The 985915-nt window shown below is 42.1% G+C and overlaps 4 protein-coding genes across 8 annotated transcripts; 3 read left to right on the top strand and 1 right to left on the bottom strand.

Moving 5' to 3' along the window:
• Positions 1 to 98449: 98449 nt before the first annotated feature.
• On the top strand, positions 98450 to 139716 carry RS1 (retinoschisin 1; the record flags this gene model as incomplete). 2 transcript variants are annotated; one of them, XM_082244336.1, is made up of 7 exons in its annotated part: positions 98450 to 98501; positions 103208 to 103276; positions 104025 to 104041; positions 131616 to 131703; positions 132920 to 133061; positions 138570 to 138765; positions 139564 to 139716. In XM_082244336.1, the coding sequence occupies 7 exons, from the start codon at positions 98450 to 98452 to the stop codon at positions 139714 to 139716; spliced, it is 717 nt and encodes a 238-aa protein (XP_082100462.1). The 2 variants fall into 2 exon arrangements, with proteins under 2 accessions (XP_082100462.1, XP_082100463.1); XM_082244337.1 differs by lacking the exons at positions 98450 to 98501; positions 104025 to 104041 and having other exon boundaries at positions 103241 to 103252.
• Positions 139717 to 181662: 41946 nt separating this feature from the next.
• On the bottom strand, positions 181663 to 724875 carry CDKL5 (cyclin dependent kinase like 5). 4 transcript variants are annotated; one of them, XM_082245786.1, is made up of 20 exons: positions 724778 to 724875; positions 600229 to 600280; positions 495149 to 495320; positions 491920 to 491954; positions 405798 to 405843; positions 371970 to 372106; positions 347663 to 347783; positions 310026 to 310085; positions 303675 to 303765; positions 274659 to 274848; positions 259553 to 259633; positions 254246 to 254403; positions 250928 to 251939; positions 229910 to 230014; positions 218838 to 218943; positions 206610 to 206733; positions 198361 to 198457; positions 192951 to 193073; positions 183280 to 183399; positions 181663 to 182170 (listed from the first exon to the last, which is right to left on the bottom strand). In XM_082245786.1, exons 3-20 carry the CDS (start codon positions 495210 to 495212, stop codon positions 181787 to 181789), a joined length of 3054 nt encoding a protein of 1017 aa, XP_082101912.1. In that variant the 5' UTR covers positions 495213 to 495320; positions 600229 to 600280; positions 724778 to 724875; the 3' UTR covers positions 181663 to 181786. The 4 variants fall into 4 exon arrangements, with proteins under 4 accessions (XP_082101912.1, XP_082101913.1, XP_082101915.1 ...); XM_082245787.1 differs by having other exon boundaries at positions 229910 to 230011; XM_082245789.1 differs by lacking the exon at positions 192951 to 193073.
• A 151440-nt stretch (positions 724876 to 876315) lies between these two features.
• PPEF1 (protein phosphatase with EF-hand domain 1) lies at positions 876316 to 951110 on the top strand (the record flags this gene model as incomplete). Its single annotated transcript, XM_082247225.1, has 16 exons — positions 876316 to 876370; positions 889261 to 889388; positions 897397 to 897463; positions 901284 to 901444; positions 903206 to 903320; positions 905227 to 905273; positions 909707 to 909873; positions 910375 to 910411; positions 912199 to 912348; positions 922976 to 923293; positions 930751 to 930936; positions 934348 to 934490; positions 940951 to 941057; positions 941170 to 941333; positions 949182 to 949266; positions 950622 to 951110. The coding sequence occupies 16 exons, from the start codon at positions 876316 to 876318 to the stop codon at positions 950819 to 950821; spliced, it is 2130 nt and encodes a 709-aa protein (XP_082103351.1). The 3' UTR covers positions 950822 to 951110.
• An 11639-nt stretch (positions 951111 to 962749) lies between these two features.
• Positions 962750 to 979868, top strand: LOC309548009 (uncharacterized protein; the record flags this gene model as incomplete). The annotated part of the gene is made up of 4 exons (XM_082247991.1): positions 962750 to 962819; positions 972385 to 972558; positions 976756 to 976920; positions 978430 to 979868. 4 exons carry the CDS (start codon positions 962750 to 962752, stop codon positions 979866 to 979868), a joined length of 1848 nt encoding a protein of 615 aa, XP_082104117.1.
• Positions 979869 to 985915: the final 6047 nt, after the last annotated feature.

Below are 985915 nucleotides of genomic sequence, written 5' to 3'. Positions count from 1 at the left end.
CAGCAACGTTCTGGCAGGGTCCCCTGATGTCTTTTTGTAAGGATTCAACTCTGGAGACCAGCCATTCAAAGTCAGCCTTAGTGGGTAAATATTTCATCAGGGTCCTGAATTCCTAAAGTAACTTCATCCGTAGGCCAGAGTCTTCTGACAGTGAAGACTTGGCACAGGCAGAATCATAGCCAGTATAGACCTGGTGGCCAGAGTTTGGGATTTGGGAGTTGCTGATTGAGCGTGAGGAAGAGGCTACATGTAGTGAAGACTGACACCATCTTGGGACTTCCTTTGTCAGGGGGAAGTGGTCAGGGCCACTAAGGCAGTAGAGCCAGCCCTGCTGTACTGGGCCCAGGCCACATCAGTTCAAAAGAGGGTCCCAGGCATATTCTGAGCAGGAGCGATGGCTGTACTGCCTTATTGCCAACTCTTGTGGCTCCCACTACAGCTCTGCTAGCTTCTCCTCCTTTTTCTTCATCTGGCTGTGCTGCAGGGGAATAGGGATTTGTGTCACCACTTCCCCTGTTGTCTGGGCCTCCCTGTGTGCCCCTCTCCCCTGCAGCATTGCCAGCATTCCTCCTCTCCCCTCCCCCCTGCAGCTGCTGAGGGCACGCAGGGGGATGTTTCAGGATGGAGAGTGGGGAGTGTGTGATAAATATGTCCTATTTACCAGCCCCTTCCTTTCCTGAAAGAACACAGTGAGCAATTGGCACTGATCAATCACTGTGTCCATTCATCACTGAAGTATGGTAAACTGTGTTTACTATGCATTCGTTTGTGAATGAACTGAGAGCCTCAGAGCACTTCCCATTCATTCATTGTCCATTGCAGCTGAGGCTGTCTGTGTACACCCTTAATATTTTACCAAAGGCCCCCCAACAAGGCTGTAAAAAAAAGTAAAAAAAAAAGGAGGGCGTGGGCCTGTCAGGTAGGCTGTACAGGACCCCGTGATTTCTAACAGCAGCGCAAGTAGTGGTGGTCACTGCCATAAGGTACTACAGTAATGCAAAGCCATGTCCGAATAGTCTTTCTGCATTCCCCTGCCTTTCCATCACTTTGCCCTGCCCTCGTTGATATGAGGATAAGGGGAGAAAGGTAAATGTTGTGGAACCCTGGAGCTCTAAAGCCAGGACACGTCCCTATACTTTTTTACTCTTTTTCATTCTATCGTTTTCCCATTAGAGTAGAAAATAATCAAAGCCTTCCTGGACCAAGGAAGGTGGAGTACAAATGCTTCAAATTACTAAATCCACTTATGTCAATATTTCATAAGCAAGCAAGTTAGAACTTCTGTCAGTTTTATTTAAAGCAACCTCATCACAAGGACATAAAGTGGCCTCTTGTCACAAAGACGTAAGGGGAAGGGAAATGTCCTCAATGGGGACACATGCAATTATAAACAGATGGGGGTTCTAAAGCTTCTGCACTCCATCCAGCAATAAAGTTTTGTCTGGAGCTGGGCCTTGTCCAGTTTAGGACCTAGGGGCACCCCATACAGTCTAGAATCCTTTCTCTCTGTCTGATGCCTGCCTAGGTTGCTGTCAGCAGTCTTTTTATAAATAGTTAGGCCTCATGGACATAGATGCTTATCAGCTCCTGTGTGCTAAAGCTTTCTAGCACTTGGGGAGCCGCACATGTCATGAATAGCTGCCAATACGAGTGAATAGCTGTACAAAACTGTGCTCGTGTTAACGCTGGTAGCTTCTGCATTGGTGATCATCCATGCATGTGCATAGGGCACTTCTGCACACTTTCACTTTAATGAGAAGTGCAGTATGTCAATATGCGATTATATGCACATGGACATCCCACTGGGTGCCGGAAAGTGTCAGGAAAATTACACCTCAGCACACAGGAGATGGTAAATGCGTATGCGCAAGAGGCCTTTTGTAATAGGTGTTACAGTGTCTTGTTAAAATGTAAGCAAAAAAAGATGTATTGCAATTAGATGCACCTATCAGAAAGATAGTTATAATGTACCAATTGTTATGAATTGTTGAAGCAAAACCAGAAAGTAAAAAAAAGTTTAACTTTTGTTCATAATAATAGTCTTTCCTATTTAAACCCTGTTTAAACAATTATTATCCCTAACTATCTCTAGGTAATTCCATCTTCGCTCTAATATATTTAGCTAGTTTTTACAAAGTATATACAGTATACACAGAATAGGTTTTAAAACACACACAATTTTAAAATTGCCCTTTATTTACTTTGTAAATATTTTACCACAAATCTTTCTTTTTTTTTTAACCAAAAGCACCACATTTTATATCTCAAGTAACATTATTTTTTGTTTTTAACCACTTGACCTCTGCAAGGTTGTGCGGCCATGCAACATTGTACACAAATTCAATTTTTATCATTTGCTTCACACGAATAGAGAAATAGAGTTTACTTTTAGTGGTATATGATCAACAAAGTTTTTTCTTTTTTTTTTTTTGTCTCAATATATTTTTTATTGAATTATTTGTGTCTTACAATCACATGAAGAGCAATACAAATATGATCATGGTATCCCTAAATACCTGCTCTAAGTAGCGATGGTTTGGTGGTATCTAACAGTTTGTATAGATAACGAAGGTTAAAAGACATGGTAGCCTGAAGTCATACTTAACAATAGGTGTCTATAGAGCAAAGTATCCAAATAACAGAACCACAAGGTATGGGTGCCAGTGAAGCACATAATATAAAGGCCTAAAGTTGTAAAAGCTGTACAGCTGAAAAGAGGTTCATACTTAATAGTGAAACAAGAAAGAGGGAACGAAAGGGGATTATATAGAATTAAGATTCATAATAAAAAAAAATAAACATTTTAAATTAAAATTAAAATTGACAGGATCATAGACTAATGATACATCCAGAGTGTACAGGTTATCATACAGTCAGCTATTCTGACTGCTTTTGGATAGAAACGTGGGCATTAATCGTGATACATCTTGATGCATCGCGGAATCTAATCAAATCGTTGATAGGATAATCATAAATAAATCGAATTGTGAGACCAGTGAAGATGCGCACCTCTAATGTACAGGCCTCTTCAGACCACCGTCCAAAGTATTGTGGATTACAGGTCCCCTCAGACCACCGTCCAGAGCACAGTGTGCATTACAGGCCTCCTCAGACCACCCAGAGAACTGTGTGCACACACATTTTTGTCCACTGACGAAAACTATGACGAAAATCAATTCCCATTTTCATCAACGGATGAAATGGAATGGAAATATGAAGGAGGGATGTTTACCCACATGAACTTCCGATTTCCTTGGAGCTCCACCTGTTAAGCTTGTGAGTGTTTCCTCTCCCAGCAAGCAAGGTAGCGACTGTAGCATGCTTAGTGGTGTGGCGTGCTATGCAGCATCACCAGCCTTCTTAGACCACAGTCCAGAGCATTGTGCATTACAAGTTTCCTCAGACCATCCAGAGCACTGTGCAGTATTTACAGGCCTCCTCAGACCACCGTCCAGAGCACTCCTCACTGTGCATTACAGGCCTCCTCAGACATGCAGAGCACTCCTCACTGTGCATTACAGGCCTCCTCAGACAACTAGAGCACTCCTCACTGTGCAGCACAGGCCTGCTCAGACTGTCCTGAGCTCTGTGTGCATTACAGGCCTCCTCAGACCATCCAGAGCACTGTGCAGCATTTACAGGCCTCCTCAGACCACCGTCCAGAGCACTCCTCACTGTGCATTACAGGCCTCCTCAGACATCCAGAGCACTCCTCACTGTGCAGCACAGGCCTGCTCAGACTGTCCTGAGCTCTGTGTGCATTACAGGCCTCCTCAAACCATCCAGAGCACTGTGCAGCATTTACAGGCCTCCCCAGACCACTGTCAAAAGCACTGTGCATTAAAGGTCTCTAGGGAGCAAGCTGCCCCATCTCATGTTGTTTGCGATTCATGAGTCTTGCGATCATGTTGAATGTACTTGACCACTGACCAGAGTTTGGGACAGTCATTTAAAAAAAATAAGGCCACGCTGCTACAATATCTTCTGTGTTTCAATAGAAGACTTGTGGAAGGGTTATTTCTGATCTTGCTTTATTAAGTATTCTCCTAACAGTGGCCTCCTTCTGCACCATGTGGACCACAAGTTTTAAGGTATGCAGTATGCACCAAACATGGTGTCCAGTCCATGCTGATCTGTTGGTACCTGACAAGAGGAACACAGCCAAATAAGCATAAAGTATAAAAACGGTTACCATTTCCATTCTATTTTAAGCCTCAACATCTTATGGGGACACTTTTACATGTGATTACAAATAAAGTTGAAAAAAAAAACAAAGATACACCAGTAGAGTAGAGCAGACAGCCCCAATATCAATCATCTCATATCCATGTGATAATTGTCATGTAAAAGAATATCAACAAATAAAAATTTGCTACAGTATGTGTCAAACCCATCACTGTCTAAAACAATGTGATTCCCTATGCAAGGGCAAATATACCCTCCAAATTGAAACCTTAGGGTCCTCTCACACGAGCGCTCCGATCAGATCCGCCTGTCAGTTTTTTAGGTGGATCTGATCAGATGCTCCATGCATCCCTATGGGGAAGCGGATGTCAGCGGAGACATTTCCGCTGACACCCGCTGCCATCCGCATCCGGACCCTATTTTCCATCCGTCCAGGGGATTGGATCGGATGGGATCGGATGAGAGCAGACAGGCGGTCTGCTCTCATCCGATTCCCCCATAGAGATGCATGGGGGAGAGGGAGCTGTCACCTTCCTGCTCAGCAGGGATATGTGTTTACGATCCCCTGCTGAGCAGCACGGATCCGCCTACGGAGGTGGACCGTGTTAAAGAGCCCTTACTCTTTTAAATTAAACTAAATGTCACAGGTGATAATAGTCAGTTCATGGATAGAGTTCATAAATAAAGTGCAAATCTGTGCCATCTTCAAAGTGCAATAATCAAGTTAATCTTTTAAAGTGCAATCCATGCTCCAAAAAAAGTGCAGATAAGGGCAATCAGGTGGCATGTTCCCCTCCTCATGTGCCCTCACTCACCAACACTTAATGTACTGTATATTGCGGCTGTCAATGTACTGTAAAGGCAATCCTCAGAGTTCTCAGAACCCTGTAATGGATCTCCAGCAGATCTCCGTGTATCCAGCAGAAAAAAATTCTCAGTTGTAATGGCATGTAAGGAGATTTAGGAGATGTCCGTAGCTTAATTCAGTTTTATTAAAATATTCTTTAAAAATCAAATGTAACAAGTAAACTCTTGTATAATGCATGAAATGCCAGGTTGGAACACAACTCCGCGGCATTCGCTCCAAGGACCGGACTTGATGTCACTGGACATTCCAGTGATGGGAACTTCCGGTGACGTAACATCTGGTCCTTAGAGCGCATGCCGCAAAGTTGTGTTCGAAGCCGCCATTACATGCTTTATACATGAGTTTACTTGTGAGTGTTACGTTTGTATTTTAAACAATATTTTAATAAAACTGAATTATGCTATGGTTATCTCCTGGTTCTCCTTACATGCCATTTATTCTCCAGATTTTCCAAACTCATTAAATACTCCTGAAGTAAAAAAGGAGCAAATTTAAATTAAATGAAAAGTAAAGCCAAAGCTTGTGTGCAGATCATTTTGCACTCCTGTGACCCGTTTTCAGCAGACAGTGGGCTGAAGTCCTCTGTCGGCTGACGTTACAGAGCCGGTCCAGGCTTGGGAAAGATTGTGACCATATGGTCGGGATCTGCCCAAATGCCTTGACCGACACCTGGCTCTCAGCCTGAGCCTGCCACTTCCACCCCCACCCCTTCCACAGCCCAACACTCCAGTGACCACGGGGGGGTCAGATCGGTGAGCCAGTGACTGACAGTAGGCAGCTCTTTGCTCAGGGACTACTTAGAACCAAGCAATTAGCAGTGTTTAATCGCTCGGTTCTTAGAGCCGGCGGAGGACAGATGCAGCTTTAGAATGATACTGCATCCACCTAGGTAAGTATGATACAAAAAAAAAAAAACCTTCCCATACTTATCTTTAACCACTTCCCGCCCGCCCTATAGGCGATTGACGGCAGGAAAGTGGTTGCATCATTCTGACGCGCAGAGCGGCGAGCGGTGACGCGGCGTGTCACTCTGACACACCGCATCTCCGATCTCGGTAAAGAGCCTACAGACTTAGGCTCTTTACCATGTGACCAGCTGTGTCCAATCACAGCTGGTCACATAGTACACAGGAAGAGCCATTGATCGGCTATCCTTAGTTCGTGCCTAACAGGCACAAGTAGAGGAGAGCCAAACTGTGGCTCTCCTGACAGGGGGGGTCTGCACTGGTTATCAGATCATTGATTACCAGTGCAGACCCTCGGGGGGGGGGGGGTGTCACTAGAACCACCAGGGATGCCCACCCATGACCCCAGGGATGCCCACCCATGACCCCAGGGATGCCCACCATGGCCACCAGGGATGGCAATCAGGGCTCAGGGAGCCCGCCAGTGCCCTCCCCATCAGTGCTGCCCGCCAATGCCCTCCCCATCTGTGCTGCCTGCCAGTGCCCATCATTGCCATCTATCAGTGCCGCCCACCAGTGCCCATTATTGCCCACCAGTTCCGCCTATCAGTGCCCATCAGTGCCGCCCATCAGTGCCGATCAGTGCCGCATATCAGTGTCCATCCGTGCCACCTATCAGTGCCCATCAGTGCCGCCTATCAGTGCCATCAGTGCCACCTATCAGTGCCCATCAATGCCGCCTATCAGTGCCCAGCAGTGCCGCCTAGCAGTGCCGCCTATCAGTGCCCACCAATGCTGCATATCAGTGCTACCTATCAACGCCACATATCAGTGCCCATCAGTGCTGCATATTAGTGCCACCCCATCAGTGCCACCCCATCAGTGCAGCCCCATTAGTGCTCATCAGTGCAGGAAAAAACGTATCTATTTACAAAATTGTATAACATAAACAAAAAAACTTTTTTTTTTCAAACTTTTCGGTCTTTTTTTATTTGTTTAGCAAAGAAGAAAAAACTTTGCGGTGATCAAATACCACCAAAAGAAAGCTCTATTTGTGGGGAAAAAATTGCATAAATTTGGTTAAGGTACAGTGTTGCATGACTGCGCTAAAAGCTGAAAATTGGCCTGGGCAGGAAGGGGGTGAAAGTGCCCTGGATTAAAGTGGTTAAAAAAAGGCATTGCAATTTAACTAAACCCATTTCATTTTAGTCAACTCAAATGTAGGATATTTTACTTGAAATTTACTTAAAATGTACTGCAGATTTTAGTCGACTAAATACAACTAAAACTAAATCAATTGCAGATGACTAAAATGCGACTAAAACTAAAATGGCATTATAGTCAAAACACTACGACTAAAACTAAATGTAAATTTGATGCCAAAATTAACACTGCTGGCTGGAAAGGGGTTAACATCTAGAAGCAATCAAGAGGTTAACTGTATGCCTAACAATGTGTAATATGTGTAGTGTGTGCTGTTTTTACTTTACTATCTGCCTGTTTTTTTCTTCCTTCTTTGCAGGGAGAAGAAACAGCCAGATCACTGTTCCTTGTACAAAAAGTTCTGTGTTTTTGTAAACACAGAACTCTGCGTGTGATTGGACACAGTGGATCAGCTGACTTCAGCCAAAATCATTGACTGAAATCAGCTGCTAAACTCGTGCTGTGTCCAGTCATAGCACAAGTTGACAGGGGGTGCTTGCGTGTGCGCTGAGGAACCTGCAAGAATCAGCCAATGTACAGGTACGTGATTGGGCCTGCACCTGGTGTGCACTCACAGGTTGGACAAATTATCACTAACTAAACTGAAAAAATGCAATCGTTTCTTTTTTTTTTCTTTTTTAAATCTTTTGCTTTGAACATTTTTTTAAAATGAAAAAATTCTAAGATAGCAAAAAAAAAAGCTAGTTCAACAAGTATAAAAATAAATATAAGAACTTTTAACTAGGAACACGAGGGAGTTTGTTTCGGAACAAAGCCATGTAACCACTATATCAGCACTGTCATGGTAATCAAATGACTACTGTTTGATGATAAAAAAAAGCCATGTTAGTTATATGGCCTTCATAGGCGTGCGCAGCCCATTAAATTAGGGTGTGCAGCCCAAAGCTCAAACACACGTGTTTGTGTGTGTCTACGTATATATGACCCCTGCACATTTATCTCCTTGCCGACACATTGAAAGGCAAGTGCCTAAAGACTTCTCTTATGGCAGAGCCAGTAAGAGAGAGATTTTTCCCATCTTCCTACCAGCACAAAAAGTGATAATGGTAATGTACATGGGGTGATTAGGGTGTGCCCAGGCACACCTGGCACACCCTGTGCGCACGCCTATGATGGCCTTGTTCATAAACAAAGACATGCCACACAGTAAGGCCCCTTTCACACTGTAGAGTCCGTCGGCTGACCCTGTTTTTCTCAGCGGGGGATCGATCCGCCGATCCCCCACTGAGCAGGTGGATGGCAGCTCTGTCTCCGCACTGTGTGCAGAGACACAGCTGTCAGGTCTACGCTGTTCTCTATGGGGGAATTGGATGAGAACAGACCGTCTGTCTGTTCTCTTCCAATCCCATCCGATCCGCTGGATGGATGGAAAATAGGGTTTCCATCCGTCCAGATTTGACGAACCGGATCGGATGTCAGCGGACATGTCTCCGCTGACATCCGATGCCCCATAGAGATGCATGGGGAATCCATTCAGATCTGCCTGAAAAACTGACAGGTGGATCTGAACAGTTCGCCTGTGTAAAAGGGGCCTTTGTTTAAAAGCAAAAGCATGGTCCACAGCACTGGGGTGTCATAGCTAGAAAAACTACAAGTTCTTGGCTTAAAATTATTATTTTTAACATTAATTTACCCTAGCAGTGCTGCATGATGAAATTAGAGGTTGGAAATATTTTGAAATCCACAGTATAAGCACAGAACAAGGGGAAAAAAAAATGAAACACATAAAATCCGTTTTAACACCAAGAACCTAGCACTATGAAGTGAAGACATAGTGGGGATAAGAGCCCTAGAGTCTGCTGCAATCTCCATATTTCTATTCTCAAGGGCTCCCTGTACGCCCCTTTCATACTTGTACGACCTGAAAGTCGCATGACTTTGCCGTGTGACTTTGATGCGACCTTGACGCAAATTTGACATGACTTGAAGCAATGCCTGTGTAATCTTGAGGTCTATGGATGTCAGGTCACATCTAAGTCAGACCAAAGTAGTGCAGGAACTACTTTAAGGCGCTGCGACTTGAAGTCACACAGATATGAATGGTACTCGTTGGAACTCATGGCAGTGGCGTAGCGTGGGTTGTCAGCACCCGGGGCAAGGCAAGTAATTTGCACCCCCTAAACCGTGGGATTTTAGCACTTGAGTCTCTTCCACTAGATTAGTTAAAGAAACCCTTACCCCCTAAGCACATGTATTGTTTGTTATGAAAATACTGATGTAATTAAAGTAAAATGCATCTAAATACAAGTTTGAATGACCAGTGTGCCCCCTTTCAATGCAGAGAGACCAGCGTGCCCCCTTTCAATGCAGAGAGACCAGAGTGCCCCCTTTCAATGCAGAATGACTAGCGTGCCCCTTTCAATGCAGAATGACCAGCGTGCCCCTTTCAATGCAGAATGACCAGCATGCCCCCTTTTAATGCAGAATGACCAGCGTGCCCCCATTCAATGCAGAATGATCAGCGTGCCCCCATTCAATGCAGAATGACCAGCATGCCCCCTTTCAATGGAGACAGACCAGCATGCCCCCTTTCAATGCAGACAGACCAGCGTGCCCCCCTTTCAATGCAGACAGACCAGCGTGCCCCCTTTCAATGCAGAGAGACTTACCTGCAGCGGCGGCTTCTCCTCAGTCCCCCACGTCTCCTCGAGTCCTCCCGCCTCCTCCTCGGCCAATAGCATTCGTTCGCCTTTCGGCCAATCAGGAAGCGAGTCTCGGACCCGCTTCCTGATTGGCCAGGAGGAGGATCCGTGTGACAATAGCGAATTTTCATTCGCTATTGTCACACAATGGGTGGGCTCGGGGTGCACTGCTCTGCGCCCCGGGTCCACCCTTTTTTGAAGCCTATTCGAGCCTCTGGCTCTAATCAGGTGATTTTTTTTAAAAAAACCCACTCTGTGACAGCGCTAGGCTGCTGACTCACTCCTGCTAAACTGACTGAGCAGTGAGGAGAGGCAGCATAGGCGGGGCTTGGCTTGCAACGCCACCCCACCCTACACCAATGGACAGGTGAGGCACAGTACAGCTCCGCCCCGACCAGCTATTTTCAGCCATAGGGCGGCCGCGCTGGACATCTCCCAGCCTAAAGATGGAGGCAGCCACGGACATTGTGTGAACTGTGTATGTCAGAGTCAGACAGACAGAGTGACACTGCGGATGCGCCCCCCCAGATGTTGCGCCCGGTGCGGCTGGCCCCCCTTGCACCCCCCACGCTACGCCACTGACTCATGGGGTATGAGTTGTCAAGCAAATGTCCATTCTCAAGTCGCAAGACAAGTCGCACAAGCGTGAAAGAGGCCTTAGAGGTCAGTTGATTCAGGTGGATACCACATTTATACTTGCACTTGGTACCTTACCACCTGAACTAAAAATGTACAGCAAAAAATAGCCATTCCACGCATTATATATATGATATATATATAATATATACATGATATTTTTAAGGTAAAATTGTTACACCTCTTTCTCAGTTTAAACAATAGCTATATTGTATACTTTTAAAAACGCATTAGGTTTTTTTTTTTTCATACCAAAGAATTTTCCCTTTGCTCATATAACCTATTATCTGTTTTCTGTATTTCCCTTTACTTTAAGTGCTATTTTGTGATTCAGACAGCACGGCCAGGTCCTCAGCCTGTACTACAGAGTGCAACTCTCTTAACCGGTTGCCGACTGCCGCGGTCAGCCCCGGCCAGCCCCGGCCAGGCAAAGTGAGGTATCTGTACATCACTAGCCTGGGAGCCAATAGCGGGCGAGCGCGCACTGCCGGAGGCGTACTTCCGCCTCGGCTCGTTCACGGACACCTCCGTGCGTGTGACCGATGGACCCGATGTCCGCCAGTCACTTGCGATCGTCCGCTGTGAAGGGAGAAAGGCAGGCGGCTAATGTAAACAAAGCCGCCTGTCATTCTCCCCTGTGTAAAAGCACTGATCTAATGGTCCTGCTATGTAGGACCATTGATCTCTGCTGTTACACACACAGCCACATCCCTGCACAGTTAGAAGCACGCCCCTAAGGACACACTTAACCCCTCCCTCTCCAATAAAGTTAACCCCTTCCCTGCCAGTGTCATTTTTACAGTAACAGTGTATATGTATAGCACTGATTGCTGTAGTAATGTCACTGATACCCCCAAAAGTGTAAAAAATGTCAGTCAAGGGTCGGATCTGTCCGCCGCAATGTCGCAGTCCCGCAAAAAAAAATCGCAGATCGCCGCCATTACTCGTTAAAAAAAAAAAAAACACAAAAATGACAAAAATCTTTCCCTTTTTAGTAAACGCAATAACTTTTGCGCAAACCAATCAAAATACGCTTATTGTGATTTTTTTTTACCAAACATAGGTAGCAGAAAACAAATTGGCCAAAAATTTAAAAAAATTTAGATCTTTACATTTTTTTGGGGGGGGGGATTTCATATAAAAAAATGTGAAAAATATTGTTATTTTTGCAAAATTGTCATTCTTTTTTTGATTATAGCACATGATCAAAAAATCGCACAGGTGATCAAATACCACCAAAAGAAAGCTCTATTTGTGGGGAAAAAAGGACGTCAAATTCGTTTAGGTACAGCGTTGCACGACCGCGCAATTGTCAGTTAAAGTCACGCAGTGCCGAATCGCAAAATACCCCCTGGTCAGGAAGGGGGTAAAATCTTCCGGGGCTTAAGTGGTTAAAATAACATCCCAGCCTGCTTACACCGAATGAGAAATAGCACGGTAATGAGGTCATCAATATTTTGGCAAATGTGAACGATAGCGTATTGGTATGACTATGAGTAAGCTTGCAAATATATATTTATGGTGTCTGTACTGTAGAGATATACAGTAAACTGTATATAATGGCAAGGAAGGAATGGTCTAGGATAGGGCACATGGATGCATGCACATAGGTGCATGTATAGATTGGACATACATTTGAATATGCAGGATGTGTGGAGTGCTGGTATCCTTGCTGAACAAGAGGAAGGATTGAGTATTTTAAAGGGACTTAAAGCGTAACTCCACTTTTGTTGAGGAAAAAACAATCCCCTCTCGGTGATCTCTGTAGATTGCAGGGATTTTAACAAACTTTGTTGCAGATTCCTACCTTTTTGTTATTCTGAACAAATCATTGTTTTTCCCTCTGTGCCTCTGTGCTGAGTGGATCTAATGGGAGTGGTTTCATAATTATCTGTCAGCTCTGGCAGCTGCAGGGCTCTCATGAGGAAAGCTCCAGGGCCTCCAAAAATGACATTTTTGTTGCAGGGGATGCCAGAAATCTGACTTGTATCTTAGGCAGACTTCTGGGAAAATTGGTGAGCCAATCACACAAGCAGGAAATTATGTTTCTGGGGTGTGGTCAGTGCACATTCTGAGTACAGAACAGCTCCAGGTAGCCATTTTGCATTGCGTTTTCAGAAAATTACAACAGCTGTAGATTGAAAAGGAAAGGTAATTTTCTAATACCATTCAATTACAATATGATTTGTGTCGCAATTGTATACGCTATTGTAGCACCCTACAAATAGGTGCTAGGTAAAACTATGGTGGACCGTGTCTGCCTAACAGCAGGGCTGTGATTTATCTAGTCAGCGTGTCATGGCTTCTAGATGTACCTGCTGAGGGGAGAAGTATCCCCACTGGCTCCTGTGAGAGGCTTCTCATGGGGCAGTGTGGGAAGCCCAATCAGGGGACACATCCCAGCTTGTAACTACCCCAGAGGGCAGATTGGGCTGCGGGGGGTTCTGGGAGTGGGTATAAGTTTGGGGGGAAGTGTGTGGCACGGTGTCTTTGGCGGGAGCAGAGTCCCAGGAAGGAGAGTGCGACTGTCTCTCCTCCTGTCTGAGGAAGGTGGATGTCTCGGGGTGTTGCCTGGGAATCCAGAGAGTGCTGCGTTGAGCTGAGGGGATCCGGTGTGCTGGGAGCCTGCAGAGAGAGAGAGGGGTCCAGTCCCAGGAAAGCCTACACAGGTCGTGAGTACTGCGGATTGCCCCTGGGGGTCTGCCCCGTAGTCAGAGGGGACCGCTCCGGAAGAGTTTCGGGGATCCAAGGTCAGCTAGCTGTAAAGGGGGTACCTAGGTTGAGGACCCTGAAGTATAAAGGGGGTACATAGTCAGTGGACCCTGAAGAGTTCAAGGAGCAAAGGGGGCACCTGCAGTCTGGGCCCTGAATTGTATTGCGCGTGTCAGTTACAGTGCTAGCTATCTGGAGTTCTACAAAATACTACCTCAAGCTATGCCAGGCGGGGGAAAAGTATTCAAAGACTTACACAGTGACACAGTGTCAGGAGTTCTACAGTTCTCAGTCTTGGATCTATTGGACCATAGGTTGGGGATTCAACACTTCCTCTGTTTTCCAGAGTGTTCTCAGAGTCAGTGAGTGTTGGCTGGCGCTGGCTAGCGTCAAGGAAGCGCCAACGGGCATTTTTCCAGGATCAAAGTCCCAATAGTAATTAAGGGGGCTTGACTCCCGAAACGCATTAGCAGTCCTGACTTCAAGGACATATTCCTGCTCATGTATGGTGGATTCTTGTAACACGCTTTTATTATCTTCATGTCTGTGAGTATGCATTTGGCATTTTATTAAGATTACTAACAGTGACCACGGGTAATGCACTAGGTGTTTGCGCCTCCTTTCTCTCTTTTTCTTATGTAATTTTGCTAAAGGGCTGTTTGTTCTGAATATGTGAACTGAATCATTTTTAAAATACTCCTCCATTACCTAATATTATTGACAACAGTAACCTGATGGGCTTCTAGTGCTGTCCCTCTTACATTCCAATTATTGAGTCTGGTAAGGGGACAAATTCATGTGCTGAAACTGGCTGCCTTTATCTTGTCCATGACACCAATAATCTTCCCTGGAAGTGGTTTTGCGGTGAAGAAGGCTGAAAAGTGCCCTTGTGCTACTGGAAAAGCTTAGAGGTCATCCAAGGAGTTGAAGGTAAATGATCAAAAAGGAGTCTGCAAAACTAGCATGTTCTTTTTCAAGCTGACTGCTAGTGGGAAGTACCTACTTATTGCCTCCTAAGCAATCTTAGTGTTGAAATGAGAAAGATTTATTTCCCCAATATTCCTGTTGAGGTGCATCAGTCAGTCTCATTGATTAAACTCTTAGTGCATAGAATACCTGTAATTTGCACATCAGAAATTGCAATAGGATTCACAGAAATACAGTTATCTTTCCTGTGTTGCCAGAGTTCATGTCATATTGAAAACATACACTATATTACCAAAAGTATTGGGACGCCTGTCTTGACACACACATGTACTTTAATTGCATCCCAGTCTAAAGCCTTCGTACACACGCAACGATTATCGGCCGACCGATCGTCCGTCTTTTGTCCAGAGTTGTGTTTTGTTGGTTGGAATGTGCCTAAACTGCACACAAATTTTCTCGCCCGACAAAATTCTACTTCATAAGTGATGTCATGTGTGGGTTTGCTTTCTTTGTGTTCTTTCTTCTCTGAGCATGCCCAGTCTTGCTTTATTAGATTTTTCCCTGTCGAAATCTGTACTGACTGCACGAAAATCAGCCGTGTTTTGACGGCGGACAAAAATTTTATAGCCTGCACACCAGATTTTTTTCGCCCGAAAAGTCGGAGTCGGTTGTCGGAAGCATCATACTAACAAGCCGAAAATCGGCAGATCGGTCGTCGGACGAAAATTCCCTGCCGATTTTCAACGCGTGTGTACGAGGCTTAAGTCAGTAGGGTTCAATATTGAGTTGACCCACCGTTTGCAGCTATAACAGCTTCAACTCCTCTAGGAAGGCTGTCCATAAGGTTTAGGAGTGTGTCTATTGGAATGTTTAACCATTCCTCTAAAAGCGCATTTGTGAGGTCAGGCACTGATGTTGGACAAGAAGGCCTGGCTTGCAGTCTGCGCTCTACTTCGACCTAAAGGTGTTCTATCGAGTTGAGGTCAGGACTCTGTGAAGGCCAGTCAAGTTCCTCCATTCAAACTCACTCATCCATGTTTTTTATGGACCTTGCTTTGTGCACTGGTCCAAATCATTTGGTGGAGTCTGGATTATGGTGTGGGGTGGAGTCTGGATTATGGTGTGGGGTGGAGTCTGGATTATGGTGTGGGGTTTGATTGTACTACAACATGAAGCCCCTTTCTTATTATATCTATGTATGAGGGAGAGAAATAAGAGGACCCTTAGAATCTACCATCCACCAGCCGCCCTGCTACTATTGCTGGAGCCATATAGGAGAGTTTATTTCTGAACCATGCTGGATATATGCAGCTTGGAGGAGCCATATAGAAGGGTGTAAAGATATGTAGGTAGTTTCCAGGTAGGGTGTTACCATAATCCCATGAAAATTGTGAAAAAAGACTAACCCCCTTTTTTTGGGTGGGTGGGACTTTAAGGGCAACTAGTAATTATCTCTCATAGGAAAGATTAATTTAGAATAAAACAATTTATTGAAAAAAGTGATTATAAGAAGAATCATCAAGGTAATTTATATTACATATGTAACAGTATAAATAAACATGTGATACAATACAGTGTTACAGGTACACAACAGAGTCCAACGCGTTTCGAAGAATTGTATAATACCAGAATCTTCCTCAGGGAATCTGTGTATATTCCTGAAAAGCATATGCCAGAAATAAATCAAAAAAAGAAAATGTAAAAAGAAAAGAACAAAGCAAAATAATGGCTAAATATTATATATCAAATCATTAACATGGATACTTTTTGTAGTTGCGACAACATATTACTCCATCTTATTGTGAGAGAAATTCCTGGCTAATTAGCCATCAATAAATCAGAAACCTTATCTTATACCCTATAGAAAATTAAGCAAGAAAAAAGAAGGAAAAAGAAAGAAGCAAGCATATCACATGGTAAGAGTTCACATACCTGCAGACCTTTGGAGCCAGAAATATCTGTCCAGAAAGGGGGGGATATATAGTAATCCCACAGTGTAGGAGCAAGAGTCAGATATTAACTCATAATGTTCATTACCTAAAGATAATAATTCATTATCAGTGAAAAAGGGGGGTTCCATAAATTTAAACCACTATATATGTAGAAGACTATGGATCAATTCACCTGTTATGATGATCAAAATGTTTAATATGTGAAAAGGGGAAGAGAAAAAATTCTCTCCAAGTATAAGAAGAAGGAAAGAGTTCCTAACAACTTGTGATGGTTATCCTCCAATGGGGGTGCCTTCAGGACTTGACAGATGGTAAATTCTGATGAAAAAAGAAGAAAAAGAAAAAAGAAAAACAGGGAACCAACAGAATAAATATATCCATTAACCACGGTAGACTATATAATATATCCTTGGTATTTCGGATGCCTTACCTCCGTATTAATGTGAAACATCCATGGTGTCTTTATTGACTTCTATGGATATAATATTCACACGGGTATATATAGAATCTCTATTCCAAAATTTATTCCCAGATTTTCAGGTCGATGTTGGATATTAATCTAGGACAGATACATGGATAATATATAACTTTATATGGAGGAGAAATAAATCCCCCCCCCCAAAAGAGAGAGAAATATATAATGGATTAGTGAGATTTGGACTGTCTTACCTCAATATTGAGGTGGGTTGTCCATAGTATCCCCACCACTTGAAGGGCTGCAGTATTTATCGGTATCAATACCAACTAAATGCCTGCAACAATATATAAAAAAGAAGAATATATTCATCTAGTTCCCCATGTTATGAAAATATGCCATGCATGAATCTTGCCCGTTAAGATAACGTATAAATACCGTTTAATGTAGGTGGAACGTAAAACATCTAGTTGCTATCCATAAGCGTTGGCCGTCAAACAGGTCCCAAGGCTTAATAGCGCAGCCTTATAGATTCCATCCAGTATCCTGAAGGTAACAGAACAAAAATCCCCTTATGTGGCTTTGACTCCACATAAGGGGATTTTTGTTCTGTTACCTTCAGGATACTGGATGGAATCTATAAGGCTGCGCTATTAAGCCTTGGGACCTGTTTGACGGCCAACGCTTATGGATAGCAACTAGATGTTTTACGTTCCACCTACATTAAACGGTATTTATACGTTATCTTAACGGGCAAGATTCATGCATGGCATATTTTCATAACATGGGGAACTAGATGAATATATTCTTCTTTTTTATATATTGTTGCAGGCATTTAGTTGGTATTGATACCGATAAATACTGCAGCCCTTCAAGTGGTGGGGATACTATGGACAACCCACCTCAATATTGAGGTAAGACAGTCCAAATCTCACTAATCCATTATATATTTCTCTCTCTTTTGGGGGGGGATTTATTTCTCCTCCATATAAAGTTATATATTATCCATGTATCTGTCCTAGATTAATATCCAACATCGACCTGAAAATCTGGGAATAAATTTTGGAATAGAGATTCTATATATACCCGTGTGAATATTATATCCATAGAAGTCAATAAAGACACCATGGATGTTTCACATTAATACGGAGGTAAGGCATCCGAAATACCAAGGATATATTATATAGTCTACCGTGGTTAATGGATATATTTATTCTGTTGGTTCCCTGTTTTTCTTTTTTCTTTTTCTTCTTTTTTCATCAGAATTTACCATCTGTCAAGTCCTGAAGGCACCCCCATTGGAGGATAACCATCACAAGTTGTTAGGAACTCTTTCCTTCTTCTTATACTTGGAGAGAATTTTTTCTCTTCCCCTTTTCACATATTAAACATTTTGATCATCATAACAGGTGAATTGATCCATAGTCTTCTACATATATGGTGGTTTAAATTTATGGAACCCCCCTTTTTCACTGATAATGAATTATTATCTTTAGGTAATGAACATTATGAGTTAATATCTGACTCTTGCTCCTACACTGTGGGATTACTATATATCCCCCCCTTTCTGGACAGATATTTCTGGCTCCAAAGGTCTGCAGGTATGTGAACTCTTACCATGTGATATGCTTGCTTCTTTCTTTTTCCTTCTTTTTTCTTGCTTAATTTTCTATAGGGTATAAGATAAGGTTTCTGATTTATTGATGGCTAATTAGCCAGGAATTTCTCTCACAATAAGATGGAGTAATATGTTGTCGCAACTACAAAAAGTATCCATGTTAATGATTTGATATATAATATTTAGCCATTATTTTGCTTTGTTCTTTTCTTTTTACATTTTCTTTTTTTGATTTATTTCTGGCATATGCTTTTCAGGAATATACACAGATTCCCTGAGGAAGATTCTGGTATTATACAATTCTTCGAAACGCGTTGGACTCTGTTGTGTACCTGTAACACTGTATTGTATCACATGTTTATTTATACTGTTACATATGTAATATAAATTACCTTGATGATTCTTCTTATAATCACTTTTTTCAATAAATTGTTTTATTCTAAATTAATCTTTCCTATGAGAGATAATTACTAGTTGCCCTTAAAGTCCCACCCACCCAAAAAAGGGGGTTAGTCTTTTTTCGCCATATAGAAGGGTTTATTTCTGAACCACGCTTGATATATTCGATTTGAAGGTGAGCGGCCATTGTACTCAGTGTCGGATACTCTATGTGGGAATAGTTCACATCAGTGACACAGTTGGGAGTGAGAGTGCACATCACGTGTTCAGACCACTATTGTTCGTTTTTTTTTGCACTTTGCACATGGACTTTTGCTATATATGAACTTACCTATGTGTTCAGACCACCATTATTCGTTATTTTTTACACTTTGCACATGGACTTTGGTTATATATGAACTTACTTATTTATATATTTATTCACGGATCCTTTCAAACCAGCACTTTATATGGACTGTCATGCAGTTTTGGAATATTGATATACATATTAATTGTCTTTTGCACAGCACCTTTTCTGTATTAACCACTTAAGCCCCGGAAGATTTTACCCCCTTCCTGACCAGGCCCTATTTTGCGATTCGGCACTGCGTGACTTTAACCACTTTAATACCGGGCACTTCCCTCCCTTCCTGCCCAGGCCAATTTTCCCCTTTTAGCGCTGTTGCATTTTGAATGACAATTGCGCGGTCATGCAACACTGTACCTACACCAAATTTATGTCATTTTCCCCCCGTAAATAGAGCTTTCTTTTGGTGGTATTTGATCACCTGTGGGTTTTTTCCTTTTTGCTAAACAAATAAAAAAATACCGAAAAGTTTGAAAAAAAAAAGTTTTTTTGTTTATGTTATACAATTTTGTAAATAAATAAGTTTTTCCTGCACTGATGAGCACTGATGAGACTGCACTGACAGTCACTGATGAGGAGGCACTGATGGGGTGGCACTGATGGGGTGGTACTGATGGGGTGGCACTGATAGGCGGCACTGATAGGTGGCACTGATATGCGGCACTGATAGGCACTGATATGTGGCACTGATAGGTAGCATAGATATGCAGCATTGGTGGGCACTGATAGGCGGCACTGCTGGGCAGTGATAGGCGGCATTGATGGACACTGATAGGCGGCACTGACGGGCACTGATAGGTGGCACTGACGGGTACTAATGGCCACTGATAGGCGGCACTGGTGGGCACTGATGGGCGGCACTGATCGGCACTGACGGGCGGCACTGATGGGCACTAATGGGCACTGATAGGCGGCACTGGTGGGCAATAATGGGCACTGGTGGGCGACACTAAAGGATGGCAATGATGGGCACTTGTGGGCAGCACTGATAGGGAGGACACTGGCGGGCAGCACTGATGGGGAGGGCAATGGGGGGCTCCCTGAGCCCTGATTGCCATCCCTGGTGGCCATAGTGGGCATCCCTGGGGTCATAGTGGGCATCCCTGGGGTCATAGTGGGCATCTTTGGTGGTTCTAGTGGCATCCCCCCCCGAGGGTCTGCACTGGTAATCAATGATCTGATTACCAGTGCCGAACCCCCCCCCCTGTCAGGGGAGCCGCCGATCGGCGCTCCTTTACTCGTGCCTGTCAGGCACGAACCAAGGAAAGCCGATCAATGGCTGTTCCTGTTTACAATGTGACCAGCCGTGATTGGACACGGCTGATCATATGGTAAAGAGCTACGTCAGTAGTCTCTTTACCGAGATCGGAGATGCAGGGTGTCAGACTGACACCTCACATCACCGATCGCCGCTCTGCGCGCCCCCGGGGGGCGCCCAGAGCTGTGTTATCCTGCCGCCGTCATATGACGACCAGGCAGGATAACACAACCACATTCCCGCCGTCATTTGCCTATAGGACGGGCGGGAAGTGGTTAACAGACAATTGCGCGGTCGTGCGACGCTGTACCTAAACAAATTTGACGTCCTTTTTTTTCCCACAAACAGAGCTTTCTTTTGGTGGTATTTGATCACCTGTGCGATTTTTTGATCATGCGCTATAAACAAAAAAAGAGCGTAAATTTTGAAAAAATAACAATATTTTTCACATTTTTTTATATGAAATTCCCAAAAAAATGTAAAAATCTAAATTTTTTAACATTTTTGGCCGATTTGTTTTCTGCTACCTATGTTTGGTAAAAAAAATCGCAATAAGCGTATTTTGATTGGTTTGCGCAAAAGTTATTGCGTTTACTAACTACGGGAAAGATTTTTATTGTTTTTTTTTAACGAGTAATGGCGGCGATCTGCGATTTTTTTTGCGGGACTGCGACATTGTGGAGGACAGATCGGACCCTTGACTGACATTTTTGACACTTTTGGGGGTACCAGTGACATTACTACAGTAATCAGTGCCATACATATGCACTGTTACTGTAAAAATGACACTGGCAGGGAAGGGGTTAACTTTATTGGCGAGGGAGGGGTTAAGTGTGTCCCTAGGGGTGTGTTTCTAACTGTGCAGGGTTGTGGCTGTGTGTGTAACAGCAGAGATCAACGGTCCTACATAGCAGGACCATTTGATCTCTGCTGTTACACAAGGGAGAATGACAGGCGGCTGTGTTTACATTAGCCGCCTGCCTCTCTCCCTCTGTAACTGACGATCACGAGTGACCGGCAGACATGGGGTCCGCCGGTCACTCGCGCGGAGGTGTCCGTGAACGAGCGGGGGGGGGGCGGAAGCGCGCCTCCAGCGGCGAGCACTCGCCCCCTGTTGGCTCACAGGCTAGTGACGTACCGGTACGTCACTTTGCCTGCACGGGGCTGACCGCCGCAGTATATGTAATTGCGGCGGTCAGCAAGTGGTTAATTTCTATTGGATTTTTTCATCTATATATATATTTTTTCCTTTGCACTATTTTGCACAATTTATTGATTTTATGACATTTCACCATTTAAATGTGTATTGAGTACATTTTGAACCCACTTTGAATTTAGCACCAATCTATTTATTTTATTTGCTTATGTATGGTATGTGGTGACACTACATAATTGGCAGCTTTATTCCTCAGTATCACTATTTTGTGGTACACTTTTTACCTTTTTGATTACTTTCAATTACTTCATTGGAAGCGCATTGGCCCTTTTATTCAATATTGTTTTTCAGGGGTTGGGCTTGGCCCCTTAGTTCCAGGGAAGAGAATTCCTTAGGCGTCAGCATACCAAGAGATTATGGACAATTTTATGCTCTTAACATTGTGGGAACAGTTTGGGGATGGCCCCTTCCTGTTTCAACATGACTGTGCATCAGTGCACAAAGCAAGGTCCATAAAGACATGGATGAAGTTTAGGGTGGAGGAACTTGATGGCCTGAACAGAGTCCTGACCTCAACCCCATAGAACACCTTTGGGTTGAATTGGAGCACAGACTGCGAGCCAGGCCTTCTAGTCCAACATCAGTGCCTAACTTCACAAATGCACTTCTGGAAGAATTGATCCTGTGTGTATGAGGTAGCCAAATAAATGATAATACCAAGAATGTATCAAGTTGTTGACTTAATTTTTGCTTTGAACGTTTGAACAAGGGAGTGGGCATCCCCCAGCCTGAGCACTGAATCTCAGTAAGTATTTTCCAATTGTGCGGTTGAGCTTGGGTATTTTCTGCTTGCATTTGCTTCTGGAAGAGTGGTCAAATATTCTCATAGACACACTCCTAAATCTTGTGGACAGCCGTCCCAGAAGAGTTGAAACTGTTATAGTTGCAAAGGGTGGTCAATTCAATATTGAACCCTGAGGACTAAGACGTGGATGCCATTAAAGTTCATGTGCATGTAAAGGAAGGTGACCCAATACTTTTGGTGATATAGTGTATATGTGTCTGCCAAAACATGGCTAGCATCCTCTCTTACCTAGGATACAGTTTACCTTCCTCCCGCAGCAGTCAATAAGCAGGAGTAAAGCACATGGGCTCTTTGCCATTTACAAATCTAAAACAAAGTTACAGGATTATGTGGGGAGGTACAGCATAAGGGGAAACTAATTTACTGTAAGTATATTATTTAGAACTGGTGCATGAATATGCCATTTTCCAAATGCAGAGTTTTAGCATAGGTCACATGTATGGAGAAACCATTATGGGACTTTGCAAGTAGTAAAATTATAAACCAATCAATGTAATAAAATGCAAATATTTTAATTAAAAACTCATTAAAATCCTATAGAGCCAGGACTGTACTATTTTATTTGCACAGATCCAAGCCACAAAATGACCATACACGTCTCTACACATACGGAGAACTACTTTCAGAATTCACAAGAGTCTTACGAATTGCAAGCTCCAATCAGAGAAGTTTCGCCCCCCCCCCCCCCCCCCTCATACTGCGTGAGAGGCCTGGAGCTGGGTCACTGGCTGGTTTCGGTGACTACCTCACCACATCGCCCGGTGATCTCATCCAGGTTTGCTCTCTATTGCTGTTTCGTGTGGAGGAAGTGTTTGTTTCACTCCACATGTGTGTTACAAGTTGGTTTTGGGACTATGCCCGCACCAGTTGGGGTAGGTGCTGGGCCAGGTGGGAGGGAGGGGGGACGGTTTTCATAACCACGCAGTGTATTACGTACTACTTTCACGGTTTGATGGAAAACAGGTTCAGTGGGTTTCTATTTGTCTTTTCACCTAAAGGTTGTTCTAAGCTCCAGCGAGTTGGGACATCCCCCTGCATGACCTTGAGATACTATACAAACGTAATCCTACATTTATCAAAAATCATTACACTATGACATCCATAACGTTTCTAACTTGGAATGTCAGAGGATTGGGGGATAGGGTTAAACGAACAGCAGTCCTAACATACCTTAAAAAGCAAAAAGTTGATGTAGTGGCCTTAGTTGAGGCGCATCTGGAAGGCCAGCAACAATTAGCTCTTAGGCTGGCCATACACTATACAATTTTCTTATTCAATTTCCTTTAGATTTACCTTAAACTATGTAGTGCAAGGGCCTGCCTGGCTGCATACAAATTGAAAGTGTTTAGGTTTGACCCTATATTACATGGTTTTGGTAAATCTAAAGGAAAGTTGAACAAGAAAATTGTATAGTGTATGGCCAGCCTTAGACGCCCCTGGATCGGGTGGGCATATCACTCGGTTTACTCTTCTCACGCAAGGGGAGTGTCACTACTTATAAGTAAACACTTGCATTTTGAATTATGTGATTTTCGTTCTGATCCACAAGGACGTTATGTTTTTATACATGCTAAGATCTATGGTGAACAATTCTTGATTATAGCATTCTATGTGCCACCCCCCTTTAGCATGACGGTTCTGACGGAAGGCCTGGATTATATAGCACAACGACCGACGATTCCTACCATCTGGATGGGAGACTAACACCACTCTCAACCCAGCTCTGGATAGACCACAGCAGCCGGTCCGACAAACTAGATCATGTCCTCCCACTAGGTTTGCCAGACTGATCTCATCCTTCAACTTAGTTGATTCCTGGAGAACTACGTATGTAGATGCCAGAGCATACTCATGCTTTTCCTCTACCCATAACACGATGTCCCGCATTGACTTTATTCTCCTGTCACAGACACTAGTCCCCCGCCTGTCGGCTGCAGCCTTCTGCCCGAGACTATTGTCTGATCATAGCCCATACTGGATAACAATAACTGTCCTGACTGATCCACCACAAAGGGCCTGGAGACTAAACCCATTCTGGTTAACGATATTACCAGACGACGGGCAACTAGATGAGGAATGGAGCAGATACTTCCAGGAAAACACTCAGTCTGCCTCGTTTGCGAATGTATGGGATTCGTTCAAACTCCATGCGAGAACCACACGGATATCATGTATAAATAGATTAAAAAAAACCACGGCTGCACAGTTCGATAAAGTGTTGGAAGACCTCTCCCGTTCAGAACGGGAATACAAAATTGACCCATCTCCTATTAAGGCCTCCCAACTTAAACTACGAACTAGAATAGCTAACCAGCTACAATTTGAGATGTCCAAGAGAAAGCTTTTCTTTACCAAACGAAAGATTTTTGAGCACGGAGAAAGGGCAGGCAAATTATTGGCCTATATGGCCCATAACAATGGCAGACCGCCAGTAGTAATTTCCCTGCGTAATCCACAAGGCGAACTTGTCACCAAACCTGAAGAAGTAACAAATGTGTTTCATGAGTTCTTTAGGTCCCTATACACTACCACCACAACAGAGAACATATTATCCATCACTCGCTTTTTATCAGACCTAGACATCCCTCAACTAACTCCCACTCAAGTAGAAAATCTTGAAAAACCGCTCACAACAGAAGAAATAACAATGGCAATGGCTAGTTTTACTAGATCTAAAGCCCCTGGGTCAGATGGATTACCCATAGAGTTCTACTCGCGATTTAGTGAAACCGTAGTACCCCAACTACTTATCTTATACAACCACTTATTTGAGACCCTCACACTGCCCCCATCCATGAGAGAGGCCCTCATAGTGCTTGTTCCCAAGCCGGATAAGGACTTGGGTTTGCCTGAATCATACACACCCATCTCCTTACTTCAGGTGGATATTAAAATACTTGCGAAAGTGTTGGCTCTACGCCTGAATCAGTTCATCTTATCTTTAGTGCACGAAGATCAAGCAGGCTTCATGCCAGGCAGGAACACGTCCTTTAATCTTAGAACACTCTTTATAAATATACAGGCCCAGCATGAGAATACTGGAGAGAGGGTGATAGTGTCACTAGACACCGCTAAGGCGTTTGATTCGGTGGAGTGGAACTATTTGTGGGAATGTTTGACGCGGTATGGTTTTGGCCCTAAGTTCCTCAGGTGGATCCAGCTGCTTTACCGAACGCCGGTCGCTAAGGTTGTTGCTAATGGATGGCAGTCGGATGTGTTTGAACTCTCCAGAGGTACTAGACAGGGCTGTCCCCTCTCCCCACCACTTTATGCTCTGGCGGCGGAACCCCTAGCTATATCCATTAGAGGCAATCCGACGATACAAGGTCTACGAGTTGGCGCCCTAGAGGAAAAAAAAGTACTTACGTGGACTACACCCTACTATACTTAGCAGATTCAGGCCCCTCTCTATCGGAGGCACTACGGACGATTGAACATTTCAGTTCATTTTCTGTGCTCAAAATCAACTGGGAAAAGTCACAAATCCTCCCGTTAGATTACGCTCCCCAAACAGAGCTACAAACCCAATTACCCCTGCAACGAGTTAGCACCATAAAATATTTAGGAGTGAAGGTGACTAGGTCCCCAGCTGATTACATTACTTGAACCTCTATTGTCCATGACTAAATCCAAAACACAAATTTGGGCCTGTCTTCCCCTGGGAGTATTGGGTTGCATTAATCTTATTAAAATGATTCTCCTTCCTAAAATTTTGTATATCCTGTGGCACACTCCCATATATATATACCCTTGAAATACTTTATAGACACGATCCTGAAGCCCTTTGTCTGGGGTAAGACAAGACACATTAAAATCCTATAAATGGATAAAAAAAGGCTGTTTCATTTTTCCAGTTCTAAAATGTTAAAATGCCTCCCCCAGAGACCCATCATTGATACATATGTAGCAGGTTTTCCAGGCATTGGGTCTGATGTGGGTCTGCCATTGATACCGGTTACCTCCCCAGCCCATGTGAGCTGCGACCCTGGGTGTGAAAACTGAGACATTGACAACTCCGGCATCTTGGTTTTGTAGTTTTATTGTAGATTAAGGGGGTGGGAGAAGGGAATGAGTGGGATACTCCTTTAGGCTTAACTAGATACAATTTGGGACTTTATCCAGAAAATGTCTGTTAACGCTGCCTTGACGCCAGCCGAAGCTAGCCAACCCTCACTGACGCTTAGAACACACTGTAACCTGACAAAAGTGCTGAATCCTCAACTCTAGGTCCAGAAGAGTCAGGACTGTGGAGCATAGATCTACTGACACTGCTGCACTGCAAAGTCACCGGACACCCTCTCCAGCCTGGCACTGGCTTGAGGTAGCTTGCGGTGAGTTACTGTATAGCTGCAACTCTCAACTGGTACTCTGCACAATTCAGGGCCCAAACCACAGGCGCCCCCTTTACACTTTTAGCTTTTCAGGGTCCACTGACTAAGTACCCCCTCTGTCACTTCAGGGTCCTCAATCTAGGTACCCCCTTTACAGCTAGCTGACACTGGATCCCAGAACCTCCTCCAGAGTGGTCTCCTCTAACTCTTCAGGCAGACCCCAGGGGCAATACTCAGTACTCACGACCTGTGTAGGCTTTCCTGGGACTGGACCCCTCTTACTCTCCGCTGGTTCTCGGCACATCGGATCCCCTCAGCTCAACTCAGCACTCTCTGGATTCCCGAGACATCCTCTTCCTCAGAAAGGAGGAGAGACAGCCGTTCTCTCCCTCCTGGGACTCTGCTCCTACCAAAGACGCTGGGTCACGCGCTTCCCCCAAACGTATATACCCACTCCCAGAATCCTTTGCAGCATAATCTGCCTTCTGATTGGTGTCTTACCCACTTATATTGAAATTCCTAACACAGAGTTTCACCCAAAAATGGAACTTCCACTTTAAGTGGTCCTGACCCCTGACATGCCACATCTGGCATGTCATTTTTTTTGGGGGGGGGGGGGGGGGGGCGGGTACCTAGATTTGACAGGTACCTGCTCCCACTTCTGCTCGGTGAGTGTGTGTTTATTAAAAGTCAGCAGATAAACTTTTTGTAGCTGCTAACTTTTAATAAACACAAAAAAAAACGGGTGGAACTCCGCTTTGATTCATCTCAATATATTGTAATATGGATAGAGATTGTAGGGAAAAATACAGATATCTTTGAAATGCAGTTTTAAGGAGTCATCATGGGGCAAACTTTGAGACCTTTCCTCTCTGCTTAAGTGGGCTAACACCAGGGCTACGCATGGAGCCTCAGCTGACATTTAGAATCCATTGGTGAATTAAACGGATTGAGTGGAATATTATGTATATTTATATACAGTATTAGTAAATGCGATAGTACACTTTTTTTTTTTTTTGGTTAAATAATAATAATATAAACTGCACTCCTAAATAAAATGTATACAAGAAAATATTATGATCACAGTGAAGTAAAAAAGACCATAAAAATACCACGAAGGGTGATGTGAATAGTGTCACTAAATATAAAAAAAACATGTGGAAAAATATTATATTATGACAGTCCATAAAATAAAGTCCAAATGAGATCCAATTAAAGTAAAATAATCATCCACCAAGAGTGAAGACAAATTGATGTCCCTTCCACCAACATATAGATGCACAGCGCATTCACAAGACTCTATTGACCCCTATTACAGTGAGTCAACAGCAATGGGGTAAATCCTAAAAATTCATAGGCTGATTACCACACCCAAATCCAGATTGCTAGCATCCACCTAGATATCCTCATAAGGAAATCCTCTAGAGATGTATAACATGGTGCTCCAGTGCCCTAGTATAACTCAGCATGGGTTTACAGACAGGAGGGGGAGGGGGGGAGGAAGAGGAGAGCTCTCATGGTGTAGTATTATAAACTTTAATTTAAAACCAACAGTAATTAAATTACATTTCAGTAAACAAAGTTCAGTATTTAAACATTAGGAACACCAACGTCCACCAACTATCAGAAGTGACATATCCCCTACTCATTTCGTCAGCACACATCTGACATAATCAGGGGTCTTTTTTTTTTTGTATGGATTTTTTTCTGTAAAGCTGGAAGACTATTCAGTTTCCCTTTAAAATGTTCTTCAGCACAATCTAAACAGTGACCACTCTACGAAAGGACCTGTAGACTACCTTGCTCACCAACTTTATTCATTGCAATTACAGTTTCCTCTGGCTAAACCACACTAGATACTTCTCCCCAGGAGTCTGCCTTGGCCAAGTGGGCTCATTGATATGTCCATCGGACACTATTGGAGAAAAGGCTAGGCCTCTTTACCATTTGACATTTGACACTTTCTCCTCCAACTTCCATCCTGGATCCTACTTTTGCTATTGCACCATCAGAGAATTTCTAAAAAAAAATAAAAGCTAAAGTGTGCTCCCAAACATCCCATGGTTTCTCAACTTAATGTTCAGTTGCCAAAAAGCTGGCCGTGAAGCACTGCTTGATCAACTAGTAATATGTATCCCCATTCCCTACTTCACTACCAATGTGTACCTCATCTCCTGAGCCTTGCGGGATAGAAACAGATTATGAGCTTTTGTCCTGTCTCTAAAAGATGTGGGTGTTGATCTTTTCCCCTGCAGTCCGCAAAGTGGACACCATGGTTAGCAACAGCATTACCAACATTGTTGCTACTATGACATTGGTTAAATTAACCCATGGCTTCTGCTTTTTCTACATTCTAATCTCCATAGACCCTTGGCGATACCCTGCATAACTTAGAGCTGCCTTCTTTGAACCTGAGATCAAATGTGATTTTCCTATTTGGGTCAAGTGCTACTAACTCATCATCTATCACCTGGAACTTCAGTCAGAAAATTATGTATTGCTAGATCACTTCAGGGTGGCCCTTTTTGCAGGTATAGCTATGTAAAACATTAAAAATAAGTGCCCTCACTGTTTAAAATCCAGTAATACACTGTCTCATCCTGCTCTACACATGCTCAGTTGCACTCTTTTTTTAGCACTGAAAATTCCGAAAATGTAGAGGCTGATCTGCTGACAGCCTAAACATTAAAGCGGAACTAAAACCAATAACTGCTTTAAAAAAACAGTTACATTCCCAGCATTCCAGGAATGCTAACTGTTACATTTGCTTGTGTTCTCAACCAAACTTTCAAACCATCAAATGACTCGTGTCATAACTGATCACATGTGCAGCACCATGGCAGCTGCAGATGAAACAGATGACAGCTTTCTTGGGTGAAAATGATAGGAGGGTTTAGTTCTGCTTTAAATGCTGCTCAGGGCTTTGAGCTTTAACAAAATGGCAGCCTCCAGCAAGAAGAAACAGGAACAATGCTGGAGCTTATATTCAGCACACGCTAATTTTGGTTGCATAATTATTAATGTGTAATGTATGTCCCTTGCTAAAGAACATTATTTTTTATTAATAGTCATGAGTATAGTTCTGCTTTTAGAATTATCCTGGTCTGCAAAAAAATACTGTCCCTGGCCAGGAGACTCACACTTCTGGCGATGTTTTAATTGAAAACACCAGCTTGTAGCCTCACAGAGGTGGCATGGTCAACTCCTCTACTACCTTCCCAGCAGGTGGAATTCTACTCACAATATGATCTTGCACCTTGAGTAGTGCAAAGTGGTCAGTGAGAAAAAAATAGAGAACAGCAAAAAATCAGGCAACGTGTGTTTTAGGATCATCATCTAGTCTTCTCAAAGACTGCTCATCGAAGACTCCTATGGCATCCCGGGCCCTTACAAGCCACCAAATATGTCAGCAGGGACAAGTGGGCAAATACAATGTCGTTCATCCAAAATATATGTTAGAGACAGTACAAACGAATGGAAACTGCCCCAACCTATAACTGGCCTTAACAGCAAGGAGCACATGGAAGGGCGATGCATGTCAAACAAAAACAAAGAAAAATTTTGTGAAGTGAAGAAGGGAAAACTAAAGTTTTCTACATCATTATGTTTCATGATGCCTTATATCCTTATTGCATGTAAATACAGCTTTCCATTCTCGAGAGTAATAATGGGTAAGAAACTTTGCCCTTGTGGGTGAAGAATGTCATACCTTTCAGATCAGATATGTTGGCGTGCATGATAGGTTACATTCTTGAAGAATGACAGTCACATTGTCACCATTAAACAGAGCAGTGGCACCTGGATTGCAATGTGGTCATTTTTGGAGGCTTCAGAATGGGGACCTACATAGTCAAGTCACAGGGTGTACGGTACTACAGGGCATCCCATCTGGTGCGGATCCTTGACTGGCACTGCCACACAGAGGCCAAGCAGTGGGTGAGTCTCGAACGTGAGGAGATGGTCCAGGTGCTGCCAGTAGGCCCTTGGTCCCCCCTGCCATGATTGACCCGTTTGCCGGTCACCCGGTCATTGGTACCACTCTTAGGGAGGCCAGAATGGTGAGGCCACACCCAATGGTGGCCCCCTCACCCTACCCCTTATTGCCTATCTTGGGCAACCCAGAGTTCCCCCCGGGCTGCATGAGTGCCCATGTTCCAAGCTTCGCTCGGTCTGGCAAGGGGGCGACGTCCCATCTCCCGTTGAGATCTCTCGCTGGTCTCCTGATACCCTTGACCCCCTCAGTGTGAACCATATTCGCCACTTCCTCCTTTCTCTCCATGGGGAGGGGTTCGCCGCCCAGCTGCTGACGACGTTCGCAACCCTGTGTAAGAGGGGTGACCCTTTTAGGCACTCCCTGTCTTTTATGTACCCTCTCCTTTCTGACGCGATGGAGGGCTTTAATTTGCCCTTCTTCCGTCAATGGGAGCTTGACTTGGGCATCTCGTTCTCACGTAAACAGGTTGATAAGATCTTGAGACTGACACACAAGGCCTCCTCCAATGGCGAACAAATACCAGGAAGTGGGATATAAGATCCTGACCAGATGGTACAGAGTTCTATCCATGCTTCATAAGATGGATGCCGGGACCCCGGATTGCTGCTGGAGATGCGGCGCCGAGGGGGGAACAATGATACACATCTTTTGGGCCTGTCCCCTACTTAGGGGATTCTGGCGCAAAGTCGCGACGGTCATCAGGCAGCTGACCTCGGTCAAGGTGGGAGATGCGCTTTGTTTACTGCACCTAACGAGGCACCCCGTGCTCCTCACTGCTGCAAAAGCTTGTATTCCAGCTATGTGGCGGTAGACTCAACCTCCCACGCGCTCCCTCTGGTTCTCTAAAATTAACGAGATCCACCGTATGGAGGAACTGACGGCCACCATTAAAAATACTGAAGAAATCACCTGGGACCTATGGAGACCATGGGTATATTTCACTGGCACTGATGCCTACCTGCAAGAACCCGGCTAATCATATTGTGCCCCTCTGCAATTCTCTGGGGTCCTGCCCTGGCTGCCTCGTCCTGGCCTCCCCCCCCCCCTTTTTCTCCCTCCCCTATTTCCCCTGTTCTGCTTTACTTCTGCCTTACCACTTTCTCATCCTACCTTGCCCTCCCTTCTGGAAGGTATCTTTCTATCCACCCACTGTTCATCTGTTGCTCACTATTTGGTGTGTTAAAGTGCATCTCTCCGGGACGCAGTATCAGGCATGATCGGGCTCCTACCTAATTATGTTTGATGATGCCTGACAACGCACGCCCGAGTGCACCCGTTTCTGTTTAGTCAATGTTCTTTAGTACTGCATCTCACTTTCAAAAATGCCTGTATTACATGTACCTACCTGCCTTCACGATCTGCTCCATCCATGTACACTGCATTTTACCATTGCTGGCTGTGAACTTGACGATTATGGATTCTGTAATGCTTGGTACTCTTTTGTTAATAAAGAAATTTAAAAAAAAGTCACAGGATGCACCCCACTCACTTAAAGTATAACTAAAGGAAACACTTTTATTCTAGTTTTGGATAAAGTGCAGAGTAATTAGAATGCTTGTTATTTTTTACTGCTGTCTTTGCCCCCATTAGGAATATTCAACCTCTCTATTTGTCCTGTTAACCATTATTATTGAAATTTAAAGCAAAGGAAAATCACCAATATTGGGTTGTCCACAGAAAAGTAGTAGAGGGGAAATCTTCCAATTTGCAGGGATTTCCTCTTACTTCCTGTTTGGCTATTAGACAGGCAGTGAAGGAAAATCTCCACATTGGAAAACAGATGGCAAAAATAAAAAATCTGACAGGGTTTTTTTAAAAAAAGAAAATGTTTTGCCTTTAGTTCTACTTTAAGATTTTTCTGATCCCAGCCAAATGCCTGTTGTCTCTAGTTATTAGGAGACGCCTCATTACCCCCTAATGCACACTCATGCCATCACCACCACTTTCAGAATTTCACCAGCAGTGATTGATAAAGTCTACACAGTGTCATGGCTAATAGAAAAGGCGCTGGACCACAGTCAAACACAGCAGAAGATGAGATTGGTCATGGTTCCTTATAGTATATCCAATAAACCCATAATCTATTGGGTCTGCAGGTTGGACAAGTGGCCTAAGTTGAGTTCATATTGTAAAGAATAATATTGTCACCCACAAGTTCACAACGCTGCAGATTGTAAGCCTTGTTGACTTTCACAAAACAAGTTTCTATTTTCCTTTCCTGTCTTATTCTAGAATTTTAGCATTTTCCATGGTATTGCTTTTTTTCTAATTCTGACCATTGCAGGTGTTTGTAATCACATGGAAATAAATAAAATATTCAATTTGACTAGGATACGACTTGCTATTTATTGTTTGTCTAAGAATTCTGGATCTGACAAGTATGTCTCTTTCCCATCACATTAAGTTAGGGGTGTAAAGAATTAACACACTAGTAGCAAAAAAATGAAGCTTACTATAATAAACCTGAACATTGAATTAACAAGTACCAATGCAGCAGTGCCATCTAGTGGATATTGTAATCATATGCAACTTGTCTCCAAACAACTTTTGTGCACACCAAGAACATTTTAATGTTCTGTGTTTAACCCTACTAACAACAAAACTGTATCTATCTTAGTGTCATATCTGTCTTTATATATCAGGCTATGTATAAAAGGTATATGAAAATAAGGTATAGTTTTAAAAGATTTTGTCAAACTTTAGGAATTTTTGGGGCACATTATCTTTACGAGTAGCTCCAAAAATGCAATCTGATTTTTTTTTTTTTTTTATCAAAATAATTTAAAACATCTTATTCTGTGCACAAACAACATTTTACATTTTCCATATTGTCATGAAAAAAATGGCCAAATTAGGTTCAATGATGGAAAAGGTTTGTACATAACTAAAATGGAACATTTAGTTGAGGAACAAGTGGAATCTCCTTTATGGGTGATAACCATGAAGTGAATCTGTTTATATTAAACAGGACCTTAACTTTGGCTGCCATATTGGAACAGTTAATGTGACAAAGCAAGTCAGTAATATAGTAAAACAGAGCTCATTTAGCTTTCCATCACGGTATACTGAGCCCAGTGTTATTCATTATAAATTCTGGAGCATATTGATGGCTAGAGCACGCAAGAATTAGACCTAAAACTCTATGAAGAATAACAGAACGTATTGCCAAGTTAGAGTCAACATAAAACATAATGTCACAAGCGGCTTCACAAAGTCCCTTGCAATGATTTTAAACTCCAGTAAATACGGTGACCCTAATAGCATAAACGATGCCTCTCCTCATTAGCTCAACTTCTGCAAATGACCAGATAAGAAACAACAGGGATTAGGCTATGTCACTTGAGTGCTCTCCTGACAAGGGACTATGTTTAGGCCTGAGAGTATGAATTTAAAGTCAAAACACAAATCTGCCTTCAGGATGACGTTATTTGACTATATTGCTTAATGTGAATCTTCTGCCGGCTAGGTTGGGGCTCTTGGTGACATTGATGTGCATGGATAGATTATGACTATGATTTGAGAGGTTACAGTATTACACCTCAGGAGTTGGATTTAGTAACAGGGAGGGAACCTTCAGATACAATTGAATAATAAGATGAAGGGTAGGTACAGTTATAGAAAAAAAAGTGTGCACAGTTTTTCAGTGAGATGAAAAGAACAGGTAAATTGGCCACATTGGCCCATACTAACAACAAAACTGTATCTATCTTAGTGTCATATCTGTCTTTATATATCAGGCTATGTATAAAAGGTATATGAAAATAAGGTATAGTTTTAAAAGATTTTGTCAAACTTTAGGAATTTTTGGGGCACATTATCTTTACGAGTAGCTCCAAAAATGCAATCTGATTTTTTTTTTTTTTTTTATCAAAATAATTTAAAACATCTTATTCTGTGCACAAACAACATTTTACATTTTCCATATTGTCATGAAAAAAATGGCCAAATTAGGTTCAATGAAGGAAAAGGTTTGTACATAACTAAAATGGAACATTTAGTTGAGGAACAAGTGGAATCTCCTTTATGGGTGATAACCATGAAGTGAATCTGTTTATATTAAACAGGACCTTAACTTTGGCTGCCATATTGGAACAGTTAATGTGACAAAGCAAGTCAGTAATATAGTAAAACAGAGCTCATTTAGCTTTCCATCACGGTATACTGAGCCCAGTGTTATTCATTATAAATTCTGGAGCATATTGATGGCTAGAGCACGCAAGAATTAGACCTAAAACTCTATGAAGAATAACAGAACGTATTGCCAAGTTAGAGTCAACATAAAACATAATGTCACAAGCGGCTTCACAAAGTCCCTTGCAATGATTTTAAACTCCAGTAAATACGGTGACCCTAATAGCATAAACGATGCCTCTCCTCATTAGCTCAACTTCTGCAAATGACCAGATAAGAAACAACAGGGATTAGGCTATGTCACTTGAGTGCTCTCCTGACAAGGGACTATGTTTAGGCCTGAGAGTATGAATTTAAAGTCAAAACACAAATCTGCCTTCAGGATGACGTTATTTGACTATATTGCTTAATGTGAATCTTCTGCCGGCTAGGTTGGGGCTCTTGGTGACATTGATGTGCATGGATAGATTATGACTATGATTTGAGAGGTTACAGTATTACACCTCAGGAGTTGGATTTAGTAACAGGGAGGGAACCTTCAGATACAATTGAATAATAAGATGAAGGGTAGGTACAGTTATAGAAAAAAAAGTGTGCACAGTTTTTCAGTGAGATGAAAAGAACAGGTAAATTGGCCACATTGGCCCTAGCTAAGCAACAATAGCAAACGTTAGAACAATGGTATGTGGGAAACTTACACCAGCAGGCAGCAGCTTCACGCAACCTGAGACTAATAATACTGTAAAAGGTTCAGCTTAACTGTAAGCTATTTTATGCTTTCCTTGGATCCCTAGATTCCTTAGTAATACTTGATCTCCCAGTTGCAAGCCTTGTACCCTCACTCCAGAATCAAAGCTTTTTTTTTTCATTTACATAGGGCATCTGAGGCTTGCAATGCCTTCTCATAAGCAGCTTCCAAATTCTTCTTCAGTGGCTTTTTGAACCCCTGATAGGTGGTAGGGGAAGTGTAGTCAGCCAAAGTAACGAAAACCAGATCTACTGGTAGCGTCGATTCCCTGCCAAACACAGCAAGTAAGGGAAGTAACCTGTGGCGTCATTCTCAGTACTGTTGTAAGCATGTACCATGGTGGCAATGTGCTGTCTCCATTGTTGTTTCTCCTCAGCAGATAAGGTACCAAGCAAATTCAAAACAGTTCAGGCTGAGGGTCTCCCTGAGGACGATAGGAAGTGGTACTAGACTTCTTTATTCCAAACAGATTTAAAAATTCCTTGATGAGCTTGCCCTTAAAGTCTTTATCCTGATCTGAGTGTATGCATTGGGGCAAGCCATAGTGCATGAAGAACTTCTCAAAAAGGACTTTGGCTATAGTAGAGGCTTGCTTGTTTTTGTTGGGAACACCTGGGACATATCTGGTGAAGTGGTTAGTGTGACAGGAGTCACTTTGGGCATGGGGGTTATGGACCCCAAATTCCTTTTGAGAGGTTGGGGGGCACCATGCCCAGGCTTATGGGGCTCTCTTATGTTTAAGTCACCCTGTGTCTATTATGGATGCAGGGTGACCAAGAGGGTGGTGAACACTGAGAATATGGTTTGGACTACTTCAAATGGGACAGTGATATTCAGGAATGATGTCTCCCTTGAAATATGAAGATTTTATTCCCTGTACAGTATGAGGTCCATTAACAGGAAGTACAACTCCTAATTTGGTCATTCCAGGAAGTTCTATGTGGAGACAGACTGTCTAACAATGTTGCTTTTGTCTGAGGTGGCTTTCCATTCACCTATTGTCAAGTGTGCTAATGAACTCACTTGCTGTCTGTCTGCTAGGGGATTTAATTGCACAGAGTAATGTTTATTGGGGATCGTATAGAAACCATTGTGTGATGTGGTGAGTGGATCTGTGTAATTGCTCAAGTTGTATTCTTAAAGTGTATATGAAAAGCTGTGTTTCTTACAATAAACCAGAAGAAGAGAGTTACTCTTGATTGAACCTCACTACAAAGCCTTGTCTCCTACTTGGGGGAGGAATTATTTATATGGGCTTCATGTATGGCGCATTGGAGTGGTCGATAGCTGTCCTGGTGTTCGGGAGCGGATTATCCTAGACGACTGTAACCCCTTTCATACTTGTGGTGTCGTTACAGTTAGTTATTACCAGGTCATTCCCCTGACCACTAGAATCAGGCACGGGAAATCAATTCAGACCAGCTCCATTGGCCCTTGATTCTGGACATGCCCCGTGGGTGTGGCTTTTCGTGACAGGGTCTTCCTCAGAATGCAGTGTAAAGAAGTACGACAATATACCTCTACATCAGCCTGCAAACAGGGCCAGTGGAAATGGTGTCTGATCAATTTAAAAAAATGAGAAATTTCGCTCCAGCACTAAATGGCCATGCTCATCATGTAATGACTTCAGCTATGCCTTCCGGGTATTTTTCTAGTAGGAACAGTTGTCATTTATGCATGGTACGAGGGGCCCCTTTGGTAGCCCACCCATCCCACAGCTGTAACCACTTCCAATCCTTATGCACTATCCGGGCATCCTTCAGGTCATCCGCTAAAAATGTGTCTGCCTCCTTGTTCCTGAGTGCCTCCCTGGTCAGATTACAGAGGGAATCCTTCTTTTGCTCCTCTTGCAGGTCTCTTGTCATCAGCCTAGGCAAATCCTCACTATTCAGTTGGGATGTATTGCAATAAAACAATATTCCAAACTGTGCTGGCCTTATACAAATTAATACATCTCAGAAGAAACACAGTAAAGTGCCTTAAACATATAATAAACTCATCTAATATTAACAAATCCATATAAAGCAAGTCCATATATCATGTGCAAAAATTGTGCAATATCATCTTTGGCACAATGTTCTATTCTCTAACTCAGTGCTTGTACCACTTCAGGGGAAATATGTGTCCACTCTGGCTCAGGGGCTCCAGTACCATAAGCGTCTGCGTCCTGGTTTCCAACTCCTGGACGATATTTCAGGCTGAACCGGAATCCAGAGAGAGCAGCCAGCCATCTGTATCCAAAGGATTGTTGTTGATCTTGACCATGAACTCCACCCCACACAGGTAATCATTCAACTTATCCACCAGGGCCCACTTGAGAGCCAGGAATTCCAACTTAGGACTGGGGTAGTTCTTCTCAGCTGGAGCCATACTTCTGCTCACAAACGCCACAGGTCATAGCTCTCCTTTGTGCTACTGGTATAGCACACCACCCATCCCTTCTCAACTGGAGTCTACATGTGGCTCATACGGTTTAGATGGGTCAGCATGGGCCAGACCCAGAGCGTTAGTCAGGCATTCTTTCAGTTGAATATGTTCTCCGGGCTTCAGTGGACCCTTACTTGGCTTACTTGTTTAATGTGTGCTGACACCTTCCTTGTTATTCTTCAACAGCTCAGTAAAGGAAATGGCTATCTTGGCAAACCCCCTGACAAATCTTCCATAGTAGGAGCAGAACCAAAGAAACAACCTTAGCTTGGTGACATTGTTGGGTGATAGCCTTTATTTTGCTGGGGTTGGTTGCAATCCCTTGAGCAGGAACAACATACCCCAAGTACATGATGGATGGCTGATAGAATTGACACTTCTCCAGAGACAACTTCAGCCCTTCCTCATGAAGCCTGTGCAGCACCATTTCAAGCCACTCTTCATGTTCTTCAAGAGTCCTTCTGACCATTATGATATTAACCAGGTACATCAAGACTTTAAAGGAGATTCATGTTGCCCACTGTGCACTCCATCTGCACTGGAATGTGGCTGGGGCTCCCGGCAGTCTAAAAGGCATTCTGTTAAAATCGAAGAACTCAACAGTCAGATAAAAGCCGTCTTCTCCCTGTCTTTGGGATGCACAGAAATTTGATAGTACCTGCTCCTGAGATTCAACACACTGAACCATTTGACCGCCTGATAAACACTGAAGGGCATCTGCAATCCTAGGCATGGTGTACTGGTCGGGGATGGTCCTTCGATTGAGGGTTTTGTAGTCAATGCACATGCATAGGGAGATGTTCTTCTTTCTCACCACAACTACTGGAGAAGCATAAGAGCTTTGTGACTTCTTATTGATTCCTGTTCTCTTCATTTTAGCCAGCTGCTCTCCATGGTCTTCCAAATATCCCAGTGGGATTCTTCGGGCTCTCTCTCTGAATGACTTGTCTTAGCTGAGCTGAATCCTATGATGGTCACTCTTGGCACTGCCCATATTGTAACTGTTTTTTGAGAAAATCTTCTGCCGGTTAAGGAGTTGCTCTCAGACCTTTTTTCTCCACTCGCTAGGTAAAAAGGTCTTGTCACTTGTCCGAGCAGCATCTGGGGCTTCAGTATGACAGGGAGCTCCATATTGTTTTAAATATAGGTAATTTGCTATGGTGGTGCTGTAAGGCCTTGGTGGGAATTATTTCAGGAATCACTTAAATCCCAGTGTCTTCCCCCCCCCCCCCCAGGGTCTGCTTCAAGAATGACAAAAAGCCCAGGTTGTGTTCACATTTCTTCTTTGGTTCTGGTTTTTCTCGACATTTCTTAGTAAACCTGGGACAAGAGTATGCATCAACCCCCCTGTGCTTGGGTGCCAGTAGGCAGACTATGCAAATTGACCTGCTCCCCAGGATGGTTGCTGGTGACTGTCTGTATTGTCATTAGCCTCCATGTTTTGGTTTCTTGGGATATGAAGTTCTTGATAGTTTCCAGGCCCTCAGACAGCTACTTCACTGGGGCCCTTGAACTTTCCCTCCAGCTTACCGAAGAATAGTATCTGTAATACTTTCACAACTTCGGCCATGAGGTTGGCCATGGTCTCCCCATTGGTGCACCTTTCTCCAAAATGTCCTGCTTCTCCACAATGATGGCACTTTCTAGCTGGGCAATGGGCAGATTCTCCTCTGTCTGTCGCTAATGTTGTCAATGTCTGCTTCACCTCATTGACTTTTGCATATTAGCATGAGCTTCCATCACTTGCCCTTACTGTCTTTTTGACTTCACAGAAGGCCTGCTGGGCTATAGCCTGGGTCAACGTGTCCCCAAAGATGGATGCCCCTTCCCTAGGATCAGCCTCTGTGTTGACACTAGCTTAAGAGCAATAGGTAGCAGCACAAGATTTATGTTATTTGGGGGTCTCTGACCTCCGAGCCTTAGCATCAATGAGAGCTTCCTCCTCCCAGATAATCTTCATTAATTTAATCAATGGTTCATTCGGCTCTGTAGCTTTAAGCTGGAGCAGGGTGGGGTCTAAAGGCTGGGCCTCTTTCTGAACTTGTGATAACAAGGCCTTACTTGCAGCTTCTGCGTCCATACCACCTTTCACTATAACGTGAAGAATTTTGTCTAGTCACCTAACATAGTGATGCGCCAGTCTTTAAATAGTGTATACCAATAACACATATATAGTGCAGAATTCAAATTAATCCACAAACATATGAATAAGTGCCCATAAACGGTGCAATCATCCAAAGTGTCCTCCCAAGTGTCCAAAAAATAGTTCCGTGTGAGCTTATTACACCTCTGTGAGCTATGCAATCCCACCACCAGGTGAATTGGTCTCTCACCTCCACTGAAGATCCTATCACGGGTCAATAAAAAGGAAGAGAGACGGCATCCAGCATGCAGGCTCTGATCCCGAGGCTGTGCTAGAGGTCAGGGCGGGCAGTACAACAATGATCCAATATGCTTTTTGGGGATCAGAGCCTGCGTGCTGGATGCCGTCTCTCTTCCTGCTCATACAAGCTGACTGCTATGCGCTGTGGAGTGCCATTATTGTGAGTACGGTCATCTATTGATAATAAAGCTGCTTATCATTCATAACAGAGAGCACTAGATCTCTTTATTTATTCCCTCATATGTTGCAATCGCTCTGGAGGTGAGAGGCTATCCATAGCCTCCGTGGTCCGTGGATCCCTGTGTGTTGCAAAAAGGCTGTTATTGACCCGTGATAGGGTCTTCAGTGGAACTGAGAGACCAATTCACCTGGTGGTGGGATTGTATAGCTCACAGAGGTGTAATAAACTCACACGGAACTATTTTTTGGACACTTGGGAGGACACTTTGGATGATTGCACCGTTTATGGACACTTATTCATAAGTTTGTGGATTAATTTGAATTCTGCACTATATATGTGTTATGGGTATACACTATTTAAAGACTGGCGCATCACTATTATTTTGTAATTTAGTTTGTATTGTGAGGTGTTGGCACAATTAAGTGTGTGCTGCCGGTCTGCATATTTATTTATTTATTTGTTGCACATTTATTTGTTGCACTATTGATTTATTACACTACCGATTGTATGCACTATTGATTTCTAGTAGTCACGTTTTTGGTTGCGCTTTTTGTTTTATAGTCACCTAACATAGTCGAAATAACCTCTCATTCTCTGTTCTGTACAGTTTTCGACTCTACCATATGTTTTTAGAAGGGCCTCCAGGCATTCAGATGCAGTGCATCCCAGCTTATCGTGCTTCAGATTCCTCATTACTTGTGAAGCTGGGACCTGTAAGCTCTCGATCTCTCTCTGCCTCTTGACAGTGTCAGACACTTTTGCACTGCTCAATGGCTTGGATTGCTTCATCGATCCAGGAGTGAAAGTGATACTCCCAATTGGGTGTAAGAAATCTGTCTGAAAAGAACCTTAGCTTGTGGTAGTCATAGCTGGTTGGTGTGGCAGGATTCTTCAGAAGACCTGCTACCAGCTTTCTGAGCTCAGCCAGCAAAGGTTGTGATAGGGGCAGAGGGACTATGTTTAGGTCTGGCATGGCTCGCCCAGAGCTTTCTGTATTCTGTTTTGGCCTGCCCAGTTGGATCAACTGGGCTTCGAATGAATGAGCCGGTTGGAGATTGCCACCTTGCAGCACAGCAGGAATCCCTTTCTTCCATTCTGTCAAGACATAGGTGTGAAGAGTATCTAGATTTGTCCTCATATCAAGGATGAACACCCGGTGGGTGGGAACCAATGCTACTAGTGTTTGATGCACCTGTTCTTTGGACCATGTGCCCCCAGGTTTATCAACCACCACACACAATTCCAGTTGGCCATTTTGTTTTTGGCACCTCCCAGCAGCTGCCATGGATTCCATGTTATCTTCTTTTGGCTCAGTAACTAAATCGCTATCACTTAGAGCAGAGGAATCCCAGACAAGCCTCCACATGTAGCACTACACCCACAGGAGTCGCTGGTTATTTTTGATCCTCTGCTCCCGTTCAGCCTTGTGTGAAGTCTTAACATCACTGGTACCACCAGTGTATATTTCTGTAAACTTCTGTAAGTCTCTTGCAATTATTTTAAACTGCAGCATATACTGTGACCCAAATAGCATAAATGGTAGCTCTCCTCATGGGATAACCTTTGGCAAGTGCCCAAATAAGTAACAAAAGGGATCAGGCTATGTCACTGGAGAGCTCCCCTGACAAGGGACTTAGTTTAGGCCTGACAGTATAAATTCAACCACTTTCCAACCGCTTGCCGCCTTTTTACTGCGGCAGGGCGGCTTGGCTGCATCCAATCACGTAGCACTACGTGACTGAGTGCATGTGGTTTCGGCGGCGCGCGCGCCACTGGAGCCGCGCTCTCGCTACGTCTAGACACAGCGAGAGGCAGGCCGCGGGAGGAGCGGCGGCGATTGCCGTTGCCCTCCCGCGATCGTCTGAGAAACCGAGAGAAAACCCACCTGCTTATGTAAACAAAGCAGGCTGATCTTCTGTCAGACAGGCAGGGAGAGATCAGCAGTTTCAGCTAAGCTGAAACTATGATCTCGCTGTGCCTGCCACAGAACCATCCCCCCACACAGTCAGCAAGCACATTAGGCATACATTTAACCCCTTTGATCACCCCCAGTATTAACCCCTTCCCTGCCAGTGTCATTTATGCAGTAACAGAGCATATTATTTAGCACTGGTTACTGTATTAGTGTCACTGGTCCCCAAAAAGTGTAAAAAATGTCAGTTAGGGATCCGATCTGTCCGCCGCAATGTCGCAGTCCCGCTAAAAATCGCTGATCACCGCCATTACTAATAAAAAAAAAATAAAATGTCCAAAAATCTATCCCGTAGTTTGTAAATGCTATAACCTTTGCGCAAACCAATTAAAATATGCTTTTTGGGATTTTTATTTTACCAAAATATGTAGTAGAATACAAATTGGCCTAAACTGATAAAAAAAAATAATTTTTAATTTTTTTCTTATTGGGATTGTTTTATAGCATAAAGTAAAAAATATGGCGTTTTTTTTTTTAAAATTGTCACTCTTTTTTTGTTTATAGCGCAAAATCTAAAAACCACAGAGGTGTTCAAATACCACCAAAAGAAAGCTCTATTTGTGGGGAAAAAAGGTACATTAATTGTATTTGGGTACAGCGTCGCACGACCGCGCAATTTTCCGTTAAAGTAACGCAGTGCCGAATCGCAAAAAATGGTCTGGTCATTAAGGGGGTAAAACCTTCCGGGCTGAAGTGGTTAAAGTCTAACACAAATCTGCCCTCATGATAACTTTATCTGAATATATTTCTTAACCTCCCTGGCGGTATGATTATGTCAGGAATTACATACCAAAAGCGGTACAATTTTTTTCATGGAAATTTGGCGTTATGTATTATAGGCCTACAATTCATAGTAATTACTGACTTAAACCTGACCAAAACAAGAGTCTAGTAGACATCCCAGATGTGATAAATTTGAAACACAAACGCATGAATTATAATCGAATCAATAATATAATTTTATTATATAATATATAAAATTATATTATTGATTAGATTATAATTCATGCGCTATATATTATATATATATATATATATATATATATATATGTGTGTGTGTGTGTATATATATATACATATATACACATATATACATATATATATATATATATATATATATATATATATATATGCATGCATATATATATATATATATATATATATATATATAATATAAAATGTGTTATGTGTTTGTGTTTTGTGCAACGTTTTTTGAATTTCCCTCCCTAGTTCTGCTCCCATGCAGCATTGCTGCTGCAGGGAACGGAACTAGGAAGTCATCACACTGACGGAGGAGCGGCGGGACTCTCGGCTGGCGGTCACAGCAATGAGAGATCATCGCTGGATCGCCAGGAGAAGGCAAGAGACACCGCTGCGCTCTCTGCACATTCACCCCGAGCGTGACTCGGGGATACCGATCCTGGACTAAAAAATCCACCCCGAGTCACGCTCGGGATTACCGCCCGGGGGGTTAATGTGAATGTTCTGCCAGCTAGATTTGGGCCCTTGAAGGTGTTGGCGTGCAGTGGGGGGATTATATCTATAAATTGAGTGGTTACAGTGCTGCACTTCAGGAGTTGGATTGAGTAACAGTGAGGGAACTTTTTGATAAAATTGATCAATTAGATGAAGGGTAGGCAAAGTTGTAGCAATTAGAATATTGGTGTGTGGGAAACCTATACCCACAACTTCTTGCAAGTGGAGACTATTAACCTTCCTAGCGGTATTCCCGAGTGTGGCTCGGGGCTAAATTTCAGAGGCGAAAGCGGTAACCCCGAGCCACACTTGGGGTACCGCCAGAAGCATCGCTGGATCCTGTAAAAGAGGTTTCTTACCTTGTCACCGGGATCCAGCGATGTGTCTCGGCGGTGTCTCGCGGCGGATCTTCCTCCCGATCGTCTCCGTGCCCCGGCTTCCGTCTCCTGCGACGTGACGTTCGCAGGGGGGTGGAACCGGCGGCAAATTCAAATGTAAAAACACACCAAACACACTGATACCATTCAAAATAAAAAAAAAATCATATTAGTTTGCCCCCCAGTGCCCTTTCCTGCAGTTTTACTGTACTTTTGATGTAAATATATATATATATATATATATATATATATATATATATATATATATATATATATATATGTAATTCTTGTAGATGAGCAGCCCAAACCAACTGTATACATTATATATATATACATATATATAATATATGTATACATAATATATGTATACATGTATATATATATATATATATATATATATATATATATAATAAATGTATAAAGTTGGTTTGGGCTGCTCATTCACAAGAATTACCTGCAAAATAATGGTACCGCTTTCAAAAGAATCATACCGCCAGGGAGGTTAAGATTGAAAAAGGTTCAGCGCACCTGTGGGTCTGCGACCCACTCGCCACTCTTTCTCTTTGGATACAGTATTTAATTACCCAGTATTGGCAATGATTCTGATCCCCATTCAGAATGCATCTTTCAGAGTGCTGCAGTCTAAAGTCATTCTCAACAAAAGCACACCTGCTGCTGCCACTTTGTGGATGAAAAGAAGTCCCCAATAGCCAGTAACATTGCATCCGGTTACACTTCTAAAGTCATATATAGAGCAACAAAGGGGATTGGTTACATATCAGGAGGTGTAGATAAATATAGACTTACTTGTTTTCTAAGGTCAAGGCACAAATGACAGTTGGTAAAGACTCTGCTCTCCTATGGTGTTTATAGGGAGCAGAAAATCTATTCAATTTCACACATCACAGTGCCTTATTTGGCAGTCACATGACCAGAAATAAAAAAAGCCTTAAAACCCTAATGGAGAAATGTGTGCTATTTATTTTAGCTTTCCTGTATCACCCTCATCCTTGCACGACTTTTATTTCTAGTTTAATTATTGTTTAAAATGCAAAATGTGATCAAATTCCATATTATCTGCATTTTTAAATTCCAAAAAATTGCTATTTTTTTTTTTTTTTTCACATTATGTACAGTACTTACAATGATACATTTACAAATGGTAATGCAGGTGTCTAATGTCATGTTTTTATGTTCCCTGTATAACATGTACATTGCATGTACACATTAGTGATAGTAAACTTTAGTGAGCTGTCTATATTTAGTCCAAGTTTTAAGAATTTCAGTATAGTAAAATGGGGCTATTGTCCATATCAAGATTTTGCTATTTCAACTACAATATGATTAATGCCCACCAGATGTCAGTAGAATAGTTTCAATGTTTGGAGTGCAATGTATTTGACTCCTTTGAGATAGATTTCCTATGTGGCTTCAAATGCGGCCCTCTAGTGGCCTTTACAGCATTGATGGATGCAAATACAGTTTTATTGATGCTTTGAAAATCAGTATATTTTCAGAAAAGGTAATCCATTATACTGGAATTTTATTGGCTCCAGAAACACATACAATATTATAGTGATACTATATTCTTTTGTTATAGTGATTATTATTTTGCTCTACTTTATTCAATGAAAAAGCAAGCTTGTCTGTAGGACAGGGACGCGGTTTCGTCGTGACTTGTTTTAACAAGTGATCAGTGTGTTCCATGAACGGCGACACCTGCGGTGTAGAAAGATGACTTTGCTAGCCGAGAGCTGCCTCCGATACGCTCCTGTCACTCTAGTGCAGCGCAGAGTCATCCTTCCGCACTGCGCTCGCTTCCGGATCTGGCTTGCGGTGTGCTCGGGGCGACTCTTTCCCTTATTTGTCGTTAGACTGCCCAAGGGACCTTTAGGTGTAATAGATCACTGACACAGCCCTCGAGACGATGAACGGGACTTCACCCCTTGCTGCGTACCTTTTGCTTTGGCGAAATGTGGATAACATTTTTTTTCTATTTTTAAAAATTATTTTATTTTCTATTTTTAGTCACCTTTACCCAGACATTTGAAAAACATTCAAAATAACTATTTTTAAAATACATGTATCTTATGTAAACATGAAGGAAAATGTTGGTTAACAGGCTGGACAGCTTGGCACGCAGAAACACAGACATTTTAATGGCCCCAGAAACACATTCAAAAGAATAGTGATATTATATTATTTTGTTATAGTGATTATTATTTTGTTATACTTTATTCAATGAAAAGGTGAGGGTTACTTTAGACAATTTTTAGGGAGTTTCCAAAAAAAAAAAAAAAATTCATACTTTCCTCGCTGTAGTGGTGTCTACCGCTTTATGATTAGCGGTAAAATACCTCATAGCAAATTTAAAACTTTTTTGTAAAGTAAGGCATGCATTATTCCATTGAAATTGATGGTATTTATTCCATGAAACCAAACTGTATTTTATCTCATAACATCATATCCACTGGGATGGATACAGCATAGAGGGATTAGAACACCTTTCGGTTTTCATTACTGTCTGTGCCCCTTTTAGAGAGAGATGGAAAATCTCCCCAATGGGACACAGATGGCAAAAAGAAAACTAACCCTCCCTTACTCCAGCCAAATTGCAAAAAAATGCCTTTAGTTACACTTTAAAGTCATTTTTTCTGTGATATTTGGCAAAATCATTGCCATATCTTTGGACATGTCTGTTTTGTCTTGCTAGAGAATAGCCATTGGGGACATTTACTAAAACTAGACCCCAGAGAATCTGGTGCAACTGTTCATGGTAACCAGCAACTAAATTAAGCTTGTTCAATGAAGCTTTGACAATAAAACCTGGTTCGTCCGGATGTGGAGCTCCGCTCCGGCTTGGCTGAGTGACGCACAGTGCACGCGCGCACCATTGCGCGCGCGCACCATTGCGCGTGCGCCCTTTGACAGTGGATCCGGCGCATCACTTCCGGTCCTTCGGGATTAGAGGCTGCCCGGATTGTGGCGCAATTTGAGACGCTGCTCCAGCATGAGGACAGACACAGGCGGCCATTCTTCAGCGTTGTTCAGGCACCAGTCTCTCCAGTTTAGTTGTGAACATTAGGAGGAGATTATAAGATATGCTGTATGGGCCATTACTCCGCTGAGAGATATCTTTTGGCGCAGACTACCATCACAATATGCCAATTGTCTGAACCACATCCCTGGTTGATGGCCATATATACCTGTTTTCTGACCATCTTTTAGGCCTATCAGGCTGTATTTATGGTATAGGATATGACCGTTAACAAACTCCATCATGTTACTGGTCAACCCAATGAAATTATTATAAACATCAGAGGATATATGCACATATAGGAGCCATAAATCTCCTATAAATAGCTTACAGTATATATATTTCTTTACACAACAAACTTCTGAAGAAGCGGCTCAAATACCGCGAAACATGTAAAGTCTTGTGGATGGACATTGATCCCCTTTGTTACCAGCCTACCGGATTCTTTGGTTCTTTGGAATATCTACCTCTCCATGATCCATTCTTTGTAGTATTTCTTTACTTTTTGTATCATGTATCCTCTGAATAGATTTTGGAACTCATTTGTGAGTGTTTTTAAATGTCTGTTGTAATTAAATAATACATTTCTAATCCTTTCATATGATTGTTTTTGTAAATTGATTCGTACGGCACCATTAAAGTCCCACCAAGCCCCCCCCCACCTTTGGGTCTCCGTGTCGCGGCTGTGACGGCCTGTGACCGTGCGGTGGATTGGCTTTTCTCACCGCTTGGACGCAGGGGGTCTTTCCCGCATCCGCTCCGCGGAAACCCTCTGGAATATATATTTTTTCTACAATAAAACCTAGTAGCTGATTGGTTCCTCTGCACAACTGTACCAGATTCTCTGTGCTTCACTTTTAGTAAATCTCCCCCATTGCCATTCTCTGACGTTCTTCAAGGTCTCACTCTGATATCCAGACTTGTCTATTCCTCACTCTGATATCCTATACTTGTCTATTCCTAATCCTTTATCAGTTGTTCTAGTGACGTACCCTTGATCAGACAGATGCAGTTACATGTGGAGTAAACAGCATTACAAACTCATTTTTTTCATGGAAAGGTTCCTCAATGCTTCCCATAAGCTTCTTTACCAGGCGTGGTGCATACTTCTCTGCAATGGCTGACACTGGGGAGAAGGCTCTCCTCACAGGACTGGAGTGGCTTTTCTGTAAGTTAACTATTCTTACACAGGATAGTTAGCATGGGTGTTAGAAAAATGGCTTGCGCCCATAACCGTTCAGTTTGATGGTTATTGTGAGAGATACTGATACCAGTTTTTAGGTTTATCCTAAGACTACAACAACCAAAACATTTTTATTGTTGATAGGAAGGATACATCATTCAGATATGTCCAGGATATTCTTGATCCTAAACATCGCCTCATCAATTAAATGTTTAGGGGTGAGTGTCAAACTGTGATGTGACATCTAAGTTGCTTTTGCAAATGCCTTAAGAACTGAAATAAGTTGAACTTCATATTTCAGGTCTAACAATGCTGCTAATATGATTGGAGAACATTGGTGCTTTCTGTGGTATTTTTTTAATTACAGTTTTTTGTTATTTAACATGCAGTAATGCTTCTGTCTTGCGAAAAAATTTCAGTGCTGATATCTCTGAAGATATGTGAAAAAGTAAAGTATTCCCAGTACAAATGACATATGTTCTAACAATGGATTAGACTATTGCGATACACTGGTACATTGTATTATGTTTGGAATTATTGGGAAGTTTATGCAGTAAATGATGAATATATGCTTCTATATACACAAAAGTCCCTTAAAATGTGGAGAACTGAACCAAAAAATAAAGATTACTCAAACATTCCTTCAATATTCCATGCCTGGACCACTACTTAGTTAACATATGCATTTCATTATTTATTTCCATTAGTGAATTGACCTTAACGCTGCTTCATGCAGTATTTATTAAGTGTTTTGGCTTATTAAGGTAAATACTGCATAAAGGGACAATCAATATGTTCATTATTGCATGTGCTATTTGCGAGAATTGTATCACATGACTCAAATATCGCATGTGATGTGCTTTAGTGAATGGAGCCCACAATCTCTTTACTATATACAGAGCACTGAAATAGGAGGTCTGCAGTATTTGAATAACTTAAAGTTTAAGTACACATTTTAGCGCAGTCACAATTATAATGTATTGCCCCTTGCCCCAGCCCACTTATACAGATCTTTTACTTGCTGCAGTGGAGGATGAAGTCTCCATTTGATGGAATGGAGAGAAAGCTCTATATGCACATGCCAAACTCAACAGATTTTGACAAGCAGCTTGGCATTATAGGCAATATTTTGCTGGATTGGGGACAGGGGAGTATGGGGCCTGGGGGTGTGGGGTTGTATGTGAAAAATGTTATACTTTAAGCTCAACAACAAAAATATAATGGTTCATTTAAAAAAACAATAGAATTTATGATTGCTAAGCATTACCCTATCACCTTAGCAGGCAATTTACATTATAACTCTAAGATGAAGTATATCCGGTAACAGCATTTACCTAATTATCAAAGCCAGTTAGGCACAATGGAGTTGATTTACTAAAGACAAATAGACCATTCACTTTGCAAGGGAAGTAGCACTTTGCTAGGAAATTTTACCCAGAGCTTAGTGAATGTAATGACATTTCAATTTGAACACCAATCCACTCAATGTAAGGGGGAAAAAACAGCATTTCTGCTTGCACATGATTTGATGGTGGAAGTCAGCTGAGCTTCATCTTATTCACTAAGTATAAGTACTAAGTATAAGAAAATGGTTCTGGACAGCTGCACTTCCAAAAATCCTTTTACTGAAGCTGCATATGACAAGTGGTTGACAGATGGAGCAGGGGACAAAGAGGTAGATGTGTTTTGCGCTTGGTCAATACCTATTGGAACTAGTCACCACAATCACCTATATACAGTTCTAATGTGTCATCATTAGGTTAAAGAGGAACTAACCAATTAAAAACCATATTCATCTGATATCACAAAGAAAACCCAACTGCATTACACAGTACATATACTCAAATCTTGTGTGAAGAGATCGGTCCAGATCCACTGCCAGAAAGAATCTGATACACCAATTCAACTCGGAGCAAACTCGACACATCATTCAATATCATTATACAGTAGCAACAACATATACAAAATAATAGAGAAAAAAAATAACATGTATATATATCTCAATAATTAAGGGAACACCTTGAAAACACTTCACATTTCAATAGGGTAAAGTATCATGCTGGATATCTATACTGATATGGACTGGGTAATGTATTAGGCATGAAAGGATGCCACATCGTTTAACCACTTTACCACTAGAGCATTTTGCTGTCTTACGTCTGGGCCACTTTTTGCGATTCGGCGCTGTGCGACTTTAACTGACAATTGCGCGGTCATGCAACGCTGTACCCAAACTAAATTAACGTCCTTTTTTCCCACAAACAGAGCTTTCTTTTGGTGGTATTTGATCACCTGTGCGATTTTTACTTTTTGCGCTATAAACAAAAAAAGAGCGTTTATTTTGAAAAAATAACAATATTTTTAACATTTTTTTATATGAAATTCCCCCCAAAAAAGATGTAAAAGCCAATTTTTTTTTACATTTTTGGCCAATTTGTTTTCTGCTACCCATGTTTGGTAAAATAAATCGCAATAAGCGTATTTTGATTGGTTTGCGCAAAAGTTATTGCGTTTACTAACTATGGGAAAGATTTCTGTCATTTTTGGTGTTGTTTTTTAACGCGTAATGGCGGCGATCTGCGATTTTTTTTGCGGGACTGCGACATTGCGGCGGACAGATCGGACCCTTGACTGACATTTTTTACACTTTTGGGGGTACCAGTGACATTACTGCAGTAATCAGTGCTATAAATATGCACTGTTACTGTAAAAATGACACTGGCAGGGAAGGGGTTAATTTTATTGGAGAGGGAGGGGTTAATGTATGCCTGGTGCTTACTAACGTGTGGGGGGGGGGGAGGTGACTGAGTGAGCCAGGGACAGATCGCATGTTCAGCTATGCTGAACACTCCGATCTGTCACTCCCTGTCACTTAGGAGATCCACCCGCTCTGTTTACACAAGCGGGCGGATCTCCAAACTGGATTCCCTGACGATCGGGGCAGAGCAGCGGCGATCGCCGCTGCTCCTCCCCTGGCCCGACTCCCGCTGTGAATGAAAACAGCAGGAACGCGCCTCCGGCGGTGCGCGAGCGCCGCCTACAGGGGTAGGAGTCTGGCGACGTAGGTCTACGTCGTCAGACGATAACGAGCCACTTTGCCGCAGTAGTACTACGGTACTCAGCGGTAAAGTGGTTAATGGAAATGAAAATGATCAACCTGAGGGCTGAATTCAAAAAACACCCCGAAAATCAAAGTGAAAAAATGATGCAGCAGTCTAGTCCATTTTGCTAAAATATCATTGCAGCAACTCAAAATGGTACTCAATAGTTTGTATGGCCCCCATGTGTTTGCATGCCTGACCTTTTGAGAAAATGGATGGTGTCCTGGGGTATTTCTGGACCAGGGCATCATTGAGCTCCTGAACAAACTGAGCTGCAACCTGGTGGCATCAGATGGGCCAAAACATATTGTCCCAAAGGTGTTCTATTGGATTTAGGCCAGGCGAGCGTGGGGGCTATTCAATAGTTTCAATTCCTTCATCCTTCAGGAACTGGCTGCCTATTCTCGTCACATGAGGCTCATTATTGTAGTGCACCAGGAGGAACCCAGGACCCACTGCACCAGCGTAGGGTCTGACAATAGGTCCAAAGATTTCAACCCAATACCTAATGGCAGTCAGGGTGCCATTGTCTACACTGTAGAGGTCTGTGCCTCCCTCCATGGATATGTCCCCCCAGACCATCACTGACCCACCACCAAACCGGTCATGCTGAGCGATGTTACAGACAGCATAACAATATCCACAGCTTCTCCAGACCCTTTCATGTCTGTCACATGTGCTCAGGGTGAACCTGCTCTCATCTGTGAAAAGCACAGGGCACCAGTGGCGGACCTGCCATTCTGGTATTCAATGGCAAATGCCAATCGAGCTCCGTGCTGGGCAGTAAGCACAGGGCCCACTAGAGGACGTTGGGCCCTTAGGCCACCCTTATGAAGTCTCTTTCTGATTGTTTGGTCAGAGACATTCCCACCAGTGGCCTGCTGGAGATAATTTTGTAGGGCTCTGCCAGTGTTCATCCTGTTCCTCCTTGCACAAAGGAGCAGATACCGGTCTTGCTGATGGGTTAAGGACCTTCTTTGGCTCTGTCCAGCTCTCCTAGAGTAACTTCTTGTCTTCTATAATCTCCTCCATGCTCTTGAGACTGTGGTGGGAGACACAGCAAACCTTCTGGTAATGGCACGTATTGATGTGCCATCCTGGAGGAGTTGGACTGCCTGTGAGTCTAGGTATCGCCTCATGCTACCAGTAGTGACACTTACTCTAGCCAAATGCAAAACTAGTGAGTTCGAGCCTCACCTGGAGCATAAAAAAAAATGCAAAACTAGTGGAAAACAGTCAGAAAAGATGAGTAGGGAAAAAATTTCAGTGACCTTCCACCAGTAAAACTATTCTGTTTTGGAGGTCATCTCATTGTTGCCCATCTAGTGCCCCTGTTGTTAATTTCATTAACACCAAAGCAGCTGAAACTGATTAACAACCCCCTCTGCTACTTAACCACTTCTGGACTGGAAGGTTTTACCCCGTTAATGACCAACTGCGTTATTTTACAGTGCATTGCGAAAGTATTCGTCCCCCTTGAACTTTTCGACCTTTTGCCACATTTCAGGCTTCAAACATAAAGATATAAAACTGTAATTTTTTTGTGAAGAATAAACAAGTGGGACACAATCATGAAGTGGAACAAAATTTATTGGATATTTCAAACTTTTTTAACAAATAAAAAACTGAAAAATTGGGCGTGCAAAATTATTCAGCCCCTTTAAGTTAATACTTTGTAGCGCCACCTTTTGCTGCAATTACAGCTGTAAGTCGCTTAGGGTATGTCTCTATCAGTTTTGCACATCGAGAGACTGAAATTTTTGCCCATTCCTCCTTGCAAAACAGCTCGAGCTCAGTGAGGTTGGATAGAGAGCGTTTGTGAACAGCAGTTTTCAGTTCTTTCCACATATTCTCGATTGGATTCAGGTCTGGACTTTGACTTGGCCATTCTAACACCTGGATATGTTTATTTGTGAACCATTCCATTGTAGATTTTGCTTTATATTTTGGATCATTGTCTTGTTGGAAGACAAATCTCCGTCCCAGTCTCAGGTCTTTTGCAGACTCCATCAGGTTTTCTTCCAGAATGGTCCTGTATTTGGCTCCATCCATCTTCCCATCAATTTTAACCATCTTCCCTGTCCCTGCTGAAGAAAAGCAGGCCCAAACCATGATGCTGCCACCACCATGTTTGACAGTGGGGATGGTGTGTTCAGGGTGATGAGCTGTGTTGCTTTTACGCCAAACATAACATTTTGCATTGTTTCCAAAAGTTAGATTTTGGTTTCATCTGACCAGAGCACCTTCTTCCACATGTTTGGTGTGTCTCCCAGGTGGCTTGTGGCAAACTTTAAACAACACTTTTTATGGATATATTTAAGAAATGGCTTTCTTCTTGCCACTCTTCCATAAAGGCCAGATTTGTGCAGTATACGACTCAGCTTTAGAGCTCTGCAGTTCATCCAGAGTGATCATGGGCCTCTTGGCTGCATCTCTGATCAGTCACCTCCTTGTATGAGCTGAAAGTTTAGAGGGACGGCCAGGTCTTCGTAGATTTGCAGTGGTCTGATACTCCTTCCATTTCAATATTATCGCTTGCACAATGCTCCTTGGGATGTTTAAAGCTTGGGAAATCGTTTTGTTTCCAAATCCGGCTTTAAACTTCTCCACAACAGTATCTCAGACCTGCCTGGTGTGTTCCTTGTTCTTCATGATGCTCTCTGCGCTTTAAACGGACCTCTGAGACTATCACAGTGCAGGTGCATTTATACGGAGTCTTGATTACACACAGGTGGATTCTATTTATCATCATTAGTCATTTAGGTCAACATTGGATCATTCAGAGATCCTCACTGAACTTCTGGAGAGAGTTTCCTGCACTGAAAGTAAAGGGGCTGAATAATTTTGCACGCCCAATTTTTCAGTTTTTCATTTGTTAACAAAGTTTGAAATATCCAATAAATTTCCTTCCACTTTATGATTGTGTCCCACTTTTTGTTGATTCTTCACAAAAAAATAACAGTTTTATATCTTTATGTTTGAAGCCTGAAATGTGGCAAAAGGTCGCAAATTCAAGGGGGCCGAATACTTTCGCAAGGCACTGTAACTGACAATTGCGTGGTTGTGCAACGCTGTACCCAAATAAAATTGATGTGCTTTTTTTCCTACAAATAGAGCTTTCTTTTGGTGGTCTTTGATCACCTCTGCAGTTTTTATTTTTTGCACTATAAACAAAAAAAGAGCGACAATTCTGAAAAAAAGAACAATATTTTTTACTTTCTGCTATAAAACACAGGCAATAAAAAAAATTTAAAAATCACATTTTGTCATAGTTTTAGGCTAATATGTATTCTACTACAAATTTTTGGCAAAAAAAAAAATCCCAATAAGTGTATATTGATTAGTTTGCGCAAACGTTATTGCGTCTAAAAACTAGGGGATAGATTTATGGCATTTTTATTTATTTTTTTATTTTTTTACTAGTAATGGCGGCGATCAGTGATAGCCAATCAGCACGCTCACCCACTGGCTTTTGCACGAAACGACGTAAAGGTACGTCGTTTCACGCAATAGAGCCGACCTGCCGCAGTATATGTACTGCTGGCTATTGGCAAGTGGGTAACTGACCAGATCAATATCTCAGGAGTTTAATTGAATTGATGCTATACTCCGATTAAAAAGTGTTCCTTTAATTTTTTTGAGCAGTGTATATACATACACACAATCAAGTTGATGTTAAGAACAAATGATTTTAAAAGCAAAGTGTTAGAACATCATGAGGACCAATACTAAAATCTATCTATCTATCTATCTATCTATCTATCTATCTATCTATCTATCTATCTATCTATCTATCTATCTATCTATCTATCTATCTATCTATCTATCTATCTATCTATCTATCTATCTATCTATCTATCTATCTATCTATCTATCTATCTATCTATCTATCTATCTATCTATCTATCTATCTATCTATCTATCTATCTATCTATCTATCTATCTATCTATCTATCTATCTATCTATCTATCTATCTATCTATCTATCTATCATATGTATTTAGCCTTGGAAGAATATGGCAATATAAAGCTGCAGGAGATTAATTTAGACACAGGAAAGGAAACATGAATTAATAGGTTGCAGGAGATGCACTAAAGGGGGGTTGCAAAAAATCTATTAAAAAAAAAAGACTCTCCTTCCTGTTCCAGATTGGCTGTGTGTGAGCGGTATCTCCGCCAACATCTCCAGATTGGCGGTGGCTCCTCCTGCTAGGCAGAACTTTCCAGCGCGCGCTTTCCCACGCACTACAGTAAGCCTTCCGATGCTGCTCCATCTCAGCTCAGCCTGCATGGAAGTTACTGTAAAGCAGACCGTGCATCTCAGCTTGCACGCTCCCTGCGATATAATTTTGGGGTCTCTAGCAGCTTTGGTTCGCCCGTGACAGCAATTTTCCCGCGGCGGTGTGTGCGTCCCTCCTCAGCCCCTCCTCCTCTCAATCAGCTGTTCGCCAAGTCTTAGAATTTCCTCGGACCTTGTGCGCATGCACACCAGGGCTCGCACCAGCCGGAAGTGACGAGGTCCGATTTTTTCACGGGTCCGACAAAATTTTACAACACACACCCTGCATCATCTACCCTCAGCTGATTAACTCCTTCCTGTGCTATGACCTAAAGTCTGACCAGGAAGTAAGGCAGAAGTAATAGAGCAGTGTGTTTAATCACTTAAGGACCAAGCCTATTTCTTTGTTGTTTACAAATTAAAATCAGTATTTTTTTTCTAGAAAATTACTTAGGACTCTCAAACATTATATATATATATTTTTAGCAAATAATAAAATGGCCTGTCATTGCAATATTTCATGTCACACGGTATTTGCGCAGCGGTCTTTCAAACTCAATTTTTTTGGAAAAGATACACTTCGCTGAATTAAAAAAAAAAAACTAAACAGTAAAGTTAGCCAAATTTTTTTGTTTGTAGTGAAAGATAATGTCACGCCGAGTAAATAGATACCTAACATGTTACGCACACTTGTGGAATGGCGACAAACTACGGTACCTAAAAATCTCGATAGGCGATGCTTAAAGAATTTTAACAGCTACCAGTTTAGAGTTACAGAGGAGGTCTTTTGCTAGAATTATTGCTCTCATTCTGACAATCGCGGGCGCTTTAGATTTTTAGGTTTTTTTTCTATTTATTTTTTTTCACTGTTTCTTTAAAAATATTATCTGATCACTTTTATTGCTGTCACAAGGAATGTAAACAACCCTTGTGACAATAATAGGCAGTGACAGGTACCCTTTATGGAGGAATCTGGGGTCTAAAATACCCCAAATCCCTTCTTTGCACTTAAAAGTATACAAAACGCCAAAATTGGCATTTTTGAATACTGAATTTTTTTTCTAAATCGGTGCCATTGGCAACCGAGTAAACCGGACGTGATGTTGTGCCGTCGCTACCGGGTTACTTCATCAGACACCCGATCAAAGCCGAATCCAGCTTCGTTTGGGACTCTGACCAGCCAGTGTATATGCCGTCTGGTCCTTGGGTCTCCCAGTGGGACAGGAGACCTGGGCAGAGCAGCAGGAGGCGGCAGGAGGGGGATGTCCCCTCTTGTTCCCTGTGAAAACAGCCAAGCAGCTTCTGAGCCGCATCGGTTGTTATCATTAGAAAGCTGGCCGCTCTAGCTGCAGGCATCACCCTGGTACAACTACTTCTTCAAGCCGATGTACAGGTACGTCGGTTTGTGGGAAGTGGCTAACCACTTGCCGACCGCTCCATGCAGATTTATTGCGGCAGGGCGGCTCGGCTGTGCATAATCACGTAGATCTACATGATTATGTGCACGCGGTCTTGGTGGCGTGCCTGCGCCGCTGGAGCTGGGCTTCCACTGTGATTAGACGCAGCGAAAGCCAGACCGCAGGAGGAGCGAGCATGATCGCTGCCGGCCTCCCGCGGCATTCAGTGAAACTGACAGGAGGGCCACCTGCCTATGTAAACAAGGCAGGCGGCTCTCCTGTCAGACAGGCACAATGAGACCGTGTGTCTCAGCTAAGCTGAAACACCGATCTCTGTGTGCCTGTTACAGAGCATTCGCTCACACAGTTAGTAAGCACAATTGAGGAGCACACTTAGCCCCATGATCACCCCCAGTATTAACCCCTTATATAGCACTGATCACTGTATTGGTGTCACTGGTCCCCAAAAAGTGTCACTTAAGGCCCGTACACACGTACCGATCGTCGTCATACAAACGTCGGCGGACGAAAGATCTGCCGATTGTATGCGTGTTAGTATGGTGCCTCCAACAGCTGTCTGCGCACAATCCGCGGACAAAAGTCTTTCTTGCAAACATGAAAATTTTTGTCTGCGGACACCAGAACGGACGATTGTTCGCCTGTCAGTACAGAATTCTGCCGACACACAGCTACAAATCCCAACACGCATGATCAAACCAAATGAGTTCCCGGAAGAATTTTCTCTAGTAAACTCATCATTTTATTCAGAAAGAACTTTCGGCTCGCGGCAGTCCAAGAAATAGGTGAAATGCGGAGCACATGCTCATCTTGATAAATGTGAGAAGAAGGAAGATGCTGCTCATAATGCCATACTTTTCTAATAAAAAGGCATGTGTTCTGTTATGATGAAGATAATGTTTGTCTATTCTATCTGTTCTATCAAATTTTATAATTAAATAATTTGAACTCTTCACCATTATTATTTTGTAAACAGCAAAGATCTAACTATTGATATGACCCTTTATTCTTGTATGAATTAATGTCTAAAACATATTTTTCAGGTTATGCACAATATTAAACATGTTAACAAATTCAGATAGGCCATTTTTTATTTTCATTTTCTTTATTTTTTGTATCTCAGCAAAAAAACCCAAAGAAAACATTAATACTTTCCGTATAACTAAACATAAAAAAGGTCCATTTGGACAAAATTAAAATAGAAACTGGCAAACAGGGGTAAAATAAATAATAGGGGGTTACAAAAATTAAAGTTGCTGGTAACTGAAATCAGGTTGCCATGAGGGCAGGTTTGGATCCTGCTGGCCATATTGCCACTGGCCATGTGGCATTTGGCGAGGTGGTGGGTGTTGTGGAGGTGGAGGTGGAGGGCACGGGTGCTCCTGGCATGCATGGCTGTGCTCAGTAAGTATGCCGTTTTCTGCGTTTTGCAGCACATCCAGAATAATTTTTCTGGCATACTGACACTGCCTGAGGTCCACCTTATCCAAAATTTTGGCCGTCATGTTGCCGAAGGACTCATTGGCCTCCGGTTTCCGACGTAGGGCTATGGTGGCCTCCTGGATAAATTCGTCTGTGATATCATCCACGTGCTTCCTCTTTTGCCTCCGTTTGGCAGGAGGAGGTGGTGGTGGAAATAGTTCCACAGGCTCCTCAGGCTCCGCAGGCTCCCCAGGCTCCTGGCTGCAACCTGGCTCCTCCTCAGTGACACTTCCCTGTTGATGAAATGAACAATTGATTAGAATGTTATAGTGTATATAAAAAGTCATGTTTGTTATATTATTGTGAACAAATAGCAGACTTTACATACAGTGGCGTATCTAGGGTCTCCAGTGCCCTTGTTGAGGAGCTGTATTTGGCAACAACCCCCCCCCCCCCCCCCCAAGATCAATGTAAAACTGTAACCCACCCCCCAAAAAAAAAAATTAAAGGGCATTAAAAGTTTCTAATTTGCCCCTTGTTTGCCCAGTGTAGAGCTCTCTAGTGGGCAATCATTGTCTCAGGTGTGAAAAAGAAAGAGAGGGTTGAGAGCTAGAGAGAGGGAGAGAAAGAGGGGGTGTGAGAGAGAGAGGAGGGGGTTGCAGAGAGAGAGGGGCCTGAACTTGCAGAGGGCTTGATGTAGGGCATTGAGGGTGAAGCAGTGCAGGGAAACAGGAATAAGGAAGCCACCTGCCTTGCTGACCCAGAGTGAGAGACCAGAGACATGGAAGCAAGGATGGATGGATCATTTGCAGGAGCTGTTAGTTTTGTATTAAAAAAGGTTGAGCCAGAGGAATGCTGAGGCTACAGCAGTGTTTGTTAGGACCAGAGGTGTGCTGGGGATGCAGCAGTGTTTGTAAGACCGGAGGTGTGCTGGGGATGCAGTGAGAGGCAGTCTCAGTCTCCTGGTCTTTTGGCTCAGCTGCTCTCAATGTTTTACACCTGCATGAAGCAGCTCTCAATGTTTTACACCTGCATGAATCCGCCTGCAAACTGGGGGTTCTGGGGTGTGCAGGCTGAGTGGATTGTTAAAATAAACACTAAAACAATGCCAATGTTTTTGTGACCCACCCCCCTTGGCCTGCGCCCCTGGCGGTTGCCTGTCATGCAAACCCCTTGCTATGCCCGTTTACATAAAGGGTCAATTATGGTTTAGCTTATAATTTTGTTACATGATTAAATTTTAGCAGACAATATATTGTGAAATGCCATACCTGAGTAAAACTCTCCTCCAGGAAATCCTCATCCTGGCTTGGATCTACAGACACTGAGCCCTCTGCCGAAGTCGCAGGCAGCGTAGAAATTGACGGCCTGGATTCCAAGGTGTCTGCCAGGAATCGCAGGTTATCATAGTACTACAGCCGTGGTACATGTACATTCTGTGCACCTGCTCCAGACTGGGTGGACTCTTCTATTTTTTTTACCTCCCGCCTGTAGGCAGTGCGAATGCTGTTTATTTTTTTGCGTATATAATTAAAATTTGCCCCAGGACAGACAGGCTTGTAGAAGGCCACCAAATGTTCCATGGCCTGTTTTTTTAGTTTCTTATTTTTATATTCTGCCGACTTCACTTGCCACAAACACGGCAGTTGCCTGTACTCATCAATGAAACTTATTAGAAAGTTGTGGCTGGTGTAATTGTCCACCATATTGCAGGACAGTATATGCCTGCAAGACACAACACAACACAAAACATATTAAAATAGCATGTATTTTGGCACATAATAAAGATATTCCTAATAAAAGCTGTATAGGGCCCAAAACACACACTTTCTATTAAAAGAGTCGTACCTTTGTTTGTGGGGAAAAGTCGTGATTCGCCGCTCGATCGTGCTCCAACCCTCGATATGTCCGCTAGCGAATCGTCGGCCGAACGATCTTGCGTCCTTAAATACAGCGCAGGCGTCAACTCCTCCTCCAGTGGCGGGCTTGTGCAGGGGTGTGTACGTGCCAAAGATCAGGCCTACATGCGACACTCACACCTGAAGCAGAGGAACAATCGTTTTTTAATTACGAACCATGTCTCAACAATCTGGGAGCTCAATTAGTGTGGGCCGAAGTGATTGGGCCACCAGAAAATCAAGGGCTACACCCATGACAAAGGCAGAAATGGTGGAGATGGTCTCCATTTTAGAAAAAATGGACTATGATGGCAAGTTGGCAAATTACGATCGGCCCAATGCCAGGAAAGATGGCATCATGGATAAGGTGGTGGCCTGTTTGGTAAAAAAATTCGGTGTGGAGCGATCGAAAGATCAGATTCGTAAACGGTGGTCCGACCTGAAACACCGTGAGCAGGATCAGCTTTCCCAAATCCATCGGATTTTGAAAAAAAGTAAGTTTTATTTATTTATTTTTTTTTTAATCATGCAATATGTTTTTTATAATTTGGTGTATGTTGTATTAACATGTCTAGATTATAATGTCTATGTAAAAAGTTAGATTACTCATTTTAGTTGTCATGTCGTGATTAGATCGATCTATTGTTGATGTTTTAGTATATGACATTAAAAGTCAGGAAGCCATAGTTAAAAATATATGTATTGTGTTGCAACGAACGTTCTTTCCTGCACGAATCTTCTCAGCAAACATTCCTATTAATCACAGATTATTATTCAAACCTTTAAATAGGAGAAAAACGTAAACTCCGTGCCAAACAATGGGAAAGGAGGAGGAGAAGTTTGGCAGCTCCATCGGCAGTTGTGGAAGAAGAGGAGGACATGGGCCCAGATGGTGGCACAGATTCGACTAAAGGTAATTGGTTCCTATGCACTGTCAAACATTAATGTACCATATTTTTCGTAGATAACCATGTACATGTCTTCATATTTGTTACTGAAAGAGCTATCAAGCAGGGCACCATGTCCTAACAAATGTACCTCTTGTGACTTTTATGATATGGCCAATGTTTTGTATTATGTAGATGAAGACATTATGCCTGAGGTTATTCTGGTGGAGCCAACAAGTGACCAGACACCAGAACAACAAGAAGGTTGGTAGTCACAGATTTTTGTGTAGTGGGATCATAGAAATATGTGTATTTGCAATGATTGTTTAACCTTATATTCTTGTATTCCCTTACAAATTTACATTGCAGATGTTGCATCATGCCAGGATGTGGCATCCCCAGCCAGCTCAGAACCCAGATCTCCTGGCAACTTGCCAAGCAGCGTGGAAGCCACTTCCCAAAATCTTGAGGATCCCGGACCAAGTGTCCAAGAGCCAATTGTGTGCCCACGTAGGTTTTTTCAGAATGATTTTTATCAGTGTTATTTTTAGCCTCCAATTTACAACACTAGTTCCCTATGGGAGCCTCTTTATTTGAATGGAAGTCGCACCGTAAGTCGGATCAGGATGCTCTGACTTGCGGGGCCACTTGCGTTGTGAAGATTTTTGAGGGGGAACTACACCAAAAAATTGAAGAACCCACCGTGGGTGTCCCCCCCAAGTTCACAACCCGGCCTTTTGTGTGTGGTATTGAGTTTGAGGGTATGCCCACAACAAAAAAACAGCGTGGGTTACCCCCAAAACCCCTACCAGACCCTTATACAAGCATGCAGCTTGTCAGGCCAGGAAAGAGAACGAGCAAGCGGAACAAACACCCCCTGGACCACAGCAGGACACATGCCCTCAACATGGGGGGGTTTTGTTGCTTTGGGCCAGGGGGCCTCTGCACCGCACACCCAAAAGCACCTTACTCCCATGTAGAGGAGGACAAGAGCCAGGGGGTTCCTAGGACTTTGGAAGCAACCTTCAACAAAGGGTGGCCCCCAGATCCCGGACACCAATCACTGTGTGAATGGGTATGGGGTACATAGTACCCCTACACATTAACCACATAAATGGAAGTGTATGTGAATAACGACAGGAGACGTTTATGAAATGTTCTTAAATATCTTCATCCGGTCTTCTCCACTCTGCTCTTTGGATCTTCTCCTCTCCACTCTTCTGCTGTCCAATCTTCTGCTCTTATGTTGTCTGCTCTTTTGCCCTAGGCTCTTCTTCTTCCTCCTGTCCTCCTCCAATGCTGTTGCCGTGCATTTTGGCCGTCTCTGTTCTCTGTAGCTTAATATATATACATTACAGGGGGCGTGTCCGGATGTAGTGCGAGCAGGACGTGTGCTGCGAGAGCTCCGGTGAATCCTGTGCCATCCTTACCTCTTATCCTGGTTCCAGCGGTGGATCTTACCTCTCAGGGGTACCCTCCTTCCCCGGACTCTGTGGGGAACATTTTGGGATGCCGTCCAGGTCCAAATCATCCGCAGCGACGCCGAAGAGGAAGCCGGATCCCCCGCAGGCCGCATGTCCCGACGCCATCTTGGATAGGCTCCGCACGCTGCTGGAAACCTTAGAGATGTCTGCTGATCGGGCGGCTCCTCCATCCTCGGCTCCGGCAGCCCCGGGCAGCGACACGGCAACGATCCTTACAGCCATTGAACACAGTAAGACTTCCCTCTTGGCGCGCATCGATCATTTGGCCGAGGAATGCAATTTCATCCGGGCCGACCTAGACAAGATAAGGGGCAGGCTGTCTGAGACGGAGACTAGGATCTCTGCCACTGAGGACACATCCACCCAGCACTCTCAGTCCCTGCATTCCCTCCAGCAGACTGTTGCTATGCTTCTGGCGAAAGCGGATGATGCCGAGAACCGCCAGCGGCGGAACAACGTCAGGGTGCTGGGCCTGCCTGAGGGGGCTGAGGGGGATCGCCCTGCTGATTTCGCTGAGTCCTTCTTCAAATCCCTACTCTCTCTTGCGGATGTCTCCCCTACTTATGTGGTGGAAAGGGCTCATCGGGTCCCAACGGGTCGGGGGATACCCGGCGCCCCTCCCAGACCATTCCTCGTACGGTTCCTCAACTATAGGGATCGGGACCGCATCCTGAGTGAAGCTAGGAAACATGCGACTCTTCCTTTTGAAAATGCTGAAATCCACCTGTACCCGGATTTCTCCGCCGAACTGCAGAAGAAGAGGAGGACCTGCACGGATGTCCGCCGCAGACTCAGGGAGCGGGAAATCAAGTACTCCATGCTCTACCCTAGTCGCCTCAGAGTACAATATCAGGGTGCAGTGAAGTTCTTTGATACCCCTGAGGATGCTGATGCTTGGATCCAGACCCTGCACTGAGACCCCTCTGTCCGAAAGTTCCTACATTGATGGTTGGATTTCACTCCCCCGTACCTGTGCCCGGTGCCCGGCCTCCTCCTTCTTCCTAATCCTTTTCCTTCCCCCCTCCCTCCCGGTTTCGTGGAGTCTAGACATGGCCCGTACTGTTACTTGGGGTTACCCTGCCCCCTGAACTACCTGTGTTCCCTGTGCTGATGAGGGTGGAGGTCTATGTCCTGTTTTTCATGCCCCCATGTCACCGGACACTGGCCCAGATCCCTGCTTTGTTCTCATCTCCCCCCCCTCTTCTTCCTGAACTGCTCCGCACCTGGCTTCCCTTCCCCTCCTTTCCCCCCCCCTTTTTTTTTTTTTTTTTTTTGTCTGTTTTGGATGCTTCTGCTGGAGTGCCTGCTGATTCATCGGAGCTCTTGAGGATCACTCCCCCCCCTCTGGATTGGTTTTTTTTTTGTTTTATTTTCCCCCCTTTTTTTATGTGTTTTTGGGGTTGTTTCAACCCACGTCCGCTGCCCACGTACGGACGCACCTCGGGGCCTCCCTGAGAACTCTGTAGTTCAGTTGACTACTGTTGCAAGTTTGGGGTGTAAACTGTCTAGCAAGTTGTTGGGGTTATGCTGGTCAGTCGGGAGTTTGCAATTGGGCTTGTTTCTGTGCCCGGTTGTTTGTTTTCTCTTTTTATTTTTTTTCCTTTTTTTGTTTTTCAGACTGCTCGGTACTACCACATTTCTAGGATCTCAATGGTTGCTCTCTCTCTCTGGGTCCCCCCGGAGCCGTTATTGTGCTCACTCGCTTGGGTAATGTTTTTATGCTGTATGTGCTCTCCTGCTACGCCAGTTGTACTTCTGTATTGTCATGGGTTCCATGGTTAAAGTTATCTCTTGGAATGTGCGAGGATTGAATGACAGAGTCAAACGGTCCCTGATGTTCAAATATTTGACGGCCCATAAACCCTCGATCCTGTTCCTGCAGGAGACGCACCTTACGGGTGCCAAGGTTCTTTCGCTAAAACGTGCTTGGGTTAAACAGGGGTTCCACGCCACGTACTCCTCATACTCTAGGGGGGTTACCATTCTGCTCCGTAGGGCTCTCCCTTGTGCTGTGGAGCAGGTCATTACTGATCCTGGGGGCCGTTACATAATCCTGATAGTACAAATGTATGCTACACGCTGGGCCCTTGTCAATATTTATGCTCCTCCACCGTTTGACTCTGGTATTCTTTACACTGTGTTTGCTAAGCTAGCCCCTCTCCAGGTTCCTCATCTCCTGGTGGGCGGGGATTTCAACGCCATCTTGGACGGGGATCTGGATGCGTCCAACTCTTCGAGGGGGGCGCATCCGGACCTGGTCGCCTGGGCGGACACCTTTGGTCTCCAGGAGCTGTGGCGTTGGCGCAATCCCCGGGAGAGGGCTTTCTCTCATGTGTCCCCCGCACACAGGTCTGGGGCTCGTATCGATTTTATGTTTGGCTCCTTCGGGGTTCTCCCCTGGGTTAGGGCGGCCTCCTACCTCCCGGCCGGCCTCTCGGACCACTCTCCCTTGGAGGTTTGTGTGGCCCTGGGGGGCGGTCGCGAGCCGGGATGCTGGCGGCTGGCGTCTCACTGGGTGCATGAGCCTAAGATACAGGAGCGGATCTCTACTAAATTGTCTGAATATTGGACCATTAATGATCAGTCTGCTTCGGCTGACGTGGTGTGGGAGGCTTGCAAAGCTGTTGCCCGTGGAGAATATGTCTCCTCGATCAAGACGGTGCGGGTGGAGGCAGCTTCCCACACGGCCCAGCTGGGGCAGGAAGAAATGGTGGCTGCGGCTCGGTTCGCCTCCCAGCCTGGCGACGCATCCTATGCTACGCTGGCATCTGTCAGGAGGGAGTTACGGTTACACTACACCTCTCTGGTACAATTGGACCATGCGCAGTTCCGGGCACGGCTGTTTGAAGCGGGGGACAAGAATGGCAAGCTACTGGCGAATTTGGTGGCCGACGCGCGTTCCCAGACGGTGATCCCCGAGGTCATGACGCGGGAGGGGCACCTGGTCACTGACCAGGGGGACATTTTGTCCGAGTTCCACTCCTTCTATAGTGCTCTCTATGATGAGCCGGCCTCGGCCCTCGGGGATCCCGGTCTGGAAATGCTGGGGGACTTGGACCTCCCGGTGTTGTCTGAGGCGGCTCGGGCAGAGTTAGATCAGCCGCTCCAATTACAAGAAATCGTGGCTGCCATTCACTCTCTCCCCGGCGGCAAGTCACCGGGCCCGGATGGCCTGCCAGGAGACTGGTACAGGGTACACTCGGAGATCTTGGCCCCCAGGTTACATCAACTGTACCTCCAGTGTCTCGAAGCTGGTCGCCTCCCTGACAGTATGTACCAGGCGCATGTTGTGCTTCTGCCTAAGCCGGGCAAGGATTTGCAGTGTTGCTCGTCCTACCGGCCTATTTCCTTGCTGAACTACGACTTGAAAGTGCTCACCAAGGCACTTGCTACTAGGTTGATGAGAGTCCTGCCGACGCTGATACATACCGATCAGACGGGCTTTATGCCGGGTAAATCCATGGATATTAATCTCAGGAGAGTTCTTACCCATCTTCAGCTGCCGCCTCCGGCTGGCGCTACGAGGATATTGGTGTCGTTCGACATTGAAAAGGCCTTCGACACGGTTCGCTGGCGCTATCTTATGCAGGTCTTGGAGTCCTTTGGTTTTGGCCCAGTTTTTTGTCATTGGATAGGCCTGTTGTACAGTGCCCCCACGGCTTGTATTAAGCTCGGTGGGAAGCTCTCGCCCCCATTTTGTATCAAGCGGGGAACGAGACAGGGTTGCCCGCTGTCCCCGGCCCTCTTTGCCCTGGCCATGGAGCCGCTGGCTGCGGCCCTGCGGCGGGCATCGGGGGTGAGGGGGATCAGCGTGGGCCCTATAGTGGAAAAATTGGCTCTTTATGCGGATGACCTCATTCTCTTCCTTGCGGATCCTGGCCCTTCCCTTGCGGAGGCTCTACGTATTATGGCCTCCTTCGCTGATGTTTCTGGCCTGCGCACTAACTGGGACAAGTCTCTGGTACTGCCGATCGATGAAGGGGCAGTGGCCCTTTGGGACCCGGCGTCCCCGCTTCGTTTGACCCGTGTGGTTAAATACTTGGGTATACATATTTCTCCGGACACCAGGGACTTTCTCAAACTTAATGTGCAGCCCAAGATACTTTGGTGTAAGCAACGGTTGCGGGCGTGGTCTCAGTTGCCCCTGTCCCTGATTGGCAGGATCAACTTGTTGAAAATGAAGATTCTTCCGGTCCTCCTTTATACTCTTCGGCATTCCCCTGTCTGGATTCCGAAATCCTATTTTGCCCAATTGGACTCTGTAATCTCCACCTTTTTGTGGTCTTCCCGACCTCCTCGATTTAGTATGCGGATCCTCCGTCGGCCCAGGACTCAGGGGGGGCTTGCCTGCCCCGACTTTTACTCCTACTTTTTGGCTGCCATGCTCACCCATGCTCATAACTGGCTATTGTCGGACGACACCAACTCCTCGGTCATCCTCGAGGCGGCTCATGTGGGTTCCTACGAGTCCCTTCGTAATGCCCTGTACCGGGGCCTGAGGGCTCCCTATCCCCCTCTGACTCCAGCTATGCGAGTGGTGGTGTGGGTGTGGACCCAGCTGGTGGTTGCCCCGGAAAGGAAGTTGGCCCGCTGGTCTCCGGACACTCCGCTCTGGTTCAACCCCCACCTGGGAGAATTCCTCTCCATCCCGGACCCGGCCCTGTGGGCTGCTAGGGGCATCAAGACCCTGGCGGACATCAGCGTCGGCGGGACCCTGGCCACATTTGATGGCCTAAAGGCTAAGTTTCAATTGCCTAACTCCTTTTTTTTCAGGTTCCTCCAACTCCGTCATGCCTACCGCGCGCAGTTCCCCACGCCTGTGGCTGGTCTAGAGCGCAGCGACTTTGAGTCTCAGTTATGGGACCCTGGTATGCGTCAGCCGCTCTCCACCATCTACAAGGCCTTGTTACCTTCGGTCCACGCTGGGCTGACGGGACTGCGGGCGGCGTGGAGTGCGGGGGAGGAGGGTCTGGATGATGAGGATTGGGAGGACATCTGGGATGGCTCGTTCCGGCCGCTCATAGCGACCAGGGACGTGCTGATCCAATTTAAAATTCTACATAGGATTTATTACACTCCTCACAAGCTACACCGTATCTATCCTAGCGTTTCGGCCTCCTGCTGGAGATGCACACACGCTCCTGCAGATTTTTCGCACATTTTCTGGGACTGCCCGCAGATTGCCTCTTACTGGCTGGAGGTGACCCGCTTTGTGTCCAGTCTGACTTCCCTCTCGGTTCCGATGACGGTGGGGGTCTGTCTTCTTGGCCTGGTTGACCAGTTGGCGACAGCCAGGGCGACGAGGACCCTTATTGGAATATTACTGTTTTATGCCAGAAAGGCTATAGTCCTAAGGTGGAAGTCTCCCCATTCTCCGACCCTAGGCTTTTGGAAAGGGTTGGTTAATGCGGTGGTTCCGCTATACAAGGCGACCTACATCTCCAGGAATTGCCCTAAAAAATATGAAAAGGTCTGGCGAGCCTGGGTGGATTCTAAATCCACTGTCGACGAGCGAGACTCTGAGTCTGACACGGCTTAATCTCTGGCGGGACCTTGGGGAGAGAGAGCAGAGACTAGGTGTTCCTGTATAAGTATCGGTTTATCTTGCTACTGTTGATTCCTGACTGAAAGTGCTGAGCAGTATGGTTGCGGGTTGTTTTGGGTGGTCTTCTTGGGTTCTATTGTTGTCTGTTGGCCGGGGTATGCCCCCTTCTGGCCTTGTCTTTTTATGTGTTTCAACTCAATAAACAGAATTTTCAAAAAAAAAAAATATATATACATTACGACCATGCCCTCACAATGACGTCATCATGCGTTCACACCCCTAATGAATATATAGTAAGCTCAGGAGACCGGCAGAATCATCAGCAACAGGATCAGAGGAGGACAGGAGGAAGAAGAAGAGCCTAGGGCAAAAGAGCATAAGAACAGGGTAGGTATTAACTTGAGAGTAATTAAAAATAACCTGGACACCAAATGTTTCTCTATTATGACCTCATGTAGGTGATTCACATTGACTCAGTTGTATATTTTTTTACAGATCATGATTTACCTACTTGCACTTTAGCAAAACTAACCCGTGAGGCACTCCAATGTTGCTCAGACCTCGAGCAAATCAAGGAAACAGCAACGGCATTGCAATCAAAAATGCGAGATTTTGTCGACATGATTGCCAAATTTTAAAAAGTTTTAAAGACATTTTTTATGTTTTTATTGGTTCCTTTTCTTACAAAAGTTTTGTAATATTTTATGATATCTTGATGGCACTCAGTTGTTAAGAGTGTACCCACGTTTGGGAAAAAAACTTGAAAACACCCTAACCCTAACCCTAACCCTAACCCTGTGAATGTTTTGAAAAAAAAATTTTGTACATTCAACAATGTGTGTTCCATTCTTTATTTGACTTTCGTTGGGGGGTCGAGATCTAAAGCTGTGTAAAGAAGCATTACATGTATGATGGCTGTCCTATTCCCACATTTACATGTTAATGAAAGCATTTTGGACACTGCCATATGCGAGTTGCTGGAGGTGTCAATGAAATGTTAAAGATCCCAACCGTTTATACGCATATCACAGTGCGATCTGACATTTCATACAGGATTGGATCATACAAGTGTGAACGACTGTGCAATCCTATCCTGATGCAGCTGAATAAATGCATCATGTGCGACTTTTGTGCGAGTGTAGTGCGAATTGAGACATACACTTTGTATGGCTACATTCACACTGAACACGCACACAAGTCGCACATGACCCTTTATTTCTGATGTATCAGGATTGGATGGCACAGTTCTTCAGACTTGTGTAATACAATCCTGTGGAAAAAGTAAGTGGTGGGTCACCCTTATGCGATGCAGGAAGGATGCAAAGTCGCAGACTTCCCACATTACATAAGTGTGACTCAACACTCAAGGTACTAGCAGTCCTAGGATTCAATATGGCATTGATATTGGCAGTGTAGGGAGATCAGTGTAATCTATAGTGTATTGCTTGTTCGTTGCTCTAGTTCACTTTCCATTACTTATATATATAACACTTTGAGATGAACAATGATCAAGTTTCACATAACACTGACATATCCTAACATTGGTGGGCAGTGAGAAGGATGTCATAAATGAACACAACATAACAGGTGTAGGTACGTTGTTAATACCCTAATGTATTATATTAAATATATACTATGGGCAACTTCTGGACAAGAACCACCAATGTAAGGTGACATTAGATGAACCATGGGTGTGACCTAGTTCTCAATGTGACAGGGTTTGTGTAAATTTTGTGGGGTGCAGAAGGCCCTTGTATTTACACCACTGGCTCAAAAATAACACATGGCCATCATCACTTTGGATCAGCTGGTGAGAGACTACAGTAAAGAAACACACTGATGAATGTATTAACCCTTCCAAAGTCACACATATATAACACATGATTAACCCAAATAATTGTGTTTGGCATATGTGCCCAAATGATTAGAATCCACAATACTGAATCATTGCAATTTTTTTTAATGTGTTGAAAAATAATATATCTCTGACATTTATCTTGTGTGTCCAATCTTTAACAAGATTAATGGGTGTGTGACAGTGATTGCTGCCAGGACACAGCTCCTCTCCCCACAAAATAGTCCAGATATTCCTGGCGGATCTGACGGGCCCTGTGTGATGCCAATGCTGACCGTCCAACTTCCATTGACGTCATGGACTCCACTTGGTTAGAAGGTTGGGCCTCTCCACTTGTACCTGGCATAGCAGGGTCAGTATCCAGTTGCTGCAATACATAATTTTGTGCATTCCTGCGTAGGAAGTTGTGCAAAATGCAGCAACACAAGACCACATTATCCACTTTGTACAGTGCCAGGTTTATGGACGTCAGGAATATCCAGAACCGGTTGGCCATTATCCCGAAGGCATTCTCCACAACTCTGCGAGCTCTGGACAACCGGTAGTTGTAAATCCTTTGGTCTGGGGTGAGGTTCCTCTGAGGGTAGGGCTTCATGAGATGCTCCCCAAGCGCAAAAGCCTCATCTGCGATAAACACAAAGCTCATACCCTCAACAGTTTGCTCCCTGGATGGCAGGTTCAGAGTGCCGTTCTTTAGACGACGAGCGAACTCCGTCTGATCAATAACTCCCCCATCCGAATTGCGGCCATTTTTGCCAATATCCAAAAAAATAAACTCATAGTTTGCATTAACTATGGCTAGCATGACTATACTAAAAAAACCTTTATAATTATAAAAAAAATGTGCCGGAATTCGGAGGGGGGACAATGCGGACGTGCTTCCCATCAATAGCACCCCCACAATTGGGAAAATTCCACTTCTCCAGAAATTGATCAGAAATCTCCAGCCATTGCTCTGCGTTTGAAGGAAACTGTGGGGAAAAAATAAAAAAAAAAAAATTAGTGCTTGAGCACATCACATTATTAATTACACACACAGTTGTCTGTTAAATGCTTATGCAACTTGCTAAAAAAATAAACAACAGGAAGGCAAAGGTTTGGATATGGGGATGTAACATCTACATACATTTATTTTCAACCTCCTATTGTTCTTATATTGTAAAGGGCCATACACACTAGAAGATTCTCTGAAGACTTTTTCGTGCAGATTTACCTTTTCTATGTAGTGCAAGGGCCTACCAGATTGCATAGGATTTGAAAGTGTTTGTTGGACCTCATATTATTTGGTTTTGGTAAATCGGAAGGATAAATTGTTCTGACAATCTTCTAGTGTGTATGGCCCATTATACTCACCAGCTAGAGCTGAGATTTACAAACTACGGCCCTCCAGCTGTTGCAGAACTACACATCCCATGAGGCCTTGTAATTCTCTGACATTCACAGACATGACTAGGCATGATGGAAATTGAAGTTCGTGAACAACTGGAGGGCCATAGTTTGAAGACCTCTGAACTTGAGCTTTGGTATATGCTGACTTTGAGATTTAGCATGTGGGTGGGGGATGGGTAAGTAAAACTGGGCATTTATACATCAATAAGGGCTTGTGGTCAGTGAAGGTTTTAACATCATTACATAAACATACAGAATCATAGGTGGGAATGGATGGACTGATGTATTTTAGATAAATCATTAACTAGGTACTAAAACATTGGCCAAGGAATAATTGTTTGAGGGAAAGCAATAAAATTTGAAAAATTCGACATACTGTTAACAGGCAATGCGTTTAGGGACACATAGGAGAGAATGGTGGGGTGGTTAGTGGGTAATTTTACAAATGGTTAAAGATAATCTACATCTTTACTACTATGTGCATGCGGACAGAGGGTAGTTTACAAATAATGGCCTGTGTCAATTGCTGTACATCCAAAAACATCATAATTCGGGTGAAACTAGTAATACATGTAATGCAATGTAAAAAATCAAACATACCTTGATATAGTCCTTCTGCAAGACCTTGATGATGGCAGAGCAGGTCTCAGGGATGATGACTCCAAGTGCTTGGGGGGAGATGCCTGTGGTGAACTTCAGATCCTGCAGGCTTCTCCCTGTTGCAAGATATCTCAAAGTTGCAATTAGCCTTTGCTCAGGAGTAATTGCAACCCGCATACAAGTATCCTGCTTCAGAATATAGGGGGACACCAGGGCAAGAAGACGGTAAAAGATGGGATCCGTCATCCTCAAATAATTCCTGAAGTCATCAGGATTATTTTCCTGGAGCTCCCTCAGCAAGGACATTTGAGAAAATTGATCACGGTTAAGCAACCAATTTTTCGTCCAGGAGGTCCGCTTCTTCTTCCTATTGCTCGTACGTCGTCTCAGAGCCAAAACTCCAACACTAACGACAGCAACGGACGAATTCACGGTCGCCATAATAAATTCTCGAACGATGTTTCGGAAAATAGCGAAATGTCGTCAACCAAACAAATGCTACCGAAATCAGCGCGAGATGCCCAGAAGGGTCACGGCCAAACACTCACTTCCTCTTTTGTAGCGGCGAACGTGCGTGGAACGTAGTGACGTCATTTTCTGTCGGAAGACAAATGTCCTGGGCAAGTTTTGAGCACTTTTCAACAGACAAACAACAAACACACCAGCCGCGAACATTTGTAGGACGTTCTGTCGGCCGACGATCGGTACGTGTGTACGGGGCTTTAGTGTCAGATTTGTCTGCTGCAATGTCGCAGTCCCGCTAAAAATTGCTGAGCGCCGCCATTACTAATAAAAACAACAAAAACAAACAGAATGTCCAAAAATCTATCCCATAGTTTGTAAACGCTAGTACTTTTGCGCAAACCAATTAATATTCAGTTTTCGGGATTTTTTTTACCAACAATATGTAGCAGAATACAAATTGGCCTAAACTGATAAAAAAAAATTTATTGGGAATGTTTTATAGCAAAAAGTAAAAAAATATATATATATATATTTTTTTTAATTAAATTGTCGCACTTTTTTTAATTATAGCGCAAAATCTAAAACCCGCGCAGTTGCTAGTTAAAGCAACGCAGTGCCGAATGGCAAAAAATGGCCTGGTCATTAAGGGGGTAAAACCTTCTGGGGCTGAATTGGTTAAACAACTAGGAAGAGAGTGAGGTAAGCCTGTATTGAATTAATGGAAATCTGTTTTATTTTTGCAAAATAAGTACATTAATGCTATATTGGTACATAGGGGAGCTGGAATTTAGAAAAAGAAAAAGGTGAACTTGGCCTTAAAGGATGGGGAGCAAGGTTCCCATTATTAGTGCAAATAAGGACTGATAAGGGGTCCAAAGGATCTATTTACCAGGCCACAGAACGGGTCAGTTTTCCTGCCAAAAATGTACTGGAAAATGGCCCAATTCACTGCAGACCCCAATTTATTGTCCTTATTTAAAAGTTTGAGCGGACTGTGACTAGAGAAAACAACAAATGATGGCAGTTACCTATGGCTAGACCATTTTGAGCTTAATTTGCCCATCAGCTACAATGCAGTTGTATGCAAAACAAATCTCAGAAAAGGAAGCAGCCTCTTTTAGGGTCAATCCTAAAAGGCAAAATAGCATTCCTTTGACTACTGAAATGACCTGTTTTAATAATGATGTAAAGGAAAGCTGCATGAAAAGAACAATTTACAAATACACAAACCCAGGGAACATCAACAACAGCATAATGTACAAGGTAGTACTACTTGCACTGTACCACAAAAGGCATTTAGAGCTGTATAGAGCGTATGAATAACATATCTAAAATTAATTTCCAGGCATTTCTTAGTGCTGCAAAATAGAGAAATGTGAAGTAATTAAGAAAGAAACTGTGTGGGTGGTATTTATTTCCAAAGCAAGGTCTTGCTATAAATTGATCATTATACTATTTTTACAAAGCAAAGCAGCAAGTGTGGAGTCAAAGCTTTACAAAACTCAAAATAATTTAAGGCAATCACTGCAGCTTAAATAGTTGTTACAATTATTTTAAAATAATTCTGTAGCAGCAAATATATGTAGTTATAGTGGAGAAGCCAAAACCACGCAGTACTATATTTGAACAAATACCTAGGCAAATATTGGGAAAAAATGTTGTAAAATCAAAACAGGGGTGTCCTTCTCTCCATAAGATGGTAAAAAGAAAAGCCTAAAGGGAACCCAGTTGAATCAGACAGAAGGAGGAAAGAAGAAGAAGAAGAAGACAAAAAAAGAGGTAAGTGTATACTAAGGAGGGTAAATAAAGGAGAGAGAAAAAAAGAAAGGGGGAGGATGCTTGTGGGAAGCTGAATGCATGGTCTCAGGAGATGGTAAATACCATAGGGGCCATAACAAAAGGACAAAACGTTCATCCTTGGGAGCCCCAGTCCTCCCCAAAGAAGTTCAAATAATATGTCAGAGTCCCAGGGCCATCTTACCGAATGGGCATGCTGGGCAGTTGCCCGGGGGGCCCCACATGCCCAGTGACCCAGCCCCAGCCAACTATTAGTCCCGATTCCCGTGTGCATCCCGCTGCCAAACTTAGAAGGGAGCAAGCGCTTGTTGGCCCTGCGCTGCTGTCGGGCCACTTGGGCCATGGTGGGGGAGCCCATAACTGGAGGAATGCCTGTCCGCCTGCACAGGAACAGGCACACACAGGACAACGGAACTTGGAAGCTGTCATTAGCCTTGCACTGCTGTACCAATAAATATATACTTATCGATAATTTGCATTTTTATTCTCGTGGGTGATTGCGTAGGCAGGGCCCCAGTGCACTGTATTGCCCGGGAGCCCTTTAATGCTCTTAAGATGGAACTGCAGAGTCCAGGGTCCCACGGCCAATGGGATCTTTGGTTGGAAAGCAAAGTATTGTCTTTGTAATAAAGATTTATCAAATTCAGACTTAAGTCGGGGGCAGGATTCACCTGCATTTCAGCAAGCTCAGGTAAGGGTATATTTGGATAGTCTTCCCAGAATGTTTTGAATGAGTTCCTCCATTTTGCCTACTTTGTTAAGTTTAGTGAACCATTCGTTCAGTGTAGGTGCTGTTTGGTCAACCAATGACCAGGTATGCACATCTTAGCTGCATTGACCATATGCATGGCTAAGGATTTAAAATAGTATTGCATTAGAAGGGATGTGTGGTATAAGAGATATTGGGTTGGAGTGTAGCCTAGTTTATAACCAAAAATGTTACAAGTAATGCAGTGTACCTCTAGTCAGAAATTGGCCTGCCACAAGTTGAACATGTGGCCAACAATCTGGACATGAAAAGTGGAAATTCCAGATTCAGTCTTATGGGTGTTAAGGGGCTGGTTACCGGGAAGAGAGATAGCGATTTCTAAATCACGTGGAATCATGTGGATGTAGAAGGTGATCATAGAGAGTCTTGACAATTGACTTTGAAATAATCCATGAAATCTTCTCTACTGGATAGATTGTAAAGGATTGAAAGTAAAGGAAAATCTCACATTTTGGGTTGTCCCAAGAAAAGTATTAGAGGAAATCTTCCAATGGAGACACCAGTTATGGTGACCTGGGGTCCCCATAATATACCGTTAATTTGAAGGGATTTCCTCTCACTTCCTGTTTGGCTAAGAAACAGGAAGTAAAGGGAAATCTCCCCAAAGGGGCAGAGATTGCAAAAATAAACTTTACAGGGGTTATAACCTTCCCTTACTTTAGTCTATCCGAAATGAAAAATAAAGTTTTGCCTATAGTTGTACTTTAAGATGGCAATCCTTCTGAAAACTTACCAAAGCCTTAATTATATGATATTCACTTCCTCTATTGTGGCAAACAATTCTTTCAACAGGACGAGGGTACATTTGGACATTTTGCCATGTATAAATCCACTATTAATGATTTTAGTGGGTTTTTTTTTAGCGCAAATATTGGTTTGATAAACATATGCGCAATGCAACATTGCAGTGCCTTAATAATCAGTAGCACCTTCTTTCTAGTCTATTGGCCATGTGCTTTCAGAAAATATATGGTTTGGGGATCCTTTATAATCTCAGAAATCTGTAAGTAAAAAAGAAAAACCTCTAGATTTTTAGAGAAATTTTTGCTTACGTCCGATTTTCACTATTTCTCAAAAGGGCGCAATTTAAAAATGTACAAATATTTGTTATTTATTAACTCAATACAGGTTAAGCTTTTATATTTAGACGGTATTTTAGCAAGGATGCAAATTTGTAAAATTTGATGTGTTCATTTATTCTACAGGCCCTTTGCTTTCCGAAAATGTATAGTTTGGGGGTCTTTTAAAAACTCTGAAAGCTGAAAGTGAAAAATTAAAACCTTTTTAGAGAAATTTTGGTTATTTTTAGTTTTATGTACATTCAGTTTTCACCATTTTGCAAAAAGGTGCAATTTAAAATATACAAATATTAGTTATTTATTACTCCATACAGGTTAAGCTTTTATATTAAGTAGGAATTTAGCAGGAATTTTGTAAAATTTGCTGTGTTTGTATCTGCTAAAAATTATTTTAGTGTATTATTAGCAAAAATATTGATTTGGTAAACATTTGTGCAAATATCATGGGGGCTAAAAAATCAGTAGAACCTTCCTTTTATTCTACTGGTCCTATGATTTCAGAAAATATATGGTTTGGGGGGTCTTTAACAAGAAATGGCCGCACATCGCTGCAGTTCCAAATGCCTTTATTGTGGTTTCCAAAGTGGTACGACAAAACACCAACCAGTCCAGGTAGACACGTTTCACACAGTGCAACTGTGCTTAAAAATTATTACGCATTAACATTAACATTATATTACAAATATTACATTAAATTTGCTGTGTTTATATCTGCTAAAAATGAATTTAGAGAATTTTTAGCGAATATATAGTTTTGATAAACATTTGTGCAAAAATCGCAGGAAATTAAAATCAGTAGCACCGTCTTTTTATTCTACAGGTCATGTGCTTTCAGAAAATATAAGGTTTGGGGGGTCCTAAACAAACTCTGAAAGCTGTAGGGGGAACAATGAAAACCTCTAGATTTTTTGAGAAATTTGGATATATCCATTTTTGCGTATGTTCGATTTTTACCATTTTGCAAAAAAGCGCAATCTAAAATTTAGTGATTTTTTATTAATTCAATACAGGTTAGATTTTACTATTAGTAGGAATTTTGTAAAATTTTGCTATGTTTTTATCTGCCAATAATGATTTCAGTGTAAAATATTGATTTGATAAACATTTGCGCAAATATCATTGTTCCTTAAAAATTAGTAGCATTCTATTTGTTTTCTACTGGTCATGTGCTTTTAGAAAATATATGGTTTGGGGGGGGGGGGGGGTCTTTAACAAACTCTAAAAGTTGTAAGGGAAAAATAAAATAGCAATGGAAAAATTGCAAAAATGGCCTGGCCAGGTAAGTTTAAATATGGAGCACAGGGCCTGGCAGCTAAAGGGTTAAAATAATTTTTCATTTTTATTGCCTCACCTCAAGCATCATTAAAATCACTGCTCCTTTAAAAACCATCTTTTTTTTTTTTTTTGCATCTGCATGTCCCCCAGGGCAGTAGCTAGGCCCCCATACCCTTTTTATGTCTATCAACTTGCATAAAAGCCTCCAAAATGGGGAATGATTTTTCAAGTTCAGGTCCCATAGACTTCAATGGGGTACGCAGTTCAGGTCCCATAGACTTCAATGTTTGAGAGCTCTGGCACGAACCGAATGGGGGGGGTGTCTGGCCCATCTCTAGTTATTATCTGTACAGTTAAATTTTTATTATATATACCACTAATTCTAACATATTTTTTGGATGTGGGAGTCATCTTCAGCACCTCCCTATACGTGAAAACATACACACAGTCTTTCATTATCTATTTTAATAAAATCCTAATAAAGGTTATATTTTACTTCAGTTGCTATCAGTGCGTGGGTTAATGCACTCTCGTCCTGTTGAAAGAATTGACAGTCCTTCTAAGCCATGAGAAGGGTCTATTCATGTTTAATGTATTGGTGGAACTCTCCTTTAAGGGGGGGAATAGTTTTGTGCAAATAACTGCAAATGATCTGCAGGGGAGTGGTTTACCATTTAAGTAATCACACCTTTTTCCACATGAAGGGGAAATAAGTTATAATAATTTCTTATGGGTGTGAATCTTGCGCTATCATAGGTAAGTATATAAAAAAATTATTTAAAAGTTCCTCCCTGATGCAGCAAGTACAAAGACTGTTACCTTATACAGTTTGCTAAAGATATAAATGTGGGGGGGAGGTACTGTGCTTCAGAGGTAAATTGGTATGAGTTGATGCATATACAGAGCTGTTATATTTCGTAAATAATACTCACAGGGAATGATTAATATTCATATATACCAGAGAAAGATTATGCTAATGTTTTTCATTCAATCAAATAGAAAATATCATATGAATAGTGGACTAATCAAATGAATTTCCTCAAATTAAAACAATATACCGTGTTTCCCCGAAAATAAGACAGGGTCTTGTAATAATTTTGGCTGCAAAAAACACACTAGGGCTTATTTTCAGGGGATGTCTTATTTACGGTATGTACAATGACGATCCCAAAGTTTTGTAACCCTAAAATAAATAAATAAATATCCTGATCCTTTAAAGCATGATAGACAGCACAGTGCTTGTGCTGTGTCATTTAGCCCTCTCTATGTTCTAAAAACCTGGAATAAAACAATAGAATGTTAAAAAAAAGTTCTCTCCCCCTCTCTCCCTGTCAGCTCAGGAGTCAGAATTATGACAATCTGTAATCCCAAAAATAAACCTTGGATAAAGTCATTTTAAAATGATGTAATCGATTTTATAAAAAGATTATTTAATGCGCAGTGTGTCTCCTTTTTGTAACTTTATTGTGGAAAATACCTTCATTACAGCGCCGCTGGGCACTCAAGTGACCCTCCGGAGCTCTACTTTCCCTCTCCGAATACTGCAGAGGGAGGGGCTGATATCAAGGATTTTACTAGGGCTTATTTTCAGGGTAGGGCTTATATTGCAGCCATCCCTGAAAATCATACTAGGTCTTATTTTCGGGGTAGGGCTTATTTTCAGGGAAACAGAGTGGATATCTGTGCAAAGTGCATTACTTATGTGCCAATAAACGGTTAATAAAGGGCTTCATATATAGCCCCCAGAAATGGGTATGTGTAGATGTATAATATACATATGCAGTGCCAATAAATGTGTTAGTGTGATAAAATAAAAAATAGTGGTGCAATAAATATCAATATGTATAACCTGCAAATGAATAAATTTGTGCAGGAAATCAATACGTTTTCTCCTGTGCACACTCATAAATTGTATAATATTCACTATAAGAAAGTGCTGTAGTGTCCAATAAATAAGTGGTTATTCCCAATAATTCTTCTTTGATTCCGATCTTCCTTAGACTACTTCCTTCACCTCAGTACCGTGACCCAGGTGCTCTTCAGTGCTGGCACTTCTAGGTGCTCTAATTGCTCACCTCAAAAATGAGAAAAATACGCCTGTATTTTAAATGTGTGGATCCTATGTCTCCTCCAATCCTTAATCTCCTCTGGGCTTTCAGGTGATTGCAGATCTCCCTTACAGGGGGGTTCCTTTCCTCTCTTTAATCGATCAGGGGGGTATTTTTCCTCTGTCACTCAATCAACCTTTGTAGCTCATTAAAACAGGGGGGCCATCATTGTGCAGCAGAATATATTGTTTTTATTTAAAAAAATATAGTAACTTACATATCAAACTGCTAGACTCTGCACATTCTTATGCCACGGGACCTGTTCAGTCTGTCCCGTAATGTCACTTCCAGTTTTCCTTGGTGTACGCCCTACGCATTGCATCACGGTACTACGTGACTTCCTCAGCGGATCTCCTGATAGAAAAAAAAATCCCTGTTTGTTGTCTTTAGCTGCGCAGTAGTGGAGTTTCAAAGCTTTTATAGTATTATCTTCTGCTTTCCTTCTTAAGACAAATCCCACTTGGCCATGTGTGATTAATAAAGGGAGCAATAGTAACTGGAGATTCTCCAGTATCTTTCTAATCTATAATCGAAAGCGACATTGGAAGATAGTTGATGACTTGCGTTGGATTACGGCCTTCATTATGTAGAAAAAAGTATATGGGATTCTAATAGGTTTAAGGAGTGCAAAGAGGCATTGGATAGGGAGGTAAAAACTGTCAAGCAAGGGGCTAAGGTTTGTTCCATACTTTTTAAATATTGTACTGTTTGGCCATCGGATCTCAGGCGCTTGACAGGCTTCATTTGCTTCAGACTTAGTGACTTTTCTTCTGAGGTCATCGGTTGTTTAAGTTGTTGGGCTTTTGCTTTTGGAAGGGGAACTGTATTTGGATGACAATCTCCTGGAGCACTGTTCAATCCATCACCTGAAAATGGAGAGTATGGCACAACTGTAAACCTACCAAGACATGTCTGTCCACCTAAACTGGCAGGCCGGGCAAGGAGAGTATTCATCAGAGAAGCAACCAAGAGGCCCTTTGTAACTATGGAGGAGCTTCAGAGATCCACAGCTCAGGTTGGACAATCTGTCCACAGCAAAACTATTAGTCGTGCACTCCACAAATCTAGCCTTTATGGAAGAGTGTCAAGAAGAAAGCCATTTTGAAAGAATGCCAGAAAAGTCCTGTTTGCAGTTTGCGAGAAGCCATGTGGGGGACACAGCAAACATGTGGAAAAAGGTGCTCTAGTCATATGAGACCAAAATTGAACTTTTTTGCCTAAAAAGCAAAACGATATGTGTGGGGGAAAACTAACACTGCACATCACCCTGAACACACCATCCCCACCGTGAAATATGGTGGTGCCAGTATCATGTTGTGGAGATGCTTTTCTTCAGCAGGGACAGTGAAGCTGGTCAGAGTTGAAGGGAAGATGGATGGAGCCAAATACAGGGCAATCTTAGAAGAAAACCTGTTAGAGTCTGCAAAAGACTTGAGACTGGGATGAAGGTTCACCATATAGCAGGACAACAACCCTAAACATACAGTGATAGCTACAATGGAATTGTTTAGATCAAAGCATATTCATCTGTTAGAATGACCCAGTCTAGACCTAAATCCAATTGCGAGTCTGTGGCAAGACTTGAAAATTACTGTTCACAGACATTCTCCATCCAATCTGACAGAGCTTGAACTATTTTGCGAACAAGAATGGGCAAAAATGTCACTCTCTAGATGTGCAAAACTAGTGGAGATATACACAAAAAGAGTTGCAGCTGTAATTGCAGCGAAAGGTCGTTTTACAAAGTTTTGACCAAGAGGGGCTGAATACAAATGAATGCCACACTTTTCACATATTTATTTGTATAACATTTTGAAAACCATTTATCATTTTCCTTCCACTTCACAAATATACAAATATGTGCCACTTTTGTGTTGTTCTATCACATAAAACACATTCACATTTTTGATTGTAACAGTTACATGACAAATTGTAGAAAATTTCAAAGGGTATGATTACTTTTTCAAGGCACTGTATGTATAACATGTTTGCTAAAAAAAAAAAAAAAGTACACAAAGGGATAAAGGAGGTGGAACCCCCTGCAGCCTGCAGCCATTGTTGTAATCCAGGAGTTAACCTCTACATTATGTGGCAATGTTCATAATGTAAACTAGAGTAAAACTTTAGAAGGGTAGTAAGTCATGACAGCTGGCCCCTTCCACAACCCCAGCACAACTTCTCTCCTATGCATTGCTGAAAATACAGAGCACCACAATTGCCATGATCCTTGAAGATCACTAATAGAGGTACACGTTGGGGGCTTAATGTAAGGAGGAAGTAAAGCATTTATTACAGTATGTGTTTAAATGGAAAGAAGGACATCTGTAGGCCTTGAACAACTGAGGTCAAATCTGGTCAAATCAAAAACCAGTATCATTCATATGTAAAAAGCCCATCGTAACTTTGTTTGGGGATGCATATAGATATTTTTTTAGATCCCAGAAAATTAATGGGGTATATAAATAGCTGTTAAAGCAAAAACAAAGCAGCTATATGACAATAATAATGGGGGTAGGCCTGCAGACTCTGCTGATATGTCAATGTAAGTCTCCTTTTTGAGCTTTGTCTCAGTAGTGACCCAGCTGTGGTCTTCATCCCCCAAGTATATGGAAGGAAAGATGTGAAGGGAAAATAAAGTTAAGCACAAAGATCTGATGTCTGCATTGTGAGCCAGTCTCAGTCGGCTATGAAATCACACACCTTGAGGACTCAGGGGTTGCAGGTGTGATCTCTTTTGCAACGGGTCCATTGGTCCTATTGCTTTTCAGGTCCAACAAAGGACTCCTGTAGTTGAAATTCCCATGTTACGCTGGCACAAGTACAATAGAAATCCAGAGTTGTTCAAAGAATCAGTGAAATTCATCTGGTGCACACTGCACAGAACATTGCTATGTGGGCCAGATGAGTGTCACAAAGGCTATATTGGAAGCGCTGCCCATGAGCAATTTTTTTGTCTCAGAGAATATCCATGTCTCAGAGAATGTCCATGTTGAAAAGAGTTATGCAGGACAGGTCCTGGAATATCTTCAGCTCAGACCAGTTAAAGGTAAGTAATTCTTGGTTCCAAACTTTTTGGATTATTTCCACCTTTTACTGATAGCTGAAGATTACAGAGTCAGAGAAATCTATACATGTGTTAAAAATCAATAGCTATGCAGCATACCTCCTTAAGGGCTGCAGTGAGCTGGGATCCCATACCGCGCACAGCCAGGCACACTGAATTTTCACAGTAGCTCTTGAGTCAGAGAACAGTCCGTTACTCTGGTTTTTTTTTTTTTGTTTAATTGTAGGGTTTTAACTTGGATAGGGATTGGGAAAATCATGGGATGCCCACTTGACTTCAAAAAACTTTAGGGACAGCTTCTTCTATACAAAGTCTATATACACTCCTCACTCACTCCAGCACACTTGCTTGCAGAATTCCAGCTGGCACACTGTTGTAGATCTGACAAAGCACCCAGTCAGATTTGGAGCAAATGCTTGTTATAGGCAGGGACCCAAGGCCCCCATTAAATGTGTATGAAAATTACAGTGGTCAGCTTGATCACAGCTGTGGCTACTGATCCCAGCACCACCTCTTCAGCCGGCAAGGCTGCAGCTGCCCCATTCACTAGCTCTCTTGGCTACTTCTCCACAGTCCTCCCAGACTGATCACTCACCAACCCACCCAGCTGACTTCTCAGGGGACCACCTGGACATGCTGTCCTGCTCCCGCTGTCCTCTCCGTGCTCCCATGTCTCCAGGAAGGATTCCTCCATGTGTTTTTGAGGGTCCCTCCAGCACCCGAGCCCCAGGCTCGAGGTCACCAGACTAGGGAGCACCCTCAAGGGCCACTGACAGCCTCCTCAACACTCCTTCTGCATCTTCCACCTGACTGCCCCTGCTGGCATGACTGGCATGATTATTTATGAGGTGACCTGCCCCCTGTCAGCCCATTTTGCTGGGGTTCGGCTGGGGTCCTTCTAGAAAGCAGGGGGAGTCAACAGAGATGCTGCTTGCTGAGTCATCCAGCCTCCCTGAGTCACTCAGCCCTGACCCAAATTCAACTCAGTCCTGGCTCTCAGCCAAACCAAATTAACCTACACTACAGCTATGTACATCTTGCACACTAGAGGGGGTGCTGCAGATAACTCCAGAAGCCTGTCCAATAGGGTATAAAAAAAGGAATAGAATGGGATCTGTTCTGGCTCCTCTGATTCAGGAATTCCTTCAGTTGGAATGTTCCTGTAATGGTGGCGATTGTTCCGATTTTTAATATGTCTCTGCCTTTCAATAAGGTGCAGTGGCGGAGCCAGAGGGCTAGCTGGGGTGGCAATTGCCACCCCAGACGACATCCTTGCCACCCCTGTTGCCACACCGCTCATGCTCGCTTTTGCCCATAACATTAGCTGAACGAGAGGGCGGCTGTGCAGCAAGTTCTCTGTGACTGTGTGCAGGGGCGGACTGACCATTCGGGGGGGGAGGCCCCATGAGAGGCTCAGCAGTCTGTCCCTGGAGGTGCCCACACAGCTCGCACTGCAGAATGGAGGACATCTGTGCTCCAATAATGCAGTGAAGAATGGATCCTTGCCGGCGGTGGATGCGGCTATAGGAGAGGAGTTAGGTGCTGGCCGGGATCATAGTGCTTTATTGGAGCTGTGGGGATGATGATAGTGACAGGCGCTCCGGCCACCTCTTCTTCTGAAGAATTCAGCTGAGGGGCGGGGCCACACATCCTTGCCGTAGGGGCAGTGCTGGGACAAGGTCATCCAGTGCCCAGGGCGAACGTGCAAAACTGCGCCCCCCCCCCCCTGGGTTGTGCATGACGAATCATTTTACCCATGCCTGATAACCACACTTGATAATTACACCTATGTATAGAGTGCTAAGGTCAGAACTGAATAATTTACCCCTATGAGGCATTTCATATATGCATGAATACATACATGCAAACATACATACATGCAAACACTCAATATATACATTAAACCACCAACTAATATACCTGTCTAACCCAAATGTATTCCCTGAATTTTTTTCATAATAAACGTTTAAATCCCAACTTCAGGAAAAAAACAAAAAATCAACCCTTACAATGGGGCCTGAAAAGTCCCAGTATATTCCTAAGACTAGAATGTAAAAAAAAAAAAATGGTTTAATATTCTCATTGTGTGTATGGGACTTTTTTATTCTAGGAGCAGAGGATTAGGGTAAAACCACTTAGTCCCGGTTCACACTGGTGTGATGCGGGAAACCCTGCTATTCAGTGCCGGTTCCCGCATTGTACCAGAATCGCACAGTGGTTTACACTGAGACCTGCAAATCTCTGGGGGGTGTCAATGTAAAGGTAATGATGACACTTTCAGATTGGTTCGCAGATCGCAGTTCAAACTGTGAAATGGTGCAGGAATTGGATCGCATAGGTGTGAACACCCATGCAATCCGATTCCAGTGCGAACCAAAAAAAGGGCCCTGCTCCATTCTTGTGCAAATAGGATGCGATTTCAGCCAAAAAGTTTGTATGGCTGAAATCACATTGCACAGACATCGCATGTGATCTGCACCACAATGTGGTGCAAATCACATGCGATGTCTGGCATTGCAATAGTGTGATTCGGCACTTAAACTGGCACACATGCATAGGTTTTTTTTTTTGGTTTAGCCAGTGGGCTGAATTGAAAAAAAACACTTACAGATTCATCCATCCACACAAGAGGTGGATGAAGAAATCCCCTCCACGAGACGTATTCTGATGCTGGGGACTCTTCTCTGTCAGAATACACTGATCAGCATTACAGCCGATTGGCTGCAATGCTGATCGAACAAGGTTTTCCAGCAGGCTCCCATTCTACAGAAGCTCCCATTCTGACAGGCGGCTTCTAACAGGCAAGGCCACACATAGATCAAAATTCAGCTGGTCCCTGCTGAACCGAACTAATTTTGTTTCATGTGTACCCAGCTTTACCTTACTCCTTGCTCCAGTAGGCTCTCTCCAGTGCTGTGACTGGTCCTCGGGAGCTCCTGGGTAAACTGTGACTGGCTGGGTCACACTCCAGCCTCATCATACCATACAGGGTTAATGTTCCTGTATGGTATGTGATGAGACTTTGGGTGGTAGAGGAGAGCACTGTAGCTGGCTGGAGAAAGTATACATGAGGCGATATCCCCCAACACTGTAAGGGTGGACTGTTTCACTTTGCTGTAGTTGGGCTGCAACACATCACTTGTTTATGATGAAATCTTTGACTAGGTTAGGAATATACTGGGACTTTTCAGGCTCTACATACTGTAGATGTATTCCACATACACACTTTATCTTATTAAAAGGCAGGATTTTCATTAAGATACAGTGTGTATGTGAAATACATTTACAGTATGTGGAGCCTGAAAAGTCCCAGTATATTCCTAACCTATTCAAAGCATTTTACTTTCTCTTTAGTAAACCTGCACTGCAAGGGTCAGTACAGGTTTACAGCATTGCACAGTGTAAAACAGGACAGATCGGGACTCACAGGAGGAGGAAATGCAGTCTGCTATCTGTCTCTTATCTTCAGCTTGAGGAGGAGAGGAGAGCTCCGATGTCTGCTGGGCAGAAAGCAGTGATCGAGGCTGCAGTGTAGTGTGCTCTGCTTGCTCCGCCCACCTGTACAGGAGCTCTCACGGTCCCGATCCAACCAGCCAGCCTGTACGAAACCTGTGCCCAGGAGAGTGTTTCTCTCCTTTCCATCAAGGGGCGGGAAGCCTGCAGAAGATATGGGCGCATTGTTGGCTCTGATTTGGGACATGTTTTAGCAACACAGGAGCTTAGAATAAAGGTGATTCTTCAGTGTTTTGGCGCCCCCTCCCACACTCCTCCCATACTCCGCCCAGGGCAGCCGCCCCTCCCGCCCACCCCTTGTACCGGCCCTGCGTAGGGGACAGCCAGGAGATCGTCGGATGCTGCAGACAGAGAGAGTGCAGAGTGAAGAGAGTGGAAGAGTTCTCGGAGGAGCCAGCCACCCACCCATCCCCCAGCCACCCTGACCTGTGTGCAGAGCCAGAGCAGCAGCAGGTCAGACAGTGTAAAACATTTTTGTCACTGGCAGGAATTGTGGTGTTCGAAGTTGATTTCTTGACTGAAAACAGAGATGCAAATGCATGTCTAATGCTTCCAGGACTTCAACTTTTTTTTTTTACAGACACTTAGATTTACACTGGTGCAATGGAAGACATTGCATGTGATTCGCACCACACTGCTGTGCAAATCACATGCGATGTCTTTGCAATGTGAATTCAGCCATACAGATTGTACAGATTGCATGGCTGAATTTGCATTGCATTTGGACCAAAGTCATGCAAGACTCTTTTTTGGTCTGCCCCAGAATCAGATCGCGTGGGTGATCACACCTATGCAATTCCATCCCTGCCTGAACTGACAGTTTGCACTGCAATATGTGAATTAATCTGGGGGTATCGTTTCCTTTGTATTGACACTCCCAGCGATTCGCATATGGCAGTGTGAACTGCCTGCGAGTCGGGTGCAATGCGGGAACCGGCAGTGGATTTGCAGGGTTCCCGCATCACACCAATGTGCAATGTGAACCGACACTTGGAAAGGAAACCATAACTCCTCCTGCAAATCCACTGCATGTTCCTGCATTGCACCCGACTCGCAGGCAGTTCACACTGCCATATGGAATCGCTGGGAGTGTCAATACAAAGGTAACGATACCCCCAAATCAGTTTGCATATCGCAGTGCGAACTGTCAATTCTGACAGGAATCCGATCGCATAGGTGTGAACACCCATGCAATCTGATGTTAGTGCGGACCAAAAATAGGGTCCTGCATGACTTTGGTCCAAATGCGATGCAAATTCAGCCATACAATCTGTATGGCTGAATTCGCATCGCAAAGACATTGCATGTGATTTGCATAGCAGTGCGCTCCGAATCACATGCAATGTCTTCCATCGCACCAGTGTGAACCAGCACTAAATGTTTCATTAGCATGTACATAGCTGAGGTAATAAAGTCATTTTGTACAAAGTGCACTTACCCCCCTACAAAAACATAATCAGTTAGTCTCGGTCCACATATATGCGATGCGGGAACCCTGCAAATCCACTGCGGGTTCCCACATCACATTCAACTCTAAGACAGTTCACACTGCCATATGCGAAACACTGGGGCTGTCAATACAAAGTTAATGACACCCCCAGATCAGTTGGCATATCGCAGTGCGAACTGTCAGTTTGGACATGAATCGGATCGCATAGGTGTGAACACCCATGAGATCTGATTCTGCTGCGGACCCAAAAAAGGTTCCTGTGTGAGTTGTGTCTGAATGCGATGCGAATTCAGCCATACAAACTGTACGACTGAATTCGCATCGCACAGACATCGCATATGATTTGCAGAGCAGTGTGCTCCAATAACATGCAATGTCTGTCATCACACATATGTGAACCGGGGGTTTAGGTAAAAAAGCCATGTGAAGATTGATGGTTATGGGCCATGGGTATGTTTTGTGCATTGCTTACGCTCACTGCACTCTAGAGCTCTGTTTGAACCAAACCACATGGTTTTTTAACAGTTAAATTTTTATTTTATTGTTACACATATAAACAACACAAATATTCCAATACAATACATTACTCTGCACAAGGAATAATTTTATCCATACCTACTAACACACACACAAAAAAAAAAAAAAAAAATTCTTAGGGAGAGGGAGGGAAGGGGAATATCAATAAACCAGTTTAGAAACAAGGAGAGAAGAAGAAAAAAAAAAAAAAAAATAAGAAATATTAATTATAATAATAAGTGCCTACTTATATCATTATGGAACAGGTGACCTTGGCTCACCTACAGCGTCGATCCAGGCTGACCAGACTTTATCAAATTTTTTTGGACAATTCCTACTACCGTATGTAAAACGGTAGAATGGAAGTGTCTTAGTAACGGCAGCTATCCAGGATAATCGGGTGGGAGGTTCGGGTAACTTCCATCGCAAAAGGATTTCTCTCCTGGCATAAAACAAGGTATATGTAATGCACATTTTAGCATATTTGTCCCCAGCCAGTTCTGTAAGGTTACTCAATAAAGTTACCTTTGGGTCCAAAGGAATCATGATGTCAAAGATTTCGCCAATAGTGTCCGTCACTTCTTTCCAAAAGGTTGCCAGGTCAGGGCACGACCAAACAACATGTAAGAATGTACCTATTTCATGCCCACATCTAATGCACAAAGGATCTTTCGTGGGGTATATCCTGGCAAGACGTTGCGGCGTATAATATGCTCTATGTAAGAATTTGAGTTGTATAAATCTGTCCCTAGCCGCTATCATTGAGGGGATATAATTATTAACCGAGTCCTCCCACTCTTCAATAGTCAGATCTGGAATGTCCTCCTTCCATTTATTATAGGTTTTCTCAGGGGACTGACTATGATCTGTTGAGAGTATGGAGTATATAGCAGAGAGAGATTTCCCTATTACCTTAAAAGTTAACATTTTCTCCAAGGGGTCTGATTCCAGGACAACAGGGCCTTGGAACTGAGCCCGCATAGCATGACTAAGCTGGCGGTAACGAAACCCCATGGTGGGAGGTAATGAATGGGTGGACTGAAGAGCATTAAAGCCTTGAAGTCTTCCATCTTTAATAACATGTTTCATAGTCACAATCCCTCTAGCAGCCCATAACTGTGGATCAGGGAGATGATATAAATGTTTTAAATTAGGATTACCCCACAACGGAGTGTGGGGGGATATATGCAATGGTGTGTTATATATCACCCGCGCCCGAGTCCATATCCGCAGGACAGTCTTCATCAGACTGGTTATTTGAGGATGTGCCTGTTCCCCCCGAAAAACAAGATTACTAAGGGCCGCATATGAACCCAGTAGTGCTGCTTCTAGTGTAACTGCAGAGTTAGTTTTGGGCTGGGAGAACCACCACCGGACCGTCACCAGGACAGCCGCCCAAAAATACAATTTAAAGTTAGGAAGCGCTAAACCTCCTCTTGCAAGAGGAAGATATAGCGTGCGTCTTGCGACTCGTGGAGTACGCCCGGCCCATACAAAAGTTGTTACAATACTTTCTAATCTCGAAAAAAAGGTTCTAGTCATATCAATGGGGGAGTTACGAAAAAGATACAGAAATTTCGGAAGATAGTTCATTTTTATTAAGTTAATTCTGCCAACGGGGGACAAGGGAAGCATGCGCCAAGACGCACACTTTTTATTTAATTGTAAAACTAAAGGGTCAATGTTATTTTGCTGATATACCTCCAATGTTGGACCCACTTTGATGCCTAAGTACACCATATCCTGTACCCATTTCAACGGTGTATGGGTATCAATTAAAGATATCGATGGGTGTAGTGGAAAGAGGACGGACTTAGACCAATTGATATTTATACCTGAAAAACGGCCAAAGATGTCAAATAATTGTAGGGCCCTATGTAATGATGTGGAAGCATCCGCCAAATAGATCAAGGTGTCGTCTGCATATAAAGACAACTTCTCTTCAATGACCCCCACCTTAATGCCTCGGACTTGTGGGTCCGCTCGCAACATAATCGCTAGCGGCTCCAAAGCCAAGGCAAACAAGGCTGGGGATAACGGACATCCCTGTCGGGTACCCCTCAGTAGAGGGAATTTATCCGATAGAGATGTATTAGTACGGACTCTAGCCGTAGGGTTCTCATAGAGAAGCTTAATCCATGAGACGAAATTAGGGCCGAACCCGAAGCTAGATAGGATCCTCCAGAGAAATGGTCACTCAACAGAATCGAATGCTTTCTCGGCGTCAAGGGAGGTGACCACACCTGTTCCCCCCCCCGACGCCAAGGCCATATGTGTGAACAATCTCCGGATATTGATATCAGTACCCCGGTCAGGTATGAATCCAGTTTGGTCCGGATGGATCAATCCTGTAATAACACTATTAAGTCGATTGGCCAAGACTTTTGAAAGGATCTTCCCATCAACATTTAATAAAGAGATAGGTCTGTATGATGAACATAGTGATGGGTCCTTCCCTGGTTTAGGGATCACAACAATAACCGCTTCGGTCATTGTTTTAGGGAGTTTCCCATCCTTTAGAGATCCTAGAAGAGTGGCTAATAAATACGGGCCCAAAAGGTCCATATGGGCCTTATAGAATTCAACAGGAATTCCATCCGGTCCTGGTGTTTTATCGGGTTTTAGGGAGGCCACCACTTCCTGGATCTCCAAAAGAGTAATAGGGGCGTCTAATTTGGCCCTATCTCTATCAGTTAAGACTGGAAAGTCCACTGCCTGTAGATAATGATCGAGTTCATCTCCTGAATAATTAACCTTAGTATTATATAGGGCCCGGTAATAATCAGTGAAGTTGTGATTAATAGTTTCTGGATTAGAGTGAAGAGTACCTGATTGATCCTGAATATGTGCTATACTATACCCACTTGTCTGTTCCCTAGAAATTTGCGCCAGCATTTTACCGTTATACTCTCCATGTACGAAAATATGTTGGGCTTGAGAAAGCAGTTTTTTCTGTGTAAGGGCTGTGCGTATTCCCATTACCTCCCTAGTCAAGGATTGAAATCGTGTATAATGAGTGGGGTCTCTAGTTTGGACATATAGATTTTCCATATCTCTAGCTTCCTTTTCTTTTTGCAATAGATTTGTTCGCCTATATCGTTGGATCTTCCCAATAGCTGTCTGATAGTACCCCCGGGTGCAAACCTTAAAAGCGTCCCAGACCATAGCCACTGATGACGTGCCCGGATTTATCTCCCAAAAGGCCGCTATCTGGGGTTCGACTAAAGGGTTTATATCAGAATCAGCGATCCAACATGGTTAGCATGTATGTTTGCAAGACGCATAGGGGTGCCACACACCAGTGTAATTAAAGCCTAAACTGGTATTTAGTTAAGGTAAAACAACCTTACAATTTCTTATATCTCTCTGTTTTGAGTTTCTGGGTCACCATTATTTCCTATATATTATTTAAAATGAAAGAAAAGGTGCTGGAACACACAAAAAGGATGGGAATGCCCAATACTGCCACACGGACAGGAAAATAATAGAAATTATGACAGGGAGTCCTCACCGTTGGAGTATCCAAGTGTAGCGCATCCCCTAAGGAGCTGAAAGTGAACAGGGATCCCCCACCCTGCACAGCCAAGCACACCGTATTTTCACAAGCACTTCAGAGTCAGATAACAGTCCATTGTTTTGGTTTTTTTTTTTGTTTTATTGAGGGATTAAAACGTGGATAGGGATTGGAAATTTATGGGATGCCCACTTGACTTTAAGCAACTTTAGGGAGAACTGTCCTATATACAGTCTCTATATACAGCTCCACTTCTGATGGTTAATCTGACACATAGCACTCACTTTTCCCTAAAACTGATATCTGTACACTTCGGCGAGAAGAATGTTCCTTACATTGGTGGTCAGTGGGAAGAATGCCCCTTACGTTGGTGGTCAGTGGGAAGAAGGCCTCTTACGTTGGTGGTCAGTGGGAAGAATGCCCCTTACGTTGGTGGTCAGTGGGAAGATTATTCCTTGCATTGGTAGTCAGTGGGAGGAATGCCCCTTACATTGGTGGTCAGTGGGAGGAATGCCCCTTACATTGGTAGTCAGTGGGAAGAATGCTCCTTACATTGGTAGTGAGTGGGAAGAATGCTCCTTACATTGGTGATCAGTGGGAAGAATGTCCCTTACATTGGTAGTCAGTGGGAAGAATGTCCCTTACATTGGTAGTCAGTGGGAAGAATGCTCCTTACATTGGTAGTCAGTGGGAAGAATGCTCCTTACATTGGTAGTCAGTGGGAAGAATGTCCCTTACATTGGTAGTCAGTGGGAAGAATGTCCCTTACATTGGTAGTCAGTGGGAAGAATGCTCCTTACATTGGTGGTCAGTGGGAAGAATGATCCCTTACATTGGTAGTCAGTAGGAAGAATGTCCCTTACATTGGTGGTCAGTAGAAAAAATGCTCCTTACATATATAATAAACATATTTTTTTCCACATAGTGTCAAATTCTGTGAAAAATGCATGTAATGTAGGCAGTGCAATACGTAGGTGGGGCTGTGTGTGGGCGTGTCTTGAGTGTGGGCAGGGACACATGGGCGGGGACACAGGGGGCCCCATGATATCCTATTGCCCGGGGGCCCCATGAGTTGTCAGTCCGCCCCTGACTGTGTGACTTAGCGCGGTGAGCAGCAGCGGCGCCGTGAGCAACTGCACAGCTAAGCCAATCACGCGTGCCTGCACACCTGATTGGTTCGCTGTGCCGCTACTCACCGTGAGTAGCGGCACAGCGAACCAATCAGGTGTGCAGGCACGCGCGATTGGCTTAGCTGTGCAGTTGCTCACGGCGCCGCTGCTGCTCACCGCACTCAGTCACAGAGAAATAGCTGCACAGACGCCCACTCGTTCACTTCTTCTTCTTCTACCTGTAACCTTAGGTAAGTCTCTCTGGTCTCTGCATGATTGAAGGGGACACGGCATGCTGGTCACTACATTGATGGGTTGGTACGCTGGTCACTACATTGATGGGTTGGTACGCTGGTCACTACAGTGATGGGTTGGTACGCTGGTCACTACATTGATGGGTTGGGATGCTGGTCACTACATTGATGGGTTGGTACGCTGGTCACTACATTGATGGGTTGGTACGCTGGTCACTACATTGATGGGTTGGTATGCTGGTCACTACATTGATGGGTTGGTACGCTGGTCACTACATTGATGGGTTAGTATGCTGGTCACTACATTGATGGGTTGGTACGCTGGTCACTACATTGATGGGTTGGTATGCTGGTCACTACATTGATGGGTTGGTACGCTGGTCACTACATTGATGGGTTGGTACACTGGTCACTACATTGATGGGTTGGTACGCTGGTCACTACATTGTCAATTGATGGGGGGGCATGCTGGTCACTACATTGATGGGTTGGGATGCTGGTTACTACATCGTCAATTGATGGGGGGCATGCTGGTCACTACATTGATGGGGGGCAATATTGTGCAGCCCTACTCATAGGCGTGTGCACGGGGTGTGCAGGGTGTGCCTAGGCACACCCTAATCACCCTCGTGCAGTGCTTCTGCCATGGCCGCCGCCGATGTGTCTGCTGCTTTCTGCCCCTGGCTGCTCAGCTCCCGAACCCAATCCTGTCGGTGCGGAGACTGAGAGGGACTGTCTGGGGAAGGACCCTGGCCTGCTGTAAGGGGGGATCTATATAGGGGACCTCACCTCACCCTGGCCTGCTGTAAAGGAGGATCTATGGGCAACGTTCCCTATGCCATAGATCCCCCTTTAGAGCAGGGTCCCCATAGATCCCCTTTAGAGCAGAGCCCTGTGATCGGTGTGCGGCCTTAAAAGAATAATGTTTACTTTGATAATTGTTTATTTAATTAAAAATGTTTTAATACCGCTTAGAATGTTTGTTTACATTTATTTATAAAAGTGCATGTATATGTGTGTGTGTGTGTGTGTGTATATATATATATATATATATACACACGCATGTATATTGACCCCCCAAAATAATACCTTGCCACCCCTTTGCCACCCCTGTTTAAAAAGTCTAGCTCCGCCACTGATAAGGTGAGCTGCTGACTGTTTCTGGTCCTGAAAAGAGGTTTAGTGGCAGGTTCCTGTCTATACCATCTCTGAGTTTAGGATGGTGGTTGTGTGTCCTGCATTCTTTATGCCTGCAGGTTTAGTCTGGCATTTGTCAGATTAAAGCCAGGACATTGAAGTGGTGTCTGTGTCCCACTCTTAGATCCACTTGGTCTGTATAGTAGTATGGTTTGGCCCCAAAGGAGAGCCTGGCCCTTAGGAGTTGTCCAACCTGTACCAAATCTTCCCCAGGTGATAGCAGCGAAACCTTATGATAACCCCTCCTTGGTGTTAGAGCGTCTCTAACATTTGGCTATCTTTGTTGCATGCCAAGTGAGGTCAGCAATGGCAGTTCCTGCATTTTTATAGCACAGACTTTCTTTTTAGCATGTTTGCATAAATGATATTCCCACTTAAAGCCTAGATTAATAAATCCTTACATGTTTATGTAAGCAGATATGTGATATTTAGCTTACAGAGAAATACCTTTGAATCACTTGTTGGCCATAGCAGGCAGCAGAATACAAGGAAGCAGCATGAACACAAAGTTTGCAATCTCTGTTAATTTTTTTTTTTTTTAACATAATTTTCTTCTGGTCACTTCTTGATACCTCTTGTGTGTGAATGATAAATCTATTAGAGGAACTGAAAGTGGATAGTTTACAAAGACTCTTGAGAGGAATTACAATACTGTGAAAAGGAAAGGAAAAATTCAAGTAGCCCCTTGTCCATTTGTATCAATAGATTGAGTCTTACCTCAGAGACTCAACTCTTCCATTTGTTTGAGGAAATACTGCAGAATATCAAACAGAACAAGCAAAATAGTTCCATGAAAGGGCTAAGTATCACAGAGTATTCACACCCAAAGGAGCCACCTATGTTACATGTCCTAAAAACAACATATATTCATACACTACAGTGGGGATCGAAAGTTTGGGCACCCCAGGTAAAAATTTGTATTAATGTGCATAAAGAAGCCAAGGAAAGATGGAAAAATCTCCAAAAGGCATCAAATTACAGATTAGACATTCTTATGTCAACAAAAGTTAGATTTTATTTCCATCATTTACACTTTCAAAATTACAGAAAACAAAAAAATGGCGTCTGCAAAAGTTTGGGCACCCTGCAGAGTTAATATCTTGTACTGCCCCCTTTGGCAAGTATCACAGCTTGTAAACGCTTTTTGTAGCCAGCCAAGAATCTTTCAATTCTTGTTTGAGGTATCTTTGTCCATTCTTCCTTACAAAAGTCTTCCAGTTTTTTGAGATTTCTGGGCTGTCTGTCATGCACTTCTCTTTTAAGGTCTATCCATAGATTTTCAATTATGTTGAGGTCAGGAGATTGTGAAGGCCATGGCAAAACCTTCAGTTTACGCCTCTTGATGTAATGCCCCGTGGATTTCGAGGTGTGTTTAGGATCATTATCCATTTGTAGAAGCCATCCTCTCTTTAACTTTAGCTTTTTCACAGATGGCATCAAGTTACCATCCAAAATTTGCTTTGAAATTTTATTGAATCCATTTTTCCTTCTACTCGTGAGATGTTCCCTGTGCCACTGGCTGCAATACAACCCCAAAGCATGATTGGTCCACCCCCATGCTTAACAGTTGGACAGAGGTTCTTTTCATTAAATTCTGTGCCCCTTCGTCTCCAAATGTACCTTTGCTCATTCTGGCCAAAAAATTCAATTTTTAACCTCATCAGTCCTCAGAACTTGTTTCCAAAATGCATCAGGCTTGTCTATATGTTCATTTCTAAAGTTCAAACGCAGATTTTTGTGGTGAGGACGTAGAAGAGGTTTTCTTCTGATGACTCCTCCATGAAGACCATATTTGTACAAGTATCTCTTTATAATGGAATAGAGTACTGTTATATTCTCTGTGTTGTGAGAGACACAGGACTCTGATCTGGAACAACAGTTGTTTATTCAGGACTCACTGTACACTCCAACATGCATTACAGGATAGCTCTGTATATCCATGCATCTCTTACATGTCTCTAAGATGGCCACTCTGCCCCTTGACCCTTGTCATCACTCCTGGGTGGAGCCAGCCTTAAAGTGACAGTACATGTGAAACCCTTCAGGTATAACATGTACCACAACTCCAGTGTCTGCCAGATCTTTCTGGAGGGATTGTGCAGTCAAACGTGGGTTTTGAATTGTTTTTCTCACAATCCTGCAAGCTGTTCTGTCTGATATTTTTCTTGGTCTTCCAGCTCTTGCTTTAACTTCCACTGTTCCTGATGACTGCCATTTCTTAATTACATTCTGAACAGAGGATATTGACATCTGAAAATGTTTTGCTATCTTCTTATAGCCTTCTCAAGATTTGTGAGCGTCAACTATTTTCAGTTTCAGTTTTGTAGACAACTGCTTAGAAGATCCCATGGTGCTAATTGTTGGGGCAAGGTCAGATGAGTCTGGGCATTAAAAACCTTTGAGATTGACATCACCTGGTCTTCCCAGATGATGATTGAGAACAATCCATGATACTGGCAAGTCTCAGCCTTGCAAAGGGGGCAGTGCATGCTATAAATTCTGCAGGGTGCCCAAACTTTGGCAGATGCTATTTTTTTGTTTTCTGTAATTTTGAAAGTGTCAATGATGGAAATAAAATCTAACTTTTGTTGACATATTATAAGAATGTCTAATCTTTAATTTGATGCCTTTTGGAGATTTTTCCATCTTTCCTTGGCTTCTTTATGCACATTAATACAAATTTGTACCTGGGGTGCCCAAACTTTCGATCCCCACTGTATATTATCAAAAGTATTTGAACGCTTGCCTTTACACTCACATGAACTTTAATGGCATCCCAGTCTTAGCCTGTAGGGTTCAATATTGAGTTGGCCCACCCTTTGCAGCTAAAACAGCTTCAACTCATCTGGGAACGCTGTCCACAAGGTTTAAGAGTGTGTCTATGGGAATGTTTGACCATTCTTCAAGAAGCGCATTTGTGAGACACAAGCAGTTTGTAATTAGGTAGATATAGTCAGGGCCTCAATACCCCAGAAATGTTAGTTATTTAAGTCTACGATTTATCTTAAAGTGCATGTCATGCTAAAATGTATTTAATTGTAGTGTCTTATAGAGAGAGTAAGTGCTTTCACTGCTATCCAGGAGTGTCCCTGCTATCCCTAGAAAGAAAGATTCAGAAAATCTGCAATAGGGACACAGACAGAAATACAACTCGCCTGACCTAAACCCCATAGAGAATCTGTGGGGTATTGTCAAGAGAAAGATGAGAGACTCCAGATCCAACAATGCAGATGAGCTGAAGGCCGCTATCAGAGCAACCTGGGCATAACACCTCAGCAGTGCCACAGGCTGATCGCCTCCATGTCACGCTGCACTGATGCAGTAATTCATGAAAAAGGAGCCCCTACCACGTATTGAGTGCTTACTATACTGTACATGGACATACTTTTCAGTAAGCCAACATTTCTGTATTAAAAATCCTTTTTTCTAATTGGCCTCATGTAATATTCTAATTTTCTTTTCTTTTGAATTTTGGCTTTTCACTAGCTGTAAGCTATAATCATAAAAATTAAAATAAAGAAATGCTTGAAATATGTTCTTAACACATCTATATATTATATATGAGTTTCACTATATATACAGTATATTTTAACCTATACAATCAAGGTGCTTATAGTCTGTTGAGCTAGCCTAATTGAGTTTAACTGTAACGATTAGTCAAACAACATGTAGCCATCTCTTTTTGACAAAAGAAAAGTAAAGTTTTGTGGTAGGTTAGCCGATAAAGAAGACAACCTAAGCCAGTGCAATCTGGTTTGCTTTTGGATGGTGGAAAATAATAATGCAGCTTGTATATAGGGACGTGTTTGTTCAGATGTACATGGATACAGTACAAGCTGTTGATTTTGACAGGGCATTAAAAAGCACTGTAAGTTCATGACCTACTCCTAATTTTTACTGTTAAACTTCAGCTGAAATTGATCGCTTTGAGATAGGTAGTTAATGTTTTGCTCCAGATCAGCCTGTAAATTATAGTAATGTGTGCAATGATTTGATGACCCTTCACAGTTTGCTAAGAAAGTAGGAATAAGATGCTTAATGAGGGATGGATTAGGTTAATCTTCCTACAGTGCTGGACTGCTTTGTGCGCCGCACACTTTCCTGTGGCTGGAAACCATGTATCTCCATAGAAGAACTCCATTGCTCTTTGTGCTGTTTTATGTGGCAGGTAAGAAGAACTTGCTAAAAATGTATTTGGGATGATTAATTATTATGGGGACATCATGAAGTGCCAGAGAAGAGATCTTTCCTTTTGTAAGAAAAAAACTAGCCCAACTTCCTAAAAAATTCTATGTATATGTTCTAAAATAATAGTAAGTCGTCTGTGAAGTTATTGTGTTGTATTGTATTTATTGCGCTGCATAAAGTTAAATCCAGAACTGCAATGTAATCCACACATTATAATGTAGATGGAAGATTCCCAGGACCTTACATTTGCTGTTACACAGTCAGCAGTGGTAAAAAGTAAAAAATGTAATTTGACACATAGTTATATTTATTGTTCGGTAAAAAAATAAAATGCACGTCTTCGCTTTATGCAATGAAAGTCTTTAAAAATGCAAATTGAATTGTAGGTCATAACTCTGTAAATATATTCACCGCTCACTCACATTACAGCAAGAAGCAATGCAACTAAAGACAGCATTGAGATTCATAGACAAGTTTAGGAGCCAATTCAAGGCACCCAGAGACCTACCTTTGATTAGGAATACTCATTAATAGTTTATTAAAACCATTGGAACTGTCAAGGAACTAATACTGTAAATAAACTGCAGTGTTTTCTGAAAAGACAATGAGTAAATATGTAATATATCATCCATGCAATATCATTTGAATACCTAGAGAAAGTTCCCCAAGCCACCAATTGTTTTTAACCAATATGATTTTATTGAGTTTGTAAAAGATATTACAGACTTTAAAAGACCAGTTTAGTTACACTGGTTTAATATTTCCGCGTGTTGTTTTTTTTTTTTTTTTTACTTTCAATTGTTTTTATTGAATTTTTAAAACAGAACAGTAAAGTAAAGGATGGTACGTGTACATATAGTAAGTGATATATACTGGAACAATGGTAGCAAACTGGAACAATGGTAGCAAATACAGAACTCAAGCAAATAAGATATAGAAGTTCAGAAGCACATATTTCCTATTGGAGGTAAAAGGTGAACTCCAAGCAAAGAGGGAAAACGTCAAACATTAGAGTAAATATAAGAAAGAGTAAATACATATGTGATGCTCTATACAGTCAGGGTAAAATAGACACTTTGAGTCCAAATCAGCCAATCTTTGTGAAATTTAGCTCCCCGAAAGGTGGAGTACGCATGAGCTTTCTCTAGGGAGTGTTGGAGGTTGACCTGTCAGACCACCTCTATATGCGATGGGGCTACAGGTTGTTTCCAATGTTTTGCGATTGTCATTCTAGCTGCGACTAGGACATGGAAATACTCTTGTTGGTTTTTTATAGAGCTTTGGCCTAACAAAGTTTTCTAATATCATAGTGCTCCGCATTTAAAGAGAGCTTACATACCCACTATATGACATTGTTTGTAAAAGGCAAAACTGGACCATGCGTTTGCCCAAAGACAAAACACCTTCAAGTAGATCTAAACTCAATCAATTAAATGATATACTGTATATTGTCCCTGTCATTTCAAAGTTGTTTTGAAGGAGACACCTGTTTGCTAATTGTACGCCTGTAATGTCACCCTATCTCATGGGTTCCTTTTAAAGATTACAAGGGGCTGGGGGGACACATATTGGCATTCAAACAGGTTGTTGGCCCCTGTTATAGCAATTGCCAAATTTTTTCCAGAGTAAAGTGCAAACAGGCATGTCAATGACAATAATTATTCCATATAAGAAAGTTATTACATACACCATATCATTAATGATCTGCAGTGCAAACATAAAAAAGCATATATGCATTGACATTCACCTACTTTTTCAAACATTTCAAGGTAAAAATAATCAACTGAGACATTTGTCAAGAGCCTCTAAAGCCAAGCTTAAAATATTGTGGTATACAAAGACGGTAAACCACATGCTGCCCGGGAAGGAGTTAGAATGTACAATCTACTTATAGTGTAAGCCACTGGCATAGCCTATAGAACCCTGAACCTAAATGACCCTCAATGCTTTTGACAAGTGATTAATTAAATGTTAATGCTTATACACTGTAAATAAATAAGATTTACACATATCACCTTTCTTTTATTGTAGGAATCTGTAACAATTAGAAGCATAAACAAAACTAATATGAATGTTGTTGCTTTTCTAGAGTTCAGATCTTGGGGCTGTCATATTTTTTGCAAGGGAGTATTGGTTGTCTTATAGACAACACAGTGACACAATTATTAGGTAGTATCTATACCTTAGCTTAAAATCCCAACAGGTCCTTAGATTGTTTATGCAGTTTTCTAAACATTTACACGTGTTGCATTAATGCTCATGGGTATTTATGACGCATTACAGCAGAACTTTACTCAAAAGGGGAGGTCTGCCTGTCTGCCTCCTCCACCCTCCTCTTTATGTTTTGGCACTTTATTTGGGAGGGGGTTGGTTGGAGCCGTTACTTGGTTTTGACAGGTACCCTTTCCCACTTTTGGCCAGATAGCCAAGCAGACATTAAAATTGGGTTCGCTCCAGGGCCTGGACCGGCTGAGTGACATCAGCCGGCAGTGGACTGTCAGCTGAATACAGAGATCACAGGCATGCACTCCTGTGACCCACAGGAGAAGTAGGGCCAAAAGGGTTTTAGCCCTACTTCTCTTTTAATCTTAGTCAAGCTTTTGTGGCGGACTCAGTCCAGATCCATCTCCCACTACAGGATTTACTTATTCCAAGTCCCTCCTTTCTAGGCTGTATCCAACTATCCTGGGGAGCTCTACATGAGAGAACAGGTTCGAGCTGACATCACCTGGGGAAGCCACACTCAGATACATGGCTGCCAGCTTACCCAAACTCTAACTCTGCCCACAAGCTCTCTTTGTTAACTACGACTGGATATTCTTGAAGCTTATACAGGGTTGTCTTCACTCCCCATGGCTGAATGGATAAGCTTGTGAATGAAGGAAACCAGGGTAGGTACTGCTGGATTGGTGGGTATTAAAATAATACCTAGTCTCCACTTTGACCCTGATGCTGGGAAACATGGAAGGAAAAAGGAGAAGAGGACGACTGAAAACAAGATGGATAGATAGCAACATTGAAACAATGAAGTTAAGCAAGCTTGAGGCAGTGGAGGACAGAAAAGCCTGATACGCTATGGTTCATGAGGTCACAAAGAGTCAAACACGACTAAATAACTGAACAACAACTACTCTTCACTTTAAGCTGGTATCTCAGTAGGACGAATCTTGCCACATAGAAGTGTTAAAGCGGTTGTAAACCTCAGAAAATTAAAAAAAAAAAAAAAAAACACCTGAAAGACAAACACATAATGAGCTAGTATGCATCGCATACTAGCTCATTATGAAATACTTACCTTAGAACGAAGCCCCGCAGTGCCGCCAGCTCACCTCTCTTGGGGGTGACATGTTCGGTCGCCCTTCTTCCAGGTTTCCGGCATCCGGCCATCTGCGCGCGGGAGCCGGCATCCACAGCACAGGGCTCTGAAGTAACGGCATGAGCGGCCGTTCCTTCAGAGCGCATGCGCCAGTGATGTCACTGGCTGCATGCAAAGTAAATATCTCCAAAACGGTACATGTTTAGGAGATATTTACAGTACCTTTTCATAGGCTTACCTATAGGTACAAGTTGTAGAGGAGGGTTTACTTCCACTTTAAGCATACCATAAACAACTTGATAATAAATGAAAAATGATTACAGTCTGTGCAATTTGACAGCAGTATATCACCATTTGCCTTTCCAGAAAGGGACAGCAGTAAAGGACAGATTGTACCTGCTAACCTGGGGAATAACAGACCATCTGAGATAATTATTCCCAAAGATTTATTATAAAACCATGCTTGGTTTAATATGCTTAAACAGCATAAAGTGCATCTAAAACCAATTTTTTTTTTTTGATACAGTGGGGAAGTGTTAAAACACCCGTCAGGATTTTCTTGATGTCTGTGTCTTTGTTGGAGAGATTCATAATTCACCCTCTCTGTCTGTCCCGATAACCATTAGTACTGGGACAGAAAGGAAATTGATTACTGTTCTTTTTCTTATACTAAATTAATTAAAAAACAAGTTATCTATAAAGATAATATACTGTAGGAAGGAAATGAGGGGGTGATAAAACCCATGGGGACACTTCATTAGCCCTGTGTCCACAACAGTTGTAACAGACTTTCTCATATTTTAATGCCGGAGCTAGTAGAAAAAAAGCACAAAAATAAAAATTTACAGTAGTTGACTTGCTTCATTCTTCATTGACCAATATTTAGTTGACAGAGCAAAAATATGCAGTATTATTTCCATAGAAATGAACTAAAGCTGGGGAGATCATTAACAGAATCTGCAAATGTACACGTGAAGCTATCCTCATTACAACATATGATAAATACATCTCATTATGTAGTTGCTTGAAAGGGTATTGTATGTAATGAAAAAAAAATGCAATATTATGTCAGAATTTCCATCAAAGATGAATGTTGTGCGATGTTCTATGGGGCTGAGGTCCAATCAGTGAGTCTGCAGCTTCATACACTGGTGAGTTATATCAGCCATTATATACATTTCTTCTGCACCTTAATGGTAGAGAATAAAACAGGAAAAGGTACATTTAGAAGAGCATGCCTAATTGTATCCAGTGTACAGAAACCCTGTAGTATATTCTCTTTATAACAATATACTGAAATCCCCTGCTGATGCTTTGCCATAATGGCATCTTATGTGATACTTCAGCCCATGCTTCCTTTTATGTTACAGCTGTTGAAAGTGGCAAAGCTGGAGATGAGACTTCATCAGCTGATGGTGAGAATGACACATCGACAAAAGGTCTGCGGTTATCATGAATGTATTTTTTAGCACAGGCAGTGAATGTATCAACCTTATTAAAGGAAAGTGCTTTTAAAATGAAAATGTAGGTTTTATAAAGCATATGAATCAAAGAAACCATCCAGATAGACAAGAACCAGTATGAGAAGAAATACAATGTCTGTCCTTCTTTGGAAAATGCTAGTTGCATAGTAGTTGTAATGTTTTCCGAGTCACTTGCCCAGAACAAGCATTAAGCCAGTTAAGTCTTAACACCCAAACCACACACACACATTAATCTTGGACTGGGAGAACTAATATACCTCAAGAGTGCCGTTATATGTCTAGTGGATATGTAGGTTTAGTATGTGCAGTCTGTAATTAAACTGTCCCCAGAATTTGTATATTTCATATCTGCCAGTATTTGAATTGGCAAGTTGGCAATTGCATCAGAGTGTCAAGCTGAATTTTAATTATTTTATTTTCAATAGAAAGTGTAATGTAATCTTTGAGCCTTGTGTAGGCTACCATTGATTCCTCTAAAAGTCACCTCACCTCTATTCTTATCCAATGGCTCCAATACTTTTTTTGCATCATTGACCTAGAACAACAATGCAAGTGAGGGATTCTGACTTGGCTGCATGTTGTATGTTACTTCAGAAAAACATCTTTTTAGGGGGATCAGCAATGACAGCTACATTCTTTTTCCAGTGCAGATGTATTTTAACTATATTGAATCTTTTTGTTTTTTCATGCACCAAATACCTAGTGTTAACTAGCAGTGAGGTAAGTTCACTAATTTTATTATTTTTTGGACTTAATTTTATTATTTCAATAGCTGCTCATTAGACCTTTGTTTTCTAGACTTTGTTCAGTTGTACCTGCCATCAAAACATCTGTAGTGTTTGGTTATCAATATTCCTACATTTTACATCCATATACAATGCCTGTGTACAGTTAGATCAATGCCTTCTCCACACTGGAGCACACACAAGCCCATACAAACTGTTTGGCTTTGCTCCCTCTGGTAGCTGACTATCATCCCTCAAGGCAGCTCTATAGAGGAGATCTGAGCTTTGCAGGGCTTCACCTGTATTGAGGCCAAGTACTACCAGTTAATGTCCCATCTTTCACAACGCTGAATTTGATCTAGGTTCTTGGATGATTTTTCCTATAAGATGTATACAAGAAAATTGAGCTACCTAACGTATTGTAGGATGGTGTAACTATAGATAAAAATACCACAACACTTCTGGCTCTTTCAAAAGTAAAGACTCAACCTTGAAAAAACAGCTAGGATGACTAGTGATGGACAAACATCTGCCGGGGCAGTTCGCGAAAGTCAGCCGCAAATTTTCTCAAAAGTCTGCGAACCGCAAGTTCGCGGAGGGCCCTATTGACTTTAATGGGAGGCGAACTTTAAAAATCTTTAGGTCATATTTGCAGCCACAAAAGACGTACTAGCTGTGCACAAATAGTCCCAGCACATGGACAATGTCATAACAGAAGTATTGCAATTGGAAAAGTTGCCCTAAATTTTTTATTATTTTTTTATACAGCAAAAAATTATTATTTTTTTTTTTCATAAATCAGCCAGAACTGACAGCAGCCGGTAAATACATGTCTAATACATATAGGGTCCATTCACACATCTGTAAAATGGGTCTGCATCCATTCCACAATTTGGCGGAACCTTTACAGACCCATTGATTTTCAATTCCAGTCTGAAAAATTAGGCATTCACAGGATACAGATGTAAGTGTCGCCAGTATTGGCCCCAAAATTAGCCCACATGGGTTTACCTTACAGCTAAGAACGTAGTATTCTGTGGCTGAAGGTACATTAGGCATTCACAGGATACAGAATTAAGTGTCGGCCAGTATTTGCCCCAAAAATTAGCCCACATGGGTTTACCTGACAGCTAAGAACGTTGTATTATGTGGCTGAAGGTACATTCGGCATTCACAGGATACAGAAGTAAGTGTCGGCCAGTATTGGCCCCAAAAATTAGCCCACATGGGTTTACCTGACAGCTAAGAACGTTGTATTCTGTGGCTGAAGGTACATTAGGCATTCACAGGATACAGAAGTAAGGGTCGGCCAGTATTGGCCCCAAAAATTAGCCCACATGGGTTTACCTGACCGCTAAGAACGTAGTATTCTGTGGCTGAAGGTACATTAGGCATTCACAGGATACAGAAGTAAGTGTCGGCCAGTATTGGCCCCAAAAATTAGCCCACATGGGTTTACCTGACAGCTAAGAACGTTGTATTCCTTGGCTGAAGGTACATTAGGCATTCACAGGATACAGAAGTAAGCGTCGGCCAGTATTGGCCCCAAAAATTAGCCCACATGGGTTTACCTGACAGCTAAGAACATTGTATTCTGTGGCTGAAGGTACATTAGGCATTCACAGGATACAGAAATAAGTGTCGGCCAGTATAGGCCCCAAAAATTAGCCCACATGGGTTTACCTGACAGCTAAGAATGCTGTATTCTGTGGCTGAAGGTACATTAAGCATTCACAGGATACAGAAGTAAGTGTCGGCCTGTATAGGCCCCAAAAATTAGCCCACATGGGTTTAACTGACAGCTAAGAACATAGTATTTGGTGGCTGGAGGTACATTAGGCATTCACAGAAAAAATAATTGTCGGCCCTGAAAGGCCCCAAAAATTTGCCATTCAATGGACATGAAATGCTTTTTATGCCACTGTATGTAGCAAAGCCAAGGACTAGGAATTGCTGTGGGTGGATGGCGGTCTGGCGGATATTTGTGGCCTAGCATGAGGAATTTCAATGAAACATGATCTACTGGTGATATGTGTTGAATTCCTCAGAGATCCATGCCTCATTAATTTTTATAAATGTGAGGTAGTCTACACTGTCATGAGCTAGGCGAGTGCGCTTATCGGTCACGATCCCCCCTGCTGCGCTGAACGTCCTTTCGGACAGGACACTGGACGGGGGGCAAGCCAACATTTTCATTGCAAATTGTGCAAGCTCTGGCCAGAGGTCAAGCCTGCCCACCCAGTAGTCCAGGGGTTCATCACTCCTCAGAGCGTCCACATCGGCCGTTAACCCGATGTAGTCAGACACCTGTCGGTCTTGGCGTTCCTTGTTGCTGGATCCGGAGTACAGCTGTTGATGGTGCGGCTGAAAGAAGGATCTCATATCTGAAGTGACCAAGACATCTTCAAACCGCCCTCTTCTTGCAGGCACTGTTGGATTGCTACCTGCAACTGTCTCTCTGTGACTGGAAATTCCTCTACCAGCGCACGCAAAAGCAGAATGCAGCATTTCCCGCAGCAAGGCCTGGAAGCGCTGCATTCTGACCGCCCTCTGTGATTGTGGTAACATTTCCGCCACTTTATATTTGTACCGGGGGTCTAAGTATGTTGCCACCCAGTACTGGTCCCTGGCCTTTATGCATTTTATATGGGGGTCCCCCTTAAAACACTGGAGCATGAAGGCCCCCATTTGCACTAAACTGGAAGCGGTGTAGTGGCCTGGCTCCAGCTCATCATCCAGGATAACGTCGTCCTCGTTCTCCTCCCCCCATCCACGGACAACACCAGGGATTCCAGAAAGGTTTAAAGCATGCTCTTCTTGCTCCTCCTCATCTGCCCCTGGCACCATCCTCCTCTTACTTCTCTTCAGACTCCTGTTGTTAATTTGTCTCAGATGGAGTAGCACCCACTGGGAATTCATCCAACATTGCAACTTCCTCATCTTCCTGCTCCTGCTCCTCGACGGCTTGATCAATGACACGACGCAATGCACGCTCCAGAAAGAAGGAGTAAGGTATGATGTCACTTATGGCGCCCTGGCCATGACTGACCAGTTTGGCGATCTCATCAAATGGCTGCAGAAGTCTGCATGCGTCCCGCATGAACAGCCACTGGCGAGGTGAAAAAAACCCAAGCTCCCCAGAACCTGTTCTGCCGCAGAGTTCGTTCAGGTAGTCGTTAACTGCACATTTCTGCCGGAGCAGCCTATCAAGCATATGCAATGTTGAGTACCATCGCGTCGAGCAGTCCCAAATAAGACGCCTGAGGGGCAGGTTGTGTCGCAAGGCGAGCCATGCCTGTGTAAGATCTTCTGAAATGGCCTGAGATTTTCCTGGCCTGCCGCAAGACGTCCTGGACCCCAGGGTATTTGGCAACGAATTGCTGCACCACCAAGTTCAGGGCGTGTGCCATGCATGGCACGTGTGTTATTTTGTCCTGTTTCAGCGTGCTCAGCAGATTGGCACCGTTGTCGCACACCACTTTACAAACTGTCAAATTGAGCGGTGTCAGCCACTGATCTGCCTGTGAATGCAAAGCTGAAAGGAGTGCAGGACCAGTGTGGCTTCCAGGCACAACAGACGCAGCGCAGCATGGCAACGTCTCACCTGGCATGTGGAATAGGTTCTGGGGATCTTGGGCGGTGCAGCGGAAGAGACAGTAGCAGCGGAAGAGGAGGAGGCAGACGAGGAGGAGAGGGAAGATGGAAGAGGAGGAGAAGAAGAGGCAGGCCTGCATGCAATCCATGGCGGTACAACCAAATCTACACGTGTGCCACAGGTTACATGTTTGATGGCCGTCAGAAGGTTCACCCGGTGGGCAGTAAAAGTGATATACCTTCCCTGCCCGTGTTTGCTAGACCATGTGTCTGTGGTCAGATGTATCTTGGCACCAACACTGTGTGCCAGAGATATATTCACTTGCCGCTGAACATGGCCATACAGCTCTGGAATGCCCTTCTGCGAGAAATATTTCCTGCCTGGGACCTTCACTTGCGGTGTTCCAATGGCCACAAATTTACGAAAGGCTTCCAAGTCCACCAGTTGATATGGCAGTAGTTGGTGGGCTATAAGTTCCGACAAGCCAGCAGTCAAACGTTGGGCAAGAGGGTTATCCGGCGTCATCATTTTTTTACGCTCCAACATTTGGGCCACAGAAGCCTGCCTTTTTCCAGAACAACGTGCAACGGCATCATGGAAGGTGGAGTGGAGGACAAATGTGAGGAGAGAGAAAGAGAAGGGGCTGGACGGTGAGAGCCTGGAGTGTGTCTTTGTGGGTTCTGACGGTGTTGCTCCCACTGGGCTCGGTGATGGGAGTTCAGGTACCTTCTTAAGGCGGTTGTCCCTAGGTGAGTGTTGGGCTTACCGCGACTTATGCGTTGACTGCAAAGGCTGCAGATGGCAACACTGTTGTCAGCAACGGACACATTAAAAAAAACCCACACTGTGGAGCCATGTGCCGGAGCCCTGGGAGCGCCAGATGTGACTGTACATGGTTGATGGCTCGCTCCTGATACATTTGCAGTCTGCTTTGTACCTCTCGTGCAATGCAAGTTCTGCCTGCCTCTCCTCCCTATCTGCCAGTCCGTCTCTCCCTCTGAACTCCCCTCCTCTTCCTCTCTTGTGGCCACCCACGTGATGTCCATAGACACGTCGTCATCATCCACTTCACCTTCCCCACCACTAACAATTGAGATCTCGGAGTAGGCCGCAACAGCGGGGACAAACCTCCTTGGGCTCATCTGGGTACTGTCGTCACTCTGCTCAGTGGCGCTGTTGCTACCTCCTCTTCCTGATCTGATGCCAACAATGGCTGCGTATCGCAAATGTCTTGTGATGGATCGGAAAATAATTCCAGAGACTCAAGCGGAGGGTATGTGGTGGTGGTGTTTGTGGTGGTGTCTTTGGGGGTGTACACAGTGAAGAGGGTGCAGAGGGTGCAGATAGAGAGGATGAGGAGGGTGCAGAAGAGGAAGGCTGAGTGAGTCACTCAATCAAGTCTGGTGCGTCCTTTGACGTAATCAAACGCGCCTTCTGAAACTTCACACTTTGGCTCCGGGCTACTGCTCCTGGCCTACCCCTACCACCCCTGCGTAAGTGTCTGCCTCTTCCTCTGCCTGTCATGTTTTTTAATTACCCTGTGACAAAAGTCTCTAGAGAATCGCAGTATATCTGGAAAAAGGTATATAACACCCCGCTTCAATCTTTGGTATTGGGAGGGCCACAGGTTTATCACACCAGTTCTACAAATAATTGGCCATTAACTGTTGTCACTGTGTGTAGCACAGTTAACACAGCAAAAGAGGCCAAAGTTTTGCAAGAATAAAATACAATCTTATAAAAGTACACTGTTAAATAACACCCCACTTCAATATGTGATATTGGGGGGCCACAATTTTATCACACCAGTTCTACAAATAATTGGCCAGTAACTGTCATCACTGTGTGTAGCACAGTTAACACAGCAAAAGAGGCCACATTTTTGCAGGACTAAAATACACTCTTATAAAAGTACACTGTTAAATAACACCCCACTTCAATATGTGGTATTGGGGGCCACTGGTCTATCACACCAGTTGTTAAAAAATTGGCCAGGGAGTTTGGCGCTGTGTGTATCAGACTTAACTCAGCAAAAGAGGCAATATTGTTGCAGGACACAAATACACTTGTAAAAGTATACTCAGATAACACCCGCTTCAATATGCGGTATTGGGGGCCACTGGTCTATCACACCAGTTGTTCAAAAAATTGGCCAGGGAGTTTGGCACTGTTTGTAGTATGGCTGCAGCAACACTCAGTCACCACACCTGTCACAATGCTGCACAGTGCACAATAATACTACTAATCCACTATAATATGCTTTCTACAAAGTATATTATACTGTGGATTACCCCCCTTCCCCCCCCCCCCGCCATATAGTGCACTGCACCGACTGGATACCTGTCCCTAACCTGAAAAGATACTAGTAGACCTATACCAAAATACCAGCCCTGAAAAGGACTTTTGTGGATCTTAACAGAGCTATTTATGTCTGGCAATCTCTCCCTGATGCATACAGCTGACCTCTCCCTACGCTGACAAAAAGCACAATGTGTCAAAAGAATGGTCTTTAAAAAAGGCCAAATACAGCGCTTGCTAATTAGATAGCATTATCCATGTCAATCTCTATATTAAGGTGAATAAAATATATATATATGTAAAGATTTCCAATATTTGATTAAACCTGTGTTATAAAGTGCATGTGTGATTCAGTATATGACATATAAATATCAGGTATAAAATTCACAATAAAAAGAACAATAAAAAGTGAACAGTAATTATGTGCTCAAGTTATAGTCCTTTGTGCATAAGTGACTATGACATGAAAATTCCAAGTATAAATATCAAACAATAAACGATTTTTCAATCCGCAATAAAAACTTTAGCAATAACATTCAGCAATAAAAACAGTCCAATAGTAAACGGTGACTTTGTGCTCAAGATATTGTCCTTAGTGAAAGTGATTATTCCCAATTGGAAGGAGCAAGTGCTCTAGCTTAATTTGGCTAAGATATCGATTCCTTGTCCCAAGTGAATGAGTAAATTTGGTCACTTAGCAGATATCGTGGGTCTTATTTTTATTTATTTTTTATATTTATCACTTTATTTTAATTTCAAGGAGAATTATTACACAAATTATATTATATAAAACAAGGGAAATAGCAAGAGCACACAGACAAAAGCAACATCTTCTTTCCTGTTACAAAGTATGTTTACATTCATCCCAAAAATTTTAAACCTTTGGTATTCAAGCAACAGTCAGTTACTCATCAAGGGAGAGGCATCATCAAGGCAGCAAGTCTCTTCAGAATCTCTCCATCTTACTCTTCCCTCTCCCCCCGCTACCGATCCTTGCCTCTCTTCCCTTTGTTATTCCTCCACATTTTATTTTATAAAATACTGTAGTCTTTTATATTTGTCTCTGGCTCTATTTTATCCTGCTATCTATCCTTTTTTCCCTCCCGTCCCAACCTCCCCCTCCCCCCCATTCATACTATCATACAAACACCAACAAAGAAAGAAGAAAGGAAAGAGAAAAAAAAAAAAAAAAAGCCAAACCAGAACAGGAAGTAAGGAGCTCCCTGCTCACAGTGAATGTTTGGGCTAAACCCCAGATCTTATGTTCTGGGATATAGAGGGGAGCAACTGTTTCCCCTCTTCCGAAGTTACAAATAGATTCCACACACTTCATATCGACTTATATTGTTCCTGTTTATGTTGTGAGGAGAGCACTAAATCTTCCATTTTGTTTATATGTTCTAATTTCCACGCCCATTCGGTCACTGAAGGAGTGTCCTCCTCCATTACTGGGGTATACACATATAACAAAAAAACTATCAGCGCAAAACCAAATATGTGATATAACACTCAAAATAGGTAAAAACACTGTGCGTGAATAATGTACTAAAAAAGTGCTTGAATATCACTGTGCATAAAACATATATAGCCGGCAGCATACACCAATCGTGTTCACATCCCACAATAAATCAAAATAAATACAAAAAATGTGCTGCGCCAGACGTGCACCAATAAACATAAATGATGTTGATATAATCAATATCTGAAGTCCATACAAGCTGTGATTGTGCTAAAAATCAAATAAATGTGCATTGGTGTCCAAGTGTCCAAATCAGAAATGCAATCTGGTGAAAAGTGCACACCAATCTGTGAAATCCCTCCACCTGCTAGATTGGCCTCTCACCTCCAAAAAGGACCCAGACGGGCCAGCAAAAGCATATACTGAGGATATCAGACTCCCGGAAAGACACTCCAGCCTCTCACCTCCGGAGGTCTCAAGACACGGGACATGGCATGCAAAATATAAAAGGGAAAATATAGTGCTCTCCGTTTCAACAATCAGGCTTTATTGAGGAAAATAGAAGTTTGCTCACATGTACAGGGCACTTCACCGTGCCTGCTGTTATGGCAATAATAGCGTGTGTCACTCGAGAGATGTTCGGCGTCGGTCACGCAAGCTCCGCCCCCCTATACGCGTTACGACGAGCGTATGGCTCCAACGTCTTCCTCGGTAGGGGTGGCTTGTGCGTGCCAAGCCTCTCTTTAAATAAGTATGCCTAGAGGTGGATTGGTTAGTGGACCTCTGCTCCTCCCATTGTTCCTAGCACTACGCTGGACACCAGAACCGAAGATACAGGCACTTCCTCTTCGGTGTCACTGGTTAATAATGCTAATGGGGCAGTTTTATTCGATTAGCGGTGCAATGCACATATATTAATCAACTCGGAGATCGCCCACATCTCTCTAGTGCTATATATAATTTAAAACATAATATAACAATGCCAAATATTAAAATACATGTATTTATATAAAAACATCTAAAATATATATATAACGCTACAATCATAAAATATTAAATACTCATAAAATATGCATAAAATTACAAGAAAAATATAATAAAATATGTTAATATGTTAAAATATATCCTAAAATTCATTTCTTAATAAAACAAAAAGCCTCAGATATCTAAAATACATGATGGAGTGTCATTTATTGCTAATGAAGCAGTTAAGGTCGAAATCCTTATTTAGACCTCTGGGTGCCAAAACTTTGGCCTCATAGACCCAGAAGGATTCCCTCCTGCTCAACTGGCGGATGTAATTTCCTCCTCTCCAATGAGGTTGAACATGCTCTATCCCCCAAAATTTCAGGGAATTGGGGTTCCTATCATGAAATTCCCTGAAATGTTTTGATACATTATGTGAGACTTCCTAAAAGTTTGGAAAGTTCAGGACCCCCAATGGATCCGAAATGGTATTGCCAGCTTGGAAGCGAATAAGCAGCTGGAAATACGACCAGCGGACAAAGGGGGAGGGATCGTTATGAGTATTGAATACTATACCAACGAGATGAAAAGGCAACTTTCAGACCTGAACACATATTCTCGTTTAAGGCGTGACCCACTGAATGAATACAAAAAAGAATTGGATGAACTGATCAAGAATGGGTTGGATGATGCCACGGCAGATGTAGGTTCCCTTTATACTATTATAGGGCACGATGCCGCAATGAGGGCAGCGAAATGGGCCCTGGAAGAATCCGATTTGGAGGAAGAACATGTAGAATTTCTGCTGGACAGTTTGGATTTCTGTCTGAAACACAATTATTTTTGGTATGCCGGGGATTTCTTTTTACAAACCAAAGGCGTGGCGATGGGGGCAAGGTTTGCCCCCAGTGTAGCCAATTTATTTATGGCCCAGTGGGAAGCAGAGGAGATTTTAACTAACAGACCCCCGGAACTTATTTTTTACAAAAGATTTATAGATGATTTGATTATGATTTGGGAGGGAGATATTATGTCTTTTAATATTTTTAAAGCCAGGATGAATTTTAATAATAGGAATATTTTACTATCATGGACTGAAAGTAAGGAAAGAATACAGTTCCTAGATCTAGAGATTTTTATAAAAGAAGGTCAAATACACACAAGGAACTTTTTTAAGCCTACCATAGGAATTGGCTTTTCAATATCCCGAGGGGACAGCTTATCCGAATCAGGAGGAATTGCTCAAAGGAGGAGGATTATACGACACAGTCCAAAATATTGGTAGACAGATTTCAGGCTAAAGGGTATGATATGAAAAAAGTGAATTTGGATTTAAGACAAGTATCGTCACTAGATAGAACAGAGCTTCTAAAGAATAAAATGGCCCCACCTAAGGAGAGTAACAGCAATGATTTTAAATTGGTGTTTGATTTCAACGTCCAACACAGACAGGTTGAACGTATCATCACCAAACACTGGGATATTTTAAAACAAGACAGAATCCTAGGACCTCATCTCCCGGAGAAACCTGGCTTCATTTACAGAAGAGCGCCCATCTTGAAGGACAGGCTGGCACCGGGAGTAATAAACCCTCCTAAACCCAGGAAAAATACGGTCTTCCAGTTCCTGTCAGGTTTTCACGCATGTGGCAAGTGTAGGGCTTGCCGATTGGCGAGAAACAATGTCAAGAAAAGGAAGTACAAAAGTACAGGCAAGCAATACCAGATCAAAGACTTGGTAGCATGTACCACTGTTGGAGTTGTCTACATGATGGAATGTGGGTGCGGACTCCAATATGTGGGCCGCACCTCCAGACCCCTAAATGTGAGAATAGGGGAACACATAACCAACATCAAAAAGGGGGAAGTCTCACATAATGTATCAAAACATTTCAGGGAATTTCATGATAGGAACCCCAATTCCCTGAAATTTTGGGGGATAGAGCATGTTCAACCTCATTGGAGAGGAGGAAGTTACATCCGCCAGTTGAGCAGGAGGGAATCCTTCTGGGTCTATGAGGACAAAGTTTTGGCACCCAGAGGTCTAAATAAGGATTTCAACCTTAACCGCTTCATTAGCAATAAATGACACTCCATCATGTATTTTAGATATCTGAGGCTTTTTGTTTTATTAAGAAATGAATTTTAGGATATATTTTAACATATTAACATATTTTATTATATTGTTCTTGTAATTTTATGCATATTTTATGAGTATTTAATATTTTATGATTGTAGTGTGATATATATATTTTAGATGTTTTTATATAAATACATGTATTTTAATATTTGGCATTGTTATATTATGTTTTAAATTATATATAGCACTAGAGAGATGTGGGCGATGACACGCGATCTCCGAGTTGATTAATATATGTGCATTGCACCGCTAATCGAATAAAACTGCCCCATTAGCATTATTAACCAGTGACACTGAAGAGGAAGTGCCTGTATCTTCGGTTCTGGTGTCCAGCGTAGTGCTAGGAACAATGGGAGGAGCAGAGGTCCACTAACCAATCCACTTCTAGGCATACTTATTTAAAGAGAGGCTTGGCACGCACAAGCCACCCCTACCGAGGAAGACGTTGGAGCCATACGCTCGTCGTAACGCGTATAGGGGGGCGGAGCTTGCGTGACCGACACCGAACATCTCTCGAGTGACACACGCTATTATTGCCATAACAGCAGGCACGGTGAAGTGCCCTGTACATGTGAGCAAACTTCTATTTTCCTCAATAAAGCCTGATTGTTTAAACGGAGAGCACTATATTTTCCCTTTTATATTTTGCATGGCATGTCCCGTGTCTTGAGACCTCCGGAGGTGAGAGGCTGGAGTGTCTTTCCAGGAGTCTGATATCCTCAGTATATGCTTTTGCTGGCCCGTCTGGGTCCTTTTTGGAGGTGAGAGGCCAATCTAGCAGGTGGAGGGATTTCACAGATCGGTGTGCACTTTTCACCAGATTGCATTTCTGATTTGGACACTTGGACACCAATGCACATTTATTGGATTTTTAGCACAATCACAGCCTGTATGGACTTCAGATATTGATTATATTAACATCATTTATGTTTATTGGTGCACGTCTTGCGCAGCACATTTTTTGTATTTATACTGGGGTATACACGCTCTTGCGGCGTTCATCATGTGGGGTAATATAGATCTTTCATATTTCCTCCTTGGTATCTCTGATATCTGTAATAGGCAGAAGGCTGCATCTCCCTCAATCCTATAGTCCGTTATTTTTTGAACTATACCCCCCGACTTCTGACCAGAATTTCTTTATATCTGGACGATTCCAGAAAATATAATACAACCTACCCTCTCCCTCCCCACATCTCCAGCACCTTTCGGATTCCTGAGGATACCATTTGTGTAATTTATCTGGTGTATTATACCATCTGGTTAAAATCTTATAATTTGTTTCCTGGATTTTGGTGCATTTTGTCGGTCCAAATGTTGACCTAAATATCTTCTGCCTCTGTGTTTCTGTTATATCTATATTTAAATCGAATTTCCATTTTTCCAGCCATTTCAATCTTGGTTGTTCTAATGTGGTATTCAACGCTTTCTATAAATTGGAAAGGGTACTTCCTGTGCCCTCCATTTTCTCACATAGTTTCTCAAAGTTCGTCAAAGGTTTCACAAATTTCTCCAGCTCTGGGAGAGACTCCAAAAAATGCCGTAATTGGAGTGCCTCCCAGAGAGGGAGTCCATATTGTCCATTCTCATCCGTTAGGTTAGAAATTGATGGCCATATCCTCTGGTTCACAAAAGTTTTTACACATTCTTGTCCCGTTTCACGCAATTTTTTAAAGTGCTGTCTATCCATTCCCGGGGTAAAATTAGGATTTCCTAGAATAGGGTATAACGGAGATTCTATTGTAGTTAAATTTTGCCTCAAGGATTGCTGGTTACCTATCTTTATTGTATTCCCAATCAGTGGGTGTATTTTCAAGGTTTTAGGAAGAGTCTGGTAACACCACATCGCTCTCTTTAAAGATACTGCAGTCTGTGTCTGTTCTATTTGGACCCATAATTTCGTTTCTGCGTGGTGCCACCAGTCTACTATTCTGTTTAGGTGTATAGCATGATAGTATCTACGTAGATCTGGTATTGCAAGTCCTCCCATATATTTAGGGAGTGTTAGACTATTACGGGCTATACGTGGCTTTTTATTAGACCAGATGTATCTAGTAAACATCCCATGTATAGTTTTAAAGAAGCTATTCGGTATTTTAATGGGCAGGGCTCGCATAAGATATAAATATTTTGGCAAAATATTCATTTTTATTAGGTTCCCTCTGCCAAACCAAGACTGAAGTCCCCCCTCCCATTGCTCCAGGAGTTTTCTTGTCTCCCCGATCAAGGGAGCTAGATTTAATTCGTATATCTTTGATAAATTTGCTGCTATATAAGTCCCTAAATATTTCACTGCTTCCTAAACCCATACAAATCTAAAATAGCTCTTTAATCTATTAATTTTTACCTCTGAAATTCCCACTCCCAGTGCTTCCGATTTCCCGTAGTTTATTTTGAGATTGGATATATCTCCATACTGTTTAAATTCCCTCAGAAGCACTGGTAGTGAGATATCTGGTTCTGTCAAGGTAAATAATAAATCATCCGCATATGCTTTTATATTGCTCCTTACCCAAGGTAACTCTCTTTATATCTGGATTTGATCGAATCTTGCATAAAATGGCTCCAGTGTAAGGGCAAAAAGCAGAGGGGATAATGGGCACCCTTGCCTTGTACCATTTTTTATACAAAAGGGTTCTGATAGGACCCCATTAGCCTTAACCCTCGCTGTCGGGTTTGAATATACCTTGGTTATTCTCTCCCTCATTACTTCTCCTACTCCTATATATCTGAGCACCGACTGCATAAAGGCCCACTCGACTCTGTCAAAAGCCTTTTCTGCGTCGGTGCTCAGTATAACACAGGGGATGTTTGCTTTATTTACTATATGTATTAGATTAAGAACCCTCGTAGTATTGTCTTTTGCTTCTCTCGCTGCCATAAACCCTACTTGATTTAGGTGAATTACTCTCGAGAGGACCGTTGCCATTCTTGTCGCTAGAATTTTCGTAAAGATTTTTAAATCTGTATTCAGGAGGGATATGGGCCTGTAGCTTCCACAATTCGAGGGATCTTTACCCTCTTTCAGAATCAGCGATAGGTAGATATCGTGGGTCTTATATGTCATATGACATTAGGACCATTCAAGCTTTAATGGTCCCCCGGGCCAAATGGGTTCCCCTTTTGGTGGTCCTATGGGCTGGTGATGGCTCCTCTGGACTCCGGGGTGTGACGACCCAATGTAATAGGGAAGGAGAAAAGAAGGCTCCAAATAGCGTAATATTGTCAGGTTTAAAGAGTTTATTACCCAAGCATTGGGTTCAGAATTATAAAAACAGAGTAAACACTATCCCTGGGGTCAGCGGTGCGGGCTGCGCGTCCTCCTCGCGGAATCACGGGCTAGCTTCCGGCTTGCGTTCCATCTCGGGTAGCGTGCTGACGCTATGCGGTCCAAACTGATGCGTTTCGTCACTTCCGGTGACATCTTCAGAGTTTGGACTGCATAGCGATGTGCGTATTGAGATAGTGGAGGTTCCGCCCCTATCTCCGCCCGTAATTACACGCAGCCGGAAGGAAGAGGAGAACGAAGGTGTCCCCATGCTATGAAATCAGTACTCTATGGCCGATCCGCCCCCTATTTCCCCATTTAGAATATTGATTATTTAAGGTGGATTTTCAGCCGCACATAATAAAAAAATATTGTATGAAGACTGACTCCATTACATATTATAAATCACGGAAATACACAATTACATTGCCATAAATAATTATTTAAAAATACCAAAATTAAAATTTAATAATATTTAGTAATAGAAAAAATAATAAGAATTAAATAAATGTGAAATGTCCCAAAACGATAAATGTGGAACAGTGCAAATTATATTTGTTGATTTACAGTGCATAAATTTAAACATAAATAGTAGATATACCTGCATTTGTATATGAATATATTTGGATAGCGGTGCATTAAATAAATATATATATGTGGTAATTACCAGATGTGAGTGACTAAAATTATATATAAACTCACTATTGAGTGCATAAAATTATAATAAATATTTTTAACTATTGAAATTATTTTATAGTGCCATATAGTGATAGTGATAGCATTGATATGAATATGTGGCAATTAAATTTATTATTGTGTTTGTGTTATAAAATTAAAAATTAAAAGGTTAAAATTAGTTTATTACTTTATTTAAGAAGAAAATGTATTATATAAAATTATATAAAAATATATATAAAAAAAATATATATTTTTATATGTATGACCAGGACCAGCATTCATTTATATATAATCATAAAAATTGTATTATTGATATATATTTTGTATAAAAAATTTACTGCAGGGAGTGGATATTTGATATTAAAATCTTATTTATGGATTTGATATGAAGCAGTTTATGTCCATATCAATATTCATTCCCTTCGGATGCAGAGTGGACAATTGGTAAATCCATTTTGATTCGTTTTGCGAAACCGCAATCCTCATGTTTTTCCCCCTCCAGTGGGGTTCAATCCTATCTATTCCACAGAATGTGAGTAATGTGGGGTCTCCATTGTGTTTTAGCCGAAAATGATTAGAAACACTAAGATATCTGAAGCCTTTTTTGATGTTATCTATATGCTCCTCAATTCGTGTTTTCAAATGCCTCGTGGTACGTCCCACATATTGTAATTTACAAGGGCAACTCAGCAGGTAGGTGACGTGTGTGCTCTGACAGGTTATTAAGTTCTTAATTTTATTCGTTTTGTTGGTGATATTAGATTTAAATTCAAGCGTTCTTTTTTTCTTGTTTTTTTTACCGTTTTGCAGGGTTTACACCTCCCACAAGTGTAAAATCCCTTTACGTCAAGAAAAGTGAAGAGTTTTTTTGGGGGTTTAGGTACATTTTTGGCTAATCTGTCCCTCAAATTTGGACCTCTCCTATATATGAATTTGGGTCGTTCCAGTAGAATATCCTTTAGTTGTTTGTCTCTTCGGAGTAGATGCCAGTGTTTCTGTATTATTTGCTCAATTTCCCGGTGTCGTATATTATAATTTGTGATGAAGGACAATCCATAGTCATTATTCTGTTTTGCTTTATCTTCCAATAGCTTTCCTCTATCCATCTGGTCAACCTCTTTTTTCACTTTTTCCAGTTCATGTTGTTTATATCCCTTTTCTTTGAATCTTGTCATCATAGTCTGAATTTGTTCTTCCAATATTTGCTGGTTTCCACAGTTTCTTTTTAGTCTCATCATTTGTCCTTTTGGGATACCCTTAATCCAGTTACGATGGTGACAGCTGTGAGTGGGTATATAGCTGTTTCTTTCTGTGGACTTAAAATGTGTTCTAGTTGTTTTTTTTTTTTCACTTATACATTTTTTATTAAGGGTTTGAGATAAGTCTGTACAACAAAAGTATACATTATAATCATGTAATTTAACAATGTAGGAAAAAGTAGGGCTCTTACATCATTTTTAATACAAATATATAACAATCACGATCTCTTATCCCAATGTATCTGCAGTACCCTACTTCTATTCCTATACAGCCAACTTTTCTTCATGATAAAGCTACACATAGTACAGTCTCTTCCCATCTCAATTTTCCTCCTTTTATACCTACATAAACAACCCTCAAAACCCCCCCAAAAAAAAAAAAAAAAAAACAGGAGGGGAAGAAAAGAGGGGAAAGGGAAAAAAAAGAAAAAGGGGGGGGGGAGGATATTGATCCCTTCCATTTCCTAGCGGGCAAATGTTACCTCTACCCAAAGAAAAATACTCAACGCTTACATCATACTTCCATTCAATTTTTCAATCTAGTAGTGCTATACCTTCTCTCGATAAGATAAAAAGATTCCATGCTCCCCACGTCTCTATATATTTTTCCCTCTTATGTTGAGCTGTCATTACTAAATCTTCCATTTTGTTTATTTCCTCTATTTTCCGAACCCAACCTGCTATTGTTGGAGAGGTTTGTTTTTTCCAGTTAAGGGGTATACAAAGTCTGGCCGCATTTGCAAGATGACATATTACCGATTTTTTATATTTTATCATTGATGAGTTTTTTAGTTGTAAAAGAAAAAAAGCCGGATCTTCCGGAATCTCAACTTCTGTAAACTTTTGCATGATCACTCTAACCTTTTTCCAAAAGTCTGTCAATTTGGGGCAAGACCAAAAAATATGGATTAACGTGCCCTCTTCTACCGAGCAGCGCCAGCATCGATCTGAGTTATTAATCAAGATTTTGTGTAATTTATCTATTCTAGTTGTTAACTCTCCATCCTGTTGTGATATAGTGAGATCTAGGAAGTTTACCTCCTCCTTATTCCATGATCCAGTAAATTTTATGTTGTATTTCTCAATGTTAATGTCTTGAAAGAATTGTTGTAGAGTTTCCTCTGATCCCGTCCACATAATGAAAATATTGTCTATGAACCTTTTGTATGTATGTAGTCCCTCTCTTTTTTTTGCCAAAAATCTCTTCCTCTTCCCATTTGCTTAGGAAGAGGTTGACGCTAGGTGCGTACTTTGCGCCCATAGCTACGCCTTTGTGTTGTCTGTAAAAATTCCCTTGGTGCCAAAAATAATCCCTATTCATGGCAGTTTTTAAAAGTTTAAGGAGGAAGTTCTTCTGTTCGGGTTCTATGGATGATTTTTGTTGTAGGGCCCAATCAATTGCTGAAAGTGCGTCATCCTGATTTATATTTGTATATAGGGACTCGACGTCTATTGTGGCAAGTATTACTTCTTTCTCTTTATCTTTGGGGATGGTATTAAGTAAATTAATCAAATGCTTGCTGTCCTTTAGGTGTGAGGGATATTGGTTGACCATAGGCTGTAAGTAGGTGTCAGTATATTCGCCGATTCTGGAAAAGAGGGAGTCTATCCCACTGATAATGGGCTTTCCTGGTGGTTTATTGGAGTTTTTGTGTATCTTAGGTAATTGATAAACTATAGGTGATCGCGGTGCTTCAATTAAAAGGTACTTGTATTCTTTCTTATTTAAAATTCCTTTTTTATGTGCTCTTTTCAATATTTTCTTGCATTTTTTTCGGTATTGAATAAGGGGATTTCCTTTCAGTTTTTGGTAGGTGTCCTCATCTGATACTAATCTGTTCAGTTCTTCATAATAATCTTCTGTTTTTTGTATGACTATTCCCCCCCCCCCCCCTTTGTCCGCCAGTTGGATGACGATATTTTTCTTTTTTTCTAACTCCTTATTCCTGTCAAGATGTCTTCTTTTGATCTGTGCCATTTTTTTCTTCAGTTTGTGTAAATCTTGTTCCAACAGAGATTTGAATGAGTCTACAAAATGGTTCATTCCACATTTGGGATTGAACGTGGAAGAATTTCTAAGTCCACTATGTTGATACTTTGTTTCATTAGGTGTTTGATTAGTATTGTTTTTATTTAAAAAGTGTTTCTTAATATTAATTTTTCTAATAAATTTCTGTATGTCGATAAAAACATTAAAAGGATCTAATAAAACATCAGGGGCAAACTTCAAGCCCAAATCCAAAACTGCTAGTTCTTTTTCTGAAAAGATCTCACCACTTAAATTAAAAATGCCTTGAACTATTGGTCCCTTTTTCTTTTGGGTCCTGCTCCCTCTGCGCCTCATTCGCCCTCTCTTCCTTGTCGGGGTGCTGGGGGTAGGGTCTGTAATGTTGTGGTGGAGGTGGTGGTGGGGGTGGTTGCCAATAACCCCCCCTCCCCCCTCTTCCTCTTCCATAGTAGGGACGATCCCAGTTTCTGTTTCCTCTGTAGGGGCGGTGATAATATGGTTCTCTGTATTGGTAGTAGTTCCCCGATGGGGGTTCTCGGGGTTACCATCTGGGAAAATCCCGGTTGTTGGGTCTATTTGGTGTATAGTACCCTTGTGATTGGTCCAAAGGCTGGTAGGAGTTGTGTGTAGGTGCATTATACCTTACATATTGTTGTGAAGGGTGTCTGTTTCTGTTTTGGTCTTTTGGTTGGTGTGGTGTTTTGAGTGGTCTTATATCTACCGTAGTGAGTGAGTGGTTCCTCTTGTGGACTAGGCTGTACAAAGCCTTGGTTAGGATAATATTCCCTTTCTGGAGATTAGGTTCTGGAGTTGATATTAGTTTCCACTTTGACTTTTTGCCATTTATAAACTAAATTGCGATTGTAGTCGCCAATATCTCTTTGGTATTTTTTTATTTTTTTGTGTTGTGTGTCTTTGTCCAGTTTATCTAAAAATTCTTTAAGCTGTTTATATTTTTCTTTATATTCATTTGTGTTTGCATGAGGATCTAATTGTTCTTTAAGATTTTTTATAATATCATTAAGTTTAATGAGTTTTTTCTTTCTCCTTGCCACTATTAGTTCTAGTAGATTTTTTTCACAATTTTTAAAAAAAGAAAACCAATCATCTTCCATATCTAAATCATCTAGGCCATCATTGGGTGCAATATCCTATCTGAGCCTTCTTGGCGTGATTTTGTCCCTAATATACTTTTCTAGGGTAATTATATCCCACCAGGTACGGATTTGTTTGTCCATATTGCTTTTCAGCAGTCTGAACAATTGTTCCAGTGTTTTTATCTGGGTTAGATATTTTACCTGCAAATATATTATCTACATCAACCCTTTTGTTTACCACATAATTGAATATGTCATAAACTTCCATGGCTGTGTGGGTAAAAAATGAATGTGTAGAAAAATATACAAAGTATATTCCCCGCGCCAAAGATAAGGAGTATAGTAGGTATGTTTATAGAGGAATCTGATGAAAATAAATTGAAGTATAGCAGCTGCTGTACAGTAAAAGGTAAACTTGTCAAAAGAATGGTCTTTAAAAAAGGCCAAATACAGTGCTTGCTAATTAGATAGCATTATCCATGTCGATCTCTATATTAAGGTGAATAAAATATATATATGTAAAGATTCCCAATATTTGATTAAACCTGTGTTATAAAGTGCATGTGTGACTCAGTATATGACATATAAATATCAGGTATAAAATTCACAATAAAAAGAACAATAAAAAGTGAACAGTAATTATGTGCTCAAGTTATAGTCCTTTGTGCATAAGTGACTATGACATAAAAAAAAGTATAAATATCAAGCAATAAACGATTTTTCAATCCGCAATAAAAACTTTAGCAATAAAATTCAGCAATAAAAACAGTCCAATAGTAAACTGTGACTTTGTGCTCAAGATATTGTCCTTAGTGAAAGTGATTATTCCCAATTGGAAGGTGCAAGTGCTCTGGCTTGATTGGCTAAGATATTGATTCCTTGTCCTGAGTGCATGAGTAAATTGGGTCACTTACCAGATATCGTGGGTCTTATATGTCATATGACATTAAGACCATTCAAGCTTTAATGGCCCCCTGGGCCATATGGGTTCCCCTTTTGGTGGTCCTATGGGCTGGTGATGGTTCCTCTGGACTCCGGTGTGTTGACCCAATGTAATAGGGAAGGAGAAAAGAAGGCTCCAAATAGCGTAATATTGTCAGGTTTAAAGAGTTTATTACCCAAGCATTGGGTTCAGAATTATGAAAACAGAGTAAACACTATCCCTGGTGGTTAGCGGTGCGGGCTGCGCGTCCTCCTCGCGGAATCACGGGCTAGCTTCTGGCTTGCGTTCCACCTCGGGTAGCGTGATGACGCTATGCGGTCCAAACTGACGTGTTTCGTCACTTCCGGTGACTTCTTCAGAGTTTGGAATGCATATCGATGTGCGTATTGATATAGTGGAGGTTCCGCCCCTATCTCCACCCGTAATTACACGCAGCCGGAAGGAACAGGAGAACGAAGGTGTCCCCATGCTATGAAAGCAGTACTCTATGGCCGATCCGCCCTCTATTTCCCCATTTAGAATAGCAGAATGTGAAATGGCCGACAGCTCAGGTCTTTTTATAGGGTAGGGGGCATGTCCATGTGCTGAAATGTTTTAATTGGCTGTCCCGTTCCACTTGACGGCTGTGTATTGGGTCAAAGTTCTCCCCAATGTAAACCAATATGGCCGCCGCGAACAACACCATGTGTTCGCAAATTTGGTGGGTAGCGAACAAGCGAAATTTGCCGCAAACCGACCGCCGTGTGAACCGCAAGGCCATTTCTAAGGATGACTATTGCCTGATCTGGCATGACAGCGGTCATGAGAAACAATTGAGAGGCCAGTAGCCATTTCTGTGGTTTCCTTGTGGCTGTATATGAATCTACTGGACTGATCTTCTATTGTTCCTAACTATGATAAGGGGTGTTAGAAGCACTCCCTATCCGTTCCTCCTCCTCTTCTCTTAGCTACAGACTTGATGTTCAGTCAAGCCAAACAGTTGAGTTTTGTTTGGGGAGGCTGTAAGAGGTGGCTGGCGGTTGGGTAGGGCACGCCTGCGTCTGGACTATGAGACACCCTTAAGCTGGCCATAGGTGTGTAACGCTCATGCGTTTTTGTTAGTGGATGGATTTGCAGCTGCAGAATTGTCACACTCAGTAGTCGTGTAGAGATTCTGTTGAACAAACATATCCAACTCTCAGGACTTCATCACTGTACACAGCCTGTTTATGCAATATACATACATTCAATCTGATGTTAATGGAGGGATAGAATATGTGAGAGTATATAGGTGAGAGACAGGCTATCGTATGGTGAGCACCTAGGAGTAGTATTAGGAGAGTGTTTAGGTGATGGTAGTAAGCAGATAGGTTCTAATGTCAAGTATAGTGCAGATGGTAGGGGACAGCAGATGGAGTATACAAGACAGAGTAACCTAGTGCAAGGATAGTTGATGGTAGTCCCAAGAGCTAACAGTCTATGCAGATTATAGGAAATAGCTTAGATAGAGATAGTCCTGGTATATGCAGTAGATGACAGTAGAAGTGCAGGTTAGTAAGGAATCCCCTGTGGGGTACTTATCACTAGATAGGTAGTAGTAACAAAGTTCAGTAGTGAGAGGTGATCCAGTAGCGAGATACGGATCGGCAGTGAGGTTCCGGTTCAGTTCAGGCAAAGGGAATAGCCAGCAGCTCCAGCTTCACAAGAGAAGGTGCGGTGAACATGCGGTTTGAACGAGCAATGAGTGAGAGAAAGCCGGCGATTGAAATAGTCGCTCATAGCGGCGCTCAGCGATGATGTCATTGCCCTTAAAGGTGTATGCGTCCCATTTGGATAGCAAGATGGGACGCAATATTAAGAGAGAAATGTGGAAATAAGGGTACCAGAGGTACCAGAACATTACAGTACCCCCCCCTTAAGGCCGGCTCCGGAAGGCCTCTAGAACTGGTTTTTCCGGGTATTTCGAGTGGAAATTGCGAATCAGTCTAGGGGCATGTATATCGGAGGTACCCAGCCAGGTGTCATCTTGGGGCCCATAGTTCTTCCATCGTACTAGATATTGGAGTCTTCTTCTATGGATACGGGAATCCAGAATCTCCTTTAACTCAAATTCTTCTCCACCTTCAACTTGTACAGGAGGTGGAGGTGATATGGTAGGCCTTATTCCTTGGTTAGGAACATGGGGCTTTAGTAGCGACACATGGAAGATGGAATGTATCTTGAGGTCTGTTGGTAATGTGAGTTGTACTGCAGCTTTTCCAATAAGCTTCTTTATTGGGAAAGGTCCCAAGAATAGAGGTCCAAGTTTTTTACTAGGGATCTTTAATCTCAGATTTTTTGTAGAAAGCCAGACAAGATCCCCAATGGCATATTGGGGAGAGGGTTTCCTACGGAGGTCGTAGTACCTCTTTTGTTGGCTATGAGCATGTGAGATGGTATTGTTGAGTAATCCCAGGGAATCCTTTATCTGGGCAAGATAATCAGATGCCACTGGATTACTTGATGGCAAAATACGTGGTGGAAGGAGTGTGGGATGAAACCCATAATTTAAGTAGAATGAACTTTGTTTAGTAGTGCTGTGGGTCGCGTTGTTATAGGCAAATTCCGCCAGCGGGAGGAGATCCACCCAATCGTCCTGTAGATATGAAGTATAGCAACGTAGATATTGCTCAATGCACTGGTTAACTCTCTCTGTCTGTCCGTTGGTCTGAGGGTGGTAAGGAGAAGTAAGTTTACGCTCTATTCGTAGTATCTGACATAGAGCTAGCCAAAACTTTGAGATGAATTGTGAACCACGGTCAGACAGCAGTGTTTTTGGAATACCATGTAACTTAAAGACATGTTTCACAAGTAATTCCGCTGTTTGTTTGGATGAAGGTAGTCTTCGGATAGGAGTGAAATGTGCCATCTTGGTCAGATGGTCCACTGACACTAAGATGGTGTTGAATCCTTTGGAAGGTGGTAGTTCCACTATGAAGTCTAAGGATACCACTTCCCACGGAACCTGGGGTATTGGTAAACTACAAAGTAGACCCGATGGTTTCGTATTGTCAATTTTAGACCTTGCACAGATATCGCAAGATGAAATGAACTTTTTTACGGTTGTCTTCATGTCTGGCCACCAAAACTGCCTAGTAAGTAGATTGAAAGTTTTAGTCATACCCATATGTCCTGCCATAGGTACATCATGCGACAATTCCAAGATCTTGGTTCGCATAGTAGGGGGTATGTATAATTTATCGTTGTAGTAAAGGAAGCCTTCTGCGTCAGCATTTAGTTGTGGTGGAGGTGAATCCAGTCCTATGCTGTGCAAAATCTCCTCCTTCAGGGAACGAACGACGCCGACAATACGTTCATGTGGTATTATAGGAACTGAGGGAACCTCGGTGCAATCATTCTCGGCTAATCGTGAAAGCACATCCGCTTTTTTATTTTTGTCTGCAGGTGTGTAGGTTACTAAAAAATTAAATCTCAAAAAGAATAACGACCACCGTACCTGCCGGTGGGAAAGAGTTCTATTAGTCTGAAGGTATTGAAGGTTTTTGTGATCAGTATATATAAGGATTGGCAATTGAGTACCCTCAAGTAGATGTCGCCAATTCTCTAGTGCCAGTTTTATGGCTAGCAACTCTTTCTCACCTACTGGGTAATTCACCTCGGGGCTGCTTAATGACTTTGAGAAGAAAGCAACTGGGTGAAGAGGTGAGGTGTTTGTTGGTCGTTGTGAGAGAACTGCTCCTACTGCCATATTTGACGCATCTACCTCCAAGATGTATTGAAGGGATGGGTCTGGATGGCGTAGTATGGGAGCAGAAGTAAAGCTTGATTTCAACAGACAGAAAGCTCCATTTGCTTCTTCTGACCATTTGAATGATTTTTTTGTGCTTGTGAGTTGTGTGAGAGGTTTCACAATCGCAGAGAAGTTCTTAATGAACTTCCTATAGTAGTTAGAGAATCCGAGGAACCTTTGTAATGCTTTGCGAGTGGTTGGCACAGGCCAATCCAGAATGCAGGATATTTTGCTCATGTCCATTTTGATTCCATTTTTAGATATAATGTATCCTAAGAATAGTACTTCCTCTTTATGGAATAAACATTTTTTTGATTTAACATATAAGTTATGTGCAAGTAGTCTTGACAACACAAGTCTTACATGTTTTATGTGCTCAGGTAAGGAATGAGAATAAATAAGTATATCGTCCAAATATACTACAACACAAACATCAAGCAAGTCTCTGAATATCTCATTTATAAAACGTTGGAAGGCTGCGGGAGCATTACACAACCCAAATGGCATCACGAGGTACTCAAACAGTCCGTATCTGGTTCTGAATGCTGTCTTCCATTCATCCCCCTCACAGATTCAAATTAAATTGTATGCCCCTTTTAAGTCCAATTTTGAAAAGTAGGAAGCTCCGCGCACCTGTTCGATAAGTTCAGGAATAAGAGGTAAAGGATAACGATCCTTTATTGTAATGGTATTTAATTGTCTGAAATCAATGATAGGCCTAAGACAAGAATCCTTATTGCGGACAAAGAAGAGTCCAGCAGCAGTGGAGGAAGTAGAAGGTCGGATGAATCCTTTTGCCAAGTTTTCATCCAGATATTCCTTGAGATGAGAGAGTTCATCTTGTGAAAGAGGATAGACGTGACCGAAAGGCAACTTACTATTAGGGAGTAGATCGATACAACAATCATAGTCCCTATGGGGAGGCAACACTTGAGCGTTTTTCTCAAGGAAAACCTCCGATAAATCCTGATAACATTTTGGTATAATGTCATCCGACACCACAGTCAGGATCCTACCATCTGGGGGGAGATTACACGTAGTTTCGCAATAGTGAGAAGAGAAGGCTAGCGTTCTTGTTTTCCAATCGATGATTGGTTGATGTATGTGTAACCAGGGAAGTCCCAAAATAATGGGAAAATGTGGTGAGGTTAATACATCAAAGGTGGTGGTCTCCACATGAGACTTGTCAGCAGTTACAAGGAGTGCCTGTGTCTGATTGGTGATGGGACCGGAGGATAAAGGGGTACCGTTAATAAAACTAACAGAGACAGGTTTGGGTTTTGGAACAATAGGTATTTTATTTAAGGAGACAAAACAAGTATCAATGTAGTTTCCACAAGATCCAGTGTCGATCATAGCCTTGGTGGTGATCCTAGTTTGGTCCTACTGCAATGTCAATTGAACAAAAAGATAAGGATTAGAAAAGGAAGTTGTTAGTCCCCCTAGCAAGACATTTGAACACTCCTCCTCTTTTTTGCGGACAAGGGGACAGCCGCTTATCAAATGATCCGAGGATGCGCAGTACATGCAGAGATGTTCGGTTTTCCTCCTGGCACGTTCGGAAAGGGTCAAAGGTGGGCGTATCATTCCTACCTCCATAGGAGTAGGGTCAGCAGGCGACATCCGAGAAGGACTGGAAAATGGTAAGCCCATCTTCTCAGCCTTTCTTTCTCGCAGTCGTCTGTCAATATTGATACTGGTCTGCATCAGGCCATCCAAAGTGCCAGGTAAATCGGCTCGGGCGAGCTCGTCTTTAACGGCCTCTGATAGGCCGAGTCTGAACTGCGTTCGCAAAGATGTGTCGTTCCACCCTGAATCAGGGGACCATCTTTTGAAATTTGCCACGAAATCTTCAACAGGTCTCCTTCCTTGTTTTAAAGCCCTCAATTGGGTATCAGCAGTACTCTGCCTATTGGGGTCTTCATATAAACTAGCGAGTTGCACTAGGAATTAAGGATAGGAGTTAAGGAGTGGATCATCTTTTTCAAAGAGAGCGTCTGCCCAGGCCCGGGGTTCACCCGTCAGATAGGAGATAATGGTACAGACTTTAATTTGGTCAGTGGTGTAGGTCAGAGGTTTTAACAAGAAAAGCAATCGACATGCGTTTCTAAATTCACGAAATTTACTCCGATCACCAGTAAACACTAGAGGAGGGTTTATCTTAGGCTCACGGGGCTGAGCAACAGAAAGCTGCGTGAGACAGCCAACCTGCTGTCTTAAAGCCTGATTTTCGTTTTTTACCTCTGTAAGAGCAAGGATCAATGCATCTACTTGCTGTTTTAATTGTAGTACCTGAGTGGGTAATTCTGCTGAATCCATAATTTTTTTAAGGCTCGTTCAATCTGTAACGCTCATGCGTTTTTGTTAGTGGATGAATTTGCAGCTGCAGAATTGTCACACTCAGTAGTCGTGTAGAGATTCTGTTGAACAAACATATCCAACTCTCAGGACTTCATCACTGTACACAGCCTGTTTATGCAATATACATACACTCAATCTGATGTTAATGGAGGGATAGAATATGTGAGAGTATATAGGTGAGAGACAGGCTATCGTATGGTGAGCACCTAGGAGTAGTATTAGGAGAGTGTTTAGGTGATGGTAGTAAGCAGATAGGTTCTAATGTCAAGTATAGTGCAGATGGTAGGGGACAGCAGATGGAGTATACAAGACAGAGTAACCTAGTGCAAGGATAGTTGATGGTAGTCCCAAGAGCTAACAGTCTATGCAGATTATAGGAAATAGCTTAGATAGAGATAGTCCTGGTATATGCAGTAGATGACAGTAGAAGTGCAGGTTAGTAAGGAATCCCCTGTGGGGTACTTATCACTAGATAGGTAGTAGTAACAAAGTTCAGTAGTGAGAGGTGATCCAGTAGCGAGATACGGATCGGCAGCGAGGTTCCGGTTCAGTTCAGGCAAAGGGAATAGCCAGCAGCTCCAGCTTCACAAGAGAAGGTGCGGTGAACATGCGGTTTGAACGAGAAATGAGTGAGAGAAAGCCGGCGATTGAAATAGCCGCTCATAGCGGTGCTCGGCGATGATGTCATTGCCCTTAAAGGTGTATGCGTCCCATTTGGATAGCAAGATGGGACGCAATATTAAGAGAGAAATGTGGAAATAAGGGTACCAGAGGTACCAGAACATTACAAGGTGGATCGAAATTTGGCTGGTTCAGTTGGAAACTTTTTGTTTGATCAGGGCTGCAGCCAAATGATTACTGCTTAGAAAAGAAATAAGCACACTTCCACAAAATACATGACTGTATCAATTATAACTATAAAATATCATGAATTAATAAAATTATCACATACAATAAAATAGTGACATAAATGCCATAAATGTGAACAATTAAATTGTGAATGATTAAAATATTCAAAGTCCATGAAAACCTTTCCTTCAATGTGGCCAATGACACATGCAGACTGGTGTCCTCTTCCAGTGCCCCATACAAGCATCTCTGAATACAAAGAGATGAATAGCCCTTGTGTAGTAGATTACAAGGCAGGCAGCCACGTCAACTTATGCTTGTACCCAAATGTTACTCTGCTTTAATAGCACAAAACTAGCAAAGACAAGAAAACCAGCCAACAGACCACGATCCACATCCAGTAATTCTCTCAGACCCCATAGTTTAAAACGACATCCTTTATTTACAATGAAAGGTACTTACCATAAGGGTTGAAAGACAAGCATGTATTGCTTCGTTTTTCGTATTCGGGTGTGATGACATCACTAGTTAGGTCCCGACCAACATGTTTAGTCTACAATCAACTACAAAATAATTATTAAAACACCAGAAGAGTCAAGGTTTGGTCCATCTGTAGGCACAGTTCAGCTTTACTGCTCATTCCGCAGGGAAATGGGAAAACCTGGTGTGCAATTAAGCTTCTTTCATACTCCACATTAGTTTAAGAATAACCTTCACTCTAAAGCTAGCAGCATTATTCAAAAATCTCTGCTGAGCAATGTTTTTTCTTATACTCATGTCTATAGGATTATCTAAATTCACCCAAAATATTTTTTTTAACTTTAATAATTAGAGTATATGAAAATATTCCTAAAATCCCTTCTGTCTTTGGTTTCCACAGTGGTTTAATAAGGCCTGCAAGTGTGACTGCCAGGGAGGAAGTGGCCCAGTACCATCTTCTAGAATAACTGGACTGGACTGCATGCCAGGTGAGTGCCATATCTTAGTAACAGATTGTGCATTACTTACTTTATGGTTTAATTTAAATTAACAATTCCATCTATGGCTAAACAATGTTTTATTCCTGGATAGGGTGGGAAGAATTAGAACATCTGTCAGGTTATTGTTAGTTGTGTCACCAAGGCCAAAATGATCACTTACCATTTGTAAAAAGGCACCTACTCTATTGCTTTCCACTACTCCTCTTCAGGGCCAAATCTTTCTTTTCTACATTACCCTAATACCTTTCTAGGATGCAACTCAAATGCAGTACTACCTGCAACTATATGCAGCTCCCAAGTCCACAGTGAAGATGCTACAGCCTGGGCACTCAGTTATAAAGTTCTGTCTAAAGTATTTCTAAATCACAGCCATTCCGCCACTTGTAAGTATTATTCTGTCTCCTTCTCTGCAATTCTAACTGCTTACCACCACCAAATCAGTGCTGCCTGGTACAAGATTTATCCACATTTTACCCCCAGCCAAGGAATTAGTAAATTTGAAAAAAAAGTTAAGGACTGGGGGTAATCTGGAGCAATGCAATACGTGATTTGACTGATAACACCAAATTTAACACACCTGCTCTCCATTCACACCTGAGACTTTGTAACACTAACGAGTCACATGACGCCGGGGAGGAAAAATGGCTAATTTGGACCAATTTGGACATTTTCGCTTACGGGTGTGCTGAATTATTTTGAGAGCACAGCACATTTACACTGTTATACAAGTTGTACACTGACTACTTTACATTGTAGCAAAGTGTAATTTCTTCAGTGTTTTCACATGAAAAGATATAATAAAATATTTATAAAAATGTGAGGGTACTCACTTTTGTTAGATACTGTATATGTTTTCAATCATTTTAAAACCTCTATTGCGTTTTTATACCCCTCTGTGTTTCTAGTTACATTTTGCTCCCACATCCTCTCTTTCTGGCAGCAAAATAAATAAGGGAGATCTGCCCAACAAAGTTTTGTCTAGGTCTTTTGACCTTCAGTACTTATGAAAAAATAAAGAAAAGAAATGTGATTGTGTTGCCACCAAATTAATTGCCTGCTGCTAACAATACAGTCTGCCCTTTTATCTTTTTTGTTTGTATGGAAAGGTGGAAGAAGAAGACTAGTATAAATCAGTGTTAAGTGGATTGCATTCAATTTGGAAATGTTCCTCCTTAATTCAGTTTATATATAACATATTTTCCAGAATGTCCATATCATAAGCCTCTGGGGTTTGAATCAGGAGCAGTTACTTCAGAGCAGATAAGTTGCTCCAACCAAGATCAGTATACTGGCTGGTATTCTTCCTGGACCTCAAGCAAAGCCCGGCTCAATGGCCAAGGATTTGGGTGAGTCAGTTTAAATGTTTTTACATATTTTTATCCACACTGTGTTAAAATATATTTTTTTAAGTTTTTTGAAAATTTTGTTGATGTGATTTTTATAATTTATTTTTACTTTGGGTAGGTTAGGTAATTTTCCTATTTGTGTCACTATTTAAGAATGGTAACCCTTTTCTAAAAATAAAGAAACCTAAAAGCTCAAAATTGTACATCACTGCACCAGGCTTTGACTTTGCTTGAATCTTTCAAACTAGGAATTATTTATCCTGGTAACTCTTCACTGTAAATTATCATATACTAGAGCCAGTCATGGAAAGCAGCCATCAACTTGGTTACCCGGTGAAGGAATCTAAGTTACAATCTCCTATTTCATACACTTTTGCAGTTATAACTCCCACACAGATCACAGTCCTTGCCTTGAATATACTTTCATGTGCTTTTCTCTCTAGAATGATGGAGCCATCTTTGCTCAGGCATTATCCAGGGTCTGCATCTAGGTCCAAGACAAAGATGCTAGGTCAAAGACGACAGTCATGTAAATTCTACTGCCTCTTAGGTTTGTTCACAAATGTCTGACACAGCCCTCTCTTGCAGCCTTTCACCTTGTGAGTTTAAAAGTTACAATATCACAGTGTGATTGCTTAGAAGAAGAGACTAAGGAAAGTTTTTTTTTTTCCCTGCATCAAACTGTCATCTTAGCTTGGACAAAAATTGCTGGGCTGGAGCACAAGGACTGCTTAATCTCTTATTTTAAATCCACCAGGCCCTGGGCTCTTTCCAGTTGGTGTATTGTTTATTGCTATTTTGATCACTCCTTGCGTTATTGGGTCTTCTAAAGCTTGCAGTCTTCCTATTGGAACTTTTGGTAGTCTTGCTTCCTTTATATACAGTATTCCTGTGTTTTTTGTTTCCTTTCTTTTCTAGCTTCTCTAGTCTCCCTTTATCTCACCGAATAGAGGGCACTATAATAACTATGGAAGATCTTTGCAATTTCAGTTGTTGAATAAACCATCTCTTCTTTTTTTTATTTTTCATCTTTTCTATATAGTTTAATGATTTTTTATTTCTTAGGGTTTTTGCAAGATATTTTCCTGGTTTATTGCCCCATTTATACCTGTCTTTCGCCACTCTATTAAAGACCTGTCTTGTTTGTTGTTCCATTAAATCTTTTAATTGGTCTCTTTTCATTATTAATGACTGTTGTACTTCAAGATCTTTTTTCTTTTTATGTATCTGTTCCAGCTCATTTATTTCTTTTATAAATCTTTCCATTTCTCTTGCTTTTTCTTTCTTGCTGCTATAGAGATCTAAACTCCTCTACTATAGGCTTTGTGAGCTTCCCATATTGTGGCTTTTGAGACCTCAGGGGACTTGTTAAACCCAAAATATTGTACTATTTCTTTTTTTATTTATTTTTCCGTTTCTATGTCTTGTATCAGTTCCTCATTCAGCCTCCACATAAATAGAAAAGACAGCGCACCGGCTCCTAGTGCAACACCGTTTATTGTTTCAAATTAAAAGATAACAAAGTAACACTAAACACTCACATTGTGTTCAGAGAACAAGCGCATCTATGAGAAACTATAGTGGCTATCCCATGTGTAGGGCTCCAGGCTGGATCCAGGGTAAGCTGACAGCCAAAGTACTCAGTGTATGGGCGTGCAGCCGCCGGCAGGCTGCACACAAGCTTCCCACACACGAGGATTCTACGATCACCAGAAGACTCGATCCAGATACACATCCAAGTGATCCTCGAGCAGTGCCAGCTGGTATCTGACGCTAAGGTTGCTATGCCTATGAGGTCATAGCGATACACTGAGAACTTTGGCTGTCAGCTTACCCTGGATCCAGCATGTAGCCCTACACATGGGAGAGCCACTATAGTTTCACATAGATGCACTTGTTCTCTGAACACAATGTGAGTGTATAGTGTTACTTTGTTATCTTTTAATTTGAAACAATAAACTGTGTTGCACTAGGAGCCACTGCGCTTTGTCTTTTCTATTTATGTTTTTGCAGTTATCAGTTATACCACTGGTGGACAGAGCAGCACGGCACATCATACACCACACGAGTTAACCCCTTCCTTGATGAATGTTTTAAGACTTGGTTAAGTAAAATTCTGATCATTTAGGATCAGCCTATTTTGTTGGGGTTTTACTTTGCTCTTACAGACTCAATGGACTCTAGCGCTATGTTGGTATTTTTTGTTTAATTTATTTATTTTTATTCAACCTCCACATGCATCCTCTGTTTTGTGTTCCCGTAAGACTCATCCTCACTATTACCGGAGCATGGCCTGAAATCAATGTTATCTCAATTGATGATTTCACTACTGATTCTAACAATCTATTTTCCATTAAAATATAGTCTAACCGTGAGTACTTATCATGCACGGATGAGTGGAATGAGTAATTTTTTACCCAAGGGTGTTAAGCTCTCCACACATCCACTAATTGGTGTTAGAGTAGTTTCTTCCTTATCATTTCTAGTTGACAATCTCCAGTTCCCAGTGCATGCGACGTGCTATCCATTCATGGGTCCATACAAAAATTAAGATTTCCTGCTAGGATTAGTAGGCCTTTCCTAAATTCCGTTAACTCTCCCAAAACCTTTTTAAAGTAACCCTTTAGGTTTTTGTTAGGGCAGTAGACATTGGCCAAAGTATAGTCCATCCCCTGTAGATTACCTTTCTTGAATATTTATCAGCCCTCCGGGTCTACCTTCTTGTCCTCCATCTCAAACTTTATCTCTTTTGCCAATCCTATTGCGACCCCTTTCGCTCTTCTAGTTGGAGAATCTCTGTAATACCATGTTGGATAAAATTTTGAGTACAATATTTTAATATTTGTATTTCGTGCTATATGTGTCTCCTGAAGAAAAACTTATGTTTGCAGAGTATCTTATGATTTCCTGTAACCCATTTTATCTTTTTCAGGGCTGTTTAACCTTCTGACATTATGTCAAAAAACATAAAGTTGTAATTTTATTATGTTGAATCTCTCTCTCCTCTCCCCATTTCCCCTCTGTCTGCTCTCCCCTCCATCCCCTTTCGCAGACGGGGTCAGAGCACATAGGGGGGCTCGTTGAGGTGGGGAATGGGATCAGCACCACAGAAGAGGGAGAGATTCAAGTGGACAAGAGGTTTCCAGACAAGGACTGCTTTATAAATAGTACTGCTTTCTTAACAATTCATACTGTTGCACTATATCAGTGGTCCCCAAACTGCAGCCCGTGGGCTGGTTACGGCCATTTGCCTGCCTTCATCTGGCCCTTGTGGCATCATTCCTCTCATTGATATGAGGCACTATTCCTTCCACTGACACCAAAATGGGGCATAATTCCTCCCACTGACACAAGAATGGGGCACAATTCCCCCTTCTAATACCAATGACGGGGTACTATTCCTCCCATTTACACCAATGATGGGGCACAATGTCTCCTCCTACTGACAACAGGCACTATGTAATTTTTTCCTATGACCACCAAGCCTGGGGCAATATTTACAATGTACATTGACTCTGGGGCTTTTTTTACTCCCAGTGTCCACAGTCCATCCCACCCCCCAATGTCTGAAGGAAAGTAAATTGGCCCTTTGTGTAGAAAGTTTGGAGACCCCTGTTCTATATTGTGACATATAAATATTTTATTTATGGTGTTTGGATAGGTACTGAAAAGGACCATCAAGAACATTTTAGGGCGCATGCTGAAATAAGGATATATTTATTTTATTTATTTTTTTATATTTATTTTTATTTTAAAAGTATGAGAAAATAAAAGCATAATTATTAATTTAAGAAATGTGTGTAGACATTAGGGATTGATTGAGTTTCAGACATTTTTTTAAACTCCCCTACTTAACACCCTCCACCCCCCGCGTTCATGATCACTTTGTAATGAATATTTGGACACTTTTTTTTTACATCGATGTAAATACCTTATATTTAGCCCGATTGTGATGCTTCCACTGTACCTGGCCACAGAGAGGTAAGCCATGTCCACCCGCTCACCGGCTCATCGGAAATGGGTGTTATCAATCCCAGGAGTCAATGGCCATCCGCTGTTTGTTGCATCACAATGAATGCACCACGCTTTGTACTATATGCCCATACGCAAGATCGGAAGGCGCATGCTGGGTAGCCAGCAGCACTGTATACCAGAAGGAGAAACAGGCGGGCTTCAGATTCCCACACTAAAGATGGGAGCACGCTCGCTAGGGACAGCAAAGTGTGGTATAATAAAAAGATTATGATTTCTACAACCTACATTTTATACACATACCATTATGTATCTTAATAGGTGCAACCATCCTGGGGGTGTTTTTTCTTTAAAAAAAAAAAACAAGCTAGAGCTCCGCTTTAAGTGTATAGGATTTTTTTAACAGAAATTTATATTTAAACATACAGTATGATAATCACATAACTTAAAGAGGCCATTCTTTTATTTGCCAGCGGGTAACTTGATTTTGTAAAGCGCAAGAGATTTTGGGGATGAGATTTAACAGAGTTTATAACTTCAACAATTCACCTTCTGTAACTGGTCTCTTCTTGAGACCTCTATACTGTTAGGCTAGTAATAGCCGTTTTTGTAAATCCTAACAATGAGTGAATTTGTCAAAACATGGAAAGATATACATCATCAGTGTAATACATTCTCGTCTTATAACCCATTCAGTTGCTTATCATGGGACAAGGATGGAAGGGGTTGGCTTCCTTCAAGGCACCCACTTTGAGTTCTTCAAGAAGGAATTCACCTAGTTATGTGTCAATAGGACATTGCTACAAGTTCATTGAGTGGATTGGCTAGTCAAACAGAATCTCGATTTGTTCATCACTATGAAATCCTTGCTGAATGCCATATCTTCCGGCATACACTTGTTCCTTGCACTATATGACGCATGCAACGCAAAGAAAGGGGTTCATCCAAGGGTTGCTTTGATGATTGCGGTGCAATTTATGTCTGAATCGCATGCAGTTTCCCCCACCGCTCCTGTGTGAACCCAGGCTGAATTCACTATAAGAAAACCTGGGATCACACAGGCGCAGTGGGGGAAACTGCATGTGATTCGGACAGGAATCACACTGCATTCCTGTTCCAATCACATGCAATTCTTTGCTGTGCGATTTGAACCCATTAATTTTGTATGGGCTCGCAATGGTATTGGTTTTAGGTCTCGGAGTAATGGCATGGGTTCTCGTGCAAATGCTCAGCATTGGCACCGATATCAGTGCAACCGTAGCTGTGTTTATTTCCTGTGATTGTTGGCTCCATCTAGGATCTAGGAGCCATAATGCAATATTTTCCTGATTGAGGTATTTTAAGAAAATACCACATTATAGCCACAGAATAGAGCTGACGATAATAGGAAATAAATATATTAGACACTTTTGTAGATTATTCGGGGTGGCTGTGAGAACGCTGAACATTTTTGATAAAAAGACACCAAATTGTATTAATGGTTTATTTTTATTTATTTATTGCATTCATTATTTTCATTTATTTTTATCTAATAAGGTGTGCATGGCTATCCAAATTCCAGGACAATAGTCAGTGGCTACAGATTGACCTGAGGGAAATAAAAGTTATCTCTGGGATTTTGACACAAGGAAGATGTGATGCGGATGAATGGATAACTAAGTACAGTGTGCAGTACAGAGTGGAGGATTCTTTGAACTGGGTTTACTACAAGGACCAAACTGGAAACAATCGGGTCAGTTCTCACTATTTTTGGCAACTGTAAAATTTAATAATTTAGAATGGGTATTAATAAATTGAAAGCGGAAGTAAACCCATCAATTTACCAGTCTCAAAAAACAGTTTCATTCCCGGCATGTGTCGGGAATGTAACTGTCACATTGGTTGTGCTCTCAACCAAACTGTCAATCCATCCAATGACTGGTGTCATAACCGATCACATGTGCAGCATCCTGGCAGTTGAAGATTAAAAAGAGGCCAAGATGGCAACTTCTTTGGCTGAAAAGGATAGGAGGGTTTACTTCCACTTTAAGTATGAAGGCATGGGCAGACTACAAAGGGCTATGCCTATGAGGCTTTTTAGGCTGGAGTTACTCGGTTTATCTCCTTTCTTCAAATACAGTCTGAGGAACACTTAGCTTTTTAATTGGTATATATGGACGATGCTTTTCATATCTCTCCTACTTAAAATGCTTAGTTGCCTGAGTTATACTAATCCAGTGGTTTCAGTACCTTCTAATATGGTTAAACTTTCCAGAAGATGACAACACTGCTTGAGATTTCAGTGCAGCATAGTCAGCCCATTACAGAAAGTTAGGAGCTCACTGAATTTTTGGATGGACCAACAGGTGTGGTTCTGTACATGCAGTGTTTTTAAAGAAAAAAATCAATGTATTGAAAATTGCATGTATATGAAATATGATCATGAAAACTATTATTGTTTGATCACTTCCTTTTGAATGCATACGTTTTGTATTAGGTTTCATTGGTTATGTCCGCTGTTATGTAACCTCTCCTTCGCATTTTTCACCAGGTGTTTTATGGGAACTCAGATCGCTCATCTACCGTACAGAATTTCCTGCGACCTCCAGTGATTGCACGTTATGTCAGGATTATGCCACTCGGCTGGCATGTTCGCATTGCTGTAAGGATGGAGTTATTAGAATGTATGAGCAAATGTGCTTAAATTAAAAGCTAAAGGAGTTAAGAATGAAAAGATTTGAAACATACAGTAAGATTAAATCATCTTCTTTATGTCTCATTGCATAAATTAATTGAATGTTCTTATAATATACCCCAAACTGTCATGTGATATACCAAATCATTGTAGGTTGTGGATCATCAACTTTGGTAAAATTACAACTTTAGATTGGGTCCAAAATATGCCCCTTTTTAACCAATGACACCACAAAGCTCCAAGTTCACTCCCTGGTAATCTCTCGTCTCAACTCTCAACTACTGCAACTCCCTCCTCATTGGATTACCTTTTCATAGGCTATACCCCCTTCAGTCCATCATGAATGCTGCTGCCGGACTCATCCACCTTACCAACCACTCATTGTTTGATACCCCTCTCTGCCAATTCCTTAACTGGCTTCCACTCACTCAACAAATTAAATTTAAAATACTAACAACTTAAAAAGCCATCTATAACTCTGCCTCAGCTACATCACTAACCTAGACTCAAAGTAGCAACCTATTTGTTCTCTTCGATCCTCCCAAGACCTCCTTCCCTCTAGCTCCCTTGTCACCTCCTTTCATGCTCACCTCCAGGACTTCTCCCCAGCCTCTCCCATCCTATGATCTCCTTACCCCAATCTGTCTGACTATCTAGTCTGTCCAAGTTTAGACGACCCCTGAAAACCCATCTCTTCAGAGAAGCCTATCCTGCCCCCACCTAACAATTGTACTTTTATTTTCATTATCAGCTCATTCCCCACAGTTATTACCTTTTGTATCTCTTGACCCTCCCTCTTAGATTGTAAGCTTTAATGAACGGGGTCCTCTGATTCCTACTGTAATTAATTGTATTGTAATTGTACTGTCTGCCCTAATATTGTAAAGGGCTGCATAAACTGTTGGCGCTATATAAATCCTATATAATAATAACAATAGTGTTGGGACACAAATTTTTTTTTTTTAAGTTTTGAAAAATGATAATCACATTTTGCATGGTGTCGCGGTCATGTTCAGAGGAAAATATTTTGGTAATGTTTTTTAAATCTGGCTTCGAAAGTGTACATGTTTTTTAACTGATTTTTATTTAAAAAATTATATATTTTACAAAAATTTAATAGAGAGTGCACTCAAGACATTCCTTGAAAAATGTTCTAATAAGAAAGCCCAGAATGACTTGTATACTTGGAGACACTCTGATTAAAGCCTATTTTATACACCTTTTTATGTGGGGGTTGGCTGCAAATGCCTGCTGTAATACTGTGTAAAGGGTCTAAGACAAAAATTGTGGGGTTCCCCTGGGGTGGGATTTTAAAGGCACAAAGCAAAAAAAAAAAAATATATATATACAATAAATTGAAAGAATATTTAAATTTTATTATACAAACAATACGGTAAATGTTAAAAACATGAGCAAGCAAAAGACATAAACATTGTGTCAGAACCAACCACTAAGTCCAAAGTCGATACCCGACGCATTTCGAAGTAACTGCTTCTTCATCAGGGGTGACTTTGGGTGGTTTTCTGTTGAAGATATAGTGATAAAGCCACACATATAAATGTTTAACAATTGTCACAAAAGTACAATGAACATACATTCCACTTGTATATTGTATGATAAAAAAAAAAAAAAAAAAGAGTATAAAACTCACATGGTTAACTGCACAAGGATATTGGATGCTTGCTGGGATAAAATCAGCACAGGATTGATTGGAGCCTGACTGGTGCCAAATGGCCTAAGACAAGACCAGATAAGAAAATGTATTCACCAGATGATTCTCTAATCGTGTGTTCCCTAAATTCGGGACAGCTGGAGTCAGAAGTGGCTGAACAGCTTACTGAGGAAATGCCAGCCACAACTGAGGTAAAAGAAAAGAACATGCTTTTCAACTACTGAAGATCACAGAGAATAACATAGAAAGAAATTAAGGGGCTCAAAAAATGTCTAAAAAAATGTACTATTAGATATTATATTGATACCAAGGCTATGGGCATTGAAAACAGTAGTTACATAGTTACATAGTTACATAATAGGTGAGGTTGAATAAAGACCATAGTCCATCCAGTTCAACCTGTGTAGGTGTGTGTGACTGTAATCATCTAACATAGCCCTTAATTTCCTGATCCTTGAGATGTAAGTCTAAGAGTCTTTTGAAAGTCACCATACTACCCGCAGAAACCACCTCTTGTGGTAGAGAATTCCACAATCTTGTAGCCCTAACAGTAAAGAACCCTCCTCGTTGCCTGAGGTTAAAACGCTTCTCCTCTAATCGCATTGTATGTCCTCGAGTCCTCATGCAATTCCTTCGAATGAACAGCTTTTTTTCTAAGCTGAGATCCCCATTAAGATATTTATAAATTGCTATCATGTCCCCTCTCAGACGTCTCTTCTCCAGGGAAAATAAATCGAGCGATTGCAGCCGCTCTTCATAGTTAAGGTCCTCCAACCCCCTAATCAGTTTAGTTGCCCTTCTCTGGACTTTCTCCAGCTCCAACACATCCTTCCTGAGGACTGGCGACCAGAAATGGACAGAATACTCCAGATGCGATCGGACCAGAGTTTTATAAAGTGGAAGGATTATAGTCTTATCTCTGGAATACATCCCTTTCTTTATGCATGCTAATATTCTGTTGGCTTTGGAAGCTGCCGCTTGACATTGCATGCTGTTGCCTAATCTATCATCAACCAAGACTCCCAGATCTTTCTCCATTTTTGATTCCCCCAAGGGTTCCCCTCCTAACGTGTATTGTGTTTTTATGTTTTTAGTCCCCAAGTGCAGAACCTTACACTTCTCCACGTTAAACCTCATTTGCCATGTCGTTGCCCACTCCGTAATTTTGTCCAGGTCATTCTGTAGGATATCTGCTTCATGCTGTGCAGTTATTGCCCTGGCCAATTTTGTGTCATCTGCAAAAACTGATAACGAACTACTGATCCCGTCCTCAATGCTGTTTATGAATAAATTGAACAAGGTTGGTCCCAGGACTGAGCCCTGGGGCACCCCGCTTACTACCTCAGACCAGTCTGAGTATGCGCTGTTTATTACCACCCTTTGGACACGACCTTTTAGCCAGTTCCGTATCCAAGCAAACCCTGCTGTCGATACCTGCAGACCTTATTTTATAAGGTCTGCATAAATATTTATAATAGTTCAAAACCAGATTGAGACTAATCAGCCAAAAAAATATGGCTATTTGTATTCAAAAGAAAAAATCTGTATTAAACGTATCCTAATTACGATGCTTGGCTGAGCCAAAAAAATAAATAAATAGTACTCCCTTGTTAGGGGAAGGTAAATAGTCATCAAATGAGTATATGAGTACTGGGTAGTCTAAAAATAATCAGATGAATTATCTAAAAAGGTGGAAAACAGCGAAGCCAAATCATGCCATAAATCAAACAAGAATTATAGAGTAACCGCTTACCTTGATGAAAATACCAGCAGAGAAAGATTGTAAGTATATGGGACAACCAGCTCCTGAACAGCCGACTGCACATGTGCGCCGAAAGGAGCTTGGTTAAATACTACCTGTTAGAGTGAATTTGATTGAGTGGATGGCACTCAGCTGGCGTCCCCCGCGGGCTCCCTGGATCGCTAGTGCCGGGCGCGTTCTCGCAGCTGACGTACATGTAAAGGGTCTAATGATTTAGCAGGCAGTATATTGCATGCTTAGTGGTAGAGCTGCATGATTAATCGTTATCGCAATCTCGATTTAACCCCCCTCATGATCTTAATCACTTCCCGACCACCCGCCACCTTTTTACTGCGGCATGGTGGCTCTCCTGCGTAGGTCTACATCGGTTGCGCCTGGGAAGCTAGGGGGCGAGCGCGCCCCGTCGGCGGCGCGCTCCCACCCCCACTTGGCAGCAGAGAAGGCAATGCATGTGTCAGGCGGCTTCAATTGTCGCTTGACACCCGCGATCGCTCCCCGATGAAAGAGAAGGACGGTCAGCTGTTGTAAACACAGCCAACCGTTCTTCTCCCTGCAATGACCATGGAGCCCATGTGATCCTTCTATATAGGATCACATGTCTCTATGGTCATTTCAGAAGCCACGCCCCACCCACAGTTAGAATCACTCCCCTAGGGTCACATTTAACCCCTTGATCCCCTATACTGTTACCCCCTTCCTTGCCAGTGTCATTATTACAGTAACCGTGCATATTTTTAGCACAGATTACTGTAGTAATGTCACTGGTACCCCCAAAAGTGTCAGAAATGTCAGTTAGGGGTCCGATCTGTCCGCCGCAATGTCAAAAAAAAAACTATATAAAAATTACAAAAATCTTTCCCATAGTTAGTAGATGCGATAACTTTTGCACAAACCAATCAAAATATGCTTATTGCAATTTTTTTTTACCAGAAATAAGTAGCAGAAAACAAATTGGCCTAAAATGTGAAAAAAAATTAGATTTTAAAATTTTTTTTGAGAATGCCATAGCAGAATGTGAAAAATATTGTTTTTTTTTTTTTCAAAATTGTCGCTCTTTTTTTGTTTATAGCGCAAAAAATAAAAATCGCACAGGTGGTCAAATATCACCAAAAAAAAGCTCTATTTGTGGGAAAAAAAGGACGTCAATTTTATTTAGGTACAGCGTCGCACGACCGCGCAATTGTCCGTTAAATAACGCAGTGCCGAATCGCAAAATAGGGCCTGGCCATTAAGAGGTCAAATCCTTCCGGTCTTAAAGTGGTTAATTCAGCATTTCCACGATTAATGTTAAAAAAGTACAGAGCTGTCCAAAAAAAGAAAAAGCAGCTGCAAAGTTCATCAAAACATTGCTCAGCACTGAGATAAAAAGAAACATTATATCATTTGGTTCTTTTAGATCAAAGTGATGAACTTCAGTCTACACATTAGGGCAGTTTAACCACCTAAAGACTAAGCCTTTTTCTGACAGTGGTTGCTTACAAGTTAAAATAAACTTATGAATTTAAAATGGCGGCCATTGCAATATTTAATGTCAAGAAAACAAAAAGAGGGTGCACCGACCTAGCGCATTATCCTCAATAACAGGCTTTATTGTGTAACATTAAAAATGGCTACTCACAGACATAGATGATAGTAAAGTCTGTGAGTAGCCATTTTTAATGTTACACAATAAAGCCTGTTATTGAGGATAATGCGCTAGGTCGGTGCGCCCTCTTTTTGTTTTCTTTGCTTTCAGTATCGGTGGACTACCCCAGTCCGTTTTGGGCAGCAAGACCATAGCCATTTGAGAAGCCAGGATTGAGTCCCGTGAGGAGTGTGGTAGAGGGGCTGGGATACCAAGCGCAGGAGAAAGGTGGTCACACCTTATGGTCTTTTGGAATATTTAATGTCACTTTGTGTTTGTGCGGCGGTCTTTCAAAAGCATTTTTTTTTTGGGAAAAAAATACAGTTCAAAAATGTTTTTAAAAAACTTAACAGTACAGTTATTCCAATTTTTTGTATAATGTGAAAGATGATGTTACACTGAGAATCGAGATCTTTATTCTAAGCATAAAATAGTGATTCCCAATTTTATCCTGAATCGTGCAGCTCTACTTAGGGGTATGCATTTCCCTGCCAGGCCTAAACAACAAGGCACTGGATGACTTTACAAACTTAGCTAGACCCGTCTGGTTTGACTCTGATAGCATAAAGGAGAAATGATGTGTCTATCCTGTGTGTTATTCTACAGTGTGTGTAATCTGATCTCACTATTCTTCAGGTCCATATTAGAAAAATAAAAAACCCTACATCTTTATGAGTATCTCAGCTCTTTAGTTTTAGAGAAAAATGCTGCTTTTGCTTGACATTAGCCACTTGTAATTATCCGTACCTACCTGATTACAAATAAATAAAAACAAAACATTCTAAACATAAATTAAGAAATTATAAACAAAAATATATTTCTTTAAAAACTGCACTGATTATAAAACATTACAATATTTCTTTGTAAACTTTAATTTCGAAAGAATTGGGTTGAAGCATTTTTAGAATGAACATGAACTATAGAATGTACATAAAGTTCAGATAAGCGGTTTTGGTTCTTAACCACTTAAGCCCCGGAAGATTTTACCCCCATTCCGACCAGGGGGTATTTTGCGATTCGGCACTGCGTGACTTTAACGGAGAATTGCGCGGTCGTGCGACGCTGTACCTAAACGAATTTGGCGTCCTTTTTTTCCCACAAACAGAGCTTTCTTTTGGCGGTATTTGATCACCTGTGCGATTTTTTGATCACGCGCTATAAACAAAAAAAGAGCGTCCATTTTGCAAAAATAGCAATATTTTTCCCTTTTTTTTATATGAAATTCCCCCCAAAAAAAATGTAAAAATCAAAATTTTTTTAAATTTTCGGCCAATTTGTTTTATGCTACCTATGTTTGGTAAAAAAAAATCACAAAAAGCGTATTTTGATTGGTTTGCGCAAAAGTTATTGCGTTTACTAACAAAGGGAAATATTTTTGTCATTTTTTTTTTTAACGCGTAATGGCGGCGATCTGCGATTTTTTTTGCGGTACTGCGACATTGCGGCGGACAGATCGGACCCTTGACTGACATTTCTGACACTTTGGGGTTACCAGTGACATTTCTACAGTAATCAGTGCTATACATATGCACTGTTACTGTAAAAATACACTGGTAGTGAAGGGGTTAACTTTATTTGAGAGGGAGGGGCTGTGTGTGTCCCTAGGGGCGTGATTCTAACTGTGATTGGCTGGGGCTTCAGCTGTATGCAGAGTGATCAACGGATCTACATAGTAGATCCATGTGATCAGCTCTCATACAGCGAGGAGAATGACAGGCAGCTTGTTTACACAAGCTGCCTGACTTTCTCCCTCTCCCCCGCCGATCGCAGAGTGGCCGGCGGCGATCGGGTCCGCCGGTCACACGCGCGGGGGGGTCCGTGACCACTCGGGAGCGGGAGCGCGCCTCCGGGGGCGCGCGCTCGCTCCCTAGACCCTCACAAGCTAGTGACGTAGCCCTACGTCACTTTGCCTGTGAGGGGCTGACCGCCGACGTAGATAGTCGTGCGGCGGTCGGCAAGTGGTTAAAGTGGTTGTAAACCTCAGTCATGAAATCTGAACAAAGCACATATATCTGCATTGTTTACTTGTCTCTTTCCAAAGCTCCAAGTGTCGTTTCTCTCTGGTGCTTTGTTCCTCTGTTATCAGCTTGAGTTACTTCCAATAAATTTTCAGTTATATGAAATACATTTGTGATGCAGCGGGGAGCTCAGCACGCAGCTTGTCTTTTCAGAACACAGATCTGTATCCTTCCTTCATTCCTGTGCCTTGTGTGAAGGGGGGTGTGTTATTTTCCTTCAATCAGCTCTCACACACTAACTTCAGCTCTCCACCCCCTTCACTCTGCTCCTCACAAATGCAGAAGGATTTTATCACAAATCTGCACTTTTGAAGGGGTGTATGCCGATAAACATGTACAACATAAATATGAGGATATAGTAAATCTCTATGCATCATCTGAGCATATTCACTTCACTAGGTATACGAGAGGTTTTACAACCTATTTAATGTATATTCAAAGGTAAAAACGTTGCTCCTGGTAGGGAGAGTCCCTTCTAATTGTCCTGTTTACCATTATCACCAAAAGTGTAAGTAAATGAAAAACTTGAATTTGGGGTTGAACAGAACAGTAATAGAGGTGAAATATTCCAATGGTGACACTACCTCTGCAGACCATGACAACAACCAGGGATTCCCTCACTTTGCAGAGATTTCCTCTCGCTTCCTGTTTTGACTATTGGCAAGGAAGTGAAGGAAAATCCCTAATGGGACACGACTAAGACTGACAAGAGCTATACCCCTCTTTTACTCTATCCAATATGAAAAAAACATGTTTTGCCTTTACTTCTACTTTAGGATTTTGGATTGATCATCTGTAATTCTTTTTTAATAATATTTATTGCAGAGTTTTAAACATTATGTAAAAACATAACCAATATCAAAATAGATGTCAACAAAAGGATGCACCCTCCAAAGTGATCAATGGCCTGATCATAACAACCAAAGTACATCTAAGACAAGAAAGTCAGGCCTAACAAGCAGGCTCTATCTATTAAAGCAGGGGTGGTGAACAAGTTCGACAAAAGGAGCCAAAATTTTAAACTGTGAGAGTCAGAGAGCCACACCACGCAGTGACCTGCCAAAAAAAAAAAAAAAAAAAAAAAAAAAAAAAAAAAACCTATGCAACAGGGAGAACAAAAGGATAGTTGCTGCGGAGCCTCGGCGGGGAAGATGCAGCTGAGGCGGGAGGGAGACACACGGGTCCCCACGCTCTCTGGCCCGTGCAGTGTTGGGAGATGGGAGACGTGATGACGCAGCCTGGGGCACAGATGGTACAGGCATAGCACAGATGGTATGGCATGGCACAGATGGTATGGCATGGCACAGATGGTATGGCATGGCACAGATGGTACAGGCATAGCACAGATTGTATGGCATGGCACAGATGGTATGGCATGGCACAGATGGTACAGGCATGGCACAGATGGTATGGCATGGCACAGATGGTATGGCATGGCACAGATGGTATGGCACAGATGGTATAATAATGGCACAGGTGATGGAATAGGCATGAGGAGGAGGAGGACTCACTTACCGGGCTGCTGACTGACTGGTTCCAGATGACCTCCTCACGCTGCGCCTGCGGCCTGGTCTGGATCCTGATGCTGTCTCTCTGCAGTGCCGACTCCCGCCGAGTCCTGGTCTCCGTCCGCTCTGGTCCTCCTGGTGACTCGCGACGTCTTCTTCTCTCCGCTGCTGCGCACACTGTGCTCGGGCGGGAAGGAAGGCGGAAGGCGGAAGATGATGTCCTACTGTGATTGGTCCAGGCTGGAGTCTGGACCAATCACAGCCCGGACATCATAAAAGTGGGAGTGTCCCGCTGAAGATCGCCAATCGGCGCCCCTGCTGGTTTTTGACTCCACCCCCCATACCCAGGACACAGTACGGCGCCCGCCAATGGGCGAAAATTTTACATTTTTTTTTTTTTAAATCTTATCTATTCTTCAATTGTTCCCACGGCACACCAGGCAACGTCCCGCGGCACACTAGTGTGCCGCAGAACAGTGGTTGAAAAACACTGCGCTAGACCAGCCACAGTATACCATAAGAGGCAAAGAGCCAAAGAGCCGCATTCAGTTCGGCCGGGAGCCGCATGCGGCTTTGAGAGCCGCGTGTTCGCCACCCCTGTATTAAAGCAACCTTTTGTCTAGGGAAATGAGCCCCTGCAATATCTGCAGCCTATTGCAAAATGTCAAGAAATAGGAAAAGCTTTGAAGTTACATTACAAAAAGCTGTAGACTACTCATAACTCAAATACATGGAGAGGTAGGTAAACGTTATTGCCAAGGATGATTTCCAGTGCCTCATAGCATGATACCTCGGATCCAAAGAGCGATTGAGATTACGGTAGAAAGGCTTTATAGTCCCCCATCAGCATCCACATCTAAATTTCAAAAAAGCATAACAAAAACAATAATGGGAAGGAAACAAAGAAAAAGAAAAAGAAGGAGAGTGAAAGAAAATGCCTGAGTTGGTCCCCTCAGTCTGAGCCTCCATCCACAAGATGTCCCAGTCTCTAGGGGGCTTGGAGGTATGCAATCCAGGGGTTCCACACTTTTTCAAACCTAGCTTGTTTAGGTTACTAGTCAGTTTTTCATTAATCATAATCCAGGATATTTTGTGTTTCACCAATGTGACAATAGTCACGGGTGATTTCCATGCCCTTGCTTTAGTTATTTTAGCTGCAAAAAAAAAAAAATAAATAAAAAAGAGAAGAGTTCGAAGATGTCTGGAGATCTCCTCCAACAGGTCGGCGAATAGTTCAGTTTTGGCACCTCTGGGTATATTCTGTGAGCATTTTTAATTCTACCACAGATCAAGGCTTAAAGCGGAGTTCCGGCCTCAAATACCTTTTTTAACTAAAAATACCCCTATAATACTAATCCATTGTTATTTACAGAACCGCTATTCTCATACTTACAAGGTGTACAGTATTGGATTTTAGTCAAAATCTTACTTTTAAAAACGCTGTCTGAACGCAGCCATCTTAGACTTGGGCATTTGAAGCCGCCGTGTAATCTGCTGTGTCCTTCTTCCTGATTCCAGGGAGTGTTCTGGGAGTTCTTCCTGATTGCAGCCTCCTGGGAGTGATGACAAACAGCTCCCATGATGCAATGCAAAGGCGGAAGTGATGTCGGTGGCCGAGGCCACAGAGGGGGGAGAAGGAGGAAGTACAATCAAAAATGCCCTGAAAATAAGGTAGGGGACTCCCGAAAAAAAATTTAAAATGCCCAATTGTTGACTAGCATAGCAAGCACTCCAGGAATCACTAAAGTTGCAAAATAGGCCGGAACTCCACTTTAACTTAAGTCACCAAGCCCTACACAAATCACACTAAACATGTTTTATTTGGTTTAATAATCATTATGTTCAGCATTACTATTGGTGTTTCAAATTTGACAATATATATGAGTTATGACTGTATGTACTATGAACTAAACCTATACAGTAGATGCATTGTTAAAGGAAACCAAGCATGAGACAGATATCTAGGCTAGTGTTATCGTCTTATAAAAATGCTAGTTTTTGGAAGTCACTTCTGACTTTATTATGTGCTGACACTTTGATCTTGAACATATATGGAACACGAAGAGAGGATCTTTGACCTGCTCCCGTTCTGGGTCAATGACTCAGAAAGTATTGAAGTTACAGGAATGGCATAAGAATGGAAGTAATCTATGATTGTCTCCCATGGCAAGCTTGGGAGAGAGAAGAAATTTAGCAACACTTGATCCCAGGGTCCATGTGATAATGGACATTATTCACCTCCATCAGCTCTCAGAGGTCTATAAGGATTTCTTAACAGCCAGCAAGCTGTAGAACACAGTGAGTGTTTGCGTTACGATAAACAACTAAGGATCTGCTGGGTAAGTGTGTCTCTTTTTAATCATTAAAATCACATATGCTTATCTTGTTATCACTTTTGGATTACTAAAAAAAACAAACAAAAAAAAAAAACAAACAAAATGTAGAAAATGTACAATCAACTATTAATTGTTTTAATTCTACAGTCATGGCTAAGATGTGTATCAACCTAAAAATGAGAATACAATGGGAATAACTGAAGTCCAGTTAAAGCTATGTTTAGTGATGTATTCATTTATTTTTATCAGTGCTAGGGATGGTACATACATTTAATGAGAAGTGTCGCTGTGCTAGTGCCAGCTATCTTCAAGGTCCTCTGCCCCCCTGCAGCCATAATCTTTCAATGTTGCGGGGGTTAATACAAGTGCTGGAACTGTCACAGGTACACTTCAAACATGTCCACTCTTCCAGCCCTTTCCACCCAACCTCCTAAATTCATAGCTTCCATGAATGAAAAGTGCTTTGTGAATAGAGGAGGGGGACCTTGCATACATCTGCCCATCCTCCGTTCACAGATAACTTTTCATTCGTGGAAACTTTATTAAAGCTTCTATGCATGGAGGAGGGGAGTGGAAATGGCAGACAAAGTCATCTTAAATTTAAGATTTAGGTCTGGAGGGGGAATGTACTTTTTCCTTTTTGCTACTTTTCAGTGGTTTGGGATGTTGGGCCATGTAACAGTGATCCTGCCTCTGGCAGTAACTCACAACTGATAGGATAAGTGATAGGACTGCTAAGAGGCCACTCACCTCCTTCAAAGGGTTCCTCCTTGCTGGCCAACCACTCTGTTGCTGCCTCCAATCTAGTGAGTAAGATTCTGGATCATTTTGGTCAGTGAGGGTGCAATGCTATAGAAGCAAGTGATTGGTACCTTTGGCGATTGCTGGTGAGGAGCTGACTAGGGTATACCAAGGAACAGAGGAAACCCTCATATGATAAATGCAAAATCCTAAGAAAAAAAAAAAATCCTTCGGATACCTAACAAGTGATATGTATAATCAGTGCCAGTCCTAATAATAGTCATCTTTAATCTTGCTTCACCACCACATGTTCAAAAATCCATCTGTGCATTCCAAAGCAGCTCCCTGTTATGATATGACCCCTGTTTCTAGAAAGGTCAAAATGCTTGAAAACAAATGATCATTTAAAAAAAATTAAAAACATTTTAACCACTTAAGCCCCGGAAGATTTTACCCCCATTCCGACCAGGGGGTTTTTTGCGATTTTTTACTGCATGACTTTAACGGACAATTGCGCGGTCGTGCGACGCTGTACCTAAACGAATTTCACGTCCTTTTTTTCCCACAAACAGAGCTTTCTTTTGGTGGTATTTGATCACCTGTGCGATTTTTTGATCATGCGCTATAAACAAAAAAAGAGCGTAAATTTTGCAAAAATAACAATATTTTTCACATTTTTTTATATGAAATTCCCCCAAAAAAATGTAAAAATCAAAATTTTTTAACATTTTCGGCCAATTTGTTTTATGCTACGTATGTTTGGTAAAAAAAAAAATCGCAAAAAGTGTATTTTGATTGGTTTGCACAAAAGTTATCGCGTTTACTAACAAATGGAAAGATTTTTGTCATTTTTTGTGTTTTTTTTTTTAACGAGTAATGGCGGCGATCTGCGATTTTTTTTTGCCGGACTGCGACATTGCGGCGGACAGATCGGACCCTTGACTGACATTTTTGACACTTTTGGGGTTACCAGTGACATTACTGCAGTAATCAGTGCTAAAAATATGCACTGTTACTGTAAAAACTGTATTGGAGAGGGAGGGGTTAAGTTTGTCCAACTGTGATGGGACATGTCTCCTATTGTAAAAACAGAGATCAACGGTTCTACGTAGTAGAACCGTCTGATCTCCATTTTTACACAGGGGAGAATGACAGGCGGCTTGTTTACATAAGCCGCCCGCCTTTCTCCCGCTCTACCGACGATCGTAGTGTGACCGGCGGACATCGGGTCCGCCGGTCACACGCGCGGACTCCTCCATGAACGAGCCGCGGCGGGCGCGCGCTCGCCCGCTATTGGCTCACAAACTGGTCACAGGCTAGTGACGTATATTTGCCTGGCCGGGGCTGACCGCCGCAGTATATCTACTGGCGGCGGTCGGCAAGCGGTTAAATAGGCGTTGGCATGTTCTAACAAAAAGATAGAAAGTTAGGGTCACAATTACCAAATATCATATGCAAAAAAGCATATGAAAAATAGGAAAAAAAAGCTCCCTATATTGCGATTCCCTGACTAATCAGAATGTCTTTTCAATAATCTTGGTGAAGAAAGATTAAAAAGTCCTTTATTAGGACTAACACTGATCGGTAGTTATGTATTTGAATTTATTAGGTATTTGCATTTGATGTATATACAGTATATGGTGTTACACTAGGGGCAGGCAACCTTAGAGAGGTGGAGGTCTATCATGACAACATGGAAGACTGCAAAGATCACCAGGATGCTATCTTTTTTTTTTTTTTTATTTAACCACTTTTGGACCAAGCCCATTTCTGACATTTTTTGCTAGAAAATTACTTAGAACCCCCAAACATTACATATATATATATATATATATTTATTTATTTTTTAGCAAAGACTCTGGAGAATAAAATGGCAGTCGTTGCATTATTTTTTTGTCACGCTGTATTTGCGCAGCGGTCTTTCAAACACCATTTTTTGGAAAAAATACATTTCACTGCATTTAAAAAAACTAAACAGTAAAGTTAGTTCATTTTTTTTGTATTTTTTGAAAGATGATGTCACTCCGAGTAAATAGATACCCAACATATTACAGTAAAAATTACACACACTCGCATAATGGCGACAATCTACGGTCAATAAAAATCTCCATAGGCGACGCTTTAAAAAATTTTAACGGTTACCAGTTTAGAGTTAGAGAGTAGCTCTTTTTTTGAATTTTTGCTCTCACTCTGGCGATCGTGCGTTTCCTCACATGTGTGATTTGAACAGCGTTTTAATTTGCAAGCGCGACTTCTGTATACGTTTTCTTTCATGCGCGAGCTCACGGCGACGGGGGCGCTTTATAAAACAATTTTTTCCCTATTTATTTTATTTTTGAACTTTAGCACAGGTTTTAAAAAAAATTAAAATAAATAAATCTGATCATTTTTATTGCTGTCACAAGCAATGTAAACATCCCTTGTGACAGCAATAGGCAGTGACAGGTACTCTTTATGGAGGGATCGGGGGTCTAAAAGACTGCACTTCAATGTATTCAAAAGGCTGAAAACTGCATTTTTGAATACAGACAATTTTTTAAATTTGGCGTCTTTAGCCGCTGAATAACCCGGACGTGACGTCATGAATGCCGTTTCCGGGTTACATCATCAGAGGCCCAATCGAAGCTGAATGTGGCTTCGTTCAGGACTCCAACCAGTTGGCGGATGTGCGGGCTGGTTGCTTGGGTCTCCGTGAGTTTGTGGGAAGTGGTTAACTAGCAAGCTCCCAGAGGTCAGTAGTATGTAGGGCAGTGTACAGAGGTTAGTAGTATAAAGAGCAGTGTAAAGATATCAGCAGGGCAGATGAGGAGTGAGCAGGACAGAGGTTAGCAGGGCAAAAACAGGTCAAAGGACAGGGGGTCAGCAAGACAAGGTAAAGGGGGGGGGGGTCAGGAAGTCACAGTACAGAGGGGTCAGAAGGGCCTAGCACAAGGTGGTCTGGAGGGTATGGAACTGGGGGGGCAGGGGGGTTGGGGAATCTGGAGGGCACAGTACTGGGGGGAGGGGGTCAGAAGAGCATAGTACTAGATTGTCACTTACCTGCAGTCGATTCATAGATTACGATCAACAGGGTTGCTAGGTTGCCAACACCTGTGTTACACATTTGAAGCAGTAGCCCCCCCCCTCAAAAATAAATCACATGTCAGTTGTATACAAAGGCTTTCATTCATAGCCATTCATTGTGTACTATTGTGATCTCTATGATTGGTCACAGTAATCACATGGCATGTGGACGAGAGTATGCAGCCAGTTTCTGGAGGATGAAGGAATTAATACCATTGAATGGCCACACACTTGCCTGGCCTAAATCCAATAGAACACCTCTGGGACATTATGTTTTGGTCCATCTGAGGCCACCAGGTTGCACCTCAGTCTGTTCAGGAGCTTGGCGATTCCCTGGTCCAGATCTGGGAGGAAATACCCCAGGACACCAGCTGTCGTCTCAAAAGGAGCATGCACCGATGTTGTCAGGCATGCATTCAAGCATGTGGGGGCCATACAAACTACCATTTTGAGTTACTGCAATGAAATTTCAGCAAAATGGACTAGCCTGCTGCTTAATTTTTTCACTTTGATTTTGGGGGTGTCCTTGAATTCAGCCCTCTGTAGGTTGATCATTTTCATTTCCATCAAATGATGTGGCATCATTTTGTTCCTAACACATTACCCAGTCCATATCAGTATAGATATCCAGCATGATGTTTTTCCCCATTGAGATCTGATGTGTTTTCAAAGTGTTTCTTTAATTTTTTGAAGCAGTGTATATTATATAATATATATATATATATATATATATATATATATATATATATATATATATATATATATATATATATATATATATATATATATATATACATAAAATAAGTGCTGTATGTATAAATTAAGAATACCTACAAAGTGTACCAAATTTAGAGTAAAAAATTATATGCAATGCTGTGTAGCACTGCCCTCGTAAGAACTGCCAGATTTTACACCTGTGCGTCCCCCTAAGTTACCATTAGCAACCTCGACATGAACAGTTTCTCACTTTTCCTCCTTGGCTCGCTCAAATAACCAGTCCAGGGGTATTTGGTTGTTTTGCTTTGTATTATAAATTAGGGATAGGAGAAGGGAATAGTGGGATACTCCGAATTAACTATGCAGAATGTTGGAGGACTTCTATCTTCATGTACATCTAGGCTATTGATTCCCCCTGCCACTAAAGGTGAATTTGAATTAAGTCTCTTTCCTAAGATAACTTGGTGAACTATTGATTATCTTCAGGACACTCTCCTCAGCATCGTCTCTCTCTCTCTCTTTACTGCTGACACCAGTCCTCTGACTACCCTACACTTGGGGTGGCCCCCCTCAGGTCAGGCCCCTTGACACAAGTCCCTGTACTCACAATACTGTTTTTCCAGGGTCTCCAGTGTTTCCCCTTCAGTCAGCTCTCCTGGACTTCTGGGTTCAGCTCCTCTCATCTATTCCTCCGGCCCTCAGGACGACCTCCTGCGACCACATGCCACTGCTACAGAGGAGGATGCAGCCACCCCCCTCCCTCTGGGACTCTGCTCTCCAGCCAAAGACCCGGAAGGCCATGTGCTCTTGGCTTTTATACAGTATCCCAGAATGCACTGAGGCGACCTGCCACTGCCAATCGCCAGGACTGTATCAAAGCCTATGCGTTCATTCGTCAGGTTTCCTCCCACTGTCCAACTTGCCTCCCTATTGGACCAGTGTGAAACACTCTCTAGACAAAATAAATCACATACTGAGCACACACTGAGCACAACAGATCCTGCTCTCTGGTAAACAAAGAGCAATATAGATTTGTCTGCAGCCCCTCTGGTAAGCAGACAGAGCCAAAAACTATACTCTCTCACTAGCACCTACCTAGGAGGGTGCTACAGCTGTCAGTCATAACATCAGAAAACGTGTATTGTACATATGCATCACTATAATGTAAAGTAAAACTCAGGGTCAATAAAAATCTGTAATAACTCTGAATGGGATAGTGATGACCATTCTTTTTATAGCTTATGTTAATAACCAATTGTATATCTTTTTTTTTTTAATTGCAGAATATTATTTTAAGGTTTTTATGCAGGCTGCTCCAATACATATCTACTCTTTCACTACCTGCCTCTAAATAATTGCTGGCAAAAAAAAACCTAACTACCTGTCCTTTTACTTACCTATATCTGTGGTTACAGTGGTACTTTTTGATACTGAATATTATAAAGACTAAAAAACATTAAATTGAAAAACAGTAAACATTAAATTTTAGCTTTTCAATGTAAAATTATGTACACAGGCTGTGGAATATTTTGAAATACCAGGCTTTATATTTTTTAAATTAATGGTTAACGTGTTAGGATGCATGCAGCAAGAAAAACATATTTTTTTAAGAGATTATCATTGAATTGGGTGTACGTTATTAGGGGAAATGTTAATTACCCCTTACCTATTAAATGAAGTGCCAGAAAATACTGTACATGTTCAATGCTGTAAAGGTTTCCAGCAGAAAATAGGACTAGTGTTTGCCATGCTACCCGTCTTGGCAGAATAGCATTTGGCCTACAAAGCAGAATATATATTTAGGAAAAATAAATTTCAAATCTTAATATTCTGCAGTACATTTGTACCCTGAGGGATTTTCTGGCCGTAGTTAAGATAATTAATCAGGCCTTGAAACAAGAAGTCTGTATTAGAGAAAAACAAAATTGTTCAGGCTTTAATAACCTTTGCACAAATGAGAACATGCTACTGCTTATTAGTTATGACTGGCAGCTTGATTGGCAGCTAGTAATTAATAGCATTGGTTTACTTTCCTTTATTTACTGAAAGCACATTTGGCAACACAAAGTTAAAGCTGAACTCCGTGTAGGTATAACAGATACAAATTCATGCAGCTCTGTATGTATCTTTTCGAAATGCAAGTTTTGCAAGTATCTACATTTCACTTGGTATCAGCAATATCTACACAGTGGTCAGACTGGGAGGGTGAGAAGCATTACAAGGAAGTGAAATTGTTATGCTCATGTACTAACGAAGAGCATACTGATAGGAGGAGAGAGCTGAGTGACAGAGAGATAAGCCCATTTCAGATTGCTTTTTCTCCTTTTACTGTCCAGTCACTAGCTAGGGACTTGAGGAGGTGTGTATTTTGATAGTATCTTCTGCCCCAACTGACAAGGTTGTACTGTGTAGCAGAGCGGTGTAAATCAAAGGACTGGATGAACAGAAATACAAATCTTTTGGCAAATAAAACAGCTCCCATCTATGGGAATCAGCGGATCAATGCACCCGTGTGAAAGGGGCCTTAGACAAAAATGTAGAATAGACAGACAGCAGTACAGAAAAAGAGCCTGTAAGCTGAAACCAGCAATCTGTACTTTGTAGCACAACCTGTCTCCTATAGCAACAGTGTGCAACTCACAGAAGAAGCAGGACTCTCTGGATGATTCCATCTTGATGCTTTCCCAGTCTCCCCATGGTTCCCCAGTTCATGGCAGAGTCACCTTTGGTACTTCATCTCAGGTCTCCATCCTTTCCTTCATGCTTCCAGGCCGTGTGCAGGCTCTCCCTTACAGAGCCCTGAGCACATGGCTAGGCCTCGGGCCTACCCAACAGCAGCTGTTCCTCACACACCCACCCACCCGTCTAGGTGGAAAAGACCAAGATCACCTGACTTCCTCCAAATAAATAGCCTCTCTCAGCATGCTCAGCGGCCAGTGTGATTGGTTAACCACTTAAGCCCCGGAGGATTTGGCTGCTAAACGACCAGGGGGTATTTTGCGATTCGGCACTGCGTGACTTTAACGGACAATTGCGCGGTCGTGCGACGCTGTACCTAAACGAATTTGGCGTCCTTTTTTTCCCACAAATAGAGCTTTCTTTTGGCGGTATTTGATCACCTGTGCGATTTTTTGATCACGCGCTATAAACAAAAAAAGAGCGTCAATTTTGCAAAAATAGCAATATTTTTCCCTTTTTTTTATATGAAATTCCCCCCAAAAAAAATGTAAAAATCAAAATTTTTTAACATTTTCGGGCAATTTGTTTTATGCTACCTATGTTTGGTAAAAAAAATCGCAAAAAGCGTATTTTGATTGGTTTGTGCAAAAGTTATTGCGTTTACTGACTAAGGGAAAGATTTTTGTCATTTTTGTTGTTTTTTTTTTAAACGCGTAATGGCGGCGATCTGCGATTTTTTTTGCGGTACTGCGACATTGCGGCGGACAGATCGGACCCTTGACTGACATTTTTGACACTTTTGGGGTTACCAGTGACATTTCTACAGTAATCAGTGCTATATATATGCATTGTTACTGTAAAAATACACTGGTAGTGAAGGGGTTAACTTTATTTGAGAGGGAGGGGCTGTGTGTGTCCCTAGGGGCGTGATTCTTACTGTGATTGGCTGTGGCTTCAGCTGTATGCAGAGTGATCAATGGATCTACATAGTAGATCCATATGATCAGCTCTCATACAGAGGGGAGAATGACAGGCAGCTTGTTTACACAAGCTGCCTGACTTTCTCCCTCTCCCCCACCGATCGCAGAGTGGTCGGCGGACATCGGGTCCGCCGGTCACACGCGCGGGGGGGTCAGTGACCACGAGGGAGCGGGAGCGCGCCTCCGGCGGCGCGCGCTCGCTCCCTAGACCCTCACAAGCTAGTGACGTAGCCCTACGTCACTTTGCCTGTGAGGGGCTGACCGCCGACGTAGATCGGCGTGCGGCGGTCGGCAAGTGGTTAAGAGAAACATACATATTCATAACCCGACTCACTGTAATTCATCACACTAATGCCAAAGGTAACAGTGCCACCTACTGACAAAAGGGAGAAATACAGCCAAACCAGGACTAGGAGAAAGTCCAATGACCACAAAGACTACAAATCAGCCAGGGTAGCTACCACCTAGCATGACTAAATTTACTAGCAACCCTGCTTAGGACAAAGGTGCTACAGAGTTAAAGTAGAACTATAGGCAAAACTTTTTTTTTTTTTCATTTTGGATAGAGCAAGGGAGAGTTATAACCCCTGTCAGATTTTTTTTTCTGCCATATGTGTCCCATTGCGAAGATTTCCCTTCACTTCCTGTCCCATAGCCAAACAGGAAGTGAGAGGAAATCCCTGCAAATTAGGCGAATTTCTTTGGGGACATCAGAACTAGTGTCCCCATTGGAATATTTCCCCACTATTACTTTTCTGGGAACAACCCAAAATTTGGGGTTTTCTTATACTTTTACTTTCATTGATAATGGTAAACAGGACAAATATAGAGGGTGAATCTCCCTAATGGGGGTACAGACAGCAATAAAAACTGGCAGAGGTTCTAATCCGTTTCCACTCTAAAAACTGGAAAAAAAAAGTTTTGCCTTTAGTTATACTTTAAAGTGTTACTAAACCCACAACAATAAAATCAGTCTTTATATGCAGTAAAGCATGCTTGTTATATTCACTGTGAAACCTAAGGAGTTAATCATGCGCTTTTTGATCCCTTCTTCTCTGATCCTCCCCTTCTTCCACAGTCCCCAATCCATTTCCTGATAGTACAGAGCGTTCTGCACATGCTCAGTTTGATGTGTATTGATAGTGTTTTTTAGGAGGGTGCATACAATTGACACAGGGCAAATCAGCACTGTCCAGACAAAAAGTCAGGAGACATGTAGTCTCATAGGACAGTCAGAGGAGAATAAAAACTCATCCAAGCTGTAACTGGGAACTAATAGAAGTCACAAAACTGCTTTATACTGCTGATGATACTGCTGATGAAAAAAGGTATTTAGCAGTTTATATTTACTAAAATGATTCCATTTCCATGCTCTGTGTAGTGTGTACTGTGGGAGACCAGCTTTAGTGAATGCAGAACCCTGGGTTTAGTAATACTTTAAGCTTTAGGTACGCAATTTCATAATCATTGTAATGTTATGTACAGTAAATGTATGGGAACCATTATCCATTCCTTAGCTTTAGCAGAAAACCTATAGGTGTGCGCAGCCTTTTGCATTAGGGTGTGCAGTGCACCCCCAAAGCTCAAACACATCTGCATGTGTGTATCTACTGACAATGTCAGTAGAGCAATAGAGGGCGTCAGTAGAGCAGAGATTTGTGTCGGTAGAGCGGTGGGCGGTGTCAGTAGTTTTTATTTTTATTATTTTATTTTTTACAATTTTATTTTTCACATTTTTTACTTTTTTTTTAGGAAACCCGTTAGGGGGCTTTGGTGAAATATCAGGGGTCTAAACAGGGGGAATCTGCCCCACATGGGGTTGTTAGGGTGTGCCCAGGCACACCTGGCACACCCTGTGCACACGCCTATGAGCAAACCTATATCATTCAGGCTTTCCTCCATGTCTTAAAAACCAGAAGTTGATATTTATTCAGCTCCTGGTGTAACTTTGACCGCTTGGAAAATAAATGTTGCAGGTCTTACAGACCCCAGTGCCATGGCTATGTCCTCCATTTCCTCCTGGTTATTCACAAAAAACATGGCCCGAGCTTTAACAGGAGAGGGACAGGGTGTGCTACATATGCCCAGTGTACTTCAAATAGGTTTTCTGGGAGTATATGGCAGCCCTCAAATTTTCCACTTGCCTGCTCGCATTTTGTGAGTGGAAAATGATTGAGGGCGAGTGTGAGGCTGCCTCTGGAGCTGTTCTCCCAGCGATCACCCAGGGGAAGGGAGAGGATGAGAAAAGCCAGCCGGATATTCACAAAGCATGGATCGCTCCGCTGTAACAGCTTTTATTTGAATTACCAGGCGCTCACCGTCATACACAGCACTGCCTCCTGGCCCAGCTCCTTTGATAGACAGAACACCCGTCCACAGCCAGGATGTAAGACATCTATCATAGGAGCCAATCCCCGTTCTGTGATTATCTGGCCGGCTTTCCTCTTCCTCTCCTCTCTCTTCCCCTGCACTGGTCAGGCTGTATTGATGGGCACAGGTGAGACTGCATTGATAATTTGTGAGAGCATGTTTAGGGGCGGAATTGTGGGTTGGACAACTGGTGGCAAGTAACCCTTAAGGCCTGGCTAGTAGCTCAGGACTTGAAATTTGGAGCCCTGGTATATGGCATGTCCAAGGTTAAAGAAGAATCCCACTTTTGTTAATTTTTTATTACATTTAAATGTTGTAACATAGTAACAATGAAAGCATCCTGCTCTCCCTGTTATTACCTTTATTTTATCACTGATCCTATGATTCTAGCATGCTCATCTTTGAATTAGGAATTAGAAAGTGACAGGTATGCATGTTACAAAACAACAACAGGTAAAGTTCAGAGATTAAAATTCAACCACTAAAATCTCATATAAATGGTATTGTGATGATGGACTCTCAAATGTGGTTTTCAATCTTCATAAGTCTCCAGTTTTCTTTAAATACCTGTTGATTGTGCCATGAAGGTCCATGTTCAAGCACTTCCTGATATGGCTAGACATCTGTATCCCAATTGTGCTCTTGTTTTGTTACCCTGTCACATGCATCTGATGGAGACTATGAGCAGTTGTGCCCACATACATTGTACTGTAAGGTCCAGCATTGCAACTGTTAGGAAGCCCATTCCACAACAAAGACATGGAGCTAATGCTAAAGTGAATGTGTGTAGACAGAAAGTGGCTGCAAAAAGCAGCATGGAGATGCAGAAAATATTTTTTATAGAAATGTTTATGACACACAATGCTTTAACAAACTAAATGTCATCTGTGATGCTAAGACACATGGTCTTATATTAGCTCAATTTCCTAATACCTAATATCTGTAACCCCTTGAGATGCCTTCTTGGTTATATTGATGATGAGTCTCTCTAAAAACACACAACTTTTTCTCCGTCTAGTTTTATATTATGCTAAAAAATCTATTACCATGCTTTGGAAGTCCTCAACCCCTCCTACTATACCCTTTTGGCTTACTGTTTTTAAATTGTAAGCCAAACAAAATTTGAGTTAATAGGACTTGTAGTTCTGCAACAGCTGGAGGGCCACAATTTTCTTATCCCTATTTTGCACCTTTTGTGTTGTGCTATTTGATCAATGTGTGCTCAATCCCCTCCTTTTTTTCCTTTTTAATGTTTACTTACAGTGCCTTGCGAAAGTATTCGACCCCCTTGAACTTTGCGACCTTTTGCCACATTTCAGGCTTCAAACATAAAGATATAAAACTGTAATTTTTTGTGAAGAATCAACAACAAGTGGGACACAATCATGAAGTGGAACGAAATTTATTGGATATTTAAAACTTTGTTAACAAATAAAAAACGGAAAAATTGGGCGTGCAAAATTATTCAGCCCCTTTACTTTCAGTGAGCAAAACTCTCTCCAGAAATTCAGTGAGGATCTCTGAATGATCCAATGTTGACCTAAATGACTAATGATGATAAATAGAATCCACCTGTGTGTAATCAAGTCTCCGAATAAATACACCTGTACTGTGATAGTCTCAGAGGTAGTATAAAGCGAGAGAGCATCATGAAGAACAAGGAACACACCAGGCAGGTCCGAGATACTTTTGTGGAGAAGTTTAAAGCTGGATTTGGATACAAAAAGATTTCCCAAGCTTTAAACATCCCAAGGAGCACTGTGCAAGCAATAATATTGAAATGGAGTATCAGACCACTGCAAATCTACGAAGACCTGGCCGTCCCTCTAAACTTTCAGCTCATACAAGGAGAAGACTGATGAGAGATGCAGCCAAGAGGCCCATGATCACTCTGGATGAACTGCAGAGATCTACAGCTGAGGTGGGAGACTCTGTCCATAGGACAACAATCAGTTGTATACTGCACAAATCTAGCCTTTATGGAAGAGTGGCAAGAAGAAAGACATTTCTTAAAGATATCCATAAAAAGTGTTTAAAGTTTGCCACAAGCCACCTGGGAGACACACCAAACATGTGGAAGAAAGTGCTCTGGTCAGATGAAACCAAAATCAAACTTTTTGGCAACAATGCAAAACGTTATGTTTGGCGTAAAAGCAACACAGCTCCTCACCCTGAACACACCATCCCCACTGTCAAACATGGTGGTGGCAGCATCATAGTTTGGGCCTGCTTTTCTTCAGCAGTGACAGGGAAGATGGTTAAAATTGATGGGAAGGTGGATGGAGCCAAATACTGGACCATTCTGGAAGAAAACCTGATGGAGTCTGCAAAAGACCTGAGACTGGGACGGAGATTTGTCTTCCAACAAGACAATGATCCAAAACATAAAGCAAAATCTACAATGGAATGGTTCACAAATAAACATATCCAGGTGTTAGAATGGCCAAGTCAAAGTCCAGACCTGAATCCAATCGAGAATCTGTGGAAAGAACTGAAAACTGCTGTTCACTAACGCTCTCCATCCAGCCTCACTGAGCTCGAGCTGTTTTGCAAGGAGGAATGTGCAAAACTGATAGAGACATACCCCAAGCGACTTACAGCTGTAATCGCAGCAAAAGGTGGCGCTACAAAGTATTAACTTAAGGGGGCTGAATAATTTTGCACGCTCAATTTTTCAGTTTTTTATTTGTTAAAAAAGTTTGAAATATCCAATAAATTTCGTTCCAATTCACGATTGTGTCCCACTTGTTGTTGATTCTTCACAAAAAAACGGAATTTTGTAAGATCTTACCTGTAAAATTCCTTTCTCTGAGTCCTCCGACAGTCGCCGCCACTTCATATTCATCACTAATGGGGTTATTGACCTTTGCTCCGCAGGAGTAGCTAGGCAACAAAATAGTTAATATCAAAGCTTTTAGCATATCCCACCCCTAGGGGGTGGTCCCCTCAGTCAATACCTCCCTGCTTCCTGCATTCCCAACTCAGTTTCAGTAACATAGCAGTAGAGTACATAAACAAACCCCAAAAGAGGGGCGGGGCGGCGACTGTCGGAGGACTCAGAGAAAGGAATTTTACAGGTAATATCTTACAAAAATTCCGTTTTCTCTTACGTCCTCCGACAGTCGCCGCCACTTCATATTCATCACTAATGGGGACGTCCCATAGCAGTGTAGACATGAGGGGTGGGGAAAAAAAGCAGCCGCGCCTAAAGCAACGCAGTACCCACATCAGAGAAAAGAACCTTACCAAGGTAAGAGAACCAACTGGGCAACAGGAAAAAAACGTGCTCAACAGGAGCAACAACCCAGGAAAACAAGTAACCTAGGGATAAAGACATCCCAACAGCCAAGGACCCAAAACAAGGGGCCCTAAGGCACTGCCGCACTAAGAACCTTGCGGCCAAAGGAAGCATCCGCCGATGCCTGAACTTCCACCTTGTAGAATTTTGAGAAGGTGTGAATTGACGACCAAGTCGCCGCCTTACACACCTGGGCCACAGAAGCCTGATGACGATAGGCCCAAGACGTACTCAGAGACCTGGTAGAGTGCGCCTTCACAGGGAAAGGGGGAACCTTCCCTTTCAAAGCATAGACTTGCACAATGGTCTGCCTGATCCATTTGGCGATGGTCGCAGCCGACGCTGCCATGCCCTTCCGAGGACCCTCTGTAAGAACAAAAAGAATCCGACTTGCGAAAGGATTTTGTCGATGACAGGTAAACCCTGATCGCCCTAACAACATCCAAGGAATGCAAAGCCACCTCCCTTGGATGCTTAGGTTTCGCGCAAAGCGAAGGCAAGACAATGTCCTCATTGAGGTGAAATTCCGAGATCCTCTTCGGAAGAAAAGAAGGGTTAGGTCGTAAGACCACCTTATCCAGGTGAATCACCAAGTAGGGAGAGCTGCAGGACAAGGCCGCCAGCTCCGACACCCTGCGAGCCGAAGTGATTGCCACCAAAAAGGCAACCTTCTTAGACAAGAGAGACAACAAGATCTCCCTGAACTTCTCAAAGGGAGCATGTTGCAATACGGAGAGAACAAGGTTCAAGTCCCATGGAGGTAAAGGATTCCTCAGAGGAGGAGCCAAGTGACGCACCCCTTGAACAAAGGTGCTAACCAAAGAATTAGACGCCACAGGGCGTTGAAAAAGAATGGCCAGCGCAGAAATCTGACCCTTAATCGTGGCCAACGCCAAACGCTGGTCCACTCCAGTTTGGAGGAAAGCCAACACTCTCGATACCGAGTACGAGCGAGGGGAATGCCCCCTGGACTCACACCAGGCAAAATACGCCTTCCAAGTACGGTAGTAAATCTTCCCCGAAGAGGCTTTTCTAGCCTTGATCAAAGTGGGAATGACCTCAGGGGAGAGATCCCTATCCTTCAGGACCTGGCTTTCAACAGCCAGGCCGTTAAAGCCAGCGACTGTAAAGCAGGATGGAAGATCGGTCCTTGAGACAGGAGATCTTCTCGAAGAGGCAGACGCCACGGAGCGTCGACCGCCAGATTCACAAGGTCTGCGTACCAAGACTGGCGAGGCCAGTCCGGTGCCACCAGAATCACCGTGCGCGGTTCCGAGGCCAACCTGCGAAGGAACCTGGACAGCAGCTGAATCGGCGGAAAGGCATACATCAGACGATACTGACTCCTAACGCGTCTGAGGCGTCTGCCCGAGGATCGCGCGTCCTTGCTACGAACCTTTCCACCTTGTTGTTTAGACGAGACGCGAACAGGTCCACATCTGGGGACCCCCACTTCGCGCACAGCATCTGAAAGACATCCGGGTGAAGGGACCATTCTCCCTGGTCCAGGGTCTGGCGACTCAGATAATCCGCCTGCCAGTTCTCCACTCCCGGAAAGTGAACCGCCGTTATCGCCGGGACGTGCAGGAAGACCTTCGCTTGAACAGAGTCCAGTATAATTCCCAGGTAGGGAAGACAAACGGACGGACACAACGTTGACTTTGGGAAATTTATCGTCCAACCGAACTCCTGCAGAGTCTGCATCGTGATGGACAGGTCGTCCACCAGGCCCTGACTGGTCGCAGACCGAATCAAGATATCGTCCAGATACCCCAAGACAGAGATGCCCTGGGCTCTCAGTAAAGCCAGGACCGGCGCAAGCACCTTGGTGAAAACCCGCGGAGCCGAAGCGAGACCGAAGGGCAACGCCACAAATTGGTAGTGATCCTCCGCAATGGCGAATCGAAGGTACCTCTGGTGACCCTCAAAAATTGGAATGTGAAGATACGCATCCTTCAAATCGATGGAGGCCATGAATTCCCCCGGAACCAGGGCAGCCACCACCGAGCGCAGGGATTCCATGCGAAACTTGCGAACCCGCACAAAGTGGTTCAGAGCTTTCAAGTCCAGAATCGGACGTACCTTGCCCTCCTTTCTGGGCACAGTGAACAGATTGGAATAGAACCCCCGAAATCTGTCCCGATGAGGCACCGGAACAACCACTCCCTGGGCCCCCAGGTCCCGCACCGCCAGGTGCAGATCCCCCAAGCGCTCCGGAGTCAGCTGAAGGTTTGAGGGGAAAAATCTGCCCGCCGGCCGAGAGAGAAACTCGATCTTGTAACCAGATCGAACGATTTCCTGAACCCACCTGTCCCGAATGCGGTCCAGTCAGGGTTGAAGAAAACCGAGCAAACGTCCCCCCATCCCAGAACTGGGTGAGGGCGTCCCTTCAGGCCGTATTGTTATGGGCAGCGGACCCGGACTGGCCGGACTTCTGCTTACCCGTCCACGGCTTCTTCTGGGAGCCTTGGCCCTTGAAGGGCTTGCCCTTATAGTGCGACCGAAAGGCACGAAAGGACCCCTGAGAGGGTCTAAACGAGGCATTCTTCTTACCACGAACAAACTTATTCTTGTGAGTCTGGGGCAAGAGAGTACTCTTACCCCCAGAAATACCCTTTATCAGAGTATCCAAAGATTCGCCAAAAAGGCGAGATCGCGCGTAGGGCAAATTAGCTAAAGTCTTGCGAGAAGATTGGTCAACAGACCAACATTTCAGCCATATCAGGCGACGGCTCAATACCGCCACACTAGAAAGACGCGCAGCCAAAGGGACCAAATCTAAGTCCGCATCACACAAATACATGACACCCTGATGAATCTGATCCACCATAGCCAAAGTTGTCGGCGGGGCAGAGTCAGCCACCAGGGTGCGCCTGAGCACCTGCGTCCAATCCGCAATAGCCTGGGCTGCCATAATGGAAGCAAAAATCGGCTTCAGCATAGAGCCAGCAACCGTATAAGAATGACGGGCCAGAGACTCCAATCTCCTGTCCGTAGGGTCCCGGAACACTGGGGTATCCTCAGCAGGGATCGTAGTGGATTTATTTAAAATCGCCACTGCATGATCCCCCTGAGGCGGCACACACCAGCGCTCATCAGTGGCGGGTATAAATGGATAACGCAGCTTGAACCTACTCATTGCTCATCAACCGCGTGCTGAAATTTCCGTAGAGCAAGGAAAAACCTGCGATGTTTTGCGTTTCCTTTGCGTCCCATAAGAGGACATCAAAACAGGAGGACATGGTTCATCCTGCAAATGCAGCGTTTGCTTGATAGAAGCAACCAACTCATCCATGAGTGCAAGCTCTTCAGACGAGCCAGGGGGAGAATTATCAACCCCTTCCACCTCAGCCTCCCCCTCAGACCCCACAAGGTCTAGAGATGAGTGAGACCCTGAGAAGGGCACTCCAGCCATAGCAGCCCCATCGCCCTCTGAATCAGAGGAAATAGACACTCTGGGCCGTTTTGTGGATCGATCAGCCACCAGCATCTGCACATGAGCAGCCAAATTTGCCACAATAGTAGCCAGATCAGCCCCCTCGGGGGAAGCAGCAGCCCCTTGGCCCCCCACCAAGGCGGGAGGAAACTTGCAATCCTGAGAATCCATGCCCCAGTAGTATTAGGAAAAAAAGGAGTACTGCCCCTTTAAGATCGCGGCGAGCGTAGCCCACCGCACCCACTGAATACACCGACCCCCACAGGGATAAGAACACTAGGCAAGGAATACAGGAAAATGGAAAGGTAAAAACCTGGAGAGATCACACAGGCTGCTGCCACCGATCGCTGTTCCAGAGCAAAAGGAAGTGATGCAATGACTGACCGCCCCTGTAAAGCCTATGTAAGGCTACACAAACATGGCCGCTCGGCTGAGGACTTCATAGGCAAATAGAAAATGGCGCCGACATGTGGCCTGATCGATCGCCGCCAAAATGGCGGCGTTTGGCACCAAAACGCCGCGCCTTACCACACAGGACCGGCCACCATCATTCTGCCGCAAAAAAATGGCGGATCGCCGCAGCGATCGCCGCACAGCATGTCCAAAACCAGACTGCTTCATGTATGCACTCAGCAGAGTAGGAGAGCCCCCCCCTCGCAGCCCACACACAGGCAGTAATTCCACACAGGAACTGACAGGGAGCTCAGCAGCTACACAGACATGCAAGTTCACACAGTCCCAGACTGACACCCAATAGACAGGTCCCCACATAGAGATACACTTACCAGTCCGGATGGCGTGGGGAGCCTGCTCCAGCGACCAAACCGCTGTACTGAGGACAAGGAGTGTCGCAGCCATGACGCAATGGAACTGCGGTGCGAAACCGCAATGGTGTCCAGTGAGGTAGCCACCTCACAGATAGCATCCCTGCAGCGAACAGGGATGGGTCGTTCAATATGCCAGGGAAACCTGTGCTGAACGCTCGATGGCAGGCTGGGAAGCCCCTGGCCCTGAGCCCTGGGATCCAGGGTGGCCAGTCCGAGACCCACCTCCACACGATCATCTTCATCAGAAGAAGCTAACTAATGCTGAAAATAAACAGCTAAGTAAAAGAAAGAGAAAAAAACTCCAAATAAAATCAAAAAGAGAAAAGAAGCTGAGACTGAGAGCCCCAGCACAGGAACAGCCAGCCTACTCCTAAGCTAGGCATTAGAAACTGAGTTGGGAATGCAGGAAGCAGGGAGGTATTACTGAGGGGACCACCCCCTAGGGGTGGGATATGCTAAAAGCTTTGATATTAACTATTTTGTTGCCTAGCTACTCCTGCGGAGCAAAGGTCAATAACCCCATTAGTGATGAATATGAAGTGGCGGCGACTGTCGGAGGACGTAAGAGAAATTACAGTTTAATATCTTTATGTTTGAAGCCTGAAATGTGGCAAAAGGTCGCAAAGTTCAAGGGGGCCAAATACTTTCGCAAGGCACTGTATATGTTACATTTGCCAAAATGTTATGTACATTATCTTGGCTATGTACAATAAAGTTGCCTTTAAAAAACAAATAAGCATGGTCAGGTAGCCAGCCATCTTTCCTATTTGACTATAGTGATACTGATATAGGAGGTGAATATTGAATGATTGATCGCACACTTCTTGGGCAACAAGGACTAGCAGAGAGCAGTGAAGTCATTGAGCCCAGCTTCAGCCAAGGGTTTTTAAAGTAGCATGCACATAGCTACTTGACAGGGGTTGGTGAGATATAGAGAAGACAGACACCTCCACAGACTATTACGGCAGCATTGGCTGACTTTGTAGGGGGCAGAATAAAGATAAGGAATTGAATGAAGTGGTAAAGGTGACCCAAGGGAACACTCATTACTGATCTAGTGGAAGGCATGTCAATGCTGGTTCAGATGTGTGATCTATCTGCCAGCAGATAAATTATACATATTATATAAAAAACATATTTTAAATTATACCTGTTTCCAGGCAAGACCTTTAGCACATCAGAATCTGGAGGTAAAAACAGAGCCTGGAAATGAATGTTTGGATGTTCAAAAAAAAAAAAAAAAAAACTCCTTGGGGGGGGGGGGGGGGGGGACGAAGACCTATAAGTGACCTCCAATTCAAAGAATAGTCTGCACATGGATACCAATCGCTGAAATATATAATTAGGTGAAAAATGTCTACTGCAATTTTATGCACACTTATTGACAAAGATCTTTTTCTTTCCCTTTATAAAATGATCTAATAACACCACTCCAAGTATAATATGTACTTTTACACAAAGATTTGAGTCATTTTCTGGAGACATTTGTCTTTCAGTACTCCTGCAGGTTAAAAAGTGGGCCACTAATTTTATCACTGTTTAGGCACACTTGGGCTGTAAACAACACCATGGATATGAGAAGCCAACTTGGAGTTCCATAACTTGCAGCCTTCAAATTTATATTCCAGGAATTCAGCTCCTTTGTAAAAAGCGAAGGCACACTATGAGTTAAGTCCAAGGTGGTGCATTACATTTCGTGGGCTTACTGTTTCTCTATTTCAGGGAGCCCGATGCTGGTGCTTCAGGTCTAAAACTGGCTCTACATTATACAATTATCCCTTAGATTTACCAAAACCATAAATTATGAGGTCAAACCTAAACACTTTCAATTTGTAGGTAATCAGGCAACATGCAAAGGTAAATCTAACAAAGGTAAATCTAAAGGAATTTATATAAGAAAATTGTATAATGTATGGTCAGCCTAAGCATCTTTAGAGTCGGTGCAGCTGCTATGCCTGGCCCTCCTCTCCCTCTGTCCAATCACAGAAGCCTTTGTATTATGTGAACTAATTCGCAAAATACAAAGGCTTCTCTGAATGGGCAGCAGAGGGGAGGGGTGGGCATAGCTGCCCTATGTGCTTCTCTTTCCTCTCTCACAGCCCCTAGTGTCAGTGTATGCTCCAGCAGAGACATAAACCTGTCAAATGTAAATATTAGAGATGCCATGAACCTCCTTGGACTTAACTCATAGTGTGACTGCACTTTTTTAAAAAAATGTTTGTTAATACTTGATTTGGTTTCATAATAAAAATAAAAAGGTATCAAGTATAATGTTATACTATCCAAAATCCCCTCCACTTAGTGCTGTTCTATCCCCATCTGTTTTCCTCCTCCCCCTGTCTAATCTACCCATTTCTCTATATATTTCTTAGTTTTCTTAAATTCCTTCCATTTTTTCCATATGCTGTTAAATCTTTTAACTTGACCCTCATCACTACTACAGAGATATTACATTTTATATATATATATATATATATTCTATCAAACTATTCTTTAATAGTAGGTATCCCCGGGTCTAGCCATTCTTTAGGTATTATTCCTTTTGCTGCATTTTTAAATGTGGTAACAAGGATCTCTTATATTGTTTTTTTTTTTTGCGCTATTTGTATTGTGAAATAAAAATACCCATGGGTCATTTGGTAACTCCTCTCCTGTAATTTCCTAATATAATATTGTATCTCTTGCCAATAATCCTGGATTTTTATACACTCCCACCAGATGTGTGTCATAGTACCCTTCTGCTAGCAACCTCTCCAACATAAAGGGAAGTTGCTTTGTTGATATTTTCGGGTCTTCACCAGTGTTGTATATTATCTTACTAGGCATTTGTAGTTCATTTCTTTAGTATTTATGTCAGTCGCATAACCACATGCCCCTCTCAGGACTTTAGCTACTTGTTCGTTCCTCCAATCTTATATCCAACTCTTCTTCCCATTTTCTAATGAATGTAGGCATTTCCAGCACCTCCAGCTCCGTGAGTGCTCTATTAATCTGAGATATTTCATGTTTCACTGTTGTCTCTGAATACATAATCGTTCTATTAAATTTAAGTTCTCCTCCATTCAAATTGGGTGTAGTAGAGCAGCCTAGAAGTTTTTCAGCTGCAAATACCTCCAATCACTTAGCTTTGTGAATTCACCTCTATGTTTTAACTCTTGAAATGGTCGTATATTTTCTTAAATTACAATATCTTTTAGCTGTGTATTTTCCTAACCAATCTACAAAAAGTGTTCCTTTACCGGGTAAAAAAAAAAAATTCCCTGGTAGTGAGAATAATGGCGAGTTATATTCCCATTTTGCTTATCTGTAAATAAGATACCAAATTTTAAAAACATTTCTAGTCAATTCTTGCGTGCCTACATCAAGCGATTTATATTTTTCTGGTATCCATATATCTTATTGTGTCTTACTTATTGTGTTCTCAATCTTAACCCACCTTTTTTCACTTTTTGTGTTTGTCCATTCTATCATTCGTGTCAATAATACTGCTGCTGCTATCTGGTGCTGCTAATCTACCATGTGCTTTATCGCTACTCAATGTCTACTAAAAGTGCCTGGGGAAGAGCTATTGGCATCATTTGAAATGTATATAACATTTTTGGGAGAATTACCATTTTTACCATATTTATCCTCCCCATCCATGAAAGTGGTTGTGATGCTATTTTCTTAATATCTGCTTTGATTTCATTGAAAAGGGGATATAGTTTGTTTGATACAGATTCCCCAAAGAGGCTGTTAATTTTATTCCTAGCTATGGTAAATATTTTTTCCCCCAAGTAAATGGGAACTTATTTTGAAGTACCAATTCTTCCTTTTTACTTAAGCTTATGTTTAAGACTACAGATTTTACCAGGTTAATTTTCAAATCTGATAGTTCCCCATACTTTTTCAGTTCTTTTAGTAAGTCTGGAAGTGTAGTTCTGGGGTTGGATATATAGAACAGGATGTCAGCCACATATACCGTGACCTTATGTTCCTCTTCTCCCATCTTCACCCCTAATATATCTACACTATGTCGTATTGTCACCAATAAAGGTTCTAATGATATACATATAGGAGGGGAGATCCTTGTCTTGTTCCATTGAACATTTCGAAGGGAGGTGACAAACTTCCGTTGACCTTTACCGACGCTGTAGGATGATTTTTATAAATTTTTGATTCATTGGGCCATTTTAGGGCCTATTTCCAGATTTTCTCTTGTTTCCATAATAAATCCCCAGTCCATTCTGTCAAATGCCTTTTCAACATCTATCGACAGAGGTAAGACTGGGGATTTCCCACTTTTCTCTTTTTACAACATTAATAGTGTTCTTATTCCTTTGTCTTTGCCTTCCCTTCCTGGTATAAATCCTGTTGATCTGCATGGATCCACTCCAACATCAGTTCTTTTAATTTAGTTTGCTAATATTTTTGCGTAGATTTTGGTTTCCGCCTTTAACAATGCTATTAGTATGTAACTAGAACAGAGAGTTATATCCTTCCCCTCTTTTGGAATTACTGTAACATGTGCCAATAATGCCTCTGTCTTCATCTCCTCCCCATCACCTTATTTAAGTATTCACATATTTTTGGTATGAGTTGTTCATAAATTTTTTTATAATATCGTATTATAAAACCGCCAGGTCCTGGGCTCTTTCCTGTTGGTGTATTTTTTTATTGCTGTTCTAATCTCTTCTTGTGTTATTGGATTGTCCAAGGCCTACACTTTTAACCACTTGCCGACCGCCGCACGACTATATACTGCGGCGGTCAGCCCCTGCTGGACAAAGCGATGTACCGGTACGTCGCTCACCCACGAGCCTCTAGGGGGCGAGCGCGCGCCGCCGGAGGCGCGCTCCCGCCCCCGCTCGTTCCCTGACATCCCTGCGCGAGTGACCAGCGGCTCCGATGTCCGCCGGTCACTCACGATCTCCTGCTGGAAAGGGAGAAAGGCAGACGGCTAATGTAAACACAGCCGTCTGTCATTCTCCCTGATGTAAGTGCAGAGACAATACGATCCTGCTATGTAGGATCGTATGTCTATGTGGTTACATCACAAGCCACGCCTCCCACAGTTAGAATCACGCCCCTAGGGATACATTTAACCCACTGATCACCAATAAAGTTAACCCCTTCCCTGCCAGTGTCATTTTTACAGTAACAGTGCATATTTATAGCACTGATTACTGTAGTAATGTCACTGGTACTCCCAAAAGTGTCAAAAATGTCAGTCAAGGGTCCGATCTGTCCGCCGCAATGTCGCAGTCCCGCAAAAAAAGTCGCAGATCGCCGCCATTACTAGATAAAAAAAAAAACAATAAAAATGACATAAACCTTTCCCGTAGTTAGTAAACGCAATAACTTTTGCCCAAACCAATCAAAATACGCTAATTGCGATTTTTTTTTACCAAAAATATGTAGCAGGAAACAAATTGGCCTAAAATGTTAAAAAACTTTGATTTTTACATTTTTTTGAGAATTTCATATAAAAAATGTGAAAAATATTGTTATTTTTTTAAAATTGTCGCTCTTTTTTTGTTTATAGCGCAAAAAGTAAAAATCGCACAGGTGATCAAATGCCACCAAAAGAAAGCTCTGTAGGAAAAAAAGGACATCAATTTCATTTGGGTATAGCATCGCACGACCGCGCAATTGTCCGTTAAAGTCACGCAGTACCGAATCGAAAAATAGGCCCTGGTCTTTGAGCAGCCAAATCCTCCGGGGCTTAAGTGGTTAACAAATTGGCTGAATTCCTGGAATTCAGCCTTAATCACTTAGCGACCACCCTATAGCAGTTTTACTGCTACAGGGCAGCAGCTGTGCGCAGGATCACCTATACAGAGGTGATCCTGCACTTCAGGGTAGAGGGCATGAATGTGAACTGCCGCCAGCTCGCTTACACACAGTGGGAGCTCATCGGCAGGTACCGCAGGCTCGATGTCTGCTGGCACTCACCAATCATCGACCAGAGAGACAGAACTGCAATCTGCCTATGTAAACAAGGCAGATTGAAGTTCTGACAGGAAGGAAGGCATGGGTCCAGTATCTCTGCAAAGCAGGGACTAGGGTCCATGTCTTCCCCTAATTAAAGCACCTCCCACAGTTTAGTAAAACACAGGCTAGGCACATCTCCTGGATGTTAACACCTTCCCCGCCATTGTCATTAGTACAGTGACAGTGCATATTTTTAGCACTGATCACTATATTAGTGTCACTGGTTCCCAAAAAGTGTCAGTTAGTGTCAGAATGTCCACCGCAATATCGCAGTCCCACTATAAGTCGCTGATTCCCGCCATTACTAGTAAAAAAAAGTATCCCATAGTTTGTAGACGCTATAACATTTGCGCAAACCAATCAATATATGCTTTTTTGGATTTTTTTTTACCAAAAATATGTAGCAGAATACATATTGGCCTAAATTGATGAAGAAATTTGATTTTTTAATTTTTTTTAAATTAAGATATGTCTTATAGCAAAAAAAAGTTTTTTTAGTCAAAATTGTGGGTCTTTTTTTGTTTATAGCACCATAAAAAAAAAAAAAAACGCACAGGTGATCAAATACCACCAAAAGAAAGCTCTACTTGTGGGAAAAAAAGAACATAAATGTTATTGGGTACAGTTTTGCACGACCGTGCAATTGTCAGTTAAAATATTGCAGTGCTGTATCGCATAAAATGGCCAGGTCATAAAGGGGGGTAAGTCATCTGGAGGTCAAGTGGTTAAAATAGTTCAGAAATTCTTACTGATGTCTAATACCTCACAAACTATTCTTAAGGCAGCATTACTATTTTATTCTATTTCATTCAATACCATGCAAAAATAAATCACACAACACCCACAACTATTGCCACAAGAGGATATGATTTCAATAAAAGTAATACCATGAATGTTAAATAATAATAATCTGTTTCAGTAAAGAGATTTCTTTTTAAAACAAACATTTTATTGGACAGTGTTTCTGAACGAGTTTCATTCTATGCATGGTTTGAGCTGTGTGATTGTCTTTATAGTCCTTGTAGCATCTCAGAAGATTTATACAGACATTCACATCTCATTGTAGACACAGGTAGGTGTTTCAAATTCCATCTCCAATAGAACTTACCGCCAAAATAAAAATTACATTAAGACAGATTTAGCAGAGCAGAATATTCATTGTCTACAATAGACTTTCGCATTGCATATATTCACTCTTTTACATTAAAAATGTAAGTAAAAATGTATCCATATTCCATGAAGGAAGGTCTTAAATACATATATAAAAATATACTTTTAGGTTTTATTTTTGATAGTAAAATTGAAGCTGTGGCTATGCGTTAACAATCAGTTTTCTCCATCAGGTTATACATTGGCTAGTATTTCCATCATGGATTTCTCTTAAAGGCCACTGCAAAATATATTTGGCAGGTCCCCTTAACACATTAGCGAATAAAAACAAACATTTGCTCTGCTCTTTCATTCTTTGTGTATTGCCCAAACTGGCTTTCCAGTTTAAACAGAAATTGATTACCTACTTGGGACTCGTTGCAACATGGAGGGATCCCTAAATCCCACAGCCACCTAGTAAACCATCAACAACTGTCAAATTGGACAGACAGTTGACCATTCAGATCCAGTGCTTTACAGTTGTGATGAGATACAAACATACCAGTAGGTGGCGCTACAAATAACTGTATCTGCAGCTTCCCACACCGGTAGACCTGGAAGATGTAGGAGAGAGGATACCCAAAGTGTTACAACAGAGAAGGGTCATTTGTAAATAGGGGACATACATTTTAACTGGAAAATCCACTTTAAATAGACTAAGGCATGGCATACACAATGTCTGTGGTGCATTGAGTAGTCATTTCTGCAAGTAATTTACCTGCTCACAGATAGTTGCACTAAGTTCAGTGTTCCCAAGCAGAAACAGCCATATTCACCGCAGGCAGTGGGTATGAGCCATTTAGAAAACATAGCAGTACAATAAACATGGTTCTGAAAAGAACAGTAACAACTCTTCGCAACCTTACCGGGCTATTAAACACGTCATGAATACAATATATATAACCAACAGTAGCATTGCTTGTTGTTTAAGATATACAGTGTTACATTCTATAGACCATTATAACGTATATAGACAGGAAAAATGAAAAAAAAATTGCCTGTTGACTGTTAACATAAAGTTATATATTTTATGTCTCTAAAAGATATAACCCCTGACCATTATAGAAAAATAAGTTCCTTATTCATATGGTGAAGGTTATTGTTGTAAAGATAGTTATTCCTGTAAATGCTTTATATCTGTCTTCTAATCAGAATGATAAATAGATACATACAGTAGAATGTATGTATTTATAGACAGATTAATAGATTGTATGAAACAACACTTTTAATAAAAACAATCTGAATAAAAAGAAAGATAGACCAGATAGCTAGATACAGTAGATAGATACAGTATCTAAACCCGATAGAGAATTTAAAGTGATTGAAAACATATACAGTATCTCACAAAAGTGAGAACACCCCTAACATTTTTGTAAATATTTTATTATATCTTTTCATGTGACAAAACTGAAGAAATGACACTTTGCTAAAATGTAAAGTAGTGAGTGTACAGCTTGTATAACAATGTAAATTTGCTGTCCCCTCAAAATAACCCAAAACACAGCCATTAATGTCTAAATCGCTGGCAACAAAAGTGAGTACACTCCTGAGTGAAAATGTCCAAATTCTGCCCAATTAGCCATTTTTTTTTTCCAGTTCCTGGTGTCATGTGACTTCTTAGTGTTACAAGGTCTCAGGTGTGAATGGGGAGCAGGTGTGGTAAAATTGGTGTTATCGCTTTCATGCTCTCATACTGGTCACTGGAAGTTCAACATGGCACCTCATGGCAAATAACTCTCTAAGGATCTGAAAAAAAAATGTTGCTCTACATAAAGATGGCCTGGCTATAATATTGCCTTGACCCTGAAACTAAACTGCAGCACAGTGGCCAAGACCATACAGCTGTTTAACAGGACAGGTTCCACTCAGAACAGGCCTTGCCATGGTCGACCAAAGAAGTTGAGGGCACGTATTCAGCGTCATATTCAGAGGTTGTCTTTGGAAAATAGACATATGAGTGCTTCCAGCATTGCTGCAGAGGTTGAAGGGGTGGGGGATCAGCCTGTCAGTGCTCAGACCATACGCCGCACACTGCATCAAATTGGTCTGCATGGCTGTCATCCCAGAAGGAAGCCTTTTCTAAAGATGATGCACAAGAAAGCTCGCAAACAGTTTGCTGAAGATAAGCAGACTAAGGACATGCATTACTGAAACCATGTCCTGTGGTCTGATGAGACCAGGATAAACCTATTTGGTTAAGATGGTGTAAAGCATGTGTGGCGGCAACTAGGTGAGGAGTACAATGACAAGTGTGTCTTGCCTACAGTCAAGTATGGTGGTGGGAGTGTCATGGTCTTAGGCTGTATGAGTGCTGCCAGCACTGGGGAGCTACAGTTCATTGAGGGAACCATGAATGGCAACATGTATTGTGACATACTGAAGCAGAGCATGATTCCCTCCCTTCGGAGACTGGGCCGCAGGGCAGTATTCCAACATGATAACGACCCCAAACACACCTCCAAGACGACCACTGCCTTGCTAAAGAAGTTGAGGGTAAAGGTGATGGACTGGCCAAGCAGACCTAAACCCTATATAGCATCTGTGGGGCATCCTCAAACGGAAGGTGGAGGAGCGCAAGGTCTCTAACATCCACCAGCTCCGTGATGTCGTCATGGAGGAGGACTCCAGTGGCAACCTGTGAAGCTCTGGTGAACTCCATGCCCAAGAAGGCTAGGGCAGTGCTGGAAAATAATGCTGGCCACACAAAATATTAACACTTTGGGCCCAATTTGGACATTTGCACTTAGGGGTGTACTCACTTTTGTTACCAGCGTTTTAGACATTAATGGTTGTGTGATGAGTTATTTTGAGGGGACAGCAAATTTACACTGTTATACAAGCTGTACACTCACTACTTTACATTGTAGCAAAGTGTAATTTCTTCAGTGTTGTAACATTAAAAGATATAATAAAGTATTTAAAAAATGTGAGGGGTGTACTCACTTTTGTGAGATACTGTAGATAGATAGAGAGCCAGTAGGTGGACAGATGGATAGATAGATAGATAGATAAGATAGATAGATAGATAGATAGATAGATAGATAGATAGATAGATAGATAGATAGATAGATAGATAGATAGATAGATAGATAGATAGATAGATAGATAGATAGATAGATAGATAGATAGATAGATAGATAGATAGATAGATAGATAGATAGATAGATAGATAGATAGATAGATAGATAGATAGATAGATAGATAGATAGATAGATAGATCAAAGGCAGAAGCAGAGCATTTACAAAAAAACATTGGATTAAGAAAACAAATATCTAATTAGTTTCATTGTTCTGCATTTGTCTTTGCATTACACAAAATATAATTTGTTTGGAAATGCAACTTAAATAATAAATATTTAATTTATAATCTTTGGTCTACGTCCTACTGTATGAGTGGAAGAATGAATATCTGTTGAGTTATGTCCACTGATCACTGCTTTTCCAGCTAGGAGGAAAGCCTATTGAATCGCAAGGTCATTTTACCTTTCTGTAAAAATGTCCCAGCAGCCACATAAAACAGGAGCAGTTGTGTTTTAGTTTCCTAAGTTTGTCAAAATAAACCAATCGAATCTGCTCTTGTAGTTACACAAGATCCATGCTGCTGCAGGCACACCGACATCCATCGTTTTACTCCCTTTTATTAGACGTACATTAATACTGCACAAATGTATAAAAATATGGCAGAGTTGTCATCATAACAATACCTTCTTATATATATATGCTTATAGATATAAAAATGACAGTTAATTTAACATATAAACAAACTACACACACAAATGTCTGAGTGTGCAGATAATATATATATATATAATTATAGATTTTTATATATATAATACTTTTAATGCAATATATAAATGTTATACTGTAAGTTTTTATATAAACTACTTTTGCTGTTGTACGGCTTCACAATGTTTTAAACAGCTCAAAATAACTTGACGTTGTAACAATGATATGACTCTATGATAAGAATTAATCATAAATAAATTTTACAAAAAATATCAAATATGGAAGTGTTATTTCCTTAAAAATTCCTTTATCTGGATAAATTCACTTTTTTTTAGCATTTAAGCCTAAAATAGCATTGTATTTTCTGAATAAGGCTACGCGTTTCTGTCCTATAAATAGATGGGTACCAAACAGGGGTATAATGGTTTGGGGTTCTCTTCTTTTCATGGAATTGAGAAAATTCCTCAGATACACTGACATTATCTTCTTAACTTATTGCACATTCTAATGTCACGAGGAAACTGGCAGCGGAGAACCAGACAATCAACAAAAGTATTTGTGGGTAGATTTGCGGCACAGTGTAACCTCACACAAGCGTATTGCACATATCAGTATAACTATAAGTACTTGCTTACACATACCTCCCGCATTCCATAATTTTTTTTTTGGGGGGGGGGGGGGTATTACTTTTCAACCATTAAGATTATGAGGCTTGGCAAAATGGATCAACTCTGAGATTTGGACAGGGTTTGGTGACTTTGAGAGCAGGCTTGGGTGGATCAAAAATAGAATATAACTGGTCAGTAGAGTTGAGCGGACACCTGGATGTCCGTGTTTGGCGGGTTCGGCCGAACTTGAAAAAAAAGTCCGGGTCCGTGTCCCGGACTTTTTCCGAACTTTACCCAGACACCGAACCCCATTGAAGTCAATGGGGACCCGAACTTTCAGGCACTAAAATGGCTCTAAAACACCAGTGGAAAGGGCTAGAGTGCTGCAAATGGCAGCAAAATGTAGTTAAGAGCATGGCAAGTGCTCTTAAAAAAATTCCCCTTTAAATTAATTTTTTAATAGCAGATTAGAACAGCAATCTGTAGTGAAATATAGCTGAACGCTGCACACAACAGACTGATAAAAATAGATTTTTTTCTCCCTCCTCCTCCTCCTCCTCAGTGGGCTCAAGTGAGGGCAAAAAGATTGTTCACTGCACCACCCCCCACACAGCAAAATCGATGTAGACTGTCCCTGCCTAATCTCCAGCCTGGCCCTAATATGCTCAATAAGATCGTTCACTGCACCACCCCCCACACAGCAAAATCGATGTAGACTGACCCTGCCTAATCTCCAGCCTGGCCCTAAAATGCTCTAATAACTTTCCCTGCCTGCACTCCGACCTGTCCCTGCATTCTTTTCGGACACAATTTTTCACAGAATCACTGTCTGTCCCTAATCAGCAGCCAGCACGTATAATGTGTGTTCTGTCCCTAAACTACAGCAGAATGACGCGGCGCACTGGGGCTCTCGAACTTATAAAGACATGGTCACATGCTTCAGATGGCCAATCACAGCTACTAATACATTAGTAGGCATGGCTGTGATGGCGCACACCAGTTAAACGCTTGTTGATTGGCTGTTGAAAGCCTGCCATTAAAAGCGCGCCATTACATACAAAACAGGAAATAAAATGACCGAACACGGATTTTAAACCCGAACATACAGTAAAGTTTTCGGGTCCGTGTTCGGGTAACAAAAATCCAATTATTCGGTACGAACACGAATAATACAGTCTGTGTTCGCTCAACACTACTGGTCAGCCTAAAACTGTTTTTCCAATTATGAGTGGAAAGTGGCGGTGCAACTATATGCTATTAGCCCTCAGGGACACCCCTTAAAAGACCTCTCCACTGAAAACTCTGGCTCTGCCATGTAATATAAAGAAGCCACATTGAGCATGAGATCCCTTTATAATGGCCAGAGCAGGTAAAATACACTGCAGAGATCTTGCTGCACTAAGTGTTGGGTGATTAACCTTCTGCCTCCTAAAAAATAATTTTTAAGGTTTTGGTAGATTTAATTTCTTTTTTTTATTTTATTTAGGATGCTGGGAGGTATGCTTAAATATCTCTTTGAAGCTCTTTCACCAAATTGCTATTTACTCAGTACTCATTATCATGTATACACTGACTGTTTCACAAATAGTCAACTAAAGAGCAGTCTCTTTAAGGTCATTCAAATTTGGCAATCGGGTTCTTTTTGTCCGGTTAAAAGGCAGCCCATTCTGTCCAGGTTTTGAAGCCAGCTGGTCGGGAAAAGAGGCTCCTTCATTTGTCCCTCTGTTTACTGGGGAAACATGCCAGTGCGACTCCGGCTGTCCAGGAAGCTGCAGGCCCTGCCGACTTTTTGACTGCGCCTCCTTTCGATGGGCAGAGCTGGAAGGCTGACCCATTGGGTGTATTCTGGCCTCTGAGAAATTGGGTGTTTTAGGCGGTTGGTTTGGTAAAGGTTGGAAATGTGGATTTGGGGGAACTGAGTGGTTTGATGATGATGATGGGTGTAAGAGTTTCCATAGTGACTTCAGAGGCTGACTCTGCAAAGTAACAGGTTTGTGAGTTAAGAGTTTGAAGGAATCTAAGCAGCCCATAAAATGGCATACAGTAACCAATAACATCTGAGAAAGTTTAAAATCACATGTTTCTTTACCTGTTATCCACTATAGGATTACATGTACATATTAGATAAGGTCTGGACAAAAGCACTAAGATTTTATTTTCAATCACTATCAAAAAAATATGCACATACTGACTGCAATGATAGCGGATGTATAAATTTTGAAGCTAAAAATGAGAATATCATTATGGCAGTATTGACCTTAGCACAGGCAGCCTCTTAGCAATCCTGCTGCTGGCAATTTGTCAAAATTCATGGCAGCAGGATTACAAGAAGCAGAGTCGCCCATCTACCATTAGTCTAAGGGAAACTGCGAAAAAAAAATCCAGTGGTTAATAAATATCACCAACGAAAGCTATATCTGTCTAAAAAAACACAATATATATATTTTTTTTTATACTATTGTGTATAGAGCAATTGTCAGTCAAACTATCACATCACTTCACTATAACTGAAAAATTGCCAGTAAGGAAGGGGTGCAACATGCTGGTATTTAGGCGATTCATCTGTCAAGAGATTTGTAAATTCTCTGCAGCCAGTTTTGCAATCAAAACTCCCCTGCTAGACAGCATAGTTGGGTCCTCCACTGCAATGATAGCAGAGCTTGGTCCTGAACACACCCTCGCCATGCTGATTGAACAATGAAAAAGCAACAGCACAGTCATTTATCTCCTCTTTTCAGCATGCTCCCAGACAGCAGATGTGCACTGCAGCACAGCATAAATGTCTGCTAATACTAACCTCCTTAGCCCTGCTGGTCAACAAAAAATACAGGAAGTTTATATCTAGACAATTTAGGAACTTGCACTTACATTTGACTGACTGCATTATATATATATATATATATATATATATATATTATTACCTCTATAGCACTAAACTTAAATTCAGCTTTAATATAAACACAATGAATATCATTTGTGGTATACAAATAAGCCAGAGCTTGTGCTGCCCTAGATAACTTGTCAACAAGCATTGTTATGGATCTTTGAGCCAAAAATCAAAGCTTAAAAGTAGGAAAACACTTACATGTGAGTGAATCTCTGCCATCCTGTCTGGGCGCCATTCCTTGTGCCGGCTACTTTTGTGACTGGAGGGGAGGGCACCTTTCTGTACGGCCAGATGTTCCTGACCTTCTGTATTAGGCATCTAACACAATAATAAAACAAATTATAATGCACCTACAATATACAAAAAAAAACAAAAAAAACACCAGTGTCAATTGTAAACCTTCCTATTGTAAACATATGAGGAGGCCATAGAAGGTTTTATTCAGTCTTAGACAGCTATGTTGAGTTTACAGAAGTTAAACTTCAAGAATAAATCCACTAAGTTTTATCTGGACCTAGAAGGGATATAATAAATAACACTGTCAACGGTATTCCCCTGTGATCAATATATGTACCACTTAGTGTTAGTGCCAGCAAAAATAAATAAACTAAATATGATACCCAAAGTGGTTATACAGCGTCAATAACATAAATGATCAGTTTAAGTGGTGCTTATTAATCATGTGCAAAGTAGGTAATTCAATGTGCTTGGTTTGTGTGAAACCACAGGCATAAATATATTAAACAGTGCAATTTAAAATGAAGACTGGTTACATATAACACATTGAACACACATAGATAAAAGTCTGTTACAGTGCCTTGTGAAAGTATTCGCCCCCCTTGAACTTTTCGACCTTTTGCCACATTTCAGGCTTCAAACATAAAGATATAAAACTGTAATTTTTTGTGAAGAATCAACAGCAAGTGGGACACAATCATGAAGTGGAACGAAATTTATTGGATATTTCAAACTTTGTTAACAAATAACTCTACTACGCTTTTCCTGCTCCTTGGTGTATCTCCTATTGCGATTTATTGGGTCAGTGGATCTCTATGGAAGTGGGCCTTTCTTTTTTGATGCTCTTGGGGGTCCCTCCCGGTTTTATCCGAGTTAGTTGGCAATGTAAAAGAAATTCCCTATAGTGTAGTGTCGTTTAAAGATTTTAATATATTTAAAAACAGTGTGATTACTCGTTTTTTGACAATTAAAATTGTGTATATACTCCACGAGCTGAAACCTCATACTAGTGTGTCACTTCCTGTATGCCTCTGCTCTGTTTGCACCCTACGTGTTGCGTCACACACACGTAACACTCATCTATAATAATAGCTCACTATTTGTATTGAGCATATAATGGACTTTTTATCTATGTGTGTTCTATGTGTTATATGTAACATGCTTTATAACCACTTTGGGTATCATATTTGGTACATTCACTTTTGCTGGCACTAACACTCTATGTGGTACATATATTGATCACAGAGGAATTACCAATACCATTTCACAGTGTTATTTATTATATCCCTTCTAGGTCCAGATAAAACGTAGTGGATTTATGCTTAAAGTTTCTGTAGTCCCAACACATTTCCTGTCCTGTAAACATCATCACACTAGTACAGGAAGTGTGTCACTGGCAGGATCGCTCATTGAAAATAAATGAAAAGTGCCTGAAAAAAAAAAATGTAAAACTAAAAGAGCTTCTATGTCTAAGGACTGTTAAGCAGCAATATATTACATTTGTGTTTTTAGGTTTTAATATCCTTTAAATTGTTTCTATTGGTAAGAGGGCACAAGTATATGTGCCCTCGCACATGGGACAGGGGATGTTTAAAAAAATAAATACTTTTTTTGTGTCAAATTTTTAATTAATTCTGAGGACACGGTCCCTTTAAGAAAATAAAGTAGCCATTCACAGCTCTGGCGTGCCCCCTCTAGAACTTTCTGGCCCAAGGCTTTATATAGGGGGTCCCTGAGGTAAGCCCCTCAGTTGTAAAGTGACTGCCGGGCGAGCTCCCCTCCCTCCCACCCGTCGCTGGCACTTTATGTGGTGACGTCACCCTTGAATCAAGGGGGGACTTTGGTGCTTTGAAAATATGTTTTTATTTCACTTGAGTTCTGGGACTAAGCGATACAGATGTATGTTTTATAATTTTGTTTGATTTGAAATTTTATTTAGTTATTATTATAGGAAAATGCATCCTCCTCTCCCATACATTTTTATTGGTTTCTTTTTGTGATATCAATAGCTACTGATCTTTTAAGTAACATCCTGCACTCAGGAAGTTGTGGGCCATTAGTTAAGCTACAAATACAGTATGGTGTATACTTTCCCATTAAACCTTATCATTTAACAATTCAGAGCAATTATTACATTCTTGTATTGCTAAGAATTACCCACGCTGTCTCTTTTTGATATGTTTCCTAATTATCTGCATTTCTGGTAAGCTACACATTTTCATTTATTTAGCAGTGTTCTACGGAAAGAAAGAAAATGTCCTGGACCACAAGCATTTTGGGAATATAAATTACAATCTTGACAATGACCATACTGGCCATCTGAAATGTAAAGCCCAGCTGCTGATAAAATGTTGTTTTAGTTTCAGATAGAGCAGGGAAGGATTGAAATATCCTTAGGGTAACAGCCATCTATATACCAGCTAAGACGATTTCCCATCAGCTTCTGTCTAAATGTACCTGTCACCAGGTCAGGAATAAGGAGGATCTCACCAATGGAGATACAGACAGCAATGAGAGTAAAAAGAGGTTCTACTCCTCTCCAGTCCACTGGTATTTCTCTTGTCCATTGTTATTCCTGGATGTGTCCCAATTAGAGAGATTTAAAGTGGAAGTAATCCCTCTTTATCAATTTCAGCCAAAGAAGCTTCCACCTTGGCCTCTGTTTAATCTTCAACTGCCATGATGCTGCACATTTGATCAGTTATGGCACCAGCCATTGGATGGTTTGACAGTTTGGTTGATAGCACAACCAATGTGACAGCTACATTCCCGGCATGTGTTTTTTGAAACTGTTAAATCAATTGGTTTACTTCCGCTTTAACTTCTCCATTCACCCTGGTAACACCTGTCACTGAAATATGAAGTCAGGAAGACCCCCAGCAGCCATATAAAAGGGCTGAAAGTAAGAGGAAATCCAATTTGTAAATCTCCCAACAGGGAAATCTGTTTAGTTGACAACTATCTATGGTTGGACCTTCCCTTCCCTGTCACATTTCTAATACAGAAAATACTGAGAAATCTCCCCTAAGGGGATACAGAAAGCGAAGAAACCTTATAGAGGTTCTAACCCATTGAAACTCTATAAAAGTTAAAAGGAACATTTTGATTTTAGTTCTAGCTCCCAATTAATAATAGAGATACCTTTTACTGCTTGCTATTAATTACTGATAATAATGTCTACAATGAGTGTGAATATTTTGAGGAAGCCAACAAATGACACTGGTGCACTGGAAAAAAAAATGTAGAAAAATTAATACAATTCATAAGGTTACAAGATTTGTTCTATCTTTCCAAGCAGATTTTACCCAACAGGTTCCCTTTTTCCAGAAATAAACACAGTGTTTGCCATGCAGATCTCAACACCACCCATTTACATGCTGTTAGTTCAGAGCAGAAAAGAAAGTGAAAAGATAGAACATTTTATTTTTTGGGGAAACAGTTGAGTTGAGCATGATGAAAATAAGTTTTTAAAAATTGAATTTGGTTTTGGAAGTGCATGGGGTATAACAGAAAATGAATGTCTTATGTAAGAAAATGTCAAAATACAACAAAGATTTACAGTTCAACTCTACCTTTCTAGCAAGATCAACAGTTAAAAGAAGAACTGTGATGGACCATATTTATCTTTATATTCTTAATGCAGCCATGTTGGTATAGAAATAATTTTCTATCAAGCCTTAGCTGTCAAAGAAAACAGTGCATACCCGCCTTTCCTACTGCCCATGCCACTAAACTCCTTAGCCTTCTGCTGAAGTCTGCACTGGAACCAACACTTATGGGAGTATAAGTCTCTGTAGTTCCCCCCATAGCTCTCACTGCTTCCCCCTGCTAAACTTTACTCACTATAATAAACATTACAAGATACAGTGGTGATGTAAAGGTAATCAGGAAGGAACCAGTGACATCTGCAGAAGACCATGGAGGCCGACACTAACAGAAGGGTTGGTTTTATTGCAGACTTCAGGCAAAGACTAGTCAGCATTGGAGAGGGGTTTGGCGGTTTTGCAGCAAGCAACATGGCGTATGTCTTGGTAGAAATGTTTTTCTATAGTGATAAGGTCACATTAACCATTTGCCGACCGCCGCGCGACTATCTACGTCGGCGGTCAGCCCCTCACAGGCAAACTAACATAGGGCTACGTTGCTTGCTTGTGAGGGTCTAGGGAGCGAGCGCGCGCCACCGGAGGCACGCTCCCGCTCCCGCGTGGTCACAGACCCCCCCGCGCGTGTGACCAGCGGACCCGATGTCCGCCGGCCACTCGGCGATCGGCGGGGGAGAGGGAGAATGTCAGGCAGCTTGTGTAAACAAGCCACCTGTCATTCTCCTCGCTGTAAAGACACTGATCACATGGATCTACTATGTAGATCCGTTGATCAGTGTCCTTACAGCTCAAGCCACAGCCAATCACAGTAGAAAGCACGCCCCTAGGGACACACACAGCCCCTCCCTCCCAAATAAAGTTAACCCCTTCACTACCAGTGTATTTTTACAGTAACAGTGCATATATATAGCACTGATTACTGTAGAAATGTCACTGGTAACCCCAAAAGTGTCAAAAATGTCAGTCAAGGGTCCGATCTGTCCGCTGCAATGTCGCAGTACCGCAAAAAAAAATCGCAGATCGCCGCCATTACGCGTTAAAAAAAAACAACAAAAATTACAAAAATCTTTCCCTTTGTTAGTAAACGCAATAACTTTTGCGCAAACCAATCAAAATACGCTTTTTGCGATTTTTTTTTACCAAACATAGGTAGCATAAAACAAATTGGCCGAAAATGTTAAAAAATTTTGAGTTTTACATTTTTTTGGGGGGAATTTCATATAAAAAAATGTGAAAAATATTGCTATTTTTGCAAAATTGATGCTCTTTTTTTGTTTATAGTGCGTGATCAAAAAATCGCACAGGTGATCAAATACCACCAAAAGAAAGCTCTGTTTGTGGGAAAAAAAGGACGCCAAATTCGTTTAGGTACAGCGTCGCACGACCGCGCAATTGTCCATTAAAGTCACGCAGTGCCGAATCGCAAAATACCCCCTGGTCGGAATGGGGGTAAAATCTTCCGGGGCTTAAGTGGTTAATAAGCAGTAAATAGTCTTTAAAACAAGCCCAAACTCTCCTACTAGCTACAGGCACTGTTAAGCAATGTTCCTCAATGCTGCCAGCACTAATGTCTTTAAAGTGATTACAAGGTAATTTCTTTAAAAAAAAAGAGGGTATGCTCACTTGCTTTGTGCAATGATAATATATAGAGTGGTCCCTTACCTCCTCTTCTGGAGTCCCCCCACTGGCAATGTCCAAACCCTTCTTTCTCTGGGTGCCCCCTCAAAAGCTGGGCGTACCCCCGAGCCTGGCTGTGTGTGTCTGTAGACACACCCAATGCAGCTCGTCCATGTCCCCCACAGTATTCAACACTTGACTACCGGGGCAAACTTTCATTTTCTGCACACATGGTAAAATCTACATTATTGTAAACCCCCCAAAAAGTAAATATATTTTCTGAAAAGCAAAGACCCTACAGCAGAGTTTCTCAACTAGGGTTCCTCCTGAGGTTGCTAGGGGTTCCTTGAGCAATGGGCAATTTCTGCCTCTCAGATAAGTTTCACAATGACACCATTGTTACTTTTAGCTATCTGTAAGGGGGTAATTCTTCCTAATGATGACAAGAGTAAGGAGCATTCTTCCCACTAACTGTCACTCTAATGTGTCAGGAGTTGTAGATTTTTCGTTTTTAGCAGGGGTTCCCAGAGAATAGAAATTTCTTTCAAGGGTTCTTCTATGTTGAAATGGTTGAGAAAGGCTGCCCTAGAGAATAAAATAGTGGTGGTTGCAATTTTTTAAGTAGCACAATATTTGCGCAGTGTTTTATCAAACACAAATTTTCTGGGAAAAAATACACTAAAATTAATTTTAGTGCAAACAAACACAATATTACACCCAAGTGTTTGGTAGATCAAACTGGGGATCAATTCTATTTGACCCTTTATAATATGCTGTATTTCCATGTATCAACTTATATCCTGTGTGTTTATATAATTCACTTTGATTATTTGGCTGTATATCATGAGTATATTGTGTTTTTTTGTATATGGGGACTTTGCTGCTTTAAGACCTTCCTGCTGTTTGATTCGTGACACTTGGCTGGGCTTTTTTCTCCCTTCCGGTGGGCGTGTGATCTTCTGGGCAGGTGGGAGGCAACCGAAATACACCCAGGACCTCCCCCTACTTACATGGGTTGCGGGCTGGTCCTTGTAGGCCTGACCGTGGCCAGAGTGCACATACGCGGGTCATGCGCACATACAGTACGGAAGATCAGACCCAGTGATGTCACACGCTGATGGCGGTCGGCGTATTGTACGATAACCTGGGTTGGGGACTACATAAGCAGGCACTTAGCCTGCTTACAAATTTAATGAATTTCAGCAAGGAGGGAAACCTTGAAACTAGCAGCTTCAGGTAAGATGCGGCTCATGATTCTTTCTCCATGCCCTTTGGTGTGTCCTGGTTACTTTCCATATGTGTTTAGATGTTACACTAGCCAAGGAATGACAGCTGTGACCCTGGAAGTGACGTAATACAGGAGAGGTTGGGGAACAGATGTTCCCTATGGTTTACCATGCTGTTCATAAATGTACCTTGGTAGACAAATGACTAAAGTTGGTTCCCAGCAATCTGTGCTTTTTCCTTTGCACTGCTCTGTTTGAACATTAGAGATTTAGGAGGCTGGTGGGTTGTCGACTCATTGCTGGCAGGAGGGAAAACAATTACACGTTCTACATACTCTACTGTGCCTACAGCTAAAGAGCGATGGAGGCTTGCTTTAAGACATATTACTACTTTATAAAAATAAGAAATTATTTGAATATTGATAGCCCAACTCATTTTCTTATGCCAACACAGGCTTTCAAAGTCTTTTTTGCACCCAGTGAATTTAATAGCCATATAGAATATCCATAAACTCTTGGAATGCTTAAATATTTCATAGATAACTGCAGAAAAGTCTACAGTTCAGCCATGACAAAGAATAAAATATAAACTGGACCCAACTGTCAGTTCAAATCCTGCACAAACACAATGAAAGTAGAAACAAAATAAATACATATTGCCAAATGATCTGCAGATTTGTTAGAAAGGAAGAGTTCTTTTTAAAGTGGAACTAAACCCACCAATTTACCGGTCTTTCAAAAGAAAGCTCAAGTTAGAAATGTTCAATAATCGTTTGCTAAATCCTTAAAAAAACATTCCAATGCAATTTTATGTAGCGTTCTTATTTGCGTTCTGTCTACTTTCCCATGTGCAGTGTATGCTACATTCAAGGCATGCGTCTGGCATCAACTGTCACAGTTGCCAGTGTTCTTATGTCAGCTCTCAACCAACTTTTCAAACACTCAAATGGCTGGTGTTCTAGCTGGTCACATATGATGCATCACAGCAGCTGCAGATATAATAAGAGGCTAAGATGGCGCCCTCCTCAGTGAATACAAGAGTTTAGTTCCCTTTTAAGTCTGCCAATCTTGCTATTACAGGTGAATAATTCATTTTTATTATATAGACTGGATACATTTGTATGAGTAAAGTATAGTTATGTCCATATTGTGTTTATCAGTTTACACTAATGGCAGCATATGGAATCATTATTAAAATTAAATAATGTACTTATTTTATATTTTACTATGCATTTTTCTCCTAGTGTAGAGTCTAAGCATGCATTCAATTTATAATGAAAATGTGAAACAAGTATACATGATGCAATACAAAATAAAAGGACCCTGCTGCTTAGGCAAAAGCATGCAACAAAGCAGGGTCTGCAAAAGAAGAAGTTTTATGCTTCCCTGTCCAGCTGTCCAACGTATCCTTGCTCCCTTGTAGTTGATTCACTTCCTCCACATTAAACACACTTCCGGGCATGTCAGATGCCTCGTTTACTCTGTGCTCTGTGGCTCCTTCCATTGATCCCTATATCACTATAGGACACAATAATGATGAAGGGGTCAGCAGAAGTAACCACTGTGCGTGGTGGGTGACACAGGAATCCACCACTCCTGGAAGGGTCCAAAGTGGAGATTTTTCAGGCGGCCAATGAACAAAATGAAGATCAGAGTAACATGGGTGGGACAGGTGAAGAACACATGGTGGGACAGGTGAGTGTAAAGTGTCTTCTTTTGCAAGTCCAGCTTTGTTTCATCTTTTTAGGGTTGCTTTAATATGGTAGTGCAAAGTGTACTATGTTTTAAGTGCAGTAACTCTTGGCAACCAATTTAAAAACTGCATTCAACGTTTGGCCCCAAAAATCACACCCACCATGTCTACGGGGTAATTTGGCTTAGCATACTCTCAGCCTGACACTTGTGTTTAAACCTTTAGAAAAGTGCCCTTTAAACTTCTAGGTCCTAAAGGTGATAGGTCATTGACTTAGCAAAGGGCTTTTGCTGCTCAGGATAATTTGTCAAGTTGTCTGCCGAATTTAAAATGCTTGTCGCTTTTCTAAGTTGCTTTTTCATCTCCGAGTGACAAGGGACTGGAAAGATTAAATGTTCCTAATTTGCAACTGTTTTCAAAAGCTAACTTTTCTGCTACAGCTGTTTTGTAGCTCATGTGTCGCCCCTGACAATATTTGAAAAGTATGAGACTGGAACGTTTGGTCTATCTGCAGGAACAACTCATGTGCCATTAATCTGACATCATAAATAATGTCATAGGGTACCATTCGCTATCATAAGCTTCAAGTTTACAACCATATTAGATGACTGGAGCTGTAGTAAATAATAAATCTGATAAATAGTTCTCAAAATAGATTACTTGTAAAGTACTTGAGATACTATAACACAAGCCAAGAGGTACTCAGTAAACATTGTTTTTATATTAAAGGGTACATACTTTTAATGAGTTGAGAAACACTGGTTTATACAAAGCTAACTGATGCTTGGAAAGACCTAACGGCATCTGCTAATGCTTAACAGAAATTTAAAAACAGCCCTTGAGCTTAAAAGAGAGAATGGATCGATGTCAGCAGAGTCAGACAACAATTAAGATATCTACGGCACATCAGCAGATAACCTAGCAGATCAATCTTAGAAGTTATGGGGATGGGAGGATTTCCTTGGTTTCATTTTTTTCAGCCAAACGCCTATTCTTCTTGTGAGTTAAAAGTAATGCAGGACCCATTTACTGGGCACATGCATGCTCATTTGTACAAAAACATGAATTCTTATGGTTGCCGTGGGTTACTGTACTTTAAGATCTTCATTGCTTTTAATGCAGTTTTTTTTTTTAGATAGCCCAAGCAGAACAATAAGATGCTTAATGAATGTGTGAGCACATCACCCCTAGCTATCATAAGGGTGTGAGTGTGCGGTAGCAAAATCTCCCTCAAGTGTTTGGTGGCAATGATGCAATACAGGGCTGCCAAATGCAGCTAAGCAAAAAAAAAAAAAAAGGAGATGGCAAGGATCAGAGCTTTTCATTCGTTAGTGTTACTGCTCCATCTGGCATAGGAAAAGTTCTGTGAAATAGTGGCAAGAATGGGTTACTGGGAAAAGAACGAAAGTCTCTCGACAGCCCATATCCATGCTGTTTCATGTGATGGGAGAGGTATTAATGTTTTATTGCCAGCTTATTTAAAGAAAAAAATACCATTGGCAGATTGACTACAGGCAGCTTTTTCAAAGAAGAACTACTCTTTAAATTGTTCTTTGAACTAAAAAGTGGGAAGAGGCTTTTCTTGATGCTCGGTTTCTCAGACTCTGTAGATTCTGTCTGCAATATAAGATACAAATAAACTAATCGCATAGATAAAGCATTTGTGTTGAAACCTTGTAATAATCAGCAAATTATTATTATTAATATACAGGATTTGTATAGCGCCAATAGTTTGTGCAGCACTTTACAACATGAGGGCAGACAGTACATTTACAAAACAATTCAATACAGGAGGAATCAGAGGGCCCTGCATATTAGAGCTTACAATCTAGGAAATGATGACCTCTATTTCATGCTTACCGTTATGAATAAAAACACATTCAATCACAGTGAATATCTAAGCAGTGACTAATTCAGTTCACTACCACATGGACAGATTGGAAGGAAGGATATTAATGGCTTTATGGGGCAATACAGGCAATTCATCAAAACTGGAGAAGGCAGAATCTAAAGCAACTGTTCATGGCAACCAATGAGCTTCTATATTTCATTCTCATAGCTTAAAGAGGTTGTAAACCCCGAGAAAACTAACAAAAAATAAAAACCTGTAAGACAAAGGCATAATGAGCAATGAGCTAGTATGCATCGCATAGTAGCTCATTATAAAAAAACTTATCTTGGAACGAAGCCCTCCAGTGGCACCCGCACACCACTGAGACAGCTGACATCTTCCCCGGTGTTTCTTTCGGTTTTGCGAGCTCCGGGGCTGTGAGTGGCCGGAGCCGCGATGACATCACTCCCATGTGTTCGTGGGAGCCACCATTTACAGCAAGGGCTCTGAAGGACCGGCACGGAAAGTTGGACCTTCAGAGCACATGCGCCGATGACGTTATTGGCTGCATGCACTCTGAATATCTCCTAAACTTTAGGAAATATTCACAGTGCCTAAAGGTAAGCCTTATTATAGGCTAACCTGGAGGTACAATTACAAAAAAAGACTTTACTTCCTCTTTAAGGTTACATTCGCATGGCAGAGGCTGGAATTTTCAGATTCCTGCTGCTGTTTTTGACAGCTGTGAGTGACTAGTGCATCTAGCAGCTATTAAACCAGATAATCACTAGCTGTGCAAATAGCAAGGAATAGCTGCGGCCACTGATAGCCTGCCATCAAAGTGTATGGGTTCAGCCACTGCAGCTAGCCGCATCACACCTGTCAAAAAAAAAAGCAGCAGGAATCAGTAGATTTCTGGTGATGCCATTGGCACCGTCTTTCTGCCAGTTTTGATAAATTCCCCCCAGTGTTTTTTCTTCTGACACACTGAGACAAAAGGCTTGCTCGGGTTAAAAGCCTCCTATAAGGAGGAGGAAGCATTACTACAGAACTTCTTGAGGGAGCAGACTGGATAATATATTTAAATAATTTTAAAGGAGACTTATTCCTGAGTGAGCAAAGGTTCCATACAGCAAATATTAAGGCTCCATTTACACCTGAGCATACAGTTTTCAGGTGCATTTTGGGGCGTTTTTTGCAGGTGTTTGGACTGGAGGCAGGCTTTGACAGCTAACAAAAATGCTTGTAATCTGACAAAAAAGAAGCTTATGTACTTTTTTGAGATTCAGGCGACAGAACGCTCATATGTGAACAGGGGCCATTGGAATTAAAAGGATTTTCCTTGTTGGGCATTTTGAGACTTCAGAGATGAGCGTTTTACGAGCTGAAAACAGGGCCTAAACAGTATGTGGCCATTAGATTTACCTGTTATCATTCCATAAATCCACTTAAACAGGCTTTTAATTCAGTTAAGCCTGGTACACACTAATAGTTTTTTCTACCCACTGGGTTTAATAAAAAAAACTGATACCGTGTTTCCCCGAAAATAAGACCGGGTCTTATATTAATTTTGGCTACAAAAAACACACTAGGGCTAATTTTCAGGGGATGTCTTATTTATTTACGGTATGTACAATGACGGTCTTAAAGTGACTGTAACCCTAAAATAAATAAGAAAATAAATATCCTGATCCTTTAAAGCATGATGGACAGCCCAGTGCTTGTGCTGTGTAATTTAGTCCTCTCTATGTTCTAAAAAAACCTGGAATAAAACAATAAAATGTTACAAAAACGTTCTTGTGTCCCCTGTCTTATCTTCCCCTGTCAGCTCAGTAGTCCACATTATGACATTCTGTAATCCCACAAATAAACCTTGGATAAAGTCATTGTAAAATTATGTAATCGATTTTGTAAAAAATAAAGTTACAAACGGAGACACACTGCTCATTATATAATCTCTTTACAAAACGGATTACATGTTTTTACAAGGATTTTACTAGGGCTTAATTTTGGGGTGGGGCTTATATTGCAGCCATCCCTGAAAATCACGCTAGGTCTTATTTTCAGGGAAACAGGGTAGCTCCGGTTGGAGCTGTTGTACTAACAATCCAACGTTAGTACAGCGATCTCCCTTGCTGAGCTGTTGTGTTCTGACAGCAGAGAGCGCTGATTGGGAGACGGTCAGCTGCTGGTTTTCCAGCATGCTCGTCTGACAGAAGATGACCAGACATTTGGCCTGTGTGTATAGGGCTTTAGGAGAAGACAGGTGTAGCCAATGTTATATTATGCACCCTAAAAGTACATAAGATGTGATATTTGTCTACTGTATATCACTACCTAAGACTGAATTTGTTACCATTTCAAAACCATGTGTTATAATTTACCTGGACTAAGCTGGTAGCTTTCTGCCCAAACCAGATTAGGAATAGGGTCAATTTACTCAGAAGACTATAAACCTACCATTATGTGTAAGCTGTGGGAGCAAACCCATGCAATCAGTGGAGAAGTCAAATGCCTACAGCCAGAAAACTAGACAGCACTGCTCCAAAAGCCCATCTGACTCTCTCACGCAGGTCAAGGTACGGGTTCTGGCTGAATAGCTCATTCTTGCTACAAATCCTGTAGCAAAAAAAAAAAACATGACCACCACACACTAATCTCGGCTCAGCAATCCTTTCACTGGCACATTTCGAGTAGCATTCCCCACGTGGGTCCATGGTTATGATGCCTTTCACCCTGTATAGGGCTTAGTCATAGAGATACTTGTTCACAGGAAGGGGCTGGGATATCTGAACACCAGTTATTACGGTTCAGAGCTGCATCTGATTGTTAAAAGATCTAGTTATATTGGCTTGTGATCCTCTTTACGCAATATTGCGCCTACTCCAAAAATCTTGTATGATTTTTACAGCGACTTTCATTAACGCAACACACCCAGATTAAAATATACAAGGGTTCTTCAAAGTTTCTGCACTTTTTTTTAACTCTATTAAATATAAAAATGTGCGAAAACTTTTTGAAGTCCCCCTCATACATAAAACAACAAAAACTTCAAACAAAATGTATCTCTATGACTAAACCCTTTACAGGATGAAGTGTGTTGGAGCTACATGGACTCAGGAGGAGGGTGTTCTCCAAATACACTATATTACCAAAAGTATTGGGATGCCTGCCTTTACACGCAAATTAACTTTAATTGCTTCCCAATCTTAGTCTGTACGGTGCAATAATGAATTGGCCCACTCTTTGCAGCTCTAACAGCTTCGAGTCTACTGGGAAGGCTGTCCACAAGATTTAGGCGTGTGCCTATGGGAATGTTTGACCATTCTTCCAGAAGTGCATTTGTAAGGTCAGGCACTGGTTTGCAGTCTCCGCTATAATTCATCCCAAAGGTGTTTTATCGGGTTGAGACCAGGACTCTGTGCAGGCAATTCAAGTTCTTCCACCCCAAACTCGCTCATTCATGTCTTTATAGACCTTGTTTGTGCACTGCATGTGGAAACAGGAAGGGACCATCCCCAAACTGTTCCCACAAAGTTGGGAGCATGAAATAGTCCACAATGTCTTGGTATGCTGACGCCTTAAGAGTTCCCTTCACTGGAACTAAGGGGCCAAGCCCAAAACCTGAAACTTAACCCCACACCATAATCCCCCCTTTACCAAATGATTTGGACCAGTGCAAAAAGCAAGGTCCATAAAGACATGGATGAGGGAGTTTGGGGCAAAGGAACTTGACTGACCTGCACAGAGTCCTGACCTCAACCCGATAGAACACCTATGGGATGAGTGGAGACTGCGAGCCAGGCCTTCTCTTCCACATCAGTACTTGACCTCACAAATGCGCTTCTGGAAGAATGGTGAAAGATTCCCATAGACACACTCCTAAACCTCGTGGACAGCATTCCCAGAAGAGTTGAAGCGGTTATAGCTGCAAAGGGTGGGCCAACTCAATATTGAACCCTACAGACTAAGCCGAGACGCCATTAAAGTTCATGTGCGTTCAAGGGCAGGTGTCCCAATTATTAAGGTAATATGGTGTATGTCCCAATGAAAGGATTACTGAGCTGAGATTGGTGTGCAGTAGCCATATTTGTTTACTACATGTAGAGCAAGCCCAGGAATTACCCCTACAAGGTAGAAGTGCTACACCATATACCACAATATCTGCCAGAAATTATAGCTCTCAAAGTTGTTTTTAGAAAACAAATTACAATAAGTTGAAAATGTTAAGGTTTAAAGGATTTTAGTGTACCACCCATCTAGTTACGTCAACAACACACTGAGGCAATGAAGAGAGAAGACTATTCATTTATTTTTCTTCCTATGGCTTGATACATGCATGTTTAAAGTGCACTTGGCTTTTTTAAAGGATGATTACATCTGTGCATGTATGTGCCTGTCACAATATACAATGGGAACAGCTATTTTAGGAGATGATTCAAGATCCAGTTACATCACAATAGCATTCTGTGAAGCTGTCTAGCAATTAACTGATGTCACTGAGACTTGCCTAAACACAGATATTTGCAAGCCGTGCAACCTGAACATCGCTTACAATAGGGCAGCAGATTTTTTAGGTAGCATCTGCAAGCAATTGAAGGGCACAGTACCACATTTTTTCCAACATAAGGAATATTTTAACCCTTTGAATGTGTTTTTGATATTATTGATATATATGAAAATCAGCTGAATCAGGAAAAAAGTTATGATAGGCTCTGGTGGTGTGCAAACTAAAGGTGACTAAGTGACTGTGGGAGTAATATATACATGATATTAGAACTATTTTCTATTGCTATTTGGTATCATTGCTTTCATTGGAACAATAATGGGCTATCCCCAAACTGTTCCCACAAAGTTGGGAGCATGAAGTTGTCCAAAATGTCTTGGTATGCTGATGCCTTAAGAGTTCCCTTCACTGGAACGAAGGGGCCAAGCGCAAACCCTGAAAAACAACCCCACACCATCTAAAAAAAAACACATTTGGACTTGATACACCCTGTAGCCTGAGGAATGATAAAGACAATAAGAAAAGTCAAATATAAAAAAAAACATATAATATGTGTAACAACTCACAGGTTGGGATTTCTTCTTTTTCTTTTTTATGACTCGGAAAAAACTTTGCTTTTCTTTGTCTTTGATTTGTTCTGAATGGCTTTTTTCTACTCCTTTCCTGCAAGTAAAGAACAACTGTGAATTATGAAAAACTGATCATTTAAAACATGTTTTCCTTTTCATAAGCTACATTAAACAATGCTATGGCCAATCACTACAAGACTGACACTGTAATGCATTATTATGAACCCTCTTTTTCAAACTTTATTACATGTAAATCCCAACTGATATTTTTTTCTGTCCATCAAGAGATTCTGGAAGGCTGTGTGAGTGGCTGCTTCTTTTGAAGGGGTTCATCCATGAAAGCACCACCACAAATGTTTTCCATCTGTTCTTACTGGTTAGGCATTAACCACTTTACCACCGGAGGATTTTGCTGTCTTACGTCTGGGCCACTTTTTGCGATTCTGCACTGTGCGAATTTAACTGACAATTGCGTGGACATGCAATTTATGTCCTTTTTTTCCCACAAACAGAGCTTTCTTTTGGTGGTATTTGATCACCTGTGTGATTTTTACTTTTTGCGCTATAAACAAAAAAAGAGCGACAATTTTGAAAAAATAACAATATTTTTCAAATTTTTTTATATGAAATCCCCCCCCCCCCCCCCGAAAATGTAAAAATCAAAATTTTTTATAATTTAGGCCAATTTGTTTTCTGCTACATATTTTTGGTAAAAAGAAATCGCAATAAGCGTATTTTGATTGGTTTGCGCAAAAGTTATTGCGTTTACTAACTAAGGGAAAGATTTCTGTCGTTTTTGGTGTTTTTTTTTTTTTAACGAGTAATGGCGGCGATCTGCAATTTTTTTTGCGGGACTGCGACATTGCGGCGGACAGATCGGACCCTTGACTGACATTTTTGACACTTTTGGGGTTACCAGTGACATTACTACAGTAATCAGTGCTATAAATATGCACTGTTACTGTAAAAATGACACTGGCAGGGAAGGGGTTAATTTTATTGGAGAGGGAGGGGTTAATGTATGCCTGGTGCTTACTGACGTGTGTGGGGGGAGGTGACTGAGTGACACAGGGACAGATCGCAGGTTCAGCTATGCTGAACCCTGCAATCTGACCCTGCCTGTCACTTAGGAGATCCACCCGCTTTGTTTACACAAGCAGGTGGATCTCCAGACTCGATTCCCCGACAATCGGGGAAGAGCGGCGGTGAATACCGCCGCTCCTCCCCTGGCCCGACTCCCGCTGTGACTGAATACAGCGGGAGCGAGCCCTCCGGCGGCACGCGCGTGCGCCGCCGAGAAGGGGGAGTGTCTGGCGACGTAGGCCTACGTCGTCAGACCTACAAGAGCCACTTTGCCGCAGTAGAGCTCTAGTGAGCAGCGGTAAAGTGGTTAAATTTAGGAAACTGAGCAGACTAGTACAGTGGTAAGAGGTACACAACAAATTACATCTGTTCAGTAAGTACTCAGCACTCTTTTGGAGATGAAGACTCCATGGTTGTCATCCTTATCCTTTCCTCACTACTTGAGGTGTAAGAGACCTGAAACAAGTTTGTGCATATCAGGTGTTACGACTCCTGATATGTACATACTTGTTCTGGGTCAGTGCCTCACTAACTAATTCAGCAGATCATAGCCTGGAGCTTGCAACTTCAAAACCAAGTAAGTAATGCCCATATTCCTAGTGTGACAGGTTCTCTGTTAAATGCCATTACCCATATTCACATCACATCTGTGCTATCTCAGAGGTCAATACAGTCTACAGCTACTGTTCCTTTATTGTCCACTAGGTGTCTCCAAGAACACATGGTTCAGACAATGCATATTATTCTGCATTTTGATGGGCCCAAGCAGCATCGCATTTAACTAAATTATTGCAAATTTCCAATTTTATTGTCTCTTACTGCCCTATTTGAGTACATTTTATACATCTCTTTACCTTACACAGTATTCCCTCTTCTTCACTATTATCTCCTCTCTCCTGTTTCACTGTCACCTTGGCGTGTATGAAGTTGGCAGTAATCCAGTACTTTAGACGCAACAGCTAGACACGCGTTGAACACCCTTCTTATCCCCTGTCCGTGTGTGTTCAAATGCACAGATAATTGCAAGTAGTCACTGAGAAACATAGACAGCAGTATTTCTCTTATGCTGCATTGCAAGGATAATCTGTCTCTCTGCTGATCTGTATCATGAAGCAAATAGACAGATTATGTGCCTTATATCTTCCCAGTTTGTATATCAAATTTGGTTTACAAAGTGTTAAAAAACTATCCAACATATTGTCTGAATGCACCTGACAAACATATTGGTGCTTGCGCTCAGCATTCATTTACAGTCACTTCCAGGTGGGCTGAATAATCTCTTCAAACACTCCAACTGAATGGAGAAACAGGTTCATTATATTTTTACTGAAGCTCAGCAAGATTCCTCTGAGAATGCAGCTATGTATTCCTGTGCTTAGGATTTCATAGATAACAAATTCAGACTTTTTATTTCTTCCACTTGTGACATGGAAAGCATGAAAATACAGTGCTTTGCATAAATATTCATCCCTCTTGTACTTTCCCCATTTTGTAGTGTTAAAACATGGAATTAAAAAGATTTAACTGGGTGGGTGGGGGCTTATGACATTGCTTTACACAAAATAGCTGGAACAAATAACCAGTTTTCTAAATTTTTTTGCTAATAAACCGAAAAGTCTTGACTGTATCCTCTCCTTTGCTGTGTAACCCCTACATAATCTGCTGCAACAGATTATTACATATTTAGGAAAATGGGGTCTCTATCTATGTGAATTTAAAGTGTCACATGGTCTTTAACCCCTTTATTACAAATATAAAGAATAAAGCTGCGCTAAATTGAAATAAATGTTATTACAACATATGCATAAATGTGAAATGAAACAGTGAACAATCTGAATCAAACTGCGATACCACAGCATCCATAAAGAAATATCATAGTGTTCATAATTCAAAAATCATCAAAAGAAAGATAAGATAAAGTCCAAATAAGAAGTGCAGGGTGCAAGAAACGGAAATCCTCCACCGCAATAGTGTGACTTCTTCCTCGATCAGTGATAAATGCCAAAGCCACGCTATGCGCTTACCAGAAAGAAGATGCAATAAAGCCCTTCAGTGAACTCATATGGTATGGCTCCAATCCGCTCCAATGGTTAACACTCTAGCCTCATTTGCCGGTCCAGCCCAGCGGCGAGCCGCGATCAGGAACCAGCACCGCAATGCAGACAACCCAAGTCCAGCACACTCCAGCGTACACCATAAAAAGATGGAGGCTACAGATAGTGAAGTGCGTAGGCACAAAATTTATTATATAAGGTAAAAAAAACTCACATGAAATAAAGAAAAAAAGCGCTATTATCAGCGGAATCCAAAAGGACCGCAGCTGCCAAACTTCCGGGTATCACGTGGTGATGTCAGCACGCCTTCCCGATGCTTTTCGTCATAGATGACGTCTTCCTGGGGACGTCACAGGGGTGGGCTCTACAGTGACTGATCACTGTGATAATCGGAGGCTATCACAGTGATCAGTTCTGGAACATTACTAGGAGAAACCTCGAAGCTCTCAGTGAGAGTTTGGTCCTGTGCTGGGAGTGCACTGTGTAGCGTGCTTTCAGCACAATCATAGTGGTGCATATATGAAGCCCCACGAAAGAAGTCCCACACACATCAAGGGTCTAAATAATATATCTGTATCTGAAGGGCCCTAGGAAGTTTTGAAGACAATGAGGCTGATTCACACCAAAAAGAAGTGAAGATTAACTTATTCAATAATATGAAAAGCAAACTCTTTTTTATTTTATATGCATCGTATTGGATCATTGAAGAGAATCTTCTCTTTTATGTGTGAACAATCACAACTTTTTAATTAAATCAACTTCCATATCATACTGAACTGCATGATGAAGAGTAAGGAGTTCTAGGTTTTCAGGTTTTCTGTTCTTTTTAAATAAAGTCCTATTGAAACAACATTTATATGACATAACTGAAACAATTAGTAATAACCTAGGACGCTTCTGATGACGTCTAATGACGAAACGCGTAGAGCGCTATTACGTCGCTTCCATTACTGGGCTTTGGAACGCATTGCTTTCCGGTAAACCGCTTTCAAAGCTCTGATTCACCATTATCCTTGTGAGTACCCTGTTTTATATTTGAATAAATCTTTTTACCTACGATATCGCACTATATGGTCCCTCCTTGTCTTTATATGTTTGGTACACCTCACAACTCGAGGACAACTAGCATTGAGGATCAGTTTGGTACAACGGACTCCCTATCCAGGAATTTGAGCCCTCTAAGAAACTCCAGTGATTGAGATTTACCCTAAAGAATACTCTGATTATATCTTGGCTCATTACCCCTGTGTGGGGTGGTTCTGTCTGGTGAGTGCATTATTTACTAGCGGGACCACGAGCACTCCAACTTCACTTTATCCCTTGGGAAACAGCATGAGTATTGACCTCTTCACTGGATGTGCATGATTATAAGGACTTGTTTGGAACACCTGACTGTCCACTATATTTATTTATTGTAGCACTTTATGCACTAAGTCCCTATTATTCAGGTCTGGATGTGCATGAATACAAGACTTTTCATTTATACCTCTCTGGAACACCCGATTGTTCACTATTTATTTATCTATATTTATTTAGTTGCGATATACTGTAGCACTTTTTGCACCAAGTCACTATTTATTACCTTATTATTACGCAATATTGTCTGGCTGGGACAAATTGCATCAACATCTGCACTGAGTCACTCTATTTTACACTTATGTACTGCTGGGCATTTCACTTTTATGACTTTGTTACTATTTTTGATCACACTTTAATATAATCACTTATTTACGCTGCTATTTTCCCACTGGCCTACTGAGAGTTGGAATACTTGATTTAATGTTTTTATTACTGACACTTTGTCTAATTACAAAACTTCCTTATACAACACCTGACCCCATCTCCCTAGGCAGCGCCAACATCCCTTATCCTCCTTTTTACATACTCATATAGCCTTTGGGTTTTATTTTAGGGAGGCTGCAGCTGTTTCTTTTACCTTAGCGCGGGACCCCTTTTCTTATTTTTTCTTATTTAATTAATAATAACCATCCACTAGACATGATATGTGGGAAAAGACATCAAGTGAAACAAACCACAATGTCTATCAAACATTCAAACATAGTTAAACTATATATAAGATAAGGGGAAAGGACTGGGGGTAAGGCTGGAGTCATTATGACTGTTGATTTTGGGGGTTTTGGATGAGAAAGGTGTATTTATAGTTGAAAGGAAGAAGTATGGTGTAAGGGAGGTGAATGGGGGAAGGTGGGGATTGGAACAAAGATAGAGTGGGTGCAGAGAGGGAGTGTGAGAAAAGAAGGAGCAGGAAGCAGAATGGGAGTGTAGCAGTGCGATGCCCCACCAGGGTGATGATAACCCAAGGATTCCCAACCAGACAGGTTGAGGGGCTCCAGGGGGGTTGCTTAATTAGTAGGAAACTGGCTTTTCAGTTTCCTCATTGTTTAGAAAAATCTATTTTGGGACCTAGAACCTGGAGATTTCTTAGAGATCAGGGTGGGATGAACTCTTCAGTCCTGGGTCCAGGTTTTTAGAACCACCAGCACACTAATTGGTCAGGTGTGTGTTAGTCTTTTTGTAGAGACCATGGTTCTGGGTTACACTCTCCCAAGGAGTTCAGGTGTGCAAGGTAGGAGCCAGTGGGGTGCATGAGTGCACTGGAAAAGACAGAGACCCAAACCTAAGGCCAGAGAAGCAAGGGGCTGTTAGCTTTGTGGACAAGGATTGGTGAGAAAATGATCTATAGGAGACAGACGAGGGCCTAAAGTGAAAGGCCACAGTGGCAATGTTGCATGTGTAAGCCAGGAGGCTGAATCTACATTTACTTGGTGTTGATGGTGAAAAACCCACTGCGTGAGAAATTGATGTTGTATGGACTTTTTGTGTTTTTCTTTAACCACTTAACAACTGCCTGCCCCCATTGTACTGTAACAGCAGACACTGTAAGCAAAGTGATGTACTGGTACGTCAACTCAGCTTAAGTTCAGACTATCTATGCTGCACAAATGAAGCAAATTAGATTCAACTGTTCATTCTCTCACTTTCAAGAGCTTATTGTTTAAAACTATCCCTGGAAAAGTTAAAAAAAATTCCCATGCTCACAAAAAAATTGAAAATAAAAAAGTCTGTTCTGGGTCTGGAACCATCCCCTAGTTGCATATTCATGGTACAGCTCCCCAAGGAGCCCTCCCCTCCAGAAGAAACCAAGTATGAGGTCCAAATCTCGAGCAATAGTCTGTTTCATTTAAAATGCTTGAAAAAAAAGAAACACATGCCATTCAAATAAATTTTCATAATGCGTGTAATTGTGGAAGATTTATAAATTTCTCTTTAAATAGTTTCTCAACAAAAACCTCCTTTTTTCTGAAATACATTGAAGCTTCAGGAATGATAGCATGTTCAATTATTCACAACATTAAGTCAGCGCTATGGCAGGAATCCCAAGAGTAATGACTGCTAAGAGTCACAACCAGTGACCTCATTTTGAAGCTTCCCTTCCTAACACGGGAAACACACTTATTATCTTAGCTCCACTTGTTTAAATTCATCAGGCAAGTGCTGTGCGTGTAGCTAGGCTGCAATAAATAATAAACCAGAAAAGAGATGTAGGCAGTGCACCTTTTTGTCCAACTCTATAGGGAGCTGCTATTATGATTTCAGGATTATTAACAGATGGTAAAGACTGGATCACATTTCATAAGTCTGCTGCCTTGCATTTAATAGATACTCTACAAATATTCTGTTGTCAGACTATAGATAAAAGGGGATAAATGTTCTTACTGGGGCTAAACATAAGACACATTGTTTATTTTCATTGCTTAAAGTAGAACTAAGGTCAAACTATTAAATCACATACATTATGTAGGCTGCTATATCAGTAGGAAAGGTCTCTTGTCTTTTAAGTACCTCTGGAACATGTTGTAAATACCTGTTGATCCTGCCAGTAAAACCACTGGATAGAAGGACAACATTCCTTCTTCTACAGCGCATTCACCATGGCTGCTGCAGCTGCCTAGATTTTGGCATTGTTGACAACCCTATCAGTAATTTGCTATACCTAGCTCCACCGTAAGCCCTTTGGATTGACAACGCACTCCTCCTTGTAGGAACTTAGTGAAATGATGTAAAAGCCCTGCACAGTCCCACCCACCCTATCCAGCACTGATTAGCATGAGAAATATTGCTTTCCAGCTGCATTTATCATTAAAAACATTTATATTTAATATGCCAACTTGCCTTGAAAATGCCTGATTATCACTTTGACAGAATAAAACAGAGGCTTTAGATGGGTTTCAACCTATCTCACAAACAGACAATCTAAAGCCTTGGACACACTATGAGCTCTGGTCAGCTCTGGTCGGAGCCCCTGTACTAACTATGTGAAGTTAGCATAGCGATCTGCCCTGCTGAGCTGATGTGTTCTGACAGGGGGTGTCCCCCCTGCCAGAACACTCTGATCACCACTCTCCGCCATTGGCTGAGAGCGCTGATCGAGAATTGGTCAGCTGCTGGTCTTTCCTGGTCTGACTGACTGACATATACATGGCCTGAATGTCAGCTGTTTTTTTTGAACCAGCTGATGTCTCCCAACATTTGGCCTGTGTTTACCCATGTAGCCTAACTGACCTAATGAGATAAAACAAGAAAAGAAGCTAGGTTGGGTGTAGATTTAAACTGGACTGCCCTATATTTCATACTAAATAATCAGAAGCAGCTGTAAAATAACCGACTTAGCACTCACTCCTACCTATAAAATATAATTGAAAGCAAAACTACGCATTATATTAGGATTGTTGAGATTTAGTCTAATACATTGCATCATAATTTTTATGTTTCAGAGCAAAATTGATAAATTGGTAGGTTAGCTTTCTAAAACATACTATATGTTTGGAGCAGGACTAAGAACCTTCCTACCTCCTAGTGGTAGAGCACCAATTTAGAAATGTACCCCCTCAGATAAAAAAAAAGCATTACAATATATCAGTGTGCAGTACTACAGCTTCTAATTAAATTTTTATAGCATTAATAAAATATATGGACCAAAATGAGCAATTAACTATTTAGAAATATTTTAAAACTGTCTAATGCACAACACTGCCTTAGCATCACTGCAGAATCTACTAACAGTGAAAAATAAAAACAGATGCTCACCAGTGATCGAAAGTAGTCTGTCTCTTTGAGTGATTTGTTCCTGCACTGTTGTCAACTGGGTGTGAAGAACTACGGTTTGACACGCTATTTTCATGAAAATTTCCCTCTGGACGAGGTGATGGAACTATGGAGAAGAAAATGGTAACACATCAGAAGTACAATACATGAAAAAATAAAAATACAGATGTGAGAGAAAAAAGTTACAGTCCAAATAATGCTCTTATACTTGCTAGATAGCAATATTGTGTGAGGTTATGGCTATTGCCACATTATCCACAGCAAGAGCATTATAGAGAACATATTTACATCTGATCACTTTCATTGCAAATCCACAAAAGTCTGTTCTTCTATCTGTGAACCCTGAACAGTAGTAGATTAACAACTACTAACTTTCAAATTAATGGCTCTGGTCCCCCTTCCACACCTCACTACAAATCCCATCAGTGCGATAGGCCTTGCTAATACGGACACGCGGGAGGTAGGTCAAGGGGTTGGTCAAAGCCAGTGAAATAAAAAACAGCCACTGTTGTAGGGGCCGAATAGTCTAATTATCCATGCTGGTTTAGGTGCTGAGGTAATTAGCATGGTAATTATAACATTGTCTAGGTGTGGATTCCCATTCACTTATTGTTTCTATCCAGATGACTAGTTAATTATGTTTCTGTGTGCAGTTTGTATTGTTAAGGTGATATGATCAGGAGGGGGATGTCCTCCTGTGTGTAGTATATATTCTGTGTGAGTTTGTTCAATAAACAGTTCCAGATCTTATACAAGCTATTCTTGGCTAGTCTTGTATATCACAGCGATAATATCTGATATCTCTGTTCAAGACTGGAGCAAGCAGTATACTGACGGAAGCACACAAGCACACTGTGGGTCGGTAGTGTCACATTAGTGGCAAGCGGTGGGATGCTTCCTGCAGTCTGGGACATCCAAACCTCCACTTGGATCCAAGCTCCGGATAGCAGAAGAGAGGAGGTACAGATACCAGCCGCCATAGAAGAGGAATCCAGAAGGAGGTTGAAGAGATGCAGATACAGCACAGGGGACCAGTGTCGGAGCAGGTCCTGCTACGATCGTATGATTCAATCCACTGGAAACTCTGGAAGGAAACGCTAGCCAAGGAAAAATCATCCCCTCCATCCAGGAAAAGTACTGGTAGCAGTATGGATTGCGGGTGCTGTTTTTTGGGAGATAAACCGCACAAGGAGCAGACAGCTGAGTTAAGCAGGCTGGTCTGGGCAGAGATGCAATTGCAAGAGAGCTATAGAGCCTTCCTGTGGCATGTATCCCAAGCATGCCCTTGGATAGCGGATGACAGCCCAACTGAAGGCTTTGGCTACGGCGGCCTGGGACTGTTGTATGGGAAGCGGTCAGGGGACCCAAACTTTGGGAGCGATCTGGAGTGGCAATTCCTTGGAGGAAATTATGGATTAAAGAGAAGTGTGCCTGAGCATCTCCGAAGTGCTCTGGGCACTGGAATATATGGAGTTTCTGGCTGTTCAGGAATGGGAGCTGCAGATTGCCTACAGACGGCTGCTAGACTCTGCTCAGCACTAGGGCTGGGCTCCCTTTGCCTGGCAATATCCAGAAGTACCAGTTGACATTCTGGAAATCCTGGCTGAAGAGTCGGCAATGTGGCACAGTAACCCACAGCTATGAAAGTGGAGCTCTTATGGCGGATATGTTTCTGCACAGGGTGAACTTGAATGGAGGAGTTTGTCTGTCCAGCAGCTGGATAAAAGGTACATGAGATTGAGTAGCTAGCTCATCTGTCCAGCTGAAATTCAAGTGCTTGGGAGAAGAGGAAGCCCTCCTCATTCCCCAGCCACAGATTACAGAAAACAGGGATTTAATTGATTTGTCAACAGAGGATGTTATGGATGATAAATCACCCACCAAAGTGTTGCCACTGGGTCCAAGTGCCACCAGCCCGTGCCCTAGACTTTCAGCAATTCCAGAGGCTGGGGATTTAATAGACTTTTCTGCTGAGGAAGAACAACCTGGTGAGCCTCCAGCAGAAGAGCTGGCATCAAGGCCAAATATACCTGATCTCTGTCCAACAACAACAGCAGCTTCAGCCTCTCTGAGAGAAGAGGCAGCTTGCCTTTCTGCTACACCACTGACAGGGACATGGGATTTCCAGCCAGCAGCATCTATGGAGTTACAATAAACTTCTCCAGATGAACAACTGGACAGAGGGTCAAAGAACTCTGCCCCACACCTGCGCAGTTCTGGAGGGCCAGGGTGAGAAGGTGACAGTCACTCCCCAGCAGCAGATCCGGATCAAGGGGGAGAAGGGAGAAGAGGTTGTCATCCTCCCTCCCCAACAGTCAGCCAGAGTGGAGGAAACAGTCTTACCTTCCCAGCCAGGATCTGTACACTTGGGAGAAAGGTTGTCCTAACAGCCAGATGAGGGTAAGGAAGATGGAGCAGCCGACTCCCCTTCCCAGCAACAGACGGTGCCCCAGAATGAGGACAACAACCCAGCAGAAGAGCTGGCAACAGAGCCGAGTGCTGCTGGCCTCTGCCCTCAACTAACAAAGGATGGATTTCCTGAGAAAGTGGATAGGACTACAGCCTCCACCTGTATACCCCAGGGATGCTGGCCAGTCGGCCCAGATCCCCAACAGCATGACAAAGTGAGCCCAGCCACCCAGTCTCTCCAGCAGCTGAAATGACTCCAGGGAGAAGGGCCAGTGCATGCTCCTCCCCAGCGGCGAATATGTTCTACAAGAGAGGCAGAGGTTGGCTGGGTGAGTAATGCTCTGTTCTGGACAATTTGTTTGGGGTACTGTGTGGGTACAGGTATTGGGGGACTGGAACTATGGATTAACTTCCAAGTCAACCTGTCTGGGGTCTCCTCCTGTGTTTGTCTCCTTCCGAAATGGGAGACATGTGATGGGAGTCACTTTGGTTGGGGGGCCCGTAGAACCCAGCTTACCTTAGAGAGGTTGGGAAATCCCTCTCTCAGTTTCCCAGGTCCCTCTTATGTGTAAGTCACCCTGTGTCTATTGGGGCACAGGGTGACTGAGAAAATGATGGACAACTACTTATTGGACACTGAGAATATGGTTTGGATTACTTCAAATGGGAAAATAATATTTATCCACAATATCCCTCTATGATACATTAATTCCACTGTATCAGAATGATAGAACATTGTATGAGCTTTGCCATATAGCCTGTTGTAGACCGTTGCCATGAAGTCTGTGACTCCTGAATAATCAAAGCTTTGCTTAGATGTGGATTCCATGGTTAATTGTTAATTGGAACACCTATTGTCTCTGCTAGCAAACCCTTGTGGGATGTGTTTATACTTTTAATAATGTGTTCTTTGTATTCACTGTTGTAGAGGCCGAATAGTCTAGTCATTCAGGCTGGTTTAAGTGCTGAGTTAATTAGCATGTTAATTATAACACCGTCTAGTTGTGGATTCCCATGCACCTATTGTTTCTGTCTAGATGACTAGTTAATTATCTCAGGTTAATTATGTTTCTGTGTGCAGTTTGTATTGTTAGGGTAATATGATCAGGAGGGGGATGTCCTCCTGTGTGTGGTATATATTCTGTGTGAGTTTGTTCAATAAACAGTTCCAGATCTTATACAAGCTGTTCTCGGCTAGTCTTGTAAATTATTGTGATCATATCTGATATCTCTGTTCAAGACGGGAGGAAGTGGTATACTGATGGAAGTACATGAGCACATTGTGGGTAGGTAGCATCACAGCAGGAGAAAGATACACAAGATAATTTAGAATCCTGAGGTGTTAGACAGAAAAAGAGATCTGGTGTCCCACAGCAGGGGATCCCTACACCACAATTTAAGTATTCTTTTTCATTGCGTGGGTGGGTGGAAGCGAGCATGCCATTTATTCTTCTGTGGCTAACTGCACATTCACTACTCTTAGTATACAGAAGAGATCCAGCTTAAAACACTGGACAAAATTTCCAACTGGTTTAAGCTTGTCAAGCTGCTATGGAGTTGAGTTTGGGGAGCATCAAAACAAGCAGAACTTTAAAAGTGATCTAGAAAAACGAGAAGAAGAGGGAGGAAGTAGAAGAGGAAGAAGGAAGGAAGGAGGAGGAAAGGAGAGAGGGGGGGGATGGTGATCAAGCCACAAGGGGGGAGGGGAGTGGAGTGGGGGAGGGAGGGAAGGGGAGATGGGAGAGGTGGCGAGGAAGGGGAAGGGGAGGGGGGGGAAGAAGATAGGAGGAGAAGAAGAAGGAGAAAGGGGGGGGGGGAAGGGAGGATAGGAGAGGGATAGAGAGGAGTGTAAGGGAATGAGGAGCGGAGGAAAGGAGAGAGAGAAAGGGAGACAGCTAGAGGGGTATGTGTCCACTCTGAGGAGATTTGCGGATATTAACATAGTCAGCAAGATTAGCACTACTCGAGTTATGAGCACCCACTGCCGAGTCTGGAAAAGAACAAGAATGCAATATAACATGTGGGGAGGGGGAGCAAGGGGGGAAATAGGAAAGGGAAGGATGGGGGGGGGGGTCAGCTCATAGGAAGTCATAAATGCACATTTCAGCATAGGTACTCTAAGAATTGAACCGTTACATAAGTATAATATAGATCTCAGTTACCAGATAACCAGGAATGCCATAGGGACCATTGTGTGTCAAATTCCTGTCCTCTACCCGCCTTGCGGGCCAACACCCCCTCATATGCCTGATTAGTCTTTACTAGTTCCAGTACCGCAGACACCTTGGGTGTCTCATCTGCCCTCCACTGTCGGGCTATGGTGCTCCTGGCAGCTAAGAGGATGTGTGTAACCACGTTCCAACAGTCCTTGGGGAAGCGGTCAATACCCAAGTTTAAGATCGCCAGTGCCGGAGAGGGGCGGGTGAGCACTCCCGTAATGGCCGAAATAACTGTAAACAATTTGTTCCAGAAGCTAGTTAGATTTTTACATGACCAAAATACATGTTTCTCCGCAGCCTCTCCAGCACAAAGGCGAGTACTCTGGGACGAACTTAGAGAGGCGATAGGGGGTAAGGTACCATCTCAAGTTTATTTTTTGGGAGAGCTCCCAATGGTTGGCACAGGAGGAGGCAGACCTGATGGAGCGGAGGGCAATGCGCCATTGGTCATCCGTAAACTTTTCCTCCAAGTCCGCCTCCCACTTCTCCAAGGGGGGAGTCTTGCAAAAGTCCAATTTTTGCTGAAAGCAGTTATAAAACAAGGAAGTTCCCTTAGCGGAGCGCGAGTCCCCTGTGAGATACAACCAGCCAGAAGAGGGCAGATAGATATGCGGAGACGATAATGTGCGGAGCAGGTGTGCAATTCTGATGTATAAATAGTATTCATGGCAAGGGAGCCCAAACTCACGTTGCAGTTGGGGGAAAGGCTTGAGGGAGTCTTTGATCAAAAGGTCATCTACGGTTGACATACCCCGCCCCGTCCAGCTCCCAAGAGAAACGTGTGGTATCACCAGTTCTAAAACCTTGAGCGAATTTCCTCCACGCCAGGAGGGAGGCCTGGACTGTCAACGGCAGGTCGCGTAAAGGGAAAGGCCTCCACCTGTCAGCCAGGAGCACCGACCGCAGGGACCAGGGGGTACAGAATTCCGCCTCTATTGCGCTCCAGGGGGTCCCGTGTGTCGAGGACACCCAGGAACGCAGCTGGGCCAACTGGGAGGCCAACAGATAGTCACCAATATCCACCATACCCATTCCCCCCGCGGACCAGTGCCTGACCAACAGATTATGGGTGCTCCTCGGTCGTTTGTCCCTCCACACCAATCCCTTCAGAGCGGCCTGAAGCTGCAAAACATATTTACGTGGAATGGGTACGATCAGTGATCTGAAAATATAAAGAATTTGGGGCAAGAGGATCATTTTGAACGAGGCAAGGCGGCCCGACCAGGTGAGTTCAGTTTTAGATATACGGTGACTTTCAGCAGAGATCTTAGTAATCAAGGGTGGCAGGTTAGCATTAGCCAACTGGGATACCTTAGGGGTTAGGTGGATACCTAAATATGGAATGCTATGCGTTTTCCATGTGTAGGGATATAGTTCACGCAGTTTAGCACACAAGTGTGGGGGGACGGACATTGGCAAAATCAGGGACTTGGAGAAATTGACCTTGTAGTAAGATACGAGGCTAAAGCGTTGAAGGATCTCGTGAGTGGCCTTCAGGGAACGAGCAGGGTCCGTCAGGAAGATGATAACATCATCTGCAAAGAGATTGACCACGTGGTGGCGTGAACCTATTCGAAATCCCTTGATGGCCTTCAAGGACCTCACAGCTTCTGCAAGTGGTTCTATGAGTAGGTTAAAGATCGATGGGGATAGCGGGCAGCCCTGCCTCGTGCCGTTTGTAATGGGAAAGGGTTGGGAAAGCATATTGGAGGTGTACACCCTGGCAGAGGGATTGGAATACAACGCCATTATTGCAGATATAATAGGACCTCCGAAACCGAACCTCTGCAACACCTGCTCCATGTAGGCCCAGTGGACCCGGTCGAATGCCTTCTCCGCATCCAAAGATAACAGCAGAGAAGGCACCCGACCGGACTCAGCCCTGTCAATCACACCAATCACTCTCCTCGTTGCATCCGAGGTCTGTCGGCCCTTTACAAATCCAGCTTGGTCCTCTCGTATTAAGGTAGGCAGAATGGGGTGCAATCTTAGTGCTAAAACCTTGGCATACAGCTTAACATCCGTATTTAATAACGATATTGGCCTAAAATTGGGAGGAGACTTGGGGTCTTTCCCAGGCTTAGGCAGTGTCACAACATATGCTTGCAACATCTCAACAGGCATGGAGGCAGAGGAGACAGCCGACCCGAACACTGAGGCCAGATGTGGGCATAAGACATCAGCAAATTTTTTGTAGTAGAGGTTTGGTAGGCCATCAGGGCCCGGAGATTTCCCACTAGGCAATGTACGGATGGCCTTAACAAGTTCCTGAGGGGATATGGGGGCATTAAGTTCCCGCAACTGGGCAGCAGTGAGCTGCGGCAGATTTATGGAGGACAAGAATTCAGAAATGGATTGGTCGGTGGGTTGGGGAGTGGAGGTATCCTCTTTTAGGTTGTAAAGAGAGCTATAATATTTAGCAAATGAGTCGGCGATGGCTTGAGGGTTCATAATTTTGGAGTTGGTAACAGGGTCTAGTAAGTATGCGATTTTATTTTTGATCCGCCTCGCCTTCAGTTTTTGAGCTAGTAATTTGCCTGCCTTATTGCCATTGGAGTAATGGGAAATCCTCAGAGCCCTGAAGAGTTTGTCTTGTTGTTCCACTAAGAGTTGCCTAAGATCCGATCTCAGACGGGTAAGTTGAAGAGCCAACGTCTGTGATGGGGAAGATTTGTTCAGGGGTTCTAACCTCTTAATTTCCTTAAGCAGGTGGTCTAGCCGCTGGCTCCTCTGCCTCTTAAAGCGGAGTTCCGGGCACAGAATCGTTTTTTTTTTTTCAATCTCCCCCTAACAATCACCCTTACACATCGATACATCCGCTAATCCTGGTTAGAATGGTGAAATAAAGAGTTTGCAAGAATAAAATCTTACTTTATATAATTTCTGATGTGCGGCGCCATCTTTGTTGTGGATTGCCGAGTCCGTTGTGGGGAAATGTCTTCCCTTCTTCCTGATTCCAGTGGGCGTAGGCCTGTGAGTCAAGAAATGAGAACAGTGGTCAGCCGCCCATGTGACTGCAAAGTGCATCATGGGAGGGCCGAGGAAGAGCTCCCAGGATGCATTGCGGCAGGAAGTGACAAGGAGAGCCGAGGCACAGGAGGGAGGAAGTCCTTTGAAAGGTGAGTATACAAACCTCTGTAAACAGGTAAGTGAAAAAAAAAAAAACTATGGGAATATCCAATTCTGACTCAGCGGAGAGTAAGGAATACAATGCAGTAATTATTAGAAATTGAATTTTGTGCCCGGAACTCCGCTTTAAGTCTAGCACATAGCTGAATAAGGATTCCTCGGATAAAGGCTTTGTGTGCGCACCAGACTACTGTGGGGTCTGATACGGAACCTGCATTGGTCAAAAAGTAGTCCCGCAAGCACTGTGCGATGTAGGGAGCATGTTGAGAGGATTCCAGGACCTGACTGTTCGCTCTCCACAAAAAAGCAGGGCCAGGGGATCCTGACTCGGACAACACCACAGAGACCGGTGCGTGGTCCGACCACGTAATGGTATGTATATCCGAGGCTTGCACAAGTTGCAGCAACCGTTTGTCCACCAGTATCATGTCTATGCGGGAGTAGGAATTATGTCGTTGGGAGTGAAAGGAGTAGTCCCGCTCTCCCGGGTGGAGGCATCTCCAGGTATCATACATATCTACTGAGTGGAGCAGGGGCTGCAAAGCAGGTGGAGAGCGGCGGGGAGAGGAGGTGGTGTCCATCTGAGGGTCAGATGTGATATTGAAGTCTCCACACACCACTGGGAAGCCCCTCCCATGCTTGGTCATTAGGTGGAATATTTTCCTCCAGAATTTGATCTGAAGCTTGTTAGGGGAGTAAGCATTTATCACCGTGAATGGCATGTTGTTGATTTCACAGATCACTATCAAATAGCGACCATTTGGATCGGTGATAGTATCCACCAAGGAAAAAGCTACCGAATCTCTGATTGCGATGAGGACACCTTTGCGTTTTTGAGAGGCCGAGGCTTGAAAGATATGTGGGAATTGTCTGTGTGTCATTACCGGCGCAGACGTGGCCTGGAGATGTGTCTCTTGGATGCACAAGACATCACTATGAAGTTTCAATGCCTCTTTCCACATAGATGCCCGTTTGGCCGGGTGGTTGAGGCCCCTAACATTAAAGGTGGTAATCTTAACAGGCATGTGTATGAGTCAAAGGACTGATAAAGGTACCTGTGTCTCGATGCATCTCTAGGAAGTCCTTTGGAAGGCGACCATGGGGTGCAGAAGGCAGGTGTCCAGTGGCACACGAAGGATCAAGGCGGTGAGTCCAGGTCCTGGGCATCCAGAGGGTGAGCTGACCAGGGATGGTATCGGGAAAGGTTAAGGAAACAAAAACACGGGTAAGAAACAGAAACACAGTCAGTAAAAAGGAGAGCGTAAGCTCGAAAGCAGTCGTGCTGCACATCTTGGTGGAGGGGTTGAAAGCACCAATGGTCTGAGTAGCCAGACGCTCAGAGAGAATTAGTGCGGGTTGCTAATGGGTGGCGAGCTCGAGGGAGCTTTTTTACCCTTTTTCCCATAGGAAACCGTTTGCCAGTCCGCCTGAATAGGGGAAACCTGGGTAGAGGGTGCAGAATGGGCTGAGTCCTGATTCGGGAGGATGCTCCATGTGCGTAGGAGATCCAGGCCTTCCTGCAATGATGTAACAACAAATGACTTGTTATTATATGTTACTGTAAGCTTGACCGGGAACCCCCATTTATATGTGATGGCATGGTTTCTAAGCGCTTTGGTGAGAGGTTGGAGGTTTCTCCTCTTTTGTAAGGTATGCTGAGACAGATCAGCGAAGAGCTGGATCCGGGCATATTTCTCTGGTATAGGGGACATCTTTTTGAACTCCGCCATTAGCCGATCTTTTACATGAAAGAAGTGCACTCTCATGATCACGTCCCTTGGGATGTCAGCTGAAAGGTGAGATGGCTTAGGGAGGCGGTGGATTCGATCGATCACCAGCTCCGTGGAGGGGATAGATGGGAGGACCGCATGTATCAGGTCATGGGCGTATTGCTCTAGATCTCCCATTTGGACCGATTCAGGCACCCCCCGAATCTTGACGTTGTTACGTCGCGAGCGGTCCTCCGTGTCTGCTATTTTGCTCTTAAGTCTATCCAGTTCCTCCTCATGAGTATAATGGGCGTCAATGAGTTCATTATGGGAGGCTGCGAACTCCCCCATCTTAGATTCCACCTTGTCCATCCGTCCCCCCAGGGCCTTAACTTCTACCTTGAAGGATCCCACACATTCCATGAGGTCCGCGTGCATGGATGCACGGAAGGACATCATCATGTCCTTCAATCTGGCTTCTGAGACTGGGCGATCGCTTACAGGGAACGTGTCAAAGTTGACAGTGAGTTCCCTAGTGGAGTTCAGGGACGAGGAGTCTCCCGGGCTTACCTCCGCAGATTCTGTACCTTCAGTCATCTTGGGCCTGCTTTTTGCTGGGCTCCTGGACAGCGGGGTCGATGCGGAAGGAGAGCGGGGATGTCCAGCCTTCTGGGGAGCTGGAGGTGAAGATCCGTGCTGCGAGCCGGGCGTCCCGCTAGAAGAGGCCGGGGAGTTGCCGCCGGCGCCATCTTGTCCCCTATGCTTGTCCTGGACCATGAAGAAATGCTGCAATTGCCGCGGTTGGCCTCCGTCCTTCTTCTTCCTCGCCATGGCAGCAAAGGCAGGGAGTGATGCGGGTTCAGCGGAGGTAAGTGGCGGCTCGATGTGCTGAGTCAGGGCGCCGATGATGATGGATGTTCTCTCAGGGCTGTCGGAGCTGCGAGCTCAAGCGTCCATGCGGCTACGCGGCGACCACGCCCCCCCCCCACGTCGGGTATGAACACTTTTTCAAGGCACTGTAAAACACGTAGCTGGCACTGGAGGATTTATTCCATTAAATGTAATAATTACAGTCCTTCTAAAAATCATTACTCCATGGTAGCCATAGATTCCATGTCTTTCACTGCCATAGTTTCTGTATTTGGTCCAACTCATAACATATAACAGGGCTCGACAAACCCTAGTCACCAGGTCACTATCGCGAGTAGAAATTGCGTCCTGGATGTTTGTCAGCCTCAGTGGCTGTAGTGTGGGGGGGGCAGCCGGGCGCAACATGCGTACTCATGATTTTAGTCCTGACATTGCTGGGTGTCCCGGCAGGCAGGTTTCACTGTGTCGTGTGTGTACGAGACCGGGGGTGGGAAGGAGCAGTGCTGTGAGAGCAGATTTAAGGAGGAGAGGAGCGGGATTGTAAAGAGCAGGTGAAAAAAGTGGGCTGCATTGAAGTAGGAGGGGCAGGGCAGGGGAGGATCAGAGCTGACAGATGGAGCAGAGCCCCAGCAGGAAGTATCCCCTGTGCGGCTCTCAATGACATCATGGGGGTGTGGACTCGAGCCTTCTTCTCCCTGCTCCTCAAGCTTATCCTACAAGGTCACTGGGTGTGGGTCCAGGCCGAGCTGTCTCAGACTTACTTCAGAGCAGGAAGCAGTGGCGCTGCGCTGGCTCTGCAATGACCTCGAGTCAGACATCCCCTGGACAGCCAGGAGCCGGTGCGGCCACTTATCAGTGCCCATTAGTGCAGCCCCATCAGTGCTGTTTCATCAGTGCCCATCAGTGCAGGCTAATAATGCCCATCAGTGCAGCCTCATCAGTGCCCATCAGTGCTGCCTCATCAGTGCCCATCAGTTCAGCCTCTCAGTGTCAACCAGTGCAGTCTCATCCAGGCAGCCTCATCAGTGTCCATCAGTGCAGCCTCATCAGCTCCCATCAGGGTAGCCTCATTATTGCAGCCTATTAGTGCATCCTCACCAGCGCAGCCTCATCAGTGCAGTCTCACCAGTGCAGCCTCATCAATGCCTATCAGTGCAGCCTCATCACTGCACATCAGTGAAGAAGAAAAATACTATATTTAGAAAATTGTATAATAGAAATGAATTTTTTTTTCTAAATTTTTGGTCTTCTTTTCATTTTTGTTTAGCAAAAAAAAAAAAAAAAAACAGTGGGTAGGCATGTGGTTAAAAAAAACTGGCTCCTAACTTTTTTCGCAAATTTGTCAGTATATCGATTTATGATGTATTTCCTATAAGGTACAGAGCCTGCTTCCTGTCAGATTTATATTGCAGCCACCAAAGCATAGAAAAGTCTCATTCAATTACATGATAAGATGCAAGATGATTTAGTGAGACGAAGAAGCTGATGAGAATTTAAAGTGGACAATTTTATTCATTTTGTACATATTTCTCCAGCACTGCTTTACAATAAACTGAATATGCCTCCTATGTTAAGAAGCTGATCCATAGAACTTATAAATAAAACAAAAAATCTACTTCAATGTGTAATGAATGGTTATTCTCTGGTCACAAAGAATCACTGTCTCCACCTCCACAGTACCAGGTGAAGGACATCAAAAATGTTACAGCAAGGGTCATGGTGCTCTTAGTCCCCCTGAGGCACAACCTGTTTGACATCATACTGAATGACAGCATTAGTTAACATGAATGTTTATTACATTATTGCTTTTCCATGCCTTGCTTAAGAAAATATTAGTGCAGTAGTTATAACTTTTTCCAATGAACAGCTTTTACCTCTGTAGAAGCTTCCAACCCTTCGAGGGACTGTGTCACTGTAAATATGGCGGTTTTCTTTGGAGGACGCCCCATCCTCTGCATGTGTATCATGATAAGGACCTCCCTAATACAAAAAAATATACAAATCTATTATTAATGCCTGTATAATGTTATAACTGAGATATTTACAAAAAGACAAATTAATCAAATTCAATGTAACATCCACAGAAAATTCAATTTAAAGATCACCTCCAGGCAAAACTGAGGTTTACAGTCTTGGCCTGTCACTTTTTTATTGCCATCTGTATCGGGAGATTATTGGGGAGATTTCCAACAATGTCTCCAACAACGGTATAGATAAAAAAATATATATATATATTTTTGGTGCTATGAGGAGCTATTGGGACTTCTAATCGTGTTTTGATTCCTGTCTGTATCTTCCGGTCTCAGTGACAACTGTTCCTCTTATTTCTTGTAAGGGGCAATAGCTTAAGGGAAAAATGGGAAATTTCACTGTTGTGGCAGATTTCTCAGTCCATGAATCATGGTTGTCTGGTCCATCTATTTCCACAGTCAGTGGCTCAGGCAAATCAGCTTGTATATGCTGAAGCAAATGTAAATATGCCAATTAATGGATTGTGAATGTTTTTGATCATTTTGATAAAGCAATAAGAGCTTGCAAAATTTTTCTGTGGGATTGGACGTGGGAAATCCAGTTCATGCTGGAAAATATTTCTTGTTTATATTCCCTTCTAATAGACAAATACTTGTTATCTCTAAATGTTCTTAAAAGCTGTGAAATACAAATCTAAAAATTATTTTCAATCCTTTAACAAGGAACTAAACGCAAAAAAAAAAAAAAAAAAAACACACTGCGGACATGTAGGCTCTTCATTGTAGAAGAGACATGCAATGTATTTCCTGCAATAAAATAAACTCACTGGCCTGTTTGCAATCCCCTGCAGAATGTACACAGAGCTCCGCATGCGCAGCTCTGTTTACGTTTTCGGTACAGTGCCAGTGTACCAGGATGAATTACTCCTGCACATGAGTTAAGTCTTACGAGGTGCATGCCACCTCGTGGACTTATCTCTTTAGTTTTCATCCAAATGTTTTATGGAGCTTTAGAAACACAGCTATCACTACACTCCTGGAGCTCTGACAAGAGAAACATTGCCTTCTCACATACAGCATCTCTGCCTGCCCCTTCACAGAAGCCTTTGTATTTTGTGATCGGGTTCACATAACACAAAGTGCCCCTTGACTGATCAGGTAAAGGGGAGGGATGGGCATATCGGCTGCATATGACTCTGCAGCTGCTGGAATGGAGACCAAAGGGTCCAGCATTGGATGTTGTGACAGAACCCACTGTCACTGTGTGTTTTGGAGGGGACTGTGCGCAAGCCTCCTACCGACAGACTATGGGCCAGAAGATACTGGAGTTTGGCGCTGCAGCCTTTTGACTTTACCATCCACTACTGGCCTGGTAAGCAGAATGGCAACGCTGATGGGTTGTCCCAGCAAATGGAACTCAGCCCCTAACCTAAATCCGGACATCCCCAAGTTGACCTGAAAAGGGTCAAGCCGGGTCTGCCGGAGTGTTCCACAAGGGGGGAGCACTGTGACGGATCACCCTGTCCCTGGATTGTAAACCCCTTTGTTTCATTTTTCTACGAGTTTGGGACATTGGCCTTTTATTGCATTTTATTTTCTATTCATTCATCCTCAGAACAAAGGAAGATGGCAGGACTCATGGCATTGTGTTAATGTAATGTAATGTTACAGCCCACCCCCCCTCCTGTTCCTGTGTCTAAGGGTGTGGATTCATGACACAGACACTTGTCTGAGCTGAAGACATCTCTCCGCAGGGGGTGTGTACTAAGACTGCCTGGTTCAAATGTACAAATGTTCAGTTCTCATTGGTTGGTCTTTGTCTCATCCCCCCCCCCTTGCAGGGCTAAGGGGAGTGCCCCTTAGCTGTTTGTAACTGTATGGTTTGGAATGTAATAAACAGTTTAAGCTCTGCATGGCTAACCCTCAATACCTGTGTGGATTGTCTCGTGATTGAGGGGTTATGGGCTGGGTATGGCTTCTCCGCAGGCTGTGGGTGCGTTTGGAGGACAGGAGACACAGTTTCGACGGATGTGCCCAGCTGGGGTACAAAGACCCGTTACAGATGTATTATGATATCTATACTGTTGGCACCCCATAAAAGTATCAATTGTAAATTAAAGAGATAAGTTCACAAGGGGGAATGCACCTCACTTGACTTAACCCCTAGTAATCCAGAACATTTTCCCAAGTGATTGAATTTGTGGATCCCATGGAAGTGGAGCTGCAGGAGAACCATTGCCCACAGAACTACTGTTTTCAAATTATCCAGAAGGAGCTGGTCACTAATTGATTTTTGGCTTCCTATTTATAATGTATTCCTATACAGGCGCCGGACTGTCTGAGGTGGTTGTTGTGTGTAATCATGTGATTAGCTTCTCTATCTGAGGTGGCCATTGCCCGTGATAATGGTAGTAGCTCTTATCTGATGGTTTTCTGCATACATTCAGTGTACTTCTCTTAATAAAGGAGTTCTTTTGGTTTGCTCCAAAACCTGGTGTTGCCTGATTCTTTGTGGCAACTACAGCTTTATTCACTGGCCTCGTGTTCCAGAGCTTGGGAAGCAGCTTCTTAGTATAGATACCCAGGCGAGGTGTCAGGGAGTCTGTCACAGTAGAGTTCAGCTTTAGGTTAAATGTTGACATGCACTCACAAGCACTGAATTAAACATCTGCGTATAAATGTCATAAGGGCACGTTCATACCACAGCTCATGCAGTAACGTGTTACCACAACACATGGTAATGCTTTGTATACAGTAGCCTTTTTCAACTGGCATGCCTTTAGGTTTGCTTCAGGGGTGCCCTTGCAAAATTCCTAAGAATTGCCCAAAAATTATATACAAACCAACGGGTGAATCAAGCCTGCCTTTTAGTTACACAACAGCCACAGGTATTCATGTGCACCATTACAACCCCTGGAATCCTAACAACCAATGATGTCATTGGTTTATAAGGAGCACATTGGGTGCCTGCACAACATCATTGTTTGCCCCTCCCTTGCCCCTCTCCATCAACAGTGGGGTCACATTAGCTGAATGAGGAAGAGAAACTGAGGGAGAAGAGAAACACTGGAATACTAATCAATACCAGTGTGCAAAGATGTGTTTGCTTTGGAAGAATAGATCACCTCCAGCGTTGGTGTCCTACATGTGAATGCTGTTACATTATGATAAACTATTGGTTTCATTTTTTTACATTTTAGAGTGGGGTAAATCTCCATTGCATGATTTTAAAGGATACCTTGACAAAAAAAAAAAAAAAAGGTTGCGAAACATTGGTATACAGTATGTGCACTGCAGTGTGTTGCCATTCATTATTGAATGCACCCCAATATACATACATTATATAGTTTGATCATTTACTTTCAGCTGGAGCTTGATGGGCTGTGTTGGCTCCTGACTTGGGGTATGTCTTGGATACGAGATTACCTTAATTCCTGACTCTATTCTCATTTACTTCATAGAGTTTTTTTTGTTCCCATCTACTTTTGCATGTGTAAGCATCTTTTGTTGCAGTCCCCATGATATAAAACAAATGCAAAAAATCTAGCAGGGACATTATGAACCTTTCCCATTCACAGTTGGTGTGCATATTCAGGAATTCAAATGCAGAGATCTCACCACTAAATTCCTTGAAGTATATAAGATATTTTGAGGTAGTCTAACACAAACCTGTACTTTATCCAAGCAACAGGACCACTTCATTGCTCACCTAACTACTGCTTATATGCATCTTCCCTTCACTTCATCACTGCTCTGTTCTGCTGCTTCAGCAACATGGGAATTTAGGAACATTGAACTCTCTCCTCTTCCTCCTATGACACATCAATGAGGGCCTGAGCAGCCGATGGCCAGGTCCAAGCACTATCATGTGGCGAGAGAGTTATTAGGCTGGCCATAGACAGTGCAAATTTCTTTCCTGCAACCACGGGTTGCAGGAAAGAAATTTGCACGATTTTCCTCATCAACACAGACAGTGTTGACAGGGGAATCCCTCCTTCCGAGCAATTGTCTTCTCCCTGCAGGGAGGGGGGTGGGAGAAGACAGTGATTATTGCTAGAGGCTATGGCAGCTGCTTGCGATAATCACAAGAAACCTCGGCAGGCTGGTTGTACCCAAGTTGATTGATGGATCAACTTGGTACATCCAGCCTGCTCATTAATGATTCGAACCATCTATTGCCAGCCTTAGCTCTATGTAAGCTCATACTAGTCTAACTTGGTCCTAGGATTTTTTTCTCTTCAATCTGAAAGGCAATGAGAATGGTATTGGTAGGGGGTCAGATTAATGATTACTATAAACAATGGATAGGTAGGAGGGCAGTTAATGAAATGTGTTGTTTTACGCTGCTGAGCAGTTTTTGGTGGACTTCTGAAGCTTTAGATCTTATTTATAAAGCCTGATGGGTTTCATATACAGTGTCTCACAAAAGTGAGTACACCCCTCAAATTTTTGTAAATATTTTATTATACCTTTTCACGTGATAACAGTGAAAAAAATTACACTTTGCTACAATGTAAAGTAGTGAGTGTACAGCTTGTAAAACTGTGTATATTTGCTGTCCCCTAAAAATAACTCAACACAGACATTAATGTCTAAACCGCTGACAACAAAAGGGATTACACCCCTAAGTTAAAATGTCCAATGTTACAAAGTGTTAACATTGTGTGTGGCCACCATTATTTTCCAGCACTGCCTTAACCCTCATGGGCATGGAGTTCACCAGAGCTTCACAGGTTGCCACTGGAGTCCTCTTCCACTCCTCCATGACAACATCATGGAGCTGGTGGATGTTAGAGACCTTGCGCTCCACCACCTTCCTTTTGAGGATGCCCAATAGGGTTTAGGTCTAGAGATATGCTTGGCCATTCCTTTACCTTTACCCTCAGTTTCTTTAGCAAGGCAGTGGCCATTTTGAAGGCGTGTTTGGGGTTGTTATCATGTTGGAATACTGTCCTGCAGCTCAGTCTCCAAAGGGAGGAGATCATGCTCTTCTTCAGTACATGTTGGCAATCATAGTTCCCTCAATGAACTGTAGCTCCCCAGTGCCGGCAGCACTCATGCAGCCCCAGACCATGACACTCCCACTACCATGCTTGACTGTAGGCAAGACACACTTGTCTTTGTACTCCTCACCTGGTTGCAGCCACACATGCTTAACCTCCCTGGCGGTATGATTCTTTTGGATTTTAGGTGCTGAAAGCGGTACCATTATTTTGCATGTAATTCTTGTGAATGAGCAGCCCAAACCAACTGTATACATTTATTATATATATATATATATATATATATATGTATGGATACATATATTATATATATATATATATATATATATATATATATATATAATGTATACAGTTGGTTTGGGCTGCTCATTCACAAGAATTATGTATATATATATATATATACACACGTATATATATATATATACACATATATTTACATAAAAAGTACAGTAAAACTGCAGGAAAGGGCACTGGGGGGCAATGTAATGTGATCTTTTTTTAATTTTGAAGGGTATCAGTGTGTTTAGTGTGTTTTACATTAGAATTTGTCACGTCACCGGAGACGGAAGCCGGGGCTCGCAGACGATCGGGAGGAAGCTCCGCTGCCGCATACCGCCGCATTCTTCGCTGGATCCCGGAGAAAAGGTAAGTAAAACCTCTACCAGGATCCAGCGATCTTCCTAGCGCTACCCCGAGTGTGGCTCGGGGTTACCGCTTTTGGCTCTAAAATCTAACCCTGAGTCACGCTCGGGAATACCGCTAGGAAGGTTAACACAATCTGAACCAAATAGGACATGATTCCAGTAATCCATGTCCTTAGTCTGCTTGTCTTCAGCAAACTGTTTGCTGGCTTTCTTGTGCACCATCTTTAGAAGAGGCTTCCTTCTGGGATGATAGCCACACACACCAGTTTGATGCAGTGTGTGGCGTATGGCCTGAGCACTGACAGACTGACTCCCCACCCCTTTAACCTCTGCAGCAATGCTGGCAGCACTCATACGTCTATTTCCCAAAGACAACCTCTGCATATGACGCTAAGCACATGCACTAAACTTCTTTGGTCGACCATGGCGATGCCTGATCTGAGTGGAACCTGTCCTGTTAAACCGCTCTATGGTCTTAGCCACCGTAGTGCAGCTCAGTTTCAGGGTCTTAGCAATCTTCTTATAGCCTAGGCCATCTTTATGTAGAGCAACAATTCTTTTTTTCAGATCCTCAGAGGGTTCTTTGCCATGAGGTGCCATGTTGAACTTCCAGGGACCAGTTTGAGAGAGTGAGAGCGATAACACCACATTTAACACACCTGCTCCCCATTCACACCTAAGACCTTGTAACACTAACGAGTCACATATCACATTGGGGAGGGAAAATTACTAAATGGGACCAATTTGGACGTTTTTACTTAGGGAGGTAATAACTTTTGTTGTCAGCAGTTTAGACATTAATGGCTGTGTGTTGTATTATTTTGAGGGGACAGCAAAATTACACTGTTAAATAGGCTGTACACTCACTACTTTACATTGTACCAAAGTGTCATTTCTTCAGTGTTGTCACATGAAAAGATATAATAAAATATTTACAAAAATGTGAGGGGTGTACTCACTTTTATGAGATACTGTATTTTAGGAATAAACAGACAATTGTTTAGTTCTAGGATAATCTAAGTGTAATCATTAAAAAGATATGTTCTGCACCCTATAAGGATGATGGTAAATTCAACAGGAAAAACTAAAGTGTACCAGATACATTTGTTTGACCGCTAAGTACTAAATGGTTGTCTTCACTTACATGATTTAGCAGTAACAGAAGCACCAACAATACCAAGATTGTTTGAAAGGTCTGTTTACCACAGTCACTGGTTTCTATTGATTACAGTTGTAGGTGCAAGTAATTCCTTCACATACATTTCAAGTTACAGAAATCATCTCTTTCTTACTGTTCTGGTAATAGCTGATTCTAGAGCTACATAAAACTAAGACATGCAAAACCAAACAGCAGGGAAGAGAACTCTGTGCACCGTGGAAATTAGGATTATACAAAGATATGCAATGCCAGGAGACATCTTAGTTGAGAGTGAGACAGCTCTTCTAAACTTCAGTCATTTTAAAAGAAAGCACATGTTCAGATAGTTAACATGTACATGATGAACAACTCTTTTAAATGGTTAATAAACTTTCACTGCAAGTGTCCAAGTCCAACAAAATGTTGACCAAGACTGGTAAATCAGAATTATATATCAAAAGCTAATTTTACTCATGGTAATGAATGACTAATGTATAATAATGCAGGAGGCACATATATTTAGAACAGTTTAATGTCTCCTACTCATCAATAGTTTATCAGACTGTATAATGATGTGTAATGGTCAAATGCAAGGAAACAATCGAGCTACCATATGGGTTTTTCCTCCTTCAAAGTTGACTAGACACAAATGGGGGCAATTCAACTGAGTATATGATGAATAAATTGAATTCCCCAAACTTATGACTGGTCTACTTTCATAGCTAGCCTTCTAAGCAACTGTCATGAATCTGCAGTAATGTTTCATGCCCTGACTGTCTGCTTGTTGCCCTGACCTTCGGCTCATTCTTCTGACCATCCCTGTCTGCTTTTTGCCCCGACCTTTGGCTTGTTCTGCCGACTAGCCCTTGTTGCCCTGGACTGCTGCTTCCTCTCCATCCACCAGAGCAAGCTGTGAGAGTGAGCTGGGAGACCCTGGGGGCCGTGACCTGGAGTCAGCTGCAGCCAAGTCCATCCTCACCATCAGAGGCCCTGGTGAAAACCTGCTGGCTTTTATACTCTGCACCCTGGGAAATCCTATGCTCTAGCTCCCAGTCCAGGACCATGGCTGCAACCCTGTGTAGCTGCTTCTGAGCCGTTGACCCTCAGCAGTCAGCCGTAGGATCCACAACCTCCATGGTATGCTCCCCATCACTTGGTCCCGCAAGTGACCTGACAGATACGTTGTTGACACTAGTGGCACCCAGAAGAAAACCTAATCCCAGAGCAAACCCAATGAAACGCCAGATATTGAACAGATAGCGAATGTCTAATAAGGATTACAAACTGTAAAAACTGAAACCCAGAATAGCTGTGCTGTGTGTGTTTCTTTTTTTTTTTAGGGAACATATATTTGTCGTTTATTTGACTACATTATGGGATGTTTTTCACATTTGTATTATGGTATCGAATAGTGATTTAGCACCGCTCCACTTTATTGAATTATATTAGCAACTGTATGTGGTGACACTACAGGGATTGTCAGCTTTATCCAATTTTTTCACTTCACTTTATTATTTAAATCTTTGAAAATTAATATTTTAGCATTTTTTTATATATGTTTATTTCTTGCTTAAAACAAAGCTAGACTCCTAATTAGATTATTTCTTAATTCTTACCTCCCCCTTTCCCTCTTACACAAATGCTAACAAAATGTATTCAAATTTTTATCATTTAGTTGTTTTCTGTGCTTCTTCCTGGTGTGCTCTAACCCTCCCCCCCCCCACCCCCAACCACTTTTGCCATGTCACAGCTATCCTAGGAGGCAGTGGGTTACTAAGCTGAAACTTTGCAGCGCATGTGCTCATGTAAGGTGAATTTTCGCATACAAAGGCCACTGGGAGTTATATTGCCCATCGACTAGAAGCTGGTAGCATTTGTGTGCATGTGCAGAAATCTTTCATGCGTGTCGCTTGGTCCCTTTTCACTACCAAATACTTGGAAGAGAAAAATGACACATCTGTGCACAAGCAAGTTTTTTTTTTTTTAATTGTGGCACAGAGGAGCAATGGTGGGAGAGAGAATTCAAAAGCAATTTAGAAAGAAAAAGTATTTTGTAGCAAAGTAAATGTTTATAGACTATATTCCTACAAATACTGGTTTGATGATTAAAATACCTATTTTGCTGTCTGTGTCCCGATTTGGGAGAACTCTCCTCACATTCTATCTATTTCATGGGTATCAGCCAGAACATGAGTTAGAGGGAAATACCCCCAGTAAGCACACAGACGGCAATGAAACACATTTCTAGTAGAATGATGAAGGTTTAGAATAGGGGTGTCCAACCTTTTGACTTTCCTGGGCCACATTGGAAGAAAAGGAATTGGCTTGGGCCACACATAAAATACACTAATAATAGGGATAGCCTATGAGCAGAAAAAAAATCGGGCAGACCCCAAGTTAATGATCACTGATGAAGATAATGTACCTATCTGTGTAATAAAACTTCGAATTTTGCCCTTCGTGTGCTTCATGCTCAAAGATAGTTGCTTAGAAATATAGGTGCTGCCAAAAACTGTTGACATGAATAAGGTGCGATTTTAAAGAGTTGAATATTTTCCTTTGGGAAGATAAAATGTATAAGAGTCCAGTAAAGAGACACTGTCAAATTATTCTTTGGCCTCATGTGTTCTCTAAGTGTAAACATATTTTTACAAAAAAGTAAAAAAAAAAAAAAAAATTATAATTTTGTATTGGGCCACATTCATAGCGGCTCTGGACTTCAGGTTGGACACCCCTAGTTTAGAACCTCTGTCAGGATTGTATTGTTCTCTGTATTCCCATGATAGAGATTTCTTCTTCTGTTCAAATCACACACAAATAGAACAGAAGAAAAATCTCCCTACGCAGACACAGACAGCATATAAATCAGATTTAAAAATCATAACAGAGACAAATAAAGTATATAAAACCAGACGGAACCTAACTAACCATTCTCAATTCTACCAAAAAACTGAAAACAATGTAGCTAGAGTTTGGCTTTAACGGCTGATTGCTGTTGATGCATAATACAGTTTCTATGAATTGAATACAAACCCTGGGAACTGATAACATTCTCCATAAAAGGTTAGTAGACTGAAGGACCGGTGCCAGTGAGAACCTTGTTATAGAGGACTTTGTTGATACCAATACCGAAAAAAATACCACCATGAAAGCTTAATTTTAATACAATCACATACTGTGTAGTAGAACAGCAAAAAAGTTTCCTAATGTCAGAACAAGCTAATGTTAAGATTTTCTAATATAGCAGACTAAAAACAGCAGGTAGATTTTTTTTTTAATATTTTCATGTAATTTAGTATTTGACTATTAAGGCTTTAACACAATAAAATGCAGCTATGCTCTGATAGAGTGAGCTACAGATATCTTATGTCTATAGGTAACTTCGGAAAAACGAGCACAAAGATAACAGTTTATGGTTAGCAGAACTGGGATTTTGGCCAGTTGTCTTTGGGACAGACAAGAAAGCATATTACAATAGCACAAATATTCTGGAAAGCAAGCAAGCTTTTTTTGTTTTGCATGCAAATGAGGAATGGTAAGAACATAAGGTAGGGTAAAATCATAACTTGAAGACAGTATATTAAGGTTATAGGAATACAGCAGTTCCTTTCTACCACTTGCACTTTCACATCTTTTCTTCCATTAAGCTGAACCATGTCAGAAATCAAGACCAAATGCTCACTGGCATCCTCGAAAAAAACACAGGTAACGAGAATGCTAAAAAGCAAAAAAATGTGCTCTATTCTTCAACTTGCTATGAATTCATCTTTAAAAGGTAGACATGTTCACAATAGCCATCGCGGGGCCCAATGAGTTCTGGAGTTCTGACTGAATGACAAAAGGTGTCACTGTTGTATGGACATCAAAGAACATTTGTGTGAGTTTGTACAAAATTTCCCAATATTATTTAAATGTCTAACCTAAAATTCAGTGAAATGATTCAGCCAGAGCTTTAGATATCACCTTTGCCTATCTAGTAAAATTATGTTACTCTTTAGTTTTGTGATAAATAATTGTCAACAGTGGATTCGTGAATGAAGTTCAGTTTTGAAAATTATTTTCCCAACCTCCCAACGGAAGTTTACCGCATGATTTACCCGTATTCCGCAAATATTATATATTATAAAAATATTATAAATAAATGTGATTTCATCAAGAATATATTAAATGCTAATATTGCGTGATTCAGACCTCAGACTTTTGGCGCGTGTTAAATGAAGCTGTGCCTTCTCTGTTGGGCTCTTTAGCTAGTGGTCTTGAGTGGATGATCCCCTCTGACAGAGCTGGGTCAGCCTGCTAACAGCAAATAAAACATATGGATCATACAGTTTGAGAAGCAAGACAACACACATTACATGGTGAATACAGTTTATGTAAGCAAAAAATAAAAGCTCAAGTACTTCAGCACACTGCACTATGGGACACATAACAACAACGAATACCAAGGGAATAAAACAGTTGTTAAAATAAGGAAACAGAATAGGGGTTATTGTGTTAAAAATTACAGCAAAAATATAACTTTTTAAAATGATAAAATATTAACAACTTAAAGAGAATGCTACATAATATGATTCATCTTTTTAAGGTTTCAGGCCACCAAAAAAAAAAAATGACAAAGAACAGACCCTTGCTTTCTTAGACTAATGTCAACAACTCATCAGAAACATGACTGCTATGCAGGACAGGGCAGGGTAGAGAAATACTCATCTCTTAGCCCTGGTACCTGTGCTTGGCACAACAATTCTGGCTTAAATTGTAAAAAGCATGTATTTAAAACTCTTTTTGATTATCATGTTTACTTCACAAGTTATTTTGGATTATCTACAGATCTTTATAAATTACACAGAAACATCACAGCAAGGAACAAAACATGAAGGTCCTAATGAAGACAAAGTATTTATTACAGTATTATTAGTATGGAGTTATGAGAGCTCAAACACAGCAGCTAACTTTGCAAAATTCTTTTACCATAAATAGTCAAAAAATATTATTGTACTTACCATAAAATTCATTTCTTTGAGTTTATTAAGGGACACAGGATGCTATTCTGAGACGATTGGGATATCCCATAGCAATGCAACTGAGGGGTGGGCAACAGCAACAAAATGCTAACAGGTCCATAAAGAGCTGCCTGAAGGACCTTACACCTGCAACTGGGATCACGTGGGGCTTGAACATCCACTGGTAAAAGTTACAGAATGAGTCAACAGAGGACCAGATGGCAACCTTGCAAATTTAGGAAAAAGATGCCTAAAAGCCCAAGAAGCACTCACAGGTCTAGCAGAGTACCCTTTGACAGGAAAAGATATAAACTTTTCTTTAAGGCCATAAACCTGAATAATAATTAGTTTGAGCTACTGAGAAATGGTGGAATGAGAAGCTGGTTACTCTTCATGGGGACCATCAGAAATGACAAAAAAAAAAAAAAAAAAGAGTCAGTCTTTTTCTAATAGAAGCAGTGGTCAAGGGGGTAAACCCATACAGCATGACTTACATTCAGCCAATGAAGGGAGATTTCCTTCTGGTGTACTGGAGCTGGACATAGAGATGAATAAGCAATGCCCTGGTTGTGGTGAAAAGCTAAAACCACCTTAAGTAGGAAGAAGCCTCTATGTCTCAGCACTAATTTGTCCTTGCATGAGAACAAAAAATAATCTTTACAGGAGAAGGTGCCAGCTCAGAAACCCAGGTAGGACACTGTCAAGGAACATAGTTTTGGAAGTGAAGTATACAGGGCAATATTCCTGTTGGTTTGTAAAGAGCTGATAGAACCAAATCCAAATCCAGTGGAGTCACAGAATGTTGTATATGAGGAGATACACAAGAGGCACCTTATATAAAAGTCTTAACCAATGAGTTGGAGGTTAGCGTTCTTTGGAATTAAATCACAAAGAGGATAGCAGAACTGAGAAGGAATTAATGTCTGTCTTTTAATGGTGATTAGGCCCAAATGATGATCCCTGACTGGGGTGAAATCTTTTCTTGCACAAGACAAGGCTTTATTAGAATAGAAATTACTGAATCAGAGAAACCTCTGTCCCTTAGGACCTGAGCTTTAGCAGCCATGCTGTTAAAACCAGTATCCATTAAGAATGGTTCTTGGGAAATGAGATCGGGACAATATGTAAACAATTACAGAGTGTCTGCAGACGTTTGATCTAGTTGAAGTAACATGTTTGCCAGGGCCAGTTGGGTGCTATGAGGATCACCGAAATGCCCTCCATCTTGAATGGTGGAAATAAATGAGAAAATAGTCTCAGAGGAGGAAAGAAAGAGGAGCTCTGCACCTGGAATCTAGTTTTCTGTTAATCCTAGAGGCCACAAGGTCCACATCCAGCATTCCGCACCCATGACAGTTCCTATAAAATCTACAGGTGCAGGAACAACTACCCCATATGCAATTGCTGCTGCTGCTGAGGTTGTCTGCCTGCCAATTGTCCATGCCTGATATATATAAACAAGTGGACAAGGCTCTTGCACAGCCATACTTCTGGTTATTCCCTGATGAGTGATGTAAACCACTGCCATGGTATTGTTGGGCTGAATTATTCCAATGCCCAGGTCCCCTGCAGCAACAGGGTGTCTAGGACTCTGCAGCCTGTCAGTCTGGCTACATCATGAGGATCATCCAAGAACGTGGGGGGAAGGAATTCCCTGAATAAAAGATTGGAATTCCAAGCAACCAAGTCAGAGACAATCTGGTCTTCAGTGTCAGGAAAGTCAGGTTATGCAGACACTGAAATAAATCGTCCCACGATGACAGAATGTTATGTTGGAGGGGTCTGTGTTTGTTTGCTAGTGCCCAAGTCCTGCTGTAGGTGGCAATATAAACCAATCAAATCAGAATAACTGTGTCCCTTACTGAATGATAAAGAAAAATATGATGGCTTTATTAAACTATGAGGCCAATTTATAGAAGGTTGAAACTGATGTTTGTGTAAAAATTTCTTATAGGGAACATTGATTCCAACAGTTTTGCCTGCTTATAACACTGGCCTAATTTAGGGTAAAGTTGTGCTGACTTTAATTATCCAATGATGCGTGAGAAAAATCCTGTTTTATTTATTTTTTCTTGCATTAGGTATTCTTTGCAAAGCAAAATTTTCACATTGTTTCACTGCATTCATTAAAGCGGAGTTCCACCCTAAAATTATACTTACCTCCATCTTCTTGCTCCGGGTCACCTGAAAAACAAATGGATAATCGCAAATTTTTTTTCTTTTTTACTAGCCTTGTTAAGAAGAAAATATACTCACCTTACTTCCTCTTCCTCCCCTCGGAGGCCACGGCGATTCGTCACTTCCTGGCTTGCAATGATTCCTGGGAGCTGAACGTCATCGCTCCCAGGAATCAATGTGCCTGCACCGACGTCAGTTCCGGTGCAAGCGCCGTCATACCTTGCTAAACAGCTTCTGGGCATGCCCAGAAGCTGTGCAGGGATGGCGCTGCGGCACCGAAAGTGACGGCGGGGCCGGTGCAGTGCATCGCGGGACCGAAGAAGACGGAAGAGGACACTGAAGAGGATCGCGCTGGCTTCAAGATGCCTACACCTGAGATGGCAGCGCTGGACAATACATTTTCAAGGTAAGTATTGCTTCTAAAAGGTAAGTGCAACCCGGGACAGATCAGAGGCTAGCCATTGTGGAATGCACTAGCCCTGACTGTCCCGGGGGTATTTTTATAAAAAAAAAACTTTCCCAGGGTGGAACTCCGCTTTAAGATACGTGAAAGTGCTCTACTCCTTGAGTAAATCAGGTTCGCTGTTTTTTATTCATAATACTTTATGTAACATTTGCTGGGCATTTCTATTATTACCATGCTTAAAATGCATTAAAGAGGGTTCTTTGTACAATAGCAATACATCCATACTACAATATTAATATTGTTAGTGTATATATATATATATATATACACATACATACACAGGTAACACACACAGGAAGTGCATTTCTTAATCAGTGCTCCATTTAAAAAAAAAAAAAAAAAAAACGTTCCTTATACCCTGTGCAAGCAGATGTATTATATGTTTTAAGCACTGCTATGAACAATGAACATTTTCAATGCACCTGGGACAGATTCCATCAGACTGTGTCCACTGTAATGTTTGTCTGCAGTCCCTTAGGCTAGATACTTGCACATGGTATGGTTACATGTCTAACAAGAAGCTCAGCATTCTGCCAATCACTCACTGCACTATTTATAATGGTAAAGAAATGTGACACTACACATGCCAGTGAATAAGAAGTGACAAATTTTCATGCAGCCACTGAGATGCATGGTTTCATGATTTATTTTTGGGTTACAAGGAGGGTTAGTTTAAATACACAAAATGGCACAGGGGCAGTGGCTATTTGTCTCAGTGACATTTTAAACCAGCAGCTGGACTTAGTGGCTTCTGTGGGCCCCCTGGCACTAGAGCTGCAGCCAGTTGTCAGTAACATTGGAAGTGTAGTGACATCACGAGTGACGTTACAGCACTTACCCTGAGCATGGAGGAGTGGGAAGAGCTGCTGCGCTCTGTCCAGCTTCTTCCTGCAGCAGTAGATCACTGCTAATCACTCATTGCAGCCAGCAAGAGATCACTATTAGAAGTGACCTGTTGCTGCAAAGTTGCATTTGATGGTCTGGAGATTGTTGACTTTTTTAACAAATTCAAACAGGCAAACATTGGATCACTTCATTTAAACAGTGCCTAAGGATAAAGGTGATATTCGTGGTGGTGGAGGCGGCGGTGCTCGGGTCTATGGAGGCACTTTCTCATCTTTTATTTAGGGGCCCCAGGGCCCCCTACCATTTGACCTCCTCCATGCGCACGACTCTCCGAGCCTGGCGACAGGGCCTGGCTCTGGAGTCGTACCCGGCCACCGCTGTCTCCCCCCAGACGCCCCTCTGGATCAATCCCACGTTGCCTACCTGTTTTCCCTCCCGGACCCAGCGGGCTGGACGAAATATGGCGTGAAACGGATATCGGATCTGTCCTCGGATCTTACCCTTCCCACACTTGACCAATTGATTGCCTTGAAGGGTGTGCCCCCCTCCCACCTTTTCAGGTATTTGCACTTGTCCCACGCCTTCAGGGCTCAGTTTCCGCGGGGGGTTGCGCAGGTAAGTGCAGTCGGACTTGGAGAGGGTTCTCCGGTTCGATTGCTCCGAGCGTGCCGCCTCAGTGCTCTACGTGCATCTCCTCTGGGTCTTTTCTCCGGAGCTCTCGGGCCTCCACTCTCGCTGGGCCCGGGATGTCCCGGACATGGACGCGGAGGACTGGTTGCAGGTTTGGGACACCCCCTTCAAGATCCTGGTCTCCCTCAGGGTTAGAATGATTCAATACAGAATTGTCCACAGGACTTATCTCACCCCCTATCGCTTGCACAAGATGAGTGTCTCCCATTCCCCGGACTGTTGGCGCTGTGGCCAATCCCCGGGCGATTTCATTCATATCTTCTGGAGCTGCCCGAATATTGTACCCTACTGGCTGCGAGTGTTTGAGGTGGCCAACGCAGTGCTGGGGACCTCCTTTGATCCCACGCCTGCGGTGGCGCTTCTGGGCCTTCTTGACGATCTGCTTCCCAGGGTGGCCGATCGCACCTTGATGGGTCTCCTTTTTTTTCTATGCCCGGAAAAATATTGTCTTACACTGGAAACAGCAGTCTCCCCCATCGCTTCAGCGGTGGAGGATGCTGGTGGACTCGGTGATCCCACTTTACCATGACACCTATCAGCATAGGGGGTGCCCGAAGAAACATGACAGGGTGTGGGCCCGTTGGCTCTCGGACTCCACCTCGGAGATGCTGGCTGGGGTGGGTGTTTAGTCCGTTGCTGCCTCCCGATAGATTCCCTGCTTCCCTCGCTGCCGGGTTGTATGACCCGCTTTTTGATATGACAAATCTGTGCCTTACTATGTGTTTCCTCTGCTTGATGTCACATGTATATCGTGCTGTGTACCCCTGCGTGGGTGACCTTTTACTTTGTATTTTGTCTTCGTGTGCATATGGGTGACTCCATGCACCTTGTTGTTTGGTTGTTGGTTGTTTTTGTTGCAATAATAAAAAAGATTTTAAAAAAAAAAAGGATAAAGGTGATATTCTTCAACAAAGGAAAAATAAAATGTGCATGATGCAAGCATTCTTATGAAATAGAACGAAAATGCATTTTTTTTTTCATGGAAAAAGCATACCCCTGCATTTACCACAACTTTAAATCAATGATATTAGATTCAGGTGTTAGAATAGGAGCCAATGAAGAGCACCGCCTTGGGAAGGATACAGTTGGAACCTGTCTTATTTTAGGACCCTTTCACACATGTGAATGGGGTTGTTTGCAATTAGATGCGGGAGACTCAGCAGGGATTCCCTGTGATAAGCTGTGTGATTCCCTTTTGAAATCAATGGGAAGCTGACAGCTCCTGCAGCTATTTACAGGTGGTTGCATGTAGTCACTTATGGAGCGATTGCTTGCAAGTGATCCACCCTGGATGCAGACCGTCTGCAATCAAAGCCAATCATTTGTATTTTCTATAGGGCTTCCTACCCATAGCTAATTGCAGGGAACCTCTGCTCGGTCTACTGCATCTATTCCAAAACAGCCCTATTTGCAAGTGTAAATGGGGCGTTAAAGTGATAATAAAGTCTTGTTTTTTTTTTCTATAAAAATAACAAACATGTTATACTTACTCTGGGGGGTCCTTTATGGTTTCTTGCATCGGGGCCCTGAAGGTTCTAGCCACTGATCAGAAGGCCAATCATGAATGGAAAAGCGTGTTAAAGAAAAGATATATGGATATATGGGGGCACCCAATTCTATGGGGGCACCCATCCCTGGAGACTTTACTTATATTTTAATGTTGCAAGTAGATATTGATTAGTACTCGGACCGTAATGTTACAGTGTGCCTTTTGGAATGTTTTCCTTAAACTGTTATATATTATACATATACTTTTTATTGTTTTGTTTATGTTTTTGTGCCATTGTCGGTTAATGTAATATGGTTCTTTCCAACTTCACTCTCTTGAGATATTTCAGCTTCATTTTAAATTCTCTGGGAGTATTCCTCAAACCATCAGGTTGATCTTGGAACAATTTGGGTTAAATCCCTGTGTTGCCACTTGGGATAAAAACAGTTTTATATTCTTTTTCCCCTATTTCAATCTTGCGCCTTGTGAGGCTGCCCAGGTCGGTATTAGACACTGGTTATGGTACTGCATGCAATTGCGATATACAGTAGAACCTTGGATTGCGAGCATAATTTGTTCCGGAAACATGCTTGTAATCCAAAGCACTCTTATATCAAAGCATATTTCCCCATAAGAAATAATGGAAACTCAGATGATTTGTTCCACAACCATTTATTCATAAGTCCTTCAGTTTATAGTCCATATAAAAAGATTATAGCATTGCGATAGGTTGTGTAACCATAAAATGTCCATCCACAAATAGCCGCTTCCACAAGGGGATTAGAAGCAAAATCCAACAGGAACTACAGAGTATCAAAGAGAAGAGAGGCGCCTCTTAGTGTAGCAATATGGTTCCATTTATTGAAGGTACAACATTTAGCAACTCACATGGTTGATGAACAAAACAGGCATATCTAAATATGTAGGCATCCGGGGTAAAGCTGTCCACATAGACTATCTTCTGCACCGCCGGCTGCCAGTCTGTAATCCTGACCGGGAAGACCACCCTGGAAGGGATGACGTAGATGGCGGTGAGGAGGATGGTCTATGTGGACAGCTTTACCCCTGATGCCTGCATACTTAGATGTGTCTGTTCCAATCATCAACCATGTGAGTTGCTAAATGTTGTACCTTCATTAAATATAACCATATTGCTACACTTAGAGGTGCCTCTCTTCTCTTTTATACTCAGCTGTGACTTGAGGCTACTTGTATATCAAGACATCGCTTGTATATCAAGTCAAAATTTATTTGAAAATTTTGCTTGTCTTGCAAAGCGCTCTTAAACCAAGTTACTCTCAAACCAAGGTTTTACTGTATACCCATTTATCCTTTAACTACGTTCAGACTGGAGGATTTTCCCCCTTAATGACCAGGCCCTAGTTTGCGATTCAGATCTGCATTAGATCCGACAATTGCGCAGTCGTGCGACGTTGTACCCAAATAAAATGGATGTACTTTTTTTTCCCACAAACAGAGCTTTCTTTTGGTGGTATTTGATCACCTGTGCGATTTTTATTTTTTGCGCTATAAACAAAAAAAGAGTGACAATTTTGAAAAAAAAAAACCCAATATTTTTCACATTCTGCTATATAACATTCCCGAAAAAAAAAAATGTAAAAATCTAATTTTTTTAACATTTTAGGCCAATTTGTTTTCTGCTACATATTTTTGGTAAAAAAAAATCACAATAAGCATATTTTGATTGATTTGCGCAAAAGTTATCGCGTTTACTAACTACGGGAAAGATTTATGTTATTTTTATTTATTTATTTTTTTACTATTAATGGCAGTGATCTGCATTTTTTTGCGGGACTGCGACATTGCGGCGGACAGATCGGACCCCTAACTGACATTTTTGACACTTTTGAGGGTACCAGTGATATTACTACAGTAATCAGTGCTAAAAATATGCACTATCACTGTACTAATGAAACTGGCAGGGAAGGGGTTAACCCTGTTGGTGATCAAGGGGATAAATGTAAGTCTAGGGGAGTGATTCTAACTATGGGGGGGGTTGGGCTTTTGAAATGATCACAGAGACATGCGATCCTATATAGCAGGATCGCATGCTCTCTCTGATCATTGCAGGCTGTGTTTACATCAGCCATCCGTCCTTCTCTGTCAGCGGGGAGAGATTGAGTGCGTCAGGCGGCAATCGGAGCCGTCTAACACACGCACCAGCTTCCCCGCTGACGTGCAGGGGCGGGATCGCGCCGCCCGGCAGCACGCGCTCGCCCTCTAGCTCTTCCCAGGCAAATGACGTACCGATACGTGACTGCCTGGGAGAGCCACTCTGCCAACGTATATATAAAGTATAAGGTCGGCAAGTGGTTAAATTCTCATCCTTGTTTTATTTTTTTGTGTTCCATATATTTTCTTCAGCACACTTTTGCATTTATAATTGGCCTTCTAATATATGTTTGCCCTCACACTCGCCCCTAGGAGTTTGTGTTGGGTCCTGGGTTGGCCTTCTTGCTGGCACTCCTCCGCTGTGGGTAAGTTCCTGTTATAACCGCATGTTCAAATTGTTATACCCATAAAGTCAGTTATATTGTTTTAATTGTCCACCTCTCCTGATGAAGTGGTCGTGTTTGTGAAACATGTAGAGGATTGTACTTTTTGCAGGCTGTTTCCCCTAGGTAGTACATACTGACACTTGTCTCTCTGCGGCATCATTACTACTATCATTTAGATCTTGTTGTGGGAACCAACCCCAACAATTTAGCAAGGTGCAATTTGTGCCCTGTGTTTAAATTATTACTGTATGTGATGCTGCTTTTATCATAATGTAATAAATTGTGTAACGTTTATTATAGGTGTATCGTGTACATGGGGAATGGATAAAGTCCATAAAACCCTCCTCTTACTTCTTGGATAAATGTCTAATGTTTGCCTGATCAAATATGGTGAAAAAGTCAACAAGTTCGGGGTGTACTTATCTTTTCATATAACTATATATCTACTGTATATCCTAAAACAATATAATAAATAAAAAACAATAATACCGCCTGATTAATGCCCAGGTCACAACAATGATGCTGGATGACCTGTATGACATCTCTGTTTATTGCACCAGCATCAAATGCTCACATAAGTGAATGCAATGCCATTCTAATTTTTAGTGATCACAAACCTGTAAAAATGTGGACGTTCTGCTAATTTAAGCCCACATCATCCCAACTTAATCTTATCTTAATTTTACACTAACAATTTACTTAATTTTTTTTTCGCTCTGGATGTGTTGAAAAGTAGATTTTACAGGGGAATAATGCTCTCCTAAGGTAAAACACATCGATTCACTTTAAAGTGTTTGTTACCTCAACCTTCTATATTCTGGATATGTGTCTGCTGTACCATGTACTTGTGTTAAAATGTATCCTATTTTTTTTTTGCATTGTTTCCTTTGTGTGAAATATCTGGTGATCCTGCCAGTTCCTCTGCTTTCCTATTACAAACTGACCACACTTGGCATGAGAGCACACCTATCCAAGTGTGGTCAGTTTTCTGGCTGTGCTGGGAGAACCGTCTGCCTGTTCTCCAATGATTAGACGTGTGATGACAAGCCTCCCCGGAACAGCGTTCTGCTCTTTCTCTGCCTCTTGCAGACACAGCCCCCTGCAGTTTCCACCCCCATCCTCTCTAAGCCTTTTATGCAGCTGAGAACAGAGGTTATGTGATCACTTATTAAAAAAAAGAAAAAAACGTTTTTTTTTTGTATATATACACACAAGTGTTTGCTTTGCATTTCTATTTTAAACTGAATGGGTTGTTTTAACAGGTAGGAGCCAACATGTACTTTAAGCTTTACCATTCTGTTATGTTGCATAAAGGTCACATTTTTCTGATTATATTTTGAGGAAAATTTATGGGGGTGGCCAAATTATGTAAACGTTGCATTCAGAAAAATTACAGGAAAATGCAAGGTTTTCTTATCAAACTAAGATATTGATATGGCCTTCCTACATTTTTGCCAAAATCAAGATTAACTCAAGTGCCTCAGTTGCATTAAATGCTGGGACTTTAAAAGCACAGGATAGTACGTCCTGTGTTCTCATTCCTCCACAAGGAGCCTTGATGGTCAGTCAGTCAGCGACTACAATTTCGGTTGATTTTAGCGTAGCTTTATCCACCTTCCCTCTGTCCCTTGCTGGTGTCAAAACTTTCACTCAGTCTTCTTGCAGCTTCAGATTCTTTGGTCATCTTTATTGGCTAGTCCAAGATGATGTAACATCAGCACATAGGTGCGGAAGTTTTTTTATTTTGGTTCCGAAGGTATGTCTCACAATGACCTACGCATGTTAGGGTCCAAGGTGTTTGTTAACACACATAAGCATTAATGCACATGTGTTAATGTATCAGTCAGGAAAGTTCTGAATGGGCCCAGCTACAGGGAGCTTTAATGTGGTGGGGGGCTTAGAGTATGGCTAATCAGAAACAGTACTGTGCAGATATTATAAGCGGGTGTGAAGAAATGCTTTAGGAATGCTATTAAAAAATATATTTTAATTGTTTATTTATCAGTTTACAAAATGCAAAGTGAGTGAACAGAAGAAAAATCTAGGGATGCACCGAAATGAAATTCTTGGCCGAAGCCGAAGCCGAATAATGATGAAATGCTTGGCCGAAGGCCGAACGCGGTGTTTCGCATTTTTTCCATTTATTTATTTTGCCAATTTTTTGTCCTCTCTCTTGTCCTCTCGTGTCTCTCTCTCTCTCTCTCTCTCTTGTCCTCTCATGTCTCTCTCTCTCCCTAAATGTTACTGTAGGGAATGGGATTCAGTGCACTCTGCAGCCTTGTACCATAGGGTTAATGTTAGTGACACTGTAGGGATTGGGAAGGATGCCGGGAATGGAAATCAGGAAGCATGCAGGCAGCCTTGTAAATTTTAATTGCAGATACAGGGCACTGGGCAGGTCAGGGTTAATATGGTAACATAAATTACTCAGTGACAGTCAGTCAGTGTTAGTGTGGACTTGATCAGATTATACAGTGACAGACAGTCTCTCGTAGTGGTGGTAGTAGGAGGCTGGAGGTGGACTAGTAGGAGCCTGGAAAGGAGCACAGCCGCATACATACATTACTCACTCGTGCACTGCAGCCCGCCCCACACATTCAGTGAGTCTTACTCTCCTCCCTAGTTTTTTCAATGGCACATTCAGGAAGCCAATCACGCCGTGAGTAGCGGCACAGCGGAACCAATCAGGTGTGCAGGCACGCGTGATTGGTTCGCTGTGCAGCTAATCACGGCGTGATTGGCTCTCTGAATGTGCCATTGAAAAAACTAGGGAGGAGAGTAAGACTCACTGAATGTGTGGGGCGGGCTGCAGTGAACGAGTGAGTAATGTATGTATGCTCACCGCTGAAGTGTCCCGGCTTCCCCTGCCTAACACGGAAGTCTGTGAGTCCTCCTGTCCTCCTCCGAGTCCCTTCCCCCAGCGGCGATATGAATATCGCCTACGGCCACAGAACGATAGTCGATATCATATCGACTATCGTTCAGCCCAATTGTTCGGCACAAAATTATTTGGCCTTTTGACTTATTCGGCCGAACACCGAAAGTGCTATTTTTTCTATGTTCGGCCGAATAATGTTCGGCCGCCGAATATTCGGTGCATCCCTAGAAAAATCTAAATCAAATTAATATTGGTATGACTACCCATTGGCTGCAAACCACCATCATTCTTACACTTGCACAAAGTCAGCGATTTTGTAGGATTAGAGTCAGGTGTATGATTAGCCAGGTATACCAACCATCAATTTCATATGCAAGTTGAAACACAGTCATTAACTTAAAACAAACTAAAAAAGACAGAGCGCCTCTAAGTGCAGCATTTATTGGTAAGCATAAGACACATAATAGTATCAACTCACATGGTGAAAAGTAATAAAGGCTTAGAAACTCCGGTGGTATGTCCGATGGAAGTCCGGGGGTCCTGGAGAGTAGAGGTGACGTCACGCAGCGTACGCTGCGTTCCAGCTTGGTCCTTGGTGCCTAGCTCAGCCGAACCCGGAAGACGGACGATCCTCAGCACTGTGTCCATCCGTCCACCAGACCGGCTCAAGGCTCTCTCATCTCCAGGACCCCGGACTTCCATCGGACATACCACCGGAGTTTCTAAGCCTTTATTACTTTTCACCATGTGAGTTGATATTATTATGTGTCTTATGCTTACCAAGAAATGCTGCACTTAGAGGCGCTCTGTCTTTTTTTGTTTGCATTCTTCCACAGCATCGACTTCACTGTGTTCATGGAGCAGCCCTTACAGCAACAATTGGTGTTACATTCATTTTGCGTTTTGGACATTCTTTGGACTTTTTCTCTTTTAGATCTGTGTCTGGGATTACATGAAGAGACAGAAGGATTTGGGGCAGCCTCCAGCCACAGAAGACCTGTGTCTGGGATTACATGAAGAGACAGAAGGATTTGGGGCAGCCTACATCCACAGAAGATCTGTGTCTGGGCTTACATGAAGGGACAGAAGGATTTGAGGCAGCCTACATCCACAGAAGATCTGTGTCTGGGATTACATGAAGGGACAGAAGGATTTGAGGCAGCCTACATCCACAGAAGCTCTGTGTCTGGGATTACATGAAGGGACAGAAGGATTTGAGGCAGCCTACATCCACAGAAGATCTGTGTCTGGGATTACATGAAGGGACAGAAGGATTTGGGGCAGCCTACATCCACAGAAGATCTGTGTCTGGGATTACATGAAGGGACAGAAGGATTTGAGGCAGCCTACATCCACAGAAGATCTGTGTCTGGGATTACATGAAGGAACAGAAGGATTTGGGGCAGCCTACATCCACAGAAGATCTGTGTCTGGGATTACATGAAGGGACAGAAGGATTTGGGGCAGCCTACATCCACAGAAGATCTGTGTCTGGGATTACATGAAGGGACAGAAGGATTTGAGGCAGCCTACATCCACAGAAGATCTGTGTCTGGGATTACATGAAGGGACAGAAGGATTTGAGGCAGCCTACATCCACAGAAGACCTGTGTCTGGGATTACATGAAGGGACAGAAGGATTTGAGGCAGCCTACATCCACAGAAGATCTGTGTCTGGGCTTACATGAAGGGACAGAAGGATTTGAGGCAGCCTACATCCACAGAAGATCTGTGTCTGGGATTACATGAAGGGACAGAAGGATTTGGGGCAGCCTACATCCACAGAAGATCTGTGTCTGGGATTACATGAAGGGACAGAAGGATTTGGGGCAGCCTACATCCACAGAAGATCTGTGTCTGGGATTACATGAAGGGACAGAAGGATTTGGGGCAGCCTACATCCACAGAAGATCTGTGTCTGGGATTACCTGAAGGGACAGAAGGATTTGGGGCAGCCTACATCCACAGAAGATCTGTGTCTGGGATTACATGAAGGAACAGAAGGATTTGGGGCAGCCTACATCCACAGAAGATCTGTGTCTGGGATTACATGAAGGGACAGAAGGATTTGGGGCAGCCTACATCCACAGAAGATCTGTGTCTGGGATTACATGAAGGGACAGAAGGATTTGGGGCAGCCTACATCCACAGAAGATCTGTGTCTGGGATTACATGAAGGGACAGAAGGATTTGGGGCAGCCTACATCCACAGAAGATCTGTGTCTGGGCTTACATGAAGGGACAGAAGGATTTGGGGCAGCCTACATCCACAGAAGATCTGTGTCTGGGATTACATGAAGGGACAGAAGGATTTGGGGCAGCCTACATCCACAGAAGATCTGTGTCTGGGCTTACATGAAGGGACAGAAGGATTTGGGGCAGCCTACATCCACAGAAGATCTGTGTCTGGGATTACATGAAAAAACAGAAGCATTTGGAGCAGCCTACATCCACAGATCTGTGTCTGGGATTACATGAAGGGACAGAAGGATTTGAGAAGATCTGTGGTTCCAAAAATGTTTGGAAAAACTACCTGTCGAGTTCCTTCAAAAATTGTGTGCAAGTGTGCCTAGAAGAACTGAAGCTGTTTGGAAGGCAAAGGATGGTCACACCAAATATTGATTTGATTTGGATTTCTCTTCTTTTCATTTACTTTCTATTTTGTAAGGCTGCTTTTCACAGTTTTTCATGTGCTTTTGCATTAAAAATGCTTCCCTTTAAAACCAATGAATGTGTTGTGGTGAAAAAAAACATTTGCAGCATTTTTGGAGCATGTTTGGGGAGCTGAAAAACCGCACCAAAAACGCACCTTCCCATTAAAAGCAATGGAAACGTGGTAAGAACGCAGTATCAATGCTGTAAAAACACGGCAAAATCGCAGTGAAAAACGCATAAGCATTCTTGCTGCATGTTTGCAGTGGATCAGTGTAAACGCACCCTTAATTGATAAAAATAGATTATTAACAGTTCTATTTCTAAAAGCATTCTTATTTTACAGCAGCTAGCTTTTGCCCAACAACGTAGTTCTGCACTGAAAACCACCAGCATTGTTCTCTTATCAGAATAGTTAACAAGTTAATTTTGCTTTTTTGTACCGAGGTCTGTCTATAGTTATCAATAACTAATAACAGAAAGTAGACCCAACTTTTCATTCAGTGTAGTTTCCACAAGGCAACGGAATGTGAACCTATCAAATCTAGAATAGAAAAAGAGCACATAAAACATAACAAGACAGGTAACAATGCTATACGTTTAAACAGAATATATTCATTCAGCACAATTCCCAATTATTCCATTATACAAGGAGAGCCTACTTAGAAGATTTTAAAAGCAGTTTGAAAATATTTGCACAACCCACACAAAAACACCCACTCCCTCACACACCGAACACTGACAGTGCTGCGCATTACCATAATACATTTGTTTCTGTTTTAAGAAACTGCAGCAAGGATGAATATAGAAGGGCACAGCTTAGCACAGAGAGAAGCAGAGCACACAAAACGTGATAAGAGAAAACTAGGCTAAAGCTCCATTATAGCCTAATTCCACAGGAGCACAAATTAAATTCAGTGATGCCAGATAACAGGAGGTGTTTTTGCTGAAGCACAGTTTAACCTGAAATCACTTTATTATTTCTATGTACGGTAAATAAAAACCCTGTGATTGTTTTCAAAACGTAAAAATGGAAAACTGTCCTAAAAATAAGACTGGTAAAATTCTAAAAAGGTTTATAAAAGAGAACACTCATCAGGGTGCTTCTGTTAAAGAAAAACTCCAATCTGAATAGTTGGAGATTTTTGTCCATTATGACCTGATAGCATCACACAGTTTCTGCAGATTTGTCGGCTGCACATCTATGATGCAAATCTCCCATTCTACCACATTCCAAAGGTGCTCTATTGGATTGAGATCTGGTGACTGTGGAGACCACTGGAGTACAGTGAACTCATTGCCATGTTCAAGAAACCAGTGGTGAGATGATTTGAGCTTTGTGACACGGTGCATTATCCTGCTGGAAGTAGCCATCAGAAGGTATGCTGTAGTCATAAAGAGATGGTCATGATCAGCAACAATACTCAGGTAGGTCGTGGTCATGGTCAGCAACAATACTCAGGTAGGTCGTGGTCATGGTCAGCAACAATACTCAGGTAGGCCGTGGTCATGGTCAGCAACAATACTCAGGTATGCCGTGGTCATGGTCAGCAACAATACTCAGGTAGGCCGTGGTCATGGTCAGCAACAATACTCAGGTAGGCCATGGTCATGGTCAGCAACAATACTCAGGTAGGCCGTGGTCATGGTCAGCAACAATACTCAGGTAGGCCGTGGTCATGGTCAGCAACAATACTCAGGCAGGCCATGGTCATGGTCAGCAACAATACTCAGGTAGGCCGTGGTCATGGTCAGCAACAATACTCAGGTAGGCCGTGGTCATGGTCAGCAACAATACTCAGGTAGGCCGTGGTCATGGTCAGCAACAATACTCAGGTAGGCCGTGATCATGGTCAGCAACAATACTCAGGTAGGCCGTGGTCATGGTCAGCAACAATACTCAGGTAGGCCGTGGTCATGGTCAGCAACAATACTCAGGTAGGCCGTGGTCATGGTCAGCAACAATACTCAGGTAAGCCGTGGTCATGGTCAGCAACAATACTCAGATAGGCTGTGGTCATAGTCAGCAACAATACTCAGGTAGGCCGTGTTCATGGTCAGCAGCAATACTAAGGTAGGCCATGGTCATGGTCAGAAACAATACTCAGGTAGCCCGTGGTCATGGTCAGCAACAATACTCAGATAGGCCGTGGTCATGGTCAGCAACAATACTCAGGTAGGTCGTGGTCATGGTCAGGAACAATACTCAGGTAGGCTGTGGTCATGGTCAGCAACAATACTAAGGTAGGCCGTGGTCATGGTCAGCAACAATACTCAGGTAGGCCGTGGTCATGGTCAGAAACAATACTCAGGTAGGCCGTGATCATGGTCAGCAACAATACTCAGGTAGGCCGTGGTCATGGTCAGCAACAATACTCAAGTATGCCGTGGCATTTAAACAATGCTCAGTTGGTACTAAGGGGCCCAAAGCGTGCCAAAAAAAATCCCCTACACCATTACATCACCACCACCAGCCTGAACTGCTAATAAAAGGCAGGATGGATCCACGCTTTCATGTTGTTCACACCAGTTTCTGACCCTACCATCTGAATGTTGCAGCTGAAATAGAGACTCATCAGACCAGGCAACATTTTTCCAATCTTCTATTGTCCAATTTTTGTGAGCCTGTGTAAATTGTAGCCTCAGTTTCCTGTTCTTAGCTGACAGGAGTGGCACCTGGTGTGGTCTTCTGCTGCTGTAGTCCATCTGACCCAGCAGTCCGTAGTAGCTGACAGAAAGGGGGGAGAGAGCGGACTGATGGAGGCAAGTAAACTGACCACAGTATCATGGATCAGCAGCCATGATTACCGTGCTCAGCACACACAGGGGGACACAGGAAAAGGCAGGATCCACCAGGTTTTTTACAGAATAGAGAGGGACAAATTATTACACGCAAACACTATGCTATATTGTGCTTTAGAAGAACAGGGTTACAACTGCTCTAAGCAAATAAAAAAAAAAAACATCATCAGGGATGGTACTTAATATGAATGATATGTCTGATACTGTGGATGAGGTAAAAGGATACACCTATAGAGGCATGATCCATATTGGACTACAAAGTTTTCATGCTCCTATACCCCCAAAAGAGGGGAGGAATGATAGAATTGATTTATTAAATTGTGCCAAAATAGGAACCAAGGTAACAATATTTCCAATACCTCCATGTTGTGTTTTTTGACTGTATTACAATGTTATTATCATTATATATGCACTTTGTCTTATTACGCATGTGATTGAATTCATAAAGCCATATCGTTATTGTTATTCAGTGTGGAACCTGAGGAAGCAGAGTGAGCGAAGCACGTTAATCCAGCACGCCTTCGTGTCTTGATATAAATTGATGTAGTTTAGACTATTCCAACATGACAACACTGTTTATGTAACACATGTTGCTATGGCTCAATGTGATATGTTCCATATTGGCTTTATGATATATTTTTAAACTTTGGAATAAAAAAGTGGATTTTTATGAATGTTACTTTGGTTGCTATTTTGGCACAATTTGAAATCACAGTTCTGTCACTCCCCTCCTTTATGAGGGTATAGGAGGAATGAAAACTTTTTTTCTTTGCTGTGAACGTTACTATGAGTGCTGACTATGCCCGCCTTTTCCGCTCAATACTGCCAGTGTCCACAATGAAAAGAAAACAAAAGAATGATGGGCAAACGAATGAAAAGTTCTCTTAGAAACATAGAATGTGTCGGCAGATAAGAACCATTTGGCCCATCTAGTCTGCCCAATATATCTGAATCCTATGAATAGTCCCTGGCCCTATCTTATATGAAGGATAGCCTTATGCCTATCCCATGCATGCTTAAACTCCTTCACTGTATTTGCAGCTACCACTTCTGCAGGAAGGTTATTCCATGCATCCACTACTCTCTCAGTAAAGTAATACTTCCTTATATTACTTTTAAACCTTTGCCCCTCTAATTTAAAACTGTGTCCTCTTGTGGTAGTTTTTCTTCTTTTAAATATGCTCTCCTCCTTTACCGAGTTGATTCCCTTTATGTATTTAAAAGTTTCTATCATATCCCCTCTGTCTCTTCTTTCTTCCAAGCTATACATGTTAAGGTCCTTTAACCTTTCCTGGTAAGTTTTTTCCTGCAATCCATGTACTAGTTTAGTAGCTCTTCTCTGGACTCTCTCTAGAGTATCTATATCCTTCTGGAGATATGGCCTCCAGTACTGCGCACAATACTCCAAGTGAGGTCTCACCAGTGTTCTGTACAGCGGCATAAGCACTTCTCTATTTCTACTGCTTATACCTCTCCCTATACATCCAAGCATTCTGCTGGCATTTCCTGCTGCTCTATTACATTGTCTTCCCACCTTTAAGTCTTCTGAAATAATTACTCCTAAATCCCTTTCCTCAAATACTGAGGTCAGGACTGTGTCAAATATTCTATATTCTGCCCTTGGGTTTTTACGCCCCAGGTGCATTATCTTGCACTTATCCACATTAAATTTCAGTTGCCAGAGTTCTGACCAATCACTGACTGTTTTTCATTACAGGAACTCATAGTACAAGACTGAATGGAACAAAGGAGCAGATGGGGCGGGCATAGAAGGCATTTGAAGATCACGGAGGCAGAGGACTTTGGATTTCAACTGAACACAGCAGCCACCAGCACGAGACACTCTTTATTCATGGTAAGTATTGTCCCTGGTGAGGGGTTGTAAAGGCAGAAGGTTTTTTTATCTTAACGCATTCTATGCATTAAGATAAAAATCTTTCTGTGTGCAGCAGCCCCCCTCATACTTACCTGAGGTCCATCTCTGTCCAGCAATGCCCACGAGTGTCTCAGCCAACTGAGATTCTCCTTCCTGATTGGCTGAGACACAGAAGCAGCGCCATTGGCTCCTGCTGCTGTCAATCAAAGTCAGCTAGCCAATCAGGGGAGAAAGGGAGCTGTGACTCAGCTCAGGTACCCCCATAGCAAGCTGCTAGCTGTGGGGGCACTGAACAGGAGGGAGAAGCCAGGATCACAGAAGAGGGACCCAAGAAGAGGAGGACCGGAGCTGCTCTGTGCAAATCCACTGCAACAGAGCAGGTAAGTATAACATGTTTATTATTTTTATAGGAAAAAATAAGACTTTACAATCACTTTATTCACTAAGTTTTAAGGTGCATAATTATATGTGGTACTCTGTGACAAAAAAAAGGCTGTAATGGGGGGGGGAATGCTGGGAAGCACTGGGCTACCTTATAGGTCAAACAGGAATACTTCTCAGAAAACCATCTTGCTGAGTAAACCAGGAAGAGGAATGGTAAAGTCCATAATGACTCAAAAAATAAAGAACTAAGAGCAGAGTGCCATGAAGTGGTCATGCAGAATGAGTCCTACAACTATGCTTCTTTATCAATTGAAACAAGTTGAGACATTTGTTTCAGTTGTGATTGGTTAGGAAAACATGGCTCATGTTGCATGTAAGGTATAATTTGGGGCAATGCCCACATCATCGTAAGCCTAAAGCTAGGATTACTGAACGGTGCAGTACATGACTGAAGGTCAATAATATCTAGCACAAGCTATGTGGGGGCTCTTTAGTGTATACAAAACTAAATCATAGCTAAATTATTTTCTATTTATATAAAAAATGTTTTTAATTTAAAAGGGACATAATTATTAAATTATTTTTCTGTATTTCTGAGTCTTTTGCTCTTTTTACACACTGCTAAAAAGTTTAAACATACAGTATATATACATAATATATTAGATGTGGGTTCGTTCATTTCTGATGCACTGGCTATGTACCAGTAAGTACAGTTGTTCTGTTGGGTGGGAACCAATGAAAATCCTCATCAACACATCTACATACTGAAAACATCTAAAATTGAGTCACAGAGTAGCAGGTAGACTGCCTTATGCTGATGAGAACAGACTCCCTCTTCAAGCATGAAGAAAAACTGTTTCTACATTTAGGACATTTACCCCCAAATCTAAAAATTCTGAAAAATATAAGAAAGACAACTACTGAAAGTGCTAAAAGGTTATCAGTAATAGGGCCTTGGACAAAGCTTCACACACTTCCCAAAGTTAGGATGACATAACAGACTGAATAACATCACATTTTGTAGCACATTCAAGGAGTGAAAAAATCATTAGAAAATGCTGGGAGAAATAGCTAAGTAAGAAACAAAAAGGCAATATGGCTTATGAACAGGTTACTTTATAAATTCCCAAATTCTCTTTATGTGAGTGTCAATCTGCATGGGTAAAAGAAGCTTGATTATGCCTTCCTAGAAATGTTGGTTCTTCAAGGTTTCTGTTAACTAAAAAAGGTGGGGCCATACAATTCCCTGGTGTTGCTTATGCTATCATTTAAAACCACTGCTTCCTACATGGTGTGTTATATATTAGCATATTTTGTGAAAATTGTAGCCCATATTAGGCCTGAAAGACAAGCGGTACCTTGCCCTTCTACTTTTGATAAACCAAACAGACAAGACTTTATACACTACCCAACTAAAAATTAAACTCACCCTAGAAGAGTCTTCTGTGCAGTCTTCCCGAGATGATCCAACAGATCTTGTCAATGTTCGATGTTGTACCTGAGGAGATAACAACTGTAGACTGTTTGCCCTTGATGCCATTCCCTGCCCAACACTCAGTCCTTGGTCATTGCCCTTAACTCGCACACGGTCTCGACTCACATACATTGAATGCCTGTGAGGACGCTGTTGTGAGGAGAAAGGACTAGTGTAGCCTAGGCCATATGAAAAAGACTCATGTGGAGCCGAATGGGAATGAGAATGACTACCATCCAGCTGATCAGGAAGTTTCAGCTCCTCCATGGTTCTGGAATGTCTAGTGGTAGGCCTTCGAGACTCTAAGGTCCCCTCTTTACGATTAGTCCTTCCAGAGGGACTTAACATGGCCCTACTGTCACCATGCCTAGGACCAGCAGGGCTAGTTGGAGAATTTAAGTCATGGCAACTGGATGGAAAATATCTACTGTTAGGCTCCAATGCCTGTCCTCTAGGTTCACTAAGATTTCCCACTGATTTTGAGTCTGTAAGGACACCATGATTTTTAGAATAGTTCATGTAGGAACTGCTCTTCTTTGAGGACTGTGGGATCGTGTCAATGTAGCTATGGCGAGCATGCCTTTCGCCAGGTTGTAAACTGCCAGTTTTTCCTTCCATAAATGAATGTCTATTGTGCTGGGACCGGGAACTTGATTTCAAATATTTGCTTCCTGGTCCATCAGTTGTTTTTTGATCAGTGTTAAAATCAAATTCATTCTTAGATTTAGCTTCCTTTGGACTAACGAGATGCGGCAAATTGTTGGATAGATCTTTGTTGCCAGACCCGCTTTGGTTACTCTTTTTTGGATGGACTGTTGGGCTATGAGATCCTGCTGGGTGGTTTCCATTAATGAATGTTTCATTCGGTGGATGAGCTTCCTCACTTCGTTTTGCTCCAACAGAAAGAGACTGAGCATCTTTACTGTTCGATCGGTGGTGTGGCTGAGAACCTTTACTCGATGGTTTCCTAAAGGACAAGGATAAAGTAATGAATAACTGCAACAACAAACATATTCAAATATAAAACAATCACATAAGAGTCGGTTCACACTGGGGCGACACGACTCTGTACTTCTTCGGGGGCGACTTGTGCATTCCCATGCACCAAGACTTCGGAGCGACTTGCATGGACTTCACATAATGGAAGTCTATGCAAGTTGCTCCAAGGTCGCCCCAAAGTAGTACAGGACCCTTTTTCTAAGTCGGAGTGACTTGTGTCGCTCCTATTAGAACGGGTCCTGTAGCAGTCAATGGACTGCGAGGAAGTGCGACTTGTCAGGCTGACAAGTCGCCTGACAAGTCGCGCTAGTGTGGACCGGGTCTGAATCATTTCATTACTTCTGCCATAGCAATATCACACTGATGCTGACTCATCGAGTGTTAGCTGCTATAGCACATACCTTTGAAAGTTAAAACATTTTGTAGTTATAGGGTGCTTTATCATCAAAAGCTATATACAGTGTGGGTGAATAATTGATCGGAAAGTAGTTAGCAAAATAGTCTCTTTTATGCTATGGATACTGTGTTTGCTAATTATAACAAGGCACTCATGCTAGAAACTCAAGAAATAGGATTGCAATATGCCTAAAATAAAGAAGGGCTATAGGCTAAATTTAAATGTTAATCCATTAAAAATTAAAATCTAAAAAGGGAAAAAAAATCTTGAAATCTTGCATTGCAGTAAAATGTATGTAAGCCTCCGTATGTTTATCTAGTATTAGTATATCTAAAGCCAAAAATTCTTTGAGAATAGATGGTTTAAACCTGTCAGGCTTTTTTGACATCTGTGTCCCATAAGTGAGATTTCTCCCCATGCCTTGTACTGTAGACAAAAAAGGAAGTAACTGGAAACCCCTCAAAGTGTGGAAAATGACCTCTTGTCACCAGTACAAGTGTCCCCAAAGGAAGATTTTTCCTCTATTGCTGTTCTGGTGACAACTCTAAATTAGGAATTTTCCCTCACTTTCAAACCCCAGTGATACTGGAATTAATCTTCTTAACAGGTGAAAAAGAAATGTTTTGGCTTTAGACAGACTTTAGCACGGCCATATAAAAGCAAGGAAGACATCTGCTTCCTCAAAAATTAGGACTGGGGAGAATATGTTTTAGTGAATCAGATTACCATCTGTATCAAAGGATACCTTCATTTAGGACCTGCAATTTGCTTCGAAGGCTGGCCATACATGGTTTGAATCTCGAGCCGGTTCAGCAGGAACCCCCCCCCCCCTCCCGCCAAGAGAAGACAAATCGTGGTTGCAGGAAAGAAATTCACACTGTGTATGGCCTGCCTAATACTTATCAGTGAGAAGTAAAATACAAACAAGGAAAATTTGCAATGCATGTGATGGACAGGAATAATGGATTTGAGTAGCCCTGACATATTTCACTCACCACTATCCTCTATTTGTAATGGAAAGTAAGGGTCTTCTTAGATCCTCTATTTTTTTAAAGGGATTGTAAAGGCAAAAGATTTTTTTTTATCTTAATGCATTTTATGTGCAGCAGCCCCCCTCAGTCCCCCTAATACTTACCTGAGCAAATCTTTATCCAGCGATGTTGCAGGAGTTTCTCAGCTGCCCTGGACTTCCCTCCTCATTGGCTTAGACAGCAGTGGCTCCCACTGCTGTCAATCAAAGTCAGTCAGCCAATCGGGAGAGAGAAGGGGCAGGGCCGGGTCACGGCTCTTTGTCTGAATGGACACAGGGAGCTGTGGCTCAGCTCGGGTGCCCCCATAGCAAGCTGTTTGCTGTGGGGGCACTTAAAATAAGGGAGGGGCCAGGAACACAGAAGAGGGACCAAGAATAGCAGGATCTGGGCCACTCTGTGTAAAACCACTGCACAGAGCAGGTAAGTATAACATGTTTGTTATTTTTTTATTTTAAAAAATTAAACTTTACAATCACTTTACATCAAAATCTACTTAGATTTACTGGGCTTGATTTACTAAATGCAAATAGACTGTTTATTTTGCAAGAGAAGTTGTGCTTTGGGAGATAATTATAGTGAATGGGGGTAAGCTCTGCTGACTATCATTATCCAGTTATGTGCAAGCGAAAATGCACATTTCCAAGTAACGTGATTGCAAAGTGAAATTTCACCACATTCACTAAGCTCTGATCAAATTTCTCTTGCAAAATAAACAGCCTATTTGTCTTTAAAAAAAAAAATCAACCCTTGCTATTACTTAGTCCCCTGTAGATAGTTTAATTTAAAACGGTCTTTTACATTACATATAGCATCACATTTTACATCACATTTTACTATAACAATGACCTGCTTGATGAGTTGCTCTCTGAATGATGGGTTTTTCTCTTGGATGATCTGGAAGGAGAGCTTCCACCCCGATCCAAGAGTCTCTGAGTCTGAAAAGCAGGGTGGTTCAAGCACTGATCGGTCAGATATCGATCAGACGGATTTAGCTTCAGTAAGTTCTAGATAAAACAAAGTATTGTTTATAATCAGGAACAACAATGCCCAGTCATTTACCTTCATAAAAAAATATAAAACAGTTTAATGCTAGAATCTGAAGACTTATTTTGCCACTGAAAACAAGCTATTGTGTTTAGCTATTGTGGAAATATACTGTATGAAAGTTAGATGAAATGGTAGTTTAAATAATAAATAATTATTAATAATAATATTAATTATTATTAATGTTTAATAATGTTCAATAATCTTAACTCTTTGTGGGAAATCATCAAGTTCAGCATCAACACAGTATCTGCCAAATCAATGTAGAACCTTTACACTGTACAAAAACGAATATTGCATGACTGTAAGAATAAAAAAAATGACATTACTTTGAAATAAAAGTCTACCCTTACCAATCATGTTCCTTTTAACCCATTATAGGTTCTTGTTTTGCTTTTTATATATAGACTATGGACAAAAATACACAGCAGGATGCTCTAAAGTTTTACACTTTATAGCTGCTAGAAGAGGAAAACAATTCTGCACAGTTGAGTGGATATGAGCATTCCTCCCAAGAAACTGTTCCCACAAAATTGACCTATTTGTTCTGCAACCAACATCTCTACAAAAATATCTCCACAGTTAAGAAAAATCTCATCTTGTCAGTTTACTGCAGTCACTCTTTAAGCCATACTAAAATGGAACCATCTCTGGTTGATCTAACCAAACATACAACAGCATTGAAACCTTCAACAAAGGTAATTAGTGAAACGACTTTTTAGTAATATACCCACCTGGACAAATAAATACTTCACTCCAATCATGTATCTTAAATGTGCTGTAACTTTTCTACTTATCCTAAAGTAAACCATGTAGGCTAAAACGTCAGATTTACTGTAATGGTGGCCCCCTTTATACTTACCTTTTCGTTACTCCCCTGATGCTCCGTTCAGTCCAAATAAAGATAGGAAGGCTTTTGTAGCTTACACAGGCCTAAGAACTCTCTCCCTGCCCTCACGTGATGGGTGCTTGAGCAATTGCCAAGTATCAGAAGTGAGTGAGATGGTCCCCCATACATACAAAAAGTTTTTTTGCTCCCAACAGCTGACAAGAGTGACAGAGAAGTAAAGCAAAGGTAGGTATAAGCTGCTGGGGGACCATATTTAAAGAGAAACCTGTTGCTTTACCCTACAGTATGTAGAGTATGTTAAGCCAAAAACATTTTATTTTGTTCTAGATATAGGGAGGTGCCTGTTTTTACTCCTATCTTGGGCTCCGTTAGAGAACATTTCTGTCAATTTTTGTCATGCTGATACACCTACTCTTTTATCGATGAAGGAAAATCTGCCACATAGACACAGACAGAAAAAAAATGACCTGGGTTCTAGCCTTCCCCTACTCTGCTAAAAAATTGAAGAAAAAAAAAATATATATTTTTGTTTGTATTGTTATACAACCCCAATTCCAAAAAAGTTGGGATGCTGTCTAAAATCTACATAAAAAGAGAATGCAGTGACTTGCAAATCTCATAAAGTCATGTTTTATTCAGTAGAAAACATATCAAATGTTTAAACTGAGAAAATATACCATTTTAAGAATAAAGCAATTTTGAAACTGATGGCAGCGACACGTCTCAAAGGATTGGACAGGGCAACAAATTGCTGGCAAAGTAAGGCTTCATGCAGATAGATAAGGGAGAGCCAGCGACTCGCACATCCGTATGAAAGTCACTATTTAGCTACAGAATAATGAAAATAAGAACAGCTTACATTTTTTGCCAAATATCCTTAGTCATAGCCATGTCCACAGTGCATAATATCATCAAACAATTCTGAGAATTTAGAGAAATCAAGGCTGAGGCCGAAATGCAATATTGTATGCCTGTGACCTTGCATTAAAATTAAATGCACTGCATTAAAGCTCTATCATGCAAAGAAAAAGCCACATCTAAACATGATCCAGAAATGCCACCATCTTCTCTGGGCCAAAGCTCAATTAAAATGGTCTGTTGCAAAGTGAAAAACTGTTCTGTGGTCAGACAAATCAAAATTTGACATTTTTTCAAGCAAACAAGGGCGTTGTGTTCTTCAGGCTAAGGAGAAGAAGGACATTCCAGCTTGGTATGGGGATGTATTAGTGTGTATGGAATGGGCAACTTGCACACCTGGAAAAGCACCATCAATGCTGAGAGACATATTCAGGTTTTAGAGCAGCATGTGCTCAGGCAACAATGGTACAACATTCCTCTCCCAAAACTCCAGCAACTGGTCTCCTCAGTTCACAGACGTTTACAGGGTGTTGTTAAAAGAAGAGGGGATGCTACATCATGGTAAACATAGCCCTGTTCCAACTTTGTGGAATTGGGGTTGTATTTTGTCAACTTTTTATTGACTTGTCCCAACTTTTTTGAGATTTGTTGCTGCCATCACTTTTAAAATGATCTTATTTTTTTTCCTAAATTTGTACATTTTTTTCAGTTTAAACATTTGATATGTTTTCTATTTTCTATTGTGAATAAACTTTGGGTTTATGAGACTTAGAAATCATTGCATTCTGTTTTTATTATTGCAATCTGTTTTATGAAGATTCTACACAGTGTCCCATCTGTTTTGAAATTGGGGTTGTAGTACTTATCGTTTCCCTTACTTCCTGTCTGGTACAACGGTAGCAGGACAGGATGTGTGGGAGAAACGCCGACGTCTTTTCTGGGCCCTAACTAAAACTAAAATTGAAACTGAAATCTCTAACTAAAGCTTAACACTTAAGGGTACCCATACCAGCTGTCCACATTTCTACCATGTTTCCTACATAGTTACATGAGTTAATGAGGTTGAAAAAAGACAGCAGTCCATCTAGTTCAACCTAAACTTCCTAGCTTCCTGTGAATCTTTCCTTTCTTTATGATCACTTCCTTTTTTCTGTCTTCCTGTCCATTTTTTTATATTTAGTGATATGCTTTAAGGTTTTAGTTCTCTATATTTCAGTGCACGGGTCTGCAATTCGTGGACCTGCTGTTACATGGATGGATGGTAAGCATAGATCAAGGTGCAGCGGAATCTGAGGAACTACTTCTTTCACATCCATATCAGGCATTGGTGTGACATCACATGAGATGGACAAGAGAGGAGAGACAGCTGGGATCAGCATGCCAGGAGAAAGAACAGTTGTGTGTCACTGTTGCTTCCTTTTTCTTCCGACACTTCTTTTCTCTGTGAGGGAAGTGTCTGCTCTCCTGTAAGCCACTGTACACGCATCCCTGACTAACCTAATCCTCAGCCCTACTGTCACCATCCTGTGCCTTACTGTCACCATCCACTACACTACTGTCACCATACACTGCACTACAATCACTATCCTCTGCACTACTAACTGTGACCATCCACTGCCTTACTAACTGTCACCATCCACTGCCTTACTAACTGTCACCATCCAAAGCCCTAATTACAGACACAATCCACAGCCCTATTTACTGACACCATCCACAGCCCTACTAACTGACACCATCCACAGCCCTACTAACTGTCACCAACTACAGCCCTACTAACTGTCACCAACTACAGCCCTACTAACCGTCACCATACTTTGTCCTACTATCACCATTCACTGGCCTACTGACTGACCTTATCCTCTGCCCTACTAAAGGACACCATCCACTGCTCTACTGACTGACACTGTCCACTGCCCTACGGACACTGTCCACTGCACTACTGACCCCTGCATGCTGTCCTACTGACCCCATCCTCTGCCATACGGACCCCCTTAATCTGCCCTAAAACTGATGACCCCTGCACTACCTATTACTAACCTCTATACACCGCCCTACCTATTACTGACCTCTAAATGCTGCCCTGCATTCAGGCCTGAAACTAGTCGAGCAAGTCAGCTTGCAGTACCAGATGTTCTGCCATCATGACATATGTCTGCATCAGAATTGCAGGATGAGCAATTACTCTTCAAATATGTTTTTTATATTTTTACAGTGACATTCGTTTTATTATAATTTTTTCCTTGTGTCATTCTTATTATTTAGCTAGGTCTTACTAGTTTGTTTCTTTAAAAAAAAAAAGGTTGAACCCCGATGATCTTTGATCTCTTTTATGTTGTTCAAGTAGATCTCCATCTCTCAAAGATTGCCTACCCATGTTCTAGACACATAGCAGAGACATAGGCATTGTTAAATTTACAGAGTCTTGTGTTTTGCTTTCCAAAAGAGCCTATTTTAAATGTTTTTACATCTGAATAATACAGCATTAGTATTTTACATATTTACTGAAAGGTCCACTTTTGCATAGAAAAAAAGCTATTCAGTCGCAAGGATTGCGAGGCCATACAATGTGATTAGAGGAGAAGCGTTTTAACCTCAGGCAACACAGGGAGATCTTTACTGTTAGGGCTACAAGATTGTGGAATTCTCTACCACAAGAGGTGGTTTCTGCGGGAAGTATGGCTATTTTCAAAAGACTCTTGGACGTACATTTCAATGATCAGAACATTCAGGGTTATGAGAGATGATTACGGCCACACACACCTATACAGGTTGAACTGCATGGACTATTGTCTTTAGTCAACCTCAACTACTATGTAACTATGTAACTCAAGCTTCCTCATCAAAGTTTTTATTTACCAAATCCTGTCATATGTTGAGGGACCAAAATCCTTAAAGGGAAACTTACAGCGTAAGTTTTCCCCCCACCTCCCTGCCCACAACCTTCTGGGACATGTCACAGGTCACAGAAGGCTGCAGGACCATTCACAAAGTACAGAGAGGCTCGTGCATGTGCAGTGGGAAGCCGAATGTGAAGCCGCAAGGAGCACAGCTGGCTTGCTTTAGTAAACCTGACAATGCCAGGAAATTGAAAACTCGTGAACAACCGGCCCATGTGTGGATGACACTGGATCCTTGGACAGATACAGTAAGTGTCCTTTTTATTAAAAATCAGCAGCTAAAGTATTTGTAGCAGCTGACATTTATTTTTTTTTTCATACAGCCTGAAGATTAAACAGATTTTTGGTATTGCTCTTACTGGCCAATACGCATTGTGCTGTCAAAAGAAGCAGAGAATCGCTCTCCACAATCTCCACTCCACATGGCAGCTAAATAAATCACTGCACAGTTTCGTAACAGAAACACATAAATGGCAAAGAGCACTCAAAGAAGATGTTCCATACCTTCATGAGGTCAAGTAATACACCACTAATGATGCCTAAATATCGTCTTTCCAAAGACTGAGGGTGATTTACAGCCGGAAACTGAAATACAAGAAAGGAAAGAAATCTTTATAAAAAAAAACACAAATAAAATCTATAACAGATCCTTTTGTATCACAAATATTTTAGAGAACCGGTTTTGTCTTTGCATACTGTATATATATAGCAAACTATCCACATGTAAAATATGCATTGGTATAATGAAACTATCTATTTGGCCACCCTGGAGATTCTTCCCAACATGATATATGATTTTACTATTTTTTAAATAAATACGGAATGGTTTTTACATATTACACTATGAGGAGTCCTCTTCCTTGTCTTGTCCTCTGAGACCACCTACAGGAACTTCATCGTTTGGGACATAAGCCATACCGGCCCACGGAGATTCCAAAGCGTTACCTGATCTTTTGTTGACATAAGCCAACAAAGATCAACTTCATCTGGTGAGTCTGCATTCTTTCCACTATTTGGCAGTGTTCGGAGGGTGCCACCACCACTGCTTGCACACCTTATTGTCACAACGTTTGGGTGTTACATATATTTGCATTTGAGACAAATTTTTGGACTATTCATTGGTTTCAGCAGATGGCGATATATGTGTGAATGTTTACATATTCTCCTATTACGTCGATGCACTTGAACACACTTTTTGCACTATAGCACTTTGATTATGTATTGCACGTATATTCATTGCACATAATTATGTATTACAATATGTTTTGATGCATATGCACTTGAAATTTGCACAGTATTTGTATATAGTGTAAATAGGGGGATTTAGCGCTGCCTTTGCACATCCTCAAATCTAGATATGAGCTGATGGTAAAATTTGACTGTGGTACTTCTACAGTAAAACTTAACTCCATATTTGAGATACTTGTACCTGTAAAACGTTAATACAAAATATTGAAACTTAAAAATCTAATTATACTGCAGTTTACCAGTCCTTAGTATCTGCATTTTTTTTAATTTTTTATGCAAAGAACATTTTCTGTAAGTACAGGAAATTCATGTTGATCTCAATAGAAATGTGGTGTTTTTGTAATGTCTTTTGAATTGGACTGATTTATCAAACAATGTTACCTTCCTCCCAAGTTGTCCTTTGCAAACTACTAATTCTTCTCCTGAAGAGTAGGGATGATCGAACGGTTCGGGTCGACCATCGGTTCGATCCGAACATTGACTGTTCGAAATTCGGCCGAATTCCGAATTTTTTGCGGAAAAAGTTTCGGAATTCGGCAACCAGAGCCGACCAAAATGCAATGAGACAGGAACTGGGCTTTAAAAGCCAGTGATTGGACCAGAACCATCAGTAAAAGCCAATTGAGGGGACAGGAGGATGCTAGGAATGTGATTGGAGTGACTAGGAGGTCCAGAGGCCAATCAGTAGTGAATACGCCCCTCAGTATATAACATAGCCCCGCCAAATCTCTAGCACTGTAATACAGGGCTGTGGAAGAGAGTGGAAGTAGTTCTGTTACTCCTGCTTCAAAAGTGTCATTTAGCAATTATTAGTGTGAGGAAAGGGATATCTAGTGTAGTTAGGGTACTATTTTCCACTATAGTTAGATTCAATAATCAAGTTTCTGTAGGGAAAGTGTTAAGTATCAGGGTGACTGTAGTGTAGTGTAGGGTGAACTGACTCTGACTGCTATGGCAGGGTGACCAAACTCTTCCATGTCAGGGTGACCGCAATAGAAAAAAGATTGTTTGTCTTAGAATTGCAGTAGAGCAGGCATATGGCTCCGCTCCATTCACACCTGGCCGTTTTTGTTGCAGGCGTTTATTGGGCTTTTTTGTGGACGTCTTTGGAGGCAGGCATGACATCTGAACTTCTGTGTAGGGGTATATATACACACACACACATATATGTATATATATACACATACACACATATAGGTGTGAAAGGAGCGGAACCCTATAGCTGCGCTAATGAAATTATTTGCAGGCATAGGGCTCCGCTCCTATCACACCTATATGTGTGTATGTGTATATATACATATATGTGTGTTTGTACATATACCCCTATACAGAAGTTCAGATGTTATGCTTGCCTCCAAAGACGCCTAAAAAATGCCCAAAAAAATGCCTGCAACAACACACCTGGGTGTTTTTGTTGATCTGACAGTTCATTTTTTTCATTCAGTCAGCGGGCTGAATGAAAAAAAACTAAGCTGCTTCCCCTATCCACTAATTTAGGATGGATGGGGGAATCTTCCACTTTGCACTATTGTATTCCAAAAGCTGGGAGTGCTCAGTAAAAATGTCAATTGTAAATAAAAGAGATATGACCACAAGGTGGCATGCACCTTGTTGGACTTAACCCCTAGTAATCCTGAACATTTCATAAAGTTGCTGAATTCCTGCTTGAAATTTGTGACTACTGAAAAGAATCTCCCCATCATACATAGCTAAAAAGATCATTGGTGTCAGTAGGAACTTATCTGAGAGGCAGTGACTGCTCCTTGCTCAAGGAACCCCTAGCAACCTCTCGAGGAGCCCTAGGGTTCCATGGAACCCTGGTTGAGTAAGCCGGCTTTAAAAAATCCAACCTGATACACCCAATGTGTATATATCTATCATCATTTGTAACACCCATGAAACAGCTTTTATGTTTCAAAAGGGACAATATATAAAATATATTTGAAAAAGAAATATATATATATGTGTATACACACACACACACACACACACACAGTATCTCACAAAAGTGAGTACACCCCTCACATGTTTGTAAATACTTTATTCTATCTTTTCATGTGACAACACTGAACAATTACACTTTTCTACAATGTAAAGTAGTAAGTGTACAGCTTGTATAACAGTGTACATTTTCTGCCCCCTCAAAATAACTCAACACACAGCCATTAATGTCTAAACCGCTGGCAACTAAAGTGAGTACAACCCTAGATGACAATGTCGAAATTGGGCCCAAAATGTCAATATTTTGTTTGGCCACCATTATTTTCCAGCATTGCCTTAGCCCTTTTGGGCATGGAGTTCACCAGATCTTCACAGGTTGCTACTGGAGTCCTCTTCCACTCCTCCATGACGACATCATAGAGCTGGTGGATGTTAGAGACCTTGTGCTCCTCCACCTTCCGTTTGAGGATTCTCCCCAGATGCTCAATAAGGTTTAGGTTTGGAGACATGCTTGGCCAGTCCATTACCTTTACCCTAAGCTTTTTTAACAAGGCAGTGGTTGTCTTGGAGGTTTGTTCGGGGTCGTTATCCTGTTGGAATACTGCCCTGCGGCCCAGTCTCCGATGGGAGGGAATCACGCTCTGCTTCAGTAGGTCACAGTACATCTTGGCATTCATGGTTCCCTCAATGAACTGTAGCTCCCCAGTGCCGACAGCACTCATGCAGCCCCAGACCATGGCACTCCCACCACCATGCTTGACTGGAGGCAAGACACACTTCTTTTTGTACTCTTCACCTGGTTGCCGCCACATACGCCTGACACCATCAGAATCAAATACATTTATTTTGATGTCATCAGACCACAGGACATAGTTCCAGTAATCCATGTCCTTAATCTGCTTGTCTTCAGCAAACTGCTTGTTTTTCTGTCTCTATGGGCAGCGTCTCTATCCCAGCCGCCGGATGTGTTTCTATCGCAGCCGCCGGATGTGTCTCCCCCCCCAGCCAATCGCCGTGCCAACACTAACTTGCTACACGAAGGGACGTACATGTTCGGCAAGTGGTTAAAGGTGAAAGGTGGGGGCAGTTCCATGGTCCAGCAAATAAAGTCATTATTTTACTTTAGGACACTTTAATAGGGCAACTTTGGCAGTGGACACTAATGTTTCCTTGAAGTTCTTATTAATGAACTTTCCTAAATCTTTTCCAGCCATGTTCTTTCATGTCAGTCCACTCTTACAGATGTTCTCATTTCTGAATAAACAAAGAAAGTGTACCAGTGTTTCATCACCCTTCTGCAAACATTAAATTTGTATAAAATGCGTTCAAAATTTTGGTAGCACAGTCTCAGGGAAAATTAAGACTTTAGCATTTTCAGACCAACAGTGCCCCTTCTTAAACTGAGGAGTTAAACCACTAAACACTAGAGAACAGACAGGCCCCCACTCCAATTACAAAATGCAGTGCCCAGGGCCAAAGTGTCCTGTCATTGGAAGCAGGCGATGCAGGCAAATGGTTATACATATTACAACTAGAAAGATGATGTTTGCATAGTCATTTGGGATAGCTCTACATATGTTTTGGTAAGCGATATGTGCTAACAGCATACTGTATGTTGACAGTTATCTGGTCCTCTTATTTACATTAGCATTTTATATTTTGTCCACAGATTGTACTTCTTTAGACCATTGGCACATTTATGTCCTTCTGTAGATTGTTAAAAACAGAACGACTGAGTAAAGAATTGTCTGCCATGTCAGAGCTATTACAAACATTGCCGTTGAACAGTAAAGTGCCTTGAAAAAGTATTCATACCCCCTGTAAATTTTCCACATTTCGTCATGTTACAACCAAAATGTAAATGTATTTTATTAGGATTTTATGTGATAGACCAACACAAAGTGTCACATATATCTGAAGTGGAAGAAAAATGATAAAAGGTTTTAAATTTATTTTACAAATAAATATCTTAAAAGTGTGGCGTGCATTTGTATTCAGCCCCCTTTACCCTGATACCCCTAACTAAAATCTAGTGAAACCAATTGCCTTCAGAAGTCACCTAATTTGTAAATAGTGTCAACAGTCAACCTGTGTGTAATTTCATTTCAGTATAAATACAGCTGTTCAGTGAAGCCCTCAGAAGTTTGTTGGAGAACCTTAGTGAACAAACAGCATCATGAAGGCCAAGGAACACATCAGACAAGTCATGGAAAAAGTGGTGGAGACGTTTAAAGCAGGGTTAGGTTATAAAAAAATATCCCAAGCTTTGAGCATCTCACAGAGAACTGTTCAATCCATCATCTGAAAATGGAAAGACTATAGCACAACTGCAAACCTCCAAGACATGGCCGACCCCTAAACTGAAAGGCCGGGCAAGGAGAACATTAATCATAGAAGCAGCCAAGAGGCCCAAGGTAACTCTGGAGGAGCTGCAGAGATCCACAGCTCTTGTCCACAAAACAAATATTAATCGTGCACTTCACAAACCTGGCATATATGGAAGAGTGACAAGAAGGAAGCCATTGCTGAAAGAAAGCCATAAGAAGTCCTGTTTGCGAGAAGCCATGTGGGGGACACAGCAAACATGTGGAAGAAGGTGCTCTGGTCAGATGAGACCAAAATTAAACTTTTTGGCCTAAAAGCAAAACACTATGTGAGGTAGAAAACTAACACTGCACATCACCCTGAACACACCATCCCCACCCCACCCCGTGAAACATGGTGGTGGCAGCATCATGTCGTGGGGATGTTTTTCTTCAGCAAGGACAGGGAAACTGGTCAATGTTGATGGGAAGATGGATAGAGCCAAATACAGGGCAATCTTAGAAGAAAACCTGTTAAGAGTCTGAAAAAGACTTGTGACTGGAGTGGAAGTTCCCCTTCCAGCAAGGCAACGACCCTAAACATACAACCAGAGCTACAATGGAATGGTTTACATATTCATGTGTTAGAGTGGCCCATTTAAAGTCCAGATCTAATTCGAATTGAGAATTTTCGACTAGACTTGAAAATTGCTGTTCACAGACGCTCTCCATCTAATCTGACAGAGCTTGAAGCTATTTTGCAAGGAAGAATGGGCAAAAATGTCTAAGAGTTGCAGCTGTAACTGCAGTGAAAGGTGGTTCTACAAAGTATTGACTCAGGGGCCTAAATAAAAATGCACATCACACTTTTCAGATATTTGTAAAAACTTTTGAAAACCATTTATCATTTTCCTTCCACTTCACAATTGTGTGCCACTTTGTATTGGTCTATTACATAAAATCCCAATAAAATACATTTACATTTTAGGTTGTAACATGATAAAATGTGGAAAATTTCAAGGTATATGAGTAATTTTTCAAGTCACTGTATATCCTCTAGTTTTAATATTAAAATAGATTTTAAAAACAAAGCAATAGCAGACAGTGCCATGAAAAGCAAACATTCAAAAGGTTTAGAGAAATCCATATTGATCATTATTCTGAAAAATACAGAGCACTTTTTTTGCAGATCAAGGCTAGATAATGTTTAATGCTCTGTGAGTTATTATTCTTTGATCATTAAATTTTTGGGCTCAATTCAAAGGATTACAAATTCTCCCTTAATCTGTCTTGAAGGTACTTGTAGAGGTCATCAAGAACCCAAACACGCTTGAAAATAGCTGGTAGCAACACGTTAGCCCTACAGCTCTAATTGTGGGAATTCTGGAAGGCATGAAAGCAAATTAAACAGTAATTTGTACTGTAGCTGAAAGTCAAGATTATGTTGTGTAAAAGCCAGCGTATGTTCCTGAAGCATCAACATACATTACTATTTTTAACATAGTCAAATATATTTCGATTGGCGCCTAGCTGCACCAGCCAAGAGTTATCCTTTGTATGAAATAGTTTATTTAATTAGTCAAAGAACAAACTGCAAATCCATAAAGGCTTTTAGAAAATTGATCTGACTACAGTACAATGAAAAGACTGATACAAAAAGCTAAAGTGTCGGAATATTGATGTTATTTCTGGGTATAAAATGTGTCAAGCAGAACAAAACCACACATCATTTTACAGGAAAAACAGGTCACATGTACAGTATATATTGCATCTATTTGTCTGAAGCTCTGCTTTTACTAAAACCATTTTATGCATTTTAATTACAATATTGATTCTCAGATGCGATATCGAGCATGACATCAACTGTTCAGCAAATTGTTACTGTAGGGACTGATACAAATTTGTCCTAGGCTCAAAAAAATATCTTGGCCCTATAGGCTGAATGAAAAAAAGATTCCTCCATACAAAGCATCGTTTGATCAACTTCTGTCGTGCAGGAACAGCCATACACTGATCAAAATTTGACGTGTTCCAGTTGAACATTGCTGAATTTAAATCCGTCTATGACCAAATTTACTCTAGCTACTCCTACGGAGCAAAAGGTCAATAACCCCCATTAGTGACGAATATGAAGAGGCGGCGACTGTCGGAGGACGTAAGAGAAATTAATTTTGCTCCGTTATCTGATATTATACACGGAATACATGCATGTGGTCTAAATTGAATTCTATTCATCACATGCAGGTGTCAAAGAAAAAGCAATTGCCATGCCATACAGGAGCAGAAGCAAAAAGAATATACATCCCATATATGCTATTCCAATATATAAGCTTATTATATGCACTCTGAAAATAAAATAACCAGACATAGCCAATAAGCCAGTAATGTAAACATTTACAATCTATTATGCTTCAAGATGAACTTCTGGAACAAATACTTTCATCTGGATATATTCTTCAATAGCCATAAGGGATATGAATCCAATTTTGTGCTCCAAATGCCCATGCAAGCTCAGTTTTTGCCTTGTAAAAGTAGCAGTGACATCATGACTGTACTGCACATTGACTGTGTAGAAAGCAGAGTGTGGGATGGGCCCATCAGGACCACCCACTGCCTGTAGAAAACTACAGGAGGGTGCAGAGACAAGACCAGCCATCCTGCACAAGGAGAGAGAGCACCAATGACTGTTTTTTTTTACAAGACGCGCCAGCTTCACTCTGGATTACTGCACAGATCTGGTAGAAATACACAAAGCGTACTAAGATCTGAATAAGAATACACATGGCTCTTGTACTTAAACAATATTAGCTTATCCCGGAGTTCCTCTTTAAATACATTTTTTTTTTCAAAATAAATGTTTTATTAAATGGAAATGTATCACTAGGAAGAAAGAATTTATTTTTTTATTTTTCACAGAGTGGGTTAGGATTATACTTTTTGTCAAGTTGTTATTACCGCTTTCTATTTGTGCTGGTGACCATTGTCACTGAAGAAGAAAGGGGAATTCCACAATTTTGGAGCTGTCTCTAGAACAAGAGGCAAGGGGAAATCTTCAAGGGAGGACATCTTTTCCAGTGACAACTGTGTAAGAGGAAAATTTCCCCCAATTTGGGTGATTTCCTAAAAAGTTCTGCAGCAACTTTGGGACATCAAGAAAAGGGAATTTCCTCAATGGCGCACAAACAAAATAAAAACAAAATAAAAAAATTGGAAAGATAATTTATCCCTTCCCTACTGTATCCAAAACCAATAAAAAAAGTTTTGTCTATACATACACTTTAATATTGAGTTTTGTCCAAGTGAATGTGAGTGTTAGTAGTCCCAGTTGTTAAAGTATAACCAAAGCTATTTTGGCTATGCTTCTTCTATGGATCACAGGATTGTAGTTAGCTCTGCACTCCTGTGACCCATTTTCAGCTGACAACGGTACTAATCTAAGATCAACATGTGAAATTTTAGGGGCATCACCCCTAAATAGGGGGATGGTGCTAGGAGATGGGTAGGAGTGGAGTAAAGAGATGGTTCTAGGAGGTTCTAGGAGGTGGGGTAGAGGCAGAGACCAGTGTGACCTGGGGAGGGGGAGTTCCTGCACCTTTTGTTTGAGATAAAAACTCCTGCCTATGACAAGTTAATAATTATTATTGTGATTGTATTATAACTTTTGCACGTAGACTACACATTTTTTCATCAATGGTATTATCTTGGGACTTTTTTTAGACCATACAATTTGAATAATTGGCCTAACTGGGGCACAATGTATATGCATTTAGAATTGCTTTTACTTTTTTGAGAGCAGAAGTTTTCTCTTCAGTTAAACATTAAGTTAAAGCAAGTCTGTCAAAAGAGAAATATAAGAAATCTCATTGTTGGCCATACAATCAAATTGTAATGTGTGTGGACAGCAATAATCAGTAGCGTTTGAACATTTTTCAATACCCTTCGTGCTTCTAAAAAGTTATTTTCTAGCCTTTAGCATTCTGCTTTATTATGTATGCCTTTGATTCCTATATCATAATTCTTTGAACTCCAGCCCTCACAGACTGTTTTTAATGTTGCACCCAACAGTTTTAATAATTAGTTGTCCATGTTATCAGTAATGGAAGCTGGAAGACAGCTGGGTTAATTAATAGTCCATAATAACTTGTTTGTGATAAGGCAAATGCACATTGAAGGCATGTCTGATTTACAACCAAAAGACAGCAGAAAAATAATCAGGACAACGATTTTGCAAATGACTTCTTTGTAAACTGAAGACTATTAGTGTAAAAAAAGAATAATGTTGAATTTATGACACGTCTGGTTTCCTATTTAATATGATGTAGTAACCATAATGTAGCCTGTTTCTGAATTACTCAATTTCTTCTGGTTTGCGGTTTACCTTAGCTATTGTCTAAGGCCTGTTCACATCTGGTGATTTGGGATTGTGGACAGAAATGGCGCAACTCGCCAGATGTGAATAGGGCATCATTTATGAATTCACTTTGTTACCAACAGACCCAAAACATTCCCTGCTCATTTCCATTTATTAAGGACTTCACCCTTGTGATAGATGTGTTCCCTGTCTGCTACAATGTTAACCGTTGGCAGTTGACTAAACCTGGTGGCCATGACCTGGGAATATAATTTCATAGAATTCACAGTCCTTGCATCCTGATTAAAAGTAGGTATTTAAAAGACTGTATGGGGGAAATTCAAGAAAGCCACTTTTGGTTGCTATGGCTGCGACAGATTCAAATTACAGTTTTCAGATATGCAAACTGGTAGTAATTAGGACCAAGTCTGAACACACATTAGGAATTCCATGGTCTGTCTTGGAGGGATCAGGCCTAAAACAAGTGATGGAGAGGAACCAAGTTTAACCAAAGCAAAGCAGAGGGACCCAGTGGAAAAAAGGGGTTGATTTACTAAAGGCAAATAGACTTTACAAGGAAAGTTGCACTTTGCATGGGAGCTTAGTAAATGTGCCATCATCCATACAGGTTTAAACAAAAAGGCTGTTTTTTAATTGCCTTGTACATTATAATTTTTGCAGACTGAAATTTCACCACATGCATTAAGCTCTGGTGAAAATTTCTATGTAATGTGCAACTTCTCTTATAAAATGCATCTTCACTTGCAAAGTGAACAGCTTAGGATACGTTTGCAAATCATCTCCATAGCGAGGGGCAGCCTTGGGTCCACATTCCATTTTCAGTGCAGACCCAACCCCACCACACTGCACAGCAGCATTGGTTGCTAAGATGCTTGTCATTTTTAGATAAGGGCATTACCAGCATCCCACTCCTTTGTTTACATTTAGCTGTCAGGTGGGGAGTGTCCCAGCCGGCAGCTGAATTAGGCTGGCCATAGATGGATTGTTTTTTTGTTTTTGTAATTAGTCAGTGGGCTGTTCAAAAAAAAAAAAAAAAATGAAGGAATCCCCCATCCACACATTCGGGGAGATTGAAGAACCCCCCCCCCCCCCACTGTGCTTATGTATTCTGACAGCTGTACTCCTCTGCTGTCAGAATACACTAACTGGTGCTGCAGCTACATGCCTGCAGTGCAGATACGTCCTGAAGAAGCGTGCTGGGTCACGCGAAACACGTTGACGTCACACGCGGTCACACCTCTGGCTCCGCCCACCACCCGGACCTTCACGCCGCAGCCGGCGTTCCTTACAGCTGAAGCCGGTCTAGCGGCGTTATTATCACGGCTTCCTCCTCCTCCCCTGGTTGGCACTTCCAAACCTTCAAACCTCCAACATTGTTATTGGGCACCTTCGGTCTGCACTACTCGGATCTCCATGGACTTTCCACAAGCTTGGCACGTGAGTTCCGATCTCTAAGTGATATATTGCTACCAGTTGGCTGATCCATGTGCTTGCCTGAATCTACTGCAGCACTCTGCTTCATTTTGCCTGCAATTGCTTGGTAAGCCTCTTCCCTGTCTTCCACCTGGGTCCGGAGGGACAATCTGCACTAAGCATATGTATATTGGGCCATCCGCTCTTATACCAAATACTCCTTGTGGACACAGTACATTGCCCATACATTGAGGTGGAATTCTGCACCCCTATACAAGTGACCCAGGGATGATCTGAGCAGAGGAGGCTTACATACCGCTTTGTCCTATGCTTGCTTGCTACATATCATACTGCTTTACTATCTTGCATTGCTTGCTTTGCCACTGGTTTGTTCACTTTGACCGAATTAGGTGCCAATAAAGGATTTCATTTTGAGAACTGTGCCTCTAAATACCAGAGTCAGTTGTTTTGGAGAAAATAAGCCCCTTATTGATCACATCAGGTGGGACATCAGCCCCAGGAGTTTATATCAAGCCCATTGAAGCTTCACTCCATCTGTATACAGCTTTGTTCCCAGCTCCTGGACTTACCCTGCATATCCCTGATGGCCTCCATTTTCCCACGAGCCTTCTATCAAGATCCTTGATTGGGACTTTTTACAGCTTCCATTGGTCCTTGGATTTGGATTTGTGCAAAGGGGCTGGGGTGGTGGGCTGTTCAGGTGGCTGTGGCCTTGGTTGGGTGGTGGGTGGAGCTTTTGCGATGACACCAGCGTCACACTAGAGGCAGGACCATTTTTCACCGTTTTTATCCAGGGTCCATGAGCAATTTGTATCTCTGGAATTGTATTGCTTCAGTAATTTACATTAACCTGTTTACCGTGTTTCAATAAAGTACCAATTTTTTATCTACATCATACCAGTGTTTGAGCCATCATATGCAACTTCTTTTTTCTTGGTTTCCCAGATTGAAGAACCCCCCCCCCACTGTGCCTATGTATTCTGACCGCTGTACTCCTCTGCTGTCAGAATACACTAACTGGTGCTGCAGCTACATGCCTGCAGTGCAAATAAGATTAAAATTTTCCAACATTCCCAATGGAAAGAAGCCGACTGTTAGATTGCTTGGTCCATAGCTGCACCGGCTTTAGATATACATGTTCAGGGTTTGCTCCCCCAATTTTTTGCTTGACTGTTAGATTGGCTTCTCTCTAGTGGGAATGTCCACTGATGGACCAAAAATCATCCAGTCCCTGTTGAACCAGCCAAATTTCCATCCATCCATCCATGGCCAGCTTTTGGTCAAGGATGAATCATCGGTTACAGTAATTCCTTTGAATCTGTCGCAGTCATAATGACTAAAAGTGGCCCTAATAAGAAGTAACTGACTCTGGCACACATGTCAGAAAGCTTTATGAATCTGTTGCAAGGTTTTCTTGAATTAGACTCAAGCCATTTTAAAGGTAAACACTGCCAGGAAACTGTTGTCATTTTTTATATTGCATTTCCCGTTAGATCTACTTTCACGTAAAATGACAATTTCATCGTAACCATCAGTAAGAGATAGGTAACATAGTGTAACAAGAGTTTTTGAGTGTACACTCCAATATTATATGAAAGCTTTGGTCATAAGAGTTGTCGAACAGTTTTGAGGGCTGAGGAGAATGAGTTCTCCCCTCTGATATCTAACCTACTGGGCATGAGAGTCACTCAGGAGAGTAAGAGAAGAAATGCATGGAGACCACACCAGGTGTATTTAGCCATTCAGATCATACTGTTTACAATTTGTATAATGTTATTCTGTGAAAGTAGAAGGTAAGCTCTATGTTTAAGTTCTAAATAACATAGGTCATCCAATCACCCACAGCGAAAAGGAGTGCCGAGTCCCACTTTCATGCTATAAGTTTCAAAGTAAAGAACAATGTTCTGCCCAGACCGCTTAAAACTGTGTGTGGCACTGGAAAAATCACTAGAAGACCAAAGCCTACCCTTTATGTTATCAGGTGAGGCTGTGTAAGGTAGTCAGCCCCTATCAGGTTAGCACCTTACCACTCAACTGTTCATTCACTCCTGTGGTCATTTTGTGCTTATTATAAAGTTATTGACTAGCAGCTACATCAATTTACCTACAGAAACAGTTAATTGCAATTGAACGTTTGTAATTTCATATTCTGTAATGGATCTAACTTTTTACTATAAACCAAATATATCATTGTGTACCCCTATTAAAACTATCTTGATGTAGTCTTATTGTACAATAGGGACAGGTAAGATTTTTCCAGAGTAGTGTGTCATAACATGCAAGTTACAGCTCATCCTGAAATAATAGGTTTTGAAGGCAAGGAAATGGAGAAACTGTGTTCTGGTGAGGTGTGTAAGCAAAGGAGGGAAAATATCCAGATCTTCAAAAAAAGGGCAGGTTTAGAAAATACAGTAACACACATATTTAACTTGGAAACATAATGGGATGTGGTATCAAGGTCTTGTTATCCTTGTGGCCAGCAGTAGGAAAAAGCTTGTGTATGTAAAACCTACGACCATTGGCATGTGAAGACAGAAATTCACACTGTAGATTAAACATCTTGGATAAGCTTCATGAAACCTTCTTGGTCAAAACAGTATTTTCTGTAGGGATATCTTCCTGTACAGGAAGGGTTAGTCTTTGGCACAAATAACTCCAATCAAAAAGAGGTGAGTATGCAAAGTGGGGGTTAAGTTTATATTATGAAGAGTTAGTATTGGGGTCAAATATAGCATTAGGGGAGTTAGTAAAAGAGGGCCTGAGAATTGAGTGTCCCTCCATGTGACACGAGTGCCGCAGTAAAACTGATTAACAATGAAAGCTCATGCAATGTATTCCTGGCTGACCTGACTGTACTTTAAATGCAGAGCTGCCAACCAAAAGTGTTCTTGTTTATGGTGTTAAATACCACTCCCCCACCAATAATTCCTGCCCCTTACATTTAGCCACACAAATGAATAAACACTGGAGAAATTATATCACGCTGTACATTCTGCTGTTTTCACACAGTCTATACTAGCAGGAGATAACATGGAAACAATAAAAAAAAAATCTAATTGCTGGGTACCTCTTGGGAATTCAAAATCAAACAATGGTCCCATCTTTACAACAGACATTTGTTAGGATTATATGCACTTAATATTGATAGTGCTGCTTTTTTTTTTTGCTTATTTAGAATATAAACTGGTATCACAGTTTAAAGCAAGCTGAATAATTCCTTATGACCTAGCGTAGATTTTTACACATATAATGGTCCCATCTTGGACCATGACAGTAATAAATCTTTTAAATGCTTTTTAAAGGGAAACTGGACTCAAAAATTAAATTTTTCCTACTAATAGTATGTTAAATATCTTTGATATTATTCATTTTCTGGCTAGCTGCTTGTGTAGCTTAGAAAGTCTGATCTAAACTAGACAAACAGCTTCTTCCTGTTCTTCACCGACAACACTATCTCCCTTTATCTGAATTTGCTAAAGCTGTGGGCGGGAACCTATGATCCGCTCCTCCCATTCTGTATACGCTCACTAACTACACAGGAACAGTGTCCCTCCCTGGAAGTGATGTCACGGTCTTTTAGTAACCACACCCACTTGCTGCTCTTGGACTCAGCAGAAAGAGAGATTGAAGTCATGTGACAGCACTGAAAACTGCAAAATTAAGGTAGAAAAGCTGTTTTTTCATTCATTTTTTTCATTTTGACACATAAGGCTCACATTAATGACTGCAGGGGAGAATGTAAGGTATTAGGCTGCACTTCCGCTTTAAAAGGCATAAATTCAGTATTTTGATTTTCCAAAGGATAGGATTTATATATATATATCACTGCCATGCCAAAATGTGCCACAATTGAGACTGAAAACAGTATTGGGGTATAAACCTCAAGTATTTAGGTATGCAATCTGATAAAAATAAGACATGATTGTCTTTAACTTGTGATAATTATAATTGTGATATATTTCTCCTACAACCCAATTCTCTGAAAGATAATTTGTGTGCACCTTGAGTTTTGCATCACTTTCTCTTCTTCTATTATTAATAAAAGAATGAATGCCGGTTGGTTTTATTCCCACCCACTACATAAAAATTTTGATGACAGTTTGTGTTATATAACTTTATCTGTGAAAGAGGCTCAGAGAAGTACATATAAAAAAATAATTATTTGTGGAACAAAGAGAGTTTAAGTAATCTTTAATGTAATAAAAAAAATGACTGGTGGGGAAAGCTTTCTGTAAATGTCACACAAAATATTAATGATCATCTGCATATTTTCCATTCTAGGACATCTGCGCATATTGCTTACTACACTCACCCGCATTCCATGAAACCGGGGGTTGCTGTAAAACAGCTTCATCTGCTCTGGTGGAAGAGGTCCTAATACTTTCTGAATTGTGAAAAGCTGATCAATTTCACTTTCTCCAGGAAAGAGAGGCTGGCCATCACTTAGCTCTCCAAGGATACAACCCACGGACCACATGTCAACGGCCTTTCCATATGGGGCTCTAAAAAGAAAAAGAAAAGGGAAAAGAAAAACATGTTTAAAACTGTTAACATGTCACCGGTGTTCTCATTAATGGCATTTTACAAACTCAGTCAGACCCATCTCATTTATAGAATATCTCCAGCTGCCCACATAAACTTTTTATTCTCACTGTGCGGCATCTGAGACAAGCGAAGAGTGACTTTTTGAGCTACTCCAATAAAGTATTGTCTTCCTAATACATGCTTAAAAAATAGCCCATAACACATAAATACATGATCATCACAAGTGCAAACTACTAAGCCACAGCTGATCCCTATGCAATATACTGATCCTTGTCTGGTGTTTAGTCTAATATGCAGAGTCCTATGTAGTGCTTCTGTTAAAATCAAATCCTTACCTGGTTAACACTGTATTATACACAGGATGAGATTTATAACTCAGCAACTCATACTCACTGAATTTCTGGTGCCTTAAAGTGGCACTACAGTTCCAAACAAAAATCTGTATCCCCCTCCTAACTAAATAATAATTTGGGATTACAGGCTTCAAATGCAGATATCATAGCTGTTCCAATGGCATTCCCAACTTTGCCTAGCTGGCATATATACTGCAATGATGTGGGGAAAAGATACACTATATTACCAAAAGTATTGAGATGCCTGCTTTTACACGCACATAAACTTTAATGACATCCCAGTCCTAATCTGTAGGGTTCAATATTGAGTTGCCCCACCCTTTTTAGCTATAACAGCTTCAACACTTCTGGAAAGGCTGTCCACAAGGTTTAGGAGTGTGTCTATGGGAATGTTTGACCATTCTTCCAGATGCACATTTGTGAGGTCAGGCACTGATGTAGACAAGAAGGCCTGGCTCGCAGTCTCCGCTCTATTTCATCCCAAAGGTGTTCTATTGGGTTGAGGTCAGGACTCCGTTCAGGCCAGCCAAGTTCTTCCACCCCAAACTCCACCCATAGAAACCTTATGGACAGCCTTCCAAGAAGAGTTATAGCTGCAAAGGGAGGGCCAACTCAATATTGAACCCTATGGACTAAGACTGGGATTCAATTGAAGTTCATGTGCGTTTAAAGGCAGGCTTGCCAATACTTTTGGTAATATAGTGTATATCACAGCGCTGTTGTACCTTACTAGACAAAGTTACTTTTTAATGTGGTAGGCTTCATTTTACATACTGCCAACAATAAAAAAAAGTTGGGAGACAAACGTGGGTGTGGTTTCTTGAGAGCTGGGAAAATTATTATGCATAAATAATTTTTATGCATAGCCCATAAATTGTGTATTACACATAAAATAATTTTTATTAACAAGCCACTTAACCACTTGCCGCCCGCCCACCGTCAAATGACGGCAGAGCGGTGCGGCCATTGTTCTGGGCCGACGTCATATGACGGCGGCCCATTCAGGCAGGGCAGGCGAGCGATCTGTACTGCACTGCACTGTCGGTGGCGGCATATCCCCGAGACACAGCGTGTCACCGGCAGGGGGGAAACAGCCAATGGGCATGGCTGTTTCCCACGTGATCGGCTGTGATCGAATCACACAGCCGATCACAATAGTACAGTCCAGAAGAAGACCGCGCATGCGCAATCGGGAGCGCGCTGTACGGTCATGTCGGTGGCCCTGTGTTCCCAAGGAACACAGCTAGTCACTGACATTCACAGCCGTTCACAAATGTAAACACAAGAGCAGTAACTCACTGTTACTAGCTCTTCTCCCCTCACAAACCGTTTCCAGTGTGAGGAGAGAAGAGTCAGAAACAGTGAGTTACTGATCTGTGTACCTGTCAGTGTAAAAGCACAGCAATAAATGTCCCCATACAGTCCTCAGCCCCCCCCCCCCCCAATAGCACCTGTCACCCAACAGTCACCTCATCAGTGCCTAGAAATTGCCACCCATAAAGTGCACCTGTCACCAGAGACTGCCATCAGTACCGCCAGCGGTGCACCTGTCATCCATCGGTGACCATTGCCCTTCACCTGTCACCCCATCAGACATCGTCATCTGTCACCCCATCAGTCATCGTCATCTGTCACCCCATCAATCATCGTCACTTGTCACCCCATCAGTGATCGTCACCAGTCACCCCATCAATCATCGTCACCTGTCACCCCATCAGTCACCCCATCAGTCATCGTCACCTTTCACCCCATCAGTCGTCAGCTGTCACCCCATCAGTCATCGTCATCTGTCACCCCATCAGTCATTGTCATCTGTCACCCCATCAGTGACTGTCACCTGCCACCTATCAGTCACCTGCCACCCATCAGTGATCTTCTGCAGTCAACCGTCACCAGTCGCACAGCCCATCACAGCCAGCATGTCAAAAAGGATGTACAGCAGTGAGGAGGCCCTTCAGGTCCTCTCCATGACTGATGAGAGCACCGGGGAGCTCTCATCAGTATCCGAATCCAATTCCAAATCCAATTCGGAATTTGAAATTGCTAATAGTAGCGGATCGAGAATGGACTCGGAGGAAGAATGGATCCCTCCTAAAAGGGCACGGCGCTCTGGAAACCAGGCAGCCACAAGGGATACACCCCAGGATCCTATGCCCAGGCCCAGTACCAGCACTGCCACCAGCAGTACACCCCAGGATCCTATGCCCAGGCCCAGTACCAGCACTGCCACCAGCGATACACCTCAGGAGCGAATGCCCAGGTCCAGCACCAGCGCTGTGGTATCACTCCCAATTTCAAATCCCCCTACTACCAGCATTGGAGTGTCACATCCCTCAAGAGCCAGGGCCACTACCCACCTCCCAGATGCTCTTGACAACCCAAGATGGCTGCCCTCCAACTCAGGATCAGCAAGTATTTCCCCTTTCACCGCACAGCCAGGTGTGCAGGCCAATACTGAGAATTTTGTTTTAATTGATTTTCTCCATTTATTTTTGCCCAACAATTTTCTGCAATTCATCGTGGACCAAACAAAAGAGTTCAAAATGTTTTTGGGCCTCACGATAAACATGGGGGTTACAAAAAAAAAAAATGAAGGCCATGCCTATTGGTCCACCCACCCCATATGCCCATATATTCTTCCCTAATGTCCAGGTATGAAATTATTATGCGCTTCCTTCATTTGACAACAGCCAGTGCTCCCCCCCCCCCCCCAAAATCATCCAAATTTTGACAAGTTATATAGAATTCGCCCCCTCATAATTTTTTTTCCCCAAAGTTTTGCAGAACTTTACGTCCCTGATCAAAACTTATGTGTGGATGAGTCCCTGCAACACTTTACAGGCCGGCTAGGAATAAAACCGTATATTCGTAGCAAAAGGTCCAAATATGGGGTCAAATTATATAAACTGCGAAAGAGCCACGGGATATCTGTATGCGTTCTGCATATACAAAGGAAGAGACCGGGCGTACCCACTGCTGAGGAAAGGTTACCACATATACCTGGATAACTATTATACCAGCCTGCCCATTTTCAAACATCTCTACCTTGAAAAAACCCTGGCCTGCGGAACCACCAAGAAGAACAGGAAGGGCTTCCTACAATCCTTGGTGAATAGAAAAATGAGAAAGGGGGAAATAGCAGCTTTGAGAAACAACAAGTGCTGGCCTTGAGATGGCCAACGACACCACAGTTGAGGTTTCGAAGAAGAAGAGGTCCCATTCAAAAGCCAATGTGCGTCCAGGATTACAATCTTTACATGGGGGGGGGGGGGGGGTGTATTTTAATGACCAAATGCTTCAGCCCTACTTAACAACAAGGAAGTCCCGTTTCTGCTACAAGAAAGTTGCAATTTATTTATTTCAATTGGCCTTTTATAATGCTTATGTTATCTACGCCAAATCCACTGAAAGCCCCATCTCCTTCCTAAAATTCATTGAAGAAACTGTCACGACCCTCATCTACCAACAAGGACGCCCCCCAGAAAACCTTCGCTCTGACGCTGTTAGCCGACTTCATGAGCGGCACTTCCCAGACCACATTCCACCGTCTGAAGCAGGCCGAAGACGCCTAAAAAGATGCCGTGTTTGCAGCAAAAGGGGATTTCGTAAAGATACCAGCTACCATTGTCCGGACTGTCCCTCCTAACCTGGCCTGTGCTTTGAAGAATGCTTCAGACATTATCATACATCCATAAATTACTAGCCCATATTTTAATAATTTCCCCGTTTTCATCTGTGCTGACCATTTTCCTAATATAACCATGCCACTGTCTTCCACATAAACTGACCCTGGCCTGTTTTTCCACTATGCCTCTGCCTACCTTTTGGACTGCTTTCACGTGAACTGACCCTGGCCTGTTTTACCGATTACGCTTCTTCCTACTGTTTGGATTGCTTTCCTCTGAACTGACCCTGGCATGTTTTATCAACTACGCTTCTGCCTGCCGCTTGGATTGCTTGCACATGAACTGACCCTGGCCTGTTTTACCGACTATGCTTCTGCCTACTGCTTGAACTGATCTGTTGCCCTGCTACTGTAGTACACACTAACTCTAAGCTGGTAACCTGTAGAAATTTTTAAAATGTTGCCTATGGGGATTTTTAAGTACCAATGTTTGGCGCCATTCCACGAGCGTGTGCAATTTTGAAGCATGACATGTTGGGTATCTAATTACTCGGCGTAACATTATCTTTTAACATTATGGAAATAAATTGCGCTAACTTTACTATTTTCTTATTTTTTAATTAAAAAACGTGAATTTTTCTATAGGGTCTCTGCTAAAAATATATATATATATATTTGGGGGCTCTAAGTAGTTTTCTAGCAAAAAAAATGATTTTAGCTTGTAAACACCAAGTGTCAAAAATAGGCCCAGTCTTAAATTGGATAAATGGACAACTTTGTGCAAAGTGCTACTTGGATGTTGGGCCTCTGTATGTGGCTGTGAAAAAGTCTCACACGTGTGGTATTGACATACTCAGGAGGAGTAGAAGAATGTATTTTGGGGTGCAATTTTTGCTATATAAATGCTATGTGTTAGAAATATTGCATAAATGGACAATTTTGTGTAAAAAAATGCATTTTTATTTTCTTTCCACATTTTCCAAAAACTTGTGGAAAAAAATGACATGTTCAAAAGACTCATTATGCCTCAAATATTATACGTTGGGGTGTTTGCTTTCCAAAATGGGGTCATTTTATGGGGGTTTCCATTGTCCTGGTGCTCCAGGGCTTTCAAAAGTGCGATAGGTTGTCAGGAAATTATATGTGTAATTTATGCTCCTAGAATGCCTGAAGGTGCTACTTGGATGTTGGGCCTCTGTATGTGGCCAGGCTGTGAAAAAGTCTCACACATGTGGTATCGACATACTCAGGAGGAGTAGCAGAATGTATTTTGGGGTGCAATTTTTGCTATGTGTTAGAAATATTGCATAAATGGACAACTTTGTGTAAAAAAAATTTTTTCATTTTCTTTCCACATTTTCCAAAAACTTGTGGAAAAAAATGACATGTTCAAAAGACTCATTATGCCTCAAAGATTATACGTTTGGCTGTTTGCTTTCCAAAATGGGGTAATTTTTGGGGGGTTTCCATTGTCCTGGTGCTCCAGGGCCCTCAAAAGTGTGATAGGTTGTCAGGAAATTATATGTGTAATTTATGCTCCTAGAATGCCTGAAGGTGCTACTTGGATGTTAGGCCTCTGTATGTGGCTAGGCTGTAAAAAAGTCTCACACGTGGTATTGACATACTCAGTAGAATGTGTTTTGGGGTGTAGTTGCAAGTATACATATGCTGTGTGAGAGAAATAACCTGTTATACGACAATTTGTAAAAAAAAAAAAAAATCTTCATTTTGCAAAGAATTGTGGGAAAAAATTACAACTTCAAAAAACTCACCATGCCCCTATTAAATACCTTGGAATGTCTACTTTCCAAAAAGGGGTCATTTGGGGGGTATTTGTACTTTCCTGACTTTTTAGTGTCTCAAGACATGAGATAGGCCTTCAGTACATCAGGTGTGATCAAGTGTGATCAATTTTCAATGATTAGCGCCATAGCTTGTGGACTCTACAACTTTCACAAAGACCAAATAATATATACTTATTTGGGTTATTTTTACCAAAGATAAGTAGCATTATAAATTTTGGCCAAAATTTGTGAAGAAAAATTACTAATTTGCAAAATTTTATGACAGAAACAAAGAAAAATGCGTTTTTTTTCACAATATTTTCAGAATTTTTTTATTCATAGCACAAAAAATAAAAAACCCAGTAGTGATTAAATACCATCAAAAGAAAGCTCTATTTATGTGAAAAAAAGGACACACATTTTTTTTGGGTACAGTGTTGCATGACTGAGTAATTGTCATTCAAAGTGTGAGAGCGCTGAAAGCAGAAAATCAGTCTGGGCAGGAAGGGGGTGAAAGTGCACTGTAGGCAAGTGGTTAAACACATACAATTTTACAATTTAAGAAGCGGCCCCAGCCAATAACTGCCAACAAATTGCAGTGCTAGAGCAACCTTTCTTAACTGGTTAAAGGGGCATGTTCAAAGGGTGGTAATAAATAACGCATACTCAGACTGGTCAGGAGTGGTAAGTGGGGTCCCCCAAGAATTAGTCCTGGGACCAATATTGTTCAATTTATTCATGAATAACATTGAGGACGGGATCGCTAGCTCAATATTAGTTTTTGCAGATGACACAAAATTAAGCAGGGCAATAACTTCACATCATGATGCAGAAATCTTACAGAATGACCTGAACAAAATAACAGAGTGGGCAACTACGTGGCAAATGAGGTTTATTGTGGAGAAGTGTAAGGTATTGCACTTAGGGAATAAAAACAAACGCAAAATACATGTTAGGGGGGGAACCTCTGGGGTAATCAAGAATGGAGAAAGACCTGGGAGTTTTAGTAGAAGATAGGCTAAGCAATAGCATGCAATGTCAAGCTGCAGCTTCCAAAGCCGGCAAGAATATTAGCATGCATAAGGAAGGGGATGTATTCCAGAGAAAAAACTATAATCCTACCACTTTATAAAACTCTGGTCGGACCACATCTGGAGTATTCTGTCCAGTTCTAGTCTCCAATCCTCAGAAAGGATGTGTTGGAACTGGAAAGAGTCCAAAGAAGGGCAACTAAGCTAATTAGGGGATTGGATGACCTAAATTATGAGGAGCGTTGACAAGCACTGGATTTATTCTCCCTAGAGAAGAGACGCCTGAGAGGTGACATGATAGCGATTTACAAATACCTCAATGGTGATCTCAGCATAGAAAAAAACTATTCAGTCTCAAGGAGTGTAAGAGGACACAATGCCATACAATGCGATTAAAGGAGAAGCGAATTAACCTTAGGCTACGTAAGGGGTATTTTACAGTAAGGGCTATACGAGTGTGAAACTCTCTTCCACAATTGGTGGTAAGTACGGGGAGTATGGTCACTTTTAAAAGACTCTTGGACATACATCTCCAAGAACAAATCATTCGGGGGTATGGGAAATTAATACATCGACACATACCACACAGGTTAAACTGGATGGACTGTTGTCTTTTTTCAACCTCAACTACTATGTAACTATGTAACCAGGGTGCCATCTGAGTTAGTCAAGGGTGCCGAGGCATCCTTGTTTTTGCTATAAAATTATGCACAATAAAAACACCGCTGTAGAATCAAATAACAGTTGTAGTTAAATTCTATTCTCAAACAACTGTTACAATAGGTTCAATTCATAAAGCTAATCAATCAGGATAATGGTCCTGATTTCAAGAGTGGCAGTCATTTTTCTGCTGATTCCAATGGGAATTAAAATTAGTTATATACTGTAGCTCCAAAAAAAGATTCTTATCCAGTTGCTGAAGCCTTGTGAAATGAGCATATAATCAATTTACATATGGCAGTGTGCCTGGGATATTTGGAGGCGTCCCTTAAATACGGTGATCAAAGAGTACACTTCCTGATATACCCAAAGCACATGTACGTTCCACTTACCTCACTTGCATAAGCGGTAAATTAGATGCCATAGCACTGATTGCAAATACAGAGGTGCAAGTGTTCAAACACTGTTTGCCAGAGACAGGTATTATGTATCCGTATTAGTATTACATTATTTGTAGAACAACTCACTAGGCTGTAGGAGCTGTGGCTTTCTATACAAATCTAACCAAAGTAAAACCAGGGATGCTCTGAAATTCAAATAATGGCTTAGAAGAAGTACTGTAGAACAATTGTTGGCCCCAGGAGTGTTGCTAGGTGGGAAAAAACAGGGGCTTCAGCCAAAAGGTAAATTTGATAACCCCTCCCACATTTTAAAACAAGCTCTGCCCAATGCCCCCCTGCTTAATTACCCACCAAGTACAATGACCAATGCCCATCATTGCAGCCTCATCAGTGCCCATCAGCTCAGCCTCATCAGTGCCCATCAGCTCAGCCTCACCAATGCCTATCAATGCAGCCTCAGCAGTGCCCATCAATGCAGCCTCACCAGTGCCCATCAATGCAGCCTGATCAGTGCCCATCAATGCAGCCTCACCAATGCCCTTCAATGCAGCCTCACCAATGCCCTTCAATGCAGCCTCACCAATGCCCATCAATGCAGCCTCACCAGTGCCCATCAAAGCAGCCTCACCAGTTCCCATCAATGCAGCCTCACCAATGCCCATCAGTACAGCTTCACTAATGCCCATCAATGCAGCCTCACCAGTGCCCATCAATGCAGCCTCACCAATGCAGCCTCACCAATGCCCATCAATGCAGCTTTACCAGTGCCCATGAGCTCAGCCTCACCATTGCCCATCAATGAAGCCTCATCAGTACCCATCAGCTCACCCTCACAAATGCCCATCAATGCAGCCTCACCAGTGCCCATCAATGCAGCGTCATCAGTGCCCATCAGTGCAGCCTTACCTCTGCCCATCAATGCAGCCTTATCAGTGCCAATTAGCTTAGTCTCACCAGTGCCCATCAATGCAGCGTCATCAGTGCCCATAAACTCAGCCTAATCAGTGCCCATCGATGCAGCCTCCTCAGCTCAGCCTCACTAGTGCCCATTAATGAAGCCTCACCATTGCCCATAAATGCAGCCTTATCAGAGCCCATCAATGCAGTCTCATCATTGCCCATCAATGCAGTGTCATCAGTGCCCATCAATGCAGCCTGATCGATCAGCGACCATCAATGCAACCTGATCATTGCTGATCAATGCAGCCTCACGAGTGCCCACAAGCCCAGCCTCACCAATGCTCCCCAATGCAGCATCATCAGTGCCCATCAGCTCAACCTCACCAATGCAGCCTCACCAGTGCCCATTAATGCAGCCTCATCAGTGCCCATCAATGCAGCCTGATCAGTGTCCATCAGCTTAGCCTCACCGGTGTCCATCAATACCACGTCACCAGTGCCCATCAGCTCAGCCTCACCTATGCCCATCAATGCAGCCTCACCGGTGCCCATCAATGCAGCCTGATCAGACAGTGCCCATCAGCTCAGCCTCAATGTTCCCATCAGCGCAGCCTTTCCCGTGCCCATCAGCGCAGCCTTGCCAGTGCCTATCAACTCACCCGTGCCAGTGCATGGGGAGAGGAGAGCCGCCTTTTTAAACAGAGTTGGGATCTCCCACTCACCTGGTGCCATGCGGCCATTGTCACACTAAGTCCCACCTCCTGGACCCGCTCTGGCATTGGACCAGTGTAACGTCCATCATAGGAGCAGGTCCAGGAGGCGGAAATTTGCATAAGACTCGGCCACGCCAGGTAAGCGGGAGATTCCCGCTTTGTGTAAACTGGTGGTGCTCGCCCCCCTTTCCTTTCAGAGGCAGCCCGACGTGCACCCGCCCATTGCAGGCGGCCAATCGCCAAGTTCCCGGCTAACCCCAGGGACTTGGGGCTAATAATTTAGTAATAGGAGACCCAAGGCTTTTCTGGGGCCCACTCGGGCCATAGCCAAGGTCAGCCCCCCCCCCCCCCGACACCACTGGTTGGCCCACAAACTACTTCTTTACTACATCTCCTTACTGTAACATACAGGCTTGAAATCAAAATGCACTGTACTTTGACAGCAACCACACTATAAACAGGTGTGAAAAATCTTTGAATAAGACAATCTGACACACTCAAGCGCAACCTGAGAGCAACAACAGAAAAACTCTAGTAGTGTACTACTCCATCAAATTCCGATTTTTGGTTGGATCTTGACTGTGCTGTGCTGTGGGTCAAACCACTTTAAATACATACTTTTAAATAATGCAGGATCTTGCGAGGTAGGTGTTTTAAAATACAGTGCCTTGCAAAAGTATTTGGCCCCCTTGAGCTTTTCGACCTTTTGCCACATTTCAGGCTTCAAACATAAAGATATAAAACTGTAATTTTTTGTGAAGAATCAACAGCAAGTGGGACACAATCATGAAGTGGAACGAAATTTATTGGATATTTCAAACTTTTTTAACAAATAAAAAACGGAAAAATCGGGCGTGCAAAATTATTCAGCCCCCTTAAATTAATACTTTGTAGTGCCACCTTTTGCTGCGATTACAGCTGTAAGTCACTTGGGGTATGTCTCTATCAGTTTTGCACATGGAGAGACTGAAATTTTTGCCCATTCCTCCTTGCAAAACAGCTCGAGCTCAGTGAGGTTGGATGGAGAGCGTTTGTGAACAGCAGTTTTCAGTTCTTTCCACAGATTCTTGATTGGATTCAGGTCTGGACTTTGACTTGGCCAGTCTAACACCTGAAGTTATGACAAATAGTAAAAAAGTGCAGCGCTAAAAATGTAAAAACAGATCTATGGATAAAAAACGAGAGTCCTTGAATGACACAATAAATATCATAAATAAATGACATGTGAGTCCAAGATGAGATTCCAATGTAAAGTGCTCAGTGCTCCAACAAAACACAGACAAACGTGCTCTCAGTCGGTGTGATCCTTCAACAGTGATGCCAGCCTCTCACCTGAAGGCTGTGAATAAACAGCCTCAAACACCACGCTCTCAGCAATGAAAACAGCTCCCGACCAGGACAGCAATCTCAATGGACATCCCTTCATCTCAGGTGTTAATCACAGTAAATCCCCATGAGGAATGAAAAAGGCAGATCATAGTGCATTACGTTTAACAACAAGTTTATTAGTAATGAACAGACAGCCTCTTACTTGAATTAAGTAGAAACACAAGCCGAGTACAAGAACAGTAGATCTCCGGTCAGAGCAGCGCTCTGCCGACAGGGACTGCGAGTGACGTCACAGATCTCCTCCCCCTTCCGCACGCGTATCGTCCGTGGGCGGGACTTCTTCAGCGTATGGGCGGAGGGACGGACGTCACTCTTTTATCTACGATCCCCCGCTCATTGCGCATAGTTGCTGTCATAGCAACCACAGACGCCGGACCGGAAGTACCCCGAGGCCCGCTACACAGAGGAAGCTAGTAATGACCTCGGAGCAGGAACGGCATCATTGAGTATGCACCGGAACAAAAACACAGGCAAATTATCCTATATTGCCCATTAATGTTCAAGAGCAGAGACATCAATAATGGACAAATATTGCAAACAAGTAAACATTTTTGGGAAAGAATACCCGTAACATAAGCCTGACCGGCTATATATACACGAGGGGATCTTGACATGTCACCCGCAGCCCCTGTATACAATTGCTCGACCTGGATAAAATATACATCTCTAAAAACAAAACAAAATAGACAATTGCTGGATTCACTAGAAACATATGTTAAAAACTTGCGTTAAAAACATATGTTAAAAACATATGTTAAGAATCATTTTCATAAATAGTATATTTAAAAGGTCAAAAACATACAGTTTTCATAAAATTGATACTAATAAAATCAATACCCCAAGTTGCACAGGAGAACGGCTGGTGGCGGAACCGGAGTCCGGGACCGGCCAGCCCGTTCCCCGGAAAAAGAAAAAAATCCCGATAGGCACGGGTATTTTTAACTTGAGTGGAGTCCCCTTAGATGTTAATGAGATAAGGGTGTTAGATAAAGGCCTCAAATTTGCTCCAGTGAGAAATCTGAATAAATTCCAAACTTATGTAGCAATTAAGAAATTTGTAAGGAGCCTAAATATTAAGAAGCACTATCTTTCAAACCCTATTCTGCAGAACTCAGATCTGGTAGGGAGTACTGAGCAGATGCCAGTATCTCATACACATACCAAGTTAAAAAACAAATCTGTTTTTAATCCCGTTATTAAAGATAATACGTTTTTAGACGTTTTTAAAAAGTTGGTGTGTAGTGATCTTGAGAATTTAAAGATTAAGCCTTACACTGACCCTATGTCAATTAGATCCAGCATCAAATCCTTGGAAGCCAATAAGGATATTGTCATCAGACCGGCTGACAAGGGAGGTGGATTGGTGGTACTCAGTAAAAGTTACTACCAAGAAGAAATGAATCGGCTTTTGTCAGATAAAGAGACATACACAATCCTGACAGGGGACCCCCTTTTAAAATTTAAGGGAGAGTTGCAAAAATTGGTGAAAACTGGAAGAGAGAGAGGCATTTTAAGCAAAAAGGAGTCACACTATCTGGACCCACTGTTCTGTCGTACACCAGTTGTGTATTTCTTACCAAAAATGCACAAGAACAGTGAGGCCCCTCCGGGTAGACCCATTGTCAATGGTATTGACTCAGTCTCATCGAGACTGGGTCAGTACATTGACTTGCATCTTCAACCACTTGTCGTTTCCACACAGGCTTATTTGAAGGATACTAAGCATGTGATTCAAACCCTGCAGGATCTACCATGTAATCTCACGTTATTGCTGGTGACAGCTGACGTGGGTTCTCTTTATACCATCATCAATCATGAAGAAGCCCAGAATGCAGTGAAATGGGCTTTTAAACAATCAGATCTTCCAATAAAGAAACGTAGCTTCCTTTTGAGTAGCTTGTTTTTTTGTTTATCTAAGAACTATTTCTGGTTCGATAAACAATATTATTTGCAAACAAGAGGTGTGGCGATGGGCGCACGCTTTGCTCCCAGTGTGGCCAATCTTTTTATGACCCACTGGGAGGAAGAAGTTATCTTTAAAGAGCGTCCGCCAGAGCTTCTGTGCTACAAACGATATATTGATGATGTGCTGCTCATCTGGGATGGCACAAGAGAAACTTTGGACAAGTTTATGGCTAAGATGAACAACAACGATAAAAACATTGTCCTCACATGGACTGTGAGTGATAATGAGATTGTTTTCCTTGATCTTGTGATCACCAAAGACAAAGATTGCTTTAAAACGCACACGCACTTTAAATTAACAGATCGAAACTCGTATATCCGGCTAGACAGCTGCCATCACAAGAATTGGTTGTGTAATATACCAAAGGGGCAGTTTGTGCATCTAAGAAGGAACTGCACACTAGTCGAAGAATATGAGGCACAATCACACGTTTTAAAAAAACGATTTGAGGAAAAGGGTTATGACACCACAAAATTGGAGAGTGATATCCTTGAAGTGAAAAATATGGAGAGGTCCAGTTTATTGACCAACAAGGCACAGACAGCACCTTATGATAATGGTGGGTGTAGGATTGTAATGGAGTATAATTCTCAATATAAGAAAGTTGAGAAAATTATTAGGAAACATTGGCCGATACTCCAGCAGGACAAGATCTTAGGCCCTACTTTACCCACCAAACCTGTTTTCATATATAAAAAAGCCCCCACAGTGAGAAGCCTCCTAGCACCAGGGGTAATTGATCCTCCCAAGCTGGGTGAAGATAGACTGTTCTCTTTCCTATCAGGTTTCCATGCCTGTGGAAGATGTGTGGCTTGTAAAACTTCGAAGTCTAATATGAAAAAGAGAAAGGAATTTGTAGCCCATACCACGGGCGCATCTTACAAAATTAAAGATCTCATTACCTGTGCGACAACTGGGGTGGTCTACATGCTGGAGTGCAAATGTGGGCTCCAGTATGTGGGCAGGACCACCAGGGCGCTACAGGTACGGATCGGTGAACACATGAGCAGCATAAGAAAGGGCATGAAAGCCCATCATGTAGTTCAGCATTTTAAACAATTCCATAACAAAGACCCCAAAGAGTTAAAATTTTGGGGGATCGAGAAGGTCAAAAAACACTGGAGGGGGGGTAATTTTACACGTCAAATAATTAAACGAGAATCATATTGGATCTTTGAGACTAAGGTTGGGGTCCCCAGAGGTCTCAATGTGGACTTCGACCTTAACTGTTTTATCTCAGAGCGGTAGTTTCCTTTGTTTTTTACCCCCCTTTTTTATTACGGTATGGATTTTATTGGTATTGATTTTATTAGTATCAATTTTATGAATACTGTATGTTTTTGACCTTTTAAATATACTATTTATGAAAATGATTCTTAACATATGTTTTTAACATATGTTTTTAATGCAAGTTTTTAACATATGTTTCTAGTGAATCCAGCAATTGTCTATTTTGTTTTGTTTTTAGAGATGTATATTTTATCCAGGTCGAGCAATTGTATACAGGGGCTGCGGGTGACATGTCATGATCCCCTCATGTATATATAGCCGGTCAGGCTTATGTTATGGGTATTCTTTCCCAAAAATGTTTACTTGTTTGCAATATTTGTCCATTATTGATGTCTCTGCTCTTGAACATTAATGGGCAATATAGGATAATTTGCCTGTGTTTTTGTTCCGGTGCATACTCAATGATGCCGTTCCTGCTCCGAGGTCATTACTAGCTTCCTCTGTGTAGCGGGCCCCGGGGTACTTCCGGTACGGAGTCTGTGGTTGCTATGACAGCAACTATGCGCAATGAGCGGGGGATCGTAGATAAAAGAGTGACGTCCGTCCCTCCGCCCATACGCTGAAGAAGTCCCGCCCACGGACAATGCGCGTGCGGAAGGGGGAGGAGATCTGTGACGTCACTCGCAGTCCCTGTCGGCAGAGCGCTGCTCTGACCGGAGATCTACTGTTCTTGTACTCGGCTTGTGTTTCTACTTAATTCAAGTAAGAGGCTGTCTGTTCATTACTAATAAACTTGTTGTTAAACGTAATGCACTATGATCTGCCTTTTTCATTCCTCATGGGGATTTACTGTGATTAACACCTGAGATGAAGGGATGTCCATTGAGATTGCTGTCCTGGTCGGGAGCTGTTTTCATTGCTGAAAGCGTGGTGTTTGAGGCTGTTTATTCACAGCCTTCAGGTGAGAGGCTGGCATCACTGGTGAAGGATCACACCGACTGAGAGCACGTTTGTCTGTGTTTTGTTGGAGCACTGAGCACTTTACATTGGAATCTCATCTTGGACTCACATGTCATTTATTTATGATATTTATTGTGTCATTCAAGGACTCTCGTTTTTTATCCATAGATCTGTTTTTTACATTTTTAGCGCTGCACTTTTTTACTATTTGTCATAACTTGGGGTTTTATCTATTTTTACCTTGGTGTCAGCTGCTTCACATTTTATTTTTTTATATATTTATTTTTATCTTCTGCCTGCGCTGATATATCTTTGTTTTACAGTCTAACACCTGGATATGTTTATTTGTGAACCATTCCATTGTAGATTTTGCTTTATGTTTTGGATCATTGTCTTGTTGGAAGAAAAATCTCCGTCCTAGTCTCAGGTCTTTTGCAGACTTCATCAGGTTTTCTTCCAGAATGGTCCTTTATTTGGCTCCATCCATCTTCCCATCAATTTTAACCATCTTCCCTGTCCCGGCTGAAGAAAAGCAGGCCCAAACCATGATGCTGCCACCACCATGTTTGACAGTGGGGATGGTGTGTTCAGGGTGATGAGCTGTGTTGCTTTTACGCCAAACATAATGTTTTGCATTGTTGCCAAAAAGTTCGATTTTGGTTTCATCTGACCAGAGCACCTTCTTCCACATGTTTGGTGTGTCTCCCTTGTGGCAAACTTTAAACGACACTTTTTATGGATATCTTTAAGAAATGGCTTTCTTCTTGCCACTCTTCCATAAAGGCCAGATTTGTGCAGTATACGACTGATTGTTGTCCTATGGACAGAGTCTCCCACCTCAGCTGTAAATCTCTGCAGTTCATCCAGCCTCTTGGCTGCATCTCTGATCAGTCTTTTCCTTGTATGAGCTGAAAGTTTAGAAGGACGGCCAGGTCTTCGTAGATTTGCAGTGGTCTGATACTCCTTCCATTTCAATATTATCGCTTGCACAGTGCTCCTTGGGATGTTTAAAGCTTGGGAAATCTTTTTGTATCCAAATCCGGCTTTAAACTTCTCCACAACAGTATCTCGGACCTGCCTGGTGTGTTCCTTGTTCTTCATGATGCTCTCTGCGCTTTAAACGGACCTCAGAGACTATCACAGTGCAGGTGCATTTATACAGAGACTTGATTACACACAGGTGGATTCTATTTATCATCATTAGTCATTTAGGTCAACATTGGATCATTCAGAGATCCTCACTGAACTTCTGGAGAGAGTTTGCTGCACTGAAAGTAAAGGGGCTGAATAATTTTGCACGCCCAATTTTTCAGTTTTTTATTTGTTAACAAAGTTTGAAATATACAATAAATTTCGTTCCACTTCATGATTGTGTCCCACTTGTTGTTGATTCTTCACAAAAAATTACAGTTTTATATCTTTAGGTTTGAAGCCCGAAATGTGGCAAAAGGTCAAAAAGTTCAAGGGGGCCGAATACTTTCGCAAGGCACTGTAGTAAGCTTTCTGGGGATAGTGCTCAAAACTGTGGGGCCACAAACATAAGTGGTCGAGAAGCCAAAGCATAATAAAAGTGGCCCAAGACAGCACAAATTTGAAATCAAGTCATGTTTACTTGGCTCCTATAGTTTTAAATTGCTTTAAAGTGTTATCAAGTCCTGTCTTGAGGTTGAGTACAAAGAGATGTGGAAAGACTCTCGAAAGTTTGCTGCCCTCAGGCTTGTTCCATTTTCTTGTATAAGAGGCAAGTGCTATCAAATCATAGAAAAAGTGAAAACCAGATGCAGAACAGTCAGGCGCTGTAACGGGTTATTAGTTACATTGCCAAGCTTCACAAGTGTAAACCAGAGGAGTGAAAATACTTCTTCTAAGATTGTTACTTAGGCAAGATTTTCAAAGGTACTAAAAAGCTGCAATTAAATCGCACATAACAAGCTTTGCAGTGAAACTGGGTTAAATAAGTGAAGCTATTCCAGCTTGAAGCAACTGCTTGTTCTAGTTTCTTGTGAACTCAGGAAACCTTGATTTATCTCACTAGACAAAGTACACAGGTGAATGCTCACTGTGCACACTTTCCTTTGCCATTACATAGCATCAATAAAGATACTGGGGTAGTCTGGGAAACAGACATTATTCTATTTATTATGAAAGAAGCCTTAGCACATTATCATTATCATCCATTTTCAAAAACTTTGAAAGCCTGAGGGTCATTATTTCATTATCCAGTCTTCCAAAAGTGATGTATTATCTGAGAGCTTGTTCAGATCAGATGCAGTCAATCTTGACATTTTTGACTGCAATTACCACAAACAATGTTAGCCCCGCACAACTGCTCTGTCCAATGGACTGCTAGAAATAATTTGGAGTTTATTGACATGGGCCACTGGAAAAGTAAGTATAGATGCTTCTATAGGTGTGCACAGCTTATTGCATTAAGATATGCACCCCAAGGCTCAAACATACCTGTGTATGTGTGTACATAGTATATATATATATATATGCACTGCTTAAACAAATTAAAGGAACACTTTTTTAACCAGAGTACAGCATCAAGTCAAGTAAACTCCTGGGATATTGATCTAGTCAGTTAAGTAGCTGAGGGGGTTGCTAATCAGTTTCAGCTGCTTTGGTGTTAATGAAGTTAACAACAGGTGCACTAGATGGTCAACAATGAGACAACCTCCAAAACAGGAATGTTGTTGCAGGTGGGGGCCACTGAAATTTTTTGCCTTACTTATCTTTTCTAACTGTTTTTCACTAGTTTTGCAATGGGGTAGGCTCAGTGTCACTACTGGTAGCATGAGATGATACCTTGACTCTATAGAGGTTGCGCAGGCATACCAACATCTCCAGGATGGCACATCAATATGTGCCATTGCTGTAAGGTTTATTGTTTCTCCCAGTACAGTCTCAAGAGCATGGAGGAGATTCCCGGAGACAGTCAGCTACTCTAGGAGAGCTGGACAGTGCTGTAGAAAGTTCTTAACCCATCAACAGGACTGGTGTTTGCTCCTTTGTGCAAGGAGGAACAGGATGTGCATGAGCCCTACAAAATGACCTCCAGCAGGCCACTGGTGTGAATGTCTCTGAAACAGTCTCTGAAGTCTGTTTAATGAAGTCTGTCTCTGAAACAGACTTCATGAGGGTGGTCTGAGGGCCCAATGTCCTCTGCTCACTGCCTGACACTGTGGAGCTTGATTGGCATTTGCCATTGAACACCAAAATTGGCAGGTCTGCCACTGGCACCATGTGCTTTTCACAGATGAGTGCAGGTTCACCCTGAGCACATGTTACAGATGTGAAAGGGTCTGGAGAAGCCATCGAGAATGTTATGCTGTAGGTAACATGGTTCCGCATGACCGGTTAGGTGGTGGGTCAGTGATGGTCTGGGGAGGCATATCCATGAAGGGACGCACAGACCTCTACAGGCTACACAATGGCTGCCCTAACTACCTTTAGATATCAGGACGAAATCCTTGGACCCATTGTTAGACCCTACGCTGGTGCAGTGGGTGGTGGGTTTCTCCTGGTGCACGACAATGCCCGGCCTTGTGTGGCGAGAGTATGCAGCCATTTCCTGGAGAATTATGGAATTGATAACACTGAATGGCCCCCACGCTCGACTGACCTAAATCCAATTGAAGATCTCTGAGACATTATGTTTTCGTCTATCCGACGTCGCCAGGTTGCACCTTAGTCAGTTCAGGAGCTCAGCGATGCCCTGGTCCAGATCTGGGGGGCAATGCCCCAGGACACCATTCCATCATCTCATGAGGAGCATCCCCCGATGTTGTCAGGCATGCATACAACTTTGTGGGGGCCACAAAAACTACTGAGTACCATTTTGAGTTGCTGCAAAGAAATTTCAGCAAAATGGACTAGCCTGTTGCAACATTTTTTCATTTTGACTTTCGGAGTGTCTTTGAATTCAGCCCTCTGTAGGTTGATCATTTTCTTTTCCATCAAACGATGTGGTATCGGTTTGTTCCTAGCACATTACCCAGTCCATATCAGTATAGATATCCAGCATGATATTTTTCCCCATTGAGATCTGATGAGTTTTCAAAGTGTTCCTTTCATTTTTTTGAGCAGTGTATATACAAATACACACAAAGGCACATACACTCTTAAAAAATGTTTTTTAAAATGTATTAAAACATGGATGATGTCAGTAGAGCAATGGACATGTCAGGAGAGCAGAGGATATGTCAGCAGGGCAGAGGTTGGGTTGGTGTCAGTAGGACAGTGGGTGGTGCCAGTCAGTAAAGCTGGATACACACTATACAACTTGTGTTGGTAGATCTCCTTTAGATTTACCTTCAGCTATGTAGTGCAAGGGCCTGCCTGATTGCATATAAATTGAGAGTGTTTCGGTCTGATATTATATGGTTTTGGTAAATCTAAAGGAAAAAATCTAAAGAAAATTGTATAGTGTATATCCAGCTTAAGGCTTGGATGTGTCAGTGGGGCAGTTGTTGGGTTTGGTACTACAGTGGATGGTGTCAGTAAGGCAGTGGACTTTGCCAGTAGGCAGAGGACATTGTCAGTAGAGAAATAGACAGTGTCTGCAGGGAAGAGATTATTGTCAGTAGGGCAGTGAATGGTGTCAATTAAATTTTTAATTCTTATATTATATTTTACACATTTTTAAATAGCAACATTGGGGGGCTTTGGTGAAATATCAAGGGTCTAAACAGACCCCTGGTGTCTCACTTTTGAGATGAGGAAAGGGACTGAGAACAGAGAATTCCAAATCCTTTTCTCTGCAGACTCAGCTGCACTGGACAGTGAATGAATGGGAAGTGCTCTGTGCTGATCAAATTCCACTTTATTCACAAACTGAAGCATAGTAAACTGTGTTTACCATGCTTCGGTTATTAATAAACATGGTGAGTGATCAATACTGATCAGAAAAGGAAGGGCCGGTAAATGACATATTTCCTGGCCCCTTCCCCACTCTCCATTCTTAATTAGGTGGGGGTGACAAAGGGGGCTCAGGCAGCAGGGGGAATCTGTGCTGCACAGTGTGATTAGGGTGTGCACAGGCACACATGGCCCACCCTGTGCTCACGCTTATGAATGCTCCTCTTTTACATCTAATGCTTTATTTACAAGTGAACCTGGTCACTTTTAATTAAATATGTAACTAGGTTGTATAAATCAAACTGAGCAAAGGATGATTATAGGTTAACATCATTGGAAACCACTGCAAAATATTTTTTAGATAAACAGTTACAGACAAATTAGTCTATAAATAAATCTCTTTTCCTGTAAAAGCCAATTTTGGGTCTGCCTCGTCCCAAGCCTCCCTACTGGTCTTTCATTGTGATGGCTAGCTTCATTGATCAATAGTTAAGTTTGGGAGGTAGGAAGGATAAGTCCCAGTGTGACTACATCATATATATCCTTTAAATCTAATAAGCAGGTTGGTTTGATTTTACTTAAATTAGTGTTTTTTATTCTAATTAAAATAAAAGTTTAACTGGCTGGCCCACACAGGATTCTCCTCCCCTCTCCCCCCCTTCTCTCTTTCCTCCCAGGCAAGTTTTAACCCCCTCCCCCTTTCTTTTCCTCCTCTTTGCCACCGATGTGGATCTTGAGCGGCTTCTCTGCATGCTTCACTCTTCTCTCCCACCTCTTACCCCTGTTTTGGATTCTAGAATGCAAAACTCCTTTTACTGCCCCCATCGTGCATATCCCCTCATATGGTAATGTTACCAATGGGGCCTCTCCCAGTCTCTATTTTAGTTGAATATGTACAGTTTTTCCTGTGCCTTATGGTTTGTGATGTCACTTTCAGTTGTTGTGGAAATTTTATTAGGAATAGTGTGGACGTTTTTCAGGATGTGTTTTATTTAGCATGTCCTTATGGCTCATGTTGTTGGTTTGCTTGCAATGCCCTCATTAGAGCATGTACGGGCAAACTGGCAGTGAAACCTTCCTTTAGATGTGTAGACACGTTCACTCTACATAGACATCTCTGCCGGCGAACACTCCATGCGCTATGCACGGGTTTGGTTGCCGGTAGAGATCTATGTGTATTGCGGTGCGGAGTTCAAGGATCAAGCAGCAAGGATATGACCACCAGCGGGGCCCCTGTATAATGTGCAGATTTGTTCTCTCGGCGGTAATATGTTTGCTCTGTGAAGTCAATATTGTTTTGATATCTATCTGCCTTTATGAAGGGAAACACGCTCATGTCTTTCTACTGTGCCTGATCACCATAGGTGATAGTAATCACCTATTAGGCATTGTTCTCTGAGCCTTGCTGAGTGGGATTCACGCTAGTAGTAGTGGCATGAGTGCATGCATTAATTTGGATCAGAGTAGCGTTTACGGTTCTACACGCTGGTTTCATTGTGTAGTGTTAGGAGCAAATTCTGTTACCAGTGGGTTTCATTAACTGTGGTGCGCGGATTTCCACGCACCAACAGAGGGAAGCTGTGCACGCTGTTTTGCTCGTTCACGATTGTGTACCATTGAACCATTGAATCTTTCTGTTTTATATTTAAATGTATACAGGTTGGTCATTGGCTGGTTTTATGTGAGTAACTTATGTCATGTGATTAAAAAAAAAGGCACCACACAATTCTCCTGCGCTTGACAGTCGGCCCCAAAGAGGTTCTACTCTAGGCTCTCCGACCAAGCTAAATCGGATAAATGCTGCAATGCTGGACCCACAAGACTAGGGTTGTCTAGGTAACTGAAATTCATTAATAAACAGAGTACGCAACAGCCTAGTGCATTATTCTCAATGTAAAAAGCTTATATTGTATATGAAAGGTACTAACAAACAAATGCTTAACAAAAGCATATCACATTGAAATGGCTGTAGCGCCCACAGTATCACATTATGAATGAAAAGTCCATGGAAACTGGCTGACGCGTTTCGAGGTCCTGCCTCTTCTTCATAGCTGACTGTACATTTAGAACTGATTGGCTGATGTTGTATAGCCATCACTTCCTGCTGTTATCCCTGTGTTGTTCCATAAATAAACGGAGCTCAATGCTTTAGGCAGGACATTCTATCGAGCATCCAATGTGATAACAGCCTGTATGTCTGTATTACTGGGTACTGCTGAGCGCGCTCCAATACCTTATACAAAGGAGCTGAGAACTGTGCTTTTTTAGCACAACGGGATTAATTGCGCTTGGCATATATTAATATCCAAAAGTGCACTTATTAGCGCAACTGAGTTATTTGCGCATCAAGCGTACATTAAGATCCAATACACAGTGCAACCTCTGCTTCAATCAGTGATCCTATTTATGTTGTTTTTATTTGCCTCTACCCTTACAGTTGCATTCTTTTATTCATGTGAATGCCTTTTGTACCTTGTATTAATACTTAAAAGCCCAATAAAAGCTTTGTGAAATAAAACAAAGGTTTAGAAATATATAATCATTATCAGCTTTTTTATTCCTGTGGAAAAAAAGATTATTATAATGTATTTATAGGCATGTTTTTCTTTTCCTCTGCTTACTTTTTCTCTGCTATGTAGATTCACTTTCTCTATTGGTCCTGATGACCACAGTCACCAAGCTAGAAAGCCATGGGATTAATATATGACTTATGCTTTTTTTTTTTTACTTCCTTAAAAACAAACTCTTGAAATGATTTAATACACTGCTACTGGAAATGCTTATTAGTTTGCTACATTTTGGAAAAATCCCCAAACTGAAATGAACAAAGTTGGCACGTTTCCAGCCTTTTTTAAACATGTTAATTAACGTACCTGCATTTAAATGTTTTATTTTATTAACTGTTTCCAGGGTTCACATAAGCTGAATCTCGGAAAAATAGGATTTTTGTACTCATCGTAAAATGCTTTTCTACGAGTTCATTGACAGACACAGCTCCATATTTTTCAACATAGGGTTATGCTGCCCTCTACAGGAGTAGGACTAGGAAGACAACATAAAAGCTTTGCTATGCCCTGTGGGCCATCCTCAGCTGGCATAACCCCCCTCTCTGCTTAGAGATACTCAGTTTTGTAACAAGCAGTAACAGAAGCCTAAAAAACTCCTTAGAGGGATGGGTGCTGTGTCTGTCAAGGAACTCAGAGAAAAGAATTTTACATTGAGTACAAAAATCCTATTTTCTCTTCCGTTCATTGACAGACACAGCTCCATATTCTTCACCATAGGGACGTCCCAAAGCAGTGCCAAACATGGGGGGTGGGAATAACAAACCCAAGGCTAAACACAAGCCAATCCATGTAATAGTAGCTCAACTAGAACAGGAGCCCAAACTGAAATACACCCTCAAGAGGGAAAAACGGATCCTCTAAATCGCAGCCCGCAAAAACTTTGCAGCCAAAAGAGGTAACCGCAGATGCCAAAACATCCACTTTGTAAAACTTTGAAAAGTACGCTCGACCAAATGGCCGCCATGCACACCTGCGCCACTGAAGCCTGATGACAGAAGGCCCAACAAGCACTAAGTGCCTGAATAGAATGTGCCATCACAGGGAAAGGGGGGAACCCGACCCATAAGCAAAAAAGCCTGGGTCACTGTCTGTCTGATCCATCTGGAAATGGTAGCAGAGGAAGCAGGGAGCTTATTCTGCGGCCTGTCCGTAATCACAAAGAGTGAGTCTGACCCCCAAAGGAACTCAGTGGCTGCCAAATAGCTCGAACATTATCTAGAGTATAAAAGGAAAATACCCTGGGATGACCTGGCCTGGGACACAAGAACGGCAGCACAATGTCCTCATTCAAATTGAAATCAGAGACAACCTTTGAGAGGAACGAAGGCCATGGTCGCAGCACCTCCTTATCCCAGTAAACCACCAGATAGAACAACAAGACAAAACTGCCAACTCCGACACCCTGCGAGCAGAGGTAATAGCCACCAAAAATGCCACCTTTTGTGACAGCGTAAGGAAAGGAATCATCCGCATGTTTTCAAAAGGACGGTTTTTGAAGAACCAGGTTCAAATCCCACGGTGGCAGAATAGAACTTACAGGCCGAGTAAAATGATGAACCCCCTGAAGGTATGTACGCCCCAATGAATGGGAAGCCAAAACCATTTGAAAAAAGACTGCCAAGGCAGACACTTGGCCCTTCACGGTGCTCAAAGCCAGTTTCTGATTCAACCCCATTGAAGAAAGACCAGAATCTGAGCCACTGAAAAGGAACGAGGATGGACTCCTGGAACCTCACACCAGAAAATGTACCCCTTCCACATCCCATGATAAAGCTTTCGAGAAAAATAGATTTTCTCGCCTTCAACATGGTTGGAATCACCGAGCCAGACAAGCACCTGTCCTTCAGCACTTGGCTCTCAACAGCCAGGCCGTCAAAGCCAGCGACTGTAAAACAGGATGGAAGATCAGCCCTTGAGACAACAGATCATTCCTAAGAGGAAGCCTCCAGGAAACGTCGGCAACCAGTCGCAGCATTCCAATGACTGGAATCCCTTTGTTCTCGATCCTGCATAGTCGTGGAAGAAGCTGGAGAAAAGGAAAAAGGGTAAATCAGATGGTTTCGGCTCTATAGAGCCACCAGAGCATCCGTGGCATCTGCCAGAGGATATTGCGACTCGGTCATGAACCTCGGCATCTTTCTGTTGAGCCGGGATGCCAACAGAGCCACCTCAGGGCCTCAGTGCAGACATATCTGATAAAACACGTCCGGATGAAGGGACCATTCCCCCTGGCGCCTGAGGTAATCCACGTGCCAATTTTCCACTACAGAAATGTGCACGGCGGGGAGGGCAAGAACGAATCCCCGACACCTCCAGGGCTGCTAACAGACTCCTTGTGCTGCCCTGGTGATTGACAAAAGCCATGGTCGTGGCGTTATCCGACTGAATCCGCACCTGGAGCCCCCGGGAACTGCTCCGCTCAATGATCCAGGCAAAGCCTGATTGCTCGAAGTTACAAGACATTGACGGGCAATCTGGACTCTTCCAACTTCCAACAGCTCTAGGTCGAGTTCAGCCCCAGGACCCCTCCCCACCCAGACAGGCTGGCATCTGTCGTGACCACTGTCCTATACAAGGAGATAAAGGACTTGCCCTGTATCAAGGTTGGGGAGTAAAGCCAAAAGAGAACACTTTGTCGCCCAATTTAGACAAATCACATTGTCCAGAAACCTGTGACACTTGTGCCATTTGACCAGAATCTCCTTTTGAAAGAGTCCCATGTAGAACTGTGCAAACGGAACCGCCTCGAAGGTGGACACCATCAGGCCCAACACTTGCATACACGCCTGAAGGGGAAGCTACTTGTGGGCTAAAAACAGTTGAATCCAAGAATACAACTTCTGCAACTTTCCCAAAAGGAAGGAACACCCTGGCTACAGCTGAATCTAGCGTCAGCCCCAGATAATCCAAAATCCTTGTCGGGAAACAGGGCAGACCTCTGAAATTCAGAAGCCACCCGATCTCCCACAAAGTCTGGATAGTAATTTCCACATCGGCCGTTAGTGCCGGAGGAGACTCTGCTCGCAAGAGGAGGTTGTCCAGGACCTGGTCGTCCAGGTCCAGACACAGAAATCCCCTGCTGACGCAGCAACGCTAAGACCATGGCCAACACTTTCATGAGGAACCGAGGAGCGGAGGCTGGACCAAAGGGTAACGCCACAAACTGATAATGCTACTTACTCAGAGCGAAGCAGAGGCAACGCTGATGCCGGGTGCAAATAGGAATGTGCAGGTAGGCATCTTTGACATCTAAAAGAAGCCAGGGAAACCCCTTGATGTAGGTTCGCCACCACCGTCCGAAAGGACTTCATGAATTATTGCACCCGCACAAAACGGTTCAGGGCCTTGAGGTCCAGAATCGGATGTACTTGCCCTCCTTCCTGGGAACCATGAAATTACAACAGCCGATCCGGGGGGGCAAGTGCACATTGAAAGGAAAGAACCATTCCGGAGGACAAGAAAAGGAATTCCATCTTGGAACCGGATAAAAACACCTCGTGGATGCACTGGTCGCTGCCCTGGGAGGTCCACAGCCCCAGAACCAGTGAAGACATCCCCCCACCCTAGACATGGATGGGGGCAAACAGTCATGCCGAAGCTTGCTCTCTGATTGCCAGACCAAAGTTGCTAGAAACCTCTTGAAGAGGCTTTGAAGGGCTTGGAACCTTTTTCTAACTAAAAAGGAAGCCCCACACTGCCGGCGAGGCACCTTCCCAGACTGTGGAAGGAAGGTATTCTTATCCCCCGTCCGACTCCGAATAATGTTATCCAGGGTAGCCCCGAACAGGCGCTTGCCCAGAAAAGGCAATTCAGTCAGATCCTTCTTGGAGGTCTGATCTGCAGACCAACACTTAAGCCACAAAATACGCCTAAGCACCACTGCCAAGACAGATAGCTTACAGACTCACGAGAACCACATCCAATGATGCATCGCAGGCAAACTGCAGACCCTGGACCAACCGGTCTGCCAGTTTGCCATAGGCGGGGGCAACCAGTCGCCCCCCCCATGGTCAGATGCCAAAAAGCGTCGACCACCCCATAAGTGTCTGAGACACCCGAGCGGAGGCCAAAACATGCCCCAATAAGGCACCAGCCATAGTAAACATGTAACAGGCCTAAGATATTCTGTCCGCCTGTCAGCCAGATTCCTAAAAGCCTGGGATTCTACCACTGGAAACATGGTTGCCTAAGTTAACCGGGAAATAGGGGAGCCCACCACCGGTGGAAGCGTCTACTTCTTCAGAAGCGACAGGGGTAGGGGTAACCAGACAGCAAAGCGTCTTTGGACCATCAGAGACCCATGTACACAATTGTCAAAATAAGCTGGATAAGACGATCCCATAACCATGCAGGATGGCTTTTGGGTGACAAATGGAACAGACATGTCCGCAGCAGCCTCGGCTGCATCCTCCAACATAAATGGCTCCTGCCATGGGGGGGGGGGAGCTGCCGGCCAGAAGGAAGTTATTCACTTTAGGGCCATCACAGAGGACAAGGGGGCACTCTTATGGAAAGGTTTCTTTGCAGTAAGAGCTGTGAAAATGTGAAATAGACTCCCTCCAGAGGTGGTTCTGGCCAGCTCACTAGATTGCTTTAAAAAATGCCTGGATTCTTTCCTAGGTGTACATAATATAACTGGGTGCTAATATTTATAGGTAAAGTTGATCCAGGGAATATCCAATTCCCCTGCTGTAGCCAATTGGATCATGCTTTGCTGGGGTTTTTTGTCTTCCTCTGGATCAACTGCGGGTATAGGATTGTGTATATGGGATTGTATGGTTGTGTTTTCTTTACTGTTTTTTGTTTTTTATTGGTTGAGCCGGATGAACTTGTGTCTTCTTTCAACCTTACTAACTATTTAACTATGTACACTGCTACTCAGGCCGAGAACCGGTCGTATGTGACCAGATGTTTAACTCGCGGGCACGCGCGGAGCGACGGTCTGCACACGCTCGCTGGCCGCGCCGAGGGGACCACTGGCACTACAATAGTCCTGCCCATCGCTCAGCCCAGCAGTTGCTAGAAGACCTTCACAGAAAAAAATCCAAAAACAAACAGCAAAAAAATAACGAACAGGGCCCTCTAGCTCCTCCTGTATTGAATTGTATTGTAACTGTATTGTCTTCCCTCACATTGTAAAGCACTGCGCAAACTGTTGGTGCTATATAAATTCTATATAATAATAGACAGCCACCCACATCCACAGGCCCTGTACCTGCCAGCCAGCTACAGGCACTGTACAAGCGAGTCAGCCACCCACAGGCCCTGTACCAGCCAGGCAGCCACCCACAGGCCCTGTACCAGCCAGCCACAGGCACTGTACCAGTCAGCCACCCACAGGCCCTGTACCAGCCAGCCACCCACAGCCCCTGTGCCAGCCACCCACCCACCCACCACAGGGTGCCAGCCAGCCAGCCACCCACCACAGGGTGCCAGCCAGCCAGCCACCCACCACAGGGTGCCAGCCAGCCAGCCACCCACCACAGGGTGCCAGCCAGCCAGCCATCCACCACAGGGTGCCAGACAGCCAGCCACCCACCCACCACAGGGTGCCAGACAGCCAGCCACCCACCACAGGGTGCCAGCAAGGCAGCCATTAAGCATTAAACAAAAATTAACATGTTCAATACCAGATTTGTGTCAAAAATTGTCTTTAGTTTTCAAAACTTTAAATGTACAAAATATTGGCCCATATCGGCCGATACCGATACGTTGTGACCAAAATATTGAAACTCCTTCTCTCAGCATATCTGTAGTTCAGAAGGCAGGCTATGTGAAATATGTGACACAGCAGTGCCTAACCACAGAACACAGTAATACATGTGAAAGAATTCAGGGATGTAAATACTCGGATTTCAATGTGGAAATTAATATACGATTTTAAATGTTGCTCATAGATAGGCTACAAAGTGCATTTGCCTCCAGGTTTCAAATTTCTACTGTGTAGACCAATACTGTACTGTGTGGATCGGACATTGTGACATTGTAATATCAGAGAATTTATTTTAGGGAAGAACAGGAAGAAAAAGAAAGCAAAACTTTAATTTAATGTGCTCATAGTATGGACTACCAGAATCACATTGTGTGGTCTCTAATCTCACAGACATTCCAGATGTTCTTCTGGATTCTATGAAGATAGGCTAAAAACAAGAGAGAAGGAGTCCCAGAAAATGTCAAATTAATATCCAAACCCCTATGAAAGTCCTGTATAAAAAGATCTGCTTCACACTTTGTACACAGCTAGCCTGTTTATCATTGGCCATACCTAAAAATGAAAAGTTGTCCACACAGATATTTACCTGCCATGTATTAAACATTTTTATACAAGTCATTTCACTACTCACCCCAGAAGAAGCTCAGGAGAACGATACCACCGCGTGGCCACATACTCTGTGTAATTTGCATTACTGCCTTCAGATAAATTCCGGGCAAAACCTGATAATATAAAACACTATACTTAGCAAAAACATTTTTGTATTTCTTTATTACAGGTACTTATATAGTACCAACAATTTATAAAGCACTTTACATGAATTGTACATTTAGATTTGTTTCTGCCCTCAAAGAGCTTTTAATCTATGGTCCATATTTCACAGGAATACCGGCACATGCCGAGGTCAATTTAGACAAGGACAATAAAAGCAGATATTCCCCAATAAATAGAAAGTGCTTCTTGCTTTTTCCTCTTCTGCTTTGCTACCTAAACAGCAGCTTTTGCTTTTACGCTTTTTTCAGGAAAAGGGTTTGGTCCTGCCTCCAAAACATGTCATTCATCTAAGCCAGGAATCTCCAAACTAGGGCCCTCCAGCTGTTGAACTACACATCCCATGAGGCTTTGTAAAACTAACTTTCGCAGGCATGACTAGGCATGAAGGGAATTGTAGTTCCTGAAAAACTGTAGGTCCGTAGTTTGGAGACCCATGATCTAAGCGAATGACGTGTATTTTTCCCACTGTGCCTCCCAGGATATGTGCATCACATATCCCAGGAGTTCCTATTACCCACATAACTAAAAATGCCCATAGACATATACCATGAGACCTTACTGTTTCATTTACAAAGGGGAAGGGGGGGCCTAGTGGGGGGTCATCTGGAGGCCCGCACGCTGAACTCAGCCTAGTGAACCTCTTGTGACGATAGAAACAGCATAGCAGGGCAAGACCGAGTGGTGGAAGGGAATGAGAGGATCTCCGCGGGACAACGCTAGATCCACTGGATGGATGAGTATCTGAAACATGAAGTAAGCAGGGGTAAAATGAAAACAAACAGGGGGGTTGGGTGCAAATTAGCTTTAACATAACAGCATGTATTTGGGATGTGGGAGAAAACCACAGTACATGAAGAAATCCATGCAAACACAGGCAGAACATGCAAACTCCATGTTGGTAGTGTCCTGGTTGGGATTCCAGCTGATGACCCTAGTGTTGCAGCTTGCTAAAAACTCTATGGATATGTATCTTACACATGAGGAATCCTCATTAAGGTTAAAACCAGACTTGCAAAAAATGAGCGATCCTAATGTTGCCGAGAATTTACCAGTGGCTAGCTCGCTTTGGAGGACACATGCAGGCGGTGAAACACTCACCTGCTTGCATATGCTGCTCTTTTACTGGCTTGATAAGCTAGTCATCTCTTTTTTGCCTGTGATTTACAGTTTCCCACATTTTTGGCAGCAAAGGAAGGATGCTTAATTTCTGAATCTGGACAGTGAATGTTCTTACATGTCTTATGATCCTGTAGCTCATTCTGGCTTGCAACAGGATCATAAAGTAGGACATTTGTTTGAGACAGAAAGGAAAACATGTTTCGGATGAGTTTTTTTAAACAGGGTAATAACAAATAGTACTGAGAAAAATGTACTGCAGTAGTAAAGCTTGTCAGTACATGTGATACACTGTAATCGAATGGATGGAACTGGACACAGCAAACAGAACTTAGGGAAAATTTCTCAGTATGTTTAAGCTTCAATCCCAAATTTCACCAGCAGGTGGCATTGTAATCAAAATCACTTTTTCTGGGATCAGTAAATTTTAGAAGCCTATTAAGGGTATCCCCTTCATATTATTTCTCATTCATGTAAGAGACGGAAAGTGGATTTCTTTTTAACCACTTAAGCCCCGGAAGATTTTACCCCCTTCCTGACCAGGGCCTATTTTGCGATTCGGCACTGCGTGACTTTAACGGATAATTGCGCGGTCGTGCGATGCTGTACCTAAACAAATTTGATGTCCTTTTTTTACCATAAACAGTGCTTTCTTTTGGTGGTATTTGATCACCTGTGCGATTTTTTGATCACGCGCTATAAAAAAAAATAGCATCAATTTTGCAAAAATAACAATATTTTTCACATTTTTTTATATCAAATTCCCCCAAAAAAATGTAAAAATCAAAATTTTTTAACATTTTTGGCCAATTGTTTTATGCTACCTATGTTTGGTTAAAAAAAAAATCGCAAAAAGTGTATTTTGATTGGTTTGCGCAAAAGTTATTGCGTTTACTAACTAAGGGAAAGATTTTTGTCATTTTTGTTGTTTTTTTTTTTAACGAGTAATGGCGGCGATCTGCGATTTTTTTGCGGGACTGCGACATTGCGGCGGACAGATCGGACCCTTGACTGACATTTTTGACACTTTTGGGGTTACCAGTGACATTTCTACAGTAATCAGTGCTATACATATGCACTGTTACTGTAAAAATGACGCTGGCAGGGAAGGAGTTAACTTTATTTGAGAGGGAGGGGTTAAGTGTGTCCCTAGGGGCGTGCTTCTAACTGTGATTGGATGTGGCTACTGGTGTAAGAACAGATATCAACGGTCCAACATAGCAGGACCGTGTGATCTCCATTCTTACACAGGGGAGAATGACAGGCAGCTGTGTTTACATTAGCCGCCTGCCTTTCTCCCACTCTAACGGACAATCGCGAGTGCCCGGCGTTGTCACCCTAGGCTGCTCTCCTGATTATAGTACACCTACCACTCCCTTCATTTCCATTACATAGGGAGGAGGGGTAGTACAGTTAACATAAGATAGCTTGGAAAGCATTAATTGAGATTTTTATTCAGTGCACGGGATGTTGCAATGACATTGGATTTCTATCAGGATCAACAGGTATTTTCTTTACTTTCAGAGAATGGTTAAAGCCCTGTACACATTATGAGAAAATCGGGCAAACAATCAGCCAGTTTTCCTCGATGTTTCACAGCAAGTCGGAACCGAGGATAAAAATTATGTACGAAAATTCTCATACGACAAAGGCGCAGTCTTTCGTATCTGATATTTCTTGTACGAAAATCGTATGAAAACGGTACAAATTAAACAAAAATCATTCATACTGTTCCCGTACAAGAAAATTTTTGACATTTATCCCAATTTTCGTTCAGAAGGTCAGAATCTGCAGTTGAAAATCGTACGATCGTGCCGCAGATGAAAATGTTCGCTCGAGTTTCTTATAGTGTGTACAGGTCATTAGCCTATATTTAAACTAAGAGTAAGGTTAGCTACAATATATTGGTTTTATGTTCTTGACTTTTAATATTCTGTAAGGTACTTACACTAGCTGCATTTAAAAATATATCTAATTATTTTTTTTAATGAATACACTACTGAATTAATTGGTATTTTTTATGTCTGTCTGGAGTTCAGCATTAATATCTAGAAAATCGATTTGCTCTGAAAATTCAATCTCAGTTTAATGGGACTTTCCAGACTGTTCTAGGCAGCATGCCAAATCAAAGACTATCAAGATCACCATGCCAAATAAGAAGAAATTCATACCGTACTTGTCAAAGAGATCTGATTTATTAGAAGATTTAAAGCAATAAATGAAAGTGAAAGCTGGTACAAAATTTAAACCCAAAGATGGGAATTATAAGGCTTTGAAAATGTGTACTACAACTGCTGTAGATAACATGAGAAGTCAAATGTAATGAAGAGTAAAAGCAAAGCGTGCTTGTTTCTTTAACGGCTAACTAGGAATGCTGTGCCTTATTTAATTGTATTATTAGTTATGTAGCTCACATACAAGGGAATTCATAAAGAGTGTCTACGACAATCTTCAGAATTCCATTATGCCTCCGTTCAACAATTGTCGGTGCGAGCGACAGATTTATGTACCTGTTGTACACAGGTACATGAATTTGTGACATAGGTGTATGGAAGCGCACAGAGACAAATGGACAGGCACTCATACAGCCGGTCCAAATGACCTCCCATTTCGTCATCTACTAACGGGAGGTCTTTATTTTTTATTTTGGCGCAGTAATAGCATCTTGCTAACGTATTGGTAACAGTGGCGCCATTAGGAACTACTTGAATTTCCCACAACTTCAGTAAAGCTACTGAAAAGGGCAGCAAGTAATTCTGAATTTGCCACAGGATCTTTTAAAGAGCCATACCACCTGAAAAGTATGGAAAATTCTTTATTCCCCTTGATAGTTTTTTTTAGAGTACTTTCATGCAGTCTTTCTCAACTTTCTTAACATGGAGGAACCCATGAAACAACTTTGCGTTCCCACGGAACCCCTGCTGGGAGAACACAGTGATTACTGCTAGCGGCTATAGCCTCTGGCAATAATCACATTCTAAAAAGCCAACATGCTGATTGATGGATCGCCTTAAGTACAACCAGCCTGCCCACACATTACACAGAGGAAGTTGGAATACATAAAGAGCGAAGATTCTGTAAGTAGAAAACATATTCACAACACACTATAAAGAAAATCAACACTTTACTGCTGTTCCTATGAGCAGGGAACCCTAAGCAGAAATAATTACAGTAGCTGGAAACCACAAACTACAGTTAAATGTTGGCCTATTCTTTCTTGCTGGATGCATTCCCTGACTTTCCAACAAACTGAAATGTTTTTGCCATCTGAAGTCTGGGCTGATTGTGCACACAGTTATAGTAAAATGCAAAAATACCATCAACAGTCAAGTATATTATTTTCTTAACATTTGACTAGAGGATCATTGAACAAAAAAAGGGGGGAAAAGGGAGAAGGTAAGGGTCATACCCCGGATCACCACTAATAATTACCCTAAAATAGTAGGGGAGCTGAGGACACCTCAGCTAGTTTTGCTATCACAGCAGCAGCTGTGCAGTCTCCAACCAAAGAATGTAAATAGAAAAAAAGGGGGGGGGGTGATATTTTGAACCCCAGAAAGTAAAGTTGATCTGTGCACACACGGAGCATATAAAACTTGCCTTTATTGAAATTAATGAAATAAAACAGAATCATCCCAGATTGCACACTTGACACAAACAATTAAAAAGAAGACAACGTTGTCTTGTAGAACTTGGGGGGAGAGATCAGCAGCTGCTCACACATAACCCACCAACATGCAGACAGCATACACCAATTAGAATAGACTGATTCCTGATAGTGGAACGGGGATTAAATTGTAAGTCCGTTGGTAGTACTTGAAACTCGATGGGATAGTCAATTACCGAGCATTGCGGTTGCGCAGTCAATGGGAAGAGGAAGGATTGCTTAACACAGAGGCCATATAGTATCTGAAGCGCAAATAGGGTACTGAAAGTCAGGTGAAATTGCTCCACATTGTTACTAATAGTGTTCCGTCTGTGGCTGTATGAAAGCCAATTAGCTAATCCTTAGCCAACAAGGCTGGTGAGGTAAATCGATAAATTGTCCGTTTGCAGCTCCGACCACCCACTACTTCAGTACATCCTAAAGTGAGGAGTCAGTCACCAACAGGTAGTAAAACACTTGTATTGCAGTGAGAGTTAAGCTCTGAAGTTGCGACACATAATACACAGTTATGCGGGTCCAGGGCTTAGGTGATTCACTTGATCTTTGTGCCAGTATTGACAAGGAAATTACAAAACAGAGAACCAATAAGACAGTTCTAATCCCATAATATTGAAGAGGCACACAAGTATTCATTCACCGCTCTGGAGACCCACCAAAGTAGCAATAGCCATAGTACAGTCCCAGTCAGAGATGACGGGGGGATAAATTATTTCATTAATTTCAATAAAGGCTAGTTTTATATGCTCCGTGTGTCCACAGATCAACCTTACTTTCTGTGATTCTGGGGTTCCAGATACCCCCCCCCCTTTTTTTTCTAGAGGATCATTAAGCCTTGTTTTGTTTTTGTTTTTTAATTAATACAATCTATAAAAATCCATCCATAAAATTAACCCGTAGTTTGCTCCTGTTAGGCAAAGTAACAGGTCTACTTTGCAGAAGGCACATTAAGCAACTTTTACCCATCTCCAACACCTTGAGAAAAATCATACCTTACATAAGGCTAGTCATGCTCCCCTGGCTCCAATGTAACAACACTCAATACACCTGCTTAGTCACCCAGCACTGCACTGTGGCGAGGCAGAGCTTGTGTTACATGTTACTCCATACCCAGAAGCAGCAGGTCATTCTAAGTGCTCTGGTGGCATATTGGAATGGTGCAATTGTGCAGGAAAGGTGAGCAAAGGCTGCTTAGAGTGCCCGGTTCACAAAACAATGTGGTGTAGGAAAGCCATGTTCCTTATTATGCATCATTTACATCTTTTAAAAAATAGCCCTATATTTCAGTGGTCCTTCCAAGGTGTTGAATTCTGACATACAAACCAAACTATTAGGATAAAACAGAGTTGGCTAATTATATATTGCAAGCATTAAAGTGTTTTTTAGTTGCAGCAAAAAATGCTTATTATTCTTACCAAAATCACTTACCAAAATCACAGAGCTTTAAGACATCATTGTAGCTAATTAGGAGGTTTTCAGGTTTAATATCTAAAAAAAAGAAATGTTATAGTTCAGAAGTCATAAATAGTTACATATCAAAAACATAGGAGAAGGTGCTGCCCCGATAAATGACTTAAGATGTACTAAATAAACACAGTAAACAAAGTATATGGCAATGAAGCCTAGCAGCTGCCCAACACCCTTAGATGAACCAAAAAACAGAAAGACACTTAGTATATACTAAAAAAATAATCAGCATAATCATGTCACTTAACCCTTGAGTGATTTCCCATATGGAAGAAAAATGTATTTCCAATATATTTAGGGAAAAATTATTTTGAAATATATTGAATATGGCCAAAATTGTAGCATTTCAAATATATTTCCAATATATTTGGGATAAAAATGTAAGAAATAGATTGAATAAGGCCAAAATTGTAGCATTTCAAATAGATTTCCAATATATTTGGGAAAAATAAAAAATGTTTTTTTAAAATATATTTTTCTTCCATGTGGGTTGGTGCTCTAGTGCTGGTTATTTTTTTTAGTACATATTAAGCGCCCTTCTTACTGTTTTTTGGTACATGTTTACATACGTATGCATTTACAAACAGGCAAAATTAGTTATTAACAGCTTAGCAGCTGTATGAGAAATACTGCTAAAAAAAATACTTATACAGACAAAATTATTCCACTTTGATATTCAGTCCTTGATGTTTAGGTGTATGAACACATTACGCTGATGTGAGATAACTATTGGCACAACATTCCCTAATGAGCATGTAGAATAGCCCCCTCTAAGTGGACTATTGAAATAAATAGCATATGTCAAGTGCAGCAGGAAAAAAAACTCCACAAACATGCTTTAAAAAAATAGTTATATATTTATAAAGTAGAACTAATGGCTGTTACTTTATTCTACCCCCCTGGCTAATTCCTTGTGCTGAAAATTAATTTATGGTTCAAACAAGGTGGGAAGAAGCCAGCTAAGAAGTTCATGTCAAAGGCTGCCCTTTCACTCATGTGGTATCAGCTCCATCTTCAGTGCATAGAAGATCTTGTAAAAAAGATCCAACCATTCACATTAGTATGGAGATGAAATGGCTGACAGGGGGATCGGTTAAGCGTGGGGGGTTGGGGAATTATGTAATTAAGTTTAATTCTAGTTCAATTATTCATACATTCTCAAGTTTTCTTTTCGAAACACGCTACTCGTGCACTATAATGATTTCACAACATTGATAGAAATCAATTTAAAAATCAATTCCAGGTATGGATATTTTTACATAGTTCCATTGATCCAGCTTGGACCAATGTACTGTAGCAATGCATATACCCTATTTGGTCAATCCCATTGGAAGCTGGAAATCCCTCTGGTAGGCACTTCTACTACAGTCATCTCCACTAACTTCTGGGTCCTGTGCCAAGTGGCTGCCCGGCTTCTTACTAAACACAAGAGGTCGCTCTCTTGATACAGGCACCATTTAGACAACACTGCATTTTGTCAATGAATGCAAAGTGTTTTCTGATTAGACAAGATTGAGATTGTGAAGTCACCGTGGCCCCCTCTACCTCTGCCAATCAGAGAACACTTTTCTTTCACTGAGAAATTGCAAAGAGTCCTCTGAATGGCTCCCATGCCTAGCGAATGACACCCTGTGATCACTAAGCAGCAGGACAGCTTGACATGGACCGTGGAAGCTAGTGGAGATTTCTATAGAAGCGTGTCTACAACAGTGATTTCCAGTTTTCAGGGGGATTGGGCAGGTATGGTATATGCATAGTTACATTGGTCCAAGCTGGCCCAACTTAAATGTAAAAATATCCATACCTATAATTCAGCTTTAGTCTGTCATAACAAATAAGACGCACTTAATATGGTTTCAGCATTACAAGCGTAAAGTAAGCGTAAAGAGATATTGAGAAAAGAAAACTGCACTTTTTTCAATGATACTACTTAACACAATGTCAGATATGCATAGATGTACATCTGTTCACATAAGCATGTTTATGCAAGTACCGGCATATATCCGCATACAGCCTCGCACAGCCATTATTGTCTCCTATTATTTCTATGGGGCTGTGGCTCTTGGGTGGGAAAATATGCCTGAATTTTATATTCTACAGCGCCATGTGCCGGTGTGCATAAGGCCTAATATTGTCTTGGTAAAGAATGAATAAAAGCACGATCCCAGAATGAATTCAAGATATTTTGTTCCCAAAGTATCAAGCAGTGTTTTGGTTTCAAAAGACCTAAAGTGAGTCAAACACTGCCTTAATAGTTGATATTGTTTCTTGAAAATGAAGTTTAAGTTTATTTTCTTTTAATTTTTGTACAGCTTTTTGTGGCCATACATGCTTCGATTTTATGTATCTGATCAATGCAGAATTCGATCAAAACCATCAAATCTATAAACAATGAAATAACCATCACTTCTTTTCCAATTGATTTAGACACATTTTTTAAAAAAAATTTTTTCATGCTTTTTGCAGAAACGCAGGACGTTTCTTTAACATGGGTTCCTGTGGAACACATTCACATCAATGCATTTTTGTGCATCTGCATTTTTGGAAAGGGTTAGGGACTTTTTTAAATGCAACACACTGCTTTTTTTGCCTTTTTGGTTCAATGGACTTCAATAGAGATGCTACAGAAAAGCATGTAGTGCATTTTTAGCACATTTTCAATGGGCCGGAAGTACCATTGCGTCTCCACGATCCGGCTTGGCTTTTTCTTACTGCAACGTAAGTGTGACTTTATTTAATAAATGACTTATCAAAAATACTACACTATGAGCCTCCCTACTTCTCCCATGGTTTTTTGCTGAGACCACACCACCAACAAGGTTTAGAAGTGGAATTTAGAGGGATCCCACACAGCCCCCATACCGCACTCTCTACCGAGGGAATACAGCGGAGCTCCCCAGAAGACATCCCAACCCTAGAGGAAGGCGCCCCGATGTTATCGTGGTACGTAGAGGGAGCTCCGGGAGCTGTTTAAAGGGGACCACTTACCTACACTAGACCCCAAGGGGTCATCTGGGTAAGTGGGCTGTTATTACGGTAAAGAACCCCCCACTCAAGCCTACACGTGGATGTTTTTTGGCCACTAAACTATTGTTTGTTTGACCACAATCGAGCACAAGAGCACTTTTTTGAAAAACTGTCACCATATATATTTTTACAAGAATTTTTCATACAGTTTTTTGTATATGCACTTAGGATGTGTTTATAATATTCACATAGTGCACAGTCACTTTACCTTTATGCCATATGAGCACTATTGGTGTCTAATTTATTTATTGAATTCATTTATTTATTAATTCATTTAATTAATATATACAGTGTTATATAATTATTTTGGGGAAGTATTTTTATGCACTAGCACTTGAGCGCAGTCTTTATACCCTTTTTAACAAGCTAGCTAAACATTGGTGTGAATGGAGCATATCAATCGAATGGGTTGTCAACTATAGATCAATCATTCCTATTGGAAGGGATCGACTGAAAAACAAATCAACCATTTATAGAAGCGTGGATGATTACCCTCAGTCAGTTTACCTGCCAGTAATGAAGTATGTCCCACAATGTGCAGCCAGCTGTGAGATTCACAATTTTGTTCTACAGACCATTGTCAGTGAAAGACAAAGTGAAAGGAAATCTATACTTTTTTTTAGTCACCCCCCCACACAACAGGAATTGAGTGGAAATATAGCAATGTAGAGATCTGTTTTTGTGACGATGGTATACAAAGGTATTTTCCTTAATTTGGAGGGATTTCCGCTCATTTCCTGCTGTGGTTGAAGGACTGAAAAAAAAAGATAAATCCCCGAAACAGGACACAGACAGAAAAATGTCTTTGTTGGGATAACATTCTACACATCTGACGTCGTGTCCACTAAAGCTGGCAACACACTAGTAGAATTTTCTTCAAACTTTTTCATTTTAAAGCGGAATTCTAGTCAAAATAAAAAAAACCTACTCTGTATTTCTTTGAAAAAAAATAATAAACTTCTATATTCTGTCCCCCCCCCCCTCAAAAAATTAAAAATTAAAAGTCAGCAGGTGTAAAGATACTGTAGCTGCTGACATTTATGAGGGCACTTACCAGTCGAGGCACTTATTAGGGCACTTACCAGTCCAGGCATCGAGCGTTGTATTCACCCGAGCCGATTCTTGAAATGAGCCGGAAGTGGTAGCAGGTACCTGTAAAAACCAGGTACCCCCTTAAACTTAAAAGTCTGCAGCTACAAAAACGGTTGCTGTTGACTTTTAATATTGGGACAGGGCAGTGTCTTCACCCTAGCGGATTTTTCAACCGGCTATTGGGTGCTGCCGCCACCATCTCCACTACTGGAAACCAGTAGTGAAGCCTTGCGGCTTCACAGCCGGTTCCATACTGCGCATGGGCAAATCGCACTGCACTCTGTGAATGGGGTGGCTATGGGGAAGAAGAAGGGGGGCTGCAGCGAACTAAGCCAGAAGTGGGAGTGGGTACCTGTCAAAACCAGGTACCCACTCACAACCTGGTACCCGCAGGAAGCAGATAAGGGGAGTTTCCACATTTGGGTGGAGCTCCACTTTAATTTAGCTGTCTGACTAGTAATGAGCTCTGTTTAACAGCATTTAAATCCCTTATTTACAATTCAAATTAAATTGAATCAATAAATCTTTTATATGAGCCAACTTTATTTTTGAAGGGGGATCAACCTACACCACAAACTCCTCAACTGTAAAACTGTAGGTGAAAGACAAATGAGTAATTGGCATGTTACGCACTCTGGCAACTCTTTAATAAATGTATGTGCCCAAGGTGATTTGGCTGAGCTCTATAGTGAACAAAATGATCTAACCAATGAAGAATGTAATGTAGCCATACACTCCAAAAAAATTTTTATATTTTCTCTCATTATTTTTCTGTGAAGTATTATCTGTTGTTACTTTTGTGACTTTTATGTTTGCCTGTTTTTAGATATTTCATATTCAGTTCATATATTTTCCTTTCTGAGTTCCTTTTTTTGCTTTGTGAAAAAAAAAAACTCACAAAAGTGCTGAAGCAATGTCTATATAAAATTCAATACCTTTACCAAGTGAATCGGCACTGCAAACATATGCTTCTACTAATGGACCACCTTTTTTCCAAACAAGCCAAGTATTGCAACTTTCAAAGCTTACCTCAGTATCTATGACTACATAACAATATAACTTTTTGTGATGTAGCACCCTACAAGGTAGGTGCTAGGCAAAGTATAGTGGGCCTTGGCTGCCTAACAGAAGGGCCATGATTTTCAGCTGGGCTGTCATGTCTCCCAGGTGTTGCTATTGAGACTGGGGGTCTCCCCACTGGCTCCATGAGAAGGGTTCTCATTGGGCAGTGGAGGAAACCCAATCAGTGGAACATTCAGGCCTGTATCTACGCCAGATTCTGCCGCACAGGATTTTGGGAGTGGGTATAAGTTTGAGGGGAGCGCATAACGCAGGGTCTTTGGCGGAAAGCAAAGTCTCAGGGGAGTCCCAGAAGAGTACGTCTGTCTCTCCTCCTGTCAGCAGGATCGGGTGTTTTGGGCGGCTTGCCTGAGGAGATGGAGTGAGCTGAGCTGCAGAGAGGATCCGGTGTGCCGAGGACCAGCGAAGCAGAGGGGGTCCAGTTTCAGGAAAGCATTTCCAGTTCGTGAGTACTGTAAACTGCCCCTGGGGTCTGCCTAGCAGAGGGGACCACTCTGGTGAAGGTCCAAGGGATCCAGGAGCCAGCTAGTTGAAAAGGGGGTGCCAGTGTTGATCATGAAGTGTAGAGGGGGTGCCTAGTGAGAGGACCCTGAAGTGTAGAGGGGGTGCCTAGTGAGAGGACCCTGAAGTTCAGAGGTAAGAAAACACATAGCGCCTCTAAGTGCAGTATTTATTGATGACAATGGAAGCACAGAATGTAGTAACTCACATAAAAAGTTAGGTATCAACGGCTTGTAATAGCTCCAGTGGTCCGTGGAGGAAGGCTGTAAAGTCCAGGTGTCCTGGGAAGATGGATGTAGGCAGCCGATGAGATGGAACCGGTAGACGGGAACGACCGGCCGGGCGTCTTCCGGGTAAAACTGATGTCCGGGGACCAGGTTTGAACGCAGCGTACGACACGTGACACCACCAAAGCAAAAGGTGACACAACGCGTTTCAGAGCATGCGCGCTCTTTTTTCAAGTGTTGGATCGAAAACGTTTTCAAACCAAAACACTTGAAAAAAGAGCACGCATGCCCATTGCGAGCCTGGCGCATGCTCTGAAACTCGTTGTGTCACCTTTTGCTCCGGTGACGTCACGTGGCGTACGCTGCGTTCCAACCTGGTCCCCGGACATTAGCTGTACCCGGAAGACATCCGGCCGGTCGTTCACGTCTACCGGTTCCATCTCATCGGCTGCCTACATTCCATCTTTCCAGGACACCTGGACTTTACAGCCTTCCTCCACGGACCACCGAAGCCATTACAAGCCGTTGATACCCAACTTTTTATGTGAGTAACTACATTCTGTGCTTCCATTGTCATCAATAAATACTGCACTTAGAGGCGCTCTGTGTGTTCTTCTATTTGTTCCTATCCACAGAATTAACTTCCCTGTGTCTCGGAGCCAGCCCTTTTTGCAGTTCACATGCATCACTCCTCATAGCACAGTGACTCTTTGGGACCCCATATCCCATATTATGGACTTGAATATCTTTTTATTGTTTATGGGCATTAATTGTATCTGCGTTCCATGATCCTTCATTAGTTGATTAGTACTTCTTTAGACCCCTGTAAGTTTAATTTCTCAGAGCGCTTGTTTTCTCCTCTCATTACTGAAGTTCAGAGGGGGTGCCTAGTGAGAGGACCCTGAAGTGTAAAGGGGGCGCCAGCAGTTGGGTCCTGAAGAGTTAAAGTGTACAGCGTGCAGTGTACAGTGTTAAGAGTTGCAGCAGCACAAGCAGTTACAAAGAGCTACTTCAGTCAGTGAAGGGCTGGAGGGAGCTGTTTACCTTTGAGCTATCCAGAGTGTCAAGAGTCAAGTCTCAGTATAGTCCAGGACTTTTTGAGCTAACCAGAGTTTCAAAAGTCAAGTTCAAGCACAAGTTCAGCAAGTCAGTATTTTTCAAGCGCCAGCAAGCGTTGGTCGGCATTCAGCTGGCTTCAAGACAACGCTAACAGGCATTTTTCTGCAAAGTGTCCCAGTTGTACCTAGTTGAGCCAGAGGAGTATTCCACTCATTCCCTCCTCCCATACCCATTATGAAATAAACAAAACAAACCAAAGATGCCGGAATGGTCATTGTCTCCAATCTCATCAGGCCCAATGCCTGGAAAACCTGCCACATGCACTTCATAAAGTAAATATATACTTTTTATGGATCTTTAAACATAGATTAACCTATCTAAAATATCCATATATTTGCAAGCTGAACTGATGTTCAATTGCCTTTAACCTGTCCCACCAATTAAGAATTTATGAGGTATGACTGTGCTTAAGATATAAACAAACACATCCAATATAGACAATACTGCTATATTTTTTTTTTTTTTTTTTAGTTTTTGATGTTTAAGGCATGACCATTGTAGAGTTCACGCTTACAAATTGGCATTATGAATTACAGGCAGTCATGATTTGTCCCTCCCCTTCTGTAACTCACTATTGGTTCATAACTAAGGCAGGCCATAGATGATTTGATTTTCTTTCCTCTAACCGCGAGTGATGAGAACACGGGAGAACGCAGTGATTATTGCTAGCGGCTACAGCCGCTGGCAATAATTGCCTGTACAAATCCAACATTCTGGTTGTACCCAGGTAGATCGATGGATCGACTTGGGTAAATCAGCCTGCCCATAGATGGTTAGAATCTCGGCCAGTCCCTGCTGAACTGGCCAAGATTTGAACCATCTATGGCCAGCTTTAGATAGGTGTTGACCACTAGGTGACAGGAGGTGGTGGGCCTGCGCAGTAAGACAGTATTAGCAAAATAAATTGCTCTAGGTTTTGGAGCTCCCAGGATGGATGAAGGGTAATGAAATCCTGCAACTTCAAACTGGCTGCAACCAACTCTAACATCATACGTGAGCTCTTGAACCCCTCTTTTCCCATTCACTTCCATGTATTTAGAACTAACAGTGCAAATGAGTTGGTTATGTGCACTGCTCTATATACACTACAAATCCCATAGTTCCTAGTCGATCTCAGGAGCAGTCAAGAAAAGTAGCTCAGGCACCATCGATATGCTCTCTATGTTGGAGGGAATGTGGCAAAACGGGAACCTTGCAACATATTTTGTGGGATTGTGCATCACTCACGAGCTTTTGGCATACTATTTTCCGGTGTATTTCCTCCTGCACAGGAGTACTTTCACCCCCGAATCCAGAATTGGCTGTAATGAATATCAACATCGATATTTACCCTCCTAACTATAGACAAATGGTGACCCACATATTATTAGCAGCCAAGACCCTGATTCTTCAGAATTGGAGATCTACTACCACTCCTAATCTGTCCAAAGTGATTGCGCTCGTGAATGATAACTATCTCTTAGAGAAATCCCTAGCAATTAACTCCCTGTCGTATAAAAAATTCCAAAAGTCATGGGAATGCTGGCCTTATCTGAATCAGACACTTAGGCTCTCTTGAAATAATTGTACCTTCCTAATGACCCGTGTGGTGGGGGGACGGCTCCCTCAAACCGGACCTGGCGACATTGTTCCTTAGGGCTCTGGGTCCGGGGGGGAAGGGGCTTCTCGCCCCCATACTACATCCAAGTACAGTTGTATACTTTATCTTTATTATGCTACGTTATGCCACCTTCCTACCATATGATATACCGTTGTATAACATGTAATGCTTTGAATATTGTATGATATTCCTGATAACTCTGATTGTCTGCTTTTGCACTATTCATTTGTTGCTCTCACTATATGAGTGTGTACATGCATTGGAACCTGTTGAATATTTCAATCCTTTGTTTTATCTGTTTTGTCTATATTTCCTTTTGAAAAACTCAATAAAAAATGTATTGAATGCAAAAAAAAAGAAAAGTAGCTCAGTTCCTACATACAGTGGGACCATGAAACGCAAATGTGTTTAACTTCTACAAGGAAGTCTGATCATAGTAATCATAGTAGCAAAAAAACAAATTAAATTGGATATTTGGGAGAGGCCAAGAGCAACAGAAGGTTAATTTTTTTAGTTAAGAATACCTAGGGGTTGATTTATTAAAAGTGGAGTACTCAGAATCTGGTGTAGCTGTGCATGGTAGCCAATCAGCTTCTAACTTCAACTTATTCAATTAAAATATTACTAAACTTAGGACCCTGCATTCACTTTATCTGGTCTCCTACAGTACAGAGAACATGGAAATGCAATTACCGTATTTTCCGGTGTATAAGACGACTGGGCGTATAAGACGACCCCCCTAATTTTCATCTACCGGTAATACTTATACTTAGGTTACCTTGGAGATATTATACTCGGCGTATAAGACGACCCCCCATTTTTGGGGGATTTTTTTGAGGTTCAAAAGTAGTCTTATACGCCAGAAAATACAGTATTCTAGTAAATATAAACTGCTAAATACCTTTCCTGATCAGCAGTTAGAGCAGTGTTGTGACTTCTATCATTGTCTAGTTAAAGCTTGTAGGAGGCGTTTTCATTCAACTCTTACTGTCCTGTGGGACTGCATGACCCCTGACTTTCTGTTTGGACAGTGCTGATTAGCCCTGTGCTGATCACTCTCTAGCATTACACACCAAACTGAGCATGTGCAGAGTGACTCCTAGGGCTCTGTTCTGTCAGCAGATGGATTGGGGACAGTGGAAGAAAGGGAAGATCAGAGAAGACAGAATCAAACAGCCTTTTTCACAATGCAGAGGATTAACCCCTTAGGTTCCACAGTGAGTATAACAAGTATTCTTTACTGCATATACAGACTGATTTTACTGTTATGGGTTTAGTAACAAAAAAAAAACGTGGAAGCTGATTGGTTTTTATGCAGAGCTGCACCAGATTTTGCACTATCCGGTTTTAGTAAACCAACCACCCCATAGAATACTTCAGTAGATTTCTTTTTACACCAGAGTTTAGTGTAACGTATATTACAGAATAGAATTAAATGTACAAAAACATTTCCCTGATCTTTACTTACAATCAGTCTGTTGGAAATAAAAAAAAAGGTCATTTAGTAGCAACATTTCTTATGTTTATATTAAGTGGAATAAAGAATGTTTTGAAATGCAATAAAACTATCATGAGCCTCAAAAACAAGACTGTATCCTGTGGGCCAAAGGTACAATTGAGGGAGCCCCATCAATGAGCAACAACAGATAAAACATTAATCTTTTAAAAAAAACCTTTGTTCATTGTAAGCAGAAACCACAAACATCTAACATCCCATTTGCTATTGTTTCTGTGTAGCAACAAAGTAACGTTGTTTTCAATTCTCATTAGCTCAGAATGACATATGGTCTCCACATCCCTTGAAGCCTCAGCTTTGACAGAGATTACTTGGGATTCTTTTGTCACTCTTTGTCAGTGTTCATACATATTTCCTTTGTTCCACAAAGCCCACATTAAATATATAAAGTAAAAACATTTCTTGTGAAAACTGGATTGAGCTTACCACAATTCACGTTTTAAAGGGCTTATGTCAACTATCTAAACATAGGGTGCAGGCATCAGTTTTGGGGGTTAAGCCAACACACACAGAGCCACAAAAATAAAACTAGTCAGAAATTTGGAAACTTTTTGACCTCCAAACGATGTTGAATCAGAACGCAATGTGTATATGCATGCTTGTGTGGTGTACAGATACCATTGGCATCAGACTTTTCTCAGCTGCGGGTTGGATGGATCCTAGTCGGAAACCCTAAAGAGATCAGGAGGTGCCTATAGACATAAGGTGCAATTCACAAAAATGTTTTAAAGCACGATTCCAGACACACTTTTTTAAATATCAGGTGTGCATTCAAAAGTTACCCTTAACCACTTTAAGACCGGAAGATTTGACCCCCTTCCTGACCAGGCCCTATTTTGCGATTCCGCACTGCGTTACTATAACAGACAATTCCACGGTTGTGCGACACTGTACCCAAATAAAATTGACGTCCTTTTTTTCCCACAAATAGAGCTTTTTTTTGGTGGTATTTGATCACCTGTGCGATTTTTCATTTTTGCACTATAAACAAAAAAAGAGCGACAATTTTGGAAAAAAAACAATATTTTTCACATTCTGCTTTATAACATGCCCAAAAAAAAATTTAAAAATCTAATTTTTTTAACATTTTAGGCCAATTTGTTTTCTGCTACATATTTTTGGTATTTTTGACACATTTGGGGGGACCAGTGACATTACTACAGTAATCAGTGCTATAAATATATATATATATATATATATATATAAATAATGAAACTGGCAGGGAAGAGGTTAACCCTATGGGTGATCAAAGGGTTAAATGTATGCCTCATGCTTACTGACATGTGGGGGAGGGGGGGTTCTGTGACACAGACAGAGATCACAGGTTCAGCTATGCTGAATTCTGTGATCTCTCCCTGTCTGTCACTGAGAAGATCTGCCTGCTTTGTTTACATAAGCAGGCGGGTTTTCTCACACTTTCCCCGATGATAGGGGAAGAGAGGTGGCAATCGCCACCTCTCCTACTCTGGCCTGACTCCCGCTGTGTCTAAACTCAGCGGGAGCGAGCCTCCGGTGGCACGCACGCGCGGCCGAGACCACTAGCTGTAGGTCTACGTCGCTGGACCCAGGGGAGTCGCACTGCCGCAGTAGGATTACTGCAAACAACAAACAAACACAGGGGCGCACGGGCCTAGTGCATTATCCTTTGGTTGGTTTATTAAAAGAAAAAAGATTAAAAATACTCACAAACGAGTTCTTGGTTAAAAGCATATCACATAAGGAGCGCAGTCCTCAGTTGTGTGATCCGAGGGTATGTTGTCCCTTGAATTCGTATTGGCTAACGCGTTTCGAGGCTTAGCCTCTTCCTCAGAGCCTCGAAACGCGTTAGCCAATACGAATTCAAGGGACAACATACCCTCGGATCACACAACTGAGGACTGCGCTCCTTATGTGATATGCTTTTAACCAAGAACTCGTTTGTGAGTATTTTTAATCTTTTTTCTTTTAATAAACCAACCAAAGGATAATGCACTAGGCCCGTGCGCCCCTGTGTTTGTTTGTTGTTTGCAGTATTTCCAGACTTCCCTGGTCGTATAAAGGGCAGCAAGGTCGCAGCATTCATCCTTGGTTGTCGAGTCCACAGCTCTAGAAACAGTGGAAAGACCCTAATAAGGAGGACTAGCAACTACACCTCTCTGAGCGCAGGGAACTGGTGCCTTGCGCCAAAAAACTTTTAGCAGTAGGATTACTGTCGGCAGTCGGCAAGTGGTTAATGTGGTCTAAGTCAGTGCCTGATCACTGCTATGCTTTTTAAAATCACTACTTGTGTTGATGCCAGATACTACAGCTAACACTGTACTTCCAGCATCAACACAAGCAGTGATTTTGACAGATACAGTGGCATTCAGGCACTGACATAATTGATATTAAAATTATATAAAAAAATGTTTACTATTTACAAGCGCTTTTTTATCATCAATTCTGTAAGAGTTCCTATCTTTTTCAATAAATGGTTCCTATACTGGTACACACTATGTGAGCTTTCTATTTCATTGAGCTCTTGAGGAGGAAATCTCGGCTGTGGTCACTAGTGGTTACCCATTGATTATACCATATGGATGACGCGCTGTGTTTGGAGGTGGTCCCCATGTATTGAAGGCATCCCAGCATCAGCAATACGGTGACAATTACATCTTTTTCCTATGTGTGAGTGACCTAAAGAATATACACTCTATTGGGTCCTATCCATCCGGTAAGCCCCCTACATACTTCATTCACCGGAGGTGGTTATATACCAGAGATCACAGTTACCCCTCTTAAAGGAGATTTGCTGCACGTTCCACTTTCGGTGGACTTTTCTACAGACAACATTGCATTTATTCATGAATTGGATGGACTATAAGGTTTTAACCAAAATTTATTGTGTATATGCATGACTATTAACAAAGTTCATGCCACTATGCATTTTAATATATGCTTGCACTTTTTTTGCTTTATTTGCACATACTGCATTTTATGTCTAGAATTTCACTTCATGTCTTTATTGTTATTTATTGTTTTATCACCAGAGCTGAAATACTTTCTATTTATCTTTGGTTTTTACGAATTGTCATTCGCTTTTTGCTGGCTGCAGGTCATCATTGTTGGCGCGGTATACTTTTTATTCATTATTTAAAAAAATGTGCCTGGAGTTCTGGAGAACTTTAGTTCCACCCTAAAGCTGAACTTTAGGCAGATATAGAAACACACATGAATTGATCTCTGTAACCATTAATACAGGGCTCATTCCCATCCTGTCCAGTGACCTGTGTTTTTCTGCACTTGATAAATGCAAGCCACTACAAGGGCACATACACTACAAGGGCACATAGAAAACTATGGTTTTCTATTTGCCTCATTCACACCATGATGTTGTGTACAAGTGCAGTGCAAATGCAACGAGTATCCATTTTAGAGAGGTTTAAAGCCTAAACATTTTTTTACCTTAACCCCCTTGGCGCCGGCTTCTGCCGCCCCTTTAAGGGTTTTAAAATGGTGAGAGGTGGAGCAGGGCTTTTGGCCATGTGACCATTGTGATTGGCCGGTTTCTGGTAGCCGCCGGTCACTGTGCCGGTGTCCTGCCGAAAACTCCAACCTGCCAAAATCTCCAACCATTATATTTCCAGTGCGTGTACACTGGTAATAATTGGAGATTTCGAGCACTTGGTGTTTTCACACAAACCGGCAGCCTATACACCCAAGTACATGGTATAATTAGTGCAGATTCTTACACCGCCCGCTAGTAACCAAAAACATGTCCGCCTCCAAGGAGGCGACAACTACCGGGCGGAGTAAGAATCTGCACTAATTATACGCTGCACTCGGGTGTATAGGCTGCCGGTGTTGTGTGAAAACACCAAGTGCTCGAAATCTCCAATTATTCCCAGTGTACACTCACTGGAAATAACGTGGTTGGAGATTTCGGCAGGTTCGAGTTTTTCGGTAGTACACCGGGATCGCACACAGTGTGCTCTCTCCACACAGCTCTATTGCATGGAAATATGCGGCCCCTCTGTGTCAAGGCCCGGTCACTGAGAGGCCGCATATTTGCATGTGCTCAGCGCCAACAGGTTAATGCATTCCTTCCATTAGAGTAACAAATATTTAGGCATTAGTATCCCACCCCCCCTTTTTTACTTTCCTGAGCCTTCATTTGATCTATCGCTGTGGCCATCTGCAGCTCTTCTCTCCCTTCACGTCCTGGTCTCACAGGGTTTGCTGTCAATCAAAGCCAGTGACGAGGGAGCAGGGTGGGGTGCAGACAGCAAGACTCAGGAGTGAGGCCGCACACATCAACTAATTTTGTTCGAAACCCCTAAAATTTCATCTGGACCTGCTATTTGATCGGAATTCCAGATGTATTAAGCAGGCTTTTTTACAATATGTATGATCTTTACCAAACAGAAACCACATTCACAGCTAGAATTTCATTGGTTAGAAAAAAAATTATATTCTGTTCCTTCAAATTTTCTTTTCACTATGGTCGAAAATGAACACGGATTTGACCTCACTAACCACCAGACAATTAAACAAGCGTTCAAATAATTAAAATTTTTGAACGAAAATGAAATATGATGGAATGAAGTCAAGGAATCTAGGTTGGTGTTTGCATGTCAAAAAAAGCTTTGAATCAGGGGGTTTCAAAACACTGGAAAGAAAAACAAACCTGGACTGTAAACATCTAGAGGCATGTGCTATGTAGACCAGAAGTTCAATAATTATTTATTCATGTTTACTTTAACTTTAAGATTTTTTTACGAATGGCCTATTGATTTTTGGGGAACTGGACTAGATGCCAAAGAAAGCAACCAACATTCTGCCAGTTTTCGGTCCATTCACCCATACAAAAAGCCAAATAGTGCTGAGTACTTTCAACTGCTGAAAAGTTAGGTTGTAAAAGTGGGGGACCATGTCTCTGACATGGGATAAGGGCTTTGACTAGATTTGTGAAAATGGAAAACTTTTTTTAAAATGTTGGTAGAGAGCAACTGTTTTAGAATTATTAGCATTTGCAGAAAAAATAAATTTTTCTTTTTATGTATTATTGTATGACAAAAAACATTAAAGTGGTTGTAAAGACTCAAGGTTTTTTACCTTCATACGTTCTATGCATGAAGGTAAAAAAAAACCTTCTGGGTGCAGCAGCCCCCCTTACCTGAGCCCAATCCAGTGACGTGCATGAGAGCCTCGGCTCTCCGGGGACTCTCACCCCTTATTGGCTAAGGCAGCAGCGGGAGCCATTGGCTCCCTTTACTGTCAATCACAGCCAGTGAGCCAATGAGGAGAGAAAGGGGGCAGGGCCGAGCCGTGGCTTTGTATGTGAAAGGACACGCAGAACGGCTGTTTGGGAGTGAGCATGCTTGGGTGTCCCCAGAACAAGCAGCTTGGCAGGAGATAGGGGCCAAGAGCGCTGATGAGCGACCTAAGAAGAGGATGATTCAGGCTGCTCTGTGCACAACCACTGCACAGAGCAGGTAATGATTACGTTTGTTATTATTATTTTTTTTTTTAAAACAAGACTTTAATATCACTTATTATACTTAAAACAAAAAATAATTCAATAAGTCAATCACACCCTGTAACATCACCTCTGCATCAGTACATCATGTGAAGAAGGATACAACTGAAATTAAATAAAACAACATATTTTTCATCCTTCAATTACAATAATGCAGCAATAACAACAAAAAAGGAATTACAGTATTTTGGTTTTAAGATGAAGCATTGTGGTTACAAAATATTTAATTGTAATGCTTCAGATGGAATTAATGACGTAGTTAACAAAGTCAGCCACCAAAAGCAGATACTAAGATTCATTAAAGGAGAAGTAAAGGATTCTAAAAAATAAACATACATACCCCCATGCTGCAGAATCAGTCTGCAGCTGTCCATGTCAGCTCTAAGCCTGAGAACTGATCAATTACATGACTGCTGATTGCTCAGTTCTTGGTCCGCCAAGGTTTAGCCCACTATTGGCTGATTCTGGGTCACAGGACAGCATAAGAGCACTCCTGTGACCCACAAGAGCAGTATGACCGAAAAGCTTTCACCATACTTAGGAATGGGTATGAAACCCACATAGTAAAGACAAGGGAGATTCTGCCCCCTAACTTCTAATCATTGCATTTTGCTGTTTTTGGTGAATTGATAGGAGCTACTAGCAATGCAAACAATCTCTGCTGATGCTACCATCTCCAATTTTTTTATGGTTAATGTAGCTCCCTGATACTACTGTATATGATCACAATGGTGGGGAGCTTGCATACTTACAGACTCCAGTGCCTACTAATTGTCATTGTTTTGTTGTAGTTAGTAATTGTGTCTGTTTTTAGGTTCCGTTCACATATAGGTGTTTTGGATCGCGGGCAGAATTGCTGCGATGCTGCCCACGATTCCGAACAATTACAAGTTGCGGGACGGCTGATGCCTAAAATAATTTGTTGTACTTCTTTTGGACGTCAGGCATCCCGCGGTTCTGTTTGCGCGATTTTACTGCGATTCGTCGGGCGACAATAATGGCAAAATCGTGCCGTGTTTGGGGTGCCATTGCAAGTCACGGGAAACGCTCAGGCGTCCCACGACTTGCAATGGTTCGGAATCGCTGCAATTCTGCCCGCGATCAGAAATGCCTTTATGTGAATGGAACCTTAAAGCGTTTCTAAAGCCAGGACATTTTTCACCTTAAAGCATTCCCTGCACTAAGACAAAAATGTCCCCATATTTATATCGCCCCCCCCCCCCCCTCCATTCCCTCATTTAACTCGATCCAGTGCTGTGTCCATCTCTAGAGGCTCTCTCCTCTTTCCCTGCATTTATAGAGGCAGCAGTGGGGAACAATTTTGCTTCTGCTGCTGTCAATCAAATCCTATGATCAAAGAGTGGTGGGTAAGTTTAAAAAACATATACAGTAAATTCAATGCTAGTCAACTGTTTTAGCTTTTTCTAAAGTATAAGTTTGAGTTTTGGATAGAAGGGATAGGGATTAGAAAACCTGTCAGTTTTTATTGCTGTCTGTGTCTCTCTATTTATCTTGTTTAGCATTATCAGTAAAAGTGAATGTAAAAGAAAATCCCAAAGAAAAGTAATAGAGGGAAAATCTTCCAATGATGACACTAGTTCTGATGGCCTGGGGTTCCCCAAAAGATTCCCTTAAAGTAGAATTATAGGCAAAACTTTCTTTTTATTTTGGGTAGAGTAAGGAAATTATTTTCGCATCTGTGTCTCATTGCAGAGATTTCCCTCCACTTCCTGTCTCATAGCCAAAAGGGAGTGAGAGGAAAGCCCTGTAAATCAAGGGCATTCCTTGGGGACCCCAGGTCAACAGAACTAGTGTCCCCATTGAAAGCTTTCCCCTGCATTTCTTTTCTGGGGACAACCCAAAATTTGGGATTTTCTTTTACTTTCATTTTCAATATTAATGGTAAACAGGACAAATAGAGAGGATGAATCTCCTTAAAGGGGACACAGGGAGTAATACAAACTGACAGGGGTTCTAATCCATCTTAAGTCGATCCACAACTAAAAAAGATTTGCCTTTAGTTATACTTTAATTTGCAGGGATTTCATCTCTCTTCCTGTTTTTGCTATAGGGCAGGACATGAATTTAAATCTCACCATTGGGACAAAGAGGGCAAAAATAAACCTTACAGGGGTTAACCCCCCCCCTCAATTCTATCCAAAATATATAAAAAAAATGGATTTTTGTAAAATCTTACCGTAAAATCCTTTTCTCTTAGCTCATCGACAGACGTAGTCCTCGGTGATACACCACCTTCGGGTTATGTTACCTCCGCAGGAGCAGGACTAGACAGGAAATTAAAAAGCTCTGGCCACACCCTAGGGGCAGTCCCAGAGGGTATATCCTCTCTCTCTCTGCCTCAGCAAATCAGTTATGTGAAAAAGCAGTGCTTAGAGAATTTAACCCAACCCAACTCCAAAACAGAGGGGCGGGGACTACGTCTGTCGATGAGCTAAGAGAAAAGGATTTTACGGTAAGATTTTACAAAAATCCATTTTTCTCTAGCGCTCATCGACAGACGTAGTCCTCGGTGATACACCACCTTCGGGACGTCCCAGAGCAGTATCACAACTGAGGGGTGGGAAAATGGAAATCAAATCCCAATCTAGAAGGCCCAACCGGTGCCAACTAGAAGTTTACAATGCTCATCCTTAATGATGAGACTCAACCAAAAAAAGAGAAAACAATTTTTTTTTTTTTTTTTTCAAACAGAAAAAAACCCTCGAGGTAGACCACCGGTCTCCTCAAATTGCGGCCTGCAAAACCTTGCGGCCAAATGAGGCATCCGCCGATGCCGTCACATCAATTTTATAGAATTTTGTAAAGGTATGTACCGACGACCAGGTGGCCGCCTTACATACCTGGACCACTGACGCCAGATGGCGAAAGGCCCAGGAAGTACTGAGCGCTCGAGTGGAGTGCGCCCTAACAGGGAACGGAGGACTCTGACCCTTAATAGAATAAGCCTGTACCACCGTTTGTCTAATCCATTTGGCAATGGTCGCGGCAGATGCAGGCAAACCCTTTCTGGGGCCATCCGTGATCACAAAAAGTGAATCCGTCTTACGGAATGATTCCGTAGCTTTCAGGTATACCCTGATTGCCCGAACCACATCTAAGGAATGCAACGCATGTTCCCGATGATGCTTGGGCTGAGGACACAAGGAAGGTAGTACAATATCTTCATTCAGATGAAAATCTGAAACCACCTTGGGAAAAAAAGATGGCTTAGGATGAAGTACTACCTTATCCCTATGAATCACTAGGTATGGTGACTGGCATGATAATGCAGCCAGTTCTGACACCCTGCAAGCAGAAGTAATAGCCACCAAGAAGGCCACCTTCTGGGATAAAGTAAGCAAGGGAATCTCCCTGATGTTTTCAAAGGGAGGTTTCTGTAGAACCGACAAAACCAAATTAAGATCCCAGGGCGGTAAGGGCGCGCGGACTGGAGGAGCCAGGTGCCGCACCCCCTGGATGAAATTCCGCACCAAGGATTTGGTAGCTAAAGGCTTCTGAAAGAAGATTGCTAATGCTGAAACTTGACCCTTGATGGTGCTCAAGGCTAGCTTCTGCTCAACCCCTTGTTGCAAAAAAGCCAATATTCGAGTCACCGAATAGGTACGTGGAGGAAATCCTAAAGATTCGCACCACGCAATATAAGTCTTCCATGTGTGATAATAGACTTTGCTGGAAGTCGCTTTCCTTGCTTAATAAGGGTAGGAATGACTGAAGTAGACAAACCTCTGTCCTTCAGTACTTGGGTCTCAATGGCCAGGCCATTAAAACCAGCGACTGTAAAGCACGAAGGTAAATTGGTCCTTGAGACCACAGACACTCCCTGAGACGAAGTTCCCACGGAACGTCTGCGACCCACACATTTATCAGATTTCTGATAGTTATCAGGAAAGGTGATCTTTTCTGGTTGAACCTCAGGGACCGAAGTCACCCGACTAGAGGCTACTTGGCCTATCTGGTCAACCAGATCCGATTCCTGTGAGGTATCGGGACTAATCTTAGGAAAAGGTAAAGGAAAAGATCTTTTCAGGGAACGGTAACTACCGCTTCCTGTGGTACTTAAATGTTGGAAGGGAAGAATCGCACCGGTAGTAGTGGTTGATGCTCGATCTAATGTCCTGAATACCGGTGAAAACGTCCCCCCACCCTGAACCCGGGTGGGGGCGCACCTTCAGGCTGTGTACTCCTTTGCTTCGGGTTTGGCTGGGTTGGTCCCCTTCTTGAACCCTCCTGGAGGAGTCTTGCCTTTCCCGCTAGTACCAGCCGGGCGCCCTTTATGGGCGGTAAAGAAAGGTCCTCGCTTGTTGCGAGGTCCCTTAGCTTTTGCAGCCTGTGGCAAAAAAGTGCTCTTGCCCCCAGTGGCATCCTTAATGATTTCATCTAGGTTGGCTCCAAATAGACGATTCCCCTGAAAGGGGAGATTGGTCAAGGTCTTTTTGGAACCTAGGTCAGCTGACCAGCATTTTAACCACAGCACACGTCTGAGGATCACTGCTAACTTAGATGCATGCCCTAATAGGGGAGTAGTGTCCAAGGCTGCGTCACAGATAAACCGTAGCCCTTGTATGATCTGTTCCATCAAATCAGATGTCTCCTGGGGAATATCTTTTCCCCTAAGATCTTGGCGTACCATTTTCGCCCATTCCGTAAGTGTCTGGGAAACTAGACCAATAACGATTACTGGTCTAAATGCTGACCCTATCAGAGAAAAGATAGTGCGGGACTCTGCTTCTATCTTTCGATCCACCGGATCCTTAAAGGACGAAGTGTCCTCCACTGGAATAACCGTGGCTTTATTCAGCCTGGAAATAGGCGGATCCACGACTGGTGGTACCGTCCATTTCTTAATGATGGATTCCTCAAACGGATAGCGTCTAGCAATACGCTTGGAAATAGTAAAGGTACGTTTAGAATGCTCCCATTCTCCTTTAATCTGATTACCAAAACATTTAGGTACAGGAAAAGCCTTCGCCGTCTTGATGGGCTTATTAGTCCCAAAAGGCCTCTCTCTCTGTTTCAGTTGCCTCTGCCGGTAAAGCCTCAAGTTTTAAGGTTTCTTGCACTGCCACAACTAGTGCGTCCACCATTGCTTCTTCCTGAATTATAGCAAGAGAAGAAGCGTCCTCCTCACTGTCTGAGGGGGCTTTACCTGGGATAACAGCCCTTGCAGAGGAACCTGCAACTGCCGTGACCATCTCTGAATCTGAGTCAGAGGTGTCAGATGGTATAGGGGTAGGCGGGGGTTGCTTCCTTGACCCCCGTCCCTGACAGGCCGCCTCCACCCGAGCCACCATAGACTCCAAATTTGCTGTAAATGACTCTATACTCTGTGCACCGGCGGGTCCCGAGGCCCCCTCGAGGGAAACAGGTGGGGGAATATGTGTGGCAGGGTCCATAATAACTCCAGTTACTTCCTGGATAATATAATTCAAAAGTAAAGAAAAAAACTTTTTTTTTTTTTTCTGACCCCCAGCGCCACAAAAAGCCCCTTAGTGTTACCTGCTTAGGGATCCCTATCGATCGAGAGAGAGAGAGATAGACCCCCAGGCTCACCACTTGATGCTCAGAGTTAAACTGCAACAGCTTACAGCGCTGTCTTGACAAACAGGAAGTCTTTTGGCTGGCTGCCCAGGAAGAAAGGAGGCGGCTCCGCCCCTCTGCACGCCTTCCGGCGCCTCCCCCAAGCTCCACGAGGTGTAGGATCACCTCAAACATGGCCGCCCCCATGCTGGAGACACGAGGCTACGCCAAAATGGCGGCTCGTGCGATCCAGCAAAAAAAATGGCGGCGGCCTAAACTGAATAGCGGTGTGCTGCAGGGCACACAACACTCTCTCTGCATGGGGATATGGCGTGGTTGGCGGTACCGGCCCTGGCGGACCGCGTGGCCGTTTGGGAGGCCTGCTAATAGCTGGAGATCTGATTTGGAAGGCAGTCTACATGTCCGTGGCTTCTGACTGGTAGGTAGCTTATGCTTAACCCATAAGATTCCCAGAATGCCACAGATTACATCTTTAAAACATGTATACAATAGATTGTTAGCTCCCAAGCCAAGCCTCCTGGCTTTTGCACACATAAATCACACTCAAAGTAGGAGGATTTGTGACATGTTATAGGATAGAAAGGACTCTTTCTTACCATACAGAGAGGGGCCCGCGTTCACCACAAAACCCGTCAGGGAAAAAGGGGGAACATACTACTCACCATACCGGAACCAGGCGGGCACCAACTCCTGACAGTACCCCTCTCCACCGGGGCGGGAGGGCTGTCGACCGATACGGACGCCGTGACTCATGGTCTTTGGCGTTTCGGCGAGACGTTTAACTCGCGTGGACAGTCCTTTAATGGGACTTTGTCGCGGCCGACCCAGCGCGGAGCTATGGCCTGCACGCGCTCGTAGGCTGAACTGGGGTGACCACCGGATCTCAACATCCAGCCCGTCGCCCAGTTCAGCTTTCTTGCTTGAAGATCTCACAGGAACACTGGAGAAAAAAGCTGTCTAAAAAAATCCTTTAAGAAAAAATTCTTGCCAGGACCTAAGATCCCAGCAAGGTGTCTAGGTCCTTACTCCTAACTAGACAGAAAATAACTGATTTGCTGAGGCAGAGAGAGAGAGGATATACCCTCTGGGACTGCCCCTAGGGTGTGGCCAGAGCTTTTTAATTTCCTGTCTAGTCCTGCTCCTGCGGAGGTAACATAACCCGAAGGTGGTGTATCACCGAGGACTACGTCTGTCGATGAGCGCTAGAGAAATATTGACTTCAACTAGAAAGTGGGCCTTAGCCTTAACCCCTTCCAGTACATTGCACCTTGTTACTGATAGGTAAATATAATGACGATCATTGACCAATAGTGGAAGGTGCGAAGATGAGGTAAAGCTCCAAGTTGCTAAACATAGTCATTGTTTAGAACACATGTGTCAAACACAAGGCCCAGGGGTCGAATCAGGTCCACCAGGCCATTTTATGTGGCCTTCACACCTCTCCTGCAGCTACGGCACCCCCCTCATCTCCTCTCTCACCTTGTCTCAGCATTGTGCTGAAAGGAATAATGGGGGACTCTTGACATCTGATGGTGGGGTGTTCTGGGCATCTAGTCTTACAGATACAACCAGCCCTTTGAGAGTAACCGAAATGCCGATGCGGCCCATGGTGAAATTGAGTTTGATACCCCTGGCTTAAATTATTAGTGATTGTATAAGACACAAATGCCAATGCTCATGGAAAGTAAACGTTATTTTTCCTATTGAGATTTTGCAGCCATGAGTTTACTAAGGCAATGTATGGCTAGTTTACACAAAAAATCTTCAGATGCCACAAAGTAGCTACTTGTCCTGCTCTGCTTATATCATCACCCACACTTCCGATGAAATGGCCTATGCCAACTGGAATGGTGTGTACCACCTGCAGAGAAACTAGGAAGTTCTTTTCACTTTCAGCTGAAAAGTGATCCCTACAGTCCCTTTAAACATGTGAACTATTTATATATCTCTGGCTATTTGCTCGTAACACTTCAGCATTGATTTCTTAGGCAATTTTCAACTGACATAAGCACAGAGAGTGAGCCAATCCAGAAATTGAATATTCAATTAACAGATTTGCAATTAACTAAAAATTCTCCTGTGGCATTGTTCTTATGTCTGTATATGGAGATTATGCTTTCAGGTTATATAAGTCGGATGTGCCAGCACTGTGATAGTTGTTACTACTGTAATCCAAAAGCATTGTTGCCCTGGCTTCAATTACAGCTAGGTAAACTAGCCTGGCTGAGTTTATGTTCTCTTTGTATGCATGGTTTCCTCCCAAAATACACAGGCTAACAGAAAACAAGAGTGGATATGTTTTGTCTACTCTTTAACCCTTTTTTCACCTGCTTTAAACATGGTTGATCATCAAATCGCAATTATTAAAAAACTTTAAAGCGGAGTTCTGGCCTCAAAAATGACTTTGGGCCATCCGCTTGCTTACGTTCACCTGCAAAAGAAATGGATTGTCCCGATTTTTTTTTTCTTTACTTACCTTGTTTTTGAAGAACGTATGCTTACCTTCCTTCTACTTCCTCCCTCCGCTCCGTCACTTCCTGCTTGCGTTGACTCCTGGGAGCTGATCGTCATCACTCCCAGGAGTCAATGCACCTGCAACGGCCCCGCTTGTCAGTTCTGGTGCAGGCGCATCATTCCCTGCTAAACAGCTTCTGGGCATGCCCAGAAGCTGTGCAGGGATGACGCACCTGTTCCGGAAGTGACGTGCGGGGCCAGTGCAGGGCATTCTGGGACGAAGAGGACACCGAAGAGGACATCGAAGAGGATGCCCTGGCTTCAGCTGCCCACACCTGAGATGGCAGCGCTGGACAAGAAATTTTCAGGGTAAGTATTTCTTCTAAAAGGTAAGTGCGTCCTGGGACAGTTCAGAGGCTATCCATTATGAAATGTACTAGCCCTGACTGTCCCGGGGGTATTTTTATTGAAAAAACGTTTCCGAGGCCGGAAATCCGCTTTAACCACTTGCTGACCAGCCGCCACAGTTCTACATCGGCAGGTTCCCGCAAATCGGCATACCTATATGGCAGTTCATGGGGGAGCTCCCACACGACGGCGGGGAAGCCGAGGTGGGGGGCCGGTGGCCGCGATTGCCGCCGGGCACCCGCGATCGCTCCACGTGAAGAGAGAACAGCGGTCTGCTGTTGTAAAAACAGCAGACCGTTGTTCTCTCTGGTATTAACGCAAAGCCCCTGTGTTCCTGCTATTTAGGAACACAGGTCTCTGTGTTGTTATTACAAGCTCTTCCCCCCACAGCTAGAAAACACCCCCTAGGCTCACACTTAACCCTTTGATCACCCCTGGGTTAACCCCTTCCCTGCCAGTGTCATTATTACAGTAACAGTGCAAATTTTTAGCACCGATTACTGTAGTAATGTCACTGGTCCCCTCAAAAGTGTCAAAAATGTCAGTTAGGGGTCTGATTTGCCATTACTAGTAAAAAAAATGAAAATAAATAAAAATGACATAAATCTATCCCCTAGTTTGTAGACGCGATAACATTTGCGCAAACCAATCAAAATACGCTTGTTGGGATTTTTTTTTACCAAAAATATGTAGCAGAATACAAATTGGCCTAAAATTATGAAAAAGTTTGATTTTTAAATTTCTTTTTTTCAGAATGTTATATAGCAGGATGTGAAAAATATTGTTTTTTTTTTTTAGAATTGTCCCTTTTTTGGTTTATAGCGCAAAAAATAAAAATCGCGCAGGTGATCAAACACCACCAAAAGAAAGCTCTATTTGTGGGAAAAAAAGGACATCAATTTTATCTGGGTACAGTGTCACACGACCAGTGCCAAGTCGCAAAAAATGGTCTTAAGGGGGAAAATCTTCCGGTCCAGAAGTGGTTAAAGACACTCTACACCCAAAACAAATGTGAGTAATACATTCAATTGTATGTACAAAACCCTCAATATGTAACTACAATAGATCTACACCAATTTAAGAGGGGAAAGCTGCAAATAATACAAAAGCTTTATTGTTCACAGAGTGAAGGAAAAAGGAAAAAAAAAATAATTAAAGCGGAGTTCCACCCTGGATTTGTTTTTTTTTTTTTTAATACCCCCGGGACAGTCAGGGCTAGTGCATTCCACAATGGCTAGCCTCTGATCTGTCCCGGGTTGCACTTACCTGCAAGACGAAATACTTACCTTGCAAACGTCTTGTCCAGCGCTGCCATCTCAGATGTGGGCAGCTTGAAGCCAGCGCGTCCTCTTCGGCGTCTTCTTCCGCCTTCTGTGGTCCCACGATGCTCTGCGCCGGCCCCGACGTCACTTCCGGGTCGCGCGCGTCACCCCTCCACAGCTTCTGGGCATGCCCAGAAGCTGTTTAGAAGGGGATGACGCGCGCGACCCGGAACTGACGTCGGGGCCGGTGCAGGCGCAATGATTCCTGGGAGCTATGACGTCCAGCTCCCAGGAATCATTGCAGAGCCAGGAAGTGACGACGGGCCGCGGCCGAGGAAGGAGGAAGAAGGAAGTAAGGTAAGTATATTTTGTTCGCTACGAGGTAAGTAAAAAAAAAAAAAATATGCGATTATCCATTTCTTTTTCAGGTGACCCGGAGCGAGAAGATGGAGGTAAGTATAAAAATAGGGTGGAACTCCACTTTAATCTGTTGCTACAAAATTTGTCCAGATATTGGCTGCTAAACTCAAGAACAAAAATGAATAGTATTACTGGTTTTTACATGTGATGGCTGCATTCATTTTCTTCTCCCATACTTTTTTCCTTTTTATTTTCTTTTTTTTTTAATCTTGGAAGTCTTGCAAATCTGCCCATAACACATTACTGAACAGCATTGTCACCCTAGGACAGAGTGTGTGTTAGGACCACATAACAGCATCCTCTGTTCTCCATAACGAGGCAGGTGTATTGTTGTCCACAAAGGTAGCAGGGAACTTTGCCAAAGGCAGAAAGAATGGATGGCTGAATGAACAGCTATTTGTTTTTTTGAACTTGTTCGAACAGATGTAATGAAATGGTATATTTCAAAAAGGAGGACAATAATTCCAACCTCATACCCTTAGAGTTTTCTTCTCAGTTTGCTGTCCTTCACAAATTGACTTCTTATTAGGACAACTTCTAGAGAGGTTAAACATCTATATCTAATTCTAGAATACTTGCTGACAAATTTCCCATGTACCAAACTTTTCATTTTTGTTTTATCTCGCCTTGTGTTGAAACTTTTTAGGAATAGTAGGGTTTAGGACCCTTACGCTTCCCAGATGAGTCTAAGGAGACATATGAGGTGGGAAAAAAATTTAGAAGCAAGTTTAAAGGATTCCCCCACATGGAAATGTGTATCCTGGACAAAGACTATGTCAGCACCAGAAGATGTAAACTCCTTCAAAGTGAGCCATCGCTTGCTGTCAGAACTAAAGCCCTTCACATTATACGATACAATTCTTAAAGCCATAAAGGTGTAAGTATTAGGAAAGGCTTAAGTATATTATAAGATAATAAGTAAGTGACATTTAGCGTGTGTAAAGGGGCCCCGTGAGGGAAAAACATATATCAGTAACAAACTTATAACAAAGGAACATTGAAAACACATAATAAACATAGTAACAAAATTAAACCCAAAAGAGGCCCAAAAAAGAAAAAGAGACCCAAAAAGGGTAGTAAACCTGAAACGTAGCCGCGTCTCAGGACTCCCTGGCCTCGGCCAGGGAAAAAAAACAGGAGGACATGGCAGACTCTGTCCAGGTGGAAAGATGGGTGGTCCCCATCTAAACTCCAGCAATAGTAACATGAAAAGGAAAAATAATATACCTCATGGGTACAGTGGGGATCGAAAGTTTGGGCACCCCAGGTAAAAATTTCTATTAATGTGCATAAAGAAGCCAAGGAAAGATGGAAAAATCTCCAAAAGGCATCAAATTACAGATTAGACATTTTTATAATATGCCAACAAAAGTTAGATTTTATTTCCATCATTTACACTTTCAAAATAACAAAAACCAAAAAAAATTGGCGTCTGCACCCTGCAGAGTTAACATCTTGTACTGCCCCCTTTGGCAAGTATCACAGCTTGTAAACACTTTTTGTAGCCAGCCAAGAGTCTTTCAATTCCTGTTTGAGGTATCTTTGCCCATTCTTCCTTACAAAAGTCTTCCAGTTCTTTGAGATTTCTGGGCTGTCTGTCACGCACTGCTCTTTTAAGGTCTATCCATAGATTTTCAATTATGTTGAGGTCATGAGATTGTGAAGGCCATGGCAAAACCTTCAGTTTACGCCCCTTGATGTAATCCCCCGTGGATTTTCGAGGTGTGTTTAGGATCATTATCCATTTGTAGAAGTCGTCCTCTCTTTAATTTCAGCTTTTTCACAGATGGCATCAAGTTACCATCCAAAATTTGCTGAAATTTTATTGAATCAATTTTTCCTTCTACTCGTGAGATGTTCCCTGTGCCACTGGCTGCAGTACAACCCCAAAGCATGATTGATCCACCCTCATGCTTAACAGTTGGACAGAGGTTCTTTTCATTAAATTCTGTGCCCCTTCTTCTCCAAACGTACCTTTGCTCATTCCGGCCAAAAAGTTCAATTTTAACCTCATCGGTCCACAGAACTTGTTTCCAAAATTCATCAGGCTTGTCTATATGTTCATTTGCAAAGTTCAAACGCTGATTTTTGTGGTGAGGATGTAGAAGAGGTTTTCTTCTGATGACTTTTCCATGAAGACCATATTTGTACAAGTATCTCTTTATAGTGAAATAGTGTACCACAACTCCAGTGTCTGCCAGATCTTTCTGGAGGGATCGTGCAGTCAAACATGGGTTTTGAATTGTTTTTCTCACAATCCTAAGAGCTGTTCTGTCTGATATTTTTCTTGGTCTTCCAGATCTTGCTTTAACTTCCACTGTTCTTGATGACTGCCATTTCTTAATTACATTCCGAACAGAGGATATTGACATCTGAAAACGCTTTGCTATCTTCTTATAGCCTTCTCCAGCTTTGTGAGCGTCAACTATTTTCAGTTTCAGTTTTCTAGACAACTGCTTAGATCCCATGGTGCTGATTGTTGGGGCAAGGTCAGATGAGTCTGGGCATTTAAAACCTTTGAGATTGACATCACCTGGTTTTCCCAGACGATGATTGAGAACAATCCATGACACTGGCAGGTCTCAGCCTTGCAAAGGGGGCAGTGCATGCTATAAATTCTGCAGGGTGCCCAAACTTTTGCAGATGGCATTTTTTTGTTTTTTTGTAATTTTGAAAGTTTCAATGATGGAAATAAAATCTAACTTTTGTTGACATATTATAAGAATGTAGAATCTGTAATTTGATGCCTTTTGGAGATTTTTCCATCTTTCCTTGGCTTCTTTATGCACATTAATACAAATTTTTACCTGGGGTGCCCAAACTTTCGATCCCCACTGTATGTGAACAAGGTCCTATATACAGGACCCAAAAAACTTTGGTTTGAAAACACAGGAGACAGCCGCTCTGCATGAAGTTTGCCACATAGAAATCATGGGGGTTGTTTGGAAGAATGAGCTCAGAGTGGCGTAAAAGATGTTTTCTTGATATTTTGCTTGGCGAGTCCAGATTAGATCAGGCGTAGCAGGAGGTGGACGTTGTGGAAGCTGTTGATGAAGCGCTTCATCCTCTGGGAGTGGAGGGAGGCCTAGGCTTTGAATGAAGGCGTCTCCTTGTAGATCTCGTAGACTGTGTTGGACTCCTTCACGAGTGACAATCAAGCAAAAGGGGAAACCCCAGTAGTAGGGGACCCTATGCTGCTGCAGATGAGAAGTAATAGGGCAAAGTTTTTGTCGTTTGGCCAAGGTGATGGGGCTAAGGTCGCTGAAAATTTGTAGCTTGTCGCCTTTGTAATCAATTTGCGATTTATTGCGGGTAGACAAAGCTAGTGCTTCCTATCATAGTAGGGAAACCTGACGATGACGTCTCTAGGACAGGCTCCTGGCGGTGGTTTTGGACCCAGCGATCTATGTGCTCGATCTAATTGCCAGTCTATGGCAGCTATGGTAGAGGCCAAAGTGTTAAAAAGGCCACTGTTTACTATGCCACTGTGACAGCTAGATATAGGAGCGATCGATCAGTAGCTATCGCTCACTATGTTCACCTAAGAAAAGAAGGGGGCTGGTTTACCCTGCTCTCCATCCTGACAGCCAGTGACCTGGGATCCCTCTTGAGCAGCAGCTGCAGCCGGTGAGAGGCGGGGAGGGAAAGCTGGCTGGATGCAGTGCAGGGATGGAGGTGCCCTACAGGGGAGGTCAGAGTGCCACCCCCCAATGTAAAAGATTTTTTTCGCATATTTGTGCCTCTCCTGCAGCACATAAGCCGGCGGGAGGCGGGGAGGGAAAGTCAGCCGGCTGCAGTGCGGGGAGGAGTCCCCAGAGATCAGCAATGTGGGGGCACTACAGGGGGGTCAGAGTTCCAGCCCCCCCCCATGTAGATGATTTTGTTTCCTCTCTGTGCCTCCCCTGAAGTATAGAAGCCAGCGGGAGGGCAAAGGAGGGAAGCCGCACTCTGCAGGGGAGGATCAGGTTGGGGGGGGCGGTCAGGATCGTTGGAGGAGTGTGGAGTGGTTAGTGCAGAGACAAATAGAGGTGCTGTAGGGATTAGTTAGGTGGGGAAGTTGTGTTATTTAGGGTAAACAAGGACACATGTCAGTAGCAGCGGCGGCAGTGGTGGGGGGGGTGGTGGTCAACTTGTTGGAATAGCTATTTTTGGGAGATTCGCTGATCAGAGCTATGGTTTTGTTGAACAGTCTGCTGAACAGTTCTGATATAAGCTCATGGTCATTAAAGTGACAATGAGCTTATAACACAAGGAACAATGTGAGAAATGTGACGTCCGTACGTGGCCAGCTGCAAGCAGTTCTGTAGGCCCGTACGCCGTACAGACCTGGCAGTAAAAGGGTTCAATATATTTTCTCATACTGGTGTTTATCCAGTACTAAATATTATCTCCTTTGTGGGATGGTTTAAATATTAACCCCCCATCATGTTGCAATTATTTCAAAGCTATTCTTTTATTTTGAGTCAAACTGTACAAAACTACAGTGTTGTATTTTTTTTCCTTCACTCCAGCATTCAAATTGAATGGAGGAAACATTTTAAACTTTAACCTATACTCTGCGTCACTTGATTCTACGACACTTGATGTCTCATAATCTGGCCATTTCTCACCCTTCAACTGTTCAAAAATAATTTCCACTTTAAACCATCAATGGTAATCATGCCTTTCATGTAAAATTTAGGAATCTTTTTGAGTGGCATAAAAATTTTAACTTTTCTTTCAAACATTGTTTTAAAGTAAGCTGCTTCAATAATAAATTGATCATTTTCAACCACTCAGCTACATTTTCTGGTGCATGTATTGTTTGGTCCTGATTTCTTTATCAGAGGTGCTACTGTTATTCTCAAATCCACTGACATCTCCTGTGTCCCTATGCCCCCCTTGTTTAATTCTTTTATCTTTTCTTTTGTCTTCACTCATGTAAAACCCCCTTGTGCTAAAAAAACGAACAAAAAAAAAAAAATGTATCTGCGTCATAAGATGTGTTTGTTTGTACCCCCTTATTCACTTAAAAACCAATTTATTTTCTTGTTTTTTTTCTTACTACTTAATATCTTTATCTAAATCGTGTGCAAAGTAGAAAGGGTAAGACATCCTCCTGCTCCATGTACATGATGCAATTCTTTTTGTAGCACTGCCTGCTAGACTGCTGAAGATTACACTTTAGGGATTCCCCTGGGTTACCCGTAGCAACTGCTTGCAGAAAACTTAACACTAAGTTCTTGGCTTAGTCAAAGATCAGTCCAGGGGATGTTGTTTATGTGGTTTTATTTAAATTGGGATGAGAGAAGGGATGATTGGGATACTCCAACTGTTAACTATTCACAATGCTGAGGACTCTTAATTTGAGAAAGCGGCAAGGCCACTACTTCATCCTGCCACTTGAATGAAGATGAGGTAAGTGTTTCTAAAATATTTCTCTTCAGGGTATTCCCCTAGTACCCTTCTCTCTGGGCTAGCTGACATCCGTACACTGACTGCACTGCCCGGAGTGGTCCCCTTCCTGGGCAGACCCCTGGGCAAGATCCTCTGTACTCACAATACTGTTTTAGGGAGTCTCACAGTGCCCCAACTCCACAGTCAGCTTGCCTGGACCTCTGGGTTCAGCCTCACACCACCGGTACACCAGGCCGACTGCCTGTGATCACCATCAACCGCTGCAGAAGAGGAGGCAGCCACCACCCTCCTTCTGGGACTCTGCTTCCCCCCAAAGACCTCTACCTCATGTGCCCGTGGCTTTTTATACCCTGTCCCATAATGCACCACTCTGTGTGCCAACCCTTGGGACAGTACCAAAAGCCTGTGTGTCATTTGTCAGATTTCCTCCAGCATCCAACGTGCCTCCCTATTGGATCAGCTGGGTACACTCCCTGAGACCAGATGAATCACACACTGGGCACACTGAGTAGACCTAACAATCAATCCTGCTCCCTGATAAGCAGAGTGCACAAACATTTTGCCTGCTGCTCTTCTGGTAAGCAGAGAGAGACAAAACTACACTCTCTAACCTAGCACCTGACTAGGAGGGTACTACATCTTTATAAAACACAGTAAACACAGTAAAAGATACTAACGCTGATCAGCATATGATTTCTTTTCATCTGATGCAAATGCTGCACATGCTATCTAAAGAGAAATTCTGGATGCTTGATACTGCCTACATGTTGGATTTCTTTTGGCACACAGCCACATCTTGTAGAATGGTGAATGGTCATGGGTCCCATATAAGATCATTATTGTAGATGTTTGAGGTGATATGTGTTTTTATAACACTTTTGGCTGACTCCAATCTAGGTTAAGGGAGAGTCACTGCCTGATAGTAGTTTCAAGATTAATGGTCCATCCAGCATCCTGTGCAGTATTCAATTTGATCATATGATTGCTTGTGAACCGACTTTGTGATTGTTATATGTTAGTTACTCAAATACTGTATATACAAGGGATCCAATAGATCTGTGCTGAAAATTACCATTTGGAGCTCTAGGGGTCCATAAAATACCTTTGGCAGATTTCTTTCTCTTTGGAGCTAAACAGCAATTATCTGGATAAACTTTGCAATAAATTGGAGGAATAATGTATTTACAGTGATTGTTGGATGGACAAACCATCTGTGAACATTCATAGGTTAGTGTTGAGGGCTAACAATTATAGTATTGTGGAACATATTCCTATACGTATTGAATCTACATTTAATTATAGAACAGTAGGATCCATGCTAATAGTAGAAGTAATTTTGCATTTATTCGTTTTTATTCATTTTTCCTTCACTCTGTAAACAATGAAGCTTTTGTATGTTTTTTAACTGCAGCATTCTCTCTTTAATGAAAATAGACCTGTTGTGGTCTATTGAGAGTTTTGTATATATATAATTTAACATGCCTGACCAGAAGAAGTTTTTGGCTCTAAAATGCTCCAAATCCAAGAGTTAACACTTAGTAAACCTAACTAAACTCTTTTTACAGTCTGTAAATCCTTAGCCAAATACTGGATTTTATATGCGGCCCCTTCTAAGCCTACGACACAATAGTAATTTTGTAACATGAAGCAACTTCCCAGCAACAGGATCACTGTAGAAGGCAAACACCATTCACCTGTTTCGGGGACACCCCTGGATGGATCAATAAAACATTCCTCCCTTGCTGGCAAGGGAAAAATTAAAGGGTTCCATCCATTTAAAGGGGCAATTCCATATAAACAGGTGTGTGTGTGTGTGTTTGTGTATAAGTGTTTTTCTTTGCTCTTGCACTCCTTTAGTTTTGGATAAACGGAAGTAAAAGTTTACTTTTCTTTTTTTTGCTAACTGTGATTGCATGGGGGAAATTTGACCCTTTCTTTCTGTCCCTGTGAGGGGTTAGATGTCACTTGGACAGAAAGGCAGACAGCAATAGACACACTTTTAAAAGTCCCTAACCTTCCTCACTCACTGTGCCCCCATTAAATATATTTTTCATCACTCTGTAAATAGGGACAAAGATGGTAATAAAAAAAAATAAAAAAAAAACTGATAGAGGATGTATAACCCTTCCCAACGATGCTCAACTTAAAAAAAAAAAAACATTTTGGCTAGATTTGGGCTATAAATAAATAAATAAATAAATAAAGCCTCCAATTTTTCTCTATTGGTCCAGATTACTTAGTTATTCTTTACTTTTTTTCAGGTTCTCCACCTAACATGGCATCAGGTCATATATAAGGAAAGTCTGTTTGGGGTGTATTTGCTGTTAGCTCCCTTTCTCTCTTTGAGCAACTTCTACTCTCCTGATTTTTGATTACCCATATTAAATTAAAAAGGGAAGAAAAAAGGGCATCAATTGAGTGTCATATAGAGCATCTTTCATATAATACAATATATGTAAAAGATTTATTATGGTCTTGCCCTCAAGCAATGTCTTTCAAACTCCACTTATTAATATTTTTTTTTTTGTTAAGGCGCAACCCAAAATACATATTTTTTTACTTTTGGATAAATTATTGACAGTTTGATATTATATATATCCTTCAACTAAGTATCATACACGCTTCTTCTATCAACTGACTCCCAACCAAAAATGCTAGTCTGTATTACAGCTGCCAACACTTTTGTGTGTAAGCAGGGACAGGTATTAAAACCTATGTAAAGGCAAAAAAAAAAAAAAAAAAAAACATATGGAATAATTGCAGAAAAATATCTGTTGATCTCTCAGAAATTCAGTAAGCTCTTATTATGAGCTGACAACACACAGCATTTTTATGGACTGAGTGTTTTCAGCCCAGACCAGTGTCTTTTGATAAAACTGCCCAACCAATGGGCAAAGGAGATTGATATGCCTGAAATTATTATTATTTTTTTTTTTTTTTAGACCTCAGGGGACTATTCCTCTTAATTAGAGCAGCATTTGGCAAAAGGAAATGTACATATTCTCTTTTTTTATTTTGTAGGGAATTCATTTTGTCAACTTTGGTAGCCATGAGTGATTTAATTGTATTTGATCAGTAGTTGTTACTTTAAAAGTATAAAAAACAACACTAAATATTACTTTTTGGTTAGCTCCATATATTCCTATCTGTTGCGATCTATTTTGAAGCACACATTGATTCCTACTTCTGGTGTGGGCAGGTCTTTTTGCTTTAGTCACTTGATGAGCAGAAAAATCCAAGGCAGATTAAATTGATTGGTGTATGAAATTCTTGTCACAGATATTTGTCTGTATACATCTGCAATATTTTTTTTTCTCTGCTAAAATATCAGTTGGGTGAATCTTAATTGCCTATTATATAATATTACATTTTGTTATATGAAAGTGAACCTGGAAGAAAAAATATATGTAGGCTGCCACTGTTGACTTGTTTTCAGAGGTCCATGTTCCATCTCTTTCCCCTTCATCCTCAATTTCCATTGCTTCTATCAGTGATTAACTAGGTAGGAAAGCCAAAATCAGAATGGCAGCCCATGACTGTGGGGAATGTGGGGAAAAAAACTCAGCAATAGCAGCTTTCATATTTTTATTTTCACAGGTTCAATTCATCTTGTATCATAAAATATGCTATATTCAATGGAAAAAAAATATATAATTTTTGTAAGAATTTACCGTAAAATTATTTTCTCTGAGTCCTCTGACAGTCGCAGCCCAATCAGTATGCCTTCAATGGCACCCTCTGCAGGAGTAGGCTAGGCAGTAAAAAGGTTTAGTTAAAAACTTCACACTGACACACACCTCTTGGTGGCTGTCCCTCAGACATTACCCATCAGCCACTTGGTGCTGCTCTCCAGTTTCGTAGCAAGCAGTACAGGAAGAAAATCAACCCCAAAAAATAGAGGGGCAGGAGCTGCGACTGTCAGAGGACTCAGAGAAAATCATTTTTCGGTAAGTTTTTACAAAAATTCTATTTTCTCTTACGTCCTCTGAAGTCACAGAATTCAGTATACCTTCACCATTGGGATGTCCCAAAGCAGTGCAGGTGTGAGGGGTTGGAAGACGCAACCAAAGAAAGGCCACGTGGCAACCAGGCCGGAGAAACAAACTGAGCACCAAGTGGCTGATGGGTAATGTCTGAGGGATAGCCCCCAAGAGGTGTATCTCAGTGTAAATTTTTTTACTAAACCTTTTCACTGCCTAGCTTACTCCTGCAGAGGGCACCATTACCCAGTGGTGAAGGCATATTGAACAGGCTGCGACTGTCAGAGGACGTAAGAGAAAGTTAACATTATTGTTTGCACCAAAACAGCTACAGCCATCAATTTAGATTTTTACATTGTACAGCACTTTACAAATACTTTCACACAAGCTATTGTTCCTAAAAAAGTTCACAATTAAATGTTCCCACTACATCATACAGTTACAGTGCATCCGGAAAGTATTCACAGCACTTCACTTTTTCCACATTTTGTTGTTACAGCTTTATTCCAAAATGTAATAAATTCATTATTTTCCTCAAAACTCTACAAACAATATTCATAAGGACAATGTGAAAGAAGTTTGTTTGAAATCTTTGCAGATTTATTAATAATAAAAAACAATAAAAATCACATGTACATAAGTATTCACAGCCTTTGCTCAATACTTTGTTGAAGCCCCTTTGTCACCAATTACAGCCTCAAGTCTTTTTGAGTATAATGCTACAAGCTTGGGACACCTATTTTTGGGCAGTTTCTCCCATTCTTCTTTGCAGGACTTCTCAAGCTCCATCAGGTTGGATTAGGAGCGTCGGTGCACAGCCATTTTCAGGTCTTTCTAGAGATGTTCAGTCGGGTTCAAGTCTTTGCTTAGTGTCGTTATCCTGTTGGAGGTTGAACCTGCATACCCAGTCTGAGGTCCAGAGCGCTCTGGAGCAGGTTTTCATTAAGGATGTCTCTGTACATTGCTGCATTCATATTTTCCTTGATCTTGACTAGTCTCCCAGTTCCTGCTGCTGAAAAATATCCCAACAGCACGATACTGCCAACACCATGCTTCACTGTTGGGATGATATTGGCCAGGTGATGAGCAGTGCCTAGTTTCCTCCACACATGATGCTTGCCATTCAGGCCACAGAGTTCAATATTTGTTTCATCAGACCCAAGAATTTTGTTTCTCATGGTTAGAGTCCTTCAGGTGCCTTTTGGCGAACTCCAGGCAGGCTGTTATGTGCCTTTAACTGGGGAGTGGCTTCCGTCTGACCAGTCTATTATACAGGCCTGATTGGTGGAGTGCTGCAGAGATGGTTGTTCTTCTGCAAGGTTCTCCTCTCTCCACAGAGAAACACTCTCTCAGAGGGACCATCAGGTTCTTTGTCACCTCTCTGACTAAGGCCCTTCTCCCCCGACTGCTCAGTTTGGCTGGGGGGCCCGCTCTAGGAAAAGTCCTGGTGGTTCCAAACTTCTGCCATTTATGGATTTACGGAGGCCACTGTGCTCATTGGGACCTTCAATGCTACAGAAATTTTTCTGTGCTTCAATACAATCCTGTCTCAGAGGTCTAAAGATAGCTCCTTGGATTTCATGGCTTGGTTGTGTACTGACATACACTGTTAAATGTGGGACCTTATATAGACATGTCCAAGTAACTGAATTTACCCCAGGTGGACTTCAATAAAGTTGTAGAAACATCTCAAGGATGATCAATGAAAACAGGATGCACCTGATCTCAATTTTGAGCGTCATGGCAAAAGCTGTAAATACTTATGTACATGTGATTTTTTTTTTTATTTTTAATAAATTTGCAAAGATTTCAAACAAACTTCTTTCACGTTGCCGTTATGGGGTTTTGTTTGTAGAATTTTGAGAAAAATAATGAATTTAATCCATTTTAGAATAAGGCTGTAATATAACAAAATGTGGAAAAAGTGAAGTGCTGTGAATACTTACCAGGTGCATTGTAGATGCAAATCAATCCAGATGCATTGCAGATGTAAATCAATCAACCAACCAATAAGTTTTCTTCTGTGAAATTTTGTTTTAGCTCACTCAGGAAATTCATACAAATGGATAACACACAAATACCATGCTGTAGATGCCTCTGAAACTGAACACATAATTACATTACTGCAAAACTTCTGTAAACCAATAAACCGGTCTATGTAAGCATTTGCCGTCTTACAAACAAGCATACTTTTAGCTGCAATTTTTTTAAACAAGCTACTTTCACAGTCATCAATGCATCATGAAGAAATAGTACCATCCGGCTCTAAAGCAGCAAGGAGTCTATAAGAAGAACTGTTCCTATTGCCCACCTCACCAAATCGAATTAGCCCCTTTATTTCTAACTCTAGTACAGTACTACAGAAAAAAATGGAAACTTTTACTGTGTCAGGGAAATAAAAAACCGACTTGCTTTAGACATTTTTATATATAGCCTATTATCTATGAAAAATCTCTTACCTCTATGAACAATATCATTTTTATGACACCAGTGAATTGCCTTGATGAGCTGATAAATGTAATTCTTGACTTTTTCTGGAGGAACTCCATTTGGCATTTCTTCCAGCAACTCGAGCATGTTCTAAATAAGGAAAAATACAACAGAGTTCAGTGTTAATCTCATTACAATTTGACACGGCTCATTTCAGCTTCTTAAATCCACTCAAAGGCCCGGTTCATTTTCCAGCCAAAAGAATCATGCCAAAGCAATCACGAAACACAGCTATGGGTCATATTTTCATACATAAGAAAAATGTTGCTAATTCATTTATTTTTCATTCACAAAATAAAAGTATCAAAAATTACAGAAATTGGTCTTCACTATTACTGGCCTCCTTAAAATGTTAGTTCACTGACCTGCATGGAACAAGATAACCAACCTTCATTCTTGTTTCAGGTCAGTAACTCAGAAACTATCTCCAGACAGAAGATCAGTAAGTCACCCTAGCAACTGCATTTTCAGAAAGAAGTGAGCAAGGACACGCTACATATTTCTCTAATCAGAAATTCCTTTAATTAAACTTATTATTAAATTAACATTTAGTGTAGCACCCTACCGGTAGGTGCTAGGTAAAACTATAGTGGGACTTGTCTGCCTAACAGCAGGGCTGTGATTTTTATAGCTAGGGTGTCAGGGCTTCCAGATCTGCCTGCTGAGGGGAGAAGTATCCCCACTGGCTCCTGTGAGAGGATTCTCATAGGGCAGTGTGGGAAGCCCAATCAGGGGACACATCCCAGCTTGTAACTACCCCAGAAGGCAGATTATGCTGCAAAGGATTCTGGGAGTGGGTATACGTTTGGGGGGAAGTGCGTGGCACGGTGTCTTCGGCAGGAGCAGAGTCTCAGGAAGGAGAGTGCGGCTGTCTCTCCTCCTGTCTGAGGAAGGTGGATGTCTCGGGTGTTGCCTGAGTGTCCAGAGAGTGCTGAGTTGAGCTGAGGAGATCTGGTGTGCCAAGAGCCTGCGGAGAGAGAGAGGGGTCCAGTCCCAAGAAAGCCTACATAGGTTGTGAGTACTGAGGACTGCCCCTGGGGGTCTGTCTGAAGTTAGAGGGGACCACTCTGGAAGAGGTTCTGGGATCCAGTGTCAGCTAGCTGTAAAGGGGGTACCTAGGTTGAGGACCCTGAAGCTACAGAGGGGGTACATAGTCAGTGGACCTTGAAGAGTTCAAGGTTAAAGGGGGCACCTGCAGTTTGGGCCCTGAATTGCACAGAGCGTGCCAGTTAAAGTGACAGCTAAACAGAGTTCTACTATATACTACCTCAAGCTGTGCCAGGCGGGGGAAAGTATTTAGTGACTTTCACAGTACAACAGTGTCATGAGTTCTACAGTTCTCAGTCTTGGATCTTCTTGACTATAAGTCGAGGATTCAGCACTTCTTCTGTTCTACAGAGTGTTCTCAGTGTCAGGGAGCGTTGGCTGGGGCTGGCTGGCGTCAAGGAAGCGCCAACCAGAAGTAAAGTCCCAATTGTAATTAGTTAAGCATCAAGGAGTATCCCACTGATTCCTTTCTCACATCCCCTAATTCCAATAAAACCCACAAACAAAGATGCCGGAATTGTCGCTGCTTCAGTTGTCACACCCAGGGTCACAGCTCACATGGGCTGGAGAGATTACCGGTACTAATGGCAGACCCACATCAGGCCATATGTAAAACAAAAGAAAAAGCGCTCTGGGTTAAAGATAAATAAAAGCAAATAATTAGCAGCAAGTCACAAAATTAGTTGATAATAAGCAGACATATGTGTGAGATAATCCATTGGGTGGTGCCGTCCCTCTGATGGATGTGCGGTGTGCCTTGAGCTTGTGAAGCCGAGGAGCAGGAGAGAAGGTGGCCTGGCTTAATCTCGGGGTGTCCAGGTCATCCAGCAGAAGCTGACACTGCAGAGGAGGGAGGAAGGGTCACGTCCGTGACGCTCACTGGTATCCCGGGGCCCGGAAAGCACGACGCGTTTCTGAGCATGCGCTAAGTCTGCAACGGACATGCGTGATCTTTCTTCAGGTTCTCCTATGGCGCACATCCATCAGAGGGACCCGGTGGATTATCTCACACATATGTCTGCTTATTATCAACTAATTTTGTGAATTGCTGCTAATTATTTGCTTTTATTTATCTTTATTAAAGCAGTCTGCACCCAGAGCACTTTTTCTGCTTTGTTTTATATGTTGCTCAAGAGTTTCCTCCCTCATCTCTGAGAAAAAAGCTGTCAGGTGCAGCAGGACTTTTTATCACATCACCTATTATTGTCTTTTTAAAAAGACTCTCTTATTGGACTTATATTGTTAATTATAATATCATGCTATGCAGATGCACTTCTTAGCGCCTATATGGTTGTGTTTTTTCCACATCAGGCCATAGGCCTGGAAACCTTGCTACATTAGTATTTTAGTATTTGGTCAATATTGAGTTCCTTTGATGGCCTCTTATGGACCAGTGGTGTAGAAACAGGGGCACCGATATTGCAGTCTATGCTTTAGAGAAAAACTTTGGCTAATTCACTGCACCGTACTGCCCTAAAGCGATTTTACAATTAGTAAAAGCTCAACCAATCAGAGAGATACAGAAGGATTTTGTATAATTGGGAAAAGTCTATGTAACTGATCAGTGGCTGTTTTCTTTTCTGTAGCGAAAAAAGGAATGAACTACTGTATTTATTTCATGTGACTTTTTAAAAGGTGAGTTGAGGAGATCGACAGTCCTGTGAAGATGAGTAGATTGTTTTCTCTTTATTTTGATTGCCTATATTTTGCCAGCTATAGAGACAATCCCAATTTTGCATCATACAGTAGACCTGAAATGAGAAAAAAAGGACTGCCATTGCTTTCTTTTTTAAAAATGCAGGCATTTTTTAATTGTCCTTTACTTTATTAAAGTGGTATTAAACATCGCTTGTTCAGGAGGCAAGTAAAACCTTGGACAGAGGGTGGCTGTGGTATACATAAAAGAGTTTGACACAAAGTCTACAGGCTTGGAAAGATCAGTTTGTAAATGGATAGAAAACTGGCAAAAAGACCAAATTTAGAGATTAGTGGTTAATAATTCTTACTCTGAATGGTCTAAAGTTTTCAGTGGTGTACCCCAAGGTTCAGTGTTGGGACCCTTACTTTTTAATATTATAATATTCATTTTTAATACATATAATTTCCTTCCTCTGGATCAACTGTGGGTATAGGATTAGTGTATATGGAATTGTATGACCCCCCCCCTCCCTTTTATTAGTTGAACTAGATGGACTTGTGTCTTTTTTCAACCAAACTAACTATGTAACTTGTACCTACAGGTAGGCTAATAATAAAGCTTACCTGTAGGTAAAAGGAATATCTATAAATGTGCGCCGTTTAGGAGATATTCACTACTTGTGCAACTGTTGATGTCACCGGCACATGCACACTGCGCTCTAAAGAGATGGCGATGCATACTAGCACATTATGACATTACCCTGAGGGGGAAAGTTTTTCCTTTTTTTTTTTCGAGACACTTTACTACCACTTTAACCCTTCATGGTTTGCTTGACTAAAGCAGCAAAGGTGCGTATTTTTCTTACATATACTAGCACTGAAATGTGTCCCTCTTGCTCATCTTCGAAAGTTGTGAGGTATATTACATTATCTGATGTGGGGGCTGTGCCTCGATCTCTGTCAACATTTTCATAATACAAGCTTCTCAAACCTGAGCCATAACTTTGTATAGTCATATCAAAAAGGCTGCTATTAACCCCTGTTCGGTTCTGTCTTCACCCCTGAACATGCATTGAGCTCTATGGTCACACTTTGTTCAGAACAAAGCAGAAGATGCAAAAGCCGTATGAATGTCACACAGCTAAAAGTTAGTAAGTGTCCTTACAGAATGATTTCTTACTGAGTATGGAGGTGTAGGAAAGAATCTGCCCACATGAGTAACCTGAGACTGAATAGTTTCCTCCCAATGTTGGAATCACCATTAGGATATTTGCATATCACTATCATATCCCCTCTTGAGCATCTCTTCTCCAGGGAGAATTAGTTTAATGTATGTAATCATTCCTCATAACTGAGGTCCTCCAGTCCCCTTAGTTGTTTCTGTGCCCTTCTCTGGACTGTTGCCAATTCCAGCATGGCCCTCCTGAATCCTGGTGACCAGAACTGGACAGCATACTCGAGATGTGTAAAAGGTAGGGGGTCTCCGCGCTTATGGTTAAAGATAAAGATGGCTGCAGCCTACCTCAAAATATAGTAGAGCTATATCAGATAATTGAAAATAGGTGTGGAGGTAAGTGGCGCTGCCACAGTATAAATATTAAATATGGTTTAGGGTGTATGCATTTAAATCTGGGGTAAATCGAATAATTTAAATCTGGTGGACTAAAAAATGGTAGGTGCTATATCTGTGCAATAAATAATGTATGTAAAAAATATAGAATTGATAATGTAGGAAATGGTGGTATAAATACAATAAATAAATTGGTGATATATGAGCGTGAATAAATATTGGCTAATAAAAATGTGTATAAAATGGATCTGTGAATATACACAATAAAATAATCACATGAATATATTATTAACCCCACTCGAGTGACAATGATTCAAATGAATAAAGTGCATATATCAAAAAACCATGTGCAAATAAAGTGCACATAAAGGTGCTCGGAATAATAAGACCACTTAAAAAATGTGTGGATCAAACCAATAGCCTCAGATAAAAATTTCATAAAATTCATAAAATTTATAAGTCCATAAAATCAACAGTAATAAATATATATGGTGGTAATCACAGTTGAGTCCATAAACCAAATCAAAGAAAACTCCAAAGGAAGTGAGGAAAAAGTGGATTCCGGGTGATAAGTAGGGATGGGGGTGCTCAATGGAGGAATAGGTGCTCCCCTCCTCTTGCTCCCGCACTCACCAGAGGGTGATACCCCTACAGGGGTAACCAGCGTGAAATGTATCTCCCAGGGGTCCCTCAAAGGTTTGTACCGATATCCACTTGTTCCCCGATAGGAATCAACGGGCAGTAAATCCAAAGTAAATCCTCAATCATATGCCGATAATATAGTAATAGGGAACCGTATCCAGGAAATGTTAGGAAGAGAAAACTCCAATAGTGAAGTATTGCTTAAACAACATTCGCTTTATTATTAAAAACAGTACATGGTACTCACATTCAGCATAAAATAGATGTGCACATATGAGATTAGGGACCGCAAGACCCTCGTGTATCGGTGTAGCGGTATCCTTCCGGGACGCGATGCGCTCCACCGACCGCATCTGGCCGGAAATGGTTTCACCTATGCCCATTATATAATAGGTCAATCTAACACTATTATTTCTGGTTCTTCACCTATTACCAGAGAAATAGGATAAAGTAATTATTTGCCCACATTCTAAGGGTGTCGTGTTGTCTTTACCAGGTTCTGGGTTGGATCCCTACCTGGTAACAGATGACGCTCAAAAATTCCTTCCATTAAATCGAACTATTCCCCCTTCCTAGTCGTATTTAATATGGAGATCTGCCTGACAACCGATGACGCTCGCTCCCAGTTAATTCTCATTGGTAGCGAACTAATACACTATCCGGTTGCCAGGCGACAGCTTAGTACAAAAATAGGCGGACCTGACGTGACCCTACGCTGCTCCTGATGACGTCATTGATGACGAAACACGTAGAGCGTGGTCACGTCAGTTCCGCTGTCCTGTGAGTGAGGCGCAGATCCGGTCGGTGGAGCGCATCGCGTCCCGGGAAGGATACCGCTACACCGATACACGAGGGTCTTGCGGTCCCTAATCTCATATGTGCACGTCTATTTTATGCTGAATGTGAGTACCATGTACTGTTTTTAATAATAAAGCGAATGTTGTTTAAGCAATACTTCACTATTGGAGTTTTCTCTTCCTCACATTTCCTGGATACGGTTCCCTATTACTATATTATCGGCATATGATTGAGGATTTACTTTGGATTTACTGCCCGTTGATTCCTATCGGGGAACAAGTGGATATCGGTACAAACCTTTGAGGGACCCCTGGGAGATACATTTCACGCTGGTTACCCCTGTAGGGGTATCACCCTCTGGTGAGTGCGGGAGCAAGAGGAGGGGAGCACCTATTCCTCCATTGAGCACCCCCATCCCTACTTATCACCCGGAATCCACTTTTTCCTCACTTCCTTTGGAGTTTTCTTTGATTTGGTTTATGGACTCAACTGTGATTACCACCATATATATTTATTACTGCTGATTTTATGGACTTTTATGAAATTTTTATCTGAGGCTATTGGTTTGATCCACACATTTTTTAGGTGGTCTTATTATTCCGAGCACCTTTATATGCACTTTATTTGCACATGGTTTTTTTGATATATGCACTTTATTCATTTGAATCATTGTCACTCGAGTGGGGTTAATAATATATTCATGTGATTATTTTATTGTGTATATTCACAGATCCATTTTATACACATTTTTATTAGCCAATATTTATTCACGCTCATATATCACCAATTTATTTATTGTATTTATACCACCATTTCCTACATTATCAATTCTATATTTTTTACATACATTATTTATTGCACAGATATAGCACCTACCATTTTTTAGTCCACCAGATTTAAATTATTCGACTTACCCCAGATTTAAATGCATACACCCTAACCCATATTTAATATTTATACTGTGGCAGCGCCACTTACCTCCACGCCTATTTTCAATACTCGAGATGTGGCTAAACCAGAGTTTTGTAAAGTGGTAGAATTAGAGTTTTACCTCTTGAGTAAATATCCTTTTAATACATGCTAATATATATTTGCTCTTTTTTTTATGATTTTTCCATGGTCTTCAAGACCACAAGTGTGTGCCTTTTGCGGAAACATTTTGTACTAAAAGATGTCCCTAATTAACATTTTAGATGGTTAAGAGATATGAAAATCCGGTTTATTTTTCTCACACAAACCTTTTCATTTTTCTTAAATTAGAACAAGCACAAACCTGCTGACATTTCCCTGGCTTTACTGTGCTACTGGGAAACAACCTAGCAATATTTCATTGCTGCTTCTCATAACAATGCTAAATTATAGCTACTGTTTTCATTATCTGTAGACGGCATTACCTCCAATTTTTGATTGCAGGAGCATATTCATCACTAATCAGAGAAACCACATTGGATCAAATAAACTAATGAATATGATGGCATTGTGTCCTTTAGTGACATAGTAGAGTTATAAAACAAGGACGTTTTATAACAAAGTATTTAATGTAGGACTCAAACATTACAGTGAACTGTAGTCAATTACAGAAAACCTAGGAAGAATCAGATTGCTCATATCCATGGGTTCCTAATCCTAAAATTACCTGCTATTAACCACAATAGCTAGGGAGCGGGCTTTCCTCATCTAAAACCGTTTTCATTCCAAACATAAATGTCTTTGTGGTATTGTATGTACATACAGTACAAAGGCATGCACAAATAAAGCATATATACAAATATATGCTTGTGAAAGTTCTGACAAGTTTAAAATACCTATACTGTAATACAATCTGACTCCTGGGGGTAGCTGGAGAGATCCACATATTCAAAAGTACCTTTTTGCAAGCAACAGTATTTCCCTCAAAGCTTGATTAACGTTAGTAGAAAATAGTATAGAATTGAAAAATGTATAAATAACGTCTGTCCAATATTTTTGTAACTTAGGACATTTCCAGGTCGCATGTACAAACTCTGAATGCAGACAGATAGCATTTAGGGAAGGGGTGTCCAACCTGTGGCCCAACAGTGGTATAACAGTGTAAATTTGCTGTCCCCTCACTGGGGGGCTACAGTTTATTGAGGGAACCATGAATGTCAACATGTACTGTGACATACTGAAGCAGAGCATGATCCCCTCCCTTCCGAGACTGGGCTGCAGGGCAGTATTCCAACATGATAATGACCCTAAACACACCTCCAAGATGACCTCTGCCTTGCTAAAGAAGTTGGGGGTAAAGGTGATGGACTGGCCAAGCATGTCTGAAGACCTAAACCCTATTGAGAATCTGTGGGACATCCTCAAACGGAAAGTGGAGGAGCGCAAGTTCTCTTAACATCCAACAGTTCCTGTGATGTCATCATGGAGGAGTGGGAGAGGACACCAGTGGCCACCTGTGAAGTTCTGGTGAACTCCATGCCCAACAGGGTTAAGGCAGTGCTGGAAAATGATGGTGGCCACACAAAATATTGGCACTTTGGGCCCAATTTGGACATTTCCACTTAGGGGTGTACTCACATTTGTTGCCATCGGTTTAGACATTAATGGCTGTGTGTTGAGTTATTTTGAGAGGACAGCAAATTTACACTGTTATACAAGCTGTACACTCACTACTTTACATTGTAGCAAAGTGTAATTTCTTCAGTGTTGTCACATGAAAAGATATAATAAAATATTTACAAAAATGTGAGCGGTGTACTAACTTTTGTAAGATACTGTAAGTGATCGTTAACTTGTGATCTGCCTGCCTTTTTCCGCTCATCAACTATCCTTTGTGTTAGTGTATTTTATGTGCGGTCCAAGACAATTCCTCTTTTTCCAATGTGGCCCAGGAAGGTCAAAAGGTTGAACACCCCTGATTTAGGGTGTTCAGATGATGGTCTAAATGTAGTATAAAATAATGTGACTAGAGTATAAAATTTTCTCTCCGCAACCAAAATGCATAAGTTAAATTACATCTAAACCCAAGAAAACCATTTTATTTAATATAGCTTACTAATAGTTTTCTATTTTCAATAAATTGTTGCTTTAATTTCACTTGGTGATTCTGCCAGTAACACATTTCCTGTTCTACGATGACAACACTGCAATGTATCTATGGAGACACTGTGACTTTCGAACATGGCTACATATCCTTCCGCTCTCCTCTTTTCTTTAATATACAGGGAGGTGTTCTGTATTCTTCAGGGATATTAACTAATAAAGGTAATCCGGCGCTTTCTCCTCTGTGTTAAGCTCAAAATGTATACAATAATCTAAATGTTAAATTGCTGCAAACACCTACATGTGTTCCCACACAAAAGAGTTAATAATGAAAATAAAAAACGCGTTGAGCTACTTATATGGATATGCACTCTAACCAAGTTACATCCCCAAAAAAATATCCAAAAACAGAATATGTGCACATTTCCCAATATTAGTCCTCACAGTGCACATATTTTATTCTGCTAATAAGTAGAAAAACTTTCCACAGGCATATTTGCAAGCATAGTTATAATGCACTTATATGCTGCTGCTAGTATTCATACTCATTGAGCTTTCCGTAAACTTCCAGCTGTAAGTATGATGCACAAACCCACTTCTAGTGACAATGTCATACAGTTCTCACTTAGGATACATGATTACAAATGTGTGCTCAGCCACAAATATCTATAAAGTGGTTGAAAGGAGCATTTTTCACAATTGCAAGAACTCTCAAATGCCCACACCTACAATTAGCCAAACTTTCTACAATCAATGCAGCATGTTTGCAATGATGGCTGTACTGCACACATTTTCTGCTAGTAACAAATAAAAAATAATATAAAAATCAATATTAAACAGTACTCACTGAGTTTCTTGTTTCCAGGTATACTTATTTAAAAGGTATAATGGATACGTTCACCTTTTCAGGCAGATTTTCACTTTTTATAATAAATAAAAGCATTTTCTAATGTCTATTGTGCTCCAGCCATCCCAATGTGCTTATCTCTCAGTTATAGTCCATGGCAACCTTGATGCTACACCTCTTGGCCGGTTCAATAAAAATTGGCCGATATTCTGCCCGTGTATATGTCAGCTGGTCCGACAGAATCCAACTTCTGTCAGACGAGCATGCTGGAAAACCAGCAGCCGGCTGGCTCTGGATCGTCCCTCCCTGCCAACGCCTGAAAGCGCTGACCGGATTGTTTGGGGGGGGGGGGGGTGCAGTCCCCCTGTTAAAACACAACAGCTTAACAGGGGATATCGCTGTGCTAACGTTGGATCCTTAGTACAGTGGTACAACTGGAGCTGTCAGTGTTTTTTTATTCAACCCGCTGAGCTAAACAAAAAAAAACCTATTGTTGTGTACCAGGCTTTAGACTGCAATGTGTATGTATAGCTTTATACAAGTACATAGGGGGAATGGGCAAAGAAACTCAGCTAAGGGCGGTATGGCCGCGAATAAGGGCGGTATGGTGGTGGTTCTTAACACAGATGATTATAGACTAGAGGCTATGATACAATTAAGTGATAACAATGTCTGTCGCCCTCTTACCATTAATCCTACTAAAACTATACAACATAAAATACAGCCCCTTTTGGATGAGGGTAAAGAAATGGGTGTTATAGACCAGAAAACTTTAATTATTAGTGAAGGATCCTATTACACCCATTTTTCATCACTTACCTAAAATCCACAAACAGCATTTTCCTCCCCAGGGCCGCCCCATTGTAGCAGGTATAGGTTCATCCCTTGAGAGACTCAATGAGTGGGTTGATGAACATCTTCAAACCTTAGTCCGTCGCTTACCTGGATATTTTTTGGGGATTTGACTTGGTTAGAGTGCATATTCATATTCAGTGGGTACGGAAAATATTCAGACCCCCTTAAATTTTTCACTCTTTGTTATATTGCAGCCATTTGCTAAACTCATTTAGGTTCATTCTTCTTCCTCATGAATGTACACATAGCACCCCATACTGACAGAAAAACACAGAATTGTTGACATTGTTGCAGATTTATTAAAAAAGAAAAACTGAAATATCACATGGTCCTAAGTATTCAGACCCTTTGCTGTGACACTCATATATTTAACTCAGGTGCTTTCCATTTCTTCTGATCATCCTTGAGATGGTTCTACACCTTCATTTGAGTCCAGCTGTGTTTGATTATACTGATTGGACTTGATTAGGAAAGCCACACACCTGTCTATATAAGACCTTCCAGATCACAATGCATGTCAGAGCAAATGAGAATCATGAGGTCAAAGGAACTGCCTGAAGAGCTCAGAGACAGAATTGTGGCAAGGCACAGATCTGGCATTTTGGTTGCGCAGAGAAAATCTTATACTCTAGTGAGATTATTTTATACTACAGACCTTGAGAGGTCCTGCAAAGAAGAATGGGAGAAACTGCCAAAAATAGGTGTGCCAAGCTTGTAGCATCATATTTAAAAAGACTTAAGGCTGTAATTGGTGCCAAAGGTGCTTTAACAAAGTATTGAGCAAAGGCTGTTAATACCTGCAGTCAGGTCCATAAATATTGGGACATTGACACAATTCTAATCTCTTTGGCTCTATACACCACCACAATGGATTTGAAATGAAACAAACAAGATGGGCTTTAACTGCAGACTTTCATCTTTAGTTTGAGGGTATTTACATCCAAATCAGGTGAACGGTGTAGGAATTACAACAGTTTGTATATGTGCCTCCCACTTTTTAAGGGACCAAAAGTAACGGGACAGATTAACAATCATAATTCAAACTTTCACTTTTGAATACTTGGTTGCAAATCCTTTGCAGTCAATTACAGCCTGAAGTCTGGAACGCATAGAAATCACCAGACCCTGGATTTCATCCCTGGTGATGCTCTGCCAGGCATCTACTGCAACTGTCTTCAGTTCCTGCTTGTTCTTCGGGCATTTTCCCTTCAGTTTTTTCTTCAGCAAGTGAAATGCATGCTCAATCGGATTCAGGTCAGGTGATTGACTTGGCCATAGCATACCATACATGCATACCACTTCTTTCCCTTAAAAGACTCTTTGGTTGCTTTCGCAGTATGCTTTGGGTCATTGTCCATCTGCACTGTGAAGCGCCGTCCAATGAGTTCTGAAGCATTTGGCTGAATATGAGCAGATAATATTGCCCGAAACACTTCAGAATTCATCCTGCTGTCAGCAGTCACATCATCAATAAATACAAGAGAACCAGTTCATTGGCAGCCATACATGCCCACGCCATGACACTACCACCACCATGCTTCACTAATGAGGTGGTATGCTTTGGATCCTGAGCCTTTCCTTTTCCATACTCTCCTCTTCCCATCATTCTGGTACAAGTTGATCTTGGTCTCATCTGTCCATAGGATGTTGTTCCAGAACTGTGAATGCTTTTTTAGATGTTGGTTGGCCTTCCTGTGTTTGAGGCTCACCAATGGTTTACATCTTGTGGTGAACCCTCTGTATTCACTCTGGTGAAGTCTTCTCTTGATTGTTGACTTTGACACACATACACCTACCTCCTGGAGAGTGTTCTTGATCTGGCCAACTGTTGTGAAGGGTGTTTTCTTCACCAGGGAAAGAATTGTTCCGTCATCCACCACTGTTGTTTTCCGTCTTCCGGGTTTTTTGGTGTTGCTGAGCTCACCGGTGCGTTCTTTCTTTTTAAGGATGTTCCAAACAGTTGATTTGGCCACACCCAATGTTTTTGCTATCTCTCTGATGAGTTTGTTTTGTTTTTTTTTTTCAGCCTAATGATGGTTTGCTTCACTGATAGTGACAGCTCTTTGGATCTCATATTGAGAGTTGACAGCAACAGATTCCAAATGCAAATAGCAGACTTGAAATGAACTCTGGACCTTTTATCTGCTCCTTATAAATGGGATAATGAGGGAATAACAAGGGGGCCCCCAGATCCCGCCCCCCCCCCCATATGAATGGGTATCGGGTACATCGTACTCCTAACCATAAAAAAGGAAAAACCACAGAGAAAACAATACATTACAGCCCTGAGAAAGTTTAAATTACATTATTTCCTTCAGAAATGTCAGTATTGCTGCAGCTGGCTCCATACATCGTACAAATGCGCCACTTTGTGGGTTCATTAAGGGGACCCCAAGGCACGATATTTAAAGGAATTTTTAGTTTTTATTATTTCACTTTAGGCATCATTAAAATCACTGCTCTTGTAAAAATGATTGTTTAAAAAAAAAAAATGTTTGCATTGATACATGTTCCCCCAGTGCAGTACCCGGGTCCCCATACACTTTTTATGGCAATAACTTGCAAATGAGTCTTTAAAATGAGGACTTTTGATTTTTCCTGTTCGTGTCCCATAGACTTTAATAGAGTTTGCATGTTCACTAGAACTTTTTCCATTTTTGAGATGTTCTGGTGCAAACCGAACAGGGGGGTGTTCGGCCCATCACTAATCACACACAATGGCAACGATTCAATTACATGTCTATTATAACAGAGGGGCCCTAATGAAAACAATACTGGATTTTAGAATGACAAAATCAGATCCTGACTCCAAAACATTGAAATACTGGGGCCTGATCTGAAATGGACATTCCAAGCATGCATGTGAAGTAAAAATGGTTCATGTATACATGGGGCAGCTAAGTGTTCTCTTTTCATACTAAGGCTTGGTTTGTTGCTAAGCAATGCCACACTCTGGGTGTGCTTTAACTGCTCCTTCTAACAATATACGCTTTTGAGTCTGATGACTCATTGAAAACATGCTTCTCCAGTGTGGCTATTCTAAAAATTGATCAACCCTATCCTTTAGTGACTAATCTACTAATCTAAATATTTAATAACAATACAAATATAGTAGAACAAGCAGGTAAACATGTGAAATTAGCATAATTATATAGTTTGGGGTATGCATTGCACAAATAGAACACTGTGGGAGAGATTTCCTAAATTGGTGAACACAGATTTTGGTACAGATGTGCATAGTAACTCTGCTTCTAATTTCAGCTTGTTCACTTAAGTGTTACTGAACCTACAACAGTAAAATTGGTGTGTATATGCAGAAAAGCATGCTTGTTATACTCACTGTGGAACCAAGAGTTAATCCTCTGCATTGTTTATAAAGGCTGTGTGGTTCTGTGTTATCTGATCATCCTCTTCTCTCTTCTTGATAGAACAGAGCATTAGGAGTCAGGCTGCACATGCTCAGTTTGGTGTGTATTGCTATAGAGTTTTTTGATCAGCACAGGGCCAATCAACACTGTCCGCACAGAGGGTCAGGGGAGAATGAAAACTCCTCCTACAACCTACAAGGTGTTTCCTCCTTCTGAGTGGACGTTCCTGAACATCCCTCAGGAGCGAGATCCCGGTGTTCCCCAGACACAGTGAAACACACAGTGAAACACCACTCTGCAGGAGGACTCTGTGACTGGCCCTCCTGATCACATGACTGCTGTGTCCAATCACAGCCATCATGTAATGTAAAAACAGCCGTTGTAATGGCCATCGGCTCAGCTTCTCCTCACACAGAGCCTGTCAGTGAGGAGAAAAAGAGCGGTTCTGTGCTGCCAGCCGGGCAATAGTGAGTTTTGAGCGTTTTTTACTGCTTTTTACACACTGATCACCCAGCTAGTGTCCCCAAAACAGTGCCCTGTAACAGTGTTCCCAACATAGTGAAAAATGCCTGTCATACATCTGTCCCAGTAAAATTATCCGTCCCAGGAAACAACTACCACATCTGTCCGTGATCATCTGCTACATCTGTCCGTGATCATCTGCCACATCCCAGTGATCACACAGTGATCAACATCTGTCACACATCTGACACATCTGTCCCAGTGAACATCTGTCCACATGGCTAAAAAATTTGCACGAGGAGGCTTTCTATATACTCCAGAGTATGTCGGATAAAAGTAGAAGGGAACTCTCTCCGTCAGACTTGGATAGTTAATATGAACCAATAGAAAGCAGTGGCTCTGAAATGGAAACAGAGGAGGACAGAATCCTAACAAAGAGGCTCAGGAGATTTGAGCAGGCACAGGTATCCACCAGCAGTGCAATAAATCCGGAGGCATCCACCAGCAGCACAATAAGTCCAGTGACATCTACCAGCAGAACAGCACTCCAAGATAATAGGCAGGTATTGACTAGAAGTTCTGCAAGTCCTTGTGCAGTGGCAAGCACAAGCAGGGCAACATTCCTAGATGATAGGCCAGATGCTAGTAATGGGGTGTCCCATCCACAACAAGGCAGGGCCCTTACCAGCCTCCCAGATGCATTATCATATCCTACATGGCTGCTCGATACTTCAGCAGAACCTGTAAGTCCCCCTTTTACAGCACAGCCAGGCCCTCAGATGCAATCAGAAAATGTAATACCAATTTATTATTTTCATTTATTTTTCAGGGATGATCTGCTGAACTACATTTTGGAGCAATGTAATCTGTACGCCAGCCAACATATTGCCAGCAATCCCGATTCTTCCTATGCTCGCCCTTTTGTTTGGAAACCCCTCACTGTGGAAGAATTTAAACATTTCCTTGGACTAACCCTCAACTTGGGGATGACAAAAAAAATTAACTCCATTCCTACTGCTCTAGCCAACCTATCCATCATATGCCAGTATACTCTTCTTTGATGCACAGAACTCGTTAGGAAATGATAGAGATTTTTACAATTTAACAACAATGCCCATGGCCTCCCTTGAAAACATCATGAATATGATAAATTATTCAAAATTCGGCCCCTAATCAACTTTTTTTTACTCCAGCTTCACGCAAATATTTACCCCTGTGATAAAATAAATAAAGTGCTGAGTGAGGTGAAAAAAGTCCAAAGTGAAAAGCCTCTTGGAATGAGAAATCTTCAGGTAAGTCCATAGGATTTCAGACTGCAATCAGGGTAAAGGTAATTCACTTATTTAACCCCTCGAGTGCTGCATGCAGATCCCCTGTGTGCACACAATAAGGTAGCTGCTTACCAGATACAGAGTATCAATGGGCTCATAGAAACATAGCTTCGATAGCCAAACTGTGGGATGTTCATCAATACAGCAAGTATCGCTTTGAACTAAGGACAAAAACACCACTCCTACACCACGCTGGGATCCGGCAGTAGCTTCCAGCATCAGCCACAGACTCTCCGCAATAGCACCAGGAAAACCAGATGGAATGCAAATAGGAAACAGAGCAGCCAATAGTGCATTACCTTTTAAACATTTATTTAAAACATAAACGGTTGCACTTACATTTGGATGATAAAAACTTCGCTAGACAGACAGATATTTATATGGATTGCTCGGCCGCCTGCAGTGCAGACCGAGCAGCGTGACGATACAGCCCTCCACACGACATGTGCTGCGTTTCCCCAAAAACTGGCGTCCACTGGAGCAATCCATATAACAATCTGTCTGTCTAGCAAAGTTTTTATTATCCAAATGTAAGTGCAACCGTTTATGTTTTAAATAAATGTTTAAAAGGTAATGCACTATTGGCTGCTCTGTTTCCTATTTGCATTCCATCTGTTTTTCCTGGTGCTATTGCTATATCCAGCCCGCCACCCAGTCCAGCAGTTGATTGTAGATTTCTCAGAAAAAATAGAAAAATCCATTAAAAAGGGAACTAATTACCAGGACAGAAGATCCTAGCAAAGAACTAGGTCCTTACTCCTGACTACGCAGAGGGATTTAAGACAGCATAGGGGTCTCACATATGTGAGGAGCTCCAGAATAGAATTTCCGAGTGGAGAAAAATGGGATTTTTGTACTTACCGTAAAATCCATTTCATCTATGGACAAAGCACTCAATAAATCATAACTACTGGGTTATAGTGCCTCCTCAGGAGTAGGACTAGGCAAAACAAAAAACACCTGGCTACGTCCATGCACTATCCTCAGCTTGGTATATAACCCCCCCTCTCTGCTCTAGGTGATCAGTTTAATAGTAAGCAGTAGTAGAAGTATCAAAACTCCTTAGAGGGGTGAGTGCTGTGTCCGTTGATGAACTCAGAGAAATGTATTTTACGGTAAGTACAAAAATCCCATTTTCTCTTTCGTTCATCGACGGACACAGCGCTCCATAAATCATAACTACTGGCACGTCCAAAAGCAGTGCCAAAAGGAAAATTAGGGGTAAGGAAAATAACCCAAGGCTAAACATAAGAGCCCTTAACCAGGACAAAGGAGCCTTAACCGGGTCACAGGAGCCCCGTCTGAAAAATAAAAGTTCAAAGAAAAACACCCCTCCAAAGGGAACAGCCCTTCTTAAACAGCAGCCTTCAAAACTTTTTAGCCAAAAGAAGCATCCGCAGATGCCCAAGTATCTACCTTATAGAATTTTGTGAAGGTATGCACCGATGACTAAGTGGCAACCTTGCAAACTTGTGATATTGATGCCTGATGACGGGAGGCCCAAGAAGCATTCAGCGCCCCAATAGAATGCGCCGTGACAGGGAAAGGTGGAACCTGACCTTTAATGGAATAGACCTGAATCACCATCTGTCTGATCCATCTGGAGATGGTAGCCGAAGAAGCAGCCAGCCCTTTTCTTGGTCAACCCATAACCACAAAAAGCGAGTCTGACCTCCAAAAGGACTCAGGAGCTGTCAGATACACCCGAATAGCACGAACGACATCCAAGGTATGCAAAGCAAATTCCATGGGATGAGCAAGCTTGGGACACAAGGAGGGCAACACAATGTCCCCATTCAAATGGAAGTCAAATTTGGGCAGAAATGATGGACAGGGATCAAGAACCACTTTACCCTAAGGACCACCAAATAGGGACTGCGACTGGATAATGCCACCAATTCGTGAATGTCACCTTCTGGGGTAACATAGACAAGGAAATTTCCCAAAGATTCTCAAATGGAGGTTTCTGGAGAACCAAAAGCACTAAATGTAAATCCCATGGCGGCAAAAGAGACCCTACAGGTACATAGAGCGACATGTCGAGCCGCCTGAATGAAGGTACGAACTACTGTAAAGAGTGCATTTCTAGGGGTCGCTGAAAGAAGATTGCCAAGGCAGACACCTGGCCCTTGATGGTACTCAAGGCCAACTTCTGAATAAACGCCCTGTTGAAGAAAGGTTAAGATCCGAGCCACAGAAAAGGATCGAGGATGAATAGTTCATATTCCCATCGCACACCTTCCTGGATAAAAGCACATCAGTTGTGGGTGCTGCAGCGATCACCAGCTGGACACTGGATCTATCACGGATACATACATATTCGCCAACACACCAAGGATCTTGCACAGCAGTCCAAGTAAACTTTTTATTGCAAAAGGATCACGTTAGGATAGGTGCAACGTTTCGGAGTCACGCAAGACCCCTTAGTCAGGAATGTGATGAGGATGAACTCACAACAAGAAATGTACGCTTTCCACGTACAATGGTATATCTTGCTGAAAGACAACTTACTCTCCTTCACCATAGTAGGGATTACTGATCCAGACAAACCTCTATCCCTCAGTACCTGGCTTTCAATAAATAAGCCATTAAAACCAGTGACTGTAAAGCAGGATGGTGGGTTAGCCCTTGGGACAACTGGTCTTCTCTGAGTGGAAGCCCCCAAGGGACATTTAAGGCCACCAGGATGATTGGAAGATCCTTGCTCTTGATTCATTGCAGGAACTGCGGAAGAAGCCTGAGCCGAGGATGATACTGGCTTTACTGTGGCCCTTGGACGCCTGCGGCGTCTACCAGAGGTACTCGTGATCTCGCTACGAACTTCAGTATCCTCCTGTGGTGCCGAACCTGCTAAAGGAGATGCTTGTAGGATTGTGCAAAAAGAACTGCCTTGAAGGTGGATACCCCCAGAATTTAGAACCTGTATGCAAATTGGGAGAGAGAACTATCTGTGTGAAAACAGCCGGAGAATCATGTCCTGTGGTTCCTGAAGTTTGTCCAGAGGAAGGACCACCCTGGTCAGAATTAGAATCAGACCTAGGTAATTCACTAACCTGGACAGTGATAGGGGGGACCTTAGGTAGTTCTGACATCACTTGAATCTTTGCAGGAATTAAATCTGCACAAGGAGATTCAGGACCTAAAAAACCTGAACTGAACAAACTTTGTCCCCCTTTCTGGGTACCCCCAAAAGAAACATTTTGCGGACTTCTTTGACGTGCACAAAAGAGGTCCACGGGGCCAGAAACCAGCAAAGATGTCCCCCCACCCCAATAATGGGTGAGGGCAGACCTTCATGCTGAATTGGTCTTGTCTGGGGTCTGAAGAAGCTAGCTCTAGGCTTACCAGAACAAGGCTGCTTGGAACCTCCTGGGGAAGATTTGAAAGATCTATTTCCCTTATTCTCTGTCCCAGGAGCACAAAATAATGTTCTATGGGCTGAGAAGGAGGTCCCCCTTCTGCGACGAGACTCCTTTCCTTTCCTTGACTGCGACAGGAAGGTATTCTTCACCCCCCCGTGAGACCCTTGATGTCATCCAGTGTAGCCCCAAACAGGCGATTGCCTTGAAAGGGCAGATCAATGAGAGCTTTCTTGGAGGCTTGGTCTGCGGACAAATTCTTAAGCCACACCACGCACCTAATTACCACCCTGAAACAGAAAGTTTGGACATCACAGGAGCTGTATCCAAAGCTGCATCACAAATAAACTGCAGCCCATGGACCAACTAGTCCGCTAGATCAACATAAGCAGCGGGGACCTACCCACCCCCCAGGCCCTGGTGCAAAAGCTTGGCCCATTCAATTATGGCGCTTTTCCACTGCATGGAACCGAACAGTTCGGCACGCTTTTGTGCTTTCCACTGCTGGTACCGCATGGTATAGTGTCGGAACGGTTCGGTACGGTACGGCGGCGCTTTTCCACTGCATGGAACCGAACAGTACGGCACGGTACGGCTCTGAAAAAACAGTACCTACTCGATTGTGGTTCCAACAGGTACCATAACTGGTACCATATCCCGCAATCCTTTGCATGCAGTCACTACTAGCCACTGATTGGTCAGAGAATCCCACCCACCCCGTTGTTATCCCACCCACTTAACTTTAGTACTACTTTAGTGGAAAAGCAAACCATACCGTACCGTACAGAACTGTTCCAACACCGTACCATGCGATACCAGCAGTGGAAAAGCTAACCGGGCCAAGCAGGGCTGAGTAGAGCCGAGCCGGTACTTGCAGTGGAAAAGTGCCATTAGGGTCTAAGACAACTGAGGCAAAGACTGGCTGTAATTCCAAACCAGCCATAGTAAACATGCTGCGTGCCACAGCCTGTGCTTTCCTGTCAGCCGGGTCCTTAAAGGATGGGGATTCCTCCTCTGGGATCATGGTTGCTTTATTCAACCTGTAAACAGGAGGGTCTACCACTGGTGGACTAGTCCCCTTTTTTAAAAGTGGCTCCTCAAAAGGGTAATGTACAGCAAAACGTTTGGGGACCACAAACGGTAATTTTGGTTGTTCCCATTCCTTACAGGAAAACCTGTCAAAATAAGGCCCATAAGGAAACACCTTTGGATTGCGAGGTGATTAATGCGTACCAAACGACATAGCCACGTCTATGGCTACATCAGCCGCATCCTCCATTTTTAAAGTCCCACGCACTGCAGTCATAAGTGCGTCTACCAGCGCTTTTTTATTCTCTGCTGTGACCATGGAGGAATCATCCTCACTATCAGCTGGATCTGGGGCTGTGATATTAAACCCCCCCTGGACGGGCCACATCCATGGCAGCATCAGGCTCACTCATTGCACACAGAAGGCTTTTTTATCTTAATGCATTAAAGCATTAAGATAAAAAAACATTCTGCCTTAAAGCATTAAGATAAAAAACATTCTGCCTTTACAACTCCTTTAAATCTGGAAGCTTAAACTATTGTTTTTGGGTCACATGCAGCCCTCTCATCTTTTGCGGTCCTCAAAAATATAAACGGATCAAGGGTTCAGTGGTCCTGTTGTTAATAAAGGCTATACTGCGGGTATACAGCGGGTATACAGCGGGTACCGCTGCCTCCGACCTGGTGTCATTGCTCCCTTCGGGGTTCCGGCCTGGAGGCAGTGGCTGCTACCTCTTTCCACTTCTAGTCGGAAATTGACTTGTGTGATATATTGCTAAGACATTACTATGATACATGTATACAATTCTTGTACTGTACTTGCTAATTTCCATATGCACTCTACAAATTCACCATGGAAGATGTTCCACTACCCTGTTGTTTCTTATGTTACCTACATCACGTTGATGTTTTTCCTGTTCTCATGTATGTTTCCTTTTTAAAATGCAAATAAAAATGTATTGATTGAAAAAAATAAAGGCTATACTGCAGTTTACTACTTTAGGAAATGTTTTGAGATCCCATTCTCTCAGCTAAAATGTTATAAGTATCAGTTATTATTCTGATGTTAAAGAGGAGATCCAGTCCCCCTACCTTTACTCTTCCCATTCTCCTTCAGCTGTTTTTCTATCCTATACCCTCTGCCCTTTGTATAAAGTCACACCGCCTGGACTTTATTAGCACTCTCTGTTTTAGAAACTTTATTCCTAGATATTCATTTTAAAATATACCGTCACCTGCCCAGTGGATCTGACATTGTCCTGCAGTAACCTGTTGTCTGTGCCTATGTTCTGCACTGCCATCTTGGAAGGTAGCTAGCTGCCTCTTCCAGGTTCAAGCAGTCCACCCACAATGAGACAGAAGCTACACCCCCACCCATTCTGTGAAAGGGATATGTAATGGGAGTCTCCCAGGGGGCTTCTGGGACAGGACATGCCATTCTGACCTAGGCCAAAATGGTGGTGGGAGAAGGAGTCACTAGAAAATTACAAAAAAGCCTCACAGGAGCCTAACCAGTTATTATTGTGCTGGGGTAGGGGGTGGAAGCATAGGGCCAAACTACATTTTCAGAGTAAAGATCTGCTTTAAGTGCTATGATCTTTTTTTGCTAAACATGTGTAGCCCTCAGCAGACCTATTGAGTGCCCTTTTAGATCAATTACAAGTAACATGGTCCTGTTAAATTGGAGTTTGACAACTCTGCTTTAAATGATGGTCAAGATTTAAATAGTTGTTGAAGTGATTTAGAAAATTGCTTCTGTGAAATAAATAAAATATAAATTCTATTTTTGTTACTTCTACATGGGTAAACAAAAAAGAAAAGAAAAAAAGCATCCATCTCAACTTAACAAAGCAATTTCTGCAATTTCTACATTTTTATCTTCTAAAACTAGTATGTTCATGAAATTGTCTAATCAGAATGTGATTAATATATGGAGCTTTTAATCAGAACATCATGTGAAGGTTTGAAGGCTACAGGGTTTCACAGTATCTAGGACACAAGTCATGTTGATTAGCACGTACAAAAAAAAAAAAAAAAAAAAGTGAAGCCACAGAGAACCAACGAGATCCAACTAAGCCTTCTTCATCTCCTGAAGCATAACACCTCCATATGCTTTCCTAATTGATAAGATAAAATACCTGGAAAGCATCTGTAGTTTAAAGCCACTGTTTGCATCTTACAGACTAAAGGGACAGAATACTCAATTTTAATTTGTTTCAGTGGATAATTAATGGTAATGAACAAAAAGGAAAGATATAACAATCAAACAGGTTTGTAACAAGCAATCACAGAAAAGTGATGATGGAAATTAAAATAGGTATACATGGATAAGAAATGACATGAAGTTAATCTAAGGCGACCTTCTCAACTGGGGTGCTCTCTGGGTTCATCAGGGGTGCTGTCAAATGACTGTAGTTGACCGAACAGGTAAGTATGACCTAATGGGGGGAGGGGGGGTTACACACTGTATGTATTGAGGAGGCTGGGCAGCTTTTCATTTAAACATTTTAATAAATATTTAATTATATCTTTTCATTTGACAACACTGAAGAAATAACACTTTGCTAGATTGTAAAGTAGTGAGTGTACAGCTTGTATAAAAGTGTAAATTTGCTGTCCTCTCAAAATAACTCAACACAAAGCCATTACTGTCTAAACTGCTGGCAACAAAAGTGAGTACACCCCTAAGTGAAAATGTCCAAATTGGGCCCAATTAGACACTTTCCCTCCCTGGTGTCATGTGACTTGTTAGTGTTACAAGGTCCCAGGTGTAAATGGGGAGCAGGTGTGTTAAATTTGGTGTTATCACTCTCACTCTCTCATACTGGACACTGGAAGTTCAACATGGCACCTCATGGCAAAGAACTTCTTGAGGATCTGAAAAAAAGAATTGTTGCCCCACATGAAGATGACCTAGGCTATAAGAAGATTGTCAAGACCCTGAAACTGAGCTGCAGCATAGTGGCCAGGACCCTACAGTGGTTTAACAGGACAGGTTCCACTCAGAACAGGCCTCATCATGGTCGACCAAAGGAGTTAAGTGCATGTGCTCAGCGTCATATCCAGAGGTTGTCTTTGGGAAATAGACGTATGAGTGCTGCCAGCATTGCTGCAGAGGTTGAAGGGGTTGGGGGGGTCAGCCTGTCAGTGCTTAGACCATATACCGCACACTGCATCAAATTGGTCTGCATGTCATTCCAGAAGGAAGCCTCTTCTAAAGATGATGCACAAGAAAGCCCACAAACAGTTTGCTGAAGACAAGCAGACTAAGGACATGGATTACTGAACCATGTCCTGTGGTCTGATGAGACCAAGATAAACTTATTTGGTTCAGATGGTGTCAAGCGTGTGTGGCGGCAACCAGTACAAAGACAAGTGTGTCTTGACTTCAGTCAAGCATGGTGGTGGGAGTGTCATGGTATGAGGCTGCATGAGTGTTTCCGGCAGTTCATTGAGGGAACCATGAATGCCAACATGTACTGACATACTGAAGCAGAGCATGATCCCCTCCCTTTGGAGACTGGGCAGTATTCCAACATAATAAGGACCCCAAACATGCCTCCAAGACGACCACTGCCTTGCTAAAGTAGCGGAGGGTAAAGGTGATGGACTGACCAAGCATGTCTCCAGACCGAAACCCTATTGAGCATCTGTCGGGCATCCTCAAACAGAAGGTGAAGGAGCGCAAGGTCTCTAACTTTCACCAGCTCTGTGATGTTGCCATGGAGGAGTGGAAGAGGACTCCAGTGGCAATTTGTGATGCTCTGGTGAATTCCATGCCCAAGAGGGTTAAAGGCAGTGCTGGAAAATAACGATGGCCACACAAAATATTGACACTTTGAGCACAATTTGGACATTTGCACTTAGGGGTGTACTCATTTTTGTTGCCAGCAGTTTAGACATTAATGGCTGTGTGTGGAGTTATTTTGAGGGGACAGCGAATTGACACTGTTATATAAGCTGTACACTCACTACTTTACATTGTAGCAAAGTGTCATTTCTTCAGTGTTGTCACATGAAAAGATATAATAAAATATTTACAAAAATATGAGGGGTGTACTCACTTTTCTGAGATACTGTATGTTCTAAATCTGGAGCTCAGAAAGCATTGATGAAAACCAAAGCATCTACATGACAGTCAGGCGACTAGATTTTTCAGAAAGAAAGGTCAGCAGAAGCAGCCTACACTTTTCTCTCATGACAAGTTTCCTTTAAATCATCCTGAATTTATATACACTTGTGCCATTTGTTCCCACACTGCCATATTAAGCTACGGCTGCCTTAACCCAGGAACCAGATGACATTTCTATCCACCTACCTTCTCCACATATTCAAAGACTAGGTATAATTTTCCTCTTCTTCTAAAGGCTTCTTTCAGCTCAACTATATTTTCCTGCTTCAATGTGCGAAGCATTTTAAGCTCTCGAAGTGTCGTTTCCTTGACTTCTTCATTTTCTGGAAAATAAAGAAAAGGCAAAAAAGACAAAATTAGAGACAAAGTAACAATAGTGTTCTTTAAATTGTTCTGTCTGACTTAAGGTTTGTGCTCCCCTCCCATGCCTCTTTGAAATAAGTAATTGTAGGCACTAAAGACCCACTTTAAATATCCATAGCACTTGTTAGAATGTGAGTTATTTTGTCATTATGATGAAAAAAAATTGCTATATTCCTACTCAATTCTTCCAGTCCAGTCTTTCAACAAAACCTTGCAGCGCAATAATCCTAAATTTAGCAATTTTAGCAATGTTTTCCTGTCGTTTTCAACTGCAGCAAATAGCCTGTTATTAACGGCATCTTAAAATTGTCAAGGCCGGGACTAAAAGGCTAAAGTGAAAAGCAAGACTAAGCACAGGTGAAAAAAAAAAAGAAGTATGGTAAATAAAACATGCAGGATCAAGAAATGGAAATAAGAAAGGGAAAACCTCCCAAGCATAGAACTGTCTGAATATAGGAATACATTTGTTCAAAGAGCTTTCAAAAAGAGATTGAAGAACTATTACATCAATGAAGAAATGTTGAATCAGATAATAGAAATTAGGTAGTCCTATTTTATGGCCCAGAAACAGAATTGAAAGACCCACCAAATGAAGAAGGAATAGGCATCATACTGCTAAAAAGCAATGAAGAAACAGGAATGAAAAGTAAAAGGAAGCTCTACACTGTGGCCTGCAATTTATATATGAAATGTAAAAAGCCAGCTGCAGTATGGAGAAACATTTGGGTGAACAATGCAAAGCCAATAGTAATAGCCATTCCCCACTAAATGTAGTCCAGACAAAATGTCTATTTCCCCACGAGTTATGTGATTGGGCTCAATGTGTATGCTGCTGCTTCAGGTGGGCCTGCCGCACACTCCCTTTCACCAGCAATGTATTCAGGAGCAAGCACTGCTCATTAAGCCATGTGGAACAAATGCAATAGAATCCAAGGGACTGCACACTTGAAAACTGCATCCCCTTTACTACATAGTCACATACAGTATCTCACAAAAGTCAGTACAACCCTCACATTTTTGTAAATATTTTATTATATCTTTTTATGTGGCAACACTGAAGAAATTTACACTGTTATACAAGCTGTACACTCACTAGTTTACATTACTACAATCTAAAGTGTACAGCTTGTATAACAGTGTAAACTTGCTGGCCCCTTAAAATAACTCAACACACAGTAATTAATATCTAAATCACTAGCAACAAAAGTGAGTACAACCCTAAGTGAAAATGTCCAAATTGGGCCCAATTAGCCATTTTCCCTCCCTGGTGTCATGCGACTCATTAGTGTTACAAGGTCTCAGGTGTGAATGGCGTGTTAAATTTGGTGTTATCCCTCTCACTCTCTCATACTGGTCACTGGAAGTTCAACATGGCACTTCGTGGCAAAGAACTCTCTGAGGATCTGAAAAAAGAATCATTGCTCTGCATAAAGATGGCTTAGGCTATAAGAAGATTGCCAAGACCCCGAACTGAGCTGCAGCACAGTGGCCAAAACCATACAGCAGTTTAACAGGACAGGTTTTACTTAGAATAGGCCTCGCCATGGTCGACCAAGTTGAGTGCACGTGCTCAGCATCATATCCAGAGTTTGTCTTTGGGAAATAGACGTATGATTGCTGCCAGCATTGCTGCAGAGGTTGAAGGGGTGGGAGTTAGCATGTCGGTGCTCAGACCATATGCCGCACACTGCATCAAATTGGTCTGCATGGCTGTCATCCCAGAAGGAAGCCTCTTCTAAAGATGATGCACAAGAAAGCCTGCTAACAGTTTGCTGAAGACTAGCAGATGCCGGACATGGATTACTGGAACCATGTCCTATGGTCTGATGAGACCAAGATAAACTTATTTGGTTCAGATGATGTCAAGTGTGTGTGGTAGCAACCAGGTGAGGAGTACAAAGACAAGTGTGTCTTGCCTACAGTCAAGCATGGTGGTGGGAGTGTCATGGTCTGGGGCTGCATAAGTTTCGCTGGCACTAGGGAGCTACAGTTCATTGAGGGAACCATGAATGCCAACATGTACTGTCACAAACTGAAGCAGAGCATGATCCCCTTCCTTCGGAGACTGGGCTACAGGGCAGTATTCCAACATAACGACCCCAAACACACCTCCAAGATGACCACTGCCTTGCTAAAGAAGCTGAGGGTAAAGGTGCTGGACTGCCAAGCATGTCTCCTGACCTAAACTCTATTGAGCATCTGTGGGGCATCCTCAAACAGAAGGTGGAGGAGCGCAAGGTCTCTAACATCCAACAGTTCCTGTGATGTCATCATGGAGGAGTGGGAGAGGACACCAGTGGCCATCTGTGAAGTTCTGGTGAACTCCATGCCCAAGAGGGTTAAAGCAGTGCTGGAAAGTAATGGTGGCCACACAAAATATTGACACTTTGGGCCCAATTTGAACATTTATACTTAGGGGTGTACTCACTTTTGTTGTCAATGGTTTAGACATTAATGGCTGTGTGTCAATTTTTTTGTGGGGACAGCACATTTACACTGTTATACAAGCTGTACACTAAATACTTTACATTGTAGCAAAGTGTCATTTCTTCAGTGTTGTCACATGAAAAGATATAATAATACATTTACAAAATTGTGAGGGGTGTACTCACTTTTGTGAGATACTGTAGTTAATCTGGCTGAAAAAAGACCCAAGTTCATGCAGTTTAACCAACAGAAAAACATACACAAAAATAGAGAACCTCCATATACGCTATCTTATACCCACAGTGGATCCAGAGGAAGGTAATAAAAGCATGATCCAATTTGCTCCAGTGGGGGAAAAATAATTCCTTCTTGATCCTCCAAGATGCAACCAGATATTACCTGGATAAACGTTATCTATAAATATTAGTATCCAGGTATATTATGTACATTTAGGAAATAATCCAGGTCTTTTTTTTTAAGCAATCTAGCTGAACAGAACTAGCTCTTGAGGGAGTATATTGAACATTTTCACAATTCTTACTGTGAAGAAACCTTTCCACATTTGGAGATAAAATCTCTTTTCCTCCAGATGTAAAGAGTTCCACCTTCTCCTCTGTGATGACCTTAAAGTGAATAACTCAACACTAAATTCACTATATTGACCCATTTTTCTTTTACATGCTGATCATATCCCCTTTAATACCTTCTTCTCCTTCTCAAGAGAGACTAAATTCAGTTCCTCTAATAGTTCTTCATAGCTGAGCTCCTCCACGCCACTTATCATTTTGGTTGCCCTTCTCTGCACTTTCTCCAGTTTCCCGATATTCTTTTTGTGAACTGGTGCCCAAAACTGAACCTGCATATTGCAGATGAGGTCTTACTTATGATTTGAACAGGGGCAAGATAATGTCTCTCTCTCTCTCTCTCTCTCTCTCTCTCTGCAGTCTATATCGTGAATAAGTGCTCCCAGTGTCTACTGTAGTTCTTTTGGATCCTATTGCATTTGTTCTGTTAATGGGTGGTGATGATCCTGTAATTCATGCACTTCACCCCCATTCACAGAATGCAATGCATTGCAAAAAAAACAAGTAGTAGCAGGTCCCTGAATGGGGAAGAAGGCAGAAGCGGGGGCGCAAGGAGAGCAACTCTTTACAATAGTAGTTGTTGCTGTTAATCTATACAGCACCAAGCTCAGGGCAATATCAAGTAAGTATGAAGGTGGCATTAAGGGAGGATATTTACAAGAAGCAGCATCTGCAGGAAATATGATACATACCATTACATGTTATGTGTTTGGTGCTTTAGTATATCATAAAAAAGAAAAATTTCAGCTTTAAAAAAATGCTGGGCTGAAGCTAGGCTTTACCCCCCGATACAGTCAGACTGGGTCACTTTTGCTCTATGCATAATTTCAGCTACAAGTGAAGGCACTCTTGCTACTTGAGTAGAACATAACTTGTCACATACTGTCAAGTCCATCCCAGTAACAAAGTTGACAGAACTGTCAAAGAAAAAAATAGGTTGATCCCCTTAAAAGACAATTCCCTCCATGTTAGAAGAAATAAACATAACACATTGCAATGCAATTATCCTCCAATCTTTCACGATTTCTGCATGAAAGTAAAAGGACTTTCATAGTGAAATGTCAGTTGTATTTTGTTGTTTTATCAAAATTCCACGTTGTGACATACATTCTGTCAACCTGTTGGCAGCTTTAGGATGGAATACATCTTACTTCATCTTTTAGCAATCTTTCATTGTGTAATTGACTTGATATAGTGTATATAAGGCCATCCAAAAATGTAATATTGATATACTGTAGGTCATATATTTCCATCCTAAAGTGGAATCACTGTACATAATAAATAAATGTCCCTCAAAACGTGTTGTTAATAAGAGTTTGAATGGCTTCATTCTTACTTGAAGCAACTAAGCAGCAGGGGTTCAAATGTGCATATCCCAAGCAAATTCTAAAATACTGCAATGAGCCACATGAAAGGAAGCTGACAGCCATATGTGGCTTATAGCAGGCTGGTGATAATGCATATACAGCAGAGACATAACACTTAAAGCTACTTGGCCTTTATGTAAGAAAAAAAGAAATAAAAAAAGCTCTGACTCTTTAAGTTATTGTTTTTAAAGAGTCTGAATTGCTCATACAGTATACTTCCCTTTTACAGGCCCTTTCCTAATTTTAAGCTAAAGTTCTAGGCTATGATAAAAGTTACCTTACATACTCTGTTCTTTTATAGTTAAATACATGATATGTGCTAAGATCTACAAAAAAAAAAAAAAGGTATGGGGTAAACTGAGTTTCAGTCTCCTTCAACAGGATATGCACAGTATGTGAAAATACTTATTATGTGTATCTCTGAAACACAATGCCATGATGAATGATGAGCATAAAAGAGTACTACTGTATATATTTTGCATAGATCCTATACAACGCCTGTTGGCCTTTAAAGACATAACAAAAATGCAGCACTAAAATAATAAAATAGTCCACAAAAATGTGACCATAAACTGAAGTTTGTCAGAACAACAAAAATAAACAGTTCATATTGTTATGGGTGTAAAACCTATAAAAGTGCTCCACTTCAACCTTCACCCAACGCTTGAAAACACCCGTAGTGCCAATCCTTCATCAATGGTAGAAATACACACTCACCAGAGGGATATGCTGTCTATTACTAGAACAGCAATAAGGGCTTTGTGTAAATAGCATCCAGCATCACCACTCTTGCTTCACAGATGGTAGGACCAGACTGCTCTATTCCATTCTACCAGGGGATAGAATAACCTCTGTCCTTGACAGGTCCTGATGACGCACATTTGCGTGAAACGTACACAGAGCTACACTGAAAGGCTAGAGGTCGTGCCACAATTCTCTGCAGGTTTGGCTGCATGTTATATAAGTTTGAAAGTGGCATTTGTTTTTATACTGGTTGTTTTGATTCAGGATGTTTTTTACGTATATTGGGAAATATGAAAATACTACGCTATGAGCAAACATGCTGAGAACTCTGGTATTATCCCCTGGTGGAGTGGAATAGAGCAGTCTGGTCCTGCCATCTGTGGAGTGAGAGTGGTGATGCCGGATGCCATTTACACAAAGCACTTATTGCTGTTCTAGTAATAGACAGCATATCCCTCTGGTGAGTGTGTATTTCCACCATTGGTGAAGGATTGGCACCATGGGTGTTTCCAAGCATTGGGTAAAGGCTGAAGTGGAGCACTTTTATATGTTTTATACCCATAACATTATTGTTGGTCAGACAAACTTCAGTTTTTCACATTTTGTGGAAACTTTTATTATTTTAGTGCTGCATTTTGTATATATTTGGTCATTGGTGGCTACACTTATTGTACGTAGCAGTTTAAATTTCACTGAAAGAGCGCTGACTTTATTTTACTATTTTTACTTTCAAGATATAGCCCAATTTATAGCCCTTTATGCCCTATGTGCTCTACTGCCTTCAGCACATTCTTTCACTTACTTTGGTCATGCCATTTGATCCAAGGATACTAGAAGTAGATGGTCAAGATCCATGCTGCTTCCTAGAAAAATCTCCTTGATTTCACTGAATCCAAAATAATACCTCCTGGATCTATTTTCAGATTCAGAACTGAATAAATCCACTACTGGATTCAATCTACTCCACTGACACAGGAATCCTGAATAGTTCACATCCAAGTTGTTTTTCCCTATTTATATAAGACCATGGGGGCTGTCGACTAAATTTTAGAGGATATGGGCTCAATGGAGGGCCATATTCACAATCTATCACTTATGATACTGTAGAATAGTAGCACAGTGGCTAAGTGGTTGCGCCTAGCAGCACTAGAGTAATCAGTTCAAATCCCAACTTTTCAAATTCTGAAAGCTATAACTGAAAAATGGTAATGTCCGGAGTAAATTGTTTTTATTTACAGTTTTGTGTACCTTCAGTTTTTACCATTTCACAAAAACATGCAATTTAAAATGTACAAATATTTGGTATTTATTAACTCAATATAGGTTTAACTTTATATTTAGTAGGAATTTAGCAGGAATTTTGTACATTTTCCATGTATGAATCCATCCAATTAATGATTTTAGTGTATTTTTAGCGAAAATATTGGTTTGACAAACATTTGTGCAAATATCCCGGTGCCTTAAAAATCAGTAGCACCTTTTTTCTATTCTACTGACCATGTGCTTTCAGAAAATAAATGGTTGGGGGGGGGGGGGTTTACAAATTCTGAAAGCTGTGAGTGAAAAAGGAAAACTTCCAGATTTTTAGAAAAAGGTTTGCGTACGTCTGGTTTTCACTATTTCTCAAAAAGGCGCAATTTAAAATTTACAAATATTTGTTATTTATTACCTCAATACAGGTTTAGCTTTTATATTTAGAAGGAACTTAGCAGGAATTTTGTATTTCTATCTGCTTATAACAATTTTAGTGCATTTTTAGTGAAAATATTGATTTGGTAAACATTTTACCGCTGGGCCTTAAAAATCAGTATCACCTTCCATTTTCTCTACTGGCTTGGTTTGCTTTCAGAAAATGTATATTTTGGGGGTCTTTTAAAAACTCAAAGCTGAAAGTGAAAAATGAAAGCCTCCCGATTTTTAGAGAAATTTGGATATTTATTGTTTTGTGTACGTTTTCACCATTTCGCAAAAAGGTACAATTTAAAACTTACAAATATTTGTTATTTATTAGCTCAATACAGGTTGAGCTTTTATATTTTGTAGGGATTTAGCAGGAATTTTGTAAAATATGCTGGGTTTGTATCTGCTAATAATGGCTTTATTGTATTTTTAGCGAAAATATTGCTTTGGTAAACATTTGCACAAATATAGGGGGCCTTAAAAATCAGTAGCACCTTCCTTTTATTCTACTGGTCCTATACTTTCAGAAAATATATGGTTTGGGGGGGGGGGGGGGGTCTTTAACAAACTCTGAAAGCTGTAAGGGAAAAATAAAAAAGCAATGCAAAAATTGCAAAAATGGCCTGACCAGCTAAGTTTAATAGTGGGGCACAGGGCCTGGCAGCGAAAGGGTTGAGGTTTAGTTTTCTTTAAATGTAAAACTCTCAGACATAGGAAAGAACTGTACTTAATAAAACAGTTTCTATATTATTCATTAAAAATTATACTGTATCTGATGCTATTCATGCGCACAAAAATGTACTGAATGCATCATTCCAGCTACAAAACTACTCATTAGCGAGCACAATTTCCCCATCTGAAATAATCTAAAAGAAAGAACACTATTAATGTCCAAGCATTTACTTTCAGCAGGACACACTCCCACCTTCAAATTACAATTCTTTGGAGTACACGAGTTTAAAAAAATAAAACCTCAGGGATGGTGATTTCAAAAAGCTACAATGAAGAGAAGAGATGGGTAATTGGATGTGAATTTGTAAATTAAATATATTCAAACATGTTCCTATACATACAATGCATTGAACAAGTATTCATACCCCTTGACATTTTCCACATTTTGTCATGATACAACCATAAAACGTAAATGTATTTTATTGGGATTGTATGTGATAAACCAACACAAAGTGCAAGGAAATTGATAAATGTTTTCACAATTTTTTACAAATAAATATCTCAAAAGGGTGGCGTGCATTTATATTCAGCCCCCCTGAGCCAATACTTTGTAGAACCACCTTTCGCTGCAATTACAGCTGCAAGTCTTTTTAGGTATGTTTCTACCAGCTTTGCACATCTAGAGTGAAATTTTTGCACATTCTTCTTTGCAAAATAGCTCAAGCTCTGTCAGACTGGATGGAGAGAATCTGTGAACATAAATTTGTAAGTCCTGCCACAGATTGTCAATTGGATTTAGGTCTAGACTTTGACTAGACTATTCTACCACATGAATATGCTTTGATTTAAACCATTCCATTGTAGCTCTGGCTGTATGTTTAGGGTCGTTTTCCTGCTGGAAGGTGAACCTCTGCTTCATTCCCCAGTCTTTTGCTCTAACTCTAACAGGTTTTCGTCTAAGATTGCCCTGCATTTTGCTCCATCCATCTACCCATCAACTCTGACTAGCTTCCCTGTCCCTGCTGAAGAAAAACATCCCCACAACATGATGCTGCCACCACCATGTTTCACGGTGGGAATGGTGTATTCAGGTTGATGTGAAGTGTTAGCTTTCTGCCACACATAGCATTTTGCTTTTAGGCCAAAAAGTTCAATTTTGGTGTCATCTGACCAGAGCACCTTCTTCCATGTTTGCTGCCCCCCCCCCCCCACATGGCTTCTCGCAAACTGCAAACAGGACTTGTTGTGGCATTGTTTCAACAATGGCTTTCTTCTTGCCACTCTTCCATAAATTACAAGTTTGTGGAGTGCATGACTAATTGTTGTCCTGTGGACAGATTCTCTCACCTGAGCTGTGGATCTCTGCAGCTCCTCCAGAGTTACCATGAGTCTCTTGGCTGCTTCTATGATTAATGCTCTCCTTGCCCGGCCTGTCAGTTTAGGTGGACAGCCAAGTCTTAATAGGTTTGCAGTTGTGCCATACTCTTTCCATTTTCAGATGATGGATTGAACAGTGCTCCGTGAGATGTTCAAAGCTTTGGATATTCTTTAGAACCTAACCCTGCTTTATACTTTTCCACAACTTTATTCCTGACCCATCTGGTGTGTTCCTTGGCCTTCATGATGCTGTCTGTTTACTAAGGTTCTCCAACAAACCTCTGAGGGCTTCACAGAAAGGCTGTATTTATACTGAGATTAAATTACACAGAGGTGGACTCTATTTACTAATTAGGTGGCTTCTGAAGGCAATTGGTTCCAATAGATTTTAGTTAGGGGTATCAGAGTAAAGGGGGTTGAATACAGATGCATGCCACACCTTTCAGATATTGATTTGTAAAAAATTCGGAAAACCATTTATCATTTTCTTTCCACTTTACCATTATGTGCCACTTTGTGTTGGTCTATCACATAAAATACCAATAAAATACATTTACTTTGTTGGTTGTAACATAACAAAATGTGGAAAATTTCAAGGGGTATGAATACTTTTTTAAGGCACTGTAGATACCCTAATCCAGGGGTCTTCAACCCCTGGGCCGTGGACTGGTACCAGTCCATGGCCTGCTGTAGAGCAGGCTGCCATCACAGCAGATCATAGCAGGAGATGAATCTTGTCACAGACCGCGGGCATATTTAGCAGCCTGTGTGTAGTCTCCCAGCCGGCCGACATTGTCAGCCTATTAGCAAGGGAGGAGGCGGGAGCAGGTGCAGATGGGGACAGAGAGCGGGAGACTTTTCCAAATAACAAGTGGGTAATCACCCACTTGTTAATATAAGTTTGGCAGCTCCCGCTCTCTATCCTGATCTGCAATTGCTCCTGCCCCCTGCCTTGCCAATTGGCTGATATCAGGGGCGGTCAGGAGACATGAGAGAATACACACAGGCTGCTAACTGCCTCTGCCCTGCCAAAAGAAAGACACTGCAGGGAAGGCAGAGATTACAATGCGCACTGTGCAGGGAGGACTGTGATAGGGGCTATGACTGCAGAGAAGACTGTGATGGGGGGTCATGACTGCAGGGAGGACTCTGATGGAGGGGCATGACTACAGGAAGGACTGTGATCGGGCATGAATGCTACGAGGACTGTGATGGGGGGCCGTGACTGCAGGGAGGACTATGATGGAGGGGCATGACTGCAGGGAGGACTCTGATGGAGGGGCATGACTACAGGAAGGACGGTGATGGGGGGCCATGACTGCAGGGAGGACTGTGATGGGCGGCATGACTGCAGGGAGTACTGTGATGGGGGGGGCATGACTGCAGGGAGGACTCTGATGGAGGGGCATGACTACAGGAAGGACTGTGATGGGGGGCATGAAAGCAATGAGGACTGTGATGGGGGGCCATGACTGCAGGGAGGACTGTGATGGGCGGCATGACTGTAAGGACTGTGATGGGGGGGGGCAATGTCTGCAAAGGGCACTGTGATGTGGGGGGCAATAACTGCAAGGGGCACTGTGATGTGGGGGACAATACCTGCAAGGGGCACTGTGATAAAAAGGGGACTGTGCTGTAAAGGGGGACTATAATTATTACAGTGAAGTCCCCTTTATATCACAGTGCTCCTTTGCAGTGCAGTGCGGGGTGGGGGGGTTGTGAGAATCTGTAAACTGCCTTCCCCAACTGCCACACCCCACCCCTCCCCTGGTGCAAAAAAGGTTGGGGACTGCTGCCCTAATCTATATGTCCACAAACAATACCAATTGTACAATATGCAAAGTCAGAATGATTCTGCATTCAGTTCAGTTTTTAAAGGGGCAAGTCAGAGACCACTGCCTGCAGATTCCTGGAGTGCAGTAGTTTTGCTCTACTGTACAAGTGCTGCGATAAAAGTTAGAATAGCGCATGACTGATTATTATACTGTATATGCATGAATACACATAAAATAATAGCGTTTTAAGTGCTTCTAAATAAATTAGAAGCATACTGTAGCTAAGTGGTAACATACTGTATTTGTAGGGCATGTTAAAGCAAAGCCCCAAACAAACATCAAAGCATATGTCAATTCTAACAATAAATTTATCTTTTTGCTCCCTTTTAGTCTGCTAAATATACTATTGAAAGTGTTTTATTAGATCTGTTGGAAAAGTGCAAAAAAATAGCCTTTCAACCAGCCAGAAATCTTGTGAGCTGAGAAATCCTGTAGTCTCTACATCTGGACTGTTATCAGATAGCATTGTTCCCTGCTACCTCCATGAACTGCAAAACATCTTCACCTGCTATGGAGAAAAGAGGGAGGTGTTATGTCATCCTGACATATGTCCTGACACATGTTGTGTTATCCTAACACACTCCCTGTCCTGGGGACTGCTAAATATGGTTGCCACACTAGGACAGAAGTTGAAGGCTAGAAATTTTCAGGTAAAAATAAAAGAAAAAAGTGTGAAAAAAGAAAACTAAGGTAGCCAAGCCATCTGAGGAGCAGTAAGCAGCAGTACTATCATTTTATTTTTTATTTTTGGGTTTAAATGCTTTTAATACCATTTTTTTTTTGGTCAGGGCTCCAGGCAAACAACAATTTCGACACTTTTCTAACAGCTCTGCTTATTGTATAAAGAGATTAGTGAGTAAACATCAAAAATACCGTATACCAACTTGCAGTGCTTTTCACTTTTATAAATTACTTTTATTCACATGCAATGTGTGCCCTTGAACCTACTAGAAAAAATCACTACTCTAGAAAGGGCACAGCCCCCTCCTTCCTTGCATGTCATAGTGTAATTACTATCTGTGCTGGCCCAGCTCCTTCATCCCTCACCTTTCTTCTTAACCTTTTAAGTAGCTGCTGGGGGAGGAGTGAAGTGGAACACTGTAGAGTGTTACATGAGTTACGCCTCTGAATCTGTTCGGGCTGCTGACATTACACATAAGATGACACCCCCGAGAGCAATCTCAGGGCTTTTGGGTCTACACAAGAGTGGCTTTAGTTAAAAGCACGTATAATGTTATGGGAATGCTTTTGTGGAAATAAATGGTCTGGTGACAGGGTCTCTTTAATGCTGGAATGTGGTATCGGATTAAACCCGTTGTCTGCTCTAGGGGTTTATATTGATGGGCATTCTTGTCAAACACTGCATTTTACATTCGAGCAAATGCAGCTGCATTCAAATAGAATGTGCAGCTTTTGATAAGAAAAGGCTGCATTTGACCTACTTTACCTGAAGTTTAAATGCACCTCAATGTGACATGCTGCGTCAAAAGAAATGTACTTAGCGCAAAGCAGGTGAAACAGAGCCTCTGATCTGCCATGGGTGCTGCTGCTTTAAAGTCAATGGAATTTTGCTAACCTGCATCTTGAGGTGTGTGCCAAATGCACATCTAACATTTTACTGGACTCTTATCAGTGGAAAAACACGCCTGCCAAACGTGGGGATTCACCGTACCATATATTTCCATACACTGTAAGTGGCTAGCACCTGGCTCTTTTCCATAAACTGTAGGTGGCTAGCTACCTGGCTCTTTTCCATAAACTTAAATGCTTGAAACAGTTATCCGCTTTCCTGTTTGGGTTGTATTGCAGCAATTAAAATGACCTAATAACTGATAAATACTATCATATTGGAGTGTTGCCTATCCAGATCCCTTTGTATGTTCTCCTACAACAACAGCAAATTTTACACTTCATTTGGAAGCATTGCAGACCTAGATTTTCCAAGCATACCAGATTCCAGTCTAAGCTCCTTGGTGGGCTGGGAGTCCCACATTAACAGAAAAATGTACAAGGCCACACAGTTGGCCTCTATAACCAAGTATCAAACTGTCACTGAAGGGCCTATGTAGGTATCTCTTAAAGCTGCAGACTTCTAGCCCTTGGGGATAGATAATTTGCTGTGGGTCCTCCAAAACTTGCAATATTCAGGCATTGGATCATGATTCCAGTCTAAGCTCCTTGGTGGGCTGGGAGTCCCACATTAACAGAAAAATGTACAAGGCCGCACAGTTGGCCTCTATAACCAAGTATCAAACTGTCACTGAAGGGCCCATGTAGGTATCTCTTTAAGCTGCAGACTTCTAGCCCTTGGGGATAGATAATTTGCTGTGGGTCCTCCAAAACTTGCAACATTCAGGCATTGGATCATTTCTGAACTCGCTTGTTTCCACCGCCTTATGTAATAGTGAAATCGTTTCATGTCTTACTAACCAGTTAAAAGCTACTCGATTTTGAACTGTTCCGATATCTCCAGGTAAAACACTTTGTCACTTCCATGATCTGCCCCTGCCCCACACAGCTCTTCCAACACAGACAGATGGGGGTTTCTCTGACCCCCTTCAAACAGAAATGCTGCAATGTCCCTAAATCCCGAGGCTTGATCTCTTTGCTGTGTAACTCGCTTCTCACTGGCTCTATACCACAGTGCCACATTTATATGCACACGTAGACCTTAATCAAACTATAGAACTGGAAAGAATTGTCCCAAATTTGGAACATTTAAAATTATGTTTTTAGAATATTCTAGCCTTGGAAACTATAACATTTTATATTAATGGCATCTAGTATCTACCTGTTTTGCACTTCACTCGAGGTTGTACAGGGAACTGTTTCCACGGCTGTTTAGATTCAGGGATCGACATGCATATATGGTGGACATGCCTGATAGCTCAATCTTCACAAAATCAAGTCTATGACATATATAGTACACTGTTAGGCACTCCTATCCCTATGCTCCCAGGCGAAGCACTACTTAACCTCAAACCAGTTACTCTCTGGAAGCATCAATTTAAAGATGACACATGTTTTGACAGCAACCAAACTATTGTGAATGCCTGGCTATGTGACTCACTCTCCTAATGCAAGGTTAAAATTAGACTTTCTATAGACATTCCCCAACAAAACATTAATAGCAAAACTCTCACACAATGCTCACAATTATTTAAAAAAAATCTAAGATTTGTTGGTTTTATACTTCTGTCCTTCACCTGATAAACCTGTAATGTTGACATACTATTGGGCCTTAGGGACTTATTTAGTTAGCCCTGGCTCCAAAACACTAATTTCCCCTCCCCACTCACTTTCTCGCTAGCACCTATTCATTCTTAGCTGTATAGGTTTAAATTACTTTCGAACTTCCGATTCAGTTATGGGTTAGGTTCTTGCAGGCATTTCTAATATTGTTCTTCACTGATGTAGCTCCAATGTAACTGAATGATATGTTGCATTTTCTGTACAATGCAATGTAAGTAATATGGATATCCAATTGCCTGTATACTCTCATTTTATTTAAAAAAAAATATTGAACAAAAACATTTTTTAATGCTTTTCACCCAGTCATATATTCCATATTTCTGTAGAATGACTATAAATATTTCCTATATGAAGAGTTAGTACCATTGCCATGATTTCATCGGAGAAGGTTGCTTAACATGAACCATGCTTGATGATGTAAGAGTAAGGTAGAACATATATGTAGCATATACAGTGGGGAAAATAATTATTTGATCCCCTGCGGATTTTGTAAGTTTGCCCACTTACAAAGAAATGAAGGGTCTATAATTTTTTTATCATAGGTGTATTTTAAATGAAAGAGACAGTGAGTAAAATAATTATTTGATCCCCCAGCAAAACACGACTTGGTGGAGAAACCCTTGTTGGCAAGCACAGAGGACATTTCTTGTACTCAGTGACCAGGTTTGCACACATCTCAGGAGAGATTTTGGTCCACTCTTCTTTACAGATCTTCTCTAAATTCTTAAGGTTTCTTGGCTGTCTCTTGGCAACTTGAAGTTTCAGCTCCCTCCATAAATTTTCTATAGGATTAAGGTCTGGAGACTGGCTAGGCCACTCCATGACCTTAATGTGCTTCTTCTGGAGCCACTTCTTCGTGGCCTTGGCGTTATGTTTTGGGTCATTGTCATGCTGAAAGACCCATCCATTACCCATCTTCAGTTTTCTGGCTGGGGGAAGAAGGTTTACATCCAAGATTTTACAATGCATGACCCCATCCATTGACCCATTCATGCAGCAAAGCCGGCCTGTACCTTTAGCAAAGAAACAGCCCCAAAGCATCATGTTTCCACCTCCGTGCTTTACTGTAGGGATGGCGTTCTTAGGGTCACAGTCAGCATCTTTTTTCCTCAAAACAGAGGGAGTCCTGCTCAAAAAGGCACATGTACAGTCATGGCATTGAAAATCTAAATGACTCAGAGAAGGACTGGGAGAAAGTGATGCGGTCAGATGAGACCAACATTGAGCTCTTTGGCATTAACTTGACTCGCCATGTTTGCAGGAAGGGAAATGCTGACTATGACCCTAAGAACACCATCCCTTTAGGCAGGATAGGCGGATAATCACCACTCTGGAAGGTTGGTCCATGAGTCATGTATATCATATCATGGCGGTGAACGATATACACTAGAAGCCACCTTTTGTCCTGTCTCCTCATCCCCTCTTGGACTACTTTATAGTACATTCCTACATTGTATGACATGTCTGTGAAAGGCTTTCTCCAAATTACTTGGACCCCTATTATGGGATAGAGAATCATGCCTCTGACACCAAACTAATTAGCCAAAATACGGTGCTGTCTTGATTGGTATCAGCTACTAAGAGGGGACACTGCTATATAGAGTGAAAAAGACTACTACTGAAATGTGGGTGCTCTTTATCAACTGAAGAAATAATACCTAGATTGGTCTATGCCATCAGCCCTTGCCTCTATCTATCAATAGAGAAGCCTGTTTATCCTGCCTACTATCAATCCCCCCATACACAGCAAGAAATATCGGTATTGCTTGGTCTCTCTGGCCCTGACGAAGCCTGATGCGAAACGCATTGGCTCATTGGGACCTTCAAACCGAATATCAACAAAGACTTCTTGCACCGACATCAGCTTGAAGCATGTACTATTCCCCTACCAGGGGTATATATCTGTGCTGTGATTTTTAATGTTATTGGTGAATATATGGGGGATTCTTGTGTTTTCCAGTGATCCCTCATGTACACACTTTTTATGGCATCAATAGAATAAAATGTCTTAATTTATTATTATGGATCCTTGGTTTTCCTTTTTCCAACTGACCCTTAAAACCCATACTTTCTCTATGTTGTGATACGTCCCTACAGTCAAGCACGGAGGTGGAAACATGATGGTTTGAGGCTGTTTCTCTGCTAATGGTACAGGCCGACTTTGCTGCATTTAGGGGCCAATGGATGAAACCATGTATTGTAAAACCTTGGATGAGAACCTTCTTGCCCTCAGCCAGAAAACTGAAGATGAGTCATGGATGGGTCTTTCACAATGACAATGACCCAAAACATACCGCTAAGGCAACAAAGGAGTGGTTTAAGAAAAAGCACATTCAGGTCATGGAGTGGCCTACTCAGTCTCCAGACCTTAATCCAATAGAAAATTTATGGAGGGAGCTTAACCTTCGATTTGCTAAGAGACAGCCAAGAAACTTTAAGGATTTAGAGAAGATCTGTAAAGAAGAGTGGACCAAAATCCCTCCTGAGATGTGTGCAAACCTGGTCACCAACTACAAGAAACATCTTACCCCTGTGCCTCCCAACATGGGTATGGCCCCGTTCACATAGGGGCGACGCTACTTCGCACTGCGACCAGGTCGCCTCACAGGTCGCCTTAGTGTGAACGGGGACTTTCTCTACCAAGTGCTAAGTCATGTTTTGCTTGGGGATCAAATATTTATTTTATTCACTGAACGGCAACTTAATGTATAACATTTTTTTTTGTTTTTTTTCCTCGATTTTTGGTTGATATTCTGTCTCTATCATTCAAAATACACCTATGATAAAAATTTCAGACCCTTAATTTCTTTGTAAGTGGGCAAGCCTACAAAATCAGCAGGGGGATTAAATAATTATTTTCCCCACTGTATAACAGAGTTTTGTTTAAGCTTTGGTGCAAGACTGAACACTTTCCCATTCTACCAAAAAAAATTAAAGCTAGCATTTTCAAAGTTATAAATCCTACAACAAACATCAGGTGAAATACCATTGGCAAGAGTTATTAAGAAATTGTGTTGTGGCATTTCTAGAATGGTCTAGTAGTCTTCCGTAGCAGAACGTAACCACAACAGTAAGACTTGGAGAACAGTCACACTTGGCTTCATTTATCTATTAATAAAGCAGTTAACATGCACCAGAGTATAGATTCAGCCTAACAACAGTATCTGATATATAGAGGAAAAACAAAATAATACTTTGTTTAGCATCAAGAGACAACACTGCAAAACAATCAGACCCACTAGAGACAAGCCAGGGGCACAGGCCTGCTGTTGCATCAGATGACAATTTAAAGCTTCAAATATAAATATATATAAAAGGGAAAGAGCTTAATTATTATAAACAGTTTTTTTTAACCCACACATCTGTCTATTTATCAAATCCACTGCTAAAAAATGTAAAAAGAGAGAAAAGAAATTGCATATTTATTTTTAATGGTATTCTCTAGTGGCAATTCCACCCTGCATGTTGCTTGCCCAAAGATTTCTCTTCCATCACCCTTGCTCTTCTGCCTTAAGATTGACAACTAACAAGGGTACAATTATTTGAACATATCATGAATGACACTTTAAGTTCTCTATAGAGTTCACATAGGGGTATCTTCCTATCCAGCAGAGATGCATTACCAATCCATGGTAAGCAACAGGAAGGGCAGATTTGCCATTACACAGAACCATAGAAATGTGAAAAATTTTTATTTTTGACTTACCATAAAATCCATTTCTCTGATGTTTATTGACAGACACAGCTCCTTATCTTCTTGACCATTGGGTTATACTGCCCTATACAGGAGTAGGACACTTGGCTGGAAAAAACTTGACTACGCCTATGGGGCAGTCCCGGGTGGTATACTCTCACTTACAGCTATAGGCACTGAGTTTTGTTGCAAGCAGTGTCAGAAGAAAGTCAACTCCACAGAGGGGTGGTTGCTGTGTCCGTCAATGAACATCAGAGTAATGGATTTTACGGTAGGTAAAAAAAAACATTTTCTCTTTCGTTCATTGACCATTGGGACGTCCTAAAGCAGTGTCAAACATTAGGGGTGAGAACAGCAAGGAAAAAATTCCCTAGGCTATACCATAGTCAAAGAGGTAACATAGAGCTCAACCATAAACAACTGGAGCTCACCTGAAAAAAACAATACACCCTCAAAGAGGACCAAGTCCTCTAAACAGCAGCCTGCAGAAAACTTGTGGCCAAAAGAAGCATCCGCAGATGCCAACACGTCCACCTTATAAAACTTTGTGAAAGTGAGTACAGATGACCAGGTGGCTGCCTTGAAAACCTGCAGCACTGACGCCTGATGACGGAAGGTTTGGGAGGCACCAAGCGCCTGAGTAGAGTGCACCTTAACAGATAAAGGAGGAACCTGACACTTAATTGAATAGGCCTGAATAACTGTCTGATTCATCTAGAAATGGCCGCAGTAGAAGCAGCCAACCCTTTTCAAGGTCCATCCGTGAGTACAAATAGCGAGTCTGACTTCCTAAAAGACTTGGTAGCTGACAGGTACACCCTGATTGCCTGAACCACATGCAAGGAATGCAAGGCAATTTCCTTGGGATTTTTAGGCCTGGGACATAGGGAAGGCAACACAGTCTTCATTCAAATGGAAATCAGAGACAACCTTTGGAAGGAACAACGGACAGGGACAAAGAACCACCTTATCTCTGTGAACCACCAAGTAAGGTGAACCACAAGACAGCACCGCCAGCTCCGACACCCTGCGAGCAGAAGTAATAGCCACCAAAAAGGCCACCTTCTGGGACAACGTAAGCATGCATGTAAAATGCATCATTTGACCAGCACTGAATGGAGCCTAAAGCAGAAATTTAACCCAAAAAATACTTTAGTACCCTTTTTATCTGTCCTTGCCAAACTGTTGCTGTAATTTCAAGTGAATATATGGGAGCCACTGAAGACTTGTTTTGCAAAAGGTAAAGGTTTTAAAGCTATCATTCTTCTCCTGGCTTTACTATCTAGGGCTTGCCTTCACTACCTAGTAAGGCACTGTGCCAGACCAATCTTATAGCCGGTGAAGTTTGAATTTCCAGTGATGAACTAGGTATTGTTTCCAGGGTCAGCATGTCAACAGAGACTGCACTTTAACCACTTGAGCTCTGGAAAGTTATATCCCCTTCATGACCAGATCATTTTTTTGCTATTCAGCACTGTGCTACTTTAACTGGCAACTTTTTCACACAAATAGAGCGTTCTTTTGGTGGTATTTGATCACCCCTGGGTCTTTTATTTTTTGCCATATAAACCAAAAAATACCGAACATTTTGAAAACAATTAACAATATTTTCTACTATAAGTTCTTAAACATATCCAATAAAAAATAAAACAAATCTAATTTCTTCATAAATTTAGGTCAACATGTATTCAGCTACATGTCATTGGTAAAAAAAAAAAAAAAAATCCAATAAGTGTATATTAATTGGTTTGTGAGAAAGTTACAGTGTCTACAAACTATGGTATATATACTGGAATTTAGGCAGCTATAGACGCTATTCTGTAATTGCGGTGAATAGCGACTTATAGAGGGACTGTTATACAGTGGTGGGCAATCTGGTGCTAGCTGACACTGACACTATACATACTAACATTGGCATCAATAGTGAAATTAATACAGTGATCAGTGCTAATACTGTACACTGTCAGTGTACTAATGACACCGGCTAGGAAGGGGGGATTAACATCTAGGGGCAATCAAAGGGTTAACTGTGTGCCTAACAATGTGTGATATCATATGTGCTGCTTTTACTTTACTATCGGTCTGTTATTACTCCCTGCTGTTCCATGTAAACAGATCTCTGTGTTTTTGTAACCACAGAACTCTGTGCGTGATTAGCCACAGCCGATCAGCTGACTTCACCCAAATACTGTACATTGGCTGAAATCAGCTGCCAAACTCATGCTGTAGTTTAAAGGGAACATGCACATGAACACAGAAGAAAGGCTGAAATGCACAGGTATGTCACCTGGTCTGGAGCTGCCGCCCGCTCACAGTACAACTACTGTGGGCGGGTGGCAAACGGTTAAAGAAATATTCCAGGTATTTATGGTATTTTCTACATAGTTACATTGGTCCAGCTTGGACCATTGTAACTATGCATATACCACACCCGTGGAATCCCTCTGGAAGCTGGAAATCATTGTAGTGAATATCGCTATACCAGTGATCTTCAGTAGCTTCCTGAGTCCAGAATCGAGCAGCTGCCCTGCTGCATTGTGAACACAGGAGGTCAGCCACTCAGTACCGGCACCATTTAGAGACTGCTTTGCATTTTCTCAATGAATCTTCTCTAAATGAACGAGGTGGAGAGGCAGGACGTCCATATCATGTTCTCTGAATGTTTGCTTTTTTTGGGACTCTACCAGCATGTCAGGGAAGCGGGCTGGTATTGTTAATGTTGGATGGAGCACCATAGGATGCCTGATGGTCAGTCTTCAAATTGCTTAACTAGGATGCAGGTTTATTTATGGCTGATGCTCAACTCATTCACAATGTTTTTAGTGTGGATAGAGTTAGAACCTTATTTGAGCTTTTAATGCTGACTGTGAAACAGCTATGAATATATTTACTTCACTTCCTGTTTATTTGACAGGTGTCAGAACATAAGAGGGACAAAATGTCCCCAAAGAGGACACATTTAAAAACTGGAAAAGTTTCAAACTCCTACCAACCATAACAATATGATCACTGACTTCTAAAGTGAATAAATTAATTAAATCAAATTATTGAACTACTATAAATGTCATAAGCAACCATTACTCCATCAAACAAAGATATGCATAATCAAGTGAATAAAGAAACATTTGGTGCATTAAACCTAATGCAACATAAGTGAACCCAAAATCCCACATCAGAGATGTCTCCACCACTCCAAACACTCCCAAGAGCTTATCGGATGTATATGATCCTCAAATTATAAAGAAGTCATATAATGCGCAGTGTAGATATATCAGCTGCCACAGCAGATCTCTCACTCGTTACAAGCATCCCAACATCAGCCGATCCCCGCTGAGCAGGCGGATGGCAGCTCTGTCTCCGCTCTGTGTGCAAAGACGGAGCTGTCAGGTCCCCGCTGTCCTCTATGGGGGAATTGCATGAGAACGGACCGCCTGTCCATTCTCATCCGATCCCATCTGCCAGACAGATGGAAAATAGGGCTTCCATCCATCCGGATATGACGGACCGGATCGGATGTCAGCGGACATGTCTCCGCTGACATCCGCTGCCCCATAGAGATGCATGGGGCATCCGTTCAGATCCGCCTAAAAAACTGACAGGCGGATCTGAACGGTCCGCATGTGTGAAAGGGGCATAAAGCAAAAGCAGGGGGGTGTGCCAGCCTCCTGTACCTCTGCATGCCTCTTGCTGCCACTTGTCTCGGGAAAAGTGCTTAGACTGGCCACGGGGGAAGAGGGGGACAATGGTTTCAAACTCATAGCTACACTTAGAAAGCACTGACCAACATGGGACAAAATATTAATGGGGAGATTTACTAAAACTGGAGGCCAGAGAATCTGATGCAGATGTTCATAGTAACCATAGTTTCATAGTAACCAATCAGCTTCCAAATTCAGCTCCTTCAATCAAGTTTTGACAATAACACCTAGTAGCTAATTGGTTACTATGCACAACTGTGCCAGATTCCCTGTGCTTCAACCAACTTGCTATAAAATATACTCCCCAATTAATTATGATTACATTATTTATTTTGATTTGTGAAGTATTGACATTATTTTATGTGATTTAGCGTGGCATAATGGGGAGTATAAATTAAATATTTTTGAAAGCAGAGCCCCTGTTGAATGAAATGTGGCAGCTGCAAAATTTTATGTTGCCTGATATTTGCGCAGTTGTGTATCAAATGCATATTTTCATGAAAAAATACACTATAATTAACTTCAGTGTCCACAAGCACAATACAATACCCAATTTATTACCCAAGATGGGGTTGTGTTTACAAAGTCTCAAAAATGTACAGGCCTGTGACATGTCAAACGACTATGGTGCTCAAAACTGTTTATAGTCAACACTTTAAAAGCCTTTACAGGTTATCAGTATTGATTTAAATATGAATTATGGCCCTAGATTATTGCTCTCACTCAGACCTTTGTAGCAATACCTAATATATGTTGTGTAATTACTGTTTTGCAAAGTGCACGCACTCTGCTTGTAATATGACTGTGTGTGTGTGTCACAAGAAGTGTTTTTCTTTTTTTATTATCCTTTAACTTTTTAACACATATTCTTAATTTAACTTTACTGCTATTCCGGGGGGGGGGGGGGGGGGGGGTATTGAGCCCTGTGTGATAGCATGGGCTTGTGACAGGTTCTTTTTATGCAAGCCTTAGGCCTCGTACACACGTTCAGATAATCGTACGATAAAACTCGCTTTCGACCGGATCGCACAATAATCTGATCGTTAGCGCACAGCTTTCGACAGCCGATCACGACAGTTCGTCCAACAAAATCCGAAGGGACAAACAGGAAAACTTCTGTTGTACGATAGCCTTGCGAACGACAATCGTTTAATCAGTACAGTATGCGTCTGCTAAAAATCGAATGACAAAGACCGCGCATGATCAGAAACACTAAAATAGCACGGAAAAAGCCTGGCTGCCATTGTTTTTGTTTTGCACTATCCGATACGTAGCTACGCAACCAGGAAGCTTTTACGGAATCATACGAAAAAAATCCTACGTTTATGTGCATTGTTGAATTCAATATTAGTATCATGCAACAAAATGCAAACGGTAAGTCGTCAGATTATCTGAACGTGTGTACGAGGCTTTAGGTCTTCCCATGTCTCCCTTGCAGCCAATTAAGCACAGATTGAAGTGCAATGATTAAATGCTGGTTGCTTCAAGATTTATTCATTGCAGAGGAGCTCAGGGAGTAAATGTTCCTTGACCTCTTCCCATTTAGCATCCAGAGGTACGTTACTGCCGTCCTAGGCTGCCCGGAGGAACAGAAGAGCCTAGGAACCAACGCAAGTGGCAGTGGGGGATGCACTTTCTCAGTAAAAGTTATCACTTTTATTGAAAAAATAATTGCCAGCTGAAAAATGCAGTAGAACAGCAATAGCAATGAGCTTGTTTTAATAACTTGATATCCAGGCTTTACAATCAGCCTTGTGGACTTCAGAGTTTAAACGCCACAATAGAGACCTAAAGTCTGATTTCTAAAAGACTACAGAACCTGCTGGGTGTTTGCATTAGATTGCTGGCAGGCTGACAAGGCTCTGCTCTAAACAGGAAAGGTGAAAAAAGTGTGATTTCAGTGTCTCTGTTGTAAACTCTAAACATGAATTTCTCCAGAGTGTCTATAGCTACAGAGGCGATTAAAAGGCTTATTTTAAATTATTGTTTACAACAAGTCAATATGTAAGGAACTAGAAAACCTGCTAGTGGCACTGTGGCCCTGAGACCTGGAGGGTCCAGTGGATGTCTCCCAACAGTCAACAGGTCCTAGAATATAGTCTACAAGTGGTGCTTACTGCAAGGAGAGTATTTATCTCCTCCCCTAGAATATTTCAATGCATAAGCATTTACCTATGTTCCTGAAAACCTGTTATCTTGATCTTGATCCTGTTGCCACTTCTTGCCTCCTGTGAACCTGATCCTTGTCCTGGCCTTGTTCGAGGCCTGTCTTACCAGCTTCATCTTGCCAGTTTTCCTGATCCTGCTGAACATACCGAATCCCTTGTACTTCATCTCCATCCACCTGTTCCCACTGCCTTTGCTTTATGTACACAATCTTTGTTTTGGCCCTATTCCTGACCCATCTTAACATCTGTTCCTTGTACCTCCTGGTTTACATGGTTTCTCCTGCTGCTTTGTATAACATTTGTATATAGCTGGTTAGATAATTAAGTGTTTTGTATTTTGCTTGTATTTACTGGTATAGCATAGGTTGTGTTAAGGCACGTTTTCACCTGTGTTGTGTACTCAATAAACAGTACTGTTTTTTCATTTTACTTCGTTTTGTGGTAGGCCTCCTTTGTGCAGCTCCACATATCTGGTCATACCCGCTCTGCAGAATACCAGTACATGATATCCTAGTGCATAGGCACATATTTGTCTTAAATTCTTGTTATGTATGCATTTACAAAAACTTTTTTTAACTAGGGTCACTTTGAATTAAATATGTACTGTTTACAACCTATGACTTCTTTATTCAGATGATTAAATTATTATGCAAGGAAGCTGACATTTTGTAACTGATTTAAATTCAGACTAATCACAAAGAGCATCTTAGTATAAACATATTTTCTTTCATGCACAGCGTAATGAGGATATCGTGACACTACTACAAACACATGTTTGAAGTATCTTTAAGTATCTTGTAATACCTGAATGTAACATAAAATCTGTTTGTGCTTGACCACCTTTTCTGAACTTTAAAAGTTAATGTAATCTGCCGTATCACAGCAGATATCAGAACTGACTAAACTTAAAGTAAAGGTAGAAGATTTTAAAAGGAACTTGTCATGAAAGAAGTGTTCAGGTATAGGAATGAGTGTTAAAGGGGTATTTTAGAAAAGAGTTTGCTTTATTGATCAGTGAAACTTTGGTGGAAGCCTTGCACTGAAATCTAACAGTACTGGATTCCTGGCACTGAGAATTAAAGTACTGTCATTTCATGAGCCTATACCAAGCAGAGCATAAAACAGGATTCACCTCTTTACGCAATGGTTATGGTTCACAAACAGTTATACAATGAAAAAAACAATTTTTCTGAAAGCCTGAAGTATCAAAAGGGGGGATGTCACAAAGGGGGAAAGACTGGGTTTCTTAGGCAGGCTCTCGTGGCATCATTGGAAGGAAGCATAGCCCCAGTGCTGTGGCCAAATGGGGACCACCCATGATGCCTGTCTCTGAAGGCACCTTGGCATGCTAGGACTATCTGGATCGCCTGCCTCATATGGACAGCTTTTTATTATAAGTATCTGGGAGTGATGTCCCCACATTTGGAATAAATTGAGTTATATGCAAGTTATTATTATCCTAAGGATAAGTGGAACGTTATGGTGGGGTCACATCGTTATAGCCATTTCAGTCTGGAGCTGCTTCTTTCTATTGGCCTTTGGTGTCTGCCACATGACGCATGTGTTCGGTCTGGTCTCTGATGCAGTAGGAATATCAGACTTTCTGGTCTCTCTGGCCCTGAGGAAGCCTTGCTGCAAAACGCGTCAGCTTGCTGGGGACCCCTAGACAGTGTTATTATAGAGACCACTACTATCTACTGGTACAGAAGTATCAGCACTCCCAATGGGAGTATATTTCTACACATGTGTTTTTTGCGTCTTTTATCATATGTTTGTTATGTGATTTTACCATTTTTACCATTTTTTTTGATTGAATAAACAGGTTGTTTTTTACTGAAATTAATGTGTCCGAGTTGTGATCCTCCCCTTCCCTGCTGGCCTATTCAAAGCCCCATCTTTTCTTTTCTGGTGTATTCTATGTGATTAGGGGTGTGGGCCACCTATCACGGTAAATTTTTGTTTGGGTTTCCATCACAAGCACACATTTGGCAACTTAAGCAACACTTTGCTACCTCTTCTCAACTGTAACAAAGCAATACCATTTGGTTAAGACTATCCCTTTAATGCCCAGTCTGAATGATCTGAAGGTGATAAGAGTACGCTAGAATAAAGACAGATTGATGTGTGATATTTAAATTACTTAAATTCTAACACCATATTTTTGTAAAAAAAAGAAAAAAGTAGGAAATAGTGGAAAATGCAGCTTTCCCTACAATACTTCCCCTTTACCTGCTGTTACTGCTGGTCTTCTGGGGTGAATGATGCCCAGCCTCATACATTTTCCACATTTGGGACATATCCACATTGCAATTGATCTATTGAAATTGAAATAGGTCTAGTTGTTAACATAAGGTGACTTCATAATTACTGTGGCATTTTAGCCCCGCCCAATACTGCCAAGGAGTGCGCCCTGTGTGATATCTCTATAAGCATTTTGTCTTTGTAACTCATTGGGTTAGCTCTGGGTAAGGAGGCTTGTCTTTCAAAACGCGTCAGTTTTCAATCACAGACATCATGTTATCCTTTATGCTGAAGTTATGATTTGACGGGCTTTTTATCTTCACATGTTTCGGAGCATGTTTTTGGCTTCTTAATAAATTGATTATGGCGTTGAAGGTAATGCACTAGGCGTTTGCTCCCTCCTTTTTCGTCTTTGTAGTATTTTGGAGTTTCCCCACTTGAGGAGAGCAGCATCGCTTGAAGCATTGCCACAGTATTGGATGTGTGACATAGTGAGAGCTGAAGGTTGACTGTGTTTCTATAGATAATGTACCTATCTTAGTAATAAAACTAAATTTTTTGTCTTTTTAAGTAAAAGAGGGCATCATAAAACTAGTGTGATATTTGGCACTGTTTTGATGCACTAATGCATCAATATTTGGTTTAATAGTTGTAGTAGCAATTCTCAAAGAATTCTCAAGGTGCTAATCAGATAATTTGGTTCTAATTTGAATATGGCGTAATTTTGTTTTTAAACATTTGTTTGTTTGCTAAGTTTAAATGCATTTTTACAACCCCCCCCCCCCCCCATAATTAACATTATTAAGTTTACAATTTTGTTTTGGGCCGCATACATAACTGTCTTGGGTCACAGGTTGGACACCCCTGGCCTACATTTACACTTTACCCAAGGGCAGTCAAAATTCATATGATCTTATCAGTGCACAGCATAGTAAATGATAAGGTCAAGTCAACACCTAACTAAATTGCTAATATGAACATAATTCAATAGTGATCAAAACATGCTCATCATGAATCCTGTGCCATGAAGAGAGGGTTCTAGATCCCAATTTGGCTTGAGGCATGGTGACTTTAGTGTGGTGCTTAGTCTAGTGTTACAGAGGTGTTATACAGCTGTTAAATGGACAATTAGGAGCTCATGCACAAGGGTTCTTTTTCTCATTGGGCGGATTATAGCACCTGGGAGGCACAGGTTACGCATGCAGCCCACCGCCAGCAGCCTTATCAAAATCAATAAAATACGATGCAGTTGTTCTATGTTTCGAGTGGCACTCACATATGGCTCTAAACACATGTACTGCTCGGAACAACGCCTATCATTGATTTTCACAGGGCTGCTGGCAGCAGGCTGTATGCACCACCTGTGCCTCCTGGGTGCCAGAATGCGCCTGTCTTTTTTTAACCTATATGTGCAAAAGTGCCTATGTGCAGTGGCTCTAAAAAAAAAAAAGATGAAACCAACACTCTCCAGGTAACGTTAAATATCTTTGAATAGTCTATATACAGTCTCTCACAAAAGTGGGTACACCCCTCACATTTTTGAAAATATTTTATTATATCTTTTCATGTGACAACACTGAAGAAATTATACTTTGCTACAATGTAAAGTAGTGAGTATACAGCTTGTATAACAGTGTGATTTGCTGTCCCCTAAAAATAACTCAACACACAGCCATTAATGTCTAAACCACTGGCAACAAAAGTGAGTACACCCCTAAGTTGAAATGTACAATGTGGGCCCAAAGTGTCAATATTTTGTGTGGCCACCCTTATTTTCATTACTAGAGCTTCACAGGTAGCCAAAGGAGTCCTCTTCCACTCCTCCATGACGACATCACAGAGCTGCTGGATGTTAGAGACTTTGCGCTCCTCCACCTTTCGTTTAAGGATGCTCCACAGATGCTTACTAGGGTTTAGGTTTGGAGACATAGCCAGTCCATCACCTTTACCCTTAGCTTCTTTAGCAAGGCAGTGTAATCTTGGAGGTGTGTCTGGGGTCGTTGTGTTGGAATACTGCCCTGAAGCCAAGTTCCTGAAGGAAGGGGATCATGCTCTGCTTCAGTATGTCACTGTATATGTTGGCAGTCATGGTTCCCTCAATGAACTGTAGCTCCCCAGTGCCAGCAGCACTCATGCAGCCCCAGACCATGACACTCCCACCACCGTGCTTGACTGTAGGCAAGACACACTTGTCTTTGTACTCCTCACCTGGTTGCCGCCACACACGCTTGACACCATCTAAACCAAATAAGTTTATCTTGGCTTCATCAGACCACAGGACATGGTTCCAGTAATCCATGTCCTTAATCTGCTTGTCTTCAGCAAACTGTTTGCGGGCTTTCTTGTGCATCCTCTTTAGAAGCGGCTTCCTTCTGGGAACGAAAGCCATGCAGACCAATTTGATGCAGTGTGCGGCGTATGGTCTGAGCACTGACAGGCTGACCCCAAACCCCTTCAACCTCCGCAGCAATCGTACGTCTATTTCCCAAAGACAACCTCTGGATAGGACGCTGAGCATATGCACTCAACCTCCTTTGGTTGACCATGACGAGGCCTGTTCTAAGTGGAACCTGTCCTGTTAAACCTCTGTATGGTCTTGGCCACTGTGCTCCAGTTCAGTTTCCTGGTCTTGGCAATCTTCTTATAGGCTAGGCCATCTTTATGTAGAGCAACAATTCTTTTTTTAGATCCTCAGAGAGTTCTTTGCCATGAGGTGCCATGTTGAAGTTCCAGTGACCAGTATGAGAGAGTGAGAGCGATAACACCAAATTGAACACACCTGCCCCTCATTCACACCTGAGGCCTTGCAACACTAATGAGTCACATGACACCGGGGAGGGAAAATGGCTAATTGGGCCCAATTTGGACATTTTCTCCTAGAGGTGTACTCACTTTTGTTGCCAGCGGTTTAAACATTAATGTCTGTGTGTTGAGTTATTTTGAGGGGACAACAAATTTACACTGTTATACAAGCTGTACACTTACTACTTTACATGGTAGGAAAGTGTCATTTCTTTAGTGTTGTCACATGAAAAGATATAATAAAATATTTACAAAAATGTGAGGGGTGTATTCACTTTTGTTAGATACTGTATATATATATGATTGTAACTAATTGTTTGTATTTTCTGTACTATAATGAAGCGTGAAATTGCTCATCTAAATGATGCTAATATTTGTGACGTGAAATAAAAGCTGGCAGAGTTGAAGAATCTTTTTTTTTTTTCAATTGCGGTGTACAGTATAAGTCATCTTGTCTGTACAGATAAAACAATTTCAGGCTAGTAAAAACATTCGTATTTTTAATGACTTTAATGCATTGCTTAGAATTTCACTTACCTAGCTACAGCTTCATCTACTGCTTACTTTGAACAGCACCTCCACCAACTAGTGCTTCATGGAGGTACTTATATTCAAACATACAGTGCAATTAATGGTCATTGTTTTCTGCCTCTGTGCATAGGATGTAATGCAATTATACACTAAATGAAGAGGATTTTAGGATGAAGAAAATCATATGAGGGGTTCAAGATGTGAAAACAACTTTGTATATCAGGGCACTGAAATTCACAGATTGCTGCTTTTACCATATTCTGAATATATGTTGTATAATAATTGATCAAGAATTAATGTTATCTATACTCTGCACACTGGGCCACCAGCATACTAATGTCTCAGAAAAGTTCTTTGTTGCCCAAAGGAGTCTATAAAATTCTCCTATTAATATTTAAACCAGCACTAAAATCATGAAAGGTTGAATCTAATTGGATGCTATGGGAAAACACAAATATTCCTTATTTCATGCACAAAGCACACTATGTTACCAGCTTTTCACAGGTAATCTCACGTAATATCAAGTCAATTTATTTTATGTTTTTATTTTAGACATCAGTATTTAAAAAAAACCTTGTAGTTTTGCACAGCAAGCAATCATCTGTGCATAATATATATGGCATTTGTACAACCTGTTTGTAAAGAATGTGTAGTCGTTTTTTTAATCAGGGGAGAAAAAATTAATTTTTTAAACTTTGTTTTTGCTAGGTAAATAAAGCAATAAATAAAGAGCAGCAATGGTTGGCATGGGCAGTGGGGGGTGGTGGTAGTTACTTTTTCCACAGGGAATGGACACTTCTGACAGTGTAAATTTTCTGGTCATTGGCAGCTCTTACTGGTTTCTGCTGCTGACCTTGTTGTCACTAATGTATCTGGTAATGGGTGGAGGTCAAGGGGATGGTCCGGTGAGAGCTAAAGGGGATCACAGAGATTGACAATCATAAAATCATTAAACTTTCATTTTTATTGTTTTCACCTAAAGGCATATTTTTTTGATCAAGTACAGCTATGTATTGATATACTATTAATGTACCTCTGCTGCAGAACAGAAAAAGCTGTCCCTATATTGATATACTATTAATGTACCTCTGTTGCAGAACAGAAAAAGCTGTCCCTATATTCTAGGGGAAAGCAGGCCTCACTTCAGCCTCTGCTTTCTTCTATAGAAAACTCCTCCATCTTCCTAGTATCCATCCTGCAGGATGGCAGAGCCATAAGCACAGTGAGGAAGTTCTTTAGCAGATGATGTACCTAAAGCACACCCTCCTCCTCTAGGAGATTGCTCCCACTCACCTTTCCACTACCTTAGTGCTTTATAAAACCTGCCTACGGCTCCCATGATATATGTCCCACCCCCCTCTGTAGTCAACTGATTCTCAAATGCAGTCATTATCTGTGGGCACAGTTCTCCCTCAATACACAGCCAGTGTACTCCTATGCTGATGGATGATTTTTGTACCTCTCCAATGTGATCACATATCAGCCTATTTGAAGCAGAGCTGTAGTATTGAAGACAGGAGAAGTCTATCCCCCCGGTAAAAAACATTTGCAAACCCCAATGCGACAAAATGCTCCATTACCCACTTGGCTGCATTTCTTGTGCATAGGGCAGTCCATTGAAATGAATGGGCTGCCCTATGCGTGTTTCAGGAAGAATGCACCTAAAAACCTGTGCTCCCGCTACGCTAGGTGTGAATGGGGCCTAAAGGTAAAACCGGTGTATTTACAGCCTCCCCCTTCCTGAGTTGGATTACAAAAACAATGACAGCTGATTGCTTCCACTCACTCCTTCCCATTAACATGTATAAAGCAGGAAGTAGGAAAGTGGGTGGTACAGTAATGAAGGAGGTGTGGTCCAGAGATGTAAAACACACCCTATTCTGTGATGCAGAAAGGCAGTGCATGATGGGATATGTAATTTCCCGGATGGTCACATGATCCTGCAGGAAAAGCCTGGGCTTCAGGCGCATCTTTTGAAATTTGAAAAAGGATGGTGCAGATTCAAAGGCTGCCATAGACTAGGTAAGTGAGAGATATTGTATGCACATTGGGATGTGGCTTTTCATTGTGAAAAGTGAATTCTGCTTGAAAAGGTCAACTTAGCCTTTAACTTTATGGCTATCACGAAGGGGTGCCCTTTGTAAAAGCATAATGGATTTGACAGGTCCTCTTTAAGGAGACATCTGCACTGGTGCGCAGTCATGTTGGAACAGGAAGGGGCCATCCCAAACTGTTCCCACAAAATTGGAAGCATGAAATTGTCCAAAATGTCTTGGTATGGGGACGCCTTAACAGTTCCCTTCACCGGAACTAAGGGGCCAAGCCAAACCCCTGAAAAACAACCCCGCACCATAACCCCCCCACACACCAAATGATTTGGACCAGTGCACAAAGCAAAGTCCATAAGGACAAGGACAAGCGAGTTTGGGGTGGAGGACGCTTGTCTGTCCTGACCTCAACCCGACAGAACACCTTTTGGATGAATTACAGCAGAGACTGCAAGCCAGGCCTTCTCTCCAACATCAGTGCCTAAACTCACAAATGTGCTTCTGGAAAAATGGTCAAACATTCTCATAGACACACTCCTAAATCTTGTGGACAGCCTTCCCAGAAGAGTTGAAGCTGTTATAGCTGCAAAAGGTGGGCCAACTCAATATTGAACCCTACAGACTAAGGCAGGGATGTCATTAAACTTCATATGGGTGTAAAGGCAGACGCCCCAATACTTTTGGTAATATAGTGTATATGAGGTTTTGTTAGTGAGAATGGGAATGGACCCATAAACGGTCAGTCCAGTGATATCTTGTTAAAGACAAAGGCCAGGATTAGCAAACCACATCTAGCATCAATCTTAATATCCGACATCGAAAATGCTGCTTTTCTGTGTATTTTTTTTCTCTCCTTTCCTGTTCCTCTTCAAGGACAGGAAGAAAAAAAAAAAAGGAAATCTCCCTAGCAGGACACAGGCAGCAATAAACAATCTGATAGGGGTTTAACCATTCCCTACTCTATCTAAAATAAAAAAAGGATTTTGTTTTAATATACACTTTAAAGCCGAATTCCGCTTTTGGGAAATGTCATGTTGCAAAGGCTGATAAATCATTCTTACATATAGTGCTGGGTAAACAAATTCTTCCTTCATGCATGTATAAATTCTTGATTCATCCTTTTCTGCTTAGCAGGAAATATTCAAATTTAGATTTTGCAAATATGTCAGTGGAAAGCAGCTATGTTTTTAGAATGCAAAATTATGCATGAATTGAAAAGTCTAGTACACATGGGCCAAATGTCGGGCGATATCGGCCAGTTCAATAGAAACTAGATGACATTCAGCCCGTGTGTTCTGCAGTCGGTCCGGGAGGCATGACCGAAAAAGGTCTGCGGATCAGCTCCCGATCAACGCTCTAATGCCTCGTACACACGCATCGATTATTGGCCGGGAATTTTCGGCCAACGTCCGATCGGCCGATTTTCGGCTTGTTAGTATGATGCTTTCGACAACCGACTCCGACTTTTCGGCCGAATAAAATCTGGTGTGCAGGCTATAAAATTTTTGTTGGCCGTCAACACAATGGCCGATTTTCCGTCAGTCAGTACAGATTTCGGCAGACAAAAATCTGATGAGCAAGACTGGGCATGCTCAGAGAAGAAAAAACACACGGAAAGTAAACCAGCACATGACATCACTTCTGAAGTAGATTTTTGTTGGCCGAGAAAATTGGTGTGCAGTCTAGGCAAATTCCAACCAACAAAACACAACTCTGGACAAAATTCGGACGATCGGTTGGCCGATAATCGTTGCGTGTGTACGAGGCATTAGGCTGGCCATACATGTTCAACTTTTGTTCTACACTTTCTGTTAGATTTACCACAAACCACATAATATAAGGTCAAAGCTAAACAACAATGTCACTTGTATCTAATTAGGCAGGCCTTTGTACTACATAGTTGAAGGTAAATTTCAAGAAAATTGTTCAGAAAATTGTAAGAAAATTGTATCGTGTATGGCCAGCCTTAGTCAATGGCTGAGAGTGCTGACGGGAGTGTTCTAGTGGGTAGTCGCCCCCCTGTCAAAACACAATAGAACAGAAGGGGAGAATGCTGTACTAACATTGCATGGTTAGTACAGCGGCTACTCCTGAGCTGTCCGTTTTTTTTTTTTTTTTTCGTTCAGCCCTGCTTGGTTGAGCGAAAAAAAAACCCCACTAGTGTGTACTAGGCCTAATCCGTGCTGTAGACACATATATGTCTCCAGCTTTACACTGCCAGTGAATTGAATTTCCACATAGAGCACGAAGATAGTGTACATTCCAAGAGCCTAAAGTGAAAAAAGGTTAAATAACTAGTATTTTCACATGTATATTTTTAAAAGTTCTAATATTATGAATAAAACAGTGATATAAAGCAAATAAGACGGCAGAAGCCAATGTGATAATTTTATACAAAGCAACCTGCTGATACGTTGTAAAGTCAGCTAAGCTCTATCATTACGGAACAGGTAAAAAAAAATAGAAAGTCATCCAACATTTAATAGTAAATACTATCAAGGGGGATATACAGTATAGAATAGAAGACTTACCTTCGCTATCTTTAAACTTTTTGATCGCCACAATCTCCTTTGTTTCCTGGAATAATAAAAAGAGAAGGGCACAATGACATTTCTATAGGGTGACATATAATAACAACCATGACACAGTATATGGTATAAATCTGCAGGAAACTAAGCTTACCCAATCTCTTAATAACATAAACCTTTTTTTCCAAATCCATGGCAGCCTGTATCTATGTACAGTCAATGAGATGTAATGGTGTAGTATTATTCACTGGCCAGTTTTATTGATGGGTATTTAAAAATACAGATTGAAGCCTCCCTTCCATCAATAAAACTATGTATTTAAAAAAATATGCATCGCTATTTGTCCAGTTAAACTGCATGTACTGTACATTCACTTTGTGTGAATTAATCAGCATTCATTCCCTCATTGGTTTTAAACTCAAAATGTTTTTTACCATAATGTATTCCTTCCTACCTCCAGTATGGAACTGACTGCAACAAAGGTCCTCTCACTTCCTGGTCTCACAGGGGACACTGAGAGCAGCAGGAACCATAGGCTCCTGATGCTGTCAGTCAAACTCTTGTGAGGAGGGAGTGGAGGTGTGGCTTACTGTGTGTCTCTATGCCCAGCTCAGGAGCACCTGCACACGGGTGCACCCGGCTTGCTGAGGAAGCACCAAGAGCAGGAATGAGCAGTGGGGGACTGCCACAGGGGAGGAGGCCACTCTGTGCAATATTATTGCACACAGCACATAAATATGGCATCTTTTTTTAAAAATATATCTTTTAATATCACTTTAGGTATTTTCTCAGAATGAATAACACTGTGGCTGTTGTGTAAATGGAGCAAATAACCTCAATTTTTTTTTCTGTCACCAGGGGTCAAAGAACATACAGTAAAGTACTTTTCTCATGTTCCTACATGCTACGTAAGCCCAACTATAAGACTGAAATGGTAACCAACCCCATTAGCACCTCACCCCTCTTCTACCCAAGTGGTCTGACAATGTAGCTAGCAAGGAGACGACTGTCTGATAACCAGCGCTTGTCTTGGTGCCAAGCACTTGCCCGAGACAAGCAGCAGCAACAGGAATCCATGCGCGGGGGTAGCTTGTCAGTCTTCCTCCTGCTGTTGCCTGTATCGGACAAGTGCTTGGAGCTGAGACACTATCATTTTTAAGTTGAACACACCATTGTAGGTTCATGTAGACTTTTCTGGCAGGGTGGAATTGTTTTTTATACATGAGAATGCTATAAAGAGATTAGTCCTTCATCAAAAATCACCACAAGGCACTCCATTTGCCAAGGTAATTGTTGTCATCTTGGGCTAGAATGAATCCTTTCAATTGAGTAGCTTGCTGCTACTGGCACATGTAAGTAATTTATGAATGCTTTTACAGCCTGACTTTTCAAAATTTATATTTTAAATTTATATTTTCTTCCATCTTTTGGACTTGATGACTTTTGCACATCACTGTGCTTACAATTTGTGTAGTGACAACAACAGTTTCAACAAATCTTCAAGTTCTTAAGCACATTTTGGAGTTTTTTTGCTTTCAATAGTTTTTATTGAATAAGTTTACACACAACAAGGGACAAACATACAACGACAATAATGTTGAAAATGCCACGGTATAAAATAGTGGGGTGTAATACAACAACAAATGCCATATCATAACACAACATGTGTCAGAACTAAGAGTATAAAACAATATTAGAGTTTTCAACAGGATGGAACAAAGTAGTGGCTTTGTGACCAAGTTGACCAGTTTTTGTGGAATTTCGGGCCACGGAGAAGAGAAAAGGCGTAAGCTCTTTCCAGGGAGTATTGAGAATTAACCTGTTTAATGACCTCCAGATGGGAGGGAGCAATAGATTGTTTCCAATTGCGAGCGATAACGGTTCTAGCCGCTATCAGTATGTGGACCATGACCGTTCTCATATGGGGCGGAGTTAGATCAATGCCTAAGTTGAGAAGAGCCAAAGCAGGATCCGGATTTGTCCAAATACCAGTAACAGTAGAGATTATTTCAAACACCTTACCCCAAAAACTGGTCAAACATCTGCACAACCAAAAAACATGAAGAATCGTCCCAACTTGGTCACAATTTCTCCAACATAGGGGGCTGTGAGACTCGTATATTCTGGATAAGCGGTAGGGTGTCAGATACCAGCGAGTGAGGAGTTTTTGCGCCTGCTCCCAGTGGGAAACACACTGGGTCGACTTGTAGGATGCACAAATAGCTATTTTCCACTGTGCTTCAGTGGGAGATATTTTAAGGTCGGTTTCCCATTTGATCATATGCGATGATTTACAGAAGGTAGTTTTCTGGGCAAGGGAGTTATAGAATAGAGATATACCCTTTACATGAGTGTGAGGGCCAGAGAGGAACTGCCATATCATCGGGGGAAGTTTTAGTTTGGGAGGGTGGTGTTTACGCAGGAAACTAGAGATGCTGTTGTACGGTAGGGCAGCCTGTCTGGGCAGTTGGAATTCCTATTGTATGACTGAAAACGGTTTGATCTTGTCCCCCTGGTATAGTTGAGCTATATCTCTTATGCCTGCTAATGTGAATTTGGAGAGGGTGGCGCAAGGAAGAAGCACATGAAGGACATTAAACGGTAGCTCCGCTGGGACGGATATCTGCGATTTGGGGAGTTTGTTGAGGAAGTATCTCCACGATATCAATGAAGCTTGAGTGGGCAGGGGGAGAGAATGTAGTGGGAGCTTTCTCCAATTGTCCGCATGTAGTAATGATCCCAGAGCTTCCACTTTAGCCAGTGAAGTTTCAATGGGGATCCAAGGGATGCCAAGTGGTTCGGAAAACCAATGTCTTAGTGGTGTCATTTTGGAGTTTTTTTTAACTTCCACTACTTCAAATGCTCACAAACATGACTGCTTGGATAGCAGAATTAGTGACGGTTTTAAAGGTGGACAACAGGGAGGAACTGAGGATAGATCAACATATCACTTGCCATCAGCAGCAGCATGGGAAGATTTCTCAATGTTGAACTGCTAAAAGATAGCGCCGAGCCGAGCATGCAACTGTTATGAGGTATACATCATTTTACTTTTTAAAATAACCATCATTATGGACCAAGAACAAGCAGGTGTTTTGACACCTCATATTCATATATCTATTCCTGTTCTGTGACTCAGTAGTTAAAGAAGAAAGAGTATGACTATTCCAAAGTTTCAAAATTTTGTTTTAAGTTCTGCTTTAAAAAAATAATAAATTCAGGCTTCACTAGCTAGACATCCAGAAATCTGGAATATACTGTGTGGTCCTGTAAAGACTTGACATGTCCCAGGATCCTCCACTACGATCAGGTCACTTCCCAATGCACCTCTGCCAACTCTAGCGGCTGTGCCACCCAGTGTCCTGTTGGCTGGGAAGTCCTGGATTCTGGTAACAGTGGCAGCCCAATCTCCAGCATCCTGTTGCCAGGCAATGCATGCTGTTTACTCCTCTCTGCTTGCCTTTCATTGATTTTAACCACACAAGCCCTGCAATAGGTTTCTCCAGTTGCATAACAAGTTTTCCAGTACTTACATCCTATGCTGAACCCACCCCCAATCTATTATTCACCAAGTCTTTTGCCTGTTCCCCCGAACCTCTCCTGTTGCAAAAGTCTTCTGCATGCCACCTGGACCGATCGTTCGCTTATTTACTGAGCACTTCTTCTGCCTGCCACCTGGACTGACCTCTTATCTATTACCGACCACATCTTCTGCCTATTGCCTGAACTGATGAGTTCACACCTGCTGAAGCAATAGTCTTAGCCTTAGGCCTCTTACACACGATACTCCTGTTTGAGCATCTCCTTTTGGCCTCTTGCACACATTACTCCTGTTTGAGCATCTACTATTTACATATGTTGTTTTTTTTTTTATGTATTTGCGCGTATTTGCGTGCATTGAGGCTTAAGTTACTGACCAAAAATGCAGATTTTTCTATTTTGTTCTTACTGAAGAATGCACAGTGCTTGTTTACGCGCCTGTGTGCACAGGCACATTACAATTAATGGGCTGTACTGAGCTTTTTCAAGCTGCGAGATGCTCAAAAAGGAGTATCGTGTGCAAGAGGCCTTACTCTGCAGAACGTTGATTCACCTGTATGCTACAGGACCATTTTCTGTTTTACCTTTGCTCAACAACTTGAGCAGATAAACCAGAAAATATAGCATTGTGTAAACATTCCTGGAGACAACAAAATACTGCTATGCCTGCTTGCCCTAAAGGAATGGGTGCTGCTAGAAGTGAAGCTGCATTAGCCAGCTATATTCTCTGACCTCTTATACAGGAACAAGAATTACAGGTCCATTAACTTGCTTTAGATCTGTTTGTGATATCAAATCCCCAGGCATCTTTATATATTTTTTTATAAAACACTTAAAATGTCTGTTAGAATTATTTATACTAATATATATAGGTATCATGCTTTATTGTGTTTTTTTGCCTTCCTCTGGATCAACTCTGGCTATAGGATTGTATATATGGGGGTTTTCTTTTTGTGTGTGTTTTTTTTTCTATGTTGGATGAACTGGATGGACCTGTGTCTTTTTTCAACGAGATTAGCTATGCAACTATCTAAATATTACACTATGCTTAAAGTGGTTCTAAAGCATAAACATGTCTTACCTTAATGCATTGCTTGCATTAAGATAAAACATGTTTAGGTAGCAGCATGCCCCCTCACCCTCCATTATACTTACGTGAGTCCTCACTTGATCCAGTGCTGTGCCTGTCTATAGCGGCTTTCTCCCTTCTCTCCGCTCTTACACGCTTGGCTGAGAACATTGGCTCCCGCTGTTGTCAGTCAAATGCTGTGACAAAGAGCGGGGAGCAAGGCCAAGCCACACTTTCTGTGTCTATAGAAACAGGCAGTGTGGCTTAGGAGCAAGACCGCAGGTGTGCCCCCATAGCAAGCAACTTGCTATAGGGGCACACCAAGAAGGGGAGAAGCCAGGCGCGCCGACAGGGGGCCCGAGAACAGGAGGTTTCGGGGTCACTCTGCACAATTCCATTGCACAGAGCTGATAAGTAAAAATCTTTGTGATATTTAAAAAAAAAAATACAGTTTACAATCACTTTAAATCACCTCCTTCAAAAAATACAGAGCTGGACGCATTTCAATTATGATTTATAGCCATAACGTGGGAGAAAAAATAACCAAGCTTCTGAAGCACTTGATTTGTTATTTTAGGAATTTGTCTGCTTTACCTGATTGCACAGGGGTTATATTCTGAATAGAATGCTTGATTTTAATCACCAGGCTGCATAGTGTCTGATGGGACATAAAGGATTTCAGAGGGGAACTCTATCAGTGTCACCACAGGAACCTACGTCAGGCTTTGGGTGAATTAACAATGGCACTTTTTCATGAATCTCTCTTTCATAAATAAAAGCAACAAAAGCCAAAATGTATTTTTCAATGTTAGAAGTAGAGCAAGGTTTCTTCTCTAGCTGGACCTCCTATTTAATTCACACAAATGCCAAAATTAGAAGATTGGCTCATGATTTAATATGGTTCCTCCATGAAAGTTGAATTCCAATTTTACTGTTAGTCCCCCACCCACCAAAACAAAGATAGTTAAAAAAAAAAATCAAGTTTTCTAAAAGAAATCACAAAGCTCTGCCCGGCTTTTGATTCTTCCAGGAGGAGCAGGTGATATCACCATGCTTTACTGTTGAACACCAAGGTTAATCGGGCACTTCAGTATTTACCACCAGTGTGGAGAACAATTAACCACTGACCACCACTGTAAGGGATGTGTCAACAATGACCACTAATGTAGGGGAATACTTTACCACTGACCACCAATGTAAGGAGGCACTTCAACATCAGCATACTGGCTACGTCACCACTGACCATCAAAGTAAGGGAGTACTTACATCACCTACTACCAAATGAACCACTATTCTGACTACCAAGCATATCCCCCCTGAACACACATGTAAGGAAGTCATCAGCAATGACTACTAAGGTAAGCATCATGGATCAAAAATATAAAGGGCATTTCACTGCTGACCACTTCATTACTGGCCTCCAGCATAAAGGGGCACTTTACAAGTGACCTCTAACTTATAAGGTTAGTTCACTACTGCCCACAAACATAATTCAGACTGATGGCAGCCCATTCTTGCATAATCAATGCTTGGAGTTTGTCAGAATTAGTGGGGTTTTTTTTTGTTCACCCGCCTCTTAAGGATTGACCACAAATTCTCAATAGGATTAAGGTCTGGGGAGTTTCCTGCCCATGGACCCAGAATGTCAATGTTTTGTTCCCCAAGCTACTTAGTTATCACTTTTTCCTTATGGCAAGGTGCTCCATCATGCTGGAAAAGGCATTGTTCGTCACCAAACTGTTCTTGGATGGTTGGGAGAAGTTGCTCTCGGATGATGTATTTTTACCATTCTTTATTTTGGCAAAATTGTGTGCCCACTCCCTTGGCTGAGAAGCAACCCCACACATGAATGGTCTCAGGATGCTTTACTGTTGGCATGACATTATCTGGACAAGGTTTTTTCTGGATGCCCTAAACAATCAGAAAGGGGATTTATTCGAGAAAATTATTTTACCCCAGTCCTCAGCAGTTCAATCTCTGTACCTTTTGCAGAATAGCAGTCTGTCCCTGATGTTTCTCCTGGAGAGAAGTGGCTTCATCGCTGCCCTTCTTGACACCAGGCCATCCTCCAAAAGTCTTTGCCTCGCTGTGCGTGCAGATGCACACACATCTGTCTGCTGCCATTCCTGTGCAAGCTCTACTCTGGCAAGGCCCTGATCCCGCAGTTGAATCAACTGTAGGTGATGGTCCTGGCACTTGCTGGATTTTCTTGGACACCCTGAAGCCTTCTTCACAATTGCAGGGGAAATGTTGTTTTAAGGGATAAAGTTAATTTTCATGGCAAAGAGGGACTTTGCAAATTAATTGCAATTCACCTGATCACTCTTCATAACATTCTCGAGTATATGGAAATTGCCTTCATGAAAACTGAGGCAGCAGACCTTATGAAAATTAATATTTGTGTCATTCTCAACATTTTTGGCCATGGCAGTAGATGCACAGAAGAATGACAGCAGAAAATTGACCAAGTGGTTCATCAAGCCTGCCCCATTTTTTTTATATTTAGAAGTTTTTATTAAACTTTTTCTTCTTAGATTTGGGTTTGTCCCAATCGTGCTTAAATTCACTTACTGTTGACTGACTCACTACCTCTGCTGGAAGTCTTTTCCAAGCCTTAACTACTCTTTTAGAAAAACAATACTTTCCAAAGATAGATAGATAGATAGATAGATAGATAGATAGATAGATAGATAGATAGATAGATAGATAGATAGATAGATAGATAGATAGATAGATAGATAGATAGATGGTGTTTATATTTTAAGACTATAATATAACAAAAATATAAGAGCTATAAGAGCACCCGATGTACTGCTACATACCAAGCACATGCAGTACTAAGTAGGGATCAACCGATTATTGGCAAACCAATATATCGAGGGCCGATATGCACTTTCCCGGATATATCGGAATCCGCCCCGGCAGTTGTCGATATTGCCGTGACGTCATCGCTTATGTTGCGCCACGCGACTCCGCGCACTGGGACAGCTTCTGCCTTCTTAGGCCGCCTCCCTCAGCCTCTCACAGTCGCACAGTGTGTTTACAGCCACCGCGGCCACATACTAGAGTCTGCACTGCAGTCGTGACAGTGAGTGATTCTTTCCCAATCATACAGTACAGCTACAGTGACCAGTCACAGTGCACAGTGTGTTTAACACAGCCGCCGCAGCCACCCACCCACAGCTGCCCGGTGCCAGCCAGCTAGCCACCCGCACAGGCGCATACACCCACCGGCCTGTACCAGCCAGCAAGCCACAGGTCCTGCCTGTACCAGCTAGCCAGCCACAGGCCCTGGGCCTGTACCAGCTAGCCACCCACTACACAGAGTGCCAGCAAGCCACCCACCAAAGGGTGCCAGCCAGCCACATAGGGTGCCAGCCAGCCACCAAAGGGTGCCTGCCACCCACCACAGGTTGCCAGCGAGTCAGCTCCCACCAAAGGGTGCCAGCCAGCCACCCACTAAAGGGTGCCAGCCACCCCCCACAGGGTGCCAGCCATCCACCAAAGTGTGCCAGCCAGCCACCCACCCACCACAGGGTGCCAGCCAGTCAGCCACCCATCAAAGGGTGCTAGCCAGCCACCCTCCCACCAAAGGGGGCCAGCCAGCCACCCACCAAAGGGTGTCAGCCAGCCACCCACCACAAGGTGCCAGCCAGCCACTCAACACAGGGTGCCAGCCACCCACCCAACACAGGGTGCCAGCCAGCCACCCACCACAGGGTGCCAGCCAGCCAGCCACCCACCCACCACAGGGTGCCACTGCCAGCCACCCACCAAATGGTGCCAGCCAGTCACCCACCCACCAAAGGGTGCAGCCAGCCAGCCACCAAAGGGTGCCAGCCAGCCACCCACCAAATGGTGCCAGCCAGCCACCCACCCACCCACCAAAGGGGGCCAGCCAGCCACCCACCAAAGGGTGCCAGCCAGCCACCCACCACAGGGTGCCAGCCAGCCACCCACCAAAGGGTGCCAGCCAGCCAACCACCACACGGTGCCAGCCAGCCACCCACCCACCACAGGGTGCCACTGCCAGCCACCCACCAAATGGTGCCAGCCAGCCACCCACCAAATGGTGCCAGCCAGCCACCCACCCACCCACCCACCCACCAAAGGGTGCCAGCCAGCCACCAAAAGGTGCCAGCCAGCCACCCACCACAGGGTGCCAGCCAGCCACCAAAGGGTGCCAGCCAGCCAGTTTTTTTTAAGCCTATATTCAATTTCATTAGTGTCTTTCAAATTTCAATGGAGATGGATGCAGATAGAAAAATTAAAAGTGTGGTCTGGGACTATTTCTCATCTCCATCTCCAGGAAAAGCAGCAGCAGTGTGCAACACGTGAAAAAACAACCTAACCATGGGATCAATAACTGCAAAAAACTAAAATACATTCATCATGTTGAATTGTATCATGCAGCACAGAAAAAAAACAAAATGAATCACAAGGTGAAACATCACTATCCCAGGAAACAATAACAGATATGTTTCAGAAAAAAAAAACAGGTGGCTAAAATCGGATGGAAGATCCCAACTGCTGGACAGAGTAATCACAGAGATGATGGTCACTGATAACCAGCAATTTACAATGGTGTCTGACTCTGGATTTAAGCGGTTGATGTCCATACTTGTGCCAAGGTACACACTGAAGAGTGGTAAGTTTTATTGAACTGAAATGCTGGGAAAGAATCTCCAAAAGGTCATTGAGAAAGTAAAGGCTATGCTTCAACCAGAGAATGCTGGCAACTCACTCTCATTCACGACTGACTGCTGGTCAGGACAAACAGAATTACTAATGAGTCTTACATGCCAATTCATTGACAGCGGATGGACAAGAAGGCATTTGGTGCTGAATACAAAAGTGATGCAAGGATTCCACACTGGGGAGTACATTATAGAAATGTTTCTAGGCTTGCTCGAAGAATGGGGAATCACCAAAGACTGAGTGATGCTTGTGCTTCGAGACAGTGGAGTGAACATGGTGAAAGGAATGAGACTTGTTGAAGTGTCAGACCTCAGTTGCATGGCACACACCCTCCAACTTGTGGTAAATGATGGTCTGTCAAACCAGAAAGCTTTTCTTGACATAATTAGCATGCTAAAGAAGTGCGCAGGCCATTTCCACCATTCAATCCGTGCCAAGCAGTGACTGAGGTGCATTCAGGAAAACCTTGGCCTACCCAAAAACAATTTGATTCAGGCTGTTCCAACACGATGGAACTCAACACTTCACATGCTGCAAAGAATGCTGGAGCAGAAGCGAGCTCTTACCATATATTGAGGTGAATATTGACTTGGAGGACATTCTTGTCCTATTGGTGATCAGTGGGACATTGTAGCCAATGTCATTGAGACCCTCCTCCCCATAGAGGAAGAGACACTAGAGGTGAGCCATTACGACTCATCTCTGTCATCTGTCATCCCATGTTTGAGAGTGCTGAAGATGCTTCTTCAACAGAATGAAGGACCCAACACACGTGACATTAAAACATGTAGGCAGGCCATGAGGGACAGCCTCTCCAAACATTTTGAGAAGCAGGAAGAGAATAAAAATGCTGTGCTTGCATGTCTTTTAGATCCTCGATACAAAAACCATCCTTTCTCTTCTCAATGGCTGACAGAGGATATTCAACAAAAGGTGCAGGAGGTTGCTCCTGCCGAAAAGAAAAGTCAAGAAGAGCAGGTTTCTAATGTGGAAGAGCAGGATGCAGGAGAAAAATGTCCAAAAAGACAACGGACAGAAGAGAAACTTCATTGTGGTGAAATAGATGCCATGTTCAGTGTTTTATTGGGGCCTCATGTGGAGGATTCTTCTGAATCTGCAATAATGAGCCTGGATGATGAACTTAATCTCTATTTGAAGGAACCAGTAATTGACAGAAAAAGTGATCCTCTTCAGTGGTGGAAAGACAATGAGGCATGCTACAAAAGACTTGCTTCTCATGCTAGAAGATACCTTTCTGCTCCTCCTTCTTGGGTACCAAGTGAGCGTGTTTTTAGTGAAGTGGCAGCAATTTATGAAAGAATAGAAGCCGTTTAACTTGTGAACATGCTGAAATGTTATGCTTTCTGCACTATAATATTGTTCTAATTAACTGGGAGTATTGAAAGTGTAGTAGTATAGTACGAGTGTCCACTCCACTCCAATCCAATCCATTCTACTGTCTAGCTTTTGTCTAGCTTTTTTCCAGCAGTTTTGCACTGACTGCGCTGGAGTCAGTGGACTACTGCTGCAGTAGTGCACCACTCACTGCTGCAATAATTTTAAATCACTACTGCTGTGCAGTCACTGCAGTAGTGCAGTAGTGATTTAAAATGATTGCAGTGAGTGGGTGTACTACTGCAGCAGAAGTCCACTGACTCCCCACTGTCTAGCTTTTTTTCTAGCAGTTTTGCACTGATTGCAGTTAGTACACTACTGCAGCAGTAGTCCACTGACTCATACATTCCACGGTCTAGCTGTTTGTTGTTGTCTAGCTTTGTTTCTATCAGTTTTATTTGCACTGACTGCAGTGTTAAAATGTTAATAAACAAACATTAACATGTTCAGTAACAGATTTGTGTCGAAAATTGTGTTTATTTTGCAAAACTTTAAATGTTCAAAATATCGACGCATATCGGCCGATACCGATATGCATTGGCCAAAATATCGGTATCGGCAATGAAAAAACGATATCGGTCGATCACTAGTACTAAGAGCACCCAATGTACTGCTCCATCCCAAGCACATGCAGTATTAAGAGCACCCAATGTACTACTCCATTCCAAGCACATGAAGTGCTAAAAGCACCCAATGTACTGCTCCATTCCAAGCACATGCAGTACTAAGAGCACCCAATGTACTACTCCATACCCATACCAAGCACATGCAGTGCTGAGAGCACCCACTGTACTGCTCCATACCCATACCAAGCACATGCAGTACTAAGAGAACCAAATGTACTGCTCCATACCAAGCACATTCGGTAAGAGTAAGATATAGAAAAGTGTTAGGCATAACGTGGCAACCCTTGCCAACTAATCAGTTTTATGTTATATGATCTGTAAAGGCTGATAGGACGAACTGCATTTTTCTCATTGCTGCTCATGGCATTATTAAACGATCTTGTACATATTACAAATAAATGAGTTCCTAGAAGTCTGATTTGTACCATTCCTTTTGAAGAGAAATACATGCAATACAATATGGTCACTTTATACTATACACCTTATAGATTATTTTATGTTTGTATTTTTGTGGAAATGCATAAAGTCTGCTTTAAAACATTTGCATGGGTGCAAGGGATTAAATAAATTACTATATGCTGTAGCAGGCAGTAATGTAAAGGAGGTAGCCCATTAAACATCTCTCATGGCTAGAGTCTCTATGGAAACAAACTTTCTTGAAATCATGAATCATTCCTTGTGCAGCAAGATAAAAATAAAGAGCTTTCCCTGCAGTCGGTTCACTGGTTGTACAGCTGCAAAACTAGAAATAAAGTTTCATTAAACATAGGGTGACGTTTTTACTGCAGCTCAATGTACATGGACATCAATCCCACTCAGCTTAATGCCCAGCATTCTCACCCTATTTTGATAGCTGTACGCTTATCTTATTATATACAAACAGCAAAAGCCATAGATATTTACTGAATTTTGTGTTCGGGCTACAGTTCTCTATAGAATTATATTATTAAATGCATTTTGAGTTCAGGTTTGAGTTCTTTATTAAACAACGACATTGAATCATTTAGAATATTATCCAGCAGGCATTTTCATAAATGTCAAATTACGCACACTACAAATCTTTTTTTTATTAGCTTTTTTAATTTTACCATAGATACACAGTATATTCATAGAACAGTATAGAAATAATGATGGCCTTGAATGCATAATGGTTAAATGCATACCTATACCAGAGATTTTATTTCTCCAGATCTCCTGGAGTGCTGTCCACATAATCAGAAGCCTAGGCATTTGACCATGTGAGCTCTGATGAAAGGAGGGATCAGGGATGGTATTATGTCGCAAAAATCTTAAGCTTTTGAAGTATGTCCTCTCCCAGGCTGTGTGACACCCTGTATCCTCAAGGCCACTTGTGAAAGGCATGGCAGTCAAGGACATGTGTCACGATCAGAGGTCAGGCTCGAGGACCAGTTGCTATAGCAGTAGCGGGACTACCACCCACCAGCAGAATAGGTTCACAAGCAGTCACCTTGGTGAATGGCGCAGGCTCATTTAAGGTGCCGAATCTAAGTACTAACTAGTGTTCACCAAAGCTCTAGATGGTGGAGGTGGATTTTACTGCATGTTAGTAACAGGTCGCTAACATAGTTGAAAGTTGGGATCAGGCAGAAACATAGTCGAGGAGCAAGGCAAGGGTCGATAACGAGTGGTAGCACAATATGGACGGCAGCAGGGAAGATCAGAGCAAGCTGAAGAGAGCACAATATTCTGGCAAACAGGAAGTGCAGAGGCATGGCTTAAATCAGAAAGTTCATGAGAGGTGCAAAGAGTTCAGCAAAAGTCAAGGCTCAAGACAGGGTTGTCCAATGGATCAGACAGGATGCTGTCCAGCATCTCAGGTAGCTCAGCGAGAAGAGTCAATGCCAGACACAGCAGAGGTCCTAGGTTCAAGTCCAGGCTCTAACAACATGCCCGCTGTAGTCCTAAACACTCTTGAACTCATAAGTCAATGGAAAATATTACATGGGCACAGCTACTCCCTTTCCTACAGGCATGGCTTACAGAGTAAAAGAGGAATATCTTCTGTAAGTTTTTTGATCTAAACATTTAGGGAATTTTTAAGTAATGGTTGTTAAAATGTACTAAATTTATTTGAAGCATATTTAGGCATATTAAGGGGATTTCTGGAAATTAGGACCCTCCACACTGGAGTTGGAAATTAAGTAAAAAGACAATTTCACTTTAGTATAGTTACGTATTCACTGCAGTTTTGGCGAGACAACACAGTGAAGATGAAGTAAAGAGTAAAGAAGTGTAGATGAAAGTGAGAATTCACAGCCTTTTGCTGTAAATAGTGTAATCTATGCTAAGTGCCTGTATGCGCAATGCTTAGGCCTATTATTTCTTTGGATGCAGCCGCGCTTCCATGGATATCTGTGTCTTTCAGTAATAAAGCTACATCTGAATAAATGGGGCAGACAGTATGCATTCACAGTAAACGTACAACCTAGCTGGCACTACTCAGACCACAAGGCTGTTCAGTGCCAGCCAAAACTGTTGAGTACACTGAGCAGGATCTATAAAAGACAGCTGTCTTTTATCTATCGAAGTTGTTCTTTAACATTTAATACTTTAAAAAAGCAGTGTTTCTATCTACTTATTGTTATCTTGCCTTTAGAGTATTTTATGTACAGCTCAGTGTCTATGTCTAAAGATCAGTAGCCCATAGCACCACAGCAGACAATGAAATCTCTGATTCTCAGAAAAATATTACAAAAAAAATATATATATATTACATTATGATGAATTGCCATGGGTTACTGAACACACAGTTACTTATACCATTTTATTTAATAAACTTATTTGTATAGAATTTACTCTACTGAAATGCATAACAAAATGTTAATGAACACTATAACGCAAAGTTATATATTTTTTCTTTCCAGTTTTTAAGGCATGACTAAAATAGTTTTCAAGCCACGTTTAGGATTTTGGATATATAGTAATCTCTGCAAAGCATGGAAGGTTCTTTTATAACATTTTTGAATGTAATCATAGGTTTTTACCTTAAGATAGGCTCCTGCCAGAGAGAGCTTAGCTAACCATACAGCTCAGTCTCGGGCGGAAGACTTTCCTTTATAGCCAGATTAAGCACACCACACTGCTCATGAGAAAATAGGATATAATACTTCTGCGGTGTCCAGAAGCTCCACATCATGTGCTCACCATTTTCAAATTTTGCAGCTTTTTCCAGTCCAGTAGGGCTTTTACATTTGAGAAATGTAAACGTGAATATACGTTTATACAGAGAAATCCATAAAAATCATAGGAAGGTTTCACACAGTTAAAATTGATAAAAGCTTAATGGTACTAAAGGTTAGGAATATGTTTCACAACGGGCACCTGGGACTACTGATGCTCCTTCTGCAGACAATTGATGCTTTCAGGGTCTTCCAATGGGGAACCAGAGGCTGGGCAATCTAGTGCTATCTGGCAACAGAATTTGTTAGATTTTTTTTTAAAAAGAGCATTTCCTAGCAGTACAAGCCAAAAACTTAAAGTGTTACTAAACCCACAATAGTAAAATCAGCCTGTATATGCAATAAAGCATGCTGGTTATATTGACTGTGAAACCTAAGGGGTTAATCATCTGTATTGTGTAAAAAGGCTGCTTGATCCTGTCTTCTCTGATCCTCCCCTTCTTCCACTATCCCTGATTAATTTCCTGATAGAACAGAGGCTAAGGGAAAAGCTACACATGCTCAGCTTGGTGTGTATTGCTAGAGAGTTTTTTTTTTTCTTGGGAGAGTGCAAGTGATTAGCACAGGGCCAATCAGCACTGTTCAGACAGAGGGCCAGGCGTCATGCAGCCTCATTGGACAGTCATAGGAGAATTTAAACTCCTCCTACAGGCTTTACCCAGACACTAATAGTCACAAGACTGCTATATACTGCTGATGAGAAAAGGTATTTAGCAGTTTATGTGGGAGACCAGATATATTGAATGCTAGAGATGCACGATAATTTGTAAAATATTGTGATCTCGATTAGATCCCCAAACAATCCTAATCTAGCATTTCCATGATTTATGTAAAAAGTGCAGAGCAGTTCCCCTGCTCACAGTTGTAAAAAAAAAAAAGAAGCAGTCGGCAATGTTCATCAACAACATTTCTCAATGCCGAAAGAGACAGATAAAAGAAACAATGTATCTTCTTATCTGTCCTTCAGTTTATTCATTTACAGATCAAAGGGATGAACTTAAGTCTGCAAATGAAGTCAGTTTAAGGCAACCTTGCCAAGTAATTTTTTTTTTTGTTTTTGTTTGGTTTTTATTTAATTATCCCTCTGTTTAACCTCCTATTAACCCTTTATTTACTCTTATCAGCCTTATTAACTCCTTATTCTCCTTCTCCATTTAATTATTTTCCTGCTTATTTTCTTATTTTTTAAACTATTAAAAATTAAAACTCTTTTTGTTTGCTTTGCTCATTAATATTTTTACACCTTTAACACAGATTTACAGGTTTCACATTAAAAAAAAGCGCAAAATTAAAAAAAAAAAAAAAATTATTTTATTATTTTGTTTGTATAATAACTTTTCAATGCTTTGGATCATTGCCGATAGCTGATGTGTAAACAAAAATGTTGTGGTAGGTATAGGTAAATGGTATCGGCGAGTCCCAAAAGAAACCCCTAATATAACTTAATGGTAATTTTTTTTATTTTCTTCCACATAAAAATGTTTAGAATCATGATCCTTATTCTAAGCAAAAAAATTGTGATTCTCATTTTTCCAGAATCGTGCAGCTCTAGTGAATGGAGGGTTGTGGGTTTAATAAAAAAAAAAAATAAACTTGTTATACTTACCTCCTCTGTTCAGTTGGTTTTGCACAGGACAACCCGGATCCTCCTCTTCCTGGGGCCCTTGTTACTGCTCCTTGCTCCTCCCTCCTATTGAGTGCCCCCACATCAAGCAGCTTGCTATGGGGGCACCCGAGCCAAGCTGCAGCTTCGTGTGTCCATTCAGACACCCCCCTCTCTCTTCTGATAGGCTAACTGACTTTGATTGACAGTCCCAGGAGCCAATGGCGCCGTGGCTTTGCCTTTGTCAATCAGGAGTGTGAGTCCCAGATGGCTGAAGGATTCATGGACATTGCTGGACAGAGATAAGACTCAGGTAAGTTTAAGGGGGTGCTGGGGAGGTAGTTGCACACAAAAAAGTTTTTTTATAGAATGCATTAAGTAAAAAAAAAATCTTCTGCCTTTACAACTCCTTTAAGATGAATGCAACATAGTTAATATTTTGGATCCAGAAAGAAGTATGAAAATATTTGAAATTTTATGAGCTTTGATATTTTCTCATCAAACTCTAAGGAAAACAACTTGATGCAAGTTTTTACATATATGGACTCCACCCAAGACAAGCAAAAAAGTTGTATCTTCAACTTCAAGAAGGCTCAAATTCAAGAAGACACAGTTCAGCATTAATTTAACCTTTCCATTTTTAAAGGTGTTGGGAGTTTTCCATTGTGGTCTTGGGACAACCTTTATGGTAAAACAAACCTGCTGAAACAATTTCTACTTGCCAACATTGGTTGGTTTACAGCTCAACTCCAGTCTAAACCAAACAGTACATACAGCGATAAAAACATTTTCCATGGTAGAATTTCAGGTTTTTATTGCCTCATGTGTTCCAGTTGTAGAGAATCCCCTTCCTTCCTGTCACCAACAGAGACCAAAATGTCAAAACAAACCTGACAGAAGTTCTAATTTTTCCTCGCCCAACTTAAAAGTGTTTTGTTGCTTTGTTTCTCCCTACTGGAAAGGTTTATCTATGCTTTCTGCACTTTGAGCTCCTGCCACTGGGAAAGGAAGTGAGGAAATATTACCCCAGAAGAGGGCAGAAACCGGCAGGAAGCAACGAAAATCTAACTTTTCAAAACTTAGCAATCCTTTGGCATCTAAAGCACAGTGAATATAAAAAGTCAACACACCCCTGTTAAAATGTCAGCTTTCTGTGATGTAAAAAAATGAGACAAAGATAAATCATTTCAGAACTTTTTCCACCTTTATTGTGACCTATAAACTGTACAACTCAGTTGAACAACAAAATTAAAGCTTTTAGGTGGAGGAAAGTAAAAATAAGAAAAGAAAATATTATGGTTGCATGGGTTGCATAACCCTTAAACTAATATTTTGTTGAAGCACCTTTTGATTTTATTACATCACTTAGTCTTTTTGGGTATGAGTCTCTCAGCATGGCATATCTTGACATGATAACTTGATCACCCCACAGATTTTCAATCCAATTCAGGCCTGGGCTCTGGCTGGGGCAGTCCAAAACGTTATTCTTCTTCTGGTGAAGCCATGCCTTTGTTGATTAGGATGTATGCTTTGGGTCATTGTCATGCTGAAAGATGAAGTTCCTCTTTATGTTCAGCTTTCTAGCAGAAGCCTAAAGGTCTTGTGCTAATACTGACTGGTATTTGGAAATGTTCATAATTCCCTCTACCTTGACTAAGGCCCCTGTTCCAGCTGAAGAAAAACAGCCACAAGGCATGATACTGCCATCACCATGCTTCACTGTGGGTATGGTGTTCTTTTGGTGATGTGCAGTGTTGTTTTTGCACCAAACATATCTTTTGGAATTATGGCCAAAAAGTCCAACCTTGGTTTTATCAGACCATAACATATTTCCCACATGCTTTTGGGGGACTTCAGATGTGTTTTTGCAAAATTTAGCCACGCTTGAATGTTTTCCTTCGCAAGAAGAGGCTTCCGCCTTGACACTCTACCCCATAGCCCAGACATATGAAGAATACGGGAGAGTGTTGTCACATGTACCACACAGCCAGGATTTGCCAGATATTCCTGCAGCTTCTTTAATGTTGCTGTAGGCCTCTTAGCAGCCTCCCTGACCAGTTTTCTTCTCGCCTTTTCATAAATTTTGGAGGGATGTCCAATTCTTGGTAATGTCACTGTTGTGCCATATTTTCTCCACTAGATGATTGTATTCACTGTGTTTCCTGGTATATGTAATGAAAAAATAAAATAAGGGTGTTCCAGTAATGGCCTCTGTTAGCTTCAAAAAATTGTATATAGGGGCCCACTTGAAGACAGCTCATCAGATACCTGTTAATCCCAAAAATGCATAAAAAAAAAGGAAAAAGCAGGGGAAATGGGTAAAGGAGGATAGACCCTCCAATCCACGTCCACCTAAAGGGCGATCAATACTAGGTACCAATGAGTCAAGGAAGTGGTTGTGGTGCTGTAATAAGTATGTTTTATTTGGCACTTGTGCCTGGTAAGACAACTGTGCACATAGGAGGACACAACACACAATTTAAAATCAATTAAAACCAACAAGAAGAACCTGCATTTAACTGGAGCCTTAAACTAGTAATGTAATAAACAGGCTGAAATGATTCATGATACTACCCTATGAAACGTAAATGTGATCATCAAGGAATAGTCCATGGACCCAACGATAATAATCCTATGCATCGAATGTGTATGACCACACTGTAGGAAAGAAAAACTTCACGTGGTGTTAAACAAACACTCAGGAAACATTCCTAGTAATTGATGAGGTAAGATGGTTTACTCAATCATGTGGATATACTGGTGATCAACAAGGAGAATTCACTCAGGCCGTTCCTCCAAGAATAAAGCAACAACAGTGGCAATGTGAAGATGATTCCACATAAAGGAGAGAATCCCGGGAATGATGTGTACACCTCCTATGGAAGCATTCAACATTGACAAAAACGTATAGAATCCTGTCCTGAAAGTCCAATACTGGTTATGTGGGGTAATCAGGTTAACTGGCCGGAGAATGCTATTGTCAATGGAAATGCTGATAACCGAAGTCCTCAGTGATCCTTTACATGAAGGTAGTTAAGAACAGAAGAGTATAGCCCGATAATGTAAAGTTCATACCTCTGTGTGATGTATCCTGACTCAGCCGCCACTTACAGTCCTCTGTATCGGCGTTCCATCACCATGCTTGCTCGAGCCTCATTCCGAGTTGGCGTGTGGGTCCGTCAGTGGCGGCCTGACGTCATGTCCGGTATGGCGAGCTTGAAGCAGGGGGAGCCGCGGGAAAGCCGGCCGTGCTTGAGTCAGATATACACAGGGAAGGCTAGTCCAGAAGGTGCAGTTCAGTAGACGCTGCCGCTGACGCGTTTCACCGACTTTGCGTCGGTTTCTTCTATATGTAATGCCTTGGAAATTCTTTTGTACCTTTCCCCTGACTCATACTTTTTAACAATGGGATTCCTCTGATGCTTTGGAAGCTCTCTGCGGACCATGGCTTTTGCTGTAAGATGCCACTAAGAAAATGTCAGGAAATACCTTCTAAAACTGTTGAAATTTATATGGGGTTAACTCGAGGCACTTTAAATAATGGCAAGGTGTGTACTGACTCCTATTTAACATGAGTTTTATTGTGATTGCTTAATTCTGAACAACACAGCTACATGCTCAGTTATAAGAGGGTGTGCACACTTATGCAACCACATTATTTATGTTTTTTATTTTTACTCCCCCTCCCTAAAAGATTTTAGTTTGTTTTTCAATTGAGTTGTACAGTTTATAGGTCACATTAAAGGTGGAAAAAGTTCTGAAATGATTTATCTTTGTCTAATTTTTTTACATCACAGAAATCTGACATTTTAACAGGGGTGCGTAGACTTTTTACATCCACTGTAGCTCTACATACAAATATGATTCCTTAAGTTGCTTATGAGGTTCCCTAAATTATATATATATATATATATATATATATATATATATATATATATATATATATATATATATTAGCACTAAATGCTGATAATTATTAACTGAATGTGCAGGTATAACCTCCACAGCACTTGTCTTTTTTCAACCTTACCGACTATGTAACTATAAATTCAGAATTGTGTATATGTATAAATCTAATGAATCTGAATGCTATACCATATTTTTACCCTGGAGTATGCCCCTAAGATCTACAAAGGGTTTGGGCATCACACCAAGCATATGCATTTATATCAGAAAATAAACTCTATGGCAGCAAATATTACAATGCTAATATGTGTGGAAAACTAGAAATGTCTATGTTGTGACAGAACTGTTTATATCAACACAAATAATTGGGTCACACAAGAAGACCAAGCTCATAATTAAATTGGACAGTTAGTTTTTCTGTCCTAATAAATACTGTAAATCCCTCCAATAACTAGTATGATAAATGCAGTAAGATGTTGGGTACTAGACTTTACCCTGTTAGGGTTGTTAAATTCAGCTTAGATTTCCACTTAAGCTGACAACACCTACTAAAACACGGGAAACTACCAGAAGGTTTTCGAGGGAAAATATAGATGATTAAACATGCCTCAAATTGCAACCAAAAAAGACATGGTTTTTGGTTCAACAACGTAACTAAACTTAAAAATTCATTTTTTTTATGCTAGTTATAGGTTGGCTATAAACCCACAAATGATAATAAAATTGGCCATACAGATCATTAGATTTTTGAATAAATATTCATATGCACATTTGTATGAATGTCCATACATAATGTTCAGTACTTTCAATGATTGATGAAAGTTGTTCCAAAGTACTTCAAAGTTTTGCTTGCTTTTAACATTCAATTTTGGAATGAATGACCTTTCCCATACAAAAACCACATAAACTGTTAGAAATTTTCTTTCGAGAAAAATGTTCCATCCTTCTCCTTCCAATTTTCTCCATCATTGCGGTCGAAAATGAACGTCAATTTGACCCAACAAATATTAAAACAATTGTTCTGAAAGCTAACAATTTGGAACAAAATTCCACTCTCCTGCCTAAAATGTGCAGGTATAACCTTCACAACACTTATCCATCAGAAACGTAAAAGCTCAACTCATTTTACAGAATAAAGGATAACAGAAAGAAATTTGAAAATGTATCCACTTAGATCCAGTCAGATATCTCATGGTACCTAAACACTGCTGCCCAATCTTATAAAAACATAGAAGAGTGATAGCAGAAAAAGAAGGCTTCCAAAAAGTCTGACCCTTGTTTAATTTTTTTAACCATTAGATCTTTGTAAGTCCCAAGCATGTTTAAAACCACTTACTATTGACTGATTCACTACCTCTCTTTTGGTTAAATAATACTTTCTAAGGTTTGTTTTGAACTTTCCTCTTATCACCTTTCCACATTTTAGAGATGTTAAAACAATTAAAGAGGGTTTCATATTTATTGCTGTGTTTTACCAATTTTTTACTAAATTTTGGTATAGCTCTTTCATATATTATATTAGTATGTGTATCAAAAATGACAGAAAGTATTTTCCTTTTTAACATTTAATGCCGTGTAGCTTACCTCATATGAACAAGAAATTAATTTATTATTCAGTAGCAGAATATCAGGGGAATTTTACTTTTATAGCCCAAATTTCTGTGTAGACTGACCTATAATTTGGGATTCTGTGTCTCTGAACACAGATCATTTTGAAATTATTTAAATAAACCATATGTACATTTTAGGATGGGTAGTTATGATATTTAGAAAAAAAAAAGTATAAATATTCTAATAATTATTCAGACTAAGTATGTACACTGAATATTCACTAGCTTGCCAGTGGCAAAGTGTGTCAAATCTTTTTTCTAATCATACACATCTAATCAAAGTCAGACACTTAATTATCCATGTAATCAGAAATGAAAAAATAATGTTACAACCAGGAAAAAGAAATAACTGGGTGGATTGTAAAAAGAACGGTGTAGGATGGTATAGTAATTATTACCACTCTTTCCTTAATCTTATTTTGACTAGAAGAAAGGTGAACATTTTACAATTTTCCCCTCACGATTGACTGGTACAGATATGTCATGCTGCCCACACATTTAAATAGGCAGCAAGATGATTATTCTATGTTTTAATTATATGCTAGATTCCTATAATCAGTGTGAACAGTGTAATGCCAGGTTAATGTTCAGCTTATCTATAGTGATTTGGAAGGTTAGTGACGGCTGGTCTGTGTCTCCTCAATGCCTTCACAAAGCAATTATTATTCACCTGCTGCTCGTATTTCAGTTGCTGGGGTCTACAGCAAAATCACTGGGAATCACTTACATTGGAAATTATCTTTAGAGTAAAGCTGGATACACACTATACAATTTTCTTTAGATTTTTTTCCTTTAGATTTACCAAAACCATATAATATGAGGTCAAACCTAAACACTTTCAATATTTATGCAATCAGGCAGGCCCTTTCACTACATAGTTGAAGGTAAATCTAAAGGAAATCAAACAACAAAAGTTGTATAGTGTGTATCCAGCTTAAGCTGGTAACTGTTAAAGGTTGATCATTTATCCATTTATTCAATATCCAGTTATCCATCCACCTCCACCTAAAAAAACAGCAGATACCACAAGATGCCTGCCTTCATTAACCAAACACCCTTCCGCCCACTGTATGCCTTGGTTAACCTAGTTTCATTTTCTCCTTGCCCAGTAAGAGTGCTTTTACTGCCCTTTTATTCAATCTCATTGGACACTGAAAGGACAGTTGACATGGCTTAGCCCCAAAGTCCGGACCCAACAAAAAAAAATTTAAGAGAAACAACTGTCTGCTCTTAGGCGATTCTTTCAATTAGATTTTTTTTAAATAGCATATTCACTTTAAAATACCATAGAATAGGGGTCTCCAAACCTTCTGAACAAAGGACTAAGTTTACTATCCTTCAAAATTTAGGGGGCCAGACTGTGGCTAGTGGGAGTAAAAAATGCCCCAGCCTCCTGGGAATAGATAAAATCTCTCCAATCATTCATACCAGTGGGAGGAAATATGCCCCATTGTTGGTGTCCATGGAAGGAATAGTGCCCCATTGTTAGGCTAGCAACGGACAGCTGAGGGTTAAGCGCAGTAGGTGCTATATTGGAAGTGCCCCACTTTTGGTGTCAGTGGAAGGAATGGTGTCTCATTGTTGGTAGCAGTGGAATAAATGCTGTCTTGTCTTTGGGGTCAGTAGCAGGAATAGTGCCTTGTATCAGTGGTAGGAAATCTGCCCATCATTGGTGTCCATGGGAGGAATAGCACCCCACTGTTAAAATGGCACCCAACAGGTGAGGGTTGAGCGCAGTGAGTCGTGTATTGCAAGTGCCCCACTTTTAGTGTCAGTGGAAAGAATGGTGCTGCGCTCCCAAAAGTCAATGTCCTAGTATCCCTTTAAATCGGTTTGCATAGCAATTTTCAGACTCAGCATATCGTATCAAACCATATATACCATTAGCAAAACAAAACAATGTTATATATGGTTTGATATGATATGCTGAGTCTGAAAATTGCTATGCAAACAGATTTAAAGGGATACTAGCACATTAGCATTTTGGAGCGGGCACCACTTTTGAATACAATTTTGCACAATTATACACGTTTAGAGTGTGTGCATAGGTGTGAGCGATCCGCTTTGTAAGTTTTGTAGTCTTATAGCACTCAATAGCACAACATAGCAGCATGCAAGTACACCCATTTTTAAGTGTAAGGAATGGTGTCTTATTGTTGGTATCAGTGGAAGGAATGTTGTCTCGCCTTTGGTGTCAGTAGGAGGAAAAGTCCCCCGTATCAGTGGGAGGAAATATGCCCCATCATTGGAGTCCATAGAAGGAATAGTGTCCCACTGTTTAGCCAGCACCCGACAGGTGAAGGTTGAGCACGGTGAGTCCTATATTGCAAGTACCCCACTTTTAGTGTCAATGGAAGGAATGGTGTCTTATTGTTGGTATCAGTGGAAGGAATGCTGTCTCGTCTTTGATGTCAGTAGAAGGAATAGTGCCTCATATCAGTGGCAGGAAATATGCCCCATCATTGGTGTCCATGGAAGGAATAGTGCCCCACTGTTAAGCCAACACCCGGCAGGTGTGGGTTGAGCGTGGTAAATCCTATATTGAAAGTGCCCCACTTTTGGTGTCAGTGGAAGGAATAGCTTCTCATTGTTGGTATCAGTGGAAGGAATGAGGTGTAGTCTTTGGTGTCAGTAGGAGGAATAGTGCCTCTTATCAGTGGCAGGAGCAGTGCCCCACCCCATGAGCTGGATACAGACAAGCAAAAGGCCACCTCCAGCCCTTGGGCCAGTTTAGAGACCACTGGCCTAGAGTATAAAATACACATAAAATGTCTGATCAGAAGCTAGCAAAGGTCTGTCACAAAGCAAAACGTCACAAATCTCAGATAGAAAATGCCATATGACTCCTTGTCCTGTACTAGATCTGATGCAATGAAGATGCATCTATTCCGACTCAGACTTGAAAATCATTCCAGGAGTCAAATAATGGTACTTTTCACCTAACATTCTCATACAGGTATTTGTCTTCATGACAGATTCACTTTTAAATGTAAGTGACCTTGTCACAACTACAGAAATGTCAGCCTGTAAAGGTAAGATTCTCTATACATATACTTATTTTCAGCCTGTGTGTTAAAATTCTAGCACGTTGTTGTTCTACAGCCACTGTTTGCATCGAACACTTCCAGATATGTCAAAAAGCTGTCCTCCCACCACGCAATGAGGTTCATCCCACTGGTTCGTATGCCTCTATGACAATTTGACAAGTGAAACTGCAATCACATTGAATGCACGTGATGACCCTGTCACTCTACAAAATAAGCAAGCCATACCTGTAAAAGAAGACAGTACATACTCCTCTTTCCTGGTGCACCCGCCATTCAACTCTTCTACAATCCAGAGAAATCTGCTAAAGTAAGAAAGGAAACTGACACTTCCACAGGTTCACCACTGTATCCTGTTATGAGTGGAGATCACGTGGAGGGACCGTTGAGAGCTACAAGGGACCGGGGGAATCAGCACTCCAGGAAATGTTGTTATCCCCTGCAGACTTTAGTATTTGTCAGGATCAAAGCATAGCTCAATGGTATGGGTGGCAGGTAGGTTAGTACTGTCCTCTTTAGCAGGTATGGCTGGGTTTAAACAATTTTGTATAATGACAAGGTAATTTTAACCACTTCCATACTGGGCATATTCTGACTTTCTTCTCCCAGGAGTGTAAAAATCATAATTTTTTTGCTAGAAAAATACTCAGAACCCCCAAACATTTTAATATGTATTTTTAGCAGAGACCCGAGGGAATAAAAATGGATTTTTGTAAAATCTTACCGTAAAATCCTTTTCTCTTAGCTCATTGACAGACGTAGTCCTCGGTGATTCAACACCCTCGGGTTATGCTGCCCTCTACAGTAGTAGGACTAGACAGGAAAGAAAACGTTCTGGCCACACCCTAGGGGCAGTCCCAGAGGGTATATCCTCTCACTTCCTGCTCTAGCAAATCAGTTATGTCACAAAGCAGTGTTTAGAGAATTTAACCCAACCCAACTCAAAAACAGAGGGGCGGGTACTACGTCTGTCAATGAGCTTAAGAGAATAGGATTTTACGGTAAGATTTTACAAAAATCCATTTTTCTCTATCGCTCATTGACAGACGTAGTCCTCGGTGATTCAACACCCTCGGGACGTCCCAAAGCATTACCACAAATGAGGGGTGGGAAAATGGAAATCAAATCCAATCTAGAAGGCCCAACTGGTGCCAACTAGAAGTTTACAATGCTCATCCTCAATGATGAGACTCAACAGAAATTTTTCAACAGAAAAAAACCCCCGAGGTAGACCACCGGTCTCCTCAAATTGCGGCCTGCAAAACCTTGCGGCCAAATGAGGCATCCGCCGATGCCATCACATCAATCTTATAAAATTTTGTAAAGGTATGTACCGACGACCAGGTGGCCGCCTTACATACCTGGACCACTGACGCCTGATGGCGATAGGCCCAGGAAGTACTGAGCGCTCGAGTGAAGTGCGCCCTAACAGGGAACGGAGGATTCCGACCCTTAATAGAATAAGCCTGTACCACCGTCTGACTGATCCATGTAGATATGGTCGCGGCAGACACAGGCAACCCCCTTCAAGGGCTATCCGTGATCACAAAAAGTGAGTCCGTCTTACGAAAACAAGTTCGTAGTAGTCAAGTGTATCCTTCTGAACCCCATCCAAGGAGTGTAATGCAAACTCCCAAGGATGGCTAGTCTTAGGACACGGGGAAGGTAACACAATACTTTTATTCAGATGAAAAACTCTGAAAACCAGCGTTTCTGCTGCGTCCGCTAGAGGATCGCGGCGCGAGCTACAAACCTCCACACCTTCCTGTTAAGCCAAGGTGCCAACAGATCCACATCCGGGATGTCCCAATGAAGGGACAGCTAGTGAAAAACCTCTGGATGAAGAGGCCATATGCGATTGGATCCGAATCGGGCTGCTCTAGAGCTGCTCGATCCAGTAAATCAGACAAAATCTGATCGCTCTCAGTTTCGATACCCTTATTGGTAATCTGGATACTATCGGAAGAAATTACTTCCCCTGGTTGAGCATCGGAGACTTCCTGGTGCGCTCGCTCAACCGGATCCGATTGTCCAGGGAATCGGAATTCTGATTCCATTAAAAAAGAATCTCCTTCAGGAGAATTCGGGTATGAGACTGGGTATACGGTACTGCCTCTAAGAAGGCCACCATTAGTCCCAGCCAATTGACGGACAGCAACATCCGAATCGTTGACTGAACCTTCTGGAGTTTCTAGTTTGCCCAGGATGTATCCAACCTTAGGCCCAGATAGTTCAGTCTCCTGGTGGGAACCAGGGATGATCTTTGGGAAAGGAAAAAAACGCTGATGTCCTGCGATGATGGGGATATAAAGATAGGCCTCCTAAATGTCTATGGACGCCAGGAAATCCCCCTGATGCAGGGAGGCCACCACTGTACGGATGCACTCTATTTCTTCCCAAGTCCAGATTTGGACGCACCTTGCCCTCTTTCCTGGGCATTGTGAATAGGTTTGAATAGAACCCCTGAAACCGTTCAATGTTAGAAGGGAAGAATCGCACCAGTGGAAGTGATCGAAACTCGATCCTGTGTCCTCCAGAAACCGGTGAAGACATCCCCCCCACCCCAGAGATGGGTAGGGGCGCATCAGGCTGTATCTTCAGGCTTGGCTGAGCCAGACTTTTTGTTTAGCCGACCAGCGCCCTTTGAAACCCCTCTAAAGGGGCTTTGGAGGGTTTCGCCTTATCGCCCGCCCTCGCGGAACGAACAACTCTTTATGAGCAGAAAAGGAAGGTCCTCGTTAGTTACCAGGTCCTTTTATCCCAACAGTCTGTGGCAAGACAGCAGGTGGTACCGTCTATCCTATAAAGAGGAATTCCTCAAACGGATAGCACCTAGCCATGCGTTTGGAAATAACAGGGGTTAGTTTCAAAACGACCCCATTTGGGTAAAGGAAAATCCTTCGCCCTTTTGGTAGGCTAACAAGTACCAAAAAAGAATCTCAGTCTCAGCTACCTCTGCCGGTGTAACCTCAAGACTAAAGGTTTCCCGGACGGACACAACTAGTGCATCCACCACTCTTGTGCTATGGCAGAGGCAGAAACGTGCTCCTCACTGCTGAGGAGATATTACCTGAGACAACAGCCCCTGAAGTATCTGATAAACAATAGGGGTAGGCGGGGGTCGCTTCTTGACCCCCGTCCCTGACAGGCCACCTCCACCCGGGATACCAAAGACTCCAAAACTGCCGATAATGCATTAAAAACAAGTGGGGTACTGGAGGGTCCTGCGGCCACCTTGAGGGGATCAGGTGGGGATACCTATGCGGCAGGGTCAATGATTATACAAGACACTTGCCAGCGACAAAAAATTACAAAGTAATAAACTTTTTTTTTTTTCTTTTTTTTTGTGTCCCCCAGTCGCAACAGCGCCCCTCAGTGTTACCTGCCTTTTTGGACCCGAGAGAGAGAGAGAGAGAGAGAGAGAGACCCCAAGGCTCATCCCTGATGCACAGAAGTTTTCATCAGCTTGCTCAGTGCTTGCCTTGTTACAGACAGGAAGTCTTTGGCCCTATTTCCTGAGTAAAGGAGGCGGCTCCGCCCCTTAACACGCCTGCCGGCGCCTCCCCTTGGCTCCATTAGGGTGTTTTCAAACATGGCCGCCCCCATGCTGGAGACACGAGGCTACACCAAAATGGCGGCCTCGTGCGATCTACCAGACAATGGCGGCGGCCTGCACAGAATAGCGGCATGTCTGCAGAAGGATTTCGGCCTCACAACCCATCACCGTCATGGTGGTCAGCGTGGTCGGCGGTACCGGACCCTGACGGGCCGTATGCGGTCCGTGGCCGTCGGGAGGCATCTGCTTAGCTGGAGGAATGATCTGGAATGCAGTATACATGTATAGACATCGCCCTGTGGCTTCTGACAGGTAGGATACCTTATACTATCACAGTAAAGTTCTAGTACTGCCACTGACTACAATCATTTTCACATTTTTACAATTAGATTGTCAGCTCCCAAACCAAGCCTCCTGCCTTCTTGTACACAAAAATCACACTCAATTAGGGGGATCTGTGACATGTTATAGGATAGAGGGGAACCCATCCTTACCATTACAGAGAGGGGCCCGCGTTCACCACAAGACCCATCAGGGGAAAAGGGGGAACATACTACTCACCATACCGGAACCAGGCGGGCGCCAACTCCTGACAGTACCCCTCTCCACCGAGTTAGGAGGGCTGTCGACCAATACGGACGCCATGACTCATGGTCTTTGGCGTTTCAGCGAGACGTTTAACTCACAGGGTCAGTCCCCGTCCAGTGGGACTATGTCGCGGCCGACCCAGCGCGGAGCTATGGCCTGCACGCGCTCGTAGGCTGAACTGGGGTGACCACTGGATCTCAACATCCAGCCCCTCGCCCAGTTCAGCTTTCTTGCTTGAAGATCTCACAGGAACACTGGAGAAAAAAAGCTGTCTAAAAAATCTTTTCTAAGAAAAAAATCCTGCCAGGACCGAAGATCCCAGCAAGGTATCTAGGTCTTTACTCCTAACTAGACAGAAAAAAACTGATTTGCTAGAGCAGGAAGTAAGAGGATATATCCTCTGGGACTGCCCCTAGGGTGTGGCCAGAACGTTTTCTTTCCTGTCTAGTCCTACTACTGTAGAGGGCAGCATAACCCGAGGGTGTTGAATCACCGAGGACTACGTCTGTCAATGACCGATAGAGAAAATGGCGGTTGTTGCAATAAAAACAAAAAACAAAACACTAAAATTAGCCCAATTTTTTTGTATAATGTGAAAGATGATGTTAAGCTGAGTAAATGGATACCTAACATGTCACGCTTTAAAATTGGACACACTCGTGGAATGGCGCCAAACTTTAGTACTTAAAAATCTCCATAGTTGACTCTTTACACATTTTCACAGGTTACCAGTTTAGAGTTACAGAGGAGGTCTTGGGCGAGAATTTTTGTTCTTGCTCTAATATTCATGAGGATACCTCACATGTGTGGTTTGAATGCCGTTTACATATGTGGCCGTGACATACATATGCGTTTGCTTCTGCGCAAAATGTTCAAATGCGATACATCCACGAGCGCCAAGCTTGTTCACACATCGGCATACCGGAAGAGATATGTGAATGAGCTTGGCGTTCGTGGATGTATCGTATTTGAATGTTTTTAAAAAGTAGTACCCTGCTGTCATTTTATTAAAATAAAAACATCGAACGAGATTACGCTATGGAGCTTTCTCTTTTTTGCCCACACATATTATGGAGTGAATTAAAAACCAGAGAAAGAGGAGTATAGAGGACACGTCCTTTAACATTAGATGTGCTGGGAATAAAGTAGTCACGAAAGACCTGTCTAATGCTGTTACCTTACAGCAGTAAGGTGAGCGGCCTTTGAACACAGAGGTGTCACCTGCACTGAAGATTCACATTTATCTGGGCTGTAGTCACCATTTGGATTACACTGAAGAACCACTATTATATGTTTTTTTAATCACTTGCCACTTGCACATTAATAATATTTTTTCTTTACCGGTTCTTGTTCACGTTCCACATCTGAATTGTTGGTCACATGGTGAAGGACAATATATTTAATTTTATTTTACTTTTGCAATATATTTTTTTATGTTAATACTATTTATCTGTGCTTTACCATATTACACTGTTTTTATATATCATCATTATATCCCCATTATAGTTATTGAAGATTGAATTAATTTCATACGAATAATATCTTTCATTCACCTACTTATGCTTTTTTAGCCACACAGTGCGGCACTTTACCATTTCTTTTATCGCTTTAATAGCTTGGGTTTGCTACATTGGTGTTTGCTAGATGTATTTGGGCTATCATCATTTATTACAGAGATAGCGCGAGAGTCACACATTATCTATTAAGCCTTATTATAGGCTTCCCTGTAGGTACAAGTAAAAAAAAGAAGGGTTTACTCCCACTGTAAAACAGTATTAAAACAAGCCCTCACTTACCTATCTGCACTCTCCAAAAAATTGAATGATCACAACAAAGATTCCTAAGCTGGCCATTCCCTGTTAGTTTACTTTCATTCAAAAACCAGGTGGATGGGGGAATCCCCCCAAAATGGGTCATTGTATTCGGACAGCGGGAGCTGCCACTGTCAGAATACACTGATCAGCATGTCCCTCGATCAAATGACTGTCCTCTGTTGAGCGGGGATGACCACACACTGGTCGAAATATGACCAGTCCTTGATGATCCAGCTGAATTTCAATCAGTGTATGGCCAGCTTAAGGCTGGCTTTAAGCCTGTCTGTTCCAGTGCATGCGTCAACCTACATATGCTAACACACCTTATGTTGTACAGTAATGTGCATTACCTAAAGGCAACACATTCATTTAAATGGCTACCAAGACACCAAAGCATACAATAAAAAATCCTTGCACCTTTTTTTTCCGTTGATGTGCGATAAAAGACAGGTGTATTGTAGAGATGCATTGGGGTGCCATGAGAAATGAACGGCACTAAAATACACTTGTGCATTATGGCAATGCAGTAGTGTTTAGGGCTCTGAAGCTAGGCTACAGTTGGTTTCTAACAGCTTAGAAAAACTTGCTGTGTGTTTTATTAGACGTCTGGAAGGCATTCCATAAAAAAACAAAGCAGAAAGGAGTTATGATTTCACAGTGCCTTTGTTGTGAATTTTGAATAGGAATTTCTCCACTTTCCCTTTAGCTCCATGGAAAACAAATAAGAAAGGAGTTAAGATTTCAGTGCCTTTGTTGTGAATTTTGAATATGAATTTCTCCATCATACCTATAGCTACAGGTGAATGAATATTTGTTTTTAAAATGCATTTATTCAGAATATGTAATTACTTTAGTGTGCATAGTCTGGGTACCGTTCGGTCCACAACGAACCAACCCACCTCCTATGCACTTTCACATAATGGTAATGAATTTACAAAAATCCTTTTTAACCAAACTGTCTCTGGTTTCTGAGGACCACGCCAGGAAACATCCTGTCTAGCAGATATAAGGAACCTTAGCAAGTAATTTGTAATAGAACACAGAAGTGGAAAGTACTTCAAATTGTAATATCAGCTCCTGCACTGATAAGCCCATATCAAATGCATGCAATCCAACCCTTACACGTGTCCTACTTTATTCACTTAGTACAAAACTGCCATTAAGATTTATTTCTAACTAAACAAACACTTATGCTTCAATTTAAATGAAAACATACACAAAAAAAGGAGTACAAATCACCCACAATAATAGCAGTTTACAAATGCCGAAATAACTAATAGATTGCGTCAACAATAAAAACTCTGATACAACATATAATAGTCCCTTGTCTGCCACAATAAATACTGGTACTTGTCAGCACCAAGCACTGAAGTCACACGGCGAGAAAACATTTTGATAGACAAAAAACTGTAAACAGTATGAAAGAACACTGACTGCATTTATTACATACTGGAGGAAACCCATTATTTAAAAGCAATCAATTGAAAAAGGTTGTGATAGGACAAGATACACATCACTGACATTCCCAAGTAACATTAACCTCAGTGTGATTTCTACAATTCCGTATTTGGTTTTTTACAATGTATGTAAATTCACCTGACCGCTTGCATAGCTCCCAATTGTCCCTGATTAAGAGAGACTGTCCCTGATTTTGAACAAAGTTCCTCTGTCCCTCTTTCCTCCTCATTTGTCCCTCATTTTGGTCTGTTCTTTACAGTTGTATATAAAATGTACTTTTTATCTTTCAAAAAGTTGGGAGGTATGCGCTTGGCCAGCAAAGCACTGATTGTCAGTAGAGTCATCAAAGTAAATTAATATATACATATATTTTTTTTAACAATATACCATATTAGCCCTCTAAAGCAGAGAAAGTTAACAGGAAAATTATACATAGTGCCTCTAGTGGGGCCCCTGACACTTCTAGAGGACCACACATTAGCGGCACAGTGCAAAATGAATTGGCTTTAGCGCTCCTGAAAACCCAAATATTTTGGCCCTACTGCAATTTTTATTGGTGTCAGTGGCAGTAATAATAATAACCCTCAGCATTGGTGTCAGTGACAGTAATAATAATAACCCCCATCATTGTTGTCAGTAATAATATCCCCCAGCATTGCTGTCAGTGCACACAATAAAAACCTGCAGCATTGGTGTCAGTGGATGTAATAATAACTCCCAGCAATGGTGTCAGTGGATGCATTAATAACCCTCAACTTTGGTGTCAGTGGCTGCACTAGTACCCCCAGCATTGGTGTCAGTGGACACAAGAATACCCCCAGCATTGCAGTCAGTGGACACAAGATTAACCCCCAGCACTGGTGTCAGTGCTAGTAACCCACACTGGTGGTCAGTGGCATTGAAATAACCCCCGTCCCCATAACCACCACATGGAGGGGGGTTTACTTTCATTGCCATGACCAAAAATTCAGAAAGGTGATGGCAGATTAAAATATTACTGCCAAGACCACCAATGCAAGACAGGGAGAATATGGTGGTTAACTTTTACTGCCATCGGGATGGTCAGTGTTAGTGGAAGATGAACCCCCCTCCTACATTGGTGGTCATAGCAGTGAAAGTCAACCCCCTTCCCCTAAGCATTGGTGGTATGGCAGTAAAAGGTAACCCCTTTCCCAATCCCAGCCCCCTCCCCTACCCAATTGGTAATCACTTACCTGTACACAGGCTCCCATGCAGCTTTCTCTCTCTAGACCTGGACTTTACTTGTACTGTTGGTGGCGATAAATCCATCCATAGTACAGTCTCTTTTGCTCTGCTGTCTACATGGTACCCAACAGCCTATGGGCTGCAAACAGAAGGCCAGGGAATGCGTGCTAGGCACCAGGGTTCTAAGTCTACAATATATTTCCCACCCCACCAACTCCACCATATACATGTTAAAGTGGCCATTGTTTTTTCTCATAAAGACAAATTAAAAGGGTCACTTAACACCCCCCCCCTGTGATTTACTCCCCCACCCCCATATGACAGTGCTAGAACCTTAGTGATTGACCCAGCACTGTTACCTGGGTCTGAAAGGAGTTCATAGCTCATTTTGGGTTTAGATCTGTTGGTTTTAAAGAAGAATTACAAGTATGGATATTTTATACATAGTTACATTGGTCCAGCTTGGACTAATGTAATTATACATTTACTGTACCATACCTGGCCAGTCCCCCAAGAAGCTGGAAATATTTAGGAAGTACACATCACTACTCTAACTATCTTCATGTGCTTCTGGGTCCCATGGTCAGCAGCTGCCCTGCTGCACTCCAAACACAGGAGGGCGGCCAATCCCCATAGGCATCATTCAGAGAATGGTTTGCAGTTTCTGAATAAATGCAAAGCGTTCTCTGATTGGATGAGGTGGAGAGGCAGGTTGGTAATGCCATGCTTTTCCATATTATATGCTGTTTCAACATCTCTACCCTGGAATTTTGAGAACAATTCACACTATCAGTCATGTAAATTGAAGGATTAAAGCGGTGACTGGCCGGAGCCACGATGACGTTACTCCTGTACATGCGCGCGGGAGCTGCCAGTTATGGCACACTGCTCTAAAGAAATGGCATGGGTGGCCGTTCCTTCAGAGCACATGCGCCAGTGACGTAACTGGCTGCTAGGTCAGTAAATATCTCCTAAACGGTGCATGTTTAGGAGATATTTACACTACCTATAGGTAAGCCTTAATATAGGCTTACCTATAGCTAAAACCTAATGATGGAAGTTTACTTCCTCTTTAACACTCATGAAGCCTGTCTGACAACATGAATGGATTAGGTGGTTCCAAAACTTCCACACCTCCCATCCTGTCCTTGGAAAATAAAATCTACTTTTCAATAGTGACTGAATCAAGGTATATAAAACTGTGTGTACCCTGCGCTTGTGGAAAAAAAGTGCTGTAGTGCTGAATCAGTGTGCTGATTTAAAAGCTGCTAGCTGCAGTGAAAAAGTGCTGGTGCTCTTTTGATATGTGAAACAGTGATTGCAGCGCTGCTTGTAGTTGAATAAATAAATAATTATGTAAATCAAAAATTTCCAAGAAAGTACATATAATAAAATAAATAAAAAAGCACGGATTTCACAAGCACTTGTATAATCACAATTGAAAGAATTTCCCACATTGCACATCGCAAGGATGTATTAATGGACATTTATTGTATTTTGTTTTAATTTATTTTATTATATGCACGACTGAATCAAGGTGTCTGTGCTACATGTGTGGAGTATTTTCCTGACACCCATTAGAACTGAAGAAGTGGCTTAGATTAGATAAAAATATCTTCAACGTTACAGAACAGGTCCAATTGGATGCGACTAACTACTGCTAAACATAACTATAGTAACAATAGCTTTTACAACTGTTATGAGTCCAACCGCACAACCTGTCAAGTACAGCCAAAGTAATGACAAATGCAATTCTGTCCAGCTGTATAATAAGTTACGACAGTTAGCAAAAAGTGCAAAATGGATAAAATTAATCCATATATATTTTGGACATTTGTGTGGGAATGCCCTGAAAGCAAGTTGCCCCCCTCTCTCACTCCCATTCTTTCACATCTTTTCTTCTTTCTTTTCCCCTACAAATCTAACGTCTCACATCTGACTAACCATTTTCATTTCTGTTTGGCCATACCTATTACCCTCCCTCCTTTCAGTCTCTCCCTATAGCATTTACAGTATGTATACTCAGAAACCTATTCACACCCAATCATATACGTATGATTTTTATCTAACAGAAAACTAAGCTCACTATGTTCTACCCAGGTTTGTATTGTATATGTGGCATTCCCATAAGCCCGACACATATATCTTGTAAAGTAAGCCAGTACTCCACCATGAAACTGTACAGAGCACTTTATTGCAAACCAGGGTAAAATATCACAAGTGCAGTCCATTTACGTGTTTCTGCCTGCAGAGAGTCTTAATCATAGCATAGCAGCTATGATTAAGGCCATTTGCAGGCAGAAACACGTAAATGGACTGCACTTGTGATGTTTTATCCTGGTTTGCAAAAAAGTTTTCTTTACAGTTCCATGGTGGAGTGCTGGCTTACTTTACAAAATGATGATTTTTATCTAACCCGATTGTACAGAAGTCTGCCACAATTAAAGGTCTTGTTTTCTATGTAATGTATGATACCATACCTATATACCTTACTTTGCACCACTGAAGATGTATACCATTTTAACAGAACAGTTTAGCTTAAAGTACATTGTACAGCCATGTGTCTCACAGCTCTCCAGCTATCCTCTCATTGGTGGAATGGTGTGACCTTACTTCTATTCAGTCCCATATTAGGCTGTGACACAATGCTTCCTATCAAGTCCCTCCTGCTACCCTTAACTGTTCTTCAGTGAATGTATCTATTAGAAGGTACAATACAAAAATTTCCCAGCACACTTACTAACTAATCCGCACAAAAATAATTAAAAAAAAAAGCCCTACACTGTTTCGATAATTTACTTAAATTGTTAAAAAAAATTGTAGATTTTTTTATTTTTTTTTGCTAGCTACAATAGTTATTAAGTGTGCCAGGGAATGTGTGTATGAAATGTCTCTTCATGTGCACCTTTTTTAAAAATACAGTAATGAATTGATTAGAGCAGTTGCCATTTTTGCTTTCTCTACACTTTAGCAGCTTCAGTCCAGCAAGTCTCTGAAAGTTAGGGCTGCTAGCATTTCCACTTCAAGACAGGGGACATGATTGGTGTTTTTTTATGGGCCTTTCAGCTTATAATGTATAAAAAAAAGAAATGTACTTTACAATTTAAAGTTGGTGATTTGAAAAAACAATATTGAACCCACCTTTGAAAAAAATCAATGGCATGCTAACGTTGCAATCATCTATTTCTTTGTTCAGTCTGCCTAGAGCCAGTACAGTTTTTGCCAGCTCCAGCAACCTGTAGCTCCAATACAATTGGGAACACACATTCACATACACCAAAAAAAAAAATCACTGACAATAAAAACTACAGAAGCACAGTTTTCCTGGTTAGGATGTTCACAGCTTAAGCAGTTTTCCTACTATATACACCTAGTAATGTATACATCTCTTGGATATACAAGAACTGCTTGATGGTCAGAATAGAGGCTAATAAACAAACACTATAATGGTTAACATGAACAAAACCCAAGTTCAAAAAATTATGTGTGTTTTATTAGCACAAGTATATTGGGTACAAACTACCTATCCAAACAATTTTTCCTATCCACCACTGTGGTCTGTGTATGTAAAGTCAGCATAGGAATAGGAACTGTAAACTCTCTGATATGAATATCCCAAAAGAAAGCTGAACGCATAATTCATTTTAGAAACATAAAGGGAAAGCAACACTATTAATTAGATTGTTATAGCTGTTTGGGGAAACCAGACTGTTGAAAATTTTGAAGCAAGCAACAACTTAAATGTGTATCATTAATGGGGAACTTAATTTCTGCGTGATGCTATATTTGCACTGTGCATTACTAGCTACCCCACAGAGTCATTGCTGGTCCTAATGAACAACTATTGATGTCTAGCACTCTGTGGGGAATTTCCTTTGCTGTTAGAGGGCCGTCGATTGACTTTAGAGATTTCGGCATGAGTCAGGAACACTAATTATTGAAAATCTTTTAAAATATCTATTGCTTATATAAAACGTTCAAGCTTCCAAAACTCACAGATTGTAATAACCATTAAAAACTAAATCTAAAAGTTAAAAGGTACAAATTGATCATTTAAAAAAGTTACTATACACAGGAAAAAGGTTTTTATTTCGTATTTCGTTAGCATAGATTGATGATATTTTAAATTAAGTTTATCTCTTATTCACATGTATTTAAAAAAAAGATAAGAAAAAAAAGAGGTGTTTACTATAAATCTCTTAATTGCATCAGTTGGAGAAAGTTATTTAAACCCTCATGATCAGCTCTTTGAAAATATTTTTTTATAGTTTACATAATTTATTTTCTTTTAGGACCAATAGAACATTATTAAATTTACAAGCACTATATGGTGATCACACAAGCTGCCCATGCACCTGTAGCTCTTTCAAGACTGTTCTGAAGAGCCCAATTAAAGCACAAATGTGTCAAAATTAGGTGGTCCCTGAATAGTAAATGTCTTGCTTATTGATCTTACTGATCCATAGACTTGCACTGATGACAAGAGCAATAAATCAGTCATTGTGCTGTTGGAATATAGAAGTATAGCTTGAATATGTAATAAATAAATAAATAAATAAATATATATATATATATATATATATATATATACATACATACACACACACAGTTGTGCTCATACGTTTACATACCCTGGCAGAATTTATGATTTCTTGGCCATTTTTCCGAGAATATGAATGATATTCACTAATGGTTAGTGTTTGGCTGAAACCAATTATCATAAACCAACTGTGTTTACTCTTTTTAAATCATAATCCCAACAGAAACTACCCAAATGACCCCGATCAAAAGTTTACATATCCTGGTGATTTTGGCCTGATAACATGCACACAAGATGACACAAAGCGGTTTGAATGGCTATTAAAAGGTAACCATCCTCACCTGTGATCTGTTTGCTTGCAATTAGTGTGTGTGTTTCAAGATGCACAATAAGGAGGCACTTGAAGAAAGATGGGCTGCATGGTCGTCGCCAGAAGAAAGCAATTACTATGCAAACTCCACAAAGTATCCAGCTTACAATAAGCTTACAATACGCCAAACAGCACAGAGACAAGATTCAAACCTTCTGCCACAAAGACATTTGGAGTGATGAGACCAAAATTTAGCTTTTTGGCCACAACCATAAACGCTACATTTGTAGAGGAGTCAACAAGGTCTATAATGAAAGGTACACCATTACTACTGTGAACCATGGAGCTGGATTACTGATGTTTTGGGATGTGTGAGCTACAAAGGCACAGGAAATTTGGTCAGAACTGATGGCAAGATGAATGCAGTATGTCATCAACAAATACTGGAGAAAAATTTTTATTCATCAGCCCGGAAGTTGCGCATGGGACGTACTTGGACATTCCAACATGACAATGATCCTAAACACAAGGCCAAGTTGACCTGTCATTGGCTACATCAGAATAAAGTGAAGGTTCTGGAATGGCCATCTTAGTCTGCTGACCTCAATATCATTGAGCCACTCTGGGGAGATCTCAAACATGCAGTTCATGCAAGACAGCCCAAGAATTTACAGGAACTGGAGGCTTTTTGCCAGGAAAAATGAGCAACTTTACTATCTAAAAAGATAAAGAGCCTCATCCACAAAAACCACAAAATACTTCAAGCTGTCATTGATGTTAAATGGGGCAAAACACGGCATTAAGAACTGGGGTTTGTAAACTTTTAATCAGGGTCATTTGGGTAGTTTCTGTTGCCGTTATGATTTAAAAAGAGTAAACACAGTTGATTGATAATAGCAGGATGGAATATTGGCCCTTGAGACAGTAAATCCTCCCTGAGAGGAAGTCTCCAAGGTGCGTCTGTGACTAGCCTGACCAGGTCGGCGTACCAAGCTTGTGAGGCCAGTCCGGAGCCGCAAGAATGACCGGAATCCCTTCCGCCCGATCCTGCAAAGAAGTCTTGGCAGCAACTTGAGAGGAGCAAAGGCATACATCAGCTGATATTGACCCCATGGAGCCACCAGCGCGTCTGCAGCGTCTGCCAGAGGGTCCCGGGAGCGGGCCACAAACCTCTGTACTTTTTTGTTTACCCGAGAAGCTAACAGATCTACATCTGGAGTGCCCCAACAAAAGCACAACTGCTGAAACACCTCCAGATGGAGGGACTATTCCCCTGCATCCAAGGCCTGTCGACTGAGGTAATCCACCTGCCAATTTTCCACTCCTGGAATGTGAACAGCGGAGAGAGCTGGAACAAAGCGTTCTGCCCAACGAAGGGTGCCTGCCACTTCCAAGGCTGCAAGGACACTTTTGGTGCCCCCTTGGTGATTGACACAAGCCACGGCCGTGGCATTGTCCGATTAAATGCACACTGGACTACCCTGCAGGTACTCGGTCAAGTGGACTAGGCAAAGCCGGATCGCTCTCAGCTCCAGAACATTGATCGGTAACCTGCATTCCTCCAGGGACCAGACTCCTTGAGCAGACAACCTGCCGAGAACTTCCCCCCCACCCGGACAGACTTGCATCCGTACTGACAATTGTCCAATATATAGGAAGGAAGGATTTTCCTTGCTTGAGCACTGGGGACCGAAGCCACCAGATCAGGGACTCCTTGGTCACCCGGCTCAGCTGAATCTGAATGTCTGGGGAATTTGGATTCTTGTTCCATTTGAGAAGGATTTCCTACTGGATCCTCGTGTGGAATTGAGTGAAGGGGACCGCCTCGTAGGATGACACTATCAGTCCCAAGAACTCTCATACAAGTCTGAAGGGATGACCATTTGCTAGACAGCTGAACCGCAGTCAGGAGTTTTTAGAGTTTTTCCGGAGGAAGAAACACCCTGGCTGAGGACGAGTCCAAAGTCAGGCCAAGGTAGTCCAGTCTCATGGAAGGGACCAAGGACGACTTCTGAAGGTTCAGAATCCACCCAAACTCTTCCAGAGTTCTCATGGTGATTTCCAAACTTGTTTCCAGCACCGTAGGAGACTCCACACGGAGAAGCAGATTGTCCAGGTAACCCAGGATCGATATCCCCGGCCTCCGCAACAGCGCCAGGATCGGAGCCAACACTTTTGTGAAGACCTGAGGAGCAGGGACGAGACCAAAGGGCAACGCCACAAACTGATAGTTATCCTCACCCACGGAAAAACGGAGAAACCGTTGGTGTCCTGCATAGATTGGGATGTGAAGGTACGCATCTTTGATGTCTATGGAGGCCAGAAAATCTCCCTGATGTAGGGAGGCCACCACCGTGTGAACCAATTCCATCTTGAATTTTTGAACTTGCACAAAGCAATTTAGTGCTTTCAGGTCCAAGATTAGATGCACCTTGCCTTCCTTCCTGGGAACTGTGAACAGGTTTGAATAAAAGCCCTGAAAACGTTCCGCACACGGAACCAGGACTATTATCCCCTGTTGTACCAGGTCCTGAACTGCCCCAGAGAATGCCAGCAAGCAATCCGGGGACAGTTGCACATTGAAGGAAAAATCTTACCGGAAGGATGGATCCAAACTCTTGTAACCGGACCTTATGACCTCCTGAACCCATTTGTCTGGTATCCGGGATAGCCACAGGTCTGGAAACCGGCAAAGACGTCCCTCCACCCCAGATACGGGTGATGGCGCACCTTTAGGCCATGGTGGTCTTGTCCGCAGGTCTGGAGAAATCAGACTTTTGTTTGCCAGACCAGGGTCGCTTGGAACCACCCGAGGGAGCCTTGAAGGGCTTTGCCTTAATCGACTGACCCTGAGGGACGAAAAAACTTTGTGTGTGCTGAAAAGGAGGGACCCCGTCTGTGAGGAGGGTCCTTACCCTTGTTAGTTTGTGGAAGAAAGGTACTCTTCCCCCCTGTGGGACCCTTAGTGATGTCATCCAGGGTAGCTCCAAACAGGCTATCTCCTTGAAAAGGCAGATCAGTCAAGGCCCTCTTTGAAGTCTGATCCGCAGACCAGCATTTTAGCCAAAGTATACGCCGGAGGACCACTGCCGAAACCGACAGTAGGCCCAATATGGGAGCAGTGTCCAACACGGCATTGCAAACAAATTTCAGCCCCTGCACCAGCTGGTCCAACAGCTCCTCAAAGGCAGGAGGGAGACGTTTTCTCTCCAAGTCACGGCGTAGTAACTTAGCCCATTCAGTCAATGTTTGCGTGGCAAGGGCAACTGTAAACACCTGTCTCAGTGCAGACCCCGCCAGGGGAGTACATATTGCGGGCCACAGACTCCACCTTCCTATCCTCCGGATCCTTAAAGGATGGGAAATCCTCTACTGGAATCATAGTAGTTTTATTCAGCCTGGAGACCGGATTGTCCACCATAGGTGGCACAGTCCAATTCTTTATCGGGGACTCGCAGAAGTGGGGGGGGGGGGCTGTCGGCTGAGACTCAGGCTTAGACCTGGCCGTATGCGACCTGGCGAGATGTTTAACTCGCGGGGGCCAATCCCCGTCCAGTGGGACTATGTCGCGGCTGACCCAGCGTGGAGCTAAGGCCTGCGTGCGCGCGCTGGCCGGCTGGGGTGACCACTGGATCTATACTAGTGATCGACCGATATCGTTTTTTTAATGCCCATACCGATATTTTGGTCATCGGATATTGGTATCGGCCGATATTTTCGGACATGTAAAAATAATTATTTTTTTTCTAAAGGTACTCCTTGTGGAGGGATCTGGGGGTCTAAAAGATGCCAAACCCCTCTTCGGCACTGAAATTCAAAACGCCAAGTTTAGCTGTCTAAATACAAAAAGGCATGTGAATTCTTACTTGAATCTTGGTTTTATACTGGATGTGTATTCCTTCCACATCTGTGCAGTAATTCAGTGTGAAATGTTGCCTCTGTGCAGGAGCTTCCTGTAATAAAGACCAGTCACTGCAGCTTTCTCTCCTTGCACAGGGCAACTGGTCTTGTCTCCGTCTCTCCTCCTGTAGTTTTCTTCAGGGAGCTTATAGCGGATGGGCTGCCAGGCCCCTTCCACAGCTCTGCTCTCTGCACAAGTTTCAAAAAAGGAAGAAGGACCCCCCCCCCCCGGTGGGACTTCTAAGTTCTTCAAATAGAAGTATTGATAAGTAATTTTAATAATAGTGAAATTTGGAGTAAATTTGTAGAAAAAGTAATTTTATTAGCAAAAACCAAGAAATAAAATGACATAAGAGAAAATATACATGTAACACGTAGAACATACGGGTGGCTGACCCTAAAATGACGTCATCATATGATAACAATAGGAACTGAGAACAAGTATAAAAATGTATACATCCATGTAATAATACACCCGACGCATTTCTGGATAAACCATCCATCTTCAGGGGTGTTATGAAGTATATTGTGATATACACAGTACCTCTAAGGACATAGAGAGAAACAATGTAAGCACAAAATGCATATACAGTTGATGTATCCATACTAATGAACCATCAGAGTCTGAACTCAATATAATATACTGTTACATGACATTGATGAGTCTAGATTTTCAGCCAGATAATTAAAAGAAAATATGGACCGTCTGTTTTGCCTGACACAGTGATGACGTTACTGCTACTGTCATTTGGTAATACTTGGTTTTTCAAAGGAGTGTAATGTAAACAATGCTGATTATTATCCAAAGTGGATACTGAGGAACATTTTTGTGCCTAGAGTTCAGCTTTAGCCTCTTGCCAACAATGTAACTCAACGTATGTGCGGCAACATGAAGGGTGGGCCTCAACACCCACGTTTCGCTAAAACTACAGAAACGCTGACACATAAATATTTTGTTTTTTTTTTGTTCTACTTCCATAACCCATTTAGCAATTTCGATTCTCTTACAAATTATCCTATACCAACAAAAATTGATATACAGTAAGTCCCTTACTTACAAACGAGTTCTGTTCCGGGAGCTCGTTTGTAAGTCCAACTTAATTGCCTCAGATATATTTAATAACTGGTAATCAATGATCATATGAATTAGGTTCCATCAGGCAGGAGCAACAGATTTGTATCTATGGCAAGTAAAAAGTACTTATTTACCTAAATAATAATGTCATTTGGTAATGCCTACTGATGCAACGTGAATGAAGTGACATGTGAATTTAGGGATTGGTCCACTGGTAAGAGGGCTGGAGGTTACTACAGTAGTGCATATTACAGATCACATGCTGTTCTTCAGAACATTATAACTTTTGTAAAAATAGGATCTACAAACTAGCATCTATATCAAACAAAGTGCTCCTTGCTGTAAAAACCTGTTATAGGTGGGGGCAGAGGCCACTTGTTTGTATTTTCAATATATTGGTCAGACAATGCACTGACACCTTTGCTGCCATAGTGCTACGTACTGGGTGTTCAGTGTGCATTTAACCACTTAAGCCCCGGAAGATTTTACCCCCATTCCGACCAGGGGGTTTTTTGCGATTCGGCGCTGCGTGACTTTAATGGACAATTGCGCGGTCGTGCGACGCTGTACCTAATCGAATTTGATGTCCTTTTTTTCACACAAACAGAGCTTTCTTTTGGTGGTATTTGATCACCTGTGCGATTTTTATTTTTTGCACTATAAACAAAAAAAGAGCGTCAAAAATAACAATATTTTTCACATTTTTTTATATGAAATTCCCAAAAAAAATTTAAAAATCAAAATTTTTTAACATTTTAGGCCAATTTGTTTTATGCTACATATGTTTGGTAAAAAAAAAAAAAAAAAAAAAATCGCAAAAAGCGTATTTTGATTGGTTTGCGCAAAAGTTATCGCGTTTACTAACTAAGGGAAAGATTTCTGTCATTTTTGGTGTTTTTTTTTTTTAACACATAATGGCGGCGATCTGCGTTTTTTTTTTGCGGTACTGCGACATTGCGGCGGACAGATCGGACCCTTGACTGACATTTTTGACACTTTTGGGGTTACCAGTGACATTACTACAGTAATCAGTGCTATATATATGCACTGTTACTGCAAAATGACACTGGCAGGGAAGGGGTTAACTTTATTGGGGAAGGAGGGGTTAAGTGTGTCCCTAGGGGCGTGCTTCTAACTGTGATTGGACATGGCTACTGGTGTAGGAACAGTGATCAACGGTCCTACATAGTAGAACCGTATGATCACTATTCCTACACAGGGGAGAATGACAGGCAGCTTGTTTACATTAGCCGCCTGCCTTTCTCCCTTCAGGGCGGACGATCGCGAGTGACCTGCGGACATCGGGTCCGCCGGTCACACGCACGGACTTCCCCACAAACGAGCCGGGACGGGGGCACGTCTCAGCGGGCGTGCGCTCACCCGCTATTGGCTCACATGCAAGTGACAGGCAAGTGACGTACCCATACGTCACTTTGCCTGGCCGGGGCTGACCGCCGCAGTATATGTACTTGCGGCGGTCGGCAACCGGTTAAGGAGGGGTGGGCTCCTTCCAGGCTCACCTGCACTCTGCCTATCCTTTAAAATGCATTTGCTTCCATTGTGGAGACTCTCAGAAGGTATAATTAGGACTACAGAAAACAGGGTGCCTTGAAGGGGCCTGTAGCATACACATGTATTTGCAAATTTATGCAGACTAAACCCCTGTTCTTAACGCATATTGTTAGACAGGTCAATTGATTTGGTTGCTGGCTGGTTGGTAAGTTTGAGCTTGGAAATCTCTTTATACACTTGTTTGACATGCGTTGCCCTTTCAGGGCTCCTTGTTGCAAGACAAGTTATAGGTGGGGGCAGTGGCCACTTGTTTGTAAAACTAGAATCTATAGTAGACCTGAAACTCCATAGCATTCTTGTAACTTCAGTTTGCCCACTCAACTGTAAATTTATTGAATAAATATTCTAATGCTTTAGGTAAAACTGGCTATACACACAATTTCCTTAAGATTTACCAAAATTATTTAGTGTGAGCGCCTACCAAAACATTCCATTCAGTTTGTATCCAAACAGGCAGGGTCTTGTACTAAGGGAAATTTTACAGTCGTATACAGTTTGGGTGGGTGATGCGCTTCAGAAGTGAATATAAAGTAAAAATATGATAAATGTATAAACTGGCGTGGTAAAAAGTGTTCTAGTGATAAAAAGTGTTGGTGTTGGTTAATAAAAGGTGATCCAATACTTCATTTATATCTCATATATATATATCAATATAAGTAAACTATTCCAGTTATCTTCTATACAATAAAGTGCTGAGTGTTTATACTTTCCTAAAAGGTATCAAATAAATAAACCGTAGACAAGATAAAAATAAAGATACTTCAAAAAGAGATACAAAGTGCTGTGTGCTCATTTGCTTAGATCAAAAAATAAATAAATAAATAAAGTGCTGTGTTTATAGTGTCCATATATATAGAGATCCAAAATCAGGTGTCATTCCCTTCGATATCATTAAATAAAACAAGGTGCTCTCATGCAAAGTATGGGTGTTGTGACTTGTTGCCTCCACCAGGTGTCACATCTAGGTGCTCTATCTTCTCACCTCAATAAGGTGTATATTGCGCCTGTATACAAGCTTAGCCTCCGAATATCATATAGGCTTTACTTATTCCGGTATCTTGCTCCACTTCCAAGTGTTTCCTGTCCTGTCCTGTTTAGTATTTAGGGGTGCATACACTTTCCGTCCTTAATTCCATATCGTAGCCTCGGGCTCAGTAAAAACATAGGGCAATCATGGTGCAGTATGTCAAACAAGATATTTTATTAAAAACGTAGTTGCACTTACAATTTGTAGATCATTTGAATGCGGGTAAAATCTCAATACAGCGTGGGGAGCGTTATCGCTCCGATCTCTAACGTCACTTCCGGTAGTCTGGCGGCTCCTCCTACGCGTTACGTCACATCACGTGACTTCCTCAGGGAGTCCTCCCTGAGGAAGTCACGTGATGTGACGTAACGCGTAGGAGGAGCCGCCAGACTACCGGAAGTGACGTTAGAGATCGGAGCGATAACGCTCCCCACGCTGTATTGAGATTTTACCCGCATTCAAATGATCTACAAATTGTAAGTGCAACTACGTTTTTAATAAAATATCTTGTTTGACATACTGCACCATGATTGCCCTATGTTTTTACTGAGCCCGAGGCTACGATATGGAATTAAGGACGGAAAGTGTATGCACCCCTAAATACTAAACAGGACAGGACAGGAAACACTTGGAAGTGGAGCAAGATACCGGAATAAGTAAAGCCTATATGATATTCGGAGGCTAAGCTTGTATACAGGCGCAATATACACCTTATTGAGGTGAGAAGATAGAGCACCTAGATGTGACACCTGGTGGAGGCAACAAGTCACAACACCCATACTTTGCATGAGAGCACCTTGTTTTATTTAATGATATCGAAGGGAATGACACCTGATTTTGGATCTCTATATATATGGACACTATAAACACAGCACTTTATTTATTTATTTATTTTTTGATCTAAGCAAATGAGCACACAGCACTTTGTATCTCTTTTTGAAGTATCTTTATTTTTATCTTGTCTACGGTTTATTTATTTGATACCTTTTAGGAAAGTATAAACACTCAGCACTTTATTGTATAGAAGATAACTGGAATAGTTTACTTATATTGATATATATATATGAGATATAAATGAAGTATTGGATCACCTTTTATTAACCAACACCAACACTTTTTATCACTAGAACACTTTTTACCACGCCAGTTTATACATTTATCATATTTTTACTTTATATTCACTTCTGAAGCGCATCACCCACCCAAACTGTATACATTGTATTAACTGGTTCCTGGTACCAGTACTGTGGTGCAGCAGTAAGAAGGGAAAAATACATATCCTCAGATAGCGCAGGAACCACCCATACATATAAAATTTTACAGTCGGATTGTATGGTCAGCTTTAAACTTACATTACTAGGTATACTGTTATTCTTGAGCCTACAGGCTATAATACATTGGCTTTTTATTGTGGTTTTTCTCCCTTGCGATAGTTTCTGTTATAGTATATAAGTAAATTAAATTGCTTGTCCTTTTATAGCTTACAGCATCAAAGTTATCTTTAATTTGTCCCATTGTGCTGATCTGCTCCAGTTTCTGATTATTGTGGCACTAGGCAACAGGACATAAGTCAAAACTAGGACAAAAACAGTTCCTAAGGACAAATACAAGGCACCGCATTTTTAAGGCCAGAGGTCTGCTTTTTTCTCTGTTAAGAGCAAAATAATTTCTGCAATTGTAAAAACAATGCTTTTCACAACAAAATGTACTTAAACATCAAGAACAATGACATTGCAGATGCACAAGTAATTGCCAGCTATTTCAATTGAAAAAAAAAAAAAAGAAACAAAGAATTTAAAGTCTAACTATAGATGGAGGTAGCCTTAGTGGCCATCATTAGAAACCATCTACTTTCCATTTAACGTTTATCACGATGGTAGTTTAGTTTAAAGTGCTGAATGATGCACATGCAGATAGACAAATAGAGGAGGACACCTACAAACCTGTATTTGCCATTTGAGTAAACCTTGTGATAATTAATCTTATTTAGTGCTCTGGGAAAATGCATTGGTATGTCTGCAGAGGTGGAGACACATTGTAATCTATAGGACCTTTATTTAACCCTGCGCTATATTGGAGCACATTAGAAAAAGTCCCCGCATTCTTAGGGTGATATCTTGCACGATATATTTGTAAGATGGTGCTGGGCTCTAATTAAAGGAAACCTATGTAAGAATATATACAAAGGTTGTGGTACAATCGTTTTCAGCACTAAGAATGCAGAGCTAGCATTTTGTGGAGGCAAAATTTAAAAGTCAGAAATTTGCCAGATTAAAAGGTAACTAAAAGAAAGTTTCCACTACACTAAAGCACTTCATCCTCCTCAACATGAACTTGCTAAAACCAGCCCTTGCACTCTGTTCCTTAACCGCTTCCATACAGAGCAGTTAGACCCCCTTCCTGCCCAGACCAATTTTCAGCTTTCAGCACTCTCACACTTTGAATGACAATTGCTCAGTCATGCTACACTGTAACCAAACAAAATTTTTATCATTTTTTTCACATAAATAGAGCTTTCTTTTGGTGGTATTTGATCACAACTGGGGTTTTTTTTTTTCGTGATATAAGCAAAAAAAGAGCAAAAATTTTGCAAAAAAAACACTTTTTTTTAGTTTCTATTATAAAATTTTGCAAAAAATTAATTTTTCTTCATAAATTTGGGCCAAAATTTATACTGCTACATATCTCTGGTAAAATTAACCCAAATTAGTGTATATTATTTAGTCTGTGTGAAAGTTATTGAGTCTAGAAGCTATGGTACCAATTACTGAAAATTGATCACACCAGATGTACTGATGGCCTATCTCCTTTCTTGAGGCCCTGAAATGTCAGGACAGTACAAATACCCCCCAAATTACCCATTTTTGTAAAGTAGACAGTCCAAGGTATTTAGTAAGAGGCATGGTGAGTTTTTTGAAGTTATAATTTTTTCCCACAATTCTTGGGAATATGAAGAAAAATTTTTTTTTCTTTTTTTTCCCAAAACGTTGTCAATTTATAAGCTATTTCTAACACATAGCATGTACACAGCAAAAATGACACCCCAAAATTCATTCTGCTACTCCTTCTGAGTATGGTGATACCACATGTGTGAGACTTTTACACAGCCTGGCCACAAAAAGAGACTCCACGTCCAAGTAGCACCATAAGGCGTTTTAGGAGCATAAATACACATAAAACTTTCTTACTACCTATCACACTTTTCAAGGCCCTAGAGCACCAATACAATGGAAAAGTCCACAAAATGACCCCATTTTGGAAAGCAAACACTCCAACGTATATTCTATGAGGCATTATGGGTCCTTTGAACATGTCATTTTTTTCCACAAGTTTCTGGAAAATGTGGGAAAAAAATAAAAACTTTTTTTTTTTTACACAAAGTTGTCAATTTATAGGATATTCCTAACACATAGCATGTACATAGCAAAAATGACACCCCAAAATACATTCTGCCACTCCTCCTGAGTATGGCAATACCACATGTGTGAGACTTTTTCACAGCCTAGCCATATAGAGGGGCCCAACATCCAAGGAGCATCATCATGCATCCTAGCCACTTGCCTAGGCCTATTTTTGACATTTGGTGTTTACAAGCTAAAATCAGTTGTTTTTGCTAGAAAACTACTTAGAACCCCAAAACATTATATATATTTTTTTTAGAGAACCTAGAGAATAAAATGGAGATTATTGCAATATTTTTTATCACACCGTATTTGCGCAGCGGTCTTCCAAACGCAATTTTTTGGGAAAAAATTCACTTTTTTGAATTAAAAAATAAGAAACCAGTAAAGTTAGCCCAATTGTTTTCCATAATGTGAAAGATAATGTTACGCCGAGTAAATAGATACCCAACATGTCATGCTTCAAAAATGCGCACGCTCACAGAATGGTGACAAACTTTGGTACTTAAAAATCCCCATAGGCGACAATTTAAAAATTTCTACAGGTTGCTATCTTAGAGTTACAGAGGAGGTCTAGGGCTCAAATTATTGCTCTTGCTCTAACGATCGCGACGATACCTCACATGTGTAGTTTGAACACTGTTTACATATGTGGGCGGGGTTTCCGTATGCGTTCACTTCTGTGCGCGAGCTCACGGGGACAGGGCGCTTTAATTTTTTTTTTTTACTATTTATTTTATTTATTATTTTTTATTTTTTACACTGTTTTTTAAAAAAAAAAATTGATCATTTTTATTTCTATTACAAGAAATGTAAACATTACTTGTAATAGAAAAAGGCACGACAGGACCTCTTTTTTGTGAGATCTGAGGTCAAAAAGTCCTCAGATCTCACAAGTACACTAAAAGATAGAAAAAATAAAAAAATAAATAAAAAAAATTAAATAAAATGAAAAAAAAAAAAAGGGACCTTTAAACTGGTTGCTAGGCAATGACCTTTGCCGTAGCTCCGGTCCTCCAAGACCATAGAGTCGAGTGAGGGCAAGCTTGCCCTCACTCGACATCCTGTCTGTGAGGATCTGGGACCGGATCGTTTTCCCCGTTGCCGGCAGGTCCGGTAAGCGGGGAAAAGGACCAGAATGCGGCGGGAGGGGGGGGCACCTCTTCCGCCACCCCGGAAGGGTGATCCCGCGGCGAATCCGCCACTGGGACCACCCTTATCGGAAAGCCAACCGTCCACTGTTTAAAAAAATACCAGGGTTATGGCAGCTATCTGCTGCCATAACACCGGTATTTAGGTTTAAACGAAGGACGTATATAAACCTTTTTGGACTTAGACATGGTGGCTGTATGAAGGGTGACAGGTACTCGGGTACTTTGCTGGGCAGGTGACAGGTACTCTGGTACTGATGAGCAAGTGGCAGGTACTCGAGTACTCCGATAGGCAGGTGACAGGTATTCGGGTACTCTTATGGGCAGGTGACAGGCAGGTGATAGGTACTGATGAGTAGTACTGATACTGATAGGTGATACTGATACTGTACTGATGATGGGTACGGATGATCAGTACTGATACTGATAGGTGATAGGTACTGATGGGTACTGATGAGTACTGATGAGTAGTGATGGGTACTGATGAGCAGGTGGCAAGTACTCGGGTACTTCAGGTGTCAGGTACTCTGATGAGCAGGTGGAAGGTACTCGGGTACTCTGATGGGTAGATGACAGGTACTCGGGTACTCTGATGGGTAGGTGACAGGTACTCGGGTACTCCGATGACGGGTACTCGTGTACTCCAGGGACGGGTACTCAAAGTACCAGAGTACCTGTCATCAGAGTACCCGAGTACCTGTCCTCAGAGTACCCGAGTACCCGTCATCAGAGTACCCGAGTACCTGTCATCAGAGTACCTGAGTACCTGTCATCAGAGTACCCGAGTACCTATCATCAGAGTACCCGAGTACCTATCATCAGAGTACCCGAGTACCTGTCATCAGAGTACCCGAGTACCTGTCATCAGAGTACCCGAGTACCTGTCACCAGCCCATCAGAGTACCTGTCATCAGCCCATCAGAGTACCCGAGTACCTGTCATCAGAGTACCTGATGGGCTGGTGACAGGTACTCGGGTACTTTGATGGGCCAGTGACAGGTGCTTTTTATTGGGGGGGGGCAATCAGTGTGTTTTGGGGTGCACTGTACTTGGTAACTAGCTGTTACCACAATCTCTTCCTCACACAGGATCAGTGTGTTAGGAGGAGATCACGGTGACAGCTAGTTACCTGTTCTCTGATGACATTTGTGACCGGCTGTGATTGGACACAGCCGGTCACGTGGTAAAGAGCCAATTTCATTGGCTCTTTACCTAGATCGGGGATGGGCTCTGTCCGAGGGATGAGCCTCGTCCCCGATCGCCGCGCTGCGTGCCCCCGGGGGGGCGCGCATTAAGAAAGGAACGAGTGGCTCGCGCTGGAGCCGCTCATGTGATCGGCTGTGATTGACATTTCATTGGCTGTTTACCTTGATCGGGGTTGGGCTCAGTCCGAGGGACGAGCCTCACCCCCGATCGCCGCGGGGAGATCATATGACGGCGGCCCGGATCGCTAAAGCAATGTTGCCGACGTCATTTTACAATGACTCGGTATTGAAGTGGTTAACATTCAAACTGGAACTGAAGTATGCAAATACCTTCAGTCCAGCGATGTAACATTTGTGATTTACCTGGACTGCGTCGGCATCTTCAGCCTATCTTCATCCAGGTTCCAGGGTCTTTAGTGATCTTGATTAGACAAGGCGGGATAATATAATTCCCAAGCACTTGCATGTCAGTTCATTCATCTCAGCACCTGGCAGATGCTAGAACTGTACACTAGGTTTCACTAGTCAGTGTTTATCACACAAAGGAGTTTGCAAGGAGGAAGGTAAGAAGCTTTTTTTTTTTGCAGAAGAGACATATGTCTATTGCAAATATGCTTGCAAAAAGTTTAAATATTTTGCTAAAGTTCCACTTTGACGCCCCCAAACCTAACATTTAACACGAGGCCTACAGTGAGGCCTTAATGTCACTGTTCTCGCCATGGCTTACAGACAGCAAGGCGTGGTCGCCGTTAAGTACCTGACATGGGATTTAAACCTGTGTACTTTGACATTCTGTCCTGTTATCCTACCCCTACCTCTGAGCCACACTTCAGCTCATATGGATCCAGTCCTGTTAATCTGATATTGCCTGCAGCACTAGGGGGCTGGACTTCACCTGAGTATACTCCTGTCTCTCATTGTCCACCTGAAGCTAATTGCTCAATTAAGCAAGCTATTAAACACTGCCTTTCGCTTAGAGCAGTGTCAGTTCATTGCTGATCTTTGTTCCAGATTGTTCCTGTTTGACAGACTTTGTTCCTGTTTCCTGAGCGTGTGTTCCAGACTGACTCCGGCTTCCAACCTTGCCTTCGCTCCTTGTTGTTCCTGCGATCCTTATCTGGACTCATGTCATCCAGTGACTACAGTTATTCCTGGACTTCCCTTTCCATTGTATTCCAGCCGGTCCTGCTTATTGGAGCACCTCCCCTGCCAAGCCCCTGTGCACAGATTCACAGCCCAGGTGGCTTTCTTGTAAACAACAAACAAACACAGGGGAGCACAGGCCTAGTGCATTATCATGTGGATGGTTTATTTAAAAGTAAGGATAAAAAAAGGCTCTGAGGAAGAGGCTAAGCCTCAAAACGTGTTAGCCTTCACAAATTCAAGGGACAACTCACCCTCGGATCCCTTTACTGAGGACTGCGTTCCTTAGGTGCTATGCTTTTAACAAGAACTCGTTTGTGAGTATTTTTAATCCTTACTTTTAAATAAACCATCCAAATGATAATGAACTAGGCCTGTGCGCCCCTGAGCACCCTAAGTAACATCTAATATTAGATGCTGTCAGAACTTACAGAATTGGATGATGTCACTCACCATCCCACCCCAAGGTGAAAGTGTTAAAGCCTGTAGGATGACTACTCAAGCCTGAGCACTGTCACATGGGGGTACATGCTTCCTCATACCTGGAGCAACGGAGTAAAGAGTCTTACAGGCAAAGTGGCAATGTATCCTTTACCCTCCAGCAATTAAACCTAAAGTGAGTCCTTAACACTTGACCCTTAAAACACTGAATCTTTAAAGTAAAAGTCCAGTTAAAAGCAAAAATCCAAGTTCAAACCTGCTCCCTCCCCATTCTAAGTTACCCTGTGGAGGAAAGATGCTTATATTTACCTATTCTGAGGGCACTCTGATCTGATCAAACAATCGGCTCCCAGCACTGGTTTCAGTGTAGAGGAGGGACAGTCCACAACAGATGCCCCCATAGTAAACCTATGGATGACGTCAATGCACAGGCACTGCAGCCATTGTTGGCAAACTCTCCTCCTGACTGAAGCCAGCTGCTGAGGAGATCATGTGACCGGACAGGAGCGCCCAGAGAGTAGGTAGTATAAGCATCTTTGCTCAACAGGGTAGTAAGTATAGGGCGGGGGCTGGCAACCTGTTGATTTGGATCTACCTGTCGATTGCGGGCAGGTGACCACTGTCCAACTTAGGTACCAGTATTCTTCACCCCCCCTCTACCACTGCCACCACCACTCTCATCCTCATAGCTACCGCAGGAGGAAAATCCAGGGGATTGGTTCCAGTTAATGCCTTCCCTTGCTGCCCCTCCTGTCCTTGGTCCTATCTTTTTAATAAAAGCTACTGACACCGTCCACTTACCTACTGACAGCATCCATTGCTCAACTGCAAATTGTCCTCTGCCCTACTGACATTGTTCACTGCCCTTCTGACACCAAAAACTGCTCTGACACCATTCACTGCTCTAATTACACCATCCTCCTATTGCCTACTGACAATATCCACTGTTCCACTTGCACCAATGTCCTATAAGGAGAGGAAGAGTGGAGAGAGAGCCGCAGCTCTCCGGTAAGAGTGGGAGGTGGGGGGGGGGGTTGGAATCCTGCAGCAAGGAATTTTTAGCTTAACCACTTTTAGGGGATTTGGCTGCTCAAAGACCAGGCCCTATTTTGCGATTCGGCACTGTGTGACTTTAACGGACAATTGCGTGGCCATGCGATGCTGTACCCAAACAAAATTGACGTCCTTTTTTTCCCACAAACAGAGCTTTTTTTTGGTGGTATTTGATCACCTGTGCGATTTTCATTTTTTGTACTATAAACAGCGACAATTTTGAAAAAAATAACAATATTTTTCATATATTTTATATGAAATTTTCAAAACAAAAAGTGTCAAAAATCAAAATTTTTTAACATTTTAGGCCAATTTGTTTTCTGCTACATATTTTCGGTAAAAAAAAAAAAATGCAATAAGCGTATTTTGATTGGTTTGCGCAAAAGTTATTGGGGTAGGAGTGCACCGGCGCACGCTTGCTCACCCCCTAGAGTCCCAGGAGCGGCTGTCTGCCACAGTAAAACTAAGGTAGGCGGTCGTTAAGTGGTTAAAGTGATTGTAAACCCCAGACATAAAAATGGATCAAAGCATATCCCTCTATAGTGTGTACTTGCACTCAGTGTAATTTCAGTCTACTGCCTCCTTCCTCTGCTATTTGCGTGAGTCACTTCTGAAAAGTTTTCCTGACACCAAGAAAAAAAAGGGTTCTTCAGCACACAGCCTGTGATTTACAGCCCCAGCTCTGTTCCTGTGTGCTGTGTGGATGGGGGGGGGGAGGTGTTCTGTCCTTCCAATCAGCCCACAGAGCTCTCCTCACTGAGTTCTGCAGAGTGTAATTTCAACTCTCTGCCTTCTGTTTTCTGACAGCTCAGGCAAACTTTATAAATTCTGGACTTTGAATGGCTGTAGAGAAGTCCGAAGCTAAACAGGTACAACTTATGTAGAAGTATTTGTTTTTATCTTTCTGTGTATAACCTGAGGCCAGTCACTTATGGGTATATGTAAGGGTTCACAACCATTTTCATGCAGAGAATGCATTAAGGTAAAAATCTTTAAGCCATTAGAACCACTTTAGTTTTTAAAGTCCTATCAATTATAGTCCTGTTTCAAAAACTATTTTTAAATCTATAACGTCTTTGTTGTTTACTATAAGACTATCGCTCTTCTATATATATCTTTCTTTTTTTACTGTAAAAAAAAGCAGGAGTAGTTTTTGTTGGATGATAAAAACACACAAGAAGATGATGAAATTGCTGTGATGTTGTATACAGTAAACACAACATGAGCTGAGCATTTTAAAGTATTAGTATCGTTGCACGCAACCCCGAAACTTCCCATCTGTATCAGAAACAAAACATGGATTGAGCTAAGTGTATTGTCAGCACTCTGCTAAACATCTCTGGTAAGAATTTGCCAGAGGCCAAGAACAGAGGATTGCAAGGTGACAGCTAATCATGCTCTCAGCAGCATCCAGACATTCCAGAGAAACAGAATATTATCAGCTATATATTTCAATACAATGCAATTCAGTATTTAAGTTACATTAAAATGATTCTCAACCTTAATTATTTTTTTTAACCACTTCAGCTCCAGAAAATTTACCCCCCTTCATGACCAGGAAATTATTTGCGATACGGCACTGCATTACTTTAACTGAGAATTGCGCAATCGTGCAACAATGTAACCAAATAAAGGTTTTGTCCTTTTTTTCCACAAATAGAGCTTTCTTTTGGTGGTATTTGATCACCTCTGTAATTTTTTTTTTTATGCGCTTTAAACAAAAAACGACTAACAATTTTAAAAAAAAATATATTTTTTACTTTCTGCTATAAAACATATCAAGTCATTTATAAAAAAATAAAAAATAAAATTTCCTCAACAATTTCAGCCAATAGGTTTTCTGCTAAATACTTTTGATAAAATTATAGCAATTATAGCATTATAACATCTACAAACTATGGGATATATTTATGGAATTTGTATTTATTTTTTACTAATAAAGGCAGCGATCAGCGACTTCTAGCGGGACTGCCATATTGAGGTGGACACATCGGACACTTTATGACACTTCACACTTTTTTGGGAATCAGTGACACTAATACAGAGGTCAAAGGGTTAAATGTGTGCCCAGCTAGTGTTTTAGTGTAGTGTGTCTGGTGCTTTCACTAGGGGAAGAGATGGAATGTATTGCCGCTTTTGCAGGAACACAGGATCCATGCCTTCTATACTGACAGAATGGTAGTCTGCCTTGTTTACATAGGCAGACTGCCGTTTTGCCTATGTATGGAACGATAAGCTGGTGCCAGCGGACATTGAGACTGCGGGACCCGCTGATCTGCTGTCGCTGTATAAAATCTGTGTAGAATCCGGTGGCACGCACTCGTGCAAGCTACCCGGAAGTGCAGGATCGTGCTTCTGGCACAGTTACCTTCAGTTAACTGAAAGCTCCCTGTGACGGTGTTCACCGTCACTGGAATTTAAGGACAGATGGGTGATGGTTTGGATTGCTTCATATTTGTCAGCAAGGTCTCCATGTAGAAATATTGAGATTTGTTCCCATTTGCCATGAGGTCTTTGACCAGGAAGTACAACTCCTAATATGGTAATTCCAGGAAGTCCAATGAGGAGACTGACTGTCTAACAATGTTGCTTTTGTCTGAGGTGGCTTTCCATTCACCTATTGTCAGGTGTGCTAATGAACTCACCTGTTGTCTGCTAAGGGATGTATTGACACTCAGAGTTATGTGTATTAGGGGGGCTTTTTATGGAACCATTGTTCTGTGTCTGGCTATTGTGTACATTGATTGTCCCCTGGGGGCTTCTGTCTCATTACACATAACAGTCCTTCTAATCAAGCTAACGGGCCAATCCCTGCTGACTCATTTTCAAGTCCTCATTTGCATGGCTAAGGAGGACCTGAAGGAGAACAGGCATGTACTGTGCAATTGACCAATGGGAAAGCGGTTGTTGGGGGCAGGATGTTCCAAATTCTGTATAAAAGTGTACTGTGTACTTTCAATAAATTGTCTTCCTGTTTGAACTTACACACAGCTTGCTTGGTGTTTGTTCTAATGGATTCCGAACGGCACATAGCTGTAGTTCAGATCCCGGCCCCTTGGTTGACCAAACCATCAGACGTTGTGATCTGCAAGCTGACTCACTAGAAACAGAGGAGCGTCGGGAGAGCGGAAGCAAGCGAGCAAGAGTCTCGTCACACTCCCTATCACTGCTTGCAATCTGGAGTTTGTGACGGCCAATTACCGCACATGATCTTAGACCCTGCCCTGCCTCCTGGGATCCTAAATCTCTTAAATGGCCAGAAGGGGCCGGTGTAAAGAGGTTAAAGTAAGTATACACTTATTAGAATCCATTAAGCTTAACTGCTAAGATGTTATATAATGTCACTCTTATTCAGGTAAACACATTTGTTATATTATCCATGGCCAGACATACAGTTCGGCAGGAATCGGCCCAGATTCGAACCATTAATAGGCAGGATGAATGTACCATGTTGATCGATCAGCTTGGGTACAACCAGCATCCAGATTCTCTTACGATTATCACTAGCGACTGCTATAGCCACTAGTGATAATCACTGTCTTCTCCCGGTGTGGACAGCCCTTTCACATGTAAAAGACTGCCATAAAGAGGTTCAAAGGAGCCGGAAGCTCGGTAATGCTGAGCTGCACCGAGGATGGAGTGGCTGGTATGGACAATCTTGGTTCTGTGTTGCCCCTCACTGTCCTTCTGTGAGTGCTGCCTGAGGCAGCCACCTCCATTGGCCTCAAGGTCTACACTGCCCTTATCCCTGGGATTCTGAAGTGCTTACTGCAATAGTTTTGCAAACATTACTCCAAAATTTCTATAGTACTAGAGTTCTATGTGACTACAGTTATTACCTTATATCAATCCAAACACTTAGACTGGCCTTACACTGAGGTGCATGGGAGAGTGTGACTGGCTCTCAATAGAGCCAGTTTACACAGCTCCGGGGCGGCCGCGGTCCACACTGGAAAAAGGTCCTTAGTATCTTCCTTCTGGTCAGTTTCAGGCCCAAATTCAGCCAAAAAATTGGACCTGATTCCCACCTAAAATGGAGAACAGGGACACACTGGACCCCCTGCTGTGAGCCGAAGCTGCAGCTAGTGTTAACCCAGCCTTATGTACTATACATGTTCGGCAGCTGATTAAGGTACTGATTATGGCTGGCACTGATAGGCAGCACTGATGGGCACTGATGAGGCAGCACTGGTGGGACTGCACTGTTGGGACTGCACTGATAATCAGGACAATGATAATTAGTGCCCTGATTATCAGTGCCAATGTCCTTTTAACACAAGCCAGTTATCGGCTCTCTCTTCTATCAGCTAGAGCAAAGAAAAAGCTGATAACCAACTTATGTTTACTTCCGTTATCAGCTGCCATTGGACACTGGGGATCATGGGGTAAAGGGCTGCTGTGATTGGACCTTTAACTGGATCTGTGATCAGCAGAGACCAAGGGGCAACGCGATCAAGGGAGGACATTCATGTACGCTCCCCTGGCAAACTAAGCTGTAGCTGTCTTTCGGCTTCTAGCGTGGACAGGAAGTGGTTAAAGCAACCTTCCATGTCAAATGGAAGGTCTGCTTCCTTTCCAAGCCCCATGCACCCCCCACACAAATGGCTTTAAAAGCCATCTGTAAACAGATCACCCTTAAAAAAAAAAAAAAATACCTTGGCCCCGGCTTCCAAAGGTTTTATGAGGCATGGCTGATGTAGGCGTGCCTTCCTGCAGTCTTGGAAGCTTAAATTCGCACAAGAATACACTCCATTCTATTGAAAAAGTGCATTCATGTGGGATTTTAGGCACCCAACTATCCCAGGAGGCCACAGTGAGGTATGGTGATGTTACCTGTGTCTCCCAAAGGCTGGGGCTGAGTTAAGATTTATTTTTTTCTTCCAGGTGATTTATTTTATTTATTTAGGGTTTTCAGGTCGATTGCACTAGGGGGACATTGAGTTTCCAAAAAAGCTGACCTTCCCTTTGGCATAGAATGTTCTCTTTTAAACCTACGTATGTACGATGCTTTAAAATGTTTGACGCAAGAAATTTAAAACAGAAAATAATGAAAATATTTTTTAATTGACATCTAGCAAGCAATCTTACCAATGAAATCAATACACGGATCTGCTACTATTTAACTCAAACTGAACCGTGTTCTTCAGGCATTTTTGACTTAAGGCAAGAATATTGCAGTTCAATTGTATGAAAACATTTAGCAGCATTAAACTTGGTGGCAATCCCAGATGGTTACTATAGAAACAGTTTGAGGGGAAAGAAACTGAAAATGGGCCTGAAAAATCAGGAAAAGCTGAATACGTACACTAATAAACAAGTGATAAGCCAGGCATAACTGAAAAATAATCTTAGTGGTATGATCTTTTCATATAAAATGACCAGAGTACTTGTATACGAAGTCAGACATTGCCATGCAAGCCACCATTGAGACTTTCACATACTAACACTGACTGCAGGATACACTCCAACCTGTTACACACATACCAGAAAGTTCTTTTTAACATTCATGTTAAGAACCATGATCCTAAAAAATAGTTGCCCCTTTTTCTACACTTCCTCCTCTTGCAAATGTTCCTGCTTCCCCATGCCCTCTAAAAATGTCTATCCAGGAATACAGAATTACAATACAAACTGCCATAGCATGTAAAAAACTGCATTTCTTTCCTGATCTGTCAATTTTCCCAAAGGACCTTCCCGAAGAAGTGCTCGATGTAAGCCATAGAATGCATTGACAGCATTATATGTGTACCTTATGATCAGTAAAGACTTACTTTTGACACACAAGTCACCGAGGAACATCTCTTGTTTTACAGGCGCCTCTGCACACCTCACACACTATTTTTTGGGGCCAAGCGTCTCAATTTTTGTCAGCTTTGGGCATGTTGGTATTCATGCAATAAATCAGTTACAGCCTCTATGAGGTTTTTATTCTTAGAACAAAATAAAAAATGTGATCCCTCTGAAAAAAGATGCAATAAACTGCAGCTGCAAGCATACCAAAAGATATAAATTGATGCATATAAAAAAAGTGCTGTGCTTTGAACAATAAATCAAAGATTGTAGAAAAATAACTAAAAGAGGGTGCACCAACCTTTCGCATTACCCAAGTGGTGTTTATTGATGTAAAAAGAAAAGAAAAATACCTGCAAACAAGTTAATCAGAAAAGCATTTCAAGTCTACAATGGACACAAAGCGACCAGGTCACCGGAACAGTTTCAGATGGTTGACTTGTTTCGAGTGGGGAGATCCCCTCTTCTTCAAATCAAATGTAAATGTGTAGACAATTCATCTTCATAAAACATCAGGAAACAGTCCAGTTTTCAGTGATGTGAACAGTCTCAGCACTATAAGTGCAAAAAGATGTGCAGTTCTTCAAATTGTGTCACACTTGACCGCTGTGTTTCTCCATTAAATGCAAATCACACATGCTTACCGGAACAATTTGGCCCTCCAAATCAGAGAAGTCAAAAACAGCCTCAAATGTAACCAAACTCCAGTCACAGAGACGCTAGGAATTTTCAACTCCGGGTCAGATCCGCAAGTCAACCTCCAGTTTTTCAGTATATTATAAAGAAAATGACCAGTAGAGCCGCATAGTGAAACCCATAAAAGCAATACTAGTTTATTAAAAGTTTTAAACTATGCATAAAAATCCATAAAAGTAATGCATATAGTAAATAAAGCTGGTCCAGGGAGTGAAGTGGGCCGATTCCAGATTCCGGGTGTGTGTTGACCTCACGAACAAAGGCTCCGCCGTGCATTCCTATGGAATTTACATGTGATCCGCATGTGATTTGAATGGGCTGAATTTGCACCTGAGCGCACCAAAAATACTGCATGCATTACTTTAACCAATTCAATACTGAGAACTTTCATCCCCTTTCTGCACAGGCCAGTTTTCAGCTTTCAGTGCTGTCGCACTTTGAATGACAATTGCGCGGTCATGCAACACTTTACGCATATGACGTTTTTATTTTTTTTTTTGAGACAGATAGTATTTAATCACCATTCGTTTTTAATTTTTTTGCTAAACAAATGAAAAAAAAGACCGAAAAGTTTTTCTTTGTTTCCGTTATAAAATTTTGTAAATAAGTGATTTTTCTCCTTCACTGACGGGCACTAGTGAGAGGGCACTGATGGGCACTGATGAAGAGGCACTAATACAGCATTTGTAAAATCAATAAATTAATACCCGCGCTGTGATGTATAAATAAGTGAAAGTAAAAAAGTGTATATTAAATCCTGAAGCTGCTGCTCACTAGGTAAAATACCAGAAAAAAACTAAAAAACATATAAGGCAGCGCTAACAGGTAAAAAAAACTATATATGCAGTGTTAAAAGGGATATATAAAAATTCATGTAACTGTGATCAAAATATTAAAATACTTAAATTCATATAGAATAAAGTGCATTCGTGATCACTAAATATAAAAATCAAATAAAGTGCAGAAATAGGTTACATCACGTGTCCATAATACAACCATATACAAAGTGCAAAATATATAATAATGAGGTGCAGTCCAAAGAAGGTTTCTTCCAAAGAAACTAAAGTGCTGGAAAGGTGCTCAAATCTATATAAGTGCCCAAGTGCTCTTCAGGAAAAGACCCCCTATGGGGATGCACTCACCAAATTTAGGATGTAAATGAGCCTTAAGCAGACATAATATTCCTTGGCCAGATGGAAGGATAAATGCAGCCTCTCAAGCAACTATGATATCCCTTGGCCGGATGGATGGATTACATGCAACCTCTTAGAAATGGCTCCATTAATGGTTCCTCTCCTCTCTCCTCACAGTCCTGTGCTCCGGTCTCCGGGAGAGCAATGTCGATAACCGCTACTTCCTAGTTACACTGTGATTGGACAAAGCTGATCACATGGTAAAGAGCCTACGTCATAGGTGCTTTACCGTATTTGGAGAAGCGGTGGGAGCAGCATGTTCTGAAGGACGTTATATGACGTTCAGTCAGAACAGGAAAGCCACCGCCCAGCCATCATTTTGCTACAGGCAGGGCGGGATGTGGTTAAAAAACACACAACAACAAGATTGCATGGTACTACTGTATCCATCGTAGGTTACCGCACTGCGTTTGCAACTTGTTTGGGCTTCTGTTAAGTTAACATTGACATCCACTGCAGATTGGAAGTGTAGTGCATTTTGAAAGTGTTGCGTGAACTGCACACGGAACGTGGGTTTCCCACCCCACATTCTGGTGTGAACTGGCCTTTCAAGAATGCTGGGGACCTGCTATTAGGGACAAATGTATTGTATCTGATGCTCCAAGTTGTGGGCAGGGGCATTTACATCCTCATATACAAAGCAGAAGAGGACAGTGGAGAGGTCTACAACCAATTGAGCAGTGGCTTCAGGAACCAGTCGTATAGCAACAAGGAAGCCTCAGGAATAAGGATTAGGGCAAGTATTCCTGCATATTTTTCTATCTCTAGACCAGGGATCTCTAAACTACGGCAACTACAGCTGTTGTGGAACAAAATGTCCCACGAGGCATTGTAAAACTCTGACATTCACAGGCATGACTAGGCAAGGTGGGAATTGTTGTTCCTGAACAATTGGAGGGCCAAGGTTTGGAGACTTCTGCCCTACACAAAATGAGCATTCAAAGGGAAATGCCACTTTCGTTGGGGAAAAAAATAAATTATATGGCATATACATTGTACATATGCTACACAAGTCATATTATAATTTAATGTCATAAAAAATGACCTTCCCTTTATATCTGCAGTGCTATAATTTTCTGTAAAATGCAACACAGTATGGCAACCTGCACGTGTCGTATACACAGCTGATATACAGTATCTCACAAAAGTGAGTACACCCCTCCCATTTTTGTAAATATTTTATTGTATCTTTTCATGTGACAACACTGAAGAAATTACACTTTGCTACAATGTAAAGTAGTGAGTGTACAGCTTGTATAACAGTGTAAACTTGCTGTCCCCTCAAAATAACTCAACACACAGCCATTAATGTCTAAACTGCTGGCAACAAAAGTGATAACACCCCTAAGTTAAAGTGTCCAAATTTTGTGTGGCCACCATTATTTATTAGCACTGCCTTAACCCTCTTGGGCATGGAGTTCATCAGAGCTTCACAGGTTGCGACTGGAGTCCTCTTCCACTCCTCCATGATGACATCACGGAGCTGGTGGATGTTAGACACCTTGCGCTCCTCCACCTTCCGTTTGAGAATGCCCAACAGATGCTCAATAGGGTTTAGGTCTGGAGACATGCTTGGCCAGTCCATCACCTTTACACTCAGCTTCTTTAGCAAGGCAGTGGTCGTCCTGGAGGTGTGTTTGGGGGTTATTATCATGTTGGAATACTGCCCCGCATTCCCAGTCTCCGAAGGGAGGTGATCATGCTCTGATTCAGTATGTCACAGTACATGTTGGCATTCATGGTTCCCTTAATGAACTGTAGCTCCCCAGTGCCGGCAGCACTCATACAGCCCCAGATCATGACACTCCCACCACCATGCTTGACTGTAGGCAAGACATACTTGACTTTGTACTCCTCACCTGGTTGCCACTACACACGCTTGACACCATATAAACCAAATAGGTTTATTTTGGTCTCATCAGACCACGGGACATGGTTTCAGTAATCTATGTCCTTAGTCTGCTTGTCTTCAGCAAACTGTTTGCGGGCTTTCTTGTGCATCATCTTTAGAAGAGGCTTCCTTCTGGGACGACAGCCATGCAGACCAATTTGGTGCAGTGTGCAGCAGCTGATTGATAACTATAACGTCACTTCCATTCACATTCACTTTGCACATGGACACAGACAAACAGCTATTTCTTCAGAATAACAAAAGATAGTGATCTACAACAGTTTTTTGAAATTCCTGCAATGTACATTGATCACCTAGAGGGAAATGATTTTTTCTCAACAAAAGTGAGGTTACTCTTTAACCCTTGCAATGCAAAAGGGGATACACTGCAAAGGTTGTTTCTTGTATTCCCCGGAGTTCTGTTTAAGGCCCCTTTCACACTTGTGCAACTTGTCCTGCGATTTGGGACTGAAAAGTCGCATTAAAAGTCATACTCCATGATTTCAAATGAGTACCATTCATATCTGTGCGACTTTAAGTTGCAACAACTTCAAAGTAGTCCCTGCACTGCTTTGATGCGTTTTGAGGTCCATAGACATAGGCATTGCTTCTAATTCAGTTAAAATTGTGGCAAAATTGCTGCAAAATTGCAAAACTTTTAAGTCGCACAAGTGTGAAAGAGGCCTTAATCAAACTGCAATTATTGTTTAATTTTGAAGGATAACAAAGTGTTCATATGCCTGCCTGCACTATACTATATAAGGTTTAAACACGGAATGATCCTGATTTAGAAAAAAACTCTTTGAACATATTTATTTATTAAAATCAGCTTCATTCATAATTCAAATGTAAGTTTTTCACAGTATGATACACTTTCCATTAAGTACTGGCCCTGTTAGTGTTGTTTCCTTCCCTGACCATCCCTAGTTATACTAATACGAAGATGTAAATATTCATGTAATAACTGCAGGCAACCTATCTTATCTGTGCTATTTTTATGATAATGAGGAGTAGACTAGGTCGCATAAGCTGAAGTGTGACATTGATATACATTTGTGTTTCTGCCTCAGCAGGAAGATTTCCAGCCCTGCGTGTTGTGTCAGTATTGCGTCTGTGCTATTAACAGATGTTCTCTACGAGCCCATTGATTACCTTCCTGAAATATTCACAGGTTACTGCATGTGCTTCTTACCACATGAAAGCTGCAATGACGTGTAGAATGAGTAACATTAGCTATTAGGAATAGTAAGCAATTAACTTTCATAAAGGTCCACCTGGAAAGTTTTCACAGCGCTTCACTTTTTCCACATTTTGTTATGTTACAGCCTTATTCCAAAATAGATTAAATTATTTTCCTCAAAATTCTACAAACAATACCCTATAATGACATCATAAAATAAGTTTGTTTGAAATCTTTGCAAATTTATTAAAAAGTCCCTGTACATAAGTATTCAAAGCTTTTGCTCTATACTTTGTTGAAGCACCTTTGGCACCATTACAGCCTCAAATCTTTTTAAATAGGATGCTACACGCTTGGCACACCTATTTTTAGGCAGTTCCTCTGGATAGGGAGCATCGATGCACAGCCATTTTCAGATCCTTCCAGAGATGTTTAATCAGGTTCAAGTCTGGGCTCTGGCTGGGCCATTTAAGGACATTTACAGAGTTGTCTTGTAGTCACTCCTTTGTGATCCTGGTTGTGTGCTTAAGATCGTTGTCCTGTTGGAAGATGAGCCTTTGCCCCAGTCTGTGGTCCAGAGCTCTCTGAAGCAGGTTTTCATCAAGGGTGTCTCGGTACATTGCTGCATTCATCTTTCCCTCAATCCTGACTAGTCTCCCAGTTCCTGCCGCTAAAAAACATCCCCACAGCATGATGCTGCCACCACAAAGCTTCACTGTAGGGATGGTATTTGCCAGGTGATGAGTGATGCCTCATTTCCTCCAGACATGATGCTTGCCATTCAGGACAAAGAGTTCAATCCTTGTTCATCGGACCAGAGAATTTTGTTTCTCATGGTCTGAGAGTCCTTCAGATGCCTTTAGGCAAACTCCAGGTGGGCTGTCATGTGCCTTTTACTGAGGAGTGGCTCCTGTCTGGCCACTCTACCATACAGGCCTGATTGGTGGAGTGCTGCAGAGATGGTTGTTCTTCTGGAAGGTTCTACTCTCTCGAAAGAGAAACGCTGGAGCTCTGTCAGAGTGACCATTGGATTCTTGGTCCCCTCCCTGAGTAAGGCCCTTCTCCCCCGATTGCTCAGTTTGGCCAGGCAGCCCACTCTAGGAAGAGTCCTGGTGGTCCCAAACTTCTTTTATTTTACGGATGATGGAGGCCACTGTGCTGATTGGGACCTTCAATGCTGCAGTATTTTTCTGTACCCTTCCCCAGATCTGTGCCTCGATAAAATCCTGTCTCGGAGGTCTACAGACAATTCCTTAGACTTCATGGCTTGGTGTGCTCTGACATGCACTGTTAACTGTGGGAACTTATATAGACAGGTATGTGCCTTTTCAAATCATGTCCAATTAACTGAATTTTCTACAGGTGGACGCCAATCAAGCATCTCAAGGATGATCAGTGGAAACAGGATGCACCTGAGCTCAATTTTGAGTGTCATGGCAAAGGCTGTAAATACTTATGTACATGTGATTTTTTGTATTTTTAATACATTTTCAAAGATTTCAAACAAACTTCTTTTACATTGTCAATATGTGGTATTGCTTGTTGAATTTTAAGGAACATAATGAATTTAATCCATTTTGGAATAAGTCTGTAATATAACAAAATGTTGAAAAAGTGAAGCGCTGTGAATACTTTCCAGATGCACTGTATACTTAAAAGCTCAATTTTAACTTTTTTTTTCACTAGAACTGAATAGAATGATCCATTCCAGCATAGATTATACTGCTGTACCATGTTGCTCAGTTGTCTGCAGATCCCCTGAAATTCTGGCTTTAGTTGTGGCTTTGTATCAAGTGACACACTGCATGCATATCATGCTGATAGACTCTGTCCCTTCCACATCCACTTCCTGCAGCAGCTAGAGTCTGTACAATCCCCTTTGTAGTGTTTCAGACTCTTCAAATGATGTAACTTCACAGCTCTGATGGTGGGTGGGTTTGAATACATCCTAATTAGCATTCATCCCGTGCAGTCACACCTACAGGAAGAGTCCAAACCTCCCAAGTCCCACCTCACAGATCACAGCATTACTCAAGAAGGAAACACATTCATTCACAGCCTGTTCTGAAAGCTCCAAAAAACAAATAAGGTGAAAACACCTTTCTCCTGCGCTTGGAATCCAAGCCTCCCGACCACAGTCCTCCCGGGACTCACACCTGGCTTCTCAGATGGCTAAGGTCTTGCTGCCCATAACGGACTGGGGTAGTCCACCGGTACTAAAAGCAAAGAAAACAAAGAAAGGGCGCACCGACCTAGCACATTATCCTCAATAAAAGGCTTTATTCGTGTAACATTAAAAATGGCTACTCACAGACATAGATGTAAATAAATCATATCGAGCTCATTTTGCCCAAATGTCTGGATAAGTCCATAAAATCGTCCATAACCGATGAGATGACGTCTGACGCGTTTCGAGGCTTAGCCTCTTCCTCAGCCTCGAAACGCGTCAGCCGTCATCTCATCGGTTATGGACGATTTTATGGACTTATCCGGACATTTGGGCAAAATTAGCTCGATATGATTTATTTACATCTATGTCTGTGAGTAGCCATTTTTAATGTTACACGAATAAAGCCTTTTATTGAGGATAATGCACTAGGTCGGTGCGCCCTTTCTTTGTTCTGAAAGCTAGCTGAGCTGCTGCTAAGCAGGATTGAATGAATCACAATTAAAATTCAATCCAAATTCAATTCAAATTCAAATATGCAGAACAGTGTGAACAGGGAGTGTCCCACCCCTCAGATTTCACCCTTCCAGAGCCTTGCTCTCTGTGAAGTGAATAATTTAAATTCAGCATGATGGAAGCTAAAAAGACTATGAGAGACACATAACAAAAGATAATGAAAAAATGCTAATATTTTTTTAAAATATATTAACAGTAAAAAAGCAAGGTCAGAGCACGTAGATAAAGACATACTGAGCTATTAATAGCATGCAATGTCAAGCTGCAGCAAGCAAACTATTAGCATGCATTGAAAAATAAATTTACTCCAGAGATAAAACAATAATCCTGCCACTTTATAAAACTCTGGTTTGGCCACATCTGGAGTATTCCATCCAGTTCTGGTCTACAATCCTCAGGAAGGATGTGCTGGAACTGGAGTGAGACCAGAGAAAGCCAACAAAATGAATAAGGGAACTTGATGACCTCAATTACAAAGAACAACTAACAGCACTAAATTTATTCTCCCTGTAGAAGAGACACTCGAGAGGAGATATAATTGCAATATACAAATATCTCAATGGAAATCCCAGAGTAAGAAGAACTTTTTTTTAGTCTTAGAGAGTCTAGAAAGAAACAAGGCCATGAGATTGGAGGAGAAGTGGTTTTTAAGGTACCTAGGGGGTATTTCACTGTCAGGGTGGCAAAGATATGGAACCTCCTTCCACAATCCGTTTTGTCAGCAGGAAGTATTAATAGTATTAATAGTTTTATAAGACTCCTGGAGGTGCAGCTTAGTAAACACAATATACTGAGATATGGGAAATGATTTCTGACATGAACACACATACACCAATCACACAGTTTGGACTGGATGGACTAGTGTCTTTATTCAACCTTACCAACTATGAAACACCTTCATAATAACCTCCCATAGCCTTTCCTCTGTAGTCTCACATTAAGCCATTGTTCTTTGGCATGCTGCAAAACAGGAATGACACAGAAGGAGGTTTGACACATTTACACCTTTCACTACTCGCATGAAGACCCAGAAATATCCACACTAACCCTAGGACCCACCCACATAAACTTCCACAAATGGTACAAGTGATTCCCATAGTCCGCCCTGAAGCTACAGAAGCTCAAAGGATCATAGGACATGTCGTATCAGGACTGCAAAAGAAAGGAAACAGGAAGTCAAAGAACTTTGAAATTCTGCCAGGAGTGATATCACAGACTAAAGCCCCGTACACACGCACAGATTGTTGGCCGTAAATTGTTGGCCATCGTCCGATCTGCCGATTGTAGGCTTGTTAGTATGATGCTTCCGACAACCAACTGCAAATTTTCAGCCGAAAAAATCTGGTGTGCATGCTATAAACAAAGAACGGTCGATTGTTCCTCAGTCAGTACAGATTTCGGCAGACAAAAATCAGATGAGCAAGACTGGGCATGCTCAGAGAAGAAAAAACACAGGGAAAGTCAACCATCACATGACATCACTTCTGAAGTTGGTTTTTGTTGGTCAACAAAAGTCCAGTGCAAGTCTAGAGCACATTTCAACCAAAAAACAACACTGGACAAAAGTTGGCCGATCAGTTGGCCAACAATCTGTGCGTGTGTACAGGGCTATAGAAACCTGCAGTATACAGCTCAGCCCCGGTTCACACTACTGCGTGTGCGGGGTTCGCATGTCATGTCGGAGTGCACTGCTCCGACATGACATGCGATCAGCTGTGCGGTGCGAGTTTAGCCATACAGTTTGTATGGCTAAATTCGCATCGCACCCGCAGCAAACACGCACAGGAGGCATTTTTGCTGCCGCATCAGGATCGGATCGCACAGCGGTTCACACTTGTGCGATCCGATCCTGTGCGAACTGCACGATCGCACTGCGATATGCGATCAAACTGGGGGTGTCGTTAAGATTACATTGACACCCCCAGCGGATCGCATATGGCAGTGTGAACTGCCGGGGGTGCGTGTGCGATGCGGGAACAGGCTGCGAATTCGCAGCCTTCCCGCATCGCATCAGTGTGAACCGAGCCTAAGTGCCGGTGTACACTTATGAGAATTCTATGCGGATCAGATGCAATCCGAAAAAAATAGATTTGCATATCATCTAAAAAAGCATTATTTCCAATGAAGACTGTTCACATATACTGAACAAAATTATAAATGCAACACTTTTGTTTTTGCCACCATTTTTCATGAGCTGAACTCAAAGATCTTAGACTTTTTCTATGTACACAAAAGGCCTATTTCTCCCAAATATTGTTCACAAATCTGTCTAAATCTGTAGTGAGCACTTTTCCTTTGCCAAGATAATCCATCCACCCCACAGGTTTGGCATATCAAGATGCTGATTAGACAGCATAAATATTGTACAGGTGTGCCTTAGGCTTGCCACAATAAAAGGCCACTCTAAAATGTGCAGTTTTATCACACAGCGCAATGCCACAGATGTCGCAAGTTTTGAGGGAGCGTCCAATTGGCATGCTGACTGCAGGAATGTCCACCAGAGTTGTTGCCCATGAACTGAATGTTCATTTCTCTACCATAAGCCATCTCCAAAGGCGTTTCAGAGAATTTGGCAGTACATCCAACCAGCCTCACAACCTCAGACCTCGTGTATCCACACCAGCCCAAGACCTCCACATCCAGCATCTTCTCCTCCAAGATCGTCTGAGACCAGCCACCCAGACAGCTGCTGAAATAATCGGTTTGCATAACCAAAGAATTTCTGCACAAACTGTCAGAAACCTTCTCAGGGAAGCTCATCTGCATGCTCATCATCCTCATCGGGGTCTTGACCTGACTGCAGTTCGGCGTCGTAACGAGTGAGCAAATGCTCACATTCGATGGCGTCTGGCACTTTGGAGAGGTGTTCTCTTCATTGATTAGTCCCGGTTTTCTTAGATCTTTGAGCTCAGCTCATGAAAAATTGGGGCAAAAAGAAGTGTTGCATTTATAATTTTATTCAGCTTATATGCGGTGGAATTTGATCCGGTTCAAAAAAGGCTCCTGTGCGAGTTTAGTGCAGGTTCTGTGCAAGTTTTATCTCCAGGTATTCCAAATACCCTCAAAATTAGCACTAGAATCGCACCTGTCACAACAGAAATCACACTGTAAAATCGCACAGGATTCGCACCGCATCAGTGTGAACCGAGACTAAAGGAGGAAAGGTACACACAAAGTGACAGTGGGGTTGTGATTAATTTACATTAGGGATCCTCAAACTACGGCCCTCCAGCTGTTGCGGAACTACACGTCCCATGAGGCATTGTAAAACTCTGACATTCACAGACATGACTAGGCATGATGGAAATTGTAGTTCCTGAACAACTGGAGGGCCATAGTTTGAAGACCCCTGATTTACATGCACAATGCATCTGTTGTTTTGGGAAGGAAAAGATGGAGTTCTTCTTTAAAGTGTCACAAAACTCAATAAAAAATACTCATATTTAGTTTCTTATTTGGAAGCCATTTGGGCCCCCTTCTAATGGAAGTGTAGGACAGTACTTCATTTAAAATAATTTTAAATCCTGCAAAACTACAACTTCCTTTCTGGAGGTAGCTACGCGCACTCTACATGGTCCTCAATGTATGTGGGATCATAGCTACCCTCCTCTGCTTTTAAAGTACAGATCGCCCCTTGCTACCCATTGTCCATAAACTTTAGAGTGACAGAAGGAACAGTAACACAACCAAGGGGTCGCATTCGCAATGCAATCACTGCCTGGGAAAAGTAGTTTCAGCAGACCGGTGTGCAATGCTCACAGCTGCCGAAAGGAGGTTGAGGGTAAAGAGGTTTTGTTGAGAGAACATGAAGAGGTCATTTAATGTGAAAAAACGATATGTGGAAAAAAAAATATTCATTGCAATAAAATATGGCGTTATAGTATACTATCCTGTACTATCCTGTAATGGTTCTTTAGTTTAACTTATATAGTTTTATAACACTTTATTATACACATTAATATGTCAAAACAAGACCTTAACCTTCCTAGCGGTATTCCCGAGCGTGACTTGGGGTTAGATTTTAGAGCCAAAAGCAGTAACCCCGAGCCACACTCGGGGTAGCGCTAGGAAGATCACTGGATGCTGGAAGAGGTTTTACTTACCTTTTCTCCGGGATCCAGCGATGAATGCGGGCGGTATGTGGCAGCGGAGCTCTCTCACGATCGTCTGCGAGCCCCGGCTTCCGTCTCCGGCAACGTGACGTCCGCCGGGGGGTGGAACCGGCGGCAAATTCAAATGTAAAACACACCAAACACACTGATACCATTCAAAATAAAATAAAATCACATTACATTGCCCCCCAGTGCCCTTTCCTGCAGTTTTACTGTACTTTTTATGTAAATATATGTGTATATATATATATATATATATATATATACTTATATATATATATATATATATACAGTATATATATATATATATACACGCACACATATATATATATATATATATATATATATATATATATATATATACATAATTCTTGTGAATGAGCAGCCCAAACCAGCTATATACATTATATATATATATAATAAATGTATACAGTTGGTTTGGGCTGCTCATTCACAAGAATTACATGCAAAATAATGGTACCGCTTTCAGCACCTAAAATCCAAAAGAATCATACCGCCAGGGAGGTTAAAGAGTAACTTTTGTTAAGAAACCAACATTCCCCTCTGGGTGATCAATGTACATTGTGAGGATTTTAACAAACTTTGTTGCACAGTAGAGTCCTACTTTTAGCTATTGTGAAGAAATAGCTGTTTAGTTTCTGTCCATGTGCAAAGTGAGCCTAATGGGAGTGATTTCATAATTATCAATCAGCTGCTGCACCTGCAGGACACTAAGGAGGAAAGTTGCAGGGTATGCATCTCCTATGGCTGGTCATACATTATACAATTTTCTATTTTTACTAAAACCATGAAACATAGGAGTTTAAACCTAAACACTTTCAGTTTGTATGCAATCAGGCAGACCCTTGCACTACATAGTTGAAGGTAAATCTAAACGAAATTGAATAAGAAAATTGTATAATGTATTGCCAGCCTTAGACATGATTTCTCTTTGGGAGTATCTCACCAAAAATTTTGCTGCAGGGGATGCCCAAAATCTGACTTGTATCTTAGTGCAGACTTCTGGGAAAATCAGTGAGCCAATCACACAAGCAGAAAATGACATTTCTTGAGGGCGTTCTGTACACCATCTATGTACAGAATGCCACCAGGTAGCCATAATGCATTGTATTTTACAGAGAATTGCAGAGCTGCAGATTGAAAAGGAAAGGTCATTTTTGATAACATTAAACTACAGTATGACTTGTGTAGCAATTGTATATGCTATATTATTATTAATTTTTTTTTTTTTTTTATCTGCTATTTTTTTCCCCCCAAAGAAACAACTACTATTACAAAAAAGTATTGTGTCCTGGTAACTGTATATTGTTAAACCAGTACATGTAATGATAGTACTTAGAATCTAAATTTCTCTTTCTTCCCATGTGCCTTTTATTTTTTTCTACGCATTTAAACGCAGATCAAGCCTACCGGCAAAAGTGATAACTTTGGGATAAACGGTAGCACTGCCAGAGTTCCTTACAATAGACTCCTTTTATTCACGTGGTTTAAATCTTCTTAAAAAACAATGACAGTTTGCTAAGTGCAGCAACTACACTTTTGCATTCAGTTTCATAAATCAAACTCTAAAGTGAATTTATAGTTTGCCCATGCAAGATACATATTTTCCTTCCATACGCTACCCCGCTGCTCCTAACAATTTTTGGATTTTCTTTTAGGTTCACTTTCAATGATAACTGTGAACAGGACAAATAGAGAGGGTGAATCTCTCTAACGGGGGGCACAGACAGCAATAAAAGCTCACAGGTATTCTAATTCATCTCCACTCTGTCCAAAACTAAAAAAAAAAAAAGGTTTTGCTTTTAGTAATAATTTTAAATCTATTGAGAAAGACCTTTTGTGCCATGTGTTCCCTGCTGCCCGTACCATCAAAGCAAGGTATTGGCCTAAAACTGATACTCACTCTACGAAAGATTGGATATGTGAGATGAACAAGATTAGAGGAAATGAACAGCACCCAAAACCAATTCCGGTGTGTTTTGTTCCAAGGGGAATACCTTCGGGCCTCTAATGCATTCCCCCAATATTTATTGTTTTAATATACATCCATAATAGTCTAGAGGGGACAACAATATCTCTAATTAAAAGGCCCCCACCAACCCACTTTTTTCCCATTTCCTTTCCCTTCAAACTTCACTTTCAATAACTGTGAACAGGACAAATAGAGAGGGTGAATCTCCCTAACCGGGGCACAGACAGCAATAAAAGCTGACAGGTATTCTAATTCATCTCCACTCTGTCCAAAACTAAAAAAAAAAAAAAGGTTTTGCTTTTAGTAATAATTTTAAATCTATTGAGAAAGACCTTTTGTGCCATGTGCTCCCTGCTGTCCATACCATCAAAGCAAGGTATTGGCCTAAAACTGATACTCACTCTACAAAAGATTGGATATGTGAGATGAACAAGATTAGATCTATGGAGGCAGGGCTGGCCCAAGATATTGTGCTGCCTGGGACCAAGAATGAAATGCTGCCCCCCCCCCACCCCAAAAAAAAAAAAAATCACACCCAACAAAAGGCCCCAACATCCATTATTATATATAAATATAACATTCAGAAAATATTTATAGTGTTATCTTCTTCCAAAACTCACCACCAGACCGGTCCACCAAACACCCACTGTGTATCCTCAGTCCTCCTGTCATTCCTGTGTATGCCATGCCCACCGAATGAGAAGATAAAGCCTGCCCCGCGTGACATGGAGTGCACTGATGTCTGACATCATTGCGCACACCATGATCACGTGAGGGACGTTCCCCAGAGGAAATGCTTCGCCTCCTCGTACTCATCAGTTTGCACTATGGGCGGCAGTATGAGATGGGGAAATGCCGCCTGTAACACGCCGCAAACTGATGACACATTACTGCTGGAAAAAAAATCTTGGGAGTCAATTTGCTGCCCCTCTCCAAGTGCTGCCTGGGTCCAATGGACCCATTGGGACCCATGGTAGGGCCGGCCCTGTAGGGAGGAAATGAACAGCACCCAAAACCAATTCCGGTGTGTTTTGTTCCAATGGGAATACCTTCGGGCCTCTAATGCATTCCCCCAATAGTTATAGTTTTAATATACATCCATAATAGTCTAGAGGGGACGACAATACCTCTAATTAAAAGGCCCCCACCAACCCACTTTTTTCTTATTTCCTTTCCCTTCAAACTTTTTTCTTTTTTCTTTTCATAAACTTTGATATGTGAGGCATAATCTCCTAAACAACGATTACCAGCAATAAAGACAATGCTCTGCCACAGCCCCAACAGCAAGCAGCTTGCTATGGGGGCACCTGAGCCGAGTTACGGCTCCCTGTGTCCATTCAGACACGAAGCAGTGACCTGGCCCCCTCTCTCTCCTGATTGGCTGACTGACTTTGATTGACAGCAGCAGGAGCCACTGTCAATCAAAGTGTCTTAGCCAATGAGCTGGGGAATCCCAGGTAGCTGAGACATTCCTGCAACATCGCTGGATAGAGATGGGCTCAGGTAAGTATTACTTCTGCCTTTATAATCCCTTTAACTTGCATTTTTGGATGACATGGCAAACTGTGTTCACAGACAGGTACTTTTTGACATATTCCTGAGCCCATGGAGCCCATGGAGTGATATCCATCACAGAACCTTGCCTGTGCAGTTCCGCCTGAGTGACCGAAAATCATGGGCATCCAATATTGGGTTTCAGCCTTATCCCTTGTGCACAGACATTTCTTCAGATTCTCAGAATCTTTTGATGATATTATGTACTGTAGATGATGATATATTTAAAGTCTTTTTTGAAGAACATTATTCTGAAACTGCGACAATATTTAGGTGCAGCTTTTCAACATTGGAACAGATTCAACATCTTTACTTCTGAGACACTCTGGTTGTTGATTTACTAAAACTGTGCAAAATCTGTGCAGCTTTTTCATGTAAGCATTGACAAAAAAAAACCTGGAGGCTGACTGTTTTTTGTACCAAATTTTGCACTCTCCAATTTTGGTAGATCGACTGCTCTGACTCTCCAAGGTGCTCTTTTTATACCCAATCATTTTACTGACATGTTGCCAATTATTCTAATAAGTTGCAAAATGTTCTTCCAGCTCTACCTTGTTAGTACAACTTACTGTGCCAGCTTTTTTTTTTTTTTGCCCTGTCCCAACTTTTTTAAGACATGTGAAGAGAGAGAGCCCCCAAAAGAAGGGATTTTAATGGCCTAACTAAAGAAATAATAGTATGTATCATAAAAATAAGAGAATTTATTAGGCAAAGAATAAAGAATATACATAGAATCTATGCATTGTGGCTTATAGATGTAACTTTTTTTAAGACAAGCTGCAGCCATCAATTCAAAAATTACCTTACTTTTTTCTTAAAATCGTACAGTTTCTCAGTTTAAAAATTTGATGTTTTCCATTTTCTATTGTGAATAAAATATGGGTTTATGTAAGTTGCAAATATGTTTTTATGTAGATTTTATGCAGCGCCCCAACTTTTTTGGAATTGGGGTTGTATTTTGTATATGCATATTACTGATAACAATGTACACTGCTCTAGTGTATTGTGATATTTCATGATCAAAAAAAAACAATGTATAACCATTGCACTTGCATTCTTTATTATGCCTTTCATTCTGTTATCCTTTTGTAATCCTGAAAAGCCTTATCTCTTAAATGTTTAAAAAATTAGATTATACATAGGATACGTATCTACAAACTATAGGGTACACGGGGCAATGAACACTCCTGTGACTGCCTTGATTGGCCCAGCGCTGTCACATGGAGTAAGTCACATGCTACTTCATCCCCATTTATAATGTATATTTCTTTAGCTCTGGGAATTGAACAGCATGGCAGGGGAGTGAAGGGAAGCTCAGTAAATCCCGGGAGGATAAAAGTGTTGGTTTGCCCTGAATGAGCAATTTAGTAACATCTAAATGCAATTTTATTTGTTTTCAATTTTGTGATCTAGTATGTGCTTACTACCTAAGCAAGCTTACCTGTAACTGAAAAAAAAACTTTCCACAGTCTGATATCATACACCATAATGCACTTCGTACCCAGTGTCTATGTTTGATTTGGCTGCAAGTGCCGTTGCATAGCTCAGATCTGCATTTTTTTTAATCATGAAAAAAAGAGGCGTTTTTTTTTTACTTTAAAATGTCATGTTATTTGGTAATGCTGGCATGTGCCCTATTGATTCATGCTTGTTTCAAATTTGCTGTGAGTGGGAGTGTAAAATCTGGGGTCTTGTTAGAATATTTTTTTCCAGATTGAATCAGAATTGTCTATCATATCTCGCATTTTTTCCATTTGCAATGCACGTACAGTTTTTTTTTTTTCAGTTTGATCCATACTGCAGTCATAATTATGACTGTTTTCAATTATTTCAAATTTTCTTTTTCTGTATAATGTAAAATATTTAATTGGGAGAGAAAATATCTACAGATGTGTAGATAAAGTATAGTCATTTAATAATTATGTTATCATGATTTAAAACTATATTAGGATATTTCACACATAGTTTGTCCTTATTAAAATAAGGTCAGAAATGTATACATTTTCAGTACCAAATTAGGATAAGATCTACTTATTGGGTTCCAAACAAACACCTTGAAGAATTTATAGTTAGAAGCTTATGAGAACTATAGGAGTTGCTAGTAGTTTGTTGTGCAAAGCCCTGACTTTTAACAACAGAGTAGTAAAAACAATACATACAGTATGTAAAATAGAATAATGTGTTCGGACTTGTCTGACAGACCAAAAAAATATGAAAGCCTTGGGTATATTGACTATAACTTCACTTATTCTGTAAAGCAGTGTTCATTTTTTACATCAAATTTCCATTTAGAGTATATACTCAAGTATAAGCCGAACTGAATATAAGCCGGGGCACCTAATTTTACCACAAAAAAACTGGGAAAACGTATTGACTCGAGTATAAGCCTAGAATGGGAAATGCAGCAGCTACTGGACCCAACTGGACCACCGCGAGACCCAAAACAGGGGCTGTGGTGCAGGGGCTGCGGACATGGTACAGGAGATGCAGGGCTGTGGGCATGGTACAGGAGATGGTACAGGCATGGAACAGGAGATGGTATAGGCATGGCACAGGAGATGGTACAGGCATGGCACAAGAGATGTTACAGGCATGGCACAAGAGATGTTACAGGCATGGCACAGATTGTACAGGCATGGCACAGGAGATGCAGTGCTGCGGGCATGGTACAAGTCTCCTGTACCATGCCCGCAGCATTGCATCTCCTGAGGAGATGCAGGGGCTTCAGAGGAGTCTCACTTACCTTTCCACCTTACATTTAAAAATGGCGCCACTCGGTGCCAACATGTCACTGTGCATGCGCCGTCTGCCCAGGAATAGGCGAACGTTTACAGGTTTTCCCGAGCGGCGGCAGGGCATGCGCACTGACCGGGGAAAAGGTAAGTGAGACCGTGACTCGAGTATAAGCCGAGGGGGGCTTTTTCAGAATAAAAAAAACATGCTGAAAAAGTCGGCTTATACTCAAGTATATACGGTAGTTTTAGTCATAGTCTCTAAATGCCATTTTAGTTTTAGTCGTTATGACGCTCATGCGTTTTTTGTTAGTGAATGGATTTGCAGCTGCAGAATTATTACACTCAGTAGTCATGTAGAGAATGTGCTGAACAACATATCCAACTCTCAGGACTTCATCACTGTGTACAGCCTGTTATGCAAATATACATACACTCAATATGATAGAATGTATATGATAGAATAGAGGTGAGAGACAGGCAATAGAATGGTGAGCACTTAGTAGTAGTATTCAGGAGAGTGGTAGGTGATGATAGTATGCAGATAGGTTTTAGCAATCATGTATAGTAACAGGTGGTAGGGGACAGCAGATGAAGTATGCAAGAGAGAGTAACCTAGTGCAATGATAGGTGATGGTAGTCCCAAGAGCTAGCAATCTATGCAGATGATAGAAATAGCTTAGATAGTAATAGTCCCTTTAGTATGCAGTAGTAGATAGTGAAAGTTAGGTTGAGGAAGGAATCCCCTGCGGGGTACTTATCACTAGATGGGTTAGTAGTAGCAAGGTCCAAGAGTAATGGAGTAATCCGGTAGCGAGATACGGGATCGGTAGCGAGGTTACGGTCTTGTTCAGGCAAGGGGAATAGCTTGAAGCTCCGGCAGCATTGGACAAGACAAGGCAACATGCGGTTTGAACGAGCAATGAGTGAGAGAAAGCCGGCGATTGAAATAGCCGCTCATAGTGGCGCCCGGCGATGACGTCATTGCCCTTAAAGGTGTATGCGTTCCATTTGGATGGCAAGATGGGACGCAATATTAAGAGAGAAATGTGGAAATAAGGGTACCAGAGGTACCAGAACATTACAGTTGTATTGTAGTCAACTGAATTGTTTTAATTTTAGGCCCCTTTCACACTTGTGCAACTTGTCATACAACTTTGGACATCAGAGTTGCACGACATGTCGTTCCTCATGTTTTCTAATGATACCCATTCTTATATATGCAACTTCATGTTGCAGCAACTTCAAAGTAGAACTTAGTTGCATGAGCAAAGCCTAGCCTGCAAGGCATCTTGTTCAGACTCTACCCCACTAGATGCAACTTTCATCTGCTACTAAAAGACTCCTGAATCATAAACTGAACTGTCCGATGTAGAATTGCTGATGCTTCCAAAAAAACGACTTAAAACACAAAGAACCACAAATATTGATGTTCTGGCTTAGAAATGATAGTTACCTATCCTCAACCTTCAATTAGTATCAGACCTGCTCTAAAAATCTGAATTTTATTCGAGGCATGTGGAAAAAGCTGTAATTTTTTTCAGAAACGATCATGTATATAAGGTCTATGAAAGCATGTATGTCTCCATCTGTTAGCATTGTACAGAAAGCAATTATGTGTCATTAGTCATTTAGCATTGCAGCATGGTCAGAACAGTATAACATTATATCTGATTGCCAGACCAACCTGGATCTTAGATGCTTTATGTAGTTTTAAGATCCTTTCTAATATAATGCTAATGTACAGTAGCAGTCAGGCACTTACTTAGTTCAGTATATGATGATCAAAAATTATATGAAAATTACCACCTATATGTGCTAGATTCCCTTTCAGAAGATCATAAGCTGTATTATTATAAGCTCAAGCAGACCCTTAAATTCACATTAAAATAATAAATTACTGTACACACATAATTGAACCATTTACAAGCTCCTTCTTGGTAGAACTTTGTGAATAGACATACAGTATTTTCTCCCTCCAGATACCCTGCAATCAGCTGCTATTATCTTTGAAGCAACGTTATATCAGATAGGGATCAATTTTCCTTATTATATTTTGAAGTGGTAAACTTATGTTATGGAGCCATATGAAGCCAAAAAAAAAAACCCAGCTTGGAGTAATAATAAAAATATCTGCAGCTCACATTTGCTGCACAGTGTATATAAGGCACCTTGAACTATGGTGCTTTCTCTGCAGTCACAACAAAACACAACTGAGAACTGTGCGAAAATACTCATTTCATGTCTGATTTCACGATCGTGTTATTTGGTGTAAAAGTTCTCATTGCAATATCCACAGTGTACTAAAATCCACTTAATGAGAATTCTTAATATCATTATCAAACACTACATATGTCACAGCTTACATTCTGTTGTATGCATATTGATAAGGGATATAAGATACACCAGGGACAATTTTGTTGCTATAATTTGCAGCTGTTGCAACAGACCTGGTTAGGTTTGCCCCATGACAAGTGTTTCATCAGTATGGGTTTACAGCATACCCCATGGGAAGACGAGGTGGTGAAGTTATTCACTGTGAGCCAACCTGCATAGAACGAAATCTCTAAAGATCTCTGATGTATGCTACCAGCCCTGACCAACAATGCTAAGTGCAAATATCTAAATAATAGTAGAATCCCATTGGGATCAAGTTTTAAAGTCTATATCTCTTATAGCATCATCCCATGCCACAGCTCTAAGATTTCTCCTAAACGGTTTCCAACACTAGGAGCCGGCCTTTTAAGTGGTGTTGTGATATCTGAAGCGGGTAGGAGGGGCTACCAGTCATGCAGCACTGTGATTGGCTGTACAGTGCTGACATCTTCATTAGTATGGGCTGTGGCCACTGATACAGTGGCAGACTTTTTGAGATGCATGCACTTCAAAAAAAGCTATTCAGTCGCAAGGATTGCATGAGGACTCGAGGACATACAATGCGATTAGAGGAGAAGCGTTTTGACCTCAGGCAACGCAGGGTTTTTTTTACGTTAGGGCTACAAGATTGTGGAATTCTCTACCACAAGAGGTAGTTTCCTTGGGAAGTATGGCTACATTCAAAAGACTCTTGGACGTACATCTCAAGGATCAGAACATTAAGGGGTATGAGAGATGATTACGGCCACGCACGTCTACACAGGTTGAACTGGATGGACTATTGTCTTTATTCAACCTCAACTACTATGTAACTATGTAACTATACAAAAAAAAAATAAAGCCATAAGGAAATATTTTAGGGTCCACTCACACCAGCATGCACGCCAATGCGCTTGTCTTATGTGTTAACGTGTCTTGCGTTAAGGCAGTCCATTTATTTATAAATGGGCTGTCTAATGCCGCACAACGGATCAAAAATCATGCAGAAACATTTTTGGCAGTGTAATGCAGAGCACCACAACTGCAAGTGTCTCGGGATGCCATTCAGAATAAATGGCATCTGACTGCGCCAATGTACACACCATAATAATGTTACCAAGCCCTTACAGAAAACTTGTTCTCACCCCTACCTACCTCCAAATCTCTAGAGTTGTGTGTGGGAAGAGGGGGAAGGGGGTAGGGCAAAGATTCACTTCTACAGGAAAAGGAAGATATGCATCTAGATGTAGCCAAAAAACTAAAAGGGGCTTATGTTCATCCTTGCATTCACTTTCTGCATCCTATCCAAATGTGTAAAGTTCTGAGTGGCTCTGAAGATGACACCAACACTGACTTTTGGTTAAGCCCACTGTACTGGGAAATGCAATATTCATAGCACAGAACCTGCAGTCCCACACAAAGCAGTGTATAAGGCCTTCTTAAGAACCAATCTTTAAGGGATCATATAAAATGCAGAATTAATTTAAAATGAGTGTCCGATTTCCTCCCATATAACAGAGAACTGAATTATTTTTATTATTTTTAGGTATAGAGTACAGGTGAAGAGGCGAAGAGACCTGGCTCTAGCTGGAAATATCTACTACTAAAAGACCATACAACAACTTTGGTTTTACCAAAGCTTACTAAAATGGAGAAGGGCACCTGAAATGTGTTCTACGGAAGGAAGTTCTTGATATTGAAAGTCTTAAAATAAAAAGCTAATAGGGAACTTTTTAATAAAACACCCACACAATGAAAAAACTAGGGATTGCCCGATTATCAGGAAGGCTGATATATCGAGGGCCGATATTGACTTTTGCCAATATATCTGTATCGGCCCCGGAACTGGCCGATATTGCCGATATTCCAAATATTGCTCATGTAAGGGTAAAATTATGTCACAGCATAATTCCGTTTACAAATGTTATTGAACATGCCACCACATAAGTACAAATTAAAGATATAAGCAATTCCTCATTAGCAGATCTGCTGGCAGATCGGTATCTCTCACCCACTTGCCGTAAGTGATACCCGGGTGATACCACTCCGTCCAGCATATGATCACGATCTCTGAGGTCACCTGGTCACGCTGGGCATGACCACGCAGGTGACCTCCAAGAGCGTATGCTGGACGGAGCGGTATCACCTGGGTGTCACTTACGGCAACTGGGTGAGAGACGGAGTGGTATTGGGTGGGTGGGAGATGGAGCGGGTGAGAGACAGAGCAGTATTGAGTGGATGCCGAACAGAGCGGTATCACCCGGGTATCACTTACGGCAAGTGGGTGAGAGATACCAATCTGCCAGCAGATCTGCTAATGTGGAATTGCTTATATCTTTAATTTGTACATATGTGAGTGGCATATTCAATAACATTTGTAAACGGAATTCTGCTATGTGACATCATTTTACCCTTACATGAGCATAATGGTTGGAGGAGGAGAAGACTAGTCTTGGACCCTGACATAGGATGTACAAAATATCGGCCCATATCGGCCGAAACCGATATGTGATGGCCAAAATATTAGTATCGGCAACGAAAAACCGATATCGGTCGATCCCTAGAAAAAACCCCAATGAATGTTTTAATCGAAAGGCGGAAGGCTTCAAAAAACAGTGTTTGAACCATGGAAGTGCAAGTTGTTTGCAGCAGAAGCAGCTTAAGAAAAAGAGCTGTGGGCAGCTAGATAGCACAATGCCACCAGTTTAGTTGTTCTCCAGTGGTTTTCATATGAAGTTCTTGATCCCCCTCACCCTCACAATGTATTATGAGTACAGAGCTGCATTCTTACTGTATGTGTGTGTGTTTTTTTTTTCTATTATATTGTTATTTGTCTTTTTTAGATTTGCTGCCATTTTGATAAAAATTCTCTGCTAAAATTTTCTTTTTTAGGATCTTCACAGTAAAAAAACCCTGCTCGACAAGAGTCTAGAGACAATCTGCTTTTATAGGGCTTTATAAGATAAGTTTTTCCTAGTAACAAATTAAGTACCTTTCTCTCTTAAACTAACAATGTAATTTGGAAATGCTGATACTGTACGGTACCCTACCTATTCATGTGCAAAGTAAATTCCAATGAAAGGTCCACTTTAAACTTGTTGCCTGCAGCCGCCCGTTATATAATACAATTTAATGAAAAGGAAGATGATGATTAAACCTAGGAGCCTGAAATCCTGTCTACGTAGCAAAGTTGGTACAATTAGGGACTCTGGTACTTTCCTTTCAAATTATTGTGCCCTTCAAGATAAACATAAAACTGTATAAAAAGCTCAGATTGCAATACTGTGTGTTTTTCACATAGTGCTGGTGAGATCTGACTGATCTAGCCCACTACACAGACAACTGGGCTTCACTTTGAAAAGGTTACATTTGCATTGGCTGGTGCGTTAAAAAACTTTATAATTCTCCACTGTTACAAATGCAGTTGAAAGGCCACCTGTCATATACACCAGCAATGCTCAGGACATGTCATTGCGTGTACCAACTCCACCTAAAAATTTTATTTTGCTTTGTTGCTGCCAAGTTGAAATACTTGCTACTTAAGTTTCAAGATTCCCATTACAAAGACATGGCCATCATAATTATAAATTTTGCATCAACTAATAGTAACACACACTGGATGAATTCTCCAAGAAGTAAATACCTATGAAATAATTAATCTTTGCTTTGTCCATATTCATGTCTGCTGACTCTAACCAAAAATTATCTTTTAGTTTTTCTTTGTTGATGGAAAGTCAAGATATGGGCAAGATATGCTCATCGTAATTACTGGTTCCCATCAACTAATGGTGACACACAATCTTAGTGGATTCACCATGATGTAAATAGTCAACTTTGATAGAGCAAATCTTTGCTTTGTCCATGCTACGCAAAGCAAAAGGTTTGCAACTGAATTTTTCATAGAGCAGTAGTCAACAATTCCACTAGGAGATGTAGGAGACTGATAGGCAGTTATACAAAATGCCTACAAGAAGTCAATTCTGCTACCTATGACAATACCAGCTTTCGATGCCAATTGTGTACTTCCTTTTTCCACAATACACTATTCCCTCTATTGATATTTTTGCTATAAATGACTGAAAAGGCATTTTTTGTGTTTCCTTTCAAGTATATCACCTTTATCTCTAAGCACTGTTTGAACATAGATCTACTGTTTGCGTGTTCAGATATATTGAAAAAGTCAACAATTTCCATTAAGTGTACTTCATTTTCACTTGACTGAATATGATACATTGGAAGTGAAACTGAAGGTGGGAGTAACATCAATAGGTGCTATAACACATTTTAAACTATAAAATAAATGTGCCTTTAAAACACATACATATAGGTGGCCTTGTGCATCACAGGTGCTTCCCCACACTCTTTCAGAGGATGTGATCAGAAGGTTACAGCTTTTCACACTTAATGGAAGTATCCGAAAGTAAGGAGATTTTGGAGTTTATGAGTATCAACCTGATCAAGTTTCCGCAACAGGCGCTACTTGGCCATCCAGTGGTGGAAGCCTGAGGCCTACACAATGCTTGATAGCATTTCTTTTTTTGGCAGCAAGAATCACTATAGCTAGATATAGAAATTCCCTACGATACAATTTGACCTATAAAAGGCTAAAATGTCTTGGATGACATATAATGAACGCTTCTCTCCACAATTTTGCAGGATAAGATGACTGTGTTCAGAAAACCATTGGATCCCTGAATTAAATGCCTGACGGGCGCTACCACCTATACATACCCTAAAGCCTACTGGGACAGATGAGGGTGCTCACTGCCACTATCTTTCTTCCTTTTCTTTTATTTCTTCTTTACCTGATCCTCCAGCTTGTTTAGGGGAGTTTCGCGTTTGCAAGACAGCCGCCTTGGGTTTCCCGCCCCGCATGGAGGGGAAGAACAAAATTTAGGAGAACTTAGTCAAATTGTTGCATAGTCATACCATGGCATCATCGGGCCCCCAATAGGGAACACCCTTTGCCTTGATGATTCTCAACTGCGATATGTTAGGTAAAACTTTGGGAATGTTAATACTGTTGTAATCCTCTCTGTAATTAGGCACTTGTTTGAATAGATGTACAATTGATACCGTTTTGTACTTTAGTACCTTTTCTTTTTGTACTGTCAAAAACTTCAGTAAAAAAGATTGGAAACTAAAAAACATACATATATTTTCCTAAATTTAACAAAAGAGCTAAGACTGGCTCATGTGGAAGATTGCTGTATTAGAAAATGTACTACCCATTAGGCATAGTGGGAACATAACAAGCAGTACATTTTTGCCCAACTACAAGACTGGTTTAAATTTTATATTTTTTTGTGTAGCTGGACAACTCTCTTATGAGTGCTAAATGTTCATGTCAAGTTAAAACAGGTTAACAATATTCCTTGTATAACATATAATACTCAATATAATGCAGAAGGTAAACAGTGAGTAACTTAGCAAAGCAATAACTCTATATACAGCTTTTCAGAGGCGGTATGTCCTCTTAGGGGTTATACACATTACCTTTGGAAATAACGGGTAGAGGATAAAATTGAATGTTTAGTTATAGGGGATGTGGAGGGGTTTGGGGAAGGATAGCAGTAACATAATACCAATGTACGGGGGTAGTCAAGAAAATGGATAGGGACAAGGAAAAGGAGAAGAGAAAAAAAAGGGTGCAGAGTTTAGGAAGAGGCAGGAAAAAGGGGTATACCTGCATATTTTCACTTGTATTAACAATACCCATTACAATCCTGGTAGATGCATGCTCAATGCTTCCATAGTTACCAAGCAGTGTACTTGCAATAATGCAGAAAAATTGCACGTAATCAATCTTTCTTACCTTGTGTCGACATTTAAGTACCACTCCATAAGCGCCTACAGAAAATTGCAAAGAAGACAAGATTCGATTACAACACTAAAACAAAGTGAACTGTACAAATATAAACCCCTAAATAAAAAAAAAAAAAAAAGAGTATCTCACTCCATTCATTTTCGAAGTCCAAAGTTTGTGACAAGTCAATGCATATTTGCCTTTTTTTGCTGAAACATGTTAAGTATGATGAAGATATACTAAATTAGAAATAGTTTCTAAGTGAGCCCAAGGTATTTAAAACAGGAATGGGGAATAGCATGCTTAAACAGCCTGCTTTATATATACTGTAACCTTATAATCCGCCCCCTACCAAAATGATACGGAGTCTGATCACTGTGGTCAACATTTTACATTTTCCTGCCCCAATTAAAGATAAGATCACTGGTCAGATATGAAATGTAACTACACTTAACAGGAGCGTTTGCAGGTAGTAATAGTCAATAAATGTGAATTACATCCTGTCAACCTGCCATTACCGATAAAGGCCAAACCTGCACTATAAATAAGCTGAAAGCAGTAAGTGGTGCCTACACATGCAATATATTGTCAAACGTTTTGGGACCCCTGCCTTTACACGTCCATGAACTTTAATGGCATCCCAGTCTTAGTCCGTAGGGTTCAATATTGAGTTGCAGCTATAACATCTTCTGGGAAGGCTGTCCACAAGGTTTAGGAGAGTGTCTATGGGAATTTGTGAGGTCAGGCACCAATATTGGACGAGAAGGCCTTGCTCGCAGTCTGCGCTCAAATCCATCCCAAAGGTCTTCTATCTGGTTGAGGTCAGGACTCTGTGCAGGCCAGAAAGGTTCCTCCACCTCAAACTCGCTCATCCATGTCTTGATGGACCTTGCTTTGTGCACTGGTCTAAATAATTTGGTAGAGGGGGGATTATGGTGTGGGGTTGTTTTTCAGGGGTTGGGTTAGGGGGGAACTTTTAAGGCGTCAGCATACCAAGACATTTTGGATAATTTCATGCTCCCAACTTTGTGGGAACAGTTTGGGGACCTTTTCCAACATGACTGCGCACCAGTGCACAAAGAAACATCCATAAAGACATGGATGAGCGAGTTTGGGGTGAAGGAACTTGACTGGCCTGCACAGAGTCCTGACCTCAATCTAATAGAACACCTTTGGGATGACTTAGAGCGCAGACTGTGAGCCAGGTCTTCTCGTCCAACATCCGTGCCTGACCTCACAAATGTGCTTCTGGAAGAATGGTTTAACATTCCCATATACACTCTCCAAAACCTTGTGGAAAGCCTTCCCTGAAGAGTTGAAGCTGTTAAAGCTGCAAAGGGTGGGCCAACTCAATACTGAACCCTACAGACTAAGACTGGGATGCCATTGAAGTTCATGTGTGTGTAAAGGCAGGCATCCTAATACTTTTGGTAATATAGTGTATGTGGCATGATTGTGGCAGTGGGGCAGCCTTCCCAGAAGAGTTGAAGTGGTTATGGCTGCCTTCGCCTACTGTTACAAAAGAAAAGTTGATGGATCCATGAGTTACAAACATGGACCTCTAAGGGGCTCAGTGAACAACTAAGCCTCAGTTGCTTTTATGATCCTTTGGAACTTTTGGCTGACTACCTGTTTGTGCTTTTGGCACCCTGAATCACAGAGAAATGATGGGCAGCATAGTTAATGGGGTATATGCTATATACTAGATGGATATCAAGATGATAGTCTTCTTTTTACTTATGTGTTCTGACCCTGATCTCTTTGGCAAACTGTTGATGACATTGAAACAATGACATATATTTGCTAATTGCTATGTGTTGCCATTTATGTGCTATATAGTGGTGTTCTGGGTGTCCAGACCCTTTTTCTTTAATGGAAGCCTTCTTTCTATACCCACTCCTTTTGTTTTGGATGGCATGTTCTTTCCCTAGTGCTGTTAGTCCTGGGGTTCTCACCATTATTCCTCCTCTACAACTATTCACATATCTTAGTCCTTAGCTTTACTCTATCTGGTTGTGGAGAATTGATTTACATTACAGTAAACCCCGCTCCATTTCAGTTTTTGCGGTCCCGGTATATTGCGTTTTTTTTTGTAATGTTATTTTACTATAAAAATCATTAAAAATGAAATATTTTTGTGTTTTCCATAGCTCTTGCTATGTCTCTCAGTGTCTTTTATGTGTTTAAATTAGTTTCTATTGTTTTAAAAGTGTGTTTAAAGACCTTAAAATGCTTTTACAATAGGGTTTTTCTATTTCGCGGATTTTCACTTTTTGCGGCTGGGTCCGGAACGTAACCCCCGCAATGGAAGGGGGTTTACTGTACATTCATTTGTATGTATTCCTATCTTTTTGCACTGTCTGTGTTTTCTGTGAATCTATTGTCTTATGTGGCATGGTATTCACACTGTTACACTTGTTTATTTTTAGCACATGTGGGGTGTATAGTCTTTTTATTTTTATTTATTTTTGTGATTATTTGGTTTTTTGCCACTTGTTGCTATGTTGCTCAAGCACATCACCTATTGTTTTATTATTATTTCATGTTACTTATTATGGGTGATCTATGCCTGCCTAGTGTTTGCAATGTGAAATAGCGGTCATCTTGTGATTGTTTATAATATGCTTTGATGTTCCTACTTTTTCTGCATTTTACCAGTTTTTTGCAGGAGCTATTTCTGGATAGCTTTATTTAAGCAAGGGTTTCCTAATTTCTTTTTTTTTTGATGGACTATTATGATTTGTTCTTTTTGTGATCTTTTTTCGACCTCTACACTGTATGTGCCTTTTTACCCTTGCACTGTGTGAAGTCATCACTAGGGGGTGTTGGTGGGTGGAACTTTGAGTTTATTGGTCTGTTTACTTCCATGTGATAATGTCTTGAAAAAGATGGACTGAAATTAATTGAAACGTTGACAATAAAAAAATGCTGCTGTTTTCATCTACCTTCTCTGCAAGACCCATGAGTGCCTCTATACTACTTTTGGAGATATACATATATATATATATATATATATATACATACACACACACACACATATAATATATATATATATATATATATACATACACACACACACACACAATATACACTATATTATATATATATATATATATATATATATATATATATATATATATATATATTACAGCAATACAGTGGTTGCATAAAGTAGAACAGATTAGAACAGATGTTGTTTGGAATTATTTAGTTAGGAGTAGTCATGCTTACAACATACCTTCACCGACAACTCCAAGGACCTCAAATTTATTCATCACATTACCAAGATTAGGAATCTTCATGAAGACAAACACAGCTTCTGGGGGGAGCCACGGAACATGGCAGATTGTATGGAGGGAGTTGAATCTTCACAGCTCACTTGTTTTCACATAATCTGATAATGATCTCATCTAGGGAATAGGAATAAATATTAATATGAATAGTGGCAGTGTTAAGAAAAATTCAGAAACATATTTTCAGAATAATGCTTTCAGATTCTCAATGTGTAACAATTTACTGGGCACATGTAGCTTTTCATATTTAAGAAAGAAGAAAAATGCTAGTTGAAGTATTTCTAAACCCAAAAGCAAAAATGTAATATATTGCACCATACCAGCTCATAAATGTGTTGTGCGCATTTGTTTCAGACTAAAAACATTTTTTAGCAAGTACAGAAAATACCTGTTGATCTTGCCACAAATGCAATGTCCTTGTCACATTCTGTAAGCTGAAAGGAAAGCACAAAGAACCTTATCCTTGTGGTGTAAATGACTTGTACATCGATCCATCATGTAATGGAACTCAAGAAAGCAGACATGGTTGGATTCCAACCTGAGACAACCATGGCTGCCCTCATATAGAGTGAAGTAAGAAGTATAGACATTAAGGGACAAAAAAATGTGTTACTCATAGGATCACCAGGTGAAAATAAAGGTAAACTGCAATATATTACATTTTTGTTTTTAGGTTTAGATACACTTTAAAGTACAACTCAACTCCCACAAAAAAAAAAAAATAGTTTTGTAGACCACTGTAAGGGCTCACTGACACCAAAACATACAAAAAAGTACAGAGAATGCATGTGTGTTGGATGAAATTCCTAATAACGGACATGGGAACCACAAGAGAGCCCATTTGAATCATCTCTTACATAGATTATTATGGCATTTGGTTCCAAACAAGGCATGTGAAATGCAATATCTAACTCCAAATGTCCACTGAAGCTCACAAGACTTCTAGAGCCTGCTGCTAGAGCCGCTGGTATGGAAGCATGTATGCCACAACATGTTTTACTCAGTGTTATTGAGTGCTATTAGGGGCACAAGCCCTAGCCTTTCAGAAACCATACCCAATCCAATGGGTCCCAGGGGTCTTCAATCTTTCTAAACCAGTGGCACCAGTAAGGTTGGTGTCACCTGGTGTGGTAAATGATGGCGTCACCCCCCCCCCCCTACTTGATTAAATAATCTCCCCTTCTAGCCTGCCACAGTGCTCTGATCTGTCGCTGCAGAGTGACAGCGGAACAGAGCAGTAGACACTGGGCAGGCTAGCCTTGGGCTCTCTCCTGTGTAGCCTGCCACACTGTCCTGCAGGGTGCTGGGCAGGCTAGTTACGGGCCAGCAGCGCATGGTCACAGTGCGCACGTCAATGAGGGTGACACCATCGTTGTCAATATCAGGGTATAAGGGGTCCCTGTCCCCCAGGTAGATGGGGGTCCCTGTCCCCCGGGGAGATGTTGGGATCCCTATCCTCAGGGGAGATGGGGTCCAGGTTCCCAGAGGAGATGGGAGTCCCTGTCCCCAGGGGAGATGGGGTGGGGTATGGGATGGTGTATGAGGGAGATGGGGTTGTCTCACTCACTGTGACCGTGGTTCAGGGTCGGGTTGATGTAGTGGGGTACTAGATCCGGCCAGCATGGTTTGGCTGTGCCTGCTGCGGCTGGCAGCTTGGCTGATGATCAGCATAGGAGGCCGTGTCTCCACTTCATGGGCTCGCATGGGTGCCCCCATAGCAAGTGGCTTACTTTGGGGGGCACTCAGCAGAGGGGGGGGTGAAGCCAGGAGCACCAGCGGGAACCCCCAGAAGAGGAGCATCATGGCTGCTCTGTGCAAAACCCATGTACAGAGCAGGAAAGTATAACAAGTTTGTTATTTTAATAAAATAGAAAAAAATAAGCTTTACAATCACTTTAAGGTCAGCCCAGATTCACTTAATTCCCTAAGCTAAGAGAAAATTTCCTTTGCAATGTGAACATGCTCTTCTCCTTTGGCAAATTAACCCCAATAGTTTTTCTATTATAATCTTTTTTTTAAATGGGTCCCAAGCACATGAACAGTACACACAACACAACTGCTATTTAAACCACAGAAACTTGTTTTAAAAACTGCACTTGGTTTTCCAACAGATGGTCATGACAAAACAGAATCCTCACTGTCGGACTGTAAGTGATTACTTCAGAAAATATTAGAAAAGCGTACGCTACTTTCATACTTGGTGAGCCAGCAGTGGTTCTGACTTCCTGCCAATTCCAGAAGTTTAAGCAATTCCTGGTATCTAAGTATTAGCAGCTACAAGATATAAATAACTAAAGCAGATCTTACAGTTAGATAAAAATCCAAATACGGTATATCTAGTAATGGCCCAAAAACATTTCTAGCCACAGGTTTTTAATTCAATGGATTAGCAGTGTTAATGTTAGCAAGAAAAACAGTTTTATTTGGACGTGCTTGGCAGACTACCAGCAATAGTTTTTGCATAGATAAGTACTAAACTATTACTACAGTTAGTGCTGAGTAAGTAGGCCCAAGAGATCACAGATTGCAATCATAACTGCAATTCTACTTTGTATACCAGCCCTGTAATGTAATGGTCCTGCAATCTATTTTTCACAAAACTGTATCTTACTGCATCTTCTGTCACCTTGTAACATCCTCCATGAGCTCCCAAACCTTTCTTTTTACCCCTCACTTCCTTTGCTTTGAATGAGCAGCATAGATTAGTTGCAGTTACGTGCAGTACTCCCTGACACCACAATATTCAAAAAGTACAGAAAATGCATGTGCATTGGATGAAATTCTTACTAATTGGCATTGGAACCACAAGAGAGCCCATTTGAATCATCTTCTACATAGATAAAAGAGTTATTTTCGTTATGGCATTTGGTTCCAAACAAAGAATGTGCAATCTCTAAATCCAAATGTCCACTGAAGCTCACAAGACTTTGAGAGCCTGCTGCTAGAGCCGCTGGTATGGGAGCATGTATGCCACAATATGTTATCAGGGGCACAGGCCCTAGCCTTTCAGAAACAATACCATATCCGAGTGATGGCAAACCTTGGCACCCCAGATGTATTGGAACTACATTTCCCATGATGCTCATGCACTCTAGGATGTAGCTGAGAATCATGGGAAATGCAGTTCCAAAACATCTGGGGTGCCAAGGTTTGCCATCACTGTCCTATCCCATGGGTCCCAGGGGTTTTCAAACTTCTCTAAACCAGTGGCGTCAGTAGGTTTGGTGTCACCTGGTGTGGTAAAACATGGTGTCAACCCCCCCCAATAATTATAATTAAATAACTTCCCCCCACCCTGCCACAGTGCTCTGACCTACTGCTGCAGAGTGACAGTGGGACAGAGCAGTAGACACTGTGCAGGGTAGCCTATCGGGCTCTCTCTTGTCTAGCCTGCTACAGTGTCCTGCAGGGCACTGGGCAGGCTAGTTACGAGCCGGCACCGCATGGCCATGGTGCGCACGCTAATGAGGGGGACACCATTGTGGTCAGATATCAGGGTAGATGGGGTCTCTGTCTTCTTATAACCAGAGTTTAGTGTCACTTTAATGCCAGCCAAGCTTAAGGCAATTTAATGTTATATAAAAGCAGAGCTCCACCCAAAAGGGGAAGCTCTGCTTGTTTGCTTCCTCCGCCCCTCAGCTGCCACATTTGGCACCTTTCAGGGGGTCCAAACCAGGCACCCGCTCCCAATTCCAGGTAAGATCACTGCAATTGCTGTGCAGCAATCTACGTCATTTCTGGCCCCTCCTCCTTCACCCCTGCTGCCTTCTGGGAGACACATAGGTCCCAGAAGACAGAGGGATCATTCAGAAAGCGAAGTGCGACTCGCGCATGTGCAGCAGGTACCAGGCTGTGAAGCCGCAAGACTTAAAGCGGAGATCCACTCAAAAGTGGAACTCCGCTGATCTGCTCCCTCCCCCCTCCGGTGACCCATTTGGCACCTTTCAGAGGGGAGGGGGGAATGGGTACCTATTTTTACAAGTAACCTTCCCCACTTCCTGGAAGACAGCGCCGTGGCGCTGTCCCTTGGAAGTTCTGCCCCCTCCTTTTTCCTCTGCCGCTGGGCTAATTACAAAGCGCAGCGCGCTTTGCATATGCGCAGTAGGGAACCAGCAGTGAAGCCGGAAGGTTCCCTTACTATGGATGGCGGCGGCACCCGAGAGCCGATACGTAAATCGGCTTCGGGTACCGACATCGAGGGCTCCCTGGACAGGTAAGTTCTTTATATTATATATATATGTATATATAATATATACTGTATTTGTAGCTGCTGACTTTTAATTTTTTTAAAAGGGGGGCGGAACTCCGCTTTAACTTCCCGTTTCCCTTAGTGAAGATGCTGATGCCTGCACACTGAGCCGATGGATGGATTGGCTTGGGATACCGACATTACGGGATTCATGGACAGGTAAGTGTCCTTATATTAAAAGTCAGCAGCTACAGTATTTGTAGCTGCTGACTTATTTTAAAATTTTTAATTTTACAGGCTGGAACTTCTCTTCAACTGCTTTCAACTAGTCATTAATTACAAAACACAGGCAAACCAATTCTGTGACAAGTAGGGTGCCTTGTTTAAAGCCTCCCACTCTGATAATCCAAAGCTTAAAGTGGAAGTAAACCCTCCTATCGTTTTCAGCCAAGGAAGCCGCCATCTTGGCCTCTTTTTAATCTTCAACTGCCATGGTGCTGCACATGTGATCGGTTATGACACCAGCCATTGGATGGTTTGATAGGTTTGTTGAGAGCACAACCAATGTGACAGTTAGCATTTCCAACATGCCTGGAATGTGACTTTTTTTCAACTATTAAATCGATGGGTTTACTTCCACTTTAACCATTTATGCTGGGCTTCACTATACAGTGAGACAAATCCTCAAACTAAAGCAAAGGTACAAGCTCTACGTTATCAGTTCATTGATAACCATTTACCAATACAAAATCTCAGAAGGTGTGATGGGATGGGGTTAGGTTGTTCTCCTGACACACGTGTGTCAAACACAAGGCGGCAATACAGCTGGCAGGCCATTTCATGTGGCCTCTCCTGCGGCTGCGGCACATCCCCTAGTCTCCGCCCCCACCTTGTCTCAGCAGTCAGCAGCAGAGAGGAGGACAAAACTCCTCCTACAGATCCTGTTCTTCTCTGTGCAGCCACAGCACCCCCTTGTTTTCTCCTTCCCTAGTCTCAGCATTCAGCAGACTACAGCAGCTAACTCCAACCCTCCTCTCATTACTCTGCTCATCATCGGAGATCATTGCTCTGCTCTACTATCTAGGTGGCTAAAGCGGATGGAGGTCAGGAGGATACAGGGAGAGTCTGGAAGACAGTTGGAATTGGTTGGAATTGTCCCTTTTCTTAAAAAAAAAAAAAGTACTATTTTTAATCACTTCAACACCCAGCGGTATATACCCCTTCATTACCAGACCTGGGAATTTGAAAAATTCAACATTTCGTAAGAATAAGGGCGCAACAGGGGGAGGAGTGGTGGGCGGGGCTAGTGGTGTGGAAAAATGGCACTAGCAGTGGCTTCAAAGGAATTGCAGGAATTGTGTAACCTATGTTTATGTCCACTAATAGTATGTATTTTAGTGGGGAAAAAATATATATATATATATATATATATATATATTTTTTTTTTTTTTTTTGGGGGGGGCTGTCAGGTGGGCTGCACAGGGTCCCATGATTTCAGCAGCAGCACTGCACAGAGCAGGTAAGTATAACATGTTTATTATTTTATTTAAAAATATATATATATCCTTCAGTCCCCGTTCACATTAGGTCGCTCCAACTTAGGGGGCGACCTGTGAAGTCGCGTGCAGCCCGGGCTTCACATAATGGAAGTCAATGCAAGTCGCCTCCAGGTCGCCGCGAAGTAGTACAGGACCCTTTTTCTAAGTCGGAGCGACTTGTGTCGCTCTATTAGAACGGCTCCTGTACTACACAGTGGGAGCGACGGTGCGTGACTTGTCAGGCTGACCAAGTCGCCTGACAAGTCGCACCAGTGTGAATGGAGCCTTAGGCTCCATGTACACGGGACGCTGGAAATGGCCGTTTAGGAGCAGTTGGGCATTTTTTTCAGAAGCCCCTGAACCCATCTACATTTTATCTTATCTGTCCATGTACACCAGGTCGTTTACAGTCATTTGCAGGCAGTTGCGTTCAGGGACTGTTTTTAGAACGCAATTATTTGCGTTCGAACGTGTGTTTCCTGGCGTTTCAAACGCACAAACGCGTCCGAACGCGTCTGAACGCGTCCAAACGCGTCCGAACGCGATGACCCGCGTTTAGCGTTCGCGTTTTTTCATTTTAAAGGGGAATAATTTTTTTGACCTCTAGGAACGCTTCTAAACGCAAACGCCCGCAAACGCCGCTAGATGCCCGCTAAACGCGGGTACAAACACGACCGAACGGACGTTTCAAACGTCTTAAAAATTCCAGCATTCAAAGGGACTTTTAACAACGTCCCGTGTACATGGAGCCTTACAATCACTTTGTTTTTATTTTATTTCTTTTTTTTTTCTCTTCTCAGGGGCTGCTGTGAGGCAAATACTGATAACCAATTATTGAAGTGCATTTGCCATATATAATATTATACAGTATTTGCACATATTTACAGCACAACCCTTTAAATTTACACAGCACTTTTGGCTGAATCTTGCAATTTGTTTTTTGATTTTAATACATTTAACCTGCCATACCATATATACCATCTGCACACATAGCACTGCTGTGCTGGAAAGGAAGCAGTGCAAGCCCAGGCAGCTATTTCAGCTCCAAACTGATTTAACTCTTGGATTGCAGCCAGCACACTGTTCCCCATTGCTAAACCAGAGTTACAATGATGCTGCCAATTGACAAACTTTGCAGGTGTTCCTAGAGAACAGAGCAATTCACATTCAGAAGGGAACATGCGTACACATTCATTTTTATTTTTTTTTTTAAATCAAGAAAAAAAGAAAAAGAAAAGAAAACGATAGTAAATGGGAACCCTGAGTCTGTGTAGAATTTGCAGCTGTTAAAGTGGTTGTAAACTTCAATCTCCGACTTGTACCTATACAGTGCATCTGGAAAGTATTCACAGCACTTCACTTTTTCCACATTTTGTTATGTTACAGACTTATTCTAAAATGGAATAAATTCATTATTTTCCTCAAAATTCTACAAACAATACCCCATAATGACAACGTAAAAGTTTGTTTGTTTGAAATCTTTGCAAATTTATTAAAAAGGAAAAAAAAAAATCACATGTACATAAGTATTCACAGTCTGAAGGCCGTACACACGTACCGATCGTCGGCATACAAACGTCGGTGGACGAAGGATCTGCCGATTGTACGCGTGTTAGTATGGTGCCTCCGACAGATGTCTGCGCACAATCCGCGGACAAAAGTCTTTCTTGCAAACATGAAAATATTTGTATGCCGACACCAGAACGGACGATTGTTCGCCTGTCAGTACACAATTCGGCCGACAGACCGCAGATTTGCAAGACTGGGCATGCTCAGAAAATAGAAAACACAGGGAAAGTTAACCATTACATGACATCACTTCTGCAGTCGGCGGACAAAATTCTTGTGCTGTCCTTGTGCTGTCTTTGCACTTTTCAGCAGACACCGACATCCCGGGGAGAAAAGAGGAACATTTGTAAGCCGACCATCGGTACGTGTGTACGGGGCTTTAGCCATGACACTCAAAATTGAGCTCAGGTGCATCCTGTTTCCACTGATCATCCTTGAGATGTATCTACAACTTAATTGGAGTCCACCTGTGGTAAATTCAGTTGATTGGACATGATTTGGAAAAGCACACACCTGTCTATATAAGCCGGTCTCACAGTTAAAGTGCATGTCAGAGCACAAAGCAAGCCATGAAGTCCAAGGAATTGTCTGTAGACCTCTGGGACAGAATTGTATTGAGGCCCAGATCTGGGGAAGGGTACAAAAAAAAATTCTGCAGAATTGAAAGTCTCAATGAGCACAGTGGCCTCCATCATTCTTAACCCTCCTCTTATGTTAGAATTCCGTTACTATCCATGATGTTTAGGGTCGGTTTTGACCTGCGTTTTTAAATCAGCCATAAAATACCCTCTGAATAATTATTTATCATCAAATGTGTTTCTTACCTCTTGGTTACCTTGTTAGGCTTCTTTATCCTTGAAAAGGTTGGTTTAATATTTTTGGTGTGACCCCTTAGACCTTTCTTTTGATAGCATACCTCTCATTTTCAAATTTAAAAAATGGTAAAATAAAGTCAGCAACTCTGAAATGTATTTGTCCTATGTCTCTTCACTTTAGTTAGAGAAGCAGACAAGCAGGAAAAGAGATAGGCCCCTCCCTAACTACAGCTCACAGTGTTGAGAGGGGATTGGCTGTCAGTGTTACTAAGCAGAGAGAGTGTTTATGATTTCAGTTTTGGCACTTATTAGTGTCCTAAAATCCTATATTATAACTGGGTCAGAATTGACCCTAACACCATGAACGTCTTAATTTTCACCACAGTATTTTATAATTTAGTGAAAAGGTTTATTTTTCTATTACATTGTTTAAATAGAGGTTCCTGACAAAGTAAAAAAATCTTGATGCAATAAACAAATTTATGTGATACTTATAGACATTCAAAACCTGAAAACGGGTCGGTTCTGACCCTAACATAAGAGGAGGGTTAAATGGAAGAAGTTTGGAAGAAGAAGTTTGGAACCACCAGGATTCTTCCTAGAGCAGGCCACCTGGCCAAACTCAGTGTTTAGGGAAGAAGGGCCTTAGTCAGGGAGGTGACCAAGGCTGATCTAGATACCGGCTGGCAGCTTCTCCAGGCACCGTGATGTACCAGGACGTTGCAGTGCTCATGTGCACTGGCTCGCCCCCTGGGGTACCCAGTGGCACCGTCTGCAACCACTGTGTCGTTAATAGGATCCATTCATGACTTCATTGTTTACTACTATGTGTTATCTGTGATCACATGGTACCTGGGCCAATCGCAACACCCTGTACTATGTGATAGCTGTGGGCCAATCACAGCATCACAATAGTACACAATGGGTCATGAATGAAAGCCATGAAATACTGTCACCAGTCAGTATCCCTGATCACCACCACACCAGTCATGTGATTGCAGATTGAGGCACGAGCCTGCGTGCGAGAGAGAGACAGTCTGGGACAGACAGATCAGCTGGGACGCTGTAGAAAAGACACAGAGCTGAGCTATAGCATGTGTACACAAGCACTGGATGTGTTTGATGGTCAGGAAGACCAAAACTACTAAGTTGAGCGGTAAAGCTGCGAAGAGAGCTGAATGTTGTTTTTCCTTTTGTCGTATTGATGGTGAGAACCCCCTGTATGGGAAAGTATCCCTGTATGAACTTTTACTTTACTATTAAATTAAAGTGGGCAGGAAAAGCCCTAAAATGTACTTCTGGCCTGAAGTAAACTCGCTGTTTGGTGCTACAAATGAGCTACAAATTCCCCAACATTTCACAGGTGGTTGAAAAAAAAAATGAAAAAGAGCATGTATTCATATAAATACATTTAATAATAAGGCAATTTTATTATGGGGGAACCAGTATAACAATGGGTTGATTAACCCCATACTTTTTAAACTTCACTGGTCACATGTCTATTTCAAGTTGCCGACTTGTAAATAATGAAGCCTGGACCTGGATGACAGGCTGCACTTTTTATAAGTCAGTAATGAAAATTCCCATTTTTCAATCCTCACAACATTAAACCTCATCCCTAGGATAAAGATAACCCCCTCCCATCCCCCTCTAACTCCAAGTGGGTACATGCTATTAGGGAGAGATAAGCAGCCCTGGACGCAAATGGCCCGCCTCCAGGACCACTTACCTGTCCCTAGTTGCATGTAACTGCTTGGATGTGAGATTACATGTCGCCTGATAGCCTGTCATTGATTTGTACTGGCTACTGGTCATGGCTGATGGCAGATACCTGCATCAAAAAATTGCTAATTCATGCCAATGTATGGCCCAGATTAGCCAAGTGAATGAGCCCTACATAGAGTCAGTACCGAAGAGCAATCTTTAAAATATGCAAATAGATACTGCACATAAATAAATATATGAATATATTCATTGTTTAGTAGAGTGGAAAAAAAATAGAAAAACATTATACCCTTGCATAACCATGCTGTAAATATTGTGTACATAATGTGATGTTTCCCCTCTTCTGTGCAGGGATTCTCCGCACCAAAGACAAACCTCTGCACTGAAACATACCAGCACAAGGATCTTACTGAAAGAATCTATTATTTCACTCACCTAAGAGGAGCTCTTGTATGAATGAATTGCAATATGCTTTTAAAAAAATGTGAATGTCGTAGACAGGTTTCGGAGCTGTTCACCAATACTTTCAGAAGTCCTCCATGCTAACCCTGAATCTCAGATTGCTCTGCTCTATGACACTTCCTTGCAGCTTACTTGTCCCATTCCTGTTAGTGCGCATCTCATACTTATGTGGGCTGGTGTCCGTTCTGTATGGGCAGTGGGGGGTGCCTTGCGTTTTTAGTGTGCAAGGCACTGTTAACCTTTTGTTTTTCTTTTTTAACTTTATTAAAATGTCACAAAGAAACATTTCATACATTTTTTTGGGGACTGGTGCTCAGCTGCCATGCATAGAAATGCACAGATAATGGAGACCTTTCTGCAGGGGACACTACAGTAAGGGGGGCAGAGGACACTGCTTTGGGTGGGCAGAGGTCACTACTGTGGGGGGGGGTAGCAGAGGACACGGTTTCAGGGAGCAGAGGACACTGAATTGGAAAGGGGAGCACAGGACACTTTTTTTTTTGGGTGGGGGGGGGGAGCGGAGGACACTGTGGGGTGGAAGAGTACTTTACTTGGGGGGGTGATGTGAAGAGGGCAGAGGACACTACTGTGAGGGTTAGCAGAAGACACTGTTTTGAGGGGCAGAGGACACTGAATTAGGGGGGCAGAGGACAATCCTTTGGGGGGAGAAGAGAACTTTACTTGGGGGGGGGGGTGATGTGAAGGGGGCAGAGGACACTACTGTGGGGAAGTAGCAGAGGACACTGTTTCGGGGGGCAGGGGACACTGAACTGGGGGGGCAGGGGACATTGAATTGAGGGGGAAGGGGACACTGAATTGGGGGGGGGATGAAGAGGACACTGCGGGGTGGCAGAGTACTTTACTTGGGGGGGGGGGGAGATGTGAAGGGGGGGCAGAGGAGACTACTGTGAGGGGGCAGAGGATACTACTGTGGGGGTGGGGGGTGATGTGAAGGGGGCAGAGGTCACTACTGTAACACACTGTGTTCTTCATGCCATCTTTTTATTGGGGACTTGAGTTTTGCTTTTTTTTTTTTATAAGGACGCCGCCAGTTAGATCTCAACTTCTGAAAGGTTGCCTACCCTTACTCTAGAGGGAAATTCTTTCTCCATACTTTATGTATGAGGATTACAACCACTTTAATGTAATCTATGTTTTCATTAAAGCTGTAGTAAACCCCGACGCACAAATCATCAGAAACCACAAGGTCACTATGCATAACATTTTCTCACATGCCTCAATACTAGTTATCCCCATAGAATGTTTCTTACTGTTTCTGCTTTATTACTTGTTCCCCTATTGTGGCTGAAGTCGGCGCCATAATTGCGGTGTCCACCTATTCCCTGTAGCAGTATACTTCTGCCTTTTCTTGTGTGTACAAGACATAATCCCACACATGCACAGTGAACATTAACAGTAATGGGCCTGAACTCTGGCGGGATTGCTATGCACTGCCATGGAGTGCTGATGATAGAGGCACGGCACCTGTATGAAGACACTGGCGGCACACAGAGTGTGCTGTCAATTGGAGACAAAATGTGTATGCGCTAGTGACTGACTACATGCCAACAAAGATCAGGCGAAATCTCCCAAATGGCACGGGTTGGGACAGCATGAAAAACACCTACATGCAAGTCATTTCTCTTTGCTTTATATGACGCAGAGTAGGTCAGGAGAATTTACTACCACTTTAAATAATTTCCTACAGGGATTTTCTGCCTCCTTGCAATATCCTATGTGAGCTTTCAAACCTTTTCTTGAATCATAACAAACCCATCCCCCTCCCCGGATTTCATACAGGGTATGCTGGAGATCAGATGTGATGTCATCGGTGGGCGAGCACACAAAGAAGTAAAAGCCACCCAGCGATGATGTTGTCGTTTAAAAATGGCAGCACAGGATATGAGACTAAAGAAGAGCGGCACATTAGCGCGTGGCGACGCAGGAAAAAAGGAGGTAAGCAACTACCTTTAACCACTTCACGCAAAATCATGTACCTGTATGTCATTTGCTGAAGTGGTGGTACAGGGGTGATGTTTTCAGCTGCAGGCATCACCCTGGTACCGTTTTTTTAGAGTGGACAGTCAGCTTTCTAGTGAGAACAACCGATGCGGCCAATTAGCCACTCGCCCGTAATAACAAGCAGCGGGAGGGGGTGCCCCTCCCACTACCTTCCGCCACTCTGCCCGGGTCTCCCATCCCACCGGGAAACCCGAGCCACCAGCTGGCATATCCACCGCCTGGCTGGAGACCCGAACAAAGCCAGAATGGGCTTTGAATGGGTCTCCAATGTAGTTACCTTAAAGCAACGTCACAACATCACTTCTGGTTTACTTGATAGCCAACGGAGCCAGTTTAAACAAATCCGAAGTAATCGAAAATGTCAATCTTGGCGTTTTGAATACTTTGAAGTGCAGAGGAGGGGTTTGGGGTCTTTTAGACACCAGATCCCTCCATAAAGAGTACTTGTCACTGCCTATTACTGTCACAAGGGATGTTTACATTCCTAATGACAGCAATAAAAGTGATCAGAAAGATTTTTTTTAAAGGGACAGTAAAAACATAGAAAAAAATTAAAAGAAAGGAAAAAAAATGTTTTTTAAAGCGCCCTGTTCCTCCATGCTTGAGCATCAAAGTAAACGCATACGTACGTCGTTCCCGCAAATGTAAACTGTGTTCAAACAACACATGTAAGGTATTGCAGTGATCGTTAGAGCAAGAGCAACAAGACCCCTTTCACACTATCCATCCATCGGACGGATTCCGTTTTTCTCAGCGGGGGATCGAGCCGCCGATCCCCCGCTGAGCAGCAGGAAGACAGCTGTGTCTCCACGCTGTGTGCGGAGACACAGCTGTCAGTTCCCCATGCATCTCTATGGGGGAAATCGGATGGGAACGGACCGTCGGTCCGTTCTCATCCGATCCCATCCGATCCGATCCGCTGGACGGGTGGAAAATAGGATTTGACGGATCGGATCAGGTCGGATTTCAGCGGACATGTCTCCGCTGCCATCCGATGCTCCATAGGAATGCATGGGGGGACCGTTCAGATCTGCCAAAAAAACGGACAGGCGGATCTGAACGGTCCGCCTGTGTGAAAGGGGCCTAATTCTAGCACAAGACCACCTCTGTACCTCTAAACAGGTAACCGTTAAAAATGTTGAATTCGTCACCTATGGAGATTTTGAGGTACTGTCGCCATTTGTCACCATTGCACGAGTGTGCGCAATTTAACATCATCTTTCACATTATACAAAAAAAAAAAGAGCTAACTTTACTGTTTATTTTTTTGTAATTCATCACATCAAGGGTATTTTTTCCAAAAAAATTGCGTATGAAAGATCGCCACGCAAAGTGTGCACAGCATGACAAAATATTGCAATGACTGCCATTTTATTCTCTAGGGTCTCTGCTAAAAAATATATACATAATATTTGGAGGTTCTAAGTTACATTCTAGCAAAAAATACTGATTTTAACTTGTAAACAACAAGTGTCAGAAATAGGTCTGGTCTTGAAGTGGTTAAATGTGTTTATTTAAATATGTACAGTACAATAATGGTGGTATTATCGGATGAGGGGGAAGGGGGTAAAAGGGCTAGCTTTAGGCCTTTATAATGCATATAAAAGGTCGGAACATGTAAAAACGTGTTATTTTCACGAACAGCAGAGCTAATCTTAATTGTACAAGAAAAGCAGGAATGTACATTCAAAGATACACTTCAAAGAAAATGTGATAATAATACACAGTATAGAGACACGTCCACTTACTTTATGAAACATGAACAAATGTAAAATACGTGTTCAAATTCCAGCCTGGTAGGAGTCTTAATTTAATGTCAGCATTCTGCACCCCAGAATTAAGAGCAAGCTTTTATATTTAGCACTTGTTGTGTTGAGACGTAACGGATGAGCAATCTCCGTTACATAATCAAGAAGAGCACGGATTTCATAGAAAGCAACCAAAAGGTCAAACGTCAGTTATAATCAAGTAAAAAAAAAAAGAAGAAAACTGGACCGTTTCCAGGATCCTCCACATTGTAAATGCCACTCTTTCGGGAAAAAAGCAGGAGAGAATAACATGGGGGTTGAAATTTTCAGTGTAGGCAGAAATTTTAAAAAACACTGAACAGGATTTACCAAGATATGTACTAGGCCTTTTGCACACAGATGTTAACATTTATTGATGTTTATAGACAGGATTACGCTGGCAGAAAAATCCTGAGTAAAAAAGTTATGTTCTACAACATAACTATACAGCAGTAAAAGGACGTAAATGTAAATTCTTCTTCATCCTCTTCTAGCTGCCAATGTTGCAATTTACATTCATATATACTTGCATATATATATATATATATATGTATATATATATATATATATATATATATATATATATGTATATATATATATATATATATATATATAATGTATATGTATATATATATATGTATATGTATATATATATATATATACACACACACGTGCATGCACAGAAATTACTGTAATCAAGCGTAAAACGTTCTATTTTTTGCATCACTGCATTACAGATCTTTACGCAGTTGTGACCATTGTCCCATAGACAACAATGCACCTGTGTCCAGATCCATAAAAATGAAATAAATAAAATGCTACTACATGCCTTACAAAAGCAGTGTTTTTTCACCTGTGTGCAAGAGGCCATATTCTGCAGAAAATACAGCCCTGGTCAAAAGTTTTGAGAATGACATACAGTGGGGATCGAAAGTTTGGGCACCCCAGGTAAAAATTTGTATTAATGGGCATAAAGAAGCCAAGGAAAGATGGAAAAATCTCCAAAAGGCATCAAATTACAGATTAGACATTCTTATAATATGCCAACAAAACTTAGATTTTATTTCCATCATTTACACTTTCAAAATAACAGAAAACAAAAAAAATGGCGTCTGCAAAAGTTTGGGCACCCTGCAGATTTAATATCTTGTACTGCGCCCTTTGGCAAGTAACACAGCTTGTAAACACTTTTGTAGCCAGCAAAGAGTCTTTCATATCTTGTTTAAGGTATCTTTGCCCATTCTTCCTTACAAAAGTCTTCCAGTTCTTTGAGATTTCTGGGCTGTCTGTCACGCACTGCTCTTTTAAGGTCTATCCATAGATTTTCAATTATGTTGAGGTCAGGAGATTGTGAAGGCCATGGCAAAACCTTCAGTTTACGCCTCTTGATGTAATCCCCCGTGGATTTCGAGGTGCGTTTAGGATCATTATCCATTTGTAGAAGCCATCCTCTCTTTAACTTCAGCTTTTTCACAGATAGCATCATGTTACCATCCAAAATTTGCTGAAATTTTATTGAATCCATTTTCCTTCTACTCGTGAGATGTTCCCTGTGCCACTGGCTGCAATATAACCCCAAAGCATGATTGATCCACCCCCATGCTTAACAGTTGGACAGAGGTTCTTTTCATTAAATTCTGTGCCCCTTCTTCTCCAAACGTATCTTTGCTCATTCTGGCCAAAAAATTCAATTTTAACCTCACCGGTCCACAGAACTTGTTTCCAAAATGCATCAGGCTTGTCTATATGTTCATTTGCAAAGTTCAAATGCTGATTTTTGTGGTGAGGACGTAGAAGAGGTTTTCTTCTGATGACTCTTCCATGAAGACCCTATTTGTCCAAGTATCTCTTTATAGTGGAATAGTGTACCACAACTCCAGTGTCTACCAGATCTTTCTGGAGGGAGCATGCAGTCAAACGTGGGTTTTGAATTGTTATTCTCACAATCCTGAAAGCTGTTCTGTCTGATATTTTTCTTGGTCTTCCAGATCTTGCTTTAACTTCCACTGTTCCTGATGACTGCCATTTCTTAATTACATTCCGAACAGAGGATATTGACATCTGAAAACGCTTTGCTATCTTCTTATAGCCTTCTCCACCTTTGTGAGCGTCAACTATTTTCAGTTTCAGTTTTCTAGACAACTGTTTAGAAGATCCCATGGTGCTGATTGTTGGGGCAAGGTCAGATGAGTCTGGGCATTTAAAACCTTTGAGATTCACATCACCTGGTCTTCCCAGATGATGATTGAGAACAATCCATGACACTGGCAGGTCTCAGCCTTGCAAAGGGGGCAGTGCATGCTATAAATTCTGCAGGGTGCCCAAACTTTTGCAGACTCCATTTTTTAGTTTTCTGTAATTTTGAAAGTGTCAATGATGGAAATTAAATCTAACTTTTGTTGACATATTATAAGAATGTCTAATCTGTAATTTGATGCCTTTTGGAGATTTTTCCATCTTTCCTTTGCTTCTTTATGCACAATAATACAGATTTTTACCTGGGGTGCCCAAACTTTTGTTTCCCACTGTATTCATTTTTACAACCATGGTTTACAGAGGAAGAACAATGATTTCAAGCACCACCCTCCTTTTAAAGCTACCAGTCTGTTAATCTAACTCAATCAGCATTATAGAGTGATTTTCAGTCTTGTCCTCTTCAACACTGACATCTGTGTTAACGAAAGAATCACTGACATATCAGCTGGTCCTTTTGTGGAAGGGATCAAATGCAATGGAAATGTTTTTGGGTTTTTTTTGGATTAAGTTTGTTTTCCTAGCAAAGAAGGACTTTGCAATTCATTTGATCACTCTTCATAACATTCTGGAGTATATGCAAATTGCCATCATAAAAACGGAGGCAACAGACTTTGAGAAAATTATTATTTGGGTCATTCTCAAAACTTTTGGCCAGTGCTGTACAACACATGATCTATTGCTCTAGGTTAGGAAATGTAAACCCACAGAAAGCACAGAGGGTGCCAATCTGGGTTTTCCAAGGCACAAGCCCATAACAAAATTATATGATGATTTGAAAATCTTTGTCTTTGAAAAAAATGCTCCATCAATCCTGTATTCAATAAACAAGGGACATACTGTATAGGAGGTTGTAACAGTCTTACGCATTTCATGCTGCATAGCTCTACTACAAAGATTCTTGAACATGCATTACACATTGTGGAATGCGTAACAGAGTTTTGATTTGATGGATCATTGATTCTGTTCTTGTACATGTGCTGTGCTACTCAGCGTGCTTTTTGGTGGTAACCTTCAAAATGAGGCTATTTATACACAATATAAATTTAGCTTTAAAGCCAAACACCAACCCAATTGTTTTAGATTTGGATAGAGCAGAAAGAGTTTGAATTTATCAAGTTTTTATTTTGTCAGAGATTTTCTCACTTCTTGTCCCCATCATACTCACACAAGAAATAGGGAGTGCAGTTGTCACTGGACAGGCAGTAACCTTTCTTCCACTACTTAAATTGTGTTTTTGTGTGTGTTCCCCTTGGAGAGATTTCCCCACTTACGTTTTGTCTTGACAGGAAGTGAAGGTCTATCTCCCCAACAGGGACACGGGCAGCCACAAAAACTCGCTAGAGGTTCTACCTCTGATATGCATTAGCCAAAAACAAAATAAGTTTTGGTTGCATTTTGCTTTTATATTCTGCTTTCATCTAAATTATACCAATACTGTATACCATTACACATAAGGTTTCTTTCCCAGGGCGCTAATGCCTATTCAGCTCAGCTGCAGTACAGTAAACCCCCCTCCATTGCGGGGGTTACGTTCCGGACCCAGCCGCGAAAAGTGAAATTCCGCGAAATAGAAAAACCCTATTAAAATGCATTGTAGGCATGTTTTTTTACTGTCACTGTACGTGTAGAAGCATTTTAAGGTCTTTAAACACACTTTTAAAACAATAGAAACTCATTAAAACACATAAAAGATACTAAGAGACATAGCAAGAGCTATGGAAAACACAAAAATATTTCATTTTTAATGATTTATATAGTAAAATAACATTACAAAAAAAACCGCGAATTACCGGGACCGCAAAAACTGAACCGCGATGTAGCGGGGGATTACTGTATTATCCTTTTCTTTGTGCTCCTCAGTTGGACTACAAGCAGCCATGCATTGGCACATTTTGTCGAAGTCCTCACAATAAAACGATGATGCTGGAGCATGCACATGTGCACAGTTTATATAAACACTAACAAAAGAAGGGGAACAACCCCAGAACTGGTGTCAGTAGCTACAATACTGAACCCCAACATTGGTGCAAGTGGCCACAATAATAATTCCCAGAATTGGTGTCAGTGGCCACAAGAATAGCCCCAATCATTGCTGTCAGTGGCAGCAATAATATCCCCCAGCATAATGTCAGTGGCAGCAATAATAACCCCCAGCACTGGTGTCAGTGGGTGCAATAATATATCAACCAGCATTGTTGTCATTGTGCACAATAATTACCCCCAGCATTGGTATCAGTGACCAAAACAATTACCCGCAGCATTGGTGTCAGTGGGTGCAAAATAATAACCCCTAGCATTGGTGTCAGCGGCCAGAATAATAATCCCCAGCACTGGTGTCACTTGCCACAATAAAAAGCCCCTCCAATCATGCATCATTGGGGAAAAGAGGCATCATTGCTGCCTCTCTCCTCCAATGATGTAGGGTTGGGGCTATACATTTACCATCAGACGGAGATCACTCAGTCTGAAAGTACTGAGGTTACTTTAGTGCCGAGTGCTGGAATGCAGAGAACCTTGTTGCCAATTGTCAAGGATCCTGCAGGACAACCCATGGGACATGGTCACTGGTAGACAGTGTCCAAAAACAAGGTGTCTGGCTCCTATGATAGTAAAACCTTGTAGAAGGCCAACTGGTTTCCTGGGATGCATAGTCTAAGCCTGAGCCTGCTTCTTCACCAGGGCGGTGGGTAGGGATGGATTTGCAGCAGACTGGAACCAGGTTGCAGCCCCCAGTTACGCCCAACTAAAGATGCAGAGATCACTTACAGGTGCAAAGTACAGATGACAGGAGACAGAAGAGGATTTGGGAAACAAGCTGAGGTCAGGGCACATGGTAGGCAGGCAAAAACAGTAGACGAAGCCGGGGTCAGTACACGGGAAGTCAAACACAGAATACAGAGCACAGAGTTGCTCAGGCAACGCAAGCTGCACCAAGCATGTCTATATATAGAGAAGCGGCCAAGGAGGCAGATCAGGAAGTGACTGAAGGGAAAGGAATTTACATACACAGTAGAGTAGGTGATGCCTATAGGTGAACACAGAAGCCAGCAGCAGGGAGGTAGGAATTTTACAAGCAGGAAATGACAGGCTAAACTGTGACACCAGGACTGTCCTGCAGGACCTGGGACACTTGACAACTAAATGTTCACCTGCTGCATCACTGATCTTGTGCTCAAAAAAGTACACGTTGAAAGCACCTCACCACTAATCTCAACACGACTTTCTGTAAAATATACTTACTGTTTTTTGAGTCTCAGTTACTCCAACATGCAGCTACCTGTGAAAGAACTAGAATGGATGCAAATGCTAAAAACAAACTTGTTTTCTTTGCCTCCTTTTGGTCTACTGAATATAGCCTTGCAAGCCTTTTGGTTCATCTGTTTATGAGCTCATAAAAATACCTGTTGAATCCACCAGAAATTCAAAGCTGTCATTTGCATTTTTATTTGTTCGCCCAAACATTATTTTCAGTTTGCCCGGTTCAACTCTGTGATCTACAGAACACTACCCTCTATGTGTTGCAGATGAGGAGAGAGGGAGGTGTTCTAGTCCAAGCACAGTTTGGTCCTAGGGTGACAACACTGTTTCTTCATAGATACAGTACAGTAAGTGAACTTTGTCACCCAGGGGGAAAAAACAAATCCCATCACCCCATCTAAGCTAAACTGCAATATATTACATTGTATTCTTTGATTTAAAAATTGTACCTTTATCCCTATGGTGTTTGTCTGCCGGAAGTCCCCCATATAGTTTCCAAATATGTACGTTGGCTGTTCAGCTGACAATTCTGCATCATTAGTTGCTCTGTCACCAAATCCACATTTACACAGACTCGAAATGAGAGCGCCCCTATTTGAACTGCAGCAGTCCAATCTTGCTCTGGCCAAAGTTGTACACATACTGTGGTAACAAACCACAACTGCTCCGATTTCCCCAATATGGCTGCCAAAATCTAGAAGTTGCTGAAGCTTTTTAGTCTAGGGCAGTGTTTCTCAACTACAGTCCTCAGGGCACACTAACAGGCCAGGTTTGCAAGAAAACTGAAATACATCACAGGTGATATAATTTGCTGCTCAGTGATTGCAGTATTCTAGTCTGCATCTCCCCAAGGTAATACTTAAAATCTGGCCTGTTAGTGTGCCCTGAGGACCAGAGTTGAGAAACACTGGTCTAGGGTATGGCTCCTCTAGCCTCTATTTGTGCAGGATATAGGCAGCTTCACTGAAAGTGACCCAGGTATCCTGAACACATTAACCATTTGTCGCAAGGAGGACGTCCATGCATGTCCTTGGGTTGAAGTGGTTATACTGGGATGATGCCTGCACCTGCATGAACATTTTCAGTCGGGAATTCTCTTTCCATCAGAAGTGATTTGAGTGGCTAAATAGCCACTTGATTACTGCTACAGGTGGCAGAAGGGGGTCACACACCCCACACCCTGCCGCCTTTTCCGGCCTCTGTCGTCCCATTGCAGAGCCTAGGAGCTATGCGATGGAACTGACGTTGTTCCCCTCTCTCGGTGACCCTCGAAACAGGAAGTGACAAGTATGTCATAACTTCCTGTCCTGCCTCTTTGTTTACCTTTTGTTATCATCCAGGAAAGAAGCTGATTAGACCGATCTGTGTCCGATCGGCTGCATTGAAGGCCAGAGGAGAGATTTGGGGTCCAAAAGATCTCTACATAGGGAGACCTGTCATGGCCCATGCTGTCACAAGGGATGAAGAAATAAAAAGTAAAAAAAAAGAGTAAAAAATAAAAAAACAAAGTTTTGGATAAAATAATAATATAAAAAAAAAACATAAAACACCCTTGTCCCCCCCATTCTTATGCACAAATACGAGCACAATACGTTATTCCAGGACGCATATGTAAAGGGTGATAGGTGATAGATGGGTATTGTCATGAACGTCAGAATAAGAGCAATAATTGTAGCACCAGACCTCCAGTGTATCTTTAAACTGGTAACCTGTGAAAGGTGTTTAATGCGTCGCGTCTAGAGAATGTTAAGCACCGTAGTTTGCCTCCATTCCACAGGCAGAGGCAATTTTCAAGCATGTTAGGTATCTATTTACTCAGTGTAACATCATCTTTTATATTTCACCAAAAAAACAGGTATTATTTTGTGTTTATGTGCAATAAACATCTTTTCTAAAAAAAAATTGCATTAAAAAAAAAAAAACACTGCACAGTGCATAACAAGTACATATAAATAATTTATAATTCACTCATAAATATCTGTTGACCCTATGCCTTTTTCTTCCATTAAAATTGACCCCCATGGATTCCTATATACTTTTCTTCCTTAAGCCTCATGCACCCAAGGCATTAAAAACATAGCTGTTAGAGGCATTTTAGATTTTTTTTATTCCTGCCTCTAAATGCACCTCTAAGTGTTTAGAGGCAGAAAAAAAACGCTAGACGCACCTGAATGTGCCCACATGCTAGGTACGTTTAGCGCTTCAGCGTTATTCATTCCAATGGCCAGAATAAATTATTATTTGAATATTCAAATGCTTGATGTGTTTCTTTAGACCCTTTTTTTTACACTGCTTTTACCTTCCCTGAAGCAAAGGTGTCCAGTGGAGGAGCAAAAAGGTCCTGTGTGCATGGGGCCTTAAAATGCTACAGCCCTGTATGAAGATGGCAATGGAGGGTCACTGTTACCTCCCTGTATACCAAGTGTGAACCCTAATGCTCTTCCCTCACAATGTCATTGGCAGCAAAATTACAAAGCCTATTATTGGCCAAGTATATAGTGGATGTATACAGCTCCATGTAATACCCCTTAGCTATGCAAGGAACATCAACTCCTCAAGAGGCAATGCCAAAGTCTAAGTCTAAAGAGGGATGTGGTTTCCAAGATTAGAGAACATTTGAAAACTTAGACTTAAAAACTGTGCCAGGTTAAGAAGATTTTCCATTACCTTACCTTACAAAGTACGTATATTTACCATGACGTTGTAGCTCGAGCACTGGACTAACTACAATTGTCTTGAGCCAAGGGTTCTGCTTTAAACAATTTTGTAGCCTCATATTCTAACACCAAAGAATATGAGGCCCATCCTCTCTACCGTAAAACTACAAGGATATTAGAGGTCAAAACTCAAGAATCTGTATGAAAACATTTAGCCTGCAGTCATGAGCTTTTATACGGTCATTAATCTATTCTGTGACCTCTAATATCTTTTTATTTTACAGTTGGGGCTTTACTGTGTCTTTTATTTTATGTTTTCAATTCACTTTCCTGTTGCCTCTTTTCACCCTTCTCAGCATATCATCAACTATATATTATTGGATAGTTCAGTTCCCCAGTGTTAAAGGCACAAGGCAGCACTTGCTTCCCTTTGACCGCATATATTTTTTATTTCCTATATTTTATAACTTAATGTGCTGAATTTCCTATTCCCCAATCATCAAGACTCTCACCGAAGTATAGAATGCTGTGTTGGCAAAGCATGCAGACCCCACAGGTTCTACTGAATCTGATTTAAAAAATGACACACAAAGTAGCATAGCCAAGACTTGCGTGTATTGAGCCATTCGGACAATGAAAATACAGATAATGCCTTATTGTTAAGTGTTCTTGCATGGCAAGACCACTTACTGTTATCTCACATATATATTATTATTATAGCCAAATTTACCACCCTAACTCTTCCCACAGTTTTTACACTACATAGACAGTAATATACCAAAACATGCGTATTGTTCCCGATTGGTGAGCTATTACTTTGTGGAACGTTTCGCCAAATGGTTCACGAAATATCGGCATTTTTGTGGCGCAATTGGTCCCATAGGAATGAATGGCGGAATGTTCAAAACTAGAGTGGGAGCTTAAAAAAGCTAGAGTGGGAGCTGAAAAATCAGGACATGATTTCTAAACTGCCACCATTCCCTCATTTTCAAGCCCACCTACACAAATATTATATCAAAACATTCAGCTATCCCTGCTGCCACTAAAAATGTACACGGCTAAGCCATAGTCCTGATAGTTTTCACAATATGACTGGTGGAGGCAAGAACAGTTCACACAATTTCCCCGGAAATTGTAGCTTTTCTAGTTTTATATACACTGCTCAAAAAAATTAAAGGAACACTTTGAAAACACATCAGATCTCAATCGGGAAAAATATCATGCTGGATAGCTATATCGATATGGACTGGGTAATGTGTTAGGAACGAAAGAATGCCACATTGTTTGATGGAAATAAAAATTATTAACCTACAGAGGGCTGAATTCAAAGACACCCCAAAAATCAAAGTGAAAAAATGATGCAGCAGGCTAGTCTATTTTAATGAAATTTCATTGCAGCACCTCAAAAAATGGTACTCAGTAGTTTGTATGGCCCCCACAAGCTTGTATGCATGCCTGACAATGTCGGGGCATGCTCCTAATGAGATGACGGATGGTGTCCTGGGGTATTTCCTCCCAGATCTGGACCAGGGCATCCCTGAGCTCCTGAACAGACTGAGGTGCAACGTGGCAGCGTCCGATAGGCCGAAACATAATGTCCCGGAGGTGTTCTATTGGATTTAGGTAAGGCGAGTGTGGGGGGTCATTCAGTGGTGTCAATTCCTTCATCCACCAGGAACTGGCTGCATACTCTCGCCACATGAAACTGGTCATCATCACGCACCAGGAGGAACCCACTGCACCAGTGTAGGGTCTGACACTGGGTCCAAGGATTTCATCCAGATACCTAATGGCAGTCAAGGGGCCAATGTCTAGCCTGTAGAGGTCTGTGCGTCCCTCCATGGATATGCCCCCCCCCCAGACCATCACTGACCCACCACCAAACTGGTCATGCTGAACGATGTTACAGGCAGCATAACGTTCTCCACGTCTTCTCCAGACACTTTCACGTCTGTCACGTGTTTGGAGTGAACCTGCTCTAATCTGTGAAAAGCACAGGGTGCCAGTAGAGCACCTGCCAATTCTGGTGTTCAATGGCAAATGCCAATTGAGCTCCATGGTGCTGGGCAGTGAGCACAGGCCCAATAGAGGATGTCGGGCCCTCAGGCCACCCTCATGAAGTCGGTTTCTGATAGTTTGGTCAGAGACGTTCACACTAGTAGCCTGCTGGAGGTCATTTTGTAGGGCTCTGGCAGTGCTCTTCCTGGTCCTCCTTGCACAAAGGAGCAGATGTCGGTCCTGCTGATGGGTTAAGGACCTTATACAGCCCTGTCCAGCTCTCCTAGAGTAACTGCCTGTCTCCTGGAATCTCCTCCATGCTCTTGAGACTGTGGTGGGAGACACAGCTAGCCTTCTGGAAATGGCACGTATTGATGTGGCATCCTGGAGGAGTTGGACTGCCTGTGCACCCTCTATAGGGTCCAGGTATCGCCTCATGTTACCAGTAGTGACACTGACCCTAGCTTAATGCAAAACTAGTGAAAACAGTCAGAAAAGATGAGTAGAAAAAATAAATGTCAGTGGCCTTCACCTGTAAAACCATTCCTGTTTTGTGGGTTGTCTCATTGTTGCCCATCTAGTGCAGCTGTTATTATTTTCATTAACAGCGAAGCAGCTGAAACTGAATAAAAAACCCCTCTGCTACTTAACTGACCAGATCAATATCTCACGAGTTCAATTGATTTGAAGCTATACTCTGAATAAAAAGTGTTCCTTGAATTTTTTTTGAGCAGTGTATATAAATTAGTGTTATTAGTTTATTTTATGTTTTGACATTCTACTTAAGCATCGGAGTGACAGATCTGATCCAGTTACAAAGCTACCCCATAGTTTTATCACTGCGGCTCTAGGATGAGATTGTGATCTAGGGAAACAAAATGGTAGAACTGCCAGTGGCAGCTAAGCAGGGATTATGTGCTACAACATACCTAGATATATACAACGAATAAAGCAAAAGGATCATGTATTTTCCATGAAGAAAACTTGGAGTAAAAGAAATATGAGGGCCGCCACTGCTGACCTCATCCTGTATATTAGTTTTTTTTTTTTTCTCTGGCTTTAAAGGTTAAGTCAACCCTAACACTAAAATCCCTACTTCTAGAGACATCCACAATCTAAGACTAACCTATCTAACCCTGTAAAGAAAAAAATGCTATACATACCTTTTTTGAAGCCGAGGAGGTGGGAGCAGAGGAAACAGCCGACAATGGAAGCCCCATAGTAGGTCTATGGGTGACGTCACTTCCCATTCTTTTCAGCTGTGTCCTCTGCAGAGCTTCCTCCGCTGGAGACAGGATCAGATTGGCTTCAAAAGAGGTATGTATAGCGATTTCTTCTTTACAGAGTTAGATAGGTTTGTTTTAGATCAGGGATGCCTGTAGATGTAGCAAATTTAGTGTTAGGGTGGCCTTCCCCTTTAATAATTTATGAACCATTTTCCAGGAATAAGTATGCAGCAAGTGAAGTCAGAATTACTTTTTCTGATATTTATTCAGTGTCAGTGACCCAGAAAGTATTAAACCTTTGGGAACAGCAAGACTGATGGCCAACTAGCATTTTCATAAGCAGTGGTTAGCAATGGCAGTCTAGGTAACACTGTAAAGATTTCTTCTTTTTTGAAGAAGAAGAAGAAAATTTTAGTTAGTTTTCAGATAGTAATACAGTAGATAACTGGACGTGCAAATAAATGGTGCTTATATATATACAGTATATATATATATATATATATATATATATATATATATATATATATATATTAGAGAAACATTTGGGTCCGATTACTTTAATAAACATGCTGATATTATTATTACACATGACATTTGATTTAGTTTCCCGATTTGGAACATGGCCTACCTTTTCCTTCTCATTTTAAGTAGAATATTTAGAAACTATGATATACCTTATAGGTAAAAATGAACAAACTGAAAGTGGTTGTTAAAGTGTTACTAAACCCAGGACCCTGCATTTACTATATCTGGTCTCCCCCGGTACACAGAACATGAAAAGGCAATTACAGTATTTTAGTAAATATAAAACTGCTAAATACCTTTTCTCATCAGCAGTATATAGCAGTCTTGTGACTTATATTAGTGTCTGCTTAAAAGTTTGTAGGAGGACTTTTCATTCTACTCTGAATGTCCTAGGAGGCTGCAGGACCCCTGACCCTCTGTCTGGACAATGCGGATTGACCCAGTGCCGAACACATGCACCCTCCTAATAAATGAAAGACTCTCCAGCAATACACATCAAACTGAGCATGTGCAGAGTGATTTTAAAGGCTCTGTCTTATCAGGAGATGTATTGGAGACAATGGAAGAAGGGGAGGATCAGAGAAGACAGGATCAAACAGCCTTTTTTACACAATGCAGAGGATTAACCCCTTAGGTTCCACAGTGAGTAAAACAAGCATGCTTTACTGCATATACAGACTGGTTTTACTGTGGTGTTTAGTAACACTTTAAGACTTAGGGTTTTTTACCTTAATTCATTCTATGCATCTATTACTTGAACCTGATCCTGATAAAGCGATGTGCACAAGAGCAACAGCTATCCCGGCTCTGTCCTGCCTCACTGCACAGATTGATAGCAGCAGGTGCCATTGGTCAATCAAAGTCCGTGAAGAGCGAGTGGGGGGCAGGGCCGAGCTGCCTTGTTTGTGTCAATGGACGCAGACAAGGTTGCCCAGGAGCGAGCCCCCACGAGTGCCCCCTTGGGAATCGCTTCCCATGGGGGCACTTGCTGAAGAGGAGGGGCCAGGAGCACCACCAGGGGACCCTAGAAGAGGAGGATTGGGGCTGCTCTGCATTACCATTGCACAGAGAAGGTAAGTAGAACATGTTTGTTATTTTAAAGGAACAAAAGCTGAAGGTTTATTGCCGTTTGAAAACTGCAAATGGCTGTGACCGTGCTGACTCTTCCAGTAAGACACAGGGGTTGATTTACTAAAACTGGAGAATGCTAAATCTGGTTTCTTTGCAGAGCTGCACCAATCAGCTTTCAGGTTTTTTTTTTTTGTTTTTGTCAAAGCTTAAAGTTTTTCTGCCCTCACAACAATAAAATCAGTCTGTATAAGCAGTAAAGCATGCTTGTTATACTCACTGTGGAACCTAAGGAGTTAATCCTGCATATTGTGTCAAAAGGCTGTTTGACCATGTCTTCTCTGATCCTCCCCTTCTTCCACAGTCCCCAATTCATCTGCTGCATCTCCTGATACTAAAGAGCCTTAGGGGCACTCTGCACATGTTCAGTTTGGTGTGTATTCCTAGAGAGCTTTTTTTTTTTTTTTTAGGAGGGTGCATGTGTTCAGCCCAGGACCAATAAGCACTGTCCAGACAGAGGGTCAGGGGTCATGCAGCCTCATAGGACCCGTGCCGTTCCTTCAGAGCTCAGTGCCGTGAACGTGGGCTCCCGCGCGCATGCGCGGGGGTGATGTAATCACGCCTCCGGCCAATCAGATGGCCGGAGGACACGAACCCGGAAGCAGGACATGTCGGCCGTCCTGTCGCTGAGCGGGCGGCACGGCGGGGGCTTCGTTTTAAGGTAAGTACTTCATAATGAGCTAGTATGCAATGCATACTAGCTCATTATGCCTTTCTCTTTACAGGGCTTTTTTTTCTCGTTTTTTTTTTTTTTAGGGACTTTACTTCCTCTTTAAGGCCCCGTAAACATATTTTTTTCCTTCCCTGAATGCCTTATAATGCAGCTGAAAAAATGCACCTAAGGCCATTTATTCTGGCCATCAGAATGTTTACCATGCAAATACGCCTAAACAAGCTAGCATCAGTGTGCATTTATGCGTGCATGGCTTTTTTCCCTACCCAAACCCTCCTCCAATTGCACTGGTGGTATGTTACTTTTTCTGCCACTAAACACTTGTAAATGCCTATGTGTGCATGGATACATAGACTAACATAGAGGGGCATTTAGAGAAAGAAAAACAATGTCAAGCGCCTGTAAAAGGCGTTTTTGATGTCCTATGTGCATGAGGCCTAATATTTAAAGTGGAGTTCCACCCATTTTTGGAACTTTAGATCTTTGTAATCCCCTTTAAAATGGCTTTTACCAATGGAAACTTTTTTTTTTTTTTTTTTTGCTAGTAAATACCTTAATTTCGGATTTATTCCTCCTCTCCTTACTTCCGGGTCCGATCGGCGATGACGTCATTCGGCGATCCGCAGTGTCTGCTGGGATGTATTCTATTCCAGAAATCTCAGTAGCTGTAGCTGTACTGAGCCGTGCCTGCCCCGCCTCCGCCCCGCCTCCTCTCAATGAATTGCATTGTATGAATGTATTAAGGCTGTTCTCTGCCCAGCCTCCGCCCCACCTCCTCTCAATACAACTCAATGAGAGGAGGCGGGGTGGAGGCAGGGCAGAGAACGGCCTTAATACATTCATACAATGCAACTGAATGAGAGGAGGCGGGGCGGAGGCGGGGCAGGCACGGCTCAGTACAGATACAGCTACTGAGATTTCTGGAATAGAATACATCCCAGCAGACACTGCGGATCGCCGAATGACGTCATCGCCGATCGGACCAGGAAGTGAGGAGAGGAGGAATAAAGCCGAAATTAAGGTATTTACTAGCAAAAAAAAAAAAAAAAGTTTCCATTGGTAAAAGCCGTTTTAAAGGGGATTACAAAGATCTATGTATTCCAACCTATTAAAAATGGGTGGAACTCCGCTTTAACATATTAACTCCCTTAACATTTAATATGTTCACAATAGGTCAGTTGCTGCCAGGTTTAAGAACCACTCTACACAAATCCCTTGCTGAACTTAGAATAATAAAAAGAGACTGCAGGCTCAATTCACACAGCTAACACACCAGGATAGTTAGCATCCAGGCATGGTATAATATTCTACAATTTGAACATTAGACTCACTCTAGGAACAGCACACGTTCTATCATAGAGAGACCTTTTATTGACAACAAGGCTGTATTTGGACTAGAGAGATATATTCATAGGTACGGCCCTGGGGTTGTAACATACATACCAGCCATTGCCAGAAAGTTTGCTGTGCCTCCCAGCACTGTCTCAAGAGCATGGAGGAGATTTCAGGAGACAGGCAGTTACTCTAGGCAGGACCGGTATCTGCTCCTTTGTGCAAGGAGGAACAGGATGAGCACTGCCAGAGCCCTACAAAATGACCTCTGAGTCTGTAGTGCATGCTTAGACCTTAATATCATAAAATAATAACATGTTATTCGATTTTCACTTAAGGAGTATATAATGAGTTTGGAAAATTTCGAGAAATGCCTAAATAATGCATTACAATTTACCTAAATCCATTAGATTTTAGTTGACTAAAATGTACTGGCGATTTTAGTCTAAATGTAGGAGATTTTAATCAACTAAAATGTACTGGAGATTTTAGTCTAAATGTAGGAGATTTTAATCAACTAAAATGTACTGGAGATTTTAGTAGACTAAAATACGACTAAAATTAAATACTTCAGATGACTAAAAATGGATTTTTGTAAAATCTTACCGTAAAATCCTTTTCTCTTAAGCTCATTAACAGACGTAGTCCTCCTTGATTAATATCAACTCGGGTTATACTGCCCTCTACAGGAGTAGGACTAGACAGGAAAGAAAACGTTCTGGCCACACCCTAGGGGCAGTCCCAGAGGGTATATCCTCTCACTTCCTGCTACAGCAAATCAGTTATGTCACAAAGCAGTGTTTAGAGAATTTAACCCAACCCAACTCAAAAACAGAGGGGCGGGTACTACGTCTGTCAATGAGCTTTTACAATAAGATTTTACAAAAATCCATTTTTCTCTGTCGCTCATTGACAGACGTAGTCCTCCTTGATTAATATCAACTCGGGACGTCCCAAAGCAGTGCCACAAATGAGGGGTGGGAAAATGGAAATCAAAATCCAATCTAGAAGGCCCCAACTGGTGCCAACTAGAAGTTTAAAAGGCTCATCAAACAAAAGATGAGACTCAACAGAAATTCCAAAGGAAAAAAACCCTCGAGGTAGACCACCGGTCTCCTCAAATTGTGGTCTGCAAAACCTTGCGGCCAAATGAGGCATCCACCGATGCCATCACATCAACTTTATAAAATTTTGTAAAGGTATGCACCGACTACCAGGTAGCCGCCTTGCACACCTGGACCACTGACGCCTGATGGCGGTAGGCCCAGGAAGTACTGAGCGCTCGAGTGGAGTGCGCCTTAACAAGGAACGGAGGATTCCAACCCTTAATAGAACAAGCCTGTACCACCGACTGTCTAATCCATTTGGAGATAGTCGCGGCAGATGCAGGCAACCCCTTCCTGGGGCCATCCGTGATCACAAAAGTGAATCCGTCTTACGGAACGATTCCGTAGTCTTCATGTATACCCTGATTGCCCGCACCACATCCAAGTAATGCAACGCACATTCCCGAGGATGACTGGGCTTAGGACACAAGGAAGGTAGCACAATATCTTCATTCAGATGAAAGTCTGAAAACCACCTTAGGAAAAAAGGATGGCTTCGGATGAAGAACTACCTTCTCCCTATGAATCCCCAGATATGGGGAATGACACAATAATGCAGCCAGTTCTGACACCCTGCGTGCAGAAGTGATAGCCACCAAGAAGGCCACCTTCTGGGATAATGTAAGCAAGGGAATCTCCCTGATATTTTCAAAGGGAGGTTTCTGAAGAACCGACAACACCAAATTAAGATCCCAGGGTGGTAAGGGCGCGCGCACTGGCGAAGCCAAGTGCTGCACCTCCTGGATGAAATTCCGCACCAAGGACTGAGTAGCCAGAGGCTTCTGGAAGAAGATTGCTAACGCTGAAACCTGACCCTTGATAGTGCTCAAGGATAGTTTCTGCTCAACCCCCTTTTGCAGAAAAAAACAAGATTCGGGTCACCGAATAGGTACTTGGGGGAAAACTCCTACGATTCACACCACGCAATGTAAGCCTTCCATGTGCGATAATAGACTTTGCTGGAAGTTGCTTTTCTTGCTTTAATTAGAGTAGGAATAACTGAAGCTGACAATTCCTTGTCCTTCAATACCTGCGTCTCAATGGCCAGGCCGTTAAAGCCAGCGACTGTAAAGCACGATGGAAGATCGGTCCTTGAGACCACAGATCCTCCCTGAGAAGAAGTCTCCAAGGAGCGTCCTCCGCGACTAGTCTTGCCCAAGTCGGCATAACCGGCTTGACGAGGCTAGCCCGGAATTACCGGGATAACTGGAGTTCCCTCCACCTCTATCCTGCAGAGAAATCTCAGCAGTAACTTGAGAAGGGGGAAGACATACAGTAGCTGATACTTCCCCTACGGGGCGCTCAGCGCGTCTGCTGCGTCCACTAGAGGATCGCGGGCGCGAGCCCTGTTGAGCCAACCTGCCAACAGATCCATCTCCGGGGTGCCCCAATGAAGGGACAGCTGGAGAAATACCTCTGGATGAAGAGACTATTCCTCTTGATCCAGAATCTGACGGCTGAAATAATCTGCCTGTCCACCCCCGTGATAACTATCGCGGAGAGAACTGGAACAACTGTTCCCCCAATAGGAATGTTGGCCACTTCTATGGCCGCCAGGGCACTCTTGGTGCCCCCTGGTGATTGACATAAGTCATGACCGAGGCATAGTCCGATTGGATCCGAACCGGGCTGCCCTGGAGCTGCTCGGTCCAGTAAATCAGACAAAGTCTGATCGCTCTCAGTTCCAACAAATTTATCGGTGACCTGGAATTTATCAGAAAAAATGACTTCCCCTGGCTGAGCATCGGAGACCGAAGCCACCAGACCAGAGCCTCCCTGGTCCGCTCGCTCAATCGGATCCGATTGTCCAGGGAATCGGAAATTCCGATTCCATATGAGAAGAATCTCCTCTTTGGAGAATTCGGGTATGAGCCTGGGCAAACGGTACTGCCTCTAAAGAGGCGACCATCAATCCCAGCCAGTTGACGGACAGTAATATCCGAATCATGACTGAATCTTCTGGAGTTTCTCCGCATGGAAAAACACTCTTGCCAAGGATGTATCCAAAATTAGGCCCAGATAGTTCAGTCTCCTGGTGGGAACCAGGGATGATCTTTGGGAAAAGCAACGAAAACGCTGATGTCCTGCGAAGATGGAGATATGAATATAGGCAACCTAAATGTCTATGGACGCCAGGAAATCCCCCTGATGCAGGGAGGCCACCACTGTATGGATGGACTCCATCTCTTCCAAGACCAGAATTGGACGCACCTAGCCCTTTTTCCTGGGCATTGTGAACAGGTTCGACTAGAACTCCTCCAAGGAATGGGAACTACCACTGCTTGTTGCATCAAGCTGTCCCCCGCAAAGTTTTTTAAGCGACCCGGGGATGTCGAATATTGGAAGGGAAGAATCACACCGGTGGAAGTGATCGAAACTCGATCTTGTATCCCGACCATATGACCTTGCGAACCCCTTTATCCGGGATTCTGGAAAGCCCTGGATCCGGAAACCGGTGAAGACGTCCCCCCACCCTAGAGATGGGTGGGGTCCATTCTGTCAATCCCACGGGATAACAGTGGCTTTATTTAGTCTGGAAATCAGTGAGTCCACTATTGGTGGTACCATCCATCTTTGTAATGAGGGATTCCTCAAAATGATAGCGCCTAGCAATGCGTTTGGAAATAGCAGAGGCTCGTTTACGGACGACCCCATTTGAGCAAGGGAAACCCTTCATCATTTTGGTAGGCTTGCTAGTACCAAAGAAGGAATATGAGTCTCTGCTACCTCTGCCCGTGTAACCTCAAGATTTAAGGTTTCCCGGACAGACACAACTGGTGCTTCCACCAACGCTTCTTGTGCTATGGCGGAGGCAGACGCGTCCTCCTCACTGTCTGAGGAGACCGTACCTGAGACAACAACCCCAGAAAAAGGGGCTGCAATGACCAGCTCAGAATCCGTATCTGAAGTATCAGATGACCTAGGGGTAGGCGGGGGTCGCTCTTCTTGACCCCCGTCCCTGACAGGCTACCTCCACCCGGGATACCAAAGACTCCAAAACTGCTGATAATGCATCATCACAAATGGGGTACTGCGGCCACCCCGAGGGGATCAGGTGGGGATACATGTGTGGCAGGGTTCATGTAACAAGACACTTGCCAGCAAAAAAATTAATTGCAAGAAAAAAACATTTTTTTTTTCTTTTTTTTTAACTTAGTCCCCCAGCGCAATAGCGCCCCTCAGTCTACCTGCTTGGACCCCTCAGAAAGAGAGAGAGAGAGACCCCAAGCTCACCTGATGCACAGAAGTTTCTATCAACTTGCTTCCAGCACTGTCTGTTACAGGAGGCCAAGGAGGCGGCTCCGCCCCTTTACACGCCTTCCGGCGCCTCCCCATAGCTCCTCGAGGTGTTTGGTCACCTCAAACATGGCCGCCCCCATGCTGGAGACACGATGCTACGCCAATATGGCGGCCTCGTGCGATCTGCAAAACAATGGCGGCGGCCTATGTAGGATAGCGGCGGCTAGCAGCGGCCTGCGGGAAGTATATATTCGGCCTGGCGGCCTGCGGGAGTGCCTCGGCCCCACAAACTTCACCCTGAATGGTGATAAGCCTTGCCGGTGGTATAGGACCCTGGCAGGCCGCATGCGGTCCGTGGGCCGTCGGGAGGCTGTGCAGCCCGTGGAAGTGACCGGTTGCTGGAGGAATGGCGATCTGGACTGCAGTAACTCAGGCACCTGTGTACACACCCTGACAGGTAGGATACCTTCTACTTCAATAGTAATACCCTTTTGTACTGCCACTGACTTCAGTCACCCTTACAGTCTTACAATGACCTTAGATTGTCAGCTCCCAAACCAAGCCTCCTGGTTACTATTCACAAACAATCACACTCAAATTGGGGGATCTGTGACCTGTTATAGGATAGAGGGGAGACCCATCCTACCATCCCAGAGAGGGGCCCGCGTCCACCACAAACCCGACAGGGGGGAGAGGGGGAACATTCTACTCACCATACCGGAACCAGGCGGGCGCCAACTCCTGACAGAACCCCTCTCCACCGGGGTGGGGGGGGGCTGTCGACCAATACGGACGCCGTGACTCTGTTGGTCATTGGCGTCCAGGCGAGACGTTTAACTTGCAGGGTCAGTCCCCGTCCAGTGGGACTATGTCGCGGCCGACCCAGCGCGGAGCTATGGCCTGCACGCGCTCGTAGGCTGAACTGGGGTGACCACTGGATCTCAACATCCAGCCCGTCGCCCAGTTCCAGCTTTCTTGCTTGAAGATCTCACAGGAACACTGGAGAAAAAAGCTGTCTAAAAAAAAATCTTTCTAAGAAAAAAATCCTGCCAGGACCGAAGATCCTAGCAAGGCATCTAGGTCCTTACTCCTAACTAGACAGAAAAAAACTGATTTGCTGTAGCAGGAAGTGAGAGGATATACCCTCTGGGACTGCCCCTAGGGTGTGGCCAGAACGTTTTCTTTCCTGTCTAGTCCTACTCCTGTAGAGGGCAGTATAACCCGAGTTGATATTAATCAAGGAGGACTACGTCTGTCAATGAGCGACAGAGAAAATACGACTAAGACTATAAGGTTATTTTTTGTCAAAAGACTATGACTAAAGCTAAATCAAAATTTAAGGTCAAAATTAACACTGTTTTTCACTGGTGGAAAAAAATCAAATAGTAATAAAAATCGTAAGGCTGTATGGCTCATAATATATATATATATATATATATATATATATATATATATATATTTGTTTGCACTGCTGTCCATTCAATGTCTGTAGTTATACACTATAAATATCATTTTTTGACATTTCCCTTCCTCAGGAAGTTAAAATTGCCGCTACTATCTATATGCATTAAAACAAAGGTTGCCTTGGCAACTGAGGGAATCAAATACTCAAAAACACATGAATTATAGTAACTATGTATGACTTCATTGCTTGTATTTTCCTTATGTCTCCATGCCTGTCTGCCTTTTCTTGCAATTCCATTTCATTAAGCGATAAAGTGATTCCAAGCTGTTAAACTGCTTGGTAACACATAAAAAGCGAATACCTATATACCTAAAGCTGCGTTACGGGTGCTTGCTTGAGTTAGGTCTAAACATGAATAATGGGAGACCTTATGCATGAAAGTGCTAAAGCACAAGTTGGGGTATATCATGGAACGGAGATGATATCAAGGGATCTGAATCCTGCCAAGATCAGTATTTCATGAAAGGCTGGCAGACCGTTCCGATCCTGCTGCTTCCCCAGTTGAAGATACACAGCCATCTGTTATTATACTACTGTATGAGCTGGTTGTATTCATATGTAGGTGGAAACCTCAGCCTACATATTTGTGAAGTACTTAACCCCCAGCACCCCGAGAACAAAATATCAATATCACTGAAAGATAAATTATGGAACACAGAGACCCTGTACGGCTGAAGAAATGTGTGTGTTAGGCACAGTGGGCAAATTATTGGACTTTCCTGGCCTATGTGATTTAAGAAAATTATCTGAAGAGAACCAGCTGCCATGTTAATACCCTTAGGCATACACAACATTTAGTGCCAACCATTGCCCAAGAGTAAGGTGTAAATTCTCAGCCAAAATTATCCATATGAAGATGACCCCAGGAAAATTGACTACATGTATGCAAATTAAGCTGATTTCAGGGTGACCTGGACCTTCTGCTAGTTCCAAGGCAGTGACATTACTGTGTTGCTAACTACAGTTATTTTTTTTCAAAGCCCCAAAGCACTGATATTTGCTTACGCGTTTCAGAGACTTTACAGGCCATCAGAAGTTGGGGTTGATAAGAATCAGGTGGATTTACAGTGGCGGATTGGGCTGAAGACCTTTCCATAAAGAGGATATCCAGTTTCTACATCCAAAACACCTGTTAATCTAAAAGATAGCCTGATGGGAGCTTAAATACATTTCCCATGATGTGCTGCAACCATCCTGCTCCACTTGTGCACGGCGTGTGTGTTGCTGCCATACACCAGGGACAAGGAGGCCAATTTATTTTTTATTAATTACAGGCTCTTATATAGTGCTATCACTTTACACAGCATTTTACACATATATTGTACATCCACATCAGTCCCTGCCCTCAAGGAGCTTACAATCCAAGCTCTCTAATTCAATGGTCAAACTCCTAAAGAGAATTATGTATATGGGTCCCAAAGAGATGCAAAATGCCTGAACACTGATTCACCAACAGAACAGTTGTGTATTTTTCACATAATATCATTAAAAAAAATGTAGAAAATGTTAAAGATACAGCATACAAATATTAGACCATACCGTCCTTGTGGGCATTCCGATGCTTATGGTAATCTGTTGGTAAACATTCTGGGCTAATAGTTGAAAAGAAATTCCAAAACAGGATTTATGTTGTTGTTTGCAACCTCAGAATTGTCTCTGCATGTTAAATTAAAGATCTGCCCCATGAAATCGTCTCTATCTTGCAAAATGAGATGCTTTAAAGCTAACAAAAAAAGTTACTTGTGAAATTAGTGAGTACTACAGAAAATATCTACAGTAAAAACTGTAGGATAAGTTCTTGGGAGGAGAAGGAGGAAGGTATCCAAAAAGTCATACCTTATGTTGTTTCAGGCACTATCCACCAGGTACATAAAAAAAAAATATATATATATATATATATATATATATATATATATATATAACGAGGTGATAGTGAAGATTGCCTAAATCATTAGTTGCTATACAGGGTTCCCAAATAAGGAGGCTTAAAGCTAAACTCTAAGTAAACAGCTATATACATAGATTAAATAAATACTGTATATGGGAGCTATTTTACCAGGCAAATTATAAGTACTGTATTTTCTGGCGTATAAGACTACTTTTGAACCTCAAAAAAATCCCCCAAAAATGGGAGGTCGTCTTATACACCGAGTACAATATCTCCAAGGTAACCTAAGTATAAGTATTACCGGTAGATCATGTAATAGGGGGGTCGTCTTATACGCCCAGTCGTCTTATACGCCGGAAAATACGATATATCGGTCAATGCAGTCCCAAGGTTTACACAGCACTGCTTTGTCTAGAGGGGAGAGGGGGAACCTAAATGTTCTGTACAGCAAGTCAGGAGAAACTTAACATCCCCCCCAAACCTTCCTTTTCTTTCCCCTCTATCCCCGCTTATCTGTATGTATGGTTTCTCTCAATCCATATACTCACCGGTCCATCAAATCCAGTGTTACCCTGCTGTGATTCAAGTCCTGTGTCAACATCTTCTTCTCTGAGGTCATTGGAAGTTGGCTCTCTTTTGGGTTTTGCAGCCGGCCCCCAAATATGTGCCACCTGCCCTTTTCTAGCTGTGAGTCCCTGCGTTTGCAGCCTGGGGTATGTGATGGAGAAGTGAAAGGAGGCTCTGGGTAAGAAAAGTCGAAATGTGTTTTCAAAAGCTAATTAAATACATATGGCATTTTATATTGGGGTGAAAGGGGGTGTAGAGGGAGCTGACATTGATCAAGGGAGTAAAGTTCCACTTTACGTAACACTTAACGGTCTTGTCCGTTACCTAGCCCACAGATGTCTGGCTCCAGGCATCACTTTACCTCTTCTGGTCTAAACTCTGCTGTATGGGTATTGCAAAAGGCAGATGCCTGGTGAAATTTAGGTACCTAAACTGCCTACATTTAAAGTGGTTGTGAACCCACTCTTATAACTTTTACCTATAGGTAAGCCTTTAATAAGTCTTACCTATAGGTACTGTAAATATCTCCTAAACTTGCACCGTTTAGGAGATATTTACCTTTCATTCAGCCGATGAGGTCATCGGCACATGCGCTCTGAAGAAACGGCCGCCCGTGTTGTTTCTTCAGAACCCTATGCCGTGACCGGCGGCTCCCGTGTGCATGCGCGGGAGTGACGTCACAGTAGCATAGCCGGAGTCTGCAGACCAGGAAGGAAGACGGCTGAAGATGCATGCGACCTCCAGCGGGGTCGATGAGGGCTTTGTTTGGAGGTAAGTGTCACATAATGTGCGATGCATACTAGCACATTATGCATTTACTTTGCAGGAAAGAAAAAAATTGAAAAAATTAAAAAGGAAGAGATTACTTCCTCTTTAAAAAAAGCATTTAATGATGTATTAATGAATGCAGGGCTGAATTAATTTGTGGGTTTTTTTTTTATCTTTCAGGAGTCCATTGTAAAATCTTAATGAAGGATGCCGATGTCTTGTTCATTAGCTAAGCTGCAAACTCAGCTTTACTATTTAAGGGTGTACTATAAAAACACATAAACAGGTTGTACACGGTTTATTTTAATAACCCGCTAGCCTGATTTCTATCCATCTGTTGTGCTGCTTTTGTCATTTAATCATACATTTGTATGAAATATTTGAGCGGATTCAGAAAAACAATTACATACTTACTGCAGAATAAAAATGACTTTGAGTCAACCAAGTATGGGTCTTACAGAAGCAAGAGCAATATTAAAAGCCATCAGACCTTTGTGACTCATCGGCAGCTTCATCATCCTCAGCTATTAGGGACCAGTGGAGAGTAATTGTTGCTCATTTTCACCATACATTCACACCTGCTGGAAGGTTTAAGGGGTCTAACAGATTTCATTCACAAAGGAAGAGGTTCAGAAATACGAACACAGCTGTAATCAGGGAACCATGAAGTCAGATCTCTATATATAGGTGTTTAGAGGAAATTTGAAATTGCATCCACTTTTTTCTTCTGCTTTAAAGGTTATCAAGAATGGGAGCATTTCTAGTCCTCTTGCACACAGATGCATATAAAAACGGCACATTTTTAAGCATTGAGGATTTTTCTTCTTTTATTAACCTAAATACAGCCAATTGTTTGTAGGCTACAGTCAAATGGGTGTAAAAATGTTACTAAACTCATTACGCATGTTTTTTATTTTTTTTTTAACACAAAAGTCCATGTGTAATGATTAGTAAATACTTGTGTAAAATTGTACCATTTTTTTATTTATCAAATACCTGGCATCTGGCATACATGTATATGTAAATTTCCAGACATAAATTTTTGGATTTTGTGTTACAGATCTGAACGCAATGCATCTTTACCCACCTGTGTGAATGTCTCCATTGAAACAACGCCACTGCGTTCATAAAAAAAAAAAAAAAAAAATGCTTGTAAATGCATTTTTCTTTTCTTTTTTTTATTGCAGCTGTGTGACTTGAATGAAGCCTTAAAGTGGACGTAAACCCTTACATATACCCAGTGAAGTGAACAGCCTCATTTGATACACAGAGATGAAACAAATCTCCTTACATAAGTTTTATTTGCATATCTGCTGTCTTCAGCTTTCTACACGGTTTAGAAAGTGAACATTGTGTTAGAATTTTTTTTTCCGGTTTTAGCAGTGGGAGGGGAGTCTAGTCATACACTGTGTGTGAGCTGATTGGAGGAAAAACACACACCCCACCTCCACATAGGCAGAGGAATGAAGAAACTTGCAGAGCTGTGCTGTGAATAGAGAAGCTCTCTGCTTATCTGTCTATATGCACCCACCCAGACAAATTTCCAGCTGCTTTTATCTCCTGTGTCAGAGAACTTGTCAGAAGGTATCATGCTGATAACAGCAGAACGGAGCAGCAGAAAGACACAGGACTTACAGCTTTAAAGAGAGATAAGTAAACACTACAGATCTATGTGCCCATTCAAATTTCATGAAAGCGGGTTTATATCCACTTTAATGTAAACTTGTGTTGCATATAGATCAATAAAAAAAAAAAAAAAAAGAATACAAAAATCTGCAATGCTGCACAAAAGAACATATACACTATAATTCCAAAAGTATTGGGACACCTGCCTTTACATGCACATGAACTTTAATGGCACCCCAGTCTTAGTTCATAGGGTTCAATATTGAGTTGGCCAATGACATGAATGCGCACCAGTGAACAAAGCAAGGTCAATAAAGACATGGATGAGCAAGTTTGGGGTGGAGGAAATTGATTGGCCTACACAGGGTCCCGACCTCAACTAAATAGAACATGAATTAGAGCAAAGACTGCGAGCCAGGCCTCCTCATCCAACAGCAGTTCCTGACCCCACAAATACGCTTCTGAAAGAATGGTCAAACATTCCCATAGACACACACTCCTAAACCTTGTGGACAGCCTTCCCATAAGAGTTAAAGCTGTTATGGTTGCAAAGGGTGGGCCAACTCAATATTGAACCCTATGGACTAAGACTGGGATGCCATTAAAGTTCATGTGCGTGTAAAGGCAGGTCTCCCAATACTTTTGGTAATATAGTGTATATGAGTGTACAACACAATCCAAGGATAAAAGAAGAATTTTTAGCCGCGTGGATGCGTATGCATGAAAACGCATCTTTACTATAAAGTCCATCCTTGTGTTTTAACACAGGGACTTTTTTCCAGGAATCTGATGTTCATACATCAGTGTCATGTGCAAGTACCCTTAAAATAAAAAATAAAAAGCACCGGGGTCAATAGAAATGCTAGACTCCCTGGTGGAAAGGTACACTTGGATCATTTGATGAGGCAATGTAATGTGTGCAATATGGAATAATAATGACCAATGATCTTGCAATCTTCTGTTTGCTATCCACTACTGAAAAAATAAATCTGACTGGTTGCTAGACATTACCATATCTTACATATTATCAATCACTGTCCTTTGCACAGGTCTCAGTCATTCAGCTTTCTCCTCCTATCAGCATGCTTCTTGTCAGAGTATAAGCTGACTCCATGTCCTACTTCCACCTCTCATACTCCAGCCCTGCAGTACAGGGACTTCAAGAGGCTTCAAGCTGGGTATTTAAAAAAAAAAAGAAAAGAACAGAAAGGTGGTGCCTACCCTTATTCACTTCAATAACACACCAAATAAAGAAAATTATACTGTAAAGAAATAAATATACAGTATGGAATGTAAACACAAAGGTGTAGCTGCCCCTTTAAGTGTATAAACTATAAAAATGCAAAGGTAAGGAACTCCACACAAACAAAATAAATGTGCTTGATTGCAAATCATATTAACCATAAAAACTCCATCAATACAAAATCTACAAATTGTAAATAGGGAAAGTCCCAATACCATGAAAAAAAAGAATTGTGACTCCTCTTCACTCCTTCTGGTATATATATATATATATATATATATATATATATATATATATATATATACACACACACACACACACATATATTTGTGCCACCACGTGTAGGAAGAATGCAAACTCACCACCCCACAGTGACCCCTTCTCATAGGAAGGTCAAAAAGCACTTTATGGGATCTAGCAATAAAGATGACACAGGATATTTGAACAAATAGGCAATCTCCCAGAGGGTCTCATTGGCTCCCAAACTCCAATTGTACCTCACCCTCATAGGCAATAAAGATCATGCACCAAAAAAAAAAAAAAAAATCCTCAGTGTAGTAATTTATTATAATAAAAGCAATAAAACATATATATTTCCCACACGCACCAATATAGACAGCCTTGCACTGGGTATGGGACACTACTCCACCATTGTGATCCCCGGATCCAGAATGTGTTCCACGGACTGGGAATGGACTCCGGGAAGTGACATCACTAGAACTAGATATGATGACTGTAGACCCGCCTCAACGTGTTTCGATATGCAGTGTCCTCAGGAAGCTATATCTGAGTATCAGTAATGACAGAGCTGCACAGACGACAAGGCAGCAGCCTTGCAAACCCGCATCACTGATGCCTGATGACGGAAGGCTCAGGAGGCACTAAGTGCTCGAGTAGAGTGTGCCTTAACAGGGACAGGAAGAACATGACCCTTAATTTAATAAGCCCGAACCAGTCTTTCTGATTTATCTGGACATGGTCGCAGCAGAAGCAGCCAACCTTTTCCGAGGTCCATCCGTGAGTACAAATAGTGAGCCTGATTTCCTAAAAGACTGCGTAGCTGCAAGGTACACCCTGACTGCCCGAACCAAATCCAGGGAATGCAAGGCAATTTCCTTAGGATGTTTAGGCCTGGGACATAGGGAAGGTAACACAATGTCTTCATACAAATGGAAATCAGAAACGACCTTGGAAGGAACAACGGACAGGGACAAAGAACCACCTTATCTCTGTGAGCCACCAGGTAAGGTGAACAACAAGACAAGGCTGCCAGCTCCGATACCCTGCTCACAGAATTACTAGCCACCAAACCTTCTGGGACATCATAAGCAAGGGAACCTCCTGAATATTTTCAAAGGGAGGTTTCTGGAGAACTGGCAGTGCCAAATTGAGGTCTCATGGCGGCAATGGAGACCGCACTGGAGGAGCCAAGTGTTAAACTCCCTGGATAAAGTATGCACCAAAGAATGTGTGGCCAATGGACGTTGAAAAAAAATCGCCAAGGCCAAAACCTGGCCCTTGATGGTACTCAAGGCCAGGCATTGCTCAACACCCATTGGAGAAAAGCAAAGACCTGAGCCACCGAAAAAGAGCAAGGGTGAACCCCAAGAGACTCACATCACACAATGTACATCTTCCAAGTACGATGGTAGATCTTCCTAGAGAAGATTTTCTAGCCTCTAACAGCATAGGAATCACCAATTCAGACAAACCTCTATCCTTCAGCACCTGGCTTTCAAAAGCCAAGCCGTTAAAGCCAGCGATTGTAAAGCAGGATGGAAGATTGGCCCTTGGGACAGCAGATCTTCAAAGAGAGGAAGTCTCCAAGGAGCATCGGCGACCAGCCATACCAGAATGGGGTACCAAGACCGACAAGGCCAGTCTGGAGCCACTAGAATGATGGGAATCCCTTCTGTCTCGATCCTGCACAGGAGTCTTGACAGAGGTTTGAGAGGGGGAAAGACATAAATCAGATGATACTGGCTCCAAGCAACATGAATGCATCTGTGGACTCGGCCAGAGGATCCCAAGACCGTGTCACAACCTCTGTATATTCCTGGTGAAATAAGAGGCCAACAGGTCCACCTCGGGAGTACCCCACCAGAGACACAACTGATGAAACACCTCCGAATTAAGTTACCATTCCCCCTGGTTCAAGGTCTGTCGACTGAGGTAATTCGCTTGCCAATTTTCCACCCCTGGAATGTGTACAGCAGAGAGGGCTGAAACAAACCAGTCTGCCCACCTTTGAATGCTGCCTACTCCCTGAGCCGCCAGGACACTTGTGCCCCCTTGGTGATTGGCATAGGCGCCACAGCCATGGCATTGTCTGATTGAATTTGTATCGGACACCCCTGAAGACAATTGTCCAATAATCCAGATAGAGTCTGATCGCTCGGAGTTCCAGTACATTGGTCGGCAGTCTGGACTCTTCCAGAGTCCAGACCCCCTGAGCACAATCTGTGCCGAGGATGCCTCCCCACCCGGACTGGCTGGAATCCGTGGTGACAACCATCCAATACAGGGGGAGAAATGATTTTCCCTGTTGAAGTGCCAGAGAACGAAGCCACCAAATCAGGGACCCACTTGTACCCCGACTTAACAGGATCAGATTGCCTAGAGACTGTGGATTCTTGTCCCATTTCACCAGAATCTCTTTTTGCATAGATCTCGTGTGGAACTGTGCAAACAGAACCGCCTCGAAGGTAGGCACCACCCAGCCCAGCACCCGCATGCAAGCCCGGAGGGATGACTGTCTGCTGGATAACAGAAGCTGAATTACCTCCTGCAATTTTTTGAGTTTTTCCAGAAGAAGAAACACTCTGACTGAGGTCGAGCACAGAGTCAGATCCAGATAGTCCAGTTTTGTGGATTAACTAGAGCAGACTTCTGAAGGTTCAGAATCCAACCGAACTCCCTCCAAGTTGTCCATCAGAACAATCGGAGACTCCGTTCACAGAAGAAAATCGTCCAGGTAGCCCAGTACCGCGATCCCAAAAGTCAGCAGCTTACCGTTCCTCAGGAGCGTACTACAACTGCCATTATCATCGTCCACCCAGGGCCCAAAGAAGGCCATTTGGAAACCACAGGAACCCACACAGTGGGGCTAGCGGGGACACAGAAGGGGACAAGTTTAACGTTTGAATGATTCGATGCCAAACTACAAAAGCATGGGTCGTCAATGGGAATGTAGTATCTGACAGCCCCCGGTGTTCACGAGACAGCCACAGAGCATAGGATAAATTCCTGCCTGCTATGTAGCACCCTCATTTTTAATTACAAAAAAAAAAAAAACTATTGAAACAGGAAACCTCCAGAACCTGTACATGTATAACTTAGCATAATAGGTAATGCACACTCTTTAACGGCCCTAGCTTTGAATATCATCTTAGCAAGAAAAGTGAATGAAGATGGAATTCACTTTTAATTGTTTGCATTTCTCTCTATTATAAGTGTTAAAGGTCAGCAACTGCTAAGCTTCTGAATATTCCTGTGTGTGCTCCCAAATGACAGCATAATTAAATGATAGAGTTTGGAACTGCAGCCAACTTAGCACCATCTATAACTACTAATAAAAGCTGCCCAGACAGGTCACTGATTGTGTGCAATATCTAAGTAGGAATATGATGCATTAAGGAGTATAAAGCATACACAGAACAGGATGATATAGTGAACATCCTGAGCCCCAGCCTTATAATAGAATTGAGCTGAGCTTTTGACACTAATATGCCATAAATACCATATGCGTAACAGCACAGAAACTGATAATTGTGTTATGACCCAAAATACGATGGCACCGCTCATTTAAAAACTCCAGTTAAGTCTCTTCCTCTATTACATTGATTGGGACTTCCTGTTATCCAAATGAATAAGGAGCAATTCAGCATATTAATATTTAGTTCTACCTAGTTTCAATGATTTTTATTGTTTTTATCAAAAGGAAATATGAACATATTCTTCCTGGGTCAAACAAACTTTAGAGTGTTCACAAATTTTGCCAGAATAATATACACAATGAATCCAACATTCGCCAGTTTGTTAGGTAACATTTGCCATGTATAGTGCCTTGAAAAGGTATTCATACCCCTTGAAATGTTCCACATTTTGTAATGTTACAACCAAAAACATACCGTATTTTCCGGCATATAAGACGACTGGGCGTATAAGACGACCCCCCTAATTTTCAAGTTAAAACATAGGTTTTGGGCTATACTCGCCGTATAAGACTACCCCCTTTCCGAAGCAAGGCAACACCATTGAAAAACATCAGATTTCTCATAGATCTCCAAGGTACCCCAAGTACTGTAATACATGTAATCCCTAAGTATTACCAGTAGATGTAATCTCAAGAAGCTGGCTGTGCGGGAATCCTGTACCAGTATACCGTATTTACCGTAGCTTTGGCTACATACAGTATACCGCGCTGAGCCAATCAGGGAGAGCAATGTATTCTATTATTGAATGCAAAGCCTGATCGGATTGGCAGAGTCAGAGAGGAGGGCTGATGTTACTCCGCCAATCCGAGCAGGCTTTGCATTCATTAATAGAATACATCGCTCTCCCTGATTGGCTCAGCGTGGTGCACTGTATGTAGCCGAAGCTACGGTACATACGGTGTACCGGTACAGGATTCCCACACAGCCAGCGTCTTGAGAGATTACATCTACCGGTAATACTTATACTTAGGTTACCTTGGAGATATTATACTCGGCGTATAAGACGACCCCCCATTTTTGGGGGGTTTTTTTGAGGTTCAAAAGTAGTCTTATATGCCAGAAAATACAGTAAATTTATTTTATTGGGATTTTATGTGATAGACCAAGACAAAGTGGCACATAATTGTGAAGTGGAAGGAAAATGATAAATGGTTTTCAACATTTTATACAAATAAATATCTGAAAAGTGTGGCATGCATTTGTATTCATCCCACCTGAGTCAATAATCTGTACAACCACCATTTTCTGCAATTACAGCTGCAAGAATCTTTGGGTATGTCTCTACCAGCTTTGCACATCTAGAGAGTGACATTTTTGCCCATTCTTCTTTGCAAAATAGCACAAGCTCTGTCAGATTGGATGGAGAGTGTCTGTAAACAGCAATTTTCAAGTCTTGACACAGATTTGCAATAGGATTTCGATCCGGACTTTGACCGGGTCATTCTACCACAAGAATATGCTTTGATCTAAACCAATCTATTGTAGCTCTGGCTGTATGTTTAGGGTTGTTGTCCTGCTGCAAGGTGAACTTCCGAGCCAGTTTCAAGTCTTTTGGTTTTCTTCTAAGATTGCCTGTATTTGGCTCCATCCATCTTCCTATTAACTCTGACCAGCTTCCCTGTCCCTGCTGAAGAAAAGCATCCCCACAACATGATGCTGCCACCACCAAGTTTCACGGTGGGGATGGTGTGTTCAGAGTGATCTGCATTGTTCGTTTTCTGCCACACATAGCATTTTGCTTTTAGGCCAAAAAGTTGAATTTTGGTCTCATCTGACCAGAGCACCTTTTCTTCCATATGTTTGCTGTATCCCTCACCTGGCTTTTTTCTAATGATGGATTGAGCCGTGCTCCGTGAGATGGTTAAAGCTTGGGATATTATTTTTATTACGTAACCCTGCTTCACACCTCTCTGCAACTTCATCCCTGACCTGTCTGGTGTGTTCCTAGGCCTTCGTGATGTGGTTTGTTCACTAAGATTCTCTAGCAAACCTCTGAGGGCTTCATAGAACAACTGTATTTTTACTGAGATTAAATCAAACACAGGTCTGAAGGCAATTGGTTCCACTAGATTTTAGTTAGGGGTATCAGAGTAAAGGGGGCTGAATACAAATGTACGCCACACTTTTCAGATATTTATTTGTAAAAAACTTGGAAAAAACCATTTAGCATTTTCCTTCCACTTCACAATTATGTGCCACTTTGTGTTGGTCTATCACATAAAATCCCAATAAAATACATTTATGTTTTTGTTTGTACCATGACATAATGTGTTAAATTTCAAGGGGTATGAATACTTTTTCAAGGCACCGTATGTAGTTGTTGAATTATATGCTGTGAGAAACACCGTGCAAAACGTGTGACCCATCATATAAGCATGAAAGAGATCAGGTATGACCAAACAGAATAGTACTGAGAAATAGAAAAGTGAAAGTGAAGAGAGATTAAGGCAGGGTTGAAGTCACCGGGAAAGACAAAATTGGGAATAGGGAGTTCCTATCAAGCTGAATGATCTATTATCATTTATCCCTATTCTGTCCCATGGGGTCAAAATCTAGAGTTCTTTATGCACCACTAGTAATATATTTTATATTTTATCCATGGGTCCTACAGTTTTTCAAATGCTTTCACTTCATCATTTAAGATTACTTTTTTATTTATCTTGATCATGATAATTTGGCATTTACCAGTTCAAATGATATGGACGTTGATTTCCATAATCTAGCGATGGCTATTTTCGCCACTATAAAGATGAACAAGATCACTTTTTTGAGGGCCCAGTTGCCTAGTTTGTTTAGTAAAGCATATAGAAGAGTTTTTTTTTTTTTTTATTTAATTTAATTTGCGTAAGGGAATCTATAAAATGATATATGCGGATCTAAGACCTTTTAACTTTCAGACACGTTCACCACACATAGCATACGGTTTTCTCTCGTCCTCTTGTCCTGGATGTAATATTTGCTTTGCTAAGGCGCACAATTGCAAAATATTATATGTAATCTGTACTCCAATTTTACTTTTGGTCATCCTTGTTGATTATATTTACTGTGGCAAAAATGGTAAGTTAATGATTTGATTCTAATACAGTGCATCTGGAAAGTATTCACAGCACTTCACTTTTTCTACATTTTGTTATGTTACAGCCTTATTCCAAAATGTATTAAATTCTTTATTTGCCTCAAAATCCTACAAACAATACCCCATAATGACAACATGAAAGAGGTTTGTTTGAAATCTTTGCAAATTTATTAAAAATAAAACATGAAAAAAAATCACATGTACATAAGTATTCACAGCCTTTGCCTTGACACTCAAAATTGAGCTCAGGTGCATCCTGTTTCCACTGCTCATCTTTGAGATGTTTCTACAACTTGATTGGAGTCCCCCCTATGGTAATTTCATTTGATTGAACATGATTTGGAAAGACACACACCTCTTTATGTAATGTCCCGCAGTTAATAGTGCATGTCAGAGCACAAATCAAGCCATGAAGTCCAAGGAATTGTCTGTGGACCTCCATGAGAGGGTTGTATCGAGTCACAGATCTGGGGAAGGATACAAAAAGATTTCTGCAGCATTAAAGGCCCATATTAGCACAGTGACCTTCATCATCCGTAAATAGAGGAAGTTTGAAACCACCAGGACTCTTCCTAGAGTGGGCCGCCGGCCAAACTGAGCGATCGGGAGAAGAGCCTTAGTCAGGGCCGCAACCAGTCACTCTGATAGAGCTACAGTGTTTATCTCTGTGGAGGAAGGAGAACCTTCCAGATGAACAACCATCTCTGCAGCACTCCACCAATCAGGCCTGTATGGTAGAGAGGCCAGATAGAAGCCCTTCCTTAGTAAAAGATACATGACAACCTGCAAGATGTTTCCCAAAAGGAACCTGAAGGACTCTCGGATCATGAGAAAAAAAAATTCTTTGGTCTGGTGAAACAAAGATTGAATGGCAAGTGTCATGTCTGGAGGAAACAAGACACCGCTCGTCACCTGGCCAATACCATCCCTACAGTGAAGCATGGTGGTGGCAGCATCATGCTGTGGGGATCTTTCTACTGGGAGACTAGTCAAGATTGAGGGAAAGATAAATGCAGCAATGTACAGAGACATCCTGGATGACAACCTGCTCCAGAGCGCTCTGGACCTTAGACTGGGCAAAGGTTCATCTTCCAACAGGACAAAGACCCTAAGCACACAGCCAAGATAACAAAAGAGGTGGCTATAGGACAACTCTGTGAATATCCTTTAGTGGCCCAGACTTGAAACTGATTGAACATCTCTAGAGAGAGCATGAAAATTGCTGTGCAACAACGCTTCCCATCCAACCTGATGGAGCTTGAGAGGTCCTGCAAAGAAAAATGGGAGAAAATGGCTAAAAATAGATGTGCCAAGCTTGTAGCATCATATTCAAAAATACTTGAGGCTGTAATTGGTGCCAAAGGTGCTTCAACAAAGTATTGAGCAAAATTACTACTACTTATGCACATGTAACTACTTATGCACATGTGATTTTTTTCATTTTTTATTTTTAATAAATTTGCAAAGATTTCAAACAAAAGTCTTACACATTGTCAATTGTCATTGTTTGTAGAATTTTGAGGAAAATAATTAATTTAATCAATTTCGGACTAAGTCTGTAACATAACAAAATGTGGAAAAAGTGAAGCGCTGTGAATACCTTCCAGATGCACTGTATAAACAGACCTTATGGGTATTAAATCATAGGGAGCACATTCTGTGCCAGTACGCAGACTTTTAAAGCTTTAAATGCCTGTAAGTCACATTAACCCTTTTAGAGGCAATGTGTGCAACACAGAGCCAGCCTTTGTTGACCTTTTTTTGGAAATACTGGTTCCCTTACTGTCTCTGGCCTCAATACCTTCACCATGCTGACTAAGACCATGCAGTGACTCAAGAAATACTAAAGTCTTTGGACCAAAATAACAATGGGGATGCTTCATATGCACTAGAACAGTGGTCTCCAAACTGCAACCCTTTGCATGTCTTTATCCGGCCCTTGGGGCACTATTTCTCCCACTGATGGGGCACTATTCCTCCCATGACACCAACAATGGGGCACTATTCCCACCACTGACACCAACCAAGGGACACCAGTAATCCATCTGATACCAATGATGGGGCACTATTTTTCCAACGGATACCAACAATGGAGCACTATGCTTCCCATTAAATCCATGATGGGGTATTGATTACTCCCATTGATGGCATGGCATTTTTTGGGAGTAATCCAACTTGCCACAGTCCAGACCCCCTAAAGCCTGAAGGACAGTAAACTGGCCTAATGGTTTAGAAAGTTTGCAGACCCCGGGCCCTATCATTTTCTCTTAGCAGCAGTGGGTATAGCTCATGGAACCTGTTAAGGTCTTATAACATAAAACAGATGCTATCAGTGTCTCCTGTTTAAATGATTACAGTAAGGACCCAATGTAAATGGCTTTTGTTCAGGTCATAACCGCTTCTTGTCCCATATAGAAAGGTGAATGCAGTACAAAGGTGAATGCAAGCACCTAAGGATGCCTGCTTTTGATATGTTTACTGGTACACCATGACAAGTGTATTTTCACACGGTAAACCATTGCTAAGTAAGTTATATAAATTAGACAACATTTGCTTGGCTTGATGTTTTAGGATAAGCATCATTCTAGAGAAGCTCAGACAGACAACAAGCTTCTGTTAGCAATAGAGAGCCCCAAGTTATTCACAAACCACTAGTCATGACCAATGACCTAGATCAGGGATTCCCAAACTACGGCCCCGCAGTTCCTGCAGAACTAAACATCCCATGAGGCATTGAAAAACTCTGACATTCACATACATGACTAGGCATGATGGGAATTGTAGTTCCTGAACAACTGCAGGGCCGTAGTTTGGGAATCCCTGACCTAGATAACCACACGTGGATTTACATAGCTACTACTCAGCACTACCTACAAGCCTAAATGCACCCTGTGAATAACTGAGTCAGAATGTCTTTTTTCTACTCAGAGTCTCTCTTGGTTTCTTTTCTGTTTAGGTCTCTACTGCCCTATGTAGTCTGATCTCCCTGCTAATGGGTTCTATTTCACAACATGCTTAAAAAATAGAAACAGAGTATGCAGCGCTTGATATAGTAATCTCAATATCAATCAATGCTTGAAATAGTAATAGGCACAATAGATCAAAACTATAAATCAATATATGGAAAGTCCATGAGGAAAGGAGTCCTATAAGAAGTCCAAGAACCAGGTGATGATTTGAAGATGTGACCTCCACCAAACACCAACAAGTGTGGCCTCTTACCAGAATCATATGATCCCCATTACAGGGATCTCAATACGCCTTTGAAAGGAACTCATTGCACCCCACAGTGGATAGATGGAAGTAACATCTTCTCCTACAGGGAATGCCTCTGCATGCTCAAAAGTAATCCTCTCATGGGAAATGGTGTTAGCCCAGATAACATATGGAAGAAGAAAAACTCCTCCTTAGTGTAGTATATTAAACACAAACACTTTATTTGTTAGAGAGCCAATATAACACTCACATTAGATCGGTGTAAAATGAGCATCAACGGTCAAGATCCTGTGGAGAAGCCATGTAGTGAACAATGTGGTAGCTGCAGCCGTGTAGCCTCTAGCTGGAGACAGATAGCCACTGGGGAGATGTTCGCAGAGCGGATGTTGTCGGTCCCCTACCGGTTTCGTCAGATACTGACGTCATCAGGGGGCGTTCAGGGGGCAGTATCTGACGAAATTTTTTGGTAGAATGGGGAAAAGTCAGAACCTCTGTCAAATTTTTATTAACAGTTGACAGGCCAGGGAGTGAGAGGAAATGTTCCCATGGGCACACAGAAAGCAAAAAAAAAAAAAAAAAATGTCATAACTCTTCCCTTTACTTTTTTGTACTCAGAGATTTTTCTAGTTTTCTTTCTTGTCAATGAGACAGGGATTAAGGGAAGACTTCACAAAGGGAGACAGATAGCAATGAAAACCTTATAGAGTTTGCTATGGTGGCCCTGGTGTTCGGGTTATGCACGGGTGCCTGCCCTGGCCCATAATGGAGAATGTTAGGTTTTATGGGAATTGTGTTTTAGTACTGCCCAGTTGGAATGTTTTCTGATGGGACTTATACGTATCTGTATTGTACAGCTGTATGACTTTGTGACATGTCAATAAATCTTTATCTGATTTAAAAAAAAAAAAATAAATAAAATAAAGAAAACCTTAAAGAGGGTCTAACCCTTCCTCAAAACTAAAAGAATTCTCTGGAAGTGGGCTTTAAACTTCTTCTACAACCATACAAGCTTTGGTTGTACAGCAATGGCTTACCAAAAAAAAAAAAAAAAAAATTGATTTAAAATAAACTTTGTATTCTTTAGATTGGCTAAATGTTAACTGTCCGAAAACATTCAAACCTTTATAACTATAAAAACTAGGACATTTGCCTACCCCTCCTGCTCTTTAACATTATTATTATTATTATTATTATTAAGGATTTCTATAGTGCCAGCAGTTTACGCAGCGCTTTACAATATTAGAGGGAGACAGTACATATACAATACAATAAAATACAGGAGGATTAAGAGGGCCCTGCTCAGAAGAGCTTACAATCTAATTAACATAATTCTGATCCAAAACTACAGGTTCACTTTAAAAGATGGAATATGGCGTCATTTACTTTTTATGTTTGAGACCTAGGTTTAGAATAATAAAAAAGAGCTGCTTTTGAATGCAAACCGAACAAAAAGCATCCAGTAATCAAATAATTTGCCAACCAGATTATATTACAGCCTAATCTGCTTTAGCCACAATAAAATCCTAATATAAATGTGTTTAGAAATGTATTTGTCCTCCAAACATCTGCTCTGCTTTTGTGCACTAAGCTAAGTATGACAAATAATGGTTGTCGCTTGCTTTCTCTCTAAGGTAATTCCCAAAAAGAAATCTTATATTTACTTAGAAAAGACAAAGAAACAGTGCTGATTTTGTTTTGCTGGGAACAGGCTAGATGAGCATTTGTCTTGAGATCAGAGACAAAATACTCTGTGGAAGCAGAATCGTTATGGGAATGTAGCACAATCGGTTAGCCTGGTGTGTAAGCATCACATATTGTTGTTAGCACCAAATCCCAACCCAATTATTATTTGTAGCCGGAAACCGTGTAAAAAAAAAACTCATCCAAAAGTACTGTGTCCTGTGCTTAATGAACAACTGTTGTACCTTGTGTGCCTAATCTTTTTCTGTAACGGAAGGAGGAAATTTGAATGACACTTATTAGAACACTCAAATAAAGGTTTAATTAGAAAGCATTTGTAGTTCATTTGTAAAAGGAAATTTAATCATCTACTACTTTTAAAAGGATGAGTAAAGTAAGATAAAAATAATAACTATAATGAAACGTTTTCCATTTTTTGGTTAGTTGTGTGTCACCGGTAAATCTTGGCATTGACTAATACCACTTCTCTTATGCTGTGGGCAGCCCTGCCACTGTTTTCACCGAAGCACGGGACATTTTAGGGTAAATGTATATCCATCACTGTTATAGCTTTTTGTTTCTCTTTAAAACTATTGACCTTGCTACTTCTTGTCTCTTCTTCCTGTTACCCATTGGTCATTTCGTTTTCAGTTTAATACGCACTTCCAGATTCATTCCCCAGATAGTTTTGAATCAAGATGTTGCCCTCTTCAAAAAGTCTACAAGTATCCATGCATGCCCGCATTCCCAATTTCTGTGTCCACCCAGCACGTGTCTGGTAGCTATTACTCAGAGTCCTTCACTTCAGTTTTTCAGAGACTATCTTACCAACCCCAGGCCCACTGGTCTGTAGTAAAGTGGGTCTCAGCATAGGTTCGGGCATTGGCTGTTCGCCTGTTCAACGAACACCCAAATTATCAGGGTGTTCGACCATTTGTTTGGCTTGCCAAACGACCACAATACACTGCGCCACCGCACAATGCATTGGAAGTCCTGACTGGCTGAAGCAATGAAAGCTTTGCCCAATCAGGGAACATAGCAATGTCAAAGCCATGATTGGACACTGTGATGATGACTCTATCCAATCATGGCTCATTGCTTAGTCCCAACCTACACTATAAAAAAAATATTCTTTCCATTGCGGCCATTTGCTTTGTGATATTGGCAAGGAGATAGATTGATCAGGGCTCTGTTCAGTGCCACTAGCAAGTTAATGTGCTATAGTGTGCTATTCTGTTTCTATTGTGAGTGTAGAATATCAGGTTAGTGTAAATCTAGTGATAGTGCAGTGCGAGTGTATTTTGACCATTCATTTTTAGTTCAGTGTGAATCTAGTGATAGAGCAGCGCGAGTGTAGTGGGACCGTTCATTTTTACTTTAGTGTCATTTTATTTTGTCAAGGCAGGTTTCCTGCAGTATATTTCAGTGCGTTAGTACATGTTTACTGCAGTATTTTGTAGTGCGTTATTGCAGGTTTACCGCAGTATATTTCAGTGCGTTATTGCAGGTTTACCACAGTATAATTCAGTGCGTTACTGCAGGTTTAACACAATATATTTCAGTGAGTTGCACCAAACACCACTTTCCATTGATTAAAGTGTATCTACTACACATTTCCCCATCTTTATTACATTTTGTTTTTAGCCCCCCACCCAATCACATCTGGGAGGCCAAAAAGGAGAGGGAGAAGTTCCCATGGCACTGTGAGGGGGCCAGCAGCGTCTGTGTCCACAGGAAAAAGTGGAGGTATAATTTCCTCTGTTTAGTGATGTTGCTTTTACTATCCAGCCACAGCATGCAGAGGAGGTTGTGAACTGGCTTACTAAACCATCCTCAGTCTCCATCACCCAAGCAGAGACTAGTATGCAGTCCATCGTAGCTGCCAGAGTGGCTTATTCTGCCTCCTTGTCCACCACCAGCACCCAAAGCCTAATTTTTCCACCACTGTTTGACCTGGGCATATCATTTAAATTTTTGACAGCAAGGCCAATACTTGCTTTCATAAAAATACCTCTATAGGGTTACAGTGCGAAGGCATCACCAATACCCAAAAGGCAAATTTTTCCGCACCTATTACTTCTATCCAAAGTCTGACAAAGAGACACCAGAATTTATGCAAAACATCTCTAATCTTGTTCCCAGTGCACTACATTGTGGCCTCATCATACGGGCTGGCTCCCCAAGCTGTTGTTTACAAAACAAAGAAACCTTGCAGGGAAAATGAAATTTTTTGGCTTTAGAAATGTCATTATTGCTGCAGCAGGTTCTTTACACAGTACAGATGTGCCACTTTACAAGTAGACTAAGCCCCCCCCCCCCCCCCCGAGGCATTATATTTAAAGGAATTTTTCATTTGTATGGTTATTTCTCATTTTTATGGTTTAACTTTAAGCATCCATAAATCACTGCTCATTTAAAAATGGGATTTTTGACTTACCGAAAAATCTATTTCTCTGATGTTCATTGACGGACATAGCTCCTGATCTTCATAACCATTGGGTTTTACTGCCCCCTACAGGAGTAGGACACTAGGCAGAAAAAGAATCTGGCTACGCCTATTGGCAGTCCCAGGGGGTATACTCCCTCTCTCTGCTATAGGTACTCAGTTTTGTTAGAAGCAGTGTCAGAAGAATTACAACTCCACAGAGGGGTGGGTGTTGTGTCCTTCAATGAACATCAGAGAAATGGATTTTAAGGTAAGTCAAAAATCCCATTTTCTCTTTTGTTCATTGACTGACACAGCTCCTGATCTTCATAACCATTGAAACATCACAAAGCAGTGTTAAACATGAGGTTGGGAAGATCAAGAAAATTCCCAAGGCTAAACAGGCAACAGGAGCTCAAACAAAACAACTGGAGCCCACCTGAAAAAAACAATACACCCTCAAAGAGGATCAGGTCCTCTAAACAGCAGCCCGCAAAACCTTGTGGCCAAAGCAAGCATCCACAGATGCTAACACATCCACTTTATAAAAACTTTGTGAAAGTGTGCACCGACAACCAGGTGGTCGCCTTGCAAACCTGTGTCACTGACGCCTCCTGATGACGGAAGGCCCAGGAGGCACTAAGCGCCCGAGTAGAGTGCGCCTTGACAGGGAAAGAAGAAATCTAACCCCTGATGGAATTGGCCTGAATAACCGTCTGTCTGACCAATCTGGAAATGGTCACAGAGGAAGCGGACAACCCTTTCCAAGACCCATCCGTGAGCACAAATAGGGAGTCTGGCACACTAAGACTCTGTAGCAGCCAGGTACACCCTAATTACCCGGACCACATCCAAGGCATGCAAGCCAATTTCCTTTGGATGCTTAGACCTGGGACACAGGGAAGGCCACAGAATGTCTTCCTTCAAATGAAAATCAGAGACCTTTGGGAGAAACGACTGATGGGGGGCGAAGAACAACCTTCTTTCTGTGAATCATCAGGTAAGGAAAACAACAGGATAACCACGCCAGTTCCGACACCCTGTGCGCAGCGGTAATAGCCACCAAAAAAAGCCACCTTCTGAGACAGCGTAAGCAAGGGAATCTCCCCGAAGATTCTCAAAGAGAGGCTTCTGGAGAACCGAAAGAACGAAATTGAGGTCCCAAGGTGGCAACGCAGACCACACTGGAGGAACCAAATGTCGGACACCCTGAAGAAAGCTTTGCACCAGGGAGTGTGTGGCCAAGGGTCATTAGAAGACCGCCAAAGTTGACACCTGGCCCTTGATAGTACTCAAGGTCAATTTCTGTTCAACCCCCCATTGAAGGAAGGTCAAGATCTGAGCCACCAAGAAGGAGTGAGGATGAACCTCAAGAGAATCACACCACGCAATGTACGTCCCCCACATACGATAGTAGATCTTCCTAGAAGTAGATTTCCTAGCTTTTAACAGCATAGGAATCACCGACTCTAAACCTCTATCCTTCAGCACCTAGCGTTCAACAGCCAAGCCGCCAAAGCCAGTGACTATAAAGCAGGATGAAAGATTGGTCCTTGGGACCAGCCGCACCAGATCGGCATACCAAGCCCGGTGAGGCAAGACCAGAGCCACTAAGATGACTGGGGATCCCTTCTGCCTCGAGAGGAGGAAAGGCGTAAATCAGACGATACCCACAGGACCACCAGCACACCTGTGGCGTCTGCCAGAGAATCCTGTCACTGACCCACAAACCTCTGCACCTTTCTGTTGAGCTGAAACGCCAACAGATCCACCTCGGGCATGCGCCACCGGAGATACAACTGTTCAAACACCTCCGGATGAAGGGACAAACCCCCTTGGTCCAACGCCTGCTGACTGAAGTAATCCACCTTCCAGTTTTCCACCCTGGGAATGTGTATTGTGGAGAGGGCTGGAACAAATCATTTTGTCCACCTTAGAATGCCGGTTACCTCCAGAGCCGCTAGGACACTTCTTGTGCCCCCTGATGATTGACATATGCCCCAGCCGTGGCATTGTCCGATTGAATGCACACTGGGCATCCCTGAAGATGATCCGTCCAATGGTTCAGACACAGTCTGATCACTCGGAGTTCCAAGACGTTAATCGGTAGTCTAGACTCTTCTAGTGTCGAGATCCCCTGAGCAGAATGTTGGCTGAGGATGGTTCCCTAGCCAGACAAGCTGGCATTCATGGTGACCACTGTCCAATACAAGGGGAGGAAGGATTCGCCCAGCCGAAGCGCCGGAGAACGAAGCCACCATATCAGGGACACCTTCGGTCGCCGGCTCAGCTGAATCTTATTGTCCAAAGAATGCGGAGTCATGTTCCATTTGAACAGAATCTTCCTTTCCGGGGACCAGTGGTGTATTTTGGTTTTGTGCTGCCCTAGGCAAGACTAAAATTGGGCACCCCCTCCTATGTAAATTTGCCCCCCTCCTTTCTTAACGGATGTGGCTCCCTCCAAAATTGAAGGACTACAGGTCCCAGCATGAACCCCTGAGATCTCACGAGAGGGGGGGGTGGGTGAGGGAGAGAGAGAGAGGGGGGAGAGGGAGGAGAAAGAGAGAGAGAGAGAAGGGGGTGAGAGAGAGAGAGAGATAGAGGGGGGTGAGAGAGAGCGTGAGGGGGGGATGAGAGAGAGAGAGAGAGAGGGGGGATGAGAGAGAGAGCGAGAGGAGGGATGAGAGAGAGCGAGAGGGGGGGTGAGAGAGAGAGAGAGAGAGCGAGAGGGGGGGACGAGAGAGGGGGTGAGAGAGAGGGGGGATAAGAGCGAGAGAGAGGGGGGGTAAGCCCCACTCCTTTCTTAACGGATGTGGCTCCCTCCAAAATTGAAGGACTACAGGTCCCAGCATGAACCCCTGAGATCTCACGAGAGGGGGGGGTGGGTGAGGGAGAGAGAGAGAGAGAGGGGGGAGAGGGATGAGAGAGAGAGAGAGAAGGGGGTGAGAGAGAGAGAGAGAGAGAGGGGTGAGAGAGAGCGTGAGGGGGGGATGAGAGAGAGAGAGAGCGCGAGAGGGGGGATGAGAGAGAGAGCGAGAGGGGGGATGAGAGAGAGCGAGAGGGGGGTGAGAGAGAGAGAGCGAGAGGGGGGACGAGAGAGGGGGTGAGAGAGAGAGGGGGGATAAGAGCGAGAGAGAGGGGGGGTAAGAGAGAGGGGGGAATGAGAGAGGCCGCTCTAGCAACCAGTGGCCAATAGAGTCTCAGGTGGAGGGGGGGGGGCTTTTTTGCTGCCCCCCTGCAAAGTGCCGCCCTAGGCCTGGGCCTTGTTGGCCTAGGCCAAAATACAGCCCTGCCGGGGACCTTGTATGGAACTGTGCAAACAGAAGTGCCTCCAAGGTAAACACCATCAGGCCCAGCACCCGCATGCAAGTCCGGAGAGATGACCATCTGCTGGACAGCAGGAGATGAATTGCAGCCTGCAATTTCTGGAGTTTGTCCAGAGGAAGGAGCACTCTGGCTAAGGCCGAGTCCAGAGTCAGACCCAGATAGTCCAGCTTTGTGGACGGAACTAGAGAAAACTTCTGAAAATTCAGAATTCAGCCCAACTCCTGCAGAGTTTGCATGGTGATCTCCAGGTTTTCCAGCAGAACATTAGAAGACTTCATGCAGAAGGAGGTTGTCCAAGTAGCCCAGTACTGCGATCCCCCATTGGCGTAACAAAGCTAGCACCGAAGACCCAAGGAGCAGAGGCAAGACCAAAGGGTAACGCCACAAACTGATAATGCTCCCCTCCCACGGCAAAGCGGAGGAAGCGCTGGTGACCGGCCCATATCGGAATGTGAAGGTAAGCATCCTTGATGTCGATAGAGGCAAAAAAATCCCCCTGATGCAGGGATGCCACCACCATGCAAATAGACTCCATTCTGAACTTCTGCACCCGCACAAAGCAGTTCAGCGCCTTGAGATAGAGGATTGGACGCACCTTACCTTCCTTCCTGGGAACTGTAAACAGGTTTGAGTAAAAACCCTGAAAACTTTCCGAAGTTGGAACTGGGACAATCACCCCTTGAAGCAACAGATACCGCCCAAAACAGACCCTGTAACCGGTCCGGGGACTGGTGCAAGTTGGAAGGAAAGAACCTTGCCGGAGGACAAGAATGAAACTCGATCTTGTAGCTGGACTGAATGACCTTGTGGACCCACTTGTCTGGTACCAGGGAAGTCCACCGGCCTGGAACCCAGTGAATACATCCCCCCACCCCTGATATGTGGGCGCACCTTCATGCTGAAGGAGTCTTGTCCGCGGGTCTGGGGAAGCCCGCTCTCAGCCTTGCCAGACCAGGTTTGTTTGAATCCTCCAGAGGAGGCGCTGAAAGGCTTTGAGCCCTTGTAAGTCGACCCTGAGGGACGAAAAAACTTCTTATGAGCCGAGAAGGAGGGCCCACATCTACAATGAGGTTCCTTGCCCTTAGTAACCTGTGGAAGAAAGGTACTCTTTCCCCCTGTGAGACCTTTAATGATGTCATCCAGGATAGCTCCAAACAGGTGATCTCCTTGAAAGAGAAGATCAGTCAAGGCCTTTTTTAGAAGTTTGGTCTGCAGACCAGCATTTGAGCCAAAAGACAAGCCGAAGGACCACTGCCGAAACAGAGAGCAGAGCTACTAGGGGAGCTGCATCCAAAGAGATAAACTGCAGCCCCTGGACCAGCTGGTCCATCAGCTCAGCAAAGGCAGGGGGAGTGGTTTTACCTCCAGGTCACGGCAGGAAAAGCTTAACCCACTCGGTCAGAGTATGCGACAACAGGGCATTGGGTGAATACTGGCCTTAATGCCGAACCAGCCAGAGTGTACATATTGCAGGCCAAAGCCTCCGCCTTCCTGTCAGCCAGATCCTTAAAGGCTGGGGACTCTTCAACTGGAATCATGGTTGCCTTGTTCAATCTGGAAACCGGAGGGTCCACAACCGGTGGAACAGTCCACTTCTTATTAAGGGACTCCTCATAAGGGTAATGCCTAGAAAATCGATTAGGGACGCTTTGGTCATCTCCACTGCTTAGCCACAATTCGGTCAAAATAGGCAGGGAAAGGAAACACCTTTGTCGCACTGGATGGCTTGTGAGTGCCAAAGAGAGCCTCCATCGCAGCTTCAGCTGTGTCCTCCATCTTCAAGGTCTCACGCACAGATACAATCAGTGCTTCCACCAGCACCTTTTGGTGTGCGGTTGCAGATGAATCATCCTCGCTATCAGAGAATTCTGGGCCCGTGTTTGCAGACCCAGCAGGGTGACCCACGTCCACGGCGGCCACATCAGATTCAGGATCTGATGAGAAAGATGAGGCAGGGGAAGGCGAGGGGTGCTTTTTGCTAGCCTGTCGCCCAAAAACCATCTCCACCCGGGATACAAAGGACTCCAGAATCACCGTCAGTGCATCGATGGATGGTTGGGACCCAGAGGGGAAACAGGTGGGGAGATGTGCTCCAAAGACTCCATGAGTCACCAGGGGGACCCCACAAAAAGTGTAAAACACTGCAAAGAGACAACCCCTAATGCGCTGGCAGCACCAACTGGCCGCCAAGCACAAAGCATCAAGCGATCCTTAGCAGAGAGGGAGAGGACCCCACCAGACTCACCCAGCATAAACAGGCACCTGCAGCCACCAGGATAATCTGCACTCCGCTTGTGGCAATCAGGAAGTGAAAGGATCCAGGAGTCAGCACCAGGGGTGAGGAGGGACTTCCACCGCCAAAATCGCCGTCCAAAGGGCTCCACTGTGATGGCCGCTGCTATTTTCAATAGCAAACCACCACAAAATGGCTGCCAGACTACACAAACATGTCCGCTGTGCATAGAAAAGCACAGGCTATAGTGAAATGGTGACACCGTGCGGCCCCACTAGGCTTCCAGGGACCCAGGAGGGATACCTAAGCATCAAGGACAGGCCCAGGCAGGACGGGGAGCCCCCACTAGGTTCAACCCTACCCCCCCACACAGCCGATCATCCAGTCGCTGGGGGCACACACCCCCGGCCCCCATCGCCAGCACAGTGCCCTGCCCCCCACCCCAGGAGGTAGACCAGACCACCCACACAGCCCAAGCATATGTGGAGGGGGGTAGGATGGGGAACAGATGAAAGGGGGGTGCCTAACGGAAAGAGGGGAACCCAGGGGTCCGACCATCCCAAGAAGGGGCCCACGTCGACCCCAAAACCCTCCAGAGGGAGAGGGGGGGCAGCTACTCACCATACCAGGAACCAGGCAGGCACTGCTCCAGACAGAATGCCGCGACTCAAGCCGAGACTCGGTCGTATGCGACCTCACAAGGGGTTTAACTTGCAGGCCATCCCCCGTCTGGTGGGGCTATGTCGCAGCCGACCTAGCGCAGAGCTGAGGTCTGGGCGTGCTTGCTGGCCAGACTGGGGTGACCACTGGATCTAGATTATCCAGCCAGTTGCCCAGTCTGGCAGTTGACTGTAGATCTCACAGGAAAAAAACAGGAGAAAAAAAGTAATTTGTTAACTGCCTCAATACCGGGCCAATTCTGACACTTCTCGTTTACTTTTTTTACTAGAAAATTACTTAGAACCCCAAACATTATATAATTCTTTTTTTAACAGAGACCATAGAGAATAAAATGGCGGTTGTTGCAATATTTTATGTCACACAGTGTTTGCGCAACGTTCCTTTAAACTAAAAAAACACTTTAATGAGTTTAAAAAAAAAAAAAATACTGTAAAGTTTTTGTATAATATGAAAGATAATGTTATGCTAAGTACATAGATCCCTAACACGTCACGCTTCAAAAATGTGCATGCTCATGGAAAGCCTTTGCAAGTTACCAGTTTAGATTTACAGAGGAAGTCTAGTGCTAGAATTATTGCTCTTGCTCTGACGATTACAGTGATACCTCACATCTGTGGTGTGATCACTGTTTACATATGCGTGCGGGACCAACATACAGTATATGCGTTCGCCACTGCATGTGGGCACGGGGTGACAAGGGTGCTTTATTTTTTTTTTATTGTTATCATTTAATTCATTTATTTTTACAAAGTTGTTTTTTTTATGTTTTAATAATTTTTATTGCTGTCAAAAGGAATGTAAACATCCCTTTTGACGGCAATAACAATGACAGGTACTCTTTATGGAGAGATGGGGGGTCAATTAGATCCCCCATCTCTCTTTTGGACTCCAATGCAGCTGATCAGACATAGATCAATCTGATCGGCTGCTTCACTGGCCGCATAGCAACAATCAGAGAGCCGGAACCGGAAGTGACTACATGTTCTAATGTTCTAACATCACACAGTGGGATGAACAGCTTCAGTTCCTCTCAATGTGAGGCCGGACATGAATGCCACCAGCTGCATCACTCCCAAGCTTCCTGGTCGCCTGCAAGAGCCTGGTAATGGCGGCAGGATGGGGGTGGGACCCCTTCCGCCACCTGTTAAAGTATTCCAGCAGCTGCCCAGCTGCTCGGGAATACTTTTACATGAAAGAGAATCGTCGGATGAAAAAATTACACCGGGATCATGGTTGTAGCCTCAACCATGATCCCGGTACAACCAACTCCCTACCAGGACGTATAAATACAGTGGCCGGTAGGGAGGTGGTTAAAGAAAGGGTATCTACTAAGATAGAAGAGAAGTAAAAAAAGGCATTACATAGCATGTGCCCCAGCTTGTGTGATGATGTCACCGCTGAAGCTCTGCCCTACACGTTTTGTACAAACGGACATCGCCACTAGGGTAACAAAGGTTTCTTCAAAATGTACAATGAGCTGCACATGCGCAGCTAAGTTTACACTATGACGCGGTGCCTGTGAAGTCATTCCCGTGGCGGCTAAACAAGATGACCAAAACTAGGCACCTGGAATAAATCAGGGATAAGATTACGGCGTTGTCAAGAAACCTTGTGTGTGTCGGACCGTTGAAGCAAGGTAAGTAGTTTGAACTTTAATTCTGCTTTGAAGTAAACCTATAAAAAACATGGTCAATTCAAATAGGACATGTGATGAATAAATAGGCTATACAGAGTTGCTTTCAGTGTTAATTGTCTCCACAATGATCAAAAGATCTAGAGATATAGGCAGTTGATAATATGCAAATTGTGGCCTTTTTTTAAACACTTCGGCATGACCCCACTGCAACAGGTAACTGGTAACATATAGTAACAAAGGGGTGTAGGATGATTTGCGGATGCAGAATTTATATCTGTGGTCAGTTTGGTTTAGAAATAATGTGCCCAAGGCAAGGATGAATGGTGGAGCTAGTCAGTACCTCAATTACCTAAAACAAGTGGATGTCAGATGATGTTTCCTGGAAAATGTATTCAAATGTACCTCTCCAAAGTCAGAAAAACTGTCTGCATAGATCAGCTTTTTACATATTCACAGAGAAAGGTAGAAGAATTTTCTACTTTCATGGCAAAAGACTGCCAATTAGGTGAGTGGAAGAAAATTCCACAAGTCCTAATGAACTCTGACAGGTACGGACGGAGTTCAGCCAAAAATACTCTGGTTGTGTGTGATGTTTAGTGAGATTCTTGCTTGTATTAGTGGGGTAAACTGTCAATATACACATGGTACAGCATGGTATTCATAGCATATGCCAGCTGTGTAAGCTGCATAGGGGCATTAATATTTAAACATGGAGGCAGCATGATGTCTGATGTCTAAATGATGTATAAAAGGAAAAAAAAAACAACTCAATTTTAAGTCTTGTGCTGTGGTGCTACACCCCTCATTCGATGCTAATCTAGAAACAGGTATATATATATATATATATATATATATATTGTGAGGGATTAGCTCGGTGGCGGGTGTGGATGACCCCTTTGGGGGTGCGTTTTCACAGAGAGATAGCCGAGCAGAGGTTGAAAACAAGACTGATTTATTCATGCAATTTACTTCACACAATTGCAAGCGTCAAAACAGCCAAAATAAAATAAAAGACAAAATAAATCCTTGCCTCTGTGGGCGGCTACCTTCTCACGCTGGAACCTACCTAAGAAGTCTTTCCAACCTACTGTTGGGCCGACACTGCTGATCCTACAGCAGACACTCAAATGTCCATTTGTTTGCTTTTCACACAGCACAAACATTGTCCATTGAACATGTCCCTTTGTTTCTTTCACATCAACACATGTTCATTTATAACAGGATCCTTTACTCTTCAGATTCTGCACATTGAACACAGTTCATTTAACAGGTCCCTTTACTCTTCACACTCTTCACATGGAACACTTTGTCTTCTCACCTTTGAGACGTCTTCACTCGTGGTTACCCTCCTTAGCTTCACATCGCTGTAGGGGGTCTTCTCCCATGCTCACCAGCTTGTCGGGAGGCACACATCCGACTGTCCCCCTCTCCCAGCCCACACGGCGACAGGCGGCAGCAGTCCTTCTCCCATGCCCACACGGCGTCGGGAGGTACACGTATGTCTGTCCTCCTCTCCCAGCCTACACGGCGACAGGAGGCAGCACTCAATAGATTTTCTCTGGACAAATTATAGAGTCCTTGATCTCCTCATTCTGAACAGCTGAATGGTTTTCAACTTCCTGCTGGCTCTCTCTGCAGCCAACACCCTATAGTATCAGTGAACTTTCAAAGCAGGTGGGAATGTGTCTCCTCTCAGTGACTACATTCCCAGATTTACCTGACTTCCTGTCACAATATATATATATATATATATATATATCCTTGTACCCACACTGGACTAATAGAACATAGGGTTTCCTTTCTAAAGCTCCTATCACATAGCCTTAAAGTGGACTTCACCAAAGCTACACAGTGGTAGAGAGTTGGTCGAGGAGGAACTATGATGTAAGTGTAGCATGAAAATGATTAAAATCAAACTGGTAATAAGGAGATTCAAGAGATGCAAATGCACACAGCAATCGGTAAGTGACAGAAGACTGAAGGCCACGGTGAAATGAAGGGAAACTGTACAAACGATTTATGGAGGCTTCCCTGGCCGGTCTTCTTTTGTAAATGCTAGCTGCCTGGCTGTCATACTGGCTTCAATAATATCTCTGTTACTGACTGTCATATTGACTTCAACAATTTTTCAGTCACTGACCCGGAACAAGAATGCCTATCAAGAAACTCAGATCAAAGTCAGAATTCCTGAAATGCTTGTACTTGTTCTAAGTCAGCAACTCAGGAAAGTAAAGCCCTTGATTCCGCATAGCAGCCTGTAAGATAGATTTTTCTAAAGTAATGTTTCTTAACCTTTTTTTAGTCAAGGCACCCTTTAAAATTATGGACAATCTCGAGGCACCTTTCAAAATGATGGACAGTCTTGAGGTACCCCATCCTAAAATATAAACACTAGTCTAATAATTTTATATAATGCAGCAACATCCACACACGTAGGAGACCCAATGTTACAGGTGCCAACTGGTACTGACTAGTATTCCAATGTTTCTTTTCTTCCTCAGTCTTTCTCCACCACTCAGCTAATGTGACCCCCAAAGCAGATGGAGAGAGGTAGGGGAGGATCAAACAAGGATGTTATACAGGAGACTGACATCCTCCCTATCAACTGCTAATGTCATTGGTCTATAGGAGGTTGGCAGCTAGAAGGTGCACAATGTGCAATGGTGCACAATGAAAACCTGTGACTTTGTGTAACTAAAAGGCAGGCTTCACCCACCCACCGCCTTGTATACAATTTTTGGGCAATTTTTAGGCATTTTGCCAATGCACCCTGAAGAAACCTCAAGGCACCCTGGTTCAAAAAGGATGTTCTAAAGGATAGGCAGCAATGTCAGCCTCCTCATTTCCTTAGTATTAGTTTTTCCTATAAAGAAAAACATATCTGGAGACAGTGCAGGTCATCTGGCAGAGCCTAGTTGGTATCTTTCTGTTTAGGAAGAACTGCAGGAAAGCAGGTAAAAACACTGCTTAAATATATATATATGGGAACAGGGCCGGTGCAAGGATTTTTATCTACCTAGGTGAAAGTGCTTTTTTGCCACCCTGTTCCATCTAGCAACCCCCCCCCCCCCACACCATCCTTCTGCCACACCCACCATTGTGGCAGGAGGCAGGACAGTGTGACAGGAGGGGGGTATCTGGGCAGTGGGTCAATAGGGGGGCAGTGTGACAGCAGAGGGGCAGGACAAAAGGGGGGCTGTGGGACAAGAAGGGGGCAGTGGGACATGAGGGGGCAGTGGGTCAGGAGGGGGTAATGTGACAGGAGGGGGCAGCAGGACCGGAGGGGGGCAGTGGGACAAAAGGGGGCAGTGTCACAGAAAGGAAACAGCAGGACAGGAGGGGGCAGTGGGACAGTAGGGGGGCAGCGGGACAGGAGGGGGGGCAGCAGGACAGGAGGGGGGGAACCAGTCCTCCCAGATCTTACCTGTCCTGCAGTTACTGACAATATCTGGAGGAGCAAGTATCTGTTGCCAGGAGGGGGAGCTGTGCTTCGGGCATGTTGAAAATCCCTTGCGGCAGCAGCAGCACAGAGCGGGAAGGGGGGCTCTTTCACTCTGACCTCCTCCTCTTCTTCCTTCTCCTCCACAAGCCCTTCACCAGCACCCCCTCGCCTGACCCCCGCTCAGCCGAGTGCACTCCGCCATTCCTTTCTCATTGGAGCCAGAGCCTGCATGACAGCGGCCCCATCCGCTCCCAGCACATTTGGGTCCACCCACTGCTACGCCCTCCTGAAGACCACCCGCCCTACTTCTCTCCTCTGTGATCTAGACATCACATCCAAATATTTGCCCTCCATTGCAGAGGCAGCATAGGATAGCTTGGACAAAAGTACTGATTAAAACACACTCTTAAATATAAATACTAGAGCAACTCGTAAATCTGCCACTATTGCAGAGTGGCCTGTAAATCTCAATGGGCACAAGTCTGGTAACATCACTACTAATTGAGTACTGTCTGTGATACTTTTTTTATTTGAACTAACATACAATTTTTCAAGACAAGCTTTCGTGGTTATGTCCCCAACATCAAGGTTCAAGCAGTACTGATTCACAAAGGTTTTAGAAGAATGTTAAAAAAAATACAATCGCTAAACCTTAGTATGGACCTGGAGCCGAGGGAAAGGTCTACAAAAACCTGTGCATTGCACCCATGATGCAGGCTCCTTTGGAAAATGTGGATGGAAGGACAGCCCCACATATGTGGGTAGACTGGGACAACCCATACTGCCTGCCCCTTGAGGCTATCTGGTTATTGGGATCATATAGACCGCCTGCCCTATGAGGACAGATGATTATGATGAGGCTGACATAACTACATGCTAAAGCATCCGGGAATTATGTCCCCACTAATTCAGTGACTGAGTCATTTTGCAAGCTATCAATACTTTAAACATAATTGGAATGTTATGGTGGCTGTATATCGCTATAGCCATTTTAGATTGAAACTGCCTCTACCTACTGGCCCTCAGCGTCTGCCCTGTGACACATGTGGTTCGCCTGGTCTCTGATGCAGTGGGAATATTGGTCTTTCTGGTCTCTCTGGCCCTGAGGAAGCCTTGCTGTGAAACGTGTTGGCTTGCAGGGGACCCCTAGACCATGCATTAACAGAGACCATTACCACCTACTGGTACAGACGTATCGGCACTACCAGTGGGATTATATTTCTACACATGTGTTTGTTGTTTTTTATCATGTGTTTGTTATGTAATTTTATCATTCTTTTGATTTAATAAATATGTTGTTTTTATTAAATAATTGTGTCATAGTTGTGATCCTCCCCTTCCTGCCTGCCTATTAAAGCCCCACCTTTTCTTCTTCTGGTGTATTTTTGTCTGATTAGGGGTATGGGCCAACAATCACGGTCATTTTTTGTTCCATGATACACTGATCATGGCTGCAATGCCATTCAGGCTCCAATGCAAATATTAACACACATTCTTTTTAATTTATTGTGAGTGCATTCTTTGTCCTAAAACATAGAATGTACCTTTAACTCTATATGCTGACTCTCATTCTCCTAGTCTAAATCATACTGTACAGGAAAAACAGCAGCCTAATATTGAGGCAGTTCAGGTACTAGGTCTATTTGAATTTAAAGGTACATTATATTATTTTGATAACTATGCAATTGCATCGATTTGGGTTTTCATGCGTAATATGTTATATCAAATTTTAAAATAGCATTTTATCACAGTCTGCATTGAGAGTAAAGTCTGATAAAGTGCAATTTACTAAACAGTCACAAATAAAAGTTATGGAACAATGGGCCCTTCAGTAGGAATATACTTCAAGCTAAAATGTTTAACAATACATGTATCCTCTAAAATTTTAATAAAAACAATAGTAACAGCAAATATACGGTATATAAAAAAAAAAAAAAAAAAGTCCTTCAAAAAGACAGCAAGCTCCCTCAGCTTGTTAGAGTCCAATCAATTACTTAGTCTGCGCCATATGTTGTAAGGTCTGAATGTGCAATCATCTGAACAGAGATCAGGAGGAACTCACTGAATTAAACACATTGCATTACAGTGTGGGAGGCAAGCTCAGAACAGATGCTGACGGAAATAGCCAATCTATATGCAGAAAGCACACAGAAATCTCAGCTCAGAAAAAAAAAGAAAAAAGAAAAACATTATTGTGTTTTCAGATCCTGTTCGTATCCGAGCTCCCATGATAATTTTCCTATCAAATGAAGGAACAAAAATTCAGCAGAATTAAAAACTACTTTAAATAGGATGTATAGACTGTAATATCTATATAATTTTATACAGTATCTCACAAAAGTGAGTACACCCCTCACATTTTGTAAATATTTTATTATATCTTTTCATGTGACAATTTGATACAATGTAAAGTAGTGAGTGCACAGCTTGTATAACAGTGTAAATTTGCTGTTCCCTCAAAATAACTCAACACACAGCCATTAATATCTAAACCATTGGAAACAAAAGTGAGTACACCCCTAAGTGAAATCTCCAAATTGGGCCCAAAGTGTCAATATTTTGTGTGGCCACCATTATTTTCCAGCACTGCCTTAACCCTGTTGGGCATGGAGTCCTCTTCCATTCCTCCATGACGACGGAGCTTGTGGATGTTAGAGACCTTGCGCTCCACCACCTTCCGTTTGAGGATACCCCACAGATGCTCAATAGGGTTTAGGTCTGGAGACATGCTTGGCCAGTCCATCACCTTTACCCTCAGCTTCTTTAGCAAGGCAGTGATCGTCTTGAGGTGTGTTTGGGGTCTTTATTGTGCTGTGGCCCAGTCTCCAAAGGGAAGGGATCATACTCTGCTTCATTATGTCACAGTACATGTTGGCATTCATGGTTTCCTCAATGAACTGTAGCTCCCCAGTGCCGGCAGCACTCATGCAGCCCCAGACCATGACACTCCCACCACCATGTTTGACTGTAAGCAAGACACACTTGTCTTTATACTCCTCACCTGATTGCCGCCACACACGCTTGGCACCATCTGAACCAAATAAGTTTATCTTGTCTCTTCACACCACAGGACATGGTTCCAGTAATCCATGTCCTTAGTCTGCTTGTCTTCAGCAAACTGTTTGCAGGCTTTCTTGTGCATCATCTTTAGAAGAGGCTCCCTTCTGGGATGACAGCCATACAGACCAATTTGATGCAGTGTGCAGCGTATGGTCTGAGCACTGGCAGGCTGACCCCCCACCCCTTTAACCTCTGCAGCAATGCTGGAAGCAATCATACGACTATTTCCCAAAGACAACCTGGTTGACATGGTTGACCACGGCAAGGCCTGTTCTGAGTGGAACCTGTCCTGTTAAACTGCTGTATGGTCTTGGCCACTGTGCTGCAGCTCAGTTTCAGGGTCTTGGCAATCTTCTTATAGCCTAGGCTATCTTTATGTACAATTCTTTTTTTCAGATCCTCAGAGAGTTCTTTGCCATGAGGTGCCATGTTGAACTTCCAGTGACCAGTATGAGAGAGTGAAAGTGATAACGAGTCAGGGGAGGTAAAATGGCTAATTGGGCCCAATTTGGACATTTTCACTTAGGGATGTTCTCACATTTGTTGCCAGCGGTTTAGACATTAATGGCAGTGTGTTGAGTTATTTTGAGGGGACAGCAAATTTACACTGCCATACAAGCTGTACACTCACTACTTTACATTGTAGCAAAGTGTCATTTCTTCAGTGTTGTCACATGAAAAGATCAAATAAAATATTTACAAAAATGTGAGGGGTGTACTCACTTTTGTGAGATACTGTGTATATATATATATATATATATATACATACATATACACACACACACACACACACACACACACACACATTTTGCTAATTCTCAGAAAACTGTGCAGGTTTACTGTTCCCTTTTTAGGGCATTTGGGGCTTTGGTTGCATCAGAACTGCTTCCTTACCCATACAAGTCAATGGAAATGCAAACCATACTTTAAGCAGGTTAACAGGGTTTTAGTCACACGGGCGTCATTTGTGCAGTCATGTTTTTGCTAGATAATTTTTCATGCTAGATGACAGTAAATGACTACCTGGGTCACAGGTTAACCTTTGGTTCATAAAGTACATTAAAAATTGTAAATCAAAAGATTTTGTAAAACAGATGATCATCCCTTTACATCCGTTTTTTGTCTGCTTACATTTTTTAAACAGAACAAAAATGTAGACTTGTTACGTTTTAAAAAAAAAAAAAAAACTGACCCAAATGGATGAAAAACTGATGTAAGTGGAAGAGGTCAGTTTACACCTGTTTGCCCATAGGAATGCACGTGTGAAAGAGGCCTTTAGAGATCAATTGCAGGCCAAATGCACTCAAACTCAAAGAATTCTGAATGATCTCAGAAGAATATTAACCCCTAGGCGCCGACAACACGTAAATGTGCAAATGTGCAGCCTCTCAATGGGTGGGCCTTGGCTGCATATTTGCGTACCCGTTAGCAGACACAGCTGTTCCGAGACCTTTCCAGCGGCTTCTTGCAATCGGGAGCTTTCCGATCATGTGGCCGCCATGACAGCCAATCACGGCGGTCAGGTGATTATAAACCACACCTCTCATCATCTGAAATCTCTTAAAGGATTGGGTGGCGCACAAAGGGATTAACGTGATCTTAAAAGTACGTTTATGCACTTAAAAGCAAGCTGCATTTGTCCAGTGACAAAAGCTTTACTTTTATAGGGACCACCAGCTGTGTCCAACAGTAGGTGGAGCTGTGACCTTTGACCTCTAAGACCACACCTCCTGACCTTTGATCTTTGGGGTGAGTCCATGACCGTTTTCCTGAGTCAAAACCCTCTCCTGTGTCTGTACCGGCAATAGAGCAACCCTAACCTCTAACCCTAACCCTATAGGGACCATGCATCAGGCAGGAATTTTGTGTTTGGGGGCAGCTTACACTAAGGTTACCCTAAACTCATGGTTTTACTTATTTCCATCACTATTTGTTGATTAGTTCTTGAGGGCCCTATATATGGATGATGGATAATAATATTAAAAAAAAATGTTAATTGTTGTGCTAAGATGTATTAATGTCTTTGCAAAACCCATTGAGTCAAGCAGACAGTAATTGGACATGCTAAAGTTTTATCACTTTCTCTGCTAGTAACCTGAAAAAAGTTCAAATCACGAGCCCTAAGCTGAAGCAGGAGGTTGGTCATCCTATGTGGGAAACTTTCAACCTGGCACAAAGCGAAAATTTCCATTTCAGAAGGAGCAAATAAAAGTGAATAGAAGTAACCAAAAACACACCTATATAAATTCGGGACGTTGCTCCACTCCTTGGTATCTTTATTGAAGCATTAAAATGACATCACAGGCATGACAGGAACATTAAAAGGTAGCCACCATTCCTATGATGTCATTTTAATGCTTCAATAAACATGCCAAAGAGAGGAGCAATATTCTGGATTTGTGCATGTTACTCACTCACAGACGAGCTGTGCAGCACCCTGGTTTCCAGTTCACAACATGTGTGCAGGGCCGCTGATAAAGCAGTACAACTGGTCCTGTTGTACAGAGCCGAGGCCTCATAAGCTAAACAGGAGGGGCCCGGGCAGCTTTATTGTTCGTTTCTGCCTAAATGAATAAATTGATTTTACTAGACCACACACTCGCTCCTATTTGCTTACCAGGACATATATTATGTTTCCCTGGGCCCCATCACGTCAACAGACGAGCCCAGGAGTTGGGAGCAGAGGAGGGACTTTTTTTCATTTTCAGGGTATAGGCGGATAAAGCCAGTGCTGCTGTTCTGCTGCACCTCAGGGGGGTGGAGGCGGGTTGGGGGGGCCCATTGGGAGGGCTGTATGGGGCCCCATGATTTCTAACAGCAGCCCTGCATGTGAGAGTTGGTAACTCACCTATTACTTTGGCTAAAAACACACCTATTCCAAAAAAGTAAGGGTTGGGGATACTACCAAAATTTTTATTTTAACTAAAAGACTCATGTAAATGCTCATTTCTCAATAGTTTAGTTAACATTTCTAGTTTTCAGCTGAGTATTTTCTGCAGTTTTAAGAAAGCACTCATAGCAGCCAATACAGGAGTTGAACTGGCTAGGAGAAATAAAGCAACCTGTTGGATTCTTTATAAGCAACCTGTAGCCACTAATGTGAGCCAAGAAAACCACAAGAAGCTGACTGTTAAAGACTCACACCTTAAAAAGATGTGTGCTTTTTAACCCATTTTCAAGCAAGTTCACTGGTTCTACAAGAAAACTTGTTCAGCTTATTTTTCTGCCCAATACATTGAAAAGAACATCTGTAATTAAATGGGCAAGAAATTTTCAGAAAGTAACCTAATGTAATTCCCATTTGAAAGATATAACACCAAAATGTAATGTCAACATGAATGAAAATTCAAAAACAGAAATACTGATTTGGAAAAAGGATTATCCCCCTATGTCAGTATTTTGCTGGACCACATTTTGCTTTAATTACAGCCTTTAGTACATTGGAATATGTCTCTACTAACTTTGCACATCTAGACTTTGCAATATTTGCCCACTCTTCTTTGCAAAGTTCAGTTAAATTTGATGGTGACTGTTTGTGGATGGCAGTTTCTAAGTCCACAGATTTTCAATAGGGTTTAAGTCTGGGATCTGACTAGGCCATGCAAGGACATTCACCTTTTTCTCCTTCAATCACTGTGTGGTAAATTTTGCTGTATGCTTTGGGTCATTGTCATGTTGGAAGGTAAACCTTCTTCCCACTGACAACTTTCTGGCAGAGGGCAGCAGATTTTCCTCAAAAATGTGATAATATTTTGTCCCATTCAATTTTTCTCTATCCTGACAAGTGCTCCAATTCCTGCTGCAGAGAAACACCCCCATAACAGGATATTACCACCTCCATGCTTTACTGTAGGAATGGTGTTATTTGGATAGTGAGCAGTATTGGATTTTTGCCAGACATATCATTTAGTGTTGAGGCCAAATAATTCAATTTTAGTCTGACCACCTTAAATGCACCTTGAAGATTCTGAGGCTCCATGGAAAAAGGTGTTGTGGTCAGATGAGACCTAAATTTAATTATTTGGCCTCAACACCAAACGATATGTCTGATGGAGATCCATCAAACACCTTGAAATAGAACCGAACTTGAGAAGTTCTGAAAAGAAGAGTGGGCAAATATTGCAAAGTCTAGATGTTCAAAGTTAGTAAAGACAAATCTCAACAGACTAAAGGCTGTAATTAAAGCAGTTTTAGTAAATTAACCCCCAGTGTGTCTTTACATGCAGCCATGTGCCTACAGCTGGACTTCCCATTTGACTTCGTTTCAGGTGCCTGAGGTTTATGCTGTCTTATATAATTAAATACAATAATATAAATGTAGATAGGAGTAGTCTTCAATTAAAATACAGAATATATAGAAAGTTAAGCCCTGGCCTTCCCACACCTATATCCCACTCCCAACTACTGGTAATTAAAAGTGATGGGCAGCCTTACTAACCACAAATGTAGCAGGACTAGGGCTAGACGCTGGATAAACTTGCAATACTGAAATCAAGATTTGACAGAGCTACTGTGTTTCAGGGATCTAACAGCCATCTTAAAGAGGTTGTAAACCCGTCCACCTTTTTTTTTTTCTTTGGCAACCTGTAAGAGAAACACATAATTAGCTAGTATGCATCGCATACTAGCTCATTATGCAATACTTACCTTAGAACGAGCCCCCGCCGTGCAGCCCGCTTACCTGTATGACGGGCAACATGTCCAGTCGCCCGTCTTCCGGGATCGCGGCATCCGGTTATCTGATTGGCCGGAGCCACGGTGACGTCACTCCAGCGCACGCGCGTGGGAGCCGACAATCACGGCACGGGTCTCTGAAGAAACGGCACCAGCGGCCGTTCCTTCAGAGCGCATGCGCCAGTGACGTCACTGGCTGCATGTAAGGTAAATATCTCCTAAACGGTACATGTTTAGGAGATATTTACAGTACCTATAAGTAAGCCTTATTATAGGCTTACCTATAGGTAAAAGTAAACAAAGAAGCTGGCGCTCTGAAGCACTGGGAAACAGCTAGTGTGCAAGCAAAATCATGAAACGAATAAAAACAAAAAACAATATATAACACAGATACCTATATGGCAATAGGCTGGGGTGAGGTCCATGTAATGAGGAAATGAGATGAAGGTCTGCACGAAGGGCCAGCTCTGCTGCACAGGAAGTCAATCTGTCAAAAGGATGAAGCAAAAAAACAAGCGGAGCGCCTCTAAGTGCAATACGTTTAATGGAAGTAAAACATACAACAGGTGGTAACTCACTAGATGTGGATGAAGTAAAGGCACAAAAACAAACGTCCTGGGGTCAAGCTGTCCATGTAGCTACTGCCGGGAGGAAGGATGTTGAGAGGATCAGATCCGGTAGATGAAGCAGCGGGGAGATGCCGGCTCTGTCTTCCCCGGGACCGGACTCTCAAGGCAGGCGGGGACTCAGCTTCAGCCGTAGGACGTAAGCACGGTCAGGGGTGCACACGACGCGTTTCAGAGCGTGCGCCAAGCTCGTAGAGAGCGTGCGCGCTCTTTTTTCAAGTGTAGATCTACACTTGAAAAAAGAGCGCGCACGCTCTCTACGAGCTTGGCGCACGCTCTGAAACGCGTCGTGTGCACCCCTGACCGTGCTTACGTCCTACGGCTGAAGCTGAGTCCCCGCCTGCCTTGAGAGTCCGGTCCCGGGGAAGACAGAGCCGGCATCTCCCCGCTGCTTCATCTACCGGATCCGATCCTCTCAACATCCTTCCTCCCGGCAGTAGCTACATGGACAGCTTGACCCCAGGACGTTTGTTTTTGTGCCTTTACTTCATCCACATCTAGTGAGTTACCACCTGTTGTATGTTTTACTTCCATTAAACGTATTGCACTTAGAGGCGCTCCGCTTGTTTTTTTGCTTCATCCTATAGGTAAAAGTGTCAGAGGAGGGTTTACTTCCTCTTTAAGAGATGTGCAGGTACCTCCATGTACCTGCTTGTCAAGGCCAGATGCCAGGCCAGATGCCAGTTAACTACTTTTCTTAGCATGCAAGTTAGGAAAACAATCACAAAGCCATTTTTATATTTCTTTCCACCTAAACATTTCTTACTAAGAACATAAAACACAGCTAATTGCAATACATTAAACATTCACTCTATTATTGGCAGTATTCAGATTTTCATGACAGCTAAGAAGCATAGGCGCATTTATGACCAACCAATAAACCAATACCTTGCCCCCCCAAAAAGACACAGAAGCTGATTACGTTGGAAATAGGGCAAAGCCACTGCTTTATTGAACTTTTCCCAAATGTGACAAATTTCCAAATGTGCCAATCAACAATGCCAGTCACAGTTATACTATGAACACCCATAAAACATAAGCTCACATAGTCTAAGAGGCCTGTCCTTACCATCAGTGCCAGACAGGCATTAGACCGACCACCCAGAATTTAACTTGAGCAACATCAAATTGTTGGCAAGGTCAAAACCCGCAATAAAGCTGTGACAAAACATCACAATGGCCGGGAGGGTGGGAAACTCTTGTGCAAGCTAAATCTCCTCAGTTGGCCATGCCCCAGCGTAGACTTTTCTCAGAGTTCAGGCTCCACCACAGGTCTTTAAAGCCAATCCTAAGGGAGAAACCTAACTTCCCTTTAGGGTTCACGCTCACAGTGATGCCATGCTTCCAACAGTCAAGGCTCCCTTTCCCTAAAGGAGGTTCAAGGGGCCTTTCAATAAAGCATAACATAACCGTTTCTCAGCACTGCAAACCAAAAACCCTATTTCATTTTTTTATTCAAACAAACTCCCTCCTCCATCCATGTTTCCATGCTTAATTTTTATGGGAAATCACTTTGAAAAACTTCCCCCTAGAATTTCTAGTTGCTGCACTCTTGAATAAAGGGAGATGATCCATGTAGCATTTACTTCCTGGAATCCATCTGCCTTTATCTCAAGCACACAGGCAGGAGGGTGTGCTTAGCTGAGAAACACCCTCCTCCATGTGAAGCAAAAAATTAGGCATTGAAGATTCATGGGTTGTAGGAAATCACATTGGCCTAGGCCAGAAACCAGGAAGAAATGTAACAAAAAAAAAAAAAAAACCCTTAAAATTAGTAATTATATACCTTCCTATCTCTTTACTAAAGCCTCGTACACACGAGTAGAAATTTGGCCGGGAAATTTCATCCGACGACCGATCTGCCGATTTTCGGCTTGTTAGTATGGTGCTTCCGACAACCGACTCCGACTTTTCGGCCGAAAAAAACCTGGTGTGCAGGCTATATAATTTTTTTCGACCGTCAAGACGTCCGATTTTCGTCTCATTAGTACATATTTCGATGGGGAAAAATCTTATGAGCAAGACTAGGCATGCTCAGAGATGAAAGAACACAAAGAAAGCAATCCAACACATGACATCACTTCTGAAGTAGAATTCTGTCGTACGGGAAAATTTGTGTGCAGTCTAGGCACATTCCAACCAACAGACACCACTCTGGACAAAAGACGGACGACCGGTCGGCGGAAATTAGTTGCGTGTGTACGAGGTTTAAGGCTAGCAGAGTATGGAATAAAATAAGTTAATGTTGATTGAGAGATTCAAATTCTACTTTAAGGTTGATGCCAATAGCCCGATCTTTCTTCAAATTCATAAATGAACGTGTGACACACTGCAGTTTCTTTTTTTTTTATGTCTTAGCTAGTCTGGGAATGTAGAAAAACAAAAAATGTTTTTGAATCTGCGAAACGTGCTACATTCTTTTCAACCTGCATGAGATAAATATGTACGGGAATACGAAGCGGACAAGGTCTGAAGCGTTCCCACTCATGTTCTATAGAAGACTATTATTTCATTGTGATTGACAAGAACGGCCTTCAAACACTGACAAGATATTCTGTGCCTTCTCGCATCCCTTCCAAGCTCTTCTATGAGTCACGAATGACAAATCAGTTGAAATAAAACTGATGGCAACAGTTAAGTAAATGTTCCAGATTGAAAATTCCTGTTTTGATGAGAGACTGCGCATAATAAGTTAGCTGGGTGTTTCCATTCTATTTTTTGGCAAGCACATGACAAGAAATTTAGCAATCACACCTGGGAAAGGAAAAAGGCATGACTTCTATGTGTACAAATCCAATAGATTTGATTGACCACATGGAATGTTGGTTCTGTTTGGTTCAAATATGGGATTCCTGGGTTATTTTGATGTATAAAGATCAAGATAAGAAGTTTGGACTTACTAGGAAAAGTATGCGTCTTAAATCAGCATCTATTGTTTTTTGATGGTTAGCTAAATGTTAGCATTGCCTTTATGACCCCCTTAAGCCCCATTCTAACTGTTGTGATGTGTTATGTTGCATGTTAATGTGTGTGACATTTAAATCGGCTGCCGAATTCACAAAAAAAAAAAAAAAAACTATGCAGTATTTTGTGTAAGTCAGCACACTCCAACACACAATAGTGGGTTACTATGACTTTCAGTGTGCTGCAATGCAAGTGCATTGAGAAGGTGCATTTGGGCGACATTCAGAATGGCATCACATCGCAAAAACACGTACTACCATAGTGTGCACGGGATTGTAAAATAGGCTAGTAACAAAAATACATCCTGGTGAGGGAGACTTTAAAGCAGAGTTCCACCCAAAAGTGGAAGTTCCGGTTTAACCACTTTACGACTGCCCGCCGCAGATTTACTGCGGCAGGCAGCCACTCCTGGCCGAACCGACGTAGCTCTACGTCGCTTGCTCTCAGGAGGCTAGGGGGCAACCGCCCCCACTCGTCAGCGGGGAAGCCTGTGCCTGTGTCAGGAGGCTCCGATTGTCGCCTGACACCGGCGATCGTTCCCTGCTGAGGGAGGACGGTCGGCTGATGTAAACACAGCCGCCCATCCTTCTCCCTGCAATGATCACAGAGACCATGTGATCCTGCTATATAGGATCACATGTCTCTGTGATCATTTCACAAGTCACGCCCCCCCCCCCCCACAGTTAGAATCACTCCCCTAGGCTTACATTTAACCCCTTGATCACCAACAGGTTTAACCCCTTCCCTGCCAATGGCATTATTACAGTAACAGTGCATATTTTTAACACAGATTACTGTAGTAATGTCACTGGTACACCCAAAAGTGTCAAAAATGTCAGTTAGGGGTCTGATCTGTCCGCCCCAATGTCAAAGTCCCGCAAAAAAATGCAGATCACCGCCATTACTAGTAAAAAAATAAATAAAAATGACATAGATCTTTCCCGTAGTTAGTAGACGCAATAACTTTTGCGCAAACCAATCAAAATATGCTTACTGCGATTTTTTTTACCAAAAATATGTAGCAGAAAACAAATTGGCCTAAAATGTTAAAACATTTTGATTTTTACATTGTTTTTTTGGGAAGGTTATGTAGCAGAATGTGAAAAATATTGTTTTTTTTTTTCAAAATTTTTTGTTTATAGCGCAAAAAAGTCGCACAGGTGATCAAATACCACCAAAAGAAAGCTCTATTTGTGGGGAAAAAAAGGATGTCAATTTCATTTGGGTACAGCCTTGCATGACTGCGCAATTGTCCGTTAAAGTATTGCAGTTAGGGCCTGGTCATTAAGCAGGAAAATCTTCCGCTCTTAACCACTTGCCGACCGCCGCACGACTATTTACTGCGGCGGTCAGCCCCTCACAGGCAGAGTGACGTAGTACTACGTCGCTAGCCTGTGAGGGTCTAGGGAGCGAGCGCGCGCCCCCGGAGGCGCGCTCCCGAGTGGTCACGGACCCCCCGCGCGTGTGACCGGCGGACCCGATGTGCGCCGGTCACTCGGCGATCGTCGGTGCAGAGGGAGAAAGGCAGGCGGCTAATGTAAACAAGTTGCCTGTCATTCTCCCCGGTATATGAATGGTGATTATACGGTTCTACTATGTAGGGCCTTTGATCACTGTTCCTACACCTCAAGCCACAGCCAATCACAGTTAGAATCACACCCCTAGGGACACACATAACCCCTCCCTCTCAAAAAAAAGTTAACCCCTTCACTGCCAGTGAAATTTTACAGTAACAGTGCAAATGTACAGCACTGATTACTGTAAAAATGTCACTGGTAACCCTAAAAGTGTCAAAAATGTCAGTCAAGGGTCCGATCTGTCCGCCGCAATGTCGCAGTACCGTAAAAAAAAAAAATCGCAGATCGCCGCCATTACGCATTAAAAAAAAAAAACAACAAAAATGACAAAAATATTTCCCTTTGTTAGTAAATGCGATAACTTTTGCGCAAACCAATCAAAATACGCTGTTTGCAATTTTTTTTACCAAACATATGTAGCCTAAAACAAATTGGCCGAAAATGTTAAAAATTTTTACAATTTACATATAAAAAAAATGTGAAAAATATTGTTATTTTTGCAAAATTGACGCTCTTTTTTTGTTTATAGCGCATGATCAAAAAATCGCACAGGTGATCAAATACCACCAAAAGAAAGCTCTGTTTGTGGGGAAAAAAGGACGTCAAATTTGTTTGGGTACAGCGTCGCACGACCGCGCAATTGTCCGTTAAAGTCATGCAGTGCCGAATCGCAAAATAGGCCCTGGTCAGGAAGGGGGTAAAATCTTCCGGGGCTTAACTGGTTAAAGTTGGTTAAAATATGGCTTTCTGGTCAATACAGGTGATACATGTGGTATGCAACTTTGTAATTTCTATTGAAAATGATTTAAATAAAAATATATAGATTAATACCTTACAAACATAAACACTATGTTGTAACACATTTTCTACTTCTTAATTATTATAGGAAGTTGTACGTTTCCAGCCAACAGACCCCCGAAGAAGGATTTCTTTACCTGAAACACTTTGGGTCCATTTGGAACCCATGCCTTGCCATAATCACCAGTTGTATACATGACCTTTTATTGTGAGCAGTGCCTTTTTATCCTTACCATTTGTATGATATTTTGAGATGGTCTGTGTCTCTACACATTTTAGACTGCTTTTTAAAGAAAATGTGCTCTTTTATTGAACATATTCGAATATATATATTTTTATATTTTATATAAATATATATATATATATATATATATTATACTTTTTTGGATGTTTGGTCGCCCACTACAAGCGGTCAGCTGCAATGGCTGACGGTAGTTGTAGTTCATTCGTTACGGAACTTAACCTTTAAAGCAAAAAATGTTGAGCCTTTAGCACCACTTTAATGTAGCCCTGCTAAAAAGTTTGGACAATTTTCTACAGGGATTTTCTTGGGTTTCTTCATTTTTGGGGGTTAATGAGGACAATAAGCAACATTTTAAAATTCCTCTTTCTTATATGTTTGGGATATGTTTTCTAAACTGTTAAAATAAGGTTCAGTTTTGGATTTAAAAATCACTAAAAGGATATAATTCTAGAGCATTTCATTTCACATGTTCAGTGTTTTTTTCTTATGTTTATTTCATTTCTTTGGCGCGACTGAAGGTAAACACCAGCTGCATGGAAATCAAACTGTGATATATTTAATAAAAAAACACCAATTCTGGCCCTTGGGAAGCATACAAAAGGTAACCGCATTACATTTACTTTTTCCAGAAAAAGGCAGTACGCTGCAGCTTTTCTGTATTTTTCAATAATTTGGTTATAAAAGATCACTACAACCTAACAATCTTGGGAAAATGTACAAGATATATGGAACTTAGCAAGTACAGTGCCTTGAAAAAGTATTCATAGCCCTTGAAATTTTCCACATTTTGTTATGTTACAACCAAAAACGTAAATGTATTTTATTGGGATTTTATGTGATAGACCAACACACAGTGGCACATAATTGTGAAGTTGAAGGAAAATGATCAATGGTTTTCAAAATTTTTAACAACTCAATATCCGAAAAGAGTGGCGTGTATTTGTATTTAACCCCCCCGAGTCAATACTTTGTAGAACCACCTTTCGCTGCAATTACAGCTGCAAGTCTGTTTGGGGATGTCTCTACCAGCTTTGCACATCTAGAGAGTGATATTTTTGCCCATTCTTCTTTGCAAAATTGGTCAAGCTTTGTCAGATTGGATGGAGAGCATCTGTGAACAGCAAATTTCAAGTCTTGCCACAGATTCTCAATTGGATTTAGGTCTGGACTTTGACTGGGCCATTCTAACACATGAATATGCTTTGATCTAAACTGTTCAATCGTAGCTCTGTCTGTATCTTTAGGGCTGTCCTGCTGGAAGGTGAACCTCTTCCCCAGTCTCAAGTCTTTTGCAGACTCTAACAGGTTTTCTACTAAGATTGCCCTGTATTTGGCTCCATTCATCTTCCATCAACTCTGACCAGCTTCCCTGTCCCTGCTAAAGAAAAACATCCCCACAACATGATGCTGCCACTGCCATGTTTCACGGTGGGGATAGGTGTTCGGTGCGATATGCAGTGTTAGTTTTCTGCCACACATAGAGTTTTGTTTTTAGGCCAGAAAGTTAAATTTTGGTCTCATCTGACTAGAGCACCTTTTTCCACGTGTTTGCTGTGTCCCCCACATGGCTTCTCACAAACTGCAAACTGGACTTCTTATGGCTTTCTTCCATAAAGGCCAGATTTTTGGATTTCACGACTAATAGCTGTCCTGTGGACAGATTCTCCAACCTGAGCTGTGGATCTCCTCAGCTCCCCCCAGTAACCATGGGCCTCTTGGCTGCTTCTTTGTTTAATGCTCTCCTTGCCCGGCCTGGCAGTTTAGGTGGACGACCATGTCTTGGTAGGTTTTGCATTTTCGGATGATGAATTGAACAGTGCTCTGTGAGATGGTCAAAGCTTTAAAATATTTTTTTATAACCTAACTCGGCTTTAAACTTCTCCACAACTTTATCCCTGACTTGTGTTTTTTGGCCTTCGTGATGCGGTATGTTCTTTAACAAACCTCTGAGGCCTTCACAGAACAGCTGTATTTATACTGAGATTAAATTACACACAGGTGGACTTTTAAAGGCAATTGGTTCCACTAGATTTTAGTTAGGGGTATCAGAGTAAAGGGGACTGAATACAAATGCACATCACACTTTTCAAATATTAATTTGTAAAAAATTTGGAAAACCATCTATTATTTTCCTTCTACTTCACAATTATGTGCCACTTTGTGTTGGTCTATCACATAAAATCCCAATAAAATACATTTACGTTTTTGGTTGTAACAAGACAAAATGTGGAAATTTCAAGGGGTATGAATACTTTTTCAAGGCACTGTATACAGTACAACAAACATCACAACAGGTTCCAAAAGGCAACCAACAACAAAATACATTGGCAAAAGATGCCTTTGGACAGCAGCATTGTCATTCTGGGGGAGAGGGGATTATGAGATGTACTAGCAGATTCAAATACACAAACAAACTGAAGCCAATCAACAGCTAATATTTTCTGTTTTTGTTCCTTTTGGGATAAAGGTCTTACATAAATAAAAGCTGATCATTGTAAGCACCCCTGTGAGTGTTAAATAATTTGTCTCAATCCGCTAACTGCTACGTCTGCAGGACAACTGCAGAAAACCAAGGCTTACAGGCTCGATCACCAGTTGAAAATAAAAGAAAGAAAACCTAAAAAAGAAAACGAATGCAGCCATCACATTTAAGAATTCATAAGCTGCAATATAATAAATGTTTGCTTTTGGGTTTATAACTGCTTAAACAATAATAGGAAGAATAGGCAATATGCATATATTAGAGCTACACATTAAAAAGATATATGCACAGTCTAATAAAGTTATAAATTTAGTAAAATCATTAAAAATACTATTACACAGAACTGACATATTTACTTGAATCTCTCATACTGGGAGGATCAGCACTATAATTAGCCCCTTTCTCAAGTTAACCCATGGAGTGTGAGAGCTTATTGATATATGAGGGGGAGCCTCATTCAGTCTGCCCATTAACGATTCCAAACCATGTATGGCCGGCCTTAGGTCTGTATTTGAGGTGCTGATGCCCCCCATCTTGATGTTTCATTTCTTATGGCAGGTGAAACAGTTCCCATATAGGTTTTAATTTTTTTAATGCTAATAGATTATTATTTTGTATATATATATATATATATATATATATATATATATATATATATATATATATACACACACACACACACACATTTATTTAAATATATATGTATATATATATATATATATATATACACACACACACACACACACACACAAAGTATATATATATATATATATATATATACACAGACCAAAAGTTTGGACACACCATCTCATTCAAAGAGTTTTCTTTATTTTCATGGCTATGAAAGTTGTAGCGTCACACTTCAAGAGGTAGTCACCTGAAATGGTTTTCACTTCATAGGTGTGCCCTGTCAGGTTTAATAAGTGTGATTTCTTGCCTTATAAATGGGGTTGGGACCATCAGTTGTGTTGTGCAGAAGTCAGGTGGATACACAGCTGATAGTCCTACTGAATAGACTGTTAGAATTTGTATTATGGCAAGAAAAAAGCAGCTAAGTACAGGAAAACGAGTGGCCATCATTACTTTAAGAAATGAAGGTCAGTCCGAAAAATTGGGAAAACTTTGAAAGTGTCCCCAAGTGCAGTCACAAAAACCATCAAGCGCTCCAAAGAAACTGGCTCACATGCAGACCGCCCCAGGAAAGGAAGACCAAGAGTCACCTCTGCTGTGGAGGACAAGTTCATCCGAGTCACCAGCCTCAGAAATTGCAGGTTAACAGCAGCTCAGATTAGAGACCAGGTCAATGACACACGGAGTTCTAGCAGCAGACACATCTCTAGAACAACTGTTAAGAGGAGACTGTGTGAATCAGGCCTTCATGGTAGAATATCTGCTAGGAAACCACTACTAAAGAAAAGCTACAAGCAGAAGAGACTTGTTTGGGCTAAAGAACACAAGGAATGGACATTAGACCAGTGGAAATCTGTGCTTTGGTCTGATGAGTCCAAATTTGAGATCTTTGGTTCCAACCACCGTGTCTTTGTGCGACGCAGAAAAAGTGAACGGATGGACTCTACATGCCTGGTTCCCACCGTGAAGCATGAAGGAGGAGGTGTGATGGTGTGGGGGTGCTTTGCTGGTGACACTTTTGGGGATTTATTCAAAATTGAAGGCATACTGAACCAGCATGGCTACCACAGCATCTTGCAGCGGCATGCTATTCCATCCGGTTTGCGTTTAGTTGGACCATCATTTATTTTTCAACAGGACAATGACCTCAAACACACCTCCAGGCTGTGTAAGGGCTATTTGACCAAAAAGGAGAGTGATGGGGTGCTGCGCCAGATGACCTGGCCTCCACGGTCACCTGACCTGAATCCAATCGAGATGGTTTGGGGTGAGCTGGACCGCAGAGTGAAGGCAAAAGGGCCAACAAGTGCTAAGCATCTCTGGGAACTCCTTCAAGACTGTTGGAAGACCATTTCAGGTGACTACCTCTTGAAGCTCATCAAGAGAATGCCAAGAGTGTGCAAAGCAGTAATCAAAGCAAAAGGTGGCTACTTTGAAGAACCTAGAATATGACATATTTTCAGTTGTTTCACACTTTTTTGTTATGTATATAATTCCACATGTGTTAATTCATAGTTTTGATGCCTTCAGTGTGAATCTACAATTTTCATAGTCATGAAAATAAAGAAAACTCTTTGAATGAGAAGGTGTGTCCAAACTTTTGGTCTGTACTGTATATATATATATATATATATATACACAGTATTTAGCTGTCAGTGAAAGGAAGTGAAATTCCTCTGTATTCTGTAATGAATAATTCATGCAAGTAATTACTTAATCCTATTTACATATCAAGTGTTACTGCTTTCTGGATGACTTCATATCTAATTAAATACATAAGAATTTAAAGGGATTTATTTTCCAGGCATAGGAACTACCTGTACCCATGGGCCCCCTTGCAGTCACACAGTCTGGTTCCAATTTAACAGGTCAGCCCCACCAAATCCAGTATTTCAGCTTTGGTGGAATGTGACCAGTTTAGTCACCCACAAGATTCCTTATCTTTCTAGGACTGTCACTGCAAATTCCATATAAGTATGTTCCCATCCAACCGGCCTCATTAGATATTATTTGTAAAAAGGCACAGAGGTGGAAACTTTGATAATAAGATCTCATAACTGGAGTTTCTAAGAGATGCAAGAAGCCAGGTATAGTAATCCACGGTCCACCAATAAATGAAATATTCATTTTTTTTAAAAGTACCATTCTTAAAGTGTATGTAAACCCTAACAATAAACTTATCTTATATGCTCCCTTTTAATCTGTTGAATATCCCATTAAAAGTTTTTTATTATATCTGATAACTGCAAAAATATTCCTATTGATCATGTCAGAGCGGTCCTGTGCCCAGCGCACACCTCCTGTGTTGTTTAAGGGTAAGTAATTAGCGCTCCCATTTCCTATTTTGGGAATAAAGAATGATGAGCCTTTTTTGTGGAGATGAGTGATTGGGTGAGGATAAAGCTGGGTACACACGGGCCTAATGTCGGGAGACGACGACTGGTTAAAAAAAAAATGTCTGACAGTCAGCCAGTGTGTATGCTGGTCTATTTCGACAGAAGCCGGCTGTTTGGAAAACCAGCAGCCGACAGACTCCCAATCAGCGCTCTCAACCAATGGCAGAAAAACTAAAAGTGAGTACCTGGTTTTAGTTTAGCAAAACTGGGCAAGGTGACAACACTCCACAAACATGCTGTGTGTTGTCAGGCTACAAGGCTTAGGAGCCATGTATATTTCAGGCAGGTCATTTTTCTGCCCGCATGGTCTTTAAATGCATAAAACATGGGGAAATGTGCAAAATATACAACTTTTTTTTTTTTAATCCTTACATACACTTTGAAAGCAAAATGTGAAAGTTGTTTAAAAGTGTGTTCAACTTCAAACCAGGTGAATTAAACTATATTGATCTGCAACGCTAGGGGCCCCTAGCTGTATTTTCCACCTATTTTGGTCCTGCCCACAAATACAGGCCTACTGGAAGAAAATAACCTTTGATGTCATGAGATCCCATTTCAACTAGACCCCTGGCTACACCTGCAGTGTCCTCCTGAATCTACAAAATTACACAATTATATGTGCACCTTTTTATTGAGGTATTGTTTATTGCCTAGAGGCTGATAGCAAAAGCTGGATATACACACAAAGATTATTTTCATTCATCTCTTTGGCCGAATAAAATATTCTCACAGATCTCCCCCCATCCACTCTATACAGTGTAGATAGAGGTATCCCCCATTGTAGCTATTATATTCTGACAGCCACAGCGGACACCTGTCAGAATACAGGAACAGCGTCTGCATCTGATTGGATGACTGGATGAAGCTGCTGTTGAGCCAACAAATTTCTGCCCAACTCCTTCCATTTTTCAAACATTACATTTTTTCGACAGGGCCACCCATGTAGCCAAGTTCAGCCGGTTGTTCAGGAACTGGCTGAAATTTGTATAGTGTGTACACAGCCTAAGGTATGGATCCTACCTTACAACAAATAAAGGAGATTCATAAAGCACTCTTGTATAAGAAATAAATCTATGACAGAGGTTGCCCCGAAAAAAAATTCAGAAAATTTAGGGTACTTTGGTGGCAGGAAGAATCTTCTACTTGTTATTCATTGGATTCAGCGCCTACCGTGTTTCCCCGAAAATAAGACCGGGTCTTATATTAATTTTGGCTTCAAAAACCACACTAGGGCTTATTATCAGGGGATGTCTTATTTACGGTATGTACAATGACTATCTTCAAATGATTGTAACCCTAAAATAAATATCTTGATCCTTTAAAGCATGATAGACAGCACAGTGCGTGTGCTGTGTCATTTAGCCCTCTCTATGTTCTAAAAAGCCTAGAATAAAACAATAAAATGTTAAAGCGGAGTTCCACCCAAAAGTGGAACTTCCGCTTTAGGGAGTCCTGACCCCCTGACATGCCACATTTGGCATGTCATTTTTTTTTGGGGGGGGGGCGGGTACCTAGTTTTGACAGGTACCCGCTCCCACTTCCGCTCGGAGCGCCGCGGCGCCCTGAACGGTAATTGTTCTCCTCTCCCCCTCCCTCCCTGCAATCTTCTGGGACACATCAGAGGTCCCAGAAGATTGCCGGCCAATCACGGCGCGCAGCGCGACTCGCGCATGCGCAGTGGGTACCCGGCTGTGAAGCCGCAAACTGTCACAGCCGGGTGCCCACAGCAGTGATGCCGGCGCCGAGGGAGGGGATGGAGGCTTCGGGCGGCCGCATCGCTGGACCGTTGGACAGGTGAGTGAATGGCTGGAACTCCGCTTTAATAACCACTTAAGCCCCAGCCCTATTTCGGACACTTTTTGTTTACAAGTTAAAACCAGTATTTTTTCATAGAAAACTACTTAGAACCCCCAAACATTATATATATATTTTTAGCAAAGACTCTGTAGAATAAAATGTCGGTCATTGCAAAATTTTTTGTCACGCGGCATTTGCGCAGCGGTCTTTAAAATGCCATTTTTTTGGAAAAAATTTGAAAAATCACATTTCACTGCATTTAAAAAATACTAAACAGTAAAGTTAGCCCATTTTTTTGAATATTGTGAAAGATGATGTCACGCCGAGTAAATAGATACCCAACATGTTACGGTTTAAAATTGCGCCCCCCCCCCGTGGGATGGCAACAAACTACGGTCAATAGAGATCTCAATCGGCGACGCGTTAAATTTATTTATCGGTTACCAGTTTAGAGTTAGAGTGTAGCTCTTTTTTTAATTATTGCCCACGCTCTGGCGATCGCGGCGATACCTCACATGTGTGGTTTGAACAGCGATTTCATTCGCGGCTCGACTTTTTTTTTTTGTGCGCGAGCTAACGGTGACGGGGGCAGCTAAATTTATTTATTTTTTTTTCCTATTTATTTTTTATTTTTTTTTTAACTTTATTACAGGTTTTTTAAAAAAAAATAAAAAATCTGATGACTTTTATTGCTGTCACAAGCAATGTAAACATCCCTTGTGACACCAATATGTAGTGACAGGTACACTTAATGGAGGGATCGAGGGTCTAAAAGACCCTAGACCCCTCCACTACACTTCCATGTATGCAAAACGCCGGAAACGGCGTTTTTGCATACAGCCGTTTTTAAAATTTGCCGCCTTTTGCAGCACAGTAACCCGGAAGTGACGTCATGGCATTCATCGGCATTCATCGGGACTCCATCCAGCCGGCGGACATGCCGGCTGGGTACTCGGGGCTCCCGTTGGGACGGGAGCCCTGAGCAAAGCCACGGAAGGCGGCGGGAGGGGGGGGACGTCCCCTCCCGCTCACCCGTGTAACGATCGAGCGGCTCCCGAGCCGCATCGGTCGTTACCGTCGGAAAGCCGACCGTCGGCTTCAAACCGCGGTACCGGGATGATGCCTCTAGCTAGAGGCATCATCCCGGTATAACCCCGCAAAATCTGCCGACGTACGGGTACGTCAGTATGCGGTAAGTGGTTAAAAAAAAAGGTCTCTCCCCGTCAGCTCAGAAATCAGCATTATGACATTCTGTCCCATGCTTATGTTTATTCATTCCCAAAAATAAACCTTGGATAAAGTCATTGTAAAATTATGTAATCGATTTTGTCAAAAGATTATATAATGTGCAGTGTGTCTCCTTTTGTAACTTTATTGTGGAAAATACCTTATTTACAGTGCCGCTGGGCGCTCACGTGACCCTCTGGAGCTCTACTTTCCCTCTCTGAATACTGCAGAGGGAGGGGCTGAGATCAAGGATTTTACTAGGTCTTATTTTCAGGGTAGGGCTTATTTTCAGGGAAACAGGGTACTTGATTTCGAACAGTGGCCTTTATGTTAGGTCTGGTGTAACGGCTACAGTGCCACATACTAATTTGAAATAATTTACTACTTAATTCCAAATGTCCATATAATTGAGACGGCACATAACCCTTTTGGTTTTCATAGTCTTTTGCAAACTGTCTATGTAATACATTAATTGTATGTATTCTCTAATGCAGAGACCTTGCCCTATCTATTCCTTTGACTTAATATGTGCAACATACAGTAGGTGCATGTCTATATCACTTTGCCTATTTCAATAGTAATAAAAACCTTTTTTTTATCCCCAAAAATTATATATGTATATATATATACATACACACACACACACAATATTATATACATGCACTGCTCAAAAAAATAAAGGAACACTTTTTATTAAAGAGTATAGCATCAAGTCAAGTAAACTCTTGGGATATTGATCTGGTAAGTTAAGCAGCAGAGGGGATTGTCAATACGTTTCAGCTGCTTTGGTGTTAATGAAATTAACAACAGGTGCGCTAGATGGGCAACAATGAGATGACCCTCATAACAGGAATGATTTCACAGGTGGAGACCACTAACATTTTTTACCCTATTCATCGTTTCTGACTGTTTGTCACTAGTTTTGTATTTGGCTAAGATCAGTGTCACTACTGGTAGCATGAGGTGATACCTGGAACCTATAGAGGTTGCACAGGCAGTCCAAATCCACCAGGATGGCACATCAATATGTGCCATTGCCAGAAGGCTTGCTGTGTCTCCCAGCACAGTCTCAAGAGCATGGAGTAGATTCCAGGAGACAGGCAGTTACTCTAGGAGAGCTGGACAGGGTCAAAGAAGGTCCCTAACCCATTAGCAGGACCGGTACCTGCTCATTTTGCAAGGAGGAACAGGATAAGCACTGCTAAAGCCCTACAAAATGACCTCCAGCAAGCCACTAGTGTGAATGTCTCTGACCAAACAATCAGAAACAGATTACATGAGGATAGCCTGAAGGACCGATGTCCTCTAGTGGGCCCTGTGCTCACTGCCTGGCACCATGGAGCTTGATTGGCATTTGCCATTGAATACCAGAATGGCAGGTCCGCCACTGGCGCCCTGTGCTTTTCACAGATGAGAGCAGGTTCACCCTGAGCACATGTGAGAAATGTGAAAGGGTATGTATGGAGAAGCCGTGGAGAACATTATTCTGCCTGTAACATTGTTTAGCATGACCGGTTTGGTGGTGGATAAGTGATGGTCTGGGGAGGCATATCTATGTAGGGAAGCACAGATCTCTACAGGCTAGACCAGTGATGGCGAACCTTGGCACCCCAGATGTTTTAGAACTACATTTCCCATGATGCTCATACACTCTGCAGTGTAGTTGAGCATTATGGAAAATGTAGTTCTAAAACATCTGGGCTGCCAAGGTTCACCATCACTGGGCTAGACAATGGCACCCTGAAATCCTTGGACCCATTGGCAGACCCTACACTGGTGCAGTGGGTCCTGGGTTCCTTCTGGTGCATGACAATGGCCGGCCTCATGTGGCAAGAGTATACAGCCAGTTCCTGGAGGATGAAGGAATTCATAGCATTGAATGGCCTCAATGCCCGCCTGATATAAATACAATAGAACACCACTGGGACATTATGTTTCGGTCCATCTGACACCTCCATGTTGCACCTCAGTCTGTTCAGGAGCTCAGTGATGCCCTGGTCCAAATCTGGGAGAAAATACCCCAGTACACCATCCATCGTCTCATTAGGAGCGTGCCTCAACATTGTCAGGCATGCATACAAGCATATGGTGGCCATACAAATTAAGTACCATTTTAAGTTGCTGCAATGAAATTTCAGAAAAATGGACTAGCCTGCTGCATAATTTTTTCACTTTGATTTTTGGGATGTCTTGGAATTCAGCCCTCTGGAGGTTGATCATTTTCATTTCCATCAAACGATGTGGCATCCTTTGGCTTCTAACACACTACCCAGTCCATATCAGTATAGATATCCAGCATGAGATTTTTCCCTTATTGAGATCTGATGTGTTTTCAAAGTGTTCCTTTATTTTTTTTGAGCAGTGCATATATATATATATATATATATATATATATATATATATACAGTATATATATATATATATATATATATATATATATACACAGTATATATATATATATATATATATATATATATATATATATATATATATATATATATATATATATATATATGCACACACACACACACACACACACACACACATTATATTGTCAAAACTATTGGGATGCTTGCTTTGCTGATGCTTTATACGCACATGAACTTTAATGACATCCCAGTCTTAGTCCATAGGGTTCAATATTGATTTGGCCCACCCTTTGCAGCTATAACAGCTTCAACCCTTCTGGGAAGGCTGTGCACAAGGTTTAGGAGTGTGTCTATGGAAATATGTTTCACCATTCTTCTAGAAGTGCATTTGTGAGGTCAGGCATCGATGTAGACAAGAAGGCCTGGCTTGCAGTCTCCGCTCTAAGTCATTCCAAAGGTGTTCTATCGGTTTGAGTTCAGGACTCTGTGCAGGCCAGTCAAGTTCCTCCACACCAAATTCACTCATCCATGTCTTTATGGACCTTGCTTCTGGGTATGCGGACACCTAAAGAATTCCCTTCACTGGGACTTCCCAACCACCGAAAAAAAAAAAACCCACACCATAATTCCCCCCTCCACCAAATGATTTGGACCAGTGCACAAAGCAAGTTACTGAAATACATGGATGAGCGAGTTTGGGGTGGAGGAACTTGACTGGCCTGCACAGTCCTGATCACAACCCGATAGAACACCTTTGGGATGAATAAGAACGCAGACTGCCAGCCAGGGCTTCTCATCCAACATCAGTTGGACATCTGACATCTGACCTCACAAATGTGCTTCTGGAAGAATGGTAAAACATTCTCATAGACACACTTCCTAAACCTTGTGTACAGCCTTCCTAGAGTTGAAGCTGTTTTGGCTGCAAAGGGTGGGCCAACTCAATATTGAACCCTACAGACTAGGACTGGGAAGCCATTAAAGTTCATGTGCTTGTAAGGGCAGGCATCCCAATACTTTTGACAATACAGTAAATACAGTATACAGTATCTCACAAAAGTGAGTACACCCCTCACATTTCTGAAAATATTTTATTATATCTTTTCATGTGACAACACTGAAGAAATGACACTTTGCTACAATGTAAAGTAGTGAGTGTACAGCTTGTATAACTGTGTAAATTTGCTGTCCCCTCCAAATAACAACACACAGCCATTAATATCTAAACCACTGGCAACAAAAGTGAGTACACCCCTAAGTGAAAATGTCCAAATTGGGCCCATTTAGCCATTTTCCCTCCCCGATGTCATGTCACTTGTTAGTGTTAAAAGGCCTCAGGTGTGAATGGGGAGCAGGTGTGTAAAGGTTGGTGTTATCGCTCTCACTCTCTCATACTGATCACTGGACGTTCAACATGGCACCTCATGGCAAAGAACTATGAGGATCTGAAAAAAAATAATTTTTGCTCTATATAAAGATGGCCTAGGTTATGATCCCTTGAGAAATTCACGTTTTAGTGACGCAACGCGTCGGGAGGAGCCGGGTGACGTCACTTCCGGTTTACGGCCGTAACCGGAAGTAGAGGAGAATACCGCATCGGCAGTGTATGATATTGTCTGCTTAACTGTAAGTGCTTGCTGCTATTTTATTAAATTCACTTTTGGCATACTACACCATGAGACCCTGTCTGTGATTGCCCCCTATCTCTGTGAGGTTTATCCTGTATGGGCCAATACCACCAGTGACATATCCTGATACATACCATTCACTCTGTGTGAACATCCCCCAAATTGATGCAAGAAGATAGAGGCTCCCTGCTAAGTGGAATCCATCCATCCATCCTATAAAGAGAGGCTGCCACCAGTTTGAGTGATCTACATCACAACATGCTCTTTTGAGTGTGCATGGAGGTGAGCGGCCATTGCACATATTGGTTTATTTTTTTGTTTAGCCTGTCAGTGCTCAGACCATACGCCGCATACTGCATCAATTTGGTCTGCATGGATGTCGTCCCAGAACGAAGCCTCTTCTAAAGATGATGCACAAGAAAGCCTGCAAACAGTTTGCTGAAGACAAGCAGACTAAGGACATGGATTACTGAACCATGTCCCGTGGTCTGATGAGATCGAGATAAACCTATTTGGTTCAGATGGTGTCAAGTGTTTGTGTCGGCAACAAGGTGAGGAGTAAAAAGACAAGTGTGTCTTGCCTACAGTCAAGCATGGCGGTGGGAGTGTCATGGTCTGGGGCTGCATGAGTGCTGTCGGCACTGGGGGGGCTACGGTTCATTGAGGGAACCATGAATGCCAACATGGACTGTGACATACTGAAGCAGAGCATGATTACCTCCCTTCGGAAACTGGGCCGCAGGGCAGTATTCCGACATGATAACGACCCCAAAGACACCTCCAAGACAACCACTGCCTTGCTAAAGAAACTGAAGGTAAAGGTGATGAACTCCATTCCCAAGAGGGTTAAGGCAGTGCTGGAAAAAAATGGTGGCCACACAAAATATTGACACTTTGGGCCTAATTTGTACATTTTAACTTAGGGGTGTACTCACTTTTGTTGCCAGCGTTTTAGACATTAATGGCTGTGTGTTGAGTTATTTTGAAGGAACAGAAATTTTACTCTGTTATACAAGCTGTACACTCATTACTTTACATTGTAGCAAAGTGTAATTTCTTCAGTGTTATCACATGAAAAAATATAATAAAATATTTACAAAAATGTGAGTGGTGTACTCACTTTTCTGAGATACTGTAGTGTATGTATGTATGTATGTATGTATGTATATATATATATATATATATATATATATATATATATACACACACACACACACACACATTAGCATTAAAAAAAAAAGATTTTAACGGGAAATATTATTTGAATATTTTTTCTCGTTGACATGATTCGGTGGTCAACCTGTTTTATTTTGGTGTTTTCATATTAATGGGCAAGTCATTATTCAGGGAACTTAAGTTTTTTTTACTGTGACTATTGCTTGCTCACCACAAGTAGTCATAGCTGCATATGCATTTGGCGTGTGATATGTGTGTGTTTTCCTCATTCTGACATGACACAACCTATTCTATTATTGCTTCTGGAAAAATAATCAAATCTATGTATAGCATATTAGCTGTCAACACAGCTGTAAAGCAACAATGCATTTCTAGAAAGTTCGCACCTCGTAAGAGCTTCAGAGATCTTTATTACCAACGGAGAGAGAAGTTGGTTTTCTGGTCTGTTCTTAGCAGCATATTATCTAACAGATTTCTGCAGCTCAAAATACCAGCAATCCAAATGTGAGCTCATCCTTAGAAGGCTGGTGCTGGATCCAGAAGACCAAGTTCCTCATCCTACGCTTCTCTACTCATAAAGGCAACATTTAAAAAGGAAAAAAAAAAAAGAAGATTTGACATTGCAGTAAAAACAAAAAGTGTCATCATCTTTAAATGGTAAAAACGTTTTCTTTACATTTGACTTTTAAATGGCAGTTATTTACAGCGGTTTGAAGAATACAGCTTCATGGCAAATGTGATAACACTACAAATACTAAAAGTGAAAAATATATACTTCATGTAACATTCACAAAATAGTCACAGATAGAACTGTATAAATGTATGTACGAATATTCTTCTACACATGCAAAGCACATCTTCCAGCGACATAAAAATGGAATCTATTTAACATCCAAGCGCCGAACAGTCTTACTAAAACCAAATCATTATATATTAGGTATAGAAAATAATCACCACCCTCAAAATATTTACATTTTGTTGTTTTGCAGCCTGAAATATAGACAGACACATTATTTGTTTTGGATAAAAGATAGGGTGTTGGCGCTGCCTATTTAAAAAACAATAAAAACGTACAAACTGTAAATACTATAAAGTGACAGTGACAAATAATTTAGCGTAAATATTGCATGCTAAAACATAACTCAATACAAATGAGTGCTAATCAAAATAAAGGTGCTTAGCAGATAAAGTGCTTATCAAATAAAGTGTTGTAGTGCACGTGCAAAGAAATCCCAACTGTATCATACAGTATATGGAAAGTGCTGTAAAGAGCTGGGGAAAGAACTAGTATACAAAGGATAAATATACAAATACCAGAAAAATGTAATAAAATGAAAACACAATCAGAATAGTGTTGGTGTACAAATAGAATATACTAAAAGGAAACACAATCCAAATAGTGCTGGTGTGCAACCAATCTGTGAATAGTCCCAACACAATCCAAATAGTGCTGGTGTGCAACCAATCTGTGAATAGTCCCAATGATGGAATTTTTGTAGTCCAGTGACTGAGTATATTGTGCAGGAAAAAAATATATATATGAGTGGTAGGTGACAATCACTGTATTCAAAAGGGTGACCCCGTGCCGTGTGGTAGGGTGCTGCGTGGTCCTTTCTGGTGAAAAAGGCTCGCTTACCAGAAGCACCCACCCCACACAGGGGTATAAGGCGGGTGTATAAGAATCAAGGGTCTCGGTGTCTCCCCTCCTCCTGGGTCGATGGGTCCCTGAAGTGGTCCCTGAGGTCCTAGCTGGAGGTATCCCTGGGGTATTAGTGGATCCTACTATTCTCCTATAGGCTGGGGATGATCCGAGAGGTCCGCCAGATATAGCTCATAGCCGTATACCAAGGGATGATAGATAGACAAGGCACATAGCGTAATACTGTCTAGGAGGTTTATTCAATATAAAACAGAGAGGTACTCACAATCAGAAGTAAGTAAACAAGCACAGGTACGAGTGTGGAGCGCGATGTGGTCCAAGCCTCGTTCTCTGTGTGCGGGAACCGGAAGTGACGCGACACGCCGTACGCGTTTCGTAATCAATACGTCCTCAGCAGCGTCGGTACACTTCCGCCATGGTCCCTTATAACTACATGCGGTAGCTAGGCAACGGATTAAACACAGGTCGGTAAACACTGGAAAAAACCCGGAAGGAAGTTCCAGGGCATCGGCTACAGTAATATGGCGATCGAGGAAGACTATAACAGAAGAAACTTTTTTAATATCGCCAATCCGTTATGTGTACTGGCCAAATATATGTAATATATGCCGAACCTGGGTAGTTTGCTTTGTTATATTATTCCACTGCTAATCGCATGTAGGTAGTCTGGGAAGTGACATACATCGTAAATACTAGACAAAGTATATATCTAAAGCATATTAACCCTATGTAAACTTTAATCAAACAATAAAAAGGTGTGTATAGGAATGTGTATATAAAAAAGGTATATAAAAAAGTCTATATAAGAAAGAGTGAATGTTTTTTATTAAAAAAAGTGGATATTTTTATGTAAAAAGGGAGGAAATTTGGAAGGCCATCTAGTGGTGTATAATGAGAATACACGTGATGTAAAAGGCTAGAGAGGAAATAGCCATTAATTAGAAATTAGTGGAAGAGATGGACAAAGGTAATAGTATTTGAATCGTCAAGGACAAGGTATTTATAAATTGGAGTGCGATGAAGGTGGTGAATAAATTTATTTAAATTATGGCATCTCAGGTTTGTAATATGTGTATGTTTCTGGTAACATAGGTAACAAGATATTATGAAGGGAACTAGTAACATAAGATGATTCTATAACAATGGGTGAGGTGGACATTAAATTATTAATTATAAATAATTATTAATAAATAGTAAAAGAAGATTATATATGGCATGATGACTATAAAATTGTTTGCTGAAAGATGTTCGTTTTTTAAAAATATATATGTTTAGAATATTAAAATTATTTAAAAAAAGGGGGGTGTGGACCGACTAATAGAACCGACTAATAAAACCAATTAATAGAACTCGGAGTGTTATGGAGGTTAAAAATTAGAGATAAAACAATTAAGATCGATGTCTAAGTTAAGGCCTTTGGGCTGTAGTGTATTGAGTCTATATATCCAGAATGTTTCATTTTTGGAGATTTTAATCTTCTTGTTTTCTCCTCGCCAATGTGCAGCTATGGTATCAATCCCATAGAAGATAAGTCCACTTGGATTTTTATTGTGTTTTTCTGCGAAATGTCTGGATAGACTATGTTTTGGGAAGCCTTTTCGTATATTCTTGATGTGCTCTCTGATCCTGACGAATAAAGGTCTTGTTGTCCTGCCCACATATTGCAGCCGGCACGGGCACTCAACGACATAGGTTACATGATCTGTGTGACAAGTGATTAGTTTATTAATGTGAAATTCTTCTCCACTGGCTCTGGATTTAAATTTGAGTGTTTTCCTTGGTTGTCGTCTATTCGTTTTACATGGTAAACATCTATTGCATCTCACAAAACCTTTAAGGTCTTTAAATAATTTAACTGTCTGTGGAGGGTCAATTACATTGCGTACTAGCATCGACCAATTGTGTAACGAGCATCAACCAACCTGACGGACTGACTGCAGTAAGAAAGGCATTACATGAACAGAGTAATTTAAAACAGATCCAGATAGATTACATCATGGAAGGCCTCGATTTGGCAATGTCCCACAATTTCTTCTGGTACAATCGTGAGTACTACCTGCAGACGAAAGGAGTGGCTATGGGTGCCAAGTATGCACCGAGTGTCGCCAACCTTTTAATGGACATGCTTGAAGAGAATGCCGTATATAACCAACAATTTCCTGAATTAGCTTTTTACAGACGATACATTGATGATATCGTAATAATTTGGAATGGCACTGAAGACACTTTGCGAGAATTCTTCTCCACTCTTAACAATAATCCCTATGGGATAAAATTTACGGGCAACTGGAGTCAAGAACAAATTAACTTTCTCGATTTACAAATTTTTAAAGACCAACAGATGTTAAAGAGCAGAACCTTTTTTAAAAGCACTGACAGAAATGGCTACATACCTAATACCAGTTGTCACCATCCGAATTGGAAAGGGAACATCCCTAAGGGTCAATTTATCCGTATGAGATGCAATTGCGACAACTACGAAGATTACATGACACAATCCTCAATACTACTACAAAGATTTGAAGAGAAAGGATACAACAAGGAAACCCTACTCAAAACCAGAGAAACAGTTGGAAGAATGAATAGAGAAGATTTATTGTCACAAAAGAACCATACACACAACAATAAGAGAGATACAGCTTTTATCACGGGGTTCCACAAGAATTTTAGAGACACAGAACGTATCATTAAAAAATACTGTCCAATACTCAAGTCAGACAGAACCCTATCAAAATTACTACCGAATAAACCTACATTCATTTACAGAAGGGCACCCTCGCTTCGGAACCAACTAGTACACAATGTAATTGACCCTCCACAGACAGTTAAATTATTTAAAGACCTTAAAGGTTTTGTGAGATGCAATAGATGTTTACCATGTAAAACGAATAGACGACAACCAAGGAAAACACTCAAATTTAAATCCAGAGCCAGTGGAGAAGAATTTCACATTAATAAACTAATCACTTGTCACACAGATCATGTAACCTATGTCGTTGAGTGCCCGTGCCGGCTGCAATATGTGGGCAGGACAACAAGACCTTTATTCGTCAGGATCAGAGAGCACATCAAGAATATACGAAAAGGCTTCCCAAAACATAGTCTATCCAGACATTTCACAGAAAAACACAATAAAAATCCAAGTGGACTTATCTTCTATGGGATTGATACCATAGCTGCACATTGGCGAGGAGAAAACAAGAAGATTAAAATCTCCAAAAATGAAACATTCTGGATATATAGACTCAATACACTACAGCCCAAAGGCCTTAACTTAGACATCGATCTTAATTGTTTTATCTCTAATTTTTAACCTCCATAACACTCCGAGTTCTATTAATTGGTTTTATTAGTCGGTTCTATTAGTCGGTCCACACCCCCCTTTTTTTAAATAATTTTAATATTTTAAACATATATATTTTTAAAAAACGAACATCTTTCAGCAAACAATTTTATAGTCATCATGCCATATATAATCTTCTTTTACTATTTATTAATAATTATTTATAATTAATAATTTAATGTCCACCTCACCCATTGTTATAGAATCATCTTATGTTACTAGTTCCCTTCATAATATCTTGTTACCTATGTTACCAGAAACATACACATATTACAAACCTGAGATGCCATAATTTAAATAAATTTATTCACCACCTTCATCGCACTCCAATTTATAAATACCTTGTCCTTGACGATTCAAATACTATTACCTTTGTCCATCTCTTCCACTAATTTCTAATTAATGGCTATTTCCTCTCTAGCCTTTTACATCACGTGTATTCTCATTATACACCACTAGATGGCCTTCCAAATTTCCTCCCTTTTTACATAAAAATATCCACTTTTTTTAATAAAAAACATTCACTTTTTCTTATATAGACTTTTTTATATACCTTTTTTATATACACATTCCTATACACACCTTTTTATTGTTTGATTAAAGTTTACATAGGGTTAATATGCTTTAGATATATACTTTGTCTAGTATTTACGATGTATGTCACTTCCCAGACTACCTACATGTGATTAGCAGTGGAATAATATAACAAAGCAAACTATCCAGGTTCGGCATATATTACATATATTTGGCCAGTACACATAACGGATTGGCGATATTAAAAAAGTTTCTTCTGTTATAGTCTTCCTCGATCGCCATATTACTGTAGCCGATGCCCTGGAACTTCCTTCCGGGTTTTTTCCAGTGTTTACCGACCTGTGTTTAATCCGTTGCCTAGCTACCGCATGTAGTTATAAGGGACCATGGTGGAAGTGTACCGACGCTGCTGAGGACGTATTGATTACGAAACGCGTACGGCGTGTCGCGTCACTTCCGGTTCCCGCACACAGAGAACGAGGCTTGGACCACATCGCGCTCCACACTCGTACCTGTGCTTGTTTACTTACTTCTGATTGTGAGTACCTCTCTGTTTTATATTGAATAAACCTCCTAGACAGTATTACGCTATGTGCCTTGTCTATCTATCATCCCTTGGTATACGGCTATGAGCTATATCTGGCGGACCTCTCGGATCATCCCCAGCCTATAGGAGAATAGTAGGATCCACTAATACCCCAGGGATACCTCCAGCTAGGACCTCAGGGACCACTTCAGGGACCCATCGACCCAGGAGGAGGGGAGACACCGAGACCCTTGATTCTTATACACCCGCCTTATACCCCTGTGTGGGGTGGGTGCTTCTGGTAAGCGAGCCTTTTTCACCAGAAAGGACCACGCAGCACCCTACCACACGGCACGGGGTCACCCTTTTGAATACAGTGATTGTCACCTACCACTCATATATATATTTTTTTCCTGCACAATATACTCAGTCACTGGACTACAAAAATTCCATCATTGGGACTATTCACAGATTGGTTGCACACCAGCACTATTTGGATTGTGTTGGGACTATTCACAGATTGGTTGCACACCAGCACTATTTGGATTGTGTTTCCTTTTAGTATATTCTATTTGTACACCAACACTATTCTGATTGTGTTTTCATTTTATTACATTTTTCTGGTATTTGTATATTTATCCTTTGTATACTAGTTCTTTCCCCAGCTCTTTACAGCACTTTCCATATACTGTATGATACAGTTGGGATTTCTTTGCACGTGCACTACAACACTTTATTTGATAAGCACTTTATCTGCTAAGCACCTTTATTTTGATTAGCACTCATTTGTATTGAGTTATGTTTTAGCATGCAATATTTACGCTAAATTATTTGTCACTGTCACTTTATTGTATTTACAGTTTGTACGTTTTTATTGTTTTTTAAATAGGCAGCGCCAACACCCTATCTTTTATCCATTTTATATTTAGTCCCCGGACTAATATTCAGGGAGGCTGCAGCCTACACTCACACACACTATCTATACATTATATTTACTCCACACACTTGTCACTGGGACATATTTTCTTTGCACAATTTTTGGGCATATCCTATTAGAGTCCTTTTGCGCGGAGTTTATAACATCACATTATTTGTTTTATCCAGCTGTATTTACCCAGTGCAACTTATAACATCCAAGTGGAAGATATAACACCAACATGTCAGAAACAAAAAAAAAACATTTAAGAACAGAATCCCTGAGTTGGAAAAAGTATTGCCCCCTCCTAAAAACTCAGGTGCAGTTAATCAACTTCTCAATAGCACACAAAGCCATTTGACTTTCAACTGTGATCAGCTGTGGTCATTTTGATTAGCTCAGCATGAAAATAACTTTCCTGGAGCATTTCGGCACTGCAACTGAAGCAAACAATCTACTATGGGTGGCAAGGCACTGTCAAAAGATCTCTGGAATAAAGTTGTAGATAGGCACAAATCAGGAGACAGATACAAAAAAATAAAACATTATAAACACAGCGCTACCAGGAAAGTGATATAAGTAATAAATAAAATCCTTCAATCAATAAATATACAACAATTGAATTCATAAATATAAGTCTCCGTTCACACTAGGTCGGATCTGATTTCGGGGCGACCTGTGAAGTTGCGTGCAGCGCGACTTCGGCGCGACTTGCACGGACTTCATAAAATGAATGTCTATGCAAGTTGCTCCAGGTCACCCCGAAGTAGTACAGGACCCTTTTTCTAAGTCGGAGCGACTTGTGTCGCTCCTATTAGAACCGGTCCTGTACTACACTATGGGACACGACGGTGCGTGACTTGTCAGGCTGACCAAGTCGTACCAGTGTGAATGGAGACTAAAGTGCACTTGTTGATAAAAAATGTATATATATATATCTATATCTATATATATATATATATATATATATATATATATATATATATCTCAATAAATATATATATCAAAATAATACAATATATCCAAGATGCTTAAGTGCTGAATTGAAATAGTGCAAAATAAAGTGCAGTCCAAAATTATGAGTTCACTGAGTTGTCAAATAAAGTGCTGGACAAAAAGTGCTTGAAGTGCTCCACACAGTGACAAGTGCTCCAAATCGACCCTTTTGGGGATCCACTCACCAGATACGAGGAATAATCAAGCCTCAAAAGCAGTTATTCTCCAAGATAGCCCAGGTAATGGATGGATCAGCGCACCACCAAACAAGCCTCCAACCTTTAGTAATAGCCCCCTCTTGGTTAGGTACTCGAAAAGGAAGGGAAGGAGCCAGACATAGTGAAGCCCGCAAAAATGTATTTAAATCAATAGCAATGAAAAACTACTCACAAATGCAAAAGTATAAGACAGTGTTAGTAGAAACCACATAGGAACATATCGTGCGTCCACTTACGGGATCGTTAGCCGGCGTGCGTTCCACGAGTAGGCGGAAATGACGTTGTGTGGTTGTGCCGTCCACAGGAAGTAGGTCGACGCGTTTCGCCCACCTATGATGGGCGTTATCATAGACCATAGGTCATAGATAGGTCTATATATATATATACACATTTTTTATCAACAAGTGCACTTTATATTTATGAATTTGATTGTTGTATATTTATTGATTGAAGGATTTTATTTATTACTTATATCACTTTCCTGGTAGCGCTGTGTTTATAATGTTTTATTCCATCTTGGCTTTTGCCTAAGTGAGCAGCAGCTTCAGGTAGCACTGGTTTACACATTATTTTTTTAGCGCAGGTTTTAATTTAATATTCGGATACAAAAAAAATGTCAAGGGCTTTATCAATGCCTAGAGGCCCAGTAAAGTCTATTATTAGGAAGTGGAAGGTATTTGGTACAACATAGACCCTCCCTGGATCAAGACAAATCTCCAAACTGGATAAAAGAGCCAGGAGGAAACTGGTCAGAGAGGCTACCAAGAGGCCTACAGCAACTCTGAAGCAATTGCAGGAAAATATGACAAGGGTCATTGTGTGCATGTGACAACGATATCACAAATTCTCCACAAGCGTGGCTTGTATGGGAGTGTTGCAAAAAAAAAAAAAAGCCACTCCTCAAGAAAGGCCACATTCAGTCATTTCTGAGCTTTGCCAAAACGCACCTTGAAGATTCTGAGGCCACATGGAAAAAAAGCGTTATGGTCAGATGAGACTCAAATTGAATTATTTGGCCTCAACAACAAACTATATGCCTGGCGGAAATCCAATACAGCTCACTATCCAAATAACACCATTCTTACAGTAAGGCATGGTGGTAGTATTATCCTGTTATAGGGGGGTTTCTCTGCAGCAGAGACTGGAGCTCTTGTCAGGATAGAAGAAAAAATAGATGGGGTAAATTACCACCAAATTCTTGAGAAAAATCTGCTGTCCTCTGCCAGAAAGTTGTCATTGGGAAACAGCAAAAATTACCACACAGTGGTTAAATGAGAAAAGGGTGAATGTCCTTGCATGGCCCAGTCAGAGTCCAGACCTAAACCCCATTGAAAATCTGTGGAATGATTTGAAGACTGCAGTCCACAGTCACCTTAAAATTTAACTGAACTAGAGCATTTCTGCAAAGAACAGTGGGCAAATATTGCAAAGTTCAGATGTGCAAAGTTAGTAGAGACATATCCCAACAGACTAAAGGCTTTAATTAAAGCAACAGGTGATTCAACAAAATACTGACACAAGGGGGTGATCCTTTTCCAACTCAGTGATTCGGTTTTTGATTTTTTTTGATTTTTTACTGACATGTTGTGTTATATCTTTCACATGGATGTTTTAGGTTGCACTAGTAAATACAGCTGGATGAAACAAAAACTATTTACTGCAGTGGTCAGCCCCATACAGGCAAAGTGACGTAGTACTACGTCGCTAGCCTGAGAGCTAACAAGTCCACGCGTGTGACCGGCGGACCCGATGTCCGCCGGTCACTTGCGATCTCCCCGTGGAGAGGGAGAAAGGCAGGCGGCTGATGTAAACAAAGCCGCCTGTCATTCTCCCTGATCTAACTGCAGAGATCATACGATCCTGCTATGTAGGATCGTATGTCTCTGTGGTTACATCACTAGCCACACCCCTCTACAGTTAGAAGCACGCCCCTAGGGACACACTTAACCCCTGCATCACCAATAAATTTAACCCCTTTCCTGCCAGTGTCATTTTTACAGTAACAGTGCATATGTATAGCACTGATTACTGTAGAAATGTTACTGGTACCCCCAAAAGTGTCAAAAATGTCAGTCAAGGGTCAGATCTGTCCACCGCAATGTCGCAGTCCCGCAAAAAGAAAAAAATCACAGATCGCCGCCATTACTCGTTAAAAAAAAAAAAAACACCGAAAATGACATAAATCTTTCCCTTAGTTAGTAAACACAATAACTTTTGCGCAAACCAATCAAAATACGCTTATTGTGATTTTTGTTTACCAAACATATGTAGCAGAAAACAAATTTGCCGAAAATGTTAAAAAATTTTGATTTTACATTTTTTTTGGGGAATTTCATATAAAAATATGTGAAAAATACTGTTATTTTTTCAAAATTGTCGCTCTTTTTTTGTTTATAGCGCAAAAAGTAAAAATCACACAGGTGATCAAATACCACCAAAAGAAAGCTCTGTTTGTGGGAAAAAAAGGATGTCAATTTCATTTGGGTACAGCGTCGCACGACCGCGCAATTGTCATTAAAGTCACGCAGTGCCGAATCGCAAAATAGGGCCTAGTCAGGAAGGGGATAAAATCTTCCGGGGCTTAAGTGGTTAATTAAAGGGGTGATTCTTTCCTATGCCTACTGTATATAGCTTTATGCTGTATCTTACTGTCTGGGTATGACAACTATAACATTCTGAATTACCTTACCTTAGTCAGTACTCCATCTTAAAAGATCATGTCTGCATAAGTTCAATGTGGCCTGGAGAGATAAAAAAAAAAACAGGAATAAAATATGTATGCTGAAAATAAACAATCCTTTTTTAATTAAAAAAAAAAAAGACACAATTATCAAACCGGGAATCCCAAATTTTGTATTTTCCCTCATATTCCTTCTCTCCTTTTTTGCATTTATCAATACCAGAAGATTTTAGAAAGTTGCTGATATTATACTAGAATTAATTTTCTAAATAAGACCTGGTAAAGTCCATTACACCCTATGGACACATTCTGACTGATCTAGTAGTCCTATGACAAAAATTACAATGCAGCAGTATTATAATTAACATTTTGCATCTGCTGGAAAACTGCACAACTTTCTCTCTCGTTTAAGCTGGTTTCCCACTGATGCAAATTGGATTTGGGTTCCCCCGCATCCAAGTCACATGACAAGAGAGTGTGACGGGCTCTCAATGGAGCCGATTCACACAGCTCCGGGGAGGCCGCGGTCCGAATTGCAGAAGGGTCCTGTGCGTGTTTGGCTCTGTTTTATGTGTGAATTCAGCCAAAAATTCAGACCTGATTCGCACCTGAAATGGTGAACAGGGACGCACCGGACCCAATTCTGTGACCCATCACCACATTAAGTATGAACCCAGCCTTAGTGATCCTCACAAATATTGCTTTTAATGGATACTCTCTTTATAACAAACATGGACATTTGACTGGCCTTCCCTAGGACAAGTCTAAATGCCTTTCAAGTATGTTCTGTTGTCAGCAAGTGCCCCATGTTTGTTGAGCAAAGGTGCCTGTACAATGGCCCCTGTACATGATCTGGAGTAGTCTATCCTATTCTGCATATTTACATCTTGTCACCTGTCCTGTGTTTCTGCAACAATGTATCTCACCTATATACTACCCTGTGTTTGTCACCATGGTTTACAATACAATCTGCTCTTCATAAAAAAAAAAAAAAAAAACCTAACTGCGTCTGTCTCATAAATACATAAAATGCCAACCTAAACAAAAATGAATATTAATAAAGTGCTTGAAAATTTATACTATCACATTAAAAAGTGTAGAGACACAAATTGTTATCCACATTCAGTCCCAGCTGGGTTGAAAGCCTACTTTGCAAAGTGCAGGTGCTAGGTGGTAAAAATATTTTTAGTGCTTGGTCGAACTCGCTTGTGGGGCATGTCCTCTAATGTGCTGGGTTCATCCGAAGATAGAGATCCAATGGAACCATTTCCAGGGAAATTATAAAAGGAAGCCCATAGTGTAAAACCATTATAACAAATGTATTAAAAAGAAGGTAAGTATTACACTGATGTAGCACCCTACAAGGTATGTGATAGGTAAAGTATAGTGGGGCTTGTCTGCTTAACAGCAGGGCCATGATTTTCAGCTGGACTGTCATGTCTCCCAGGTGTGGCTGTTGAGACTCGGGAGTCTCCCCAGTCCCCACTGTGCTCTATGAGAGGGTTCTCATTGGGCAGTGGAAGAAACTCAGCCAATGGCACACTCAGGCCTGTATCTACCCCAGAAAGGCAGACTCTGCCGCACAGCATTCTGGGAGTGGGTATAAGTTTGAGGGGAACACATGACGCAGCGTCTTTGGCGGGAAGCAGAGTCCCAGGAGGGAGAGTACAGCTGTCTCTCCTCCTGTCAGAGGAATCTGGTGTGCCAGGTGGCTTGCCTAGTGAAAGGGGACAGAAGGCTGAGCTGGGCTGCAGAGAGGATCAGGTGCGGAGGACCAGCAGAGCTGAGAGGGGTCCAGTTTCAGGAAAGCATTCCCAGTTCGTGAGTACTGCAAACTGTCCCTGGGGGTCTGCCTAGAGAGGGGACCACTCCGGTGAAGGTCGTAGGGATCCAGGAGCTAGCTAGCCGGTGCAGGAGCAAGTGCAAAGGGGGTGCCAGTGTTGACCCTGAAGAGCAAAGAGGGTGCCAGTGTGTGGACCCTGAAGTGTAGAGAGGGTGCCTAGTGAGAGGACCCTGAAGTGTTAAAGTGTACAGCGTGCAGTGTGCAGTGTACAGTGTTGAGAGTTGCAGCAAAAGCAGTATACAGAGGCTACCTCAGTCAGCAAGGACTGGAGGGAGCAGTGTTCGGGACTTTTGAGCTAGCCAGAGTGTCAGAAGTCAAGTTCAAGTACAGTTCAGCAATTCAGTGGTTTTGCAAGCGCCAGCAAGTGTTGGCCGGCATCCAGCCGGCGTCAAGACAGCACTGAAAGGCATTTTTCTTCAAATTGTCCCATTTGTACCTAGTTGAGCCAGAGAAGTATCCCACTCATTCCCTTCTCCCATCCCCATTATAACATAAACAAAATAAACCAAAGGTGCCGGACTGGTCTTTGACTCAAAACTCACACTGGGGTATACAGCCTAAAGGGGCTGCTGGCGTTTCCGGTAACCATGGCAGATCCACATCAGGCCCAATGCCTGGAAATCCTGCTACACTAACTTTTTTTGGTGCAGGTTAGGACCCGGCACCTGGTATCTACAGCCTTCAGGAGCTTCCTGAAGACGACCAATCAGGTGGAAACATGTAGGAGCTTTGCCTGCGGAATCATGACTTAACTTCCACAGGGCGCCATCTTTGAATGGGGACCCGAGCCATCTTTCCAAATGCAGGAGTACCACGGCAGGCCTCGCAAACAACCAATTCTGTAGAAACCAGGTGCCAGGTCCTAACTGGCAACAAAAGTGAGTGTAATTCTTACCTTCTTTTTAATTAATTAGTTATAATGGTTTTACACTATGGGCTTCCTTTTATCATTTCACTATGAATGGTTCAGTTGGATGTCTATCATCTGATATAGAGCACCTGCACTTGCACAGTGGGCTTTCAACCCACCTGGGACTTTGTTGATTGGATAACAATTATAAGAGACATCACTGAATGTGAATAACAATTTGTATCTCTGCACTTTATATGTGAGGTATAAATTGTCAAACACTTTATTAATATTCATTTTTGCTTCAGTTGGTACTTTATGTATTTATGAGACAAGCGCCGTTGTTTTTTTGTTTTATTTTTGAGCTGTATTTGCACTGATACACTTACAACTGCAGCAGTCCATTTCTTTTTTTTTTTACAAAGACACTATTTAACACAAATTGTAAGTGGTATCCTTGGCACTGAACCAATTACCTTTATCACAATCTGCACTTAGCTCCTAAATTCACCTGCTACGAGTACATCTGGCGCTGATACCTGAGTATATCTGTCTGCTGACTGCTTCCGCCTTTTGTCTTATAAACTTGTCTGAACTCTAACTGCCATGATCCTTACACCAGTTTTAGATTATGCTCTGAAGATTCTTTGCTTCATTCCCATTTGCCTATTAGCTGGCTCCAGTGGGGTATGCACAAAGAGCCATAACTTGTAAATTTTACATAGCATAGTTTAAATTATTGATCGATCGGTATTGTTTTTTTATTGCCGATACCCATATTTTGGTCATCGGATATCAGTATCGGCCGATATTTTCGGACACTTAAAATACTTTTTTTTTTTTTCACAGGTACTCTGGTGGAGGGATCTGGGGGGGTCTAAAAGACCCCAAACCCCTCCTCTGCACTTAAAAGCATTCAAAACGCCAAGTTTGGCTGTTTTGAATGCTCACATTTCTTTGAATTTGCCGCCGAGTACCCGGAAGTGATGTCATGACATCACTTCCGTTTTTTTTACATGGAGACCCGATCAGAGCCGAATGCGGTCTTCTCTTTGGCGGCCGTGCAGATAGGATGCCCGGGTCTCCCGGTGGGACAGGTGACCCGGGCGAGCCACGGAAGGCGGCGAGAGGGGGGAGACGTCCCCTCCCGCTCCTTGTAATTACAGCCGATCAGTTTCTCAGCCGCATCAGTTGTCATTACAAGACAGCCAACCTATGGACGCGGGTTCCCGGGGTGATGCCTCTAGCTGCAGGCATCACTCTGGTACAGCACTTTCCCGAAATATCGGTAATATCGGTAACCGATTCCGATATATCGGCCCCCCATATTGGCCCCCCATATATTGGCTTTGCCGATAATCGGTCAATCCCTAGTTTAAATCAGCCTTTTTACCCCAGGGGAACCCCAAAAATAATTTTCAGTTCTTAGGGAACCCTTGCTGAAATTAATTAATCTGGGGCAACAGGAAAAATGGCTTATATATTGGTAGATTGTAGGATGAATAAAACTTATACAGAAGTGGCCAGAATGCCACTCTTACAGATAACTAAAAAAATCATTGGTGTCATGTTGCTGGCTTTGCCAAGTTAGCATTGGTCCTGGTACTATGCAGGCACCATTAAATAAGAGGTCAATTTTCTGTCTTCTGGCTATTCTGTCAGTAATGAACACAGGGATCCTGTGTTCCTCTTATTTAGGAACACAGGTCTTTGTATTCATTCAGTAAATTCAATCCCCACACAGTTAGAAAGCACCCCCTAGGGACACATTTAACCCTTTGATCACCCCTGGTGTTAACTCCTTCCCTGCCAGTGTCAAGAGTACAGTAAAAGTGTATATTTTTAGCACTAATTAGTGTAGTAACTGTGACTGGTCCCCCCATAAATATACACTTATTGGGATTTTTTTATGGCGCAAAAAATAAAAATCGCAGAGGTGATCAAATACCACCAAAAGAAAGCTCTATTTGTGGGGAAAAAATGGACATCCATTTGAATTGGGTACAGCGTCGCACAACTGCGCAATTGTCAGTTAAATTAACGCAGTGCCGTACCGCAAAAAATGGCCTGGTCATTAAGGGGGTAAAACCTTACGTTCCAGAAGTGATTAAAAAGCGTTTTTTTTGCATTCAATAGGACAAATAGAATAAAAAACGGAACACAGAAATCATTACAGGTGGCATTATCTCTCCTCCATTCTATTCCTCTATTCTTTCCTTGCTTGCTGTTTTTTTTTTTTTCCTTTTTTCTTTTTTTTATAGTTCTGATCATTTTTCCTTTGTCTAATGGGTATTGTAAATCGAGTTGAATGTTGTTTGTGAAAATTGAACCTGCAAGCACGCAAACTCCTCTATGCATCTACACTAATAATGTTATTGATTGTTCTAACAAACCCTTTTGGACAATAATACAACTTTTATAAGTGTGTTTGAAGAGTCCTCCTTCCACCACCCCCCTTCCTGTCACTCCAATCACAATGCTAATTTCTTTTCAGTTCTGTTACAGTATCCTCATAACAGAATACCACTTAGAGATGTATGGGATTTTTTTCTTTATTCAGAATCATACTTACCTAGGTGGATTGGATTGATTGATTCGATGCTGCACTGTTCCCCGCCGACTCTAACACTGAGAATTGAGTCATCTAACACCGCCGATCGCTCAGTTCTCAGGGCTCCCTGAGCAGAGAGCTGGTGACTGTCAAGTCTGTCCGACTGTCACTGGAGTGCTGTGCTGTGGAGGGGCGGTAGCGGCCGGCTCAGGCTCTAAGCGGCTCACTGAGAGGCTGAGCCGGATGCCGGACCAGGCATGTGGGTGGATCCTGACTCCATTGTTGCAGTTTTGCCCAAGCCTGGACTGACTCTGTGACATCAGCCGACAGCAGACGTCAGCCAGCTGTCTGCTGAGAACAGGTCACAGGAGTGCAAAACAAACTGGACTCCTGTGATCCATAGGAGTACAGCCAAACAAGCTTTTGCTGTACTTCTCCATTAAACCCAAACAATGACACCGCATTCACACTGAAGCAGCACGACTTCGGGGGCGACCTGTGAAGTCACGTGCAGTGTGACTTCGGCACGACTTGCACGGACTTCACAGAATGAATGTCTATGCAAGTCACTCCAGGTCGCCCCGAAGTAGTACAGGAACCTTTTTCTAAGTCGGAGCGACTTTTGTCGCTCCTATTAGAACGGTTCCCATACTACACAACGGACCGCGACTTGTCAGGCTGAAAAGTCGTATTAGTGTGAATGGAGACTAATGTCTCTTAATTTCTCCCTTTTAGTCAGTTAAATATATATTGTTATTTCTGTTGAGAAAGCTGGATTTATACTGATCCATAGATATAATGCACACTCATGTAGGTGTGAACGGGCCCATAGAGTTTCCTTTTGTCTTTCACACTAAACCACAGCTCATAGCTGTGAACTGGATTTTCAGGGAGAAAAATGCAAGAGTTTTGCTGCAATAAAAACAGACGGGTGTAAATAGGTCCTAAGGCCCCTTATACATGAGCATCATCCGTTCAGTCACATTTTTTCAAATTAAAAATGGATTCTGTTTATATCAGTTAACATCCGTTAAGGGCCAGTTTACACCACATGCAGTGCATTTTTCTCTGCATCAAAAACGCATGGAAAGTAGGTTATATGGTCTCCAATGGCATAGTTCACACCAGTGTGGTCAGTTACAGGGCTTTCCAGTTCCAGAAAAATAGTAGAACATGCTGCATTTTTCCTGCACTGGATTGTACTGCAATGCGGTAAAACGCATCAAAAACACACAGGAACACATCAAAAATTCAGCGGACCCAGTACAGTGAAAAATAAATAAATAAATAAAACAGGAAAAAACTAAGAAAAAAAAGTATCTGGAATGCATCCGGAAACGCATCAAAAACGCACTGGAACATGCCAAAAACGTGTTAAAAACATGCATGCAGAAACGCATCCGGAACGGATCTGGAGTGCATTTTTGTGGTGTGAACAAGCTCTAAGTGCATAAAATACTGTCACAGGTCCTGTGTACTGAGCAGTCAGTCCTAGCCAAATAACCTCAGTGCACTACAGAACACACCCACCTCAAATGTTATGGGGCCGAAGAGAGAAGGAGGCGTTTTCTGTTCTAAATCTGAAGTGATAAGCCTAGATTGCCAAAGCTGCTACTCAATAGATGCAATACAGTGAGTTGTCACCCTAGGACAGCAAGTAGCCCCTTAGGCCCCTTTCACACAGGCAGACCGTTCAGATTCACCCGTCAGTTTTTTGGCGGATCTGAACGGTCCCCCTATGCATCTCTATGGGGCATCGGATGTCAGCGGAGACATGTCTGCTGACATCCGATCTGATCCAATCCGTCAAATCTGGACGGATGGAAACTCTATTTTCCATCCGTCCAATGGATGGGATCGGATGAGAAAGGACAGACGGTCCGTTCCCATCTGATTTCCCCATAGAGATGCATGAGGAACTGACAGCTGTGTCTCCGCACAAAGCTGAGAACAGCTGTCATCCTCCTGCTCGGCGGGGGATCAGCGGATCGATCCCCCGCTGAGATAAACGGAGTCCGTTTGACGGACTAATAGTGTGAAAGAGCCCTTACAGGGTTTTTTCAGAATTGTTCAGCCACAAAACAAATAGGCATTAGCCTCCTGGCTTACACATGCTGTCTCCTAAGTGGATCGTTCCTGACTCCTGGGCAGAGACCTCCTCTGTCTACCAGGGTGGAGTCCTGAACGTTTGTCCTGACTCGACTAAAAGCTCTGCACACTCCTACATAATCAGTGTGCCGGTTGTCCGCAAAACCTGGTACCAGGATTGGAGACTTCATCAAAAAATACCGCTTTTGATGCGATCATATGATAACCTAATAATTAGTACACACCTTTTCGAGAGCCAATCACAACAGTTCATCTGATATTATCTGAAGGGACAAGCACGAACATTTTTCTTGTACGATACCAGATCGTACGATTTTCGTTTTCAATACAGTTGTCGTTCGAAAGTACAATACAAATACACTACAACACATTTTTTATTCTGTCATACAAGAATTTTCGTAACTTTAGAAAAACTGTTTATTTTCGATATGCGATTAGCATGCAAGAAAAAAAAAAAAAACGATCGATCAATCATCCAATAATCTCATCGTACGCATCAGGCATAAGGCTGGCTACACATAGATTGAATTCCGAAATAATTTTATTATAACATTTTGACTAAAATTTTTTGTTTGAATTTCGTACCATTAGCGGGCCGTAGCAAAGGCCGATTTTCATGTGGCCATCAAATTATAGTGCTTGGGCATGTTGGAAAGTTTTTTAAAAAAAGAACTATTTCCTAATCAATGATGGGCGAATTGTAGGAGAAATAGAAAGGAAAATAAGCTCAAGAAAATAAAATTCTCAGAAAGAAAAGAAGATTCTGGGCCACAAAAATTATTTTCTGGAGCACAATGAGGGGAAATTTAAGGCTTGGTTGGTCGAATTTTGAAATCAATAGTGGCACCATCAAATCACAAAACTTACAAAATTTCTAATTTTTGAAAGAAAATTTGTTCGGAATTCGACCAATTTATGGCCTGCATAGGTGTCTACGAAATCTCCAGACTCTTGATCTCAAACCGGTTTTACCAACCGGTAAGGAAACTGAAAAAACTGTTATCTCCATGTGGGACAAGCACCCTGGATACAATGTGAAAAGGGACACCACCCCAGGTGAAACCTGGAAGTCAAATCCACCAACAATTACTCCCTACAAGGTGTAGCCTGGCTCGCTACTGTGGCAACCCATGTAAAAGAAGAAGGGGGCCGCACTCCGTAGCAGGATAATGATTTATTGCAAACTGACAGGTTAAACAGCACAGGCACACAGGAATGTTGACGCGTTTCACACAGTAAAGTGCTTAATCACAACCCTAAGCTTCCTGGATGAGAATCCTGGGTGACACAAAACCCTTTAAACACCATGGCAGGGCACAGCACTGACACAGCGGGTATATGTCATGTAAATACGCATCACAGAATGCGGCTTCTGTGCATCAAGGTATTACACCCATGCATGTGTCTATGGGTGTTTAAGCACATGCATATATGCAGGCACGGCCCCCGTCTCCATCCTGACTTACTCTGGCCATGGCTATAATAAAGCATTATGCTATTTTAAAAAGCTTCTATCATGAGGTTAAATAGACGCTGCCATTAGTCGCTCTATTGGCTCCCAGAGATGTCATATTTGTCAATTAGGTCGGTTATTAAAATGCAATTTATGACACTCAACAAACACTAAAGTATTTTAGGTAAGAATACCACATTTTTTTTTTTTTAAATACAGAATAAAAAACAATAGAAAACCGAATTTAATAAACAGGAATAGAGAAGAGAACATTAGTGTTAAGAAACAAGGAGCTACTGGATAGAAGTTAGAGCAGCTTAATGTTTGCAAAAAGGAGAAGGAAAAACATTGGCTACAATGAATGAAAACTAAAAACTAGCTAATAAAAGACACAGTGAAAGGCAGCGCCGTGTCCATTCGTCTAGCATAATAGCTACTGATTGATCTTCTGAATAAGCCCTATAGCACTTAATACTGTATACTAGAATCAACAAATAACCACTGATGTGTGATGGTAAATTTCTCTGGGAAAGGGTTTCAGTGCTTTCTGAATAAAAGCAGAACTGTAAGGATGGTTCTCACTCTTCATAAAATGACCTTTCTGCTCAAACTGAATGCATGCAGCAATGTAAAAATGAAATAAATTGACCTGAACTCAAAAAGTAAACATTTGCTCTGCTTTAGGGAAAATGAAGAAATTTTATTTGTTACAAACCTTTTTTGGAATTTCTCCTGTAAAACAGCAGTGCAGTTCTTTCATATAAGACAATGGACTATGGGCCAGATGCGACCCTTTGCTTGCCTTTATCCAGCCCCTGGGACACTATTCCTAACCCCTGATATGAGGGTATTATTCCATTCATGGACATCAACAATGGTGCAATATTTTTAAAAGGAACGTTTTAATTAATAAGAAAACCAATCAAAACATTTAGCAGCGCTCCTTCTTGATAGCTAAATAACACCACATTTCTTTGCAAAAAGTGTAGTTATAGATAGGGGTGCACCGATCAGACTTTTCTTCTCCCGATACCGATATCTGGCATTGTGTATCTGCCGATACCAAAACAGATCCGGAACTACACACATACACAATATGCATGGGGCTGCAGTACAGAGCAAAGCCGGTGCTTCATGTGTATGGCTCCTCCATTCACAGGCGGAGTGCATCTGATATCACTCCACCTGTGAGCCGGACCTATACAGGAAGTAGCAGCTCCCATCCCATACTACTACTACACCAAGTAAGGGACGGCTGAGCCGGGACTCAGCAAAACCAGATCAGCCCGTGGATCGGTTAATTTTACCGATCCCCCTATCCCGCTATTGTGGCAGTATCAGCGCCGATATCCGATCCTAATATCGAATCGGTGCATCCCTAGTTATAGATAGATTTCATCAGTCCATCCCATGCTGGTGTTCTCCAAATAAATGTGCCATCGCCACACCACGTGTGCTCCACTTCCAAATATAGATTGCACTCACCAGATAACAGGTTAATAAAGTCTCATATCAACCACTCCTCATTCAGAAGGAACACTTGGGATATCACAAATCAACTTTGCAGTGGGGATATTATCTTAAGCTGACTCTTCTCCAATTGGATAAAAATAGGCCCAGAGCAATGTAAGACTCATAATATAGGAAAAGAAAAAGGGGGCTACATAGCGTAATAATGTTAAAACCAAGATTTTAATAGTAAACCCCCCTCTTTGTATGCACTCACAATGGATAAAAAAAATTCACAGCATAACAAAAAAAGCCTAATGGTTCAAACGATTCGATTTACAGAAGTGAGTAACCCGCTCCTTCGGCTCTGTCTCCATAACCTGTCCTCAAAATTGAGAGCAGCGATCCCGGATGAAGATAGAGCAGCTGGTGGTGAGGGTGTCACGTGGTTTTTTAATGGTACAATATTCAGCTCACTGACACCATTGATGGGGCACTATTCCTCTCACTGACACAAATGATGGGGCACTACTCCTTTTACTGAAACCAATTGCGGGCAGAATTCCTCTCACTGATACAATTGATAGGGAACTATTGCTCTCACTGACAGCAATGATGGGGCACTATTCCTCCTGCTGACACCACTGATGGGGAACTATTCTTCCCACTGACATCAACAATAGGGCACTATTCCTTCCATTGACACCACTGATGGGGTGGGATATTTCTCTCACTGACGCCATTAATGAGGAACTTTTCCTGTCCTACTGACACCAAAGGGTGGGACACTATTCCCTCCACAGTTACCAACAAGTGGTGCTATTCCTTCCACTAATACCAATGATGGGGCACTATTCCTCCTCCTATTGATTACAATATATAATTTCCTTCTCTCAATGAAAACTAAGCCTGAGACATTATTTATTCCTCAATGAAGCCAGGGCATTTCTACTCCAACTGGCATCAGTCTAGACTTTCTAAAGTCTGAAGGACCTTAATCTTGTCTTTGTTTAGAAAGTTTGGGGACCTCTGATCTAAGGCACTGCTGACTTTGACTGCTAGACTCATGAGATTTGGAGTGAAATGTTGAGATATCACTACTGTGATGCTCACTGTTCTTCTTCAAAAGAAACCACACAAAATGCTAGACTTCACCTGTGGTTCCTTTTAAAGTTAACGCCTTGCTTTCTATTCAACAACACCTATCATGTAGGGTTTAGTGGCATTTGTTCTTAGATTGTAAACCCAAACAAGCAGCCCCCATGATTCCTCTTTTACCAAATTGTATTGTAACTGTAATGTCTGCCTTCATTTTGTAAAGCACCGTGCAAACTGTAAATCCTGTATAATAATAATATTGAAATGTCCATCCTAGCACCATGTCTGTGTAGGGAAGGGGGCTTAGATACAGTATATCCATCATTATATCCTTCAAGGCTGTCATCTTGAGCATGCTTCTTGGGGTAAGAAATATGAAATGACGGGATTTGATATGTATTTATAAATATAGCTATATATAAATATATACTATTTGTTTCTGGAGGGCACATTGTGGGCTTGCAGTGAGGATCCAGTAGGTGCTGGCCATCTTTTTTAGTGGGTAAGCCTATATTATAACTGGGAATCACTTTTGTAATATTATAGACTGCAGAATCCTGTTTCCCCCTCATTCACATTCTCTGTAATTTGGAATACATCCTTTGAGACTAGGTAAGGAAGTTTATTGTAGAAAAGATACTAAACCCACATCATTAAAAACCATCAATAAATGTTGTATTACACGCTGTTCATACTAACTCAGTCACTATCAGATTCCTTTTCTGTTTTCTGAAAAAATCCTGGTTGATCCTGCTGTTCGCTGTCTCCCCTCCTGTCCATGTCCCCACTGCAGTTAGGGATTTTGTAGAGCAGTGTTGGCAGCTAGGGCACATGCTCAGTTTCCAGTATATTTTCTACTCTGAGTATTATTCTGAGCGAGCCGCTGAGAGCCTGAGCCGGCAGCTCCCGCCCCCTCTACAGCCCCTGAGTGTGACCCTTGACAGTCACCAGCTCTATGCTCAGGGAGCTCTGAGAACCAAGCAATCGTGGTGTTTGATTGCTCGGTTCCCAGTCTTAGAGCCGGGGGGGGGGGGAGGGTCCAATGCTGCATCCACCTAGGTAAGTAGGATTAAAAAAAAAAAAAAACCTTCTCATACTTTTCTTTTAAATACCCCTGACTGAGGTATGTTCCATATCATTAATACATAATCTTCCTTACCTAAACATGCAAAAACAAATCCATACATGGCATAAGTATGAAATTAGATTTGATTTGCATGGTAACTATTAATATACATAAATGGAAATTCAAACTAATCATAGCTGGTAACAGCTGTATAGATGAATATATAGCTATCATTAGACACAGATGTGTGTGGTTAATCATTACATGACAACCAGAATAACAGTGATTGAATAAAATCTACGGTACATTTGCTTGCAAGAGATTTCTGCATAATGATGTCATTTTATATGAATGTTACTTTTTTTGTCTAAAGACCATGTATTCAGGTTTTTATTTATCCATGTCTAATGTAAATACAAAGATTCATGAATAAAGCCTTTTTCAATGCATTATTCTACTTGTACTTCTACCAGTATAAGTCTGGTCTAACCTATCTAATCTTAAAGTGGAAGGTCACCCTAAAACGAAAATCTCTAAATCTACTCACATCCACATTCTAAGACTAACCTATCTAGCCTTTTAAAGCAAAAATCGAAAAACATACCTTTTCTGAAGCCAATCTTGTCTCCATCGGCAGAAGCTCTGGGCAGGAGACAGCCAACAACGGCTGGGAAAAGTCTGGAAAGTGACGTCACCCATAGAGTTACTATGGGGCTTTCGTTTTCAGCTGGCTCTTCTGCACCTGCCTCCACAGAGAAGCTGCCGCTGACAGCTCAGTGTGGGACTGGACTAGAGCAGCTTCAGAAAAGGTATGTAGAGCGATTTTTGCTTTACAGGGCTGGATAGGTTAGTTTAAGATTGTGGATGCAAGTAGATTTAGAGATTTTAGTTTAAGCCCGCACTTCTACTTAAACCTGCTTCTAACCCCATTCTAAGATCTATACTAACAAACCTGAAAGTGAAAATGAGAAGACAACCACCGCTCAGGTGAGCAATCCAGGTGCTGTGGGTGCCGGCCCCGGTTCGCCACCACTGCAACAGTAGAAAAGAAGGAGAAATCGGCCACACACCACCAGCTGCTAGGAAGATGAATCCTTTATTTAAATTGAAAAGCAAGGGGGATTATAGAAGATGTGTGGGAACCAGCCGGTCCCTAGTTTGATATACTTACCCACCAGTCTGCTAATAAACCAAATATACCTGTCTAGCAAATTGGGTTAAAAACAGGGGTTTAGTTAACACACATTTGCAAATGCATGTATAAGCTGCAAGGCCAACAACAAGGCTCAGACACTCAGGTTGAGTAGAGTTAGGAAATGTTAGGACTGCAAGATACACACCAGGGTGCCTTGTTGTTGGCCTTGCAGCTTATACATACATTTACAAATGTGTGTTAACTAAACCCCTGTTTTTAACCCAATTTGTTAGACAGGTATGTTTGGTTTATTAGCAGACTGGTGGGTAAGTATATCAAACTAGGGACAGGCTGGTTCCCACACACCTTCTATAATCCCCTTGCTTTTCAATTTTGTTATGTATAGGGATGGAGACGCTGAGAAGTGCTCGTCGGTGTCTCATCTAAAGTCCCAAAACTGCCCATTTTTTGTATGATGAATCCTTTATTAACATACTTTAAAGGTACACAGGATACAGAGATAGACACGTTTCACACTTTCAAAGTGCTTGTTCACTACCTAACCTGAAAGGAAAGAGATTTTTTTAAAGTGGTTATAAACTCTCCTACACAACTTCATCATATTGTATTCAACATAAAAAACAATCATGATCGCTGCTCGTAACTGTCTTCTGACTTGTTTTATTGTAATTCGTCCTGTTTTGATTAATGACGTCACCCGCGAATGCGCTTCCCTTCCCTTGATTCACAGCACACTCTGTGTGCCGTCTGTCCATTGACAGGATGCCGTGAATGGGATTTCCTCTCCCTGCCACACAGAAATTAAAGCTTGCAAGACTGCAGAATGTTTTTCTAGCTTCCTGGCACTATCCATATGACCATGTGACGTCACATGGGGAGTAAACCTTGGCAATCGTACTACGGTACATCCTAGAGCGGTGATAAGCTGCAGCAGGACTGACTGGCACACATACCCAGAACAGCTAAAAATGATTATGTAATTCAGCAAACAGGTTGGCTATAAACCGCGGTTGCTGTAGTAACGTCGGATCGAGAATGAGGCTTGGCTATTAAACGATGACGCATGCGCGAGATTGCAGTGAAGGGAAACAAGAAAGGGCGAAAATGATATTCTAAGCAGACTCTGAAAACAGTATTGAAGATGGCGCTGCCTTTTTCTGGAAGACAACATTTTTCAAAATTTAAAAGAAAGTAAATAGGCGATTGTGGCTGGACTAGACTATGTGAAGCTTGCTAACAAGTGATTAGAACTAAATAGATGAAAAGCACCATAGGGATTGCAGGGTTTACTTCCGCTTTAAGATGCAAGTCGCCAGGTTTATCCTTAACCCTCCCCAACTGCTTGATCTGGGACTGGCATACAGAATGTGATAACACATGTTGGCACATATTAGGACCAATTTAGACAGCAGCCAAGTGCGAAGTAGTATGTCTTCAGAGTGTGGGACGAAACCGAGTACCAGGAAGAAATCCACGTAGGCACAGGGAGAGCGTGTAAAAGCCATGAAAGCCATCAATCTCCCCTATCAATGTTAAAAAATGACTTACTGAGTTAAAAAAAGGACCTTTTTCTGATATACCGTGCAATGCTATGCAGGCAAAAAGCACTGCATTTGCGATCTGTATTTGAGGTGGTGTTAGAAAAAGATTGACAGTAGACCACACACCCAGTGCATTTTGAACACAGTGCAGGAAACGCTCACAGGACATGGGTTTCCCGTATATTTTACCAATATTTTCTAAAAATGTTAACGCAAAGGGATTGATTTACTAAAACTAGAGAGTGCAAAATCTGGTGCAGCTCTGTGTAGAAACCAATCAGCTTCCAGATATTTTTGTCAGAGCTTATATGAATAAGCCGAAGTCAGAACTACTTTAATTATGTTGACCTCATTCATATATACACATGTAGAAAAAAGTAAAATAATTGTTTTATTTTTATGCATTTTATTTTGTTCTTATTTCTATTTCATGGGTTGTTTGCAAAAAAGCACCATAGCAACATGCTCAACTGAAATTTTAGAATGCTCTTAAGCTTTGTTGATTTTCTTTTGTCTTAACCTAGTACAGTAGGTGCCATAAACCTATTATTCCAATCGTAAAATAAAGGATAGTTAATTATGTATGTCCTGTTTGAATAATGTAGCATGGTACATTATGTTTTCTCACAACACATGTGTCATAAATAAAACCTGTATGCAATCAATGTCCAGTTACTCCACTCTGCATTCAATTTTTCATTGAGTCTTATGTAATGAGATACAGAGAAAAGTCTTCCTGAGGAATTCAATATATAGCAAATTTTTCTGGCAGTTTGGCCCTCTAAAATGTCCTGTGCTAAATTAAAAATTCCTACTGTCTGTTTCGGTAACTTTACCTAACATTTGTGCCAGATTCAGGTTGTTCTAAATAGGGGCACTTTTATAAAGTGGCGCTATTACTGCACCAAATTCAAAAATAATTACCTTTAGTTCGTAAGCTCTCCCGACCTGCCTTTGTAACATTAGGATCTGGAGCGGCTTCAACCTACGTGTCTCCACCAAAAAAACAAGGCCCATGACATGTTTCTTCCCGCCCACCAGGGCATAGTCATCAGTGATCAGGGTTTCTCAATTTTTTCCAGTGAGGGCACCCTTTAAAATTAAGCACAATTTCGAGGCACCCCTGATAGTTTTACATATTGCAGCGAAATCCAGACATAGGACACCCAACATTAGAGATGTTTATTTCTTGAAAAGCAAATACACTTTTGCACACTGGTACTAACTAATATTCCAGCATTTGTTTCCACTCATTTTCTCTCCACCATGCTGCTAATGTGACCCAAGTGCTGACAAAGGGGGGTGAGGGGTCAAACAAGGATACTGTCAAGGTGACAGATGTCCTCCTTATCAACTGATGGTGTCATCGGTTGTTAGGATACTGGCGGCTGGCCCACATGGTGCCCAAGGTTGTAATGTTGGACAATGAAAACAAGAAGGCAAGCTTAATCTACCTATTGGTTTGTACACAATTCTTGGGCAATTTTTAGACATTTTGACAAGGCACCCCTGAATAACCCAGAAGGCACCCTGGTTGAAAAAGGCTGGGATAGAAAATAAAACTGTAAGTAACTAAGACCATTTCTAAGTTATCATAAAGAGACAGTCAGTGCCTGTCTCTTTACATGGTGTAACCAGTGGTATATTTGCCACTGCTACCTGCTCCCATTCCTATCTGTCACTGATTAAGGATTCCTCCTAGCAACCACTGATGCTGACAGTGGGTGCAGCCTGATGGGAAGCTGAGACACTAGTTACCCATCAGGTCTGCTTGCTCCTTGTGACTGACAGCAAGCAATAGGTGGATTTTTATAGCCAATAGCAGGCTATGAATCCATCCACTGCCTGCTGTCTATCTCAAGGGAGAGGAACTGATGGTGAACTAGTGTGGGAATTCCCATCAAGCTCCGCACATCTAGCTTTGAAAATCTTTGCCTGCAGCGCTGTCTGTGTGATGCTCAGATGTGCTGAGGATAGGGTGCCTGTATGTACATAAGTTCATGAATTTGTTGCCTGCACTGCCATTTATCATGCAGAGGGAAGTCGGAATTCTAAAGAGTGTTTTAGACAAACTTTATGAATTGACCTAAAAGTGACGGGCAACCATTCTTTTGATGTGCCCAGTGCACCTCAGAAGCTAAAATGACCTAAAACATAGTAACGCACTAAAGTGCAGGCACAAGGTGGTGCCAGCAAGATCACTGTATCCCTGTTAATCCCCTCTGAATACTAGACCAAGGATTGAGATTAGGCCCCATGTTCGCCACGTAAGATTTTTTTAATTACAGTTATTAATTTTTTTTTGTCCATCTATGAACTGTCTCCAAAATCCTTCAATTCTATGGTGGTGGTTCTCATATCTGGACATTGTGTAGTTGTAGCCACACCAGCTTTATTTTATACATGGGTAACTATATTAGCCTCACAAGAGGTAGAATACAGAGCCCCAATGATCACAATCAAGTCTGGTGGAAGATTGCTCAGAGCAGGGCTGCATGTAATAAAACTGGTGAAAAGCCTATGAGGGATAGAAAGAGCAATAGGACATACACTATATTACCAAAAGTATTGGGATGCCTGCCTTAACAAACACATTAACTTTAATGGCATCTCAGTCTTAGTCCATAGGGTTCAATATTGAGTTAACCCACCCTTTGCAGCTATAACAGCTTCAACTCTTCTATGTTCTATTTGTCTATGGGAATGTTTGACCATTCTTCCAGAAGCTCATTTGTGAGGTCAGGCACTGATGTGGACAAGAAGGCCTGGCTCACAGTCTGCGCTCTAATTCATCCCAAATGTGTTCTATCAGGTTGAGGTCAAGACTCTGTGCAGGCCAGTCAAGTTCCTCCACCCCAAACTCGCTCATCCATGTCTTTATGGACCTTGCTTTGTGCACTGGTGCGCAGTCATGTTGGAAAAGGAAGGGCCAACCCCAAACTGTTCCCACAGAGTTGGGAGCATAAAATTGTCCAAAATATCTTGGTATGCTGACGCTTTAAGAGTTCCCTTCACTTGAACTAAGAGGCCAAGCCCAAACCCTAAAAAACAACCCCAAACCATAATCCACCCTCTAGCAAATAATCTGGAACAATGCACAAAGCAAGGTCCATAAGGACATGGATGAGGGAATTTGTGGCAGAGGAACTTGACTGGCCCACAGTCCTGACACCTTTGGGATGAATTAGAGTGCAGACTGTGAGCCCGAATTTCACTCCAATATCAGTGCGTGACCTCACAATTGTGCTTCTGGAAGGATGGTCAAACATTCCCATAGACACACCTAAACATTGTGGACAGCCTTCCCAGAAGAGTTGAAGCTGTTATAGCTGCAAAGGGTGGGCCAACTCAATATTCAACTCTACGGACTAAGACTGGGATGCCATTAAAGTTCATGTGTGTGTAAAGGCAGCCATCCCAATACTTTTGGTAATATAGTGTAAGTTGCCAGCAGGGGGAAATCAAACACCCTGCCAAAAAAGCTTTTTTTTTTCCTGGGGAAGCAGAAGAGGTAAAGAAGAAAGACTAGCGAAGGAAAAAAAAGAGAAAAAAAAGGGAGGGGAGGTGAGGAGGCAGAGACACTTCTCAGGCCCTATACAGCTCTGCCTTTGCATAGGTAGACTCAAGGAGTTATTTCTATTGATCAGAAAAGGTCAATTGAGTTCAGTAAAACCCTGTCTTACAGAAAGTGGGCCTCTTGTTTCTTTAGAGAGGAATTGAGTTTACAGATGAAATCCACTGACTTACTGTGGGAGGGCAAGGTGGATTCCCATTGAACCGGGATACGGTTGTCTCACCAAAGAATGTGCAGATTTTAACTTAGGGAGCGAGCTGAGATGCAATAGACAGGTAGCTAGGTCTTGTTCAAAAGAAAACCCCATGAGAACTTAAAACAGAGACAAAGTGCACCCTGATAAGACTCTTTTATATGTATAGAAGGCAATGCTACTCCCGTAACCAAGCTAAATAAACGTACCTGTTTTTTAGTTTTTCCTTACACATGAAAGGGGTATTCCAAGTGAACACAGATTCACAATATTTTCTGTATTATAAGTAGAAGGGAAGTCCCAATACTTACCTCTGCTTCAATGGTCCGAGATCCCTTGCTGGCCCCAGCAACTTCTCTTTGACTTCTTCCAGATGCCAGTCTTCGGCCATCTTGTTTGGCTGGTAGAGAATTGTTTTTCCCGCACATGTGCAGGAGTACAGTCATTCCAGTACGCAGGTACTTTGGCAGATGTAAACTGAGCTGCACAAGCACAGTTCAGTGTATAGTATACAGATACAGTAACTGTGAACAGACAGGTAAGTTTATTTTATTGCAGAAGAGACAATGCACTCCTTTTATGCAATAAAAAGCCTGTCAGCTCGCAGTTTTTTTCATGAAGACTTTAGTTCCGCTTTAACATTCACTTTGCAAAGGTAACACCGGCTACACTTTTATTAAATCTAGGATCCATGGTGAATCTCTAGATTGTTTGCTACTACATATTTTAATGTGTCGTGCCTTAAAATACTTTCAAATACCACACACACAACAGGAATCAGGCTTACTCATCTATAATTACCCCGTTCTAGCTTTATATCCTTCTTAAATAATTGTATAGTATATGCTGTATGCCAGCTGTGTGGGACTAGTCCAAGCTGAGAGAGAGTCTGAAGCTGGCCACATACTAGCAGAATTTTGTTTGAAAGTTTTCATTTTAAGAATGGTATTTGCTTTTCTAATTGTTAGTGGGTCCAAATTGAAATTTGTTTTTGACTACAGTAACAATAAAATGGTGCATATCGTTTTTGCTTGGGAAGGTCCATTCAATCTAAAATTGAATGTTAAAAGCAAGTTATATTTTTAAGTACTTTCAACGACATTCATCAAGTCATTGAATGCAATGAGAATTTTCATACAAATGTTCATATGAATGTTTGTTCGGACATCTACTAGTGAATGGCCGCTTAAGCAAAAATGTATAGTGTTTTATCAATTAGTGAGCACACTGCCTTCATAACACAGTGATTGAATATCAGGTTATGCTTAGCCAAAAAACAAAAAAAGATACAGCAGTCCAAAAGGCATAAAGTCTAATGCTGACCATAAATGGATTTTTTTTTTTTAATCAGCCAGCGGACTGATTAAAAAAAAAATGGAATACTCCATCCACACAAGCAAGGTCTATAGAGGAATCCTCCCTTCTGTGCTATTGTATCCTGATAGCCGGGACCCCTCTGCTGTCAAAATACACTGATCAGTACTGCAGTCAATTGTCTACAGCCACTGGTTAAATGAAAATTTTCCAACATTCCCATTCAAGAGCAAACGAACATTGGATTGACTTGTCTTGAGCAGGGTTGGCCATACATGGATTGAAATTCTTAAGGTCCCTGAAATGGCCAAATTTCAACCCATCTGTGGCCAGCCTAAAAATACCGACAAAAGAACTTCAGAACACAACATTGCTGGACTAAAGGCACTCAGATGAATAAAAATCACACATCTGATAATCATGCATACCTGCCAGTCCTCCTTTAAGTCTAGTACACACAATGAGATTATCAGACGAATGATCGTCCATTTTTTTTTTAGATGCTAGTCTCCATATCGAAAATGAATAGGTTACTAAAGTATGAAAACTCTCGTAAAGCAGAATAAAAATTTGTAATGTAATGTATTTCTATTGTATTTTCAGATGAAAACTGTACTGATTAAATGAAAAACGTACGATCTGGCATCGAGGTACGAGAAAAATATTCATGTTTGTTCCTTTGGAAAATTTTGGACGAAAACTGTGTACTAACGATCAGATTATCGTACGATCGCATCGAAAGTGGTATTTTTTGTACGATATTCTGATCATGTGTACAGGGCTTACAAGTCCATTTCCAATAATGTGGATTGGCGGCAGTTTGTATGCATTTTTAACTCAATAAAACAGAATTAAATACTGTATATAACAATTTGGTTTTAATTGCCTAAGAGATAATGCACCAAAGTAAAAAAAAAAAAGAAAACAACACAAAAAATGTGCGGTAAAGTGATTGTAGAGTGTCCTTTTTTTTATTCAAATAACATGTTCTACTTACCTCCTCTATGCAGTTGGTTTTGCACAGAGCAGCCCAGATCCTCCTCTTCTTGGGTCCCTCGTTGCTGTTCCTAGCTCCTACCTCCTGTCAAGTGCCCCACAGCAAGCAGCTTGCTATGTGGGCAACCGAGCCGAGCTGCTGCTCTGTGTGTCCATTCAGACATGGAGCTGGTGTTTAGCCCCGTCCCCCTTCTCTCCTGATAGGCTAACTGACTTTGATTGACAGCCGCAGGAGCCAATAGCACCGCGGCGGTGTCTCAGCCAATCAGGAGAGAGAGTCCCAAACAGTCGAGGGACTAGTAGACATAGCTGGACAGAGATAGGGCCAAGGTAAGTATTAGGGAGTTCTGAGGGGCTGCTACACCCAGAAGGTTTTTTTTTTTATCTTAATGGATAGAATGCATTAAGATAAAAAACCTTCTGACTCTACAACTCCTTTAAACTTTCAGTGGCAAGAATTATACATAGCTACTCAGCGTTTGTAGTTTTGGAAAATTTTAATTTCAGTTCTGCACAGAGGGAACTTAAAAAATAATCTACATTGTTCCAAAGAAAATATGTATCTTTCTGTAACAGAACTTGTTCCCAATACAATGGTGTCTAAAAAAGATGTCTAAAATCAAATAAAATGGTGTCTAAAAGGACTAGAGGAAGTTAGATTAGCAAAGTAAGGCAGCCCATACAGAAGTCATTTTCTTTCGTTCAACCAGCGGGACACCTTTTCAAGTGACAACTGTCTAAAAGGGGATTTCCCTTTATTAGACGGAAAGAAACTGAAAATGTACCCAAAGGGACGCAGAAAACAAAATAAAAAAATTTAAAAAAGACACATGCCAATCTTTTTTTTTTGCTACATCCAAAACTCACGTTCTTCAAGTTTTTTTTTTTTCAAGACACAAAGCATGTTGAGATGTCAGCCTATTGTAAAAAAATTTTCAACGTTTCCAAATGAAAGAAACTGTTTCTTTTTATGTTTTTTGAACGAACATGTTTGATTGCAGCATACACAAGCTGCAGTTACCCTTTAGTATTAAACAGGACTCTTGCCTTATTTTTAATGCTGTGCTTGTAATGTGTTCTAGCATATCTGTACATTATTACTAATATTTTCTATTTTCTATTCAAAGTGCTGTTAGATAACCTATAACCTTATCTTGTTCATGTCACTGCAGAATACACAACTTTACCACCCTTCCATATTCATTATCCGCCTATTTCCAAATGATGGAGGGGGGAGAGCCAGCAAAAGAGAGATTATACGGCGTTTGTGTAATCAGAATGGACTGCCCTGGACAACGGTGTGACAAGATCTATTAAGCAAACGACCAGAACACGTACCTGACACGACTGTAATTTGCATTACAATTCTGAGAATGTAATTTACTTTAATTTTCTGTGCATCATCTTGATACCTAGTGTCAGCCTCACCTTTTGATTCAGTCCTCTTCCTTCTCAGAATGACATTTGACATAAGAAAAATGACACGTTGAACTGTAAGATAATAATAATCATGTACAGCTGGTAAATATGTGTTTTTATGCCGGTTCTACAATCCTCAGGTACTTAATCTCCAAGAGGTCAGCTCACCCAAACATACCAGAACTGGATAAATCACCCACAGGCTTGGGGAGAAAAAGGGTCAGCATTCGACTTCCCACCTCTGGACCTCCTGCCCCCATTGCCGGGAGCTCTGCCTATTAATGATGATTTTTATTTACTTTATATAATGGGGGAAGCACAACTCTGGGCAACAAAAAGAATAAATATCCTGTGTGGTGGGGCTGTACCTGCACTGCATGGGTCATTTGCTCATTTAAGTCTAGAGCAGGGGTGCTCAACCTTTTGAAGAGCGAGGGTCACTTAAGGAATAACCAGTCGCGGGCCACAATGAGAGGAGAGGGCGGATGATAGGTCCGTGTCCACTCTGCATATGCTACTCTACTCTATGGGCCTGCTCTACTTTATGGGCCCTCCAATCGGATCTGCCCAGATGGAAGGGGACAGATCCCCTTCTTTTTTTAGTGGACCGTTTAAATCTGCTGCTCCTTAGAGTTGAATGGAGGGTCTGGTTGGGTGCACCTGAAAAAGGGACAGGCAGACCCGTTAGGACCAACTGTATGAAAGAGTCTAAGGCTGCATTCACACTAATGCGCTGCGGTTTACCGGCATTGCGGTTGCAGCACAGTGCACCTGTGGCTTTGCTATGGGATACTTGCACTTTGCCGTAGACTTCTATTTTCAGAAAGCGTACCAACCCTGGCAGGTAATAACAGAAGTCTATGGCTAAGTGCAGGTAACCTGCAGGTGCAATTCTGGATCAGTTTAAAAGCAGCCCCGTAACCACTGCAGAAGAGATATCCCCATATAAATATATACTGCGATTGTAGAACATAAACTGACCTTTAATAATAATTTTCCATTCAGGAATCTCGATTCCTACAGGTATTGCCGGCTGTTGTCCCAGGTGGAGTACAACTGGTATCATTCCACCTGTGACAGGAGCATCTGTGCTTCCTCTAGTGCTGGCTCCATTCAGAACACTGGTGCTCTGGGATAGCAGGATGGGAACCCACGATCTGGGCTTGCTGACTTGCCATCCCAGAGCAGGAGGTCATGGGCCACATCAGAGACCAGCAGTTGGGCGTCCCTGGTTTAGGGGAACAATAAAAGAACATTTACTTACCGGATTCCCTTAGCAGCTAGACTGGTCCCTGCAGCTTTATCTCCCCCACATTCCAGCAGTCACGGGTCCTGACATCATCAAGACCAAAGCAGGATCCATAGCCCTGCATTAGACATGATGACGCAGAGGGACAACCCATCGCCAGAGCGTGGGGAGCACCATCTGCTGGGGAGCAGAGGATCAGGTAAGTAAAACTGTTTCTCCTGTCCCCTATTAAAAAGGGAGCTATTAACCCTTACAGTGTGGGTGCAGCCCCACTGCAAGGGATCATTTTTTAGTTGCCCAGACTTCAGCTTTAAAGTAGAAAAGAACCCTAAATTAATGACATTAAATTTGATAAAGCAATGTGATTCTTAAACAGTTTTTTTCTTTTAAAAATTACGGATTTCACCTTTTTGTATCCTTTATTTCAATACTACGGATCTCCTCAAGTATTACCACTCGCCACGTCATGTCTACAATTTCTTGCTACAGCAGCAGCTGCATGTTATGATCAGGGCAGGCTTCCTGGTGGTGACAACAGTAGAGCATGCCTGTGCAATAAGCATTAGCATAGCCGCCTATTGCCTCCACCGGAAGTGCATGTAAGGGTTCCAACAACACAGGCAGACAGGTATAAACACTTATATGGGTAGGGACATATTGGAGATTCCAGAGCCTCCTTTCTCCACTCCGCCCCTCATTTCCTCTTCTCCACTTGGCCCTTTCTTTCTAATTTTCACCCGTTATTTTCCTATTTCCTTTACCCCTCTTTCCCTCTTTTTTCTCTTTCCTCCATTTGCAGACAGTGTATCGCAGACTAAGCATCCTCTACATTGGTTCTTGGAGTCTCTTTTAATAAATATAAGATTATGGTCTTATATTAGCTTTTTCACTTAATCATAAACCTATTGAAGGTGGATGATATTAATATGTGGTTCTCTGTAACTTTGTTAACAATTTCTAATAAAAATCAGTGAAACGAGAAAGCCAGAGACAAAACATTATCACCCCATGGCCCCTTTCACAATAGTGGTGTCCATTCCCATCACCAGGGGATCCATGAACAGATCCCCTGCTGAATCAGAACATTATGGATTTTTTTTTTTTTACCAATGTCCATTGAGTTTCTTGCTCCTTCTTGAGCTTAACAAACCCATGTTAGGTCTATAGGCAGGTGTTTACATCTGCCTGTCCACAGACTTATATTAAACCTCTGTTTAGATTCACCTAAAGTGGCCTATAACTGGATGTGTACTAATGTATACTGTAAGGACTTTCGAGGATGGATTACCATGTATTTTTTAAATGAAAGCTGTAGGTTTTAAAAAGACTTTTTCATTGACATGAGCATTACAGTAAACCCCCGCTCCATCGCGGTTCAGTTTTAGCAGTCCCGGTATATTGCGTTTTTTTTTGTAATGTTATTTTACTATATAAATCATTAAAAATGAAATATTTTTGTGTTTTCCATAGCTCTTGCTATGTCTCTCAGTATCTTTTATGTGTTTAAATGAGTTTCTATTGTTTTAAAAGTGTGTTTAAAGACCTTAAAATGCTTTTACACGTACAGTGACAGTAAAAAAAACATGCATACAGTGTATTTTAATAGGGTTTTTCTATTTCGCGGATTTTCACTTTTTCGCGGCTGGGTCCGGAACGTAACCCCCGCAATGGAGGGGGGTTTACTGTATATGAAATTTTTGTAATTGGGTATACATGCCCTGCTAAGGGTTTTCCACTTTCTATAAAAAACAGGGAGCCACTGGAACTTTCAGAAAGGAACGCAGAAGGAGAACACTCCTTGGTTTCTTTGGCTGAGATAAGGAAGGATTTATCTCCTGCCTCATAAAAATCAAATTACAGCAGATTTCAATAGAAGTTTCAGTTTAAACTGAACTGGGTTTTTCATTTCATGTACATGGAAGAGATTAATGTGCTTCTGTTGACTTTCTTGGCAAAATGTCTGGCATGAGTGGCACTCATCAAGGTAGAAGTATTGTTCAGAGCTGTGATGGCCTTCTGTTTAGACTGTTCACAAACATTATACTACTGAAAGCATTTTGTTATATCTGTTTTATAAGTGCAAACTAATATCTGTTGACCCTACCAGAAATCCAGTGAACTTGTAGCTACTTATGAACACTGCCTGTGCTGAAATCTCAAGAGTTTATCAGCCCTTCCCAGTTCACCTATGTGGACTACAGAATGCCATTCTTTTATGGAGATGAGGAGGGGGTATTCTGAAATCCAAATCAGGTGCCATCAGCCTAGGATGACAACGCTGTTCCTCCTTATGCCTCGTACACACGCAATGATTGTTGGCCGTGAATTTTCGGCCAACGTCCGATCGGACGATTGTCGGCTTGTTAGTATGATGCCTCCGACAACCGACTGCAACTTTTCAGCCGAACAAAATCTGGTGTGCATGCTATAAAATTTTTGTTGGCCGTCAACAGAACGGCCGATTTTCCATCAGTCAGTACAGATTTCGGCAGACAAAAATCAGATGAGCAAGACTGGGCATGCTCAGAGGAGAAAGAACACACGGAAAGTAAACCAGCACATGACATCACTTCTGAAGTTGATTGTTGTTGGCCGAAAAAATTTGTGTGCAGTCTAGAGCACATTCCAACCAACACAACAACACTGGACAAAAGACGGCCGATCGGTCGGCCAACAATCGTTGCATGTGTACGAGGCATTAGATAGAATACAGCGAGTATTCCTCCTTAGATACAATACAGCGATTAAGTATTGTCAACCCCCCTCAAAAAAAAAGTTGTTTACTTTTAGGATTAACTGATGAAAATTAAGAAAAAACTAAAAACAAATTCCACCGCCGCCACATCTACAAACCAATGAGTGGAAATATATTACATTTTTGTTTTGGGTTTAGACACACTTTAAAGGTTACAGACTGGAAACATTCCATTTAACCATTATGATCATCCACCTAATATATCTCTTAGGAGGCATTCAAAGGCAAGGAGTGGCAAGGCGTATAAATTCCTTCCCACGTTTCATGTCATTGTAATCAATTAACAGAATTTGACAATGAACAACAATAACACCCTGAAATAATGCAAAATCTCCCAAATTATTGCAACCTCTCATTGAAAATTAATCTCTTGAATGAATGTAATTTTGTGCAAATTAATATATAATCTCATAAATGAATGTTAATCCTGTAAGTCTACCCACCATATGAAAGCATGAGATATCAACATAATACTAAGTGCTGTAAATTCATTATCCTATGAATATGAAATCCACAAACTGAATAGGAAATTCTAAAGTGAACAGCCTCTTTTATGCAACCTAATCACTGCTAGAAACATCTGTAGCATTGTTTTAATAGGGAGTGCAAGGGTAGGTAGGTATGTGCAGGAACAGCCTATATTGGTCTGCTTCAGTTGCAGCAGGAGAGGTAGGTAGTTACATTTTTCTTTAAAGGGAGCAGCTTGATTTGAACCTAGAGATAGGAGATAGGGTGGCTTTAGCGCTGACTACACATATCTGGGTTGATTTAACAAAGGCAAAAAAAAAGTACACCTTGCAAGTACAGTTGCTCCAGAGCTTGGTAAATGAGGTAACGCGTCACTTTACAAAGGATACCCAATCACATGCAAGGAAAAAAACAGCATTTTTGCTTGCACATAATTGGATAATAGAATTCAGCGGAGCTTTCCATCATTTACTAAGCTCTGGAGCACTTGCAAAGTGCACAGTCTTTTTGTCTTTACTAAACCAACCCCACTGTGATGCTCACTAAATAAGATACTTGAACATATTTTGTGAAAACCGAATGAGAGAACGAAAAACATTTCAAATAAGACTAACTACAGAAGATCCCAACACTGTACATCCATTTATGTGACACCAAAGGCTACGGCATACTTAACTACTTGCACAGAAGACACCATAACCACCTTTCTGGCAGTACCGCGCTAGCACTGTCAGTTTCTCCTTCCTTTGGGTGCTTCCTTGGTAGATCGGAAGCTAAGGAGGAACCCCTGCATACACGCTCCTGAGCTGGGCTATGTGTGTCCACAGACACAAACACAACGCTGGTAAGCCACACCCTCACTCTTTCCTCACAGGAGTTGGACTAACAGCAACAGGAGCCTATGGCTCCACTGTCGTCAATGTCTCCTGTGTGACCAGGAAGTGAGGAGAGCGGTGCTACAGCTGAGACAGCGCTGGAGCAGAGAGAGGAGCCAAGTAGATGTTTAGGGATGGGGGTAGGTGAGACAGGTAGTGGGACATTTTTTACCCTAATGCAGAGTAAAGTCCCATTGAACACTTGTGCCTACAGGAAAGCTTATAATAAAGCTTACCTGTAGTCACAAGGAATATCTCCTAAATGTGCACAGTTTAGGAGATATTCAGTGTCTCTGCAGCCAGTGGCATCACCGGTGAATGCGCGGGAGTGACGCCATTCAAGCGGCAGATGACGTTGCACCGCTGGAGGGCTTCATTTCAAAGTAAATCTTTCATGCACATAAGCCCATTATGACTTTAAGATATAGAGGTGGAATAGATACCCACTACCTGTGCAAATTGGATGAATAGTACTGTGCTCTAGGCTATAGGTACAGCTGCAGGTTATAAAGACAGAAAGTCCTAGGTTATGTACAATTCCAAAGAACCGATGGTCAAATGGTCCAATCGCTCCCTTGAAAAAACACGCTATAATTTAAAGTGAATAGGTGCCAATAAATACAAATAAAAACCATGATGTTTGAATATTACAATATATACATAAAATGAATGAACAAAGTGCTAAATAGTGCTTAGAAGTGCAATATAGTGTATTAATAAATAAATAATGTCCGTTGGACTACCACAGTTCCAAATTAGTGCAAATTAATTGTATGTGCACTGTGCAAAGCATAATAAAATTGTCCTTATTGTGCTTAAAACAACTTACAAGCATAAAACCAGAATCTGGCTTGACCCCTGATGACGTCAGATGATTCTGACGAAATGCATTGGGTTATGGGCTAACGTGATACGTTAATTCCGCCGGGTTGGAATGCAGGTGGATTGCAATTGGCGTTCCCACGTATCCTGAGGAACCAGATTCGTTTATATGCTTGTAAATTGTTTTAATCCTTAAATTACCTAATAAAAAAGACAGTATTATGCTATGGAAGCCTCTCTTTCTTCTATCTTCCCTGGATTTTTACCTAGAGATAATGTGATGGAGCTTTGATATACCCTCCTACCTAGCATGGCATGTGGAAATTACATTTGATGTGGTTTACACCTCTGGTAAGTGAGTTTTTCTGCTGGTGGTAGATTTGATCACTTTATTGTGGAAGTCCCTCCGAAGAGCGATCCACAATCCTCACGTGTGAACCACATGCACAATAAGGACAATTTTTATGCTTTGCACAGTGCACATACAATTCATTTGCACTAATTTGGAACTGTGGTAGTCCAATGGACATTATTTATTTATTTATGAATACACTATATTGCACTTTTAAGCACTATTTAGCTCTTTATTCATTAATTGTATGTATATATTGTAATATTCAAATAGATGTACACTAGTTGTATGAATTTTTCACAAGCCTATGTATTTATTTATATTAATTGTTGATTGATTATTTGTATTTATTGGCACTTATTGATTTTAAATTATAGCACGGTTTGCCAAGGGAGCGATTGGACCATTTGACAATTGGTTCTTTGGAATTGTACATTATGACTTTACCTTGCAGGGAGAATTTTTTTTTCTTTTGTTAGTTAACTTAATTTCTTTAAAGGGTAGCTCCACTTTTGTTAGGAAAAAAAAATTCCCCTCCGGGTAATCTATGTACATTACAAGGATTTTAACAAATTTTGTTGTAGATTCCTACCTTTTGTTATTCTGAAGAAATCATTGTTTGTTCCTCTGTGCTGAGTGGGTCTAATGGGAGTGGTTTCATAATTATCTATCAGCTGTGCAGCTGCAGGGCTCCAATGAGGAAAGCTGCTGGGCCTGCATCCCTTCAGACATGTTCCTATTGGGCGTATCTCACCAAAAATGAAATTTTTGTTGCAGGGGATACCAGAAATCTGACTTGTATCTTAGGCAGACTTCTGAGAAAATCAGTGAGCCAATCACACAAGCAGTAAATGATGTTTCTGGGGGGTGGTCAGTACACATTCTGTGTACAGAACAGCTCTAGGTAGCCATATTGCATTGCATTTTCAGAAAATTACAATAGCTGCAGATTGAAAAGGAAAGGTCATTTTTAATAACATTCAATTACAAATTTGATTTGTGACGCAAGTGTATACTCTTTATCGTTTTTTCTTTCTTTGCTAATTTTTTCCCCACTAAAGTGGAGTTACCCTTTAAGGTAAAAAAACAAAAACTTTAGATTTTAGAACCACTAAAAGTTTAAAGTAAAATTGAAAATAATAGCAATATAAAATATAGTGGAGAACAAGAAACATTGTCTATGACAGCCCAGTTGCTGGAAGTGAGCACGCTCTTAGCACAGAAACCTCTTCTATCCATGGATGCATATGTGCAGCATGAAGGCATTAATGTCCGCCCTCTTTGTTACTGCACATATGTGTTACATGCACGACAAGAGGTTATAGAGAGGAGGAAGGATAGGTGTTTTGTAGTCCTGACACACTTTCTGTCCTAGGGTAATACCACTGCTCCTCCTTAGATACAGTAAGGAGAGTGCTGTCACCATAGGATGGGAAGGCATGGCTACCAGGTAAAAATAAAAGGAAAAAAACAGTGAAAACAGAAAACTAATGCAGCCCCATATCTAAAGACTGTGAAGCTGCAATATTTATTTATTATGCATTTTTAATTTTTATTCTTGGGTTTAGAATGCTTTAACCACTTTACCACCGGAGGATTTTGCTGTCTTACGTCCAGGCCACTTTTTGCGATTCGGCACTGTGCGACTTTAACTGACAATTGCGCGGTCGTGCGACGCTGTACCGAAACTAAATTTGCGTCCTTTTTTTCCCACAAACAGAGCTTTCTTTTGGTGGTATTTAATCACCTGTGCGATTTTTACTTTTTGCGCTATAAACAAAAAAAGAGCGTAAATTTTGAAAAAATAACAATATTTTTCACATTTTTTTATATGAAATCCCCCCCCCCCCCCCCCCAGAAAATGTAAAAATCTAAATTTTTTAAAATTTTTGGCCAATTTGTTTTCTGCTACCTATGTTTGGTAAAAAAAAAATCACAATAAGCGTATTTTGATTGGTTTGCGCAAAAGTTATTGCGTTTACTAACTAAGGGAAAGATTTTTGGTGTTTTTTTTTAACAAGTAATGGCGGCAATCTGCAATTTCTTTTTGCGGGACTGCGATATTGCGGCGGACAGATCGGACCTTTGACTGACATTTTTGACACTTTTGGGGATACCAGTGACATTACTACAGTAATCAGTGCTACACATATGCACTGTTACTGTAAAAATGACACTGGCAAGGAAGGGGTTAATTTTATTGGAAAGGGAGGGGTTAATGCATGCCTGGTGCTTACTAACGTGTGTGGGGGGAGGTGACTGAGTGACACAGGCACAGATCGCAGGTTCAGCTATGCTGAACCCTGCAATCTGACCCTGCCTGTCACTTAGGAGATCCAAACTCGATTCCCCGACGATCGTGGAAGAGCGGCGGTGATCACCGCCGCTCCTCCCCTGGCCCGACTCCCACTGTGACTACATACAGCGGGAGCGAGCCTCCGGCCGCGCACGCCGCCCACAAGGGGAGGAGACCAGCGACGTAGGTCTACGCCGCTGGACGGGAACGAGCCACTTTGCCGCAGTACAGTCAACGTGACTGGTCGGCAAGTGGTTAATTTGCACCTTGTCTAATGAGGAAAGCATCGGGTTTGCTTTAATGCCCTTTCAGAGTAGCATTTGTCTTCATTTTCCCATTATTGTGTTCAACCAAAAAGCGGTAGGAAAGAATACAGTGTAAGCTCCAAATCTTACTAATCAGAGTTTATACAGGGCTAACAGTCTCTCTGTTTCCATGTAATGTGGACCAATTGCCAAGCACTAGCACTGTCACATGATTAGAAGGGAAGTCACATGCTCCTGGATACATGGAAGTACCAGTTTCTTTTGTTTTTTTTTCCTGGAAGAGTGGTGAGGAACCAAAGGAAAGGTTGGATATGTGTTACTGAGGGGGAAGGCATTAAGCAAACATTTTTTTTCCCTACATGGGAAAAACACAGATTCGCTTTAAATTCGTTAATTTCTGGTAGCAACCAGAGACACTCAAAGCTTTTGGAACTTCTGAATTACCGCAATCAGCAAAAAAAAAAAAAAAAAACGATGCAATTAAATGGACAAAAAAAATGACAGATTGAACCCAATCAGACTTCGGTAGATTTCATACTATCTTTTGCTATATTGTATGTCTTTTCACTGGGCAATAAAGATCTTAGGTCTGGGTGTTGATTGAGAAGTGATTGGTGCTCACATAAAAAGCATTACCATAACCTCTCCAATTTCTTAGTTATTCAGTAGAAAAGAGGTTGTATTAATTCCTAACAATAGGAAGGGTTAATTATTTTATGAACTTGGCCTAGGCTCAAATGCTCTGCAGAAGCACTTTAGTTGATACGTCTTTAAATCCCTGAGCATTCCCATAATAATCACACAGCTCACACCTGCAAGACTAATTGGAAACATCACTGTACTACTTGATAGCCCCTCCATATGCATCACTAACACTTCAAGCCACCGAATCTATATCATACTCAACAACAGGGGTAATGAGCATCACACTGCAACACTGTGGCTCTTATTATGAGATAAAAACTTGAGAATTTCTCAGAATTACTGATAACTCAGTCAGCCCTTATGTTCTTAAAAATGAATTGAAATGATAAAAGGTGTAAATAAGGTTCGGAAGGTCAGAATTTTCAACATACGACTAAGATCAAGATCACATGTCCTCAAACTAGTAGAAGAAACTTCAAAACTAACTTTATAAATAATATTCTACTAATAGAGTGGATGCTTGGAACAAACTTCCAGTAGATGTTAATACTTAAGTTAATACTTAGTTTTAATACTTAGAAAAAATCAAAGAACACATCATTTGTTTTCTTATGCCCTTATTCTTTTATTTTTCCGAATCACCACTGGTTCATTATGTTGGAACACAAATAATGCCACAATGGTGCTATCAAAGTAGCTATCTTGTGAATAACTGGTAATAAATACATGGTCCTCCTTTTTAAAAAAAAAAAAATTTAATAAATGTACCCACAAAAAAAAGTGCATTTATTCAATTTTAAACTCAAGTCTGCAGAGCATTCAAAGCATATTGATTGTGCAAAGCAGAGTCTCCTGCATTTTTAACCTCCAGCTCCAAGTCCATATGGAGGTACGGACCTTCTCTTATGAGGATGACCAAAGTGAACAAATGACGTCACTGTTATGCTGCTTGCGTGATCTCTTTGCCATGGTGGCATATGGGAACTGTAGTCTTCCCGTTCATAGATCCCTGTGAATGGTTGACACAGCAGTGCAGGCAAAGCCCAGGGTTAAATGTAAAAAAAAAAATAATAATAATCTAGCGTGAAAAAAGTCCTGTAATAGGGAAAAATTTAAATAGTGTCCCCCGAAGTAAATCCTTTGTCAATCACCCCAATTAGCTAGCTACACAACAATGTGCTCTCAACCGAACTTTGGTTTCAGGGTCTTGGCAATCTTCTTATAGCCTAGGCTATCTTTATGTAGAGCAACAATTATTATTTTTTTTTTTTCAGATCCTCAAGAGAGTTCTTTGCCATGAGGTGCCAGACCAGTATGAGAGAGTGAGAGCGATAACACCAAATTTAAAACACCTGCTCCCCATTAACACCTGAGACTTTTTAACACTAACGAGTCACATAACACCGGGGAGTGAAAATGGCTAATTGGGCCCAATTTAGACATGTTCACTTAGGGGTGTGCTCACTTTTGTTGCCAGCGGTTTAGATGTTATTGGCTGTGTGTTGAGTTATTTTGAGGGCAAATGTACACTGTTATACAAGCTGTACACTCACTACTTTACATTGTAGCAAAGTGTCATTTCTTCAGTGTTGTCACATGAAAAGATATAATAAAATATTTACAAAAAATGTGGGGGTGTACACACTTTTGTGAGATACTGTATGTGTGATATATATATATATAGATATATATATATATATATACCGTATTTTCCGGCGTATAAGACGACTGGGCGTATAAGACAACCCCCCTAATTTTCAAGTTAAAACATAGGTTTTGGTCTATACTCACCATATAAGACTACCCCCCTTCGAAGCAAGGCAACACCATTGAAAAACATCAGATTTTTTCAGATCTCCAAGGTACCCCAAGTACTGTAATACATGTAATCTCTCATAATATCTCCAAGGTACCCTAAGTATAAGTATTAAGAGTAGATGTAATCTCAAGACGCTGGCTGTGTGGGAATCCTGTACCAGTATACCGTATGTACCGTAGCTTCGGCTACATACAGTATACCGCGCTGAGCCAATCACAGTGGGCGATGTATTCTATTATTGAATGCAAAGCCTGCTCGGATTGGCAGAGTCAGAGAGGCGGGCTGATGTTACTCCGCCAATCCAAGCAGGCTTTGCATTCAATAATAGAATACATCGCTCTCCCTGATTGGCTCAGCGCGGTTCACTGTATGTAGCTACGGTACATACGGTATACCGGTACAGGATTCCCACATAGCCAGCGTCTTGAGAGATTACATCTACTGGTAATACTTATACTTGGTTACCTTGGAGATATTATGCTCGGCGTATAAGACAACCCCCCCCATTTTTGGGGGATTTTTTTGAGGTTCACAAGTAGTCTTATACGCCAGAAAATACAGTATATATAAAGAGATAAGCACATCAGTTAGCTGGGGGAGGGACAAGACCTGTTAAAAAAAAAAATTAACATACTAACCTTTCTTTTGGCTTTTGTACTGCAGGGTGTAACGTCACCATTCTTCTGGCGGAATCTCAGGAATGCAGAGTAGCCCAAATCTTGCAAGAAGACACTGCAAGAACATTGCTTATGAGATGTGGGCTACTTAACATTTTCCCGCAAGTGGAAGGAAGGATGATGATTACGTCAGCCTCACCTAGGCTGTGTTATGGCACTTTTTTACTGCAAGTACCGGCTCGGCTCCACTTGGCCCTGTTTGGCCCAGTTTGGTTTGCCCTTGCATGGTACCGCATGGTACGGTGTTGGAACAGTTCGGTACGGTTTGGTACAGTTTGCTTTTCCACTAAAGTAGTACTAAAGTAAGTGGGTGGGATAACATTCTCTGACCAATCAGTGGCTAGTAGTGACAAACAGTCAAGGCTGCATGCAAAGGATTGTGGGATATGGTACCGGTACGGCCCTCTTGGAACCACAACTGAGGTGATACTGTTTAAGCGAGCCGAACCATTCTGTTCCATGCAGTGGAAAAGCGCCATTAATGGAACCCAAGGAGGTAAGTAATTAATCTTTTTCCCCACCAACAGGAGTATTTATCCAGCTTAATGCAGCATTTTGGCAAAGAGGAGAGGGCTCAAACCAATAAGTGGACCCTGCAATTTTAGTATTTAAGTAAATCAACCTCTTTGACTTCCATTCTTAGGGACAACAAAAAAGCAGAACAATTGTGCATTTACTGGAACATTTGATTTCAGTGTGACGAGCCAATTACTTGTAACATAATGGTTTCTAATATATTCATAAGTTGTTGTGAAGCGACTTTGGCTAGCGACGTAGTTCATTTCACTGTCAGGTACAATAGATTTTATATTTTTTTAAATATCTGCAAAGCCCTGTGTTAGAATACCTCTGTCAGAAGTTTATGTATTTCAAGTGATGGAATTAAACATTCATTTCCTCATTATGTCTATATTACACATTTTTCAAGCCTTTCAGCGACGGAAATTGCAGCTGATTATTACAGATCAGCCGAAGAAGGTCACAACTAATTTTAATTTTATTAGATCAACTGCATTTAAAATCTTTCTTGAAATAGAAGCTATAATTGCTTGGCGATAGTGTCATCAGATAGTGCAGACCTTTTTGTTCAAGGCCATGATGAAACTCTTCCTGGCTATCAATTTTAAAAATGGATATACAGATTTTATAAATGCCACTCTTCAGGCAGTGATGTCAAACTATTGCATTTATTACATTATCGTCATACCTTAGGGAAAATATTTATGACTTTCTTTTGCCTTATCACGAAAGTATATCCAACTAACTATGGTTTGGTTAAAGTTGAAGGTATAGAATTGCCATACAAGTCACCTGCTAATACTTGTAGTGCCGCTCTAAGCAAAAAGGGAAATGTGTATAGTACGGGTGGTACTCAGGAACTGGGTGTCAGCTGACAATATCACCATCCACTAGTGTATAGCATACTTAGAAAAATCGCCAAATTCCCTATCCAGTTTGTCAGGGTAAATGTGTGAGATGACCTCACCATTGCACCACTCCACAGCCATACCCTCTGACATGTTTCGCCCCACCCACCGGGGCTTAGTCATAGAGGTCATCATTTCTTATATGCCATACAAATCAAATTAAAGCCAATCAGCACAAAAAAATGAATATGTAGTAATTACCAAACCCACTTCCCCTTGTTTCGTCTAGGGGGAATGCAATAAAAAAATACTTGCCTTATTCCTTGCTCATACAGGCTTCCTTCCCACCACAAGACTGCTCCTCTATGCTGATTCTGCAGTCACGATTTCTCTGCCACCATCATGTACATTGTATGTGAGGATGTCAATCCATAATGGAATGGTGGGAATTGCCAGCAGTCAGGAGAACAAAGAAAAAGGCATTTCAGCTTATTCCAAATCCCCTTGACTAAACAAATGCATAACCCTTGCTGTTCAGGGGGGAGCATTACATATTTTAGCATTGACTGGAGCTTACTTTTGAACATTTCCTAGCCCTTATTCTGTAGCTACAGTGCCTTGCGAAAGTATTCGGCCCCCTTGAACTTTGCGACCTTTTGCCACATTTCAGGCTTCAAACATAAAGATATAAAACTGTAATTTTTTGTGATAACAAATAAAAAACTGAAAAATTGGGCGTGCAAAATTATTCAGCCCCTTTACTTTCAGTACAGCAAACTCTCTCCAGAAGTTCAGTGAGGATCTCTGAATGATCCAATGTTGACCTAAATGACTAATGATGATAAATAGAATCCACCTGTGTGTAATCAAGTCTCCGTATAAATGCACCTGCACTGTGATAGTCTCAGAGGTCTTTTGGATACAAAAAGATTTCACAAGCTTTAAACATCCCAAGGAACACTGTGCAAGCGATAATATTGAAATGGAAGGAGTATCAGACCACTGCAAATCTACGAAGACCTGGCCGTCCCTCTAAACTTTCAGCTCATACAAGGAGAAGACTGATCAGAGATGCAGCCAAGAGGCCCATGATCACTCTGGATGAACTGCAGAGATCTACAGCTGAGGTGGGAGACTCTGTCCATAGGACAACAATCAGTTGTTTTCTGCACAAATCTGGCCTTTATGGAAGAGTGGCAAGAAGAAAGCCATTTCTTAAAGATATCCATAAAAAGTGTTGTTTAAAGTTTGCCACAAGCCACCTGGGAGACACACCAAACATGTGAAAGAAGGTGCTCTGATCAGATGAAACCAAAATTGAACTTTTTGGCAACAATGAAAAACGTTATGTTTGGTGTAAAAGCAACACAGCTCATCACCCTGAACACACCATCCCCACTGTCAAACATGGTGGTGGCAGCATCATGGTTTGGGCCTGCTTTTCTTCAGCAGGGACAGGGAAGATGGTTAAAATTGATGGGAAATTGGATGGAGCCAAATACAGGACCATTCTGGAAGAAAACCTGATGGAGTCTGCAAAAGACCTGAGACTGAGATGGAGATTTGTCTTCCAACAAGACAATGATCCAAAACATAAAGCAAAATCTACAATGGAATGGTTCACAAATAAACATATCCAGGTGTTAGAATGGCCAAGTCAAAGTCCAGACCTGAATCCAATCGAGAATCTGTGGAAAGAACTGAAAACTGCTGTTCACAAACGCTCTCCATCCAACCTCACTGAGCTCGAGCTGTTTTGCAAGGAGGAATGGGCAAAAATTTCAGTCTCTCGATGTGCAAAACTGATAGAGACATACACCAAGCGACTTACAGCTGTAATCGCAGCAAAAGGTGGCGCTACAAAGTATTAACTTAACGGGGCTGAATCATTTTGCACGCCCAATTTTTCAGTTTTTTATTTGTTAAAAAGGTTTGAAATATCCAATAAATTTTGTTCCACTTCATGAATGTGTCCCACTTGTTGTCGATTCTTCAAAAAAAATTACAGTTTTATATCTTTATGTTTGAAGCCTGAAATGTGGCAAAAGGTTGCAAAGTTCAAGGGGGCCGAATACTTTCGCAAGGCACTGTATCTATAGTTTTCAAAAATATTTAAACAAAATTACACTTAAAGCATACTTGTTGGGGTATGGCACAAGCCAAAGTGACCCGGCACCTCACAGTACCTTAAGGCCCCTTTCACACAGTCCGTCCATCGGACGGACTCTGTTTATCTCAGCAGAGGATCGATCCGCCGATCCCCCGCTGAGCAGGAGAATAAAAGCTGTTCTCCGCACTGTGTACAGAGACACAGCTGTCAGTTCCCCATACATCTCTATGGGGGAATCGGATGGGAACGGACCGTCGGTCTGTTCTCATCCGATTCCATCCGATCCGATCCGCTGGAGGGATGGAAAATAGGGTTTCCATCCCTCCAGATTTGACGGATCGGATGTCAGCGGTCCCATAGGGATGCATGGGGGGACCGTTCAGATCCGCCAAAAAAACAGACAGGCGGATCTGAACGGTCCGCCTGTGTGAAAGAGCCCTAAGGGTGCCTGAACACTGTCCAGATCAACTACTGTAGCAACCCCTCCAAAGTTTGAAAGTTTGTATTTTCTTGATTCTAGGCATACCACCAAGGTACATAATAATGTAACCACAGAGTACTGCACTCTGAGATGTGTGAGGCATTATGTTGGGGCTACAACAGCAGATCCAGATGGTAGCAAGCCACACTAAAAGCATTATGTGACAGAAGATGATGTCTATTATACAAATGTGAGGAAATTTGCCTTGTGTGACCTTACAACAACTTTGTTTAAACTGTACTATCGACAGACCAAAGTTTGCAGTCAGGTATTACCAGAATCATGTAATTGGATTGCTTCCTCTTTGCAGCATTATGCACATAGCCTTTGGACAAACAATGTGCCATCTGTTGTAGGTAATATGGTATCTCTCATCTATTTAGATGTGAACAGAGTTAAAGATCTAATGCAGTAAAACTGTTTCTAATATGTTTACAATTGAAAGAAAATGCTCGCTGACTTTTTGTTATGGGGCTCACTTAAAAAGCAGTGGTACGACTTTACTGAAAATGGCACGCACTTATAAAGCACAAGGTGCTTTATAACTGATCTGCACACTGCTGGCTTTGGGACTCATCGCCTATTACAGCTTTGAGACTCATCACCGATTAAAGTCAAAGTCAGGACCTATCAAAGTCAAATGATAGGCTCTCTTCCAATTAGAGAATTCTCTCTGCTTTTCCAGCTACACATAGCATCCCAAATTTTTATGAATAGAATGGGACACAGTGTGGGTAGTGGTGCATAATAGAGAGTGTAGAGTGATATCCACTCTCCATTACAAATAAGCCTCTTTGAGCAACCCACCTGAAACAAAGTTTGATCCAAGAGGGTCAGCCAGCATTTCCAGAAAACAAAAAACACACACACACACGCATATCATAAAATTAGAATATCATCAAAAAGTTAATTTATTTCAGTGATTCCATTCGAAAAGTTAAACTTATATTTCATATAGATGCGTTACACACAGAGTGATTCATTTCAAGCATTTTTTCTTTTCATTTTGATGATTATCGCTTACAGCTAGTGAAAACCCATAATTCAGTAACTCAGAAAATTAGAAAATTAGAAATTTTTTTTGTATAAATTATGTTATACAGAAGACCAATAAAAAAAAAGGATTTTTATTACAGAAATGTTTACTTACTGAAAAGTATGTCCATGTACAGTATAGTATGCACTCAATACTTGGTCGGGGCTCCTATTGCATGAATTACTGCATCAATTCGGCGTGGCATGGAGACGATCAGCCTGTGGCACTGTTGAAGTGTTATGGAAACCGAGGTTTCTTAGATAGTGACTTTCAGCTAATCTGCATTGTTGGGTCTGGTGTCTCTCATCTTCCGCTTGACAATACCCGACAGATTCTCTATGGGGTTTAGGTTTGGTGAGACTGCTTGCCAATTAAGCACAGTGATACCACAATCATTAAACCAGGAATTGGTACTTTTGGCAGTGTGGGTAGCTACCAAGTCCTGCTGGAAAATAAAATCAGCATCTTCATGAAGCTGGCCAGCAGAGGGAAGCATGAAGTGCTCTAGAATTTCCCGTTAGAGGACTGCGCTGACTTTGGACTTGATTAAACAACAGTGGACCAACACCAGCAGATGACATGGCTCCCCAAATCATCACCAACCATGGAAACTTCCCACTGGACCTCATGCAACTTGGATTCTGAGCCTCTCCACTCTTTCTCCAGGCACTGGGACCTTGATTTCCAAATGAAATGCAACATTTTCTACAGTCCGTGATGGTTTGGGGAGGCATGTCATCTGCTGGTGTTGGTCCACTGTGTTTTACCAAGTCCAAAGTCCGAAGCTTTTCTGAGAAAAGAAAAGAGGTTCATCATCTAGGAACACCTTTGAAATACTGAGGCTAGCTGGGAGTGGAAGAGTTTTTTTTTTTTTTTTTTTTTTACGGGCATGTTCCTGCACCCTTTTTGCAAGTGTGAAGTCATCTGAAGGTAGCTGCATATAATCCAGTCCTAATAATTTAGGGAAGCCTGTGTGCTGTACAATCAGGAAACTTACACCCACAACTAAGAACCGGTAAGCTGCTTTATGGTTTTTCTTTTGGGTTTAAAAAAGCATTTAAAAATGTATTTATTTATACCAATCAACAAAAATGGGCTCTTTCATATAACAGTGAAAATTAACTTTGACGTTAAAGAGTCTATTGATCAGTGGACAAAATACATTCAGTGTGCATTAATGTAAACCTATAGCAGCAAGTGTTATTCTTTGCCCTTTTAGCGATCCTGTCGCTGGCGAGTTGCCATCAATGTCAAGACTGCTAATGTGACATGGGCTTTAGCCAGTTCTCATGTTCTCAAGGGGTGTTGGAATAATATTTGAATTCTGCATAACAGGTTCACTTTAAGGTTCATTACACTGACCAATATATACCTGTTCTGTTTCGTCACATTTCATGTGCAGTAAAACTGAAATTTCGAAATGCTCTAGTGGCTTCAAAATATGTTTATAGGAAAAGACAGTACATCTATGAATATCTAGTAAGTTATGTAATTACACTGCAGGTCACATAGGGCCAAGCTACACATACCTGCTCTACGAATATAAACATCATATAGATTATAGAAGTGGAACACATGCTGTATTTATAGAACATATATTTATATACAGTATATATATATATATATATATATATATATATATAAATACAGCATGTGTTCTACTGTAACATATATACTAACCCATTTAAATCAGAAATCACTAAACACCTAGGCAAATGCCTAGAGGGGAGGGCTGCGTTACTCAATAATCTTAAACAAATAAGCATGCCATTCATTTCCAATTTGCTGGATCAGGATAAACTGGATGTCCTTCCTGCACTCAAGGTTACACAATGGTCAGAGTGAACTATGCCAAATCAATGCAGAGAGTTATAAAAGCAACGTCCATACCACTCAAATCAGAATCACAACACATGCTGGGGAATACGGCTCCACAGCCACCTATGTAAGTTGTTAATAAATAGTGAATATATAAATGTTTAGTTACATATTATAAGTGCAGTATGTCAGTACACAATTATTTTCCAATATTTTATTATCCCAATTATTGCCAATGTTGGTCACATATGGGAAACATATAAAAATGCTTCCTCGGCTAGTATGCATATAAGGCTTGGTTCACATATACGCGAACTGGATGCGTTTTGAAGTGCATCCTACTCACATAACATGTGAACCAGACCAGCTTTCAATGGAGCCAGTCCACACATGTCCCGGGCAGCCGTGGTCCATTTTTTGAAAAGAGTCCTACGCGATTTTGGGTCTGGTTCAGGTGTGAATCAAAAGGAAAAATTTTCACCTGAACTGGTGAACAAAACCAAACGGGACTCCGGACTACATACCACAGCCGGATATGTGTGAACCTAGCCTAAAACAAAGCTAGAAAATAATACCGAACAAAACACAAAACAAAAATGCACATGCATTACAAAATATATGTGGATGCCCCACTGCTATGGAAATTCTGAAAAACTAGAAGGGCTCCTGAACACTGGACATTTTTAACGTGGCTGTTAGGGGCATCTGGCTTTTTTTCTGCAACTAAATATGCTCCTGCATGTAAGCCTATGTGTCCATGCACACATAGGCGTTTAGAGGCAAGAGTAAAAAAAAAAAAACACTGCCAGGGCATCCAGGAGCAGTGGCGTTTTACTAGAAGAAATGCTTGACGTGCCTAAACCCATGTAAACATGTCTCACTTTCTGTACTTAATATAAGTGGGTACTAACATTTTTTTAGGTAAAGTTGATCCAGGGAATATCCGATTGCCTCTCGGGGATCAGGAAGGAATTTTTTTTCCCCTGCTGTAACAAATTGGATCATGCTTTGCTGGGGTTTTTTTAGCCTTCCTCTGGATCAACTGCGGGTATAGGATTGTGTATATGGGATTGTATGGTTGGGTTTTCAATACTGTTTTTTTTTTTTGTTGGTTGAACCGGATGGACTTGTGTCTTTTTTCAACCTGACTAACTATGTAACTATGTAAAGGTGCTAGACAAGTTTAACGCTTGAGCACTAAATCATTTCAATGGCCAGAATAAAGTCTTATTATGGGCAAAGAAATAATTAACGTCCAAGCGCTTAACGCACCTAAATGCACCAAATCTTGTTACACGAGTTTCCATACGTCAAGAGTTTTCCTGCCAAAATGCTGCTGCCAGGAGGAGAGGCATCTAGAAAAGTTGGCAAAACGTCCAGTAAGCATGAAGCCTAAAGCCAGCCATAGACAGTTCGAATCTCAGCCAGTTGAGCAGGAACCGGCCAAGATTCAAACCATGTATGGGCAGGCTGATTTATGGATCAATTTGGGTACAACCAGGCTGCCAGATTTTACATGTAATTATTTCCAAGCTGTTATAGCCGCTAGCAATAATCACTGTCTTGACTTGACAATTGCTCGACAGGAGGAATTCCCGCATCAACACTGTAGGCTCATTTACCAAAACTGGGGAGTGCAAAATCTGGTACAGCTGTGCATGGTAGCCAATCAGCTTCTAACTTCAGTAAGCTTTGACAATAAAACCTGGAAGCAAATGGGTTTCTGTGCAGAGCTGTACCAGATTTCACGTTCTCCAGATTTAGTAAATCACCCCCTGTCTTGATGGAGGAATCTAATAAATTTCTTTCCTGCAACTCATCATTCCAGGAAAGATGTTTGCTCTGTCTTTGGCCGGCCTTAGTCAGAGGATCTGGTCAACGTTGAGCCAAATAATTTTGTTCGAAAGCCCCTAAAATTTTGTCCAGAGTTGCTATCTGAATTAGGGATCGACTGATTATCAGCAACACCAATATATCGGGGGCCGATATGCATTTTCCCCGATATATCGGAATCGTCCCCTGAGGTTACCGATATTGCCGATATTTAGGGAAAGTGCATGTACCGGAGTGATGCCTGCAGCTAGAGGCATCACTCCGGTACCAGTGTCCATAGCCGGCGGTTGGCTGACTCGTAATGACAACCAATGCGGCTGAGAAGCCGCTCGGCTGTCATTATAAGGAGCAGGAGGGGACGTCACACCCCCCCCCCCGCCGCCTTCAACGGCTCGCCCGGTTCTCCCATCCCGCCTGGGCATCGTACCTCCACTGCCGCCAAAGAGAAGACCTGATAATAAGCCGCATTCGGCTCTAATCGGGTCTCCATGTATAAAACCCGGATACTCGGCGCCGAATTAAAAAAACTGACAGCATTCAAAACAGCCAAGCTTGGCATTTTGAATGCTTTTCAGTGCCGAGGAGGGGTTTGGGGTATTTTAGACCCCCAGATCCCTCCTCAAGGAGTACCTTTGGAAAAAAAAAAACACATTTTCCGATTGACCAAAATATCGGTATCGGTATAAAAAAAACGATATCGGTCGATCACTAATTTAAATGTTATTCCAGACATATAAAGCACATTTATTTTGTGTCTAGAACAAGCAGATTACAATACATAAGATTTTTACCGAACAAAAAAAACCACGTTAGTCGGAACTTATTCGAGAAAAATGTTCCAGTCTGCGCCTTTGAATTTTCTCATCACTATGGTTGAAAACAACCAAAGATTTGACTCCTCTAACCATTAGAAAATTGTATGAAGCTTAAAAAACAAATAAATAAATAAATCTAACTACATTCTACTGGTATACAGCAAGCTTAAATCTAATCTAAGAAATGCTGATTTAAAGCAGGCCTTTCAGGTCTTAAAAATGCCTCTCAGCACCAACTGCTATTTGCTAAAAATGTTTTAGTTTTGAGTTTCTGTTTTGCCTTAGTTATCAATTATCAGAGGTGATCAAAGTAATATAAAGACCAATATCGTAGGGCATTATTTCTTTTGTGTAGACTGAACACAAAAACAAAAGTTGTGATATTTTGTTTATCTTTCATTTGTCTATGCTCTTTAGGTTGTAAGGCAGAATACACGTTTGTTCTGCGGTTTGTATAAGTGATCATTAAAACAGGTGACTTGTCAGACTTCCAAAAAAGACAAATTATCAAGGCCCATTTAGCTGGAGCGTGGGCAACCATAACAAAATTGTTTGGTGTTTCAAGAGCAACAACCTTCATTGCAAGGCTTCATCAGACAAAAAAACAAGACTGAATTATATTTCTGGTTTCAGCTCTTCCATGGATGTTGGCTTGGCTTTGTGACATTCTCTGTCGACTGCTTTTGTGGAAACAAGGTAAATATTGAAGTACTGCTGTCACTTTTTGCTGAAGTTGTTCTGTGTCAGTCCTTAATGGCGTTTCAAGGTCTATGTGATTGCATTTTCATTTGTGCCCACTACTGCACATTGCAAAAACACACATTACACTGTCTAGGGTTGATTTACTAAAACTGCAGAGTGCAAAATCTGGTGCAGTTGTGCACCAATCATCTTCTAACCTCAGCTTGTTCAATTTGGTTTTAGCAACAAAACCTGGAAGCGGATTGGTTTTTATGTAGAGTTGCACCAGATTTTGCACTCTCCAGCTTTAGTAAATACCCCAACCTTGTCCCTCAACTAAAGTCCTTCTGGATGACAACACTACAATGGTTTTAACAGCAAAACAGTGTTTCCCACTATTATAGTAATTGGAAAAACAAAAAAACTGTTGCTAGGGACAGACTACAACTAATATTAAATTTTTGTTTCACATAGTTCCATTTTTAATGTTAACATGGAAAAAAGCTGAGGCTCGGTATACAACCTAGGCAAAGGATCCATGGGGACTACACAAGTACAGGCTGTCCCCGGGTTACAAACAAGATAGGGTCTGTAGGTTTGTTCTTAAGTCGAATTTGTTTGTAAGTCGGAACATGTATATTTTTTAAGTATAGCTCAAGCCAAAAGAATAATTTTTACGTTTTTTGGATAGCATAGGGAAAGGTTAACACCCCTGTACCACTTTTTTGCTGTCTGTACCCCTGTTTAGAAGATTTCCCCTCACTTTCTGTCCCTATGACAACTGGATTTGGAAAATTTTGAGTTGTTGTGGAAACAAGGATTAGTGATAAAGCTTTAGTGTAGACACCTTTTTCCCATGAGAACTCTTACAGGAGTGAATTTCACTTCCTAGGGGTAGATTTCCTCTAACTTCCTGTAGTCTCTCTCCATTTGTAAGTAGGAGTCGTTTGTAAGTTAGACGTTTGTAAACCGGAGACCGCCTGTATATGGACTGATTGGCAGACTAAGGCTTCATATACACACAGACTAGGTTGACCGCCAGCCGGAAGAAAACGCAAAACGCTGCAAAATCGCACCGTGATTTTACAGCGATTTTGCCACGTTTTGCGGCCGGGGGTCAAAACTATCCTGAACACAATTCTTTCACATTTAGGAGTAGGAGGTTTGGAGAGGTTGAACCTCCCCTAACCGCAGCAGCGTCTAAAATATTGTAAAGGCCTATGTGTACATGGACACATAGGCTTCTATGGAGTGGAGTTTAGCAGCTTTGGCAAAAAATGCCCTAGGCTTTATGTACACTGGCAGCTCCTAAACTTGAGTTTAGGAGCTTTTGGCACTTTTTGCCAAAGCTCCTGAACTCAACTCCATCAAAGCCTATGCATCCATGTACACATAGGCTTTTAGCAAAGTTTAGGAGCTGCTATGTTTAGGTGAGGTTAAACCTCCCACTCCTGCACACGAAAGAGTCACGTTCAGGATAAGAACGTTTTGCCTGATGGCCAAAAGCAAGCGCAAATCAGTGCAAAAAACACGATTTATGTTTTTGCCTCGTTTTGGGTTTTCCCACAGCCGCAGTCAGGAAAGGCTAGCATAAATAAAGCCTTATATACATGGGTATGCTTCACATCTCCTGTTATGGAGGCGACCAGAGGAGAAAGTGTTCCGTAGTCCTAACACACTTTTTTGCTAGGCTGACAAAGCTGCTACTCTATAAATACAGTTGTCTTACAAGGAAAGGACATGTTACTGGCAGGATCTCTAAGCTAAAACGAAAAAAAAAAAACTATGCAGCCACAATACATAAAGCCTGGTAAGCTGAAGTATATATTTATTTTTTGTTCCTGGATTGAGATACACTTTAATTTATTCTGCACTATAAATTAAAATGTAATTACTGAATGTGGGATCCTGCATAATTAGAATAAATGACTGTGGGGGAGGCATAATGCATTTTCATATAGCTTTTCTTGTCCAAAACAAACCCATAACCCCAGTTAATAAAAAGTCCTGAAACATAAGATCAATGACCTATAGAATAATGTCACAGAGTTCAGGAGATATGAAAAGAAATGAGGCTGCTGCTCTAGCATTCCTGTACTTTGAGCCCTTTTTCTTCAGTGCAATGTGACAACTATGGTAGCCACTGATCCACAAGAGGGATAAAAAGTAATCTGACCCAGGGCTTGACAAATTTGCCAGAAATCTAGGAGCCAGCTAAAAAAGTTAGGAGCCAGTTTTTTTTTTTTTTTTTTAAACTAACAACCAAGCTTTATTTAAAAAAAAACTGATACGAAATTTACACATAAATATGACTAGAACCCCACTCTCCTCTATAGTGCAATCGGATGGAAACAGACCGTCTGTCTGTTTCCATCCGATGCCATATGATTCGATCCATGGGATGGATAGAAAATAGAACCACCATCCGTCTGTTTTTGGCAGACAGGATCAGATGGTGGCAGATTACCGCTCCATAGAGGAGACTGAAGGGTCCGATCAGATCTGCCTGAGAAACTGACAGGCGGACCTGATCAGACAGCCTGTGTGAAAGGGGCCTTCGGGCTGTGTGGCTGTGGCATGGCAGGGAGATGATAAAAAAATATATATATTAAAATAAATAATTTAAAAAATAAATAAATAATAATAACCATACTCCCTGTCCACTTACCTTTAAGCAAAGGTAAGTGGACAGGGAGATGAAGCCTGCAAAAACTTCCATCTTATCTGCTCTTGGGAAGGAGATGGGGCAGGCATTGAGAACAGGCAGTGGAAACAGTCATTAGTGACTGCTTGTGAAACTCCCGGCCACCACAAGAGGGCGTCAGTTCCCCATTGGAAGCCTCTCTTATCTCACAGAAAAAGGCCGAAAAGCCTGGGCCTCAATTTTCGGACGGCGCGGTAGACCGTGCACTCGGAGAGGAGGTGGGGGGGGGGGGCGCAAAAGGGACAGGACACCTTTTGCAGGGCACCCCAGTTGCCAGGTCGTTAATTCTAGTCGCCAATGCGACCTGTTGCCCGGGGTTTGTCGAGCCCTGATCTAACCATGCCAAAAGAATATACATTTTTTATTAATTATATAGTAAACACATTATTGTGTTGATTCTTTTCAGCAATATGTCTACAACAAGATTACTTTTTGTATTATTAAACATTTATAAAAGTTTCATTTTAACCAAATTTACAAACTCAATTTACAGAACATTCTGTTATGCTTCAATTGTCTCCTTTTTTGTGACAGATACAATCTAATCCAATGAAATAACGTGTATGAGGCCTAGTTCTTCTAGATTACCTACAGAGGGAAAGTATTTTGTGTTTCCCTAAAACTGCAGGCAAAGCATACCAAAATCGCTGATACACCACCTCTTCAGCCAAACCACAGCACACCAATGCACATCGGCCTTAGTGAAAATGGTCACAAGGACAAAGAGAGGTGGAATCTCCCTGCCAGAAAACAATAAAAAACTTGACAGAGGGTCTAACCCTTCCTCCCTCTATCCAAAACGTAACTAGGAACTTCATCAGGTGTTGTAAAATGAAGTCAGCAGGAGTTCAGTGCTGTTGTCCCACAGTAAATTATCCTCACCAGCAGTGGGTTCCTGACATCGCTACCTCAGTTTTGTAAGCAGGCTGTGATTTCCAGATGAATCACAGTTGCCCCTTCCCACTGCTCATGTTCAAAGTCGCACAGCACAGAATTTTTTAGTCCTGCAGCCTCCTGGAAACAATGGTCTGTCCCTTGAGGTTGCAGGCAGAGAGGGGGGGTGGGATGAGTGACGTCATCCACACTGAGGTGAGGATTGAGGAAGTGGGAGTGTGTACCGGGCACATGAAAGGCTGTGTGTGGCAGTCATGTTTTTTTAGAAACATAGGTTGCCCATGGCATTATTGTAGAATAGAGACATAACAGTAGTGATTTCCTTCACATCCCCCCAGGATGGCATTTGATACACAGAGCGGAGACGGAGCTGTCATCCGCCTGCTCAGCAGGGATCGGCGGAACGATCCCCGCTGAGCAAAATGGACTTCGTCGGGCGCATCGCCCGTGTGAAAGGAGTCTTAAGCTGCATACCAAAACAATTTTATAAGTTCCTTGAGGACACAGGCAGACCCTCTCATGCCCATTACCTGAATTCACACATCAGTCTAGGGGCCCTTGTAAAAACCCTCAGACCTGCAAGCATGAGCAGTCAGAAAAATAAAAACAGATATCTTGCCAGATAACCCCCATTTTAAATGCCTTAGCTGGAGTCTTTAGCAATACACATTTCTGTCTATCTCCCCTGGTAGAATCAATAACCCCACTGTATTTCATAACTTCTGAAATGATAACAGTACAGCCAGAACAAAGGAAATATTTACCTCTATCAGCTAATTAGTAGCGATTTGAGCCCAAACACCACTACCCTAGGAGAACAAAACTGTCCAAATTACTCTCCTAGACGAACTGGGCACCCAAAACCTGTCATATTTCTATTCATTCAAAAGGTAATTGCACACTAGACAATAATATATACACAAGTTAGCAGATTGTAACATGTAGGTATTCATAGACATTAATACCTATAGAAAACTGTATATGGGACATGGTTATAAATACAGTGACATCCCAGCAGCCACACCTTAGACCAGATGATTGGTCAAGTAATTTTTTTGTCAACACCCCTCCGAGGTCCACCACATTTGACATCACTTGTGTACGATCAAAAGAAGGAAGATCTGTCAAGTTTTTTGAGGACCAATTTACCATCTTGCTTATTGATTTGGACTCTTTAAGTCGAGTAGGACTCAAAATATTTTGTCTCTTTGTTGCCTTTATAATACCGTTTTTCTGTAAATATTATATTTGCACCATTATTTACCTTTTCATTACTAACCACTTCTGGACCGGAAGGATTTGCCCCCTTAATGACCAGGCCATTTTTTGCGATTCGGCACTGCGTTACTTTAATGGACGATTGCGCGGTCATGCAACACTGTACCCAAATAAAATTGATGTCCTTTTTTCCCACAAATAGAGCTTTCTTTTGGTGGTATTTGATCCCCTGTGCGATTATTTTTTGCGCTATAAACAAAAAAAAAGCGACAATTCGGAAAAAAAAAATTCACATTCTGCTATATAACATTCCCCCAAAAAAAATTTAAAATCAAAACTTTTTAACATTTTAGGACAATTTGTTTATATTTTTGGTAAAAAAAAAAAAAAAAAAATTGCAATAACTGTATGGCGGTGATCTGCAATTTTTTGTGGGACTGCAACATTGCGGCGGACAGATCGGAACCCTGACATTTTTGACACTTTTGAGGGGGACCAGTGACATTACTACAGTAATCAGTGCTAAAAATATGCACTGTTACTATAATAATGACACTGGAAGGGAAGGGGTTAACACTGTGGGTGATCAAGGGGTTAAATGTGAGCCTAGGGGAGTGATTCTAACTGTATGAGGGCGAGGCTTGTGAAATGATCATAGAGACCTGTGATCCTACATAGAAGGATCACAGGCACTCTGTGATCATTCCAGAGAGAAGAACGGTCAGCTGTTTACAACAGCTGACCGTTCTTCTCTCTCAGTGGGGAGCGATTGTGGGTGGCAGGGGGCAATCGGAGCTGCCTGCCCTGTGCATCGGAGTCCCCCTAGCTGCAGGCACGCGCGACCGAAGTAGACCTACGTTGGTTCGCGCAGGAGGGACTGCCTGCCACAGCAAAACTGCGGCAGGCATTCCAGAAGCAGTTAAACAATATTTTGAAAAGTGTTAACATTGTCTCTAACGAAAACTTAAAGAATCCCTGTCTCTTGAAGAGTGCTACTACATGGCAAATCTCTGGATATACCTGTCTGTGGTGACAGTGTGTGTACAGAAGTTTATTTAAAATCATAATTGCTATTGCTAGCATTGTGAATACTATTTTTCAATAAAAGTGGTAGGTGGCAGTTATAAGGGTTAATTGCTTAGGTAACTAAACCCAGTGACAGATCCTCTCCTTCTGTTGGCACTTACTGTAGATTGTGGTCCTGCAAGCTGGTAAATCTTTGTGCAGGGTGAGGTGGAAAAAGTCATTGTTGCGTACACAGTGTGAGGTTGACCGGTCATTTGTCAGAAGTTGGTGAAAAGAGCAGTGGTCAGACCCGTGTTTGTCACCCCCACCTCCAAAAAAAAAAAAAACCCCTGCAACTCAGTTACAGACTGGGGGAGGACAATGAGCAGTACTTTACTTTTTTGAGTGAAGTTTTGCTATTACCTACATTTTAACCACTAAAGTATGTAGGTAGCATTCCTTGAAATTTAGCAGGCAAATCTGGAAGCAGGTTAAGAATGGAGATAAATTGTTTTTTTTTTTGAGCAGAATAATAAAAGTACCCACCTTTACCTTTCATTTTCAAGCAGAATGCTGGACAAGGGTTACATCCTTTTTAAATGTCCCTTTTTCTAATTTTAGTTAATCTTTTAATAATATTACAAGTTTTACGGCTGGATAAAAGTCACACCAAATTTCTTCTGCTTAGGCTTGAAAAATGTTGTAAGAGCATTAGAAACACCGATATCCAATTGTAAACTGAAATGTGAACAAGCAAGCACACTAATCTCCAAACTGCAACTGCAATAAATCTAATGACCACTCAACAAGCACTACATTACTAAACTGGAGCCCTGCCCAACCACACACCAATGAGTAAATAAAAAGAATAAATGACAGTTGACCTGTTAACATCCTAAATCAACAGGGACAAGTACTGAATAAGTCTTCAATTTAAGATATATTATGGAATTAAAAGGTACTTAACCCCCAAGATTTTCTTAGCTTAATTGTCCCCGACACTCAGTAGAACATAATTCATGCAATTCCTTCATTGAGGTCAACAAAGGCAATGGGGGAGGGGTTGCTATACATATTTGCCTATTTGCTCATGTTTTAAGAAACGTAGACCATGATGTTACCCACACACACTATTGAAAGGTAAAAAGTTGAACTCCAACTAGGTATAAAAATCTTCAAATGATGTAGTTTTATAAAAAGTGAAGCTGCCATCATTCTTTAAATCCCTGATTGTAAACAGTGTGCGTTCGGGGATGAGCAGCCACACCTGCACAGCTGTCAGATTTTGATTTAATATGGCTAACAAATAGTAAAAACATACATCAAGGTAAGTATAGGCAGACAAGATGGGTCCTTCCGGTGTCCGTGTGGGGGCTGGGGGCTTAGAGTCACCACTGTAGGTCTGTGTTCATCTCCTCTCTTCCTGTCCGGCAGGAAGTGGGGGATATCACAGCAGTGAGATGGAGGCTTGGACCGCAGGGTGGCCGTGATGCTCATCCACAGGAACTTCCAGTGTAATGACTGACGCGTTTCCGAGTCATTACGCCGGAAGTTCCTGTGGATGAGCATCACGGCCACCCTGCGGTCCAAGCCTCCATCTCACTGCGGTTTCACTCTGCAGTTCAAGCCTCCATCTCACTACCGTGACACCCCCCACTTCCTGCCGGACAGGAAGAGAGGAGATGAACACAGACCTGCAGTGGTGACTCTAAGCCCCCAGCCTCCACACGGACACCGGAAGGACCCATCTTGTCTGCCTATACTTACCTTGATGTAAGTTTTTAGCTGTTAGCCATATTAAATTGCAGTCTTAACTCAGAGGCGCCTGTTTTCTCTTTTGTGTGTTGCATGTTTGGAGATCACTTCCGCTCCCTAACAGGCTGGCCCTAAGCATTCAGACTATTTCCTCATCTCACTTTAAGACTTTATCATAGCCTCCATGTGCTATTATATGGACTACCGTTTTATGTAGTGCTAACAGCTTGCGCCACTTGTTCCATTTCTTGTCTGTCAGATTTTGACATGTGGCTGTGTCTGTGCATGTGAATATAAACCCTAATTGGCCAAGTCTTTCTGCTTCTTTCGGACTACAAGCACATGCTCCAGCATCAGCCGCAAATCATTACTCTGGACCAGCTTCTTGATATAAGCATGTGTGTCGGCATGGGTTCTTGGGCTCTCTGCCAGGGGCACATATAACAGGGTGATTATGCTGGAGCATAACTGGTTCTCAATAGTCACCCCATAACAATAAGGGCCTGAGAAAGGACGTGGATGGCAAGATCACTAGGTATTATTTTTATAAAAGCTGTAGAATAAAAAAAAACTAATTTTTAAATTATAATACGTGTTAAAGCTTATATTACATTTTAGCAATTGGGCTTATATCTACTTTAATTAGTTAATGGGCATGTTAGTATGTACTTTTTAAAGTGGTTGTAAAGTCACAGCTATTAATTACTTTGATCCTCTCTGTTTTTGGTCCATGTTTAGTGCAGTGTGTGTTTTCTCAAAATGATGATGCTAAATACCTTCTTTGTACAGTGCTGCTGTTTAGTCATGTGTCCTCCCTCTGCTTCCCTTCCTGATCGAAGGGAGTTAAGATTCCCTTCTGATGTAAGCAAGATGACAGAGGGCACATGACTTCACAGCAGCACTGTGCAAAGAAGGCATGTAACATTATAATTTTAAGAAAACTTGCACTAAATATGGACCTAAAACAGAGTGGATCAAAGTAATTAATAGAGGTATCTTTACAAGCATTGGAGCAGCTGCAGAGAAAAGTATTACTCAATGCAGGAAGAGAGGGGATAGGTGGGGAGGAAATCAGCTCACACAGATTACAGTAATGACAGGAAGAGAGGGAGCAGGAATGGGGGAGATGCAGAGACGCTGAGGAGAGAGCAGGATGAGGAGGCATGACCACACTATCAAGGATCAGCAGCCATAATTAGTGTGGTCATTACAAACAGGAGAACACAGGAACAGGCATGATCAACCAGGTATTGCACAACATGGAAATAGCCAACTGACACTGCAAAAGCACTATGCTATATATCATGACCTAAAGGGACAGGAGCTTTTTTTTTTTTTTTTTTTTTTTTTTTTTTTTAGTGTTACAACCACTTTAAATGCATTTCTCTAAACTACTAGTGCCATGAACAAGACCCTTATAAGAGGTTGAAGCAAAACACTGCAAAAAAAAAAAAGGTTTTCAATGGGTAATTTAATGATCACTTGGGCCCGAAGGCTCCTGTTCAAAAGCTCTCAACAAAAACAGGAGTCTCCTTGGGAAAGGAGATCACCCAGATTGAGAATCCATATGTAGGCAGAAAAATAAAAGTGCCAAACAATAGTCTAAGAGTCCAATATCTTTTAATGACAAACACAGGAAAGTATAAAACAGCTAACGTTTTTTCAGTGAGCCAGAAAAACCGCCTTCATCAAGTCTTCAAAATTAGCAGAGATTATTTGACTCGAAAATGCCTTTTAATAGACTCATCTGCATTCAGATGCATTTAGCAGAATTAAGGGCAGTCAGTTAGTGCATCAGTGTCAGTGTAACGAAAACCCAGTAAACAACACCAGTCTGTAATTTGCTGTCTACCCATTTCACTTTTACAGTAATAACCACCTGCATGATTTACAACAAAAGAAGTGAAGCCTACACAAAAAGGCATTACAATACTCAAGTGCCCGGGGCAATATCATGTGTAACTACAGCCATTACACCAACATACTTACACAAGTTCTTTCACACAACATTTTAAGGCCCCTTTCACACATACGGTCCCTTCAGTTCATCAGTTCAGTCACGTCAAAATGTATCAGTTTTCCATCCATTTTTTCATCTGTTTTTCATCCGTTTTTTATCCATTTTTTCATTGGTAGTGGATGTAAAAAAAAACGGATGAAAAAATGGATGTAAAACTGATACATTTTGACGTGACTAAACCATTTGTCCGTTTACATCCGTTTTTCGTCCGATCCATTCTTTTGACGGATGAAAAATAGGGCTTTCATCCGTTCCAAAAAATGGACATTGACGGAAGCGGATGAAAACGGATGTTAACGGATCATCCGTTGTCATCCATTTTTACATAGAGATGCATTGATGTCCATTTTTTATCCGTCAACGGATGGATGAAAAACAGACAAACGGACCGTATGTGTGAAAGGGGCCTTAAGGTGAAACTTTAGTAGGAGTTTAGATCATACGCTATACTCATCTCTACAATATATGATTGATTGAGATGCATAGAGTTTTCCTTTACCAGAATACATATAAAAGGAGAAAGGGGAACTATGAAGAGGCAAGAACGATATCGGGTGAACAAAGAACTCTCTACAAAGTATTTATTAAAATCTTTTGGAAAATAAATAAATTTAGTTCTTTTAAATCCACCAGAAACAATTTAAAAAAAAAGCCAATAGAAAGCTTTTAATAAATGGAACTGGTCCGCACAGCACTTAAAGATACAAAGAAGCACTGGCAGATGGTTTTCTGTACGTCTTCATAATCCATTATAGAATACATCAGTCAAACCTTTTCAGAATACTAATAGAATTTTTGCTCACAATACAAAAAAATGCTTTATATTAAATTATCTGACTTTTTTTCCTAAATAAATGTTGAAATACCATCAATAATATTTAAAAGCACAGGACATTGCTGACTTCATATAATTTAAACATTTTAATAATTTATTTCCTTGTTTAATGTTATCTCTGTGCAATCTCCTAGACTTTCCTATCAATCACCTTGAGTAAATCCAACTTTTTTTTTTCGAAGCTTCAAAACTAGAGGGACGTTGATGGTTGATGGTTTGAAGCATCCATCAGCTCTAGAATAGAAATTCTCAAACTCATATTACTGAGCATTGACGCTCCAGGCTCACTCCATAGATCAGGGCCCTGCAATGTCATAGCGAGTCTATTTAGGAAATCTGAAACCTTTTTTTAAATTTTAGTATATGGAACAGATTTTGCAATACATAATATTACTATCTATACTTTATATCAGGGATCCTCAAACTACGGCCCTCCAGCTGTTGGGGAACTACACATCCCATGAGGCATTGTAAAACTCTGACATTCACAGACATGACTGGGCATGATGAGAATTGTAGTTCCTGAACAGCTGGAGGGCCATAGTTGGAAGACCCCTGCTTTATACTGTACTATGATATAACAAATGAGGAGGGCAACCTTGGTGTCCTCTGTGTTTTTAGGTTTGGTGTTTATTATGGCTTTTGATGTATTGAATAAAGCTTTTTTTTAATGTGCATTTGCTGGGTAGAACATTGATATTTGGGGGTTTTTAATTTTTTTATGGAAGAAGTTGAGTCTAATCCAGGTTTTTTTTGTTTTTTTTTTTTAGGTAGTTTGTTTACAGCTGAACCTTGCCATTAGTTCCACTGGTAGTAGCAGCTAGTCTTGTCAGTAGAACGTGTCTTAGAAAAAAAAAACATGGGATGAAATACTTGTATCACATAGATTCCTACAAAATCATTTCTATGCAGAACCACAAACCTCCATATTTCCTAAATATGCTCGAGACACTTTGGACACAAGCCCAAGTTTTCAGTTGCAGAATTAGTTGCCTGAACAGGACTTCTTTTTGTGTCTGCTGTGGTAGGATGGCCTAAGCAAATATGGCTTCAGTGTTGACACAAGAGAAGCATATGTATGAAAAATTACGTACTTTAAAAAACATTCTGGTTTGCATTGTAATATTGTCTCTCTATGATAACCCTAAGTGAGTTATATTTCATTCAATTGTGAGAAGGATTGCCTTTGCTATAACGGTCTTAATCCTTTGATACTGAACTTATGAGCATAAAGTCCTATTTGTCTACACAAGAATATTGGAAGGATGATGATGATGATGATGATTACAAAAGTTAATTAGCCTTTACCAAAATGCCTACATCAATACTATATTGCAATTCTGTAGAATCATTGCTTTCTAGTAGCTTACGTGACCTCGAGTGAAATATATGGTTTTAGGGGTATTTTGTGAATTCTGAACTGTGAGAGAAGAATCTGAAACCTGGCTTGGCGGGGCTGGAGTAGAGACTGCATTCAAAATCCTGGCATTAAAAGGATTTAAAGTGTTACTAAACCCACAACAGTAAAATCAGTCAGTATATGCAATAAAGCATACTCACTGTGGAACCTAAGGGGTTAATCCTATGCATTGTGTAAAAAGGCTGTTTGATCCTGGCTTCTCTGATCCTCCCCTTCTTCCACTGTCCCCTGATAATTTCCTGATAACACAGAGTCTATGGAGTCAGGCTGCACATGCTTAGTTTGGTGTGTATTGCTAGAGAGGTTTTTTTTTTTTTTTGGGAGAGTGCATGTGATCAGCACATGGCCAATCAGCACTGTCTAGACAGAGGGTTAGGGGTCTTGCAGCCTGATAGGACAGTCAGAAATCTTCTCCTACAAACTTTTACCAGTGCTTGGCTGGACACTGATAGAAGTCACAAGAATGCTCTAACTGCTTATGAGAAAAGGCATTTAGCAGTTTATATTTACTAAAATAATTGCATTCCTTGTTTTGTGTACTGTGGGAGACTAGATAGAGTGAATGCAGGCTCCTGGGTTTAGTATTACTTTAAGTAACAGTCCACATTCCTATTAAAATCTGCATTAAACAATCCCTCATTGGAGCTGAAGGCTACCGCAAGGGCTGCTTGAAGATTAATGAAAGCCTTGGTTGGATACTCTTAATGTGAACTTTTCTATTCAGATCATTGTCTACAAGCTGAAGGCTGTGGAAATAGACCTAATAAAAGAAAATGAATGAACAGAAAAGAGCCAAAACAATATCATGACTATAACTAGTATGTAAGGGTATTTTTCGATTCCTTCAGTGCCAGCGGACCTCCCCAGTATTCATAAGCCTGGAGGGGGGGGGGGGGGGCTTAGGCTGAGCCACCCAGTCTTTTGCTTTGCCTTGACAGGATCTTGATCCCAGTAACCCAAGATCCCCTACAACAGAAGTGGCCACGTGACTGATTCAGAGGTTCTTGATATCAGTAACCCAAGATCCACTAAAACAGAAGTGACCAAGTGGCTGATTCAGAGGTTCTTGATATCAGTAACCCAAGATCCACTACAACAGAAGTGACCACGTGACTGATTCAGAGGTTCTTGATATCAGTAACCCAAGATCCCCTACAACAGAAGTGACCACGTGACTGATTCAGAGGTTCTTGATATCAGTAACCCAAGATCCACTACAACAGAAGTGACCACGTGACTGATTCAGAGGTTCTTGATATCAGTAACCCAAGATCCACTACAACAGAAGTGACCACGTGACTGATTCAGAGGTTCTTGATATCAGTAACCCAAAATCCACTACAACAGAAGTGACCACGTGACTGATTCAGAGGTTCTTGATAACAGTAACCCAAGATCCACTACAACAGAAGTGACCACGTGACTGATTCAGAGGTTCTTGATATTAGTAACCCAAGATCCACTACAACAGAAGTGACCACGTGACTGATTCAGAGGTTCTTGATATCAGTAACCCAAGATCCACTACAACAGATGTGACCACATGACTGATTCAGAGGTTCTTGATATCAGTAACCCAAGATCCACTACAACAGAAGTGACCATGTGACTGATTCAGAGGTTCTTGATATCCGTAACCCAAGATCCACTACAACAGAAGTGACCATGTGACTGATTGAGAGGTTCTTGATATCAGTAACCCAAGATCCACTACAACAGAAGTGACCACGTGACTGATTCAGAGGTTCTTGATATCAGTAACCCAAGTTCCACTACAACAAAAGTGACCATGTAATTGATTCAGAGGTTCTTGATATCAGTAACCCAAGATCCACTACAACAGAAGAGACCACGTGACTGATTAAGAGGTTCTTGATATCAGTAACCCAAGATCTACTACAACAGAAGTGACCACATGACTGATTCAGAGGAACTGGGCGTTGACGGCCAAATTACCTTTATTACAGAAAGCAATACAGCTCTGGAATTTTTCTTTATCTTTTCATGCTATCATGCGAACTGAATGACAAGTGTATTTATTTTTCACTATAGGTCAGTTGTTAATGGCCCTAGGTTAACAAATAATGACCTTTGCGCCACATTAATGCATGGGTCCACCCAACATGTTTTAAGGAAAAGCTAGCTTTTGAATATTGAAAGCGCTGGAGAAGACATGGCCCCTTTGTTTTAATCATCTGTAATTCATGTCACAGGAAATCCTCTAATTTAACATTTTCCTCCTACACTGACATAAGTGCATTGTTGGAACATTTACTATTCTTGTGTTGAGTGCTGCAATTTAACTCCTTCATACAAATATGTTTGGAAACATGTTACTAGTGAATAAGTGAGAAACTGATAAAATCTTGTAGCTTCTGGTCTATAACCTAAAAGTTAATTAGAGATTCACGGTGAAGCAAAAGATAAATAAAGCTGGAATTTTAAGTTATAAAAACAGAAGCAACTCTATCTAACCTATATTGCCTATTGGTAACTAGCAACTAAGATAGTAATGCAAGGACAAGTAACATTATTTGAAAGCATGCACACAAAACCTAAATTGTAATCATTTTGTCTACATGTACCTCTGGAGTGCTGATTGCAAAAAGCCATGTGTGCTATTGTTTGCAAATCGAATGTACTTGTTTGTCTACAAACTTGAAGAACCCTGCTTTCATTAAAATGAATAAAACCAGAAAAAGGCCACAATTTAATCCAGTTATGGATTGTTTAAAAAAAAGGACATCAATAAATGTATTTTAACACACAATCATCATAAGTTCTTCTGATGAAACTGCAAGGCCACGGCTCTTGTTAGCCGGTTCACTCTCAGTGTCTTAGGAACTCTGATGGCAGCTTTTGTGCAAACAAAGCCTGCAAATACTGTTTTCCAGATTAATTTAATAATACATTGTACCAATATTATTACAGAAATTATTGATTCATTTTTTTCATGTGAGGATCAAAGGAGTGTCCTTTGATCTACATTAAAAAATGGTTCCAGTAACCTTGCAAGAGAAATACAAAAAAAAAAAAAAATGTTATTAAACCTTTATTAGCCTAAATTAATTCTCCCCTAAGCCATTATTCATATGCTGTTTTTTTCATTTGGAGTTTATTCTGCTTAGATTTTGCCTTCCTAGGTACTTCCTTTCCAATCTCATCATAAATTGCTGTACTCCACAGGCAGTGGTGGCTGGTGCATTGGGGGCGCAGGGGTGCCGCACCCCCATCCATGCGTCCGGCCCACTAATCTACATGCCACTAACCATGTGATTAGAGTCAGAGGCTCTAATAGGCTAAAAAAAAAGGATGGGCTCGGGCGCAGAGCCCACCCAGTTGTGTGACAATAGCGAATGAAAATTTGCTATTGTCACATGGATCCTCCTCCTGGCCAATCAGGAAGTGGGTTCGGAAACCCGTTTCCCAATAGGCCGAAAGGAGAAGCCATGCCATGGAGGAGAAGGGAGGAGAGACAGAAGACGGGGAAGAAGCTGAAGCCGCCGTCGCTTGCTGCTGCAGATGTCCAGGCAGGGTGAGTGAGCTGGGTCCTGTCCTGCCCCCTGCCATAGTTCTGTCCTGCTGTGGTCCAGGGCGGGGGGGGTATGGTGTGGTCCATCTGCCGCCCCCCCCCCCCCTGGCCCATGGAGCACCAGCCGCCATTACACACAGGTGTATGTAGGTGTGGAAGCTCTCATGGTTAAATCACTCCAGTGTAGCTCTAGCTGTGTGTTTAATGCACTGTCATGCTGCAATGTGAATGTCTATTCCAGTTTCAGTTCTATTGCAGACTAAAAAAGTTTTGGTTCTAAACATCATGTCCTCAGTCCCGACCAATTTTCAGAAGAAATTCACAAACTGGTTGCCGACTCCCACACAATGTGTGTAGTCTCTTGTAACCCAAACAGCAACAAAAATAAAAGGTTGTGGTGGATGGATGAGATTGCCACCCTCCAAAGAGCAGTTACCTTCAAAACTAAGCAGCATAAACCAGGTAATGTATAGCAAAATCACTTTGATTGAAATTAAAATTTACTAAATAGCAGTATCAAATACAAAAAATATGTAAACACCCTACATCCGTCCCCATTTAAAAGGAGACAACGTTGTCTTCCCACCTAACTTCTACTCCCCAAATGACGTAAAAAAAAGTTTCCACAAAAAATGAGTGAATGAGTCAGGGACAAAATTTCCTAGTCCTGAGACCCCTCACTACTACTGTATTGAATTAACCTCCAGGAGGAGCATCGAAAATGCAGTGGGACTACCCAGAACGGTATCCACTTGTACAGATGAAGCAAGAGGATGGAGATGCATGAGTGTGAAATGATGACAAGCACTTAAATTGTAAGCCCCTTGAGGGCAGGGACTGATGTAAATGTGCAATTCACAGTCTGTTAAGCGCCACGTAAACTGATGGCACTATATAAGTACTTGTAATAAATAACATAAACCAAAACAGGATTATGTCAGGGTTTGTATTATTCCTCTTCCATAAAGCCTGGGATAGAATTTTTCCAAGGGTGGTTTCTCCCATTTAGGCTGTGAGCTTCTGCAGGCCCTTTCTATTGACTTCTTGATTGCTTTGTTGACTAAAGTATTCCCTATCTAGGTTTTGCTGCACTACCCTAATTTGGGTAGAGAGGCTTTTTGCCATATTCTTTACTTTTTAGTGATGGATTTAACGGGGTTTCTGAGGATGTTCAAAGTTTGAGACATTTTGTGTCATGGTCTAGCCTACAGATTTGTTTTTGAAATTCTTACCTCCTTGCTGCAGGATTCTGCTAGATCTGTGACTCCATTTCACATGTTGTGTTTGGCTTCTCTGTTCACCTTAGAGCGTCGCCTGCTCCACTGTGGGTTTATATCCTTTTCCCTTCTATTACTTCCTGGGTCACCTTCCTGTTTGCTTCCCTATATATACACCTGCTCAGTGCAGTGCTCCTTGCCTGTGCAACTTCATAGTTCTCTCCTGGGTGTTACTATCTGTATATCCTGTGTCTGACTACCCGTGTACTGATCCCAGCTTCGTATATTGTTGTGCTTGTCTGCTGCCCGCCCTGACCTCGGCTTGTTTCCTGGTTTTCCCTTCAGTCTCCTGTTGTACTCTGCACTTACTAAGTAGTGTCTGCATTCCCAGCTGGGCGTACCTGGGGGCAGCGACCTGGTTCCAGCTTGCTGCAAGGCCATCCCCACCATCAGGGGCCCTGGTGAAGAAGCAGCCTGGGGCTTAGACTCTGCAACCCCAAAATGTTGAACTACAAGTGCTCACTATTACAGACTCTTGACATTTTGTATAACCTAACCCTGCTTGTCGTCTTCAAAATGTTATCCTTGACTCATTCTGATAGGTCCTTAGACTCGGTTTACACTACTCCGACTTGGGACGCGACTTGTGTGACCTCAAGTCGCCCCAAGTCTCTTGTCATTACAAATTCAATGTAAATGAATGAGAGCCGTCTTAATATTCACTACTGAAGTCGCTCCGACTTCAGAAAAGGTTCCTGTACTACTGCAAGGCAACCTCTATCCGACTTGTGCACATAGACTTCAATGGGAGTCGCCTCTAAGTCGGATCCTTATCTAATTTCAAGCGACTGTGATCAGACTTTCCAGGAAGAAGAGAAAGATTCCCCAACAGACAAAGTCGCCAATCATTTAAGTCTCTTCAAAGTCGCGCTAAAAAGTCACTCCTTCATGGGGCGACTTTCTGGTCGCGGTAGTGTGAACCAGCTCTTAGTCTTTATGATGCTGTTTGTTTATAGATTTCCTTTTTTCAGTCAAGGCACCCATAATAAATTATGGACAGTCTCAAGGCACCCTTTAAAAATATAGACAGTCTTGGGGCACCCCATTCTGAAATGTAAAAACGATTCTTATAGTTTTGCAGAGCACAGCAGTATTCACACTTGTAGGACACCCAACGTTAGAGGTGATTTATTCTTCCAAAGCAAATACACTTTTGCAAACTGGTACTGACTAGTATTCCAATGTTTCTCTTCTCCCTCAAATTTTCTCCATCACTCAGCTAAGGTGCCCTCAAGAAGGTTGTAATGGTGCCCAATGATACCCTGTGGCTTTGTGGAACTAAAATACATCTTTATTCACATGCCAGCTTGCATACAAATTTGGGGCATTTTGCCAAGGCACCCCTAAAGGAACCTAAAGGGACCCTGGTTGAAAAAGGCTGCTTTAACTAACTGGGTTTTTAGAAACATGTTTAAGATCATGTGACACTTGTACACTAACTTCACACTGGAGGATCTCAGTTATTTATGGGATTTCTAAAAATCATTGGTTGCTATCGTGCTTTTTTAGTGGTTTGCTGACAAAGGAAGATTAAGGCCTCATGCACACTGGACATTTTTACAGCTGCTTCTAGGGGCGTCTAGGTTTTTTTTCCTGCCTCTAAACGCCCCTCCATATTAGGCTATGTGCCCATGCACACATAGACTTTTAGAAGAGTTTAGTGGCAGAAGCTTTTAAAGGTAGTTACTAGAAGCTGCTAAATGCGCCTAAACATTAGTGCTTGAGTATGACTTTATTTTGATGACCTGAATAAATTATTCATTCTAGCCAATGAAATGAATTAACACCCAGGGGCTTGACGCCTGTAAAAGCTCCTAAAACCATGTAAAAGCTTAAGACACTTTTTACAAGAGTCAGGGATTTTTTTTCTGCAAAACCGCTGCTGGCTTCTAGGAAAGGTAAGTAAATGTCCTGAGTGCATGAAGCCTAATACCTAAACAATAAAGATTGTTCAGTTCTTGTTGTAATTAGTTTGGAAAGCTATGCAGATAGCTGCAAAATGATGGACTATTTTGTGAAGAACAGGGTCATAAAATCCAGGTTAAAACACTTGAAAATATGAAAACGTCTAGGAGGAAGGGTAATGTCTCATCAAAGGCACTATACAAGTATCTGCAAGGGAAGTTCTATGGGGAGGGGGAGGAAGGACAGGATGCCTGCTATTCTGATGTTATATGAAAAGCTTCCTCAGGGACTGCAAATATGTCCTTGCTCCTTGCCCATCCCTACAGGCCTATAGACAATAGCTGCCAGCTGTATCTGATTTCCAGTGGTGTTTAGAGACTTGTCCCTAGAAATATCCTTGTTTTTGAACACTGGCCACATAATAAAATCCCCAAAATCTCGGATGCTAAATGCATTTATGTTACCTAAGCTTTTTAACGAAACATTGTTTTAAAATGAGTGTAATTTAATACAGTACAACTTGATAGAGACAGACCTTAACCACTTGCCGACCGCCCGCCGTAATATTACTGCGGCAGGGCGGCTCGGCTGCGTCCAGTCATGTAGTACTACGTGACTGAGTGCATGTGGTGTTGAGACACAGCGGGAGGCGGGCCGCGGGAGGAGCGGCGGCGATTGCCGCTGCCCTCCCGCGGTCGTCGAAGAAACCAAGAGAAGACCCGCCTGCTTTGTTTACATAACTTCTGTCAGACAGGCAGGGCGAGATCAGCAGTTTCAGCTAAGCTCAAACCCCGATCTCTCTGTGCCTGTCACAGAACCTCCCCCCCCCCCACAGTGAGTAAGCACTTTAGGCATACATTTAACCCCTTTGATCACCCCCAGTATTAACCCCTTCCCTGCCAGTGCCATTTATACAGTAACAGTGCATATTATTTAGCACTGATTACTGTATTAGTGTCACTGGTCCCCAAAAAGTGTCAAAAATGTCAGCTAGGGGTCCGATCTCTCCGCCGCAATGTCGCAGTCCCTCTAAAAATCGCTAATCGCTGCCATTACTAATAAAAAAATAAATAAATAAAAAGTCCAAAAATCTATCCCGTAGTTTGTAAACAATATACCAAAAATATGTAGCAGAATACAAATTGGCCTAAACTGATAAAAAAAAGTTTAATTTTAAAAATGTTTTCATTGGGAATGTTTTATAGCAGAAAGTAAAAAATATGGGTTTTTTTTTTTAAATTGTCGCTCTTTTTTTGTTTATAGCACAAATTCTAAAAACCTCAGAGGTGATCAAATACCAACCAAAAGAAAGCTTTATTTGTGTTAAAAAAAAGGACAATTGTATGTGGGTACATCATCGCACAACCGCGCAATTTTCCGTTAAAGCAACGCCGTGCCAAATTGCAAAAAATGGCCTGGTCATTAAGGGGGTAAAACCTTCCGGGGCTGAAGTGGTTAGACCAGAAACATATACAACACATTGCATTTTAGGCAAGATTGTTCAATAAAGCCTCCCTTCTTTAAAAGTTGCACAAAAGTGCAAAAAAAAAGAATCTGAGGGAGCAAGTAGATTAGAAAATGTAGGTAATATTAGCTAAAAAAATTTGATAATATACTCCCATTTACCCAACTTCTGTAGTGGGGCGGGGGGGGGGGGTTGTCGTTATTTTCCAGCTAACTAGATCTCTGGGGATGCTAAGTAGTCCAAAGACAGGAACATCTTCTCGTGCGATCTGGGCTACTAGTGGTTGCAAAGGCTGAAGGTTTTTTTACCTTCATGCATGGTAAAAAACCTTCTGTGTGCTGCTCCCCCCACAACTCCCCCTAATACTCGCCTGAGCCTCCTCTCGACCCAGCCATGTGCAAGGGAGCCTTGGCTATTCCGGGTCTTTCTGTCCTCATTGGTGGCAGGGGTGAGCCGTGCCTCTATGTGTCCTTTGAACGCATTGAGCGTGGTACGGGAGTGAGCATGCAACAGTGCCCCCATAGCAAGCTGCTTGCTATGAGGGCACTGGTCAAGGAGGAGGAGGCAGAAAATGACCCGAGAAAAAGAGGACCGGGCTGCTCTGTGCAAAACCATTACACAGAGCAGGTATTACATGTTTGTTATTTAAAATAAAACAATAAACAACAACCTTTAGGGTCCATTCACACTAGCGCGACTTGTTAGGCGACTTGGTCGCCTGACAAGTCGCGGTCGGTCGCTCGCCATTGAATAGTACAGGACCCGTTCTAATAGGAGCGACACAATTCGCTCCGACTTAGAAAAAGGGTCCTGTACTACTTTGGGGCGACCTGGCGGCGACTTGCATTGACTTCAATTATATGAAGTCCGTGCAAGTCGCGCCGAGGTCGCGGTGCACGCTGTGACAGGTCGCCCCACAAAATCCTGTCGCGCCAGTCTGAATGGGCTCTTAGAATCACCTTAATGCTCTCAGAGATTTGGCCAAAAAGAGGATAACGTCTTTCTTGCCTCACCCTGGGGGGGGGGGGGGGTAAAAATATTTAACTTCCCCTCCCACCCACAGGTTTTTGTTTTTTACTGTTTTAACCATAATTTTTGGAAGCTGAGGCGCATTAAAAAAGAAGGCCTTGACACTGAGAAGCAAGGTCCCCATGAAAGAGGGGATGGGTATATTTTTAAAAGGTATTTATTTATTTCAAGTACTTATATAGGGCTCTCAATTTACTCAGCGCTTTACATATACATTGTACATTCACATCAGTCCCTACCCTCAAGGAGCTTACAATCTAAGGTCCCTAACTCCCATTTATACATACACATACTAGGACCAATTTAGACAGGAGCCAATTAACCTACCAGTATGTCTTTGGAGTGTGGGAGGAAACTGGAGTATCCGGAGGAAATCCACGCAGGCACAGGGGGAACATGCAAACTCCAGGCAGGTAGTGTCACGGTTGGGATTCCAACCAGCGCCCCTTTTGTTGCTAGGCCACTGTGTCTGCAGAAGTCTGCAAATGGCTTTTGTCCGAACCAGTAAAATTGCTGAGGAGTCTAGTTCAGGTAAAAAGTTGAAAGTAAATATTTGAAATTCTGCTTGGTATATCTTTATACAATATGTTAAAGGTAAGGTGTGATAAAAGTTGTCAGAGATCTGACAACTCAAATAACCTAATTCATACTGAAAACCTTCAACAAGAATTTCAATTTATCTAAATATCGTACAGAGAAAGTTAGCTTCCCCCCTGTATCCCTATCCCCCCCTTTTTTTTTTTTCGTTCCTACCATTGGATCTTACCAATTGACAGTATGATTCCATTGGGGTCAATATGTATTACTATTCCTATATATGTTTAAATTGATTCAACATCAACCTGTATTTGTTAGAATACTTATTAAGCCAATGATTCCATATGCGACCTATGTATGTTTAACATTCTTGAAGTCATTGGGAATGCAATGAATCATTTGTTACTTTTGATACTTTAATAAAAAATGTTAAAGTGAAAAAAAAAAAAAATAATAAATAACCTAATTGAGTTATTATGCTTTTTCCCCTTATCAATCTATCACCTGGAAGATGTGAAAAAAAACACATACTGATATCCCATTTCACCATTTATAACCAATTTGCAAAATTATCATTGCTATGCCATATTGGCTGGTGAATACTGAACAAGCTGTAGCGCTCATCAATAGTAGAACAGTTATCGCTAGCAACCACTTGATTCATTTCATGATTTTAGTTAAAATAATTACCTGGATTCATTGGTATAGGCAACAGATTCTGTTTTGTTAAATTTGAATAAATCTGTTCTAATAATATTTAACTCTGGGCAGAATAATGGAAAATTAATTTATTTTCCACTAGCTCAGTGGACAATCAGTAGCTACACTTGGCTATCAGCCCTTTGTGATGTAATTCACCATAGATGGGAAACTACATTACTCATTTGGCACCAAGTATAGCATTTTATTAAACTATTCAACATTATCATTAACTAGGGCTTGTTTTCATGATCATTTTTCACACTTACCCAGGGAATAAGCGAACATTTGCAATCTTTTGCCACAATTTGCTATTTTATAACATTTATAACTCAATGATCCATAAACCACCTGCAGCTAATCAGTGAATTCTGACATTTTCACTGTAAAAAATAGCCAACAATTTGAAATGAGCTGATGAAAAAAATATACAAGTATATACAGATTTTGTTTTTTACTAGACAAGTCAAAAAATGTGCTTTTAATCACTTTCTGCACATTTTGAAGGTGTGTTAAATAGTAATTTATATCTATTAAATAAATGTTTTCCATGGAAAAAAATAGCAATCATTTTCAGTTTTTTTTTTTACTTTTGTAGGTAAAATGTTTTAAATAGTTTTTCTCTGAATTGAACGGGTAGGAGAGGTTTATAGTTAAAAAGCTGGTGACTGACAAATGTATTAAATTAGAGGACAAGTTCACCTTTAAAAAAATAAAATAAATGCACATCCTTTTGCAGGTAAAAAATACATGCATTTATTATTTTTTTTAATTAGGAGCCTGTAAAGCACTGCACCCACAATCAGCAGACTGACAGGAAGGATCAATGAACTACCATGAGCGCTCATCAGCTCTACGGCGGTAGGTGTAGTGTGAATGATGGATATGGTCGGGGGGGGGCTGCTCGGTTAGTAACAAGTTACATATTATATATATATATATATATATATATATATATATATATATATATATATATATATATACACATACACACACATATACACACACACACATACATACATATATATATTTTTTTTTGTAGCAGAGTAAAATAGAGATTGTTGCAATACTTTATGTCACACCGTATTTGCGCAGCGGTCTTACAAAGGCAATTTTTTTGGAAAAAATACACTTTTTTGAATAAAAAATAAGAAAACAGTAAAGTTAGCCCAATTTTTTCAATAATGTGAAAGATAATGTTGCACCGAGTAAATATATACCCAACATGTCATGCTTTAAAATTGCGCACGCTCGTAGAATGGCGACAAACATTGGTACTTAAAAATCTCCATAGGTGACGTTTTAAAAATGTCGACAGGTTAGCAGTTTAGAGTTACAGAGGAGGTCTAGGGCTAGAGTTATTGCTCTTGCTGTAATAATCACGGCGATACCTCACATGTGTGGTTTGAACACAGTTTACATATGTGGGCGCAAGCTCGGAGGGACGGGGCGCTTTACATTTTTTTTCTTTTCTTATTTATTTTACCTTTATTTTTTATTTTTACACTGTCCCTTTAAAAAAAAAAATGATTTTAAACACTTTTATTCCTATTACAAAAAGGTCAAAAAGACCTCAGATCTCACATCTACTCTTAAAAGCAAAAAAAAAAAAAAGTCATTTTTTTTCTCAGCATGAAAAAAAAATGGGCCCTTTTAGTCCTGGGTCACACTTGTGCGATGCGGGAAGGCTGCGAATTCGCAGCCTGCTCCCGCATCGCAAACGCACATCTGGCAGTTCACACTGCCATAAGCGATACGCAGGGGGTGTCAATTAAATGTTAACGACACCCCCAGTTTTATCGCATATCGCAATGCGATCTGACAGTTCGCACAGGATCGGATAAGTGTGAACCACTGTGCGATCCGATCCTGATGCGGCTGGAAAAAAGGGTCATGTGCGTGTTTGGTGTGGATACAGTGCGAATTCAGCCATACAAAGTGTATGGCTGAATTCGCATCCGCACCTCTGATCGCATGTAATGAAGGAGCAGTGCGCTCCGAATTACATGCGATCGGCGCACTCGCAGAAATGTGAACCGGCCCTTAAGGCCATTGGGAGGAAGCGAAGTATGACGCCGCTCTGGTTCTCCATAGAGTCGAGTGGGGGCCATCTTGCCCAACTTCCTGCCAGGGACTGGAATATACCGAATCATTTCCCCTGCTACGACGGCTCTGGTAAGCGGGGAAAAATACCCGGAAGTGGCTGTGGGGGGGTTGCACCTCTCCTGCCACAAATAAAAGTGACCCTGCGGCAAATCTGCTGCTGGGACAACTTTTATGTGAAAGAGGACCGCCCTCCCTGTAAGAAAATACCGGGGTTGTGGAAGCTATCTGCTGCCATAACACCGGTATTTAACGTCAAAGTGCCGACATAAAACTGCGGCGGGCGGTCCGGAAGTGGTTAATTAAAAAAAATGTGCCCTTCACGAACTGAACTAGTAAAGGAATCCTTTGGTCTTTAAACCATCGGTATTAAAGTGGTCCTTAACCCAAAAAAAAAAAAAAATAATAATATATTATATATATATATATATCTATATACACACATATACACACTATATTAGTATTGGGACGCCTGCCTTTACACACACATGAACTTTAATGGCATCCCAGTCTTGGTCCGTAGGGAGTTGGCCCACCCTTTGCAGCTATAACAGCTTCAACTCTTCTGGGAAGGCTGTCCACAAGGTTTAGGAGTGTCTCCATGGGAATGTTTGACCATTCTTCAAGAAGCGCATTTGTGAGGTTAGGCACGGATGTGGACAAAAAGGCCTGGCTCGAAGTCTACGCTCTAATTCAAAGGTGTTCTATTGGGTTGAGGTCAGGACTCTATGCAGGCCAGTCATGTTCTTCCACCCCATACTCGCTCATCCATGTCTTTATGGACCTTGCTTTGTGCACTGGTGCGCAGTAATGTTGAATCAGGAAGGGACAATCCCCAAACTGTTCCCCCAAAGATGGGAGCATGAAATTGTCCAAAATGTCTTGTTATGCTGATGCCCTTCAAGCATTCAGAGGAGTAAAGCAAACACCATGAGTGCATGAGGCCCAAGTCTGTTTTTTCTCAATTTTCTTTATCCACTTGACCTCCAGGAGATCCCGGTGAGCTTCAGCAGTACAGTTTATAAATAGAGCCCATGGACAGAGTAACCACACTTTGTTACTCTTTATCACTTACTAATTAGAATTATTGTTACAGCAATACGTCTATTAAAGTTAGTAAGTTCTATTAGTAGGTAATAATTAGGGATTGGGGGGACAGGGACTCTTGCACCTGTATCCATTTAGAACACTTTTTTTGTCTCATTTCTTTTTAGCATACATTTTTCACCTTAAAAAGTCACCACAACAAACTATAATCAAAGCCGAGTGATATTTCTGCCAAGTCTCCACTTTAGATTGATAAATGTGCCCACAATCCCCACCGTCTATTTCTGCCATTTGCAAAAAGTGTTTGTGGCTAGCTAATATGATATTAGCATTTCATTTTCATTTTATTGAATCTTTGGGATTAATGTGGCTCACTGCCACTTGTTAAATTGGAGGCTGATAAACTTAAAATGGGTCAGAGATAAAACTAAAATAAACAGGATATAAAATGAATATAGAAATATAACATAAATAAAGAAGCCTTAGCTAATATAGCAAATGTAGCTATCTAAACGTGTGACAAAAATCCATTTCAATATATAAATAATAAGGGTAAGTTAAAAAGTGTACGATTAGCTCTGATACTTCTGAACGACATAGAAAACTATAAAAATAGGTCTGTTTTTAAACCTTTTTAAAGTGACCCGTTTAATATTATTACCATTATTTTGAAGGATACCAAGTGGAAGTAAACTCCCATGTATGATTTTACCTATAGGTAAGCCTATAATAAGGCTTATCTAAAGGTACTGTAAATATCTCCTAAATGTGCACCATTTAGGAGATATTTACTTTGGATTCAGTCGGTTATGTCACCAGTGCATGTGATCTGAAGGAACGGCATACCTGTGCCGTTCCTTCAGAGCCGTGCCGTAAATGGCAACTTCAATGCGCATGTGTGGCAGTGATGCCATCACCGGCTTGGCCATTTATATTACGGAAGAGCGCAATCCCGGAAAGAAGACCGGGTGAAGATGGAAGCTCCTTTAGTGGTGACAGCAGACCTCAGGAGGGCTTTGTTTTGAGGTAAGTTTGTCCTGTTGTGCTAGGATGCAATGCATCCTAGCACATTATGACTTAGGCACCGTTCACACATGTCCAGTGTGACTTTCCCCTCCGTTTTTACTACGAATTTCCACAGCAGTGGTTCAGCTGTGAATTCAGATAAGGTTGAGATGTGAATTTTCAGAGCCGGTGGTCACCGGCGTCTTTAACAATAGTTGGTTGTTAAGGAGCTGGCCTGGAAGCTTGCCGAAGTGTCCTTAACAGCAGATGACACGTCTGCTGTCAGCGGGATTTCCCGCTGTCAGCTAAATGTAAACAAAAAACTATTGTTGGAAGTGTAAAAATGGCATGCCCCCCCAATCCATACCAGGCTCTTTTGGGTACAGATTTTAAGGGAAACCCCACGCCAAAATTAATAAAAGAAAAAAGAAAAGGTGGGGTCCTCCCAAAATCCATACCAGACCCTTATCTGAGCATGCAGACTGGTAGGCCCGGAAACACAAAGCCCTCCAGTGGCGTGCTATCAAAGCTGCTGGAGCTTTCATGATCACTCGGTTTTCCGTCTGCCTAGGTTCATACTAATGCAGTCAGGATTTGCAGCGATTACTGTACATTTACGGCACCACATCCCAATCGCACTCTGTTCATGTGAACTGCTGAGGGTGTCAACGTTAACGACATCCCATAAATGGTTTGCAAAACACAGTGTGTTTGGATAAATCAGAGTGAACACCCATGTGATCCGATTCAAGTGTGCAAAAAAAAAAAAGAAGGTACATGACCCTTTTCGTGCTGGTGCAGTGCCATTTGAGCCATACATAATGAATGGGCTCAAATTGCACTTCAAAGAATCGCATGTGATTTGAACAGGAATGCGGTTTGATTCCTGTTTGAATCACATGCGGTTTCCCAAACCATACCAGTGTGAGCCTAGGCTCCAGATTCACATGCTCAGTATGCCCTGAATACAGTGCATGTAACTGGCTGGTGAAATTGTGAACATCTCCCAAATGGCGCACGTTTAGGGGATATTCATTGTACCTACAGTTAATCCTTAGTTTAAAGTGGAGTTCCACCCTAAATTTATACTTACCTCCATCTTCTCGCTCCGGGTCACCTGAAAAACAAATGGATAATCACATTTTTTTTTTTTTTTTTACTTACCTCGTAGAGAAGAAAATACTTACCTTACTTCCTTCTTCCTCCCCTCGGCGGCCACGGCCCGTCGTCACTTCCTGGCTTTGCAATGATTCCTTGGAGCTGAACGCCATCGCTCCCAGGAATCATTGCGCATGCACCGGCCCCGACGTCAGTTCCGGGGCGCGCGCGTCATTCCCTTCTAAACAGCTTCTGGGCATGCCCAGAAGCTGTGGAGGGATGACGCGCGTGCACCGGAAGTGACGGCGGGGCTGGTGCAGTGCATCGTGGGACCGAAGAAGACGGAAGAGGACACAGAAGAGGATTGCGCTGGCTTCAAGCTGCCCACACCTGAGATGGCAGCACTGGACAATACTTTTTCAAGGTAAGTATTTGTCCTAAAAGGTAAGTGCAACCCGGGACAGATCAGAGGCTATTTATTGTGGAATGTACTAGCCCTGACTGTCCCGGGGGTATTTTTATTAAAAAAAAGTATTTCAGGGTGGAACTCCGCTTTAAGCTTACCTGTAAGTGCAATTTACCACCACTTTAAAGGCACATTACAAGTGCGTAAAAATAATTTAGAAAAGGAAAAACACTGCAAGTAGGCATTACAAATACTTTATTTTTTGCACTTTTATCTGCATTGTTTTGTAAGTTGGAGAAAGGGTCTGCTTTATGAAAGTCATTGTTTGAATACCATCTGGTGTGGGTCACCTTATCTCAAAACTAACCTATTTTCATGTAACTATTTTCCAACAATTCATTAGGATTTAAAATAATGAAACTCTTCACCTTTATCTGTTTTATACATTATTTATTTGCAAAAAGCACTATACATAATTTACAGTACTTGCAAGACCCACCATGTCAGGTCTTGTTTGGGTTAAATTATGCTGAATAATATGGACATATAACTGTACCAAATTGAAAAAACTAGCAGTGAGAGGCATGCTGTGTTAAAGCTAACCTGTCACTATAAATATAACGATTACCCTTGCCAAGTCTGCTTCAGGGAAAGTCATGAAAATGTCATTACACAAATTTTTTTTCATCTTGTCACGTAGCCAATGTTTAAAGGACATTAATATAGTGTATAGTAGGATGAAGATCATTTTAAATGAACAATTATGCTTTTGTGCAAATATTTTTTTAAATGTTTGATTTTTTTATTTTGTAGCCCATATCAACCTCAAAACTACTGGTTAGGTCTGAAGGGGGAATAACCGACATTTTAATATAAAGCCCTATGTGAATCAATATCAACACATAAAAGGTAGGATTGAATTATTTTTGTTCCAAATTTTTATTTCCCGTTAATCTGATTTTTTACTGCCATTTCCACAAACATAACAATTATAAACATTTAAAAAAAAGACTGCGTATTAAAGCGAATTGCTATACAAATAAAAAAATAAAATCAACTAATGTACATTACAATCACAAAAAAAACAAAAAAAACATAAAAAAAACAATAAGGTAGCCATCAGCACACCAGACATTTTAACACTTAAACTCAAAATAACATTTTTCGTCTGATCTGGCTACTACTTTTGATTTAATCAGGTTAAGGTCTTTTTAAAAAAAAAAAAAATAACCAAATGACAATAAAAGAAAAATGTGTGGTAGCGCTAATCTTGATTAACCACTGATCATATAGATAGATAGATTTCTATCTATTTCATATATAATACTTTGCTACAATGTAAAGTAGTGAGTGTACAGCTTGTATAACAGTGTAAATTTGCTGTCCCTTCAAAATAACTCAACACACAGCCATTAATGTCTAAACTGCTGGCAACAAAAGTGAGTACACCTCTAAGTGAACATGTCCAAATTGGGTCCAAAGTGTCAATATTTTGTGTGGCCATCAATATTTTCCAGCACTGCCTTAATCCTCTTTGGCATGGAGTTCACCAGAGCTTCACAGGTTGCCACTGGAGTCCTCTTCCACTCCTCCATGATGATGTCACGGTGCTGGTGGATGTTAGAGACCTTGCGCTCATCCACCTTCCATTTGAGGATGCCCCACAGATGCTCAATAGGGTTTAGGTCTGGAGACATGCTTGGCCAGTCCATTACCTTTACCCTCAGCTTCTTTAGCAAGGCAGTGGTCGTCTTGGAGGTGTGTTTGGGGTCGTTATGTTGGAATACTGCCCTGTGGCCCAGTCTCCAAAGGGAGGGGATCATGCTCTACTTCAGTATGTCACAGTATAGGTTAGCATTCATGGTTCCCTCAATGAACTGTAGCTTCCCAGTGCCGGCAGCAGATATACAGTACATGTAAAATGTATGTACGGAGATTAGTTTCATCTCTGTGTATTATCTGAGGCTGTTCACTTCACTGGGTATATGTGAGGGTTTACATCCACATTAACTCGACTCGTCATGTATGAAGGAAGAAAAATGTTAACTGCATGGAGGTGGAAACATTATGCTTTGGGGCTGTTTCTCTGCTAAAGGTAGAGGCTGACTTTGCCACATTGAGGGGGCCAATGAACAGGGCCATGCATTGTAAAATCTTGAATGAGAACCTTCTTCCCAGAGAACTGAAGATGGGTCGTGGATGGGTCTTCCAGCATGACAATGACCCAAAACATACCACCAAGGCAACAGGAGTGGCTCAAGAGGAAGCACATTAAGGTCATGGAAAGGCCTAGCATGTCTCCAGGCCCTAATCCTATAGAAAATGTATGGAGGGAGCTGATACCTTGAGTTGCCAAGTGACAGTCAAGAAACCTTAAGGATTTAGAGAGATCTGTAAAGAAGAGTGGACCAAAATCCCTACTTAGATGTGTGCAAACCTACTCACCAACTACAAGAAACATCTTACCTCTGTGCTTGCCAACAAGGCTTTTTCCACCAAGTATTAAGTCATGGTTTGCTTGGGGATCAAGTACTGTACTTATTTTACTCATTTATTTTATTTTACTGAAATGCAACTTAATTTATAGCATTTGTTTTATGTGTTTTTTTATGGATTCTTGGTTGATATTCTGTCTCTATCATTTAAAATAAACCTATGATACAAATTATAGAGTCTTCATTTTTTGTAAGTAGGCAAACTTACAAAATCTGCAGGGGATCAAGTATTTATTTTCCCCCCTGTATTTTAACAATGCCCAATGGAAAAGAACTAAAATATTTCACTTTGTCCTACAGCTGCAATATGCATTAAATGCCTAACAAACTATAGATATATGGTATTACCATGGAAGAGAAATATGTACTCTCCATCCAATGCCAGGCAGCCTGCTCCAAGCAATTTAAAGAGTGTAAAAGGTCCCCATTACAATAAAATCACATGTCCATAGTCCACCAAGCCAAATAGATCACCATGCATTATGGTCAGCTACAAAATTTGCCAGCCGCCAAGTCTGCCCCACTCTTGCCATGGCCGCCACCCTATGCAGCGCTCTCTAGATACTCCCACAATGCCAGCACTGTTGGCAGCCAATGCCAATGGCCTAGCCTGGCATTGCCATCATTGCTGTGCTCACACAGAAGGTATAGCTTTAGAGATATTGTTTAACATTTATATGGATGTGGTATGGTGGCAGTCGAAATATATTATTTACTCTTCGGCCCCTTTCACACCAGTGGACAATCGGATCCACCTGTCTTTTTTTCAGGTGGCCTGGAACAAACCATCTATAGCTCTATAGGGCAGTGGATGTCAGCAGAATTCTATGAGTTCACTTACTTTTTCCTCCAGCACTGTGAATGTTTAATGGGTGTGATCAAGGACACAAGAAATTAGGACTGTTTGTGTGTTATCAACGTAAGCACATTGTGGTTGTCTATTGCTGTGACTTAGATGAGAATCTAATCACATTTTAAGGCAAAGTGCTGCAAAGAATCAGTTAATTCCAAGGGATTCACATAAGTTTATATATATATACAGTATATATATCAAGTTTAATATCACTATAACTGATAACCAAAAAGAACTTGGGCATGCTACTGATGTTGATATACAAAAACAATCAGCGCAGACAGTCAAATAAATAAAGAACTAAAATGCAAGCTGAACACCGACCCGGGTACACAGTGCAACAACCCAGATAAAAATGATAACAATAAAATGGTGCAGCGCAAATCCCAAACCTCTATAATAATAAATTGGCAATAAAAATGGGTAAAGGAAAGTCCATAAGCAGTAAAGTCCCATACACCATCAGAGTAAAAGAGTCCACAGGTAGTGCTGAAACAGTGGCTGAACATCCAGTGCTGATCTCCTCCACCAAGGGACACACTTATGCGCTCACCTCACAGTCTGACCTCTGTGTTACCAGCAGGTCAGACCAGCCAAATGGATAAATCCCTCCAATAAAGGTAAACCAGAGGACAGCAGTACTCCCGGATCCAGCCGTTAAAGCCGCTTGTGCATGCACTCCGACCTCGTTCTGATGCGATTAGCCAAAATCTAACCGGACGCATCGCCTCTCTGCTTCAGGGGGAGTGACCAGGAGGGTACAATGCTCCACATTTGGCGGATATACCTGGCACCCTGCACTGTAAACAGTAGTAAAATCTTCAGGCAAATCGATTTCCTTGACTTCCAGGGAGCCGCTCCAATTTTTGGACAGTTCCAGCAGGGTGATTCACACACATTACTATAAAGCAAGAAGACGCTGCGTGCCTCCCTATTGGACCAGTGTGAAATACTTCAGACAGACTGAGTTGCACCTGAGCACCATGAGCAGACCTCACTAGCAGATCCTGCTCTCTGGTAGGCAGAGAACAATCTCGATTTACCTGCAATCAATCCTTCTGGCACGCAGCGTCTACTGGAACGAGGTCGGAGTGCATGCACAAGCGGCTTTAGCGGCTGGATCCGGGAGTACTGCTGTCCTCTGGTTTACCTTTATTGGAGGGATTTATCCATTTGGCTGGTCTGACCTGCTGGTAACACAGAGGTCAGACTGTGAGGTGAGCGCATAAGTGTGTCCCTTGGTGGAGGAGATCAGCACTGGATGTTCAGCCTGTGTTTCAGCACTACCTGTGGACTCTTTTACTCTGATGGTGTATGGGACTTTACTGCTTGTGGACTTTCCTTTACCCATTTTTATTGCCAATTTATTATTATAGAGGTTTGGGATTTGCGCTGCACCATTTTATTGCTATCATGCTACTGATGTTGACTCAACACATGTAGTCAGTCAACAGTTATTTACAGTATTTACTAAACATACACAATATGGCCAAAGGTTTGACAGGGCCTGACTATCACATCTATCACATCTCCAATTCATGGTGCTGAAGTTGGATGAGAACACCTGGTTCTCAATGGGCAAGCCAATGCAATTGTTAATGTTAATAGGATTGAGGTGAGGGCTTTGTGCAGGCTAGTCGAGTTTCTCACCAAACTAAACAAAAAAAAAAAAACAACATCCTGGGGATTCAATAAAGCACTACTAGCAGTTTTCTGGTGCTCTGATCTATTGAAATGGCCTTTGCCAGATTAAATAAAACACCTACTGCCCGTTTCAGTAACTTTACAAACACGTAGATTGAGGCAGTTCTTAATAGCACCACTTTTACAAAGTGCTGCAATTACTACACCAAACTCAAAATAATTACCTCCAGTTCATAGATAACAAAACTGGAGGTATTTAAGACCTACTCTAACTTTGTGTACAGAGACAGGCAGTGTGCCTGTTCCTGTACACGTTCTAGAAGAACTCTCCCTGTCACTGGTTGTTAAGGACGCTGTCGGTTTCACAGCCTCTTAGTAACCAGTAGTGCTGCAGTGGGTGAAGCCTAACAGGAAAGCTGAGACACTAGCTCTCCATCAGGTCTGCCTTCACTTCATAAATAACAGCAGGCAGAGGCTGGATTCTATATCCAATAGCAGGCTGTCTATTGGCTAAGGATCAGGATCTGCCCACTGCCTTCTGTTAATCAAAAGACATTCAAATAGAAAATTAACTTTTAAATAAAATGGATGAGAACTTTGAATGGCCATGATAAACTTCATAAACTTCCCTAAATAAAGTGAGGGAGAGAGACTATGAATGATGTGGCCAGTTGACAATTCAGAGTAATGCTGCTATTTCATACAGTAGATAAAGGAAAAAGTTCATCCAATGGTCCATAATTTGTACATTTCCAGTAGTGATTTGTCATACATATGTCCTATATTGATGACCACTGCGTGGCTTAGTACAGATAAGCTCTAAAGTAAAGAACTGAACTGGATCACCAGTGCGTCGTGTCTGAAAAGTGTACTAAAGCTCAGAGATTACCGTTCTTCCTGGTAAAATGAACATGGAATACAAAACACTTTGCGATGACGCCGCACTCAGTGATTATGCCAACAGCTTTCCCCAGACTGCACTAAACGCACAGGCCAATTTATGTCTTTTTATAAGAATGCAAGGTGCTCTTAGCATCTGAACAAGCTATAAAGGTCTGTGATTCAGCACTCTCCCAAGGGAAGGGTGGCTGTTCAGGCAAAATGATGGCTGTACTGTCATTGGGGCTAGCTAGACTTAGTATGGCAACGGAACATGGGTTGCGAAGCAAATGCTCTGCTAAGCAACCGTGATACTGAGTAATCTAACTCAAGGCTTACCATGGGTTAGGAACATGTGATCACTGTACCACATAGTATCAAACATTCAGGCCAGGATTTGGGTTTTCAGGGACTTGTTGAGTACTGAAAATAGGTAGAAAGTTAAAAGTGCACCACCACACCTTCTGACCCGTAACCTTAAAGCCCAATTCCAGGAAACCATCCCTTGAATTGGGGCTGCGCCCACACTTCAAGGTTTGGCTGCTAACTTAGTCTAGGGGAGAGTTTTTGACTTTAACTTAGCTAATCCTCCACTCCCTCAGCAGGTGGTGCAACCCAACACTCCAGCAGTGGACTGTGCCTTGGCATCATCACTATGAACTATTGAACCTATAATAATCAAAGAAACCCCACGGTTATGGGAAATTAAATTGAATCAACACTATGTCCATCTCAGTTAGGTGTATATTAACCCATTATGTGAAATAGATCCTCCCTGCTGCCACCTTAATATAAAAACATACAAAAATAATGAAAAATGACAAATTGACACTCTCTATAAGTAGCACTTTTTCACATTGCTACTTATAGAGAGTTTTAAACTAGCATTTTTAAATAAGTTTTGTACCTATTAAACCTGCACTAGTTTTGATGTCAGGGCCTTACACTATTGACACATGGGGAAGAAGACACTGTGGGGACCAGTCTAACCGTGCAGAGGATCGGGTAAGTAGATCTTCATTCCTATATTTCCCAGTTGGGCTTTAGGCGTTGTCATTAGAATGCGTGTATTCTAAATATAGTTTCTCTTTAAAGTGGGAGTAAACTCTGATGCATAATTTTAACCTATAGGTAAGCCTTTAATAAAGGCTTACCTATAGGTACTGTAAATGTCTCCTAAACAGGCACTGTTTAGAAGATATTTACTGTAGATGCTCCTGTGATGTAATCGGGGCAATGCGCTCTGAAGGAACGGCCACTTGGGCCATTCCTTCAGATTCCTGCGCCATAAATGGTGGCTTGCGCTCACATGAACGGGAGTGACGTCCTCGGGGCTCCGGCCACTTACACAGCTGAAGTCCACGAACCCGGAAGGAAGACTAGGTGAAGATTGAAACGCCTTCATCAGTGACAGCGCAGCACTGGAAGGCTTAATTCTAAGGTAAGTTTCACATAATGTGCTAGTATGCCATGCAGTCATGCACATTATGACATTGCCTTGCAGGGAGCAAAAAAACAGCGTTTTGCTACCACTTTAAGCCTCCATAACTCCAGATTCTTGTGTCTAACCTCTGTGTGCTGTAGTTTTATCTAGAAGCCACTATGTCACCAATGAGGCAGTGGGGAGATTTACTAAAACTGGTGCACAGAGAATCTAGTGAAGCTCTGCATGGTAACCAATCAGCTTCTAACTTCAGCTTGTTCAAGTTTTGACAATAAAACCTAGAAGCTGATTGGTTACTAAACATAGCTGCACCAGATTCTGTGTGCCCCAGTTTTAGTAAATCTCCCCTGCTGTTCTTAGGATACATGTGCCTCTTTCAGCAAACCCTTTGGCTGACCTGGACCTGAATGTGCAACGATCCCCACACTCAACTCCTAAAACATTAAAATGTATATAATGTATATATCCAATCATTCGTATCCGACTAACTGGGATTCTACGGGCCAGTTCTCTGATATGCTTTTTTCATATAATTTTCTTAGGACGTTTTTTTACAAGATAGGTTGCCAGATCTTTACTCAACCTTCCCTAACTGCTCAGCTTGGGATGGCATGAAGATTGTGATAACACATCTGCATAGCCAATTTGTACACACATACTAGAACCAATTTAGACAGGAGCTAATTAACCTACCAGCATGGATCTGGCGTGTGGGAGGAAGCCAGAATACCGGAGAAACCCAGACAAACACAAGGAGAACATTCAAACTCCATGCAGATTGGGTCCCAGCCAAGATTCAAACGAAGGACACCAGTGCTGCAAAATAGATGTGCTAACCATTAAGCCACTGTGCCACCCAGAACATTATATGGAACTCCAATTTGTTCAGCTGTGTGTTCATTGAGATGATAGTTATGTTTAAAAGCAACTCATTTAAGTACCTACATATGACTTCATACTACCACCCTTCGCAGAGGAAAGGTAGCACTTAGAGCCAAGATAAGAAGAAACTGCAGCACATCACTGGAGTTCCAAATGCCTTTATTAGGATACCCAAGGTGGCACAACAAAACACCAACCTTAGAGCCAATCAAGTGTGCACAGAGGGCTTACTCATCAGTGTGATGAAGTTTTTTCACTGCCCAGTCATCGCAGCCTGGGGAATAGCACGTGACCTATCTGTATTACTTGACTGCAGTAGAAAGCGTCAGCTCACCAATCTGGTTATGTTATCTAGTGAAGCGGGGTAAATCTTAGAACTAGATAGAAAAAAAGAGAAATCATTTGGCAGGTAAAATAGCATGCTCCTTTCAGACCCTAGATTTCTGACCGAAAACTTAGAGCAGACCTGTGGAGAGGGAGGTGAAGTGGGCAGGGAAATAACTCACTGGTCTAACTCCTTCACCTGTCTGAATTTCAGCTTTAGCTATTTAACTCTGTAAACAGTGGGCTTTCCCAACATAGCATAAAACAACAGACATAAGGATTAAGAGGATATAACACACGGATATGCAGTATTTCATAGTAACCTGATTAAAAAATTAGGTTTTGAAAATAGGAAAATAAATCCATACATTCCTGTTCATTTTCACCCTTATGTGCAATATATATATATATATATATATATATATATATATATATATATATGGAAATACAGCAGGTCGGTAGGCTCACATTTTTAAATATTGTGCCCAGATTATCAGAGATCACTAAATGAAGAATCATAATTGGCTTCTCTCATTTTTCATCCCACAGAGTAGAACACGTTGGAGGGCAATAAAAGGGACAAATGCCTAACGAACAACTCCTCAAGCTGCATTAATTAACAAAGACCAATTTAAAACACTGTTGACAGCTTTTCAAATTTGAGCCAGAAAGCCATAAACCAAATGACTCATGGCAAATGCAGGCATAAGCCTGTGATCTATATTAGTCCTGCCAAGTGCATATGCACTCAGATTGAATTTGTCTCCATGAAACAGGAACTTAACAATATCAAGACTTTGTTGAAAATTATTTACCGCTGACAAATCGCTGCCCTAAAATAACGCTCTGAAGACGGCAAAAAAAAAAAAAAAATATGATTTGGTCAAAGTGATAAATCAAAAGTACATTAAATTGAAATCTTATTTAGAACAACAGATGTTTTAGAGCTCTTCTCCTAGCAAGTAAAACAAAGGTGATTTCATGTTTGAGATGCTTTGCCCATATGTTTGTGAACTTAATTAAAAGTAAGCGTCATGTCATATGGCATGATAAATTGTCTACTGTTTCATCGTACTGAGGTATCTTATATCAGTGCGAAAGCCCCCGTAACAACAGAACATATTCATATTAATCAGCGTAAGCCTTACGATGCTGCAGTATATCAGTTTTTGGCATCTCTTTCTACTTATACAAACTACGAAAAGCCAAGATGACAGATGTAGCGTAAAAACAGTGTTAGAATCCATAGCCACCAGATCTCAGTCATTTAAAATACTGTATATCTAAAGGCATTTAAGTTTTAGGCTAGGTTCACACTACTGAGAATTGGATTCATGTTGCCCCGTATCCAATTGGCATGACAGGAGAGTGTGCCCAGCTCTCAATAGAGGCGGTTCACACACACCTCCGTGGCGACTGCAGAGCGGATTGCACAGGGGTCCTTTGTGTCTTTGGTTCCATTTCAGGTCCGAATTCAAGCAAAAATTCAGGCCTCATTCGTTCCTGCAGACAGTAAACTCCCCAGCATGTTATCCTATGTGTCCATACACACATAGGCTGTTAAGGGCCGAACACACTTGACGAAAATCGGACGAAATATCCTCCGATTTTTCTCTCTCATGCTCGCGTTCACAACCGTTTTTAGTTGACAGTGCATAAATGTTCACGAAATTTCTCGTCCGATTTTTTTTTTTATGTTGACGTTTGTTCGTAGGGTATGATGTAAGTACGTATACGTGTGACCCCCGAGGCCACGCCTTCCTTCTTGCGGCTGTGACGTGGCTTTTGTTCTCAGATCATTTGTGGAACTGCGCTTCGGATTATTCAGAATCTTCGAGATTTATCACCTTTTTCGTTATACAACGATCTTGGAAGATGGAGATCGAAACATCCGAGACCCTTGCTATACTTGGTCTTGGAGTCCTGGCTATCCAAAGGCAGCAGAAAAGGAAGATGAAGAGGAGAAGAGCACGAATTATCCATTTTAGTTGTTTTTTTTCTGTTAAACTTCCGGGTCGTCAGTAACTTGCGATCATGCGCGGTCTTTCGTACCCGATTTTTCCCAGACGTACTGTGTACACATTAAACAAAAATTGGTCGTGCTGAGGACAGCCGAAGAAAATTTTGGGGTTTGTCCCTCCGCTTTTATTCGTTGAAAATGTCGGGATCGGCTGCTGAAAGTTGTGTACACACTAGGCGAAAATCGGACGATTTCACATCGGGCGAGAATTTTCGGCAGATTTTCTACTAGTGTGTACCCCACTTTATCAGCAGTTTTTGGCAGGGGCGTGTTCTGGCTGGAAAACAAATCCAGAAATAGTAAAAACTTTCAGCTGTAAAAACGCTCTAACTCTGATAAAAGCTTAAAAACTATGAAAAACGCGGCTATTCTGCATTTATAAATGTTTTTAAGCCATAAGCTTTTGTCAGAGTATAGTTTTGCTAAAAAAAAAAAAAGCTAAAAAAGGCTACAGCTGAAAAAACGCTACTGCAAAAAAAGCTGAAAAACTCCTTCTACAGCTATAGATTTCTACTGACATTTCGATAACGTCCAGTGTGCATGAGGCCTAAGTTTGAACCCAGCCTTAGGCAGCCTTATCTGTCTTGATAGCAATGATCACCAGGTCAAAAAGAGGGGTGACAGTCCCCACCGGATACACAGGCAGCAATAATAATAAATTTGACAGTGGGTCCAACCCTTACCCCCTGTCAAATGTATTATTGTTGCTGCCTGTGTATCCGGTGGAGAGTGTCACTCCTCTTTTTGATCTGGTGATCATTGCTAACAAGACAAATAGACAAAAGTGATAGAAAAATCAAAAACGTTTGCCCTAAAGACAGAGTTGCTACCAATGTGGTCTAATATTGGAACTGGAGGTAGTTGTATAAATACAGTATCTCACAAAAGTGAGTACACCCCTCACATTTTTGTAAATATTTTATCATATCTTTTCATGTGACAACACTGAAGAAATTACACTTTGCTACAATGTAAAGTAGTGAGTGTACAGCTTGTGATACAATGTAAATGTTCTATCCCCTCAAAATAACTCATTATATGTCTAAAATAACCCATTAATGTCTAAATCGCTCGCAACAAAAGTTAGTGCATCCCTAAGTGAAAATGTCTAAATTGGGCCCAAAATGTCAATATTTTAAGTGGCCACCACTATTTTCCAGCACTGTCTTAACCTTCTTGGGCATGGAGTTCTCCAGAGCTTCACAGGTTGCCACTGGAGTCCTCTTCCACTCCTCCATGAGGACATCACGGAGCCGGTGGATGTTAGAGACCTTGCGCTCCTCCACCTTCCGTTTGAGGATGCCCCACAGATGCTCAATAGGGTTTAGGTCTGGAGACATGCATGGCCAGTTCATCACCTTTACCCTCAGCTTCTTTAGCAAGGCAGTGGTCATCTTGGAGGTGTGTTTGGGTTCATTATCATGTTTGATTACTGCCCTGTGGCCAAGTCTCCGAAGGGAGGGGATCATGCTCTGCTTCAGTGCTTCAGTATGTCACAATACATGTTGCATTCATGATTCCCTCAATGAACTGTAGCTCCCCAGTGCCGGCAGCACTCATGCATCCCCAGACCACAACACTCCCACCACTATCTTTGACTGTAGGCAAGACACACTTTTTTATGTTCACCTCACCTGGTTGCTGCGACACACGCTTGACACCATCTGATATATAACGTATACAAATACGTTTATCTTGGTCTCATCAGACCACAGGACATGGTTCCAGTAATGTATGTCCTTAGTCTGCTTATCTTCAGCAATCTGTTTGTGGGCTTTCTTGTGCATCATCTTTAGAAGAGGCTTCCTTTTGGGACGACAGCCATGCAGACCAATTTGATACAGTGTATGACGTATGGTTAGAGCACTGACAGGCTGATCCCCCACCCCTTCAACCTCTGCAGCTGGCAGCACTCATATGTCTATTTCCGAAAGATAACCTCTGGATATGACGACCATGTCGAGGCCTGTTCTGAGTGCAACCTGTCCTGTTAAAACGCCGTAAAGGCTTGGCCACCGTGATGCAGCTCAGTTTCAGGGTCTTGGCAATCTAGGCCATCTTTATGTAGAGCAACAATTCTTATTTTCAGATGCTCAGAGAGTTCTTTGCCATGAGGTGCCATGTTGAACTTCCAGTGACCAGTATGAGAGAGTGAGAGCGATAACACCAAATGTAACACACCTGCTCCCCATTCACGCCTGAGACCTTGTAACATTAACGAGTCACATGACACCAGGGAGGGAAAATGGCTAATTGGGCCCAATTTGGATATTTTCACTTAGGGGTGTACTCACTTTTGTTGCCAGTGGTTTAGACAATAATGGCTGTGTGTTGAGTTATTTTGAGGGGACAGCACATTTAAACTGTTATACAAGCTGTACACTCACTACTTTACATTGTATCACAGTGTTATTTCTTCAGGGTTGTCACATGAAAAGATATAATAAAATATTTACAAAATGTGAGGGGTGTACTCACTTTCGTGAGATACTGTGTGTGTGTGTGTGTGTATATATATATATATATATATATATATATATACACACACACACACACATATACATACACATACTTGACCCAACCCCATCTTTTTTATGTTACTAAAAAAAATTGATAGATAGAAAAAAAGATTTTATGATGTAAACTTCAGGTCAAATGCGCCTGTAACAAATGCTGATTGACCATATATACAATTACTATGTCGCTAATTTTTAAAGTTTTAATAAAATACTGTGTGTACCTTTTTTTCAACACAGTGCAGCCACTTCTAGTCTACAAATCGTTCCAGCGGCAGCATTCAGTGGCAGCACATGCCTTTGGCGATTTTGGCTCTGAGGAAGAGGGTCCTCCCTCGAAACGCGTAAGCCACATCAGGTTTTGAGGACGCCATCACGCTATCCAGCAGTAGAGAAGTGTCCTGGAAGCGAGCGGTGCCCATTTCCTATATGCTTGTTCATATGCTACGTTTGTGAGTATATTGTACGCTACCCTTCTTTGATTTTAATAAACTTAAGTGGTAATGCACAAGGTCGGTGCGCCCTTCTCTTGTCGTTTTCTTGTAGTTTATAATCTCCACCAGGAGCACATGGGACTGTAACCATTTGGCAAATAGGGTCAAAGAGTTGTCACTCTATAACAGAACGTGCTTGAACACGAACCTTCATGATCAGATCACCAGGTATTATTTTCAAAGAAAGCAGATTTTATAAAGCAACATTTCTTCTTCAAAAAGATTGAAAATGACTTGAGATGCGATTGGCTTATATGAGTTTTCAGAGAACGGGTTTAGATCTACTTTTAGCAGATGTCAGCATAGATATCCATAGATATCACAGACCACTAGTCTCTGCAGGTATCGGTCTATATTATTATTACATCTGCTTTGGATGAGCACAAAGGAAAACTCTTATTTTAGTGTGTTGGCTGTGAGCAAGATTTACACAGTGTAAGGACATACACAACAACTATAGAGATCAGTTATCTGTACAGTGGCAGTCTTTCTTGGAGTGCTGTTTTTTCCTCTCCTGAGTGCTGTAGCTGTCAATGTGATTTGGAAAAAAAATCTGATCTAGCACAGAGGACAAAGCAGAAGTCATTCTGACCTTCCTTTGCCAACCCAGTTCTTCTGACGGCACATGCAGCAGCACTGGATCAAGGACAAAGTGAAGTCCTAAAGACTCCATATTAGAGATATCCTTTACAAAATGAGTTATCCATTCTTAAAGAATATGTAAACCCAACATTTTATCTTCCTGATATGTGCCTGCTGTATTATGTACTTGTATGAAAAAGTATTCTGTTCTCTTTATATTGCTTTCTTTGTGAGAAATCCCTGGTGTTCCTGCCAGTCCCTCTTTTTATATTAAAAACTAACCACACTAGGCGGCATTAGAGAACAGTGTGGTTACTTCTCTAGCTCTGCTGGGAACTCGGCCTGCTCTCCTTCAATGATCAGACTTGTCCTGGCAACCCCCAACCACTTTCCCACATAGCCATTCACTGGAAAGAACATTGTACTGCTGTTTCTCCTCCCCTAGCTCTCTGCATATGAAGATATGCAGCGGAAAACAGATGGTAAGTGATCACTTCTAAAAAAGTCGAAAAAAGAAAAAGTATATTATATATATATATATATATATATATATATATATATATATATATATATATACACATATACACACACATATACATACACACACACATACAAAGGTTTCTTGGCTGTCGCTTGGCAACTCGAAGTTTCAGCTCCCTCCTAGCCAGTCTCTAGACCTTGGTTGCTTTGGTGGTATGTTTTGGGTCATTGTCATGCTGAAAGACCCATCCATGACCCATCTTCAGTGTTCTGGCTGAGGGAAGAAGGTTCTAATCCAAGATTTTACAATACATGGCCCCGTCGATTGGCCCCTTAATGTGGCAAAATCAGTCTGTACCTTTAGCAGAGAAACAGCCCCAAGGCATAATGTTTTCACCTCTGTGCTTAACTGTAAGGATGGTATTCTTAGGGTCATAGTCAGCATTTTTATTACTTCATTAGTCTCCAGACCTTAATCCTATAGAAAATTTATGGGAGGGAGCTGAAACTTTGAGTTGCCAAGAGACAGCCAAGAAACTTTAATGGTGACCTCTGCACTACCATGCATTGTGGCAATAAACGGTAAAATTTGTGTTTTATCACAAGTTACCATAACACAATCGTCTTTAAAATATTGATCTTTGAAAAAAAAAAAAAAGTGTTCATCTTCAAAGTATAACTGAAAGCAAAACTTTTTTTTTTTTTTTAATTTAAGAATGACCATACATGTTTTGAGAAATTATTTTCCAATCGATCTCCTGATAGTAGTAATGGAATCAATATAGATTTTGAACAATAGTTGAAATAAATGTTCACAAGTTATCAATTGCATCTTTGTTTTTAATCTCATAATCTGGTGATAATCATAATGCAATCATAAAATGGTCGATCGAAATATGATTAAAATCCTGACCAAAGCATCTCAATGATCACAATTGATTAAAAAAAGATTGATACTTTTCTGCACTGGCTGATCGAATCCAATCAATTGTTTGCTGATCTGATCGCTTTGATCGTATTGCACATTAATCAGATAAGAAAATTGAAGTATGTATGGCCACTATAAGATAGAGTAGAGAGGGTTTTGAACACCTGTCAGGTTTTTAATTATAGTTACATAGTTACATAGTTAGTGAGGTTGAAAAAAGACATCAGTCCATCCAGTTCAACCTATGATGTGTGTGTGTGTTTGCTGTTAACCGTACATTGTATACCCCTGTATGTTGTGGTCTTTATGGTGCCCATCTAATAGTTTTTTGAAACTATCAATGCTCCCTGCTGATACAACTGTTTGTGGAAGAGAATTCCACATCCTTACTGCTCTTACAGTGAAGAACCCCTTACGTATTTTAAGGTTAAACCGCCTTTCCTCTAGTTTTAGTGAGTGGCCCTGTGTCTTATTGTATTCCCTTTCTCTAAATAGTTTGTTCTTTATGCTAGGGTTGCCAGTACAGTATTTGTACATTGATATCATATCCCCCCTCAATCGTCTCTTCTCCAGAGAGAATAAGTTCAGTGCTTGTAGTCTTTCCTCTTTTAATGTCGTCTGTGGCCCCATTAGGGAGATTTAACCTCTCTGCTTTTCTTGGTTACAGTTTTCACCAAAAGTAAAAGAAAAATCACAAATTTTAAGTGGTCACCAGAAAAAGGGAAATCTCCAATGTGGACACTAGATCTGGAGATTACTGGGGATTCCCTCACTTTGGAAGGATTTCCCATTACTGTTTTGGCTATGGCACAAGAAGTGAAGGGAAATCTCTCCAATAAGATACAGATGGTAAAAAACCTGAGAGGGGTTATGTTTTATGCCATTGTTGACTTTAGTTCTGCTTTATTTGCTTGCCACCTGAGCTACTGTATAGCCTTATGACGGCTACAGCATGACCGGCCAGTTCTGGGAGGGCATTATATGAAAAGGAGGCACGCTGTGTGACTGCGGTTTCCTTCCGACACAGCTGATCACAGATCAGGGTAAAGGGGCAATCATAGCAGCCCTTTACCTTGTGATCAGCTTTGCCAATCACAGCTCATCATGATGTAAACACAAGCTGGTTATCAGCATTCCTTTCTTCACGTTGACAGCGTGAGGAGAGAAGAGCCGATAACCAGCTTGTGTGAAAGGGACATCTGCACTGATAATCAGGGCACTAATAATTAGGGATGCACCGAAATTTCGGCCGATAATGGGTTAACATTGCCGAAAATAAATATGGCCGCCGTAGGGAAGGAGGAGGGCGCAGCGCAGGGAAGGTTTAAAAGTCCCGCCTCTGGCCGGCCGTCCGCCTCTTAATGACGTCCCTACTACGATCTGTGCATTATGAATGGACATACCAGGCAGGGGGGCGGGGCGAGCGGCCGCTATAGATAGAACTATGTGAATAATCCCTGTCAGCTCAGCGCGACTATGTGTGAATGAGAACAGAACTGACCTGACACTGGGTGGGGGGGCGGGGGGAGCGGCCGCTATTAGCTGTAACTATGTGAGCGCTTCACTTCCCTGACAGGCATGTATCTCCGCTGACAGGGAAGTGAAGCTCTCACATAGTTACAGCTAATAGTGGCCGCTCCAAAGATCACGTGACCAACTCCTTACACCCAACCCCAAGATTAATGACCAAACAATGACACCACCGAGACTAATCACCAAATTTGGTACCCAATGGGGTGAAGTACGTAGTATCCTAGAACGACATTGGCACGTGTTACAAAACACTGAAAGATTGAAGAAAATCGTGGGCCCAAGACCACTTCTGGTGGCCAGGAGAGCCAAGAACTTAAGTGATCATCTGGTGCACTCAGAATTCACTAAAACTCAATCTCATGGTAACTGGCTGTCAGACCTACCCAAATTTAAGGGTATGTATCCATGTGGACACTGCCACATATGCAAATATGTGGAAAAAATCTCAGTCTTCTTTGACTCAACTGGCAAGAAAGAATTCAGGATAACCTCCTTCATTAATTGCAGTACATCTAAACTCCTATACCAGATTACATGCCCATGTGGCAAACACTACATAGGCAAAACAAAAAGGACTCTGAGAATCAGGATAGGGGAACATTTAAAAAGCATAAGGCTGAAGGAGGACACCCCACTTGCAGAGCATTTCAATGAATATCACGGAGGTAACCCCAGGGGCCTGAGAGTCAAGGGGTTCTGGGCTCTCAACATTTCACCCCGTAGGGGTGACTTTGACAAAGCACTCCTTCGGGCTGAAAAAGCCTGGATTTTCCGGCTTTCCACACTCACACCATATGGGCTCAACAAGGAACTAAGCCTTAAGGTCTTCCTGGACCCCTAACCATAGCCTCTACCCTCTATATCCTCATTATCAGGTTATGGGACCTGTAATAGCTATGGTTAAATCTCCTCTACTTCAGGAGTTGATTGCCCCCTGTCCCCTTTAGACAGGGGCCGTGTTCAAAATCGCATCATTATTTTCATCATTTGTATATTTTTTCCGCCATCTTGAGTATACACATTATAGGACAGTATACCCCCTACTCAACTATTAGCACGGTTTAGGCCATCTGGCTGTATTTAGAATACCACTTTCTGCCATGATGACCATGCTCTGCATTAGAGTTGTACCCCAGCTTATGCCAATTCTAAGTGGGAATATGTATCTACCTTAGTGTTTATTTATCTACTTACTTTATACACTAAATGGTAGTAACAAATCCATCGGACAGCCGAATAATCCTTCATCTGCTTTTGCCACCCCTGACTGTGACCTAAGTGCGGAGCACGGCACCTCCATCCTTGTAATCTCGGATGAGAATGGGTGATATCTGGTAAGACCAACACTTCTTATTATACATATCCAACTTTGGATCACCAGTTAAGTATGGTCGCTACACCTCATCCCCGATACCCTTAGCAGCTCCAGCTAATGGTCTGACCGGGACTTCTCTCATGCAGACTTAATACTTATGAGCCGTCCCAGTACTGCCACGTTTTGGATTAGCCAGCCAGCAAGCAAGCATCTCTGGCGATCAGCCACCATTTGGGACTAATTTATAGTCCTTCTTCTACCTACACGGGAGATCTCTTTCAGGAGACAAACATTCACCCATACTGCTGTTTAAGCAAATTGGCTGGTTAAGCCCGGATCCCCCCAACACATCCTACCTTATTGTTATTTGCTGATTAAGCAAAACGGCTGGTTAAGCCACGATCCCTCCAAGCACTACTATACCGTGCACTGCCCCATGGGGCAAGGTTTCCTTGGAGGCTCACAGCCAGGAAATGAGACTTACATCATAGGGAGTTGGCCTGTGTTGTTTGTTACTACATGAGACAATGATGCCTTATTTTGTCCTATTTTTGTGATGCACTGATGACATTTCATGTCACAACGTCATATATATTTAGCAATTTTTTCAGTTGCCACTCTACACTTTATGGGCATTCCTATGTGCTTTTTCTCCTAGGGCTTACTACAGTCCCCTTTCTGGCCATAGCACTGTTGCTCGGGCTTTCAGAGTGATTTCAAGGTCGTGTTTCCTCGACTAATCACACCAAGCCCGTTTACAACAGTGCCTTACTGGGACTGGGTGGGTGGGGACCTCAATGTGTTTTATTGCTGTCTGTACCACCCTGACCCCCTAGGGGTCCACGGAGTCAATCAGTTCACCTGATGAGCTTCCACACCTCTTTTACGGATTAGAATTACGTGTATATTTTTCATGTGTGTACATCTTCACCAATAAAGCTTTTTTGTCTGCACCTATATCCCTGTGAGCCCCTCATTGCAACCATTCACGGAGGGAAATCCTTGTCCCTCCACCTCCCAACCTTTTTTGTCCCCATATCTCAGGTTGCGCTGGGTTCCCGGTCCCAATTGACCGTGTGGTACGTGCCCTACTGGATTCTCGCCGACCCACCCAGTCTGGCTTGAGAATACCACCCTAGCTACTCAGTTTTTTATAAATATTTTTTCTGCAATACATTAACCCCTCATGCTTCATAATACAAATACCATTGGTAATTAAATTAACCTCTTGTCAACCCATCACAGTACATATACTGTGACAGGGTGGCAGCGACAGGTGTACGTCACTGCCTGTTTTTGGTGTATGCCCCTGTTCTATCCATTTTAAAAATTTTTGGGGGAAAAAGTAATTTTCGGTTTCGGTTTTCGGCCAAGGGCATCCTGCATTTTCGGTTTCGGCCCAAAATATTCATTTCGGTTCATCCCTACTAATAATCAGTGTCCTGATTATCAGTGCAGTCCCAACAGTGTCCACCAGCGCTGCTAATTAGTGCCCACCAGTGCTGCCAATCACTGTCCACCAGTGCTGCCAATCAGTGCTGCTAATCAGTGCCTCCTCATCATTGTCACCTATCAGTGCCCAATAGTGCCGCTTACCAGTGCCACCTATCGGTGCCCATTAGTGCAGCCTCATTAGGGCCTCCTTACCAGTGCCGCCTCACCAGTGCCCATCAGTGACACCTCATAAGTACACATCAGTGAAGGAGAAAAATTATCTGTTTGCAAAATTAACTATGAAGACGTTTATTTATTTTTTCAACATTTTCGGTCTTTTCTCATTTTTTTTAGCAAAAAATACCTAGTTGTGATTAAATGACACCAAAATAAAGCTATATTTGTGTGAAAAAAATATATAAAAAAAATGTCATTTTTGCAAGACTGCGCAATTGTCATTGCATGTGTGACAGCACTGAAAGCTGAAAATTGGCCTGGGCAGGAAGGGGGTAAAAGTGCCCAGCGGGCAAGTGTTTATGCAGTACAGCTATGATGAATAAAATACTGCCAGGTACTATAGACTGCCACAATATCTGTGGAATCTTTTGAAACTCCTACACAATGCTCCAAATAAAAAAAAGAAGAGACCTGGGGGGGGGGCCCCCCTACCCCGGTAGCCGGCCATGTGATGGATGCCGGTGGGGCGGGGGGGTTTACTTGAAGGTGTCCTGAGAATTTATCTTTCCTCTATTCAGCTCTAGTAGATTGGGCCGTGGGCTTCATGGAGGGTCTACGTTTACATTTACGTTTTGGTTTCTGATCTGCTCTATAGACGACTTAGTGCAATGTTGATACGTTTGGAAATGCTGTCTGTGTTGTCTATAATTTAATTTATTATTTGCTCGCTATACCTGACAAATGGTTGTCCCTGTTGTTGGTGTTTGGTATGCCTATATGTTTTTCTTGCTAATAAAGAATTTTGAAAAAAAAAAAAGAAGAGAACTTTGACTTCTCTCTCTAATGAAGGAAAGCTACAGGTTGTCCTCTGGTTTGAACCCTACTTTTTGTAGCCTCTAGACTACTAGATATTTACAAGCATTAATTATGCAGCTTAAAAGCCCACGCCGCTTTCAAATACTCTTATCCTTTTTATTTGACCAAATTACTCCTCACACAAATTACTATTTTGTGCATTCATTTTCTCTCCGCATCAACTAAAATAGTTACCATTAATTTCTGATTTTCCCTGAAATGAATTTATAAAAAACATCAAAAGGAGTGATTTCATAAACATGTGTACATTAGTTAATTTCAAAGAGATTTTTGGCTTCAGCCATAGAATAATTAATTAAAGTCCCCCCAAAAGTGAGATTTTGTTTTTTTGGGTAGATGCTGAGCTAAATTACCTGACAATTTCACTGGGAGTCTGGGACAGCTTCTGCGGCCTTCTTAGGCCGCCTCCCTCAGCCTCGTTTGGAGTTTCACATGTGCGCACAGTGTGTTTTACACCCGCCGCGGCCACGCTGGAGTATCTGCATGCAGTGCACAGTCGGGACAGTGAGTGATTTCTTCTTCTCAAATCAAATCCATCATACAGTACAGTGACCAGTCACAGTGCACATTGAGTAACACAGCCGCCGTGGCCACCCACCCATAGCTGCCCGGTGCCAGCCAGTCACCGAGTCCCACACACACACCCACAGGCCTGTACCAGCCAGCCACAGGCCTTCCCTGTACCAGCTAGCCAGCCACAGGCCCTGGGCCTGTACCAGCCAGCCAGCCACCCACCACACAGGGTGTCAGCAAGCCACCAAAGGGTGCCAGCCAGCCAGCCACACTGCAGTCAGTGCAAAACTGCTAGAAAAAAAGCTACACAGTGGATTGGAGTCAGTGGTCTACTGCTGCAGTAGCGCGCCACTCACTGCTGCAATAATTTTAAATCACTACTGCAGTCACTGCAGTAGTGCAGTAATGATTTAAAATTATTGCAGTGAGTCAGTGCCCTACTGCAGCGGTAGTCCACTGACTCCAGTCCAATCCACTGTGTAGCTATTGCCTAGCTTTTTTTCTAGCAGTTTTGCACTGACTGCAGTAGTGGCAGCGAGTGCCATACTGCAGAGGTAGTCCACTGACTCCAATCCAATCCACTGTCTACCTGTTGCCTAGCTTTTTTTCTAGCAGTTTTGCACTGACTGCACTGTAGTAGTGCTTTAAAATGATTGCAGTGAGTGAGTGCACTACTGCAGCAGTTTATTATGCATTAATGCACAATCAGATGATGTGAAACTGATGTCCCTGCAAGTGAAGTTTTCCTATCAGTTTTCATGCAGTTAAGGTGTGAAGAATGAGCCCTTAACCACTTAAGCCCCCGGAAGATTTTACCCCCATTCCGACCAGGGGGTATTTTGCGATTCGGCACTGCGTGACTTTAACGGACAATTGCGCGGTCGTGCGACGCTGTACCTAAACGAATTTGGCGTCCTTTTTTTCCCACAAACAGAGCTTTCTTTTGGTGGTATTTGATCACCTGTGCGATTTTTTGATCACGCGCTATAAACAAAAAAAGAGCGTCAATTTTGCAAAAATAGCAATATTTTTCACATTTTTTTATATGAAATTTCCCCAAAAAAAAATTTAAAAATCAAAATTTTTTTACTTTTTCGGCCAATTTGTTTTATGCTACCTATGTTTGGTAAAAAAAAATCGCAAAAAGCGTATTTTGATTGGTTTGCGCAAATGTTATCGCGTTTACTAACAAAGGGAAAGATTTCTGTCATTTTTGTTGTTCTTTTTTTTAACGTGTAATGGCGGCGATCTGCTATTTTCTTTTTGCGGTACTGCGACATTGGGGCGGACAGATCGGACCCTTGACTGACATTTTTGACACTTTTGGGGTTACCAGTGACATTTCTACAGTAATCAGTGCTATATATATGCACTGTTACTGTAAAAATACACTGGTAGTGAAGGGGTTAACTTTATTTGGGAGGGAGGGGCTGTGTGTATCCCTAGGGGCGTGCTTTCTACTGTGATTGGCTGGGGCTTGAGCTGTATGGACACTGATCAACGGATCTACATACTAGATCCGAGTGATCAGTATCCTAACAGCAAGGAGAATGACAGGTGGCTTGTTTACACAAGCTGCCTGACATTCTCCCTCTCCCCCGCCGATCGCCGAGTGACCGGCGGACATCGGGTCCGCTGGTCACACGCGCGGGGGGGTCCGTGACCACGCGCTCGCGGGAGCGCGCCTCTGGGGGCACGCGCTCGCTCCCTAGACCCTCACAAGCTAGTGACGTAGCCCTACGTCACTTTGCCTGTGAGGGGCTGACTGCCGACGTAGATCGGCGTTAGGCAGTCGGCAAGTGGTTAATGTTAAAAATTTTAATAAATAAAGATTTACATGTTCAGTAACAGATTTGTGTCGAAATTTGGGTTTATTTTGCAAAATTTTAAATGTACAAAACTATCAGACAATACCGATATGCGATCGCCAAAATATCGGTATCGGCAACGAAAAACCAATATCGGTCAATCACTACTTTGGGGTGTGGGAGGACACCAGACCAACCAGAGGAAACCCACACAGGCACAGGGAGAACATGCAAACTCCACGCAGGTAGTGCCATGGTTGGTATTCGAACCAACGACCTCGGTGCTGCCAGGCGGAAGTACCAACCACTTAGCCACTGTGCTGTGCGTTATATTTACAATTATTACTGTTAGGAAGCATATCTATAGTATTATTTTAGTTTACATTTATAGCACATTAGAAGAGCCTATTTATATAATTATAGTTTATATTTAGATTATATTACATTACATTTATATTATTATTTTACTTTATATTTATATCATGTTAATAAGAAGTTTATTTATATTATTATTTTACTTTATATTTATATCATGTTAATAAGACGTTTATTTATATTATTATGATTTAACTTTATATTTATAGCATATTACCGAGAGGGAGCTTATTATTATTTTTTTACTTTATATTTATAGGATATTACTGAGGAGAAGCTTAATAATATTATTATTATTATTATGATTATTAGCTTGTATTATATTTATAGCATTTTACTGAGGAGGAGCTTATTATTATTATTTTACTTTATATTTATAGCATATTACTGAAGAGAAGCTTATTAATATTGTTATTATTAGCTTACATTATATTTATAGCATATTACTGAGCTTATTATTATTATTTTACTATATTACTGAGGAGAAGCTTATTAATATTGTTATTATTAGTTTACGTTATATTTATAGCATATTACTGAGCTTATTATTATTATTTTAGTTTATACTAATAGCATATTACGGAGGAGAAGCTTATTAATATTATTAGTTTACGGTATATTTATAGCATATTACTTAGGAGGAGCTTATTATTATAATTTATATTTATAGCGTATTACTGAGGATAAGCTCATTAATATTGTTACTATTATTAGTTTACGTTAAAATTATAGCATATTACTGAGAAGGAGCTTAAAATATAACTAAAAGGCAAAATGTTTATTTTTAGTTTTGGATAGAATGCAGAAGGATTAGAACGCTTGTCAGTTTGTATTGCTGTCAGTGCCTCCTTTATAGAGATTCCCTCTCTCAATTTGTCCTGTTTACCACTATCTTTGCAAGTGAAAGTAAAAGAAAATCACAAATTTTGGGTTGTCCCCAGAAAAGTAATAGTGGGGAAATCTTCCAATAGGTAAACTAGTTCTTGTGACCTGGGGGTCCCCAAGGAATTCTCTTAATTTGCGGGGATTTCCTCTCACTTCCTGTTTGGCTATGGGACAGGAAGTGAGGGTAAATCTTCGCAATGGGATGGTGAAAAAAATCTGACAGAGGTTATCCCTCCCTAGCTCTATCCAAAATGGAAAAAAAAAAGTTGCTTAAAGTTCCACTTATTTTTTTACATTTTAGATTGCAAAGAATTTTAAAGGGTGCCTTGACTGAAAAAGGGTTGAGAAACACTGGTTTATAGTATACTATAATACTGAGAAGGAGCTTACTTATGATATTATTTCAGTTTATATTTATAGTAAAACCGCCCTACTTTGAGACATTTCCCCCATATGTGTACACTGTCCCTTCCTGACCACAGCCCCTAAAGCACTTAGGCAAAACCCCCGGGACATAAGTAGCCAACCTGACCGGCACCAAGTACCATCTCAGCAGTACTTTGTAGTTTGCTTCAATGCTGACTGGTACTATAGAGCTTATACTTGGTTGATTACATTACTTTTTTTCAGCTGGAACTTGGTGGAACTCTGTTCCACCACCTTTGGCTCAGGCCCTCTGCTCCTAGCTCATCACTATCCCTTGTAAGCACAGAGGTCTGGCTAACAGTGTTTTCCAAGTGCAGTATGGGGACAAAGGAGATGCTGGTGCCCGGGGTGCAGTGCGAATGCTGACACCCCCACTGGTTGATCTGCCTGCAAGTGAGATAGGTGAAGCCATTAACAGTGTGAGGGGAGGTACTAGAGAAAAAGAGAGGCAAAAGTAGAATGTGGAAAGGGGATGCAGAGCTAGGCAGCTGTGGAAAAAGTCTAAACTCTGCACTCTGTGTGTAGCACACCCCTGAACTCTGCACTGTATATGTAGCACACTCCCAAACTCTGCACGTAGCACACCACTGAACTCTGCACTCTGTGTGTAGCACACCCCTAAACTCTGCACTGTATATGTAGCACACTCCCAAACTCTGCACGTAGCACACCACTGAACTCTGTGTGTAGCACACCCCTGAACTCTGTTCTGTATATGTAGCACACTCCCAAACTCTGCACGTAGCACACCCCTGAACTCTGCACTGTATATGTAGCACACTCCCAAACTCTGCATGTAGCACACCACTGAACTCTGTGTGTAGCACACCCCTGAACTCTGCACTGTATATGTAGCACACTCCCAAACTCTGCACATAGCACACCACTGAACTCTGCACTCTGTGTGTAGCTCACCCCTGAACTCTGCACGTAGCACACCACTGAACTCTGCAATGTGTGTGTAGCGCACCCCTGAACTCTGCACTGTATATGTAGCACACTCCCAAACTCTGCACGTAGCACACCACTGAACTCTGCACTCTGTGTGTAGCTCACCCCTGAACTCTGCATGTAGCACACCACTGAACTCTGCAATGTGTGTGTAGCGCACCCCTGAACTCTGCACTGTATGTGTAGCACACTCCCGAACTCTGCACGTAGCACACCACTGAACTCTGCACTCTGTGTGTAGCACACCCCTGAACTCTGCACTGTATATGTAGCACACTCCCCAACTCTGCACGTAGCACACCACTGAACTCTGCACTCTGTGTATAGCACAACCCTGAACTCTGCACTGTATATGTAGCACACTCCTGAACTCTGAACGTAGCACACCACTGAACTCTGCACTGTATATGTAGCACACTCACGAACTCTGCACATAGCACACCACTGAACTCTGCACTCTGTGTGTAGCACACCCTTGAACTCTGCACTGTATATGTAGCACACTCCTAAACTCTGCACATAGCACACTACTGAACTCTGTGTGTAGCACACCCCTGAACTCTGCACTGTATATGTAGCACACTCCCAAACTCTGCACGTAGCACACCACTGAACTCTGCACTCTGTGTGTAACCCCACCGAACTCTGCACTCTGTATATAATGCACTCCTGGTATTTGATGCCTCTTTAAGACCCTCCCACTGTTTTTGGAATTTTGACCACTTTGGGGAGGGGGTTTTGGGGGGGGGGGGGGTTGTGGTTGAGTTCCTGCACCTTTTTTCTGAGAAAAAGAAGCCCTGCCAATTAGGACACCGAACATTAGAGGTGATTTATTCTTTCAAAGCAAATACACTTTTGCACACTGGTACTAACTAGTATTCCAATGTTTCTCTTCTCCCTCAGTTTTTCTCCATTACCCAGCTAATGTGACCTCAACGCTGATGGCGAGGGGCAGGGGAGGGTCAAACAAGGATCCTGTGCAGGTGACTGACATCCTCCTTATCAACTGATGACGCCATTGGTCATTAGAACGAAGGCAGCTAGAAAGTTGTAATGGTGCACAATGAAAACATGTGGCTTTGTGTACCTAAAAGGCAATCTTCATCCACATACCAGCTTGTATACAATATTTGGGCAGTTTTTAGGAATTTTGCCAAGGCACCCCTGAAGAAACCTCAAGGCACCCCAGAGTGAAAAAGGCTAAAAACTTTAATAAAAAGGCTGACTGCTCAGCCTGTACAAAGCAATGACAGGCAATCAGGAGCTGCAGCTGTCCGCCAACCTTCGTATGTATCCACAGACATAGACGCATCTGTGTGTCTAGGGTCATACAACAGTCTCTAACCGCAAATAACGGCTTGCGAAGATTGGCAGCCAGCTTCAGCTTCTGTCTTCCTGTCATTGCTTTGTTTTTACAGGCTGAGCGCTCAGAGCTGTCAGGAACCACCAATCAGGCCAGTCGCAATAATCTTCTGATTCTGCCGCTACTCTTATTGTGTGAAGGAGGCTTTAAAACTTATATAAGATTTTCATTATTTTTTTTTAGCCTGCCAGGGATGTTACAAAGCATTTTTTTTGGTTAGGAAATGATTATATCCTATGACTTTTAATGTGTTGTGACTGATGGTATTCTACTTATTTCTGAACCATTGGGGAATATCAAAATAAGATCATCCAGAAATGTTCAGCCTTGCCAGTGCTGCTCTCTTCGATATTGGTGTCTTGAGAATATATGATAAACTCTATTCTCCATAACCAGCCAACTGACATATGACTCAATGCTGCAGGTATCAGATGATAGATAACAAATGTATAACTCAAGGTCATAAGGGTTGTCTAACTCAATGGAACAATATGATCTATTCTCATATACCAAGCGTCCCATGGGTATATTTTTATAAAAAAATTTTAAAGCGATAACTTACTTTAATATCATCAATATACAGCTGTATAATGGACAATTTCATACCAATCATTGTATATAACAGTGCAGCTCTTCTCGCCCATGCAAGTTATGTTTGTATCTTGTATATACTTAAAAATGCACTACCCTGTTGTCAGTAATCACATACTACTGAATGATATCTTTTCCTAAATTGCATGCATAATCAAAGTTGTTTATTCTTTGGCTGTCAAAACTCTAATCTTCGCCAAAGAGAAGCACCTTGTGATTGAAATTACCTTGTAACCTCAGAGCTAGAGCAATACAAAAGGTCCTTTCCTGATATATGTTGTGGCCATGACTATGTGTAACCAGACCTGCAACCCGAAGCAACAGATAATAAGTGTCATCAATAAGAACTTCAACACGCAGTATGTACCTAAACAAAGATCTTCCATTTTACCTACAAGTACATGACGATGACAAAGCTACTTTAAATGTGCTATAGGTAATGCTCCAGAGAAGGGGCGGAAGGGGGGGGTGGCGGTAAATAAATAGGTATACAGTGAGGCTGAATATATGATCTGAAAATTGCAATTAAAGTGATTGTAAAATGTATTTTTTTTTTAAATAACAAACATATCTATACTTACCTGCTCTGTGCAACTGAATTGCATAGAGCGGCCGCCAGCCTCCTCTTTTTGGGTCTCCCGTCGGCGCTCCTGGCTCCTCCCCTCTGTCCAGTGCCCCCATGGGAAGTGGTTGCCCATGGGGGCACCCGTGCGCGCTCGCACTTGAGGCCCACTGCTGCGATATAAAGCCTTTTGTGTGCAGCAGTCCCCCTCAGCCCCCCTAATACTTACAGTCAGGTTTATAAATATTGGGACATCAACACAATTCTAATCTTTTTGGCTCTATACACCACCACAATGGATTTGAAATGAAACAAACACGATGTGCTTTAACTCCAGACTTGCAGCTTTAATTTGAGGGTATTTACAACAGTTTGTATATGTGCCTCCCACTTTTTAAGGGACCAAAAGTAATGGGACAATTGGCTGCTCAGCTGTTCCATGGCAAGGTGTGTGTTATTCCCTCATTATCCCATTTACAAGGAGCAGATAAAAGGTCCAGAGTTCATTTCAAGTGTGCTATTTGCATTTGGAATAGGTTGCTCTCAACTCTCAATATAAGATCCTGTCACTATCAATGAAGCAAGCCATCATTAGGCTGAAAAAAACAAAACAAACCCATCAGAGAGATAGCAAAAACATTAGGTGTGGCCAAATCAACTGTTTGGAACATCCTTAAAAAGAAAAAATGCAGCGGTGAGCTCAGCAACACAAAAACACCTGGAAGACCACGGAAAACAACTGTGGTGGATGACTGAAGAATTCTTTCCCTGGTGAAGAAAACATCCTTCACAACAGTTGGCCAGATCAAGAACACTCTCCAGGAGGTAGGCGTATGTGTGTCAAAGTCAACAATCAAGAGAAGACTTCACCAGAGTGAATACAGAGGGTTCACCACAAGATGTAAACCATTGGTGAGCCTCAAAAACAGGAAGGCCAGATTAGAGTTTGCCAAACAACATCTAAAAAAGCCTTCACAGTTCTGGAACAACATCCTATGGACAGATGAGACCAAGATCAACTTGTACAAGAGTGATGGGAAGAGAAGAATATGGAGAAGGAAAGGAACTGCTCATGATCCAAAGCATACCACCTCATCAGTGAAGCATGGTGGTGGTAGTGTCATGGAGTGGGGATGTATGGCTGCCAATAGAACTGGTTCTCTTGTATTTATTGAAGATGTGACTGCTGACAAAAGCAGCAGGAGGAATTCTGAAGTGTTTCGGGCAATATTATCTGCTCATATTCAGCCAAATGCTTCAGAACTCATTGGACGGCGCTTCACAGTGTAGATGGACAATGAACCGAAGCATACTGCCAAAGCAACCAAAGACTTTTTTAAGGGAAAGAAGTGGAATGTTATGCAATAGCCAAGTCAATCACCTGACCTGAATCCGATTGAGCATGAATTTCACTTGCTGAAGACAAAACTGAAGGGAAAATGCCCCAAGAACAAGCAGGAACTGAAGACAGTTGCAGTAGAGGCCTGGCAGAGCATCACCAGGGATGAAACCCAGCGTCTGGTGAGGTCTATGCATTCCAGACTTCAGACTGCAATTGACTGCAAAGGATTTGCAACCACGTATTAAAAAGTGAAAGTTTGATTTATGATTGTTAATCTGTCCCATTACTTTTGGTCCCTTAAAAAGTGGGAGGGACATATACAAACCGTTGTAATTCCTACACCGTTCACCGGATGTGGATGTAAATACCCTCAAATTAAAGCTGAACGTCTGCAGGTAAAGCACAGCTGTTTGTTTCATTTCAAATCCATTGTGGTGGTGTATAGAGCCAAAAAGATTAGAATTGTGTCAATGTCCCAATATTTATGGACCTGACTGTACCTGAGCCCATCTAGATCCAGCAATGTTGTAAGAGTGACTCAGCTGCCCAGGACTCCCCTCCTCATTGGCTGAGAAGGCAGCGCCATTGGCTCCTGCTGCTGTCAAAGTCAGTCAGCCAATGAGGAGAGAAAGGGGACAGGGCTGGGCCGCGGCTCTGTGTCTGAGTGGACACAGGGAGCCGCAGCTCAGCTCAGTTGCCCCCGTAGCCAGCTGCTTGATGTGGGGGCACTCACCAGGAGGGAGGGACCAGGAGCACAGAAGACGGACCCAAGAAGAGAAGGATCCAGGCTGCTCTGTTCGAAACCACTGCACAGAGCAGGTAAGTATAACATGCTTGTTATTTTTAACTTAAAAAACAAAAACATGAGACTTTAGTATCACTTTAGGTTAAAAAATGTTTAGGCTTTACAACCACTTTAAGCAATGAAAAGACTGAGGATATACAAACAGTAACCCTTAATAACATACTTCAGTTTGCCTATTTCCACTTCAAGTGTGCACAACTTTCATTAAAAGAGACTGTAAGGGCTCATTCACACGTGTGTCAGCACCATGTGTTTATGCAGCATTTATTTGGCATTTCTAAAGCCTCAGAACTTCCCATCAACCCCTGCCATTAATATTACAATGGCACCGCACAGTGCTGTTCAGACAAGAGTGGCAGCATTATGATGTGTTAGGAATGACGCAGCATGTCACTTTCATGAGGCATGAATGCTCATCAGCGGCCTCCATTGATTTCAATGGTAATGCTGTATAACCGCACCTATAGCATTTATGGCTTGTTAGTGAAGCATTTATAAAGTGTTAGCAGAGTGCTGGGGGAGAGTCAGCGTAAATTTTTGTATCCCAGAATGCACTGGGAAATAATAGAGAACTTGGAGAGAGCAGCTCCAGCTGCTTCCAGTTTCTACAGAGCAGCTCTGTGGTAACACCATTTGCTTCTGTGTGCGGGCAAAAGCATCCAGTAAGACAGCAATACTGACAGTGTCAGGCAGGCGCAGAGGCATTGAGCATTATTGTCAGTGGCAGCGAGTGTTGGCACGTGAAAGGGACAGTACAGCAAGTGTCGGCACGTGGAAGGGACAGTGCTAGCGTGTGTCAGCATGTGAAAGGGACAGTGCCAGCAAGTGTTGGCACGTGAAAGGGACAGTACAGCAAGTGTCGGCACGTGGAAGGGACAGTGCCAGCGAGTGTCAGCATGTGAAAGGGACAGTGCCAGCAAGTGTTGGCACGTGGAAGGGACAGTGCCAGCAAGTGTTGGCACGTGGAAGGGACAGTGCCAGGGAGTGTTGGCACGTGGAAGGGACAGTGCCAGAGAGTGTTGGCATGTGAAAGGGACAGTACAGCAAGTGTCGGCACGTGGAAGGGACAGTGCCAGCAAGTGTTGGCACGTGGAAGGGACAGTGCCAGGGAGTGTTGGCACGTGGAAGGGACAGTACAGCAAGTGTTGGCACGTGGAAGGGACAGTGCCAGCAAGTGTTGGCACGTGGAAGGGACAGTGCCAGGGAGTGTTGGCACGTGGAAGGGACAGTGCCAGAGAGTGTTGGCATGTGAAAGGGACAGTACAGCAAGTGTCGGCACGTGGAAGGGACAGTGCCAGCGAGTGTCAGCATGTGAAAGGGACAGTGCCAGCAAGTGTTGGCACGTGGAAGGGACAGTGCCAGCAAATGTTGGCACGTGGAAGGGACAGTGCCAATGAGTGTTGGCACGTGGAAGGGACAGTGCCAGCGAGTGTCCATGTATGGAAGGAAAAGTGCCAGCTAATGTCGGTGTATGGAAGTGACAGTGCTAGTGAGTGTCGGCACGTGGAAGGGACAGTGCCAGCAAGTGTCGGCACGTGGAAGGGACAGTGCCAGTGAGTGTTGGCGCATAGAAGGAAAGTGCCAGCGAGTGTCGGCACATGGAAGGAAAAGTGCCAGCGAATGGAAGGGATAGTGCCAGCGTGTGTCAGCGCATGGAAGGAAAAGTGCCAGCGAATGGAAGGGATAGTGCCAGCGTGTGTCAGCGCATGGAAGGGATAGTGCCAGCGAGTGTCGGTGCATGGGAGGGATAGTGCCAGCGAGTGTCAGTGCATGGAAGGGATAGTTCCAGCGAGTGTCGGCACATTGAAGGGACAGTGCCACAGAGTGTCGGCGCATAGAAGGGATAGTGCCAGCGAGTGTCGGTGCATGGAAGAGATAGCTCCAGTGAGTGTCGGCGCATAGAAGGGACAGTGCCAGCGAGTGTCGGTGCATGGAAGAGATAGCTCCAGTGAGTGTCGGCGCATAGAAGGGACAGTGCCAGCGAGTGTCAGCACTTGGAAGGGACAGCGCCAGCGAGAGTTGGCGTGTGGAAGGGACAGTGCCAGCGAGTGTTGGCACATGGAAGGGACAGTGCCAGTTAGTGTCAGCACGTGAAAAAGATAATGCCAATGGGTGTCGAGCATTTGGAAGGGACAGCGCCAGCGAGAGTTGGCGTGTGGAAGGGACAGTGCCAGCGAGTGTTGGCACATGGAAGGGACAGTGCCAGTTAGTGTCAGCATGTGAAAAAGATAGTGCCAATGGGTGTCGAGCATTTGGAAGGGACAGTGCCAGCGAGTGTCGGCGTGTGGAAGGGACAGTGAAAAAAAATCAACACAGGGAAACTCGTTCACAAGTGTGTTGATTTTAAAGAATGAAGCAATGCTCATTAATGCGCCTATTGCATACATGACAGGTTTTTGACATGCATTGTAAGCGTTGAAAAAGCTTCAAGAATGCTTAATAATTGCCCATGAAAGTGTTGCTTTTCTAGTGAGAAGTAATATAAAGAACATGATCTGCTTTGAGGTGTGGTTAGCTTGTGGCGTGATAGCGGACATTGGAGTCAATTTACTAACCGATAAATACTGCATGAATAATTGAGTTAAAATATCTCAAATATTTATCTCCAAAGTAGTTAATTCACTAAAAAACACGCTTTTTGCAGAATTATTTAAATGTTTATGTTTTGAGATAATTATCACTTAAATATAGCGTTATTTGTGACATTTTTTTACGTGTGAACACTGCACCAGATTAGGATACTTCTGTTAATAAATGCACACAGAAATATTATAAACTGTGAAAACATTCTCGTGTGCTTTCATTCACGGAACCATCTCCCTCTAGTGAAATGTTACAATGTATTTTCATACCTGAACTCACAGCAGAACATTATCACACTGATACATTGTATACTTCTAACTTACTGGCCAGTGCAGAGTTCCCTTCATTGATACTTTGTACATTGCTAATATATTGACTGCCTACTGCCAGGTGATAAATAACAAATGTGAGTATTCTTTAGTGAATTGACTTTAAAGTGTTACTAAACCCAGGACCCTGCATTCACTATATATGGTCCCCCACAGTACACAAAACATAGAAATGCAATAGTTTTAGTAAAGATAAAATTCTAAATACCTCTTCTCCTCCTGTGTTTAGCAGTCTTGTGACTTCAATCAGTGTCTGGTTAAAGCTTGTAGGTTTCATTCTCCTCTGACTGGCCTATGAGGCTGCATGACCCCTGACCCTCTGCCTAGACAGTGCTGATTGGCCCTGTGCTGATTACATGCAACCCCAAGAAAAAACCTCTAGCAGTACACAACAAACTGAGCAAGTGAAGAGTACTCCCCCATCAGCAGATGGATTGAGGACAGTGGAAGAAGGGAAGGATCAGGGAAGGTTCAAACAGCCTTTTTACACAATGCAGAGGATTTGGTTTCCTTAGGTTCCACAGTGAGTATAACAAGCATGCGTTACTGCATATACAGACTGATTTTACTGTTGTGGGTTTAGTAACACTTTAAAGTGTAGCTGACAGTGTAAGGAGAGAAAAAGAGAGCCGATAACCAGCTTATGGTAAAGGGACATCGACACTGATTATCAGTGTCCTGATTATAAGGGCAGTCCCACCAGTGCTGCCAATCAGTACCCATTAGTGTTGCCAATCAGTGCTTCCAATCAATACTGCCAATCAGTGCCTCCTGAGTGTCTCCTATCAGTGTGGCCTATCAGTGCCACTGCCACCTATCAGTACCACCTGTTAGAGCCCATTAGTGCAGCCTATCCGTGCCACGTATCAGTGTCCATCAGTGCCACCCATGAGTGCCCATCAGTGCCACCTATCAGTGCAGCCTCATCAGTCCCTTCTCATTGGTGCCCATCAGTGCTGCCTTATCAGTGCCCATCAGTGCAGCCTATTAGTGCCCATCAGTGCAGTCTCATCAGTGAAGGAGAAAAATTACCTGTGTGCACATTTTTATTTTCAAAATTTTCTGTCTTTTTATGTTTGTTTAGCAAAAACTAAAAAACCCATTCGTGATTAAATACCACCCATCGAAAGCTCTATTTGATAAAAATTACATATGGGTACAGTGTTGCATGATTGCGCAATTGTCGTTCAAAGTGCGACAGTGCTGAAAGCTGAAAATTGGCCTGGGCAGGAAAGGAGTGAGTGGCCAGTAGGCAAGTGGTTAAAGTCTGTATAATCTTCTTTAGATATACCAATGACTATTTAGCGCAAGGGGTGGGATAGGAATTGAATGGACCATTCAGGTCGGCCCTTTCACTACACTAGTTTTTTATATGGCTAAAAGAGACTGTATAGAGATCCTGCTGTCAGATTTGAATTTGAGTGGCCACTATAAGAATAGGATTGGGGGGAGATTTCACTCCTGGAGTCACAGACCTCAAGACCTGGCAGCGGATCAGACCATGTCTCCCTCTACCTAGAGGCTTTGGGCCGTGTTCCCTCTAAAGGAAGAGAGGAAAGAATGTACTAAGCAGAGATTTTTAACATAGTGTCAATAAAAAAAATGGTATTGAAAGTAGAGATCGACTGATTATCGGCAAAGCTGATATATCGATGGCCGATCTGCACTTTCCCCGATATATCGGAATCGGCCACCAAGGTGACCGATATTGCCGATATTTCGGGAAAGTGCTTGTACCGGAGTGATGCCTGCAGCTAGAGGCATCACCCCCGGTACCGGCGTCCATAGCCGACGGTCGGCTGTCTTGTAATGACAACCGATGTGGCTGAGAAGCCTTGTCATTACAAGGAGGAGGAGTGGACGATCTCCCCCCTCCCACCACCTTCTGCGGCTCGCCGGGATCTCTCGTCCCAGGGGGGGACCCGGGCAACCATCCTGCACGGCCGCCAAAGAGAAGACCCGATCAAAGCCACATTCGGCTCTGATCGGGTCTCCATGTAAAAACCCAGAAGTGATGTCATGACATCACTTCCGGGTACTCTGCACCACATTTACAAAAATGACAGCATTCAAAACAGCCAAACTTGGCGTTTTGAATGCTTTTAAGTGTAGAGGAGGGGTTTGTGGTCTTTTAGATGCCCAGATCCCTCCACAACAGTACCTGTAAAAAAATAAATAAATAAAAAAAATTTAATGTACGAAAATATCGGCCAATATCGGCCGAAACCGATATGCGATGACCAAAATATTGGTATCGGCAATTAGTCGATCACTAATTGAAAACTATATATATAAAACGATAATACATACATAATGGAGTTAGCTACCAATAACCCTACGTCATGCACTTAGGAAGGAATAAGATATACTGTATTTTCTGGCGTATAAGACTACTTTTGAACCTCAAAAAAATCCCCCAAAATTGGGGGGTCGTCTTATACGCCGAGTATAAGATCTCCAAGGTGACCTAAGTATAAGTATTACCGGTAGATGAAGATTAGGGGGGTCGTCTTATACGCCGGAAAATACGGTAGTTTTAGCAAACTGTTTTTTGGATAAAGCCTTATTAAAGTTTGCCAAAACTTTTTCTGTTTAGAAAGGACACATGCCAACTCTTTATGACTGTTGCCTGCTCAGTGCAGTTGCCATGGTGCTCGAAGGGGAATAATTCTCACTTACCTTTGGCAAAAATGGCAATTAGGAGCCAATAATTGCTACCTAAGATTAGGTCATATTTCTCATTGACATGTCCGTATCTAACCAGCACTCCTCCCTATTGCTAACTGCACGGGACTGGGAAACTGACAGCTGGGTATACATGAGTTACTGTACACAACAGTATATAATTACTGTGCCTTTCATTGTCTCATAAACCCTGAGCTGCAACGTTACCTGTAGCTATAATTTGGTCATAGTTGTAATAGAGCTATAATTAACAGTAAAACAAAAGAAAAATAGTCACGAGCTGTCAAACAGATTTATACAAGAGTGTTAAATGGAATGGAAAATATATCCAAGTTGGCAAAACTTTAAATGAGTTTAACATATATAACATTTAAGTAGGGAGAATCCTGCAACATATGCTAAAAAGGTGGAGGAGGTAATGATTCAGATTAAGTCTGTTTCTTGTAAAAAAAAAAAAAATATGCTATAAAATACACTAAGGGTCCTTTCACACGGGCTTTCCGCCCAATCCGCTGATCCCCGCTGAGCAGGCGGATGACAGGTCCGTCTCCGCTCACTGTGCAGAGATAGACCTGTCAGAGCCCCAATCTGCTCTATGGGGAGATTGGATAAAAACAGAACCACTGTCCGTTTTCATCCAATCCGATCCTCCAGACAGATGGAAAATAAGGTTACCATTGGTCTGGATTTCACGGACAGCAGCAGGTGTCAGCGGACATGTCACCGCTGCCCCGTAGAGGTGAATGGAGCGTCCGATCAGGTCCACCTGAAAAACTGACAGACGGACCTGATCAGAAAGCCCGTGTGAAAGGGGCCTAAGCCAGCCACTCTGAACCAGGTTTCTGTGGAACCCTAGGGTCCTCCAAAGGTTGTTAGGTTCCATTTACACTTGAACAACTCAAAAGTTGCGCCAACTTTGAAGTGCAATTTTTTTGCAACTTTGACGCAACTTTGGATGGGTGCAACTTGGATATGACTTTGGCTTTGGCCAGTACTAAATACCAAATATTCAGGTACGACTTTCATGCAACTTCTGAGGGTTAACATAAAATCTCTAGCCCCCAAGTTGCATGAAAGTTGGACCAAAGTAGTACATGAACTACTCTAATGCCCCATACACACGTGCAGATTATCTGAAGACTTTTGTCTTCAGATTTACCTTTTCTATGTAGTGCAAGGGCCTGCCGGATTGCATACAAATTGAAAGTGTTTAGGTTTGACCTCATATTATATGGTTTTGGTAAGTCTGCAGACAAAAGTCTTCAGATAATCTGCACGTGTGTACGGGGCATAAAGCTGGATACACACTATACAATTTTCTTTAGATTTTTTCCTTTAGATTTACCAAAACCATATAATAGGAGGTCAAACCTAAACACTTTCAATTAGTATGCAATCAGACAGGCTCTTGCACTACATAGTTGAAGGTAAATCTAAAGGAAATCTTACAACAAAAGTCGTATAGTGTGTATCCAGCCTAACGTTGCTGCAACTTTAAGTTGCACATATTTAAATGGGTTTCCCTGGAAAACATGGGGAAGGACTTGTCATGGAACTTTGGTGTCCAAAGTTGCGTAACAAGTCGCACAAGTATGAATGGAGCCTTAGGGGTTCCTTGAGCTGTGGCTGACTGACCTCCCATCTGATGGTATCTGCATAGTTCTAAGTCCAACATCACTTGGCAAAGCTTTTTAGCTGCCTGTAAAGCCTAGTACCAGACATCCCAACCTGCAAAAACTCATTTCAGGGAGGTGAGCCCCCCCCACACGCCGCCGCCCCCCCCACGCACGCGCAGCACCCCCCCCCCCCCCCCTTCCAATTTAACACTACCAGAGAATAATGAAATGAAATGTAATCAGTATACCTGGTCACTGGTGCTGGTACTGGTCACTGGTGCTGGTACTGGTCACTGGTGCTGGTACTGGTCACTGGTGCTGGTACTGTTCACTGGTGCTGGTACTGTTCACTGGTGCTGGTACGGTCACTGGTGCTGGTACGGTCACTGGTGCTTTTACTGGTCACTGGTGCTGGTACTGGCCTGGTCACTGGTACTGGTACTGGCCTGGTCACTGGTGCTGGTACTGGCCTGGTCACTGGTGCTGGTACTGGCCTGGTCACTGGTGCTGGTACTGGTCACTGGTGCTGGTACTGGCCTGGTCACTGGTGCCGGTACTGGCCTGGTCACTGGTACTGGCCTGGTCACTGGTGCTGGTACTGGCCTGGTCACTGGTGCTGGAACTGGCCTGGTCACTGGTGCTGGAACTGGCCTGGTCACTGGTGCTGGCCTGGTCACTGGTGCTGGTACTGGCCTGGTCACTGGTGCTGGTACTGGCCTGGTCACTGGTGCTGGTACTGGCCTGGTCACTGGTGCTGGTACTGGCCTGGTCACTGGTGCTGGTACTGGCACTGGCCTGGTCACTGGTGCCGATACTGGCCTGGTCACTGGTGCTGATACTGGCACTGGCCTGGTCACTGGTGCTGGTACTGGCCTGGTCACTGGTGCTGGTACTGGCCTGGTCACTGGTGCTGATACTGGCCTGGTCACTGGTACTGGTACTGGCCTGGTCACTGGTGCTGGTCACTGGTGCTGGTACTGGCCTGGTCACTGGTGCTGATACTGGCGCTGGCTCTCTGGTGCTGCTCTCAGGTTAGGTCACTGTGTCTGTCACAGAGTGGAGTGTCACGATGATTGGTCCCGCGCGCGCCAAAATGCCTCCTGGAGTATAAGATGTGGCTGTAGTAGAGAGCAAAGCCTCTGCTTGCTCTCTGCAGCTCCTCCCACAGGCGGAGTGCATGACTCATATCACTCCGCCTGTGAGCCGGATCTACTTCGGCTCCGTGCAGGCTTGCTGACACACTCTTCTGCCTGCATCGATGAGTCATCTGACTCACACACACAGCCGGGATATTGCCCTGAGCTCGTGGGTGTCCGTGAGCTCAGGGCGGAAAGCGGGAGTCTCCCGCGACTTGTGGGACACTTGGGATGTCGGGCCGAATGTTGGGTGGCATCAAACAGTTCAATAGAAACCAGCTGACATGGCCCATTTGTACGGCATCCAGTCTGACAGAAGCTGGCCGTCGAAGGGTCATGGCCGAAAAAGGTCTGCCAACAGGCTTCTATTCAGCGTTCTCAGCTGACCGGAGTGTTTTGGTGTGCGGGGGGAGGGGGGGGTGCCCCCTGTCAGAACACAATAGCATAGCAAGGGAGATCGCTGTACTAACATCCCATTGTTAGTACAGTGGCCCTGACCTGAGCGGTCAGTGGTGTATACGAGGCTTAAGGGTGACATTCTGACCAATGTTGTAAGTGGGGATTCCTTCCCACTGACCACTAATAAAAGAGGCATCCTCTACCCTCCAAATAATTCATTTTAGCATAGGTTCCCTGAAACCTGACATTTTTTTTCTCAAAGGATCCTCTGGGGTAAAGGTTGAGAAAGGCTGCACTATGCCATATAAAAAAAGCATTAAAAAGAGGAATGCAGATGTGTAGCCCGTGTATTTGAAAATGGATGGATTCCAAAGTTCAGGCAAACATTTTTTTCCTAGCAAACATTGCAGAACAGCAATCAAACGGAGGAGGTTTAAGACTAGTATACTCATAACTAAAACATGAGCAAAGGAATGTGCACATGAAATCAAAAGCTGGTCGGACCAATCTAGGTGCCAACAGGTACTGCTATGGGTCATGTTCTTTGACAAATACCTATAGAAAAGCCTCAAAAATGGAAGCATAAATGTAGACATAAAGTCTAAAAGGAAGTTGCTGTCATTGCAATAGTCAACAAATAATTATAATAATTTTTAAACAGCACCTTTCATTGTAAACCCCACAATCACCCCCTGGCAGCCACTGTGGTAGCAGGGGGTGAATGCTTAATGTCAACCATGTAAACTGTGTAGGCACCCCCAGAGTTGTAGAAAATACAATGTGGCAGTTTCAGCTGCAAATAGGCTCCTGATCATTAAAGTGGAGCTTTATGCCTCGTACACACGGTCAGATAATCGTACGAAAAAACTCGCTTTCCACCTGGTTGCACGATAATCTGATCGTTAGTACACAGCTTTCAACAGCCGATCACAACAGTTCGTCCAACAAAATCCGAAGGGACAAACAGGAAAACTTCTGTCGTACGATAGCCCAGCGAACGACAATCGTGTAATTAGTACACTATGCGTCCGCTAAAAATCGTTCGACAAACACCGCGCATGATCGGAAATAGCGAAATAACTATAAGCCAGGTTATTATATGTGACATCACTTTCCAAGACGTGGCTACGCATTCTGGTTGCTTTCACACAATCGTACGACAGAAATCATATGGTTAGTACACATGGTTGCATTCGACATTTTGTAGCATGCTACTTTACTCGAACGATATGTCGTACGATTATCTGACCGTGTGTACGAGGCATAAGTCAGAAAATTAACCACTTACCAACCGCCCATTGTATATTTACGTCCTAAGTTTAAACCTAAATACCGGTGTTATGGCAGCAGATAGCTGCCATAACCCCGGTATCTTTTTAAACTGTGGGCGGTTGGCTTTCCGATAAGGGTGGTCTTAGCGGCGGATTCGCCGTGGGATCACCCTTCCGGGATGGCGGAAGGGGTGCCCCCCCCCCTCCCGCCGCGTCCCGGTCCTTTTCCCCGCTTACCGGACCCGCCGACAGCGGGGAAAACGATCCGGTCCCGGATCCTCACAGACAGGATGTCGAGTGAGGGCAAGCTTGCCCTCACTCGACTCTATGGTCTTGGAGGACCGGAGCGACGGCAAACGTCGTTGCCTAGCAACCGGTTTAAAGGTCCCTTTTTTTTTCTTCATTTTTTAGTGTACTTGTGAGATCTGAGGACTTTTTGACCCCAGATCTCACAAAAAAGAGGTCCTGTTGTGCCTTTTTCTATTACAAGGAATGTTTACATTCCTTGTAATAGAAATAAAAATCATCAAGTGAAAGATGGAGATGTAGTTTGCTCACCAGATACGTAGGACACAGAGTGCTGTATAGCACCTGGGTCAAAAACGCTTGATATATAGTCCTGTGCATCTCTGGCTCTGTTTCAGGTCTGAATTCAGGCAAAAATTTGGATCTGATTTACCCCTGAAATGGTGAACAGGGATACACCGGACCCCCTGCTGTGAACCGCTCCACAAATAGTGTGAACCCAGCCTAATGCCCCGTACACACGCATCGATTATTGGCCGTGAATTTTCGGCCAACGTCCGATCGGCCAATTTTCGGCTTGTTAGTATGATGCTTCCGACAACCGACTCCGACTTTTCGGCCAAAAAAAATCTGGTGTGCAGGCTATAAAATTTTTGTTGGCCGTCAACACAACGGCCGATTTTCCATCAGTCAGTACAGATTTCGGCAGAAAAAAATCTGATGAGCAAGACTGGGCATGCTCAGAGAAGAAAAAACACACGGAAAGTAAACCAGCACATGACATCACTTCTGAAGTAGATTTTTGTTGGCCGAGAAAATTTGTGTGCAGTCTAGGCACATTCCAACCAACAAAACACCACTCTGGACAAAAGTCAGACGATCGGTCGGCCGATAATCGTTGCGTGTATACGAGGCATAAGACAGGAGCCAATTAACCTACCAGCATGTCTTCGGATTGTGGGATGAAACCAGAGTACCCAAAGGAAATTCCCACAAGTACTGGAAAATCATATAAAATCCATGCAAGTAGTGTCCTGGTGGTATTCAAACCAAGGACCCCAGTGCGGCAACATGTGCTAATCACTAAAGCCCCGTACACACGTACCGATCGTCGGCCGAAAAGCTTCGGCCGACGACCGATCTGCCGATTGTAGGCTTGTTAGGGTCCTTTCACACGGCCGCTCCGTGTGAAAGCTCCGCTGCGGGACTTTTTTTTTTTTTTCCACGGAGCGGATGACATTTCTGTCATCTGCTCCGTGTGCCCGCATATCATCCCATCCGTTTGCGGATGATATGCGGACATAATGTAAGTATATGGCACTGCGGATGTCAGCGGATGACACCGCTGACATCCGATTTTCCTTCCTTTCCGTTTTTTACACGGAAGAAAAAATGGGGTTCTGTTCCATTTGTAAAAACGGAACAGAACTGAAAGGAGGAAAATCGGGTGTCAGCGGATGGTATTCCGCTGACACCCGCAGTGCCATTCACTTACATTATGTCCACAAATCATCCGCAAACGGATGGGATGATTTGCGGACACACGGAGCGGCCGTGTGAAAGGACCCTTTGTATGATGCCTCCGACAGCGCACATTCGGCCGAAAAGAATCTGTCATGCAAGCATTAAAATTTTTGTATGCCGACACCAGAGCGGCCGATTGTTCGCCAGTCAGTACAGATTTCGGCCGACAGACAGCAGATTTGCAAGACTGGGCATGCTCAGAAAAGGAAAAACACAGGGAAAGTTAACCATTACATGACATCACTTCTGCAGTCGGCTGTAGTCGGCAGACAAAATTCTTGTGCAGTCTTTTGCACTTTTTAACAGACACCGACAGCCCTGGCCAAAAGACGGCCGATCGTTCACCGATGATCGGTACGTGTGTACGGGGCTTAAGATTTAGGATTCATTGAGATGGGAGCTGGAATCCATTGTGCACGCAGGCTGCCTTTGTTTTTGCATCTGCATCCACACTGAGCAGTGCGCAGGCAACCCATAGAAGTGGTTGCAGATGCAGCTGCTGCACAGACGCAGCCACATGTCAGAATTTGACAGCCATGCAGAGCGGCTGCATGGCTCTAAACACACACTGTCTGTGTTATGGGCCATGCAGCAACTTCTGCACAGCTGTCAAATTTTGACATCTGTGCAGCCACTGTATGTGCATTCACCTCTAAAGACTGTTTGCACACAGTCTGGGGCACCTTGGTTTGAGTCCTGGGCAAGTCACTACCTGCATGGAATTTGCAGGCTCTCTCTGTGTTTGTAAGGTGAGGGGAGGGGGGTGTAGGCTGGATGGCATGCAGGATGGGTGCCAGTGCCTGTCTAAATAAAGCCTAAAGCCTAGTACACACGCAGCGATTTTCCGCCGACCGGTCGTCCGTCTTTTGTCCAGAGTGGTGTTTTGTTGGTTGGAATGTGCCTAGACTGCACTGGACTTTTGTCGACCGACAAAATTCGACTTCAGAAGTGATGTCATGTGTTGGTTTGCTTTCTTTGTGTTCTTTCTTCTCTGAGCATGCCCAGACTTGCTCATAAGATTTTTCCCTGTCGAAATCTGTACTGACTGCACGAAAATCGTTTTGACGGAGGACAAAAATTTTATAGCCTACACACCAGATTTTTTTCGGCCGAAAAGTCGGAGTCGGTTGTCGGAAGCATCATACTAACAAGCCGAAAATTAGCAGATCGGTCGTCGAGCGAAAATTCCCTGCCAAATTTCGATGCGTGTGTACGAGGCTTTACACGTTATGCCCCCCAAAGCTCAATAACACTTGACAAGCCAATTACCGTGCTTTTAAATTGCCCCTGTTCACATTTGAGCATCCAGACACCTGTAGTTCAATGCCTGAAGCTCGAAAAGGTACATGAGCTACCGTATTTTCCGGCGTATAAGATGACTGGGCGTATTAGACGACCCCCCTAATTTTCATCTACCGGTAATACTTATACTTAGGTTACCTTGGAGATATTATACTCGGCGTATAAGACGACCCCCAATTTTTGGGGGATTTTTTTGAGGTTCAAAAGTAGTCTTATATGCCAGAAAATACACTACTTTTGAAGCAGAATGGGAAATTTTGAACCCCACTGACTTCAATACAAACCCGTGATTAACCACTTTACTACCGCTTACGGGAATACTACTGCGGCAGAGTGGCTCGTTCCCGTCCAGTCACGTAGTATTAACGTGACTGGACTCCTCCCCTTCTGGGCGGCGCTTGCGCGCCGCCGGAGGCTCGCTCCCGCTGTTTTCATTCACAGCGGGAGTCGGGCCAGGGGAGGAGCAGCGGCGATCGCCGCTGCTCTTACCCGATCGTCGGGGATCGAGTCTGGAGATCCGCCCGCTGTGTGTAAACACAGCGGGCGGATCTCCATAGTGACAGGGAGTGACAGATCGGACTGTTCAGCATAGCTGGACATCCGATCTGTCCATGAATCACATAGTCACCTCCCCCCCTACACGTCAGTAAGCACCAGGCATACATTAACCCCTCCCTCTCCAATAAAATTAACCCCTTCCCTGCCAGTGTCATTTTTACAGTAACAGTGCATATATATAGCACTGATTACTGCAGTAATGTCACTGGTACCCCCAAAAGTGTCAAAAATGTCAGTCAGGGGTCCGGTCTGTCCGCCGCAATGTCGCAGTCCCGCAAAAAAAATCGCAGATCGCCGCCATTACGCGTTAAAAAAAAAACACCAAAAATGACAGAAATCTTTCCCTTTGTTAGTAAACGCAATAACTTTTGCGCAAACCAATCAAAATACGCTTATTGCGATTTTTTTTACCAAACATATGTAGCATAAAACAAATTGGCAAAAAACTTTTAAAAAAATTGGTTTTTACATCTTTTTTGGGGGGAATTTCATATAAAAAAATGTGAAAAATATTGTTATTTTTTCAAAATAAACGCTCTTTTTTTGTTTATAGCGCAAAAAGTAAAAATCGCACAGGTGATCAAATACCACCAAAAGAAAGCTCTGTTTGTGGGAGAAAAAGGACGTAAATTTAGTTTGGGTACGGCGTCGCACGACCGCGCAATTGTCAGTTGAAGTCGCACAGCGCCGAATCGCAAAAAGTGGCCTGGACGGAAGACAGCAAAATCCTCCGGTTGTAAAGTGGTTAAAAAAAAAAAAATGTGTTTTATAAGCACTCCCATTATAGACCAAAAATGCTGGATTCTGCCCAAAAGAGGCTCCTGTACAGCACCTTACTCCTAAAACGGGTAAAAAAATGCACAAAAGAGCACCAAAAAAGCAAAATGCGTATGCTATGCTCACTCATAAATAGGGGCTAAGACATATTGGCTACCTGGCTCCTCATTTTTGGTCAGCCCTCCGAACCTTTTTTTTTTTTTTTTCTAAATAGGATTTCCATTTTCCATGTAAGCTCAGCTAAAACATCCGACCATAAAATGCCAGCTATTCCAATGAATGAATAATAAAAAAAAAAAAAAAAAACTGATTACCAGCGACACGCAGTTTCAGCACTGGAAGCGAAATGATTATTTCCTAACCTCCCAAGGGATAATATTTGCAGGCATGCAATCCAAAGCCAAGGCAAATAGTTCAAAATATCAGAAATGAAAACGATGCCACGACCAGAGGAAAGATCACACAAACTAAACGAAGGGCTATTTATTCCAGCAGGTGAGAAGAAGGTGGTATGAATACAGTCTGCCATCCCTGTACTAGATGCCCTTTACAGCGCCGTTCTATCTGCAATTGTTTCCAAAATGAATGGAAGGGGTGCCAGTGTAGCTATAAATGGAATCTCATATGTTCAGTAATGTCCTAATCAGAAACAAATAATAGATCAATAAATCTGATCTCCACCGTCTCCCATACAAGTGAAATGAACAAAGCTATTTTGGCAGCCTTGTTAGCCAATTGTGTGTGACGGCAGAAATAACACTTGTTGTATTGATTGATGTTAGACAGTTTTCACTTCCATTAATTATACTGGATGAGAGGAGAAGACACATGTGTAGGTTTCTATATAGCATGGCTGATGTCACCGCTATATATTGCCTGCCCACACAAAGACCACTGAATGCAGAGAAATACATAAAAAACCAGCAGTGCTAGAATTATCATAAAACCAAAACATTACATTAACAATGAATGATGAAAACTGCAACCGATAATGAAGAGGACTATTATCTATATCAACCAATGAGGCTTCACCTTAAATTCTGTAACTTGCAAAAGGGAAATTAGGCTCTTCACGGGAGGCAGCACACCTTCTCCATCTTGTGATTGGCTCTGACAGCAATCACATGATTAGGAGTCCATCCTACCAGCTCCCAATCAGAAGCGATGACCAAGAGCTGTCAGTGATGGCTTGGTCAACGCGCTGGGAGTGTGTGTGCTAGGCAGAGAAACTCAGGCTCGCCATGGACACATATGTGTGGCAGCTGGGTGTTCAATGCGTTTCGTATTCAGCAAAAAGGTTATTGGCTCAAACGTGAACGGTTGCTATGGCCACCACCATTACTGCTCTGTGCTCATTCTCAAAAATTGGAGGACACGACTCTCTGTCCTGATATCAATAGCCTTAGGCTGGCCATACTTTATATATATAGATTATATATATATATATATATATATATATATATATATAAATTTACCTTCAGCTATATAGTACAAAGGCCTGCCTAATTGTATACAATTGAAAGTGTTGTTTAGTTTCAACCTCATCTTATATGCTTTTTGGTAAATCTAACAGAAAATTGTACAAGAAAACTGAACATGTATGGGCAGCCTAAGTGTATTGATATCAGGGCAGAGAGCTGTGTCCTCCAATTTTTTGAGAATGAACACAGAGCAGTGATGGTAATCTCCAGCCAAAGATAACAAGATAAAATGAAGACCCCGATTAACCCCTTTCCACTGCTACCTCCTGGCCCTTTAAGAGCTTCTAAATGCTGGGAGATGGAAGCGAGCACTCCAGTCATGTGACCACTGTCGCAGGGTTACATGATCAGAAAGCTCCACATCACAAGTATGCATCAGGAGCTTTCAGGTCCCCACCAGTGACTGTGCTGGGAGTGTGCCTTCTCAGCACAGAACACTGATTACATAAGGCTGCATATATGCACCACGTCAGCGGGAGGTCGTTAAAGATCCAACAACAAAATGTTGCTGCAATATCCAGCTTCAATCCAGAGATTGCCCTGCAGTACATTTTTCTGCAGCTAGATGTCCTCAGTGTGACAGCCCGCAACATTTAACTCACTTTCTATGAGTCTAAGTCAGTGGTCTCCAAACTGCGGCCCAGGGGCCAGATGTGGCCCTTTGCTTGCTTTTACTCGGCCGTTTGGGCACTATTTTAATCCACTAATACCAACAACAGGGCATAATCCCCCCCCCCCCCCCCCTCCACTGACACCAATGAAGGGACAGAATTCCTCCTAATGACAACAAAAATGGGGCACAATTCCTCCAAATGACACCAACAATGGGGCCCAATGACACCAATAATCTGGCACAACTCCTCCCAATGACACCAATGGGGCCCAATGACACCAATAATCTGGCACAATTCCTCCCAATGACACCAACAATGGGGCCCAATGACACCAATAATCTGGCACAACTCCTCCCAATGACACCAACAATGGGGCCCAATGACACCAATAATCTGTCACAATTCCTCCAAATGACACCAACAATGGGGCCAAATGACACCAATAATCTGGCACAACTCCTCCCAATGACACCAACAATGGGGCCCAATGACACCAATAATCTGGCACAATTCCTCCCAATGACACCAACAATGGGGCCCAATGACACCAATAATCTGGCACAATTCCTCCCAATGACACCAACAATGGGGCCCAATGACACCAATAATCTGGCACAACTCCTCCCAATGACACCAACAATGGGGCCCAATGACACCAATAATCTGGCACAATTCCTCCCAATGACACCAACAATGGGGCCCAATGACACCAATAATCTGGCACAACTCCTCCCAATGACACCAACAATGGGGCCCAATGACACCAATAATCTGTCACAATTCCTCCAAATGACACCAACAATGGGGCCCAATGACACCAATAATCTGGCACAATTCCTCCCAATGACACCAACAATGGGGCCCAATGACACCAATAATCTGTCACAATTCCTCCAAATGACACCAATGATGGGGCCAAATGACACCAATAATCTGGCACAATTCCTCCAAATGACACCAACAATGGGGCCCAATGACACCAATAATCTGGCACAATTCCTCCCAATGACACCAACAATGGGGCCCAATGACACCAATAATCTGGCACAACTCCTCCCAATGACACCAACAATGGGGCCCAATGACACCAATAATCTGTCACAATTCCTCCAAATGACACCAACAATGGGGCCCAATGACACCAATAATCTGGCACAATTCCTCCCAATGACACCAACAATGGGGCCCAATGACACCAATAATCTGTCACAATTCCTCCAAATGACACCAATGATGGGGCCAAATGACACCAATAATCTGGCACAATTCCTCCAAATGACACCAATAATCTGGCACAATTCCTCCCAATGACACCAACAATGGGGCCCAATGACACCAATAATCTGTCACAACTCCTCCCAATGACACCAATGATGGGGCCAAATGACACCAATAATCTGGCACAATTCCTCCAAATGACACAAATGATGGGGCTTTGTTTTATTCTCTCTGACTTTGGGACCTTTTCTGCTCCCAATGCCCAAAGTCCGGCCCCACTTAAGTCTGAAGGACAATAAATTGGCCCTTTGTTTAGAACGTTTGGAGATCCCGTTCAGACCCCCTTGCCGACTCACCCCCAGCCTGTGACTGGACAGTGAAAGGAGAAGCAGCACAACAATGAGTTCATCCCTCTACCACTCTGCTCTCCTCCTATTAGCATGCTTCTTGTCATCACATGGTTCTTTGTGCTGCTTCTCTCTCTCACACTTCAGCCATGCTGTACTGGGACTGCAAGAAGCTGATAAAGGTCACAATCAGGTCCATACAAAAACCTAACATTTAACGATGTATTATAAATACAAAGCTAAATCCTTTTGTGTAATTTATAGACGGTATGCGCTGGGGTTCAGCTTTAAAGCTAATCTCCAGGGAAAACAAAAAACCTTCTCTGCAGGGGACCCAGGATCTAAACTGGTCATTTAGATCTGGGGCGCCAGAAAAAGCAACCTGATCCTCCACTTCCCCCCAACTCCAGCAGTGGACTGTCCCTTGCCCTTCCCACATCCAATACAGTGCTATGGGCTCTGTATTGGACTTATTGAGGTCCGAAGACCTGTGACTGCTGGAGCACAGGGTATGAGGGTAGGAGAGACTGGGGGGACCGACTTTTTATCCTGGAGGGAGTCTCTGGGAGGATCAGGTAAGTGAATAAGCTCTTTTTCCTGCCCCCCAGATCTATACAAGCATTTAACCAGTGTATGGAGGAAACATCCCCACTACAAAGGAGAATGTTTCCTTTACTTGGAGTTCAGCTTTAGAGGGTTAGTTCATCTTTACCACAAACTGTCTATGCAGATAAAAAATAGATGTAACCAATAGCAAGCAAACATTGAGCGTGGGGATGTGAATGGTTGCTATGGGTTACCGCACTTTGCTGCCTGTCATAGCGCTTTGCACTGATTTGTTCAGAAGTCTTTAAAGGGTTAGTTCACCTTCACCAAAAAAATGCCTATGTAAAAAAAATGCCTATGTAGATAAGTTGAATAATAGCTTTGTTATAAGTGTAGGCCATTTACGTACCCCATAAAGCCTAACTAGGAAACAACCAGAGATGGCGTCCTGCCTTGTTGCTAGGATGTTGCTAGGGGACTCCTGGCTATCCCTGCTCACCTTTACCATCACAGGAGTGAGCTCTCAAGCACTAAGCTCAGAGCTGCAGCATCAGGGAAAAGAAAGCCGATGTGGATCAGAGAGAGAGGAGAGCTCCTGTGATGGAGGAGGTGAACAGTAAAATCTGGGTGTCTCTTGGCAACATCCTAGGAGTTTTCCAGCCAGGCTTCACAAGGTATTTAAATGGCGTACGCATATACCAAGGACATTATTCAACTTTGTTCCAAGCTGCACAGCTTGTTTTTATCTACAGACACCCATTATATGCATAGGCAGTTTTTTGGGAAAGGTGAACTAACCCTTTAACCACTGGCCGACCATCCTATAGAAGTATATATACATGATCCTGCACTTACCGGGGTAGAAGGCTCGATTGTGCGCTGCCAGTGGCTTGCTTCTGCTGTGATTATGCACAGTAAAAGCCAATCGGTGGGTCACACAGGCTAGATGTCTGTAGGCACCCACTGATCATCAGCCACAGAGACAGAACTGCAATCTGTCTATGTAAACAAGGCAGATCGCCGTTCTGACCGAAGGAAAGGCATGGATCCTGTGTCTCTGCAAAGCAGGAGCAAGGATCCATGTCTTTCCCTAGTAAAAGCACCTCCCATACAGTACACAAACACTGGCTAGGCACACAGTCACCCCTGATGTTAACCCCTTCCCAGCCAGTGTCATTAGTACAGTGACTGCATATTTTTTAGTACTGATCACTGTATTAGTATCACTGGTCTTCAAAAAGTGTCAGTCAGTGTCAGAATGTCTGCCACAATATTGCAGTCCCACTATAAGTCGCTGATCACCACCATTACTAGTTAAAAAATTATAAAAACATCCCATAGTTTGTAGACGCTATAAGTTTCTCGCACAGACCAATCAATATAAGCTTATTGGGATTTTCTTTTACCAAAAATATCTAGCAGAATACATATTAGCTTAAATTAGATTTTTTTTCATTTTTTATTGGATATGTTTTATAGCAGTAAATAAAAAATATTGTTTTTTTTTTCTAAAATTGTCAGACCTTTATAGCACAAAAACTCAAAAACACAGAGACGATCCAATACCACCAAAAGGGGAAAAAAAAGGACATTTTTTTTTTCTATTTGAGTACAGCGTCGCACGACTGCACAATTGTCTGGCAAAAGTGGCCCTGGTCATGAATGGGGGGTAAATCTTTTGGAGGTCAAGCGGATAAAGACTTCGGGAACTAATCAGTGCAAAGCGCTATGACAGGCAGCAAAGTGCGGTAACCCATAGCAACTAGTCAGATCGTCATGCTCAGTGGTTGCTATGGGTTACACCTTGTTGCACAAATGTTGGATGACATACCCTGCTTAGACACAACTTGCCCGCCTCTGTTGTGGAGGTCCACAATGCAATCCACAGAAATGTCTGTCCTAAATGTAATCCATGAGACAATGAGCGTGGGAAATGTTGGTGGATCATGCGGGAAAGGTGATCGGGGGTTGTGATTGGCCGGGGATGTCCATGTATTTCACAACGAAGAGAGCGCTGTGACAGGGAGCCAGCAGAGATGAAGCATGTTAAAAATAGTTTGTCCATAGGAGCCAATGGATGGATGACAATAGGCTGCAACACATGCCATGGCAGCATTACTCACTGTACCCAGCAGTACAGAGGGGGAAGCTGCATCTGCTGGAGGAATAACCCCCATCATCATCATCATCAAAGTAGACAGTGATAGGGATCTGTCCAGATGGATGATGAGATCATACAGGATGAGGCCAGGGCATGCTGTGCCAGGGTGGGCTCTGACTCTGCAGAGGGGGATCCATCCATAGATATATATAGATCAGTGACAGAACATGGAGGGGGAATGTCAGGTGTCCTGTTGCAGATGTGAGGGGGCGGTAATGGCTGTGATGAGAATGGGGGGATCTATAGGAAAGGTAAGGGTGATCCCACATCCAGGAAGGGGGGGATCACGGCAATGAACCCCCATCACCCACCTCCGCTGCCCATTGCTGTCACTCACCTGTGCCCGTGCCGCTCTCCTCGCCTCTCCTCCCCTCTGCTCCTCTGCCGCTGTTTTCCTTTCGGGTATCTACTCAATATCACCAGCTAGGAGAAAACGGCAAGCCACGCCTACCACCGCTCTAGCCACGCCAATCACACACGCCCCTCTGCGCCAACACCTGCCCACTTCTTCCTGCAAAGCGGCGTCCTGAAAGAGCGCAACCAATCACAGCATTGGAATCAAGAAAAGCATTTCACTGACAGGCAGAAGGACCAATGGAGGATGTAGATAGGCGGGCAATGCCGGGGGCGGGGAATACGGCAGGTGTGGAATGCAGAGGGACGGGATAGGCAAGAAGAATTTAAAGGCGGAGAATCTCGGGTCTCCCAGGCAACGAGCCACGGGGGCGTGAGCGTATGGTCGTGGTTGACAGGCTGGGGCGTGGCTAGTGTGTGACACGCCCGTTTCATACAGCGATTAGTATGACATCGCTCGGCAGAGGATATCACTACTTCACACATATGTAGACGCGCTCATACAGATCCTTACTTACTGATACATGGAAGGGTGCGCTCATACAGATCCTTACTGATACATGGAACAGAGCGCTCATACAGATCCTTACTGATACATGGAACAGAGCGCTCATACAGATCCTTACTGATACATGGAACAGAGCGCTCATACAGATCCTTACTGATACATAGAACACAGCGCTCATACAGATCCTTACTGATACATGGAACAGAGCGCTCATACAGATCCTTACTGATACATGGAACAGAGCGCTCATACAGATCCTTACTGATACATAGAACACAGCGCTCATACAGATCCTTACTGATACATGGTACAGAGCGCTCATACAGATCCTTACTGATACATGGAAGGGAGCGCTCATACAGATCCTTACTGATACATGGAACAGAGCGCTCATACAGATCCTTACTGATACATGGTACAGAGCGCTCATACAGATCCTTACTGATACATGGAACAGAGCGCTCATACAGATCCTTACTGATACATGGAACAGAGCGCTCATACAGATCCTTACTGATACATGGAAGGGAGCGCTCATACAGATCCTTACTGATACATGGAACAGAGCGCTCATACAGATCCTTACTGATACATAGAACACAGCGCTCATACAGATCCTTACTGATACATGGAACAGAGCGCTCATACAGATCCTTACTGATACATGGAACAGAGCGCTCATACAGATCCTTACTGATACATAGAACACAGCGCTCATACAGATCCTTACTGATACATGGTACAGAGCGCTCATACAGATCCTTACTGATACATGGAAGGGAGCGCTCATACAGATCCTTACTGATACATGGAACAGAGCGCTCATACAGATCCTTACTGATACATGGAAGGGAGCGCTCATACAGATCCTTACTGATATATGGAACAGAGCGCTCATACAGATCCTTACTGATAAATGGAAGGGAGCGCTCATACAGATCCTTACTGATACATGGAAGGGAGCGCTCATACAGATCCTTACTGATACATGGAACAGAGCGCTCATACAGATCCTTACTGATACATGGAACAGAGCGCTCATACAGATCCTTACTGATACATGGAACAGAGCGCTCATACAGATCCTTACTGATACATGGAAGGGAGCGCTCCTACAGACCCTTACTGATACATGGAACAGAGCGCTCATACAGACCCTTACTGATACATGGAACAGAGCGCTCATACAGATCCTTACTGATACATGGAAGGGAGCGCTCATACAGATCCTTACTGATACATAGAAGGGAGCGCTCATACAGATCCTTACTGATACATAGAACACAGCGCTCATACAGATCCTTACTGATACATGGAACAGAGCGCTCATACAGATCCTTACTGATACATGGAAGGGAGCGCTCATACAGATCCTTACTGATACATGGAACAGAGCGCTCATACAGATCCTTACTTACTGATACATGGAAGGGAGCGCTCATACAGATCCTTACTGATATATGGAACAGAGCGCTCATACAGATCCTTACTGATAAATGGAAGGGAGCGCTCATACAGATCCTTACTGATACATGGAAGGGAACGCTCATACAGATCCTTACTGATACATGGAAGGGAGCGCTCATACAGATCCTTACTGATACATGGAACAGAGCGCTCATACAGATCCTTACTGATACATGGAACAGAGCGCTCATACAGATCCTTACTGATACATGGAACAGAGCGCTCATACAGATCCTTACTGATACATGGAACAGAGCGCTCATACAGATCCTTACTGATACATGGAAGGGAGCGATCATACAGATCCTTACTGATACATGGAACAGAGCGCTCATACAGATCCTTACTGATACATGGAAGGGAACGCTCATACAGATCCTTACTGATACATAGAAGGGAGCGCTCATACAGATCCTTACTGATACATGGAACAGAGCGTTCATACAGATCCTTACTGATACATGGAACAGAGCGCTCATACAGATCCTTACTGATACATGGAAGGGAACGCTCATACAGATCCTTACTGATACATGGAAGGGAGCGATCATACAGATCCTTACTTACTGATACATGGAAGGGAGCGCTCATACAGATCCTTACTGATACATGGAACAGAGCGCTCATATAGATCCTTACTCATACATGGAAGGGAGCGCTCATACAGATCCTTACTGATACATAGAACACAGCGCTCATACAGATCCTTACTGATACATGGAAGGGAGCGCTCATACAGATCCTTACTGATAGATGGAAGGGAACGCTCATACAGATCCTTACTGATACATGGAAGGGAGCGCTCATACAGATCCTTACTTACTGATACATGGAAGGGAGCGCTCATACAGATCCTTACTGATATATGGAACAGAGCGCTCATACAGATCCTTACTGATAAATGGAAGGGAGCGCTCATACAGATCCTTACTGATACATGGAAGGGAGCGCTCATACAGATCCTTACTGATACATGGAACAGAGCGCTCATACAGATCCTTACTGATATATGGAACAGAGCGCTCATACAGATCCTTACTGATACATGGAAGGGAACGCTCATACAGATCCTTACTGATACATGGAACAGAGCGCTCATACAGATCCTTACTTACTGATACATGGAAGGGAGCGCTCATACAGATCCTTACTGATACATGGAACAGAGCGCTCATACAGATCCTTACTGATACATGGAACAGAGCGCTCATACAGATCCTTACTGATACATGGAAGGGAGCGCTCCTACAGACCCTTACTGATACATGGAACAGAGCGCTCATACAGACCCTTACTGATACATGGAAGGGAGCGCTCATACAGATCCTTACTGATACATGGAAGGGAGCGCTCATACAGATCCTTACTGATACATAGAAGGGAGCGCTCATACAGATCCTTACTGATACATAGAACACAGCGCTCATACAGATCCTTACTGATACATGGAACAGAGCGCTCATACAGATCCTTACTGATACATGGAAGGGAGCGCTCATACAGATCCTTACTGATACATGGAACAGAGCGCTCATACAGATCCTTACTTACTGATACATGGAAGGGAGCGCTCATACAGATCCTTACTGATATATGGAACAGAGCGCTCATACAGATCCTTACTGATAAATGGAAGGGAGCGCTCATACAGATCCTTACTGATACATGGAAGGGAACGCTCATACAGATCCTTACTGATACATGGAAGGGAGCGCTCATACAGATCCTTACTGATACATGGAACAGAGCGCTCATACAGATCCTTACTGATACATGGAACAGAGCGCTCATACAGATCCTTACTGATACATGGAACAGAGCGCTCATACAGATCCTTACTGATACATGGAACAGAGCGCTCATACAGATCCTTACTGATATATGGAACAGAGCGCTCATACAGATCCTTACTGATACATGGAAGGGAACGCTCATACAGATCCTTACTGATACATGGAACAGAGCGCTCATACAGATCCTTACTTACTGATACATGGAAGGGAGCGCTCATACAGATCCTTACTGATACATGGAACAGAGCGCTCATACAGACCCTTACTGATACATGGAACAGAGCGCTCATACAGACCCTTACTGATACATGGAACAGAGCGCTCATACAGATCCTTACTGATACATGGAAGGGAGCGCTCATACAGATCCTTACTGATACATAGAAGGGAGCGCTCATACAGATCCTTACTGATACATAGAACACAGCGCTCATACAGATCCTTACTGATACATGGAACAGAGCGCTCATACAGATCCTTACTGATACATGGAAGGGAGCGCTCATACAGATCCTTACTGATACATGGAACAGAGCGCTCATACAGATCCTTACTTACTGATACATGGAAGGGAGCGCTCATACAGATCCTTACTGATATATGGAACAGAGCGCTCATACAGATCCTTACTGATAAATGGAAGGGAGCGCTCATACAGATCCTTACTGATACATGGAAGGGAACGCTCATACAGATCCTTACTGATACATGGAAGGGAGCGCTCATACAGATCCTTACTGATACATGGAACAGAGCGCTCATACAGATCCTTACTGATACATGGAACAGAGCGCTCATACAGATCCTTACTGATACATGGAACAGAGCGCTCATACAGATCCTTACTGATACATGGAACAGAGCGCTCATACAGATCCTTACTGATACATGGAACAGAGCGCTCATACAGATCCTTACTGATACATGGAACAGAGCGCTCATACAGATCCTTACTGATACATGGAACAGAGCGCTCATACAGATCCTTACTGATACATGGAAGGGAGCGATCATACAGATCCTTACTGATACATGGAACAGAGCGCTCATACAGATCCTTACTGATACATGGAAGGGAACGCTCATACAGATCCTTACTGATACATAGAAGGGAGCGCTCATACAGATCCTTACTGATACATGGAACAGAGCGTTCATACAGATCCTTACTGATACATGGAACAGAGCGCTCATACAGATCCTTACTGATACATGGAAGGGAACGCTCATACAGATCCTTACTGATACATGGAAGGGAGCGATCATACAGATCCTTACTTACTGATACATGGAAGGGAGCGCTCATACAGATCCTTACTGATACATGGAACAGAGCGCTCATATAGATCCTTACTGATACATGGAAGGGAGCGCTCATACAGATCCTTACTGATACATAGAACACAGCGCTCATACAGATCCTTACTGATACATGGAAGGGAGCGCTCATACAGATCCTTACTGATAGATGGAAGGGAACGCTCATACAGATCCTTACTGATACATGGAAGGGAGCGCTCATACAGATCCTTACTTACTGATACATGGAAGGGAGCGCTCATACAGATCCTTACTGATATATGGAACAGAGCGCTCATACAGATCCTTACTGATAAATGGAAGGGAGCGCTCATACAGATCCTTACTGATACATGGAAGGGAGCGCTCATACAGATCCTTACTGATACATGGAACAGAGCGCTCATACAGATCCTTACTGATACATGGAACAGAGCGCTCATACAGATCCTTACTGATACATGGAAGGGAGCGCTCCTACAGACCCTTACTGATACATGGAACAGAGCGCTCATACAGACCCTTACTGATACATGGAACAGAGCGCTCATACAGATCCTTACTGATACATGGAAGGGAGCGCTCATACAGATCCTTACTGATACATAGAAGGGAGCGCTCATACAGATCCTTACTGATACATAGAACACAGCGCTCATACAGATCCTTACTGATACATGGAACAGAGCGCTCATACAGATCCTTACTGATACATGGAAGGGAGCGCTCATACAGATCCTTACTGATACATGGAAGGGAGCGCTCATACAGACCCTTACTGATACATGGAACAGAGCGCTCATACAGATCCTTACTGATACATAGAACACAGCGCTCATACAGATCCTTACTGATACATGGTACAGAGCGCTCATACAGATCCTTACTGATACATGGAAGGGAGCGCTCATACAGATCCTTACTGATACATGGAACAGAGCGCTCATACAGATCCTTACTTACTGATACATGGAAGGGAGCGCTCATACAGATCCTTACTGATACATGGAAGGGAGCGCTCATACAGATCCTTACTGATACATGGAACAGAGCGCTCATACAGATCCTTACTTACTGATACATGGAAGGGAGCGCTCATACAGATCCTTACTGATAAATGGAAGGGAGCGCTCATACAGATCCTTACTGATACATGGAAGGGAGCGCTCATACAGATCCTTACTGATACATGGAACAGAGCGCTCATACAGATCCTTACTGATACATGGAACAGAGCGCTCATACAGATCCTTACTGATACATGGAATGGAGCGCTCCTACAGACCCTTACTGATACATGGAACAGAGCGCTCATACAGACCCTTACTGATACATGGAACAGAGCGCTCATACAGATCCTTACTGATACATGGAAGGGAGCGCTCATACAGATCCTTACTGATACATAGAAGGGAGCGCTCATACAGATCCTTACTGATACATAGAACACAGCGCTCTTACAGATCCTTACTGATACATGGAACAGAGCGCTCATACAGATCCTTACTGATACATGGAAGGGAGCGCTCATACAGATCCTTACTGATACATGGAACAGAGCGCTCATACAGATCCTTACTTACTGATACATGGAAGGGAGCGCTCATACAGATCCTTACTGATATATGGAACAGAGCGCTCATACAGATCCTTACTGATAAATGGAAGGGAGCGCTCATACAGATCCTTACTGATACATGGAAGGGAACGCTCATACAGATCCTTACTGATACATGGAAGGGAGCGCTCATACAGATCCTTACTGATACATGGAACAGAGCGCTCATACAGATCCTTACTGATACATGGAACAGAGCGCTCATACAGATCCTTACTGATACATGGAACAGAGCGCTCATACAGATCCTTACTGATACATGGAACAGAGCGCTCATACAGATCCTTACTGATACATGGAACAGAGCGCTCATACAGATCCTTACTGATACATGGAACAGAGCGCTCATACAGATCCTTACTGATACATGGAACAGAGCGCTCATACAGATCCTTACTGATACATGGAAGGGAGCGATCATACAGATCCTTACTGATACATGGAACAGAGCGCTCATACAGATCCTTACTGATACATGGAAGGGAACGCTCATACAGATCCTTACTGATACATAGAAGGGAGCGCTCATACAGATCCTTACTGATACATGGAACAGAGCGTTCATACAGATCCTTACTGATACATGGAACAGAGCGCTCATACAGATCCTTACTGATACATGGAAGGGAACGCTCATACAGATCCTTACTGATACATGGAAGGGAGCGATCATACAGATCCTTACTTACTGATACATGGAAGGGAGCGCTCATACAGATCCTTACTGATACATGGAACAGAGCGCTCATACAGATCCTTACTGATACATGGAAGGGAGCGCTCATACAGATCCTTACTGATACATAGAACACAGCGCTCATACAGATCCTTACTGATACATGGAAGGGAGCGCTCATACAGATCCTTACTGATAGATGGAAGGGAACGCTCATACAGATCCTTACTGATACATGGAAGGGAGCGCTCATACAGATCCTTACTTACTGATACATGGAAGGGAGCGCTCATACAGATCCTTACTGATATATGGAACAGAGCGCTCATACAGATCCTTACTGATAAATGGAAGGGAGCGCTCATACAGATCCTTACTGATACATGGAAGGGAGCGCTCATACAGATCCTTACTGATACATGGAACAGAGCGCTCATACAGATCCTTACTGATACATGGAACAGAGCGCTCATACAGATCCTTACTGATACATGGAAGGGAGCGCTCCTACAGACCCTTACTGATACATGGAACAGAGCGCTCATACAGACCCTTACTGATACATGGAACAGAGCGCTCATACAGATCCTTACTGATACATGGAAGGGAGCGCTCATACAGATCCTTACTGATACATAGAAGGGAGCGCTCATACAGATCCTTACTGATACATAGAACACAGCGCTCATACAGATCCTTACTGATACATGGAACAGAGCGCTCATACAGATCCTTACTGATACATGGAAGGGAGCGCTCATACAGATCCTTACTGATACATGGAACAGAGCGCTCATACAGATCCTTACTTACTGATACATGGAAGGGAGCGCTCATACAGATCCTTACTGATATATGGAACAGAGCGCTCATACAGATCCTTACTGATAAATGGAAGGGAGCGCTCATACAGATCCTTACTGATACATGGAAGGGAACGCTCATACAGATCCTTACTGATACATGGAAGGGAGCGCTCATACAGATCCTTACTGATACATGGAACAGAGCGCTCATACAGATCCTTACTGATACATGGAACAGAGCGCTCATACAGATCCTTACTGATACATGGAACAGAGCGCTCATACAGATCCTTACTGATACATGGAACAGAGCGCTCATACAGATCCTTACTGATACATGGAACAGAGCGCTCATACAGATCCTTACTGATACATGGAACAGAGCGCTCATACAGATCCTTACTGATACATGGAAGGGAGCGATCATACAGATCCTTACTGATACATGGAACAGAGCGCTCATACAGATCCTTACTGATACATGGAAGGGAACGCTCATACAGATCCTTACTGATACATAGAAGGGAGCGCTCATACAGATCCTTACTGATACATGGAACAGAGCGTTCATACAGATCCTTACTGATACATGGAACAGAGCGCTCATACAGATCCTTACTGATACATGGAAGGGAACGCTCATACAGATCCTTACTGATACATGGAAGGGAGCGATCATACAGATCCTTACTTACTGATACATGGAAGGGAGCGCTCATACAGATCCTTACTGATACATGGAACAGAGCGCTCATACAGATCCTTACTGATACATGGAAGGGAGCGCTCATACAGATCCTTACTGATACATAGAACACAGCGCTCATACAGATCCTTACTGATACATGGAAGGGAGCGCTCATACAGATCCTTACTGATAGATGGAAGGGAACGCTCATACAGATCCTTACTGATACATGGAAGGGAGCGCTCATACAGATCCTTACTGATACATGGAACAGAGCGCTCATACAGATCCTTACTGATACATAGAAGGGAGCGCTCATACAGATCCTTACTGATACATGGAAGGGAGCGCTCATACAGATCCTTACTGATACATGGAAGGGAGCGCTCATACAGATCCTTACTGATACATGGAACAGAGCGCTCATACAGATCCTTACTGATACATGGAACAGAGCGCTCATACAGATCCTTACTGATACATGGAACAGAGCGCTCATACAGATCCTTACTGATACATGGAACAGAGCGCTCATACAGATCCTTACTGATACATGGAAAAGAGCGCTCATACAGATCCTTACTGATACATGGAAGGGAGCGCTCATACAGATCCTTACTGATACATGGAACAGAGCGCTCATACAGATCCTTACTGATACATGGAAGGGAACGCTCATACAGATCCTTACTGATACATAGAAGGGAGCGCTCATACAGATCCTTACTGATACATGGAACAGAGCGTTCATACAGATCCTTACTGATACATGGAACAGAGCGCTCATACAGATCCTTACTGATACATGGAAGGGAACGCTCATACAGATCCTTACTGATACAAGAAGGGAGCGATCATACAGATCCTTACTGATACATGGAAGGGAGCGCTCATACAGATCCTTACTGATACATAGAACACAGCGCTCATACAGATCCTTACTGATACATGGAAGGGAGCGCTCATACAGATCCTTACTGATAGATGGAAGGGAACGCTCATACAGATCCTTACTGATACATGGAAGGGAGCGCTCATACAGATCCTTACTGATACATGGAACAGAGCGCTCATACAGATCCTTACTGATACATAGAAGGGAGCGCTCATACAGATCCTTACTGATACATGGAAGGGAGCGCTCATACAGATCCTTACTGATACATGGAAGGGAGCGCTCATACAGATCCTTACTGATACATGGAAGGGAGCGCTCATACAGATCCTTACTGATACATGGAAGGGAGCGCTCATACAGATCCTTACTGATACATGGAACAGAGCGCTCATACAGATCCTTACTGATACATGGAACAGAGCGCTCATACAGATCCTTACTGATACATGGAACAGAGCGCTCATACAGATCCTTACTGATACATGGAACAGAGCGCTCATACAGATCCTTACTGATACATGGAAGGGAGCGCTCATACAGATCCTTACTGATACATGGAACAGAGCGCTCATACAGATCCTTACTGATACATGGAAGGGAACGCTCATACAGATCCTTACTGATACATAGAAGGGAGCGCTCATACAGATCCTTACTGATACATGGAAGGGAGCGCTCATACAGATCCTTACTGATACATGGAAGGGAACGCTCATACAGATCCTTACTGATACATGGAAGGGAGCGATCATACAGATCCTTACTGATACATGGAAGGGAGCGCTCATACAGATCCTTACTGATACATAGAACACAGCGCTCATACAGATCCTTACTGATACATGGAAGGGAGCGCTCATACAGATCCTTACTGATAGATGGAAGGGAACGCTCATACAGATCCTTACTGATACATGGAAGGGAGCGCTCATACAGATCCTTACTGATACATGGAACTGAGCGCTCATACAGATCCTTACTGATACATAGAAGGGAGCGCTCATACAGATCCTTACTGATACATGGAAGGGAGCGCTCATACAGATCCTTACTGATACATGGAAGGGAGCGCTCATACAGATCCTTACTGATACATGGAAGGGAGCGCTCATACAGATCCTTACTGATACATGGAAGGGAGCGCTCATACAGATCCTTACTGATACATGGAACAGAGCGCTCATACAGATCCTTACTGATACATGGAACAGAGCGCTCATACAGATCCTTACTGATACATGGAAGGGAGCGCTCATACAGATCCTTACTGATAGATGGAAGGGAACGCTCATACAGATCCTTACTGATACATGGAAGGGAGCGCTCATACAGATCCTTACTGATACATGGAACAGAGCGCTCATACAGATCCTTACTGATACATAGAAGGGAGCGCTCATACAGATCCTTACTGATACATGGAAGGGAGCGCTCATACAGATCCTTACTGATACATGGAAGGGAGCGCGCATACAGATCCTTACTGATACATGGAAGGGAGCACTCATACAGATCCTTACTGATACATGGAAGGGAGCACTCATACAGATCCTTACTGATACATGGAACAGAGCGCTCATACAGATCCTTACTGATACATAGAACACAGCGCTCATACAGATCCTTACTGATACATAGAACACAGCGCTCATACAGATCCTTACTGATACATGGAACAGAGCGCTCATACAGATCCTTACTGATACATGGAACAGAGCGCTCATACAGATCCTTACTGATACATAGAACACAGCGCTCATACAAATCCTTACTGATACATGGAACAGAGCGCTCATACAGATCCTTACTGATACATGGAACAGAGCGCTCATACAGATCCTTACTGATACATAGAACACAGCGCTCATACAGATCCTTACTGATACATGGAAGGGAGCGCTCATACAGATCCTTACTGATACATGGAAGGGAACGCTCATACAGATCCTTACTGATACATGGAAGGGAGCACTCATACAGATCCTTACTGATACATAGAACACAGCTCTCATACAGATCCTTACTGATACATGGAAGGGAGCGCTCATACAGATCCTTACTGATACATGGAAGGGAGCACTCATACAGATCCTTACTGATACATGGAACAGAGCGCTCATACAGATCCTTACTGATACATAGAACACAGCGCTCATACAGATCCTTACTGATACATAGAACAGAGCGCTCATACAGATCCTTACTGATACATGGAAGGGAGCGCTCATACAGATCCTTACTGATACATGGAACAGAGCGCTCATACAGATCCTTACTGATACATGGAAGGGAGCGATCATACAGATCCTTACTGATACACGGAAGGGAGCGCTCATACAGATCCTTACTGATACATGGAACAGAGCGCTCATACAGATCCTTACTGATACATAGAACACAGCGCTCATACAGATCCTTACTGATACATAGAACAGAGCGCTCATACAGATCCTTACTGATACATGGAAGGGAGCGCTCATACAGATCCTTACTGATACATGGAACAGAGCGCTCATACAGATCCTTACTGATACATGGAAGGGAGCGATCATACAGATCCTTACTGATACACGGAAGGGAGCGCTCATACAGATCCTTACTGATACATGGAACAGAGCGCTCATACAGATCCTTACTGATACATGGAACAGAGCGCTCATACAGATCCTTACTGATACATGGAAGGGAGCGATCATACAGATCCTTACTGATACACGGAAGGGAGCGCTCATACAGATCCTTACTGATACATGGAAGGGAGCGCTCATACAGATCCTTACTGATACATGGAACAGAGCGCTCATACAGATCCTTACTGATACATGGAAGGGAGCGCTCATACAGATCCTTACTGATACATGGAACAGAGCGCTCATACAGATCCTTACTGATACATGGAAGGGAGCGCTCATACAGATCCTTACTGATACATGGAAGGGAGCGCTCATACAGATCCTTACTGATACACGGAAGGGAGCGCTCATACAGATCCTTACTGATACACGGAAGGGAGCGCTCATACAGATCCTTACTGATACATGGAAGGGAACGCTCAAACAGATCTTTACTGATACATGGAAGGGAGCGCTCATACAGATCCTTACTGATACATGGAACAGAACGCTCATACAGATCCTTACTGATACATGGAATGGAGCGCTCATACAGATCCTTACTGATACATAGAACACAGCGCTCATACAGATCCTTACTGATACATGGAAGGGAACGCTCAAACAGATCTTTACTGATACATGGAAGGGAGCGCTCATACAGATCCTTACTGATACATGGAAGGGAACGCTCATACAGATCCTTACTGATACATGGAAGGGAGCGCTCATACAGATCCTTACTGATACATGGAAGGGAGCACTCATACAGATCCTTACTGATACATGGAACAGAGCGCTCATACAGATCCTTACTGATACATGGAATGGAGCGCTCATACAGATCCTTACTGATACATGGAATGGAGCGCTCATACAGATCCTTACTGATACATGGAACGGGACGCTCATACAGATCATTACTGATACATGAAACCAGGGGAGGGCTGGCAGCCTTAGGCCTGGGGGGCATGTCCAGTCAAGTGGCCCATCAAACCACAGAATCAGCTCACCATCCATGACCACCTGTTTTATAATGGATATTGATCTTATGAAGCAAAACAAATATGATACAACGTGGTAACATCATTTAATATAAAAGCAACAAAGGAAATTTAACAAAAATAATGCATCAATGCAACCTCACCAGTGCCCATTGGCGCAGCCTGATCAGTACCCCTCAATGCAGCCTGATCAGTGCCCATCAATGCAACCTCACCAGTGCCCTTCAGTGCAGCCTGATTACTACCATCAATGCAGCCTCAACAGTGCCCATTAGTGCAAAATAATCAGTGCCCATAAATGCATCTTTATCGGTGCCCATCAATGCAGCCTGATTACTGCCATCAATGCAGCCTCAACAGTGCCAATCGGTGCCCATAAATAAAACATGAACAGTGCCCATTAATGCAGCTTCATCAGTACCCATCAGTACAGCGTGGTCAGTGCCCATCAATGCAGCTTGATCAGTGCCCATCAATGCAGCTTCACTAGTGCTCATCAATGCAGCCTCGCCAGTGTCCATTAATGTAGACTATTCACTGCCCATCAGCTCAGCCTCACCAGTGCCCATCAATGCAGCCTCACCAGTGCCCATCAATGCAGCCTCACCAGTGCCCATCAATGCAGCCTGATCAGTACCCATCAGTACAGCGTGATCAGTGCCCATCAATGCAGCTTCACCAGTGCTCGTCAATGCAGCCTCGCCAGTGTCCATTAATGCAGACTAATCACTGCCCATCAGCTCAGACTCACCAGTGTCCATCAGTGCACCCTGATCAGTGCCCATCAATGCAAGCTCACCAGTACCCATCAATGCAGCCTGATCAGTGCCCATCAATGCAGCCCCACCAGTGCCTATCAATGCAGCCTCACCAGTGCCCATCAATGCAGCCTCACCAGTGCCCATCAGCACAGCCTCATCAGTGCCCATCAATGGAGCCTCACCAGTGCCCATCAATGGAGCCTTACCAGTGCCCATCCAATGCAGCCTCACCAGTGCTCATCCAATAGTGACTGATCAGTGCCCATCCAATGGAGACTGATCAGGGCCCATCCAATGGAGACTGATCAGTGCCCATCCAATGGAGACTGATCAGTGCCCATCCAATGCCGACTGATCAGTGCCCACCCAATGCAGTCTCACCAGTGCCCATCCAATGCAGTCTCATCAGTACCCATCCAATGCAGTCTCATCAGTGCCCATCCAATGCAACCTGCTTAGTGCCCATCCAATGCAGCCTCACTAGTGCCCAACCAATGCAGCCTGATCAGTGCCCATCCAATGCAGTCTCATCAGTGCCCATACGATGCAGTCTCATCAGTACCCATACGATGCAGTCTCATCAGTGCCCATCCGATGCAGTCTCATCAGTGCCCATACGATGCAGTCTCATCAGTGCCCATACGATGCAGTCTTATCAGTGCCCATACAATGCAGTCTTATCAGTGCCCATACGATGCAACCTGCTTAGTGCCCATGCAATTCAGCCTCACCAGTGCCCATCTTATGCAGCCTTATTAGTGCTCATCCAATGCAGCCTGATTAGTGCTTATCCAATGCAATTTGATTAGTGCTCATCCAATGCAACCTCACCAGTGCCTATCCAATGCATCCTCACCAGTGCCTATCCAATGCAACCTGATTAGTGCCCATCCAATTCTGTTTTACCAGTGCCCATTCAATGCAACCTGATCAGTGCCCACCCAATGCAACCTGATTAGTGCCCATCCAGTGCAGTTTTACCAGTGCCCATCCAATGTAACCCAATTAATGCCCATCCAATGCCGTTTTACCAGTGCCCATCAATGCAACCTCATCAGTGCCCTTCAATGCAGCCTGATTGCTACCATCAATACAGCCTCAACAGTGCCCATTAATGCAACATGATCAGTGCCCATAAATGCATCTTCGTCGGTGCCCATCAATGCAGCCTGGTTACTGCCATCAATGCAGCCTCAACAGTGCCAATCAGTGCCCATAAATAAAACATGAACAGTGCCCATCAATGCAGCTTCATCAGTGCCCATCAATGCAGCCTCATCAGTGCCCATCAATGCAGCCTCTCCAGTGCCCAACAGTACAGCGTGATCAGTGCCCATCATCGCAGCTTGATCAGTGCCCATCAATGCAGATTCACCAGTGCTCATCAATGCAGCCTCGCCAGTGTCCATTAATGCAGACTAATCACTGCCCATCAGCTCAGCCTCACCAGTGCCCATCAATGCAGGCTCACCAGTGTCCATCAGTGCACTCTGATCAGTGCCCATTAATGCAACCTCACTAGTACCCATCAATGCAGCCTGATCAGTGCCCATCAATGCAGCCCCATCAGTGCCCATCAATGCAGCCTCACCAGTGCCCATCAATGCAGCCTCACCAGTGCCCATCAGCGCAGCCTCATAAGTGCCCATCAATGGAGCCTTACCAGTGCCCATCCAATGCAGCCTCACCAGTGCTCATCCAATGGAGACTGATCAGTGCCCATCCAATGCAGCCTGATCAGTGCCCATCCAGTGCAGTCTCACCGGTGCCCATCCAATGCAGCCTGATCAGTGCCCAATCCAATGCAGTCTCATCAGAGCCCATCCAATGCAGTCTCATCGGTGCCCATCCAATGCAGCCTCACTGGTGCTTATCCAATGCAGGCGGTTAGTGCTCATCCAATTCAGCCTCACCAGTGCCCATCTAATGCAGCCTCACCAGTGCCCATCCAATGCAGCCTGATCAGTGCCCAACCAATGCAGTCTCATCAGTGCCCAACCAATGCAGTCTCATCATTGCCCATCCAATGCAGTCTCATCATTGCCCATCCAATGTAACCTGCTTAGTGCCCATCCAATGCAGCCTCACCAGTGCCCATCCAATGTAGCCTGATCAGTGCCCATCCAATGCAGTCTCATCATCAGTGCTCATCCAATGCAGCCTGATCAGTGCCCATCCAATGCAGCCTGATCAGTGCCCATCCAATGCAACCTGCTCAGTGCCCATGCAATTCAGTCTCACCAGTGCCCATCTAATGCAGTCTGATTAGTGCTCATCCAATGCAGCCTGATTAGTGCTTATGCAATGCAATCTGATTAGTGCTCATCCAATGCAACCTCAAAAATGCCCATCAAATGCAGTTTTATTAGTGCCTATCCAATGCAACCTGATTAGTGCCCATCCAATTCTGTTTTACCAGTGCCCATTCAATGCAACCTGATCAGTGCCCATCCAATGTAACCTGATTAGTGCCCATCAAATTCTGTTTCACCATTTCCTATTCAATGCAACCTGATTAGTGTCCATCCAGTGCAGTTTTACCAATGCACATCCAATGCAACCCAATTAATGCCCATCCAATGCAATTTTACCAGTGCCCATCCAATGCAACCTGATCAGTGCCCATCCAATGCAGTTTTACCAGTGCCCATCCAATGCAGCCCGATTAGTGCCCATCTAATGCAGTTTTACCAGTGCCCATCCAATGCAACCTCATTAGTGCCCCTCCATTGCAGTTTTACCAGTGCCCATCCAATGCAACCCAATGAATGCCCATCCAATGCAGTTTTACCAGTGCCCATCCAATGCAACCTGATCAGTGCCCATCCAATTCAGTTTTACCAGTGCCCATCCAATGCAGCCTGTTTAGTGTGCATCCAATACAGTTTTACCAGTGCCCATTAAATTCAGCCTCGCCAGTGTCAATCCAATGCAGCCTGCAATGCAGAGAGAGGAGAGCCGCTGGATCTCCTGCTTTGCCAGCGTGGCCGCTGTTATACGAAGTCCCACCTCCTGGACCGGCTCCTATGATAGACGTCGTCAGTATGCTGTCTATCATAGGAGCCGGTCCAGGAGGCGGGACTTCGTATGACAGCGGCCGCCAGCTAAGAAGGAGATCCCTGCTCTGCTTAATCCAGCGGTGTTCGCCCCCCCGCCCCTTCCCCTCCGAGGCAGCCCAGAGCGGGACTCATAGTAGGGCCAGCCAAGGGCCTCCCCTCTGCCTACAGTTAGTTGGCGGATGCCCCGACTTCCTTCACAAAAAAAAAATTGTCAGTGGGCAGCGGCCGCAGGCCATTTTGAATATAAGTTAGGGCAGCCTGGGGGAAATTTCCACACTGTCCCCCGGCCCAGCCCGCCCCTGCATGGAACGGAACGCTCATAAAGATCCTTACTAATACATAGAATGGAGTGTGCACACAGATTGTTACAGATACATGGAAATGAGCACTCATACAGATCGCTACTTATACATAGAACAGAGCGCTCATACAGATTGTTACTGATACATGGAAAGGAGCGCTCATAGAGATTGTTACTGATACATAGAACAGATCGCTCAAACAGATCCTTACTGATACATGGAACAGAGTGCTTATACAGATCCTTACTGATACATGGAACAGAGTGCTCAAACAGATCCTTACTGATACATAGAACGTAACGCTAATAATACGAGATGCAGCCAGACTTCTGTGCTAATATGAACTAGTACAATAAAAATAGATGGTCCGGTAGCACTTATAGTGATAACGCCTCCATCCCTAAATCATTTACATACAGAAAGGGAAGATTGCCCTGGGACTTTAGATGAGGCGAACACAGGTGGCCACTCAATGAAGTAAATGTAATCTCAATTTAATGAGTAGTATCAAAAAAAATTACATCATGTAACATGGTACATAAAATATTAACCAAGTCAAACAAAGTATAGGCACAAATATAGTACATGCTTTAAGTTAGTAGCTGTATTGTTGCATGGTTGTAAACAGGCATCTTAATAACTTTGACGCGTTTCCCGAGCAAACTGCTCGCTTCTTCAGAAATGGATGCACACATGCATGTCTGTGAAAACACATATGCAGAAATAGTATTGTAGCAACAATCGAAAAAATTAGTTATTGATGATGTTTGCAGGGTACAAAACCCATGAAGGATCCCAAGTCAGGAACCCATACTTACCAGTTGGCCGGGCCTGCACAGCGAAGAGACACTGAACTCCAATGGCGGCATGAACGCCTGAACCGGGAGCTGATGGGAAGGGACCCAAAACCACCCAGCCGGGAGAGGATGAGGGACAGGGAAATGGTGTAGGTGTGTAGAGTAGGGTGCCAGATGTCCATGATCACTGACTAAAATAAATATATGTAGGTTATAGCAATGCAAGAGTCAACTGCATCATAAATATAAATATGTATTGAATGTACAGCAACAAGGATGTAAATACGAGGGCTGATGCAGGGATCAGGGGAGAAAATACACCCAAAAGTGAAACAAAATGCTAGGTATGAGCAGTGTGTAAAGCAAAGTGAAAAAAATATATACAGTGGGTACGGAAAGTATTCAGACCCCCTTACATTTTTCACTCTTTGTTATATTGCAGCCATTTGCTAAAATCATTTAAGTTCATTCTTCTTCCTCATGAATGTACACATAGCACCCCATACTGACAGAAAAACACAGAATTGTTGACATTGTTGCAGATTTATTAAAAAAAGAAAAACTGAAATATCACATGGTCCTAAGTATTCAGACCCTTTGCTGTGACACTCATATATTTAACTCAGGTGCTTTCCATTTCTTCTGATCATCCTTGAGATGGTTCTACACCTTCATTTGAGTCCAGCTGTGTTTGATTATACTGATTGGACTTGATTAGGAAAGCCACACACCTGTCTATATAAGACCTTCCAGATCACAATGCATGTCAGAGCAAATGAGAATCATGAGGTCAAAGGAACTGCCTGAAGTGCTGAGAGACAGAATTGTGGCAAGGCACAGATCTGGCCAAGGTTACAAAAAGATTTCTGCTGCACTTAAGGTTCCTAGGAGCGCAGTGGCCTCCATAATCCTCAAATGGAAGACGTTTGGGACGACCAGAACCCTTCCTAGAGCTGGCCGTCCGGCCAAACTGAGCTATCGGGGGAGAAGAGCCTTGGTGAGAGAGGTAAAGAAGAACTCAAAGATCACTGTGGCTGAGCTCCAGAGATGCAGTCAGGAGATGGGAGAAAGTTGTAGAAAGTCAACCATCACTGCAGCCCTCCACCAGTCGGGGCTTTATGGCAGAGTGGCCCGACGGAAGCCTCTCCTCAGTGTAAGACACATGAAAGCCCGCATGGAATTTGCTAAAAAACACCTGAAGGACTCCAAGATGGTGAGAAATAAGATTCTCTGGTCTGATGAGACCAAAATAGAACTTTTTGGCCTTAATTCTAAGCGGTATGTGTGGAGAAAACCAGGCACTGCTCATCACCTGTCCAATACAGTCCCAACAGTGAAGCATGGTGGTGGCAGCATCATGCTGTGGGGGTGTTTTTCAGCTGCAGGGACAGGACGACTGGTTGCAATCGAGGGAAAGATGAATGCGGCCAAGTACAGGGATATCCTGGACAAAAACCTTCTCCAGAGTGCTCTGGACCTCAGACTGGGCCGAAGGTTTACCTTCCAACAAGACAATGACCCTAAGCACACAGCTAAATAACGAAGGAGTGGCTTCACAACAACTCCGTGACTGTTCTTGAATGGCCCAGCCAGAGCCATGACTTAAACCCAATTGAGCATCTCTGGAGAGACCTAAAAATGGCTGTCCACCAACGTTTACCATCCAACCTGACAGAACTGGAGAGGATCTGCAAGGAGGAATGGCAGAGGATCCCCAAATCCAGGTGTGAAAGACTTGTTGCATCTTTCCCCAAAAGACTCCTGGCTGTATTAGATCAAAAGGGGGCTTCTACTAAATACTGAGCAAAGGGTCTGAATACTTAGGACCATGTGATATTTCAGTTTTTCTTTTTTAATAAATCTGCAACAATGTCAACAATTCTGTGTTTTTCTGTCAGTATGGGGTGCTATGTGTACATTCATGAGGAAGAAGAATGAACTTAAATGATTTTAGCAAATGGCTGCAATATAACAAAGAGTGAAAAATTTAAGGGGGTCTGAATACTTTCCGTACCCACTGTATATATTATATTGGTAAAAACAAAAAATACAGATTGGAAGAGATCGATATTGTACCGTGTGTGGTGCAAACAAAAGGAGGGAACAAGGAAAGCAGTGGTGCAGGAAGAAATTAATCTGAAATGGTATAGTTTATGTCTGTATACCCACCGTGTGTAGTGTGTGGACCCAGGGATAAAAGGCTATTCCCTTCGTGCACAAACAGGTGAGTGAATGAATGCCTCTGTCTACCTGTCTCTCATTTGTATCTCCCGGATAGGGTGTGGCCGGGTCCCACCCCAAACGCCATGTGCTCTGTCTGAAGGCGTGCAAATGCCAGATTGGCGCTTGCCGCCAGATGGAGAAAGACGGTGCTGGCGCACCGATTTCATCCGGCCAAGAGAGGTGATATGCCGCGTGCATGACGTGATGACGCCACAAATTAATGGACGTCACCAGTCAGCCGCATCAGACATGGCGCCAATGCAAGGGTGGCCCCGCCCGTCAACAGACAGGAGGGGACAGCAGGGGAGGATGCACCTCCCCAGGACATGCATCGCAGCTCCCGGAACTGGTCAAAGTCGCCACCGGGAGGAGTGCAGAACGCTGGCCAGGCTCAGGCAACTGCAAGAAAAACAAAAGTAGACACAAACCACAATGAATCGGATGATAAAATAATCGGATAAGACCTACCAAACTGACAAATGACGAAAGGGCCAAAAGCGTAACGGACCATAATGGGCAAATGGGTGTCTTCCACCCGGGTTCAATACAATAATTATAATAATAATACAAATATTCCATAAATAATCATGGCATAAAAAAAATATATATTAGGTAAAGTCCCAAAGTAGAATCCACAGGAAGGTGAAGTGATAAAGATGTGAAGCTAATCTGCAATCACCTCAGTGATCCAATGACATTGATACACGTATCTCCTTACCAGAACACTGGTAAAAATCAGCCTGTATGAATCTCCTAACAGCGCTATTTAGATATAGCAGTAAACTAGTAAATAGTAAACTAGTCCTGATGTCAATCGAGGTAAACTCCATTGGTGCCGTACAAAAGAAAGGGGCTCGTCACACTTTATTATAATTATTAAATTAAAAAATTATAATTATTAAATTATGTATAAAATATAACTCACATGTAATCATCAGGACTAGTTTACTACTCTCTCCTGGCTATATCCTTGGTCACTTGCTGGAGGAAGGATTGCCTATCTAAATGGCGCTGTGAGGAGATTCATACAGGCTGATTTTTACCAGTGTACTGGTAAGGAGATAAGTGTGTCACTGTCGTTGGATCACTGGGGTGATTGCAGATTAGCTTCACATCTTTATCACTTCACCTTCCTGTGGATTCTACTTTGGGACTTTACCTAATATATATTTTTTTATGCCATGATTATTAATGGAATATTTAATACCGTTTACATTTCTTTGTGATTTCTAGTGGTCACTTTTTTATGTATACATTATTTAATTTGTTGCTTCACTGAGTGTTTGATATACAGGCACTATTTTTGTTATTCATTTAACCAACTGGAAACCAGCCATTTTGATTTATTTCTCAATAAGTTAGAGTCATTTAATATCATAACTTATTTATTTTTAAAATAAACCAGTACTAGAACTATTTATTTTATTTTAGACAGAGTCATTGAGGGTTATAACCCTTATCAGGTTGTCCCTATTGGAAAATTTCCCTTAACTTCCTGTCCCATAGCCACAACAGGAAGTGAGAGGAAATTCCTCATTGGAAGATTTCCTCTCTGTTCTTGTTCTGGTGACCACTTAAAATGCTGAATTTCCTTTCACTTTCACTCTTGGTGACAAGAGTCACCAGCACAGGTGTTCTGATTCCTATCCTCTATATCATATGTGTCTAACACAAGGCCTGTGGGCCGAATCTGGCCCTCCAGGCTATTTCATGTGACCCTCACACCCCCCCTGCAGCTGAAGCACCCCCTTGTCTCTGCCCCACCTTGTCTCAGCAGTTGGCAGCAGAAAGGAGGACAGAACTTCTTCGCCAGATTCTGCTCTTCTCTGTGCAGCCGCAGAGAGGATCATCTTTGCCCCCTCCGTCTCAGCAGTCGGCAACAGGGAAGAGGACATAACTCCTTCTACAGATTCTAGACCTCTCTGTACAACTACAGCACCCCTTTGTCTCTGCCTTCCCTGGTCTCAGCATTAAGCAGACTCCAGCTGCTGCCTCCAGCCCTCCTCTGGTCCTCCTCCAGAACCTGCAATTTCTGCTTCCCAGTTCCGTCCCAAGCTTTTTCAGCATGTGAAAGGGGGGGGTGCACTGAAATGGAGGGTAGGGGAATCTTGACTTCTGATCATGGGAGGGGGCTGTTGACATCTGATGGGTGGGGTGCTCTGGACATCCAGTCTTACAGATACAACTGGCCCTTTGATGGCAACCATGGTGCTGATGCAGCCCCCAATGAAATTGAGTTTGACACCCCTGCTCTAAATCCAAGTAAGTATCTTCCTGCAAGCAAATCCTGTATAAAAAAAAAAAAGTAATTTTCTTTCTAAAGCTGCTACAGTAGAAAACCAGTGCCCTGCTAGCAGTTGCAGAGTGGCATCCTTACACTCTGTGAGGAAACAGTCATCTCTCTGCTGAGGCCTCACTTGCCCCCTACTGAGTCAGACTAATAGGTCTGCAATAGGCAAAGATTTACTGGAGTTAGGATTGCAGGTAATACAGGCAGCAGAGGATTGGGCCAAGGGGCAGGGGGGCAATTGCCCCTTGGATCGCTCTGATGCCCTGTAAAAAGCCTTTACTGGTTCTGCCACAGACATGCCTAAATTAATCCTGGTGAAAAGAAGTAAAAAGTCACAGCTGCTGACCTACTGTGTGCAGGATAAAGACAAGGACAGAGCGCAGGCACCCCCTGAATGGATGGTGTAAACCGTGTCTGAGCAGAAGCCAGTTCCATGCCCCACTGGAGACTCTCCCTCATCCAGCCCCAACCGAGTTGTCCCAGCTCCCCTCAACCGCCCCCTGCTGGCCAGGTTGTGAACCTGGATTCGGCTGGTGGGTGGAGAGTAACTGGAGCGAAGCTTCAGCCTATAATGGGGGTCAGAAGGAGGCCAGGAAATGGGAGAGTGGTAGGGGAGCCGAATCGCTGCACCATGGGCCCTTGGATTGTACTTGCCCCCTGGGCCAAAAGTTGCCAGTCAGCCCCTGACTACAGGGTGCCGTGAAGTGGCCCTGCAGCTTACGCATGCGTTTGCAAATGTGTGCTAACTAAACCCCTTTTTTTAATGCATACTGTTAGGTAGGTTAATTCGGTTGGTAAGCAGACTGGATGGTGAGTAGAGCTGGGAATTTTTCTGGTTTTGTCCTGGCTGCAATAGGCTAAGCTCATGCTTCTGGCTGATTGGAGAGCTCTGGCTCTAACCCATCAGGAAGCATTGGTATGTATGTGAGCCACGCAGGCTGCTAGGAAATGTAGTCCTGTGTCGAATGCTGTGAATGCTGGCTGGGAAGTAGCTCGCCCATGCTCCAGACAATGACAGATAAAGGCTGAATATCCCAAGAGCCACCCATCAGAACAAGACCTACTGTGCACAGAAAAGTGGCAGTTTAACCCTATACCCAGCCAGGCAACCCCCCCGAAAATTCACTCCGCCCACTGTAGCTTACCCCATCAGTAAGCTCCAGTGGGTGGAGCAAAACACATTGGGGGTGTGGCTTGGCAGGGGTCCAAGCTGAGACTGCCACTTGTTTAAGCACAGCAGGTCTTGTTCTGATGTTCGGCTCCTGGGATCTTCTGCTCTTATTTGCCATCAGGAAGCATCGCCAGACCTCTACATAAAGACCACTGCTTTCCTACAGAAAGCCAATAGGTGTGTGCAGCCTATTGCGTTAAGGTGTGCACCCCAAAGCTCAAACACAAACATGTGTATACATATATATATATATATATATATATATATATATACACACACACATACACACATATACACATATATATATATACTTTGTATATATATATATATATATATATATATATATATATATATACACAGTATATACATATATATATATATATATATATATATATATATTATAGTATATATATTTACAAACACACAATTACACATTACTTTTACAATTTTATTTTTTTAGGAGCCCCTTTGTGGGGCTTTGGTAAAATATCAGGGGTCTAAACAGACGCCTGATGTCTCACTTTTGAGACAGAGAAAGGGTCTGAGGACAAAGATTCCCAGTCCCTTTCTCTGCAGCCTCAGCTGCATTGGTGAATACAGTAAATGGTAAGTGCTCTGTGCTGAGTGGCTTCCTGTTTTCTATGGTTCAGTTGTGCATGAACACAGTGAGAGATTGGTACCTGGGTTGGCAGGAAGGACAGCGATCTACCCATCACCTGCCCACAACTGACAGGTAGATCACAATTGACAGGTTGCGGAACCCCAGATTAGGGTGTGCTCAGGCACACCCAGAACACCCATGCCTGTGTCAAAAACCCACTCTGCCATATGCTGGTAGGATTTTCTACCACTGCTTTTTAAAGGAGCAGTTTGGATGTGTGGGCAGTAGGACAGGTAAGTATTTAATTAAATTCCTTGCTTTCTTTGTGGGGATTTCTTTAATTTCATTTTTTTAAAGCCAGAGAGTCACATAATAAATGCAAAAGCTTCCTAAACCCCTTAAGGGCATCTAAGGCGAGTTTGAGGCATGCTGAAAATGACTTGCATTGAGGTGTTTGGCAGCCTTTGCAAGTTATTAATGTCTGCCAAGGATTGCTGGCAAGGTCACAAGCAACATAAACAAAGCAACATGCACAAATACATTCTGAATTTTATGTGTGTACTAGAAAGTGTCAGGGCTGTAGGAACTGAAGATGTACAGTATATGGAGGAGGTGGAGATGAGAGCCTTGGAACCTTTCAGGGGAATAAAAACAAACCATTGGTTGAGGAATGTGGACAATAATTTGGTCAAGATTAGAACATCAGAAATACAAGCTTCTAGTGCATGCATAAGCTCAGTGGACATAAACATCAACTTTACATGGGATGAGGCATAGACTAACAACTGACCCTTATGCCCTGCATGTGGGGGTATGCACTCATCAATGTCGGGGACCACAGTCATATGAGAATCAAACATTATGCCAGTTCCCTGACCTAGAGAAAAGCCATGTAACCAAGTGCAGTAATAGAAGAACAAAGTTCCTCTGAGACATGCTGTCCCGTGTCACTACGCACTGTTAACTGATGTTGCCTTAAGTAGCGACACTGCTGAGCCCGTGCCCTCTCCACCTATCCAGCATACCTCTGCCACCTCATCCCCAGTGACAGAACAGGGTCCCGCTGCACACATTCAATGGCATCCCACAAGCACCTGCCTACAACCCCCCCCCCCCCTTCCCGATTCACCCAAAAATTTATTTTTCAAATCCCTGGTAATTTCAAGTTAACAGTTAACAGGTCACTTAGAAACACAAGTACATACCAGCTCGCATTAGATATGAACTTGTGATAACATGACAACTTGTTGCAAGGACCCAACATTCTGTAAGTCCTTGTATAAGAAGTGTAGCACTACCTCCTGCAGGGGCTGATGGCAACTGGTTCCCCTATTCCTGCACAGCCAGCCAACGCACATTTCCAACTTACATCCAGATACAATAAGTCCGTCCATGGGCTTGTTTTTGTTGTTTATTGGGGAAAACAACTCACGGGATGTGCAACTTGACATGAAGAACAACGAATGAGGATAACTTCCTTCCTATTGTAAGGGATTAGCTCGGTGGCGGGTGTGGATGACCCCTTGGGGGGTGCGTTTTCCCAGAGAGGTAGCCGACAAGTGCTTGCAAACAAACAGTGTGGTTTATTAAATGGTGTTTTCTTCACCAGGCTGTATGCAGCAAAACATCCAAAATAAAATAAAACAGAAAATAAATCCTTGCCTCTGTGGGCGGCTACCTTCTCACAACTGGAACCTGCCTAAGTGTCTGTCTCCAACCTACCGTCGGGCAGACTTCCTTGTCCTACAGCGGACACTCAATAGTCCTTTTATAATAGCTTCACAGGGCAACACAGTCCTTTGTTTCTTTCACATCAACAGTTCGTCTTCTCACCTTTGAGACGTATTCACCCTTGGTTACCGTCCCGGGCACACATCACTCCGGGGGGGTCTTCTCCCAGGCCCACACATCCTGTCGGGAGGCACACGCTGACTGTCCTCCTGCTCCCAGCCCACATGGCTTCAGGACACAGCTTCTGGAGGCAGCAAACAATAGGAATTTCTCTGAACAAATTATAGAGCCTTAACTCCCTCATTCTGAACAGGTGAAGGCCTTTCAACTTCCTGCTGGCTAGCTCTGTAGCCAACACCCTAAATTAATTAATGGACTTTCTAAATCAGGTGGAAATGTATCTCCTTCCTGTGACTACATTCCCAGATTTAGCTGACTTCCTGTTACATACCCCCCCCTCTTGTTTCAACCCTAGGGTTGGGACACAGATTTCCAGGCACGCATGTGTCAAGCACTGCTGACTCACTGATAAGCCTCCTATTATCCTCAAGCTTCCGGATGAAACTGTTTTGTCATCTTCATTGACGGATTTCTCATAAATGCCACACAGTTTGTCTCTCATCTCATATACACATTCTTCAACTGCATTTTTGGCATCATTTCGCTCCTTCTCGTTTCTGTCATCTTCATTGACAGCTTTCTCATAAATGTCAGACAGCTTGTCCCTCATAACCGTCTGTCCAATCCACCACGGAGGACCGTGATCCATAGGCAACTCAATTGGGCTAGTCTTAATGTCTTCAACATTCTTAAGACGCCTTTCTCTGCAATCCATAAATGTTTTCCACAAAACTTTGAGAACCTTTGCTTCACTAAGTTTTGTTCCAAGTAGGGACTCTTGACATCCCTCTGTGACTTGAGTTGCCTCTCCATACAGCTGTACACAATCATTGACTTTTTGTTGTAAAAGGGAATGATCTTCCTTCTTGAGCTTTGCTTGCTCTAAGATGCTGTGCAGAGGATTTTCCAATTGAGACAACAGGCTGTCACACATTTCTTCAAAGTGACCCCTGTTCCTTTTCCCAGAGATATCAATATCATTCAAACATTTCATATTCATAGGCAGATCTGAAGCATTTGCACTCATCAACTTCTTAAACTTTTCGCCCTCCTGAGCGAGTCGCAGTAAAGGCCTACTATTTGATTTGATATTCAGTTTATATTTCTTGCCAAACTCTTCACAGAAGTAGCCAACCAGAACATCATCAACTTTCCTTCCACCAACATAGGGGTCAAAGGCAACAACACAGTTGAACCCAGCGATCTGGGTGGTATCCATTATAGACCTCCTCTCTGCATCAGTGAAGAAGCATGGAACTGCAACACATTCTTTTACAGGTTTCTTCAATGCACTTTCTGCTGAACTATTTGACCGCTCAAGGTCACCTAGTTCTTTTTCTCTATCTGAATTCCACATGGAATGCATCTCAAGATCACGATCAAACTTCTGCCACCCGTCTTTCACCAGTTCCATTTTGGAAACACTCCCTGAAAGGCACTTATTCATTTGCTTCACGTTTTCACCAACAGCCTTAGTTTTCTCCACTAGGTTTTCAGCCTGAACTGAGAAATCACCACATTTCTTACTCAGCTCCTTTGTTTGCTGAAGCTCTAATGATACATTTTCCAATGCTTGAAGTTTTTGAAGGAACGGTTTATTCCAAAGGGGTGATTCAAGCCACATGTCGTCACATTTCTGAGGCTCACTCAGGACAGACCCCAAAACACTGATCCTTTTAAAAACTGCATCAGGCACACTATCCCCTCTTTGGGACAGATCCTCTGTTGCCTGGAATTCCTCTTCCAGTTCCTGCAACGGAATCTTCATCTCTTCTAGTTGCTGTTCTAAGGCTCGCTTAGACTTTTCTAGCTCCTGAACGCTTTTCACAACATCATCCTTGGAGCTGACCAATTCTTCCATTTCTGTACGCAGCTGTTTAACACTTTCTAGTTCAGCCTTACACTCTAGAGCTTCCTCCAAAGAGCGAGCCAAGAACAGGGCTTTGCTCTCGTTATCACGCACCTCCGTTTCTGCACGTGCGCGTTCTTCTGCATATTTTGCAGACACATTCTTCTCTTCACCAAGCATCTGATCAAACTTCTTTTTCACATCTTCAACACACTGTAATGAACCAACGCTTTCTTCCATGCGTTTTTTCATAACCGCTATCTGAGCTTGCAATGTTGCGACTTGCTCTGATAGGTTTTTCTTTGCTTCCGCCTCCTCTTTTAATTGTTCCAGGAAGCCATTTTTCTCATCTTCCATTTGTTTGAGCTTTGTGCTAAAACTCAGCCTTTGACACCTCTCTTCCTGTAAGAGTTCCTGCGTGTCTTGCAGCTGCGATTCCAAGATAGAAAAATCTTCCGCAATTTCTCTAGATTTTCTGTCTGCTTGAGAAAGCTGATTTGTAACATTGTCCAACTCAACCTGCAGTCGGTTTGCCTTCTCTGACAGCTTAGCACACAATCGGTCACCTTCTGACACCTTGACTTGCGATTCCAGAAGCTGTGCCTCTACTTTTTCCCTCTTATGTTCACAATCTTCTTTTCCCTGCATAAGAGCCTTCACCTCATTGGCTAGCATCTGGGAATAAGAATGTAATTCTGCCACACAGGCTTCTTTCTCCTTTAACTGCTGCTGGACACGTTGGGCTTCCCCTTTCCAACTTTCACAGTCCGCACGCCATTCATCTACCACATTGCTTAAAGTAGTGAGCTCATACACAGTACTCAGTAATTTAGCCTCTCTTTCACTTTTCTCTTTGTCGCTGAGAGACAATGTCGCTTCCAGAGCAACATTCTGTTCCTGCGACTCCTGCAGGTCTATTTTTGTAGCTCCCAAAGACTGAAGACTTTTTTCCAGCTGATTACGCAACTCCAACATATCAGCCATACTTTGCTTCTGCAAAGTCTGAATTTCACTTTCCTTTTCCATGAGGATGGTATCTTTCTCCATTATAGTCTCTCTGCGTTTTTGCAACTCGACCAAAAGAAGAGCAGTGGATTCTTCCCACTGTGACACATGAGACTTGAGTAGTTCATTTGTTTCCTGCAAGTTTCTATGCTCCATTTTAAGCAATTCCAAGGCTTGTTCCTTTTCTTCCATTTTCCGTTGCAAGGCATCCAACTCAGCCCTGCACACATACTCGGTTTCCTCCAAACCGATGGCCTCCATTGGCTGCTGGCGTCTCTGTTTCCAGCCTGCCATGCTCTCTTGATGAGCCTTTTGTTGAGCTGCAAAGCTCTGCTGAAAATCCGCATTTGCCTGCTGTTGAGCTGCATTTGCTTGCTGTTGAGCTGCATTTGATATAATCAGATGTTTCAACATCTCCTCCATTTTGAGTTTACTTTTCATCTGAGCACACTGCGTCTCCATAGCAGTTTCATCAGTGTTGCTAGGGACAACAACCTTCCTCTTTAGTAGACTCTCTTTAGGCATGGATGGGGCTGGTTCAGACGGCAACATCCCCTCCATCCATAGAATCCGGTCTCTCATTTCATCTATCTTTGCATTTTTCAGGCGTTTGGACCGCCCCATCTTCAATAACTCCACAAACAAATTTTTCACAGTCCAGCAAACAATTTTCAGACCACTGTCTCTTCAACACATGTAGTTTTTCTCTCTCTTGCAGGATCTCTTTTCCTGCGCACACAGTTTGTGCAGTCACTTGCACCAGACACAACAAAGTTCATCAAAAAATTTTGAGACCCCTGTCTCTTTAAAACACTTTTTTTTTTTTTTTTTTTGTCAGGATCTTCTCTCCTGCACACATAGATTGTGCAATCTCATGCACCAGACAAAGTTCATCAAACATTTGCACTTCCTTGCAGGGATCTTCGCTTCTGCTTGCATCCTCCACCATATGTAAGGGATTAGCTCGGTGGCGGGTGTGGATGACCCCTTGGGGGGTGCGTTTTCCCAGAGAGGTAGCCGACAAGTGCTTGCAAACAAACAGTGTGGTTTATTAAATGGTGTTTTCTTCACCAGGCTGTATGCAGCAAAACATCCAAAATAAAATAAAACAGAAAATAAATCCTTGCCTCTGTGGGCGGCTACCTTCTCACAACTGGAACCTGCCTAAGTGTCTGTCTCCAACCTACCGTCGGGCAGACTTCCTTGTCCTACAGCGGACACTCAATAGTCCTTTTATAATAGCTTCACAGGGCAACACAGTCCTTTGTTTCTTTCACATCAACAGTTCGTCTTCTCACCTTTGAGACGTATTCACCCTTGGTTACCGTCCCGGGCACACATCACTCCGGGGGGGTCTTCTCCCAGGCCCACACATCCTGTCGGGAGGCACACGCTGACTGTCCTCCTGCTCCCAGCCCACATGGCTTCAGGACACAGCTTCTGGAGGCAGCAAACAATAGGAATTTCTCTGAACAAATTATAGAGCCTTAACTCCCTCATTCTGAACAGGTGAAGGCCTTTCAACTTCCTGCTGGCTAGCTCTGTAGCCAACACCCTAAATTAATTAATGGACTTTCTAAATCAGGTGGAAATGTATCTCCTTCCTGTGACTACATTCCCAGATTTAGCTGACTTCCTGTTACACTATGTACAGAGAAAAGACCCTGAACTGCTCTCCTTGCTAGAACACCCAGTCTCTTGGATCAGTGGCAAAGTCCTTTATGGACCAAGAGCTCTAAGCCTTTTTGGAAAACAGCACAACATGTTGAAAATCTGCATGCAGGAGTATCTCCTCTCCTATTGTAGAACTGCTCCTAGCTCCACCGTTTGCAGGCACTGCTGGCTGCTTGACTACCAGTCCACCCAGCTGCTCCGAAGATCTCCCAGGACAAGGGATAAAGGGTTAAGCACAAAGCTGTCCTTTAAAGCTTGCTGCATGTTGCAATCTATCCCCTTTTAAATCCCTGGGGGTGCTGATGTACTCACTCTTTCCTCCTTGCTCCCACTGATCTCAGACAAGAATCCTGTTCAAACTGTGATGCTGAGTGGATCTTCCTATGCTAGCCCGTTCACACAGCCTGGAGGCAAAGGTCCCCCTAAACCTAGGGTACCCCTCCTAGGCCACTGACAGTCTCCTCAGCACTCCATCTTAAACCTGGCTCCTCTGCTGGCATGACTCCACCATATTTAAGGGCTGACCCAGCCACCCTGCCAGGCCTTCTACCTGGGGATTGGCCTGATTACCTCAAGTATGCAGATCAGCCCTCCTGGCCTCCACCCACTAGCTTCTATAAGCTTTTACAAACTTTCAGATCCAGGGGGAGGTACCAGAGACCTGCGTCTGTGAGTCATCCAGCCTGACCTGCAGTAAACCCTGACCCAATTTCAGACTCATAAACTAACCATGAATCATAACATAAATTTGCCTGCACCAGCACTTTTAGCATAATAGAGGGTACTACAGAAGCTTTAAGTGGAGGATCATCCTCATCTTCCATAGAGGGCAACAGGGTGTCATCCTTGGTGGCGTTGGCTGGCACCCTCCGCTCCGACGAGAAAGGCACAGCTGCAGACTCTTCATCCATTAGAGCTGTAGACACGGCTCAGTCAGTGGTAGATTACATAGAAGTAATCCAGGTGGGGACCCAGGCACCTCTTGAGAAGGTTGGGCTTCATCTGCAACCAGCAGTGTAGCTTTATCACCTGCAGCTAGAACCGGGACCTTGCAGGCAGTGGTATCCCCACAAGCAAACTCTAGCCTGGGTGATACAGGGGAATCTTGGCTCGGCCGGGTCGACTCGTCCTGGTCGGGCTGTGGGGATTTGTAGGCTTTAGAAGAGAAGTCGCAGCAACCTCTGGAGACAGCACTTGTTGCAACTAGAGATGGGCCAAACTACCCCCTTTTCAGTTTGCGGCAGAACTTTCAAACATCACAAACATTTGGAACTGAATAATGGACCCCATTGAACTCTATGGGACCCGAAATGGAAAAATCAAAAGTGCCAATTTTAAAGGCTTACATGCAAGTAATTGGGCATAGAATGGTTATAGGGGTCCGGGTACAGCCCTGGGGGACATGTATTAATAAAGAAAAAATTTGTAAACATAATTTTTAAATGAGCAGTAATTTACTGATGCTTAAAGTGAAACCATAAAAATGAGAAACACCAAAGAAAATGAAACATTCCTTTAAATATAGTGCCTGGGAGGACCCCTTAGTCTGCCTGTAATGTAACACATCTGTACTGTGTATAGAAGCTGCTGCAGCAATAATGACATTTATAAAGCCAACAAAAATGACATTTTCCATTTAAGCGTTCCTTATTTTAATAAAAAATGGCTTGGGGAGCCAGTCTGTATGATGAGGCCACAATTCAGTGCACTTGGAGCAAGAATAGAGATTTTTTGGATACATTCTCGTGTCTTTTTTGCAGACTTGGATAGAAGTAACAGGTGCAAAAAAATTGGGCTTTAGGTGTTGGCGGTGCCTTTACACTGCAACTCCATAGAGGTACTCTTGATGAAAGCAAGAATTGGCCTTGCTGTCAAAAATTGAAATGATATGCACCCGTCAAACAGGTGTGGAAAATTGGTCTTTGGGTGTCGGTGGTGCCTTCACACTGTAAACCTATAGAGGTACTCTTGATGAAAGCAAGAATTAGCCTTGCTGTCAAAAAAGTAAATGATATGCCCCTGTCAAACAGGTGCAGAAAAATTGGTCTTTGAGTGTCAGTGGTGCCTTCACACAGTAACCCTATAAAGGTAATCTTGATGAAAGCAAGAATTGGCCTTGATATCAAAAATTGCAATGATATGCACCTGTCAAACTGGAGTGAAAAAATTGGTCCTTGGGTGTTATTTTGTGCCCATGAAACCTGCACCAAAAAATGTCTTCCAGATGAAATCAACACCCACAAAGCTAGCCAGCCTCGGATATTCAAGCTACAGAAAGTACTTAATCAGCGACATGAGCATCAGGGGCTTGATAGCTGCTGCTAATCCAGGACTGATTCATTTTGAAAAATGTCAGCTAGTCCACGGAGTCTGTAGAAAGATGTGTTCTCTTATTCATCACAAAACCTCCGGCAGCCCAGAAGCTCAATTGCATACTGGGCAAGTTCTTACCAGTGGTCTATTTTCATGACCCAGTAACCCAGTGGATCGTCAATTGAAAAGCTCTCCATGTCTGTTTTCGCCTCTAGATAATCTCCCCCATATGATGCTGATGCTGCCGATGGGATTTAAAGCTGACAGCCCTGGGAGCCGAGGTTTAAAAATATTTTGAAATGCATCACTGAGGCGGCCCTCTTCTCCACCGTTCCTCTTTTGACCAACAGAAGCCTCAAAACTACGTTTTTCACCAGCCTGTAACCAACCGGAGGCAGGAAAGGCATTACATAAACTCCTCTTTAAGGTGTCCTCAAGAAATTTCATCTTCTGCTCCCTCTGTGGGGATGGGATGAGCTCTGAGACGTTCCCCTTGTTACGGTGGTCAATAAGGGTTTTCTCTGATGCCACATATTCTCAGGTCCTTTTGCAGGCTTTGAAGAGTGAGAGAGCCCATGCAATGCAAGTTTGCGGAGGCAATAGAAACAGAGTGCTTGGGGTCAATGAGGGTTAAAGTATATGGAACCGCCTCCTTATAGCTACCTACTACTCCCAAGGGTTCTGGGGATTGAAAACCATCTGTTAAGGGTTGACATATGTCTTGCTCTGCTTTAATGCCTCCAAAACTGCCAGAATCCCCCTCCTCCTCCCTCTCTTCTTGTGTATTCTGTGGCATGGCAAGAATGGTGTCTACATAAAGTGGGCCTTGAGAGGAAAGGAAGTCCTCCTCTTCCTCCCGCTGCTCTGCCTCAAGTGCACTTTCCTTAATGCCACGCACAGTCTGCTTCAATAGGAACACCACAGGGATTGTGTCACTGATGCATGCATTGTCATGGCTCACCATCCTTGGGGCCTCCTCAAATGGTGACAGTACAGTGCATGCATTCTTTATCAGCAGTCATTGGCATAGGGAAAAAAGCAGAGCCCGCCTGAGCCTGTCGTTCTGCTATATTGACATAGGTACTCGTTGATGGCCCTCTGCTGCATGTGCAGCTACTGCACAATGAGTTCCATCTGGTGGGAATGTCACAAATCAGGCAGTTTACATGCAGGTGGAATTCCCATTGAATTTCAGCCAACCGACCAGTGCTTTAGCAGATCTTCCAATCCTGGGTACCACTAAACTGAACACATGTGCCAGGCACATGTGTCAACTTTCCCTCTCTAAGGGCAGACAGGAAGTTTGTGCCATTATTGCACAGCACCATTTCTGGCTCCGGCTGGGGTGGCGTGATCCACCTCAGCACCCGCCTCTGCAGATCTGCAAGAATCTCTGCTCCAGTGTGGCTCATGTCCCATAGACCAGCTGAAGCACTGCATGGCACCTTTTAGCCTGACTCATTGAATAGCCCCTTGAACATTCAGGGGGTACTTGGGGTTTATAGTACAATTCAGCAGAGAAAGGTATGGAGGAGGAGGGGATGGAGCTGATGAATCTTGCATCATCACCACTAGCTGTGTGGAGACATGGTGCCACAACAAGCTGCTGCACTAAGCCCTGTCCTGAATCCTTTTGAGTTGCAAGCAGAGTTACCCAGTGTGTTGTGAATAAAATATATCGTCCCTGACCATGCTTTGTGGACCACATATCAGCAGTAACGTGGACCTTGCGGCTGACTGCCTTGCCCAACTATGCCACAACATTGCCTTTCACATGATGGTAGAGAGCTAGAATGGCCTTAGGTGAAAAGAAATAGATACTAGGAACCTGCCATTGTGGTACAGCACATTCTGCAAATTCATAGAAGGGGGCTGAATCCACCAGACAGAAAGGAAGGAGTTGTAAAGCTGGCAGCTTTGACAAGCTTAAATTTAGACACTGGGCATGTGGGTGGCAGTGACTGTATTTTTTTTTTCACTGCAGCAGATGGGGCAGAGAGATTTACCTGCTATAGTCTACAGCTGTTGGTGTGCTACTGGTAGACATGCTGCAAGGACCTGGGACACCCTGCGCTATACCATCATCCCTGTCAGTGGAGGCTGCTGAGAAGTTATGAGGTATAGTGGGGGTAATGAGGTAGGAGGAGCAGAATTGCATCCCTTTTGTGTGGCTTTCAGATGCTCTTACCAATGGACAACAAGTGGTGGGAGGTTAAATGCTTTGCCAAGCATGTGGTACCCAAATGGCTGGTGTTTTTGCCACGCTTGATGTGCTTAAGGGAAAGTTTGCAAATTGCAATAGTACGATTGGCTGCAAATGTGCTTAAAAAAGGTCCAAAAAGCTGAGCTATGGGAAGTGGGCCGGGAGATAACAGCTCCACAATCTGGTGCAATAGGGTGGCTGCTCACTACACTTCCATGATGGCTGCCTCTTTGGGGTTGTGCCTCACCCTCACTTTCCTCCTCTGCTCTAATCAGCACCCTAGTCACGTCAGTGACCTCATTATCATCATCCCCTCCATCCTCATTATCACTAGAGACAACTTGGCAATATACTGCAGCTGGGGAAACATGACTGCCAATTTGTGGTTTACCAGTGTTCTTCCCTGTCTGATGGCTCATATTCCTACCTTCCACAACCTCAGAACAAACATCTGCATCAAGTAATGGCTGTGCATCATCAGGGAGCAAGTGACTGATGCTGTGTTGAAATAACTCAGCTGACTCCTCCATGCCTGATGCTGGGGCTATGGCAGGAGTAGCTGTGGACAAGGAGGCAGAATAAGCCACTCTCGCAGCTGCAGTGGATTGCACACTAGCCTCTGCTTGGATGGCGGAGGATGAGGATGGTTTAGTAAGCCACTCCATCACCTCCTCTGCATGCTGTGGCTGGCTAGAATGGGCAGCATCACTAAATTGAGGAAATGATTCCCTGCCCGAGGAAAGACAATGTCCACCTTTGCCTGTGGACACATACGCAGCTGGCCCACTCACAGTGCCATGGGAATGTCTGCCTGTTGGCCTCCTAGGCATGATGGGGCTATTAACAAAATGTAATAAAGATGTGGCACTTTAATCAGTGGAAAGTGTTTTTTGGTGCACTTTAACTTGAGTACTCACTACACACACTCCACATATACACTATACACACTACAATATACTGCAGTAAAGCTGCACTGACGCACTGCAGTATACTGTGGTAAAAGTGCAGTAATGTACTGAAATATACTGCATCAAATGTGCACTGACACACTGAAATATACTGCATTAAACATGCAGTAATGCACTGAAATATACTTCCCTAAACGCACACTAAAGCACTGAAATGTACTGCGTTAAACGTGCATTAACACACTGAAATATATTGTGTTAAACGTGCACTATTGCACGGAAATATACTGCAATAAATGTGTAGTAAAGCACTGAAGTGTACTGTGTTAAATGTACATTAACGCACTGAAATATATTGCATTAAACTTGCACTAACGCATTGAGATATACTGTGTTAAATGTGCAGTAACGCACTGAAATCTACTGCGTTAAACGTGCACTAGAAAAAAAGGTTAACAAGTGCTGCGCTATATATAGACGATGATATAAAGGGACATTGTATTAGAATTCCAATATTGGAAAAGATGTATCAAATAAATGTTGAAACATATTGAACAAATCCAAAATACACAAAATAAAGTGTCACCACCTGTACAGTGTATGTAAACTAACAAAGTGTTGCAGCCCCAGACATCAACTTGGGTCCCCGGATGATGTCTATTGAGACAAAACATGTCACGTTGACACTCATTTAACCACTGCATTCTAATAAAGAGTTTTACTGGATTTTATGTTGATATGCCTGCTTAATTCCTGCTTGATGTAAGTGCAATATTCCTTTTTAATAAATACTACTTAAATGGTTTTACACTATGTGGAAATTTTTTTTACTTTTGTGACAACTGACTCACTTAATTAGAGAGAAGTTACACCGAGATTGATGTGGGATTGCATGTTGGATCTGCCATACAGCATTTAGTATGGAAGAGCTTATTCTCCTGATGTCCACCTTACTCAATGTTAATAGCATTTGAGTCCACACTATCTGGTAAGCACATTTAAACCTCTATATCAGTGGCAGCTTACATACTAGGGTGGATTCTAGGTTGGATTAACATGCTTTTGCTTCTATCAATACTGAAGTCTAATTCACTTGAGTTTTTATTATTTATAGACATTTTCTTTATTGATGTCACGCATGGATTTTTTTCACTTTGAAAAATCTCATATACACTATACAGGTGGTGAAACTTTATCTTGTGTATTTTGGATTTGTTTGATATGTTACAATATTTGTTAAACTAATGGAAAAAATGAGCGCTGGTAATATGGTGGGCTTGTGTGTATATCTTGTGATGATAAATAAATATATATTCAAGATGAGTGATATAAATAGTATCTGTATCAAAAATTTATAACCAATGTATAAATAGTTTATGATACCTAATAAAATGATAAAATATACCAAATAATATACGCACTGTAGTAATCTATATTGTGACTTAGATGATGATTTAAATCATAAATGTGACAATGGTGATAAAATATAAATAATTAAATTACTGGATTTGCATAAAATCGCATATGGCTGACAGTAAAATCCTTAATATATAAAATTATTAGTGCAATTAAATTATTAGTGCAGTCTTCTGTAAACCGGAAATCGAGAGAGAAGGCGACGTCCCTTCCGCTTTGACTGGAACGCACGCCACTGCTGCCACGCCACCAGAGGCTGTGTGTGAGACACTGTATAGGACAGAACACCTAGAGTGTCAACTCCACAGATCCCAATTTGCAAACAGCGCTTCCACCCAGTGCCAGGCGAGGCACTTCACATTGTAAGCAGCCAATTCTTACTTTTATTTTATTTCTCTAATAAAAAACGGAATTACACTATTTTTTTTGGCTTCCCCACCATTTCTTTTTACATACATCTGCCTGAGACCACTATCCTGATCCTGATCCACCCTAGAACATCAACTACTTACCTGGAGTGAACAAGTTTGGTGGAGGATTGATCCATCCTTTAAAGGGATCAAAGGCGATTTAGGTCCTTGCGACCTAAAGCGATCTGGTAAGAAGCAAAAATTGCCTACTTTTACCAAGAGCACAAAATTGGAGCACAAAAGTACTTTGGAGATTCTATTTATTTATTTATTTATTTACTATCATGGACTATTTCACGAGTTGCACTAATAATTTTATATATTAAGGATTTTACTGTCAGCCATATGTGATTTTATGCAAATCCAGTAATTTCATTATTTATATTTTATCACCATTGTCACATTTATGATTTAAATCATCACCTAAGTCACAATATAGATTACTACAGTGCGTATATTATTTGGTATATTTTATCATTTTATTAGGTATCATAAACTATTTATACATTGGTTATACATTTTTGATACAGATACTATTTATATCACTCATCTTGAATATATATTTATTTATCATCACAAGATATACACTCAAGCCCACCATATTACCAGCGCTCATTTTTTTTCATTCGTTTTAACATTTGTTGTTTTTTTGGTATTTTACCATAAAATAAAAAAGAGCAGCAATTATCTAACATCCTACATAAGGCTAGACACGAAAACTAGGCGCCTTCACCCTAATAAATAACTATAACTAATATTTGTTTGATACATATTTTCCAGTATTGGAATTCTGATATAATGTCACTTTATATCACTGTCTATATATAGCGCAGCACTTGTTAACCATTTTTTCTATTGCACAACGATATGTCGAGTTGTGGTGCTTGCAGCTGCTCAGTTTACTGAAATATATTGCGTTAAACATCCAGTGACGCACTGAAATATACTGCAGGAAACCTGCCCTGACAAAATAAACTGACAGTAAAATAAAAATAAAAATGAATGGTCGCACTAAAGTCACACTGCACTATCAATAGATTCACACAAAACTGATATTCTACACTGACAATAGAATCAGAATAGCACACTATAGCACACTAACTCGCTAGCTGCACTGAACAGAGCCCTGTTCTATCTCTCTCTATGCCAATATAACACTTCAAATGGCCACTATGGGGAGAACATTTTTATAGTGTGGGGTGAGACTAAGAGCAATGAGCCATGATTGGGCACAGTCATCCTTACTTTCTCCAATCATGGCTCTGACAGTGCTCTGTGCCCTGATTGGGCAAAGCTTTCATAGCCTCAGCCAATTAGGGCCTCTGATGCACTGTGCGTGCGTTGTGGTTGTTCGGTCAAACGCCCTGACAATTGGCGAACAGCCAATGTTCGGCCTGAATGCATGCTGGGGCTGAACCGTTCACCCATCTCTAGTTGCAACATGGTGGCGTGATGTGGAACAGCAAGACCACCAGCAGGGCAGGGCACTTTCACAGCCGGGTGCCACTTATCTTCCTCTTACTGATGCAACAGCCAATAGTGAAGCAGCACATGTTGCAGGAGCCAATCTGAAGTTCACCAAAGCAGGCATGGGCCAGGTATCTGAGCAGGCCTGGGCAAGTTGGTAACTAACCAACTATAACCATAGTCTCTTTAGTGGTGGTCTTCAGGTGCATGAGGTGGGTATATCCTGCCAGCGAGGCCAAGTCGTGGGCAAGGCAAACTCGCCCTTTGGGGGTACCTTTTGCCGTAAATGCGCTTCTCAAAGACCAGGCAGGGACTGCAATCATGTAAGAATTAAACATTATGGCGGTTCCCCAACCTAGAGATGAGCTGTGTCACCGTCTGCAGTAATAGAAGTACAGAGTTCCTCTGAGACATGCTTTCCCGTGTCAATACACACTGTTAACTGATGTATGCTGCTTTTAGGAGGAACACTGGTGAGCCCATGCCCTCTCCACCAGTCCAGCGTACCTCTGCCACCTCGACCCCAGTGACAGAACGGGGTTCCACCGCGGACCTAGCCTGCCCCCTATGCGTGCACTGGTTAATGCTTTCACTCCCGTATTGTATGGCCAGGCTGTGGGTCTTCATTACGTGGGTTTGGTTCAACCACAGACCCCAGACCCCCTCACTACTGGACGACCCTTCGCTATGCCAGGTACCATGCTTCACAACTGGCTGCGTTGTAACATGTTCTAGTTTTTGGCTACCCATAGCAACTGCATGCATTACTCCTCCTGTTTGCTTTGCCTTTTAGTAGTAGCTGTACTTCATACCCCGTATGTGCTTTACTGACCCTACTATTTTGAATACACCAGGAACCATCATGCACCCCTTTTGAATGACTTCAACCAGGCTTGAAACAGTTAACAGCTTTACTGAAAGTGATATTAAAGCTTCTTTTTTTTTTTTTAAATAACAAACATGTCATACTTAACTGCTCTATGTAATGGTTTTGCACACAGCAGCCCCGATCCTCTTCTTTTTGATTCCCACGCCAACGCTCCTGGCTCCTCCCCTTTAACCAGTGCGGCAAATAGCAAACAGCTTGCTATGGGGGCACTGGTGCCTGCTCGCTCCCGAGCCCTGTCTATGTATCCACAGGACACATAGAGCTGCTGCTCAGACCCACCCCCTCTCTCCTCATTGGCTCAGTGGCTGTGATTGACAACAGTGGGAACCAATGGCTCCCAATGCTGTCTCTCAGCTAATGAAGTGAGAGAGATCTGGGACAGGCAAGGTTCCTGTGCACATCACTGGATCGAGAGGGGGCTCAGGTTAGTATTAGGGGAGCTGTCTATAAGGCAACCTGTTTACCAGTATGCGTTAAAAGCAGGGGTTTATACTGCTCAGATATCAGGGTGCACTGACACCTTTGCTGCCATTGTGCAATGTGCTGGGTGTTCAGTGTGACCCTGCACCTTTAAGGAGGGGTGGGCTCCCTCCAGTCACCTGTCCTCCATCTATCTCATCAGAATGCATGTGCTCCCGTTGTGGAGACTCTTTAAAGGTAGAGTTAGGGTCTGCAGATATCAGGGTGCCTTGCCGTGGCCTGCAGCTTACGCATGTATTTGCAAATGTGTGCAACTAAACCCCTGCTTTTAACGCATACTGTTAGACAGGTTCATTTGGTTGGTCGCTGGCTGGTTGGTAAGTAGTGACTGGAAATCCCCTTGCTTTTTTGAGCCTGAATGATCTGCATAGTTACACAGTGTAATTAATACAGCAGCAAGAATACATTCCAAGGCAGCCCACAAGCACCTGCTTTCAATTGCATCCCTGTGTCTTTCAAGACCAAAAAAGCCAACACCCAAACACAAGCAAAGTAACACAACATAAGTTTCTCACGGCACAGCGCTCAAGGTATATTAAGTGCAGCGTAGGGAGGCATGCAAGAATATGTACACTGGGACATGAAGAAATCTCTCAAAAATAGATAGGAATACCAATTCCACAGATCAAGAGTACACCTTAAAGCTAAGTCCTGGGCACAAAATCGACCTAATCAATTTTGTGCCCATCCGCTTGCTTTGCTTCACCTGAAAAGGAATTGGATAGTTAGGATTATTTTTTTTTTACTTACCTTGTAATTGTAGAAAGAAATACTCACCTTTTTTCACTTCCTCCCTCTGTGGCCGCAGCCCGCGCCGTCACTTCCGGCTTGCAATGATTCCTGGGAGCTGAACGTCATCGCTCCCAGGAATCAATGCGACGGCACCGGCCCCGCTCGTCACTTCCGGTGCGACGCCGCATTCCCTACTAAACAGCTTCTGGGCATGCCCAGAAGCTGTGTAGGAATGTGGCGCCACACCGGAGGTGATGAGAGGGGCCGGTGAAGGCGCATTCTGGGAGAAGAAGATGCGGAAGAGGACGCAGAAGAGGATCACACTGGCTTCAGCTGCCCACAACAGAGATGGCAACACTGTAGAAGAAATTTTATAAGTGAGTATTTCTTCTTGCAGGTAAGTGCGAACCGGGACAGATCAGAGGCTAGCCATTGTGGAATGTACTAGCCCTGACTGTCCCGGGGGTATGTTCATTGAAAAAATGTTTCTGTGCCCGGAACTCCGCTTTGAGGAAAAAAGACATTCTTTCAAGGACAGTGATGTGCAGAATTTTGCCAGAGGAGGGATATGGTTTTCCAGAGGCCTGAAAGAGGCCATCTATGCCAACCTGGAACAACCATCATTTAACAGGGGTGGGGGGCTTAAACACCATCTGTCTTCTAATTTTAACATCTTTGCACTGGCGTTTTGACAACAAATCACAGCTTCAGCTAAGGAGGATTAACATATTTGAAGCCTCCTTGACACCAAAGATGGTATTATGTAACTAGACCATGATATTCCACAATTTGCAGAGGGAACCTTCCTCAGTCTCATAAGAACTGAAGAAGTGGCTTGGATGAGCTACAAAATGTCTTCTACATTACAAAACAAGTCAAGCTGAATGTGAATAACTACTATTAGATAGACCATGAACTGGATAAATGAGAAGCTTTACAGGCAAATGGTAGCAATGTCGTGGCACTGGAAATCTCTAAGTACCACTGTAGCGACCCCCTCAAGACGATTAGGGACCCCCAGGTGGCTTGGTAGGCTAGCATTCCACCTTGAAGAGGAATCCTTCACTTTTTGTTAGGTGGACGAAATTGGGAACCCGTTAGCTGTTCTAGACACTCTTCAGCAGATAAAGTCTCACCCTTGGTACTTCAGTATAGGTAAACAACTTCCTGCTCCACTTACCTATGAATATACTGTGACAGGAAGTCAGGTAAATCTGGGAATGTAGTCACTGAGAGGAGACACATTCCCACCTGCTTTGAAAAGTTCACTTATTATTATAGGGTGTCGGCTGCCAAAGGCAGCAGGAAGGTGTAAAGAAGTTGAAAAACCATTCAGCTGTTCAGAATGAGGAGATCAAGGCCTCTATAATTTGTCCAGAGAAAATCTATTGAGTGCTGCCTCCTGTCGCCGTGTGGGCTGGGAGAGGAAGGCAGACAAACGGCTGCATCCTGACGCCATGTGGGTAGAGGACAGTCCTGTGTGCCCCCTGAAAGCTGAGTGAGCATGGGGAAGACCTCCTGAAGCGGTGTGCGCTCAGGAGGGTAAAAAACGAGTGAAGACGTCTCAAAGGTGAGAAGACGAAGTGTTTCTGTGTGAAAGAAAACAAAGGGACATGTTCAATGGACAATGTTTGTGCTGTGTGAAAAGCAAACAAATGGACATTTGAGTGTCTGCTGTAGGATCAGCAGTGTCGGCCCAACAGTAGGTTGGGAAGACTTCTTAGGTAGGTTCCAGCTGTGAGAAGGTAGACGCCCACAGCGGCCAGGATTTATTTTGTGTTTTATTTTATTTTGTTGTTTTGCTGCATGCACTTGTTTGAAGAAATTGGAAGAATAAACCATAAACCTGTTGTTTGCAAGCACTTTTGGGCTATTTCTCTGTGAAAACGCACCCCCCAAGGAGTCATCTACGCCTACCACCGAGCTAATCCCTTACATATGGTGGAGGTATGCAGTGGGCATAAGCAGAGATCCCTGCAAGGAAGTGCAAATGTTTGATGAACTTTATCTGGTGCATGAGATTGCACAATCTATGTGTGCAGGAGAGAAGATCCTGACAGAAAAAAAAAAAGTGTTTTAAAGAGACAGCGGTCTCAAAATTATTTGATGAACTTTGTTGTGTCTGGTGCAAGTGACTGCACAAACTGTGTGTGCAGGAAAAGAGATCTTGCAAGAGAGAGAAAAACTACATGTGTTAAAGAGACAGTGGTCTGAAAATTTTTTGCTGGACTGTGAAAAATTTGTTTGTGGAGTTATTGAAGATGGGGCGTTCAAAACGCCTGAAGAATGCAAAGATAGATGAAATGAGAGACCGGATTCTATGGATGGAGGGGATGTTACCGTCTGAACCAGCCCCATCCATGCCTAAAGAGAGTATACTAAAGAGGAAGGTTGTTGTCCCTAGCAACACTGATGAAACTGCTATGGAGACGCAGTGTGCTCAGATGAAAAGTAAGCTCAAAATGGAGGAGATGTTGAAACAACTGATTATATCAAATACAGCTCAACAGCAGGCAAATGCAGCTCAACAGCAGGCAAATGCGGATTTTCAGCGGAGCTTTGCAGCTCAACAAAAGGCTCATCAAGAGAGCATGGCAGGCTGGAAACAGAGACGCCAGCAGCCAATGGAGGCCATCGGTTTGGAGGAAACCGAGTATGTGTGCAGGGCTGAGTTGGATGCCTTGCAACGGAAAATGGAAGAAAAGGAACAAGCCTTGGAATTGCTTAAAATGGAGCATAGAAACTTGCAGGAAACGAATGAACTACTCAAGTCTCATGTGTTACAGTGGGAAGAATCCACTGCTCTTCTTTTGGTCGAGTTGCAAAAACGCAGAGAGACTATAATGGAGAAAGATACCATCCTCATGGAAAAGGAAAGTGAAATTCAGACTTTGCAGAAGCAAAGTATGGCTGATATGTTGGAGTTGCGTAATCAGCTGGAAAAAAGTCTTCAGTCTTTGGGAGCTACAAAAATAGACCTGCAGGAGTCGCAGGAACAGAATGTTGCTCTGAAAGCGACATTGTCTCTCAGCGACAAAGAGAAAAGTGAAAGAGAGGCTAAATTACTGAGTACTGTGTATGAGCTCACTACTTTGAGCAATGTGGTAGATGAATGGCGTGCGGACTGTGAAAGTTGGAAAGGGGAAGCCCAACGTGTCCAGCAGCAGTTAAAGGAGAAAGAAGCCTGTGTGGCAGAATTACATTCTTATTCCCAGATGCTAGCCAATGAGGTGAAAGCTCTTATGCAGGGAAAAGGAGATTGTGAACATAAGAGGGAAAAAGTAGAGGCACAGCTTCTGGAATCGCAAGTCAAGGTGTCAGAAGGTGACCGATTGTGTGCTAAGCTGTCAGAGAAGGCAAACCGACTGCAGGTTGAGTTGGACAATGTTACAAATCAGCTTTCTCAAGCAGACAGCAAATCTAGAGAAATTGCGGAAGATTTTTCTATCTTGGAATCGCAGCTGCAAGACACGCAGGAACTCTTACAGGAAGAGAGGTGTCAAAGGCTGAGTTTTAGCACAAAGCTCAAACAAATGGAAGATGAGAAAAATGGCTTCCTGGAACAATTAAAAGAGGAGGCGGAAGCAAAGAAAAACCTATCAGAGCAAGTCGCAACATTGCAAGCTCAGATAGCGGATATGAAAAAACGCATGGAAGAAAGCGTTGGTTCATTACAGTGTGTTGAAGATGTGAAAAAGAAGTTTGATCAGATGCTTGGTGAAGAGAAGACTGTGTCTGCAAAATATGCAGAAGAACGCGCACGTGCAGAAACGGAGGTGCGTGATAACGAGAGCAAAGCCCTGTTCTTGGCTCGCTCTTTGGAGGAAGCTCTAGAGTGTAAGGCTGAACTAGAAAGTGTTAAACAGCTGCGTACAGAAATGGAAGAATTGGTCAGCTCCAAGGATGATGTTGTGAAAAGCGTTCAGGAGCTAGAAAAGTCTAAGCGAGCCTTAGAACAGCAAGTAGAAGAGATGAAGATTCCGTTGCAGGAACTGGAAGAGGAATTCCAGGCAACAGAGGATCTGTCCCAAAGAGGGGATAGTGTGCCTGATGCAGTTTTTAAAAGGATCAGTGTTTTGGGGTCTGTCCTGAGTGAGCCTCAGAAATGTGACGACATGTGGCTTGAATCACCCCTTTGGAATAAACCGTTCCTTCAAAAACTTCAAGCATTGGAAAATGTATCATTAGAACTTCAGCAAACAAAGGAGCTGAGTAAGAAATGTGGTGATTTCTCAGTTCAGGCTGAAAACCTAGTGGAGAAAACTAAGGCTGTTGGTGAAAACGTGAAGCAAATGAATAAGTGCCTTTCAGGGAGTGTTTCCAAAATGGAACTGGTGAAAGACGGGTGGCAGAAGTTTGATCGTGATCTTGAGATGCATTCCATGTGGAATTCAGATAGAGAAAAAGAACTAGGTGACCTTGAGCGGTCAAATAGTTCAGCAGAAAGTGCATTGAAGAAACCTGTAAAAGAATGTGTTGCAGTTCCATGCTTCTTCACTGATGCAGAGAGGAGGTCTATAATGGATACCACCCAGATCGCTGGGTTCAACTGTGTTGTTGCCTTTGACCCCTATGTTGGTGGAAGGAAAGTTGATGATGTTCTGGTTGGCTTCTTCTGTGAAGAGTTTGGCAAGAAATATAAACTCAATATCAAATCAAATAGTAGGCCTTTACTGCGACTCGCTCAGGAGGGCGAAAAGTTTAAGAAGTTGATGAGTGCAAATGCTTCAGATCTGCCTATGAATATGAAATGTTTGGTGAATGATATTGATATCTCTGGGAAAAGGAACAGGGGTCACTTTGAAGAAATGTATGACAGCCTGTTGTCTCAATTGGAAAATCCTCTGCACAGCATCTTAGAGCAAGCAAAGCTCAAGAAGGAAGATCATTCCCTTTTACAACAAAAAGTCAATGATTGTGTACAGCTGTATGGAGAGGCAACTCAAGTCACAGAGGGATGTCAAGAGTCCCTACTTGGAACAAAGCTTAGTGAAGCAAAGGTTCTCAAAGTTTTGTGGAAAACATTTATGGATTGCAGAGAGAGGCGTCTTAAGAATGTTGAAGACATTAAGACTAGCCCAATTGAGTTGCCTATGGATCACGGACCTCCATGGTGGATTGGACAGACGGTTATGAGGGACAAGCTGTCTGACATTTATGAGAAAGCTGTCAATGAAGATGACAGAAACGAGAAGGAGCAAAATTATGCCAAAAATGCAGTTGAAGAATGTGTATATGAGATGAGGGACAAACTGTGTGGCATTTATGAGAAATCCGTCAATGAAGATGACAAAACAGTTTCATCCGGAAGCTTGAGGATAATAGGAGGCTTATCAGTGAGTCAGCAGTGCCTGACACATGCGTGCCTGGAAATATGTGTCCCAACCCTAGGGTTGAAACAAGAGGGGGGGGTATGTGACAGGAAGTCAGGTAAATCTGGGAATGTAGTCACTGAGAGGAGACACATTCCCACCTGCTTTGAAAAGTTCACTTATTATTATAGGGTGTCGGCTGCCAAAGGCAGCAGGAAGGTGTAAAGAAGTTGAAAAACCATTCAGCTGTTCAGAATGAGGAGATCAAGGCCTCTATAATTTGTCCAGAGAAAATCTATTGAGTGCTGCCTCCTGTCGCCGTGTGGGCTGGGAGAGGAAGGCAGACAAACGGCTGCATCCTGACGCCATGTGGGTAGAGGACAGTCCTGTGTGCCCCCTGAAAGCTGAGTGAGCATGGGGAAGACCTCCTGAAGCGGTGTGCGCTCAGGAGGGTAAAAAACGAGTGAAGACGTCTCAAAGGTGAGAAGACGAAGTGTTTCTGTGTGAAAGAAAACAAAGGGACATGTTCAATGGACAATGTTTGTGCTGTGTGAAAAGCAAACAAATGGACATTTGAGTGTCTGCTGTAGGATCAGCAGTGTCGGCCCAACAGTAGGTTGGGAAGACTTCTTAGGTAGGTTCCAGCTGTGAGAAGGTAGACGCCCACAGCGGCCAGGATTTATTTTGTGTTTTATTTTATTTTGTTGTTTTGCTGCATGCACTTGTTTGAAGAAATTGGAAGAATAAACCATAAACCTGTTGTTTGCAAGCACTTTTGGGCTATTTCTCTGTGAAAACGCACCCCCCAAGGAGTCATCTACGCCTACCACCGAGCTAATCCCTTACAATACCCTCCAGCAAGACAGCAGGAAGCTTCAGGCCCCAGGCTTGGGTTTCTCTGTAGCAACACAAACAATCCCCAGGCAGCGGTTTGGAAGGCTTTAGAAAGACAAGAGCAACACATAGGATTCCTGGGCAAAGCCTGGGAGGCAAGATACTGTAGCTTACCAAATTAAACAAAAATGTGTATATCCTTCCATAACATGGACAAGTGGCAATAAACCTCCTAGTGGTTTGCCAGCGAGACATAAATATTCATAACTCAGGTTATTGGATCCTCTTACAGAGCAGGCAGAAGTATGCAATAACACTGAGCTTAGGGGAAACCTGAGGAAAGCAAAACTATTAATTAGAGCACAGGCTGATTACAGCCCAGCAGTAATAAATTTAGGCTAGAGATACTCCATCATAAGGTAGGATCTGTATACCTGCATTCATCAAAACTCCTACAGCTCTAAGCTGCATGACTGATGCTGCAGATCAGAGCAGCTGCAAAAACATTTGGCACACTAATTCAGAAGAAGTGGCCAGGCGTACCATAAAATGTATTGATAGTGCATATGTTTATCCCAAATAAATATGCTCCTACCAAGATCCAGGTCTTACCTTTCTCCCTTCAAGAACAAAAACTTTCAGGTTCCTCTGCCAAATCACTTTATTTGGAGTAACATTTTCTCATTTCCGACGCATCATCTGTAGGCCAACTTTTAGTAAAGTTGTCTTTTATGGACCCCACTCCTCTCATTAGTAGATTTACAATAAATTAATCATTTTCTGCAAACCCGCTCCTGACGTATTCAGTATGCAGCCCTTCCCAACATTGAATTTTTTAAAGAAGAAGCTGCTTTGCCTCAGTCAAAGCCTTACAGTAAGGATCTCAAGAGCGAGCTGCTAAAATCTTGACTTGATGACTAGAATCATCTACTTTTTAGAAAATCCTTTACCATGGTAAAATCTATTTGGAAAAACACATTGTTTTATTATAGCATTCATTTCAGAAAGTCCTTAGATTGGATCGAACCTGAAACTATCATCTTTAGCTGTGCTGACTTTGTAGCTATTGTTGACCATAGGAGTAACTGCCTATAGGAAGAGAATGATGATTATCTGCCATAATCATTCAAATGTGAGTTTGTGTGTTCATACCTGTATAACAAGCATATTTTATTCTGGATATCAAGGCATGCACATAATTCTGATCAAGTAGATATGGGTAAGGAATGTCTGTGCATGTCCTGATATGTCTATTGCCCAATTAACAAGAACAGTTACAATTATCTGGTAATTAAAAAATATACAGAAAATATAAAGTCAGTAACACAGCATCACAACAGAAAAAAAAAAACAATTTAAAAAAAAACAATTTAAAAAATATCTTAAAAGGCAGATGGGAACAAGGCAGATTGTATGATTAACAGGGGTGTCTTATATTGTTCTCCTTCATAATACACCAACCTATTATGTAGTTATGGTCATCACTTAAAGTACAACCATGGGCATATTACAACAGCAGCCACTTACGCTGCCAAGGGAAAGTTAAAAGCCTTTTAGAATTGCCTATATGTGAAAAAAAAACACTTTAGTTGCTTTTCTATAATCATAATTTTGTACTTTTGTGCTTCAGACTGCCTGTTCTTTACAGAAATGGAGCTGGTGATGAGTGGGACTATCTCCATGTAGATGGGGTATAGCATGGTGCGGCCACAATAATTCACACAGTCAGGTGGAATAATAAACTTGTACAGTCGGTTCCCGAGGGAACAAAAAAAGATAGGGTCTGTAAGTTTGTTCTTAAGTTGAATTTGTTTGTAAGTCGGAAAAGGTACATTAGGTGTAGCTCCAGCCAAAAAAATAATTTTTTAGTCTTTTGGATAGCTTAGGGAAGGGTTAACACTCTTGTAACATTTATTTTGCTGTCTGTGCCCCTGTTCAGAAGATTCCACCTCACTTTCTGTCCCTATGACAATTGGAATTTAAAAATTTGGATTGTTGTGGAAACAAGGATTGGTGATAAATCTTCAGCTGAGACACATTTTTCCCATGATAACTGCTGCAGATGTGAAATTCCCTTCCTAGGGATAGATTTTCTCTCACTTCCTGTTGTCTCCCTCCATTTGTAAGTAGGAGTCGTTTGTAAGTCAAATGCTTGTAACCCGGGGACCGCCTGTATTGAAGTAATGTAGCAACAGTTTACAGCATTCTCAGTAGGAACACTGTTTAACCAGCTGCACTCACAGTTACAGCAACGTGAACAAAGAGAATTCCTGCCAGAATGACAGGCTCTGTAGAGAGGAGCAGAATGCAGCCTGGCCATGTCGTGCCCAATCAGGAGGTTGTCCAAAGGAGATGCAACCCTACACTTTTCCTCCTCATCAGGAACCTTTCCCTACCAATAGTACTGTCCCTAACAGACTGGGTACCTTTTCCTACACTACCCACTCCCATAACACACACCAAACCCACAGGCCAGGGTCTTAAATAGACTCTGCCACACCTAAGATGGTCTCCAGAGTCACATGGGCAGCCAGAATCCAATCAGATTGCTGCCTCAGTGACTCAGGAAACCATGGAAGGACCCTCTTCCTCATGACTTCCTCTCCTTCTGTATTGCTGCGGTGGTTGAGCTTCACCTGCAGTGGGGACAGCAGTTCTTACAGCAGACTGCACCTACCTACTGTACATGCAGCTTGCAAGTCATCTCAGTTTAAGATTTAGGCTACAGATAAACTACTATTGCAGGACACCCTGGTGCCTTATGTAAATTGTATTTGTGCCATTGGATGATACTAATTGTGGCACCTGTGAGTTTGGAATGCTGGTCTTAGTGGGACCTCCAGCTAATGTACATACTAAGTATAGAGGGGACCATAGTATTGTTCACCCCTTCTCCCCAGCATTGTCATGTCAAACTGTAGCCCTTTGTGGACACAGCTGACGTAACAGTGACAACGCTGCCCTGCTACCATGAAATCACATACAGTAGAGAGCTCTGGCAGGATCAACAAGTATTCAAAAAGATTTGCAGGGGGGAGTTAAAAAAAAAAAATACCCATAGGTGGTAGACAATGATATGTGTGGTTCCAAATTGAAATTCGGACACATTTTTCATTATTCGGAAATTCAAATGTATCAAAACTTACGAAATACAATAGTAATGAATTTAAACAAATCCGAAAAAAAAATTCGGATGAAATTAGAATTAAAATAGTTTTTGATTTGAGTTACAATCGAAATTAAAATGTTTTAGAATTGAATACGAATTTCCATAGAGAATAAAGTAGAATAGAAACATTAAGGAATAGAAAAGAAAAGAATAGAGTATAAAATAATAAAATAAAATATATTATATTATATTAAATTTTTATATAATGTAATAAAGTAAAACAGAACAAAATACAAAATAACAGAATAGAAAATAAAGAGATAGAATGGAAAATAAAAGACTAGAGTAAAACAGAACAAACTAGAATAGAAAAAAAAGAACAGAAAATAAAGGAATAGAACAGATTAGAATAGAATATAACATTGAATAGACTAAAATAAAATAGAAAGAATATATCCATCTTCTGACAATCAGATTTCAAATAGAATACATCTGAATTCAAATAGAATAGAAAAAAATAGAATAGAAAAAAAGAATAGAATAGAACAGAAAAAAAGAACAGAATAGAAAAGAATAAAATATAACATATATACCTGTCTTCCAAAATGTGGATTTCAAATAGATTAGATTAACTTTTGAATAGAATAGAAAATAATAGAATATTAAAAAAAGAATAGAATAGAATTAAAAAAACAATAGAATAGAATAAAATAGAATAGAATAAAAAGAATATAACCATTTCCCAAATTTTAAATACAAAAAATTCAAATTTGATAAGAATAGAAAAGAATAGATGATGTAGCACCCTCCTAGGTAGGTGCTAGGAAAAAGCATCTATTTGCTCCTTCTGCTTATCAGGGGAGCCGGATCTGTTAGTTTGCCTGTAACATGTTTCCAGGTATGATTCACTAGGTCTGAGGGAGTGTCCCCACTGTATACAATAAGGGAGCTTGTTGGACAGTGGAGGAAACCTAGCCAGTGACACATCAAGTTTTATGGCAGTCACAGTGGGGGGCATTCCTGCAATGCATCCTAGGATTGACCATAAATATGAAGGGGACATGTGACAGGGCGTTTTTGGCGGGAAGCAGAGTCCCAGGTGGAGGTGGACGGCTGCCTCTCCTCCTGCAGTGTGCAAGGAAGGTGGTCTTAGGCGGTCGGCCTAGTGAACCAGGTGTGGAGCTGAGCTGGAAAGGATCCAGTGTGCTGACAGTGGAGCTGGGAAAAACAGTGTCTGTGAGTACCAGGAGGTTTGCCTAAGGGTCTGCCCAGGAAGGGGAACCACTCCAGAGAAGTCAGGGTGATCATGGAGATAGCTCACACAGGAAGTGTAACAGTAAAGGGGGGTGCTGTGTAGTTGACCCTGAAGAATAGGGACAAAGGGGGTGCCAGGAAGGTACTGCAGTACAGTACAGTTTACCTCAGACAGTTCATTTCTTACTACTTCACTGCTACTGACAAGGTGAAGCAGCAGCCTAGCCACACTCAGCATTATTCAGTCGTCCCAGCTAATTGGGCATAGTTATATAAGTTGGAGTATCCCACTCATTTCCTTCTCCCATCTAAGTTCTCAATAAAAACAAAAAAACCAAAGCTCCAAGATCAAACACCAAGGATCACTATTATTATTTATGCTTGTTTTGCACAGAAGTTGGATTGGACACTAATATTACAAATATTTTTTTGAAATTTTTTTTTTTGTAAAGATTATGTTGAAGACATTTTATTATCACCTTACTATTGAGTTTTATTAGAATAGTAATACTAGCACTTTTAACACCATACACAGTGGTTTATTGATGGATGCACTGGCACACTTTATATGATAAAAGCACTTTATAATTTATTATAATTGGGACACTAGCACTTTTTGTAATTAACAATATAAAGATACGGATACAATTTGATGCACAATAATCACTTTGGAGCACGATTATAACCCTCTTCACTTTTTATGTATATAAATGGTCACATCAGCACTTTAATATCACTGGATTTTTTTGAGATTCACTGTGAAATGATATGAAATACATATATATTATTTTATTGGATAATAATGGAAGAAATATTTTACATATAAGATTATTATTTGTGATCAGATAAGAGTGAATTTAGAACCAAATATTTACCTGAAGTTTTGGTTAAGCAACACCTGAAGCGCAGTACAACCCCCCTCTACACTACATGTTTAAACTGTTTATTTGGTATCAGTTAATGGACTTGCAGCATTAGGGTGATTAGCGTAACCCTTCCAAGATAGCGCAGGAACCACACTATATACATTTGTACTAATTTGTTAATGTTTCTAACCCCAGGGTGAATGATGATCAAATTCATCCACTTTTGATTCCGTTTTTTTAAAATCTCTGGGCACTTTGTATTTCAAGGCAGGTCTTCGATGTGTAATGGCCTATGAATAAGTTGGGAACATTTCACTCTTTTTTTCTAATGTTTTATTAATGAATGAACATTAGACTTAAAAAAGGTGTGATGCACCAGAAAACCTACAACAAACAACTTTAGCTAGAAGCCTTAAAATTCCAAGACGGTATCCACTTTTCAAAACATATACCACTCACACTACCCCTACCATGTAATACCACTCACACTACCACTACCAAGTTTTTTCAGAAATGTCGCTCTTTTTTTGTTTATAGCTTTAAACACAGCTGATCGTTCTTCTCTCTGAAATGATCACAGAGCGCCTGTGATCCTTCTATATAGGATCACAGGCCTCTATGGTCATTTCACAAGCACCACCCCCCCCCCCCCACAGTTGAAAATCCCCTAGGCTCATACTTAACACTCCCCCTAGGCTCATACTTAACCCTTTGATCACCCCTAGGTTAACCCCTTCCCTGCCAATGTCATTATTACAGTAACAGTGCATATTTTTAGCACTGATTACTGTAGTAATGTGCAGGCATTTTTTAATATACATGTCTTTTGGTTCATAGCTGCAGCAGCTTTGGAAATACATGGGTATGCTCCCCCAAATTTTTTGCCTGTTTATTATGTATTCGGTCTGACCAGACTATCGAGGTTGAGCAGCCCTCCCCACCCCCCACACACACCTGTACTCAATCAGTGTCCACCATCAAGTGGATATAGGAGGAGTCCCCTGTAGTGCATTTGCACATCTTCCCCAGCAAGGAGTGTTATCTCCAAGGGTTAGAAAGGCTGGATTCATCTCTTTTTCATGGATAGTGTAGGACCCACTGATAATGGGGTACTTTGACGCAGTAGTGGGCTTGAGCACGATATGGCCATATGGTGGGACCAAACCCCCATTTTTATTTATGGACTCTCTTCAGATTTGGTAGTTTCTTTTGCATTTGCGCGCTATTCTTTTTTAATATACAAGTCTTTTGGTTCATAGCTGCAGCAGCTTTGGAAATACATGGGTATGCTCCCCCAAATTTTTTGCCTGTTTATTATGTATTCGGTCTGACCAGACTATCGGGGTTGAGCAGCCCTCCCCACCCCCCACACACACCTGTACTCAATCAGTGTCCACCATCAAGTGGATATAGGAGGAGTCCCCTGTAGTGCATTTGCACATCTTCCCCAGCAAGGAGTTTTATCTCCAAGGGTTAGAAAGGCTGGATTCATCTCTTTTTCATGGATAGTGTAGGACCCACTGATAATGGGGTACTTTGACGCAGTAGTGGGCTTGAGCACGATATGGCCATATGGTGGGACCAAACCCCCATTTTTATTTATGGACTCTCTTCAGATTTGGTAGTTTCTTTTGCATTTGCGCGCTATTCTTTTTTAATATACATGTCTTTTGGTTCATAGCTGCAGCAGCTTTGGAAATACATGGGTATGCTCCCCCAAATTTTTTGCCTGTTTATTATGTATTCGGTCTGACCAGACTATCGAGGTTGAGCAGCCCTCCCCACCCCCCACACACACCTGTACTCAATCAGTGTCCACCATCAAGTGGATATAGGAGGAGTCCCCTGTAGTGCATTTGCACATCTTCCCCAGCAAGGAGTGTTATCTCCAAGGGTTAGAAAGGCTGGATTCATCTCTTTTTCATGGATAGTGTAGGACCCACTGATAATGGGGTACTTTGACGCAGTAGTGGGCTTGAGCACGATATGGCCATATGGTGGGACCAAACCCCCATTTTTATTTATGAACTCTCTTCAGATTTGGTAGTTTCTTTTGCATTTGCGCGCTATTCTTTTTTAATATACTGTAGTAATGTCACTGGTCCCCCCCAAAAGTGTAAAAAATGTCAGTTAGGGGTCCAATCTGTCCAATGCCGCAGTCCCGCTAAAAATCGCAGATTGCCACGACATAAATCTTTCCCATAGTTAGTAGACGTGATAACTTTTGTGCAAACCAATCAAAATACGCTTTTTTTTTACCAAAAATATGTAGCAGAAAACAAATTGGTCTAAAATGTTAAAAAAATTAGATTTTACATTTTTTTTGGGGAATGTTATATAGTAGAAAGTGAAAAATATTGTTTTTTTTTTTTAAAGAAATGTCGCTCTTTTTTTGTTTATAGCGCAAACAATAAAAATCGCACATGTGATCAAATACCACCAAAAGAAAGCTCTATTCGTGAGAAAAAAAGGATATCAATTTTATTTCGGTACAGCGTTGCACATCCGCACAAATTTCAATTAAATTAACGCAGTGCCGTATTGCAAAAAATGGCCTGGTCATTAAAGGGACAAATCCTTCCATTCCAGAACAGGTTAAGGGATGTGCTGGAAAGATTCTCGCAAGTTTAGCTGAAGTATAATAAATTCTATGGAGAAATGCGTCAGAACAGTTTAAATCACAAATAATAGACCTAACCTGAGTATGCCTAACTTTTATTTTTACTATGTTAATAGGGGAGTGCAATTAATGTGAGTAATATAATGTGAGGTGGTTTAGGTGTACACAATTCTTGCATTTTTTTTTAAACAATGCAGCAGCATGCTGTGAGCAGGAGACAGTTTCAAATACAGATGGTCAGCAACAAATAAATGCTGTGCTTTGAGCATGTCTATCCTTAAGTGAAATTCCACTTTTTTTTTTTTTTTACCCAGTTTCCTTCTTGGTCCACTGCCTCCGATCCTCTTTTGGAGGAATGACACTCATGTCAATCTGCCAATTTCCTGTAAGCCCAGACTGTTGTTTACATGCTCCCATGGGGATGTGTTACCATGCAGGCTGGGCTCGCAGTACTTCAGGACTGAGTGGTACGTATAATTCATTAAATGAACACTGCTCAGTCCAGAGAAAGCATGTATGTTTTTTTTTTTCAATCAGACCTGGGGGGCTTCGGGGGGAGTTCAGGATGCTGAAGTATCACTTTAAAAAGATAACATAAAATAAAAAACAATATACCCACAAAAGAAATGAAAATTTAAAATACCAACCCCCTAAAAGAAAAACACTTTTTTATATATATTTATAGGAAGGCTTGCAGCAAAATACAAAGTTTGCTATGGACAGGACAGGAGGTAAAAATGACAGCTGTCCTCAAATCAACCAATAAATAAAAATAAAGACCAAACAGCCTCCTTAATAGGAACAAAAAATGAAGCAAAGGGAGTCATTGGCCAAAGAGCTAGCAATCAGAATTAAATCACAGTTTTCTAGCTGATCCCGATTTCTCCCTATGCAGTGTTTCATCTTTTCCAATGCTTTCTCGACAGCAGCTTTAATACACTAACACTATGATTGCTCTTTTATAGTGAGGGGGTTGGCTTATCTAAAAGCCCCTTTATTGGCTTATCCAAAAGCCCCTTATTGGCATATTCTAGGCCTGCATGGCCATGGTTTAAAGGTCATGCAGTGCACTATGGTTTAAAAAAAATTGCCTGGGTAAATTCGGACATAAATTTGTCTGGACCATGAGTACCACAATAGCTGCAAATTCTAACCTGATCCCTAATAGACATACATCTGATTTGTAGCTGCTGTTGTTAATTTTCTGTTTGTTAAAATGCCTGTGCGGGCTATATTTATAGGGCTCTTGTAAATACACTATTAAGATTTCCACTCACTTCCTTTTGTGTCACTGAGGCAGGAATCCCTTTAAAAGGGGCACAGACAAAAACACATATTTTAGTGAAGACAAAGGAATACAATAGTTCAGGTTTTTTTCTTGTTTTGTATTTGTAGGTAGCGCTCACCCTGGAGGGGCAGCTAAGACGGTCTCAGGTGTACCTTACCCGGCTCAGCCTAGGGCAGTGATGGCGAACCTTGGCACCCCAGATGTTTTGGAACTACATTTCCTATGACACTCCACTACACTACAGAGAGCAAGAGCATCATGGGAAATGTAGTTCCAAAACATCTGGGGTGCCAAGGTTCGCCATCACTGGCCTAGGGGATGTCTTTTTGTAGGTTTTTTGGAGTAATAGAACAACAGCATGTACAGTAAGACAGATTGTCAAGCACAAATCCTTTAGCAGCAGCTTCTTCTGGAGGTAGAGGGGATAGCCAGCTAATCTGAAACTCTGCATGAGCAGTCCTAATCCTTAGAGCATTCAACCCTCAAAGCGCATGTACATCTGGAGTCCTAGGCATAGGTCCTACTCACAGCTTCCACACTCTTCAGTGATAAAGGGGTCTTTCTTTAGGCCAGCTCCCTAAGGTAGCTTCCTCCAGCAGATGTCTTTCATTCCAAATTCCTCCAGTTCCTCAGTCAAGAACATGCTGACATGCAACGGCTCTTCAGTACACAGGCTGCCTGACAGGGGCAGCAGCCCCAGGAGAAGACAAAACTGAACAAGCCTTGCAAATGCTTAACTTCTTCCCAGCCACCTGCTGGGCGCCCTTTCCCAAGGATTGTCTGAGGTCAGATAAATGTTCATATAACCCTTCTACTCTACTACTATTTCTGGAAGTTTCTTCCGTAGGCAGACAGGAGCAATCAACCACCAAGCTTAGGGAAACCTAAAGCCAAAAACTAAATTTACCCTGCCTGGGATAGGGAGCTACAGGTAGCACAATTTCCATGCTACCTGTCAGTTTGAAAAAGGTTCTAACCCCCCTTACCCATTCTAATAAAAATGTAGTTCTACAAGACAAAATATTATGAACATTTGCTAATTTAAAAAAAGCTAAAAGAACATTATACATTAACCAATTATCAGCTGTACAGAAATGTATATATGGCCAGTGAAATATACATACATGTGCTGAATGGTGAGTGTGGCCAATTTATGCTAACAGGGAGAGGGGCTTAAAGTGGTTTGGTTAAATAAAACCCGAACATACCCTGCTCTGGGTAGAGAGTGCAGAGTTCATGAATAAAAAATGCAGGGGTAGAAGTAAGTAATGCAGAGTGTGCAGATGTCAGGAAAAAGGTAATCCCCAGAGTACAGGGGTAGAAGTAACTAATGCACAGAGTGCAGGGATCAGGAGTATGTGATAGAAATAGTGCAGGGCTTAAAGAGGAATAGTTTAATAAAACCTGAACCTACTCCCCCTATACACAGCACATATACAGTATGCAATAAAAAGAAAAGAGAAGGCGCCTGGCCCTTTAAATAAAAGAAGATTTACTTTAATTTACTTTAAAAAGCACAAGCACTTCTTAATTGACGGTTGTCACATCCCAGCACCTGGAGCACTGTGAAGGGATTAATAAGAATCCACCAAGCACAATTTTGATTGCATGCTATTGCCTGGACTTTTAAACACTACTTGGAGCACATTTATATATTTATATTTTTATATATTCTTATGTGATTTTTGTATGGAATTCTTTATATATCTATTTATTGGTTCACTGATCCACACCTTTGTGGATTAATTTACTTTGAGAAGCACAAACACTTCTGAATTGAAATTGCACTGGTATGCACTTTTCTTTGCTAATTGCACCAATAGTAGATCATATATATATTTGTAGCAATTTTTAATCACATATATTACATTTTAAATCACTTATTAATTTTTTTTTTTTGAAAAATTCTTTTTATTGTTTTATAACAAGAAAAAAAAAAATACAGACAGTGACAAACACCAGTCCCTAACATGGCGGGACGGCACAACAACCCTTCCCAACCCACCCCTCCCACCCTCCCAACCCTGGCAGCTTACCTATAGAACCGAGTAAAGCATAGGGGGCCGGGGGCGGCCGGGACAGCATAACCCGTCCAGACCGCCCCCCCCCAGGCCCAGGGGTACAGGACAAAAAAAAAAAAAACATACATGACAACTGGATCAGAACACAAAGTTACAGGTCAGAAATAGCAGAGGTTTCCTGACTGAAAGAAAAGAACCAGTGAGAGTGCGGGCCCAAATAAACCATAAGATACAGACACTTCCCATTCACAATTAGCCCGCCGTCTCGGTGGATTCCACCCATGCCTTCCACACCTTTTCGAACTTCCGGAGACAACCACGGGACTCGTAAGTGGCTTTATACAAAGGTAAAACAGCGTTCACCAGCCCCTTCCAGAAGGGTATCGAAGGGGGTGACACTTTTTTCCAGTGTAGTAGGATGGCCTTCTTGGCATAAAACAGTAGTATAATCAACAGCGTCCTATGAGCCACCGAGGGGACCACCTCCTCCACCAGGCCCAGGAGACAGACGCTCTGGGTCAGCGGAACCGGAGTCATAAGCACCCTTCCAAGGCAGGAGACGACCTCCGACCAGTAGCGCTGAACCAGGGCACAGTCCCAAAATACATGTCGGGCATCCGCTGGGGCAACTTATTAATTTTTATAACACGTGATATATTAAGATTACCAGCGCCTTTTTACCTATGATATATACATATACAGTATGCCATTATCAATTTACCCACAAAAAATACTATAATAATTCTGCCTCAAGCAAGAGACTTACACATTCACTATATTACCAAAAGTATTGGGACATTTGCCTTTACACGCACATGAACTCATTTCATCCCAGTCTTAGTCCGTAGGGTTCAATATTTAAGTTGGCCCACCGTTTGCAGCTATAACAGCTTTAACTCTTCTGGGAAGGCTGTCCACAAGGTTTAGGAGTGTGTCTATGGGAATGTTTGACCATTCTTTCAGAAGTGCATTTGTGAGGTCAGGCACTGATGTGGACAAGAAGGCCTGGCTCGCAGTCTCCACTCTAATTCATCTCAAAGGTGTGCTATCTGGGTTGAGGTCAGGACTCTGTGCATGCCAGTCAAGTTCCTCCACCCCAAACTCGCTCATTCATGTCTTTATGCACCTTGCTTTGTGCAATGGTCCAGTTCATTTAGTCGAGGGGGGATAATGGTGTCGGGTTGTTTTTCAGAGATTGTGCTTGGCCCCTTAGTTCCAGTGTAGGAAACTCTTAAGGAGTCAGCATACCAAGACATGTTGGACAATTTTATGTTCCCAAGTTTGTGGGAAGAGTTTGGGGTTGGCCCCTTCTTGTTCCAACATGACTTCGCACCAGTGCACAAAGCAAGGTCCATAAACACACAGATGAGCGAGTTTGGGGTGAAGGAACTTGACTGGCCTGCGTCCTGACCTCAAGCAGATAGAACACCTTTGGGATAAATTAGAGCAGAAACTGCGAGCCAGGCCTTCTCATCCACATCAGTGTACAAAGAAACAACAACAAAGCAGGATACATGATCGCTGCTGACTAGCTGTAGGTACACCAAACAGTAGAATGATAAAGAGATGTGCCAGCGCAGATCTACATCCCCTGATCAGGCACAGCAGAAATGATAACTAATTATCTATTTGTGTGTCAACTATAATCAATCCTTATACCTTCATAAAGTGCTAGTATGAAAGTGTAGTGCAACACAATCTGTAAACAATCACTCTCAAAAAGTGCAAATATTGAAGTGCAAGCAAAATAATATGTGCATAATATACAATTTTATATCTACTAATTAACAAAAATATATAAGTGCATAAAAATCAAACAAAGTGAGCACCAAGTCCAAAGACGTTGTGTGATTCTCAAACAATCAACGGCTGCATAAACTATATTTATTTCTTCTTTTAAAGTCCCACACAGAAACCAAAAATAAAATTAATGAAAATGGTGAATGAAAATGGCGTGAAATTCTTCCACAATCAAATATGTGCAATCACCCAGTGAGATCCTCCACCGATCAACCCAAACTGACTCACCAGATTGAGTGTATGGTTAAATTATAAACCATCATCTGCTCCTTAACACATATTATCCAGCTGAACGACTCCTAACGCTGCTGCTGATGATCTGATCCCCCTTCCCAGGTTCTCTCACAGGGGTATTAAGCAGGTATATATGATTTAAAGGAAGGAAGGAGAGTCTACTTAGCGTAAATCTGTAAAATCATTCCAATTTATTAAAACAATGTATTACACTCACATTTTATTAGTGTCTACCCAACACTAGGGAACAAATGCCTTATAACATATGTATCAATCTCACCTCTGGCTGTAGCTACAAAGCCATGTGTACGATCCGGGCATGCGCGATGGTGTCATGCATCCTAGCCTCTCCCAACAAGTTTCGTCAGACCTCCCCAGGTCACACTACCCAGTACAGATCCCTCAGTACAGATGGACCCTCCCAATACAGAACTCTCAGTACAGAACCCCCCCCCCCTCCTTCCCAGCTCAAAACCCTTAATACATACTGACCCCATACACAACAGTTCGACGTTGAATGACGAAACTAGTCGGGCGGGGCAAGGACGTTTGACACCATCGCGCATGCCCCGAATGTACTCGCGGCTTTGTACCTACAGCCAGAGGCGAGAAAGATACATATGTTATAAGGCGTTTGTTTCCCAGTGTTGGGTAGACACTAATAAAATGGGAGTTTACTTCATTGTTGTAATAAATTGTAATGATTTTACTGATTTAAGCTATGTAGACTCTGCCTCCTTCCTTTAAATTATATATACAGTATATACCTCCCTAATACTCCTGTGAGAGAGCCTGGGAAAAGGGATCAGATCATCAGCAGCAACAGCGTTGGGAATTGTTCTGCTGGATATGATGTACTGTATTAAGGCGCTGATGCTGGTTTATAATTTGACCAGCCACTCAATCTGGTCAGTTTGGGTTTATTGATGGAGGATCGCACTGGGTGATTGCACATATTTGAATGTGGAAGAATTTAACGCCAATTTCGTTCACTTATTTGGTTTCTGTGTGGGACTGTACAAGAAGAAAGAAATATAGTTTATTCAGCCGTTGATTGTTTGAGAATCCCACAACATCTTTGGACTTGGTGCTCACTTTGTTTGATTTTTATGCACTTATATATTTTTGTTAATTAGTAGATATAAAATTGTATATTATGCACATAATATTTTGCTTGCACTTCCATATTTCCACTTTTTGAGAGTAATTGTTTACAGATTGTGTTGCACTACACTTTCAAACTAGCACTTTATGAAGGTATTAGGATTGATCATAGTTGGCACACAAATAGATAATTAGTAATCATCTTTGCTTGCCTGATCGGGGAATGTAGATCTACCCTGTCCCATCTCTTTATCATCGACATCAGTGCCTGACCTCACAAATGAGATTCTGGTAGAATGGTCAAACATTCCCATGGACACACTCCTAAACCTTGTGGACAGACTTCTTAGAAGAATTAAAGCTGTTATAGCTGCAAACAGTGGGCCAACTTAATATTCAACCCTACGGACTGGGAAGCCATTAAAGTTCATGTGCATCCAAAGGAAGGCATCCCAATACGTTTGGTAATATAGTATATGTAAAAACCTCAGCACGCTTATTTAAAATAAATAAATTGTTCCAATACATTTGTTTTTCTCCTCAAAAAAAAAAAACATATAAAAAACAGTACAGATCCCCCCTAAAATGTATAAATCTCCCTTCCCAGGCCTCCCCAGGTTAGACTCCCCAGCACAGATCCCTCAGTACAGATGGACCCTCCCAATACAGAACCCTTAATACAGAACCCCCCCCCTTCCCAGTTCAAAACCCTCAATACATTGCGACCCCTGCACAACACTTCAACACAGACCCCTTAGTACAGACACTTCTCCAGTACAGACACCTTAATACAGATACCAGCACACCCTTCCCAGTACATAGCCCTCAGTACAGGCACCCCTTCTCCCAGTACAGGCACCCCTCCTCCCGGTACAGAACCCTTAGTACAGACACCCCTCCTCCCAGTACAGAACCCTCAATACAGACACCCCTCCTCCCAGTACAGAACCCTAAATACAGACACCCCTTCTCCCCCAGTACAGACACCCCTCCTCCCAATACAGATCTCTCTGTACAGACACCGCTCCTCCCAGTACAGAGCCCTCAGTACAGACACCCCTCCTCCCAGTACAGAACCCTCGGTACAGACACCCCTCCTCACAGTACAGAACCCTCAGTACAGACACCCCTCCTCCCAGTACAGAACCCTCAGTACAGACACCCCTCCTCCCAGTACAGAACCTTCAATACAGACACCCCTCCTCCCAGTACAGAACCCTAAATACAGACACCCCTTCTCCCCCAGTACAGACACCCCTCCTCCCAATACAGATCCCTCAGTACAGACACCCTCCTCCCAGTACAGAACCCTCAGTACAGACACCGCTCCTTCCAGTACATAACCCTGAGTACAGACACCCCTTCTCCCCCAGTACAGGACCCTCAGTACAGACACCCCTCCTCCCAGTACAGAACCCTCAGTACAGACACCCCTCCTCCCAATACAGATCCCTCAGTACAGACACCCCTCCTCCCAGTACAAAACCCTCAGTACAGACACCCTCCCTTCCAGTACAGAACCCTCAGTACAGACACCCCTCCTCCTAGTACAGAACCCTCAGTACAGACACCCCTCCTCCCAGTACAGAACCCTGAGTACAGACACCCCTTCTCCCCCAGTACAGGACCCTTAATAAAAGCAACCCCCCCCCCCCTTCCCCAATACAGACCTCTCAGTACAGACACCACCCCCAAATCTTCCCAGTACAGTCCTCCATCTTTTGCCCTGATGCAGTGACAGTTTACAGTGAGGGGAAGTCCTCCTCTGGGCTCTATCATATGACTGGAGCTGGAGAGGAAGAGCGTCCTCTTGGCTCTGAAATGCTGCTGTTAGGGGGCAGTGGGTGCTGACTCGTTGGGGTTGCTGTGGCCTTCTGACATTTGTTTTTGTTTTGTGTTGGGCTGTTTGAGGTGATAGATGGATGGGTCAGGTATTAAAGGATTGGGTGGACAGGTCAGGTATAAGAAGGTGAGCGGATAGATCAGGCATGAAGAGGTAAGTGGACAAATTAAGTATAAGAAGGTAGGTGGACAGGTCAGGTATGAGGGGGTAGGTGGACAGATGAGGTATATAAAGATGGGTGGACAGATCAGGTACAAGGAGGTAGATGAATAGGTCACAAGAGAAATGCAAAGGGGAGATTGGGGTGCAATACAGGGACAGTGTGGTGACTGGGGTACAAAAGAGAGACATAGGAGATACTGAAGCTCCATGTAGAACATAAAGTATTGCTTAATTCATCTTTGGACTCAGTCGTGCTCCCCAACTCTGTCCACTGCTGTCTTGCCCAGGTACTCAGTTCATGTGCTTCAATCCTCACCCCTCTCCTTTCCTCCCTCCTCAATTTTAAACATGGAGACACATTCAGGAACACTTGGCAGCCATGGACAGCCTCCTTGGATTGGGGACAGTCCCCAGAAACCAGGGATGCCTGGCTACCTTACTGAAAAGCTCATGAATAAAGCATAGGGCTAGAAAAAAACCCTACATGTAGGTGTCAGAGTTACTCAGTTTTTAGCGCATGTAAATCTGATACACAATACAAAACATTTTTTTATTCACTAAAGTGAAAGATATTGTATTCCAGTATATGAATTCCTTTTTTCACATGCCTTTTTTATATTTTTTACTCTACATTTTCATGCAAACAACGCTATCCTGCAAAAACAATAGTTACAGGGTTAGCAACAAACCCTTTTTTTTACACTAAAAGGGATGCATACGATGGTCAGCTCTTATTCATATAGCTTAAACCATTCTTCTGAAATAAAATATTCTGCAACTATAACTGATTAAACTGTATTATCTAGGGTTGGAATTTAATTTGTAAGACCATTTAAAATTTCATGTCCATGAAATCATTTTACCTGTATAAAAATATGTGCTAATAGCTGTTAGTCACAAGATATTTTTAGATATATATCCTTTTAATGCAAGAAGCAAAAGGGCTAAGCTCAAAGCACAGTAGCTTATAGTAGCTAAAGTGAATTAACTTTTCTGAGCCAAATCAATATGAGATAGATTCTTTTTTGCTTGATGTGGGTACAGCACTTTTGCCCTTAGCTCCTTGCACTAATCAGAGTAGACATGTGCAGAATGAAAAAAATTGTTTTTCTTTCAATTCGCTATTTACATAAAATAGTTTGGTTAAATTTGTTTAATTCGTTTTTGGAATTTGTTTCATTTATTCAAATTCAAATCGATTCGAATTTTCCAGATTCAGTCAAATTGATCTCAATTCGACAGAATTTGGAAAATTCAAATTGATTCAAATTCCATTCAAATTGCATTCAAATTCGCATTGAATTCCATTCAAGTTGCATTTCAATCAAATTCAATTTGAAATGGAATTTTTTCTATCTAAAATTCTTATTTTGGAAGATGGTTATTTTCTTTCTATTCCATTCTATTCTATTGTTTTTTTTTCTATTTTATTCTTTTATTTTCTATTTTATTCTTTTATATTCTATTCAAATTCAATTTTATTCTATTTAAATTTCATAAAATGGTTACATTGTTATATTCTTTCTGTTCTATTCTATTATTCACTATTCTATTCTATTCTATTTTCTTTTCTTTTCTATTCCATTCTATTCTTTTCTTTTCTAGTCAATTCTACTTTTTTTTATTTTCTGTTCTTTTCTATTCGATTCAAATTAAAATTTATTCTATTTAAATTTTGGTGAGGGGGTGTGGCTTGGTCCCGATCCAAGATGGCTGCTTAGCTCCGAGCTCCTGCACCTCACGGCCCGATCTTTTCTCTTTGCTGCCCGAAATCACCCCTTACTCGCTACCTAACCATGGGGAGTACGTCACGGAGCTCTTCGGCTACCCGATCCCGGTCCTCGCGGGAACCGGAGTCCCAGCCCGGCCGGAATATACCCGAAATCTTCCGCACCCAGAACAGGGATACTCAGCGGCCTACTACCTCTCCCTCCAGCCTACCTCGTTCCCGCTCGCCGAGTAGGGCCCCCCCGAGTGTTGATGCCTCACCGCCTGAAGCGAGCGCTCCCAGACCAGTGGCTTCCCTGTCGTTTGCTGACCTGCAGATGGTGGCCACGGATATCAAAATGGACATTAAAGCCACCTTCTCTGCGGCCATTGCGGACCTCCGGAGTGACTTTCAGGCCATGGCCATGCGTGTGGATGAGGTGGAATCTACAACTGTCCGCCATGATGCCTCACTGTGTCATGTTCAGCAGGTCACGGAATCCCACGCAGTACTCTTGCGGGATCTGAATCGCCACGTGGAGGACCTGGATAATAGGGGTCGGCGAAAGAACTTGCGGGTTCGGGGTGTCCCGGAGAGTGTAGAACACCAGAACCTTCCACAAGCGGTGGCGGCCATATGCAACGATCTGCTGGGGAGACCCCCTGAAACGCCAGTCGTTCTGGAGCGGATCCACCGTGCCTTACGCCCTCGGGGCAGGGACAATGATCCACCTAGAGACGTGGTCTGCTGCCTGGCGAACTTCCAGGTGAAGGAAGACGTTCTACGGAATGCCAGAGTCCGGCAACATCTTACATATAATGGCGCCGAAATTAAGATGTTCCAAGACCTCTCTAACATCACTTTGCAGCGACGGAGAGAACTGCGCCCCCTGCTGGAGGAGCTCCGCTCCAGAGCCATCGTCTACCGCTGGAAGTTTCCCTTCGGGCTCTCGGCCACCTCTCAGGGTCGCACCGCTCTGCTTCGGGTCCCGGAGGACCTGGAACACTTTTGCTCCACGCTGGACATCCCCTACGTCCACTTACCGGATTGGTACAGTGAATTTCGTCTCTCGCCACTTCACCGTGATGCTCCGATGGAGGGAGTGCATCCTGCAGGCAACTTCCACTTCGGCGTCGGCAGACGCAGAGCTCACCCGCCTTCCTCTCCTCCGGCTGAGGGAGCTGGCCCACCCCGCAATGGCAGTCCGATGGCTTCCCCTGATCACCGCCGAGCACGATACACGCCGTGATCTGTGCGGCGTCTTGGTGTGAGTACCTGATGTCCCCTGTGTCCGTTGCCCTGGATTCTCCTACGTTTCTCCGGCCGTAGCCTGGCTGCCTACTGTATGTTTCTAACACCTACGCACTGTGACTGCCCTTTCCATAGCCTGGACACTGAGAAGCCGCTTTGATCGGCGGGGCCCCCCGTCCACTTAATCCCCCCCCCCTCCTGAACGCTATGCTGAGTTGTACCCCTGTTGGTCTCTTCCATGGACTCACTGCTCCCTGGGGCGTTCGTCCTCCCCCTCCTGCCCTGCTTTATTTTCGACAGACGTTACATGTCGGTACTGTGGCGATGGCCCTCCCCCCCCCCCCTCCTCTGCCAGACTCTGTCACCGTTCCCTGTGCTGTGCTTAGAGGGATTAAGTATGTACTGTTTTGCACGATACCCTATGCTGTCACCTCCTGGGATTGGTACTTGCCTTCTGACTTTGCTTGCCCCGCAGCCTCTTGCTTTTTTGGACTTGGAGTTTCGCCCTGGGCCACTAGCACCACATCTTTCAGCATGCCTCTGCTCACACGGCAGCCCTCTCGGATGATACTGGCTGCTGATATCGCTGACTTTCCCTGGGTGTGATGCTGGTCATGTTTGCTCCGGAAGGATTTGTTTTTTCACTGTCATTGCGGTGTCGTGCACTGAGGGCTGCGGGCTGTGTCTTGCATGGCCATGCCGGCTGGCTCCCTCGGTGTATGACCCCTATTTGACAGTCTTTTGGGTGGCACTGTTCTGTGGTGATCGAGATCTTCTGGTGGGGTTGGGGGGGTGGGGTGGGGGATGTTGGTGGGGAGGGGGGAGTCTGGGGGTCTCGAACTGGGCCTATTCTGTTGTTATCTTTTCATGTTCCACTATGTCTCTTATCCCTCTGTCCTCCTGCCGTTCCCTTGGCGGTGTTGATGTTTCCACCGCCTGGGAATTGCCTGAGTGCAGACTAGCTCTGTGGAAGTGCCTTACTGGCTCCTTGGTGGGAAACAATTTTGTGATGTTGTGATTTTCATGCACACTAATGGTCCTTTCTCTACAGGTGTTATGCTTTAAGGTAGGGGCACAGGCTCCTCTCTCCCTTGTTTTAGGGTGACATTAGGTACTCCATGGGTTTCTCCTTCCCTTCCCCCGTCCCCTTTTGTCTAGACACTGATACACGGCTCACGGTTACTTTGGGTTGGGTTATGTTGTTTTTTTGTTTTGGCCAAATTTGTCCAGACTGTTGCATATTTCGCTGTGTTCTACCCCCTCCTCCGTTCTCTACCTCTGTACTCCTATGTTTCGGGTTGCCCCCTTGCCCTTTCCTTATGGGACTGGGCTGTATGCCCCTGTATCTGGGTTTGTATGCCAGAACTGCTCCCCTGGTTTCCCTGCATTTATAGGGCTCTTTTTTCAGCTTTCAGGGCCTTCCAGGTGCCTGGTGCTGACTCCCATTTTTGGATACTCTACCTTCCACACTCGCCAACGGCTGAGGTGATTTACCTCTCCCGATCTTGATCCGATATTTTTTCTCCCCTCCCTTCCCTAGTTGGGTAAGGTAGCAGGTCTACTTACACCCTCGGTTTTTGTCCCCTATCTGCTCCCCCCCCTCCCTGCTTGTTCCCCTCCCTTACCTCTTAGCCCTTTCTCTTTCCGCTCTCTTCTCCCCCCCCCCCCCCCCTCTTTTTTTTTTTTTTTTTTTTTTTTTTTTTTTTTCTTCCCTAGGGTTTTTGGCTCCTGCCAGTTGCTATCATGCCACGTGCCCCTTCGTTGGGCCCTGACGCCCAAACATTGAAAATAGTTTCCTTTAACGCTAAGGGTCTTAACACCCCACAGAAGCGGTCAACGGTTCTGACGCACATGCGCAGACTCAGAGCGGACGTGGTCTTTCTTCAGGAGACGCACTTTCGCTCTGATGCTATTCCCCGCTGCCACAACAAGTATTATCCTACCGTTTTTCATGCTACGTCGGCTGACTCTAAGACTAAGGGGGTTTCGATTCTGATTGCCAAGTCTGTCCCTTTCACCATCTCGGCCTCTTTAGCGGACCCCTTGGGTCGCTACCTCTTTCTGACTGGATCTATTCGTGACCAGCCTCTCACTCTGGTGAATGTTTATAGTCCGAATTGCTCCCAAGTTTCTTTTTGCCGTGCTGTGGTTGCTGAACTGATTCCCTTCCAGAAGGGCACTCTCATTTTTGGGGGTGATTTCAATGTCCCTTTGGACCCTCTGTTGGACACTTCCACGGGTTCCTCTTGCCTTCCCTACAAGGCTCTGAAACAAATTAAACTGGGCCTTCAGGAATTGTCCCTGCACGATTCTTGGCGCACTATGCATGCACGTGATAAAGATTTTACTTTTTTCTCCCCGCTGCACCGGAAGTATTCCAGGATAGATTATATCTTTCTCTCCCAAAAGGATTTGATTTATCTTGTGGATGCTACAATTGAACCCTCTATTATCTCCGATCATAACCCGATTACGATGACACTGTCTCTGCCTATCTCTGTCCCACGGGACAGAATCTGGAGGCTGGATGCCTCCCTGCTGACGGACCCTACCCGACTGTCCGAAATCCGCTCCTGCCTAGTGGATTACTTTCGCTGTAATTCGACTTCCGATACGTCTCTGGTCACTCAGTGGGCTGCACACAAGTGTGTGGTCCGAGGTAAACTCTTGGCGCTAGCCTCTGCGCTGCGGAAGCAGAGGGAGGCGACCATCTCTGAGTACTTGTCTCAAATCTCTGCCCTGGAGAGGGCTCACAAGAAGACGCTGGCTCAGGCCACGCATGACACTCTCATGGACACTAGAGAAAAGCTTCAGTTGGAGTTAGACAGGAGGACACGCAGGAGCTTTTTGCTTTCCCAGAAGCTTTTTTATGAGCATGGCAATAAGAGTGGCCGCCTCCTTGCGAGAGCCTTGCATGCCCGGAAAGCCAAAACGGTCGTCCACCACCTTCGCTCGGATTCTGGCTCACGTATCTCTAACAATAGGGATATAGCTGGCGCATTTGAGAGGTTCTATTGTCAGCTATATAACTTACCACGTGAGAAATCTCCCTCCTCTACCCCTGAATCGAGAGTGCGTGCTCTCGACGACTTCCTCTCCAGGAATCTGACTCAGGGGATTTCGTCGGATTCCAGGGCTTCTCTTGACACCCCCATCACCCTTCTCGAATGGACGTCGGCACTCAAGCAGCTTAAGCCAAACAGGAGTCCGGGCCCGGATGGCCTGTCTGCGGCTTACTATAAATCTTTTGCCGATGTTCTATCCACCCCATTTCTGTCGGCGTTTAATTCTCTTTCGGCTGATCAGCCCCTATCCCCATGTATGCTTGAAGCGCACATAGTTGTTATCCCGAAGGAGGGGAAGGACTCGACCGCTCCGTCCAATTATAGACCGATTTCGTTGTTGAACGTGGATATAAAAATCTTTGCTCGCATCATGGCTAACAGGTTGCTTCCTCTCCTCTCTAAAGGGATACATCTTGATCAAGTTGGCTTTATCCCTGGCCGGGAGGCCAGGGATAACACCATTAAAGCTATTAACCTTCACCACGTCCTTTCAATGTCTCGGCAGAGGGGGTTCCTCCTTTCCCTGGATGCCGAGAAGGCGTTTGACAGGGTGTCATGGGACTATATGGAGGCTGCCCTTCGCGCTTGGGGGTTGGGCCCGCGCATGTTGTGCTTCCTTATGTCTCTCTATGCTAATCCGAGTGCCCGGGTCCGGGTAAACGACACCCTGTCAAACGCCTTCCCTGTCCGCAATGGAACTAGACAGGGGTGCCCTTTGTCCCCCCTACTTTTCGTTATGACTTTGGAACCTTTCTTGAACAGTATTAGAAGTAATCCATCTATTCGCGGGGTCAAGTCTGCTTCCAAGGAATACAAGGTGGCTGCTTACGCAGACGATCTCTTGCTGTTTTTGACTGAACCTGTTACTACTCTGCCTTCGGTCATGCGGGAGTTTCGTCAATTTTCCTCTTTGTCCAACATGAAAATCAATTTTGCCAAATCTTTTGCACTGAATGTCTCCTTATCCCCCCAAGAGGTGCAAATGTGCAAGACCAACTTCCGCTTTGTTTGGAAGCAAGACTCCTTGACATATCTGGGCATACAGATTCCGGCTGATCTGCGTAATTTGTTCCTTCGGAACTTTCCCCCGATTCTCTCCAGAATTAAACAGGATCTCTTTGCTTGGACTCGTTTGCCTCTATCTTGGTTTGGGCGAGCTGCGGTCTTAAAAATGAATGCTCTACCCAGGCTGCTATATGTTCTCCAAACAGTTCCCGTGGCAATTCCGCGGTCCTTCTTTGGGGACTATAAACGTCTTGTGTCCGCGTTCTTATGGAATAATAAACATCCCCGTATACATTACAACCTCCTCTGCTTGCCCAAACACAAGGGAGGTATTGGTCTTCCTGACGCTCGGAATTATCACATGGCGTGTCACTTATCTAGAATCATTGATTGGAACGTTCATGAGCCGTATAAGGACTGGGTGTCCCTGGAAGGTGGCTTCACTACACTTGATTTGGCTACGTCCCCGTGGTTGAGTCCCACTCACTTGCCACCCTCTCTTCGGCTTCACCCTTTGATCGGCCCTACTCTCCTATCTTTCCGCACAACATGCAAAACGCATGGTGTTTCGAGGGCTCAGGGTCCGATGACCCCGCTCAAACTCAATCCTGACTTTCCCCCCGGCATGCACCAACATTACTTACTTGACCACTGGCCGCAGGCACGACTGCGCATTCACCATGTCAGCGACGGAGAGGAGGTCTTTTCGGCCTCTTCTATTGCTCAGAAAGCAAAGAAACCCCTTGTTCCACCTTGGTCCTATCTTTTGCTGGCCCACTATGTGCGAACATTCATTAGAAAGTTCCCCTGTCGGGATTCCCCGACCACGTTTGACGGGCTCTGTCAGCAGGAAGGCCCCCTCCGTAGGCTTATCTCTGTCACGCACTCTCTCCTGTTCGAGGACACGGGTCAGCTTGTTCGGACCCGCTGTGCTGCCTGGGAGAGGGAACTGGCCTGTTCGTTTTCTGAAGACGAATGGGAGCAGATCTTCTTGAAAAACCATAAATGTTCGCGGAACGTTACGACCCAAGAAAACGGTTATAAAATTGTTTCCCGGTGGTACCGCACCCCGACGCTCCTTCACAAGATTACACCTTCCATACCCTCCACTTGCTGGAGGTGTCTGGCGGACACTGGCTCTCTCCTCCATATTCTATGGTCTTGCCCTCGATTGACGGCCTTTTGGGCGGAGGTCCACCGAATCATCAAACGGGTGACTACGGATGATCTGGACTTCTCACCGGCTCAATTCCTACTGCACCACTCCCCCTCCTCACATGCTTCCTACACAAAATCGCTTACTGTCCAGATGATCAACGCGGCGCGCCAATGCGTTCCTGTTCTGTGGAATTCAATGCAGGCACCTACGATTAAACAGTGGCTGCGTAGAATTGCTGTTATCGCGGAGATGGAGGAGCTCATCCATGTTGCCAATGACACCCCCACTAAACATCACAAGAAATGGGCATGCTGGGCTCACTTCACAACCACACCGGAATTTGCTACACTTAACGCTTAAGCTACGCTTATTTCTTTGATTTTTTCTTTGGTGATACACCTTGGTTTGGTATCATATTTTTGGGGCTACTTAGATGGTACATTGGTTTTCCGAATCGACACCCTCTTTCCCAATGTTTCTATTATTGTTGGCTATCATTACATACGAATTGGCATTAGCTCCCCCCCCCCCCTTTTTTTTTTTTTTTTTTTTTTTTTTTCTCTTTTCTCTCTCTTTCTCCTGTCTCCCCCTTCCTTTCCCCGCCTTCCCCTTCCCCCTCCCTGCCCTGCCTCCCTCCTTCTTCCTCCCTGCCCCCAACCTCCTTTAGGTGCTCTGACCTGTCTGGCTGGTCCACGCGGCTCGCACCTTTCCTCAGCCCTTCCTGATGACCATTTTTTTTGTTCTTTCTTTTATTTTCTCCCTCTTTTTGATTCCCCCCTCCCTACCGTTGCTGTGCCTGGGCCGGTTGGGCCCGGAGCGCGCTCATGTGCAAGGTCATGACCCTTTTGGCTTGGAGTGCCTCACAGTGGTTCTCCTTTTCTTTTGTGTTCCTAAGCTGTACGGGTTTGTTACTGGTTTTCTGTACCCCCTCACATTGTTAGATATGGGGATTCTGGATCTGAACCTTCCCCTCTCGGGGTTTGGTATATCATTACAGGTTACACATTCTATGCCAGATTTGACAGATGCTCCTGGACCGTTGCGCATAGCTTTGAGCTTGCGACGCCTTACGTTGGTCCTGGGTCTTTTTGGCCTTTTTATGTCTGCAACTGTGGGTGGGAAACTCAATTGTTTTGATATATACTGTATATGTATATTTACTTGCATATGGTTGTCATTTTTGCTGTATTGTATTTTATTATTCAATAAATCGTTTGGAAAAAAAAAAAAAAAAAAAAAAAAAAAATTTTGGTAAATTGTTATAATTATTCTTTTCTATTCTATTGTTTTTCTAATTTTATTCTGTCCTTTTATTTTCTATTCTTTTCTAATATTTTCCATTCTATTCTATTATTTTCTATTCTTTTCTTTTCAATTTTTAATTTATTATATTCAAAAGAAGGGTATATTCTTTCTACTTTATTCTATTCTATTCTTTTTTTTTATTCTATTATATTCTTTTCTATTCTTTTTTTTCTATTCTTTTCTTTTCTGTTCTATTCTTTTCTATTGGGGTCGAATTCTATTTGAAATTTGAATTTCAGAAGATGGTTATAGTCCTTCTATTTTATTCTGTTCTACTTTTGTTCTATTATATTCTATTGCTTTATTTTCTATTCTTTTCTATTCTGTTCTTTCATTTTCTATTCTGTTTAGTTCTGTTTTATTATATTCTTTTGTTTTCAATTCTATCCCTTTCTTTTCTTTTCTTTTTCTATTCTATTCTATTCTATTCTTTTATTTTCAATTATATTATTTTCTATTCTATTCCTTTATTTTCTATTCTATTTTATTCTCTTTGCAAATTCAAATTAGATTAAAAATCTATTCAAATTTGCATTCAATTTGAAAACAATTCAAATTTCCTCTGAAATTGGTTTCGTTATTTCGGATTCCTTTAAATTCATTACTCTTGTAATTTGAAGATTCAGGTACATCTGAATGTACAAATAACGTAAAAAAAGGTCAGAATTTCAATTCAGAACGAAACACAACGCACATGTCAGAAACCAAAGCTTATGTGAAGATTCCAGATTTTTTTTTTGTATTTTCTAATTGTAACATACATTTGAATTGAAAGACTGAAATTACAGTACACTGCCTGCCACAATATGGTGCCCAATACAAAGCTCAGATTGCGCAGTAAGGTTGGCTATTACTGAGGCTTAGGCTGCATTCACATGGCTGTCTAACCCCACAGCAAATCTCAGTGATAAAGAATTTACTGATTCCTGTGGATGGGGTGGGCAGCTGGTTGTGGATAGCTGCAGCCACTGAGCGCTTAAAATGTATCGACAAGCTGTCGGCAGTCACAACTACTCATGACTGTTCACATGGCCAGCAATGACCTGCACTTTGTATTCATCCAGCCATGATCACCGCAGGTAATCTCTGGCTGTGCAAACGATTGCAGCTATCTGCACACAGCTTTCCATCCCAACTGCAGGAATCAATAGATTCTTGCCGCTGAGATTCGCAGCATGGTTAAACTCCTGTGCTAATGAAGCCTTAAGCATGATAAACACATTAAGCCCAGCAGACTGAACAAGATAAAAACTGAGCAGGTCGCTGTACTAACATTGCATAGTTTTTTTTGCTTTGCTATTATGTTTTGACAGGGTGAAGGCCCTAACCCCCCCCCCCCCAGAACACACTGGTCAGTGCTCGCAGTCATTGGCTCCAAGCACTGATCAGATACCGATTGGCTGCTGGTTCTCCAGCATTCTCGTTCGACAGAAGCCAGTCGTGAGATCAGCTTCTATTTGACAAGCAGCTGTACACACAGGCAAAAGTCGGGCAGTTTCTACTGTAATGGCTGACTTTGGCCAATGTTTGGCCTGTGTGTAAGGGCTTCAGGCTCCTTTCACACAGGTTTTCTTTTGAGTTCCGCCTGTCAGTTTTTCATGCAGAACTGATCAGAAGCTCCATGCAAGTCTTTGGGCAGGACTTCTGTTTATATACATCCCCTTACCTCCAAGACTGCACATGACATATCAGGGGAAACCTGATATAAACGGACACAAGTGATATCTGACCCATTTTGCACAGATTCAGCAGGGGATCTGCTCATGGATCTACTCACAGATACCCTGATGAATAGAATAGAGCAGCATGCCTGGTAAAAGGACCCTTGAGCACCCATACATTAGTCAGTTTTTTTTCATTTACCCTATGGGTTGAACAAAAAACGTTGACCCGATACCCCCATCCACACACTCAGGGCCGTGACAAGGGGTGGGCAGGAGGGGCGGCTGTCCTGGGCGCAATGGTTTATTGCAGGGATGGGGGCGCTTTGACCCTAACCCTAAGGGTGGATGACCTTGTCCCGGCATTGCACACACTCAATGTGGAGAGGGAATCCTCCCTGCTGTGTCTTTGTATTCTGACAGTGGGGAAACTTCCCCTCTGTCAGAATACGCAGATTAGTGCTGCAGGCATTCTGTAGCAGATACCCTGCTGGATGGAATAGATCATGCCTTGTAAAAGGACCCTTAGGCTCTATTCACCGGTTCAGGTGGAAGTTTTTCTTGAAATTGCACCTGACATGGATCCAAAATCGCACAGGACCCTTTTTTAAAACCGCACTGCGGCCACACCGCACATCTGTAACCTGCTCTATTGAAAGCCGGTCTGAATCACATATTATGCAAATTGGATCCGGTTGAAAACGCATCCAATTTGCATATACGTGATCCGAGCCTTAGGCATGCAAAAGATTATGCAATTTTCTTTCAATCCACCACAAGTGTAAGGCTGGCCACACATGGGTCGAATTTTGAAAGAATATTCTTTTGAAAATCAGAAATTTTTGCATTTTATGATTTGATGGTGCCACCAGGGCTGCTGTTAGAAATCGCGGGGCCCCATACAGACTACCTGGCAGGCCCCCCCCCCCCCCCAAGAAAATATTAAAGATATTTTTAGCTAAAATTACAACAAAATCACTATTATCAGACACAAATCTAACATAACTCACATAATTCCTGCTAAATCTAAAAAAAAAAACTATGTTAAATAAAAAAGAAGATGAGATGACAAAAAAATATAGGCTGGGCAGGTGGAGCTCAGTTATCAGAGAGAGAGAAACAAAGTTACAATTTACAAATAAACTCCTGAGCAGAGATAAGTGCTAGGAGGGGGGCCCACACAAGGGAGGGGGATTGGTGAGGGACAACTGTCTCTTTCTCAACAGATAAAAGGTGATAGCAGGGAGAGGGACAGATCAGATTCAGGTGCTGGAGGAAGATTTCTGTATTTGTTGTCCATCACTAATCACCCTCTCTGTGTGGGCCCCCCCTGTGTGCTCGGGCCCCCTACAAGAGGGCTGGTGGTCCCCCCCTATCAGCGGCCCTGTATGCCACCATTGATTTTCAAATTTGACCAATAAAGCCTTCAAGTTAACCTCATATTGCTACAGAAAATATTTTTTGTGGCCGGGAATCTTTATTACTTTCAGAGAATTTACTTTTCTTGCACTCATGCACATTTCTTTTTCGATTATATTTCATTTGTTTTTCAAAAACTTCCCAACATGCCCGATCACTCAAATTTGATGACCACATGAAAATCGGCTATTGCTGCGGCCCACTAATGGTGCGAAATTCGAACTAAAATTCTTAGATAAGATTTTCGAAAGAAAATTCTTTAGAAATACGATACATGTATGGCCAACCTTAGGAAATAATTTTGATAGATTCCTTAATCAACACCACACTATGATTAGTGTTGCCGTCTATAGCTGGTGGCACTAATTCCTTGGGAAAAATCCGACAAGTTAGATGTATAGAAGCCGATCAATATATTGACTTGTGTACAACCAGGATGGCCATACATGGATGGAAGTTTGATCAGTCCGTGCTGAACCGGCCGAATTATAATCCATGTATGGCCACCTTAAGGCAGCCCATACAGTAGTCAGTTTTCTCATTAATTCAACCAGCATATAACTGACCTGATACCCCCATCCACACACTGGATGGATGGAGGATTCCTTCCCACTTTGTATTCTGACAGTGGGCAGACTTTCCGTCGTCAGAATACATAGATCAGTGCTGCAGGTTATAGCCTGCTGTGCTGATTGAGCGAAAATATTCTGACAAATCAATGTCTGTTCAACCACAGTGCCCATACATAGCTCTAAATTCAGTCTGACCCTGATAAAATGTGTGGGCAGCTTTAGTGTGCAACCTAAGGAGGTGCAAAAGGCACCATCTTGTGGTAGGTTTTGCAATCACAACTTTTTTTTATCTCTCTAAAAATATTTATTAAAATTCATTATGACACTTTTTTAAAAAGGTTAAAAAAAAAAAGCTCTGAGTGCACTGCCAGCCACAAAATGGTGCCATTTGCACCTTTTCAGGTTGCACAGTAAAGGCCTATTTACATATGTGGGGCCTTATAAAGAGCAATCCACTGTGGATTGCTCTTCAGAGGGTGTTTTACAGGCAGTAGGGAGGCATTAGGGTTGCCCCTTAATGTTAACCCCCTATACACCTGCACCACTGAGCCTAAAACCACATGGTGAATGGGTTGTGTTTGATGGACGCTACTGTGCGTCAACTGTGATAGCCTGTATATAATATACATGCAGCTTGCTGAAGGACATATGCATGTCCGAAACTGTGCAATCTCTTGTAAATGTATGTTTACTTATTATATGCATGAAGATCAGAAGTAAAGGAAATATGGATCAACAATAAGATTGCATCTCCTAATTCTTGAGATGTCTGTCTGTCTGTCTGTCTGTCTATCTATCTATCTATTCGATGGTGGTGTGTGACAGTGACACTAGACTACCTGTTTACATTAAAAATGACACACACCCGAGGCTGATGAATGATGTACTGTATTTTTCGCTACATAAGACGCACCTGACCATAAGACGTACCTAGTTTTTAGAGGAGGAAAAAAAAAAAAAAAACTATTTTGACCAAAATTATATATATGTGTGTGTGTATATACTGTATATGTATATATATATATATATATATATATATATATATACACACACACACACACACGCGCGCGTGCGCGCGCACACACACACACACACTATATATATATATATATATATATATATATACACACACAATATATATATTGTAATATATATATAGTAATCTTAGTAATCTTCTGTAAACTACAAAACAACTCCACTCTACACAAGATGGAGATGAGGAGAGGGGGAAATGTTTGCAGTCCAATTTAAGAGAGCAGCCTATGGTGACAATACTGCTCTTCCATAGACAAAGCGCATTGTCACCTTATGACAGCAATTATGCCACTGGCAGGATCGCCATGTGAAAATATAGGAAAACGTTTAAAAAGGGAAAAACCAATGCAGTCTAAGAACCGATAAACTGTTGTATATTTAATTCTTGTTTTTGGGTTTAGACAGAAACAGCATTTTTGAGACAAACACAATTTTCTAACGTCCATGATATTGTTTGTCATGGTCATAGTGAAAGCAGGTCTATTATTTATGTGACACATACAGTAGAAGATATTCAAGCTAAGACTGATTGTATGTATGATATGTACAGGGTCAGCAGTCTCAGTTATAAAACCCTTAGAATATGAAAAAGTGTCCAAACATATACCACTACAGAAAATGAAACTGCTCCTGAAAGCAAATGTTGTACAGAAGACAGTGCTACTTGGTGCCATATTGGTGGAATACAATAATTCCAAATGTCTGCTGGACCTAGATTTTGGAGGCAAGCAATCAGTACATAAAAAGCCATTATCAGCACAGCTGGTTAGTATTTGCACCCATAATCCATAGTATCTGCACCCATAATCTAACACAGAGCCATGGATCAAATTGTACATGGTATTTCTTGTGCTCTGCATTATTTGGATTTTAAAGCTGTGACAGGATTGGTGATGTGGTACACCTGAAAAACATATAAGACATTCTAATACTTGACAACAGTCCTATGCCCACTGAATTAATTTCCACAAAAAGGTTACCAATGGGAATGTAGTAAACAATGTAATTGCACATTCAATGGGAAAATAAATGGTCACATCTGATAGCATTGTGCATTTGTCAGGAGAATTGTATGCTGTTGGAAAACCTTCTGGTGGTATTGTGGGTTCCAGACTAGAATTAATCAATAGGGGTCTACCAGCAGTCAGCAGGCCCCAATGAATAATTACCACTGGATGTTGGCTGCTTATAGACTATATAGCCCCTCTAGGAGACACCTACAGTAAACCCCCCTCCATTGCGGGGGGTTACGTTCCGGACCCAGCCGCGAAAAGTGAAAATCCGCGAAATAGAAAACCCTATTAAAATGCATTGTAGGCATGTTTCACTGTACGTGTAAAAGCATTTTAAGGTCTTTAAACACACTTTTAAAACAATAGAAACTCATTTAAACACATAAAAGATACTGAGAGACAGAGCAAGAGCAATGGAAAACACAAAAATATTTCATTTTTAATGATTTATATAGTAAAATAACATTACAAAAAAAAAACGCAATATACCGGGACCGCAAAAACTGAACGGGATGGAGCGGGGGTTTACTGTAGTTCCTCAACATTTTTGTACATGCCATGTAGTATCCTTTACCTGCCTGGTCTGTACCTGTCTTGACTTGCTTTCTTTGTAGGAGGGAGCCGTGTAAGTAGTGACAATATCAGCTAATAAGTTGCCAGAAAATTGCTTCCTGATTATCTGCCAGATGTAAACACAGCACTATTATAATTGCTGCTTACCTCTGGCGCTAAAGGAACCTTGCAGAAGACTGATTTGTTCACAGCACTGGGCTATCAGTAGCTATCTTGGGGGAGTCTGTGTGTGATTGGACACAGAATGATCGCAAGATTTGTGTAGCAATATTGGACCCTAAGAGGCTATACATAGGCCATATACTGTAAATAGCCCCTGGTGGGTCATTCTAGTATAAGTTTATAGATAGTGAAAGACACAGGCTGACTAGAGAGAGATAGCCTTAGTGCAGGGAAAGGTTCGCGAGGAGCAGGTATGGACTAGGGACAGTCAGGAGTACCCCTAGATACTACATGAAATTTGTAGAAGGACCCTTTTGTCCAGCCTACATTTAGATTGGCGCATCCTTGCACCCTACTTCACCAGCACAGAACCCTATCTGGGAGGCCGACTGGGAAAGCCTAAAGGGGCCTTCTTAATGGAGCAATCCTCGCACACACTGCCAAATGTAAGAATTGCAAAATTGAACTGCCTTTATATAGACTCAAACTAAATTTATTGGTGCTGCTCAAGACTCCACCAGGTCCTCTTTTGTAGTAACCCCTTGGGGTGCAGACAAGGACAGAGCTCATCCCAGCTCTAGACATCTAATGGAAAAGTCCTAAAAGTCGCACATCTCTGCAAAACTCCGTAAGATGGTGTATGACAGCATCAGCTCAAGCTCCAACCAGGCCACACCCCAACGCATTTCACTCCTCCCACAATGCTTAGTCACGGGGATCCCTGTGGGTGGAAAAAATGCATTGGGGGCATGGCCTGGATGGAGCCCAGGCTGAGGCTGTCATACACCTTCTTATGGGGTTTTGCAGAGATGTGCGACTTCCAGGACTTTTTCCTTTTCCATTAGATGTCTTTATATAGAGCTGTGAAAGTACCTTACAATTCTTACTTTGGGATTACAACCACCTTGTTGTACTGTTTACTATTCATTACATTACAAGAAATTTCCTAGAAAACACTGTCTTGCCTTTTTTTTTTTTAATTACTGTCACACAGTTGCTTAACCTACGTGCTCCAACCTGCATTCCTTCTGCTATCTAGCCTTCCCCATCTGACCTTGCTTTGCCCTTGTTCCCTTTACCTGCTCCTCTGCTAAGGTTGTAAATAGTTAGGTAGTTAGTTTCCCAAACTGCACACTTGTTTAATTTGTTCAGTTATTGTTTTTTTTTTGCAGTATACTGTATGTGTTATGTTATGTATGCTGTTTGTTCACAAATACATTGTAGAGTTTCTCATTTGAAATACGGCGTATCTCCTTGTGTAGCTCACGTTTCTACTCCAACCAGACCGCAGATAGCCTATTACTGCTTACCTGGCAGCATTTTAATCCCATGTTAGTAAAATTAACATGATGTTGCTGCCCTGTGATGCATCCAGAAGGTAAAATAAAAAGGGGTAAAACCAAAAAGATGAATTACAGATGTTGTACCGAACCTAAAAGAGTCATCAGAAGGATACTGAAAATGACAGAGTGGTAGAACGAGAAGTGGAGTTGGAGCTGTGATGTACCATGTTGCAGAGGACAGAAGTAAAAGGACAATAGCATTTGCTTCAAAGTTACTTTAGATTACAGAATATACCTATACACAGACAAGGAAGTTTCAAGTGGTTGTAAACCCTTACATATACTCAATGAAGTACCTGGCCTCAGGTGAAACACAGAGATAAAACAAATCCTCCTACGTAAGGTGGACCTGCTCATCTGCAGGATTTTCTACAACTGTCCAAAGTACTGAATTGATATAGATCAGGGATGTCAAACTCAATTTCATTGCGGGCCACATCAGCATTATGGTTGTTCTCAAAGGGCCGGTTAAATCTGTAACATTATTCAAATTTACGCAGGGCCTTTTTCTCAGAGAATAGGTGCAGGAACTCAACCACACACCCCACCAAACCGCATCAAACGATTGGGTGTGGCCAAATTGTACAGTGGGAGGATCTTAAAGGGGCAATAAATACCAGGAGTGCATTATGTGTGGCGCTCAGGGGTGCGCTATGTACAGAATGCAGAGTTCAGGGGTGTGCTACGTACAAGGCGCAGAGTTCAAGGGTGCTATACGAATGCAGAGTTCAGGGGTACACCAGGCACAGAGTGCAGAGTTCAGAGGTGTGCCATGTACAGAGTGCAGAGTTCAAGAGTGTACGATGTACAGAGTGCAGAGTTCAGAGGTATGCCACGTGCAGAGTTCGGAGGTACGCCAGATACAGAGTGCAGAGTTCAGAGATGCGCCACGTGCGCAGTCACTGAATTGATTTCCATGGAAATTTACATGTTATAAAGATTCTAAACCTGAATGTATCTGCTTTAAAGTTGTATTGAACTTTGCCATTAACCTCCTTAGCGGTAATCCCGAGCGTGACTCGGGGTTGGTTTTTCATATCAGGAGCGGTAACCCCGAGTCACGCTCGGGGTGGATTGCAGAGAGCGCAGCGGTGTTCTCTTACCTTATCCTGGCGATCCAGCGATGATCTCTCATTGCTGTGACCGCCAGCCGAGAGTCCCGCCGCTCCTCCGTCGGTCTCCGTCGCTCTGATCACTTCCTAGTTCCGTTCCCTGCAGCAGCAATGCTGCATGGGAGCGGAACTAGGGAGGGAAATTCAAAAAAAAAAAAAAAAAAACGTTGCACAAAACACAAAACACATTTTATATTATATATATATATATATATATATATATATATATATATATATATATATATATATATGCATATATATATATATATATATATATATATATATATATATGCATATATATATGTATGCATATATATATATATATATATATATATATATGCACACACACATATATCTATATATAATATATAATGCATGAATTATAATCTAATCAATAATATAATTTTATTATATATATTATATATTAAATAATAAAATAATATTATTGATTCGATTATAATTCACGTGTTTGTGTTTCAAATTTATCACATCTGGGATGTCTACTAGACTCTTGTTTTGGTCAGGTTTAAGTCAGTAATTACTAAGAATTGTAGGCCTATAATACATAACGCCAAATTTCCATGAAAAGAATTGTACCGCTTTTGGTATGTAATTCCTGACATAATCATACCGCCAGGGAGGTTAACTGCCTCCGGTTTTTTAAAATGATATCATAATTAAATATTTGGGGGGGGGGTTAATAATAAAACAAATATTAATGTACTAAATATAGTAATATTGTAAAAAAAATACATTCTGGAACATTAATTTTTACTGACTCTTGCAACAGGTCCTTAAAATAAGCATGACAGGTAGCCTGGAAAAGTGCGCTTGATATGAAGCGCACCTTATTCTTTTTCCATTTCACATCACTCCACCCAGGTTGGAGTTTCGGTAGCAGCTGATAACCCCATCTTTTTTGTTTGCGCACCTTTTTCACAATTTATTTTGATCCTAGAAAAGTACCTATAGGGCCAAAAGTTTGTGGACACCTGACCATCACACCTAAGCATCTGAGCAGATTTAGGCTTTATGGACTGATCCACAACTATAGCACAACTTTTTTTTTCTCACCCACATAGAAACATGGTCTTTAATGACTTTACCTTCTCTTTGTATTTCATTACAGCCTGTAAAAAATATTCATTCTGTTTCAAAATGGGGTCTTACTATTAAAAACAAAAATTTACTTTCAGCACTTAAAGAAGTTGAACACCCTGGGGGGGGGGGGGGGGGGGGAGAAAAAAACAAAAACCTGTAGGACAAAGGCATAATGAGCTGCATCGCATGCTAGCTCATTAAAAAAACTTACCTTAGAACGAAGCTGTCTCAGCGGTGCCTGCACACCTCTGAGACGGCTGACATCTTCCCCGGTGTTTTTTTTTTTCCTAATGCCAGCATTATGGGCTGAAACCATCAAAAGAGATATACTACATTAAGGGATGTCTTTAAGGCAGTTGTATACTCATAAAAAAAACAAAAAACAAACCCTGCAGGACAAAGGCATAATGAGCTAGTATGCATCGCATACTAGCTCATTATGAAATACTTACCTCAGAACGAAGCCCCGGCCCTGACATGCTCCCTCGGCATCTATTCCTGGTTTGGAGGCTCCGGCGCTGTGAGTGGCCGGAGCCGCGATGACGTCGCTCCCGCGCATGCGCGCGGGAGTTTCACTTTCCGGCAAGATCCGGCAAGGAGCTCTGAAGGTCCGCCGGACCTTCAGAACGCATGCGCCGCAGACATCAGCGGCTGCATGCAGGTTGAATATCTCCTAAACCGTGCAGGTTTAGGAGATATTAATTGTACCTACAGGTAAGCCTTATTATAGGCTTACCTGTAGGTAAAAGTCATATAACGGAGTATACTACTGCTTTAACGCGGGGCAAGAGGGGCAGCTGAAAGAGAGCTGGGTTCACACCACTCCAAGCGGCCTGTGAGATCCCAGGCACCACTGTAAGGACCCGGGTGCCTGCCTGGGCAGCCAAATCAGCCCATGGAAAAGAAGAAAGGTGGTGGCACATCCAGGAAATAAATCAGTAGCTTTATTGAAGTTCCATAAAAAGATGAAACATGGCACACATACAGTCCAAAGGTGCTCAGTAGACGTGTTTCACACTGAACAGTGATAAAACATGACGCTCATACGGTCCAAAGGTGCTCAGTAGACGCCTTTCACACTGTACAGTGACAGTGTGAAATATGACCACTGAGGTCCATTGGGCCGTATGTATGCCATGTTTCATCTTTTTATGGATCTTTAATAAAGCTACTGCTGTTTTTTACCTCCTGGGTGTGCCACCACCGTTCTTCTTTTCCATGGACTAAAAAGGGGCTCGCTCACCCCCCCCCCCCCATAGATAAGTCTATGTGTGTGTTTGTTTTTTGGGATGTTGGGGTGGAGAGTGAAATTGCATGGGGTCCAATCAATATTAACCGCTTCCATACAGAGCAGTTAGACACCCTTCCTGCCCAGACCAATTTTCAGCTTTCAGCACTCTCACACTTTGAATGACAATTGCTCAGTCATGCTACACTATAACCAAACAAAATTTTTATCATTTTTTTCACACAAATAGAGCTTTCTTTTGGTGGTATTTGATCACAACTGGGGTTTTTTTTTTTCGTGATATATGCAAAAAAAGAGCAAAAATTTTGAAAAAAAAACACTTTTTTTTAGTTTCAATTATGAAATTTTGCAAAAAATAAATTTTTCTTCATACATTTGGGCCAAAATGTATACTGCTACATGTCTCTGGTAAAATTAACCCAAATTAGTGTATATTATTTAGTCTGTGTGAAAGTTATTGAGTCTAGAAGCTATGGTACCAATTACTGAAAATTGATCACACCAGATGTACTGACTGCCTATCTCCTTTCTTGAGGCCCTGAAATGTCAGGACAGTACAAATACTGACCAAATGACCCCTTTTTGTAAAGTAGACAGTCCAAGGTATTTAGTAAGAGGCATGGTGAGTTTTTTGAAGTTGTAATTTTTTCCCACAATTCTTGGGAAAATGAAGAAAAAATTTTTTTTTCTTTTTTTTCCCACAAAGTTGTCAATTTATAAGCTATTTCTAACACATAGCATGTACACAGCAAAAATTACACCCAAAAATACATTCTGCTACTCCTTCCGAGTATGGCGATACCACATGTGTGAGACTTTTACACAGCCTGGCCACAAAAAGAGACTCCACGTCCAAGAAGCACATTCAGGCGTTCTAGGAGCATAAATACACATAAAACTTTCTTACTACCTATCACACTTTTCAAGGCCCTAGAGCACCAATACAATGGAAAAGTCCACAAAATGACCCCATTTTGGAAAGCAAACACTCCAACGTATATTCTATGAGGCATTATGGGTCGTTTGAACATATCATTTTTTTCCACAGGTTTTTGGAAAATGTGGGAAAAAAATGAAAACTTTTTTTTTTTACACAAAGTTGTCAATTTATAGGATATTCCTAACACATAGCATGTACACAGCAAAAATGACACCCCAAAATACATTCTGCCACTCCTCCTGAGTATGGCAATACCACATGTGTGAGACTTTTTCACAGCCTAGCCATATAGAGGGGCCGAACATCCAAGGAGCATCATCATGCATCCTAGCCACTTGCCTAGGCCTATTTTTGACATTTGGTGTTTACAAGCTAAAATCAGTTGTTTTGCTAGAAAACTGCTTAGAACCCCCAAACATTATATATTTTTTTTTAGCAGAGACCCTAGAGAATAAAATGGAGATTATTGCACTATTTTTTATCACACCGTATTTGCGTAGCGGTCTTCCAAACGCAGTTTTTTTGGAAAAAATTCACTTTTTTTAATTAAAAAATAAGAAACCAGTAAAGTTAGCCCAATTTTTTTCCATAATGTGAAAGATAATGTTACGCCGAGTAAATAGATACCCAACATGTCATGTTTCAAAATTGCGCACGCTCACGGAATGGTGACAAACTTTGGTACTTAAAAATCCCCATAGGCGACAATTTAAAAATTTCTACAGGTTGCCATCTTTGAGTTACAGAGGAGGTCTAGGGCTCAAATTATTCCCCTTGCTCTAACGATCGCGGCGATACCTCACATGTGTGGTTTGAACACCGTTTACATATGTGGGCGGGGTTTCTGTATGCATTCGCTTCTGCGCGCGAGCTAACGGGGACAGGGCGCTTTAATTTTTTTTTTTTTTTTTTTTTACTATTTATTTTATTTATTATTTTTTATTTTTACACCGTTTAAAAAAAAAAAAAAAAAAATTGATCATTTTTATTTCTATTAAAAGAAATGTAAATATTCCTCGTAATAGAAATAGGCACGACAGGACCTCTTTTTTGTGAGATCTGGGGTCAAAAAGTCCTCAGATCTCACAAGTACACTAAAAGATAGAAAAAAAAAAAAAAAATAATAATTATAATATAAAATGAAAAAAAAAAAAAGGACCTTTAAACTGGTTGCTAGGCAACAACATTTTCCGTAGCTCCGGTCCTCCAAGACCATAGAGTCAAGTGAGGGCAAGCTTGCCCTCACTCGACATCCTGTCTGTGAGGATTCGGGACCGGATCGTTTTCCCCGCTGCCGGCGGGTCCGGTAAGCGGGGAAAAGGACCGGAACGCGTCGGGAGGGGGGGGGGGGGCGCCTCTTCCGCCATCCCGGAAGGGTGATCCCACGGCGAATCCGCCGCTGGGACCACCCTTATCGGAAAGCCAACCGTCCACCGTTTAAAAAAATACCAGGGTTATGGCAGCTATCTGCTACCATAACACCGGTATTTAGGTTTAAACGGACGACGTATATAAACCTTTTTGGACTTGGACATGGTGGCTGTATGAAGGGTGACAGGTACTCGGGTACTTTGTTGGGCAGGTGACAGGTACTCTGGTACTGATGAGCAGGTGACAGGTACTCGGGTACTCTGATGGGCAGGTGACAGGCAGGTGATAGGTACTGATGAGTAGTACTCACTGACTGATAGGTGATAGGTGATACTGTACTGATGGGTACTGATGATCAGTACTGATACGTGATAGGTACTGATGAGTACTGATGAGTAGTGATGGGTACTGATGAGCAGGCGGCAAGTACTTGGGTACTTCAGGCGTCAGGTACTCTGATGAGCAGGTGGAAGGTACTCGGGTACTCTGATGGGTAGGTGACAGGTACTCAGGTACTCTGATGACGGGTACTCCGTTGACAGGTACTCAAAGTACCCGAGTACCTGTCATCAGAGTACCCGAGTACCCGTCATCAGAGTACCCGAGTACCCGTCATCAGAGTACCCGAGTACCTGTCATCAGAGTACCCGAGTACCCGTCATCAGAGTACCCGAGTACCTGTCATCAGAGTACCCGAGTACCTGTCAGAGTACCCGAGTACCCGTCATCAGAGTACCCGAGTACCCGTCATCAGAGTACTCGAGTACCTGTCATCAGAGTACCCGAGTACCTGTCATCAGAGTACCCGAGTACCTGTCATCAGAGTACCCGAGTACCCGTCATCAGAGTACCCGAGTACCTGTCATCAGAGTACCCGAGTACCCGTCATCAGAGTACCCGAGTACCCGTCATCAGAGTACCCGAGTACCCGTCAGAGTACCCGAGTACCTGTCATCAGAGTATCCGTCATCAGAGTACCCGAGTACCTGTCATCAGAGTACCCGAATACCTGTCACCAGCCCATCAGAGTACCCGAGTACCTGTCATCTGAGTACCTGATGACAGGTACTCGGGTACTTTGATGGGCTAGTGACAGGTGCTCTTTATTGGGGGGGGGGCAATCAGTGTGGTTGGGGTGCACTGTAGTTGGTAACTAGCTGTTACCACAATCTCCTCCTCACACAGGATCAGTGTGTGAGGAGGAGAACACGGTGACAGCTAGTTACCGTGTTCTCTGTTGACATTTGTGACCGGCTGTGATTGGACACAGCCGGTCACGTGGTAAAGAGCCAATTTCATTGGCTCTTTACCTAGATCGGGGATCGACTCTGTCCGAGGGACGAGCCTCGTCCCCGATCGCTGCTCTGCGCGCCCCCGGGGGCGCGCATTGCAGAGAGAACGAGCGGCTCGTGCTGGAGCCGCTCATGTGATCGGCTGTGATTGACACAGCCGATCACGTGGTAAACAGCCAATTTCTATTGGCTGTTTACCTTGATCAGTGATGGGCTATGTCCGAGGGACGAGCCTCATCCCTGATCGCGCCGCTGCGCGCCGCCGGGGGCGCGCAGTAGCAGCTAGAACGGGCCGACGTCATATGACGGCGGCCCGGATCTAGACAACCACCTTGCCGACGTCATTTTACATGACTCGGTAAGGAAGTGGTTAAAGAAGGCCCTGACTACACTAAATCTTTTATCCAACCTGTTAATTACTGCATTTCTTATTTTGAAATTATAATAGAAAGGTGGAGTAAAAATCCCTTCTGTGATCTTGGTTTTTATTGTGAACTGTTAGGCAGGACAATTTGGTTTGTTGCAGGCTGGCTGGTGAGTTGAGCTGGGAATTTTTCTTTGTTGTTGTATGAAATACATCGGCCATTCATGTGCTCCTTGCTGTTAAGGCCAGTTATAGATTGGGGTAGTTGCCATTTGTTTGTACTTCTGGGATCACCCAATATTTTGTTTATATTGATACTTCAGGGTCTGCGAAACTGGGGGAGCATCAGGGGTGAATCTGCATAGTTTGTACTAAAATGTATCTCCCTTGGTCACCTTTAGAAAGTTGGAAGGTATGTAGGAAAAGGTCATATTAAGCTAGTAACCAGTGACCAGTAACTGATGAGAAGCTGAAGAAGCTGAAGCCTATGCTCCCACAACTCGAGCTCACCTTTGAGAATAGCCATCTACTCCATGGCAACATGTACTAATTTGGTGCTTTGAAAAAATGTTAGTTTATTCATAATGCCCAGTGGAATTAGGCATATAACATCAAACCCTTACCAACCTACTACTAGTGGTTTGACAGAATTTTTTACACAATCTAAATAACAATTAAGTCTGTTTTACAGCACATGAAAGTGGATCAATGCAGTATAATGAATATAGAGTGCTATAATCCTTTCGGACATCAGTTCAGGCCACCATCACTTGCACACTATAATGTTATTTGAGGATAGATGCCTTCAGGCCCCTTTGGCACAGTTCTTAGTCATCATGCAAAAATCATTGATTTATAAACCCCAGCAGAACTCGCCGAAATATTTAGCATATGAAAAGGTGGCAGTAACCTTTACAAAATGTCACGCTGCCCATTACATTTACCAGAGGATGCTCATGTGGACCAAAAGCTAAAATGCTCCACCATAATATACTGATATAGTCGCTGAGCTGATTTCCATTATAAAGATTGCACACCTGAAAGTATCTGCTTTAAAGTTTTATTGAACTTTGCCATTAACTGCCTCCAGATTTTATTAAATTATATCATAATTAAATATTTGGGGGGGGGGGGGGTTAATAACAAATAATAATTTACTAGATATGGTAATATGGTAAAAAAATACACACTGGAACATTAATTTTTCCTGACTCTTGCAAACGGTCCTTAAAATAAGTATGGTGGGAAACAATGTACACTCCAGTCAACAATTGCTCTTAACAAGTAAATGTAGGCTTTTTAATATTTTTTTTTTTTTTAATGGTGAAAGCAATGAACCCATCATTATGTTTTAATAAACTGAAAACTGTGTTGGTTGCGTTCATGGAGAATAAATTGGGGCATAGGATGTCACCAGGTATCCTATGGTGTTAATGTATTCAGATGGCAGGATAGGTAGCCTAGAAAAGTACTTATAGGGCCAAAAGTTTGTGGACACCTGACCATCACACCTGAGCATCTGAACAGATCTCACCCACATAGAAACATTGTTGTTAATGACGTTACCTTCTCTTTGTATTTCATTGCAGCCTGTAAAAATGATTCATTCTGTTGCAAAACAGGATCTTACTATTAAAAACGAAAATGAACTTTCAGCACTTAAAGAGGTTGTAAACCCTGGGGGAAAAAGCAAAAAAAAAAAAACAAAACAGGACAAAGGCATAATGAGCTAGTATGCATCACATACTAGCTCATTAAAAAAACTTACCTTAGAACAAAGCTGTCTCAGCGACGCCCGCACACCGCAGAGATGGCTAATATCTTCCCCGGTGTTTCTACCGGCTTCGCAGGTTCCGGTGCTGTGAATGGCTGGAGCCGCGATGACGTTAATCCTGCGCATGCGTGCGGGCTCTGAAGGTCGCCGGACCTTCAGAGTGCATGCGCCGATGGTGTCATCGGCTGTATGCACTCTGAATATCTCCTAAACTGTGCAAGTTTAGAAGATATGCACAGTACCTACAGGTAAGCCTTATATAGGCTTACTTATAGGCTTAATTGTAGGTACAAGTAAAAAAAGTAGAGTTTATTTCCTTTTTAAAGGATGTGAAACACTCTTAGTGTTTGTTGTAGCAATAGACCATTGGATCTGGGTTGAACGGGCTTTAGGTCACATGAGGGAGCTTTAGATGCAGTATTCATGGCAAGCAAGACATCATTGTATATTCAAAATAATAAGGTGAATTGGTAATAACAATATATATCATATTGATTCATGTGAAATGCCAAATTTAAAGTGAAACTTCAGTCTTGTTTTAAAAAATGAACAGCCACTTACCAGCCCAGTATCTGTCTACACTGGAGTAGATCCTTTGCTGGGCTTTGGATCCTCACCTTGGATATGGAAGCCGACTGCGACTTCCTGATGTCTCAAAGCCAGCTCCCCACTCATGGGCGTCCGCAGAACTTTTTTCAGGGGGGGGGGCACAATTTTAAGGTCACCCATGCTCCGCCCCTTTTCAACAATGTCATGAAGGGGAGGGACTTAGTTATTATACTTATTTTGAGTATTTCTTTTTAAAGGGCAAACGACAGCATTTATTTTTAAAGCATTTGTTAACCTAAAAAGAAAAACGGATCCTGTTCCCTTAAAGCATGTTATAAAGCACAGTGCTTGTGCTGTGTAATTTGGCCCCTTATTTCACCTAAAATACCTGGCTGATCCTGCCTGGCTATGTCCTCCCCTCTGTAAACTGACCACGGTATACCATGGCTGCTGAGCCCTGGCACCGTGGTCAGTTTACGTGTCTCCATCATCTACAGCTCTCCTGTCCTCCTCTGTCCTTTCTCCCTCTCCTTCCCTGACTGTCTGCTCCGGTGTCAGTGCCCGCCCCCTCCCCTCCTGGTAATGTAGTTTCGTTTAAAGTTTCATATCCTGTCTACAGTCTGTTTAATAATCCTGTGTGCCCATGTGTCTGTGTTTTATAAAAAGTTTTCAGAGCGCCAATCGCCGCTCACGTGACCTGCCGCCTCTCTCCTCCTCTCCCGTTCCCCTCCTTCTCCCCTCCCGACTGACGTCAGCAAGGAATACTCGGCCCTGCCCGCGACAGGTAGAGAGAGAGCCGTTGGGCAACATGAGCGGCGTTCGGCGCTATAAAAATTGGTAAAGAACGGCTTATTTTTTTAAAACACAGACACAGGAGCACACATGATTATTAAACAAACCAGACAGGATGGTACAACGTGGCTTAACAGCCACTTTAAAGGGGAAGTTGAGATTCCAGGGGGGGCATTTGCCCCTACCTGCAGACACCTTTGTCCCCACTCTGCATGTGTGCGATTGCGCAATACTTTCAGCCTTTGCCCACGGGTGGGAGGCAGGCCAAGTTGACATCATTTTTGCCTAGGTAAAGGATACAGAAATGAGAGTAGGTACCTGTCAGAAAAACAGTGAATGTCCGCTTTAAGGCCACTTATGTGAACCTTTCAGCACTTAAAGAGGTTGTAAACCCTAGGGGAAAAATAAAAAACGTGTAGGACAAAGGCATAATGAGCTAGTACGCATCAAAAAACAGTGCCTAAGGAGGCGTATGCTTTAATGCATGTGCCACAAGCGAACATGTAACAGGCATGTACAAGCCTCAGCACACAAATTTTATTAGTTTACAAACTATTTTAGAAGGTCAAAATTGGGTACAATCATATAAAAACATGTACAGTGACGTTTCAAGGCACATATTAAAAAATGGCCGGAGCCATTTAGTTTTGAATAAGAGCAAAACACATTATAGGCCAATGTGTAATTAACATGAAAAACAATTAATGAACCTAAATGTCTTGTAAAGAATATATATACTGTATAGGGTAATGTAGCTGTACAGGAGTTGTTCAGATGAATAAATAATAATATAGTGGGATGAAGGCAATAATATGTTGGGGTGTTTAAGACAAAGGCATATCCCTCTAAACCAATTTTTAATAAATACATGCAGTGTACCATAAAGTGTATGATAAATGCATTCAGATAGTTTAATTATTTCCATCCTTGCTAGTACCTGTGGCCAGGGAACAGATGAATAAAATAAAACTGTTTATTACATATGCTTTTCTACATACAGCTTGCCTTAACAAAGAATGTAATGTGCTTTGAATGCAGTGGTCAGGAGTATGACATGTAAAACACAATGAGGGGAATTTATCAAAACTGGAGCACACAGAAGCTAGAACAGCTGTTTCATAGCAACCAATCAGCTTATATCTTCAGCATGTTCAGTTAAGCTTTCAAAATGAAAGATATGAGCTGATTGGTTACCAGGCACTGTTGCTCCACATTCTGATGAAGTTTAGATAAATTCTAAGAGCTCATTCAGATGGACGCCGAAACAGGTCCTCTGTGCGGAGTCACATTATGCTATGTTTACATCCCCCTTGGAGCTGTGTGCAGGCAGCCCATAGAAGTCGGTGCGCAGATCTGAACGCGGATGTTGCGTGTTCAGATACGAGCACTCCCTCCTGCCTATATGTCAAATTATGATATGCAAATGTGTCTGGGCAGCTGCTGCATGCACTTCTATGGGATCTGAGGTGGATGCAGATGCAGAAAAATATGGCTTAATGCACAGGACCTGTCTCAGTGCCCTTCTTAATGAACCCTATGTGTCTATAGTTTAGGGGTCAGAGTGTGTAATGCACAGGCCACAACCAAAATTACCCACCCCAAGCCCATATTTCCACACAGCTCCCTGCCTACTTACCTGTTCAGTAAAGACTCCCCTCACACTCCAGAGGCTACTGACAGGTGGTAAGGAAGTGATGTGACACATTCCCACTACCCGTTTTAACCCCATTTTTGGTGACAATCGCACTGCAACTATTGACTTGCATGTGTAGCAATTGGAAGGCTTGCCACCAGCCTATCGCTACATGTCAGGTCAATTCAGTTATAGTCACAAAGCATCGCGGCCATGGCATGTAAACATCCCCCTCTGCCACCTATTGCAGCTTAAGAGGGGCGGTTGGCAGGCGGCAAAAACACGTCTCAACCACACATTTTTGCCACCCACCAATCGCAAGTCTTAATAAGGCCATATGAAGTATGCAGAGCCAGGATCTTGGGTCCCCTTATCTCTAAGCAGCCACCTTCAGCGTACACTATACCAGACTACTACACACTGTGATACTTGACATCATGTAGGCGGGGTTAGTAAAGCAAAGTCCCGTTGTTAGATTGGCAGCAGGTTTTAAGAAGAGCACACTGGAACATCTGTCACTGAAGCATTTTGTGCATATTCACTGGGGGGTGCTGTGTGGGGCACAAAAAATGTCACCCTCACTGAGTCTGCACTTGGTGCGGATTGTACCCCACTGTCTATAGTTGCCAGCAGCATCCTTCTCAATCTGGCTTCTGGGGCACACGCCCCCCCCCCTGCCTCCCCTAGTTTTGCCCCTGGTCCATGGGCCCATGATGTTGACTGCTGAAAGCTAGCTGTGACTTCCTGTGGCTTCAGAGCCAGCTCCCCACTGTGTGATACTTGTGTGTGTGATGCTGGTGACATATCCCAGGAGGTTGCAGGCAAGTGTGAGGGGGGGGGGGGGGTTGGGGAGCAGGGGCTTTAATCGCCTGGGCAATCTGGCCATTAGTAGGTACATTTAAAAACTAGGTACCTGCTCCCAAAAAAAAATAGTGGGGAAGAGAAGGATGAGCAGAACATTTGTGTGCCTCTGCATTTTTGGAAAGGGTCAGGGACTTTTTTCCTGCAGCGTGGGCGAGCACTGTTTTTTACTGCAATTTTGCAGCAATTCACGTTTTTTGTGGGTTTTTTTTTGCTTTTCATTAACTTTACATAGCCGCTTGCTAAGGAGAGGGCTGGGAAGAAGCCGGCCACTGCATCCTTAACAACTGATGAGTCATCAGCTGACAGCTGAATGTAAAAAAAGATTTGCTGGCTTAAGAAAAAGGGTGTGCGGTCCCCCCTAAATTGATACCCGACCCTTACCCGAGCATGCAGCCCAGCAGGCCAGGAAAGGGGGGCTGAGTGTGCGTCCCACCGAACCATACCAGGCCACATGTCCTAAACATGGGTTCTGCCCTTCCACCCGAAAGCACCTTCTCCTCATGTTAATGGGGACAAGGGACTCATCCCCACAACCCTGGGCGATGGTTGTGATGGTCTAAAGGCAGTGGACTTATTGGAATCGGGAAGTCCCTTTTTACAAGGTGAACCCCAGATCCTGCCCCCCCCTATGTGAATGAATAGGGAGTACATTGTACCCCTACCCATTCACCCATAAAAAAGTAGTGTAGTGTGACAAAAAACAAGAGGCCATTTTTGACAATTCCTTTTTTTAAAAATGTCTTCTTCCTTCGGTCTACTTCATTCTCAGGTCTGCTTCATCCTCCGGTATTCTTCATCCTCCAGTCTACTTCATCCTCCAGTCTTCTTCATCCTCCAGTCTTCTTCATCCTCCAGTCTTCTTCCTCCGCTGGTCTTCTTCCTCTGCCGTCGCCACTACTGCCGCCGACAATAAAAAAAAAGCGACATCACCGCCATGATGTGTCACAAGGGAGTGGGGTCTCTGAATTACATCAACTGATGGCTATGCCCCATAGTTATATAAGCAATGTCAAACATCAGAGCAAACAGAAAGTTGGAGCCAGTCAGAGGATGATTTATTTTTCTATTTTCAGCAGGTCGGCGACGGCAGTGGTGGCGGTGGAGGAGGAAGACCGGATAGTGAAGCGTTCATCAGTTTAGCAATAGGCTATATACAGTCAAAGGAAAGCAAAAAAAAACCACAAAATGCAAATCACTGTAAAACCCGCGATAAGCACAGCAGAAATGCTCAAAAGCAGCATGCATAGATGTGAATCGAGCCTTAGGTGATGTTCTGCTCTAAGGATCAACTACATATCAACTAAACAATTAACAGAAATGAGAGAATTTATTTGTATACTACTATGAAAAGATGATATGAACAAATCAATCCTGGCCCAATGACATTATTATGCATTCTCAGCTTTCTCTTAAATGGAACAACTAGAAAAAGTCCTTGTCTTTCCCACAGTGTGCCTCCTTTAAAAAATGTTGAAGTTAATTGTCTTGACGTACATTCCCACCTGAGCAATAGTAATTTTGAAGCCTTTTTGTGCCTTTTTCATACAATAATTCTTAAGCATACACCCTTGTGAGTGCCATGTTTTGCCTGAATGAGATAAACAGGTGTTCTGGGCATACCTGTGAAGTTGTCCCATTCATGGTAGTTGGGACACAATGGCTACACAGACACAGTCTCTGTTCCCAATTTGACATCTGTGTGGGTGCTGGTCCCCAAACGCAGAAAGTGTGCACTCCGGGACCTGTACCTGCAACAACCCAAACCTAAACAGACGTCAAATTGGGAAAAGTGTGTCCGTGCAGGCTCTGCATCCCAATTGACATCAAAGGGACTGCCCGCATGCAGATGCATCTTATGCGGGAAAAACACTTGAGAGACAGCCTGTGAGAATGGGGCCTTACAAGCTATGTGTAAGGTGTTTTTTCAGGTGTATCAAGCTCTAAGCAATTGTTTTTCAGAGCTGGGCAAAGGGAGGAGAGCAGTTATAGAGGAGGAGAGGATTTTTTAGGTGTAACTATGAGTGGAAAACCACACTAAAATGCACATGTCGCGTGTTTACAGGCACATCAATTAAAATCAATGAGGCAAAAGCATCTGATTATGCTACCAAAAAAAAACGTATATACTTTTTTGAGCGTAGGGCATGGAGTGTAGGGTGACGGAGCATACAAATGTTAACAGGGATAATTAGAGAAAACAGAATTCTGCATGTTATGCGTAGGGAGTGCATCAGGCATAAGTGAAACGAGCAGATAAGCACTTTGGTGTCAATGGGGGCTTAGCCTTTGAGGTAATCTACTACAACAACTCTAATTGCACCTTTTCACTATAAGGCTGGGGAGTATGTATTAAAGAAATCAATGCCCATGATTGCCACACGATTAATTGTTAGTAATTGATAAATATAGGGAACAACAGTGTAGCAAGTAATAGTGAATAATTGCAAATAGTAGCAGTGTGATCAATTGCTACTATATGTAACTGCATGTGCAGGAATTACTAGTAATTACAATTGGGGACATCACTGGCCCTATAGCAAAAATTGCCTGCTTGCACCTAGCCTAAACCTGGCCATAGATGAATCAAATTTGATCTGTTCAGTAGAGACTTGCCTCAATTTGGATCTATCTCTAGCTGTTCCAGATAAGTCGATCCAATGATTGACTTCTCTTGAACTGGTTTGTTGGAAGATATTCCTTCGATCAGCGCTGCAGTCAATCTCCTCTAGTGCTCATCAGTGTATTCTGACAGAGGAGCCCCTACCGTCACAGTACAATAACACAATGGGGCAGATTCCTCCATCCCCTTCGCTTATATGGATGGGGAATCCATTCACATTTTTCGATCAGCTTGCTGGCTGATCAAAACAACGAATCCACGTATGGCCAGCCTAAGCAAATTAAAGAGATAGATAACTGAAGAACAGATAATTATTTTATCAACCTATTCCCAAAATAAACTTTTGGCCTACAGAACCTATTGGTTCTTGGAATTGTAATGATTTACTTTTGAACAATTAATGCTTGGTTAGTATTTTAGTATATCCTTCTGCATTTAGGAAAGTTCCTTGAAAAGAATTTCCAGTTTCACATACCAATATCACTGTGATTTATTCTACTGAGATTTTTCCTGTCCTTAAATGTGCAGGCCTCTAGGGACCAATTAAATGAAAAAATAACACAAAGGATTTGTTAGCATTCTTTTACTTTTCTGGTTAGACGGTGCTTTTCTACACAGCAGTGACCCTCAGCTAAAAAAAGTCCAAAGGTAGCATTTATGGAGATGTGTGGAATCTTACTTCAAAACACAACTGAAGATAAAAGAGAACCATATCTAAAGAATCACTAGTGCCAACTAAAATTCTGTTTCTATTTCTGATATTTCAAAGGGTCTTTATATTCTGCATGAATATGATGCTATGGGATACCCCATCAAAAACAGAATACGTCTGGCCTTTAGACTTTTTTTTTCATACATCCTACCTATGTTATTATTATTAATAGTTGTAGTAGTAGTAGAGGTAGTAGTACTTGAAGTCGTTTTTCTTCATGAAGATAATTATTGAGGCTGGGGTGTTTAACCACTTTTACTGTTACAGGGCCCCAGGTCATCAGAACTAGTGTGCCCATTGGAAGATTTCCCCTATATTACTTTTATGGGGAAAACCCAAAATTTGGGATTTTCTTTTACTTTCACTTTCAAGTAAAATAGAAAACAGGAAATATAGAGAGGGTGAATCTTCCAAACAGGGGCACAGACAGCAATAAAACCTGCCAAGTTTTCTAACCCCTCTGCACTCTATCCAAAACTGAAAAAAAAGTTTTGCCTTTAGTTATACTTTAACATATTAATGTGATTTAAAAAGTCACTTTTAATCCTTTTCAATTTGCAGCTTTCGCTAAAATAATACCTGGTAATCCTGCCATGAAGTCTTTTATTCATATATATTCCTGTCATAGAGTAACAATGCTCTGTCCCTGTCTCACAACTGGACTCCGGAATTGTCACCCTATCATATGGCGCTTTTCCACTGCATGGAACCGTACCGGTTCGGCACGCTTTTGTGCTTTTCCACTGCGGTACCGCATGGTATAGGGTCGGAACGGTTCGGTACGGTACGGTATAGGTTTGCTTTTCCACTGCATGGAACCGAACGGTACGGTACGGCTCTGAAAAAACAGTACCTACTCGATTGTGGTTCCAACAGGTACCAAACTGGTACCATATCCCACAATCCTTTGCATGCAGTCACTACTAGCCACTGATTGGTCAGAGAATCACACCCACCCCGTTGTTATCCCACCCACTTAACTTTAGTACTACTTTAGTGGAAAAGCAAACCTATACCGTACCGTATCGAACCATTCCGACACTATACCATGCGGTACCGCAGTGGAAAAGCAAACCGGGCCAAGCAGGGCCGAGTAGAGCCGAGCCGGTACTAGCCGGTACTTGCAGTGGAAAAGTGCCAATAGTGGCTGTTTCAAAACACATTATGCAGACATAGTTCTCTGTTGTCACCATTAGGTTATCTGCCCTAAGAAATGCCATGCAGGATTTGTTGGAGTGTATAAAGATATATTGTAAAGTGCCTGTAAACAGAAAAAAAAGGCAAAACTATTTTAAACAAAATTGACAATTATTTATGATACACGGGGCTTTAGCAAACTAAATGTCATTTAGAAGAGAGCTTTCATTAGAGTTGTTCCACTCTTATCAAAGGCAACTTACCTGGTTACCCTGATGTAACCATCAGTTCGGCTCCAACATAGAATATGGTCCTGGAGAAGAATCACAAGCTTGACCCTTCAGTCTCTCTCGTTTGCTTTTAAGGCTGCTCTGAAGTGGGCTTTTTTTTCATCATTTTATATTCTTTTCTAATGGCCATATGAACCACCATAATAGACTCAGTTCACTAGAATGTTCTCCATAAGCTTTAATAAAAAAGTCTGGAAGCTCCCTTCAGTCCTTCTTCTATGGGACAAATACTTAAACCCAAAACGGGGGTGCATTTACCCGTGCACCAAAAAGACACCGGGAGGGTCAATGACCTAACATTTTTTAAGATTTTATTGAATGGTAGGATTGTTGTGTGTGTTATTTTTAAATACAGCTAGGATGGGGACCAACACTTCAACCCTCCAGAAATGGACTAGGAGATTAGAAATACAGGTGACAATTCCTCCTGTCCAAAATCGTAGTATCATGGAGCTAGAGGTTCAGCCAAAACCACATCACAAACAAAATACGATATATATATGTGGTAGCCCTGCATGCAGGTGGATCGAAAGTCCCCCATATGACAAAATTGGGGCACCACAGATTAGTACCTCTTCGCTTTGCACAGTAGTCCCCCCCCTCTCCCTGCAGTGTTTATTTGCACAAGTTGGACTCACTACTTATTGCAGCAATAATTATAACATCTGCCCCACTTTTTGGCTAACCCCAGAGAAAATTGTATTTTTTTTTTAATTTTTTTTGGTTTTCAATCATTTTTATTAGATTTTTAAAGCAAGTCTTATCTCAATACATTACATCTTATTATACATTATTTAGGGTATACAACATCCATAACGCATATCCATGGGACAGATGAGAGAACATTTTTTTTTTTACAACAAACGTGTATAACTAAGTCACAGCTCTCAAAAAACACTTAAATAATACCGTATAGCCACCAGGTCTCTCCATGTGGCCAGAGGGACCTTACCCTCCAATTTCTCTTTTAAAATCCTCCTGCTGTTACTATATATATATCTATATATATCTATAGATATATATATATATATATATATATATATATATATATATATATATATATATATCAAATCATCCTTTTAAGACTCACATGGAAATTTCCCCTTCCATAAATACCAGTTTTGGACCCAATTATATCTGTAATACCTTAACATTAAATATAATAGTGTAAGGAGAAGAGAGAAAATTGTATTAAAACACTGCAGGGAGAGTATATACCAATAAACAGTGGGGTTAGATGACTGCTCAAGTATGCAACATGGCAGTCCTCCAGGTACCCCTCTACTGCTTAAATAAAGCATCAACAAAGCCCCCAGATGTAAACCTGACTGGAACCTCTCAAAATAATATCGATCACTGATCAGAGGTAACATTAGAGTACCACCTCTTTAATTGAGCAAAACATGCCTGGTTAGTTTGTTTGCACCTTATTATTTTTTTTGGGGGGTGACACATCGTTCAGTAAGATGGTCAACAGCAAGTGCCGCAGATGTTATAACTATTGCCGCAATGACTAGTGAGTCCAGTTGTGCAAATAAACACCAAAGATAAAGTGTGTGTGTGGGGGGGGGGGGGGCTACTACCAGTATTATGATGGCATATCTCTTCTGATATACGGATCTCTGCTGATAGTTGTTCAAAGTTTGTTTCTCTCCATACTAAGGAAACTTGTCTGTGAATGTACAATGTATCTGTTTCAAGTTCAAAAAAAGTTTCAAGTCCAACATTTTACAGTTGTCACCAGAACAAGAGTGAAGTTAAATCTTTTTGTGAGGACACCTGTTCCGGTGACAGCTGCCTAAGATGGTAACTTCCCTCACTAGAGAGATTTCTTCTCATTTCCTGTTGCATTTCTGGAACAGGACATCAAGGGAAATCTCACCGACAGGACAAATCAGGCAGAAAATAACCCTTCCTTACCAAAAACCCTGTTCCTCTATCTGTGTAAACTAAAAAAATCACTATATGCAGTAAAATGAGGACATAGCCTGTATAAAATGTTGTCCCTGGAAAATAAATTCCTTGAACAGTTAATCAATATAAAAATTACAGTTTTATTATTCTATCTTGGATCACATGATTCTAATGTTAATGCTTTACTGATTATTTGCTACAGATACACCCTATATTTTATGGTAGCACTCATAAACATTATGACTTTTTAAGTATTTTAAGTTTAGATTTCTTGGAAAAAGTATATTGATCTAAATTGCAACATATCCTGTGGTCAGTATTATTTGAATATGGATTCATTATATTTTAATTTGTGTTTGTCCCAGTGTGATAATTTTAGACTAATATGTTAATAAAGAGATAAATAAAGGACACATTGTATGCAAGAGGTAATTTAAATGCAAACAATTACCAAGAAAACCAACTAAATCACTTGTGAATATGGCCCTATTTTAAAAATTATAAGAAAAGGCCTTCTTAGTAAGCACCTTTTTAGATCTCTGCACTTTGGGAGCACTTTTGAACATCTAAACCAGTTTAGAAAGCACATTTCCAATTGTATGTTTTTTTAACAATTAACAATTTTTTGCTTCAAGTTAGTTACAAACATACGGTGAATTATGTTTGTATTTCAAAGTATTTCACCATGAATTTCTCCTTAGGTTTTCTTCCCCTAACTATCTTGGTAGATTTTTATGCATTCTTTATTTTAGAGAAACAGTATCAGGAAAAGTTACAATGTTGTATAAATTTGTTGAGCGGTAAATTATATCAAGACAAGAATCTCTAATGTTACAATGTTCATGTGTTAAATCCTAGATGCAGGTGATGATTCTGTCAATCAAGGCCTGGATTTGGACATAAAATATAAAGACTATTTATCTCAACTTGCATATAACAGTGGATAAAATCTTTTAGCCTGTATTAGTCACCTTTAATAGGTTTAGGTGGGTTGCTTTGGTGCCTGATACTTTGTTTCTCCTACAAATAGGGGGGAGAAGGGACAGGGTTTAAGTTTGGGAAGAGAATGGTAGGGACAAAATTATAGAAGGTGAGCAAAAATAGGCAAGACTGGGTGACCTGAAAAGGATGAACATTTCAAAGGCAGGAGAATAGGGAAGGCAGAGTCATTGGGTCCGCCACTGGACACAGATGCAAAGCAAGGTAAAGGAAGGGTCAATAGTAGGTACTGGGATAGGTGTGGATTTGCGTGAACAGTAGAATAAAAGCAGTGGGTGGGAATTTTTAAGAACTGGGTGGCAATTATAGCCAAGTGTTTCATGTTGTGGGCTTAAACGTGATATCAGCATTCTAGGAGGTGGAAGACCGATTGGACTCTAAAAGAAGTTGCTTATATTGCTGAATGCATGCAAAGTCTATCCAGATCTTGTGAAATTAGGCATTTGTGCCTTTAAGAGAGCTTGTCAAATCCTCCATGAGTTTGGTATCTTTGCTTCTAAGTCCTGATGGCACTTCTATGTGCACACACAATAATTCAAAATTATATAAACCAACCCGCATCAAATAAGATGGATTTTATTACTGCTTTTGGATGCTTTGGATATGATGAAATGCACCAGGGTGTGGCCAAGCAGATACCAGAAGTGACGTTACCCAGCCAGAACAGAGTTCGTCTGAGTGGGGGCAAGTGTCACGTACTTGCTAGAAGACTGAATTGATAAGGTTTGGCCTCTCTTGTATCTCCAGCCCAGGCCCCACTGGAGGTGGAACGAATAGACAGGAGGAACACGAGTGCAATGCAGGTGTTGTTAGCAGAGCTTGCAGCAGGAGATGCAGGCTTCAGAAGTCAGGCAGTTCATCAGGCCAGGAGCAGATATGATCCACGCTGGACCAGCCAAGGCTAAAGGGGCACTCCCCGTGAACTGCAGGTTCTGGAAGTGTGGATTTTTGAAGCTCTCAGCAGGCTTTAGGCTGAAACACATTAAAAATGTGGTTATGAAGGACAGCCAAAGCAGACACTCAGAAGTAGTATGAAGCCAAGTAAGAAGCAGGAGTGAAGTCACAGGGGTAGCTGAGATCAGTAGCAGGTGGGCAATGAGGTATAGAAGCGTAGCCGGAAGGGAGGTTTAGGAATGAAGCTGAGGTCTGGAACAGGTGGGCAGAGGTACAAACAGAATCCAGGATCAGGTCAGTAACAATTCGGATCATCAATGTAAATCAGATACAGGATACACTCAGGACACAGAAAAAGCTGAAGACCAGTCAGCACTGAGAGTGATAAATAGCCCATTTGGTGCCAGAAACTGTGGACTAGTTTCTGCGTGCGTGCACACGTGTGCACGCATTCATATGCGAGATATGTTGATTTCTATGAGCGATGCGCCTATGCCTATTTCTGTGAGTGATGCTATACGCATGTGCATATCTATGCGTCAGTCACCATACTGGAAGTCCCTTACAGCAGGAAGCGATGCGAGTGAGACGTCTATATATCTGTATACTGTTCTTAATTTTCACACTGTAAGTAGGATTCTAATACTTTTCATATATCATAAAAATTTGTGGCCGAGAAGTGGTGGAGAAATGTATGATTGAATTAAGTGTACCTGCTGACATCCATCTCTAAAAAGCTGGTTATGCCTTTGTCATGCTATGAGGGGCATTAACTTGGGGTGAGTGTTTTATGCATAGGGAGTGGTGGAGCACATTTGGAAAGTGCTGTTTTTGGTGGATTATCACTTCACTTGCTATTTTATCTTTGAAGAAAGCATGGTTAATGGAGTTTATTAGGACACTTGAACCATATTTATGTTTTTAAATTCTTGATTAACTAGTGGTTTGTAATTTTGTTTTTTTTTTGGTTTTAATTTTCACAGCGCTGCATTTATAAGAGCACATGTATTTTGCATGGTATGGTTTTTATTAAGAACAAATGTTTTGGGCGATATGTTACAGTATAAGCAGTGTTTTTGTTTTAATTGTACTGGTGAATTGCACAGGTATTTTGAACAGATTAATTGGGTGTATATTTTTGAAGGTTATCATGTTATAATAATTTTGAAGCACAGAGGTGGGAAATATTGAAAATAATTTACTTTGTCAAGAAGATATTTGACCTACGTAGAGGGTGACACACAGAGGATCTCCTAATAATGCAGTATAAAGGATAAGTAGGGAGCAGAAACAGGGACCAGCCAAATCTTGATCCATGTTTGGGCAGTCTTGTTGTACACAAGTCAATCTATCGATCGACTTGTGTACGTCCAGCCTGTCAGCTTTTTACTGAACGATCAGTGCCTCTAGCTATAGCCTGGAACACTAATCATTACATTCTGATGGCAGGAGGAATTCCCCCATCCAGGACCAGGACAAGGGATGGACAAAAGGGATGGCTGCCCTGGGCACTGTGGTATTATGTGAGGTGGGGGGCACCACATGGAGATTTTGTGGGAGGGGATCTCTGTTGAGAAGGGGAATTTGGGGGGGGGATGGCAGGAGGGAAAAAATTGTTCAAGGAGGGCAAATTTAGGGAAGTGTGCTAGGAGTGGCGATTTGGGGGATTTGTGTTGGAAGGGAGGATTACTGTTAGGAGGGGTACTTTTTTTTTGGGGGGGGGGTTGTGCTGCGGGCATATGGAGAGGGAGAGGATTTGAGCTGGTGAAGGATTAGGGGGGTAGAGATTTGTGCTGGGTGGGGTGATTTCAGCAGGGGTGGGGGGAGCAGATTTGTACTTAGTAGGAGGGGAAATTTTGCTTAGGGGTAAGCATGCAGATTAGTGCTAATTTTTTTTTTTTTTTTTTTGGGGGGGTGGGGCTATATTCGCTGACATATAATGCTCCTACATCTTGGGGGAGGCGCAATTTGGCATGTTCCCCCTAGGCTCTAGGTGACCTTGTCCCAGCACTGCCCCAATCCACCTCAAAAGTGTGGATGGGGAAATCAAGGCATTTTCTTTAATTCAACCCTCAACCCACTGATTGAATGAAAAGAAAACTGCATAATGTATGGGCTGCTTTAGTTTGCTCTAGGACTACAGAACAAAGCCTGCCTATGGTATGAACAATAGGGGAATGGAAGGCTTCTGAGGTCCTATTTTGTTTTTGTTGTTCTCATGCAGTACAATGAGTGAGCATTGTCTTTAGAAGTGTGTTTTCTGGCAGAACCACCAGGTGAAAATAAAGGAGAAAAGCTTGAGAAAAGAAAACAAATGCAGCCACCACATTTAAGGGCTGGTAAGCTGCAGTTTATCAAAGTTTGTTTTTGGGTTTGGATAATCTTTTACCACTTAAAGCGGAGTTCCGGCCACAAATTTTTTTTTTTACATAAAAATACCCCCCTATTCCTAAGCTATCACCAATTATCCTAACACTAACCCCACATTACAGTACATTACAGTTATGGATCAATTCTTACCTTTAAAATTGATTGCAGAGCGCGGCCATCTCCGGTGTGGGCATCTGAAGCTGTGGTGTCCCCCGCTGCATCCCTCTTTCTGGTTCTTGGCTAGAATGCCGATCGCAATCTCGCGCATGCGCTGTAGATTGTGATCGGCAATCAGAGTAGCGGCCGGCCATTCCCATTTTATCCTGAGATTGATGACGCTCATTTCCCAGGATGCAATGCAAAGGAGGAAGTAACGTCGGGGCCGTGGCCGCATAAGGAGGAAGAGGAAGGAAGGTAAGTTTATTTTTATTAAAAACAAGGTAAGTAAAACAAAAAAAAAAAAAAAAATAATAATTATCCAATTCTTTTTCAGGTTTTTTTTACTCTAACTGATGCTGCAAAGTTCATTTTTAGGGTGGAACTCCTCTTTAAGGACCGCGCACCGCAGATTTACTGCGGCAGGCTGGTCCTCCTGCGCGAACCGATGTTGCTATACGTTGGTTGCGCGCCTGCAGCTAGGGGGTGAGTGCGCGCTGCCAGTGGCACGCTCCCGCCCCTACTCTGCAGCGGGGACTCCGATGCACGGGGCCGGTGGCTCCAATTGCCGCCGGGCACCGGCGATTGTTCCCCGCTGAGAGAGGAGGATGGTCAGCTGTTGTAAACACAGCTGATCGTTGTTCTCTCTGGCATGATCACAGAGCACCTCTGATCCTTCTATATTGGATCACAGGTCTCTGTGAACATTTCAAAAGCCCAACCCCCATACAGTCAGAAACAGGCTTAAATTTCACCCCTTGATCACCCACTTTGTTAACCCCTTCCCTGCCAGTGTCATTATTACAGTAACAGTGCATATTTTTAGCACTGATTACTGTAGTAATGTCACTGGTCCCACCAAAAGTGTCAAAAATCCCAGTTAGGGGTCCGATCTGTCCGCTGCATTGCCGCAGTCTCACAGTCCCGCTAAAAATCACAGATCACCGCCATTACTGGTAAAAAAAACCCAATTAAAATTACATAAATCTTTTCCGTAGTTAGTAGAAGCGATAACTTTTGCGCAAACAAATCAAAATACGCTTATTGCAATTTTTTTTTTACAAAAAATATGTAGCAGAAAACAAATTGGCTTTAATTTTAAAAAATTTGGATTTTTAAATTTTTTTGGGGGGAATAGCAGAATGTGAAAAATATTGTTTTTGTTTTTTCAGAATTTTCGCTGTTTTTTTGTTTATAGCGCAAAAAATAAAAATCGCACAGGTGATCAAATACCACCAAAAGAAAACTCTATTTGTGGGAAAAAAAGGACGTCAATTTCGTTTGGGGACCGTGCAATTGTCCGTTAAAGTCACGCAGTGCAGAATCGCAAAATAGGGCCTGGTCATTGAGCAGCCAAATCCTCCAGTCTGAAAGTGGTTAAAGCCTCGCATTGCAGTATCTTTATATAAACTTGTAACATCTAAACTGACCAAATATGACGCATTAGAAAGATTATTTGACTGTAACCATTCAAAAAAACGAGCAGCGTCTATGAAACACACACGGCCTTCTTTCTTACCAAAGGTTGAAGCAGTCAATCCCATCTCCAGTAATGAGTTGACTGCAGGAACAATAGATCTTCCATGTGATTTACACAAATCTTTATGCCCTAGGTAGGGTACATATTACTGGAGTGCATTATGACTTGACAAGCTAAAGTCTTTTCACATTTTTAGTGATAACATCACGGCATCAATAATCAGTGCATCATTTTCTTTTTCTTTTTATTTTTTTAAATCAGAAACAGATTCAAGGACAAACCTATATAAATGTCTGTATGTGCTAAGATGAATGAATTATCATTACATAAGTTACTACATTTTCTACCAGGCATGTTACAAAAATGGAACAATTTGATCCCACTGATTTTCTGAATCTCTTGCTATCTGACATCTCTAGAGTGGGCAACAGGTGCATTAGAGGAATTCAATTTAGGTAGAATAATGGAATTAGATACAATGGCCTATTGTTTCAGCAGTCAACTCATTGCCGGAGAAACTGGGTATATACATAGGTTTCTTCAACCTTCAATACTAGAATGATGCTCAAGTCACAAAGCTTTAACACAAGGATCTTTACAAATATGCATTATTAGATGACTATAACATCTGTCTACTGAAATCAGGAGTATTGTATGGGCCATGTCTGTGGTACAATGTCATTTTATACTATGTGAAAAACTTGATGTGACCCTAGAGTCAATACTCTGGCTAAGGCTACGTTCACATCTTGGCGTTGCTATTACAGGCGTTTTTATGGGCGTTTTTTTTTGGGCATTTTTTGCAAGCGTTTTACAGGCGTTTTTACAGGCGTTTTTTGTGCAGGCGTTTTTAGATTGACTAGAGACCAATGGAAAACGCCTGTAATCTGCCCAAAAAGAAGCTCATGTACTTTTTTGATGTTAACAGGGGCCATTGAAATGAATAGGATTTGTCTTGTTGGGCGTTTTGAGAGCTGATCCTAGAGCAGAAAAATGCCCCCAAAACGCCTACATGTGAACGTAGCCTAAGTGTTTGTAACCTAGTCTTGTAAATACTGTAAGTTTTCTTTATTATACATATAAAAATGTGAAGTGAAAGACTTTTTAATAGAAGTCATTGATAAGTTTACGAGTGGAACCTTAAAAAAAATCCCATTTGGGTCTTCCTTTTTTTTTTTTGTCACATATGGGGTTATGGTGCAACGAAAAGTATGCCACTCCTCTTAGGCTAATAAGGAAAAGGATCTTTAGTTTATCCGTGCAAATGTAATTTTTGTAATTCAAATCTCAGTCGAAAAAACTGTAATTATTTTTCAAAGTAACCACTTAAGGACCAGGCCTATTTCTGACAATTGTTGTTTACAAGTTAAAATCAGTATTTTTTTGCTAGAAAATTACTTAGAACCCCCAAATACTATATTTATTTTTTAGCAGAGACCCTAGAGAATAAAATGGAGATTGTTGCAATACTTTTGTCACACTGTATTTGCGCAGCGGTATTACAATATTACAAATATTTTTGAAAAAAAAAACACTTTTTTAAATTAAAAAATAAGAAAACAGCACAGTTAGCCCAATTGTTTTCTATAATGTGAAAGATAATGTTACGCTGAGTAACATGATACCTAACATTAAAATAAAACAACTATGTACCTGCGCTGCTTATGTCTAAACACCTCAAAATATATGTGATTATATAAAGTGCTAGTGCAAAATTATACTGAGTGCAGCCTTAAAAAAACTATATGTATATTACACAAGTACACACAATAAATGTCAGTTATAAATTCCATATATGAAAATACCACATAAAAAAAACTTGTGCAAATAAAAAACTTATAAATACAAATATGTATTATATACTATATAGTCCATGATAATGTTAAAGTGAAAAAAAGGTCTCTGTGCTTTATTTAAGTGCTTCGTGCTCCAATAATATTAAAAAGTGCTCGTGCTCAATCCAGGTGAAGTGGTGCTCCCCTCTCAGCTCCCCACTCACCAGAAGTTGGATGAAAAAACGCCTTATCAGTAGATAAAATGGAGTAGATCCCTCACTGGATCGCCAACAGGAACAAGGTAACGCACCACAAGCCTCTCACTCTATCTCCAGGTTATGTTCTCACGATTCATAAAAAGAAAGGGCCATCATCGTGCAGTATATAAGACTTGTTTATTCACACGCAAAACCAAATAACACTTACACTGTACAGGAAAAAATATCGCCTTGTGCAAACCCGCGGGACGCCAAACAAATGGCCGTGCGTTCCACCCGCGTAACCGGAAGCCGGAAGCCGGAAGTGGTTGCAGCCGGAAGTGATGTATTACGTATTCGGACGGCTTCCGAATACGTAATACATCACTTCCGGCTGCAACCACTTCCGGCTTCCGGCTTCCGGTTACGCGGGTGGAACGCACGGCCATTTGTTTGGCGTCCCGCGGGTTTGCACAAGGCGATATTTTTTCCTGTACAGTGTAAGTGTTATTTGGTTTTGCGTGTGAATAAACAAGTCTTAAGGCCCGTACACACGTACCGATCGTCGGCATACAAACGTCGGTGGACGAAGGATCTGCCGATTGTACGCGTGTTAGTATGGTGCCTCCGACAGATGTCTGCGCACAATCCGCGGACAAAAGTCTTTCGTGCAAACATGAAAATATTTGTATGCCGACACCAGAACGGACGATTGTTCGCCTGTCAGTACACAATTCGGCCGACAGACCGCAGATTTGCAAGGCTGGGCATGCTCAGAAAATAGAAAACACAGGGAAAGTTAACCATTACATGACATCACTTCTGCAATCGGCGGACAAAATTCTTGTGCTGTCCTTGTGCTGTCTTTGCACTTTTCAGCAGACACCGACATCCCGGGGAGAAAAGAGGAACATTTGTAAGCCGACCATCGGTACGTGTGTACGGGGCTTTATATACTGCACGATGATGGCCCTTTCTTTTTATGAATCGTGAGAACATAACCTGGAGATAGAGTGAGAGGCTTGTGGTGCGTTACCTTGTTCCTGTTGGCGATCCAGTGAGGGATCTACTCCATTTTATCTACTGATAAGGCGTTTTTTCATCCAACTTCTGGTGAGTGGGGAGCTGAGAGGGGAGCACCACTTCACCTGGATTGAGCACGAGCACTTTTTAATATTATTGGAGCACGAAGCACTTAAATAAAGCACAGAGACCTTTTTTTCACTTTAACATTATCATGGACTATATAGTATATAATACATATTTGTATTTATAAGTTTTTTATTTGCACAAGTTTTTTTTTTATGTGGTATTTTCATATATGGAATTTATAACTGACATTTATTGTGTGTACTTGTGTAATATACATATAGTTTTTTTAAGGCTGCACTCAGTATAATTTTGCACTAGCACTTTATATATTCACATATATTTTGAGGTGTTTAGACATAAGCAGCGCAGGTACATAGTTGTTTTATTGTTTGAGAGGTATTACCCTTTTTTACCTGCAGCAGCTTATATTGATTTAATTATTCAATTATTTTATAATTATTTTTATTGATTTTGGAGCATTAACACCCATTTATCCTAAGCGCGAACCCTTTATATTTGCATATGATACCTAACATGTCATGCTTCAAAATTGCACACACTCGTGGAATGGCGACAAACATTGGTACTTTAAAATCTTCATAGACTACCTTTTCAGCATTTCTACAGGTTACCAGTTTAGAGCTAGAGAGGAGGTCTAGGGCTAGAATTGTTGCTCCCACTCTAACGATTGCGCCGATACCTCAAATGTGTGGTTTGAACACTGTTTACATATGTGGGCGCGACTTGCATATGCGTTCGCTTCTGCGCGTGAGCTCGGAGGGACGGGGCACTTTAAATTTTATATTTTTTCTTATTTATTTTACCTTTTATTTTTTATTTTTACACTGTCCCTTTCAATTTTTTTTAAATCACTTTTATTCCTATTACAATGAATGTAAACATCCCTTGTAAAATAAATAAGTAGGACAGGTCCTCTTCAATGTGAGATCTGGGGTCAGAAAAGACCTCAGATCTCACATCTACACTTAAAAGCAAAAAAATAAACATTCCTGACCAGGGCCTATTTAGCGATTCGGCACTGCGTGACTTTAACGGACAATTGCGCGGTCGTGCGACGCTGTACCCAAATGAAATTGACATCCTTTTTTCCCCACAAACAGAGCTTTCTTTTGGTGGTATTTGATCACCTGTGCAATTTTTTGATCATGCACTATAAACAAAAAAAGAGCGACAATTTAGCAAAAATAACAATATTTTTCACATTTTTTTTTATATGAAATCCTTCCCCCCCCCCAAAAAAAAAATAAAAAATAAAAATTTTTTAACATTTTTGGCCAATTTGTTTTCTGCTACATATGTTTGGTAAAAAAAAATCGCAATAAGCGTATTTTGATTGGTTTGCGCAAAAGTTATTGCAATTACTAACTAAGGGAAAGATTTCTGTCATTTTTTTTTTTAACGAGTAATGGGGGCGTGCTTCTTACTGTAAAGGGGCGTGGCTTTTCATGTAACCACAGAGACATACGATCCTAAATAGCAGGATCGTATGATCTCTGCAGTTACACAGGGGAGAATGACAGGCGGCTGTGTTTACATCAGCCGCCTGCCTTTCTCCCTCTGCAGCGGACGATCGCGAGTGACCGGCGGACATCCGAGCCGCCGGTCACTTGCGATGGAGTGTCCGAGAACGAACGGGAGCGGGAGCGCGCCTCCGGCGGCGCGTGCTCGCCCCCTATTGACTCGCAGGCGAGTGACGTATATATACCTCACTTTGCCCAGGAGGGGCTGACCGCCGCAGTATATGTAGTTGCGGCGGTCGGCAAGTTTAAGGCCGTTGGCTGGAAGAGTCGTATGATGTCGCTCCGGTCCTCCAAGACCATAGAGTCGAGTGGGGGCCATCTTGACCTCACTCAACTTCCTGCCTGGGACCCGAAAGGACAAGATCATCTTCCCTGCTACTGATGGCTCCGATTAGCAGGGGGAAGCAGCAGGAACGGGTTGGGCACCTCTCCCGCCGCCCATAAAAGTGATGCTGCAGCGAATCTGATGCTGGGACAACTTTTATGTGAAAGAGGACCGCGTAGAGAAATACTGGAGTTATGGCAGCTATCTGCTGCTCTAACACCGGTATTTAACGTAAAAGTAGCAACGTAAATATGCGGCGGGGGGTCCGGAAGTGGTTAAAAATCTTTATCCCAGCATGTTAGCTTTTTGAATTGATGTTAGTAAACACAGCAACTGTCTCTATAGCCCCACTCCAGAATAAAACCTTGCCCTCTCCCGCCTGACCCCCGTAACTAATTTGTGGACGGTGTTCAGGTGGGGATGGGGAGGAGTGCATGCTCTTTCCCCTAGAGGCTGACAGAGGCCTATGTCGAAACACAGTACTGTTGTTAAGGCAGCACTCAGTGATTGCAAAGACAGTAGTTTTACTCTTTCAAAACATGGCACAATGGATAACAGTTCTCATTACACTTCCCCCTTCTGTGCAGAATTTCTGGGCTTGCCGTGCTACAGGGGAAGGCAGAAGAGGATCCGTGTCTGCAATAAAACAGTACAGCCAGCCCTCCTGTGCAGCAAGTGCCTGGACCTCCCTTTTGAACTGATAGGGCCATACATAGAGCAACCTGTGACTGACCCGAACTCCAGCCAGTTCCCTCTGTTACCAGTTTGCTCCAACAAATAGCAGTGCCACTAAAAATCCCAGGAAAACCTGACCATTAGTGTTAACACTTGACTTACAGAAGGCAGCGGCCCAGCAGGGCAACATTAACTAAACAGTGCAACAGTCAATACAGTCTAAACATAATAGGGAACAGAAAATGCGTAGCACAATAACCTTTTTCAAAGCACCTGCTTACAAATTCCCACAATGAAAAAGAAAAAACATAGCCATATCTAAATGCCCTTTTTACTTAACTGTACCTGTGATCACATGATGATCTTGCCCTGATTCTTCTGTTTATTTTCTTTTTTGAATCCTTCTTCAGGTTTTAATGTCAGGGCCTGTCTGACATGGACATTTCCTATTGAATGGGCTGCAGTGAGGTCCTCTCCGGATCCAGAAGAGGATGACATGATTCGATGGGAACAGATGGGGGGCAGCCATCTTAAGAGGGCATTGCAGCACTGGATCATTGATCCCTCCCACCCGCAAACAGCAGTGGTGTGGGACCTCGATGGGGGACTATCTCGCTTCCTCGTAAGGAGGGGGTGAAGACTTAAGGTATGGGTTAGAGTGGGGTCTCTAGGAAAAAAAATAGTTTTTGCCCAGAGTGGGGAATTAGGTTGAAAGGTTCACTCAGTTTTTCTTAATTTTAGTTCTGTGTAATTCCTTGGAGTAAAAGCTCACTCAGCTCCATAGTGGGTCAGTAGATGTGTGCTTCCTAAATCCTGTGGTATTTACCTTCCTCTATCTTTGCTTCCTGCACCACCAATAACTTATCAGATATCCAAAACAGGTTTGAATCGAATTGATAGTTGTTACAAACGAGTGCTGGAAACATTTTTACGTTAGGGTTTTTATGGGTAAGAAGTAGCAATGGCATTGTTCAACCATCACAAGCTTTCCTCTCACAGGAGCTAGGACAACTGAACCAACATATTCTAGCATATGTGTAAAATCGTGCAAAATGTCCTAAAAAGGGAAATATCCTAAGATGTTTAACTTTTGGTATAACTCCTATAGACATTTGAAACCAGAGATCAATATTTCAGGCTCATGTTGATGGTAAACGGCTGATATTCTCTATGCAGTTGAGGTTGACCTGCAGCCCTTCAATTTTGAAACTCATGATCTTGGTAGTAATACTTTCAGTAAAACATTTCTGGGTATACACTAAAACCAGCTTGTGTAGCTACAAAAAGCCTCCTGGCTAAGCCTATGAAGCCATTGCCAGCAGCATACTCGTCTAGAACATGGAATAGTATCTTACATCCTAAGAAATAAATAGAACAGCTTGTTAACATTATGACATCATGGATGTTGGCTTCTTCGGCAATAAAAGGGACCCACCTGGGATCCTCTTAGAACTTCGAGATATGGGAGTACTTTTTAGATTCCTGCTTCTACTACTCTTTTGAGTTTACATACATTCAGTTGGTTTATTCGCCTTTGTTGGATGACATTGCATCCCTGCTGTCCCTGATCAGTCTTCAATCCTACCACTCCCACTGCCTGCAATATTCACCTTAAATGGCCTTTTTTAAAATATGGACTCTGCTCCCCATTTTTGTTTTGCAGACTTTTGGTATGACTGCTTGAACTACAATTGTAGTCCACATCGAACCGTCTGAAAATATACATAGTTACAGTTTATAAGACTGAAAAGAGACACAGATCCATCCAGTTAAATCTATGTGTGTGTATGAGTGTGTGTTTTTTTTTTTTAAATTCTGTAACAATTCCCATAGCTCTGTATGTTCTGCTTCCTGGGAAGACTGCTAAAGGTTTTTTGAAGTTGTCAACACTTTCAGCTAGCATTACTTCTGGCTCTAACAGTAAAAAAAAAAACCCTTGCCAATATCTAAGGTTAAATCTCCTTTCCTCTAACTTTAAATTGGGGCTTTGTTTCCACTTCAGGATTACAAAGGTTACACAAATTAAATGCTGGTTACTATCATTCAAAGTCGTAAAGGTTATTATCCTATAGTAATGAGGATCTGACCATATAGGACTTCCTAAAAAACAATACATTCATGGTAATTGGATTGATGAGAGCAACCAAGGAAGCGTGATACAATGATAGGTAACGTATAATGTCACAGGATGACCTGCTGTTTATTTGATGCTCATATTCTATTGTTCTTGTTGAGTATATATAAAAATGGTTCCTGCATAAAGCAGATTTTAATATACAGTAATACCTTGGTTTGCGAGTAACCTGGTTTACGAGCATTTTGAAAGATGAGCAACATTTTTATTTAAATTTTGCCCTGATATGTGAGTGCTGTCTTGATATACGAGCAGTAAAATCACAGTGTTAAAGTGGTTTAATACAGAGCATGCCATCCCCTCTTTTAAATAAAATTATGTGTCCCTCTGCCTGTGTGGTGCCTGTGTGGTATATAAAAAAATTTCAGATTATACTATCATTTACAGCGTCTCCCGGCGCTCACGTGACTCCTCCTCTCTCTGCTCCCCCAGTGGCCGAGCACTCCCACTGACGTCAGCCGGGAAGGAGAGGAGCAAAGAGCAGAGGAGTCACGTGAGCACTGGGAGACGCTGTGATACAGTGCTGTATAGGTAGAAATCGGCATCTTTTATATACAGTACTGCAGAGGGACGAGGGACACATAATGTTATTTAACAGAGGCGATGGCATGCTTATACAGTAATGTTCTATAGATATGATAGCAGCATATCTTTATTACTACCAAAAAATGGTTGTGGAATGAATCATCTGAGTTTCCATTATTTCTTATGGGGAAATTCACTTTAATATACAAGTGCTTTGGATTACAAGCACGTTTCTGGAACGAAATATGCTTGTAAACCAAGGTATTACTGTAGTATGTTTAGAAATCCTCAAACTCTTAAAAATGTTCTGTTCCCTTTTAAAAGGGCCCTTTGTTTGTTGTAATAGCCAATATTGCTCAAGCATTATTAAGGGGTTGTCTCTGTACCACCCTCTACATAGGCAATGTGAGAGTGCTTACATGCTGTGCCTACATACTGGGAAGTGTGTGTACAGGAAAACACAATGCGTGGATCACAGTCAGACACCAGGGCTAGTGGGACACCTGGGTTATCATTAAGGAGCTGAGCTGGATCTACCCCCCTGAATGGGAAGAAGCTTGCTGTATAAAGAATGGAAGGTGTACATGAATACCAAGAAGTGTGCATTTCCCTTTCCTTGTTCTCCTGGTGAGGCTGGATCTGTGACAATGTATTGAATGGAACCCCTGGATTAATTGACAATTGTTGTAGCCAAAGCCTAAACCTGGAGATATGGCCCATCTAAGGTGAAGTCCATTCCCATCAGAACTGCAGTGATTCATTGTGGATATATTGAAGATTTCTTAGTGATTGGGGTCTCTAAGTCGCTTCCAATTATCCCTGCATGTATGACCCATTTACTGTATTGCACCTGGGTCCACAGCTTCTGGTAAGCGCAATACCTCTATCTGTGGTGGTGGGCTTGTCACATTGGTGACTACTGGTATCTGGACATCTTTGTCTCCATACAAGTTTCCAAGCACTTTCACTTAAGCACCTCTTTGGAATGTGGACCTTATTTGGACTTATTTGTTGAGATTCTGTGGACCTAATAACATGAACATTATTGTTTTAGATTTTCTATATATGATCACTATATATATATATATATATATATACATATATATATATATTTTAGCGCAACACTTTTCTAAGCCAAATATGCTCAACAATTTTTTACTTTTGTAAGAAAATATAATGTACCATAGTATATGCCCTTATGGGACAATTTATATTGGACAGACCTCCTGCATGGTGTACATGGGCTTAAATGAACATAGGCCCATAAGAGCACTGTGGGAATTTAAAAGTCTCTTAAGAGTTCCACCAAATAGCTGGATAAGCAAAAGGCTAGGAGTAAAGATAAAGAGAAATTCAAAAATGTTTTGCTTTTAGTCTGACTTTACTTGCTAGATAACTGCACTGTTATGTTCACTGGAAGCAACATTATTGACTGTGGCACAGTATAATATGCTTGATTACTTTAGGGTAGATTGTGTGGGGATAACAGAGACTTGGTTTGACAGCTCTCATGATTGCCTGGCGACCATTCAGGGGTATTCCCTTTACCTCAGAGATAGAGAGGGTAAAAAAGGGGGAGGGCTATGTCTATATTAAGAACAGTGTACAGGTAAATAGGAGGGACGATATTAAAAATGGAGCTAAGGAGAAGGTAGAATCTCTATGGATAGAACTTCAAAGGGACAGCACTATGGAGAAAGTAATATTGGGTGTATGCTATAGGCCCCCCAACCAGAGGGAGGAGGGGGAGGCGGACCTCCTTTCACAGATTGGATTGGCAGCAAGGATGGGAAATGTAATTATAATGGGGGACTTTAATTATCCAGATATAGACTGGGCAGAAGGAACCGCGCATTCAGCCAAGGCTCGGCAGTTCCTAAATGTTTTGCAGGATAATTTCATGGGTCAGATGGTGAATGCACCGACAAGAAACAATGCGGTACTTGACCTACTGATTACCAACAATACAGACCTGATCACGGATATAGAAATACGGGACAATTTAGGAAACAGTGACCATAGGTCAATAAGTTTCAGTATAAATCCTAGAAATAGGAAACACAAGTAATATAAAGACACTGAATTTCAAAAGAGCCAACTTCCCATAACTGCGCTCTTTGCTAGAAAATATCAAATGGGAGTGCTTCAAGAATATACTAAATAAAGGGATTGGCTGGTGCATTCCAAAAGGGAATTAATTTAAAAGAGCAAAAGCAAACCCTGGGTGGCTTAACTCCAACATAAAAAGGCATATTAATACCAAAGAAAAGGCATTCAAAAAATGCAAGGCTGAGGGGTCATTGGCAGCATTCTAACAGTACAGAGTGCAAAGAGAAATGTAAAGGCGAAATCAAGGAGGCTAAAATAGAACATGAGAGACATATAGCGGAAGAGAGTAAAACAAACCCCAAGAAATTATTTAAGTATATATATATAGTAAGAAAGCGAGGCCAGAACACATTGGCCCCATAAAAGGCGATGAAGGGAATCTGGCCACAGAGGACAGCGAGAAGGCAAAAGTGCTAAATAATTTCTTCTCTTCAGTCTTCACAAAAAAATTGGGGGGCTACACTAATCCAGCTTGTAATGCTAAATTAAATAATACACCTCAGGAAGTACCCCCATGGTTAACAGAACAGAAGATAGACTTAGAACTAAACTAGAGAAACTTAACATAAATAAATCACCGGGACCGGATGGCTTGCACCCGAGGGTTCTTAAAGAACTCAGCCAGGTGATAGCCAGACCTTTATTCTTGATCTTTACGGATAGTCTACAGACGGGAATGGTGCCAGCTGATTGGAAAAAAGCCAACGTGGTACCAATATTTAACCGGTTGCCGACCGCCGCACGACTATATACTGCGGCGGACAGCCCCGGCCAGGCAGAGTGACGTATCGGTACGTCACTCGCCTGTCACTGACTTGCGTGCCTATCGCGGGCGGGCGCGCGCCTGCCGCGGCTCGTTCACAGACAAGTCAGTGCGTGTGACCGGTGGACTCGATGTCCGCCAGTCACACTGCGATCGCTCCTGTGAAGGGAGAAAGACAGAGCGGCTTGTGTAAACAAGCTGCCTGTCAGTTCTCCCTGTGTAAAAGTGAAGATCTGTCCGTTCTACTATGTAGAACGGTTGATCTTTGCTTTTACACCAATAGGAATGTCCCTACACAGTTAGAATCACGCCCCTAGGACACACTTAACCCCTCCCTGTCCAATAAAGTTAACCCCTTCCCTGCCAGTGTCATTTTTGCAGTAACAGTGCATATGTATAGCACTGATTACTGCAGTAATGTCACTGGTACCCCCAAAAGTGTCAAAAATGTCAGTCAAGGGTCCGATCTGTCCGCCGCAATATCGCAGTACCGAAAAAAAAAATCGCAGATCGCCGCCATTACGCGTTAAAAAAAAAAACACCAAAAATGACAAAAATCTTTCCCTTTGTTAGTAAACGCGATAACTTTTGCGCAAACCAATCAAAATACGCTTTTTGCAATTTTTTTTTACCAAAAATTTTGATTTTTACTTTTTTTTTGGGGAATTTCATATAAAAAAATGTGAAAAATATTGTTATTTTTGCAAAATTTACACTCTTTTTTTGTTTATAGCGCGTGATCAAAAAATCGCACAGGTGATCAAATACCACCAAAAGAAAGCTCTGTTTGTGGGGAAAAAAAGGACGTCAAATTCGTTTAGGTACAGCGTCGTACGACCGCGCAATTGTCCGTTAAAGTCACACAGTAAAAAATCGCAAAAAAAACCCTGGTCCTTTAGCAGCCAAATCCTCCGGGGCTTAAGTGGTTAAAAAAGGGCCGAGATATATCCCGGGTAACTATAGACCTGCCAGCCTAACATCAGTAGTCTGCAAGATTTTGGAGGGGATGTTAAGGGACTATATACAAGACTTTAGTAATAAAAACGGTATTATCAGTAGTAGTCAGCATGGATTCCTGAAAAATCATTCTTGCCAGACCAATCTATTAACCTTCTACGATGAAGTGAGTTGCCATCTAGATAAAGGAAGGCCTGTTGATGTGGTGTATCTGGACTTTGCAATGCCATTTGACATAGTTCCCCACAAATGCTTACTGTACAAACTAAGGTACGTAGGTATGGACCATAGGGTGAGTACCTGGATAGAGAACTGGCTCTAGGGGAGAGTTCAGAGGGTGGTGATAAATGGGAGTACTTGGATTGGGTGGGTGTGGAAAGTGGGGTCCCCCAAGGATCTGTCCTGGGACCAATCCTGTTTAATTTATTCATAAATGATCTAGAGGAGGGGATATCTAACACAATCTGGTTGTTTGCAGATGATACTTAACTAAGCAGGGCAATAACTTCTATACAGGATGTGGAAACCTTACAAGCAGACCTGAACAAAATAATGGGGAGGGCAACTACATGGCAGATAAGGTTTAATGTTGAAAAATGTAAGGTAATGCACTTGGGCGTCAGAAACACAAACACAAGCTACTCAATAGGGGGGGAACCTCTGGGTGAATCCAAGATGGAAAAGGACCTGGGGGTACTAGTGGACAACAGGCTTGGCAGTGGCATGGAATGCCAAGCCGCTGCAAGCAAAGCCAATAGAATACTGGCATGTATAATAAAGGGGATTAACTCCAGAAATAAAGAGTTTATTCTCCCACTCTACAATACTCTGGTCCAGCCACATCTGGAGTATGCTGTCCAGTTCTGGGCACCGCTCCTCAGGAAGGATGTGCTGGAACTGGGGAGAGTCCAGAGAAGGGCAAAAAAATAATTAGGGGAATGGAGAATCTATGCTATGAGGAAAGACTACAAGCATTGAACATATTCTCTCTGGAAAAGAGACACTTGAGAGGGGATATGATATCAATGTACAAATACTGTAATGGTGACCCTAGCATAAGGAACAAACTTTTCAGAGAAAGGGAATACAATAAGACACGTGGCCACTCACTATAACTAGAGGAAAAATGGTTTAACCTTAAAATACGTAGGGGGTTCTTTACTGTCAGAGCAGTGGGGATGTGGAACTCTCTTCCACAACCACTGGCATCAGCAGGGAGTATCGATAGTTTCAAGAAATTATTAGACAGTCACCTTAAAGACCACAACGTACAGGGGTATACAATGTACAGTTAACATCAAACACACACACAAACACACATCATAGGTGGAACTGGATGGACCTCACTAACTAAGTAACTATGTAAGGGTACGTGCAGAAGTGAAATTATTCTTCAGAGAACCGCAATTCTCTGACATTTTTATTTGCCACTTAATCTCCAACAGGAACCTATGGGTTTACAAATCATTACTGTCACAAGCAGTGCCAAAGTCCATATCCTTGCGTTTGGTTTAAGCATACCATACTCAGTACAGACAGACTATTTCACTACAGGATGGGTGAAAAGTTGACGTATAGGGATCATATGGTAATGTGTGTGTGCTTAGTTGTTTGTGTGTGTGTGTGTGCATACCTCCCGTTCTAAAATGAAAAAGAGGGACATCTCATACCGCGAAGTATGTCTGGAAAAGATACACCGCTACCACTCCCCAAGTTATGGGGATCATGATAAATTATTTTGTAAATGATCAGGTAAATCTAGAATTGCTATAACTACTTTTTCCTAATGTTGGGTTTCTAAAATAACAAATACAATCATTTGGAGGTAGAATGAAAACTTTAGTGTACTGTATGTGTGCATTTAGTGTATTTTTTGTTATCCTTCCTCTCTTTATTTTAACTGTGTTCCTTCATATATTAAATATATATTATATTAAAATAAATAATAAAAATTTATACAGCTTAGATTAAAAAAAAGTTGAAACAAATCAAAAACATGAACCTATTTGGCAGACATACCTCCTGCCCTCCTCCAGCTCATTTCAGAGCAATTACTTGCCTTTCCTTCTGCTTGCTATCTTTTCTGCTGCATTTCAAATGAATGCATACTGTGTAAGAACTATGCTTCTATTAAACCATTCATCAGACCTAATTACCATGGATTCAATCTGGCCACAGGCTAGAGGTTAAAGTCAAGGGGACTCTCCCCAAAGATAACCTTCAGGAAGAGAAATGACAAAGGACCTTGAGGAAAGAACAGTTGTAATAACTCTTCCTCATTAAAGTGACACTAAACTGGTTTAAAAATATACAGTGTATCCGGAAAGTATTCACAGCACTTCAATTTTTCCAAATTTTGTTATATTACAGCTTTATTCCAAAATGGATTAAATTCATTATTTTCCTCAAAATTCTACAAACAATACTCAATAATGACTGAAGGGGAATGACAGGACCTCTTCCTAGTTGCTGGCAACCATTTTCTAGCTTGACCTGTGTAACACCATTTTCTTTCTTACAACTGTGACTTGTAATGACTTGTTTTAGTTAAGGTTACTTTAAGTCTTTAGTTAAACATGAACAATGACCTAAGTTAATCACCCGATATGTTCTGACACTTCAAGATAAAGATACATCCCCACTTCCTTTGTACCTAACACATTCTGCTTCCTTTTATTCTAAGTTGAGTTATAGGGTCTAGACAAGGCGTATTTTGCAATTTCTAACGAACATTCTGTATTAACCCATTGTTCAACTTTTGTGAGAACTTGACTCTTCCTGAGAGTATCCACTCCCCCTCCCAACTGTATTTCCTGTTTAATACTGTGTATAAGACTTACCCCGCTCCAAATAAAGTTAAGAATGTTTTAGACTGATCACGGTTTGGACGTGTTTTCTTTAGCAGGATAGAACATTCTCCAGAGCTCTGCCTTATTTGCATAGAACAGACTAGACTATTGCTATTAAGTCAGGGACTTAACTTTGAGTATACATTTAAGGTATCTAGGGTGAATATAAAGAGAAATCACCTACAGATTGGGGGCTACGTCTGGGACGGAGAGAGAGCGGCCATCACGGGTCCAAGGATTCACCGGTCTGGGTAAGGAGATATTTTATTTTATCTGTTTGCCTGTCCGGTGGGACTTGGCCGTTTGGCCCTGGTTCCTTTCTTTGAGCCATAGACACCAAACGCTCAGGGAGCGTGTTGGATAATAGAGCAGCTCTGGGAGACGCTCTGGATTTTTTACATATATATATATAGAAGCTTCAGGGAAGCTTGAATACTAATATATATATAAGGAGGCTTCAGGGAAGCCAGAATAATATTTTTCAGGGAAAGATATTATATGTTAGGTTGTTGAACCTGAATACGTTCTGGGAACGTATCGAGACAGTGTCTCTGGGAGACACAGGATTTGTCATTTATAAGGAAAGACAATATCCGGGGCTTCTGGGAAGCCCAGGGGATTTTTTCCTCGGGAAGAATCCCGTTCCTCTGGGAGGGACAAATAAAACGTCTCTGGGAGGCGTTGAAGCTGTCTTCAACAAAGACAGTTTTTTTCTTTGGGTTTCAGGGAAGCCCAGGGGGTTTTAGGAAAACCCCGTTCCTTTAGTGAATAATAAATAGATGTCAGTCTGTTCTGTGTAGAAAACAAATACTTTCCTTTTCTTGCTTCTATCTTTCTATCGCATAGAAACTGTAAGATTTAGAGTATAAGATAATTTGTTTGTGTGATCTAAAAAAGCTTATTTAGTAAGTAGATAAGTTCGTTCATCACGTGATTATTTTGTTATTTCATTTGAAAATATTGTCATATTGTATTGGAGTATTATACTGCTGGTTTGACATATATGGAAACTGTATCTATAATTATATATGACTTGTAAAAATTGCGCCTGCTGACTGTTAATATAACACACTGTTCTGATAGCGACAGTTTCATTATTACTGTAAAAATTGACTGACCGATCGTAGGTTATCAGACAAATCAAGATGAATGTTTATTATGTGTATTGTTTGTTTGTCTATAATGGTAGGAAAGCCTTCTTGATAGCCACTATACCTGGGAGTATAAGGTGTAATATACATACACCAAATGGCTTTTCATGAGGGTTTTTAACCATAAAGAGGGTCTAAGGACCCAGATACATTTAAGTGATTTTGTGAATGTTTAAATCTTAGAGACATGTTTTGTTTATGCTTTTGTGAAATTATACTGAAGGTTTAGGTCTGATGCTGGCCATACATGATACAATTTTCTTACAATTTTCAGTACAGTTTTTCTTGAAATTTACCTTCAGCTATGTAGTACAAACGTCTGCCTAATTGGATACAAATGAATGTGTATAATTTTGACCTCTTATGTGGTTTGTGGTGGATCTAACAGAAAATTGTATGATAAAGAGTTGTCCGAACATGTATGGCCAGCCTTAGAGATATGAGGATACAAGTAACTCTTCTAGTAAATGTTTAGTTGTAATATAAAGTACATGGAAAAAGTGGGGAGAATTGGTTTATTTATGCCCCGTATTAGTACAATTTAAAAAAAAAAAAAAAACTACGTAGAGCTATTAGAAGTGAAAGTGAAAGTCTTTAAATACGTAGATATAGACCACAGCGATTGCCTATAGACAGAAGACGGGTGAGAATTTGGCGTTTTTGGGCAGTGAAGTGTCATTGCTGAGTAGCACAGTCTTAGAATTCAAACATTTGCCGTTAATTAAAAGTCACAGTACATGTTAATTGTAAAACAGCAAGTTTCTGATTGGGCTACTAAAACTTTGTAAGGTTTTCAAAAAGCCATAACAGAGAGCGATGCGGCTGGCTCTTTTGATCTGTCTAAAGAAAAGCAGCCTGTCAGTGCGCATTTCCAAGGACCTTATCAGAAGAGGCAAATCAAAGAGTAGGACATTTTCAACATAGGTCCCCCTATAATAATAATATTACCTTACAAATACCCCTGACCACACCTGCACCCCACGGTTTCATTCTCCAAGGCAGGTGTAGTTTTCTTCGTAATGTCAGACAAGCAGAAAATGTTTATGTGTCAGATACATTTAAAACTACTACATTTCCTTACACGAGGGGAAAAGAGGGGGGGGGGGGGTCACTGCTGCAAATGAACGGTCTCAGCATTCCTACACATATGCAATTATTTTTATAGAATTTTTTAGAAGTTTTGCCATTTATACATTTGTGCCCATCTTGTATGAGCGTAGTAATAATGAATAAAACACTATTTTACTAGAAAAAATATAAATTGCCGTTGTCGGCAGGATATTTTGAAGTTATTTTTTATAGAATTATAGATAATGAAAAATTATATTTTGCAAATGATCCCCTATGTGAAGGGGAGCCTTCCTGCAAAATTTTGAAAATTGGCTGCTTGCCAAGAAACCGTTCAAATGTCATATCTTTATTCCTGTTATAATTATGGAATTTATTTTTGGACAGAAAGGGTTACCGCAATTAGTGTGACCATTGGACCCTGCTGGCACAGAGCCAAAAGTTTCAAATCAGATTAACTTTTTATCTGATTATAGTTCTTGAATGATATTTTATGGGTATCCTCTATTACAAGAGGGGAACCTCTGGCCAGATTTTTGTTAGAATGGCACAGAAAAAAAAAAAAAAAAAAAAAAGTTTTTGGGAAAATTGGCACTAAGCCAAAAAGTTTTTTAGTTCTTTATCTGATCATAGCATACCAGTGGTATCTGATGTGCCATCTCTACTGACAGCCATACCATCCGATGCTACCCACTTTACAGTGATTGGTTTAAGTAGTCTGTTTTTTTTCAAGCGTCCTATTGGACGAGGAGACACAGCCATCTTTGTTTCTTATTTTTTCAGTCCAGGTAACTTACCTGGTGTAGAAATGCCTTAGGGCCAAGTAGACAATTCAATTGTCCGCTCTATAGTTCTCCAGACCACGCAAGAGGGGATGAACACCTGCTCATGGGTCAGTCCCGCTACAATATGTATATGACATATGTAGTCACTCTGTGGAGGCCAGTCAGAGCGAGTGAGTTTATTGAAGAAATGTACATGTATGTGGAAACAAAGTGTCACAGGAATAATGACAATGGTGTCAGGAAAGTGTTGTTTACCTTGGTTTTGTTCTCACAGGTGATAGTAGAGTCAGTCATATAAGAAGTGGGTCTTGCCAGCCCACAGTGGGTCTTGCCCGCCCACAGGATCATTGCTTGTTATGGATCCAGACTACTCCTATCTATAATAACATTTTGGGACAAACCACAGGTCCAGAAATGTCACAAGTAATGTTAAATGCGTTTATATATCTGAAAAATGCTATGATTGTAGCGTCTGCACTGGGCCTCCCAAATCATGGAAAAATGTTTTGTGTTTATGCAAGGGACAATTGTAAGACCATGACAGGTGTACTTGCCCAGGAGTATGGTGGTAAACTTTGCCCTATAGTTTTTGTCCAAAGATGGTCGCAGTTCAGGCCTAAAGGCATGCCTGAAGTGACTCTGAACATAGCACAAAGCATCTTGTGAGATGGTAATAGGGATGGTCACATCACTTGCCCTAGGTAGGCCCCAGTTTTAAATGGGTTACTGGGATTAAAGGTTGTGTTACACCACAACATGATATATAGGCAGCCATAGAGGGAGCAGAGGATGTTTTTGTAGTTAATTTCCTGCTCCAAGCCAAAAGATCACACATTATTGAAGCTAAAAAAAAAAAAAAAAAAAACACATACTACAGAACAGGTTTTAAGGACTTGGGTTATGTTTTAGAAAAAGTTGAGAATAGCCTTTTTCTAAAAGAGGGGAGCTCTTGTGTGTATCCCCGCAGCTAGCGCTCCACTGTTTATTGCCTAGTATTATGGAATAGGACACAGGGGGTGGGAAAGAACATATGAGGTATTACTGACAGTTTAGTGCAAGCATATGTTGCTAGATGCCTCACCTGTATTAGAAACAAACAGGCCAAACATGAGCATCTCCAATACCCATCAAACCCATTGACACATCTACAAATAGATTTCACATATAGGCCCAAAGCAGGGAAGAAATAAGAGTTCTTTTTAGTCAAATAGTGGACGTGTTTAGCAGATGAGTGGAAGCTTTTAGGACCACAAAAAGGGAGATGCCCACACGGTGGCATGCATTCTCAATCAGGAGATTATTCCTGGATGGGGGTGCCTGCCTTGAATTAGGCTTAATTATGCTCCAGTTTTCATATCAAAAATATGCCAGGAACTAGTTAAAATCTTGAAAATAGATTATTATCCGCAGAGTTCAGGTATAATGAAAAGAATGAATAGCACAAATAAAGAGTAATTGAAACATAAGAATCAAGTGGAACGGAACGAAAAGTTGCTTGCACCTTTTCTTTTCTTTTTACAGGAAAATACCCATCCCTTCAGAGACATAGTGGTGATGAAGCTGCTGCCCAAAGGAAAGAAACAAAAGGATTTCGCCTACGGCCCAGAGACCACTGTGGTAGCAGTTACCAGGACCGCTGTTTTGACCGAAACACAGCCCTACTTGGATCCATGCCACTAGAGTGAAGTTGGTGCGGACAGGACCTGAGCCAGAGGATCCAGAAGCAAGCAAGAAGGTACTAACGGGGGCAGACCGCCCTGACCTTGAACAGGAGGATCCAGAAGCAAGAGAGGTACTAACGGGGGCAAATTGCCCTGACCTTGAACAGGAGAGTCAAGAAAAGGGGGTACTGACAGGGGCAAACCGCCCAGACCCTGTAGAAAATGACTTTTCCAGTTGCACCGAACTCAGCCAAACTATGGCTGCTGATAATCCTGATTCCATTTTCAGTGTTTTCCCTTGTATGGACTGTTACTAACTGCATCTATCACCCAGAAGATTTGGGTGTCATGAGAAGTATATGCGGACCATACCCTGCATATGAGACACATAATAGAACAAAGAGAGAATTGAGTATTGAGCATGATGTAGATTAGAATCCACCCACTTTTCATAGTGAAATGTTACTAACAAAATTTAAATATGCTTATGCTAGGAAGTTAGGTTTTGAGAAATGTTGGATATGTAGCAAACTCCATCCAGAAACAGCCGGCATCCCTCTTATTGCTGTCCCTTTGAATATTACACAGTTCCTTAATGAAACCTCTGCTACTTTAACTAATGTGTCAAGTAATAATAATATCACCTTCCCAGTAGATGGTAGAAGCCATTTCCCAGACTGGTGTTTCAGCCTAGGAAATAACACACGTGTTAACCCTTCCATTTGCAAAAAGTAAATTCTTAATATTACTTCCTGCCAAGTCCCATTAGGAGAATCATGTTCCCTGTTTGATATATCAAGTCCTAGTTTAAATAAGACCATAATGAGTAATTACCAGAATTTCTCTAGAGACATACAAAAAGTACTGGACCACCTTGTGACCGCAGTACAGAATAGACGCCTACAAGAATATATTGCCTAAAGACCGTTTTCACGGGGACAAAGTATATATGTATGTTGTGGGAAGGAATGCTATCCCCGGGATTAAATAATTATTCTGGAATCATTGATGAGATCATGGAAAAGAACTCAGATGATATTAAGTTGCTAAATCTTGAAAAAAGGGCCATTAGGAAGAAGTTAGAATTACATGATCTAGCTATAGAAAGTATGAGTGCTGCCCTCACTGGCCTCTGTGAGCATACTGAGGACTATGAATGTTGCACTTGGATATACAATACCACTTTGGAAGTGCCAAATTATTATGACATAATTGCCCAACACAGAAAGGAGGTCAATAAGTTGCAAGAAGAGGCCCATAACATTGCTAAAAGCTGGGATCCCTTTGTAGGTATGGGAGGGTTTGGTTTTGGAGGGATGTTTTCCTGGTTAGAAGACATTGCTATGATGATTGTGATGATTTTACTTTTTCTCTTATTTTTATATGCATGTTTTAAGCTTATTATGTGTTTAATCGCTAAAACCACAAAGAACCCAGACTCAGCTAGCAGAGGGGGATCTTATGTAAGTTTGTACTTTAACAGAGATGCTGAAAATGTTGACACATTTCTAACAGCTAGACAAGGTGTTCTGATCCAACAAACCCAAACCCCTTTTGATTACCAGGAATATGTAAAGTTTTATAAAGCTAAGAAAGCTAAGTCTACCGTTTAGGTGGGCAGGTTTAGGTCCTTATTTGATTATACTAAGGAAGCCAAGGACATTGTCGCCTAACCTGCTATCCCTTTCCAGAGAGGCCTTGTGTCCTCTGATGACACCGTATAAATGATAAGGAGAAAAATCATGCATATGAAATTATGATTTTTTAGAGGGGATTGAAGGGGAATGACAGGACCTCTTCCTAGTTGCTGGCAACCATTTTCTAGCTTGACCTGTGTAACACCATTTTCTTTCTTACAACTGTGACTTGTAATGACTTGTTTTAGTTAAGGTTACTTTAAGTCTTTAGTTAAACATGAACAATGACCTAAGTAAATCACCCGATATGTTCTGACACTTCAAGATAAAGATACATCCCCACTTCCTTTGTACCTAACACATTCTGCTTCCTTTTATTCTAAGTTGAGTTATAGGGTCTAGACAAGGCGTATTTTGCAATTTCTAACGAACATTCTGTATTAACCCATTGTTCAACTTTTGTGAGAACTTGACTCTTCCTGAGAGTATCCACTCCCCCTCCCAACTGTATTTCCTGTTCAATACTGTGTATAAGACTTACCCCGCTCCAAATAAAGTTAAGAATGTTTTAGACTGATCACGGTTTGGACGTGTTTTCTTTAGCAGGATAGAACATTCTCCAGAGCTCTGCCTTATTTGCATAGAACAGACTAGACTATTGCTATTAAGTCAGGGACTTAACTTTGAGTATACATTTAAGGTATCTAGGGTGAATATAAAGAGAAATCACCTACAATGACAACGTAAAATATGTTTGTTTAAAATCTTTCCAAATTGATAAAAAATTAAAAAAAATTAAAAATCACATGTACATAAGCATTCACATCCTTTGCCATGACATTCAAAATTGAGCTCAGGTGGATTCTGTTTCCACTGATTATTCTTGAGATTAGTCTACAACTTGATTGTCCACCTGTGGTAAATTCAGTTGATTGGACATGATTTGGAAAGGCACACACATGTCCCACAGTTAACAGTGCATGTCAGAGCACAGACCAAGCCATGAAGTCAAAGGAAATGTCTGTAGACCTCTGAGACAGGATTGTATAGAGGCTCTGGGGAAGGGTACAGAAGATTTATACAGCTTTGAGGGTCCCAATGAGCACATTAGTCTCCAGCATTTGTAAATGGAAGAAGTTTGGAACCACCAGGACTCTCCTGGAGTGGGCCACCTGGCCAAACTCAGAGATCGGGGTAGAAGGGCCTTAGTCAGGGAGGTGACCATTTCTCTGTGGAGAAAGGAGAACCTTCCAGAAGAACAACCATCTCTGCAAGACTTTTTCTATGTACACAATAGGCCTATTTCTCTCAAATATTGTTCACAAATCTCTCTAAGGGCTGGTTCACACTCTTGCGAGTGCTGCGATCGCATGTAATATCGGAGCGCACTGCTCCTTCATTACATGCGATCGGATGTGCGGTGTGAATTCAGCCATACACTTTGTATGGCTGAAATTCGCACTGCACCCGCACAAAAGACGCACAGGACCCTTTTTTCCAGCCGCATCAGGATCGGATCGCACAGCGATCCTGTATCGCACAAGTATGACCCGGGACTAAATCTGTTAGTGAGCACTTCTCCTTTTCTGAGATAATCCATCCAACTCCTAGGTGTGGCATATCAAAATGCTGATAAGACAGCATGAATATTGCACAGGTGTGCCTTAGGCTGGACACAATAAAGACCACTCAAAAATGTGCAGTTTTCCTGTATTGGGGAGGTCTGAAAACCAGTCAGTATCTGATTTGGCCACCATTTGCCTCACGCAGTGCAACACATCTCCTTGGCATAGAGTTGATCAGGTTAATGATTGTGGCCTGTGGAATGTTGGTCCACTCCTCTTCAATGGCTATCCGAAGTTGCTGGATATTGGCAGGACCTGGAACACACTGTCGTATACGTTGATCCAGAGCATCCCAAACATGCTCAATGGGTGACATGTCCAGTGAGTATGCTGGCCATGCAAGAACTGGGATGTTTTCAGCTTCCAGGAATTGTATACAGATCCTTGCAACACTGGGCCGTGCATTATCATGCTGCAACATGAAGTGATGGTCGTGGATAAATGGCACGGGATCCCATCACAGTATCTCTGTGCATTCAAAATGCCATTATTAAAATGAAACTGTGTTCGTTGTCAATAACACGCCTTGCCCATACCATAACCCCACCGCCACCATGGTCCACTAGATCCACAAAGTTGATATCAGCAAACCACTCACCCATACGATGCCATACATGCTGTCTGCCATCTGCCATGTACAGTGAAAACCGGTTCAGGGCACATTTTTTTCACAAAATGCATTCAGGGCACATTTTTAAGTAAGCACAACTACTGCAGGGTTGTGATTGTTAAAGGATTTTATATAAACGGTGTTGCACTATTGTTATGCCATTTTTTTTCCATGTTTTTTTTTACATCCTTTGGTTGATGAGAGAACGTAGCTACTCATAGAAGTATTGCACATCAGTGGATTAAAAGCTCTGTGGTCCTTGGGGCCTGGGGGCTCTGGTGAGTGCATTGTGTTTTTATACTTGCACGTGGTGGAGCACTGGATTCATTTACAAGGAGCACAAACATTTATACTAAGAAGGTGTTTGGACTTTATAGAACTTTCACTATTGTGTTGACACAAAATACAAGTTTTATGGACTTTGCTGTTTGTTTTTCACTGTGGGTTTGGAATGACATGTATTTTATAGTATTGTCACACTCATTTTCACTGGTGACATTCAGTATCATTTTCAGCACTTTGATATCTATACATTTTTTGTCACATTTATTTTTTGTTGTATGATTCACATCACTTATGGATTTGCACCATATGGTTTAAACTGTTTCCATTAGCCATAGCATTGCATGTATATGCATTTGTGGGTGATAGGGTAGAACCAAAAGGGATTCTACATAAGGTGTTTAAATACCAGATATTGTTTTATATGTCATTTTATGGTTTTTGAATAAGTGCTTATGTTTTTATTGGGTATAATTTTAGGTATAGATATTTTACCACACGATTGTATTAGGAAAGAGATATTTACCCCTGCCACCCCTGGTGTGACAATGCCTTCTCTCTGATATTTACATCTATTTATTCTGGCCCAAGCCAGAAGGTTAGAGGCTGCAGTCACTAGAATAGGTTTTAAAGAGATTGGCGCTGTGTCTAGGTATTTAGTGTCTATTGGAATGTTTGACCATTCTTCCAGGAGCCTATTTGTGAGGTCAGGCATTGATGTGGAGGAGAAGGCCTGGCTCGCAGTCTCTACTCTAATTCATCCGAAAGGTATTCCATCAGGTTGAGGTCAGGACTCTATGCAGGCCAGTCAAGTTCTTCCACCCCAAACTTGCTCATCCATGTCTTTATGGAACTTGCTTTCTGCACTGGTCTAAATCATTTGGTGGAGGGGGGATTATGGCATGGGGTTGCTTTTCAGGTGTTGGGCTTGGCCCCTTAGTTCCAGAGAAGGGAACTCTTAAGGCGTCAGCATACGAAGACGTTGGACAATTTCATGCTCCCAACTTTGTAAGAACAGTTTGGGGATGGCCCCTTCCTATTCCCAAATGACTGCGCACCAGTGCACAAAGCAAGGTCCATAAATACATGGATACGCCTCCAATTCCTCCTGTATTGAATTGTATTGTAACTGTATTGTCTTCCCTCATATTGTAAAGTGCTGCACAAACTGTTGGCGCTATATAAATCTTGTATAATAATAATAATAATAATAAAAAGGAAGTTTGGGGTTGAGGAACTTGACTGGCCTGAACAGAATCCTGACCTCAACCTGATAGAACACCTTTGGGATGAATTAGTGCGCAGACTGCGAGTCAGGCCTTCTCGTCCCCATCAGTGCCTGACCTCATAAATGTGCTTCTGGAAAAATGGTGAAACATTGCCATAGACACTCTCTTAAACCTTGTGCACAGCCTTCCCAGAAGAGTTGAAGCTGTTATAGCTGCAAAGGGTGGGCCAACTCAATATTGAGCCCTACAGACTAAGACTGGGATGCCATTAAAGTTCATGTGAGTGTAAAGGCAGGCATCCCAATACTTTCAGTAATATAGTGTATATTTAATCTATCCAAGTATGCTTTCTTAGTTCTATTGCTTTCAGCCTCCTCAAAATGCCATTTTTTTTTTTTTTTTTTTTGCTGCTGAGGGTGGATATGTTTGTTCTCCATTGCCCTACTATATACAGGAACCCACTCTTTCTCGCTCCCTATACGAACTAAGGACTATAAGATGTGTATAACACATAACCACAATTAAGACTTTCTACACTCACAGATTGAATATCAGCTGGTTCAGCAGGAATTCAAGGACAGTAGGAGTTCAGCAGGAGATTTTTACAGTTAATGGGCAGGCTGAATGTATCATGTTGATCGATCGATCAACTTGGGTACAATTAGCCTGCCAGATTCTCTTACAATTATTGCTAGCGGCTGCTATAGGTGCTAGCAATAATCACTTCCCCTGTCTGCCACCGCTGGGAGAAGACAATTACTGATTCCCTTTCAGCTCTATCTGTGTTGATAGGGGAATCGTGCAAACATCTTTCTTGCAACCCGTGGTTGTAGGAAAGAAATTTGCACCATGTATGGCCTGCCTAACATGCATTGCTCATTATAAAGAAACAGACGCAAGAGAGAAAAGGAGAGGCAAACAAAAATAAGGTAAGACGTAATTTCATGAAAAATAGATCTCTAGTATCCTCTATGTTACTGTGCACATTCCTAAGTCCCCTCTCTTACATATGTTATGCCATGCCCCTTAACCAATTTAGCCTCACTCAGTTTTTGCTGTGGCATGTGACCCTTTTTTTTACTCTATATAAGACCTAATGCACAAGGCTGCCCGGGACCGTATCATGTCCAATTTGGGCGTATTTCCATGTCCAGGAGCCACAGGCGATGGGCACAGCCATCCACAAAATGCTATTGTTGTAGGTGGCTTTACGCTGTTTTAACTGCATGCTGACCACTTACGAAGTACAGCAGCAAAGCAGCATCGCTGTGCTGGATCACATATCTGATACATGATCCAGCACTTCTGGATAGGGGGCGCGCTCATGCGCTCCCACCACCCTGGCTGTGCTGTGATTAGTCACAGTACAAGCTGATCATTGGGTATTTATCAATGATTGACCACCGGCATGTAAACAACACAGAGCTCTGAATAGTAACAGATGATCTTGCTGTTTTCTTTTTATTCCCAGGGGAAAAAAAAGCAAGCTGTAGTAGTAAAAGCACCACATAACAAACACATTACCCATTGTTAAGCACTGATCACTGTATTAGTTTCACTATTGATGTCAGTTAGTCAGTTAGTGTACCCCGCAGCCAGCATCAGCTAGTGTCAGATTGCCCGCCATACTATCTAAGTCCCACTATAAGTTGCTGATCACTGCCATTACTAGTATAAAAAAAAAAAATATAAATTTCAGTATCTTTACCAGACACTATAACTTTTACACAAACCAATTATTATACACGTGTAGCACTGCCCCCTAGGGAGCCGCTGAGAATTACACGTGGTGCCGGAAGCAGAACTCTTTCAATAAGGAATGAATAATTAAAATAACCCATACATTAGCTTTAAATATATAACATTGACACTGCAAACTTGCATTGGTACAAACGGCCACGGCCTTTATTAAATATTTTTAAAATACCATGTGGGATTTAAACAAAGGTATAGCTTGGCCCTAAAGCCCAAACTAACCACCACTGAAAATAAACAAATAATACATATATATACTGTAGGCTAGCCAAAAAGCACAGCCTATACCACAAAATAATATTAAACATCCCACAACCACTAATCCGTGACAAAAACAGAAAAACAGGGCGGGCGGGAGGGACAAAAAGTCCTGAAGCTATTGTCTGTTGCTCCCGCTGCTGAATGAATTTTAACCGTTAGATTTCCTCTTTATATAGGGGAGTCCAAACGGCTCAAGGTGAAAATTCTGTCACTTTTGGACCAACCAACAACAGGTAATAAAAAAGTAACCAGTAATATTACATTGTCATTGTCCAATCAATAATAGAGTTAAATGACCAATCATATATTCTGTCTTATCAACCAATAGACTGTCTTTAATAACATGTAATTAAATCTTTTTTTTTTTTTTTTTTTTATACCAACTGTCATGCTACGTCCCCACAAATGAATGACAGGTACATTTTATGACCTGTCCTTCATCTTTTTTCTTGGGTCACCTGGGTTACCATTAGCAACTGATAGCAGATACACAGCATTAACAGTTCTTGGCTCAGACAATGAACAGTCCAGGGAATGTGGTTTGTATTTTATTTTAGAACTTGGATGGGAGAAGGGAATGAGTGGGATACTCCAATTTGAACTATGCACAATTCCTGAGGACAACTGACTGCAGAATGCGCCAAGACCGCTGCTTCACCTTGCCACTGAAGTGAAGATAAAGAATATGGAATTGAACTTTATTACTCTTCAGGGTCTAACTTGGCACCCCCTTTCTCCCTGACTGTGTGTGCTGACATTCTGTCCACTGACACCCTCCTGGAGTGGTCCCTGTCCTGGGCAGACCCCTGGCAAGCTCCCCGGTACTCACGCACACTGTTTTTCCTCAGGTTGCTCTGCCACTTGCTCCACTGTCAGTTTCTACAGGACCTCTTGGCTCAGCACCACACTTCTGGTCCACAAGGCCGACCACCTGTGACTACCTTCCTCAGCAACAGGAGGAGAGACAGCCGTCACCCTCCTTCTGGGACCTGGCTTCCTGCCCAAAGACCACCCTGTCACATGTGCCCGTGGCTTTTATAACGTATCCCAGGATGCACCCCTGCTTGTGCCTACCCACTGGAACAGTCATAAAAGCCTGTGTGTCACTGGCTGGGTTTCCTCCACTGTCCAACAGACCCCCCCATTGGATACAGTGGGGACACTCCCTCAGACCAAATGAATAACACCTGGACACATGTAACAGGCCTAACTGTAAATCCTGCTCCCTGGTAAGCAGGAAGCACATACCTTTAGCCTGCAATTCTGCTGATAAGCAGCCAGAATAGAAACTATGCTACCTATCTAGCACCTGACTAAGAGGGTGCTACACACGTATTGGGATTTTTTTTTATATTTTTTTTACCAAAGACGTAGCAAAATACATTTTAGCTTAAATTCATGGCAAAATATGATTTTTTTTTTACAGTTTTATTTGATATGTTTTATAGCAGAAAATAAAAAAATATAATTTTATTCTGTCGCGTGAGAATTTTGGTAAGTTTAGTATAGACTAGCATGCAAAAAGAAAAAAAACGGACGATCATTCGTCCGATAATCTCATCATGTCTACCAGGCATTACACTCACTGATTTCCATTGGCGATGTTCGTGACACCAGTGACTCCCAGGTGGAGAAATCACAACCTAGTTTTAGGCTCCGTTTCCACTATCGCGGCTACGAAGTCGTGCTACTTCTAGCGCGACTTCGTAGTGTAAGTTGTTTGCGGCCTTTAGTGCGACTTGTCCCTCATTATAGAAGGAAGTCGCACTGAAGTCGGCCCAAAAGTAGTGCACTAACTACTTTTCAAGTCGCGGCGACTGAAGTCGCAGCGGTTAGAACGGGCTGTGCGACTTGACATGTGTCAAGTCGCAATAGTGGAAACGGAGCCTTAGTTAAATGGCCAGATAGCTAGATGAATGAAGCCTAAACTTTTCACCCAGTTTGACATCTCTGGGATGGTTGGTTTGAGGGGGAGAGGTTCCTTTTTGCATTCATAAAAATTCAGCTTTCTTTCTGTTTATTACTGGCATACAACTAAAGACACTAAATAAAAGAAGAGTAACACAAATTACCAGTTAAGGACCGCCCTATAGCAGCTTTACTTATACTGTATATACGTGATTCTGCACTGCTACCTAGGGGGTGCGCTGCTTCTGCTAGCCGAACTGCAGGTGCCGGTCACATGCCGGGCACTTGGTTTTCCGCTGGCACCCAGCGATCGTAGGGCAGAGACTCAGAACGCAGATCTTTCTATGTAAACAAGACAGATCTCTGCTCTGATGGGGAAGGGATACATTTTGTGTCCCTGCAAAGCAGGGAATAAAATCCATCTCTTCCCCTAGGGAAAGCAGCACACAGTAAAACACCGGCATCGCTCTAGATGTTTAACCCCTTCCCTGCCAGTGTCAATAGTACAGTGACAGTGCTTTTTTTTTGCACCGGTCACCCTATTGGTGTCACTGGTTTCCACAAAGTGTCAAAAGTATCAGTTAGTATCTGACTGACCACTGCAATCTCGCAGTCCTGCTACAGGTCACTGATTGCCGCCATTGCTAGTATAAAAAAAATAAATAAACAAAAATTTCATAAATGTATCCCATAGTTTTTGAAGGCTATAACCTTTGTGCAAACCAATCAATATACGTTTATTGGGATTTTTTTTTTTTACCAAAAATATGAAGCAGAATACATATTGGCCTAAATTTATGAATACATTTGATCTTTTCTATTATTTTGTATTGGATATGTTTTATAGCAGAAATTTCTTTTCAAAATTGACTTTTATTTTTTTTTTCATAGCGCAAAAAAAAAGAAAAAAAAAAGGCATAGGTGATCAAATACTACCAAAAGAAAACTCTATTTGTGGGGAAAAATGACATATATTTTATTTGGGTACAGCGTCGCACAACCGTGCAACTGTCAGTTTAAGTAATGCAGTGCCGCTTCGCAAAAAATGACCTGGTCATGAAGGGGGGTAAATCTTCCAGGGGGCAAGTGGTTAAAGAGGAGTTCCAGCTATGGAAAAAAAAAAAAATAAAAGTCAGCAGCTACAAATACTGTAGCTGCTGACTTTTAATATATAGACACTTACCTGTCCAGGGAGCCCGCAATGTCAGCAGCCCAGCTGATTTTTGAATCGGCTGCCGGGTGCTGCCACCGCCATTCATTCTTAGGGAAATCAGCAACGAAGCCTTTTGGCTTCACAGCCGGCTCCCTACTGCGCATTTGCGCGAAACGCGCTCTGATTGGCTCGGCGGCGGGGGAAGGAGAAACTGGACAGAACTTCCGAAGGACGGCGCCGTGGCGCTGTCTCCCGGAAGGGTACTTGTAAACAACCCCCCCCCCTGAAAGGTGCCAAATAAGAAAGCAATGGAGCGAAAGTTCCACTTTTGGGCGGAATTCCGCTTTAAACACAGGCATTTTTCTTTCCAGAAAAGCTGCATTGATGTCAGACGACCATTAGAGGGCACTGCTCCCTCTCGGATTGCTGATCATTGGCAGTGCCCTTTATTAGTAGTTTATTATTTCCTCTAATATATGATCTATAATCCTTTAAAAATCACACTAAACAAATCCATCCTGAGGAATTCACAAATCAAACAAACAGAGCTGACCAGCATGTCTGTATAGTTCTATGTGTATGCCTGGTAATGTACATTCAGACTATATGGACTTATCTATAATTGAAAGGGTTGCAATACAAATAACAGGAAACATGAAAGATCGGTGACATGGGTGAATCATACATTGCATAGAAAATAATTACAGTCACAAAGTCATAAGTAAAAATATATAGATTGGGGAAAAAATAAAATGTGGTTCCACTGGGGCTCGAACCCAGGACCTTCTGCGTGTAAAGCAGACGTGATAACCACTACACTATGGAACCGCTGTGCTTGTATCTGGGAGAGCATTGTATCTGATTTTTATAGAATGTTTATATACATAATATGTTTTTTCCAAGTGAGAGGATTTTCCCTGATATTGTTAGCACAAAGTATCTACTTCTTTCTTGTGTTTTTTATTTGCATTTGTTTATGCAGTGGGAAATCTCAGACTTTACTCTTCATACCACTAGATGGCGCCCATGGATCTCATGAACTCTCACCACACTAATCTATGGAGCTCCTATATGGAGAGGAATGTGAGATCTAAGCAGGGTGTTTAACCACTTCTGGACTGGAAGATTTTCCCCCTTAACGACCATATTTTGCAATTCGGCACTGCGTTAATTTAACGGACAATTGCGCGGTCGTGCAACGCTGTTCCCAAATAAAATTGATGTCCTTTTTTTCCTCACAAATAGAGGTTTCTTTTGGTGGTATTTGATCACCTCTGCGATTTCTATGTTATGCCCTATATACAAAAAATGCGACAATTCTGAAAAAAAAAACAAAACAATATTTTTCACATTCTGCTATATAACATTCCCAAAAAAAATGTAAAAATCTATTTTTTTTTTAATTTTAGACCAATTTGTTTTCTGCTAGATATTTTTGGTAAAGAAAATCGCAATAAGTGTATTTTGATTGGTTTGTACAAAAGTTATCGTGTCTACTAACTACGGGAAAGATTTATGCCATTTTATTGTTTTTTTTTACTGCAATTTTTTGCGGGACTGCGACATTGCGGCGGACAGATTGGACCCCTAACTGACATTTTTGACGCTTTTGGGGGGACCAGTGACATTACTACAGTAATCAGTGCTAAAAATATGCACTGTTACTGTAATAATGACACTGGCAGGGAAGGGGTTAACAGTGTGGGTGATCAAGGGGTTAAATGTGTACCTAGGGGCGTGTTTCTAACTGTATGGGGGGCGTGGCTTGTGAAATGATCACAGAGACCTGTAATCCTATATAGAAGGATCACAGGAGCTCTGTGATCATTCCAGGGAGAAGAATGGTCAGCTGTATTTACAACAGCTGACCATTCTTCTCTCTCAGTGGGGAGCGATCGCCGGTGTCAGGCAGCAATCGGAGTCGCCTGCACCATGCATCGGAGTCCCTGCTGGCGTTCGCCCCCTAGCTGCAGGCAAGCGTACGTCGGTCCGCGCAATAGGGCCGCCCTGCCGCAGTATAACTGTGGCGGGCGGGAATCGGTTAAGGGCTCTCTCACATAAGCCTTGAATTCTAGAGTCACCTAAGGTCTCATTCACACTTTACGTAGTGGGAACGCGTGTTCATGCTCATGTTTTTTTTTATGTATGTTTTCACGTGTCACACATAGGGCATAGGCTTCCCTACATTTAGTGTTTTGTAACGTGTTTTTGTCACATGACAATACACGCGCCTGCTACCCATGCCTGGAGTGCCATTAACAAGTAATGCAAACGCAAGTGTGATGCGCCTTTGAAGCACATTTTTGAAGATCTGTGTCAAAACATGTTGTAGTGTTTTGTAACTCGTTTGCCATACGACAATACACTCGCCTGCTACCCGCGCCTGATGTGCCGTTAACAGTTAATGGCACCACAAGCGTGATGCGCCTTTGAGGTGCGTTTCTGAAAACCTGTGTCAAAACACATTTTGTCGCGCCCCCATTTATAATAGTGCATTTTCTCCTACATTTGTTGTTGTGCTGCACTGCACAACAATAGAAATTACATCATTCTCTATGGTGCCCATTGTCATCAATGCAGTGCATTTTTTTGCCCTATAGACTTCAATAGAATTGCAGCAAATGATAAACATGTACATGCATTTTTTAGTGCATCTTTGTCAGAGTTTTGTGTACAAAAAAGAACGCATGAAGCATGAAAAATGCATCAAAGAAACATTTACAGTCGCACTACAAAAATGCACTGAAAAACGTATCATTATGCAGGAGAAGTAGTGTGAACTTACACCTAACGTACATTAACCACTTCAGCCCCAGAAGGATTTGCCCCCTTAATGACTAGGCCATTTTTTGCGATTCGGCACTGCGTTACTTTAACAGAAAATTGTGCCTGTGTGGGTTTCCTCCCACACCCCAAAGTGGTGATTGACTGATATTGGTTTTTCATTGCCGATACCGATATTTTGGCAATCGCATATCGGTATTGGCCGATATTTTTGTACATTTAAAATTTTGCAAAATAAACCCAAATTTCAACACAAATCTGTTACTAAACATGTAAATCTTTATTTATTAACATTTTTAACATTATCCACTTTACCACTAGAGGATTTTGCTGTCTTATGTCTGAGCCACTTTTTGCGATTCGGCGCTGTGCGACTTTAACTGACAATTGAGCGGTCGTGCGACGCCATACCCAAACGAAATTTACGTCCTTTTTTCCCCACAAATAGAGCTTTCTATTGGTGGCATTTGATCACCTCTGTGGTTTTTAGATTTTGCGCTATAAACAAAAAAATTGACAATTTAAAAAAAAACACCATATTTTTTACTTTCTGCTATAAAACATTCCCAATAAAAAAATTTTTTAAATTTATTTTTTTTTTTGGTATCAGTTTAGGTCAATTTGTATTCTGCTACATATTTTTGGTAAAAAAAAAAAAAATCCCAAAAAGCGTATTTTAATTGGTTTGCGCATAAGTTATAGCGTTTACAAACTACGGGATAGATTTTTGGAGTTTTTATTCATTTTTTTTATTAGTAATGGCGGCAATCTGTGTTTTTTTAGCGGGACTGCGACATTGCGGCGGACAGAATGGACCCCTAACTGACATTTTTTACACTTTTTGGGGACCATTGACATTAATACAGTAATCAGTGCTAAATATTATGCACTGTTGCTGTAATAATGACACTGGCAGGGAAGGGGTTAATACTGGGGGTGATCAAAGGGGTTAAATGTATGCCTATGTGCTTACTGATTGTGTGTGTGTGGGGGGGGGGGGGGGGTTCTGTGACAAGCACAGACAGATCGCAGTTTCAGCTTACCTGAAACAGCTGATCTGTCCCTGCCTGTCTGAGAGAAGATCAGCCTGCTTTGTTTACATAAGCAGGCGGGTCTTCTCTCCGTTTCCCAGTACGATTGCGGGAAGTAGGTGGCAATCATCGCCTCTCTTCCCGCGGCCCGCCTCCCGCTGTGTCTAAACACAGTGGGAGCGCGGCTCCAGCAGCGTGCGCGCACTGCCAAAACCACATGCACTCCAGTCACGTAGTATTACGTGACTGGACGCAGCCAAGCCGCTTTGCCGCAGTAAAAAGCCAGCGGTGCAGTCGGCAAGTGGTTAATGCACCTACAGCGCTAATGAGAGTTTTGGACGTGTTGCACAGGCATCTAAGTCGCATCAGGCAAAGCTCCTCAAATGCCCTGTGAGATTTTTTTTTTTTTACAAGGCTTAATGGGAATGATCACTTTTAATGCTTTCCAACCACACCTTAATCCTGCTGTAAATGCCATAGGCGCATTTACAGTGCGTTTAAGGTGCGCTACACAACCCATAGTCCATAATCCTTAGTCCATTTCGAGAGTGAGCAAGAGAGGTTGGCTACATTCCTACATACAATGGGACCATTGAGAATAAATGTAGCCACATTCGGAAGGAAGTCTCATTACAACACAAAAAATAATTTATAAAATGAATATATTTATATAAATTATAAATATATAAAAAGTAAATGTGGGGATTTGGAGGAGGCTGGGAGAAATAGAAAGAACTTATGAATACATACTTGAATATCATTTTCTTTACTACTTGAAGACCAGGCTTTATTTGAGAAGGAGGGGTTAAGTGTGTCCCTAGGGGCGTGCTTCTAACTGTGATTGGATGTGGCTTTTCATGTAACAGCAGAGAACTACGGTCCTACATAGCAGGATCGTATGATCTCTGCTGTTACACAAGGGAGATTGACAGGCGGCCTTGTTTACATTAGCCGCCTGCCTTTCTCCCGCTGCAACCGACGATCGCGAGTGAGCGGCGGACATCGGGTCCGCCGCTCACAGGCGCGGGGTGGTCCGCGAGTGAGCAGGAGTGCTTTGCCTGTGAGGGGCTGACTGCCGACATAGATAGACATTAGGCAGTCGGCAAGTGGTTAAACCGCATCAAATAGTGGGTGTGGTCAAACTTCACTTAAATACCAGGAGTGCATTATGTACAAAGTGCAGAGTTCGGGGAAGTGGTTTTATATAGTAGAAAGTGCAGAATTCAGGGGTGTGCTGCATACAGAGTTCAGAGTTCAGGGGTGCGCTGCATACAGAGTGCAGAGTTCAGGGGTGCGCTACATACAGAGTGCAGAGTTCAGGGGTGAGTTACACATAGAGTGCCGAGTTCAGCCTTCTTCCACAGCTGCAACAACAACAAAAAAAGCAATTTTCGTACAAATTTTCATTCATCGGTTTCAATTTGCTGTGAAACTTGAAAAAAGGAGGGAGGAACACAATGAAGCAAAGATGCAACTTGGAGTGAAGGTCTACCTTAACCACTTGCCGACCGCCCACAGTATATTTACTGCGGCAGTCAGCCCCTCCTGGGCAAAGCGACGTAGTACATCGTCGCTCGCCCAGGAGCCTGCAGGGTGCGACCGCGCGCCGCCGGTGGCGCGCTCCCGCCCCCACTCGTTCAGGGACATCCCCGCGCGAGTGACTGGCGGCTCCAATGTCCGCCGGTCATTCGCGATCTCCCACTGGAGAGGGAGAAAGGCAGGCAGCTGATGTAAACAAAGCCGCATGTCATTCTCCCTGGTGTAACTGCAGAGATCATAGGATCCTGCTATGTAGGATCGTATGTCTCTGTGGTTACATCACAAGCCACGCCCCTTTAAAGTTAGAATCACGCCCCTAGGGATACACTTAACCCCTTGATCACTAATAAAGTTAGCCCCTTCCCTGCCAGTGTCATTTTTACAGTAACAGTGCATATGTATAGCACTGATTACTGTAGTAATGTCACTGGTACCCCCAAAAGTGTCAAAAATGTCAGTTAGAGGTCCGATTTGTCCGCCGCAATGTCGCAGTCCTGCAAAAACAATCGCAGATCGCTGCTATTACTCGTTAAAAAAAAAAAACAATAAAAATGACAAAAATCTTTCCCTTAGTTAGTAAACACAATAACTTTTGCGCAAACCAATCAAAATACGCTTTTGCGATTTTTTTCACCAAACATATGTAGCAGAAAACAAATTGGCCTAAAATGTTAAAAAATTTTGATTGTTACATTTTTTTGGGCGGGAATTTCATATAAAAAATTAGAAAAATATTGTTATTTTTGCAAAATTGTCGCTCTTTTTTTGTTTATAGCGCATGATCATAAAATCGCCCAGGTGATCAAATACCACCAAAAGAAAGCTCTGTTTGTGGGAAAAAAAGGACGTCAATTTCATTTGGGTACAGCGTCGTACAACCGCGCAATTGTCTGTTAAAGTCACGCAGTGCCGAATCGCAAAATAGGCCCTGGTCAGGAAGGGGGTAAAATCTTCCGGGGCTTAAGTGGTTAAAGGGTGGGGGTTTTGAGGGGTCGTGGTTGAGTTCCTGCACCTATTTTCTGAGAAAAAAAAGCTCTGTTTATTCCTATAGTGCAATTTTTAAATGTGTACAAAACAATATACTATACAGTATGCTATCCAAACGTGGTCCAAACGTGGTGTTTGAGATGCCAATGTGAATGAGCGTTTACAATATTTGTCGCTTGTGAGAGTTTGTTACATATGAAAGTATGCATGTGAATTAGAACAGGGAAACCCACTGGATTGGGTGATAGTCTTTTTATGGCTGTGCAGTTCACGTTAAGAGTATTGTTTTGTACCACATGTTCTATCTATTTCACGTGAGTTAATTCTCTTTTCATTATTACTGGTCAAATTTGACTTAAGCCATGTTTGTAGGAAGTTTATCTTTAATTAACAGTGGTACCTGACAGCACTAATATGAGATAATTATACCTCCAGGGACTGGGGATGAATCACAGCTTCTTAATGTTCTCTTTTGTGATTTCTTCTTAATGCAAATTATTTTTGAGGTTATGCAAGTCTGTTTCTCTGACCTGCATGTTAGGACTAACATTACAGGTTTCCCTCTCAATATATGATATTTTTCTAAAAAATGTAATATTTTGTTAAAGCTGACATTAACTCCCCCATTGAATTCCCCCCTCCCCCCTCTTATCTGTATTGCTGGTTTGTCTTCAAAACATATACTCCCCCCTTGTTCCGCTATGATCCATTGTCAAGGTAACATAGCCCAGGTCATGTCCCAACATCTTGGTCCTCTTTAGCTGGTTGCCCTTTCCAAGTTTAGACAGCCAGCTACCAATGACACACAGGGCCCACCTTCTGCCTGCTCTGTGTTCCTGGTCCTTCAGCCTCCTGGAAAAATGTGATATGAATATCCCAGGATGCTCTAGGACCAGAGCAGGGCCAGACTGGCCTACCAGGATAGCGGGAAATTTCCCAGTAGGCCACCTGCCCTGGGGCCGCTGTCTGCTAGAAGCTTTGGGACTTTTTTTTCTACAAAAACAGCAGAGAGAAGCAATGGCTTTGCTGTGAACAGGAGGTGGGGCTGTTACTTGAGCCCGGGCCACCCTCCCAGCCTCTCCCATCAGAGGCCAAGCAGGGCTGTCCCTGGAACCTGTGGCCACCCAGCTGGGCTGTTCCTGGAGCCTGCGGCCACCCACTCAGCCTCTTAATGGCCACCCATTCTGTTCAGGGCATGGCTGGGGGGTGAAGACTAGCGGTCAGCTGACTGGCGAGGAACGTGAAGTGGGAAGGGCAGGAGGAGACCGTATCTCCTGATTTAGGCATAGGTGTCACTGCTGCAAAATACCTTGGAGCCGGAGACACAATGAGTAACACTGCCTGTGGTTAAAGTTTCCAAGAGAGAGAGAGAGAAAGAGAGAGAAAGAGAGAGAAAGAGAGAGAGAGAGATGAAAAAAATAAAACAACAAGAAATTAGGATAGAGAGAGATAAAAGGGAAAGAAAGAAGAACAAAGAGAAAGAGTAGAAAATCCCAAAATGTATCATAAGGGGTTTTAATACTATATGAGTGGAAGGGACTCAGAGAGCGCTAAATGTCCACAGGTTAGGGGCGCAAATTACTTGCCTTGCCTTGGGTGCTGACAACCCACGCTATGCTACTGAGGCTGGTATGATATTATTTCCAGGTATGGCCCTGGAGCAGAGACACATTATTCTGGCGGGGGATGGTGGGGCCAGAAAAAATAAAAATAAACTCTTAAAAAAATTTTTTGTAATTGTGGAGGGGGAGGATTTAAAATGAACAAATGCCCTTTTGGGAGTTAAGTTCTTTTTTTTTTTACCGAGTATGGTTGTAATAGATGGCATACCTAGAGTTTTCCAAAACCTAAAAGTATTAATGTGGCCTCTGTATGCTGTTCATTTGCATAGGGAGCCTTTTGCAAACCTTTGCTTACAGCAGAGTTGATCAGAAGCCTCCCCACATAGAGTAATAGAATGTAGAGCCTCTAATCCTCTACTACAGGTGTGGGAGGAACTAAAGTTTTTTTCATCTGTTGAGTGGGCAAGTAAATGCCTTTTTTTTCAATCTTTTTTGACAGACCAAGCTGTCCACAAAAGTGGCCATTGGAGGGTTGAGACAAACCATGGTCAACTTTAATTAATATATGTAAAACTTTTACCCTAAGAGGAAACTGGGATTGTTGTACTCACTGTCATCCATTTCTCTGATTTCATCGATAGACACAGCGCTCCATAAATCATAGTTAGTGGGTTATATTGCCTCCTCCAGGAGTAGAACAAGGCAGAACAAAAAACACCTGGCTACGCCCATGGGCCATCCCCAGCTGGTATATAACCCCCCTCTCTGCTCTAGGTAATCAGTTTAGTAGCAAGCAGTATTAGAAGTATCAAAACTCCATAGAGGGGTGGGTGCTGTGCCCGTTGATTAACTCAGAGAAATGGATTTTATGGTAAGTACAAAAATCCCATTTTCAAATAATCGACAGACACAGTGCTCCATAAATCATAACTAGTGGGATGTCCAAAATCAGGGCCAAAAGGAAAATGAGGGGTGGGAAAAATAAGCCAAGACTAAACATAAGTGCCCTTAACCAGGACACAGGAGCCTTACCCGGGTCACAGGAGCCCCATCTGAAAAATAAAGTGTAACAACACCCCGGGTATGAAAAGGGTTACAGTCGTTTAGGACATTTCATTCCCGAACCCAAAGGCAGCTACCGAACACTCCACTCAGCCGAACAAGAAACCCATACGAATAATCCCCCCAAGTACGCGACGAGGCTCTGTATTGAGGGTCAAGCAGGAATCAGAAAGTTTATTGAAAAGGAATACACGCTTTATATACCCGTTAGAAGTAATGCAGTCACTACATGAACAATGACCCAAATCCAGCCCCCAACATCACACAATGGTTACATAACGAGCCCCCAATACACATTACTCTGAGTGTCAATACATCCCTTAGCAGACAACAGGTCATGGACTTCACAATGTACAGGGAATACAATCTTCATATTTCAAGAGAGACATCATTTCTGAATATCACTGTCCCATTTGGAGCCATCCAAACCATATCCCCAGTGCCCCCCAGTTTCCTGGTCACCCCACGCCCAAAGTCACATGAAGGTTTAAATAAAAAACACCCTTCAAGAGGGAAGAGCCCCTCCTAAACAGCAGCCTGCAAAACTTTGCAGACAAAAGAAGCATCCGCAGATGCCAAAGTATCTACCTTTTGTAAAGGTATGCACAGACAACCAAGTGGCCGCCTTGCAAACTTGCAATATTGAAACCTGATGACGGAAGAGCCAAGAAGCACCCAGCGCCCAAGTAGAATGCGCCATGACAGTAAAAGGTGGAACCTGACCTCTAATGAAATAGGCCCGAGTCACCGTCTGTCTGATCCATGTGGAGATGGTAGCCAAAGAAGCGGCCAGCCCTTTTCATGGTCCGTCCACAACCACAAAAAGTGAGTCTGACCTCCGAAAAGACATCCGAATCTCATGAACCACATCCAAGGTATGCAAAGCAAATTCCTTGGGATGAGCCGACTTGGGACACAAGGAAGGGAACACAATATCCTCATTCAAATGGAAGCCAGAGAACTTTGGGCATGAATGATGGACAGGGACGAAGAACCAATTTATCCCTATGAACCACCAAATAGGGAGTGTGACAGGATAATGCCGCCAATTCTGAAACCCTGCCGGCTGAGATAATAGCCACCAAGAATGTCACCTTCTGGGATAACGTAGGCAAGTGAATCTCCCGAATATTCTCAAATGGAGGTTTCTGGAGAACTGAAAACACTAAATTTAAATCCCATGGCGGCAAAAGAGACCGTACAGATGGAGCCACATTTCGAACCCCCTAAATAAAGGTACAAACTAAAGAGTGCGTGGCTAGGGATCGTTGAAAGAAGATTGCCAAGGCAGACACCTGGCTCTTGATGGTACTCAAGGCCAACTTCTGATCAATGGCCTGTTGAAGATACATTAAGATCCGAGCCAAAGAAAAGATCGAGGATGAGCGCCAATCAACTCACACCAAGAAATGTACGCTTTCCATGTACGATGGTATATCTTGCTGGAAGATGACTTCCTCGCCTTCACCATAGTAGGGACCACTGATCAAGACAGAACCCTCAGTACCTGGCATTCAACAGCTAAGCCATTAAAACCAGCGACTGTAAATCAGGATGGTAGATTAGCCTTTGGGACAACTGTTCTTCTCTGAGAGGAAGCCCCCAAGGGACGTTTACAGCCACCAAGATGATTGGAAGATCTCCGCTCTTGATTCCTTGCAGGAACTGCAGAAGAAGCCTTAGCTGAGGATGATACTGGCCCTTGGACACCTGCGGCATCTGTCAGAGGACCCTGTGACCTCGCCACGAACTTTGGTATCCCCCTGTGGAGCCAAATCTGCTAAAGGAGCTGCATGTAAGACTGTGCAAATAGAACTGTCTTCAAGGTGGATACCACCAGACTCAGAACCTGTATGCCAAATGGGAGAGAGAACTATTTGCGTGACAGTAGCCGGTGAATCATGGCCTGTGGTCCCTGAAGTTTGTGCAGAGGAAGGACCACCCTGGTCCGAAATATAATCAGACCTAGGTAAATCAATGCCTTGGACAGGGCATATATCGCGGCTGACCTAGCACATAGCTGCAGTCTTCCCGTGCTCGCTGGCTGGGCTGGGGGGACCACTGGATCTAGATTATCCAGCCTGTTGCCCAGCTTGGCAGTTTATTGTAGATCTCCCGAGAGAAAAAACAAAAAAGATGAAAGAAAGGAGAAAATTGCTAGGGCCAGAGATCCCAGTCGGGAGCCTAGGTCCTTACTCCTGACTAGAAGGAGAAAGGTGATGGAACTTCTGGGGGGCGGTGCTGCGGCGCTGTCTCCAGGAAGTGGGGAAGGGTACCTGTCAAAAACAAGTATCCGTTCCCCCCTCAGCCCTGAAAGGTGAAAATGTGGCACCAGAGGGGGGGGGGGGGGACGAAGCAGATGAGCAGAAGTTCCACTTCAGGCCATTTTTGCGATATGGCACTGCGTTGTTTTAACAGACAATTGTTCGGTCGTGCAATGATCTACCCAAATAAAATTGATGACCTTTTTTCTCACAAATAGAGCTTTCTTTTAGTAGTATTTGATCACCTCTGCGGTTTATATTTTTTGCGCTTGAAACAAAAAAAGAGCAACAATTTTGAAAAAAAAAAAAAACTACATTTTTACTTTCTGCTATAAAACACATCCAATAAAAAAAAATCAAATTTCTTCCTCCCACTGACCACAAATCGAAGGGCCTACTTCCTCCCACTGATCACTATTCTTCGTCCTACTCACCATAAATGTAAAGGGCATAATTCCTCCCACTGACCATCATTGTATATTGAATTCTTACTTCCACTGACCTCCAATGTAGGGAGCCTTCTTCTTATTGACCCCAAATGAAAAATGTGTAACTGTACCTGAGGTGGATTGCACTCAATGTTCTTTCCTAGGTATGCCAATCGTACAAGGTACTTATCACCTAGAGCATAGACTCTCACAGCTGCTGATGCTGAAGCATCTACATTACAAGTACCTATACCTTCTACAGCTTTTGTTAGATAAGGTAGATGTGGAAGAGTAATAATTTATTCTATGCAAGAATTTGGGCAGCATAGAAGCCATGTTTGCAGTCAACTGATTACGCCTTGCCAACTGTATAACCTAGATATACTGAAAGGCGGTAAGGTGGCTCAGCTGCTCCAGATCACGTACCTAGTATGTGATCTGACACTTCCGGGTAGGGGGCCGACAGTGCTGTGACAACAGATGTCGATCACCGGTTGGATTTCCAGCGGCACCCGGCGATCGTCATACATTTACCAGGGGACAGGGCTCTGCCTATGTAAACAGGGCAGTCCTGTCAGCAGGGAAAAAAAATCTATTATTTCCCTAGCGAAAGCACCACACAAGGTACACAAAAAAAAAACTGACTAGGCACACAGTTGACGCTTGATTGCCCTAGACGTTTAACCCCTTCTCACCCAGTGTCAGTAGTACAGTGACAGTGCATACAGTATGTAGAACCCTCCTAGACAGGTGCTAGGTAAAGCATCTATTTTGCTCCTGCTGTTTATCAGGGGAGCTGATCTGTTAGTTTTGCCTGTCACGTGTTTCCAGGTATGATTCACTGGGTCTGAGGGAGTGTCCCCACTTTATCCAATGAGGGAGCTTGTTGGACAGTGGAGGAAGCCCAGCCAGTGACACATCCTGTTTCATGGCAGTCACAGTGGGAGGGCATGTGGCAATGCATCCTGGGATTGGCAATAAATAGGGCAGGAGCATGTGACAGGACATCTTTTGGCGGGAGCAAAGTCCCAGGAGGAGGTGGACGGCTATCTCTCCTCCTGCAGAGTGAGAAAAGTGGTCCAGGCGGTCGGCCTAGGGACCAGGAGTGGAGCTGGGCTGCAGAGGATCCAGTGTGCTGACCAGTGGAGCTGTTGGGCAGAGGACTTTTGGAAAAACAGTATCGTGAGTACGAAGGGATCTGTCTAGGGGTCTGCCTAATAGAGGGGACCACTCCAGAGTAGTCAGGGGATCAAGGAGCCAGCTCACTCAGTAAAGGGGGTGCCATGTAGTGAACCCGGAAGATTAGGAACAAAGGGGGTGCCAGGAAGGGCCCTGAAGTTGTTCAGAAGTACAGTTCAGTTACTTCAGAGTACAGATTACTTCAGAGTACAGATTACTTCAGAGTACAAATTACCTCAGAGTATTACTTCAGTTCTGTGTCACAGCTAGTGACAGACTGAAACCAGCTGCCTAGCTGTGACTAGCTCAATTTCAGTGTTACTCAGCGTTAACCGGCATTTACTCAAGTCGTCCCTGCCTAATGTGCACAGTTTTGTTCAGTTGGAGTATCCCACTCATCCCTTCTCCTATCCAAGTTCCTAATAAAATATAAAAAACAAAGAAACTGGACTCATTCTTGTCTGAGGTAAAAACACTTGGAAAATGCCGGATTGTTCTACTGTTGCTAATGGCAACCCGGGGGACCCGTAACCAGCAGGTCCCTTGGGAGTAGTGCTACATGTATTTTTAGCACTGATCCCTGTATTAGTGTCGCTGGTTCCCAAAACGTGTCAAAAGTGTTAGCTAGTGTCCGAATGTCCGCTGCAATATCGCAGTCCCACTATAAGTTGCTGATCGCCGCCAATACAAGTAATAACAAAAATTAAATAAACAAAAATTCCAGTATATATCCCATAGTCTGTAGAAGCTATAACTTTTGCACAAACCAATCAATATACACTTATTGGGATTTTTTTTTTTTAACGAAAATTTGTGGCAGAATACATGTTGGCCTAAATTGATGAAGAAATTCGATTTTTTACATTTTTTTTTTTTATTGGATATGTTTTATAGCAGAAAGTAAACATTTTTTTTTTCTCAAACTGTGGGTCTTTTTTGTTTATAGTGCAAAAAATAAAAAAACGCAGGGGTGATCAAATACCACCAAAAGAAAGCTCTTTTTGTAGTAAAAAAAAAAGGACATACTTTTGGGTACAGTGACGCAACTGTCAGTTGAAATAACGCAGTGCTGTTTAGCAAGAAATAGCCTGATCATGAAGGGGGGTAAGTCTTCCGGAGGTCAAGTGGTAATTGGCTTGGCCATACCAAAAGCTCTGTTTACATGTACTTTATGTACTCCATGCCTCGATTATTAGAAAGCAGTGCAATGATGTAACTACAGGCAGATGTTTCAGTGACAATCTGGTTTATGAGATCTTCATGTGATATGCTTCATAACAAGATTTAATGATTTCATTGCAGCAGTCCCTTTGAAACCACACTCTGCTAATCCATGTAATTGAATTTCTAGCTGCTCTCCTCTTTGTGTGACACTCCTCCTTCTCTTTGTATTACGTTCAGGACCAGTTAGAGGTAAACACACATGATGAGTGATCACAACTACGAGAGAACATCAGCGGATAGCCTTGTCTAGTACTAACTAGAACTCTTTTATTGTCTGCATCAGGTTGGCAGCTATGGGCTGCGGGACATCGGTAAAGACTGAAAATCAAAGTAAGAAATCAGAAAAAGGTAAGTGATATATCGCAAACGCAAATCTGAAATATGTTGGTTTGTTGTTTTTGATAACACTTAACATAACATTATGTAAGCCGACAGATCTATTTGTATACAATTCATTTTAATTTAACTGTATCTTCATTATCTTTTTATTTCCTTTTTTTTCCCCAAAGATAGAGTTTTGTTTTGGTGGTTTTTGATCACCTCTGCGGTTTTTAAATTTTTTTTTGCGCTATAAATAAAAAAAGACCGTCAATTTTGAAAAATTAAATAAAAATAATATTTTTTACTATAAAACATATCCAATAAAAAATCTAATTTCTCCATCAATTTAGGCCAATATGTATTCTGCTACATGTTTTTGGTAAACAAAAATTCCAATTAGCATTTATTGATTTGTTATTGCATCTACAAGTTAAAGCAGGGGTCAGGAACCTTTTTGGCTGAGAGAGCCATGAACACCACATATTTTCAAATGTAATTCCGTGAGAGCCATACACTATATTTCAGGGGTTGGGAACCTTTATTTAAGTAACGCAGTGACGAATTGCAAAAAATGGCCTGGTCATTAAGCGGGTAGAACCTTCCAGGTCTGAAGTGGTTAAAGGAGCTGAAGTATTAAAGTTGACTTCCCCTGTTCACACTAGTGCGATTTTCAGGGCACGACAATGGAAAGGAGAAATAACCTTAGCGCAAACAGAAAGTGGATGTGTAGCCCATATGTGCCAAAATGTCAATGTCTGGGGAAATGTTATTAAAAAATTCCACAGTACATACGGCTGCAGGCCTGCAGCACTTCTTCAGTGAGGGTATTGGGAGCCTCTGTAAACTGTGAATTAAAGATAAAAAAGAAGGTGCAGGCTAGCCTATAATTTTTTGCTTTCTGTGCTTCCCTGTCTCAACTTAGTAATTGCAAATACTCTTTCTGAAAGAGTATTTGAAATTACTTGAGACAGGGGAAGCACAGAACGCAAAATATTTACACTGACGAGTCTGACTGATTGACCTGCCGCTTCAGGACCTCCCTCGGCTCTACGCTGAGCCCACGCTGCCGCCTGGAGAAAAAGGAAGGTGGCCGGTGGTGGGTGGAGTAAATTTTAGGAGGGGTGGAGGAATTTGACCATTGCCCTCGCTCTCCCGCTGTCACATGATGCTGACATCACGTGACATCACTGGTTTCTAGACGCCAAGCAGCATACTAGAAACCAGTGTAGCACTCAGGCATGGACTCGACTCGAGGCTAATAATGATATACTCATAGCTGGAGACCCTATTTGTCTGCGAGCCAGATGCAGCCATCAAAAGAGCCCTGTCTGGCTCACGAGCCATAGGTTCTCTACCCCTGAGCTATAGGATAGATTTATGGCATTTCTTTTTTTTTTTTTACTAGTAATGGCGGCGATCAGCGATTTTTAGTGGGACTGTGACATTGCGATGGACAAATATGACACTTTTTGGGGATCAGTCACACTAATACAGTGATCAGTGCTAAATAAATTCACTGTCACTGTACAAATGACACTGGCAGGGAAGGGGTTAACATCAAGGGTGATCAAAGGCTTAAATGTGTTCCCTGGGAGTGCTTGCTAACTGTGTGGGGTCTGGGGGATGCTCTGGCTTTGGGAAGACAGAGATCTGTGTTCCTGCTTAGCAGAAACACAGGATCTCCATCTTTCCCTTTCACATCTCTCTTGTTTACATAGGCAGACCACTGTTCTGCCTCTCTCACTGAGGCGTGCTGGCAAACATTGGGTCCGCTGGACCCACTGATTGGCTTCCACTGTGTCCAATCACAGCAGGAGTGGGTCACCATGCGTGCGCGCCAGCACCACTACATGAAATGATGTGCAGGTACATCCTTTCATGCAGGAGGGCCGCCCTACTGCAGGAAATCTGCGTGGGGTGGTCCAGAACTGGTTCATTTACACAGTCTAAGTTACGAAACTGGTTAAATATTGCTTCTTTAAAAAGTAACTGTATGTTTTAAATAAAACAACTTCTATGCCCCCTTCTCTGTAGAGAATAAGTGGTATTTTTTTTAAATAAATCTGTTACAAGGTTTTTAGCCTTTTAATGAGTAGAACACAAATTTTAAAATGTTGATACAGCAAAATAGAGACAGTGTGGTCACATACCCAAGCATGCACAAATGAGTACTGAGTTGCTCTACATGTCTTGCTGTATTAATAATAAGCAGAGTACAGAGTGATACTAATGTCTGTGTACTGTATGCAAGTAATGCATTCTCGTGACAATGTTGAATTCCATGTTCTTGGTGGTGTGAAAATAAAAAAACCTTTAACCACTTAAGCCCCGGAGGATTTGGCTGCTAAACGACCAGAGGGTATTTTGCGATTCGGCACTGCGTGACTTTAACGGACAATTGCGCGGTCGTGCGACGCTGTACCTAAACGAATTTGGCGTCCTTTTTTTCCCACAAACAGAGCTTTCATTTGGCGGTATTTGATCACCTGTGCGATTTTTTGATCACGCGCTATAAACAAAAAAAGAGCGTAAATTTTGCAAAAATAGCAATATTTTTCCCTTTTTTTTATATGAAATTCCCCCCAAAAAAAATGTAAAAATCAAAATTTTTTAATATTTTCGGCCAATTTGTTTTATGCTACCTATGTTTGATAAAAAAAATCGCAAAAAGCGTATTTTGATTGGTTTGCGCAAAAGTTATTGCGTTTACTAACAAAGGGAAAGATTTTTGTCATTTTTGTTGTTTTTTTTTTTAACGCGTAATGGCGGCGATCTGCGATTTTTTTTGCGGTACTGCGACATTGCGGCGGACAGATCGGACCCTTGACTGACATTTTTGACACTTTTGGGGTTACCAGTGACATTTCTACAGTAATCAGTGCTATATATATGCACTGTTACTGTAAAAATACACTGGTAGTGAAGGGGTTAACTTTATTTGAGAGGGAGGGGCTGTGTGTGTCCCTAGGGGCGTGATTCTAACTGTGATTGGCTGTGGCTTCAACTGTATGCAGAGTGATCAATGGATCTACATAGTAGATCCATGTGATCAGCTCTCATACAGAGAGGAGAATGACAGGCAGCTTGTTTACACAAGCTGCCTGACTTTCTCCCTCTCCCCCGCCGATCGCAGAGTGGCCGGCGGCGATCGGGTCCGCCGGTCACACGCGCGGGGGGGTCCGTGACCACGCGGGAGCGGGAGCGCGCCTCCGGCGGCGCGCGCTCGCTCCCTAAACCCTCACAGGCGAGCGACGTAGACCTACGTCACTTTGCCTGTGAGGGGCTGACCGCCGCCGTAGATAGTCGTGCGGCGGTCGGCAAGTGGTTAAATTTACATGCAAAAAATGTTGTGTGTAGCTAAGCGCTTCGTATGTAATGTTGAATATTAAGAGTGACCCACACAGGGTGCAGTGAGTAGAAAAGCTTACTATGCATGCCTATGCATGCCTGTAATCAGGGCTGCTGATAGAAATCACGGAGCCCCATACAGCCTACCTGACAGGGCTCCCCTCGTATATATTGTAGCAAGGTTTCCAGGCCTGTGGCCTGATGTGGGTCTGCCAATGATACCGGTTACCTCTCCAGCCCATGTGAGCTGCGGCCCTGGGTGTGAGAACTGACACATTGACATCTCCAGCATCCTTGTTTGGTTGTTTTATTGTAGTTTTAGGGGATGGGAGAAGGGAATGAGTGGGATACTACTTTGGCTCGACTATGTATAATTCTAGTAACTCTGTTGTAAAAATGCCTGTTAGCGCTGTTTTGGCGCTAGCCGACGCTAGCCAACGCTTACTAACACTTTAAACACACTGTATCACTGAAAGCTGTGCTGGAAGCCCGACTTAAGTCTAGCAGATCCAGGACTGTAGAACCTTGAACATCTGACAATGCTTGCACTGCAAATTCACTGACTACTCTCTCCAGCCTTGCCCTAGCTTGCTGTGTATTCCTGTATGGCTGCAGCTCTCAACTGATGCACTCACACTGTGCATTAACTCTTCAGGGCCCAAACTGCAGGCACCCCCTTTACTGCTTCAGGGTCCTCAACCTAGGTAACCCCTCTACCACTTCAGGGTCCTCTGACTGGGTACCCCCTTTACCCCTAGCTGACACTTGGATCCTAGAATCTTCTCCGGAGTGGTCCCCACTGACTCTAGGCAGACCCCCAGGGGCAATCCTCAGTACTCACGCCCTGTGTAGGCTTTTCTGGTACTGGACCCCTCTCGTTCTCCACTGGTTCTCGGCACACCGGATCCCCCTCAGCTCAACTCAGCACTCTCTGCATTCTCCGGCAGCACCCAAAAAATTCAACTCCTCTGACAGGAGGAGAGACAGACGTTCTCACCCTCCTGGGACTCTGCTTCCCGCCAAAGACAATGAGTCATGCTCTCCCTCAGACTTATACCCACTCCCAGAATCCTGTGCGGCAGAATCTGCCTTTTGGGGTAGTTACAAGCCTGAATGTATCCCTGATTTTGTTTCCTCCACTGCCCTATGATAAGCCTCTCACAGAACCAGTGGGGAGACTCCTTCAGCAGACACCTGGAAACCATGACACCATACTAAAAAGAAATCATGGCCCTGCTGTTAGGCAGACAAAGCCCACTATACATTTACCTAGCACCTACCTGTAGGGTGCTACACCCACCCCACACCAAATTGAATCAGGTCCCTCTGACTCTAAGGCAGCCACCTCCTGTCAAACCTCTGACAAAAAATCAGGAGTATCCCACAAACCTGGAAAGGGGAAAAAGGGTAAACAAATTTACAAATAAATTACTGTAAAAAATAGATCTTTACACTCTGCTGTACAATATTTTACAAATGGTTTAAGGTGCATGAAAACTGATGCACCCCCACCAAATAAACTCACTTGGTGGAGAACAACAAAGAAAAATACAATGCAATCATCCTGACTGTCTATCTCTAAGGTGGTCCCACCTGTATAGAGAAAAAGGAAGCAAAAGTTAGTCAACTACATACACATGAAAATGCAAGCCCAACTTCTCTGAAAAGTTGAATGGAAAGACCCTCCTTCACTGGTTGTAAGGGCGACCTTTGCATTCCTTCCCTGACTGCCTCTGCTAGCCAGTGTCTTGACACGCCGGGGTCCTCTCCTCCCTTGAAGAGCTTGTCCCCTAACACTAGCTGTCTAGGCAGAGTCCTTTTTGTAGAAGTGAAACACAGCGCCCTCTGCTGTCCTTCCAAGCACTTCAATAAGGAAACAGGGCAGGTTACAGTCTCTCATGACCTACAGTCCTGCTGAGTCAAAGAAAGATCACAGGGGTCCAGCAGGGCACCCCCCACTAAAGTTCCTGGACACACTTGAACTTTGTAGCAATATCTTCATCTGTAAAGACTGTGGATGATGTCCCACACAGCCATTTGTAATCCACAAAAGATCCTGGCCCAATGGCCCAAGGGATCTAGCACAAAAACAACTTTCCAGCAGACCCGGGCCCGATGGCCCTAAAAGGTCTGAAACTGCAACACTTGCAACTTGAAATTCAGCAGCACATCTTTATTTTAAAGTCTCCTTGGTCAGTTGTGATAGGCAGCCGGCCACAAAAATGTCTCTTTTGCTCCTGGATCTCCTTCCTTGTAATGGAACGCTATTTTTTTTTTTTTTTATCACTTTTGCACTGACCGAAGCGCAGTCAGTGCAAAACTGTTAGAAAAAAAATAGATAGACACAAGCTAGACAGTGGATTGGACAGACTCAGTGGACTGGCGGACAGACTAACTACACTATAGACTATCTACACTTTCAAATCAATACTCCCAGTTAAGTAGAACAATATTATAGTGCAGAAAGCATACCATTTCAGCATATTCACCAGTTAAACGGCTTCTTTTCTTTTCATAAATTGCTGCCACTTCACTAAAAACACGCTCACTTGGTACTGAGGAAGGAGGAGCAGAAAGGTATTTTCTAGCATGAGAAGCAAGTATTTTGAAGCGTGCCTCATTTTCTTTCTGCCACTAAAGAGGATCACTTCTTCTGTCAACTACTGGTTCCTTCAAATAGAGATGAAGTTCATCATCCAGGCTCATTATTGACGAGTCTGATGAATCCTCTGCATGAGGTCCCAATAAAACGCTGAACATTGCATCTATTTGACCACAATGAATTTTCTCTTCTGTCCGTTGTCTTTTGGAACATTTTCTCCTGCATCCTGCTCTTCCACATTAGAAACCTGCTTTTCTTGTCCTTGACTTCTCTTTTCATCAGGAGGAACCTCCTGCATCTTCTGTTGAATATCTTCTGTCAGCCATTGCTTTGCCTTGGCCAATACATCATCAGAAGAGAAAGGATGGTTCTTGTATCAAGGATCCAAAAGACATGCAAGCACAACAGTTTTATTCTCCTCATGCTTCTCAAACCTTTTGGCGAGGCTGTCCCTCATGGCCTGCCTACATGCTTTGATGCCATGTGTGTTGGGTCCTTCATTCTGTTGAAGAAGCATCTTCAGGACTCTCACACATGGGATTACAGAGGAAACAGATGAGTCGTAATGACTCACCTCCAGTGACACTTCCTTAATGGGTACGAGCGTCTCTATAATGTTGGCTACTATGTCCCACTGATCTGCAGTAGGGCAAGAATGTCCTCCAAGTCAATATTCACCAGAATATACGGTGAGAGCTCGCTTCTGCTCCAGCACCCTCTGTAACATGTGTAGCGTTGAGTTCCATTATGTTGCAACAGCCTGTATCAGGTTGTTTTTGGGTAGGCCAAGGTCTTCCTGAATGCACCTCAGTCGCTGCTTGGGAAGAACAGAATGGTGGAAATGGCCTGCGCACTTCTTCAGCATGGTAATAATGTCCAGCAAAGCTTTCTGGTGTGACAGACCATCATTTACCACCAGTTGGAAGGTGTGTGCCATGCAGCTGAGGTCTGACACTTCAGCAAGTCTCATACCTTTAACCCTGTTCGCTCCACTGTCTCGCAGCACAAGCAATGAAGGCAGAGGCCAAAAGAAAGTAGCCAATAAGGCCAAAGACAGAGAAACCAGAGATATATATATCAATCCATGGTACCATGGTAGTTTATCTCCATCCGGGGGCACTGATCTGCTGAACCGTGAGCCTGAACGTCCGATGACACTAGCATGTCTCCTTTTACCAGAGGGACTACCCTTACCATGGATTGATATATATATCTCTGGTTTCTCTGTCTTTGGCCTTATTGGCTACTTTCTTTTGGCCTCTGCCTTCATTAAGACAGGCATCTTATCCAAATTGTTCTACAGTCTCATCGGCTATCAGCCTTACCTCAGCAGATCATCCCCCGTATTTGGTTTATATTTGGTTTACCTTTCCTTGTCTGTATCCTGGCTAACGTGAAGCACATATCCGCCTTTACAGGGAATCTATGTACCAGTAGCTCCGGAAGAAGCTCAAACTTTTGAGCGAAACATAATCTATGTACCAGTAGCTCCGGAAGAAGCTCGAACTTTTGAGCGAAACATGTAGGGCACCTGGCTACATGAATAATTCTCTATGTGTATAGCCTTATTGTATACGGTAGAGGACGCTCTGCGTTATCCCGGACCTTGCCTCTGGGCTAGCTAGGATGTAACGTATAGCATCCTCGTCCATTACTACCTCCTTATGATACAACTATTGTAAATCAATTGTATGTCTATGTTTATTGACTAGTTGTATTTTGTTGTGTTGTTTTTTGACTTTTTTATGTATTCTGCTTAAGTGTCCCCCTGTTCTAGGGGGCCCCTTTCCCTGTTTTTATGTCATTAATAAACAAGTTTTTTACTCCAATCTTATTGTGCCTTTAAAGTCCATCCGCATTCTTCCTTTATCTCTGACAAACATTCGGATGTGGCACATTGTCTTAGTATGCTGTTGCGCCCCTATTTTTGCTGCTGTAGTGGTAGCGCACTAATTTTGTATAAACATTCAGGAGGAGGACTCAGGCAGGGCCTGTGGCTGGCTGGCTGGTACACTACACTGTGGACTGTGTGGGACTGGGTGGCTGGCCTGGCACGTACAGGCCCAGGGCCTGCGGCTGGAGAGCTGGTACTGTCAGGAGGAGGACTCAGGCAGGGCCTGTGGCTGGCTGGCTGGTACATTACACTGTGGACTGTGTGGGACTGGGTTGCTGGCTGGCACCGGGCAGCTGTGGGCGTATGGCCGCGGCAGCTGTGTTACAGAACAGAACAGATACAGAACCTGTGTCAGAGAGAGTGTTTTTTGTTGGTCACTGTTATCAATTATCACAGAACAGAATACAGAACGTGTGTCAGACTGTTGGTGACTGCACTCACTAGATGTAGAAGAACTCTGTCCCAACTACCGACCGCCTGTGCTGAATTCAGACTCCAGTGTGGCAGCGGTGGGTAAAAGACACTGTAAGGAGGCAGAGGGAGACGGCCTAAGAGCTGTCCAGTGCGCGGAGGCGCGTGGCGCAACATACACAATGACGTCACGAATATCGGCAATATCGGTAAATCCAAAAGCCGATTCCGATATATCGGGGAAAGTGCATATTGGCCCCCGATATATCGGCATTGCCGATAATCGGTCGATCTCTAGTTATAACCCTCCCTTGCTCTATCCAAAATGAAAAAAAAAGTTTTGCCTATAGTTCTACTTTAAGGAGTTATGTTTCAGGGTAGAGTTAAGTTAAATGGTAAGTGATTGTGAATGTCTGAAGCACGGGCACTATTTGACTTGGGTCGGAGACCCAAACATGTAAGGCCCATCAGTGGAGGGCAATGAAAAAAATACTGATAGGTTAAATAAACTTATAATTCTTATATCTGCAATGAGATAGAAAAGTAAACACAGGGGATGTAAAGTGGAAAACAAACAAGTATTTAGCACAAATGGAGACAAGACTGCACATGTTTTGTACAAGTGATAAAACAACACATTCTGGTCAACAGAGTACAGCTACCATTCAAGTTTTAGTATCTCACGCCAAAGTCGTTTCTAACAGGACACACTAGTGGACAAGAACACTGGACATTTTAAGCTTCTACTTTTTATTTTTAAACCATATTTTTTTTATGTTACAGGTTTTACAAAATACATGTAGAAACAACACCTATTCACCCCACCCACCCCTTGCATACAAAAACAAAAAACCTTCTAATAGCCAAAGATGTACAGGGCTCCACATGTGTTCATAATTACAACTTTAGATATTTGCGATCTGGCTATCGCCGTAACACTTTGTAAATGAAACATTGGGGTTGATTTACTAAAACTGCAAAATCTGGTGCAGTTGTGCATGGTAGCCAATCAGCTGTTACCCTCCTTAGTGGTATTCCCGAGTGTGGCTCGGGATTAAATTTCAGTACCAAAAGCGATAACCCCGAGCCACACTCAGGATTACCCCGCAATGTTACTTACCTTCCCTGCGCTCCCTACCGTCCTTCCCGGCGTCCTCACACTCTCTCCCGCGCTCTGTGCACGGCCGATTGCCGGCACTTGCCTTCCGGTTCCCTTCTCTGCTAGCGTTGCGACGCAGCGGGGTGGAACCGGTGGCAAATTCAAAAGTGTAAATACACAAATGACATGATACAAAGCTGTCACCCTAATGGATTACACTGTATCATGCCATTTCACCACAGGATTGCACCTGGTGACTTTTCCAGTGCCCTGCCTGTGCTTTTCCAGTGCTTTGTGCCTTGAAAATTGAGAACGACAAAGGCGTACAAAAAACTTTCTTTTTGCGCAAAAGCGCTTTTAGACGAACTAGAAAACAGCGACAGCTAAAAGCGCTTTTGCGCAAAAAGAACGCTTTTTGGACGCCATGGTTGTTCTCAATTTTCCAGGCACAAAATGCTCGAAAAGCACAGGCAGGGCACTGGAAAAGTCACCAGGTGAAATCCTGTGGTGAAATGGCATGATATAGTGTAATCCGTTAGGATCACAGCTTTGTATCATATCATTTGGTGTATTTACATTTTTGAAATTGCCGCCGGTTCCACCCCCTGCATCGCAACACTCACAGGGAAGGGAACCGGAAGACAGGTGCCGACATCGGCTGGGAGGATGGTGGAGGAGGACGGTGGGGGAGGACGGCGAGGGATCGCAGGGGAAGGTGAATTTTTAAATATAAAACAACAGATTTCCATGCAAAAGAATATACCGCTTTTAGCACAGAAATCTGGACATAATCAGACCGCCAGTTCAATTAAAGTGGTTGTAAAGTCAGAAGGTCTTTATCTTAATGCATTCTTTGCATTAAGATAAAAAACCTTCTGTGTGCAGCAGCCCCCCTAATACATACCTTAGGTCCATGTAGATCCAGCGATGTTGCAGAAGAGAATCGGCTGTCTGGGACTTCCCTCCTCATTGGCTGAGACAGCAGCGTGACGCCATTGGCTCCCAATGCTGTCAATTAAAGTCAGTGAGCCAATGAGTAGAGGAAGGGGGCCGGACTGGCCCTCAGCTCTGTGTCTGAATGGACACAGGGAGCTGTAGCTCCACTCGGGTGCCCCCATAGCAAGCCGCTTGCTGTGGGGGGACTCAACAGAAGGGAAGGCCAAGGAGCTCCAGCCAGAGACCCAAGAAGAGGAGGATCTGGGCTGCCCTGTGCAAAACCACTACATAGAGCACATAAGTATAACATTTTTGTTATTTGTAGACTTTAGCATCACTTTAAACTCTAAAAAAAAAAAAAAAAAAACTAGTAGCTGATTGGTTTCTCTGCAGAGCTACACCAAGTAAGCTGCAAAGGGTGGGTCAACCCAATATTGAACCCTAGGGACTAAGACAGAGTCCTGACCTCAACATAATAGAACACCTTTGGGATGAATTAGAGCAGAGACTGCGAGCCAGGCCTTCTCATCCACATCAGTGCCTGACCTAACAACTGCGCTTCTAGAAGAATGGTCAAACATTCCCATAGACACACTCCTAAACCTTGTTGGCAGCCTTTCCAGAAGCGTTAAAGCTTTTATAGCTGCAAAGGGTGGGCCAAGTCAATATTGAACCCCTATAGACTAAGACTGGGATGCCATTAACCGCTTGCCAACCGCCGCAAGTAGATATACTGCGGCGGTCAGCCCCGGCCAGGCAAAGTGACGTATATATACGTCACTAGCCTGTGACCGGTTTGTGAGCCAATAGCGGGCGAGCGCGCGCCCGCTGAGGCGCGCTCCCGCCGCGGCTTGTTCACGCAGGAGTCCGTGCGTGTGATCGGCGATGACCCGATGTCCGCCGGTCACACTACGATCGTCGGTAGAGCGGGAGAAAGGCGGGCGGCTTATGTAAACAAGCCGCCTGTCATTCTCCCCAGTGTAAAAATGGAGATCAGATCTCTGTTTTTACAATAGGAGACCTGTCCCACTACAGTTAGAAACACGCCCCTAGGACACACTTAACCCCTCCCTCTCCAATACAGTTAACCCCTTCACTGCCAGTGTCATTTTTACAGTAACAGTGCATATTTTTAGCACTGATTACTGCAGTAATGTTACTGGTAACCCCAAAAGTGTCAAAAATGTCAGTCAAGGGTCTGATCTGTCCGCCGCAATGTCGCAGTCCAGCAAATAAAATCGCAGATCGCCGCCATTACTCGTTAAAAAAAACCACCAAAAATGACAAAAATCTTTCCCATTGTTAGTAAACGCGATAACTTTTTTGCGATTTTTTTTACCAAACATATGTAGCATTAAACAAATTGGCCCAAAATGTTAAAAAAATTTCATTTTTACATTTTTTTTTGGGAATTTCATATAAAAAAATGTGAAAAATATTGTTATTTTTGCAAAATTTACACTCTTTTTTTGTTTATAGCGCATGATAAAAAAAATCGCACAGGTGATCAAATACCACCAAAAGAAAGCTCTGTTTGTGGGGAAAAAAGGACGTGAAATTCGTTTAGGTACAGCGTCGCACGACCGCACAATTGTCTGTTAAAGTCACGGAGTAAAAAATCGCAAAAAAACCCCTGGTCGGAATGGGGGTAAAATCTTCCGGGGCTTAATTGGTTAAAGTTCATGTGTGTGTAAAGGCAGGTGTCCCAATACTTGGTAATTTAGTGTATCTTGCTATGCTTAGTATGTTAAAAGAAAAGGCTCTTCAAAGTATTCACAAGGTTTTCTTTTTTTTTTTTTTTTTTTTTTTTTTTTTTTTTTTATTCTGATCAGCTAGGAGATCTGGATTCATCCTAAAATCAAAGAATTATCTTTCTTAGCAGCTATATAAATTGTCATTATTCAGTTTATTATAATTGTTTTAGAATTTATTATAATTGTTATGTAAGGGTAGAAAGTATTTTGGGGTGATACGTTTTTAAAAATTAAAACAATGAGAATAAATATGGACAAAAAATATTGTTTTACCAATGAGGGGCCGAGTACACAGAGGTAGTATAGGTCGAAGGGTCTACGACGTGACTCTGCCACTGGAGATGTGTTGGTAACAGCAGAGATGTCTGTGTGACATCAGCCCTGGAATTTAATAAAAATTTTAATGGGAAACTATAATAGTGGGATAGAGAAGTCACTAATATTTGAGGGTTCAATATTACAATTTTGTAAAAACAATTGAAAGAGATTTACTAAACTACAAGTAATATACAGTATTACACAATTTATTTAAGTCAAGCCTATTAAAGGTATGGGTAAATAATGAATTTCTCTCTTCCATAGTGCTATCTTTGACCATGCCACCAAATAACTTTAAAACCTGTTCAGTCTTTGTTTTTTCCAAACAGATCCAATGTTTAGTGGGGCAAGAAATATACAGTTTAATAATGTAAGGTATAATAATTGCTTGATAATAATACAATTCTGTGTGTTCAGGTACCAGCAGAAAAAGCATATAACTGTTCTCATTCTAATTTACTAGATTAGTAGATTAGCATGCTTCAAAGTATATCTTTTAAACATCAAAGGTGAAAATAAAAATGGCCTAAAACTATGATTTAATGATTTTGTCAGCAATTAAAGCAGCACTTCTGATCCAGAGATGGTACCGCTTCTACATGGCAAGACTAGAAATGAGGCGACGCTATACGCTTAGTATATTTCAATCCATTGAATATGCTGAGGAACAGGCTCAACTCCAGGTTGGTATCATCTCTATTCTTATTTTCATTGCAATAAATACATACCCTCCAACAAATCTGGGATTATCAAGATTCTTTGCGGTCGAAAAGCAGTTTTAACTTGGCAACTTGGTTGTGGTCATATGCCAGCGCAAGACGTGATGTGTCCCTTTCTAATTTCTAATTTTAAACTTTATGAACATGTACTGTAAATGTTAACATAAAATTAAGACAAAAGTACAACAGGTGTTCTAAGGATAGAAACACCTCTATGTGATGTGGACTTTATGGGCACAACATGAGACACATATCAGAAGTTATTTTAAATTAAATATAAATTTATTTGAACAATAATCTAAAACATGAAACATAAAAAGCGTAACAGGCCCTATCGTCGGAGCCTAGCCCACAAGGCAAAATGGGACAAAGCAGAAAGAAAAAATCTCCTTAGGGTAAATGTTGCATACACCTTACATTTGAATCACAGACAAGACAAATATAATAATACATATAGTAGATACGTGGATACATGTATTCTTGTCTGATCAGAGTTCCACGCGTTTCGCAAATAGCTTCTTCAGGACCGTGTAGGTGTGCAAACAACTTTCTCTTAAAATAAACAAATTTCATGTTAGAATACAACTCTATCATCATTTTACATCAATATAGTGTTTTTAGGAGTACCATAAAATAACTCACCATAGCTAACGTAAGGCAGAGTTTGTCTGATCCCTATATGCAGCAGTCTGGGGGCGGACATAGGGATTCAAGTAGATCAGCCAATGGTGTATGTATAAGTAAACAATCTATTTATCATGTCTAAACATAAAGTATCTGAAATTAGCATAAATATAGAGGGAAAATCTCTTTCTATTTCTTACACTGCTCAAGAAAATTAAAGGGACACTTTGAAAACATATCAGATCACAATATGGAAAAATATCATGCTGGATATCTATACTGATATGAGCTGGGTAATGTGTTGGGAATGAAAGGATGCCACATTGGTTGATGGAAATGAAAATGATCAATCTACAGAGGACTGAATTCAAAGACACCCCTAAAACCAAAGTGAAAAAATGATGCAGCAGGCTAGTTCATTCATTGCAGGAACTCAAAATGGTACTCAGTAATTTGTTTGGCCCCCACGTGCTTATATGCATGCCTGACGTCAGTGCATGCTCCTAATGAGACGTTGGATGGTATCCTGGGGTATTTCCTTCCAGATCTGGACCAGGGAATCATTGAGCTTCTGAACAGACTGGGGTGCAACCTGGCGGCATTGGATGGTCTGTAACATAATGTCTTAGAGGTGTTCTTTTAAATTTAGGTCAGGCGGGCGTGGGGGCCATTTAATGGTATCCATTGCTTCATCCTCCAGGAACTGGCTGCATACTCTTGCCAGATGAGACAATGTCGTGCACGAGGAGGAACCCAGGACCCAATGAACCAGTGTAGGGTCTGACAATGGGTCCAAGGATTTCATCCGATAGCTAATGGCAGTCAGGGTGCCATTGTTTAGCCTGTAGAGGTCTGTGCTTCCCTCCATGGATATGCCTTCCTAGACCATCATTGACCCACCATCAAACCTGTCATGGTTAATGACTTTTCAGGCAGCATAACGTTCTCCATGGTTTAGTGATGAATTGGCGCAAGAAGAGGTCTCAAAAAAGTCTGGTCCTGGGGGCCCAGGGGAGGGGGGGGGAGGGAGAAGGGAAACACCAGGGGTAGGGGGACCCCCTAACAGTTCAGGGGGTAGCTGTCCACTGTAGCGGCTGCCGGCGGAAGAGACAGAAGATATCTCTGGGGGGGAGACAAGAGGGAAGACAGCGCAGCGCCTTCTAAGTGCAGCAAGACATTTATTGAAGTATGTGCAGCAGTATTACACTCACATTTAGTTGGTGAATAAGATGCAGTTAGTCAAGTAATGTTGATCATCAGGAGCATCACTGGAGCGGGTCCTGGTGGTGGAGGCAGTGGATCCCGGTGAGAGCGGCAGGGGGGGTTCCTCCGTGTGTACAGGGACGGCCTCGGTGGTGTCCGTGGGCTCCCCGTCAACTGGTGGAACGCTGGCACTCGTGGGTCCTGGGATCCTGACGTCACTCCTGGCAGTGATGCGGGATGCTACGGCGACACGTTATCGGAGCATGCGCTCCTTCTTCAGGACGGCCTGTTTCAAATTGTTTGATCAAAGACATTTACACCAGTGGCCTGCTGGAGGTCATTTTGTAGGGCTCTGGCACTGCTCTTCCTGGTCCTCCTTGCACAAAGAAGCAGATACCAGTCCTGCTGATGGGTTAAGGACCTTCTATGGCCCTGTCCAGCTCTCCTTGAGCAACTGCCTGTCTCCTGGAATCTCCTTCATGCTTTTGAGACTGTTCTGGGAGAAACAGCAAACCTTCTGGCAATTGCATGTGCCATCCTGGAGGAGTTGGACTGCCTGTGCAACCTCTATAGGGTCCAGGTATCGCCTCATGCTACCAGTAGTGACACTGACCCTAGCCAAATGAAAAACTAGTGAAAAACAGTCAGAAAAGATGAGTAGGGAAACAAATGTCAGTGACTTCACCTGAAAAACGATTCCTGTTTTGGAGGTCATCCCATTGTTGCCCATCTAGTGCAACTGTTGGTAATTTCATTAACACCAAAGCAGCTGAAACTGATTAACAACCAGGGGCGGACTGAATCGGGGGGCATTTCCCACCGGGCTCTCTAATTCCCATAAAAAGCAGCTGTACCGCCAGTTGGGAACTGCACATGTGCAGTTCCCTGGGCTGCCTGAGTCTACTGTTCAGGACGATGTCGGAGGGGTGCAGGAATGCTCGTTGTCACGTACCTGGTCCTGAAGCCGAAATGCTGAGAGGGCTCTCCTTGCGGCTGAGTGCATGGTGTCCCTGAAGGTGGTAACAGGAAGCACGAAGCCCAAAGTAGCAGGGATTGCCAGCTGTGCCCCAGATGAGGGTTGGTGGTAGGGAGATCTCTCTGCAGGTGAACACCAGAGAAGGGGAGCACTAGGACCCAGGAGTGCTGAGGATGTTGCAGACTGCACACAGCTGGAAGTTGTTTGTAATGGAAAGTGCAGCTGGCAGGATCAACAGGTAAGTACTGGAGGCAGGTACTGCAGGCTGGGTACAGCAGGTGGGCACCAAGACGAATCAAAGCAGACAAGGCACAGCCGAAAGCGTAGTCAGGGACAGAAGCAGAGGTCAGTAAGCCAGTGGTGAGCAGATCAGATAGCAGCAGCAAACACAGGAACAGGAAGCAGGAAACCGGAAGCTGAAGACCGGTCAGCAATTTTCATGTGCCACAGATATTCTTTAAATGGCCAGAGGGTGCTGGGATTGGACGTCCACTGTGTGGGCCAGCACGCACATGTCTTCACCCTAGCGAACGTGCGTTTGCAATACGTGTGTGCGTATTCATGCTGGCACGGCCATGTTGAGAATTGGCTAATGTGCCAGTTCTATGAGCGATTATTCTCTGGCTAGTTCCCTGACAGTGCCCCCCCCTTATGGGCAGCCTCCGGATGCCCAAATGTGACACCTTCTCAGGGTTTCTGTTGAAGAATTCTTGCAGTAACCTGGGGGCATGAATATTTTCCTCAGGCTCCCATGAATTTTCTTCAGGTGGGTATCCCTTCCACTTAACAAGATACTGAATATGTCTTCCTCGCTTTCTGCAGTCCAGTATTGCTTCCACCTCAAATTCGGTTTCCTCACCAATAGTAACTGGAGGTGGCGGTGGGTCCTCCCTTCCTGGGAAACAATCTAGAACAGCAGGTTTAAGAAAAGAAACATGGAAGACTGGGTGGATTTTGAAAGTTTGCAGAAGAGAAAGTTTGAAAGCCACAGGATTGGTCATTCTTTTAATTCCAGAAGGTCCGATGAACCTTGGTCCCAGCTTACGAGAAGGACAGGGGAGTTTTAGGTTGGCCGTAGACAGCCAGACTCTGTCACCAACCTTGAAGGCCAGGTTCTCCCTTCTCTTCTTATCATAATTCCTTTTATAGTCATCCTGGGCCTTTTGAATTGCCTCCTGCAGGGTCTGGTAATTCGTAGAGATGGAGGTCAATCTATCTTGTACTGCGGGCACAGCAGTTTCTGGCAGAGAATCTGGAAAAAAGCATGGATGAAAGCCATAGTTAGCCCAGAATGGGGTTTGGTTCGGTTTCTTGGGTAATGGGCCCCGACTTGAGAATAGTGCCATCTGCCAGGTGAACAGTAAGACTCAGTTTTTAAGGTCCAAGTGGAATCCGTAATTTCTTAGCTAATGTAAGATCCAGAAAACAACTGCAGGCGCCTGAATAAACTATGGCTCGGAATTTGACTTCCCCTTCTGCCACTTGTAGTGAGACAGGCAAGATGATATGAGCGGGGGAGGATCCAGCGATCGAGGCATATGTGGGACAAGAGGACAGGAACTTTCTGGGTCTCACAGGGCAGTTTCGAAGAAAATGTCCAGTACCGCCACAGTATAGACAAAGGTTGGCTTGCCACCGGCGGATCCTCTCTTCAGGGGTTATACACAGGGCAGATGACAAGAGAAGATCTGTGAACAATCCGAGGTCAGAGCTGGGAGCGAGACAAGAGGAATCCAAGGGCAAGCCGGGCTGACAACAGGTGATCAGAAGCAGGAAACAGGAAGCTGAAAACCAGTCAGTTATGTTCATGTGCCACAGATATTCTTTTAAAGGCCAGAGGATGCTGGGATTGGACGTCTTTTTTGTGCACCAGCACACACACGTCTTCGTCCTAGCGAACGTGCGTTTGCAATACGTGTGTGCGTATTCATGTTGAGAATTGGCTAATGTGCCAGGTCTATGAGCGATTATTCTCCGGCTAGTTCCCTGACACTCGTGCTGTGAGTCGGCGATGTGTCCTGTGACAGGGAAGTTGGCTGCACCTGTCACAGGGCTGAGAGTCTGCATTCCATACACCGTACAGCCCCATCCACACCAATGGGAGAGGCTGGTTGGAAAAGCTCTGCCTCCTCCTGCCCCTCTCTCTCTGTGCCCGCCAATACTTTAGGAAGCCCGTATCTCTGTCTGTGAAGAGGATTGTGTGGGTGGGAATGTTTGAACTGAGCAGACGGCAGCCGAATCCTAAACATGATGCCAAGGCATTGCCTGAGCCAGTGACCCTGCTGGGACCTTTTCAAGTAAGTGAGCTGTGACCGGCCTCTCCTCCTCCTCCCTTCCTGCTCTCTCCCAAATTCCTCTCCCTTCCCGTCTTTCCTTATCTGCAGCTAAGGAGTCATGTTTCAGCAGCCTGTAGAGTACCTGGTCCTATGTATTGTGCTCCAGTTTGGTTGCAGTGCTGGTGTACTCGCAGTCTTCCTGTATGCTATCTCCAGTCCCATAGACTTCTATTAGGTTGCAAATTTTTTAGCCTCTTGCTGATCAGCCTCTGCAGTTTTACTGCAGCGGGTCGGCTCTTTTAAAGACAGCAGGGGCGTGTGCATGTGCCGATTGGCCAGAAGGGGAGCCAATCAGCAGGTCCGGCGGACGCGATGTCCGCCGGCTACCCACGATCGCTCTCCATGGAGACAGAACAGCGGTCTGCCTATGTAACCAAGAAAGACCGCCGTTCTGTCAAAGAGGAACACAGGGATCTTGTGTTCCTGCTATTTAGGAACACAGGTCTCTGTGTTCATCAAGTGAGTCCACCCCCACACACAGTTAGAAAGCGTCCCCTAGGGACACACGTAACTCTTCGATCACTTATCCCACTGAAAATTACTGATCGCCGCCATTACTAGTAAAAAAAAAAAATAATAAATAAAAATAACATAAATCTATCCCCTAGTTTGTAGACACTATAACTGCTGTGCAAACCAATCAATATACCAAAAATATGTAGCAGAATACATATTGGTCTAAAATGATGAAAGAATTATTTTTTTTTTCAAAATTGTCACTCTTTTTTTGTTTATAGCACAAAAAAAAAAAAATGCAGAGGTGATCAAATAGTACCAAAAAAAAGCTCTATTTGTGGGGCAAAAAGGACATCAATTTTATTTGGGTAGAGTGTCGGAATTGTCAGTTAAAGTAATACAGTGCTGTATCGCAAAAAAATGGCCTAGTCATTAAGGGGGTAAAACCACCCTTAAGTGATTAAAATGCACAAAAAGTGCTGCAACTTTGATGCGCTTTATAAAAAAACATCAGGACAACAGTCCTTGTTATTAATGCCAAAGTTTTCACTCTTTGTTTCATCAGACCAGAGAATTTGGTTTCTCATTGTCTGAGAGTCCTTCAGTTGCTTTTTGGCAAACTCCGTGTGGGCTGTCATGTGCCTTTTACTGAGAAGTGGCCTCCGTTTGGCCTCTCTATCATACAGGCCTGATTTATGGAGTGATGCAGAAATGGTTGTCCTTCTGGAAGGTTCTCCTCTCTCCACAGAGAAACGCTGGAGCTTGGTCAGAGTGACCATTGGGTTCTTGGTCACCTGCTTGACTAAGGCTTTTCTCCCTAGATCGCTCAGTTTGGCCAGGCAGCCCACTCTAGGAAGAGTCCTGGCGGTTTCAAACTTCTTCCATTTACAGATGATGGAAGCCACTGTGCTCATTGGGACCTTTAATGCTGCAGACATTTTTCTGTACCCTTCCCCAGATCTGTGCATTTATACAATCCTGTCTCAGAGGTCTACAGACAATTCCTTGGACTTTGTGGCTCTGATATGCACAATTACCTGTGGGACCTTAAATAGACAGGTGTGTGCCTTTCCAAATCATGTCCAATCAATTGAATTTACCACAGGTGGACTAAAATGAAGTTGTAGAAACATCTTAAGCATGATTTGTGGAAACAGGATAAACTTGAGCTCAATTTTGAGTGTCGTGGCAAAGGCTGTAAATACTTATGTACATGGAATTATTTTGTTTTTTAAATACATTTGCAAAGATTTCAAACAAACCTATTTTACTTTGTCATTATGGGGTATTGTTTGTAGAATTTTGAGGAAAATAATGAATTTAAAAGGCTGTAACATAACAAAATGTGGAAAAATGTAAGCACTGTGAATGCTTTCCGGATTCACTGTATATATGAGGTTAATATTGTGTCCCCCTCTCTTTAGAATTTGGATATATGAAATCCACCTGATTTCTATAGATGATGTTTATGGTAGATATTTTCACCAATGTACACCCAAACTAGGTAGGGAAGGGTAGGCGGGGAGTGATCACCTCCTTTAAAACAGGGAGGACAGGGAGAGGAGAGTTAGAGAATGTCAATGTTCATAAATACAACATATATAGCGTATTTATCGGTGTATAACACACATTTTTTTCCCCCTGAAAATAGGGGGCAAATCATGTGTGCGTTTTATACGCTGGATTAGTACCTGGCTGCCTCGGAGGGGAAGGGGGTGGGGTGAGTGCCTCCACATTACAGAAAGCCATGATCTCCTGTGTCCTCGCCGCTTGCAGTAACACACAATCCCGCCTCCTGGACTGGCTCTTAGAATAGACATCACATGTCCCGGCATTGGACCAGTGTTCTGTCTATCATAAGATCCAGCCAAGGAAGTTGGACTGTGTGTGACTGCGAGCGCCGAGTAAACAGGAGATCCCTCTGTGTAATCTGGCTGCAATGATGAGCAATCGCAAGACTGCATATGGGCAATGGCAAGGCTGCAATGATGGACAATGGCAAGACTGCATATGGGCAATGGCAAGACTGTAATGATGGGCAATGGCAAGGCTGTAATGATGGGCAATGGCAAGGCTGTATATGGACACAGATTAGGCTGCAATGATGGGCAATGACAAGGCTGCAATGATGGGCACCGATCAGGCTGCATTTGGGCACAGATCAGGCTGCAATGATGGGCAATAGTAAGGCTGCAGATGGGTACTGATCCTTATTTTGCTTCAAAGTTGTTTATTTATAATGTACGTTTTTTTTCCTGAAATTTCCTTCATAAAATTAAGGTGCGTGTTATACGCCTGGGTGTGTTATACGCAGATAAATATGGCAGTTAACAAAATTATTTTTCTTACCGGTAATGCATCTTTTGTTGCATTCCAGCTATCCAACTTTTTCACATTCATGATGGATCATTTTGCACAGATGAATGAGCAAACCCCAGGGCCTGGTAAGAAGTGTGTTTTGTTGACCTTTTAACTCCTTTAACATGAACCTTATATGACCCAAATGAAAAAGCAGGTCAGGCTGAACTGATAAGTAGCCTAGCACAAGCACTTACTATTTCAAAATACTTCTCACATGATATTGGCCAGGAGCTGGCCAGAAACAATGCTTATGACTCTAACCTAGAGACAGAGGCTATAAGCCCACAGCTGGATAACATTCAGATACAATAAAACTAAAAAGCAAAGAGGGAGGGGGTATTAACTTGCACATTGACTTGGCCAAGTCTGACTTCTAGGGGAAGAATATTAGAGGTGAACAACAAAAATCAATACATTACATTTAATTCATAAATGATTGGTCTAACAACCAAAATACAGCGCTTGCTTAATGTTAAATGTAAACCAACACTCCAGTGATTGATAAAGTGCAATGGTGTTAAATATAATTCCACAAGTGATAATAATAAATATATAAAACTATTTAAATTTTGAATAAATAAATAAATAAGTGAAATAGCAGCTGCTGTATAAAAATTGGGTATTTGTAATTGATTGGTCTAGCGACCAAAATACAGCGCTTGCTTAATGTTAAATGTAAGCCAACACTCCAGTGATTGATAAAGTGCAATGGTGTTAAATATAATTCCACAAGTGATAATAGTAAATATATAAAACTATTTAAATTTCGAATCAAAAAACAATTTCTGTGAATAAAACCGTGCATAAATCTTATAAATAATAATTACAATCTATATAAATAGTGATTTGTGATGAATAAAAACAGTAGTTAGTGTCCTTTCAATATAAATATCCAAAGTTCATATAAAGTGCTTCTGTTCAGACTTGATAAATAAAACTCAGCTGTTCCTTGTCCCAAATAGGTAATATGGTCGGGTCACTTACCAGATGATGTGGGTACTGAATGCCATACGGCACCAGAACCAATCAGGCTTAGTAAGCCCCCTGGGCTCAACGGATCTCCTCGAGATATCCCCTGGGATGGCAACAATCCCTCAGGCTTCCATTTTAAACGATCCGGTTTAATATATGGGAAAGAGAAGAATGCTCCAGATAGTGCAGTATAAAGATGATTTTATTAACCCAAATAGGGTTTTCAGCATTAAAAATGTTCCAGTCGTTTACATTGGTGGTCAGCGGTGCGGTGCGGGCTGCACGTCCTCTCGGAGTTGGCTTCCGGCTTCCGACTTCCGGCTTGCGATCCACCCAACGTAACGTACCCTTGCTATGCGTTCCAAGCTAACGCGTTTCGTCACTTCCGGTGACATCTTCAGAGCTCTTGGTGGAGTGATCCTGAGGGTCGCAACCTGGTAGTATCACACAGCAAAATCCATCTCCACCATCTGGAGCTCTGATGAATGCTGGTTAGTGCTTAGACCCCGCACCCTGGGCAGGCCCATGTCACCCGCAAGGGTGACCTGTTTGTGTACTTATCCAGCTAGTTGGGTGGGAGCCTCCCTACTGCTATAGCTACTGGTCTCTGGGCCTGACTCCTGACTGTAACACACTCTCTTGTTTGTAGGGAAAGGATGCACGTCATTAATTCATTTGATAGGAGGATGCCTGGAATAAATATGGGAAACCTCTTAATTCTAGATTTGATCAAATTCAATAAAATAATAATTTGGGTGTGCTATCTGACTTTAGTGCAATTACAATATAATTTATGAGGTTTTCACTACTGCGTGGAATGCTTCTTGCTTATTGTACAGGGGTGTAGCATAATCAAATGCTTATAATTACCTATTCTGAGGGCGCTCTGGTCTGGTCACTTGATCGGTTCCCAGCTTCAGGGTAGAGGAATAACAGCCAACATTAATCCCCTATTGTAATCCTATGGGTGATGTCACTTCATAGGCATTGCTGCCGTTGTTGGCAATCTCTTCACTAAAGCTGGCTGCTTCAGAGCTCATGTGACCGGACTGGAGCGCCCAGGGAATAGGTAAGTATAAGCATTTGTTTTTTCACAATATAACACATGAGCCCTCTAAATATTATTTGTATGCCAAACACACAAGTACAGTGCATTGCGAAAGTATTCAGTCCCCTTGAACTTTTCGACCTTTTGCCATATTTCAGGCTTCAAACATAAAGATATAAAACTGTAATTTTTTGTGAAGAATCAACAACAAGTGGGACAAAATCATGAAGTGGAATGAAATTTATTGGATATTTCAAACTTTTTTAACAAATAAAAAAAAAAATAGAATCCACCTGTGTGTAATCAAGTCTCCGTATAAATGCACCTGCACTGTGATACTCTCAGAGGTCTGTTTAAAGCGGAAAGAGCATCATAAAGAACAAGGAACACACCAGGCAGGTCCGAGATACTAATGTGGAGAAGTTTAAAGCCGGATTTGGATACAAAAAGATTTCCCAAGCTTTAAACATCCCAAGGAGCACTGTGCAAGCGATAATATTGAAATGGAAGGAGTATCAGACCACTGCATATCTACGAAGACCTGGCCGTCCCTCTAAACTTTCAGCTCATACAAGGAGAAGACTGATCAGAGATGCAGCTAAGAGGCCCGTGATCACTCTGGATGAACTGCAGAGATCTACAGCTGAGGTGGGAGACTCTGTCCATAGGACAACAATCCGTCGTACACTGCACAAATCTGGCCTTTATGGAAGAGTGGCAAGGAGAAAGCCATTTCTTAAAGATATCCATAAAAAGTGTAGTTTAAAGTTTGCCACAAGCCACCTGGGAGACACACCAAACATGTGGAAGAAGGTGCTCTGGTCAGATGAAACCAAAATCAAACTTTTTGGCAACAATGCAAAACGTTATGTTTGGCGTAAAAGCAACACAGCTCGTCATCCTGAACACACCATCCCCACTGTCAAACATGGTGGTGGCAGCAACATGGTTTGGGCCTGCTTTTCTTCAGCAGGGACAGGGAAGATGGTTAAAATTGATGGGAAGATGGATGGAGCCAAATACAGGGCCATTCTGGAAGAAAACCTGATGGAGTCTGCAAAAGACCTGAGACTGGGACGGAGATTTTTCTTCCGACAAGACAATGATCCAAAACATAAAGCAAAAGCTACAATGGAATGGTTCACAAATAAACATATCCAGGTGTTAGAATGGCCAAGTCAAAGTCCAGACCTGAATCCAATCGAGAATCCGTGGAAAGAACTGAAAACTGCTGTTCACAAACACTCTCCATCCAACCTCACTGAGCTCGAGCTGTTTTGCAAGGAGGAATGGGCAAAAATTTCAGTCTCTCTATGTGCAAAACTGATAGAGACATACCCCAAACGACTTACAGCTGTAATCGCAGCAAAAGGTGGCGCTACAAAGTATTAACTTAAGGGGGCTGAATAATTTTGCACGCCCAATTTTTCAGTTTTTTATTTGTTGAAAAAGTTTGAAATATCCAAAATATTTTGTTCCACTTCATGATTGTGTCCCACTTGTTGATTCTTCACAAAAAAATTACAGTTTTATATCTTTATGTTTGAAGCCTGAAATGACGCAAAAGGTCGAAAAGTTCAAGGGGGCCGAATGCTTTCGCAATGCACTGTATATGTTCGCACTGTATATGTTCGTGCACTGTATATATTCGTATTTGTGTAGAATATAAGCTGTAAAAGCAGCAATGAAATGTCTTCTGATCAGAATAAACTGAAACAGATTGGTTGACAGGAGTTGCTGCACCTTGTATGTAATTAGTTGTTTAGGGAATAAGTCCAACAAAGTCCTTTTATGTAGCTAATGTGGTCCAACTGTAATGTCTTCTGATTGATGGAACTGAATATGCCATGATCCAGTACTTTTTTAGCTATCATATTTTGCAGACTTGATTTCTGATATATTCAAGTGCTCAAAAGAAGTCCAAGAGAACCTTATGGTTTATGACATGATAGAAGTTCCTGACTCATACGATGGACCACGGCTGTCCTTCCCACTAACTGTGTCTGACACCAACAACCTGCTTCATGCTTTCAAGCAAGAGAAGGCAAGATTTCACTTACCTGTAGTCTCAGTACTGAAAGAAGAGTTCTGCTTGCTTATATTACTTTGCTTTTTTGAATAAAACCTTATATTTAAAACTGCCCATAACAAAAAAAAAATCTCTAGCAGCTGATAAATTTATAACTAGTGATAAAAACGCACATACTGATACACAAGAGAACCAGACTAGCCCCAGGCAACTTATATTCTTTAATGTGTGCCTAACACAGCAAAAAAAAGAAAAAAAGTAGTCTATTCATCAATTTCTCTTTAGCAAACAAAATGCACATGGGGGAGTAGTTCACTGCAAGTTCTTCAAGAAAACTAGGCCTATGTAAGGGTATCTTATTGGGTGCCTGCTCCTGCCAAGCTGACGCTGGACCCACCCCGCTTCTTCATGGGTGAGATGGTCACCTTCCTGTGGTTTGGAGATTCTCTACCACTTCCCCTGGCCTGAACCCTGCCCACATACATATTCCTGGCCAGAGGCCTGTTACTCAGGCACCTGTCATCACCTAGGCATTCAGACCTGCTAGTTATTAAAGTTGACTTAATTAAACCTTTTTCAAAAATAGATGAAAATAAGATGTTGTATACATACATTTACCAACATTCTTAACCATCAACCTATGAAGTGAAGGTTTAAAAAAGGAAATGACTGAAGATCAGTTCATACTCATGTCATTTCAGGTGACAAAAATATCCAATGAAAAATCTTTAATGTCACTGCTCCTTGAAATTATGTACCAGTACCATGGAATATATTCAGATGGTTTGCATACCCTCAAGATTATTTGGCAACAACAGTCAATGCTGGCAGTACAAAGCGAATGTTGAAAGCTTAGACATCACCAACAGTGCATACTTTGTGGACCTCTTCATACTTGCACAGACAAGTACAGCTCCAGCACTAAGAACAGTCAATTATTCATTTCATTTGTTTTCCTAAGAGAAAATCTACAGAATATGCACATTATTTGAGAACCTAGAAAGTCATTATACAGAAAAAAAATATTTTATTATACTAATTATTATACTAGAAATATTAACTGAATATGTTACTAAACTTTTCTACATATATTTAAATAGAATGGGGTTGATTAACTAAGGGCAAAGAGGTTGTTCACTTTGCACATGAAGTTGCACTTTTCAATATAATTTGCCCCAGAGGTAATGAATGAGGTGAAGCTCTGCTGGCTTCTATCACCTAATCAAGTACACGCATTATTTTCCTTGCATGTGATTGGGTAATCTTTGCAAAGTGACATTGTACCACCTTCACTAAGCTCTTGGGAATATTGCCTTGAAAAGGGCAATTTCCCTTGTAAAGTGAATATACTTTTTTCCTTTGGTAAATCAACCCCAAAATGTCAAGGCAAAAAACTGGTATAATGTTTATATAACTAAAGCAACCCCCAAAAGATTGAGGTTCCAGCTGAATCCCAAGCAGTTCTGATGGACAAAGCTCAGATACTCTGGGTAGAGCTGAAGCTTGCTGCTACCTTCCACCCCTGAACATTCCTATAGGCCCATTACTATGATAGGTTGCCTTACTGGCTCATAGGAATGTGAAGGAAGCAAGAAGTGGGTGAATCAGGATCAGGATGTTGGGGCTGAGCATATAGATAGAACCATAGACATTTGAAGGCTGTTGAAGGAATCTAGGTGCCTGAACTTTATACCTGTCAGTCTTTTCCCCATGGCAGATTCTCTTTAGCAGTATCCTGCTTATTGAACTGATGTTTCATCTCCTTGAATGTTTCAGCAACTTCATGGGCGGTATGTCCTCCAACTTTTACATGAGACCAGAAAATTCCTGAAACAAATGCCAAATATTGTTCATTTAACAACATCATTTTCCAAGCAAATAACAATATGCGGTGAGTATTGCCTTCAGCAAGATCAATCAAGCCAATCATACTACATCACGTGACCTCAGCTGGTCATTTATCATTGCTATCAGGAACATTGTTGTTAACCTAGGTTGTAATCTAGGCATGTTGCCAATTGCCAAAATGTTGCCAATTGATGTTTAACTGAGATAGTTAGGTTATCTATCTTAGTTAGATAGATAGATAGTTAACTGAGAGAGATAATTTAGTTAACTGAGAGAGATAATTTATTTAAAACATAGAGATTTGTTGAAAATGATTTTGATGTTTGTTATAATACTTACCAATAACACATATTTAATTATGCATGATTTAAATTTAGTAACCGTTAAATATTTTTGAAAACTTTAGAATTTCACTTCTTTCTTTTTTGTTTAACATTTAAAATCACTACCTGGAATGTATTAACTTTATAAAGAACACACCTTTATATTGCTGCTGTTATATTTCTTTGAACAAGCACACTTCAATAATCCACCATCACTATCAAAATGTTTCTTTGGATCATATGGAGAATGGCAGCAGCACAGAGCAAAACATTTAACTGTCAGTATTTCATGCTAAAGCCTCCAATTATGCAATGCAACATTTTTAGTGTTTGGTAAAATAATAATAAAATATTAAGAGCTGGCTTACAAATAAAGTGCTTTTTCTTCAACTGCAAGGCCCCATAAGGTCCATTTGCTTAAAAAAATTACATTTTATAATGCAAAATAAAATAGACCTTTTATCTGCAACAGCTGTAAAAGCCATGAGATGGTGGATATAATAAAAATTTTAAAGTGTTACAAAACCTAGGACCCTGCATTCACTTTATCTGGTCTCCCACAGTACACAGATCATGGACATGCAAATATCTTAGTAAATACTTTTTCTCATCAGCAGTATCTTGTGACTTCTATCAGTGTCTGGTTAAAACTTGAGTGTCCTATGAGGCTGCATCATGACCCCTGATCCTCTGTCTGGACAGTGCTGATTGGCCCAGTGATGATCACATGCACCCTCCCAAAAAAAAAAAAAAAAACAACACACCAAACTGAACATGTGCAGAGTGCCCCCAAGGCTCTATACCAGGGGTCTTTAAACTATGGCCCTCCAGTTGTTGAGGAACTACAATTCCCATCATGCCTAATCATGTCTGTGAATGTCAGTTTTACAATGCCTCATGGGACGTGTAGTTTTGCAACAGCTGGAGGGTCCCTGCTCTATACTATCTGCAGATGTATTGGAGAAAACAGCCTTTTTACACAATGCAGAGAATTAACCTCAGTAGGTTCCACAGTGAGTATAACAAACACGATTTACTGCATATATAGACTGATTTTACTGTTGTGGGTTTAGTAACACTTTAAAGGAGATTTAAACCCAAGAACAAAAATGGCATATATTACCGCTTTTCACTTTTTAAATGTAGTGTCTGCATTCGTTTTCTTTTCTTTTTTTTGGCTAAGTATATTTTCTGTGAGTACAGAAAAATATTTGAAGACCCCAGAAGGTACAGTGTACTAAACTGAAATTCTGAATCATCAATCATATCGGTCTTCCCAGCTTTCTTCTGGGAGCTAGGGCAAATCTCTTCCTTATGTGATGAAGAGAACAGGGTAAAGGAGTTTATTGTCCAAATAAAAAAAGCAGGGTGACAAATGGCTTATCCACAGATAAAGTGTGGTATGTGAGTATTGTCACTCTAGGACAGGAAGTATTACTGGCAGGATTACTATATACAACAAAATAACAATAAAATAAAACTAGTGAAGGAATGCACCACATCTAAAGACTGGTAAGGTACAATGTATTACATTTCTGTTTTGGGTTTATATATGACTATAAGAATATGATAATTGGTCCATTAAAAAATGTCTTTATGCTATCTTTAATTGATTTTCCTTTTTAGGTGATCTCCATGGAAAACTGGATGATCTGCTATTAATATTCTATAAGGTAATTAAATGTTTACACTCATTACACCATTATGCCTTAAGGAAACATTATAATGTTTTACAAGCTTATAAAAAGGATATATACAGATGAATCTCAAAAAATTTGAAGATAATCAAAAAGTTAATTTATTGTAGTAATTCAATTCTTAAAGTGAAACTCATACATTATATAGATTTATTAGACGCAGAGTGATATATTTCAAGCATTTCTTTCTTTTCATTTTGATGATTATGGCTTACAGCTTGTAAAAACCCACAATTCAGTATCTAGTATTTTCTCTAGAAAATTGTGCAAAAGTTCAATATTGTAGACTCGTGGTGTCACATTGTAATCAGCTAATTAACTCAAAACACCTGTAAAGGTTTCATGAGCCTTTAAATGGTCTCTCGGTCTGGTTCAGAAGGTTACACAATCATGGGGGAGACAGTTGTCCAGAAGACAGTCATTGACACCCTCCACAAGGAGGGTAAGTCCCAAAAGTTATTTGCTAAAGAAGCTGGCTGTTCACAGAGTGCTTTATCCAAGCATATTCATGGAAAGTTGAGTGGAAGGAAAAGGTGTGGTAGAAAAATGTGCACAAGCAACAGGGATAATTGCAGCGTTGAGAGGATTGTGAAGCAAAGGCCATCCAAGAATTTGGGGGAGAACTACGGCTTGTGTCAGTGATGTTAAGCCACTCCTGAACCAGAGACAATGTCAGACATGCCTTACCTGAGAAAAAGGAATGGACTTTTGCTCAGTGGTCCAAAGTTCTCTTTTTGGATGAAAGTAAATCTTGCATTTCATTTGGAAATTAAGGCCCCAGAGTATGAAGAAAGAGTGGAGAGGCACAGAATCCAAATTGCATGAGGTCCAGTGGGAAGTTTCCATAGTCAGTGATGATTTGGGGAGCCATGTCATCTGCTGCTGTTGGTTCACTGTGTTTTATCAAGTCCAAAGTCAGCGCAGCCCTCTATAAGGAAGTTCTTGAGCACTTCATGCTTCCCTCTGCTGACCAGCTTTATGGAGATGCTTATTTCATTTTCCAGCAGGACTTGGCATCTGCCCACGCTGCCAAAAGTACCAATACCTGGTTTAATGATCATGGTATCACTGTGCTTGATTTGCCAGCAAACTCGCCTGAACTAAACCCCATAGAGAATCCATGGGTTATTGTCAAGAGAAAGATAAGAGACACCAGACCCTACAATGTAGATTAGCTGAAAGCTGCTATCAAAGCAACCTGGGCTTTCACCTCAGCAGTGCCACAGACTGATCGCCTCAATGCCACATTGCAATGATGCAGTTATTCATGCAAAAGGAGCCCCAACCAAGTATTGAGTGCATACTATACTGTATATGGACATACTTTTCAGTAAGCCAACATTTCTGTATTAAAAATTCTTTTTTTTAATCGGTCTTCTGTAATATTCTAATTTTCTGAGATATGAAATTTGGGGTTTTCACTAGCTGTGAGCCATAATCATCAAAATTAAAGAAAGAAATGTTTGAAATATATCACTCTGTGTATAATGCATCTATATAAATGAGTTTCACTTTTTGAAAAGAATTACTGAAATAAATTAACTTTTTGATGATATTCTAATTTTATGAGATGCACTTGTGTGTGTATATATATATCTATTTATTATTATTTTTTTTCTGAGTTTAGGACTGTATAGAAATGTAAGCACTAATTTAAAACGTTAAGAAAAATAGTGCAGCGCTAAAAATGTGTGAGTAAATGCGCACGAAGTAAAACGTGAACAATCAAACCAAAATGCAAAAAAAGTTTAACTTAAAAAAGGTTAATTCCTTTGAGGATGTTATTTTTAAGGAAACGCGTTAGGAGTATCATGAGTGCCTATCTTTTCTGAATGCTTCTTACCACCTGTGAAATTGTAAGTATATTCCTTTATCTTCCAATAAATTGCCCATACGGTATTATGCTATGGTGTCCTTTTGGTTTATCCCTCTCCACAATCCCATGAGTGGGGACTCCTAGGCATTCCCGTGCTGACCGGTTTGGAAGATATTCATCACCACCTGTGATCCAGAGACGCTGCTGAGGTTCCTGCCTATTCGGTACCGAGGACATCTACATATACAGCGTGTATGACCCATTTGCTGTATAGTACTTTGAGTCCATACCATCTGGTGAGCACATCTTGATTCCTTTGGTGTGGGATTTATCGTTTGTTGCAGTTATTTCACATGCTGGAGTCAACACCTTTTTCAAGTCACAGTTTACACTTTATGGACATTCTGGACTTTGATTTTTTGATTTTTTTTGCAATTTGGTTGGATTGTTCACGTTTTACTTTGTGCACATTTACTCACACATTTTTAGCGCTGCACTATTTTTCTTAATATTTTGATCACCATCACTGTCGGTTGGAGTGTTAGCAGCTTTATATTGTGTTTTACTTTACAGATTCGTTTTAAGTTAGCGCAGTTTATTCACATATTTTCAACTAATATACAGTGGGTACGGAAAGTATTCAGACCCCCTTAAATTTTTCACTCTTTGTTATATTGCAGCCATTTGCTAAAATCATTTAAGTTCATTCTTCTTCCTCATGAATGTACACATAGCACCCCATACTGACAGAAAAACACAGAATTGTTGACATTGTTGCAGATTTATTAAAAAAGAAAAACTGAAATATCACATGGTCCTAAGTATTCAGACCCTTTGCTCAGTATTTAGTAGAAGCCCCCTTTTGATCTAATACAGCCAGGAGTATTTTTGGGAAAGATGCAACAAGTCTTTCACACCTGGATTTGGGGATCCTCTTCCATTCCTCCTTGCAGATCCTCTCCAGTTCTGTCAGGTTGGATGGTAAACGTTGGTGGACAGCCATTTTTAGGTCTCTCCAGAGATGCTCAATTGGGTTTAAGTCAGGGCTCTGGCTGGGCCATTCAAGAACAGTCACGGAGTTGTTGTGAAGCCACTCCTTTGTTATTTTAGCTGTGTGCTTAGGGTCATTGTCTTGTTGGAAGGTAAACCTTCGGCCCAGTCTGAGGTCCAGAGCAGTACTTGGCCGCATTAATCTTTCCCTCGATTGCAACCAGTCGTCCTGTCCCTGCAGCTGAAAAACACCCCCACAGCATGATGCTGCCACCACCATGCTTCACTGTTGGGACTGTATTGGACAGGTGATGAGCAGTGCCTGGTTTTCTCCACACATTAGAATTAAGGCCAAAAAGTTCTATTTTGGTCTCATCAGATCAGAGAATCTTATTTCTCACCATCTTGGAGTCCTTCAGGTGTTTTTTTAGCAAACTCCATGCGGGCTTTCATGTGTCTTACACTGAGGAGAGGCTTCCGTCGGGCCACTCTGCCATAAAGCCCCGACTGGTGGAGGGCTGCAGTGATGGTTGACTTTCTACAACTTTCTTCCATCTCCTGACTGCATCTCTGGAGCTCAGCCACAGTGATCTTTGGGTTCTTCTTTACCTCTCTCACCAAGGCTCTTCTCCCCCGATAGCTCAGTTTGGCCGGACGGCCAGCTCTAGGAAGGGTTCTGGTCATCCCAAACGTCTTCCATTTGAGGATTATGGAGGCCACTGTGCTCTTAGGAACCTTAAGTGCAGCAGAAATCTTTTTGTAACCTTGGCCAGATCTGTGCCTTGCCACAATTCTGTCTCTGAGCTCTTCAGGCAGTTCCTTTGACCTCATGATTCTCATTTGCTCTGACATGCATTGTGATCTGGAAGGTCTTATATAGACAGGTGTGTGGCTTTCCTAATCAAGTCCAATCAGTATAATCAAACACAGCTGGACTCAAATGAAGGTGTAGAACCATCTCAAGGATGATCAGAAGAAATGGAAAGTTAAATATATGAGTGTCACAGCAAAGGGTCTGAATACTTAGGACCATGTGATATTTCAGTTTTTCTTTTTTAATAAATCTTTAATAAATCTGCAACAATGTCAACAATTCTGTGTTTTTCTGTCAGTATGGGGTGCTATGTGTACATTCATGAGGAAGAAGAATGAACTTAAATGATTTTAGCAAATGGCTGCAATATAACAAAGAGTGAAACATTTAAGGGGGTCTGAATACTTTCCGTACCCACTGTAAAATAGAAACAAAATACATATTTTTCACTTTTTATGCATTTTTCTTATTAAATGTTATTTTATCTCCACCTCGAATAGTTTTTCTCCTTGTAGACATTTTATACAATTTAAAAATTAATCATAGTCAGAGGATTGCAATATATATTAAAGCACATCACTACTTTTTGAAGACCTTATGCCTGAGTGATTTGACACTCATGAAAGAGGGATATACTACGATCATTGGCCAGTTGTGCAGATCTGATGTTGCCCAATTCTCTGGACTGATATATTATATTTGTTATATATAGATAGACTGCAACATCTCTGTATGTTAAATGTTCAGATATTTTGTTGCTGTCAATTCACCTGTGATTGTGTCCTGCAGAACGGTCTCCCCTCGCCAGAGAACACATATCTTTTTAATGGAGACTTTGTAGACAGAGGAAAGAATTCCATAGAAATACTAATAATCCTCTTTGCATTCCTTCTGGTCTATCCAAATAATTTACACTTGAATAGAGGCAACCACGAGGACCCCATCATGAACCTCAGGTAATGTAGAACTGTCTTTTAGTGCTAGTCCACACTAAAAAACCTGAAAACCTGAAAAAACAGAATAAAACATAAAGTGCAACAAAAAGTCATAAACTTCATCCCTCTCTATTCTTCGAAATAACGATTGTATTGCACGGCTTGGGTAACGCAGGAAAGCGTGTTCCTATAGCCTAGTAAAGTAGTGTAGTTACCTCCTATAGCCTAGTAAAGTAGTGTAGTTACCAATATTAGTATTGTAACTAGTTACATTACTTCGCTACCAAAAAAAGTAATGTAGTTACTGTAATCAGTTACTTTGTAACTAGTTACCCCCAACACTGCCCATCACTACGGTGGAAAACGACCGATGATAACGAATGTTCCAAAATCAAAAAGTTTAAAACTAAATTTTATTGGCCAGTTTAAGGAACCATGAAGCAAGTAACATGTTCTGGCAATATGCTGATAAAGTACTGTGCATATAATCAAATTGACTGTGGCTATTTAAATCTAATGCAGGTATGGATTTACAAAAGAAGTAATGCAAAAGTACAAGGTTAGTGTATGTGTTTGTTAGAACAATGTTTTGATTGGGAATTGTGTTTTATAGGTAATATATACTGTATGTGGGTGGGTGCAGCGTAGTGCCGCTGCAATAACACACACACAGTTCATGTGCAAATGGTAGAACTTGCATTGAAGTAAAGGCAAACAGTTCACAACAGCCCAGTGGGAGGAGGCCTAGCCGGGAACACCAACATTGATACAGACAGCATGTACCTGAGCAGGCTTCATCCTCTTTATGACAAGGGGCTGCTAGAGCAGTGGAACTCAGGTGGTCTGTCATTTGGAGCAAATAAGACATTGCAGGCTGCATACTGTTTATTGCAACACAGCACCATGCAAGCAGAATTCTTCACTAACTGCTGGTGGAGGTCTTTGTCAATCTACCCATTCCAAACCCTACCAAACTGGTGTAAACAAAGATATAGAGAGCTTAGCACTGTAAAAATAGAGAGGTCATATAGTTGGATGTAACCTACTCTTCCCATGTTGATGACACAAATACACCACACGGTCAGCTTTAATTATAAAAGTGTACGAAGAAATAACTATTACTGCTGCTCTTGGTGGTCATATTCTCCTTTCCCTTCGTTTACTGATTTATGCACAAAATAGTTGTTGGTTGCTGTTGAGCACATATGGAAGGTTGAATAAATATGAAGCAAAATGCAAAGGGGGTTGCTATTGGTTACGTGGGCTCTTGGAGAGAGTAGTACCAGTGGCAGAATTGTAATTTTGCCTGAAAACATTTTTAAAATAAATATGTACTTTGATAAAACCTAGATTAAGCTTACCACATATATTGATGGATGTTATCAGCACCTTTAGATTGTAGTTGCTAACTTCATCATCACCCAATAGCATGCACATCTTTAGAAGCATCTTTTGAGATTTTCTCCACTGGAGCATACACACAGAATTCCATAATGTGTGTCTTGGCCACCTACTGAAATTTAAATCAATTCCACACTTCACTAAAAATGAAAAAAACATATAAAACTAAAATGTGCAATGAAAATATCCAAGTAACAACAACAAAAAGCTATGAGGTCTATTTCTGATTGCTAATATAGCAGAGACAAAGAGGGTGGAAGTTACATGGACTTAAAGGCTCGTACACACGCAGCAATTATCGGCCGACCGATCGGCCGTCTTTTGTCCAGTGTTGTTGTGTTGGTTGAAATGTGCTCTAGACTGCACACAAATTTTCTCGGCCAACAACAACCAACTTCAGAAGTGATGTCATGTGCTGGTTTACTTTCCGTGTGTTTTTTCTTCTCTGAGCATGCCCAGTCTTGCTCATCTGATTTTTGTCTGCCAAAATCTGTACTGACTGACGGAAAATCGGCCGTTCTGTTGACGGCCAACAAAAATTTTATGGCATGCACACCAGATTTTGTTTCGGCCGAAAAGTCGCAGTCGGTTGACGGAAGCATCATACTAACAAGCCGAAAATCGGGCGATCGGACATTGGCCGAAAATTCACGGCCAATAATCGTTGCGTGTGTACGAGGCATAACAGTCTCAAATTAAGCATGTGAGTAGCTGTGTGAACACTTTTATTACAGAGAACTCAGATTTTGGTAGATTGTGTTGAATCTTGGAATTTAGCGCAGTTGCTCTGTTTGCTTCGGTTTTTAAATTAATTTCAGTGGTTGCATTGCATTGCACCTTAATATGTTTTATCTCAGAACAGGTGCAGCTTTACACCATTCCATACAATTGTTATAAAAGAAAACCCCTTCACATAGTAAGATCTAAGAAATGTTTACATTGCAGATTCATACACAGAAAATTCTGGCTCTTCTGGAAGACATCTATAGTCAGCTGCCCCTCGCCACCATTATAGACAGCAAGATCCTCATTTTGCATGGAGGAATATCAGACACGACTGACCTGGATTTTCTTACCTCTCTTGAAAGAACCAAGGTGAGATTAAGTAATCAAAAGGCCTATTAAAGGATTAGTCCACCTGAACCTCACATTTCATTTTGGATTAAATCATTCATCAGCTTTTATGTCTTTCAGCAATTCTGGTGATGAGTTCTGTGGGAGGAAAACAATAGCGATAAGGCAAAGATTTCTAACCGCTTAACCACTTTACGACCGGCTCACGTAGATTTACTGCGGCACTCTGCCGCTTACAGGCAAAGCGGTCCTGCCCCCGCTCGTTCCCTGGGGAGCCAGCGCGTGTGAACGACAGCTCCGATGGCCGCTGGCCACTCAGGATCTCCCGCAGGAGAGGGAGAAAGACAGACGGCTGATGTAAACACAGCCGTCTGTTATTCTCCCTGAAGTAAGCACAGAGGCTATGCGATCCTGCTATATAGGATCGCATGTCTCTGTGGTTACTTCATTAGCCACGCCCCCTGACAGTTAGAATCACGCCACTAGGGACACACTTAGCCCCTTGATCACCAATAAAGTTAACCCCTTCCCTGCCAGTGTCATTTTTACAGTAACAGTGCATATTTATAGCACTGATTACTGTAGCAATGTCACTGGTACCCAAAAAGTGTCAAAAATGTCAGTCAGGGGTCCGATCTGTCCGCCGCAATGTCGCAATCCCGCAAAAAAAATTGCAGATCACCGCCATTACTAGTTAGAAAAATAAACAATAAAAATTACATAAATCTTTCCCGTAGTTAGTAAACGCAATAGCTTTTGCGCAAACCAATCAAACTACGCTTATGTGATTTTTTTTACCAAAAATATGTAGCAGAAAACAAATTGGCCTAAAATGTTAATGTTAAAAAATTTTGATTTCTACTTTTTTTTTTTGAGAATTTCATATAAAAACAATTGAAAAATGTTGTTATTTTTTCAAAATTGTCACTTTTTTTTGTTTATAGCACAAAAAATAAAAATCGCACAGGTGATCAAATACCACCAAAAGAAAGCTCTGTTTGTGGGGAAAAAAGGACGTCAATTTCATTTGGGTACAGCGTTGCATGACCGTGTAATTGTCCGTTAAAGTCACGCAGTACCGAATCACAAAATAGGGCCTGGTCTTTGAGCAGCCAAATCCTCCGGGGCTAAAGTGGTTAATCATTTTGTCCATCAAGAAAAATTGATCAGGACTGCTGTGATCTCCTAGTCCTTGGATCGCTGCTTGATGTGGTCAAAAAAAGAATGACATCATGACGTCACTTGTGGCATCCTAGATCATAGAGGTGAACAGATACTATTTGGTCTCTCTTTGCCTATTTGGCTATTCGCAGGAACTGCCAAATCGTTTCCTGGGCTTTCCGGGGACGAACCCTCCCGCTGCTTCTAAAAGCGATCCAGTGGCCAATCAGCCGCTTAGATCGCTTTTTTCAGAAAGAGAATCCTGGCTGCAAAAAACAATACTGGTAAACTGTCTATCAGTTACTGTCAGTCTAATTATTTGGCCAATTACCAATCCATGTACACTATTCACCTGGTCAATATACAGACTCATAAAAACACTACAGAGTATTGTTGCACCGAGCAAATTAATGAACAAAAATGTAAAAAAAAAAAAAAAATGACCAAAAGTTAAAAGATGTGGAACAGACAATTGAATCTCTACATAGCCATTTTAAAGAGAGTAGGTATGGAGGCTGAGGGAGAAGGATGAGTGAATTCTTTTGAATAATCCTCTTATTTAGATATGTGATCTCTTATTAAATCCCCTATATAATCCTGAATATTATGGTGTCAACAGAATTACCAGTGTAAATTGGAGTGTATATGGGAATGTAACCCTTACTGTAAATTGTGAAGATTTTAAAACTTATAAAGGGATACCATGACAGTCATATGAACATACAAGAGCAAAGCAAAGGCTGGAAGATATTGGCAGAGAGATTTGGATGACAAATAGGCTCACACTGTCAAGTACTGCTAAATATGCACACCTGGATGAAGTCTCTAGTAAAATGACATTCTGGTATTGGTACTAAAAGCTGATACAAAGACCAACAGCTCTCAAATCATCACCATCTCTCTGACTTTTTCAGTACTATTAGAGCCGGTTCACACTACACCGACTTGTTAGGCGACTTGGTCGTCTGAAAAGTAGCTCCCAATGCTGTGCAATGGAACCGTTCTAATCAAAACGACTCAAGTCGCTCCGACTTAGAAAAAGGTTCCTGCACTATTTTTTGGTGAAGTCGGAGCGACTTGCATTGACTTCTATTATGAGAAGTCGTTTGCAAGCCGCGATGAAGTCACACTGCACGAGCGACTTCAAAGTTGCCCGAAGTCGGGGCGACTTTAAATCGGATTAGTGTGAACCGGCTCTTAAAGCTAAAGTTACGTTTTTTGTTTAGCTACAGCTGCTGTCACTTACCTTAATGAAATATGTCCCATGTCCTGCAGGCTGCAAGTTCCAAATAAATCTTTTCTCCAGTGGTGCCTGGTCCTCTTCACAGCACTGAACTTCTAGCACTTCTGGGGTTTTTAGCTAAGTCTAAGATTGTAATAGATTGAAGAAAGTCCTGTTGAACATCTGTCCCCTTTTGAACGATAAAAGGCCTTGCATTGCTTTCACAGAATAAAAAAACATTCTCTGAATCTGGGAGAGCTTCCTCATTCATCTACTTCTACCCCATTCACAGGATGTGTTGCATCTGTAAAAAAATTACAAGGATATTTGTCAATGGGGAGATGGGCACCCATCTGAACTAACTTCAATGTACTTTAGTGTTGGTCCCAAAGCTATTAACCCCCTGTAGTGCTGTGAAGAGGACCAGGCACCACTGGAGAGAAACCATCAGACTGCAGGATGTTATACGTACTTTATTGCAGGTAAGTTATGTGACTGCATCTGTAGAAATTTCAGCTTTATAAATGTAGCACTACTCCCTTGGGAGCTGCTGGTTACAGGTTCCCCTGGGTTACCCTTAGCAACAACATAACTGTTCAGCATTTTCAAAGTGATTTGGCTCAGTCAGGAAACAGTCTAGGAGCTTTGGTTTTTGTGGTTTTATTCAGAACTTGGATAGGAGAAGGGAATGAGTGGGATACTCCAAATTGAATAAACTATGCACAATTTGCTGGGACGTTTAGATATTGCTGAGTGCGGCAAGGCCGCTGCTTCACCTTGTCATTAGAAGTGAAGTAGGCATTAAAAAACTGTAATAGATAAGCTGTACTGTACTGTAGAACAATCTTCAGGGCCCTTCCTGGCACCCCCATGTCCCTATTCTTCAGGGTTCTCTATACTCGGCACCCCCTTTACAGTAGCACTCTCTGTGTGAGCTGGCTCCTTGATTCCCTGACTTCACTGGAGTGGCCCCCCTTCCTAGGCAGACCCCTTGGCAAATCTCCTGGTACTCACGGACACTGTTTTTCCTGAGAGACTCTGCCAGCAGCTCCACTGGATCTTCTGCAGTTTAGCTCCACACCTGGTTCACTAGGCCGACCGCCTAAGACCACCTTCCTCACACACAGCAGGAGGAGTGACAACCGTCAGCCTCCTCCTGGGACTCTGCTACCCGCCAAAGATGCCCTGTCACATGTCTCCTAAGTATTTATGGTCAATCCCAGGATGCACTGCGTTGGTGCCCTCCCACTGGGACTGCCATAAAACCTGATGTTAATGATAAAAATGATAAAAATGGGAGTCGCGCTCAATATAGAACAGTCAATATATCACATGAATTGCGGACAGCAATAACTGAGAGTCCCATCTCAGCCAAGTTCAGCCTTGATGTATACACAGTTCATGATGGTACAATGGTGAATATCCACCCTGGTGTTAGATACAGACGGACACTTGTGAAGCCCTTCACCACATATAGCCTCTTACCAGAGAGAGATGGGACATGCACAGTAAGTAGTTTGAGGACTACTTCGCCTGTATCCAGCACATCAGCTCCGGTACGAATCCAATCATAGGGTATTCACCAATAGAATAGATGGACTGCCACTTTACAGGACCCACTCTCAAAGTGTGATATAGAAAAGAAGGCAGAAACGGCCCATAGCGTGATACAGTCTTAAAATTTATTAGGTATAATTTCATTGCACTCACCAAAAATACAATGGGATTAAGCCTGTAGCCACATCATGGGCAGTGGTACGATACAAGGTATTTCCGGGTTCCGGGTATGACGGAATGACGCTCGTTCGGCTCCTCCCCAAAGCTTTTCGTCGAATGGACGTTCTCAAGGGGGCGTGTGCGAGCGTCAGCGTCACACCCCATATATAGACACATAATGAGGCCAATAGCATACAGCTGGGAAGCCGGGCGGGACCAGACGCACCGGAAATGACCTCAGCGCTTCAACGTGGAGCGCAAACAACAAGATATACCCGGAAATAATAGCTGCGGGACACAGACGATCACAGCATAAAACCTGATGTGTCACTGGCTGGGTTTCCTCCACTGTCCAAAAAGCTCCCTCGTTGGATACAGTGGGGACACTCCCTCAGACCCAGTAAATCACACCTGGAGACAAGCAACAGGCAACCTAATAGATCAGGCTCCCCTGATAAGCAGAAGGAGCATTATATGCGTTTATCTAGCACCTACCTACCTAGGAGGGTGCTACATTAAAAAAAAAAAAAAAAAAAAAAGCCTTCAGTATATGACATAACCAGGCTGTATTTAGTGAATGAACCAATGTATGTAATTATAAAAGCATTTGCAGCACAACATTATACATCACCTTGTGTGACAGTGCTGAGGATAAATATAATTGTAATTATAGGTGGTTAGTTACTCCCAAGTGTACTGTACCTAACCATTCATTTGCCCTGAGGCCAACATTGAAAATGGATCTTTTCATTCTTTATCCAAACTGATATAAATATTATTGTTTTTGTAATGTATATTATTAAAACAATTCTCTCTCAGTCCCCGTTCACACTGGGGCGACCTGTGAGGCGACCTGGTCGCCTCACAGGTCGCCGTAGGTCGCCTTCCATAGGGAAGCTGCGGACCCGTTCTAATAGGAGCGACACTAGTCGCTCTGACTTAGAAAAAGGGTCCGGAGCTTCTTTGGGGCAACCCGGAGCGACCGTCATAGACTTCAATGTTATGAAGTCCGTGCCGGCCGCTCCGAGGTTGGGGCGCGCTGCTCGCACCGCGACCTCGGAGGTCGCCCCGGGAAGTCGGATCGCCCCAGTGTGAATGGGGCCTTACATTTTGTATACAGTGTCTGTACGGGCCTTAAGCCTTTTTCTGACACTTGTTGCTTACAAGTTAAAATCAGTATTTTTTACTAGAAAATGATTTTTTTTTTTAGCAGAGACCCTAGAGAATAAAATGGCGGTTGCTGCAATATTTCATGTCACACTGTATTTGCGCAGTGGTCTTTGAAAGGCAATTTTTTGGGGAAAAAATACACTTTCATGAATTTAAAAAAAAAAACAAAACAGTAAAGTTAGCCCAATTTGTTTTGTATAATGTGAAAGATGTTACGTCGAGTAAATAGATAGATGTCATGCTCTAAAATTGTGCACACTTGTGAAATGGCGACAATTTACGATACCTAAATATCTCCAAAGGCAATGCTTTAAAAATCGTTAACGGTAACAGTTTAGAGTTACAGAAGTACTAGAATTCAAAAAACAGTTTCTAGAGCAAAGGGCTATGTCAGTGCTAGATCAACCGCCTTGAGACAGAAATCACACAAAAATTATAAAATTGAAAAAGCTTTAATAAGAGTACATCCAGTAAAATACTATACAACATGTACAGTAAATCGACAATACTAAACACATAAAGACAAAAATCAAATGTGGACCTCCCAATGTAACCTACCCACACCCCGCCCCATACAGATGCATAAGAGAATGCCCCATAGTGGCGCAAGGTAAGGGTGTCCAATGCATTTCACCTAATCGGCTTCTTCAGGGAAGGGTAGGTGTAGAGGATTCACAATAATATCATAAAATCAAGGATGGTCCCATAAATAGATAGAGGAGTGGAAGCCACCAATAGATGCCTGCAAGGCGGCTAATTCGCAAATCAATTTACATCAGACTGCACTTAACTCAGAACCTTTTCCTGAAAACTCAGTAGGTGCTGTTTATTTATGACAAGGATTAGATCCACAGGACTTTGAACAAGAAGAAATAAAGAAAAAAAAAAAATATATATATATATTCCACCCTAGTTGGGATAGAGGCGTGCAGACAGGCTAGGGCATTGGACCATAAAGCACCAAACACTTTAAGCTTTTCCTTTTTAATTCATCCAGAGCCCTCAGATGACGTCCCTCTCCAGGGAGTTGTGTACAAAATCTCTCTGAGAAGGCTTCTGTAATGGAACTCTATGGGTAAGCCATACTAGCTACCCTTGGAAAGTGCTGGTGAGCCGCCCCAGCCCATAAAGTCTGCACCCACAGCAACCTTGCTCAGTACTAGAATTATTGCTCTCGCTCTAACGATCACGGCGATACCTGACATCTGTGGTTTGAACACTGTTTACATTTCCGGGCGCGACTTACGCATGCGCAAGTTTACATTCTGCGCGCGAGCACAGAGGGATGGAGTGCTTTACATTTTTTTTAAATATTTTTTTCACTATCCCTTTAAATTATTATTTTTTTGATCACTTTTATTGCTGTCACAAGGACCGTAAACATCCCTTGTGACAGCAATAGTCACGTGTCAGGTATTCTTTGGGAGGAACCCCAAATCCCTCCTTTGCACTTAAAAGCATTCAAAATGGCAAGTTTGGCTGTTTTTAATACTGATATATATTTTTTTTTTAAAATATATATGACGCCCTTAGGACTCCAGTAAACCAGAAGTGATGTCAAGACATCACTTCCGAGTTATTAGATCCAAAACCCGATCAAAGCCGATTCTGACTTTGTTTTGGTCTCTGGCCAGCCGGAGGCCGTGCCGGCTGGTCGCTCGGGTCTCCTGGTGGGATGGGAGAGCCTAGGCGAGCCAAGGAAGGCTGCAGGAGGAGGGGGAATATCCCCTCCCACCGCTTGTAATAACAGCCGAGTGGCTGATTAGCCACATCAGTTGTTATTACAAGAAAGGCGATGCCCCCCACAGTTAGAATCACTCCCCTAGGCTCACATTTAACCCATTGATCACCCATAGGGTTAACTCCTTCCCTGCCAGTGTCATTATTACAGTAACAGTGCATATTTTTAGCACTGATTACTGTAGTAATGTCACTGGTACCCCCAAAAGTGTAAAAAATGTCAGTTAGGGGTCTGATCTGTCCGCTGCAATGTCGCAGTCCCACAAAAAATCGCAGATCGCCGCCATTACTCGTAAAAAAAAAAAAAAACAATAAAAATGACATAAATCTTTCCCATAGTTAGTAGACGCGATAACCTTTGCGCAAACCAAATAAAGGACATCAATTTTATTCGGGTACAGCGTCGCATGACCGCGCAATTGTCCGTTAAAGTAACGCAGTGCAGAATCGCAAAATAGGGCCTGGTCATTAAGGGGGCAAATCCTTCCGATCTTAAAGTGGTTAATAAGCACAAAAACAAGTGGAACTCCGCTTTAAGGACATTAAGTGCCTGATCACACCAGAACATGGTGCAAGAATTTCCCGAACCGTGTTCAAAGCACACTGCAGTTGAAATCAGCGGCAGGTGTTAATATAAAGTTAATGACACCCCAAACACAGACATGCACCGGATCGCATGTTACAGAAGTACCATACAATCTAGTTGCGATGTATTTTTTATAGTAGTGCGTGCAAAATGAATGGGCTCATGTGAATGGCACAGGAACACGCAGCACATTCTTATGTGATTCCTGGTCTGAATGAAACTGAGCAGGTGGGAGGATATCTTCAAGAGGGTCCTACGTTTCTATGTATCTAGTGGCCATGTATACTGTAGGCCGCAGTATAACCCTAGCTTTCTTACTATCAAGCTGTGACCCTCTATGGACTCTGAGAAAAGAACTTTACAGTGAGTACAAAAATGTGTTTGAATTTATAATCTTAGGGTTCATGCACACTGGACAATCCCTATAAGCCTTTCTCCAGGCAGCAGAAAAACACTGGCAATTGTGTGTACTGCTTTTTGCACGTGTACCCTTGTTTGGCAGCGGCAGGTGCTTGGGCATTCATTTATTTAATTGGCCAGAAGAATAATTTATTAAGGCCATTGAAATGAATTAATAGTCAAGTGCTAAACATGTCTAGTGTTAACCCGTGTTTAGACACGTTTACAAGTTTTTTGCAGTGTCAAGCATTTTTCTGCCAAAACTCTCCTCTCCTGAATGCGATTCTTCTGCATTCAGGAGAGGAACATTTACTGCCTCTAAATGCTGCTGTTCCTAAACACTGTTAAAAGCTTATGTGTGCATACACTATATTCCCAAAAGTATTGGCATGCCTGCCTTTAAACGCACATGAACTTTAATGGCATCCCAGTCTTAGTCCGTAGGGTTCAATATTGAGTTGGCCCACCCTTTATGGCTAGAACAGCTTCAACTCTTCTGGGAAGGCTGTCCATAAGGTTTAGAATTGTATCTTTGGGAATGTTTGACCATTTTTCCAGAAGCGCATTGGTAAGGTCAGGCACTGATGTTGAACAAGAAAGCCTGGCTTGCAGTCTGCACTCTAATTCAACCCAAAGGTGTTCTGTCAGGTTGAGGTCAGGACTCTGTGCAGGCCAATCATGTTCCTCCACCCCAAACTCGCTCATCCATGTCTTTATGGACCTTGCTTTGTGCACTGGTGCGCAGTCATGTTGGAACAGGAAGAGGCCACCCCCAAACTGTTCCAACAAAGTTGGAAGCATTGAATTGTCCAAAACATTGTGTCCCCAAAAAAAAAAAAATCGGACGAGAAATTTTGTGAACATTATGCACTGTCAACTAAAAACGGTTATGACCGCTGAGCATGAGAGAGGAAAATCGGAGGATATTTCGTCCGATTTTCATCAAGTGTGTATGAGCCTTTAGTCTTTAATAAAAAAATGGAACATGGTTTTGAATTAGGTGTGTACCATATAAAATCTATATGTGTCCTTTAAAGAGGTTGTAAACCCATTAAACTTTTTTTTTTGCTGCAACCTGAAAGAGAAACCCATAATGAGCTAGTATACATCGCATACTAGCTCATTATGAAATACTTACCTAAGAACGAGCCCCTGCCATGCCGCCCGCTCACCTGTATGACGGGCGACATGTCCAGTCGCCCGTCTTCCGGGATCGCGGCATCCGGCCATCTGATTGGCCGGAGCCGCGGTGACGACACTCCCGCGCACGCGCGCGGGAGCCGACGTTCACAGCACGGGGCTCTGAAGAAACGGCACCAGCGGCCATTCCTTCAGATCGCATGCGCCAGTGACGTCACTGGCTGCATGTAAGGTAAATATCTCCTAAACGGTACATGTTTAGGAGATATTTACAGTACCTATAGGTAAGCCTTAATATAGGCTTACCTATAGGTAAAAGTGTCAGAGGAGGGTTTACTTCCTCTTTAAGCCCTGGTTCGCATTTATTTATTTCAGGTACTTATATAGCGCTATCAATTTACGCAGCGCTTTACATATACATTGCACATTCACATCAGTCCCTGCCCTCAAGGAGCTTACAATCTAAGGTCCCTAACTCACATACATACACAGTAGGGCCAATTTTTATTTTTTTTTATACAGGATCCAATTAACCTACCAGCATGTCTTTGGAGTGTGGGAGGAAACCCACGCAGGCACAGGGAGAACATGCAAACTCCAGGCAGGTAGTGTGGTTGTTGGGATTTGAACCAGCAACCCTCTTGCTGCTAGGTGAAAGTGCTAACCACTACACCACTGTGCCGCATTGACTCAAATCCAACTGAATTTGCACCAAAAACGTGAAGGACCCTTTTTTTGGCCGTACCAGTATAGGATCGCATGGGTGTCTGACTCTGCAAATCGCACTGCCTTTTGCAAACCAATTATGGGGTGTCGTTAACATACACACCTGCATCGATTCACATGGAAGGGGTGCTTTTAGCATGAGGTGCAGAATCCGTACAGAACTCGCTGCAAATTTGCAGCACACAAGTGTGAACTGAGGCTTAAGACTTAGAAAAATGATGTAGGTGTGTCAAGTTAACCGACACTTGATGCTGTTAAATATAGACCTGAGCATCTACATGTGGTTGACCTCTGGGCAGCAATGAGTTAACAAGGACCTGTAAGGCCCCTTTCACACCGGCGATCCGATCTGATCCGCCTGTCAGTCTTTTGGGCGGAGCTTATCAGATGCTCCATGCATCCCCATGGGGCGGAGGCATCTCTGCTGACACCCGCTGCTATCCGATCCGATCCTGTCCGCGAAATCTGGATGATAAAAACCCTATTTTACATCCGTCTGGAGGATGGGATTGGATGAGAACGGACAGGCGGTCTCAGCACACAGAGCGGAGACAGAGCTGTCATCCTCCTGCTCAGCCGGGATAGTTGGATTGATCTCCAATTATAGCTTTGAGGCCAAATGTCAATGATATGTAAGCTCTAATGAGCAGGGCCCTCTGATTGCTCCTGTATTGAATTGTATTGTAACTGTACTGTCTGCCCGCATGTTGTAAAGCATTGCGCAAACTGTTGCCACTATATAAATCCTGTATAAAATAAAATAATAATATATTTTCTTTGCATTTCAGTATAAATCTGCTCTACGACCACCAAAACTAGAATCCGGAAAAGACAGTGCCAGAGTTCCAAAACTGGACAAAGCACCCCTGGATGGCTGTAAAAGCTTTACTAATTCAGAAAAACATTTGGGGTCTATGAGCTACAAAGCACACGCTGCTCCTCAGCCATGCTATTCACCAACAATTCTTTCCAGTCCGCATACTAATGTAGTGAGTGAGGAATTTGGGAAGAGGGGCATTCCGGAAATACATTACCTGGATTCCAATATTTGTCTGCCCGATATGACTCCAGACCTAACTCAAGTGGAAAGAGAGGAGTGGAAACAGGTGTGTACTCGCTTAAAGGAAAACTATAAAGCCCCTTTCACACAAACGGACCGTTCAGATCCGCCTGTCCGTTTTTCAGGCGGATCTGAACGGTAGACCCATGCATCTCTATGGGGCATCGGATGTCAGCAGAGACATGTCCGCTGACATCCGATCCGATCCGTCTAATCCAGACGGATCGAAACTCTAGATGGCCCGTTCTCATCCGATTCCCCCATAGAGAAAAATGGGGACCTGACAGCTCTGTCAGCACGGAGACAGAGCTGACAATCCCCCGCTGAGAAAAACTCAGTCGTGGTGAAATAGTCTATTTTAGTATAGTATATACATACAAAATGCCGCGCTAAAATTTATATAGAAAAGTTAAACGTGTGTTATACCACATATTTAGATCGTAATGTTAATTGTTTTTAATTAATATTGGGTGTATAAAAAGCACAGTCAGAAGTTGAAAGCCCTTCAAGAGGAAGTCCAAGAGGACGAAACGTACTTGATACTGTGCCCATTCAAGACATGTGTTTTATGCTTGGCATTCATATGGAAAATGTAAGTTTTTTACCTTTAAATAAATATTCGTGTTTGGATGTTATCACACTATGTGGAGTTTCTCTATCTTTCTGAGTACCTGAATCAGCGAGAGAGGGACCGTACACCAAGGGGGCTTCAGCGAGTCTATATATACCTAAAACCCACAGGACTCTTTTGCCATATGGTAATTTAGAGTCCACCATTTCTGGTAAGCGCACTCAAGTTATCTCATTCGGTGATTGGAGCACTGGCTGTGGCATTTTCCCTTCCTTTTCACCTTGGAACACAGAACTTTTCCTTTCATATGGACATTCATATCCAGATTTGGACACTTTGACTTTTATAACCATTCGTAAGATTTACACTCTTCTGACTTCCACTGGAAGGTGGAAGTAACATTGGACCCTTCTAAGACTTCTTTTGCACACTTTTTTACACATATTTTTTTGCACTTTGCACTTTTGTCATTTCATACACATAGTTACAATTTAAATATGTGGTATAACACACGTTTAACCTTTCTATATCAATTTTAGCGCGGCATTTTGTATGTATAGTGTTTTTAACAATATTGTTGTATTGTAGTGCCTGCAGCTGATTTTGTTATTGTTTTTAGTAAGCGCAATAGTTTTTCCCTTATTTATATTTTAGTATATAGGGGAGTTTACTGCTAAAATAAATGTTACATTCAAGACTTGCATTGGTGTAAGATGTCCGCCTCTGCTTCATGTTCTGTCACATTAGGAAACCTATTGGAACGCATAGCGGCCATGTTGGAACGCATGGCGCATGTGCAGTACGTTGTCCGTACGTCACTTCTGGTAGCAGAATTTGATAGGTAGCGGTATTCTGACAGAACAGAGGGCCAATGATAGCTGCAAAGCTCTGTGTTTCTGTGTAAATCAAGGAAGTGAACAGTCAGCAGCTTCAGCTGCCCAAAGGTAAAATGGCTGCAGCCAGACTTAGTTGAGGGAGATTTCTGCAGCATATTTGGCAAGTACAGAATCACAGTATATATAAAATAATATGCAAAGTGGTTGGAGGGAAGCTTCAGAATGGCAAATATGTTTTTATCACAAAGTATGTGAGCAGACTGCAGTTTCCTCTTTAACTTTGTATTGACACTCCCAGCAGTTTGCATATGGCAGTGTGAACTGCCTGTGAGTCGGGTGCGATGTGGGAACACGCAATGGATTCGCAGCCTTAATCACACCCCCAGATGAGTTTGCATATCGCAGTGTGAACTGTCAATTCGGACCATCGCGAACTGTCAATTGTGCGGACCAAAAAAGGGTCCTGCACAACTTTAGTCCGAATGCGATGGGAATTCAGCCATGCAATCTGAATCTCATAAGAAAGCCCACCAAAACCCTGCATTTGCTTAGACTGCCATCAGAGAGGCACTGGCTCTGATAGCAATGACAAATAGGGCTGTGTACCTTGTCTGACTCTGTAGGGATGATTTACTAAAGGCAAAAAGGATGTTCAGTTTCAAGAGGAATTAGCAATTTGCAGGGGAATTATCTGTTCGCTTAGTTATTGTGGTGGTGCAAATAATACCCAACCACATGCAAGCATTTTTGCTTGCACTTGTATGGATGATGAAAGTCACCACAGCTTCCCCGCATTCACTAAGTTAAGGGAAAATGCCCTTGCAAAGGATAAATTACCTTGCAAAGTGAACAGCTCATTTGACTTTAGTAAATCAAGAGTGCATGTGTGTGATCTGATATTGATGGCTACAACACTTCTTGGGTCCATTTACAGATTAGTAGTATACCAATTTTCCAATCCTTGTAGTGGTATTTTTTTTTTTTATTCGCATGCAAAATTTCATATTTACATCACCGAAGAAATACAAAATTAATAAAAAAATGTTACTTTTAGGTATTGGACATCACACCTTAAATAAGCCAATACATGCAAAATTCCTATAAAATTCCCTTTTAAGAAGCTGTTCTGTCACATCTTTGCCCGTGTTACATAAACAGAAGTATACTCACCTTCTCTCAAGCACTGTGGTGTCCTGGAGTTCCTCACCGTCACCAGTCACTGACATCTTCATAAAAAAACAAAACCTAGGTAATAGATCACCTGGGAGGCAAAGGGGTTACTTTAGTGACAAAAGGTCATAAAAGGGTTTACTGGAAAAAATATAACATTATTGAATTTAAATTAATGACAAAAATATTCAATGCTAAAAACAAAATAATTTACAGCTTCACAGGATCACTCAGAACCACAAAGGCACCACAAATAAAGGTGGGTTACAGAATCAACAGACAAAAAACAAAAAAACACAGGAGACAACACATGATTAACTGGTCGTCTGGACACCAAATATCAGTACACATATGTCATGGGATAAATATCGCCTATAAAGAACGCAATGGGAATAAACCATGATATAACAAAATTACATCTAATGTGTGTAGAGCCCCTGGGGAGTGAAGCATGGGGGTAACCCTATATTGAATATGGTGACAAATGAGGCACTTCATTTTCCAATGCCATATTACAATCTTGACATCAACACAAACTAACAGCCTAACAATAAGCTAGAGGGACTCACTTTTTTTTTTCTGCCTCTGACTATACAAAGAAATTGACTTCAATTGATGATACATCGTCAACTCCATCTGTGCCTCATTTGGCACCCTATTGAAAATAGGGTTACCCCCGTGCTTTACTCCCCAGGGGCTCTACACACATTAGATATAATTTTATTATATCATGGTTTATTCCCATTGCATTATTTATAGGCGATAATTATTGGATGACATTTCATATGTGTACTGATATTTGGTGTCTGGACGACCAGTTTATTATGTGTTTTTTGTCTGTAACGCACCTTTATTTGTGGTGCCTTTGTGGTTCTGAATGATCCTGTGATGTTGCAAATTATTTACCCTGAACATTTTTGTTAATAATTGAAATTCAATAAATGTTGTATTTTTCCAGTAAACCCTATAATGACCTTTTGTCACTAAAGTAACCCCTTTGCCTTCAGGGTGATCTTTTACCAGGGTTTTTGTTTTTTTATACATGTGTCTGGTTACAGTGACAACACCTGATTTGATGAGTGGTCTATGGACATTTAAAATTGCTGATAATCAATTAGAACCCACTGCTGCTTTTTGTTTAGGCACTGACATCTTCAGCCTGTTGGCTTCCGTGTAGCGATCTTAGGCCATTTTCTTTAGCTAGGGCAAGATGACGTCACTCTTGCTGCCCATGCGCAAGAGTTCATTCATCTTGGCATTGCCGAAATTGTACACTGAGCTGCACATACACATGTCGACTATATGGGAAGTATATTCTTTGACAAATTCTAACAATATTTGTAAACTATGCTATGATTTTTCTTATTAAATTACCATCACTCCACTCCTCTCCAGATGCTAGTTTAAAATAGTGGTCATTGAGACAACAAAGTAGCATCACTCTATTGTACACAAGGTCCTTGTAGTGTTATATTGCATACATTAGTATTAGCAGAGGCAAGTGTATACTACAGATAGTAAACAGAGGTCAGACAGTTCAAGCGTGTATCAGGTGGCAGAGATGAGACTCCTTGGGGAGCCTCAGTGAATGGAAGTTTTTGCTTGGAGGCTTAGGTAGCTGCACTGCATCAAAAGTCTTTATAATAAAGAGAATTTAAAAGGTAACAATACCCATAATACATACATATCAGATATAACTGTATAATATACTGTATATTAATTAGGCATCGTCGGATTATTGGTGGGGCCAATTATCAAAGGCCGATATTCACTTTTTTCGAAATAGCAGTATCGGCCACAAACTTCCCGATATGGCCGATATTGCTTCAAGTAGTTGTACCGGAGTGATACCTGCAGCTATAGACATCACCCTAGTACCATTTTTTAGAGCAGACAGTCAGCTTTCTTGTATTTACATTATAAAAATAAGGGGTACAGCGCCACATATATGAATGAATACAAAATAACAATGAATGGAATAAGAATTCATGCAACTGTGTTGAACAGAAACCAAAGGTACACCCAAAGGTCAGTCCATGAGTCCCACAGAATATAATGATTAACTTGGACCAAATAAATGCAGAGAATTCAGGAGAGTCCAGCACCAAGAACAGGATCAAGTTCAAAAAGGATGCATCACCATGTGCACAGAAGAAGGTGTCTGCTTACCAGATCATTTGACCATCAGTTAAGAATGGTCAAAACAGGCGTGTGTTGGAATGATGAACTTAGAAATTAACAGCACACTACCAAGCTCCAGTAGCAATCCAGTTCCTGTTTACAAGTGGCGCCTCCAAATCACCCAATGCTAGTCAGCTGGACAAGCCAAATAACCTCCCTTCACTAATCACTGACCAATGGCAGTTTTTTCTTACACTGATGAAATCGGTGGGTTTATAATTTGTAGTTACAACCGATGCGGCTAAGCAGCCGCGTTGGCTGTTGCTACAAGCAGTGGGAAGGAATGTCCCACCCCTCCCACCGCTCCGCCCAGGTCTCATGTACCATTGGGAGGCCCAAACAAAGCCGGATTCCGCTTTGGTCGGGTCTCCGATTTGGAAACCCGGAAGTAATGTCATGACATCACGTCTGGTTACTGGAGCCTTAAAGGCACCAGATTTTAAAAAAATGACTATTCAAAACAGCCAAACTAAGAATTTGAATGCTTTTAAGTGCAGAGGAGGGGTTTGGGGTCTTACAGACTCCGGTTTTCTCCATAAAGAGTACCTGTCACTGCCTATTACTGCCACAAGGGATGTTTACATTCCTTATGACAGCAATAAAAGTGATAAAAAAATAAAAATAAAAGGACAGTGTAAAAAAGAAAAACTTTTAATATGCAGAATATCGGCACTTAATGCACCTAATATTGGCTATCAACCCGATGGGTGGCCAGAAAATCAATATCAGCCCTGAAAAAACGATATTGGTTGATCCCATATATATGTATGTATGTGTGTGTGTGTGTGTGTATATATATATATATATATATATATATATATATATATATATATATACACATTATATATTATATATATATTAATATTTTTATAGGAGTTATGCAGCATCCATAAGGTTTACAAAAGTGGTTTACCTAATCTATAAATGTAATAAAGTTTATAATTAAAAATAAGAACTACTATCAACAGTCCCAAAACATACGTACCCTGGATACTCATAACGCATTAGTTACAGTTACTTGATAAATGAAGTAGTACCCATAAGGAAAGAGCTGAGTTGTTATTTTATGGAGCTCTTAATGTAGAGAAAACCTGCAAAGAAGGAGAAAAAAAGCAAGACAAATCAAGGGAGAAGGAAATGTAATGCCTAAAAATGACCACAAGGCTAGCAAAATGAGGTAGCCTAGTACTCAACTGGACTGCTAAGGGTCTTGCCATTACATAGTTACATAGTTAGTGAGGCTGAAAAAAGACACACGTCCATCCAGTTCAACCTATGATGTGTGTGTGTGTGTTTGCTTTTAACCGTACATTGTATACCCCTGTATGTTGTGGTCTTTAAGGTGTCCATCCAATAGTTTTTTGAAACTATCGATGCTCCCTGCTGATACGACTGCTTGCGGAAGAGAATTCCACATCCTTACCGCTCTTACAGTGAAGAACCCCTTACGCACTTTAAGGTTAAATCGCCTTTCCTCAAGTTTTAGTGAGTGGCCACGTGTCTTATTGTATCTCCTTTCTCTGAATAGTTTGTTCCTTATGCTAGGGTCGCCAGTACAGTATTTGTACATTGATATCATATCCCCCCTCAATCGTCTCTTCTCCAGAGAGAATAAGTTCAGTGCTTGTAGTCTTTCCTCATAGCTGATGTCCTCCATTCCCCTAATTATTTTTGTTGCCCTTCTCTGGACTTTCTCCAGTTCCAGCACATCCTTTCTGAGGACCGGTGCCCAGAACTGGACAGCATACTCCAGATGTGGCCGGACCAGAGTCTTGTAGAGTGGAAGAATAATCTCTTTATTTCTGGAGTGAATCCCCTTTTTTATACAACCCAGTATTCTGTTGGCTTTGCTTGCAGCGGCTTGGCATTGCATGCCACTTCCAAGCCTGTTGTCTACCAGTACCCCCAGGTCCCTTTCCATCCTAGACTCACCCAGAGGTTCCCCCCCTAGTGAGTAGCTTGCTTTCTGGTTTCTGGCCCCCAAGTGCATTACTTTACATTTTTCTACATTAAATCTCATCTGCCATGTAGTTGCCCACCCCGTTATTTTGTTCAGGTCTGCTTGCAAGATTTCCACATCCTGCATAGAAGATATTGGCATGCCTAATTTAGTATCATCTGCAAATACTGAGATTGTACTAGATATCCCCTCCTCTTGATCATTTATGAATAAATTAAAGATGGTGCAAATGGAAGAGGAACTCTCTCTATTCTGCTCCTTCAGCCACTTCCCCTGTGCCTTATATCTCCCCACTACTGTCTGCCCTTCCTCACACACCATCTAATAATTGGAGGAGGCCTGAATGGCCCTTCCTGCTCTGTATGGCGTGCACTCCAGCTGGAGGGCACACTAACCGTGATGGCATCACGCACATATCTGCATCAAAGTAACTTCCTTCCTAAAAAAATGCACTGACAGGGGTTAAAGTAGGCAAAGGAATGAGATGCCTTAACTGTTACTGGCCTTCACTGGCCAACCACAAGCTCAAGGAAGGTAGGTGGCCAAGCTGCATTGCCTTACTGCAATAGGAAAAAGTCACCAACTTGGCTGCACAGTCAGACCTGGACTGGATAGACAGAAATACAAACTATTACGTAGGAAAGGGTTTGCACCTCAACCATTTATTTAGCTGTTTGCCTGAAGTTTAGCTTTAAATATGTAGATAAGATTGGCAATTGCCTCAGCTGTGATGTTTTGCATAATGCAAATGTGTTTTTGTGTCTGTTTTTTCTTTTTTCTCCCAGATTGTTGACATATTATGGAGTGATCCAAGAAAGCAGAATGGCTGCTGTCCGAACAGTTTTCGTGGTGGGGGTTGCTACTTTGGACCGGATGTGACTACAAAATTATTGGACAAATATAATTTAAAAATGTTGATTAGGTCACACGAATGCAAGCAGGAAGGGTATGAATTATGCCACAATGGAAAGGTAAGATTGTCTAAAGTACAATTACTCTTTGCATGTTGTTTATCTTTAAGGTTGCCATATTGAATGATGTGATTACAATGAACATACCATTAGGTAAATGTAATGGCTAACACAACAACAGGCATTAGCTGACCCAGAAAACCTAGACAGATATCCAACTTGACAAAGGAGTTCATTTACTAAAGGCAAATTGCTCCAGAGCTTAGTAAGTGAGCAGAATCTCTGCTGACTTCCATCATCCAATCATGTGCAAGCAAAAATGCTGTTTTTTTTTTTGTTTTTTTTATCATGTATGTAATCAAGTATTCTTTGCAAAGTGAAGCTTTACCTCATTTCCTGGAGCAACTGCACTTGCAGATTGCAAATGCATTTTGCAAAGTGCACAGTGTATTTGCCTTTAGTAAATCAACCCCAAAATCTGTCACCCACAGTGACATTCCCAGATTATGAGGATTTATCCTTTTAAAGAGATCCTTAAATCAGAGAAATCTGCAAGTTGTGGTTGCTGACTTATCATTTTGCAATGCTAGTTGGCTGGCCGCCATGCTGACATATAAGAAGAAAATGGTCGCACACCACCACGGAATCCACGCGTCTACTGTCCTACCCTGCTGTACCTTGTACCACTTATGTGAATAAAGGAACTTTTCTTCATTGGATTCCGTGGTGGTGTGCGACCATTTTCTTCTTTTATGCTTCTCCTGGTTTCGAGCTGAGGTTCACCACCCACCTTGAATCGTGGACTTTGACTAGCCTGAGCGGTGTTATCTCTCTTCATTTGCCATGCTGACCATGCTTACAGTCAGATAAACATCTCAGCAAGACACGACTGGGAACATACTCACTTGTTTGAACCTAATGCTAAATAATACTCTTCGCACAGAAAAAATATAAGCTTGTGTAGCCTCTGGTACTCAGCTGTCCTGGTCTGCAGCACTGCTCTGTCTGGCAGCAGAGACCAGGCCACTGTTGCTGTTGCTGCTGCTGCCCCTGCATCTCCTCTGACCCAACTTAAGTTGTTATAGACAGGAATGGCTGCGTAAGAGGACGGGGGAAAGAGATAGGACACTGCTTCTGCTGCAGGGCTGTAAGAAGCCTAAGTAAGCCCCGCCCACCACCCAGGAGCTTAGAGGAAGAGGAAACTGAGCTGCGGTGCACCCTGGGAATGACAAGAGCCTGCTGGGAGGAACTATGACTTATGGGGAATGTAGTACTGTACCTGTACCTGAAATTACAAATCCCAGCATTACCAGAGTTAATTCTTTGGTTGATGAATTATTGTGCATTGTTGCAATAAATATTCACTCTTCAGCCCTGGTGTGATGTAGAGTGTGGTAAAGCAGTGGTGCCTTCAGAGAGAAGGCTACACTTGCATATACAAAGGCATTCTGAGAATGTTGACTGTATATATCTTTTTTATTTTTGTCAATTATGTTCTTTTTAGCTGAGAGTTAAAGTGTTACTAAACCCAGGACCCTGCATTTACTATATCTGGTCTCCCACAGTACACAGAATATGGAAATGCAATCGGTTTAGTAAATATAAACTGCTAAATACCTTTTCTCATCAGCAGTTAGAGCAGTATTGTGACTTCTTTGAGTGTCTGGTAAAGCTTGTAGGAGGAGTTTTCATTCTACCCTGGCTGTCCTATCAGAATGCAGGACCCCTGACACTCTGTCTGGACAGTGCTGATTGGCCCTGTGCTTAGCACATGCACTCTCCCAAAGAAAAAAAAAACCCTCTAGCAATACACACCAAACTTAGCATGTGCAGCTAACAGGAGATAGTTTGGGGACTGTGGAAGAAGGGGAGGATTTGAAAAGACAGGATCAAAAAGCCTTTTTACATAATGTGGAGAAATAACCCCTTAGGTTCCACAGTGAGTATAACAAGCATGCTTTACTGCATATACAGACTATTTTTACTACTGTGGGTTTAGTAACACTTTACATCTGCAGCATTTTTTAGTTTAACGCATTGAGCACAATATAATAAACATTCTCCAGAGAACTATTTGGTAAATTCTTACCCAGCACTTGCAGTTTTTAACTTCCAGTGCTGACGGCTCCTGCTCTTTAATTACTGCTTCAACGAAAGAGCTAACACTGGACAGTGCAGTCTCCTGCCAGTCTGTTAGCTTGGAGAAGGGAGGGGGAAGGGAGGGGAAAGGGAGGGGAAAGGGAAGGCAGGTAGTGCCTTGCCATCCTAGGCCACAGTATTGTGTGCTTTTATTGATACACACAGTGTAGATAGACACAGCTCTAGTCTCCACATACAAGGGTATGGAGAAAAAAGGAGCCACCCTGCAACAGGAAAACTGAGGCAATGGCCATAGCACTTGCTTAAAGCAGAGCTCAACACAAAAGGTGAAGCTCCGCTTGTTTGCACCCCCCCCCCCCCCATCCACTGCCACATTTGGCACATTTGGGGGGGGATTGGGTACCTGGTTTTGACAGATACCGGCTCCCACTTCCAGGTAAGATCGCCGATTTGCATCCATTTTGCATAACAGGAGATCGTGACCAGCTCTCAGTGGAGTAGATCCACACACCTCTGGGGTGGCCGCGGTCCGCACTGAAAAAGGATCCTGTGCGTCTTTGGCTCAGTTTCAGGTCCGAATTCAGGCAAGCATTTAGACCTGATTCGCACCTGAAACGGAGTGCGGGGACGCACTGGACCCCTGCTGCGAGCCGCGGCCGCAGCTAGTGTAAGCCTGGCCTAAGTGTCCTTACAGTATTTATACCTGCTGACTTCTAATTTTTTTTTTTTTTTTTAGACTGGGACTCCGCTTTAAACTAGAACATAAGCAAGGATTAAAAGATAAAGATAAATAGCTACTGTGATTAAATTGTCTACTGAAAGTGTTTAAAAAACTGAGGACTTATTACGTTAAAGTATAACTAGGTTATTGTTTTAATCTTATTTTTTTATAAGACCTTATTTTATTTTTTTACATTTTTTTTTTTTTTATTTTGGATAGAGTGCAGAGGGATTAAAACACTTATCATATTTTATTGCTGTCTGTGCCACTGTTAGGCAGGTTCACCCTCTCTATTTGTCCTGTTTACCATTATCATTGAAAGTGAAAGTGAAAGTAAAGGAAAATCCCAAATTGTGGGTTGTCCTAGAAATGTAATAGAGGGGAAATCTTCCAATGGGGACACTAGTTCTTGTAATCTGAGGGTCTCCAAGAAATTCCCCTAATTTGCAGGGATTTCCTCTCACTTCCTGTTTTGGCTATGGGACAGGAAGTGAAGGGAAATCTCCGCAATGGGATGCAGATGGTGAAAAAAATCTTACTGAGGTTATAACCCTTCCTTGCTTTACACTAAATGAAAAAAAAATGTTTTGCCTAAAGTTCTACTTTATTGAAGTGTGGCAATAAATATACGCAGTTTTTATTGTCATTAGGTTGTGACAATATTTTCAGCTTCAAATTACTATGATGAAGGCAGTAACAGAGGAGCATATCTCAAATTGTGTCCAGATTTGATCCCACGTTTTGTGCAGTATCAAGTCAGCAAGACCACACGGAAACTCACCCTTAACCAAAGGTAAGAGAAAGTCTCTAGTATTTGTGCATGCAGTCAGCATAGAAATCAACTACAGTATGTAAATGCTAAAACAATTATGCATTTTCTGTTATTTCGTCTGTTAAGACAAACACCTGGACTTGTAGCAATTTGTCAAATAAATAAAGTACTGTGTATCTATCTGCAGAATCCAGGCATTGAGAATTATCAGGAATTCCAGCTCCATACATTTCTATGTGGTTATTATGCATATATTTTAGCAAAATCTGTTTTTCACTAATTACCAGGCTTAACCACTTACCCACTGGGCACTTAAACCCCCTTCCTAACCAGACCAATTTTCAGCTTTCAGTGCTCTCACATTTTGAATGACAATTACTCAGTTATGCAACACTGTCCCCATATGAAATCTTCATCCTTTTTTTTACACAAACAGAGCTTTCTTTTGGTGGTATTTAATCATAATTGGGTTTTTTATTTTTTGCGCTATAAATGAAAAAAGACCGAAAATTTTGTAAAAAAATGCATTTTTCTTCGTTTTGGTTTTAAATTTTGCAAATTTAGTCATTTTTCTTCATAAATTTTGACTAAAATGTATACTGATACATATCTTTAGTAAAAATAACCCAAATAAGTATACATTTTTTGGTCTTTGTAAAGGTTATAGAGTCTACAAGCTAAGGTGCCAATCATTGAAAATTGATCACACCTGATGTACTGACGGCCATCTCATTTCTTGAGACAATTCAGGACAGTACAAATACCCCCCCAAATGACCCGTTTTTGGAAAGTAGACATTCCAAGGTATTTAGTAAGAGGCATGGTGAGTTTTTTGAAGTTGTAATTTTTTTCCACAATTATTTGCAAAATGAAGATTTTTTTTTTTTTAATTATTTTTCACAAAATGGTCAAATTACGAAGTTATTTCTTACACACTGTACAGGCATACTTGCAACTACACCCCAAAATACATTCTGCTACTCCTCCTGAGTATGGCAATACCACATGTGTGACACTTTTCCACAGCCTGACCACATACAGAGGCCCAACATCCAAGGAGCACCGTCAGGCGTTCTAGAAGCAAAAATTGCACATATAATTTTCTGACGACCTATCACACTTTTGAAAGTCCTGGAGCACCAGGACAATGGAATTACCCACAAAATGACCCCATTTTGGAAAGAAAACACCTCAACACATGATCTAGGAGGCATAATGAGTCTTTTGAACATGTCATTTTTTTCCACAAGTTTTTGGAAAATGTGGAAAGGAAACCAAAACGCATTTTTTTTTTTACACAAAGATGTCCATTTATTAGACATTTCTAACACATAGCAAGTACATAGCAAAAATGACACCCCAAAATACATTGTGCCACTCCTCCTGAGTATGGCGAAACCACATACGTGACACTTTTCCACAGCCTGGCCACATACAGAGGCCCAACATGCAGGGAGCACCGTCATTTCCTAACTTGCCATTACAATTTTGTGAGACACTGTAGGGCACTGATAAGCATTGTAGTGGCACTGATGTGACATGGATGTGGCCTGGATGAGCACTGACGTGGCATGGATGTGGCACTGATGAGCACTGACGTGGAATGGATGTGGCACTGATGAGCACTGATGTGGCATGGATGTGGCACTGATGAGCACTGACATGGCATGGATGTGGCACGGATGAGCACTGACGTGGCATTGATGTGGCACAGATGAGCACTGATGTGGCATGGATGAGCACTGATGTGGCATTGATGTGGCACGGATGAGCACTGAAGTGGCATGGATGAGCACTGACGTGGCATTGATGTGGCATGGATGTGGCATGGAGTAGCACTGACGTGGCATTGATGTGGCACGGATGAGCACTGATGTGGCATGGATGAGCACTGACATGGCATGGATGTGGCATGGATGAGCACTGACGTGACACGGATGAGCACTGAAGTGGCATGGATGTGGCACGGATGAGCACTGACGTGGCATGGATGTGGCACAGATGAGCACTGACGTGGCTTTGATGTGGCACGGATGTGCACTGATGTGGCATGGATGAGCACTGACATGGCATGGATGAGCACTGACGTGGCATTGATGTGGCACGGATGACCACTGATGTGGCACGGATGACCACTGACGTGGCATGGATGTGCACAGATGTGGGATGGATGAGCATGGATGTGGCATGGATGAGCACTGAGGTGGCATGAGCGGGCACAGATGTGGCATGGATGAGCATGGATGTGGCATGGATGAGCACTGAGACAGCATGGGCAGGCACAGATGTCGCACAGATGAGGCACAGATGAGGCATGGATGAGCACGGATGAGGCATGGATGAGCACCGATGAGGCATGGATGAGCACCGATGAGGCATGGATGAGCACCGATGAGGCATGGATGAGCACGGATGTGGCACGGATGAGCATGGATGTGGCATGGATGAGCACTGAGGTGGCATGGGTGGGCATGGATGTGGCATTGATGAGCACTGAGGTGGCATGGGTGGGCACGGATGAGGCACGGATAATGCATGGATGAGGCACGGATGATGCATGGATGGAGCATGGATGGAGCACGGCTGAGGCACTGATGGGGCACGGCTGAGGCACTGATGGGTCACTAATTGGGCACAGTTGAGGCAGAGGAGGCGTGCAGCTGCAGTTTCTCTCCTCTCCTCGCAAGCTGTACCGATTGCTGTGTACAGCGTCCGAGGAGAGGAGAGAAATGAACCGGACATGCGCCGGTTTGTTGTGACGTGATCGCTCTGTCATTGGACGTAGCGATCACGTGGTAAAAGACCGCTCTCATTGGCCCTTTACCACGATCCGTGATGCGTCGGGTCCCCGGGACCCGGCGAGCACGGACACTCCCGTGTGCGCGCCCCAGGGGGCGCGCGGGAGCGCGATTCTGGGAGGACGTTCCGGAACGGCCTCTCAGAACTAGACGACCGCACTGAGGCCGTATTTTTACAGTCTACCGTCGGGAAGCGGTTAAAGTGGAACTATGCTCTCTCAGTTAACATTGACTATTTTTAATCCTTATGTTGCTAGCATTAGTAAATAGATAGAAAAGTACATAATATTTACTTGATTCAATGACAAGTATACAAGAGATAGTTGCTGCGGCGTTCCTGTGGGCTTCGCTCCACTGACCCGGCTTCTGGGAGGGAACCAACGAACCTCCAACCAGAATCGAGAAGCGTGATGTCGTCACTGCCGTAGACCACACCCTACATGTTTCGTCATACGTGATGTCATCTGGGGGTTGGTCTGGTTCAGTCTGGGCAGGAATGCCATAGCAACTATCTCTTGTATGCTTGTTATTGATCAACTTCTTGTAAGTGCAATTGACCTTTTACTCATTAAATGTGAAGTCTTTTAATGCACCATGGGAGCATTTCTTTTTTGATTTTTATGATTCATGAGTGTGAGGATAGATGACCATTTCTATTGTCCATGGACGGATGATCGATTGTTTTTATGATTTGATTACCTGTAACCTGTGCTGGAAGACAGATGACCATTTCTATTTGTTTATGAATGGATGTTATGCTTAAGCTGACCACTGATAACTTAGTGGTCCACTCAATCTGGTAAAGAGAATACCTTATCACTTAGGGTGTGAAGCTTTCTTTCTGGTTTTCCAGTCACCCTCTTTTACTATCTGCTTGTGGGTCTCCTGGGAATGGTGATGTCGTTTACCTCCTGCTTCTTTATTGGACTTGACCACTTTTATGGACTTTTTATGATTTGTACACTATCATTTTAATAATCAGCGGTTTTATCTATTGAAATTAGCGCTGCACTATTTGTTTATTATACTTTAACTTGGAAGCCTTTATCATTATTCTAAGTGCTAGCAGCTTTCCTCTTAGCACAGTGTTTATTTTGTTTTGACAATTTCAAGGTTACGCCTGCGCATGCACAGTATCCTGGCTGTCCCTGCACACAGGCGGGTGGGTTGCACTTGAGCAGTGTCATCATCAGGCCATGCCTATGCAGAGAACAGGCAGTCTTCACAAATCAGCCAAGGAAGGAGGCAGTGCGCCTTCACCCACAGTGCTGTCTAGTGGCACCAACCAGCTAGGACATACCACTCCCTTAGATGTGGCAGGTTGAATAAAAGCCGCTACCCTCTCCTCAGTCTCTCCAGCACCTAAGTAGCAGGGTGACAGCACAAAGGGACCCCCAGAACAGAAGAACTAACCCATATATAGAGTGGCAGAAAACCGGCACAACCTCCTAACCTTCTCCAGGATAGGCATACCCAATAAGGTCTTCAAAGACTGGGCTTTGTCACAGCAGACCAAGGCACTGGACCTGTAAAGCACCCCATCAGCTAACTTGTTCAAATGTTACATGTGTGTAGAGGCGTGTGAACAGCTTTAACACTCACTGTCTACGTTTGGGGCCACTCCCCTGCCCCTGCATGCCTGTTTGTATGACTACAGTGCCTGTGTGAATGAGGTTTTAGCTTGCATGTGCTAGATACTTTTTTTTTGTATAACAAAAAAAGCTCACAAATGGGCTTCAAAACAATTTGTAAATGCTGAGACTTGCTGCTGCCCTCTCTAACCTGCTTCCCTGTCTAACCTGCTGAACTAGGCAGTGACATACAAGGGCATTATTGGTAAATACAGCTCTGTGCAGTAACATCCTTTCTGATCCATAGGAATGAATAGTAGCAACCAAAAATGTGGTATCATTCGGTTCATAAAAATTCTTAGGGGTCTATTTTATAGCACTAAGCCGATATTGCTAACTGCTCTATCCGGTACACCACAAAGTTAATTTTCTTCAAATGCAGACTGGGGTAAGGAGACTGGGATTTCAAGGAGTTCTGTCTGCTTAGTGCTCCATGATTGAAATAGAGCTCTGTGATTGCAGGAAAAGCTGATTACTTGACCAGGCTCCCCTCCTGGCTTTTTTCTTTTGCTCCTCATTAAAGGAAAGGGCGGTAGGGGAAAAACACAAGGTAGCTCCTGTGGGGATGGAGACCCAGACCTCTTGTGGTCATCTCTCTGAAAATCCTTACAGATATCCACCAGCTGTTCAAACACAATGGAAAAGGAAGCTGAGAATTCTTCCTCTGACACAAAGGTCACCTGAGGTTGGAGCTCCTAAAGTAGCAATTATCTGAATAGCAATCAACTTTCTTTAGAGTCCTGCAACAAATGGAGAACTAAGTAGATTTGTTTAAACATATCCCTGTTTGTGTATTTTATTCTTAAATCAAGTCACGGTAAGGCCATACTGATTCTATACAGGGGGCACATATTAATTCCCAGTGTTTGTAATGTTTCAAACCAAAACAGCACGTCCATTGGATGTGGATCAACATACATCAGAAATATGGATTAATGAGTAAAATACACATGAAAAATGTATATATTGCAAAATGCCTCAGAGGGAGGAGCTACTTGTGTCATGAGTGGACATGGTAAAATCAGTAAAGCTGACCAGCAGTTAAACATTGTGTTTGTATGGCTTCTGTTATCATAGACAACATGTGGCTTCCAAGCTTGGTTGGAATTTGGAGTTTACATTCACCCACTGCTGGACTAGAGGGCACATGGTTCCTGGAGAAGAACGTAGCTATGGCATTCAAATAGACCTGCTATATGGGCAATCCATAGGCTGAAATTGCCCCTAAAGTCTATGGCTTCAAACGCTTCTGAGTCACTGGCCTAGATCAAGTTTACAGATCAGTAAAGAAAGTTGGAAGTCCTTATCTGTATACTTGATCAAAGTCACTGATTCAGGATTTAAAAAAAAGTCACTGATTCAGTTGGTAGATTTACCAAAGATATCGAAAATGTTCACTTTGCAAATTCGTTTAGGGCATCACAGTGGCTAAGTGGCTAGCCCTTCCAACTGGGAGCACTAGGGTCATCAGTTTGTATCCCAACCACCGCACTACCTGCATGTAGTTTGTATGTACTTTCTGTGAGTTTCCTCCGAGTACTCCAGTTTCCTCCCAAGCTCGAAGACATGCTGGAAGGTTAATTGGCTCCTGTCTAAATTGAGCCTAGTATGTGTAAGAATAAATGTGAGTTAGGGACCTTAGATTGTAAGCTCTTTGAGGGCAAGGAATAACGTGAATGTATAATATATATAGAAAGTGCTGTTTAAATTGACGCTGATACTGTATATAAATACCTGTAATAAATAGTAACTAAAGTGAAACCATGTGCATTTCAACTAGACGAGCACAAATCCTGTTGCTTTAATTTCCCTTGCAGATGATTTGGTATTCAAAGTGAACACAGCTTCCCCCTATTTACTAAGCTTTTAAACCATTCTCTATTGCTTACTTCCTCGCACTAACTCTCTCCACTTCCGTACATCCAGGGCTGTACCCTAAATTTTGGCCAGTTTTTATAAATAAAACCCATCCTGTATTCACTGCTAATGTTAATTATTTATTTTTTTGGTCCTTTTAGCTGAATGAAATCATGTTATTATTCCTCCTAACAGGGTCAGTGCTGCTGAAGACTCAGCTTTTAGAGCTCTTCGAGAACAATTCTATGCCCATCGCTCTGACCTCATTAAAGCATTTAAAGAGTTAGATCCAACTGGAACAGGTATAAACATAGTTTATCCAACAACCCTTTGTACAGATGGGGAAAAAGGGTAGTGGCTACTGTGAAAGTAACATTGCTAATCACAAAAGTTTAACTGATATATTTTAAACAGGAAAAATCTCCACCAGTGATTGGGCTAGAGCAGTGGAGGCGATTCTCCATCTAGACCTGCCTTGGAGGACTTTACGTTCTCGTCTCGCACGGTTGACACCTGATGGGAATGTGGAATACATGTCTTGTTTTGAAGATCTTCAGATAGAAAAACCCATTAAAGAAGTAAGTAGTATTTTGCTGTCTTTTTAGGATACCAATGTTCTAATGACCCATCATTAGTTGCACACGTCTGTATGAATAAATTCCTGACAATCTCTAACCTCTGGGGAAATGACTGTGCCTAGGCTGAGAGGTGAAATGTAGAAGAGTGATGTCACCCGTCTACTGTAGACAGAAGGAAAGATTTCCTCAAACTCCTCTCCCCAGTTATCGCTCGTTCTCTAGCACTGTAAATTTGTAGCAAGTCACAAAGTGAGAAAAGAAGCCGAAAGTTTTGGTGTTGTGAAAAGATAATCCTGCCTAAAAAAAGACATGTCCATCAATTTAATTGAAAATATAAATACTTGTATCCTCAGGACCTTAAACCCACAGTTTATCCAAAAGAAGCTGAAAAAACCCTATTAAGTGTAGTACATTTTCTCCAACAGGGAAAAAAATATATATTTAACCTCTTGCTTAGTGGGCACTTTTCCCACCTTCCTGTCCAGGCTAATTTTTAGCTTTCAGTGCTGTTGTACTATGAATGACAATTGCGCAGTCCTGCAACATTGTACCCATATGACATTTTTATCATTTTTTTTTTACGGATTGAGCTTTCTTTTGGTGGTATTTAATCACCACTGTGTTTTTTCTTTTGCTAAACAAATGAAAAAAGATGGAAAATTTTGAAGAAACTTTTTTAGTTTCTTATATAAAATTGTACAAATAAGTAATTGTGCTCCTTCACCGATGGGAACTGATGAGGCTGCACTAAAGAGCACTGATGAGGCAGAACTGATGGGCACTGATGAGGCAGCACTGATATGGGGCATTGATCGGTGGCACTGATGGGCACTGGTAGGTGGCACTAATGGGCACTGGTAGGTGGCACTAATGGACACTGATAGGCAGCACTGATGGGCATTGATAGGCGGCACTGATGGGCATGCTGTGACAGAGTGTGAGGAAAGTACTGCCGATAACCGGCAAGTCTGTTTACACTGTGATCAGCTGTGATTGGACACAGTTGCTCATGTGGTAAAGGGACACTGTGATTGGCCTTTACCACGTTCTGTGATCTGCTGTGTCCAAAGGACACAGATCACAGAGCATGCCGGATACGCACCCCTGGTGATTTTAACACCCTTAAAACAAACTTAATCAGCTTGCATTTCGCCTTCCCTGTTTTCTCCTACCCCCTGCCCCCATCAATACGCTAATTACATTTTAAAATAAAACATTTTTAATTCCATTACATACATTCATTTAACCACTTAAGGACCAAGCCTATTTGCTCGAAAATTACTTAGAACCCCCAAACATTATATATATATATATATATATATATATATATATATATATATATATATATATATATATATTTATTTATTTATTTTTTTTAGCAAAAAAATGGCGGTTGTGGCAATATTTTTTTGTCACGTGGTCTTTCAAACGCAAATCTTTTGGAAAAAATAAATGTCACTGAATTTAAAAAAAACTGAACAGTAAGGTTAGCCTAATTTCTTTGTATATTGTGAAAATTAATGTCATGCCGAGTAAATAGATACCTAAAATGTTATGGTTTAAAATTGCGCACATTTGTGGAATGGCGATAAACTATGGTACCTAAAAATCTCCAAAGGGGATGCTTTAAAACATTTTTAACGGTTAGCATTTTAGAGTTACAGAGGAGGTCTTTTTCTAGAATTATTGCTCTCACTTTGACAATCGTGGTGATACCTCACATGTGTGATTTGAATACTGTTTTCATTTGCGGACGCGACTTACATATGCGTTTTCTTTCGTGCGCGAGCTCACGGGGACAGGGGCACTTTCAAATATTTTTTTTTTTCTATTTATTTTTTTTCTTTTTTATTTTTAACAGTTTTTTTTTTAAAACAAAAAAATCTGATCACTTTTTTTCTGTCACAAGGAATGTAAACATCCTTTGTGACAGTGATAGTCAGTGACAGGTACTCTATATGGAGGGATCTTGGGTCTAAAAGACCCAAGACCCCTCCACTGCATTCAAAGTATTCAAAACACCGAAATCGGCATTTCTGAATACTGACAGTTTTTTTAAATGGGCACCATTGGCAGCCGAGTAAACCGGAAGTGACGTTGTGATGTTGCTTCTGGGTTACATGATCAGAGACCCAATTGAAGCCGAATCCGGCTTCGTTCGGGACTCCAACCAGCCGTCACGCTGGTTGCAGCTGCAGGCATCATCCCAGTACAACCACTTCTTCAATCCGCCGTACAGGTATGTCGGATTGCGGGAAGTGATTAAACCAAGTGTTATCATCAGTAGGTCTCTGGGTTTCTCTATACATGGTAGGTGAAAGGGGCTGTCAGGGTTTGTACACGCTTCCTAAAAACATTACAGCACCCATGCTCAGTACTGTCATGTGTCCTGTGCATAGATCCTATGTTATGTCAAGGAGTTTATTTAGCTCCTCTAGCTCTTATCTAGCGACTACAGAATGATTAGTCCCTTTGGCGTTCCTTCATCCAGTAATTACAGACCTGTAAGTCTGGCCCTAGATGATATGTTTCCCCCTATTAGTCCCTTAAGGAGTTTATTTAGCTCTTCCAAGCTCATACCTAGGGACTTCAGATTAATTAGTCCCTATGTTGTGGATAACAGACTAGAAGGAAGGCTTGAGTAGTTTAGCAATAGACAACTAGGAGGGTTAACACCTCTTAGTTCACAAGAATGCTGTGTTTTATCAGCTTATAACAGGACTTCTGGCAGATCAGCCAGGCATTTTCCATATTTTATGGGGTGGGGATCTAATGGCATTAAACATGAGGAAATGTTCAAGTATTGCAGAGTATGTACTGAATATGTTTTTTTTTGGCCTGACATACATTTTAATTCACACATTAACTATTTTTGAGGGACCATTTCAAATGCAAAATCCAAATATACTATAACCACGGCTACCCTTATGTATATGTTTCTGATTTCCTCATCAAAAGGAAGAAGATTTTTTTTGACAGCTCCTGCCATTTATAAGTCAATGCTGGTTACTGCTTATGGCTTTATTTTCTAACAGATGCTCTTTTTATGGTCTATATCAATACCACAAATATCTTCCCCAAAATAGATGTTTGATTTAGGATGGCCATAGATAGATCGAAATTCGGCAGATTCAGCAAAGACCAGCCCAAATTTCGATCCATCCATTCCCATACTCCCTTGATAGAAGTCAAACTAATGATCGTCTTCTGTTAAATGAAAACTTTCATTTGATCAGCGGCTACAGCATTGATCAGTGTATTCTGACAGCGCAGGAGTTCCCGCTGTCAGAATACAATTCAGTAGCACTGCAGGGAAGATTCCTCCAACCGTTTCTGGCAGATAAAAAAAAAACAAAAACATACTATCTACGACTAGTCTTAGAGGTCTGTAATTATTTGGTAAAGGTATTTGCTTTTGTGGTAATCCAAGTGAAAATAGTTGGCTTTTTGGAAGCCTTGAAGCTCTTGCCAACTTTAGCAGCATTAGTGTGCTTTGAGTAACTTGACAATAAATCTATGGATAACTTGTCTTCATAAATACTGGTTGCATTGTTTTAAGGACATATAAAACTTTTATTCCAATAAATACCCTGCCTAGATTTTTTATTTTAGGCTAACAAAAGGACAAAAATGTAAAGCTTTTGTTCCAAACTTTTTTGCAGGGGAGACCAAAAGCTGCCATCTGACAGTAAGGTCCGTGAACAAGGAATGCACATCCCTTATTGTCACCTGGATCCTTAATTAAAGCTTATGTCCAGTCAACACCATTTTTGCATATATTGTGTAAGGGATAGAACACCTCATGGGTTTTTACTGTTATCCCATTTACTGAGCTTTTCCCCTACTTTCTGTTCAGATGACAGTGAATTTAGCAGACAGAATGTAAGGGAAAATCTGTGACAGGGACATAGAGAGAAATAGGAAACATGATGGAAGGCAAAGTCTGTCTAACAGAGTCACAGATAAAAGCGAATACCTGACAAGGGTTCTAATCATTACTCACGCTAACCAAAACTAAGGAAACATTTGGATGGACATACATCTGCCCTGAAAATGCTAAATACCAGATTGCAGATGCCATCTTTTAAAGAGTCTCTAAAAATTAGAAACGGAGACATGGTTTAATGAAAGAAATGACTGGGACATAACCATACCAGGGTACTCTTTATACAGAAGAGACAGAGAAGGCAAGAAAGGAGGAGGAGTGGCCCTGTATGTGAAAGATAGCATTAAATCTAACCTAATACAAGTTGGTGAGGCCAACATAGAGTCAGTTTGGGTTACGTTGCAGTTTGCTAATCATGCAGTAACTCGTGTAGGTGTGAATATGGACCACCTGGTCAAGTTAAAGAACTAGATGATCTACTAGTTGAAGAAATAGCTAAAATGACAATGAAAGGAGAAGTTATCATTATGGGAGATTTCAATCTTTCAGATATAAACTGGAAAACCAAAATAGCAAGTTCTACCAGGAGTACAGATATTCTAAATTCCCTACTGGGGTTGTCTCTGCAACAAGTGGTTGAGGAGCCAACCCGGAGGGAGGCCATTTTGGATTTGGTATTCACAAATGGGGATTCGGTATATGATGTCATTGTAGGCGAAACCTTGGGATCTAGTCAGTGTGGTTTAATATAAGAACTGTGAAAGAGTCACACCACACAAAAACAAAAGTTTTAGATTTTAGAAAAACAGACTTTTCAAAAATGAAATTAGTCATAAATGAGTCCTTATCCGACTGGAACGGATTACATGGAGTCCAGGAGAAATGGGACTACTTAAAAGGTGCATTATTGAAGGCAACAGAAAATTGCATTAGACTTGTCAGTAAAAGCAAAAAAAAAGGAAGAGACCACTGTGGTACTCAGCAGAAGTGGCCCAAATCATTAAAAATAAAAAGCTAGCATTTTGTAATTATAAAAAAACCCAGAGCAATGAAGATAAGGAAATCTACAAGATTAGGCAGAAAGAGGCCAAGCAAGTTATAAGAACTTCTAAAGCGCAGGCAGAAGAAAAACTAGCTCAGTCTTTGAAAAAGGGGGAGATATCAGATATATAAATGAAAAAAGGAAATTAAAACAAGGAATAACTAAATTAAAAAACAAAGGACGGAAGGTATGTAGAAGAGAATAAAGGGCTAGCTGACTGCCTTAATGAATACTTCTGTTCAGTTTTTACAGAAGAAAAAGGAGAAGGACCTCCACTTGAAAGGATGACTAATGAATCGTTTGATGCATGTGTCTTTACAGAGGAAGACGTTCTAAGATTGCTGTCTAAAGTGAAGACAAATAAGTCACAGGGTCCTGATGAGATACACCCAAAATTATTAAAAGAGCTTAGTGGTGAGCTGGCAAAACCATTAACAGATTTATTTAACCAATCATTAGTAACAGGAGTCGTCCCGGAAGATTGGAAATTGGCAAATGTCGTGCCCATTCACAAGAAAGGTAGTAGGGAGGAATCGAGCAACTATAGACCAGTGAGTCTGACATCAATAGTAGGCAAATTAATGGAAACCCTATTAAAGGATAGGATTGTGGAACATCTTAAATCCCATGGATTGCAAGATGAAAAACAACATGGGTTTACTTCAGGGAGATCATGCCAAACAAATCTTATAGATTTTTTTGACTGGGTGACTAAAATAATAGACGGTGGAGGTGCAGTAGACATTGCATATCTAGATTTTAGTAAGGCTTTTGACACTCTCCCACATAGAAGACTTATCAATAAACTGCAGTCATTGAGCATGGACTCCCATATTGTTGAGTGGATTAGGCAGTGGCTGAGTGACAGACAACAGAGGGTTGTAGTCAATGGAGAACATTCAGAACAAGGTCATGTTACCAGTGGGGTACCTCAGGGATCTGTACTGGGACCAATTTTGTTTAATATCTTCATAAGTGATATTGCAAAAGGCCTCGATGGTAAGGTTTGTCTTTTTGCTGATGACACAAAGATATGTAACAGGGTTGATGTTCCTGGAGGGAAATGCCAAATGGAAAAGGATTTAGGAAAACTAGAAGAATGGTCAGAACTCTGGAAACTGAAATTTAATGTGGATAAGTGCAAGATAATGCACCTGGGGCGTAAAAACCCAAGGGCAGAATATAGAATATTTGACACAGTCCTGACCTCAGTATCTGAGGAAAGGGATTTAGGAGTAATTATTTCAGAAGACTTAAAGGTGGGAAGTCAATGTAATAGAGCAGCACGAAATGCCAGCAGAATGCTTGGATGTATAGGGAGAGGTATAAGCAGTAGAAAGAGAGAAGTGCTTATGCCGCTGTACAGAACACTGGTGAGACCTCACTTGGAGTATTGTGCGCAGTACTGGAGGCCATATCTCCAGAAGGATATAGATACTCTAGAGAGAGTTCAGAGAAGAGCTACTAAACTAGTACATGGATTGCAGGAAAAAACTTACCAGGAAAGGACCTTAACATGTATAGCTTGGAAGAAAGAAGAGACAGAGGGGATATGATAGAAACTTTTAAATACATAAAGGGAATCAACTCGGTAAAGGAGGAGAGCATATTTAAAAGAAGAAAAACTACCACAAGAGGACACAGTTTTAAATTAGAGGGGCAAAGGTTTAAAAGTAATATGAGGAAGTATTACTTTACTGAGAGAGTAGTGGATGCGTGGAATAACCTTCTTGCAGAAGTGGTAGCTGCAAATACAGTGAAGGAGTTTAAGCATGCATGGGATAGGCATAAGGCTATCCTTCATATAAGATAGGGCCAGGGACTATTCATAGGATTCAGATATATTGGGCAGACTAGATGGGCCAAATGGTTCTTATCTGCCGACACATTCTATGTTTCTAAAAAACTCGTTGGTATAAACCATCTTTTTCAGTGTTATTCAAATGTATTTTGTCTAAATGTTTTCACAACTGTATGTGTGGAGCAACTGTGGCACACTTGCAATTGTGCTTGCAATATCTACACTATCTACAGAGATATTTAGATGGCTAGAACACATTTAATAGCCTTACTTTCTTTTTTGACCACGGCCAACTCCGACCCATTGTTTCGTAGACGACCTATGTGCTTCGATCTGTTCGTTTTGCAGATAATATATTTGGTAAAGCATTTAGTAACATATTTCAATTTTTTTTTATTATTTGTCTTAATCTCTTTACATTTCATTAATTTTATATTTTGCATAGTTGATTTACTTTTTGCAACTTTTGTTGCGTTATTAGTTATTTTTAAATGATGAAAATGTTTCTATAGTTTTACATTTTGTAAATGCCCTGTTCTATTTTGTATTATTGAAACACTCCTATTTATATTCTGTTTATTTTGTTAACATTATTTTATCCTTATCTATGTTTTGAAGAGCAGCCCTTAGCATTGGGAAATCTCTTTCCAAGTGGACAGAAAGCCTGACTATACCTATTCTTATAAATGTTCCTTCTTACCTCCTCCCACCTATCCTGCCTAACCTGTATAAAACAAGATCTGTGTACTCACCTATTTTCAATCCGCTCTGGTCCGGGCATTTGATCAGCAGCTCGGAGTAAGGGAGCACTTGACAATGACTGTGAATTCCAGGAGCTGTAACGTCACCCATAGGCTCCCATGGCCCAGCCGTTGTCGGCACTCCCTCCTCTCCTCTGCAGCAGGAGCTCACTGACATAGGGAAGTCAGAGAGGCAGGATGACATGAGGGAGGAAACATTTTCAACAATAGTTATAATTAGACTTTTCTTCCACTTTAAAACTCCTTGATTTTGTCTTATAGGTATGTGCTTGTTGGTTACATGTTGGGTGATGTTATAGTAATGGTCACTTCCCAGACTTTCTTTAATATACATTTTTATACTTGTTTTGCAAACTAGGTGCAACCAAGCTTGGTAGAAACATTATACAGATACAGAGCAGACTTGGAGAGCATATTCAATATAATTGACAAGGATCACTCAGGTAAATTGATATCTTGTAGTAACCATATCTATTAAAATGTTTCTGTTTCTTGGAAATATAGGTATATATAGGTAATAGTATACTCACCCAACTCCTTTTATGAAGATGAAATGGTGTAGCTTATTGTCAGTGTTTTGCACAAGAGCACATCCTAGTATTATTTAGCAGGAAAATATATATACCAGAAATAGACAAGGAATTTTGTACCAACTTCCATGCCATATGGACCCAACTCTTTGTCTGCAACTGAATTTTACACTGGAAGCTCTAGGGCAGTGCTTCCTATTCTTTTTTGAGTCACGAACCCTTTTAGGAATCTGATGAAAGCTATGGATCTCCACTCCAGAAATATTCACATAAACACAACTTTGCATACAATGATTAAATGTACTTGCCCTATACATAGATAACATTGAAAAAGTTTGAATAAAGTAAACAATCTTTAAAAACTCACGTATTCTGCTCAAATCTACAACTACTACAACTACTACTACTACTAGAAAATGATTATTAGCACTTGCTATTATGGAGTGGCACAAGATCGCGGTTGTGCAGAAGATGATGATACAAATTTAAATGGTAAACATGGGTCAAGAGATGCTTAGCGGTTGGTGCTAATAGCAGTGGCAGGGTGCGTTTTTTTCCTTAATTTCTTTCAGTGGGAAACCCTTGATTGGGACAAGGGGGAGGGCTGTGTAGTGAATGTAAATGTCATTTTTTATATGATCCTCATGGACAGGGAAGCAGACATTCCAAGCACCAGGAATTGTGGAATATATGTAGTGTTCAGAGAGCAGCAAGGTGGTGGCATTCCAACACATGGGTCACTGGAACCCTCTTCTTTCATAGGTATGCTTTTGGATGCAAGTAACCCTGTGCTAACAGGGACACTTTAGAGTGGTTGTAAAGGCATAATTCTTTTTTTCTTAAAAACATAAACGTTATACCTACCTGCTCTGTGCAATGCTATCACACAGAGTGGCCCCAAACCTCCACTTCTGGTGTCCCCCACCAGTGCTCTCTTCTCCTCCCCTTCTTTGAGGACCTCCATAGTAAGCTGCTTGCTATGGGAGCACTCATGTGGGCTCGTTCCCAAGCCAGGCTTTGTGTGTCCATGAACACATACAGCACTGCTGCAAATGGGCACATTGTTGGATTGAAAGAGGAGCCAGGTAAGTATTTAACGGGAGAGCTGGGCGGAGCTGATCATGGAAGGCTTTTTACCCTAATGCAGAGAATGCCTTTAGAACCACTTTAGTCAGTCAGCTAATTAATCATGATAGGTGAAGTGTTTTTCTTCATGCACCCTTTATATCCTATACATTCATGGAAATGTGTTTCTATGTCCTTTTTAGGTCTTATCTCCATTGAGGAATTTCGTCAAACGTGGAAACTTTTTAGCTCTCATCTTCATATCAGTATAGATGATTCGACCATTGATGACTTGGCCCACAGCATAGACTCTAACAAAGATGGTAGCATTGACTTTAATGAGTTTTTGGAAGCTTTCCGTGTGGTTCATAAATTCGAAAGGCAGGATAGCAAGAAAAGATGAAATCTTTCAGTCTGCCTCCTGGGCCATGGTGAAGAAATTATCCCACAATCAAGAAGATTGTGGTTGTTCCTCTGATTCTTATAGTCGGTGTTCTTCTTGGATAAAGTTGTGGAGCCAACTGTCAATGAAATACAGAGTGGCCTTCCAGAGGAGAAGCAAAACATTCCTGACAATGGATCAGGCAGTGAAGGAGTAAACTGTGTGGACTTTTATCTGGTTTTATCCATACAGACCAACTAAGTAAAGATTCTGATTTGTTGATATATTTTGGCATGGAAAATTGGAAAGGTTTTGTGGCATGTTGGAGATGTCCTGTCAGATGGACGTATTTGATATACAGGAAATGTTTAAATGCATATCAATAATGGCATTCAGATGCAACTTATCATATATACTGAATATATTCAATGCTTTCTTAGAAAAGGTGAAGTGTGGTTCTAGCCTAATTATTTTCATCAAATAGTTCACACACATATTTAAATAATATTTCTTGAATATAATCTTAAATAATATACAACATGCTTTCTAAACAAAGCTACAAATGTAATCTATGTTACAGCAGCTGTCAGAATATCCAAACAGCAGCTGCATCTGACTGGATGGACAGGAGGATAGCGACAGGGCCTCCCACAGAGTAAATTTCAGTCAGTGTATCATAAATCTGCTGGAATTCACATAGTGTATGGCCAGCTTTAGGCATCACAGCAATATATGCATGGCTCTTCCTTATCTTAGTAAAAAGATTATAGCTATGTACTTATGAATTCATTTTCAGAGCAAAAAATAACCTCTCCTTTGTATGATACCCTTATTTCTTCTAAAAGTTGAGCTTTGCCAGTCCCCTGAAACCTCCTGGATCACCCTTTTGGTCAGTAATGCTGCCCATCCTATTAAAGGACCACAAGTAAGGCTCAGGAGGTCAGAGGAGCCAAGTTCAACCGTTACATAAAATGTGTAATTATATTTAGCTGCCTGCATCTCTGGATATAATTATTGTCTTCACATGCAGCTTTCACTAAAGGCAACCTAGATGTGTCACTGGTTTACTATAAAGTGTATCTAAACCCCCCAAAAAATAAGATTTTTATATACAGCAGCTTACCAGTCCTTAGATGTTGCTGCGTTAGTTTTCTTTCTTTTTTTTAGGCTTTTACATCTTTATTTTCTTGTGGTAATATTGCAAATACACTTCCTGTCCCTTCATGCCTATATTCACTTCTCCAATGTATTTATGGAGCGAGCCATGGTTGTCACTCAGGCTCATGATTTGCACTACAAAAAGGTCTTTCTATCTTCATCTCCATTACATGGGGGGAGGGGAATTGGTAGAATACAGAAAATATCTTGTAAGGAAGATATGAATATTTCTAGCTTTATTTCATCTCACAAGAAGTAAGAAGGACACTGCATTTCTGTCAACAGCTATTTTCTGTATTTGCTGAAAATGTTCTTATTCTGTAAAAAGAAAAAGAACGCAACCATCACCTTTGAGGACCGGTAAGCTGCAATATATTACTTCTTCAATATTTTCTTCTTGGGATTACATATTTTTTTAAAGTGGAACATCCATTTTAAAATAAATGTATTTCATGGGGAAAATGTTAATTGTGCCGAAGCAGTGCTCTGAAAAAAATTACTTTTAATCTGGAGCCTCCTTTACAAATAGCAGAGCACTTCATGATATGTAAGGGTTGCCTAGGCACTCCGGTGCCTGGAGCCTCCTAGCTGTATTTGTGGAGTGTAAGACTAGGACAGCCTAAACACTGATCGTTTTTTGTTTTTTTTTGTTTTATTCAACTAGCGGGTTGAATGAAAAAAAAAGACCTGAATTCCCCATCCAAGCATTTGTGGTGGATGGGGAAATCCTTCCCACTGTGGTATCGCATACTGACAGCGGAGATCCTTCTCCACTTTCAGAATACAATAATGGCAGCACTGATGGTTTAGGAAATACCCGACAGGCTGGTTGTACACAAGTCGATCGAGTCAATAGATCAACTGGTCTACAAACAGCCTGCACATACTTGAACCTAAATTCAGCCGGTCTTTGCTGAACTGGAAAATTTCATTCCATGTTTGGCCAGCCTAAGGCACTGTTGCTGCTAGTCTCATAAAATTGGGAGTGAGACTTAGTAATGCCAATACTGTGCAGCTCATTGTTGTTCTTGCTGGAGACTCTGACATTAGGAAGCAAAAGCCCTGTCTCTGCCAAGATGGCTTTCTCTGAACAGAAACGCATGGTGAGTCAGTGTAGCACTACCCCAAAGGCGCCACTAAAAATTAGACAGGTTTTTCCTATGTAGTACAGTGGCTGCCTGTCATATAAACAACAGTCCATCCAATCCGGCTCCATTAAACAGTCTCTAGGGGATGAGTGAAAAAGAGAAAAAAGCCCTCGGGAGCATGCCACCACCCTATTAAGTAACAGCAAAAAGACACAGGCTCTCTAAAATAGAGCACCTGTGTAAAAAAGTGGACTTTAAGGGCACAACAAAAGACACTGGTACAAAATAATAGATAAAAATAACAATTTTATTAAACAAACGGTTTAAAAATATATTGTTTACATATTAAAAACAAGAACAAGAGAGAGGGGTAGGCCATATGATCATGGCTGTCCCCTCTACATAGGTTCTGTGCTTATATCCCCTACAAATTACCCAAAAATTTGTAGGGGATATATAAAAATGAAAAATATTATACAGATAGTCGATATATGGATATTACAGTACTCTTGTCCAATGAAAGGGCGATGCTTTTCGCAAATAGCTTCTTAAGGACCGTTGAACAATAGGGATATAAACACAACTATCTTCAAATCAGATATATATCAAACTAATATGTGAATACAATTTCTAAAATATATTTTTTTTGTTAGCAGCAAAACGTAGATAGGTATTAATGACTTACATTGTGAAAGTACTTCTACAGTTCCTTGTACAGTACAGTCTGGGGTGGACATAGGGGTCCAAGAAAACCAGCCTAAAACGGGCAAACAAGGGTGGCTTGTTAAGCCTAACTAATCTAGATGTAAAAATTATACGATTAATATATATGTAATGGAATCTATTGTTATCATATTTAAATGTATATAAATATACTAGAGTGGATTTAGAACGCTAAAAGTAGATGGAGAAGTTCATCTATCATGAACTTATATAGCAGTTCCATAAGAAGTTTCCAAAAGGTTAATTCAAAAAGAATTGTAGATTTGTAGATAGTCAAGATGTTTAGTAGGCTGTGTTCCGTAAATATGGAAATCTAGGACAAATCACAGGGGCTAAGCTCTGTATGCTGCCGATCGTATATGTGTCACTCTGGAGTGGCTATATATCACTCCCATTATCCATAAAGGACCCACCTAGCTTCTGTTGGTATAAGTGATCCCTTGCTGGTACATTTACCAGTATTTACACCACACAGTCAGAGGTAAGGTGAGATGGTAAGGTGAGATGGTGTGGGGGCAATCCCAAAAAGAAGACCATAGTGTAAATGGTGCACCAAGATATAAATCTCTGTATAGGGCATATAATACATTTACTCTATCAGTGTTAGTGATATCTTACCCCTGATTGGTGGAATAGGGGAAAAATTCAGTCAAACTTCAGTAGCCACTGATATAAAAAAGAGGGACCTAAAAGATATATATCTATAATGAGCAACATATTAGCGATAACTTTCCCCATAATAGAGCCGTATGGCAATGTGTGTACCTTTACTCAGAACTCCTTACTTCTGGACTAGAAGAGACTTGCGACATGATACAGGAGACGGTCAGAGACTGCAGACTTGGAACAGTAGATGGTCAGAGACTGCAGACACGGTACAGGAGATGATCAGAGACTACAGACACGGTACAGGAGATGGTCAGAGACTGCAGACATGGTACAGGAGACGGTCAGAGACTGCAGACATGGTACAAGAGACGGCCAGCAGGTAAGTATATCTTTTTTATTTTACAGAAAAAAAAATAATACCCTTTAGTATCACTTTAACAAATCGTTGGTGAGTCTTTTGGCAGCAACTTAGATAGATTGTAGGTCAACATCAATGAGGACAAAAGGAAAAAAAAAAAAAAAAAAGGAAGGCATTCTATCTACAAGTATACTACTTGCAGATAAGTGGATGTTTTCAGGTGGAAAGTTTATAGGGAAATCTCAGGAAGAACTAGACTCACCCCTCACTTACATTAAGAATGACAGGCTAGTCTCTCACCTTCCGAGTACTCTTACCACCCCTCCTCCTCCCATCGCAGCTCATTTCCTGAAGCAGACTCTGAAGTGATGTGAAGTCCAGGGATGTGATGACAGCTGCAGAGATGTGTGTTTCAGTGCCGAGCAGCACCACACCCACCCATGGGGGAGGTGACCGAGCTACAAATCCCGAGGAAGGGGGAGAACGTAGGTAAGAATGGCACGTTAATGTACTGCAGCGCCTGCCTCCTGAGGCTACACCATCCAATAAGGGGGGGGAACAGCGCCGGACGCAGCCAGGCCAACGGTGAACGAAATCCAGCAATGACACTTCTGTGGAGGGAGGAAGAGGAGCCAGGGTGACATCACGCGCAATGGCAATTAATCTGGGTTCCACATTGGAAAAGGATGCATCGATGCGCCGATCATTTTCAACACCCCTAGTTGCCCCTGTGGGACGTGGTGACGTGGTGTGCGTTCCAACAGTACAGCGCATGTGCGAGCAGCATATTGCGCTGACTGTGGGATGGCTGCTCGATCTCAGCCATCCCCCACCATGGGCGCTGATAAATCAGCCAACAACAGGAGGAATAAGAGACCAAGCGGCCAATCAACCCACGTCACTGAATTTCCGAGAGCGTGTGGAACGCATATGCCCGCCCCTGACAGAAGCATGAAGGAAATTCAGGAAAATCACAATCAAACCATGTTAGTGCAAAAAATACAAATTACAAAAATTCACAAATACACAGTATGTTGATTGATGTATTTTCTCAAAATGGCATCATTGGTAAGCAGGTACCATTGTTGCTGAGGTATAGTCCGTATTTTTGCATGCTGTCTCATATTAGGAGTAATGAGACTAACTGTCTCTGTTTTTGGATGTTTGGGGGGCCTGAAACAGAACCTCTTCTCTCTGGGGTCTATATGCTTTGTTGTATGCCTTTCGTAGAATTGTATGTGAATACCATCTAGTGAGCAGCCTATCCTGTAATTGTTCGGACTCCTGTTTAAAACCTTCCTCACTGGAGCAAAGTCGTCGCAATCTTTGGTACTGCGAGTATGGTATACTGTATACAAGAGGTTTAGGATGGAAGTTGTTCACGTGTAGAAGAGTATTTCCAGCTGTGGATTTGCGTTATAAAGTTATTACTATCTTTCCCTCTTCCTGTATCAGAATCTGAATATCTAGAAATGGGATAACTTTTTCATCATACTGCACAGTGAATTTCAGGTTAAAATAATTTCTACCTAGAGTCGCCATAAAATTGTAAAGTTCTTCTATTGACCCCAACCATAGCAATATCACATCGTCTATGTATCGGAGCCAAAGGAGAATATTAGGCCAAAATTTTGCAGAATAGGTCATCAGAGAACAGCATGCGTTTCCAACCCCCCAGGTACAGGTTTGCATACGATGGGGCACAACAAGTCCCCATCACAACCCCCTGCAGCTGGAGGTAGTGGGAGCCATCAAATGTAAATACATTCCTAGTGAGAATGTGTTCTAAGGCATGCAGAATAAAACTGTTGTATTTGTGACATTCCCGAGGTCTCTCATAAAGAAATTATCTGACCATCGATAGGCCCTTGGTGTGTGGGATACTACTGTATAATGCCTCTATGTGGATAGCGACAAGTTTTGTGTTGGAGGGAACTTGTATTCCCTCCAGGCGCCTTAGTAAGTCGGGGGTTTCCTGAATATAAGAAGGTAAACATAGGGATGTAGATATATATCAATCATGTGGCTCATTTGTTCTGTGTCTATTGCAGACACTATTGGTCTACCCGGGGTGTTGCTATACTTTTATAGGTTTTTGGTATAGCATAAAAAGTAAGTATACGGGGGGGTGGGGTCTCAACTAACATGTGTTCATATGTGTCTTTATCTATTACTCCCTGATAGTATGCCTCCACTATTAGCCGTAAAAAAAAAATTTCATATTTGGTAATAACATTTTGGGAGATTTCTTTGTACCATTCCTTGTTATTTAAGATGTTGAGACACATTTCTCTATATTGATCTGTATGCATTAGGGCCACATCCCCCCCCCCCCCCCTTTATCTGATGGTTTTATAATGACATTGTAATTCTTACCTAATGCTCGCAAGGCTTCTGTCTGTTGTCTAATTGGTTTACCCACTTTACGTTTCTGAGTTTGTATTTGTTCGATTTGTTTGGATACCTGAGTCACAAATGCTGTAATATTTGGGTTGGTCTGCAATGAAGGGAATTTATCTGATTTATTTATTTTTTTTTCATTTTTTTGGGGAATGTTTGGTGTCTATTCACTATTAAGTGTTGAAAGTTGTAAAGTGTTACTTTTATAGCTTCATTTTCATCTAAGAGAACCATGAGATGCTTCAAAGCATGAAAATCTTACTTTAAAGCCCTTCCATTGGTCTCTAAGTAACATCAGTGGTAAAGAGAAAAGGGTGCCCCCCAGGGGTTTTTTAGCAGCAAAAAAAAAAATTGAGATCAAAAGATATAAAATTATACATTTTTATTTACACTGGTTAAAAAGTTTCCATAAAAAATATAAGCTCTGGTTTACAATATTAACCCATACAAAAACAATCACAACCAACAAATTGGTATCCCTACGCATTTCGACCTATTCCATGGTGGTCTTCCTCAGGGTATATGTGATGTTTACAAGTACATTATAAAATTAGAAATACATAGTACAAGATATATCAAAAGTAGCTGTAAAAATGTAGCCTATAAATTTACCATTACACCGATGAGTGTCTTTTTACCAGAGACATTTTTGTTAGTTCAGAATTGTCCTGGAAAGGACCTCCAAGAATCCAGAACATCACTCATTGGTGTAATGGTAAGTACCGTATATAGACTACATTTTTACAGCTACTTTTTATATATCTTGGACTATGTATTGCTAATTTTATAATGTGCTTGTATACATCACATAAGCCCTGAGGAAGACCACCACGGAATAGGTTGAAATGCGTAGAAATACCAATTTGTTTGTTTTGACTGTTTTTGTATTATCCTTTTTTTCATGTTTTTTTTTTCGATGGGTTAATATTGTAAACCAGAGCTTATATTTTTTATATGGAAACTTTTTAACCAGTGTAAATAAAAATTATTATTTTATATCTTTTGATCTCAATACTTTTTTTTCTGCTAAAATCCCCTGGGGGGGTGCCACCCTTTTCTCTTTACCTATAAGACATTTGGGGTGTGCAGCCCTGTTCTTCCCACGTGTTTTCTCAACTTCTAAGTAACATCATCTTTTTTCTTTTTCCTCTCTTCATCTAATAAAAATGTATAGCTCAGTTTTCTACCAAAGTGTTCTAGCTATAGCAATATATTGACCATCTGTATTATATGTTTTATATTTATGGGTAATTTGTAGGGAATAAGCACATAACCTATGTAGAGGGGACGGCCATGATCATATGGCCTACCCCTCTCTCTTTTGTTCTTTTCTTTAATATTTGAACAATATATTTTTAAACCGTTTAATAAAATTTGATTTTTTTTTTTTATCTATTATTTTGTACCAGTGTCTCATGTTGTGCCCTAAAGTCCACTTTTTCACACAGGGGCTCTATTTCAGAGAGCCTGTGTCTTTTTGCAGTCTCAGGGGATGTATTTTTAAGATTTATTGCTTTCCGACCTTTCACAGGAGAGGGTTAAGGGGCATGGAATCCTCCGAAATGCTTAGAAAGGAGGACACTCTTCTCTTTTTAAATATAGCACAGTCTAGCGTCACAGCTTGGAACCATGAGGTAGTTAACAGAACAGTCTATTTTCTAATAGCTGGGGACCATGAGATAGCTCCAGAATAGTTAAAGTCTCATAGCTGCATACCATGAGATAGCTCCAGAATGGTTAACATCTCATAGCTGGGGGCCATGAAACAGGTCTCTCGGATTATGCGGTTGTAGAGAGTCAGTCAGGGTGTCCACTTACAAGTCCTAGAGCAGTTACATCCTCAAAATTGATCCCTTGATGGATAGGTCCAGCATTCAATCCAGAGGTGCTTCAGGTGGCAACTCTGAAGCTCACAGACCCATCCCTTGTGGGGAAAAAAGACTCTCTCCTCAGGGCCTCAGTCTATTTGCCACCTCCCACACCACCTTCTGGGCACACCTTCCCCAGGGATTGGCAAAGGCATAGTAAATATTCATGCCTGTCATTTGAATTCCCCACCCTAAGCTCTGGAAGCTTTTTCCAGAGGCAAGGGGAAACAATCAATCTCCCAACCTGTGAAACTATGAGCCGACCAAGGCAAAAGATCACTGCTCCTTTGATTACAGAGCAAGCCAAAAACAAAATGTACCTAGCATCCTATACTAGGAGGGTGCTAAATCAGTAATAACAACAGCTTGCTGGGAGACCACTGGCAATGTTGGTGACCAGTCTTTTTTTTATTTATTTTTTGATGCTTGGGATATTTGTTTAAGAAGAATTTCAAATATTGCAAGTGTAGAGCACAACTAACAATGTAGAGCACAGTAACTAATGGAAACCAATCTGAACACTCATTTCCAAGCTTCGTTTTTCTTAAATGCTCATCTGGTCTTTTAATCAGATCTAAATTCATCTTTAAATACGCCAATTTCTTTCATTTGTTCAAAGCTCATCAGAAAGAAGAAACGTTCTTCCCTTGGCTTAGATTAGCCTTATAATTCTGAGATTTGTTGCCGTCATGATTAGTTCTTCCCCTGGCTGTCTTTGATCAGCCTTATCATTCTGAGATTTGTTGCTGTCATGATTAGTGATTTAGAGGAAATTCCTCAGTAATGGAATCCACCTTGTCTTATTTGTATTTGAATCATGAAATGTATGGAAAATAGTCATGTATTTCTTTAGGGAGGGTCTTGTAACCTCTCAGTTGCGATTACTAATATGAAAATATTGTGTGAACCTACTAGAACATTTACAGTTTTATAATCAATAAAGTGTTTATATTGAATGCATGGCTGGTACTGCTGTCATTATTATTATATAGAGTTCATTATGCTTAAGTAATTTGTTTTTTTTTTTGTGGGAGTCACTTATTGGATTGTAAGGTATCGTGTATGCTTTATTTCTTGCTTGCTTTTCTAAATTAGCTACAATGGCCTTGAGTGATCTTTACATGGACGCTGAAAGGGTTGTTGTAATGTTTATATTTTTCATACACCCGCAGCATGGAAATATGTTCTATTGTGTACTATGATGGAGCTTTTTAAACCTATTCAAAATATTACTTATTACAGATATTTATATTGTGCTAACAATTTACACAGTGCTTTACATAATGCAAAGTCATTGTTATGGGGGTAGTGGTGCGCTTCAGGGGCTAGATGTTATGTGTATCTCTAAATTTAATTGGTGAGTACAAGATATGGGTGTGTGTCAATAAATTTTAAGAAAAGTGCTAGGTGCTGGAGTGGTGCCGATGTGTTATATCGTTGAAAAAGTAATAAATAATAAATAAATAAATGAATAAAGTGCATTGTGTTTCCAAAAAATCTCTGTGAAACCTTAATCGATATGTATATCAACTAGATATCCAAATACACTGACGGTGTCTTCTTCACAAATTCAATAAATAAATATACCATCAATTTCATACATCATCATCAAAAAATGAAGTCCTCAGGGACTCCCTGAGGAAGTCACGTGACCTCGTGACGTAACGCGTAGGAGGAGCCCTATACCCGGAAGTGACGTTACGAACGGAACTCGATCTCCACAGCGGCGGTTGTTGTGGTTTATGCGAATTAATCTTCTCAACACTGTAAGTGCATTTCTATATATATATGGCAATAAAAGTATAGATTTACTGCACCAGGATAGTCCTTTGTTTTTGAGCCAAAAAAGGAGGATAGTACAAGGAAAGCGGACCGAACCGGTCATCTATAGGAGTCCAGGATATTCTAATTTAAGGGGAAATAGGACCGGGGATCTGGATCCAAAACGGACAGAGGCCAAAGGGAGCAACATCTACCCAGAGTCTGGATATATATCAGAGGCATATCTTTCTTGCCTTTAAGGTGAGAGTTTAGCGCACATAGAGGTGACACACAAGGTGGAGGACACTAAGTCACTTTATTTATACATCTAAGCACGTCCATAAAGGAAAAACAACACGTTTATGCTTTGGAACACTTTGGACTTTATTTCTGGAAAAGACTTTTTATATGTATTTCTACCGTATTTATTTTTCTTAGTCTCACTTATTGGGAGAACTTTGGAATATTTCATAAGGTTACTGTAGGAGGCATGCAGCACTTTAAATGAGCACCTATATATATTCAATTTTTATCGATCGATTTATTTGATTTTATTCATTTTTTGATGATGATGTATGAAATTGATGGTATATTTATTTATTGAATTTGTGAAGAAGACACCGTCAGTGTATTTGGCTATCTAGTTGATATACATATCGATTAAGATTTCACAGAGATTTTTTGGAAACACAATGCACTTTATTCATTTATTTATTTATTACTTTTTCAACGATATAACACATCGGCACCACTCCAGCACCTAGCACTTTTCTTAAAATTTATTGACACACACCCATATCTTGTACTCACCAATTAAATTTAGAGATACACATAACATCTAGCCCCTGAAGCGCACCACTACCCCCATAACAATATCTGTCTAACTGTGTAGTATCAGTATCAGTGGTGCAGCATCAGGGAGTCTCAGACCACCCCAGACAGCGCAGGAATCACACACACCCCTAATGCATAGTCAATTCAGTTCCTGGCCTCAAAGAGCTTACAATCTAATGTCTCAATCTCACATGCATACATCCTAGTGCCAAGTTGGACAGGAACAAGTTAACCAGCATGTCTTTAGACTTCAGGAAGAACTCCATACTGCAAACTCCATACATACAGTATACAGTATCTTTATCAGCATTCAAACCAGGCACCTCAGTGTAAGGAAGAACTTCTAACCACTGTACTGCCAAAGTTTGTCTAAAGTCAACCATAGATGGATCGAATCTCATTCAGTTCAGCAAGGACTGACCAACATAGGAACTATCTATGAGCTGTCTGATTTTACTGAACCCGATCCATCAATCAACGTCAGTACAACCAACCTGCCGCTGGCAATGATCATTGTGTTCTGCTGGCAGGGAAGGCTCCCCGTCGGCAGAACACAATAGTGCTGCAGGAGGGATTCCCTCATAAATACTGACTGTGTGTTGATGGGGGAATCAAGTGATTTTCTTTTCTTCCTCTCATGGTGAAGCAAATGATAGCAAATGTTTCCCACTGAAATAAATGTTTATCTGCAATAGTCCAGGAGTTATGCTATGCCTGGTTAGTATAGGTGTAAATTTTACTTAGCAGAGTTCTACTTTAACTCTTTCTGCTCATAAAAGAGCATGTCTAGAATAAAGTTAAGGATTCTAAAACTGAATACTTGTTTGTATATGAACTCATGCCCTTAGGTGTTCTCCAGTTTATTACCAGGCTGTGACCAGTGGGGGAAGGTTACAGCTATTTATCCAGTTATGTAGAACATGCTAGGCAGCTCCACATTTATCCTTGTCAGTTCAAATTCAGACCTGTGATTAAGAAGGAACAATTTTACTTCAAAACAAAAGGTAGCAGCAGCAGGCGACCTGTCTGGTGCTATGAAGTTGTTCTAAATATAATTGGATCTGTTTAGCATAGGACACAAAGCTGTTCTCAGCAATGACACATCTATAGCCTATACTGAAAACCATAAGATCTCTGGTCAACTACAACGATGGATGCCAAATATTCACTGGAGATACCACACTTCTTTCTGTCTATAAATGTCTTCATGGTGATGTTCAGCAAGTTTCCTTTTTTTTTGGTTTGTTCCTTTTATAACAGGAAAAGTGATTTCTAAAGGGTCAATTTTTAAAATAGCTCAGGCAAATGAACCTGTATTACATTGAGACAATTTGGACAGCTGAGGGGAATTTTTAAAAAGTACAAAGCTTGCCAACTGAAATTTAGATTTACAAATTTGTTGGTCTGGAAAAACGTTAGTAAGTTTCTAATCACTATGAATTGAATTTCCCAGTCCTACTTGTATCCCAAGTGACATCTACCATATGATCAATTAAATATTCATGCCTATTAGATCATATGTCATACTTGGTGTATTAAATAGCTTTTTAAAGTCAAAAGTGTTTTTTTCCAGATAACATAGAAACATAGAAAAGTAACAGCAGAAAAAGAGTAGTCAATGGAGTCTGCCCATTTTTGTTTTTTTTCGTTAACTTTTTTTAGATCTATGTTGTCCCAAGCATGTTTGAAGCAATTTACTGTTGACTGTCTCACCTCTGCTTGTAATTTATTCCAAGCATCAACTACCCTTTCTTTAAAATAATACTTTTTAAGATTTTTAAATAATTCATAATTATATTAATTATTAACCATTCATTTTCAGCCTAAAAACAGAAATTAAAAAAATGATTCTGTGATCATTGACATTCAGATATTTTCAGAACAGAACATTGCTAATGCTAATATGTTTTATTATATCAAGCCTTTCTGCTATTTTTGTGTATTTGTAGCCAATTAAATTTAGGGAAACTATAGTATTCAAAAAATTTACAAAATTGTACATGCCAATGTATTCAGCCTAATGTGAAAACTCATATCTGCTGGTCAGGAGAAACTTTAGTAAGTCTCTAATCACTATGGGGTCAATTTACTAATGATTACCACATGCAAAGTAAATGATAGATAGATAGATAGATAGATAGATAGATAGATAGATAGATAGATAGATAGATAGATAGATAGATAGATAGATAGATAGATAGATAGATAGATAGATAGATAGATAGATAGATAGATAGATAGATAGATAGATAGATAGATAGATAGATCATCATGAAAGCGTGGAACAGCAATCACTTAAACTGTGAAAATGATGTAAAAATAATTTTAAGGTAAAAATGACAATCATGACTCAAAACATGAGAGCACTGTTGTCTCTCCTTTATAAAAATTCTAGAATAAATGACTATATTTGAATAGGGTATGAATGATACAACACGTTAGCTTATACAAAGTAGAACAGAATACGTTTTATGCCTAGAAATTGAAGCAATTTAAATTAGTTCTCTGCATGGTTGGCCGGCTGACCTTGCTTCTGACCCAAATACTGGCTGAATTTGATTTGTTGAGATAAGGTATTGAAATGTAAATATAAAGCTCTAAACCATGAAAATAATCAAGGTCAGTCCTGTCCATAGAAAATTATGATTGCAAATTCTGAGCAGAAGAACTGCGCTGGTACCCCTCATGGACTATAGGAGACAGACAAAAATATAAAAAATGTTATTCAATGAACATGATAAAGGGTCAATGAAAAACAAAAATACAAATACAGTAGCAGACGTCCCACAGGGGTTTATGTTAAAACCAAAGATCCAGCCTCGCTTCTGGATGAGTGGCTGGTCAATTTCGCACACATGGGGACATCCTGACTTTGCTCATTCTTTTTGTGCAACTCCTACTCTGCAACTCTATACTATGTACTAAATGGTTGTTCAATTTTGTATGTATAACATTAGCTTGCTATTTATTATATTTACTATGTTATTATGTCACTATTCATATAGAACTATATGAATTTCTATTGATATTAATGTATGATGACTAATAGTGAATACTTATATTTCAGAAAGTAATTATTACCCTTTGAAACATGTCTGAAGGACTCAACAAATTTCAGTCTGAAACATGTTAGATGAATAGGTTATCTACTCATCACAGTCTGCCCATGTTACTCACCAGGCGGCGGTAGAATTGGGATATATTTGTATGATATCCTATGGGTACTTCTTTGGTTTTAACATAGTCCCCTGTGGGACATCTGCTACTGTATTTGTATTTTTTTTTCCATTGACACTTTTATCATGTTCATTGAATAAAATGTTTTTTATATTTATCATTTTGGTCTGTCTCCTATAGTCCATGAGGGGTACCAGTGCAGTTCTTCTGCGCACAATTTGCAAATGCTGGTTGAAATACACTGCTTAAAAAAATTAAAGGAACACTTTGAAAACACATCAGATCTCAACTGGGAAAAATCTCATGCTGGATATCTATATGAAATGGACTGGGTAATGTGTTAAGAATGAAATGATGCCACGTCGTTTGCTGGAAATGAAAAAGATCAACTTACAGAGGGCTGGATTCAAAGACACCCCAAAAATCATAGTGAAAAAATGATGCAGCAAGCCGGTTAATTTTGCTAAAATTTCATTGCACCAGCTCAAAATGGTTCTCAGTAGTTTGTATGGCCCCCACGTGCTTGCATGCATGCCTGACAATGTTAGGGAATGCTCCTAATGAGACAAAGGATGGTGTTCTGGGATATTTCCTCCCAGATCTGGACCAGGGCATCACTGAGCTCCTGAACAGACTGAGGTGCAACCTGGTGGTGTCAGATGGATTGAAACAATGTCCCAGAGGTGTTCTATTGGATTTAGGTCAAGTGAGCATGGGCTCCATTCAATGGTATCGATTCCTTCATCCTGCAGGAACTGGCTGCATACTCTCGCCACATGAGGCCGGGCATTGCTGTGCACCAGGAGGAACCCAGGACCCACGGCACCAGCATAGGGTCTGACAATGCGTTAAAGGATTTCATCCCGATATCTATTGGCAGTCAGAGTGCCATTGTCTAGCCTGTAGATGTCTGTACATTTCTTCATGTATATGCCTCCCCAGACCATCACTGACCCACCACCAAACCAGTCATGCTAAACAATGTTACAGGCAGCATAACGTTCTCCACGGCTTCTCTAGACCTTTTCACGTCTGTCACATGTTCTCGGGTGAATCTGCTCCCATCTGTGAAAAGCACAGAGTGCCAGTGGTGGACCTGCCAATTCTGGTGTTCAATGGCAAATGTCAATTCAGCTCCAGGGTGCCGGGCAGTGAGTGAAAGGGCCCACTAGAGGACATTGGACCCTCAGGCCACCCTCATGAAGTCTGTTTCTGATTTTTTGGTCAGAGACATTCACACCAGTGGCCTGCTGGAGGTAATTTTGTAGGGCTGTAGCAGTGCTCATCCTGTTCCTTCTTGCAGATACCGGTCCTGCTGATGGGTTAAGAACCTTCTACGGCCCTGTCCAGCTCTTCTAGAGTAACTGCCTGTCTCCTAGAATCTCCTCCATACTCTTGAGCCTGTCCTGGGAGACTTTCTGGCAATGGCAAGATGTGCCATCCTGGAGGAGTTGGACTGCCTGTGCAACCTCTATAGGGTCCAGGTATCGACTCATGCTACCAGTAGTGACACTGACCCTAGCCAAATGCAAGACTAGTGAAAAACAGTAAAAATAGATGAGTAGGGAAAAAATATCAGTGACTCCCCCTGTAAAACCATTCCTGTTTTGGAGTTTTTCTCATTGTTGCCCATCAAGTGCACTAGTTGGTAATTTTGTTAACGCCAAAGCAGCTGAAACTGATTAAAAACCCCCTCTCCTGCCTAACTGACCAGATCAATACCCCAGGGCTTTAACTGACTTGATGCTATACTCTAATTATTTTGAGCAGTGTATATTTCTAATTTTAGATACTAAAGTGAACCTTAACTCAAAAAACAAAGATTTGATATGTTATATGGACAATTTAGAAATGTTAATTGTGCCTAAGCAGTACCCAGAAAAATATACCTTTTGTCTGGAATTCCTTCTAAAAAAAAGCAGTGCATTTCATGGTTGCGAGTTTGACTAGGTACTTCATAGCTATATACCTACAGTGCGAGATCTAAGGTACTGCTGCCTCAATCTGCTAATCTCAGTAGATCTGGCATAAGCATTGGCCATGTCAAGGTTGTTCACAATTCTTCTTGCTGTAGGCTCTAACATGAGCATACAAAACTCCTGCTCCACAAAGTTGGCTACCTCCACACAAAGACTGAGTACAGAACACAGCATGATAAGTCAGTGATGGTGAAAAATGGATTTATGACTTACCGTAAAATCAATTTCTCTGATGTTCATTGACGGACACACCTCCTGATTTTCATAATCATTGGGTTATACTGCCCCCTACAGGAGCAGGACACTAGGAAGAAAAATAATCTGGCTATGCCTATGGGCAGTCCCAGGGGGTATACTCCCTCTCTCTGCTATAGGTACAGGCAGTGTCAGAAGAATTACAACTCCACAGAGGGGTGGGTGCTGTGTCCTTCAATGAACATCAGAGAAATTAACTTTTACGGTAAGTAAAAAAAATCACATTTTCTCTTTCATTCACTGATGGACACGGCTCCTGATCTTCATAACCATTGGGATGTCACAAAGCAGTGTAAAACATGAGGGGTGGGAACAACAAAAAAATTCCTCAGGTTAAACAGTAGCCAACCAGTCAACAGGAGCGCAACCAAAACAACTGGAGCCTCACCACCTCATCTCTGTGAATAACCAAGTAAGGTGAACGACAGGATAAAGCCGCTAATTCCGACACCCTGCGTGCAGGGGTGATAGCCACCAAAAATGCCACCTTCTGAGACAGCGTGAGCAATGGAATCTCCTGAAGGTTCTCAAAAGGAGGTTTCTGGAGGACCGAAAGCACCAAATTAAGGTCCCAAGGCGGCAACGGGGACTGCACTGGAGGAACCAAATGTCAAACACCCTGAAGAAAAGTTTGCACCAGGGAGTGTGTGGCCAAGGGTCGTTGGAAGAAGACCGCCAAAGCCGACACCTGGCCCTTGATGGTACTCAAGGCCAATTTCTGTTCAACCCCCGTTAAAGGAAGGTCAAAATCTGAGCCACGAGAAGGAGCGAGGATGAACCCCAAGAGACTCACACCACGCAATGTAGGTCTTCCACGTACGATGGTAGATCTTCCTAGAAATAAGTTCCTAGCTTTTAACAGCGTTGGAATCACTGACTCCGATAAATCTCTATCCATCAGCACCTGGCGTTCAACAGCTAAGCCGTCAAGCCAGCGACTGTAAAGCAGGATGGAAGATTGGTCCTTAGGACAGCAGATCCTTCCTGAGAGGAAGCTTCCAAGGAATGTTGGTGACCAGCCGCACCAGATCGGTGTACCAAACCCTGGCAAGGCCAGTCTGGAGCCACTAAGATGACTGGAATCCCTTAAGCCTCGATCCAGCGTAGAAGTCCTGGCAGAAGCTTGATAGGAGAGAAGGCATAAATCAGACTATATTCACCCCACTGAACTACCAGCGTGTCTGTGGCATCTGCCAGATGATCCCGTGACCGAGCCACAAACCTCTGCACCTTTCTGTTGAGCTGAGAGGCCAACAGATCCATCTCCGGGATACCTCACCAGAGACACAACTGATGAAACCCCTCCAGATGAAGGGACCACTCCCCTTGGTCCAACGCCTGCTGACTGAGGTAATCCGCCTGCCAGTTTTCCATCCCAGGAATGTACACGGCGGAGAGGGCTGGAACGAACCGTTCTGCCCACTTTAGATTGCTGGCTACCTCTTGAGCTGCAAGGACACTTTTTGTGCCCCCATGGTGATTGACATAAGCCACGGCCGTGGCATTGTTCAATAGAATGCGCACTGGACATCCCTGAAGACGATCTGTCCAATGATCCAGGCAGTCTGATCACTCAGAGTTCCAAGACAATGATCGGTAGTCTGGACTCTTCCAGTGTCCAGATCCCCTGAGCAGAATTTTTGCAGAGGACACTTTCCCAGCTGGACAGGGTGGCATCCATGGAGACCACTGTCCAATACAAGGGGAGGAAGGATTTGCCCAGCCAAAGCACCTGGAAAACGAATCCACCATATCAGGGACTCCTTGGTTCCCCGGCTCAGCGGGATCTAATTGTCCAGAGACTGTGGAGTCTTGTCCCATTTCGCCAGAATCTCACTTTGCAGGGACCTCGTGTGGAACTGTGAAAAAAAAAAGAACCTCCTCCAAGGTAGACACCATCAGGCCCAGCACCTGCATGCAAGCGAGGGATGACCATCTGCTGGACAGCAGGAGATGAATTGCAGCCTGCAATGTCTGGAGTTTGTCCAGAGGAAGGAGCACTCTGGCTAAGGCTGAGTCCAGAATCAGACCCAGATAGTGCAGCTTTGTGGACAGAACCAGAGCAGACTTCTGAAAATTCAGAATCCAGCCGAATTCCCTCAGAGTTCGTATGGTGATTTATAGGTTTTCTATCAGAGCAGTAGGGGACTCTGCTCGCTGAAGGAGGTCGTCCAAGTAGCCCAGTACCGCAATCCCCCGTTGGCGTAACAACGCTAGCACCGGGACTAACTCTTTTGTGAAGACCCGAGGAGCAGAGGCGAGACCAAAGGGTAATGCCACAAACTGATAAAGCTCCTCTGCCACGGCAAAGCGGAGAAAGTGCTGGTGACTGGCACATATTGGAATGTGAAGGTAAGCATCCTTGATGTCGATAGAGGCAAGAAAATCCCCTGATGCAGGGATGCCACCACCGTGGAAAGGGACTCCATTCTGCACCCGCACAAAGCAGTTCAGCACCTTGAGGTCCAGGATTGGACGCACCTTACCTTCCTTCCTGGGAAATGTTGACATGTTTGAGTAAAAACCCTGAAAACTTTTTGAAGTCAGAACCAGAACAATCTAACCCCTTGAAGCAACAGGTCCTGTACCGCCCCAAACAGAGCCTGTAAACGGTCCAGGGACAGCACAAGTTGGAAGGAAAGAACCTTGCCGGAGGGACAACAGTGAAACCTGATCTTGTAGCCGGACGGAATGACTTTGTGCACCCGTTTGTCTTGTACCAGGGAAGTCCACGGGTCCAGAAACCAACAAAGACGTCCCACTACCCCCGATACAGGTGAGGGTGCACCTTCATGCTGACGGAGCCTTGTCCGTGGGTCTGGAGAAACCTGATCTCGGCTTGCCAGACCAGGTTTGTTTTGACCCTCCAGAAGAGGCCCTGAAAGGCTTACAGCCCTTGTCAGTCGACCCTGAGGGACGTAAAAACTTCTTATGAGCCGAGAAGGAGGGCCCATGTCTATGACTAGGTTCCTTGCCCTTAGTAGCCTGTGGAAGAAAAGTACCCTTTCCCCCTGTGAGACCTTTAATGATGTCATCCAGGGTAGCGCCAAACAGGCGATTCCCTTGAAAGGGGAGATCAGTCAAGGCCTTTTTAGAAATCTGATCCACAGACCAACATTTAAGCAAAAAAACATGCCGAAGGACCACTGCTGAAACAGAGAGCCGAGCCACTAGTGGAGCCGCATCCAAAGAGGCATCACAGATAAAATGCAGCCACTGGACCAGCTGGTCCGCCAACTCAGCAAAGGCAGGGGGGAGCTGTTCTGCCTCCAGGTCACAGTGTAAAAGCAAGGCCCACTCGGTCAGAGTTTGCGACACCAGGGCAATGGTAAATGACTGCCTCAGTGGCAAACCAGCCAGAGCATATATATATATATATATATATATATATATATATTGCGGGCCACAGCCTCCTATCTGCCAGATCCTTAAAGGCTGGGGACTCTTCAACTGGAATCATGGTTGCCTTGTTCAATCCAGAAACCAGGGGGTCCACCGTTTAATAAGGGACTCCTCATAGGGATAATGCCTAGTAAATCGCTTAGGGACCCCAAGGGGACGCTTTGGTCATCCCCACACTTTAGTGGCAATTCTTTCAAAATAGGCGGGGAAAGGAAACACCTTTGCCGCTCTGGATGGCTTGTGAGTGTCAAAGGGAACCTGCGCATTCGTTGCAGCTGCATCCTCCATCTTTAAGGTCTCACGCACAGATAAAATCAGTGCTTCCACCAGCACCTTTTCGTGTGCGGTGGCAGATATGGAGGATTCATCCTCCCTATCTGAAGATTCCGGGCGCGTGGTCCCAGACCCAGCAGAGTCACCCACGTCCGGAATCAGATTAAGGATCTGATGAGACAGATGAGGCAGGGTAAGGCGGGGGCACTTTTTTTGCTAGCCCGTTGCCGAGGGGGTCAGGTGGATAGATGTTCTGCAAAGACTCCATAAGTCACCAGAGGGACCCCACAAAAGTGTAAAACACTGCAAAGGGACAACCCCCACTGCGCTGGCAGCACCACCCGGTCGCCAGGCACAAAGCACCAATCGATACTCAGCAGAGATGGAGAGAACCCCACCAGACTCACCACCCAGCAGAAACAGGCACCTGCAGCCACCAGGATAATCTGCACTCCATGTGCGGCGATCAGGAAGTGAAAAGATCTAGGAGTCAGCACCAGGGGATGAGGCGGGGCTCCCACCCCTGGAATCACTGCCCACAGGGCTCCACTGTCATGGCCCCGCTATTTTCAAAGGCAAACTACTGCAAAATGGCAGCCGGACTACACAAACATGGGTGCCGTGCATGGGAATATACAGGCTACAATAAAATGGTGGCCCCGCACGGCACCTGGAGGGATCCCTAGGTTTCAAGGACAGACCCAGGCAGGACAGGGGGCCCTGGCAGGAGCCCCCACCAGGTACAACCCCCCTCCACACAGCCGAACGTCTGGTCGCCGGCAGTGCACCCCCCTGGCCCTCCATCATCAGCACGGCGTCCTGCCCCCACCCCAGGAGGTAGACCAGACCACCCACACAGCTCCAGTATAAGTGGAGGGGGGTAAGATGGGAGACAGATGAAAAATGGTATGCCTGACGAATAGGAGGGGAACCCAGGGGTCTGACCACCACAAGGAGAGGCCCACGTCCACCCCAACAATTTCCAGGGGGAGAGTGGGGGGCAGCTACTCACCATACCAGGAACCAGGCGGGCGCTGCTCCAAACAGAACTCCTCACTATCTAAATGGGAGGCTGTCAGCCAGAAGGAACACTGTGACTCAGGCTGAGACCCAGTCGTATGCGACCTCGCGAGGCGTTTAGCCCCGTCAAGTGTGGCTATGTTGCGGCCGACCTAGTGCGGAGCTGAGGTCTGGCAGTTAATTGTAGATCTCACAGGAAAAAACCAGGAGAAAAAGTTTCTATCTAAAAAAAAATTGCCGGGACCAGAGATCCCAGCAAGGAACTAGGTCCTTACTCCTGACTAGCCAGAAAAAGAGTACCTATAGCAGGGAGAGGGAATATACCCCCTGGGACTGGCCATAGGCGCAGCCAGATTCTTTTTCTGCCTAGTGTCCTACTCCTGTAGGGGGCAGTATAACCCATGGGTTATGAAGATCAGGAGCTGCGTCCATCAATGAACAAAAGAGAAAATAATTATTGGCACAATATCCATGGGTAGCATGTTGAAAGTGACCTTGCTCTGAGTCTTGGGTTTGATTTTGATCAGGGTAAATAGTGCATTGAGTTTGTATGTTATCCCTTTGTATGTATAGTCATGACATTAGATTGAGAGTTCCTTAGGTGGGCAAGGACTGATGTGAAATAATGTATACACTTTGTACATAAACGCTGAAAAATTATGTATCTATATGTTTGTAGGCCTCTCTGAAGCTCGGTGTCCTGGACTTGGACAGCTAGAAAATGGAACAACCTTCTTTCGTTACGGAGGGATATACGCCACTTTTACATGTAATCATGGGCTTAGATTACTTGGGCATGTCAGTAATAGCTGTATCAGAGGAAAGTGGCGAAAGCCTGTACCTGTTTGTGTCGGTGAGTTACTGTCTTTGAATTAGAGAGCACATAGTGTAAGCTCCATAGTCCTCTGCCATCAGTATGAATGAGTGTAAGCTCCATAGCACAGCCATTAGTATATGAAAAGCACACAGTGTAAGCTCCAAAGCACAGCCATAAATATTGGTGAGCATATGGTGTAGGCTTTATGGCACATCCATCATTATAAGAGGGCACATGGTGCAAGCACCATAACACCACCAGTAAGGAGCATGCAATAACACAGTCATTAATATTAGAGCACACACAATTTAAAATTCATAGCACAGCTATCAAAAAAGTATACAGTAGAATAATAGCTACTTGTATCATGAAAAATTGATGTACCGTTGGAGACAGCAACTTTGCATTACTGCATCGTCTAGATAAACATCATAAATATCTGACACATTAACCACTTTTGAAACGGAAGATTTTCCCCTCTAATGACCAGGCCATTTTTTGCGAATCCGCACTGCATTATTTTAAAGAACAATTGCGCGGTCGTGCGACGCTGTATCCAAATAAAATTGATGTCCTTTTTTTCCCACAAATAGAGATTTCTTTTGGCGGTATTTGATCACCTGTGCGATTTTTATTTTTTGCGCTATAAATAAAAAAAAAAAAAGGCAGACAATTCTGAAAAAAAAAACAATATAACATTCTCAAATTTTTTCATCATTTTAGGCCAATTTGTATTTTGCTACATATTTTTGGTAAAAAAAAATCCCAATAAGCGTATTTTGATTGGTTTGCGCAAAAGTTATCGTGTCTACAAACTAGGGAAAAGATTTGTCTTTTTTTTTTTTATATTTTTTTTTTTTTACTAGTAATGGCAGCGATCAGCAATTTTTCGCAGGACTGCAACATTGCGGCAGACAGATCGGACCCCTAACTGACATTTTGACACTTTTGGGGGAACCAGTGACATTACTACAGTAATCAGTGCTAAAAATATGCACTGTTACTGTAATAATGAGACTGTTAGGGAAGGGGTTAACCCAGGGGCTATCAAAGGGTTGAATGTGAGCCTAGGGGCTGTTTTCTAACTGTGAGGGGATGGGCTTAGTGGATCAACACAGGGACCTGTGTTCCTAAATAGGAGGAACACAGAAGCCCTGTGCTGAATGCTGACCAGGGGTCGGGAACCTTTTTGGCTGAGAGAGCCATGAACACCACATATTTTCAAATGTAATTCCGTGAGAGCCATACACTATATTTCAGGGGTCGGGAACCTTTATTTAGTATTTAGTATTCATATTCAGCTATACAGTGAGTAGATGGAGCCTTGAGAAAGTGCCTGGAGTCCAGTCAGGAAGAGAGCAGAGCAGGCAGGTATGCAATGAGGCCTGAGTGGTGAAGCGCCTGCAGGCCTGCGAGTGATGGCGGTGAGTATAGGCCCTGAGAAAATGGCGGCCGCCCGCTGAAGGCCTCAGAAGTGTATGTGAGAGGCAGCTCCCGCGGGTCCCCGGGTGTTAGAGGGGAAGGAGATTGTGTCTGTCAGGGCACAGGGAGCAGATGGCAGGTCTCCTTACTGGGTGGTGATTGCCAAGGCCCTCAGATGCACAGCACACAAGCCGGCGGCGGTACCGCGAGTAGGCCGCGGGGTCCATAGTGCGGCAATCCCGTCACCAAGAGAGGAACTGAGGGTAGCGGTGGGTAGCCCACAAAGTGTACTGTCAATGGGTGCAGAAATCTCCTTGGCACCGGGCACAGTTACACGGATGGCACTGGATTGAGTGGTAGATGCGGCGGAGCTCTGGGACTACATGTCCAGCGCGGCTCACGTCCGGACACGCCCCCTTTATTAAAGATTTGTCTGAAGCCAGATGTAGCCATCAAAAGAGCCACGTCTGGCTCGCGAGCCATAGGTTCCCTACCCCTGGTTTAGACAGTTCTATATTCTCAGGGAGTGATCGCGGGTGCCTGGCGGCAATCATGGCCGTTGCCCCCGCAGATCAGCTACCCCTCTGATGAATCTGCGCTCGCGCGCCCCCCAAGCTCGCTTTCAAGGAGTGACGTATGGGTTACGGCGATTTGCGGAGTCGAGACAGCCTGCCGCAGTATATCTGCAAAAGATTGGTACAAAGTCCGTACCAATCTGTATTTGGAGTATTTATTCAAATGCCATTCAACTATGGTCATAAAGAGCTTTATAGGTAAGTGTCCTATCTGCCCCCACTATAACTTCACTCCCTAGCAGTGTATCTTTGTCCTGCAAAATATCTCCCCTCTGCAGTACATCCACCCCTGCTATGTGCCTTGCCCCGAAAAAGTATTTTTTATAATCCCCTTTAGCCACAGAAGTCCTGTGAACTCATAGGGGTGTAAAGAAGGAAATCCTTTGGCGCAGTAGAAGTGTGGTTTAGGGCCCACCCGCTAGCTGACATCTGCATCAACTAATCAAAAGGCTAAATCTATAATATGAAAAACGGTGGTGTACTCGCGCCTAGGTATTTTGGTAAGGTATTTTGGGAAGCAGCAAGTAATTCAAGAACACTACTATAGTAGTGATCTCATAGGTAAGTAATGGATATATAAAAAGACTGCGCTACCCTGGTAATTTTCTGTGACAGTATAAAATGAAAAAGTGCAAGTGCAATCTTGTAAACAATCTTGTAAACAATGCTCATGTAATACCTTATTGCTGAATGTTCAAATAATAAAGCAATAAATAATCAATAAATAATTGCTGTGGAATACCGTGATAACTCTTAAAGTGCACGTGCTAAATAATAAATAAACTATATGAAATTGCTTTCAATATATAAATGTACCACACAAAAAATATATAAATATAATGAAAGTCCAGTAAGAATAAGTCCATAAAGTGAATACAAAATAGTATGTGCAAAAACGTGCTCAAAAACTCTCGGTGTGGGGATAAAGTGCTGCGTGCCGGTGATCCTTGGGTTGGCACGCACGTTGCCTCGCTCTGAGTCAGCAGCTGGACCGCACGCCGAGATTCCGACTTCTGGGTTCGGCGCGAGTAGCGGGCACAGCCAGCGTCCTATGTGTTACCCCAGCCGCGAGGCACCATAGGAGCTCTAAGAGCGGCTTCATTACTACATTGACCCCGCAGTCATTTTTGGGTCGAGCTTGTTTTTGCTGTGTCACCTACGTTTTTTATCTGGAGTGTTTTTATCACATTTGGAGTGTTTTTAAAGTCTGCAGTACCGATCGGGGGTTTTATGGATTTGTTCTTGGATGTTGTATGTGAAGATTGATGTGATTTTATGAAGTTGAAGTTTAATAAAAGGAAAAACCTTTTTACACTATGAGGAGCTTCTACCTTCTTTCTTCCATGCTGAATGCTTATCCATATCCATAAGGAGATCGTCCACCCACCTATCCATACACAGGAGCAGCAGACAAAGCGTTTTCGATTCCTTTTGGCGTACGCCATTGGAATCCACACCTTCTGGTAAGTGTGCTACCTTACCCCTGGGCACAGAGTGTGAGAACCCAAGGATCACCGGCACGCAGCACTTTATCCCCACACCGAGAGTTTTTGAGCACGTTTTTGCACATACTATTTTGTATTCACTTTATGGACTTATTCTTACTGGACTTTCATTATATTTATATATTTTTTGTGTGGTACATTTATATATTGAAAGCAATTTCATATAGTTTATTTATTATTTAGCACGTGCACTTTAAGAGTTATCACGGTATTCCACAGCAATTATTTATTGATTATTTATTGCTTTATTATTTGAACATTCAGCAATAAGGTATTACATGAGCATTGTTTACAAGATTGTTTACAAGATTGCACTTGCACTTTTTCATTTTATACTGTCACAGAAAATTACCAGGGTAGCGCAGTCTTTTTATATATCCATTAAATCTATAATACATGTACCAGCACTTGAGAGATTGTATAATTAGTGCCTGGAGCTCCCCTCATGGGTAGAGAAGTCATCTACCCCACTGCAAACAAAAAATGATGTAACACTAAAACCTCTCAAAGGTATTATACTGTTGTGTAGGGGGCAGTGACAGAAATATAGTATAAGGAAAGGGGACCTAACCAGAAGTTTAGTACCGTGATATTAGTGCATTCCTTCTCCATTATCTTTAAAATCTGGCAGCAGTTTAGGTCATGATTATCAGCAATTGCTGCTTTAACCATAGGAAAATGGAACTTGCCTCTAAATCACCTGTTTCTCTTGCAACCCTTTTCTTTTCCAGCAAGTGGATGCCATTTGCCTACTGGTATTTTACATGGCAGTCTTCAAACCAGTCACAATAATGCTGTCATAACTTTCATATGCAACAAAGGCTACAAGCTATTTGGTTCTTCTGTAATCTATTGCAATGGAAAGAGATGGAATAGCACAATGCCTGTTTGTAGAGGTGAGAGAACTATGCAAAAGAAACACAAATAAACTGTCCCTTGAATATTTAGGTCAGTGGTGATCAACATTTTTGATATGGTGGGTCTCAAGTGTGCCCTCAACATTACCAAAGGACCACACAATTCAATGAATGTTCAGTGTCAGAGACAGCAGACACACAGCAGGATATAGTAAAATACTAATGACATGATAAAAGAGATTATCAGGGACTGTGGACATAATACAGGAGGTGGTCACAGCCTGCAAACAGGTTACAAGAGATGTTAGAGACTGCGTATATAATACAATAAATGGTCAGAGACTGAAGACATGGTGCGAAAGATGTTAAGAAACGGCGGACATAGTACAGGAGATGGACAGAGACTTCAGACATGATAGGGAAGATGGCCAGAGACCACAGATATGATAAAAGAGCTTATCAGAGACTGTAGATACAGTATAAGAGATGGTCAGAGACTGCAGACATAATACAAGAGATGGTCAGAGACTGAATCATAATACAAGAGATGGTCAGAGACCACAGACATGATACAGGAGATGGTCAGAGACTGTGGACATGTCACAGGAGACTGTCAGAGACTGTGAAAGTGCTAAAGGAAGCCTGTTTCAAATATAACATTACAACAAAGTTCAACATTAAGTGCATCCAGCTAGCTAAGTATGAATCTGAACCCCCCCCCCCCCCACCCCATACTTCTCTTTTAAAGTGGAAGCAAAGACAAAACCCAACTAACTAACTCTAAGCCCACTCTCAACCATAATCTAAACCTAATTTATCTAGCCATGTAAAGAAAAAAAATTGCTATAATCACCTGTTCTGCAGATACTCCGGTCCAGTCCCAGGCTGAGCTGTCAGCCGCGGCTGCAGCATGTAGGAGTGCGCAGGAGAGGCAGCTGACAATGGAAACCCCATAGTAACTCTATGGGTGACGTCACTTCCCAGCCATTGTCGGCTTTCTCCTACTCAAAGCAGCTGCTTCTGGAGACCGGACAGGAGCGTCTGCAGAACAGGTAAGTATAGCGATTTTTATTCTTTACAGCGCTAGATAGATTAGGCTTAGAATGTGGCTGAGAGTAGGTTTAGTGTTAGTTAGGTTTTGCCTTTAGTTCCACTTTAGGTCTGACATTAAATATGTAGCTTACATAATGTTTGTGTCATGCTAGAACATCTCTTAACGGTATGATCTTATACTTCTGACCACATCTCCAAAATATAATTCTGCTATCTTATTTGACAACATTTGAATTGGCAGTTTGTTTTTGTGTAGTCTTTGTCCACTTAAAGCACTCTGTAGGGTTTATAGAAATCTAAAAACAGCATCTTCCACGTAAACATACTGAGTTCCTAAAGTGGATGCAGACTAGAGTGAAACTATTCCTTCAGTAAATTATCTTCACTGTTGCCTAGGTAAAAACATTCAAATCAGCTCTTTATACATCAGGCACATCAAATGCTTAATTTTCTTTTTTTTTTTAACTAATTACTTAATTGCTTCTCCCGTTTTAGATTCAGACATGATGAGTTCCAGTCAACGAAAAACAATTGAACCAATCAAGGGGCACTCGTCACTTTCAGGAAAGTCATCAGAGGATCTTCACAAAATCTTATATAACACTATACAAAATGAACCTGATAGCTATCACAGTGATATTAGTTCTAGAAGCGACTCCACAACCATAATTAGGATTCATGATATCCAGGACAAAAAGAGTTCCTACCAACACAAAGAACTTTTGAAGTTTTGGGAAAATCAAAGTTCACCACATCTGACACCTGGAAACAAACTAAAATCGACTAATAAATCCAGTCCTGGAGAACGCTACTTGTCAGTATTTTCATCCATACTAGATACACGTACAGAATCCCCTAAGATAAATGTCACCAACACGTATAACTTATCAAATTTGGTACAAACTGAAAGACAAACAACAAAATGGACAGAAAGTGAAACATCAAAAATGGTAACCGTCCCATTTCCGACAACATTAAATAACTATACACTAAGATCTTTAGTTACCAAGGAGCATTATCCAAATACTGAAAATGATGTATCATCTAGGAATGCTTTTCGTCTAGGAATGGGAACACCACCATCCAAGGTAGAAGGAACAACTCAATGGACACAGCCTGAGGAGGTCCTTACTAGTAATAATCACACACATCAGTCACATTCAGTAAGTATCCAGTCTTCCATTTTACATTTACTAAGTTCACTTGCTGAAAAAGTTATACCAGAAGTCAACACAAATAAATCTTCTATGTTAAGGTCAACATATGGGTCACCAAAACATGTCACCACCAGTGCAAATCTAAATGACATTACGAACCATTCTGAATATGCCAACATTGAGGAGAAACCAATTGCTACTATCCCATCAATAATTCTAACAAGTATTACAGCATCAGTCATCAATTATACTCAAATGGTACCTTTTAAGGTATCTTTTCACCAACAACTAACACAAGGTTCTATTTCTCAGACTAACAGTACCACACATGACAAACAGTATAAATACAATAAAGCTGTTTATGAAGTTACTGCTAAACTGCCAAAACTTAGATATAAAACAACAGCCATACAAAGCTTGCTTTTAGCAAGAATGCCCAGCAAAACCGTTCAAGGAACTGAGAAGATAACTGTAACCACGCCAAGAATCACATTTTCCACACGTATTCCACATACAACTAAAGCCAATAGAAATCAATTACACCATGGTGTTCTCTTGAAAGCTTTGAAAAGAAGAGTGTGGTGCTTTTATCCTTCGGTACCTATTTATGGAACTTTCCGGTTTCTTACTTTGAAGAATCCTCTCCCGAACCAGTATCAATACTACATTCAGTACTACTGTTATCCAGGATATACTATGACCCAAGGTGATGTGTATAGCTTCTGCATGGAGAATGGAACTTGGAGTGGAGCTACACCAATTTGCGAGGACCTTTAGAGAATACATAATGAACAAATATATGTATTTTCTTTTTTTTTGTACAATTGTACAAAACAGTAGCCAGTAGTAGAATATTTAGTAAACCATAACAGTAATGGCACTTTTCCACTGCAAGTACCGGCTCGGCTCTAGTCGGCCCTGCTTGGCCCGGTTTGCTTTTCCACTGCTGGTACCGCATGGTACGGTGTTGGAACGGTTCGGTACGGTACGGTTTGCTTTTCCACTAAAGTAGTACTAAAGTTAAGTGGGTGGGATAACGATTCTCTGACCAATCAGTGACTAGTAGTGACTGCATGCAAAGGATTGTGGGATATGGTACCGGTAAGGTACCTCTTGGAACCACAATCAAGGTGGTACTGTTTTTCAGAGCCGTACCATTCGGTTCCATGTAGTGGAAAATCGCTGCCTTACCGTACCGTACCGAACCGTTCCTACACTGTACCATGCGGTACCAGCAGTGGAAAAGCACAAAAGCGAGCCGAACCGTTCGGTTCCATGCAGTGGAAAAGCGCCATAAGTAAAATACAATTCTGGTTATTATATATTATTTGTGTTTACGCTCATTCCTTCACAGCTATCATTAAAAGGAACCATTGTTGTCACATAGGATGGACTTCAAACATGTCTGCCTTTGTTTATCCCTATTACATGGTTGATTTGTGGGACATGGTGGAATATAAGGGCATCGTGGTAGATTACTCTAAGTGACAAGGGCACTTCTTTTCTGACAAAATCCACAGGTTTGAGCTGTACTTGCAAAAAATGTTCTTAGCCTGAAAAAGAAAACAAATCTAGTTACCACATCTAATGACTGGTGAGCTGCAATATAATACATTTGTTGTTTTTAGGTTTAGATACGCTTTAAGTGTTTGTTACCCAAATATTTCATATTCCTGATATGTGTCTGTGGTACCATGTACTTATGTAAAAAGTATCCATTTAGCTTTGCATTGCTTCCTTTGTATGAAATACCTGAACAAGCCAGTCCCCCTGCTTTCCTTTTTCAAACTGACCACACTGAGCATGGAAGCATGGAACACAGCCTGCCTGTCCTCCAATGATCAGGCTTGTGCTGACCCCCCCAAACACACACCTCTCCACGCCCCTTATGCAGCTGAGAACAAAGGTCGTGTGACCACTTATAAAAAAAGACAGAAAAAAGTATTTATGTTTTTGTATAACCATACACAACCGTTTTGCCTTTCATTTATATTTTAAACGGAATGGGTTGTTTTACAAGGTAAGGGTTGACATATACTTTAAATAAATTTAGAATCTATTGCAACTATCACACTCCTACATCTCACAAACAATCTATTATTTCAATGTCCAATAGTGTCAATATTATAATATAATATAGAAATAAGGAATAAAATAAATGCAGACACAACATGGGTAATAGAGCTTTTAATATAGGATAATTATAATGAAATTCCAAAAAAAAAAAAGATACACGAGTCATCGTTTCTAAATGACATAACATTTACATGCTAGCGCTAGGAAATAATCAGTAGCTAAAATATATATTCTTTTTTTTTTTGTTCATACATTCAATATACAGTACTTATAAAACAGCAGTGTAAAAGGTCTACATTCAGTGTGACTGAGGGATAGAACAAAGACATTTATATATAGCCAGCAATTTGAAAGACTAGAGCAAAGCAGAATCTTTTTTACCTGACATCAAAGTGAGGTCTATGAATAAACCCATATTAAAGCAACCGTTACAGAGCACCAGTGAGAATTTGTCATCTGAATTCTATTTCTTAATGTGTGGATTGCTGGGTCCGGAGTGAAGGCTCTGATACCATTGTACTTTATTGCTCCCTGTATTAGTGTAGTCTGTTAGCAATGTGACAAGCCAGTCTACATATAAACAGTCAGATACTACTCATGTTTGATGAAAGTCCTGACCAGGACAGGTCCAATTTAAGTGACCAATGACACATCTGAATCTAAAACTCAAAAAAAGCTCCCTTGTTGTACACTATTACTGTACTAGGTAAAAACATGGCCAAACTACAGCAAACAGCAGTTTAGAGGCATGCTGTCAGACGTATTGTGCACAGACAATTGGTGACAATATATATTTTATGAGTGTTTTCATGCTACAAAGTAGTGATCGACCGATATAATTTTTTTAAGTGCCAATACCGATATTTTGGTCATCGGATATCGGTATCGGCTAATATTTTCGGACATTTAAAAAATTTTTTTTTATTTGTCACAGGTACTGTTGTGGAGGGATCTGGGGGTCTAAAATACCCCAAAACCCTCCTCTGCACTTAAAAGCATTCAAAACAACCAAGTTTGGCTGTTTTGAATGCTGTAATTTTTTTGAATCTGGCGCCGAATACCTGGAAGTGATGTCATGACATTTTTTCATGGAGACCTGATCAGAGCCGAATGGGGCTTTGATCGGGTCTTCTCTTCGGCGGCCGTGCAGGCTGGTTGCTCGGGTCTCCCGGTGGGACAGGAGACGCGGGCGAGCCGCAGAAGGCGGCGGGAGGGGGGGATGTCCCCTCCTGCTCCTTGTAATGACAGCCAAGCATCTTCTCAGCCACATCGGTTGTCATTACAAGACAGCCGACCGCCGGCTATGGACGCCGGTACCAGGGTGATGCCTCTAGCTGCAGGCATTACTCCAGTATAGCACTTTCCTGGAATATCGGCAAAATCGGTAGCCTCAGGGGCCAATTCCGATATATCGGGGAAAGTGCATATTGGCCCCCGATATATCGGCTTTGCCGATAATTGATCGATCCCTACTACAAAGTGAATGGGTTATAAATGGTCCCAAATAAAAAGTCACATGTCCCTACTACCTTTGTAAAACCAGGGGTATGTATATACAGAGTTCAATGTTTCTGTTCCCTTTAACAGATAAGTAGGAGGAAGTCATTTTTTTTAAAAGGAGGTTTTAAGAAAATGTTAGAAGGCCCTACTGTTGCCCACAAAGCAGCTGTGGGCGGTAAAAAAGAGCCCCTATTAATTGCACCAGCTGAAGAAGTAGAATGCTTGTGGCATGTTCACATTTCCTATAGAAAAACACATTCTAATGCATGGAAAGTATTTTGGCTAGTGATCCCATTCCACATAGGAAACCCACTGAAATAAACAGTAATGCACAGAAAAACATTGACCACATCTGTACCATGAAAAATACCTATGCTGAAACAAAACACACATTAATATAAATTTAAAAGGGTCACAAATGTGCATAAACATGTGCAGTAATGTGTTAAAAAATCAGCAAAGTGCATGTGTAAAAAAGGCATGTTAGGCAGACAAACTTTCCATTCTTTGCCTTCGTTTTTTCCTGGCACTATAGTCAAAAATAATTGTGGATTTGTCCAATTTAACTATTAGAAAATCCAATGATCGTTTCAACAACTAACATTTTTTTCACCAAATTCTAACTGTGTATGTATGGTCCTCTTAAGCACCATACTTTATTTACCACACCATTGCAGTTACTTAATAATTCACTGGTATTCTTAGCAGAGTTGATTACTTGGTAATGAACTACATTTTTAGTACTTTTATGCTTTTCTAGCCCTCGCTCACAGCAATTTCGTAGTTTATCCAACTAACCTTATTTCTCTGAGCACTTTCCTTACCAAGCCCTGCACAGTGTCCCTCCCCAAAGTTTCTGAAGACTATGAATTTTATTTAGAAATGTAGTTATTTTTATTTAGAAATGTATTTAGAATATTATTTCTCAGAATATGTGCAATGCATACTCTATTCTCTACAATGAAAAGTCCAAACCTGGACTTTCCATTTTGACCATTTCCATTTTTGACCAGGAAAGCCTCTGGACTGTTGTCCAGATTAGGCACCCTTAATGGTAACAGAGATGAAAGATGAATCCTTGTATCACAAAAATACAGGATAAGGAGAGTAGGACATAATAGTAAACCCTATCCTTTGTTTCCTTATATTATAAGAAGAACTTACATAGATCTTCCCTAATCTAATGCTCACACGCTATGCAGACCACTGTCCATCTCTTTTATGGATGAAGATTCATGTATGACACAGCTGACCCCAAAAATACACATATCAGTAGACCAAAAACACAAGTGTATTAATTTTTACACCATCTATGCACAAATCTGCCCATCATGTGCCATATCCTGCAAATATATAGTACAAAAGTCCAAAGACAGCTGCTAATGAATGTTGACATATTACCGCAAAGATGACAGATTTACGTGCTTTTGGTCATACCCTGTAGACTTAACTAGGTCACGTAGCAGTATGACTGCATCCACAACTTGAAAATGTTTAAGGCAAAAATATTAGGATATTTAATCACAAAACTATTGTGTGAGGTCACTATAGGAAGAATAAAGGAAATCAAGCCAAAATCACCCATCGACTTAGATTGTGCTCTGACGATATACTTTAATATCTTTTACCCATAGACCTCAGACTATTTTCATAAAGCTGTAACAACATAAATCTGTATGTAACTGTAAATGAATGGTTTTTAAATATAGTTTACTGTGGACATCATTATATTAACTATTTACATTAATTTAAAATAAATAAAAAAGACACAAAAATTGAAATGAATAACATACAGGCAATAGTCCAGTCAAATTCTATGCTGTATAAGTAACACGAAAATAGGCACAGAGTTCATACAATTTACACAGAGGAGTCGATTAAATAATGTAGAACTTCAGTATCCCCATACAATAGCTGAGTAATTTTAAAATAGATTTTCTAACAAGATTCTCCTAAGGACATGCTTGACAGATAGTAATAGTATTGACAGCCCTCATTTACAAAAATCCTGCAGATGAATGAGGAAATACTCTTCACAGCAACCAATGTAATTTCAGGAAGAATGTCTTCACAAAATGAAAGAAAAATGTTAGTTGCTACAGGCCGTAGAACAATGTTCTGTTTCAGTGTTTCTTGTTGATCCACTACCTCATTAGTGACATACTCATAAAGATACCAGCAACATTGGTTCTACACCCATAAGGACACTAGTTTCTTAGGTTCTATAAACAGTTTACTAAATCCATACTATATACACCATATAAGCAGACTGGTAAAATCTGCAAGTCTTCGACATTATAGGTAAATCGCACTCTATTAAAATTTTGGTCTATTACATTACTGTACCATTTTGTGCAATTATAATACCACAAATGACCCACATTTATTCAGGGTATGCTATACTTTACACCGCCAATTTGTAACCGTTTAATTCTAGGGGAACCCTTGAATTAATTTTCAGGTCTCACGGGACTCTTAAAAAAAATAATTCATCAGGGACCCGTGTGAAGAATGCCCCTTACATTGGTTGTCAGTGTAAAAAGTATCCTCCTTCCTTTGGGCGATGTGTTTTAAATTGCCTCTGTATTCATATTCTGGTACTGATGTTGGGTACTTTCTATGCCACCCTTCATTTGGTGTCCTTGTATACCCATGGCATGTGCCATTGTTTATGATTTCTAAAATCCCCAAAAACTTTTGTGAAACAAGTGTCCTCCTTACACTGGTGGTCAGAATGCCCCTTACATTGGTGGTTGATGTAAAGAATGCCCCTCTTACAGTGGTGGTCAAAAAGGCCACTTTTAAAGGTAGTTAAAAAGATCAGTAGTACCATGAGTTGGCTCTTTCATATGGTGTTGGCCCTGGAACTATGTAGATACCATGAGATGGGTAGTCAATCAGCCACAGCTCAAGGATCCCCAAGCAACCACTGGAGCAACCCCAGGGTTCCAAGTAATTCATGGCTGCTTTACGCCATAATGCTTATAAAAAGGTGCATTGTGGTATTTATAGAGTAGACTATATACTCAAATGTATTTTTTTGCTAGAGAATATGTATCCCTCAAATAAAATGGTTCTCAAGATACTAATAAGGGTTAAAGTATCAGGAGCTTATCACAATTAAATTTATGAGCTCCCTAATAAATAGGAATATTGCCATGCATTTAGTTTAGTTTTTCAATGCAGGCAAATATCATGGACAAATAAAATTACATTGGCTTTTTTTTTAACTCAAGGAGTAGAGCATA

This window comes from Pelophylax lessonae (genome assembly GCF_965119305.1).
Source record: "Pelophylax lessonae genome assembly, chromosome: 2".
Taxonomy (NCBI): domain Eukaryota; kingdom Metazoa; phylum Chordata; class Amphibia; order Anura; family Ranidae; genus Pelophylax; species Pelophylax lessonae.
This window is presented reverse-complemented; position numbering and strand designations above follow the sequence as displayed.

Excerpts from the sequence above, each read along its gene's own strand:
- CDKL5 (XM_082245786.1), bottom strand. The coding sequence starts at position 495,212 with ATGAAGATTCCTAATCTTGGTAATGTGATGAATAAATTTGAGGTCCTT. Across the intron at positions 491,955-495,148 it reads CCTTGGAGTTGTCGGTGAAG|GCGCTTATGGAGTGGTACTT; the intron begins GTATGTTGTAAG and ends AATTTTCTGTAG. Across the intron at positions 198,458-206,609 it reads CAGACTACTTTCGATCACTG|GAAAGGAGTAGAAAAAAGCC; the intron begins GTGAGCATCTGT and ends CTTTACTTGCAG.